This window comes from Podarcis erhardii (assembly GCF_964252035.2).
Source record: "Podarcis erhardii genome assembly, chromosome: 4".
Classification (NCBI taxonomy): domain Eukaryota; kingdom Metazoa; phylum Chordata; class Lepidosauria; order Squamata; family Lacertidae; genus Podarcis; species Podarcis erhardii.
In genome coordinates, this window is record NC_138508.1 from 2,265,871 (window position 1) to 3,218,844 (window position 952,974).

General features: G+C 46.2%; 40 protein-coding genes, 7 long non-coding RNA genes and 2 pseudogenes across 76 annotated transcripts; 34 read left to right on the plus strand and 15 right to left on the minus strand.

Annotated features, from left to right (window-relative positions):
- Positions 1-2,339: 2,339 nt before the first annotated feature.
- LOC309340644 (olfactory receptor 51G2-like) lies at positions 2,340-3,287 on the plus strand (the record flags this gene model as incomplete). The annotated part of the gene is made up of 1 exon (XM_081859526.1): positions 2,340-3,287. The coding sequence occupies one exon, from the start codon at positions 2,340-2,342 to the stop codon at positions 3,285-3,287; it is 948 nt and encodes a 315-aa protein (XP_081715652.1).
- Positions 3,288-19,134: 15,847 nt separating this feature from the next.
- LOC309341163 (olfactory receptor 52P1-like) lies at positions 19,135-20,100 on the minus strand (the record flags this gene model as incomplete). The annotated part of the gene is made up of 1 exon (XM_081860685.1): positions 19,135-20,100. The coding sequence occupies one exon, from the start codon at positions 20,098-20,100 to the stop codon at positions 19,135-19,137; it is 966 nt and encodes a 321-aa protein (XP_081716811.1).
- Positions 20,101-26,367: 6,267 nt separating this feature from the next.
- On the plus strand, positions 26,368-27,309 carry LOC309341185 (olfactory receptor 51G2-like; the record flags this gene model as incomplete). The annotated part of the gene is made up of 1 exon (XM_081860707.1): positions 26,368-27,309. The coding sequence occupies one exon, from the start codon at positions 26,368-26,370 to the stop codon at positions 27,307-27,309; it is 942 nt and encodes a 313-aa protein (XP_081716833.1).
- Positions 27,310-30,190: 2,881 nt separating this feature from the next.
- On the plus strand, positions 30,191-31,132 carry LOC309341186 (olfactory receptor 51G2-like; the record flags this gene model as incomplete). Its single annotated transcript, XM_081860708.1, has 1 exon — positions 30,191-31,132. One exon carries the CDS (start codon positions 30,191-30,193, stop codon positions 31,130-31,132), a length of 942 nt encoding a protein of 313 aa, XP_081716834.1.
- Positions 31,133-38,236: 7,104 nt separating this feature from the next.
- Positions 38,237-39,190, plus strand: LOC309340646 (olfactory receptor 52L1-like; the record flags this gene model as incomplete). Its single annotated transcript, XM_081859529.1, has 1 exon — positions 38,237-39,190. The coding sequence occupies one exon, from the start codon at positions 38,237-38,239 to the stop codon at positions 39,188-39,190; it is 954 nt and encodes a 317-aa protein (XP_081715655.1).
- Positions 39,191-80,763: 41,573 nt separating this feature from the next.
- LOC309341157 (olfactory receptor 51G2-like) lies at positions 80,764-81,763 on the minus strand (the record flags this gene model as incomplete). Its single annotated transcript, XM_081860676.1, has 1 exon — positions 80,764-81,763. The coding sequence occupies one exon, from the start codon at positions 81,761-81,763 to the stop codon at positions 80,783-80,785; it is 981 nt and encodes a 326-aa protein (XP_081716802.1). The 3' UTR covers positions 80,764-80,782.
- A 35,755-nt stretch (positions 81,764-117,518) lies between these two features.
- On the minus strand, positions 117,519-321,579 carry LOC309341299. 4 transcript variants are annotated; one of them, XR_014156177.1, is made up of 6 exons: positions 321,479-321,579; positions 121,591-121,677; positions 120,650-120,751; positions 119,860-119,970; positions 118,386-118,484; positions 117,519-117,608 (listed from the first exon to the last, which is right to left on the minus strand). It is a non-coding gene; the product is annotated as an uncharacterized lncRNA (long non-coding RNA). The 4 variants fall into 4 exon arrangements; XR_014156178.1 differs by having other exon boundaries at positions 321,461-321,484; XR_014156179.1 differs by lacking the exon at positions 321,479-321,579 and adding an exon at positions 123,820-123,868.
- Positions 123,928-146,383, plus strand: LOC309340898 (uncharacterized protein). Its single transcript, XM_081860083.1, has 7 exons — positions 123,928-124,905; positions 127,651-128,143; positions 128,339-128,420; positions 128,705-128,787; positions 129,701-129,827; positions 131,002-131,055; positions 142,463-146,383. Exons 2-7 carry the CDS (start codon positions 127,742-127,744, stop codon positions 145,975-145,977), a joined length of 4,263 nt encoding a protein of 1,420 aa, XP_081716209.1. The 5' UTR covers positions 123,928-124,905; positions 127,651-127,741; the 3' UTR covers positions 145,978-146,383.
- Positions 159,115-284,551, plus strand: LOC309340922 (uncharacterized protein). The gene is made up of 6 exons (XM_081860157.1): positions 159,115-159,665; positions 160,817-161,309; positions 161,505-161,586; positions 186,246-186,328; positions 188,452-188,578; positions 280,103-284,551. The coding sequence occupies exons 2-6, from the start codon at positions 160,908-160,910 to the stop codon at positions 282,523-282,525; spliced, it is 3,117 nt and encodes a 1,038-aa protein (XP_081716283.1). The 5' UTR covers positions 159,115-159,665; positions 160,817-160,907; the 3' UTR covers positions 282,526-284,551.
- Positions 164,158-171,762, plus strand: LOC309341022 (uncharacterized protein). The gene is made up of 2 exons (XM_081860413.1): positions 164,158-164,226; positions 169,296-171,762. Exon 2 carries the CDS (start codon positions 169,478-169,480, stop codon positions 171,716-171,718), a length of 2,241 nt encoding a protein of 746 aa, XP_081716539.1. The 5' UTR covers positions 164,158-164,226; positions 169,296-169,477; the 3' UTR covers positions 171,719-171,762.
- On the plus strand, positions 180,598-182,066 carry LOC309340590 (protein AF-10 pseudogene; annotated as a pseudogene). Its single transcript has one exon. The product of its transcript is annotated as a protein AF-10 pseudogene (transcript).
- Positions 208,234-219,370, plus strand: LOC309340591 (olfactory receptor 52P1-like; the record flags this gene model as incomplete). Its single annotated transcript, XM_081859477.1, has 3 exons — positions 208,234-208,315; positions 209,463-209,523; positions 218,719-219,370. 3 exons carry the CDS (start codon positions 208,234-208,236, stop codon positions 219,257-219,259), a joined length of 684 nt encoding a protein of 227 aa, XP_081715603.1. The 3' UTR covers positions 219,260-219,370.
- Positions 220,289-408,728, minus strand: LOC309341012 (uncharacterized protein). Its single transcript, XM_081860394.1, has 6 exons — positions 408,539-408,728; positions 232,418-232,910; positions 232,136-232,217; positions 231,755-231,837; positions 229,777-229,903; positions 220,289-222,452 (listed from the first exon to the last, which is right to left on the minus strand). The coding sequence occupies exons 2-6, from the start codon at positions 232,817-232,819 to the stop codon at positions 221,197-221,199; spliced, it is 1,950 nt and encodes a 649-aa protein (XP_081716520.1). The 5' UTR covers positions 232,820-232,910; positions 408,539-408,728; the 3' UTR covers positions 220,289-221,196.
- Positions 258,203-321,266, minus strand: LOC309341269 (uncharacterized protein). The gene is made up of 6 exons (XM_081860852.1): positions 321,169-321,266; positions 318,564-318,650; positions 316,788-316,889; positions 302,208-302,306; positions 259,511-259,597; positions 258,203-258,267 (listed from the first exon to the last, which is right to left on the minus strand). The coding sequence occupies exons 1-6, from the start codon at positions 321,248-321,250 to the stop codon at positions 258,260-258,262; spliced, it is 465 nt and encodes a 154-aa protein (XP_081716978.1). The 5' UTR covers positions 321,251-321,266; the 3' UTR covers positions 258,203-258,259.
- On the plus strand, positions 330,281-342,749 carry LOC309340592 (uncharacterized protein; the record flags this gene model as incomplete). Its single annotated transcript, XM_081859478.1, has 3 exons — positions 330,281-330,314; positions 331,482-331,535; positions 338,872-342,749. 3 exons carry the CDS (start codon positions 330,281-330,283, stop codon positions 340,200-340,202), a joined length of 1,419 nt encoding a protein of 472 aa, XP_081715604.1. The 3' UTR covers positions 340,203-342,749.
- LOC309341145 (olfactory receptor 52E4-like) lies at positions 349,823-351,272 on the plus strand. The gene has a single exon (XM_081860657.1). The coding sequence runs from the start codon at positions 350,143-350,145 to the stop codon at positions 351,172-351,174; it is 1,032 nt and encodes a 343-aa protein (XP_081716783.1). The 5' UTR covers positions 349,823-350,142; the 3' UTR covers positions 351,175-351,272.
- Positions 354,666-588,443, plus strand: LOC309340953 (uncharacterized protein). Of its 8 annotated transcripts, none has more exons than XM_081860244.1 (7): positions 354,666-354,751; positions 355,969-356,461; positions 356,654-356,747; positions 505,038-505,120; positions 548,598-548,724; positions 556,633-558,298; positions 587,139-588,443. In XM_081860244.1, exons 2-7 carry the CDS (start codon positions 356,060-356,062, stop codon positions 587,347-587,349), a joined length of 2,583 nt encoding a protein of 860 aa, XP_081716370.1. In that variant the 5' UTR covers positions 354,666-354,751; positions 355,969-356,059; the 3' UTR covers positions 587,350-588,443. The 8 variants fall into 8 exon arrangements, with proteins under 8 accessions (XP_081716370.1, XP_081716373.1, XP_081716372.1 ...); XM_081860247.1 differs by having other exon boundaries at positions 356,654-356,735; XM_081860246.1 differs by lacking the exon at positions 356,654-356,747 and adding an exon at positions 504,671-504,752.
- LOC309340593 (uncharacterized protein) lies at positions 364,041-367,270 on the plus strand (the record flags this gene model as incomplete). The annotated part of the gene is made up of 2 exons (XM_081859479.1): positions 364,041-364,104; positions 365,810-367,270. 2 exons carry the CDS (start codon positions 364,041-364,043, stop codon positions 367,066-367,068), a joined length of 1,323 nt encoding a protein of 440 aa, XP_081715605.1. The 3' UTR covers positions 367,069-367,270.
- Positions 383,100-539,690, minus strand: LOC309340965 (uncharacterized protein). Its single transcript, XM_081860300.1, has 7 exons — positions 539,655-539,690; positions 539,429-539,545; positions 407,047-407,539; positions 406,785-406,866; positions 406,418-406,500; positions 404,969-405,095; positions 383,100-387,641 (listed from the first exon to the last, which is right to left on the minus strand). The coding sequence occupies exons 3-7, from the start codon at positions 407,446-407,448 to the stop codon at positions 385,966-385,968; spliced, it is 2,370 nt and encodes a 789-aa protein (XP_081716426.1). The 5' UTR covers positions 407,449-407,539; positions 539,429-539,545; positions 539,655-539,690; the 3' UTR covers positions 383,100-385,965.
- Positions 425,473-428,130, plus strand: LOC309341105 (olfactory receptor 52P1-like). Its single transcript, XM_081860586.1, has one exon. It carries the CDS (start codon positions 426,376-426,378, stop codon positions 427,618-427,620), a length of 1,245 nt encoding a protein of 414 aa, XP_081716712.1. The 5' UTR covers positions 425,473-426,375; the 3' UTR covers positions 427,621-428,130.
- Positions 434,324-435,517, plus strand: LOC309341184 (olfactory receptor 52K2-like). The gene has a single exon (XM_081860706.1). The coding sequence runs from the start codon at positions 434,546-434,548 to the stop codon at positions 435,485-435,487; it is 942 nt and encodes a 313-aa protein (XP_081716832.1). The 5' UTR covers positions 434,324-434,545; the 3' UTR covers positions 435,488-435,517.
- LOC309341151 (olfactory receptor 51G2-like) lies at positions 437,890-442,371 on the minus strand. Its single transcript, XM_081860666.1, has 2 exons — positions 441,533-442,371; positions 437,890-439,428 (listed from the first exon to the last, which is right to left on the minus strand). The coding sequence occupies exon 2, from the start codon at positions 439,280-439,282 to the stop codon at positions 438,347-438,349; it is 936 nt and encodes a 311-aa protein (XP_081716792.1). The 5' UTR covers positions 439,283-439,428; positions 441,533-442,371; the 3' UTR covers positions 437,890-438,346.
- On the minus strand, positions 442,685-445,023 carry LOC309341150 (olfactory receptor 51G2-like). Its single transcript, XM_081860665.1, has 2 exons — positions 443,144-445,023; positions 442,685-442,723 (listed from the first exon to the last, which is right to left on the minus strand). Exon 1 carries the CDS (start codon positions 444,453-444,455, stop codon positions 443,448-443,450), a length of 1,008 nt encoding a protein of 335 aa, XP_081716791.1. The 5' UTR covers positions 444,456-445,023; the 3' UTR covers positions 442,685-442,723; positions 443,144-443,447.
- Positions 452,504-474,380, plus strand: LOC309340594 (uncharacterized protein). Its single transcript, XM_081859480.1, has 4 exons — positions 452,504-454,344; positions 456,756-456,794; positions 472,076-472,095; positions 472,889-474,380. The coding sequence occupies exons 1-4, from the start codon at positions 453,390-453,392 to the stop codon at positions 473,891-473,893; spliced, it is 2,019 nt and encodes a 672-aa protein (XP_081715606.1). The 5' UTR covers positions 452,504-453,389; the 3' UTR covers positions 473,894-474,380.
- Positions 461,967-465,164, plus strand: LOC309341169 (olfactory receptor 51A4-like). The gene is made up of 2 exons (XM_081860691.1): positions 461,967-462,306; positions 462,446-465,164. The coding sequence occupies exon 2, from the start codon at positions 462,776-462,778 to the stop codon at positions 463,733-463,735; it is 960 nt and encodes a 319-aa protein (XP_081716817.1). The 5' UTR covers positions 461,967-462,306; positions 462,446-462,775; the 3' UTR covers positions 463,736-465,164.
- Positions 479,977-488,296, plus strand: LOC309340595 (uncharacterized protein). The gene is made up of 2 exons (XM_081859481.1): positions 479,977-481,858; positions 487,342-488,296. The coding sequence occupies exons 1-2, from the start codon at positions 480,889-480,891 to the stop codon at positions 488,292-488,294; spliced, it is 1,923 nt and encodes a 640-aa protein (XP_081715607.1). The 5' UTR covers positions 479,977-480,888; the 3' UTR covers positions 488,295-488,296.
- On the plus strand, positions 490,673-492,967 carry LOC309341171 (olfactory receptor 52P1-like). Its single transcript, XM_081860693.1, has one exon. The coding sequence runs from the start codon at positions 491,686-491,688 to the stop codon at positions 492,643-492,645; it is 960 nt and encodes a 319-aa protein (XP_081716819.1). The 5' UTR covers positions 490,673-491,685; the 3' UTR covers positions 492,646-492,967.
- RPS11 (ribosomal protein S11) lies at positions 495,500-500,076 on the plus strand. Its single transcript, XM_081860851.1, has 5 exons — positions 495,500-495,631; positions 496,427-496,558; positions 497,465-497,540; positions 499,151-499,280; positions 499,900-500,076. Exons 1-5 carry the CDS (start codon positions 495,617-495,619, stop codon positions 500,021-500,023), a joined length of 477 nt encoding a protein of 158 aa, XP_081716977.1. The 5' UTR covers positions 495,500-495,616; the 3' UTR covers positions 500,024-500,076.
- Positions 588,444-588,561: 118 nt separating the features above from the next.
- On the minus strand, positions 588,562-591,987 carry LOC309341264 (olfactory receptor 52P1-like). Its single transcript, XM_081860847.1, has one exon. It carries the CDS (start codon positions 591,036-591,038, stop codon positions 590,532-590,534), a length of 507 nt encoding a protein of 168 aa, XP_081716973.1. The 5' UTR covers positions 591,039-591,987; the 3' UTR covers positions 588,562-590,531.
- A 4,578-nt stretch (positions 591,988-596,565) lies between these two features.
- On the minus strand, positions 596,566-743,820 carry LOC309340951 (uncharacterized protein). 10 transcript variants are annotated; one of them, XM_081860239.1, is made up of 6 exons: positions 743,273-743,820; positions 608,626-609,118; positions 608,354-608,435; positions 607,651-607,733; positions 604,779-604,905; positions 596,566-598,773 (listed from the first exon to the last, which is right to left on the minus strand). In XM_081860239.1, exons 2-6 carry the CDS (start codon positions 609,025-609,027, stop codon positions 596,882-596,884), a joined length of 2,586 nt encoding a protein of 861 aa, XP_081716365.1. In that variant the 5' UTR covers positions 609,028-609,118; positions 743,273-743,820; the 3' UTR covers positions 596,566-596,881. The 10 variants fall into 10 exon arrangements, with proteins under 10 accessions (XP_081716365.1, XP_081716362.1, XP_081716361.1 ...); XM_081860236.1 differs by lacking the exon at positions 608,626-609,118 and adding an exon at positions 644,802-645,309; XM_081860235.1 differs by lacking the exons at positions 608,626-609,118; positions 743,273-743,820 and adding exons at positions 644,802-645,309; positions 683,821-683,959.
- On the plus strand, positions 607,667-644,420 carry LOC309341434. Its single transcript, XR_014156336.1, has 2 exons — positions 607,667-607,767; positions 643,919-644,420. It is a non-coding gene; the product is annotated as an uncharacterized lncRNA (long non-coding RNA).
- Positions 636,638-637,949, plus strand: LOC309341377. The gene is made up of 2 exons (XR_014156280.1): positions 636,638-636,927; positions 637,722-637,949. It is a non-coding gene; the product is annotated as an uncharacterized lncRNA (long non-coding RNA).
- On the plus strand, positions 648,860-702,971 carry LOC309341271 (uncharacterized protein). Of its 7 annotated transcripts, none has more exons than XR_014156169.1 (7): positions 648,860-648,960; positions 651,589-651,675; positions 652,516-652,617; positions 653,297-653,407; positions 654,790-654,888; positions 655,979-656,065; positions 702,948-702,971. XR_014156169.1 is itself a non-coding variant. In XM_081860854.1 (7 exons), exons 3-7 carry the CDS (start codon positions 652,530-652,532, stop codon positions 657,301-657,303), a joined length of 453 nt encoding a protein of 150 aa, XP_081716980.1. In that variant the 5' UTR covers positions 649,855-649,919; positions 651,589-651,675; positions 652,516-652,529; the 3' UTR covers positions 657,304-657,342. The 7 variants fall into 7 exon arrangements, 1 of the variants encoding a protein (XP_081716980.1); XR_014156170.1 differs by lacking the exon at positions 648,860-648,960 and adding an exon at positions 649,855-649,919; XR_014156171.1 differs by lacking the exons at positions 648,860-648,960; positions 702,948-702,971 and adding exons at positions 649,855-649,919; positions 658,452-658,690.
- LOC309341418 lies at positions 650,239-651,582 on the minus strand. The gene is made up of 2 exons (XR_014156320.1): positions 651,026-651,582; positions 650,239-650,503 (listed from the first exon to the last, which is right to left on the minus strand). It is a non-coding gene; the product is annotated as an uncharacterized lncRNA (long non-coding RNA).
- On the minus strand, positions 664,563-673,113 carry LOC309340596 (uncharacterized protein; the record flags this gene model as incomplete). The annotated part of the gene is made up of 3 exons (XM_081859482.1): positions 664,563-667,220; positions 672,405-672,490; positions 673,076-673,113. 3 exons carry the CDS (start codon positions 673,111-673,113, stop codon positions 665,554-665,556), a joined length of 1,791 nt encoding a protein of 596 aa, XP_081715608.1. The 3' UTR covers positions 664,563-665,553.
- Positions 731,341-873,035, minus strand: LOC309340597 (uncharacterized protein; the record flags this gene model as incomplete). The annotated part of the gene is made up of 6 exons (XM_081859483.1): positions 872,557-873,035; positions 871,320-871,812; positions 825,635-825,716; positions 825,268-825,350; positions 736,873-736,999; positions 731,341-733,427 (listed from the first exon to the last, which is right to left on the minus strand). Exons 2-6 carry the CDS (start codon positions 871,719-871,721, stop codon positions 731,341-731,343), a joined length of 2,781 nt encoding a protein of 926 aa, XP_081715609.1. The 5' UTR covers positions 871,722-871,812; positions 872,557-873,035.
- Positions 753,845-823,040, minus strand: LOC309341111 (olfactory receptor 52E4-like). Of its 3 annotated transcripts, XM_081860591.1 has the most exons (3): positions 769,729-769,806; positions 768,691-768,817; positions 763,098-764,289 (listed from the first exon to the last, which is right to left on the minus strand). In XM_081860591.1, the coding sequence occupies exons 1-3, from the start codon at positions 769,801-769,803 to the stop codon at positions 763,295-763,297; spliced, it is 1,197 nt and encodes a 398-aa protein (XP_081716717.1). In that variant the 5' UTR covers positions 769,804-769,806; the 3' UTR covers positions 763,098-763,294. The 3 variants fall into 3 exon arrangements, with proteins under 3 accessions (XP_081716719.1, XP_081716718.1, XP_081716717.1); XM_081860593.1 differs by lacking the exons at positions 763,098-764,289; positions 768,691-768,817; positions 769,729-769,806 and adding exons at positions 753,845-754,859; positions 823,010-823,040; XM_081860592.1 differs by lacking the exons at positions 763,098-764,289; positions 769,729-769,806 and adding an exon at positions 753,845-754,859 and having other exon boundaries at positions 768,691-768,775.
- Positions 798,409-803,507, plus strand: LOC309341300. The gene is made up of 6 exons (XR_014156181.1): positions 798,409-798,492; positions 799,395-799,481; positions 800,320-800,421; positions 801,085-801,195; positions 802,577-802,675; positions 803,471-803,507. It is a non-coding gene; the product is annotated as an uncharacterized lncRNA (long non-coding RNA).
- LOC309341433 lies at positions 812,313-817,632 on the plus strand. The gene is made up of 2 exons (XR_014156335.1): positions 812,313-812,431; positions 816,705-817,632. It is a non-coding gene; the product is annotated as an uncharacterized lncRNA (long non-coding RNA).
- LOC309341328 lies at positions 831,706-832,616 on the plus strand. Its single transcript, XR_014156217.1, has 3 exons — positions 831,706-831,809; positions 831,926-832,042; positions 832,430-832,616. It is a non-coding gene; the product is annotated as an uncharacterized lncRNA (long non-coding RNA).
- LOC309341172 (olfactory receptor 51G1-like) lies at positions 837,922-839,849 on the plus strand. Its single transcript, XM_081860694.1, has one exon. The coding sequence runs from the start codon at positions 838,302-838,304 to the stop codon at positions 839,259-839,261; it is 960 nt and encodes a 319-aa protein (XP_081716820.1). The 5' UTR covers positions 837,922-838,301; the 3' UTR covers positions 839,262-839,849.
- LOC309341166 (olfactory receptor 51H1-like) lies at positions 844,890-845,852 on the plus strand (the record flags this gene model as incomplete). Its single annotated transcript, XM_081860688.1, has 1 exon — positions 844,890-845,852. The coding sequence occupies one exon, from the start codon at positions 844,890-844,892 to the stop codon at positions 845,850-845,852; it is 963 nt and encodes a 320-aa protein (XP_081716814.1).
- Positions 855,523-866,063, plus strand: LOC309341176 (olfactory receptor 51H1-like; the record flags this gene model as incomplete). The annotated part of the gene is made up of 2 exons (XM_081860698.1): positions 855,523-856,140; positions 865,704-866,063. The coding sequence occupies 2 exons, from the start codon at positions 855,523-855,525 to the stop codon at positions 866,061-866,063; spliced, it is 978 nt and encodes a 325-aa protein (XP_081716824.1).
- A 26,277-nt stretch (positions 873,036-899,312) lies between the features above and the next one.
- Positions 899,313-900,272, plus strand: LOC309341174 (olfactory receptor 51H1-like; the record flags this gene model as incomplete). The annotated part of the gene is made up of 1 exon (XM_081860696.1): positions 899,313-900,272. The coding sequence occupies one exon, from the start codon at positions 899,313-899,315 to the stop codon at positions 900,270-900,272; it is 960 nt and encodes a 319-aa protein (XP_081716822.1).
- A 6,098-nt stretch (positions 900,273-906,370) lies between these two features.
- LOC309341175 (olfactory receptor 51H1-like) lies at positions 906,371-907,330 on the plus strand (the record flags this gene model as incomplete). The annotated part of the gene is made up of 1 exon (XM_081860697.1): positions 906,371-907,330. One exon carries the CDS (start codon positions 906,371-906,373, stop codon positions 907,328-907,330), a length of 960 nt encoding a protein of 319 aa, XP_081716823.1.
- A 4,478-nt stretch (positions 907,331-911,808) lies between these two features.
- Positions 911,809-919,613, plus strand: LOC309340598 (olfactory receptor 51H1-like; the record flags this gene model as incomplete). The annotated part of the gene is made up of 2 exons (XM_081859484.1): positions 911,809-911,999; positions 918,830-919,613. The coding sequence occupies 2 exons, from the start codon at positions 911,809-911,811 to the stop codon at positions 919,611-919,613; spliced, it is 975 nt and encodes a 324-aa protein (XP_081715610.1).
- Positions 919,614-926,436: 6,823 nt separating this feature from the next.
- On the plus strand, positions 926,437-927,389 carry LOC309340599 (olfactory receptor 51H1-like; annotated as a pseudogene). Its single transcript has one exon. The product of its transcript is annotated as an olfactory receptor 51H1-like (transcript).
- A 6,117-nt stretch (positions 927,390-933,506) lies between these two features.
- Positions 933,507-934,775, plus strand: LOC309341173 (olfactory receptor 51H1-like). Its single transcript, XM_081860695.1, has one exon. It carries the CDS (start codon positions 933,519-933,521, stop codon positions 934,476-934,478), a length of 960 nt encoding a protein of 319 aa, XP_081716821.1. The 5' UTR covers positions 933,507-933,518; the 3' UTR covers positions 934,479-934,775.
- A 1,457-nt stretch (positions 934,776-936,232) lies between these two features.
- On the minus strand, positions 936,233-944,010 carry LOC309341110 (uncharacterized protein). The gene is made up of 3 exons (XM_081860590.1): positions 943,805-944,010; positions 940,864-942,402; positions 936,233-937,633 (listed from the first exon to the last, which is right to left on the minus strand). The coding sequence occupies exons 1-2, from the start codon at positions 943,836-943,838 to the stop codon at positions 941,240-941,242; spliced, it is 1,197 nt and encodes a 398-aa protein (XP_081716716.1). The 5' UTR covers positions 943,839-944,010; the 3' UTR covers positions 936,233-937,633; positions 940,864-941,239.
- Between the last annotated feature and the right edge of the window lie 8,964 nt (positions 944,011-952,974).

Genomic DNA, 952,974 nt, shown 5'->3' on the forward strand with positions numbered 1-952,974 from the left:
GATGAATGGCACCTTCTGACAACCAGTCTTCTGGATCTGAACCGTGGTCACCATTGACCTGATATTTCTGATGCTAGGGCACATGTGAGATAAAATCCCAGAGAGTTCTGCATAGATACTTCCTGGTGTCCGCATCCTGTCACCTGATGCATTTTCATGGACCATGTAGATTCTCTATCATTTGATGCATGTCAATGCATGTTTGATGCACCATACCTGTTGAAGAACGTCAATGCATGTTTGTGCTGCCTGCTTAGAGTGTAGCTTTTCCAGGGTTCACCTAGAAACAATGGTTTCTTCCATCCCCAGTCTGGAGTGGCGAGGGCAACATCCTTGGAAACAAGGTAGGTACAACAAAACATGGCTATGGAGTGTGCAGAGAGCCAGCCCCTTTAGCCGCAGAGTTTGCACCAGCCCCACACCCCAAAAAATAATGAACACAAGCTGTAGTTGAAGGAACAGTGTACAGATAGAATGGCACTTGCAATGTAAAGATCTACAGCACCAGTTATCAGTTTGTTTCCGGACAAATGCCAGGCACGAATTTTGATACAGAAAAGCTTAAATAGACTGGGGCCAGTTGAATATCTATAGGACCTGTGTGATATTCTGTTCCCTGTGGAGAAAGGAAGCAAGGTGGGCAAGGAGAACAGGACCTTTCCTATAAGGTCATGTGACCTTTAAGCAAAGTTCTTGTTATTTATGCTCTTCTCTCCTTTTATGTGCTTGTTAAGCCATTGCTTTTCATCATAGTTTTCATCATATTGTTAGCTGCTGGCTCAGGTGTGGTATAAATATCTTCCTCCTATATACATAAAAATGCAAGGCTGTTGTCATGCAAACACGATGCCAGCACATTTCAACTGATGTGCGTGTGTGTGTGTGTGGGGGGAGAGTTTCTTCCGAGTAGTTTGGCATAAGTGCCTAACCCAATACATTATGCTCTTAACAGAGGAGGGCAGGCACTTCAGAAAAACACTCTCCCAAGTGCCTCCCCCTCCTTTAAGAGGAGGTGGGGGTGGGGTGAGCTGTGAGAGGAGGGAAAGGGCCTTGGGGCAACTTGCGAGGGAAGTAGAGACAGGATAGGAGAGGGGTAAAGCAGGGTGGGAATGAGATGTAAAGGGAGGAGGGGTGGGCCAGGTGTTGGAGAAGGTGACTTGGCAAAGAGCTTAGTGGGTAGATGTGGTTGGCAAGTGAAAGGAGGAAGGTTGGCAGCCCCTCACTGAGAGCCAGTGTGGTGTAGTGGTTAAGAGCGGTGGACTCGTAATCTGGGGAACGGGGTTCTCGTCTCCACTCCTCCACATGCAGCTGCTGGGTGACCTTGGGCCAGTCACACTTCTCTGAAGTCTCTCAGCCCCACTGACCTCACAGAGTGTTTGTGGTGGGGGAGGAAGGGAAAGGAGAATGTGAGCCGCTTTGAGACTCCTTCGGGTAGTGGGATATCAAATCCAAACTCTTCTTCTTCTTCTCATTTTCAGTTAAGATACATAAACTGCAAAATCTTAAACTCTGGCAGTGGAATGTCCCCACAGTGGATTCTGATGGTGGTACTTACCTCTGTCCTCTTCGCAGAGGAAGTGGTAGCCATTGCTTTGTTATTCTTTTATTGTATTCTAATTATTTATTTTTATAATATTTATATTTTATTAAGGTGATTTCAGTAAAAAGAAATAAAGTGATACGGGGGGGGGGAGAAGGAAAAGTAAGAGGGAGAAAAACAACAACAAAGATACATATAAAAATGAAAATATACAACAAACAACAACAACAACAACAAGCAAATACGGAAAACTCAATACGGAAGCTGTGTAGCATGTTCAACTTCAGAGGCGTGTTTGAAAACCAAAGCATTTACTTCTGGGTTTACGGCATTCGAAAACCTAAATGTTTATCAATGCAGGCATTCAAAAATCGAGGTACCACTGTACGCTATTCCCATACATTGTTGCATAAACTGGTATAGTGTGGTTGTCCTAGTGCTTATGTAAATGCTAATAGCCTACTGCATTTTGTATAAACTCATTCCATATGTTATCACATTTATCCATACAGAGCCTGCGCCTCTAAGCAGTCCGTTCATCAATTGACAGTGATGTCATATCATCAGCCCATTGATTGAAGGGTTTCGTATCTTTATTTTTCCAGTTCCTTAATATCAACCTTTTGGCAGCCATTAGGGCATGGAAAATCCTTTTCCGTTGTCCCATTAATAGGAGACAAGGAACTTCTAGCAGCTTGTTAATTGCCTTTGAAGTGGAAACAGGCCGATGATAAGATTAATTGTGAGCCGCACAGGGAGTGTTCTACTCCGAAGTGGCAGCCATTCCTTGAAGTTCCTCATGGCAATGTCCACTCCTGCCAACCTCACGACCATAGAATTTGCCCTGAGGGGCTTCCCTGGGCTGGAGGCGGTTCATGGCTGGATCGGGATCCCCATCTTTTTTGCCTACCTGGCAGCCGTCCTGGGAAACTGCACCATCCTCTATGTCATACGGACGGAGCCCAGTCTGCACCAGCCCATGTACTACTTCCTGGCCATGCTGGCTACCACTGACCTGGGTCTCTGCCTCGCCACGGCACCCACAGTGCTGGGCGTCCTCTGGTTCCAGCTGAAGAAGATCAGCAAGGAAGCCTGCATAGCTCAGCTCTTCATCATCCACTCCTGCTCCTTCATGGAGTCAGCTGTGCTCTTTGCCATGGCCCTGGACCGATTCCTGGCCATCTGCTCTCCCCTGAGGTACACAGCGCTGCTGAACTCCAGTAGGGTGGCCAGAATTGGGCTGGTCCTCCTGCTAAGGAGTACCTTGTTCCTACTGCCTCCTATGCCTTTCCTCTTGACATTCCCCTACTGCCCTAATGCTGTCCTTTCCCACTCATACTGTCTGCACCAGGACACCATTCGTGTGGCATGTGCCAATACAACATTCAACAGCTTCTATGCCCTCATCCTCATCCTCCTCACCATGGGTTCTGACCTGCTCTTCATCCTCCTCTCCTACAGCCTGATCCTAAGGACTGTCCTGGGCATGGCCTCTGACAACCAGGGCCACCACAAGGCCCTGGGCACCTGCGTCTCCCACATCTGTGCCGTTCTGGTCTTCTACGTCCCGGTGCTTGGGCTCTCCATCGTACACCGGTTTGGACAGCAAGCCCCTGCCCTCCTCCACGTCATCATGGGCAATGTCTACATCCTCCTGCCACCCTTGATGAACCCCATCATCTACAGCATCAAAACAAAGCAGATCTACAGCAGGATCCTCAGAATGATCTCAATGAAGAACCTCTGAGGAAGTCAATGTAAGGAAGGCCCTACTTAATTCACTCAAAGGTTCAGTCTTCCCATATGGAAATAATGCTTTATTCAGAGTTTAATTCCATAGTGTGCCCCCAATGATCTCCTAGTTTCCTGTGTTTCATTTCCTCCAAGGAAACTGTGTTTAGTTTCTCAGAAGGAAGCTAGTAAAATGTAGGTTGAATGAAGTAACTGTTAGGTAGATTTGTAGCAGACTGACTGAACCCAAATAGTACTCCTTCATGGTTCCTCATCATCCTGGGAAAAAGTGACAAGCGGGGGGCCGCAGGGTTCTCTCCTTGGCCTGTTGTTGTTCAATATCTTTATAAACAACTTGGATGAATTGAGGGGATGCTCATCAAATTTGCAGGTGACACCAAACTGGGAGGGGTAGCTAATGCCACAGAAGGCAGAATCAGAACTCAAGACAACAGATTGGAGAACTGGTCCCAAACTACCAATATGTATTTCATTGGGGACGAATTGGGGACGAATGTAAGGTTCTGCACTTAGGCATGAAGAACCAGATGCACAAATATAAGATGGGGGACACCTGGCTTACTAGCAGTATATGTGAAGACGATCTAGGGGTCTTGGTGGACCACAAGCTCAAGAAGAGTCAACTGTGATGCAGCAAGAAAAAAAGGCAAATGTTATTCTCAGCTGCATCAGCAGAAGTCTAGTGTCCGGATCAAGGGAAGTAATATTCCTGCTCTCTTCTGCCTTGGTCAGAACACACCTGAAATATTGTGTCCAGTTTGGGGCACCACTATTTAAGAAGGATGTTGACAAGCTGGAAGGTGGGCAGAGGAGGGCACCTAGAAGGATAGGAGGTTTCAGGATCCATTTGTAAAATAAAGAGCTGTGGGTCCCCATCATTTTGACTTCCATGCACTGAGGACAGAAATGGATATCTGGCAACACATAATGGGTGTGTGTCAGAGAGAGAGAGAGAGAGAGAGAGAGAGAGAGAGAGAGAGAGAGAAAGAAGAAGAAGAAGAAGAAGAAGAAGAAGAAGAAGAAGAAGAGGAGGAGGAGGAGTTGTTGTTTGGATTTGATATCCCGCCTTTCACTCCCTTTAAGCAGTCTCAAAGTGGCTAACATTCTCCTTTCCCTTCCTCCCCCACAACAGACACCCTGTGAGGTGAGTGGGGCTGAGAGACTTCAGAGAAGTGTGACTGGTCCAAGGTCACCCAGCAGCTGCAGGTGGAGGAGCGGAGATGCGAACCCGGTTCCCCAGATTACGAGACTACCGCTCTTAACCACTACACCACACTGGCTCTCTAAAAGAAAGAAAGAAAGAAAGAAAGAAAGAAAGAAAGAAAGAAAGAAAGAAAGAAAGAAAGAAAGAATTTATGCAACCAGCTGGGACTTGGACTATGTGCCTCACCCACTGGGGATCATATTGTGCACATGTCCTGAAGCAACAGGTCCTTTCCTAGAAAGTTCTAAGCCCTTCTTGACTGAAGGAGGAGAAGATTAAAATGCTGTGGCTCACATCCAATGTTTTCCCCATTGTAGGGTGCCCTGCTGAAGGGGGCCTCTGTGAGCAGGGCTGCCAACTACAAATAGTTCAAAAAAAGGGTCAGGGAGGGTGGTATGTCCGGTCAGGATGGGGGAGATAATTCATTCAATTTGCTTTGAGAAGCACAACCATGCAATCCACACTTCCCAGAACAATATGCAACACTTAACGCAGCCTTCCTTGAAAAATCATGCTTCTCCAATCCCACTAAAGTGTAGAAAACGAGGTGGTATGCATTATATAGGTGAAAAATAACATTAAAATATTTATTATTATTATTATTATTCATTTCATTTATATACTGCTATATATTTTTAAGAAGAATCTGAAAGCAGTTTACAGGATATTAAACATCAACAAAACAATCTAGAATCAAACATTTCTGAAGAAAGTCAAATGTAAAGTATACAGTCAAAGCAACATAATTAAGAGGAAACAAAAATATTATCTTAAAGATTTCAAAATGAAACATTACAAAGGAGGTCAACCACAGAATACAAATTTAACACAAAGTTAACAAAAAAAATCTTAAGTCCTAAGTCTGCCGGACTTAAGACTCTATTATGAATCGGCAGCTTTCTGCTGGTTGAAAGACTGGCTACTTCTTGAAAACACAGACATTTTGGATCTGGAAGGGTATGACAATAGTTTTGGTTGGCATGCATATCTATGGTATAACAAGGTAAAGGTATACAAGAGTTTTAAAAACCATATTGTCAGAAAAGCATTATATAATGTTTGGATTAGATATAAGGATCTGTTGGAAAGTAAAACTCCCAGGTGGTTGTCACCAATGGAAGCTAAGGCAGTGAAAAAACTTAATATGGACTCTAAATGGCCAAAATATTGTGAAATTCTAGAACAAGATGGTGAAAAGGTTAAACTTCAGAGTTATGAGAAATTAAAGTCCAAAGTTCGAGATTGGTTGCACTACCATCAGATAAACGAGACATTTAAGCAGGACAGGAAAATTGGATTTCAGAAGGAGAGGTCAAAATTAGAAACAGAATTGTTAGAACCCAATACAAAAAAATTGTCAAGAATGTATAACTTGCTGTTGAAATGGAATACACAGGATGAAATGGTGAAATCAGCTATGATTAAATGGGCACAAGACATCGGTCATGACATTATGTTTGCTGACTGGGAACAGTTATGGACCACCGGTGTTAAATTTACGGCATGTAATGCCTTAAAAGAAAACATAATGAAAATGATCTATAGGTGGTACATGACCCCAGTCAAGCTTGCAAAAATTTACCATTTGCCCAATAACAAATGTTGGAAATGCAATGAGACTGAAGGCACTTTTTATCACCTTTGGTGGACCTGCCCGAGGGTTAAAGCCTTTTGGGAAATGATCTATAATGAAATTAAGAAAGTCCTTAAGTGGACCTTCCCTAAGAAACCTGAGGCTTTTCTCCTTGGTATGGTTGGCCAATTGGTGTCAAAAAAGGATAGGACCTTTTTTATGTATGCTACTACAGCAGCAAGAATTCTACTGGCAAAGTATTGGAAGATGCAAGAACTACCTACTCTGGAAGAATGGCAGACAAAGGTGATTGACTTTATGGGACTGGCAGTGATGACCGGCAGAATCCGCGACCAGGGGAAAGAGACAGTGGAAGAAGACTGGAAGAAATTTAAAATGTATCTTAAAAACTGTTGTAAAATTGAGGAGTGTTAAGATGTCAAGGGGTAAGAAACAGAGAATTACAGCTGTAACTAAAAAATTAAAGAAAACTTAATGAAAGGGAACTAAAGGGATTAATGGATTAAAGGGTTGCTAAAAAAATATATTGTAAAATAAGGATGCAGCGAAAGGGAGGTATGGGGAAGTCGGAGGAAAGAAGGTATATGAAAATAAGATTGTGAAATTATATGTGTTTGATTTGGTTTGTTTGTATTATGTGTTGTGTTTGGCTTTTTGTTTATGTGTTTTTTTAAAAAAATCTGAATAAAAAATATTTAAAAAAAACAAAACAAAAAAAATCTTAAAGAATTAAAAGAAAACACCACTAAGTCAAATATAAAATGTACATTTAAAACAGCATAGTTAACAAGAGGAAAAAAACATTATCATAAATATGACATGGCTGTTTGTCAGGCACAAAAAGGTGGGGCAAAGGAATCCAACAATTAGGGTTTGTTGCCAGGCATAGCAATGTTACTCCACTCTCACCAGGAGCCTCTTCAGTGGGGCTCCTAGGCCTAGGCCAGGTGGAAAAGGTTAGCTGTAAATGTATTCTAATATATTCTAAATGTATTCTAATATATTCTATAAATATGGATCATAAAGAAGGCTGGTCACCGAAGAATGGATGCTTTTGAATTCTGGTGCTGGAGGAGACTCTTGAGAGTCCCATGGACTGCAAGAAGATCCGACCTCTCCATTCTGAAGGAAATCAGCCCTGAGTGCTCACTGGAAGGACAGATCCTGAAGCTGAGGCTCCAAGAGTTTGGCCACCTCATGAGAAGAGAAGACTCCCTGGAAAAGCCCCTGATGTTGGGAAAGATGGAGGGCACAAGGAGAAGGGGACGACAGAGGACGAGATGGTGGGACGGTGTTCTCGAAGCTACCAGCATGAGCTTGACCAAACTGTGGGAGGCAGTGGAAGACAGAAGTTCCTGGCGTGCTCTGGTCCAGGGGGACATGAAGAGTTGGACACGACTAAATGACTAAACAACAAAACAACAATATTCTATAAAGCACTATTGAAAGTCTCATTTTAGCTTTCTTTTTCTTCAGAGGGTGGTGTGTGTCTGGCTGCCTGAACCCTTGAACTCCAGATGAACTGTTTTCTCTCACAGAGAAAGGGAGAAAATCTTTTTACAAACGGCTGGGGGGGGGGCGTTTGCTCATTTTCAAACAAAGACAGACTAGATAATATTCTAAAGTGGTGGTTCTCTTCAGTAAGCTTAGCATATTCTGTTGTGGGTTATTTTTTATACAGTGGTATCTCAGGTTAAGAACTTAATTCGTTCTGGAGGTCTGTTCTTACCCTGAAACTGTTCTTAACCTGAGGTACCATTTTAGTTAATGGGGCGCCCTGCTGCCGCCGTGCGATTTCTGTTCTCATCCTGAAGCAAAGTTCTTAACCTGAGATACCATTTCTGGGTTAGCGGAGTCTGTAACCTGAAGCGTCTGTAACCCGAGGTACCACTGTACAAGCTTCTTAATTAGCAAATTTTATAACAAAGGTTTTTAAAGCAATACATAGCTTACAGGTACTTTAGCCAAAAAAGGAAAGAATTTAAAAAGGGACTAGAATCATAGAATCATAGAATCATAGAGTTGGAAGAGACCACAAGGGCCATCGAGTCCAACCCCCTGCCAAGCAGGAAACACCATCAGAGCACTCCTGACATTTGGTTGTCAAGCCTCTGCTTAAAGACCTCCAAAGAAGGAGACTCCACCACACTCCTTGGCAGCAAATTCCAGTGTCAAGCAGCTCTTACTGTCAGGAAGTTCTTCCTAATGTTTAGGTGGAATCTTCTTTCTTTTGGTTTGGAACCACTGCTCCGTGTCCGCTTCTCTGGAGCAGCAGAAAACAACCTTTCTCCCCCCTCTATGTGACATCCTTTTATATATTTGAACATGGCTATCATATCACCCCTTAACCTCCTCTTCTCCAGGCTAAACATGCCCAGCTCCCTTAGCCGTTCCTCATAAGGCATCGTTTCCAGGCCTTTGACCATTTGGGTTGCCCTCCTGTGGACACGTTCCAGTTTGTCAGTGTCCTTCTTGAACTGTGGTGCCCAGAACTGGACACAGTACTCCAGGTGAGGTCTGACCAGAGCAGAATACAGTGGCACTATTACTTCCCTTGATCCAGATGCTATACTCCTATTGATGCAGCCCAGAATTGCATTGGCTTTTTTAGCTGCCGCGTCACACTGTTGGCTCATGTCAAGTTTGTGGTCAACCAAGACTCCTAGATCCTTTTCACATATACTGCTCTCAAGCCAGGTGTCACCCATCTTGTATTTGTGCCTCTCATTTTTTTTGCCCAAGTGCAATACTTTACATTTCTCCCTGTTAAAATTCATCTTGTTTGTTTTGGCCCAGTTCTCTAATCTGTCAAGGTCGTTTTGAAGTGTGATCCTGTCCTCTGGGGTGTTAGCCACCCCTCCCAGTTTGGTGTCATCTGCAAATTTGATCAGGATGCCCTTGAGTCCATCATCCAAGTCGTTGATAAAGATGTTGAATAAGACCGGGCCCAAGACAGAACCCTGTGGCACCCCACTAGTCACTCTTCTCCAGGATGAAGAGGAACCATTGATGAGCTCCCTTTGGGTTCGGTCAGTCAGCCAGTTACAAATCCACTGAGTGGTAGCATAGTCAAGACCGCATTTTACCGGGCAAAGCGGAGACCCACTAAGAAAAACCACAGGCAGAGCGAGCCTGTGGCCGTGGGACTCGGCGGGCGCCAAAAGCCCCCCCAGAAACGAAGAAGGAACCTCGTAAGGGGCTCCGGAACGTGAAAGGGGGAGCGGCACTGTGAGTTCATCACTCTTTTCGTGGATGCAAAGCCGCGCTGCTGCTGCCGATGAGCGCTGACCTTTCTTCTTGAAAACACTGAATTTGACAGCTACATACCCGTGAGTAAGGGGTACTAAATTTTGGACTAAATTTGGACTAAATTTGAGGATTTTGACTGAAAACGGGAGGCGAGTAACAGGAAGTCCGTCTTCCGATCCTGCTAATTAGATCAAAGCAAGGGCTCTGAAGAGCGCTGTAGTGTTCAAAAAGGATCGTAAAAGCAGAACAAAGGCGCATTGATAGACTCTGCCTTTTAGAAGTTAAAAGGGAAATCTTTGTTAAACCTGTGGACTCTATTTTTGGAACTTTCTTCCTATCTTTGAGTTATATGGAGTTAAAAGGGACAACCCAGTCGTCGGGCTGCCAGAGCGTAATAGAGAACTGTCAAACTGCTGATACTGTTGCTGAAGTTTAAACTGTTACATAGACTGAGACATTAACGTTTAAACATTGTTGCTGGGACCATTCTTGACACCTTGTGGCTTTTATTCAAGAAATAGAAAGCCTTGGGAACCTTCCTTTTGTACTCTGGAATTACAAAGACTTAATACGGGGAATATAGGAACTTCAATGGCGGAAAAGAGTTCTCTCCTTCCTTGAAACTTTGAAATACCCCCCCAGAGGATTGTGGAGATATAGTGGCCTGGGAACTGTATTTTATTGAGACTTCTTGTGGTTTAATTGTTTATATTTTGGACTTGTCTCTCTTATGGAATAAAAGACAATTTGACCTTGAACTGAGGCAGGTGTGGAATGAGCGGCTCAGGGAAAACAAGAGCAGCCAAAGCTAAAGAAAAAGAAAAAGAAAAGAAATCTGTGCAACTTGTTCAAACAACTTTAACTCATCAACGCAGATCATCTGTCCCAACTGTGCTAACAGCACAGGAGGTGGAAACTGAGCAGCCTCTTACAGAAGATATGGCAACTGGAGGATCTGAAACAGTCCTGAAACAAATTTTGGAACAACTGGCAATTTTAAACCAAAAGGTGGACAATCAATCATTAAAAATTGATCAAGCTACATCCTCTATTAGTAAATTATCTGACCAGGTTTCCCAGCATACTCAGGCAATAGAGAATTTGCAAGGAGCTACGGCTGAAAATTATAAATTAGCTGTGGAAGCCAATCAAAAAGCAGAACAGGCAAATAAAAAAGTTGATGAGATTAAGGGGGAAGTAAGGCCTCTGAAAAGACAGGTAGGGGAACAACAAGCCTACCTGTCACTGGTTGAATTGAAAAGTAAGGAAAATAATCTCAGGTTAAGGGCCATCCCAGAATTGGAGGTAGGTAATTTAGAGGGATTTCTGACACTTTTATTTTCCAAATTCTGGGGAATTGAGGAAGACAAAGATTTCAAAATTGTGACGGCCTTTAGACTGGGAAGATCGGTAAAGAAAGATAAGGCCAGAGACTGTTTGGTTATTTTGAGATCAAGAGAGGAAAGAGATAAGATATTAGGCCTACATTTTAAAAAATCTTTGGAGATAGAAGGTAAAAAGGCGGAAATCTACAGAGATATACCCAAACATCTATTGGATCTCAGGACCACTTACACAGACTTGACCAAATTGTTAAGACACAACGCAATTCCTTATAGGTGGGAGTTTCCACAAGGACTATCATTTACCTATAAAGGAAGGAAGGTAAGAATCAAAACACCTGAGGATCAACAGAAGTTCCTACACGACCACGAGGAGGACCTACAAAAGGGAGCTGCAGCTTCTTGGCCACCACCACCATCGGGACCACCACCAAAACCTACACCGTCTGGATCTGGACCAGCACCACCACCTCCGGGATCGGAGGAAAACCTAGACACCCCATTGTAGGACCCACCAACTAAACCAGGATGTCTCTGCAGCTTCTCAGCTGGAATATAAATGGCAGAAACTCTCCGGAAAAAAGAAAAAAAGTATTTCATATTTTGAAAAAAGAACAATTGGACATTATTTGCTTGCAAGAAACACATGTGATAAGGCTCCACAGAAAAGTGTTAATTAATAAAAGATTAGGCCAAGAATTTATTTCTTCGGACAAAGTTAAGAAAAGAGGAGTGGTGATATATGCAAAGGAGAGCCTGTCACTGAAATTCTTATTTAAAGATGAACATGGCAGAATTTTGGCGATTGAAATTCAGACACAAGGAGAAAAATTTTTGATATTAGGAATATATGCACCAAATGAAGGAAAATCGGAATTCTTTAGGAAGTTGCACGAGATTATGCTGGACTATTTAGACTATAACAACATCATTATGTTGGGTGATATGAATGGGGTCGTATCTGTAAACATGGATAAGTCGCAAAGTGCTAACATAACGAAAGATGGCAGACTACCTAAAACTTTTTTTGAAATGACTGACAACATGGACTTAATTGACATATGGAGGGTTAAGAACCCCCTAGGAAAAGAAGGAACTTTCTTTTCTGAAGCTCATCTGACATGGACACGAATCGACCAAATATGGGTAACTAGAGGACTGGCACCTAAGACTAGAAAAGTGGAAATCTGCCCAAAAACTTGCTCCGACCATAACGCTTTGAAAGTGGAACTGAGATTAAACATAACCGGATCCTATAGATGGAAAATGAATGACACCCTATTAAGGGATCAGGAGATTGTTAAGAAGGCCCAAAAAACTTTAAAGGACTACTTTGAGATAAATTTAAACACCACTGTGGAAAAAAGAACAATCTGGGACGCAAGTAAAGCAGTTATGAGAGGGTTTCTTATACAACAAAATACGATCAAGAAAAAGTTCTGGAATGAAAAGAAGGAGAAGATATTGGAGAAAATAAGAGAAGGAGAGAAAAAATTAAGATCTAAGCCCAAGTCGAAGGAAGTGCTGAGAGAAGTGAAATTTTTCCAGGCACAATATTCGAAATTGATAAATCAAGAGGTGGAATGGAAAATTAAACAAATGAAACAAAGATCCTTTGAATCAGCAAATAAGTGTGGGAAACTGCTAGCATGGCAGTTGAAAAAGAGACAAAAACTTAATACAGTTACAAATCTAGAGATAGAAGGGAGAATGATCCAGAAACCCGAGGAAATTAGAAAGTGTTTCCAGAGATATTTCAAAGAACTTTATTCACAAGGGCCACAGAAAGACTTTGAGGTGGATCAATTCCTTAAAACTAATGGATTACAAAAAATAACCCAGGAAATGAGAACTACCCTGAATAGTAATATTACTCCGCAAGAAATTGAAAGTGCCATTCAGAACCTTCAACTAGGCAAATCTCCAGGCCCTGATGGACTTACCTCCAAATACTATAAGGTTTTGAAGGACTATTTGATACAACTTCTGTTGGAGGTCTGCAATCAGATTATGGAGGGGAGGAAAGCACCGGAGACGTGGAAAGAAGCTTTCATCACATTGATACCCAAACAAGAATCTGAAAAGACCCAGCTTAAGAACTACCGCCCCATCTCCCTCCTAAATGTGGATTACAAAATTTTTGCGGATATTTTGGCAAGTAGCTTCAAAAAAGTACTTAATGAAGTGATCCATAAGGACCAGGCTGGCTTTCTCCCCGGTAGGCATTTGTTTGATAATACAAGAAACATTATTGACATTTTGGAACTTCTACAAACAAATCTTAATACTAGAGCGGTTTTAATTTTTATTGATGCGGAGAAAGCCTTTGACAACATTTCTTGGATGTTCATGAAGAAAAATTTGGAAGGGATGGGAGTGGGGCGGGGGTTTGAAAATGGAATAGAGGCAATTTATTCAGAACAAAAAGCTAACCTGATAGTAAACAATGTGGTGACAGAGGGGTTTAAAATTGAAAAAGGGACACGACAGGGGTGCCCCCTATCCCCCCTATTGTTCATTTCAGTTCTGGAGGTGCTATTGAACATAATTAGAAAGGACCGGTCTGTACAAGGAATTGAGGTCGGAGTGAAACAATACAAACTGAAAGCTTTTGCAGATGACTTGGTATTAACATTACAGGAGCCAGTCTCTAGTACTAAAAGAGTGCTAGAATTAATTTCTGACTTTGGTCGGGTGGCGGGATTTAGGCTGAATAAGCAAAAAACTAAGGTTTTAGCAAAAAATTTGACAACTACAGAAACAGATGAGTTCCTGAAAGAAACAGAATTAAATGTGGTTAAAAAAGTAAAATACCTAGGGGTGTATCTGACCTCCAAAAATTTGAATTTGTTTAAAGATAATTATGAGAAATGTTGGTCAGAAATCAAAAGAGATTTGGAAATATGGTCAAGATTGAAACTTTCCTTGTTGGGCCGAATAGCAGCTATAAAGATGAATGTATTGCCGAAAATGTTATTTCTGTTCCAGGCCCTACAGATCGTGGACAAAGTGGAATGTTTTGGAAAGTGGCAGAAGGATATTTCTAAGTTTGTTTGGCAGGGCAAAAAGCCCCGAATAAAGTTTAAAATACTAACTGATGCGAAAGAAAGAGGGGGATTTGCCCTGCCAGACTTGAGGTTATATTATGAATCTGCAGCCTTCTGCTGGTTGAAAGATTGGATTTTATTGGAAAACACTGATGTCCTAGATCTGGAAGGGTTTGATAATGCTTTTGGGTGGCATGCATATTTGTGGTATGACAAGGTTAAAGTTCACAAATTGTTTAAAAACCATATTGTCAGAAGAGCAATTTTGTTGGTCTGGACAAAATATAAGGACTTATTGGAGAGTAAGACTCCGAGGTGGCTCTCACCGGTGGAGGCCAAGGCACGTAAGAGACTTAACATGGAAGCCTATTGGCCTAAATATTGGGAAATAATTGAAAAAATTGGAGACAATTGGAGGTTGCTGAGCTTGGAAAAATTAAAAAACAAGGTGCGAGATTGGTTGCACTATGCTCAAATTCAGGAGGTTTTTAAAGTGGATAAAAAGGTTGGATTCCAGGTGGAAAAATCGAAATTAGAGACAGAACTGTTAGAGCCAAAAAACAAACTACTTTCGAGAATGTACAACTTGCTGCTTAAATGGAATACACAGGACGAGACAGTCAAATCCGCCATGATAAAATGGGCGCAGGATTTGGGGCACAACATTATGTTTGAAGACTGGGAAAGGTTATGGAACACCGGAATAAAATTTACGGCATGTAGTGCCTTGAAGGAAAATATTATGAAAATGATATACCGGTGGTACATGACCCCAGTCAAACTTGCTAAGATACATCACCTGTCTGACAACAAATGTTGGAAATGTAAAGAGGCGGAAGGGACATTCTTTCACCTCTGGTGGACTTGCCCGAAAGTGAAGGCCTTTTGGGAGATGATTCATAATGAACTAAAAAAGGTACTTAGATTTACCTTACCTAAGAAACCGGAGGCCTTTCTTCTGGGCATCGTAGACCAGAGAGTACTTAAGAAAGATAGAACTTTTTTTATGTATGCTACCACTGCAGCAAGGATCCTGATTGCTAAGCATTGGAAGACACAAGATTTACCCACGCTGGAGGAATGGCAGACGCAGTTGATGGACTACATGGAACTGGCCGAAATGACTGGCAGAATCCGAGACTCGGGGGAAGAAACAATCGAGGAAGACTGGGAAAAAATTAAAGACTATTTGAAAAAACATTATAAGTTGTATGAATGTTAAAAAATGCACTTTTGAGGAAATTCTAGCTTCAGCAATTGTAAATCAATGAAATGAAAATTAAGGTACAAGAAGTCAGAGGTGGAATAATGAAATAACTTTATTATGTTCAAGCTAAAACGTATAAGATGTCGGCTACAACATTTTGGAAATTAGATAACATGATAAAATGAAAGATACAATAAGTTTTGAAATAAGTTAACAAATTGCTGATGTTTTGTATCACAGAGAACACAGGGTTAGGAAGATGCGGGGAAGTCCATTGGATTGGCTGAAAAAAAGGATTATGGAAATTTGTAACTTCTTTACTTTATTTTCTATATCTATCTTTTATTCTTTTTTTCTGTATTTTATAAACTTAATAAAAATATTATTAAAAAAAAAAAAAAAAGACCGCATTTTACCAGCTTCTTTACAAGAATATCATGGGGCACCTTGTCAAATGCCTTGCTGAAATCAAGGTAGGCTACATCCACTGCGTTCCCTTCATCTACCAGGCTTGTAATTCTGTCAAAAAAACCGAGATCAGGTTAGTCTGACATGTCTTATTTTTCAGAAATCCATGCTGACTATTGGTGATCACAGTATTCCTTTCTAGGTGCTCACAGACTGTTTGCTTAATGATCTGCTCCAGAATCTTCCCTGGTATTGATGTCAGACTGACTGGGCGGTAATTATTTGGGTCCTCTCTTTTCCCCTTTTTGAAAATAGGGACAACATTTGCCCTCCTCCAGTCTGCCGGGACTTCGCCTGTTCTCCAGGAATTCTCGAAGATGACTGCCAGTGGTTCTGAGATCACATCTGCCAGTTCTTTTAATACTCTTGGATGCAGTTCATCTGGCCCTGGAGACTTGAATACATCTAAACTAGCCAAGTATTCTTGTACTATCTCCTTAGCTATTCTGGGCTGTGTTTCCTCTGCTGAATCATTTGCTCCAAATTCTTCAGGTCGGGCATTGTTTTCTTTATCGGAGAAGACTGAGGCAAAGAAGGCATTGAGGAGTTCAGCCCTTTCTGTGTCCCCTGTTTGCATTTCAACATCTTCTCCTCTGAGTGACCCCACTGTTTCTTTGTTCTTCCTTTTGCTACGAACATACCCATAAAAGCCTTTTTTGTTGCTTTTAACCTCTCTAGCAAGCCTGAGTTCATTCTGTGCTTTAGCTTTTCTGACTTTGTGTCTACACGTGCTGGCTATTTGTTTGAATTCCTCTTTGGTGGTTTCCCCCCTTTTCCATTTTTTGTACACATCCTTTTTAAATCTTAACTCAGTTAAAAGTTCTTTAGATAGCCACCCTGGCTTCTTTAGGCACCTTCCATGTTTCCGTCTCATTGGTATTGCCTGAAGTTGTGCTTTTACTATCTCCCTCTTAACAAACTCCCAGCCATCATGAACTCCCTTTCCTTTTAGTATTACTGTCCATGGGATCTCACTCAGCACTTCCCTAAGTTTTATGAAGTCGGCTTTCTTAAAGTCAAGAAATTGAGTCCTAGTATGCTTGGCTGCTCCTTTCCGCTGTATAGTAAACTTCAGAAGAGCATGATCACTCGCGCCTAATGATCCTTCCACTTCTACCCCACTAACCAGGTCATCAACATTGGTTAGGACCAGATCTAAAATGGCTGTTCCTCTTGTTGCTTCTCCCACTTTCTGGACAACGAAGTTGTCTGCAAGGCCAGTGAGGAATCTGTTTGACCTTATGCTCTTGGCTGAGTTTGACATCCAGCAAATATCCGGGTAATTGAAGTCCCCCATTACTACTATCTCCCTCCCTTTTGCATGCTTGGCCATCTGTTCCAGGAAGGCATCATCTATGTCCTCCGTTTGGCTTGGGGATCTATAGTAAACTCCCACAATGAGGTCCCTGTTATTCTTCTCTCCCTTAATTTTGACCCAAATGCTCTCATTTTGGCTTTGAGCTTCTAAATCTTGGATCTCTTCACAGGTATACACATCCCTGACATATAACGCCACTCCTCCTCCTTTCTTGTCTGGTCTGTTTCTCTGAAATAGATTGTATCCCTCCATTATTACATTCCAGTCGTGGGACTTATCCCACCAGGTTTCAGTGAAGTTGTTTCAGTGACTAGCTCCTATCTACTTCAAACGATTGGCTGCCTGCCAACCTGCTTTCCTGCACCGCTTGTCTGGATAGCCTGGAACTTGCTCAACCTTTCATGGTTCAGCTAAAAGGCTGCAGAAAGGAAACAAGCAGATTAACAGGAAAGGAGAGAGAGTCTCACCCTTTCTATACAATTTGGGGTTGAGAATATAGCTACTATGGGTGCATTCTATTAAATCTAGTAAGTAATATATCTTATTTCTGTTAAGCCAATGGAGAGTCAGCATTTATTCCTCACACTCTCCTCAGGAGGATGCTGACAATTCTGAGCCTCTGACTGTCAGGAAACAGCAGAAACTCCTAAAAAATGGACAGATTCACCTTTTTGCATGAATCCTCCTTTATGTGGGGTATTGCCTGTGTGACAATTTGGTGTAGCCATCTGCTCCATAATGGAGAAACAATGAAGAGCAAGAAAAATGGACTGGCCCCCTTTCCCACCCAGCTTCATACTCTGGGCCCCAGAAGCTCCCAATTATCCTTTGCCTGGATTTTGTGCAACTGAAGCTTAGAGAGCCTTTAAGCCACATATTGCCCAGTAAAGGACACTGTAATCATGTTTGTACCACCTCTCCATTATTAGTGTTCTTCATTTATCAATGTATATATTACTCACATGCTACAATGGTTTCTAAGGGGTATACATGTATAAAATCCATACATAATTAAAATTCACAAATAAACAAGTCCATTAAAAAGCACAACAATTAACACAGTAAAAGTAACAACTGAAAGAATAAGATCCAGACGTCCAAGTTCGGGGGTGAGGTGGGGGGATGCTTGTCTGAACAGGTGTGTCTTCAAGAGCCGGTGGAATGCTGATAGAAGAAGAAGAAGAAGAAGAAGAAGAAGAAGAAGAAGAAGAAGAAGAAGAGGAAGAGGAGGAGGAGGAGGAGGAGGAGTTTGGATTTGATATCCCACTTTATCACTACCCTAAGGAGTCTCAAAGCGGCTCACAATCTCCTTTCCCCTCCTCCCCCACAACAAACAATCTGTGAGGTGAGTGGGGCTGAGACACTTCAGAGAAGCCCAAGGTCACCCAGGAGCTGCATGTGGAGGAGCGGGGAAGCGAACCTAGTTCACCAGATTACGAGTCCACCACTCTTAACCATGCTGGCTCTCAGATACAGACGGAGGCCTCTGGTTCTTCAGCCGGGAGGGCATTCCACAGCACTCATGCCACTGTCTGGCATTCAGCAGGCCAGGCAGTCAATGCCAGCTGGTTCAGAGGAACAGGCACACAAATTCTCAGCTGTGAAAGCTCTTCCTTCAACTGGAGATCTCACTTATTGCAGTGAAGCCATTACAGGGTTTGGATGACACACACACCTTGCACTGAGAGAACACATGATGGGCTTGTGGGACCATTCAGGCTAATTTCTTCCTCCTCCTCACCATTTTGTGTTTGTCATCCCTCAGAAGGGGTCTGACATATCCTGATATATGCGCGCATGGGTTTGCCAGTGTGGGGTGTTTTTACTGGAGCCAGAATCCACCACTGTGTAAAGGACCTACACACTCAGACACCTGCATGCACAAAAAGCCCCCTTCTGACACATTTACTGGTTTAATTTATATTCCACACTTCCTCCCTAAGGAGCCCAGGGCAGCAAACAGTAAAGACATATTGAAAACAATTCCAATGCAGATGCAGACTGGGACTGAGCTAAGAGGACAAGGAGACCACTTTTGGGTCAGGCCAGGGCCCCTCTAGTCCGGCATCCTGCTCTCACAGGGGATGACCAGATGACCATTATGGGAAACCCACAAGCAGGACCTGGGCACAAGAGCAGCCCTCTCGCCTCCTCAGGTTTCCAGGCAACAGGGATTCAGAAGCATCACTGCCTCTAACCAAGGCAGCGCATAGCAATCATGGCTAGCAGCCATCAATAATCCTCTCTTCCTTGCATTCTGAGCTGCAGAAGAACTTATTTGGGGCACAGCACCTGATTCGAGGTACAGGAAAGGTAGATGACATCGTCCCAATCCAACCACCTACAAATGGAGTTTGCCAGGGCCCTTTGAGCCAGGTAGGGTTGGCGTTTAGGGGGGGAAGGGATTCAGTCTCAACTCAGCCTGAGTTTCACCATGGCCCTGCCTGGGAGGAAAACCCTGGTGACCCGTTCACGGATCTCCTTGGTCCTCACCCCATACACAATGGGGTTCAGCATGGGAGGGAAGAGGAGGTAGAGGTTGGCCAGCAGGATGTGGATATGGGGGGCCACGGAGTGGCCAAAGCGGTGGGTGAAGAAGGAGAAGAGGGCAGGGCTGTAGGAGATCAAGATGACGCAGAGGTGGGAGCCACAGGTGCCAAAAGCCTTGTGCCTCGCCTCACGGGAAGAGAGACGGAGCACCGCAAGGACGATGAAGAAGTAGGAGAGCCCAATGCAGAGAAGGTCTCCTCCGATGACGATCAGAGCCACACTCAGCCCATAGGTGCGGTTGATGCTGGTGTCCCCACAGGCCAGTTTGACCACTGCCATGTGCTCACAGTACGTGTGGCGAATGATGTTGGTCCGGCAGTAGGACAGCCTCCGGATCAGGAAAGGGCAAGGTGCCATCAGCAGCGTTCCCCTGACTATGCCGGCCACAGCCATCTTGGCCACCAGTGAGCTGGAGAAGAAAGAGCTGTACCTGAGCGGGAAGCAGATGGCCACATAGCGGTCCAGTGCCATCCCCAGCAGCACCGCTGACTCCATCATGCACAAGGCATGGATGAAGAACATCTGGGCCAGGCAGGCAACGGCTTGGATCTCCCCGCCCTGGAACCAGAAGATGCAGAGCATCTTGGGCAGGGCGGAGGTGGAGGCTGCCAGGTCAATAGCTGCCAGCATGCAGAGGAAGTAGCACATGGGTCTGTGGAGAGCTGGCTCTGTGGCCACCACCAGGAGGATGGTGCAGTTCCCGGCAATGATCACCACGTAGATGCAGGACACTGGCACAGAGAGCCACATGTGGTAGGCTTCCAGCCCTGGGATGCCTTGCAGGAAGAACGTGGGAGGCCAGGAGTGGGTCACGTTGGCCATGGCCATGAGGAACCAGCTTCATCAGAGGCAGATGATTCACCACGGCTGCTTAGCTTACTCACAGGCCTCCTGAAACCCAGAGGAGAAAAACAGACACACACAAAGGTGACATGAGAAGATCGTAGAATTGCAGAGTTGGAAGAGATCCCCCAGTCTTCTAGCCCAACCCCCTGCAATACAGGAATCCCAGTTAAATAACCCCAGCAGATGGCCGTTCAATATCTGTTTAAAAACCTCCAGCCTCTGAGGTCATAAAATAGCAGAAGCGTAGAGTTGAACGAGAGCCATCTGTTTCAATCTCTATCAAAGCAGGAATCCTGGCTGAAGAATTCCTGACAGGTGGCCTTCCGATCTCCCTTCTGAGGGATTCTGTTCCACTGTCACACAGCTCTTACCCTCAGAAAGTTCTTCCTAACGTTTAGTCAGAACCTCCTTTCCTGCAATTCGAATCTGTTGTTTCAGGTCCTCCCCTTTGGAGCAGAAGGAGACAAGCTTGCTCCATCTTCTGATATTTGAAGGTGACTATCCTATCAGTTCTCAGTCTCCCCTTCTCCATACCCAACTTCCTCAACTGTCCCTCAGAAGGTTTGATTTCCAGGCGCTTGATCATCAGATATGGATGGGGGGGGGGGAATCACACTCCCTGCACTAGCATCCTCTGTGACTCTGAGAGCTTTTGCTTCAGCTGTCCTGGCGCTAGGCATGGAACTCCAGCAATGAGAGAAGAAATACATACTGGGGGAACATGTGGACTGTGCAAGGTCCAGCCCCACATATGGAGGGACAAATCTGTCCATTTTGGATTGGCTGAGGTTCTCATTTTTTTCCAGTCTTCACTTCAGTTCTTCACATTTGCACGTAAAAAACATAAGAAGATCAGGCCAATGGGGTTCATCATCCTGGTCTCACAGTGACCAACCAGATGCCCATTATGAGAAATCCGCCAGCAGGATCCAAGCACTAGAGCCCCCTCCCTTCCTACGGTTTCAACAACTGAGATTCTGAATCATTGCTGCTTCCAACTTTGTTTGCATTTTTTAAAAAATAATATTAAATAATTCTTTATGAATATTCATCAGGATTTTTTGTAGGATTATGACAACAATTGTAATGTACCAAGAACTATGGTATGAACAGAATTTTAAGGAAAAATTGAAAACATTATATGACGCAGGTGGGGAAAGATTAACAATTGAATCCATGGAGGGGTGGAGAGGAGTCCAAGGATTCAGGGAATCCTACATTTCTATTATTATGGTTTATGAATGAGCGTAAATGTTAAATGTAAAACTGAATAAAAAAAATAAAAGAGAAAGAATATTCAGCAGGATTTTGGTGCATGTTTCTCCTAACATTTATACAAAATGTTGTCCAATATGCACATTTTTGGAAATCCCTTTTTCTTATTACAATGCATTTCTGTATATTATTTTCAATCATATGTGTGTTGTTGCTGTTGTTATTTCGGTTTATTGCCCACTCGTCATAGGGAAGCTTAAGTTAATTTTTAAAGTCAGTATTAAAAACAGTTTAAACAATCACTATATATTCCTTGGCCACAGAGCTGGGATGCAAAACTCAGAGAATTTCAAAGGACAGCTCTATTTCAGCTCAGTTCAAATTAAGGAAGTTCATCTCTAGACAGAAGGTGAACTGAATTCCTTCCCCTCCCTTGTCCCACAGGGATCAGGAAGAAAAGCAGTTACACAAGGCACAACCTTATGAATGAACAGAGACAGATATCCTTCATGGAGGAGAAGATAATCTATGGTTCTTAGCCAGGATGGCTCTACTCTGCAAATCCACAGCTGGAGGCAGCAATGTTTCTGAAAACCAGCTGCTGCAAATCACAGTAGGGGAGAGGTCTCTGGTGCTCAAATGCTGCTGCTTGCGGGTTTCCCATAATGGGCCACTGTGAGAACAGGATACTGGACCAGATGAGCCATGATCCAGCAGACACTTCTTATGTTGTGGTGGCTGCGCTGGTGGCCACCAAAGGAAGCTTGAAGTGCTGACTCGCTTTGTATTAGAAAAACTCACCAGGCAGGCAGCGGAGAGGCAGAGTCCTTGTGGGGTCCTGGTGATACCGATTCTACAAGGGGGCACCTGTGAAGTGCAGGCAACAGACTTTATAGGCTTCCTTTGCCAACCTCCCAGCAAAGATCCCCAGAAGCTGAGGCCCTGGTGCTTAAGGGTAGCTGGGCAACGTTGGTGGGAGCGCCTGGGCTTCCTCCTCTCACCTGCTAAATAGCCTCTCAGGTGTTTCAGGTTTGCCTTCCTGAGAGATTTGGCTGGCTGGCTGGCTGGATGTGTGGGGCTCCTGAGGCCACCATGAAGGGAGCAGATGGAGAGGCTTCTCAGGCAGGAGGTTCTGCAGGTATAATGCTGAAGAGCAGCGCCAACATCTCTGCAGCATTGCTGACCTCATGGAGCAAAGAGCACAGCACCACTCCTTCCAGTAAAAACAGCCTGTCCCCAAGAGACTGTTGGAAAACAAGAAGGTCTTCATCTGCTGGCAGAATGACAACAAGGAGAGAGCCTGATCTAACTTCTCTAGGCATGCAGTTCCAAAATCGCCTGGTCTTTCAGATAGCTTGGACCTAGATAATTTTTAATTTTCTAGTACATGATGTTTACTGTTCAAAATAAAAGATTGCTGTCCAAATGATACAGACTGTCATTGAGTTCAGACTGGTGGGTCTTCACTTTTGAGACATAATCACCTCAGTTACTAAAGATGAAAGGAATGCATAAGAAGACGATAAAAGAATATGATTCCAGCCCCTTTAACTAACCAGAAAGGACTTGAATGCACCATAAAGTGAGAGGGGTGATGTCAGGGGCTCAGGAGCAGAAGCACAGGGAAGGGAGGAAAGGGAGAGCGAAGGGGAAGAATCGGAGGGCAGCGTAGGAGAAGATGACAGTGGCCCGAGAGATTCCATGAGCCTCTCCAGCGAATCGGAAGATTCACAGAAGGGGGCGCCGGTGGCCAGGGCAAGGGGGGTCCCAAGGGGGACACTCCAGAAGCAAGGGGCCAGCGGGGACTCCCAGAGCAGCAGTTGGAGATCAGGACCAGCTTCCCCACCAGAGCGTAGTGGGGGGGAAGAGTCCCAGATATCGGGGCCAGCGTCTCCCCCAGCAGGGAGAGAAGATGAGTCAGGGCTGACCACGCCTCCATCGGAGAGTCAGGCAACGGAGGGGAGGTCAGGTCCAGCTAGCATCCCGGAAGAGGGAAGCAGTGACAGAAGCAGTGTAACGGTCAGGAGGAAGGTCACTGGGTTGGCGCGAGAGCCAAGTTCAAATGTACAGGCGCGCGTGACAGCAGAGAACGAGGATTGGGAACCAGGTCCTAAAGCCCGCCGGAGGCAGGGGGAGGAGTCAGGCGACTCAGCGTCAGAAGAGTCCAGAAAGGGGAATGCCTCAGCGGGCAGGAGGACCCAGCGGAGGAGAGAGCAGAGGAAGAGGTGGAGCAGGGCTAGGATCTTAAACTGGTGTCAAGGGGGAGGAGATTCAGACGGAACTTCGACGGTCTAGGGTTTAAGACGTAGAGCTGCGCGCTGCGGCTTTGAAATGGAAACTGAACTTTAATAAAGACTTTTGTACATAACGACGACCTGGCGTTGGTCCTCTGTGAGCTGGGACCTTGGGGCAGCTCTGACAGGTGCAATTTGGGTTTATTCTCAGATCCTTGCTTGTTCCTTTTATGGGTACAACAAGGTCATACTTTATTATTCTTAAATTGGTTTTATTGATTCCACACACACCCATTTCACATTGTATATCACCTTGAAATAAAAATAAAACAAACCAACATTTGAGGTCAGCTGCAAGCCTGATGACTCCCTTCCTGGGTATTAAAAGAGGCCACTGTGAGGCCAGGAGTCACATCTGAAGGCAGCCCTGTTTAGGGAAGCTTTTAATGTTTAATAGGTTATTGTATTTTAGTGTTTTGTTGGAAGCCGCCCAGAGTGGCTGGGGGGACCCAGCCAGATGGGCGCGGTATAAATAATAAATTATTATTATTATAATTCATAGGAGGGAAAGGGGGTGTGGGCAGCCCTCCAATAACAAGGTTCACTCTACCTCAAATGCCCCATTCACACACCCCGTTAATGCCTCCTTTCCCCCTCCCTAGCCAAAGCACACCTGTAGATATGGGTAGACCACTTGCCACACCACTAGCAACCAATCAAAACCCGTAATCTTGACAGTTACTGAAATCCCAGCCTATTGGAGAAGAGAATGCCTAGAGAGTTATGAAACAGCGCCCCCTACCAAGGGCTACACCGGCACTGCAGCTGTCAAACCAGCCTCGGCTCTAGCTTTAGAACAGGCATAGGCAACTTCGGCCCTCCAGATGTTTTGGGACTACAACTCCCATGATCCCTAGCTAGCAGGACCAGTGGTCAAGGATGATGGAAATTGTAGTCCCAAAACATCTGGAGGGGCGAGGTTGCCTATGCCTGCTTTAGAAGGTTCCTCTGTCGCGAAAACTTTTAGAAATTCATATAAAATGTTTCCTGTGATGGTTTTACACCTTTACTCAGAAGGTAAATAGCTATCATGGGAGGAGCTTGGGACATGAGATGGGCAGCTATAATCCCTGAAGCTGAGACCACATGTACTCAGCTGGCAACACTGCCTGGGTGATAATAGCTGGCATCCTGACAAACCCAGCCTCAGTGGATTGGGGTCTCAGTCGAGACAAAAGGGTGTGCTTAACTTGGCTGGGAAAACCTTTGATTCACTTAAAGGGTGGGAGGTGGAGCAAGCCTGGTGCTCAGGTTTCTGCCAGAAGACCCCTCCCAATTTGTGACATAGTTATAACAAATGTATGATGTTTTACTAAAGTTGTTATGGGTAACTTCTGGAAACTTATAAAAAGGAGAGCCATCCTTTTTTCGGGGCTTCTCACAACTTCTTATATGTGGTAGTTTGAAGTCTTGTTGCAACAATAAAGACCAGGCCTACGGGCTGCTGTTTGGCTCCTATATTTTTGCTGGAGTCTTTACTGGCAATCCAAGTGAGTCTGGGAAATTCTCCACTACACTCTCTAGATGTTTTGGACTACATCTCCCATCGTCCCCAGCCAGAAAAGCCTTGCTCGATGGGGTTGATGGAGGTTGTAGTCATAGAGGCCAGTGAAGGTGGGGTAAGGTGTGTGGTGCAGTGGATGAGTTCACTGTTAAACCTCTGTTGCAAAAATGCCTCTTTGGGTCTCTCCTGCCTTGATAATGGTCCCTTTTTTGGAGCTCCAGATCACTATGATGCGCCAAAGTGGTCTTGGGTGGTACAGATGATCTTGATCCATTTCACCCTTGGTTCTAACCCATTTTTGGTCTTAAAACAGCCTTGGGCACCTTGGTGGCTGACCTATCTCAGGTGCTGGACAGGGGAGCTACACCCCTGTTGGGAATGGGTGGAGAGCTTGTCTTCCAGATGAGTGAGGGAGACCACAAAAGGCCCTTAGCCCAGCTCCCATTCTTTGTAGGAATCAACCACTGCTGGGTGAATCCAGCAATAAGGGGAAGTTTCCTTGTAAGCGTGGAAGAGTCAGAATAATTCCTCCTGCTCCTCGAATTGAGTGTTACTCCCTGGCTACTTCCAGAGTCAAGAGACTAAAGGAGGCACCTGCTCAAAGAAGGTACTCATGAGAACATTTAATTAACGGCACAGGTAGCAAATCAGCTGCACTGTTCTAGGCACTGTGGATTTCCCCATCATTGTTATTGTCTGGGGGCTCCTAAGCTGCACTATCATCCTCATCATTCCCACATCAAGAAGTTCCTCTATAAACGCTCATAGCCTGTCCTCTTTCTTGCAACCAAATATTGCATGCAAACTCTCTTCCCCCAAAACAAAATGAAAAGGGGGAAGAACAGCATTCTTCCAGGGCAGCTTAGACAACAAAGCCTTCTCTCAGCTACTTGGAAAGGAGCAGCGGTGAAGAACTCAAGGCTCAGAAGCCTTACCCTTGGAGCTCAGAGAGCCACAAGGAGGCTCTTCCACAGCATCGTAGTAGCATCCAAGAGAAGACCCTTCCTGCCCCAGCAAAGATTCCCTCCAGGCCACTCTACTAGCCCCTGAAACACTCAAGGAGGGAGACTCGGATCAAGGAGATCAGGATTTCTCCATCCGCTTCACTGCAAGCTATCCTTTTATTCTTGAAGAAGAGTCAGGAATTCTTCCATCCTCAAAGATGACAACTGTCCTCCAATGCTCCATTTCCGTGTGAGAGATCCTGGAAGTGAAAGATAGTAGCCGAGGTTCATCATGGTGCAGGATACTTTTGCCAACCTGAGCAGTGCAGTGCTTGCCCTGAGGGGCTTCCCTGGGTTGGAGGAGGTTCATGGCTGGATTGGGATCCCCATCTTCTCTGCCTACCTGGCAGCCGTCCTAGGAAACAGCACCATCCTCTATGTCATACGGACGGAGCCCAGTCTGCACCAGCCCATGTACTACTTCCTGGCCATGCTGGCCACCACTGACTTGGGTCTCTGCCTCGCCACGGCACCCACAGTGCTGGGCATCCTCTGGTTCCAGGTTGAAAAGGTCAGCAAGGAAGCCTGTGTAGCTCAGCTCTTCATCATCCACTCCTGCTCCTTCATGGAGTCAGCTGTGCTCTTTGCCATGGCCCTGGACCGATTCCTGGCCATCTGTTCTCCTCTGAGGTATGCGGCGCTGCTGAACTCCAGTAGAGTGGTCAGAATTGGAGTGGTCCTCCTGCTAAGGAGCACCTTGTTAATACTGCCCCCTGTCTCTCTCCTCTTGACGTTCCCCTACTGTCCACATGCTATCCTTTCCCATTCCTACTGTCTGCACCAGGATATGATTCGCGTGGCATGCACAAACACAACCTTCAACAGCCTCTATGCTCTCACCTTAATCCTCCTCACAATGGGTTCTGACCTGCTCTTCATCCTCATCTCCTACGGCCTCATCCTGAGAACAGTCCTGGGCATGGCCTCTGATAACCAGGGCCACCACAAGGCCCTGGGCACCTGGGTCTCCCACATCTGTGCCGTTCTGGTCTTCTATGTCCCGGTGCTTGGGCTCTCCATCGTACACCGGTTTGGACAGCATGCACCTGCACTCCTCCATGTCATCATGGGCAATGTTTACATCCTCCTGCCACCCTTGATGAACCCCATCATCTACAGCATCAAAACAAAGCAGATCTACAGCAGGATCCTCAGAATGGTCAGGAACTCCTGAAGGATTTGTCAGTTCATGGATTATTGCTTCATTTTATTTTCCTGTGTTTGTATCCTCCTTTTCCCCCATCATGGAACCCAATGTGGCATTCATGGTGTTCCCATCCTGCCACTGACATGCTTTGCTCCAGCAAGGCGGTGGCCTCATGGTCCTTCAGGCAAAATCCTGGGACCATTCATCCAGGGGAATCCCAAGAGAGAGCCAGTCACTCAACTCACTGTGACCAATATCAATTCATCAATATTGTGCCAGGCACTGTAGAAAAACAGCGTTTCCCCTCTCTGACGCAGAGTTGTACCAGTTAGGATGCTATTTTTGTTGGGTTGTTTCCCTCTACTGTATGTCTAATGTTATCATATCTCTTCTGCCTTCTCTAAATAAATACAAGATTAAACAGCTTGGATAGTCCAGCTGGTGAGAGTGTGGTGTTGATCATGCCAAGGTTGCAAATTTAACCCCCCATGTGGGACAACTACATATTCTTGCAGGGATTTGGACCAGAAGACCCTCTGAGTCCCTTCCAACTCTACTCTTCTATGATTCTAATATTTTATCCTGGCTTCTTTCGTTGCTGTGGCTGATTTGCTACTAAAGGTACTGAATGCCACCCACCCACAGCTAAGTGAAGCCCCTGTGGACACAATGGGTAGAGGAAGAGCAGAGATGGTGATGGGCTTCATTCCACACAACTGGGTGAGGGTTGCCTGCCAGTGGTGGACCTTCTCAAGATTTGGTGAGGGTTTCCTTCAGGGCCTGGACTACTGGCCATTTAGTCACACAGCATCGCTTATGGGTCAGGTGGGTGTTGTGTGTAACTCTCAGTTCCCCCAAATGTTCACTTTCCAAGCTTCAGCAGGTGCAGGAAACTGTGCCCTGGACAGGGGAACCTCTTGGGCATGCAGATCGTAAGGTCAGCAGTTCGAATCCACGCAATGGGGTGAGCTCCCATTGCTCTATCCCATACTTCTTCTAACCAAGCAATTTTAAAAGCATACCAGCGTGAGTAGACAAATAGATACCACTGTGGTACCTATGTGTGGTATTTCCATGTGCTCTGGCAATCATCAGAGTCCTATGTACATCAGTAGCGGTTCAGTCCTGCTGGCCACATGACCCGGAAAACTGACTGCAGAGAAATGTCAGCTCCCTCGGCCTGAAAATGGAGATGAGTGCCGCACTCCACAGTCAAATTCAACTGGACTTAACTGTCCAGGGGTCCTTTACTTTTTACCTTACCTTACCTATCTGTTTATTTGGTGGCATTTTGTTGCTGCAACTACACAGTGAACCAGGCAAAGCCAGTGGGGTTATTTCAGGGGGTACTCAGGGGTACACAGTTACCGGCACCTCTTTTTCTGGTTGTCAAAAAGTGTAGCACTTACTGTAGCAACTTCATGGTGAGTACTGGTACCTATTTTTCTAGGAAAAAAAGCACTGGGCAAAGCTGCTCCATCTTGGAGTTCCTCTACATGCTTGTATAAAACAAGAGAAAATAAGTGTTGGAAATGTAAAGAAACAGAAGGTACGTATTATCATATGTGATAGCAATGTAAGGTTATTAAAAAATTCTTGGAAATGATATATACTGAACCGAGAAAAATGTTCAGAATAACCTTTGTTAAAAAAACCAGAAGCCTTTTTGATTGGGTTTTACAGGAATGCATCTACCTAAAAAACATAAGAATCTGTTTGTGTATGCGACAACAGCTGCCCGGATATTGCTAGCCCAACGTTGGAAAGAAGAAGAAGTCCCCACCAAAGAAGATTGGCAAATTAAGTTAATGGAGCATGCTGAAATCGCTAAATTAAGCAGGAAACTTAGAAATCAATATGACAAATTTTAAAAAGAATGGAATTGTTTATTGCATATTTACAAAAGCAATATACACAAGTTAATACATCACCAGGATTTTTTTTTTTCAAAAAACCACTTGCAATACTATACACAATGTACAAAATTGGAAGTAAATACAGGATTTTATTGACATGCACAAATGAAAATAATATAAAGGAACGGGGGGGGGGGGAGGGTCAGGGGATTCAAATAATCCCATTCTGTGGATTCAATATTAATTGTATATATACCGTAGTTGTTTTAAATGTTTTATGTTATGCCTTTTAAGGTAATGTTTTTGCTATTATGAAAATTAATAAAAATTAGAGAGAGAGTTCATCTACATGCTGAGCGTATACTGGGGAGAGAAAAGCTCTTAAAAGGAAAGGCTAGTTTAGAGTAATTTTTAGCTATCTCACTGCAATTGTGGGAAGTTTGAGCAGAGGGACTCTGGTGCTCAAGGTCATTGCAAAGCCTCTGTGGAGTTGAAGCACTTTATTAATAGAGCCACAAGGAGGCTCTTCCACAGCATCTTAGCAGCATCCAAGAGAAGAGACTTCATGGACCCAGCAAACATCACCCCTAGGCCTCTCTTCTATCCCCTGAAACTCTCAACCAGGGAGACTTGGGTCAAGGAGATCAGGATTTCTCCATCCCCTTCACTGCAAGGTATCCTTTTATTCTTGAAGAAGAGTCAGTATTAGAGTGTCTGCTTTGCATGCAGGAAGTCTCAGGGTCATTGTCCAGCATTTCCAGGTATAGATGTGAATGTCCCCTATCTCAAAATCCTGGAGATCTGCTGCAAGTCAGTGTAACCAACCCTGAGCTACATGGACCAGTGGTCCAACTCAGTTTATTGCAGCTTGCTATGTTCCAATACTTTCCACTCCTGAATGACAGATATCTTCTGCTTGGGGCATAGCTTAGATTTCTACAGGAATTCTTCCTTGCCTTCCATCCTCAAAGATGACAACTGATCATGTCCTCCAAATGCTCCATTTCTGTGTGAGAGATCCTGGAAGTGAAAGACAGTAGCTGGGGTTCACCATGGTGCAGGATACCTCCGCCAACCTCAGCACCACAGAATTTGCCCTGAGGGGCTTCCCTGGGCTGGAGGCGGTTCATGGCTGGATCGGGATCCCCATCTTTTTTGCCTACCTGGCAGCCGTCCTGGGAAACTGCACCATCCTCTATGTCATACGGACGGAGCCCAGTCTGCACCAGCCCATGTACTACTTCCTGGCCATGCTGGCCACCACTGACCTGGGTCTCTGCCTCGCCACGGCACCCACAGTGCTGGGCGTCCTCTGGTTCCAGCTGAAGAAGATCAGCAAGGAAGCCTGCATAGCTCAGCTCTTCATCATCCACTCCTGCTCCTTCATGGAGTCAGCTGTGCTCTTTGCCATGGCCCTGGACCGATTCCTGGCCATCTGCTCTCCCCTGAGGTACACAGCGCTGCTGAACTCCAGTAGGGTGGCCAGAATTGGGCTGGTCCTCCTGCTAAGGAGTACCTTGTTCCTACTGCCTCCTATGCCTTTCCTCTTGACATTCCCCTACTGCCCTAATGCTGTCCTTTCCCACTCATACTGTCTGCACCAGGACACCATTCGTGTGGCATGTGCCAATACAACATTCAACAGCTTCTATGCCCTCATCCTCATCCTCCTCACCATGGGTTCTGACCTGCTCTTCATCCTCCTCTCCTACAGCCTGATCCTAAGGACTGTCCTGGGCATGGCCTCTGACAACCAGGGCCACCACAAGGCCCTGGGCACCTGCGTCTCCCACATCTGTGCCGTTCTGGTCTTCTACGTCCCGGTGCTTGGGCTATCCATCGTACACCGGTTTGGACAGCAAGCCCCTGCCCTCCTCCATGTCATCATGGGCAATGTCTACATTCTCCTGCCACCCTTGATGAACCCCATCATCTACAGCATCAAAACAAAGCAGATCTACAGCAGGATCCTCAGAATGGTCAGGAACTCCTGAAGGATTTGTCAGTTCATGGATTATTGCTTCATTTTATTTTCCTGTGTTTGTATCCTCCTTTTCCCCCATCATGGAATCCAATGTGGCATTCATGGTGTTCCCATCCTGCCACTGACCAGTCACTGACATGCTTTGCTCCAGCAAGGCGGTGGCCTCATGGTCCTTCAGGCAAAATCCTGGGACCATTCATCCAGGGGAATCCCAACAGAGAGCCAGTCACTCAACTCACTGTGACCAGTATCGATTCATCAATATTGTGCCAGGCACTGTAGAAAAACAGCGTTTCCCCTCTCTGACGCAGAGTTGTACCAGTTAGGATGCTAATTTTTTTCGGTTGTTTTCCTCTATGTCTAATGTTATCATATTTCTTCTGCCTTCTCTAAATAAATACAAGATTAAACAGCCTGCATAGTCCAGCTGGTGAGAGTGTGGTGTTGATCATGCCGAGGTTGCAAATTTAACCCCCATGTGGGACAGCTGCATATTCTTGCAGGGAGTTGGACCAGAAGACCCTCTGAGTCCCTTCCAACTCCACTATTCGATGATTCTAATATTTTATCCTGGGTTCTTTCGTTGCTGTGGCTGATTTGCTACTAAAAGTACCATATTTTTTGCTCCATAATACGTACCTGACCATAAGACACACCTAGTTTTTATTTTTATTTTTAAATAATGTTTATTAAGGTTTCAAATGATTACAGAAATAAAGAAAAAGAAAAAAGATGAAACAGTAAAAAAAGATACAATTAAAAAAAAGGAAAAACAAATCAATCTTTCCATAGCTTATCTTTCATCTGCTTGTTTCCTTGACCTCCTCACACCTCCCTTTTTTGTATTCTAGTTCAAAAGTTGTTTCAGCAAGTCCTTACCCTTTTTGCTTTTATCTTAATATTTTATCATAATATATTATAGCTTTACATTTTCACATGTTAACAATCCGTTTTTACAGACCCCTTAAAAACATTATTGCTAAAACCACATAGCTTCATTCCAGCATCCCTCTAACATTCCTTAATTTTACAGTGTTTCTGTAAATAGTCTTTAAATTTCTTCCAGTCTTCCAGATTTTCCATTGCTAATTTTCCTTTAGCTTATTTCCTGGACCTCCTCATACCTCCCTTTTTTGTATTCCACTTCAAATTGTTGGTTCATTAGATTTTTACCTGTTTATAACCCTTTTTTCATATTCTCTTAAAGCATTACAGCTGGAAACCACTTAATTTCTATCCAACATCATTCTAACATTCATTAATTTTACAATATTTCTGTAGATAGACTTTAAATTTCTTCCAATCTTCTTCCACCGGCTCTTCTCCCTGGTCTCGGATTCTGCCAGTCATTTCCGCCAGTTCCATGTAGTCCATCAACTTCATCTGCCATTCTTCCCGGGTGGGTAGATCTTGTGTCTTCCAATACTTTGCGATGAGTATTCTTGCTGCTGTTGTTGCATACATAAATAAAGTTCTATCTTTCTTTGGCACCAATTGGCCGACCATGCCCAGGAGAAAGGCCTCTGGTTTCTTCAAGAAGGTATATTTAAATACCTTTTCCATTTCATTATAGATCATCTCCCAGAAAGCCTTAATCCTTGGGCACGTCCACCAAAGGAAGACACACCTAGTTTTTAGAGGAGAAAACAAGAAAAAAATATTCTGAATGAAAGAGTGGATTTTTGTGGTTCATTCTGTGGTCACAGACATGATCTTATGGTGAATTTGGGGTGACCCAATGCAAAAATCCTGAGGATCCATGTGGATCTGTGCTTTGTAACCACGTTTTTGCACCATTGCAGCCCCATGAAACAGTGGGTGCATGATTTTTTTTTGGTGCAGGCAGTAACCATGGACATGCTATTTGATATGATGGTTAATTTGGGGTGACCCAATGCAAAAATCCTGTCGATCAATGGGCTTTACCTCCACCTTCCCAGGCAGCCTCCAAAAGCGTCCCTTATCTCTCTTCTGATCCCACCAATCAGCTGCCTCCTGTCAACGCTCCCTTCCCTCTTGTTTGCCTTAGTGTCTTTTCCTCAGCTGGAGCAGTTTTTTGCTCCTCCTTTTCTTCTAATTTCTCCCCTTATTGCTTTAGTCTTCCTGTCCCCCCCCCTTTGCAAGTTTGCTGTCTTCACCTCCCCGCTCCCAGGCAGCCTCATTTATCTCCAGCATCCCTTATCTCTCTCCCTGATCGGCAAACGATCAGGCTTTGTTTCAACACTCACTTCCCTCTTTCAAAAGAAAAAGCATGATCTTTTTGCCCCTGGGCAATTCGGCTCCTGGGACCACACATTTGCTCTATAAGATGCACAGACATTTCCCCTTACTTTTTAGGAAGAAAAAAGTGCGTCTTATGGAGTGAAAAATACGGTACTTGAATGCCACCCACAGCTAAGTGAAGCTCATGTGGACACAATGGGTAGAGGAAGAGGAGAAATGGTGATGGGCTTGATTCCACACAACTGGGTGAGGGTTGCCTGCCAGTGGTGGACCTTCTCAAGGTTTGGTGAGGGTTTCCTTCAGGGCCTGGACTCCTGGGAGCTGCCCAGAGTGGCTGGGGAAACCTAGCCAGATGGGCAGGGTATAAATATGGTCATTTAGTCACACAGCATCGCTTATGGGTCAGGTGGGTGTTGTGTGAATCTCTCAGTTCCCCCAAATGTTCACTTTCCAAGCTTCAGCAGGTGCAGGAAACTGTGCCCTGGACAGGGGAACCTCTTGGGCTTGCAGATCGTAAGGTCAGCAGTTCAAATCCACGCAATGGGGTGAGCTCCTGTGGCCCTGTCCCATCTCCTGCCAACCTAGCAATTTGAAAGCATACCAGTGTGAGTAGACAAATACAGAGGTACCTCAGGTTAGATACGCTTCAGGTTACAGACGCTTCAGGTTACAAACTCCACTAACCCAGAAATAGTACCTTGGGTTAAGAACTTTGCTTCAGGATGAGAACAGAAATCGTGCTCCGGTGGCGTGGCAGCAGCAGGAGGCCCCATTAGCTAAAGTGGTGCTTCAGGTTAAGAACAGTTTCAGGTTAAGAACGGACCTCTGGAACGAATTAAGTACTTAACCTGAGGTACCACTGTAGGTACCACTGTGGTGGGAGGATAAATGGCATTTCTGTGTACTCTGGGATTCATCATGGTCCTCTGTACATCAGCAGCAGTTCAGTCCTGCTGGCCACACGACCCGGAAAACTGACTGCAGAGAAATGTCAGCTCCCTCGGCCTGAAAACGGAGATGAGTGCCGCACTCCACAGTCAAATTCAACTGGACTTAACTGTCCAGGGGTCCTTTACCTTTTACCTTACCTTGCCTATCTGTTTATTTGGTAGCATTTTGTAGCTGCGACTACACAATGAACCAATGTACCTATTTTTCTAGGGGGGAAAGCACTGGGCAAAGCTGCTCTATCCTGGAGTTCATCTACATGCTGAGGGTGTATTGGAGGGGCAGAGAAAAGCTCTTAAAAGGAAAGGCTAGTTTAGAATAATTTTTAGCTATTTCACTGCAAGTTTGGGAAGTTTGAGCAGAGGGAATCTAGTCTCAAGGTTGAAGCCTTTGTGGGGTTGGAGCACTTTATTAAAAGAACGACAAGCATGGGCTTGGGCATAGCCAAGGGGCAGCAGCTGCCCCCATCCCCAATCAAGTAAGTAAATAAAAATGCTTAACTAAAAGTAGAAATTGTAGAAAACTGTTGACAGGTTTTTCTGAGAATTTGGGGTCAAAGGAAAGCAATTTAAAACAACTGTTGCTGAGACATTTTATTCCATATCTGCTAGTCAGAACCCGATACAGGATGATGACAGGTGAGTGCCCTGTCCCCCCCCGCAACATAAATTCTGTCTGCACCCCTTGCCAGGAGTGCCAGAAGAGACTTCTCTTTCTTCTCCAGGTCCATCCATTCCCCTTGGAGAGGCACCATGGAGTGGTCAGAAAGCTCCCAGCCAATTAGTGATCCCTGAAGATCACACCGCAGCCCATACATATTTCCTGGCTTTCCTCCAGGTTCTGGCAGAATCAGGTTTGCTACAGTTGTGACACTGGGGTGCCAATGGCTTGTCTGAGAGGGGCTTCGGCTGAAGGTGGAGTCCAGAACATCCAGCCAGAAATTGCGAGAAGGAACCAGGGGGGAGGAAGGTGAGGATTAGCAACCAGGATAGTTTGGAACTATGTCTGTTACTGCAGCATTCCCTGCAAAGTGAGAGAATCCCTTTTTGATGGCCTCAGTCACAACAGCAAGATCCTATCTGGGTGTTTGTCTTGGAGAATCCAATTCTGGCTGCATATTAAAGAGAGATAGCAGATTTAAAACAAACAAACAAACAAACCCAGATAATAGAAAGTCCTTCTTCATGCAGTATGTAGTTAAACTATAGAACTCCCTTCTACAATGAGGCAATGATGGCCTCTAACTTGGGTGGCTTTAAAATAGGATTAGACAGGTTCATGGAGGAGGAGAGGGCTATACATGGATACTAGACAGGATGGCTCAGCTTTGCTTCCACAGTTGGAGGCAGCCATGATTCTGGAGCCCAGATGCTGGAAACCACAGGAATGGAGAGAGCTGTTGTGTTTGAATCCTGCTTGCAGGTTTCCCATACTCGGCATCTGGTTGGCCAGTGTGAGAGCAGGACCCTGGGCAAGATTGGCCCCCACAGGCCTGATCTGGCAAGATCTTCTTAGGTTCTCAGGCCCGTACTCTCTGCTTAGCAAAACCAGGCAATATGCAAGCAAAATGGCCTTTGCTGACTCCCAGGTCTCCTCCAGAAAACCTGGTTACTGAACGTTTCTCCTGCTCTGCTGTGGTTAGCTGATGCCTGTTCTTTGCTGAACATATTGGTGTTTTTCAACTTTGACCTGTTGCAGGAGCTTAGCCAGACCTTAGCAGAGCATACTCAGAGTTCCAGAAAGCAATCATTTGCAGGCAGGATGGACGAAGCAGGAACAAGACGCTGCTACTAGTAACTTGGTTACTTAGAGGTGTTTATTATTTACAGCAGACTCTACAAGTTACTATATACAAGAACAGAAACGGATCTTAACTAGCTCTCTCTTAACAAACTCCGAAAATTTTCAGTTGAAAATTTTGCAGTCCCATATCCAACATACAACATAGAAACGAGATTCCAGAGAATCTTCTGGACTCCCCTCTTCCTCTTTGTGGGTCCTATTGTTAATAATTTCCTCCTCCATCTTTTATAATAATCCAAATCTTTTACCTCTCCACTGTGTCCATTAAACTACAAGTGATATTCCAACCCTACTAACGATTTTAACTGTTTACAATGGTTTTTAAGATTAGTTATGAATTTCCCCCATTCCTTATTAAAATTTTGGTCTTTCTGATTTCTGGTTCTTCTGGTCGTTTTAGCCATTTTGGCATAATTCATCAACTTGAACTGCCATTCTTCTCTGGTAGGGACTTTATCTTCTTTCCATCTCTGGCCAGAGATGAGCCAGAGACACCCATCTGTTGCCCCAGGAAAGCCCCCTCATCACTGCATGCCAACTCAGAGGCCAAAGGAGCCGGCTGAAGGGCACATCCTCCCTTACCAGGCTCAGCCTCACACAGTCCTGCATTGAAGGGTTGGACTAGAAGGCCCTTGGGGTCTACAATTCTATGGTTCTATGACCTAAGGCCCTTCCCCCCAGCAGTTTTGTTCCCTCCTGTACAAAAGAAGCTGGAAGACTGGTGTAGCTTTCACGGCTCAAATTGTTGCTTTGAGTTCCACAGTTCCTGTTTCTCCAGGCAGGTTCTGATGGCAAGTGTCACAGCTCAGTGGCTGCAAAAGGTCCTGGGTTCAGTCCCTGCCACCATCTCCACGGAAAGACCAGTCTTTGAAGCCCTGGAGAGCCAAAGGCAGATCAGTGTGGTAGATAATCCTGACCTAGAAAAATAAATGATCTCACCCTAGAATTCGTGGACATCCAATGATGGAGAATACTGGAAAAGTCTGGGTGGATAAGAGAAAGTCCTTCTTCACACATGTTGTTGTTGTTGTTTAATCGTTTAGTCATGTCCGACTCTTCATGACCCCATGGACCAGAGCACACCAGGCACTGCTGTCATCCATGGCCTCCTGCAGTTTGGTCAAACTCATGTTGGTCGCTTCGAGAACACTGTCCAACCATCTCGTCCTCTGTCGTCCCCTTCTCCTTGTGCCCTCCATCTTTCCCAACATCAGGGGCTTTTCCAGGGAGTCTTCTCTTCTCATGAGGTGGCCAAAGTATTGGAGCCTCAGCTTCAGGATCTGTCCTTCCAGTGAGCACTCAGGGCTGGTTTCCTTCAGAACGGAGAGGTTTGATCTTCTTGCAGTCCATGGGACTCTCAAGAGTCTCCTCCAGCACCATAACTCAAAAGCATCAATTCTTTGGCGATCAGCCTTCTTTATGGTCCAGCTCTCACTTCCATACATAGTACATAGCACATACATACATAGCACATAGCAGAGTTAAACGATGGAGCTCATGCCTGCAAAAGACAGTAATGGCCACCAACATTGGTAAAGGTACCCCTGCCCGTGCAGGACAGTCGTGTCCGACTCTAGGGTTGTGCGTTCATCTCACTTAAGAGGCCGGGAGCCAAAGCTGTCCGCAGACACTTCCGAGTCACGTGGCCAGCGTGATGAAGCTGTTCTGGCGAGCCAGCACTAGCGGAGCACACGGAAACGCTGTTTACCTTCCCGCTATAAAGCGGTACCTATTTATCTACTTGCACTTAGGGGTGCTTTCGAACTGCTAGGTGGGCAGGAGCTGGGACCAAAAGACGGGAGTTCACCCCGCCGCAGGGATTTGAACCGCCAACCATATGATCGGCAAGTCCTAGGCACTGAGGTTTTACCCACAGTGCCACCCGCATCCCTTGCACCACCTGCATCCCACCAACATGGATGGCTTTAAATGAGAATTAGACAAGTTCATCATCTGGCTGGCCACTGTGAGAAGATGGTGGGCCATTGTCCTGATTCAGCAGGCTCCTCTTGGGATCTTTTGACTTGGTGGGAGGCAGTTTCAATGCTCCTACGATGTTCCTCACAGAAGTTCTCTCTCCTTCTTCTCCTCCAGGAAGCATGCTCAGTGATGATGACCTGATCTCTCCAACAAGAGCACCATGTGTGCTTCCAACTGCAGTTCCCAGGCCAACCCCTCCTCGTTCATCCTGCTGGGAATCCCAGGGCTGGAAAGTGCTCAGCACTGGCTCTCCATCCCCCTCTCTTCCATGTACCTCATCACCATCTTGGGCAACGGCACCATCTTAGTCGTCATCAAGACGGAGCCCAGCCTCCACAAGCCCATGTACATCTTCCTTTCCATGCTGGCTGCCATCGACCTGGTCATCTCGACCGCCACCCTGCCCAAGATGCTCTGCACCTTCCTGTTCGATGCCAGCAAGATCAGCTTTGGTGGGTGCCTGGCTCAGATGTTCTTCATCCACTCTTTCTCCGTGATGGAGGCCACCGTCCTGGTGGCCATGGCCTTTGACCACTACGTGGCCATATGCTCCCCGCTGCGCTATGAAGCCATTTTGACCAAGTCTGTCCTCCTCAAGATTGGGGTGGTGGTGGTGGCCCGGGCGGTTGCTCTCATCACCCCGCTCCCGGTCCTTGCAGGGCGGCTGCCTTTCTGCAGAAGCCACCTGGTGCCCCATACCTATTGCCAGCACATGGCTGTAGTGAAGCTGGCCTGCACTGACGTCACGGTCAACAGCCTGTACGGGCTGAGTGTGGCCCTCTATGTGGGCATCTCCGACATGCTGCTCATCGCCCTCTCTTATGGCATGATTCTTCGTGCTGTCCTCCGCCTGCCCTCCAAGGAGGCTCGCCTCAAGGCCTTCAACACCTGCGGCTCCCACATCTGTGTCATATTGATCGCCTTCGTCCCCGGACTCTTCTCCATCCTGACACACCGCTTTGGCCACAAGGTGCCTCCACATGCCTGCATCCTCCTGGCTAACCTCTACCTGCCTCTGCCGCCTACCCTCAACCCCATTGTCTACGGGGTCAAGACCAAGGAGATCCGCAACAGAGTGTTCCACAAGTTTTGGAAGAGGAAAGACTTGTACTGAAGGCACTGCAGGCATTGGAGGGGCGTCCTTGCCCATGCGGTGGGCAAAAAGGCATTGGAGCAATCAGGGAACCCCCAAATGCAACATAGCTGGAGACATTGGGGCAGAATGCTGCAACATCATTGCTGACCAGAGTGGGGCCTTCTCAGCCTAGAACACCTGTGCTCTGGAATCCACAATGGCTGCCAATTTGCTGCCGGGCCAAGTTCAAGCTTTTGATTCCTGCATTGCAGGGGGTTGGGCTAGATGACCCTGGGTACCCCTCCAACTCTGCAATTCTATGACTCTGTGGAGGGGGGACCAGTTTGCCTTATCCTCTATGTGCCCAGTCAACTGCTACATGAAAGCTGTTCCTTATTTGTAAGAACCCTGTCATTTAGTGTGGCAGCATCTGAACTTTGAAACTCCCTTTCTCTTGACATCAGGCAAACATTTGGCACCTGCTAAACACATTTATGTTTATTATTTATTATTATTTATTTTAGGTAAATATTAAATTTATTAGTTTTCATAAAACATACAAGAAGGCTTGTGGAAGCATACTACAGCTATGGATTTATTGATCATAAATCAGGACAAAGAAACATGTCATCTCTCTCTCTCATGTCATCTCAGAGAGAACAGCAAAAAGCAAAAGCTATACACAACGGACGTTCCCAGCATACTGTGCTGGAATGTAAACAGACATGTGACACGCAACAATTCCACACACCTGCTCCTTAAGGTGGAATGGAAATGTCAACAGGTACCACTGTAGTCTAGTTGTCAAAGCTGGCCAGCCAAACGGAGCTCACAGCAAAGCAGAATTTTACCAGAGTTCCTAAATCAAGCTGGTAAATCCTAAATCCATCACTCAGACACCACACCTGCCACAGTCACACCTTAGTGCTTGATGGAAGTAGAGCCAAGGGGGCTTGTGGGGCGCCCATCTGGCCCAGTCATATTCAGGGGTGCTGAAAAGCCAGCCAGCTGCTCACACCATTGTCTGAGATGGGAGGCTTTCTAACACCACTGCCTTCTTAGCAAGTGTTGCCAAAGGAGCATAAAGGAGGCAAATCAGGATGTCAGTTTGCAAGGGAAAAAAGCAGGCTCATCTTGCTCAGGAGGCAAGAAGATACTTATTTAGGGAAGCCAGAAGAGAGACAATAATGTTAGCCATAGAGGCAAGCAACCAAACGGAACTCTTGAGATAGGGATGGAAAATGCTGCTTTTCTTTTTCGTGTGTATAATTTTTATTAAGTTTTCTATTTTACAATTTAAAATATTCATTAAACATCCTTAAAATGTCAGCAACTTCTCTTCTTCTCTTTCCATGGTTCATTTTGCATACTGTAAATCCCTGCGTATTTTACATAAACTAAACCATTCAGTATTCCATTAATACATCCATCAGGACTTGTTTACACTGTTGAATTTATCTTAACGCTGCCAACGTTTTCAAGTGTACACCGTTTCCTCCCATATATTCAGCAAACATTTTCCAATCTTCTTTAAACGTGTGTTCTTCTTGTTCTCTTATTCTATATGTTAGATCAGCAAGCTGTACATATTCCATCAGTTTAAGTTGCCATTCTTCCTTAGTTGGGACCTCGCTTGTTTTCCATTTTTGAGCTAACATAACACAGGCTGCAGTAGTGGCATACATAAATAACCATTTTTTACACCTGGAAAACCCACTCTTTAGTTCTAAATCGGAACAAATAGCAATCTGCGGGAAATTGCCGCTTGCTCCAGTTGAGCACAAAAGTCTGATTTCTGCCAACAGGAAGCATCAGAACAAGAAGAAGGGTGGATTTGCCCCATGTTTTTGGCACAAAATCAAACCAAACAGGAATAAATTCATCTGTTCTACATTGACATCTGAGCATTGACCTGCTCTCTCTTGGCCTTTCCTTGGCTGAATGTTTCCAGGGACTGGTCTGAAGGATCAGGAGGCCACATCCTTGCAGAAGCTAAGCAGGTCTGGATCTGCTCAACACCTCAATGGGTGATCACAAGGGAACTTGGGTTCTGTGTCATAAGAAAGACAGGATCTAAACATACTGAAACAAAATCTAGTAACAAGCTGGAACTTGTGCAGAGGAGGGCAACCAAGAAGATCAAGGGTCTGGAAACCAAGCCTTATGAGGAACAGTTGAGAGAGCTGGGTAAGTTTAGCCTGAAGAAGGAAAGGAGAGGGAACTGGGAAAGGCAGAAAGGATACAAAAAACTTATGGAATATGCAGAAATAGCGAAACTTACCAGAAGAATGGAAATGGTTAATTGACTATTTACAGATAAATTGTAAACAGATAAAAACATTGGCAGGATTGTTGCAATAACCTGCAGTTTTAAAAGAGTATATATTTATGGTAGATAATTAAATGACCAAGTTAAAGGAATTTGGATGTGCAGAAGATATTAAAAAATAAATTTAAGGAACTGGCCGCATGCCCTGATCTGTACCAGGGCCCAAGAAAGCATTGCAAACAGAGTTGCAATTACGTGTTTCTTGAGGATAATTGAGCCCATTGAGGATAATTAAGTGCACTTACAGATTATTACTGTTATTATTACTTCACCATGTATCAATTGAGGGCCCTTGGAATGTAGGACAGGACTCTGCCCCAGGGAGCTCACATTCAGGTTTGACAGCGTGGGGAGAGAACAGCAGAGGGAGAGTTGAAAGTGGCAGGGGTAGGAAGACATGGAGGTTCAACAAGGGCAGGGATTGGGAGCCCACTGCCTGCCAATGGGAAGCAGAGTCAGACCACATTCCGGAAGACCTCAGGTTCCCCATCTCTGAGCAAGAGCTTTGCTCAGAATATGTGCTTTGAAGCAGAACAGGTGTACAGAAGGGGGCAGGAATGATGAAAGAATTGAAACAAAAAAAACTAAGTTAGTTCTTGGTATGAGCTTTCGTGTGCATGCACACTTCTTCAGATACCAAAGAATTGAAAGAATTGAAGACTTCTAAAGTGACCCAAAGTCATACAACCAGAAAAGCTGAGGCCAGAGGCATTTCTCAGGAGAAAGATGATTCTGCGCACCTTGAAAGGTCACCTGAATCAGTCTGGGCTAATACACACAACCAAGTTTTATAGGCTTGAGAAAATTTAACAAACAATTGCAGAATTCTGGGGACTTGAAGGTCTAGAATGTCTGCTGAAAGTTCTCTTGGAAATTCCTAGTGCTCCCTCACAGAACTCCATTTCCCAAGGTTCCTTAAGACTGGGAATGAGAAAAGTCAGAGCCTTCTGGGTCAGGCCAAAGGAGACCCATCGAGTCCAGGATCCTGGACCCCAAGGGGCAAGCAGGATTGGAGCCCCAGAGCCTCTCCCTTGACGCTGTTTCCTGCAAGTGGGATTCAGAAGCATCGCTGCCTCTGATGGTGGAGGGAGAGAAAAGCCAGCCAGACTAGGAGCCACTATAGCTTCTCCTCCATGAATCTGCCTAGTCCGTCTTTCAGGCCACCCAGGTTGACATCTGATGTCTTTCCACAGGGAGGGAGCCACTGCTAAGAAGGCCGTTTGCCTGGTACCCTGTAGCTGAATCACCGGAGTAGGAGGACCTCAGTGTCTGGGCCGAGCGATGGGGGTGGAGACGCTCCTTTGGGGCTGCCTTCAGATGTCTTCTAAAGCCTTTATACTTGCTTGTCTCCTTGGCACAGGGGTGGCATTACTCCATACCCTCCAGGATTTCTCAGGGAAAAACAGGGATGTCTTAAGGAAAATCACAGCATTCTTTGATCAAATCAGAATCCAGGTCGGCTTCTGTAAATCCGGGAGGAGGAGCTTTGGCTCAGGATATAAAAGGCTCCAGCCCTGGAAGAAGCTCCAGCTCAGCCCAGAAGGTTTTCTCCAGCAGCCGAGAGAAGCTCCCAGCCCACAGCCAGCCATCATCACCGAGATGCAGATCATCATCGAAGTGGATGTGACCGTCATTGGTTCCGGAGAAGCCCTTGGCAAGTAAGTCCAGGGGTGGTCGCCTCTCTAAGCAGGTTGGGCAGGAGCTCCTCTTTCCACCTGGATAATAACCATCCATGCCTCTCCCTTTTTCCTTCCTTCCTTCCTTTGTTCCTTCTCTGCAGGCTGCTGGAGGTCGACCCCTGGTGCCCGATATTCCTCCCTCTCATAAGGAACCCTCTCCAGCCTGCCCTCTCATTAGGAACCTCTCCAGCCCTCTTTGCACGAGGTCCAGGAGGCTTTTTCCGAGATGCGTGAACTGCTCTGCGACAAGCTCCACATGGACCCCCTCAACTTCAGGGTGAGGCTGCTCCCACGCCCCAAGGGGCTGCCTGGTGGGGGGGGACTGGGGGTGCCGTGTGTGTGTGTGTGCCAGTGTGTGTGCGTGTGTGTCACTCTGGGTGGCTCACAGGACATAAAACATTAGACATTAAAAATTTCCTGATACAGGGTTGCCTTCAGATTTCAGTTAGTTTTTCATTTCCTTGACATCTGGTGGGAGGGCATTCCACAGGGCGGGTGCCACAACCAAAAAGGCCCTCTGCCTGGTTCCCTGTAACCTCACCTCTCACAGTGAGGGAACCGCCAAAAGGGAGCTGGACCTCAGAGTCTGGGCTGAACAATGGGGGTGGAGACCCTCCTTTGGTTATACAGGGCTGAGGCCTTTTAGGGCTTTCAAGGTCAACAGCAAAACTTTGAATTGTGCTCAGCGATCTTAACATCCACTGCCAGTCACCAGTCTAGCTGCCGCATTCTGGATTAGTTGCAGTTTCCGCGTCACCTTCAAAGGTAGTCCCACATGGGGGGCATTGCAGTAGTCCAAGCGGGCGATAACTAGAGCATGCACCACTCTGGTGAGACAGTCTGCGGGCAGGTAGGGTCTCATCCTGTGGACCAGATGGAGCTGGGAGACAGCTGCCCTGTGTTACGGAAAGGGGGGGGCATGTCTTCTTCACCTTCTTCTTCGCTACAATATATCAATTTATTTCCAATTGTCAAAAGGGACTAAAATCTATAAAATTCATAGAAAATCAGCGTGCCAGTTTGCTCAATTACTCTAGGACTCCATCACACCTCCCCTGTCCAGCATAATCCCTCAAGCAAAGTGTCAAGACCCTAATCCTTTCAAATTGTTCTGATCAGCCTTTCCTCCAGACAATGTCAGGTGGCAGACTATGCATATTTGAGACCATTGTCTTTTCATCCCCAGGAAGTGTTTATCTGTGCATATCTCCAGCTCTGCATATTCCCCCCTCCCTCCTCCATATGTTAATCTGTGCAACCCCTACCTTACTGAACTGCTGATCTGTGCGACCCCTACCTTACTGAACTGCTGATCTGTGTAAACCCCCACCCACCTGAAGTGCTAATCTGTGTAACCCCCCCACCTTCCTGAAGTGCTGATCTGTGTAACCCCACCTTTCTGTGATGTATTCATGACGTGTTTTGCACTGTATTCTGGGACATGGAGGGAGTTTCAAAAACTCATGTCACCCCTTTCTCACTGTTCAATCTCGCCTTGAACCTGTTGCGCAATAAACTTGGATCTTCTGCAGTTTGCTCCTGTCTCCGGCTGAGCTCATTTTCCTCCGCAGGGACCCACGGACTTAGTCCGATGAGCTGGGTGGCAGAGCAGCCTCGCACCCAGATTTTTGCCGTAACACCTGGAAACAGAAATGACCTGTGCCTCCATGGACAGCTTTGAGTCCAAAATGACTACCAGGCTGCGCACCTGGTCCTTCAGGGGCACAGTTGCCCCATTCAGGACTAGGGAGTCCCCCCCCACACCCGCTTGCCCCCAGTCCACCCTAAACAGTGCTTCTGTCTTGTCTGGATTCAGCCTCAGTCTGTTGAATCTGCTGTGGGATCTGTTGTGGGGGAGGCTGTCCCACACATGGGCCCCCTGGCAGAAGGAGTCACCCTCTCTTTTCTCTTCCAGCTCCTGGGCAAGGTCCTCATCACCCTCCTGCTAGCCCCCCCTTGGACAGAAATTCAGCCCTGCTTGCCACCATGCCTTCCACAAGATGGTCGGGGTGGTGGCTCATGCGCTGGCCTGCCGGTCCCACTGAGACACCCCCCAGGGAGAAGCGGCCGCCTCCTGCTGGTCTCCCCTTCCTGCCCCCATGTGACGCTTGACCCTCTAATAAATCCTCCCTCTGCATCTGACCTGGTTTCCTGTGTCTCCTTCTCTGGGACGGAGGGAGGGGACTGGCCTGGGCGTGGGGGGTAGAAGCACCTCCTGTTAGTTGGGGGGCTGGAAAAGGGGGCGCTTCTCTGTCACTCAAGAGGAACCATTGAGCACCACTGGGGGGGGGGTTCAGGACTCTGTGGCACTTTGCCCCCCTCCCTGAAGCTGGAGTGCTTTTCGGAGCCAGGGACCCCCGCTGTTTCCCCAAATCCTTCATCCTCAAAGCTCCTGCCAGACTGACCCCCCATGCCCCAACTGCCCCCCCCCGGTCATCTCCCCGCCCAGTTCTGGCCAGTTGCCCTCTCTGTTCTTCCTACTGTGTAATGCCCCTCCCTGCCTCTTTCCAGATGGGTGTCGGGGACGGAGCTGCCTCTTAATCGGCAGAGAGAGGGGGGAATTCATTTTGTTTTATCCATTTATTTCTTCATTAAATTTGTGGGTTCACAGGATGAAATTACGATATAAAAAAACAAAACACATAATCAAATAAAAACAAAGACAACCCAATAAACACCCCCGCCTACATATTTCACACCCATAATAGCACCAGAAGAATTTACCACGTTCATTGGAACATCAAACAAAGCGATGCAAAATAAAACGCCAGGGGGGGCAGCGAACCCGGCAAGTCGCCCTTTGGGGGTCCCAGGCGGAGGTCTATGGGGGTATGGGGCAGGTCTCCCCTAATCTTCCGAGGGTATAGAATGGGCACTGTTGTGTATTGAGTCAAAGGATTTTATATCTGTATTATTATTGTCTGTATTTGCATTAGGGTAAAGTAACTGCCTTTTGGTTCCAGAGGGTACAGCTACTATTGGTTCATTTAAGCTGCTGTATTTGGATCCTCTGTCTTATTGGTTGCCTCCAAAAGGCAGGACTGTGATTGCCTGATATTGCTCCCTCCAAAATGTATCCCTTCTAGCTAGTTCCCTGTCCCTATAAATGTAGCTCTCCCCTCCTCAAGTCTCAGTCTTGTTGCTTTAATAAAGAAGTGTTACTAGAGAACTGTCTCCAGCATATTATGTCAAGAGAGCTGAAATCACAAACCCCACATCACAACAACTGGTGACGAAGGTGGGATCCGAAATGCTGAGGAGCGGTTAAACGCAGCCCTGCCTCAGAGTCCGGATTGTAGCTAAGAACAAGACTCACTGGCCATCTGAGAAGACGACCCTGCCCACAGGACAATGGAGAGTCCAAGGGTATTGGAGCCCTTCCAGCCATCAGAGCCCCACACGTGGGAAGACTACGTCGAACGCTTCGAGTTCTTCGCAGTGGCTCAAGGGATCACCGATGCCAGCAAAAGAAGGGCCACATTCCTGAGCTACTGTGGGCCTGAGACCTTCAAGCTGGCCAAGGCATTGCCTGCCCCAGCGAAGGTAAGTGAGACATCTCTCAAAGATATTCTTGCCTGCCTAACAAGCCATTTAGCGCCTACTGAGACCAAGATGGCCCGGCGGATGGAGTTTCATAAGAGGCAGCAGTGTGCTGGGGAGTCTGTATCTGCATTTCTAGCTGAACTGCGGAAGCTCACTCAGCACTGCGACTTCCAAGATCTGGAAGAGACTCTCCTGGATCGGTTTGTCGGTGGTCTGAGCAGCAAGAAAGCCAGAAGACGCATCGTGGCTAAAGAAGAGGTTACCCTTGCTTCAGCCTTGAAGGAGGCCACCGCCACGGAGAATTATGAAAGAGAGGAGCTTGATGCCAGTCGCAGGGTCCCTAAGCCACAGATAGAAGTTGCGCATGCCATGGATGAGCTAGAGGCTACTCCGAGCCAGAGCCCAGTCCGTGGGGTCGAGTCAGTGCGTCAGGCCTGCACAGTGCACAAAGATCACCGAGGCAGGTGCCCTGGTTGTGGCGGAAACCATGAGCGGAAGAGTTGTCGTTTCCGGGATGCTATGTGCCGGACGTGTGGAAAGACAGGTCACATCGCCAGGGTCTGTAGATCGGCGGCATTGGGAGCGACAGGAGCACCTAGACTGGAGCATCGCAGATCGGCCACAGCGAACCATGTTCTAAAGGACTGCCACTACATAACGGAGATCAACGGGAGGGTCGTGCAGTTTCCAGCGCAAGGCTAGGCACACGTCAAGGTGAAGATTGAGGGTCAGCTGTGCGACATGGAGGTGGACTCCGGATCTGGATTCACTATCGTGTCGGACCAGACCGCGAGGACATTCTTCCCCAGGGGTAAGTTGCCCCCTCTGGAGCCCTTCCCGGCAACTTTGCAGTCATACTCAGCGGGCCGCATCCATGTCATGGGAATGTGTGCCGTGAGAGTACAGTTCCGGGACAAACAGGCGGTACTCAAACTGGTGATTGCGAAGGGCAGTCGCCCCAGTCTCCTGGGCACTGACTGGTTTCCCGCCCTGGGACTGAGTATATCAGGGCTTAATTCAATCCAAACCTGCCCTGAGATGAGCGAGGCATTATGCAAAGAATTTGCTGGTCTTTTTAATGGAAAACTGGGTTGTTATAAAGGGCCCCCAGTTGACTTCGAATTGGACCCTGGGGTGGCCCCAATCCGACTCAAACCAAGGTGAGTGCCATTTGCACTGCAACCCAAGATCGAAGCAGAGCTGGATAAATTGGTCAAGCAGGGAGTTCTCTCACCCGTGGACTCCGCTAAGTGGGAGACTCCAATCGTCACGCCTCTTAAAGCAAATGGGGAAGTCAGGATCTGTGCTGATTACAAATGTACTATCAATAAGGCACTCAGGGGAAACTCATACCCCATTCCAGTCGTATCACACCTGTTGGCTAAACTGGCTGGGGGCAAGGTGTTCACCAAACTTGACCTGGCACAAGCTTACCAACAGCTGCCAGTAACCCCACAATCAGCGGAAGCACAGACTATTGTCACACATAAAGGGGTGTTCAGAGTTAACAGATTACAATTTGGAGTTTGTGTGGCCCCAGGGATTTTTCAAGGGCTCATGGAACGCCTGTTAAGAGGTCTGCCGGGGGTCTTGCCATTTTTTGATGACGTTTTGATTGCTGGAAAAGACCCACAGGAACTGGTTGCGCGTGTCCGTGCAGTGTTGCTCAAGTTCAAGGAGGTGGGGTTGCAACTAAAAAAGGAAAAATGCAGTTTTGGGGTGCCAACTGTGGAATTCTTGGGGTTTAAAATTGATGCATCAGGCATCCACCCCACAGATGCTAAGGTTAAGGCCATCATCGAGGCACCACGACCACAGAACAAGACGGAGTTGCAGTCATTCCTGGGACTTATTAACTTTTATCATTCGTTCTTACCCCAGAAAGCTTCGGTAGCTGAACCATTACATAGACTGTTGCAGAAAAAGAATGTGTGGCGATGGGGGCAGGAGCAGCAGAAGGCTTTTGACTCCTTGCGAGGAATGCTGAGTAGCAGGAGCGTCCTTGCTCATTATGATGAATCGAAGCCGCTGGTCCTGGCATGTGATGCCTCTCAATACGGCCTGGGGGCGGTGCTGAGTCATAGGGAACCGGATGGGTCGGAAAAGCCCATCTCTTTCTATTCCCGTACGTTGTCACCCACGGAGTGCAACTATGCTCAAATTGACAAAGAGGCGCTTGCAATTGTGGCAGGAATCAAAAAGTTCCATGATTATGTGTACGGTCGTCATTTCTCCATTGAAACGGACCACAAACCACTGTTGGGGTTGTTCAACCCGAACAAACAAACACCACAAATTCTCTCCCCCAGAATGTTGCGTTGGTCTATATTCCTGAACGGGTTCCAGTACACCTTGACCCATGTGCCGGGGAAACAGTTGTGCCACGCTGATGCACTGAGTTGATTGCCCCTTCCTGGCGGGAGCAATGAGGATCCTGCTCCAGCGGAGCACATAATGATGCTGGAAACACTTCCGGGGGCTCCTGTAATGGCTACTGATATTGCTGAGAAAACGAGGAAAGATGCTGTTCTCTCCCGTGTGCTCACTTGGGTGGGGAGGGGGTGGCCAGGTGGTCCGCAGGAAGACAAGGCAGCACGAGTTGTCCATGCATAAGGGTTGTCTCCTGTGGGGAGATAGGGTGATCATCCCAGCACCACTGAGAAACAGGGTTCTTGAGACGCTTCACATGGGACACCCGGGAATGGTCAGGATGAAGTCGCTAGCCCGATGTTATGTGTGGTGGCCTGGAATGGACCAGAACATAGAACAATGGGTATGAACATGCAAGGCATGCCAAGAGGTGCGGCCAGAAGTGGCCAGAGCACCAGTTCACTGGTGGGAGCAGTCCAGATCTCCCTGGAGCCGGCTGCACTTAGATTTTGCTGGGCCATTCCAGGGGAAGGTCTTTTTGTTTATCGTCGATGCATATTCCAAATGGTTAGAAGTGGCGATGGTCCCTAGCATGGCATCAGCTGCCGTAATCAAGGTGTTGAGGCAGCTGTTTGCAACCCACGGGTTACCTGAGACCAATGTATCAGATAATGGGGCAGCTTTTGTATCCCAAGAATTCAGGGCATTCTTGGTTGATAACTTCATAAGAGGGGTCACATCCGTGCCCTTTCACCCATCCTCCAATGGGCAGGCGGAGCGCATGGTAAGAACAGCCAAAGAATCCATTGCGCGCTTAATGGAGGGTAACTGGTCAGCTCGCATCGCGCGAATGTTATTTTTGCAGCATGCGACGCCGTGTATTGCGACGGGCAAGTCGCCAGCTGAGCTGCTCTTGGGTAGAAGATTGGTAACGGTGCTGGATTATGTCCACCTGGATAAAATGCCAAACCGTAATTCAAGAGCAAACCCCCAGGCTGAGACTGACACAACAAGGTATTTCGCCCCTGAAGATCTGGTCTGGGTGAGGAACTATTCACGAGGTTCGCGGTGGGTGGCTGGTGTGGTCACCTGGGCTAGTGGACCTGTGTCCTATTATGTGACCTTGGAAAATGGACAAGTTTGGAAGAGACATATAGATCAGCTGAGGCGCCGGGCGCTCAGCAGGGAGGAGTCTGATAATTCATCCCTGGCTAACGACGCAGAGCTGCAAGACCAGAGTGAAAATGGCCCAGAGGTGCAATCACCAGGGGCTTCAGCAAATGAACCAGGGTCTGCTGGTCCTCAGGATGACGAGGTACAGGTAGGGGACCCTGAGATGTCTGGGACTCCATCTGTTCCTGATGAAACCCCTATAGCAGCCCCCCTACCACAGGTGACACCCAGTCCAGAACCGGCAACACCTGTTGTCAGGAGATCAAATAGAAGCTGTAGGACCCCACAGTACCTGAGAGATTACGTCTGCTGTGCTCACTAGGGGGGGAGGGGTGTTGTGTATTGAGTCAAAGGATTTTATATCTGTATTATTATTGTCTGTATTTGCATTAGGGTAAAGTAACTGCCTTTTGGTTCCAGAGGGTACAGCTACTATTGGTTCATTTAAGCTGCTGTATTTGGATCCTCTGTCTTATTGGTTGCCTCCAAAAGGCAGGACTGTGATTGCCTGATATTGTTCCCTCCAAAATGTATCCTTTCTAGCTAGTTCCCTGTCCCTATAAATGTAGCTCTCCCCTCCTCAAGTCTCAGTCTTGTTGCTTTAATAAAGAAGTGTTACTAGAGAACTGTCTCCAGCATATGATGTCAAGAGAGCTGAAATCACAAACCCCACGTCACAACAGGCACGACCGGCGCTCGTCCGTTAATTTATTTGGGGGGGTTTGTGAGCCGGGTTGGACATCCCTGTCTCCCAGACGAAGAAGAGGCGAGGTTCTCCCCCAGTCCCAGGCTTGGAAGCAGCCCCTCCCCCTGTGGCTTTTGTCCTTCTGACTGCCAGCCAGGTGTCCTCGGGCGCAGAGCAAGCGCCTTCCTGGCGCCCTCAGGCCATTCGCTGGCCCAGAAAGCTGCCTGGCTCCTTCAGCAAAGGATTTCAGACTGTCCCAGAACAGCCCTGGCCAACTCCTGTGGGGAGGGCGGGGAACAGCTTTGAATGGGGACACAATTGGCAAGCGAAGAGCCACACGCCCCCGTGGAAGAGATCCTGATTTCTGCTGCAGGAGAAGAGCATCTCTTTGGAAAGAGGCTGATTTCTGCTTTGCTTGAACAGGGCAAGGAGGGGAGGGAATGTTTTAAGTTATGGGGCTTTTTCGGGATCTGCGTCATCTCCCTTCCTTCCCCTGAAGCAAGGAATGCAAAGATTTCGGGAAGAGCGGACTTTAAATTTGCCTCTTTGCGATGGATTAGTTTTAGAAGTCAGGACTTTGCCTGAAAGAAGATGGAGAGTAACAACCTTGAGGGACTTTTGAGGGATTTTGACCCCCCCTTGGGACTTCCTTATGAGAAATAAAAGCAGCAAAGAAGAAAAGAAGGGTGACAACTGGATCGACTGTCTGCTAAGCAGGAAGATTTCTGAGTTCAGGGCGGAGGAAGGAGAGGAGAGCAGGATTTTGTGTAGATTACTACATCAGCCCACCTCCTTGGAGCCTGAAGGTGGAAAAAAGAGCAGCGAAAGGGACAGGACGGACCACATTGTGCAGCATCTTGACGGCTTCTGAGACGCAAAAGAAGAGAAATGGATTGTGCATATTTCTTAATGAGCTGGTTGTATGTAAAATTAAATTTGGTGGAATGTGAAGGGTGGGTGGCGTTGGGAGATTGGCAGTGTTACAGGAGGGGATGTATATTATATATTTATACAAACAACCCCTAGTGGTTTCATGTTCACCCTCTGCAGTCCGCTCTAGTGAGGCTGAGTTGCTGGTTATGGGGGCCGGAGGTCGGACAGCCGTGTTCAAGGCCAGGTAAGGGAGGAAGGTGTGGATGTTGTCTGGGAGGAAGCAGGGCCCAAGAAAGCATTGCAAACAGAGTTTCAATTGCTTGTCTCTTGAGGATAATTGAGCCCATCGAGCATAATTAAGTGCACTTTCAGATTATTATTATTGGTTTAACAATTGAGGGGCCTTGGAGTGTAGGACAGGACTCTGCCCCAGGGAGCTTACATTCAGGTTTCACAGCATGGGGAGAGAAAAGCAGAGGGAGAGTCGGAAGCGACAGGCCCCTGCAGCAGTTTATTTTCTCTGGTAAAATTCCAAAACAAGCAAACTTCAAACCTAAGAAAACGTCAACAACTGTGGTCGGCCATCACGCATGTTCACTTCATCAACCTGAAGGTGGAAATAAGAGCAGCGAAAGGGACAGGACGGACCACATTGTGTAGCATCTTGACGGCTTCTGAGACTTTCAGACAGAAAAGAAGAGAAATGGATTGCGCATATTTCTTAATGAGCTGGTTGTATGCAAAATTGAGGATTAAATTTGGTGAAATGTGAAGGGTGGGTGGCGCTAGAAGATTGGCAGTGTTAGGGGGGAGTGTATATTATATATTTATATAAAAAAAAAAACCCTAGGTGTTTCATCTTCTGTCAGGAGCTCATTCTACACTAGAGTAGGACCCTGGTAGAGACACATGCCCGACTGGCATGTTCCCTCCTTCCTGGTCGATCGTTCGGGAGCTTCAAAAGCTTTCTTCAGCCCAAACATCACAGTGACCGATGCCAACTGACAATCGGCACACTTAGGGCTCTGCAGAGTCTTCGCAGCTTGTGTACCAGAGCTCAGCAACTCAGCATTTTGGCTAATCTACTTTATTTACACATAAACAGACAGGGAGCACTGCAACATGGCTCCCTCTCTCTCTAGCATCAGACAGCAAAGAGAAAAAGAACAATAGTCCCACTTCACGGAACACAGTATCACAAACATGCTGTTTCTGTCACTTCCCACTCTGTGGAGTCAAAACATACACCGTCATGTGATAGACAAAAATCCCATGACTGCAGTCATGGAGCAGGAATTCTAATAGTCCACACTAGTGAGGCTGAGTTGTTGGTTACTGGGGCCAGAGGTCAAACAGCCATGTTCAAGGCAAAATAAAACCTAAAGTAGGTATTCAAAGCAATGTAATTAAAAGGGAACTAAAATATTGCTACGTGCCACCCCAGTCTCCAAGCGGTGCACGACTCCAAGGGTTTCTGCTCTGCTGTGTTTTATTGACCTCCCTTAGGAATGTTTCGTTAAAGATAATTGTTTAAGATCATTGTTTTGCTAAATGTCCTCTGTATACTTGACATTCCTTTGCAATGTCTTATTCTAAAATATTGTTTTGAGTTTCGGGTGGGTGGCTTAGCCCGTGTGATGCTGGAGAGAGTCCCTTCTAATTCCCATGTTTCCTGTGGGGGTATTATTACTTTATTACAAGTTCAGCCATTATTTATCAAAGGAATCTTCTGTCCATGGTTTGTAAGCCAAACCAGGGAGGCTTGAATTTCTGCAAAAACCCCAAGTTTATGGAGGTGGAATAAAATTGGACGAAAGTGTGTAAAAAAAGAATAACGGTAATCCTTTGCTGGAGGAGCCAGGCACCTTTCTGGGCCAGCGAATGGCCTGAGGGCGCAAGGAAGGTGCTTGCTCTGTGCCCGAGGACACCTGGCTGGCAGTCAGAAGGACAAAAGCCACAGGGGGAGCGGCTGCTTCCAAGCCTGGGACTGGGGGGGGGGACCAAGACCTTGTGGGGTGCAGTGCTATGAGCCCCTCCAGCCCCAGGGAGCTCACATTTTCTGCCCCAGGGAGCTCACATTCAGGTTTGACAGCGTGGGGAGAGAAAAGCAGAGGGAGAGTTGGAAGCGGCAAAGGTAGGAAGACAGGGAGGTTAAACAAGGGCAGGGATTGGGAGCCCACTGCCTGTCTCTTTGGGGTTTGTGAGCCGGGATGGACCCCCTGTCTCCCAGACGAAGAAGAGGCGAGGTTCTCCCCCAGTCCCAGGCTTGGAAGCAGACGCTCCCCCTGTGGCTTTTGTCCTTCTGACTGCCAGCCAGGTGTCCTTCTGACTGCCAAGCTCACACAGGGAAAAATGAGATGTCCCGTTTATGCGGAAATCGATCTCTGAGCTTGATCGATGGAGCCGTGTACTCAGACAGCTTTACGATCCCAATCAGTCATTTGCAGCGTCCGGCACGCTTCCTTCTAGCTGCGCACCAAAGTCTGCTGTCTCTTTGGTCACGGCTTAGCAGAGTAGCATACAGCGGTGTAAAACAGTCTTTTTCTCCCTTGCTCCATGCAAGCATACACAGACAGATCCGTCTATTTACAGCTTTTATTCAAACATTTGTCCATCACTGCTCGCAGCCATGTTAAAACATGTCCGTCTCTCTCAAGACACACAGAGAGAACAACAACAGTACAGTCTCCTCCCAGACTCCTCCCAGCTTCTACAGCTGACGTCAGAAAGTGACGCACAGCTCAGAACACTTAACCAGTTAAGTTCTGAACTCCCACACACCCCCTTGCGTTGCTTTCTGACAAAACCTGTGTAACATCTTCAGCAACACCTTGTGAGATCAATCCCTTCCCCAATGCCTTGCGCCCTACCTTGGCGTACCTGTTGGGCATCTGTGGAATCACCTCACAACTCTCAGAATCGCACTGTGCGAAACTTACCCACGTACCTGTGGCCTGGTACCTCTCAGGTGGAATACCCTTGGTTGTGCGACTGGATCGCCTAGGCACAAACTCTGGTGTTTCCTCTGGCTCACTATCACCAGCAGGTGTGTCCTCTGCATCACGGGTTTCCCCCTCTGACTTAAAGCGTCTTCGAATCCTCTCCATTACACTTACAGGAGAACTAGGCTCACTCTTGGGCTGTCCTTTCCTAACAACTTGTGGAGACGCCCCACCCTGCTCCTGACCCTGGTCAGTGACCTGGTCGTCATCAGCAGACTCAGCCTCTTCTTCCTCCTCAACAGAACTGTCCTCTGAATCAGAGAGACATTCTGAAAGAACATCACGCTGTGCAGAAATCTTTGGCCTTTCATCCTGCTCAAAGAATTCAGCGTGTTTACTGATCAGCACCTTACTCTGGTCACCTGACGGATAAGCAAATCTCCATGCACGAGCGTCTGGCTCATACCCACAGAAGATCATTTTCTGGACTTTGGCTCCATCTGGCCCTTGCAAAGCCTTAGGCACAGGGACAACCGCAGGAGATCCAAACTTGCGCAGAAAGTGAACCTGGGGTTTGCGACCATTTAACAACGAGTACGGTGTGTCACCTACCAGTGAGTTGTAGACACGATTCCAGGTGAACGACACACAACGGATTCCCTCCAGCCAAAACTTTGGAGGTAACCTGGCGTCTTTCAGCATCACCTGTCCAGCCTTAACCAGAGCTTCACTCCTCAGCTCTGCCACCCCCCTCTTACTGGGTGAAGTAACTGTGTGACGTATCCCTCTTCTGTGAAAGAACTGCTGCAAAGCAGAACCAGTGTACCTATCATTTCTGTCACTGACGATCGCTTGAACCCTGGTGGAGAATCTCTGTTCCACCCCCTCAACCCAGCTCTTGATCAGCTGTGCTGCATCCTCCCTGGATTTGAGGCCGTGGGTCCAGGTGCTCTGCGAAAAATCATCCAAAAAAGTTAGCAGAAACCTGGCCCCTCCCAGACTTGGTTCCTTGACAGGACCGGCCAAATCTATGTGAACCAGCTCAAAAGGTTTAGTGGTTACCCGTTCCACCTTTGGGTAACTGCACCCCCTCACCTTCGCCTGCTTGCATGTGGCGCAACTAATGGTACGTCCACAATCTCTAATTTTACACCCTCTGGTAACCTCAGGAAGTACTTGCAGTTCTTCTAGAGAACTATGATTGGTCCTCTGATGCCATGCACAAGCACATTGAACATGGGTGGGAACTGTAGCACGCTGCGCCTGTGCTCTCTCAACCTTCCCCTCACCCCCAAGAGACGTTTTAAGAATGAAAAGGTCATTCTGTCCCTTCCTAACTTTGGCAAGTAACCTCCCTCCTCTGGAGATTGTGCAGACATCATTTTCAAAACAAACTTTGAACCCCTTACTTAACAAATAAGGCACAGATAACACACAATGATCCGCCTCTGGGACGATACAAAAACCCATCTGTTCCTGCAAAACAGAAAAATAGGCATTAGCAAACTTATGAGTCCTTTGTCCTTTTGGAACTGCCGTGCAATTCCACATCTCGACTGCAGGGGTCTCTGGAACCATGTTGCGGTTAGCTGTAGAGTCGATGACAAAGCTAAGCTTGGAATTTTCCACACAGCTGTGCTCAAACAAGGCCATGCAGGCAGTTGTTTGAAAAGACTCTTCCTGTTGTTTACCACGACGCCCACCTGCACGTCTTCCTGCCTGGCCAGTCTTGTTGCCATGGAAACTCGCCTGGTTCCCATGAGAAGTGTCCTTGAAAACATCCTGTCTTGGCTCTGTGCTCCGGTGGGGGCAACTGCGACGCAAATGGTCTGGTGAATTACAGATGTAGCAACGACGAACAAACAAGGCCTGGACCGTGCATTCCGCTGGCCTGGCTCCGCCCTTACTCCCAGAGCTCCCGGTGCCAGCTTTGCCCTCCTTCTGGCGTCGTAATTCTTCATCCTGCAAACGTCCTGCCACGTAATTCAGAGTCAAATTCTGGGGATCCATTGACTCCAGAGTTAGACACAGATTGTCATAACTCTTGTCCAGAGAGCTGAGCAGAATGTACACCTTCAGCTCCTCTGAAAAGTTGACTTGTAACAGTCTCAGCTGATTAAAAACAGCTATCATATCAGTTACGTGCTTTCTGATACTATCCCCAGGACGTAACTTCATCTCAAACAAGCGTCTGGTGGTGTGTATCTTTGCCCCAGCAGTGGTTCTGTGGTGCACCCTTTCCAACGCTTGATAGGCGTCACAAGCATTTTCCAGCCCCTCTACTAAAGGTAGCTGTGAGCCATCCAAGCTCAACACAATAGCTCCTAGAGCTTTGTGATTGCGTCTCTGTGAGGCGTGGGCATTCTGGATATCAGCCGCTGTGGATTGAGGCCCCGGTGTGGGTAAAGGGGGTGCCTGCACAGCCTCCCACAGCCCCCTCGCCACCAGCCATGCCTTAAGCCTCCTGGACCATTCTTCCCAGTTCTGGCCGTTCAATTTTTCGAATGGGACGGACCACGATTCATGGCTGTCTGCCATGTCTTCCCGTTCTCCTAAAGGGGGCCCAAGCGTACTTACGATCAGGTACAGCTTCTCTGCCTCACCCTTCCGTGGAGAAACGACAGCAGCTGCGTCTCAGCTTCCAGCTCCAGCCAGCTTTCTGTATCAGAAGCTCTCACTGTCTCTCGGAAGCAGGCAAAAACTCCCTCTGCTTCCCGGCATTAGGCTAGACTCAAGGAATGCAGCTTCCAACCTCCAGCTAGCTTCCGTGCCGACTTCAAAGCGTTCCTGGAGCTCACACCGACTGTTTTACGAGCGTTTACTGACCTTCCATAACCTATGCGGAAATCGATCTCTGAGCTTGATCGATGGAGCCGTGTACTCAGACAGCTTTACGATCCCAATCAGTCATTTGCAGCGTCCGGCACGCTTCCTTCTAGCTGCGCACCAAAGTCTGCTGTCTCTTTGGTCACGGCTTAGCAGAGTAGCATACAGCGGTGTAAAACAGTCTTTTTCTCCCTTGCTCCATGCAAGCATACACAGACAGATCCGTCTATTTACAGCTTTTATTCAAACATTTGTCCATCACTGCTCGCAGCCATGTTAAAACATGTCCGTCTCTCTCAAGACACACAGAGAGAACAACAACAGTACAGTCTCCTCCCAGACTCCTCCCAGCTTCTACAGCTGACGTCAGAAAGTGACGCACAGCTCAGAACACTTAACCAGTTAAGTTCTGAACTCCCACACCGTTTGTTCTGGCACAGTTGAGGGGATATGCTCTGAGCCACTGAGTGCCTGTGACTGGGGGAGGGGAGAGCGAAGCACGGGAGGGGGGCTGGGGGGCTTCCGTTGGACATCTGGTTGGCCCAGCTCTCCTCGTTTTGTTTTGTTTTAATAATATTTTATTAGGTTTTAACAAGAAAAAAGGTTACAGAACCAATAAAAAAGAAAATTAAACATCAGAAAAATACAAAAACCAAAAATTCAACACAAAAGACAAGAAAAAATAAAAATAAAAATCCCTCCTTTCAATTTCTACCATTCTTTTACTTACTTTCCTGACTTCCTCTCACCTCCCTCTTTGTATTCCAATTATAGATTTATTCAGCAAATTCATACCCTCCTATCTTACCCTTAATTATGTATCCCCATATAATATTACTTCATCTTTTCATTTATAATCAAACCATTCTTGCAAATTCTTATTTCACCTTATTACTCAAACCACTTCATTTTTACTTTAATTTCATTAATTTTATCTTTTAACCTTTCTGCTAAAGCCAATTACTTCTTTTCCAACATCTCTTAAAATTTCATTAGTGTTACACTAATTCCATAAATATAGATTCATTACAAAAAACCATTTCTCATTCTAAGTTTATCCAACGTCCTTTTTCCTGGTTCCGGGTAATGTCAGTCCTTATGTCATTATATCCTCCTCAGTCAGGTGTCCTAATATCTGAGGCTCTCAGGTCACTTCCAAGCCCCTCCTGTGGGTTTTCTTGTTTCTGTTTGTGGTTGCATACCTCCTTGTTCCCTGTTGGGTTCTTTCGCACTTTCTTCTCTTTCTCTTTGGGGGGCCAATCACCGGGGGGTTCCTTTGCCAAACGGGGGGGGGGGCGCAAACGGTGCCCGCCGAGTCCCACGGTCGCAGGCTTCTTCCGCCTGCGGTTTTCAAAGGGTCCCCGCTTTGCTGCAGCGGTAGGACTCGATTTCTGCGGAGCTGTCTCCCTCTAGCTCAGAGGGAATCCGCCATTGTCGGAGGCGCCGCCTCCGGAAGTCCTCCTCATTTGTTTATTTCCTTCATTCACATGTATTTATAAAAACATTTCATATTTATTTATAAAAATATTTGTACACCACTGTGTCATACAAAAGTATATCCAAGAGATTTACATCACTAAATAATACCTGTTTAACCTTTGAAAAAGTGAACAGACATTGATTAAGCATCTGCAAAATGATGCGTTCTTAATTGCCTGCACAGTCCGGGAGGAATAGAAATGTTTTCAGCAGGCAACTAAAGCTTTGCATGGATGGCGCCCCCTGAATCTCCAGTGGCAGAGAGTTCCACTTGCCTGAGGACACAACAGGCTCAGTTTCTCTCTGTCGTCAAACGAGTTTCGCCAACAACCAGTGTTTGCTCCTGCAGACTGAGTTATGCTCCTTTAATTCCAATGGGCGAAAGTATATTTTTGCTGTGTCAGAATCACTGCTGCTTGGGTGATCTGCAGCAGAGTCATTTCCACCTCCTCCTGAGCAACACGTCGGCCTCTTGCAGCGGAGCTATTGGGGGAGCCAGGCCTGACTCAGCAGGAGGCTGGGGAGATTTGCAAATTAGTGAAAAGAAGGCGCTGCAGGATCAGGACCCGAAGCAGGGACCGTGCACCACAGCCTTCCAGAAAGGGATGCCTGAGCAGCTCCTGTTCCAGCCCTGTGAAGAAAGCAAGGGGAGCTCTGAGTGGAGAGGCAGCTACAAGGCGCCATGATAGGACTGCATCTTCATCATCATCATCATCATCCAAATTGGTAGGCCATCCCATACCCGCAGGTCTCAGGCGGTTCACAGGATAAAATCACAATGTAAAAACACGAAATGCACATTGAAAACAGAAGCAGCCCAATATGTGCCGTGGACTTGGGGAGTGTTGAAGGAGAGGCAGCTGTCATCGGGTGCAGGATAAAGGGCCAAGGAGACTTGCGTTTGAACCCCGCCAAAAAGCTTGCCTCTGCTTTGGCCTGGCCACCTCCCAGGGTCTTTGTGGGGATTGAATGGGACAAGAAGACCCATATCCCAAACTCCTTCGCAGATTATTGGACACAACGAGGATCGATAAACGAGAGGCTACTACTAATTCTAAGCATGACAGTCAAGGCAGGCCCTCCAAGCGTCCCTATTCCCAGTTTCTGATTTGATCCCGGAATGTCCCACTTTCCCTTAGGATATCCCTGTTTTCATCGGGGAAATGTTGGAGGGTATGGAGTCAGGCAACCCCCGAGCCAAGGAAATAAGTAACTATACGACCTTTAGAAGACATCTGAAGGCAGCCCTGGAAAGGGAAGTTTGTGAATGTTTTATTGTGTTTTTGTATATGTTGGAAGCCGCCGAGAGTGGCTGCGGCAACCCAGTCAGATGGGCAGGGCTTGAATTATATTCCCTTATGGAATAGGATGTTCCTATTTCCACCAGACGGAGAGGTATGTCAGGGCACCCGGCACTTTGATGCAACAGCCACATGGCATCCATTAAGAGGGACCGCTGCCCAATCGACTGTTTCAGCCCACTCCCCAGCCTGGTGCCAATGCCATGCAGCCCACGGTTTTTGCGCAACACAAAAGTTACGACAGCCGTCCTTGGACTGAGGCCCACGTGCCGAGTTACTAGCAGAGCAGGTTGGCTTTGCAAGAGCCAAGAGATCCAGAAACTTAATCGTAGACCTGTAAGGGACTCCAGGGGTCATCTAGTCCAGCCCTCTGCAACACAGGAGTCTCAGCTGAAGCATCCCTGGCAATTGGCTATTCAACCTCTGCTTCAAAACCTCCAAGGAAGGAGAGTCCACCTCCGTTTGTGAGAGTCTGTTGCACTGCTGAACTGTTCTTACTGTCAGAGAGCTTTTCCGAATGATCAGCCGGAATCTCACTTCTTGCAGCTTGAAGCCTTTGGTTCGAGTCCTGCCCTCCAGAGCAGGAGAAAACAAGCACGCTCCCTCCTCCACGGGACAACCCTTGATATATTTGAAGATGGCTCTCATATCTCCTCTCAGTCTCCTCTTCTCCAGGCTTCACATACCCAGCTCCTTCAACCGCTCCTCATACGGCTTGCCTTCCAGACCCTTGATCACCCTGGTCTCCCTCCTCTGCACACCTTCCAGCTTGTCCACATCCTTCTTAAACTGTGGTGCCCAGAAGTGGAGGCAGTGTTCCAGGTGTGGTCTGACCAAGGCAGAAGAGAGCAGGACTAGGACTTCCCTGGATCTGGACACTAGACTTCTGTGGAAGCAGACTAGAATAGTATTAGCTTTTTTTGCTGCTGCATCACACTGTGGACTCATGTTGAGCTTGTGGTCCACCAAGACTCCTAGATCCTTTTCACATGTACTGCTAGTAAGCCAAGTCTCCCCCACATTACATTGATTTTTATTTCTCCATTCCAATTATGCATAAAATAGTCTTTTAAAGTTTATTGCGCTTTTTCATATATTTCTTGATCATCTAATAAATTCGCATTCAATCTCCAACGAAAAGTCTATTCCTATAATTTCACACAAAATTGGATTATGATCTGAAAGAGTTTTTGGTTGACTGTTAAGGTCATTTTGAATCCTGATTGTGTCTTCTGCAGCATTAGCTACCATTCCCTGTTTGGTGTCAACTGCAAATTGGATGAGCACCCCCTCAATTCCTTCATCCAAATCGTTTATAAAGACGTCAAACAACAACAGACCCAGGACAGCACACTGCGCACATCACTTATCACTTCTCCCCAGGTTGATGGGGAACCATTAAGGAGTCCTCTTTGGGTTCGGTCAGTCAACCAGCTACAAATCCACCAAATTGTTACCTTGTTCAACCTCCATTTTAACAGCTTCCTCGCTAGAATATCATGGGGGATTTTGTCAAAAGCCTTACTGAATTCAAGATACACTATGTCCACAGCATTCCCCTGATCCACCAAATTTGTACCTCCGTCCAAAAAGAGAAAAAAGAAAGAAGGAAAGAAATCAGATTGGTCTGGATGACTTATTTTGGGGAAACCTATGCTGGGTCTCAGTAATCGCAGCATCTTTTCCAAAATGCTAGTAGACAGACTGCTGACATATCTAACAGGCTGAGCAAAAGAGCAACTGCTCTGGCTTACCTTCCACTTCAGTTGGGGAACTCAAGCCCAGATCCTCAGTTATAGACGGCCCAGAGAGCCCCTCTTTGCTCTGCAGATCAGCTCATCCAGCTGACGGGACAAACGACCTTCCAGCCATCTTCAGCAGCCAGGATCACATACCCTCCACCATTTCTCTGATGATAAGAGGGCCGTCCATCAGGCTAGCAATTCCCTCTGCCAAAAGAGGAAGACAGCTGATGGATGGGCAGCTTTCAGGCCCTGATCATGCGCAAGACCTTTGGAGCTGTTTTCTCACAGGAAAGTGTTTCTGGTTTTGTTTTGTTCAGAACTTTCCCCAGCCCTGCATCTGGGAACTGGTCAGTCAAAAAACCAGGCAGGAACAGGACATAGAAACCCAATGCAAGTGCTTTTCATATCAACGTTGAGGGTCTTTTCTGCCTTGCAATGCATCGGGTACTCCACTAATGTTTTTATTTGCTTTTGCCAAGGAATTACGATTGCATCAACACCAGAAACTTAAATCACCTGCAAATCACTTCTGCTCCTTGCACTAAATAACCTCAGGTGCAGTAGGTTTCTTGAGTTTATATTTCTGTTAAGAGACCGCTGACACTTTTATACTTTTACACGCCCCAAGGTTGGTAGCAACGATGAATCTTCAGTGGGAGATCTGCTCAGTTGTCTGCTTGGTGCCGTCTGGGGGACAGCCTGTCCTTTGGGTTGTGGGGAATGAATTCAACCACGGTCGGGGGGGGGGGCATGTGTTCTTTCCCCATGAGCTCAAGCGTGTGCTGGGTGAATCCTTTAGACTCCGCAAAGGACACCCCCTTCCATCGCTGCTTTCTCTAGCAGCACTTGTCAATACAAATGGGATTTAAGGGTAACAAGTAACAGTGCAGTTCTCGGCGTGTCTAGCTAGAGGGATGTCTTCTTGAATTTGATGGGTCTTACTCACAGGTAACTCCCACCACAGGGAAATAGATACCTCTGGCAGGGCTTTAAGGCGAGTTCCTGGGAAATTTGAAACGGCCCTGTCAGATTGGACCAAGCTCCATTTAGCCCAGTGCTCTGTTACTGATGGTGGTCAGCCAGGGCATGAGGGTGATGGGTTTTGTCCCCATCCTCAGCAAGGATGGGGGAACCCAAATCTTCTAAGACTCTGTGCTCAACGTACAGTGAAAGCACATGATTTCCCCCAAAGACTGCAGGGAAGTGTAGTTTACCCCCTCAAAGAGCCACAATACTTAACAAACTGCAGCTCCCGTGATTCAACTGGAAGCTGAATCTTTGTCTTCAGTGCTGGAGATGGGACAATGTTCTCTCCTGCACCTGAAGGCAGCAAGCCAGCTTGGGGGTGGCAGGCTGTGTTTGTCCTATGATGCCTCACCCCTGTGTCCTCCAGCCCAGCATCTGCCCCTGAAGCAGCCACCTCACTCCCAATGACAGGGGTGGCCCTGGGCAATCCTGGCCACATGCCCTGATCTGTACCAGGGCCCAAGAAAGCATTGCAAACAGAGATGCAATTACGTGTTTCTTGAGGATAATTGAGCCCACTGAGGATAATTAAGTGCATTTACAGATGATGATTATTACTTCACCATGTATCAATTGAGGGCCCTTGGAATGTAGGACAGGACTCTGCCCCAGGGAGCTCACATTCAGGTTTGACAGCGTGGGGAGAGAACAGCAGAGGGAGAGTTGGAAGCGGCAGGGTTAGGAAGACAGGGAGGTTCAACAAGGGCAAGGATTGGGAGCCCACTGCCTGCCAATGGGAAGCAGAGTCAGACCACATCCGGAAGACCTCAGGTTCGCCATCTCTGAGCAAGAGCTTAGCTCAGAATATGGGCTTTGAAGCAGAACAGGTGTACAAAAGGGGGCAGGAATGACGAAAGAATTGAAGACTTCTAAAGTGACCCAAAGTCATACAACCAGAAACGTTGAGGCCACAGGCAGGCATTTCTCAGGAGAAAGATGATTCTGCGCCCCTTGAAAGGTCACCTGAATCAGTCTGGGCTAATACACACAACCAAGTTTTATTGGCTTGAGAATATTGCAGAATTCTAGGGACTTGAAGGTCTAGAATGTCTGCTGAAAGTTCTCTTGGAAATTCCTAGTGCTCCCTCACAGAACTCCATTTCCCAAGGTTCCTTAAGACTGGGAATGAGAAAAGTCAGAGCCTTCTGGGTCAGGCCAAAGGAGACCCATCGAGTCCAGGATCCTGGACCCCAAGGGGCAAGCAGGATTGGAGCCCCAGAGCCTCTCCCTTGACGCTGTTTCCTGCAAGTGGGATTCAGAAGCATCGCTGCCTCTGATGGTGGAGGGAGAGAAAAGCCAGCCAGACTAGGAGCCATTAGAGCTTCTCCTCCATGAATCTGCCTAGTCCGTCTTTCAGGCCACCCAGGTTGACATCTGATGTCTTTTCACAGGGAGGGAGCCACTGCCAAGAAGGCCCTTTGCCTGGTACCCTGTAGCTGAATCACCGGAGGAGGAGGACCTCAATGTCCGGGCCGAGCGATGGGGGTGGAGACGCTCCTTTGGGGCTGCCTTATACCTGCTTGTCTCCTTGGCACAGGGGTGGCATTACTCCATACCCTCCAGGATTTCTCAGGGGAAAATAGGGATGTCTTCAGGAAAAGCAGGACATTCTTAGATCAAATCAGAAACCAGGTCGGCTTCTGTAAATCTGGGAGGAGGAGCTTTGGCCCAGGGTATAAAAGGCTCCAGCCCTGGAAGAAGCTCCAGCTCAGCCCAGAAGGTTTTCTCCAGCAGCCGAGAGAAGCTCACAGCCCACAGCCAGCCACCATGACCGAGATGCAGATCACCATCGATATGAATGTGACCGTCATTGATGAGGTTGAAGCCATTCGCATGTAAGGCCAGGGGTGGTTGCCTCTCTAAGCAGGTTGGGCAGGTGCTCCTCTTTCCACTTGGATAATAACCCTCCATGCCTCTCCCTTTTTTCTTCCTTCCTTCATTTGTTCCTTCTCTGCAGCTTGCTGGCCGATGTAACCCTTATGCGAGAGGCTCTTCGCTTTCTTCGGGAACCTCTCCAGCCTGCCCTCTCATTAGGATCCTCTCCAGCCCTCCTTGCACGAGGTCAAGGAGGCTTTTTCCGAGCTGCGTGAATTGCTCTGCGACAAGCTCCACATGGACCCCCTCAACTTCAGGGTGAGGCTGCTCCCCCGCCCCAAGGGGCTGCCTGGTGGGGGGGGGGACTGGGGGTGCCGTGTGTGTGTGTGTGTGTGTGTGTGTCACTCTGGGTGGCTCACAGGACATAAAACATTAGACATTAAAAATTTCCTGATACAGGGTTGCCTTCAGATTTCAGTTAGTTTTTCATTTCCTTGACATCCGGTGGGAGGGCATTCCACAGGGCAGGGGCCACTACCAAGAAGGCCCTCTGCCTGGTTCCCTGTAACCTCACCTCTCACAGTGAGGGAACCGCCAAAAGGGAGCTGGACCTCAGAGTCTGGGCTGAACAATGGGGGTGGAGACCCTCCTTTGGGTATACAGGGCTGAGGCCTTTTAGGGCTTTCAAGGTCAACACCAAAACTTTGAATTGTGCTCAGCGATCTTAACAGCCACTGCCAGTCACCAGTCTAGCTGCCGCATTCTAGATTAGTTGCAGTTTCCACGTCACCTTCAAAGGTAGCCCGACATGCGGGGCATTGCAGTAGTCCAAGCGGGAGATAACTAGAGCATGCACCACTCTGGTGAGACAGTCTGCGGGCAGGTAGGGTCTCATCCTGTGGACCAGATGGAGCTGGGAGACAGCTGCCCTGGAAACAGAAATGACCTGTGCCTCCATGGACAGCTGTGAGTCCAAAATGACTCCCAGGCTGCGCACCTGGTCCTTCAGGGGCACAGTTACCCCATTCAGGACCAGGGAGTCCCCCCCACACCCACTTGCCCCCAGTCCCCCCTAAACAGTGCTTCTGTCTTGTCAGGATACAGTCTCAATCTGTTGAATCTGTTGTGGGATCTGTTGCGGGGAGAGGCTGTCCCACACATGGGCCCCCTGGCAGAAGGAGTCACCTTCCCTTTGTTACGGCAAAAATCCGGGTGCGGAATTACCCTTGCCACCCGGCTCGTCGGACGGAGTCCGCGGGTCCTAGCGGAGAAATGAGCTCAGCCGGAGACAGGAGCAATAAACGGAGATCCAAAGTTTATTGCGCAACAGGTTCAAAATGGCATTGAACCCCGATAATGGGGCGACATAAACTTTTAAAAGTTCCCTCCAAGTCCCAGAATACAGTGCAGAAGACGTCACGAATACATCACAGAAAGGTGGGGTTACACAGATCAGCACTTCAGTACAGCGGGTGGGGGTTTACACAGATCAGCAGTTCAGTAATGTAGGGGTAGCACGGATCAGCAGTTCCGTAACGTAGAAGTAGCATGGATCAGCAGTTCCGTAATGTAGGGGTAGCAGAAAGAAAGAAATATGCATAAACGTTCCCTGAGTACAGGTGATGGCAAGACAATGGCGGAGATATGCATCGCCCATCACCTGGCATTGCCCGGAGGAAGGGCTTGACGGAATGATTTGATCAGATTAGGGTCTTCCTGAGTGCGTGACCTGCCGCTCAGGGGATTATGGCAGTGAGGCGGCAACATGGAGTCCAGAGGGGAGAGAGTAGAATGATGTCAAAACGGATAAAATCGGAGCTTTGGCTGATTTTATATCATTTTCCGGAGGTTTCGGCCGCCTCGCCGGCCAAGTGTATATTGTATATTGGAAACGGAAACAAATGGATACATTGTAACCTGACTTTGACAGTTTTACGAGGTTGCTGGAGGTTGCTGGTTTCGGTTCCATTGTTCTCGCAGCGGGGAGCCGTCATCAGCTCGTCAGGAGGTTAAATGAGGCGTGCAAGAGCTCCCTGGGCTAGCTGCTGCAGGGGAATGCACGCTCTTGATTGGCTGAGGCGCAGCCATTATAGTCAATGGAGGATGTAGTTCGACACGGTCAACCCGTGAATAAAATAGGGCGAAGGAAAGGCATAGAAAAGAAGGGCTTATTTCGCCCGTATATGAAAGGAAGAATATTGTTTCATAAGGTCAAGGGGTAGAGTGTGGTGCAGGGGTATAGTGTGGTGCTTGTGCGACAGTGCGGGGTTTTCAGGAACTGGGCACCATCGAGGTCATCGCCTCGGGCCCGCTTTCCAGAGGAGGAGGAGGAGAGGAAAGGTACCCCCCCCTCCTTCCGTATCAGTCCCCCATTCGGAGATAGATTTGCATTAAAGTTCTGTAAGAACTTGCAAATCCTTTCTCCGCACCCTATACCCCTGTGATTTCGTACTCCCCTTCCCCCAGGTGTCTCATTTGCACATATTCGGGGAAGACGGGGGCGCTGTGAGAACGAGAGTAGGCTCGGAGAGTAAGAGGGGTGGATGGAGCAGGACAGCGGAGAAGAGAGCAGCAAGGAGAGACACAGTGTATAGCACAGCAGAGCACAGAGATGCAAAGGACAATAATAAGGGCAGTAAGCAATATCACCTTAAGCAGCTGCCGGAGCCATCCGAGCTTGGGTAACCATCCCCATAAGTCTATGTCGGACAGTCCTTCATGTCGTATCTCATCCAGCTTCCCTGCCAGTTCGTGAATATTGTTTAAATGTCCGGTGATATTCAGAGTCTGATCGGTCACGTATGTACAGCACTCAGTGCCTATTAGGGCACATGTCCCTCCTTGACTGGACAGGAGAAAGTCCGTCGCAATCCTGGTCTGTAAACTAAGTTGTCTCACCTCTGACAGCTCCGACATCAAAGAATCTGTGATTTGGGTTGCCTCTTGCATGAACTTTAGAAGGATGTCAGTAAGCCGGAGGATGTCCACATGATTAGAGCCGGCCCCATAGGCAGGGAAGAGTGCTCGACCGACAGTCTCCCCATTAGCAGCGACATCGGACAGATCTGACAGCCCCTTCTGTTCTCTCTTATTCCTCTGTCTTCCAGGGGGTAGGTGTGGGACTACCCTTATACCGGGGACAATGTACCCCACAAAGCAGGAACCAGACATATGTGGGCTCACCCAGGTGTATGCGCGATGGCCACATATCCAGAATAGGCCGCTGAGGTAGGATTCCATCCGTCCGGACGCAAAGGCAAGCAACAGCATGGAGTCAGCGGGCTGAGGCTGCCAGGTTGGAGGGTGTCCGATAACGGTAGTCCAAGCAAGGGTGAGATTTGGGAATGTGTGGGATCCGGTCATATCAGTAACGGTGACATGGCCGGTGGGTAAGAGTTCTATGTTGGAGGTGCAGGTGCTGGACCCAATGAAAGTCCCTTCTCCGGTGAAAATGCGACACAGGGGTCCCTTTGTAGGGCCAGTAAGGTAGAGGTATTGGTGGGTCAGGTTCAGGGCAGTCAAGTTCCAAGAAGCGACGTCTCCGGACCGGAACTGTTCAGTGGTCACAGGTACCGGAACAAGGGGAAGACTTTGCTGGAGGTGGCTGGGTGCGTGTGCACATATCCAGCACTCCGGATAAGGTGCCTCTTTAGCCACCTGCCCAAGAAGTTTGATGTAAGAGTTCTGTTCCCAAGAGGAAAGGAGATCCTCCCCCGGAAGGGCGGGATCTATGCCGAGCTGGCGAGGTGCCGTGCCGAATGGATGAAGTGGGTCGGTGGTATTGAGGAGTCGCCTGTCCTTGGCTATGCCCCCGCACCTCAGAGGACCAACGTTATCCCAAGTGGGAGAGCGTGAGGGATGCGCCGGATGATACCACCCTTCTAAATACTCTGCCCCTCTCCAGTCGTGGGTGACCCCAAGGTTCCAGAGACAGCAAAATCCTCTCAGGCAAAGTCCTTGTAGTTGGGGTTTTCGGGGTTTTGGGGTCATGAGGAGGCATTGGAATCCGAAAATCAAGTTATCAGAGGGGTTTGTCGAGTCGGTGTAGGACGAAACGGCCCCTCCGTTTTCGACTTCGGTCCAATTTGGGTTCCTCAGGAGTTCGCCGTTGCCATAAAGGAAATGAGTTCCGTTCCTACAGGTGAGGCGGTAGTAGGAATGGTCAAGGGTAACTGCTGCTGACCCAATTCGATGTACATATCTGTCCCGGATGAAAAGTTCCCAGTAATCGTTGTCAGTTAACCGGGGTACCAAGGAATGGCGTAACAATGTCCGGGACTCTGGGAGGCAAAAGTCAAAGTCCCCCATTCGTGCGGGATTTAACTTCCCACCGGTTTCGACTCTATGGTAGTCCATAAAATGGTAATCCGTATCTAATCCGGTGCAATGATCCATGGGTGTAGCTGGAGATCGGGCCAAAGTTCCATAAACGAGAGAGATGAAAGAGAGGTTCATAATCAAAGTGCGGGAATGGTGAGGCATTGTCAAAGGGGAAGAGTTATCAAAAGCGCGTCGTCAAGAGGACTGTCGGAGGCGGACTGTCAGAGGAGCAAAGGAGCTGTCAAAGGCGCGCTGTCAAAGGAGCTGTCAAAGGCGCGCTGTCAAAGGAGCTGTCAAAGGCGCGCTGTCAAAGGAGCTGTCAAAGGCGCGCTGTCAAAGGAGCTGTCAAAGGCGCGCTGTCAAAGGAGCTGTCAAAGGCGCGCTGTCAAAGGAGCTGTCAAAGGCGCGCTGTCAAAGGAGCTGTCAAAGGCGCGCTGTCAAAGGAGCTGTCAAAGGCGCGCTGTCAAAGGAGCTGTCAAAGGCGCGCTGTCAAAGGAGCTGTCAAAGGCGCGCTGTCAAAGGAGCTGTCAAAGGCGCGCTGTCAAAGGAGCTGTCAAAGGCGCGCTGTCAAAGGAGCTGTCAAAGGCGCGCTGTCAAAGGAGCTGTCAGGGGCGCGCTGTCAAAGGAGCTGTCAAAGACGCGCTGTCAAAGGAGCTGTCAAAGGCGTTTCAAGCGTAGTTTGATAGTGTTGGGATCTGGGACGATCTCGGATGTCCAATTGGGTGGAACTGTGTCTGGTCCGGTCTGTTGGGCCCGATTCTGGCCCCGATCTGGTCCGGTCTGTTGGGCCCGATTCTGGCCCCGATCTGGTCCGGTCTGTTGGGCCCGATTCTGGCCCCGATCTGGTCCGGTCTGTTGGGCCCGATTCTGGCCCCGATCTGGTCCGGTCTGTTGGGCCCGATTCTGGCCCCGATCTGGTCCGGTCTGTTGGTCGTCGTCGTCGTCGATGTATGAAGTTGGTGGAGTGGGAGGGGTCGAAAAGGTGAAGTCGTCGCCGACGTCTTCCTCCGTCTCCGTGGGGGGTGGCGATGACTTACACCTGGTGTGGTGTAACCATGAGTGTTTCTCACCTACTTTCACGGCGGTTGGCGATGTCAGGAGGATTTGGTAGGGGCCTTCCCACGCTGGTTGAAGGGGTGCCCTCTGATAGACCTTGACAAGGATCCAATCGCCTGGTTCGAAGGAGTGGGCTTGGACGTCGATGGGCAGGTTTTGTCCTTCGATGGCCGTGTAGTGGTGGAGACGTTGTAGCTGTGTCTGGAGCTGAATAACATAGTTAGTGAGCTCTGCTTCTCCTAGTTCAAGTTCTGAGAGTGGAAATAAAGTGTTGTAAATGGGAGGGGGTCTCCCAAATAAAAGTTCATATGGAGATAGTTTCAATGGTCCAGTTGGGGCACTCCGTATATTGTGGAGAACTAGTGGAAGTGCGTTTACCCATTTCAGTCCAGTGAGTTTGCATAGCTTTCCTAATTGTGTTTTAACTTCCTGGTTCATGCGCTCTACTTGGCCTGAAGACTGTGGGTGATAAGGTGTATGAAGGTCCCATTTTATTTGTAGGGCTTTGGCCACCAGTTGTACTATTTGAGCTGTGAAATGGGTTCCTCGGTCGCTGTCTAGTCGACGGGGTACCCCAAATCGAGGGATAATGTCCTGTAGGAGGGCCCTGGCCACTACAGAGGCGGTGGGTTTCTTACAGGGAAATCCCTCTACCCAGGAGGAGAGTTTATCGACTATGATCAAGGCGTGTTTGAAACCCTGACAGTGTGGTAAGTCGATAAAATCTAATTGCAGACTTTCGAAAGGGACGAATGCCCATAGCCTGGCTCCTGGCGGTGCTCTGGGTTGTCGTTTGGGGTTAAAGGAGCTGCAGGTAACACAGTTCTTTGACGCGGTCGTGGCTGCGACTGCAAGTCCGGGAGCGTACCAGGATCTTTTAACATGTTCTATCAGTCTCCCTTTTCCCCAGTGTGTACGTTGATGGAGGACCCTCACTAATTTCGGAACCCAGGCCTTCGGAAGGACAGTTCTGCCATCAGGGAGAACCCAAACGTCATTTTGTTCGATTGCGCCCACAGAGCGCCAGAGAGTCTTTTCTTCTTCGGGGGCTTCTTTGTAAATTTTTGTGGGATCTATGTTGAGTGGGATTTGTAAGGCTTGGAATTCTGATTCGTTGTTAGGGGGGCGGAGTGCGGCTGATTGGGCTGCTCTATCAGCTCGCCTGTTACCCCTCGAGATAGGGTCTTTACCACGGGTGTGAGCCTTACAATGGACCACTGCGATTGCGGTAGGTAGGTGGATAGCAGTCAGTAGTCTCTCTACCAAGGCGGAATGTGAAATTTTAGAACCCGCAGCGGTTAGGAAGCCTCTTTGTAACCATATCTGCCCAGTTGTATGGACTAGTCCGAAACAGTATTTACTGTCGGTGTAGATTGTAGTTCGCTTGCCTTCACTGATTTCACAGGCACGTATGAGTGCTATTAACTCTGCAGCTTGGGCACTGTATTGCGGGTTTATCGGATTAGATTCTACCACTTCAAAGTCCGTGACTACAGCGTATCCTGTTTTCCTTTCCCCTTCTACAACTTTTGAACTACCGTCTGTATAGAGTATTAAGTCTGGGTTCTCTAAGGGTAGGTGATCTAGGTCTTCTCTGGGTTTCTCGGCTTGGCGGACTATGGTCGCGCAGTCATGGTGTGGGGTTCCATCCTCGGGAAGAGGAAGAAGGGTGGCTGGATTGAGGGAGTTAACTCTCTTTATAGTGACGTTTGATGGTGTTAGTAGAAGAGCTTCATACTTATTTAGTCGAGAGTTTGAAAAATGATGACAGCCTCTCAGAGTTAATAGGGTGGAGACGGAGTGGGGCACATGGACGGTGATTTCATGTCCCAGGACTGTTTCCTGAGCCTTTTCAAGGAGGATCGCGGCGGCGGCTATGGCTCTTAGGCAGCTTACTGCCCCTTTTGCGGTGGTGTCTAATTGAAGACTATAGTATGCTACGGGTCTTTCTTGGTCTCGGAAAGGCTGAGTCAATACCCCTGAGGCTACCCCCATTTGCTCATGGATAAACAAGTTAAATGGGATCCTGTAGTCGGGTAAGCCTAGGGCAGGGGCGGACCTCAATTCTCGCTTTAATCGTTCAAAAGATTTGTATGCCTCTTCTTCCCAGACTAGGGTGTCTGGATGATCTTGGCGGGTCATTGCGGATAGTGGTTTTGTTATTTCGCTATAACCCGCGATCCAGGCTCTGCAGAAGCCAGCCATTCCTAAAAATCCTCGAAGTTGTTGTTTAGTTTTTGGAAGGGGAATTTTAGTGACTGCTTCGATCCTATCGGTTGCTAAGCTTCGGGTGCCTACTCCTAGGATATGCCCGAGGTACTTAACTTCTTGTTTGCAGTATTGCAACTTTTTTGGTGATACTTTATGTCCCTTTCTGGCTAATTCCGAAAGGAGATGCTTGGTGTCTTTCTTACATGCTTCCTCACTGGTGGAACAAAGGAGGAGGTCATCTACGTAAAGCAAGAGGGCGGAGCTTGCTGGGAGATGGATATCCTGTAAATCCTGGTGTAAGATGGCTGAAAATATTGCAGGTGATTCCACATATCCCTGGGGTAATCTTGTCCAAGTTAATTGACTGGGTCCCCAGGTAAAAGCGAAAAGGAATTGGCTAGCTGGGTCCAGAGGAATACTAAAGAAAGCGGAACACAGGTCTGCAGCAGTGTACCATTTGGTTTCTGCTGGAATGGCGTTCAAGAGGGAGTTTGGGTTGCCCACTACTGGATGGCGGGGTATCACGAATTGGTTCACCAGCCTCAAGTCCTGTACAAAACGGTATCGAACTGGGGCGCCCTCTGTCGATGGTTTCTTTACTGGGAGTACCGGAGTATTACATGGGGATGCACAGGGAATCAAGATACCTTTCTCTAGGAAGTCTTCTATCATAGGAGTTAGTCCCTCGATGGCTTCCTTGGGCAATGGATATTGTTTAGTACATGGGAAAGGCAAATCAGTTCTGTAGGTGATTTTTACTGGGGCTGCCGACAATAGGAGACCTACTGAGGTTGACTCAGTGCCCCATAGAGAGGAGGGCAAGTCACTTTCCAGTTCGGGAGGGAGTTCCGGAAATTGTCTGTCAGTTTTTACTTCTTCAATTATCCCTTGGAAAGCGGGAATGGATTCTTCTGGCATGTATAAGTAGATGCCCTCTTCGGAGCATTTAATGGTTGCATTTAATTTACAAAGTAGGTCCCTTCCTAAGAGGTTTACTGGGCTGCTCGTTAAAAGGAAGGTATGTTCAGCCAGTAGGGGTCCGAGGGTGACTTTGGTTGGACGTGATAATGGACAAGTACGGGGTATCCCATCTAGACCCATGACTTTCCTTGTCTCCAAACTTGGTTCCAAGTGGCTATCAGTTAAGGTGGAGTAGGTAGCTCCGGTGTCTAATAGACACTGGTATGGATGGCCGTCTATTTCAATAGTGCAAAATGGTTCTTCGGAGGACAACGTTAGAATTGGGCAGATTGTTTGGGTTTGATTGGGATCCCCTTCTAATTGTCAATAATTCTCTTGGTCATCTGGAGGGGGTTGGTTAGGGGGGTGTAGGGGAGGTGCTGTAGCGTTCGTCCACGGGTGTGTGGATGTAGTGATTGCGGGCATTTGGGTCCTTGGTCCCGGTAGGGGTCTTTGGTTTTGAGTAGGGGCATTTGAAGGCGGCGGTGGTTTGTAGGGGGCAGGAGCCGCCTGAGGGTTATAGGCGACGGGCGGTGGGTTCCCATATCTATGGGTTGCGTTAGGATGCGGTGTAGCGTAAACCGTGTTATTGAGGTAGGGGCAGAACCTTCTAATGTGTCCCTCTTCTTGACAATAAAAGCATCCGCTGGTAGTAGGTCCCCAGGGTCTATGGGGATTGGAAGACCCTCCTCCCCGTGTTCCCCTTCCTCGGGCGAAACCCCTGCCCCTGTTAGAGTTTAATTCCATGCTGAGGGCAAGGACTCGTTCAACTTCAGGTTTGGGATCTTTTTTCTTCCTCTCGTCTCGTGAGTTATATATTGATTTAGCGATGGAGAGGATTTCGCTGATGCTCTTTCCATCGTACCCTATTTGCAAGTTTAGGGCTTTCCTAATATCAGGGCAAGCTTGATCTTTAAAGAAGCCTTTCACTATTACTTCGTGCTGCGAGTTCTCTGGATCTATTCCTCCCCAGGTCTTTATGGCGGACACTAATCTCGTATAATAATCAGACGGGTGTTCATTTGCCCCTTGAAGCACGGTCTGGACTTTCGTCCAATTGACGGTGCGTTGTCCGGCGGCCTTAATGCCGTCCAAAATCGCCTTTTTAAACAAATTTAGGCACCATATCCCATTTGTAGTGTTGTAGTCCCATGTTGGTTCGGTGCGGAGGCATTGGGCCGTGAGTGCTTCTAGACCTGCCGGGCGACCTGTCTGGTAATCTGGGAGTTCAATCGCTTCGCCAGCTTTGGTTAAAATATCCGCTTTCTCGGCTTCATTGAAAAGCGCGTTCAAAAGAACATGAACGTCTGGCCAGGTCGGTTTATGGGTCGAAAATATCGCGCTGACCTGGCGGTGACATTTATCCGGGTCGTCTCTTAATGATGGCATTTGATTCGACCAGGTTACTAAATCCGCCGTGTAGAATGGTTGGTGGGTATATACCATTCGGGGGGGTCCGTCTGGCTGCAACGGCGGGATTGGCAAAGCCCTTAAGGGCATCTGGACGGCTGTAGAGTCCGGTTGCCTGGACGTTCCCGGGGCCCCTTCAGGTCTGTCTAAGGGGTTTGAGCCTTCTAGGGTAGCATTTTGTATTTCTCTGGTCAAAGAATTGATGTTTTCTGAGATGGCGTTCTGTATCTCTCTTGCTCGTGCTAAGGGGCTAGTGTTTTCTGCGGTAGCACTTTGTACCTCCCTGGTTCTTGTTAGGGAGTTAAGGTTTTCTGAGGTGGCATTTTGCATCCCTCTGGTTCGTTGTCTGGTCATTATTTGGTTCGCTCCCCCCCGCGCTCCTTGTTCCCCTGTCTCTTCGCTGCTATCGTTACCATCCTGGTCATTGCCCTGACCGTTGCTTGGGGCGGATGGAGCGGTTTGTCTGTAGTAGAAGGGAATGAGCGCTTGTTCCACAGAATCATCTATAGGGTGACCTTCGTAAGGGGGCGGCAGGGACGGCCTTCCATGATTTAAGATAGGCAGTTGGTAGGTCGTAGCTCCCTTTGTAACTTGGAGCAATCCTCTGACTGTTTCAAAGGTGGCTAGGTATTCTAGTTGACGGGGTTTTTCTTCTATCAAATAGTTTCTTAGGTATTTCAGGCGGCCTTCATTAAAAGAGCCACTTGTTGGCCAACGCAACTCGGGCTTCGCGGAGGCTGTTCCGGCCGGCCAGGTTTCCCTACATAGATCTTCTAATTTCTGCCTCGATAGCAAGTTGTGCCCGGGAATAGACTTCCAATAAGAGATGACAAACTCAAGAGGGGAGTCGGGGTCTCTCTGGGATTCAGATGGCTTCCTTGAAGCCATCCTCCCGGGGCGAGCCCGCTCTAGTTTGGAAGCTTGGGTACCCATTTTATTCACGCGTGTCTGGGTAAGAAAAGGAGAAGGGAGGTCGTTAGGGGTTGCTTAGGGGTAAGGGGATCTTCAATAAGGGGTTTTGAGAGCTCTTTCTACCTATTCCTTATTTCTTTCTCTCCTATTTTCAATTCCTGGGGTTCCCTTTCCACTCTGCCGAGTCCCGCCCAATCCTCCCTGGGCTATGCCTCCTGGCAACCTCCTACCTATCGTCAATCTCAGGAAGAGGGGCCCTACTGAACGCCCGCGTAGTGTGGTGCCAGATCGGGTGGTCCCTTGATAGAGTTTCGAACGGAAAATCCCCCTTGCTTTCGGAAGCGGGCTCACGCACGATTCACGTGTTACGTGGCTCGACCGGTGCGGCTGGGATTGATACAGACAGCAAGACCCCTTCCTGCCCCCTCCGTAAGGGCGCTCGGGAAGTTCGGAAAAGAATTCCAGCCCCTTGCTCTCAACTAGGATGTCCGTTGCGGGGAGTCGGCTATCTTTTCAAGCCGGGTCTCTCCGTCTTATTTTCGGACCCTAATTGGTGCGGCTGACTGGAGAGTTTGGGAGAAGAAGGAGATAGAGCTCAGAACCCCCCTTTTGGGTCGAGCGGTGGTCCACGTTACCTCTCGCCGAACGGACCAAGAGAAGAAGGGTGAGAGAGATCGATAGAGAAGAGGGCAGAGAATTCAGTTGCCAGGAGATTCCAACCCCCTTATCCACCAGTGCACTGGGTTTCTCTACTATACTCACGAGTCTTCAACGTTGATCCCGGGATCGATGAATATGCCGGCCGGATTCCTTTTGCTCCCCGGCTGAACCCCTGGGGCGTTTGATTACCGCCCGGAAGATGGCCGAGGGTCCTAAGGATCTTCCCAGGCAAATGGCCTGGTGCCGGCTGAAGACTTCGGGGCCCCCGGTCAGCAACACGGGAGAACCGCCTCGCCCCACGTTGGGCGCCAAATGTTACGGCAAAAATCCGGGTGCGGAATTACCCTTGCCACCCGGCTCGTCGGACGGAGTCCGCGGGTCCTAGCGGAGAAATGAGCTCAGCCGGAGACAGGAGCAATAAACGGAGATCCAAAGTTTATTGCGCAACAGGTTCAAAATGGCATTGAACCCCGATAATGGGGCGACATAAACTTTTAAAAGTTCCCTCCAAGTCCCAGAATACAGTGCAGAAGACGTCACGAATACATCACAGAAAGGTGGGGTTACACAGATCAGCACTTCAGTACAGCGGGTGGGGGTTTACACAGATCAGCAGTTCAGTAATGTAGGGGTAGCACGGATCAGCAGTTCCGTAACGTAGAAGTAGCATGGATCAGCAGTTCCGTAATGTAGGGGTAGCAGAAAGAAAGAAATATGCATAAACGTTCCCTGAGTACAGGTGATGGCAAGACAATGGCGGAGATATGCATCGCCCATCACCTGGCATTGCCCGGAGGAAGGGCTTGACGGAATGATTTGATCAGATTAGGGTCTTCCTGAGTGCGTGACCTGCCGCTCAGGGGATTATGGCAGTGAGGCGGCAACATGGAGTCCAGAGGGGAGAGAGTAGAATGATGTCAAAACGGATAAAATCGGAGCTTTGGCTGATTTTATATCATTTTCCGGAGGTTTCGGCCGCCTCGCCGGCCAAGTGTATATTGTATATTGGAAACGGAAACAAATGGATACATTGTAACCTGACTTTGACAGTTTTACGAGGTTGCTGGAGGTCGCTGGTTTCGGTTCCATTGTTCTCGCAGCGGGGAGCCGTCATCAGCTCGTCAGGAGGTTAAATGAGGCGTGCAAGAGCTCCCTGGGCTAGCTGCTGCAGGGGAATGCACGCTCTTGATTGGCTGAGGCGCAGCCATTATAGTCAATGGAGGATGTAGTTCGACACGGTCAACCCGTGAATAAAATAGGGCGAAGGAAAGGCATAGAAAAGAAGGGCTTATTTCGCCCGTATATGAAAGGAAGAATATTGTTTCATAAGGTCAAGGGGTAGAGTGTGGTGCAGGGGTATAGTGTGGTGCTTGTGCGACAGTGTGGGGTTTTCAGGAACTGGGCACCGTCGAGGTCATCGCCTCGGGCCCGCTTTCCAGAGGAGGAGGAGGAGAGGAAAGGTACCCCCCCCTCCTTCCGTATCACCTTTTCTCTTCCAGCTCCTGGGCGAGGTCCTCAGCACCCTCCTGCCCCCCCCCCTTGGACAGGAATTCACCCCTGCTTGCCACCATGCCTTCCACAAGCTGGTCGGGGTGGTGGCTCATGCGCTGGCCTGCCGGTCCCACTGAGACACTCCAGGGAGAAGCGGCAGCCTCCTGCTCGTCTCCCCTTCCAGGCCCCATGTGACGCTTGACCCTCTAATAAATCCTCCCTCTGCATCTGACCTGGTTTCCTGTGTCTCCTTCTCTGGGACGGAGGGAGGGGACTGGCCTGGGTGTGGGGGGGTAGAAACACCTCCTGTTAGTTGGGGGGCTGGGAAAGGGGGGGCTTCTCTGTCACTCAAGAGGAAACATTGAGCACCACTGGGGGGGGGTTCAGGACTCTGTAGCACTTTGCCCCCCTCCCTGAAGCTGGAGTGCTTTTCGGAGCCAGGGACCCCCACTGTTTCCCCAAATCCTTCATCCTCAAAGCTCCTGCCAGACTGACCCCCCATGCCCCAATTCCCCCCCCCCGGTCATCTCCCCACCCAGTTCTGTCCAGTTGCCCTCTCTGTGATTCCTACTCTGGAGAAATTGGGGGTGAGAGACTCAGAGCGGGATGCGGACCCTTCCCCTGCTCTGGATTCCATCCCCCAGAATAAGGGGTGGGGGTACCAACATGGCCACCCAGGGAGACCCCCAAGGGCCACTCTCCCCCCGCAATGCCCCTCCCTGCCTCTTTCCAGATGGGTGTCGGGGACAGAGCTGCCTCTTAATCGGCAGAGAGAGGGGGGAATTCATTTCGTTTTATCCATTTATTTCTTCATTAAATTTGTGGGTTCACAGGATGAAATTACGATATAAAAACACAAAGCACATAATCAAATGAAAACAAATACAAACCAATAAACACCTCCGCCAACATATTTCACACCCATAATAACATCAAAGGAGTTTACCACCTTCATTGGAATGTCAAACAAAGCGATGCAAAATAAAACGCCAGGGGGGCAGCGAACCCGGCAAGTCTCCCTTTGGGGGTCCCAGGCGGAGATCTATGGGGTTATGGGGCAGGTCTCCCCTAACCTTCCGAGGGTATAGAATGGACATGATCTGCAGCCGTCCAATAATGTCTTTTTGAGAGCCAGTGTGGTGTAGTGGTCAAGAGCGGTGGACTTGTAATCTGGTGAACGGGTTCGCTTCCCCACTCCTCCACATGCAGCTGCTGGGTGACCTTGGGCCAGTCACACTTTTCTGAAGTCTCTCAGCCCCACTCACCTCACGGAGTGTTTGTTGTGGGGGAGGAAGGGAAAGGAGAACGTTAGCCACTGTGAGACTCCTTCGGGTAGTGTTTAAGCGGGATATCAAATCCAAACTCTTCTCTTCCTCCTCTTCTTCTTCTTATACCTTGCCATTTTCCATGTCAGGGACCAAAGGAGACTTACGGGTAATAATAAGAACAACTAAAAACATACAGAAAGTAATCATGAAGAATCTTCTGCTCTAATCCCGCTTGCAGATTTCCCACTGGGGCATCTGGTCGGCCGTGGTGAGAAGAGGGTGCTAAACTAGATGTGCCCCCTTTGGCCTGATCCTGCAGCCTCTTCTTATGTTCTTATAAATATAAGAACAACACCATGTCTAAGTAATGAGCTTAGCTTCAGAATGGGCAGGACAGAAAGCACTGAACGAACCAATATGTTGAATAAAGTAAAGGCTTCTGGATGTTGTGTGTGTGTGTGTGTTTTGCACTCCTAACCCTAACCCCTCCCTGAACCTGCTGGTACCTCTTTCTTGGGCACTATTTTGGCTACGAAAGTATCCACACTTGCCTCTGAACTGCAGAAATAGAAAGAACTAGGAGGACTACCATAGAAGAAAATGTTTATTTTGTTTATCTGCTTATGAATTCTGTTCCATAAAGCATCCCAAGATAAAGTTCTGCCGTGCATCCCTGGTCTCCGCCTTCCTCGTGGTTCCCTCTTCTGCCGGAAACACCCTCTGGCCCAGATGGCACAGGTTAGCCGAGAGGGGTCAAGCCTCTCCTGGAAGGCCATAGGCTGGGAGAAGACATCTGGCTGGCCACTGGGAGGACAGGCTGCTGGACCAGATGGGCCATGGTCAGATGCTGTGAGCCAAGGAAGGAGAAAGGGTCCACTGCAGACCATCTGTAGCCTTATTGGAGTTCACCGATTGGGTCTGCGTTGCTCTGGGACAGGAGGAAAGAAGTCAAAATGACACCAAGGTTGCTTCAAAGAAAGAGTTTATTCTGCTCTCTGGATAGCAGAAGGCACCTGCGTGGTGAGTCCACAGCAAGTACAAAGAAATGACAGGTTTCATGCAGTTTATATACCCTCCAGGCACCCTCTCCCTCCTTCCCCAGCCACGTCAACTTGTATACGCAGGTTGACATCACATATGTTCCTGCTCTGGTACTCTCAACCATAAAAGGATCTTCCTTCCTGTACTTCTGACCATAAAAGGGTCTTCCTCTTCCTACTCTTATCTGGGAAGACGTCATAATCTCTGGGAACATGCTTTTGGCGTTTTTCCCGGACATTGGTCTTGCGCGTATTTTGTGGTCAGCACATAAGATAAAGTTCTGACGTGTTTTCATTGTTCCCCTGGGGAGCCAAGGCCATCCCTTGCCTGTCCTGATAAAGGAGAGAACTGTTTATGCAGTTGTGTCCTTATTATGGTCTTGCTGAACAGTTCAAGTTTTACGCATTTAAAAGTGCTCTCTTTTGAGAGAACAAAAGGGGGGGGGGTTGAGTCAGTTTTAAACTTGCTACACAGAAACCCATTCCTTCACATCCAAACTGACGCACTGCAAGGGAGTCACCTCCGTCTCCGCTCCATCCCCCTCTTCCTCAGGGTGCTTTGATGGAACACCCAGATTATCTCCTTACGCACCTGCTGGGTTTTCAGGGCATAGACGATGGGGTTCAGCATGGGAGGGACCAGGAAGTGGAGGTAGGACAGGAAGATGTGGGTGTGGTGGGGAGCCTTCCTCCAGAAGCGGTGGATCATGGAGAGGCTGATGAGGGGAGTGTAGAAGAGAAGGACCGCACAGAAGTGGGAGACGCAGGTGTTGAGGGCCTTGGCTCGCTCCTTCCAGGAGGCAATGCTCAGCACGGTTCTGAGGATCAAGGTGTAGGAGACAACGATGAGCAAGGAGTCCAGTCCCAGGGTGGAGAGGAGGACGAAGAGGCCGTAGGTGCTGTTGAGGGAGGTGTCAGCACTGGCCAGCTTCATCACGTCCGGGTGCAAGCAGTAAGAGTGAGAGAGCTGGTGGCTTTCGCAGAAGGGCAACCTCCTCAAGAGGATGGGGGCTGGGATGTGCAGCCCAACTCCCCGGATGACGATGGCCAAACCGATGCAACCGACCCATGCTCTGGTCAACATTGAGACGTACCTCAGAGGGTGCCGTATCGCGACATAGCGGTCGAAGGCCATGGCCAGCAGGACGGAGGACTCCAGGATGGAGAAGGTGTGGATGAAGAAGAGCTGGGTGAGGCAGGAGTCAGCGGCCACCTCCCTGGAGCCCAAGGCGTACACCTGGAGCATCGTTGGCAAGGTGGAGATGGACAGGCCGATGTCTGCCAGGGACAGCATGGAGAGGAACAGGTACATGGGCTCATGAAGTGTTGGATGCAGCTTGATCACGGCGAGGATCAGGCTGTTGCCGACAAGTGCAACAAGGTACATGAAGCAGAATGGGATGTAGAGCCAGGGCTGAGGTCCAGCCCCAGGGCCAGAGATGCCTGCCAGAAGGAAGGATGTAGGCTGCCTGCACTTGCTGTCATTGAGGGTGAGCATCATGGGCCAACCAGCTGCTAGGACGCCAACATCACCCTGTGGTCAAATGAATACACAGAACAACAGACAATGTGCTTTCCAGACAATGACTAAGGCTTAACATCTCCTTCCTTTGAGGTTTTTAAGTAGAGGTTGGGTGGCCACCTGAAGGAATGGCCGCCAGGTGTGGACCACACTTCCACCCGCAGACAAGCCACAGCTGTCTGACCCTGTGACCTTTGGGTGTGGAGCACACATCCACCCACAAACAAACCACAGCTGTCTGAACATCATGCCCTCTATCTAACCTTTTGCTCTCTTAGTGGTCTGCTGTGCCCTGTTTGTGACCTTTGTCTCCTTCTTCATACACTGTTCAGGGGGAAAGTGATGTGGTGGAAACAGGAGCCAAAATAACTTTGTACCACCCCACGATCTTGGGATTGGAAGATGTGTAAAGATCACAGTCCAAAATGTATCTGACTGGTTTTGCATATTGTGCTAATAAAAAGAGCCTCGGCAGAGCTAGCTGGCAGCTTGCTTGTGCACAGTTCACCTGAATTACCAACTCCTCCCTCCTGCCTTCACTTCAGCCACCCGTCAAGGATTCTTGAGCTGTGATTCCTGCAGTGCAGGGGGTTGGCCTGGATGACGCTTGGGGTACCTCTCCACTCTACCATTCTATGGCTTTATGATTCTAACCCCTTCTTCATTGTCACCAGACATATTCCAGAGTGAAAGCCAGCTTCTGAGGCTTAGACCGGGTTCTGGATTAAACCAGGCCAGACACAGGGTTTGCCTAGAGAGAAAAACCTTGCCAACCCATCTGATGGGGGCCACCTGTCCAGGTGAGCAAACTCTGAAGGGCTGGTAGCAACAATGGCTCTACCTGGCACTGGCAGAATAGCTAAAGGTGATAACCCTCAGCACCCCTTCTAGCTATAATTCTATGATTCTATGATTTGTCAGAAAGCAAAAGAGCCCCATGCAACTGCCGCTTCCAACCCCCCAATCCCACCCCACTTGATGACCTCTCAGCAGCCCTGAAGCAGGTGAGGGGGCCTGGGCCGCCCAGTGAGCTTCATGGCTAGGCAGGGATAGGAGCTTGACCAGCAGAGAGAAAGTTTGAAGCTCAGGGGCAGAGCAGAAGCTTTACATTGAAGCTCTTTGCCCAAATACTTGCAATGCAATCCTGCACATGCTTATGTTCTGAGTTGTGGGGGTCAGTCTTGATGACACCCTGAGTCCCTTCCAGCTCTTGGAATTCTGTATTGGGGTGGGAGTTAAATGTGTGAGAGCAAGCTTGCAAAACCAGCTGCTTTGTCTAGATGATGCATTTGGCTGGCTGGTTAAGCATCACAATAAGCCTAACAGAAGATGTTGCTGTGTGCTATAGAAGGAATGGGTGGGCCTTTCCCTCCCCCCCCCCCCAGCAGGAGAACAATAGCCAGATTTTAGTGTGGGTGAGTTGAGCTGAAAGGAGGCTGGAAGCTGGTGACACAGAGACCAGCTTCCTCTGTGTGGGGTCCAAAGCTACGGCTGCTGGAGAAGCAAGACCTGCTTGGGGTGTTGAGGCTGTGAGCCCCTTCATCCGATGGTCAGGTTGTGTATAAGAGTAAATGAAACCCACTTTTCTAAAGATACCCTGGTCTCTGCTGACCTTCATCCCAAGGAAAATGAACCTGGCTAAGGTCTTGGAGCCTCTGGAGTCTCTTGCCACTCCAAGATTGGGACAGCATGTAATAATAATCATAATAATAATTTGTTATTTATACCCCGCCCATCTGGCTGGGTTTCTCCAGCCACTCTGGGCGGCTTCCAACAGAACACTAAAATACAATAACCTCTTAAACATTAAAAGCTTCCCTAAACAGGGCTGCCTTCAGGTGTCTTCTAAAAGTCTGGTGGTTGTTTTTCTCTTTGACATCTGGTGGGAGGGCGTTCCACAGGGCGGGTGCTACTACCGAGAAGGCCCCTCTGCCTGGTTCCCTGTAACTTGGCTTCTCACAGTGAGGGAACTGCCAGAAGGCCCTTGGCGCTGGACTTCAGTATCTGGGCAGAATGATGGGGGTGGAGACGCTCCTTCAGGTATGTACCATTTACAGGGAAGTTGCCCTATGTTTGGTGGGGTCTGCTCCCAGATAAATAAATGCATACAAGACTGCAGTCTTCCCATGGTGAGGAGAGATAAAATCCCAGCACTTACCAGAGCACATTGGATGGCTGTGGTGGCCGTGAGGTTCTCCTGCTTTCTGCTCCCGTTCCCTCCTGTGTGGATTGGGGTGAGCAAATGCTTCAGGGCAGTTATATATCTACAACAGGAAGGATCTCTGGAGGGCCACTGAAACTCTAGGGAATGGCTCTGAGCTGCAAAATAGCACAACCTCTTAACGGGCTGATTTTCCAAGGAACCCATTTTATGTTGAAAATCAGGGCAACTGTGCACTCCAGATGAGAAGCACATGTGGAGATAAATGTGTTCATGCACAAACACACATTTCAAAATAAGAATAGAACATTTAAGAGCAGAGAAAACCAACAAGGCGCAATGTTCCTGCAGCAGAAGAACTTCATAAGAATGGCTCATCTAGTCCAGAGTCCTGTTCTCCCAGGGAACACTCCGGGGGTTTCCTAAAAAATCTAGGGTGCACATTGTGCAATATGGGAGGTAGAAATCTGAGGGTCAAAGTAGATGTCGCACAAGCCCCACCAGGTGGATTCCCCTCTTCTGCTCAGGTTGCTCAAGGGGCAGGAGTCCTGCCACTGTCTCTTGCAGAGATCTTGCCACCCTATAGCAATGTGCACACAGCCTCAGTCATCATCATCATTTTGGATTTGTATACCCCCTTTCTATCTTACAATACTCAAGGCAGTTCACAAGCTGAAGAAACAAAAAATGTACATCTTATAACAATCTAATGCAATACAAAAATGTGATAATAAAACATAACTTTAAAATAGGAAAACTCCATCCAAAAAATAACATTCAACAATCATTAGAATAGTATAAAATAATAATATCAACATATAAAGTGTCTGGAGGCGGTTGGAGGATGGATGGCGGCTAACAGATTGAGGTTGAATCCTGACAAGACAGAAGTACTGTTTTTGGGGGACAGGAGGCGGGCAGGTGTGGAGGATTCCCTGGTCCTGAATGGGGTAACTGTGCCCCTGAAGGACCAGGTGCGCAGCCTGGGAGTAATTTTGGACTCACAGCTGTCCATGGAGGCACAGGTCAAATCTGTGTCCAGGGCAGCTGTTTACCAGCTCCATCTGGTACGTAGGCTGAGACCCTATCTGCCTGCAGACTGTCTCGCCAGAGTGGTACATGCTCTGGTTATCTCCCGCTTGGACTACTGCAATGCACTCTACGTGGGGCTACCTTTGAAGGTGACCTGGAAACTACAACTAATCCAGAATGCAGCAGCTAGACTGGTGACTGGGGGTGGCCGCTGAGACCATATAACACCGGTCTTGAAAGACCTACATTGACTCCCAGTACGTTTCCGAGCACAATTCAAAGTGTTGGTGCTGACCTTTAAAGCCCTAAACGGCCTCGGTCCAGTATACCTGAAGGAGCGTCTCCACCCCCATCATTCTGCCCGGACGCTGAAGTCCAGCGCCGAGGGCCTTCTGGCGGTTCCCTCATTGCAAGAAGCAAAGCTACAGGGAACCAGGCAGAGGGCCTTCTCGGTAGTGGCGCCCGCCCTGTGGAACGCCCTTCCAGCAGATGTCAAAGCAATAAACAACTACCTGACATTCAGAAGACATCTTAAGGCAGCCCTGTTCAGGGAAGTTTTTAACGTGTGATATTTTACTGTATTTTTGCTTTCTATGGAAGCCGCCCAGAGTGGCTGGGGAGGCCCAGCCAGATGGGCGGGGTATAAATAATAAATTATTATTATTATTATTATTATTATAAAAGTTAAACTGAAATCGACTCAACACCATATCAGCAGTCATCAGGGAAGTACTAAATTGGAGGTGGGGTAGCTCTTCAGATATTTGAAGATGGCCATCATATCAGCTCTTCATCTTCTCTTCTCACAGCAACAGGGGTTTTGGTGGCACAGACAGGTGCTGCCTCGCTGCATTCACAGGCCCGTTTCTGATGCATCCACCAGATGACTCTTCTGATTCACCAGAAAATGCCAGTAACCTGTGCAGTCTCCCTCCTTACATGCACCGCACCATGAACTGTGACATGTTCCTGGATTTCATGTCATGTATATCAGCCTTCCCCAAACTGGCACCCTCCAGATGTCCTGGGCAGCTGTGTTGGTTGCATCTGCTGGGAGTTGTGATCTGAAAAATCTGGAGGGCACCAGCACCGTGAAGGTTTGCCCAGCTGCTGAACAGATCTCCATAAAACAGCATGAAAATACAGTGGTACCTCAGGTTAAGAACTTGATTCGTTCTGGAGGTCTGTTCTTAACCTGAAACTGTTCTTAACCTGAGGTACCACTTTAGCTGCCGCTGCACCACATGATTTCTGTTCTCATCCTGAAGCAAAGTTCTTAACCCGAGGTACTATTTCTGGGTTAGCAGAGTCTGTAACCTGAAGCGTCTGTAACCTGAAGCCTCTGTAACCCGAGGTACCACTGTACTGTTGCACACCACCACAATCTCCAAGCGCTTAGCTAGGATTTGGTTTCCTTGGAATGAAGGCAAATGGAGACTGTTGCATCTTTAGGATATATGGGATTTACCTATGCATATATAGAACCTGAGCATAGAATGGCGGGGCTCACAGCATAACACTGACGGACAGTCCTCAAAGCTGGATGTTGGGAAATGCAGGACGGGCACCAAGGCAGATCTAGGGGAGCTTGACTTCTTCAGTTGCACCTTCAGCTTCTGAAGTGCCCCAGCAGGAGACACGACTGTGAAGTCCAATGGAAGGTGAGAGGCCAGGAGTGCCATATTTTGCAATCACAGAGGGCACTGCTGAAATGAGAGACGCCATGGTCAAACTATGGAACTCACTCCCAAAGCCAGCCTAGATGGCTTTGAAAGAGAATCAGATGAATTCATGGAGGAGACTAACCATGGCGGCTCCGCTCTGCATCCAGTCAGAGGAAGTAATGCACCTGAATGTCCTTTACTGGAACTCCCAGGAGGGGAGAGTTCCTCTCGTGCTCGGATCCTGCTTGTGGGTTTCCCATAATGGGCATCTGGTTGGCCACTGTGAGAACAGGAGGCTGGACTTGAAGGGCTCCGCTTGGACTGATATAATAATAATAATAATAATAAATTTTATTTGTGCCCCGGCCTCCCTGGCCAGAGCCGGGCTCAGGGCAGCTAACACCAGTAAAATTACAGTAAAAACATAATGGGGGGGGGACCAATTTAAAATACAGGTTAAAATGCAATTTAAAATGCAGCCTCATTTTAAAAGTGGCCCATAGATCAAAAGCATAAGGGGAGGGGAACATAAGGGTCAGACTGAGTATAAACCAAAGGCCAGGCAGAACCCCAGGGCCCTGGTCTCTTGTGACAGAGTACTCCACCAGGTCGGGGCCAGTGATGAAAAGGCCCTGGCCCTAGTTGAGACCGAACTAACCAACTTGGGACCTCCAAAATGTTGTCATTTGTGGACCTTAAGGTCCTCCGCGGGGCATACCAGGAGGGTCCTAGGCCGCATACGTGGGTCCTAGGCCGCAAAGGGCTTTAAAGGTCAAAAGCAGCACCTTAAACCTGACCCTGTACTCCACCGGGAGCCAGTGCAGCTGGATGAATGTGATCCCGTGACAAGGACCCTGTCAGGATCCACGCCGCGGCATTCTGCACCTGCTGGAGTTTCCATGCTCTTGCAATATGATAAAGCAGGTTTGCCTGAGCAATTTGGGGGACAAGAAGGACATGAAACTAGGTTCTCCACACTTAACTTCACTCTTTCCAAGCACGCTCTGGGCACCCTATTTGCGCTCTGAAGTTTTCCCTGCAAAAGCACAGTATTTAAGCTCAACCAGAACAAATGCCAACTGACGTTTGCTCCGACTGAGTGCTACAGAGCGGGTTTTCATGGGGAAAACCAAAGCAAAACATCCTCAGACGCGAAGCATTCAAGTGCAGCCCTCTGCCTGGAAAATTCTGAGTTTTGTATTTTTACCTTTTCACTTTTGGTAAGCTGCTTTGATTTATTTTCTACAATATATTTTAGTGGCACGTAAATGTTTTTATTAAGGAAATACACGAATTCAATCCACAACAGCAGCTATTTGCAGTAGCCTTGCAAGCAAAGCTCCAGCTGAAGCAACCTCTTTGCGTGGGTCTTTTCACGGCATCCTTTACAGACTTGGCCGCAGCAGCAGCAGCTTCTATGCTGGCTGCCCATGGGCCAAGCCATCCAGGCCCCCCAAGGCTCCAAGGGTCAAACCTCCGCCTGGGAGTGCCAGCTTAGCAGGCACCCAGCTGTGGCTTCAAGAGCAGCTTCATCCTTGGGAACAAAACTGGGCATTAGTAAAGAAGTTGACAAGAACCCGGCACAGGAATCTTTTCCAACTGAACAAATTGAAGAATCTGAGAAGGAGAAATTTGTTGTGATTAAAGTGATGCAAGGGGGAGCCGTAACCCTACAGAGGCAAATGGTGGATTATAATTTGTGGCCTTACATGATGGCAACTAGGAGGAGCCAGTTTTTGGAGATGGAAGCCTGGCTTGGTTTGGAAAATGAAAGATGGAGAGATCACCCTATGTGGAGATCAAATGATTTTTGGGATACAAATCTGAGTCAGGTGGAGGCTGGAGCTTTTGGGGCCTTTGGATTTGAAAGGAGTGTGAAACAAGATTTGGAATATCCTATAGGCCCTACTTTTAACTACGGAAATCTGGCATACCTGTTAAGAAGGAATATGACTACCGATGGGTTGGAGCTTCCCCGAGATCTGTTCTTTAACACCAAAGACTACCAAAAAGACCAGCAGAGGGGACATGAAAGAGATTTAAGAGCCTCGGACTTAAGATCTCCGGGTTGATGGTTTTCCGAGATTGATGGAACTATTGCTAGGGGCCGAAACCGGGGAGGGGAGTTGGTGAAAGAAAATTGGGAATTTAAAACGTATATATTATAATTTGTGGTTTTTTTCTTTTTCTTTTAATGAGAGATGGGAAAATCGTGGAATGGAATTTTTTCTGACCCTGGGGGAAACGTTTCAAGAATAAGTTCAGATATATAAGTTTTAATGAGAAATAAGATTAAATAAAGTAAAAGTGGATGGTTAATTGGTGAAAGAAAGAATGGAAAACTACAGTATAATAATATAAGATATAAGGATAAAAATAAGGTGAAGGATTTGCTGAAATATCTATATGAATTAGAATACAAAGAGGGGAGGTGTGAGGAGGTCAAGGAGATAAGTTAAGAAAGGGAGTTATATTAAGGTTTAACTTGTTCTTTTGCTTTTTTTGTTTTTTGGGTTGTATCTTATTTTTTCCTTTTTAGCTGTTTTTGCTTTTTCTATTTTCCTATTTTTATTTTTCTCTTGGATATGTTTTGTTTTTATATATTGTGTTCTTTTTTGTAACCTTTTAAAACTTGAATAAATAATATTGTGAAGGGAAAAAAAAAAGAGCAGCTTCATCCTCCAGATATCAGCCAGTCAATATGCTCATCATCTCCATACTGGGAAAAGCTTCCCTTTATCTTTAGTGAAGATCAAACGCCCCTGAAGGCACAAGAGTAGGCTAGGTGGGTGGGTGGGGGGGTGCGTGGGCTTTTTCAGGGGGCGGGAATTACATCTGGTCATAGACTTGAAGAGTTGGAAGGGACCTTGAGGGTCATCTAGTGACTAGTCCAACCCCCTGCCATGCAGGAAATTATTTTTCTCAATGCAGGGCTAGAACCCACAACCCTGAGATTAAGAGTCTTGTGCTCTTCCGACTAAACTTTCCTCATCCCACACCAATCTCAGGGGCCCCAAACACAACTACTGGTTTCCATCCAAAGCCTCGCTCTTGTGTCCTCCTCCTCCGGATGACCCTGGGATCCCCTCCTCTCTCTCCACTCCGGAATTCCAGGAGGAGCTTCCTTGCCTCCTGCAAAGCCCTTTTCCCTGCAGGCTCTTCCTCTGGTTTCTGGCCAAGGGAGGGAGATGCTCAGAGTCCAGCCAAGAGCCTCACCCCCAAAAGGATATCTGGGCATGGGCGGAGCCGGGGGGGGCAGCTCTCCCTCTAATTCCATTAAAAATGGAACAGACATCTGGGCAGCTGCCCCCCAAAATCCAGAAGAAATAATAAGAATCTGAGAGAGGCTGAGCTGGGTGGAACTCGGCACTGCAAGGGTTAAAGGGAAGTGAGCTGGCTTCCTAGAGAGGCCAGGAAGCAAGGGGGGGCCAGGTCCTCCCGAGCCAGCCCCCCTCCCTCCCCAGTCCTTCCCTGCTTTGGGGTCTCTCCTGCAAGGGCTGCCTCTCTGTCCCCCTCCTGGGATCTGGTGAGTCTCCCCTCTCTCTCTCTGGGATCTGGTGGGGGTCCCAGGGCTGCAGCAGGGGAGGGGGCCTGGGGGGCCTGATCTGCTCCTGCAGGGGGGGGGACCCCAAGTCAGGGGGGAGGAGAGGGTCCTGCCAGGGAGGGGCCAGGGCTGCCTCGCTCTCCCCTCCTGGGATCTGGTGAGTCTCCCCTCTCTCTCTCTGGGATCTGGTGGGGGTCCCAGGGCTGCAGCAGGGGAGGGGGCCTGGGGGGCCTGATCTGCTCCTGCAGGGGGGGGGGACCCCAAGTCAGGGGGGAGGAGAGGGTCCTGCCAGGGAGGGGCCAGGGCTGCCTCGCTCTCCCCTCCTGGGATCTGGTGAGTCTCCCCTCTCTCTCTCTGGGATCTGGTGGGGGTCCCAGGGCTGCAGCAGGGGAGGGGGCCTGGGGGGCCTGATCTGCTCCTGCAGGGGGGGGGACCCCAAGTCAGGGGGGAGGAGAGGGTCCTGCCAGGGAGGGGCCAGGGCTGCCTCGCTCTCCCCTCCTGGGATCTGGTGAGTCTCCCCTCTCTCTCTCTGGGATCTGGTGGGGGTCCCAGGGCTGCAGCAGGGGAGGGGGCCTGGGGGGCCTGATCTGCTCCTGCAGGGGGGGGGACCCCAAGTCAGGGGGGAGGAGAGGGTCCTGCCAGGGAGGGGCCAGGGCTGCCTCGCTCTCCCCTCCTGGGATCTGGTGAGTCTCCCCTCTCTCTCTCTGGGATCTGGTGGGGGTCCCAGGGCTGCAGCAGGGGAGGGGGCCTGGGGGGCCTGATCTGCTCCTGCAGGGGGGGGGGACCCCAAGTCAGGGGGGAGGAGAGGGTCCTGCCAGGGAGGGGCCAGGGCTGCCTCGCTCTCCCCTCCTGGGATCTGGTGAGTCTCCCCTCTCTCTCTCTGGGATCTGGTGGGGGTCCCAGGGCTGCAGCAGGGGAGGGGGCCTGGGGGGCCTGATCTGCTCCTGCAGGGGGGGGACCCCAAGTCAGGGGGGAGGAGAGGGTCCTGCCAGGGAGGGGCCAGGGCTGCCTCGCTCTCCCCTCCTGGGATCTGGTGAGTCTCCTCTCTCTCTCTCTGGGATCTGGTGGGGGTCCCAGGGCTGCCGCAGGGGAGGGGGCCTGGGGGCCTGATCTGCTCCTGCAGGGGGGGGGACCCCAAGTCAGGGAGGAGGAGAGGGTCCTGCCAGGGAGGGGCCAGGGCTGCCACGCTCTCCTTCCTGCAGATCAGAGGATCCCAAACTCATTTGGCCCTCTCCCCCCCCCCCGCTTCAGAAAAGATCTCCCTTCTTCAAACAAAGGAGTCCCTGGGACTTTAACTCTGTGTGACGTCACTCAGCCTCATTGCACAACGGAGGAAACATGTGCAAATGGTTTTCCAAAGCTGGACAAGGAGGTGGACTAGACACCCCCCCCCCCAAAAAAAAAGTTGGGAAAGAGAGGCCAGGAATAAAGAGAGGGATCCCAGCCCAGAGTCTGGCTGCTGCATTGGGGACCAGTTTCCCAGTGTCTCCCAGGGCAGCTCCCCACGGAGGCCACTGCAGCAATCCCCTCGCACCCAGAGCAGGGCATCCCAGGACCACATCCTCTCTCTCCCAAAGGGATTGTTGCTGGAAATGGGCGCTGCTACTCACTGAGCCTCCAGGGTTAAGCTATCTAATAGAATAATCATAATAAATTGCCAGCCTAAATTTCAAGAGAGATGTCTTTGGCCCCGCCCACTTGGCCCTCAGGGGGTTGGCCAGATACATACCTGGCCCTCAGAGCAAAGAAAAAGGGACCCCACCCCAGGAGTCTGTCTGGAGAGCGGCAGAGAGACCAAGTGAAAGAAAAGGAGACAGAAGCAGGGGAGTGGGGGTGGGGGGAGCAACTCCTGAGGACCCCCAGGTGAGGACCCCCACTAGAGCCAAGCATCCATTATTCACAAGATACAAATGACTCCCTTATCAGTCAGTTCAGACTTCACGCATTGACTGGAAGGCAGGAGAAACCAGGCTGATTCATCTCCCAGAAATCCCTTCCGTTGCCTCCACAATTTGCATTGCTAGAAGGCTAGAGACATATTTCTTCTCCTCTTACTCCTCTTTCCCCCCAAAAAGATAGCCAATGGTCTGGGATGTGGTGCAGTCCAGCCCTGGTTCTCAGCAAGACTCATCCATGCTTCCAGAAGGAACGTTTTTCTTCTCCTGATATTAGACAACCTTTGTAACAGAACAATGTATTTGCTTTGTAGGATTTGCTAGAGCTTCCCATTCAGACGGACAGAACTTGGCAGAAGACCAAAGTGTTCCTTGCAATCTCTCAGAGGCTTCCTGAGAGCACAGATGGATGAGCAAGACACAGCTGGCCCTAGAGCAGGAAGAGGCCATGTCATCCAAACTGGGAGCAGTGGGGGGTTATGGGAAAACTCTGTGCAGAAGATCCTGGGTGAGGAAGATACCCACTCCTCAGAGGTGCAGAGCCAGCAGTTCGGGAGGTTCTGCTGCCAGGAGGCCAAGGGACCCCGAGAGGTTTGCAGCCGACTCTACCACTTTGACCGACAGTGGCTGAAGCCAGAAAGGCACACAAAAGCTGAGATGCTGGACCTGGTGATCTTGGAGCAGTTCCTGGCTGTCCTTCCACCAGAGATGGAGAGCTGGGTGAGGGACTGTGGAGCGGAGACCAGTTCCCAGGCGGTGGCCCTGGCCGAAGGTTTCCTCCTGAGTCAGGCAGAGGAGAGAAAGCAGGTGAGAGAGACTTTCCTCTGGATACTCCCAAAGGGCTCCAAACAGGACAGAAAACATCCCATAATGCTCTACTGTTGGCCCATTCTTTTCCTGGGAAGGCATCCATGGAATGAGATCTAACACCCTTAATGTTTTTGTATTTGTCATTCTCTTTCTAATATTTTTTGCCATTCATTCTCTGTTTTGAATCCTTGTTTCTTTCTCAGGGAAAGGATCTCTTTGCAGAAATGGGCCAGATTTCTTCTGAGGCAGAGAGGCCTCCGTTGGACACTGGAGAGAGGCCACTGGGTAAGGAGGAAGGTGGTGTTTCTCTGTTTGGTCTCATTCTGTTGGTTTTCCAACTCATCTGAGGGTTCTTTGTCACAGCTAAAAATTGGCAGCTGTTTCTTTAATGCTTAAAAAGCTGGGTCAGCATGAGTCAGCGGCCTGCAACGGGTCGTATATATAGAGTGAGAAATGTTAGTTTGGTTTGGGTTGGTTGGTTGGTGAAAGCTGGTAGTGTTGATGTGTGTACAGTTGGTCAGTCGCTTTTGCAGAAAGGCTTTTAAGAATAAAAGCAGAAATCACTCTGCAAGGATACTCTTCTCATGGACTCTTTTATGCCAACAAGGGTCCAAGGAACAGGCTGAGGCAACAAAGGGAGGTCAGAACCTTTTTTTTTTTTTTTTTTTTACAAACACTGACAGGTTATGGGCCCAGTGTTTCTGAGCTTGTGCAGAGTGCAAAACGACCGACAGCATCTCAGCAGGGAGCTGGTGAGTCCTGGTGGTGTATGGAGCCAGTGGCTGCGCGTTGGAGCAGTTGGTGGCAAGCTGTAACTGTCTGCAGTGACGCTGGGGCAGCTAGGATCTGAGGATCAGGAAAGCACTCGGCATCGGCTACTGGAACAGTTTGAACTGCTAGAGGACCACAGTAGGCGACTCACAGAGCGGCTACACCAGTTACTCTGCAAGGATACTCTTCTCGTGGACTCTTTTAGGCCAACAGAACCTTTTTTTTTTTTTTTTTTTTTTTTTTTTTTAACAAACACTGATATTCTTTTCATCTTGTTTTGCGGGGAGACAGTTGGGAACAAGGGTCCAGAGGAGGGGAGATGGGTTTTTGCACATCTAACATATGAAATGGGCACAAACATCCAAATGCTCTCAGCAAGTAAGGCTTTCTCAAAGGCCCATCTGTAGTTAGAGATGCCCTGTTTCACCTGTGAGAGACGCAGGCCCTCCTGGCTTCCTGCTTACCTTTTTTCTCTTGCAGGTGGCAGAAGGATGCCGGCAAAACCTCCTGATCCGCCTTTTCATGGGGGCAGAAGGGAAGCAGCGGCTGTGGAACCAGATCAGGTCAGGGGAAGCTGCCTTGTGGGGACAGAGGCCGAGGGATGGAGCAATGTCATGGACTGGTTGGGCACAGAGGAGTGGTGGGAGGAAACAGCCGGGGAACCAGGAAGGGAAGATGGCTCAGAGCCGAAGGAGTGGAGGTGGAGGAAGGATGAGCGGTCAGAGGGAGAAGAGGGAGAAGCCTGGGAAGAGGAGGTGTCAGAAGCTGAAGGGGTAACAGGGCTTAGTGAGCTGGGAGACTCTGTGGCAGAATGCAGTGCAGAATCAGAGGCAGAAGAGGAAGGAAGCGAGTGGGAGAGGAAGGTCGAGAGGCAGAGGTGAGTCAGGAGAAGGAGGAGCCACTGGGGGCTCCCTCTCCTTCTGCCAGAAGCCACCCTCCCTGCTTGTCACTCAGAGCCAGGAGACCCCCTGCATTACAGGAATCTCTGCTAGATCATGCAAACTGACAGACCCTCTGGGAATGAGCTGCTGTTCTCATGAAGCCCGAAACTCAGCCAAGTCTGTGAATATCGTGTTCTTGCTAAGAAAGTGTGAACTCCAGCTGTGTAGTGTGGGATTTCCTGCCCATATAACTCTGTGACTCCAGCCTTCTGAATGTTGCCAGTAGGATTCATCTGTAGTTGTAGTTTTCATGGAATCCTAGAGTTGAAAGGGACCCCAAGGGTCATCAAGTCCCACCCCCTGTGTTGCTAGATTATCCAAGACCGATGGCCATCCAAAATAGGCTTATCTTATTTCTAGACTGATCACTGAATGCAAAAATTGGTTTCTAAGAAGTGGACAAATGAGAACAAATAGTGGCATGGATTCACCTAACCAGCGCCATCCGCTGGAAAATGGAGCCTGCCCCCCATTCCTCCCCTCCCCCTCTCCATGCCCCCATGAACCCCTTGAATTTGGCTCTTGGGCATTGGGAGGGAACCTTCCCAGAAGAGCTGACAAGTGGATCCTTCCATCGGGGAAACTGGAACGCTTGCGTAGGCAGAATGACTTGGGAAACACAAGGCGGAGTAACACCTATTTGCACAAAGACGGATACCCATAACTAAAAGGCAGAATAAAATAAGCATCCATAATTAAAATGTGCTGCAAAACAATCCTATTGAAACAACACCGCAATTTACAGGAAGGAAACAACAGAGCATTGTGTAGCAGATCATATTTCTGCTGTCTCAGAGGAGGACATTTCCCTTTTTTTTTAAGGGTCCAGCGTGCTTTGAAGACGTCTCTATTCGTTTCACGGACGAGGAGTGGGCGTTGCTGGATCCTGACCAGAGAGCTTTGCATAAGGACGTCATGGAGGAGAATCGTGGGATCGTGGCCTCTCTTGGTAAGGCTCCCTGTGGGATCATCATATCAGCCTGGAAATTCAAAACATACCTCTCTTTCACAGAGCTCAACAGCGCCCCCTATAACACCTGGGAACCTAACACCCCCACAATAAACAGTAACTTACAGTTTTTTCTTTGAACAATCTTCCTCAAATTATTCCTTTTTCTACCACGACCGGGCTGGTCTGAACTGCCCAGGCCATCTTAAATTTCAGCTTCAGAATTGTTAAGAAAGATAAGTTGTGAGGTTTAGAGCTTACAGGGTTAACAGCTCAGAGTGTCCTGCATCTGGGGAGGAGCTTTCTCAACATCCAGGAAAGCTGTTTCTTCGTTCTTTCTGACTTTCGTTTTCTGCTGAGACAAGGAAGACGCAATGTCTGCATCTTCCGATGGTTTATCTTGCTGTACATACAATAAAGCTTTCTAGTCTAGAGGAACAGCAGTGTATTGGACTCTGTGCTCTGCAAGCTCACACACACAAGCAGCACTCGCTCTGCCGCTCTGATACAAGTCCAGGAATTCTGGAGCTTCAGGTTTTCTGTTTTTGTTTTTGCTCCTGTCAGTCTTGGGTTGACCAAAATAACGACTGACAATGGAGATGGAGGGGATGCCATGACTGGGCCAAACAAATTTCATCCCAGAGAAGAGCTAGACTTATTGAATCTCAGGTAGTAGTAGCAGTGATGATGATGATGATGAAGATGGTTTACAAACGTAATCTTTTCCGGAACAGGACTGCTCTTAAATCGATGTACCACTGTAGTAATAATAATATTTTTTTATTTATACCCTGCCCATTTGGCTGGGTTGCCCCAGCCACTCTGGACAGCTTCCAACACATATATAAACATGGCTTCCAACACATTTATAAACATGAAGCATAAATAATAATAATCTGATCCCATGTAAAAAGAACATTAACTTTAAAGTGAACTTCTCCTAGTGGCCAAAATTGTGGAAACCTTTTGTGAAAAGTGTATTTCTGAGGTTTGATGGCTCATAACACCACTTTTGTGTGGAGTAAGTAAAGGTAAAGGTACCGCTGCCCGTACGGGCCAGTCGTGTCTGACACTGGCGTTGTGCGCCCATCTCGCTTAAGAGGCCGGGGGCCAGCGCTGTCCGAAGACACTTCCAGGTCACGTGGCCAGCGTGATGAAGCTGCTCTGGCGAGCCTGCACCAGCGCAGCACACGGAAACGCTGTTTACCTTCCCACTATAAAGCGGTACCTATTTATCTACTTAAAGGTACTTTCGAACTGCTAGGTGGGCAGGAGCTGGGACCGAACGACGGGAGCTCACCCCGCTGCAGCTCCTCTCCACTGGAGGTGTGTTTACTCTCCTCCGTTGAAGAGGAGCTGCTTCCCATGATCCCTGGAGGCTCTCTGTGATCCATTCGGCTTTTCCTCTCTCCCTCCTGAACCGATGGCAGTTCCCTGACAATATGCTTCAGCATCTGGGAAAAGATCACCTGAGGAACGCTTCAGTTTGGGCGCAAGTATTTCATTTATGCATTTTAGGGCATTTACATTCCCATTAATGACGTAAATTTTGCCCACACCTTTTGCTGCCATACAACCCCAGATCAACACACTATCTGGGTGTTTCACGCTCGGTGTAATGCAAGTAGGATGTAAATCTTCTCTGATTCTTCTCCTCGCGTATGTCATGCCATCACTACCAAGCAAGGAGTTTTGGGTCTCATCGCACCAAATAACATTGTCCCATTGTTCCGCTGTCCAGTTAACATGGGTTTAATCTTTTCAACCTTTGCTTGAGAGATAACAATGGCTTTTTCCTTAGAATTCTAACATTTAGACCAGTCCTTGCACTCAACTTCACATTACATTGCACCATGTCATCTTGTATACACCCAGATGATTTTCTTCTGTCATGTAGGGACAGTCTCTCCACTCGTCCATCGTCACTTGCCTTTGTGCACCTTTCCCTGCCTTTACCGGTCTGATTTTGTAGTGACTGAGTCTCCTTATACCTCTTCAAAAATATATAAAGGCCAGCTCTGGTTAAGTTTTTCGTAATATTTAATCAATTTCTTCATAACTGTAGCCTTGTTCACTTAACAGTACAATTTTACATCGCTTTCTGGGTGACCAGTCAACTCTTTGTGCCATTTCTGTAATTTTATTTTATTTTTTTTAATAAAATTTTTATTGGGTTTTTACATTTTATAAAGACACACACACACAAAAAGACAAAGACAACACATATACAATTTCATACCCTTACTTTCTTTACCCTCTTTCCCTGACTTCCCCCCACCCCCTCTTCATACATCCCAATTCCGATAATTAGTTCAGCAAGTTCTTATCTATAATCTTAAACATATTATCATTATTTTTAAAACTTAGCTCTTTTTACTTGTCCACATTTAATTTATCCAATTCTCTTATAAACATTAAATCCTTTTTCTAAGGTCGACCTAACTTCCCTTCCACGAATTTCTCCCTTTATTATATTAATTATAGGTCACAATGGCCAAATACAAAAATCATAAAATTTTGAAATCCTATTCTCCCCTCCCTCCCTATCCCGGTTTCCATCCCTTCCCAAGCAAATGTCCACAAAAACAGTTCCTAGCCCGGATTCCTCACATCCGAGGCCTTCAATTCTCTGTCAGTCTCTCTCTGCCAATTTTGTTGGTAATCCTTTTTGTTGGTCCTCAGGTCTCGAAGGAGTTCTGTCACAGTCACATCAAATTTTCTTCCATCCAAAATGTTTAAAAGCAATTGCTGCAAAAGGTCAGCTGCTCTCCCATACTCAAAGAGGAAGTCCCGATCATGTTTCTTTATTCTTTTAAATTCCAGTATTCCAAGTACTCCAGGGACTTCCTTCCTCATCTTTCTCATCTTTCGCAGATTTGTAATCCAAAGATCTTCTTCTTTATTTTCTGACGATATAGGCTTCTGGTTGGTATTTTCCACCTGTACTTTCTCCACTGTACTTCTTTCCTCTCCGCCAATTCCAAAGATGTCTCTTCTGGTTCAGCTGCAGATTTTTTATCAGTCGAATCCTTTATGCATTCAGCAGAGTTGTTTGTTTTAGAATTCAAGGTCATAAGTTCTTTGTTCATAGCCGTACTCTGCTCTTGCAAGATTCCCACGAGAAAAAACATTTTTTCTATCTCTGCCAGTAATTTTCCCTCTGCAGCCATTGTAATGTCTCTAGTTCCCCCTAGGGGGATTCCAATTGCTTAATAGTCCTTTTCCAACAATCCGTTACTTTGTTGTTTATTACTACTTTGTTTCCAACCACCTCAATTCAAATGTAACACCTTTAGTTCAGAGAGTTATTAAATAGCAAAGTTCTTGACTTTAACCGCCCGTTTGACAGCTCCTTTGACAGCTGTCAAACTCCTTATTCTTTTTCCTCCGGCACACACACAGGACGCTCCCGGGTTCGGGGGGAGGGGTTACACAAAAACTTCCAAAATTCCTCCCTTTCTCTCCAGCACAAAGACTTCTTCTGTCAAATTCATGGAAATATCTTTTATCTAGCACCAAAAAGACAGTAATCTCTCCACCTTAGTTCTCCAATCCTTGCTTTAGATCGTTTGTAGGTAGGGGGGGTGCGGACTTCCCTTTAGCACATCCCCCGGTCGTGCCGAATTCAAAGGTAAAAATTTTAAAGTCCAAATTCCATTCTACTCACAGGTTGTTTGTTTTCCAGTCCAAATTTTGGGAAAAAAGTCAGCGCTCTCCGGCCATGGCTCGCGGCTTCGCTCCACTGAAGTAGCGGTCTACTCACAGCACCACGCCACTCTCCGTACCCTCTCCGTAGCCTTTAAAAAGGCTCTTCGTGGGTCGGGGAAGGCGCTTAAAGGTGCCCGCCGAGTCACCAAGTCCGCAGGCTTCCGCGCCTGCGGTTTCTAAGGGTCCCCGCGTCGCCGGCGCGGTAAGACCCGTCTTCAGCAGAGCCGATTCCCTCCGGAGCTCGGAGGGAATCCGCCATTAACCGATCGCACTAACCCGGAAGTCCCATTTCTGTAATTTTCTTATGTTTTATAAGAACACAAAAAAAACCAACCAACTTGATAGCAATCACAAAAGACACTGACAAAAGTCAACCTAAGCAAGTTGTGCTTCCTTTTTCTGGTTATTTGGCTATAGCATTAGATAGAATATGGGTAAATGAACAATTTCCATTGATACATAATTGTATGATATTACGCCAAAAGAAGCAGTGTTATGAGCCATCAAACCTCTGAAATACACTTTTCTCCAAAAGTATTTCACAATTTTGACCACTACTGTATATCAAACAAAGCAACATTCAGCACCTCAACAGAATCTCATAATAAATATGTTGGTTAATGACAAACAACAAAGGTAATAAACACACTGAACTCCCTTCAGTTCTTCTCCATTTGTTCCTGAGGTTCTAATCCCTTTTTGTCTCCATGGCAGATTGTGATGAATCAGAAATCAAGAACGAAGGTAACCACGATAAAATCCCCACAGAGGAGAAGCCACATAAAAATTTGGAGTTTGGAGAAAGCTGCAGTCAGCGCTCCCATTCCACTTCCCATCAACAAAATATCCTTGGAAAGAAACTCTATCAGTGTGTGGAATGTGGAAAGGGCTTCAGTCACAGCCGCAGTCTCACTTGCCATCAGAGAATTCATACAGGGGAGAAACCCTATCAGTGTGTGGAATGTGGAAAGAGCTTCAGGAATAGCTCCCCTCTCACTAGGCATCAGAGAATTCATACAGGGGAGAAACCCTATCAGTGTGTGGAATGTGGAAAGAGCTTCAGTACGAGCTCAGATCTCACTAAGCATCAGAGAATTCATACAAGTGAGAAACCCTATCAGTGTGTGGAATGTGGAAAGAGCTTCAGTCACAGCCACAATCTCACTTCCCATCAGAGAATTCATACAGGGGAGAAACCTTATCAGTGTGTGGAATGTGGAAAGAGCTTCAGGAATAGCTCCCCTCTCACTAGGCATCAGAGAATTCATACAGGGGAGAAACCCTATCAATGTGTGGAATGTGGAAAGAGCTTCGGTAGGAGCACCGATCTCACGTACCATCAGAGAATTCATACAGGGGAGAAACCCTATCAGTGTGTGGAATGTGGAAAGAGCTTCAGTCAGTGCTCCTCTCTCACTTCCCATCAAAGAATTCATACAGGGGAGAAACCCTATCAGTGTGTGGAATGTGGAAAGAGCTTCCATCACAGCCACAATCTCACTTCCCATAGAAGAATTCATACAGGGCAGAAACCCTATCAGTGTGTGGAATGTGGAAAGAGCTTCAGGAATAGCTCCTCTCTCACTTCCCATCAAAGAATTCATACAGGGGAGAAACCCTATCAGTGTGTGCAATGTGGAAAGAGCTTCAGTCAGAGCTCCGATCTCACTTCCCATCAAAGAATTCATACAGGGGAGAAACCCTATCAGTGTGTGGAATGTGGAAAGAGCTTCAGGAAGAGCTCCTCTCTCACTTCCCATCAAAGAATTCATACAGGGGAGAAACCCTATCAGTGTGTGGAATGTGGAAAGAGCTTCAGGAAGAGGTCTGATCTCACTTCCCATCAAAGAATTCATACAGGGGAGAAACCCTATCAGTGTGTGGAATGTGGTAAGAGCTTCAGTCACAGCCACAATCTCACTTCCCATCAAAGAATTCATACAGGGGAGAAACCCTATCAGTGTGTGGAATGTGGAAAGAGCTTCACTGAAAGCTCCTCTCTCACTTCCCATCACAGAATTCATACAGGGGAGAAACCCTATCAGTGTGTGGAATGTGGAAAGAGCTTCACTGAAAGCTCCTCTCTCACTTCCCATCACAGAATTCATACAGGGGAGAAACCATATTAATGTGCGGAATGTGGAAAGAGCTTCTGGAGGAGCTCCAATCTCACTTTCCATCAAAGAATCTATACAAAGGTCGGAAAAGCCATTAAACAACTTTAGGAACAAGACAAATCCCCACCTTTGGCTGATTAACATCGGTTTTATGTTTTTATATTGTGTTTTTATGTTGTAACATTCCTGAGACCTGTGGGTGTAGGGAATAGGACCAACTCTTAAAGCCCTAGGGGTCTTTGTCCCCCAATAAAATATTTGAGGGGGCCACCCCTAGGGGTTTTTTCCCAAACACAACCTTTTATTCTTCCACAACTTGCCATACAATTTCTCTTTTAATTTTCCCTCTACAAATAAATAAATAAATAAATAAATAAATAAATAAATAAATAAGTAATGTACAAAGGTCACAAGAAAATCAAAATACAAGAAAATACAAAAGTGGACAGGTCCCATATTTGCAGACCAAACGCAAAAGTTGCTTTGAAGCAGGGTTTCCCAAACTTGGGTTCCCAGCAGCTCCTGGACTACAGTTTCCATCATCCCTTTTCATTAGTTCTTCTAGCTAGGGATGATGGGAGTTGTAGTCCAAAAACAGCTGGAGACCCATGTTTGCTTTAAAGGGAAGGTAGGCTGGCCCTGTGACACCCTCTGCTGGCTAATTGGAATTTATAGATCTCAAAACTGAAGTTTATCGGCACTTCAACCTCTAGGGAGCTTCTAGGTGCTTTCTGCACCACCTAGAGTACACACAGAATTGTGGCTTCTACTGACAACATACATAGGAGAACAAATGAAATACAAACACAATGGACAGGCAAAAACCTGGAAAGGGTGATACCAAATGGACACAGGTAGGGGAGATGACATGCTAGAAGTGTTCTCCAGGGCAAGGGGAGGTGCTGGGCTCAAAATTTTACTTTTTTAAAAAGTCACTGCCATTATAGGCATTGCCATTCAAATGGTGTGCATGCATCATGTGATTGATTGTGCAAGGAGGGCCTTACCTGGCCTCCCACCAATATTTTATTCAAGTCAGCACCACTGCTTGAGAAGTTCAGGATGTCTTAATGCATGGGTCAGAACACCCATGGAGACAAGTTATGTGAAAGATAGTCAGCAAGTAGAATGCGCTGAGTTCAAAAATGCTGAGATTTTGCAGTCAGCTCTGGGTAGTCTGTTGTATCTGTCCCAGTGGAGCAGACCAGACATTGCTTTTGCTACCAATCTGCTCAGTAGGGAAGCTACAAACCCGAGTGTGAGTGCCTGGAATGGTATCAAGAGGCTGCTGCGTATCTGCAGGATACCAAGGATTTCTGTCTCAAGCTGTCATCTAAGGGTGACCTCAAGCTGATGTTCTGGAGAGATAGCGATTGGGCGAATCTGGCTAACAGGAAACCCGTATCTGGGATGGTGGTAAGTTTTGGGGACTCTTTGGTTGGGTGGATGTCCCGGTGTCCTGGTCCCGGGGGTTAATCAAGAGCCAAGGTCCAAGTCCAGCCCATGGTTGATGAAGCAATATGAAGGCAGTCCATAAAAGTCAAAACTGGGTGCAGGGCAGGGTTCAGGCAGCGACTGACAACCACCAACGTTGCTCCCGCAACTTGGGACTGGGGCTGGCTGGCTTTTATATGTCCTGAGGCATAGGGCGGCCCTGATCCTCAGAAGACTCACCTCTCGTGGCCTGGAGGTGAGCACTCCTCCTGCGGGAACTGTTCAGTTTCTGTTAATTGATTCTCATGAAAACTTGCAGATTCTGGCTTCACACAATTAACTCAAGGCAGTGTCAGTTTACTCTTGGCAGAAAGCCAAGGTCTGCTTGACCTAGAAACTACTTACTCTGATTGGTTAACGACCAGCACTCAACTCTGTTATCTAGGAATGCTAGCACAGTTTGGGTTAGGTGTGTTAGGAGTAGGAGTGCTGTGTATGGTTGAGAGAGAGAGAGAGAGAGAGAGAGAAAGGATTTATTTTACTTTGTTTTGTATGCAGAAACTCTGCTGGTTTCTTTTCCTTTTAATAAATCCTGTAAATAGTTATTCTGAGTCTAGCTGACTAGTCATTTCCACCTCAACTAGCTTCTTCGCTGTGCAGGAAAACTCTTCTACGTTTGGGCTAAAGACATTAGAGCTATGCCTGACACTTCAAAGTTCCAAGAGGTTATGGGTATTGTGCTGCCAGCCTGAGTTGTGGTGGTGTCAGCATCAACGGTGTTGGTTCCAGTAGTTCCGGAAGTTGTTGTTCCTGTTGGTGCAGCAGATGGACACTGGCTGGTTCCTGACTGTTGTGAGCTGGTGACGCAGTGGACACAAGGACAACAGCTGCAGTGTGTGAGTGCTGGGTGCTGTGGTTCCTGTTTTCTCTCTCGGTGGTCGTGAGTAGCTGGTTCCGGGTTCCAGGGACATCGCTCTCAAGATGGCCTCTCAACCAGTTCAGATGGCTTTTGAGCGTCTGAATGACTCCAATTACTTGCTGTAATTGGAACGCATGCAGGCAGTGCTGCAGAGGGATCATCTCTGGCAAGTGGTGAGTAAGTTTCCTGCAAAGCCTGATGATGAAGACCTCGATAAAGACCAAAGAGCAAGGGCCACAATTGTTTTGGGGCTGGAAGATTCCCAGTTGCTGTATGTGAGGGGAACCAAGACAGCTAGAGGTGTGTGGCAAGCACTTAAAGAACTTCATGTGCGTGAGACAGCGGTTTCCAAGCTGTTCATTCGCAAGGCATTGTACAAGGCAACGTTGCAGCCTGGGGTTACAATGCAGGAACACCTACACAGTTTACAGTTAAAGTTTGCTGCGCTACAGGAAAGAGACTGTGTGTTAGACCAGGAGGAGAAGGTGGCTATTATTTTTAGTTCTCTCCCGGAAAGCTGGGATAATTTAGTTTTGTCTCTAGAAGGCATACAGGAGCATAATTTATCAGTCAGTTACGTTACTGGGCGTTTGATTGAAGAATGGCAGAAGAGGCAAGAAAGGTCGTTTGCTGCAGAGGCTTCTACAGGCGGGCGGTTTGGAAGGAGTTCTCATGCCGTGCCAGAGGTGAAGCAAAAGCAGCGTACCGGTGAGGAGTCAGCGTTTGCTGTTAGGCGTTGTTTCCGATGTGGGTCTTCAGCGCATCTAAAACAACAATGTCCGGAGTTGGTCAAGTCTCAGTGGCCGGTGCAAGAGCAGAGACGAGATCAGCAGCAGGAGCATAAAAAGAAATTCTTCAAACGAAAACAGTCAGCTCAGCTGGTGACCGCCGAGGTCAAGATTGCTGATGAGAAACAAGCTGTCTGGGTGGTCGATTCGGGAGCGTCTCGGCACATCGTAAATTCAGATGAATTGTTTGTTTCCAAGAACTCAGCACAGCGCAGCCAGGTGGCCCTAGCAGACGGAAGTACTTCCGAAGTGATTTCGGGGGGTGCAGTTTTTGTTCCTTGTTTTCGTGAATGCCTGCAAAATGTACTTTGTGTGCCTTCATTAAGGAGCAATCTGATGTCTGTAGATTGTTTGCTAAAAGCTGGGTTTAAAGTGTATTTTGAAGGAGACAGTTGCATTATTAAGAAGGCTGGTGAGATTTTAGGCACTGCTAAGTCAGAGGGAGGCTTGTTTTGGCTTAAAGCAGGATCTCAAGTTGCAGCAGTAGTCAGTAAATCTCAGCCTGCAGTGAATAACAAAGCTATACATGACAACTGTGTGCACTTATTGCATAGGAAAATGGGGCATGCTGGCTGGAAAAGTATACTAAAAATGTCTGAATTGGCTGATGGGGGTAATTTAAAGAGTTGTAACAAGTACCTTGATTGTAATGTCTGTAAAAAGGTTAAAACCCACAGAGTCTCTTACCCCAGAAGTGACAGAGTTAGTGAGTCACCGCTACAGCTGGTTCACATGGACGTAATTGGTCCATTTGCTGTAAGCAGGGGTGGATCGCGTTTTTCATTAACAATTGTGGATGACACCACGCGTTACTCTTGGGTTTTCCCCATGAAGAAAGGGTGACGTGTTCACTAAGTTTAAAGGCTGGGTGGCATCTGTGGAAAGATTTCTGTCCATTAAACTCAGAAGGATTCAGACGGACAGAGGTGGCGAATTTATGTCAAATGCTTTTAGAGATTGGTTACAAAAGCGTGGCATTGGGCATAGAAAAACGAACGCTTTTTCCCCAGAGGAGAATGGCGTTGCAGAGCGAAAACACAGATCGTTACAAAATATGATGTTTGCCATGCTTGATGATGCTGATTTGCCCATGCCTTATTGGGGGGAGAGCATGCTCACCGCATGTTATCTCCAAAATAGGCTCTTTCATCAAAAAATAGGTACAACTCCGTACTTTAAATTGTTTCAGAAAAAAACCAAAATTGACCATTTGCATGTGTTTGGATCAAAAGCCTGGGTATTAATTCCAAAACAAATGAGAAAGAAGGGAGATCCTAAGACCAAACAATTAGTGTTTGTGGTCCCAGGAGCTGGGAAAAGGTTTCCGCTTTGCTGAAGGGACAAATGGCATTCTGATCTCCAGGAATGCCAATTTTTGTGAACATAGTGGCTGGGAGAGACTACATGCCAATTCTGAGGTTTGGTTTGAACCTTCCCAGGAGCTTCATGACTCTGAAGGTAAACATAAAGAATCAGAGTCTGAGGGGGAGGAAACTTCAGATAAGAGCTCTCAAGAAAGTGGAATTAGCCAGAGACCAGTTGCTAAGCAACAAAAGAGAGGTCGTAGTTCTGAGGAGGAAAGTGGGTCAGAAGAAAAATTTTCTCCCAGAAGATCTAAAAGACAAAACAAAGGAGTGCCTCCGGTGCATTTTTCTCCAGATACTGCAAATGTGTTTAGTGTAATTGCAGAGCCCAAGAGTTTTCAGGAGGTGTTAAAGTTACCAAAAGAGGAGGCAGAGCTCTGGAAACAGGCAATGGAAGAAGAGATGTCCTCTCTGAATGAGCACAAGGTCTTTACACCAGTAGCAGCGCCTGAGGGGGCAAAGATTGTAGGCTGCAGGTGGGTGTACAAACTTAAACCTCTGGTGACAGGAAAGTACAAATACAAAGCTCGTTTAGTGGATACTCTCAGAGGCCTGGAAAAGATTATGACGAGACTTTTTCCCCTACTGCTAAGGGGGACAGTGTAAGGCTGATTCTAACGCTTGGAGCAAAGAGAAAACTCCTGTTAAACCATTTTGATATCCAGACTGCATATTTACATGCATCAATATCAGAAGACCTGTATCTAGCCGAACCGCCTGGTTATGAGACAGGTTCCAATAGAGTGTTGAAATTAAACAAAGCTCTATATGGTCTCAAACAGGCGGCAAGATCTTGGAACAAATGTTTCCATGAGGCCTTAGTGTCATTTGGTTTCAAGCAGAGTACAGCTGACAATTGTGTTTATGTACGTGGTACAGGCAGTGATCAAGAGTTTTGTCTGATTTATGTAGATGATGTATTGTATGCTTGCAAAACAGATAAACAAACTAAAAGGTTTGCGAAGCAATTGTCCAGCAAGTTCAAAATGAAGGACTTAGGCCCGGTTAGGACATATCTAGGGTTGGAAGTGTGCTGGGCCCAAGATGGCAGCTGCCTAATTAGGCAGCAGAACAAAGTTAAACAACTACTGACTACATACAGGATGCAGGATTGCAAAGGGGCAGTGGTGCCTATGGATCCAGGTTTCATAAAAACACTTCATATAGATGAGAGTCCTGAATTTGAACATCCTGATATATATCATTCTGTAATTGGAAGTTTATTGTATCTAGCACAGTGGTCCAGACCTGATATTAGCTACGCAGTAGGCATATTGAGTAGATTGGTCTCAAAACCCACACTAAATGCCTGGAGAGGGGTAAAACAAGTTCTGAGATACCTCAAACAGACAATTGGCTATATGTTACAATTAAATTCTTCAGAGGATGAAATGTTGAGTTGCTACTGTGATAGTGTCTGGGGAAATTTGCAAGGAACACTTCAAAGTTCCATGAGGAACTTAGTTCCCTCTGCCTCTCTGCCCTGAGCCTCTGCAGCTCAGGAGAGGCTGGAGGGTTACTGGACCCGGAAGCAACTCCAGCTTCCTCTGACGGGGCTGAGAGTGGAGCACCTGCAGGCAATGGGTCCTCTATCACCTCAGGAGCCAGAGCAGACTCAGCTGGTGCCTGCACCTGAGGATCCAGCACAGGTGGGGACCTTTCAGGCTCATGCCCCAACCCTGGCTCAGCTGCTTCTGGAGGCGGGGAATCCTGTGCAGGCTGGGATTCCTCAGGTTCAGCATCTGAATCCGAATCCCAGGCCTTCACACCCGGAAGCAAAGTCTCATTGCGCTTTCCTTTACTGAAGCTGAATTCAGTGCGCTGTCTGAGCTTTGCAGGGAATTGGAATTCTATGTTTGTTTGGTTCAAGAAATCTGCAGGGATTGTTATTTGCCTGTCATGGTGTGGGAGAACAATCAACCCTGTCTGAAGTTGGCAGAGTCTGGGCAGTTTAAGGCCAGAACCAATCACCTAGACATCCGTTTCCAGAATGTGTTTCAGAGTATCCAGTTAGGCTTGGTGAGACTGAAGTACTGTTCAAGCCAGAAGAACCTGGCAGATGGGTTCATGAAACCTTTGAGCTTTCAGCGTCATGGGGAGTTCTGTAAAGGTCTGTGTTTGGGGTAAGTGGTGAAACTTACGAGCCCCCAGCAGTGCAGGACGAGAGGGGATGTGATGGGGAATCAGAGCTTACAGGCTTAACAGTTCAGAACCTATCGTCCTGCCTGTTCTGGGGAGGAGCTGTCTCCAACTTCTGGAGAAGCTGCTTCTTTGTTCTGTCTGACTTTTGCTTTTGCTGCTGAGCAAGGAAGCAAGATGCCTGCTGTCTCAGATGGTTTGTTTATTTTTACTGTTCTGCTGTAAATAAAGCTGTTAGTTTTGAACAACAGCGTGTGGACTCTATCTTCTGCAAGCTTACACACCAAGTGGCTAGCGCTGTGCACACTGCTACAAGTACAGAAAGCTGAATGGAACACAGGGAAGTGTGCTAGACTCCACAACACTTTGTTTTTTTAAAAATAATATTTATTCAGATTTTTTTAAAGATTACAGTGAAAACCTGGGGGGGGAGACAAAAAATACACAATACAACACAAAAAGCAGGAAAGAAAAAATACAAAATAATAAAAAAGACAAAAATACAAAGAAAAAATGCAATCATTAAAAAAAGAAAAAAGAAAAAAACAATTTAAATCCTTTACATGACAACATCCCTTTTACTTATTTTCTTGACCTCCCCACACCTCCCATTTCTGTATTCCAATTTAAATTTTTATTTCAGCAAGTCCTTTCAACCTTATTTTTTAACTTAATAATTTTTTTTAATATGTTATTATTTTACTTTCTCTCTTTCGTCCATTTCCTCAGTTCATTTTTGCTTAATCTTCTATATCTAATCATTTTCCCTATATATCCTTCCAACCTTATTTTCATTTAATTTAATTCATTTTAAAAACACTTTTACTTTATCCAATCTTAACTCTCATCCAAACTTATACATCAATACTTATTCTTAAACCATTTCTCTAAGGTCAATCAAAATTCCCGTCCACGAATTTCCCAATTTTCATACAAGTAACAAGACAAAAAGGAAAACAAAATTATAATTATATACCCTTTGAGTTCCCAATTTCTATCCCACCCATGCCCCCTTCCCGGTTTCAGTCCCCAACATGTGTCCATCAGTCTCAGTATACAATCAGCCTGGAGATCTTACGTCCGAGGCTCTTAATTCTCTCTCACTTCCTCTCTGCCGGTCTTTTTGATAGTCCTTAATATTGAAAACCAAGTCTCGGGGAAGCTCCGGCCCAACAGGATCCACTTTTCTTCCATCCAGGCCTTCATACTTAAAGATAAAGCCTATGGGGTATTCCAGATCTTGTTTCATACTCCTTTAAAATCCAAATGTCCCCAAAGCTCCAACTTCCACCTTGATCAAATTTGTAATCCTTAGGTCTTCAGATCTCCACATAAGGAGATCTCTCCATTTTTCACTCTCCAATTCAGGCCGGACTTTCCACATCAGGTTTTTATTTTCCTTTATTGCCATCATGTCAGGCCTCAAATTACAGCTCTCCTTTAACATCTGCAAGGTTACGGCTCCCCCTTCCTTTTCTTCAGGGACAACATATATCTCCTTCTCCAAATTCTCAAAGCTCTCAAATTTCTCTGTTTGTCCAGTTAAGTAGGCTTCCTGTGTCAGATCCTTATCCTTATCAAATTCAATGAAGGTATTCACTGTTAAATCCAAAGTTGTAGCACTTGTAGCCAAAACATCAATTTGACCTTGCAACTTTCCCAAGAGAACAAATGCTCTGTTCAGTTCAGCCTGTATTTTTCCTCCTCCAGCCATTCTTTGTAATGTCCCAAAGCCCCCTCTAGGGGAGTTTTAGTTCCTTGATGTTCCTTTCAGCACAAATCCAAAAGTCCGGTTAGTTTGTATCAGCCCTAACTTTTTTTTTTCAGGAGCAAATTGTAACAAATGTAACCAGCAAAAGCAACAGAAACAAAGTCCTCTTTTTGCATTTGACAGCTAGCTTGACAGCTGTCAAGATCTTCTATACCTCATCACCAGGCTCTCGCGGAACACTCCTGGGTCCGGGGGGGTGGCGCTTCAGCTCCCAGATTTATTTCTTTTTCTGCAGGCTCCCCTGCTTCCAATAAAATTCTTATAGTGCCAATCCGTGAAATTAAAGTCTTTTACAAAAAAAAGAAGAAAAATTCTCCTCGACCTTAGTTAACAGGTCCTTTGCTTTAAGTTGTTTACAGAGAGGGAAGGCGGACTTCCTGTTTAGAACTTCCCCGATCGTGCCGAATTTAAGAAATTTTCTTTAAAATTCCAATTTCCGTACTACTCACGGGTTGTTGCTTTAAAGTCCAATTGTTCACAAGAAGAAGTCAGCGCTCTCCGACAAACGGCTGTGTGGCTTCACTCCGCGGAAGAAGCAATCGACTCTCAGCACCGCGCTGCTCACCCCGTCCCGTTCCGGAGCCTTTAAAAAGGCTCCTTCGCGGCTTGGGGGGCGCAAATGATGCCCGCCGAGTCCCCACGCTCACAGGCTTCACCCGCCTGTGATTTTTTGAGGGTCCCCGCTTTGCCACAGCGGTAAGACCCGATCCCACGGAGCTGATCCCTCCGGAGCTTGGAGGGAATCCGCTATTAGTCGTTGGCACTAACCCAGAAGTCCCCAGACTCCACAACACTTTGCACCTCCAAGGAGTCTTCACCCAACTGGTGGATCGGACCCTTCTTGGTGTAAATATGGTGAACCAGTTCCATCTTCCACAAAGGTTTGCCTTAGCCTTTGTACTGGAACAGCTAGTGACCACATCTGCGCAGATCATCCTGGCGTTTGGACTCTGCCCAAACTTCTCACAGGAAAAACTTCCACTGCTTCTAACACAGCAGTGCCACCTGCTGGTTGCAGAGATGCTTGGGATGACGTGGCAGCCAACTCCCCTTGCTCCTCCTGCTTTGGAGATTTCACCCCCTGAACAGGAAACACCCCCCTTGTGCACTCTTCTTCCAAAAGCTTCCCTTTTGTGGAGCTTTTGGTTTCAGGAACGCATCTCTGCATGGTCCGGGATACTGTATCAGCTTTCCCCGGGGTGTAACTTCTGGCAGTCTGCTCAGCAGCCCCCGCCATCTTGAAGTGTCCATCATGTGATGCAGCTTTCATTCCTAGTATACCAGTCACAGAAAATTGCTGATGTGTTAACCAAGCTAAACCTGATGGATGCTAACCCTGTAGACACACCAATGACAACAGCTTATCAGGTAGATGACACGGAAGAAGCATTTTCTGACACTTCACTGTACAAAAGTGTGCTAGGCAAACTAAATTTCATTGCCAGATGTTCAAGACTTGACATTGCAGTTAGCTGTAACTTGCTAAGCAGACAAGTCAACAATCCTACTGTTAAGGATTGGAAAGCTCTGAAACGCATAGCACACTATTTGAAAGGCACTATGCATTACAGACTGACATTTAACAATCAGAAGTCTGGTGGTCTTGAGATATTTGCTGATGCGAGTTTTGGAAGTGACACTACAGACAGGAAAAGCACGTCTGGAGTTTGCTCTATGTACAACCAGGGTCTATTTGATTGGTTGTGCAAGAAGCTGCAACATGCTAGAGAATGTGTTCAGAAAGGACTTGTAACAGTGTCCTACATGCCAGGTAATGAAATTCCTGCTGATTTATTGTCTAAGGTTGTTCCGAAGGATCAACACTGTACCTATGTACAGAAATTGGGTTTGTACTGATAATGTACTGACACGCTGCCCAGTGGTGTTCACAGAAAGGGGGAGGATGTTAGTTTCTGTTTCTCACTGTGCAGCTGTGCGGAGTCCCAGGACTCTGTTTACATTCCAGAGACTTTGCAGTCTCACGGGAAAAGGGAGACAGGATGTGACGTTCGTGGTTTCCTGGTTCCTTTGTTCCTTTGTTCCTTTGCTCTCTGCTTTCATAGAGAGAGGATGTCTTTTCTGTTCTGCGTAGTTTAGAAATAAAACTCTTTACAATGTAGCCAAACCTCTCGTCTCTTCCCTGTGCTGGGAACCCTGCTGGATAGAATGTGCTTGAGGCCTCATCAAAGGCTCAGGTCATTATACACGTCGGAGGCGATTTCAAAGGCTCAGCTCGGAGGAAGATGAGGCCTTATCGGCTTGGCCGAATGGAGATTCTGACAAAGATTCACAAAATGTTTAGGGGTCTGCGTACCCCCAGGAAAAAAGCACTGGATCTAACCATCATCTTTCTTTTTTCTTTTACAAACATTTTATTGGTTTTGAATGAATCATAGAATTATAGAGTTGAAAGGGACCCCAAGGAACATCTAGTCCAACCCCCTGAATGCAAGAAACTCAGCTAAAGCATTCATGACAGAATGAACCACGCACATCACAAACACTATAACAACAGTTATGTAGAAGTGTCCATGTACTGTTCGAGTAGGAACCAAGACGGGTGACCAGTGGAATGAATAAATGTTTACTCCCAGCATCTAGTGCTTAAACCAAAGGGAAGCACTATCTCCATATTGATGCAGTGGGAAGGGGGTGGGGGTGGGGAAACTGCCTGTCTAAAGGAAGAAGAAGAAGAAGAAGAAGAAGAAGAAGAAGAAGAAGAAGAAGAAGAAGACGATGAAGAGGAGGAGTTTGGATTTGATATCTCACTTTATCACTACCCTAAGGAGTCTCAAAGCTGCTCACAATCCCGCCTTTCACTCCCCTTCAGGAGTCTCAAAGCGGCTAACATTCTCCTTTCCCTTCCTTCCCCACCACAAACACTCTGTGAGGTGAGTGAGGATGAGAGACTTCAGAGAAGTGTGACTGGCCCAAGGTCACCCAGCAGCTGCATGTGGAGGAGCAGGGAAGCGAACCCGGTTCACCAGATTACGAGTCCACCGCTCTTAACCACTACACCACGCTGGCTGATGTTGTTTTATTCTCCTTCTTTTTTTCGTTAGCGTGTATATTAATTTCCCAATAAAAAACCTCCAATTAACATATCAAATCATAATCCAATAAAAATAAAAAACTAAAATAAAAAAGATCAAATTGTCTTCCGAATTGTAATTTTGATTTTACGACTTCCCATAGCCTGAACCTCGAAGCATATCCAAATCTCAGTCCTGCCTCTCGTTTCATTCCCCTTCTAACACCTCTGTTGTGTTGTGTCAAATGTCCATACAGGTTTATATGCCATCTTTGATCAATCCAGCCTGCAGTTGATGGTCCAGCCTGAAGCTCCAAATGCCTCATGGAATCATAGAATCATAGAGTTGGAAGGAAACCACAGGGGTCACCCAGCCCAACCTCATGCATTGTTGGAATCGCTGCTGAACAATCCCTGGTGGATGGTCCTCCGGCCTCTGTTTAAAAATCTCCAACAAAGGAGAGTCCACCAGCTTCTAAAAGAGTCTGTTCCCCCATCAAACTGCTCTTACTGTCAGAAAGTTCCTCCAAATGTTTACTTGGAATCTTCTTTCATGCCATTTGAATCCAACCCTCTGGAGCAGCAGGAAATAAACTTGCTCCATCTTCCATGTGGCAGCCGTTCAGATAGTTGAAGATGGCTATCATATCCTCTTTTCCAGGTTAAACACACCAAATTGCCTCAGCCATTCCTTATAAGGCTTCATTTACAGTTCCTTGGTCATCTTGGTTGTTCTCCTGGTATATACATTCCAGAGTTAGATAAAAAAGATTCATGGTTTATAGCCCCATGCTTATTGTCACTTCTGGTAAGGCCTCGCATTCTCCAGTGTCCATTGTATATTGAATCAAGTCCCACTACAGAACACTAAAATTCTGTGTGTAAATGTATTCTAGAACTCCCCCATTTTTAACTCTCCATGAATCTATTCAATTGATATTGGTAATAATGGTGTAGTAGATGTTGTTTTACTCCCATGAGATGTTTGGGTTGTGTCAGGGAATTGCAGGCAGAGAAGGGGGAGAGAATACCGAGATAAGCCTCCGTTAATTAGCAGCTGTTCTTCCTTGGACGAGGAAGGTGACGAAGGGCTGTCAGGAGGCAATGAATCTGAGAGGGGGGAACCACTTCCGGGGCCCAGCCACTCTCGTCACAGAGGAAGGAAGGGGGTTGGGCTCAGAAAGTGAGCTCTTGTAAATAACGACAAGAAACCAATAAATCCTGTAAATATGGCTGGATTCCCAGACTCTTATCTCTGCTAGCACTCACCAATCATTCCTGACAGGTTGGATGTGCCCTTTGATCAAGTCTAAGTTCACATACAGCAGTGATTCACCAATTAGAGGTCCAAGGACCACCCACCCAGCGGCTCCATTACACCATTCACATAACAAAAACTGCCAAAGAGATATCCAAATGTTCAAAGGTAGAGGGGCCCATGGGTCTTGGCTTCTGAAAAAGAAGGGGTCTGTACTACTTAGCTAACTGGGAACCACTGGCATACAGGGTTTAAGTTCCCAGCTGGCATTATCCAACTCCAATGGCCTTTTGTGAACTTTACTCAATGCCTTTGCCAAAAAGGTTAAGTGATTAGTATTGGGTGCATCAATGGAGACGAATGCCATTGGGTTTTGTTCCAGGAGAAAGCGACCCTCTATTCATCCAGTCTTGGTAATAAATGCCAGACCAGCTCGCTGTTCTACTACCAAGCTGTGGATGAGTGAGATCTTACTCTGACCTTGTCAATCCATCAACACGGGTTGAAAATAACTGTAAGGTACTTAAAGGGAACCATGAACTGTCTTAAACAACCCAAAACTATTGGGGATCTGTCAGTGATTCCCGCTTTTTCAGGGGGTTGGACTAGATGTCCCTTGGGGTCTCATCCAACACTCAGTTTCTATGTGTCTATGATTCTATCCAAGAGAGTGACGTGAACTACGCTCTCTCACACACTTGCCTCATGTTAGTTCTGAGATTGCTAGTTATTCAGATTGTTTAGCAGATAACTGTAGAAATATTTTCCTAAAGAGAGTGTCACTCAGTTGAGGTTCCTGCAAGTCCTTTTGTAGCTGAGCTAAGCAGCACAACCCATTGAAAAGGATGCCCTCACCCTCTTCTGAATCTCCACATTCACTAGGTTAGAGAAGCAGGAAGAGCAGCCTTCCTGCCTCTCCAACCTTGTGAGAAGAAGCAGCCGCTCACCTGGACAATGATGTGGAGGAGTACATCTGCAGATCTTTGGTAGCAGAGAAAAGTGCATGGCAAAATATATTTGGAGAGTGAACAGATCAATTATGTAAACAGAACCTGCAACTTTTTGGAATGCATGCCATTAACAAATGTTTCTTCAGAAACTTACTGGACTGCAGCCTCCATTCCTGACAGCCACGACCATTTCTTTCCCTTGTCTTTAAAGACTCCAATCCAAAAAAACTTTTGATGTCTTTCTACTTGCTTGTTTATAAAATACTAGGGAAGGGGTGCAGAAAGAACAAATAAAATCTTTTAAGACAATGTCCTTTTCTCTAGGAGACTATAGCCCTTGACAGAAATTAAACATGCATAAAACAAGCACATTTTAAAAGCAGCAGGTGTCACATTTGAAGGTCCAATCCACATATATTGAGGAAGCAGTGATCAAAACTATACATAGTATTCCCATCAGCAAGAATAATTTCGTACAGTGGATGTGGTATTGTCCCCCTGATCACAATTATGATGATGATGGAATCAAGGAAGCATCCCAAAGAGGAAATATTGTAGGGAAGGGTAACTTCACCTGCCCTCACCGAGACTGTATACACATGTCTTCCAGTCATATCACAGAGTTAAAATTCCCAAATGCTGTAAATGACTGTGCTTTTTCTGTGAACCGTCCCTTGGATCTTTCCGGGCCCCAAGCTGTTATTTGTCACTGCTCAATGACCCACCCTTGCATCGTGGTGTTCCCCTTCTGTTGTTAGATGTATTGGTTTTTTATGCTTCTGTGCTTTTATGTTTGTACATATTTTATGGGCTAATAGCCATAAATAAATAAATTTGAATTTGACTGTGCCACAGAAGAGTTGGTCTTGGAACCACCTAGCAGGACAGTGACCTGTGTGGCAAATACTCCAATTTCCGCCGCCATGTTTGTTGGTTGGCTCCAAAGACACTGGAATCAGTCTGCTTGTGGGATACTTGATGGCATGATGACGGAGTCTCACCCATGTCTGTGCCCTGTAGCAGCCCAGTAGCTCCTCTACCAGGGCTAAGGTGCTGGGAGAGGGATATACCCTGCAAGCTCCTCTAGAGTAATCTCCATGATACTCTCATGCCAGAGGGTTAGGGTTTGTCTGTGCATATTTCAGTTATTTTTGTTAAGTCCATTCCTGTGGCCACATGATAACATATATTCATCTAGGAAGCTGAGAAAGATTAAAACAAGAACAACATTAATGCTCCAACCCATGCTGGTGCTGCAGTAAATACCTGGGTGGGGAGAGCTGGAAAAGGAACGCAGTCAAGAAGCTTTTATTCGAGGGAATAGACCAAAGATGTAGGTCCCCCCACAGGCCTTATCTGAACCCCTGGGGCCTCACCTATTTGTTTCCACCTGGATACTCAGGGCAGCATCAGGGCAGACTTGAAGGTTGGGGAGGGGAAGTAGCTGTGGCTTATCAAAATTCTCTTTCTCTCTCCAGGCTCTCTGCTGGGGGTGGGGGTGGGAATCTAGAGTGTGTGTTCCTGGCATTGGGCAACTGGGACAGATGAGGGAGTCTGCTGGTTTACCACCCAGTTTGCTGCCCAGCAGTCTCCCTGCTTGAGCTGACAGGATGGATCCAGTGGGCTTCCCAAATGGCTCTGGGGGATTTTGGTGCTCCTGCTGAACTTTGGCCAAGCTCTGGAACAACAACAACAACAACAACAACAACAACAACAACAACAACAACAACAACAACATAATAATAATACTTTATTTATATGTTGCCCATCAGACTGGGTTTCCCCCAGCCACTCTGGGCAACTTCCAACAAATTAAAACAGAACTGGACACCAACCATTAAAAACTACCCTGAACAAGGCTGCCTTCAAATGTCTTCTGAAAGTCAGATAGTTGTTTTTCCCCTTGACATCTGGTGGGAGGGAGTGCCGCAGGGCAGGTGCAACTACCCAGAGGGCCCTCTGCCTTGGCTTGGGCCATTGACATGATTGGCCCTGAGCGCCCATTCCTGCTTCATGCAGCCTGTTTGGCCCCCTGGTATACTGCAGAGGTTAGGGCAAAGAAAGATGCTGGGAGATGGCTTTTACGCTAGTGGAGGAAAAATCTGGTGGAATGCAATCGACTCCTGGTGAGGGCTCATCATCGAGCCCACCAAGTGGCAGTGAAGGCTGCAAAGAAGACTTGCTTTGCTTCCTCCATTCTGCCATCCAGCAGAGCTTTCCCGGGTAGCGCAGGGCCTGCTACAGTCTGGCCCGAAAGAGATGGTAGAAGTGAGAGCAGCTTTCTGTGTCTTCTTTTCAAAGCATTTTGACAGTTCAGGAGAGCTGATCTGAATATATCTAATGTTTCCCTCGGGTGGTGGATGCATAGGAGGGCAGCAATCTGCTCTGGCTCTAAGAGTTTTCAGCTAGAGGAGGGGCTTTCAGCTGGTGCAGAATCAGGGCGGGTTCCCACTGCACTACAATTTTTCAGCATCGTAGGGTAGCTTACCAATTTCTTTTTGCAGTTGATCATTTAAGTTGGCAAAATACTGCATTTCCTCCAATATGTTTTGAGCTGCAGCAAGTATTTCTAAGTCTAAAAGATTTGAAACCGTTTAAGGCAGGAGTATCTGAAATAACAATCTGCAATAACAAGCTGAGCTCCAGGATGGATTTCGTATGAATATAAGGGCAGACTTGATTCTCTGTGGCTGAGATCACCAACGAAAAACCTCTGAAGACCCCTGCAGCTGGATCAGACCAAAGACCCATGCAGTCCACTATCCTGTTCTCATATTAAAAGTGGCTCATGAAGTATCTCTGATGTTCCCCTCCTATGTCCTCCTTTTCTGCTGGAAATCACAGTGTCACAAAGCAATTCTGCCTTGAATTCCACAGGAAAGCCAAATATACAAAGAATACTTTGCAGTTTTCAATTATGCTTTGTGAGATCTAAGAAAATAGAGGCACTGAAACTCTTTTAGTGATGTGGGATATAATTTCAGTGCAAGGATTTTCCCTTGTGCAATGCAATCTTCCATCCCCTTCCCTCCAATCTGTTCCAAAGTCCGTCCCCCCCCCCCCCGGAGAGCAGCTTTGGTGATGGCATGCAGGGAGAAGTGGGGGGGGGGGACGTGAGTTACAGTGTGATGGGGGAGGACAGCATTTCTAGTGGGGAGATGTGAGAATCACAACCGTCTGCTTTTCTTTCTGCTGAGCAATGAAAAAGTGATGAACTCTGTTGGGTGCTGAGTTTCATTGAATATATGTATTGCTCAAGCAATATGAACCCCAAATTTAACTACAGGAATTGAACTCTGTTTAATTTAAACATGTTACAGCAAAAGTGTGGATGTGCATATAAAATGCTTACCATCTTTGTCTTCGTAGATTGGATCAGTCCCAACAACAACAGTTCGTATCATATCCATCGCCACTTGAAGCTCCTCTCTCTTTTTCAGTTCCTTCCGATCTAAGAAGGAGGGAGGTAGAAAAGAAATGAAGAAATTGTGTTCTGGCACACTAATCTGATAAACTGGGGAAGGGGATACTTGGTTTCAAACTGCTATTAATATATAATTTAAATTGCCAACTTATAACATGCCCTGGGTCCTTAGGGAGAAGGGCAAATAAAATATAAAATCAGCCAAAACATGAAAACGACTTCTATTAATATTTTCTGCTCTCAGCCCTTAGATTGAGGGTTCCCATGCCTTGATTGTGGCTGCCCTGGTCGTCTGAAGTCCTGGTTCCATATAGCCTGCTATTTCTTCACCAGATAGTTGGCCTTCCTTAGAGAGCTTTAGATTTTTGGTGTCTAGATACACCTGTCCTCTTTGTCCTACAGACTTGCATTTGCCAGGTTGCCTCGTGCTCTGCCATATGCTTAAATATGCAAATTCTTGGATCACTTGACTCCCTCTCCCTGAGCTTTGCTTACTTTAAAAGTGAATTCACTAGGCAAATAGGCCATGTGTTCATCTATCCAGTGCTATTTTTCTGGGAAAAGAGGCACTCAAACTCGCCATTAATGCCTCCCTTGTTCTCTTAGAATGGAAACATCACCCACCTGAGAGGGGCCGGAACTGAGACCTGATGAATTCCGGCTGAAAAAAGCCCTGCATATATCTCGATATTTAGGTAGGCTCTGGATCCAGCCACATTAGCCATGGCCTTATCCTTTGCAGCCTGTTTTCCCCAAACACTTTCCTTGAAGAGACTGGAGCCCTAGCAGAAGGCAGGGTGCCGAGGACCAGAAATGGGGGCTCTCCCACAGCAAATGAGATTTAGTTGGGAAAGGAGGAGAGAATTGCAAGCTGGGAAAGGGAGTTGTCCCGGATGTCCCAGGGACTTGTGTTAGGCTGTGCTTCTGTTCCAAGTGCTGGGACTCACTTATTCAGGCAGAACAAAGAAGAGTTTGAAGAAGAAGAGTTTGGATTTGATATCCCGCCTTTCACTCCCCTTCAGGAGTCTCAAAGCGGCTCACATTCTCCTTTCCCTTCCTCCCCCACAACAAACACTCTGTGAGGTGAGTGGGGCTGAGAGACTTCAGAGAAGTGTGACTGACCCAAGGTCACCCAGCAGCTGCATGTGGAGGAGCGGAGACGCGAACCCGGTTCACCAGATTACGAGTCCACCTCTCTTAACCACTACACCACACTGGCTCTCAACAAAACAGAGCCATTGCTCTCACTGGGTGACAGCTGTAACTCCCCCCCCCCCTAAAATCAAAGAGAGATGAAAGGAGTAAATGGAAGGTGGATCCTGCCATCTCTTTTTGGAAATGCTATTGGCATTGAAGCAAAGCCCACGACAGAAGTATCACCATATGCCAATTGTGTACTTACACAGAATGAAAACCAGCAGTGTCATGACAGTAAAGATGAAAATCTCAAGTACGATCAATCTTTCACCCGTTGGAGATTTGAAGAATGTAACCAAGTCCTGAATAGCAGATGCTTGAAGAAAGAAACTTCTGCTTTAGCCATCAGTAGGCAACATACCATTGCCACTCCAGGAAAAAGGGTTTCCATATGCTGTGGAATCCATCAGCCAGAGACACTCAACTGTTCAGGGGGTGGGCAATTGGGAGGATAAAAGCAGGTGGAGACGAGATGCCTTGCTGCTTGTGGAAACTTTTCTGACCAATGTCTGGATGAGAAGACAGGAGCCTTTGATACTACTTTCTGCCCCCCAGGCAAATGACAAGATGCTCCCTCCAAACATGTAATTCCACATACACAAGCTGGGCTGGCCTGGCCATTGGCTCTTATCTCAATGTTGCTAATAAGGCAGCAGACTAACTGAGGAGGTGGAGTGCAGCTTGTGTGGTCTACACATCTCTACCCACCCCAGACCTGCTACCTGAGGCAACTGCCTCACTCTGCCTAATTGTACAGCCATTCCTGGCTGCACACACTAAAGGAATACAGCAGCCAGCAGCAAAGAGTGGGCTCACCCCCGGGGTTTCTATGGGGCTTAGTGGCTCTCTGGCACCCAAAGAGCTGTGTGGGCTTTTCTCAGCACTCCTCCCTGGCACAATCCACGCCCTGCCCGTCTCTCCACCAAGTTCCCTTTCCCGCGCATTCCTCTACTTTATGAGAAACCTCAGCCCATATGACTGTGTTGTATACAGACCACCAGTTTCATTTGTTTTTGCTTTACGCTTTCTGGACGCTGTGTTCCTTCTGGACGCTCCACGCTTTGCAAGCACTAGCTTCCCCATCCTCTTGGTTTTGTCTCAGTAAGAATAAGACATGAACAAATGGAGAATAACACTATGAGCACATTAGGTACAGAGTGGGGTCTATCAGTATTATGCCATCCTTTCCCGTAAAGAGGTTGTTGAGTCCAATATAACTGAAATGTCTTTCTTTTTCTTTTGCTAGATCAATCTCAGTTTTGAACCAAAAGAAATGTTCTATATGGATTCCAATGCATTTTTGAAAATTGTTTTAGGTAATTTTGCACTTTCTCATTTTGCATCCTATTCCTCTCTAAACTCCTGGACGTCTCGTTTGCAGGACTCCATTAAGATGTTCACCATTTACTAGATCTTGTGGGATCTATGAGGTCTTCCTATGTTCCTGGGTGCCAACTCCCTGCATCATAGGCATCCTGGTCAATGGTTGAGGACGATGGGAGTTGTAGACCAATAACATCTGGAGGGTCACCACCCTTGATGGAAGGTAAAGGTAAAGGGACTCCTGACCATTAGGTCCAGTCGTGGCCGACTCTGGGGTTGCGATGCTCCTCTTGCTTTACTGGCCGAGGGAGCTGGCATACAGCTTCCGGGTCATGTGGCCAGCAGGACTAAGCCACTTTTGGCGAACCAGAGCAGTGCACAGAAACGCCGTTTACCTTCCCCCCGGAGTGGTACCTATTTATCTACTTGCACTTTGACGTGCTTTCGAACTGCAAGGTTGGCAGGAGCAGGGACCGAGCAACAGGAGCTCACCCCATCGCGGGGAATCGAACCGCCGACCTTCAGATTGGCAAGTCCTAGGCTCTGTGGTTTAACCCACTGCGCCACCCGCGTCCCTTTGATGGAAGGTATATACATTTAATTACAGAACTACCTCCTGATCATCAGAAAAGATGGGGTACAAGATCCAGTCTCCGTGAGATGCACAGAAATCCAATTGAATGGAGACCATGAGTTGGAACTGGAAAAGAAGCAGAGAGGCAGCTGTTACACAGGCTCTCCAAGTCTGCCAAGACCCAGCCTGACACCTGATGCTGTGGCTTAACGAAAGAAGGAAGAGGGCTGTTGTCTCATTCCATTTTGAAGCCATCTGAGCTAGCAAATGGAATTGCAAAGACTTGCATTTTCTGGATCATAATATGGATCTGGACTGACCAACTGGGCCCATGAATCAGAGCAGGGCACCAGGGAATAAAACAGAATGTGGTGCTTCTGATTTGCAATGTAGCTGTAGCTTTAATATAAGGAACGTGGCTGTTTAAGAGGAAGTGAAACGATGGGAACGTAATTTCTGCTCACACCCCCTCCAGTAGGTGGGCGGGGTTTGCGACACAGCAGGGGGCTTACCTGCCAGGTGCCACCCACCTTGCTGCAGAGTGACTGTCACCCTGCCCCCATCTCAGCAGGACAATGGGCCCCAGTTGGGGGTGGGGTGAGGGCCAGGCAAAGGGCCGGTGCTCTTCAGCCCAGGCTCACCTTCATGGCTTCCCCCCGGGGATGGGCAGGGGATTGGGGCCATGGTGGGGCCTGCTTAGGCCTTGCCGCAGCCCCCACCTTCTTCCGGGCATCGGGGCCAGGTCATAGCTGTCAACCTTTCCCTTTTTTTAAGAGAAATTCCCTTATTCCAAATAGGATTCCTCGCAATAAAAGGGAAAAGTTGACAGCTATGGGCCAGGTTGGGGCCGCCTGGGTGGTGTGGCCTGACTCAGGCCCCCGGAGCAGCCTGCTGGGCCTCCCGCGGTCAGCACCTCTTCCACGGCTTTGGGGGTGGGATGGGGGCTGCGGTACAGCCTCCCACGGCCTGCGCCTTTCCCTCCGGCAGTGTGGGGTGATTGGGGCTGTGCAGGATGGGAACCTCATTACATCAAAGGATGGGAATGTAATTACAGCATTTATTACATCTGTTGCCAGCTTGGCATGAGAGCTTCATTATGGACTATAAAAGGGCCAGCAGCTTAAGGATTGCAAATGCGCTGGATTATGGAGAAAGCTAGAGAGTTCCAGAAAGACATCTACTTCTGCTTCATTGACTATGCAAAAGCCTTTGACTGTGTCGACCACAGCAAACTATGGCAAGATCTTAAAGAAATGGGAGCGCCTGATCACCTCATCTGTCTCCTGAGAAATCTCTATGTGGGACAAGAAGCTATAGTTAGAACTGTTTAAAAAACAACAACATGGCCCAATGGTCACAGAAAATCATAAAAATTCAAAAAACAAACAAACCCACAAGCTCCCAGTTTCCTGCAAACCCTTCCCCAGCTGTTCCCTAAACCACCCAGCACACAGAAATTCAAACTCAGAATTTTTTTTTTAAAAAAAACCAACATGGCCCAATGGTCACAAAAAATCATAAAAATTCAAAAAAAAAAAAAAAACCGACAAGCTCCCAGATTCTTGCAAAAACAAAAAACAAAAAAACCCCAACACCAAGTCCTTGAATCCCAAACACCCCAACCCAAAATCCAAAACCCCCCAAAAAAGTTTTAAAAGTTTTACTTACCAAATGGATGCTGAAGAAGTTCTGGAAAAGTTTTGGAAAAGCTTCAAAAATGAGCAAAGTCTGAAAAAGGCTACCAAACCGCGTGCTAACAGTTGCTCCTCGAAGTCAAGTCGCAACTGCAGCTGTTCAAGCAAAGCACCCTTGGTTTTAACAGTTATAAGACAAAGGAAACAAAGTCGCAAGACGTTTTCGGCTTGCAAAGCAAGCCCATAGGGAAATTCGTCTTGCGAGGCAACTCGAAAACGGAAAACCCTTTCGTCTAGCGGGTTTTCCGTCTTGCGAGGCGTTCGTCTTGCGGGGCACCACTGTATTATCATTGCTGAGTTGCTTCCAGTCTCTGGGTTATTTTACACGTTCTGTCTCTGCCCACTCAGAACTGGCACCCATGACCTGTTTTTTTTGCCTAGGGAATTCCAGGAGGTGGGGGAATCATTTGTCCTATTCCAATAATCTGCTTGCATAGGTTTAATGTTATTTGGAGACAGTAACACCCATTAATTTCACGTTATCTAGGTGTTTATTCAGGTGAGGATGAATAAAACACTCTAGAAAAATCCTTCATGACTGTGTCTGCAATGTTTCCAATATGAGTTCACTTACCCATTAAAGTGTGTCATTAAATGCTGAGAAATCGTACCATACTCTGCTTACGGATCTCAACCCCAAGAAACCCCAAGTAGCTGCCTTTCCCCCAATTTCTTAGCTAGAAATAATGGATATTGAGAAGGAAGGAGAGAGAGAGGTAGGCATCCTTTCGGCGATGCTTCCCCGCTCCAGTTTGCCTCTGTCGGCCCCCGATGCCCCTTTCCTGTGGCCCCTGAATGGCTCTCTTCTCATCCACCTGTCTCGGGAGACAATGGAGGACGGCTCAAGCGGTGGGGAGATGGCAAGGCCTGCTGGGGCAGCTGGCTGCTGTGACGGACAGCAGAGCCAGAGCAGAGTCTGGGGGTGCAGTGCCTCACCATTCCACCAGGGGGCCAGAGCCTCTTTCTGATTGGCTACCCAGAGGGGGGTGGCGCCAGCACTTTTGGAGGGAAAATAAAGAGAGCCGTTTCTGAGGGGATTTGAGATGGGAGAGAGGGAAGGTTGGGAGAAGATGGGGATGAGGAGAGGGGGGAGGGAGGGAGGGAGAAGTGGCTCTGATCTGAGTGGATCCTCCGCTCTGAGGAGAATATCTATGGAGCCAGAGGAAGGAGCCTCACAGCTGAGATGGGAAGACCATGTTGAGGGTCTGGAGGGAGAATTCAGATGGGAGTGAAGCTGGAGGGAGAAGCTGTGGGAAGACTCTCCTCTTCTTCTTCTGGGGTCTCCTTCCAGTCAGGAGGAGAGAGATCTTCTAGGAAAAGGAGATTCCCGAGTCCCTGGCAAGGGCTGAGAGGATCCCCTGGGTCTGGCATACGAAGGAAAATACCTCAGGAGTGGGATTGCTAAGAGAGAGGGGAACCGAGGAAAAGTGGCCCCTCGCTGTGAAGGAAGCTGGGCTGTGTCAAAAGTACCTCACGGAAAGACCCCTCATAACTAAGTTCGGGGGTGAGAGAGAAGCAGCAGAAAGAGAGTTCAGCCTTTCACCACCTATTCTGGAAACCTGAACATCTCCCTGAAGTGTGACAACTGATTTTGAGAGGAGGGAGTTGAAGAGAAGCTGTGCCTGCAGAACTGTGTTTAATCCTGAGACATTTAGCTGAAGTAATAAGTTAACTTCTCCCTGAAAGAACACATCTCCTGTCTTCCCTTTGTTTCACCATTCTCTCTTTTTTGTAAATAAAGCTTTCCTTATCTGATAATCTCCTGCCAGAGACTCCCTGGATTGCAGTTTCCCTCACACAAGACGCCCCACAAAGTAGCCTGTGGGAAATCGTAGACATCTGTCCAATCTTCATCATCATCACTTTATTTTATTTGTAACCTTTCCATCGTTAAAACAACGCTCAAGGTGGCTTACAAGATGATAGGCAAAGGGCCTTCTCGGTGGTGGCGCCTCTTCTGCGGAACGCCCTCCCATCGGATGTCAAAGAAATAAACAACTCTCTGACGTTTAGAAGACTCCTGAAGGCAGCCCTGTTTAGGGAAGTTTTTAAGGATGGATGTTTTAATGTAGTTTTAATCATTTGTTGTAGGCTGCCCAGAGTGGCTGGAGAAACCCGGGCAGATGGGTGGGGCATAAATAATAAATTATTGTTGTTGTTGTTATGACAAGATTTACATAATTACCAACATAACCAAAGTCATAAACGATAAGCAAAACACATCCAAAGGTACACAACCAAATGGAAAAGAATTTCCACATAAATCATAAGATCAAAAATTCAGAATACAACATTAATATCAATAACAATTGAAAATGACACAGATAAAAACCCAAAACCATTTGAAGAAGGAGGCCTATCTGCCCAGCAGTAGCAGCAGTATTTATTATTATTATTATTATTATTATTATTATTATTATTATTATTAATACATACCCCGGGCATCTGGCTGGTTTTTCCCAAGCCACTTTGGGCGGCTTCCAACAAAATATTAACATACAATAGTCCATAAAATATTAAAAGCTTCTCTAAGCATAACAACCATCCATTTTTAGTCCATTGAGTTAGAAATTCAGCATTTCTGGAAGGGGAAATGGCATACTATTGAATGTTTGCATAGCAACATGCTTAAGAAAGTATTACTCATTTATGACGAGAATGGGATTTATTTCTGTTGAGCTTCTCTTGGTTCCTCCTTGGCAGCCAGTGCCATTGTTTCAGCAGGACTAGAACTCAGGACCCGCTGCCTTGAGGGACACCTAAGAGCAGCTGGGCAGGGGAAAGGTCTCCCTGGGGAGGTGGGGGACTCTCCTTCCTGGGAGGTTTCTCAGCAGAGATCGGAGGGCCATCTGCCCTGGAGGCTGGAGCTGAGATTCCTGCATTGCTGGGGGTGGGACTAGATGACCCTGGGATCCCCTCCTCTCTCTCCACTCCGGAATTCCAGGAGGAGCTTCCTTGCCTCCTGCAAAGCCCTTTTCCCTGCAGGCTCTTCCTCTGGTTTCTGGCCAAGGGAGGGAGATGCTCAGAGTCCAGCCAAGAGCCTCACCCCCAAAAGGATATCTGGGCATGGGCGGAGCCAGGGGGGGCAGCTGCCCCACCATATCCATTAAAAATAATAAAAATCTGAGGTTCTGCCAAGCGAGAGAGGGCTGAGCAGGATGGACTCTGCATTGCAAGGGTTAAAGGGAAGTGAGCTGCCTTCCTAGAGAGGACAGGAAGCAAGGGGGGCCAGGTCCTCCCAAGGCCCCCCCTCCCAAGTCCATTCCTGCTTCGCTGTCTCTCCTGGGATCTGGTGAGTCTCCTTTCTCTCCCCCCCAGAGGGTGTAGTGGGGGGACGGGGGGGCAGATCTGCTCCTGCAGGGGGGGGGACCCCAAGGGGAGAGGGTCCTGCCAGGGAGGGGCCAGGTCTGCCACGCTCTCCTTCCTGGAGATCAGAGGATCCCAAACTCATCTGGCCCTCTGCCCCCCCCCCCCGTTCAGAAAAGATCTCCCTTCTTTAAACAAAGGGGTCCCTGGGACTTTAACTCTCTGTGACGTCGCTCAGCCTCATTGCACAACGGACGAAAAATGTGCAAATGGTTTTCCAAAGCTGGAGGAGGAGGTGGACTAGCCCCCCCCCCTAAAAAAGGTGGGAGAGAAAGGCCAGGAATAAGGAGAGGGACCCCAGCCCAGAGTCTGGCTGCTGCATTGGGGACCAGTTTCCCAGTGTCTCCCAGGGCAGCTCCCCACGGAGGCCACTGCAGCAATCCCCTCGCACCCAGAGCCCGGCATCCCAGGACCACATCCTCTCTGCCCCAAAGGGATTGTTGCTGGCAAAGCAGCCGGAAATGGGCGCTGCTCCTCACTGGGCCTCCAGGGACCTTGCCCTAAATTTCAAGGGAGGTGTTTTTGGCCCTGCGAACTTGGCCCTCAGGGGGTTGGCCAGAAACATACCTGGCCCTCAGAGCAAAGAAAAAGTGACCCCACCCCAAGGGGTCTGCCTGGAGAGTGGCAGAGAGTTCAAGTGCAAAAAAGGAGACAGAAGCAGGGGAGTGGGGGTGGGGGGAGAACAACTCCTGAGGACCCCCACTAGAACCAAGCATACATTATTCAAAAGATACTGATGACTTCCTTGTCAGTCAGTTCTGACTTCATGCATTGACTGGAAGGCAGGAGAAACCAGGCTGATTCATCTCCCAGAAATCCCTTCCGTTGCCTCCACATTTTGCATTGCTAGAAGGCTAGAGACATATTTGTTCTCTTCTTACTCCTCTCCCCCCCCCCCCCCCAAGATAGCTAATGATCTGTGCTGTGGTGCAGTCCAGCCCTAGTTCCCAGCAAGACTCATCCATGCTTCCTCAAGGAACCTTTTTCTTCTCCTGATATTAGACAACTTTTGTAACAGAACAATGTATTTGCTTTGTAGGATTTGCTAGCGCCTCTCCTTAAGACAGACAGAACTTGGCAGGAGACCAAAGGGTTCCTTCCAATCTCTCAGAGGCTTCCTGAGAGCACAGATGGGTGAGCGAGACTCAGCTGGCCCTGGAGCAGGAAGAGGCCATGACATCCAAACCGGGAGCAGTGGGGGATTCTGGGAGAACTCTGTGCAGAAGATCCTGGGTGAGGAGGACACCCTCCGCTCAGAGGTGCAGAGCCAGCAGTTGAGGCAGTTCTGCTGCCAGGAGGCCAAAGGACCCCAAGAGGTTTGCAGCCGACTCTACCACCTTGACCGTCAGTGGCTGAAGCCAGAAAGGCACACGAAAGCTGAGATGCTGGACCTGGTGATCTTGGACCAGTTCCTGGCTGTCCTTCCACTGGAGATGGAGAGCTGGGTGAGGGACTGTGGAGCAGAGACCAGTTCGCAGGCAGTGGCCCTGGCCGAAGGTTTCCTCCTGAGTCAGGCAGAGGAGAGAAAGCAGGTGAGAGAGACTTTCCTCTGGATACTCCCAAGGGGCTCCAAACAGGACAGAAAACATCCCATAATGGTCTGCTGATGGCCCATGCTTTTTCTGCAAGGCATCCATGGAATGAGATCTCACACCCTTCAAGTCTTTGTCATTCTCTTTCTAGTATTTCTCCCCATTCTCTGTTTTGAATCCTTGTTTCTTTTTCAGGGAATGGATCTCTTTGCAGAAATGGACCTGGATTCCTGTGAGGCAAAGAGGCCTCCGTTGGACACCAGAGAGAGGCCACTGGGTAAGGAGGAAGGTGGTTTTTCTCTGTTTGGTCTCGTTCTGTTGGTTTTCCAACTCATCTGAGGGTTCTTTTCATCTTGTTTTGGGGGGAGACAGTCGGGAACAAGGGTCCAGAGGAGGGGAGATGTATTTCTGCACAACTAACATATGGAATGGGCACAAATGCCTAAATACTCTCAGCAGGTAAGACTTTCTCAAAGGCCCATCTGTGATTAGAGATGCCCTGTTTCACCTGTGAGAGATGCAGGCACTCCTGGCATCCTGCTAACCTTTTCTCTCTTGCAGGTGACAGAATGATACCAGCAAAACCTCCTGATCCGCCTTTTCATGGGGGCACAAGGGAAGCAGCGGCTGTGGAACCAGATCAGGTCAGTGGAAGCTGCCTTGTGGGGACAGAGGCCGAGGGATGGAGCAATGGCATGGACTGGTTGGGCACAGAGGAATGGTGGGAGGAAGCAGCCAGGGAACCAGGAAAGGAAGACATCTCAGACCCCACGGAGTGGAGGTGGAGTAAGGATGAGCAGTCAGAGGGGGAAGCCTGGGAAGAGGAGGTGTCAAAAGCTGAAGGGGAAACAGGGCTTAGTGAGCTGGGAGACTCTGGCAGAATGCAGTGCAGAATCAGAGGCAGAAGAGGAAGGAGGCGAGTGGGAGAAGAAGGTCGAGAGGCTGAGTGAGGAGAAGGAGGAGCCACTGGTGGCTCCCCCTCCTTCTGCCAGAAGCCACCCTCCCTGCTTGTCTCTCAGAGCCAGGAGACCCCCTGCAATGCAGGAATCTCTGCTAGATCATCCAAGACAGATGGCCATCAAAAACAGGCTTATTTTATTTCTAGATTGATAACTGAATGCAAAAATTGGTTTCTAAGCAGTGGACAAATGAGAACAAATAGCGGCCTGGATTCACCTAACCAGCCCCATCCGCTTGAAAATGGGGCCTGCCCCCCCATTCCTCCCCCTCTCCATGCCCCCATGAACCCCTTGAATTTGGCTCTAGGGCATTGGGAGGGAACCTTCCCAGAACAGCTGACAAGGAGAGGAGAACGTAGATCCTTCCATTGGGGAAACTGGAACGCTTGCGTAGGCAGAATGACTTGGGAAACACAAGGAGGTGTACCACCTATTTGCACAAAAACGGATACATAAAATAAGCACCCATAATTAAAATGTGGTGCAAAACAATCCTATTGAAACAACACCGCAATTTACAGGAAGGAAACAACAGAGCATTATGTAGCAGATCAAATTTCTGCTGCCTCAGAGGAGGACATTTCCTTTTTTCTTTTAGGGTCCAGTGTGCTTTGAAGATGTCGCTGTTCGTTTCACGGATGAGGAGTGGGCGTTGCTGGATCCTGACCAGAGAGCTCTGCATAAGGACGTCATGGAGGAGACTCGTGGGATCGTGGCCTCTCTTGGTAAGGCTCCCTGTGGGATCGTCATTGTTGTTGTTGTTGTTTAGTCGTTTAGTCGTGTCCGACTCTTCGTGACCCCCTGGATCAGAGCACGCCAGGCACTCCTGTCTTCCACCGCCTCCCACAGTTTGGTCAGACTCATGTTTGTGGCTTCGAGAACACCATCCAACCATCTCGTCCTCTGTCGTCCCCTTCTCCTTGTGCCCTTCATCTTTCCCAACATCAGGCTCTTTTCCAGGGAGTCTTCTCTTCTCATGAGGTGCCCAAAGTACTGGAGCCTCCGCTTCACGATCTGTCCTTCCAGTGAGCACTCAGGGTTGATTCCTTCAGTATGGAGAGGTTTGATCTTCTTGCAGTCCATGGGACTCTCAAGAGTCTCCTCCAGCACCAGAATTCAAAAGCATCAATTCTTCGGCGATCAGCCTTCTTTATGGTCCAGCTCTCACCTCCATACATCACTAATGGGAAAACCATGGCTTTAACTATACGGACCTTTGTTGGCAAGGTGATGTCTCTGCTTTTTAAGATGCTGTCTAGGTTTGCCATCGCCTTTCTCCCAAGGAGCAGGCGTCTTTTAATTTCGTGACTGCTGTCACCATCTGCAGTGATCACGGAGCCCAAGAAAGTAAAATCTCTCACTGCCTCCATTTCTTCCCTTTCTATTTGCCAGGAGGTGATGGGACCAGTGGCCATGATCTTCGTTTTTTGATGTTGAGCTTCAGACCATATTTTGTGCTCTCCTCTTTCACCCTCATTAAAAGGTTTTTTAATTCCTCCTCACTTTCTGCCATCAGGGTTGTGTCATCTGCTTATCTGAGGTTGTTGATATTTCTTCCGGCGATCTTAATTCCAGCTTGGGATTCATCCAACCCAGCCTTTCGCATGATGAATTCTGCATATAAGTTAAATAAGCAGGGAGACAATATACAGCCTTCTTGTACTCCTTTCCCAGTTTTGAACCAATCAGTTGTCCCATATCCAGTTCTAACTGTAGCTTCTTGTCCCACATAGAGATTTCTCAGGAGACAGATGAGGTGATCAGGCACTCCCATTTCTTTAAGAACTTGCCATAGTTTGCTGTGGTCGACACAGTCAAAGGCTTTTGCATAGGGATCATCATATCAGCCTGGAAATTCAAAAAATTCCTCTATGTGACCAACCTCATCTATTTTCACAGAGCTCAACCGTGGCCCCTATAACACCTGGGAACCTAACACCCCCACAATAAACAGTAACTTACAGTTTTTTCTTTGAACAGTCTTCCTCAAATTATTCCTTTTTCTACCACGACCGGGCTGGTCTGAACTGCCCAAGCCATCTTAAATGTCAGCTTCAGAATTGTTAGGAAAGATAAGTTGTGAAGTTTAGAGCTTACAGGGTTAACAGCTCAGAGTGTCCTGCATCTGGGGAGGAGCTTTCTCAACAACTGGGAAAGCTGTTTCTTTGTTCTTTCTGACTTTTGTTGTCTCCTGAGGCAAGGAACACGAAATGTCTGCATCTTCCGATGGTTTAGTAGCAGTGATGCTGATGACGCTGATGATGAAAATGGTTTACAAACTTAATCTTTTCCGGAACAGGGCTGCTCTTAAATCGATGTACCACTGTAGTAATAATAATATTTTTTATTTATACCCTGCCCATTTGGCTGGGTTGCCCCAACACATATATAAACATGGCTTCCAACACATTTATAAACATGAAGCATAAATAATAATAATAATCTGATCCCATATAAAAAGAGCATTAACTTTAAAGTGAACAACTTCTCCTAGTGGCCAAAATTGTGGAAACCTTTTGTGAATAGTGTATTTCTGAGGTTTGATGGCTCATAACACCACTTTTGAGTGGAGTAATACCATAGAATTATATATCAATGCAAAGATAATTTAATGAAGAATGTAATGAAAGAACTTTTATGAAGGTGTATTTATTAGAACAGCAGTCATAACCATTGGCAACCTTTAGCTTTAATTACGGCCTTACAATGCCTTCCCATGATATGAACCAAGTTTTTAGTTCTGCAGCTGTAATAAAGTGAAACCAAGATTAAATTATTGCCTCTGTTAATTGGACTTTATTGCTGGGTTGCTTCTGACTAACAAGTTTCTTTAGTCGGCTCCATAGATTTCTGATTGGGTTAAAGTTTGGGCTATTCCCAGCCCTTCCAGCAGTGAAATATATTTATCTTGAAAGCACCTTTTGCACACAGCAGCAACATGACATGGAGCGGAATCCTGTCGAAGTATAAAATAGAATATATATGTGTGTGTGTGTGTGTGTGTGTGTGTGTGTGTGTGGAATGTTTCCAAGGGGTTGCTCGAGAGCAAGCAGGCAAATATCTCCCTGCTTAGCTGTGAAGCCTTGCTTTTGCTGCCAAAATAAACCTTATCTGTCCGGAGCGCCACTCTCCCGTGGCTGACTCAGTCGCTGGCAGAATCTGTGAGTGGGCGGTTCCTAAACTTTCCCCAGCAAAGCAGCTTCTTGACGCCCAGTCTGCGCCTCCCCTCTCTGCACGGATGCTTTCTGCGCAAGGAGAGCATGGATAATGGAGGACCTCTCTCCTCCCCGCTTTGGCCTGGCACCGTCTTGCCTCTTCCGACTCCTGCAGCTCCGCTCAACTGGAGGCGTGTTTACTCTCCTCCGTTGAAGAGGAGCTGCTTCCCATGATCCCTGGAGGCTCTCTGTAATCCATTTGGCTTTTCCTCTCTCCTTCCTGAACCGATGGCAGTTCCCTGACAATATGCTTCAGCATCTGGGAAAAGATCACCTGAGGAACGCTTCAGTTTGGGCGCAAGTATTTCATTTATGCATTTTAGGGCATTTACATTCCCATTAATGACGTAAATTTTACCCACACCTTTTACTGCCATACAACCCCAGATCAACACACTATCTGGGTGTTTCACGGTCGGTGTAATGCAAGTAGGATGTAAATCTTCTCTGATTCTTCTCCTCGCGTATGTCATGCCATCACTACTAAGCAAGGCGTTTTGGGTCTCATCACACCAAATAAAATTGTCCCATTGATCCGCTGTCCAGTTAACATGGGTTTAATCTTTTCAACCTTTGCTTGAGAGATAACAATGGCTTTTTCCTTAGAATTCTAACATTTATTTTTTTTTTAAATATTTTTTATTAAGTTTATGAAATACAGAAAAAAAGAATAAAAGATAGATATAAGAAAGTAGAATAGAAAAATAACGAATTTCCATGTTCTTTTTTCCATCAAATCTAAAGGACTTCCCCACATCCTCCAAACCCTGCATTCTCTGTAATATAAAACATCAGCAATTTGTTAACTTATTTCAAAACTTATTGTATCTTCCATTTTATCATGTTGCTTAATTTCAAAAATACTGTAACTTGATTCTTATACGTTTTATGTTAAACACAATAAAGTTGTTTCATTATTTTACCTCTAAATTTTTGTGTCTTAATTTCCATTTCATTAACTTGCATTTGCTGAAGCTAGAGTTTCCTAAAAGGTGCATTTTTTTAACATTCATACAGCTTATAGTGTTTTTTCAAATAGTCCTTAAACTTTTTCCAGTCCTCCTCGATTGTTTCTTCTCCCAAGTCTCGGATTCTGCCAGTCATTTCGGCCAGTTCCATGTAGTCCATCAACTGCGATTGCCATTCCTCCAGCGTGGGTAGATCTTGTGTCTTCCAATGCTTTGCAATCAAGATCCTAGCTGCTGTGGTAGCATACATAAAAAAAATTCTGTCTTTCTTAAGTACTCTCTGGTCCACAATGCCCAGAAGAAAGGCCTCCGGTTTCTTAGGTAAGGTAAATCTAAGTACCTTTTTTAATTCATTATGAATCATCTCCCAAAAGGCCTTCACTTTCGGGCAAGTCCACCAGAGATGAAAGAATGTCCCTTCCGCCTCTCTGCATTTCCAACATGTCAGACAGGTGATATATCTTAGCAAGCTTGACTGGGGTCATGTACCACCGGTATACCATTTTCATAATATTTTCCTTCAAGGCAGTACATGCCGTGAATTTCAAACCGGTGTTCCATAACCTTTCCCAGTCTTCAAACATGATGTTATGCCCCACATCCTGCGCCCATTTTATCATGGCGGATTTGACTGTCTCATCCTGTGTGTTCCACTTAAGCAGCAAGTTATACATTCTCGAAAGTAATTTATTTTTTGGCTCTAACAATTCTGTCTCTAGTTTCGATTTTTCCACCTGGAATCCAACCTTTTTGTCTACTTTAAAGACCTCCTGAATTTGAGCATAGTGCAACCAATCTCGCACCTTGTTTTTTAGTTTTTCCAAGCTTAGCAACCTCCAATTGTCTCCAATTTTTTCAATTATTTCCCAATATTTAGGCCAGTGGGCCTCCATGTTAAGTCTCTTACGTGCCTTGGCCTCCACCGGTGAGAGCCACCTCGGAGTCTTACTCTCCAATAAGTCTTTATATTTTGTCCAGACCATCAAAATTGCTCTTCTGACAATATGGTTTTTAAACAATTTGTGCACTTTAACCTTGTCATACCACAAATATGCATGCCACCCAAACGCATTATCGAACCCTTCCAGATCTAGGACATCAGTGTTCTCCAATAAAATCCAATCTTTCAACCAGCAGAAGGCTGCAGATTCATAATATAACCTCAAGTCTGGCAGGGCAAATCCCCCTCTTTCTTTCGCATCAGTTAATATTTTATACTTTATTCGGGGCTTTTTGCCCTGCCAAACAAACTTAGATATATCCTTCTGCCACTTTCCAAAACATTCCACCTTGTCCACGATCTGTAGGGCCTGAAACAAGAATAGCATTTTTGGCAATACATTCATCTTTACAGCAGCTATTCGGCCTAACAAGGAAAGCTTCAATCTTGACCATGTTTCCAAATCTCTTTTGATTTCTGACCAACATTTCTCATAGTTATCTTTAAACAAATTCAAATTTTTGGAGGTCAGATGCACCCCTAAGTATTTTACTTTTTTAACCACATTTAGTTCTGTTTCTTTAAAGAACTCATCTGTTTCTGTAGCTGTCAGATTTTTTGCTAAAACTTTGGTTTTTTGCTTATTTAACTTAAACCCCGCCACCCGACCAAAGTCAGAAATTAATTCTAACACTCTTTTAGTACTAGAGACTGGTTCCTGTAATGTTAATACCAGGTCGTCTGCAAATGCTTTCAATTTATATTGTTTCACTCCGACCTCAATTCCTTGGACCAACCGGTCCTTTCTAATCATGTTTAGCAACACCTCCAGAACTGAGATGAACAATAGGGGGGATAGGGGGCACCCCTGACGTGTCCCTTTTTCAATTTTAAACTCCTCTGTCACCACATTGTTTACTATCAATTTAGCTTTTTGTTCTGAATAGATTGCTTCTATACCATTTTCAAACCCCCGCCCCACTCCCATCCCTTCCAAGTTTTTCTTCATAAACATCCAAGAAATATTATCAAAGGCTTTCTCTGCATCAATAAAGATTAAGACCGCTCTAGTGTTAAGATTTGTTTGTAGAAGTTCCAAAATATCAATAATGTTTCTTGTATTGTCAAACAAATGCCTACCGGGGAGAAAACCAGCCTGGTCCTTATGGATCACTTCATTTAGTACTTTTTTAAATCTACTTGCCAAGATATCCGCAAAAATTTTGTAATCCACATTTAGGAGTGAGATGGGGCGGTAGTTCTTAAGCTGGGTCTTTTCAGTTTCTAGTTTAGGTATCAATGTGATGAAAGCTTCTTTCCAAGTTTCCGGTGCCTTCCTCCCCTCCATGATCTGGTTGCAAACCTCCATCAAAGGTTGTATCAAATAGTCCTTTAAAACCTTGTAGTATTTGGAGGTTAGTCCATCAGGGCCTGGAGACTTGCCTAATTGGAGATTCTGAATGGCACTTTCAATTTCTTGCTGTGTGATGTTACAATTCAGGGTTGTTCCCATTTCCTGGGGTATTTTTTTGTAATCCATTAGTTTTAAAAAATTGATCCACCTCGGAAACTTTTTGCGGCCCTTGTGAATAGAGTTCTTTGAAATATCTCTGGAAACACTTTCTAATTTCCTCAGGTTTCTGAACCATTCTCCCTTTAATCTCTAGATTTGTAACTGTATTAAGTTTTTGTCTCTTTTTCAACTGCCATGCTAGCAGTTTCCCACACTTATTAGCTGATTCAAAGGATCTTTGTTTCATTTGTTTAATTTTCCATTCCACCTCTTGATTTATCAATTTCGAGTATTGCGCCTGGAAAAATTTCACTTCTCTCAGCACATCCTTCGACTTAGGCCTAGATCTTAATTTTTTCTCTCCTTCTCTTATTTTCTCCAATATCTTCTCCTTCTTTTCATTCCAGAGCCTTTTCTTAATCGTGTTTTGTTGTATTAGAAACCCTCTCATGACTGCTTTACTTGCGTCCCAGATTATTCTTTTTTCCACGGTGGTATTTAAATTTATCTCAAAGTAGTCCTTTAAAGTTTTTTGGGCCTTCTTAACAATTTCCTGATCTCTTAATATGGTGTCATTCATTTTCCATCTAAAGGATCCGGTTGTGTTTAGTCTCAGTTCCACTTTCAAAGCATTATGGTTGGAGCAGGTTTTTGGGCAGATTTCCACTTTTCTAGTCTTAGGTACCAGTCCTCTAGTTGTCCATATTTGGTCGATTCATGTCCATGTCAGATGAGCTTCAGAAAAGAAAGTTCCTTCTTTCCCTAGAGGGTTCTTGACCCTCCATATGTCAATTAAGTCCATATTGTCAGTCATTTCAAAAAAAGTTTTAGGTAGTCTGCCATCTTTCGATATGTTGACACTTTGTGACTTATCCATGTTTACAGACACAACCCCATTCATATCACCCAACATAATGATGTTATTGTAGTCCAAGTAATCCAGCATAGTCTCATGCAGCTTCCTGAAAAATTCCGATTTTCCCTCATTTGGAGCATATATTCCTAATATCAAAAATTTTTCTCCTTGTGTTTGTATTTCAATCGCCAAAATTCGGCCATGTTCATCTTTGAATAAAAATTTCGGTGACAGGCTCTCCTTAGCGTATATCACCACTCCTCTTTTCTTAACTTTGTCCGAAGAAATAAATTCTTGGCCTAGTCTTTTATTAATTAGCACTTTTCTGTGGAGCCTTGTCACATGTGTTTCTTGTAGGCAAATAACGTCCAATTGTTCTTTTTTCAAGATGTGGAAAACTTTCCTTCTTTTTTCCGGGGAATTTCCGCCATTTATGTTCCAGCTAAGAAGCTGCAGAGACATCCTAGTTCAATTAGTGGGTCCTACAATGGGGTATCTAGGTTTCCCTCCGATCCCGGAGGTGGTAGTGCTGGTCCAGATCCAGACGGTATAGCTTTTGAAGGTGGTCCCGGTGGTGGTGGTGGCCAAGAAGCTGCAGCTCCTTTTTGAAGGTCCTCCTCGTGGTCGTATAGGAACTTCTGCTGGTCCTCAGGTGATTTAATTTTTATTTTCCTTCCTTTGTAAGTAAATGATAGTCCTTGTGGAAACTCCCACCTATAAGGAATTCCGTTGTGTCTCAACAATTTGGTCAAGTCTATATAGGTAGTCCTGAGATCCAAGAGATATTTGGGTATATCTCTGTAAATTTCAGCCTTTTTACCTTCTATCTCCAAAGATTTCTTGAAATGTAGGCCTAATATCTTATCCCTCTCTTCTCTTGATCTCAGAATGACTAAACAGTCTCTGGACTTGTCTTTCTTTACAGATCTTCCCAGTCTAAAGGCCGTCACAATTTTAAAGTCCTTATCTTCCTCAATTCCCCAGAATTTGGAGAACAAAAGTGTCAGAAATCCCTCTAGGTTGTCTTTCTCCAGTTCCGGGATGGCCCTTATCCTGAGATTATTTTCTTTACTTTTCAATTCAACCAATGACAGGTAGGCTTGTTGTTCCCCTACCTGTCTTTTCAGAGGCCTTACTTCCCCTTTAATCTCCTCAACCTTTATGTTCGCCTGTTCTGCTTTTTGATTGGCTTCCACAGCTAGTTTGTAATTTTCAGCCGTAGCTCCTTGCAGTTTCTCAATTGCCTGAGTGTGCTGCGAAACCTGTTCAGTTAATTTGCCAATAGAGGATGTAGCTTGATCAATTTTTGATGTTTGATTGTCCACTTTTTGATTTAAAACTGCCAATTGTTCCAAAATTTGTTTCAAGACTGTTTCAGATCCTCCAGTTGCCATATCTTCTGCAGCAGGCTGTACACTTTCCACCTCCTGTGCTGTCAGCACAGTTGGGACTGATGATCTACGTTGATGAGTTAAAGTTGTTTGAACAAGTTGCGCCGATTTTTTGTCTTTCTCTTTTTCTTTATCCTTGGCTTTAGCTGCTCTTGTTCTCCCTGAGCCGCTCATTCCACACCTGCCTCTGTTCAAGGTCAAATTTTCTTTTGTCCCATGAGAAATGCCAGTCCAGAGTATAAACAATTAAACCACAAAAAGTCTCAATAAAATACAGTTCCCAAGCTTCAATATCTCCACAGTCCTCTAGGGGGGATACTTTCAAAAATTTCAAGAAAGGAGAAACCTCTTCTCCGCCATTGAAGTTCCTATAATCCCTGTATTAATTCTTTTTAATTCCAGAGCACAAAAGGAAGGTTCCTCAGGCTTTCTGTTTTTCCAAGTGGGACACAAGGTGACAAGAGAGGTCCCAGCAACAATGTTTAGACGCTAGTGTCTCAGTCAATGTAACAATTCAATCAGTAAAAGCTCCAGCAACTGTATCAAGTCAGCAGTTTGACAGTTCTCCTTTAAGCACTGACAGTCCGACAACTGGGTCGTCCCTTTCAGCTCGCATAGCTCAAAAGTAGGAAGAGAGTTCCAAGAATAAAGTCCACCAATTTTATAAAAAATTCCCTCTTGTCTTTCTAAATACAGAGTCTATCAATGCGCCTTTGATCTACTTTTACAGTCCCTTTTAAGCGCTTCGGCACACTTCCGAACTTTGCTTTGATCTAGTTAGCAAGATCGGGAGACGGACTTCCTGTTACTCGCCTCCCGTTTTCAGCCAAATTCCACCAAATTAGTCCAATATTTAGCACCCCTTACTCACGGGTATGTTTCAGCCAATTCCAATGTTTCAGGAAGAAAGGTCGGCGCTCATCGGCAGCAGCAGCGCGGCTTTGCTTCCACGAAAAGAGTGATGAACTCACAGCGCCACTCCCCCTTTCACGTTCCGGAGCCTCTTACGAGGTCCCTTCTTTGTTTCTGGGGGGGCTTTTGGCGCCCGAGTCCCACAGCCACAGGCTCGCTCTGCCTGCGGTTTATCTTGATGGGTCTCCGCTTTGCCGCAGCGGACGACCCTTTTTCGCGGAGCCCCTCTTCACCAGGTAAAGAGGACCGCCATTGCCGTTTTGCGCCGCCTCCGGAAGTCTAGAATTCTAACATTTAGACCAGTCCTTGCACTCAACTTCACATTACATTGCACCATGTCACCTTGTATCCACCCAGATTATTTTCTTCTGTCATGTAGGGACAGTGTCTCCACTCGTCCATTGTCACTTGCCTTTGTGCACCTTTCCCTGCCTTTACCGGTCTGATTTTGTAGTGACTGAGTCTCCTTATACCTCTTCAAAAATATATAAAGGCCAGCTCTGGTTAAGTTTTTCGTAATATTTCATGAATTTCTTCATAACTGTAGCCTTGTTCACTTAACAGTACAATTTTACATCGCTTTCTGGGTGACCAGTCAACTCTTTGTGCCATTTCTGTAATTTTATTATGTTTTACAAGAACACAAAAAAACCAACCAACTTGATAGCAATCCCAAAGACACTGACAAAAGTCAACCTAAGCAAGTTGTGCTTCCTTTTTCTGGTTATTTGGCTATAGCATTAGCTTTAGATAGAATATGGGTAAATGAACAATTTCCGTTGATACATAATTGTATGATATTACTCCAAAAGAAGCAGTGTTATGAGCCATCAAACCTCTAAAATACACTTTTCTCCAAAAGTATTCCACAATTTTGACCACTACTGTATATCAAACAAAGCAACAGTCAACAACTCAACAAAATCTCATAATAAATATGTTGGTTAATGAGAAACAAAGGTAATAAACACACTGAACTACCTTCAGTTCTTCTTCATTTGTTCCTGAGGCTCTATTTTTTTAAAAAAATACTATTTATTGAAGCTTCAACAGAATTACAAATATGAAAAAACACACAAAAGGGATAGAAAATAGAAAAAAAGAATAAAAAAAAAGAGTTAAAAACATTTCAATCTTTCCATATGCTGTCTTTCATTTACTTATTTCCGTGACCTCCTCACGCCTCCCGTTTTTGTATTCTAATTCAATTAAATATTCCAGCAAATCCTTCCAACTTCGTTTTTATCCTAATAATTTATCTTAACATATCATGATTTTACCTTCTCTCTTTCACCAATTCATTTTTACTTAATCCTTTATATCCTTTCTGCTAAAACCACATAATTTTTTTCCCCAACATCTTTCTAACATTCCTCAATTTTGCAATATTTCTGAAGATAAACTTTAAATTTCTTCCACTCTTCTTTCACCAAAGGTGAAAGAATGTACCTTCAACCTCTTTACATTTCCAACATTTATTGTCAGGCAAATGATAAATTTTTGCAAGCTTGACTGGTGTCAGGTACCACCTGTAAATCATTTTCATTATATTCTCTCTTAAGGCATTACATGCCGTATACTTCATACCTGTGGTCCATAACTGTTCCCAGTCAGCCATCATGATGTTATATCCAACATCTTGTGCCCATTTAATCATAACAGATTTAACCATTTCATCCTGTGTATTCCATTTCAACAGCAAGTTATACATTCTTGACAAATTCTTAGTTTTAGGTTCTAAGAGTTCTGTTTCCAATTTTGATTTTTCCACCTGAAAGCCAATTTTCTTATCCAAATTATAAGTCTCCCTAATTTGATAATAATGGAGCCAGTCTCGTACTTTGTTTTTTAATTTTTCAAAACTCTGCAGTTTTAATCTATCTCCTTCTTGTTCCAAGATTTCCCAATATTTCGGCCAATTTGCCTCCGTATTAAGTTTTTTCAGAGTCTTGGTTTCCATTGGTGACAGCCACCTTGGCGTTTTATTTTCGAGCAAGTCCTTATATCTTATCCAAACATTAAACAGTGCTTTCCTGACAATATGGTTCTTAAAAGCTTTGTATGCTTTGACCTTGTCATACGACAAATATGCATGCCACCCAAATACATTATTGAAACCTTCTAAATCCAAAATGTCTGTGTTTTCCAGAAGCAGGCATTCTTTCAGCCAGCAAAATGCGGCTGATTCATAATAAATTTTAAGGTCTGGCAGGGCGAATCCCCCTCTTTCTTTAGCATCAGTTAAAATCTTAAATTTAATTTGAGGCTTCTTGCCCTGCCAGACAAATGTAGAAATATCTCTCTGCCACTTCTTGAAACAGTCCACCTTGTCCAAAATTTGCAATGTTTGAAACAAATACAACATTCTTGGCAATACATTCATCTTTATGACAACAATTCGGCCTAGCAATGATAACTTCAAATTTGACCATATTTCTAGATCCTTTTTCACTTCAATCCAACATTTTTCATAATTATCTTTAAATAAATTCACATTCTTAGCAGTCATATTAACCCCCAGGTATTTCACTTTCTTAACCAATGTTAATCCTGTCTCCTTCTGAAACCTCTCTTTCTCAATCACTGTTAAGTTCTTCTCTAACACCTTAGTTTTCAACTTATTCAACTTAAATCCCGCAACCTGACCAAATTCTTGAATCAATTGCAATACTCTTTTAGTACTGGATTCCGGCTCCTGCAATGTCAAGACTAAATCATCGGCAAAAGCTTTCAGTTTATACTGTTTAGCTCCGACTTTTATATCTTTAACCAATTGGTCCTTTCTTATCATATTAAGCAAAACCTCCAGGACCGAAATAAAAAGCAATGGGGAAATTGGGCAGCCCTGTCGTGTTCCTTTCTCAATCCTAAATTCTTCTGTAATTACATTATTCACAATTAATTTAGCTTTTTGTTCTGAATAAATTGCACCTATACCGTTTTCAAAACCTTGGCCTACCCCCATTCCCTGTAAATTTTTAGTCATGAAGCTCCAAGAGATGTTTTCAAAGGCTTTCTCTGCGTCCAAAAATATCAAAACTGCTTTAGTATTAATATTTACTTGTAATTTTTCTAAAATATTGATTATATTCCTTGTATTGTCTGACAAGTGTCTCTCCGGGAGAAAGCCTCCTTGATCTTTGTGGATTTCTTCTACCAAATACCTTTTTTAATCTTTTAGCCACAATTTCAGCAAAAATTTTATAATCCACATTAAGCAAAGATATGGGGCGGTAGTTCTTAAGTTGTGTCTTCTCCCATTATGTTTTCGGTATAAGTGTAATATAGGCGTATTTCCACGACTCTGGTGCCTTTTCCCCCTCTAGTATTTCATTACAGACTTCCTTCAATGGCTGTACTAGCCAATCTTTCAAAGATCTGTAATATCTTGAAGTTAAACCATCCGGCCCTGGAGATTTGCCCAGTTTCATATTCTGAATGGCTCCTTCCACCTCTTGATCTGTTATTTTATAGTTTAGCATTAACTTGTTCTCTTGAGAGATTTTTTGTAGTCCATTTGTTCATTTGTTCCTGAGGCTCTAATCCCTTTTTGTCTCCATGGCAGATTGTGATGAATCAGAAATCAAGAACGAAGGTGACCACGATAAAATCCCCAGAGAGGAGAAGCCACGTAAAAATTTGGAGTTTGGAGAAAGCTGCAGTCAGTGCTCCCATTCCACTTCCCATCAACAAAATATCCTTGGAAAGAAACTCTATCAGTGTGGGGAATGTGGAAAGAGCTTCAGTCAGAGCTCCAAACTCACTTCCCATCAAAGAATTCATACAGGGGAGAAACCCTATCAGTGTGTGGAATGTGGAAAGAGCTTCAGTCAGAGCTCCAGTCTCACTTTCCATCAAAGAATTCATACAGGGAAGAAACCCTATCAGTGTGTGGAATGTGGAAAGAGCTTCAGTCAGAGCTCCAACCTCACTTATCATCAAAGAATTCATTCAGGGAAGAAACCCTATCAGTGTGTGGAATGTGGAAAGAGCTTCAGTCAGAGCTCCAACCTCATTACCCATCAAAGAATTCATACAGGGGAGAAACCCTATCAGTGTGTGGAATGTGGAAAGAGCTTCACTCATAGCTCCAACCTCACTTTCCATCAAAGAATTCATACAGGGGAGAAACCCTATCAGTGTGGGGAATGTGGAAAGAGCTTCAGTCAGAGCTCCGATCTCACTTCCCATCAAAGAATTCATACAGGGGAGAAACCCTATCAGTGTGTGGAATGTGGAAAGAGCTTCAGTCAGAGCTCCAAACTCACTTCCCATCAAAGAATTCATACAGGGGAGAAACCCTATCAGTGTGTGGAATGTGGAAAGAGCTTCAGTCAGAGCTCCAGTCTCACTTCCCATCAAAGAATTCATACAGGGGAGAAACCCTATCAGTGTGTGGAATGTGGAAAGAGCTTCAGTCACAGCCAGAATCTCACTTCCCATCAAAGAATTCATACAGGGGAGAAACCCTATCAGTGTGTGGAATGTGGAAAGAGCTTCAGTCAGAGCTCCCATCTTTCTTCCCATCAAAGAATTCATACAGGGGAGAAACCCTATCAGTGTGTGGAATGTGGAAGGAGCTTCACTCATAGCTCCAGCCTCACTTTCCATCAAAGAATTCATACAGGGGAGAAACCCTATCAGTGTGGGGAATGTGGAAAGAGCTTCAGTCAGAGCTCCGATCTCACTTCCCATCAAAGAATTCATACAGGGGAGAAACCCTATCAGTGTGTGGAATGTGGAAAGAGCTTCAGTCAGAGCTCCAAACTCACTTCCCATCAAAGAATTCATACAGGGGAGAAACCCTATCAGTGTGTGGAATGTGGAAAGAGCTTCAGTCAGAGCTCCAAACTCACTTCCCATCAAAGAATTCATACAGGGGAGAAACCCTATCAGTGTGTGGAATGTGGAAAGAGCTTCAGTCAGAGCTCCAGTCTCACTTCCCATCAAAGAATTCATACAGGGGAGAAACCCTATCAGTGTGGGGAATGTGGAAAGAGCTTCACTCATAGCTCCAACCTCACTTTCCATCAAAGAATTCATACAGGGGAGAAACCCTATCAGTGTGGGGAATGTGGAAAGAGCTTCAGTCAGAGCTGCGATCTCACTTCCCATCAAAGAATTCATACAGGGGAGAAACCCTATCAGTGTGTGGAATGTGGAAAGAGCTTCAGTCAGAGCGCCAATCTCACTTCCCATCAGAGAATTCATACAGGGGAGAAACCCTATCAGTGTGTGGAATGTGGAAAGAGCTTCAGTCAGAGCTCCCATCTTTCTTCCCATCAAAGAATTCATACAGGGCAGAAACCCTATCAGTGTGTGGAATGTGGAAGGAGCTTCACTCATAGCTCCAGCCTCACTTTCCATCAAAGAATTCATACAGGGGAGAAACCCTATCAGTGTGGGGAATGTGGAAAGAGCTTCAGTCAGAGCTCCGATCTCACTTCCCATCAAAGAATTCATACAGGGGAGAAACCCTATCAGTGTGTGGAATGTGGAAAGAGCTTCAGTCAGAACGCCAATCTCACTACCCATCAGAGAATTCATACAGGGGAGAAACCCTATCAGTGTGTGGAATGTGGAAAGAGCTTCAGTCAGAGCTCCAGTCTCACTTCCCATCAAAGAATTCATACAGGGGAGAAACCCTATCAGTGTGGGGAATGTGGAAAGAGTTTTAGTCAGAGCTCCGATCTCACTTCCCATCAAAGAATTCATACAGGGGAGAAACCCTATCAGTGTGTGGAATGTGGAAAGAGCTTCAGTCAGAGCTCCAAACTCACTTCCTATCAAAGAATTCATACAGGGGAGAAACCCTATCAGTGTGGGGAATGTGGAAAGAGCTTCACTCATAGCTCCAACCTCACTTTCCATCAAAGAATTCATACAGGGGAGAAACCCTATCAGTGTGGGGAATGTGGAAAGAGCTTCAGTCAGAGCTGCGATCTCACTTCCCATCAAAGAATTCATACAGGGGAGAAACCCTATCAGTGTGTGGAATGTGGAAAGAGCTTCAGTCAGAGCGCCAATCTCACTACCCATCAGAGAATTCAAACAGGGGAGAAACCCTATCAGTGTGTGGAATGTGGAAAGAGCTTCAGACAGAGCTCCAAACTCACTTCCTATCAAAGAATTCATACAGGGGAGAAACCCTATCAGTGTGTGGAATGTGGAAAGAGCTTCAGTAAGAGCTCCCATCTCTATACCCATCAAAGAATTCATACAGGGGAGAAACCCTATCAGTGTGGGGAATGTGGAAAGAGCTTCAGTCAGAGCTGCGATCTCACTTCCCATCAAAGAATTCATACAGGGGAGAAACCCTATCAGTGTGTGGAATGTGGAAAGAGCTTCAGTCAGAGCGCCAATCTCACTACCCATCAGAGAATTCATACAGGGGAGAAACCCTATCAGTGTGTGGAATGTGGAAAGAGCTTCAGTCAGAGGTCCCATCTTTCTTCCCATCAAAGAATTCATACAGGGCAGAAACCCTATCAGTGTGTGGAATGTGGAAGGAGCTTCACTGAAAGCTCCAAACTCACTTCCCATCAAAGAATTCATACAGGGGAAAAACCCTATCAGTGTGTGGAATGTGGAAAGAGCTTCAGTAGGAGCACTGAACTCACTTCCCATCAACGAATTCATACAGGGGAGAAACCCTATCAGTGTGTGGAATGTGGAAAGAGCTTCACTGAAAGCTCCTCTCTCACTTCCCATCAAAGAATTCATACGGGGGAGAAACCCTATCAGTGTGTGGAATGTGGAAAGAGCTTCAGTCAGAGCTCCTCTCTCACTTCCCACCAAAGAATTCATACAGGGGAGAAACCCTTTCAGTGTGTGGAATGTGGAAAGAGCTTCAGTCACAGCCAAAATCTCACTTCCCATAGAAGAATTCATACAGGGGAGAAACCCTATCAGTGTGTGGAATGTGCAAAGGGCTTTCGTCGCCCCCACAGTCTCACTTCCCATCAACAAATTCATACAGGGGAGAAACCCCATCAGTGTATGGAATGTGGAAAGAGCTTCAGTCACAGCGCCAGTCTCACTTCCCATCAAAGAATTCATGCAGGGGAGAAACCATATTAGTGTGCGGAATGTAGAAAGAGCTTATGGAGGAACTTCGCCTCTCCTGAGCCAGTGCAGCTCAGGAGAGGCTGGAGGGTTACCGGACCCAGAGGAAACCCCAGCTTCCTCTGACGGGGCTGAGAGTGGAGCACCTACAGGCAATGGGTCCTCTGGCGCCTCCATCGCCAGAGCAGACTCAACTGGTGTCTGTACCTGAGGATCCAGCACAGGTGAGGACACTTCAGGCTCATGCCCCAACCCTGGCTCAGCTGGTTCTGGAGGCGAGGAATCCTGTGCAGGTTGGGATTCCTTAGGTTCAGCATCTGAATCCGAATCCCAAGCCATCACACCCGGAAGCAAAGTCTCATTGCGCTTTCCTTTACTTTATCTGAATTCAGTGCGCTGTCTGAGCTTTGCAGGGAATTGGAATTCTGTTTGTTTGGTTCAACATAAGGTGCTACTGGAAGGAATTTTTTGTTTTGACTATGGCAGACCAACACGGCTACCTATCTGTAACTGTATTCAGGGGTCAGGACACCCATGGAGACAAGTTATGTGAAAATAGTCAGCAAGTAGAATGCGCTGAGTTCAAAAAAGCTGAGATTTTTCAGTCAGCTCTGGGTAGTCTGGAGCAGACCGAACATTGCTTTTGCTACCAATCTGCTCAGCAAGGAAGCTACAAACCCGAGTGTGAGTGCCTGGAATGGTATCAAGAGGGTGCTGTGTATCTGCAGGATACCAAGGATTTCTGTCTCAAGCTGTCAGCTAAGGGTGATGGCTAGCTGATGTGCAGGACAGATAGCGATTGGACAAATCTGGCTAACAGGAAGTCCGTATCTGGGATGGTGGTAAGGTTTGGGGACTGTTTGGTTGGGTGGAAGTCCCGGTGTACTGGTCCCGGGGGTTAATCAAGAGGCAAGGTCCAGCCCATGGTTGATGAAGCAATATGAAGGCAGTCCATAAAAGTCGAAGCTGGGTGCAGGGCAGGGTTCAGGCAGCGACTGACAACCACCAACGTTGCTCCCGCAGCTTGGGACTGTGGCTGGCTTTTATATGTCCCGAGGCATAGGGCGGCCCTGATCCTCAGAAGACTCGCCTCTCGTGGCCTGGAGGCGAGCACTCTTCCTGCGGGAACTTAGTTCCCTCCGCCTCTCTGCCCTGAGCCTCTGCAGCTCAGGAGAGGCTGGAGGGTTACTGGACCCAGAGGCAACCCCAGCTTCCACTGACAGGGCTTAGAGTGGAGCACCTGCAGGCAATGGGTTCTCCATCACCTCCGGAGCCAGAGCAGACTCAGCTGGTGTCTGCACCTGAGGATCCAGCACAGGTGGGGTCCTTTCAGGCTCATGCCCCAACCCTGGCTCAGCTGCTTCTGCAGCTGGGGAATCCTGTGCAGGCTGGGATTCCTCAGGTTCAGCATCAGAATCCAAATCCCAGGCCATCACACCCGGAAGACAAGTCTCATTGCGCTTTCCTTTACTGAAGCTGAATTCAGTGTGCTGTCTGAGCTTTGCAGGGAATTGGAATTCTATGTTTGTTTGGTTCAAGAAATCTGCAGGGATTGTTGTTTGCCTGTCACGGTGTGGGAGAACAATCAACCCTGTCTGAAGTTGGCAGAGTCTGGGCAGTTTAAGGCCAGAACCAAACACCTAGACATCCGTTTCCAGAATGTGTTTCAGAGTATCCAGTTAGGCTTGGTGAGATTGCAGTACTGTTCAAGCCAGAAGAACCTGGCAGATGGGTTCATGAAACCTTTGAGCTTTCAGCGTCATAGGGAGTTCTGTAAAGGTCTGTGTTTGAGGTAAATGGTGAAACTTACAAGCCCCCAGCAGTGCAGGACGAGAGGGGTGTGATGGGGAATCAGAGCTTTACAGGGTTAACAGCTCAGAACCCATTGTCCTGCCTGTTCTGGAGAGGAGCTGTCTCCAACTTCTGGAGAAGCTGCTTCTTTGTTCTGTCTGACTTTCGCTTTTGCTGCCAAACAAGGAAGCAAGATGCCTGCTGTCTCGGATGGTTTGTTTATTTTTACTGTTCTGCTGTAAATAAAGCTGTTAGTTTAGAAGAACAGCGTGTGGACTCTATCTTCTGCAAGCTTACACACCAAGCGGCTAGCGCTGTGCACACTCTGCCACAAGTACAGAAAGCTGAATGGAACACAGGGAAGTGTGCCAGACTCCACAACACTTTGCACCTCCAAGGAGTCTTCACCCAACTGGTGGATCGGACCCTTCTTGGTGTAAATATGGTGAACCAGTTCCATCTTCCACAAAGGTTTGCCTTAGCCTTTGTACTGGAACAGCTAGTGACCACATCTGCGCAGATCATCCTGGCGTTTGGACTCTGCCCAAACTTCTCACAGGAAAAACATCCACTGCTTCCAACACAGCAGTGCCACCTGCTGGTTGCAGAGATGCTTGGGATGACGTGGCAGCCAACTCCCCTTGTTCCTCCTGCTTTGGAGATTTCACCCCCTGAACAGGAAACACCCCCCTTGTGCACTCTTCTTCCAAAAGCTTCCCTTTTGTGGAGCTTTCGGTTTCAGGAACACATCCCTGCATGGTCCGGGATACTGTATCAGCTTTCCCCGGGGTGTTACCTCTGGCAGTCTGCTCAGCAGCCCCCGCCATCTTGAAGTGTCCATTATGTGATGCAGCTTTAATTCCTAGTGTACCAGTCACAGAAAATTGCTGATGTGTTAACCAAGCTAAACCTGATGGATGCTAACCCTGTAGACACACCAATGACAACAGGTTATCTGGTAGATGACACGGAAGAAGCATTTTCTGACACTTCACTGTACAGAAGTGTGCTAGGCAAACTAAATTTCATTGCCAGATGTTCAAGACCTGACATTGCAGTTAGCTGTAACTTGCTAAGCAGACAAGTCAACATTCCTACTGTTAAGGATTGGAAAGCTCTGAAACGCATAGCACACTATTTGAAAGGCACTATGCATTACAGACTGACATTTAACAATCAGAAGTCTGGTGGTCTTGAGATATTTGCTGATGCGAGTTTTGGAAGTGACACTACAGACAGGAAAAGCACATCTGGAGTTTGCTCTATGTACAACCAGGGTCTATTTGATTGGTTGTGCAAGAAGCTGCAACATGCTAGAGAATGTGTTCAGAAAGGACTTGTAACGGTAATGAAATTCCTGCTGAGTTATTGTTTAAGGTTGTTCCGAAGGATCAACACTGTACTGTAGTTTAGAAATAAAACTCTTGGGGGAAAATAGACAGCATTTGGATTTCGAAGGAACTAACTCAAAATCTAACTAAATCAGAAATTCTCCCAAGAACTATATCTGATCATAATGCGGTCTCCATTGAGTTAAAAGGTAGGGATATCCGAACGGTTAGATGGAGAATGAATGAATTTTTATTTAATGATCAGAAGATCGTAAATAAGGCAATAGAGACAATAGAAGACTATTTTAAATGGAATCTAAATGGGGAAACTGCTATAGAGACTGTGTGGGACGCAGGAAAGGCAGTTATGAGGGGCTTCTTAATACAGAAAAATAGTCAAGTAAGAAAAGAAAAAGAGACAAAGAAGGAACAGATCCTAACACGGATTATGGAAAATGAAAGAAAGTTGACTATCAACCCCAATGAGGAGATCGCAAAACAGAATATAAAGATATTACAAGCTAAATTTTCTACAATAATCGACCAAGAGGTAGAATGGAAAATTAAAATGATGAATCAGAGAACGTTTGAGTCAGCAAGCAAGATAGGAAAATACCTGGCGTGGCAAATAAGAGAAAGAAGAAAACAAAATACGATTAATAGGATAAGGGAAGGAGAAAGGATTGTGGAAGAGCCAAAAGAGATAAGAAAGATATTTCAAAAATATTACAAGGATTTATATAAAAGAGGAAAGGAAACAAAGCAAGAAATAGACCACTTTTTGCAAATGCATCACCTAAAACGAATTTCAAAAGAAGAAAATGAGATATTAGACCAGACAATTACTCAAGAAGAGATAAAAAAGGCTATTAAAAGGATGAAAAGTGGGAAAGTCCCAGGGCCAGATGGCCTTTCGGCCAAATACTATAAAACACTAAGTAACCAAATATCCCCAGTGCTAGGAGAAGTGATGAATAATATATTAAAGGAAGGAAGGATCCCGAACACCTGGAAGGAAGCATATATTACCTTGATTCCTAAAAAAGATGCAGATACCCTGGAAGTGAAAAACTATAGGCCAATTTCATTATTAAATAATGATTATAAACTATTCACAGACATAATGGCAGAAAGACTAAAAAAGGTTTTGAACAACAAAATACATAAAGATCAAACGGGTTTCCTTCCAGGGAGGCAATTAAGGGAAAATGTAAGGAATCTGATAGATATTATTGAGTATTTGGATATGAGTATAGACAGACAAGCGGCCTTGGTATTTATAGACGCTGAAAAGGCGTTTGATAACATCTCATGGGAGTTCTTGAAGAAAAGTCTGGAAACGATGGGAATGGGAGAGAAATTTAGAAGAGGGATAGAAGCAATATATAAGGAACAGAAGGCAAAATTGGTAATAAACAACACCACAACAGAATATTTTGGTATATATAAAGGAACTAGACAGGGTTGCCCCCTGTCTCCTTTACTGTTTATAACGGTACTAGAAATACTGAATGAGAGACTGAGGGGGGGGCAACAGAAATAAAAGGAGTGCAGGTAGGAAAGAGGGAATATAAAATCAAGGCCTTTGCAGATGACATCGTACTAACTTTAGAAGACCCAAAAAAGAGTGTAAAAGAAGCTTTACTAAAGATTGACGAATTTGGAGCCGTGGCAGGACTTAAGATAAATAAAAATAAAACCAAAATGTTGGTTAAAAATTTAACAAAGGAAGAAATAATAGATTTAGAGAAAAGGACGGAAATTGCAGTAGCTAAGAAAGTGAAGTATCTTGGGATATGGGTCACAGCTAAGAACATAAATTTATATAAGGATAATTATGATGCCACCTGGAGGAGTATAAAGAAAGACATGGAATTTTGGGGGAGGATGAAACTCTCCTTTTTGGGGAGGATAGCTGTTGTCAAAATGAATATTCTGCCTAGAATGCTATTTCTATTCCAGACCATCCCCATACTTAAAGACCTAAAACAATGCAAAGAGTGGCAGAGAGTCTTGGCAAAGTATATCTGGCAGGGGAAAAGGCCACGGATAAAAATGAAAATTTTGATAGATAAAAAAGAAAGAGGGGGCTTTTCTCTCCCGGATCTAAGTCTATACTATGAAGCGGCCTGCATACTTTGGTTAAAAGATTGGATAAAACTGGAGAATAGAGATCTACTGGATTTAGAAGGCTTTAATAATTGGTACGGATGGCATTCGTACCTTTGGTATGGGAAAGTGAAGGTCCACAAGAGCTTTCTAAATCATATTTTTAGAGGAGCTTTATACCAATCATGGGAAAGGAATAAAAATCTCCTTGAAAAAAAGACCCCATGGTGGATCTCACCAATTGAGGCTTTAACGGTGAAGAAAACAAACATGGAGGAAAAAAACGCCACCTATGAAGAAATGTTAAGAAAAACAGACCAAGGGCCAAGACTTAGACCTTATGAAGAGATAAAAAATCTATTCACTGGGTGGTTGCAATACCACCAGGTGAATGATTTGCTAAAAGAGGACAAGAAGAAGTTGGGTTTTGATGACAAAAAATCAAAATTCAATGTAGAAGTAATAGAAGGTAAAAACAAAACCCTATCTAGAATCTATGACATACTTTTAGAGTGGTATACAAAGGACAAGGAGGTGAAGGAGGCAATGATTAAATGGGCAATTGACTTTGGCTATAACATCGATTTTGAAAGGTGGCTGGAAGTGTGGAATTGTAACATAAAGTTTACAGCATGTATGTCTCTGAGAGAAAATGTTTGGAAGATGCTATATAGGTGGTACCACACCCCTGTGAAGTTGGCCAAAATGTATAGACTAAAAGATCAGAAATGCTGGAAATGTGGGGAGGTGGAGGGTGACCTATACCATCTATGGTGGACATGCAAAAAGGTGAAAGGCTTTTGGGAATCGGTTTACAATGAGCTTAAAAGAATATTTGAATACACCTTTCCCAAAAGACCCGAAGCCTTTTTGCTGGGAATGACGGGTAAAGATATTAAGAAAGAAGATAGAACGATATTCCTCTATGCCACTACAGCAGCGAGAATTTTATTGGCACAATATTGGAAAGTGGAAACTATCCCCAATATAAATGATTGGCAAATTAAAATGATAAAATATGCTGAGCTTGATAAATTAACAGGTAAATTAAGAGACCACGATGAACAGAAATCTCTGAAAAATTGGAGTAAATACTGGAACTATATTGGAATAAATGCTTAATGTGATTGGCGGGGTCAGAACAAATACTACCAGTGTGTGAATTTAGGTCTATAGATTAAAAATCAAATACGTAATGGAAGCAGATATTCGATACTTACCAAAAGGATGGAAGGAAGTCCAGGAGGTGGTGTGTGTGTGTGTGTGTGTGTGTGTGTGTGTGTTTTTATCGTTTACTGTTTTGCGAAATAGCCAGATTAATCTATCTTTGTATAGTTAGAGAGAGGAAAAAGTTGGCTTGTATATCTTGACTCTTTTTTTTTTTGTTGTTACATTTTTTTCTTTTGTATTTGGTTGTATGTTTGTTATGTGCATAACCTTAATAAAAATGTATTTGGAAAAAAAAAATAGAAATAAAACTCTTTACAATGTAGCCAAACCTCTCGTCTCTTCCCTGTACTGGGAACCCTGCTGGATAGAATGTGCTTGAGGCCTCATCAAAGGCTCAGGTCATTAAACAGGTCGGAGGCGATTTCAAAGGCTCAGCTCAGAGGAAGATGAGGCCTTATCGGCTTGGCCGAACGGAGATTCTGACAAAGATTCACAAAATGTTTAAGGGTCTGCGCACCCCTGCGTACCCCCAGGAAAAAAGCACTGGATCTAGCCATCATTTTTCTTTTACAAACATTTTATTGGTTTTGAATGAATCATAGAATTATAGAGTTGAAAGGGACCCCAGGGGACATCTAGTCCAGCCCCCTGAATGCAAGAAACTCTGCTAAAGCATTCATGACAGAATGAACCACGCACATCACAAACACAATAACAACATTTATGTAGAAGTGTCCATGTACTGTTCGAATAGGAACCAAGACGGGTGACCAGTGGAATGAATAAATGTTTACTCCCAGCATCTAGTGCTTAAACCAAAGGGAAGCACTATCTCCATATTGATGCAGTGGGAAGGGGGTGGGGGTGGGGAGACTGCCTGTCTAATGGAAGAAGAAGAAGAAGAAGAAGAAGAAGAAGAAGAAGAAGAAGAAGAAGAAGAAGAGGAGGAGGAGTTTGGATTTGATATCCCGCTTTATCACTACCCTAAGGAGTCTCAAAGCTGCTCACAATCTCCTTCCCCACCACAAACACTCTGTGAGGTGAGTGAGGATGAGAGACTTCAGAGAAGTGTGACTGGCCCAAGGTCTCCCAGCAGCTGCATGTGGAGGAGCAGGGAAGCAAACCCGGTTCACCAGATTATGAGTCCACCGCTCTTAACCACTACACCACACTGGCTGATGTTGTTTTATTCCCCTTCTTTTTTTCGTTAGAGTGTATATTAATTTCCCCCAAAAAAACCTCCAATTAACATATCAAATCATAATCCAATAAAAATAAAAAACTAAAATAAAAAAGATAAAATTGTCTTCCAAATTGTAATTTTGATTTTACGACTTCCCATAGCCTGAACCTCGAAGCATATCCAAATCTCAGTCCTGCCTCTCGTTTCATTCCCCTTCTAACAACTCTGTTGTGTTGTGTCAAATGTCCATACAGGTTTATATGCCATCTTTGATCAATCCAGCCTGCAGTTGATGGTCCACCCTGAAGCTCCAAATGCCTCATGGAATCATAGAATCATAGAGTTGGAAGGAAACCCCAGGGGTCACCCAGCCCAACCTCATGCATTGTTGGAATCGCTGCTGAACAATCCCTGGTGGATGGTCCTCCGACCTCTGTTTAAAAATCTCCAACAAAGGAGAGTCCACCAGCTTCTGAAGGAGTCTGTTCCCCCATCAAACTGCTCTTACTGTCAGAAAGTTCCTCCAAATGTTTACTTGGAATCTTCTTTCATGCCATTTGAATCAACCTTCTGGAGAAGTAGGAAATAAACTTGCTCCATCTTCCATGTGGCAGCCGTTCAGATAGTTGAAGATGGCTATCATATCCTCTTTTCCAGGTTAAACACACCAAATTGCCTCAGCCATTCCTTATAAGGCTTCATTTCCAGTTCCTTGGTCATCTTGGTTGTTCTCCTGGTATATATATTTCAGAGTTAGATAAGAAAGATTCATGGTTTATAGCCCCATGCTTATTGTCACTTCTGGTAAGGCCTCGCATTCTCCAGTGTCCATTGTATATTGAATCAAGTCCCACTACAGACCACTAAAATTCTGTGTAAATGTATTCTATAACTCCCCCATTTTTAACTCTCCATGAATCTATTCAATCGATATTAGTAATAGTGGTGTAGTAGGTGTTGTTTTACTCCCATGAGATGTTTGGGTTGTGTCAGGGAATTGCAGGCAGAGAAGGGGGAGAGAATACCGAGATAAGTCTCCGTTAATTAGCATAAGTCTTCCTCGGATGAGGAAGGTGACGAAGGGCTGTCAGGAGGCAATGAATCTGAGAGGGGGGAGCCACTTCCGGGGCCCAGCCACTCTCGTCACAGAGGAAGGAAGGGGGTTGGGCTCAGAAAGTGGATATGCTGGGGGAAACCGAAGGCTTCTTCAGTCGAGGCAACTGACTCACCATGATGGAGGCTGACTTTCAGAGCTCTTGTAAATAACGACAAGAAACCAATAAATCCTGTAAATATGGCTGGATTCCCAGACTCTTATCTCTGCTAGCACTCACCAATCATTCCTGACAGGTTGGATGTGCCCTTTGATCAAGTCAAAGTTCACATACAGCAGTGATTCACCAATTGGAGGTCCAAGGACCACCCACCCAGCGGCTCCATTACACCATTCACATAACAAAAACTGCCAAAGAGATATCCAAATGTTCAAAGGTAGAGGGGCCCATGGGTCTTGGCTTCTGAAAAAGAAGGGGTCTGTACTACTTAGCTAACTGGGAACCACTGGCATACAGGGTTTAAGTTCCCAGCTGGCATTATCCAACTCCAATGGCCTTTTGTGAACTTGTTACCGGAAAATCCGAGGGCTCTGTTGGACAAATGAAGACACCAACCAGAGCAATTCAGAGCAAAACAGCAGCCAGTAGGCTCGGTCTTTATTAAAGAGAAAGACTGTCGCGACAGGACTCCCACCGCCCACGAGGTGAAGCAAGATGGAAGCCCAGAACAAAGGACGACCCTAATTTTTATTAGTTCCTAATCCCCTATGCTACACCCCCAAAATTACATCATATTTACATCATGATTACATTAAAATTAGGAGGAGTCAAGGAGGGGCTACACAGGTAATTTGAGTGTCCTGGCACCTGGCCGGAGCCTCCTCTCCCCTCCCCACATGGGTCATTTCCAAGAAGAAAAGAGAAGGGTGAAGTTTCCTGCCCCCTGAGGGGAATCCGGTCAGAGTCCTTTGTGAGGGTCCACGCGGAATACACTAAAACATGCAGGTTATTGTGTTCCTGATAGCCTTCTGTCTGAGCCCATCACGATGGCTATCAAGGTTGTCACGTCAGGCCTCAGAGTACGTGACCGCTCGGTCAAAGGATTATGGCTGCCCCGCATCGGGCCACCCCCCTTTGATAGTCCTTGTAACATGTAGTAAAATAAAAGTGGTCCGATGAAAATCCGAGGTACGACTGATTTTTGGTGAATTTTATAAAGAATATTGTCCTTGAAGTTCAAAGTACTTTCGCCTTCCGGAAGTAGCTGTTGGGTGCTGAGATTCATTGAATATATGTATTGCTCAAGCAATATGAACCCCAAATTTAACTACAGGAATTGAACTCTGTTTAATTTAAACATGTTACAGCTCTTATCTCAATGTTGCTAATAAGGCAGCAGACTAACTGAGGAGGTGGAGTGCAGCTTGTGTGGTCTGCACATCTCTACCCACCCCAGACCTGCTACCTGAGGCAACTGCCTCATTCTGCCTAATTGTACAGCCATTCCTGGCTGCACACACTAAAGGAACACAGCAGCCAGCAGCAAAGAGTGGGCTCACCCCTGGGTTTTCTATGGGGCTTAGTGGCTCTCTGGCACCCAAAGAGCTGTGGGGGCTTTTCTCAGCACTCCTCCCTGGCACAATCCACTCCCTGCCCGTCTCTCCATCAACTTCCCTTTCCCGCGCATTCCTCTACTTTATGAGAAACCTCAGCCCATATGACTGTGCTGTATACAGACCACCAGTTTCATTTGTTTTTGCTTTACGCTTTCTGGACGCTGCGTTCCTTCTGGACGCTCCACGCTTTGCAAGCACTAGCTTCCCCATCCTCTTGCTTTTGTCTGAGTAAGAATAAGACAAGAACAAATGGAGAATAACACTATGAGCACATTAGGTACAGAGTGGGGTCTATCAGTATTAGACCATCCTTTCCCGTAAAGAGGTTGTTGAGTCCAATATAACTGAAATGTCTTTCTTTTTCTTTTGCTAGATCAATCTCAGTTTTGAACCAAAAGAAATGTTCTATATGGATTCCAATGCATTTTTGAAAATTGTTTTAGGTAATTTTGCACTTTCTCATTTTGCATCCTATTCCTCTCTAAACTCCTGGACGTCTCGTTTGCAGGACTCCATTAAGATGTTCACCATTTACTAGATCTTGTGGGATCTATGAGGTCTTCCTATGTTCCTGGGTGCCAACTCCCTGCATCATAGGCATCGTGGTCAATGGTTGAGGACGATGGGAGTTGTAGACCAATAACATCTGGAGGGTCACCACCCTTGATGGAAGGTAAAGGTAAAGGGACCCCTGACCATTAGGTCCAGTCGTGGCAGACTCTGGGATTGCGACACTCCTCTCGCTTTACTGGCCGAGGGAGCTGGCATACAGCTTCCGGGTCATGTGGCCAGCAGAACTATGCCACTTTTGGCGAAGCAGAGCAGTGCACAGAAACGCCGTTTACCTTCCCCCCGGAGCGGTACCTATTTATCTACTTGCACTTTGACGTGCTTTCGAACTGCAAGGTTGGCAGGAGCAGGGACCGAGCAACGGGAGCTCACCCCGTCGCGGGGAATCGTCAACAGGCTCATCACAGCTATCTGCCTATCACTCTTTTAAATACAGTACTAGAACTGTGGGTCAGCCAATGAAACTGACTGGTGGTACATTCTAGTGATAGGCATATGGTTTCAGAACAGAGTCCATATAACCCAGGGGGCCAGAGCCTCTTTCTGATTGGCTACCCGGAGGGGGGTGGCGCCAGCACTTTTGGAGGGAAAATAAAGAGAGCCGTTTCTGAGGGGATTTGAGATGGGAGAGAGGGAAGGTTGGGAGAAGATGGGGATGAGGAGAGGGTGGAGGGAGGGAGGGAGAAGTGGCTCTGATCTGAGTGGATCCTCCGCTCTGAGGAGAATATCTATGGAGCCAGAGGAAGGAGCCTCACAGCTGAGATGGGAAGACCATGTTGAGGGTCTGGAGGGAGAATTCAGATGGGAGTGAAGCTGGAGGGAGAAGCTGTGGGAAGACTCTCCTCTTCTTCTTCTGGGGTCTCCTTCCAGTCAGGAGGAGAGAGATCTTCTAGGAAAAGGAGATTCCCGAGTCCCTGGCAAGGGCTGAGAGGATCCCCTGGGTCTGGCATACGAAGGAAAATACCTCAGGAGTGGGATTGCTAAGAGAGAGGGGAACCGAGGAAAAGTGGCCCCTCGCTGTGAAGGAAGCTGGGCTGTGTCAAAAGTACCTCACGGAAAGACCCCTCATAACTAAGTTCGGGGGTGAGAGAGAAGCAGCAGAAAGAGAGTTCAGCCTTTCACCACCTATTCTGGAAACCTGAACATCTCCCTGAAGTGTGACAACTGATTTTGAGAGGAGGGAGTTGAAGAGAAGCTGTGCCTGCAGAACTGTGTTTAATCCTGAGACATTTAGCTGAAGTAATAAGTTAACTTCTCCCTGAAAGAACACATCTCCTGTCTTCCCTTTGTTTCACCATTCTCTCTTTTTTGTAAATAAAGCTTTCCTTATCTGATAATCTCCTGCCAGAGACTCCCTGGATTGCAGTTTCCCTCACACAAGACGCCCCACAAAGTAGCCTGTGGGAAATCGTAGACATCTGTCCAATCTTCATCATCATCACTTTATTTTATTTGTAACCTTTCCATCGTTAAAACAACGCTCAAGGGGGCTTACAACATGATAGGCAAAGGGCCTTCTCGGTGGTGGCGCCTCTTTTGTGGAACGCCCTCCCATCGGATGTCAAAGAAATAAACAACTCTCTGACGTTTAGAAGACTCCTGAAGGCAGCCCTGTTTAGGGAAGTTTTTAAGGATGGATGTTTTAATGTAGTTTTAATCATTTGTTGTAGGCTGCCCAGAGTGGCTGGAGAAACCCAGCCAGATGGGTGGGGCATAAATAATAAATTATTGTTGTTGTTGTTATGACAAGATTTACATAATTACCAACATAACCAAAGTCATAAACGATAAGCAAAACACATCCAAAGGTACACAACCAAATGGAAAAGAATTTCCACATAAATCATAAGATCAAAAATTCAGAATACAACATTAATATCAATAACAATTGAAAATGACACAGATAAAAACCCAAAACCATTTGAAGAAGGAGGCCTATCTGCCCAGCAGTAGCAGCAGTATTTTTCTTTATTATTATTATTATTATTATTATTATTATTATTATTTATACATACCCCGCGCATCTGGCTGGTTTTTCCCAAGCCACTCTGGGCGGCTTCCAACAAAATATTAAAATACAATAGTCCATAAAATATTAAAAGCTTCTCTAAGCATAACAACCATCCATTTTTAGTCCATTGAGTTAGAAATTCAGCATTTCTGGAAGGGGAAATGGCATACTATTGAATGTTTGCATAGCAACATGCTTAAGAAAGTATTACTCATTTAAGCTGAGAATGGGATTTATTTCTGTTGAGCTTCTCTTGGTTCCTCCTCGGCAGCCAGCGCCATTGTTTCAGCAGGACTAGAACTCAGGACCCGCTGCCTGGAGGGACACCTAAGAGCAGTTGGGCAGGGGAAAGGTCTCCCTTGGGAGGTGGGGGACTCTCCTTCCTGGGAGGTTTCTCAGCAGAGATCGGAGGGCCATCTGCCCTGGATGCTCTAGCTGAGATTCCTGCATTGCTGGGGGTTGGACTAGATGACCCTGGGATCCCCTCCTCTCTCTCCACTCCTGAATTCCAGGAGGAGCTTCCTTGCCTCCTGCAAAGCCCTTTTCCCTGCAGGCTCTTCCTCTGGTTTCTGGCCAAGGGAGGGAGATGCTCAGAGTCCAGCCAAGAGCCTCACCCCCAAAAGGATATCTGGGCATGGGCGGAGCCAGGGGGGGCAGCTGCCCCACCATATCCATTAAAAATAATAAAAATCTGAGGTTCTGCCAAGCGAGAGAGGGCTGAGCAGGATGGACTCGGCATTGCAAGGGTTAAAGGGAAGTGAGCTGCCTTCCTAGAGAGGCCAGGAAGCAAGGGGGGGCCAGGTCCTCCAGAGCCAAGGCCCCTCCCTCCCCAGTCCTTCCCTGCTTGGGTGTCTCTCCTGGGATCTGGTGAGTCTCTTCTCTCTACCCCCCCCAGAAGGTGTAGTGGGGAGAGGGGGGTCCCAGGGCTGCAGCAGGGGAGGGGGCCTGGGGGGGTTGATCTGCTCCTGCAGGGGGGGACCCCAAGTCAGGGAGGAGGAGGGGGTCCTGCCAGGGAGGGGCCAGGGCTGCCACGCTCTCCTTCCTGCAGATCAGAGGATCCAAAACTCATTTGGCCCTCTGCCCCCCCCCCCCCGCTTCAGAAAAGATCTCCCTTCTTTAAACAAGGGAGTCCCTGGGACTTTAACTCTGTGTGACGTCGCTCAGCCTCATTGCACAACGGACGAAAAATGTGCAAATGGTTTTCCAAAGCTGGACGAGGAGGTGGACTAGCCCCCCCCCCCAAAAAAAGGTGGGAGAGAAAGGCCAGGAATAAGGAGAGGGATCCCAGCCCATAGTCTGGCTGCTGCATTGGGGACCAGTTTCCCAGTGTCTCCCAGGGCAGCTCCCCACGGAGGCCACGGCAGCAATCCCCTCGCACCCAGAGCAGGGCATCCCAGGACCCCATCCTCTCTCTCCCAAAGGGATTGTTGCTGGAAAACCAGCCGGAAATGGGCGCTGCTACTCACTGAGCCTCCAGGGACCTTAGCCTAGATTTCAAGGGAGGTGTTTTTGGCCCTCAGGGGGTTGGCCAGAAACATACCTGGCCCTCAGAGCAAAGAAAAAGGGACCCCACCCCAAGGGGTCTGCCTGGAGAGTGGCAGAGAGTTCAAGTGCAAAAAAGGAGACAGAAGCAGGGGAGTGGGGGTGGGGGGAGAACAACTCCTGAGGACCCCCGGGTGAGGACCCCCACTAGAGCCAAGCATCCATTTTTCAGAAAATACAAATGACTCCCTTATCAGTCAGTTCAGACTTCACGCATTGACTGGAAGGCAGCAGAAACCAGGCTGATTCATCTCCCAGAAATCCCTTCCTTTGCCTCTACATTTTGCATTGCTAGAGGGCTAGAGACATATTTCTTCTCTTCTTACTCCCCCCCCCCCCAAGATAGCTAATGATCTGGGATGTGGTGCAGTCCAGCCCTAGTTCCCAGCAAGACTCATCCATGCTTCCTCAAGGAACCTTTTTCTTCTCCTGATATTAGACAACTTTTGTAACAGAACAATGTATTTGCTTTGTAGGATTTGCTAGCCCCTCTCCTTAAGAAAGACAGAACTTGGCAGAAGACCAAAGGGTTCCTTCCGATCTCTCAGAGGCTTCCTGAGAGCACAGATGGATCATCGAGATTCAGCTGGCCTTGAAACAGGAAGAGGCCATGACATCCAAACCGGGAGCAGTGGGGGATTCTGGGAGAACTCTGTGCAGAAGATCCTGGGTGAGGAGGACACCCTCCGCTCAGAGGTGCAGAGCCAGCAGTTGAGGCAGTTCTGCTGCCAGGAGGCCAAAGGACCCCGAGAGGTTTGCAGCCGACTCTACAACCTTGACCGTCAGTGGCTGAAGCCAGAAAGGCACACGAAAGCTGAGATGCTGGACCTGGTGATCTTGGAGCAGTTCCTGGCTGTCCTTCCCCTGGAGATGGAGAGCTGGGTGAGGGACTGTGGAGCAGAGACCAGTTCCCAGGCGGTGGCCCTGGCCGAAGGTTTCCTCCTGAGTCAGGCAGAGGAGAGAAAGCAGGTGAGAGAGACTTTCCTCTGGATACTCCCAAGGGGCTCCAAACAGGACAGGAAACATCCCATAATGGTCTGCTGATGGCCCATGCTTTTTCTGCAAGGCATCCATGGAATGAGATCTAACACCCTTCAAATCTTTGTCATTCTCTTTCTTATATTTTCCCCCATTCTCTGTTTTGAATCCTTGTTTCTTTTTCAGGGAAAGGATCTCCTTGCAGAAATGGACCTGGATTCCTGTGAGGCAGAGAGGCCTCCGTTGGACACCAGAGAGAGGCCACTGGGTAAGGAGGAAGGTGGTTTTTCTCCGTCTGGTCTCGTTCTGTTGGTTTCCCAACTCATCTGAGGGTTCTTTTCATCTTGTTTTGGGGGGAGACAGTCGGGAACAAGGGTCCATAGGGGGGGAGATGTATTTCTGCACAACTAATATATGAAATGGGCACAAACGTCCAAATACTCTCAACAGGTAAGGCTTTCTCAAAGGCCCATCTGTGGTTAGAGATGCCCTGTTTCACCTGTGAGAGAAGCAGGCACTCCTGGTGTCCTGCTAACCTTTTCTCTCTTGCAGGTGACAGAATGATACCAGCAAAACCTCCTGATCCGCCTTTTCATGGGGGCAGAAGGGAAGCAGCGGCTGTGGAACCAGATCAGGTCAGGGGAAGCTGCCTGGTGGGAACAGATGCTGAGGGATAGAGCAATGTCATGGACTGGCTGGGTACAGAGGAATGGTGGGAGGAAGCAGCCGGGGAACCAGGAAGGGAAGATGGCTCAGAGCTGAAGGAGTGGAGGTGGAGGAAGGATGAGTGGTCAGAGGGAGAAGCCTGGGAAGAGGAAGTGTCAGAATCTAAAGGGGTAACAGGGCGTAGTGAGCTGGGAGACTCTGTGGCAGAATGCAGTGCAGAATCAGAGGCAGAAGAGGAAGGAGGCGAGTGGGAGAAGAAGGTCGAGAGCCTGAGGTGAGTCAGGAGAAGGAGGAGCCACCGGTGGCTCCCTCTCCTTCTGCCAGAAGCCACCCTCCCTGCTTGTCTCTCAGAGCCAGGAGACCCCCTGCAATGCAGGAATCTCTGCTAGATCATCCAAGACAGATGGCCATCCAAAACAGGCTTATTTTATTTCTAGATTGATAACTGAATGGAAAAATTGGTTTCTAAGCAGTGGACAAATGAGAACAAATAGCGGCCTGGATTCACCTAACCAGCCCCATCCGCTGGAAAATGGGGCCTGCCCCCCATTCCTCCCCTTCTCCATGCCCCCATGAACCCCTTGAATTTGGCTCTAGGGCATTGGGAGGGAACCTTCCCAGAACATCACACGAGGAGAGGAGAAAGTGGATCCTTCCATTGGGGAAACTGGAACGCTTGCGTAGGCAGAATGACTTGGGAAACACAAGGAGGAGTACCACCTATTTGCACAAAAACGGATACATAAAATAAGCACCCATAATTAAAATGTGCTGCAAAACAATCCTATTGAAACAACACCGCAATTTACAGGAAGGAAACAACAGAGCATTATGTAGCAGATCAAATTTCTGCTGCCTCAGAGGAGGACATTTCCTTTTTTCTTTTAGGGTCCAGTGTGCTTTGAAGATGTCGCTGTTCGTTTCACGGATGAGGAGTGGGCGTTGCTGGATCCTGACCAGAGAGCTCTGCATAAGGACGTCATGGGGGAGACTCATGGGATCGTGGCCTCTCTTGGTAAGGCTCCCTGTGGGATCGTTGTTGTTGTTGTTGTTTAGTCGTTTAGTCGTGTCCGACTCTTCGTGACCCCCTGGATCAGAGCACGCCAGGCACTCCTGTCTTCCACCACCTCCCACAGGTTGGTCAGACTCATGTTTGTGGCTTCGAGAACACCATCCAACCATCTCGTCCTCTGTCGTCCCCTTCTCCTTGTGCCCTCCATCTTTCCCAGCATCAGCGTCTTCTCCAGGGAGCCTTCTCTTCTCATGAGGTGGCCAAAGTACTGGAGCCTCAGCTTCACGATCTGTCCTTCCATTGAACACTCAGGGCTGATTTCCTTAAGAATGGAGAGGTTGGATCTTCTTGCTGTCCATGGGACTCTCAAGAGTCTCCTCCAGCACCAGAATTCAAAAGCATCAATTCTTCGGCGATCAGCCTTCTTTATGGTCCAGCTCTCACCTCCATACATCACTAATGAGAAAACCATGGCTTTAACTATACGGACCTTTGTTGGCAAGGTGATGTCTCTGCTTTTTAAGATGCTGTCTAGGTTTGCCATCGCCTTTCTCCCAAGGAGCAGGCGTCTTTTAATTTCGTGACTGCTGTCACCATCTGCAGTGATCACAGAGCCCAAGAAAGTAAAATCTCTCACTGCCTCCATTTCTTCCCTTTCTATTTGCCAGGAGGTGATGGGACCAGTGGCCATGATCTTCGTTTTTTTGATGTTGAGCTTCAGACCATATTTTGCGCTCTCCTCTTTCACCCTCATTAAAAGGTTTTTTAATTCCTCCTCACTTTCTGCCATCAGGGTTGTGTCATCTGCTTATCTGAGGTTGTTGATATTTCTTCCGGCGATCTTAATTCCGGCTTGGGATTCATCCAGCCCAGCCTTTTGCATGATGAATTCTGCATATAAGTTAAATAAGCAGGGAGACAATATACAGCCTTGTCGTACACCTTCCCCAATTTTGAACCAATCAGTTGTCCCATATCCAGTTCTAACTGTAGCTTCTTGTCCCACATAGAGATTTCTCAGGAGACAGATGAGGTGATCAGGCACTCCCATTTCTTTAAGAACTTGCCATAGTTTGCTGTGGTCGACACAGTCAAAGGCTTTTGCATAGGGATCATCATATCAGCCTGGAAATTCAAAAAATACCTCTATGTGACCAACCTCATCTATTTTCACAGAGCTCAACCGTGGCCCCTATAACACCTGGGAACCTAACACCCCCACAATAAACAGTAACTTACAGTTTTTTCTTTGAACAGTCTTCCTCAAATTATTCCTTTTTCTACCACGACCGGGCTGGTCTGAACTGCCCAAGCCATCTTAAATGTCAGCTTCAGAATTGTTATAAGTTGTGAAGTTTAGAGCTTACAGGGTTAACAGCTCAGAGTGTCCTGCATCTGGGGAGGAGCTTTCTCAACATCCGGGAAAGCTGTTTCTTTGTTCTTTCTGACTTTCGTTGTCTCCTGAGGCAAGGAAGACAAAATGTCTGCATCTTCCGATGGTTTAGTAGCAGTGATGCTGATGACGCTGATGATGAAGATGCTTTACAAACTTAATCTTTTCCGGAACAGGGCTGCTCTTAAATCGATGTACCACTGTAGTAATAATAATATTTTTTATTTATACCCTGCCCATTTGGCTGGGTTGCCCCAACACATATATAAACATGGCTTCCAACACATTTATAAGCATGAAGCATAAATAATAATAATCTGATCCCATATAAAAAGAACATTAACTTTAAAGTGAACAACTTCTCCTAGTGGCCAAAATTGTGGAAACCTTTTGTGAAAAGTGTATTTCTGAGGTTTGATGACTCATAACACCCCTTTTGTGTGGAGTAATACAATAAAATTATATATCAATGCAAAGATAATTTAATGAAGAATGTAATGAACGAACTTTTATGAAGGTGTATTTATTAGAACAGCAGTCATAACCATTGGCAACCTTTAGTTTAATTACGGCCTTACAATGCCTTCCCATGATATGAACCAAGTTTTTAGTTCTGCAGCTGTAATAAAGTGAAACCAAGATTAAATTATTGCCTCTGTTATTTGGACTTTATTGCTGGGTTGCTTCTGACTAACAAGTTTCTTTAGTCGGCTCCATAGATTTCTGATTGGGTTAAAGTTTGGGCTATTCCCAGGCCATTCCAGCAGTGAAATATCTTTATCTTGAAAGCACCTTTTGCACACAGCAGCAACATGACATGGAGCGGAATCCTGTTGAAGTATAAAATAGAATACATATATATGTGTGTGTGTGTGGAATGTTTCCAAGGGGTTGCTCGAGAGCAAGCAGGCAAATATCTCCTTGCTTGGCTGTGAAGGCTTGCTTTTGCTGCCAAAATAAACCTTATCTGTCCGGAGTGCCACTCTCCAGTGGCTGACTCAGTCGCTGGCAGAATCCGTGAGTGGGCGGTTCCTAAACTTTTCCCAGCAAAGCAGCTTCTTGACGCCCAGTCTGCGCCTCCCCTCTCTGCACGGATGCTTTCTGCGCAAGGAGAGCGTGGGTAACGGAGGACCCTCTCCTCCCCGCTTTGCCCAGGCAAGTTGTCCTGGCACCGCCTTGCCTCTTCCGACTCCTGCAGCTCCGCTCCACTGGAGGCGTGTTTACGCTCCTCTGTTGAAGAGGAGCTGCTTCCCATGATCCCTGGAGGCTCTCTGTAATCCATTTGGCTTTTCCTCTCTCCCTCCTGAACCGATGGCAGTTCCCTGACAATATGCTTCAGCATCTGGGAAAAGATCACCTGAGGAACGCTTCAATTTTGGGCGCAAATATTTCATTTATGCATTTTAGGGCATTTACATTCCCATTAATGACGTAAATTTTGCCCACACCTTTTACTGCCATACAACCCCAGATCAACACACTATCTGGGTGTTTCACGGCTGGTGTAATGCAAGTAGGATGTAAATCTTCTCTGATTCTTCTCCTCGCGTATGTCATGCCATCACTACCAAGCAAGGAGTTTTGGGTCTCATCACACCAAATAAAATTGTCCCATTGATCCGCTGTCCAGTTAACATGGGTTTAATCTTTTCAACCTTTGCTTGAGAGATGACAATGGCTTCTTCCTTAGAATTCCAACATTTAGACCAGTCGTTGCACTCAACTTCACATTACATTGCGCCATGTCATCTTGTATCCACCCAGATGATTTTCTTCTGTCATGTAGGGACAGTCTCTCCACTCATCCATCGTCACTTGCCTTTGTGCACCTTTCCCTGCCTTTACCGGTCTGATTTTGTAGTGACTGAGTCTCCTTATACCTCTTCAAAAATATAGAAATGCCTGCTTTGGTTAAGTTTTTCCTAATATTTCATCAATTTCTTCATAACTGTAGCCTTGTTCACTTAACAGTACAATTTTACATCGCTTTCTGTTTTGGTTTTTTTAATATGTTTTTTATTAATTTTCCAATAAAAACAAATTTATAACATCATTAAACATCAAAAACTCATCACATATCTTTTTTTCTTTTAGACTTCCATCAACATGTCTGATAATTTTCCGTAATTATCACAAATTGCATTATATATATCTTTTCTTACCATGTTGTTTAAAGAATATTTCTACCAAATCTTCTTACAGAGCTTCTTGAAAACTTACAAACATTATATCATTATCACAAATATTTTTAATATATTCTGTAAATTTACTCCAGTCCTCAGTGAATCTTTGGTCTTGTCGGTTACGAATCCTCCCTGTCAATCTGTCCAGTGCCGCGTAATCCATTAATTTTGATCTCCATTCTTCAATCGTAGGCATTTCTTCTTGTTTCCATTTCCATTTCTGGGCCAAAAGAGTTCTGGCTGCTGTTACTGCATACAGAAATACTTTCGGATCGTTCCTTTTTATTTCACCACCTAATATTCCTAATAGAACTGCTTCTGTTTTTTTTAACAAATGTATATAATAGAACTGCTTCTGGTTTTTTAACAAATGTATATTTCAGTATTATCTTTATCTCATTATATGTCATTTCCCAGAAGCACTTCATTTTTTCACATTCCCACCACATATGATAAAATGTCCCTTCTTTCTCCTTACATTTCCAACATTTATTACTCACCTTATACATCTTACTTAATTTAACTGGTGTTATATACCATCAATATATCATTTTCATAACATTTTCTTTAATTGTGGTACATGCCGTAAATCTCATCCCTTCCTTCCACAATTTTATCCAATCATCAAATTGAATGTTATATCCAAAGTCTTTGGCCCATTGAATCATAACTGATTTAACCTCTTCATCCTTCAAATGCCATTCTAATAATAATTTATACATCATAGATATATTTTTAACTTTGTTATTCAATACTTCTCTTTGAAACCTAGATTCTTTTTCAGAATAGCCTCTTTCTGCAACCTCTTTTCTAAACATTTCATTAATCTGAAAAGAATGCAGCCAATTGTTTACATATTCTTTCACTTCTTCATATGGTTTCATTTTCCACTTACTTCCCTCTTTCTCAATTAAACTTCCATATGTTATCCACCTCCCAGTAATATTGATCTTTTTAACACTCATCGCCTCTAATGGTGATAACCAGTGTGGTATTTTTGGTTCAAGTAGGTTTTTGTACCTACCCCATACCTCAATCAGAGATCCTCTAATAATATGATTTTTGAAACCTTTATGCACTCGTTTTTTTCCATACCATAAATATGCGTGCCAACCAAATCTATTGTCATATCCTTCCAAATCTAACAAATCTGTATTTTCTAATTTCATCCATTCTTTCAACCAACATATGCATGATGCCTCATAATATAATCTCATATCTGGCAGGGCCAAGCCTCCCTCTCTTTTAAATCTGTTAAGAACTTAAATTTTATTCTCGGCTTTTTGCCCTGCCAGATATATCTTGAAATCAAAATCCATAAGATGCCACCAAACGAATAAAAGTCTGTGTTAAATCTCAAAGAGAGGGGAAGAGAAGGAGAATGGCAAAAGCCTCCCCCATCAAAGATACAAAAATGGCGCAGTTCGCTTCTTTGTATCCCATTCAAATACTCCGCAGAGAAGGAGGCGGGGGGGGTATGAACTTCAGAGGGCAAAAACACTCCTAATTCCTCTCAAACTTCTTTTAAACTTCCACCAAATTAAGGTAAAGAAACAGTATTTTCCCTCTTAGTATCTTCTGTCTGTCTTCACAGGCTAGAATTAATAAATCAGTAGTTTTAAAGTCCGTCGCTGCCAATTGCACAGATCTTTTTAAAAACAAAAGTAGAAAGCTCTCGGAGTCTTCTCCCACCGACTCACTGATAAGACTATTAATTGCCTTCCAAATGATTCTCCCCCTTTTCTCTATCTTTATAATCCTTATACTCCTTATAGTCCTTTAAAAGGCAGTCAAATAAATTATCAGTTTAATCCGTTTGCATTGACTTACGTTTTTCTACCGCTTTGAAGATTGTTCTTGTGTGTAGCTTAAATTCCAGGCAAGGCTGACCTCCTTTTTTCCACCTTATCCACTTCAAATTGGCTCTAATCCATGGATTTGTATTTTTAAAAGTCCCAATTCGATTTCTTAATGTTTGAGAGCTGATCGCTTCTGTGTGCAAGCTCAGAGCTTCATTCTTGAGGGATAGAAATGGCCTCCTGCTGTCCGCTTCTCTACCCCGCCACTCTCGTCGCCTCCAAAAAAGAGGTTACTTGGCAGCCGGAGGATAAGCTGTTGGACCGTGCCAGGACCCTGCCCCTTGAATATCCTTTCAAGGGTGTTTGGGGGGCTGCGGCGCTCTTGCAGCACTCCCTTTTCCCCTCAAAACCTGGATTCTCTCAGCACTGAGGAATCCCGCTTGCTTTCACTCCCGCGATCGCCAGAAGCCTCCTCAACTCCTCCTCAACTTGTGCCATTTCTATAATTTTATTATGTTTTACAAGAACACAAAAAAACCAACCAACTTGATAGCAATCACAAAAGACTCTGACAAAAGTCAACCTAAGCAAGTTGTCCTTCTTTTTTCTGGTTATTTGGCTATAGCTTTAGATAGAATATGGGTAATTGAACAATTTCCGTTGATACCTAATTGTATGATATTACTCCAAAAGAAGCAGTGTTATGAGCCATCAAACCTCAGAAATACACTTTCCTCCAAAAGTATTCCACAATTTTGACCACTACTGTATATCAAACAAAGCAACATTCAGCACCTCAACAGAATCTCATAATAAATATGTTGGTTAATGACAAACAACAAAGGTAATAAACACACACTGAACTGCCTTCAGTTCTTCTCCATTTGTTCCTGAGGTTCTAATCCCTTTTTGTCTCCATGGCAGATTGTGATGAATCAGAAATCAAGAACGAAGGTGACCACGATAAAATCCCCAGAGAGGAGAAGCCATGTAAAAATTTGGAGTTTGGAGAAAGCTGCAGTCAGCGCTCCCATTCCACTTCCCACCAACAAAATATCCTTGGAAATAAACTCTATCAGTGTGTGGAATGTGGAAAGAGCTTCAGAATGAGCTCCTCTCTCACTAGGCATCAGAGAATTCATACAGGGGAGAAACCCTATCAGTGTGTGGAATGTGGAAAGAACTTCAGTACGAGCTCAGATCTCACTAAGCATCAGAGAATTCATACAAGTGAGAAACCCTATAAGTGTGTAGAATGTGGAAAGGACTTCAGTCAGAGCTCCAAACTCACTTCCCATCAAAGAATTCAAACAGGGCAGAAAGCCTATCAGTGTGTGGAATGTGGAAAGAGCTTCACTGAAAGCTCCAAACTCACTTCCCATCAAAAAATTCATACAGGGGAGAAACCCTATCAGTGTGTGGAATGTGGAAAGAGCTTCAGTCAGAGCTCCTCTCTCACTTCCCATCAAAGAATTCATAGAGGGGAGAAACCCTATCAGTGTGTGGAATGTGGAAAGAGCTTCAGGAAGAGGTCCTCTCTCACTTCCCATCAAAGAATTCATACAGGGGAGAAACCCTATCAGTGTGTGCAATGTGGAAAGAGCTTCAGTCACAGCCAGAATCTCACTTCCCATCAAAGAATTCATACAGGGGAGAAACCCTATCAGTGTGTGGAATGTGGAAGGAGCTTCACTGAAAGCTCCAAACTCACTTCCCATCAAAGAATTCATACAGGGGAGAAACCCTATCAGTGTGTGGAATGTGGAAAGAGCTTCAGTCAGAGCTCCTCTCTCACTTCCCATCAAAGAATTCATACAGGGGAGAAACCCTTTCAGTGTTTGGAATGTGGAAAGAGCTTCAGGAAGAGCTCCAACTTCACTTCCCATCAAAGAATTCATACAGGGGAGAAACCCTATCAGTGTGTGGAATGTGGAAAGAGCTTCAGTCAGAGCTCCTCTCTCACTTCCCATCAAAGAATTCATACAGGGGAGAAACCCTTTCAGTGTGTGGAATGTGGAAAGAGCTTCAGGAAGAGCTCCAACTTCACTTCCCATCAAAGAATTCATACAGGGAAGAAACCCTATCAGTGTGTGGAATGTGGAAAGAGCTTCAGTAAGAGCTCCTACCTCACTTCCCATCAAAGAATTCATACAGGGGAGAAACCCTATCAGTGTGTGGAATGTGGAAAGAGGTTCAGTCACAGCCAGAATCTCACTTCCCATCAAAGAATTCATACAGGGGAGAAACCCTTTCAGTGTGTGGAATGTGGAAAGAGCTTCAGTCAGAGCTCCCATCTTTCTTCCCATCAAAGAATTCATACAGGGCAGAAACCCTATCAGTGTGTGGAATGTGGAAGGAGCTTCACTGAAAGCTCCAAACTCACTTCCCATCAAAGAATTCATACAGGGGAGAAACCCTATCAGTGTGTGGAATGTGGAAAGAGCTTCAGTAGGAGTACTGAACTCACTTCCCATCAACGAATTCATACAGGGGAGAAACCCTATCAGTGTGTGGAATGTGGAAAGAGCTTCACTGAAAGCTCCTCTCTCACTTCCCATCAAAGAATTCATACAGGGGAGAAACCCTATCAGTGTGTGGAATGTGGAAAGAGCTTCAGTCAGAGCCCCTCTCTCACTTCCCACCAAAGAATTCATACAGGGGAGAAACCCTTTCAGTGTGTGGAATGTGGAAAGAGCTTCAGTCACAGCCAGAATCTCACTTCCCATAGAAGAATTCATACAGGGCAGAAACCTTATCAGTGCTTTGAATGTGGAAAGAGCTTCAGTCACAGCCACAATCTCACTTCCCATAGAAGAATTCATTCAGGGGAGAAACCCTATCAGTGTGTGGAATGTGGAAAGAGCTTCAGTCAGAGCTCCTCTCTCACTTCCCATCGAAGAATTCATACAGGGCAGAAACCCTATCAGTGTGTAGAATGTGGAAGGAGCTTCACTGAAAGCTCCAAACTCACTTCCCATCAAAGAATTCATACAGGGCAGAAACCCTATCAGTGCTTTGAATGTGGAAAGAGCTTCCGTCAGAGCTCCGATCTCACTTACCATCACAGAATTCATACAGGGGAGAAACCCTATCAGTGTGTGGAATGTGGAAAGAGCTTCAGTAAGAGCTCCTACCTCACTTCCCATCAAAGAATTCATACAGGGGAGAAACCCTATCAGTGTGTGGAATGTGGAAAGAGCTTCAGTCAGAGCTCCAGTCTCACTTCCCATCAAAGAATTCATACAGGGGAGAAACCCTATCAGTGTGTGGAATGTGGAAAGAGCTTCAGTCAGAACGCCAATCTCACTTCCCATCAAAGAATTCATACAGGGGAGAAACCATATTAGTGTGTGGAATGTGGAAAGAGCTGGAGGAGCTCCAATCTCACTTCCCATCAAAAATCTATACAAAGGTCAGTTTGTGTTTTTATATTGTGTTTTTATGTTGTAACATTCCTGAGACCTGTGGGGGTAGGGAATAGGCACCAACTCTTAAAGCCCTAGCGGTCTTTGTCCCCCAATAAAATATTTGAGGAGGCCACCCCCCAGGTTTGTTTTTCCCCCCCAAAACACAACCTTTTATTCTTCCACAACTTGCCATACAATTTCTCTTTTAATTTTCTCTCTATAAATAAATAAATAAAAGTACAAAGGTCACAACAAAATCAAAATACAAGAAAATACAAAGGTGGACAGGTCCCATATTTGCAGGTCAAACGCAAAAGTTGCTTTGAAGCAGGGTTTCTCAAACTTGGGTCCCCAGCAGCTCCTGGACTACAGTTTCCATCATCCCTTCCCTTTAGTCCTGCTAGCTAGGGATGATGGGAGTTGTAGTCCAAAAACAGCTGGAGACCCATGTTTGCTTTAAAGGGAAGGTAGGCTGGCCCTGTGACACCCTCTGCTGGCTAAATGGAATTTATAGATCTCAAAACTGAAGTTTATTGGCACTTCAACCTCTAGGGACCTTCTAGGTGCTTTCTGCACCACCTAGAGTACCCACAGGATTGTGGCTTCTACTGGCAACACACATAGGAGAACAAATGAAAGACAAACACAATGGAGAGGAAAAAACCTGGAAAGGGTGATACCAAATGGACAAAGGTAGGGGAGATGAAATGCTAGAAGTGTTCTCCAGGGCAAGGGAAGCTGCTGGGCTCAAAATTTTACTTTTTTTAAAGTCACTGCCATTATAGGCATTGCCATTCAAATGGTGTGCATGCATCATGTGATTGATTGTGCAAGGAGGGCCTTACCTGGCCCCCCACCAATACTTTATTCAAGTCAGCATCACTGCTTGAGAAGTTCAGGATGTCTGAATTCAGGGGTCAAGACACCCATGGAGACAAGTTACGTGAAAGATAGCAAGTAGAATGCGCTGAGTTCAAAAAAGCGGAGATCTTTCAGTCAGCTCTGGGTAGGCTGTTGTATCTGTCCCAATGGAGCAGACCGGACATTGCTTTTGCTACCAATCTGCTCAGCAGGGAAGCTACAAACCGCAGTGTGAGTGCCTGGAATGGTATCAAGAGGGTGCTGCGTATCTGCAGGATACCAAGGATTTCTGTCTCAAGCTGTCATCTAAGGGTGACCTCAAGCTGATGTTCTGGAGAGATAGCGATTGGGCGAATCTGGCTAACAGGAAGTCTGTATCTGGGATGGTGGCAAGGTTTGGGGACTCTTTGGTTGGGTGAAGTCCTGGTGTACTGGCCCCAGGGGTTAATCAAGAGGCAAGGTCCAAGTCCAGCCCGTGGTCAATGAAGCAATATGAAGGCATTCCATAGAAGTTGAAGCTGAGTGCAGGGCATGGTTCAGGCAGCGACTGAACAACCACCAATGTTGTTCCTGCAACTTGGGACTGGGGCTGGCTGGCTTTCATATGTCCCAAGGCATAGGGTGACCCTGATCCTCAGATGACTTGCCTCTCCTGGCCTGGAGGCGAGCACTCCTCCTGCAGGTACTTAGTTCCCTCCGCCTCTCTGCCCTGAGCCTCTGCAGCTCAGGAGAGGCTGGAGGGTCACCGGACCCAGAGGTAACCCCAGCTTCCTCTGACAGGGCTGAGAGTGGAGCACCTGCAGGCAATGGGTCCTCCATCGCGTCAGGAGCCAGAGCAGACTCAGCTGGTGCCTGCACCTGAGGATCCAGCACAGGTGAGGACCGTTCAGGCTCATGCCCCAACCTCGGCTCAGCTGGTTCTGGAGCTGAGGAATCCTGTGCAGGTTGGGATTCCTCAGGTTCAGCATCTGAATCCAAATCCCAGGCCATCACAACCAGAAGCAAAGTATCATTGCGCTTTCCTTTACTGAATCTGAATTCAGTGCGCTGTCTGAACTTTGCAGGGAATTGGAATTCTGTGTTTGTTTGGTTCAAGAAATCTGCAGGGATTCTTGTTTGCCTGTCACGGTGTAGGAGGACAATCAACCCTGTCTGAAGTTGGCAGAGTCTGGGCAGTTTAAGGCCAGAACCAAACACCTAGACATCCGTTTCCAGAATGTGTGTCAGAGTATCCAGTTAGGCTTGGTGAGATTGCAGTACTGTTCAAGCCAGAAGAACCTGGCAGATGGGTTCATGAAACCTTTAAGCTTTCAGCGTCATGAGGAGTTCTGTAAAGGTCTGTGTTTGGGGTAAGTGGTGAAACTTACGAGCCCCCAGCAGTGCAGGACGAGAGGGGGCGTGATGGGGAATCAGAGCTTATAGGCTTAACAGCTCAGAACCCATCGTCCTGCCTGTTCTGGGGAGGAGCTGTCTCCAACTTCTGGAGAAGCTGCTTCTTTGTTCTGTCTGACTTTCGCTTTTGCTGCCAAACAAGGAAGCAAGATGCCTGCTGTCTCAGAAGGTTTGTTTCTTTTTACTGTTCTGCTGTAAATAAAGCTGTTAGTTTAGAACAACAGCGTGTGGGCTCTATCTTCTGCAAGCTTAGACACCAAGCAGCTAGCGCTGTGCACACTCTGCTACAAGTACAGAAAGCTGAATGGAAAACAGGGAAGTGTGCCGGACTCCACAACACTTTGCACCTCCAAGGAGTCTTCACTCAACTGGTAGATCGGACCCTTCTGTGATGTAAATGTGGTGAACTAGTTCCATCTTCCATAAAGGTGTGCTTTAGCCTTTGTACTGGAACAGCTAGTGACCACATCTGCTCAGATCATCCTGGCGTTTGGACTATGACCAAACTTCTCACAGGAAAAACTTTCCACTGCTTCAAACACAGCAGTGCCACCTTCTGGTTGCAGTGATGGTTGGGATGACGTGGCAGCCAACTCCCCTTGCTCCTCCTGCTTTGGAGATTTCACCCCCTGAACAGGAAACACCCCCCTCGTTCACTCTTCCTCCAAAAGCCTCCCTTTTGTGGAGCTTTCGGTTTCAGGAACACATCCCTGCATGGTCTGGGATACTGTATCAGCTTTCCCCGGGGTGTAACCTCTGGCAGTCTGCTCAGCAGCCCCTGCCATCTTGAAGTGTCCATCATGTGATGCAGCTTTAATTCCTAGCATACCAGTCACAGAAAATTGCTGATGTGTTAACCAAGCTAAACCTGATGGATGCTAACCCTGTAGACACACCAATGACAACAGGTTATCAGGTAGATGACACGGAAGAAGCATTTTCTGACACTACACTGTACAGACATGTGCTAGGCAAACTAAATTTCATTGCCAGATGTTCAAGACCTGACATTGCAGTTAGCTGTAACTTGCTAAGCAGACAAGTCAACAATCCTACTGTTAAGGATTGGAAAGCTCTGAAATGCGTAGCACGCTATTTGAAAGGCACTATGCAGTACAGACTGACATTTAACAATCAGAAGTCTGGTGGTCTTGAGATATTTGCTGATGCGAGTTTTGGAAGTGACACTACAGACAGGAAAAGCACGTCTGAAGTTTGCTATATGTACAACCAGGATCTATTTGATTGGTCGTGCAAGAAGCAAACAACAGTAAGTTCTTGTGAAGCTGAACTGAATGCATTGTCTTATTCACTTGTGGATTGTGAATGGTTGTTACAGTTGTGTAAAGACACGAGAATTCCTGTAAAATTTCTAATCCAGGTTTATCAGGACAACAAAGCATGTTTGGCTTTTCTGACTTCTGAAGGTTGTAAGCAAAGCACGAAGCACTTTGAAGCTGCAACATGCTAGAGAATGTGTTCAGAAAGGACTTGTAACGGTGTCCTACATGACAGGTAATGAAATTCCTGCTGATTTATTGTCCAAGGTTGTTCCGAAGGATCAACACTGTACCTATGTACAGAAATTGGGTTTGTACTGATAATGTGCTGACACGCTGCCCAGTGGTGTTCACAGAAAGGGGGAGGATGTTAGTTTCTGTTTCTCACTGTGCAGCTGTGCGGAGTCCCAGGACTCTGTTTACATTCCAGAGACTTTGCAGTCTCACAGGAAAAGGGAGACGGGATGTGACGTTCGTGGTTTCCTGGTTCCTTTGTTCCTTTGTTCCTTTGTTCAGTTGCTCTCTGCTTTCATAGAGAGAGGATGTCCTTTCTGTTCTCGTAGTTTAGAAATAAAACTCTTTACAATGTAGCCAAACCTCTCGTCTCTTCCCTGTGCTGGAAACCCTGCTGAATAGAATGTGCTTGAGGCCTTATCAAAGGCTCAGGTCATTATACACGTTGGAGGCGATTTCAAAGGCTCAGCTCGGAGGAAGATGAGGCCTTATCGGCTTGGCCGAGCGGAGATTCTGACAAAGATTCACAAAATGTTTAGGGGGTCTGCGTACCCCCAGGAAAAGAGCACTGGATCTAGCCATCATCTTTCTTTTTTCTTTTACAAACATTTTATTGGTTTTGAATGAATCATAGAATTATAGAGTTGAAAGGGACCCCAAGGGACATCTAATCCAGCCCCCTGAATGCAAGAAACTCAGCTAAAGCATTCGTAACAGAATGAACCACGCACATCACAAACACAATAACAACATTTATGTAGAAGTGTCCATGTACTGTTCGAGTAGGAACCAAGACAGGTGACCAGTGGAATGAATAAATGTTTATTCCCAGCATCTAGTGTTTAAACCAAAGGGAAGTACAATCTCCATATTGATGCACTGGAAAGGGGGTGGGGGTGGGGAGACTGTCTGTCCAAAGAGAAGAAGAGAAGGAGGAGTTTGGATTTGATATCCCGCTTTATCACTACCCTAAGGAGTCTCAAATCGGCTAACATTCTCCTTTCCCTTCCTTTCCCACAACAAACACTCTGTGAAGTGAGTGAGGCTGAGAGGCTTCAAAGAAGTGTGACTAGCCCAAGGTCACCCAGAAGCTGCATGTGGAGGAGCGGGGAAGCGAACCTGGTTCACCAGATTACGAGTCCACCACCCTTAACCACTACACCATGCTGGCTGATGTTGTTTCATTCCCCTTCTTTTTTTTTTTTTTAAGAGTGTATATTAATTTCCCAATAAAAAACATCCATTTGAATCCAACCCTCTGGAGCAGCAGGAAATAAACTTGCTTCATCTTCCATGTGGCAGCCATTCAGATAGTTGAAGATGGTTATCATATCCTCTTTTCCAGGTTAAACATACCAAATTGCCTCAGCTATTCCTTATAAGGCTTGATTTCCAGTTCCTTGCTCATCTTGGTTGTTCTCCTGGTATATACATTCCAGAGTTAGATAAAAAAGATTCATACACTTTCTGATAATGAAGTCCCTCCTGCTTCCATAAAATATTGCCTAAAAAATCATACCTGAGCTATCTGGAGTCAACTGGATTCATAGAGGTTATTATAAGATGGGTCAGCATCCCTCAATAAGGTCCTGAACATAGAACAACCCCCTGGATGTCCACCCCTTCTACTGGAGATATTTGTTTTGATCATGAAAATCCAGAAATGGAATTAGTGGAGATTTCTGAGGACCTACAGTATTCCTCCATCTCTTCCATGTTTCTCAGGTTGCACACAGAAATGACATATTTATATTGTTCTGTATGTAATACTGTAATAGACTGCTTTAACAAGTGATGGTCAAGTTTCTTTCCTAATTTTAATCATATCTCTGGCCTAATAAAATCTGGAACTTTTGATGCCATGTTATTCTGGGTTTCCAGTCCTGAAAAAGCAGGGATTTATTCAGTGGTGGTGACCCTTTTTCAGCCTCAGGGCCATGTTTTCTTATCAAAAGCTTTCTGGGAGCCACATCCCAGAGGTGGTTGTGGCAAAATCGGTGCGGTCAGACATGTACCCCACTTCATCCAGGCAACCCAGAACAGTTGTCATAGTTCCAAGACAGATGGCAGCTGGGTAAAATCACTTGGGGAGAGTGCAGAATGGGGCCAATGAGGGATGCGGCCTGGGCAGGGTCCTGAGAGCAAGACAGAGCTGCCAGGAGGCCTGTACAGTGGTACCTCTGGTTATGAACGCTTCTGGTTTCAAACGCTTCAGGTTACGAACTCCGCTAACCCAGAAGTCGCTGCTTCTGGTTGTGATTTTAAACGTATTTTAATTTATTAATTTTATTTTGTTATACCTGTTTTGTTGTATGATCTATTGAATATGGGCCTATGGCCGTAATAAACTATCTATCTATCTATCTATCTATCTATCTATCTGGTTGTGAACTTTGCCCCAGGATGTGAACGGAAATTGTGCACAGGAGGCGTGTGCACAGTGGGAGGCCCCATTAGCGAAAGCGTTCCTCAGAATAAGAGGCTTAAGAACGGACCTCCGGAATGAATTAAGTTCGTAACCAGAGGTACCTCTGTATTCAGTTTCCACGTATGAGGTTGGGAGGGGGATTACTCCTTGTGGTTTCAAGAAATCACACCAAATCCCCAATCAGTATAACTTCATTCAGTAATGCATTACATTTCTATTAGGACACAGACTATACAGCATAGGCAAAATATGCATAATCTTAGCTGTTCATCCTTTACCCAACCACTTTCTGCCTTGTCTGCACTTCACCATCTCTCATCAAGCCATAGTTCATGAAAAACACTTACCCAACCCATTTGATTTTAGTATATGTGTCAGAACCCTCCTTGTACCTTATCTGGAGTTGTTTTTCTCTTTAACAATCAGCCATTAATTTCCCCTTTAACTGGTTTTTACTAGTCTTGTGGTCAGTTCCCATCCCTGTGCATGTTACACTGGCCTCACTTATTAATGGGCCTAGCCAGGGTCTTTTTCCAGCCAGAACTTGCTGGAACTCAGTTCTGGCCCCTCTTGGGTGGGTGCCATTGCCACTCTAAGAAAACGAGTTGCCCTAGCTCAGTTCCCCATTCTTTTAAAAAATAAAAATCAGACCATTTATACTCATCAATGCATACAGGTATCACACTGTTTTATTCTCTGCCTGCCAACCCACCTATCTGGTATTCCTGCTCTGCCCGTTACAGGATTCTCAGCTGTGAAGCTGTTGTCTCTTTCAAGCTACCTTCTGTTCCACTCTTCCCAAGTCTGCTGGAGATGTAGAATGATAAAGAATCCTAAGCCTGGAGGTGGGATTGGGGTCCGCTCTCCACAGTCCCCCTGACTCTGTGAAGCGATGCTCCAGGTCTGGGCGGTTTGGATGCCATGGGAATTGGGATGGAGCAAAGCTCTTTCTACAGTGAAACAACCCCACTGAGATGTCCACCCTAGCGCCTCCAGAGAAACACTATAAATGCTGCTTTCTGATCAGCCAGGTGGAGTCAGATCTGAGGGATGCTCCTCCATCCACAATGCAGCTGCCAGTAGACCTTTGACTCTGTGGCTCAGCAGAGCACACCTTGCTGTGTTAATCTGTAGGTGAGCTGGCAGAAAGGCAAAAGTCAGGCTGTCAGTTCCTCACAAAGGGAGGGTCTCTCCACATCCGAAAGTGCAGAGTGGGGGGCAAGAGGGCAGGTCTGAGTTCCTGCTCTGGTTCTCTCCAATACTCACCCCTGGGGGAGGGATGTGCAACCGCAGCACATCTGCAAAGAGAAGGACATGGGGACAGGTGAGTCCGTCCCTGAGCACCTGGCAAGGCTATTCCAAGAGTTTTCTCCTGGGTTCCAAGCCCTACTGCAGGGGAGGAGGGACATCCCAAGCCATGGGGGCCAATCCTGGCCTCCTTCAACCAGAATGTGGCTCCCCAGGTCAGGGATAGGCAAACTAAGGGTTGGGGGCTGGATGCGGCCCAATCGTCTTCTCAATCCGGCCCGCGGATGATTTGGGGATCAGCGTGTTTTTACATGGGTAGAATGTGTGTTTTTATTTAAAATGCATCTCTGGGTTATTTGTGGGGTATAGGAAATGGTTCACCCCCCCAAAAAAAAATTTAGTCTGGCCCCCTACATGGTCTGAGGGATGGTGGACTGCCTCACGGCTGAAAAAGGTTGCTGAGCCCTGCCCCAGGCTAACAAGATGGTCAATATCCAGTTCCACTCCACCCTTTTAAAATTTAAATCTCAAAACAGATCCCAACTTTCAGAGCATGTAAATCACATGAGTGGAAAGACCCCTGTGCCACTCACACAAATAGGACTATACCTCCTTCTCCCACCTTTAAAGTAAACGTCTATGTAATGAAACCGAATTGATCCAAGTCTGCGTTCCTCCACCAAACTCAGCTTCGCTCTTCAAGCCAAAAGACAACACTGCCCGTCCCCGAGTGAAACCCCCTGGCCTTTCATTGGTAGAGCCGCCACCACGCCAGTGGCGTTTACCTCAGCACAACACAGGGACTGACTGAGCGGGCAGCGAGATGCTTTCAGCCTCGGACACTTGGCGGGTTCTGAAATGGCCGCGCAGGCCAGATTCACGACCCTGGAGGGCTGGATTCAGCCCGCGGGACATAGTTTGAGGACCCCGGGCCTACACTGACTGGCAGCAGCTCCCCAGAGTTTCAGGCAGGGATTTCGTCCAGCCCTTGCAGGAGGTGTCAGGGGTTGACCCTGGGACATTCTGCATGCCAAGCAGATGCTCTAGGGCTCCCCACATTTCCCTGCACTTTCAACGTTATGCTATTAGCAACCGTGGATATTCCACCTGCCTCTTTCGGAAGGAGAACACTCACATGATCAATTTAATTAATTAATTAATAATTTATTTATACCCTGCCAATCTATTGCCAATTTACTGTATTGTAAAATACAATAGTCCTTCAAACATTAAAAGCTTCCCTAAATATAATAATAACAACAACCATCCATTTTCAGTCCATTGAATTAGCAATTAAGCATTTCTGGACAAGGGAATGGCATACATTTGTATATTAGTATAAAAAGCATGCGTAGGAAAGTATTACTCATTTATGACGTGATGATCAGCCAGGGAATAGCAATGTGGAGCATTTGCCCCCGGTACCAGTTACTATGGAGCAACTTCTGGAGAGGCAATGGAGTGAAGGGCAGCAGTTCCTGCTAGAACAGGGCACCCCTAGTGACATTTTAGGTATGCTGAAGTCATTGCACCAGCTTCAAGTTGAGAACCGACGCTTAGAAGAACAGATTAAAAACCTGACTGCTAAAAAGGAACGCCTCCAGCTACTAAATGCCCAGCTTCAGTTCCTTTCCCAACAATAACCTGCAATCCGAGTCCTTCACATCAAATACATGCATTTTCAGCTCAGGCTGCTGCTAGCACTGATTCTTTGAACAGCAGCAAGAGCCCTCATCTGGGAAGCACCTTTCTACCTGACAATTCCCTTCCCGTATTAAATCAGGAGATCAACTCCAGTGGACAAAGCACCAGTAGCTCCTCTGCTCTTTCCACTCCCCCACCTGCTGGGCAAAGTCCAGCTCAGCAAGGCACCGGAGTCGCAGGAGTTCAACAGGTCAATGGCGTGACAGTGGGGGCACTTGCCGGCGGAATGCAAACTGTAACATCCACCATTCCTGCCACCGTTGGTGGAATAATTGGAGCTCTGCCAGGTAACCAGCTGGCAATCAATGGAATTGTTGGGGCTTTAAATGGGGTAATTCAGACTCCTGCCACAATATCGCAGAACCCTTCTCCTCTCGCTCACGCAACTGTGCCACCAAACACAGCACATCCTCTGCCAACTACACTGAGGAGCAGTGCTTCTGGACTTGGGTTTCTTCCGGAGCAACAGAGACAACTCCTGCTACATCAACAGCACCAGCAATTTCAGCAGTTACTGAATACTCAACAATTCACACCACACCAGGCTCTTCTGTATCAACTAGTTCAGCAGCAACACCACCAGCCTGAAGTACAACAGTTGCAGATTTCTGGAGCAACACAGATTCCCATCAGTAACTTGCTGGCAGGCAATCAGGCATCCCCACTTCATACAGCTACGAGTAACCCATTCCTTACCATTCACGGGGATGACACAGCTCAAAAAGTAACTAGACTCAATGATAAAAGTGGACCAGTTGCACCGGAAAAGAATTGACATTTGGAGAAATAAAAACATGAGAATTATGTGTCCTGCTGTGAGAGCACTTCATCAGTTTGCAAGTTGCAGACTCTCTGCAGGTATGACTCAATGCAACAAGGAGCTAACTGCACACTGGAAAAGCGAATCTACCTGAAGACATTTATTGTAAGGCTTTGACCTTGTTGCTTTTTGTTGCACTGAACCTTAACTGTTTTCTTCCAATTTCATGGAACTTTTAAAGTATTTTTGCATATTAGAGTTGTCAGTTTGGGCCATTTGTTTGACTTCTGCTGCTGAACTAGTAGCCTTTTAACATACCAGAGTGCTAATGAACAGACTGTCTGTGCCTGCCTGTTCCAGATCCATTACTTGTTTGAAGAAAGAAAGAAAGCCAAATTGAAGAAAGAAAGCAAGCCAAATTGAAGAAAGAAAGCAAGCCAAATATTGAAGAAAGAAAGCAAGCCAAATTGCAGTATCTGCCAATGGCAAGTTGTTACTGTTTAGCTAAACACCAGTGGTTTTTTTAAAAAAAGAGGTACCAGTTTTCTCCCCCAATAAAGGACCAGGTTTTAAACTTTTTACTCCCACCCCCAGTTAACTTTCATGGATGTTTTGCTAAAGCAAGAAGTCTCAAGTAATGACAAATGGTGGCTAATGCTCAATTGGATTTTTTTTTAAGGTTGCTGGAAAAAAAACAGATCAGTTCAAAGATGATAAATCTTACCAGACGAGAGGGCAACTCATGTTCTGGTAATATTTGAATTAACCCAAGTGCCTGTTGCTTACCTCTATTGGGTTGGAATTGCTTTGTATAGCTGGGCATGCACTAAACAAGTCTTTGTGAAAGCCCTCAGTGTGCTCAACCTTGCACCAGCAGCCGTACCCCATTGATCTGCCTTTATGAGAAGTGTTTGTCACTGTAGATAGCTCAGGCAAATTGTTACCTGGGTTGCTTTCCACTAATAAATTACCAAAAAAAGAAGGGGGGGGGGAGAGAAAGAATTTCACATTTCTGAGGAAATGGTGTAAACGGGTGGAATATTTTTAAAATAAAAATATTTTCACTTTGAATAGTTGATTTTCATGGTATGACTATGCAGTATAGCAGAACATAGATTGAGGTTGGGATTTAATGGCCACGAATCTGAATTTGTGTGAATTATTAGTGGAAAATACTCAAGTATACTTTAGACCTACACTGTGTACTTAATTGGATGAACCTATTGTTTCTGCAATATCGTTTGGTTAAACATTGCACAGTTCTTACCTCATTTCTGTAAATAAGGTTTTGTGACAGTTTTTTGTATTGTGGAAAATTCATAAGGTGGATATTTTGATTTGTAATATTTCTAATTGGTAGATTTAATTGAAAATGAAAGAATAATTTATTTTTATATGTTCATGGGAATTTTTTTAAAAAGTCACAAATCACTTTTGTAGATAATTTACTAAAATAAATCAGTGTGGTTTAATTTGCTTAAACCACTCGTTAATATTCTGTAACAATTTGTACAAATTGTTGCTGTTTTGCTAGATGTAAAATTGCAAGTTTATATAAAGATATGTACAAAGCTTTGGTTAATAAATTTTAATATTGTTTACATTTGTATATTAGTATAAAAAGCATGCATAGGAAAGTATTACTCATTTATGACGAGAATAGGATTTATTTCTTATGAACTTTCCCTGGGTTCCTCCTTGGCAGCCAGTGCAATGGTTTCATCAGGGCTCGAACTCAGGACCCGCTGCCTTGAGGGACACCTAAGAGCAGCTGGGCAGGGGAAAGGTCTCCCTGGGGAGGTGGGGGACTCTCCTTCCTGGGAGGTTTCTCAGCAGAGATCGGAGGGCCATCTGCCCTGGATGCTGGAGCTGAGATTCCTGCATTGCTGGGGGTTGGACTAGATGACCCTGGGATCCCCTCCTCTCTCTCCACTCCGGAATTCCAGGAGGAGCTTCCTTGCCTCCTGCAAAGCCCTTTTCCCTGCAGGCTCTTCCTCTGGTTTCTGGCCAAGGGAGGGAGATGCTCAGAGTCCAGCCAGGAGCCTCACCCCCAAAAGGATATCTGGGCATGGGCGGAGCCGGGGGGCAGCTGCCCCCCTAAATCCATAGAAAAATAAGAATCAGAGGGCTGAGCTGGGGGACTCGGCTTGGCAAGGGTTAAAGGGAACCGAGCTGCCTTCCTAGAGAGGACAGGAAGCAAGGGGGGGGCCAGGTCCTCCAGCTCCAAGGCCCCCCCTCCCCAGTCCTTTCCTGCTTTGGGGTCTCTCCTGCAAGGGCTGCATCGCTGTCTCTCCCGGGATCTGGTGAGTCTCCTCTCTCTCTGGGATCTGGTGGGGGTCCCAGGGCTGCAGCAGGGGAGGGGGCCTGGGGGGCCTGATCTGCTCCTGCAGGGGGGGGGACCCCAAGTCAGGGAGGAGGAGAGGGTCCTGCCAGGGAGGGGCCAGGGCTGCCACGCTCTCCTTCCTGCAGATCAGAGGATCCCTGACTCCCCCGAAATCTCCCTTCTTCAAACAAAGGAGTCCCTGGGACTTGAACTCTGTGTGACGTCGCTCAGCCTCATTGCACAACGGAGGAAACATCTGCAAATGGTTTTCCAAAGCTGGACGAGGAGGTGGACTAGCCCCCCCCCCCTCCAAAAAAAAAGGTGGGAGAGAAAGGCCAGGAGTAAAGAGAGGGATCCCAGCCCAGAGTCTGGCTGCTGCATTGGGGACCAGTTTCCCAGTGTCTCCCAGGGCAGCTCCCCACGGAGGCCACTGCAGCCATCCCCTCGCACCCAGAGCAGGGCATCCCAGGACCACATCCTCTCTCTCCCAAAGGGATTGTTGCTGGCAAAGCAGCCGGAAATGGGCGCTGCTCCTCCCTGAGCCTCCAGGGACCTTGGCATCAATGGCTGTGCGTGTGTTAAGCTATCTAATAGAATAATCATAATAAATTGCCAGCCTAAATTTCAAGAGAGATGTCTTTGGCCCACTTGGCCCTCAGGGGGTTGGCCAGAAACATACCTGGCCCTCAGAGCAAAGAAAAAGGGACCCCACCCCAGGAGTCTGTCTTGAGAGTGGCATAGAGACCAAGTGCAAGAAAAGCGGAGGCAGAAGCAGGGGAATGGGGGTGGGGGGAGCAACTTCTGAGGACCCCCGGATGAGGACCCCCACTAGAGCCAAGCATCCATTTTTCAGAAAATACAAATGACTTCCTTATCAGTCAATTCAGACTTCATACATTGACTGGAAAGCAGCAGAAACCAGGTTGATTAATCTCACAGAAATCCCTTCAGTTGCCTCCACAATTTGCATTGCTAGAAGGCTAGAGACATATTTCTTCTCCTCTTACTCCTCTTTCCCCCAAAAAAGATAGCCAATGGTCTGGGCTGTGGTGCAGTCCAGCCCTAGTTCCCAGCAAGACTCATCCATGCTTCCTCAAGGAACCTTTTTCTTCTCCTGATATTAGACAACTTTTGTAACAGAACAATGTATTTGCTTTGTAGGATTTGCTAGAGCTTCCCATTCAGACGGACAGAACTTGGCAGAAGACCAAAGGGTTCCTTCCGATCTCTCAGTGGCTTCCTGAGAGCACAGATGGATGAGCGAGACTCAGCTGGCCCTGGAGCAGGAAGAGGCCATGCCAGCCAAACTGGGAGCAGTGGGGGGTTATGGGAAAACTCTGTGCAGAAGATCCTGGGTGAGGAGGACACTCTCCGCTCAGAGGTGCAGAGCCAGCAGGTGAGGCAGTTCTGCTGCCAGGAGGCCAAAGGACCCCGAGAGGTTTGCAGCCGACTCTACCACCTTGACCGTCAGTGGCTGAAGCCAGAAAGGCACACGAAGGCTGAGATGCTGGACCTGGTGATTTTGGAACAGTTCCTGGCTGTCCTTCCCCCAGAGATGGAGAGCTGGGTGAGGGACTGTGGAGTGGAGACCAGTTCCCAGGCGGTGGCCCTGGCCGAAGGTTTCCTCCTGAGTCAGGCAGAAGACAGAAAGGAGGCAGAGAGAAAGCAGGTGAGAGGGAGACTTTCCTCTGGATACTCCCAAGGGGCTCCAAACAGGACAGAGAACATCCCATAATTGTCTGCTGGTGGCCCATCCTTTTTCTGGGAAAGCATCCATGGAATGAGATCTCACACCCTTCAAGTCTTTGTCATTCTCTTTCTAACATTTCTCACCATTCATTCTCTGTTTTGAATCCTTGTTGCTCTTTCAGGAAAACGATCATTTTGCAGAAATGGACCTGGATTCCTGTGAGGCAGAGAGGCCTCCGTTGGACACCAGAGTGAGGCCACTGGGTAAGGAGGAAGGTGGCTTTTCTCTGTTTGGTCTATTCTGTTGGTTTTCCAACTCATCTAGGGGTTCTTTTCATGTTGTTTTGGAGGGAAACAGTTGGGAATAAGGGTCCAGGGGACGGGAGATGCATTTCTGCACAAACAAACATATGAAATGGGCACAAACATCAAAATGCACTCAGCAAGTTAGGCTTTCTCAAAGGCCCATCTGTAGTTAGAGATGCCCTGTTTCCCCTGTGAGTGAAGCAGGCACACCTGGCACCCTGCTTACCTTTTTTCTCTTGCAGGTGGCAGAAGGATGCTGGCAAGACCTCCTGATCCACCTTTTCATGGGGGCAGAAGGGAAGCAGCGGCTGTGGAACCAGATCAGGTCAGGGGAAGCTGCCTTGTGGGGACAGAGGCCGAGGGATGGAGCAATGTCATGGACTGGTTGGGCACAGAGGAATGGTGGGAGGAAGCAGCCAGGGAACCAGGAAGGGAAGACGGCTCAGAGCCGAAGGAGTGGAGGTGGAAGACGGATGGGCGGTCAGAGGGAGAAGCCTGGGAAGAGGAGGTGTCAGAAGCTGAAGGGGTTGTAAGGATCAGGTGAGATTGCTATGAGGAATTATAACAAATATAGAGTAAGCCATCTGTGTCAGCAATGAAAGCATTGCATTGACTGGGTATAAACTATTTTGATATGATTCTTGATCAATCTACAACTCTGCATCTCTGGCCATTTCCTCTGCTGGCCATTTCTCTTGTCACGTACACAGCCCAGTTGCTTGACAGGCAGGCATCCTGGGCCATAAAGATAGTGGGCAAGTTTCTTTGATGTAGGATGTTAATCTTAGGGCCAGGAAGCAGATCTCACATGAAGGTGATAATGATTGCTGTCCTCCTGGCCATCCTTATCATAGGTATTGCTTGTTTATCACCTCCGGGGTTGCCAAATGTCTTATTTGTAGTTCTGTTCTTTGTTTGCCTCGTGCTTAATTAGTTATGGTGGTTTAACTTTCTCCCCACGTGGGTTTGTGGAAATGCTCAGAAGAAATCTGATTGGTTCTTACGAACACTCTCTAAAAAGTTCTTTTGTGAATAAAAACTACCTGGGCCAGGGACTGCACACGGACAGAAGAAGAAGAAGAAGAGTTTGGATTTGATATCCCACCTTTCACTCCCTTTAAGGAGTCTCAAAGCGGCTCACATTCTCCTTTCCCTTCCTCCCCCACAACAAACACTCTGTGAGGTGAGTGGGGCTGAGAGACTTCAAAGAAGTGTGACTGGCCCAAGGTCACCCAGCAGCTGCAGGTGGAGGAGCGGAGACGCGAACCCGGTTACCCAGATTACAAGTCCACCGCTCTTAACGACTACACCACACTGGACAGGCACAGAGAGACACGATTATACGCACCCTTCCCAGAGCAATGGATCCAAACTACAAGAAAGAAGATTCCACCTAAACATTAGGAAGAACTTCCTGACAGTAAGAGCTGTTCGACAGTGGAATTTGCTGCCAAGGAGTGTGGTGGAGTCTTCTTCTTTGGAGGTCTTTAAGCAGAGGCTTGACAACCATATGTCAGGAGTGCTCTGATGGTGTTTCCTGCTTGGCAGGGGGTTGGACTCGATGGCCCTTGTGGTCTCTTCCAACTATATGATTCTATAAGTCTTGCTGGTTCAAGTCTCTGTGTGTATTCTTATTAATCAGAGTTCGATCCTTCCTTTACTTTGTGAACGCCTCAAGTAAATATCCTTCCTTTACTTTGTGAACGCAACAAGGGGTAACAGGGCTTAGTGAGCTGGGAGACTCTGTGGCAGAATGCAGCCCAGAACCAGAGGCAGAAGAGGAAGGAGGCAAGTGGGAGGAGGGAGGTCGAGAGGCAGAGATGAGTCAGGAGAAGGAGGAGCCACCGGGGGCTCCCTCTCCATCCACCAGAATCCACCCTCCCTGCTTGTCTCTCAGAGCCAGGAGACCCCCTGCAATGCAGGAATCTCTGCTAGATCATACAAGACAGATGACCATCCAAATTAGGCTTATCTTATTTCTAGACTGATCACTGAAAGCAAAAATTGGTTTCTAAGCAGTGGACAAATGAGAACAAATAGTGGTCTGGATTCACCCTACCAGCCCCATCCGCTGCAAAATGGGGCCTGCCCCCCATTCCTCCCCTCCCCCTCTCCATGCCCCAATGAACCCCTTAAATTTGGCTCTAGGGCATTGGGAAGGAACCTTCCCAGAACAGCACAGGAGGAGAGGAGAAAGTGGATCCTTCCATCTGCCCATCTGAGTAGGCAGAATGACTTGGAAAACACAAGGTGGAGTACCAACTATTTGCACAAAGACGAATACCCATAATTAAAACGCAGAATAAAATAAGCATCCATAAATAAAATGTGCAGCAAAGCAATCCTATTGAAACAACACCGCAATTAACAGGAAGGAAACAACAGAGCATTGTGTAGCAGATCATATTTCTGCTGTCTCAGAGGAGGACATTTCCCTTTTTCTTTTAGGGTCCAGTGTGCTTTGAAGATGTCGCTGTTTGTTTCACAGACGAGGAGTGGGCGTTCCTGGATCCTGACCAGAGAGCTCTGCATAAGGACGTCATGGAGGAGAATCGTGGGATCGTGGCCTCTCTTGGTAAGCCTCCCTGTGGGATCGTCCTATCTGCCTGGAAATTCAAAAAATACCTCTGTGCGACCAACCTCATCTATTTTCACAGAGCTCAACCGTGGCCCCTATAACACCTGGGAACATAACACCCCCCACAATATACAGTAACTTACAGTTTTTTCTTTGAACAATCAAATTATTTTTCTTTGAACAATCAAATTATTCCTTTTTCTTCCATGATTGGGCTGGCCTGAACTGTTAGTTTCTGTGTGTTGCCACTGTGCAGTGCTCTTGGAGTCACAAGACTCTGTTTACATTCCAGAGACATTCCAGACTGTTGGAAGTCTCACGGAAGACAAGAGATGGATGTGATGTTACTGGTTTCCTGTTCCTTTGTTTTTCAGTTGCTCTCTGCTCTCACAGAGAGAGGATGTATTTTTTTTCTGTCTGCATAGCTTAGCAATAAAACTCTTATCATGTAGCTCATATTTCTCGTCCTTCCCTGTGCTGGATACTCTGCGTAATGGGGGGAAACGTGCCTGGAGTCTTATCAGAGGCTCAGGTCGCTAATTATCTTTGGAGGGTAATCCGAAGGCTCGACTGGAGGAGTCGCTTGATCGAACGCAACTCTGACAAGAACTGCCCAGGCCATCTTAAATGTCAGCTTCATAATTGTTAGGAAAGATAAGTTGTGAAGTTTAGAGCTTACAAGGTTAACAGCTCAGAATGTCCTGCATCTGGGGAGGAGCTTTCATAACAACCGGGAAAGCTGTTTCTTCGTTCTTTCTGACTTTCGTTTTCTGCTGAGACAAGGAAGACGCAATGTCTGCATCTTCCGATGGTTTATCTTGCTGTACATACAATAAAGCTGTTATTTTAGAGGAACAGCAGTGTATTGGATTCTGTGTTCTGCAAGCTCACACACACAAGCAGCACTCGCTGTGCCGCTCTGCTACAAGTCTGGGAATTCTGGAGCTGTGGAAACGTACCGGACACCACATACGTAGCTTCAGGTTTTCTGTTTTTGTATTTGCTCCTGTCAGTCTTGGGTTGATCAAAGAAATGACTGACAATGGAGATGAAGGGGGTGCCATGGTTGGGCCAAACAAAATTCATCCCAGAGAAGAGCTAGACTTATTGAATCTCAGGTAGTAGTAGCAGTGATGATGATGATGATGATGATGATGATGATGATTTACAAACTTAATCTTTTCCAGAACAGGATTGCCCTTAAATTGATGTAACACTGTAGTAATAACAATATTTTTTATTTATACCCTGCCCATTTGGCTGGGTTGCCCAAGCCACTCTGGGCCGCTTCCAACACATATAGAAACATGAAACATAAATATTAATCTGATCCCATATAAAAAGAACATTAACTTTAAAGTGAACAACTTCTCCTAGTGGCCAAAATTGTGGGAACCTTTTGTGAAAAGTGTATTTCTGAGGTTTGATGGCTCATAACACCACTTTTGTGTGGAGTAATACCATAAAATTATATAGCAATGGAAAGATAATTTAATGAAGAATGTAATGAAAGAACATTTATGAAGGAGTATTTATTAGAACAGCAGCCATAACCATTTATTAGAACAGCAGTCATAACCATTGGCAACCTTTAGCTTTAATTACGGCCTTACAATGCCTTCCCATGATATGAACCAAGTTTTTAGTTCTGCAACTGTAATAAAGTGAAACAAAGATTAAATTATTGCCTCTGTTAATTGGACTTTATTGCTGGGTTGCTTCTGACTAACAAGTTTCTTTAGTCGGCTCCATAGATTTCTGATTGGGTTAAAGTTTGGGCTATTCCCAGGCCATTCCAGCAGTGAAATATCTTTATCTTGAAAGCACCTTTTGCACACAGCAGCAACATGACATGGAGCGGAATCCTGTTGAAGTATAAAATAGAATATATATATGTGTGTGTGTGTGGAATGTTTCCAAGGGGTTGCTCGAGAGCAAGCAGGCAAATATCTCCCTGCTTAGCTGTGAAGCCTTGCTTTTGCTGCCAAAATAAAGCTTATCTGTCCGGAGCGCCACTCTCCCGTGGCCGACTCAGTCGCTGGCAGAATCCGTGAGTGGGCGGTTCCTAAACTTTCCCCAGCAAAGCAGCTTCTTGATGCCCAGTCTGCGCCTCCCCTCTCTGCACGGATGCTTTCTGCGCAAGGAGAGCATGGGTAACGGAGGACCCCTCTCCTCCCCGCTTTGCCCAGGCAAGTTGTCCTGGCACCGCCTTGCCTCTTCCGACTCCTGCAGCTCCGCTCCACTGGAGGCGTGTTTACTCTCCTCCGTTGAAGAGGAGCTGCTTTCCATGATCCCTGGAGGCTCTCTGTGATCCATTCGGCTTTTCCTCTCTCCCTCCTGAACCGATGGCAGTTCCCTGACAATATGCTTCAACACCTGTGAAAGGATCACCTGAGGAACGCTTCAGTTTGGGTGCAAATATTTCATTTATGCATTTTAGGGCATTTACATTCCCATTAATGACATAAATTTTGCCCACACCTTTTGCTGCCATACAACCCCAGATCAACACACTATCTGGGTGTTTCACGGTCGGTGTAATGCAAGTAGGATGTAAATCTTCTCTGATTCTTCTCCTCACGTATGTCATGCCATCACTACCAAGCAAGGAGATTTGGGTCTCATCGCACCAAATAACATTGTCCCATTGTTCCGCTGTCCAGTTAACATGGGTTTAATCTTTTCAACCTTTGCTTGAGAGATGACAATGGCTTCTTCCTTAGAATTCTAACATTTAGACCAGTCCTTGTACTCAACTTCACATTACATTGCACCATGTCATCTTGTATCCACCCAGATGATTTTCTTCTGTCATGTAGGGACAGTGTCTCCACTCGTCCATTGTCACTTGCCTTTGTGCACCTTTCCCTGCCTTTACCAGTCTGATTTTGTAGTGACTGAATCTCCTTATACCTCTTCAAAAATATATAAAGGCCAGCTCTGGTTAAGATTTTCGTAATATTTCATCAATTTCTTTATAACTGTAGCCTTGTTCACTTAACAGTACAATTTTACATCGCTTTCTGGGTGACCAGTCAACTCTTTATGCCATTTCTGTAATTTTATTATGTTTTACAAGAACACAAAAAAACCCAACCAACTTGATAGCAATCCCAAAGACACTGACAAAAGTCAACCTAAGCAAGTTGTGCTTCCTTTTTCTGGTTATTTGGCTATAGCATTAGCTTTAGATAGAATATGGGTAAATGAACAATTTCCGTTGATACATAATTGTATGATATTATTCCAAAAGAAGCAGTGTTATGAGCCATCAAACCCCTAAAATACACTTTTCCCCAAAAGTATTCCACAATTTTGACCACTACTGTATATCAAACAAAGCAACATTCAGCACCTCAACAAAATCTCATAATAAATATGTTGCTTAATGACAAACAACAAAGGTAATAAACACACTGAACTCCCTTCAGTTCTTCTCCATTTGTTCCTGAGGTTCTAATCCCTTTTTGTCTCCATGGCAGATTGTGATGTAGCAGAAATCAAGAACGAAGGTGACCACGATAAAATCCCCAGAGAGAAGAAGCCACGTGAAAATTTGGAGTGCGGAGAAAGCTGCAGTCAGCGCTCCCATTCCACTTCCCATCAACAAAATATCCTTGGAAAGAAACTCTATCAGTGTGTGGAATGTGGAAAGAGCTTCAGTCAGAGCTGTGTTCTCACTTCCCATCAGAGAATTCATACAGGGGAGAAACCCTATCAGTGTGTGGAATGTGGAAGGAGCTTCAGGAAGAGCTCCTCTCTCACTTCCCATCGAAGAATTCATACAGGGGAGAAACCCTATCAGTGTGTGGAATGTGGAAAGTGCTTCACTCATAGCTCCAGCCTCACTTCCCATCAAAGAATTCATACAGGGGAGAAACCCTATCAGTGTGTGGAATGTGGAAAGAGCTTCAGTCAGAGCTCCAACCTCACTACCCATCAAAGAATTCATACAGGGAAGAAACCCTATCAGTGTGTGGAATGTGGAAAGAGCTTCAGTCAGAGCTCCAACCTCACTTTCCATCAAAGAATTCATACAGGGAAGAAACCCTATCAGTGTGTGGAATGTGGAAAGAGCTTCAGTCAGAGCTCCCATCTCTATACCCATCAAAGAATTCATACAGGGGAGAAACCCTATCCGTGTGTGGAATGTGGAAAGAGCTTCACTCATAGCTCCTCTCTCACTTCCCATCAAAGAATTCATACAGGGGAGAAACCCTTTCAGTGTGTGGAATGTGGAAGGAACTTCAGGAAGAGCTCCTCTCTCACTTCCCATCAAAGAATTCATACAGGGGAGAAACCCTATCAGTGTGTGGAATGTGGAAAGAGCTTCACTCATAGCTCCAACCTCACTTTCCATCAAAGAATTCATACAGGGAAGAAACCCTATCATTGTGTGGAATGTGGAAAGAGCTTCAGTCAGAGCTCCAACCTCACTTTCCATCAAATAATTCATACAGGGGAGAAACCCTATCAGTGTGTGGAATGTGGAAAGAGCTTCACTCATAGCTCCAACCTCACTTTCCATCAAAGAATTCATACAGGGGAGAAACCCTATCAGTGTGTGGAATGTGGAAAGAGCTTCAGTCAGAGCTCCCATCTCTATACCCATCAAAGAATTCATACAGGGGAGAAACCCTATCAGTGTGTGGAATGTGGAAAGAGCTTCAGTCAGAGTTGCGATCTCACTTCCCATCAAAGAATTCATACAGGGGAGAAACCCTTTCAGTGTGTGGAATGTGGAAGGAACTTCAGGAAGAGCTCCTCTCTCACTTCCCATCAAAGAATTCATACAGGGGAGAAACCCTATCAGTGTGTGGAATGTGGAAAGAGCTTCACTCATAGCTCCTCTCTCACTTCCCATCAAAGAATTCATACAGGGAAGAAACCCTATCAGTGTGTGGAATGTGGAAAGAGCTTCAGTCAGAGCTCCAACCTCATTACCCATCAAAGAATTCATACAGGGGAGAAACCCTATCCGTGTGTGGAATGTGGAAAGAGCTTCACTCATAGCTCCTCTCTCACTTCCCATCAAAGAATTCATACAGGGGAGAAACCATATTAGTGTGTGGAATGTGGAAAGAGCTTCTGGAAGAGCTCCGATCTCACTTCCCATCAAAGAATCTATACAAAGGTCAGTTTGTGTTTTTATATTGTGTTTTTATGTTGTAACATTCCTGATACTTGTGGGTGTAGGGAATAGGCACCAACTCTTAAAGCCCTAGCGGTCTTTGTCCCCCAATAAAATATTTGAGGAGGACACCCCCCAGGTTTTTTTGGTTTTTTTCCCCAGACACAACCTTTTATTCTTCCACTACTTGCCATACAATTTCTCTTTTAATTTTCTCTCTATATATAAATAAATAAATAAAGTACAAAGGTCACAAGAAAATCAAAATACTAGAAAATACAAAAGTGTGGAGGTCCCATATTTGCAGGCCAAACGCAAAAGTTGCTTTGAAGCAGGGTTTCCCAAACTTGGGTCCCCAGCAGCTCCTGGACTACAGTTTCCATCATCCCTTCCCGTTAGTCCTGCTAGCTAGGGATGATGGGAGTTGTAGTCCAAAAACAGCTGGAGACCCATGTTTGCTTTAAAGGGAAGGTAGGCTGGCCCTGTGACACCCTCTGCTGGCTAATTGGAATTTATAGATCTCAAAACTGAAGTTTATCGGCACTTCAACTTCTAGGGAGCTTCTAGGTGCTTTCTGCACCACCTAGAGTACCGACAGAATTGTGGCTTCTACTGGCAACACACAGAATGCGCTGAGTTCAAAAAAGCTGAGATCTTTCAGTCAGCTCTGGGTAGGCTGTTGTATCTGTCCCAGTGGAGCAGACCAGACATTGCTTTTGCTACCAATCTGCTCAGCAGGAAAGCTACAAACCGCAGTGTGAGTGCCTGGAATGGTATCAAGAGGGTGCTGCGTATCTGCAGGATACCAAGGATTTCTGTCTCAAGCTGTCATCTAAGGGTGACCTCAAGCTGATGTTCTGGAGAGATAGCGATTGGACAAATCTGGCTAACAGGAAGTCCGTATCTGGGATGGTGGTAAGGTTTGGGGACTGTTTGGTTGGGTGGAAGTCCCGGTGTCCTGGTCCCGGGGGTTAATCAAGAGGCAAGGTCCAAGTCCAGCCCGTGGTCGATGAAGCAATATGAAGGCAGTCCATAAAAGTTGAAGCTGGGTGCAGGGCAGGGTTCAGGCAGCGACTGACAACCACCAACGTTGCTCCCGCAACTTGGGACTGTGGCTGGCTTTTATATGTCCCGAGGCATAGGGCGGCCCTGATCCTCAGAAGACTCGCCTCTCGTGGCCTGGAGGCGAGCACTCTTCCTGCGGGAACTTAGTTCCCTCCGCCTCTCTGCCCTGAGCCTCTGCAGCTCAGGAGAGGCTGGAGGGTTACCGGACCCAGAGGCAACCCCAGCTTCCTCTGACGGGGCTGAGAGTGGAGCACCTGCAGGCAATGTGTCCTCCATCACCTCAGGAGCCAGAGCAGACTCAGCTGGTGCTTGCACCTGAGGATCCAGCACAGGTGGGGTCCTTTCAGGCTCATGCCCCAACCCTGGCTCAGCTGCTTCTGGAGGTGGGGAATCCTGTGCAGGCTGGGATTCCTCAGGTTCAGCATCAGAATCCAAATCCCAAGCCATCACACCCAGAAGACAAGTCTCATTGCGCTTTCCTTTACTGAAGCTGAATTCAGTGTGCTGTCTGAGCTTTGCAGGGAATTGGAATTCTATGTTTGTTTGGTTCAAGAAATCTGCAGGGATTGTTGTTTGCCTGTCACGGTGTGGGAGAACAATCAACCCTGTCTGAAGTTGGCAGAGTCTGGGCAGTTTAAGGCCAGAACCAAACACCTAGACATCCGTTTCCAGAATGTGTTTCAGAGTATCCAGTTAGGCTTGGTGAGATTGCAGTACTGTTCAAGCCAGAAGAACCTGGCAGATGGGTTCATGAAACCTTTGAGCTTTCAGCGTCATAGGGAGTTCTGTAAAGGTCTGTGTTTGGGGTAAGTGGTGAAACTTACGAGCCCCCAGCAGTGCAGGACGAGAGGGGTGTGATGGGGAATCAGAGCTTTACAGGGTTAACAGCTCAGAACCCATCGTCCTGCCTGTTCTGGAGAGGAGCTGTCTCCAACTTCTGGAGAAGCTGCTTCTTTGTTCTGTCTGACTTTCGCTTTTGCTGCCGAACAAGGAAGCAAGATGCCTGCTGTCTCGGATGGTTTGTTTATTTTTACTGTTCTGCTGTAAATAAAGCTGTTAGTTTAGAAGAACAGCGTGTGGACTCTATCTTCTGCAAGCTTACACACCAAGCGGCTAGCGCTGTGCACACTCTGCTACAAGTACAGAAAGCTGAATGGAACACAGGGAAGTGTGCCAGACTCCACAACACTTTGCACCTCCAAGGAGTCTTCACCCAACTGGTGGATCGGACCCTTCTTGGTGTAAATATGGTGAACCAGTTCCATCTTCCACATAGGTTTGCCTTAGCCTTTGTACTGGAACAGCTAGTGACCACATCTGCGCAGATCATCCTGGCGTTTGGACTCTGCCCAAACTTCTCACAGGAAAAACATCCACTGCTTCCAACACAGCAGTGCCACCTGCTGGTTGCAGTGATGGTTGGGATGACGTGGCAGCCAACTCCCCTTGCTCCTCCTGCTTTGGAGATTTCACCCCCTGAACAGGAAACACCCCCCTTGTGCACTCTTCTTCCAAAAGCTTCCCTTTTGTGGAGCTTTTGGTTTCAGGAACACATCCCTGCATGGTCCGGGATACTGTTTCAGCTTTCCCCGGGGTGTAACTTCTGGCAGTCTGCTCAGCAGCCCCCGCCATCTTGAAGTGTCCATCATGTGGTGCAGCTTTCATTCCTAGTATACCAGTCACAGAAAATTGCTGATGTGTTAACCAAGCTAAACCTGATGGATGCTAACCCTGTAGACACACCATTGACAACAGGTTATCAGGGAGATGACACGGAAGAAGCATTTTCTGACACTACACTGTACAGAAGTGTGCTAGGCAAGCTAAACTTCATTGCCAGATGTTCAAGACCTGACATTGCAGTTAGCTGTAACTTGCTAAGCAGACAAGTCAACATTCCTACTGTTAAGGATTGGAAAGCTCTGAAACGCATAGCACACTATTTGAAAGGCACTATGCATTACAGACTGACATTTAACAATCAGAAGTCTGATGGTCTTGAGATATTTGCTGATGCGAGTTTTGGAAGTGACACTACAGACAGGAAAAGTACGTCTGGAGTTTGCTATATGTACAACCAGGGTCTATTTGATTGGTTGTGCAAGAAGCTGCAACATGCTAGAGAATGTGTTCAGAAAGGACTTGTAACGGTGTCCTACATGCCAAGTAATGAAATTCCTGCTGAGTTATTGTCTAAGGTTGTTCCGAAGGATCAACACTGTACTGTAGTTTAGAAATAAAACTCTTTACAATGTAGCCAAACCTCTCGTCTCTTCCCTGTACTGGGAACCCTGCTGGATAGAATGTGCTTGATATATAATGAGCTGAAAAAGGTATTTAAGTATACCTTCACTAAGAAACCAGAGGCCTTCCTTCTGGGTATTGTCGGCCAGAAGGTGTTAAAGAAGGACCGAACATTCTTTATGTATGCAACAACGGCAGCAAGGATACTCATCGCAAAAAACTGGAAAACTCAAGATCTACCCACACTGGAAGAGTGGCAGATGCAACTGATGGACTATATGCAACTGGCCGAGATGACTGGCAGAATCTGTGATCTGGGAGAAGAGAAGATGGAGGAAGACTGGGAGAAATTCAAGATGTTTCTACAAAAACATTGTAATTTGGTTGAAGGTTAAGAAGGATGCTAGATTATAAAAAATTGGCCACCACTAAATTAGATTTAAATTTGATGATAAGCGAGACTAAAGAAAATATAAAATTTTTTGGAAGAAGTGCTAGATTATATTTGAATGAGTGGACATGAGATTGTAAACAAGTTGATAATTTGTTTGGAAAAAACTTTTAACGATGTAAATGGGAGCGGGAGATGCGAGGGAGTCCAAAGAAGTGATGAAATTATGTCTGTGATAGAAGACTGTTTATTATTTGTGCATTTATATCTAAAGACCTTAATAAATATTTATATATATATATAAAAAAGAATGTGCTTGAGGCCTTATCAAAGGCTCAGGTCATTAAACACGTCGGAGGCGATTTCAAAGGCTCAGCTCGGAGGAAGATGAGGCCTTATCGGCTTGGCCGAACGGAGATTCTGACAAAGATTCACAAAATGTTTAGGGGACTGCGTACCCCCAGGAAAAAAGCACTGGATCTAGCCAACATCTTTCTTTTTTCTTTTACAAACATTTTATTGGTTTTGAATGAATCATAGAATTATAGAGTTGAAAGGGACCCCAGGGGACATCTAGTCCAGCCCCCTGAATGCAAGAAACTCTGCTAAAGCATTCATGACAGAATGAACCACGCACATCACAAACACAATAACAACATTTATGTAGAAGTGTCCATGTACTGTTCGAATAGGAACCAAGACGGGTGACCAGTGGAATGAATAAATGCTTACTCCCAGCATCTAGTGCTTAAACCAAAGGGAAGCACTATCTCCATATTGATGCAGTGGGAAGGGGGTGGGGGTGGGGAGACTGCCTGTCTAATGGAAGAAGAAGAAGAAGAAGAAGAAGAAGAAGAAGAAGAAGAGGACGATGAAGAGGAGGAGTTTGGATTTGATATCCCGCTTTATCACTACCCTAAGGAGTCTCAAAGCTGCTCACAATCTCCTTCCCCTTCCTTCCCCACCACAAACACTCTGTGAGGTGAGTGGGGCTGAGAGACTTCAAGAAGTGTGACTGGCCCAAGGTCTCCCAGCAGCTGCATGTGGAGGAGCGGGGAAGCGAACCCGGTTCACCAGATTATGAGTCCACTGCTCTTAACCACTACACCACGCTGGCTGATGTTGTTTTATTCCCCTTCTTTTTTTCGTTAGAGTGTATATTAATTTCCCCCCAAAAAACCTCCAATTAACATATCAAATCATAATCCAATAAAAATAAAAAACTAAAATAAAAAAGATCAAATTGTCTTCCAAATTGTAATTTTGATTTTACGACTTCCCATAGCCTGAACCTCGAAGCATATCCAAATCTCAGTCCTGCCTCTCGTTTCATTCCCCTTCTAACAACTCTGTTGTGTTGTGTCAAATGTCCATACAGGTTTATATGCCATCTTTGATCAATCCAGCCTGCAGTTGATGGTCCATCCTGAAGCTCCAAATGCCTCATGGAATCATAGAATCATAGAGTTGGAAGGAAACCCCAGGGGTCACCCAGCCCAACCTCATGCATTGTTGGAATCGCTGCTGAACAATCCCTGGTGGATGTTCCTCCGACCTCTGTTTAAAAATCGCCAACAAAGGAGAGTCCTCCAGCTTCTGAAGGAGTCTGTTCCCCCATCAAACTGCTCTTACTGTCAGAAAGTTCCTCCAAATGTTTACTTGGAATCTTCTTTCATGCCATTTGAATCAACCTTCTGGAGAAGTAGGAAATAAACTTGCTCCATCTTCCATGTGGCAGCCGTTCAGATAGTTGAAGATGGCTATCATATCCTCTTTTCCAGGTTAAACACACCAAATTGCCTCAGCCATTCCTTATAAGGCTTCATTTCCAGTTCCTTGGTCATCTTGGTTGTTCTCCTGGTATATACATTCCAGAGTTAGATAAAAAAGATTCATGGTTTATAGCCCCATGCTTATTGTCACTTCTGGTAAGGCCTTGCATTCTCCAGTGTCCATTGTATATTGAATCAAGTCCCACTACAGAACACTAAAATTCTGTGTGTAAATGTATTCTAGAACTCCCCCATTTTTAACTCTCCATGAATCTATTCAATTGATATTGGTAATAATGGTGTAGTAGGTGTTGTTTTACTCCCATGAGATGTTTGGGTTGTGTCAGGGAATTGCAGGCAGAGAAGGGGGAGAGAATACCGAGATAGGCCTCCGTTAATTAGCAGCTGTTCTTCCTCCGACTCGGAAGGTGACGAAGGGCTGTCAGGAGGCAATGAATCTGAGAGGGGGGAGCCACTTCCGGGGCCCAGCCACTCTCGTCACAGAGGAAGGAAGGGGGTTGGGCTCAGAAAGTGGATATGCTGGGGAAAACCGAAAGCTTCTTCAGTCGAGGCAACTGACTCACCATGATGGAGGCTGACTTTCAGAGCTCTTGTAAATAACGACAAGAAACCAATAAATCCTGTAAATATGGCTGGATTCCCAGACTCTTATCTCTGCTAGCACTCACCAATCATTCCTGACAGGTTGGATGTGCCCTTTGATCAAGTCTAAGTTCACATACAGCAGTGATTCACCAATTGGAGGTCCAAGGACCACCCACCCAGCGGCTCCATTACACCATTCACATAACAAAAACTGCCAAAGAGATATCCAAATGTTCAAAGGTAGAGGGGCCCATGGGTCTTGGCTTCTGAAAAAGAAGGGGTCTGTACTACTTAGCTAACTGGGAACCACTGGCATACAGGGTTTAAGTTCCCAGCTGGTATTATCCAACTCCAATGGCCTTTTGTGAACTTGTTACCAGAAAATCCGAGGGCTCTGTTGGACAAATGAAGACACCAACCAGAGCAATTCAGAGCAAAACAGCAGCCAGTAGGCTCGGTCTTTATTAAAGAGAAAGACTGTCGCGACAGGACTCCCACCGCCCACGAGGTGAAGCAAGATGGAAGCCCAGAACAAAGGACGACCCTAACTTTTATTAGTTCCTAATCCCCTATGCTACACCCCCAAAATTACCGTATTTTTCCTTCTATAACACGCAGATTTTTTCTTCTAAAAAGGAAGGGGAAATGTCTGTGCGTGTTATAGAGCGAATGTGTGGTCCCTGGAGCCGAAAAATCATGCAAAAATCAAATCGCGGCGCTGCACGCTGCACGGAGAAGCGAAACCTGAAAAGAGGAAGCGGCTGCTTTCCTGCATTCTGCCTCAGGGTCTTACTGCCCACCCTCCTCTGTTTCGTTGCTGTGTTTGCTGAAACGGAACAAAGAGCAGGGAAAGCCCCTCCCCTCCAGGCAAGCTCCGGTGCTGCTGGGGGAGAGGGAGAGAGAGGGGGGAAGGGAGAGAGAGGGGGGAGGGGGAGGGAGAGAGGGGGGGAGGGCGAGAGAGGGGGAGGGAGGGAGGGGAGAGAGAGAGAGAGAGAGAGAGAGATGGCTGGCTTGGGTGGGGGGAAACTTTTGCCTTTCTTTCCTCCCTCCCGTTAAATCCCTCTCCTGCATTCTTAGCCAGCTGCTTCTCTGCACACCCCTCTAATGTCCCTTCTTTGTTTTTCCTTCGCTCCCCACTTAAAATGTGGTTACAAAGCATGGATCCACAGGGATCCTCAGGATCTTTGCATTGGGTCACCCCAAATTCACCATCAGATCACATAGCATGTCCATGGCTACAGCCTGCACCAAAAAAATCAGGCACCCACTGTTGCTTGGGGCTGCAGTGGTGCAAAAATGTGGTTTAAAAGCATGGATCCACAGGGATTCTCAGGATCCTTGCATTGGGTCACCCCAAATTCACCATCAGATCACATAGCATGTCCATGGCTACAGCCTGCACCAAAAAAATCACGCACCCACTGTTGCCTGGGGCTGCAATGGTGCAAAAATGTGGTTACAAAGCATGGATCCACAGGGATTCTCAGGATCTTTGCATTGGGTCACCCCAAATTCACCATCAGATCACATAGCATGTCCATGGCTACAGCCTGCCCCCCCAAAATCACGCACCCACTGTTGCCTGGGGCTGCAATGGTGCAAAAATGTGGTTAAAAAGCATGGATCCCCAGGGATTCTCAGGATCCTTGCATTGGGTCACCCCAAATTCACCATCAGATCACATAGCATGTCCATGGCTACAGCCTGCCCCCCCCCCAAATCACGCACCCACTGTTGCCTGGGGCTGCAATGGTGCAAAAATGTGGTTAAAAAGCATGGATCCACAGGAATTCTCAGGATTTTGGCATTGGGTCACCCCAAATTCACCATCAGATCACATAGCATGTCCATGGCTACAGCCTGCCCCCCCCCCAAATCACATACCCACTGTTGCCTGGGGCTGCAATGGTGCAAAAACGTGGTTACAAACCATGGATCCACATGGATCCTCAGGATCTTTGCATTGGGTCAGCCCAAATTCACCATCAGAGCACATAGCATGTCCATGGCTACAGCCTGCCCCCAAAAAATCATGCACCCACTGTTGCCTGGGGCTGCAATGGTGCAAAAACGTGGTTACAAACCATGGATGCACAGGGATTCTCAGGATTTTTGCATTGGGTCAGCCCAAATTCACCATCAGATCACATGTCTGTGGCCACAGCATGAAGCACAAAAATGATACATCCACTGTTTCATTCAGAATGTTTTTTCCCTTGTTTTCCTCCTCTAAAAACGATGTGCGTGTTATGGTCAGGTGCGTGTTATAGAGCGAAAAATACGGTACATCATATTTACATCATGATTACATTAAAATTAGGAGGAGTCAAGGAGGGGCTACACAGGTAATTTGAGTGTCCTGGCACCTGGCCGGAGCCTCCTCTCCCCTCCCCACATGGGTCATTTCCAAGAACAAAAGAGAAGGGTGAAGTTTCCTGCCCCCTGAGGGGAATCCGGTCAGAGTCCTTTGTGAGGGTCCACGCGGAATACACTAAAACATGCAGGTTATTGTGTTCCTGATAGCCTTCTGTCTGAGCCCATCACGATGGCTATCAAGGTTGTCACGTCAGGCCGCAGAGTACGTGACCGCTCGGTGAAAGGATTATGGCTGCCCCACATCGGCCCACCCCCCTTTGATAGTCCTTGTAACATGTAGTAAAATAAAAGTGGTCCGATGAAAATCTGAGGTACGACTGATTTTTGGTGAATTTTATAAAGAATATTGTCCTTGAAGTTCAAAGTACTTTCGCCTTCCGGAAGTAGCTTGCTACATTTTGATTAAATCAGTCACGGTCCATTGAACTCGGAAACAATGTATTGAGAGCTGTCAAAAGGTGAGGGAACAGACGCTTGCAGCCTGAAGTACCAGCGTGGCCGCCGCAAGGGGCGCTGTTCGACAATGTTGATTGGCTGAGGCGGCTCCGTTTGACCTAGAGTTCAGTCGGCCGGCCTACTCATAATAAAGATAGGGCGATGCGGAGCGCTATGGCGAAAAGCTGTCAGACTAGCGCTTCCTTATTTACGGAAGGCTTTTAAGAGATGGCCCTCTAAAGAGACATCTCTAGGGTCAGGGAGGGGAGATGCGTGTAGGTGTGAGTGTGGTGCTTGTGCAATACACGTGTTAATGGAGGGGGGAGTGATTTCCGGCGACAGTTCCCCCCTTCGGAGATAAGATTGCGAAGGTACAAATCAATAAAAGTTTGACATGTCATACCTAGAGTCCAGATTCTGGAAGTCCTTCAAGGGTCCCATTTCGGTGGGGGTCGACTGGGTTCCTGGTGCTGGTGGTCTATAGGTGGTAGTCGATCGCGGGCGAAGGGTTGGAAGGCAAGAGCTGCAAGTTTGACAGCACATCGGGAAGCAGTGGATTGCGCAGCAGAAGACAGCAATGCAGATGGTTACAGTGATGAGGATCAGAAGTCCGTTCCCTAGGAGTTGTTTTATCCAGCCAGACCCAGGCAGCCAGCTCCACAACTGGGTATCTGACAATCCCTCATGTTGGATGTCTTTAAGCACGTCCGTTAGTTTGTGGATGTTGTTAAGGTGTCCAGTAATATTAAGGGTTTGATCGGATACGTGTGTGCAGCACTCGGTTCCGACAAGGGCACAAACGCCTCCTGTCGAGGCGAGAACGTAGTCCAACGCAAGGCGGTTCTGTATCGCAGTCTGCCTCACTTCCGTTAATTCCATCAGGATAGATTGGGTAGCCGCATTGGACTCCTCCATGAAGTTTAATAGGATGTCTGTTAATTTGAGGATATCGACGTGGTTGGAGCCGGCTCCATACGCGGGAAAGAGAGCCTGGCCATAAGTTTCACTATTGGCTGCTACGTCGGAGAGTTGTGATAAGTCCATTGCCCTCTTATTGTGTCTCCTTCCGGGGGGTAGATCTTGGATGACCCGGACTCCAGGCAAAATTAGGCCGAGATAACAAGTGCCACGGGAGTGGGGGCTGGCCCATACATAGCCGTGGTGGCCACAAGCCCAGAACAACCCTTGTAGGTACGAGTCTATGCGGCCGGTGAGGAAGGTACGGAAGAAACACTGGGAGACCGGGGAGGGGCTCCAGGAGTCAGGTAAGGTCATAACGCGTTTCCATGCAGACATTAAGCTGGGGTGGATAGAGGGGTTGCCCTGGTGCCATAGGGTAATCCTGCCGTTTAAAGCAATATCAATGGTGTACTTACAGGTGCTCTCGCCGATGACTTTGTCGTTCCCGCTGAACTTCCGGCAAAGGTCACCTGTTGTGGGTCCAGTTAGGTAGATGTACTGGTGGGTCAAATTCACGGCAGTCAGGTTCCAGGACTGCACGTCAGCGGAGAGATGTTGTTGCAGGGTGAGAGGTACTCCAAGAAATGGTATGCCACTGTGGAGGTGTGCGGGAGCATTGGCACAGATCCAGCACTCATTGGTTGTTGTCTGTTTTGCAATTTGAGAGATCAGTTTTACGTAGGTGTTTGAATGCCAAGTGGACAAAAAGTCATTATTGTTGGGGTTTTCGGATATTGACAGTTCCCCCCTTTGTCGAGGTGCGGTACCGGCGGGGTGAAGGGGGTCTTGGCGGAGTAGGTAGGTGAGGTTTGTGGTGAGACCTCCACACCTTTGGGGTCCGGTAGTGTCCCATTCTGCTGGAGGTGTAACAGAGTGATGCCAGCCCTCAAGGTACGCTTTCCCGTCCCAACCGAAGGCGAGTCCGATGTCCCAGATGCAGCAGTACCTTCGGAGGCAAATTCCCTGTAGGATGGTTTGGCGGGGAGTGGAATCCACTCGTTGGCAGTAAAACCCATGAATTAGGTGGTCTGTGGGGTGATTTTGGTCAGTATAAACTGACTCACCGCCACCATTGTCTAGAAGTGTCCAGTTTAGAGTTTGTTTGGGTGTACCATCAGAAAAGAGTACGTAAGAACCATTGAGGCAGTGGGCTCAGTTCCAAGGGCCATCTCTGGTGAGGATAAGTTTGCCCAGTGGGATGTAAGAGGGCGAGCGAATAAAAAGTTCCCAAGTTTGGTGAGTAGCGAGGGTCGGTAGTATGGAATGTCGAAGGAGAACGCGGGTTTCGGGTAAGCTGAAATCAAAGTCTCCTAGGCGGTCCGGTGTCCCTCTTTTCACCATATCAACAATTCCAAAGTCCAGATATTTGTATTCCATTTGTAATCCAGGGCATGAGCCGTGTGTGGTTATGGTGTGTTGAGAAAGGGCAGACGTAATAGAAAGGACGAGCAGGGTGGGTATGGTGGTTGTCATTGTGAATAGCGGGTGTTTTCAGGCTGCGGAGCTGTCAAATAGAGCTGTCAAACTGCAGAGCTGTCAAAATGAGGAGCTGTCAAGTGGAGCTGTCAAATGTGGAGTTTGCAAACGGAGCTGTCAAATGCAGAGCGTGTGTTTTACGGAGTTTGAGGCGAATTGGGGGTTGGTCGTCCTGGTCGGCTGCTGTGATGATTTCGGAGGTCCAATGGGCTGATGAATGTGGTTGGTCCAGTCCGGTCTGTTGGGCCCGGTTCGTGCCCCGGTCTGGTCCGGTCTGTTGGGCCCGATTCGTGCCCCAATCTGGTCCGGTCTGTTGGGCCCGATTCGTGCCCCGATCTGGTCCGGTCTGTTGGGCCCGATTCGTGCCCCGATCTGGTCCGGTCTGTTGTGCGTCCTCTGTGTCGGTGTCGTCGTCTGCCGGTCGGCCTGGGATGTAGTAGGGTGAGTCGTCAGAGGCAGGTTCGGGTGCCGAAGCGGGTTTGCAGCGGGTGTGATGCAACCAGGCCGTCTTTTCTGCTACCTTAACAGAAGTTGGAGTGGTTAAAAGTACTTGGTAAGGGCCCTCCCAAGTGGGCTGTAGGGGTACCTTATGGTAGGTTTTCGCTAGTATCCAATCCCCTGGTTGGTACGGGTGGATGTTTTCATCTAGAGGAATGTTTTGACCTGAGGCAGCGTATCTGTGGAGAAGAATGAGTTGCTTCTGGAGCTGTATTACGTATTTAGTTAATTCTGACTCGCCCACCTCTAGTTCTGATGTTGGAAACTGGGTGTTATATACCGGGGAAGGCCGTCCGAATAGTAATTCGTAGGGAGACAGTTTGAGGTTTCCGCGGGGGCATGCTCTTAGATGATGCAGGACTAGTGGAAGGGCATTGACCCATTTGATGCCAGAGTCTTTGCAAAGTTTTCCCAGCTGTGATTTAAGCTGCTGGTTCATTCTTTCGACTTGTCCGGAGGAAGGAGGATGGTATGGGGTATGTAATTTCCATTTAATTCCAAGGGCACTGGCAACTTGTTGGATCATATCTGATGTGAAATGTGAACCCCTGTCGCTGTCTATGTGCCTGGGGACTCCAAAACGGGGTATGATTTCTTGTATCAGAATCTTTGAGACAATGTGTGCAGTTGCCCTGCGAGTAGGGAAACATTCTACCCACCCAGTCAACTGATCAATGATTACCAAAGCATGCTTGTAACCTTGGCAAGGGGGTAGATCTATAAAATCTATTTGAAGGCTTTCGAATGGAACAAAAGCCCATGGTCTGGCCCCTGGTGGGCATCTGGCGGTATGTTTTGGATTAAAACTCTGACAAGTATGACAATTCTTTACGGCAGCCTTAGCGGCAAGAGCAAGACCTGAGGCATACCAGCAGCGTTGCATTGTGTCGATAAGTTTTTCTCTTCCCCAGTGGGTACGTTGGTGTAGAACTCTCAAATGTTTAGGTACCCATAGCCTGGGCATTATGAGTCTTTTATCTGGAAAATACCAAACGCCATTTTCTGAGTGGGCCCCTTGTTCTTCCCACCTTTTGATCTCCTCTGGGGTCGCAGTTTTGTACATCTCAGTGAAATTTACATCTGATAGAACTTGTGGTCCCTGGAACTCATTGTCTGCAGAAAGGGGCTGGAGGGCTGCTTCCTGAGCTGCGTGGTCGGCACGTCGATTTCCTGTTGAGACTGAGTCCCTCCCTTTCGTATGTGCCTTGCAATGTACTACTGCAATAGCTTCGGGAAGGTGTATAGAGTCCATGAGGCGCTGTACTAGGGATGCGTGTGCAATTTGAGTACCTGCCGCAGTCAAGAAACCCCTTTGTAACCAGATCTGTCCTGTGGCATGCACCAACCCGAAGCAACATTTTGAATCTGTGTAGATGGTAATTCTTTGTCCTGCCCCTAATTCACAGGCTCTGATCAGGGCGATTAGTTCAGCCGCTTGCGCACTGTATTTGGCATGGACAGGTCGTGCCTCTAAGATCTCGGTATCAGTGACTATGGCATATCCACTTTTCCGTTCCCCTCCCACAACCTTGGAGCTCCCGTCAGTATATAGGATGAGGTCAGGGTCCGTTAAAGGAAGGTGGTCAAGGTCTTCCCGTGGTTTTTCTACATGGCGGACTATTTGAGAACAATCGTGATGTGGGGTGCCGTCGTCAGGGAGGGGCAAAAGGGTTGCAGGGTTGAGAGAGTTTACTCGTTTTATGGTGACGTTTGATGGACTGAGGAGGATGGCCTCGTATCTGTTCATGCGTTGTATTGTGAAACGTTGACATCCTTGCAAGCTAAGGAGGGTAGCGACAGCATGGGGAACGTTCACAGTTAGGTCGTGTCCCAGAACAGTTTCCTGTGCTTTTTCTAGGAGCAGGGCTGCAGCTGCTACGGCTCTAAGGCATCCCACGTTTCCTAGCACAGCAGTGTCCAGCTGAAGACTGTAATAAGCGACAGGCCTATTCCTTCCTTGAAATGGTTGTGTAAGGACACCCGAAGCTACTCCCTTATTTTCGTGCATGTATAGAGAAAAGGGTAATCTATAGTCCGGGAGTCCAAGGGCAGGTGAGGTTCTCAGTTCTCTCTTAATAGATTCGAAGGCTTCAAGCGCCTCTGCAGACCATTGTAATTGATCCGGGGCATTGTCGTGTGTCATTGCTGTAAGGGGGCGGGTGAATTCTCCGTAGCACAGAATCCATGCTCGGCAGAATCCGCTCATTCCTATGAAACCTCGGAGCTGCCTTTTAGTTTTTGGTAGGGGTAATTTGGTTATTGCCTCGATTCTATCTGTAGTTAGGGCGCGGGTGCCCTCTCCCAGTATGTGGCCAAGATATTTGACTTCTTTTTTACAATACTGTATTTTTTAAGGGGATACTTTATGTCCCTTATGCGCTAGTGCGTTTAGGAGGGCTATAGTATCGCTTCTGCAAGATTCCGGATCCCGTGCACAGAGTAAAATGTCGTCAACGTAAAGCCTCAGGGCAGAACCTCCGGGTAGGGTTACATCTGATAAATCCTGATGTAGTATAGATGAGAAAATGCCCGGGGATTCTACATATCCTTGGGGTAAGCGGGTCCACGTTAGTTGCCCTGTCTGCCATGTGAAAGCAAAGAGGAATTGGCTTTCTGGGTGCACAGGGATGCTGAAGAAGGCAGAACATAGGTCTATGACAGAATAGACCACAGTTCCCTCCGGGATGGTGCTTAAAAGATGGTGTGGATTTGCGACCACAGCGTGTCTGGGGATGACGAAGGAATTCACGAGCCTGAGATCCTGTACCAAGCGCCATTTGGTGGGGTTTGTATTAGGCTTTTTGACAGGAAGAAGGGGTGTATTGCAGGGAGAGGCACATGGGACTAAAACTCCCATCCTCAAAAATTCTTCAATCATCGGGGTCAGTCCATCTATTGCGTCTGGAGGAAGTGGGTATTGCTTAGTGCAAGGGAAAGGTAGACCCTTTCTGTAGTTGATCTTTACTGGTATTGCGGACTTTAGGAGCCCGACGGAGGTAGACTCGGTTCCCCACAGGGAAGGGGAAACGCTACTTAGTAATTCGGGTGGAAGATCAATAGTTGTAGTGTGGGCTTCCTGTAGGACTCCTTGAAAGCTGAAGAGGGATTCGTTTGGCATGTGTAAATAAATCCCTTCTTGACCACATTGTATGGTGGCGTTTAATTTACAGAGCAGATCCCTCCCCAAGAGGTTGACAGGGCTAGATGTCAGTAAGAAGGTATGCTTAATAGATAGAGGTCCAACGGAAACTTTCGCGGGTTTGGAAAGAGGGCAGTTCCGGGGAATTCCATCCAGTCCCATTACGGTTCTGGTTTCTTCCCTGGGGATCAAATGGCTGTTAGTGAGGGTGGAATAGGTGGCTCCCGTATCTAAGAGGCAATCGTAGGATTGTCCATCGATTTGCATAGTACAGATTGGATCGGAGGATGATAGTTGCAAGATGGGACAAAGAAAGGGGAAAGAGGCGGGATCTGCTTCTAGTTGTCAATGCGGTTGATATTCGTCCATCACCATTTCATGAGCTGGATTAATGGTGCGGTTTGCCAGTTTGAAGGGATTTATAGGATCTTGAGTGGGGTTCCTAGGTCTTGGTTGTGGAGGGGGTGGACCCGCACGATGTGGCGGCTGGGTTGTAGGTGGAATATATCCATATGAGGGGTCCGATTCTCTGGGCCTGGGGTAGACAGGGTCCCGATAATCCGTTCTGTACGTTTTTGTGTCTCTGTACTCTGGTCTTGCAGTGTCAGTTAGGAGGGGGCAAAATCTCCTTATGTGTCCTATTTCTTCGCATTTGTAGCAGATACGGTTGTCTCGGGAGTCGGGTCCCCTTTGTTTGCTTTTGTCTTTGTAAGGGGGGACCCCTCCTGCATAAGCCAATACTCGCGGAGAGTCGGGCTTCTGATCTTTCTTTCTCCGCTCGTCCCTAGAATTAAAGACTGACTTGGCGATGGAAAGAATTTCGGTTATAGTCTTTCCGTCATACCCCAGGTGTGTGTTTAGGGCTTTCCTTATGTCTGCTGTGGCTTGGTCCTTGAATAAGCCTTTAACTATGACTTCATGTTGGGGACTTTCCGGGTCTATCCCGCCCCAAGTTTTGATAGCAGAGAATAAGCGGGAGTAATAGTCGGACGGGTGTTCTTCTGGCCCTTGAAGGACAGCTTGGACTTTGGTCCAGTTTACAGTTCGCTGACCAGCAGCTTTGATTCTATCTAAGATGGCCTTTTTGAAAATTTTTAAACCCCATATGCCATTGTCTGTGTTATAGTCCCAGTCAGGGTCATTAAGTATCGTCTGAGCGGTCAGTGGGGCCATCGAGGCGGGACGATTTGGTTGGTAGTCTTCTCGGGTTAGAGCCTCCCCCGCCTTTGCTAGTATTTCTCTCTTTTCCGCCTCATTAAAAAGGGCCCCAAGCAACATATGCACATCTGCCCATGTAGGGTTGTGAGTGGAGAAAATGGTGGCCACCTGGCGGTGGCATTTGTCAGGGTCGTCTCTTAAGGAGGGCATCTTGTCAGACCAGTTCATCAAGTCCGAAGTAAGGAAGGGCTGATGAGTAAAAACCATGCGGGGTGGGTCTCCTGCCCTGACTGGGGGTATAGGTAATGCTCGCAGAGGGAAAGCGCCTTCTATTTCTCCGTTCTGCAGATTATCTCTGTTTCTATTTCTGCTGGAGACGGGTCCCTCTCTTCCTCCGTTAAGAAATTGCCCGTTGAGTAAGGGTCCAAGATCCAAGTCTACTTGGTCTTCTCCTAAGTTGGGTGTACTTGAGGAAGGGTTGGGCGGCTGGGTATTTGGTATGTTTTGAGAAGGGGCAGCAGCGGGTTGGTTTGTTACACTTTCTCTCAGTCCCGCGCCTTGGGAAGGGGTAGCGGTGGTTGGATTTGTTACGCCTTCCCTCGGTCCCACGCCCCCCCACCAGCTCCTGTTCTGTCTCCTGCCCCGGGTCCTGGCGGTCGGGGAGCCCGTGGTTCGGGGTAGTAGAAAGGAACGAGGGTCCTATCCAATTGTTCCTCCTGGGCTCTAATCTCATCATATGGAGGGGGTCCGGTTGGTTTTAAAACAGCCATTTGACGGGCAATTTGGGCTTGCTGCCGTTGAAATAGTTCGCGGGCTTCGACGAAGACATTTAGGCAGTATAGTTGTCGGGGCTTCTCGTCAGCTAAATAGGACTTAAGTGCTTGCATTCTTACGAGGTTAAAGGAACCATGAGGCGGCCACTGGGAAAGTGGTTCCAGGTGGTGGGTAAAAGCGACCCACGAGATGTTACAGAGATCCCTCAGTTTGGATTTTGAGAGTCCCTTTCTCCCTCTCAATTCCTTCCAGTTAAGGAGGACGAATTGCAGAGGGGTATCGGAGTCCTCTCTAGAGCGGAAAGGCTTCCTAGAAGCCTTGTCGCCAGGAGGAGTCCAGTCAGAGTGTTGAGAAGCGTGGGCTCCCATTACTCTATCCTACAAAATGGGGTTTCGCTAGCGACGCTTCCTACAGACGAAAGGGTAGACAGATAAAAGAAAAACGGGGGGGAAAGGAAAAAAGGGGGGGAGAGAAGGTAGAGAAAATAGTGTTCTTTCAGTAATTAAGGTACCTCGGTTTATCTCTATAGAACTTAATCTCGTCTACTATCGAACCGTAATTAACCTAACATTCATAACTCTCAAACATCAGCCTTGAACTCACGGGCCTCTCCCTTTATCCGATACACAAACACAAATCCTAGAATTCTACTGCAGTACTGCTTACACAACTGGTCCTAGTGTGGGGCCCCAATCCGTGAGCCGCCCCTTCTACCCTTCACGACAGCCTCCTGCCTAGCCGTTGCGACTAAGTTCGGAGCCCCTACTGGACGCTTGCGTAGTGCAATGCCAGATCAAGGCCCGAGAAAATGAAGGTTTGGAAAGGAAAAGCAAACGACCTTGCGTTCTCACGTACCCGGGTCATCCCTAACAAAGGTCGCCAGGCAGGAGGGGCGGCTTCGTTTGCATAATTAGGAGAGAGAGAGAGAGAGAGCGCTTTGAAGGACGTCTCTGGACGACTCCGAGAGAGGGACGTCAGAGAAAACAGTAAAGAGCCACGCTTTCCCGGACTCAATTCCAAGACGGAAAACGGGGGAGAAAAGAGATAGAGAGATTAAGACGTTCCTGGACGACCCCGAGAGGGAACGTCGGAAAACAGTAAAAGTACCACAATTTCCCCGCTCACGTCCCGCGTAAGAAATTGGGGGGAGAGAAAGGGAAAGGATTTGACGTTCCTAGACGACTCCGAGAGGCAACGCCAGACAGTAAAGTTCCGCGACCTCCCTGGCCACTTTCCGAAAGGGGAGAATCGGGGGAGAAAAGAATAGAGCTAAAACGTTCCTGGCCGACCCCGAGAGGGAACGTCAGAAATGAAAGAAGGAAAGTCTGGCTGTCGTGAGGACGTTTCTTTCCACCCGCCTCCCAATGTGTTTTACTTCATACTCACGTTCGAAGATGTCCCCCGCAGATCCCGGGATCCTTTTCTTTTAGCCGGCTTTTACCTCGCCTTTGCTCTCTCTGGTCGGGCTTCTGGTGACGGTTGATTACCGCCCGCAAAGAGGAGGCAGGGAAAGGAAAAAGGGATCCCTGGGCTAAGGTTGCCCAGTGGCGCCCGATCCCCTCTATCTCCCCTCTCACCTCTGCAGGAGAACCAAGTGTCCCTGAGCACGGTCGCCAAAACTGTTACCGGAAAATCCGAGGGCTCTCTTGGACAAATGAAGACACCAACCAGAGCAATTCAGAGCAAAACAGCAGCCAGTAGGCTCGGTCTTTATTAAAGAGAAAGACTGTCGTGACAGGACTCCCACCGCCCACGAGGTGAAGCAAGATGGAAGCCCAGAACAAAGGACGACCCTAACTTTTATTAGTTCCTAATCCCCTACGCTACACCCCCAAAATTACATCATATTTACATCATGATTACATTAAAATTAGGAGGAGTCAAGGAGGGGCTACACAGGTAATTTGAGTGTCCTGGCACCTGGCCGGAGCCTCCTCTCCCCTCCCCACATGGGTCATTTCCAAGAACAAAAGAGAAGGGTGAAGTTTCCTGCCCCCTGAGGGGAATCCGGTCAGAGTCCTTTGTGAGGGTCCACGCGGAATACACTAAAACATGCAGGTTATTGTGTTCCTGATAGCCTTCTGTCTGAGCCCATCACGATGGCTATCAAGGTTGTCACGTCAGGCCGCAGAGTACGTGACCGCTCGGTCAAAGGATTATGGCTGCCCCATAATCGGGCCACCCCCCCCTTTGATAGTCCTTGTAACATGTAATAAAATAAAAGTGGTCCGATGAAAATCCGAGGTACGACTGATTTTTGATGAATTTTATAAAGAATATTGTCCTTGAAGTTCAAAGTACTTTCGCCTTCCGGAAGTAGCTTGCTACATTTTGATTAAATCAGTCACGGTCCATTGAACTCGGAAACAATGTATTGAGAGCTGTCAAAAGGTGAGGGAACAGACGCTTGCAGCCTGCAGTACCAGCGTGGCCGCCGCAAGGGGCGCTGTTCGACAATGTTGATTGGCTGAGGCGGCTCCGTTTGACCTAGAGTTCAGTCGGCCGGCCTACTCATAATAAAGATAGGGCGATGCGGAGCGCTATGGCGAAAAGCTGTCAGACTAGCGCTTCCTTATTTACGGAAGGCTTTTAAGAGATGGCCCTCTAAAGAGACATCTCTAGGGTCAGGGAGGGGAGATGCGTGTAGGTGTGAGTGTGGTGCTTGTGCAATACACGTGTTAATGGAGGGGGGGGTGATTTCCGGCGACAAACTTTACTCAATGCCTTTGCCAAATAGGTTAAGTGATTAGTATTGGGTGCATCAATGGAGATGAATGCCATTGGGTTTTGTTCCAGGAGAAAGCGACCCTCTATTCATCCAGTCTTGGTAATAAATGCCAGACCAGCTCGCTGTTCTACTACCAAGCTGTGGATGAGTGAGATCTTACTCTGACCTTGTCAATCCATCAACACGGGTTGAAAATAACTGTAAGGTACTTAAAGGGAACCATGAACTGTCTTAAACAACCCAAAACTATTGGGGATATGTCAGTGATTCCTGCTTTGCAGGGGGTTGGACTAGATGTCCCTTGGGGTCTCATCCAACACTCAGTTTCTATGTGTCTATGATTCTATCCAAGAGAGTGACGTGAACTACGCTCTCTCACACACTTGCCTCATTTTAGTTCTGAGATTGCTAGTTATTCAGATTGTTTAGCAGATAACTGTAGAAATATTTTCCTAAAGAGAGTGTCACTCAGTTGAGGTTCCTGCAAGTCCTTTTGTAGCTGAGCTAAGCAGCACAACCCATTGAAAAGGATGCCCTCACCCTCTTCTGAATCACCACATTCACTAGGTTAGAGAAGCAGGAAGAGCAGCCTTCCTGCCTCTCCAACCTTGTGAGAAGAAGCAGCCGCTCACCTGGACAATGATGTGGAGGACTACATCTGCAGATCTTTGGTAGCAGAGAAAAGTGCATGGCAAAATATATTTGGAGAGTGAACAGATCAATTATGTAAACAGAACCTGCAGCTTTTTGGAATGCATGCCATTAACAAATGTTTCTTCAGAAACTTACTGGACTGCAGCCTCCATTCCTGACAGCCACAACCATTTCTTTCCCTTGTCTTTAAAGACTCCAATCCAAAAAAACTTTTGATGTCTTTCTACTTGCTTGTTTATAAAATACTAGGGAAGGGGTGCAGAAAGAACAAATAAAATCTTTTAAGACAATGTCCTTTTCTCTAGGAGACTATAGCCCTTGACAGAAATTAAACATGCATAAAACAAGCACATTTTAAAAGCAGCAGGTGTCACATTTGAAGGTCCAATCCACATATATTGAGGAAGCAGTGATCAAAACTATACATCGTATTCCCATCAGCAAGAATAATTTCGTACAGTGGATGTGGTATTGTCCCCCTGATCACAATTATGATGATGATGGAATATGCACCACAGAACACCTATCAATGATAGATACTGAAGATCCGTTCAGTCTTCTCCAGAGAGCTCAGCTCCTCCACACTCTTTCCATGCCTTCCCCCTTTCTCTCCCCTCTCATCATTTATTATGACATTCCTAACCCATTTTCCTCCCAGGAGCTCCAGGTGGCCTTCATGGTTCTCCCTGCCACCAATTTTTATCTTCTCAGCAGCCCTGCCAAGTAGGCCAGGCTGGCCCAAGATCCACCAGTGAGCTTCATGACTGTGTGGGGATTCGAACCCTGCTCTCCCAGGTCCTCCGAGTCCAGCCCTCCAACCACTACACCTCTGCCTGGCTCCATCTTGCATCTCGCCAGCTGCCTAATGCCAGCTCCCCCTTCTCCCCCTTCCTGGGGGTCTCTCTGGCTCCAAGGAAGACTCCACCACCTCCCTCAGGTTCTGCTCCTCTTCTGGGACCCCTTGAGACTTGGAGGTCCCTCCTAGGGGTCTCCTTCCTCTCCAAGAAGGGCAGGGCTGTCCTAAGAAGATGAGGCAGAGCAGCCCTTGAACGGCTGGCAATGCTTCTCTTTCCTTTGGGCTGGAGCGTTGGATATAGCAAGGGATATGGCATAGCCGGAGAAGGGGCTTCCGCCCAGAGCCAAGGCCAAGCAGGTGTCTCCAGGAAGCCCACCAGCAACAGCCCACTCCTGTGGCCTGTCCTCCCGCAGGTGCCTTCCATGCTCAACTCTAGCTGGAAGCTCTGGACAGCTAGGTCTGATTATAACCAGAGATACTCTACTCCTCCTCCTCTGTGAAGAGACGTGACCCCCGTTCCAAACTGGGAAGCCTGTTGTCCTTGCCGCATCTTGTGGCTTCCAATTTCACCAACCAATTAAACATTATGAGAATAAGTTCCCATCTATGTTAATAATGACCCAAAGCTCTCCCCTCTCCCTGTTTATTTCATAGAATCATAGAATCATAGAGTTGGAAGAGACCACAAGGGCCATCGAGTCCAACCCCCTGCCAATGAAATTTATACACTGCTTGACTGCATGAATGAGGGAGCCAGGCTCTCTGTTTATATATATATATATATATATATATATAAATTTTCAAATACAAAACAAAACTATACTCTCCATACATTTTAGTTGCATCTTATTTCTCTTTTTTTGACTTCCCTCAACTTTTCTGCAAATCCTTCATAATTTAACTTTAAACACATTTCTATTTTGTTATTTACATTATTACTGTAAACTTCATCCCAATTTAACACTTATTTCCCATCACAATGCTTCATTAAAACTTACAAACGTTATCTGATTGTCACTTAATTTTTGCAAATATTCAATAAATTTCCCCCGATCTTCTGTAAATCTTTGGTCTTGTCGGTTTCAGATCCTTCCTGTCATTCTGTCCAATTCTGCATAGTCCATCATTTTTGTTCTCCACTCTTCTAACGTTGGAAGCTCCTCCTGTTTCCATTTCTGGGCCATCAATATTCTTGCTGCAGTTACCGCATATAAAAATAACTTCTTTTCTTTCTTATTTATCTCATTACCTGTAATACCTAGTAAAAATGCTTCTGGTTTCTTAACAAATGTATATTTCAACATTTTCTTCAATTCATTATAAATCATTTCCCAAAAGCTTTTTACTTCCTTACATTCCCACCACATATGATAAAATGTACCCTCTTTTTCTTTACATTTCCAACATTTGTTACTTGTCTTGTACATTTTTGCTAACTTTACCGGTGTTACATACCATCGATACATCATTTTCATCACATTTTCTTTTATGGTAGTACATGCAGTAAATCTTAAACCTTCTTTCCATAATTTTTCCCAGTCTTCCATTTGTATATTATGCCCTAAGTCTTTAGCCCAGTCAATCATAACTGATTTTACTTCTTCATCCTTAGTACACCATTCTAACAATATCTTATACATTTTTGCTAGAATTTTAAAATCATTATTCAATATTTCTATCTGAAATTTTGATTCTTTGTCAGCAAAACCCCTTTGATTATTTGAAAAAAATTCAACCAATCATTAACATATTCCTTAACTTCTTCAAATGGTCTCATTTTCCATTTACCTTCTCTTTTACTTATTAGCTTCTCATGTGTCACCCATCCTACAGTCATATTAACTTTCTTCACACTCATCGCCTCCAATGGCGATGACCAATATGGAGTTTTTTGTTCCAACAAGTTTTTATATCTTTCCCACACTTCAATCAGGGACCTTCTTATGATGTGGTTTTCAAATTCTTTATGTACACGTTTCTTATCATACCACAAATATGCATGCCACCCAAATCTATTATCAAAACCTTCTAAATCTAACAAATCAGTATCTTCTAATTTCATCCATTCCTTCAACAACAGAGGCAGGATGCTTCATAGTACAATTTCAAATCTGGCAAGGCGAAGCCTCCTCTTTCTTTCATATCTGTCAATATCTTAAACTTTATCCTCAGTTTCTTACCCTGCCAGATATACCTTGAAATTTCTCTTTGCCAATTTTTAAAAATTGCTGCCCCCTTGATTACTGGAACCATTTGAAATAAGAATAACATCTTTGGTAACACATTCGTTTTGATCGTGGCAATCCTTCCCCAAAATGACAATTTCATTCTTCCCCACACCTCTAGGTCCCTTTTAATCTTATTCCAAGTTGGAACATAGTTGTTCTGAAACAAATCAATATCCCTGGGAGTTAACCATACTCCTAAGTATATAACCACTTCATTCTGTTTGTTGCTGTAATCTATTAATTACCTCCTGGTCTATATTTTTTGTAATTGCTTTGGTGGGAGCCAGGCTCTCTGGGTTCTGGCATGGCTGTAGCTCTTGAACCCAGAGCACTTGGGGCCTCCTTTCTCTCTCTGCCAGCCCTTCGTGCTCCGGGCATGCCGCTTCTGTCGCCTAGTTTTTGTAAGGGGGTCAAACGTAAGGAAAGGAGGCGGAGATTTGGGGTGTCTAAGTTCTTATACTTGGTGGGGGGAGAGAGAGAGAGACAGGAAGAAACCACTCCTGGAATCTGCAAGTGACTGAGACAGACATGAACTTTGGGTTTCTGCACTGTACATAGTTTGCACTAAGTAAAACCTGTAAAAAGCAGGTCGGAGTCCTGGCTGTTTACTCGTGAGCAACCACCTGCAAGCCTGACAGTTTCATTCTATTTCAAATACTAAAATTTTATTTTATGGTTTATTATTGTATATGCTTTGAATATATCAATATATATGGAGGCACCAACATCTTTTAAGTGCTTTGGGACTCTAAAGGTCTTAATCCGGCTCAACCCGTTGCCAGAAACCCACCGCAGGTTCTTAACATTTTCAATTTTCAAAGCCTCACCCCCACAGTAGTGCCAAAGGTATTTACATACATGGGCCCTTAAAGAAAGAGGAGCCATTTCTGTGCCTCTCCTATTACTGGGGATCCTGTGCCCAGGGAGGGTCAGAATCTAATGGGGGACTTTTGTGAACTGTTCAGACAAGTTTCTTGGTAAGACAGTGACCTTTGCTGGCCAGTTGAGTGTCCACCTCAGCACCCCCAAAGAATGAGCTGGGTTGCAAGAACTGCAGCAAAGGGATGGGGCAACCCAGGAAATGTCATCGCCGCCACCCCCCATCTCACCTGTAGGAGGGAAAGAGCCAGAGCGAGTTGCGCGTGAGCTGAGCTGGAAGCTGGAGACACAGAGACTGACTTGCTCTGTGCCAGAGCCAATGTAAAGGTAAAGGGACCCCTAACCATTAGGCCCAGTTGTGGATGACTCTGGGGTTGCAGCGCTCATATCGCTTTACTGGCTGAGGGAGCTGGCGTACAGCTTCCAGGTCCTGTGGCCAGCATGACTAAGCCGCTTCTGGGGAGAAGCAAGACATGGTGGGGGTGTCCATGCTGTGAGCCCCTCCATCCTCCACTCAGGTTGAATATGTGAGTAAATAAAACTAGATATCATAAAGACATAAAGACAGATATCATAAACCGAAGATGGGCCTGGGGCCCAAGGAGTCTCACTGCTCAGAGACGGGGGTAGTTTGCAAATACACATACACACACACACACAAATTTGTGCCTGTATTCCTAATACATAACTAAGCATAAAGGGCATGTTATGTGCTTTAGCAACAGCCCACCTGTAAATAAGGAAATGCAACCTCCGTTGCTGATTTATGGAAAAAGCAACAAAGGAATCTTCTCGGCTGTCCCATGAGGTCTGTGGGGCCCTTCAAGAAAGAGAAGCCTGACCAATGACGTGGTTGCCAAGATGGGACTGACCATCGTGCTACGGGGGGCCATCCTCCTGAGCCCCCACCCTGTCCTCCTGAAATGGCTCCCGTATTGCAGAGACAACGTCATCTTGCACACGTACTGTGAGTTCATGGCTCTGATGAAACTGACCTGTGTGGACACGGGGGCAGAGAGGGCCTACAGTCTCCTGGTTGCTTTTCTAACTGGGGGGCTGGACTTGGTGTTGATCATCATATCTTACATCCTCATTTTCCAGGCTGTCTTCCAGCTCCCTTCCAAGGAAGCACGGGCCAAATCTCTTGGCACCTGCGGCTCTCACGCCTGTGTCATCCTGGTCTTCTACACTCCAGCGTTTTTCTCCTTCTTAACCCACCGGTTTGGTCACGTGGCTGCCCATGTCCACATTCTGGTAGCAAATATATACCTGCTCCTTCCACCCATGATGAACCCCATTATTTATGGAGTAAGGACCAAGAGAATCCAGCAGGGTCTCTTCAAGATCTTCTGTGTCAAAACCAGATAAAAGGCCAGGAACTTGGAGCATCTCTTTGAGTTCAGCTGCATCCACTTGTGGAAAACCACAGACAGAAGAGAGGGCTCTTCCTTCTCTGCTTCCTGGTTTCCCCCAGGCATCTGGCTGAGAACTGGATTGGCCATTGGCCTAATCCAGGAGTCTCTTCTTGGATTCTCATCCACCTATGCTCAACTTGTAAAGAGGTGTAAATGAAGCAGTATATCACACAACACCAGTCAGCCTCTAATGACCTCTTGCCAAAAGAACAGGAGTAGTGCAATGGCTTATCCACACTCAGTTTTTGGCCCTCTCTTTCCAGGCAGAGCTTTAACGCTCCGTGTCCGAACATGTTTTCCCTGTCCTCAAAAACCTGCTAATAATACTGGTTCCCCAGCCACTCTGGGCGTCTTCCAACAAAAGATTTAAAATACCGTATTTTTCGCTCCATAGGGCACACCTGACCATAGGGCGCACCTAGTTTTCAGAGGGGGAAATCAAGGGAAAAAATATTATTCCCCCCCCCCAGCTCTGGGAGCAGCAGACCGGCTGCCCGCAGCCTGTGTGCTTCTTCCAGACCTTCTCCCTGCTTTTGCGGGAGGTGGGGGAATTTCTGCACCCGATCCTTAGCCTCAGGCATCATCTGAACCAAGTCTGGGGCCTGATCCTGAAGAGTCGCAGTCTGCACAGGTTCCCCTGCAACAAGCACCAGCTGGGCCGAGTCGGGCCTGAGCCTGCCCTGACTCCAGATGCAGGGATTACCTCATTGCCTTCAGCTGGGCCATCGCTTACAGCTGCTCCACTACCGGTTGGGTCAGGGGAGGCTGAGGTGGCCCCTCGGTCTAGTAACCCACTGACATCTCCCAAGCTGCAGAGACTAAGGTCTGAGAGGAGAGACCTGAGTACTCGCAGGAGAAATACTCAACCTTCGGGCGAAACAGGGAGGTGAGTTGCCGGGGGATCAGGACCGGCCGCTACAGTGACCGAGAGAGTCGCAGGCAGGATGAATGAAGCAGGAACAAAATGCTGCAACCAGTAACATGGTGACTTAGATGTGTTTATTATTTACAGCAGACTCTACAAGTTACTATATACAAGAACAGATACAGATCTTAACTAGCTCTCTCTTAACAAACTCCAAACGACTCTTTTCTCTCAGAACAACACACACTCCAGTCAGTAAGGTCATAACTCATAATGCCTGTGTGAGTTCTCAACCAATGGTAAAGCTGTATCCAAGGTTTCATATCTCCAGGCAGAATTACTCCCCTCTACTCAGTCATCCTTGGCCTTCGGCCAACTCTTAATTGACTCTGTGTGAAGCTGCGCAGAATGGCACGTAGTCAAAAATACCAACAGCAGTCCCCTGATTAACAAAGTTTCTAACTCCATCCAAAAAAAGAAAAGAAAGAGATTTCTCCGGCTTTCCTTGTTTTTGAGAAAGCCATGCTTTCAACCTGTATGTTTATGTTGTGAACCACTGTGAAATCCTCAGATGATGGGCACATAGTTTTTAAAAATTATAATAAGAAGGATATTGGCAAGCTGGAACATGTGCAAATGAAGGCGACCAATATGTTCTTATTTTATTTATGCATTTAATTAATTTCTATACCACCCTATACCAGGGGTGCCACCTTGAATAAAATATAGGAGGGGCTTAGTAAGCCTCTCCTCACATAATAAATCACATGATGTGGTGCATGCATGCCATTTCAATGGCAATGCCTATCAACTTGGGGGTGCCCCCCTCAAATATTTTATTCGGGGGGGAACCAGTGGGCCTTTAACAGTTGGCGCCTATTCCCTACACCCACAGGTCTCAGGACGGTTACAACATAAAAACACAAGATACACATCTGGAGCCCCACTCCCCACCAAATTTTTAAAAGGCATTAGATGTCAATCAGCCAAAGGCCTGGTTAAAAAGGTGCCTATTTGACAGACTCCTAAAGCTGTATAATAGTTTTTCTGACCTCTGAATGAATTCTTTGATGGGAAGTGAGAAGGGAGCTCTGACTGAAGCTCTTTCCACATTCCAGGCACTGATACGGTTTCGCCACTATATGAATTCTCTGATGCCTAGTGAGATCAGAGCTCTTCCTGAAGCTCTTTCCACATTCCAGGCACTGATAGGGTTTCTCCCCTGTATGAATTCTTTGATGGGATGTGAGACTGGAGCTCTTACTGAAGCTCTTTCCACATTCTGCACACTGATAGGGTTTCTCTCCTGTATGAATTCGTTGATGGGAATTGAGAGAGGAGCTTGTACTGAGGTTCTTTCCACATTCAACACACTGATAGGGTTTCGTCCTATGAATTCTTTGATGGAAAGTGAAATTGGAGCTCTTCCTGAAGCTCATTCCACATTCCGGGCACTGATAGGGTTTCTCCCCTGTATGAATTCTTTGATGGGATGTGAGATCGGTGCTCCAACTGAAGCTCTTTCCACATTCCAGGCACTGATAGGGTTTCTCCCCTGTATGAATTCTCTGATGGGAAGTGAGATCGGAGGTCCTCCTGAAGCTTTTTGAACATTCCATGCACTGATAGGGTTTCTCCCCTGTATGAATTTTTTGATGGGAAGTGAGATTGGAGCTCTTACTGAAGCTCTTTCCACATTCTGCACACTGATAGAGTATTTGCCCTGTATGAATTCTTTGATGGGAAATGAGATCGGTTCTCCTACTGAAGCTCTTTCCACATTCCACACACTGATAGGGTTTCTCTCCTGTATGAATTCTCTGATGGGAAGTGAGATTGGAGTTCGTACTAAAGCTCTTTCCACATGCCATACACTGATAGGGTTTCTCTCCTGTATGAATTCTCTGATGGGAAGTGAGTTTGTAGCTTTCAGTGAAGCTCTTTCCACATTCCAAACACTGATAGGGTTTCTCCCCTGTATGGATTCTCTGATGCTTAGTGAGATTGGTGCTTTTACTGAAGCTCTTTCCGCATTCCACACACTGATAGGGTTTCTCTCCTGTATGAATTCTCTGATGGAAAGTGAGATTGCAACTGTGGCTGAAGTCCTTTCCACATTCCATGGACTGATAGGGTTTCTTTTCAACGATAATTCTTTGTTGGAAAGTGTAATGGGAGCTCTGACTGCAGCTCTCTCCACACTCCAAATTTTTCCGTGGCTTCTCCTCTCTGAGGATTTTGTTGTGGTCACCCTTGTTCTCAATTTCCAATTCATTACAATCTGCAATGCAAACAAAAACGGGTTAGAGCCTCAGGAACAAATGGAAAAGAACTGAAGGGAATTGGGGAGGGGGGTGTTCATTACCTTTGTTGTTTGTCATTAACCAATATATTCATTATTAGACTCTGATGGGTGGTTGAATGTTGCTTGGTTTGATATACATTAGTGGTCAAAATTGTCGAGCCTTTTGGAAAAAAGTGTTTTTCAGAAGTTTGATGGCATATAACACCACTTCTTTTGGAGTAATATCATAAAATCATATATAAATGGAAAGATAATTCAATCAAGAATGTAATGCAACTAAGTTTGTTCAATTATCTGTATTCTATCAAAACGTATAGCAAAATAACTAGAAAAAGGAAGTACAACTTGCTTAGGTTAACTTTTCTCAGCGTGTTATGTGATTGCTATTGTTGATTGATTCTTGTATTTTTTCATTTAGTGAGTTTCTATAATATATGGCACAAAGAGTTGACTGTTCACCCAAAAAGCGATGTAAAATAGCCAATGTGGTGTAGTGGTTAAGAGCGGTAGTCTCTTAATCTGGTGAACCGGGTTCGCGTCTCCGCTCCTCCACCTGCAGCTGCTGGGTGACCTTGGGCCAGTCACACTTCTGTGAAGTCTCTCAGCCCCACTCACCTCACAGAGTGTTTGTTGTGGGGAAGGAAGGGAAAGGAGAATGTTAACCGCTTTGAGACTCCTAAGGGTAGTAATAAAGTGGGATATCAAATCCAAACTCCTCCTCCTCCTCCTCCTCCTTCTTCTTCTATTAAGTGAACAAGGCTACACTTATGAAGAAATTAGAAGAAAGATATTGGGAAACATAACCAAAGCTGGCATTCCTATATTTTTGAAGAGCTATAAGGAGACTCAATCACTTCAAAATCAGACTGGTAAAGGCAGGTAAAGGTGCACAACAGCAAGTGACGATCGAAGAATGAAGAGACTGTGCCTACGTGAAAGAAGAAAATCATTTGGGTGTATACAAGATGACATGGCGCAATGTAATGTGAAGTTGAGTGCAAAGACTGATCTAAATGCTAGAATTCTAAGGGAAAAGCCATTGTTATCTCTCAAGCAAAGGTTGAAAAGATTAAACTGGGCTACAACCCATGTTAACTGGACAGTGGAACAATGGGGCAGTGTTATTTGGAGTGATGAGACCCAAATCTCCTTGCTTGGTAGTGATGGCATGAAATAAGCGAGGAGAAAAATCGGAGAAGATTTATATCCTACAGTGAAACCTTGGATTATGTACCATTCTCCTTAAGAACGCTTCGGGTAACGAGCTCCGCTAACCTGGAAGCAGGTGCTTCTGGTAGTGAACTTTGCCCCGGGATGCTAGCGAAAGCGCGTCTCAGGATAAAAATGGATTCAGGTTAAGAATGGACCTCCGGAATAGATTAAGTTCTTAACCCAAGGTACCACTGTATTTCTAAATAAACCTCAACTAGGAAAACTGCCAGCATTCCGTGTTTTGTGTGATAGAAGTGCTAAATCTGACAATATACCACTGGTCCTGGAAGACCTACACTGGCTCCCTGGACATTTCCTAGCACAATTCAAAGTGTTGGTGCTGACCTTTAAAGCCCTAAACAGCCTCGGTCCAGTATACCTGAGGAGCATCTCCACCCCCATCATTCAGCCTGAATACTGTGGTCCAGCTACGAGGGCCTTCTGGCATTTCCCTCACTGCAAAAAGCCAAGTTACAGGGAACCAGGCAGAGGGCCTTCTCGGTAGTGGAACCATTGAATGCCCTCCAATCAGATGTCAAGGAAATAAACAACTATCAGACTTTTAGAAGACATCTGAAGGCAGCCCTCTTTAGGAAAGCTTTTGATATTTGATGGAATATTGTATTTTGATATTTTTGTTGGAAGTAGCCCAGAGTGGCTGGGGAAACCCAGCCAGATGGGCTGGGTATAAATCAATCATCATCATCATCATCATCATCGTCATCTTAACCAGAGGTACCACTGTACATGTATTACACATACTGTGAAACACCCAGTTAGTGTTATGATCTGGGGTTGTATGGCAGCAAAAGGTGTGGGCAGAATTTGCGTCATCAGAGGGAATGTAAATACCCCAAAATGCATAAATGAAATACTTGAGCCCAAACTGAAGCGTTCCACATTTGATCTTTCCCCAGATACTGAAGCATTTACATATATTTATATAAATATTTACTGATTTATTTTTATTTCCACAGGATTCAGCTCCATGTCATGTTGCTGCTGTGTGCAAAAGGCGGCTTCAAGATAATCATATTCCACTCCTGGAATGGCCTGGGAATAGCCCAAACCATAACCCAATCTTTGGAGCCAACTAAAGAAACTTGTTAGTTAGAACCAACCCAGCAATTAATAGAGGCAATAATTCAATCTTGGTTTCACATTATTATAGCTGCAGAAATTAAAAAAAACCTGGTTCACTCCATGGGAGGATGTTGCAAGGTCGTAATTAAAGTTACCAAACCAAGTATTAGTGGACATGGTGAGAATTTCTGCACATCTCCTTTTTTCTATGTGTTTCCCATTTCTTCGTTATGACTGATGTTCTAATAAATACTCCTTCATAAACGTTAATCCGGGAAGATTGTTCTTTCAGGGCTCTGCCATCGCCATCGATCCCCGACATTGAATGGGTTGGCCTAGTGTGGGGCTCCGAGGAGAGCTTGGCTGTCTGGCTGGTGTACCGGCCACCTAGCGCACCAGCAGCCACCCTGTCAGGCCTGCTGGAGGCGGTGGCCGGCTGGGCCTTGGAGTTCCCTAACCTATTGGTATTGGGGGACTTCAACATCCATGCTGATGCCACTCCTTCCTCACAGGCTCTGGACCTGGTGTCTTCCATGGCGACACTAGGGCTCTCCCAGTTTGTTTCGGGCCCCACACATCAAGCAGGCCACACGCTGGATTTGATCTTAGACGCAAGTATAGATGTGATCATGTCTCCTTCAATGAAGGTGTCATGGTCTGATCACTACGCTCTGAAAGCTAGGATTGACTTTCCACTCCCACCCTTCTTAGGTGGCAAGCCGATTTGGGCTCGCCCGCAGAGGCTAATGGACCCTGATAGATTCCGTCCAGCCTTGCGGGACCTTGCTCCCTCTGGCGACTCATTGACTGAGCTAGTTGAGGGCTGGAATATCCAGCTCCTGGCAGCCATCGATGAGATCGCACCGAAGCGCCCTCTGCGACCCCGCAGAAACCGGAAAATGAAGCGGGACCTCAGATGGCTAGAGCAAGTATGGCAGGGTGACCGTGACGGAGCCTCAAGAACATCTTATAGGGTTTTTATGAAAACCTACAAAATGGCTGTGAAGGCCGCTAAGAAGTCTTACTTCTCGGCTTCCATTGCACCCGCTAGCTCTCACCCGGCGAAATTATTTAGTATAATTAGGTCCTTAATGTCCCTGGAGGGACAGCCAAATTTAAATAACAATCTGACACACAGTGGTGAGGCATTTGCAAGCTTTTTTGAGGAGAAGGTCCTGTTGCTCCGCCGTGACCTCCTTGCCGATTTGGATACAATAATGAAACTGGAGGTCCCTCAACTGTCCTCAGGTCCAGTATTGGACCACTTTGACCTGATATCCCCAGCTGATGTGGCCAGACTCCTCCTAGCTGGAAAGCCCACCACCTGTCCTCTTGACCTGTGCCCATCCTGGCTGATTAGATCGTGTCCAGAGGAGGTGCGGGCCCCCCTAGGGGATATCATCAATTTGTCCCTTGGCACCGGGACATTCCCAGAGGAACTGAAGGAGGCAGTGGTGCGCCCGCTCTTAAAGAAAACATCATTAGATCCTTTAGATCTATCTAATTACCGCCCGGTTTCAAATCTTCCGTTCCTGGGTAAGGTGATTGAGAGAGCGGTTGCTGAACAGCTTGGCAGGTTTCTAGATGAAACATCGGCTCTGGATCCATTCCAGTCCGGCTTCCGCGCTGGTCATGGGACCGAGACGGCTCTGGTTGCCCTAACAGATGATCTTCGTAGACAGCTGGATCGAGGCAGGTCAGGGCTGCTGATTCTTCTAGATCTGTCAGCAGCTTTCGACATGGTCGATCACGAACTCCTGGACCACCGCCTTGCCGACGTGGGGATCCAGGGCACAGTCCTTCAATGGCTGCACTCGTTTCTCTCTGGTCGGGGACAGAGGGTGGTGCTTGGGGGGAACTGTCATCACGCCACTCCTTAGTGTGTGGAGTGCCACAGGGTGCGATACTCTCCCCGATGCTTTTCAACATCTTTATGCGCCCCCCCTCGCCCAGCTTGTCCAGAGTTTTGGGTTGGGCTGCCATCAGTATGCTGATGACACCCAGCTCTATCTACTGATGGATGGCCATCCTGACTCGGCCCCAGGCACACTGATCTTTTTTTTTTTTAAAATAGATTTTTATTGAGATTTTAAAGGTTACAAAAAGAAAAAATAAAGAACATATCAATTTAAACAGAGAAAAAATAAAAATACAGAACAATACAAGAACAAGAGAGAAAAAAATTGCAGATAATTAAAAAGAAAAGCAAATCAATCCTTTACATAACTTTCTTTCCTTTGCTTATTTCCTTGACCTCCTCACACCTCCCTTTTTTGTATTCTAATTCAATTAGATATTTCAGCAAATCCTTTCCATCTTTGTTTTTATCCTAATGATTTATCTTAATATACTATAATTTTACATTCTCTTCTTTCACCAATTAACAATCCATTTTTACTTAATCCTTTATATCATTTCTGCTAAAAACCACATAACTTCATTCCAACATCCTTCTAACATTCCTTAATTTTACAATGTTTCTGTAGATAAACTTTAAATTTCTTCCAATCTTCTTCCACCAACTCTTCTCCTTGGTCTCGGATTCTGCCAGTCATTTCCGCCAGTTCCATAAGGTCCATCACCTTCATCTGCCATTCTTCCCGGGTGGGTAAATCTTGTGTCTTCCAGTACTTTGCAATAAATATTCTTGCTGCTGTTGTGGCATACATAAAGAAAGTTCTATCCTTCTTTGACATCAATTGGCCGACCATGCCCAGGAGAAAGGCCTCGCAGGCACACTGATCAGATGTCTGGAAGCTGTGGCTGGATGGTTACGTGGGAGCCGGTTGAAGCTAAATCCTTCGAAGACACAGGTCCTTTGGCTGGGTTGAGACAATATGGGATTGGGGGGGGGGACTCCCATCTCTTGCGGGGGCGCAATTATTGCCAGCACCGTCCGTTAAGAGTTTGGGTGTAATCTTCGACACCTCCCTTTCCATGGAGGCGCAGATTGCAGCTATAACAAAGGTGGCATTTTTTCATCTCCTTACCTTTCTCGCCCTGACCTAGCCCCTGTGATCCACGTGACAGTCACCTCCAGACTGGATTATTGTAACTCACTCTACGTGGGGCTGCCCTTGAGGCTGACCCAGAAACTCCAGCGGGTGCAGAATGCCGCGGTGAGACTCCTTATGGGGTCCTCACTGCGGGATCACATTCGCCCAGTGCTATAACAGCTGCACTGACTCCCAGTGGAGTACAGGATCAGGTTTAAGGTGCTGGTTTTGACCTTTAAAGCCCTATATGGCCTAGGACCCTCGTACCTATGGGACAGCCTCTCCTGGTATGTCCCATGGAGGACCTTACGGTCTTAAAAAAAAAAAAAACATCTTGGAGGTCCTGGGCCACAGAGAGGTTAGGCTGGCCTCAACCAGAGCCAGGGCTTTTTCGGCTGTGGCTCCAATCTGGTGGAATGCTCTGTCACAAGAGACTAGGGCCCTGCAGGACTTGACATCTTTCCACAGGGCCTGCAAGATGGAGCTGTTCCACCAGGCCTTTGGCCAGGGCACAGCCTGACCCCCTCCTTTGGCAATCCCCACAGAAATCTAGCCATTGGTTGCCATTACTCTGATTTGATTTCATTTTAGAATGAACTGATTTTAGAATGTTATATCATTTTACTGTTGTTAGCCACTCTGAGCCCAGCTTCTGCTGGGGAGGGCGGAATATAAATAACAGTGGAATTTGCTGCCAAGGAGTGTGGTGGAGTCTCCTTCTTTGGAGGTCTTTAAGCAGAGGCTTGACAACCATATGTCAGGAGTGCTCTGATGGTGTTTCCTGCTTGGCAGGGGGTTGGACTCGATGGCCCTTGTGGTCTCTTCCGATTCTATGATTCTATGATTCTATTATAATTATTATTATTGCATTACATTCTTCATTAAATAATTTTTCCATTGATATAGAATTTATAGTATTATTCCCCCAAAAAGTGGTGTTATGAGCCATCAAACCTCAGATATACACTTTTCCCAAAAGGCTTCCACAATTTTGGCCACTAGTGTAAGTTGTTCATTTTAAAGTTAATGTACTTTTTATATGGGATCAGATTGTTATTATTAATGTTTCATGTTTATATATGTGTTGGAAGCCACCCAGAGTGGCTGGGGCAACCCAGCCAGATGGGCAGGGTATAAATAAAAATTATTAATTATTATTATTATTATGACTGCTAGTATTACCTGAGAGTCAATCATCCTGGCTCTTCTCTGGGACGGATTTTGTTTGGCCCAGTCATGGCATCCCCTCCATCTCCAATGTCAGGCATCTCCTTGGTCAACCCAAGACTGACAGCAGCAAAATCAAAAAGAGAAAACCTGACAGAAGCTACTTATCTTTCCTAACAACTCTGAAGCTGACATTTAAAATGGCCTGGGCATTTCAGACCAGCCCAACCGTGGTATAGAGAGGCAGAACAGGAAGAAGATGGTTCTCAGAAAAGAACTGTAATTTACTGTTTATTGTGGGGGTGTTAGGTTCCCAGGTGTTGTAGGTGTTAGGATCTTTATCTCACCAGCTGGTCAGCAAGTAGCACTATGGTTGTTTATATCATGTGAGTGTCTGAGAGCGTGAGACAGGGAGTCTCGGTACTGTTGAGTACTGCGACAGAAGTTACTTTCACTTCTGTGTGAGATGTTGTTCTGTACTGCTGCTGAGAGAGAGAGAGAGCGGACATGCTGGTGGGTTCTCTGTATATATGGACTGTAAATAAAGTAGTTTATAGCTACTGGTTGTCTTTTGCTTCTGCAATGAGATGCCAGAAAACGAGCGTACTCCTCTCAGGAGGGAGGGGTCGCTTATCACTGGTCTCTCTGGACTGAGGAAGATTTACAGCCAGAGAGAGACCACCAGAGAGACACCCCAGTGTCTTGGGAAGGTGGTGGCCTTCCTGGGCGTTTTTCCAACAGTAGGGGGCGCTGTTGAGCTCTGTGAAAATATATGAGGTTTGTCACCTAGAGGCATTTTTTGAATTTCCAGGCAGATATGATGTTCCCACACGGAGGCTTACCAAGAGAGGCCACGATCCCACGATTCTCCTCCATGACGTCCTTATGCAGAGCTCTCTGGTCAGGATCCAGCAACGCCCACTCCTCGTCCGTGAAATGAACAGCGACATCTTCAAAGCACACTGGACCCTAAAAGAAAAAGGGAAATGTCGTCCTCTGAGACAGCAGAAATATGATCTGCTACAGAAAACTGCCTATTAATTGCTGTGTTGTTTCAATAGGATAGCTTTGCTGCACATTTTGATGACGATGATGATGATTTATTTATACCCCACCCATCTGGCTGGGTTTCCCCAGCCACTCTGGTGGCTTTCAATAAAGCAATAAAAGCAGAATAAAACATCAAATAATAAAAACTTCCCTAAACAGGGCTGCCTTCAGATGTCTTCTAAAAGTCAGATAGTTGTTTATTTCCTTGACATCTTATGGGAGGGGGTTTCACAGGGTGGGTGCCACTACCGACAAGTCCCTCTTCCTAGTTCCCAGTAACTTGGCTTTGGGCAGTGAGGGAACCGCCAGAAGGCCCTCGGAGCTGGATCTCCATGTCTGGGCAGAATGATGGGGGTGGAGACGCTCCTTCAGGTCTACTGGGCCAAGGCCATTTAGGGCTTTCAAGGTCAGCACCAAACGGACAAGGAGCCAATGCAGGTTTTTCACAACCGGTGTTATATGGTCTTGGTGGCCTCTTCTAGTCACCACTAGTCCAGCTGCCACATTCTGGATTAGTTGTAGTTTCCAGGTCACCTTCAAAGGTAGCCCCACGTAGAGTGCATTGCATAACTAGAGCATGCACCACTCTGGCGAGGAAGGGTATCATCCTATGGACCAGATGGAGCTGGCAGACAGCTGCCCTGGACACAGCATTGACCTGTGCCTCCATGGACAGCTGTGAGTCCAAAATGACTCCCAGGCTGTGCACCTGGTCTTTTTGGGGCAGTTACGCCATTCAGGACCAGGGAGTCCACCCTACACAAACATTCCAGTTTCCCCGATGGAAGGATCCACTTTCTCCTCTCCTTGTGTGCTGTTCTGGGGAGGTTCCTTCCCAATGCCCTAGAGCCAAACTCAAGGGGCTCATGGCCACTATTTGTTCTCACTTGTGCACTGCTTAGAAGCCTATTCAGTGATCAATCTAGAAATAAAAGAAGCCTAGTTTGGATGGCCATCTGTCTTGGAGGATCTAGCTGAGACTCCTGCAATGCAGGGGGTGGGACTTGATGACCCTTGGGGTCCCTTTCAACTCTAGGATTCTATGAAAACTGCAACTACAGATGAATCCTACTGGTGATATTGAGAAGGCTGGTGTAACAGAGTTATCTGGGCAGGAAATCCCACAGTTCACAGCTGGAGTTAACTCTTTATCAGCAAGAACACAATATTCACAGACTTGGCTGAGTTTCGGGTCTCAAGAGAACAGCAGCTCATTCCCTGAGCCTCTTCCTCAATGAAATCAGTTGCTGAGAGTGAAGGCCCCCGGCTCCCCACAACATTCCAAGTCCCCTCCTCTCTGGGGTTTCTGGCAAGCAATCCAACAGTGTGCCAGTGTGCAGCCTGCCTTTGCTCCTCCATTGTCAGACGTCTCCTGGCTCTGAGAGACAAGCAGGGAGGGTGGATTCTGGCAGAAGGAGAGGGAGCCCCCGGTGGCTCCTCCTCCTACTGACTCACCTCAGCCTTTCAACCTTCCTCCGCCCACTCGCCTCCTTCCTCTTCTGCCTCCGATTCTGCACTGCATTCTGCCACAGAGTCTCCCAGCTCACTAAGTCCTGTTTCTCCTTCAGCTTCTGACACCTCCTCTTCCCAGGCTTCTCCCTCTTGCCCCTCTGACCGCTCATCCTTCCTCCACCTCCACTCCTTCGGCTCTGAGCCATCTTCCCTTCCTGGTTCCCCGGCTGCTTCCTCCCACCATTCCTCTGTGCCCAACCAGTCCATGACATTGCTCCATCCCTCGGCCTCTGTCCCCACAAGGCAGCTTCTCCTGACCTGATCTGGTTCCAGAGCCGCTGCTTCCCTTCTGCCCCCATGAAAAGGCGGATCAGGAGGTCTTGCCGGCATCCTTCTGCCACCTGCAAGAGAAATAAGGTAATCAGGATGCCAGGAGTGCCTGCTTCTCTCACAGGTGAAACAGGGCATCTCTAACCACAGATGGGCCTTTGAGAAAGCCTTACCTGCTGAGTGCAGTTGAAGGTTTGTGCCCATTTCATATGTTTGTTTGTGCAGAAATACTATAAATCTCCCTTCCTTTGGACCCTTGGTCCCAACTGTGCCCCCCCCCAAATAAAAATCAAGATGAAAACAACCCACAGATTAGTTGGGAAACCAACAGAACGAGACCAAATGGAGGAAAACCACCTTCCTCCTTACCCAGTGGCCTCTCTCTGGTGTCCAACGGAGGCCTCTCTGCCTCACAGGAATCCAGGTCCATTTCTGCAAAATGATCCATTCCCTGAAAGAGCAACAAGGATTCAAAACAGAGAGTGGATGGTGATAAATGTTAGAAAGAGAATGACAAAGACTTAAAGGGTGTTAGATCTCATTCCATGGATGTCTTCCCAGAAAAAGGATGGGCCATCAATAGAGCAATATGAGATGTTCTCCATCCTGTTTGGAGCCCCTTGGGAGTATCCAGAGGAAAGTCTCTCTCACCTGCTTTCTCTCCTCTGCCTGACTCAGGAGGAAACCTTCGGCCAGGGCCACCGCCTGGGAACTGGTCTCCGCTCCACAGTCCCTCACCCAGCTCTCCATCTCTGGTGGAAGGACAGCCAGGAACTGCTCCAAGATCACCAGGTCCAGCATCTCAGCTTTCGTGTGCCTTTCTGGCTTCAGCCACTGGTGGCAAAAGTGGTAGAGTCGCCTGCAAACCTCTCGGGGTCCTTTGGCCTCCTGGCAGCAGAACTGCCTCAACTGCTGGCTCTGCCCCTCTGAGCGGAGGGTGTCCTCCTCACCCAGGATCTTCTGCACAGAGTTTTCCCAGAACCCCCCACTGCTCCCAGTTTGGTTGGCATGGCCTCTTCCTGCTTCAGGGCCAGCTGAGTCTCGCTCATCCATCTGTGCTCTCAGGAAGCCTCTGAGAGATCGGAAGGAACCCTTTGGTCTACTGCCAAGATCTGTCCGTCTTAATGAGAAGCTCTAGCAAATCCTACAAAGCAAATACATTGTTCTGTTACAGAATTTGTAGGTCAGAAGAAGAAACAGGATCCCTGAACAAGCATGGATGAGTCTTGCCAGGAATCAGGACTGGACGGCACCACAGCCCGAACCATGAGATATATTTTTTAAAAAGAGGAGAAGAAGAAAGAGGAGGAGGAGAAAGAGGAGGAAGAAGAAAGAGGAGGAGGAGGAGAAGGAAAAAGCAGCCTCTAGTTCTCCTATAAGGAATATTGCAAGGCAAAATGTGGAGGCAACAGAAGGGATTTGTGGGTGATTAATCAGCCTGGTGGCGCTGTGGGTAAAAGCTCAGCGCCTAGAACTTGCCAATCGTCAGGTCGGCGGTTCGAATCCCCGCGGCGGGGTGCACTCCCGTTGCTCAGTCCCAGCGCCTGCCAACCTAGCAGTTCAAAAGCACCCCCGGGTGCAAGTAGATAAATAGGGACCGCTTACCAGCGGGAAGGCAAACGGTGTTTCCGTGTGCTGCGCTGGCTCGCCAGATGCAGCTTGTCACGCTGACCACGTGAGCCGAAAGTGTCTGCAGACAGCGCTGGCCCCCGGCCTCTTAAGCGAGATGGGCGCACAACGCCAGAGTCGGTCACGACTGGCCCATACGGGCAGGGGTACCTTTACCTTTACCTTTACTTACTCCACACAAAAGTGGTGTTATGAGCCATCAAACCTCAGAAATACACTTTTCACAAAAGGTTTCCACAATTTTGGCCACTAGAAGAAGTTCACTTTAAAGTTAATGTTCTTTTTATATGGGATCAGATTATTATTATTATTATTATTATTTATGCTTCATGTTTATAAATGTGTTGGAAGCCATGTTTATATATGTGTTGGAGTGGCTGGGGCAACCCAGCCAAATGGGCAGGGTATAAATAAAAAAATATGAATATAAATAAAAAAATATGACAGTGGTACATCGATTTAAGAGCAGTCCTGTTCCAGAAAAGATTAAGTTTGTAAACCATCTTCATCATCATCATCATCACTGCTACTACTACCTGAGATTCAATAAGTCTAGCTCTTCTCTGGGATGAAATTTGTTTGGCCCAGTCATGGCATCCCCTCCATCTCCATTGCCAGTCATTTCTTTGGTCAACCCAAGACTGACAGGACCAAAAACCTTTACCTTTACCTTTACCTTTAATCAGGCTGGTTGCTCCTGCCTTCCAGTCAATGCATGAAGTCAGAACTGACTGACAAGGGAGTCATTTGTATCTTGTGAAAAATGGATGCTTGGCTCTGGTGGGGGTCCTCACCTGGGGGTCCCCCACCAGATCCCAGAGAGAGAGAGAGGAGACTCACCAGATCCCAGGAGGGGGACAGAGAGGCAGCCCTTGCAGGAGAGACACCCAAGCAGGAAAGGACTGGGGAGGGGGGGGGACTGGCTCTGGAGGACCTGCTCCCCCCCTTGCTTCCTGTCCTCTCTAGGAAGGCAGCTCACTTCCCTTTAACCCTTGCAATGCCGAGTCCACCCAGCTCAGCCCTCTCTCGCTTGGCAGAACCTCATGTTCTTATTATTTTTAATGGATATGGTGGGGGGGGCAGCTGCCCCCCCCCTGGCTCCGCCACTGGCCAGATATCCCTTTTGGGGGTGAGGCTCCTGGTTGGACTCTGAGCACCTCCCTCCCTTCCTCAAGAGATCTCAGAGACATTTAAAGCACAGAACACAGGAGACGCAGACCGATGAGGCATCACCCCAAATCCTTCCAAATCTCCAGGGCTGCTGCTGCCCTGAGTGCTGGAAGGAAGACCTGCTCCCTGCAAGGCCTTTTCCCTCCTGGCCTGGGGGGGGGGGCGAGGACCAGACTCCCCCTGCTCATCAGCAGAGACCCCTGGGGGGCCGGAGGGACCTTGCCCTGCTGTCAATCCTGGGGAGCCCAGACTCACTGGAAGAAGCTCACGGGCTGGGGCAAATCTTTAAAAATAGTTTTTAATCTGGGGCGCTTTCAATGCTGGGTGTTGGTTTTTTCCCTTTGTTGGGGGTGGGATAAACGTTTAGCTGGTGCTGGGAATTACCGTATTTTTCACTCCATAGGGCACACCTAGTTTTTAGAGGAGGAAAACACGGAAAAAAAATATTCTGAATCAAATGTTGTACTAAACTATTTAAGGCAGCAAAGCGGGTGGCTCCTATCCGCGTTGCTGCCTTAAAGGGAGCCTCAGAGGAGGAAAGGAAGGGGAACCATGGCTTATCTACGTCCAGTTAATAATGCTGAGCCTGACTTTATATGCATCTCAAAGCCCTTGACATATATACATTATAATGACAAGCCGAGATAGGCCTCCTGCAGAGGAGCAGGGGAGGGAGCCATCATAGCTCAATGGGGAGAGCATGGAGAAGATCCCAAGTTCAGTCCTTGAAAGCTTCTCCGGACAGGGCTGAGGGTGGGTCTCCTGAAACCCTGGTGAGCCTCTGCCCATCAGTGAAGACAAAACTGAGCTCAGTGGGCTCCGGGAGGGTCCTGACGTGGTACTGTGTTCCTGTTTAAATTAGCCCTTTCTTCAGAACCATGAGGACTACAATCTTAGTTTGTTTTTAAAGGGACCAGCTGTAACCTCAGCAGCTTTGCATGCAGAACACCACACGCTCAATCCCCGGCTTCTCCAGGCCTGATACTCTGGCAAACTGCTGCCAGTCAGTGTTGCCATTACTAAGCGAGATGGAGTGGTGGGTCCAACTCCTTATAAGGCAGCTTCCTAGGTTCCCATTTATGCTTCAGATCTGAGTGTGAGGCTTGCTGTCCCGTTTAGTGTGGCGAGGGTGGTTCTTTGCACATCTGGAAGACGACTGTGTCACCTCCCATCACCCTATTGAAGGTGCTTTTACAGCTCAGGGGAAAGGGCAGGCAGCCACAGCATCTGTAGACTGTAGCATCCTGAATTAAGGGAGGGAGGGATTCCCGTTGCAGCCAAAGGGTTGTTTGAGGCCAGCACAAAAGAGCTGATCTTCAGCTTGAAACCAGGACTTGCTCTTTAACCATGCTGCTCCTCCAGTTGCCAATGCCATCCATGTAACCTGTGTGAATATCAAGTGTGGGTTGTGTCCAGGAACCTGGGGCGATTTCTTTCATGTGTGTGCATATTTTCCTCTTTAAATAAACAGCCCATGCAAGTTTCCAGCTCTTATGGCCATCGAGATTAGCCTGGCAGTCTCAGTGGAAATCTGGGGAGGCTGAAGTGGACTTTCCAGTGGTCAAAGTGTGGTTGTGTCTTCCTGCCCGGCATCTATTTCCTGCCTTCTTTCCCCCCTGCACCCTGCTTCAAAGCAAGCCACGGAGGAGGGAAGGCTCGCAACAGATTCCCTCCACTTTGAAGCAGCAAAGTGGGAGAGGAGCTGCTTACACGAGTGTAAGCTGCTCCCCTCCCACTTTGCTGCTTCAAAGGGAGCCCGGGAGGAGAAAATCCGCTGCCGTCGCTAGCAGAGGATCCATGGTCCCCTTCCTTCCCTCCTCCATGGTTGCTTTGAACCAGGAAAGTGGGAGAGGAGCTGCTAACACGAGTGGAGGAGTTATGCTAAGACCAGACCATGTCATTACCGAGGAGGCAGGTTTATTCGTTCTTTGAGGACTATCCCTGCCTCCGGGTCTGGTCCTGACCGGAAGGATACTGGAATCAGCAAGGGAGACCCTCATGACCTGAAGGTGCTGCTGTGCAATGCCAGGTCAATGATTCATAAGACGGCTGTCATCCATGACTTGATCATGGATGGAAGACTTGACCTGGCATGTGTAACAGAGACTTGGTTGGATGAAGCAGATGGGCCTGTCCTTGCCGCAGCTTGCCCACCAGGTTTCTCTTACGCACAGCAACCCAGGTCATGTGGGCGGGGAGGGGGGGTTGCAGTGATTTTTAGGAAGTCATTAGCTGACACCAGCCGTCCTATAGGGAAGACCCAGTTTTCTGAGTGCATGTTCTGCATATTGGGCAATGGGGGCAGTACAGGATTCCTTTGGGGATACCAACCCCCCCCCCCGCTGCACCAAGGATTCCCTGCCCGAGCTGCTTCAGGTTGTGGTGGATGTTCTCATGGAGACACCAATTTTAGTTGTCCGGGGGGTTAACATCCATGCCATCACGACCTTACAAGGGGCCACTCGGGACTTCGTGGAAAGCATGGGCTCCATGGGGCTGTCCCTAAGTTTGGCCCAACTCATAGTTGCAGACATACCTTAGACCTAGTGTTCACCTCTGTGGATGTGGGTAATCTGACACTAAGAAAAAGTGTGACAAAAGAAGTGCTATAGTCAGATCATTCCTGGTACAACTGGACTTCTCCGCAACCCTTCCCCTCTGGATTGGTGATCACAGCATTCCTTTCTAGGTGCTCACAGAATGTTTGCTTAATGATCTGCTCCAGAATCTTCCCTGGTATTGATGTCAGACTGACTGGGCTGTAATTATTTGGGTCCTCTCTTTGCTTTCGGGAAAGGGAAATGATACACTTTTGTATATTAGCATAAAAAGCATGCATAAGAATTATTAGACAGAAAAAGCATGCACAAGAAAGTATTACTCATTTATGATGAGAATAGGATTTATTTCTTTTGAACTTTGCTTGGTTCCTCCTTGGCAGCCAGTGCCATTATTTCAGCAGGGCTCGAACTCAGGACCCGCTGCCTTGAGGGACACCTAAGAGCAGCTGGGCAGGGGAAAGGTCTCCCTGGGGAGGTGGGGGACTCTCCTTCCTGGGAGGTTTCTCAGCAGAGATCGGACGGCCATCTGCCCTGGATGCTTGAGCTGAGATTCCTGCATTGCTGGGGGTTGGACTAGATGACCCTGGGATCCCCTCCTCTCTCTCCACTCCGGAATTCCAGGAGGAGCTTCCTGGCCTCCTGCAAAGCCCTTTTCCCTGCAAGCTCTTCCTCTGGTTTCTGGCCAAGGAAGGGAGATGCTCAGAGTCCAGCCAAGAGCCTCACCCCCAAAAGGATATCTGGGCATGGGCGGAGCCAGGGGGGCAGGTGCCCCCCAAAATCCATAAGAAATAATAAGAATCTGAGAGAGGGCTGAGCTGGAGGGACTCGGCTTGGCAAGGGTTAAAGGGAACCGAGCTGCCTTCCTAGAGAGGACAGGAAGCGGGGGGGGGGGACAGGTCCTCCACAGCCAAGGCCCCCCCCTCCCCAGTCCTTTCCTTGCTTGGGTGTCTCTCCTGCAAGGGCTGCCTCGCTCTCCCCTCCTGGGATCTGGTGAGTCTCCTCTCTCTCTCTCTGGGATCTGGTGGGGGTCCCAGGGCTGCAGCAGGGGAGGGGGCCTGGGGGGCCTGATCTGCTCCTGCAGGGGGGGGACCCCAAGTCAGGGAGGAGGAGAGGGTCCTGCCAGGGAGGGGCTAGGTCTGCAACACTCTCCTTCCTGCAGATCAGAGGATCCCAAACTCATCTGGCCCTCTGCCCCCCCCCCCCTTCAGAAAAGATCTCCCTTCTTTAAACAAAGGGGTCCCTGGGACTTTATCTCTGTGTGACGTCGCTCAGCCTCATTGCACAACGGACGAAAAATGTGCAAATGGTTTTCCAAAGCTGGACGAGGAGGTGGACTAGCCCCCCCCCCCTAAAAAAGGTGGGAGAGAAAGGCCAGGAATAAGGAGAGGGACCCCAGCCCAGAGTCTGGCTGCTGCATTGGCGACCAGTTTCCCAGTGTCTCCCAGGGCAGCTCCCCACGGAGGCCACTGCAGCAATCCCCTCGCACCCAGAGCAGGGCATCCCAGGACCACATCCTCTCTGCCCCAAAGGGATTCTTGCTGGCAAAGCAGCGGAGCCAGAAATGGGCACTGCTACTCACTGAGGCTCCAGGGACCTTAGCCTAGATTTCAAGGGAGGTGTTTTTGGCCCTGCGAACTTGGCCCTCAGGGGGTTGGCCAGAAACATACCTGGCCCTCAGAGCAAAGAAAAAGTGACCCCACCCCAAGGGGTCTGCCTGGAGAGTGGCAGAGAGTTCAAGTGCAAAAAAGGAGACAGAGTGGGGCTGGGGGGAGAACAACTCCTGAGGACCCCCGGGTGAGGACCCCCACTAGAGCCAAGCATCCATTTTTCACAAGATACAAATGACTCCCTTATCAGTCAGTTCAGACTTCACGCATTGACTGGAAGGCAGGAGAAACCAGGCTGATTCATCTCCCAGAAATCCCTTCCGTTGCCTCCACATTTTGCATTGCTAGAAGGCTAGAGACATATTTCTTCTCCTCTTACTCCTCTTTCCCCCCAAAAAGATAGCCAATGGTCTGGGATGTGGTGCAGTCCAGCCCTGGTTCTCAGCAAGACTCATCCATGCTTCCAGAAGGAACGTTTTTCTTCTCCTGATATTAGACAACCTTTGTAACAGAACAATGTATTTGTTTTGTAGGATTTGCTAGTGCTTTTCATTTAGACAGACAGAACTTGGCAGAAGACCAAAGGGTTCCTTCCGATCTCTCAGAGGCTTCCTGAAAGCACAAATGGATGAGCGAGACTCAGCTGGCCCTGGAGCAGGAAGAGGCCATGCCATCCAAACTGGGAGCAGTGGGGGGTTCTGGGAAAACTCTGTGCAGAAGATCCTGGGTGAGGAGGACACCCTCCGCTCAGAGGTGCAGGGCCAGCAGTTGAGGCAGTTCTGCTGCCAGGAGGCCAAAGGACCCCGAGAGGTTTGCAGCCGACTCTACCACTTTGACCGTCAGTGGCTGAAGCCAGAAAGGCACACGAAAGCTGAGATGCTGGACCTGGTGATCTTGGAGCAGTTTCTGGCTGTCCTTCCACTGGAGATGGAGAGCTGGGTGAGGGACTGTGGAGCAGAGACCAGTTCCCAGGCGGTGTCCCTGGCCGAAGGTTTTCTCCTGAGTCAGGCAGAGGAGAGAAAGCAGGTGAGAGAGACTTTCCTCTGGATACTCCCAAGGGGCTCTAAACAGGACAGAAAACATCCCATAATGGTCTGCTGATGGCCCATGCTTTTTCTGCAAGGCATCCATGGAATGAGATCTAACACCCTTCAAATCTTTGTCATTCTCTTTCTTATATTTTCCCCCATTCTCTGTTTTGAATCCTTCAAAAAGGGCTAGTCTGTTTTGAATCCTTCAAAAAGGGCTAGTCACACTTCTTTGAAGTCTCTCAGCCCCACTCACCTCACAGAGTGTTTGTTGTGGGGGAGGAAGGGAAAGGAGAATGTTAGCCGCTTTGAGACTCCTTAAAGGGAGTGAAAGGCGGGATATCAAATCCAAACTCTTCTTCTTCTTCCTTGTTTCTTTTTCAGGGAAAGGATCTCTTTGCAGAAATGGACCTGGATTCCTGTGAGGCAGAGAGGCCTCTGTTGGACACCAGAGAGAGTCCACTGGGTAAGGAGGAAGGTGGTTTTTCTCTGTTTGGTCTCGTTCTGTTGGTTTCCCAACTCATCTGAGGGTTCTTTTCATCTTGTTTTGGGGGGAGACAGTTGGGAACAAGGGTCCAGAGGAGGGGAGATGAATTTCTGCACAACTAACATATGAAATGGGCACAAACGTCCAAATACTCCCAGCAGGTAAGGCTTTCTCAAATGCCCATCTGTAGTTAGAGATGCCCTGTTTCACCTGTGAGAGGTGCAGGCACTCCTGGCGTCCTGCTTACCTTTTTTCTCTTGCAGGTGGCAAAAGGATGCCGGCAAGACCTCCTGATCTATCTTTTCATGCGGGCAGAAGGGAAGAAGTGGCTGTGGAACCAGATCAGGTCAGGGGAAGCTGCCTTGTGGGGACAGAGGCTGAGGGATGGAGCAATGTCATGGACTGGTTGGGCACAGAGGAATGGTGGGAGGAAGCAGCCGGGGAACCAGGAAGGGAAGATGGCTCAGAGCCGAAGGAGTGGAGGTGGAGGAAGAATGAGCGGTCAGAGGGGGAAGCCTGGGAAGAGGAGGTGTCAGAAGCTGAAGGGGAAACAGGGCTTAGTGAGCTGGGAGACTCTGTGGCAGAATGCAGTGCAGAATCAGAGGCAGAAGAGGAAGGAGGCGAGTGGGAGAAGAAGGTCGAGAGGCTGAGTCAGGAGAAGGAGGAGCCACCAGGGGCTCCCTCTCCTTCTGCCAGAAGCCACCCTCCCTGCTTGTCTCTCAGAGCCAGGAGACCCCCTGCAATGCAGGAATCTCTGCTAGATCATCCAAGACAGATGGCCATCAAAAACAGGCTTATTTTATTTCTAGATTGATAACTGAATGCAAAAATTGGTTTCTAAGCAGTGGACAAATGAGAACAAATAGCGGCCTGGATTCACCTAACCAGCCCCATCCGCTGGAAAATGGGGCCTGCCCCCCATTCCTCCCCCTCTCCATGCCCCCATGAACCCCTTGAATTTGGCTCTAGGGCATTGGGAGGGAACCTTCCCAAAACAGCTGACAAGGAGAGGAGAAAGATCACACGAGGAGAGGAGAAAGTGGATCCTTACATTGGGGAAACTGGAACGCTTGCGTAGGCAGAATGACTTGGGAAACACAAGGAGGAGTTCCACCTATTTGCACAAAAACGGATACATAAAATAAGCATCCATAAAATGTGCTGCAAAACAATCCTGTTGAAACAACACCACAATTTACAGGAATGAAACAACAGAGCATTATGTAGCAGATCAAATTTCTGCTGTCTCAGAGGAGGACATTTCCTTTTTTCTTTTAGGGTCCAGTGTGCTTTGAAGATGTCGCTGTTCGTTTCACGGATGAGGAGTGGGCGTTGCTGGATCCTGACCAGAGAGCTCTGCATAAGGACGTCATGGAGGAGACTCATGGGATCGTGGCCTCTCTTGGTAAGCCTCCCTGTGGGATCGTCATTGTTGTTGTTGTTGTTTAGTCGTTTAGTCGTGTCTGACTCTTCGTGACCCCCTGGACCAGAGCATGCCAGGCACTCCTGTCTTCCACCACCTCCCACAGGTTGGTCAGACTCATGTTTGTGGCTTTGAGAACACCATCCAACCATCTCGTCCTCTGTCGTCCCCTTCTCCTTGTGCCCTCCATCTTTCCCAACATCAGGGTCTTTTCCAGGGAGTCTTCTCTTCTCATGAGGTGGCCAAAGTATTGGAGCCTCAGCTTCAGGATCTGTCCTTCCAGTGAGCACTCAGAGCTGATTTCCTTAAGAATGGATGCGTTTGATCTTCTGGCTGTCCATGGGACTCTCAAGAGTCTCCTCCAGCACCATAATTCAAAAGCATCAATTCTTCGGCGATCAGCCTTCTTTATGGTCCAGCTCTCACCTCCATACATCACTAACGGGAAAACCATGGCTTTAACTATACGGACCTTTGTTGGCAAGGTGATGTCTCTACTTTTTAAGATGCTGTCTAGGTTTGCCATCGCCTTTCTCCCAAGAAGCAGGCGTCTTTTAATTTCATGACTGCTGTCACCCTGTGCAGTGATCACGGAGCCCAAGAAAGTAAAGTCTCTCACTGCCTCCATTTCTTCCCTTTCTATTTGCCAGGAGGTGATGGGACCAGTGGCCATGATCTTCGTTTTTTTGATGTTGAGCTTCAGACCATATTTTGCGCTCTCCTCTTTCACCCTCATTAAAAGGTTTTTTAATTCCTCCTCACTTTCTGCCATCAGGGTTGTGTCATCTGCTTATCTGAGGTTGTTGATATTTCTTCCGGCAATCTTAATTCCGGCTTGGGATTCATCCAGCCCAGCCTTTCGCATGATGAATTCTGCATATAAGTTAAATAAGCAGGGAGACAATATACAGCCTTGTCGTACACCTTTCCCAATTTTGAACCAATCAGTTGTCCCATATCCAGTTCTAACTGTAGCTTCTTGTCCCACATAGAGATTTCTCAGGAGACAGATGAGGTGATCAGGCACTCCCATTTCTTTAAGAACTTGCCATAGTTTGCTGTGGTCGACACAGTCAAAGGCTTTTGCATAGGGATCGTCCTATCTGCCTGGAAATTCAAAAAATACCTCTATGTGACCAACCTCATCTATTTTCACAGAACTCAACTGTGGCCCCTATAACACCTGGGAACCTAACACCCCCACAATAAACAGTAACTTACAGTATTTTCTTTGAACAGTCTTCCTCAAATTATTCCTTTTTCTACCACGACCGGGCTGGTCTGAACTGCCCAAGCCATCTTAAATGTCAGCTTCAGAATTGTTAGGAAAGATAAGTTGTGAGGTTTAGAGCTTACAGGGTTAACAGCTCAGAGTGTCCTGCATCTGGGGAGGAGCTTTCTCAACATCCGGGAAAGCTGTTTCTTTGTTCTTTCTGACTTTCGTTGTCTCCTGAGGCAAGGAACACGAAATGTCTGCATCTTCCGATGGTTTAGTAGCAGTGATGCTGATGATGAAGATGCTTTACAAACTTAATCTTTTCCGGAACAGGGCTGCTCTTAAATCGATGTAACACTGTAGTAATAATAATATTTTTTATTTATACCCTGCCCATTTGGCTGGGCTGCCCCAACACACATATAAACATGGCTTCCAACACATTTATAAACATGAAGCATAAATAATAATAATCTGATCCCATATAAAAAGAACATTAACTTTAAAGTGAACAACTTCTCCTAGTGGCCATAATTGTGGAAACCTTTTGTGAAAAGTGTATTTCTGAGGTTTGATGGCTCATAACACCCCTTTTGTGTGGAGTAATACCATAAAATTATATATCAATGGAAAGATAATTTAATGAAGAATGTAATGAAAGAACATTTATGAAGGAGTATTTATTAGAACAGCAGTCATAACCATTTATTAGATCAGCAGTCATAACCATTGGAAACCTTTAGCTTTGATTATGGCCTTACAATGCCTTCCCATGATATGAACCAAGTTTTTAGTTCTGCAGCTGTAATAAAGTGAAACCAAGATTAAATGATTGCCTCTGTTAATTGGACTTTATTGCTGGGTTGCTTCTGACTAACAAGTTTCTTTAGTCAGCTCCATAGATTTCTGATTGGGTTAAAGTTTGGGCTATTCCCAGGCCATTCCAGCAGTGAAATATCTTTATCTTGAAAGCACCTTTTGCACACAGCAGCAACATGACATGGAGCGGAATCCTGTTGAAGTATAAAATAGAATATATATATGTGTGTGTGTGTGTGGAATGTTTCCAAGCGGTTGCTAGAGAGCAAGCAGGCAAATATCTCCCTGCTTAGCTGTGAAGCCTTGCTTTTGCTGCCAAAATAAACCTTATCTGTCCGGAGCGCCACTCTCCCGTGGCTGACTCAGTCGCTGGCAGAATCCGTGAGTGGGCGGTTCCTAAACTTTCCCCAGCAAAGCAGCTTCTTGATGCCCAGTCTGCGCCTCCCCTCTCTGCACGGATGCTTTCTGCGCAAGGAGAGCATGGGTAACGGAGGACCTCTCTCCTCCCCGCTTTGGCCTGGCACCGTCTTGCCTCTTCCGACTCCTGCAGCTCCGCTCCACTGGAGGCGTGTTTACTCTCCTCCGTTGAAGAGGAGCTGCTTCCCATGATCCCTGGAGGCTCTCTGTGATCCATTCGGCTTTTCCTCTCTCCCTCCTGAACCGATGGCAGTTCCCTGACAATATGCTTCAGCATCTGGGAAAAGATCACCTGAGGAACGCTTCAGTTTGGGCGCAAGTATTTCATTTATGCATTTTAGGGCATTTACATTCCCATTAATGACGTAAATTTTACCCACACCTTTTGCTGCCATACAACCCCAGATCAACACACTATCTGGGTGTTTCACGGTCGGTGTAATGCAAGTAGGATGTAAATCTTCTCTGATTCTTCTCCTCGCGTATGTCATGCCATCACTACCAAGCAAGAAGATTTGGGTCTCATCGCACCAAATAACATTGTCCCATTGTTTCGCCGTCTAGTTAACATGGGTTTAATCATTTCAACCTTTGCTTGAGAGATGACAATTGCTTCTTCCTTAGAATTCTAATATTTAGACTAGTCCTTGCACTCAACTTCGCATTACATTGCACCAGGTCATCTTGTTTATACCCAGATGATTTTCTTCTGTCATGTAGGGACAGTCTCTCCACTCGTCCATCATCACTTGCCTTTGTGCACCTTTCCCTGCCTTTACCGGTCTGATTTTGTAGTGACTGAGTCTCCTTATACCTCTTCAAAAATATAGAAATGCCTGCTTTGGTTAAGATTTCCTAATATTTCATCAATTTCTTAATAACTGTAGCCTTGTTCACTTAACAGTACAATTTTACATCGCTTTCTGGTTTTGTTTTTTTTTAATATGATTTTTATTAATTTTCCAATAAAAACAAATTTATAACATCATTAAACATCAAAAACTCATCACATATCTTTTTTTCTTTTAGACTTCCATCAACATGTAATTATCACAGATTCCGTAATTATCACAGATTGCATTATATATATATCTTTTCTTCCCATGTTGTTTAAACAATATTTCTACCAAATCTTCTTACAGAGCTTCTTGAAAACTTACAAACGTTATATCATTATCACAAATATTTTTAATATATTCTGTAAATTTACTCCAGTCCTCAATGAATCTTTGGTCTTGTCGGTTGCAAATCCTCCCTGTCAATCTGTCCAGCGCCGCGTAATCCATTAATTTCGATCTCCATTCTTCAATCGTAGGCATTTCTTCTTGTTTCCATTTCTGGGCCAAAAGAGTTCTGGCTGCTGTTACTGCATACAGAAATACTTTCTGACCGTTCCTTTTTATTTCACCACCTAATATTCCTAATAGAACTGCTTCTGGTTTTTTAACAAATGTATATTTCAGTATTTTCTTTATCTCATTATATAGCATTTCCCAGAAGCACTTCATTTTTTCACATTCCCACCACATATGATAAAATGTCCCTTCTTTCTCCTTACATTTCTAACATTTGTTACTCACCTTATACATCTTACTTAATTTGTGTTATATACCATCGATATATCATTTTCATAACATTTTCTTTAATTGTGGTATATGCCGTAAATCTCATCCCTTCCTCCCACAATTTTATCCAATCATCAAATTGAATGTTATATCCAAAGTCTTTGGCCCATTGAATCATAACTGATTTAACCTCTTCATCCTTCAAATGCCATTCTAATAATAATTTATACATCATAGATAAATTTTTAACTTTGTTATTCAATACTTCTCTTTGAAACCCAGATTCTTTTTCAGAATAGCCTCTTTCTGCAACCTCTTTTCTAAACATTTCATTAATCTGAAAATAATGCAGCCAATTGTTTACATATTCTTTCACTTCTTCATATGGCTTCATTTTCCACTTACTTCCCTCTTTCTCAATTAAACTTCCATATGTTATCCACCTCCCAGTCATATTGATTTTTTTAACACTCATCGCCTCTAATGGTGATAACCAGTGTGGTATTTTTGGTTCAAGTAGGTTTTTGTACCTACCCCATACCTCAATCAGAGATCCTCTAATAATATGATTTTTGAAACCTTTATGCACTCGTTTTTTTCCATACCATAAATATGCGTGCCAACCGAATCTATTGTCATATCCTTCCAAATCTAACAAATCTGTATTTTCTAATTTCATCCATTCTTTCAACCAACATATGCACGATGCTTCATAATATAATCTCATATCTGGCAGGGCCAAGCCTCCCCTCTCTTTTAAATCTGTTAAGAACTTTTTGCCCTGCCAGATATATCTTGAAATCAAAATCCATGATGCCACCAAACGAATAAAAGTCTGTGTTAAATCTCAAAGAGAGGGGAAGAGAAGGAGAAGGGCAAAAGCCCCCCCATCAAAGATACAAAAATGGCGCAGTTCGCTTCTTTCTATCCCATTCAAATACTACGCAGAGAAGGAGGCGGGGGGTATGAACTTCAGAGGGCAAAAACACTCCTAATTCCTCTCAAACTTATTTTAAACTTCCACCAAATTAAGGTAAAGAAACAGTATTTTCCCTCTTAGTATCTTCTGTCTCTCTTCACAGGCTAGAATTAATAAATCAGTAGTTTTAAAGTCCATTGCTGCCAATTGCGCAGATCTTTTTAAAAACAAAAGTAGAAAGCTCTCGGAGTCTTCTCCCCCGACGTTTCCCACCGACTCACTGATAAGACTATTAATTGCCTTCCAAACGACTCTCCCCCTTTTCTCTATCTTTATAATCCTGATACTCCTTATAGTCCTTTAAAAGGCAGTCAGATAAATTATCAGTTTAATCCGTTTGCATTGACTTACGTTTTTGTCCCGCTCTGAAGATTGTTCTTGTGTGTAGTTTAAATTCCAGGCAAGGCTGACCTCATTTTTTTCCACCTTACCCACTTCAAATTGGCTCTAATCCATGGATTTGTATTTTTAAAAGTCCCAATTCGATTTCTTAATGTTTGAGAGCTGATCGCTTCTGTGTGCAAGCTCGGAGCTTCACTCTTGAGGGATAGAAATGGCCTCCTGCTGTCCGCTTCTCTACCCCACCGCACTCGTCGCCCCCAAAAAAGAGGTTACTTGGCAGCCGGAGGATAAGCTCTTGGACCGTGCCAGGACCCTGCCCCTTGAATATCCTTTCAAGGGTGTTTGGGGGGCTGCGGCGCTCTTGCAGCACTCCCTTTTCCCCTCAAAAGCTGGATTCTCTCAGCACTGAGGAATCCCGCTTGCTTTCACTCCCGCGATCGCCAGAAGCCTCCTCAACTCTTTGTGCCATTTCTATAATTTTATTATATTTTATAAGAACACAAAAAAACCAACGAACTTGATAGCAATCACAAAAGACACTGACAAAAGTCAACCTAAGCAAGTTCTTCTTCTTTTTTCTGGTTATTTGGCCATAGCTTTAGATAGAATATGAGTAATTGAACAATTTCCGTTGATACATAATTTTATGATGTTACTCCAAAGGAAGCAGTGTTATGAGCCATCAAACCTCTGAAATACACTTTTCTCCAAAAGTATTCCACAATTTTGACCACTACTGTATATCAAACAAAGCAACATTCAGCACCTCAACAGAATCTCATAATAAATATGTTGGTTAATGACAAACAACAAAGGTAATAAACACACATTGAACTCCCTTCAGTTCTTCTCCATTTGTTCCTGAGGTTCTAATCCCTTTTTGTCTCCATGGCAGATTGTGATGAATCAGAAATCAAGAATGAAGGTGACCACGATAAAATACCCAGAGAGGAGAAGCCACGTAAAAATTTGGAGTTGGGGGAAAGCTCCAGTCGGCGCTCCCATTCCACTTCCCATCAACAAAATATCCTTGGAAAGAAACTCTATCAGTGTGTGGAATGTGGAAAGAGCTTCAGTATGAGCTCCTCTCTCACTTCCCATCAAAGAATTCATACAGGGGAGAAACCCTATCAGTGTGTGGAATGTGGAAAGAGCTTCGGTAGGAGCACCGATCTCACGTCCCATCAGAGAATTCATACATGGGAGAAACCCTATCAGTGTGTGGAATGTGGAAAGAGCTTCAGTAAGAGCTCCAATCTCACTTCGCATCAAAGAATTCATACTGGGGAGAAACCCTATCAGTGTGTGGAATGTGGAAAGAGCTTCAGTCACAGTCACAATCTCAATTTCCATCAAAGAATTCATACAGGGGAGAAACCCTATCAGTGTGTGGAATGTGGAAAGAGCTTCAGTCAGAGCTCCAAACTCACTTCCCATCAGAGAATTCATACAAGGGAGAAACGCTATCCGTGTGTGGAATGTGGAAAGAGCTTCACTGAAAGCTCCAAACTCACTTCCCATCAAAGAATTCATACAGGGGAGAAACCCTATCAGTGTGCGGAATGTGGAAAGAGCTTCAGTCACAGTCACAATCTCACTTCGCATCAAAGAATTCATATAGGGGAGAAACCCTATCAGTGTGCGGAATGTGGAAAGAGCTTCAGTCAGAGCCACAGTCTCACTTCCCATCAAAGAATTCATACAGGGGAGAAACCCTATCAGTGTGTGGAATGTGGAAAGAGCTTTAGTCACAGCTTCGATCTCACTTCGCATCAAAGAATACATACAGGGGAGAAACCCTATCAGTGTGTGGAATGTGGAAAGAGCTTCAGTCAGAGCGCCAATCTCACTTCCCATCAGAGAATTCATACAGGGGAGAAACCCTATCAGTGCGTGGAATGTGGAAAGAGCTACAGGAGGAACTTCGATCTCACTTCCCATCAAATAATTCATACAGGGGAGAAACCCTATCAGTGTGTGGAATGTGGAAAGAGCTTCAGTCACAGCCACAGTCTCACTTCCCATAAAAGAATTCATACAGGGGAGAAACCCTATCAGTGTGTGGAATGTGGAAAGAGCTTCAGTCACAGCCACAGTCTCACTTCCCATCAAAGAATTCATACAGGGGAGAAACCCTATCAGTGTGTGGAATGTGGAAAGAGCTTTAGTCACAGCTCCGATCTCACTTCGCATCAAAGAATTCATACAGGGGAGAAACCCTATCAGTGTGTGGAATGTGGAAAGAGCTTCAGTAAGAGCTGCAATCTCACTTCCCATCAAAGAATTCATACAGGGGAGAAACCCTATCAGTGTGTGGAATGTGGAAAGAGCTTTAGCCACAGCTCCCATCTCACTTCCCATCAAAGAATTCATACAGGGGAGAAACCATATCAGTGTGTGGAATGTGGAAAGAGCTTCACTCACAGCCACAGTCTCACTTCCCATCAAAGAATTCATACAGGGGAGAAACCCTATCAGTGTTTGGAATGTGGAAAGAGCTTTAGTCACAGCTGCAATCTCACTTCCCATCAAAGAACTCATACAGGGGAGAAACCATATTAGTGTGCGGAATGTGGAAAGAGCTTCTGGAGGAGCTCCGATCTCACTTCCCATCAAAGAATCTATACTAAGGTCGATTTGTGTTTTTATATTGTTTTTATGTTGTAACATTCCTGAGACCTGTGGGTGTAGGCAATAGGCACCAACTCTTAAAGCCCTAGCAGGCTTTGTCCCCCAATATAATATTTGAGGAGGCCACCCCCCAGGTTTTTTTTGTTTTTTTCCCAAACACAAGCTTTTATTCTTCCACAGCTTGCCAATCAATTTCTCTTTTAATTTTCCCTCTATAAATAAATAAATAATGTACAAAGGTCACAAGAAAATCAAAATACAAGAAAATACAAAAGTCGACAGGTCCCATATTTGCAGGCCAAACACACAAGTTGCTTTGAAGCAGGTTTTCCCAAACTTGGGTCCCCAGCAGCTCCTGGAGTACAGTTTCCATCATCCCTTTCCATTAGTTCTGCTAGCTAGGGAAGATGGGAGTTGTAGTCCAAAAACAGCTGGAGACCCATGTTTGCTTTAAAGGGAAGGTAGGCTGGCCCTGTGACACTCTCTGCTGGCTAATTGGAATTTATAGATCTCAAAACTGAAGTGTATCGGCACTTCAACTTCTTTTTTTAAAAAATAATTTTAATTGGTTTTCACAACAGAAAAAAACCCACAACAAACACAACATAGAAAACAAAAACATATAAAATAAAATATGACTTCCCCATACCTCCCTTTCTCTGCATCCTTATTTTACAATTCTTTAGCAACCCTTAAGTCAATTTCTCTATTTAAATTCTCTCTCGGTTTCCTTAAAATGGTAATTTTTACCGCTGTAATTCTCTTTTTCTTACCCCTTGACATCTTAACAATCCTCAATTTTACAACAATTTTTAAGATAAATTTTAAATTTCTTCCAATCCTCTTCCACCGCCTCTTTCCCCTGGTCACGGATTCTGCCGGTCATCTCTGCCAGTCCCATAAACTCAGTCACCTTCGTCTGAGTTTCCCAGTTGCATATTCTGAATGGCACCCTCCATCTCTTGTTCTGTAATTTTCTCACTCAAAATCCTTTTATTTTGTTCTGAAATCTTTGGTAGTCCATATTTTTTAATAAAATCTTCTATTTCTTGTTCCTTTACTGGCCCTTGCGCGTACAATTTCTTAAAAAAACTTTGAAAGCAATTACTTATCTCATTTGGCTTGTGGATGGTTTTCCCATCCACTTCTAGACATGTCACCGTGTTCAATTTTTGCCTCTTTCTCAATTGCCATGACAGAAGTTTCCCACATTTATCTGCCGACTCAAAAGTTTTTTGTCTCATTTGCTTTATTTTCCATTCTATTTCTTGATTCATCAGTTCCATATATTGCGTCTGGTAATACTTTATTTCTCTCAAAATCTCTTGAGACTTTGGTTTAGATCTCAGTTTCTTCTCTCCTTCTTTAATTTTTTCCAAAATTTTTTGTTTCTTCTCATTTTGTTTTTTCCTCTTTATAGAGTTCTGCTGGATCAAAAAGCCACGCATCACGGCCTTGCTAGCGTCCCAAATTGTTCTTTTCTCCACCTCTGTTCTGGTGTTTATCTCAAAATAGTATTTCAATGTTTTTTGGGCCTTCTTATAAATTTCTTCATCTCTAAATAGGGTGTCATTCATTCTCCATCTGAAGGTTCCAGCTGTTGTTAGCTTCATCTCCATCTTTACTGCATTGTGGTCGGAGCAGGTTTTTGGGCAGATTTCTGTTTTTTTAACTCTTGGCGCCAGGCTACTAGAAACCCAAATTTGGTCTATTCTGGTCCATGTCATTTTTGCTTCAGAGAAAAAAGTTCCCTCTCTTTCCAGAGGATTCCTTATTCTCCAAATATCAATAAGGTCCATAGTGTCAGTCATTTCGAAAAAAGTCTTTGGTAGTCTCCCTTCTTTAGAAATCACTTGTCTTTGTGCTTTGTCCATGTTTGTGGAGACGACTCCATTCATGTCCCCCATCATAACAATTTTATAATCCAAAAACTCCATTAAAGTCTCATGCAACTTCTTAAAGAATTCGGCCTTCCCTTCATTAGGCGCGTAAACTCCTACTATCAAAACTTTTTCTCCTTGAATTTGAATTTCAACTGCTAGGTATCTTCCTTGCTCATCTTTAAATATCATTTTTGGTGCCAATTTTTCTTTAACATAAATCACCACGCCTCTTTTCTTAACCTTGTCTGATGAAATAAATTCCAGTCCCAATCTCTTATTTGTCAAAAGTTTCCTGTGTACCCTGGCAATATGAGTTTCTTGAAAACATATTAAATCTAATTGTTCTTTCTTTAAAATGTGAAAAACTTGATTTCTTCACTTCAACTTCTAGGGAGCTTCTAGGTGCTTTCTGCACCACCTAGAGTACCGACAGAATTGTGGCTTCTACTGGCAACCCACAGTAGAATGCGCTGAGTTCAAAAAAGCGGAGATCTTTCAGTCAGCTCTGGGTAGGCTGTTGTATCTGTCCCAATGGAGCAGACCGGACATTGCTTTTGCTACCAATCTGCTCAGCAGGAAAGCTACAAACCGCAGTGTGAGTGCCTGGAATGGTATCAAGAGGGTGCTGCGTATCTGCAGGATACCAAGGATTTCTGTCTCAAGCTGTCATCTAAGGGTGACCTCAAGCTGATGTTCTGGAGAGATAGCGATTGGGCAAATCTGGCTAACAGGAAACCCGTATCTGGGATGGTGGTAAGTTTTGGGGACTCTTTGGTTGGGTGGATGTCCCGGTGTCCTGGTCCCGGGGGTTAATCAAGAGCCAAGGTCCAAGTCCAGCCCATGGTTGATGAAGCAATATGAAGGCAGTCCATAAAAGTCAAAACTGGGTGCAGGGCAGGGTTCAGGCAGCGACTGACAACCACCAACGTTGCTCCCGCAACTTGGGACTGGGGCTGGCTGGCTTTTATATGTCCCAAGGCATAGGGTGGCCCTGATCCTCAGATGACTCGCCTCTCGTGGCCTGGAGGCGAGCACTCCTCCTGGGAGAAACCGGTTCCCTTCGCCTCTCTGCCCTTCGCCTCTGCAGTTCAGGAGAGGCTGAAGGGTTACTGGGCCCAGGGGGAGACTCACCTGTAGGCACTGAGTCCTCAACCACCTCTGGAGCCAGAGTGCATTCACCTGGTGTCTGCTCCTGAGGATCCGGCACAGGTGCAGGGGCTTCAGAATCAAGGCCCTGCCCCAGTTCAGCCGGCCCTGGAGGCGGGGACTCCTGTGCAGGCTGGGATTCCTCCGGTTCAGCCTCTGAATCGGATTCCCAGGCCATCACACAGGAAAATCACATCTGGAGTTTGCTATATGTACAACCAGGGTCTATTTGCTTGGTTGTGCAAGAAGCTGCAACATGCTAGAGAATGTGTTCAGAAAGGACTTGTAACGGTGTCCTACAAGCCAGGTAATGAAATTCCTGCTGATTTATTGTCCAAGGTTGTTCCGAAGGATCAACACTGTACCTATGTACAGAAATTGGGTTTGTACTGATAATGTACTGGCACGCTGCCCAGTGGTGTTCACAGAAAGTGGGAGGATGTTAGTTTCTGTTTCTCACTGTGCAGCTGTGCGGAGTCCCAGGACCTCTCGTCTCTTCCCTGTGCTGGGAACCCTGCTGGATAGAATGTGCTTGAGGCTTTATCAAAGGCTCAGGTCATTATACACGTCGGAGGCGATTTCAAAGGCTCAGCTCGGAGGAAGATGAGGCCTTATCGGCTTGGCCGAGCGGAGGTTCTGACAAAGATTCACAAAATGTTTAAGGGTCTGCGTACCTCTGCGTACCCCCAGGAAAAAAGCACTGGATCTAGCCATCTTTCTTTTTTCTTTTACAAACATTTTATTGGTTTTGAATGAATCATAGAATTATAGAGTTGAAAGGGACCCCAAGGGACATCTAGTCCAGCCCCCTGAATGCAAGAAACTCTGCTAAAGCATTCATGACAGAATGAACCACGCACATCACAAACACAATAACAACATTTATGTAGAAGTGTCCATGTACTGTTCGAGTAGGAACCAAGATGGTTGACCAGTGGAATGAATAAATGTTTACTCCCAGCATCTAGTGCTTAAACCAAAGGGAAGCACTGTCTCCATATTAATGCACTGGAAAGGGGGTGGGGGGACTGCCTGTCTAATGGAAGAAGAAGAAGAAGAAGAAGAAGAAGAAGAAGAAGAAGAAGAAGAAGAAGAAGAAGAAGAGACTTCAGAGAAGTGTGACTGGCCCAAGGTCTCCCAGCAGCTGCATGTGGAGGAGCAGGGAAGCAAACCCGGTTCACCAGATTACGAGTCCACCGCTCTTAACCACTACACCACGCTGGCTGATGTTGTTTTATTCTCCTTCTTTTTTTCGTTAGAGTGTATATTAATTTCCCAATAAAAAACCTCCAATTAACATATCAAATCATAATCCAATAAAAATAAAAAACTAAAAAAAGATCAAATTGTTTTCCGAATTGTAATTTTGATTTTACGACTTCCCATAGCCTGAATCTCGAAGCATTTCCAAATCTCAGTCCTGCCTCTCGTTTCATTCCCCTTCTAACAACTCTGTTGTGTTGTGTCAAATGTCCATACAGGTTTATATGCCATCTTTGATCAATCCAGTCTGCAGTTGTTGGTCCACCCTGAAGCTCCAAATGCCTCATGGAATCATAGAATCATAGAGTTGGAAGGAAACCCCAGGGGTCACCCAGCCCAACCTCATGCATTGTTGGAATCGCTGCTGAACAATCCCTGGTGGATGGTCCTCCGACCTCTGTTTAAAAATCTCCAACAAAGGAGAGTCCACCAGCTTCTGAAGGAGTCTGTTCCCCCATCAAACTGCTCTTACTGTCAGAAAGTTCCTCCAAATGTTTAGTTGGAATCTTCTTTAATGCCATTTGAATCCAACCCTCTGGAGAAGGAGGAAATAAACTTGCTCCATCTTCCAGTGAAGATGGCTATCATATCCTCTTTTCCAGGTTAAACACACCAAATTGCCTCAGCCATTCCTTATAAGGCTTCATTTCCAGTTCCTTGGTCATCTTGGTTGTTCTCCTGGTATATACATTCCAGAGTTAGATAAAAAAAGATTCATGGTTTATAGCCCCATGCTTATTGTCACTTCTGGTAAGGCCTCGCATTCTCCAGTGTCCATTGTATATTGAATCAAGTCCCACTACAGAACACTAAAATTCTGTGTAAATGTATTCTAGAACTCCCCCATTTTTAACTCTCCATGAATCTATTCAATTGATATTGGTAATAATGGTGTAGTAGGTGTTGTTTTACTCCCATGAGATGTTTGGGTTGTGTCAGGGAATTGCAGGCAGAGAAGGGGGAGAGAATACCAAGATAAGCCTCAATTAGCAGCTGTTCTTCCTCGACTTGGAAGGTGACGAAGGGCTGTCAGGAGGCAATGAATCTGAGAGGGGGGAGCCACTTCCGGGGCCCAGCCACTCTCATCACAGAGGAAGGAAGGGGGTTGGGCTCAAAAAGTGAGCTCTTGTAAACGACGACAAGAAACCAATAAATCCTGTAAATATGGCTGGATTCCCAGACTCTTATCTCTGCTAGCACTCACCAATCATTCCTGACAGGTTGGATGTGCCCTTTGATCAAGTCTAAGTTCACATACAGCAGTGATTCACCAATTGGAGGTCCAAGGACCACCCACCCAGCGGCTCCATTACACCATTCACATAACAAAAACTGCCAAAGAGATATCCAAATGTTCAAAGTTAGAGGGGCCCATGGGTCTTGGCTTCTGAAAAAGAAGGGGTCTGTACTACTTGGCTAACTGGGAACCACTGGCATACAGGGTTTAAGTTCCCAGCTGGCATTATCCAACTCCAATGGCCTTTTGTGAACTTTACTCAATGCCTTTGCCAAAAAGGTTAAGTGATTAGTATTGGGTGCATCAATGGAGATGAATGCCATTGGGTTTTGTTCCAGGAGAAAGCGACCCTCTATTCATCCAGTCTTGGTAATAAATGCCAGACCAGCTCGCTGTTCTACTACCAAGCTGTGGATGAGTGAGATCTTACTCTGACCTTGTCAATCCATCAACACGGGTTGAAAATAACTGTAAGGTACTTAAAGGGAACCATGAACTGTCTTAAACAACCCAAAACTATTGGGGATATGTCAGTGATTCCTGCTTTGCAGGGGGTTGGACTAGATGTCCCTTGGGGTCTCATCCAACACTCAGTTTCTATGTGTCTATGATTCTATCCAAGAGAGTGACGTGAACTACGCTCTCTCACACACTTGCCTCATTTTAGTTCTGAGATTGCTAGTTATTCAGATTGTTTAGCAGATAACTGTAGAGATATTTTCCTAAAGAGAGTGTCACTCAGTTGAGGTTCCTGCAAGTCCTTTTGTAGCTGAGCTAAGCAGCACAACCCATTGAAAAGGATTGACTTTGGGCAATTGACTTTGGTTATAACATCGATTTTGAAAGGTGGCTGGAAGTGTGGAATTGTAACATAAAGTTTACAGCATGTATGTCTCTGAGAGAAAATGTTTGGAAGATGCTATATAGGTGGTACCACACCCCTGTGAAGTTGGCCAAAATGTATAGACTAAAAGATAAGAAATGCTGGAAATGTGGGGAGGTGGAGGGTGACCTATATCATCTATGGTGGACATGCAAAAAGGTGAAAGGCTTTTGGGAATCGGTTTACAATGAGCTTAAAAGAATATTTAAATACACTTTTCCCAAAAGACCCGAAGCCTTTTTGCTGGGAATGACGGGTAAAGATATTAAGAAAGAAGATAGAACGATATTCCTCTATGCCACCACAGCAGCGAGAATTTTATTGGCACAATATTGGAAAGTGGAAACTATCCCCAATATAAATGATTGGCAAATTAAAATGATAAAATATGCTGAGCTTGATAAATTAACAGGTAAACTAAGAGACCACGATGAACAGAAATCTCTGAAAAATTGGAGTAAATACTGGAACTATATTGGAATAAATGCTTAATGTGATTGGCGGGGTCAGAACAAATACTACCAGCGTGTGAATTTAGGTCTATAGATTAAAAATCAAATACGTAATGGAAGCAGATATTCGATACTTACCAAAAGGATGGAAGGAAGTCCAGGAGGCGGTTTCTGTGGGGGTGTGGTTTTTTTTGTTTTTTTTAATCTTTTACTGTTTTGTGAAATAGCCAGATTAATCTATCTTTGTATAGTTAGAAAGAGGAAAAAGTTGGCTTGTATATCTTGACTCTTTTTTTGTTACAATTTTTTCTTTTGTATTTGGTTGTATGTTTGTTATGTGCATAACCTTAATAAAAATGTATTTGGAAAGGGAAAAAAAAAGAAAAAAAGAAAAGGATGCCCTCACCCTCTTCTGAATCTCCACATTCACTAGGTTAGAGAAGCAGGAAGAGCAGCCTTCCTGCCTCTCCAACCTTGTGAGAAGAAGCAGCCGCTCACCTGGACAATGATGTGGAGGACTACATCTGCAGATCTTTGGTAGCAGAGAAAAGTGCATGGCAAAATATATTTGGAGAGTGAACAGATCAATTATGTAAACAGAACCTGCAGCTTTTTGGAATGCATGCCATTAACAAATGTTTCTTCAGAAACTTACTGGACTGCAGCCTCCATTCCTGACAGCCACGACCATTTCTTTCCCTTGCCTTTAAAGACTCCAATCCAAAAAAACTTTTGATGCCTTTCTACTTGCTTGTTTATAAAATACTAGGGAAGGGGTGCAGAAAGAACAAATAAAATCTTTTAAGACAATGTCCTTTTCTCTAGGAGACTATAGCCCTTGACAGAAATTAAACATGCATAAAACAAGCACATTTTAAAAGCAGCAGGTGTCACATTTGAAGGTCCAATCCACATATATTGAGGAAGCAGTGATCAAAACTATACATAGTATTCCCATCAGCAAGAATAATTTCGTACAGTGGATGTGGTATTGTTCCCCTGACCACAATTATGATGATGATGGAATCAAGGAAGCATCCCAAAGAGGAAATATTGTAGGGAAGGGTAACTTCGCCTGCCCTCACCGAGACTGGCTACACATGTCTTCCAGTCATGACACAGAGTTAAAATTTCCAAATGCTGTAAATGACTGTGCCATAGAAGAGTTGGTCTTGGAACCACCTAGCAGGACAGTGACCTGTGTGGCAAATACTCCAATTTCCGCCGCCATGTTTGTTGGTTGGCTCCAAAGACACTGGAATCAGTCTGCTTGTGGGATACTTGATGGCATGATGATGGAGTCTCACCCATGTCTGTGCCCTGTAGCAGCCCAGTAGCTCCTCTACCAGGGCTAAGGTGCTGGGAGAGGGATATACCCTGCAAGCTCCTCTAGAGTAATCTCCATGATACTCTCATGCCAGAGGCAAAACAAAAAATTCCTTCCAGTAGCACCTTAAAGACCAACTAAGTTAGTTCTAGGTATGAGCTTTCGTGTGCATGCACACTTCTTCAGATCTTAAGTGCATGCACACTTCTTCAGATCTGAAGAAGTGTGCATGCACACGAAAGCTCATACCTAGAACTAACTTACGTTGGTCTTTAAGGTGCTACTGGAAGGAATTTTTTGTTTTGACTATGGCAGACCAACACGGCTACCTATCTGTAACTCGTGCCAGAGGGTTAGGGTTTGTCTGTGCAGATTTCAGTTATTTTTGTTAAGTCCATTCCTGTGGCCACATGATAACATATATTCATCTAGGAAGCTGAGAAAGATTAAAACAAGAACAACATTAATGCTTCAACCCATGCTGGTGCTGCAGTAAATACCTGGGTGGGGAGAGCTGGAAAAGGAACGCAGTCAAGAAGCTTTTATTCGAGGGAATAGACAAAAGATGTAGGTCCCCCCACAGGCCTTATCTGAACCCCTGGGGCCTCACCTATTTGTTTCCACCTGGATACTCAGGGCAGCATCAGGGCAGACTTGAAGGTTGGGGAGGGGGAGTAGCTGTGGCTTATCAAAATTCTCTTTCTCTCTCCAGGCTCTCTGCTGGGGGTGGGGGTGGGAATCTAGAGTGTGTGTTCCTGGCACTGGGCAACTGGGACAGATGAGGGAGTCTGCTGGTTTACCACCCAGTTTGCTGCCCAGCAGTCTCCCTGCTTGAGTTGACAGGATGGATCCAGTGGGCTTCCCAAATGGCTCTGGGGGATTTTGGTGCTCCTGCCGAACTTTGGCCAAGCTCTGGAACAACAACAACAACAACAACATACTTTATTTATATGCTGCCCATCAGACTGGGTTTCCCCCAGCCACTCTGGGCAACTTCCAACAAATTAAAACAGAATTGGACACCAACCATTAAAAACTTCCCTGAAGAAGGCTGCCTTCAAATGTCTTCTGAAAGTCAGATAGTTGTTTTTCCCCTTGACATCTGGTGGGAGGGAGTGGCGCAGGGCAGGTGCAACTCCCCAGAGGGCCCTCTGCCTTGGCTTGGGCCATTGACATGATTGGCCCTGAGTGCCCATTCCTGCTTCATGCAGCCTGTTTGGCCCCCTGATATACTGCAGAGGTTAGGGCAAAGAAAGATGCTGGGAGATGGCTTTTACGCGAGTGGAGGAAAAATCTGGTTGAATGCAATCGACTCCTGGTGAGGGCTCATCATCGAGCCCACCAAGTGGCAGTGAAGGCTGCAAAGAAGACTTGCTTTGCTTCCTCCATTCTGCCATCCAGCAGAGCTTTCCCGGGTAGCGCAGGGCCTGCTACAGTCTGGCCCGAAAGAGATGATAGAAGTGAGAGCAGCTTTCTGTTCTTCTTTTCAAAGCATTTTGACAGTTCAGGAGAGCTGATCTGAATATATCTAGTGTTTCCCTAGGGTGGTGGATGCAAAGGAGGGCAGCAGTCTGCTCTGGCTCTAAGAGTTTTCAGCTAGAGGAGGGGCTTTCAGCTGGTGCAGAATCAGGGCGGGTTCCCACTGCACTACAATTTTTCAGCATCGTAGGGTAGCTTACCAATTTCTTTTTGCAGTTGATCATTTAAGTTGGCAAAATACTGCATTTCCTCCGATATGTTTTGAGCTGCAGCAAGTATTTCTAAGTCTAAAAGATTTGAAACTGTTTAAGGCAGGAGTATCCGAAATAACAATCTGCAAATATCAGGAAACCATTTCCAAACACTTAAAAACACTCAAGCCTGAAACAAGAAGCTGAGCTCCAGGATGGATTTCGTATGAATATAAGGGCAGACTTGATTCTCTATGGCTGAGATCACCAACGAAAAGCATCTGAAGACCCCTGCAGTTGGATCAGACCAAAGAGCCATGCAGTCCACTATCCTGTTCTCATATTAAAAGTGGCTCATGAAGTATCTCTGATGTTCCCCTCCTATGTCCTCCTTTTCTGCTGGGAATCACAGGGTCACAAAGCAATTCTGCCTTGAATTCCACAGGAAAGCCAAATATACAAAGAATACTTTGCAGTTTTCAATTATGCTTTGTGAGATCTAAGAAAATAGAGGCACTGAAACTCTTTTAGTGATGTGGGATATAATGTCAGTGCAAGGATTTTCCCTTGTGCAATGCAATCTTCCGTCCCCTTCCCTCCAATCTGTTCCAAAGTCGTCCCCCCCCCCCCGGAGAGCAGCTTTGGTGATGACATGCAGGGAGAAGTGGGGGGAACATGAGTTACAATGTGATGGGGGAGGACAGCATTTCTAGTGGGGAGATGTGAGAATCACAACCGTCTGCTTTTCTTTCTGCTGAGCAATGAAAAAGTGATGAACTCTGTTGGGTGCTGAGTTTCATTGAATATATGTATTGCTCAAGCAATATGAACCCCAAATTTAACTACAGGAATTGAACTCTGTTTAATGTAAACATGTTACAGCTCTTATCTCAATGTTGCTAATAAGGCAGCAGACTAACTGAGGAGGTGGAGTGCTGCTTGTGTGGTCTACCCATCTCTACCCACCCCAGACCTGCCTCACTCTGCCTAATTGTACAGCCATTCCTGGCTGCACACACTAAAGGAACACAGCAGCCAGCAGCAAAGAGCAGGCTCACCCCTGGGGTTTCTATGGGGCTTAGTGGCTCTCTGGCACCCAAAGAGCTGTGGGGGCTTTTCTCAGCACTCCTCCCTGGCACAATCCACTCCCTGCCCGTTTCTCCATCAACTTCCCTTTCCCGCGCATTCCTCTACTTTATGAGAAACCTCAGCCCATATGACTGTGCTGTATACAGACCACCAGTTTCATTTGCTTTACGCTTTCTGGACGCTGCGTTCCTTCTGGACGCTCCACGCTTTGCAAGCGCTAGCTTCCCCATCCTCTTGGTTTTGTCTGAGTAAGAATAAGACATGAACAAATGGAGAATAACACTATGAGCACATTAGGTACAGAGTGGGGTCTATCAGTATTATGCCATCCTTTCCCGTAAAGAGGTTGTTGAGTCCAATATAACTGAAATATCTTTCTTTTTCTTTTGCTAGATCAGTCTCAGTTTTGAACCAAAAGAAATGTTCTATATGGATTCCAATGCATTTTTGAAAATTGTTTTAGGTAATATAGCACTTTCTCATTTTGCATCCTATTCCTCTCTAAACTCCTGGATGTCTCGTTTGCAGGACTCCATTAAGATGTTCACCATTTACTAGATCTTGTGGGATCTATGAGGTCTTCCTATGTTCCTGGGTGCCAACTCCCTGCATCACAGACATCGTGGTCAATGGTTGAGGACGATGGGAGTTGTAGACCAATAACATCTGGAGGGTCACCACCCTTGATGGAAGGTAAAGGTAAAGGGACCCCTGACCATTAGGTCCAGTCGTGGCCGACTCTGGGGTTGCGACGCTCCTCTCGCTTTACTGGCCGAGGGAGCTGGCATACAGCTTCCGGGTCATGTGGCCAGCAGGACTAAGCCCCTTTTGGCGAACCAGAGCAGTGCACAGAAACGCCGTTTACCTTCCCCCTGGAGCGGTACCTATTTATCTACTTGCACTTTGACGTGCTTTCGAACTGCAAGGTTGGCAGGAGCAGGGACCGAGCAACGGGAGCTCACCCCGTCGCGGGGAATCGTCAACAGGCTCATCACAGCTATCTGCCTATCACTCTTTTAAATACAGTACTAGAACTGTGGGTTAGCCAATGAAACTGACTGGTGGTACATTCTAGTGATAGGCATATGGTTTCAGAACAGAGTCCATATAACTGCAGAGGTGGGGGAATCATTTGGCCTATTCCAATAATCTGCTTGCATAGGTCTGATGTTATTTGGAGACAGTAACACCCATTAATTTCACGTTATCTAGGTGAGGATGAATAAAACACTCTAGAAAAATCCTTCATGACTGTGTCTGCAATGTTTCCAATATGAGTTCACTTACCCATTAAAGTGTGTCATTAAATGCTGAGAAATCGTACCATACTCAGCTTACGGATCTCAACCCCAAGAAACCCTACACAGAGTAGCTGCCTTTCCCCCAATTTCTTAGCTAGAAATAACTGATATTGAGAAGGAAGAACAGAGAGAGGTAGGCATCCTTTCGGCGATGCTTCCCCGCTCCAGTTTGCCTCTCTCGGCCCCCGATGCCCCTTTCCTGTGGCCCCTGAATGGCTCTCTCCTCATCCACCTGTCTCGGGAGACAATGGAGGACGGCTCAAGCGGTGGGGAGATGGCAAGGCCTGCTGGGGCAGCTGGCTGCTGTGACGGACAGCAGAGCCAGAGCAGAGTCTGGAGTGCAGTGCCTCACCATTCCACCAGGGGCCAGAGCCTCTTTCTGATTGGCTACCCAGAGGGGGGTGGCGCCAGCACTTTTGGAGGGAAAATAAAGAGAGCCGTTTCTGAGGGGATTTGAGATGGGAGAGAGGGAAGGTTGGGAGAAGATGGGGATGAGGAGAGGGGGGAGGGAGGGAGGGAGAAGTGGCTCTGATCTGAGTGGATCCTCCGCTCTGAGGAGAATTTCTATGGAGCCAGAGGAAGGAGCCTCACAGCTGAGATGGGGAGACCATGTTGAGCGTCTGGAGGGAGTGAAGCTGGAGGGAGAAGCTGTGGGAAGACTCTCCTCTTCTTCTGGGGTCTCCTTCCAGTCTGGAGGAGAGAGATCTTCTAGGAAAAGGAGATTCCCAAGTCCGTGGCAAGGGCTGAGAAGATCCCCTGGGTCTGGCATACAAAGGAAAATACCTCAGGGGAACCGACGAAAAGTGGCCCCTCGCTGTGAAGGAAGCTGGGCTGTGTCAAAAGTACCTCACGGAAAGACCCCTCATAACTAAGTCTGGGGGTGAGAGAGAAGCAGCAGAAAGAGAGTTCAGCCTTTCACCACCTATTCTGGAAACCTGAACATCTCCCTGAAGTGTGACAACTGATTTTGAGAGGAGGGAGTTGAAGAGAAGCTGTGCCTGCAGAACTGTGTTTAATCCTGAGACATTTAGCTGAAGTAATAAGTTAACTTCTCCCTGAAAGAACACATCTCCTGTCTTCACTTTGTTTCACCATTCTCTCTTTTTTGTAAATAAAGCTTTCCTTATCTGATAATCTCCTGCCAGAGACTCCCTGGATTGCAGTTTCTCTCACACAAGACACAAAGTGTGGGGCACAAAGTAGCCTGTGGGAAATCGTAGACATCTGTTCAATCTTCATCATCCTTTTATTTTATTTGTAACCTTTCCATCTGAAATATACTCAGAGTCGCAAAGTGATTTCATGCTCTTTATTCAGCTCATAGTGGTGAGGAGGAATGAATGAATGTCCCCTCAAAGTATCTGCTTTATATACATTATTTACACAATGGGCTGCACATGATTGGCTAATTCTGGAATTCTACTGTAAGCCAACCAGGTTGTGGATTCACTTCTATCTGGAGCATGATGGGGTGGTTCCTGCCAACCAATCATATTGCTGCATTGTTCTAGGACCAATCAGACTGCTGCATTCTGAATCCTATTGTTCTAGGACCAATTAGACTGCTGCCTTTTGGATCCTATTGTTCTAGGACCAATCAGACTGTTGCAGTTTGGATCCTATTCAATTCAGTACATAACACCCCTCCCCTCTAAGTTCCAGTCCTGCCCGGGAGGTCGCATTCATAATCCTGAAGGTACGCCGGCGGCCTACGTGTGCGTTGCAGCCTGGGGTGTTCCCTGGTCCGGGGTTCAGGTTCTGGCTCGTGTTCCAAGGATGCTGGCTGTGATGGGGCTGTTTGGTCTGGTGCAACCTGCTCGCTCAGTCGTAGTTCTGGTCCTGGTGTCCTTTCGGCCTCATGGGTCCTCTCTGTATTTACTGATTCTGCCTCTCCTGCTTGCCCCTGCTGCTCTATGGGCCTCACTGCCCCACTGTTCCCTTGGGACTCCCTTGACCTGTCCTCCTCCTCCTGGTTTTCTCCCGGGAATCGTCGCCGTATCTGGTCGCAGTGGCGGCGCCAGCATTGCCCCCCATCTGTTAGCGCCTCGTACGACACGGGGCCAGTGACCCTGGTGACTGTGGCGGGTACCCATGCAGGGCCTGCCCCCAAATTCTTTGCGTACACTGGGTCCTGGGCCTCGAAGGTCTGGGGGTTCCTGCCTTCCCCCACCACTACCTCATCCTGAGCTCTATCGGGGTGAAGGCGGTCTAATCTGATTGCAAGGCGCCGACCCATTAGTAGTTCAGCGGGGCTCCGGCCAGTTGTTGAGCTGGGGGTGCTGTGCTGTGCTAGAAGGAATGTGGCAAGGCGGTACTCCCAATCCCCTTGCGTCATGCGGCGAAGGGTGTCCTTGGTGGTCCGCACCATGCGTTCTGCTTGGCCATTGGTGGCTGGGTGGAATGGCGCCGAACGGATGTGGCGGATGGCATTCTGCGCTGTGAAGGTTTGGAATTCTCCTGACGTAAATGCAGTCCCGTTGTCTGAGACGAGAGTGTCAGGGTGCCCGTGGGTTGCAAACAGCCTGCGTAGTACCCGGATGGCTGCGGACGTAGAAGTGGACGGTACCAGTGCGACTTCCAGCCATTTGGTGTAGGAGTCCACCACTATGAAGAATGTTTTCCCCTGAAAGGGGCCAGCGAAGTCCACATGGAGGCGTGACCATGGTGCTCGGGCGGACTCCCAGGACTGGACTGGGGCCCTTGGGGGATCTGGGCGGGATTCCTGGCAGGCCTGGCAGTGTTTGACCCTGGCCTCTATCTCTCCGTCGATCCCCGGCCACCACACATAACTCCTGGCAAGGGCTTTCATTCTTACTACCCCTGGGTGTGTCTCGTGTAGGGCTATGAGGACCCTTTTGCGGAGGGGCTGGGGAACAACAACCCTGCTTCCCCATAACAGGCACCCCTTGTGGGCTGACAGTTCATGTTTGCGGGTTGTGTAGCCGGCGAATTCTGGCCCGGGGCTGCTGCTGGGCCATCCCCTCCACACCCAGTCCAGGACCCGGGAGATGACCCTATCTTTCTTGGAATGGTGTGCAACTTCTTGTGCCTGAATGGGGCGGTCGGGAAGCAGCTCCAGGCTCATGACCTCTTGTGCAGGTGCCGGGTCGGGGCCTGTTTCCGGTAGTGGTAGCCTGCTGAGGGCGTCCGCATGGCCCATCGCCTTCCCAGGGCGGTGAATCAGTGCATACTGGTAGCTGGCAAGGAAAATTGACCACCTGAGGACGCGAGGAGACAGCACTTGGGGGTCTGCTTTTCGGGGGCAAACAAGCCCAGCAACGGCTTGTGGTCAGTCACCACAGTGAAGGGCCGCCCGTACAAGAAATCATGGAATTTTTTTACTCCCTTCACGATTGCCAGACCCTCCTTGTCGATTTGCGAGTAGTTCCGCTCGGTTTCGTTGAGTGTCTGGGAAAAGTATGCCACCGGTACCTCTCTTCCATCCGGGAGTTGGTGTCCCAGGACAGCGCCAATGCTATAGGGTGAGGCGTCGCATGCTAGCACAACTGGCAGCCTCTCGTCGAAGTGTGCCAAGACCAAGTTTGAGACAAGCAAGTCCTTGACTGCCTGGAATGCAGTCCTGGCGTTGGCCCCACACCCAAGGAGCCCGCTTGTCCAGGAGTCTGTGTGGTGTAGTGGTTAAGAGCAGTGGACTTGTAATCTGTTGAACCGGGTTCGCTTCCCTGCTCCTCCACATGCAGCTGCTGGGTGACCTTGGGCTAATCACACTTCTTTGAAGTCTCTCAGCCCCACTCACCTCACAGAGTGCTTGTTGTGGGGGAGGAAGGGAAAGGAGAATGTTAGCCGCTTTGAGACTCCTTAGGGTAGTGATAAAGCGGGATACCAAATCCAGACTCTTCTTCTTCTTCTTCTAGGAGCTCCGCTACCGCCGCCTTGTGGGGAAGGAAGGAATGGTAAAAGTTCAATAGTCCCAAGAAGGCCTGAAGTTCAGTCTTGTTCTTGGGCGCTGGGGCATCACAAATGGCCCGTACCTTGTCCCCAGTTGGGTGGACCCCTTCTGCATCCACCATAAATCCCAGAAAGTCCACCTGAGGCACTCCTAGTAGACATTTTTCCCGCTTCACCTTGAGACCCGCCGTCTGGAAATGGTGCAGAACGGTGCGGAGGCGGTCCTCAAACTCCTCGGGTGTGGGCCCGGCAATCAACACATCATCGAAGAAGGGGGTGACACCAGGAATCCCTTTAAGGAGAGAGTCCATTAGATTCTGGAATATGCCTGGTGCCACGCTGACCCCGAATTGCAGCCGCTTTACCCTGAACGCTCCTCTGTGCGTCACAATCGTCTGTGCCTCTGCTGTAGCCTCATCTACTGGCAGCTGTTGATATGCTTGGGCCAAGTCCAGCTTGCCAAAAAAATTCGACCCAGCCAGGGTGGCAAGAACATGGCTGACCACTGGCACTGGGTATGCATGGGCCGTGAGGGCCTTGTTTATGGTACATTTGTAGTCTGCGCAGATGCGGACCGAACCATTAGGCTTGACGGGTGTGACGATTGGTGTTTCCCAGGGGGCATTAGGCACCGGCTCCAGCACTCCTTGCTCCACGAGTCGGTCCAATTCCTCGTCTATACGGGGTTTCAGGGCGAACGGGACCCTGCGGGCCTTGAGCCTGACCGGTCGTACTGCAGGATCAAGCTGTAGAGCAATGGGGGGGCCCGTATACTGTCCCAATTTCCCATCGAAAACCCCCGGAAATTCCTTGCATATGGCGTCCACGTCCACTTGTAAGCTCATGTGGTTCACCCCGGTGATGGCTAGCCCCAGTGGTCCAAACCATGCCAATCCCAGTAAGCTAATGTAGGGGCCCTTGACCACAAGCAAGTCCAGTTGCCGCGTCCGCCCTCTGTATTGCACCCTGAAGGTCCCCACCCCCACTGTGGGGACCTTACGTTTCTGGAAGTCCCGGAGAGTGAATGGGGCCGGCCTGAGTTTGGGACCCCCAGTAGGGCACAGTTTCCTTAAGGTCCTTGCCGAGATTATGGATAGAGTTGAAGCCGTGTCAAGCTCCATGCGGCATGGGGCCCCCTCTATCCGTACCTCTACATAAATTTTCTCTACGTTGGGGTGGGGCAACTGGTATACCTGGAAGTCCGTGAGCTCCGTTGAGTTGCCTTGGTGCGTTGGGCCCCAGGACCTGGGGCTCTTGGATTGGTCATCTGATGCCTGGTGTCGGGTGGGCCGAGCCCAACACACCTGGGCGATGTGTCCCACTTTTCTGCACTGCCTGCACTCTGCGTTGCGGAAACGGCAGGTCCTCCTCTCGTGACTTTCTCCACAGCTTGCGCAGTTCCCTCCTTCTCGTCGAGGCAGCTGTGGTATGTGGGCTGCTTGAGTGCGCTGCTGTACTCGGTGCACCTCCTCCCTGTCGGATCCTGAGTCGTCGGTGAGGTCTTCGTGGTGGACCCTTGGTTGGGACGGCTGGCTCGGCCGTGCCTCTTTCGTTGACCTCTCGGCAGCTTCTATTGCCAGGGCCTCCTCCAGAGCGACCTGGAACGTTAGGTTCTTCTTAGTGTAGAGGCATCGTTGCAGCTTCTCATCCTTCAGGCCACCAACGAGGCGGTCCCGAAGCATGTTCTCCAGCTCTGAGAAGTTGCAGAACCGGGCGGCTTGGCGGAGAGAGGTCACAAACCCAGTTATGGTTTCCCCAGGGGCTTGCCGCTTTGCGTAGAAGGCATTTCGACGAGCCACCACTGAGGGCTGTGGCGAAAAGTGCCCCTTCAGCTGTTCCATTATTGTTTTGTATGGAACAGTAGCGACGTCTTCAGGTGCAAGGAGAGCCCGGGCGATTTCAAACGTCTCCTCTCCGCAGACGCTGAAGAGTATTGCCCTCTTCTTGGCGTCTTCTTCATCGGTGATCCCTTTGGCTTCTAGGAGGAAGGTGAAACGGGAGGCGTAGGCTTCCCAGTCTCCAGATGCTGCGTTGAACGGCGAGAAGCTGCTGTCGGTTGCCATTCTGAGTTCCTTGGGTCCCGGAGCTGAAGCCTGGATACACGGTGCGAGGCAGCGGTGCGGCAGGTGGCGGTGCTGCGGTGCTGTGTGTGGCAGTCAGCTCAGCGGGATCCCATCCTCGTCGCCAGTGAAATATACTCAGAGTCGCAAAGTGATTTCATGCTCTTTATTCAGCTCATAGTGGTGAGGAGGAATGAATGAATGTCCCCTCAAAGTATCTGCTTTATATACATTATTTACACAATGGGCTGCACATGATTGGCTAATTCTGGAATTCTACTGAAAGCCAATCAGGTTGTGGATTCACTTCTATCTGGAGCATGATGGGGTGGTTCCTGCCAACCAATCATATTGCTGCATTGTTCTAGGACCAATCAGACTGCTGCATTCTGAATCCTATTGTTCTAGGACCAATTAGACTGCTGCCTTTTGGATCCTATTGTCTGACCAATCAGACTGTTGCAGCTTGGATCCTATTCAATTCAGTACATAACACCATCGTTAAAACAACGCTCAAGGCGGCTTACAACATGATAGGCAAAGGGCCTTCTCGGTGGTGGTGCCTCTTCTGCGGAACGCCCTCCCATCGGATGTCAAAGAAATAAACAACTCTCTGACGTTTAGAAGACTCCTGAAGGCAGCCCTGTTTAGGGAAGTTTTTAATGATTGATGTTTTAATGTAGTTTTTTTTTTTTTTAATAAAATATTTATTGGGTTTTTTATAAAAGAAATACAAAGATAATAAGCAGCATTGCTTTGTTTTAACAAAATTTCATAACTTCTTTGGACTTCCTCACGTCTCCCGCTCCCACTTACATCGTTAATAATTTTTTTCAAGCAAATTATCATCTTATTTGCAAATTTATAACCGCTCAATTCAATATAGTGTAACAATTCTCCAACAAATTTTTGTTTCTCTTAATCTCATTTATCGTCAATTTCCGATCCAATTTAGTGATGTGAGGGAGGCGCTGCAGCCCAGAAACATCCGGAGGCCTGCAGATTCCTCACCCCCCAAACTAAAAGCCAGTGTGGTGTCACAGCTGGCATGTTGGGCCTGGGAGACCAGAGATCAAGTTCCTGCTCAGCTGTGAGAAACTCACTGGGTGACCGGGGGCAAGTCACAGTCTCTGAGCCTCACCTACCTCACAGGGTTTTTCCAGTTCTTAGCGATGAGTATCCTTGCTGCCGTTGTTGCAGTTTTAATGTAGTTTTAATCATTTGTTGTAGGCTGCCCAGAGTGGCTGGAGAAACCCAGGCAGATGGGTGGGGCATAAATAATAAATTATTGTTGTTATTGTTATGACAAGATTTACATCATTACCAACATAACAAAAGCCATAAACGATAAGCAAAACACATCCAAAGGTACACAACCAAATGGAAAAGAATTTCCACATAAATCATAAGATCAAAAATTCAGAATACAACATTAATATCAATAACAATTGAAAATGACACAGATAAAAACCCAAAACCATTTGAAGAAGGAGGCCTATCTGCCCAGCAGTAGCAGCAGTATTATTATTATTATTATTATTATTATTATTATTATTATTTATACATACCCCGCACATCTGGCTGGTTTTTCCCAAGCCACTCTGGGCGGCTTCCAACAAAATATTAAAATACAATAGTCCATAAAATATTAAAAGCTTCTCTAAGCATAACAACCATCCATTTTTAGTCCATTGAGTTAGAAATTCAGCATTTCTGGAAGGGGAAATGGCATACTATTGAATGTTTGCATAGCAACATGCTTAAGAAAGTATTACTCATTTAAGCTGAGAATGGGATTTATTTCTGTTGAGCTTCTCTTGGTTCCTCCTTGGCAGCCAGCGCGATGGTTTCATCAGGGCTCGAACTCAGGACCCGCTGCCTGGAGGGACACCTAAGAGCAGCTGGGCAGGGGAAAGGTCTCCCTGGGGAGGTGGGGGACTCTCCTTCCTGGGAGGTTTCTCAGCAGAGATCGGAGGGCCATCTGCCCTGGAGGCTGGAGCTGAGATTCCTGCATTGCTGGGGGTGGGACTAGATGACCCTGGGATCCCCTCCTGTCTCTCCACTCCTGAATTCCAGGAGGAGCTTCCTTGCCTCCTGCAAAGCCCTTTTCCCTGCAGGCTCTTCCTCTGGTTTCTGGCCAAGGGAGGGAGATGCTCAGAGTCCAGCCAAGAGCCTCGCGCTCCAGAAGGATATCTGGGCATGGGCGGAGCCGGGGGGGGCAGCTGCCCCCCTGAATGAATAACAAATAATAAGAATCTGAGAGAGGGCTGAGCTGGGTGGACTCGGCTTGGCAAGGGTTAAAGGGAAGTGAGCGGCCTTCCTAGAGAGGCCAGGAAGCAAGGGGGGGCAGGTCCTCCAGAGCCAAGGCCCCTCCCTCCCTCCCCAGTCCTTTCCTTGCTTTGTGTCTCTCCTGGGATCTGGTGAGTCTCCTCTCTCTCTCTCTGGGATCTGGTGGGGGTCCCAGGGCTGCAGCAGGGGAGGGGGCCTGGGGGGCCTGATCTGCTCCTGCAGGGGGGGGGACCCCAAGTCAGGGAGGAGGCGAGGGTCCTGCCAGGGAGGGGCCAGGGCTGCCACGCTCTCCTTCCTGCAGATCAGAGGATCCCTGACTCCCCCGAAATCTCCCTTCTTTACACAAAGGGGTCCCTTAACTCTGTGTGACGTCGCTCAGCCTCATTGCACAACGGACGAAAAATGTGCAAATGGTTTTCCAAAGCTGGACGAGGAGGTGGACTAGCCCCCCCCCCCCAAAAAAAAGGTGGGAGAGAAAGGCCAGGAGTAAAGAGAGGGATCCCAGCCCAGTCTGGCTGCTGCATTGGGGACCAGTTTCCCGGTGTCTCCCAGGGCAGCTCCCCACGGAGGCCACTGCAGCCATCCCCTCGCACCCAGAGCAGGGCATCCCAGGACCACATCCTCTCTCTCCCAAAGGGATTTTGGGGCTGGCAAAGCAGCCGGAAATGGGCGCTGCTACTCACTGAGCCTCCAGGGACCTTAGCCTAGATTTCAAGGGAGGTGTTTTTGGCCCTGCGAACTTGGCCCTCAGGGGGTTGGCCAGATACATACCTGGCCCTCAGAGCAAAGAAAAAGTGACCCCACCCCAAGGGGTCTGCCTGGAGAGTGGCAGAGAGTTCAAGTGCAAAAAAGGAGACAGAAGCAGGGGAGTGGGGGTGGGGGGAGAACAACTCCTGAGGACCCCCAGGTGAGGACCCCCACTAGAGCCAAGCATCCATTTTTCACAAAATACAAATGACTCCCTTATCAGTCAGTTCAGACTTCACGCATTGACTGGAAGGCAGGAGAAACCAGGCTGATTCATCTCCCAGAAATCCCTTCCGTTGCCTCCACATTTGCATTGCTAGAAGGCTAGAGACATATTTCTTCTCTTCTTACTCCTCTTCCTCCCCCTCCCCCCAAGATAGCTAATGATCTGGGCTGTGGTGCAGTCCAGCCCTAGTTCCCAGCAAGACTCATCCATGCTTCCTCAAGGAACCTTTTTCTTCTCCTGATATTAGACAACTTTTGTAACAGAACAATGTATTTGCTTTGTAGGATTTGCTAGCGCCTCTCCTTAAGAAAGACAGAACTTGGCAGAAGACCAAAGGGTTCCTTCCGATCTCTCAGAGGCTTCCTGAGAGCACAGATGCATCATCGAGATTCAGCTGGCCCTGAAACAGGAAGAGGCCATGACATCCAAACTGGGAGCAGTGGAGGATTCTGGGAAAACTCTGTGCAGAAGATCCATAGTGAGGAGGACACCCTCCGCTCAGAGGTGCAGAGCCAGCAGTTGAGGCAGTTCTGCTGCCAGGAGGCCAAAGGACCCCGAGAGGTTTGCAGCCGACTCTACAACCTTGACCGTCAGTGGCTGAAGCCAGAAAGGCACACGAAAGCTGAGATGCTGGACCTGGTGATCTTGGAGCAGTTCCTGGCTGTCCTTCCCCCGGAGATGGAGAGCTGGGTGAGGGAGTGTGGAGCAGAGACCAGTTCCCAGGCGGTGGCCCTGGCCGAAGGTTTCCTCCTGAGTCAGGCAGAGGAGAGAAAGCAGGTGAGAGAGACTTTCCTCTGGATACTCCCAAGGGGCTCCAAACAGGACGGAGAACAGCCAAAAATGGTCTGCTGATGGCCCATGCTTTTTCTGCAAGGCATCCATGGAATGAGATCTAACACCCTTCAAATCTTTGTCATTCTCTTTCTTATATTTTCCCCCATTCTCTGTTTTGAATCCTTGTTTCTTTTTCAGGGAAAGGATCTCTTTGCAGAAATGGACCTGGATTCCTGTGAGGCAGAGAGGCCTCCGTTGGACACCAGAGAGAGGCCACTGGGTAAGGAGGAAGGTGGTTTTTCTCTGTTTGGTCTCGTTCTGTTGGTTTCCCAACTCATCTGAGGGTTCTTTTCATCTTGTTTTGGGGGGAGACAGTCGGGAACAAGGGTCCAGAAAAGGGGAGATGTATTTCTGCACAACTAACATATGGAATGGGCACAAACGTCCAAATACTCTAAGCAGGTAAGGCTTTCTCAAAGGCCCATCTGTGGTTAGAGATGCCCTGTTTCACCTGTGAGAGATGCAGGCACTCCTGGCATCCTGCTAACCTTTTCTCTCTTGCAGGTGACAGAATGATACCAGCAAAACCTCCTGATCCGCCTTTTCATGCGGGCAGAAGGGAAGCAGCGGCTGTGGAACCAGATCAGGTCAGGGGAAGCTGCCTTGTGGGGACAGAGGCCGAGGGATGGAGCAATGTCATAGACTGGTTGCGCACAGAGGAATGGTGGGAGGAAGCAGCCAGGGAACCAGGAAAGGAAGACATCTCAGACCCCACGGAGTGGAGGTGGAGGAAGGATGAGCAGTCAGAGGGGGAAGCCTGGGAAGAGGAGGTGTCAAAAGCTGAAGGGGCAACAGGGCTTAGTGAACTGGGAGACTCTGTGGCAGAATGCAGTGCAGAATCAGAGGCAGAAGAGGAAGGAGGCGAGTGGGAGAAGAAGGTCGAGAGGCTGAGTCAGGAGAAGGAGGAGCCACCGGTGGCTCCCTCTCCTTCTGCCAGAAGCTACCCTCCCTGCTTGTCTCTCAGAGCCAGGAGACCCCCTGCAATGCAGGAATCTCTGCTAGATCATCCAAGACAGATGGCCATCCAAAACAGGCTTATTTTATTTCTAGATTGATAACTGAATGCAAAAATTGGTTTCTAAGCAGTGGACAAATGAGAACAAATAGCGGCCTGGATTCACCTAACCAGCCCCATGAGCTGGAAAATGGGGCCTGCCCCCCATTCCTCCCCCTCTCCATGCCCCCATGAACCCCCTGAATTTGGCTCTAGGGCATTGGGAGGGAACCTTCCCAGAACATCACACGAGGAGAGGAGAAAGTGGATCCTTCCATTGGGGAAACTGGAACGCTTGCGTAGGCAGAATGACTTGGGAAACACAAGGAGGTGTACCACCTCTTTGCACAAAAACGGATACATAAAATAAGCACCCATAATTAAAATGTGCTGCAAAACAATCCTATTGAAACAACACCGCAATTTACAGGAAGGAAACAACAGAGCATTATGTAGCAGATCAAATTTCTGCTGCCTCAGAGGAGGACATTTCCTTTTTTCTTTTAGGGTCCAGTGTGCTTTGAAGATGTCGCTGTTCGTTTCACAGATGAGGAGTGGGCGCTGCTGGATCCTGACCAGAGAGCTCTGCATAAGGACGTCATGGAGGAGACTCATGGGATCGTGGCCTCTCTTGGTAAGGCTCCCTGTGGGATCGTCATTGTTGTTGTTTAGTCGTGTCCGACTCTTCGTGACCCCCTGAATCAGAGCACGCCAGGCACTCCTGTCTTCCACCGCCTCCCACAGTTTGGTCAGACTCATGTTTGTGGCTTCGAGAACACCATCCAACCATCTCGTCCTCTGTCGTCCCCTTCTCCTTGTGCCCTCCATCTTTCCCAGCATCAGCGTCTTCTCCAGGGAGTCTTCTCTTCTCATGAGGTGGCCAAAGTACTGGAGCCTCAGCTTCACGATCTGTCCTTCCAGTGAACACTCAGGGCTGATTTCCATCTGAATGGAGAGGTTGGATCTTCTTGCTGTCCATGGGACTCTCAAGAGTCTCCTCCAGCACCATAATTCAAAAGCATCAATTCTTCGGTGATCAGCCTTCTTGATGGTCCAGCTCTCACCTCCATACATCACTAATGGGAAAACCATGGCTTTAACTATACGGACCTTTGTTGGCAAGGTGATGTCTCTGCTTTTTAAGATGCTGTCTAGGTTTGCCATCGCCTTTCTCCCAAGGAGCAGGCGTCTTTTAATTTCGTGACTGCTGTCACCATCTGCAGTGATCACGGAGCCCAAGAAAGTAAAATCTCTCACTGCCTCCATTTCTTCCCCTTCTATTTGCCAGGAGGTGACGGGACCAGTGGCCATGATCTTCGTTTTTTTGATGTTTAGCTTCAGACCACATTTTGCGCTCTCCTCTTTCACCCTCATTAAAAGGTTTTTTAATTCCTCTTCACTTTCTGCCATCAGGGTTGTGTCATCTGCTTATCTGAGGTTGTTGATATTTCTTCCGGCAATCTTAATTCCGGCTTGGGATTCATCCAGCCCAGCCTTTCACATGATGAATTCTGCATATAAGCAGGGAGACAATATACAGCCTTGTCGTACACCTTCCCCAATTTTGAACCAATCAGTTGTCCCATATCCAGTTCTAACTGTAGCTTCTTGTCCCACATAGAGATTTCTCAGGAGACAGATGAGGTGATCAGGCACTCCCATTTCTTTAAGAACTTGCCATAGTTTGCTGTGGTCGACACAGTCAAAGGCTTTTGCGTAGGGATCATCATATCAGCCTGGAAATTCATAAAATACCTCTATGTGACCAACCTCATCTATTTTCACAGAGCTCAACCGTGGCCCCTATAACACCTGGGAACCTAACACCCCCACAATAAACAGTAACTTACAGTATTTTCTTTGAACAGTCTTCCTCAAATTATTCCTTTTTCTACCACGACCGGGCTGGTCTGAACTGCCCAAGCCATCTTAAATGTCAGCTTCAGAATTGTTAGGAAAGATAAGTTGTGAAGTTTAGAGCTTACAGGGTTAACAGCTCAGAGTGTCCTGCATCTGGGGAGGAGCTTTCTCAGCATCCGGGAAAGCTGTTTCTTTGTTCTTTCTGACTTTCGTTGTCTCCTGAGGCAAGGAACACGAAATGTCTGCATCTTCCGATGGTTTAGTAGCAGTGATGCTGATGACGCTGATGATGAAAATGGTTTACAAACTTAATCTTTTCCGGAACAGGGCTGCTCTTAAATCAATGTAACACTGTAGTAATAATAATATTTTTTATTTATACCCTGCCCATTTGTCTGGGTTGCCCCAACACATATATAAACATGGCTTCCAACACATTTATAAACATGAAGCATAAATAATAATAATCTGATCCCATATAAAAAGAACATTAACTTTAAAGGGAACTTCTCCTAGTGGCCAAAATTGTGGAAACCTTTTGTGAAAAGTGTATTTCTGAGGTTTGATGGCTCATAACACCACTTTTGTTCGGAGTAATACAGTGGTGCCCCGCAAGACGAATGCCTCGCAAGACGGAAAACCCGCTAGACGAAAGGGTTTTCCGTTTTGGAGGCGATTCGCAAAACGAATTTCCCTATGGGCTTGCTTCGCAAGACGAAACGTCGCTGATAAGCCGCTTCTCAGCTGATTGCTAAAAGCCGCTAAACTGCTAATAGCGCTAATCCGCTAAGCTGTCAATGGGCTTGCTTCGCAAGACGAAAAAACCGCTAGACGAAGAGAATCGCGGAACGGATTCTTTTCGTCTTGCGAGGCACCACTGTACCATAAAATTATATATCAATGGAAAGATAATTTAATGAAGAATGTAATGAAAGAACTCTTATGAAGGAGTATTTATTAGAACAGCAGTCATAACCATTTATTAGAATAGCAGTCATAACCATTGGCAACCTTTCGCTTTAATTACGGCCTTACAATGCCTTCCCATGATATGAACCAAGTTTTTAGTTCTGCAGCTGTAATAAAGTGAAACCAAGATTAAATTATTGCCTCTGTTAATTGGACTTTATTGCTGGGTTGCTTCTGACTAACAAGTTTCTTTAGTCGGCTCCATAGATTTCTGATTGGGTTAAAGTTTGGGCTATTCCCAGGTCATTCCAGCAGTGAAATATCTTTATCTTGAAAGCACCTTTTGCACACAGTAGCAACATGACCTGGAGCGGAATCCTGTTTAAGTATAAAATAGAATGTGTGTGTGTGTGTGTGTAATGTTTCCAAGGGGTTGCTCAAGAGCAAGCAGGCAAATATCTCCCTGCTTGGCTGTGAAGCCTTGCTTTTGCTGCCAAAATAAACCTTATCTGTCCGGAGTGCCACTCTCCCGTGGCTGACTCAGTCGCTGGCAGAATCCGTGAGTGGGCGGTTCCTAAACTTTCCCCAGCAAAGCAGCTTCTTGACGCCCAGTCTGCGCCTCCCCTCTCTGCACGGATGCTTTCTGCGCAAGGAGAGCATGGGTAACGGAGGACCTCTCTCCTCCCCGCTTTGGCCTGGCACCGTCTTGCCTCTTCCAACTCCTGCAGCTCCGCTCAACTGGAGGCGTGTTTACTCTCCTCCCTTGAAGAGGAGCTGCTTCCCATGATCCCTGGAGGCTCTCTGTAATCCATTCGGCTTTTCCTCTCTCCCTCCTGAACCGATGGCAGTTCCCTGACAATATGCTTCAACACCTGTGAAAGGATCACCTGAGGAACGCTTCAGTTTGGGCGCAAGTATTTCATTTATGCATTTTAGGGCATTTACATTCCCATTAATGACGTAAATATTGCCCACACCTTTTGCTGCCATACAACCCCAGATCAACACACTATCTGGGTGTTTCACGAGGCGTTCCTAATGCAAGTAGGATGTAAATCTTCTCTGATTCTTCTCGCGTATGTCATCCCATCACTACCAAGAAAGGAGATTTGGGTCTCATCACACCAAATAACATTGTCCCATTGTTTCGCTGTCTAGTTAACATGGGTTTAATCATTTCAACCTTTGCTTGAGAGATGACAATGGCTTCTTCCTTAGAATTCTAATATTTAGACCAGTCCTTGCACTCAACTTCACATTACATTGCACCATGTCATCTTGTATACACCCAGATGATTTTCTTCTGTCATGTAGGGACAGTCTCTCCACTCGTCCATCATCACTTGCCTTTGTGCACCTTTCCCTGCCTTTACCGGTCTGATTTTGTAGTGACTGAGTCTCCTTATACCTCTTCAAAAATGTAGAAATGCCTGCTTTGGTTAAGATTTCCTAATATTTCATCAATTTCTTCATAACTGTAGCCTTGTTCACTTAACAGTACAATTTTACATCGCTTTCTGTTTTGTTTTTTTGTTTATATGATTTTTATTAATTTTCCAATAAAAACAAATTTATAACATCATTAAACATCAAAAACTCATCACATATCTTTTTTTCTTTTAGACTTCCATCAACATGTCTGATAATTTTCTGTAATTATCACAGATTGCATTATATATATCTTTTCTTCCCATGTTGTTTAAACAATATTTCTACCAAATCTTCTTACAGAGCTTCTTGAAAACTTACAAACGTTATATCATTATCACAAATATTTTTAAGATATCCTGTAAATTTACTCCAGTCCTCAATGAATCTTTGGTCTTGTCGGTTGCAAATCCTCCCTGTCAATCTGTCCAGCGCCGCGTAATCCATTAATTTCGATCTCCATTCTTCAATCGTAGGCATTTCTTCTTGTTTCCATTTCTGGGCCAAAAGAGTTCTGGCTGCTGTTGCTGCATACAGAAATACTTTCTGATCGTTCCTTTTTATTTCACTACCTAATATTCCTAATAGAAATGCTTCTGGTTTTTTAACAAATGTATATTTCAGTATTTTCTTTATCTCATTATATATCATTTCCCAGAAGCATTTCATTTTTTCACATTCCCACCACATATGATAAAATGTCCCTTCTTTCTCCTTACATTTCCAACATTTGTTACTCACCTTATACATCTTACTTAATTTAACTGGTGTTATATACCATCGATATATCATTTTCATAACATTTGGTTATGAAATGGTACATGCCGTAAATCTCATCCCTTCCTTCCACAATTTTATCCAATCATCAAATTGAATGTTATATCCAAAGTCTTTGGCCCATTGAATCATAACTGATTTAACCTCTTCATCCTTCAAATGCCATTCTAATAATAATTTATACATCATAGATATATTTTTAACTTTGTTATTCAATACTTCTCTTTGAAACCTAGATTCTTTTTCAGAATAGCCTCTTTCTGCAACCTCTTTTCTAAACATTTCATTAATCTGAAAATAATGCAGCCAATTGTTTACATATTCTTTCACTTCTTCATATGGTTTCATTTTCCACTTACTTCCCTCTTTCTCAATTAAACTTCCATATGTTATCCACCTCCCAGTAATATTGATCTTTTTAACACTCATCGCCTCTAATGGTGATAACCAGTGTGGTATTTTTGGTTCAAGTAGGTTTTTGTACCTACCCCATACCTCAATCAGAGATCCTCTAATAATATGATTTTTGAAACCTTTATGCACTCGTTTTTTTCCATACCATAAATATGCATGCCAACCGAATCTATTGTCATATCCTTCCAAATCTAACAAATCTGTATTTTCTAATTTCATCCATTCTTTCAACCAACATATGCACAATGCTTCATAATATAATCTCATATCTGGCAGGGCCAAGCCTCCCCTCTCTTTTAAATCTGTTAAGAACTTAAATTTTATTCTCGGCTTTTTGCCCTGCCAGATATATCTTGAAATCAAAATCCATAAGATGCCACCAAACGAATAAAAGTCTGTGTTAAATCTCAAAGAGAGGGGAAGAGAAGGAGAAGGGCAAAAGCCTCCCCCATCAAAGATACAAAAATGGCGCAGTTCGCTTCTTTGTATCCCATTGAAATACTCCGCAGAGAAGGAGGCGGGGGGGGTATGAACTTCAGAGGGCAAAAACACTCCTAATTCCTCTCAAACTTATTTTAAACTTCCACCAAATTAAGGTAAAGAAACAGTATTTTCCCTCTGAGTATCTTCTGTCTCTCTTCACAGGCTAGAATTAATAAATCAGTAGTTTTAAAGTCCATTGCTGCCAATTGCGCAGATCTTTTTAAAAACAAAAGTAGAAAGCTCTCGGAGTCTTCTCCCCCGACGTTTCCCACCGACTCACTGACTCACTGACTATTAATTGCCTTCCAAACGACTCTCCCCCTTTTCTCTGTCTTAATAATCCTTGTACTCCTTAGAGTCCTTTAAAAGGCAGTCAAATAAATTATCAGTTTAATCCGTTTGCATTGACGTACGTTTTTGTTCCGCTCTGAAGATTGTTCTTGTGTGTAGTTTAAATTCCAGGCAAGGCTGACCTCCTTACCCACTTCAAATTGGCTCTAATCCATGGATTTGTATTTTTAAAAGTCCCAATTCGATTTCTTAATGTTTGACAGCTGATCGCTTCTGTGTGCAAGCTCGGAGCTTCACTCTTGAGGGATAGAAATGGCCTCCTGCTGTCCGCTTCTCTACCCCGCCACTCTCGTCGCCTCCAAAAAAGAGGTTACTTGGCAGCCGGAGGATAAGCTCTTGGACCGTGCCAGGACCCTGCCCCTTGAATATCCTTTCAAGGGTGTTTGGGGGGCTGCGGCGCTCTTGCAGCACTCCCTTTTCCCCTCAAAAGCTGGATTCTCTCAGCACTGAGGGATCCCGCTTGCTTTCACTCCCGCGATCGCCAGAAACCTCCTCAACTCTTTGTGCCATTTCTATAATTTTATTGTTTTATAAGAACACAAAAAACCAACCAACTTGATAGCAATCACAAAAGACACTGACAAAAGTCAACCTAAGCAAGTTCTTCTTTTTTCTGGTTATTTGGCCATAGCTTTAGATAGAATATGAGTAATTGAACAATTTCCATTGATACATCATTTTATGATGTTACTCCAAAAGAAGCAGTGTTATGAGCCATCAAACCTCTGAAATACACTTTTCTCCAAAAGTATTCCACAATTTTGACCACTACTGTATATCAAACAAAGCAACATTCAGCACCTCAACAGAATCTCATAATAAATATGTTGGTTAATGGCAAACAACAAAGGTAATAAACACACATTGAACTCCCTTCAGTTCTTCTCCATTTGTTCCTGAGGTTCTAATCCCTTTTTGTCTCCATGGCAGATTGTGATGAATCAGAAATCAAGAATGAAGGTGACCACAATAAAATACCCAGAGAGGAGAAGCCACGTAAAAATTTGGAGTTTGGAGAAAGCTGCAGTCGGCGCTCCCATTCCACTTCCCATCAACAAAATATCCTTGGAAAGAAACTCTATCAGTGTGTGGAATGTGGAAAGAGCTTCAGTAAGAGCTCCAATCTCACTTCCCATCAAAGAATTCATACAGGGGAGAAACCCTATCAGTGTGTGGAATGTGGAAAGAGCTTCAGTCAGAGCTCCAATCTCACTTCGCATCAAAGAATTCATACAGGGGAGAAACCCTATCAGTGTGTGGAATGTGGAAAGAGGTTCAGTCAGAGCTCCAATCTCACTTCGCATCAAAGAATTCATACAGGGGAGAAACCCTATCAGTGTGTGGGATATGGAAAGAGCTTCAGTCAGAGCTCCTCTCTCACTTCCCATCAAAGAATTCATACTGGGGAGAAACACTATCAGTGTGTGGAATGTGGAAAGAGCTTCAGTCAGAGCTCCAAACTCACTTCCCATCAAAGAATTCATACAGGGGAGAAACCCTATCAGTGTGTGGAATGTGGAAAGAGCTTTAGTCAGAGCTCCGATCTCACTTCCCATCAAAGAATTCATACAGGGGAGAAACCCTATCAGTGTGTGGAATGTGGAAAGAGCTTCACTCATAGCTCCAACCTCACTTCCCATCAGAGAATTCATACAGGGGAGAAACCCTATCAGTGTGTGGCATGTGGAAAGAGCTTCAGAAAGAGCTCCAATCTCTCTTCGCATCAAAGAATTCATACAGGGGAGAAACCCTATCAGTGTGTGGAATGTGGAACGAGCTTCACTGAAAGCTCAAAACTCACTTCGCATCAAAGAATTCATACAGGGGAGAAACCCTATCAGTGTGTGGAATGTGGAAAGAGCTTCAGTCAGAGTGCCGCTCTCACTTCCCATCAGAGAATTCATGCAGGGGAGAAACCCTATCAGTGTGTGGAATGTGGAAAGAGCTTCAGTCAGAGCTCCAATCTCACTTCGCATCAAAGAATTCATACAGGGGAGAAACCCTATCAGTGTGCGGAACGTGGAAAGAGCTTCAGTCAGAGCTCCAAACTCACTTCCCATCAAAGAATTCATACAGGGGAGAAACCCTATCAGTGTGTGGAATGTGGAAAGAGCTTTAGTCAGAGCTCCGATCTCACTTCGCATCAAAGAATTCATACAGGGGAGAAACCCTATCAGTGTGCGGAATGTGGAAAGAGCTTCAGTCGGAGCTCCAAACTCACTTCCCATCAAAGAATTCATACAGGGGAGAAACCCTATCAGTGTGTGGAATGTGGAAAGAGCTTTAGTCAGAGCTCCGATCTCACTTCCCATCAAAGAATTCATACAGGGGAGAGACCCTATCGGTGTGTGGAATGTGGAAAGAGCTTCACTCATAGCTCTAGTCTCACTATGCATCAGAGAATTCATACAGGGGAGAAACCCTATCAGTGTGTAGAATGTGGAAAGAGCTTCAGGAAGAGTTCCTCTCTCACTTCCCATCAAATAATTCATACTGGGGAGAAGCCCTATCAGTGTGTGGAATGTGGAAAGAGCTTCACTGAAAGCTCCTCTCTCACTTCCCATAAAAGAATTCATACCGGGGAGAAACCCTATCAGTGTGTGGAATGTGGAAAGAGCTTCAGTCAGAGCTACTCTCTCACTTCCCATCAAAGACTTCATACAGGGGAGAAGCCCTATCAGTGTGTGGAATGTGGAAAGAGCTTCACTGAAAGCTCCAAACTCACTTCCCATCAAATAATTCATACAGGGGAGAAACCCTATCAGTGTGTGGAATGTGGAAAGAGCTTCAGTTTCAACCACCATCTCACTTCCCATCAGAGAATTCATACAGGGGAGAAACCCTATCAGTGTGCGGAATGTGGAAAGAGCTTTAGTCAGAGCTCCGATCTCACTTCGCATCAAAGAATTCATACAGGGGAGAAACCCTATCAGTGTGCGGAATGTGGAAAGAGCTTCAGTCGGAGCTCCAAACTCACTTCCCATCAAAGAATTCATACAGGGGAGAAACCCTATCAGTGTGTGGAATGTGGAAAGAGCTTTAGTCAAAGCTCCGATCTCACTTCCCATCAAAGAATTCATACAGGGGAGAAACCCTATCAGTGTGTGGAATGTGGAAAGAGCTTCACTCATAGCTCCAATCTCACTATGCATCAGAGAATTCATACAGGGGAGAAACCCTATCAGTGTGTAGAATGTGGAAAGAGCTTCAGGAAGAGCTCCTCTCTCACTTCCCATCAAATAATTCATACTGGGGAGAAGCCCTATCAGTGTGCGGAATGTGGAAAGAGCTTCAGGAAGAGCTCCTCTCTCACTTCCCATCAAAGAACTCATACAGGGGAGAAACAATATTAGTGTGCGGAATGTGGAAAGAGCTTCTCGAGGAGCTCCGATCTCACTTCCCATCAAAGAATCTATACTAAGGTCGGTTTGTGTTTTTATATTCTGTTTTTATGTAGTAACATTTCTGAGACCTGTGGGTGTAGGGAATAGGCACCAACTCTTAAAGCCCTAGCGGTCTTTATCCCCCAATAAAATATTTGAGGAGGCCACCCCCCAGGTTTTTTTGTTTTTTTTCCCAAACACAACCTTTTATTCTTCCACAACTTGCCATACAATTTCTCTTTTAATTTTCCCTCTTCAAATAAATAAATAAATAAATAATATGCAAAGGTCACAAGAAAATCAAAATACAAGAAAATACAAAAGTCGACAGGTCCCATATTTGCAGGCCAAACGCACAAGTTGCTTTGAAGCAGGTTTTCCCAAACTTGGGTCCCCAGCAGCTCCTGGAGTACAGTTTCCACCATCCCTTTCCATTAGTTCTGCTAGCTAGGGAAGATGGGAGTTGTAGTCCAAAAACAGCTGGAGACCCATGTTTGCTTTAAAGGGAAGGTAGGCTGGCCCTGTGACACTCTGCTGGCTAATTGGAATTTATAGATCTCAAAACTGAAGTTTATCGGCACTTCAACTTCTAGGGAGCTTCTAGGTGCTTTCTGCACCACCTAGAGTACCGACAGAATTGTGGCTTCTACTGGCAACCCACAGTAGAATGCGCTGAGTTCAAAAAAGCGGAGATCTTTCAGTCAGCTCTGGGTAGGCTGTTGTATCTGTCCCAATGGAGCAGACCAGACATTGCTTTTGCTACCAATCTGCTCAGCAGGAAAGCTACAAACCGCAGTGTGAGTGCCTGGAATGGTATCAAGAGGCTGCTGCGTATCTGCAGGATACCAAGGATTTCTGTCTCAAGCTGTCATCTAAGGGTGACCTCAAGCTGATGTTCTGGAGAGATAGCGATTGGGCAAATCTGGCTAACAGGAAACCCGTATCTGGGATGGTGGTAAGTTTTGGGGACTCTTTGGTTGGGTGGATGTCCCGGTGTCCTGGTCCCGGGGGTTAATCAAGAGCCAAGGTCCAAGTCCAGCCCATGGTTGATGAAGCAATATGAAGGCAGTCCATAAAAGTCAAAACTGGGTGCAGGGCAGGGTTCAGGCAGCGACTGACAACCACCAACGTTGCTCCCGCAACTTGGGACTGGGGCTGGCTGGCTTTTATATGTCCCAAGGCATAGGGTGGCCCTGATCCTCAGATGACTTGCCTCTCGTGGCCTGGAGGCGAGCACTCCTCCTGGGAGAAACCGGTTCCCTTCGCCTCTCTGCCCTTCGCCTCTGCAGTTCAGGAGAGGCTGAAGGGTTACTGGGCCCAGGGGGAGACTCACCTCTAGGCACTGAGTCCTCAACCACCTCTGGAGCCAGAGTGGATTCACCTGGTTCCTGCTCCTGAGGATCCGGCACAGGTGCAGGGGCTTCAGAATCAAGGCCCTGCCCCAGTTCAGCCGGCCCTGGAGGCGGGGACTCCTGTGCAGGCTGGGATTCCTCCGGTTCAGCCTCTGAATCGGATTCCCAGGCCATCACACAGGAAAAGCACATCTGGAGTTTGCTATATGTACAACCAGGGTCTATTTGATTGGTTATGCAAGAAGCTGCAACATGCTAGAGAATGTGTTCAGAAAGGACTTGTAACGGTGTCCTACATGCCAGGTAATGAAATTCCTGCTGATTTATTGTCCAAGGTTGTTCCGAAGGATCAACACTGTACCTATGTACAGAAATTGGGTTTGTACTGATAATGTACTGGCACGCTGCCCAGTGGTGTTCACAGAAAGGGGGAGGATGTTAGTTTCTGTTTCTAACTGTGCAGCTGTGCGGAGTCCCAGGACTCCGTTTACATTCCAGAGACTTTGCAGTCTCATGGGAAAAGGGAGACGGGATGTGACGTTCGTGGTTTCCTTAGTTCCTTTGTTCAGTTGCTTTCTGCTTTCATAGAGAGAGGATGTCTTTTCTGTTCTGCGTAGTTTAGAAATAAAACTCTTTACAATGTAGCCAAACCTCTGGTCTCTTCCCTGTGCTGGGAACCCTGCTGGATAGAATGTGCTTGAGGCTTTATCAAAGGCTCAGGTCATTATACACGTCGGAGGCGATTTTAAAGGCTCAGCTCGGAGGAAGATGAGGCCTTATTGGCTTGGCCGAGCGGAGATTCTGACAAAGATTCACAAAATGTTTAGGGGTCTGCGTACCCCCAGGAAAAAAGCACTGGATCTAGCCATCTTTCTTTTTTCTTTTACAAACATTTTATTGGTTTTGAATGAATCATAGAATTATAGAGTTGAAAGGGACCCCAAGGGACATCTAGTCCAGCCCCCTGAATGCAAGAAACTCTGCTAAAGCATTCATGACAGAATGAACCACGCACATCACAAACACAATAACAACATTTATGTAGAAGTGTCCATGTACTGTTCGAGTAGGAACCAAGATGGTTGACCAGTGGAATGAATAAATGTTTACTCCCAGCATCTAGTGCTTAAACCAAAGGGAAGCACTGTCTCCATATAGATGCACTGGAAAGGGGGTGGGGGGACTGCCTGTCTAATGGAAGAAGAAGAAGAAGAAGAAGAAGAAGAAGAAGAAGAAGAAGAAGAAGAAGAAGAGGAGACTTCAGAGAAGACGACGATGAAGAGGAGGAGTTTGGATTTGATATCCCAGTTTATCACTACCCTAAGGATTCTCAAAACTGCTCACAATCTCCTTCCCCTTCCTTCCCCACCACAAACACTCTGTGAGGTGAGTGAGGATGAGAGACTTCAGAGAAGTGTGACTGGCCCAAGGTCACCCAGCAGCTGCATGTGGAGGAGCGGAGACGCGAACCCGGTTCACCAGATTACGAGTCCACCGCTCTTAACCACTACACCACGCTGGCTGATGTTGTTTTATTCCCCTTCTTTTTTTCGTTAGAGTGTATATTAATTTCCCAATAAAAAACCTCCAATTAACATATCAAATCATAATCCAATAAAAATAAAAAAATAAAAAAGATCAAATTGTTTTCCAAATTGTAATTTTGATTTTACGACTTCCCATAGCCTGAACCTCGAAGCATATCCAAATCTCAGTCCTGCCTCTCGTTTCATTCCCCTTCTAACAACTCTGTTGTGTTGTGTCAAATGTCCATACAGGTTTATATGCCATCTTTGATCAATCCAGCCTGCAGTTGTTGGTCCACCCTGAAGCTTCAAATGCCTCATGGAATCATAGAATCATAGAGTTGGAAGGAAACCCCAGGGGTCACCCAGCCCAACCTCATGCATTGTTGGAATCGCTGCTGAACAATCCCTGGTGGATGGTCCTCCGACCTCTGTTTAAAAATCTCCAACGAAGGAGAGTCCACCAGCTTCTGAAGGAGTCTGTTCCCCCATCAAACTGCTCTTACTGTCAGAAAGTTCCTCCAAATGTTTACTTGGAATCTTCCTTCATGCCATTTGAATCCAACCTTCTGGAGAAGTACGAAATAAACTTGCTCCATCTTCCAGTTGAAGATGGCTATCATAGCCTCTTTTCCAGGTTAAACACACCAAATTGCCTCAGCCATTCCTTATAAGGCTTCATATCCAGTTCCTTGGTCATCTTGGTTCTCCTGGTATATACATTCCAGAGTTAGATAAAAAAGATTCATGGTTTATAGCCCCATGCTTATTGTCACTTCTGGTAAGGCCTCGCGTTCTCCAGTGTCCATTGTATATTGAATCAAGTCCCACTACAGAACACTAAAATTCTGTGTAAATCTATTCTATAACTCCCCCATTTTTAACTCTCCATGAATCTATTCAATTGATATTGGTAATAATGGTGTAGTAGGTGTTGTTTTACTCCCATGAGATGTTTGGGTTGTGTCAGGGAATTGCAGGCAGAGAAGGGGGAGAGAATACCAAGATAAGCCTCAATTAGCAGCTGTTCTTCCTCCGACTCGGAAGGTGACGAAGGGCTGTCAGGAGGCAATGAATCTGAGAGGGGGGAGCCACTTCCGGGGCCCAGCCACTCTCATCACAGAGGAAGGAAGGGGGTTGGGCTCAGAAAGTGGATATGCTGGGGAAAACCGAAAGCTTCTTCAATCGAGGCAACTGACTCACCATGATGGAGGCTGACTTTCAGAGCTCAACAACAACAACCACAACAAATCCGTTTATTGTGAGGACCATGCCTGTGCACAAAAATCAACACTACAGTAGTTAAAAATATTAAAATTCATTACATACAATGCCAACAAAACCTTCTTCCCACAAGATAGAAAAGGAGGGAAAACAAGCAGCGAGTCAAACAGACGGTGAAGGGGTCTTTACATTGTCGTCTATAAATCTTTCCCTGGCTTTCATGGCCTTCATCACAAAGACCGCTACCACATGGGTAATGCGTGGGTGTCAGGGAACTGCCATCGGAGGAACAGGTGGTGGAAAGGCTCCAGGAGAATAGGAGAGATTCTGCAGCAGAAGAAGGAACCAGTAGGGGGAGAGCAGGAGCTCCGGCGGAGGGGGAGTCGGAGGGGAGGCTCTGGGATACTTCCAGTGAGAATAGTGAAGAGGTAACAGGACCCCCCTTGGGAACTCCCACCCTTCGCCGGAAGCTGTCACGCAGAGAGTCACGGAGGCGCATGTCCGTCAAACAGCTTTTATGCTGGCGTAAATTCCGTAGACGCCCACTGTCAGATTCTACCAGCGACTGACGGAGTCATGCTTTGGGGGCTCCGTTAGTGACTCGGTTTGGTTGACCAGCCATATCCCAGAGGGATCAAGCTTTTACGCACAAGCAGCTCATTATCCCATCACAGCAATCTGACAGTCTTTGAAAGCAGCTTGTGCAAGCAGAGGGCATCATGAGCAAACCAGCTGGAACCGGAGGAGCAGGAGCTGGAGCTGGAGCAGGTCCAAGCCTGGAAGAAAGGTACAGGGCGTTGGAGGTCCAGCTCGCGCTGCAAACGGCGAGGCTCGAAGAGAGGAGGGCTCAAGATGCGGATAAGGGGAAAACCGCCCCACTTGCCAGAAAGGTGCCTGGATTGGTGCAGAAATTTGGGGGGGATCCCAGGAACTATCAAGCCTTTAGGACAGAGATGCAATATGCTCTCAATCTACTGTTTGATGACTTCCCCGATGAGAACTCTAGAGTGGCGTACGTGATTAGCCATCTAGAGGGAGGGGCGAAGGACTGGGTTAGACCCCTGATGGCAGCCAATAATGAAATCTTAAAGGACACAATGAAGTTTTTCCGCGCCATGGACTTGATGTTTTCCAGCGAGATTGAGCAGGGGGTGGTGCGCAGGCAGTTAATGGCGTGTAAACAGGGGAGCCGATCTGTACGTGAGTACTGGACTGAGTTCACCATGCTGATTCATAGACTGGGGTGGGACCTTGCGAGTGAACCAATTCAAATGCTGTTTGAAGAAGGGCTCTCTCCGGCAGTGAAAGATGAACTTTCCTGGGCGCCTAGGGCGGAGTCTATGGATCAGCTGACTAAATCTGCGCTGTCCATAGGGGGGTGCCAGGAGGCAAGAGCTTTGGAAAAGCGGGAAGGAAAGGGGGAACGTTGGAAGGACTTCCGCATTCCAGAGATTCCGGAGCAGCCTTTCCCGCCAGCAGAGCCGATGGAACTTGGAACAGCGCACACGCGCGCAGTTTCAAACACCAGTGAAGGGCGGAAGAAGGAGGGAAAGAGCGCCAAGAGATGTTATCTCTGCCAACAGCCAGGTCACTTTGCCAGAGTCTGTCCGCAAAGGAAGGAATGGCAAGGGATGGCGGGAACTGTTGGGGGGAAGGAGGAAGGAGAAATCAAGGAGCAAGTAAAAGCCAACGCCTGGCTGCCAACAGCAGGGCACAGCAGCCAGGCCAAGGAGTAGTGAATGTGCCCACGCCGGAACCTCCAAGACCAGCGCTGGTGATAGAGGTGTTGCTGGAACTGTCAAACGGACACCCACTAAAGATAAAAGCGCTATTGGATTCAGGCAGCTCCTGTAATTTCATGAGTAAGGAGTTTGCAGCTGAACACCAGATACAGACTATCCCATTAAGTAAGCCTTTGCAGGTTACCACGATTGATGGGAGGGAACTGTTGGGAGGAGAAGTGAGCCAACAGACTGTATCAATGATAATGAGGGTGGCAAGACACACAGAACTGATAGCGTTTAACGTAGCCACCTTGGGAGGAGCTCCTATTATTCTGGGAATGAGCTGGCTGGCACTACACGATCCGCTAGTAGGCTGGCATCAGAGAGTGGTTTCCTTTGGATCAGCACATTGCCTAGAACACTGCAAGGAGGGAGAGGCTCAGGCAGGGGCCATGGCCACTCTAGCAGGGATGGAAGTGATGGACAAGGGGGAGGTGCCACCACAATACGCTGACTTGATGGATGTCTTTAGCGAAAAAGAAGCAGATAAACTGCCCCCGCACAGACCCTTTGGCTGTCAAATTACCTTACTCCCAGGAGCACAATTGCCAGTGGGCAAGCTGTATGCAATGTCAGACAGTGAGATGCAGGAGTTAAGGGAGTTTATTGACAAGAACCTCAAGCGAGGTTTCATCAGAGAGTCACGAGCGGTGGGGGGCAGCCCAGTGTTCTTTGTGGACAAAAAAAACATGGGTAAACCCAGGCTTGTATGTGATTTCAGGGCCCTAAATGCAGTGTCAGAACCAGTGACTTTCCCTATGCCTAGAATTGATGACATTCTGACACGGGTGAGAAAAGGGAAAATTTTTACCAAGCTGGACCTTAGAGGGGCATATAACTTGATACGTGTGAGAAAGGGGGATGAGTGGAAGACCACTATGTTCACCCCCTTGGGGGCCTTTGAGTACCTCGTTATGCCCTTCGGATTACAGGGGGGCTCGGCCTGTTTTCAATCATTCATGAATCACGTCCTGGGGCCATTGCTCTACAAGAACTGCGCAGCATTCTTAGATGACGTCCTGGTGTACTCAGAGAATGAGGAGCAGCATGTGCGAGATGTAAGAGAAGTACTGAGCAAACTGCGAGAAAATCGGCTGTGGGTGAAACTGGAGAAGTGTCAGTTTCATACCAGGGAGGTGGAATTCCTGGGGTACCGGTTGTCTGACAAGGGATTGGCCATGGATCCCAGCAAGGTTCAAGCGGTACTGGAATGGAAAACACCAAAGACCAAGAAGGACGTGCAAAGATTCTTGGGCTTCGGAAACTTCTATAGGAAGTTCATCAAAAACTTTGCCCATTTAACAGTGCCCATCACGGATTGTCTTAGCAGCAAGAAAAAATTTGTTTGGACGGAAGAAGTGCAGCGGGCGTTCGAACACTTAAAGCAGGCGTTTGCGTCGGAAGAGCAACTTTTGCACGTAGATCTACAACAACCAATGAGAGTGGAGACTGACGCGTCAGACAGAGCGGTGGGGGCCGTGCTTCTCCAGCCGGGAAAAGATACGTCTGATTGGAGACCGTGTGCATTCTTCTCGCGGAAGTTGAACAAATCCGAGAGGAACTACACAGTATACGACCGAGAACTGCTCGCCATTCATGAAGCATTCCGGAGATGGCGGCACTTGCTGATTGGGGCGCAGCACAAGGTTCAAGTCCGAACTGACCACAAAAATCTGGAATACTGGAGAACAGCCCGAGTGCTGAACCAGAGACAAGTGAAATGGGCCCAGGAGTTCTCCAAATTCCACTTTGAGATTAGTTACGTGCCAGGCTCCGAGAACGTGAGGGCGGACGCTCTTTCCAGGAAACCTGAGTACTTAGAGGGGGAGGGAGCGCCTGAGGCAAGGCATGTAATCCCTGAAGACCGCTGGGTGTGTGGGGCGGCATTGGTGGGGCAGAGGGAACTGATAGAGGGTACGGAGAACGATGAATACGCCCAAGAGAAACTCAGAGAGCTCCGGAGGACAGAGGAGAACACAGGGGGGTTCGAAGAAAAGAACGGGGCGTTGTATTACAAAGGGGCACTGTACATACCCGATGGGGAACTGAGGGGCAGAGTACTCAAGCAGTTGCATGACAGCCCCACAGCGGGGCATTTTGGACAGCACAAAACCATGTGGTTGGTTACCAGGGAGTTTTGGTGGCCCAAGGTGAGGGAGGACGTACGGGAATATGTCAGGGGTTGCGACAGGTGCCAGCGAGCGAAGGGGGAGAGGGTGGCGCCAGCGGGGCTATTACAACCCTTACCCACACCAGAAAGGCCATGGGAGGCAGTATCCATAGATTTTATGACGGACCTGCCAAAATCCAAGGGCAAAACAGCTGTCATGGTGGTGGTAGATCTATTAACTAAGATGTGTCATTTTATAGCCTGTTCACATGCGGTCACAGCGGAGGAAACCGCCAAGTTGTTTGTAGAGCATATTTTCAGGTTGCATGGCGCCCCCTTGAGGGTGGTCAGCGACAGAGGGAAACAGTTTACTTCCAGGTTCTGGAGGAAGCTTATGAGCTTACTGCACGTGGAACTCAATTTTTCAACTGCCCAGCACCCAGAAACAAATGGGCAAGCGGAAAGGGCAAACGGGATTTTACAACAATACCTGAGGTGTTATGTAAAAGACAGAGAAAATGATTGGGTAGATAAGTTACCTCTGGCAGAATTTGCCTACAACAATGCGGAGAACGTGTCCACAGGGATGAGTCCCTTTCTGGCAAATTATGGGTGTCATCCCCGGGTATTTCCAGGAGAAGGAGGGGAGAGGTGGAGCGTGCCGGCGGTGGAACATTTTGTTGAAGAGATGGAAGCGATCCACCGTCAGCTTCAACTTAACTTAGAGAAAGCCAAGGAAGAATATAAGAAGCAAGCAGACAGAAATAGGAGGGAAGGTGAAACTATAAGGGTGGGAAACCGGGTGTGGCTATCCACCCAAGGACTACCGTTCAAGGGAGGGAGTAAAAAATTGAGACCCAAAAGATTGGGACCCTTTGAGGTCATACAGCAGGTCAACCCAGTAGCATTCAAACTCAGACTGCCCAGTCACATGAAATTGCACCCAGTATTTCACAGGTCATTACTGTCGCCGTACCGAGAGGGACGTGAGTGGGGGGAGCGTGAGAGAGAGGTCACCCAAACGCCCGTGATCGAAGAGAGAGAAAGCGACATGAGCATGGCAGGAATCGTTGATTCCAGGTGGAAGGGGAATCAGGTGGAATATCTGGTAGAATGGGAGGGGGAAGTAGAGTCGGAAAACACTTGGCTACCAGCAGAGGTAGTCAACGACGAGGTTTTAATAGAAACATTTCATCAGCGTTTCCCAAAAAAACCGCAACCCGTGGCACGATTTAGAAGGGAACACTTTGGGACCACCGATGAGGAAGGGGAGTTTGAAGGGTTCCCAGAGTCAGGGGTGGGTGAGAAAGCCGACTCCGACGAAGAAGAGGAAGACGGGGAGAGAGACGGTACGCCGTGGTTAGAAGTGTTTGAATCCTCGGACGAGGAGGAGAGTTCCTTCAGGGGCTTTCCGCCCTCACCGCCAGTGGGAGAGGAGGCGGGGGGGTGAAGGGGGCCCTGGGGGGGAGGTGGATGTCAGGGAACTGCCATCGGAGGAACAGGTGGTGGAAAGGCTCCAGGAGAATAGGAGAGATTCTGCAGCAGAAGAAGGAACCAGTAGGGGGAGAGCAGGAGCTCCGGTGGAGGGGGAGTCGGAGGGGAGGCTCTGGGATACTTCCAGTGAGAATAGTGAAGAGGTAACAGGACCCCCCTTGGGAACTCCCACCCTTCGCCGGAAGCTGTCACGCAGAGAGTCACGGAGGCGCATGTCCGTCAAACAGCTTTTATGCTGGCGTAAATTCCGTAGACGCCCACTGTCAGATTCTACCAGCGACTGACGGAGTCATGCTTTGGGGGCTCCGTTAGTGACTCGGTTTGGTTGACCAGCCATATCCCAGAGGGATCAAGCTTTTACGCACAAGCAGCTCATTATCCCATCACAGTGGGTTTGCATCAACTAACAAAAATTTTACTCTATCTTCAGGACTGGTTATAGAGTTGGGTATAATTTGCAGCAATGCGTCTCTAAAGCCCGAGTAAATGGGGCAATAGAGGAAGTAATGTGTAAGATCCTCTTTAATTTTCATAGAGCAAGGACATAAACGATGTTCAACTGGGGTTTTTGTGTATCTGCCGGACAGATAAGCAGTTGGCAATGTTTGAAACCGTGCCATGGTGAAAGCTCTCCGAAGGTTGGGATCAGTGATCTCCACCAAGTAGTTGGCACAGATTTTGACTGCTTTTACTCGTGGGAACCAGTAGGAAAACCCAGAGTTTTTTATCTTGGTGGAGTCCAAAAAGGCGTCTTTTTCAAAGATCCATTCCCGAACTTTATCAGAGCTCCACAATTTGAGAGTATTAAACTCTGGTAAGTTGTATCTGGATAGAATGTCTAATAGACTTTTATGCCAAGTGGTATTATGTTGTAATGATACAAAGGCTTGTTTAGCCAATAGGGTGTTCGGGGCATCTATGAGGTTGGTGAAAAAACGCAGGAATCTTAAGTGGGCCCTGGCAGACACAGAAGGTAATCCTACTTCCACTTCTAGGAGAGCTGCCGGAGTACTCTGAGGGAGGCCTAGAATTCTTCTGAGATAAAAATTTTGGAAGATTTCAAGCCGTTCTAACAGCTTCTGATTCCATCCCCAGAGTTCTACTCCGTATAGCATCTGTGGAATCACTTTTCCAACAAAAGTTTTTAGTGCCGGGGTCACCAGTTGCCCTCCCCTCGGATAGAAAAAGCTGAGCAGAGCACCAGTTGTCCTACGTGTTAGAAGGGCTACAGTCTTGAAGTGGGCAAGCCAGCTAGATGTGGCTTGGAAAGTGATACCGAGGTATTTAAAAAGGAGACATTGTTCAATTTTGTGTTCATCTAGAGACCATCTAAATGTATGTCGAGCTCTAGTAAACACCACAATTTTTGTTTTATCATAATTTATCTTTAGAGAGTTTTGGGAACAATAAGCTGCGAGCCCCTCCAGCATGCTGAGAAGGCCCCTTCGAGTGAGTGCCATGACCGCCATGTCATCAGCATATAGCAGTATATTCAGGTGTTTGCCTTCCAGGGCAGGAGCTGATGACTTATACTTTGCCGTATGTTGGACAATGTCGTTTATATAGAAATTAAAGAGGAGCGGTGCTAACAAACAGCCCTGTTTAACCCCTTTCCCCAGTGGCAGAGGGTCAGTATAGTTGCCTGACATCCCAGTTCTGATTTTAACTGTGGTGTCTGTATGTAACTCTCTAAGTATTTTGAGGAGTCGTCTATCAATATCTGTGTCATATAGTTTTTGCCATAATTTGTCCCTACAGATTGAGTCAAAGGCGGATGTGAGATCTACAAAAGCCACAAAAAGTTTGCTCTTATATGTCTTTGTATACTTATCTATCATTGTCTGTAATACCAAACAGTGGCCTATTGTGCTATGGCCCTTTCTAAACCCTGCCTGTTCCGGATTAAGCAAGTTAGAATGGTCAGCCCAGTCAACCAATTTGTTTAGCAGGTGGCGAGTATAGAGTTTATACACAATGTCCAGGAGACTTATGGGGCGATAGTTTGAGGGGTCTTGGGGGTCTCCCTTCTTATAGATGGGGGCTACTAGGCTCAGTTTCCAATTTTCTGGGATTTTGCATGTATCATTTATTGCCGTAAAGAGTTGGGCCAAAAAAACAGCCCACCACTGCAGTGGCGTAGCGTGGGTTGTCAGCACCCGGGGCAAGGCAAGTAATTTGCGCCCCCTAACCCGTGGATTTGCGCCCCCTAACCCTACTCCTAACCCTAACCCCCAGATGTTGCGCCCGGTGCGGCCGGCCCCCCCTGCACCCCCCACGCTACGCCACTGCACCACTGGGCATTTAGTTTAAGCACCTCGGGAGGAATCATATCTTCACCGGGAGCTTTGCCATTCTTGAGTGTTTTAATTAGCTGTAAACATTCTGATTCGGTAACAGGGTCCCAGCCCATTAATAGATCGTTTTTAATAGGAGGAAACTGGCTCGGTTTAGCAATGTTTGAGGTTGTATATAGCCGGGGAAAATGTTGGTACCATAAGTTAGATGAAATACTATTGGTTACAGTTTTCCCTTTGGGTGAGACTCCCTGAGCAATTATTTCCCAGAACTTTTTATCGTCCCGCAATTTGATCGCCTTGTCGAGTGCCTCCCATTGTTCCTTTCTATAGAGGGATTTCTTAAATTTTAGAGTATTTTTATAATGAGAGTGCCACCTGCGCAGGTTTTCCAGTGAGGACAGGGTCCCTTCCTGTTTTACCTTATTTTGTAATTTCCTAAGCAAAGATCTTAGATTCCTACAGTCTTTGTCGAACCAGGCCCTCGAATTATTTTGTTGTTTGGGAGGGTTGGAGTTCGTAAGTAGTGGGAGGAGCGACTCTGAGACCTGCTGAAATGTTAAAAATGGGTCAGAATTAGATGAAATACATTGGTCTCTCAAGGCCAATAAATCTGGTGAATGGAGGTGTAGTTTGATTTTAAGTTCCAGGTCGCTGTTCCATTTACGCCTACGAGGGGCCAGAGTTGGAGGTGGATCTGCACAGTGATTACGGTATTGCGGATCCTCCAAACCGCAGGGAGTTAGTGAGATTGATATAGGGAGGTGATCACTCTCAGTTCTGTTGAAAGTCCTAAAACCCTGTGACCTCTCCAAAAGTTTTGGGGAGACCAGGATATAATCAATAACGCTCGCACCTCTAGGCCCAAGGAAAGAAAAGAAACCCCCTGACCTGTCCATATGGGTACCATGCAAATTGTACAGATTATGTTTGAAGGCAGTTTCCATTAATGTAATGCCTGCCTTATTCAAGACCTTATCGTCAGAGGACCAGGGAATAAACCAATCTGCCTCTGGCAGTAACTGAGATTTAGAACAGTACGTATTAATGTCGTTTCCTCTCCTGGCGTTGAAATCACCTGCCAGCAGGATATCCATGCCAGGGAATTCTAGTTCAGCCTTCACCAAACATAGCTCTAAATCTTCCCAGATTTGTGACGACTGGGAAGGGGTGCCTATGGGAGGGATATATATATTAAAGCAGAGGAAATCTCCTCCTTCACTGCCAGAAATAAGTAGGATTTGTAGGTTGTTACTCTTCGCCCACTGCTGTTGCCGGACCTTGCACTTTAGCTTGATGGAAACAAAAGTGACTAAGCCACCACTAGGTCGGCCTCGGAAATTTGGTTTTATCGCAGGGGTAGCAAAGGCTTCGTATCCCTGAAGAGAAGGGACATGGAGATCTAGGCACCATGTCTCCTGTAGACATATAATCTGAAATTTTTTAAGGAAATTCAGAAGGTCGACGTCACCCTGCTTAGATAACCACCCCGCCACATTCCAAGATAGAATGTGGAAATAGGGTGATGGTGGAAGTAGTGGCAGTCAATCTCTTTTCCGGTGATTTGGGGCTCCTGAGTTAGGCTCCTCCTCCTTCTGCTCTGCTTGGTGGTTCCAGGTTTGAGGTCGCTGGTCCCTAGGTAGGTGTGACGGCTTTAACTGGGGGGCCAATATGTTGATTTGGCCCAGAGGATCTTCGATGACACCATTGCAAATATTGTGATGATCAGCTGATATATCATGGTGTTCAGCTGGTTTTTGCAGAGCGAGGGCTTTGCCGACCCGTATGGGCTGTACAGGTAGCAGGTCGACAGCTGAATCTTGTGTCGGTACTGCTAACGGGTCAAAATTTAACAAATGCTGTGGATCTTGGTTGCGTGTTGGGCTTGAAATAGTAGAAGCCTCCAATTCCGGCATCGAGGCATATGAGGACGAGAGCATTTCAAACTGGTCTTGCTTAGGTAGTCCAATACCAGGCTCGTTGCACATAGAGACCAGGGTACCAAGCGGGGGGTGTAGAAAATCAATTAAGTCATTTACGGGCAGGCTTGCCACTCTCTGAGGGGTAATGTGTCCCGGCTCCATCCCCCCGACTGTTTGTTCTTTGTGGCGCACAGGCCCGGCATCAGCACAGACAGCACCTATCCTGGTGCATAGCGGTGTGCGGGTCAGATTGGTGAATACCCTTGTGAAATAGATGTGCCATTTTCTTGTACGGTTTCTTAGTCCTAGAATCTTTGCAACGCAGTGGGTAGATCTAAAGTTAATAACCATACGTCTCGTATAAGGTCCAGAAGGCAGCCATAAGATGTCCACGATATCTACGGGGCGTAATGTCTCCCCCAACAGTTGGGACAGGGAGTTTGCGACCGAATGTTTATCCACCCATTTGTTGTGATTCAATGGGTGGTTTCCCACCAGTACTGCAAGTTTGCTGTTCTGGAGTTGCAGACTTGAGTTTTGTACTTGGTTGGGCAGGCATCTCACAGGTTAGCCTGCGCAGTTGAGCAGGGGTGAGCAGGGTTTACAATATTGTTAAGCTGGGGGGGTGAGGGGGGGCAACTGAACAAGCCAAAGACTTTTTCAAGCTTCTTTTCAATCCCATCCAGCCTTTTATATAGGTTGGTGATGGTATGTGTTATCAACTCAGTCTGGCAGATTAGCAGTTCCAGTGCCTCTCGGTCCTTGTTTAACTGGGCTGGTGGCTGGGATAGTTCAGGTGGAGTTTTTTGCAGGGACTCAAGAGTCTGTTCCATCTGTTCCTTCATGCACAGGCTTGAGGCTAGTTGTGGGCCGTCCGCAATGCCGGCAGGCTCCTCATGAGTAGTGCTGGGAGCAAGGGCCTCATAACTGTTTGCTGTAGGGAAGTTTCTACAGATCTCATTTAGGTCATTGTCAGACAGGAAATCCTTGATATTTGTCTGTTTTTTGGCCGTGCTCGTAGCTTCATTGGAATGCTGCCTGCAGCGTTTCTTCCCTCTCATGTCGGCATAGAAAAATAGGGAGAGGATTACTCAAAATTGCAAGGTCAGGGCAGGTTGTGCTGCTAATGAGCCCTACTCCCTTTAACAGTCTTTATCTGCCGCGTTTATCTTTATCTGCCGCGATTTCTTGCAGATTTATGGGAGAAGTAGAAATAATCTGAACCATAAACCATAAAACTTCTAAAATAAACTCCTTAAGGCGTCTTAGGGCCCTTAGAACCCGCCAAAGTAGATAATAAAAACAAAGCTTTACCGAGCATAAGGCAAGGCTGCCGTTCACGTCGCCATCTTGAAGCCAATTTTTCAGAGCTCTTGTAAATAACGACAAGAAACCAATAAATCCTGTAAATATGGCTGGATTCCCAGACTCTTATCTCTGCTAGCACTCACCAATCATTCCTGACAGGTTGGATGTCAGGAATGATTGGTCATTCCTTTTGATCAAGTCTAAGTTCACATACAGCAGTGATTCACCAATTGGAGGTCCAAGGACCACCCACCCAGCGGCTCCATTACACCATTCACATAACAAAAACTGCCAAAGAGATATCCAAATGTTCAAAGGTAGAGGGGCCCATGGGTCTTGGCTTCTGAAAAAGAAGGGGTCTGTACTACTTAGCTAAGTGGGAACCACTGGCATACAGGGTTTAAGTTCCCAGCTGGCATTATCCAACTCCAATGGCCTTTTGTGAACTTTACTCAATGCCTTTGCCAAAAAGGTTAAGTGATTAGTATTGGGTGCATCAATGGAGATGAATGCCATTGGGTTTTGTTCCAGGAGAAAGTGACCCTCTATTCATCCAGTCTTGGTAATAAATGCCAGACCAGCTCGCTGTTCTACTACCAAGCTGTGGATGAGTGAGATCTTACTCTGACCTTGTCAATCCATCAACACGGGTTGAAAATAACTGTAAGGTACTTAAAGGGAACCATGAACTGTCTTAAACAACCCAAAACTATTGGGGATATGTCAGTGATTCCTGCTTTGCAGGGGGTTGGACTAGATGACCCTTGGGGTCTCATCCAACGCTCAGTTTCTATGTGTCTATGATTCTATCCAAGAGACGTGAACTACGCTCTCTCACACACTTGCCTCATTTTAGTTCTGAGATTGCTAGTTATTCAGATTGTTTAGCAGATAACTGTAGAAATATTTTCCTAAAGAGAGTGTCACTCAGTTGAGGTTCCTGCAAGTCCTTTTGTAGCTGAGCTAAGCAGCGCAACCCATTGAAAAGGATGCCCTCACCCTCTTCTGAATCACCACATTCACTAGGTTAGAGAAGCAGGAAGAGCAGCCTTCCTGCCTCTCCAACCTTGTGAGAAGAAGCAGCCGCTCACCTGGACAATGATGTGGAGGACTACATCTGCAGATCTTTGGTAGCAGAGAAAAGTGCATGGCAAAAGATATTTGGAGAGTGAACAGATCAATTATGTAAACAGAACCTGCAACTTTTTGGAATGCATGCCATTAACAAATGTTTCTTCAGAAACTTACTGGACTGCAGCCTCCATTCCTGACAGCCACGACCATTTCTTTCCCTTGTCTTTAAAGACTCCAATCCAAAAAAACTGTTGATGTCTTTCTACTTGCTTGTTTATAAAATACTAGGGAAGGGGTGCAGAAAGAACAAATAAAATCTTTTAAGACAATGTCCTTTTCTCTAGGAGACTATAGCCCTTGACAGAAATTAAACATGCATAAAACAAGCACATTTTAAAAGCAGCAGGTGTCACATTTGAAGGTCCAATCCACATATATTGAGGAAGCAGTGATCAAAACTATACATAGTACAGTGGTGCCTCGCAAGACGAAATGAATCCGTTCCGTGAGGCTCTTCGTATAGCGGTTTTTTCGTCTTGCGAAGCAAGCCCATTGACAGTTTAGCGGATTAGCGCTATTAGCGGTTTAGCGGCTTTTAGCGATCAGCTGTTAAGCGGCTTATCAGCGGATCAGCTAATAAGCGGCTTAGCGGCTTAGGAAAAGGGGGGAAGGGGGGAAAAACACACAGGAACTTGCAAGACATTTTCGTCTTGCGAAGCAAGCCCATAGGGAAATTCGTTTTGCGAAGCGCCTCCAAAACGGAAAACCCTTTCGTCTAGCAGGTTTTCCGTTTTGCGAGCCGTTCGTCTTGCGGGGCACCACTGTATTCCCATCAGCAAGAATAATTTCGTACAGTGAATGCGGTATTGTCCCCCTGACCACAATTATGATGATGATGGAATCAAGGAAGCATCCCAAAGAGAAAATATTGTAGGGAAGGGTAACTTCACCTGCCCTCACCGAGACTGGCTACACATGTCTTCCAGTCATGACACAGAGTTTAAATTTCCAAATGCTGTAAATGACTGTGCCATAGAAGAGTTGGTCTTGGAACCAACTAGCAGGACAGTGACCTGTGTGGCAAATACTCCAATTTCCGCTGCCATGTTTGTTGGTTGGCTCCAAAGACACTGGAATCAGTCTGCTTGTGGGATACTTGATGGCATGATGATGGCGTCTCACCCAAGTCTGTGCCCTGTAGCAGCCCAGTAGCTCCTCTACCAGGGCTAAGGTGCTGGGAGAGGGATATACCCTGCAAGCTCCTCTAGAGTAATCTCCATGATACTCTCATGCCAGAGGGTTAGGGTTTGTCTGTGCAGATTTCAGTTATTTTTGTTAAGTTCATTCCTGTGGTCACATGATAACATATATTCATCTAGGAAGCTGAGAAAGATTAAAACAAGAACAACATTAATGGTTCAACCCATGCTGGTGCTGCAGTAAATACCTGGGTGGGGAGAGCTGGAAAAGGAATGCAGTCAAGAAGCTTTTATTCGAGGGAATAGACCAAAGATGTAGGTCCCCCCACAGGCCTTATCTGAACCCCTGGGGCCTCACCTATTTGTTTCCACCTGGATACTCAGGGCAGCATCAGGGCAGACTTGAAGGTTGGGGAGGGGAAGTAGCTGTGGCTTATCAAAATTCTCTTTCTCTCTCCAGGCTCTCTGCTGGGGGTGGGGGTGGGAATCTAGAGTGTGTGTTCCTGGCACTGGGCAACTGGGACAGATGAGGGAGTCTGCTGGTTTAGCACCCAGTTTGCTGCCCAGCAGTCTCCCTGCTTGAGCTGACAGGATGGATCCAGTGGGCTTCCCAAATGGCTCTGGGGGATTTTGGTGCTCCTGCCGAACTTTGGCCAAGCTCTGGAACAACAACAACAACAACAACAACAACAACAACAACAACAACATAATAACACTTTATTTATATGCTGCCCATCAGACTGGGTTTCCCCCAGCCACTCTGGGCAACTTCCAACAAATTAAAACAGAATTGGACACCAACCATTAAAAACTTCCCTGAACAAGGCTGCCTTCAAATGTCTTCTGAAAGTCAGATAGTTGTTTTTCCCCTTGACATCTGGTGGGAGGGAGTGGCGCAGGGCAGGTGCAACTACCCAGAGGGCCCTCTGCCTTGGCTTGGGCCATTGACATGATTGGCCCTGAGCGCCCATTCCTGCTTCATGCAGCCTGTTGGCCGCCTGGTATACTGCAGAGGTTAGGGCAAAGAAAGATGCTGGGAGATGGCTTTTACGCGAGTGGAGGAAAAATCTGGTTGAATGCAATCGACTCCTGGTGAGGGCTCATCATCGAGCCCACCAAATGGCAGTGAAGGCTGCAAAGAAGATTTGCTTTGCTTCCTCCATTCTGCCATCCAGCAGAGCTTTCCCGGGTAGCGCAGGGCCTGCTACAGTCTGGCCCGAAAGAGATGGTAGAAGTGAGAGCAGCTTTCTGTGTCTTCTTTTCAAAGCATTTTGACAGTTCAGGAGAGCTGATCTGAATATATCTAATGTTTCCCTCGGGTGGTGGATGCATAGGAGGGCAGCAATCTGCTCTGGCTCTAAGAGTTTTCAGCTAGAGGAGGGGCTTTCAGCTGGTGCAGAATCAGGGCGGGTTCCCACTGCACTACAATTTTTCAGCATCGTAGGGTAGCTTACCAATTTCTTTTTGCAGTTGATCATTTAAGTTGGCAAAATACTGCATTTCCGCCGATATGTTTTGAGCTGCAGCAAGTATTTCTAAGTCTAAAAGATTTGAAACTGTTTAAGGCAGGAGTATCTGAAATAACAATCTGCAAATATCAGGAAACCATTTCCAAACACTTAAAAACACTCAAGCCTGAAACAAGAAGCTGAGCTCCAGGATGGATTTCGTATGAATATAAGGGCAGACTTGATTCTCTGTGGCTGAGATCACCAACGAAAAGCCTCTGAAGACCCCTGCAGTTGGATCAGACCAAAGAGCCATGCAGTCCACTATCCTGTTCTCATATTAAAAGTGGCTCATGAAGTATCTCTGATGTTCCCCTCCTATGTCCTCCTTTTCTGCTGGGAATCACAGGGTCACAAAGCAATTCTGCCTTGAATTCCACAGGAAAGCCAAATGTACAAAGAATACTTTGCAGTTTTCAATTATGCTTTGTGAGATCTAAGAAAATAGAGGCACTGAAACTCTTTTAGTGATGTGGGATATAATGTCAGTGCAAGGATTTTCCCTTGTGCAATGCAATCTTCCGCCCCCTTCCCTCCAATCTGTTCCAAAGTCCCCCGTCCCCCCCCCCCAGAGCAGCTTTGGTGATGACATGCAGGGAGAAGTGGGGGGGGGGAAACATGAGTTACAGTGTGATGGGAGAGGACAGCATTTCTAGTGGGGAGATGTGAGAATCACAACTGTCTGCTTTTCTTTCTGCTGAGCAATGAAAAAGTGATGAACTCTGTTGGGTGCTGAGTTTCATTGAATATATGTATTGCTCAAGCAATATGAACCCCAAATTTAACTACAGGAATTGAACTCTGTTTAATTTAAATATGTTACAGCAAAAGTGTGGATGTGCATATAAAATGCTTACCATCCTTGTCTTCGTAGATTGAATCAGTCCCAACAACAACAGTTCGTATCATATCCATCGCCACTTGAAGCTCCTCTCTCTTTTTCAGTTCCTTCCGATCTAAGAAGGAGGGAGGTAGAAAAGAAATGAAGAAATTGTGTTCTGGCACACTAATCTGATAAACTGGGGAAGGGGATACTTGGTTTCAAACTGCTATTAATATAGAATTTAAACTGCCGACTTATAACGTGCCCCGGGTCCTTAGGGAGAAGGACTAATAAAATATCAAATCAACCAAAACATGAAAACGACTTCTATTAATATTTTCTGCTCTCAGCCCTTAGATTGAGGGTTCCCATGCCTTGATTGTGGCTGCCCTGGTCGTCTGAAGTCCTGTTTCCATTTAGCCTGCTATTTCTTCACCAGATAGTTGGCCTTCCTTAGAGAGCTTTAGATTTTTGGTGTCTATTTTTTTTCTTTTCAGCATTTCATTTTTTATTTTTATAATATTTTTATTGAGTTTATGAAATACAGAAAAAAAAGAATAAAAGACAGATATAAGAAATAAAATAAAAAAGTTGCAAATTTCCATATTCTTTTTTTCAGCAAATCTAATGGACTTCCCCGCATCTTCCTAACCCTGCGTTCTCTGTGATACAAAACATCAGCAATTTGTTAACTTATTTCAAAACTTATTGTATCTTTCATTTTATCATGTTACCTAGTTTCTGATACGGAAAGGGGGGGGGGCATGTCTTCTTTACCTTCTTCTTCGCTACAATATATCCATTTATTCCAATTGTCAATGTCAAAAGGGACTAAAATCTATAAAGTTCATAGAAAATCAGCGTGCCAGTTTGCTCAATTACTCTAGGACTCCATCACATCTCCCCTGTCCAGCATAATCCCTCAAGCAAGGTGTCAAGGCCCTAATCCTTTCAAATTGCTCTGATCAGCCTTTCCTCCAGACAATGTCAAGTGGCAGACTATGCATATTTGGGACTATTGTTTTCTCATCCCCAGGAAGTGTTTATCTGTGCATATCTCCAGCTCTGCATATTCCCCCCTCCCTCCTCCTTATGTTAATCCGGTGTAGCTCTGCATATTCCCCCCTCCCTCCTCCATATGTTAATCTGTGTAACCCAACCTCCCTTTAATATATTCATGATGTAATCTGTGTAACCAAACCTCTCTTTAATGTATTCATGACGTGTTTTGCACTGTATTCTGGGACATGGAGGGAGTTTCAAAAACTCATGTCACCCCTTTCTCACTGTTCAATCTCGCCTTGAACCTGTTGCGCAATAAACTTGGATCTTCTGCAGTTTGCTCCTGTCTCCGGCTGAGCTCATTTTCCTCCGCAGGGACCCACGGACTTAGTCCGATGAGCTGGGTGGCAGAGTAGCCTCGCACCCAGATTTTTGCCGTAACAGTTGGCGCCCCACGTGGGGCATGCGGTTCTCCCGCGTTGCTGACCGGGGGCCCCGAAATCTTCAGCCGGCACCAGGCCATTTTGCCTGGGAAGATCCTTTGGACCCCCGGCCATCTTCCGGGCGGTAATCAAAAGCCCCAGGAGTTCAGCCGGGGAGCAAAGAGGGATCCAGCCGGCTTATCATCATAGAAGACACGTGAGTATAAGGAAAAGGAAAAAATCCAGTGCACTGGTGGGAAAGGGGTGGAAATCTCCTGGCAACTGAATTCTCTGCCCTCCTCTCTATCGCTCCTTCTCGCCTGTCTCTTGGTCCAATTGGTGAGAGAGACCGTGGACTGCTGCTCGACCCGAAAGGGGGGTTCTGAGCTCTATCTCTTTCTCTAAAAACCCTCCAGCCAGCCGCACCAATTGGGAGTCCGAAAGTAAGACGGAGAGACCCGACTTGAAAGATAGCCGACTCTCCGCAACGGGTATCCCAGTTGAAAGCAAGGGGTTGGAGTTCTTTTTCCGAATTTCCCGAGCGTCCTTCCTAGGGGGCAGGAAGGGGTCTTGCTTTCTGTATCAATCCCAGCCGCACTGGTCGGTGCCACGTAACACGTGTATCGTGCGTGAGCCCGCTTCCAAAAGCAAGGGGGATTTTCGGTTCAAAACTCTATCCAGGGATCACCCGATCTGGCACCGCATGGCGCGGGCGTTCAGTAGGGCCCCTTTTCCTGAGATTGACGATAGGTAGGAGGTTGCCAGGAGGGATAGCCCATGAGGAATTGGGCGGGATCGGCAGAGTGGAAAAGGACCCCAGGTTATTGACTAAGGAAATAGGAAGGAATACCGGATAGCTAGAGCTCTTTAAAAACCCTCTAAGGAAGTTGCCAAGCGACTAAAGACCCCTCTTTACTATGAATCCTGTATTAAGTATATCAATCTCCTAGATATACCAATCCTTACCGCCCTTTCTCTTCCCTCTTTCTGTCTAGACACGCGTAAAACATAAAATGGGTACCCAGGCTTCCAAACGCGAGCGGGCTCACTCTGGGAAGAAGGCTTCTAGAAAGCCATCTCAGTCTCAGAAGGACCCTGACTCTCCTCTCCAATTTGTCATCACGTATTGGAAGACGATTCCTGGCCACAAATTATTATCGAGGCAAAATTAGAACCTCTGTTCTGAAATCTGGCCCGCCAGCACCGCCTCCGCCAAGCCCGAATTGCGTTGGCCGGCTGGTTAACTGGTGGTGTTTGAAGAGGCAAGGAGGCTCTTAAAACCATGTGGGACCTTCCTACTAATTTCACTTAATGAAGCTAAAGGAAGCAGCCCAACTCCTTGCAATAACCAACTAAAGGATGAGAGTATATATGTTTACATGTTGTCTGTTATGTGTGTTGTGTGTTAATACATATATGAGAATATGTGTGTTTACATGTTGTCTGTTATGTGTGTTGTCTGTTCCTTCTGTCTCTGACAGACTGCCTTTCTTAAGCGCGCATAGTTTAAACTGCAAGCTTGCTTCAAAATTTTAAATTTAAGGAAGCTATGCTGGACCTTATCAGTCCTAAATAAGACAAAATGAGAATGAAGGGTGCAAATGTTTACCCCACCTCTTGCTTTGCTGCAACTTTTCAGATCGTGAGTCTACAGTCTATTTTGGAATGTGAATGTTTCTAATGTGAATTAGATGTTTCTGCTGCAAAAGCGTAGGTGAGCACCACTGCTCTCTCAAGCTAAAATGCAGTGTATTTATTTCATGAAGCACATGCCTATGAAAGTATGGTCTTCCTTCTAAGAAAATATCTGAGTCCAGTTTTAACTTTGATTTGGTTGGACAGAAGAGTTATTGTAAGGCTCCTGATATCAGGCCTCTTTTCTTAGAAAATGCCCCCCCTTGTTTCATTCTGTCTCTTTCAGGTTTTTTTTCCTTTTTCTCTTCTTCTGTGCCAGGTAAATTTACTTCCGAGTAAGCTTCCTTTAAAGGAAACTGCAAAAAGGGGGGGGCATAGATTAGGCTTAAAATTGTCACTTTTGTATTCCCTTTAAATCAAATCTATGGCTGTTTTAACTATGCTTTATAAGAGATCCTCTCCCTATCTTAAGAAAATGTTCACTTCAATCTTTCTTTAAAGATCATTTGTCTAGGAACTTGCACTCTAAGGAACTTGCACGTCTAAGGAAGTAAACTCAAACTAATCTCAAGATCTGCTAAAGGGTTCTGTATAAAGTTAGGAATTTTTATTTTCCTCTTCCTTAGTACATGATAGGAGCACTGATTGTGCTCTCTTCCCCAGTAGTGCCTGTATACATAAGAATGTGTGTGTAGTACAAATCTTGCTGTGAAATCTTGCTGTGAACCCTATATTTTGGAGGGTTGGACTAGATGACCCCAGGGTCCCTTTCAACTCTCCCAATTTGTGGCTGTGTGGAAGGACATGTGTCCGCAAGCATCGCAGGGTAATTCTTAAATTCTGGTGTGGTGATGGAGTTGAAATTCAGCCTAGCTTTGCTCTCTAGTTTTAAAAGGTGAGAGGTGAAGCTGTGATGTTTTGAAGCACAACTGGTAATATCAAGCATTTGAGTGATTACAGTGTTTATCATTTTGTCTACTATTTAAAAATCAGACAAATACATATGGGCCTTGACCAATCCTGTAAATAAAGGGGCAGGAAAAATTTTGTCTGCAAATGGTAAGGCCGAAAAACTTAGAATGTTAAAAAATAATAATAAATAAAATAAAAATTCCTATGAATTCTGACTCTCTGGCCATTTTCCCATATATAAGGGCGCGGCATTGTTCCGCGAATGGCCAGAGGGATATTAGCCCTTTCCTGTACATAAAGGAAGCAGTCGCTTTGCTTGGGCTGAAATTGCTAGCTTTTGTTGGTGAATACTTCAATTGCTGAGTTTCTCTTTTTTGTTTTAAATCTAACCCTCTTTTAAAATCTACTCCTTACCCTTCCCTTATTTAAATTCTAATTTTGCCAAAAGATGCAACATTTCAATAGTAAAAAAGATTTGCTGAGACATGAACTCCGCACATGCACAGAGACTAGATCAGCTTTAAAAAAAAAAAAAAAAAAAGGTAGGAAAAGGAGAGAGAGAGAGAGAGGAAGGAGGGGGGGAGAGGAGGTTTATGTTAAAACTTGGAACCATTGAGAGAAATCACCCTTAATGTGTCCCAAGTTTGAAATCTTAACATGCCAAATTCTTTTCACAGGTAAATATCAAAGAATTCCACCCCTCAATGGGATTTAAGTCACAGACTTTGTTTGTGTGCATTTTAGGAACAGCATTTCCTGACAGGCTTCTCACATGAAATAATTTTCCCTTTTAACAGGATATGTGAACAAAGTGTTTGTCCCTTTTTCCTCCCACAACAACTTTCTTTCTGTTCTGTGAAATCCCTGCTGTACTAGTGACTTCCATCTCTTCGTGGCTTTGACACTTTTAAAGTTACAAATAATCTGTTTCCATTTATTTAATCCGTTTTTCCATGATGTCTATGAAATTAATCGAAGCATAACCAAACATTGTTTGTGGAATGGTATTTGTTTACCTTTTGCCTGAGCATTTCTTATTAATTCTGTCATTTTGGCTAGTTCAAGGTACTTGCACAACTTTAAATTGCCATTAAGTCATTTTCCAGTATTTTGCTATTAACATTCTAGCCGATGTTGTCACATCAAGAAACACTCTTTTATTTTCATTGTTACTTCAGATTTCTTAAAATTCTGTGTCTTAGCATTTATTTATTTTGGTTCCTCATAGGTCATTGTGTGTGTGTGTGTTTGTGTGTGTGTTTTATTATTATTTTAACTGTGTCTTTTAAGTCCACCCTGCCCTTTTTTTTTTTTTTTTTTTTTTTTTTTTTTTTTTTTTTTCAAAAAAAAAAGCTTTATTAAATTCAGTTATATATACAATGTATTCGAAGTTTATCCTTTCTTGTACAGTTTGAACTTCCTTCAGCGGTATTGACATTCATTCGCATTTGAATCTTCATATCACATTTCCTCTTTTATATTGCCATTTGTACCTCCTTTAAATATTATTTGAGCTTAAACAATACTTGTTGGTCTTTCACACAGCCTCTTTAAACCCCACTAACGTTGTGTTTACTAAACATTTATTTTCCAGGTATCTTACAAATTTTCCCCAATCTTCAATAAACGTCTGATCTTTTAAATATCTTATTTTCCCAGTTAATTTATCTAACTCGGCATATTCTGTTAGTTTTGTTCTCCAATCTGCCACCGTTGGGATTTCTTCCTGTTTCCATCTCTGAGCTATCACAATTCTAGCTGCCGTAACCGCATATTGGAAGAGTTTATGATCCTTTTTCCTAATGTCCTTTCCAATGATACAAAGTAGGAAGGCCTCTGGTTTTTTCACAAAGGTGTAGCCTAACATCTTTTTTAATTCATTATATATTTCTTCCCAGAAATTTTTAACCTTTTTACACTCCCACCATTGATGGTAGAGTGTCCCCTCCTTTTGTTTGCATTTCCAGCATTTGTTATCTACTTTAAACATCTTACCCAGTTTCACGGGAGTAATGTACCACCTGTATTGCATCTTCATCACATTTTCCTTAAGTAACATACAAGCCGTGAATTTTATATTAACTTTCCAGAGTCTTTCCCAGTCTTCCATTAGTATATTGCGCCCAAGATCTCTTGCCCATTCCACCATCACTGATTTCACCTCCTCGTCCTTCGTATGCCACTCTAGTAGTATTTTATACATTCTGGAAAGATTCTTAACTTCACTGCTTACTATCTCCTTTTGAAATGTAGATTCTTTTTCCTCATATCCCCTTTCTTTCATCTCCAACTTAAAGAGTTCGTTTATCTGAAAGTAGTGAAGCCAACCCTGAGTAAATGATTTTATCTGATCGTAAGGTTTTACTTTCCACTTTCCCCCTTCCTTTATAACCATATCTTCAAGCTTCCCCCACTTTTCTTCCATATTGACTTTTTTAACACTCATTAACTCTTGTAGGGAGAGCCAGTGTGGTGTTTTTGGCTCCAATATGTTTTTATATCTGTCCCAGACCTCTATTAGTGGACCCTTAAAAATATGACTGGTAAACCCCTTATGAACCCTCTTTTTGTCCTTCCACAGGTACGCATGCCACCCGAATTTGTTGTTATAGCCTTCCAAATCTAACAACCCTCCATTTTCCAGCCTCACCCAGTCTTTTATCCAACAAAGGCATGTCGCTTCGTAGTAAAGTCTCATGTCTGGGAGGGCGAAGCCCCCTCTTTCTTTAGCGTCCGTTAACAACTTATATTTAATTCTGGGCTTCCTCCCTTCCCAGACATATCTTGAGATAGTTCTTTGCCAATCTTTAAAAATCTTTGTTCCCTTTAAAATGGGGATTGTTTGAAATAGAAACAGCAGTTTAGGTAACAGCATCATCTTCACCATGGATATTCTACCCCAAAACGATAATTTCAGTCTGGCCCAAATCTCTAAATCTTTTTTGATTTTGTTCCAAACCGGAACGTAATTATTTTGATATAAGTCAATATTTTTGTTGGTAATCCATATCCCTAAGTATTTTATCTTTTTGACAACTTCGATTCCGGTTGATTGTTGTATTATTATAGCCTTATCCTGATCCATGTTTTTTACAATCATTTTTGTCTTATTCTTGTTCAATTTAAAGCCTGCAAGTTTACCGAATTCCTCTGTCTCGACCAGAAAAGCTTTTATACTCTCTAAAGGTTCTTCCACCGTGATAACCACATCATCCGCATACGCTTTGATTTTATATTCATTTGCACCTAATGTTACCCCCTTAATTTTTTTACTTTCTCTTATTACATTTAGTAGTACTTCCAGAACTGTTATAAAGAGTAGCGGAGAAAGTGGACAGCCCTGACGGGTTCCTTTACTAATTTTTATGTCTTCCGTAATGACTCCATTAACTATTAATTTCGCCTTCTGCTCTGTGTAGATTGCCCCTATACCATTTAAGAATTCTCGGCCCATATCCATACTTTCTAAATTTTTAAGCATAAAATCCCAGTTTACATTATCGAAGGCTTTCTCCGCGTCTATGAATATTAAACTCGCAGGTTTGTCACACCTATCAGATAAGAATTCAATAAGATTGATTATGTTTCTAGTGTTGTTTCTTATTGACCTTCCCGGGAGGAAGCCTGACTGATCTTCGTGTATCATCCTTATTAATATCTTTTTAAGTCTTTTGGCTAGAATTCCGGCGAAGATCTTATAATCTATGTTCAGTAGGGAAATGGGTCTATAATTCTTGACTGAGGTCAAATCCGTATCTTGTTTGGGAATAATTGTAATGAGGGCCTCTTTCCACGACCCGGGCATTTCTCTTTCTTTTAAGATGTTATTCATTACTTCCATCAATGGCGTAGTCAAGATATCTTTCATTTCTTTATAATAACTCGATGTAAACCCGTCCGGGCCTGGAGCTTTCCCTCTTTTCAGGTCCTTGATCACTTCTTCTATTTCTAATCTAGATATTGGGGCATTTAGGTGTTCTTTTTCCTCTGTCGATATTTTCTTTACCATCTTTTCGTTTAAATATCTTTCTATCTTTTTCCTATTATTCTTTTCCTTATGACTGTACAGATGTTCAAAGAAGTCTGAAAAGCCTTTTCTGATTTCTTTCGGATTGGTTGTTTCTTCTCCATTTACTACTATTTTGTTAATTGTGTTTTGTTCTTTTCTTTTTTTGACTTGCCACGCTAGCCATTTACCTGACTTGTTGGCAAATTCAAAGCTCTTCTGTCTTAGCCTTCTGATGTTCCATTCAATCTCCTTATTTATTATAATTGCGACTTGTGTTTGCAGGTATTTTATCTCTTGTTTTACCCTTTCATTATTCGGCTTTTGGATTAATTTCTGCTCGTTCTCTGTAATCTGTCTCATGATCTCATTTAATCTCTTTTCCTTATTCTTTTTTTTCCAGACATTTTGTTGGATAAGTAGGCCCCTCATTACCGCCTTACTGGCGTCCCAGACCATGCTTGTTTTAACCCCTTTACCCATATTGTCTATGAAGTACTCCTCTAATTTTTTCCTAATTCTTACGACAAAATTTTGATCATCCCATAGACTGTCATCTAATCTCCACCTAAAAGTACGTTCATCTAATCCTTTCATTTCCATTTCGATTCGATTATGATCTGAGATAACTTTAGCCTGGATTTCTATCGTTTTAATTCTTGGTGATAATTCATTCGATACCCAGATTTGATCTATTCTTGAGAATGATTGGTTCGGTTCTGAGTGATATGTAAATTGTTTCTCTAGAGGATGCTTCAGTCTCCAGATATCGATAAGATTGCAGTTTTTGGTCATTGTGAAAAAAGTCTTGGGTAATTTACCTTCTCTATTCTTTGATTTTCTTAATCTGTCCATATCAATTGAGACGACATCGTTTAGGTCTCCCATTAGGATAATTTTCTGGTCTATATAGTCAAATAGCTTCCCTTCCAGGGAACTAAAGAATTCTGTTTTGTTACCATTAGGGGCATATATCCCTACTAGAATCAGTATTTCTCCCTGCCAGTTTATTCGCACTGCAATTGATCTCCCCTCTTCATCTTTAAATAGTTGTTGTGCCTCAATTCCATTTTTAATGTAAAGTACCACGCCTCTTTTTTTCTTTTTATCCGAGGAAATGAATTCATTCCCTAGTCTCTTATTAATCAGCATTTTCCTGTGTTTCTTTGCAATATGTGTTTCCTGCAAACATATTACGTCTAAGTTCTTTTTCTTTAAAATGCGTTCAATTCCATTCCGTTTTTTCTTATCATTCATCCCGTTTACGTTCCAACTACAGAGTTTTAATGACATTTTTATTTAATTTAAGTTTTTTTTTTTTTTTTTTTTTTTTTAACTTAAGGGTTTCCTAGTTCTTCTTCTTCTTCGTCTTCTTCCTCTTCCTCTTCTTCCTGTTTTCTTTCCCTTCGTTTCTCTTCTTCACCCGGCAGTAAATCCGCTCTCAGATTTTCTCCTCCTTCGGCACCTTTCAGTTCCTCCTCCCCTTGTTGAAGTTCTTTGTATCTCCTTGTAAATTTTCCTATTTCCTCGGGATTTGTCAGTTTTCTTTTAATTCCTTTATAGAAGAATGAGACACCCTCCGGAAATTCCCAACGAAAATCGATTCTGTTTTTCTTTAACAACTGCACCAGTGGTTTATATGTCTCTCTCCGTTTCAAAAGTCTGATCGGTATATCTTTAAATATAATTATATAATTTCCATCTATATACAGTCTCTTCTCTCTATTCCTTTGCAAGATCAGGTTCCTCATCTCCTTATCTTTGAATGTAACTAAACAATCACCTGGTTGTTTCTTAACTCTAGTTGCTTTAGATTTCAATCTGTATACATTTTGTATTGTTCCTGCTATCTCCTCCTCTGGTAGCCCCATCCATTGTGTTAGTTCTTTTATTATTTTTTTCTCTTATATTTTCGTTTTGTAATTCTGGGATCTGTCTCATTCTTAGGTTCACTTCTCTTTGTTTTAGTTCATTCATCGCTATCGAGTCTTTTAGCTCTTCTTGTGTTTTGCGGAGCTCTACTATCTCATCTTTCATTTTTTCTTCTTCCCGTTTCATTTCCTTCAATTCATACTTTGTCTTTTTAAACCCCTCATCCACTCTTTTTGACACCTCCTTAATCTGTCCTTTTAGCTCACTTACTGTCTCTTCAATCTTTTTGTCCATTTTCCCTATTTTATTATCTACTTGCTCTAGTTTCGTTTCTAAGTTCTTCTCACTTTGCTTTATTTCTGCAAACATCCTTAGTATTTCTGTTCTGAACTCTGTTTCCTGTTTTGAAGATTTCCTTTCTATTGGAGTACTTCCCTCCGCCCTGCGCTTACAGGATATCATTTCTACAAGTGTGTTATTACAGATCCAATGAAAAGCTTCGCTACCACGAGACTTATTACCTGCAACAACAACAGACACAGTTTTCAAAGTGGCCACAGCAATTTCTTTCAAAGGGGAGGAGTTGAATTGCAAGGAGATTTTTTGACTTTTATATTCAACTGATATTTAATTAGTTTGTTGTGTATTATGTGTTATTATGTAGGAATGTTGAAATGTGTTTGACAGTGTTATTTCCACAAAGGGAGGAATTTTTGTGTGTGTGTGTGTGTGTAATTGTCTTATGTTTAATGTATACTGCCTTATTCCTTATACCCCAATGGAGGATTTTCATACACTTTATGCTTTCTAATGGATCAAGCTATTGTGTAGTTCAATGTTTAGATAACCACATTTCGCTGTCCCACCTGGCACACTGCCAACCTTCCCTACCCATTTTAAAATGTGTTAAAACTCGCTTTACCAAGGAGAAGCTTCAGGAAGGTGTATATGCCTTGATTTAGCAGGAATGATCCCTTATAGAGTTAAATTGACTTATTTGGACAAGTGCCCTTTTAAGAATGGTTTTCTTTTAACAGATTGGTTTGAAGAGTTGAGAACCATGGGGAAAGATAAATTCAAATTGGACTCAGTTTGAATTGGGCAAGTGTATCCAGGCTGCAATTAGCTTTTGGTCCTTAAAGTGCAAGTGCGCAACTTCCCATGACTGCAAGACCAATAATAAAACCCCCATAGGAAGCCAAGGCAAGGACATTTCCCTCAGGACGTGCCCGAACCTATGGCAGCTGTGGTGAGTGCCAGGCAACATGGTTAATATGAAAGCCCTAAGTGGATTCACCAGGGATTGCCACTACTGTGAGACCACAGAAAAGCTACCTTGACACCTGAGAACACAAAAATGGCGGGGGACAAAGCAAACTGCATTTTTTTTTTCAGTCAGTAGTGGACCTTCCTGCTAAATGTAAAGCATAGACCACTATTGAACAAAATACAACAGGTGTCCTTTTATGCGATATCCTATATCCAGCTATCTGCACTACTATACTTGCAAATGGCCTTAAGAGGCAGGGCTTGCAAGTCCCCTTCAGGTTTGCACAAACCCACACATCTAGTACGATAGATACAAAGTTATTATTTAGTGCATATCTATATAACATAAACGTACATTGTATTGGTCAGTGTTGCTCCCTCCTTTGCTGCCCTGCTCAACTCACCTCCTTTTCCATCGGGCCTATTCCCACTCACAGGGCACCAATACCTTCACCGAGATCTAGGGTGCGGAGAAAAGATTTGCAAGTTCTTACAGAACTTTAATGCAAATCTATCTCCGAATGGGGGACTGATACGGAAAGGGGGGGGGCATGTCTTCTTTACCTTCTTCTTCGCTACAATATATCCATTTATTCCAATTGTCAATGTCAAAAGGGACTAAAATCTATAAAGTTCATAGAAAATCAGCGTGCCAGTTTGCTCAATTACTCTAGGACTCCATCACATCTCCCCTGTCCAGCATAATCCCTCAAGCAAGGTGTCAAGGCCCTAATCCTTTCAAATTGCTCTGATCAGCCTTTCCTCCAGACAATGTCAAGTGGCAGACTATGCATATTTGGGACTATTGTTTTCTCATCCCCAGGAAGTGTTTATCTGTGCATATCTCCAGCTCTGCATATTCCCCCCTCCCTCCTCCTTATGTTAATCCGGTGTAGCTCTGCATATTCCCCCCTCCCTCCTCCATATGTTAATCTGTGTAACCCAACCTCCCTTTAATATATTCATGATGTAATCTGTGTAACCAAACCTCTCTTTAATGTATTCATGACGTGTTTTGCACTGTATTCTGGGACATGGAGGGAGTTTCAAAAACTCATGTCACCCCTTTCTCACTGTTCAATCTCGCCTTGAACCTGTTGCGCAATAAACTTGGATCTTCTGCAGTTTGCTCCTGTCTCCGGCTGAGCTCATTTTCCTCCGCAGGGACCCACGGACTTAGTCCGATGAGCTGGGTGGCAGAGTAGCCTCGCACCCAGATTTTTGCCGTAACATTTCCAAAATGTTGTAACCCAAATCTTATACGTTTTAGCTTAAACATAATAAAGTTATTTCATTATTCCACCTCTGACTTCTTGTACCTTAATTTTCATTTCATTAATTTACAATTGCTGAAGCTAGAGTTTCCTAGAAAATGCATTTTTTAACATTCATACAACTTATGATGTTTTTTCAAATAGTCTTTAAATTTTTCCCAGTCTTCCTCGATTGTTTCTTCTCCCAAGTCTCGGATTCTGCCAGTCATTTCGGCCAGTTCCATATAGTCCATCAACTGCGTCTGCCATTCCTCCAGCGTGGGTAAATCTTGTGTCTTCCAATGCTTAGCAATCAGGATCCTTGCTGCTGTGGTAGCATACATAAAAAAAATTCTATCTTTCTTAAATACTCTCTGGTCCACAATGCCCAGAAGAAAGGCTAGATTTTTGGTGTCTAGATACACCTGTCCTCTTTGTCCTACAGACTTGCATTTGCCAGGTTGCCTCGTGCTCTGCCATATGCTTAAAATATGCAAATTCTTGGATCACTTGACTCCCTCTCCCTGAGCTTTGCTTACTTTAAAAGCGAATTCACTAGGCAAATAGGCCATGTGTTCATCTATCCAGTGCTATTTTTCTGGAAAAAGAGGCACTCAAACTCGCCATTAATGCCTCCCTTGTTCTCTTAGAATGGAAACATCACCCACCTGAGAGGGGCCGGAACTGAGACCTGGTGAATTCCAGCTGAAAAAAGCCCTGCATATATCTCGATATTTAGGTAGGCTCTGGATCCAGCCACATTAGCCATGGCCTTATCCTTTGCAGCCTGTTTTCCCCAAACACTTTCCTTGAAGGGACTGGAGCCCTAGCAGAAGGCAGGGTGCTGAGGACCAGAAATGGGGCCTCTCCCACAGCAAATGAGATTTAGTTGGGAAAGGAGGAGAGAATTGCAAGCTGGGCAATTCACGGCATGTAATGCCTTAAGAGAGAATATAATGAAAATGATATACAGGTGGTACATGACACCAGTCAAGCTTGCAAAAATTTATCACTTGCCCAATAATAAATGTTGGAAATGTAAAGAGATTGAAGGTACATTCTTTCACCTTTGGTGGACGTGCCCAAAGATTAAGACCTTCTGGGAGATGATCTATAATGAAATGAAAAAGGTATTTAAATATACCTTCCAGAAGAAACCAGAGGCCTTTCTCTTGGGCATGGTCGGCCAATTGGTGAGAAAGGAGGATAGAACTTTTTTTATGTACGCCACAACAGCAGCAAGAATACTTATTGCAAAGTATTGGAAAACACAAGATCTATCCACCCGGGAAGAATGGCAGATGAAGGTGATGGATTACATGGAACTGGCTGAGATGACTGGCAGAATCCGAGACCAAGGAGAAGAGTCGATGGAAGAAGATTGGAAAAAATTTAAAGTTCATCTTCAGAAATATTGTAAAATTAAGGAATGTTAGAAAGAAGTTGGGAAGAAAAACTATGTGGCTTTAGCAGAAAAGATGTAAAGGATTGAGTAAAAATGAATTGGTGAAAGAGAGAATGTTAAATTATTTTAAGATAAATTATTAAGATAAAAACAAAGTTGGAAGGATTTGCTGAAACATCTAACTGAATTAGAATACAAAAACGGGAGGTGTGAGGAGGTCAAGGAAGTAAGCAAAGGAAAGTAAGTTATTTAAAGGTTTGATCTGTTTTCTTTTTTTTATGATGTTTGTTTTTTATATACTGTTTTGCTGTTGTGGTTGTTGTTTACGTATATTTTTTCTTTTTTCTGTAACCTTTAAAAATGTTAATAAAAATTTAATAATAATAATAAAAAGAGAATTGCAAGCTGGGAAAGGGAATTGTCCAGGATGTCCCAGGGACTTGTGTTAGGCTGTGCTTCTGTTCCAAGTGCTGGGACTCACTTATTCAGGGAGAACAGAGTAGAGTTTGAAGAAGAAGAGTTTGGATTTGATATCCCGCCTTTCACTCCCCTTCAGGAGTCTCAAAGCGGCTCACATTCTCCTTTCCCTTCCTCCCCCACAACAAACACTCTGTGAGGTGAGTGGGGCTGAGAGACTTCAGGGAAGTGTGACTGGCCCAAGGTCACCCAGCAGCTGCAGGTGGAGGAGCGGGGATGCGAACCCGGTACACCAGATTACGAATCTACTGCTCTTAACCACTACACCACACTGGCAATTGGGAGGATAAAAGCAGGTGGAGACGAGATGCCTTGCTGCTTGTGAGAAACCTCAGCCCATATGACTGTGCTGTATACAGACCACCAGTTTCATTTGCTTTTGCTTTACGCTTTCTGGACGCTGCGTTCCTTCTGGACGCTCCACGCTTTGCAAGCGCTAACTTCCCCATCCTCTTGGTTTTGTCTGAGTAAGAATAAGACATGAACAAATGGAGAATAACACTATGAACACATTAGGTACAGAGTGGGGTCTATCAGTATTAGACCATCCTTTCCCGTAAAGAGGTTGTTGAGTCCAATATAACTGAAATGTCTTTCTTTTTCTTTTGCTAGATCAATCTCAGTTTTGAACCAAAAGAAATGTTCTATATGGATTCCAATGCATTTTTGAAAATTGTTTTAGGTAATGTAGCACTTTCTCATTTTGCATCCTATTCCTCTCTAAACTCCTGGACATCTCGTTTGCAGGACTCCATTAAGATGTTCACCATTTACTAGATCTTGTGGGATCTATGAGGTTTTCCTATGTTCCTGGGTGTCAACTCCCTGCATCATAGGCATCGTGGTCAATGGTTGAGGACGATGGGAGTTGTAGACCAATAACATCTGGAGGGTCACCACCCTTGATGGAAGGTAAAGGTAAAGGGACCCCTGACCATTAGGTCCAGTCGTGGCCAACTCTGGGGTTGCGACGCTCCTCTCGCTTTACTGGCCGAGGGAGCTGGCATACAGCTTCCGGGTCATGTGGCCAGCAGGACTAAGCCACTTTTGGCGAACCAGAGCAGTGCACAGAAATGCCGTTTACCTCCCCCCCGCCCCCCGGAGCGGTACCTATTTATCTACTTGCACTTTGATGTGCTTTCGAACTACAAGGTTGGCAGGAGCAGGGACCGAGCAACGGGAGCTCACCCCATCGCGGGGAATCGAACCGCCAACCTTCAGATCGGCAAGTCCTAGGCTCTGTGGTTTAACCCACTGCGCCACCCGCGTCCCTTTGATGGAAAGTATATACATTTAATTATAGAACTACCTCCTGATCATCAGAAAAGATGGTGTCAGGGGCTCAGGAGCAGAGGCACAGGGATGATGGGAGATGGAGAGCGAGGGGGAGGAATCCGAGGGGAGCGTAGGAGGGGACAGTGATCTGAGGGATTCCATGAGCCTCTCCAGCGAATCGGAAGATTCACAGAAGGGGGCGCCAGTGGCCAGGGGTAGGGGGTTCCCAAGGGGAACGCCCCAGGAGCAAGGGGGCAGCAGGGACTCCCAGAGCAGTAGTTGGAAATCAGGACCAGCTTCCCCACCAGAGCAGAGTGGGGGGGAAGAGTCCCAAGTATCGGGGCCAGTGCATTCCCCACCAGGGAGAGAAGACGAGGCAGAGCTGACCACACCTCCATCGGAGAGTCGGACAACGGAGGGGAGGTCAGATCCGGCCAGTATCCCGGAAGAGGGAAGCAGTGACAGAAGTAGTGTAACGGTTAGGAGAAAGGTCACTGGGTTGGCGCGAGAGGCAAGTTCAAATGTACAGGAGCGCGGGACAGCAGAGAATGAGGATTGGGAACCGGGTCCCAAAGCCCGCCGGAGGCAGGGGGAGGAGCTAAGCGACTCAGCGTCGGAAGAGTCCAGAAAGGGCAATGCCCCAGCGGGCAGGAGGACCCAGAGGAGGAGAGAGCAGCGGAAAAGGTGGAGCAGGGCTAGGATCTTAAACTGGTGTCAGAGGGGAGGAGACTCAGACGGGACTTCGCCGATCTAGGGTTTAAGACGTAGGGCTGCACGCTGCGGCTTTGAAATGGAAACTGAACTTCAATAAAGACTTTTGTACATTACGACAGCCTAGCGTTGGTCCTCTGTGAGCTGGGACCTAGAGGCAGCTCTGACAGATGGGGTACAAGATCCAGTCTCCGTGAGATGCATAGAAATCCAATTGAATGGAGACCATGAGTTGGAACTGGAAAAGAAGCAGAGAGGCAGTTGTTACACAGCCTCTCCAAGTGTGCCAAGACCCAGCCTGACACCTGATGCTGTGGCTTAACGAAAGAACGAAGAGGGCTGTTGTCTAATTCCGTTTTGAAGCCATCTGAGCTAGCAAATGGAATTGCAAAGACTTGAATTTTCTGGATCATGATATGGATCTGGACTGACAAACTGGGCCCATGAATCAGAGCAGGGCACCAGGGAATAAAACAGAATGTGGTGCTTCTGATTTGCAATGTATCTGTAGCTTTAATATCAGGAACGTGGCTGTTTGAGAAGAAGTGAAAGGATGGGAAGGTAATTTCTGCTCACACCCCCTCCAGGAGGTGGGCGGGGTTTGCGACACAGCGGGGGGCTTACCTGCCAGGTGCCACCCACCTTGCTGCAGAGTGACTGTCACCCTGCCCCCATCTCAGCAGGACAATGGGCCCCAGTTGGAGGTGGGGTGGGGGCCAGGCAAAGGGCCGGTGCTCTTCAGCCCAGGCTCACCTTCATGGCTTCCCCCCGGGGATGGGCAGGGGATTGGGGCCGTGGTGGGGCCTGCTTAGGCCTTGCCGTGGCCCCCACCTCCTTCCCGGCATCAGGGCCAGGTCATAGCTCTCAACTTTTCCCTTTTTTAAAGAGAAATTCCCTTATTCCAAATAGGATTCCTCGCAAGAAAAGGGAAAAGTTGACAGCTATGGGCCAGGTTGGGGCCGCCTGGGTGGTGTGGCCTGACTTAGGCCCCCGGAGCAGCCTGCTGGGCCTCCCGCGGTCAGCACCTCTTCCACGGCTTTGGGGGTGGGATGGGGGCTGCGGTACAGCCTCCCACGGCCTGCACCTTTCCCTCCGGCAGTGTGGGGTGATTGGGGCTGTGCAGGATGGGAACCTCATTACATCAAAGGATGGGAATGTAATTACAGCAGAAGGTAATTAATGCAGAAGGAAAACTTCCCTTTACAGCATGAATTACATCTGTTGCCAGCTTGGCATGAGAGCTTCACTATGGACTATATTGTTAGAATTCTAGCCCGGTCAGAGGTATGTGCCTATCTGTCCAGGCACCGGCTGAATTCCTTTGACCTCCCTCCGGCGACTCCCGGCAGGAAAAACACACGAGGTCCGTTCCGGCGATTTTCCTCAGGCTGTGAGAAAAACACACCATCTGCTTCTCCTCCTCCCTGCATATCCCCAGGGAGGGGAATCAGACACAGACAGAAATGTAACTACATGCTTTTATTCCTGTCTTTAGCAGTCATACAGTAAAAGATGTCTGCTCTCTTCAACAAACAGAGAGAAACTCCAAACTCCACCCATGTACATCCTGTACAGGTCATATAACACATCCTGAGCTCACATCCTGTGCTCAATAAGGAGAATGGACTGCCCCTTCGTTTCCATGGCAACAGTCACAAACATCCTGTCTGGTTTTGCAGCCACAAGCAGCTGACTGAGCTGCTAGAGCCTTTGCTTGCTGCAGCATTGCTGCTTTAGAATAACATATATAAGGGCCAGCAGCTTAAGGAGACAGACAGGGAGATCTTTATATATTGTTCTATGCTCCATTCCAGAATGTGAAGAGAGCAGCCGTCTGCCATTCTGAAGTTGTTGTAAATAAAAATATGCCCTTTTCCCTTATGGGGTATCCAAGAGCCCATATAGAGTCCTTACATAGGTTCCCTATTGGTAGGAGAAAATAACAGAGGCCAACCAGAGAATATTGAGAAGCAAGGCAGCTAGTAAGCTTGATCTTTATTGATCTGTTGCAACAGGGTGCTCCCCTCACACGCAGGAGAGGAGGAGGACCCCCAAAAATGCTGTGCAAGGGCTTATAAAGACTTTTGAAATTCCCATCCTCTAGATCAAGACCACCCCCAGAAACATTATGCATACATCACAGAAGGGGTGTAACCTAAGACCACCCCTCAGATACATCCCATCTACATCACAGAAATTTGAATGTTGTTTTTCTCTTGTCCTTGTTTATCTCCTGTCTGGCAGGTTACTTGATTGGATTTCCTGGGGAGCCTGGCCATTCTTTTGTAGTGGTAAAATACTTATTTCCTGGGCCAGGTCACAGGCTCACACCTTTATTCAAACACAGATTAAGACAGGATTTGTGAAGGAAGAGACATTGGGGAGGCTTTTCCATTTTGACCATGCAGAGAAACATTTGCTCAGTTTAGGAATCAACATGGTTCCAGGTTGGCTTTCCTGTGCTGATCTATGTACGTGTGGTTATGAACATTGCCATATATCTAAGACCATAAAATTCCTATCACAAAGTGTCCCAGATAAACCTTCCAAATCTCCATCGGCTGAGGAGACATGAAGAACTGTACCTATTCTATCCGTATTATGATTATTGTTGCCTAAGATTTTTTGGCTTATTGCTTATATTGCTAGCTCTGTAGTTTATTCCAGTTGCTGTTGGCTTTGGATTAGACTCTTATTCTACGGTGCTGATCAATTTCTTTGCTAATGTTTACCAATTAATAAACGCTTGTCTCTACCTAAGAGTCTGTCAGTCCTCCATCCAGTGGAATCTAAAGAACCTCTAGATTGTCTGGTGGTTGATATTGGCCACAAAGCCATTAGGGGGCGCTGGCAAGACAGCCCTAGAATGTACCACCAGTCAGTTTCATTGGTGACCCACAGTTCTAGTACTGTATTTAAAAGAGAAAAAACATCTGCACAGTACTTTAGAAAAGCTCCTGATCATTTTCCCTCTCAGTGACCTTTTGGCCCTGGAATGAGACCCTGCAAATATCACAGCTCATATGGAAAGTGTTCCACCCTCCAGACCTTTTTCTGTTTGGATACCTTGGTGTTGCCATATAACAATCTTTTCTCTAATTTCTTCTTAAGGGTGTTTCATCCTCCCACTGGCTAAGAGCCACCTCCCTTGTGATGCCAGGCATTCCAGAACTCCTCCCATTCAGCATTCTACATTAAGCATAAACCCAGGAAAATGTTTTTTTTCCAGATCAGCTACACTACTTATTTTTCCAATCCTTGCTGCAGTTGTTGTATAAATAAAAATATATATATAATTATTTATTATCATTAAAAGAGTAAAACACTATTATCATTGCTGAGTTGCTTCCAGTCTCTGGGTTATTTTCCACGTTCTGTCTCTGCCCACTCAGGACTGGCACCCATGACCTGGTGTTTTTTTTTGCCTAGGGAATTCCAGGAGGTGGGGGAATCATTTGTCCTATTCCAATAATCTGCTTGCATAGGTTTAATGTTATTTGGAGACAGTAGCACCCATTAATTTCACGTTATCTAGGTGTTTATTCAGGTGAGGATGAATAAAACACTCTAGAAAAATCCTTCATGACTGTGTCTGCAATGTTTCCAATATGAGTTCACTTACCCATTAAAGTGTGTCATTAAATGCTGAGAAATCGTACCATACTCAGCTTACGGATCTCAACCGCAAGAAACCCCAAGACACAGAGTAGCTGCCTTTCCCCCAATTTCTTAGCTAGAAATAACTGAGCCGCTGGGCCAGAGCCGCTTTCTGATTGGCTACCCAGAGGGGGGTGGCGCCAGCACTTTTGGAGGGAAAATAAAGAGAGCCGTTTCTGAGGGGATTTGAGATGGGAGAGAGAGAAGGTTGGCAGAAGATGGGGATGAGGAGAGGGGGGAGGGAGGGAGGGAGAAGTGGCTCTGATCTGAGTGGATCCTCCGCTCTGAGGAGAATTTCTATGGAGCCAGAGGAAGGAGCCTCACAGCTGAGATGGGGAGACCATGTTGAGGGTCTGGAGGGAGTATTCAGATGGAAGAGAAGCTGGAGGGAGAAGCTGTGAGAAGACTCAAATCTTCTTCTTCTGGGGTCTCCTTCCAGTCAGGAGGGGAGAGATCTTCTAGGAAAAGGAGATTCCCGAGTCCGTGGCAAGGGCTGAGAGGATCTCCTGGGTCTGGCATACAAAGGAAAATACCTCAGGAATGGGATTGCTAAGAGAGAGGGGAACCGAGGAAAAGTGGCCCCTCGCTGTGAAGGAAGCTGGGCTGTGTCAAAAGTACCTCACGGAAAGACCCCTCATAACTAAGTCTGGGGGTGAGAGAGAAGCAGCAGAAAGAGAGTTCAGCCTTTCACCACCTATTCTGGAAACCTGAACATCTCCCTGAAGTGTGACAACTGATTTTGAGAGGAGGGAGTTGAAGAGAAGCTGTGCCTGCAGAACTGTGTTTAATCCTGAGACATTTAGCTGAAGTAATAAGTTAACTTCTCCCTGAAAGAACACATCTCCTGTCTTCACTTTGTTTCACCATTCTCTTTTTTTTGTAAATAAAGCTTTCCTTATCTGATTATCTCCTGCCAGAGACTCCCTGGATTGCAGTTTCCCTCACACAAGACGCCCCACAAAGTAGTCTGTGGGAAATCGTAGACACAAGACGCCCCACAAAGTAGTCTGTGGGAAATCGTAGACATCATCATCATTTTATTTTATTTGTAACCTTTCCATCGTTAAAACAACGCTCAAGGGGGCTTACAACATGATAGGCAAAGGGCCTTCTCGGTGGTGGTGCCTCTTCTGCGGAACGCCCTCCCATCGGATGTGAAAGAAATAAACAACTCTCTGACGTTTAGAAGACTCCTGAAGGCAGCCCTGTTTAGGGAAGTTTTTAAGGATTGATGTTTTAATGTAGTTTTTGTTATGTAGTGAAGTTTCACCCTGGGCCAGCAGGGGGATACTGTATATAGTTTTCACTCAGGTCTGTAGATAGTTTTCCCTCAGGTCCGCGTCAGTTATTTTAGGCGGGAACTCTGGGCTGTTGTTGTTACAATGTTGACTGCCGGCTGCCTATAAAAGCAGGCCGGCTGAGCTGTTTGCAGTCAGTTCTATTCCAGCTTACGAAATAAAGAGCTATTTGGAGAAATCGCTGGTCGTCGGCTATGTCAACCCACAACATAACACTGGCGACGAAGGTGGGATAGAACTGACTGCAAACAGCTCAGCCGGCCTGCTTTTATAGGCAGCCGGCTGTCAACATGGTTTTCCTGGCTGCCTACCACTACCGGCTCATCCATCGCCCGGGGAAATCGATGGGCCATGCCGACGCCCTCAGCCGTTGCCCTCTTCCAGCATTTGTGGAAGACCCGGCTCCAGCTTCATCGCTCCTTCTGATTGAGGATCTTCCGGCAGCGCCTGTATCAGCTGCCACTGTGGCCTCCGCGTCTGCCCAGGATCGCACCATCAGCCGGGTGCTCAACTGGGTGTGGAGGGGGTGGCCACAAGGGCCTTTTGCATCAGAGTTCCAGTCCTTCGCAACCAGACAACATGAACTCTCAGCTCATCGCGGCTGTCTGCTGTGGGGAGACCGCGTCCTGATTCCCCAGGGACTCCGTCAGCGCGTCCTGGAGGCTCTGCACGTTGGCCACCCGGGAATTGTCAAAATGAAGGCGTTGGCTCGGTGTTACGTCTGGTGGCCTAATATGGACGATGCCATCACTGCCTGGGTGTCCGCCTGTCAAGCGTGCCAAGAGTCGAGGCCTGCACCACCGGCAGCTAAGGGACACACCTGGGAGACGCCAAAGACACCCTGGTCGAGGGTGCACATTGATCTGGCTGGCCCCTTTCATGGCCGGACCTTTATGGTAGTGGTGGACGCCTATTCCAAATGTCTGGAGGTCGCCCTGATGCCCTCCACCACTACCGAAGCTGTCATCCGGGTGCTGCGAGGCCTGTTCGCAACGCATGGGTGTCCTGATGTCCTTGTCTCTGACAACGGACCACAGTTCACTTGGCCATAGGCGCCGACTCCATGGGGCCTGAGGGGGCCCGAGCCCCCCCTCAAAAATTCGTTTGGGGGGGCTCTGCCCCCCCAATAATTTAAGAAAATTATTAGTTATATTATGCTTTGTAAAATCACAAAATTATGTTGGTATTTTTTATTTTCCTTGTTTGACGATAGTTACCTTTTAAAATACCCCAGCAACAATCTCGCGGGGCTGGTGTCAGCCCCGCAAGAAGCGGGGATTCCCCCTAGCTCATTAATATTCACCGCCCACGGCGGCAGCCAATCGGCTGCCGCAAAGGGCGGGCCCTCACAGGTTCACTTAAGGTCGGGGCAGCAGCAGCGGTTTGGAGGTCTTGGGCCCCCCCAATATTTTTTATAAGTCAGTATGGGCCCCCGCCCCCCCAATATTTTTTATAAGTCGGCGCCCCTGGACTTGGCTACCAGTCCCCGGTGGTCTGGCAGAGTTTCCAAGCGCCCAACTTATTTAAAGGACTATGTTGTTGGACATGTATCACTGTTGGTCTAAGTATGGGAAATGTAACCGATCTGCTTTTGTGCCTAATTGAACCATTACGCGTAGTGCTGTATATAAGGAAACCATTACGATTGTAACTAACGCCTTATCTCGGTGGGGAGGGGTGTTATGTAGTGAAGTTTCACCCTGGGCCAGCAGGGGGATACTGTATATAGTTTTCACTCAGGTCTGTAGATAGTTTTCCCTCAGGTCCACATCAGTTATTTTAGGCGGGAACTCTGGGCTGTTGTTGCTACAATGTTGACAGCCGGCTGCCTATAAAAGCAGGCCGGCTGAGCTGTTTGCAGTCAGTTCTATTCCAGCTTACGAAATAAAGAGCTATTTGGAGAAATCGCTGGTCGTCGGCTATGTCAACCCACAACATAACAGTTTTAATCATTTGTTGTAGGCTGCCCAGAGTGGCTGGAGAAACCCGGGCAGATGGGTGGGGCATAAATAATAAATTATTGTTGTTGTTGTTATGACAAGATTTACATAATTACCAACATAACCAAAGTCATAAACGATAAGCAAAACACATCCAAAGGTACACAACCAAATGGAAAAGAATTTCCACATAAATCATAAGATCAAAAATTCAGAATACAACATTAATATCAATAACAATTGAAAATGACACAGATAAAAACCCAAAACCATTTGAAGAAGGAGGCCTATCTGCCCAGCAGTAGCAGCAGTATTTTTCTTTATTATTATTATTATTATTATTATTTATACATACCCCGCGCATCTGGCTGGTTTTTCCCAAGCCACTCTGGGCGGCTTCCAACAAAATATTAAAATACAATAGTCCATAAAATATTAAAAGCTTCTCTAAGCATAACAACCATCCATTTTTAGTCCATTGAGTTAGAAATTCAGCATTTCTGGAAGGGGAAATGGCATACTATTGAATGTTTGCATAGCAACATGCTTAAGAAAGCATTACTCATTTATGACGAGAATGGGATTTATTTATTTTGAACATCACTTGGTTCCTCCTTGGCAGCCAGTGCGATGGTTTCAGCAGGACTAGAACTCAGGACCCGCTGCCTTGAGGGACACCTAAGAGCAGCTGGGCAGGGGAAAGGTCTCCCTGGGGAGGTGGGGGACTCTCCTTCCTTGGAGGTTTCTCAGCAGAGATCGGAGGGCCATCTGCCCTGGATGCTGGAGCTGAGATTCCTGCATTGCTGGGGGTGGGACTAGATGACCCTGGGATCCCCTCCTCTCTCTCCACTCCGGAATTCCAGGAGGAGCTTCCTTGCCTCCTGCAAAGCCCTTTTCCCTGCAGGCTCTTCCTCTGGTTTCTGGCCAAGGGAAGGAGATGCTCAGAGTCCAGCCAGGAGCCTCACCCCCAAAAGGATATCTGGCCAGTGGCGGAGCCGAGCGGGGGGGGCAGCTGCCCCCCAAAATCCATAAGAAATAATAAGAATCTGAGGTTCTGCCAAGCGAGAGAGGGCTGAGCAGGATGGACTCGGCTTGGCAAGGGTTAAAAGCAACTGAGCTGCCTTCCTAGAGAGGACAGGAAGCAAGGGGGGGCAGGTCCTCCACAGCCAAGGCCCCTCCCTCCCCAGTCCTTTCCTGCTTGGGTGTCTCTCCTGCAAGGGCTTCCTCTCTGTCCCCCTCCTGGGATCTGGTGAGTCTCCTCTCTCTCTCTCTGGGATCTGGTGGGGGTCCCAGGGCTGCAGCAGGGGAGGGGGCCTGGGGGGCCTGATCTGCTCCTGCAGGGGGGGGACCCCAAGTCAGGGAGGAGGAGAGGGTCCAGCCAGGGAGGGGCCAGGGCTGCCACGCTCTCCTTCCTGCAGATCAGAGGATCCCAAACTCATTTGGCCCTCCGCCCCCCCTTCAGAAAAGATCTCCATTCTTCACACAAAGGAGTCCCTGGGACTTTAACTCTGTGTGACGTCGCTCAGCCTCATTGCACAACGGACGAAAAATGTGCAAATGGTTTTCCAAAGCTGGACGAGGAGGTGGACTAGCCCCCCCCCCAAAAAAAAAGGTGGGAGAGAAAGGCCAGGAATAAAGAGAGGGATCCCAGCCCATAGTCTGGCTGCTGCATTGGGGACCAGTTTCCCAGTGTCTCCCAGGGCAGCTCCCCACGGAGGCCACGGCAGCCATCCCCTCGCACCCAGAGCAGGGCATCCCAGGACCACATCCTCTCTCTCCCAAAGGGATTGTTGCTGGCAAAGCAGCCGGAAATGGGCACTGCTACTCACTGAGCCTCCAGGGACCTGGGCATCAATGGCTGTGTGTGTGTTAAGCTATCTAAGAGAATACTAATACTAAATTACACCCCTAAATTTAAAGGGAGGTGTTTTTGGCCCTGCGAACTTGGCCCTCAGGGGGTTGGCCAGAAACATACCTGGCCCTCAGAGCAAAGAAAAAGTGACCCCACCCCAAGGGGTCTGCCTGGAGAGTGGCAGAGAGTTCAAGTGCAAAAAAGGAGACAGAAGCAGGGGAGTGGGGGTGGGGGGAGAACAACTCCTGAGGACCCCCGGGTGAGGACCCCCACTAGAGCCAAGCATCCATTTTTCACAAAATACAAATGACTCCCTCGTCAGTCAGTTCAGACTTCACGCATTGACTGGAAGGCAGGAGAAACCAGGCTGATTCATCTCCCAGAAATCCCTTCCGTTGCCTCCACATTTTGCATTGCTAGAAGGCTAGAGACATATTTCTTCTCTTCTTACTCCTCTCCCCCCCCCCCCCAAGATAGCTAATGATCTGGGTTGTGGTGCAGTCCAGCCCTAGTTCCCTCCAAGACTCATCCATGCTTCCTCAAGGAACCTTTTTCTTCTCCTGAAATTAGACAACTTTTGTAACAGAACAATGTATTTGCTTTGTAGGATTTGCTAGCGCCTCTCCTCAGGGACGCAGGTGGCGCTGTGGGTTAAAGCCTCAGCGCCTAGGACTTGCTGATCGAAAGGTCGGCGGTTCGAATCCCTGCGGCGGGGTGCGCTCCCGCTGCTCGGTCCCAGCACCTGCCAACCTAGCAGTTCGAAAGCACCTCCAGGTGCAAGTAGATAAATAGGGATCGCTTACCAGCGGGAAGGTAAACGGCGTTTCCGTGTGCGGCTCTGGCTCGCCAGAGCAGCGATGTCACGCTGGCCATGTGACCCGGAAGTGTCTCGGGACAGCGCTGGCCCCTGGCCTCTTAAGTGAGATGGGCGCACAACCCCAGAATCTGTCAAGACTGGCCCGTACGGGCAGGGGTACCTTTACCTTTACCTTTACCTTTAAGAGAGACAGAACTTGGCAGAAGACCAAAGGGTTCCTTCCGATCTCTCAGAGGCTTCCTGAGAGCACAGATGGGTGAGCGAGACTCAGCTGGCCCTGGAACAGGAAGAGGCCATGCAAGCCAAACTGGGAGCAGTGGGGGATTCTGGAAAAACTCTGTGCAGAAGATCCTGGGTGAGGAGGACACCCTCTGCTCAGAGGTGCAGAGCCAGCAGTTGAGGCAGTTCTGCTGCCAGGAGGCCAAAGGACCCCGAGAGGTTTGCAGCCGACTCTACCGCCTTGACCATCAGTGGCTGAAGCCAGAAAGGCACACGAAAGCTGAGATGCTGGACCTGGTGATCTTGGAGCAGTTCCTGGCTGTCCTTCCCCCGGAGATGGAGAGCTGGGTGAGGGACTGTGGAGCCGAGACCAGTTCGCAGGCAGTGGCCCTGGCCGAAGGTTTCCTCATGAGTCAGGCAGAGGAGAGGAAGCAGGTGAGAGAGACTTTCCTCTGGATACTCCCAAGGGGCTCCAAACAGGACAGAAAACATCCCATAATGGTCTGCTGATGGCCCATGCTTTTTCTGCAAGGCATCCATGGAATGAGATCTAACACCCTTCAAGTCTTTGTCATTCTCTTATATTTTCCCCCATTCTCTGTTTTGAATCCTTGTTTCTTTTTCAGGGAAAGGATCTCTTTGCAGAAATGGAACTGGATTCCTATGAGGCAGAGAGGCCTCCGTTGAACACCAGAGAGAGGCCACTGGGTAAGGAGGAAGGTGGTTTTTCTCCGTTTGGTCTCATTCTGTTGGTTTTCAAACACATCTGAGGGATCTTTTCATCTTGTTTTGGGGGGAGACAGTTGGGAACAAGGGTCCAGAAAAGGGGAGATGTATTTTTGCAGAAACAAATATAAGAAATAGGCACAAATGCCTAAATACTCTCAGCTGGTAAGGCTTTCTCAAAGGCCCATCTGTGGTTAGAGATGCCCTGTTTCACCTGTGAGAGAAGCAGGCACTCCTGGCATCCTGCTAACCTTTTCTCTCTTGCAGGTGACAGAATGATACCAGCAAAACCTCCTGATCCGCCTTTTCATGGGGGCAGAAGGGGAACAGCGGCTGTGGAACCAGATCAGGTCAGGGGAAGCTGCCTTGTGGGGACAAAGGCCGAGGGATGGAGCAATGTCATGGACTGGTTGGGCACAGAGGAATGGTGGGAGGAAGCAGCCGGGGAACCAGGAAGGGAAGAGGGCTCAGAGCCGAAGGAGTGGAGGTGGAGGAAGGATGAGCGGTCAGAGGGGGAAGCCTGGGAAGAGGAGGTGTCAGAAGCTGAAGGGGAAACAGGGCTTAGTGAGCTGGGAGACTCTGTGGCAGAATGCAGTGCAGAATCAGAGGCAGAAGAGGAAGGAGGCGAGTGGGAGAAGAAGGTCGAGAGGCTGAGTCAGGAGAAGGAGGAGCCACCAGGGGCTCCCTCTCCTTCTGCCAGAAGCCACCCTCCCTGCTTGTCTCTCAGAGCCAGGAGACCCCCTGCAATGCAGGAATCTCTGCTAGATCATCCAAGACAGATGGCCATCCAAAACAGGCTTATTTTATTTCTAGATTGATAACTGAATGCAAAAATTGGTTTCTAAGCAGTGGACAAATGAGAACAAATAGTGGCCTGGATTCACCTAACCAGCCCCATCCGCTGGAAAATGGGGCCTGCCCCCCCCATTCCTCCCCCTCTCCATGCCCCCATGAACCCCCTGAATTTGGCTCTAGGGCATTGGGAGGGAACCTTCCCAGAACATCACACGAGGAGAGGAGAAAGTGGATCCTTCCATTGGGGAAACTGGAACGCTTGCGTAGGCAGAATGACTTGGGAAACACAAGGAGGAGTAACACCTATTTGCACAAAAACGGATACATAAAATAAGCACCCATAATTAAAATGTGCTGCAAAACAATCCTATTGAAACAACACCGCAATTTACAGGAAGGAAACAACAGAGCATTATGTAGCAGATCAAATTTTTGCTGCCTCAGAGGAGGACATTTCCTTTTTTCTTTTAGGGTCCAGTGTGCTTTGAAGATGTCGCTGTTCGTTTCACGGATGAGGAGTGGGCGTTGCTGGATCCTGACCAGAGAGCTCTGCATAAGGACGTTATGGAGGAGACTCATGGGATCGTGGCCTCTCTTGGTAAGTCTCCCTGTGGGATCGTCATTGTTGTTGTTGTTGTTTAGTCGTTTAGTCGTGTCCAACTCTTCGTGACCCCCTGGATCAGAGCACGCCAGGCACTCCTGTCTTCCACCGCCTCCCACAGTTTGGTCAGACTCATGTTTGTGGCTTCGAGAACACCATCCAACCATCTCGTCCTCTGCCGTCCCCTTCTCCTTGTGCCCTCCATCTTTCCCAGCATCAGGGTCTTCTCCAGGGAGTCTTCTCTTCTCATGAGGTGGCCAAAGTACTGGAGCCTCAGCTTCACGATCTGTCCTTCCAGTGAACACTCAGGGCTGATTTCCATCTGAATGGAGAGGTTGGATCTTCTTGCTGTCCATGGGACTCTCAAGAGTCTCCTCCAGCACCATAATTCAAAAGCATCAATTCTTCGGCAATCAGCCTTCTTTATGGTCCAGCTCTCACCTCCATACATCACTAATGGGAAAACCATGGCTTTAACTATACGGACCTTTGTTGGCAAGGTGATGTCTCTGCTTTTTAAGATGCTGTCTAGGTTTGCCATCGCCTTTCTCCCAAGGAGCAGGCGTCTTTTAATTTCGTGACTGCTGTCACCATCTGCAGTGATCACAGAGCCCAAGAAAGTAAAATCTCACACTGCCTCCATTTCTTCCCCTTCTATTTGCCAGGAGGTGATGGGACCAGTGGCCATGATCTTCGTTTTTTTGATGTTGAGCTTCAGACCATATTTTGCGCTCTCCTCTTTCACCCTCATTAAAAGGTTTTTTAATTCCTCCTCACTTTCTGCCATCAGGGTTGTGTCATCTGCTTATCTGAGGTTGTTGATATTTCTTCCGGCAATCTTAATTCCGGCTTGGGATTCATCCAGCCCAGCCTTTCACATGATGAATTCTGCATATAAGCAGGGAGACAATATACAGCCTTGTCGTACACCTTCCCCAATTTTGAACCAATCAGTTGTCCCATATCCAGTTCTAACTGTAGCTTCTTGTCCCACATAGAGATTTCTCAGGAGACAGATGAGGTGATCAGGCACTCCCATTTCTTTAAGAACTTGCCATAGTTTGCTGTGGTCGACACAGTCAAAGGCTTTTGCGTAGGGATCATCATATCAGCCTGGAAATTCATAAAATACCTCTATGTGACCAACCTCATCTATTTTCACAGAGCTCAACCGTGGCCCCTATAACACCTGGGAACCTAACACCCCCACAATAAACAGTAACTTACAGTATTTTCTTTGAACAGTCTTCCTCAAATTATTCCTTTTTCTACCACGACCGGGCTGGTCTGAACTGCCCAAGCCATCTTAAATGTCAGCTTCAGAATTGTTAGGAAAGATAAGTTGTGAAGTTTAGAGCTTACAGGGTTAACAGCTCAGAGTGTCCTGCATCTGGGGAGGAGCTTTCTCAGCATCCGGGAAAGCTGTTTCTTTGTTCTTTCTGACTTTCGTTGTCTCCTGAGGCAAGGAACACGAAATGTCTGCATCTTCCGATGGTTTAGTAGCAGTGATGCTGATGACGCTGATGATGAAAATGGTTTACAAACTTAATCTTTTCCGGAACAGGGCTGCTCTTAAATCAATGTAACACTGTAGTAATAATAATATTTTTTATTTATACCCTGCCCATTTGTCTGGGTTGCCCCAACACATATATAAACATGGCTTCCAACACATTTATAAACATGAAGCATAAATAATAATAATCTGATCCCATATAAAAAGAACATTAACTTTAAAGGGAACTTCTCCTAGTGGCCAAAATTGTGGAAACCTTTTGTGAAAAGTGTATTTCTGAGGTTTGATGGCTCATAACACCACTTTTGTGTGGAGTAATACCATAAAATTATATATCAATGGAAAGATAATTTAATGAAGGATGTAATGCAATGAATTTTATGAAGGAGTATTTATTAGAACAGCAGTCATAACCATTGGCAACCTTTAGCTTTAATTACGGCCTTACAATGCCTTCTCATGATATGAACCAAGTTTTTAGTTCTGCAGCTGTAATAAAGTGAAACCAAGATTAAATTATTGCCTCCGTTAATTGGACTTTATTGCTGGGTTGCTTCTGACTAACAAGTTTCTTTAGTCGGCTCCATAGATTTCTGATTGGGTTAAAGTTTGGGCTATTCCCAGGCCATTCCAGCAGTGAAATATCTTTATCTTGAAAGCACCTTTTGCACACAGCAGCAACATGACATGGAGCGGAATCCTGTTGAAGTATAAAATAGAATATATATATATGTGTGTGTGTGGAATGTTTCCAAGGGGTTGCTCGAGAGCAAGCAGGCAAATATCTCCCTGCTTTGCTGTGAAGCCTTGCTTTTGCTGCCAAAATAAACCTTATCTGTCCGGAGCGCCACTCTCCCGTGGCTGACTCAGTCGCTGGCAGAATCCGTGAGTGGGCGGTTCCTAAACTTTCCCCAGCAAAGCAGCTTCTTGACGCCCAGTCTGCGCCTCCCCTCTCTGCACGGATGCTTTCTGCGCAAGGAGAGCATGGGTAACGGAGGACCCCTCTCCTCCCCGCTTTGGCCAGGCACCGTCTTGCCTCTTCCGACTCCTGCAGCTCCGCTCCACTGGAGGCGTGTTTACTCTCCTCCGTTGAAGAGGAGCTGCTTCCCATGATCCCTGGAGGCTCTCTGTGATCCATTCGGCTTTTCCTCTCTCCCTCCTGAACCGATGGCAGTTCCCTGACAATATGCTTCAGCATCTGGGAAAAGATCACCTGAGGAACGCTTCAGTTTGGGCGCAAGTATTTCATTTATGCATTTTAGGGCATTTACATTCCCATTAATGACGTAAATTTTGCCCACACCTTTTGCTGCCATACAACCCCAGATCAACACACTATCTGGGTGTTTCATGGTCGGAGTAATGCAAGTAGGATGTAAATCTTCTCTGATTCTTCTCCTCGCGTATGTCATCCCATCACTACCAAGAAAGGAGATTTGGGTCTCATCGCACCAAATAACATTGTCCCATTGTTTCGCTGTCTAGTTAACATGGGTTTAATCATTTCAACCTTTGCTTGAGAGATGACAATGGCTTCTTCCTTAGAATTCTAATATTTAGACCAGTCCTTGCACTCAACTTCACATTACATTGCACCATGTCATCTTGTATACACCCAGATGATTTTCTTCTGTCATGTAGGGACAGTCTCTCCACTCGTCCATCATCACTTGCCTTTGTGCACCTTTCCCTGCCTTTACCGGTCTGATTTTGTAGTGACTGAGTCTCCTTATACCTCTTCAAAAATATAGAAATGCCTGCTTTGGTTAAGATTTCCTAATATTTCATCAATTTCTTCATAACTGTAGCCTTGTTCACTTAACAGTACAATTTTACATCGCTTTCTGTTTTGTTTTTTTTTAATATGATTTTTATTAATTTTCCAATAAAAACAAATTTATAACATCATTAAACATCAAAAACTCATCACATATCTTTTTTTCTTTTAGACTTCCATCAACATGTCTGATAATTTTCCGTAATTATCACAGATTGCACTATATATATCTTTTCTTACCATGTTGTTTAAACAATATTTCTACCAAATCTTCTTACAGAGCTTCTTGAAAACTTACAAACGTTATATCATTATCACAAATATTTTTAATATATTCTGTAAATTTACTCCAGTCCTCAGTGAATCTTTGGTCTTGTCGGTTACGAATCCTCCCTGTCAATCTGTCCAGCGCCGCGTAATCCATTAATTTTGATCTCCATTCTTCAATCGTAGGCATTTCTTCTTGTTTCCATTTCTGGGCCAAAAGAGTTCTGGCTGCTGTTACTGCATACAGAAATACTTTCTGATCATTCCTTTTTATTTCACCACCTAATATTCCTAATAGAACTGCTTCTGGTTTTTTAACAAATGTATATTTCAGTATTTTCTTTATCTCATTATATATCATTTCCCAGAAGCACTTCATTTTTTCACATTCCCACCACATATGATAAAATGTCCCTTCTTTCTCCTTACATTTCCAACATTTGTTACTCACCTTATACATTTTACTTAATTTAACTGGTGTTATATACCATCGATATATCATTTTCATAACATTTTCTTTAATTGTGGTACATGCCGTAAATCTCATCCCTTCCTTCCACAATTTTATCCAATCATCAATTATCCATTTTCATTAATCTGAAAATAATGCAGCCAATCGTTTACATATTCTTTCACTTCTTCATATGGTTTCATTTTCCACTTACTTCCCTCTTTCTCAATTAAACTTCCATATGTTATCCACCTCCTAGTCATATTGATCTTTTTAACACTCATCGCCTCTAATGGTGATAACCAGTGTGGTATTTTTGGTTCAAGTAGGTTTTTGTACCTACCCCATGCCTCAATCAGAGATCCTCTAATATGATTTTTGAAACCTTTATGCACTTGTTTTTTTCCATACCATAAATATGCGTGCCAACCGAATCTATTGTCATATCCTTCCAAATCTAACAAATCTGTATTTTCTAATTTCATCCATTCTTTCAACCAACATATGCACAATGCTTCATAATATAATCTCATATCTGGCAGGGCCAAGCCTCCCCTCTCTTTTAAATCTGTTAAGAACTTAAATTTTATTCTCGGCTTTTTGCCCTGCCAGATATATCTTGAAATCAAAATCCATAAGATGCCACCAAACGAATAAAAGTCTGTGTTAAATCTCAAAGAGAGGGGAAGAGAAGGAGAAGGGCAAAAGCCTTCCCCATCAAAGATACAAAAATGGTGCAGTTTGCTTCTTTGTATCCCATTGAAATACTCCGCAGAGAGGCAGGCAGGGTGGGGGTATGAACTTCAGAGGGTAAAAACACTCCTAATTTCTCTCAAACTTCTTTTAAACTTCCAGCAAATTAAGGTAAAGAAACAGTATTTTCCCTCTTAGTATCTTCTGTCTCTCTTCACAGGCTAGAATTAATAAATCAGTAGTTTTAAAGTCCGTCTCTGCCAATTGCGCAGATTTTTTTTTTTTTTAAAGATATTTATTAAAGTTTTTAAATATAAATACACAAATAATAAACAATCTTACTTCTGTCACCAACATAGTTTCCTCACTTCTTTGGACTCCCTCACGTCTCCCGCTCCCATTTACATCGTTAAAAGTTTTTTCCAAACAAATTATCAACTTGTTTACAAATCTCATGTTCAGTCATTCAAATATAATCTAGCAATTCTTCCAAAAATTTTTATATTTTCTTTAGTCTCACTTATCATCAAATTTAAATCTAATTTAGTGGTGGCCGATTTTTTATAATCTAGCATCCTTCTTAACATTCAGTCAAATTACAATGTTTTTGTAGATACATCTTAAATTTCTTCCAGTCTTCCTCCATCTTCTCTTCTCCCAGGTCTCGGCCAGTCATCTCGGCCAGTTGCATATAGTCCATCAGCTGCATCTGCCACTCTTCCAGTGTGGGTAGATCTTGAGTTTTCCAGTTTTTTGCGATGAGTATCCTTGCTGCCGTTGTTGCATACATAAAGAATGTTCGGTCCTTCTTTAGCACCTTCTGGCCGACAATACCCAGGAGGAAGGCCTCTGGTTTCTTAGTGAAGGTATACTTAAATACCTTTTTCAGCTCATTATATATCATTTCCCAGAAGGCCTTCACCTTAGGGCATGTCCACCAGAGGTGAAAGAATGTTCCTTCATTTTCTTTACATTTCCAACATTTATTATCAGACGAATGGTATATTTTGGCAAGTTTAACTGGGGTCATGTACCATCTATATATCATTTTAATTATATTTTCCTTCAGAGCATTACATGCGGTGAAGTTCAGCCCAGTGGTCCACAACCCTTCCCAATCCTCAAACATAATGTTATGCCCAATGTCCTGCGCCCACTTTATCATAGCCGATTTAACCATTTCGTCTTGTGTATTCCATTTTAACAGCAAGTTATACATTCTAGATAGTACCTTAGTCTTTGGTTCTAACAATTCTGTTTCTAACTTCGATTTCTCCACCTGGAACCCTAACTTTTTGTCATTTTTAAAAACTTCTTTAATCTGAGCGTAATGTAACCAGTCTCGCACCTTATCCTTCATTTTCTCCAAACTCTGCAATTTCCAATTGTCTCCATCTTTTTCCAATATTTCCCAATATTTTGGCCATTTGGCCTCCATATTGGGTCTTTTTCGGGCCTTAGCTTCCAGAGGTGAAAGCCACCTTGGAGTTTTATTCTCCAATAAGTCTTTATATTTTGTCCAGACATTGAACACTGCTTTCCTGACAATATGGTTCTTAAAGGCCTTATTGATCTTAACTTTGTCATACCATAAGTATGCATGCCAACCAAAAGCATTGTTAAAACCTTCCAGGTCTAATACATCAGTGTCTTCGAGAAGTAGCCAGTCTTTTAGCCAGCAGAAAGCTGCGGCTTCATAGTACAACTTTAAGTCTGGCAGGGCAAAGCCCCCTCTTTCTTTCGCATCTGTTAATATCTTAAACTTAATTCTGGGCTTTTTGCCCTGCCAGACAAATTTAGATATATCTTTCTGCCACTTCCGGAAGCACTCCGTCTTGTCCACAATCTGTAGTGTTTGAAACAAAAACAACATTTTTGGCAATACATTCATCTTAATAGCAGCAATTCGGCCTAACAAAGAAAGCTTCAGTTTTGTCCAACTGTACAAGTCTCTCTTAATTTCAGACCAACATTTTTCATAGTTATCCTTAAATAGACTCAGATTTTTTGCTGTTATGTTTACCCCTAGGTACTTTACCTTTTTAACCATAGTTAGTTCTGTTTCTCTCTGAAACCGTTCTGACTCTGTATCTGTCAAATTTTTTCCCAACACCTTGGTTTTCTGTTTGTTTAATTTAAATCCCGCCACCCGACCAAAGTCCTGAATCAATTGTAATACTCTTTTCGTACTAGATTCTGGCTCCTGCAGGGTCAAAACTAGGTCATCTGCAAAAGCTTTAAGTTTGTATTGTTTCGCTCCGACCTGAATCCCTTCCACCAACCGGTCCCCTCTGATCATGTTCAAGAGCACCTCCAGAACTGAGATAAATAACAGAGGGGAGATCGGGCAGCCTTGTCGTGTTCCTTTTTCAATTTTGAACTCTTCTGTAACCACAGAAGATCTTTTTAAAAACAAGGGACACGGGTGGCGCTGTGGGTAAAACCTCAGTGCCTTGGACTTGCCGATCGTATGGTTGGCGGTTCGAATCCCTGCAGCGGGGTCCGCTCCCGTCGTTCGGTCCCAGCGCCTGCCAACCTAGCAGTTCGAAAGCACCTCCGGGTGCAAGTAGATAAATAGGGACCGCTTACCAGCGGGAAGGTAAACGGCATTCCGTGTGCTGCGCTGGCTCGCCAGATGCAGCTTGTCATGCTGGCCACGTGACCCGGAAGTGTCTGCGGACAGCGCTAGCTCCCGGCCTATAGAGTGAGATGAGCGCACAACCCTAGAGTCTGGCAAGACTGGCCCATACGGGCAGGGGTACCTTTACCTTTACTTTTTAAAAACAAAAGTAGAAAGCTCTCGGAGTCTTCTCCCCCGACGTTTCCCACCAACTCACTGATAAGACTATTAATTGCCTTCCAAACGACTCTCCCCCTTTTCTCTATCTTTATAATCCTGATACTCCTTATAGTCCTTTAAAAGGCAGTCAAATAAATTATCAGTTTAATCCGTTTGCATTGACTTACGTTTTTGTCCCGCTCTGAAGATTGTTCTTGTGTGTAGTTTAAATTCCAGGCAAGGCTGACCTCCTTTTTTTCCACCTTACCCACTTCAAATTGGCTCTAATCCATGGATTTGTATTTTAAAAAGTCCCAATTCGATTTCTTAATGTTTGAGAGCTAATCGCTTCTGTGTGCAAGCTCGGAGCTTCACTCTTGAGGGATAGAAATGGCCTCCTGCTGTCCGCTTCTCTACCCCGCCACTCTCGTCGCCTCCCAAAAAGAGGTTACTTGGCAGCCGGAGGATAAGCTCTTGGACCATGCCAGGACCCTGCCCCTTGAATATCCTTTCAAGGGTGTTTGGGGGGCTGCGGCCCTCTTGCAGTACTCTCTTTTCCCCTCAAAAGCTGGATTCTCTCAGCACTGAGGAATCCCGCTTGCTTTCACTCCCGCGATCGCCGGAAGCCTCCTCAACTCTTTGTGCCATTTCTATAATTTTATTATATTTTATAAGAACACAAAAAAACCAACGAACTTGATAGCAATCACAAAAGACACTGACAAAAGTCAACCTAAGCAAGTTCTTCTTTTTTCTGGTTATTTGGCTATAGCTTTAGATAGAATATGGGTAATTGAACAATTTCCGTTGATACATAATTTTATGATGTTACTCCAAAAGAAGCAGTGTTATGAGCCATCAAACCTCTGAAATACACTTTTCTCCAAAAGTATTCCACAATTTTGACCACTACTGTATATCAAACAAAGCAACATTCAGCACCTCAACAGAATCTCATAATAAATATGTTGGTTAATGACAAACAACAAAGGTAATAAACACACACCGAACTCCCTTCAGTTCTTCTCCATTTGTTCCTGAGGTTCTAATCCCTTTTTGTCTCCATGGCAGATTGTGATGAATCAGAAATCAAGAACGAAGGTGACCACGATAAAATCCCCAGAGAGGAGAAGCCACATAAAAATTTGGAGTTTGGAGAAAGCTGCAGTCAGTGCTCCCATTCCACTTCCCATCAACAAAATATCCTTGGAAAGAAACTCTATCAGTGTGTGGAATGTGGAAAGAGCTTCAGTATGAGCTCCTCTCTCACTAGGCATCAGAGAATTCATACAGGGGCGAAACCCTATCAGTGTGTGGAATGTGGAAAGAGCTTCAGTAGGAGCACCGATCTCATGTCCCATCAGAGAATTCATACAGGGGAGAAACCCTATCAGTGTGTGGAATGTGGAAAGAGTTTCAGTCGGAGCTCCAATCTCACTTCGCATCAAAGAATTCATACAGGGGAGAAACCCTATCAGTGTGTGGAATGTGGAAAGAGTTTCAGTCAGAGCTCCAAACTCATTTCCCATCAAAGAATTCATACAGGGGAGAAACCCTATCAGTGTGTGGAATGTGGAAAGAGCTTCAGTCAGAGCTCCTCTCTCACTTCCCATCAAATAATTCATACAGGGGAGAAACCCTATCAGTGTGTGGAATGTGGAAAGAGCTTCACTCATAGCTCCAACCTCACTTCCCATCAAAGAATTCATACAGGGGAGAAACCCTATCAGTGTGTGGAATGTGGAAAGAGCTTCAGTCGGAGCTCCTCTCTCACTTCCCATCAAATAATTCATACTGGGGAGAAACCCTATCAGTGTGTGGAATGTGGAAAGAGCTTCACTGAAAGCTCCTCTCTCACTTCCCATCAAAGAATTCATACAGGGGAGAAACCCTATCAGTGTGTGGAATGTGGAAAGAGCTTCAGGAAGAGCTCCTCTCTCACTTCCCATCAAAGAATTCATACTAGGGAGAAACCCTATCAGTGTGTGGAATGTGGAAAGAGCTTCACTGGAAGCTCCAAACTCACTTCCCATCAAAGAATCCATACAGGGGAGAAACCCTATCAGTGTGTGGAATGTGGGAAGAGCTTCAGTCAGAGCTCCTCTCTCATTTCCCATCAAAGAACTCATACAGGGGAAAAACCCTATCAGTGTGTGGAATGTGGAAAGAGCTTCAGTCACAGCCACAACCTCACTTTCCATCGAAGAATTCATACAGGGCAGAAACCCTATCAGTGTGTGGAATGTGGAAAGAGCTTCAGTCAGAGCACCGATCTCATTTCACATCAGAGAATTCATACAGGGGAGAAGCCCTATTCGTGTGTGAAATGTGGAAAGAGCTTCAGGAAGAGCTCCTCTCTCACTTCCCATCAAAGAATTCATACAGGGGAGAAACCATATTAGTGTGCGGAATGTGGAAAGAGCTTCTGGAGGAGCTCCCATCTCACTTCCCATCAAAGAATCTATACAAAGGTCAGTTTGTGTTTTTATATTGTGTTTTTATGTTGTAACATTCCTGATACTTGTGGGTGTAGGGAATAGGCACCAACTCTTAAAGCCCTAGCGGTCTTTGTCCCCCAATAAAATATTTGAGGAGGACACCCCCCAGGTTTTTTTGGTTTTTTTCCCCAGACACAACCTTTTATTCTTCCACTACTTGCCATACAATTTCTCTTTTAATTTTCTCTCTCTATATAAATAAATAAATAAAGTACAAAGGTCACAAGAAAATCAAAATACTAGAAAATACAAAAGTGTGGAGGTCCCATATTTGCAGGCCAAACGCAAAAGTTGCTTTGAAGCAGGGTTTCCCAAACTTGGGTCCCCAGCAGCTCCTGGACTACAGTTTCCATCATCCCTTCCCGTTAGTCCTGCTAGCTAGGGATGATGGGAGTTGTAGTCCAAAAACAGCTGGAGACCCATGTTTGCTTTAAAGGGAAGGTAGGCTGGCCCTGTGACACCCTCTGCTGGCTAATTGGAATTTATAGATCTCAAAACTGAAGTTTATCGGCACTTCAACCTCTAGGGAGCTTCTAGGTGCTTTCTGCACCACCTAGAGTACCCACAGAATTGTGGCTTCTACTGGCAACACACATAGGAGAACAAATGAAAGACAAACACAATGGACAGGCAAAAACCTGGAAAGGGTGATACCAAATGGACACAGGTAGGGCAGATGACATGCTAGAAGTGTTCTCCAGGGCAAGGGGAGGTGCTGGGCTCAAAATTTTACTTTTTTTAAATGTCACTGCCATTATAGGCATTGCCATTCAAATGGTGTGCATGCATCATGTGGTTGATTGTGCAAGGAGGGCCTTACCTGGCCCCCACCAATATTTTATTCAAGTCAGCATCACTGCTTGAGAAGTTCAGGATGTATGAATTCAGGGGTCAGAACACCCATGGAGACAAGTTATGTGAAAGATAGTCAGCAAGTAGAATGCGCTGAGTTCAAAAATGCTGAGATTTTTCAGTCAGCTCTGGGTAGGCTGTTGTATCTGTCCCAATGGAGCAGACCGGACATTGCTTTTGCTACCAATCTGCTCAGCAAGGAAGCTACAAACCCGAGTGTGAGTGCCTGGAATGGTATCAAGAGGGTGCTGCGTATCTGCAGGATACCAAGGATTTCTGTCTCAAGCTGTCATCTAAGGGTGATGGCTAGCTGATGTGCAGGACAGATAGCGATTGGACAAATCTGGCTAACAGGAAGTCCGTATCTGGGATGGTGGTAAGGTTTGGGGACTCTTTGGTTGGGTGGATGTCCCGGTGTGCTGGTCCCGGGGGTTAATCAAGAGGCAAGGTCCAAGTCCAGCCCGTGGTCGATGAAGCAATATGAAGGCAGTCCATAAAAGTTGAAGCTGGGTGCAGGGCAGGGTTCAGGCAGGGACTGACAACCACCAATGTTGTTCCCGCAACTTGGGACTGGGGCTGGCTGGCTTTTATATGTCCCAAGGCATAGGGTGGCCCTGATCCTCAGATGACTCGCCTCTCCTGGCCTGGAGGCGAGCACTTCACCTGCAGGAACTTAGTTCCCTCTGCCTCTCTGCCCTGAGCCTCTGCAGCTCAGGAGAGGCTGGAGGGTCACTGGACCCAGAGGCAACCCCAGCTTCCTCTGACAGGGCTTAGAGTGGAGCACCTGCAGGCAATGGGTTCTCCATCACCTCCGGAGCCAGAGCAGACTCAGCTGGTGTCTGCACCTGAGGATCCAGCACAGGTGAGGACCCTTCAGGCTCATGCCCCAACCCCGGCTCAGCTGGTTCTGGAGGCGAGGAATCCTGTGCGGGTTGGGATTCCTTAGGTTCAGCATCTGAATCTGAATCCCAGGCCATCACACCCAGAAGCAAAATCTCATTGCACTTTCCTTTACTGAAGCTGAATTCAGTGTGCTGTCTGAACTTTGCAGGGAATTGGAATTCTGTGTTTGTTTGGTTCAAGAAATCTACAGGGATTGTTGTTTCCCTGTCACAGTGTGGGAGGACAATCAACCCTGTCTGAAGTTGGCAGAGTCTGGGCAGTTTAAGGCCAGAACCAAACACCTAGGCATCTGTTTCCAAAATGGGTTTCAGAGTATCCAGTTAGGCTTGGTGAGATTTCAGTACTGTTCAAGCCAGAATAACCTGGCAGATGGGTTCATGAAACCTTGAACTTTCAGCGTCATGGGGAGTTCTGTAAAGGTCTGTGTTTGGGGTAAGTGGTGAAACTTACGAGCCCCCAGCAGTGCAGGACGAGAGGGGGTGTGATGGGGAATCAGAGCTTATAGGCTTAACAGCTCAGAACCCATCGTCCTGCCTGTTCTGGGGAGGAGCTGTCTCCAACTTCTGGAGAAGCTGTTTCTTTGTTCTGTCTGACTTTCGCTTTTGCTGCCGAGCAAGGAAGCAAGATGCCTGCTGTCTCAGATGGTTTGTTTATTTTTACTGTTCTGCTGTAAATAAAGCTGTTAGTTTAGAACAACAGCGTGTGGACTCTATCTTCTGCAAGCTTACACACCAAGCGGCTAGCGCTGTGCACATTCTGGAAAAGTCCAGAAAGCTGAATGGAACACAGGGAAGTGTGCCGGACTCCACAACACTTTGCACCTCCAAGGAGTCTTCACACAACTGGTGGATTGGACCCTTCTGTGATGTAAATGTGGTGAACCAGTTCCATCTTCCACAAAGTTTTGCCTTAGCCTTTGTACTGGAACATCCTGGCGTTTGGACTCTGCCCAAACTTCTCACAGGAAAAACTTTCCACTGCTTCAAACACAGCAGTGCCACCTTCTGGTTGCAGTGATGGTTGGGATGACGTGGCAGCCAACTCCCCTTGCTCCTCCTGCTTTGGAGATTTCACCCCCTGAACAGGAAACACCCCCCTCGTTCACTCTTCCTCCAAAAGCCTCCCTTTTGTGGAGCTTTCGGTTTCAGGAACACATCCCTGCATGCTCTGGGATACTGTATCAGCTTTCCCCAGGGTGTAACTTCTGGCAGTCTGCTCAGCAGCCCCCGCCATCTTGAAGTGTCCATCATGTGATGCAGCTTTCATTCCTAGTATACCAGTCACAGAAAATTGCTGATGTGTTAACCAAGCTAAACCTGATGGATGCTAACCCTGTAGACACACCAATGACAACAGGTTATCAGGTAGATGACACGGAAGAAGCATTTTCTGACACTACACTGTACAGAAGTGTGCTAGGCAAACTAATATTCATTGCCAGATATTCAAGACCTGACATTGCACTTAGCTGTAACTTGCTAAGCAGACAAGTCAACAATCCTGTTAAGGATTGGAAAGCTCTGAAACGCGTAGCACGCTATTTGAAAGGCACTATGCATTACAGACTGACATTTAACAATCAGAAGTCTGGTGGTCTTGAGATATTTGCTGATGCGAGTTTTGGAAGTGACACTACAGACAGGAAAAGCACGTCTGGAGTTTGCTATATGTACAACCAGGGTCTATTTGATTGGTTGTGCAAGAAGCAAACAACAGTAAGTTCTTGTGAAGCTGAACTGAATGCATTGTCTTATTCACTTGTGGATTGTGAATGGTTGTTACAGTTGTGTAACGACATGAGAATTCCTGTCAAATGTCCAATCCAGGTTTATCAGGACAACAAAGCATGTTTGGCTTTTCTGACTTCTGAAGGTTGTAAGCAAAGCACGAAGCACTTTGAAGCTGCAACATGCTAGAGAATGTGTTCAGAAAGGACTCATAACGGTGTCCTACATGACAGGTAATGAAATTCCTGCTGATTTATTGTCCAAGGTTGTTCCGAAGGATCAACACTGTACCTATGTACAGAAATTGGGTTTGTACTGATAATGTACTGGCACGCTGCCCAGTGGTGTTCACAGAAAGGGGGAGGATATTAGTTTCTGTTTCTCACTGTGCAGCTGTGCGGAGTCCCAGGACTCTGTTTACATTCCAGAGACCTTGCAGTCTCACAGGAAAAGGGAGACGGGATGTGACGTTAGTGGTTTCCTGTTTCCTTTGTTCCTTAGTTCCTTTGTTCAGTTGCTCTCTGCTTTCATAGAGAGAGGATGTCTTTTCTGTTCTGCGTAGTTTAGAAATAAAACTCTTTACAATGTAGCCAAACCTCTCATCTCTCCCCTGTGCTGGGAAGCCTGCTGGATAGAATGTGCTTGAGGCCTCATCAAAGGCTCAGGTCATTAAACACGTCGGAGGCAATTTCAAAGGCTCAGCTCGGAGGAAGATGAGGCCTTATCGGCTTGGCCGAGCGGAGATTCCGACAAAGATTCACAAAATGTTTAGGGGTATGCGTACCCCTGAGTACCCCCAGAAATAAAGGGCTGGATCTAACCATCATCTTTCTTTTTCCTTTTACAAACATTTTATTGGTTTTGAATGAATCATAGAATCATAGAGTTGAAAGGGACCCCAAGGGACATCTAGTCCAGCCCCCTGAATGCAAGAAACTCAGCTAAAGCATTCATGACAGAATGAACCACGCACATCACAAACACAATAACAACAGTTATGTAGAAGTGCCCACGTACTGTTCGAGGAGGAACCAAGACGGGTGACCAGTGGAATGAATAAATGTTTGCTCCCAGCATCTAGTGCTTAAACCAAAGGGAAGTACAATCTCCATATTGATGCAGTGGGAAGGGGGTGGGGAGACTGCCTGTCTAAAGGAAGAAGAAGAAGTGGACGATGAAGAGGAGGAGTTTGGATTTGATATCCCGCTTTATCACTACCCTAAGGAGTCTCAAAGCTGCTCACAATCTCCTTTCCCTTCCTCTCCCACCACAAACACTCTGTGACTAGCCCAAGGTCACCCAGCAGCTGCATGTAGAGGAGTGGGGAAGCGAACTCGGTTCACCAGATTACGAGTCCACCGCTCTTAACCACTACACCATGCTGGCTGATGTTGTTTAATTCCTCTTTTTTTTTTTTGTTAGAGTGTACATTAATTTCCCAATAAAAAACATCCAATTAACATAACAATTAACATATCAAATCATAATCCAATTAAAATAAAAAACTAAAATAAAAAAGATCAAATTGTCTTCCGAATTGTAATTTTGATTTTACGACTTCCTATAGCCTGAACCTCGAAGCATATCCAAATCTCAGTCCTGCCTCTCGTTTCATTCCCCTTCTAACAACTCTGTTGTGTTGTGTCAAATGTCCATACAGGTTTATATGCCATCTTTGATCAATCCAGCCTGCAGTTGATGGTCCATCCTGAAGCTCCAAATGCCTCATGGAATCATAGAATCATAGAGTTGGAAGGAAACCCCAGGGGTAACCCAGCCCAACCTCATGCATTGTTGGAATCGCTGCTGACCAATCCCTGATGGATGGTCCTCCAACCTCTGTTTAACAATCTCCAACGAAGGAGAGTCCACCACCTTCTAAAAGAGTCTGTTCCCCCATCAAACTGCTCTTACTGTCAGAAAGTTCTTCCAAATGTTTAGTTGGAATCTTCCTTCATGCCATTTGAATCCAACCTTCTGGAGAAGCAGGAAATAAACTTGCTCCATCTTCCATGTGGCAGCCGTTCAGATAGTTGAAGATGGCTATCATATCCTCTTTTCCAGGTTAAACATACCAAATTGCCTCAGCCATTCCTCATACGGCTTCATTTCCAGTTCCTTGGTCTTCTTGGTTGTTCTCCTGGTATATACATTCCAGAGTTAGATAAAAAAAGATCCACACACTTTCTGATAATGAAGTCCCTCCTGCTTCCGTAAAAGATTGCCTAAAAAATCATACCCGAGCTATCTGGAGTCAACTGGATTCATAGAGGTTATTATAAGATGGGTCAGCATCCCTCAATAAGGTCCTGAACATAGAACAACCCCCTGGATGTCCACCCCTTCTACTGGAGATATTTGTTTTGATCATGAAAATCCAGAAATGGAATTAGTGGAGATTTCTGAGGACCTACAGTATTCCTCCATCTCTTCCATGTTTCTCAGGTTGCACACAGAAATGACATATTTATATTGTTCTGTATGTAATACTGTAATAGACTGCTTTAACAAATGATGGTCAAGTTTCTTTCCTAATTTTAATCATATCTCTGGCCTAATAAAATCTGGAACTTTTGATGCCATGTTATTCTGGGTTTCCAGTCCTGGAAAAGCAGGGATTTATTCAGTGGTGGTGACCCTTTTTCAGCCTCAGGGCCATGTTTTCTTATCAAAAGCTTTCTGGGAGCCACATCCCAGAGGTGGTTGTAGTTAAATGGGTGTGGTCAGACATGTACCCCACTTCATCCAGGCAACCAAGAACAGTTGTCATAGTTCCAAGACAGATGGCAGCTGGGTAAAATCACTTGGGGAGAGTGCAGAATGGGGCCAATGAGGGATGCGGCCTGGGCAGGGTCCTGAGGGCAAGACAGAGCTGCCAGGAGGCCTGTACAGTGGTACCTCTGGTTATGAACGCTTCTGGTTTCAAACGCTTCAGGTTACGAACTCCGCTAACCCAGAAGTCGCTGCTTCTGGTTGTGATTTTAAACGTATTTTAATTTATTAATTTTATTTTGTTATACCTGTTTTGTTGTATGATCTATTGAATATGGGCCTATGGCCGTAATAAACTTATCTATCTATCTATCTATCTATCTGGTTGTGAACTTTGCCCCAGGATGTGAACGGAAATTGTGCACAGGAGGCGTGTGCACAGTGGGAGACCCCATTAGCGAAAGCGTTCCTCAGAATAAGAGGCTTAAGAACGGACCTCCGGAATGAATTAAGTACGTAACCAGAGGTACCTCTGTATTCAGTTTCCAAGTATGAGGTTGGGAGGGGGATTACTCCTTGTGGTTTCAAGAAATCACACCAAATCCCCAATCAGTATAACTTCATTCAGTAATGCATTACATTTCTATTAGGACACAGACTATACAGCATAGGCAAAATATGCATAATCTTAGCTGTTCATCCTTTACCCAACCACTTTCTGCCTTGTCTGCACTTCACCATCTCTCATCAAGCCATAGTTCATGAAAAACACTTACCCAACCCATTTGATTTTAGTATATGTGTCAGAACCCTCCTTGTACCTTATCTGGAGTTGTTTTTCTCTTTAACAATCAGCCATTAATTTCCCCTTTAACTGGTTTTTACTAGTCTTGTGGTCAGTTCCCATTCCTGTGCATGTTACACTGGCCTCACTTAATAATGGGCCTAACCTGGGTCTTTTTCCAGCCAGAACTTGCTGGAACTCAGTTCTGGCCCCTCTTGGGTGGGTGCCATTGCCACTCTAAGAAAACGAGTTGCCCTACCTCAGTTCCCCATTCTTTAAAAAAATAAAAATCTGATTTGCTGCTAAAATGGAACACACAGGATGAAACGGTTAAATCAGCTATGATTAAGTGGGCACAAGATGTTGGTCATGATATTATGTTTGCTGACTGGGAGCAGTTATGGACCACAGGTATTAAATTTACGGCATGTACTGCCTTGAAAGAGAATATAATGAAAATGATCTATAGGTGGTACATGACCCCAGTCAAGCTTGCAAAGATATATCATTTGCCCAATAACAATTGCTGGAAGTGTAATGAATGCGAAGGAACTTTTTACCATCTTTGGTGGACCTGCCCGAAGATTAAGGCCTACTGGGAAATGATCTATAATGAAATTAAGAAAATCCTTAAGTGGACATTTATAAAGAAACCAGAGGCTTTTCTCTTGGGCATGGTGGGCCAAATGGTTCCAAAGAAAGATAGAACATTCTTTATGTACGCAACAACAGCAGCAAGAATTCTTTTGGCGAAGTATTGGAAGACTAAAGAAGTACCTACTCTGGAAGAATGGCAGACCAAGGTGACTGAATTCATGGGACTGGCAGAGATGACCGGCAGAATCCGTGACCAGAAGAGAGAGACAGTGGAAGAAGACTGGAAAAAATTTAAAATCTATCTTAAAAATTGTTGCAAAATTTCGGAATGTTAAGATGTCAAGGGATTGGATATAAAGAATTACAGCTGTAAAAATTGAAATTTAGAAAAAAAAAAGCTTTAAAGAGAATTAAATATAAAAAGGGATGAAGGATTGCTAAAAAAAAATTAAAATAAGGATGCAGTGAAGGGGAGGTTTGGGGAAGTCGTGTTATGTTTGTTTGTTTTTTGTTTATGTTGTAAAATTAATAAAAATTATTTTAAAAATAAAAATAAAAAAATAAAAATCTGACCATTTATATTCATCAATGCATACAGGTATCACACTGTTTTATTCTCTGCCTGCCAACCCACCTATCTGGTATTCCTGCTCTGCCCATTACAGGATTCTCAGCTGTGAAGCTGTTGTCTCTTTCAAGCTACCTTCTGTTCCACTCTTCCAAGTCTGCTGGAGATGTAGAATGATAAAGAATCCTAAGCCTGGAGGTGGGGTTGGGGTCCGCTCTCCACAGTCCCCCTGACTCTGTAAACTTGGAAGAGATGCTCCAGGTCTGGGCGGTTTGGATGCCATGGGAATTGGGATGGAACAAAGCTCTTTCTACAGTGAAACAACCCCCCGAGATGTCCACCCTAGCACCTCCACAGTGCTTTTTTCTGGGGGTACGCACACCCCTAAACATTTTGTGAATCTTTGTACTTTTGTCCATTTACTGTATTTATTTTTCCTGATTTGAACTATAAAATGGTGATTTTCTTGTGTCAAAAGGAGAGTACCCCTAAACTTTTTTTTAAAAGAAAAAAAGCACTGGTTAGATCTGCCCAAGGCCACATGCGGAATCCCTGACAGAGGGTGGACTTGAACCCAGGTCTCAGTGGGGTTTGTCTGGGAACAGAACACAGTTGTGTTTTCCCTTCTATACTTGTAATACCAGCTGTGTTTTTAGTTCTGGAAACTTAAGCAACAATATTCCCTAAGTCCTTGTACATCGGCACCAGGAGCCTTGCCCTTCCTCAAGCTGTGTTGTCTCAAAGGGATTCCTTGCAAGTTCTACAAAGGAGGCTTCTGCACACAGACCCACAACTTTACTCTCACTCCCAACCATCTGTCCACCCTAGCGCCTCCAGAGAAACACTATAAATGCTGCTTTCTGGTCAGCCAAGTGGAGTCAGATCTGAGGGATGCTCCTCCATCCACGATGCAGCTGCCAGTAGACCTTTGACTCTGTGGCTCAGCAGAGCACACCTTGCTGTGTGAATCTGTAGGTGAGCTGGCAGAACAAAAGGTCCTATCAAGGTGAGTGGAAAGGAGGGGAGTAATAGAATCATAGAACTGACAAGTTGGAAGGACCACAAGGTGCTTCTAGTCCAATTCCCCACATTGAGGGACTTTTTTGCCCAACATGGGGCTTGACCCTGAGATTAAGAGGCTGAGATGGGGAGGGAGGGACAGTTGGTGGGATCATTTTTTGAAGGGGGAGGGCAGCAAGTTACCTCTCCTTCCAAGGAACCTTTGTTGCAATTGGCATGTCCAGCTCCGGTCACTGTGGAGCTGCAAAAGGTGAATGAGAAGATCAGGGTGTGTGGTGATGGAGGAATCAGGTTCCCCACAGAGAAAGGCTGGTTTTGATGAAGGAGACATTAGTGGGAAATGTGGTGGTGGTGGCGGGGGGGGGGGGCACACATGACAGAAGAATACAGAACCATGTACAGGATGAGGAAAGTGGAGAGCCGCCACCCCCACCAGTTTTGTCAGACTAAATTGGCCCAATGAATTGATGGGTGGGAGAGGAGGAGCAGACAGGAAAGTTCCTCATACAGCAGCGTGCAGACTGCTTTTTTCATTTTCTTTGGTCGGACACAGGGACCTACACTCTGGCCAAATCCAGCTGGCAGGCTCATCCCCTCCACACAAACACACAATTGTTTTCTTAACATGAAACAGGATTGCTGGGAAAGGGTCTATGTGTCCATGAGGAGCCATGGAGGAAAATGCTGGCCTGTTTTCTTCTTCTTGGCAGGGTCTCAGTGACCTGTTCTCTGGCTGGGTCCAGGAGGAGAATGCCTCTTTCGAATGCCACCCACTTTTATTCCCCCACCTTCATCCTGCTGGGGGTCCCGGGGCTGGAGGCGCTTCACTCCTGGATCTCCATCCCCTTCTGCCTCGGCTACCTCGTTGCTCTCGTGGGCAACTGCACCATCCTCTTCATCATCAAAACGGAAGCCAGCCTCCACCAGCCCATGTTCTACTTCCTCTCCGTCCTTTCGGCCATCGACCTGGGCCTCTCCACCTCCACTCTGCCCAAGATGCTGGCCATCTTCTGGTTTGGCCTTGGGGAGATCAGCCATGGGGCCTGCCTGGCTCAGATGTTCTTCATCCACAGCTTCACGGGGATGGAGTCTGTCGTGCTGCTAGCCATGGCCTTTGACAGGTACGTGGCCATCTGTGACCCTCTGAGATACACCACCATCTTGACCAAGGCAAGGGTAGCCTGGATGTGTGCTTCCGTTGTGCTGAGGACATTCCTATTTGTGCTGCCCATTGCCCTGTTGACTCTCCGCCTGCCCTTCTGCAGCGACCACATCATCCTTGCCCACACCTACTGCGAGCACATGGGCATTGCCAAGCTGGCCTGTGCCGACATCCGGATCAATATGATTTATGGCTTGTTCACTATTACCATCCTCATGCTTGATGTGGTCCTCATTCTTTTGTCCTATGTGCTGATCTTGCAGTCTGTTTTCCGGCTCCCCTCCAAAGAGGCCCGGCTCAAATCCTTGGGCACTTGTGGCTCTCATGTTGCAGTCATTTGTGTCTTCTACACTCCTGCCTTCTTCTCCTTCCTCACCCACCGCTTCGGACGCAACATCCCCCATTATGCACATATCCTCATTGCCAATCTCTACCTCATTTTGCCCCCGGTGCTCAACCCCGTCATTTACGGCATCCGGACCCGGGAGCTCCGCAGGAGGATCCTGCAGTTCTTGTTCTCCAAAAGGGCGCCTTTGTCAAACGTCTCCTGATTATCCTGCCTTGCAGGGGGTTGGACTAGATGACCCCCAGGGTCCCTCCCCACTCTACGATTCTATTTTGCATTCCTACAATCTGTTGAGTGGGAATTCAGATATATAACATGCTCTGCATAATCCGAGTGTTCTGTAAGGCTGGGAGAGAAACCCCAGAGAGCAGTTGCTGCCAATCAGTGTAGGCTATCCTGAGGTAGATGGATCAACGGTCTAATTCAGAACTCTCTGCAGTTCTTTGATCCTGGCAAGCTGGACTCTGTGTGTGTGTGTGTGTGTATGCATATTTGCAAACTACTCCCATCTCTGGGCAGTGAGACTCCAGGGGTCCCAGGTCCATATAGTTTTATTTACTCACAAATTCAACCAGAGTGTAGGATGGAGGGGCTCACAGCATGGACACCCCCAGCAGGTCTGGCTTCTCCATCTGTCGCAGCTTTGGCTCCGGCACAGAGAAAGCCGATCTCTAGGTCTCCCACAACTGTCTCTGGGTCTCGCTTTCCTAGCTAGACATTAGCCTGGTTTGCCCATTAGCCTGGGTTGCCCCATCCCTTTGCTGGAGTTTTTGCAACCCAGCTCCTTTGTTGGGGATGCTGAGGAGGACACTCTATGGTCAGCGAAGGACCTTGTCTTGCCAAGAAACTTGTCTGTGGGAATCGTGTATCCATAATGCTATGGAAAGGGTTAATGTCTTCTAGAATTCTCTGGTGTCACCAGAAGAGGAAGCCTTTTTTTTCTGTTAGGTCTGTTATCAACTACAGAGGATGAGTAGCCTTGGGAGCCTCTTGGGGAGATGGAAGTGTTCAAAGGACTGAATCCACGAGGGAGAGCTACGTGCTCTGAGATGGGGGGACCTTCGGGCAAAGGCCACCTGAGTAGAGATGCTGTTGGCCGCTGGTTTCTGTTCCTCTCCACTTTCCCAAAGGGTGTAACATCGGAGGTCCTGTGGGTGGAAAGAGCGTCTCAGGGTCAGGGGCCAGTCTGGGCCAAAACGGCCCTCAGCTGCCCCCACCATGGAGTCCCTGGCTCTCATCTATATTATTGCACTTTATGTGTTGTTTATGTGCAAGATAAACATTTGATATTGTGATAAGAATATATAGAAGAGTATTGTTTATGTGACTGCACAGCCGGTTACGTCTTGTGTGTTTGTCCATTCCAGGAACAGCATTCCTGACCCAGATTTTCACAAGAAGTCCCTAAGATGATTCCCCTTTCAAACAGGATACATGAACCTAGGCCAGTAAGGTCCTCCTCTCCGGCAGACGGACAACCCCTTCCCCAAAGCCCCTCCCTCCCGCACTTCCCCATGGGGGTTCCCCACACCACCCATCACTCACCAGGATGGCTTTGGCCGCCTCCTGCTTGGAGCACTTCAGGGTTCAGGTTCAGAGCCCCCTGAGCTGAGCTGCCTGGCAGCTCTGGATCACCTCCGGCAGGTACAGCTGATCTTCCTCCAGCAGATGAAAGGCAAAAGTCAGGCTATCAGTTCCTCACAAAGAGAGGGCTTCTCCACATCCGAGAGTGCCGAGGGCAAGGAGGGCAGGTCTGAGTCCCTGTTCTGGTTCTCTCCAATACTCACCCCTGGGGGAGGGATGTGCAACCGCAGCACATCTGCAAAGAGAAGGACATGGGGACAGGTGAGTCCGTCCCTGAGCACCTGGCAAGGCTATTCCAAGAGTTTTCTCCTGGGTTCAAAGTCCTATGGTAGGGGAGGGACATCCCAAGCCTTGGGGCCCAATCCTGGCCTCCTTCACCAGAATGTGGCTCTTCAGGTCAGGGATAGGCAAACTAAGGGTTGGGGGCTGGATGCGGCCCAATTGTCTTCTCAATCCGGCCCGCGAATGATTTGGGGATCAGCGTGTTTTTACATGGGTAGAATCTGTGCTTTTATTTAAAATGCATCTCTGGGTTATTTGTGGGGTATAGGAAATGGTTCACCCCCCAAAAAAAAATTTAGTCTGGCCCCCGTCTGAGGGATGGTGGACCACCTCACGGCTAAAAACGGTTGCTGACCCCTGCCCCAGGCTAACAAGATGGTCAATATCCAGTTCCACTCCACCCTTTTAAAATTTAAATCTCAAAACAGATCCCAACTTTCAGAGCATGTAAATCACATGAGTGGAAAGACCCCTGTGCCACTCACACAAATAGGACTATACCTCCTTCTCCCACCTTTAAAGTAAACGTCTATGTAATGAAACCGAATTGATCCAAGTCTGCGTTCCTCCACCAAACTCAGCTTCGCTCTTCAAGCCAAAAGACAACACTGCCCGTCCCCGAGTGAAACCCCCTGGCCTTTCATTGGTAGAGCCGCCACCACGCCAGTGGCGTTTACCTCAGCACAACACAGGGACTGACTGAGCGGGCAGCGAGATGATTTCAGCCTCAGACACTTGGCGGGTTCTGAAATGGCCGCGCAGGCCAGATTCACGATCCTGGAGGGCTGGATTCAGCCCGCGGGACATAGTTTGAGGACCCCTGGCCTACACTGACTGGCAGCAGCTCCCCAGAGTTTCAGGCAGGGATTTTGTCCAGCCCTTGCAGGAGGTGTCAGGGGTTGACCCTGGGACATTCTGCATGCCAAGCAGATGCTCTAGGGCTCCCCACATTTCCCTGCACTTTCAACGCTATGCTATTAGCAACCGTGGATATTCCACCTGCCTCTTTCGGAAGGAGAACACTCACCTGATCAATTTAATTAATTAATTAATATTTTATTTAGACCCTGCCAATCTATTGCCAATTCACTGTATTGTAAAATACAATAGTCCATCAAACATTAAAAGCTTCCCTAAATATAATAATAACAACAACCATCCATTTTCAGTCCATTGAATTAGCAATTAAGCATTTCTGGACAAGGGAATGGCATACATTTGTATATTAGCCTTAAAAGGTATTACTCATTCATGATGAGACTAGGATTTATTTATTATGAACTTTCCCTGGGTTCCTCCTTGGCAGCCAGTGCAATGGTTTCATCAGGGCTCGAACTCAGGACCCGCTGCCTTGAGGGACACCTAAGAGCAGCTGGGCAGGGGAAAGGTCTCCCTGGGGAGGTGGGGGACTCTCCTTCCTGGGAGGTTTCTCAGCAGAGATCGGAGGGCCATCTGCCCTGGATGCTGGAGCTGAGATTCCTGCATTGCTGGGGGTTGGACTAGATGACCCTGGGATCCCCTCCTCTCTCTCCACTCCGGAATTCCAGGAGGAGCTTCCTTGCCTCCTGCAAAGCCCTTTTCCCTGCAGGCTCTTCCTCTGGTTTCTGGCCAAGGGAGGGAGATAGATGCTCAGAGTCCAGCCAAGAGCCTCACCCCCAAAAGGATACCTGGACATGGGCGGAGCCGGGGGGGCAGCTGCCCCCCTAAATGCATAAAAAATAATAAGAATCTGAGAGAGGGCTGAGCTGAAGGGACTCGGCTTGGCAAGGGTTAAAGGGAAGTGAGCTGCCTTCCTAGAGAGGACAGGAAAGCAAGGGGGGCAGGTCCTCCAGAGCCAAGCCCCCCCCCTCCCCAGTCCTTCCCTGCTTGGGTGTCTCTCCTGCAAGGGCTGATTCGCTGCCCCCTCCTGGGATCTGGTGAGTCTCCTCTCTCTCTCTCTGGGATCTGGTGGGGGTCCCAGGGCTGCAGCAGGGGAGGGGGCCTGGGGGGCCTGATCTGCTCCTGCGGGGGGGGGACCCCAAGTCAGGGGGGAGGAGAGGGTCCTGCCAGGGAGGGGCCAGGGCTGCCACGCTCTCCTTCCTGCAGATCAGAGGATCCCAAACTCATTTGGCCCTCCGCCCCCCCCCTTTCAGAAAAAACGACTCCCCCGAAATCTCCCTTCTTCAAACAAAGGAGTCCCATTGCACAACAGAGGAAACATGTGCAAATGGTTTTCCAAAGCTGGACGAGGAGGTGGACTAGCCCCCCCCCCCAAAAAAAAGGTGGGAGAGAAAGGCCAGGAGTAAAGAGAGGGACCCCAGCCCAGAGTCTGGCTGCTGCATTGGGGACCAGTTTCCCAGTGTCTCCCAGGGCAGCTCCCCACGGAGGCCACTGCAGCCATCCCCTCGCCCCCAGAGCAGGGCATCCCAGGACCACATCCTCTCTCTCCCAAAGGGATTGTTGCTGGAAAACCAGCCGAGCCAGAAATGGGCGCTGCTACTCACTGAGCCTCCAGGGACCTTGGCATCAATGGCTGTGTGTGTGTTCAGCCATCTAAGAGAATAATAATAATAATAATAATAATAATAATAGATTACCCGGCTAAATTGCAAGGGATATGTCTTTGGCCCCACCCACTTGGCCCTCAGGGGGTTGGCCAGATATGTACCTGGCCCTCAGAGCAAAGAAAAAGGGACCCCACCCCAGGAGTCTGTCTGGAGAGCGGCAGAGAGTCCATGTGCAAGAAAAGGAGACAGAAGCAGGGGAGTGGGGGGTGAGGGTGGAGGTGGAGCAACTCCTGAGGACCCCCGGGTGAGGACCCCCACTAGAGCCAAGCATCCATTTATCACAAGATACAAATGACTCCCTCGTCAGTCAGTTCAGACTTCACGCATTGACTGGAAAGCAGCAGAAACCAGGTTGATTAATCTCCCTGAAATCCCTTCCGTTGCCTCCACAATTTGCATTGCTAGAAGGCTAGAGACATATTTCTTCTCCTCTTACTCCTCTTTCCCCAAAAAAAGATAGCCAATGGTCTGGGATGTGGTGCAGTCCAGCCCTAGTTCCCAGCAAGACTCATCCATGCTCCCACAAGGAATCTTTTTCTTCTCCTGACCTACAAATTCTGTAACAGAACAATGTATTTGCTTTGTAGGATTTGCTAGAGCTTCTCATTTAGACGGCCAGAACTTGGTAGAAGACCAAAGGGTTCCTTCCGATCTCTCAGAGACTTCCTGAGAGCACAGATGGATGAGCAAGACCCAGCTGGCCCTGAAGAAGGAAGAGGCCATGCCATCCAAACTGGGAGCAGTGGGGGATTCTGGGAAAACTGTGTGCAGAAGATCCATGGTGAGGAGGACACCCTCCGCTCAGAGGTGCAGAGCCAACAGTTGAGGCAGTTCTGCTGCCAGGAGGCCAAAGGACCTCGAGAGGTTTGCAGCCGACTCTACCACCTTTGCCACCAGTGGCTGAAGCCAGAAAGGCACACGAAAGCTGAGATGCTGGACCTGGTGATCTTGGAGCAGTTCCTGGCTATTCTTCCACCGGAGATGGAGAGCTGGGTGAGGGACTGTGGAGCGGAGACCAGTTCCCAGGCGGTGGCCCTGGCCGAAGGTTTCCTCCTGAGTCAGGCAGAGGAGAGAAAGCAGGTGAGAGAGACTTTCCTCTGGATAGTCCCAAGGGGCTCCAAACAGGACAGAGAACATCCCATCATGCTCTAATGTTGGCCCATCCTTTTTCTGGGAATGAGATCTAACACCCTTAAAGCTTCTCTTTTTGTCATCTCTTTCTAACATTTTTTGCCATTCATTCTCTGTTTTGAATATTTGTTGCTCTTTCAGAAAAGGGATCATTTTGCAGAAATGGACCTGGATTCCTGTGAGGCAGAGAGGCCTCCGTTGGACACCAGAGAGAGGCCACTGGGTAAGGAGGAAGGTGGTTTTCCTCCATTCGGTCTCGTTCTGTTGGTTTCCCAACTCATCTGAGCATTCTTTTCATCTTGTTTTGGGGCGGGGGAGACAGTTGGGAACAAGGGTTCAGAGGAAGGGAGATGCATTTCTGCACAAACAAACATATGAAATGGGCACAAACATCAAAATGCACTCAGCAAGTAAGTCTTTCTCAAAGGCCCATCTGTAGTTCGAGATGCCCTGTTTCCCCTGTGAGAGAAGCAGGCACGCCTGGCATCCTGCTTACCTTTTCTCTCTTGCAGGTGGCAGAAGGATGCCGGCAAGACCTCCTGATCTGCCTTTTCATGGGGGCAGAAGGGAAGCAGCGGCTGTGGAACCAGATCAGGTCAGGGGAAGCTGCCTTGTGGGGACAGAGGCCGAGGGATGGAGCAATGTCATGGACTGGTTGGGCACAGAGGAATGGTGGGAGGAAGCAGCCGGGGAACCAGGAAGGGAAGATGGCTCAGAACCCAAGGAGTGGAGGTGGAGGAAGGATGAGCGGTCAGAGGGGGAAGCCTGGGAAGAGGAGGTGTCAGAAGCTGAAGGGGTTGTAAGGATCAGGTGAGATTGCTATGAGGAATTATAACAAATATAGAGTAAGCCATCTGTGTCAGCAATGAAAGCATTGCATTGACTGGGTTTAAACTATTTTGATATGATTCTTGATCAATCTACACCTCTGCATCTCTGGCCATTTCCTCTGCTGGCCATTTCTCTTGTCATGTACACAGCCCAGTTGCTTAGACAGGCAGGCATCCTGGGCCATAAAGATAGTGGGCAAGTTTCTTTGATGTAGGATGTTAATCTTAGGGCCAGGAAGCAGATCTCACATGAAGGTGATAATGATTGCTGTCCTCCTGGCCATCCTTATCATAGGTATTGCTTGTTTATCACCTCCGGGGTTGCCAAATGTCTTATTTGTAGTTCTGTTCTTTGTTTACCCCGTGCTTAATTAGTTATGGTGGTTTAACTTTCTCCCCACGTGGGTTTGTGGAAATGCTCAGAAGAAATCTGATTGGTTCTTACGAACACTCTGTAAAAAGTTCTTTTGTGAATAAAAACTGCCTGGGTCAGGGGTGCACACGGACAGGCACATTGAGACACGATTATACACACCCTTCCCAGAGCAATGGATCCAAACTACAAGAAAGAAGATTCCACCTAAACATTAGGAAGAACTTCCTGACAGTAAGAGCTGTTTGACAGTGGAATTTGCTGCCAAGGAGTGTGGTGGAGTCCCCTTCTTTGGAGGTCTTTAAGCAGAGGCTTGACAACCATATGTCATGAGTGCTCTGATGGTGTTTCCTGCTTGGCAGGGGGTTGGACTTGATGGCCCTTGTGGTCTCTTCCAACTCTATGAGTCTATGAGTCTTGCTGATTCAAGTCTCTGTGTGTATTCTTATTAATCAGAGTTCAATCCTTCCTTTACTTTGTGAACGCAACAAGGGGTAACAGGGCTTAGTGAGCTGGGAGACTCTGTGGCAGAATGCAGTCCCGAACCAGAGGCAGAAGAGGAAGGAGGCAAGTGGGAGGAGGGAGGTCGAGAGGCAGAGATGAGTCAGGAGGAGGAGCCACCAGGGGCTCCTCTCCATCCGCCAGAATCCACCCTCCCTGCTTGTCTCTCAGAGCCAGGAGACCCCCTGCAATGCAGGAATCTCTGCTAGATCATACAAGACAGATGAACATCCAAATTATTATCTTATTTCTTATTTCTTATTATCTTATTTCTAGACTGATCACTGAAAGCAAAAATTGGTTTCTAAGCAGTGGACAAATGAGAACAAATAGTGGTCTGGAGTCACCTAACCAGCCCCATCCGCTGCAAAATGGGGCCTGCCCCCATTCCTCCCCTCCCCCTCTCCATGCCCCAATGAACCCCTTGAATTTGGCTCCAGGGCATTGGGAAGGAACCTTCCCAGAACAGCACAGGAGGAGAGGAAAAAGTGGATCCTTCCATCTGCCCATCTGAGTAGGCAGAATGACTTGGAAAACACAAGGTGGAGTACCAACTATTTGCACAAAGACGAATACCCATAACTAAAAGGCAGAATAAAATAAGCACCCATAATTAAAATGTGCTGCAAAACTATCCTATTGAAACAACGCCGCAATTTACAGGAAGGAAACAACAGAGCATTGTGTAGCAGATCATATTTCTGCTGTCTCAGAGGAGGACATTTCCCTTTTTCTTTTAGGGTCCAGTCTTTTTTGAAGATGTGGCCGTTCGTTTCACAGACGAGGAGTGGGCGTTCCTGGATCCTGACCAGAGAGCTCTGCATAAGGACGTCATGGAGGAGACTCATGGGATCGTGGCCTCTCTTGGTAAGCCTCCCTGTGGGATCGTCCTATCTGCCTGGAAATTCAAATAATACCTCTCTGTGACCAACCTCATCTATTTTCACAGAGCTCAACCGTGGCCCCTATAACACCTGGGAACATAACACCCCCCACAATATACAGTAACTTACAGTTTTTTCTTTGAACAATCTTCCTCAAATTATTCCTTTTTCTTCCATGATTGGGCTGGCCTGAACTGTTAGTTTCTGTGTGTTGCCACTGTGCAGTGCTCTTGGAGTCACAAGACTCTGTTTACATTCCAGAGACATTCCAGACTGTTGTAAGTCTCACGGAAGACAAGAGATGGATGTGATGTTACTGGTTTCCTGTTCCTTTGTTTTTCAGTTGCTCTCTGCTCTCACAGAGAGAGGATGTATTTTTTTTCTGTCTGCATAGCTTAGCAATAAAACTCTTAGCATGTAGCTCATATTTCTCGTCCTTCCCTGTGCTGGATACTCTGCGTAATGGGGGGAAACGTGCCTGGAGTCTTATCAGAGGCTCAGGTCGCTAATTATCTTTGGAGGGTAATCCGAAGGCTCGACTGGAGGAGTCGCTTGATCGAACGCAACTCTGACAAGAACTGCCCAGGCCATCTTAAATGTCAGCTTCATAATTGTTAGGAAAGATAAGTTGTGAAGTTTAGAGCTTACAAGGTTAACAGCTCAGAATGTCCTGCATCTGGGGAGGAGCTTTCATAACAACCGGGAAAGCTGTTTCTTCTTTCTGACTTTCGCTTTCTGCTGAGACAAGGAAGACGCAATGTCTGCATCTTCCGATGGTTTATCTTGCTGTACATACAATAAAGCTTTCTAGTCTAGAGGGGAAAAAAAATAATTCCTTCCAGTAGCACCTTAAAGACCAACTAAGTTAGTTCTTGGTATGAGCTTTCGTGTGCATGCACACTTCTTCAGATACACTGAAACAGAAGTCACCAGACCCTTCTATATAGTGAGAAGGTGGGGAGGGGTATTACTCAGAAGGGTGGTGGGAATGGGTATCCGTGTTAAGTCTGGTAGTAGTATTATTGTGGGTTAGGAGTTGTTTAAGATTGGGTGGCTGTCTGTAGGCAATGAAAGGTCTTCCTCCCAGAGCTTGAGAAAGAGAACTGTCATTGTCCAGGAGAGTTTGTAGATCTCTGATGATGCGTTGTACTGTTTTAACTTGGGAGCTGTATGTGATGACTAGAGGTGTTCTGTTATTTTCTTTTTTGGGTCTGTCTTGCAGCAAGTTCTCTCTGGGTATCAGTCTGGCTCTGTTGATCTGTTGTCTAACTTCATCTGCTGGGTATTTTAGTTCTAAAAAGGTTTGCTGTAGATCTCTTAGGTGAGAGTCTCTGTCTGTAGACAGAGAGACAGAGACTCTCACCTACAGACAGAGACTCTCACCTAAGAGATCTACAGCAAACCTTTTTAGAACTAAAATACCCAGCAGATGAAGTTAGACAACAGATCAACAGAGCCAGACTGGGAGGAAGACCTTTCATTGCCTACAGACAGCCACCCAATCTTAAACAACTCCAAACGCACAATAATACTACTACCAGACTTAACATGGACACTGGCACCAGAGCCTGCAACAAACCCAGATGCCAACTTTGCTGCCACATACACCCGGACAACACCATTACTGGCCCCAACAACATCACACATACCATCTCGGGACTATTTAATTGCTCATCGTCTAACATTGTGTATGCCATCAAATGCCAACAGTGTCCTTCAGCTCTCTATATTGGACAAACAGGCCAAACCTTACGCCAAAGGATAAACGGACATAAATCTGACATCAGGAATCACAAGACAGAGAAACCAGTAGGAGAACACTTCAATCTCCCAGGACATTCTATACAAGATCTCAAAGTAGCTGTTCTATTACAAAGGAATTTCAGAAATAGACTGGAAAGAGAAGCTGCTGAATTGCAACTTATTACCAAACTTAAAACCATGGAGAGACCTGGTCTGAACAAAGACATTGGATTCTTATCTCATTATACATGACAAAGCCATTTTTCACCTTCTCACCCCTTGCTTTTTCCTGTAAGACCTATTGCAGTCGTTAAGAGTCGTCAACAGGCTCATCACAGCTATCTGCCAATCACCCATTCCCACCACCCTTCTGAGTAATACCCCTCCCCACCTTCTCACTATATAGAAGGGTCTGGTGACTTCTGTTTCAGTGTATCTGAAGAAGTGTGCATGCACACGAAAGCTCATACCAAGAACTAACTCAGTTGGTCTTTAAGGTGCTACTGGAAGGAATTTTTTTATTTTGTTTTGACTATGGCAGACCAACACGGCTACCTATCTGTAACTAGTCTAGAGGAAGAGCAGTGTATTGGACTCTGTGTTCTGCAAGCTCCCGCACACAAGCAGCACTCGCTGTGCCGCTCTGCTACAAGTCCGGGAATTCTGGAGCTGTGGAAACGTACCAGACACCACATAAGTAGCTTCAGGTTTTCTGTTTTTGTATTTGCTCCTGTCAGTCTTGGGTTGATCAAAGAAATGACTGACAATGGAGATGGAGGGGATGCCATGGTTGGGCCAAACAAATTTCATCTCAGAGAAGAGCTAGACTTATTGAATCTCAGGTAGTAGTAGCAGTGATGATGATGATGATGATGATGATTTACAAACTTAATCTTTTCCAGAACAGGATTGCTCTTAAATTGATGTAACACTGTAGTAATATTTTTTCTTTATACCCTGCCCATTTGGCTGGGTTGCCCAAGCCACTCTGGGCCGCTTCCAACACATATATAAACATGAAACATAAATAATAATCTGATCCCATATAAAAAGAACATTAACTTTAAAGTGAACTTCTCCTAGTGGCCAAAATTGTGGAAACCTTTTGTGAAAAGTGTATTTCTGAGGTTTGATGGCTCATAACACCCCTTTTGTGTGGAGTAATACCATAAAATTATATAGCAATGGAAAGATAATTTAATGAAGAATGTAATGCAATGAATTTTATGAAGGAGTATTTATTAGAACAGCAGTCATAAAGAAAAAACGTGAAACCTTTGGTAACCATTGGTAACCTTTAGCTTTAATTACGGCCTTACAATGCCTTCCCATGAAGTGAACCAAGTTTTTAGTTCTGCAGCTGTAATAAAGTGAAACCAAGATTAAATTATTGCCTCTGTTAATTGGGCTTTATTGCTTGGTTGTTTCTGACTAACAAGTTTCTTTAGTCAGCTCCATAGATTTTTGATTGGGTTAAAGTTTGGGCTATTCCCAGCCCATTCCAGCAGTGAAATATCTTTATCTTGAAAGCACCTTTTGTACACAGCAGCAACATGACATGGAGCGGAATCCTGTTGAAGTATAAAATAGAATGTGTGTGTGTGTGTGTGTGTGTGTGTGTGCGCGCGCGCTTCAGTATCTGGGAAAAGATCACCTGAGGAACGCTTCAGTTTGGGCGCAAGTATTTCATTTATGCATTTTAGGGCATTAATGACGTACATTTTGCCCACACCTTTTGCTGCCATACAACCCCAGATCAAAACACTATCTGGGTGTTTCACGGTCTGTGTAATGCAAGTAGGATGTAAATCTTCTCTTATTCTTCTTGCGAATTTCATGCCATCACTACCAAGCAAGGAGATTTGGGTCTCATTGCTCCAAATAACACTGTTCCACTGTTCTGCTGTCTAGTTAACATGGGTTTAATCTTTTCTTTTTTTAATTTTTTTTAATAGATATTTATTAGAGTTTCCAATTTAATACAAAAAACTGAAATACAAAAATACAAAAATACACAATCAAAAAAGAAAAAACAAAACAAAACAAAACAAATATAGTCTCCAAAACTTATTTCTATTACCTTGTTTCTCGAACCTCCTCTCACCTCCCCCTTTTGTATTCCAGTTTGAATCTTAACTCAGCAAATCCTTATTATAACTTATTTATAACTTATTTTAGCTTATTACTCCACTTTTACTTTACAGCTGGTAACCACTTAATTTCTAAGTCAGTTCTTGGTATTACCTTGGTGCTACTGGAAGGAATTTGTTTTGTTTTGACTATGGCAGACCAACACGGCTACCTATCTGTCACTTAATTTCTGTCCAACAACATTCTAACATTCATTAATTTTGCAATATTTCTGCAAATAATCTTTAAATTTCCTCCAGTCTTCTTCCGCCGACTCTTTTCCCTGGTCTCGGATTCTGCCAGTCATTTCTGCCAATCCCATATAGTCGATAATCTTCATCTGCCATTCTTCCAGAGTGGGTAAATCTTGTGTCTTCCAATATTTCGCAATCAGTATTCTTGCTGCTGTTGTTGCATACATAAAGAAGGTTCTGTCCTTCTTTGGCACCAATTGGCCGACCATGCCCAGAAGAAAGGCCTCTGGTGTCTTCAAGAAAGTGTACTTAAGTACTTTTTTCAATTCATTATATATCATTTCCCAGAAGGCCTTAATCCTTGGGCAAGTCCACCAAAGGTGAAAGAATGTGCCTTCAGTCTCTTTACACTTCCAACATTTATTATCAGGCAAATGATAAATTTTTGCAAGCTTGACTGGAGTTATGTACCACCTATAAATCATTTTCATAACATTCTCTCTTAAGGCATTACATGCCGTAAATTTCAAACCGGTGTTCCATAACTGTTCCCAGTCAGCAAACATAATGTTGTGTCCAACGTCTTGTGCCCATTTAATCATAACAGACTTCACAGTTTCATCCTGAGTGTTCCATTTCAACAGCAAGTTATACATCTTAGACAGATTCTTAGTTTTAGGTTCTAACAATTCTGTTTCTAATTTCGATTTTTCCACCTGGAATCCGATTTTTTTGTCCATTTTATAAACCTCCATTATCTGATAATAATGAAGCCAATTTCGTACTTTACTCTTTAATTTCTCAAAACCCTGCAATTTCCATTTGTCTCCCTCTTGTTCCAAGATCTCACAATATTTTGGCCAATTGGACTCCATGTTAAGTCTTTTAAAAGCTTTAGCTTCCATCGGTGACAACCACCTTGGGGTTTTATTTTCCAGTAAATCTTTGTATCTTATCCAAACATTAAATAGTGCTTTCCTGACAATATGATTTTTAAACATTTTATGAACCTTAACCTTGTCATACCATAAATATGCATGCCACCCAAAGGCATTATTAAAACCTTCCAAGTCCAAAATGTCTGTGTTCTCAAGAATCAGCCAGTCTTTCAACTGTGGATGGTTTCAGAACTCACAGGGTTAAGGAGTTCTGGGTGACGTCTCTCCATTCCTGACGCGTGACTAGAGGAAGTGGCTTTACTCCACTGCCTGTTTGTCTCTGCTTCTTTGTGGGACGGAAGCAGCCATGAGCGCTCGGAGTCCCGGGAAAAACCAAGAGAGGTCTTTTTATTGTTTTACTGCTTGAATAAACACTGAGATATAAACACACTAATGTCTCAGTGTGTTTGATCTTTTAAACACCGAGGAGCAACAGCACGCTGTGTTTTTACTCTGCAATTGTGACGAACGGAGGATCGAAGCAGCGAGAGGGAAGCGTGCCAGGCTGCAGTTTGATTAAGCTACGGCTAATTGGGGTCCAATCCAATTAGCTACGCCACGCCTTAATATCAACCAGCAAAAAGCTGCTGATTCGTAATAGAGCAAAGCCCCTCCTTTCCTTTACATCAGTTAAAATCTTAAATTTTATTCTGGGCTTTTAGAAATTTAGAAATATCTTTCTGCCACTTCTTGAAACAGTCCATTTTCTCCACAATTTGCAATGTTTGGAACAGAAATAACATTCTAGGCAATACATTCATTTTTATAACTGCAATTCGGCCCAACAAGGAAAGCTTCAAATTTGACCATATTTCTAAATCTCTTTTCACTTCTGACCAGCATTTTTCATAATTATCTTTAAATAGGTTCACCCATGGGTTTAATCTTTTCAACCTTTGCTTGAGAGATAACAATGGCTTTTCCCTTAGAATTCTAACATTTAGACCAGTCCTTGCACTCAACTTCACATTACATTGTACCATGTCATCTTGTATCCATCCAGATGATTTTCTTCTGTCATGTAGGGACAGTCTCTCCATTCTTCGATTGTCACTTGCCTTTGTGACTTTTCCTGCCTTTTCTGGTCTGATTTTGGAATGACTGAGTCTCCTTATACCTCTTCAAAAATATAGAAATGCCAGCTTTGGTTATGTTTTTTCCTAATCTTTCATCACTTTCTTCATAACCGTAGCCTTGTTCACTTAATAGTACAATTTTACATCGCTTTCTGGTTGACAAGTTAACTCTTTGTGCCGTTTCTATAATTTTATTGTTTTACAAGAACACAAAATCCAACCAACTAGATAGCAATCACACAAGACACTAACAAAAGTCAACCTAAGCAAGTTGTGCTTCCTTTTTCTGATTATTTGGCTATAACATTAGATAGAATATGGGTAAATGAACAAATTTTGTTGAATTGCATTCTTGATGAAATTATCTTTCCGTTGATATATAATTTTATGACATTAGTCCAAAAGAAGGTGTTATGAGCCATCAAACCTCTGAAATACACTCCAAAGGTCTTCCACAATTTTGACCACTACTGTATATGAAACAAAGCATCAGTCAACAACTCAGCAGAATCTCATAATAAATATGTTGGTTAATGACAAACAACAAAGGTAATGAACACCTCCCCAAATCCCTTCAGTTCTTCTCCATTTGTTCCTGAGGCTCTAATCCCTTTTGTCTCCATTGCAGACTGTGATGAATCGGAAATCAAGAACGACAGTGACCACGACAATATCCCCAGAGAGGAGAGGCCACGTAAAAATTTGGAGTGTGATGAAAGCTGCAGACAGAGCTCCCATTCCACTTCCCATCAACAAAATATATTTGGGAAGAAACCCTATCAGTGTGTGGAATGTGGAAAGAGCTTCACTCATAGCTCCAAACTCACTTCCCATCAAAGAATTCATACAGGGGAGAAACCCTATCAGTGTGTGGAATGTGGAAAGAGCTTCAGAAAGAGCTCCTATCTCATTTCCCATCAAAGAATTCATACTGGGGAAAAACCCTATCAGTGTGTGGAATGTGGAAAGAGCTTCACTGAAAACTCCAAACTCACTTCTCATCAAAGAATTCATTCAGGGGAGAAACCCTATCTTTGTGTGGAATGTGGAAAGAGCTTCAGACGGAGCCCTGATCTCACTTCCCATCAAAGAATTCATACAGGGGAGAAACCCTATCTTTGTGTGGAATGTGGAAAGAGTTTCAGTAACAGCCACAATCTCACGTCCCATCAAAGAATTCATACAGGGGAGAAACCCTATCAGTGTGTGGAATGTGGAAAGAGCTTCAGTCACAGGCAAAGTCTCACTTCCCATCAAAGAATTCATACAGGGGAGAAACCCTATCAGTGTGTGGAATGTGGAAAGAGCTTCAGTCACAGCCACAATCTCAATTTCCATCAAAAAATTCATACAGGGGAGAAACCCTATCAGTGTGTGGAATGTGGAAAGAGCTACAGGAGGAACTCCGATCTCACTTCCCATCAAAGAATTCATACAGGGGAGAAACCCTATCAGTGCATGGAATGTGGAAAGAACTTCAGTAACAGCCAAAGTCTCACTTCCCATCAAAGAATTCATACAGGGGAAAAACCCTATCAGTGTGTGGAATGTGGAAAGAGCTTCAGTCGCAGCCACAGTCTCACTTCCCATAAAAGAATTCATACAGGGGAGAAACCCTATCAGTGTGTGGAATGTGGAAAGAGCTTCAGTAGGAGCACCGATCTCACTTCCCATCAGAGAATTCATACAGGGGAGAAACCCTATCAGTGTGTGGAATGTGGAAAGAGCTTCATGAAGAGCTCCAATCTCACTTCCCATCAAAGAATTCATACAGGGGAGAAACCCTATCAGTGTGCGGAATGTGGAAAGTGCTTCTGGAGGAGCTCCGATCTCACTTCCCATCAGAGAATCCATACAAAGGTCGGAAAAAACATTATACAGCTTTAGGAGCCAGACAAATCCACACCTTTATAAGCAGGCCTTTGGCTGATTGACATCTAATGCCCTTTTAACATGTGGTGTTTTGTGTTATTATATTGTGTTTTTATGTTGTAACATTCCTGAGGCCTGTGGGTGTAGGGAATAGGCAACAACTCTTAAATGCCTAGAGGACTTTGCCCTCCCCCCAATAAAATATTTGAGGAGGCCACACCCCAGGTTTTTTTTTGTTTTTTCCCAACACAACCTTTTATTCTTCCACAACTTGCCATACAATTTTTCTTTTGATTTTCCCTCTTAAAATAAATAAATAAATAAATAAATAAATAAATAAATGTGCAAAGGTCATGAGAAAAACAAAATACAAGAAAATACAAACATGGACAGGTCCCATCTTTGCAGGCCAAACACAAAAGTTGCTTTGAAGCAGGGTTTCCCAAACTTGGGTCCCCAGAAGCTCCCGGACCACAGTTCCCCTCATCTCTCCCCATTGGTCCTGCCAGCTAGGAATGATGGGAGTTGTAGTCCAAAAACAGCTGGAGACCCAAGTTTGCTTTAAAGGGAAGGTAGACTGGCTCTGTGACACTCTCTGCTGGCTAATTGGAATTTATAGATCCCAAAACTGAAGTTTATTGGCACTTCAACCTCTAGGGAGCTTCTAGGTGCTTTCTGCACCACCTAGAGTACCCACAGAATTGTGACTTCTACTGGCAAAGACAAAAAGCCCAGGAAAAACCTGGAAAGGGCCATACCAAATGGACACAGGTAGGGGAGATGAAATGCTAGAAGTGTTCTCCAGGGCAAGGGAAGCTGCTGGGCTCAAAATTTTACTTTTTTTAAAGTCACTGCCATTATAGGCATTGCCATTCAAATGGTGTGCATGCATCATGTGATTGATTGTGCAAGGAGGGCCTTACCTGGCCCCCCACCAATACTTTATTCAAGTCAGCATCACTGCTTGAGAAGTTCAGGATGTCTGAATTCAGGGGTCAGAACACCCATGGAGACAAGTTACGTGAAAGATAGCAAGTAGAATGCGCTGAGTTCAAAAATGCTGAGATCATTCAGTCAGCTCTGGGTAGGCTGTTGTATCTGTCCCAATGGAGCAGACCGGACATTGCTTTTGCTACCAATCTGCTCAGCAGGGAAGCTACAAACCGCAGTGTGAGTGCCTGGAATGGTATCAAGAGGGTGCTGCGTATCTGCAGGATACCAAGGATTTCTGTCTCAAGCTGTCAGCTAAGGGTGACCTCAAGCTGATGTTCTGGAGAGATAGCGATTGGGCAAATCTGGCTAACAGGAAACCCGTATCTGGGATGGTGGTAAGTTTTGGGGACTCTTTGGTTGGGTGGATGTCCCGGTGTCCTGGTCCCGGGGGTTAATCAAGAGCCAAGGTCCAAGTCCAGCCCATGGTTGATGAAGCAATATGAAGGCAGTCCATAAAAGTTGAAGCTGGGTGCAGGGCAGGGTTCAGGCAGGGACTGACAACCACCAATGTTGTTCCCGCAACTTGGGACTGGGGCTGGCTGGCTTTTATATGTCCCAAGGCATAGGGTGGCCCTGATCCTCAGATGACTCGCCTCTCCTGGCCTGGAGGCGAGCACTTCACCTGCAGGAACTTAGTTCCCTCTGCCTCTCTGCCCTGAGCCTCTGCAGCTCAGGAGAGGCTGGAGGGTTACCGGACCCAGAGGCAATCCCAGCTTCCTCTGACGGGGCTGAGAGTGGAGCACCTGCAGGCAATGGGTCCTCCATCACCTCAGGAGCCAGAGCAGACTCAGCTGGTGCCTGCACCTGAGGATCCAGCACAGGTGGGGACCCTTCAGGCTCATGCCCCAGCCCTGGCTCAGCTGGTCCTGGAGGTGGGGAATCCTGTGCAGGCTGGGATTCCTCAGGTTCAGCATCTGAATCCAAATCCCAGGCCATCACACCTGGAAGCAAAGTCTCATTGCGCTTTCCTTTACTGAAGCTGAATTCAGTGTGCTGTCTGAGCTTTGCAGGGAATTGGAATTCTATATTTGTTTGGTTCAAGAAATCTGCAGATTGTTGTTTGCCCGTCGCGGTGTGGGAGGACAATCAACCCTGTCTGAAGTTGGCAGAGTCTGGGCAGTTTAAGGCCAGAACCAAACACCTAGATATCCGTTTCCAGAATATGTTTCAGAGTATCCAGTTAGGTTTGGTGAGATTGCAGTACTGTTCAAGCCAGAAGAACCTGGCAGATGGGTTCATGAAACCTTGAGCTTTCAGTGTCATGGGGAGTTCTGTAAAGGTCTGTTTTTGGGGTAAGTGGTGAAACTTATGAGCCCCCAGCAGTGCAGGACGAGACGGGGTGTGATGGGGAATCAGAGCTTACAGGGTTAACAGCTCAGAACCCATCGTCCTGCCTGTTCTGGGGAGGAGCTGTCTCCAACTTCTGGAGAAGCTGTTTCTTTGTTCTGTCTGACTTTCGCTTTTGCTGCTGAACAAGGAAGCAAGATGCCTGCTGTCTTGGATGTTTTGTTTCTTTTTACTGTTCTGCTGTAAATAAAGCTGTTAGTTTAGAAGAACAGCGTGTGGACTCTATCTTCTGCAAGCTTACACACCAAGCGGCTAGCGCTGTGCACACTCTGCTACAAGTACAGAAAGCTGAATGGAACACAGGGAAGTGTGCCAGACTCCACAACACTTTGCACCTCCAAGGAGTCTTCACCCAACTGGTGGATCGGACCCTTCTTGGTGTAAATTGGGGGAACCAGTTCCATCTTCCACAAAGGTTTGCCTTAGCCTTTGTACTGGAACAAAGTCTGTGGCCCCGATTCCTGGGCCCATAACCATCTAAGGATCATCCTACTCACATGTAGGACTCTGGCAGGGACACATGCCCGACTGGCAGTGAGCACTCAGGGCTGATTTCCTTCAGAATGGAGAGGTTTGATCTTCTTGCAGTCCATGGGACTCTCAAGGGACTCCTCCAGCACCATAATTTGAAAGCATCAATTCTTCGAAATAGTACCTCGGGATAAAAACGTTGCTTCAGGATGAGAACAGAAATTGTGCTTTGGTGGGGCGGCGGCAGCGGGAGGCCCCATTAGCTAAAGTGGTGCTTCAGGTTAAGAACAGTTTCAGGTTAAGAACGGACCTCTGGAACGAATTAAGTACTTAACCCGAGGTACCACTGTACCATTTTTACATTTATTTTAAAAAAGGTTGATTTTTAAGTCATGTCAGTGTGTGAGCAAATACTCCACATCTGCCAAACTTTCAGGAGCAGGACTAAGGGGTGAAATGAATACTCCCCCCCAGATCCCCAAAGTTTGAGGGAAAGGGTCTATCTCCCTTCTTCTTATCAGTTATTTCCACCTAAGAAATGGGAAGAAAGCAGGTGCTCATGTTAAGTGCTGGATTTGTTGGGGTTGAGATTAATGAGCTGACGATGGTATGATTTGTCAGCAATGAATATTATTTGTTTTTATCTGGAAGTGAAGTTACATTTGAAACAATACAGAAGTAGTCAAAGGGAATTACCTAGGAAGTCTTTTATTCAGTCTCACCTGCAATCATGTGTGCTAAACACACAGAAACACATAATGTGAAATAACTCCAAATAACACTCAACACATGCAAGCAGATTAATGGAATAGTACACATGATTTCCCCACTGTCTTTTTAAAAAACATTGTTTTTATTTATTTTCATGGTACAGAGATAAATTTTGAGAAAGCAATAGTTACAACAGTAAACAACAAATAACATGTCCTGATGAAATTGCAGACTTTCATCTTGACATGTTAAAGTTTCATTTGATTATTTTAAAAGATCATGCAATATTTTCTCATGAGTGATGGGTGCAACAGTCTTGACAATATATGTATTCAATAAACATTTGCCACCTGTTATAAAAGGAATATGGCATGTGTAGCCCTAGCTTCTTGATTTCCCCAGGCCAACAAAATTTAAGGTACTGAAATTGTGATGTCCAGAACTGAACACAGTATTCTGGGTGGGGCCTGACCAAGGCAGAAGAAAGTGGTACTATTCCTGCCCTTGATCTGATTCTGACTTCTGCCACATTGGCCTCCGCTCCCCGTTTGGTGTCGTCTGCAAATGTGATGAGCATTCCCTCAGTTCCTTCATCCAAGTCATTTATAAAGATGTTGAACAACATCGGGCCCAGGACAGAACCCTGCAGCACCCCTCTTGTCACTTTGCCCCAGGATGATGAGGAACCATGAAGGAGTCCTCTTTGGGTTCGGTCAGTGGAATCCACCTAACAGTTACCTCGTTCAGCCTCATGTTAACAGCTTCCTCACACAAAGATCACGGGGGACTTTGTCAAAAGCCTTACTGAAATCAAGATGCACTATTTCAACAGCTGCCCCCTGACCAACAAAGTTTGTAACTCCATCCAAAGAAAGAGGAGGAGAGATTTCCCTGGCTTTACTTGTTTTTGGGAAAGCCATGCTTTCATCCTATATGTTTATATTGTGAAATCTTCAGATGAAGGGCACATAAATTTTAAAAATGATAATAAGTAATGATATTGACAAGCTGGAACATGTGCAAAGAAAGGCGGTTTATCTATTTATTTAATTTGTATACCATCGACCCAGTGGTACCAACTGGAATAAAATATTGGGGGGGGGGGCATGTAAGGCCTGCCTTGCACAATCAATGACATGATGCATGTGCGTCATTGGAATGTCAATGTGTACCAACTGAGGGGTGACCCCCTCAAATATTTTAATGGGCCTAACAATGATAACTTCAAATTTGACCATATTTCTAAATCCTTTTTCACTTCCATCCAACATTTTTCATAGTTATCCTTAAATAAATTCACATTCTTAGCAGTCATATTAACCCCTAGGTATTTCACTTTCTTAACCAATGTTAATCCTGTCTCCTTCTGAAACCTCTCTCTCTCAGTCACTGTTAGATTTTTCTCTAAAACTCTTAGATGATCAATTTTTGTTTTTTTCCCAAATAGCATGAAGTAAGGAGTGTTGCCTACTGTGCTATTGTACACTCTGTTAAAAGTATAATTCGCATACAGTGCAGCCTCAGCCCAAAACCGCTGTGGAAGTCCAGAATCAAACAGCAAAGCAGCAATGGCTTCCTGTAATGTTCGAAATTTTCTTTCGGCAACTGCATTCTCCTGTGGTGAATAGGGATTGGTAAGTCTATGAACTATACCTTTCCTTTTTAACCACGTCTCCAGCGTGTGGTTCACATATTCCCCACCACAATCTGATTGTATTTTATGCACCCTGGTGTCAAATTTACATTCGACTTCTTCAATCCAATCCACCAGGATGGAAGCTGCTTGTGATTTTTCTTTCAGAAAGAAAACCCAACTAGCCCTTGAAAAATCATCCACCAAAATTTGCATAAATCTCGCACCTCCAAGCGATTTGACTGGCATAGGGCCACACACGTCTGTGTGCACAAGTTCAAAGGGTTTCTTGCTTACTCTATCAGATCTAGGATAGTTACATGTCTTAACCTTAGCATGTTTACAAGCACAACAATCCAGAAAATTTGGACAGGGTTTAATGTTACACTCCTCAGCTAAATCTGGCATCTTGCTTACATACTTAAAGCATATATGAGCTAACCTTCTGTGTAGTAGATGTGCACAACCTGTATGAGGAGCGTTATTTACACACTTAGCTTGCGCTTCACCTGTTGAACATCTACCTGCTGCTAACTGCTCTTCATCCAAAACAAAAAGCCCATCCTCACAGGGAATTTTAACTAGCTCCTTCCCCTGTTTCGAAATGGTGCACACATCTTTTTCAAACTCAACCTTAAAACCACTTTTTACCAGGCATGACACACTCAAAAGTCCATTCTTCATTCCTGGGAGAACGAAAACAGGAAGGTTAGTTTGCAAACAATTAACATAAATTGTGCCTTTAAGGTTCATTTCTCGTTTACTATTGTCTGCTATAGTCACAGTTTTTGCAACTGGCAATGTCTTGCAGTTCATCAAGCTGCCACTAGATGTCGCTGGAACTAAACTGTGACTTGCTCCACTGTCAATTATCCACTTCAAGGTTTGTTGGCTCCTATTAGGACTCTGTTGTGCTGCCATTGCAGATAGTCCCTTATCAGCACCTGCTCCCCCTCTGGATCGTTGATTCTTGTAGTTCTCACTTCGTCTTCCCCTGTAGCTCCGGAAACTGACCTTGGACTGTTGAAATTCCTGTTGCTTTTCTGGACACTTTGCTATCAAATGAAACCTGCTGCCACATCGAAAACATGACTTGCTGGCCATAGCAGACACTTGTGAGGCTTCCTTACAGCTCTGCCTGCTAGTTCCCCCACGCTGGGAATTATCTGAACACCCAACCCTTGGGGTATTTGAATTATCAATATGTTTTCGATGATGTTGATATTCTTGCTCACACAATCTACCAGTCACATAATTCATATTCAGCTGGTCCTCTGGCAAAACTTGTAAAGTTAGTACTAAGTTTTCAAACCCTGCATGCAGACTGCTAAGCAGAGTATAAACTTTAATATTTTCAGGAAAATTTACACCTAGAGATGACAGTCGGTTGAAATACTCAGTCATCTGTGACGTGTGTTCAACCACACTATCCCCTGGCTTCAGTTTCAACTCATACAAAGCACGTATAATGTTCACCTTCTCTCCGGGCGTGGCTCTATGGTGAATTCACCTAAGAGCTTCCCAAATTTCAAATGCAGACCTTAAATTTTCCACATGAGGTAATTGGGAATCGTCTATCGATACCATCAACATGCATCTAGCTTTAGGGTCCATTTTATCATGTCCCCTGTTCTGAGCATGTGCAGCAGCCTGTTGCTCTGCTGTGGCATCTGCTGCAACAGCCACAAACGGCTTTCGCCTCTGGACATAGTCAGCCCACACTTCTTTGGCTTCCAACCAGACTTGAGCCCTCTTAGACCACTGCACGTAATTAGCAGAGTTCAACTTTGTAAAGGGAACCTGGAAATTTTCCACTGCCATTCTTAGGGTCGGCTGCTACTCCCTCTGTGTGCCCTTGCTTCTCTTTCCCCTTGGGATTTGTCTTACTCACTTTTCAGACGCCTCCAGCCTCCTCTGAAGCCTTTTAAACTTTTCCCCCTCCGTCTCTTCACTAGCAACCTACCACCGTCCTCTGTTTTTATTAACAAAACAAAAACACAACGGGAGGTCAAGCTAGCCTTTTGCAGCTAATGAAGCTGTAAATCTTCACTTATGCAGCTCTCTCAACTTTCTGCAGCCTCTCAGTTCCTTTAAGAGCTGGATTTACGACCAAGCCGGTCTTCTCTCATCCGAAAGCTGCTTTCACTTTCTCTGCACACAATACAGCTGTAGAAACGTAGAAGGATCCATAACCTAAGAGAGTCTGTGTACTGGTCCAGTAAACGCTTCCACTGCGCAACCAGCATCAGTTCTCTTTGCAGAGCATTAATTAAGACCAGTGCAGAGATTCTTGTTGCAGTACAAGCTTCAGAGTCTCAGCAGCAAAGAAATAACGACACAGGGAAGCCTGTCTTTCCAAAGACAGGTTTATTGCAGAAAGATAACAGAAACACCTCCGGAGCTTTCAGACATTTTTGCTTCACGCCCCCAAAGGCAGAGAAAACAAACACTCTTTATATACTGAGCAACTTAACAACTTCACGAGCTTGACTACTTAAAGTCACATGACATTGCTAACTTGCCAGCGTCTTAGGTTTCACACCCTAACAAGTTCTGTTCCGAGGTGTTCAGCTTCCGAGAGTGGAATGTGCACGCCCTCAGGTTGCCATGGCTATCTTCCCGAAGCAGCACTGCTCCTACCGCCCTTTCAGAAGCATCCGACTCCAGCACCATCAGTTGATAATGATCTGCATGGTACAGATACTCCTGCTGCAAACATCTCATTGAGCTTCTTAAACACACGCTGTACCTCCTCCATCCAGGCAAATGGCTTCTTACCTCTCAAACAGTCCATGAGGGGCATGTTGAGTTGTGAGTAGTTGGGCACAAACTTCTGGTAATAGTTAGTGAAGCCCAAGCGCCTCTGCAAGGCCTTCTTTGTCTTGGGCTTCTGCCACTCTAACACCGTCTTCACCTTCACAGGGTCCATTTACACCCCATCAGGAGACACTTGATACCCCCAAAACTCCACTTCTCCAGTTTTATATATTTTTTCCAATTTTACGGGCGTTACGTACCACCTGTACATCATTTTATACATATTTTCCCTGAGTGTTGTGCATGCCGAGAATCTCATACCTTTATTCCATAATGCCTTCCATTTGTCAAACTCTATGTTGTGTCCGAAGTCCATTGCCCATCTCACCATTACCTCGTTTACTTCTTCATCCTTGGTGTCCCATTCAAGTAACAGGCTATAGATTTTCGATAGTTTTGTTTTATTTTCTAGTATTTCAATCTGGAATCTAGATTTTTTCTCACTTATTCCATTCTTTTTATCTTCAGTCCACATAGAATTAATTTGGTGAAATTGGATCCATACTGTCAATTTGTTCTTTATTTCTTCGTCTTGGGCTTCTGCCACTCTAACACCGTCTTCGCAGAGCGCCCCTCGCACGGGGCAGACATCTGCAGCTTGGGGAGCCCTGCAGGACTTCCCCGCAGGGCTCTCCAAGCTGCGGATAGCAGCCTGCTGCCCCACACGGGGGGCGCTCTGCTTCAGAGCGCCCCTCGCGCGGGGCAGACATTCGCAGCTTGGGGAGCCCTGCAGGACTTCCCCACAGGGCTCTCCAAGCTGCGGATAGGGGCCGCAGGCTGCTATCTGCAGCTTGGAGAGCCCTGCGGGGAACTCTTCTGAAGGCTGGCGGGGGAGAAGGGCTTTTCTTCCCACCTCCAGCATTCAGAACAGCCTTCTGAATGTTGGCGGTGGGGAGGAAAAACTTACTCCCACTGCAAGTCTTCAAGACAGGTCCAGGAACAGAGGAGAAGCGCTGCGCGCCTTCCCTTCTGTTCCCAGACCTGTCCTGAAGGCTTGTGGTGGGAGGAGGGCTTTCCTCCCCACCGCCAACATTCAGAAAGCTGTTCTGAATGTTGGCGGTGGGGAGGAAAAACCCTCCTCCCACCGCAAACCCCGGGAACAGAGGAGAAGCGCTGCACACCTTCTCCTCTGTTCCTGGACCTCCCACCGCAAGCCTTCAGGACAGGTCCGGGAACAGAGGAGAAGGCGCGCTGCGCTTCCCCGCTGTCCCCGGAGATTTCCCTATAGGCTTTCATCTTGCGAAGCAAGCCCATAGGGAAATTCATCTTGCGAAGCCGCTAAAAATCGGAAAACCCTTTCGTCTTGCGGGTTTTTCGTTTAGCGAGGCATTCGTCTTGCGGGGCACCACTGTAGAAATAACAGTTTTGGTAATAAACTCATTTTAATCGCCGCCATTGTGCCCGACCAAGAAAGTTTTATTCTATTCCAAGTATCTAAATCCTTCCTTATTTCTTTCCATGTGGTTATGTAATTGTCTTCCATCAAATTTATATTCTTCATCGTTAACCAAATTCCAAGGTATTTTACTTTTTTCGTTACTTTAATACCAGTTTGAGATTCCAGATGGTTTTTTACCTCCTCTTTCACATTTTTAACCATCATTTTAGTTTTTGTTCTATTTATTTATTTTTTATAATATTTTTATTGAGTTTATGAAATACAGGAAAAAAAAGAATAAAAGACAGATATAAGAAATAAAATAGAAAAGTTGCAAATTTCCATATTCTTTTTTTCAGCAAATCTAATGGACTTCCCCGCATCTTCCTAACCCTGCGTTCTCTGTGATACAAAACATCAGCAATTTGTTAACTTATTTCAAAACTTATTGTATCTTTCATTTTATCATGTTACCTAGTTTCCAAAATGTTGTAACCCAAATCTTATACGTTTTAACTTAAACATAATAAAGTTATTTCATTATTCCACCTCTGACTTCTTGTACCTTAATTTTCATAATGTTCTATTTAATTTAAAACCAGATAGTTTTCCAAATTCTTCTAACAAATCTAACACCTTGCTAACACTCCCTTTTGGATCCTCCAAAGACAACATAAGATCGTCAGCATATGCTTTCAATTTATATTCTTTCACTCCGATTTTTATTCCACGTATCTCTGAGGTTTTCCTTATCTTATTTGTAATTGTCTCTAACATCATGATAAACAATAGCGGTGACTGAGGGCACGCCTGCCTTGTACCCTTCGAAATTTCAAAGGGTTCTGTTAAGTTATTATTAATAATTAGTTTAGCACTTTGTTGTGAGTAAATTGCTTTTATTCCTTCAAGGAATGTGCCCTCTATCCCTGTCCTTTCCAAACATTTTATAAGAAAACGCCAGGATACATTGTCGAACGCCTTTTCGGTGTCAATGAACATTAAAGCTGCGGGAATTTCATTTTTGCATTCTAGGTATTCAATAATGTTTATTATATGACTTACATTGTCTTTTATTTGCCTATTAGGTAAAAAACCAGCCTGATCGGTATGGATAAGCTTAACTAAACACTTTTTAAGTCGGGTCGCCATTACGTCTGCGAAGATCTTATAATCATTATTCAATAATGAAATCAGTCTGTAGTTCTTAATAATCAGTCTATCCGAGTCAGGTTTCGGTATCAACGTAATGTATGCTTCTTTCCAGGACGCTGGTATTCTTCCTCCTTCTAAAATCTTGTTCATTACTTCACATAGCACCGGTGTTATAAGTTCTTCTAGGGTTTATAGTACTTGGCCGATAGACCATCTGGGCCTGGGGCTTTCCCCAGTTTCATCCTCTTTATCGCCTCTTTAATTTCCTCTGCTTTTATGGGTTTATTTAGTAGACTTCTTTCCTCTTCCGATATGCTATTAATTCTGTTTTCTTCTAGATATTTTTCTATTTCTATGACGTCTTCTTCTTCTCTTTTATATAGGTTTTCATAGAATTTGAGGAAGCTCTTTTTTATTTCATTAGGGTCCTCCAAGGTTTGTTCTTCTACCTTTATTTTATTAATAACATTTTGTTTTTTCCATTTTCTCAGTTGCCACGCCAGAAACTTTCCAGTTTTGTTTGCCGCTTTGAATTTTTTTTGTCTCATTAACTTAATTTCCCATTCTACCTCTTGATTTATTAATGATGAATATTGTGCTTGTAATATCTTATACAGTTGCTTGTTCCCTTCATCACTCGGTTTTTCTATCAAGTTCTTTTCACATTCTCTCAATTGAGTAATTAGTTCTTTTTTATGTTCTCTCACCTTTCTTCTTTGACTATTTTGTTGTATCAAAAAACCTCTTAGCACTGCCTTACTGGCGTCCCAAACTATGTCCATATTTGTCTCCTTATTGATGTTTAAATCAAAAGTCTTTTAAGGTGTTTTTAGCCTTTTCTATCACTTCTTCTTTTTCAAATAAGTAATCATTCATTCTCCATCTGTACATACCCTGGGTTTTCCAATTTAAGTGTAGTATTATTGGGTTATGATCAGATAGTGTTCTAGGGAGTATCTCACATTTCGACACTCTTATTGTTAATTCTCTTGATACCCATATCTGGTCCAACCTGCTCCAACTTTGCAAGGCCCAGTGCCTCCACCAGGAGTACAACAGACTGGCTCAATGCCAATGGAGAATTTGATAGTAGACTTTACAGAGATGCCTGAGGCAAAAGGTTTTCAGGCTCTTTTGATCTTTGTCGATTCCGTGACAGGCTGGCTGGAAGCATATCCCACGAAAACAGAGAAAGCACAGGAAGTCATTAATCGCCTTTTAACGGAGATCATCCCAAGATTTGGGCTACCAAGATGTACAGGCAGTGATAATGGACCAGCTTTCGTTGCTTCAATAGTGGATGGTGTATGCAAAGCCTTACAAATACAGTGGAAACTGCATGCTGCCTATTGACCTCAAAGTTCTGGCAAAACAGAAAGGATGAGCCGGACTCTTAAAACACAGCTGGCTTAATTATGCCAGGAAACTCATTGCAAGTGGGTGGACTTGTTACCTATAGCCTTGTTTAGAATCAGATGTGCACCCACCAAGAGACTAAAACTCTCCCCATTTGAACTTTTTTATGGAAGACCCCCTCCAATTGCCACAGGAATCAAAGCAGACTTAGCACAAGTTGGGGGGGGGCAGATTACAGCAGAACAAATACAGTCTCTCTCTCGTGTTTTTCTCTCTCTCAACAGGTGGTGCCTCGAGCGCACGCCAATCAGCCTGGCTGAACCCATACATCCCTACAAGCCTGGGGACAAGATGTGGGTAAAGGAGTGGAAAAGCGATCCACTGACCCCTAGGTGGCACGGACCCTTCACAATCCTATTGGCAATGCCTACTGCTGTCAAAGTAGCCTAGGTGACCCCCTGGATTCATCATTCTCGTCTGAAGCGGTCTGAGGGTCATTGAAACTATGAGCTGAACCTGTCTGACCCTCTGAAGTTGAAGTTCACCAGTAACCCTTTCTCCTAGCCCCACTGGAAGTGGGTAGGAACATGGGCATCGGGACAACAGGTCTGCTCTCACTGCACCCGAAAGCCAGTGAGTCTACGCACACCTGAAGATTGAGGAGCTGCACCAGCGGATGGGAAGATCCCTACCAGTTGAATTATCAGCCAGTCCCGAATTTGTGCCAGATTTTGCATACAAGCCCCATGTACAGATAGTAGTAAGAAACGTGAATGGGCGAGGGAATATAATTGATAAGTGGGTGGATTATTTGGCGGATTATGGTTTTCACGTCCCTTTATATTGCCGTGAATAGTATATACCTGACTGGGTACTAGCATTGCTAAGGCAATTGTGGCACATACCCTTGGAGGGATTTCGGCCTACACCAACCTATCGGAGGTAAATGACAGGGGAACCTAAGAGAACTGTAGTCAGGTTCTCTAATCCACCACCCCAAAGGGCGTTTCCTCCCACCATACTGGCCACAGTAGCCTTTTTCCTGCCACCACCCACAGGTCCCTTCCAGGTGGCAGTAGCAGAGTGTATACAGTGTGAGTTGACCTCTCCAGCTCAACCAGAACCCAGGGACCACTGATAAGGTCCACTGGGTGCAGCATTCAAGGGATGCTCTGGTCCTGGCTGCCACCTATCCTTCTTACAATAATGCTGACCCTTGCTGTTCTTCTCTTCTTTTGCGTATACAGGAATTACTTCTGTGAAAACACCAACCCAGAGGCAGTACTGATACCGTTGAACCCCTTGGACCCAGGATTGGAAAATGAGGATGAAGTTCCTATTAATCCTGAGATGCATGTGGGTCCAGAGGAGCCCAGTGGTAGAAGGAAATGCCTTTGTAAAGCATGCTGAACACATGTTCCAAATATATGGGGAGAATGCTACCCTGTATTACAAACACCCTAGGAAGGTAGCTGACATGTCTCTCATACCAGGATTGATCAAGGATCCTGACGTTGTTTTGGCAGGCCTACTGTACAATCAAAGTGGCCTCTTCGCAGCCCCACCTTCCGAAATGAATGACATCCCCTACCGATACATCTGATTCACTAGAACCACTCAAGGCTTGTGTTTTTGTTGTCACTCCACTGGAGCGTGGAACTCCAAATGGAAGTATTGGCCCCAAGTACAGTACCACATTGACAAAGGATGGCTGGGAAATTATACACAATGCACTGATAAATTTTGGCTATAGGATTCATTCAATGCCTCCTACCAAGACAATGCCACCCCTTCAGATCTGTACTCACATTTCCCTCAGTATTTGGTTAATTTCACAGGACAAGGATACATCTGTTCTGGCTGGATGATCAAGGACCCCAATCTTTAGTTTCTATATGGTGGATTGGCAACCAATTTCCATCCTGGCAATTACCAATGTGTGGGAGTGGGTGCTTTGACCTTCCCAGTTACGGTAGAGGCCGATCACCATGTGCCCCACCTCCGAAGCAGAATGAGGAGGGAGGCCCTAGGTGAGCAATACAGTGATGAGATTTTCCTATCTCGCTCAGTGGGAGGAGTGAGGGGAGCCTTCATTGGGTTCCTCTCCATGGGCATATACCCAGGAATTGTGTCTGAACAAAACCGAGAAGCATTGTTTGCCCTCACGAGCAGATTGGAGAAAACTATCCATGCCACCACCCATGTCTTACGCTCCCTGCAGGCAGAGATAGAGGATTTGAATCAAATGACGCTCTCTCATCGCTTAGTTTTAGATTACCTCCTCGCACATTCTGGCGGTTTTTGTAAAATTATCCGTAAAGGCCAATGCCAGGTCAAATTCCATGACCCTAAAAAAAAAATTCGAGGATGAATTGCAAAAGTTACAGGCCCACTCAGAGTCCCTGGGAGAAGATGTGGCCTTGGATTCCAGGAGAGGGGTAGGTGCATAGCTTTCTGACAGCTCTGGCAATAGGAGGGGTGATATTCCTGTTGCTTCTCTATGTAATCCCTTGCTGTCTGTCTTTGCTTAGAGGAATGATAGCCTGAAATATTAATCATCTCATTGATCCTCAAATTCTTGCTATATATTGCGCTCTGCCTCCTGTGCAAGGAGAGGTGGAGGACCACGAGTATGAGCAACTGCATTGTGAGACCCCCGAAAACAAATTCCTCTAAAAGGAACAGTGGTTTATTCTGGGCTTCAACATGAGAGTCAAGCTCAGGAAACAGATGAATCCTGTTTCTAAGCTTGAAAGGGGGGAATGAAGCAGGACCTGGAGGAATCCTGGAGGAATTTTACCCTTATGCTTTTCATATAATCAGTTATCCATACAATCAGTTATCAATTATCAATATACTCATATATATTCATATATAACCAGATATTTCTACAATGATTTTATAATCCATGTTTGAATCGTGAAAGCTTCTGCTTAGCTTAATAGCAAATTGCTTAGATCTGAGAAATCTGAAATGAACTTTGTCCCAGTACCTCCTTGTTCTCTCCCTATCTCACTGAACAAGAAGGGGGAAGCAATAAATTTGATGTGCTGGCACATTCCCCCCCCCCCTTGCCCAGACAGGGTCTGGGCTGTGAAACAGGAAGATGCTAAACCGCAGAATGTCCCTTGTAGCAGATGGCCGCGTAGGAGCTCAACAGCCAGTTCCTTTTTGCGTTAAGCTTCTATTTCTTGCTATAAATCTGGGGGAAAGGTTAAGACTGCATGTTCAAACTACAAAGCAGAAGTTGGGAGGAAACTCTTTACATGGCCAGGAGAGAGGCTTGAATGCGCTCGTTAGCTTATTTTTTGCTGCCGTTTGCGATGTATCTGATTATGTCATGATCTGTGATGTATGTACTCAAGGTATAAAGCCCCTGGGAGCCAGGGCTCGGGGCCCAGTCTTTTGGAAAGGATTCCACTGGGTCAATTATTGCTCAGCAATAAACATCACTTTCTTTTTCTCCACTGCTGCGCCTGTCAATTCTTAGACTCTATTTGAGTTGGTCACTGGCATCTTAAAATCCTTGCAACACTTTCTCCATTTTAATTTCCTCCGATACCACATTGTTAACAATGATTTTGGCTTTTTGTTCAGAATAGATCGCCTTAATACTATTTAGGAATTGTTGGCCAGCTTCAATACTTTCCAAAAAAATTTCCATAAAAAGCCAAGAAATATTATCAAAAGCTTTCTCCACGTCAATAAACATTAATAATGCTTTAGTATTTCTTTTAGCCTCTAATCTTTCCAAAATATCCACTATATTTCTAATATTGTCTTTCATATGTCTTCCAGGCAGGAAACCTGCCTGGTCTTTATGTATATATTCTGTTAAGACTTTTTTCAATCTATTAGCCAGAATATTTGCGAATATTTTATAATCCACATTAAGTAATGAAATTGGTCTATAATTCTTTACATCTGATCTATCTTGTTCAGATTTTGGTATCAAGGTTATATATGAGTCTCTCCAGGTTTCAGGAGCCCTCTCCCCTCTCAGTATCTTATTACATACCTCTGCCAAAGGTTGAATTAACCAATCTTTAAAAGTTTTATAATATTTGGCAGATAATCCATCCGGTCCCAGGGTTTTGCCCAATGGCATCTGATTTATTGCTATCTCTACCTCCTGTCTTGTAATCATGTCATTGAGTAGTGATCTTTTATCTCCGGGAATTTTCTGCATTTCATTTGTTCTAAGAAATTGCTCAATTTTATCTTTATCCTCTTTACCTTTTTTATACAGTTTAAAATATTTCTGAAAACATTTTCTAATATCCCTAGGGTTTTACACAGATTTTCCCTCCATTACAATATTTGTGATCGTGTTTTGTTTCTGTCTCTTTTTTAATTGCCAAGCCAGCAATTTTCCACATTTATTTGCAGATTCAAAATTTCTCTGTTTCATTAATTTTATTTTCCATTCTATTTCTTGATTTATAATTTGAGAAAATTGAGTCTGCAAAGCTTTAATGTCTTTTTGTATCTGTTGGCTTTTAGGCTTTGATCTTAAATTCTTTTCTTTTTTATTTGAGAAAGAATTTTTTCCTTTTTCCTTTTGTATCTTTTTCTTTATAGCATTCTGTTGTATGAAGAAACCTCTCATAACAGCTTTACTAGCATCCCAAATGACTCTTGCTTCTACCTCTGTATTTATATTTAATTCAAAGTAATCTTTTAGAGTCTTTAGGGCCTTTCCCACCACCAAATCGTTCCTCAACAACCCATCATTCATCCTCCATCTGAAGGAACCCTGTAGATACAATTTCATTTCCAATAACACTACATTATGATCAGAGCATGTCCTAGGACATATTTGAATTTTTGATACCCTTGGAGTTAAATCTCTGGTAATCCATAAATAATTGGTTCTTGAAAATGTTTGGGAGGAATTTGAGAAAAATGTGTAATCTTTCTCAGTCGGATTTCGTAGTCTCCATATATCTGACAGGTCATATTTATCCACCATCTCAAAAACAGTTTTGGAAGTCTGCCTGCATTTTGTACTTTTTGTTCTTGTGATTTGTCCATTAATGTGGAGACTACTCCATTCAAATCTCCCATCAATATTATTTTGTAATCCAAATATTCATTGAGCTTCAAGTCCAAGTTCCTAAAAAAGTCCACTTTTCCATCATTTGGTGCATAAATTCTCAATAAAAGATATTTGTCGCCTTGTGCTGTAATTTCAACCACAATGTATCTCCCTTCCTCGTCCTTAAACAAAAGCTTGGGGTTCCATTTTTCTTTAATATAAAACACCACTCCTCTTATTTTTACCTTGTCTGATGAAATAAAGTCCTGTCTGAGTTTTTTATTCTGTAAAAATTTTCTATGTAGTCTAGTAACATGGGTTTCTTGTAAACAAATTATATCCAAATTGTTTCTTGCCAAGGTATGGAAAACTCGGCCTCTTTTTTCCAGGGAATTTAAGCCATTAACATTCCAGGAGTAAATTCTTAAAGACATCTTAATTTTTTAGGGTCCTTCAGCCCCTACAGCCAGAGAAGGGGAACTTTCAAAACCAAACTCTTTTGCGTTTTTCTCCAGAAATCTCTCCTTCTCTCCTACAGTTCTGATTCTCTGTTTCCTCCCTTGAAATTTGAAGGAAGACCCTCTGGGAATTCCCACCTGAAGAAAATATTTTTCTTCCTTAGGGCAGTTGCCAGATCTGAATAATTACTTCTCAAAGATAAAAAATGTCGTGGGACCTCTTTGAACAAGATCACCGCTTTCCCATCTATCTTTTTTTATAGTGATTTCCCAATATCATGTCCCTTTGTTCCTTTGTTTTAAAAATCACCATGCAGTCATGTGTGATTTTAGAATCCTTTTTAGGACCAAATCTATATGCTTTATCAATCCACAAATTCAATTTTTCTTTTGAGATCTCCCAGTAAGTTGAAAATTCCTCAATGAGCCAACCCTTCAAGTTATCCTGTTCCTTCTGGACCACTCAGTCTCAGATGAGCCTCCTTCTCCTTTAATTCCAAAAACGCAATCAAATTTAACGCCTGCTGCTGGACAGTCTCTAAATCCCGAATTTTTACCGTTTCCAGTTGTGTAATTCTTTCCTCATGTGAGGTAATGTTGGACCTCACTGTCTTCAAGTCTTCTTTCAGTTCAGAAAAGTCACTCCTCAAGTCTTGAATGGTTTTTTGATTCCCTCTTACTTCTGTTTTAATTTCCTGAAGAAGTTGCATTACTGAGTCTTCAAATGTTGGTGTTCTAGATTCTCTTCTTGGTTTAATTTTTGTTCTTTCCAGTCTCTCTGACTTTTCTGTCTTGTCTCCTTTGTCACCCCCATCCATAGTTTTATTTCCCCCACCAGGTCAGCTACAGTCAAAAGAGGGAGACAATAGGATAAACAGACTGTTTCCCAGCTGCAAAAATCCCCACTCCAGAGTAAGTCTTTCCTCACCACAGTCTTTCAATCTAGTAAATATAAGTAAAAGTCTTTATTTTCTCCTTTAAACAAGTCCCCAAAAGTTTATTTCAAGTCTTTAACTTAGTTGCAGAGTTCCAGGTATTTGTTGAGCTCTGGCAGCTGTGGTTACTTTGTATTTTTCCAAAGTGGAAAATGAAAGTTGAAAGCTTCCGTTCCCTTTGTTGCGTCACAATGGAGTCTAGCCTCCCCTCACCCGGGAAATCTGTTTCCACAAAGAAGATACAACAGTTCAGGAAAAATCCCTGATTCTTCTGCAGGGAAATTTATTTTTTGTCTTTCCCCCCCTTCCCCCTGCTAGAAAGGGGGATATAGGAAAGACCTGAAAGTTTCTAAATGATGAGACTAAAGTTGCGGCTTTTGGTAACTTTAGCTGCTTTCGTTCTTACTTCAGTGAAAGGGATTGACCTCTGTTTTTAAATCCCTTTCCTTCCCAATTCAAAGTTCCAAATGAAATCGTTTCACTCACGATTTCCAAGAGGGATAGTAAAAAAAAAAAATTTCCCTTGGAGGAATTGGCCGCTCACCATCGCAGGACTCAGAGCTTCGTGCTTTGAAGGAAGCAAATTGTTTCCCTAGTGCCACCGTCTCCAACCCCGCTCTCACTCAGACCTCCTTTTTAGAGCTTACGGGGAGCAGGGAAGTCGTTCCCGGCTCGATCTGAGGGTCTTTCGGGGCGCCGCTGCGCTCTAGCAACTCTCCCGTCTTCAAAGCGCTGGTGCCCTTTCCGCGAAAGAACTCCTGTCCACCATAATCGGGCGAGCCAACCGGAAGTCTATAATGAAGGGTTTTTCTGACCTTTGAATGAATTCTTTGATGGGAATTGAGATTGGAGCTCTTCCTGAAGCTCTTTCCACAGTCCACACACAGATAGGGTTTCTCCCCAGTATGAATTATTTGATGGGAAGTGAGATTGGAGCTCTTCCTGAAGCTCTTTCCACATTCCACACACTGATAGGGTTTCTCCCCTGTATGAATTCTCTGATGGGAAGTGAGAGAGGAGCTATCAGTGAAGCTCTTTTCACATACCACACACTGATAGGGTTTCTCCCCTGTATGAATTCTCTGGTGGGAATTTAGAGAGGAGCTATGAGTGAAGCTCTTTCCACATTCCACACACTGATAGGGTTTCTCCCCTGTATGAATTCTTTGATGGGAAGTGAGAGAGGAGCTATGAGTGAAACTCTTTCCACATTCAACACACTGATAGGGTTTCTCCCCTGTATGAATTCTTTGATGGGAAGTGAGAGAGGAGCTATAAGTGAATCTCTTTCCACATTCCACACACTGATAGGGTTTCTCCCCTGTATGAATTCTTTGATGGGAAGTTAGAGAGGAGCTATCAGTGAAGCTCTTTCCACATACCACACACTGATAGGGTTTGTCCCCTGTATGAATTCTCTGATGGGAAGTGAGAGAGGAGCTATCAGTGAAGCTCTTTCCACATTCCACACACTGATAGGGTTTCTCTCCTGTATGACTTCTCTGATGGGAAGTTAGAGAGGAGCTATGAGTGAAGCTCTTTCCACATTCCACACACTGATAGGGTTTCTCCCCTGTATGAATTCTTTGATGGGAAGTGAGATTGTGGCTGTGATTGAAGCTCTTTCCACATTCCACACACTGATAGGGTTTCTCCCCTGCATGAATTCTTTGATGGGAAGTGAGATTGTGGCTGTGACTGAAGCTCTTTCCACATTCCACACAGTGATAGGGTTTCTCCCCTGTATGAATTCTTTGATGGGAAGTGAGATTGTGACTGGTACTGAATCTCTTTCCACATTCCACACACTGATAGGATTTCTCCCCTGTGTGAATTCTTTGATGGTAAGTTAGATTGCAGCTCTTACTGAAGCTCTTTCCACATTTCATACACTGATAGGGTTTCTCCCCAGTATGAATTATTTGATGGGAAGTGAGATTGGAGCTCTTCCTGAAGCTCTTTCCACATACCACACACTTATAGGGTTTCTCCCCTGTATGAATTCTTTGATGGCAAGTGAGATCGGAGCTATTAGTGAAGCTCTTTCCACATACCACACACTGATAGGGTTTCTCCCCTGTATGAATCCTTTGATGGGAGGTGAGATTGGAGCTGTTCCTGAAGCTCTTTCCACATTCAACACACTGACAGGGTTTCTTTCCAATGAGATTTCTTTGATGGGAAGTGGAATGGGAGCTCTGACTGTAGCTTTCTCCACACTCCAAATTTTTATGTGGCTTCTCCTTTCTGGGGATTTTGTTGTGGTCACCTTTGTTCTCGATTTCCAATTCACCACAATCTGCAATGGAGACAAAAAGGGATTAGAGCCTCAGGAACGAATAAAGAAGAATGGAAGGGAGTTCAGTGTGTGTTTATTACCTTTGTTGTTTGTCATTAACCAACATATTTATTATTAGATTCTAATGAGTTGTTGAATGTTGCTTTGTTTGATATACAGTAGTGGCCAAAATTGTAGAAGCCTTTTTGGAAATAGTGTATTCCAGAGCTTTAATGGCTTATAACACCACTTGTTTTGGAGTAATATCATAAAATCATATATCAGTGGAAAGATAATTTGAGCAAGAACTTAATGCAACAAAGTTCAATTAGCTGTATTCTATCAAAAATTATAGCCAAATAACCAGAAATAGGAAGCAGAAGCACAACTTGCTTAGGTTGACTTTTGTTAGTGTCTTATGTGATTGCTATCAAGTTGGCTCGTTTTTTCATGTTCTTTCATTTAGTGAGTTTGCAGAACATAATAAAATTTTTAAAATGGCACAAAGAGTTGACTGGTTACCCAGAAAGAGATGTAAACTAATACTTTTAAGTGAACAAGGCTACAGTTATGAAGAAATTAGAAGAAAGATTGGAGAAAACTTAGCCAAAGCTGGCCTTTCTATATTTTTGAAGAGGTATAAGAAACTCATTCACTGGGGGGCCGCTAGGGGGCGCATCGGAAGATGGCTGACAATACCATCTCTCCGGCTCACATGAGGTAATTAAGAGGCTGTTATGGGAGTATGCAGCCTCCCTTGTTACCCCAAGGGAATGGGGAACGCTGCCTTGCCTGCTGTGCCCATAATTCACCCCCAGATTCGAAAGGGGGTGAGGGCACTAGGCACAAAAGCCCTCGTGTGGGTCGGCTCTCCTGGACGCTGTCTCTGATCTGCGCAGCTAGTTGTGGGAGCTCAAAATAAACAATCAGAACAGAAGCAAACGCACATACTTCAAGCGATGATCGGGAACAAGGACTGCTAACTAAAGGGATCTCTGGGAAGAGGAGCGACAGGCTGGACTTAATAATAAATCAAGAAGAGGAATAAATCAAGAAGAAGATTCATCAAAGGATCGGTATGTCGGAGCAAGACTGAAAAGGAGGGGGGAGAATTTTTTTTCTTTTTTGGTCTTATGTGAGTACCCAATAATCCCCCCCCCCAAAAAAAAGAATCGTTGCAATTACTGATCACAAGCAGGAGAAATAAGAACTGTGTGGAAATTAGTTACTATGCAAGGACGTGGCTTATGGGAGCATCAGGAAATGAAAGTAAATCCTTTGTGACGCAGTTATAAAAAGAGATTTATCATGGCAGGCTTGCCTGCAGGAATCCAGGGGAAGGAGGACTATGGCTGTTACTAAGTTGGAGTGTGGGTTCAGCCTAGCAGGGCTCCCTGAGAAAATTTATGAGGGAGCGGCGGGCCTGGTGAGATCAGGACAGACTGTCCGAATGTTTTGTACGGAGGTGTTGAAATGGCGTCTGTCTACTTTTATGGCTCATAGAATCATAGAATCATAGAGTTGGAAGAGACCACAAAGGCCATTGAGTCCAACCCCCTGCCAAGCAGGAAACTGTTACTATAAAGAAGCAATGCGGAAGCAAGAAGCAGCTAAGCCAGCTGCTGCTGGCTGCAAAGCCAGACAGGATGTTTGTGACTGTTACCATGGCAAGAAAGGGGCAGTCCATTCTCCGTATTGAGCACCGGATGTTAGCTCAGTGTGTGTGTCATATGACCTGTACAGGATGTACGTGGGTGGAGTTTGTGAGTTTCTCTCTGTTGTTCAAAGAGTGCAGACATCTTTAACTGTATGGCTGCTAAAGACAGAAATAAAAGCATGTAAATACACTTCTGTCTGTCTGATTCCCCTCCCTGGGGAAGCAGGGAGCAGGGGAGAAACAGTGGTGTGTTTTTCTCACAGTCTGGGAAAAATCGCCGATACGGACCTCATCTGTTTTTCCTGCCGGGAGTCGCAGGGGGAAGGTCAAAAGGAATTCAGCCGGTGCCTGGAGACTGGCACATCCCTCTGACCGAGGCAGAATTCCAACATTGGTAGCAGAGGATGGTTTCTTCGATCCATGGAAGTCTGCAAAAAATAGTAGCAGAGCTGCTGTTTTCATCGCTCCATGGAAGCCTGAAGTGAGAGGTTCTCTGCAGCCAGAAGCTGACCAGAAGAAGCTGACAGCCAAGCCACGGAGCCCAAGGTATGAGATTTTCGGGCTTAGAAGTGTGAATGCAGATTGATTCATTCTCTGCTTCAAAGGAGCAGCGTTTGGGAAAAACAGCTCCAACCAAGTGAGAGAGGCCTGCATTCCAGAAATTCTTGTGGTTTCCTGTCCAAGGAAAGGAATGCACTGTTGCTAAGCAACGCCGGCCAGTTACCCGAGAGGGCTGGACAGTCAGGATATGCCTCAGAGAGGCAAAAACAAAGTTTGTTTTGACTAAGGCTCTCACGAACTCTTGGAAGGAACATTCCAACGCAGCCAGTGTTAGAGCTGCCAGGTGCCCAAGAGCGTAAACAAACCAGCTATTGGATTTTAGAGGCTTGTGCTTGAGAGTTAATGCAAGGACTCAAAATGGATGTCAAGAAGGGGGGAGGTTTGCCTTCTCCACCCCTCCTGACCAATGACAATTATGCATCTTGGTCTATTAAGATGAAGGCCTTGCTGCAGAATCAGAGACTGTTTGGGGTGATTGAGAACCCCATCCCTGCAGCACCAACGTGTGCTTGGGAGTCACAGAATGTGAAGGCCAGAACGGCTATAATTCTGTGTGTGTCAGACTCTCAGCTTATCCATATACAAGATTTAGAGCACGCGAAAGAAGTTTGGGACACGCTGAGAAGGACACCAGAGAGATGCAGGTTCTTCAGCGTTGCTGTATTTTGAAAAGCTGACCAACCTGAGGCTTGCGCCTGATGGAGATGTTCAAGCGCACCTGACGGAAATGAAATATCTACGTCAACAGATGGTGGAACGCAATTTCCGTCTGCAAGAGGAAGTGTTTTGCTTCATGGTGATAAACAGCCTTAATCCGACTTACAAATCCGTTGCCAGTCAGCTTGGTTTGCTACCGGCTGCTCAGTTGACTTCGGAGAGGGTCTATGCAGTTGTGCTTAATGAACATGACAGACTTGCTGCCCTGGAGGTCAAGGACAGGGGGAGACAAGAACGGAGTTCTGACACCCCCAATGCTGTTGCTACTGGAGAAAATGCTGTAGCTTTGAACGTTGTCCGATGTTTCAATTGTGGACAGACTGGGCATCTTCAGCGGAACTGCAAGAAGCCACGTCAGAACAAAGGTGCCAAGGGAAGCTCCACGAAGTCTGAGGCGTCAGGCAAAAGTCATGCCAAGTCACAGGCGAAGCCTGCAATGGTTATGATGTCGCTAAAGGCCACACCAGAAGTGGAGAACGCTTTTGTCATTGACACGGGCGCCACGGTTCACATGACCCATCACAGAGAGCTATTTTCGTCGTTTAAGAAGCAAAGCTTCGTTGTACAACAAGCCAACGGTCAAGAGCTAGAAGCGACCGGAATTAGAACTGTGTATCTTGAAAGTCTGAACTTGACTATAAACAATGTTTATTTGGTTCCAGAGTTGAAGTACAATCTGCTCAGCGTTTCGCAGATTGCCAAGAAGGGACTAAAACTGTCCTATGATGATGAGAACTGCGAGATCTACAAAGATGGAGAGTTGTATCTTTCTGCCAAAGAGAAAGATGGACTGTATTTGTTGACTTTTGATCAAAGCGATTACATGAAATGCAATTCTAACATGATTTCTTTTGCAGGTGTAGCCAAGAAGAACACCAAGCAGGTCACCTCGAGGGTCAACAGGGCATTTCAGCGGGTGTATGCTGATGTGATTGGTCCTCTAGCACCATCTAGAGGCAATGCAAAGTATTACCTAATATGTGTTGATTCTTTCACAGGTTTTGTCTGGATTTATCTTTTGGAGAGACCAAAAGACGCCTTAGAAAGGTTTAAAGAGTTTTGTGACAAGGTTAAAAATATGCATGATGCTGACATAGATTGTCTTTGCACAGATGAGAAGCCAATTTTTCTCTTACAGGATTTCCAGAGGTTCCTGAAGAAGAAAGGGATAAGACACAAAATAGCTGCTTCCGAAGAAGCATGGAAGAGATGTGTCTGTGTTAGGGTGAACAAAGAATTGCAAAAGGGAATGGAGGCGCAATTGCTAAGTTCACATCTGCCACATGAGTACTGGGCTGAGTCGCTAATGTCGTTGTGATGGCCTGGGGTTCCGATTCAGAGGATGAACCAGAGGAATCCCAGCCTGCACAGGAGTCCCCGCCTCCAGGGCCGGCTGAACTGGGGCAAGGCCTAGATGCTGAAGAGCCTGCACCTGTGGCAGAGCACCAGGAGCTGGCCCCAGGTGAAACCCTTCAGGCCCCAGAGGGGCTTGAGGACTCAGTGGCTACAGGTGAGCCTCCTCCAGGGCCCAGTAACCCTTCGGCCTCTCCTGATCTGCAGAGGCTTAGGGCAGAGAGGCGAAGGGAACTGGTTGCTCCCAGGAGGAGTGCTCGCCTTAAGGCCAGAGGAGGCGGGGCTCCTGGGGGCCGGGACCGCCCCTGGCCTTAGAAGAGGATAAAAGCCCAGTCAGCCCGGTCCCAGGTTGCGGGAGCAACGTCGTTGTTGGCTTTGGACCTTCCTGTGTTCCTGATCCCTGCTAGGCCTCCTGTTCCTGACCATCCGGTGCTCCTGTTCCCTGCTCGGCCTCCTGTTCCTGACCATCCGGTGTTCCTGTTCCCTGCTCGGCCTCCTGTTCCAGCGTTCCTGTTCCCCGCCCGGCTCTCCGCCTTGGACCTCGCCCCTCTTCGTGTGGACTCAGACTACGCTCACGGTACCTTTCCCCCGGGTCCAGCACAGTTTGCTCCCGCCACACCCGCACTCCCCCTTCGTTGGGGTGCGTTCGGGAAGAGCCAGAGGCCATGGCTGACCAGGTGGCTGCGCTGGTGGCTTTGGCCCAGAAGAACCAGGCCTTGACTCACACCGTGCAGCAGCTCAGCGACGCGGTTACGGCACTTCAGCAGCGCTTGGAAGCCCTACCGGCTCCTGGGGCCGACGCCCCGGCTCCTGGCAAGTACCCAGTGGCTTTGCCCGAGAAATTTGATGGAGCCCCGGCCAGCTTTCCCATGTTCCTCGCCCAAGCCAAGCTGTATATTCAGGGGCGAGCCCGGAACTTCCCTGACGACCGCACCAAGGTGCACTTTTTGATTAGTTTGTTAAAGGACCAGGCGGCCAAGTGGGCGTTGCCGCTACTCAGGCAAGACTCCCCCTTGCTGGCAGACTATACGGGGTTTTGCAATCTTTTGGAGGCCGCGTTCGGCAACCCCCAGAAAGGGAGTCAAGCCAACCGGGCGATTCGGCAGTTGAAACAGGGCGAGTCCACGGTGACCGCATATACCACGGAGTTTCGGCTGTTGGCACAGGACTTGACCTGGAACGACTCGGCATTGCGGGACCAGTATCTCGAAGGGCTTTCGGACGAGATACTGGACCAGCTGGCCACAATGGAACGCCCCACCACGCTAGACACTCTCATTCAACGGAGTCTACAGATAGACGACCGGCTGGAGGATCGTCGCCAGGCCCGGGGCCGACGACACCTCCAGTTCTCGGCACCAGTTTCTTCCGGCAGCCCCACGGTCACAACTGAGTTATCGGAGGAGCCTATGCAGCTCGGGGCAGTGCGGCCACGCCTTTCCCCCGCAGAGAAGGTGCGGCGTCGGGAGGGGAATCTATGTCTCTACTGTGGCGGAAGTGGACACTACGCTCGGTCCTGCCCTGAGAAACGCCAGCCGCAGGGAAACCGCCAACCCCCAGTAGCTGATGGCCCTAGCTACCGGGGGTCCCAAACAGCGCAGAATGGGCCCGCACCAATGGACTTGCAACATCTTATGGTTCCGGTACGTTTATACCCTCCAGGTGGGCCCTGGATTCTTACCCATGCTTTGGTGGATTCAGGAGCAACCCGTTCTTATATGGACGCTGCTTTTGCTGCCCATCATCAGGTGCCACTTCGGAACAAGCCAGAACCGGTCCAGGTGGAAGCAATTGACGGACGGCTTCTATGTTCAGGAGCCGTTACTCAGGAGACCCAGCCCCTGGTCCTGTGTCTCCAGCAGCACCGGGAGTTGCGAACTTTGGACATTGCCTCTATGCCCCGGTTCCCCCTCGTGCTCGGGATGGACTGGCTGGAAGCTCACAACGTTCAGATTGACTGGGTCAAACGGACTGTGCACTTCCCAGACCCATGTTCCCATGCTCAATCCGAGACGCTGGCGGCCGCGCCCACGGAGGAGGCAGCACCCACGCTCCCAGCCATGTACCAGGACTACCAGGACGTGTTCGAGGAACGGGGGGCAGACCAGCTGCCGCCGCATCGGCCTTTTGACTGCGGCATAGACCTCCAGCCCGGAGCGCCCTTACCAGTGAGTCGCTTATATTCTCTAACAGAGCCAGAGCGCGAGGCTTTGCAGGACTTCTTGCGCAAGAACCTGGAGCGTGGGTTCATTAGGCCTTCCACCTCGCCTACCGCGGCACCAGTGCTCTTTGTTAAGAAGAAATGTGGGGAACTTCGCCCTTGCCATGATTACCGAGCCCTGAACAAAATTACCATCCCAGACCGGTACCCCTTGCCCCTTATCTCGGAGTTGCTGGAGCGGGTGCAAGGGGCACAGGTGTTCACCAAGCTGGACCTCCGGGGGGCCTACAACTTGATTCGGATCCGAGCCGGGGATGAGTGGAAGACAGCATTTGGGACCCGGTACGGGCAGTTCGAATACTTGGTTATGCCTTTCGGTTTGTGCAACGCGCCTGCTGTGTTCCAACGCTACATCAACCACGTGTTCCAGGACTTGTTAGACAAGTACGTGGTGGTGTACTTGGATGACATACTGGTTTACTCCCGTGACCCAGCTCGCCATGAGGGACATGTCCGGACTGTGCTGCAGCGCTTGCGTGAGCACCGTTTGTACGCAAAGCTCAGCAAGTGCGAGTTCCATCAGCGGACTGTGGACTTCCTTGGACACCGGCTCTCTCCAGATGGGGTGCAGATGGACCCTGGGAAGGTGGCAGCGGTTCGAGAATGGGCGGCACCCCGGAACCGCAAGGACCTACAGCGTTTCCTGGGGTTCGCCAACTACTACCGGACCTTCATCGCAGATTATGCTCATCGCACCACCCCGTTGACCCGGCTACTGCGCCCAAAGACGCCGTTTTCCTGGGACAAGGAGGCAGAGGAGGCGTTTCAGGGGTTGAAGGCCTGTTTCCAGAGGGCGCCAATCTTACAACATCCTGACCCCTCTCGACCCTTTGTGGTGGAGACCGACGCCTCCAGTACGGCTCTCGGTGCCGTCTTGTCTCAACAGAATGGACCTGAAGCGCCACTCTTACCCTGTGCCTTCTATTCCCGCCAGCTCCTACCAGCGGAGCATAACTATACTGTGTGGGAGCGGGAACTACTGGCCATCAAGGTGGCCTTTGAGGTCTGGCGCCACCATCTTGAGGGGGCACGACATCCGGTGGAGGTGAGAACCGACCACCGGAACCTGGAGTACCTCCAGACCACCCGCAAGCTGAACCAAAGACAGATCCGGTGGGCGTTGTTCTTTTCCTGGTTCCAGTTCCGGATCCGCTACATCCCTAGCTCTCAGAACCAGAAGGCGGATGCCCTGTCCCGGAAACCTGAAGACAACTCAGACACGGTACAGCAAGCAGAACCCACCACGATCCTACCTCCAGCTGCATTCCTGGCCACCCAGGAGGCGGAGCCACTGCAGGCTCGGGTGCGGAAACAGCAGCGGGTCGACGCTTGGGCCCAGGAACGACTCCAGGAGCTGGCTGAAGGGTCCAGCCCACAGTATCCGGGGCTGGTCCTGCATCAGGGCCTTCTGCTGCACCACGGTCGTCTGTACATCCCGCCAGGGCCACTGCGGCTGGAGGTTCTCCGGATGGCCCATGATGCCCCAGCAGCGGGGCACTTTGGACGGTATCGGACCACCCATCTGGTCAGTCGTGAGTTTTGGTGGCCCCGCCTGAAGGCTGATGTGGCTCGATACGTTGCTGGTTGTGATGTCTGCCGGCGCGCCAAGGGCCCTACCGGGCGACCCCCCGGCCTACTTCAGCCATTGCCAGTTCCACCGCGCCCTTGGCACACGGTTTCGTTGGACTTTGTAGTGGACTTACCCCCGTCTCGTGGTTGTACCTGCCTCCTAGTTTTCTCCGACCATTTCACCAAGATGGTGCACTGCGCCCCCTGCCCATCTGTACCCACAGCCAAGGAAACCGCTCAGCTGTACCTTCAGCATGTCTTCCGCCTGCATGGCCTACCTGAGCGCGTGGTGTCCGACCGGGGCGTTCAGTTCACATCCCGGTTCTGGCGAGCATTACACCAGACCCTCGGGACAGAGGTCTGCCTCTCGTCAGCCTACCACCCACAGACCGATGGCCAGACGGAACGGGCGAACGCGGTGCTGGAGCAGTACCTCCGGTGTTACTGCAGCTACCAGCAGGATGACTGGGTCGACCACCTGGCATTGGCGGAGTTCGCCTACAACAACGCGGTGAATGCGTCCACCCAGCAGACCCCGTTCCAGGCCAGTTACGGTTATCATCCACGGCTGTTTCCAGATGTGCTGCCGGCATCCGCGGTCCCGGCGGTGACGGAGTGGCTTCAAGAGCTCCAGTCCCAGCAACAGCTTTTGGTGGAGCAACTGCACCAGGCCAAGGAAGCGTACAAAGCCCAGGCCGACCGCCACCGCCAGGTGGGGCCGGAACTTCGCGTCGGTGACCTGGTTTGGCTCTCCACTCGCCACCTCCACCCCTCTCGACCTTCGCGGAAGTTGGACGCCCGATTCACCGGCCCGTTCCCTATCGTGGACCAAGTCTCTCCTGTGGCATTCCGTCTCCGGTTACCCGCAACCCTGAAGGTTCACCCGGTCTTCCACAGGTCCCTTCTGAGTCCAGTGGCCCCACCCGACGAGTTCCACCCGAACCGTCCCCGACCGCAGCCAGTGTTGGTTCAGGGAGAGCCTGAGTACGAGGTGGAACGCATCCTGGACTCCCGATACCGCAGGGGAAAGCTGCAGTATCTCATTGACTGGAAGGGGTACGGACCGGAGGACCGTTCCTGGGAACCAGCGGCCAACGTCCACGCACCTGCCTGCCTCCGAGAGTTCCATGCGACGTACCCCGGCAAGCCGGGTCCGGACCCTTGGTTGGGGGGGGGCCTGGGAGGGGGGATGGTGTGATGGCCTGGGGTTCCGATTCAGAGGATGAACCAGAGGAATCCCAGCCTGCACAGGAGTCCCCGCCTCCAGGGCCGGCTGAACTGGGGCAAGGCCTAGATGCTGAAGAGCCTGCACCTGTGGCAGAGCACCAGGAGCTGGCCCCAGGTGAAACCCTTCAGGCCCCAGAGGGGCTTGAGGACTCAGTGGCTACAGGTGAGCCTCCTCCAGGGCCCAGTAACCCTTCGGCCTCTCCTGATCTGCAGAGGCTTAGGGCAGAGAGGCGAAGGGAACTGGTTGCTCCCAGGAGGAGTGCTCGCCTTAAGGCCAGAGGAGGCGGGGCTCCTGGGGGCCGGGACCGCCCCTGGCCTTAGAAGAGGATAAAAGCCCAGTCAGCCCGGTCCCAGGTTGCGGGAGCAACGTCGTTGTTGGCTTTGGACCTTCCTGTGTTCCTGATCCCTGCTTGGCCTCCTGTTCCTGACCATCCGGTGCTCCTGTTCCCTGCTCGGCCTCCTGTTCCTGACCATCCGGTGTTCCTGTTCCCTGCTCAGCCTCCTGTTCCAGCGTTCCTGTTCCCCGCCCGGCTCTCCGCCTTGGACCTCGCCCCTCTTCGTGTGGACTCAGACTACGCTCACGGTACCTTTCCCCCGGGTCCAGCACAGTCGTTTTGTTATACGTGGTTGAGAAAGTTTTCAAAAGAGTTGGGAAGTTCTCCTTTTGAGAAACTGTTCCATAGAAAACCGTCTGTTGCCCATTTCAAGGTTTTTGGGTCTCATGTGAGGACAGAAGCTCCGGGTGGAGTAAAGAATGCCAGAGGCATTTTTGTGGGTTATGAAAAGGGTCTCTACAGAGTAATTTTGTCTGAATCTGGTCAGGTGATTCTCACAAAATTTCTAGAGAGTGCTCCTGAACAGGAGCGAGTGATTGTTCACACATTTCCCACAGGAGATGATGATTCTGATGATGATGATGATTTTATTGAATTCAGTAGTACAGATGATGACAGCGATAGCTCAGACAGCTCAGTTGTCACAGTCATTGAGAGGAAATCTCACATAATGACTAGACCCTCAGAAGAGGAGGATGAACCACTGTTTACAATTGGTACTGGTTCACCAAAGAGTCCAAAGGCTGAACCAGAAAGCAGAGAAGAGCAGCACCTCTTACGTAGGTCTGAGAGAGCAACGAAGGGTGTACCACCCAAGAGGTATTCAAAAGAGTTTGCCAACCTAGCTATTGCATGTGTTGCTGTTGTAAATGACCAAGGTCAGATTGAAGCTGTGTCTGAGTCAGAGACAAAGGCACAACAGAGAGTTGCTAACCAAGGTAATGCAGAAGCACTCATTCCTTGGAAGCCACACAACCAGAGAGGTACATTGGTAAAACCAGTGGCGGGTAGTTCCAAGGGTGGAACTGAAACAGCAGGGGAATGTTATACATATAACAACTGTTTGTTTTCTTCTCTGGATCATGCATTGCACGCTGCACGCATTGATTCTTTAGGGGGAGTATGTTACTATAAAGAAGCAATGCGGAAGCAAGAAGCAGCTAAGCCAGCTGCTGCTGGCTGCAAAGCCAGACAGGATGTTTGTGACTGTTACCATGGCAAGAAAGGGGCAGTCCATTCTCCGTATTGAGCACCGGATGTTAGCTCAGTGTGTGTGTCATATGACCTGTACAGGATGTACGTGGGTGGAGTTTGTGAGTTTCTCTCTGTTGTTCAAAGAGTGCAGACATCTTTAACTGTATGGCTGCTAAAGACAGAAATAAAAGCATGTAAATACACTTCTGTCTGTCTGATTCCCCTCCCTGGGGAAGCAGGGAGCAGGGGAGAAACAGTGGTGTGTTTTTCTCACAGTCTGGGAAAAATCGCCGATACGGACCTCATCTGTTTTTCCTGCCGGGAGTCGCAGGGGGAAGGTCAAAAGGAATTCAGCCGGTGCCTGGAGACTGGCACATCCCTCTGACCGAGGCAGAATTCCAACAGAAACACCATCAAAGCACTCCTGACATATGGTTGTCAAGTCTCTGCTTAAAGACCTCCAAAGGAGGAGACTCCACCATACACCTTGGCTGCAAATTCCACTGTCGAACAGCTCTTACTGTCAGGAAGTTCTTCCTAATGTTTAGGTGGAATCTTCTTTCTTGTAGTTTGGAACCATTGCTCTGGAGCAGCAGAAAACAACCTTTCTCCCTCCTCTATGTGACATCCTTTTATATATTTGAACATGGCTATCATATCACCCCTTAACCTCCTCTTCTCCAGGCTAAACATGCCCAGCTCCCTTAGCCGTTCCTCATAAGGCATCGTTTCCAGGCCTTTGACCATTTTGTTTTGTTTTTTTTTAAATAATATTTATTGAAAGTTTCCAAATATAACAAAAAAATAAAAATAAAAAATAAAACATCCACTTTAAAACCTTATTTTCATTAACATCTTTCCAGGACTTCCCCACCCCACCCCCTCTTGTATTCCAATTCCTTCAAATAGATTCAGCAAGTTCTTACCCCAAATTTTAGACTTATTATCATTGACCCATTGTTAAAAATATTTTTCCATCCCCTAAAATCGACCCCTGTTCCCTTCCACGAGTTCCCCTCTTTAATATGCAGATCAGAATAGAATAAAAAAATAAAAAATGAAGTATAATTTTACACCCTTTGGATTCCAAATTTCCCTCCCCCCTTTCCCGGTTGCGTTCCCCAATGTCCATCAATGTCTGCTGTCGTCCTGGAGATCCCACATCTAGGCCGAAATCCTTCACAACTCCACTTTGCCGTCTTTTTAATAGTCTTTGCCATCTTTTTGGTCGTCTTTAATTTCGAACATCCAATCTTGGAAGGACTCTATCTCAAGAAGGTCCATTTTTTCCATCCAGATCTCTATATTTAAGAGTAAAAACTCCAATTTTATTTCTTTAGACCTTTCAAATCTGGATGTCCCAAATGTTCCCACTTCCAACTTTGTCCAATTCTTGTTGTTCTTGTTGTTCTGTCTCCTCACTTTCCTCTGGTTTCTTTTCCTGCTCCACTGCAAAAAATGTTCTAATTCCAAAAGCTTCTAGTTCCTCTACAGAGGCTTTGTTATTCAGGAACTAAACCTTACGTCAAGTCCCTTCCATTCTTCAATAGATAAATCTATTGACTCCTTTAGTGTAGAGACCTCTGTAGACAAAATAGTGTTCCATTTCTGCAGTTTTCCCAGGAGATAAAAAGTCCTATTCAAATTCCATACCAGCAATACTTGTAGTGTCCCACAGCCCCTCTAGAGGGATTATGGTAACTCAGTTTCCTTCCAGATCACACCCAACAGTCAAAGTAACTTGCTATCCCTTGTTTTCAACAATTTATATCAAATTGTAACAAATGTAACCGGCAAAGTCCTCGTAACAAAGTTCTCTTTTTATTCTTCAACTTTGACAGCTCCTTTGACAGCTGTCAAAGCTTCTATTTCTCCTCACCAGGTGCCCTCACGGATCGCTCCCAGTTCCCGGGGGGGTTGCGTTTTAGCTCACACATTCCACTTTTCTCCTCCAGCACAGTCTTATAATTTTCCATCGTGAAATTAATAACTTTATCAATATAAAACAGCTCTCGATCTTAGTTGTCAAATCGTTGCTTTAAATCCTCTACAACCGGGGGAGACGGACTTCCTTTTTGCACCTCCCCCGCTCGTTCCAAATTTAAATTTTTTTTCCTTTTGAATCCGATTTCCCGATTACTCACGGGTTGTTCTTTTTAGTCCAAATTTTCAATACAAGAAGTCAGCGCTCTCCGTCAAATGGCATGTGGCTTCGCTCGGCAGGAGAAGCGGAGGACTCATAGCACCACACCACCCCCCGTCCCCCGCTCCGTAGCCTTTAAAAAGGCTCCTTCGCGGGTCGGGGGGCGCAAACGGTGCCCGCCGAGTCACCATGTCAATGGGTTTCAGCACCCATGGTTTTTGAGGGTCCCCGCGTCGCCGATGCGGTAGGACCCAGCCCCTGCCGAGCAGGCTCCCTCCGGAGCTCGGAGGGAGTCCGCCATTCGGCGATGGCGCCAACCCGGAAGTCCAGGCCTTTGACCATTTTGGTTGCCCTCCTCTGGACACATTCCAGTTTGTCAGTGTCCTTCTTGAACTGTGGTGCCCAGAACTGCACACAGTACTCCAGGTAAGGTCTGACCAGAGCAGAATACAGTGGCACTATTACTTCCCTTGATCTAGATGCTATACTCCTATTGATGCAGCCCAGAATTGCATTGGCTTTTTTAGCTGCCACATCACACTGTTGGCTCATGTCAAGTTTGTGGTCAACCAAGACTCCTAGATCCTTTTCACATGTACTGCTCTCAAGCCAGGTGTCACCCATCTTGTATTTGTGCCTCTCATTTTTTTTGCCCAAGTGCAATACTTTAAATTTCTCCCTGTTAAAATTCATCTTGTTTGTTTTGGCCCAGTTCTCTAATCTGTCAAGGTCGTTTTGAAGTGTGATCCTGTCCTCTGGGGTGTTAGCCACCCCTCCCAGTTTGGTGTCATCTGCAAATTTGATCAGGATGCCCTTGAGTCCATCATCCAAGTCGTTGATAAAGATGTTGAATAAGACCGGGCCCAAGACAGAACCCTGTGGCACCCCACTAGTCACTCTTCTCCAGGATGAAGAGGAACCATTGATGAGCACCCTTTGGGTTCGGTCAGTCAGCCAGTTACAAATCCACTGAGTGGGAGCATAGTCAAGACCGCATTTTACCAGCTTCTTTACAAGAATATCATGGGGCACCTTGTCAAATTCCTTGCTGAAATCAAGGTAGGCTACATCCACTGTGTTCCCTTCATCTACCAGGCTTGTAATTCTGTCAAAAAATGAGATCAGGTTAGTCTGACATGACTTATTTTTCAGAAATTCATGCTGACTATTGGTGATCACAGCATTCCTTTCTAGGTGCTCACAGACTGTTTGCTTAATGATCTGCTCCAGAATCTTCCCTGGTATTGATGTCAGACTGACTGGGTGGTAATTATTTGGGTCCTCTCTTTCCCCCTTTTTGAAAATAGGGACATCATTTGCCCTCCTCCAGTCTGCCGGGACTTCGCCTGTTCTCCAGGAATTCTCAAAGATGACTGCCAGTGGCTCTGAGATCACATCTGCCAGTTCTTTTAATACTCTTGAATGCAGTTCATCTGGCCCTGGAGACTTGAATACATCTAAACTAGCCAAGTATTCTTGTACTATCTCCTTAGTTATTCTGGGCTGTGTTTCCTCTGCTGAATCATCTGCTCCAAATTCTTCAGGTCGGGCATTGTTTTCTTTATCGGAGAAGACTGAGGCAAAGAAGACATTGAGGAGTTCAGCCCTTTCTGTGTCCCCTGTTTGCATTTCACCATCTTCTCCTCTGAGTGACCCCAATGTTTCTTTGTTCTTCCTTTTGCTACGAACATACCCATAAAAGCCTTTTTTGTTGCTTTTAACCTCTCTAGCAAGCCTGAGTTCATTCTGTGCTTTAGCTTTTCTGACTTTGTGTCTACACGTGCTGGCTATTTGATTGAATTCCTCTTTGGTGGTTTCCCCCCTTTTCCATTTTTTGTACACATCCTTTTTTAATCTTAACTCAGTTAAAAGTTCTTTAGATAGCCACCCTGGCTTCTTTAGGCACCTTCCATGTTTCCGTCTCATTGGTATTGCCTGAAGTTGTGCTTTTACTATCTCCCTCTTAACAAACTCCCAGCCATCATACACTCTTGGATGAGTGTAAAATCCACACAGGAAATAACAATGTTTGTCTTCAACCCGCTTGTGGAGATTATCAGAGATCACAAAGAAAGGAGATAACAACAAGAATATGAGGAAAACAACAAAAATAAGATTGAACAGAACTGTGAATATTATTTTGACAGAACTGTGTAATTAAAGCAGCAGCAAGAGAGATGATCGGATCCCTTTCGGAGCTTGAAGCATGGGTACCCCCAACAATTTTTTTTAAAAAATTGACTATGTAATTTGGAATTATTGTTATTTGGAATTAATGTGATGTGATTGGCCTGTTAATAAAAATTATTTTAAAAAAGAAGAAACTCATTCACTCCAAAATCAGACTGGTAAAGGCAGGAAAAGGTGCACAATAGCAAGTGATGATCAAAGAATGGAGAGACTGTGCCCACGTGACAGAAGAAAATCATCTGGGTGTCTACAAGATGACATGGCGCAATGTAATGTGAAGTTGAGGGCAAGGACTGGTCTAAATGCTAGAATTCTAAGGAAAAAGCCATTGTTCTCTCTCAAGCAAAGGTTGAAAAGATTAAACCCATGTTAACTGGACAGTGAAACAATGGGACAATGTTATTTGGAGCGATGAGACCCAAATCTCCTTGCTTGGTAGTGATGGCATGACATACGCGAGGAGAAGAATAAGAGAAGATTTATATCCTACATGCATTTCACCGACCGTGAAACACCCAGCTAGTGTTATGAATTTGTTTCATTAATGGGTGTCACGGCTATAAATTGGCCGCTGTTTCTTTAATGCTAAAAGAACTAAGTCAGCATGAGTCAGCGGCCTACAATGACTCATGCAACCTTTCACCTAATTGTACCTGTATATTTAGAGTGGTCAATGTTAGTGTTGGGTGTGGGTTGGTTGGTGAAAGCTGGTAGTGTTGATGTGTGTACAGTTGGTTGTTCGTTTTGCAGATAAAGACTTTTAACAATAAAAGCAGAAAATACTCTGCAAGGGCACTCTTCTTGTGGACTCCTTTATGCCGACAAGGGTCCGAGGACCAGGCTGAGGAGACAAAGGAAGTCAGTTCCTTTGCATTTTCATACACTGACAATGGAAATGTAAACTTCCCAAAATACACAAATGAAATACTTGAGCCCAAACTGAAGCGTTCTCCATGTGATCTTTCCCCATATACTGAAGCATTTACATATGTTTGTATAAATATTTGTTTATTTAATTATTTTACATTTCAACAGAGTTCAGCTCCATGTCATGTTGCTGCTTTGTGCAAAAGGTCGTTTGAAGATAATAATATTCCACTGCTTGAATGGCCTGGGAATAGCCCAGACCTTAATCCAAGTGAAAGTCTATGGAGCCGACTAAAGAAACTTCTTAGTCAGAAGCAACCCAGCGATAAAGCCTAATTAATAGAGGCAATAATTCAGTCTTGGTGTCACATTATTACAGCTGCAGAACTAAAAAACCTGGTTCACTCCATGCGAAGGCGTTATAAGGCCGTAATTAAAACTAAAGGTTACCAATGGTTTCACGTTTTTTCTTTATGACTGCTGTTCTAATAAATACTCCTTCATAAAATTTCTTGCATTACATTCTTCATTAAATTATCTTTCCGATGCTATATAATTTTATGGTATTATTCCTCAAAAAGTGGTGTTATGAGCCATCAAACCTCAGAAATGCACTTTTCACAAAAGGTATCCACAATTTTGGCCTCTAGTGTAAGATGTTCATTTTAAAGTTAATGTACTTTTTAGATGGGATCAGATTGTTATTATTTATGTTTCATGTTTATACATGTGTTGGAAGCAGCCCAGAGTGCCTGGGATAACCCAGCCAGATGGGGAGGGTGAAAATAAAATTATTATTATTATTATTATTATTATTATTATTATTATTATTATTAATTATTATTATTATTATTATTATTATTATTATTATTATTATTATTATTATTATTATCACTGCTACTACTACCTGAGATTCAATAAGCCTGGCTCTTCTCTGGGACGGATTTTGTTTGGCCCAGTCATGGCATCCCCTCCATCTCCACTTCCAGTCATCTCTTTGGTCAATCCAAGACTGACAGGAGCAAAAATAAAAACAGAAAACCTGATAGTAGCTGCTTATCTTTCCTAACAACTCTGAAGCTGACATTTGAGATATCCTGGGCAGTTCAGACCACTGAATCGTGGTATAAAAAGGCAGAACTAGAGGGAAATGGTTCACAGAAAAAACTGCAATTTGCTGTTTCTTCTGGGGGTGTTAGGTTCCCAGGTGTTGTAGGGGGCGCTGTTGAGCTCTGTGAAAATATATGACGTTTGTCACATAGAGGTATTTCTTGAATTTCCTGGCATATAGGACAATCCCACAGGGAGCCTTACCAAGAGAGGCCACGGTCCCACGAGTCTCCTCCATGACGTCCTTATGCAGAGCTCTCTGGTCAGGATCCAGCAACTCCCACTCCTCGTCCGTGAAACGAACAGCGACATCTTCAAAGCACACTGGACCCTAAAAGAAAAAGGGAAATGTCCTCCTCTGAGACAGCAGAAATATGATCTGCTACACAATGCTCTGTGGTTTCCTTCCTGTTAATTGCTGTGTTGTTTCAATAGGATTGCTTTGCTGTACATGTTAATTATGGATGCTTATTTTAACACTTTAATTGAATTATTTTTTTCTGCTTTTAATTATGGGTATTTGTCTTTGTGCAAATAGGTGGTACTCCAAGTTATGTTTACGTTATTCTGCTTACGCAAGCATTCCCGTTTCCCCGATGGAAGGATCCACTTTCTCCTCTCCTCGTGAGTTGTTCTGGGGAGGTTCCCTCCCAATGCCCTAGAGCCAAATTCCAGGGGTTCATGGGGGCATGGAGAGGGGGAGGAGTGGGGGGCAGGCCCCCTTTTGCAGCAGATAGGGCTGGCTAGGTGAATGCTGGTCACTATTTGTAATCTGTTCACTGCTTAGAAACCAATTTTAGCATTCAATGATCAATTTAGAAATAAAAGAAGCCTAGTTTGGATGGCCATCTGTCTTGGAGGATCTAGCTGAGACTCCTGCAATGCAGGGGGTGGGACTTGATGACTCTTGGGGTCCCTTTCAACTCTAGGATTCTATGAAAACTGCAACTACAGATGAATCCTACTGGTGATATTGAGAAGGCTGGTGTCACAGAGTTATATGGGTAGGAAATCCCACAGTACACAGCTGGAGTTCACACTTTCTTAGCAAGAACATGATATTCACAGACTTGGCTGAGTTTCGGGCTTCATGAGAACAGCAGCTCATTCCCTGAGCATCTTCCTCCACAAAAGCAGTTGCAAAGAGTGAAGGCTCCCGGCTCCCCACAACTTTCTAATTCCCCTCCTCTCTAGAGCTTCTTGCAAGCAATTGAACAGTGTTCCAGTGTGCAGCCTGCCTTTGCTCCTCCATTGTCAGCCATCTGCTGGCTCTGAGAGACAAGCAGGGAGGGTGGATTCTGGCAGAAGGAGAGGGAGCCCCCGGTGGCTCCTCCTTCTCCTGACTCACCTCTGCCTCTCGACCTCCCTCTCCCACTCGCTTCCTTCCTCTTCTGCCTCTGATTCTGGGCTGCATTCTGCCACAGAGTCTCCCAGCTCACTAAGCCCTGTTTCCCCTTCAGCTTCTGACACCTCCTCTTCCCAGTCTTCCCCCTCTGACTGCTCATCCTTCCTCCACCTCCACTCCTTCGGCTCTGAGCCCTCTTCCCTTCCTGGTTCCCCGGCTGCTTCCTCCCACCATTCCTCTGTGCCCAACCAGTCCATGACATTGCTCCATCCCTCGGCCTCTGTCCCCACAAGGCAGCTTCCCCTGACCTGATCTGGTTCCACAGCCGCTGCTTCCCTTCTGCCCCCATGAAAAGGCGGATCAGGAGGTCTTGCTGCCATCATTCTGTCACCTGCAAGAGAAAAAAGGTAATCAGGATGCCAGGTGTGCCTGCTTCACTCACAGGTGAAACAGGGCATCTCTAACCACAGATGGGCCTTTGAGAAAGCCTAACTTGCTGAGTGCATTTTGATGTTTGTGCCCATTTCATATGTTAGTTGTGCAGAAATTCATCTCCCCTCCTCTGGACCCTTGTTCCCAACTGTTTCCCCCCCAAACAAGATGAAAAGAACCCCTAGATGAGTTGGAAAACCAACAGAATGAGACCAAATGGAGAAAAACCACCTTCCTCCTTACCCAGTGACCTCACTCTGGTGTCCAACGGAGGCCTCTCTGCCTCACAGGAATCCAGGTCCATTTCTGCAAAATAATCCTTTCCCTGAAAAAGAAACAAGGATTCAAAACAGAGAATGAATGGTGAGAAATGTTAGAAAGAGAATGACAAAGACTTAAGGGTGTTAGGTATCATTCCATGGATGGGCCATCAGCAGACCATTATGGGATGTTCTCTGTCCTGTTTGGAGCCCCTTGGGAGTATCCAGAGGAAAGTCTCTCTCACCTGCTTTCTCTCCTCTGCCTGACTCAGGAGGAAACCTTCGGCCAGGGCCACCGCCTGCGAACTGGTCTCCACTCCGCATTCCCTCACCCAGCTCTCCATCTCCGGGGGAAGGACAGCCAGGAACTGCTCCAAGATCACCAGGTCCAGCATCTCAGCTTTCGTGTGCCTTTCTGGCTTCAGCCACTGATGGCAAAGGTGGTAGAGTCGGCTGCAAACCTCTCGGGGTCCTTTGACCTCCTGGCAGCAGAACTGCCTCACCTGCTGGCTCTGCACCTCTGAGCGGAGGGTGTCCTCCTCACCATGGATCTTCTGCCCAGAGTTTTCCCAGAATCCCCCACTGCTCCCCGTTTGGATGACATGGCCTCTTCCTGCTCCAGGGCCAGCTGAGTCTTGCTCATCCATCTGTGCTCTCAGGAAGCCTCTAAGAGATCGGAAGGAACCCTTTGGTCTTCTGCCAAGTTCTGTCTGTCTGAATGAAAAGCTCTAGCAAATCCTACAAAGCAAATACATTGTTCTGTTACAAAAGTTGTCTAATATCAGGAGAAGAAAATGGTTCCCTGAGCAAGCATGGATAAGTCATGGAGGGAACCAGGGCTGGACTGCACCACATTCCAGACCATGAGCTATCTTATCTGCGGGGAAAGTGGAGAAGAAATATGTCTCTAGCCTTCTAGCAATGCAAAATGTGGAGGCAACAAATGTGGAGGCAACAGAATTTGTAGGTTGGTAGAAGAAAAAGGTTCCCTTAGCAAGCAAGAGGGAAGAATAAGAGGGAGGAGGAGGAGGAGGAGGAAGAAGCAGCCTCTAGCTCTCCTAGAAGGAAGATTGCAATGCAAAATCTGGAGGCAGCGGAAGGGATTTCTGGGAGATGAATCAACCTGCTTTCTCCTGCCTTCCAGTCAATGCGTGAAGTGAGAACTGCCTGATAAGGGAGTCATTTGTATCTTGTGGGAAATGGATGCTTGGCTCTAGTGGGGGTCCTCATCCGGGGGTCCTCAGGAGTTGCTCCACCCCCACCCCCACGCTTCTGTCTCCTTTTCTTGCACTTGGACTCTCTGCCACTCTCCAGGCAGACCCCTTGGGGTGGGGTTCCTTTTTCTTTGCTCTGAGGGCCAGGTATGTATCTGGCCAACCCCCTGAGGGCCAAGTGGGCCAAAGACATCTCTCTTGAAATTTAGGCTGACAATTTATTATGATTATTCTATTAGATAGCTTAACCCTGGAGGCTCAGTGAGTAGCAGCGCCCATTTCCAGCAACAATCCCTTTGGGACAGAGAGGATGTGGTCCTGGGATGCCCTGCTCTGGGTGCGAGGGGCTGGCTGCAGTGGCCTCCGTGGGGAGCTGCCCTGGGAGACGACTGGGAAACTGGTCTGCAATGCAGCAGCCAGACTATGGGCTGGGATCCCTCTCCTTATTCCTCTCCTTTCTCTCCCACCTTTCCTTCCTCCCTCCCCGTGGGGTTTTGTTTTTTTCTGGGGGGCTAGTGTTCACCTCCTCCTCCAGCTTTGGAAAACCATTTGCACATGTTTCCTCAGTTGTGCAATGAGGCTGAGCGACGTCACACAGAGTTAAAGTCCCAGGGACTCCTTTGTTTGAAGAAGGGAGATTTTTTTCTGAAGGGGGGGCGGAGGGCCAGATGAGTTTGGGATCCTCTGATCTGCAGGAAGGAGAGCGTGGCAGCCCTGGCCCCTCCCTGGCAGGACCCCCTCCTCCCCCCTGACTTGGGGTCCCCCCCCTGCAGGAGCAGATCAGGCCCCCCAGGCCCCCTCCCCTGCTGCAGCCCTGGGACCCCCGTCTCCCCACTGCACCCTCTGGGGGGAGAGAGAGGAGACTCACCAGATCCCAGGAGGGGAGAGCGAGGCAGCCCTTGCAGGAGAGACACCCAAGCAAGAAAAGGACTGGGGAGGGAGGGAGGGGCCTTGGCTCTGGAGGACCTGCTCCCCCCCTTGCTTCCTGTCCTCTCTAGGAAGGCAGCTCACTTCCCTTTAACCCTTGCAATGCCGAGTCCACCCAGCTCAGCCCTCTCTCGCTTGGCAGAACCTCATGTTCTTATTATTTTTAATGGATATGGTGGGGGGGGGCAGCTGCCCCCCCCTGGCTCCGCCACTGGCCAGATATCCCTTTTGGGGGTGAGGCTCCTGGTTGGACTCTGAGCACCTCCCTCCCTTCCTCCAGAGATCTCAGAGACATTTAAAACACAGAACACAGGAGACGCAGAGCGAGGAGGCATCACCCCAAATCCTTCCAAATCTCCAGGGCTGCTGCTGCCCTGAGTGCTGGAAGGAAGACCTGCTCCCTGCAAGGCCTTTTCCCTCCTGGCCTGGGGGGGGGGGCGAGGACCAGACTCCCCCTGCTCATCAGCAGAGACCCCTGGGGGGCCGGAGGGACCTTGCCCTGCTGTCAATCCTGGGGAGCCCAGACTCACTGGAAGAAGCTCACGGGCTGGGGCAAATCTTTAAAAATAGTTTTTAATCTGGGGCGCTTTCAATGCTGGGTGTTGGTTTTTTCCCTTTGTTGGGGGTGGGATAAACGTTTAGCTGTTGCTGGGGATTAGTTTAATTTCAGTATAAATGTAAGTTGTTGTGTATTGTTCTTGTTTTTTAAATTAGTTTCTACTGACTAAATTAGTTTCTGCTATACAATATAGTTATTGTATAGTTTGTATTTGGTTCTTAAGACGAGGGGGACAGGACTGCCGGGGGAGTGGGCCCCACCCAACACAATGGCTGGGGCAAGTTCTACAGGCGGCTACCGATCTCAGTGATCACAGAAAGGAGGAGGAGCTAAGCTTATGTCATTACCGAGGAGGCAGGTTTAGTTGTTGTCTGAGGACGGAAAAAGGTAAAAGGCGGATCTAGACGGATCCTCGTGAATTCATATGATTTTTTCATTCAAATTAAATAAAACCACCATGGTACTGTAGACTATGTCTTACTCTGTAGACAGCATCAAAAAAATCATGCATCCACTATTTCGTGGGGCCGCAGGGGCGCAAAAACATGTTTAAAAAACATGGATCCTCATGGATCCTCATGATTTTTGCACAAGACCAGCCCAAAGTCACCATCAGTTCAAACATCATGGCCAGGGGCACAGCCTACACCACAAAAATCACGGAGCCACGGCTTCCTGGCCATACCGTGGCCCAAAAACGTGGTTTTGAAGCACGGATCCTCATGGATCCTCACGCTTTTCGCATTACGCCAACCCAAACTCACCGTCAAATCACATACCATAGCCAGGGGCACAGCCTACACCACAAAAAACTCGGATCCACGCCTGCCTGGCAATGCCGTGGCCCAAAAACGTGGTTTTGAATCACGGATCCTCATGGATCCTCACGCTTTTCGCATTGGGCCAACCCAAACTCACCGTCAGATCACACGTCATAGCCAGGGGCACAGCCTGCACCACAAAAAACTCAGATCCACGGCTTCCTGGCCATACCGTGGCCCAAAAACGTGGTTTTGAAACACGGATCCTCATGGATCCTCACACTTTTTGCATTGGGCCAACCCAAACTCACTGTCAAATCACATATCATGGCCTGGGGCACAGCATCCACCACAAAAATCACGGATCCGTGGCTTCCTGGCCATACCGTGGCCCAAAAACGTGGTTTTGAAGCACGGATCCTCATGGATCCTCACGCTTTTCGCATTAGGCCAACCCAAACTCACCGTCAAATCACATACCATAGCCAGGGGCACAGCCTACACCACAAAAAACTCGGATCCACGCCTGCCTGGCCATGCCGTGGCCCAAAAACGTGGTTTTGAATCACGGATCCTCATGGATCCTCACGCTTTTCGCATTGGGCCAGCCCAAATTCACCGTCAGATCACACGTCATAGCCAGGGGCACAACCTGCACCACAAAAATCACGGATCCACGGCTTCCTGGCCATACCGTGGCCCAAAAACGTGGTTCCGAAGCATGGATCCTCATGGATCCTCACGGTTTTTGCACAAGACCAGCCCAAAGTCACCATCAGATCAAACATCATGGCCAGGGGCACAGCATCCACCACAAAAAACTCGGATCCACGCCTGCCTGGCCATGCCGTGGCCCAAAAACGTGGTTTTGAATCACGGATCCTCATGGATCCTCACGCTTTTCGCATTGGGCAACCCAAACTCACCGTCAGATCACACGTCATAGCCAGGGGCACAGCCTGCACCACAAAAAACTCGGATCCACGTCTTCCTGGCAACACCATGGCCCAAAAACGTGGTTTCGAAGTACGGATCCTCATGGATCCTTATGCTTTTCGCATTGGGCCAGCCCAAATTCACCGTCAGATCACACGTCATAGCCAGGGGCACAACCTGCACCACAAAAATCACGGATCCACGGCTTCCTGGCCATACCGTGGCCCAAAAACGTGGTTCCAAAGCATGGATCCTCATGGATCCTCATGCTTTTTGCACTAGATCAGCCCAAACTCCCTGTCAAATCACACATCATGTCCAGGGGCACAGCTTGCACCACAAAAATCACGGATCCACGGCTTCCTGGCAACACCATGGCCCAAAAACATGGTTTCGAAGCACGGATCCTCATGGATCCTTATGCTTTTCACATTGGGCCAGCCCAAATTCACCGTCAGATCACACGTCATAGCCAGGGGCACAACCTGCACCACAAAAATCACGGATCCACGGCTTCCTGGCCATACTGTGGCCCAAAAACGTGGTTCCGAAGCATGGATCCTCATGGATCCTCACACTTTTCACATTGGGCCAACCCAAACGCCCCGTTAAATCGCACATCATGTGCAGGGGCACAGCCTGCACCATGAAAATCACGGATCCACGGCTTCCTGGCTACTCCGTGGTCCAAAAACGTGGTTTTGAATCACGGATCCTCATGTATCCTCACACTTTTCGCATTGGGCCAACCCAAATTCACCGTCAGATCACACGTCATAGCCAGGGGCATAGCCTGCACCACAAAAATCACGGTTCCACGGGTTCCTGGCAATACCGTGGCCCAAAAACGTGGTTTTGAAGTACGGATCCTCATGGATCCTCACACTTTTGCACTGGGCCACCCCTAAATCACTGTCAAATCACACTTCATGCCATGGGGCACCGCTTGCACCGCAAAAAAACTCGGATCCATGGGTTCCTGGCCATACCGTGGCCCAAAAACGTGGTTTCGAAGCATGGATCCTCATGGGTCCTCACGCATTTTCCATTGGGCCAACCCAAACTCACCGTCAAATCACACATCATGTCCAGGGGCACAGCCTGGTAAAAGAAAATTAAATATGCTCAGAGTCCTGTAGTGATTTCATGCTCTTTATTGCAGCTTGTAAAACAGTGACTGAATTTCCCCCCAAACCTGAGGCTTTTATATACATTATTTACACAATGAGTCCCGTCTGACTGGCTGATTCTGCTTCCCTCCTGGAGCCTGATTGGTCTTTTCCTGCAAGCCATTCAGTTCTTGCATTCTAGGATCCTACTTGCCTATTGTTCTAGGATCCAAGCTTAGTACATAACAGGGAAGGAGCTAGACAAAGAATGATCCAAGAAGTCCTCAACGGCAGAACAGGCAGGTGATAACAAGCAGTGTGTTACAACGGCTCTGAAGGCGGATGAAGGCTGCAGCAGATAGGATCCACCAGTTCGTCGTGACTACTCATGCCATCAGAACAGAGCACTACTGCGAAGGCTGTGCGTTGGTCAGCATGCACTGATCTACACACATAAAACAAATTCACGCACAGGCATCTTCCAAAAACCCAACCCAACCCCCCCCCCAAACCGTCCCCCCATGGCGATCACTAAATGGCCACGGGGGCAGGAATGTGAAGCCCCTAGTCATGAACTGACACATGGGCGGTGGATACAAATTCAGTCATTCTGACTCAAGGAATGAGGCAGTTGAGCAGCTCAGCAGCTGTATCCATGACTGAGCAGTCCCTTTTAGGATCCACTATGCTCACCCCGAAAAGGGGAAGGGGCTGGAAACGGTGCCCTAAACATAGTATGCCTCCCTTTTCCCTTGACTGGATTACCGCACCCAGGTGGAATCTCTTTTCCCATAGTTTGAATCCATTATTCTGCATCCTAGTCTCTAGAACAGCAGAAAACAAGCTTGCTCCCTCTTCAACATGACATCCCTTCAAATATTTAAACATGGCTTTCATGTCACTCCTTAATCTTCTCTTCTCTAGATTAAACAAATCCAGCTCCCTAAGTCTCTCCTCATAGGGCTTGGATTCCAGACCCCTTTTACATTTTGGTCACCCTCCTCTGGACATGCTCCAACTTGACAATATCCTTCTTCAACTGGACACAGTATTTCAGGTGTGGTCTGACCAACCAGAATAGTGTGGTGGCATTCCTTCACTTGATCTAGACACTATACTCCTATTGATGCAGCCCAAAATTGCTTTGGTGTTCTTAGCTGCCACATCACACTGTTGACTCATATTCAGCTTGTGGTCGACCAAGACTCCCAGATCCCTTTCACTGGTACTGTTGTCAAGCCAAGTGTCCCCCACCTGTGCATTTCATTTTTTCTATCCAGGTGTAGTACCTTACATTTCTCCCTATGGAACTCCATATAGTTGGTTTTGGCCCAGCTCTCTAGGCTATTCAGGTCATTTTGAATTCTGACCCTGTCCGCTGGTGTATTAGCAACCCCTCCCAGTTTGCAGTCATTTGCAAATTTGATTAGCACGCCCTCTATTCCATCATCCAAATCATTTATAAAAATATTGAATAGCACCAGGCCCAGGACAGAACCTTGTGGAACCCCAATAGTCATTTTTTTCCAGGATGAAGGTGAGCCACTGATGAGCACTCTTTGGGTTCAGCCCGTCAACCAATTACAAATCCACCTAACAGTAGCTTTGTCTAGCCCACATATTACTAGTGTTTTTGCAATAATATCATGGGGGACCTTTTCAAAGGCCTTACTGAAGTCAAGGTAAGCTGGTACAAGGGAAAGCAGGATTGTAATTACCGTAAAAATTACTGATCATAGAATAGAATCATAGAATCATAGAGTTGGAAGAGACCACAAGGGCCATCGAGTCCAACCCCCTGCCAAGCAGGAACACCATCAGAGCACTCCTGACATATGGTTGTCAAGCCTCTGCTTAAAGATCTCCAAAGAAGGAGACTCCACCACACTCCTTGGCAGCAAATTCCACTGTCGAACAGCTCTTACTGTCAGGAAGTTCTTCCTAATGTTTAGGTGGAATCTTTTTTCTTGTAGTTTGGAACCATTGCTCCGTGTCCGCTTCTCTGGAGCAGCAGAAAACAACCTTTCTCCCTCCTCTATGTGACATCCTTTTATATATTTGAACATGGCTATCATATCACCCCTTAACCTCCTCTTCTCCAGGCTAAACATGCCCAGCTCCCTTAGCCGTTCCTCATAAGGCATCGTTTCCAGGCCTTTGACCATTTTGGTTGCCCTCCTCTGGACACGTTCCAGTTTGTCAGTGTCCTTCTTAAACTGTGGTGCCCAGAACTGGACACAGTACTCCAGGTGAGGTCTGACCAGAGCAGAATACAGTGGCACTATTACTTCCCTTGATCTAGATGCTATACTCCTATTGATGCAGCCCAGAATTGCATTGGCTTTTTTAGCTGCCGTGTCACACTGTTGGCTCATGTCAAGTTTGCGGTCAACCAAGACTCCTAGATCCTTTTCACATGTACTGCTCTCAAGCCAGGTGTCACCCATCTTGTATTTGTGCCTCTCATTATTTTTGCCCAAGTGCAATACTTTACATTCCTCCCTGTTAAAATTCATCTTGTTTGTTTTGGCCCAGTTCTCTAATCTGTCAAGGTCGTTTTGAAGTGTGATCCTGTCCTCTGGGGTGTTAGCCACCCCTCCCAGTTTGGTGTCATCTGCAAATTTGATCAGGATGCCCTTGAGTGATCAGGATGCCCTTTGATCAGGATGCCCTTTGAATGAATGGACATGAGATTGAAAACAAGTTGATAATTTGTGTGGAAAAATTTTTAACAATGCAAATGGGAGCGGGAGACGTGAGGGAGTCCAAAGAAGTGATGAAATTGTTATGACAGAAATAAGATTGTTTATTATGTGTGCATTTATATTTTAAAATCTTAATAAATATTTATAAAAAAAAAAAAGGATGCCCTTGAGTCCATCATCCAAGTCATTGATAAAGATGTTGAATAAGACCGGGCCCAAGACAGAACCCTGTGGCACCCCACTAGTCACTCTTCTCCAGGATGAAGAGGAACCATTGATGAGCACCCTTTGGGTTCGGTCAGTCAGCCAGTTACAAATCCACTGAGTGGTAGCATAGTCAAGTCCACTTTTCTGTTTTTCCATCAAGCCCCCAGACAAGAATGCTACAGCATCAGCCCCAAACACTCAGTCTCATAACAAAAAATACTCAACAGGGTTAGGGCTGAGGGTAGGGGAAGTACAATCATGATCTTTCCAGTCCTCTAGAAGCTGACCCTTTTGGTCATTTTGGTCATGGAGCCAAATATCTGTTCCCAAGTTTAAAGAATCTAAACAAGTAAAGAACAAGCTTGCCCTTTACATGCAAAAGCCCTGAAATTCAGCCCATTGGGCAACTGATCATGGGGCTGGGAGGAGGGAGGTAAGGACTAGCACCTTCTCTGCCCTCCACCTCCAACAGCTACACCTGAAAGTTTCATGATGGGGTTCGATTTGAGAAGCTGAATGTTTATAAACTTAGCCAAGTTCTGCCACAGAAATTCTGAACAGAAACACTCTGCAGGTTCAGCCCCCAAAAGAAACTGCTCTATGGTCTCTGTGTTGGGAAATGGGAACAGATCTTGCTCATCACCAACCTTCCCTCCACAAATCAGTATCACTATGAGGCTGAACTGAACAGCTTGCTCCAGAGTTTTAAGAGATACGTTTGTGTGGTGGAGTGGTTAAGAGCGGTGGACTCTAATCTGGTGAGCTGGGTTCGCTTCCCCGCTCCTCCACATGCAGGCTGCTGGGTGACCTTGGGCCAGTCACACTTCTCTCTGAAGTCTCTCAGCCCCACTCACCTCACAAGGTGTCTGTTGTGGGGGTGGAAGGGAAAGGAGATTTTTAGCCACTTTGAGACTCCTTCAAGTAGAGAAAAGCAGGATATAAAAACTAACTCCATAAATAAGAATTCCATGGAAAAGGACCATCCCTGCCATGATGATGAAAACTATATGTTTGGATTTTGCTGTATTATACCAACCTGTGGAATATGACAGTTCGCAGTTTCAAAATCTATTTGGCCACAGTGGATTGACAGTCTGGACACACGAAAACCTCTGGAAGATCTTTTGAATCAATGTCTATGCGAAAGCAGTGGTACCAGTCCTTGCAGTTTCCTTCACAGTAAACCATAGTAAGGTCACCACTGGCCTCCTGCACCCTTCCTTCAAGAAACATAGTGACCAGCAGCCTTCAAACAAGGAAGGTAAAATATCTGAGCAATAGGTTAGTGTATCCTTCCATCCCTCTGGGCATGATCGAGACACAGTAATGTAACTCTCGTTCAAGATTTGTCTCTTCTTGGGAGGAACAGCATCAATTTCCACTTGAAAATATTTGTCTTGTCCTTCAAAATAGGTTTTCCCACAGTACTGTACTGTATTATTTCTTTTGCAATCCAGGGTCTAATGGCAGCCATATCCTTTTGTATGAACTGTAATTGGGCAGCAGAAGCAATCAGATGGGCAATGGTACATGTGAAAGGACCGTAGTCACTAGAATTACCTTGCCTGGGTATATCAGTTGGTGCAAAAAATGACCAGCTGCAAAACTATAGGGATATTTTGAATCCATCTCATACAGACATGCTAAGAAGCATGTTATTGCATCAATCACAGAGTGGTTCAATCCATGTTTGGAATCTAGATAGAGCATGGTTTTCTTTTTAAAAATGATTACTATCAGTATCCAGTGGACTTTGTCATTTACTGGAATAATCAAAACATCTTTCCTTAGCACTCCAAATCTCAAACAGTTCTTCAGAACTTGCACTGGCAATCTTTGACATATCTGCATGAAGTGGCAAGTACGGTAAGTGGGAAAATGGTTCCATCGTGACCTAGCTCTTTGGCCATGATCACCCTGGAGGCAAGAAAGGCATCTATTATGCAATCATTTATCCAGTTTGATCCTTTCAGTGTGTTTATGTCATAGTCATACACACAGATGTTGCCAACTGAACCCACAAGTCCCATGGTTTGTAGACTGAGTGTGGGGAAGGTACAGTTGTGCCATGGGGGAACTGATGTACAAATCAGTGATTTGTCCAAACACTTCTCACTTTGTGTTGAGAATATGGGGCTGCTATCAAAAGAATCAATATTGGTCACTGTTAAATCCTCTTTCCCACTTTTTGGAGTGGAGGTCATCTGAGGCTGAGTGCTTTCCAGGTGTCTCATAGTCAGTTGGTGATCTTAAGGAGTCAAACCGCTCAGCAGCCTGCACTGAATCAGATGCTGGAGCTACTGTTATCTTTTCCTGCAGTCTAGGGAACTTTCTTCCCGATCTACTCTTCTGTCTTTTATTTCACTTCAACTGTGTGAGCTGCAACTGGCAAGGCTTCCCTGGTTCTGGTGGCATGCCGATAGATTTTGTGGCAGTTATAATATGGTAATATGGATGATGGGTGAGCACACAATGTCCTGTACGGACTGTGCATGCATGGCAGTCCGTATGGACGCCGCGTGTGCGGCAGCCCGTATGGTTGCCAGGAAAGCGGCTGCCCATACAGCCTGTACGGCCGCTGTGAGAGGGGCTGCCTGTACGGACGCTATGTGCGCAGCAGCCTGTACAGTCGCCGCGAGAGCAGCTGCCTGTATGGCCCATATGGTCGCTGCGAGAGGGGCTGCCTGTACAGTTGCTGCAAGAGCGGCAGCCCACACGGACGCTGCACAAGCGGCAGCTAGTACAGCGACCATACTGTCACTCTCCCCCCAGCATGGCACCCCGGGACACCATCACCCCGCTGCCCCTTCGTATGCCCCTGCAGTCAATCAAATGTACTATGAACAATCTGAAGTCATGCTGGGCACAATTCACCACTAATCCTGTTCTTTTTCTAAAAACACGTGGTGGACTCCAGGAAAGCTGTCAGCAGGCACCATGATGCCCATGGGCACCACGTTGGAAACCCCCTATTTCAAAGTTTGCACTGACAAAATCTGTTGGCAAGAAAACTTGCAGTTAAACCTCCATTTATAATTACCACCCCCGCAAAGCAACCAACTTTTGTCCCAAAACCATTTGTAGCTGAATTGACGCAAGACAGGTGATTGTTTTTCATGGTTACTTTGGTGGTCTCCATCTAGTTGGTTTGATAATTTATATTCACAGGTAAGATCATCACAATCTCTGCCTTGGATATTCTTGAGGTTTAGCAGCGTCAAAAATTTCCAGGTGCTGTTCTTCACTGTGAAGGGGCGCTGCGCAGAAAGGAAAAACTGTGCAGCGCCTCTCCAGCGAAGCAAAGCCTGGAGAGCAAGAGGGATCGGTGTACACCAACCCCTCTCGTTCTCCAGGCTTCAGGCAGCTATCCGCAAGCCTTTGGAGCACAGCAGGAACTTGCGCTGCGCTCCAAAGGCTTCAGGCGGCTATCCCTGAAGCCTGGAGAGTGAGAGTGGTTGGTGCGCACCGACCCCTCTCGCTCTCCAGGCTTCAGCGAAAGCAACGCGTAGCCTCTGGAGTGCAGATGGAGCGCTCCCTTTGCGCTTCAGAGGCTTTGTGTTGCTATCGCTGAGGCCAAGGAGCCTGCATTTGCTCCATAGGACGCACACACATTTCCCCTTAATTTTTTGAGGGTAAAAAGTGTGTCCGATAGAGCGAAAAATACGGTAGTCATATATTCTTCTATCGGCTCTAATAATAATATTGCAGTGGTGAAATTAACAGTGCATTTTTGTGATTTTTGTAGTGCAACTCATGATTTTTGTGGTGCAGGCTGTGCCCCTGGCTATGATGTGTGAATTGACAGTGAGTTTGTGGTGGCCCAATGCAAAAAGCCTGAGGATCCATGAAGATCCGTGCTTCAAAACCACGTTTTTGGGCCATGGTGTTGCCAGGAAGCCGTGGATCCGAATTTTTTGTTGTGCAGGCTGTGCCCCTGACCATGATGTTTGATCTGATGATGACTTTGGGCTGATCTTGTGCAAAAAGTGTGAGGATCCATGAGGATCCGTGCTTCACAACCACATTTTTTCGCCATGGAGTGGCCAGGAAGCCGTGGATCCGTGATTTCTGTGGTGGATGCTGTGCCCCTGGCAATGATATGTTATTTGACAGTGAGTTTGTGGTGGCCCAATGCAAAAAGCGTGAGGATCCATGAGGATCCGTGATTCAAAACCACGTTTTTGGGCCACGGTATGGCCAGGAAGCCATGGATCCGTGATTTCTGTAGTGGATGCTGTGCCCCTGGCAATGATATGTGATTTGACAGCGAGTCTGGGATGATCTAGTGCAAAAAGCGTGAGGATCCATGAGGATCCGTGCTTCAAAACCACGTTTTGGGGCCACGGTATGGCCAGGAAGCCATGGATCCGAGTTTTTTTTGGTGCAGGCTGTGCCCCTGGCAATGATATGTGATTTGACAGTGAGTTTGGGTTCGCCAAATGCGAAAAGCGTAAGATCCATGAGGATCCGTGCTTCAAAACCACGTTTTTGGGCCACGGTATGGCCAGGAAGCCGTGGATCCGAGTTTTTTTTGGTGCAGGCTGTGCCCCTGACCATGATGTTTGATCTGATGGTGACTTTGGGCTGATCTTGTGCAAAAATAATGAGGATTGATGAGGATCCGTGCTTCGGAACCACATTTTTGGGCCCTGGCGTTGCCAGATAACCGTGGATCCGAATTTTTTTGTAGTGTAGGCTGTGCCCCTGGCAATGATATGTTATTTGACAGTGAGTTTGTGGTGGCCCAATGCAAAAAGCGTGAGGATCCATGAGGATCCGTGCTTGAAAACCATGTTTTTGGGCCACGGAGTGGCCAGGAAGCTGTGGATCCATGATTTTTGTGGTGGATGTTGTGCCCTTGGACATGATGTGTGATTTGACGGTGAGTTTGGGTTGGCCCAATGCAAAAAGCATGAGGATCCATGAGGATCCGTGCTTGAAAACCACATTTTTGGGCCATGGAGTGGCCAGGAAGCCGTGGATCCGTGATTTTTGTGGTGGATGTTGTGCCCCTGGCCATGACATGTGATTTGAGGGTGAGTTTGGGGTAGCCCAATGCAAAAAGCGTTAGGATCCATGAGGATCCGTGCTTGAAAACCACATTTTTGGGCCACGGAGTGGCCAGGAAGCTGTGGATCCATGATTTTTGTGGTGGATGTTGTGCCCTTGGACATGATGTGTGATTTGACGGTGAGTTTGGGTTGGCCCAATGCAAAAAGCATGAGGATCCATGAGGATCCGTGCTTGAAAACCACATTTTTGGGCCATGGAGTGGCCAGGAAGCCGTGGATCCGTGATTTTTGTGGTGGATGTTGTGCCCCTGGCCATGACATGTGATTTGAGGGTGAGTTTGGGGTAGCCCAATGCAAAAAGCGTGAGGATCCATGAGGATCCGTGCTTGAAAACCACGTTTTTGGGCCATGGAGTGTCCAGGGAGCCATGGATCTGTGATTTTTGTGGTGGATGTTGTGCCCCTGGACATGATGTGTGATTTGAGGGTGAGTTTGGGTTGGCCCAATGCAAAAAGTGTGAGGATCCATGAGGATCCGTGCTTGAAAACCACGTTTTTGGGCCATGGAGTGGCCAGGAAGCCGTGGATCCGTGATTTTTGTGGTGGATGCTGTGCCCCTGGCCATGATATGTGATTTGACGGTGAGTTTGGGTTGGCCCAATGCAAAAAGTGTGAGGATCCATGAGGATCCGTGCTTGAAAACCATGTTTTTGAGCCATGGAGTGGCCAGGAAGCCATGGATCTCAGTTTTTTGTGGTGCAGGCTGTGCCCCTGGACATGATGTGTGATTTGACAGTGACTTTGGGTTGGCCCAACGCAAAAAGCGTGAGGATCCATGAGGATCCGTGCTTGAAAACCATGTTTTTGGGCCACGGAGTGGCCAGGAAGCCGTGGATCCGAGTTGTTTGTGGTGCAGGATGTGCCTCTGGACATCATGTGTGATTTGACGGTGAGTTTGGGTTGGCCCAATGCAAAAAGCGTGAGGATCCATGAGGATCCATGCTTCGAAACCACGTTTTTGGGCCATGGAGTGGCCAGGAAGCCGTGGATCCGTGATTTTTGTGGTGGATGCTGTGCCCCTGGACATGATGTGTGATTTGAGGGTGAGTTTGGGTTGGCCCAACGCAAAAAGTGTGAGGATCCATGAGGATCCGTGCTTGAAAACCATGTTTTTGGGCCATGGAGTGGCCAGGAAGCCGTGGATCCGTGATTTTTGTGGTGGATGTTGTGCCCCTGGACATGATGTGTGATTTGACAGTGAATTTGGGCTGATCCAGTGCAAAAATCATGAGGATTCATGAGGATCCGTGTTTTTTACCATGTTTTTGCGCCATTGCGGCACCACGAAACAGTGGATGCGTGATTTTTTTGGTTCCTCCTACAGACTAAGATGTGGTCTACAGTAGCATGGTGTTTTTATTTTGTTTCAATATAAAAATCATATGAATTCATGAGGATCCGTGCCTCGGATCCATGTTTTTGTGGTGCTGCAGCACGGCAAAGTGTTGGATCCACGTTTTTTATAGTCCAGTTTGTAGGCGTGCCTTCTAGGTGTGATTTGACATTGCATTTGTTGGAATTATTTTTTAAAAAGTGGAGGATCCATGAGGATCCGTGTAGATCCGCCTTTTACGGAGACCCTCTGAGGACTATCCCTGCCTCTGGGTCTGGTCCTGACCGGATGGATACTAGAATCAGCAAGGGATACCCACATGACCTGAAGGTGCTGCTGTGCAATGCCAGGTCAATGATTCATAAGACGGCTGCCATCCATGACTTGATCGTGGATGGAGGACTTGACCTGGCATGTGTAACAGAGACTTGTTTGGATGAAGCAGATGGGCCTGTCCTTGCCGCTGCTTGTCCACCAGGTTTCTCTTATGCACAGCAAACCAGGTCATGTGGGCGGGGGGGGGGGGTGCAGTGATTTTTAGGAAGTCATTAGCTTGTACCAGGTGTCCTATTGGGAAGACACAGTTCTCTAAGTGCATGTTCTGGAAGTTGGGCAATAGGGGCAGTACAGGATTCCTTTTGGTGTACCAACCTCCCCGCTGCACCAAGGATTCCCTGCTGCTTCGGGTTGTGGTGGATGTTCTCCTGGAAACACCTAGATTGGTTGTCCTAGGGGATTTTAATATCCATGCCGACATGTCCTTACAAGGGGTCGCTTAGGACTTCAGGGAAAGCATATGGGCTTTCAGACCTGCTGAAAGATGCAGACATTAAACCGCTTCTTAAAAAAACATCCTTAGACTCGGCCAATATGGCCAACTATCGCCCAGTCTCAAATCTTCCATTCTTGGGCAAGGTGATTGAGCGAGTGGTTGCTGAACAACTCCAAGCACGCCTGGGTGATGTGGACCATTTAGATCCCTTCCAATCGGGATTCAGGCCTCATCATGGGACTGAAACTGCCTTTGTCGCACTGGTCAATGATCTCCGGGCAGGCTAGGGACAAAGGTGAAAGTTGTTCCCTAGTTCTGCTGGATCTCTCAGCAGCTTTTGACACCATCGACCATAACATCCTTCTTGACCATCTAGAGGGGCTGGGAGCCGGGGGCACGGTTATACAGTGGTTCTGCTCCTTCCTCCTGGGCCGTGTTCAGAAAGTGGTGGTGGGGGATGAGTGTTCAGACCCCTGGGCTCTCACTTGTGGGGTGCCTCAGGGTTCTGTCCTCTCCCCATGCCTTTTAACATTTATATGAAGCCACTGGGAGGGATCATCAGGGGGTTTGGGCTGGGTGTTCTTCAGTATGCGGATGACACCCAGCTCTACCTCTCCTTTAAATCAGAACCAGTGAAGGTGGTGAAGGTCCTGTGTGAGTGTCTGGAGGTGGTTGGAGGATGGATGTATCTAAAAGCCCTTCACACATGGCTATGTACAGTGATACCTCCGGTTGTAGATGGGATCCATTCCGGAGCTCCAGTCGGATCCCGAGGTTTCCACAACCGGAGGTGCCGCTTCTGTGCACGCATGTGGCATGCTAGCGCACTTCTGCACATACGCACAGCACATAGAGTGCTCCTGTGCATGTGCAAGCAGTGAAGCCCAGAAAAACACTTCCGGATTTGCCGGGTGAGTATCCCAAAGGATACGTAACCGGAGGTGACCGTGAGTAGAGGTACCACTGTATTAGGAACACAGCCATACATTCTTGTGTGTGTATGTTTCTATTTGCAAACTACCCCAGTCTCTGAGCGGTGAGAGAGACTCCAGGGATCCCTGACCCATCTTCGGTTTCCTTGGAACGAAGGTCAGCGGAGACTGTGGTATCTTTACGTTATATAGTTTTATTTACTCTCATATTTAACCTGAGTGTCTTCTCTTTGGCGATCACTCGTAGCCGAGTAAGATTGTCTTCCATAAACACGGTTTTAACAATGAGTCCGTAAATGACTGTGGAGGCCAATTCTGGATCCACATGTCCTTCCACAGTGGGGACATTGTCTGGGCAGTGTGGATTTGCCAAGTGTGCCTTCCTCTTGGCACGTTTCTCCTTTGCGTCCTGAGTTCGAGTGTCTTCAAAGCCCATGACACCTTTGGTAAAGGCTGTTCTCCAACTGGAGCGCTCGCAGGCCAGTGTTTCCCAGTTGTCAGTGTTTATGCTACTTTTTTTTAGATTTGCCTTGAGACAGTCTTTGAACCTCTTTTGTTGACCACCAGCATTACGCTTTCCATTTTTAAGTTCGGAATAGAGTAGTTGCTTTGGAAGACGACAATCAGGCATCCGCACAACATGACCAGTCCAATGAAGCTGATGTTGAAGAATCATCGCTTCAACACAGGTGATCTTTGCTTCTTCCAGTACACTGGCCTTAGTTCGCCTGTCTTCCCAAGTGATGTGTAAAAGTTTTCAGAGACACCGTTGATGGAATCTTTCAAGGAGTTGGAGATGGCGTTTATAAGTGGTCCATTTATTTTTTGAAATGAAACAAAATTTACAGTAAGATGGGAAAGAATGTTTATTTTTGTATACTTCCACTTTATATTTTTTTTGGGGGGGGATCCTACTTTTTCTGATTGCATTATCAAAACTCATCTTCCACGTTGCATCTCCTTCTATTCTTGAGAGAGATAAGACTCTCAGCCTGCCTTTGTTGCAGAGTAGTTCTGTTGGGATTTTGCATAGACTTCAGCTGAGGAAAGGAAAGCTCAGCTGAGCAATTAGTGACCATTAATGTGAAAAATCCAGCATGGGAAATGTCTGAATTGCCCCCTTCCCTTGATGCCCTGAGCATGTGCTTATTTTGCTGAATGCTTAATCCGGTCCTGGGTAATGGCCTTGAGGGGTGGGCTAGGGCAGCCAGTGTGTTCACGCCAGCCTGAGCAGGGGGCACCATTCTCTCAACCCAGGGAACTTTGCTGATCTGAGGAAGCTAGATCTGTCTAGTTCAGTACAGATGACACCGGCATTTACCCAGGAGCAAGCCTCATTGTATTCAAAGGGATTAACTTCTTCTGAGTAGGCCTGGTTAGGACTGTGCTATGAGCTACATAGCTGGGGGTCCCCAGTTCCAGCCTCTGCCCTTGTGTAATTTGGTGTCTTTAGCTAGGCCCCTGTCTCAGCCTCAGGAGCCCCCACAGCTGCAATATGGGGAGAGTATAGCACTGGCCTACTTTACAGGGTTGTTGTAACCATATAGGGCTGCTGAGCATCCTTGCCACAGGCCATGTTCCATGTGGTGAAGTGCTGAGCAGCAAAGCACTCCTGGGAATGCCCCTTATCCTTCCCCCAGAAGAGTTGCTTCAACTCACACCCTCAACACCCACCCACTGCAGTTCAGGGAGGCTCCCCCACCACCCTGCACAACTGGTAATTAAACACACATTTAGATCCACGCTGAATCTGTGTGTGATTGTAGCAATTCTCCGCAGATGGTGCAAATCTGCTGGGACCTTGCCTCCTCCCTGAGCAAGAGGTGCATAAAAACCTCTGAGTTCCAACTTCTGCCTTCTGTCTTTCCTGGGCATCCTGCCTGTTGACCACCCCAGGAGATGCCCTCGCCTTCTACCAGCTACTGATGCTGCTGACACGGGAACAGGTAAATACAGGGAATCCTGTGGCTTCCAGCAACTGCTACTGAATTTCAGCAATGCCCTTGGATCAATATGGGGAAAGGTAGCTGGGTTCCTCTTGAGGGTATTGGGTGAGCCAACATGAAGGTGATTAAGGACTGAGGAGTGGAGTGGTTGTTCTGTGGTATTACGGCAGTGGACAAAGCTGTAATGCATTTTTTTAATTTAAAAAATAATGTGGAAGAGGTGTGTCTGTCAATTTTGGTTTCTCTCAGTTTCTCTTTTTTTGAGTCTCATGTTTCCTTTGCCCCATTTCTGCACCAGTTTGTGGTTTATTTTTAATGGGTGCACAGAAACACAGACACACTTTTGCTTACCGCCTTGTCCAGCTGACACACTTTTGCAAGCCATTTGCCACAAGGCAATGCGTTTTTGTCCCTTGTTCCCATTAACCCATGGTTGTGTGCAGTTCCCTCTTAATAAACACATTTTTGTGTTGGCAGAAAGGCTGCAAATTTTGAGAAGTGCAGATTTTCAAGGCTAGCTGCATTTTGGACTGCTTAGTGGTTCAGGAAGAGCAAATTAGGCTGGTTTATGTTGAACTGTAAACTGAATGAACTTCGCTCCCTTTTCCTAATCCAAACTTTCCTCAGATAAATAGTAGAGTCTGCTCTTGCTGGAGAAAGTGTTGCCTCTGTATTTGGAACTGATTTAAGACCCAACTTTGGAAACAAACAACAGGATCCCAAGCATGTCTAATTCTCACTGATCTTAACCTTACCAGTGAATCGTGGAGAAGGATTAGCCCACTTCATAGAAAGTGAACCATTCCTGTTTGGAATGTGTATCTTACAATTGTTTCTTATCATTGTGTGTTCTGTTGCTGGGATTCCATCCCTGGGAATGGAACAAAACAAATAAAGTTTGTTTGCAAAGTTATTCCATTTTTGCTTGAGGCACTGCTTGGATCCTTGCCAGGGTTATTTGTTGCTCTTGACACACACAGATTCACACACATATCACAAGTCCTTCTGGCTGAGCTCATTCCCTGCTCAGCATGCTGGAAAGACTCCAGGTCACGTGCTACCACCTTGACAGTGTCGAGGGACAGAGGGATTGGCGCTCAGGATGGATGGCCCTCGTTCAGGCACATCTCATATGACCAACAGCTATGCCAGTTCCTGGAAACCATGGCAGGCGAGAGCGCTGCTCTTGTGCTTGAATCCTTCTTGTGGGTTCCCCACTGGTATCTGGTTGGCCACTGTGAAAACAGGATGCCACTTGAGATGGGCTGTGACCCTGTTTTGTCAGCTTCTTCTTATATTCTCAGCACATCTAAACGCTTGCTTCCTTTCAGAAAGGCCACCATGTTTCAGAAGTGAGCAGGCCCACGTCTCCAGTTCTGGCATGTCAGCTGCTAACTGGACTCTGCTCCACCCCTCCACCTTCATCCTTCTTGGGATCCCGGGACTGCAAGCCTTCCATGCCTGGATTTCCATCCCCTTCTGCTCCATCTACATCCTCTCCCTTCTGGGGAACTGCCTTCTCTTGGCGGTCATCAAGAAGGAGCCCAGCCTCCATGAGCCCATGTACTTGTTCCTCTGCATGCTGGCAGTGGCAGATCTTGTGGTCTCGACTACCACCTTACCAAAAATCCTGGCTATATTCTGGCTTCAGGACAGAGGCATCCACACCAGTGCCTGTCTGGCTCAGGTGTTCCTGATCCATTCCTTCTCCACCATGGAGTCGGGCTTCTTCGCTGCCATGGCCTTCGACCGTTACGTGGCAATATGCAACCCGCTGAGACACTCCGCCATCTTGACCAAAACTGTTGTGATCAAGATTGGGCTGGCTGTTTTGATCCGGGGGGCTGTGCTCCTGCTGCCCCACCCTTTCCTGCTGAAGCGGCTCCCGTACTGCAGGGGGAATGTCATCTCCCACACCTACTGTGAGTTCATGGCGCTGGTGAAACTGACCTGTGCAGATACCCGTGCCCCCAGAGCATACAGCTTGACTGTTGCCTTCCTGACTGGCGGGCTGGATTTCACCTTCATCATCCTGTCCTACACCCTGATCCTGCGGACAGTCTTCCAGCTGCCTTCCAAGGAGGCGCGGGCCAAATCCCTGGGCACTTGCGGCTCCCACATCTGCGTCATCCTGATCTCATACACTCCGGCATTCTTCTCCTTCCTCACCCACCGATTCGGCCACAGGGTCAACCCCTGCGTCCACATTATTGTTGCCAACATCTATGTCTTGATTCCGCCCATGATGAATCCCATCATCTATGGGGCAAAGACAAAGAAGATCCGAGAAAGCATCCTAAGAACCCTTGGGGTCTCCTCTGCTGGAAACATGGAAATGAGAAAATAGAGCCCTGCATGACCCCAGTGGGACTGAACTGAATAAGCTTACACTTAGTTTTGTTCTGCACCTTCCCTGCTTCTGTTATGAAGCTACCACATAAGTCCCAGCAGTAGAACCATTAATGTTTTCTGCCCAGGTAACTGTGATGCTTTCTGCCAGAGAGCATATTCCTTGTTTTCCTGTTTGCTGCTGTTGCGTGTGACTATGGAAGGACTAGGTGAGCTGGTGGGTTTCTCTGCGATCAGCTGTGTGCAAAATTCACCACTCCTCTTCCCAAACCTTCTCATGAATGTTTCTTAAGGTCTGGAAGCTCTTCTGAGCACCTTCACACTGTATGACTTCTGCATGCACAGCACTCTTGCCAGTGCAATCAATTCTCGACACAGCTGCCGCCGCCACCAACATCCTGCTTCGTGTGGGCAGGCTGTTGCCTTACTGGTTCCGAAACGCAACTTGCAGGATTATCACACAAAAGTTAAAGTGTGGCTGGAGCACATTTGGACCTGCTCTTAAGCCAAAGCCCTCAAATATAGGTGGAATCTTCTTTCTTGTAGTTTGGAACCATTGCTCCGTGTCCGCTTCTCTGGAGCAGCAGAAAACAACCTTTCTCCCTCCTCTATGTGACATCGTTTTATATATTTGAACATGGCTATCATATCACCCCTTAACCTCCTCTTCTCCAGGCTAAACATGCCCAGCTCCCTTAGCCGTTCCTCATAAGGCATCGTTTCCAGGCCTTTGACCATTTTGGTTGCCCTCCTCTGGACACGTTCCAGTTTGTCAGTGTCCTTCTTGAACTGTGGTGCCCAGAACTGGACACAGTACTCCAGGTGAGGTCTGACCAGAGCAGAATACAGTGGCACTATTACTTCTCTAGACCGGTTGCCATATTCCAGGGGTCCTCAAACTTTTTCAAGAGGGGGGCAGTTCACTCTCCCTCAGACCTTGTGGGGGTCTGGACTATATTTTGGAGGAAAAAATGAATCGCCATGGGGGGGGGGAGAGGAAGAAGAAAGAGTCAGAGTCGGGAGCCCCTGCAGCCACAGTCCCTGCTGTGGGAGGAGGGCCCAAGCACTGCCGCCTCGTTGACCACGACTCCCCGGTGGCCCCCTCACTGCTCCTTCCCCCTTCCTCGGGCCTCACCAATGCCACAGGCCTCAGCCTGGGCAGGGACAGCAGACGCCGCTGCTGCCAAAGCTGCCTCCTCCCGGCCCACCCGCCGGCCCAGGCTGAAGAGGAAGGCGCCCAGGCAGAGAGAAAGAGGACTTCAGCCCAGCACCTCCAAAGCGGGCGGGCGGCAGACAGCAAAGGGAGAAGGGAGACCGCCAGGGTGGAGGGGAGGTCCACCATCCATCCAGGTGCAGAGACCCCGCCTCCTCTGCCTTCCCTTGGCCAGGAAGCAGCGTCTCTCCTGGACCCTGCCCCCCCCCCCGGGCTGGGCTCTTCAGCGCGGGGGAGAGCGACGACCAGAGCAGCAGCAGCCCCAGGAAGGAGCTGAGCAGCAGCACCGTGCGCAAGAGGAAGCCCAGATTCAGCTGCAACCTCAGCGCCAGCCCCACGAGCTCGCCAAAGCCACTGGCCCCCTCACTGCTCCCTCCCACATTGCTCTCTGCTCAGCCGCCCGCTGCTGTGGGAGCCAAGGGGGGCTGCGTGTTGGCGGCGGCTCAATGAATGAAAGGCCATGTTGGAGTTCACCAATCAGTCCCCACGCCACTGAAAAGCCACGCTGAGATGCTTGCTGCCCTGCAGACGCTTGGTGAGTTTTCAGATGGCCAAGCGGGTCAGATTTGCGATCCTTTCAGGCCACATCTTGCCCCTGGGCCGTAGTTTGCCGACCCCTGCAATATTCATTCATGATTCCCCATCCACCAGACGCCTAGCCAATCAAGAACTATTATTCAAATAGCTGTCAAACCGACAACCAATCAGAAGAGTCCATTTTGACAGCAACTACTTATCCAATAGCGCCCCCTAACAAGGGCTCCCCTGGAACTGCAGCTGTCAAAGCCTGTGTTGCAGACACAGCTCAGCTGAGGGGAAGTATGGGGGAAATTTAAAAGGAGAAGAACCCTTTTTTCGGGGGTTCTCTTTGCTTCTTGTAGCTCGAAGTCTTGTTGCAACAATAAAGATCAGGCCTCCTAACTGCTGTTTGAGGTTGAATCCTGACAAGACAGAAGTACTGTTTTGGGGGGACAGGGGACGGGTGGGTGTGGGGGATTCCCTGGTCCTGAATGGGGTAACTGTGCCCCTGAAGGACCAGGTGTGCAGCCTGGGAGTCATTTTGAACTCACAGCTGTCCATGGAGGCGCAGGTCAATTCTGTGTCCAGGGCAGCTGTTTACCAGCTCCATCTGGTACGTAGGCTGAGACCCTCCCTGCCGGCGGACTGTCTCACCAGAGTGGTGCATGCTCTGGTTATCTCCCGCTTGGACTACTGCAGTGCGCTCTACGTGGGGCTACCTTTGAAGGTGACCCGGAAACTACAACTAATCCAGAATGCAGGCAGCTGGACTGGTGATTGGGAGTGGCCGCCGAGACCATATAACACTGGTCCTGAGAGATCTGGATTGGCTCCCAGTACGTTTCCAAGCACAATTCAAAGTGTTGGTGCTGACCTTGAAAACCCTAAACGACCTCAGTCCAGTAGACCTGAAGGAGCGTCTCCACCCCCATCGTTCTGCCTGGACACTGAGGTCCAGTGCCGAGGGCCTTCTGGCAGTTCCCTCACTGTGAGAAGTGAGGTTGTAGGGAACCAGGCTGAGGGCCTTCTCGGTAGTGGCACCTGCCCTGTGGAACGCCCTCCCACCAGATGTCAAAGAGAAAAATAACTACCAGACTTTTAGAAGACACCTGAAGGCAGCCCTGTTTAGGGAAGTTTTTAATATTTAATGCTGTACTGTTTTTAACATTTGATTGGGAGCCGCCCAAAGTGGCTGGGAAGACTCAGCCAGATGGGCGGGGTATAAATGATATGTTGTTGTTGTTGTTGTTGTTGTTGTTGTTGTTGTTGTTGTTGTTGTTGTTGTTATGCTTCATTATCTTGGCCAGAGCCTTTTGTTTAATGATCCAACTTGAGCCTGGGGAACTCCCCACGACAGGTGGAATCACACTGTTTAACACTTCAAAACCTGCAGTTCCACATCTGACCTCCAGGGAAGCAGTCAGTTCCCTAAGATGCTTACAGAGTTCATATTCCGCTCTTTTCGTTAAAGGGGTGGGGTTTGAGAAAAAGAGCAGGGCCTCCCTCCAAAATGCTTCCTGAGGTTCCAGAGGCCTCTCCAACCATTCCCCTGGCATTGTGGGCCAGGACCATGGATGGCATCCCAAGCAGTACGTCTCCTGGATCCATTAACCCTTTCCTGTCCGATCACTCATCTTACAACACTGTGAAATCCTTTTAAGAGCTAAGAAGTTGCCACAACCACTGTCTATTCAGATGGGGGGTTGCTCCAACTCACACCCTCAACACCCACCCACTGCAGTTCAGGGAGGCTCCCCCTCCCAGCCTGCACAACTGCTCATGAAACACACATTTAGAACCAAGCTGAATCTCAGTGTGATTGTAGCCACTCTCAGCAGATGGTGCAAATCTGCTGGGAAAAGATTCCCAGCAGATTTGCACCATCTCCTCCCTGAGCAAGAGGTGCATAAAAACCTCCCAGGTCTAATTTCTGCCTTCTGGAGATGCCCTCCCCCTCTACCTGCTGCTGCTGCTGCTACCACAGGAACAGGTAAATACAGGGAATAAGAACATAAGCAGAGTCTGCTGGATCAGACCAATGGCCTGTCTAGTCCGGCATCCTGTTCTCACAGTGGACAACCAGATGCCTCAGCGGGAGACCTGCAAGCGGGATCCGTGCACAAGAGAAATCTCCCCTCCTGCTACTGAATTTCAGAAAAGTCCTTGGATCTTAATGGGGAAGGGGCGAATCTGTTAATCTTGGTTTCTCTCCGTTTCTCCTTGTTCAGCCTTCTCCTTACTTTGCCCCATTTCTGCACCAGTTTCTGACTGATTTATTTATTGAAGTAATTGCTTCAGTACCAAGTAAGTGTTCACAGAGAGGATCGTGCTCACTTTACAGTTTGGTTCTTTCTGCTTTTCTTGGGGAGTAAGTCTGCCTGGGTTCAACCATGGAGCTTTACTTGTAGGTAAATATGTGCATAGGATTCTGTGGGCTTACTCAAGAGTAAGTCTAACTGAGTTCACTTTCGCCATGCAGCTGAGATCTTTCTCCTCATTCAAAGCTGTTCTTCAGAGGGTTTCAAGGGAGCAGTTTATTAGGAAAATATCCAATTGACTAATAAAATTTCTTAACATAACTATAAATGTACAGCCAGATGGGTGAGGTATATATTAGTGTTATTATTATTCATATCCCACATTTAACATTCAAAGTGGCTTACATTGGTTATGATATATAAATACCAGTGCTGTACTTTAAATTTTAAAAATGATTAGGTAAAGGTAAAGGTACCCCTGCCCGTACGGGCCAGTCTTGACAGATTCTGGGGTTGGTGCGCTCATCTCACTCTAGAGGCCGGGAGCCAGCGCTGTCCGCAGACACATCCGGGTCACGTGGCCAGCGTGACAAAGCTGCATCTGGCAAGCCAGCGCAGCACACGGAAACGCCGTTTGCCTTCCCGCTGGTAAGCGGTCCCTATTTATCTACTTGCACCCGGGGGTGCTTTCAAACTGCTAGGTTGGCAGGCGCTGGGACCGAACGACGGGAGCGTACCCCGCCGTGGGGATTCGAACTGCCGACCATGCGATCGGCAAGTCCTAGGCGCTGAGGTTTTACCCACAGCGCCACCCACGTCCCCCCAAAAATGATTACCTTAACATTATTAAATTGTTGTTCTTGTTATTCATATCCCACATTTAACATTAAAAGTTCCTTACATTGATTACTACTGTATATATAAATACCAGTACTTTAAATTTTAAAAATGATTACCTTAAGCAACCTAAATGTTGCCTCTGAATAAACATTTACATTATGGTCACACAGCTTCCCTCACCCCACCTAAAAAAAAAAAAAATCCACGAAATTTAGTCACAGAAATATTTTAAACACAGGTAAAATGAGGCATCTAGCATATTCTTTGTGAAATATAAGCATCATACAAAACCTAATGGCCTTTTCTTCAAGATGTACTGAGGGATTTACATTTTGAACAAAACAATCGTGTTTTGGATGGATATGACAGCCAAGAATGATAACGGGTCCTACCTTCAGATGCTGGCCTCCGCACACTCCAGGACTGAGGTTATCTGATGGGCCTGGCATCGTGACTTTGAAGGAAAAGGGGTTTGGGAATGTTTGGCTCAGTTTTCCAGAGAAAATGAGGTAGGAGGACTCTGAGTAGCCCAAGAGAAACCAGCTTGCCAGGAGGAGTCAAAAATAGACTCTTGTGCCAAATTCAGAGGGCAAGAGACTGGAGGGGTGCCATGCAAACGTTTCAGCAAACTCTGGGCCTGGTACCCAATAGGCAGTCCTAGAAACTGCAGAAACTGTAGATAAGAGCTGAGCGAACAAAGAGTTACTGTAATTGCATCAGAATATTTGATCCCTTGGCATCAGAAGTTGAGGGAACTGAGACTTGTTATATTGGAGAGGGGGGAGTCTAGAGTGAGCCAGTAGAACTATATAATGATAGCATTGGAAGGGATCCCTGAATGCCATATAGTCCAATCATTTCTGCTCACTGCAGGAAATCCAGAGCTGGGGTATCCCTAAGAGCTGGTTGATCATTCACTGCTTGAAGAGCCTCCCAGAAAGGAAGGGAACCCACCCCACCATCGCTCTAGGTAATTTGGAGGGACTGGGAAAAGTCCTCTACAAGAAGTGAGGCTGCTTATATTTTACTTTTCTGCCTCTTACTATTTACTTTTCTTGCAGCATCTCCATCAATTTGACATCATTCACAAACAGAGGGCATCCTCCTGCTCCCCAATTAGATAATTCATCCAATTGTTTGTCTTTTGACATCATTGCATTGGTTTTCACATGGTGTTACCAGCTGCTTGGGGTTTCCTTTTGGTAAGAAAATTGAATTCAGTTGAATCAAAGAAATGGATGGAGATAGTAGGATTAGTAGGAGACCCTGGAATAAAAAGTGTCAATTATTGACCCTCATGTTTCTCCCCTGGTTTCTAGGTACTTACTCAGAGTTTAATTTTCTAGGAATGAAGGCCAGCAGAGACTGTGGTGTCTTTATGATACATGGTTGTGAACGCACACCCCATAAGCATGGAGGAGCTCACTACATTAATACCACAACAGATTTTGCTCTCCATTAGTCACAGGTTTGGATCCAGCACAGAGCAAGCTGGTCTCTGTGTCTCCAGCTTCTAGCCAACTTCCAGCAGTTCAGAGACAATGCACTCCTATTGTTCTCTCCAGCTGGCAGCTTTGAGGTGAGGCTCACCCATTAGCCTGGATTGCATCACCTTTTAGTTGTAGCTCCTGCAACCGAGCTCATTCTTTTGAGATGCTGACACTTAAATGGCCAGCTAAGACCATTATCTTACAAATAAATCTGTCTGACCTGTTCAGCAAACTTCTCTTGTCAGATTCTAACCTCACTGGGTACAGGACCCCCAAGAACTGGAAGGCACTTGTGACATCATCCAGACTGACTCCTCTTTAAACTTACAATACTATCTGGGATCTTTCTTTTTTTTCTTTCCCAAAATTTTTATTGATTTTCACAAAATTATAGACACACTAACAACTAAACAAACAAACAAAAATCAAACCTTATTAAAACTAATTTAACTTAACGTATTTAACTAAATTATCATTGAATTTCGACCATTCTTCCTGGTACTCCTCCTCCTTCTGGTCACGTATCTGGGATCTTTCTTTGCAGGCTCAAAGACATACCATGGCTGCTGCTCAGTGAAACCTTTCCCAGGAGCTCAGCATACAATGTTGGCTTCCAACTGGACCCTGCTCCACCCTTCCACCTTCATCCTGGTGGGAATTCCAGGCCTACAGGATGTTCAGATCTGGATCTCCATCCCCTTCTGCTGTCTCTACATCCTCACTCTCCTTGGGAATTGTCTCCTCTTAGTAGTTGTCAAGAGAGAGCCAAGCCTCCATGAGCCCATGTACTTATTCCTCTGCATGCTGGCAGGTGCCGACCTGGTGGTCACCACCACAATTGTGCCCAAGATCTTGAGCATTTTCTGGTTTGGCCATGGAAGCATCCATATAAATGGCTGCCTGGCCCAAATCTTCTTGCTCCACTCCTTCTCAACCATGGAATCAGGGTTCATCTTAGCCATGGCCTTTGACCGCTACATGGCCATTTGCAAGCCCTTGAGACATGCAGCGGTCCTGACCAATGACATGGTTGCCAAGATGGGACTGACCATCGTGCTACGGGGGGCCATCCTCCTGAGCCCCCACCCTTTCCTCCTGAAATGGCTCCCGTATTGCAGAGGCAACGTCATCTTGCACACGTACTGTGAGTTCATGGCTCTGATGAAACTGACCTGTGTGGACACGGGGGCAGAGAGGGCCTACAGTCTCCTGGTTGCTTTTCTAACTGGGGGGCTGGACTTGGTGTTGATCATCATATCTTACATCCTCATTTTCCAGGCTGTCTTCCAGCTCCCTTCCAAGGAAGCACGGGCCAAATCTCTTGGCACCTGCGGCTCTCACGCCTGTGTCATCCTGGTCTTCTACACTCCAGCGTTTTTCTCCTTCTTAACCCACCGGTTTGGTCACGTGGCTGCCCATGTCCACATTCTGGTAGCAAATATATACCTGCTCCTTCCACCCATGATGAACCCCATTATTTATGGAGTAAGGACCAAGAGAATCCAGCAGGGTCTCTTCAAGATCTTCTGTGTCAAAACCAGATAAAAGGCCAGGAACTTGGAGCATCTCTTTGAGTTCAGCTGCATCTGCTTGTGGAAAACCACAGACAGAAGAGAGGGCTCTTCCTTCTCTGCTTCCTGGTTTCCCCCAGGCTGGACACTGTGAGAACAGGCTGAGAACTGGATTGGCCATTGGCCTAATCCAGGAGTCTCTTCTTGGATTCTCATCCACCTATGCTCAACTTGTAAAGAGGTGTAAATGAAGCAGTACGTCACACAACACCAGTCAGCCTCCAATGTTCCAAAAGAACAGGAGTAGTGCAATGGCTTATCCACACTCAGTTTTTGGCCCTCTCTTTCCAGGCAGAGCTTTAACGCTCCGTGTCCGAACATGTTTTCTCCACCCTGCAAAAGCCTGCTCTTTAAAGCTGAATTCTAGATTTTGGAGTGCCCCCCCCCCAAAAAAAAATTAGAGGCAGTTTTGGTACCAACTCTTAGGTCATTTCAGCACCACGTAAAGGCATATTTGCTTTTCCTGGGATTTTTGTAGATTGAGAGTGGAATGGGAATAGACAGCCTTGCGATGGTAATAATGGTTTGGTTGCTCATTATTTTTAACTGACTTTGTAATTTATGCTGCTTATATGAGTGTGTGTATTTCAGTTTGTGCATATTTCAGAGTCAGAGGGAGGTAGGAACTTCCTGCTGGTGTTCAAAATGCTGCGGAAGCCAGAAGGAGAATTAGACTAGCCAACTGCCCTCCTTGCGGAGAGCTGTGCATTTGTGCATTCGGAGAGCCAGTGTGGTGTAGTGGTGAAGAGCGGTGGACTCATAATCTGGGGAACCGGGTTCGCGTCTCCGCTCCTCCACCTGCAGCTGCTGGGTGACCTTGGGCCAGTCACACTTCTCTGAAGTCTCTCAGCCCCACTCACCTCGCAGAGTGTTTGTTGTGGGGGAGGAAGGGAAAGGAGAATGTTAGCCGCTTTGAGACTCCTTAAAGGGAGTGAAAGGTGGGATATCAAATCCAAACTCTTCTTCTTCACAACATGATGCTGTAATAAAAAGACTATAAATCTATCAACTGCTTGTTAATTCTTATCTGTGAAGTTACCGAAGGGAGGGGAGGACTCTCCGCACCTAACACAAGGAGGCAAATGTCCGGTGGCAGCAGCTGAGCATAAGAACATAAGAAGAGCCTGTGCTGGGTCAGGCCAGTGGCGCATCTACTCCAGCCTCCTGTTCTCACAGTGGCCAATCAGGCGCCCCTTCTGGGTAACCTGTAAGCAGGATTCAAGCATAAGAGCAACTCTCCCCTCCTCTGGTTTCCAGCAACTGGGATTCAGAAGCATTCAACTGTGGAGGCAGAGCTTAGTCATTGGGGCTAATAGCCATTGATAGCCCTCTCTTCTAGGAATGTGTCTAATTCTCTTTTAAAGCCATCTAGGTTGGTGGCCATTCCTGCCTCCTGTGGGAGGGAGTTCCATAGTTTGACTGTGCACTGCACAGACTTTATCTGTCCTGAATCTTCCAACATTTAGCTTCATTGAAGGAGCGTCTCCACCCCCATCATTCTGCCCGGACACTGAGGTCCAGTGCTGAGGGCCTTCTGGCGGTTCCCTCATTGCGAGAAGCCAAGTTACAGGGAACCAGGCAGAGGGCCTTCTTGGTAGTGGCGCCCTCCCTGTGGAACGCCCTCCCACCAGATGTCAAAGAGAAAAACAACCACCAGACTTTTAGAAGACATCTGAAGGCAGCCCTGTTTAGGGAAGCTTTTAATGTTTAATAGGTTTTGTATTTTAATATTCTGTTGGAAGCTGCCCAGAGTGGCTGGGGAAACTCAGCCAGATGGGTGGGGTATAAATAATAAATTACTACTACTACTACTACTACTACTACTACTACTACTACTACTTCATTGGATCTCCAAGATTGCTCGGTGTTAGAAGAGAGGGAGAAAAACTTTCCTCTGTGCCATGCATAATTTTATAAACTAAGATTATGTTGTCTCTTGCTCACTTTTTCTCTAAACTCAAAAGCCTCAAATGCTGCAACCTTTCCTCAAAGGAAAGCACACCTGGGCTCAATATTGCACCCAGTGGATACGGTTGAAGAAATAGGAAGGGCCACAAAACACAAGATCACATCTGAAACAATTTTCATTGTTTACTGAGGCAAAGCATGTAACGCAAATGCAATGATAAAGTGGATGTAGCCAACAAGGAACAAGGTAAAAAGCAAATACATGGATGGTGAATAAAATGATTGGCATCCGTCTGTCCCAGGAGACAATGGAGGAGTGTGCCTTTGAAGGTGAAGTCAATCGGTTGGAAGATTGCAGCAGCTGCTGTGGCTGCAGAGACTGATTCAGGAGGGACATGTTGTGTTGCAGGTGGGGAAGATGAAGGTGTCTGGTTGTGCTGCTGCGGATGCACCAAACTTAACAAGGAATCGGGTAGAAATTTATTTTTTATTTATTAAATTTGTACTCCACCCCTCATCCAAAGATCACAGGGCGCTTCACATTAAAATACAAAATGAGAACACAAAATATAATAATCAAACCAAACCAAACCAAACCAATAGCCCCATTCCTAAGAAATAAATGGGTATTTTAGATTCTAAAGCCTTAGGACAGGGACTGCCTTATTAGACACTCTGGGAGGTCTTTTTAAATCTTAGACACCTGCATTTCAGACACCTGCTGCTCTCTCCATCTACCCAGGACATGGATCACGACCTCACCAGGAACATAAGATGAGCCTTGCTGGGCCACAGCTGTCCTCATCTGACCCAGAGTTCCCAACCATCACCACTGAAACTGTTGCAGAGTGGCTCCCCACCACCAGCCCTTTCCCAGCAAATTTCAGAAAAGCAGAGCAGGTTCTAAGAATGAGGAGCTGGTCCTTCACTTGGAGAAGATCTGGATTATCCTGGCCCGAATCTGCTTTGTTTTCACACTGTACACAACTGGGTTCATTAGGGGTGGCACCAGCAGGTAAACATACCCCATGAAAATGCGTATGAGGAGAGGGGAATCCCTCCCGAACCTGTGAATCACAGACAAGCCAATCATGGGCATGTAGAAGAGCAAGACGGCGCAGATGTGGGAGACACAAGTGTTGAGGGCCTTGAGGCGCTCCTCCCGCGAGGCGATGCTCAGGACCGTCTTGAGGATCATGATGTAAGACAGCAGGATCAGGAGCGAGTCCACGCCCACCGTGGAGACGATGACGAACATCCCGTAGATGCTGTTGACCGTGATGTCTGAGCAGGCCAGCTTCATCACCTCTTGGTGCAGGCAGAAAGAGTGGAAGAGGACATTGGCCCGGCAGTACTGATGCCTCCTGAGAAGGAAGGGCAGTGGGAAAATCAGGGCCACACCTCTGAACACGAAGGCCAGCCCCATCTTGCTTATCCTCGGCACAGTTAAGATGGAGGCATATCTCAGAGGGTTCCGGATGGCCACGAGGCGGTCAAAAGCCATGGCCAAGAGAATGGAGGATTCTATGAAGGACAGGGAGTGGATGAAGAACAGCTGAGTGAAACAGGCATCCAGGCTGACTCTTCTGGCGTTGAACCAAAAGATGCCCAGGATGGTAGGCATGGTGGAGAGGGATAAGCCTAGGTCTGTCATGGCCAGCATGGAGAGGAAAATATACATGGGCTCATGGAGGCTTTGGTCTGTTTTGATAATGAACAGAATAATGGCATTTCCCATGATGGAAATGATGTACATGGAGCAGAATGGGATGGAAATCCAGATGTGGCTGGATTCCATGCCAGGGAACCCAGTAAGCCAGACCATTGGTGGCTTGGGCTTGGTGCTGTTTTGGAGATCCATGATGTGGTCTGGTAGGTTCTTCCAGGAGCATCAGCCTCTTGGGTGCAAGCAAGGAAAATGTATCCTACTACCAACCAACATTGGTTAGGGCTCCAAGGAGTTCCTTACAACTTTTTGTCCTTTCCTGTCTTCTGGAGATGGGACCCCTGAGAGGAAAAAGGCAGAAAAATGGTAGTAAGTCGATAGCACAGCTGCCTGGAAGCTGTGGGGGCTGGTAGGGCTTAGGGAAGTAGGTGTTGCCAGAGCCAACAACAAGCAGAGCCACCTCATTCTACTTTTGTCCCCATCTTCTTCATCCCTGTTGAATTCTACAAGGGGCAACAGGGATGCTAAGGCAGAGGAAGCTGACAGCCAGAGGAATCTCATGGACTGGTTGTATGAAAGAAGGCAGGGTGAGGCTGGATGGCCATCTGTCAGAGATTCTTTAGCTGTGATTCCTGCATTGCAGGAGGTTGGGCTAGATCAGTGTTTCCCAACCTTGGGCCTCCAGCTGTTTTTGAACTACAATTCCCATCATCCCTGACCACTGGTCTTGCTAGCTAGGGATGATGGGAGTTGTAGGCCAAAAACATCTGGAGGCCCAAGGTTGGGAAACACTAGATGACCAACAAAACTGCACTCTACTATTCTGTGGTTCAAATAATGAGACTACAGTGAGAGTTTTCTTTTTGCAGGGAATATTTTGATTTTGTTGTGGATAGAAAAGAGTACTGTCTACTTCCAAATGCCAGTACAAAATCCAATTCAACTGTCTAGAAGTGAGCTGATGTAAAAGCTAGAATTGGGCTCATTGTAGAAGAAAGAGGAGTTGTGCAAGTGACTTTTGAGGGGCAGCAAAGAGGAGGTAGGAGTTCCTCAGCACCCTAAGTGAATGCCCTCTAGAGATCTTATCTTTCCCCAAAGCTCTCTCCATGCTGAGCACCCAGAAATGCCATCTCAAGCCCTCTCTCTTCTTGCTGCCTGCCTCCCTTCCCGAAGGTAGAGGCTGGATAGTTGTGCAACCAAGTCCTCAAATAATTTATTTATTTTATTTTATTCTATTTATTTCACAAATTTGTCCATTTGTAAAACAAAACGAGACAAAACCTCAAAGCGAAAACAGAACAGTAAAAGCAAGAGAGAGAAAATACAGCCCTACATTAAAACAAACAAAAGGTAAAAATCAAAACAGATTAAAAAATACCTCAACTTTCTAATCATCTGGGTAGGCATTTAAAGTTGTGAGGTGTTGTAACTGAATACGCAAGGTGGGCAGAAAGAATCCGGAAAAAGCCTTATGATGGCAAGGGTACCAAATCTACAGTTCTAGGATTGTAACACAGCCATTGTGATGGATAGCCATTGATATCCTAACTACCCTCTGTAGAATACACACACACACACACACACACACACACACACACACACACACACACACACATAATGTCTAGTAGCACCTTAGAGGCCAACTAAGTTTGTTCTTGGTATGAGCTTTCGTGTGCTTTTGTCTAATTCCCCTTTTAAATATAGATAGGTAGCCGTGTTGGTCTGCCATAGTCAAAACAAAATAAAAAATAAAAAAATAAAAAAAATCAAAATAAAAAAATTGTGCTACTGGAAGGAATTTTTTTATTTTGTTTCCCCTTTTAAAGCCATCCATGATGGGGGCCATCAATGCCTCCTGTGGCATTGATTTTGCATTGTGTGAAGAAGAATGTAGTCTGTCCCGAATCAACAGCTGCTCTTGATTTGCTCTATTGGCAGTGCCATGGCTGTAGCTCAGCAGTAGGTGAAAAGATCCCCAGCAGCAGCAGCAGCTAGACCTGGCAGAGACCTGTGTGCCTGACTCTGTGTAGGGCAGCTTCTTCTCTGCTTGGACCAGCTTCCCTCTCTCTGCAGACGGCTCCATCGCTTTCCTCTTTCAAGTACCTTTTCAAGACCCAGCTCCTCTACACACCTTTCTGGACCACCTTAGCCCTCCTCGCTCCACCTCACCTTCCTTTCTCCATCCCACTCTTTGCTTGTTCAACTCTGGCTTCTCCCCCAACTACCTGCATCTGATGCAGACCAAAGTCTTTGTGCAGGAACCAGATCACTCTCTGGACTAGTGCTGTAGATATCAGTGTCAAATCATACCAGAAGGTAAAAATCACCTGCTGGATCAGGCCAATGGGCCATCTGGCCCAGCGTCTCCTTTTCACAGTGGGCAACTAGATGCCCCAAGGGGAAACCCACAAGCAGGATTCAAGCCCAAGAGCACTGTCTCCCCACCTGTAGTTTCCAGAAGCATTACCATCTATGACTGTGCAAGCAGAGCACCCTCGGTTGTCCTCTCCTCCTCCATGAATTTGTTCAATCTTCTTTTAAAGCCATCCACATGGGTGGCCATCACTGCCTCCTGGGGGAGCGAGTTTCATGGTTTAACAATGTGCTGCAAGAAGAAAATGTTTCTTGTATCTGTCCTGAATGTGGTACCATTATGGAGAACATGGCTGGAAGGCATGGAAGAAACAATGGCTCATCGGCTGGTTTGCTGCCCAAACAGACCTCTTCCCAGATAGACGCATGCATTCACACCCTGAAAACCAGGTGGTCCAGCACACCCTAATCTATCTAGAAGACAGGTCCTGGGGGCTCCAGAACCCTATAAATCATGAGTGAGAGAGTGATTCTGTTGCAGAGCCTGTTGTCCACAGAGCAATCAAATGGCCTTTATGATTCTTCCCAGGCTGACACCTCTGAGGCCTTTTGTCCCTGCGGGAAGGAGGAAGCTCTGCCAGCTTTGATCCTCCCAGCAGGTACCTACTGGTAATTGCCTCCCTCTGCTGACTCCGCTGGGAGATGGATCTGCACTTAGTGCCAGATGCACCATTTAAAGTAATGCTTCCCAAAGTGGGTGGAACTGCACCCTGGGTGGGGGGTATTAAGAGGCAGGAGAGCACTAGAGGTGAGAACGCCTATCAGACTTTGGGGGGGGGGATCACTGGATCAAGCTCATCAATTTTGTTGAATTAATTAAACTAATTAATTCATTAAACTAACTAGTTTTAATTGGATTTTGAATAAGTGTGCAATAATGGTTACTGTTTTGAATTTTACTGTGCCGCTACCTTCCTATTCCGAATAATGCTTTTTATAGGGTAGGGTAGGGGGTGCTGGGGATGAGTATGGGACCGCACTGTGGTCAGTGGTCCAAAGTTTGGTTTAGAGGGTGGAAGGAACAGCAGAACAGAGTTTTGCGGCACCTTCAAGACTAACCGACTTATCATGGCAGAAACTTTTGTGGACTGAAGTCCACTGCATACAAGACATTTGAAGTGGACTCTGGTCAATGAAATTTTTATCCCATGTTAAATTTGTTGGACTTGCTATATGGAGCTATGCAGCATTTTGTGATTGCAGCAATTCCACAAACAAACAGTAGAAAATTGGTTAAAAACTTTATTAGCACTGAAAAAAGACCTTCCATTTCCTTTTTAAAAAAATAATATTTATTAAGTTTAAAGATTACAAAAGAAAGAAAAAGAATTAAACAAATCAATATAATACAATACAAAAACAAAAACACTACATAAAACATTGAATTAACAAAACAAAACAAGAACAGTTAAAAACACTTCCAATATTTTCAATCTTATCTTTCATTCACTTGTTTCACTGACTTCCTCACGCCTCCCTTTTTGTATTCCACTTCAATTAACTGTTTCAGCAATTCCTTTCCATCTTCCTCTATTTTCTGTCCTGTAATTAATCTTAACATATTCTAACCTTGTTTTTTCCCTTTAATACATTAACAATCTATCTGTACCTAGTTCCTTATAACATTTCTGCCAAGGCCATATAACTTCGTTCCACCATTTTTCTAAAGCTCATTAACAAGACCTTCCATTTCCTTACTGGACATGGATTGCTTCTGTGTAAAGAAGAGGCAAATTCTATGGCACAAATCTGCATTTTACATAGAGATTTCACCTGGCAGAAGATGGAACTTGCTCTCAAGGATGCTGTTTTGCTATTGTGTTTTGAAGTCATGGCCACATGGAATGTGCATTGTTTTGGGCTGGGAGCAGATACAAAAAGGGGAGTAAGTTGAGATGGGAGATTTGAGCTATTGGGAAGGGCAATGGATCCTTCATGGAGCTGGCCTCCCTTCTGATTCTGCAGCAGAGCAGGTGGACAAGGGTCTTCAGCCTTCCCAATGGACCCTTTGGGCCAAAAAGAGTTTTGCAGATACCCTTTGGCGCACCTCTTTCATTTTGACACAGTAGAGCACGGGGTTGAGCAAAGGTGGGGCCAGGAAGTGGATGTAGGACAACAGAACGTGGAGGAAGGGCGGGGTGTGGAGCTTGAGGTGGCTGATCAAGGACAATGCCAACATGGGGGTGTAGAACAGCAGGACCACAGAGATGTGGCAGGCACAGGTGTTGAGAGCTTTGTGGCGCTCATCCAGCGAGGTGATGGCCACAACGGTCTTCAAGATCCAGATGTAAGACAAGACGATGAGCAGTGGGTCCAGCCCCATAGTGGAGAAGACCACTAAGAGCCCGTAGATGCCATCCCTGCTGGACTTGTGGCAGGCCAGCTTCATCACATCCGGGTGCAGGCAGTATGAGTGAGAAAGGGCGTTAATATGGTGGCAGTAAGTCAGCCTCCTGAGAAGAAAGGGGATTGGCACATGCAAGGCCACACCCCGGAGGCCAATGGCCAAGCCAATGTGGACCAGCCTGGAGCTGGTCAAAATGGAGGTGTACCTCAAAGGGTGGCAGATGGCCACAAAGCGGTCAAAGGCCATGGCCAAGAGCACAGAGGACTCCATGATGGAGAACGTGTGGATGAAGAAGAGCTGGGAGAGGCAAGCATCCAGACTGATCTCCCTTGATCCAAGGAGGAAGACTCGGAGCATTGTGGGCAGGAGGGCTGTGGCCAAGCCCAAGTCACAGGCAGCTAGCAGGCCAAGGAAGATGTACATGGGGGAATGGAGGGCTGTTTCCGTGATTATGACAAAGAGGATGGCCCCATTCCCAAGAACGGACAGCAGGTAGACTGTGCCCACGGGGAAAGCCAGCCAATATGGGGTGGATTCCAGTCCTGGGAAACCCATCAGGAGAAAGAGAAGCCCAGGGAGGGCAGTATCATTAGGATGGTGAAGAATGGTGTGATTGCTCATCATTGATGGAGGGTCTTGCAGCTCCATTCTCTAGAAAAGGATGCAAGAAACGAGAAGTGAAGCAACTGTGCATTTGAATGATTATTCTTAAAGTCATCACACGAGTAATCACTTTTGCTCTTACATGGAGAATTTTAACCAGAAAAGTACAATGTCTGTGAACAATATATGTCTCGCAAAAGCAGTAGCACATGGCCAATGCAGCATTGCCACCACCTCACCGCTCAAATCCCATTTCTAAGGTTTCTCAGGAGTCAGTCAGCTGCGCTTTGTCTCAGATGGGCAATGCTGGTTGCAACAAACGACAATTTAATGTCAACAGGTGACTGAGTTTGAGGTGCCTCATCAAGACCACCCAATGCAAAGCTGTGCAAAAGGAATGAAACTGAGACTGCAGAGAAGAACATGAAAAGAGCCTGCAGGATCAGGCCAGTGGCCGACCAGATGTCTCAGTGGGAAACGCACAAGCAGGACTCAGGCACAAGAGCAACTCCCGCCCAGCAAGTGAGATTCAGAAGCGTCTACCACCTCCAATTGTGGATGAGGCAGATCTCTTTTTTCATTCCAAAATTCTTATTGTTATTTTTTATTTATTAGTCACTCACTACAAAAAAAAAAATCATCTAAGTGACTAGGTCAATACATTGCATGCTCAAGAAGATGAAGTGCATGACAAAATTAAGCACTTAATGATAGGTACTATAATTGTTAATATTTACATAACTAAACTCACATTTGCTGTCCTGTTTGGTTTTTTGTTTGTTTGTTTGTTTCTACCTTATATAAATCGATCATGAAGATGATGTGGACATTCATTCTCAATTATTTTGCACGGAAATAAATGTTGATCTTCACTAAACAGAGATGATATTATAGCGTTCAGGATCTGATTTCGTACTTTCTTTAATAGTTGGTAGACCATAATCAATAGTTGATTGATTTATGTCATTGGTAACTAACATACGGAATGTATAGCCAGTACTGTAATAACTGCACATTGGATTGAAGCATCAGTTGGGTTGTGACTCTCCCATGCAGTTGATGGAAGTAAGAAGGTTTGGAACATCATCCCTGTGCAGTTATTGGGGAGCAAGTCCCATTATACTCCATGGGACTGACTTTTTGGAGTGATGGTGTATTTGATGATGCCTCTCCTTTCAATACTAATCCCAAAGTTTATGCTCTCTCAATTTGTCATTTCTTTCTTTCTTCTCAAGCTCCCCTTTAATGTTTTACTTGTGATGCCACGTACTCTTGGTAGCATTATACTTTGCTGCACTAAATGAGTGTTGCTAAATTGCAAAATCTTAAAATAGTAATAATAAATCAGGCGGTTTCAATGTGTCTGCAGTCCAAAAAGCTCTACTGGAGAGCAGCATTTCTTCTCCCTAGGATCCCTGATCATCATCATTATCTGCAAGCACCTAAGAGTGAGACTAAAATGCAAACGTTTCTCAAATGCCCCTGGCTGTGGTTTCTTGTGGCCACAACTGTTGTCACTTGCCTAGCCAAAACTAACCACACCATTTTCTTAACAGATCACTATCCGACCTTCACTTAGCCAGAATAACTCCTGCTGCCTAATGCAGAACAAAGCAATAACAGAAGAGAGAGTAAACCCTGTCTAAAAAATCAATGCAAATTGTTATGCGCCTGGTTAAGCACACTTTTTATTGTTGTTGCACAAATTCAAAAAGTGCCAAGTTCAAGCTGGGTGGGTATTTAGAGATTCTTCTTTTGCAGCTGCAGATTGAATCCAGACTGGGCCAGCAAGGAAGAACCTATGCAGCCACGTCTTGGACTGTGGCAGACTTTGGCCTCTCAGGTTTCATTGGCAACCTGTGTAACACTAAAAAATTTCCCCTGCCTTTTGCACTCCATCCTACAGCATTGTTGTGGCACCCTCTGCAGCAATGACCAGTACAGCCACAATGGTCACGCGAACCTAAGACAACCTCTGCCTTGGGTTCTTTTTCAAGAAGAGAAGCATCAGGAGCATGTGATGTAGATTGGGCTCTGTATTCCATCTTTTGCTTTGCATTTGAATCACCTGACTAGCACTATACAGAAGGGAAGGGAAGCATTGATTCAAAACTCTAAATAACTTCCCTTTGTCTCACACTGCACCTGCCTTGCTCTCCACTTTGGCTGCTTCTCAGTTTGCGGTTCCTTTTCATTTCATGCCTTACAGTGGGAAGAAGGAACTTTCTGCCTTCCGTTCCCTGGAATAATTCCAGTGCCTCATTCCTGGAAAAAAGAGGGGGAGGTGGGAAAGCTTTTTAACTAACAGCTCACTCTTGCGTTTTGTGCCCTCCCCATTGCTATTTATTCAGGGAACATTCACCCAGCGCAATGCTCAGCTGCATGACTGCGCCATGCCATGCCACACTCTCTTCTTGGGCAATGGCTGTTTGCTGCCATTTGCTCCTGCTGCTGTGCTGCACTTTCCCAGAATCCTAGAATTGTAGAGTTGGAAGGGATACCAGGGGTCATCTCCCCCCCACACAACATGGGGCTCAAACCCACAACCCTGAGATTAAGAGTCTCATGCTCTACCGACTGAGCTATCCCAGGGACAGGTAGGATGGTTATCATAACACCTCTCAGTCTCTTTTCCAGGCTAAACATACCCACCTTCCTCAAATGAAGGCTCTTACATTCTTTAAGGGAGGTTGCCAGCAATCCGGCTGTGCAGGAAGAGATTTCCTGGTGCAGCTCTGCCTGCTCCCTCTCCGTAACAAGTGATGATGGCAAAAGGCTTCCCAGATGCAAAATAAATATATTTTATTGAACAAATAATACACTCCAGAGCTGTGCTGTAGCTGCACGTGCCAGGCTATGGGCTGGGTGGCAGCGAGGGAATTTGCACCTGCTTTCTCCACCCTGGAGCCCCAACGGAGCCGTAGTCCGAAACACCAAGCCGGCGGGAGTGGGCAGGTTGGGGAAGGTTGTTATGTACAAACCCAAATGGCGCCAAGGAAAAGCAGCTGGTGCCCCTTGTTCCTTCCCAGGGCAAGGCATGTAGAATCATAGAATGAATTCGTTTATTATTTAGGCACTGCATAAAATTTAAGCACTACCGAACCGGGACCAAATGAAACAATAACCTGATCAATAAAACTAACAATAACCTAAAAACAGAATAAACCACACATCAACATTCTACATTTCTGGACAAGCTTGTCTAAAGAAGAATGTTTTCGGTAGGCACCAAAAAGAGTACATTGAAGTCACCTACCTCTGACTGTCAACAATTCTGTGCTAACTTCAGCTTCCAGATATTTAGAAATAGAGGTAGAGAAGGGGAAGCTGCTTGATTGCCCTGAACCTCTCCGTTCATCCTGCTGCTATTTTGTTGGGCAAGATTAAGACCAGCAGGATCCGAAGCATCCTCACCAGGAAATAAGTTCCCCCGAACTCCTTGGGAACTTCTCCATCCTAAGGGAGCATGTTCAGAATGGGGCAAGACACCTCCTCCTCATCAGGGATCCTTTTCCCTGAGAAGTACGCCAGCCTCCTGTGTTTTCAGATCAGATTATCAGAGGGAAACACAAGGACAGTCTCACATTAGCCTATGAAACAGCTGCAGGAGCTTGCAGGAAAAGATGCACAGAAGCAGAATAACTAACCGGATTAATTCTGCGAGGTGCTGAGGGTTCCAGGGAACTTGCAGGTCACTTGCATCTGCGGTGCAGACACCAGGGCCTGGAGTTGCCCTCAGGACTTTGAAAGCCAGGGCCCCAAATCCTCCTCATTGTTTTCAGGTGACACATTTTTGAAGATTACCACTCCCTCGTGCAGGCAGGAGAAACCCAACCCTAATCTCAATGGCTCCCTTTGAGCAAAGTCCCTGTCACTCCAATTATATCAGACGCTCCTTTGTGCTAACCAGTTGGGTCCACCACCTGGCACCTTCCTTCTGGTGCTTCCAGCCCTCCTATGAATGAAGGTGACAAACACTGCCAGATCAGAACATAAGAAGCACCACCAGAGTCCTGGGAAATGTGGGGGGAGGCTTCATTCCTTTTACGGCCCCTCGAGTTTTAGAGCTTGATCACCCATTGCTAATCATGATGCAAACTGACAACAAAGGAGCGAAACCTGCTTCCCTGAATTTTGAGCAAGTAAAGAACATTCAGGGCATGGCAGTTTTGCAAAATGCATTCATCTGGGGTTCAGGGAACATGGATCTGTTCATTCCAGGTGATGCCTACAATAAAAATCCTGCAAATCTTTTGATTCTGTAATGCGAGGCTCAAGCAAAACATGTCCAGCAGAATAATGTTATGAGTTTGTGGGCGCTAGATTCCCCTAAATTCCTGGGTGCCAGGTCCTCCCCATGATTCCTGGATTTAGTAGTAGTAGTAGTAATTTTATTTATACCCCACCAATCAAGGGTTGATTTTGTTGTTGTTTAGTCGTGTCCGACTCTTCGTGACCCCATGGACCAGAGCATGCCTCCTGCAGTTTGGTCAAACTCATGCTAGTAGCTTCGAGAACACTGTCCCACCATCTCGTCCTCTGTCGTCCCCTTCTCCTTGTGCCCTCCATCTTTCCCAGCATCAGGGTCTTTTCCAGGGAGTCTTCTCTTCTCATGAGGTGGCCAAAGTATTGGAGCTTCAGCTTCACGATCTGTCCTTCCAGTGAGCACTCAGGGCTGATTTCCTTAAGAATGGATAGATTTGATCCATGGGACTCTCAAGAGTCTCCTCCAGCACCAGAATTCAAAAGCATCAATTCTTTGGCAATCAGCCTTCTTTATGGTCCAGCTCTCACTTCCATACATCACTACTGGGAAAACCAGAGCTTTAACTATACGGACCTTTGTTGGCAAGGTGATGTCTCTGCTTTTTAAGATGCTTTTTAAGATGCTGTCTATGTTTTTCATTGCTTTTCTCCCAAGAAGCAGGCGTCTTTTAATTTCATGGCTGCTGTCACCATCTGCATGGGATCATGGAGCCCAAGAAAGTAAAATCTCTCACTGCCAAGAAAGTAAAATCTCTCACTCTCACTGACAAAGGCCAGTGATGGCCCATCAAGAAAACCATTGGTGGGCAAGACTGCCTGGAAAGGGAGTGTGGCACCCCTTCTATGCTGGGTGCCAGTGGGCAGAGGCAAAGGCCAGGTTTGGGGTTTCACCTTTGGATGATGTAGCCTGGGGGAGGTCTTTGGAGTCAGTTAGTAGCAAGGTAGCTCAGTAGAGAAGGAGAAGGAGGGGCAGAACTTCAAGTGAGCTGGGAATGACAAGCTGAAACCAAAAGACACAGAGGGTGGCTTTTTGCTGTCCTTTGAATCCAATGCTGCCCTTATGGGGGAAACCAGACCCTCATAGGATGGCTCTGCAATCTCTCCATCTAGGTGCAGGTTGCATATATGTGTAAATAAAACCATGTATCATAAAGACACCATATTCTCCACTGTGCCTCATTGTCCCAAAAGGGAACACAGACCCTAGTAGGAGGGCATGCAATGTCTGGAATCTCGCTTTTGTGGAGATGGGGTGGCGTGTAACAATATTATGAATTTGAGAGTCTCCCCCTCCACTCCCAGCCAGGGCTTCCCTCTGAATCTTCTCCACCCCCTCAAACTTACCTTTTCCATTCACTGTCTGAGACAGTTTCTGACTACTACCCCAGTGCAATGTCTCCACAGAAAGGAAAGATTAAGAAGAGGGAGGCTTCATAGATGGGAAGGGCACCTGCAGCTCAGTGATAGAGCACCCAATTTGCATGCAGAAGGTTCAATCCCTAGTGGCTGGTTGGGAATGTTCCTTGCCTGAAACGTGGGAGATTGGCTGCCAGTCACTGTAGAAAACATTGAACTCGATGGTCTGAGTCAGTAGAAGGCTTCTTCCCGTGTTCCATTTCTCCTTTTGCTGTGGTTCCTTTGTAGGTGAAGCACTTCTTCTCCCAGTCTAGCCATATACATTTCACTGTTTAGAAACAATGGCAGGAGGATCAACTGCAACCTGAGATCCCAGGGCCCTGCATCTACCCAAGATGCCTTATATGCAGTGAGACATGGGAGCCTTCAGGTCTGGGCTCAACCCATCCTAGGCAGCTGCCCATCCCTTCCCTCAGCTGTGATTAAATTTACAAGGGAACCTCATAGAAGCCCTTCTCACCCATGCCTTGCTACAGACTCTTGGGGGGGCAGATGGCATGTGGTGGGAGAAGAAGCCCCTTTTATTCATCCACGACTAGGCTAAGCCAGCCTCTTTGTTTCCTGCCATCTGTCACTTCCAGTGACATCCAGTAGCCCGGCTGGGAGATGAGGAGGGCTCCAGCCTGACACCAAGAAAACATTAACCCTTTGGAGCTTGGCTGCCTTGCAATCGATAGGGGTCCAAGTTCCTTCGGTCCACAGATAACCTGACCTAGAGCATCCACCCAACAGTGGGTGGGAGAACGCTCAAATGTCGCAGATTCACTGACGGATTGGGCCACAAACAGGTTGCAGAATCACAGAGTTAGAAGGGACCCCAAAGGGCATCTAGTCCAAACCCCTGCAATTCAGGAATATCAACTAAAGGTCACATGGACTAAGGGTGGAACCAGTGATGAGAAACACCATAGACCCGTAAGGACCCTCAAGGCAGTGCTGGACTACAACTCCCATCATCTGTGACCATTGGCCATGCTGGCTATTGGGGCTGCTGCACTCAGGTCCAGCTCGCAAGCTTTGCAAGCTTTCCCTAGGCATCTGGATAGCCTCTGCAAGAAAAGGGTGTGGGGTTAGATGGGCTTTGGCCTGATCCAACAGCACATCATCTTCTTATGTTATATTCTTACACTATTGGGACTTGAGTTCAGCAACATTTGGAGATCATCCATGTCACAGACAGCAGATTTTTTAAAAAAGAGTTAAGTAGAATAAGATTCAATCAGGAACTTTAAGAGAATGCCTTTACTTTATTAGGAAAAACTAAGTTTCACTATAGTGTGTGGGAGCTTTTGATTTACACAGAGCTCTTTGTCTTACTGGCTGTTAAGAGAGAGAGAATGTGGGAAACCTAGTGGTAAGTCTTATTCTAAGACTGAGAATGGAAAAAATAATTGCAGACAAATTAAGCTGAACTCTGCCTTGCAAAGAAAATCACAAGCTGCAGAGTGGTGTCCTGAGGGACTGAGAAACAGTGGAGGTTCTCTCTTCGAAAATAGTTTTTTAAAAATATCCAGTTGGTATCAAACCTCAGTTATTGATCCGAATGCCCACCAGAATGTTCTTCAGGTGCAAATGGCTCTGCTGTCCATTCCTCAAGGCCACTCCTTGGCACGACGCCAGCCACAAGCTAGACTTGCACCCGCTCTGGGGATTCTCCTTAAGGAATTCCCCAGATCCAATAAAACCTCACAACTTCAAAAGCTGCCTAGAAGAAGGCTCGCATGACGGCAGTGACAGACCACTGCAGAACAATAGGAAGGAGATTCACACATTGCCAGAGCCCCAGAGTGATCGGAAGGATAGCTGGAATATTCCTTACAGGACTGAGAGACTCTGTTCGATACATGGCAAATTTCCCAACATGCCTGTGGGCTCCCTCGGTTTGAAGGCTGACTACTCTTCTGCTTGTAAAGGTTAGCAAAGAGCACAGTGGTGATGTCTGGAGAAACTTTTCTACTTACATCCCAAAAGGCAGTTAAGGAGGGAATGGGGTAGGGGGAATACCAGAGTTTGTTAAGCCAGACACCTGCTGGAAGATTCAGGACGGATAAAAGAAGGGACTTTTTTCATGCAGCACAGAGCCAAACTATGGAACTCGCTCGCTCAGGAGGGAGTCACCAACTTGGATGGCTTTAAAGGAGGATTAGATAAAACCATGGAGGAGGAGAGGGCTATTGATGGCTACTAGCCAGGATGGCTCTGCTCTGCCTCAAAGTCGGAGGTAGCAATGCTTCCAAATAGCAGTTGCTGGAAACCTCAAGAGGGTGGAGAGGTCTTGTGTTCAAATTCTGCTTGGGCGTTTCCCACTAGGGCATCTGGTTGGCAGCTGTGAGAACAGGATGCTGGACTAGATGGACCACTGGCCTGATCCAGCAAGCTCTCCGTATGTTCTTTGGCTCACTGCTACATGGGAAATCCACCTCTTGCAGGTTTTAAAACTGTTATTAGCAGTTGTAAAAGGCCTGATTCAGATCAGGACTGCGATGCTGGGGGAAATCTAGCACCAGATGGGTCCTGAAGAGTCAAGATTATGACAATCAATGAATTTCAAGATGTTTTTTGCTCATGCATCCCTGCTCACTATGGGGGCAAGGATGCTGGGCTGGAACCTCCTTTGGTCTGATTCAGTAGGGCTCTTCTCTTTCTAGAATCAATGAATATTTGAAACAGAGAACAGGAGAGTTGGGAGTAACCCCAAGGTCATCTAGTTCAACTCCCTGCAAGGCAGGAATGACAGCTAAAGAATCCATGGCAAGTGGCCATCCAACCTCTGCTTAAAAGCCTCCAAGGGAGGAGAGTTAATAACCTTCTGGGGGAGTCCATTCCACTGTTGAACAGCTCTTACTATGAGAAAGTTCTTCCTAATTTTTAGTTGGAATCTTCTTTCTTGTCATTTGACTCCATTGATTCAGACCCTACTTACTGAAGCAGCAGAAAACAAGCTTGCTCCATTTTCCATATGACAACCTTTGAGATATTTAAGACGGCTACAGCACAGAATCATAGAATTGTAGAGTTGTAAGGGATGACTAGGGTTATCTGGTCCAACCCCCTGCAATACAAGAATATTCAGGTGGCCCATAAGGGGATTAAACCCACAACTTTGGCATTATCAGCACCACACTCTAAACAACTGACCTAACTCAGTTCTCAGTGTCTTTAATGCCATTATGTTCTTCATGGATCGATGCTCTGCTGCTAGATTATGTACTGCAATGGATTTATAATTGCTGGTTTTTTTTCTAACATAAAATAAAATCTCCAGTCTGTAACTAGATCCCTTCCTGATCCCAGATAATGCCCACTCTGAGCAACAGCAGTGACTTCAGTCCACCAACCTTCATGCTGATGGGATTCCCGGGGCTGGAGATGTATCACCACTGGATCTCGGTCCCATTCTGCACTATCTACCTCATGGCCCTTTTCGGCAACAGCACCATCCTCTTTGTCATCAAGACCAACCCAAGCCTTCACCAGCCCATGTATGTTCTCCTTTCCATGTTGGCCATCACCGACTTGGGCTTGTCCATCTCCACCTTACCGACGGTGCTGGGGCTTTTCTGGTTCAATGTGAGGGAGATTGACTTTAACGCCTGTGCCACACAACTCTTCTTTATTCACACCTTCTCTTTCATGGAGTCCTCAGTGCTGTTGGCCATGGCCTTTGACCGCTACATTGCTATCTGCAACCCACTGAGATACAGCAGCATCTTGACAAATTCAGCGTTGGTCAAGATTGGCCTGGCCATTGCCGCAAGGAGTTCAGGCATTGTGCTGCCAACACCATGGCTACTCAGGATGTACAAGTACCCCAGGGGCACCCTGCTGCTCTCCCACTCCTTTTGCTTACACCAGGATGTGCTGAAGCTCTCTTGCTCTGACTCAAGAGTAAGCAGTGTCTATGGTTTGTGTGTTGTCCTTTGCACTTTGGTGATAGACTCTCTGCTCATCCTGTTGTCGTATATGAAGATCATTAAGACCATCACAGTCATTGCCTCCAGGGAGGAGCGGCTCAAGGCTTTCGACACATGTGTCTCCCACATCTGTGTCGTCTTGATCTTCTTTATTCCCGTGATTGGGGTGTCAATGATACACCGATTTGGGAGGCACATTTCCCCCGTTGCTCATATCCTCATGGCCAATGTCTACCTCCTCATCCCACCAGTCCTCAATCCCATTGTGTACAGCGTGAAAACTCAGCCCATTCAGAAGGGCATCCTGATGGCATTTGGTAAGAAAAGGACCATCCACTAGGAATGGCTTTGGATACTCCAGGTTTCCACTGAGAATTCTTCAACTATGTTGCTTTATGGTTCATTTACTTGTTCATTGTTTTGGTTCTGAATTTCTACCCCACTTTCTGGCTCCTGTCCCTACAGTGCTATGCAGCCCAAAATACAAACAACAGTTTAAAAATACATGCACTGGATGTTCTGGGAAGGAAATAGAAATGTTTTACTTTGCTGCTGGATTAGATATTAAAAGCTTTGTAAATTCTGAAGCATGGAAAAATCCTGCTTTGGGGGGTGCTCGTGTGGGAGGGGAATGAATTTTGGGGGGAAATTAAAGGTTACACTACGTGCTTTCTCATCAAGTTTTATTTTACTGCTTTAACAACATAAAATACATAGTTCATAATTTAGTATATAAAATTGTACTTATTTATGAAATTGACAGAGCAATCCTGCCCAACTTACTCTGTAAGTTGTAAGTGCCTTTGAGGATTTTTCTACAATCAGGCAGTGTATAAATTTTATGAAAGAAATACATTTCCATATGAAAATAATGAGGCATTCCATTGGTTTTCAAAAGTCACAATAGTAGATTAAAAGTGAAATTTGAGGGAAAGCCTCACTGATTTGCTGTTGTTGTAAAGAATTTAATGGGATTTACTTCTGAGTAGACATGGCTAGGATTGCAGTTATAGTGCACATCAACTGCCTTTGGCAATAAATTGAAACAAGAAAAGGCACCTGTATACATCAATGAATATGTAAATATCTATTGCAAAACATTTTTGAATGCATTTATAAAAAATATTTACATACTGCTATTCATAAAAAATATCAGATCAGTTTACAATAATTCTACATAAAACCATACAATAATAACCATATAAAAATATTAAGATCAGAAATCAGTATTCTTAATTGCCTTCACAAGTCTGATGGAACAGAAATGTTTTCAGCAGACTTTGAAAGTTAAAATATAATCACTATTAGCAGAGTATTGCACAATACTGGTTGATGACACCAAAAGCTCAGTTTCTCATGGTCAACTGAGCCTTACCAACTCAGGGATCAACCAACAGCTCTCCTGCAGATGATGCAGCACAGTGGAACAGCATCTGCCTTGCCTGAGGAAGGTCCCAGGTTCAAGCCCCAGATACGACTGAGAGAGGCTCCTGCCTCAAACTCTGGACAGTCACAGCCAGTCAATGTAGACAAGACAATGGTAGGTGGATCAGTGGTCTGAGTCAGCATAAGGCAGTTCCCTATGCTTTGCTATGCCTATGAATTCAGTGACTTAGCTGGGATACAAGTGTTCAGGTGATCTCTAAGGCGCACTGGACTTAAGTGGTTCAGTGCTTTGACGAGGACCTTGAACCTGGCTCAGTAGCAGACATGGGCAGCCAATGCAGTTGTTTTAACAATGGTGTCAGATATTCACAACCACGTCCCCATCCGCAGTCTGGTTGCTGCATTCCGCACCAGCTGGAGTTCCAAAACAACATACTCATCAACTGGAAAAACCTGAACATTTTGGGCGCCTTGTTCTCGCACAATTTCAGGTTGAGATCTTGCCCCCCCCAAAAAAAAGCATTTTGGGGGGCCTGCGATTTTGCATAGTCCCCCAAAATGCATGTTTTTGGACACTGTGCCCCCCCAAGCACCTTTTCCAGGTCCATGATCTCACATGGGTCACATGACTCACACGGGAAGTCAGACCCATAAGATGATGGATTTGGGCCACGTTGTGTTGGAGGATATGAAACAAACCAATAGCAGCTTCATACGCAGTATGTTGCCTTGAGTTTGCCAACTCATAGACTGTCTAGGTACAGCCTTAGTTGGCACATTAGACAAAGCTGGTAAAAGATACTCTTGGTCACAGAGGACACTTGGGCCTCTAGTGACAATGTTGTGCCCAGGAGTACACACTTGCTCCTTCAGAGGGAGTGTACCCCCACCCAAAACAGATGGGTTAAATTGCCTGTCACACGAACATGGCAACTACCCACATAAAGAGCTGCCATCTTCCCAGGATTCAAGCACAGTTTATTGGCCCTCATCCAGTCTACCGCTGCATTCAGACGACAGTTCAGAGCTTTCACAGTCGCTTCTGGTTCAGATGTAGTGGAGAAGTAGGGCTGTGCGTCATCAATGTTCTGGTGGCACTTTGCTCCAAAACTCCCAATGACGGCTTCCAACAGTTTCATATAGGTACTAAACAGCACTGAGGAGAGAACAATACCCTGTGGAACCCCATAGCACAAATGCCAGGGGGCTGAGGAACACTCACCCAGTCCTACACTCTGGACATAACCTTGGGGGCAGATAATCCTATCTGATCCTCTGGCCTTGCAGGAGAGAATTGTTGCTGCAAGTCCAAACCACACCATGAAGAGGTCTGACCATGACATTCCACTCCTCTTATTTTCAGACCACCACTACCCCAGGAAGACCAAAGACTTAAACATGGGTATGCCCTGCTCTGTGCATTGGACTGATGACCATTGGAGACAGGCCCATGGTCACCATGCATGCTATGAACTCCCAAAACAGATCTGAGGCATTCTCAGCATGGATTTTAAAGCCACCCAAAACCACAGTTCTGGGTTTCTCCAATACCACCCCCAAGATAACCTTGGCCTACTTGAGGCTTTACTTATCTTTTTCCAAGTAACTTGTGCATGTTTTTAAGGAAAAATGTTAATCCTAGAGAACTAAGGCAAAGAGCTTTCACAGAGGAGGAGGAGGAGGAGGAGGAGGAGGAGGAGGAGGAGGAGGAGGAGGAGGAGTTTGGATTTGATATCCCGCTTTATCACTACCCGAAGGAGTCTCAAAGCGGCTAACATTCTCCTTTCCCTTCCTCTGTGAGGTGAGTGGGGCTGAGAGACTTCAGAGAAGTGTGACTAGCCCAAGGTCACCCAGCAGCTGCATGTGGAGGAGCAGAGACGCGAACCCGGTTCCCCAGATTACGAGTCTATCGCTCTTAATCACTGGCTCTCCATTCATTCAATGAAGAGAGAGTTTGTGCCACAATGGAGGTCAAATGGACAGATGGAAGCACATCAACTTGATTGTCATTTTCAAGAGATTCCTCTGACATGCCCAACTGGGAGTCAGTCACCTTAAATCCAGTGGGACTTACTGCCGAGTGGCTAGCTATAGGATTGCACTGCAAAATAAATAAAACATGTTCAGACTACGTGGCACAAATATTTTAAATGTACTGGTAGCTACAATGGCAACAACTCAGCTGATCCCCAGCCACTTGTCCACAGATGGAGGTCTTGCAAAATTTACCTGGCTCCTAGGAATTTGTCCCAGGCTTCACAGTGAATGAGCTTTGCTATTTAGCAGCTCCCAGGGGCAGCTTCTGCTGAATGCAAGCACTTCCCAGGAGAGGTGCAAAGGGACATATAAAGAAGGCTCTTCTGTTGTGATAGTGTTGCAGGCATGAGCCCATGTCCCTAGGCTAGGGGATGGTTGTCTTCTTATGACAGAGCTTCAGAAAGCTGGAAGAAGGCACCCAAAGCCCACCTGAACCAACCTGCTTTGAATCCTCTAACCGAAGGTCATTTTGGTGAGTTGTGTTTCGTTTATACTGTGCCATTATAGATAAGTAAATGGAAGGCAGTTAGGCAGGGAGAGAGGGAGAGAGAGAGAGAAAAGACCTGCTCAAACCCCTAATAAGTTCAAAGAATCATACAATTGTAGTTAAAAGGGGCCCCAAGGGCCTCTGCAATGAGGTTGTAGCAGCCTTTGCCAACTTGATGCCCTTCAGATGTTTCAGACTACAACTTTAAAAAGCTGTGCTGATTGAGGTTGATAGAAGTTGTGGTCCAAAATTTTGGCAGTACAGAAATTGTCAAAAGCTGGTTTGTTAATTTTTTTTAGAAGGGAAGGCTTAGATGTTATGCAGAGATGCTTCATCCTATATGAAGGAATAAGATGCTGAGGTTTGCAGTTGGCAGCCTTCTTGATAAAGCGCAGTGAAACACAAATAGGGAGAGGCCTTGGGCAGTTGGGTGGAGAATGAAGGTGCCATTACCTCAACCTTAGGTAAAGGTAAAGGTACCCCTGCCCGTACGGGCCAGTCTTGACAGACTCTAGGGTTGTGCGCTCATCTCACTCTAGAGGCCGGGAGCCAGCGCTGTCCGCAGACACATCCGGGTCACGTGGCCAGCGTGACAAGCTGCATCTGGCGAGCCAGCGCAGCACACGGAACGCCGTTTACCTTCCCGCCAGTAAGCGGTCCCTATTTATCTACTTGCACCCGGGGGTGCTTTCGAACTGCTAGGTTGGCAGGCGCTGGGACAGAGCAGCGGGAGGGCACCCCGCTGCGGGGATTCGAACCGCCGACCATGCGACCGGCAAGTCCTAGGTGCTGAGGTTTTACCCACAGCGCCACCCGCGTCCCTCAACCTTATCCATCCTTAAATGCTACTCACAAAGAGGCAGCATGACAGAAACAGAGCTATCCTCTGAAATTCACATTTCTCTGAATTTTGTCATGCAGTTCTCTAACAAAGAAATATGTACATAAAATGTATATATTGGGAGTAATGTGCAAGAAAATGCATGCATTAGTGAAAATGACATGCACATATGCACGAAATTAGGGGAACCTGCTTGCAAAAATGTGCGTGCTTGAACTGCATACAAAAATGGGTGTACTGTATTAGGAAGAGTTTGCACTACAATGCTGATCGATTTACACAATGATATTTTTTCCCTGGCCCTGCAATCCCCTAAACCCCCCCCCCCCCCGAACTTCCTCAGTTCCAGTCTTTGGTTTCTCCAATAATGCTATTTTCTGCATGTTACAGAGTTGTATAGATCCTCCAACAGCTTAGCTAATTATTATCCGTAAGAAAATTGTGAATGTTTATTCAAAACCTGCCAAGGAGTCCAGTTCGCTTTGTTGCGCCTTCAAATACTTTGTAAAGGGTTCCCATTCATCCTTAAAGTCACAGTTATCCTTATTTCGTAGTTTATATGTCAATTTTGCCAGTTCTGCATAGTCCATCAATATTTCTTGCCATGATTCTTTAGTTGGGGTTTCTTCAGTCTTCCATCCTTGTGCTATCAGAACTCTCGCGGCCGTTGTCGCATACATGAAGATGTTTTTCAACTATTTTGGCAGGTCTTTCCCTACAATCCCCAACAAAAATGCCTTGGGTTTTTTAACAAATGTTAAATGGAACATTTTCTTCAGTTCATTGTATATCATTTCCCAAATTTTTAAAATTACTTTACAATCCCACCACATGTGATAAAATGTTCCCTCCTTTTCCTTACACTTCCAACATATGTTTGAACTAGTTTTGTTCATTTTCCCTAGCTGCACTGGTGTTGTATACCATCTGTACATCACCTTCTTGTAGTTCTCCTTCAATAGTGAACAACCTGTAAATTTTAAGTCAGTTTTCCATAATTTAACCCAATCCTCCATCCTAATGTTGTGACCTCCATCTTGTGCCCATTTAATCTTAACTGATTTTACCACTTCATCTTTCGTCTCCCATTCGAATAGTATGCTGTATGCGGCCTTCAGTAATTTCACTTTCCCTTCAATCACTTCCGTTTGAAACCTAGATCTAGTATAACTAAATCCTTTCTTACAGTCTTCTTTATATGTTTCATGTAATTGTCGATAATGCAACCAACTCTGAAAGTGCTCTTTGATCTCATCATAATCTCTTAATTTCCATTTCCCATCATGTTCCTTTAATAAATCAGCATATGTGAGCCATTTTCCTTTCTTTCCAAGTGGTTTGAGCAATGATGCTTCATATGGTGAAAGCCACCACGGAGTCTTTTGTTCCAATAAGTCTTTATATCTCTCCCATACTCTCATTAATGATTTCCTGATTATATGGTTGTAAAAGCTTCTATGAATCTTCCCTTTCCCGTACCCTAAGTATGCATGCCAACCAAATCTGTTGTCATGTCCTTCTAGTTCTAGTGCCTCTTGCTTGTCCAATCTCATCCAGTCCCTGATCCATACCAAACAAGCAGATTTGTAATACAATTTAAGGTCTGGGAGGGCAAACCCGCCTCTATCTTTTACAGCTGTAAGTATTTTATGTTTTATCCTTGGCCTTTTGCCCCCCCCCCCCGATAAATCTTAAAATCTCTTTCTGCCATTGTTTAAAGCATTCATCTTTCAGGATGACTGAAAAAGAAATAGTATTTTAGGCAACACATTCATTTTAATTGCTGATATTTTTCCTAACATTGAGAGATTCATTCTGCTCCATATTTCTAAATTTCTTTTTACCTCAAGCCATTTTTTTTCATAGTTATTTTTAAATAGGTTTATATTTCTTGATGTTAACCAAATCCCTAAATATTTAACCTTTTTATGGACTTCAATCTCAATATTTTGAAACTAAATCCTTCAAAGACAGAGGTCCTATGGCTGGGTCGGGATGGCATGGGGATGAGGGACCAACTCCTTTCTCTTGCGGGGGCCCAATTAGTGCCATTGCCTTCCGTTAAGAGTTTGGGTGTAATCCTTGACGCCTCCCTTTCCATGGAGGCGCAGGTTACAGCAACAGCCAAGGCGACATTTTTCCATCAAGCAGTTGGTCCCTTACCTTTCCCGCCCCGACCTGGCCACAGTGATCCATGCGACAGTCATCTCCAGGCTTGACTACTGTAATTCGCTCTATGCGGGGCTGCCCTTGAAGCTGTCCCAGAAACTCCAGCGGGTGCTGAATGCCACAGCGAGGCTCCTCACGGGGTCTCTGCCATGGGAGCACATTCACCCAGTGCTTTTCCAGCTGCACTGGCTCCCGGTGGAGTACAGGGTCAGATTTAAGGTGCTGCTTTTGACCTTTAAAGCCCTTCACAGCCTAGGACCCTCGTACCTACGGGACCGCCTCTCCTGGTATGCCCCACGGAGAGCCTCAAGGTCCATAAATAGCAACACCCTTGTGGTCCCGGGCCCTAAGGAAGTTAGATTGGCTTCGACCAGAGCCAGGGCCTTTTCAACTCTGGCTCCGGTCTGGTGGAACGCTCTGCCTCATGAGACCAGGGCCCTGCTGGATCTGATTTCTTTCCGCAGGGCCTGTAAGACAGAGTTGTTCCAAATGGCCTTTGGCTTGGAGCCAATTTGATTCCCTCCCTCTCTTTTTTTTTCTTTTCCTTCTCCCTCTGCGATGAGGCTACATTTTAATATTTTAATGTTTCAATATTTTAATGTTGTATTTTTTAATTTTGTTTTTAAGTTGTAATCATTTAACTTGTTTTTATTATTGCTTGTGAGCCGCTCTGAGCCCGGCCTTGGCTGGGGAGGGCGGGGTATAAATAAAAATTATTATTATTATTATTATTATTATTATTATTATTATTTCGGTTCTTTCTTCTTCCTTCATGTTTTTAACTAATAATTTAGTTTTATTCCTATTTAGCTTAAATCCTGCCACTTCCCCAAAATTTTGAATTTTTTCTATTACTTTAGGGAGTGAAGTTTTAGGTTCTTCCACTGTTATCACTAAGTCATCTGCATACGCTTTTAACTTGAATTCACTTTTCCCAGCTTTTACACCTGTAATCTCTTTATTTTCACTTAGGTTTTTGGCAAGTACTTCCAAGACCAAAATAAACAATAATGGTGATAATGGGCATCCTTGTCTTGTATTGGGGGCCATATGTCACTTCCATTTAGAATGGTGACATATTCATATGTCAGGCTTCCTTTATAAATGCCAGCAACAAAGTCTTCGTTAAGGTTCCCATTGAATTGACTGACCACCACAGATTAATCAATGTAACTGTCATCAGCCTTGAATCATAGAAAGTAGAGTTGGAAGGGACCTCAAGGTCATATACTCCAGCCCCCTCCAATGCAAGAATCTCAACTAAAGCATCCATGGCTATCCAACCTCTGCTTAAAAACCTCCAGGGAAGGAGAGTCCACCACCTTGTAAGGGAGTGTGAGGGAGTCTGTCCCACTATCCAACAGCTCTTACTGTCAGAAGGTTCCAGTTACAGATAGGTAGCTGTGTTGGTCTGCCATAGTCAAAACAAAAAATTCCTTCCAGTAGCACCTTAAAGACCAACTAAGTTACTTCTAGGTATGAGCTTTCGTGTGCATGCACACTTCTTCAGATACAGAAGGTTCTTCCTGATGTTTAGTCGGAACGTCCTTTCTTGTAACTTGAATCCAGAGGTTCAGGTCCCTTGATCATCTTGGTTGCCATCATGTGCACAGGCTTCCCTGTGATGGTCAATGTCCACGTGACAATGGAAAAGCAATTTTTGATTCACACTTAGCCTGGAAGGGGAAAGAAATGCACACCACTCAAGAAAATAACTTTTTGAAAACCGCTTTGAGGGTTTTTCTTCTTCCTACAATCAAGTGGTGTATAAACTTTATGAAAGAAATAACTGTGTTTCTTTTAATAGAGAACAGCAAAGAATACGGGAGAAAGTTCTTGGAAGGCTGTCATGTCCTCCAACCACTCAGCCTTCAGTCCTCCTGTCTTCCTCCTGACAGGCTTCCCAGGGCTAGAAAAACACCATGCCTGGATCTCCATCCCCATCTTCTCCATGTACCTAGTGGCCATTGCAGGCAACAGTACCATCCTCCTCATCATCAAGACGGACCAAGCCCTCCATGAGCCCATGTACTATTTCCTCTCCATGCTGGCCATGACAGACCTGGGCTTGTCCATTACCACTCTGCCCACCATGGTGAGCGTTCTGTGCTTCAGCCACCGTGTGATCAGCTTCAACACCTGCCTGGCACAGATGTACTTCATCCACACCTTGTCTATTGCTGAGTCAGGAATTCTGTTGGCCATGGCCTTTGATCGCTTGGTGGCCATTCGGAACCCCTTGAGGTACACAACTATCTTGACCAACAAAACTATAATCAAGATTGGGGTGGGGGTTGCCTTTCGGGCTGCCTTCCTCGTCCTCCCTGGATCCCTCCTGCTGAGAAGGCTACAGTATGGAAAAGTAAGCGTGCTTTCCTATTCATTTTGCTTGCACCAGGATGTTCTGAAAGAGGTGCATTCAGACAAGAGAACCAACAGCATCTTTGGTTTGCTGGTGATGCTCTTTTCCACTGGTGTGGATTCCCTGTTGCTCGTCCTGTCCTACTTCATGATTCTCAGAACTGTGTTGGGAGTTGCCTCCAAGGAGGAGCGTTTCAAGGCGCTGAGTACTTGTGTCTCCCACATCTGTGCTGTCCTAAGTTTCTACATCCCCATGCTTGGCCTGACTATGATCCACCGCTATGGGAAGCATGCTCCACCCATCATTTTCATCCTCATCGCTAATGTCTATCTCTTGGTGCCTCCTCTGATGAACCCTATTGTGTACAGTGTGAAAACCAAGCAGATCCGCACACGGATAATCTTGAAACTCCGGAACAAGGAAAAGGCATTAAAAGCCTCAAAGTGACAGGTTTCCCAATGCTACATATTTATTTATTTGTTTATTTTATTTATTCATTCTGATTGTTTTATGGCCAAAGAGCTAGGTAAAGAGAAAAGTTTTCACCTGGCACCTAAATACCTGTAATGATGGTGAGCCTCTCTGGCAAGGGAATTCCACAAACAAGGAGCCCTCAGGTTGTCACCCTCTGAACCTCTCAGGGAGTGGAGACACAGAGAAGGGCCTTGGAAGACAAGCACAGCATCTGAGCCAGCTTATATTGGGAGAGATGGTCCTTAAGGTATTGAGGTCCTGAGCCATGTAGGACATTTTAGGTGAGCTCTAGCACTCAGAATTGGGCCCAGAACTACTTAGTAGCCGGTGCAGCTGAGCCAGAATTGTCTTGCCCTGGTGAACAACCTGACCATCAAAATTTGCACTAGCTGAAGGTTCTGGACCATCTTCAGAGGCAGCCTCATGGATAACAAATTACAGTAATCTAACCTAGAGATTACCAGGGCATAGGCCATAGGCTATCCCTGTTCATATAGGGGCCACCAGTCGAAGATGACAAAAGGCATTCCATGCCACCAAGATCACCTGGTCTCAAGTCACAGCAATGGGTTCAGAAGAAACCCCAAGCTATCTTTCTGCTCCTTTACAGGGAGTGTAACCTCATGAAGAGCAGGCAGTATCCCACCTCCCCACAAAACCACCCACTAACAGTGCCTCTGTCTTATCACATACCCTCCAACACTCCTCAGATGAAAATCGTGACATTCTATTATTTGAGGAATGTTGGAGGGTATGTAGACTTGTTAAATTTGCACAGCAGACAGATTTAAGTGTAAGTTTCTCCCCTTTCCCACCCCTGCCTTCTGAGCTCTCCTCCCTCACTTGCCAGGCGACAGATGGAATTCAACATTGCCCCTTTCCAACTGTTCTGTCTGTGCAGCATTGCTGTTTGCCAGATGGAAAGATGCCCTTCTCCTCCTTCTATGTGCTGCTCAGGGGCTTCTACTGAGCCCCCTCCCAGGCCTTTTTCAGAGGGTGTGGGGGTGCAGGGGGAAGAGACATGGGAAAGCCACACTTCATAAGCAGAAGTCTTTGCACAAGGCTTCTGCTGACGGGGTTGGTTAGGTGAATCTTCCCCACTAACTCTTTCAAATCTGCTCATTCATGAGTCCATTCCTACCTGTTTCTGCATTTGTTGTCATCTATTTATCTCAAGAGACAATGGAGTGTGCCTCTGGGTGTGTGTGTGAAGTCAAACCACTGTATTAGCAACAACAAAGTGACCTCCTCAGGGTGCAAGCCTGGGCAGTATTTCTGGAGGTCATGGGCTACCCAGACAGCATCACCTTTTTGGACCTGCTGATGTGGTCCAAAGGAAAGCAGAGCAAGACATCTGGCACCAGCCTGGGGGCAGGAGTTGCTGGAAGGAGATGTACAAGGAGCCATCCAACCATCATAGGAACTCCACTCTGGATCTGTGTAGGGTTTACCCTTGAGCCTTTTTTTCTGAATGGCTGGGGAGACCCGGGCAGATGGGCAGGGTATAAATAAATTAATAATAATAATAATAATAATAATAATGATGATGATGATGATGATGCCAAAAATATCCTGCAGGGAAGCAGAGACTTAAGTTCAGAGTTTTCCTTCTCCTAGATGGGTTACCTTCCCAGGTGAATGAGCACCACTTGCCCATCACTTTTTATGCATTAAACTACTTAAAAAATACCAAACACATGTCAGAGATAACGATCTTTGGAGCCGTGGCCACTGATAGCTTTACGATCTCAATCAGTGATTTACAGTGTCCGGCACGCTTCCTTCCCAGCTGCGCGACAAATTCTGCTGTCTCTTTAGCCACGGCTTAGCAGAGTAGCATACAGCGGTGTAAAACAGTCTTTTTCTCCCTTGCTCCATGCAAGCATACACAGACAGATTCGTCTATTTACAGCTCTTTATTGGAACATTTCAGCCCATAAAAGACCGGGGCTCCTTTCAGCCATGTTAAAACATGTCCGTCTCTCTCAAGACACACAGAGAGAACAACAAGAAATTACAGTCTCCTCCCAGACTCCTCCCAGCTTCGACAGCTGACGTCAGAAAGTGACGCAAACCTCAGAACACTTAACCAGTTAAGTTCTGAACTCTCACACACCCCCTTGCGTTGCTTTCTGACAAGACCTGTGTAACATTTTCAGCAACACCCTGTGAGATCAATCCCTTCCCCAATGCCTTGCGCCCTACCTTGGCGTACCTGTTTGGCATCTGTGGAATCACCTCACAACTCTCAGAATCGCACTGTGCGAAACTTACCCACGCACCTGTGGACTGGTACCTCTCAGGTGGAATACCCTTGGTTGTGCGACTGGATCGCCTGGGCACAAACTCTGGTGTTTCTTCTGGCTCACTGTCACCAGCAGGTGTGTCCTCTGCATCACAGGATTCCCCCTCTGACTTAAAGCGTCTTCGAATCCTCTCCATTACACTCACAGGAGTACTAGGCTCACTCTTGGGCTGTCCTTTTCTAACAACTTGTGGAGACGCCCCACCCTGCTCCTGACCTTGGTCAGTGACCTGGTTGTCATCAGCAGACTCAGCCTCTTCTTCCTCCTCACTAGAACTGTCCTCTGGATCAGAGAGACATTCTGAAAGAACATCACGCTGTGCAGAAATCTTTGGCCTTTCATCCTGCTCAAAGAACTCAGCGTGTTTACTGATCAGCACCTTACTCTGATCACCTGACGGGTAAGCAAACCTCCAAGCACGAGCGTCTGGCTCATACCCACAGAAGATCATTTTCTGGACTTTGGCTCCATCTGGCCCTTGCAAAGCCTTAGGCACAGGGACAACCGCAGGAGATCCAAACTTGCGCAGAAAGTGAACCTGGGGTTTTCTGCCATTCAACAAAGAGTACGGTGTGTCACCTACCAGTGAGTTGTAGACACGATTCCAGGTGAAAGACACACAACGGATTGCCTCCAGCCAAAACTTTGGAGGTAACCTAGCTTCTGTCAGCATCACCTGTGCAGCCTTAACCAGAGCTTCACTCCTCAGCTCTGCCACCCCCCTCTTACTGGGTGAAGTAACTGTGTGACGTATCCCTCTTTTGTGAAAGAACTGCTGCAAAGCAGAACCAGTGTACCTAGCATTTCTGTCACTGACGATTGCTTTCACCTTGGTGGAGAACCTTAGTTCCACCCCCTCAATCCAGCTCTTGATCAGCTGTGCTGCATCCTCCCTGGATTTGAGACCGTGGGTCCAGGTGGTCTGCGAAAAATCATCCTGAAACGTTAGCAGATACCTGGCTCCCCCTAGACTCTGTTCCCTGACAGGATTGAACAGATCTATGTGTACCAGCTGAAAAGGTTTAGTGGTTACCCGTTCCACCTTTGGGTAACTGCACCCTTTCTTCTTCGCCTGCTTGCATGTGTCACAATTAATGGCACGTCCACAATCTCTAATTTTACACCCTCTGGTAACCTCAGGAAGCACTCACAGTTCTTCTACAGGACTATGATTGGTCCTCTGATGCCATGCACAAGCACATTGAACATGAGTGGGAACTGTAGCACGCTGCGCCTGTGCTCTCTCAACCTTCCCCTCACCCCCAAGAGACGTTTTAAGAATGAAAAGATCATTCTGCCCCTTCTTAACCTTGGCAAGTACCCTCTCCCCTTTCGAGATTGTGCAGACATCATCCTGAAAACAAACCTGAAACCCTTTTTTCAACAAATAAGGCACAGATAACAAACAGTGATGCACCTCTGGAACAATACAAAACTCCATCCTTTCCTGCAAAACAGAAAAATAGGCATTAGCAAATTTATAAGTCTGTCCCTGTCCTTTTGGAACTGCCGTGCAATTCCACATCTCAACTGCAGGGGTCTCTGGAACCATGTTGCGGTTAGCTGCAGAGTCGATGACAAAACTAAGTTCGGAATTTTCCACACAGCTGTTCTCAAACAAGGCCATGCAGGCAGTTGTTTGAAAAGACTCTTCCTGTTGTTTACCACGACGCCCACCTGCACGTCTTCCTGCCTGGCCAGTCTTGTTGCCATGGAAACTCGCCTGATTCCCATGAGAAGTGTCCTTGAAAACATCCTGCTGTGCCTGTGTACTCCGGTGGGGGCAACTGCCACGCAGACGTTGAACTCCAGTGGAAAAACACTGCCCGGGGCTCCTCCCAGCTGGCCTGGCCTTCCTTCTCCTGGAACGGCGCCACCCACCAGCTTGGCCCCCCTTGAAGCTGCTCTCCGCTTCAGCAACAGTGGAAAGTTTCTTAAACTTGCCTTTGGAACTCTTCGCCCCCCCGATCTGCTCACCAGCGCTCCTAGAGGCCGATACATCGGGAAATGGGCCTGCCAGTCCAGCGTCTCCAGGGCTCTGGCCTTCTGCTGAAGCTTCACACAAGCCCTTCAGCACATCCCAGGCAGCCCTTGCTGACTTTACACCCTCCAAATGGGGTCTCAGCGATGCATGAACGCATGCTCTGAGTATATCCAGCTCTTGTTGCGTTTTCTGCTGGCCATCGTCCCAGCTAAGGGGTGGTGCTTTTGGCTCCCTCTGGCTTCCTTCCCAAAGCCCATGGACCAGGAACCAGCCCCTTACTCTTCTGCTCCAGGTTGCCCAACTTTTTAAAGTGAGCTTCTCCACCGGCATATCCTGGCTCTCTGCCATTTTCTCCCGTTCTCCCAAGGTGCCCCACAAGCTGTACTTACTCAGTACCAGCTGATTCCGGCTCCTGTCCGTGGAGAAATGGCCCAGCTGCTCCGGCTCTCCCTTCAGTGGAGGAACGATTTCAGCTGCTCTCAGCGTTTAGCTCTGTCTCTCAGCAGCTCTCTTGCCTCTCAGAAGCAGGCAAAAACTCCCTCTGCTTTCTGGCATCAGGCTAGACTCACGGAATGCAGCCTCCAACCTCCGGCTAGCTTCCGTGCGGACTTCAAAGCATTCCAGTGGCTCAAAGCCGACTGTTTTACGAGCGTTGACTGACCTTCCATAACCTGTCAGAGATAACGATCTTTGGAGCCGTGGCCACTGATAGCTTTACGATCTCAATCAGTGATTTACAGCGTCCGGCACGCTTCCTTCCCAGCTGTGCGACAAATTCTGCTGTCTCTTTAGCCACGGCTTAGCAGAGTAGCATACAGCGGTGTAAAACAGTCTTTTTCTCCTTTGCTCCATGCAAGCATACACAGACAGGTTCGTCTATTTACAGCTCTTTATTGGAACATTTCAGCCCATAAAAGACCGGGGCTCCTTTCAGCCATGTTAAAACATGTCCGTCTCTCTCAAGACACACAGAGAGAACAACAAGAAATTACAGTCTCCTCCCAGACTCCTCCCAGCTTCGACAGCTGACGTCAGAAAGTGACGCAAACCTCAGAACACTTAACCAGTTAAGTTCTGAACTCTCACAACACAAAACACCCCTGCATAAAAAAATGCGTTTCAATATATTTTTGTAAATCTTTTCACAAAATACACTTCTCCAATCCTTATACTAAAACATGCATTCTAAAATACATCTTGGTACATCTTTAAACCAAACATGGCCAAAGACAATTTGGTGGATTGTGAAATCTGAAGGAAACTACGTTCCTGTCCTTATAGTGCAAGTGTGGCTTCAGTCCTTCTCCTTCAGAGTCTTGGCTCTGGGCTCTTGGGTCATCCCTTTTAAGGGAGTGAGACGGAAGGGGAAGAGTTCGTCTCTACTCTCATTTGCTCTTCTGTTTAAGATTGCAGGCTCCAAGGCTACTTTCCCAAATAAATAAATAAATAAAGGAGAGTCCTCAGGTATGTGGCATCCAATTCAGTTCCAATATTACCCTTTCTTTCTTCCATTACAATCCATGAGGCTGAATAAATATAGGTTTGTTGACCGTAGGTCTCCTAAATCAGGAAAACAATTGCCTTTAAGAAGGGGCTCCTCTAAGCATGAACATGGGACTGCAGCATGGCTTGCACATTCATTTCGTCAGAATGGTGCAACCCAAGGACAGCTGATGCAAGCACTTCCCACAGGGGAACATGGGAACACATAAAGGCTCCCTTGCACTGCTGGCATCACAGACATGTGTCCGTGAGTAGAGGCAAGGCTGGGTGCCTTTTGCTGTAGCATCAGAGACGCAGGAAAAGTCCACTAGAATTGACTTACTTCAAGTCCTCTAACAAGAGGCGGTTTGGTGAGTTGCATTTCCTTGACATCATTATGTTGTTGTTGTTTAGTCGTTTAGTCGTGTCCGACTCTTCGTGACCCCATGGACCAGAGCACGCCAGGCACTTCTGTCTTCCACTGCCTCCCGCAGTTTGGTCAAACTCATGCTGGTAGCTTTGAGAACACTATCCAACCATCTCATCCTCTGTCGTCCCCTTCTCCTTGTGCCCTCCATCTTTCCCAACAGCTGGGTCTTTTCCAGGGAGTCTTCTCTTCTCATGAGGTGGCCAAAGTCTTGGAGCCTCAGCTTCACGATCTGTCCTTCCAGTGAGCACTCAGGGCTGATTTCCTTAAGAATGGAGAGGTTTGATAGGCTTACCTTAACAAGGCTTAAGGGGTTGTTAGTGCAGTAGGTTCAACTTAGGTGAGAACGGAGCAGGGAAACCCCATCATCAATGGTCTTGAAAGACCTACATTGGCTCCCAGTACGTTTCCGAGCACAATTCAAAGTGTTGGTGCTGACCTTTAAAGCCCTAAACAGCCTCGGCCCAGTATACCTGAAGGAGTGTCTCCACCTCCATCATTCTGCCTGGACACTGAGCTCCAGCGCCGAGGGCCTTCTGGCGGTTCCCTTGCTGCAAGAAGCCAAGTTACAGGGAACCAGGCAGAGGGCCTTCTCGGTAGTGGCACCCGCCCTGTGGAACGCCCTCCCACCAGATGTCAAAGAGAAAAATAACTACCAAACTTTTTGAAGACATCTAAAGGTAGCCCTGTTTAGGGAAGCTTTTAATGTTTGATGTGTTAGTATTTTAGTGTTTTGTTGGAAGCCGCCCAGAGTGGCTGGGGGGACCCAGCCAGATGGGTGGGGTATAAATAATAAATTATTATTATTATTATTATTATTATTATTATTATTATCATCATCATCATCATCATCATCATCATCACATGACTTCGACTGTTGCAGACTTGAAGAAGAAGAAGGAAGAGAATCCTGAGCTGGCATGCAACTTCAGATCTGTCCAGTGCTATTTTTCTAGAAAAAGAGGTGGCACAACTCACCACGAACACCTCCCTTGTTCTATTATAATGCCAATGGCACCCACCAGTGTGCTGCCAGAACTGAGGGCACTGTGGACTTGGGACATCTTCAGTATTTGCTTTACTACAAATATACGAACAGAACATACCACACAGAAACCAAAAGCTTACTGTAGCAGACAGTGCACATCACATTCCCAGAAATCAATGTGTGTAGCCTCCACTGCTCAGTGCCATACATATCCTAAGTTCAGTTCACTCCAGTTAGACACTCCAATGTGTTAGACACTACCAGTGTGGTGTAGTGGTTAAGAGCAGTAGTCTCGTAATCTGGGGAACCGGGTTCGCGTCTCCGCTCCTCCACATGCAGCTGCTGGGTGACCTTGGGCCAGTCACACTTCTCTGAAGTCTCTCAGCCCCACTCACCTCACAGAGTGTTTGTTATGGGGGAGGAAGGGAAAGGAGAATGTTAGCCGCTTTGAGACTCCTTCGGGTAGTGATAAAGTGGGATATCAAATCCAAACTCTTCTTCTATTCTTCTTCCTAGCACACTCTCACTCTCTTCTCACTGGCAGTTCAAAACTCCCTCTCTCTCTAACACCCCGCCCTGCAGAGCACTCCCCTGAAAGCCCTCCTCTCCAGGATAATTCTAGTTGTCCCGCTGGAAAGCATCCTCAGGCATTAAGTATTTTAACATTGTTTCTCAGGCTCTGACCAGCCCTTCACTGAGATAAATCTGGGCAAACATGAATACAGCGTTTCCAACCTCTCTCTTAAAGGGAAGAAAAGAGAAAATATTTGTGGTGCTACCTCAAAGAACAAATGAACACAAGGGATTTTGAACAGCAAGTCTGCTAGAATTAGAGAAGTAGGGCTGGTATTTCCTCAGGAGCTGTTTCCTTGCCACTTAGCAGAATCACACACAAAACAGCAGGGTGGAAAAGTGACAATGTAATGCTGGAATTCAGGATCTTTTGTTGTTGTTGTTGTTTAGTCGTGTCCGACTCTTCGTGACCCCATGGACCAGAGCACGCCAGGCACTTCTGTCTTCCACTGCCTCCCGCAGTTTGGTCAGACTCATACTGGTAGCTTCGAAGACACTATCCAACCATCTCGTCCTCTGTTGTCCCCTTCTCCTTGTGCCCTCCATCTTTCAGGATCTTACATGAATCCAAAGGTGAGCCTAATCAAGTGTGAACCCTGAAGAAACCTGATGTTAATGAACTCGGAGAAGTACTAGGCAGGATTTCATGACTCCCTTTTGATAGAATGGGAACCTGAGCTGATTCAACAGAGACAAAGACAGAATTCTCCATTTGGGGAGTATCAATGCACACATATCAGAAGTGTGGGATGTGCAGAAAGCCATCAGCCAGGCTCCCAAGGAGCTGGTCCTTGACACAGACCAAGCTACTCAAAACTTCTACTGAGAAAACCAGAATATGTGAGGTCAGTTAATGCAGTTGAAGGCTGACATGACTGCCATGCAAGCAGCACCCCATGCTGCCCCTGCCATGCGCCGCTAGTGCAGACCCGAGTCTTGTTCCCTGCCAAGTTCTGAGGAAACCGCCAAGAGTTTGAGCTAGGTGTGAGAGTACGGGTGCCCGACTTTCCAAATGATTAGGCCAAAGTTGCATTCGCAATCAGTTTGTTTGAGGGGGAAGCCAGCCACTGGGTGGCCCCTTTCTAGTTGCCCAGCATGCTTACCAGATGAATTGTGGTACTTTTACCACAGACGAGACCGAGATCTATCAAAGGTCTACTGGGATAAATTAATTATTGAACATGATATTGCTCTTGGGTGCTTTGGAACAGATGATTTTGAACTGAAGAATGTGGGGTAGATTTTGTAGTCAAAATCAAACTGTAAAATACTATTATCTTTATTTTGTGTTCAGGCTTTGATGGCTACTGTAGGAGGGAAAGGATCAGTTGCAGCTGGTGGAAAGGAATGGGATGTCTGAATAATCAGAAGGCTTTTTTCTAATTCAGGGAGCAGCAAAGGGCACAGAAGATCAGTCTTTGACAAGATCATGTTCTCCATCAACAAGACAGTCGGTACTCCTGCTTTCCTCCTCACGGGCTTTCCTGGGCTAGAGAACCACTACACCTGGATCTCCATCCCCATCTTCTCCATGTACCTAGTGGCCATTGCAGGCAACAGTACCATCCTCTTCATCATCAAGACGGACCAAACCCTCCATGAGCCCATGTACTATTTCCTCTCCATGCTGGCCATGACAGACCTGGGACTATCCTGTGTCACTCTGCCCACCATGCTGAGAGTCCTGTGGTTCAACCACCGCACAATTGGTTTCAACACCTGCCTGGTCCAGATGTACTTCATCCATACTTTCTCTATTCTTGAGTCAGGCATTCTAATCTCCATGGCCTTTGATCGTCTGGTGGCCATCCGGAACCCTCTGAGATATACATCTATCTTGACCAACAGAAGCATCATCAAGATAGGAGTGGGGGTTGCCCTTCGGGCTGCCCTTCTTGTGTTCCCAGCCTCCTTCCTCCTGAAGAGGCTACAGTATGGAAAAGAGAATGTGCTCTCTTATTCATTCTGCTTGCACCAGGATATTCTGAAGGTGGTGTGTTCCGACAGGAAAATTAGCAGCATCTATGGCTTGATGGTGGTGATCTCCTCCATGGCTCTTGACTCTGTGTTGCTGGTTTTTTCCTATATCATGATCCTCAAAACCGTGTTGAGCATTGCCTCCAAGCAGGAGCGCCTTCGGGCCTTGAATACTTGCATCTCTCACATCTGTGCTGTCCTGACTTTCTATATCCCAATGATTGGCCTCTCTATGATCCACCGCTATGGGAAAAATGCCCCACCCATTGTCCACATCCTCATGGCCAATGTGTACCTTCTGGTGCCACCATTGATGAATCCCACTGTGTACAGTGTGAAAACCAAACAAATCCGAACAAGGATAGTTAAGCTGTTTCAGAAGGGCAAAAGTTAACTAAAATATCTTAGAAAAAACATTCGACACATTTATGTGTAGGAGGCTGTGTTGTCAAGTCTGGATTTTGAAATTGATGCCCTTAATTTGCCCCGGTGAAGTGAGAGACTTGTAATCTGATTATGACCGGAGGGTGAAATCAGTTTTAAGAATGTATATAAAATTAATCAACAAAAGAACCCATTAAATTTATTGCAGTCTATGAAATATGTGGGGACGCGAGGGACGCTGTGATCTAAACCACAGAGCCTAGGGCTTGCCAATCAGTAGGTCAGCAGTTCAAATGCCCGCGACAGGGTGAGCTCCCATTGTTTGGTCCCAGCTCCTGCCCGTCTAGCAGTTTGAAAACACATCAAAGTGCAAGTAGATAAATAGGTACCGCAATGGCGGGAAGGTAAACGGTGTTTCCTTGCGCTGCTCTGGTTTGCCAGAAGCGGCTTAGTCATGCTGGCCACATGACCCGGAAGCTGTCTGCGGACAAACGCCAGCTCCCTCAGCCATTAAAGCGAGATGAGCGCCGCAACTCCAGAGTCGTCCACGACTGGACCTAACGGTCAGGGGTACCTTTATGAAATATGTAAGCATAATCCACAAAGCGTATCAAAGGGAAATGAAAGTCACATTACGCATAAATACATCTCAGGGAAAACAAAAGGTAAGGAACACAGACGTCAGTAATGGATGCTTTGAGATTTTTTTCTTTAAAATATAAAGTGGTATAGAAATTAAATGAATAATAATAATAAATAATATTATTTATTCCTCCTTTTACTCACTTGTGTTAGTTTAACATCTAGTTAGCATCACTTTGCAGCATGAAATGCGGAAACTTCTGAGACAAGGTTGCTTAACCTTATTATTAATTATCTAGGATGCTTTTTCCTTCTAAACAAAATAATCACACAGAAGTCTGTAATGCATTAATAAAAATATTGTTTATTTACATAAAGCTTCAGTCTTGATTCTATTCATCAAAATACAACTGAAAATAAAAGAAATAAAATCTCAAGCATTCAAAAAACTGTTAAAAACATCAGAACACAATATCTAAAACAAATCTAAGAGCAGGTGTCATGTGAGGAATTCAACGTTGAGCTAGGTTGAATGTACCACCAGTGCAAGCATTTCACCTTGACTAACAGAGCAACCTGCCTCTCCTTTCCACACATGCTATTCTGGGGCTTTTCCTGGGCCCCCAGAGCCAGCTTCAGGGGTCACAAGAGGTGTGCAGGTGTGGAAGCCATGATGGCTATGCTCTGCCTCCACAGCTGGAGGCAGGAATGTTCCTGGAGATCACAAGAGGGGGGAGGGTTCTTGCAAAAAGGCACTACGTGTGGGCTTCCCCTTGAGGGACCTCGCTGGCCACCATGAGAACAGGATGCTGGACTAGATGGGCCCCATTGGCCTGACTCAGCAGGCTCTCCTTATGCTCTGATGATGATGATGATGAAGAAGAAGAAGAAGAAGAAGAAGAGGAGAAGGAGAAGGAGTTTGGATTTGATATCCTGCTTTATCACTACCCAAAGGAGTCTCTCAAAGTGGCTAACATTCTCCTTTACTCCTGAAGGTACATTCTTTCACCTTTGGTGGACATGCCCAAAGATTAAGACCTTCTGGGAGATGATCTATAACGAAATGAAAAAGGTATTTAAATATACCTTCCAGAAGAAACCAGAGGCCTTTCTCCTGGGCATGGTCGGCCAACTGGTGCGAAAGGAGGACAGAACTTTTTTATGTATGCCACAACAGCAGCAAGAATACTCATTGCAAAGTATTGGAAAACACAAGATCTACCCACCCGGGAAGAATGGCAGATGAAGGTGATAGATTACATGGAACTGGCTGAGATGACTGGCAGAATCCGGGACCAAGGAGAAGAGTTGGTGGAAGAAGATTGGAAAACATTTAAAGTATATCTTCAAAAATATTGAAGGCTTTCTCCCTGGCAGGCATTTGTTTGACAACACCAGAAACATCATTGACATCTTGGAACTTTTACAAACAAATATCAATACGAGAGCGGTGTTAATCTTTATTGATGCGGAGAAAGCCTTTGACAACATATCCTGGATGTTTATGAAGAAAAACTTGGAAGGGATGGGAGTGGGACGGGGGTTTGAAAATGGAATAGAAGCAATTTATTCAGAGCAAAAAGCTAAACTGATAGTGAACAATGTGGTGACAGAGGAGTTTAAAATTCAAAAAGGGACACGACAGGGGTGCCCCTTATCCCCACGACAGGGGTGCCCCTTTTATTCATTTCAGTCCTGGAGGTGCTTTTGAACATGATTAGGGAGGACCAGTTGGTACAAGGAATCCAGGTCGGAGTGAAACAATATAAACTGAAAGCATTTGCAGATGATTTGGTTTTAACATTACAGGAGCCAGTATCTAGTACAAAAAGAGTTTTAGAACTGATTTATGAATTTGGTCGGGTGGCGGGATTTAAGTTGAACAAGCAAAAAACTAAGGTATTGGCTAAAAATTTGACACCTACAGAAACAGAGGAGTTTCAGAAAGAGACAGAATTAAATGTGGTTAAAAAAGTGAAATACCTAGGGGTTCATTTGACCTCCAAAAATTTGAATTTGTTTAAAGATAACTATGAAAAATGTTGGTCGGAAATCAAAAGAGATTTGGAAATTTGGTCAAGATTGAAACTTTCCTTGTTGGGTCGAATTGCAGCTATAAAAATGAATGTATTGCCGAAAATGTTATTTCTGTTCCAGGCCCTACAGATCGTGGACAAAGTGGAATGTTTTGGAAAGTGGCAGAAGGATATTTCTAAGTTTGTCTGGCAGGGCAAAAAGCCCCGAATAAAGTTTAAAATATTAACTGATTCGAAAGAAAGAGGGGGGTTTGCCCTGCCGGACTTGAGGTTGTATTATGAATCTGCAGCCTTCTGCTGGTTGAAAGATTGGTTTTTGTTGGAGAACACTGATGTCCTGGATCTGGAAGGGTTTGACAATGCTTTTGGTTGGCATGCATATTTGTGGTACGACAAGGTTAAAGTTCATAGATTATTTAAAAACCATATTGTCAGAAGAGCAATATTTATGGTCTGGACAAAATACAAAGACTTATTAGAGGGTAAGACCCCGAGGTGGCTATCACCGGTGGAGGCTAAGGCCCGAAAAAGACTTAATATGGAGGCCTACTGGCCGAAATATTGGGAAATAATTGAAAAAACTGGAGACAATTGGAGGTTGCAGAGCTTGGAAAAATTAAAAAATAAGGTGCGAGATTGGCTACATTATGCTCAAATTCAAGTGGTTTTTAAAATGGACAAAAAGGTTGGGTTCCAGGTGGAAAAATCAAAACTAGAGACGGAATTGCTAGAACCAAAAACTAAGATACTTTCGAGAATGTATAACTTGCTGCTTAAATGGAATACACAGGATGAGACAGTCAAATCCGCCATGATAAAGTGGGCGCAGGATATTGGGCATAACATCATGTTTGAGGACTGGGAAAGGTTATGGAACACCGGAACGAAATTCACGGCATGTAGTGCCTTGAAGGAAAATATTATGAAAATGGTATACCGGTGGTACATGACCCCAGTCATTTCCAATGCTGGAAATGTAAGGAGGCGGAAGGGACATTCTTTCACCTCTGGTGGACTTGTCCAAAAGTGAAGGCCTTCTGGGAGGTGATTTACAATGAGTTAAAAAAAGGTATTTAGGTATACCTTTCCCAAGAAACCGGAGGCCTTTCTTCTGGGCATTGTGGACCAGAAAGTGTTAAAGAAGGATAGAAATCTCTTTATGTACGCTACTACAGCAGCAAGAATTCTTATCGCAAAGTATTGGAAGACACAAGATTTACCCACGCTGGAGGAATGGCAGACGCAGTTGATGGACTATATGGAACTGGCTGAAATGACTGGCAGAATCCGAGACTTGGGAGAAGAAATAATGGAAGAGGACTGGAAAAAATTTAAGGACTATTTGCAAAAACATTATAAGCTGTATGAATGTTAAGAAAATGCACGATTTAGGAAACTCTAGCTTCAGCAACTTGATTAGGTGAAATGAAAACTAATTAGGTGAAATGAAAACTAAGGTATAAGAAATAAGAGGTGGAATTATGAAATAACTTTATTATGTTTAATTTAAATACATAAGAATTGGGACATAACATTGTGAATCTAGAAACATGATAAACCGAAAGATACAGTAAGTTATGAAATAAGGTAACAAATTGCTGATGTTTGTATTACAAAGAATGCAGGGTTTGGAGGATGTGGGGAAGTCCAGTTGGTTTGTTAAAAAATATTAAGGAAAGTTGGACTCTTTATACTTTTTCCTTTTTTTTGTTTTCTTTCTTTTTTCTTTATTCTGTATATCTTTGACTATAAGAAAAGAAACTTAATAAAAATATTATTAAAAAAAAACAAAAATACTGTAAAATTAAGGATTGTTAGAAAGATGTTGGAAAAAGAAAATTAGGTGGTTTTGGTAGAAATGATATAAAGGATTATGTAAAAATGAATTGATGAAGGAGAGAACGTAAAATTACAATATATTAAATCAAATTATTAAGATAAAAACAAGGTTGGAAGGATTTTCCGAAATAACAATTTGAACTAGAATACAAAAACGGGAGGTGTGAGGAGGTCAAGGAAATAAGTAAAGGAAGAAAGTTATGTAAAGGTTTAATCTGTTCTTTTTCTTTTTCAAATGATTGTATTTTTCTGTCTTTTTTATTTTTCTTCTTTCTTTTTGTAATTTTCAAAAATTAAATAAATATTATTTTAAAAAAACAAAAACATTCTCCTTTCCCTTCCTCCCCCACAACAAACATTCTGTGAGGTGAATGGGGCTGAGAGACTTCAAAGAAGTGTGACTGGCCCAAGGTCAGCCAGCAGCTGCATGTGGAGGAACGGAGACGCGAACCCGGTTCACCAGATTACGAGTCTATCGCTCTTCAGCACACTGGCTCTCCACTGGGAGGATTCATTACTTTTATCCTACCCAAAGTGTCTGGATAGACCTGCTGAAAGAAAAACATTTTAAGCAGGCATCTCAGAGTACAGTGATGGCGCCTGCCTAATGTCACACAAGCTGCATTGAGCCAGTGTGTTAGTGTACCACAGGCACATCCAGCAGGCAGATCGTCTGTGGTAGATCAGTGGCTCCCCCCAATGAAGCTCAGCAACTTAGGCCTCCCTAAAAAAGCTCAACAGCTTTGACCTGAACCCCCTTGGGAGTTGGCCACCCCTAGTAGATGCACAACTAATAGGGCACCATATGGGAGATGGGCCCCTGGCTGCATTTTCTCTCTCTTTTGCACTTGAGCTTCCCACCAGTGAAGATGGCAGTAATCACCCAGAATGTGCCCATAATCAGCACCAGCTCCCAGGAGAGGGAGTAGGTCTCCCAAAAGTGATTCACAAGCACCCACTTAAACCTTCTCCGGTTATCTCAGCAAACACAATGACATTGTGCAAACAAGACGGGCATTTTCATTGTACACAGCAGAACAAACCTCTTAAGACTTTCAGAGGGGTAAGTTTTGCTAATTTTCACTCAGCTTCCTTCATGGAAAATTCATTCCCTCCTCCCAAAAATATTCTGATTCTAGCTGTTTTCAGCTGAAGGAAATCAGCCCTGAGTGCTCCCTGGAAGGACAGATCGTGAAGCTGAGGCTCCAAGACTTTGGCCACCTCATGAGAAGAGAAGACTCCCTGGAAAAGACCCTGATGTTGGGAAAGACTGAGAGCACAAGGAGAAGGGGACGACAGAGGACAAGATGGTTGGACAGTGTTCTCGAAGCTACAAACATGAGTCTGACCAAACTGCGGGAGGCAGTGGAGGACAGGAGTGCCTGGCGTTCTCTGGTCCATGGGGTCACGAAGAGTCGGACACGACTAAATGACTAAACAACAACAACAACAGCTGTTTTCAACTGAATGAGCTGTTATTTTTCCTTGCTTAGGGTACCCATTTCTTTATTCAACTTGTAGCTCAGGGAAGCTGTGATTCAAACCTCGCAGGGTGTTGGACTATACAAATCTATGATTTGGGGAATCATAGCAGAATCATAGCAGAATCATAGCACTGTAGAGTTGGAAGGGACCCTGAGGATCATCTAGTCCAACCCCCTGCAATGCAGGAATGTGCAGCTGGTCCATACAGGGATCGAACCTGCAACCTTGGTGTTATCAGCACCATGGTCTAACCAACTGAGCTATCCAGGGAAGCGAGGGTTGGGGCAGTGGTTGTTGCTTTAATGCCTGCTAATGGACTTCCCTTTGTGGCCTCTGTGGGAAAGAGGGTTCTGGGCTAAGTGGGCTTACTCTGGTCTTCTCTAGCAAAGCTCTCCTTAAAAAAAGAGTCCTGAATGACAGAGAACAAGGGTATGCAAACAGCACAGGCATCACAGATCCTGCTGGAGTGCACATTCTTGTTTCGGCTACATTTTCCTTCTATATCTCAGTCCTAACAGAGCAGAGTTCTAATAGGACTCCAGTGCAAGAAAGACAAATGGCTGCCAACAGAGGAGGAGCAGAACCTAGTAAAAAGCATAGGTGAAGTATGCTGACCATGTTCTCCAAGCCCAAATGCTTTTCTTTAGCAAAAGGTGCAACCTTGGTGCATTAATCCCTCTCCCTCTTGTTCCAAAGTTAAATGACTGGCTTGAAAAAATGGGACAGGGCTCAAACTGAGAGCTGCTGCTGATAATTTTATGGTTTTATCTTTTTTTGTAATTGGTTTTGAGTTTTTTTCTACAATGATGTGAGATAGAAATTATAGGAAATAAATAAATAAAATCTATTGATCTACCAGGGTCCATCAAGCCTCTCCCTCTTACAGTGAAAGTCACATGATATCCAATTTCAAAATATGACCAATGTTCTTTTCATTGAAAACTCACAGAGTAGCAGAAGCCTAATGAACCTGACAACTGGATCAACAAGAATACGGCGAAGTGGAACAGAGATGCTCTGATGCCAGAGACTGGAGGCAGAAACAAAGAGTCCACTGTGTGCCATGTTGCCGGTCAATGACAGTGGTGCCCAGCAGCATCCTGCCTTCTTCCTCCTGGTGGGCATACCAGGCTTGGAGTGGGCACAGGCTTGGATTGCCATCCCTTTGTGCACCATGTATGTCACTGCAGCCCTGGGAAACAGCATCATTCTCTATGTGATCAAGACTGAGCCCAGACTGCAGGAGCCCATGTACCTCTTCCTGGCCATGCTGGCCATCACCGACCTGGTTCTTTCCACCTCCACCGTACCCAAAATGCTGGCTGTTTTCTGGCTCAGTGCTGGGGCCATTGACTTCCATGCCTGCCTGGCCCAGATGTTTTTCATCCATGCCTTCTCGTCTGTCGAGTCGGGCGTGCTCATGGCCATGGCGCTAGACCGCTATGTGGCCATTTGCTACCCGCTCCAGCATTCGGTCATCCTCTCCTTGCAAGCCATAGGGACCCTGGGCAGCCTCATTCTTCTGCGTGCAGTTCTCCTCATCAGCCCCTTTGCCTTCCTGGCTAACAGGCTTCCCTACTGTGGCCACCAATTCATTTCTCACTCCTACTGTGAGCACATGGCTGTGGTGAAGCTGGCTTGTGGGAACATCCGAGCCAACGTTGTTTACGGCCTCTTTGTGGCTTTTGTGGTTGTTGGATTCGATATCTTCATCATTGCTATGTCCTATGTCATGATTCTCAAGACCGTGTTGAGACTCCCATCCCAAGAAGCTCGTTTGAAAGCCTTTGGGACCTGTGCATCCCATATCTGTGTTATTCTTTCTTTCTATATTCCAGCTCTCTTCACTTTCCTCACTCACCGATTTGGCCACAATGTCCCCCACCATATCCACATTATAGTGGCTATACTCTACCTTCTGGTGCCCCCCACTTTGAATCCTGTTATATATGGGGTGAAAACCAAGATGATCAGGGAGAGGATTATCACCATATTCCTTATTTCAGGTGGACAAAGAACAACTTTCAGGGAGGGCACATAGCTCAATGGTGGCTCACAGGGTTTGGATGGAGAACCCCTTAAGTTCATTCCCAGGCATCTCCAGTTAAAACCATCTCTTGTATAAAGGCTAGGAATTATATTTGTCTGGCACTTTGGAACATCCAATGAAGCTGAATGCTGCAAGATTCAGGAGAGATAAAAAGGGCTTCCTCATGCAGTGCAGAGTCAAACTATGGAACTTCCTCCCACAGGAGGCTGTGATGGCCACCAACTTTGATGGCCTTAAAAGTGAATTCATGGAGGAGAGGGCTGTCAAAGGCTACTAGCATAAAGGTAACCAAACACACATTGGTTAATATGGTATTAAAAATAAAGAAAGATTATAAGGAAGCCAGAAGATGGAGGTTAGATACGAGTGTCTTCCATAATAGCCAAACAGTAAATAAGATGGGGGAAGAATTATTAGACATATGGGAGATTAATGAGAAGGTGCAAAGTACTCAATCAATAATATGAGATAAAATGAAAGCAGTGATGAGGGAAATTAGTATTAGGGAATTCAGTAAATTGGGGGGGAAACAAGAGATGAGAGAATTAGAAGAAGAAATTAGGAGGCTGGAAAACCAATATATTAATAGTAAAGATAAAAGAAGTTAATAATAATAATAATAATAATAATAATAATAATAATAATAATAATAATAATTTATTACTTATACAACCACCCATTTGGCTAAAGATAAAAAGGAGAGAATTGGAAAATAAAGATATGGAAATAGTGCAGAGAGATTTGCTATGTGTTCACATGTGGTGGGTGTGTAAATATGTACAATTTTTTGGCAAAGGGTGTTTAAGGAGATAACAGAAATCACTGGGTTAAAGCTGGCTGAAAGCCTAGAGGTAGCACTATTATCAATTTATGATGGGGTGGGAGGTTTGAAGGCTATGAAGGTCTTGCTCACAAATTTATTGACAGCTACAGGAGTTATTATAGCAAGGAAGCAGAAGGGGCAAGGTGAGTATAAAATGGAAGAATGGTACAAAGAGGTGTGGGATATAGCTATCCATGATAAATTAACATGTGCTATTAAGACTGGGAATATGCAGCAGAAATGATTTTGAGGAGATATGGAAGGTGTTTGCAGAATTTGCACTGTTAAAATGGAAAAGGTCAACCCATCGCAAGAGGTGTTGAAATTTTGGGAGGCTGGATAGTTATAATGGAATGGTCTCGGGGTGAGGTGCACATTTTTATTCTTATTTATTTATTATTATTACTTTGTCATAATCAAAAATAAAAGCAAATCAAAAAGGCTACTAGCCACGTTGGCTATGCTCTGTTTCCACAGATGGAGGCAGCAATGGTACTGAATACCAGTTGCTGGAATAAGTATTACCTCCAGCTGCGGAGGAAGAGCAGAGCCATCCTGGCTCGTTGCCATCCATAGCCTTCTCTTCCTCCATGAATTTGTCTGATCCTCTTTTTAAACCATCCAGGCCGGCTGTCAGTCACTGCCTCCTGTGGGAAAGAGGCTCTTCCTGTAGCTGAAGAGCCAGTAGGCCAGTCAGTGGGGATGGCCAAGTGGAGGGAAAGTCAGAGGGCTGGACTTCAGTCCCATTAGCAATTATGCACCACCACTGGCACAGGCACAGATTCAGTCCCCTGCCCCAGGTAGGTGTTTGCTTTCAATTTCAACCTTCCCACCTGGGACAAGAGTAGCCCAAGTGAAGGCCCTGCTCCTCTCCTTTAAAGGGACAGCAAAAGGGGCGTGTCAAGTGTTGGGATGTCTTTGCTTATTCCTAACCGTGTATCCTAGGGATGTGGGTGGCGCTGTGGTTTAAACCACTGTGCCCGTCGGGCTTGCCTATCGGAAGGTCAGCGGTTTGAGGCCCCACGACGGGATGAGCTCCAGTTGTTCGGTCCCAGTTCCTGCTAACCTAGCAGTTCAAAAGCACACAGTGAAAGTAGATAAATAGGTACCGCTCCGGCGGGAAGGTAATCGGTGTTTTTGTGCGCTGCTCTGGCTTCGCCAGAAGCAGCTTAGTCATGCTGGCCACATAAAAACTGTCTGCGGAAGCAGACAAACGCTGTCTCCCTCGGCCTGTAAAGCGAGATGAGTGCTGCAAGCCCAGAGTCATTCACGACTGGACCTAAATGTCAGGTGTCCCTTTAACCATGTATCCTAGCTGCTGCTAGTGCACCCTTCCAACTGTGTAACCTGTACTTTGAGCTGATGCCGAGACCACCTGCTCATTTCATTAATAAAACTTGGGGATTTCCTGAGTTGGGAGCCTGAGTCTTTCATCGGAGGGTGGGAACTAGCAGAGCTGTGAATGCATGATGAAACCCTGAGAGGAGGCCATAAAGAGAGAAAACAGCCTAAACTACTGATCCAGAGGGAAATCTTGGTGCTTTCAGAACCACTGGGGCCATCTGCACACAGTGCGGCACTGAAGAAAGCTGCATAAATGCTCCCTCTACTCTTAGAGCACATAAAGACATAAGTAGAGTCTGCAGTGTCAGACCAAAGTCCAGCATCCTGCTTCCCACAGGGAACAGCTAAGGGGTAGGACATGCAAAGGCCGATGGTTCCTCCTCCTGCTGCTGCCCCCGTGAAGCTAGCATGTTTATTTCAAGCGCCTGTTGCTCAGCACCAGAAGTGAGTATCACCACTGGATTACTCTGGCTGACACCCAGGACCTTCACTTGCCTTTGAGCACTGCACAGAGCCACATAATTTGGTTCTGTACTGGATTTTGTTAGGCTATTGCTTAGTGCGGGGATAAAAATACACCAGACCTTGATGGTCTGGGGTCTTTCTTTCTAGAGGGTAAAAATATCATTTGGGCACTCCTTTGTTATTACCGGGAAATGGGAAGGGGAGGGTGAGGGACCACCACCACCACGAGCCTTGCCTCTCCACACCACAAGGCAAAGACAAAGAGTCTGTTGCTTGCGACCTGGACCTGAACCTAAGGGAGTCAAGGTTAGGCGATTGTGGGGTGCTCCAAGGACTCCCTATTACATTGCTAAGTGGAAAGTGGCTTACAAGCACTATCTGAGTAAGTGAAAGAAAATCTAAAGGACAAAGCAATGCCCGTGAGCCTATTAGTTTAATGCAATAACAATGCAGACCCCAACCGGGAGAATGTGAGTCGGGGTTTTTTAAAGCACTGGAGGATATTGGACACACACCCAACATTTTACTTTCTCTGTACTTTCTGTAAGCTGGTTTTTAGTAAATAGCGATTTCAGAAAATGACATATATTTTGTTTTAAAAATTACTGTATCAAAAATTGCATGCCCATTGACTAAGTGTATGTGTGTGCATGCATAAGAAAGTAAGTAAATAAAATATGCCTTTTTAAAATGCCATATACCAGCAGAATGTGCAGGAAGTTTTGGAAAGAGTAATTTTAGAATAAAGATAATGCACTTGTTGAACCCATTTACTGGTGTACTGACCATAATGGGCAGAAAATATTGCCTCCCCTCCCCTCGAAAAAGAACTCGACAAACAGCATCCGAGAGAACAATGTCATTCTGTTAGGATATTTCCAGAATTAGGTGCAGGGGAACATATACATATATACAGTTCCAGTAGGAAACGCAAGAACATCCTGTTTTCACAGTGGTCAAACAGATGCCTGTTTCCAGTAACTGGCATTCAGAAGCACTGCTGCCTCCAACTGCAGTGATAAAATGTTTTATTCTATGTCTTTGCCCCCGGGATCCCATTCACCCAGTGCTTTACCAGCTGCACTGGCTCCCAGTGGAGTACAGGTTCAGGTTTAAGGTGCTGGTTTTAACCTTTAAAGCCCTATATGGCCTAGGACCCTCGTACCTACGGGACCGCCTCTCCTGGTATGTCCCATGGAGGACCTTACAGTCTGCAAATAACAACACCCTGAAGATTCCGGGCCCCAGGGAGATTAGACTGGCCTTGACCAGAGCCAGGGCCTTTTGGGACGTGACCCCGGCCTGGCAGAATGCTCTCTCACAAGGGCCCTGCAAGATTTGACATCCTTCCACAGGGCCTGCAAGATGGAGCTGTTCTGCCAGGCCTTTGGTCAGGGTTCAGTCTGACTCATTTTCTCTTTGTATAAGAACAAGCACGAAGGAGGTTTCCCAGCCTGCTCACAGGTCCTTATAATATCAGTGGAAACAGTTGGTCCTGGCGAGTATTAACCGCTTTCAATTTTAACCTGAGGATTGTTATTTGTCCAATTTTAACTTTAACTTTAACTTATTTGAATTAATTTTGGGATGCATTTTAATCAACTGATTGCTTGTTTTTATGCATATTGTATTATTTATAAGATGTTAGCCACTCTGAGCCCAGCTCCGGCCGGGGAGGGTGGGGTACAAATACAAAATCATCATCATCATCATTATTATTATTACATGACAAAGGTTGGGGGTTGTTGGGGTGGGAAGAAAATGTCAATAATAGAGAAGTGGCTCAGCAGCATCTAACAACGTTTATCTCCCCACTTTCTTCCATGCAACTCAAGGCTGTGTCTGTAGGGATACCCACTCCACTTGATATGAGAATAGGGGAGACACTTGCCCAGAACACATAGCTGCCCTTCACTGCACCAAATGTCAATTACGATAGATGTGCTTCAGCCCCACTGGAACCAATGTGGAAAGTGTAGCACATGACTTAAGTCCTATTTGATTTCAGTGGCAGCTAAACACAATTCACCGGGTGCAACCCACACTATCAAGATTTCTCTAAGAGAGCAATTTTTTCCATGCATTGTTTTCAAGTAAGCACAACTGTTTACCATATTATGTATTTTTGTGTTTTTATATTGCAAACTGCCCTGTAATCCTCAGATGAAGGGTGGTATATAAATGCAATTTAAACAAAAACAAAAATTGAACTCAACAAGGTTTACTGCCAAATAAATGAGCAGGGGCTTGGCCTGCTAGAATGAAATATAGACTCATAGAATTGTAAGGTTGGAAGGTAACCCAAGGGTCATCTAGTCCATCCCCTTGCAAAGCAGGAATTAAAGGCCAAAATATCCCTGACAGATGGCCATCCAATCTCTCTTTAAAAACACCCAGTGCAGGAGAGTCCACCACCTTCCAAAAGAGTCCATTCCACTGCTGAACAGCTCTTTCGAAAAGCTCTTCGTAATGTCCTATCCACCAGAGAAGCAGGAAACCACCTTGGTCCATCATCCATGAGATGGCCTTTTAGATATTTGAAGATGGTCATCATATCACCTCTCAGTCTTCTCTTCTTCAGGCTAAGCATCCCCAACTCCCTCGACTATTCCTCATAAGGCTTGGTTTCCAGACCCTTGTAATGCCTAGCTTTCCCTAAGTCTACACCTAAGGGAATCCCTAATTTATGCTATTCATACGGACACCTTTAAAGTTATTTAGCATGGGAACGCCTTTGTTGTTGAGGATCCACAAAGTTCACATGCTGTCTCAATTTGTGGCTCTTCCCTCCACTGCAGCCAGCAAGACTATCCATGTGCCATGCCTGCCATGAGTGATGTCTGTATTTAACGGGAGCTATGCCAACCCCTACTCCTTTATCCTGCTGGGTATCCCTGGTCTGGAAGCGTCCTACTACTGGCTCTCCATCCCTCTTTCTTCAATGTATGTCATCACATTGCTAGGAAACTGCACCATACTGTATACAATCAAAACAGAGCACAGCCTCCACAAGCCCATGTACATCTTCCTCTGCATGCTCGCTGGCATAGACCTGGTGCTCTCCACCTCCACCCTGCCCAAGATGCTCTGCATCCTCTGGTTCCGAGCTGGGGAAATAGATTTTGGTGCCTGCATGGTCCAGATGTTCTTCATCCACTCCTTCTCCATCATGGAGTCGACAGTGCTTGTAGCAATGGCCTTTGACCGTTACATAGCTATTTGCAATCCTCTGAGATACGACTCCATCCTAACCAACCCACTGCTGGCCAAGATTGGAGCAGGGGTCATCCTGAGAGGCACAGTCTTCATCATCCCAATCATCATCTTGGCAGCCCGTCTTCCATACTGCAAGACCAACGTCATCCCCCACACTTACTGTGAGCACATGGCTGTGGTGAAGCTGGCCTGCTCAAGCATCCTGGCCAATGTTGTCTATGGGCTTCTGGTAGCTCTCCTTGTAGTGGGGGTGGATTTGCTGTTCATTACTTTGTCCTACTGCATGATCGCCAGGGCTGTCATGGCTCTGCCGTCAAAAGACGCCCGCTATAAGGCTTTCAGCACCTGCGCACCTCACGTGGTGGTGATCCTGGTCTCCTACACCCCAGCTCTTTTCACCATCTTAACACACAGGTTTGGCCATCATGTTCAGCCTCACGTTCACATCCTTCTGGCCAACTTCTACCTCCTTTTCCCACCCATGCTAAACCCCATTGTGTATGGTGTGAAGACCAAGGAGATCCGTGAACGAGTGACTCACATAGTTCTCGGGAGGAAGCGACCTACATAACAACAAGCATAACAATACATAACAACCTACATAACAATAAGGGCTTGCAGTGTTGAATGCAACATCTAGAAGGCCGCAGGCAGTAAAGAAATATTAAAAATAGTAAAGCTGTAAGCACTTTTTTTTAATCCCATGTTTTTTCATCTTAACGGGTGGTATTCAACTGACTCTTACTCAGAATAGACCCATCAAAATTAATGAATATGACTAAGTTAGGCCCATTAATTTCAGTGGATCTACTCTGAATAAAACTTAGCTGAATACCACCCAAAGTCTTTTTGTGCTTTATTGATGTTATATCTGGTGTTCAACATAACTGTGAAATTGTTCGTGCTTCTGTAAGTATATACAGCTTTATCCAATGTTGTCCTACTCAGAGCAGAATCATTGGAATTTAATGGTCGTGAGTAACTTAGGGTTAATGGGTCTATTCTGAGCGGGACTGGCAATGGCTATAGCCCATAATTTATGGAATATGCTTAATTTGTTTTATCCTCTCTGCAGCTGTATTTATGTCAAATTTAGATTCATCTTTTTAAAATGTGTTTGCAATTGTTTTACATGAATTGTAAGCCCCTTATATGGTTTTTGTTATACTACAAGTTTTGTGTAACTTTTTTGTGATACAGTAAATAAATATTTGTTGTATGTAGACAGCTCAGAAATCCCTGTACCCAGAACCCTATTGTACCTGCCATAATTCCCTGTCATGGTCACAAGGATCTCCAGAGCACAAGACTCTTAAAATGAGAGGGAGCCTGAGACAGGCGGATGCCAAAAACAACACTAATAGAGTTGAAAGGGATCCTAATAGAGTTGAAAGGGATCTAGAACTGGATGTAATATCCCAGGTGTGGCCTAACGAAGGCAGAATAGAGCAGTACTATTACTTTCCGTGATTGGAACACTATAATTCTGTTGATGACGTCTAGAACAACACTGACCTTTCTTTGCTGCTGCATCACATTGCTGATTGACATTAAGCCTATGGTCTGCTAAGACCCCTAGATCCTTTTCACATGTACTTTCACATGGCAAGCCAGATGTTCCACATATTATATTTGTGCAGCTGTTTTTTAAAAAATAAATAAATAAATCCCCAGTGCCATAAAAGGAAGAACTACCCCAGGTTAGAAGAGATTTTAAGTAGGAAAATAGATGGGAGAGCTTCCCCACTCATAAAGGTACTTAGATCATAATGTTGATCTGGAAAGTGAAGAGTGTGCCTGGAAAAAGCACTCTTGTTCCCAAGAGCACCTGTTGGCTATCTAAGGAAGAACGAAGAGGGAGGCATCCATGCCCACAGAGGTCTTTGAAAGCAACTGGCAGAGGCTGAAGGGAATTAGAAGCCTCCTCTTGGGTGCTGACCAGACTGACCTATAAATAAGACCTGGCAGAAGTTCCCTCCACCGGATCCTAGAGAGGCTTGAGGGCACTGGGCACAACATGGCCACTTCTTCAAAGGGAGATTCTGCAATCTGCTAAGGTGAGTGACTATATTTAGCCTCAGGCAGGTTATATCACCCAGGTGCTGTTCCCCTATAAGAACTGGTGATGACTCCTTCAGGTGGATGCAGAAGCAGCATGTAAGGCAGAGGTGACCATCTTCATAGCCTGTGTCTTCACCCAGCCAGTGGGATTAGGCTTTTTAGGGCTGGAATTACAGTCAATTGCATGAAAGAATACATTCTCCCTTGAAGACCTGCTGAGACTTTGGACCCAGCTTGGAAAGTAAGCTGGAGTGGCTTTTAAAGACAGGGAAGTGTACGCTGAGAGGCAAAGGCTCCTGTTAAAACATCAATTTAATCTTCTAGCTGAAAGCCCCCTTGCTAGGACTAGGGCCATAGATACAACAATGCTTCTGAATTCCAAGTGCTGGAAACCACGGGAGGTGAGAGAGGTGGTCCTCAGGTGCTTCTTGCAGCTTTCCCACAGGCATGTGACTGGCCACTGTAAGAATATGATGCTGGACTAGTTGGGACCTCGTTGCCCTGATCCAGAAGGGCTCATCTTATATGCATACTGTACTCTCTAAGGAAAAGGAAGAGCGAGCTTTCAACACATAACTGATATGTCCAACAGAGACATGTCATGTCATAATGTATTAGGCAAATGGATTCTGTAGAAGCTGGCAATACGAATTTGACATCTAGCCCACAGATTACCTGTGTAAAATCCACAAGGGATTTTCTTGTTGTTTAACGTTCTCCACATGCACACACCCCTGGATAATTCCACAGGGTAGAGCATCGCATCAGAAACAAGCCAGGAATAGACAGGCAAAGCAGATGAAGCAAAGCGGGTGAGACTTCTTTTTTTTTATGTATCTCATGTCAGAATCTCCCAAACGTCTCTTCTGTTTCTTGCTATCTGATGCTGTTAGGAACTGAGCCTGGGACTTCCTGAATAATTATTTATTTACTTACAGTATTTCTTATATTTATATACTACCTTTTATTTCAAGGAGCTCAGGGTGGTGAACCTGGTTCTCATCTCCCCATTTCACCCTCACATCAACCCTGTGAGGTAGGTGAGGCTGAGAGACAGTGACTTGTCCGAGATCGCCCAGTATGTTTCATGGCCAGGTGGGGATTTGAACTCCTGGGCCGAGTAACTGGACTATGGGTCTTCACTATTTACATATCCAGTTGGGGAAAGCTGCATCTGTGAACTTTTGCCGGGTATCCAGCTGTTAAAGGCCTCAAGAGCCTTATCGCCAGTTGCTACTGTTATACCAGCAGAGTAAGAAGGTGCAAATTTTTCAAAAATCAAATTTGCACAATAGTTGCTCAGGTCAAAGCAAATCTTTCCCCTGGAGCAGAAGAGGCAGGCTGAAGAGTATCACAGAATCATAGAGTTAGAAGGGATCCCAAGGATCATCTAGTCCAACCCCCTGCAATGCAGGAACAGCTAGTGAGGAACGACTAGGCAGGAGACAGCAGAAGCAGCTGGGGGAGGGTTGGCTGAGATAACTATACACATTTTGCTACTTGACTAAATGAAGAAAATATCACTGAATGCTCAATTAACTTTAGTGTCCTTTAATTGTAGGCAGCCAGGCACACTAGAGGATAAACGGCTCTGAGTATCTATCACACTCCTGAGTGCTGTTACCCGACACTTAAATTTTCAACTGTTGTATCGCTGCCGACCTTCACCATTAGGCCATGCTGAAAGCTTGTATTTCTTCCTGCCAGCAGGAATGGGGTTGAGCAACCAGGCTAATTTATACCTGCTGGTGTAAACAAGACCTTAAAAATGGTGGTGTGAAATTTTGCTGGATGCAGAACATGCCCTTTAACTGTTGCCTGCCTCCCACACCTCCAGATTAACAAGAAGCTTCTCCTTTGCACAGGCCATAGGAGGAGTCCCAAGGCTCCTCCAGTCTAATATGTCTGCCTTTGGCGGCGCTTACAATGGCACCCTCCACCCTTCAATCTTCCTCCTGCTGGGGATCCCAGGGCTGGAGGCGGCCCACATCTGGCTGGCCATCCCCCTCTGCTTCATCTACGTGGTGACTGTGTTGGGGAACTGCACCATCATGTTCGTCATCTGGGTGGAAGAGACCTTGCATGAGCCCATGTACTTATTCCTCTGCATGCTGGCTGTCATTGACCTGGCTGGATCTACTTCCGTTGTGCCCAAAATGCTTTGCCTCTTCTGGTTCGGCTCACGAGAGATTCGCTTTGAAGCTTGCTTGACGCAGATGTTCTCCATCCATGCGCTGTCCATCATCGAGTCAGCCATTTTGTTGGCCATGGCCTTTGACCGCTACATGGCCATCTGCCAGCCGCTGCGCTATGCGGCCATCCTCACAAATCCTGCCATCGTGAAGATTGGCTGCCTGGCGGTTGCCAGGGGGGCCATTCTGACTGCCCCATTCCCCATCCTTGCCAGCAGGCTGCCTTACTGCCGAACCAATGTGGTCCCCCACACCTACTGTGAGCACATGGGCATTGTCAGGCTGGCCTGCGCTGGCACTGTGATCAGCAACATGTACGGCTTGACCGTGGCCTTGCTGGTGGTGGGCCTGGATTTAACGTTCATCGGTGTGTCCTATGCAAAGATCATCGTGACCGTGCTGAGGCTGCCATCTCGGGAAGCCCAGGCCAAGGCCTTCAACACCTGTGGCTCCCATATCTGTGTGATTGTCTTGGCCTACACACCTGCCCTCTTCTCCTTCCTCACACACCGCTTTGGCCACAATGTGGCCCCCTACATTCATATCCTCATCGGCAACTTCTATATTCTGGTGCCTCCCTTCTGCAATCCCATCGTCTATGGTGTGAAGACCAAGCTGATCCGTGACAAGGTGGTCAGCTTACTCCTGAGGAGAAAAGATGTCTCCTAAAAAAAAATGGAGGCTAGTGACGCATCCGAACACTTACTGGTGGGGCAGTGAATGCCAAAAAGAAAAAAGAAAGGACACAAATCCAGTCACTCTTGGTCTTGGACCAGAATCATATCTCTTATGAAGTATATGAACATTTAGAAAATTCCCATAATTAAAATGTGCACTAAAACAACACAGTAATTAAAGCAGGAGAAACTGGCTGAGAGATCAAGGGAAGGCAGGTGCAGATAGGTGCCAACACACAAGGGGTCTCTTGTATTTCAACAGGGAGTGCATTCTATTACACCAGGGCCACCAGTGTCCCCTAAAAACAAACAATGATTACCGTAGGTCAAGACAAGACTTGTCAAATTTCATTTGTTGATCTTAATCCCCTTTAGCAGGTACCGGAGGGGAATACAATCTTCCAGATAGTTCAAGGTGTTGGTCCTAACACACAAGTCCTTATGCAGCTCAGGACCAGGTTACTTGAGAGTTATTTCTTATCCACACAGTAGATCACTGTAGTCTGCAAGAGAGTATCTTTTGCAAGTTTCAAAGATCTCAAAAGCCTCAACTCAGAGCAAGGCTTTTAGAACGGCTGTCCTTGGTCTGTGGAATAGGGTACTTTTCGAAGGTAACAAAAGGTACCTGCTATCTGCACATTCTGAAAATGACTGAATACATTTTTGTTCCAACAGACATTCTCAGTTGGATAAATGGATCTTTACCACAAAACTTCATTGTGTTTTTGCCTGTATTCAATTACTGTATATTGTGTTTAAATTGAGACAGTGGTTTAGAGGATAATAAATAATAATAACAACTTGTACAGAGTTGTTTAGGGCTTACACACACACAAGACCTTAATACTGGCTTGCTGACTAACAGGCAGCCAGTGTAGATCCTTTAGCATGGATATATGTGCCTGGTAAACGGCCCTACACACCACTCACGAACTCAGCGTTCTGCACCTACTCCAGGCACACATACCAGGGCATATGTCACAATGGCCTAGGGACAGAGAAGAAATTTGAATCAGTTTGCATCTAAAGGCTAACCTAAATAACTTGCAGTTCACAAAAAATAATAATAATCCGAAAAGCAGGCACCCTTCGAAATTCACACTTCTCCAGATTTTGCAATGCAGTTCTCCAACCAAGTTATGGGTATAAGAATGCATGTACTGGGGAAAGTGTGTGAGCAAATGCATACATCACTGAAAATAACATACAAAGATACGTCAGGGGAAATATGCTTAGCAAAATATGTGTGTTAGGTGAAACTGCATATGGTTCTAATTCATACAGGGGATTCCCACCATCACCACATATCAAACATTGTATGTTCAAAAGCTTTTGAGGAGGTTGCAAGACCTGGAAAAAGCTTTTGTATTTGGATTTCCAAGCAAATGAATGGCCACATGCTCCTGGGTTTGCTGGCCTACATGCTTCCAAGGAGAAAGAATGATCTCCCTCTCTAGCATAGTTTCAAGACAACCACGCTGTATTCTTTTCCACCTTCTGCTAAAAATATTTTTGTCTGGATGAGCCTGTCCAGATGTTTAGAAAGCTGGTGCAAGTTTAAATGTTTTGCTCCTAGTCTATTGTTATCTTTTCAAAAGTTTTATTTTAAAACGCTTACGCAGTAGGTAAGTTCCACAGGGAGGCATTTCAAAAAGACCATAAAATACTTAAAAGTCTCCTACAGATGTGCCGGCAGCTGGACGAAGGCGGCTGAGATTATGGGCACCTGGGAGCCAAACCCACTTCAGCCTTTTTGAATTTACATTTCTTTTTTTAAAAGTTTTAATGGTTTTTACCAATATTCTTACGGGGTGTTTTTGTAAACTGCTTTTGAGATTTGCTTGTTACAATCAAGTGGTATATAAAATTTATGAACTAAATAAAACAAACATTTAAACTCCTGCCAACATTTTGAAAAAAATTTGTTGTTTTTGCTATTTCTTTTATTAGGCTTTTTGGTTTGATTTTGTAAGCTGCTTTGAGGTGCTGGCAATTTTTTCCCCAATTGAGAAATGCATGAATGTCATGAGCTAAATAAAATAAGCACCTAGCATTGGGGTTTTTTAAGTGCTGACTTGGCAACAGCGAGAGCAATAGGCTGGCGAAGGGAGTGTTTTCTTCTGTCTTAATTTTAGGACCTGCAGTTCCCCCCTTACCCCACCATTTTAATTCTGGTTTTAACCATCACCTTCTCTGCGTTTTAGCACAGCTGCATTCCACCTGCGCTGTTTTCATTCTTTTCTTTCGCCAGGTAAAATTTGTGAAGTTTTCCAAATCAATGCCAAATTAAACCAAAATTGTGTGGCGTTTCGTTCGCTCAAAGCTGCCCTGAGTCCCCCCCCCCAAAAAATATTTATTATATAAATAACATATTTAAGTTTTCCTCAGGAGAGTCGCGGGAGGGCTCTTTTTTGGGCAGAGGAGACAGAAACGCCTCACTTTCCTCTCACGCAAAGCGGCGGAAAGGCATCGCCTAAAAATACATAATTAAAAATAAATGAAGGAGCGGCTGCTATGACACCTCTTACGAGTAGAAAGGAAATGTGGGAATTTTTTCTCTTCACCAGCATTTAAACGGTTGTGGTTTTTTTTTTTGGAGAAATATTTTTCTCCTCAGGTTCTTCTGCCCCTCCCCCACTCCGCCTTCCCGCGCCTCGCGACCGGGCTGCGCGCGCAGACGCCCCACACGGCAATGGCCGCCGCGGCTTCTTAGGGAAGAAGGGGGCGCGGGAAAACTGAGCGCTCCTCCTACCCGCCTTCGCTCAACGCGATGACGTCGGGGCGAACAGGCGCCTCTCTCCTCGCTCGCTCCGCCTACTAGTCCGCCCGCCGCTCTGTATGGTCGGGACGGAGGAGCTCGGCTGACGTCACTTCCCTCGGCTCCTTCTCCCCCCCCCACCCCCTCACGGCGATAAGTTTCCCGTCGTCCCCCGCGCATCCTCCTTTCGCCTCGCGCGGCCAAGATGGCGGACACGCAGGTCGGAGCGGCTCCCCGTGACGGGGGGAGGGGGAGAGGCAGGGGGGGGTTCCCGTCTCCGTTAAGGGGGGGTTAATTGGTGGGGGGGGGCTCCTGCTTTCTCCCGCCCTGAGGCCTCCGAGGCCGGCTTCCCTCAGCAGCAGGAGGGCCTCGCCACCGGCCCTCGCCTGCCTCCCCTTCCAACGCTCAGGCGGCCCTGCAAGGTCGAGACGCCACTCCCCAAAATCCCGGCTTAGGAAACGGTCCTTGACCCCCTTCCTGAGACCACGGCGAAGGAGGGTCCTGCTGCAGGATCAGGCCGGGGGGGGGGCAGCGCTGCAGCCCATTATGAGGAGCTGGAAATCGGGCACAACACGTGCTCTCCCCTCCTGTGCTTCCTGTAAAACGATGAGAAGGGGGTTCTGGATCAGGCCAGAAAGGGCTCACCTGGTCCAGCATCCTGTTCTCACAGTGGCTGATGAGATTATAATAATAGTAATAATAATAATAATAATAGTAAATTATTATTTATACCCAGCCAGATGGGTATAAATAACTCTGGGCAGTTTCCAACAAAGCATTAAAATACAGTGGTCTTTTAAATATTAAAAGCTTCCCTCAACAGGGCTTGCCTTCAGATGTCTTCTAAAAGTCTGGTGGTAGTTCTTCTCTTTGACATCTGGTGGGAGGGCGTTCCACAGGGCCGGTGCCACTACTGAGAAGAAGCTGCTCATCTGCTAATGACCCTTAACAGATGACAATCTAGTCTATGTTCTTCCTTTCTAAACTCAATTTATTCCATTTTTCTCACATGCAGACTGAGAGGGCGTATCAGAAGCAGCCCACAATCTTCCAGAACAAAAAACGTGTGCTCCTGGGAGAGACTGGCAAAGAGAAACTCCCCCGCTACTACAAGAACATTGGTCTGGGCTTCAAGACCCCCAAAGAGGTATTGAGCTTAGAAGGCAGTTTGGGCCAATGGGAGGGTGCTTGTTAAGCCCTGTGAAGTTTGTAAAATTATACACAAAGGTAGACTACATTTCCGCTTTTATACTTCCCCTTGTGGAAACTTTATTTTGAGCATACAAACCTGTATGCTCAAAATAAATTACTATATGTGGTGGAGTCATCAGGCCAAATGTTTAAACAGTAGGATAGTTTCCCTTTGCTGACGTATGATGTACATTCTCACGATGGTCTTCCAAGCCCCAATGGTGAAGGGGCTTTGACGAGAGTGTCCAAGAGGACCTTACTGACGTCAGCTCATGTGCATAAAAGCAAGAGGCCTGGCTAATTCTTCATACAGCAGCCTCTTGCATCTAGGATATGATTTTATCATCAAGGTGGCAAACCTTTCTGTCTCTGGGCTGCACTGCTATCGGCAGCATCCACATAATGGGATGTGCCTACAGTACTTCCAAGAGATACATTACTGTTAGGTGCAGGAAATGCACCAGAGAGAAAGGTTCTTGCTTGGCCTTTTCATCCATGATCCTTTTCTCTAAACAAGGATTTGTGGGGGCGGGTTTTGCAGGAAGTTTCTATGATGTAAGATCAGTGTAGATACACACACATACTTCCAGGCTGAAGTAGCAGCCCGGATTTCGGTTTTACCCCTTCGGTGATAATTTCATTCCCATCATCAGCTGAAGTCAAGCTGAGAACAGGACTACATTAGGAGGCAGGCTGAGAAGAAGCCCTCCTTTCAGATTGTCTCTGGCTGGGAAAGAAATGGGGAGAGGTCTTAACCGGGAGGACTATTGCTATAATTGTATGAGGAGAAAGGGGGCCCTTCATTGTGCTTGTGTTGTCTCCTTCCTTGGTTGTGCTCTGATAACTCTTTCTTTGCATCCAGGCCATTGAAGGCACATACATTGACAAAAAATGTCCTTTCACTGGCAATGTGTCGATTCGGGGCCGCATTTTATCAGGTAAGAGGAGGTCTGCTTAAAGCTAACAGAGTACAAGATGTGGACACTTATCTCTTGTTTTTCTTGAGCCCTGTGGTGGATTTGCTTCCTGGAAATTCTTTTGTTTCCTGCATCTATCTGTGGCACCATTTGTGAGCCATCGAGAAGTTTAACAGTGATCTGGACATTGAATTTTTCCAGCGCACCAATAAGCCTTTGTGTGCTTTGTAGAGGTGCATTTGTTCAATAAAAGCAGTTAAAAATAATACAGAGGGTGAGTTTTGAAGCAGCATGAAGTACACACTCATATTGCAGTGATGATAAATCAAGTGTACATTTAAAAGTCCCATATGGAAAAGGAAACCTTGGGTGCCTGTGGCCCTCCCAGTGTGGATGGACCACTCCCATCTGCCCCAGCAAGAGACATGGCGTCTGATCAGCAATGATGACAGGTGCCACTTTACTGCCACATGGTAGTGCTGTCTTCAAGACAGCAACTTCTTCCCAGACTCCCAGGGCAGAGCAGGGAGTTCATGCAGGGCAAGTGAAGATCCTTATTCCTTGGATGTAACCCCTTTCCTTTTGTTTTCAGGATTTATAAACCAGATTTCTACAAGAAAGCACCCTAAGTAGCATGCAACTTAACTCTGCATTAAGATGGATAGAGTTTAAAAGCTATACAACTGCCTAAACAAACAACAAAACAGTAAAATCAGTACAGCTCACAAATGCCTGATGGAATGAGTGTTTGCTAATTCTTGGGTTAAGGAAATGTTTTGCAGGGACAATTGGTCAAAATGGGTTGAGATTGGATAGGAAATGTGTTTGATGCGTGGTAGGGCAGCCTTCCTGTTCAGAAACAGACCCCAGCATCCTGTAATCAGAGATTTTGTTGTGGCCATTGTTCCAATGTTCTTCTGACATCTAGACCCATTTTGGTAAATGAAGCAATTGGGACTTTATTGGTGTTTACTGGTCAAGTTTGTTACTTTTGACTACCTTATTGTAACCTTAAAGCAGAGGTGAGGAGCCTTTGGCTCTCCAGATACTGTCGGGCCACAGTTCCCATGATCCCTGGCCATGGGCCGTGCTGGCTGAGGCTGATTGGTATTGGAGTCCAGCAACATCCGAAAGGTCCCCCAAGTTCCTCATCTGGTTTGATTCTGTGTAAAAATTGGTGGGCTTGTAACATCATTTGAATGATTATTTGGAGCATTCCCCCATAGAGCTGTGTGGCAGAGCCATATTTTGCTGCCAATAGCCCAGAGGTGCTGCACATCTGTTCCCAACAGTTCTTAAGCTGCAAGTGATGTTTTTCTCACGATGGTCTGCTGAGCCCCCGTGGTGAACAGGGTTCTGATGAAATTGCCAAGTGGCTGAACTGATGGTGCTTGAATGGACTGAGGAGCAGACGTGCTTTCCTTATCTTTAGGTCTGCTGCATCTGAATTGAGCCTCCTAAATGCACTTTATTGGTGTTTGTGTGGTATTTTGTGCCTCTGCCATCCCACCACACTCACACAGGCATCCCTGGGGGAACTCATGAGAGGTGAGGGGGTGGGGGAAGAGGCAGGCATGTTTCTTTGCAGAGCGGGTGTCTCATTTGTCTTCCATTCTCCCTCCATCCCTCAGGTGTGGTCACCAAGATGAAGATGCAGCGCACCATTGTGATCCGCAGGGACTACTTGCACTACATCCGCAAGTACAACCGCTTTGAGAAACGGCACAAGAACATGTCTGTGCACCTGTCCCCTTGCTTCAGGTGAGAGGGTCCGCAGGTCTCTAGCTGCCATCCCCGACCTTGCGCAGATACTGTTTTGTCTGGTTCCTTCAGGTCTTTATAGAAAATAGCATAAGGTTTGCAGATCAGTTCCTGCTTCGTGCTGTATAAGCTGACACAGATAAAATAACTACAACACACAAAGAACAGCACCAGTTATTTTTGCCCCTGTGTATTTGTAGCCCTCGTTTAGTGCAAATAACAGAACTTTTTGTAACTGGGTTTGTGGTTGGTCTAGCAAGCATGTTGGTGATGATGTACAAACTCACGATGGTCTTCCTAGCTCTCTCTGGTGAATGAGAGGCTGCTGAAAATGCCAGTCTGGCAGTCACTGAACCATGAAGCTTGCTCAGTTAGAGGGTAGTTTTTGTTTTGTTTTTGTCACCTGAGTTGGTGTTTTATTTATTTTTGTTTTAGGGATCATATAAGCTGTTCATCAACACATCTGCCACTATTTATTTATTTATTTATTTATTTGTCTTTTCATGTTCCCTCAGGCTTAGTTTGCATTCTGTCAAAAAACAACATCAAGCCCTTCTTTCCCTCAATACGCGCTCTCCTACATCCCTGTCCTAAAGTTGTTACTTTCTCATGTTTCCAGGGATGTGCAGATTGGAGATATTGTGACTGTGGGCGAGTGCCGTCCTCTCAGCAAGACGGTCCGGTTCAACGTCCTCAAGGTGACCAAGGCTGCCGGCACCAAGAAGCAGTTCCAAAAGTTCTAAAGTGGCTCCTCATGGCTCTCCTTGGGATGCTCAAATAAACCTTTTGTAAAGACCTTTGATTTTGTTACTTCTGGGGAAGGAGTTTTTTTGGGGGGGTAGGGAACACAACTCCCTTGCGGCACATCCCATCTGCTTGTATCATCAGCTGCCAGAATTTGTTCTGTGAAAAGAGAACTCAGTAATGCATGCCTAGAAACAAGGGTGCCATTAGTAAATCGAGTGCCAGTAGGGGTAGCAATTAAGTATTGTGCTTAATTGGGAAATCTCCATGGTGGAAGTTAAAGGAGGACAGCAAGTCCTTCAGTTGTTAGGCGGGCAGCATCTCCTTTCATTTCTAGTGACACTGAAAATAATCTACAGCTTTGCTCCCTTACAAGAAATCTGCGTAGATTATTGTCCTGTTGGCCGAGCTATTTTCTTTTTTAGCATAAGGTTTCAGAGTTAAAGGAACCATGCTCATCTGTTGCTTTGGTCTGGATAAATGCCCGTGTGTTTCATCTGCATTACTTGAAAGCAAGGCTGCCTGGTGGTTATGTTTTGAAGGGCAAAAGGGGGTTTGCTGGTCATATCTAACCCACCAGCAGGGGAGTTGATTGGATTTTTAAAAAATGCCACTTGTGTTTCTTATAGAACCTCTGGAGACTGTTCTTCTTGCCTGGGTAAAACGGCTTAGACTAGTGTTTCCTTAACTACAGCACTAATACTGGGGGGAAACAAGCATTGCCAACCTAATTTAATGAAGAAGTCTCAAAGCTGCTGCAGATTAAGTAATCAGTTTGGAAAGGGACTGCCATCATGCTGGGGCTTCGTAAGGATTGTAACTCAGTGAGATGCCACTCAACAAAGAAATTACATTTTCATTGACCAAATATCTGTCATTCCATGTTAGACATAAACAGCTAAAACTGGTTCAAGAGCACACAGCATTCGTTCTCACCTGGTGACTAGTCACATTGAGTTGTACCTTGGATCACAAATGCCTTGGCTGCCGAACGATTGAAACCCAGAAGTGAGTGTTGCGGTTTTTGAAGGATTTTTGGAAGCCAAACTTCTTCCATAGCTTCCAGTCGGCTGCAGGACACTCCTGCAGCCAATCGGAAGCAGTGGCAGGCAAACACAGAATCATGAAAACTTAGGAAGCAGAAGCTTGTTATTCTAAGTTCCATAGTCCACCTTTCATCTAAAAGTTATGGGGTGGGATACAGCTGCCTTAAAACCATAATGGAGTGTTTATTTCCTGCCCATCACTAGCAGGTCCCAGGGCGAGTAAAAAAAAATAAAAATGGTTGAACCTGATTGCAGTGACCGTAGTGTGGATCCTGAAAATAGGCATCTCATGAGTCGAAAGGTCAGGGTAAAGAGGTGCACCTGCCACCAAAACAATATTGAGCAGAGCAAGAACATAAGCAGTGTGCCTTGCCCTTCCACCTTGTAACAGATTTGAGCATGATGTGCATTGGTCTATCTGCAGTGAGCCCCATCACAGGGAAGGCGTGTGCCCTATGGGTAGTCCAGGAGCTAAAAAGTGGGTCAGTATTTTGGTGTACTATCATAACATGTCTCGATACAAGCTTTTAAACTGGGGCAACAAGGAGACTAATGCGCAAAGAGGGAACTTTGCTTCGTCTCTGCAATTCACTTCCACAAAGTGGGGGCAGCTTTGCCCCTTTTAGAGCTCAGCCACACTTACCTTTGGACCATGCTTCTTGGGCACAGGCTCAGCCTTTAAAGTTCCATGTCTGAGTGCCCCCCCCCAACTTCTTTGCCCCAGAACTTTGCCTGGGAAAACCTGCTCTTTTCGGAACAAATGGCAATTCGGGTTTTCTGTGGATTGCTCCAAATCCCAGAGGTTCCAAGGGGCTTGAGAGGCTGAGATCTCAACAAGGAGGGTCTTCCAGGAGGTGGCCAGAATCGTAGAATCATAGAATTTTCGAGTTGGAAGGGACCCTGAGGATCATCTAGTCCAAGACCCTGCAAAGCAAGAATCTAGAAAGAGACCCTTGGGTGGAGGTTGAGAAATACAGTGGCAATCGAAACCCAATTGCAAATCAGGTTTATTACCAAAATTTACAGACTTTCACCTGTTTGCAATGAGCAAATTTGTTTATTTTATTTACTGAATTTATGTACCACCCTATACCCTATAAAACAAAAACAATGGCTCCTCTTTCTTGAAGGGCCCCACAGACCTCATGGGACACCAGAGCAGATTCCCTTGTTGCTTTTTTGAGTTGATCAGCAATGGGGATTGCATTCCCTTATTTACAGGAGGGCTGTTGCTAAAGGACATGACATGCCCATCATGCTTAGTTATGTATTAGGAACACAGGAACATTTGTGTGCGTGTGCGTGTGTGCATTTGCAAACTACCCCAGTCTCTTGAGGTTTGAGATTCCAGGGGTCTCGGGCACTTCCCCAGATTCAGTTTCCTTGGAATGAAGGTCAGCAGAGACTGTGGCGTCATTATGATATCTAGTTTTATTTACCCAGATACACAACCGGAGTGTAGGAAGGAGGTTCTCGCAGCATCAACACCCAAACAGATCTTGCTTCTCTATTAGTCGCAGCTTTGGCTCCGGCACAGAGGAAGCCGGTCTCTGGGTCTCCCACAACTCACTCTGGGTCTTGCTTTCCTATCTAGACAGCCCCTAGACTTCCAACAAAATATTAAAATACAATAGTCCATCAAACATTAAAAGCTTCCCTAAACATAATAACAACAACCATTTTCAGTCCATTGAATTAGCAATTAAGCATTTCTGCAAAGGGAAATGGCATATATTTGTATATTAGTATAAAAAGCATGCATAGGAAAGTATTACTCATTTATGATGAGAATAGGATTTATTTCTTTTGAACTTCGCTTGGTTCCTCCTCGGCAGCCAGTGCCATTGTTTCAGCAGGACTCGAACTCAGGACCCGCTGCCTTGAGGGACACCTAAGAGCAGCTGGGCAGGGGAAAGGTCTCCCTGGGGAGGTGGGGGACTCTCCTTCCTTGGAGGTTTCTCAGCAGAGATCGGACGGCCATCTGCCCTGGATGCTGGAGCTGAGATTCCTGCATTGCTGGGGGTTGGACTGGATGACCCTGGGATCCCCTCCTCTCTCTCCACTCCGGAATTCCAGGAGGAGCTTCCTTGCCTCCTGCAAAGCCCTTTTCCCTGCAGGCTCTTCCTCTGGTTTCTGGCCAAGGGAGGGAGATGCTCAGAGTCCAGCCAAGAGCCTCACCCCCAAAAGGATATCTGGGCATGGGCGGAGCCGGGGGGGGCCCTTCAACAGTGTTGGGCGCCAACTGTTACGGCAAAAATCTGGGTGCGAGGCTACTCTGCCACCCAGCTCATCGGACTAAGTCCGTGGGTCCCTGCGGAGGAAAATGAGCTCAGCCGGAGACAGGAGCAAACTGCAGAAGATCCAAGTTTATTGCGCAACAGGTTCAAGGCGAGATTGAACAGTGAGAAAGGGGTGACATGAGTTTTTGAAACTCCCTCCATGTCCCAGAATACAGTGCAAAACACGTCATGAATACATCACAGAAAGGTGGGGTTACACAGATCAGCACTTCAGGAAGGTGGGGGGGTTACACAGATCAGCACTTCAGGAAGGTGGAGGGGTTACACAGATTAACATATGGAGGAGGGAGGGGGGAATATGCAGAGCTGGAGATATGCACAGATAAACACTTCCTGGGGATGAGAAAACAATGGTCTCAAATATGCATAGCCTGCCACCTGACATTGCCTGGAGGAAAGGCTGATCAGAGATTTGACCGGATTAGGGTCTTGACACCTTGAGGGATTATGGAGGACAGGGGAGGGGTGATGGAGTCCTAGAGAAATTGAGCAGATATATTGTAGCGAAGAAGGTGAATAAGACATGCCCCCCCCCCTCCGTAACACTTAGGGAACCATTTCCCCCCCTGTCCTTCAGATTTTGTAACAAAACATTGTATTTGCTTTGTAGGATTTGCTAGAGCTTCTCATTTAGACGGACAGAACTTGGCAGAAGACCAAAGGGTTCCTTCCGATCTCTCAGAGGCTTCCTGAGAGCACAGATGGATGAGCAAGACTCACCTGGCTCTGGAACAGGAAGAGGCCATGCCATCCAAACTGGGAGCAGTGGGGGGTTATGGGAAAACTCTGTGCAGAAGATCCTGGGTGAGGAGGACACCCTCCGCTCAGAGGTGCAGAACCAACAGTTGAGTCAGTTCTGCTGCCAGGAGGCCAAAGGACCCCGAGAGGTTTGCAGCCAACTCTACCACCTTGACCGTCAGTGGCTGAAGCCAGAAAGGCACACGAAAGCTGAGATGCTGGACCTGGTGATCTTGGAGCAGTTCCTGGCTGTCCTTCCTCCAGAGATGGAGAGCTGGGTGAGGGAATGCGGAGTGGAGACCAGTTCCCAGGCGGTGGCCCTGGCCGAAGGTTTCCTCCTGAGTCAGGCAGAGGAGAGAAAGCAGGTGAGAGAGACTTTCCTCTGGATACTCCCAAGGGGCTCCAAACAGGACGGAGAACATCCCATAATGCTCTGCTGATGGCCCATCCATTTTCTGGGAAATGCATCCATGGAATGAGATCTAACACCCTTCAAGTCTTTGTCATTCTCTTTCTAGTATTTCTCACCATTCTCTGTTTTGAATCCTTGTTTCTTTCTCAGGGAAAGGATCTCTTTGCAGAAATGGACCTGGATTCCTGTGAGGCAGAGAGGCCTCCGTTGGACACCAGAGAGAGGCCACTGGGTAAGGAGGAAGGAGTTTTTTCTCTGCTTACTCTCATTCTGTTGGTTTTCCAATTCATCTGTGGGTTCTTTTCATCTTGTTTTGGAGGGAGACAGTTGGGAACAAGGGTCCAGAGGAGGGGAGATGTATTTCTGCACAAACAAACATATGAAATGGGCAAAAGCGTCCACCTGCACTCAGCAGGTAAGGCTTTCTGAAAGGCCCATCTTTAGTTAGAGATGCCCTGTTTCACCTGTGAGAGAAGCAGGCACTCCTGGCATCCTGATTACGTTTTTTCTCTTGCAGGAGACAGAATGATGCCGGCAAGACCTCCTGATCCGCCTTTTCATGGGGGCAGAAGGGAAGCAGCAGCTCTAGAACCAGATCAGGTCAGGGGAAGCTGCCTTGTGGGGACAGAGGCTGAGGGATGGAGCAATGTCATGGACTGGTTGGGCACAGAGGAATGGTGGGAGGAAGCAGCCGGGGAACCACGAAGGGAAGACGTCTCAGAGTCCAAGGAGTGGAGGTGGAGGAAGGATGAGCAGTGAAAGGGAGAAGCCTGGGAAGAGGAGGTGTCAGAGGCTGAAGGGAAAGCAGGGCTTAGTGAGCTGGGAGACTCTGTGGCAGAATGCAGTCCAGAATCAGAGGCAGAAGAGGAAGGAGGTGAGTGGGCAGAGGGAGGGCGAGAGACAGAGTTGAGTCAGGAGAAGGCGGAGCCACCGGTGGCTCCCTCTCCTTTTGCCAGAAGCCACCCTCCCTGCTTGTCTCTCAGAGCCAGGAGACCAAAATAGGCTTATTTTAATTGTAGATTGATCACTGAATGCTAAAATTGTTTTCTAAGGAGTGGACAAATGAGAACAAATAGTGGCCTGGATTCACCTAACCAGCCCCATCGGATGAAAAATGGGGCCTGCCCCCCATTCCTCCCCCTCTCCATGCTCCCAGGAACCCCTTGAATTTGGCTTTACAGCATTGGGAGGGAACTCCCTAGAACAGCACATGAGGAGAGAAGAAGAAGAAGAAGAGTTTGGATTTGATATCCCGCCTTTCACTCCCTTTAAGGAGTCTCAAAGCGGCTCACATTCTCCTTTCCCTTCCTCCCCCACAACAAACACTCTGTGGGGTGAGTGGGGCTGAGAGACTTCAGAGAAGTGTGACTGGCCCAGGGTCACCCAGCAGCTGCAGGTGGAGGAGCGGAGACTCAAACCTGGTTCCCCAGATTACAAGACTACCGCTCTCAACCACTACACCACACTGGAGAGGAGAAAGTGGATCCTTCCATCTGGCAAACTGGAATCCCTGCATAGGCAGAATGATTTGAAAACCACATGTGGAGTACCACCTATTTGCACAGAGACGAATACCCATAATTAAAATGCAGAATAAAATAAGCACCCATAATTAAAATGTGCTGCAAACCAATCCTATTGAAACAACACCAGTCAGGCTCGCAAAAATCTATCATTTGCCCAATAATAAATGCTGGAAATATAATGCGACTGAAGGTACCTTCTATCACCTTTGGTGGACTTGCCCGAGGATTAAGGCCTTCTGGGAAATGATTTATAATGAAATTAAGAAGGTACTTAAATGTACTTTTCATAAGAAACCAGAGGCATTTCTCCTGGGCATGGTCGGCCAATTGGTGCCAAGGAAGGATAGGACATTTTTTATGTATGCCACCACAGCAGCAAGGATCCTTTTAGCAAAGTATTGGAAGACACAAGACCTACCCACGCTGGAAGAATGGCAGACGAAGGTGATTGACTACATGGGACTGGCAGAGATGACTGGCAGAATCCGTGACCAAGAAAAAGAGACGGTGGAAGAAGATTGGAAGAAATTTAAAGTATATCTTAAGAACTGCTGTAAAATTAATGAGTGCTAAAATGTCAAGCGAAAGGAAAACTCAGAATTATAGCTGTAACTGATTAAGTATAACAAGAAACTAAAATAAGAAGATGTAATTAAGTAATTGGAGTGAGGGGTTGTTGAAGAAAGTTTAAAACAGGGATGCAGAAAAGGGGAGGCAAGGGGAAGTCTGGGAAGCAAGGTTTATGAAAAAGAGGTTTTGAAATTATACATGTTTATATGTTTTTGTTTGTTTATGTGTGTGTGTTGTTTTGTTTTTAATCTGTGTTGGAAAATCAATAACAAATTATTATAAAAAAAAAAGAAACAACACCGCAATTTACAGGAAGGAAACAACAGAGCATTGTGTAGCAGATCATATTTCTGCTGTCTAAGAGGAGGACATTTCCCTTTTTCTTTTAGGGTCCAGTGTGCTTTGAAGACGTCTCTATTCGTTTCACGGACGAGGAGTGGGCGTTGCTGGATCCTGACCAGAGAGCTCTGCATAAGGATGTCATGGAGGAGAATCGTGGGATCGTGGCCTCTCTTGGTAAGGCTCCCTGTGGGATTGTCTTATATGCCAGGAAATTCCAAAAATACCTCTATGAGACGAACCTCATGTATTTTTACAGATCTCAACAGCACTCCCTATAACACCTGGAAACCCAACACCCCCACAATAAAGAGTAACTTACAGTTTTTTCTTTGAAAAATCTTCCTCAGATTATTCCTTTTTCTACCACGATTGGGCTGGTCTCAACTGTCCAGGCCATCTTAAATGTCAGCTTCAGAATTGTTAGGAAAGATAAGTAGCTTCAGGTTTTCTGTTTTTGTTTTTGCTCCTGTCAATCTTGGGTTGACCAAAGAGAAGACTGACATTGGAGATGGAGGGGATGCCATGACTGGGCCAAACAAAATTCATCCCAGAGAAGAGCTTACTGAATTTCAGGTAGAAGTAGCAGTGGTGATGATGATGATGATGATGATGATGAGGATGATGATACAGTGGTACCTCGGTTTACAAACTTAATCTTTTCCGGAACAGGACTGTTCTTAAATCAAGATACCACTGTAGTAATAATAAGAATTTTTATTTTTACCCAGCCCATCTGGCTGGGTTGCCCCAGCCACTCTGGGCGGCTTCCAACACACATATAAACATGAAACATAAATAAGAATAATCTGATCCCATATAAAAAGAATAAAATGAACATCTTACACTAGAGGCCAAAATTGTGGAAACCTTTTGTGAAAAGTGTATTTCTGAGGTTTGATGGCTCATAACACTACTTTTGTGTGGAGTAATACCGTAAAATTATATAGCAATGGAAAGATAATTTAATGAATAAAGTAATGCAATGACTTTTATGAAGGAGTATTTATTGGAACAGCAGAAATAAAGAAACAACGTGAAACCTTTGGTGACCATTGGTAACCTTTAGCTTTAATTACGGCCTTACAACGCCTTCACTTGAAGTGAACCAAGTTTTTAGTTCTGCAGCTGTAATAATGTGAAACCAAGACTGAATTATTGCCTGTTAATTGGGCTTTATTGCTGGGTTGCTTCTGGCTAACAAGTTTCTTTAGGCGGCTCTATAGATTTCCGTTTGGGTTAAAGTTCCCAGGCCATTCCAGCAGTGAAATATCATTATCTTGAAAGCATCTTTTGCACACAGCAGCAACACAACATAGAGCTGAATCCTGTTGAAATAATACATAAAAATAAATATATATAAATATATATAAATGCTTCAGTATCTGGGAAAAGATCACCTGTGGAACACTTCAGTTTGGGCTCAAGTATTTTGTTTATGCATTTTGGAGAATTTATATTCCCATTAATGATGCAAATTCTGCCCACACCTTTTGGTGCCATACAACCCCAGATCATCACACTGTCTGGGTGTTTCACGGTCAGTGTAATGCAAATAGGATGTAAATCTTATCTGAGTCTTCTCCTCGGGTATTTCATGCCATCACTACCAAGCAAGGAGATTTGGGTCTCATTGCTCCAAATAACACTCTTCCATTGTTCTGCTGTCCAGTTAACATGGGTTTAATCTTTTCAACCTTTGCTTGAGAGATAACAATGGCTTTTTCTTAGAATTCTAACATTTAGACCAGTCCTTGCACTCAACTTCACATTGCATTGTACCATGTCATCTTGTATCCACCCAGATGATATTCTTCTGTCATGTAGGCACAGTCTCTTCATTCTTCGATCGTCACTTGCCTTTGTGCACCTTTTCCTGCCTTTACCACTCTGATTTTGTAGTGACTGAGTCTCTTTATACCTCTTCAAAAATATAGAAAGGCCAGTTTTGGTGTAGTTTTTCCCAATCTTTCATCCAATTTCTTCATAACTGTAGCCTTGTTCACTTAATAGTACAATTTTACATCACTTTCTGGGTGATTAGTCAACTCTTTGTGCCATTTCTTTAATTTGATTATGTTTTTCAACCTCACTAAATGACCAACTTGATAGCAATCACATAAGACACTGACAAAAGTCAACCAAAGCAAGTTGTGCTTCCTTTTTCTGGTTATTTGGCTATAAGGTTTGATAAAATATAGGTAATTGAACAAACTTTGTTGGATTGCATTCTTGATTACATTCTTGATCAAATTATCTTTCCATTGATATATAAATTTATAATATTACTCCAAAAGAAGAACTACACTTTTTCCCAAATGTCTTCCACAATTTTAACCACTACTTTATATCAAACAAAGCAACATTCAACAACTCATCAGAATCTCATAATAAATATGTTGGTTAATGACAAACAACACAGTTAATGAACACACACCCAACTCCCTTCAGTTCTCTATTTGTTCCTAAGACTCTAATCCCTTTTTGTCTCCATTGCAGATTGTGATGAATCGGAAATTGAGAACAAAAGTGACCACGATAAAATCCCCAGGGAGGAGAAGCCATGTAGAAATTTGGAGTGTGGAGAAAGCTGCAGTCAAAACTCCCATTCCACTTCCCATCAACAAAATATCATTGGAAAGAAAGTCTATCAGTGTGTGGAATGTGGAAAGAGCTTCAGTCAGAGCTCCAAACTCACTTCGCATCAAAGAATTCATACAGAGGAGAAACCCTATCAGTGTGTGGAATGTGGAAAGAGCTTCACTCATAGCTCCTCTCTCACTTCCCATCACAGAATTCATACAGGGGAGAAACCCTATCAGTGTGTGGAATGTGGAAAAAGCTTCACTGAAAGCTCCCATCTCATTTCCCATCAAAGAATTCATACAGGGGAGAAACCCTATCAGTGCGTTGAATGTGGAAAGAGCTTCACTAATAGCTCCTCTCTCACTTCCCATCAAAGAATTCATACAGGGGAGAAACCCTATAAGTGTATGGAATGTGGAAAAAGCTTCAGGCACAGCGCCGATCTCAATTCCCATCACATAATTCATACAGGGGAGAAACCCTATCAGTGTGTGGAATGTGGAAAGAGCTTCAGTCACAGCTCCCATCTCATTTCCCATCAAAGAATTCATACAGGGGAGAAACCTTATCAGTGTATGGAATGTGGAAAGAGCTTCAGGAAGAGCGCCAGTCTCACTTCCCATCAAAGAATTCATACAGGGGAGAAACCCTATCAGTGTGCGGAATGTGGAAAAAGCTTCAGGCACAGCGCCGATCTCACTTCCCATCAGAGAATTCATACAGGGGAGAAACCCTACCAGTGTGTGGAATGTGGAAAGACCTTCAGTACAAGCTCCTCTCTCAATTCCCATCAAAGAATTCATACAGGGGAGAAACCCTACCAGTGCGTGGAATGTGGAAAGAGCTTCAGTACAAGCTCCAGTCTCACTAAACATCAAAGAATTCATACAGGGGAGAAACCCTATCAGTGCGTGGAATGTGGAAAGAGCTTCAGTAACAGCTCCAATCTCACTTCGCATCAAAGAATTCATACAGGGGAGAAACCCTATCAGTGCGGAGAATGTGGAAGGAGCTTCAGTCAGAGCGCCAATCTCACTTCCCATCAAAGAATTCATACAGGTGAGAAACCCTATCAGTGTGTGGCATGTGGAAAGAGCTTCATTCACAGCCACAGTCTCACCTACCATCAGAGAATTCATACAGGGGAGAAACCCTATCAGTGTGTGGAATGTGGAAAGAGCTTCACTCATAGCTCCCATCTCACTTCCCATCAAAGAATTCATACAGGGGAGAAACCCTATCAGTGTGTGGAATGTGGAAAGAGCTTCATGAAGAGCTCGTCTCTCACTTCCCATCAAAGAATCCATACAAAGATTGGAAAAACCATTATACAGCTTTAGGAGCCTGGCAAATCCACACTGTTTTAACCAGGCCTTTTTCTTAATGACATCTAATGCTATTTTAACATGTGATGTTTTGTGTTTTTATGTTGTGTTTTTATGTTCTAAGCCTCCTGAGACCTGTGGGTGTAGGGAATACAGCCACTCTTAAATTCCTAGGGGTCTTTGCGCCCCCCCATAAAATATTTGAGGAGGCCACCCCCCAGGTTTTCTTTGTGTGTTTTTTTCAAATGCAACTTTTTTTCTTTCGCAACTTGCCATACAATTTCGCTTTCAATTTGCCCTTTTAAGAAATTTTTAAAACCGCACAAAGGTCATGAGAAAAACAAAATACAAGAAAATACAAACGTGGACAGGTCCCATCTTTGCGGGCCAAACGCAAAAGTTGCTTTAAAGGAGGCTTTCCCAAAGTTGGGTCCCAAGCAGCACCTGGGACTACAGTTTCCAGCATCCCTCCCCATTGGTCCTGCTAGCTAGGGATGATGGGAGTTGTAGTCCAAAAACAGCTGGAGACCCAAATTTGCTTTAAAGGGAAAGTGGGCTGGCCCTGTGACATTTCCAGAGAGCCAAGACTGTGCAGGGGACCCCAGGACTCACCCCCCCCCCCAGGAGACCAAGAGAAAGGGAAAGAATCCTACTTACAGCCTGCCCAGGAAAAAAAATCCCACCTTCCTCTTTGAACTAGCTAACTATCCAAGTTAACTATCCAAGCCTAACTCTGACCCCAACCCCAGACAAAAAGCACTGCCCCAGAATCTGAACCATCCCCAGTACTGCTAATTGGAATTTATAGAGCGCAAAACTGAAATTTGATCGGCACTTCAACCTCTAGGGAGCTTCTAGGTGCTTTCTGCGCCACCTAGAGTACCCACAGAATTGTGGCTTCTACTGGCAACACACATAGGAGAACAAATGAAAGACAAACACAAGGGGCAGGACAAAACCTGGAAAGGGCCATACCAAATGGACATCCGGTGTGAAGAGGTCACTTTCCCCACTGCTGAACAATGCCACAGGTAGAGGAGATGGAATGCTAGAAGTGTTCTCTGGGGCAAGGGGAGCTGCTTGGAAATTGAAATAGGGGCTCAAAATCTTACTTAAGGCAGCCCTGTTCAGGGAAGTTTTTAATCTGTGATATTTTAATGTATTTCTGGTTTTTATGGAAGCCGCCCAGAGTGGCTGGGGAAACCCAGCCAGATGTGCGGGGTACAAATAATAAATTATTATTATTATTATTATTATTATTATTATTATTACTTTTTAAAAAAGTCACTGCCGTTATAGGCATTGCCATTCAAATGGCGTGCATGCATCATGTGATTGATTGTGCAAGGCCCCCCACCAATATTTTATTCAATTTCCCAATTAAATAAATACATAAATCGCCTCCCTTTGCACATGTTCCAGCTTGTCAATATCCTCATTTATGCTTTTTAAAATTTATTTGCCCTCCATCTGAAGATTTTATAATATAAACATACAGGATGAAAGCATGTCATTCTCAAAAAAAAAAAAAAAAAAAAAAAAAAAGACAAGCCAGAGAAATCTCTCATTTTCTACTTTTCTTTTTTTGGATGGAGTTACAAACTTTGTTGATCAGGGAGCTGCTTTGGAAGTAGTGCATCTCGATTTCTGTAAGGCTTTTGAGAAAGTCCTCTGTGATATTTATGTGAGGAAGCTGGCCATGCATGCAGGCCCTTACATAGACATTTTTAATTGCCCACCCTGGAGTCCAAGACCACCCCAGAAACATCATACATACATCACAGAAGAGGTGTGGCCCAAAACTACCCCCCAGATGCATCATACCTACGTCACAGAAAAAGCGGTCTACAACAGAAATCTGAGTGCGTTGTTTTTACCTTGTCTGCCAGGTTACCTGTAAATGTTCACTTGACTGAATTACCTGGGGAGCCTGGACATTCTTTTGTAATGATAATACTTAATTCCTGAGCCAGGTCGCAGTCTCACCCTATTCACACCTTAAATGTGCCCTTAAGGCAGCATTTGTGAGGACAGAGACAGTGGGGAGGTTTCTGCATTTCCTTCGACCTTGTAGAGAAATATTTGAGGTGAGTAAAAGAGTCAAAATGGCTTTAGGGCTTTTCCTGTGGGTTTTGGACATGTGGTTTATATATTTATATATGTATTTGCTTGGTACATTTAGGAACATTTATATAATATATCCTAAAAAAATATTTTAACAATTCCCCCCTTGAGAGCCAGGCCTCTTGAGAGCCAGCGTGGTGTGGTGGTTAAGAGTGGTGGACTCATAATCTGGTGAACCGGGTTCGCATCTCCGCTCCTCCACATGCAGCTGCTGGGTGACCTTGGGCTAGTCACACTTCTTTGAAGTCTCTCAGCCCCACTCATGTCACAGAGTGTTTGTGGTGGGGGAGGAAGGGAAAGGAGAATGTTAGCTGCTTTGAGACTCCTTTGGGTAGTGATAAAGCGGGATACCAAATCCAAACTCCTCCTCCTCCTCTTCTTCTTCTTCTTCTCTTAAGGCTATTTGCAAGTGTAGCAGTACACATAGCTGGACATAGGCTATCACATAAAAAAATAATACAGTTGAAGCGTAAGGTTCATAAATATGTAAGAAAAGACAGGTATATGTTCCTTCTTGTGTGTCTGTATATATGTGATTGAAACTTTAATCTATTTTACAAGATGTACTATATATATACACATATACATATATATATATATATATATATATATATATATATAATGTATTGCAAGGATATTAATAAAGCTGGGGGGGGGGGGGAGGAAAGCGTGAGGCAAGGGGGAGGTGGTGCCAGAATTTGGCATCGTACAGGGCAGCACCACCATTTGAGATGCCACGATCCGCCATTGCTCTGACCTCTAGGGTGTGTCCTTTTCTTACCCAGCACCCCAATCTCTGTGCAACAAGAAACTCCAGGGGTGCTTCTCCTTACCCGGGGTTTAGTTTTCTGGGAATGAAGGTTAGCAGAGACTGTGGCGTCTTCAGGATACCTCGTTTTATTTGCACATATATGCAACCTGAGCATAGGATGGAGGGGCTCTTAGCACCCCCCCTTACAGATCTTGCTTCTGCATTAGGTTTCCCATAAAGCCCCAAGCCCAGCTTTGGAGTCTGGCACAGAGCAGGAAATAATTTCAAGAGGGGCAAATCTAAGGTTCTGCACACGGAGATCAGATTCTATCCAATTCAGTTTTCTTTGTGGGGCAGGTATAGGACCATGAGCACTCACCCCAATTTCTTAAAAGTCTTCCCACCACACTTTTCAATGCATTTACCCTTCATTTTCCAAACTGCAAAAAGGCCAGATTATTATTATTTTTTAAGTGGATTTCACAGTTGGGGATGTTTAGCCTGGAGAAGGGGAGACGGAGACATGACTTGAGAGCCGTCTTCAAATACCCAAAGGGCTCCCACATGGAAGATGCAAGAAGCTTGCGCCTGCTCCTGCTCTGGAGACAAGGACCCAAATGACTTGCGAAAAAGGAGATTCCAACTAAAGAACTGTCGTGCATCCATACTGCTATGGAAAGGGTGAATGTCTTCTAGAATTCTCTGGTGTCACCAGAAGAGAAAGCCCTTTTTTCAGTTGGGTCTGCTATCAACTGCAGAGGATGATCAGCCTTGGGAGCCTCTTGGGGAGATGGAAGTGATGAAAGGACTGAATCCATGGGGGAGAGCTACTTGCTCTGAGATGGGGGAACTTCGGGCAAAGGCCAGCTAAGTAGAGATGCTGTTGGCCACTAGTTTCTGTTCCTCCCCACTTTCCCAAAGGGCGTAACATCGGAGGTCCTGCGGGAGGAAAGAGCATCTCAGAGTCAGGGGCCAGCCTGGGCCAAGGAGGCCCCCACTGCCCCCACCACAGAGTCCCTGGCATCCCTTTACCATCTCTGATGCCATCAGGACACTTATGTTAAGCAGGAGGAGGAAGTGTGGAGCGTTGGGGGTCTCTGTCAGAGCAGACGATGGAAGTGCCACTTCAGTTCCTGTGGAAGACGTCCATGTTCAAGCCAGCAGGTCCACGAAGGGGAAGGAGGGAAAGAGAGAAGAGATTTTGAGTCCTGAGTGCAGTTGCGGAAGTGTGTGAAGAGGAAGAAGAAAGAGCCATGTCAAGAGAAGTCAAGACCAACAGTTACAAACCTTCCTGTTCACCTTCGTTTCATCTCCAGGGGTGCCTGAAACATCCTGTGGACTATTGAACTGAATTTTCTCCCCTAAAAGTCTTATTCAACAGCACTGTTCTTATAGTTTGAGAGTGGCTGAGCCGTGGATGCTGCCAGCCAGAGTAGGATTCTGACGACTGCGGCTTGCCAGCTGATAAGGTGAAATATGGTGGTTTCAACTGGACTGGGTCGTCTGCTCCTCTTCCTTGTATAACGGTGCAGGAAAGGATGGTGAGGCAAATGATGAGGAAGGCAAACACTGCCAGATGCAGTTCGTGTGTAGCACCTCTAGGTGGCGCATGCGGAAAGGTTTCGATGCTTCATCCACAAAATGCTGACAAAGTGTAGGCGAGTTCCGCATGCTGTGAGACAGGACAACCCACTGATATTGCTGGGTGGGCTGCAAATTGTTATATACTGGCAATGTAAAAGCAAACCGTTCCCTGTCTGCTGGGGCCAGTGGGATGAAAGTGGTTCAATGTGGCCGAAAGTCAATTGTTCAGAAATAAGCTGTTCAGAAACGAGATGGTGCCATTGCTGCGGATTTTTCCTTTGGTGAAGGCCACTCTACCCACACTGAGGTATCAATGATCTTGGTTTGCCACGCTGGAAACGTTGTATCGGTGGCTACAGGCTGGTTTTTATTTTGCGCTGCCACCAGCAGATGAGCTGCTGTACCTACAGACTGACAAATGCGAAGCATAGCTGCTGTGTCTGTGGCAGGATTGTGTATTATCGGGTGCAACGCAACCTTACAATCCTCATTTGCATTTTCAAAGGCCAATTGTTTGATAATTATTTGTTTGGCTTCAGGATTTTCAATTTGTCTACTCACTGCTGTAATCAGTCTGTCCATAAAGGAAGAATATGATTCTCTAGGTTCTTGTCTGATTGAACCCCACTTAGACTGAATACTGGAGGGTTCAGGAATTTTTCTCATTGCTTGTTGAGCAGCAAGAGCAGTATCCCTCAATAAGATCTGCAGCAGTGTGGCTTGCACTGAAGCCTGAGCATAGGGCCCACGCCCCATCATAGCGTCCATCACATCTGCGAGGGTAAGATTAGGATTATTCCCTCTTGCTTGTTGCAGTAAAGCAGGAGCATAAGCACGACAGGCGATTTCCCATTCATGGGCAGACAATACACCTGCTGATGGGGGTAAAACTGTACGTGCCAAAAGCTTGATGTCATCTGGCACCAACAGCTGGGCTAATGTAGCTTCCAAAAGAACTTGTGTAAATGGAGCTTGCAGTCCATTTGTCCTAACTGACAATTGAAGCTCTTTCAAGATTTTAAAGTCAAAAGGTTGGTGCTGGGCTTGAGTTCCTGCTGGAGCACCAGTAGGGGGCACAATAACAGGGAATGCCATGGTATTCTGAGATAAGGAGCAGGCAAGGACTGCATGTTGAAAAGGGGTAGCTTGTTCTGCTACTGAAAGAGCAGGGTCATTTCCAGCCAGACCACTGTATTTTTGCAGGATTGGGTCCTCTGGTGAGGAACTGTAATCTGGAGGTTTGGGGTCTGGGGCTGCTGGCAAAACAAGTGCTGGAACACATGGCAGGACAGCATGCTGAATTAATGAAGCTGAAGGTTGTTTTGGCAATGTAGCCATGGAGATATTTTTTGGTGATAGAGAGCCCATAGCATAACGAATCTTGCACCAAGCATTTAAAATTTGAATTCCTATGCTGGGATGTCCATGAAAATGAGTCCCGATCGTATCCCAATGTTTTATTTCCAATTTTCCATCCAAAGGGAACCAGGGACAATTTTCATGAATGCACAGAATAAGCTGTATCAAATCACCATCAGGAACTTCCAATTGGTTGGAGGAGAGGAGAAATTGTAAGTCTTTTAAAAATTTCTGTTGCGTAGAAGACAGACAGCTGCCCATTTTTCTAAAATCAATATAAAAGGGATCGACTCACCGGGATCTTTTTTTAAAGATGTATAAGCGCTTTGCAATCCTTTCCGGACGAGATGAGCCGATGATATCCACTGCTTGGATCGAAAATCCTCTCACAGTGTCTTTTAAAATCCTCTTAGTCTGCCTCAGACTGTTTCCTTTAAGTTGCTTCTCTCGGTTCTCTTTGAAGTTTGTCTCACACTGCTTTCTTTTAAGTTTTCCTCTTCTTTTAATTGGGCCTCAGAGAGGGCACCACTTGTTGGAGCCTGCCGTTACAAGTGGCACTTCTTTAGGGTAAAATAAAGATGCAGAAAGCTAGCAACATTTCCATGATATGAGAGAGCAGCTCGTTCAGACTTCTTCTCCTCTCCGGTAACTTTTTATTGTCCTTTGTTCTGTCCAGCCGCATGGCCGTTTGCCAATCTCATGTTACCTCAGCCGGTCAAGCTTTTATTGCCCCTTTACCATATAAGGTAATCATTGCCCAGAAGAATGTCAGGGGGCACCCTGCAGTATTTACAAACCTCTGCCTCTGGCTTTATGACTCCCACACTGGTAAACAGCGGGGAGCAGTGACGCAGCTTCCCCCGTGGGGGCGGCCACTAGCACCTCGGACCGAGCATGGGGACACGGGTCTGGGAAGCGCACAGTCTGATTGACTGTCGATCTGAAGGTTGTGAGATTCCAGCCAGTCCATCCCGAGCACCAGGGGAAACTGGGGCATGGTGGCAATGTTCATGGTGCGCACCTCCTGGTGCTGCTGGTGACACAGGACCAAGGTCCGAGTCTCCTGAGTAACGGCCCCCGAGCACAGGAGCCGTCCGTCAATTGCCTCCACCTGTACCGGTTCTGGCTTGTCCTGGAGTGGCACCTGATGATGGGCGGCAAAGGCAGAGTCCATATAGAAGCGGGTTGCCCCTGAATCTACCAGAGTGTGAGTGAGAATCCAGGGCCCGCCAGAGGGGGTATAGATGCACCCGAACCATGAGGTGTTGCAATTCCACCGGTGAGGGCCCATCATGCGATGTCTGGAACCCCAGGTAGCCTGGGCCATCGGCTACTGGGGTTGGCCATTTCCCTGTGGCTGGCGTTTTCTCAGGACAAGATTGGGCATAGTGTCCACTTCCGCCGCAGTAGAGACACAGGTTCCCCTACAGACTCCGAGTCTTCTCCGAGGGAGAGTGGCGAGGCCGCGCTGTCCCAAGCTGCATTGGCTCCTCCAGTGACTTGGCTGTGGCCGTGAAACTGCTGGGAAGGACCGGAGCTGGGAGCCGGGAGTGCTGGCAGCCCTGAGCCTGGTGATGGTCCTCCAACCGATCGTCTATCTGCAGTCTGCATTGAATGAGGGAGTCCAGCGTGGCAGGGCGATCCATCGCGGCCAGCTGGTCCAGTATCTCATCCGAAAGCCCCTAGAGATTGTTGGGATACTGCCAGGGAGATAAAGTCCATCTGAGCCCCCAAGCCGGCTGCCGGACGATCCATCGACCTCCTGTAGTTACAGTATCAGCAATTAGCGACACGAAGCCTAAGAAATAGCTTGCCACATTCTTGGGCTGGTGCACACTCTGTCAGCAGAATTCACACAGCAAAAGTTGCACTCAGGAGGGTATCATTTAGAATGTTTATTCAGCGTTGGTCAGCAAAAAGAACAAACATGACCGCCTGCTAGCGTTTTCTGGTGCAGAGAGAGAGAAAACGAAAGCAATAGCAAACATAAACATCCTGAGAACAGGAAATGCGCAGACTCTGTGACTCACAAGCCTGCTCCCTTTTAAGGTGGAACGGAAATATCCTAACATCCTCCCCCTTTCCGTGTAACCTGTAGTACCTGTGGTTCAACCCAATTGCAACCTCTGTACATAAACCTTAAGTTGTTCTCTGTTAACAACCTTAGACAACAGATCAGCAGGAATTTCATTTCCTGCCATGTAGGACACCTGAATCAGTCCTTTTTGAATACACTCTCTTGCACGATGTAGCTTAATCTGCAAGTACTTGGTTCTTTGCTTGCAACTCTCTGAGTTCAGCAAAGCCAAACAGGATCTATTGTCTTGATACACTTGTATAGGACATTTCACAGAAACCCTGATGTCCTTAAACAGTTGCATCAACCATTCACAATCCATGAGTGAAAATGACAGAGCATTGAGTTCTGCTTCACAGGAACTTAGGCTCACTGTCGTCTACTTTTTGCACAACCAGTCAAACAGACAGTGGTTGTACATGTAGCATACTCCAGAAGTGCTTGTACCATCCGTGATGTCACTTCCAAAACTTGCATCTGCAAAGATTTCAAGACCTCCAGTGTTCTGACTGGTGAACCTCAGCCTGTAGTGCATAGTCCCTTTCAAATAGCGGGCTATACGCTGTTGGTTTCTGCTCTCTTTCACTGTGCAGCGAAAGTGCTTGTCACGAGACAGGTGTTTACATTCCATAGTCAATTGCTGTTGGAGTTTCTCACGGGAAAGGAGTCTGGATGTGACGTACACTGGTTTCCTGTTTTTCACTGTTCTCTCAGAGGTTCTCTCTGTGCTTCCGAGGAGAGAGGAAGCTTCTCTGCTTGCAGCAGAAGCAAGATGCATGTATGTAATCTCTCAGCTTTGAAGTGTAAATAAAGTAATATAGAGTATGTGGCACGTACTCCTCATCATTCCGCTGTGCACGGGACACTGCAAATTTCAACAATTTTTGGTTATGGGGCCCAGAAAAACACCCAGAAGTCGAATCGGAGTGCCGGCAAAAGGATCGGAATGCAGAGGGACGGATCGGACGGTATCTGCTCTGCGCGTCAAGATGATTGATGAGGTATGTGCTACTGCTCCGGGCAGCCTGCCAGCTACTAATTAATGGCTTTATGGCTGGACTTTGAACTTTTAAGGCCGTTTTGCCGGGCACAGGCAAAGGCTCAAAGGAACAAGCTCCTATGCTGGGGAAAACGAAAGTAACTTTTAAAAGTGCTGTTGGAATAAAGCAGCTGCAGAAAACAGTGACGCAGCTTGATTTAAGGCAGCAGAGAGAAAGCACTTTTGAACTTGCCTTTGGAATGAGGTTTTGAAGCAGCTGTACACAGACGCAGCTTGTATAAAGCAGCTTGATTTAAAGCAGCAGAGATGACGCAGAAGGCTAATGCCAGAGTCATGATGGCTAGCTGCAGAAGGCCGGCTGAGGCAAGTGGGGAATTTGATGCCAATCAGCCACATGCTCAGCTCAGAGTAGCCTGTGATACTGCCGTGATTCAGAATGAAGCAGACCGACTTCCGGTTTGGATCGCTAGCAGTGAGGGAGCACAGAGAAGTCTCTCCGAACTTCATGGGGTTTCTAAGGGGGCAACGCACAGGCACTGCGACCCCAAAATCTCAAGGGGGTCCCCCTTGAGAGAAGCGCAACCAGCAGCGTTGGAGTGGTCCAAAAACTCCTTCGAGTCTCTCTATCTTTGGAGAAAGCTCGGGAGCGACGGGATCGAGAAACGCGTTCCGGTAAGCTCTGCGGACTCCATGCAGTAATGCCTCTAGCTCCCACTGAAAAAAGCGACAAATCTCTGCAAATTTAAAACCAGAAGCCCTTGGTGTTGTGCGATAAATGTGGGGACTGAAATTTGAGAGACAGAAACCAAGGAGCGAAGGATGTTAAGAGATTAAGTTAAAAGAGCCCGACCTGTTTTTTTGGATTTAAGATGGCGCTGGAACTAAAATCGCAAGAGTGAAACAAAGAGACTGTTACCCGCCCGCTGTAGTAACAGAAAAGTGAAAGTCCCCGGCAGCTCAGCGGGGCAAGGAAAACAATTGAAAGAAAGTAACTAAACTAAAGAAAAATCCTTAGAGACTTTGTTGCATTTTGGGTGAACGCGAAAGAATAAGAGGAGGATACAAAGGGATTACTGAAAGACGGAGGCGTTAATCGGGACTGGAAAAAACAAGAGGGGAAAAGAGGGGAGATAGGGGAGAGCGGAACAAAAAGGGCTGAAGTAAATGGTGTTGAATTAAACCCACCTCTCCCCCCCTCACCGGCCCGGACGGCGGTTTAAAAATAGTTTGAAAATTTTTGTATTCCCTCCCCTGACTTTATAGATTTAGTCCTGTCCCTACCTTTTAACAACAACAACGGGAGGGAACATCTCCACAAGACCCACGTCCATATGACCCGCTAGCGCTCGTCTCCGCACCATAGCAACCCAGCTGGACTCTATGTATCCTGCCGGTCCATAGGGGACCTAATTAAATGTATTATATGTAGGAAAATAACCCGCGCGACGAAGGCTGCAACATTGCAACAGTGCTGTCAGGACTTAATTGACCCGTGAGCGGAACATTTTCCCAGGGGAAACAGAAGCTTCACTCACGACCACCCTCCTTTCGTTGGATAAATAAAAGACAGCTGTGATTCGAAGGTTCCAGTAGAGAAGTGCAAAGCTAAGAAGTTGGAACCCTCCTCTTTTCTTTTTTTTTCTTCCCCGTGGATTATTTCTGGACTACAAAGAGATTCTGAAACTTTTCGAACCCCCCCAACCCCTTGGTCCCCCCCCGTCCTCCTTGTCCTCCCTGCTCTGCCTCCCCCCCGTTTCCCCTCCTTCTCTCCGTTCCCCCCCTTTTTTCCTCTTTTAGCTCCAACAAGAGTGTAAATCAGAGAACTTCTTTAATAACTGTCCTCAGTACGCGAAAATGGATTAGGCCAAACAAGTGGCTGAAGCCTGACCAAAGGAAGGGGAAACAAACCGCCCTAACCTGAAAACAGAACAAACAGAACAATATAACAAAACCTGGGCATTGAATATAACTACAGCTCTTTATTCAATTATTACAACTCCGGGCTTCTGCCCCCCTCTCAGTGCCTCCCTCCTTCTACCTGATCCCGTGCTACCCATCCCCCTCTCCTCCCTATCTCTTGCCCCCTACCTCTCTTATTCGTTAATTTCCTTTTTGATTGCCCCTTCAATACCTAAGTGTAATAACTCCCAAAGGTGGCGGTAGTGTACTACCATATACTCGAATAGTTAATAAGTTTACAATTTTGTCCGACTGCCGGGAATTAGATGAGTAGTAGATGAGATATTATCTACAGAGATAGAAAAATAGGAATGCTGCCTTAAATAAGGCAGTCTTACTTTGACTCAAGAGGACAGACTAAATGCAGTGTTCTGACCTGGCTCAAAGGTAGACTAACAAATCATTTGAGATAAATAGGTTTATATAAGATTGTGCGCCCCCTAGGGGAGAGTCATAAGAAACTAAATCAAAACTTTGTTCATAACTAAAGAGGGGGGAGGCGGAAGTGGGGGTGGGAGAGATGGCGGGAAAGGACGGGAAGAAGTCAATAGGAACACCGATAGAGAGGAAAACCTCACGACAAGAGGAAATTAAAGACTTAGATGTATTATGGTTGAAAATAAAAGAAGAATTTAAACAGAACGAAATCCATATGGAAAAAAAACTAGGAGAGATGCAGGAATCGATCGATAAAAAAATAGAAGGTGTGGTAGGAGAACTGTCGAATAAGATAAAAGAACTAACGACCCGAACAAAGTCCTTAGAAGACTCAAACAAAAAAATGCAAAGAGAGATGAGAGATCAGAGAAAGGAAGCTGAGAAAATGAAGGAGAACTTTAGAGAATTGAGTAAGAGTCAGGACCAAGTTCTGGACAATTTAGCACTGATGGAAATGAAACAAAAACAGGCAAATTTAAAATTTAGAGGAGTAGGGGAAGAAACCAACGAAGATATTAAAGGAAAAATGATTAAAGAATTGGCGAAGTGGTTAACCTTAAAAGAAGAAGAAGTTGCACAAGCTATAGAAAACGCCTTCAGAATAAAAATAAGACCTAAACAAAACAAATTGAAAAAGGTTCCAGGAGACTGTCTAGTAATTTTTAAATCGATAGAGTTGAGAAACATAATCCTGAGAGAAAGCTACCAGAAGAAACTTGTAATCGATGGAAGACCAATCATCATTTTCAAAGAAATACCGATTAGACTTCTTCGAAAGAGAGAAGGATATAAACAGTTAGTCAACATCTTAAAAAGGAATGGTATACAACACAGATGGGAATTCCCAGAAGGGATTTCCTTTTTTTACAAAGAAAAAAGATTTAAGATTACTGAAAGTCAGGAAGTCAGTAAATTCCTACGCAGATACGAGAAAGACCTTGGGAGGATGGAAGAGAGATATGGAGGGAGGGGCGGGGAGGGGGAGGAGAGGGGTGATGTAGGACCGGGGGGACGGGGGGGAGGATGGGGAGAGGGGGGAGGGGGAGAGACAGGGGACGAAGAAGTAGGTGAGGAGGAAGAAGAAACAGAAAGCAAAACCACCTGAATTTAAATCGATAAAACTTAAATTGGTAATTTACTGACTTAATAGTAGATAAAAGCTATAATGAATCTCAAAATCCTAACATGGAATATAAACGGTTTGAATGATAAAACCAAAAGGAATAAAATCGTAAATGTTCTGAAAAAGAAAAAATTGGATGTAATCTGTATTCAAGAGACACATGTAGCCAAAAAGCACAAACACGTCTTGTTAAACAAGAATTTAGGAATGGAATTTATAAGCTCCATGGCAGAGAAAAAAAAGGGAGTAGTAACATACGTTAATGAAAAATGGGAACCTAAATTGATCTATAAGGATCAAGAAGGAAGGATATTGGGGGTACAAATCAACTTTCAGGGGGAAAAGATTAATGTGGTAAATATATACGCCCCAAATTCTAACAGACCAGAATTCTTTAAGAAATTAGAACAAGTCTTAATGGAATTAGAAAATAATAGGACGATATTACTGGGAGACTTCAACGCTGTGCCAACACCAGAGATTGACAGACAAACAGAAAGGGGAAAATGAAACCAAGGGAAATTACCAAAATCATTCCAAGATCTGGAAGAGAACATGGACCTATGGAGACATAAGCACCCAACAGAAAAGCAGTTCACATTCTTCTCAGAGGTACATAAAAGCTGGGCCAGAATAGACCAAATTTGGATCTCGAGGGAGTTAACCTTAAGAGCCATAAAATGCGAAATCCAACCGAGAACCCTCTCTGACCATAATTCAATAACATTGGAAATAAAAGGTACAACACAAGGGGGTTTCAGATGGAGGTTAAACGAATATTTGTTAGATAATGATGAGGTTATCGAAAAAGCCAAAGCTACTTTAAAAGAGTATTTCGATCTGAACCTCAACACAGGAACAAATCTAGAAGTAGTTTGGGATGCTAGTAAGGCGGTCCTAAGAGGTTTCTTCATCCAACAAAATAGTTACAAGAAGAAAATAAGACAGCAAAAGAAGGAAGAAATTCTTAGACAGATAAGGGAGTCCGAAAAAAAATTAACAGAGAATCTGAAAGACGAACAAAGTATACAAACAATAAAAATATTACAAACACAATATTCTATGTTAACGAACCAAGAAGTCGAATGGAAAATCAAGCTAATGAGGCAAAGATATTTTGAATCAGCAAATAAAACCGGAAAATTATTAGCTTGGCAACTGAGGAAAAGGCAAAAGCAAAATGTGATAAACAAAATAAAAGTAGAGGAAGAACTGATAGAAGACCCAAAAAGGATACAAAAAAACTTTCTTAAATTCTACGAGGAACTATACAAAAAAGGAGAAGAAGACCATACTCAAATAGATAGGTATCTTGAGAATTGTAAAGGAAAGACTATAACGGAAGAAGAAAGACTTCAATTAAACAGACCTATAAGAATAGAAGAGATCCAGAACACGATTAAAAAAATGAAATTAGGGAAAGCACCAGGACCGGATGGTTTATCGGCAAAATATTATAAAGTTTTGGGGGATGAATTGGAAACAGCGCTTTGCGAGATTATGAACAATATTCTAAGAGGAGGAAAAATACCTGAGTCCTGGAGGGAGGCTTTTATAACGTTAATTCCAAAACCGGACACAGACAAATTGAACATCAAGAATTACAGGCCAATATCTCTACTAAATAACGATTATAAAATATACGCAGACATTATGGCAAACAGATTGAAAAAGTGTCTAATAAATTTAATCCATAAGGACCAGGCGGGTTTCCTCCCAAACAGGTTCATGAAAGACAATGTGAGACACATCATAAACATAATTGAATATTTGGAGATTAACAACGACATACCCGCGGCACTGATTTTCATAGACGCCGAAAAGGCGTTCGATAATGTCTCTTGGTTGTTTCTAATAAAATCTATGGAGATGGCAGGGATAGAAGGTGAATTCCTGAAAGGAATACAGGCAATATACTCAACCCAACTTGCCAAATTGGTAATAAATAACAATCTTACAAACACATTTAAAATTGAGAAGGGTACAAGGCAGGGGTGCCCTCTCTCCCCGTTATTATTTATTATGGTATTAGAAATACTGGCGAATAAAATAAGATCGACACGAGAGATACAAGGAATTAAAATAGGACTGAAGGAATTCAAATTAAAAGCATACGCGGACGACCTAATGTTATCTTTGGAAGAGCCGCAAGGAAGTATGGGCAAAGCGCTGGAGACCTTAGAAGAATATGGTAAACTATCCGGTTTCAAACTGAACAAATTAAAAACAAAAATGTTAATAAAGAACCTGGGAAACGAGGAAAGAGAAAAACTGGAGAGAAAATATGGGATAAAGGTGGTCAAAAAAATAAAATATTTAGGAATATGGCTTACGCCAAAAAACATAAACTTAATTGAAGACAATTATACGACAACATGGAAAGAAATCAAAAAAGACTTGGATGTTTGGAACAGAGTTAATCTCTCTTGGATGGGCAGGATGGAAGCAATAAAAATGAATGTTCTCCCAAAAATGTTGTTCTTGTTTCAAAATATTCCTGTAATTAGAGGGTCAAAATTATTCAAAGACTGGCAGAAAATTCTTTCACGATTCATATGGCAGGGAAGGAGGCCAAGGATTAGATTTAAACTACTTACAGACCGAAAGGAGAGAGGGGGACTTGCAGTCCCTAACTTAAAATTATATTACGAGGCCGCCTGCCTATGTTGGGTTAAAGATTGGATAACCTTGGAAAATACTGATTTATTAGACTTGGAAGGGGCAGACAACAGGTTTGGCTGGCACGCCTACCTGTGGTCAAATAAAGAGAAGGCTCACAAAGGGTTCTCAAGCCACATCATTAGGGGTCCATTATATGAAGTTTGGGGAAAAAACAAAAAATTGCTAGAATGGAGAACACCCTGGTGGCTGTCCCCAACAAATATCCTAACAATCAAAAAAATAAATATGGAGGAGCAGAAATTGACATATGAAGACCTATTGACAAGATCGGAAGACAGCTGGAAACTGAGGCCATATGAGGAGCTGAAGGAAAAGCTGACAAGTTGGTTACAGTACCATCAAATCAATGCAATTTGGTTAGAAGATAAAAAAATTGGAATGAACGAAAAGAAATCGAAATTTCAGATTGGAATAATAGAAAGTAAATCTAAATTATTATCTAAAATGTACAATTTATTATTGGAATGGGACACAAAAGACGAAGAAATCAAGGAAGTCATGGTCAAATGGGCGATAGATCTGGGGCATAATATAGAATATGAAAAATGGTCAAAATTGTGGAATGAGGGAATAAAATTCACGGCGAGTGTTGCAATTAGAGAAAACTTAGAGAAGATGATATATAGATGGTATATTACACCAGAAAAACTAAGTAGGATGTATAAGACTGGAAATAAGGCCGGCTGGAAATGCAAAACAAAGGAAGGCAATTTTATACACATGTGGTGGACATGTGAAGAAATAAAAAAATTTTGGGATACGATATATAATGAGTTAAAAAAAAATACTTAGATACACATTCCCTAAAAAGCCAGAGGCCTTCCTATTAGGTATTATTGGAGAAGAAATTAGGAAAGAAGATAGAGTCCTATTTCAATATTCAACAGCAGCGGCCAGAATGCTAATCGCCCAAAATTGGAAAAACATAAATATACCAACGGTGAGGGAATGGCAAACGAAATTATATAACTTCGTCGAATTAGCAAAAATGACGCAGAGAATTAGAAACCAAAAGAATACAAAGTTAAACAACGACTGGATTAAATTTATGACATATATTGAAGGTAACTATAGAAACCTACCAAATATAGCAGGTCTGTTATGAAACTTCCGATGTATAAATCAATTAACCAACATCAGCGGTAAAAATGAAATTCTTAAAATCAGGAACCCGAAATCAGGAGGGAGGGAAGTCAGCCAGTATGTGTTATGTATTAGTTTATTTCTACTTTATTTCTTATCTTATACCCTTCCCCCCCACTTTTTTGGTGCCTTTTTTGTAATTTTTTTTTTATGCTATTTGATTTAATGAGTACTGGATTTAATGAGTACTTGTAATTTCTCCTTTTTCTTTTTTCTGATGCTTTAATTGTTTTTGTTTTTCTTTTGTGTATGTGTGACAAATGAAATTTAATAAAAAGAAATTAAAAAAAAAAACAGAATGAAGCAGACCGCCAGGGTGATAGCTGCATGGGCAAGGGGGAGTCTTCACAGACGTCATCCCATAGTGCAGTGGAACCACCAGATGGCGCCAAAGCTTTGAAGGCAGTGAAATGCTACTCGTGTGGACTTCTAGGCCATATGAAGAGGGAATGCAGATATCCCAGGGCCAAGACAGAGCAGCGCAGCGGAAGCTCATCGCGTGGAAAAGGCCAGAGCAAAGGTCCGGTGTCCAGGACAACGCAGCACAAGGCAATGGTCTCACGCTTCACTCCAAAGGTTGCAAAGGTCCAGAAGATGTCTAGATCTTTCTTCGTTGTTGATTCAGCGGCGACCCATCACATGTGCAACGATAAGCGACTGTTCGTGTCTTTTACACCGAAGAAGGTGCGATTCACCAGGCGGATGACCACACAATCCCCAGTAAAGGCTATGGAACTGTTGTTCTTCACAGTTTGGACTTATCCATACAGGATGTGCTTTATGTACCAGATGCCAAACATAATCTGCTCAGCGTTGGACAGCTGAATGAGCGGAAAATTGATGTTTCCTTTAAGAACAAAAAGTGCATCATCACAAAGAAAAATGATTATGTATTGCATGCTGAATATGTTGATCGTTTGTATGTTTTGTATTACGATGATGTTGTGCAGGATGACACTTGTTGCATTGCAGGTTCTAACAAAAGTTTGCATGCAGAATGTATTCATGATTTTCATCGAAAATTTGGTCATTTGAATTTTGAGGCAGTATCTAAAATGCCTGCCTTGGTTGAAGGTATGACTGTTAAACGCTGCAGGTACCACATGAAGTGCAAAGCATGCGCAGCAAACAAGGTGAAAATGGCTGCGAAAGGTAAGGTGTCTAGTAGGCAAGTTACAGAACCATACCAGGTTGTTCATGCTGATTTGGTTGGACCACTAGCGCCCTCTTTGAGTGGAAACAGGTACTTCATGGTTCTCATTGATGCATTTTCCAGGTATATTTATGTGTACAATCTCAAGCAGAAATCAGAGGCTTTTCCTAGGTTCAAGGAATTCTGTGCTTGGTTGGAAAATGTGCATGGTAAGAAGATAAAAATTCTTTTCACTGATCGTGGGGGGGGGGGAATTCACTTCTCAGCAGTTTGAAGCTTTTCTAACTGAGAAAGGAATTCAACACGATTTGTCTAGTCCTCGCTCGCCATGGCAGAATGGACTGTGCGAGAGGGCAAATCAAACATTGCTTCAAGGGTTAAAAACCTTGCTGCATGATGCCAATCTTCCAGAGAGTTATTGGGCCAAATCTCTCTCGTGTTTTGTTTACAGTTATAATCGCGGGTTATCTTCAGCGATTGGTTGTACCCCCTATGAGAAAATGTTTGGCAAGAAGCCATACATCAAACACATGAAAATTTTTGGTTCTGACATGTGGGTTCACTCACCACAAAGCTCCAAGTTAGACAAGCGTGGATTGCATGGTATCTTTCTAGGTTATCAGAAAGGGTCTTACAGAATAATGATGTCTGACTCTAAGACAATTAAGCTCACAAGAAGTGTAGAGTACAATGCCAAGTGGGGGGAGAATGTGGGAATTTTCCAATGTTATCCTGATGACAGTGATGAGACTGAGGATAGTCAAAAGCAACCGCAACAACCCACACCCACTGATGAAGGTTCTGATTCTGAGTCTGAAACTGAATCGGGTGATTCAGAGGATTTCAAGAGTGCGAAAGCCTCTATGCGACCCTCTGAAAGCTCTGATCAAGAATTGGAAGAACCATTGTTGACAATAGGTCACTTTTCTCCTAAGAAGGAAGAGGAGAGTGTTGAGGACTTAAGGCTAATTCGTAGGTCACAAAGAGCAACAAAAGGCAGACCTCCAAAGAGATTTGCTGATGAGTTTGCTAAGATAGCAGTAACAGCTGTCAAAAGCTCCAAGAAGGTTTTTGAACCTTCAAGTTTCCAAGAAATCCAGGATTTGGATTCAAAGGAAGCTGAGCCATGGTTAAATGCCATGAAGGCTGAGCTTGATTCCTTGGAAAGGAACAAAACATGGGACCTTGTTCCAGTAGTTCCAGGAATGAAACTGCTTGGAAGCAAATGGGTCTTCAAAGCGAAGACTGATCAAAATGGCAAGATAGTCAGACACAAAGCCAGATTGGTAGCCAGAGGTTTTGCACAGGTACCAGGTGAAGACTATCACGAGACCTACTCACCCACAGTGAGGTATGAGAGCATTAGGCTTATGCTCAAGCTAGCTGCAGAGGAGAATCTACACATTAGTCACCATGATGTGAATACAGCTTTTTTGTACGGATCTCTAGGTGAATCACTTTATATGCTTCCACCTGATGGCGTACAGGTAAAACAGGGATATGTTTGTGCTCTGAAGAAGTCCCTTTATGGTCTCAAACAAAGTGCACGGTGTTGGCACACAAAACTCACTGAAGTATTGTTTTCTCTAGGTTTTCAGCAAGGGAAAGCTGATCCATGTGTATTTGTCAAAGAGGAGGGGCAAAAGAAACTGTATTGCTTGTTTTATGTTGATGATCTTTTATTCTTTTGGAAGGATGTCACAATGTACAATAACGCCCTAGCTCAACTGAAAGAGCACTTTGACATGAAAGATCTTGGTGAGGTAAACAACTACCTATCTCTGGAAATAGAGAGAGGTCAAGATGGTAACATTCTAGTACACCAGTCACGGAAAATTGCTGATGTGTTAAGCAAACTAAACCTGATGGATGCTAACCCTGTAGACACACCGATGATAACAGGTTATCAGGTAGATGACACTGAAGAAGCATTTTCTGACACTACACTGTACAGAAGTGTGCTAGGCAAGCTAAACTTCATTGCCAGATGTTCAAGACCTGACATTGCTGTTAGCTGTAATTTGCTAAGCAGACAAGTCAACAATCCTACTGTTAAGGATTGGAAAGCTCTGAAACGCATAGCGCGGTATTTGAAAGGCACTATGCATTACAGACTGAGATTTAACAATCAGAAGTCTGGTGGTCTTGAGATATTTGCAGATGCAAGTTTTGGAAGTGACACTACAGACAGGAAAAGTACATCTGGAGTTTGCTATATGTACAATCAGGGTCTATTTGATTGGTCATGCAAGAAGCAAACAACAGTTAGCTTAAGTACTTGTGAAGCTGAACTGAATGCACTGTCTTATTCACTTAAAGATTGTGAATGGTTGTTACAATTGTGCAAAGACATGAAAATTCCTGTCAAATGTCCAATCCAGGTTTACCAGGACAACAAAGCATGTTTGGCTTTGCTAAATTCTGAAGGTTGTAAGCAAAGCACAAAGCACTTGCAATTGAAGTTGCAACATGCTAGGGAACGTATTCAGAAGGGATTCGTAACGGTGTCCTATATGCCAGGTAATGAAATTCCTGCTGATGTATTGTCCAAGATTGTATCAAGGGATCAACACTGTACCTATGTGCAGAAGTTGGGTTTGTACTGATATTGTACGAACACGCTGCCCAGTGATGTTCACAGAAAGGGGGAGGATGTTGGTTTCTGCTCTCTTTCACTGTGCAGCGAAAGTGCTTGTCACGAGACAGGTGTTTACATTCCATAGTCAATTGCTGTTGGAGTTTCTCACGGGAAAGGAGACTGGATGTGACGTACACTGGTTTCCTGTTTTTCACTGTTCTCTCAGAGGTTCTCTCTGTGCTTCCGAGGAGAGAGGAAGCTTCTCTGCTTGCAGCAGAAGCAAGATGCATGTATGTAATCTCTCAGCTTTGAAGTGTAAATAAAGTAATATAGAGTATGTGGCACGTACTCCTCATCATTCCGCTGTGCACGGGACACTGCAAACTTCAACATACGCTTCAGAGCTTTCCAATCCTGAACAGTAGGATTGTTAGCATGTCTGCTAAGCAGGTTAGTGCTTACAGCAATGTCAGGTCTTGAGCATCTAGCAATGAAATTCAACTTGCCTAGAATGCATCTGTACAGCGTAGTGTCAGAAAACGCTTCAGCAGTACTATCTACCTGGTAACCTGTCACCATCGGTGTGTCTGCTGGGTTTGCATCAACCAAATTCAACCTGGTTAATACATCAGCAATTTTCTGTGTTTGGTGTACCAGAAAATTACCTGCTTGGTCCCTCTCCACCTGCAGAGAAAGATAGTTGGATACCTCACCAAGATCCTTCATGTCAAAGTGCTCCTTCAGCTGAGCTACAGTACTTTGGTAAAAAGCCTGATTCTTCCAAAACATCAGAAGATCATCAACAAAACATAAACAATACAGTTTGTTTTGCCCCTCCTCCTTGACAAGCACACATGGATCAGCTTTGCCCTGGTGAAAACCTAGAGAAAGCAACGTCTCAGTGAGTTTTGTGTTCCAACACCTGGCACTCTGCTTGATTTCCGCAGTTTACAGACCATTCCCTTCTGTATCTGCATTCCATCAGGTGGAAGCATGTACAGCTGCTCGTCCAAAATCCCGTACAAAACAGCTGTATTAATGTCATGATGGGAAACATGCAGTTTCTCCTCTGCAGCTATCTTGAGCATCAGCCGAATGCTCTCATATTTGACAGTGGGTGAGTAGGTCTTGTGGTAATCCTGTCCTGGTACCTGTGAAAAACCTCTGGCAACCAATCTGGCTTTGTGTCTGACAACCTTGCCATTCTGATCTGTCTTGGCCTTGAAGACCCATTTGCTGCCAACCAGTCTCATTCCTGAGACTACCGGTACCAACTCCCAAGTTTGGTTCCTGTTCAAGGAATCAACTTCAGCCTTCATGGCATTAAGCCAAGGCTCAGCATCTTTAGAGGTTAACTCCTGAATCTCTTTGAAGCTTGAAGGTTCCCACACCTTCTCTGAGCTACTAAGAACAGCAGTTGCTGTCTTAGCAAACTCATCAGCAAATCTCTTTGGAGGTCTGCCTTTGGTCGCCCTTTCAGACCTGCATACTAGACGTAAGTCTTCTGGACTCATCTCCTCCTTCTTAGGAGAAAAGTGACCAATGGTGAACAGTGGTTCTTCCAGTTCATTGTCAGATGCATCAGATGGTCTGACTGAGGCCTTTGCACTCTTGTAGTCTGCTGTGTCATCACTGTTGCTGACACCAGCAGCGCCGCCAACTGAACTGGAATCCGAACTCTGATCATCATCATCATCATCATCCTCATCCTCAGCTTCCTCAACATCATCTGCCTTTTTCCCATCACCTTCATCCTCCTCTGGGTAACTCTGGAAAATTCCCACATTTCCCCCCCACTTAGGATTGTACTCAACACTCTTGGTGAACTTAATGGACTTAGAGTTAGTCATCCATACCCTGTATGCCCCTTTTTCGTACCCCATGAACAAACCATGTGCCCCACGCTTCCCAAGCTTGTTGCTCTGTGGGGTGTGTACCCACATGTCAGAACCAAAGATTCTCATATGCTTGACGTTCGGTTTCTTACCAAACATTTTCTCATACGGAGTACAACCAATAGGTGATGACAGTCTGCGATTTACGGTATAAACTACCATTGACAGAGCTTCCCTCCAAAACTTCTCAGGGAGGTTGGCATCATGCAACAAGGTTTTTAGGCCTTGAAGCAAAGTTTGGTTTGCTCGCTCCGCAAGCCCATTCATCCATGGCGATCTAAGCTTTGACAAGTCATGCTGGATTCCCTTCTCAGTCAGGAAAGCTTCAAACTGCTGAGAAGTGAACTCCCCGCCCCGATCGGTAAAGAGACAGCCGATACGTTTACCATGAACATTCTGCAACCAAGCACAGAATGCCTTGAACTTAGGGAATGCTTGCGATTTCTGCTCAAGCATAAACACATGAATGTACCTAGAAAAAGAATCAATTAGAACCATGAAGTACCTTGCTCCTCCCAAAGAGGGCGCAAGAGGCCCAACCAGGTCTGCGTGCACTAGCTGGTAGGGTTTGGAAGCCTGCCTGCTAGACTCCTTGCCTTTTGGAGCAACCTTCACCTTGTTCTCTGCACAAGATACACATTTCGTGTGATATTTACAAGGTTTGATGTTCAAACCTTCAACCAACTCTGGCATCTTGGCTAGCGCTTGCCAAGAGAGGTGACAAAATCTTCGATGTGCATCGTGAATGCATCCTGCATGAAGAACTTTGTTAGTTTGTGCAACACAACAAGAATCAACATTAGACACAACAGCATCGTCATCATAAGTTATACAGAATAAGCCATCCATAAACTTTGCATGCAAAATGTCCTCTTTGCCTTTCCTGATGACACAGACATTCCTCTTAAAGGAAATCTCAAAACCACGCCCAGTCAGCTGTGGTACACTGAGCAAATTGTCTGCAGCTCCTGGAACATAAAGTACATTACTGATGGTTGTATGCAAACTTGCAAGTTTAACAGTCCCTTCTCCTGCAATTTGCAACGTCCTTCCATCAGCCAGGTGGATCTCACCATCTTGAGGTGTGAAGGAGATAAACAGGTGCTTATCCTTCGATAAATGGCGGCTTGCACCTGAGTCCACAATAAACCTGGCTTTTGGAGCAGTCTTTGCAGCAAGCAAAACCTTGTTTTCCACCGGCGTGGGCTTTTGCTGCTTGCCCCCCTGCTCCTGGCCATCAGACTTGCCTTTAGCCTTTGGTGAAGCAGTGCCAGCAAACAACGCTTTGTTTTTCCCTGACGTGGGCTTTCCACCCCCCTCTGCTTCTGGCCATCTGCAGGCATCTTGCTCTGTTTACCTCTGGCCTTCCGGCCTCTGCAAAGGCGATGACCTTGGTTCCCACGAGAAACAGAGCTCTCAGCTGCCGACTCCTTGGCTCCCCCTGGAGGCTGGAATGCTGCCTGGGATGACATCACAGTCTGCTCCCCCTGCAGCTTGCAACCGGTGCCCTCAGCATCCCTGCATTCACTCGCATTCTGGGAAACAGCCAGGACCTCCGATGCATTCACACTCTGGGCATTCAGCCTCAGTATGCCAGACTGCATACTGACGCAGCAAACTCTCACACCATTTTGCCCAGGTCTGATAATTTTTCCCATTTAACTTTGGGCACTCAGCAGCTTGAGACGCTTGGAAAAAACCCCATTCCAGCCTTTTGCTTTAGCCGTGAGCCTTCAAAGACGCTCCACCCGGAGCTTCTGTTCTCACATGAGACCCAAAAACCTTGAAATGGGCAACAGAAGGTTTTCTGTGGAACAGTTTCTCAAAAGGAGAACTTCCCAACTCTTTTGAAAACTTTCTCAACCACGTATAACAAAACGACGTTAGCGACTCAGCCCAGTACTCATGTGGCAGATGTGAACTAAGCAATTGCGCTTCCATTCCCTTTTGCAATTCTTTGTTCACCCTAACACAGACACATCTCTTCCAAGCTTCTTCGGAAGCTGCAATTTTGTGTCTTATCCCTTTCTTCTTCAGGAACCTCTGGAAATCCTGTAAAAGAAAAATTGGCTTCTCATCTGTGCAAAGACAATTTATGTCAGCATCATGCATATTTTTAACCTTGTCACAAAACTCTTTAAACCTTTCTAAGGCTTCTTTCGGTCTCTCCAAAAGATAAATCCAGACAAAACCTGTGAAAGAATCAACACATATTAGGTAATACTTTGCATTGCCTCTAGATGGTGCTAAAGGACCAATCACATCAGCATACACCCGCTGAAATGCCTTGTCGACCCTCGAGGTGACCTGGTTGGCGTTCTTCTTGGCTACACCTGCAAAAGAGATCATGTTAGAATCACAAGAATTACATTCCATGTAATCACTTTGATCAAAAGTCAACAAATATAGTCCATCTTTCTCTTCGGCAGAAAGATACAACTCTCCATCTTTGTAGATCTCGCAGTGTTGATCATCATAGGACAGTTTTAGTCCCTTCTTGGCAATCTGCGATACGCTGAGCAGATTGTACTTCAACTCTGGAACCAAATAAACATTGTTTATAGTCAAGTTCAGACTTTTAAGATACACAGTCCCAATTCCGGTTGCTTCCAGCTCTTGACCATTGGCTTGTTGTACAACGAAGCTTTGCTTCTTAAACGACGAAAACAAATCCCTACGATGGGTCATGTGAAATGTGCACCCAGTGTCTATGACAAAAGCGTTCTCCACTTCTGGCTTGGTTCCTTTCGACATCAAAGCCTTTGCAGGCTTCGTCTGTGACTTGGTATGACTTCTGCCTGACGCCTCAGACTTCGTGGAGCTTCCCTTGGCTCCCTTGTTCTGACGTGGCTTCTTACAGTACTGCTGAAGATGCCCAGTCTGTCCACAATTGTAGCATCGGACAACGTTCAAAGCTACGGCATTTTCTCCAGTAGCTGTAGCAGTGGGGGTGTCAGAACTCCGTTCTTGTCTCCCCCTGTCCTTGACTTCCAGGGCGGCAAGCCTGTCATGTTCACAAAGAACCACGGCAAACACCCTGTCTGACGTTAGATCTTGCGCTGGGAGGGACCCCAGCTGACTGGCAACTGTTTTGTAAGTCCGATTCAGACTGTTGATCACCATGAAGCAAAACACTTCTTCCTGCAGACGGAAATTGCGTTCCACCATCTGTTGACGCAGAAATTTCATTTCCGTCAGGTGCGCTTGAACATCTCCATCAGGCGCCAGCCTCAGGTTGGTCAGCTTCTCAAAATACAGCAACGCTGAAGAACCTGCATCTCTCTGATGTGTCCTTCTCAGCGTGTCCCAAACATCTTTCGCGTGCTGTAAATCTTGTATATGGATAAGCTGAGAGTCTGACACGCACAGAATTATAGCAGTTCTGGCCTTCACATCCTGTGACTCCCAAGCACGCGTTGGTGCTGCAGGGATGGGGTTCTCAATCACCCCAAACAGTCTCTGATTCTGCAGCAAGGCCTTCATCTTAATAGACCAAGATGCATAATTGTCACTGGTCAGGAGGGGCGGAGAAGGCAGGGCTCCCCCCTTCTTGACATCCATTTTGAGTCCTTGCATTGACTCTCAAACACAAGCCTCTAAAATCCAATAGCTGGCTTGTTTACACTCTGTGCACCTGGCAGCTATAACACTGGCCGCTTGGAAAGTCCCTTTCAAGTGTTCTTCTGGGCCTAAGTCAAAACAAACTTGTTTTCGCCTCTCCGAGGCACTGTGTGACTGTACAGCCCTTATCTTGAAACTGGCCTGCGTTGCTAAGCAACTGCATTCTTTTCCTTGGACAGGAAAAACCACAGGAATGTTTGGAATGCAGAGCTCTCCTCTCTCGGAGCTGTTTTTCCCAAACCTTGCTCCCTCGAAGCAGAGAATGAATCAATCTGCATTCACTCTTCTAAGCCCGAAAATCTCATACCTGGGCTCCGTAGCTTAGCTTTCAGCTTCCTCTGGTCAGCTTCTGGCTGCAGAGAATCAGCTTTCTCACCTCAGGCCTCCATGGAGCATTGGAAACAGCAGCTCTGCCACTCTTTCTGCAGACTTCCATGGATCGTAGAAACCATCAGCTCTGATACCACTGTTGGAATTCAGGCTCGGTCAGAGGTATGTGCCTATCTCTCCAGGCACCGGCTGAATTCTTTTAACCTCCCTCCGGCGACTCCCGGTAGGAAAAACACACGAGGTCCGTTCCGGCGATTTTCCTCAGGCTGTGAGAAAAACACACCAACTGCTTCTCCTCCTCCCTGCTCTCCAGCATATCCCCAGGGAGGGGAATCAGACTCAGACAGAAATGTATCTACATTGCTTTTATTCCTGTCTTTAGCAGTCATACAGTAAAAGATGTCTGCTCTCTTCAACAAACAGAGAGAAACTCAAAACTCCACTCATGTACATCCTGTACAGGTCATATGACACACACTGAGCTCATATCCTGTGCTCAATAAGGATGGACTGCCCCTTTGTTTCCATGGCAGCAGTCACACACATCCTGTCTGGCTTTGCAGCCACAGGCAGCTGTCTGAGCTGCTAGAGCCTTTGCTTGCTGCAGCATTGCTGCTTTAGAATAACAGTCTTATCTCGGCAGCTCTTTAATCACGATGCCTCTGGCACGGCTCCCAGGCCAATTAAGCCCTGCCGTTACATCAAAGGCTTTTTGCCGCGGCTCAACAGAAAAGCGCCCTCTTTCGCTTTTCCACATACCTCAGCAGTCTGTCGCAGTCGCAGTCTTACTCTCCTGTAAGTGCCGTGAATCTGGGCCCGAACCTGTTGTTGGGATACTGCCAGGGAGATAAAGTCCATCTGAGCCCCCAAGCCAGCTGCCGGACGAGCCATCGACCTCCCGTAGTTACAGTATCAGCAATTAGTGACACGAAGCCTAAGAAATAGCTTGCCACATTCTTGGGCTGGTGCACACTCTGTCAGCAGAATTCACACAGCAAAAGTTGCACTCAGGAGGGTATCATTTAGAATGTTTATTCAGCGTTGGTCAGAACAAAGAACAAACATGACCGCCTGCTAGCGTGTTCTGGCGCAGAGAGAGAGAAAATGAAAGCAATAGCAAACATAAACATCCTGAGAACAGGAAATGCTCAGACTCTGTGACTCACAAGCCTGCTCCCTTTTAAGGTGGAACGGAAATATCCTAACAGAGATACTGGTCCTGAAGGGTGGAGTCATTCCAGGACAAGTCCTGTGCCAACAGCCGAAATTATGGGGCATAGGCGGCCACTGTGGACTTGTCCTGTTTCAACCGCCGAATCGCCCGATTGGCTTGACTCCCCTTCTGAGGGTTGCCGAACGTGGTTTCCAGATGGTTGCAAAACCCTGTATAGTCTGTCAGCAAGGGAGAGTCTTGCCGGAGCAGCGGCAATGCCCACTTGGCCTCCCGGTCCTTCAGCAAGCTGATCAGGAAGTGCACCTTGGTGTGGTCATCGGGGAAATTCCGGGCTCGCCCCTGAATATACAGCTTGGTCTGGGCAAGAAACATGGGAAAGCTGGCCGGGGGGGGGACCCATTGAATTTCTCTTGCAGGGCCACTGGGTACTTGCCAGAAGCTGGGGCGTCGGCATCAGGAGCTGGTAAGGTGTTCAAACGCTGCTGAAGCGCTGTAACTGCATTGCTTAGCTGCTGAACGGTGTGGGTCAAGACCTGGTTTTCCTGAGCCAATGCCACCAGCGCAGCCACCTGGTCAGCCATGGCTTCTGGTTCCTCCTGAACGCACCCCAACAAAGGGGGAGTGCGGATGTGGCGGGAGCAAACTGTGCTGGTCCCGTGGGTTACCCGAGAGGCTATGTCCAAGTCCAGTCCTTGGTCAAAGGTGCAATGTGGAGGCAGTCTGTAGTAGCTGAAGCTGGGTGCAGGGCAGGGAGTTGGGTGAAGTCAGGAACAGGCTTGCAAGCAGGGAGCCAGGGTGGGTCAGGAGCTCAGGCAGGAACTACCAACCAACAATGTTGCTTCCGCAACTTCGGACTGGGGCTGGCCGGCTTTTATCTGTCTTGAGGCATAGGGCAGCCCCGATCCTCTGGTGACTCGCCTCTCTATCCCTGAGCCTCTGCAGCCCAGGAGAGCCTGGAGGGTTACCGGACCCAGAGGCAACCTCAGCTTTCTCTGACGGGGCTGAGAGTGGAGCACCTGCAGGCAATGGGTCCTCCATCACCTCAGGAGACAGAGCAGACTCAGCTGGTGCCTGCACCTGAGGATCCAGCACAGGTGAGGACCCTTCAGGCTCATGCCCCAGCCCTGGCTCAGCTGGTTGTGGAGGAGGGGAATCGTGTGCAGGCTGGGATCCTTCAGGTTCAGCATCCAAGTCTGAATCCCAGGCCATCACACCTTGTCAACGATGTGGAACTTGTAGTAGGCTCCAATTTGGACTTAGCAGACATTTGGTCTTTATGAATGAACTGATTTATTGGGACTTCCGTCTATATTATTGCACTTTATGTGTTGTTTATGTGGAAGATAAACCTTTGATATTGTGAATGCACAGCCGGTTACGTCTTGTGTGTTTGTCCATTCCAGGAACAGCATTCCTGACCCAGATTTCCACAAGAGGTCCCTAAGATGATTCCCCTTTCAAACAGGATACGTGAACCTAGGCCAGTAGGGTACTCCTCTCCAGCAGACGGACAACCCCTTCCCCAAACCCCCACTTCCCCATGGGGGTCTCCCACACCACCCATCACTCACCAGGATGGCTTTGGCCGTCTCCTGCCTGGAGCACTTCAGGGCTCAGAGCCCCCTGAGCTGAGCTGCCTGGCAGTGATGAATCACCTCCAGCAGGTACAGCTAATCTTCCTCCAGCAGCTGAAAGGCAAAAGTCAGTTCCTCATGGGCTTCTCCACCTCCGAGAGTGCAGAGTGGGGGGCAAAGAGGGCAGGTCTGAGTCCCTGCTCTGGTTCTCTCCAATACTCACCCCTGGGGGAGGGATGTGCAACCGCAGCACATCTGCAAAGAGAAGAAGAAGAAGAGTTTGGATTTGATATCCCGCCTTTCACTCCCTTTAAGGAGTCTCAAAGCGGCTAACATTCTCCTTTCCCTTCCTCCCCCACAACAAACCCTCTGTGAGGTGAGTGGGGCTGAGAGACTTCAGAGAAGTGTGACTGGCCCAAGGTCACCCAGCAGTTGCATGTGGAGGAGTGGAGACTCGAACCCGGTTCCCCAGATTATGAGACTACCACTCTTAACCACTACACCACACTGGTGAAGGACATGGGTGAAGCCTTATTTACCTAGGGATCCATCAGCCTCGCCATCCCCGGACCTTGGAGGGAACAAAAGTACCAGGAAAGCAAAATCTTCTTTGGAGAAAAAGAGTTTATTGAAATCTGCGCAGAGACAGTCAGGAGAATCACTTCAAAAGCCTGACTGCAAAATTTATGTGTCCAGCAAGCATTCTTATACCTAAAAGCACACATTTGCCTCCCCCCAAGCAGCCCAATCAGCTGACAAGTTTGCAACTTATTCCCTTTTATGGCATACAGCTATATGGCTAGCTACGCACCCCCTCCCCTTTCCCCTATATGTGTCTTTTCTTATACCTGTCTTACTTCTCTTGCGTTACTGAAGCAGGAAGCACAAGGCAGGAAACGGCCTCTAGCCTGCCTGGTCAAATTTAGCAAGCAACTGTGGGCTCTGCTTGCTGCTTAACCACAATTGCAGAAATGAGCTTGGTGCAGAAGCTCACTATGTGCAGATAATATTAAGAGTAACCCTTCCCTCTCCCTTCATGGGGACAGGTGAGTCCGTCCCTGAGCACCTGGAAAGGCTATTCCAAGAGTTTTCTCCTGGATTCCAAGTCCTACTACAGGGGAGGAGGGACATCCCAAACCTTGGGGCCCAATCCTGGCCTCCTTCAACCAGAATATGACTCCCCAGGCCAGGGATAGGCAACTAAGGGTTGGGGGCTGGATGCGGCCCAATCGTCTTCTCAATCCGGCCCGCGGATGATTTGGGGATCAGCGTGTTTTTACATGGGTAGAATGTGTGTTTTTATTTAAAATGCATCTCTGGGTTATTTGTGGGGTATAGGAAATGGTTCACCCCCCCAAAAAAAATTTAGTCTGGCCCCCTACATGGTCTGAGGGATGGTGGACTGCCTCACGGCTGAAAAAGGTTGCTGAGCCCTGCCCCAGGCTAACAAGATGGTCAATATCCAGTTCCACTCCACCCTTTTAAAATTTAAATCTCAAAACAGATCCCAACTTTCAGAGCATGTAAATCACATGAGTGGAAAGACCCCTGTGCCACTCACACAAATAGGACTATACCTCCTTCTCCCACCTTTAAACGTCTATGTAATGAAACCGAATTGATCCAAGTCTGCGTTCCTCCACCAAACTCAGCTTTGCTCTTCAAGCCAAAAGACAACACTGCCCGTCCCCGAGTGAAACCCCCTGGCCTTTCATTGGTAGAGCCGCCACCACGCCAGTGGCGTTTACCTCAGCACAACACAGGGACTGACTGAGCGGGCAGCGAGATGCTTTCAGCCTCAGACACTGGGCGGGTTCTGAAATGGCCGCGCAGGCCAGATTCACGACCCTGGAGGGCTGGATTCAGCCCGCGGGACATAGTTTGAGGACCCCGGGCCTACACTGACTGGCAGCAGCTCCCCAGAGTTTCAGGCAGGGATTTCGTCCAGCCCTTGCAGGAGGTGTCAGGGGTTGACCCTGGGACATTCTGCATGCCAAGCAGATGCTCTAGGGCTCCCCACATTTCACTAGCCTTTCAATGTTATGTTATTAGCAATCTTGGAGATTCCACCTGCCTCTTTTAAAAGGAGAACACTCACCTGATCAATAGTTCCAGTTACAGATAGGTAGCCGTGTTGGTCTGCCATAGTCAAAACAAAACAAATTCCTTCCAGTAGCACCTTAAAGACCAACTAAGTCAGTTCTTGGTATGAGCTTTCGTGTGCATGCACACTTCTTCAGATACACTGAAACAGAAGTTTCCAGACCCTTCTATATAGTGAGAAGGGGGGAGGGGTATTACTCAGAAGGGTGGTGGGAATGGGTGATTGGCAGATAGCTGTGATGAGCCTGTTGACGACTCTTAACGACTGCAATAGGTCTTACAGGAAAAAGCAAGGGGTGAGAAGGTGAAAAATGGCTTTGTCATGTATAATGAGATAAGAATCCAAGGTCTGAACAAAGACCTTGGATTCTTATGTCTGAACAAAGACCTTGGATTCTTATGTCTGAACAAAGACCTTGGATTCTTATGTCTGAACAAAGACCTTGGATTCTTATGTCTGAACAAAGACCTTGGATTCTTATGTCTGAACAAAGACCTTGGATTCTTATCTCATTATACATGACAAAGCCATTTTTCACCTTTTCACCCCTTGCTTTTTCCTGTAAGACCTATTGCAGTCATTAAGAGTCGTCAACAGGCTCATCACAGCTATCTGCCAATCACCCATTCCCACCACCCTTCTGAGTAATACCCCTCCCCACCTTCTCACTATATAGAAGGGTCTGGTGACTTCTGTTTCAGTGTATCTGAAGAAGTGTGCATGCACACGAAAGCTCATACCAAGAACTTACTTAGTTGGTCTTTAAGGTGCTACTGGAAGGAATTTGTTTTGTTCTGATCAATAGTATTATTATTATTATTATTATTATTATTATTATTATTATTATTATCTATACCCCACCCATCTGGCTGGGTTTCCCAGCCACTCTTGGCGGCTTCCAACAAAATATTAAAATACAATAGTCCATCAAACATTAAAAGCTTCCCTAAATATAATAACAACAACCATCCATTTTCAGTCAATTGAATTAGCAATTCAGCATTTCTGGACAAGGGAATGGCATACATTTGTATATTAGTATAAAAAGCATGCGTAGGAAAGTATTACTCATTTATGATGAGAATAGGATTTATTTCTTTTGAACTTTGCTGGGTTCCTCCTCGGCAGCCAGTGCGATTGTTTCAGCAGGACTAGAACTCAGGACCCGCTGCCTTGAGGGACACCTAAGAGCAGCTGGGCAGGGGAAAGGTCTCCCTTGGGAGGTGGGGGACTCTCCTTCCTGGGAGGTTTCTCAGCAGAGATCGGAGGGCCATCTGCCCTGGATGCTGGAGCTGAGATTCCTGCATTGCTGGGGGTGGGACTAGATGACCCTGGGATCCCCTCCTCTCTCTCCACTCCGGAATTCCAGGAGGAGCTTCCTTGCCTCCTGCAAAGCCCTTTTCCCTGCAGGCTCTTCCTCCGCTTTCCGGCCAAGGGAGGGAGATGCTCAGAGTCCAGCCAAGAGCCTCACCCCCAAAAGGATATCTGGGCATGGGCGGAGCCGGGGGGGGGCAGCTGCCCCACTATATCCATTAAAAATAATAATAATCTGAGGTTCTGCCAAGCGAGAGAGGGCTGAGCAGGATGGACTCGGCATTGCAGGGGTTAAAGGGAACTGAGCTGCCTTCCTAGAGAGGCCAGGAAGCAAGGGGGGGCAGGTCCTCCAGAGCCCAGGCCCCTCCCTCCCCCCCCAGTCCTTTTCTTGCTTTGGTGTCTCTCCTGCAAGGGCTGCCTCGCTCTCCCCTCCCGGGATCTGGTGAGTCTCCTCTCTCTCTCTCTGGGATCTGGTGGGGGTCCCAGGGCTGCAGCAGGGGAGGGGGCCGGGGGGGCCAGATCTGCTCCTGCAGGGGGGGGGACCCCAAGTCAGGGAGGAGGAGGGGGTCCTGCCAGGGAGGGGCCAGGGCTGCCACGCTCTCCTTCCTGCAGATCAGAGGATCCCAAACTCATTTGGCCCTCCGCCCCCCCTTTCTGAAAAGATCTCCCTTCTTCAAACAAAGGAGTCCCTGGGACTTTAACTCTGTGTGACGTCGCTCAGCCTCATTGCACAACGGACGAAAAATGTGCAAATGGTTTTCCAAAGCTGGACGAGGAGGTGGACTAGCCCCCCCCCCAAAAAAAGGTGGGAGTGAAAGGCCAGGAATAAAGAGAGGGACCCCAGCCCATAGTCAGGCTGCTGCATTGGGGACCAGTTTCCCAGTGTCTTCCAGGGCAGCTCCCCACAGAGGCCACTGCAGCAATCCCCTCGCACCCAGAGCAGGGCACCCCAGGACCACATCCTCTCTGCCCCAAAGGGATTGTTGCTGGCAAAGCAGCCGGAAATGGGCGCTGCTCCTCACTGAGCCTCCAGGGACCTTGGCATAAATGGCTGTGCGTGTGTTCAGCCATCTAAGAGAATAATAATAATAATAATAATAATAATAAAAATAATAGATTACCCGCCTAAATTGCAAGGAATATGTCTTTGGCCCTACCCACTTGGCCCTCAGGGGGTTTTCCAGATACATTCCTGGCCCCAAGGGGTCTGTCTGGAGAGTGGCAGAGAGTCCAAGTGCAAGAAAAGGTGAGGACCCCCACTAGAGCCAAGCATCCATTTATCACAAGATACAAATGACTCCCTCGTCATTCAGTTCTGACTTCACGCATTGACTGGAAAGCAGCAGAAACCAGGTTGATTAATCTCACAGAAATCCCTTCAGTTGCCTCCACAATTTGCATTGCTAGAAGGCTAGAGACATATTTCTTCTCTTCTTACTCCTCTTTCCCCCCAAAAATATAGCCAATGGTCTGGGATGTGGTGCAGTCCAGCCCTAGTTCCCAGCAAGACTCATCCATGCCTGCTCAGGGAATATTTTCTTCTCCTGACCTACAGATTCTGTAACAGAACAATGTATTTGCTTTGTAGGATTTGCTAGAGCTTCTCATTCAGACGGACAGAACTTGGCAGAAGACCAAAGGGTTCCTTCCAATCTCTCAGAGGCTTCCTGAGAGCACAGATGGATGAGCGAGACTCAGCTGGCCCTGGAGCAGGAAGAGGCCATGCCATCCAAACTGGGAGCAGTGGGGGGTTCTGGGAAAACTCTGTGCAGAAGATCCTGGGTGAGGAGGACACCCTCCGCTCAGAGGTGCAGAGCCAGCAGTTGAGGCAGTTCTGCTGCCATGAGGCCAAAGGACCCCGAGAGCTTTGCAGCCGACTCTACCACTTTTGCCACCAGTGGTTAAAGCCAGAAAGGCACACGAAAGCTGAGATGCTGGACCTGGTGATCTTGGAGCAGTTCCTGGCTGTCCTTCCCCCGGAGATGGAGAGCTGGGTGAGGGACTGTGGAGCGGAGACCAGTTCCCAGGCGGTGGCCCTGGCCGAAGGTTTCCTCCTGAGTCAGGCAGAGGAGAGAAAGCAGGTGAGAGAGACTTTCCTCTGGATACTCCCAAGGGGCTCGAAACAGGATGGAGAACATCCCATAATGCTCTACTGTTGGCCCATCTGTTTTCTGGGAAAGCATCCATGGAATGAGATCTATCACCCTTCAAGTCTTTGTCATTCTCTTTCTAGTATTTATCCCCATTCTCTGTTTTGAATCCTTGTTTCTTTTTCAGGGAAAGGATCATTTTGCAGAAATGGACCTGGATTCCTGTGAGGCAGAGAGGCCTCCGTTGGACACCAGAGTGAGGTCACTGGGTAAGAAGGAAGGTGGTTTTTCTCCATTTGGTCTCATTCTGTTGGTTTTCCAACTCATCTGAGGGTTCTTTTCACCTTGTTTTGGGGAGAGACAGTTGGGAACAAGGGTCCAGAGGAGGGGAGATGTATTTCTGCACAACTAACATATGAAATGGGCACAAACCTCCAAATACTCTCAGCAGGTAAGTCTTTCTCAAAGGCCCATCTGTAGTTAGAGATGCCTTGTTTCACCTGTGAGAGAAGCAGGCACTCCTGGCATCCTGATTACCTTTTTTCTCTTGCAGGTGACAGAACGATGCCGGCAAAACCTCCTGGTCCACCTTTTCATGGGGGCAGAAGGGAAGCAGCGGCTGTGGAACCAGATCAGGTATGGGGAAGCTGCCTTGTGGGGACAGAGGCCGAGGGATGGAGCAATGTCATGGACTGGTTGGACACAGAGGAATGGTGGGAAGAAGCAGCCGGGGAACCAGGAAACGAAGACGGCTCAGAGCCGAAGGAGTGGAGGTGGAGGAAGGATGAGCGGTCAGAGGGGCAAGAGGGAGAAGCCTGGGAAGAGGAGGTGTCCGAGGCTGAAGGGGAAGCAGGGCTTAGTGAGCTGGGAGACTCTGTGGCAGAATGCAGTCCAGGATCAGAGGCAGAAGAGGAAGGAGGTGAGTGGGCAGAGGGAGGGCGAGAGACAGAGTTGAGTCAGGAGAAGGAGGAGCCACCGGTGGCTCCCTCTCCTTTTGCCAGAAGCCAACCTCCCTGCTTGTCTCTCAGAGCCAGGAGACCAAAATAGGCTTATTTTAATTGTAGATTGATCACTGAATGCTAAAATTGTTTTCTAAGGAGTGGACAAATGAGAACAAATAGTGGCCTGGATTCACCTAACCAGCCCCATCGGATGAAAAATGGGGCCTGCCCCCCATCCCCCCCTCCATGCTCCCAGGAACCCCTTGAATTTGGTTTTACAGCATTGGGAGGGAACTCCCTAGAACAGCACATCAGGAGAGGAGAAAGTGGATCCTTCCATCTGGCAAACTGGAATCCCTGCATAGGCAGAATGATTTGAAAACCACATGTGGAAGGACTTCCAGGTTAGCGTCATCGGCAATGGCGGAGCTCCTCTGACTGAGAGGAACCCGCTCTGTGAAATTCGGGTCTTGCCGCCGCGGCGAAGGCGGAGACCCTTCAAAAATCCCAGGCGGAGGAAGCCTGGGAACGTGGGATTCGGCTGACACCAGGAGCGCCTCCCCTACTCGCAGAGAAACCCCTTTTTGGGGGATCCAAAGCGACATGGGTCGAGTGGCGCAGTGTTTTGAATCGACCGCTATTTTTACGGAGTGAAGCTGCACAGCCGTTGCCGGAGAGCGCTGACTTTTTCTTGTGGACAATTGGATTTCAAACAACAACCCGTGAGTAGAACGGGAAATTGGGCTTTTAAAATAATTTAATTTGGCATTGAACGGGGAAGGTCTAAACAGGAAGTCCACCTCCCCTTTCTGTAAATAGACTGAAGCAAAGAACTTGTTAACTAAGGTCTTGGAAAGTCCTACGTAAAGGATTAAAACTCCACTGATTGAAACTATTCTAATACCGCCTTTGGAAGCAGGGGAAGCCTGCAGGAGAAGGTGAAAATTTAAGAATTGAAGCGCCATATCCCTAAACCTGGGAGCGGTCTGTGAGGAGCCCATCGACGGTGAATAGACAAATTTGACAGCTAGCTGTCAAGATACAAAAGAAAGACTTTGTTTCCATTGTCCATTTCTGCGTTTAAAAAGAAGGAAAGGTAATTGGAATTGTTACTAATTTACTTTTGAGACTTTGGGGACTGTGCTGGAAGGATTGATAAATGGAGACTGTTTCCCTCTAGAGGGAGTTTTGGGACATTGTTACAAGAATGCAGCTGGGAAATTGGTTTTAAAGATAAAGGCTCTGAGAAACCAGCTTTGACCTTGAACATTTCAAGGATGTCGGTAGAGAAAGAAGTAGCGTCTGTACTGAATAGGACATTTTATCTATTGGGAAAGCTGCATGAACAGATAGATGCCATGGCTACCAGTGTTGATATTTTGGGAACAAAAGTGGGCATCAGCAAAGAAGTCGACAAGAATCCGGCACAGGAATCTTTTTCAATTGAACAAATTGAAAAACCAGAGAAGGAGAAAGTTGTTGTTAAAGTGATGCAAGGGGGAGCCTTAACCCTACAGAGGCAAATGGAGGATTATAAGTTGAGGCCTTATATGATTATAATTAGGAGAAGCCAGTTTCTGGAGATGGGAGCCTGGCTTGATCTGGAAAATGAAAGGTGGAGAGATCACTTTATGTGGGGATCAAATGACTTTTGGGATATGAATCTGAGCCAGGAGGAGATCGGAGTCTTTGGGGCCTTTGGACTTGGAAGAAGTGTGAAACAAGATTTGGAATACTTTATGGGCCCTATCCTTAACTATGGAAATCTGGCAGACCTGCTAAGAAGGAATATGACCATCGTTGGGTTGGAGCCCCCCCGAGAACTGCTTTTTAATACCAAAGATTATCAAGAAGATCGGCAGATGGGACATGAAGAGGAGTTAAGAGCCTCGGATTTAAGATCTCCAGGTTGATGGACTGTTGGAGGTTGATGGAACTGTTGGTAGGGGCTGAGACCAGGGAGGGGAGATGGTGAAAGAAAATTGGGAATTTAAAGTGTATATATCGAGACTTTTTTAAAAAAAAAAAATTTAATGAGAGATGGGAAAATCGTGGAATGAAATTTTTATGACCCTAGGGGAAACGTCTTAAGAGAATAAGTTCAAATATATCAGTTTTAATGAGAAATAAGATTAAATAAGGTAAAAGTGGACGGCTAATTGGTGAAAGAGAGAATGGAAAATTACCATATATTAAGATAAATTATTAGGATAAAAACAAAGATGAAGGATTTGCTGAAATACCTATTTGAACTAGAATACAAAGAGGGGAGGTGTGAGGAGGTTAAGGAAATAAGTTAAAGAAAGAAAATTATGTAAAGGTTTGACTTGGGTTTTTTTTTCTTTGATTGTATGTATATCTAATTATTTTTCTTTTTTCTCTCCTTTTTCTCTGTTTTTGTTTTTTATTTTTTTTCTTGGATGTGACTTATTTTTATGTTTTGATTTATTTTTTCTTTGTTTCTTTTTCTAATCTTTAAAACTTGAATAAATATTATTTAAAAAAATGAAAACCACATGTGGAGTACCACTTATTTGCACAGAGACAAATACCCATAATTAAAATGCAGAATAAAATAAGCACCCATAATTAACATGTACAGCAAAGCAATCCTATTGAAACAACACCGCAATTTACAGGAAGGAAACAACAGAGCATTGTGTAGCAGATCATATTTCTGCTGTCTCAGAGGAGGACATTTCCCTTTTTTTTTTTAGGGTCCAGTGTGCTTTGAAGATTTTGCTGTTTGTTTCACAGATGAGGAGTGGGAGTTGCTGGATCCTGAACAGAGAGCTCTGCATAAGGACGTCATGGAGGAGAATCGTGGGATCGTGGCCTCTCTTGGTAAGGCTCCCTGTGAGATCGTCCTAACTGCCTGGAAATTCAAAAAATACATCTATGGACCAACCTCATATATTTCCACAGAGCTCAATAGTGGCCCCTATAACACCTGGGAACTTAACACCCCCACAATAAACAGTAACTTACAGTTTTTTCTTTGAACAATCTTCCTCAAATTATCCCCTTTTCTACCACGATTGGGCTGGTCTGAACTGCCCAAGCCATCTTAAATGTCAGCTTCAGAATTGTTAGGAAAGATAAGTAGCTTCAGGTTTTCTGTTTTTGTTTTTGCTCCTGTCAATCTTGGGTTGACCAAAGAGACGACTGACATTGGAGATGGAGGGGATGCCATGACTGGGCCAAACAAAATTCATCCCAGAGAAGAGCTTACTGAATTTCAGGTAGAAGTAGCAGTGGTGATGATGATGATGATGATGATGATGAGGATGATGATACAGTGGTACCTCGGTTTACAAACTTAATCTTTTCTGGAAGATGACTGTTCTTAAATCAAGATACCACTGTAGTAATAATAAGAATTTTTATTTTTACCCAGCCCATCTGGCTGGGTTGCCCCAGCCACTCTGGGCGGCTTCCAACACACATATAAACATGAAACATAAATAAGAATAATCTGATCCCATATAAAAAGAACATTAACTTTAAAATGAACAGCTTATACTAGTGGCCAAAATTGTGGAAACCTTTTGTGAAAAGTGTATTTCTGAGGTTTGATGGCTCATAACACCACTTTTGTGTGGAGTAATACCATAAAATTATATAGCAATGGAAAGATAATTTAATGAAGAATGTAATGCAATGAATTTTATGAAGGAGTATTTATTAGAACAGCAGAAATAAAGGAAAAACATGAAACCTTTGGTGACCATTGGTAACCTTTAGCTTTAATTACGGTCTTACAACGCCTTCCCATGAAGTGAACCAAATTTTTAGTTCTGCATCTGTAATAATGGGTAACCAAGACTGAATTATTGCCTCTGTTAATTGGGCTTTATTGCTGGGTTGCTTCTGACTAACAAGTTTCTTTAGGCGGCTCCAAAGATTTCTGATTGGGTTAAAGTTTGGGCTATTCCCAGGCCATTCCAGCAGTGAAATATCATTATCTTGAAAGCACCTTTTGCACACAGGAGCAACACGACATAGAGTTGAATCCTGTTGAAATAATACATAAAAATAAAAATATATAAATATATAAATGCTTCAGTATCTGGGAAAAGATCTGTTGGGATTCGCAGGATGATGAGTAAGTCTGCAGGCTTCAACAGGCTGATGCAATACTGTCAGGGAACTGACATCAGAGCGAGAGGCGGAGGCAGGGCTCCAGAGCGATGCCAGAGAGGGGACCAGCAGGGGGGAAGGAATTCAGCATAACACCAGTAGAGAAGAGAGGGAGATGGAGGAATTGGAGACAGGTCTCCAAGACCCTTCACCAGAGACTAGTGGAGAGAGCGCTGACACGCCCCTGCCTTCCCCTTACTTGCGCAGACAAGTTCCGCGCAGGGAAAGTAGGAGGAGACTTGGCGTCAAACAGCTCTTATGCTGGAAGAGGTTCAAGAAACACCCACTGACGGATTCTGCAAGTGACTGACCGGTCACGGAGTGTGAGCTGTCAGCCAAAGCATGGTTGGCCAGGCAATATAACTAAAACTGAAGGCAACTTACGCACAAGTAACCCCCTTACAACCATTACAAATACTCTGTGAAGTGCTGGGTCAGAGTGACTCAGTAGGTATGTGATTGGCTATCACCTGTTTTAAAAGGAAAGCCTGTTCAACAGTAAGTGTGGTGGTTGTGCTGTGGTGTGGTGATGCTGTGGTGGAGAGTATTTGTTTGCCTTAAAGAGCAGGTACTCTGTATGGACTGTTTTTTGTAAATACCTGTATATAGCTCACATTAAAAAGTGCACTGGAAAAACCTGGGACTCTGAGCGTTTCTGCTAAAAGCGCAGTGAGGAATTTGCAACAGGGTTATGGGCCCAGCACGCTTCCGCTGCGCAAGAGTACAGGTGGCAGTTATCTAGCCGTGGGTGCTGGAGGTGAGCTGCAAGGATGGAGCAGTCCAGAACTGGCGTGTTGCTGGAGAAGCTGACGGCCACGAACTACAGCATCTGGCCGGTCCGCATGCAACACTTCCTCAAGCGTGAGGGCCTGTCTTGGAGTGGACGACAGCCAGCTAGTCTACGTAGCTGATAAGGTGACGGCAAGTGAGGCGTGGAATGCACTCAAGGCTGTCCATGTGCGAGAGACAGCTGGCTCACTGATAACACTGACCAGGAGACTGTACCGGTGTCGGAAGAAACCGGGGGACTCCCTGGTGAACCACCTAAAATTCCTAACAGGCTGTTTCCAGGAGCTAGCCTTAAGAGGGAGGCCTGTGGGGGAAGAGGACAAAGTCTTTATAATCCTGAGTTCCCTTGATGACAGCTATGATATGCTGGTCAACTCCCTCGAGTCGGTAGAGACTGATAAGCTGACTCTGAAATACGTTACCGGACGGTTGTATACAGAGGAGGACAGGCGTGCAGAGCGAAAGATGACCTCAGCCCAGCTGTTGGAGCATCCCAGAGGGAACAACAGCCGGGAAGAGCAGAGGTGTCGGGAGCCAGAGAAACAGCCAGGAGGAGCTGCTGCAGACCAGCCGGTGGTCAACAGAGTAAAAAGGTGTTTTTGCTGCAAGTCCAGTGGACATCTGCGGGACTGCCCGAGAAAACAACAAAAACAGCAGAAGCACAGGAGGCAGCAGAGAGAGTCTACCACTTGGGTGTCTGCAGATGGTCAAGAAAAGGAAGAGCTGTGGGTTCTGGACAGTGGAGCTTCTCAAACCTTTTGTAAAAGAAAAGCATTGCTAACTGATGCTAGGGCTTCAAACAAAAAACATGTAAGTCTTGCTACGGGCCAGAAAGCTAATGTGGTTTGTGAGGGGGAGGTTGTGTTCCCACAGCTGGGACACATATTCAGGAATGTGTTGTGTGTGCCTAGTTTGCAAAACAATCTCCTGAGTATTCCAGACTTGGCAAAAGCAGGCTTTGAAGTAAACTTTGTGGGAGACCAGTGTCAGATAAAGCAAAATGGGGCAGTGTTGGCAAATGCTAACCTTAGAACTAATATGTATGTACTGCAGTGTGAGTCTAAGGTTGCGAATGTGCAAAATGTCCCAACCCATGATATGTGTATTCATCTCCTGCACAGGCGTCTGGCTCATGCTAGCTTTAAGGTGCTGAACAAAACATTGGAGTTGTGTGGGGGGATGAAAAACATTAAAAGTTGTGATAATTACTTAGACTGCAATATCTGCAAGGAGGTTAAAAGCAGGGCTTGCCTAGTAGCAAGAGCAAGCCAAAGACCAAAAAACTATTGGAGTTGATTCATGCTGATGTAACTGGTCCTTTTCCACCAAGTGTCTCCCATAACAAGTACTGTTTGATCCTAGTGGATGACTATTCTAGATTTGGCTGGGTCTATCCATTAAAGCAAAAGTCTGACGTTGCCCAAACTTTGAAGTTCTGGGTAAGAAGGGTAGAAAGGCAACTTGGCGAAAAGGTGTGCTTCAGACAGACAGGGGAGGAGAGTTTATGACACACTCCCTAAGAAACTGGTTGCGTTCCCAAGGGATTAAACATAGGCTTACCAATGTGGCAACGCCTCAGGAGAACGGAGTAGCAGAGCGTAGGGGAGGTGTCTTGCAGACACAAATGAAAGCATTGTTAGCAGATGCAAATCTTCCAATTAAGTACTGGGCTGAGAGTATTAAGACCGCGAATTATATTGGGAATCGCTTGTGGTCAAGGGTACTAGATGACATACCCTATAAAATTCTCTATAACAAAAGTCCCAGTTTGCAACATTTGAGAATCTTTGGGACAAAGGCGTGGGTTGACATACCTGTAAAGAACTGAAGAAAAGGTGGGAAAAGGGCACAGCAGTTGCTATTTCTTGGGTATGAAAGTGGTACAAAAGCCTACAGGTTTGAAGATGATAAAAATCTTTTGAGTTATAGTCGATCAGCCAGCTTTAATGAGCAAAGAAATTGGCCCAAGATACATGCAAACCTGCTGCCAGAAAAAGTTTTACTGCCGAGCGTACCTGATAAGGCAGTTGAAACAAAGCTAAGAATTGGCAGCTCTCCCAGAGAAACTGAAAGGGAGGAGGTGAAGGTTGAGCATTTTTCTCCAGCTGCTAGCATGGAGCAGGGGAGAGAAGAAAGTGCAACTGGGACAGGAGGAGGTAAATCTCCAGAATCAATCCACGCCAAAAGCAGTCCTGAAGGTAGCCCAGGGGGTGAGATTAATGAACCGAGGAGGTCTGCAAGAAGTAATAAAGGTCAACCTCCAGACCGTTATGGGTGTCAGCATCACCCCTGAGCCAGTGTACCAACTGGACTCATGCACTACAACCCCGACTGGGCTAGGCGAGCTGGGTAGCACTGCCAGCGACCACCTTTCTCACAGGGACAGGTCACCGTGCTGTGGACTCACAGCTTAGAGCTGAGAGCACCGGGTTCACTTGTACAATAATACAGTCGTTGCGCAGCAGAGTTTTGCAGAGTCTTGCAGAGTATAAACCACTCGGAGAGCAGCTCTGTAGAATATCTTCCTTTTATTCTATAGCTACAACTATGATACAAAACTATATACAGAGCTAGAATATCTAAGCATAAATCAATGCTACACTGAGAGTCTGCAGCTGCTCTTAGCAGCAATCTTATCTCTAGACACAATCTCTAACACTCTCTCTCTCTCTCCGATACACTGACTGACTGACACACTAATTCACTCACTGACTAATTAAGTAGAGAGCAGTACATTGCTCCTCCTCTCTGTAGAATCAGCAGGCTCCTCAGGAGATTCTTGGATATGGGAGGGGTGAAATCTCCTCAATGGGTTCCAGCCACCATAAACCAGGTTTGTGTAACTGAGCCAGAAAACTTTGAAGAAGTGCAAGAGTTACCTACTCTAGAGAAAGAGGCGTGGTTAAAGGCAATGCAGGCAGAGTATAACTCTCTGCTAAACAACAATGTGTTTGTCCCTACAGAATTGCCTGAAGGTAAAAAGCCCATAAGCTGTAAGTGGGTTTTTAAATTGAAAAAGCTGGCTGATGGTAGTTGTCAGAGGAAAGCCAGGTTGGTTGCAAGGGGCTTTTCACAAAGGAAAATGATACATTATGATGAAGTGTTTGCCCCAACAGCAAAGGCTGAAACAGTAAAATCAGTTTTAGCAATGGCAAGTCTGAGAGGGTTAAAAGTTAATCATTTTGATGTTGCCTCAGCATATTTAAATGCTCCTATTGACACCGAGGTGTATTTACAGCAAATACCAGGTTATGAGCTGGAAAAAGGCAGCATGGTGTTAAAGCTGCAAAGGGCACTACGGTTTGCACCAAAGTGCACGTCTATGGCATCAATGCATAGATACAACTTTGAAAAAGATGGGATTCAAACAAAGCCTGGCTGATTCCTGTTTATATTCAGCAATGGTGCAAGGAAGTGTTTGTTATTTACTTTTGTATGTTGATATCTTTCTAATAACAACTGCACAAAAGCAAGTGTCTTGGTTTATAAACAGCCTAGGTAACAAATACAAACTGAAGTATTTGGGAGAGATTCAGAATTACTTAGGAGTAGAGGTTCAGAGAAATGAAAAGGGCATCTACTCTCCGAGTCAGAAGGAAAAAATCGAAAAGTTACTAAAGACATATGGAATGGAGAGGGCAAATGAGGCTGACACTCCCATAACTACCCAGTACAAAAATGAACCAGAAGGGCAAAAATGTGAGAATGCAGCAGCGTTTCATTCTCTGTTGGGTTCTCTGTTATATTTAAGTTGTTGGACAAGACCCGACATAACATTGGCAGTGCACATGTTAAGCCAAAGAAGTGCAGACCCGGCTCAGAGAGATTGGGTAGCACTTAAAAGAATCCTAAGGTATCTGAAAGGCACAAAAGATTACAAACTGGTGCTGGAAACAGGATATGATCAGCAAGTGTATGCATACACTGGTGCCAGCTGGGGAGACAGAGAAAATGGAAAGTCTACCACTGGCTATGCCATATATATTGGAAATGCCCTGGTTCAGTGGAAATCCCAGAAACAAACATTTGTTGCCACAAGTACTTGTGAAGCAGAGTTACTCAGCCATAAGCGAATGTGTGTCACAAATAGAGTGGTTTGCTTGTCTAACAAAAGAACTTGGAATACCTTCTGAAATGCCAATCACTGTGCTAAGTGACAACATGGCTGCACAACAGCTTGCTAACCAACAGAACTTTAAGAGCAAGAGTAAACATATTGCTATAAGATACAGAAATGTGAAAAATGCTTTGGAAAGAAATGTGTTAAAGGTACAGCACTGTAACACAAAATATAATGTGGCGGATTTGTATACAAAATGTTTGGATGCTCCTAAATTTCGAGACTTAAGAGAATTATTAGGTCTCAAGCCTTTGACTTAAGGAGGAGTGTTGGGATTCGCAGGATGATGAGTAAGTCTGCAGGCTTCAACAGGCTGATGCAATACTCTGTGAAGTGCTGGGTCAGAGTGACTCAGCAGGAATGTGATTGGCTATCACCTGTTTTAAAAGGAAAGCCTGTTCAACAGTAAGTGTGGTGGTTGTGCTGTGGTGTGGTGATGCTGTGGTGGAGAGTATTTGTTTGCCTTAAGGAGCGGGTACTCTGTATGGACTGTTTTTGTAAATACCTGTATATAGCTCACATTAAAAAGACTGCACTGGAAAAACTTGGGACTCTGAGCGTTTCTGCTAAAAGCGCCGCGAGGAATTCGCGACAAGATCACCTGCGGAACACTTCAGTTTGGGCTCAAGTATTTTGTTTATGCATTTTGGAGCATTTATATTCCCATTAATGATGCAAATTCTGCCCACACCTTTTGGTGCCATACAACCCCAGATCATCACACTGTCTGGGTGTTTCATGGTCAGTGTAATGCAAGTAGGATGTAAATCTTATCTGAGTCTTCTCCTCGGGTATTTCATACCATCACTACCAAGCAAGGAGATTTGGGTCTCATTGCTCCAAATAACACTGTTCTATTGTTCTGCTGTCCAGTTAACATGGGTTTAATCTTTTCAACCTTTGCTTGAGAGATAACAATGGCTTTTTCTTAGAATTCTAACATTTAGACCAGTCCTTGCACTCAACTTCACATTGCATTGTACCATGTCATCTTGTATCCACCCAGATGATATTCTTCTGTCATGTAGGCACAGTCTCTTCATTCTTCGATCGTCACTTGCCTTTGTGCACCTTTTCCCGCCTTTACCACTCTGATTTTGTAGTGACTGAGTCTCTTTATACCTCTTCAAAAATATAGAAAGGCCAGCTTTGGTGTAGTTTTTCCCAATCTTTCATCTAATTTCTTCATAACTGTAGCCTTGTTCACTTAATAGTACAATTTTACATCACTTTCTGGGTGATTAGTCAACTCTTTGTGCCATTTCTTTAATTTGATTATGTTTTTCAACCTCACTAAATGACCAACTTGATAGCAATCACATAAGACACTGACAAAAGTCAAGCAAAGCAAGTTGTGCTTCCTTTTTCTGGTTATTTGGCTATAAGGTTTGATAAAATATAGGTAATTGAACAAACTTTGTTGGATTGCATTCTTGATTACATTCTTGATCAAATTATCTTTCCATTGATATATCAATTTATAATATTACTCCAAAAGAAGAACTACACTTTTTTCCAAAAGTCTTCCACAATTTTAACCAATACTTTATATCAAACAAAGCAACATTCAACAACTCATCAGAATCTCATAATAAATATGTTGGTTAATGACAAACAACACAGTTAATGAACACACACCCAACTCCCTTCAGTTCTTCTCTATTTGTTCCTAAGGCTCTAATCCCTTTTTGTCTCCATTGCAGATTGTGATGAATCGGAAATTGAGAACAAAGGTGACCACGACAAAATCCCCAGGGAAGAGAAGCCATGTAAAAATTATGAGTGTGGAGAAAGCTGCAGTCAAAACTCCCATTCCACTTCCCATCAACAAAATATCCTTGGAAAGAAACTCTATCAGTGTGTGGAATGTGGAAAGAGCTTCACTCAGAGCTCCTCTCACACTTCCCATCAAAGAATTCATACAGGGGAGAAACTCTATCAGTGTGTGGAATGTGGAAAGAGCTTCACTCAGAGCTCCTCTCTCACTTCCCATCAAATAATTCATACAGGGGAAAAACCCTATCAGTGTGTGGAATGTGGAAAAAGCTTCAGGCAGAGCTCCGATCTCACTTCCCATCAAAAAATTCATACAGGGGAGAAACCCTATCAGTGCGTGGAATGTGGAAAGAGCTTCAGTAAGAGCTCCCATCTCACTTCCCATCAAAGAATTCATACAGGGGAGAAACCCTATCAGTGCGTGGAATGTGGAAAGAGCTTCACTAATAGCTCCTCTCTCACTTCCCATCAAAGAATTCATACAGGGGAGAAACCCTATCAGTGTGTGGAATGCGGAAAAAGCTTCAGGCACAGAGCCAGTCTCACTTTCCATCAAGAAATTCATACAGGGGAGAAACCCTATCAGTGTGTGGAATGTGGAAAGAGCTTCACTCATAGCTCCTCTCTCACTTCCCATCAAATAATTCATACGGGGGAGAAACCCTATCAGTGTGTAGAATGTGGGAAAAGCTTCAGTTACAGCCACCATCTCACTTCCCATCAGAGAATTCATACAGGAGAGAAACCCTATCAGTGTGTGGAATGTGGAAAGAGCTTCAGTCAGAGCGCCAATCTCACTTCCCATCAAAGAATTCATACAGAGGAGAAACCCTATCAGTGTGTGGAATGTGGAAAAAGCTTCAGGAAGAGCACCAATCTCATTTCCCATCAAATAATTCATACAGGGGAAAAACCCTATCAGTGTGTGGAATGTGGAAAAAGCTTCAGGCAGAGCTCCGATCTCACTTCCCATCAAAAAATTCATACAGGGGAGAAACCCTATCAGTGCGTGGAATGTAGAAAGAGCTTCAGTCAGTGCTCCTCTCTCACTTCCCATCAAAGAATTCATACAGGGGAGAAACCCTATCAGTGCGTGGAATGTGGAAAGAGCTTCAGTAAGAGCTCCCATCTCACTTCCCATCAAAGAATTCATACAGGGGAGAAACCCTATCAGTGTGTGGAATGCGGAAAAAGCTTCAGGCACAGAGCCAGTCTCACTTTCCATCAAGAAATTCATACAGGGGAGAAACCCTATCAGTGTGTGGAATGTGGAAAGAGCTTCACTCATAGCTCCTCTCTCACTTCCCATCAAAGAATTCATACGGGGGAGAAACCCTATCAGTGTGTGGAATGTGGAAAAAGCTTCAGTTACAGCCACCATCTCACTTCCCATCAGAGAATTCATACAGGAGAGAAACCCTATCAGTGTGTGGAATGTGGAAAGAGCTTCAGTCAGAGCGCCAATCTCACTTCCCATCAAAGAATTCATACAGGGGAAAAACCCTATCAGTGTGTGGAATGTGGAAAGAGCTTCAGTCACAGCCACAGTTTCACTTCCCATCAAAGAATTCATACAGGGGAGAAACCCTATCAGTGTGTGGAATGTGGAAAAAGAGCTTCAGTACCAGCCCCAATCCAAAAAGTTGAAAAAAGAGCTTCAGTACCAGCTCCAATCCAAAAAGAGCTTCAGTACCAGCTCCAATCTCACTGCCCATCAAAGAATTCATACAGGGGAGAAACCCTATCAGTGTGTGGAATGTGGAAAAAGCTTCACTGTTACCTCTAACCTCACTTCCCATCCATACTCCCATCCTCACTGTTACCTCTAAACTCACTTCCCATCCATACAAAGAATCCATACAAAGATTGGAAAAAGCATTATACAGCTTTAGGAGCCTGGCAAATCCACACCGTTATGTTGTGTTTTTATGTTCTAAGCCTCCTGAGACCTGTGGGTGTAGGGAATACAGCCACTCTTAAATTCCTAGGGGTCTTTGAGCCCCCCCATAAAATATTTGAGGAGGCCACCCCCCAGGTTTTCTTTGTGTGTGTTTTTTCCAAATGCAACCTTTCTTTCTTTCGCAACTTGCCATACAATTTCGCTTTCAATTTTCCCTTTTAAGAAATTTTAAAAACCGCACAAAGGTCATGAGAAAAACAAAATACAAGAAAATACAAACATGGACAGGTCCCATCTTTGCGGGCCAAACGCAAAAGTTGCTTTAAATGAGGCTTTCCCAAAGTTGGGTCCCAAGCAGCTCCCGGGACTACAGTTTCCATCATCCATCATCCCTCCCCATTGGTCCTGCTAGCGAGGGATGAATCATAGAATAGAATCATAGAATCATAGAGTTGGAAGAGACCACAAGGGCCATCGAGTCCAACCCCCTGCCAAGCAGGAAACACCATCAGAGCATGCCTGACATATGGTTGTCAAGCCTCTGCTTAAAGACCTCCAAAGAAGGAGACTCCACCACACTCCTTGGCAGCAAATTCCACTGTCGAACAGCTCTTACTGTCAGGAAGTTCTTCCTAATGTTTAGGTGGAATCTTCTTTCTTTTGGTTTGGAACCACTGCTCCGTGTCCGCTTCTCTGGAGCAGCAGAAAACAACCTTTCTCCCTCCTCTATGTGACATCCTTTTATATATTTGAACATGGCTATCATATCACCCCTTAACCTCCTCTTCTCCAGGCTAAACATGCCCAGCTCCCTTAGCCGTTCCTCATAAGGCATCGTTTCCAGGCCTTTGACCATTTTGGTTGCCCTCCTCTGGACACGTTCCAGCTTGTCAGTGTCCTTCTTGAACTGTGGTGCCCAGAACTGGACACAGTACTCCAGGTGAGGTCTGACCAGAGCAGAATACAGTGGCACTATTACTTCCCTTGATCTAGATGCAATACTCCTATTGATGCAGCCCAGAATTACATTGGCTTTTTTAGCTGCCGCGTCACACTGTTGGCTCATGTCAAGTTTGTGGTCAACCAAGACTCCTAGATCCTTTTCACATGTACTGCTCTCAAGCCAGGTGTCACCCATCTTGTATTTGTGCCTCTCATTTTTTTTGCCCAAGTGCAATACTTTACATTTCTCCCTGTTAAAATTCATCTTGTTTGTTTTGGCCCAGTTCTCTAATCTGTCAAGGTCGTTTTGAAGTGTGATCCTGTCCTCTGGGGTGTTAGCCACCCCTCCCAGTTTGGTGTCATCTGCAAATTTGTTTTTTTTTAAATATAATTTTTTATTGGTTTTCCAACACAGATTAAAGACAAAAACAACACACACATAAACAAACAAGAAATACAAACATATATAATTTAAATTTTTTTTCTCCTAAACCTTATTTCCTCGACCTCCTCCCCCTCCCCCTTCTGTATTATAATTACTTACCTATCTATTCAGTAAGTTCTTAAATTTAATGTAACAAACACCCAATTCTAACTTAATCTTAAACCTTTTTCCTAAGGTCGGCCCAAATTTATCTTCCACGATTTTCCACATTCCATAAAAATTACAAAAAAAGAGATAAACATATAGACAAAATCTAACAGATTATATCACCTTTCGGATTCCCAAATCTCTCCCTCCCTTTCCCGGTTTTGATCCCCAAACCAGTATCCATAAATACGTCCATTTCTCAACCTGGATCCCAAACACCAGAGGCTTTTAAACCTCTCTCAGTTTCTCTCTGCCAGTCTTTTTGATAGTCCTTTATATGGTAGTCCTTTATTTTCAACATCGACTCTCAAAGAAGCTCTGTCCCAATAATGTCCAGTTTTCTTCCGAGCAGGCCTCTATCTTTAGAAATGGGGCTCAGATTTTGTATCTTAAGTCTTTCGAGTCTGTATGTCCCAAAAGCTCCCATTTCCATCTCAATCAAGTTTATACTTCCAGGCCTCTGGCTCAGTTTTAACTTCCGCAACCTTGTGGCTTCCTCCTTAATTTCCAGCATGTCCTGATATATCTCTTGGGGTTTTTCAGACTTCGTTTCCTCAGCTGCAGCCGTTTCTGTTTCAACTCCAAGGGTTATTTGTTCAAAGTCGAAAACTTCTGTCAAGTCTTTTCCTGTTCCCACAGAGTTGTTTACAGTATCATTCAGCTCTGTTACTTTTGTTGATAAGATGTTGCACTGCTCCTGGAATTTTCCCAGGAGATCAAATGTTCTGTCCAGTTCTGCTAGTAAATTTCCACTGACAGCCATTTCTTACAGTATTCCAAAACTCCCCTCTAGGGGGATTCTATTTAGTTGATGCCCTTAAAATTTCAATCCAGTAGATCAAAATATAGCTTATTTTTCTTTACTCTCAGCCGTTTAAATCCAAATCTAAAAAGAGTCCGACCAGCAGAATCACCAAAGACAACGTTTCCTTTTATTTCCCAACTTTGACAGCTAATTTGACAGCTGTCAAAGTCCGTGTCTTTCCAATAGGCTCTTTCGCAGATCGCGCCCAGATCCTGGGGGGTTACACTTTAATTTATACCAATTCTAGTCCTCCAGCAAGATCAATTATACTGTCCAATCGCAAAGATAGTAATTTTCTTCCACCAAAACAACTTTTTCTCCCGACTTTAGTTGGCTGGTCCTTGCTTTAGCTTATCTACAAAGCGGGGGGGGGGGGGACTTCCTTTTTGCGCTTCCCCCCGATCGTGTCGATTTTTTTAAAAAAATTACCTTTTAAGTCCAATCTCCGTATTACTCACGGGTTGTTGTTTTTAGTCCGAATTTCAAAGGAAAAAGTCAGCGCTCTTCGGTCATGGCTCGCGGCTTCACTCCACTGAAGTAGCGGTCTACTCACAGCACCATGCCACTCTCCATACCCTCTCCGAAGCCTTTAAAAAGGCTCTTCGTGGGTCGGGGGCGTTTAAGGTGCCCGCCGAGTCACCAAGTCCGCAGGCTTCAACGCCTGCGGTTTCTGAGGGTCCCCGCGTCTCCGCTGCGGCAAGACCCGTCTTTGGTGGAGCCGATTCCCTCCGGAGCTCGGAGGGAATCCGCCATTACCCGTTCGCACTAACCCGGAAGTCTGGTGTCATCTGCAAATTTGATCAGGATGCCCTTGAGTCCATCATCCAAGTCGTTAATAAAGATGTTGAATAAGACCGGGCCCAAGACAGAACCCTGTGGCACCCCACTAGTCACTCTTCTCCAGGATGAAGAGGAACCATTGATGAGCACCCTTTGGGTTCGGTCAGTCAGCCAGTTACAAATCCACTGAGTGGTAGCATAGTCAAGTCCACATTTTACCGGCTTCTTTACAAGAATATCATGGGGCACCTTGTCAAATGCCTTGCTGAAATCAAGGTAGGCTACATCCACTGCGTTCCCTTCATCTACCAGGCTTGTAATTCTGTCAGAAAACGAGATCAGGTTAGTCTGACATGACTTATTTTTCAGAAATCCATGCTGACTATTGGTGATCACAGTATTCCTTTCTAGGTGCTCACAGACTGTTTGCTTAATGATCTGCTCCAGAATCTTCCCTGGTATTGATGTCAGACTATTGTCAGTCTGATGTCAGACTATTGATGTAATGACTTAGTATTGACATTACAGGAGCCAGAATCTAGTACTAAAAGAGTATTGGAATTGATTCAAGAATTTGGTCAGGTTGCAGGATTTAAGTTGAATAAGTTAAAAACTAAGGTTTTAGAGAAAAATCTAACAGTGATTGAGAGAGAGAGGTTTCAGAAGGAGACAGGTTTAACATTGGTTAAGAAAGTGAAATACCTGGGGGTTAATATGACAGCTAAGAATGTGAATTTATTTAAAGATAATTATGAAAAATGCTGGACAGAAGTGAAAAAAGATTTAGAAACATGGTTGTCAGGGAACTGCCATCGGAGAGTCAGGTGGTGGAAGGGCTCAAGGAGGCTAGGAGACCCTCGGATGCTGAGGAAGGAACCAGCAGGGGGAGAGAGAGAGTTCCCGCAGAAACTCAGTCGGAGGGATGGCTCCAAGATACTTCCAGTGAGAATAGCGGAGAGGTTTCAGGACCTCCGCTGGGGACGCCTACTCCGTGCAGGAAACTGTCACGCAGAGAATCCAGAAGGAGAGTTTCCGTTAAGGAACTCTTATGTTGGCGTAAATTCTGGAAGCGCCCACTGACGGATTCTGCCAGCAATTGAGGTAGCCATGCATCCATGGCTCCGCGGACTGGGAGAGTTTAGAAACTGCATGAGTTGAGAACTCAACCATTTACGCACAAGCAGCCCCTTAACCCATTACAGCAATCCGTCAGTCTTCGACGCTGCGTGTGCGAAAGAGAGGCATCATGAGCAACCCAACTGGAGACGGAGCAGCGGGAGGAGCTGGAGCGGGACCAACTCTGGAGGAGAGAAACAGAGTGTTGGAACACCAGCTGGCGCTGCTAACGGCGCGTCTCGAGGAGAGGAGAGCTCAGGATGCACAGGGGAAGCCCACCCCCATCGCAAGGAAGGTACCGGGGTTGGTACAGAAATTTGGGGGTGACCCAAGAAGCTACCAAGCCTTTAAGACAGAAATGCAGTACGCACTGAACCTGCAGTTTGATGACTTTGCCGATGAGGAATCGAGAGTGGCTTTTGTGATTGGGCACCTCGAGGGGGGAGCTAGAGAATGGGTGAGGCCCCTGATGGCATCGAATAATGATGCCCTAAAAGACTTGAGGAAATTCTTTATCGCGATGGACTTGATGTTTTCCAGCCAGATTGAACAGGGCGTGGTACGCAGACAGTTAATGGCATGCAAACAGGGGAATCAGTCCGTCTGAGAGTATTGGACACAGTTTACCATGCTCATACATAAATTGGGGTGGGACCTGTCTTCGGACCCAATTCAAATGCTGTTTGAAGAAGGGCTAGCCCCGGCGGTGAAAGATGAACTTTCCCGCGTGCCCCGTCCGGAGTCTATGGATCAGCTGACCAAATCGGCTCTTGCGATTGGAGCACACCAAGAGGCAAGGGCTCTGGAGAAGCGGGAAGGGAGAGGAGAGTGTTGGAGTGATTTCCGCATTCCTGAGATGCCGGAGCAACCTTCCCCGCCAGTGGAACCGATGGAGATTGGGACTGCGCGCGCGCGCGGAATTTCAAATGTCAACGAAGGGCGGAAGAAGGAGGGGAAGAGCGCCAAAAAATGCTTCCTCTGTCAACAGCCAGGACATTTTGCCAGAGTGTGCCCACAAAGGAAGGGATGGCAAGGAATGGTGGGAGCTGTTGGGAGTGAGGAGGAGGGGGTTAAGGAGCAGGTAAAAGCCAATGCCTGGCTGCCAGCGACAGGGCACAGCAGCCAGGCCAAGGATCAGTGAACGTGCCCAAGCCTGAACCCCCAAGAGCAGGTCTAGTCGTAGAGGTGCTGCTAGAGCTACCCAATGGACATCCACTCACGATAAAAGCCCTGTTAGACTCAGGCAGCTCCTGCAATTTCATGAGTAAGGAGTTTGCATCAGAGCACCAGATACGGACGCTGCCCTTAAGGAATTCCTTGCAGGTGACCACGATTGATGGGAGGGAACTTCTGGGAGGGGAAGTGAGCCAACAAACGGTCCCCATGACAATGAGGGTGGCAAGGCACATGGAGGTCATTGCATTTCACGTAGCCACCCTGGCGGGGCCGCCCATCATATTAGGAATGAGCTGGCTGGCGTTACATGACCCGCTAGTGGGATGGCACCAGTGGACAGTCTCTTTTGGGTCAGCTCATTGCCTAGAACACTGCAAGGGCAGAGAAACTCAGGGGTTGGCTAGGGCAAGTCTGGCAGGGATGGTGGTGGGAGAAAAGGGAGAAATACCACCACAATACGCAGACCTGAGTGATGTTTTCAGCGAGAAGGAAGCAGATAGACTGCCCCCGCATAGACCCTTTGACTGTCAAATTAACCTACTCCCGGGAGCCCAGCTACCAGTGGGCAAACTGTACGCTATGTCGGACAGGGAGATGCAGGAGTTAAGGGAGTTCATAGACAAGAACCTGAAATGAGGGTTCATCAGGGAGTCAAGAGCGGTGGGGGGCAGCCCAGTGTTTTTTGTGGACAAAAAGGACTCGAAAAAACCCAGGCTGGTCGTGGACTTCCGGGCCGTCAATTCGGTGTCAGAACCAGTGGCCTTTCCCATGCCCAGGATTGACGTCATTCTGACCAGGGTGAGGAAGGGAAAGATTTTTACCAAGCTGGACCTGAGGGGGGCATATAACCCGATACGGATGAGGAAGGGGGATGAATGGAAGACCACCATGTTCACCCCCTTGGGGACCTTTGAGTATCTCGTTATGCTCTTCGGATTACAGGCGGGCTCAGCCTGCTTCCAATCCTTCATGCATCACGTCCTGGGACCTCTGCTCTATAAGAACTGTGTGGCCTCCTTAGACGATGTGTTAGTCTACTCAGAGGACGAGGAGCAGCATGTCCGAGATGTCCGGGAGGTCCTAAGCAGGCTGCAAGCAAACCAGCTGTGGGTAAAACTGGAGAAGTGCCAGTTCCATACCAGAGAGGTGGAGTTCCTGGGGTACCGTTTGTCAGACAAGGGATTGGCCATGGATCCCAGTAAAGTCCAAGTGGTACTGGAATGGAAGATACCCAGAACCAGGAAGGACGTGCAGAGATTCCTGGGGTTTGGAAACTTCTATCGGAAGTTCATCAAAAACTTTGCCCACTTAACGGCGCCCATCGCCGATTGTCTCAGTAGTAAGAAGAAATTCGCCTGGACGGAAGAGGCGCAGCAAGCGTTTGAACAGCTAAAGAAAGTGTTTGCGTCAGAGGAACAGCTCTTACACGTAGATCTACAGAAGCCGATGAGGGTAGAGACGGACGCATCTGATCGAGCGGTAGGGGCGGTGCTTCTCCAGCCGGGAAAAGATGCGTCGGACTGGAGACCGTGTGCCTTCTTCTCGCGGAAGTTGAATAAATCCGAAAGGAACTACACAGTGTACGACCGGGAACTGCTCGCCATTCATGAAGCGTTTCGGCGGTGGCGACACCTGCTGATTGGAGCGCAGCACAAGGTCCAGGTGTGCACGGACCACAAAAATCTGGAATATTGGAGAACGGCCCGAGTACTGAACCAGAGACAAGTGAGATGGGCACAGGAGTTCTCCAAATTCCATTTTGAGATTCGCTACGTACCGGGGCCAGAGAACGTCAGAGCGGACGCTCTCTCTCGAAAGCCAGAGTATATGGAGGGGGAGGGAGACCCCGAGGAAAGGCATATTATCCCAGAGGACCACTGGGTTTGTGGAGCAGCATTGGTGGGGCAAAGGGAACTGGTAGAAGGGACAGAGAACGATGAATACGCCCAAGATAAGCTCAGAGGGCTCAGGAGAGCCGGGGAGAACACGGGGGTTTGAAGAAAGGAACGGGGCGTTGTATTACAAAGGGGCATTGTACATACCGGAAGGGGGATTGAGGGGTAGAGTACTCAAACAACTACACAACAGCCCCACCGCAGGGCACTTTGGGCAACACAAAACCATGTGGTTAGTTACCAGGCAGTTCTGGTGGCCCAAGGTGAGGGAAGATGTACGAGAGTATGTAAGGGGGTGCGACCGCTGCCGGCGAGCAAAGGGGGAGAGGGCGGCACCGGCGGGGTTGCTGGAACCATTACCCACACCCGAATGGCCACGGGAGGCAGTTTCCATAGATTTTATGACGGATTTACCAAAATCCAAGGGAAAGACTGCGGTAATGGTAGTGGGAGACCTGTTAACCAAGATGTGCCACTTTATAGCTTGCTCACATGCGGTGACAGCGGAAGAAACCGCCAGGTTGTTTATAGAACACATTTTTAGGTTGCATGGCGCCCCCTTGAGGGTGGTCTCAGACAGAGGGAAACAATTTACGTCCAGGTTCTGGAGGAAGCTCATGAGCTTACTGCACGTAGAGGTCAATTTCTCGACCGCCAGACACCCAGAAACAAATGGGCAGGCGGAAAGGGCAAACAGTATTCTGCAACAATATCTGAGGTGTTATGTAAAAGACAGAGAGAATGATTGGGTAGAGAAATTGGCCCTGGCCGAATTTGCCTACAATAACGCGGAAAATGTGTCCACGGGCATGAGTCCATTTATGGCCAATTACGGGTGTCACCCTAGGGCCTTTCCAGGGGAAGGAGGGGAAAGATGGAGCGTACCGGCAGTGGAACATTTCGTGGAAGAAATTGGAAGCCATACATCAACAGCTCAAGATGAATTTGGATAGGGCCAAGGAAGAATACAAGAAGCAGGCAGATAGGAGCAGAAGGGAAGGAGAGACCATAAGGGTGGGGGACCGGGTGTGGTTGTCAACACAAGGGTTGCCATTCAAGGGCGGGTGCAAGAAATTGAGGCCGAAACGACTGGGACCCTTCGAAGTTATACAACAGGTCAATCCGGTGGCCTTCAGACTCAGGTTGCCAGACAACATGAAACTGCATCCAGTATTCCATAGGTCATTACTGTCACCATACCGGGAGGGGTGGGAATTTTTGGGACGTGAAGGTGAGGTTCCCGTGGCACCGGAAGTAGAAGAGAGAGAAAGCAGCAGTCATGTAGCAGAAATACTCGACTCTCGGTGTAAGGGTAAACAGGTGGAGTACTTAGTGACATGGGAAGGGGAACCGGAGTCCGAAAATACCTAGGTACCGGCAGAAACGGTTGATGATGAGGTTTTAGTAGGAACGTTTCATCTCCGGTACCCAAGGAAGCCTCAGCCCTTGGCTAGGTTCTGGGAGGAACACTTCGGCACCACTGACGAAGAAGGGGAGTTCGAGGGGTTCCCAGAATCAGGACAAGAAGAGGAAGAAGAATCAGATGGGGAAGAGTATTCGGGAAGAAGGGACAGCAGTAGGTGGAGGGCGGTTTTCGAGTCATCCGAAGATGAGGAGGATTCTTTCAGGGGGTTCCCAGCCTCACCACCCAGAGAAGAGAGGGAAACGGGGGGTGAGGGGGGTCCTGGAGGGGAGGTGGATGTCAGGGAACTGCCATCGGAGAGTCAGGTGGTGGAAGGGCTCAAGGAGGCTAGGAGACCCTCGGATGCTGAGGAAGGAACCAGCGGGGGGGAGAGAGAGTTCCCGCAGAAACTCAGTCGGAGGGATGGCTCCAAGATACTTCCAGTGAGAACAGCGGAGAGGTTTCAGGACCTCCGCTGGGGACGCCTACTCCGCGCAGGAAACTGTCACGCAGAGAATCCAGAAGGAGAGTTTCCGTTAAGGAACTCTAATGTTGGCGTAAATTCTGGAAGCGCCCACTGACGGATTCTGCCAGCGATTGAGGTAGCCATGCATCCATGGCTCCGCGGACTGGGAGAGTTTAGAAACTGATTGCATGAGTTGAGAACTCAACCATTTACGCACAAGCAGCCCCTTAACCCATTACAATGGTCAAATTTGAAGCTTTCATTGCTAGGCTGTATTGCTGTGATAAAAATGAATGTATTGCCAAGAATGTTGTTTTGTTTCAAACACTGCAAATTTTGGATAAAATGGACTGTTTCAAGAAGTGGCAGAGAGATATTTCTAGATTCGTCTGGCAGGGCAAGAAGCCTAGAATAAAATTTAAAATATTAACAGATGCAAAAGAAAGAGGTGGATTTGCCCTGCCAGACATTAAACTTTACTATGAATCAGCCGCATTTTGCTGGCTGAGAGATTGGCTGCTTCTTGAAAACACAGACATTTTGGAGTTAGAAGGTTTCAACAATGTATTTGGGTGGCATGCATATCTGTGGTATGACAAGGTCAAAGCACATAAAGCATTTAAAAACCATATTGTTAGGAAAGCATTGTTTAATGTCTGGATAAGATATAAAGACCTACTTGAAAATAAAACCCCAAGGTGGTTGTCACCGATGGAAGCGAAGGCTCAGAATAAGCTCAATATGGAGGCCAAATGGCCGAAATATTGGGAAATTTTGGAACAAGAGGGAGATAAATTGAAATTGCAGAGCTTTGAAAAACTAAAAGACAAGGTGCGAGATTGGCTTCATTATTATCAAATAATGGAGGTATACAATTTGGACAAGAAAATTGGCTTCCAGGTGGAAAAAATCAAAATTGGAAACAGAACTGTTAGATCCCAAAACTAAGATTCTGTCAAGAATGTATAACTTGCTGTTGAAATGCAATACTCAGGATGAAATGGTGAAATCTGCTATGAAATGGGCACAAGATGTGAGACACAACATTATGCTGGCTGACTGGGAACAGTTATGGACCACAGGTATGAAGTTCACGGCATGCAATGCCTTAAGAGAGAATATTATGAAAATGATATACAGGTGGTACATGGCACCAGTCAAGCTCGCAAAAATATATCATTTGCCCGATAATAAATGTTGGATATGTAAAGAGACTGAAGGTACATTCTTTCACCTTTGGTGGACATGCCCAAGAATTAAGGTTTTCTGGGAGATGATTTATAATGAAATGAAAAAAGTATTTAAATATACCTTCCTGAAGAAACCAGAGGCCTTTCTCCTGGGCATGGTCGGCCAATTGGTGTTAAAGAAGGATAGAACTTTCTTTATGTATGCTACAGCAGCAGCAAGAATACTCATCGCAAAATATTGGAAGACACAAGATCTACCCACTCGGGAAGAATGGCAGATGAAGGTGATGGAGTACATGGAATTGGCGGAAATGACTGGCAGAATCCGAGACCTGGGAGAAGAGTCGGTAGAAGAAGATTGGAAGAAGTTTAAAGACTATCTACAGAAATATTGCAATATTAAGGAATGTTAGAAGGATGTTGGAATGAAGTTATGTGGTTTTAGCAGTAATGTTACAGTAAAGTTATAATAGATTAAGATAAACTACTAAGATAAAAGTAAAAATGGGAAGGATTTGCTGTAATAACCAATTGAACTAGAATACAAAAAAGGGAGGCGTGAGGAGGTCAGGGAAACAAGTAAATGAAAGACAAGACATGGAAAGGTGGATTTGTTTTTACTTTTCTGTATTTTTTCTCTTTTTTTCTTTTTTTCCCTCTTATTCTTGTAACTTTTTTGAAACTTTAATAAATATTATTTTTTAAAAAAAACCAAAAGCATCAATTCTTTGGCGATCAGCCTTCTTTATGGTCCAGCTCTCACTTCCATACATCACTACTGGGAAAACCATAGCTTGAACTATACGGACCTTTGTCGGCAAGGTGATGTCTCTGCTTTTTAAGGTGCTGTCTAGGTTTGTCATTGCTTTTCTCTCAAGAAGCAGGCGTCTTTTAATTTCGTGACTGCTGTCACCTGTCTGCAGTGAGATATAAAAAGTACATTAACTTTAAAATGAACAACTTACACTAGTGGCCAAAATTGTAGAAACCTTTTGGGAAAAGTGTATTTCTGAGGTTTGAAGACTCATAACACCACTTTTTGGGGGAATAATACCATAAAATTATATATCAATTGAAAGATTATTTAATGAATAATGTAATGCAATAACGTTTATGAAGGAGTATTTATTAGAACATCAGTCATAAAGAAGAAATGTGAAACACATAGAAAAAAGGAGATATGCAGAAATTCTCACCATGTCAACTAATACTTGGTTTTGTAACCTTTAGCTTTAATTACGGCCTTACAACGTCTTCCCATGGAGTGAACCAAGTTTTTTTTATTTCTGCAGGTGTAATAATGTGAAACCAAGATTGAATTATTGCCTCTATTAATTGCTGGGTTGCTTCTGACTAACAAGTTTCTTTAGTCTGCTCCATAGCCTTTCGCTTGGGTTAAGGTCTGGACTATTGCCAGGCCATTCCAGCAGTGGAATATGATTATCTTGATTCCCCCCCCCAAAAAAAAATTATTTATTTATTTTATAGCACAAATGAAAAACACAAACATAAAAGACAAACAATACAAATAAATTCTTGTAATATCCTTATTTTTCTAAACATTGTTAAGTGGGCTTCCCCAAGACCCACCTGTCTGATTTTCATTTTACTTCATCTTTAGCAGTTTACATATATCATAATTTCTAACCATCTCCCCCCCGACACACACTTACTTTAACCATAAAAAACTTCACATTTTATCACTTACAAAATACACTGTCTTCTAACTCTACCACTTATATCCACTTCCAAAGCTATTCTAAGATTTAAATATTAACATATTTTTTCAAATATTCCTTAAACTTATTCCAATCTTCTTCCACCGTCTCTTCTCTCTGGTCTTGGAGTCTCCCGGTCAGTTCGGCAAGTTCCATATAGTCCATCATCTTCATCTGCCATTCTTTGATAGTTGGTAAATCTTGTTTCTTCTAATTTTTCGCTAGCAATATTCTCGCAGCTGTTGTGGTATACAGAAAAAGTAAGATACTTTTTGGGGATTTCACCCCCCACTATACCAATTAAAAAGGCTTCAGGTTTTTTAATAAATGTGTTTTTCAACACTTTTTTCAATTCATTATAAATCCTTTGCCAGAAGTCTTTTACCTTGGGGCACATCCACCACATGTGGTAAAAGGTTCCTTCTTTTTCTTTACATTTCCAGCATTTAACTTCACAGGTGTTAAATGGAATATGATTATCTTGAAGCCACCTTTTGCACACAGCAGCAACATGACATGGAGCTGAATCCTGTGGAAATAAAAAATAAAAATAAATAAGTAAATATTTATATAAATATATCTAAATGCTTCAGTATCTGGGGAAAGTTTGGGCTCAAGTATTTCATTTATGCATTTTGGGGTATTTACATTCCCCCTGATGACACAAATTCTGCCCACATCTTTTGCTGCCATACAACCCCAGATCATAACACTAACTGGGTGTTTCACAGTAGGTGTAATACATGTACAGTGGTACCTCTGGTTAAGATGATGATGATGATGATAGTTTATTTATACCCAGCCCATCTGGCTGGGTTTCCCCAGCCACTCTGGTTTGCTTCCAACAAAAATATTAAAATACAATAATCCATCAAATATCAAAAGCTTCCCTAAAGAGGGCTGCCTTCAGATGTCTTCTAAAAGTCTGGTAGTTGTTTATTTCCTTGACATCTTGTGGAAGGGCATTCAACGGGGTGGGTTGCACTACCGAGAAGGCCCTCTGCCTGGTTCCCTGTAACTTGGCTTCTTGCCGTGAGGGAACTGCCATAAGGCCTTCATAGTTGGACCACAGTATCCAGGTTGAATGGTGGGGGTGGAGATGCTCATTCAGGGATACTGGGCCCAGTATGTTTAGGGCTTTAAAGGTCAGCACCAACAATTTGAATTGTGCCCGGAAATGTACTGGGAGCCAATGTAGGTCTTTCAAACCGGTGTTATGTTGTCAGGTATAGCACTTCCCTCACACAAGACACGGAACGCTGGCAGTTTTAGTAGTTGAGGTTTATTTAGAAAGACAGTGGTACCTCGGGTTAAGAACTTAATCCGTTCCGGAGGTCCATTTTTAACCCGAATCCATTTTTATCCTGAGACACGCTTTCGCTCACATCCCGGGGTAAAGTTCGCTACCAGAAGACCTACTTCCAGGTTAGCGGAGCTCGTTACCCGAAGCGTTCGTAAGGAGGACGGTACATAACCCAAGGTTCCACTGTAGGATATAAATCTTCTCTGATTCTTCTCCCCGCGTTTTCCATGCCATCACTACCAAGCAAGGAGATTTGGGTCTCATCACTCCAAATAACACTGTCCCATTGTTCCGCTGTCCAGTTACCATGGGTTGTAGCCCAGTTTAATCTTTTCAACCTTTGCTTCAGAGATAACCATGGCTTTTTCCTTAGAACTCTAGCATTTAGACCAGTCCTTGCACTCAACTTCACATTACATTGCGTCATCTCATCTTGTATACACCCAGATGATTTTCTTCTGTCACGTAGGCACAGTCACTTCATTCTTCGATCGTCACTTGCTGTTGTGCACCTTTTCCTGCCTTTACCAGTCTGATTTTGGAGTGACTGAGTCCCCTTATACCTCTTCAAAAATATAGGAATGCCAGCTTTGGTTATGTTTCCCAAAATCTTTCTTCTAATTTCTTCATGACTGTGGCCTTATTCACTTAATAGAAGTAGTAGTAGTAGTAGTAGTAGTAGTAGTAGAAGAAGAAGAAGAAGAAGAGTTTGGATTTGATATCCCACTTTATTACTACCCTTAGGAGACTCAAAGCTTTTAACATTCTCCTTTCCCTTTCCCCCCACAACAAACACTCTGTGAGGTGAGTGGGGCTGAGAGACTTCAGAGAAGTATGACTAGCCCAAGGTCACCCAGCAGCTGCATGTGGAGGAGCGGAGACACAAACCCAGTTCACCAGATTAGGAGTCTACCGCTCTTAACCACTGACTGACCGAACCCAAAGGGTGCTCATCAATGGTTCCTCTTCATCCTGGAGAAGATTGACTAGTGGGGTGCCACAGGGTTCTGTCTTGGGCCTGGTCTTATTCAACATCTTTATCAACGACTTGGATGATGGACTCAAGGGCATGCTGATCAAATTTGCAGATGACACCAAACTGGGAGGGGTGGCTAACACCCCAGAGGACAGGATCACACTTCAAAACGACCTTGACAGATTAGAGAACTGGGCCAAAACAAACAAGATGAATTTTAACAGGGAGAAATGTAAAGTATTGCACTTGGGCAAAAATAATGAGAGGCACAAATACAAGATGGGTGACACCTGGCTTGAGAGCAGTACATGTGAAAAGGATCTAGGAGTCTTGGTTGACCGCAAACTTGACATGAGCCAACAGTGTGACGCGGCAGCTAAAAAAGCCAATGCAATTCTGGGCTGCATCAATAGGAGTATAGCATCTAGATCAAGGGAAGTAATAGTGCCACTGTATTCTGCTCTGGTCAGACCTCACCTGGAGTACTGTGTCCAGTTCTGGGCACCACAGTTCAAGAAGGACACTGACAAACTGGAACGTGTCCAGAGGAGGGCAACCAAAATGGTCAAAGGCCTGGAAACGATGCCTTATGAGGAACGGCTAAGGGAGCTGGGCATGTTTAGCCTGGAGAAGAGGAGGTTAAGGAGTGATATGATAGCCATGTTCAAATATATAAAAGGATGTCACATAGAGGGGGGGGGGGGAGAAAGGTTGTTTTCTGCTGCTAAACTTTCCTCATCCCACACCAATCTCAGGGGCCCCAAACACAACTACTGGTTTCCATCCAAAGCCTCGCTCTTGTGTCCTCCTCCTCTGGATCACCCTGGGATCCCCTCCTCTCTCTCCACTCCGGAATTCCAGGAGGAGCTTCCTTGCCTCCTGCAAAGCCCTTTTCCCTGCAGGCTCTTCCTCTGGTTTCTGGCCAAGGGAGGGAGATGCTCAGAGTCCAGCCAAGAGCCTCACCCCCAAAAGGATATCTGGGCATGGGCGGAGCCGGGGGGGGGGGCAGCTGCCCCCTTAGAGGCATTCAAAATAATAAAAATCTGAGAGAGGGCTGAGCTGGAGGGACTCGGCTTGGCAAGGGTTAAAGGGAACCGAGCTGCCTTCCTAGAGAGGCCAGGATGAGGTTTCCGGCTTCCCAGGCAGCAAGGCTCTTCTCCTTTCGTCCGCCTTTTTGTCACCCCCGGGACCCCCCCCCCCCTCTTTCCCAGCATCAGGGTCTTTGCCAGGGAGGCTTCTCTTCTCAGAGCCCAATTCTGGGAGAGAGCGAGAGAGGGCTGAGCTGGAGGGGGGGGACTAGCCTTGCAAGGGTTAAAGGGAAGTGAGCTGCCTTCCTAGAGAGGACAGGAAGCAAGGGGGGGCAGGTCCTCCACAGCCATGGCCCCCCCCCCTCCCCAGTCCTTCCCTGCTTGGGTGTCTCTGCTGCAAGGGCTGCCTCGCTCTCCCCTCCTGGGATCTGGTGAGTCTCCTCTCTCTCTGGGATCTGGTGGGGGTCCCAGGGCTGCAGCAGGGGAGGGGGCCTGGGGGGGTTGATCTGCTCCTGCAGGGGGGGACCCCAAGTCAGGGAGGAGGAGAGGGTCCTGCCAGGGAGGGGCCAGGGCTGCCACGCTCTCCTTCCTGCAGATCAGAGGATCCCAAACTCATTTGGCCCTCCGCCCCCCCCTTTCTGAAAAGATCTCCCTTCTGTAAACAAAGGAATCCCTTAACTCTGTGTGACGTCGCTCAGCCTCATTGCGCAACAGAGGAAACATCTGCAAATGGTTTTCCAAAGCTGGACGAGGAGGTGGACTAGACACCCCCCCTCCCCCCAAAAAAAAACCACTGGGAGGAAGGAAAAAAAGGTGGGAAAGAGAGGCCAGGAATAAAGAGAAGGATCACAGACCAGTTTCCCAGTGTCTCCCAGGGCAGCTCCCCACGGAGGCCACTGCAGCAATCCCCTCGCACCCAGAGCAGGGCATCCCAGGACCACATCCTCTCTCTCCCAAAGGGATTGTTGCTGGCAAAGCAGCCGAGCCGGAAATGGGCGCAGCTTCTCACTGAGCCTCCAGGGACCTGGGCATCAGTGGCTGTGTGTGTGTGTGTTAAGCTATCTAATAGAATAATCATAATAAATTGCCAGCCTAACTTTCAAGGGAAGTGTCTTTGGCCCCGCCCACTTGGCCCTCAGGGCGTTGGCCAGATACATACCTGGCCCTCGGAGCAAAGAAAAAGAGTCCCCACCCCAGGAGTCTGTCTTGAGATTGGCAGAGAGTCCATGTGCAAGAAAAGGAGACAGAAGCAGGGGAGTGGGGGTGGGGGGAGAACAACTCCTGAGGACCCCCCGGGTGAGGACCCCCACTAGAGCCAAGCATCCATTTTTCACAAGATACAAATGACTCCCTTGTCAGTCAGTTCAGACTTCATGCATTGACTGGAAGGCAGGAGAAACCAGGCTGATTCATCTCCCAGAAATCCCTTCCATTGCCTCCATATTTTGCATTGCAATCTTCCTTCTAGGAGAGCTAGAGGCTGCTTTTTCCTTCTCCTCCTCCTCCCTCTTATTCTTCCCTCTTGCTTGCTAAGGGATCCTGTTTCTTCTCCTGACCTACAAATTCTGCAACAGAACAATGTATTTGCTTTGTAGGATTTGCTAGAGCTTCTCATTAAGATGGGCAGAACTTGGCAGAAGACCAAAGGGTTCCTTCCGATCTCTCAGAGGCTTCCTGAGAGCACAGATGGATGAGCAAGACCCAGCTGGCCCTGAAGAAGGAAGAGGCCATGCCAACCAAACTGGGAGCAGTGGGGGATTCTGGGAAAACTCTGTGCTGAAGATCCTGGGTGAGGAGGACACCCTCTGCTCAGAGGTGCAGAGCCAGCAGTTGAGTCAGTTCTGCTTCCAGGAGGCCAAAGGACCCCGAGAGGTTTGCAGCCGACTCTACCACCTTTGCCACCAGTGGCTGAAGCCAGAAAAGCACACGAAAGCTGAGATGCTGGACCTGGTGATCTTGGAGCAGTTCCTGGCTGTCCTTCCACCAGAGATGAAGAGCTGGGTGAGGGACTGTGGAGCAGAGACCAGTTCCCAGGCGGTGGCCCTGGCCGAAGGTTTCCTCCTGAGTCAGGCAGAGGAGAGGAAGCAGGTGAGAGAGACTTTCCTCTGGATACTCCCAAGGGGCTCCAAACAGGACAGAGAACATCCCATAATGGTCTGCTGATGGCCCATCCTTTTTCTGGGAAGACATCCATGGAATGAGATCTATCACCCTTTAAGTCTTTGTCATTCTCTTTCTAACATTTCTCACCATCCATTCTCTGTTTTGAATCCTTGTTGCTCTTTCAGGGAATGGATCATTTTGCAGAAATGGACCTTGATTCCTGTGAGACAGAGAGGCCTCCGTTGGACACCAGAGAGAGGCCACTGGGTAAGGAGGAAGGTGGTTTTTCTCTGTTTGGTCTATTCTGTTGCTTTCCCAACTAATTTGTGGGTTGTTTTCATCTTGGGGTTTTTTTTGGGGGGGGGGCACAGTTGGGACCAAGGGTCCAAAGGAAGTGAGATGCATTTCTGCACAAACAAACATATGAAATGGGCACAAACATCAAAATGCACTCAGCAGGTAAGGCTTTCTCAAAGGCCCATCTGTGGTTAGAGATGCCCTGTTTCAACTGTGAGAGATGCAGGCACTCCTGGCATCCTGCTAACCTTTTTTCTCTTGCAGGTGACAGAAGGATGCTGGCAAGACCTCCTGATCTGCCTTTTCATGGGGGCAGAAGGGAAGCAGCGGCTGTTGAACCAGATCAGGTCAGGGGAAGCTGCCTTGTGGGGACAGAGGCCGAGGGATGGAGCAATGTCATGGACTGGTTGGGCACCGAGGAATGGTGGGAGGAAGTGTTGGTACTAAAGGGTTAAGAGGTAACAAGTCGCTCTAATCACTGAGCAGCTGGAAGTCATTAAGCATCCAGGAATGTGAGTTAGTTTGTATAAAGAGTCAGTTCACCCATGTTTCTCTCTCTTCTTCCCCCTTTGACCTGACTCGCAGACTCAGTTTGGGGCCAAGGGCGTGTTTGCTGTTATGAGTTAAGTTTAGAGTAAAGTTTTATTTATGCCGGAGATAAAAGCATGTGTGCTTTATCGCCAGGGTTTTTTTTCTTTTGTGAATAAAGTTTTTCCCTGAGTTCCAAAGTGCTTGCTCCAGGATTCTTCATTGATAGGTACTGACTCTCTTGCCTTCTTCAGCCGCTGCACGAAATTCTCTGCTGAGATAAGACTTATGGCGTTGGAAACGCACTGGACGTTTACTTAACATTAAACTAATTAAAGTTTATTTATTTTTTTATTTCTTTAATAATATTTATTAGAAATTTCCAATTACAAAAAAAATAAAAAGAACAAAACATCCCAGTTTAAAATCTTATTTTCAATAGCATCTTTCCAGGACTTCCCCTCCCCTCCCCCTCTTGTATTCCAATTCTTACAAATGAATTCAGCAAATTCTTATCCCAGATTTTGAACTTATTATCATTAGCCCAGTTTTAAAAATATTTTCCCATCCCCTAAAATCGACCTGTTCCCTTCCGCGCGTTCCCTCCTTTAATATACAATACAGATTAAAATAATCAAATATAATTAATTAAAATAAAATTGTAAAAATATAATTAAGATAATCAAATATAATTTTACACCCTTTGGATTCCAAATTTCCCTCCCCCCTTTCCCGGTTGCGTTCCCAATGTTCATCAACGTCTGATGTCTTCCTGGAGCTCCCACATCTATCTAGGCCATAGTCCTTTACCAGTCATCTTTAATTTCGAATGTCCAATCTTGGAAGGAGTTTATCTCAAAAAGGCCCATTTCTTCCATCCAGATTTTTATATTTAGGAGTAAAAACTCCAATTTTATTTCTTAGACTTTTCAAATCTGGATGTCCCAAATGTTCCCACTTCCAACTTTATCCAATTCTTGTTGTTCTTGTTGTTCTTGTTAATCCCTCTCCTCCTTTTTTTTTTTTCCCCTGCTCTCCTGCACAAATGTTCTAATTCCAAAAGCTGCTAATTCCTCTGCAGAGGCTCTGTTATTCAGGAACAAAACATTATGCCAAGTCCCTTCCATTCTTCAATAGATAAATCTATTGTCTCCTTTAGTGTGTTGACCTCTGTAGACAAAATAGTGTTCCATTCCTGCAGTTTCCCAGGAGATAAAAAGTTCTATTCAAGTTCCAAGCCAACAATACTTGTAATATCCCTCAGCTCCTCTAGGTGGATTGCAATAACTCAGTTCCCTTCCAGATCACGCCCACCAGTCAAAATAACTTGTTGTTCCTTGTTTTAAGCAATTTGTATCCAATTTATAACAAATGTAACCGGCAAAGTCCTCGTAACAAAGTTCTCATTTTTGTTCTTCCGCTTTGACAGCTCTTTGACAGCTGTCAAAACCTCTCTTTCTCTTCTCCCGGCGCTCTCACAAATCGCTCCCAGGATTCCGGGGTGGTGGTGGTTACTTTTTAATTCAATTCCACTTTTCTCCTCCAGCTCAGTCTTATAATTTTCCGTCGCGAAGTTAGTAACCTTGTCAAAATAGGGTTGCGCTCGATCTTAGTTGTCAAATCCTTTACTTTAACTCCTCTACGACAGGGGGGGGGGCTGACTTCCTTTTTGCGCCTCCCCCGCTCGCTCCGAATTTTTTGAAAAATTTATCCCCCTTTTTAGTCCAGGTTCCAATTACTCACGGGTTACTCTTTTAAGTCCAAATTTTCAATAGAAGAAGTCAGCGCTCTCCATCGAATGGCATGCGGCTTCGCTCGGCAGGGGAAGCGGAGGACTCAAAGCACCCCCCCGTCACCCGTTCCGCAGCCTTTAAAAAGGCTCCTTCGCGGGTCGGGGGGGCGCAAAAGGTGCCAGCCGAGTCACCATGTCCATGGGTTTCAGCGCCCATGGTTTTTGAGGGTCCCCGCGTCGCCGGCGCGGTAGGGCCCAGCCCCTGCCGAGCAGGCTCCCTCCGGAGCTCGGAGGGAGTCCGCCATTCGGCGATGGCGCCAACCCGGAAGTCCTAAACTAATTAAAGTTTAATGGACAGGAAGCAGCCGCGGAACCAGGAAGGGAAGACTGCTCAGAGCCGAGTTGGAGGGAGGATGGGCGGTCAGAGGGAGAAGAGGGCGAAGCCTGGGAAGAGGAGGTGTCAGAAGCTGAAGGGGCAACAGGGCTTAGTGAGCTGGGAGACTCTGTGGCAGAATGCAGTGCAGAATCAGAGGCAGAAGAGGGGGGAGGCGAGTGGGAGAGGAAGGTCAAGAGGCAGAGGTGAGTCAGGAGAAGGAGGAGCCACCGGGGGCTCCCTCTCCTTCTGCCAGAAGCCACCCTCCCTGCTTGTCTCTCAGAGCCAGGAGACGTCTGACAATGGAGGAGCAAAGGCAGGGTGCACACTGGTGCACTGTTCAATCGCTTGCCAGAAACCCGAGAGAGGAGGGGACTTGGAAAGTTGTGGGGAGTCGGGGGCCTTCACTCTCAGCAACTGATTTCATTGAGGAAGAGGCTCAGAGAATGAGCTGCTGTTCTCTTGAGGCCCGAAACTCAGCCAAGTCTGTGAATATCATGTTCTTGCTGATAAAGAGTTAACTCCAGCTGTGAACTGTGGGATATCCTGCCCAGATAACACTGTGACACCAGCCTTCTCAATATCACCAGTAGGATTCATCTGTAGTTGCAGTTTTCATAGAATCCTAGAGTTGAAAGGGACCCCAAGGGTCATCAGGTCCCACCCCCTGCATTGCAGGAATCTCAGCTAGATCACCCAAGACAGATGGCCATCCAAACTAGGCTTCTTTTATTTCTAGATTGATCACTGAATAGGCTTCTAAGCAGTGCACAAATGAGAACAAATAGTGGCCATGAGCCTCTTGAGTTTGGCTCTAGGGCATTGGGAAGGAACCTCCCCAGAACAGCACACAAGGAGAGGAGAAAGTGGATCCTTCCATCGGGGAAACTGGAATGTTTGTGTAGGGTGGACTCCCTGGTCCTGAATGGCGTAACTGCCCCTAAAAGACCAGGTGCACAGCCTGGGAGTCCTTTTGGACTCACAGCTGTCCATGGAGGCACAGGTCAATGCTGTGTCCAGGGCAGCTGTCTGCCAGCTCCATCTGGTCCATAGGATGATACCCTTCCTCGCCAGAGTGGTGCATGCTCTAGTTATGCAATGCACTCTACGTGGGGCTACCTTTGAAGGTGACCTGGAAACTACAACTAATCCAGAATGTGGCAGCTGGACTAGTGGTGACTAGAAGAGGCCACCAAGACCATATAACACCGGTTGTGAAAAACCTGCCTTGGCTCCTTGTCCGTTTGGTGCTGACCTTGAAAGCCCTAAATGGCCTTGGCCCAGTAGACCTGAAGGAGCGTCTCCACCCCCATCATTCTGCCCAGACATGGAGATCCAGCTCCGAGGGCCTTCTGGCGGTTCCCTCACTGCCCAAAGCCAAGTTACTGGGAACTAGGAAGAGGGCCTTGTCGGTAGTGGCACCCGCCCTGTGAAACCCCCTCCCATAAGATGTCAAGGAAATAAACAACTGACTTTTAGAAAACATCTGAAGGCAGTCCTGTTTAGGGAAGTTTTTATTATTTGATGTTTTATTCTGCTTTTATTGCTTTGTTGAAAGCCACCAGAGTGGCTGGGGAAACCCAGCCAGTTGGTTGGGGTATAAATAAATCATCATCATCATCATCATCATCATCATCATCATCAAAATGTGCAGCAAAGCTATCCTATTGAAACAACACAGCAATTAATAGGCAGTTTTCTGTAGCAGATCATATTTCTGCTGTCTCAGAGGACGACATTTCCCTTTTTCTTTTAGGGTCCAGTGTCCTTTGAAGATGTTGCTGTTCATTTCACGGATGAGGAGTGGGCGTTGCTGGATCCTGACCAGAGAGCTCTGCATAAGGACGTCATGGAGGAGAATCGTGGGATCGTGGCCTCTCTTGGTAAGCCTCCCTGTGGGATCGTCATATCTGCCTGGAAATTCAAAAAATGCCTCTATGTGACAAACCTCACATATTTTCACATAGCTCAACAGCGCCACCTACTGTTGGAAAAACGCCCAGGAAGGCCACCACCTTCCCAAGACACTGGGGTGTCTCTCCGGTGGTCTCTCTCTGGCTGTAAATCTTCCTCAGTCCAGAGAGACCAGTGATAAGCGACCCCTCCCTCCTGAGAGGAGTACGCTCGTTTTCTGGCATCTCATTGCAGAAGAAAAGGACAATCAGTAGCTATAAACTACTTTATTTACAGTCCATATATACAGAGAACCCACCAGCATGTCCGCTCTCTCTCTCTCTCAGCAGCAGTACAGAACAACATCTCACACAGAAGTGAAAGTGACTTCTGTCGCAGTACTCAACAGTACCGAGACTCCCTGTCTCACGCTCTCAGACACTCACATGATATAAACAACCATAGTGCTACTTGCTGACCAGCTGGTGAGATAAAGATCCTAACACCTACAACACCTGGGAACCTAACACCCCCACAATAAACAGTAAATTACAGTTCTTTTCTGAGAACCATCTTCTTCCTGTTCTGCCTCTCTATACCACGGTTGGGCTGGTCTGAACTGAACTGCCCAGGCCATTTTAAATGTCAGCTTCAGAGTTGTTAGGAAAGATAAGTAGCTTCTGTCAGGTTTTCTCTTTTTGATTTTGCTGCTGTCAGTCTTGGGTTGACCAAGGAGATGCCTGACATTGGAGATGGAGGGGATGCCATGACTGGGCCAAACAAAATCCGTCCCAGAGAAGAGCCAGGATGATTGACTCTCAGGTAATACTAGCAGTCATAATAATAATAATAATTAATAATTTTTATTTATACCCTGCCCATCTGGCTGGGTTGCCCCAGCCACTCTGGGTGGCTTCCAACACATATATAAACATGAAACATTAATAATAACAATCTGATCCCATATAAAAAGTACATTAACTTTAAAATGAACAACTTACACTAGTGGCCAAAGTGGAAGCCTTTTGGGAAAAGTGTATATCTGAGGTTTGATGGCTCATAACACCACTTTTTGGGGGAATAATGCCATAAAATTCTATATCAATGGAAAAATTATTTAATGAAGAATGTAATGCAATAATAATAATTATCATAGAATCATAGAATCATAGAGTTGGAAGAGACCACAAGGGCCATCGAGTCCAATCCCCTGCCAAGCAGGAAACACCATCAGAGCACTCCTGACATATGGTTGTAAAGCCTCTGCTTAAAGACCTCCAAAGAAGGAGACTCCACCACACTCCTTGGCAGCAAATTCCACTGTTATTTATATTCCGCCCTCCCCAGCAGAAGCTGGGCTCAGAGTGGCTAACAACAGTAAAATGATATAACATTCTAAAATCAGTTCATTCTAAAATGAAATCAAATCAGAGTAATGGCAACCATTGGCTAGAGTTCTGTGGGGATTGCCAAAGGAGGGGGTCAAGCTGTGCCCTGGCCAAAGGCCTGGTGGAACAGCTCCATCTTGCAGACCCTGTGGAAAGATGTCAAGTCCTACAGGGCCCTAGTCTCTTGTGACAGAGCATTCCACCAGATTGGAGCCACAGCCGAAAAAGCCCTGGCTCTGGTTGAGGCCAGCCTAACCTCTCTGTGGCCCAGGACCTCCAAAATGTTTTTTTTTAAAGACCGTAAGGTCCTCCGTGGGACATACCAGGAGAGGCAGTCCTGTAGGTACGAGGGTCCTAGGCCATATAGGGCTTTAAAGGTCAAAACCAGCACCTTAAACCTGATCCTGTACTCCACTGGGAGTCAGTGCAGCTGTTATAGGACTGGGTGAATGTGATCCCGCAGTGAGGACCCCGTAAGGAGTCTCGCCGCGGCATTCTGCACCTGCTGGAGTTTCTGGGTCAGCCTCAAGGGCAGCCCCATGTAGAGTGAGTTACAATAATCCAGTCTGGAGGTGACTGTCACGTGGATCACAGTGGCTAGGTCAGGGCGAGAAAGGTAAGGAGATGAAAAAATGCCGCCTTTGTTATAGCTGCAATCTGCGCCTCCATGGAAAGGGAGGTGTCGAGGATTACACCCAAACTCTTAACGGACGGTGCTGGCACTAATTGCGCCCCCGGCAAGAGATGGGAGTCCCCCTCCCCAATCCCATATTGTCTCAACCCAGCCAAAGGACCTGTGTCTTCGAAGGATTTAGCTTCAACCGGCTCCCACGTAACCATCCAGCCACAGCTTCCAGACATCTGATCAGTGTGCCTGGGGCCAAGTCAGGATGGCCATCCATCAGTAGATAGAGCTGGGTGTCATCAGCATATTGATGGCAGCCCAACCCAAAACTCTGGACAAGCTGGGCGAGGGGGGGGTGCATAAAGATGTTGAAAAGCATCGGGGAGAGTATCGCACCATGTGGCACTCCACACACTAAGGAGTGGTGCGACGACAGTTCCCCCCCAAGCACCACCCTCTGTCCCCGACCAGAGAGAAACGTGCGCAGCCATTGAAGGACTGTGCCCTGGATCCTCATGTCGGCAAGGCGGTGGTCCAGGAGTTTGTGATCGACCATGTCGAAAGCTGCTGACAGATCTAGAAGAATCAGCAGCCCTGACCTGCCTCGATCCAGCTGTCTACAAAGATCATCTGTTAGGGCAACCAGAGCCGTCTCGGTCCCATGACCAGCGCGGAAGCTGGACTGGAATGGATCCAGAGCCGATGTTTCATCCAGAAACCTGCCAAGCTCTTCAGCAACCGCTCTCTCAATCTAATCTCTCTCACGATCTAATCAGCCAGGACGGGCACGGGTCAAGAGGACAGGTGGTGGGCTTTCCAGCTCGGAGGAGTCTGTCCACATCAGCTGGGGATATCAGGTCAAAGTGGTCCAATACTGGACCCGAGGACAGTCAAGGGGCCTCCAGTTTCGTTACTGTATCCAAATCGGCAAGGAGGTCACGGTGGAGCAACAGGACCTTCTACTCAAAAAAGCTCGCAAATGCCTCACCACTGTGTGTCAAATTGTTATTTAAATTTGGCTGTCCCTCCAGGGACATTAAGGACCTAATTATACTAAATAATTTCGCCGGGTGAGAGCTAGCGGATGCAATGGAAGCCAAGAAGTAAGACTTCTTAGCGGCCTTCACTGCCATTTCTTTGGTTTTCATAAAAACCCTATAAGATGTTATTGAGGCTCCGTCACGGTCACCCTGCCATACTTGCTCTAGCCGTCTGAGGTCCTGCTTCATTTTCCGGAGCTCCTCAATAAACCAGGGAGCCCAGTTTCTGCGGGGTCGCAGAGGGTGCTTAGGTGCGATCTCATCGATGGCTGCCAGGAGCTGGATATTCTAGCCCTCAACTAGCTCACTCAATGAGTCGCCAGGGGGAGCAAGGTCCCGCAAGGCTTGACGGAATCTATCAGGGTCCATTAGCCTCTGCGGGCGAGCCCAAATCGGCTTGCCACCTAAGAAGGGTGGGGTGGAAAGTCAATCCTGGCTTTCAGAGCGTAGTGATCAGACCATGACACCTTCATTGAAGGAGACATGATCACATCTATACTTGTGTCTAAGATCAAATCCAGCGTGTGGCCTGCTTGATGTGTGGGGCCCGAAACAAACTGGGAGAGCCCTAGTGTCGCCATGGAAGACACCAGGTCCAGAGCCTGTGAGGAAGGAGTGGCATCAGCATGGATGTTGAAGTCCCCCAATACCAATAGGTTAGGGAACTCCAAGGCCCAGCCAGCCACTGCCTCCAGTAGGCCTGACAGAGTGGCTGCTGGTGCGCTAGGTGGCCGGTACACCAGCCAGACAGCCAAGCTCACCTCAGAGCCCCACACTAGGCCAACCCATTCAATGTCGGGGATCGATGGCAATGGCAGAGCCCTGAAAGAACAATCTTCCCGGATTAACGTTTATGAAGGAGTATTTATTAGAACAAAACAAATTCCTTCCAGTAGCACCTTAAAGACCAACTAAGTCAGTTCTTGGTATGAGCTTTCGTGTGCATGCACACTTCTTCAGATACGCGTTTTCCTTAGAATTCTAGCATTTAGATTAGTCTTTGCACTAAACTTCACATTACATTGCGCCATGTCATCTTGTATACACCCAAATGATTTTCTTCTGTCATGTAGGCACGGTCTCTTCATTCTTCAATCGTCACTTGCTGTTGTGCACCTTTTCCTGCCTTTACCAGTCTGATTCTGAAGTGACTGAGTCTCCTTATAGCTCTTCAAAAATATAGGAATGCCAGCTTTGGTTATGTTTCCCAAAATCTTTCTTCTAATTTCTTCATAAGTGTAGCCTTGTTCACTTAATAGAAGAAGAAGAAGAAGAAGAAGAAGAAGAGGAGGAGGAGTTTGGATTTGAGAGGAGGAGGAGGAGGAGGAGAAGTTTGGATTTGATATCCCACTTTATTACTACCCTTAGGAGTCTCAAAGCGGTTAACATTCTCCTTTCCCTTCCTTCTCCACAACAAACACTCTTGTGAGGTGAGTGGGGCTGAGAGACTTCACAGAAGTGTGACTGGCCCAAGGTCACCCAGCAGCTGCATGTGGAGGAGCGGGGAAGCGAACCCGGTTCACCAGATTAAGAAACTACCCCTCTTAACCACTACACCACATTGTCTATTTTACATCGCTTTCTGGGTGAACAGTCAACACTTTGTGCCATTTCTTTAATTTTATTATATTATAGAAACTTACTAAATGAAAAAACACAAAAAAAAATCAACAATAGCGATCACATAACACGCTGAGAAAAGTTAACCTAAGCAAGTTGTACTTCGTTTTTCTAGTTATTTGGCTATACGTTTTGATAGAATACAGATAATTGAACAAACTTAGTTGCATTACATTCTTGATTGAATTATCATTCCATTTATATATGATTTTATGATATTACTCCAAAAGAAGTGGTGTTATAAGCCATCAAACTTCTGAAAAACACTTTTTTTCCAAAAGGCTTCGACAATTTTGACCACTAATGTATATCAAACCAAGCAACATTCAGCAACCCATCAGAGTCTAATAATGAATATATTGGTTAATGACAAACAACAAAGGTAATGAACACCCCCCTCCCCAATTCCCTTCAGTTCTTTTCCATTTGTTCCTGAGGCTCTAACCCGTTTTTGTTTGCATTGCAGATTGTGATGAATTGGAAATCGAGAACAAGGGTGACCACAACAAAATCCTCAGAGAGGAGAAGCCAGGTAAAAATTTGGAGTGTGGAGAGAGCTGCAGTCAGAGCTTCCATTACACTTTCCAACAAAGAATTATCGTTGAAAAGAAACCCTATCAGTGTGTGGAATGTGGAAAGGGCTTCAGCCACAGCCGCAATCTCACTTCCCATCAGAGAATTCATACAGGAGAGAAACCCTATCACTGTGTGGAATGCGGAAAGAGCTTCAGTAAAAGCACCAATCTCACTAAGCATCAGAGAATCCATACAGGGGAGAAACCCTATCAGTGTTTGGAATGTGGAAAGAGCTTCAGTAAAAGCACCAATCTCACTTCCCATCAGAGAATTCATACAGGGGAGAAACCCTATCAGTGTGTGGAATGTGGAAAGAGCTTCACTGAAAGCTACAAACTCACTTCCCATCAGAGAATTCATACAGGAGAGAAACCCTATCAGTGTGTGGAATGTGGAAAGAGCTTCAGTACGAGCTCCAATCTCACTTCCCATCAGAGAATTCATACAGGAGAGAAACCCTATCAGTGTGTGGAATGTGGAAAGAGCTTCACTGAAAGCTACAAACTCACTTTCCATCAGAGAATTCATACAGGAGAGAAACCCTATCAGTGTGTGGAATGTGGAAAGAGCTTCAGTACAAGCTCCAATCTCACTTCCCATCAGAGAATTCATACAGGAGAGAAACCCTATCAGTGTATGGAATGTAGAAAGAGCTTCAGGAAGAGCTCCGATCTCACTAGGCATCAGAGAATTCATACAGTGGAGAAACCCTATCAGTGCATGGAATGTGCAAAAAGCTTCAGGAGGAGCTCCGATCTCACTTCCCATCAGAGAATTCATACAGGGGAGAAACCCTATCAGTGCATGGAATGTGGAAAGAGCTTCAGTTGGATCACCGATCTCACATCCCATCAAAGAATTCATACAGGGGAGAAACCCTATCAGTGTGTGGAATGTGGAAAGAGCTTCAGTATGAGCTCCAATTTCACTTCCCATCAAAGAATTCATACAGAGGAGAAACCCTATCAGTGCCTGGAATGTGGAAAGAGCTTCAGGAAGAGCTCCAATCTCACATCCCATCAAAGAATTCATACAGGGGAGAAGCCCTATCAGTGTGTGGAATGTGGAAAGAGCTTCAGGAAGAGCTCCGATCTCACTAGGCATCAGAGAATTCATTCAGAGGTCAGAAAAACTATTATACAGCTTTAGGAGTCTGTCAAATAGGCACCTTTTTAACTAGGCCTTTGGCTGATTGAAATCTAATGCCTTTTAAAAATTTGGTGGGGAGTGGGGTTACAGATGTGTATATTGTGTTTTTATGTTGTAACCGTCCTGAGACCTGTGGGTGTAGGGAATAGGCGCCAACTCTTAAAGGCCCACAGGTTTCCCCCCCCCCCGAATAAAATATTTGAGGGGGGCACCCCCAAGTTGATAGGCATTGCCATTGAAATGGCATGCATGCACCACATCATGTGATTTACTATGTGAGGAGAGGCTTACTAAGCCCCTCCTATATTTTATTCAAGTTGGCACCCCTGGTATAGGGTGGTATAGAAATTAATTAAATGCATAAATAAAATAAGAACATCTTGGTCGCCTTCATTTGCACATGTTCCAGCTTGCCAATATCCTTCTTATTATCGTTTTTAAAAATTATGTGCCCATCATCTGAGGATTTCACAGTGGTTCACAACATAAACATACAGGTTGAAAGCATGGCTTTCTCAAAAACAAGGAAAGCTGGAGAAGTCTCTTTCTTTTCTTTTTTTGGATGGAGTTAGAAACTTTGTTAATCAGGGGACTGCTGTTGGTATTTTTGACTATGTGCCATTCTGTGCAGCTTCACAGAGTCAATTAAGAGTTCCACCTGAAAGCCAATTGGCTGAAATATTGGGAAATTTTGGAACAAGAAGGAGACAGATTAAAACTGCAGAGTTTTGAAAAACTAAAAAACAAAGTGTGAGATTGGCTTCATTATTGCCAAATAATGGAGGCTTACAATTTGGATAAGAAAATTGGCTTTCAGGTGGAAAAATCAAAATTGGAAATAGAACTGTTAGACCCTAAAACTAAGAATTTGTCAAGAATGTATAACTTGCTGTTGAAATGGAATAATCAGGATGAAACGGTGAAATCTGCTATGATTAAATGGGCACAAGATGTTGGAAATAACATTATGATGACTGACTGGGAACAGTTATGGACCACAGGTATGAAGTTTACGGCATATAATGCCTTAAGAGAGAATATAATGAAAATGATCTACAGGTGGTACATGATGCCAGTCAAGCTTGCAAAAATTTATCATTTGCCTGATAATAAATGCTGGAAATGTAAAGAGACTGAAGGTACATTCTTTCACCTTTGGTGGACATGCCCAAGGATTAAGACTTTCTGGGAGATGATTTATAATGAAATGAAAAAGGTATTTAAATATACCTTTCAGAAGAAACCAGAGGCCTTTCTCCTGGGCATGGTTGGCCAATTGGTGCCAAAGAAGGATAGAACTTTCTTTATGTATGCCACAACAGCAGCAAGAATACTTATTGCAAAGTACTGGAAGACACAAGATTTACCCACCCGGGAAGAATGGCAGATGAAGGTGATGGACTACATGGAACTGGCAGAAATGACTGGCAGAATCCGAGACCAAGGAGAAGAGTCGGTGGAAGAAGATTGGAAGAAACTTAAAGTTTATTTACAGAAACATTGTAAAATTAAGGAATATTAGAAGGATGTTGGAATGAAGTTATGTGGTTTTTAACAGAAATGATATAAAGGTCTAAGTAAAAATGGATTGTTAATTAGTGAAAGAAGAGAATGTAAAATTATAGTATATTAAGATAAATCATCAGGATAAAAACAAAGATGGAAAGGATTTGCTGAAATATCTAATTGAATTAGAATACAAAAAAGGGAGGTGTGAGGAGGTCAAGGAAATAAGCAAAGGAAAGAAAGTTATGTAAAGGTTTGGTTTTCTTTCTTTTTTTGGTCTTGTATTGTTTTGTATTTTTTTTTCTTTTTTCTGTTTAAATTGATATGTGTTTTTTAAAAAAATTGTTCTCTTTGTAACCTTTAAAAACTTAATAAATATCTATTAAAAAAAAAAAAAAGAGTTGGCCGAAGGCCAAGGATGACTGAGTAGAGGGGAGTAATTCTGCCTGGAGATATGAAACCTTGGATACAGCTTTACCATTTGTTGAGAACTCACACAGGCATTATGAGTTATGACCTTCCTGACTGGAGTGTGTGTTGTTCTGAGAGAAAAGAGTCGTTTGGAGTTTGTTAAGAGAGAGCTAGTTAAGATCTGTATCTGTTCTTGTATCTAGTAACTTGTAGAGTCTGCTGTAAATAATAAACACATCTAAGTCACCATGTTACTGGTTGCAGCATTTTGTTCCTGCTTCATTCATCCTGCCTGCGACTCTCTCGGTCACTGTAGCGGCCGGTCCTGATCCCCCGGCAACTCACCTCCCTGTTTCGCCCGAAGGTTGAGTATTTCTCCTGCGAGTACTCAGGTCTCTCCTCTCAGACCTTAGTCTCTGCAGCTTGGGAGATGTCAGTGGGTTACTAGACCGAGGGGCCACCTCAGCCTCCCCTGACCCAACCGGTAGTGGAGCAGCTGTAAGCGATGGCCCAGCTGAAGGCAATGAGGTAATCCCTGCATCTGGAGTCAGGGCAGGCTCAGGCCCCTGACTCGGCCCAGCTGGTGCTTGTTGCAGGGGAACCTGTGCAGACTGCGACTCTTCAGGATCAGGCCCCAGACTTGGTTCAGATGATGCCTGAGGCTAAGGATCGGGTGCAGAAATTTCCCCACCTCCCGCAAAAGCAGGGAGAAGGTCTGGAAGAAGCACACAGGCTGCGGGCAGCCGGTCTGCTGCTCCCAGAGCTGGGGGGGGGGGGAATCATATTTTTTCCCTTGATTTCCCCCTCTGAAAACTAGGTGCGCCCTATGGTCAGGTGTGCCCTATGGAGCGAAAAATACGGTATTTTAAATATTTTGTTGGAAGACGCCCAGAGTGGCTGGGGAACCAGTATTATTAGCAGGTTTTTGAGGACAGGGAAAACATGTTCGGACACGGAGCGTTAAAGCTCTGCCTGGAAAGAGAGGGCCAAAAACTGAGTGTGGATAAGCCATTGCACTACTCCTGTTCTTTTGGAACATTGGAGGCTGACTGGTGTTGTGTGACATACTGCTTCATTTACACCTCTTTACAAGTTGAGCATAGGTGGATGAGAATCCAAGAAGAGACTCCTGGATTAGGCCAATGGCCAATCCAGTTCTCAGCCTGTTCTCACAGTGTCCAGCCAGATGCCTGGGGGAAACCAGGAAGCAGAGAAGGAAGAGCCCTCTTTTCTGTCTGTGGTTTTCCACAAGTGGATGCAGCTGAACTCAAAGAGATGCTCCAAGTTCCTGGCTTTTTATCTGGTTTTGACACAGAAGATCTTGAAGAGACCCTGCTGGATTCTCTTGGTCCTTACTCCATAAATAATGGGGTTCATCATGGGTGGAAGGAGCAGGTATATATTTGCTACCAGAATGTGGACATGGGCAGCCACGTGACCAAACCGGTGGGTTAAGAAGGAGAAAAACGCTGGAGTGTAGAAGACCAGGATGACACAGGTGTGAGAGCCGCAGGTGCCAAGAGATTTGGCCCGTGCTTCCTTGGAAGGGAGCTGGAAGACAGCCTGGAAAATGAGGATGTAAGATATGATGATCAACACCAAGTCCAGCCCCCCAGTTAGAAAAGCAACCAGGAGACTGTAGGCCCTCTCTGCCCCCGTGTCCACACAGGTCAGTTTCATCAGAGCCATGAACTCACAGTACGTGTGCAAGATGATGTTGCCTCTGCAATACGGGAGCCATTTCAGGAGGAAAGGGTGCGGGCTCAGGAGGATGGCCCCCCGTAGCACGATGGTCAGTCCCATCTTGGCAACCACGTCATTGGTCAGGCTTCTCTTTCTTGAAGGGCCCCACAGACCTCATGGGACAGCCGAGAAGATTTCTTTGTTGCTTTTTCCATAAATCAGCAACGGAGGTTGCATTTCCTTATTTACAGGTGGGCTGTTGCTAAAGCACATAACATGCCCTTCATGCTTAGTTATGTATTAGGAATACAGGCACAAATTTGTGTGTGTGTGTGTATGTGTATTTGCAAACTACCCCCGTCTCTGAGCAGTGAGACTCCTTGGGCCCCAGGCCCATCTTCGGTTTATGATATCTGTCTTTATGTCTTTATGATATCTAGTTTTATTTACTCACATATTCAACCTGAGTGGAGGATGGAGGGGCTCACAGCATGGACACCCCCACCACGCCTTGCTTCTCCCCAGAAGCGGCTTAGTCATGCTGGCCACAGGACCTGGAAGCTGTACGCCAGCTCCCTCAGCCAGTAAAGCGATATGAGCGCTGCAACCCCAGAGTCATCTGCAACTGGGCCTAACTGTCAGGGGTCCTTTCACCTTTACACAGTTTCTGTGTCTCCAGCTTCCAGCTCAGCTCATGCGCAACTCGCTCTGGCTCTTTTCCTCCTACAGGTGAGATGGGGGGTGGCGGCGATGACATTTCCTGGGTTGCCCCATCCCTTTGCTGCAGTTCTTGCAACCCAGCTCATTCTTTGGGGATTCTGAGGTGGACACTCAACTGGCCAGCAAAGGTCACTGTCTTACCAAGAAACTTGTCTGAACAGTTCGCAAAAGTCCCCCATTAGATTCTGACCCTCCCTGGGCACAGGATCCCCAGTAATAGGAGAGGCACAGAAATGGCTCCTCTTTCTTTAAGGGCCCATGTACGTAAATACCTTTGGCACTACTGTGAGGGTGAGGCTTTGAAAATTGAAAATGTTAAGAACCTGCAGTGGGTTTCTGGCAACGGGTTGAGCCGGATTAAGACCTTTAGAGTCCCAAAGCACTTAAAAGATGTTGGTATATATATTGAGATATTCAAAGCATATACAATAATAAATCATAAAAATAAAATTTTAGTATTTGAAATAGAATGAAAATGTCAGGCTTGCAGGTGGTTGCTCACGAGTAAACAGCCAGGACTCCGACCTGCTTTTTACAGGTTTTACTTAGTGCAAACTATGTACAGTGCAGAAACCCAAAGTTCATGTCTGTCTCAGTCACTTGCAGATTCCAGGAGTGGTTTCTTCCTGTCTCTCTCTCTCCCCCACAAGTATAAGAACTTAGACACCCCAAATCTCTGCCTCCTTTCCTTACGTTTGACCCCCTTACAAAAACTAGGCGACAGAAGCGGCATGCCCGGAGCACGAAGGGCTGGCAGAGAGAGAAAGGAGGCCCCAAGTGCTCTGGGTTCAAGAGCTACAGCCATGCCAGAACCCAGAGAGCCTGGCTCCCACCAACGCAATTACAAAAAATATAGACCAGGAGGTAATTAATAGATTACAACAACAAACAGAGATTGAAGTGGTTAAAAAAGTTAAATACTTAGGAGTATGGTTAACTCCCAGGGATATTGATTTGTTTCAGAACAACTATGTTCCAACTTGGAATAAGATTAAAAGGGACCTAGAGGTGTGGGGAAGAATGAAATTGTCATTTTGGAGAAGGATTGCCACGATCAAAACGAATGCTGTGAATGGGGAAGGATTGCCACGATCAAAATGAATGCTCTGTTACCGGAGATGTTATTCTTATTTCAAATGGTTCCAGTAATCAAGGGGGCAGCAATTTTTTAAAACTGGCAAAGAGAAATTTCAAGGTATATCTGGCAGGGTAAGAAACTGAGGATAAAGTTTAAGATATTGATAGATATGAAAGAAAGAGGAGGCTTCGCCTTGCCAGATTTGAAATTGTACTATGAAGCATCCTGCCTCTGTTGTTGAAGGAATGGATGAAATTAGAAGATACTGATTTGTTAGATTTAGAAGGTTTTGATAATAGATTTGGGTGGCATGCATATTTGTGGTATGATAAGAAACGTGTACATAAAGGATTTGAAAACCACATCATAAGAAGGTCCCTGATTGAAGTGTGGGAAAGATATAAAAACTTTTTGGAACAAAAAACTCCATATTGGTTATCGCCGTTGGGGGCAATGAGTGTGAAGAAAGTTAATATGACTGTAGGATGGGTGACACATGAGAAGCTAATAAGTAAAAGAGAAGGTAAATGGAAAATGAGACCATTTGAAGAAGTTAAGGAATATGTTAATGATTGGTTGAATTTTTTTCAAATAAATGAAATGTTTAAAAAAAGATTTGAATCAAAGGGGTTTTGCTGACAAAGAATCAAAATTTCAGATAGAAATATTGAATAATGATTTTAAAATTCTAGCAAAAATGTATAAGATATTGTTAGAATGGTGTACTAAGGATGAAGAAGTAAAATCAGTTATGATTGACTGGGCTAAAGACTTAGGGCATAATATACAAATGGAAGACTGGGAAAAATTATGGAAAGAAGGTTTTAAGATTTACTGCATGTACTACCATAAAAGAAAATGTGATGAAAATGATGTATCGATGGTATGTAACACTGGTAAAGTTAGCAAAAATGTACAAGACAAGTAACAAATGTTGGAAATGTAAAGAAAAAGAGGGTACATTTTATCATATGTGGTGGGAATGTAAGGAAGTAAAAAGCTTTTGGGAAATGATTTATAATGAATTGAAGAAAATGTTGAAATATACATTTGTTAAGAAACCAGAAGCATTTTTACTAGGTATTACAGGTAATGAGATAAATAAGAAAGAAAAGAAGTTATTTTTATATGCGGTAACTGCAGCAAGAATATTGATGGCCCAGAAATGGAAACAGGAGGAGCTTCCAACGTTAGAAGAGTGGAGAACAAAAATGATGGACTATGCAGAATTGGACAGAATGACAGGAAGGATCCGAAACCGACAAGACCAAAGATTTACAGAAGATCGGGGGAAATTTATTGAATATTTGCAAAAATTAAGTGACAATCAGATAACGTTTGTAAGTTTTAATGAAGCATTGTGATGGGAAATAAGTGTTAAATTGGGATGAAGTTTACAGTAATAATGTAAATAACAAAATAGAAATGTGTTTAAAGTTAAATTATGAAGGATTTGCAGACAAGTTGAGGGAAGTCAAAAAAAGAGAAATAAGATGCAACTAAGATGTATGGAGAGTATAATTTTGTTTTGTATTTGAAAATTTATATATATATAAACAGAGAGCCTGGCTCCCTCATTCATGCAGTCAAGCAGTGTATAAATTTCATGAAACAAATGAAATAAACAGGGAGAGGGGAGAGCTTTGGGACATTATTAACATGGATGGGAACTTATTCTCATAATGTTTAATTGGTTGGTGAAATTGGAAGCCACAAGATGCGGCAAGGACAACAGGCTTGCCAGTTTGGAACGGGGGTCACGTCTCTTCACAGAGGAGGAGGAGTAGAGTATCTCTGGTTATAATCAGACCTAGCTGTCCAGAGCTTCCAGCTAGAGTTGAGCATGGAAGGCACCTGCGGGAGGACAGGCCACAGGAGTGGGCTGTTGCTGGTGGGCTTCCTGGAGACACCTGCTTGGCCTTGGCTCTGGGCGGAAGCCCCTTCTCCGGCTATGCCATATCCCTTGCTATATCCAACGCTCCAGCCCAAAGGAAAGAGAAGCATTGCCAGCCGTTCAAGGGCTGCTCTGCCTCATCTTCTTAGGACAGCCCTGCCCATCCTGGAGAGGAAGGAGACCCCTAGGAGGGACCTCCAAGTCTCAAGGGGTCCCAGAAGAGGAGCAGAACCTGAGGGAGGTGGTGGAGTCTTCCTTGGAGCCAGAGAGACCCCCAGGAAGGGGGAGAAGGGGGAGCTGGCGTTGGGCAGCTAGAGAGATGCAAGATGGAGCCAGGCAGAGGTGTAGTGGTTGGAGGGCTGGACTAGGAGGACCTGGGAGAGCAGGGTTCGAATCCCCACTCAGTTATAAAGCTCCCCAGTGAACCTTGGGCCAGCCTAGCCTACTTTACAGGACTGCTGTGATTATAAAAATTGGTGGCAGGGAGAACCATGAAGGCCACCTGGAGCTCCTGGGAGGAACATGGCCTAGGAATGTCATAATAAATGATGACAGGGGAGAGAAAGGGGGAAGGCAGGGGAAGATTGTGGAGGAGCTGAGCTCTCTGGAGAAGACTGACCGGATCTTCAGTATCTATTATTGATAGGTGTTCTGTGGTGTTATGCAGCCATAACTTGTGAAATATAACATCCAGCACACCAGCTGCGCCTCAGTTCTGCTCCAGATGTGTTGCAATCCGCGGTGTGTGCTCTGTGTGGAGGAATCTCAGGCATGCAGAAAAACACTCAGCATGCAGCTTCTTCCTAATCTATGAAGCTTTATTTACAGCGGCATAATAAATCAGCAGCCCGGGAGCAGACATTGCTGTTTCTCCTTTGGCAGCAAAAAACGAAAGTAACTCATCTCACATAACAAAGCATAGAACCGCATATGTGACACCCCCCAGGGACAGGACATCACTCCATGAGCTATTAACCCTGTAAGCTCTGGTTATCCTAACATATTCATCACGAAGCCCATTCAAAATGATGAATCTGGCTTTGCTGTTCTTTTCTTTCTAAGCTCTTATCTTGGCTAAATCACCCTCACTTGTGCCTGTAGGCTAAGGGCTTCTTACTGAATGCAAACAAAAAAACTTAATTAATTAATTACATTTCTACCTGATTTGGAGTTTAGAATATGTATTTGGGAGCATTCTACTGCAGTCTCCTTATAAACATGAATATATATAAAAATTTGAAGAGGTGACAATATATGTTTCTGACATCAGGCACAAACATAAATAATAAATCCTCTCCTGCCTTCCTGAACATTGCCACACTGACTGTGCTGGAGAACATAGCCATCCTCTTCGCCATCAAGACAGAGCCCAGTCTCCACCAGCCCATGGACCTTTTCCTCTCCATGCTGGCCACAAAGGACCTGGTCATCAGCACCTCCACCTTGCCCAAGATACTGGTCATCCCCGTTTGGTGTTGTCTGCAGATGTGATGAGCATCTCAGTTCCTTCATCCAAGTCAATTTATAAAGACGTTGAACAACAACGGACCCAGGACAGAACCCTGCAGCACCCATCTTGTCACTTTCCCCCCAGGATGATGAGGAACCATGAAGGAGTCCTCTTTGGGTTTGGTCAGTCAAATCCACCTAACAGTTACCTCATTCAGCCCACATTTTACCAGCTTCCTTGCAAAAATATCACGGGGGACTTCGTCAAAAGCCTTACTGAAATCAAGATGCACTATTTCCACAGCAGTGCCCTGATCAATGAAGTTTGTAACTCCATCCAAAAAAAGGGGGGAGGAGAGATTTCTCTGGCTTGACTTGTTTTTGAGAAAGCCATGCTTTCATCCTGTATGTTTATATTGTGACATCCTCAGATGAAGGGCACATAAATGATAATAAATAAGGATATGAACAAACTGTAACACGTGCAAAGGAAGGCAATTCATGTATTTATTTAATTTGTATACCACCCCACCCAGTGGTGCCAACTTGAATAAAATATGGGTGGGGGGCCAGGTAAGGCCCGTCTTGACAATCACATGATGCATGCACACAATTGGAAGGGCAATGCCTATCAACTGGGGGGTGGCCCCCTCAAATATCTTATTGGGGGGCAAAGACCCCTCAGCCTCTAAGTGTTGGCTCCTATTCTTTACACCCACAGGTCTCAGGACGGTTACAACATAAAAACACAATATAAAAATACAAAATCCACATCTGTAACCCCCCCTCCCCACCACATTTTAAAAGGGAATTAGATGTTAATCAGCCAAAGGCCTCGTTAAACAGATATGTTTTTGCCTGGCACCTAAAGCTATATGATGGTTTTTTCCCAAACTTTGTATGAATTCTTTGATGGGAAGTGAAAGAGGAGTTGTGACTGAAACTCTTTCCACATTCCATACATTGATAAGGTTTCTCCACTGTATGAATTCTTTGATGGAATGTGAGTTTGCTGCTCTGACTGAAGCTCTTTCCACATTCCACACACTTATAGGGTTTCTCCCCTGTATGAATTCTCTGATGGGAAATGAGATTGGAGCTCGTACTGAAGCTCTTTCCACATTCCATACACTGATAAGGTTTCTCCCCTGTATGAATTCTCTGATGCCTAGTGAGATCGCAGCTCTTCCTGAAGCTCTTTCCACATTCCACACACTGATAGGGTTTCTCCCCTGTATGAATTCTTTGATGGAAAGTGAGATGGCCACTCCGACTAAAGCTCCTTCCACATTCTCCGCACTGATAGGGCTTCTCCCCTGTATGAATTCTCTGATGGGAAGTGAGAGAGGAGTTGTGACTGAAACTCTTTCCACATTCCATACACTGATAAGGTTTCTCCACTGTATGAATTCTCTGATGGGAAATGAGACTGTAGTTTTGACTGAAACTCTTTCCACATTCCACACACTGATAGGGTTTCTCCCCTGTATGAATTCTCTGATGTAATGTGAGTTTGCTGCTCTGACTGAAGCTTTTTCCACATTCCACACACTTATAGGGTGTCTCCCCTGTATGAATTCTTTGATGTAATGTGAGTTTGCTGCTCTGACTGAAGCTTTTTCCACATTCCACACACTGATAGGGTTTCTCCCCTGTATGAATTCTCTGATGGGAAATGAGATTGGAGCTCGTACTGAAGCTCTTTCCACATTCCATACACTGATAAGGTTTCTCCCCTGTATGAATTCTCTGATGCCTAGTGAGATCGCAGCTCTTCCTGAAGTTCTTTCCACATTCCACACACTGATAGGGTTTCTCCCCTGTATGAATTCTTTGATGGAAAGTGAGATGGCCACTCCGACTAAAGCTCCTTCCACATTCTCCGCACTGATAGGGCTTCTCCCCTGTATGAATTCTCTGATGGGAAGTGAGAGAGGAGTTGTGACTGAAACTCTTTCCACATTCCATACACTGATAAGGTTTCTCCACTGTATGAATTCTCTGATGGGAAATGAGACTGTAGTTTTGACTGAAACTCTTTCCACATTCCACACACTGATAGGGTTTCTCCCCTGTATGAATTCTCTGATGTAATGTGAGTTTGCTGCTCCGACTGAAGCTTTTTCCACATTCCACACACTTATAGGGTGTCTCCCCTGTATGAATTCTTTGATGTAATGTGAGTTTGCTGCTCTGACTGAAGCTTTTTCCACATTCCACACACTGATAGGGTTTCTCCCCTGTATGAATTCTCTGATGGGAAGTGAGATCAGAGCTCGTACTGAAGCTCTTTCCACATTCCATACACTGATAAGGTTTCTCCCCTGTATGAATTCTCTGATGCCTAGTGAGATCGCAGCTCTTCCTGAAGCTCTTTCCACATTCCACACACTGATAGGGTTTCTCCCCTGTATGAATTCTTTGATGGGAAGTGAGATGGCCACTCTGACTAAAGCTCCTTCCACATTCTCCGCACTGATAGGGCTTCTCCCCTGTATGAATTCTCTGATGGGAAGTGAGAGAGGAGCTCATACTGAAACTCTTTCCACATTCCCCACACTGATAGGGTTTCTTTCCAATGAGAGTTTGCTGATGGGAAGTGGAATGGGAGCTCTCACTGCAGCTTTCTCCACACTCCAAATTTTTATGTGGCTTCTCCTCCCTGGGGATTTTATCATGGTCACCTTTGTTCTTGATTTCCAATTCATTACAATCTGCAATGGAGACAAAAAGGGATTAGAGCCTCAGGAACAAATGGAGACAAACTGAAGGGAGTTGGGTGTATGATCATTATCTTTGTTGTTTGTCATTTACCAATATATTTATTATTAGATTTTGATGGATTCTTGAATGTTGCTTTGTTTGATATACAGTAGTGGCCCAAATTGTGGAAGCCTTTTTGGAAAAAAGTGTATTTCAGAGGTTTGTTGGCTCAAAAAACCACTTATTTTGGAGTTATTTCATAAAATTGTATATCAATGGAAAGATAATTTAATCAAGAATGTAATGCAACAAAATTTGTTCACTTCGCTGTATTCTATGAAAAGTTTTAGCCAAATAATAATTTTCATTGGTGTTTGCAGTTATTTTAAACATAACATTCAACTTATATATAATATAGAAAGCATTTGGCTACAACAGCCTGAAATTTTCCTCTTCCTCAACTAATGGTTTTCCCACTTATTATCCTATATTTCATTTTGGGATTATAACTTACCTTTAAATCCTAATCATAAACCAACAATTTATAATTACAGATAGGTAGTCGTGTTGGTCTGCCATAGTCAAAACAAAAAATTCCTTCCAGTAGCACCTTAAAGACCAACTAAGTTAGTTCTAGGTATGAGCTTTCGTGTGCATGCACACTTCTTCAGATACAAAAGAAGTGTGCATGCACACGAAAGCTCATACCTAGAACTAACTTAGTTGGTCTTTAAGGTGCTACTGGAAGGAATTTTTTGTTTCAACAATTTGTAAATTATACTTTGCAATAATTGATAAAATCCACCTTACAAAACTTCTTGTAACTCTACTCGTGAAGTTAGTTATTGTAATGGCTTGGGTCTCCCCCAGAGAAGTGAGACAACTCCGGCAGAAATTATTTCATATTTATTGCTCAAACTCATTAATCACTGCGGAGCTCAATCTTCGGCGTCTTCCCCCAAGTTTGATGTTGAGTCTGAGCTCCACCCCTTCCTTCAACGACAAGCCCCCACGGTCTCGTCCGCTCTTTTTCGCACCTCTCATGAACTTTCATAGCTTAATGAGATTTGGCAGAGCTCATTTCCTTTCACTCTGTGTCTGCTTAACTCTCAGTGCTCTGCAACTTTCTTCTCTCTGCGTTCTGTCCCCCTCCTCTGTGTGTACAGAGGTTGAATTCCTGGGGCTAATTGCTGCCTCCCCTTCTCAGGAATTCTCACTGTTTTTCCACTGTTCCAGTCTCTGTCTTGCCTGTCAAAGAATCCTGTTCTCTGACATCACCCCCTCCTCTAAGCCCCCTTCCTCCTCCTCTTCGGCCTTGCTGCCTGCCACAGAGGACTCTCTCGGTTCTGGTTCCCACCCTGTATCACTCTCCTCAGCTACTTAGCTAAGATCGTTTTTCTCCCTCCACCCTCTAGGCTTGGGCTTGTGGGGGTACCTGCAGTGGAACTGCCTCTGCAATTCTTGGGTGTGTAAATCCTGGCTCTGTACCCAAGAGTTTTCCTGAGGTCCATAACCTTTCCATGACACTAAATACTGCAACTTTCTTCTACACAGCCTTGACTTTATAATCTGTTGGATCACAAATTCCTCCTGGTCTTCTACCATAATAGCGGGAGGGGGTGCCTGCCTAGGTTCCTGGTAGTGGTGTGCAGGTACATACAGTGACAGGAGAGCCCTATGGAAAACAGGATATATCTTCACTGAGGCTGGGAGTATAAGTTTGAACGACACTGGGTTTATCTGTTCTGCCACTTCAAAGGGCCCCAACCACCTTGCCTCCAACTTTCTGCACCTCCCTTTCATTGGCAAGTCCTTTGTTGACAACCACACCTTATCCCCCACTTTGATCTCCTCCCCCTGTTGTCTACGCTCGTCCACATCTTTTTTGTACGAGGCCTCAGCCTTGTCCAGTTTTTCCCAGTACTTCTTGTAAGGCCTGCATCTCCCCCACAAACTGCTCTGCTGCTGGCACTGACAAGGTGCTCCATGGATCTGTAAATGCTCTGGGATGTTTTCCATAGTTGGCTAAAAACAATGTTTGTTGGGTCGACGCATGCACCGCATTGTTATATGCAAATTCTGCTATTCTGAGTTTGTCCATCCAGTCTTCTTGCTGGTAGTTCACATAGCAACGCAGGTATTGTTGCAATGTAGCATTGGTTCTCTCTGACTCCCCGTTGGTTTGAGGGTGTCTCGCTGAGGTCCAACACACTTCCACTTCCAAAAGCTGCATCAGCTTCCTCCAAAATTGTGAGGTAAACTGTGTCCCTCTGTCTGAAATCACTCGCAATGGCAACCCGTGCAGCTTGAACACGTGGTCGACAAACATCTGTGCAGTTTCCTGTGCTGACGGCAGCTTTGGACATGGCACAAAATGCGCCATTTTCATAAACAAGTCCACCACAACCCAGACCACTGTCTGTTTCCTGGAGGCCAGCAAGTCCGTGATAAAGTCCATTGTAATCGCCTCCCACGGTCCTTGTGGAGTCGAAAGTGGCTGCAGCAGCCCACCCGGCACTGCCCGTGGCGTTTTTGCTTGCTGGCAAGTGTCACATGCCTTAACATACTCCTTAGCCTCTTCTCTCATTCTGGGCCACCAAAAACTGTCTCCTTAGCTGATCTATGGTCTTGTACTATCCAAAGTGGCCCACTGTTGGGTTGTTGTGACACTGCCGCATGACTTGCGCCCGCAAGTTACCTTCTGGTATGTAGAGCGCCTCTCCCTTGAACAAGAGACCTTCCCTTTCAATGAATCCTTCAGTATTGTTCTCACCACTCCGTATCGCTGTCAGGTTCTGCTGTGCAAATTCATCTCCTTCTATTTGTTGCTTAAACTCATCTACTCCGACAACAGGCGCCACCACCAGTTGCAACTGTTTTGGCTTCAGAATGTGTTTCAACTCTTGTTTCTGTTCTCTCTCCATGTACTCAGGTTTCCCAGACAAGGCGTCTGCCCTCTGATTTTGATGCCCTGGCACATATTGTATGTGGAAGTTGAAATGAGCAAAAAACTGCGCCCATCGGATTTGTCTCTGGTTTAGTTGTGTCACGGTCTGCCAGTATTCTAAGTTCTTGTGGTCTGTGCACACCTCCACTTGGTGTTGTGCTCCTTCTAGGAAGTGCCTCCATGTCCCTAAGGCTTCCTTTAGAGCTAGCAGTTCTTTCTCCCAAATGGTGTAGTTCTGTTCCGAGGTGTTCAGCTTCCGAGAGTGGAATGTGCATGCCCTCAGGTTGCCATGGCTATCTTCCTGAAGCAGCACTGCTCCTACCGCCCTTTCAGAAGCATCCGACTCCAGCACCATCAGTTGATAATGATCTGCATGGTACAGATACTCCTTCTGCAAACATCTCATTGAGCTTCTTGAACGCACGCTGTACCTCCTCCATCCAGGCAAATGGCTTCTTACCTCTCATACAGTCCATGAGGGGCGTGGTGAGTTGCGAGTAGTTGGGCACAAACTTCTGGTAATAGTTAGTGAAGCCCAAGCGCCTCTGCAAGTCCTTCTTTGTCTTGGGCTTCTGCCACTCTAACACCGTCTTCACCTTCGCAGGGTCCATTTACACCCCATCAGGAGACACTTGATACCCCCAAAACTCCACTTCTCTCCTGTGGAACTGGCATTTCTCCAACTTGGCGTAGAGCCTGTGTGCCCTCAGCCATCACAACACCTCCTTCACGTGTTGCACATGTGCTTTAAGGCTCTCCAAGAAAATTAAGAGGTAATTGAGGTACAATAAGACCCATTTGTCTAAGAGGTCTGCCTACACGTGATTGATGAAGGCCTGGAAGGTGGCCATACCTGATTGCAAACCAAACGGCATGACTAAATACTCGAAAGTCCCATATCTGGTATTGAATGCAGTCTTCCACTCATTGCCTTATCTCACCCATATCAAATTGTAGGCCCCCTCAAGTCCCCTTAACAATATATTGTTGAAGAGGTATAAGGAAACTCAAGTCACTACAAAATCAGACTGGTAAAGGCAGGAAAAGGTGCACAACAGCAAGTGATGATCGAAGAATGGAGACACTGTGCCTATGTGACAGAAGAAAATCATCTGGGTGTCTACAAGATGTCATGGCAAAATGTAATATGAAGTTGAGTGCAAGGACTGGTCTAAATGTTAGATTTCTAAGGGAAAAGCCACTGTTATCTCTCAAGCCAAGACTGAAACGATTAAACTGGGCTAAAACCCATGTTAACTGGACAGTGGAACAATGGGACAGTGTTATTAGGAGCAATGAGACCAAAATCTCCTCGCTTGGTAGTGATGGCATGAAATATGCAAGGAGAAGAATCGGAGAAGATTTACATGCATTACATTGACTTTGAAACACCCAGATAGTGTTATGATCTGGGGTTGTATGACAGCAAAAGGAGTGGGCAGAATTTGTGTCAATAATGGGAATGTAAATGCTTTAAAAACATAAATGAAATACTTGAGCCCAAACTGAAGTGTTCCACATATGATCTTTTCCCAGATAGTTAAGCGTTTATATATATTTCTATAAATAATTATTTATTTTATACTTCAACAGGATTCAGCTCCATGTCATGTTGGTGCTGTGTGCAAAAGGTGCTTTCAAGATAAAGATATTCCACTGCTTGAATGGCCTGGGAATAGCCCACACTTCAACCCAATCAGAAATTTATGGAGCCGCCTAAAGAAACTTGTTAGTCAGAAGCAACCCAGCAATAAAGTCCAATTAACAGAGGCCATAATTCAGTCTTGGTTTCACTTTATTACAGCTGCAGAACTAAAAAACTTGGTTCACTCCATGGGAAGGCATTGTAAGGCTGTAATTAAAGCTAAAGGTTACCAAACTAAGAATTATTTGACATAGTGAGAATTTTTGTATACAGTGGTGCCTTGCAAGACGAAATTAATCCATTCCGTGAGTCTCTTCGTATAGCGGTTTTTTCGTCTTGCGAAGCAAGCCCATTGACAGCTTAGCGGATTAGTGCTATTAGCGGTTTAGCGGCTTTTAGCAGCTTTTAGCGGCTTATCAGCTTAGCGGATCAGCTGATAAGCGGCTTAGCTGCTTAGAAAAGGGGGGGGGGAGGAAAAAAAACCCCGCAGGAACTCGCAAGACATTTTCGTCTTGAGAAGCAAGCCCATGGGGAAATTCGTTTGCGAAGCGCCTCCAAAACGGAAAACCCTTTCGTCTAGTGGGTTTTCCGTCTTGCGAGGCATTCGTCTTGCGGGGCACCACTGTATCCCCTTTTTTCTATGTATTTCACTTTTCTTCTTTATGACTGCTGTTCTAATAAATAATCCTTTATAAATGTTATTGCATTACATTCTTCATTTTATTATCTTTCCATTGATGTATAACGTTATGGTATTATTCCCCAAAAAAGTGGTGTTATAAGCCATCAAACCTCAGAAATACACTTTTCCCAAAAGGTTTCTACAATTTTGGCCACTAGTGTAAGTTGTTCATTTTAAAGTTAATGTACTTTTTATATCGGATCAGATTGTTATTATTAATGTTTCATATATGTGTGTGTGTGTGTTGGAAGATAGGCAGGATATAAATTAAAAATATTACTATTATTATTATTATTATTATTATTATTATTATTAATTCTACTACTACCTGAGATTCAATCAGCCTGGCTCTTCTCTGGGGCAAATGTTGTCTGGCCCAGTCATGGCATCCCCTCCATCTCCAGTGTCAGTCGTCTCTCTGGTCAACCCAAGACTGACAGCAGCAAAATCAAAAACAGAAAACCTGACAGAAGCTACTTATCTTTCCTAACAACTCTGAAGCTGACATTTAAGATGCCTGGGCAGTTCAGACCAGTCGAATCGTGGTATAAAAAGGCAGAACTGGAGGAAGATTTTTGACAGAAAAAACTGTAATTTGCTGTTCAAGGTTTATTGTGGGGGTGTTAGGTTCCCAGGTGTTGTAGGGGGCGCTGTTGAGCTCTGTGAAAATATATGAGGTTTGTCAAATAGAGGTATTTTTTGAATTTCCAGGCAGTTAGGACGATCCCACAGGGAGCCTTACCAAGAGAGGCCACGATCCCACGATTCTCCTCCATGACGTCCTTAAGCAGAGCTCTCTGGTCAGGATCCAGCAACGCCCACTCCTCATCCGTGAAACGAACAGCGACATCTTCAAAGCACACTGGACCCTGAAAGAAAAAGAGAAAAGTCCTCCTCTGAGACAGCAGAAATATGATCTGCTACACAATGCTCTGTGGTTTCCTTCTTGTAAATTGTGGTGTTGTTTCAATAGGATTCCTTTGCTGCACATTTTAATTCTGGATGTCTATTTTGACATTTTAATAAATTATTTCATTAATTATGGGTATTCGTCTTTGTGCAAATAGTTGGTACTCCCCCTTGTGGTTTTCAAATCATTCTGCCTACGCAAGCATTCCAGTTTGCCCGATGGAAGAATCCACTTTCCCCTCTCCTCGTGAGTTGTTCTGGGGAGTTCCCTCCCAATGCCCTACAGCCAAATTCAAGGGGTTCATGGGGGCATGGAGAGGAGGAGGAATGGGGGGGCAGGCCCCATTTTGCAATGGATGGGGCTAGTTAGGTGACTCCTGGCCACTATTTGTTATTGTCTGTCCACAGCATAGAAGCTTATTTCAGCAGTCAGTGGTGAATATAGAAATACTATAAGCCTAGTTTGGATGGCCATCTGTCTTGGGTGATCTAGCTGAGACTCCAGCAATGCAGGGGGTGGGACTTGATGACCCTTGGGGTCCCTTTCAACTCTAGGATTCCATGAAAACTGCAACTAAAGATGTATCGTACTGGCAATATTCAGAAGGCTGGTGTCACAGAGTTATATGGGCAGGAAATCCCACAGTTCACAGCTGGAGTTAACTCTTTCTTAGCAAGAACATGATATTCACAGACTTGGCTGAGTTTCAGGCCTCATGAGAACAGCAGCTCATTCCCTGAGGGTCTGCCAGTTTGTATTGTCAATTAATGGACTAGTCTAGGTCGAAGTTTCTTTAGTGTGGAGGTATATGAAAAGTGAGATTATATAGTGCAAAGTTTGTTTAAGTGCTCTTGTAAAGAGGTGCTCTGTTGAGTATTTTGTTAGAGAGGTAATAATAATAATAATAATTTATTGTTTATACGCCGCCCATCTGGCTGGGTTTCCCCAGCCACTCTGTGCGGCTTCCAACAAAATATTAAAATACAATAGTGCGGCAAACATTAAAAGCGTCCCTAAACAGGGGTGCCTTCAGATGTCTTCTAAAAGTCTGGTAGTTGTTTATTTCATTGACAACTGGTGAGAGGGTGTTCCACTGCATGGCTGCCACTACGAAGAAGGCCCTCTGCCTGGTTCCCTGCAACTTGACGTCTCGCAGCGAGGGAACCACAAGAAGATCCTTGGTGCTGGACCCCAGTGTCTGGGTGGAATGATGGGGGTGGAGACGCTCCTTCAGGTATACTGGACCGAAGCCGTTTAGGTTTGCTATAAAGCAGGGGTGCCCAAACCTTTTTCAAAGAAGGCCAGATTTGATGTAGTAAACATGTGTGAGGGCTGACCAAAGTTGCTGACCTTTTTTTTCGGATTGAAATTGTTGGGCTTTAGGTCCCCAAAATGGACATTGGACCTGCCTGCTATAAAGTGTGGCTTTCAGGCCTTGGTTTATATATTTGAGTGGAGTTTATATATTATAGATAAGATGATAAGATAAGTTAAAATAAGAAAAGATGAGATGATGATAAGATAAGATAAGATAAGGTTTATAAGATAGCTGTTTTGTGTAAATGTTTTTCTATAAGTGTTTTGCATACCAGTACTTCCTTCACAAAATAAATGGGGAGGTTGTTGGTTTGCATTTCTTAGTACAGAAAGTATTGATCTGATATGTAGACCTCTTTCCTATTCTAATTAATTCAAGAGGGCTCTGGAAGAAACAAGCAGAAAGTTCCTGGTGTTTGGGTTATTCCTTCGGAGAAAGTGAGTACAGTTGGTTTAAATTGGTTCTGTTATCTCTTCTGTAAGGTCATGCTGACTATAATAAGAGGCCAGAAGGAGCCTGGGCTTCACTTTCTCTTTCTGTCTCGGTTCTTTCTGATGTTCTGTACACAGTATGCTTAGTGTTAAGGTTTAGACTTATTATAAGTTATGTTAAGAATTTATGTTAAGTCTGCTGCAACTGGATTTCTTATGGGCAGTGCCAATGTATTGGATTTGTGACCATTATGCTCATTAGTCTTCAGTAGCAGTAAAGCTCTGATGAATGAAATACAATTGCCTCTGGTCTATTTTTTGGGAATCCTATAACATGTTTAAATTTTACTCTGCTAATTATATATTGGAGTTCTGCTCTGGATCAATATTGAGTAGAATTCCATGTCAGGGTCTTCCTCCATGAAATCAGTTGCCAAGAGGCAAGGCCCCCCACTCCCCACAGCTTTCCAAGTCCCCTCCTCTCTGGGGTTTCTGGCAAGTGATTGAACAGTGCGCCAATGTGCAGCCTGCCTTTGCTCCTCCATTGTCAGACGTTTCCTGGCTCTGAGAGACAAGCAGGGAGGGGGGCTTCTAGCAGAAGAAGAGGGAGCCACCAGTGGCTCTTCCTTATCCTGACTCACCTCAGCCTCTCGACCTTCTTCTCCCACTCGCTTCCTTCCTCTTCTGCCTCTGATTCTGCACTGCATTCTGCCACAGAGTCTCCCAGCTCACTAAGCCCTGTTACTCCTTCAGCTTCTGACACCTCCTCTTCCCAGGCTTCTCCCTCTTCTCCCTCTGACCGCTCATCCTTCCTCCACCTCCACTCCTTCAGCTCTGAGCCATCTTCCCTTCCTGGTTCCCCGGCTGCTTCCTCCCACCATTCCTCTGTGCCCAACCAGTCCATGACATTGCTCCATCCCTCGGCCTCTGTCCCCACAAGGTAGCTTCCCCTGACCTGATCTGGTTCAACAGCCGCTGCTTCCCTTCTGCCCCCATGAAAAGATGGATCAGGAGGTTTTGCTGGCATCATTCTTTCACCTGCAAAAGAAAAAAGGTAATCAGGATGCCAGGAGTGCCTGCTTCTCTCACAGGTGAAACAGGGCATCTCTAACTATAGATGGGCCTTTGAGAAGCCTTACCTGCTGAGTGCATTAGGAACTTTGTGCCCATTTCATATGTTAGGTAAAGGTAAAGGGACCCCGACCATTAGGTCCAGTCGTGGCCGACTCTGGGGTTGCGGTGCTCATCTCGCTTTATTGGCCGAGGGAGCAGGACTAAGCTGCTTCTGGCGAACCAGAGCAGTGCACAGAAACGCCGTTCACCTTCCCGCCGGAGCGGTACCTATTTATCTACTTGCACTTTGATGTGTTTTCGAACTGCTAGGTTGGCAGGAGCAGGGACCGAGCAACAGGAGCTCAACCCGTCGCAGGTATTTGAACCGCCAACCTTCTGATCAGCAAGTCCTAGGCTCTGTGGTTTAACGCACAGCGCCACCTGCATCCCAAATTTCATATGTTAATTGTGCAAAAATACATCTCCCCTCCTCTGGACCCCTGTTCCCAACTGTCTCCCCCCAAAACAAGATGAAAAGAACCCTCAGATGAGTTGGAAAACCAACAGAATGAGACCAAATGGAGAAAAGCCACCTTCCGCCTTACCCAGTGGCCTCTCTCTGGTGTCCAACGGAGGCCTCTCTGCCTCACAGGAATCCAGGTCCATTTCTGCAAAGAGATCCTTTCCCTGAGAAAGAAACAAGGATTCAAAACAGAGAATGGGGAGAAATACTAGAAAGAGAATGACAAAGACTTGAAGGGTGCGAGATCTCATTCCATGGATGCTTTTTCTGGAATGGGCCATCAGTAGAGCATTATGGGATGTTCTCCGTCCTGCTTGGAGCCCCTTGGAGTATCCAGAGAAAGGTCTCTCTCACCTGCTTTCTCTCCTCTGCCTGACTCAGGAGGAAACCTTCAGCCAGGGCCACCGCCTGGGAACTGGTCTCCGCTCCACAGTCCCTCACCCAGCTCTCCATCTCTGGGGGAAGGACAGCCAGGAACTGCTCCAAGATCACCAGGTCCAGCATCTCAGCTTTCGTGTGCCTTTCTGGCTTCAGCCACTGATGGCAAAGGTGGTAGAGTCGGCTGCAAACCTCTCGGGGTCCTTTGGCCTCCTGGCAGCAGAACTGCCTCAACTGCTGGCTCTGCACCTCTGAGCGGAGGGCGTCCGCCTCACCCAGGATCTTCTGCACAGGGTTTTCCCATAACCCCCCACTGCTCCCAGTTTGGATGGCATGGCCTCTTCCTGCTTCAGGGCCAGCTGAGTCTCGCTCATCCATCTGTGCTCTCAGGAAGCCTCTGAGAGATCGAAAGGAACCCTTTGGTCTTCTGCCAGGTTCTGTCCGTCTGAATGAGAAGCTGTACCAAAACCTACAAAGCAAACACATTGTTCTGTTACAGAATCTGTAGGACGGGGGGGGGGGGATGGTTCCCTGAGCCTTCCAGTCAATGCATGAAGTCAGAACTGACTGACAAGGGAGTCACTTGTATCTTTTGAAAAATGAAAAATGGATGCTTGGCTCTAGTGGGGGTCCTCACCTGGGGGTCCTCAGGAGTTGCTCCCCCCACCCCCACTCCCCTGCTTCTGTCTCCTTTTCTTGCACTTGGACTCTCTGCTGCTCTCAAGACAGACTCCTGGGGTGGGGTCCCTTTTTCTTTGCTCTGAGGGCCAGGAATGTATCTGGAAAACCCCCTGAGGGCCAAGTGGGCGGGGCCAAAGACATCTCCCTTGAAATTTAGGCGGCCAATTTATTATGATTACTCTCTTAGATAGCTTAACATACGCACAGCCATTGATGCCCAGGTCCCTGGAGGCTCAGTGAGAAGCTGCGCCCGTTTCTGGCTCAGCTGGTTTTCTAGCAACAATCCCTTTGGGAGAGAGAGGATGTGGTCCTGGGATGCCCTGCTCTGGGTGCGAGGGGATGGCTGCAGTGGACTCCGTGGGGAGCTGCCCTGGGAGACACTGGGAAACTGGATTGCAATGCAGCAGCCAGACTATGGGCTGGGATCCCTCTCTTTACTCCTCTCCTTTCTCTCCCACCTTTTCTTCCTCCCTCCCTGGGGGTTTTCTTGGGGAGGGGCTAGTCCACCTCCTCGTCCAGCTTTGGAAAACAATTTGCACATGTTTCCTCTGTTGTGCAGTGACCCTGAGAGACAGAGAGTTAAGGTCCCAGGGACTCCTTTGTTTAAAGAAATGAGATTTCCTGGGAGAAGCATTGTTTTTCTGAAAGGGGGGGGCGGAGGGCCAAACGAGTTTGGGATCCTCTGATCTCCAGGAAGGAGAGCGTGGCAGCCCTGGCCCCTCCTTGGCAGGACCCTCTCCTCCCCCCTGACTTGGGGTCCCCCCCCCTGCAGGAGCAGATCAGGCCCCCCAGGCCCCCTCCCCTGCTGCAGCCCTGGGACCCCCACCAGATCCCAGAGAGAGAGAGAGGAGACTCACCAGATCCCAGGAGGGGGACAGAGAGGCAGCCCTTGCAGGAGAGACCCCAAAGCAGGGAAGGACTGGGGGGGGGGCTTGGCTCTGGAGGACCTGCCCCCCCTTGCTTCCTGTCCTCTCTAGGAAGGCAGCTCGGTTCCCTTTAACCCTTGCAAGGCCGAGTCCTCCCTCGCTCAGCCCTCTCTCAGATTTTTATTATTTCTTATGCATTTTGGGGGCCAGCTGCCCCCCCCCCCGGCTCCGCCCATGCCCAGATGTCCTTTTGGGGGCGAGGCTCTTGGCTGGACTCTGAGCATCTCCCTCCCTTGGCCAGAAACCAGAGGAAGAGCTTGCAGGGAAAAGGAGTGGAGAGAGAGGAGGGGATCTACAGGAAATGCTTTATTGAGAGTTTTTAGGAATGCAATACCATTTTCAATTTTTATTTTTTTTGAAGATTCATTTTTAAGTCATGGCTGTGTGTGAGCAAATACTCCACATCTGTCAAGCTTTCAGGAGCAGGACTAAGGGGTGAAATGAAGCCCCCCAGATCCCCGAAGGTTGAGGGAAAGGGTCTATCTCCCTTCTTCCTTTCTATTATCAGTTATTTCCAACTAAGAAATGGGAAGAAAGGAGCTGCTCATGCTAAGTGCAGCGTTTGTTGGGTTGGAGATTTATGAGCTGACGATAGTAGGATTTGTCAGCAATAAATATTATTTGTTCTTATCTGTAAGTGACGTCACATTTGAAACAATACAGAAGTAGTCAAAGGGAATTTCCTAGGAAGTCTTTTATTCAGTCTCACCTGCAATCATATGTGCTGAACACACAGAAACACATAGATAATGTGAAATTACAGTCTCCAAATAACAGAAAACACATATAAGCAGATTATTGGAATAGTACACATGATTTCTCTACCTCCTTTTTAAAAGAAAAAAAATATTGCTTTTATTTTTTTTCATGGTACAAAAGATAATTTTAAAGAAAGCAATGGTTACAACAGTAAATAAGAAATAACTTGTCCTGATGGAATTGTAGACTTTCATTCTGCCATGTGTTAAAGTTTCATTTGATTATTCTAAAAAAGATCACACCACCTTTTCCTATGAGTGCTGGGTGGATTCTTGCAACAGTCGTCACAATTTATGTATTCAATAAACTTTGGCCACGTGTTATAAAAGGAATATGGACTGTGTTCCCCCACCTTCTTCATTTCTCCTGGCAAACAAAATTTAAGATACTTAAATGGTGGTGCCAAAAATCGAACATAGTATTCTAGGTGGGGCCTGACCAAGGCAGAATAAAGTGGTCTGATTCGGCCTTCTGCAACATTAGCCTCCGCTCCCAGTTTGGTGTTAATACTAATAATAATAATAATAATAATATATTTTTTATTTATACCCCGCCCATCTGACTGGGTTTCCCCAGCCACTCTGGGCGGCTTCCAACAAAATATTAAAATACAATAGTCCATCAAATATTAAAAGCTTCCCTAAACAGGGTTGCATTCAGATGTCTTCTAAAAGTCAGATAGTTGTTTATTTCCTTGACATCTGATGGGAGGGCAGTCCACAGGGAAGGGCCCCACCACCAAGAAGGCCCTCTGCTTGGTTCCCTGTAGCTTCTGTTCTCAGAGTGAGGGAACCGCCAGAAGGCCCAAGGTGATGGACCTCAGTGTTCGGGCAGAACAACGGAGAAATTCCTTCAGGTCTACTGGGCCGAGGTCATTTAGGGCTTTAAAGGTCAGCACCAACACTTTGAATTGTGCCCAGAAACATACTGGGAGCCAATGTAGGTCTTTCAAGTCCGGTGTTATATGGTCTTGGCAGCCGTTCCGAGTCACCAGTCTAGCTGCCGTATTCTGGCTTAGCTATAGTTTCCAGGTCACCTTCAAAGGTAGCCCCACACAGAGTGCATTGCAGTAGTCTAAGCAAGAGATATCTAGAGCATGCACCACTTTGGTGAGACCGTCTGGGGGTAGGTAGGGTCTCAGACTGTGTACCAGACGGAGCTGGTAGACAGCTGCCTTGGACACAGAATTGACCTGAACCTCCATGGACAGCTGTGAGTCCAAAATGACTCCCAGGCTGGGCACCTGGTCTTTTAGGGGCAGTTACCCTATTCAGAACCAAGGAGTCCTCCACACCCACCCACCTACTGTCCCCCTAAAACAGTACTTCTGTCTTGTCAGGATTCAACCTCAATCTGCTAACCGCCATCCATCCTCCAACTGCCTCCAAACACTCACACAGGACTTTCACCGCCTTTACTGGTTCTGATTTAAACAAGAGGTAGAGCTGGGTATCATCTGCATACTGAGGAACACCCAGTCCAAGAGGAGGGCAACCAAAATGGTCAAAGGCCTGGAAGCGATGCCTTATGAGGAACGGCTAAGGGAGCTGGGCATGTTTAGCCTGGAGAAGAGGAGGTTAAGGGGGTGATATGATAGCCATGTTCAAATTTGGTTGCCCTCCTCTGGACACGTTCCAGTTTGTCAGTGTCCTTCTTGAACTGTGGTGCCCAGAACTGGACACAGTACTCCAGGTGAGGTCTGACCAGAGCAGAATACAGTGCCACTATTACTTCCCTTGATCTAGATGCTATACTCCTATTGATGCAGCCCAGAATTGCATTGGCTTTTTTAGCTGCCACGTCACACTGTTGGCTCATGTCAAGTTTGTGGTCAACCAAGCCTCCTAGATCCTTTTGACATGTACTGCTCTCAAGCCAGGCGTCACCCATCTTGTATTTGTGCCTCTCCCCCCTTTTTTTGCCCAACTGCAATACTTTACATTTCTCCCAGTTAAAGTTCATCTTGTTTGCTTTGGCCCAGTTCTCTAATCTGTCAAGGTCGTTTTGAAGTGTGATCCTGTCCTCTGGGGTGTTAGCCACCCCTCCCAGTTTGGGGTCATCTGCAAATTTGATCAGGATGCCCTTGAGTCCATCATCCAAGTCGTTGATAAAGGTGTTGAATAAGACCGGGCCCAAGACAGAACCCTGTGGCACCCCACTAGTCACTCTTCTCCAGGATGAAGAGGAACCATTGATGAGCACCCTTTGGGTTCGGTCAGTTACAAATCCACTGAGTGGTAGCATAGTCAAGTCCGCATTTTACCAGCTTCTTTGCTGAAATCAAGGTAGGCTACATCCACTGTGTTCCCTTCATCTACCAGACTTGTAATTCTGCCAAAAAATGAGATCAGGCTACTCTGACATGACTTATTTTTCAGAAATCCATGCTGACTATTGGTGATCACAGCATTCCTTTCTAGGTGCTCACAGACTGTTTGCTTAAAGATCTGCTCCAGAATCTTCCCTGGTATTGATGTCAGACTGACTGGGCGGTAATTATTTGGGTCCTCTTTTTTCCCCCTTTTGAAAATAGGGACATTTGCCCTCCTCCAGTCTGTCGGGACTTTGCCTGTTCTCCAGGAATTCTCAAAGATGACTGCCAGTGGTTCTGAGATCACATCTGCCAGTTCTTTTAATACTCTTGGATGCAGTTCATCTGGCCCTGGAGACTTGAATACATCTAAACTAGCCAAGTATTCTTGTACTATCTCCTTAGTTATTCTGGGCTGTGTTTCCTCTGCTGAATCATTTGCTCCAAATTCTTCAGGTCGGGCATTGTTTTCTTTATTGGAGAAGACTGAGGCAAAGAAGGCATTGAGTTCAGCCCTTTCTGTGTCCCCTGATTGCATTTCACCATCTTCTCCTCTGAGTGACCCCACTGTTTCTTTGTTCTTCCTTTTGCTACGGACATACCCATAAAAGCCTTTTTTGTTGCTTTTAACCTCTCTAGCAAGCCTGAGTTCATTCTGTGCTTTAGCTTTTCTGACTTTGTGTCTACACGTGCTGGCTATTTGTTTGAATTCCTCTTTGGTGGTTTCCCCCCTTTTCCATTTTTTGTACACATCCTTTTTTAATCTTAACTCAGTTAAAAGTTCTTTAGATAGCCACCCTGGCTTCTTTAGGCACCTTCCATGTTTCCATCTGATTGGTATTGCCTGAAGTTGTGCTTTTACTATCTCTCAGCCATCATGAACTCCCTTTCCTTTTAGTATTACTGTCCATGGGATCTCACCCAACACTTCCCTAAGTTTTATGAATTCGGCTTTCTTAAAGTCAAGAAATTGAGTCCTAGTATGCTTGGCTGCTCCTTTCCGCTGTATAGTAAACTTCAGAAGAGCATGATCACTCGCGCCTAATGATCCTTCCACTTCTACCCCACTAACCAGGTCATCAACATTGGTTAGGACCAGATCTAAAATGGCTGTTCCTCTTGTTGCTTCTCCCACTTTCTGGACAATGAAGTTGTCTGCAAGGCCAGTGAGGAATCTGTTTGGCCTTATGCTCCTGGCTGAGTTTGACATCCAACAAATATCCGGGTAATTGAAGTCCCCCATTACTAATATCTCCCTCCCTTTTGCATGCTTGGCCATCTGTTCCAGGAAGGCATCATCTATGTCCTCCGTTTCGCTTGGGGATCTATAGTAAACTCCCACAGTGAGGTCTCTGTTATTCTTCTCTCCCTTAATTTTGACCCAAATGCTCTCACTTTGGCTTTGAGGTTCTTAATCTTGGATCTCTTCACAGGTATTCACATCCCTGACATATAACGCCACTCCTCCTCCTTTCTTGTCTGGTCTGTTTCTCTGAAATAGATTGTATCCCTCCATAATTACATTCCAATCGTGGGACTTATCCCACCAGGTTTCAGTGATGCCTATTATGTCATATTTAGTTTGCTGTACCAAGAGGTCAAGCTCATCTTGTTTATTTCCCACGCTTTGCACATTAGTGTACAGACATAAAAGTCCATTAATCATTCCCCCGTGTCTCTTATTTAAGGATTTTTTCCTCCCACCACTAGGTCTGCGTGCTGTTTGCTCCATTTGGTCTATGACATTTGGATGATCATCTTCCTCAATCGATAGACTCCTACCTTCAGGAGCACGTCTCCCTCCCCCACATTAGTCAGTTTAAAGCCCTCCTGATGAGGTTTCTGAGTTTTTTGGCAAAAACATTCCTCCCAACCGCTGTGAGGTGCAGCCTATCGCTTGCCAGAAGTCCATCTTCAAGAAACTGCAGTCCGTGATCTAAGAATCCAAACCGTTCCTGTTTACACCATTTGCGAAGCCAGCTGTTCACTTCCACTATTTTTCCCTCTCTCCCTGGGCCACGTCGTTCAACTGGGAGGACAGATGAGATGACAATTTGTGCATGTAATTGCTTCAATTTTCTGCCCAGAGCCTCGTAGTCTCTTTTGATCTTCTGGAGGCTATTGCTTGCAGTGTCATTGGTTCCCACATGAACCAAGAGGAAGGGGTATTTGTCAGTGGGTTTTATGATTCCTTGCAGTCGTTCAGTTACATCTTGGATCTTAGCCCCGGGGAGACAGCACACCTCCCAAGACATCTTGTCAGGCCCACTGCTTCTGTTCCCCTCAGTAGGGAATTCCCTATCACCAATACACGCCTCCTCTTAGGTTTGGTCAGGGTTCTTCTGTGAGCTGTCCGTTCCAATGTCGCCTGCACATTCCCTGAGGACTGACTTTGCTGCTTGTCTTCATATACCTGATCGACTGTAATGAGGGAGACATCCTCAAATGGAGTCTGTTCTTCGTCTTCCATGCTAGGGGAGAGGACATCAAAGCGATTGTGTGATTCTAAACAATTAGAGTGAACCCTGGGCCTCCTACTTCTTTGAGTCACATTTCTCCATATATCTGGCACCTCTGTTGGTGAACTAGCCTCCTTCTCAGGGGAGTCCCCTGTCTCCTCCTTGGTGGAGACGGTGTGCTCTGTTGCTTCCAAGAAGAGCTCCAGCTCTCTAATTCTTTGGAACATAGCTACACGTTCCTCCAGTTGCTGGACTTTGTCTTGTAAGAGGGCAAGCAACATACAATTGCTGCAGGTAAAGCTGCCTGCAACCTTTGGCAAGATGGCAAACATTGCGCAGGAACCACCGGCGACTGCAGCTGTTCCCTCACCCTCCATCTTGAAAACGTGTTGTTGGGGGAGGCTACAGTGGTCCTCCATCTTAAAAAGCGTGAAGACAGGACAAATAACCCCCCCCAAAAAACCCTAGGTCTCCCCCAACAAACGTTTGAGACTAGCTCCCCTAAATCTAAAAGATGGATGAAACTGTGCTGCCCTGCAAGCTCTGATAAGCTCCTCCCACAGCTAATCACCTGACTCAACAGAAACCCTGCCCCCTCTGACCTTTGCACAGGGAGAGCAGCTAATCAGCCACAAAGAAACACACACACAAGAAAACTCTTTTTGCTCCTTCTTCAGCTGCTGCCCTGCAAGCTCTCTGCAACCATTTGTTTTTTGCCAACTGGTTGCAAACGGGATCAGTTCCGGAACCCCGTTCACAACCTGAAAGGAACACAATCCACATCTGTGTGTCTGCGTACACGAAGGTCACGATTTGCCGCTTCTGCGCATTCGCGTGATGTCATTTTACGTGTCTGCACATGTGTGAGCGGCAAAACCTGGAAGTAACTCTTTCTGGCACTTCCAGGTCACCGCGGGATGCAACCTGAAAACACGTAACCTGAAACAAACGTAACAAGAGGTACGACTGTATATTAGGGGGGGGCAAAGACCCATCGGCCTCTAAAAGTCGACTCCTGTTCCCACATGTCTCAGGACAGTTACAACATAAAAAGACAATATAAAAACACAAAATACACATCTGTAACCCCCCTCCCTACCACATTTTAAAAGGGCATTAGATGTCAATCAACCAAAGGTGCGCATTGCCTGGCTCCTAAAGCTATATAATGGTTTTTCCAATGTTTGTATGAATTCTCTGATGCTTAGTGAGATGGGAGCTCTGACTGAAGCTCTTTCCACATTCCACGCACTGATAGGGTTTCTCCCCTCTATGAATTCTTTTTTTAAAAAAATAATATTTATTACTTTTAAACCTTGCAAAAAAGAAGAGGAAGAAAAGGAAGAAAAAAGAAGCAAAAGAAAGAAAAAACAATACAATACAATACTGTAGGAAAGTTTTGCTTCTGTAGGAAAGTTTCTGCTTCTGCACAAACCGTTCTAGGTTGAGACATTTTCTCATCACCCCAGAATGTTCAAGTTCACACTTAGTTCATACAAACATGGTATTCTGACCTGTTCTTAATGCATAGTTGATCACATTTATGGAACGTGATTGATATGCCCTTTTAAGTTTCACATTATCCATCATAAGTAATTGTTTTAGGTCTTGTTCTATTAATCACTAATTATAATTTAATTAGGAGGTTTTCATGCCTGTCTAGTTCCGTGTTCCCTTTCCCAGCCTTTAATCTATTGGTGATTAATACCTATATGTATCCTTTGCTTTGTACTTGTATTAACCAATCAGCACCAAGCACATATGTGGCATGTATCTTTTGCTTTGTACATGTGTTAACCAATCAGCAACGAGCACATGTGTGGTAATGCTATAATATTCAATAAAAGGGACTCCCCGAGACATGCTTAGGAGGATGCCTCCCAGATGACACCACCTGTCTGTCGTTTATTCCAACCCAACATCTGGTGACCCCGACGTGATTGCCAGATCCCTTCACAGCCATCCTCACATTTCACTCAACTGGAAAAGTCTCAGCGCGCTACTTTGTGAGTATGGGAGGGGGATTGACATGTTGGGATACTGCCAGGGAGACAAAGGCCATCACTGCCTCCAGCCGACTCCGTACTCCGATCTCCCGTAGGTACAGTATCAGAAATTAGCGACATGAGCTCCAGAAAACAGCTTCCACATTCCAGAACTGATGCACGCTTTATCAGCAGATAATGCACAACGAAAGTTGCACTCAGGAGAGAATCATTTTAGAAAGTTTATTCAGCGTCGGTCAGGACAAAGAAAAACTTTACTGCCTGCTAGCGTGTTCAGCGCAGAGCGAGAGAGAGAGAGAGAGACAACAGCTCTATCAAAACAGAAACATCCTGTGAACAGGAAATACGCAGGCTGTGTGACGCACAAAAGCCTGCTCCCTTTTAAGGTGGAACGGAAATATCCTAACATGACAAAATTCCAGCAGGAGCATGCTAAAGAATTGCTCCATCTAGTCAGGCAGCGGGTGGTGGGTGCTCATATCTCTTTGAAAGAAATTGAAGAATTGTTATGTGAGATTGCTTGCCAGTGTCCCTGGTATCCGGAATCTGGCTCTCTAGGATCAGAGACTTGGCAAAAGATCGGAAAAACCCTCTTTGCAGAACCAAGGGCTCTGATTCAATGTCTACTTACTTGGCAGAAATGTGCAGATGCCGTCACTAAATTAGGACCACAGGCATCCCCGACGGCACCTGCCCTTCTGGCCGCTGCAGACGATCCCCCCCCCCTTATCCAAAGCTTTTGCCTCCATCGCAACCTTGCTAAACCCTCCCTACCCTCAACCCACAAACCCATCCACCCCCCCATCCCTCCTTTGCCTGCCTTGCCTGCCCCAGCCCCTGCATGTTCTTCCACCGGAGCTTTGTACGCCGCGCTTTCTCAAGCTAGGCGGCAAGGGCACCTCTCCTTAGAGGAAGAGGCTGGATGGGCTGGGGAGATGCCATCTGCTTTTCCTATCTCTTATACAAACCCCGGCACAGCGCAACAACAGGTGATGTACGAGACACTTCCTTATTCTGTTTTAAGAGAATTAAGGAAAGCCATCACTGATTCTGGCCTCAAATCTTCTTATGTGCTGGGGATGTTGGAGGGGATTGCAAATGGTTATATAATGCTACCTCAAGATTGGAAGGATTTGATGCGCATGCTTTTATCTCCTGCTCAGTATGTGGTTTTTGAAAGTGAATTTAAGCATAGCGCAGTAGCCCTGGCTGATCCACAGCATTCAGCCAACCAACTTTTCGGTGCTGGTCAGTATGAAAATATTACAGCCCAGGCTCAATTGACACCTTTACATTTCAGTCGCACCGCGACCTGTGTACAACGCGCCTTTCGGAAAGTCCCTGTCTCAGGGCAACCATTGAGCTCCTTTGTTAATATTAAGCAACAACATTCGGAGCCTTACCACCAATTTATAGACAGATTGAAAGAATCAGTCTCCAGGCAGATTTGACAATATTAGAGCTCAGAATGAGTTGATGAAAAAATTGGCTTTTGAAAATGCAAACACTGATTGCAAAAAGGCTTTGCAGTCAATCATACACCACCCCAAATATGATCTGGCTATTATGATTCAAGCTTGTACAGATGTCGACAGCCAGAGCCACGCAATGTCTTTGCTTGCCGGTGCCATCCAAGCTGGAAATAAGCAAACTGGTAATTGCTTCAACTGCAAGCACCCTGGTCATTTTGCCAAAGAATGCAGAGCCCCTGGCGGGGGGGCAAACAGGAATGGTGATGCCAATAAGGCTAGACCATCCAAAAAATGCCCAAAGTGCGGAAAAGGCTATCATTGGGCAAATCAATGCCGGAGTTCGGGAAACTCCATGCCGGCCCCGCTCTTGGGCCAGAACAAATAGAGAGCTCTCCGCTGTTAGTTTCCTCCATTGAAAAATTTTCTAAAGTTACACCTTCTGATTTCACCATTGATTTAATTAATCAGGAAACTAAAGACACTGTTTTACCTGGTGAAATTGTGCTCATGCCCACCCAATTGGCGGGCCCACTTCCACCTAAGGTCGCAGGCTTAATTTTGCCCAAATTTTCTGTGGCCAAAGAAGGAATCCTGGTTATTCCAGGGATCCTAGATTCCAACCCAACACAATACAATATATAAACAATACACAACGCAACATTACCACATTAGACTAAACAAAACAGAGCAAAAACAATTTAAAAACATACATCATACCATTTCAATGCCTTATCTTTCATCCCTTGTTTCATCGACCTCCTCTCACCTCCCTTTTTGTAATCCACTTCTATTAATTGTTTCAGCAATTCCTTTCCATCTTTCTCTATTTTCTGTCATATAATTATCTTAACTTATTTTAACCTTATTTTCCATTAATACTATAAAACTTATTTATGCTTAACTCCTTATAACATTTCTACTAAAGCCATATAATTTCATTCCAATATTTTTCTGACACTCATGAATTTTACAATATTTCGATAAATAGACTTTAAACTTTTCCCAATCTTCTTCCACAGTGAGCGGCGCGGTGCTTCGAATTGACTGCTTCTTTCATGGAGTGAAGCCGCACTACTGTTGCCGGAGAGCGCTGACTCTTTCCTGTGGACAATTTGATTCTAAACAACTACCCATGAGTAGAACGGAAAATTGGATTTTTAAACATCTTAATTTGGCACCGAAGTGGGGAGGTTTCAAACAGGAAGTCCACCTTCCCCTTTTGTAAATAGATTGAAGCAAAGAGCCTGCAAGCTAAAGTCCTGGAAAGTCCTCTGTAAAGGATTAAACTTCCATCAGCTAAAATCATTAAACTCCCCTTGGAAGCAGAAGAAGGGGGAAATTTTGGATTGCATAAGCCTGCAGGAGAGAGTGAAGAAAGTCAAATTACCACCGCTCTGAACCTGGAAACGGGCTGCTAGCAAGACTGACGTTTTGGGAAAGTTCATTGACTGCGAATAAAATGTTTGTTGACAGCTAGTTAAGTAAGAGAAATATATTGTTTCCATTGTCTCCTTCTGCATTTAAAAAGGAGTAAAAGTAACTGAAAATTGAAACTAATTTTATTGCTTGAACTGTGCTTAAAAGGATTGATACAAATAGAAATTGTTTCCCTCTAGAGGGAGCCTTTGAAACTGTTACAAGAGTTGAGCTGGTGGAATCTCCAGCTGTAAGATAAAAAACCATGAGAACCAGGGATTGACCTTGGATCAGCTAAGAATGTCGACAGAAGAAGCCTTAGTGATGCAATGTAAGATAAGTGATTCATTGGAACAGCTCCACAAGAAGATGGATCTGATGACCATCAAAATTGATAACTTGGGACAAAAAGTGACTAATTTGGGACAAAAAGTGAACATCTATACAGAAACTATTCAGGAATCGATACAGGAATCTACTTTGACATGGCAAACTGGGGAGAAGGCGAGGGAGAAAGTTGTTGTTTTACCTAAAGTAATACAAGTGGAGAGGGAGAGAGCCCCAGCCTTACAGATGCAATTTGATGACTATAAGTTGTTGCCTTCTATGATTGAATTCAGAGAAAGTCAGTTTTTGATGATTGGAGCCCTGCTTGGACTGGAGAAGGAAAGTTGGATAGATCACCTCATGCAGGGATTTACTGACCTTTGGGACCTGGACCTGGGTCAGAAGGAGATTGGAGCTGTGGGGACTTTCAGATTTGGAGGGATTTTGAAACACGCCATGAAATATCTTTTGGATTTTAGTTTCAACTACGGAGATTTGGCTGACCTGTCGAGAAGGAATAAAAACATTGCTAGGTCAGAGCTTCCCCGAGATCTACTCTTCAGTATCAAAGGAAGGAAATTAAGAACAAGATCAGCAGAAAGCAAAGTAAAGTGTATGTATAAATATGAAGAAGACCTGCAGAAGGGACTTGGAAAAGAGTTAAGAGCCTCGGACAGAAGATCACCAGGTTGATGGACTATATGGAACTGACGGAAATGACTGGCAGAATCTGAGACCAGGGAGAAGAGACGGTGGAAGAAGATTGGAAAAAGTCCCCTCTATGACTTCTTTGATGGGAATTGAGAGAGGAGCTTGTACTGAAGCTCTTTCCACATTCCACACACTGATAGGGTTTCTCCCGTATGAATTTTCTGATGGAAAGTGAGAGAGGAGTTCTGAGTGAAGCTCTTTCCACATTCCAAGCACTGATAGGGTTTCTCCCCTGTATGAATTCTCTGATGCTTAGTGAGATTAGAGCTTATACTGAAGCTCTTTCCACATTCAAAGCACTGATAGGGTTTCTCCCCTGTATGAATTCTCTGATGCATAGTGAGATTGGAGCTCTTACTGAAGCTCTTTCCACATTCCACACACTGATAGGGTCTCTCTCTTGTATGAATTTTCTGATGGAAAGTGAGAGAGGAGCTCTGAGTGAAGCTCTTTCCACATTCCACGCACTGATAGGGTTTCTCCCCAGTATGAATTCTCTGATGGGAAGTGAGATGGTGGCTGTAACTGAAGCTCTTTCCACATTCCACACAATGATAGGGTTTCTCCCCTGTATGAATTCTCTGATGCATAGTGAGATTGGAGCTCTTACTGAAGCTCTTTCCACATTCCACGCACTGATAGGGTTTCTCTCTTGTATGAATTTTCTGATGGAAAGTGAGAGAGGACCTCTGAGTGAAGCTCTTTCCACATTCCACGCACTGATAGGGTTTCTCTCTTGTATGAATTTTCTGATGGGAAGTGAGAGAGGAGCTCTGAATGAAGCTCTTTCCACATTCCATGCACTGATAGGGTTTCTCTCCTGTATGAATTCTTCGATGGGAACTGAGATAGGAGCTCGTATTGAAGCTCTTTCCACATTCCAGGCACTGATAGGGTTTCTCCCCTGTATGAATTAGTTGATGGGAAGTGAGATCTGAGCTCTTCCTGAAGCTCTTTCCACATTCCACACACTGATAGGGTTTCTCCCCAGTATGAATTCTCTGATGGGAAATGAGATGGGAGCCCAGACTGAAGCTCTTTTCAAATTCAAAGCACTGATAGGGTTTCTCCCCTTTATGAATTTTCTGATGGGAAGTGAGATTGAAGCTTTTCCTGAAGCTCTTTCCACATTCCATGCACTGATAGGGTTTCTTTCCAATGAGAATTCTTTGTTGGGAAGTGGAATGGGAGCTCTGACTGCTGCTCTCTCCACATTCCAAATTTTTGCATGGCTTCTCTTCTCCGGGGGTTTTGTCATGTTCTTCCTTGTTCTTGTTTTCCAATTCATCAAAATCTGCAATGGAGACAAAAACGGGATTAGAGCCTCAGGAACAAATCAAGAAGAACTGAAGGGAGTGGGGTGTTTGTTCGTTGCCTTTGTTGGTTGTCATTAACCAACATTTTTATTAATATATTGTGATGGATTGATGAATGTCAATTTGTTTGATATACAATAGTGGCCAAAATTGTGGAAGCCTTTTGGGGGGAAAGTGTATTTCAGATATTTGATGGCTCGTAATGCCACTTTGTTTTGAGTAATACCATAGAATTATGTATCAATGGAAAGATAATTTAATGAAGATTGTAATCTGTATCTGTATTCTATCAAAAGTCAAAACTGAATAACCAGAAAAAGGAAGCACAACTTGCTTAGGTTGACTTTTGACAGTGTGTTGTTTGATGGCTATCATGTTGGTTGGTTATTTGTTGTTTTTTCATTTTGTGGTTTGTAAAACATAATAAAATTAAAGAAATGGCACAAGAAGTTGACTGCACGCCCAGAAAGTGATGTAAAAACGCTACAGTTATGAAGAAATTAGAAGAAAGATGGAGCATTCTTCCCCCCCCCCCAAATTTATCCAATTTTGTTTTAAAAAGTACTGTATTTTAAAAAAAATAATATTTATTAAAGTTTTAAAGGTTACAAAAGGAAAAAAGAAAAAACACCAAATTCAACAAAAAACAAGACAATACATCATAATAAGTAAAAAGGAAATTTTTTTTACAAACAATTAAAAAAACAAATCAAACCTTCCCATAACTTATCTTTCATTTGCTTCCAGTAGCACCTTAAAGACCAACTAAGTCAGTTCTTGGTATGAGCTTTCGTGTGCATGCACACTTCTTCAGATACCTGAAGAAGTATATCTACACTTCTTCAGATACCTGAAGAAGTATATCTGGTATCTGAAGAAGTGTGCATGCACACGAAAGCTCATACCAAGAACTGACTTAGTTGGTCTTTAAGGTGCTACTGGAAGGAATTTGTTTTGTTTTGACTATGGCAGACCAACACGGCTACCTATCTGTAACTTTCATTTGTTTGTTTCCGTAATCTCCTCACACCTCCCTTTTTTGTATTCTAGTTCAGTTAGATATTTCAGCAAATCCTTTCCATCTTTGTTTTTATCCTAATATATCCTAATATCTTAATTTACTATAATTTTACATTCTCTTTTCACCAATTAACAATCCATTTTTACTTAATCCTTTATAACATTTCTGCTAAAACCCCATAACTTCATTCCAGCATCCTTCTAACATTCCTTAATTTTACAATGTTTCTGTAAATAGTCTTTAAATTTCTTCCAATCTTCTTCCACCGACTCTTCTCCCTGGTCTCGGATTCTGCCAGTCATTTCCACCAATTCCATGTAGTCCATCACCTTCATCTGCCATTCTTACCGGGTGGGTAGATCTTGTGTCTTCCAGTACTTTGCAATAAGTATTCTTGCTGCTGTTGTAGCATACATAAAGAAAGTTCTATCCTTCTTTGGCACCAATTGGCCGACCATGCCCAGGAGAAAGGCCTCTGGTTTCTTCAGAAAAGTATATTTAAATACCTTTTTCATTTCATTATAGATCATTTCCCAGAAAGTCTTAATCCTTGGGCATGTCCACCAAAGGTGAAAGAATGTACCTTCCATCTCTTTATATTTCCAACATTTGTTATCGGGCAAATGATATATTTTTGCGAGCTTGACTGGTGTCATGTACCACCTGTAGATCATTTTCATTAAATTCTCTCTTAAGGCATTACATGCCGTAAATTTCATACCTGTGGTCCATAACTGTTCCCAGTCAGCCATCATAATGTTATGTCCAACATCATGTGCCCATTTAATCATAGCAGATTTCACCGTTTCATCGTGAGTGTTCCATTTCAACAGCAAGTTATACATTCTTGACAAGTTCTTGATTTTGGGATCTAACAGTTCTGTTTCCAATTTTGATTTTTCCACCTGGAAGCCAATTTTCTTGTCCAAATTGTAAGCCTCCATTATTTGGTAATAATGAAGCCAATCTCGCACTTTGTTTTTTAGTTTTTCAAAACTCTGCAGTTTTAATCTATCTCCCTCTTGTTCCAAAATTTCCCAATATTTCGGCCATTTGGCCTCCATATTGAGCTTTTTCCGAGACTTCGCTTCCATTGGTGACAGCCACCTTAGAGTTTTGTTTTCAAGCAAGTCCTTATATCTTATCCAGACATTAAACAGTGCTTTCCTGACAATATGGTTTTTAAACGCTTTATGTGCTTTGACCTTATCATACCACAAATATGCATGCCACCCAAATACATTATTAAAACCTTCTAAATACAGAATGTCAGTGTTTTCAAGAAGCATCCATTCTCTCAGCCAACAAAATATGGCTGATTCATAATAAAGCTTAAGGTCTGGCAGGGCAAATCCACCTCTTTTTTTAGCATCAGTTAATATCTTGAATTTTATTCGAGGCTTCTTGCCCTGCCAGACAAATCTAGAAATATCTCTCTGCCACTTCTTGAAACAATCCATTTTATCCAAAATTTGCAATGTTTGAAACAAAAACAGCATCCTTGGCAATACATTCATTTTTATCACAGCAAATCGGCCTAGCAATGATAACTTCAAATTTGACCATATTTCTAAATCCTTTTCACTTCCATCCAGCATTTTTCATAATTGTCTTTAAATAAATTCACATTCTTGGCAGTCATATTAACCCCTAGGTATTTCACTTTCTTAACCAGTGTTAATCCTGTCTCCTTCTGGAACCTCTCTCAATCACTGTTAGATTTTTCTCTAAAACCTTAGTTTTCATCTTATTCAGCTTAAATCCCGCTATCTGACCAAATTCTTGAATCTATTCCAATACCCTTTTAGTACTAGATTCTGGCTCCTGTAAAGTCAATACCAAATCGTCAGCAAAAGCTTTCAGTTTGTAATGTTTAGCCCCCACTTGTATACTTTTAACCAATTGGTCCTTTCTAATCGTATTTAGCAAAACCTCCAGGATCGATATAAAAAGTAATGGAGAGATTGGGCAACCTTGTCGTGTTCCTTTCTCAATCTTAAATTCTTCTGTCACTACGTTGTTCACAATTAATTTTGCCTTTTGTTCTGAGTAAATTGCACCTATACCATTTTCAAAACCTTGACCTACCCCCATCCCCTGTAAGTTCTTCTTCATAAAACTCCAGGAAATATTATCAAAGGCTTTCTCCGCATCCACAAATATCAAAACTGCTTTAGTATTAATAGTCACTTGTAATTTTTCTAAAATATTAATTATGTTCCTTGTATTGTCAGACAAATGTCTGCCCGGGAGAAAGCCCGCTTGATCTTTATGGAATTCTTCTATCTCTTCTATCTCTTAGCCAAAATATCTGCAAAAATTTTATAATCCACATTAAGCAATGATATGGGGCGGTAGTTCTTAAGTTGTGTCTTTTCAATCTCTGTTTTCGGTATAAGTGTAATGTAAGCTTCCTTCCACGACTCTGATGCCTTTTTCCCTTCCAAAATTTCATTACAGACTTCCTTCAATGGTTGTATTAACCATTCTTTCAGGGATCTATAATATCTTGAAGTCAAACCATCCGGCCCTGGAGATTTGCCTAATTGCATGTTCTGAATGGCCCCTTCTACCTCCTGCTCCGTTATTTTGTAATTCAACATTAGCTTATTTTCTTGAGAGATTTTTTCTAATCCATTTATTTTCAAAAATTGATCTATGTCCATTTCTTTCTGCGTCTCCTGTGTATATAGTTGTTTAAAATACCTCTGAAAGCACTTCCTGATCTCCACTGGATTCTGTATATTCTTTCCCTCCACTTCCAAATTCGTAATGGTGTTAAGTTTTTGTCTTTTTTTCATTTGCCAAGCCAGCAGTTTCCCACATTTATTTGCCAATTCAAATGTCTTTTGTCTCATCTGTTTAATTTTCCATTCTATTTCCTGGTTCATCATTTTCATATATTGTACTTGATATAACTTTATCTCTTTCAGAAATTCCAGAGACTTTGGTTTCACTCTCAGTTTCTTCTCTCCTTCCTTTATTTTCTCCAAAATCTTTATCTTTTTTCTCATTTTTAAAAAGTACTGTATTTTTTACTCCATAGGGCGCAGCTAGTTTTTTTTGGGGGGGGGGAAATCAAGGGAAAAAAACTTATTTCTCCCCCCCAGCCCCAAAAAGCAAAGAAGCCAAGAAAATGAGCGGGATCCATCCCGCTGGCTGTCTTGGCTTCCTCTTTAGCTGCGCCAACATCTCCAGCCGGGAGAGGCTGCGTACGGCTTTGGCAGAAGCTAAGACAGTGAGCGGGATGGATCCCGCTCGCTGTCTTGGCTTCGTTTTTAGCCGCGGGGCTGGGGCGGGGTCCCCCGACCCCAGAACAGGTCCAGGAGCAGCAGCAAGATTGAGCGCAACCTCGCCGCCACTCCCGGAGCTTGCGGGGCTGGGGACGGGCTTCCCCCGACCCCAACCCCCACAGCAGGAACTCTTGCCGCACAAAGGAAGGCTTGCGGATAGCTGCCTGAAGCCCCCGGAGTGCAGCCTTTGATGCCTCCGCAGAGAAGCGGGTTGAAGTCACCCCGCTGCCCTGCGGAGGCTTTGCGCAGCTATCCCAAAGCTACAACAGCGAGACGGAGCGCTGCGCAGCACTCCGTCTCCCTGTTCTGGCTTTGGGCTTAGTCGCGCAGCCTGCATTCACTCTATAGGATGCACACACATTTCCTCTCAATTTTTGGAGGGAGAAAAGTGCGTCCTATTGAGCGAAAAATACGGTATATATCATTTTATTAGAGTGGGAAAGCAAAGATGAAGAGGTTAAATCAGTCATGTTTAAATGGGCTCAGTATGTGGGACGCAACATTCAGGTTGCAAGTTGGGGAAAATTGTAGAAAGTTGACATAAAATTTACAGATTGTATATTATTAAGAAAAATTTACATGAAAATGATGTATAGATGGTATATCACACCAGTGAAAATGCCAAATATGTCTAAGAAAGAAAATAAGAGATGCTGGAGATGTAAAGAAAAGGAAGGAACATTTTATCATATGTGGTGGGAATGCAAATGCATTAAAAAATATTGGGAAATGATATATAATGAACTGAAAAATTGCTTAAAATGAGCTTTGGTAAACATCCTGAAGCCTTTCTGTTAGGTATCTCAAATCAAGAGCTGCCAAAAGAAAAATGGACATTTTTTATGTATGCTACAACAGCAGCAAGAATCTTGACTGCACAAAATTGGAAGATGGAAGAAATACCATCAAAAGAACAATGATAAGAAAAACTGATGAATTATGCAGAATTGGCTAAGCTAACAGAGAAACTATGAGAGAAGGACAAAAAGGATTTTGAAAGAGTTTGGGAACCATTTACAGGTTATTTGCAGAAACAACAAAATGGATTGGACTCACTGGCAGGGTCTGAATAAACATTCACAACTTTATTATAGTAATAGAAATTTTAACAAAATGATAAGGGAATTTACTTTTATATAAAGTAGGACACAATAAATAAAACTAAATAACTCAGTAGAGGGGGAGTTTGTTGGAAAACTAGCCCCATCTGGAGAAGCTGTCCCCTCTCCCTGCTCCCGGAGCTGGTTTACCAGTGATCTGCCTCTGGCTGCGTTCCCAGACAGACCAGGGAGATCTTGATATAGGCAACATTTCCCAGCGTGGAAAATGCACACCCACTTCTCCCCCTTCGCAGGGGAAAGAAGAGTAGTCAGAAATCTATTTACATATTGTTTATTTCTGACATTACAGCTCTACAGAAAACGTGTCCAATCATTTCAGTTTCCACCCAGCAAGTGACAAAGACTTCCTTAACAAATGCAACAGGAAGGTCTCAAATTACACACTGGACACAGACTTCCAAAGCCTGTGAACTTCCGGGAATTTACTTTCCCACAGCTAGCCATATCACATGTTGTCAACAAGCTGGCTGTCTGCAGCTGCGATGTTCTCATATTGTAACAGAGTTGAGGGATGTTCTCATATTGTAACAGAGTTGAGGATGGGAGGGAGAACAATTGTATATAACATGATGATTGAGATATTTTTATTTGTTATAAAATTCAATAAATATTCATTTTTTAAAAAGAAAAAAGAAGAAAGATTGAGGAAAACTTAACCAAAGCTGGCCTTTCTATATTTGTGAAGAGGTATAAGGAGACTCAGTCAATACAAAATCAGACTGGTAAAGGAAGGAAAAGGTGCACAACAGCAAGTGACGATTGAAGGATGAAGAGACTGTGCCTACGTGACAGAAGAAAATCATCTGGGTGTTTACAAGATGACATGGGGCAATGGAAGGTGAAGTTGAGTGCAAGGACTGGTATAATGCTAGAATTCCAAGGGAAAGGCCATTATCTCTCAAGCAAAGGTGGAAAAGATTAAACTGGGCTACAACCCATGGTAACTGGACAGCGGAACAATGGGACAGTGTTATTTGGAGCGATGAGACCCCAATCTCCTTGCTTGGTAGTGAGGGCATGAAATACGCGAGGAGAATCGGAGAAGATTTACATCCTACTTGCATTATACCGACCGTGAAACACCCAGATAGTGTGATGATCTGGAGTTGTAAAAGGTGGGGGCAGAATTTGTGTCATTAATGGGAACGTCATGTTATTCTAAAGCAGCAATGCTGCAGCAAGCAAAGGCTCTAGCAGCTCAGTCAGCTGCTTGTGGCTGCAAAGCCAGACAGGATGTATGTGACTCTTGCCATGGAAACAAAGGGGCAGTCCATTCTCCTTATTGAGCACAGTATGTGAGCTCAGTGTGTGTCATATGACCTGTACAGGATGTACATGGGTGGAGTTTTGGGGTTTCTCTCTGTTTGTTGAAGAGAGCAGACATCTTTGACTGTATGGCTACGAGAGACAGAAATAAAGACATGTAGATACATTTCTGTCTGTGTCTGATTCCCCTCCCTGGGGATATGCAGGGAGGAGGAGGAGGAGAAGCAGATGGTGTGTTTTTCTCACAGCCTGAGGAAAATCGCCGGAACGGACCTCGTGTGTTTTTCCTGCCGGGAGTCACCGGAGGGAGGTCAAAGGAATTCAGCCGGTGCCTGGACAGATAGGCACATACCTCTGACCGAGGCAGAATTCCAACAGTGGCAGCAGAGGATGGTCCTGAACAACAGTGGTAGCAGAGCTGCTGGTTTCTACGATCCATGGAAGTCTGCAGAAATAGTAGCAGAGCTGCTATTTTCATCCCTCTCCATGGAAGCCTGAAATGGAGGCTGTTTCTCTGCAGCCAGAAGCTGACCAGAAGAAGCTGAAAGCCAAGCTACGGAGCCCAGGTATGAGATTTTCGGGCTTAGAAGTGTGCATTCAGATTGATTCATTCTCTGCTTCAAGGGAGCAACGTTTGGGAAAAACAGCTCCGAGAAAGAAGAGGTCTGCATTCCAGACATTCTTGTGGTTTTTTCCTGTCCAAGGAAAGGAATGCTGTTGCTTAGCAATGCAGGCCAGTTTCACGATAAGGGCTTTACAGTCAGGCTGTGCCTCAGAGAGGCAAAAACAAGCTATGTTATGACTTAGGCCCTTACGAACTGTTGGAAGGGACTTTCCAAGCAGCCAGTGTTATAGCTGCCAGGTGCACAGAGTGTAAACAAGCCAGCTATTGGATTTTAGAGGCTTGTGTTTGAGAGTCAATTCAAGGACTCAAAATGGATGCTAAGAAGGGGGGAGGCCTGCCTTCTCCACCCCTCCTGACCAGTGACAATTATGCATCTTGGTCTATAAAGATGAAGGCCCTGCTGCAGAATCAGAGACTGTTTGGGGTGATTGAGAACCCCATCCCTGCAGCACCAACGCGTGCTTGGGAGTCACAGGATGTGAAGGCCAGAACTGCTATAATTCTGTGCGTGTCAGACTCGCAGCTTATCCATATACAAGATTTACAGCACGCGAGAGATGTTTGGGACACGCTGAGAAGAACACATCAGAGAGATGCAGGTTCTTCAGCGTTGCTGTATTTTGAGAAGCTGACCAACCTGAGGCTTGCGCCTGATGGAGATGTTCAAGCGCACCTGACGGAAATGAAATTTCTGCATCAACAGATGGTCGAACGCAATTTCCGTCTGGATGAGGAAGTGTTTTGCTTCATGGTGATCAACAGTCTGAATCGGACTTACAAAACGGTTGCCAGTCAGCTGGGGTCCCTCCCAGTGCAAGATCTAACGTCGGACAGGGTCTTTGCCGTGGTTCTGAACGAACAGGACAGACTTGCTGCCCTGGAGGTGAAGGACAGGGGGAGACAAGAACGGAGTTCTGACACCACCACTGCTGTAGCTACTGGAGGAGATGCTGTAGCTTTGAACGTTGTCCGATGTTTCAATTGTGGACAAACTGGGCATCTTCAGCGGAACTGCAAGAAGCCACGTCAGAACAAAGGAGCCAAGGGAAGCTCCACAAAGTCTGAGGCGTCAGGCAAAAGTCATACCATCTCAAAGGCAAAGGCTGCAAAGGCCTTGATGTCGAAAGGAACTACGCCAGAAGTGGAGAACGCTTTTGTAATAGACACGGGCGCGACGGTTCATATGTCCCCAAACAGACAGCTATTTTCGTCGTTTAAGAAGCAAAGCTTCGCTGTACAACAAGCCAACGGTCAAGAGCTGGAAGCCACCGGAATTGGAACTGTGTATCTTAAAAGTCTGAACTTGACTATAAACAATGTTTATTTGGTTCCAGAGTTGAAGTACAATCTGCTCAGCGTTTCGCAGATTGCCAAGAAGGGACTAAAACTGTCCTATGATGATGAGAACTGCGAGATCTACAAAGATGGAGAGTTGTATCTTTCTGCCAAAGAGAAAGATGGACTTTATTTGTTGACTTTTGATCAAAGTGATTACATGAAATGTAATTCTAACATGATCTCTTTTGCAGGTGTAGCCAAGAAGAACGCCAACCAGGTCACCTCGAGGGTCGACAGGGCATTTCAGCGGGTGTATGCTGATGTGATTGGTCCTCTAGCACCTTCTAGAGGCAATGCAAAATATTACCTAATATGTGTTGATTCTTTCACAGGTTTTGTCTGGATTTATCTTTTGGAGAGACCAAAAGAAGCCTTAGAAAGGTTTAAAGAGTTTTGTGACAAGGTTAAAAATATGCATGATGCTGACATAAATTGTCTTTGCACAGATGAGAAGCCAATTTTTCTCTTACAGGTTTTCCAGAAGTTCCTGAAGAAGAAAGGTATAAGACACAAAATTGCTAGTTCCGAAGAAGCTTGGAAGAGATGTGTCTGTGTTAGGGTGAACAAAGAATTGCAAAAGGGAATGGAAGCGCAATTGCTTAGTTCACATCTGCCACATGAGTACTGGGCTGAGTCGCTAATGTCATTTACTTATACGTGGTTGAGAAAGTTTTCAAAAGAGTTGGGAAGTTCTCCTTTTGAGAAACTGTTCCACAGAAAACCTTCTGTTGCCCATTTCAAGGTTTTTGGGTCTCATGTGAGGACAGAAGCTCCAGGTGGGGTAAAGAATGCCAGAGGCATTTTTGTGGGTTATGAAAAGGGTCTCTACAGAGTAATTTTGTCTGAATCTGGTCAGGTGATTCTCACAAAATTTCTAGAGAGTGCTCCTGAACAGGAGAGAGTGATTGTTCACACATTTCCCACAGGAGATGATGATGATTCTGATGATGATGATGAGTTTGATCTTATTGAGTTCAGTAGTACTGATGATGACAGCGATAGCTCAGACAGCTCAGTTGTCACAGTCATTGAGAGGAAATCTCACATAATGACTAGACCCTCAGAAGAGGAGGATGAACCACTGATTAAGCTTAGTACTGGTTCTCCAGAGAGTTCAGAGGCTGAACCAGAAAGCAAGGGAGAGCAGCACCTCTTACGTAGGTCTGAGAGAGCAACGAAGGGTGTACCACCCAAGAGGTATTCAAAAGAGTTTGCCAACCTAGCTATTGCATGTGTTGCTGTTGTAAACGACAAAGGTCAGATTGAAGCTGTGTCTGAGTCAGAGACAAAGGCACAACAGAGAGTTGTTAACCAAGGTAATGCAGAAGCACTCATTCCTTGGAAGTTACACAACCAGAGAGGTACATTGGTGAAACCAATGGCGGGTAGTTCCAAGGGTGGAACTGAAACAACAGGGGAATGTTATACATATAACAACTGTTTGTTTTCTTCTCTGGATGACGCTTTGCTCGCAGTACGCATTGATACTTTAGGGGGAGTATGTTATTCTAAAGCAGCAATGCTGCAGCAAGCAAAGGTTCTAGCAGCTCAGTCAGCTGCTTGTGGCTGCAAAGCCAGACAGGATGTATGTGACTCTTGCCATGGAAACAAAGGGGCAGTCCATTCTCCTTATTGAGCACAGTATGTGAGCTCAGTGTGTGTCATATGACCTGTACAGGATGTACATGGGTGGAGTTTTGGGGTTTCTCTCTGTTTGTTGAAGAGAGCAGACATCTTTGACTGTATGGCTACGAGAGACAGAAATAAAGACATGTAGATACATTTCTGTCTGTGTCTGATTCCCCTCCCTGGGGATATGCAGGGAGGAGGAGGAGGAGAAGCAGATGGTGTGTTTTTCTCACAGCCTGAGGAAAATCGCCGGAACGGACCTCGTGTGTTTTTCCTGCCAGGAGTCGCCGGAGGGAGGTCAAAGGAATTCAGCCGGTGCCTGGACAGATAGGCACATACCTCTGACTGAGGCAGAATTCCAACACGTCAATGCCCCCAAATACATAAATCAAATACTTGAGCCTGAACTGAAGTGTTCTGAATGTGAAATCATATTCCACTGCTGGAATGGCCTGGGAATAGCCCAAGCGAAAATCTTGGGAGCCGACTAAAGAAACTTGTTAGTCAGAAGCAACCCAGCAATAAAGCCCAATTAATAGAGGCAATAATTCAGTCTTGGTTTCACATTATTGCAGCTGCAGAACTAAAAAACTTGCTTCACTCCATGGGAAGGCATTGTAAGGCCGGAATTAAAGCTAAAGGTTACTGAAGTCAGTATTTATTGACATGGTGAGAATTTCTGTATATCTCCTTTTTTCTAAGCGTTTCACATTTCTTTTTTATGACTACTGTTCTAATAAATACTCCTTCATAAAAGTTATTGCATTGCAATCTTCATTAAATTATCTTTGCTATGGTAAGGCAAAGGTAAAGGGACCCCTGACCATTAGATCCAGTCGTGACCGACTCTGGGGTTGCGGCGCTCATCTCGCTTTACTGGCCAAGAGAGCCAGTGTTTGTCCACAGACAGCTTCCGGGTCATGTGGCCAGCATGACTAAGCTGCTTCTGGCGAACCAGAGCAGCGCACGGAAACGCAGTTTACCGTCCCGCTGGAGCGGTACCTATTTATCTATTTGCACTTTGACGTGCTTTCGAACTGCTAGGTTGGAAGGAGCAGGGACCGAGCAACGGGAGCTCACCCCGTCATGGGGATTCGAACCGCCGAGCTTCTGATTGACAAGCCCTAGGCTCTGTGGTTTAACCCACAGTGCCACCCGCGTCCCTTTCCTATGGTATCACTTCCCAAAAAAGTGGTGTTATGAGCCATCAAACACACTTTTAAAAAAGGTTTCCATGATTTTAGCCACTAGTATAAGTTGTTCATGGATCATCCCATTCATGGATCACTGCCTTGCCGTGGCGAAGGGGCTTGAATAACTCAGAGAAGCTATGAGCTATGCCATGCAGGGACACCCAAGATGGACAGGTCATAGTGGAGAGTTTTAACCAAACGTGATCCACCTGGAGCAGGAACCGGCAAGCCACTCCAGTATCCCTGCCAAGAAAACTCCATGGACAAAGACAATAGACATATAAAAGTTATGACGCTGGAAGATGAGCCCCTCAGGTCGGAAGGCATCCAACATGCTACTGAGGAAGAGCGGAGGACAAGTACAAGTAGATTCAGAGCTGATGAAGCGGCTGGGCCAAAGCCGAAAGGACGCTCAGCTGCGGATATGCCTGGAAGCGAAAGGAAAGTCCAATGCTGTAAAGAAAAATATTGCATAGGAACCTGGAATGTAAGAACCATGAATCTTGGCAAGTTGGAAGTGGTCAAAAATGAGATGGCAAGAATAAATATTGACATCCTGGGCATCAGTGAACTAAAATGGACGGGAATGGGCGAATTCAGTTCGGATGACCATCACATCTACTACTGTGGGCAAGAAACCCGTAAAAGAAATGGAGTGGCCCTCATAGACAACAAAATAGTGGCAAAAGCTGTACAGGGATGTAATCTCAAAAATGATAGAATGCTCTTGATACGAATCCAAGGCAGACCTTTTAACATCACAGTAATCCAAGTTTATGCACCAACCACTGGTGCTGAAGAAACTGAAATCGACCAATTATATGAAGACTTACAACACCTTATAGAAATGACACCAAAGAAGGATGATCTTCTCAATATAGGGGATTGGAATGCTAAAGTAGGGAATCAAGAGATAAAAGGAATAACTGGCAAGTTTGGCCTTGGAGATCAAAACGAAGCAGGGCAAAGGCTAATAGAGTTCTGTCAAGAGAACAAGCTGGTCATCACAAACACGCTTTTCCAACAACACAAGAGACGACTCTACACGTGGACATCACCAGATGGGCAGCATTGTATTATTATTATTTTTTAAATATATTTATTAGGCTTTTATAGAAGAAAAAACACATAACAACCAAAAAAGTAAAGAAAAACAAAATATAATCAAAAATACACATAAAACAGATCAGAAAAACAAAATACAAGAGAAATAAAATTCCACCCAACAAAAGGAAAAATAAAAACTCCAGCTTTTAAATTCATACTTAATTAACTTTCTTTCTTGACTTCCTCACGCCTCCTTTTTTTGTGTTCCTCTTTACCCAATCAAATACAGCAAATCCTTACCCTCTTTACAATATTTTATCCTTACATTTTCTTACATTATCTTAATCTATTTTCATCTTGTCTTATAGAAGGCCTTAAAACTTAAAATTTAAATCTTATTTTTATCAACTTCTCAGCCATATCATTAACTTAATTCTTTAAAACATTTTTGCTAGAGCCAAATAATTCATTTCAACATTTTTCTAACATTCATCAATTATTTTTAAAACAGTCTTAATAACAAAAGAAAAAAAAAGAATGTAGAACAGTCCAATCTTCACCCAGTGTCCCTTCCTCCTGGTCCTGGATTTTGTCAGTCCTTTTTGTCCCATTAACCTAGCGCATTAACCTGGTGCCCTTATGTCCGAGGCCCTCAAACCTCTTCCATGACCCCCCTGCGATTCTTCTTCATGTTTTCCTTTCACTCATGGGAACTCCAGCTTAATAATGATTTTGTCCCTTTTCAGCAGATCAGCCCCATTTCCATAGTCCGGACAAAACTCCATGTAATGTTTAAACACCTGTTTCAGATTCCCTCCAAAATTAAGAGCCCCCACCACTCCAAACATCTGACGGGCCATCGCCAGACTCAGAGAGTCCAAATATTCCTGCGTGGTACGGTCAATCCAACCCCCCATTTCCAAACCAAACCAAACTTTATTTTTCCAAATCTGATTTTTTCCAAATTCATTTATCAAATCCAAAGGCTCACAGTCCTGCAGGGCCGTAACTCCCTCCATTACTGGCACCCAGGATTCAGCAATATCCCCTTCACTCATCTGTGCTGTCATAGCACACTCCTGTTTTAGTTCCTGGGTAGGCTCCGCGTACTTTCCTATTGCCTGTTCCAAGTTTCTAACCGCATTAGTCACCATATCCATCTTCTGTCCTAACTGGTCCAGTAGGGCATTTATTTTGCAGAGAGCGCCCAACCGCGCTTCTGGAGACATTGTCCTACAAGGTCACAAGTCCTTTCCCACGACTGTAATCTGTAACAGCTGCAAGCTCCTGAAGTTGGTTACAATTTCACAGTCTCCCTCTAGGGGGAAAACGTCTGTTTCTTCTTTCTTTTAAGAACAATAGTGTCAGGGTTTCTGGGAGAAGTGAGGAGATGGCAGAGGAGACGGAAAGCGAGTGGGAGGAGGGAGAGAGAGACGAGGAAGAAGATGACGGAATTCGAAGGGAATCTATGAGCCTAAGCAGTGAGTCAGAGGATTCCCAAAAGGGAGCTAGCATGATCAGGCGAAAAGCAGGAGAAGAGAGAAGCTGTGAAAAGTCAGGAAAGGAGGGGAGAAAGCCCAGTGAAGCACAGACGCTGTCAGAGGGGTCTCAGCCGGAACGGAGTAAAGGGGGTGGAGTTGTCAGCCTCTCGGAGGGAGGAGGAACAGGAGAAAACAGAGAGAGGGGGTTGGAGCAAGGTGTTCAGCCGGAAAGGGTAGAGAGTGGAACAGGGGGCAGTATAGAGGACGAAGGAAAGGTCAAAAGCAACGTACGCGCGCCAAGTTCAAACATAGAGGCGCGCGGAAGTGGGGAAAGCTCAGAGGAGGAGCCCGGCCCCAAAGCCAGAAGGAGGGGGCAGGAGGCGGCAGAGGATTCAGCCTCAGGCGAATCCCGGAAAGAGAGAACCCAGGGGGGCAGAAAGACCCTGCGGAAAAGAAAGGAGAGGAAGAGGTGGTCTAGAGCCAGGCTATTAAGTTGGTGTGGAGGAGGGGAGGAGTCAGAGGGGGACTTCGGCGGTCTAACGTGACAGACGTACAGCCACAATGCTGAACTGTGAAAGAAGCAATTATCTTCAATAAACTTTTCCTGTAAGTAAACTATAACGGAGTAAGGTCTCTCGTGAGCTGGGACCCACCTGGGTGGCTGTGACAAATAGCAACAAAGTTTCTTTTTTAAGATATTCAGTAAATATTTGTTCCTTTAAAATGCGAAAGGAAACAATGGATTCCCTATGTTACTTTTCTTTTAACTATCTGTCAAAAACATTTGTCTCTGGTCAATGAGCTTCAAACGTCAGTCCTGGCACTCCGCTCCAGGATCAGGACGGTGGAAAGTTACTTTACTTTAAACTCACTTCTGCAGGTTTAAACAGTCCCAAAAAGAATCCCCCTTCTTTTCCTACCACCGAAGGGGGGTTCCACAATTTTAAATGATGAAAGTCAATCCTTTAAAGGTAATTTTCTGAGCTCAAGTTTATGTTGTCTTTGCTCTGTTCTGACTACAAAGAAACGGAAGGCTGACTTCCTGTATAGACCTTCCCGTTTCAGTACCAAATTGAAATAAATTTTGAGTCCAATTCTTCTCTACTGGCCAGTCCTTATTTAAAATCCAGTTGCTCAAGTTTTAAGTACTCACGGGTGATTCTTTAAATGCCAAATTGTCCAGGAAAAAGGCAGCGCTCTCCGGCAACGACAATGCAGCTTCGCTCCACGGAAAGAGCAGTAGACTCACAGCACCGCGCCACCTCCCCCTCTTCGCTTCAGAGCCCATTAATGGGTTCCTTTGCGGGTTGGGGGGGCTAAAGGTGCCCGCTGAGTCCCATGGTCACAGGCTTCGTCCACCTGTGATTTCTTAAAAGGTCCCCGCTTCGCCGTAGCGGATACGACCCTTTTCGCGCGGAGCTGGTCCCTCCAGTTCAGAGGGAGACAGCCATTGCCGAAGGCGCCACCCCGGAAGTCCGGGCAGCATCGTAATCAGATTGATTATATTCCCTGCAGCCAAAGATGGAGAAGCTCTATATAGTCAGCAAAAACAAGAACTGGAGCTGACTGTGGCTCAGAACATCAGCTTCTTATAGCAAAATTCGAGCTTAAACTTAAGAAAGTAGGAAAAACCACTGGGTCGGTAAGTACAATCTGAATCAAATCCCATATGAATACACAGTGGAAGTGAGGAACAGGTTTGAGGATTTAGATTTGCTGGACAGAGTGCTTAAAGAACTATGGGTGGAGGCTCGCAACATTATACAGGAGGCAGCAACGAAAACCATCCCAATGAAAAGGAAATGCAAGAAAGCAAAGTGGCTGTCCAACGAGGCCTTACAAATAGCAGGGGAGAGAAGGCAAGCAAAATGCGAGGGAGATAGTGAAAGATACAGGAAATTGAATGCAGATTTCCAAAAAATAGCAAGGAGAGACAAGAAGGCCTTCTTAAACGAACAAAAAAATAGCAAGGAGAGACAAGAAGGCCTTCTTAAACAAGCAATGCAAAGAAATAGAGGAAAACAATAGAATGGGAAAAACCAGAGATCTGTTCAAGAAAATTGGAGATATGAAAGGAACATTTCATACAAAGATTACCATAATAAAAGACAAAAGTGGAAAGGACCTAACAGAAGCAGAAGACATCAAGAAGAAGTGGCAAGAATACACAGAGGAACTATATCAGAAAGAATTGGATGTCTTGTACATCCCAGGTAGTGTGGTTGCTGACCTTGAGCCAGACATCCTGGAGAGTGAAGTCAAATGGGCCTTAGAAAGCACTGCTAATAACAAGGCCAGTGGAAGTGATGATATTCCAGCTTAACTATTTAAAATTTTAAAAGATGATGCTGTTAAGGTGCTATACTCAATATGCCAGCAAATTTGGAAAACTCAGCAGTGGCCAGAGGATTGGAGAAGATCAGTCTACATCCCAATCCCAAAGAAGGGCAGTGCCAAAGAATGCTCCAACTACCGCACAATTGCACTCATTTCACACGCTAGCAAGGTTATGCTTAAAATTCTACAAGGAAGGCTCAAGCAGTATGTGGACCGAGAACTCCCAGAAGTGCAAGCTGGATTTCGAAGGGGCAGAGGAACCAGAGACCAAATTGCAAACATGCGCTGGATTATGGAGAAAGCTAGAGAGTTCCAGAAAGACGTCTACTTCTGCTTCATTGACTATGCAAAAGCCTTTGACTGTGTCGACCACAGCAAACTATGGCAAGTTCTTAAAGAAATGGGAGCGCCTGATCACCTCATCTGTCGCCTGAAAAATCTCTATGTGGGACAAGAAGCTACAGTTAGAACTGGATATGGAACAACTGATTGGTTCAAAATTGGGAAAGGAGTACGGCAAGGCTGTATATTGTCTCCCTGCTTATTAAACTTATATGCAGAATTCATCATGCGAAAGGCTGGGCTGGATGAATCCCAAGCCGGAATTAAGATCGCTGGAAGAAATATCAACAACCTCAGATATGCAGATGACACAACCTTGATGGCAGAAAGTGAGGAGGAATTAAAGAACCTTTTAATGAGGGTGAAATAGGAGAGTGCAAAATATGGTTTGAAGCTCAACATCAAAAAAACGAAGATCATGGCCACTGGTCCCATCACCTCCTGGCAAATAGAAGGGGAAGAAATGGAGGCAGTGAGAGATTTTACTTTCTTGGGCTCCATGATCACTGCAGCTGGTGACAGCAGTCACGAAATTAAAACAAAACAAATTCCTTCCAGTAGCACCTTAAAGACCAACTAAGTCAGTTCTTGGTATGAGCTTTTGTGTGCATGCACACTTCTTCAGATAGTGTGCATGCACACGAAAGCTCATACCAAGAACTGACTTAGTTGGTCTTTAAGGTGCTACTGGAAGGAATTTGTTTTGTTTTGACTATGGCAGACCAACACGGCTACCTATCTGTAAACGAAATTAAAAGACGCCTGCTCCTTGGGAGAAAGGTGATGGCAAACCTAGACAGCGTCTTAAAAAGCAGAGACATCACCTTGCCAACAAAGGTCCGTATAGTTCAAGCCATGGTTTTCCCAGTAGTGATGTATGGAAGGGAGAGCTGGACCATAAAGAAGGCTGATCGCCGAAGAATTGATGCTTTTGAATTATGGTGCTGGAGGAGACCCTTGAGAGTCCCATGGACTGCAAGAAGATCAAACCTCTCCATTCTAAAGGAAATCAGCCCTGAATGCTCACTGGAAGGACAGATCGTGAAGCTGAGGCTCCAAGACTTTGGCCACCTCATGAGAAGACTCGACTCCCTAGAAAAGACCCTGATGTTGGGAAAGATTGAGGGCACAAGAAGAAGGGGACGACAGAGGACAAGATGGTTGGACAGTGTTCTCGAAGCTACAAACATGAGTCTGACCAAACTGCGGGAGGCAGTGGAAGACAGAAGTGCCTGGCGTGCTCTGGTCCATGGGGTCATGACGAGTCGGACACGACTAAACGACTAAACAACAACAATAAGTTGTTCAATTAAAGTTAATATCCTTTTATATGGGATTGATGTTTCATGTGTATATATGTGTTGGAAGCCACCCAGAGGAGCTGGGGCAACCCAGCCAGATGGGCAGGGGATAAATAAAAATTATTACTATTACTATCAGTGATACTACTACCTGAGATTCAATAAGCCTGGCTCTTCTCGGGGACGGATTTTGTTTGGCCCAGTCACGGCATCCCCTCAATCCCCAATGTCAGGCGTCTCTGGGGTCAACCCAAGACCGACAGCAACAAAAACAAAAAAAGAAAACCTGACAGAAACTACTTATCTTTCCTAACAATGCTTATGTTGACATTTAAGATGCCTGGGCAGTTCTGACCAGCCGAATCGTAGTATAAAAAGGCAGAACTGGTGGAATATTTTTGACAGAAAAAACTGTAATTTGCTGTTCAAGGTTTATTGTGGGGGTGTTAGGTTCCCAGGTGTTGGAGGAGGCGCTGTTGAGCTCTGTGAAAATATATGAGGTTTGTCAAATAGAGGTATTTTTTGATATTCCAGGCAGATAGGACGATCCCACAGGGAGCCTTACCAAGAGAGGCCACGATCCCACGATTCTCCTCCATGACGTCCTTATGCAGAGCTCTCTGGTTAGGATCCAACAACGCCCACTCCTCATCCGTGAAACGAACAGCGACATCTTCAAAGCACACTGGACCCTAAAAGAAAAAGGGAAATGTCTTCCTCTGAAACAGGATCAATATGACCTGCTACACAATGCTCTGTTATTTCCTTCCTGTTAATGCAGCCTCTGGGAGAGATCATCAGGGGGTTTGGGCTGGGTGTTCATCAGTATGCGGATGATACGCAGCTCTACCTCTCTTTCAAATCAGAACTACTAAAGGCGGTAAAGGTCCTGTGTGAGTGCCTGGAGGTGGATGGATGGTGGTTAAGAGATTGAGGTCGAATCCCGACAAGACAGAAGTACTGTTTTGGGGGGGACGGGGGTGGGTGGGTGGGACTCCCTGGTCCTGAATGGGGTAATTGTGCCCCTGAAGGACCAGATGCACAGCCTGGGAGTCAGTTTGGACTCACAGCTGTCAATTTGGACTCACAGCTGTCCATGGAGGAGCAGGTCAATTCTGTATCCAGGGCAGCTGTCTCCCAGCTCCATCTGGTATGCAGGATGAGACCCTACCTGCCCGCAGACTGTCTCGCCAGAGTGGTGCATGCTCTGGTTATCTCCCGCTCGGACTACTGCCATGCGCTCTTCGTGGGGCTACCTTTGAAGGTGACCCGGAAACTACAACTAATCCAGAATGCGGCAGCTAGACTGGTGACTGGGAGCAGTCATTTTTTTGTAAATAGGTGGTTCTCCACCTTGTGGGTTTGAATTCATTCTGCCTACGCAACATCCCAGTTTCCCCGATGGAAGGATCCACTTTCTCCTCTCCTCGTAAGTTGTTCTGGGGAGGTTCCCTCCCAGTGCCCTGGAGCCAAATTTAAGGGGTTCATGGGGGCATGGAGAGGGGGAGGAGTGGGGGGGGGCAGGCTCCATTTTGCAGTGGATGGGGCTGGTTAGGTGACTCCTGGCCACTATTTGTTCTCGTCTGTCCGCTGCTTAGAAGCCTATTTTAGCACTCAGTGATGAATACAGAAATACAAGAAGCCTAGTTTGGATGGCCATCTGTCTTGGGTGATCTAGCTGAGACTCCTGCAATGCAGGGGGTGGGACTTGATGACCCTTGGGGTCCCTTTCAACTCTAGGATTCCATGAAAACATCAACTATAGATGAATCCTACTGGCGACATTCACAAGGCTGGTGTCACAGAGTTATCTGGGCAGGAAATCCCATAGTTCATAGGAGTTAACTCTTTATCAGCGAGAACACGATATTCACAATCTTCCTACGATTCCCGTGCAAGATGTCCTTGATCCTTACGTTTCATTTCCCCGCTTGTCTGTGCTGATTTGAAAGCCCCCTCCCTTCCGGAGTCTCAGCTTCCTCCCTGAGCCTCTAGGTGGTTGAGGGGCTCTTCAGCATCCCTGAGCCCCGGCTCTCCCTGACCGGTCTCTGCCCCCTGTTCTGCCTCTTCTGTCCATTGCTCCTCCAAATCCTCCCTGACACCTGTCACAGAGTTATCTGGGCAGGAAAACCCACAGTTCACAGCTGGAGTTAACTCTTTATCAGCAAGAACACGATATTCATAGACTTGGCTGCGTTTCAGGCCTAATGAGAACAGCAACTCATTCCCTGAGTGTATGTGAAGGCCCCTGGCTCCCCACAGCTTTCCAAGTCCCCTCCTCTCTGGGGTTTCTTACAAGTGATGCACCAGTGCGCCAGTGTGCAGCTTGCCTTTGCTCCTCCATTGTCACACGTCTCCTGGCTCTGAGAGACAAGCAGGGAGGGTGGCTTCTGGCAGAAGGAGAGGGAGCCCCCAATGGCTCCTCCTTCTCCTGATTCACCTCTGCCTCTTGACCTCACTCCTCCACTCGCCTCCTTCCTCTTCTGCCTCTGATTCTGGACTGCATTCTTCCTCAGAGTCTCCCAGATCACTAAGCCCTGTTACCCCTTCAGCTTCTGACACCTCCTCTTCCCAGGCTTCTCCCTCTTGCCCCTCTGACCGCTCGTCCTTCCTCCACCTCCACTCCGTGGGGTCTGAGATGTCTTCCTTTCCTGGTTCCCTGGCTGCTTCCTCCCACCATTCCTCTGTGCCCAACCAGTCCATGACATTGCTCCATCCCTCGGCCTCTGTCCCCACAAGGCAGCTTTCCCTGACCTGATCTGGTTCCACAGCCGCTGCTTCCCTTCTGCCCCCATGAAAAGGCGGATCAGGAGGTCTTCCCGGCATCATTCTGCCACCTGCAAGAGAAAAAAAGGTAATCAGGATGCCAGGAGGGCCTGCTTCTCTCACAGGTGAAACAGGGCATCTCTAACTACAGATGGGCCTTTTGGAAAGCCTTACCTGCTGAGTGCAGTTAGACGTTTGTGCCCATTTCATGTTAGTTGTGCAAAACTACTTCTCCCTTCCTGTCAGAAATGAGTTGTGAGCACTCAGCGGAGATAAGAGTCTGGGAACCCAGCCATATTTACAAAGGGTTTATTTCTTCTTGACATTATTTACAGCAGTTCAAAAGTGCGACTCGATCATCGTGGGTAGTTGTCCCGACTAATTTCCTTCCGTTTGGGGGGCCAGCATAGCCAACGTCGAAGCCCAACCCCCCTCCTTCCTCTATGATGAGAGGTGCTTGCCCTCAGAAGTTCATCCTCCCTCTCTGACCCCTCTTCATCTTCTCCCACTTCTGAAGACGAACAGCTGCTGATCAAAGGAGGTCTCTTACCAGGCCCTCCTCCCTTTCTGTCTCCAGTTCCCTGATACTTCCTTTGGACCCTTGGTCCCAACTGTTCCCACCCCCCACCACCCGCCCAAAAAAAAACCCAAGATGAAAACAACCCACAGATTAGTTGGGAATGCAACAGAATGAGACCAAATGGAGAAAAACCACCTTCCTCCTTACCCAGGGGCCTCTCTCTGGTGTCCAACGGAGGCCTCTCTGCCTCACAGGAATCCAGGTTCATTTCTGCAAAATGATCCTTTTCCTAAAAAAGAAACAATGATTGAAAACAGAGAATGGGGAGAAATATTAGAAAGACAATGACAAAGACTTCAAGGGTGTGAGATCTCATTCCATGGATGCTTTTCCCAGAGAAAGGATGGGCCACCAGCAGACCATTATGGGATGTTCTCTGTCCTGTTTGGAGCCCCTTGGGAGTATCCAGAGGAAAGTCTCTCTCTCACCTGCTTTCTCTCTGCCTGCTCTCTCTCCTCTGCCTGACTCAGGAGGTAACCTTCGGCCAGGGCCACCGCCTGGGAACTGGTCTCCGCTCCACAGTCCCTCACCCAGCTCTCCATCTCCGGGGGAAGGACAGCCAGGAACTGCTCTAAGATCACCAGGTCCAGCATCTCAGCTTTCGTGTGCCTTTCTGGCTTCAGCCACTGACGGTCAAGGTGGTAGAGTCGGCTGCAAACCTCTCGGGGTCCTTTGGCCTCCTGGCAGCAGAACTGCCTCAACTGCTGGCTCTGCACCTCTGAGCGGAGGGTGTCCTCCTCACCCAGGATCTTCTGCACAGAGTTTTCCCATAACCCCCCACTGCTCTCAGTTTGGATGTCATGGCCTCTTTCTATTCCAGGGCCAGCTGAGTCTCGCTCACCCATCTGTGCTCTCAGGAAGCCTCTGAGAGATCGGAAGGAACCTTTTGGTCTTCTGCCAAGTTCTGTCTGTCTGAATGAGAAGCTCTAGCAAAACCTACAAAGCAAATACATTATTCTGTTACAAAAGTTGTATAGGAGAACAAAATCAGGAGAACAAAAAGTTTCCCTGAGCAAGCATGGGTGAGTCTTGCTGATAACCAGGGTAGGACTGCACCACAGCCCAGACTCTGAGCTATCTTTCTAAAAAGGAGGAGGAGGAGGAGGGGGGGGGAGGAGGAGATGGAGGCCTCTAGAAGGGAGATTGTGGAAATGTGGAGGCAAGCGAAGAGATTAATGCGAGGCGAATCAGCCTGGTTGCTCCTTCCTTCCAGTCAACGCATGAAATCAGAACTGATTGACAAGGGAGTCATTGGTGCCTAGTGAAAAATGACTACGTGTGTTGAATCTGAATCTCCTTCCTTGTAGCTTGAAGCCATTGGTTGGAATCCTGCGCCCAGGTGACATGGCTCTCCTAAAGGCCAGCCTCACTATACACTGCCTTTGCTGATCTAAAAGCAGCCTTTGATACAGTCTCCAGAACCAGACTCTGGGACAGACTACAGGGTACCTACATAGAATTAAGAGCTTCTGCTTCTGCTCTTAATTCAGGCACTGCACGCAAACACGGCTCTTAGAGTCAGGTGTAGCCGCCTCGGGTATCTAATGGACCCTATTAAAACCTCTAAAGGAGTCAGGCAAGGGTGCCTATTGGCCCCTCTACTATTCAATTTCTATCTAAATAATTTAGTATCTGCACTCCATGACTCAGAACTCCACCCTCCGAAGCTCGCAAATCGGCATATTTCGGTCCTGCTATATGCCGATGATGCAGTAATTTTATCTAGAACCCCCACTGGACTCAAAAGAGCACTAAGAAAGCTCGCAGCATACTGTGAATTTGAATGTCTCAAAATCAACTATCAAAAGACCAAGATACTGGCTCTAGTGGGGGTCCTCACCCAGGGGTCCTCAGTTGTTCTCCCCCCACCCCCACTCCGCTGCTTCTGTCTCCTTTTTTGCACTTGAACTCTCTGCCACTCTCCAGGCAGACCCCTTGGGGTGGGGTCACTTTTTCTTTGCTCTGAGGGCCAGGTATGTATCTGGCCAACCCCCTGAGGGCCAAGTTTGCAGGGCCAAAAACACCTCCCTTGAAATTTAGGCTAAGGTCCCTGGAGCCTCAATGAGTAGCAGCACCCATTTCTGGCTCAGCTGCTTTGCCAGCAACAATCCCTTTGGGAGAGAGAGGATGTGGTCCTGGGATGCCCTGCTCTGGGGGCGAGGGGATTGCTGCAGTGGCCTCCGTGGGGAGCAGCCCTGGGAGACACTGGGAAACTAGGATGCAATGCAGCAGCCAGACTCTGGGCTGGGATCCCTCTCTTTAATTCCTGGCCTTTCTCTCCCACCTTTTTTTTTGGGGGGGGGGGCTAGTCCACCTCCTCGTCCAGCTTTGGAAAACCATTTGCACATTTTTCGTCCGTTGTGCAATGAGGCTGAGTGACGTCACACAGAGTTCAAGTCCCAGGGACTCCTTTGTTTGAAGAAGGAGATCTGAAGGGGGGGGGGCAGAGGGCCAAATGAGTTTGGGATCCTCTGATCTGCAGGAAGGAGGGTGTTGCAGACCTGGCCCCTCCCTGGCAGGACCCTCTCCTCCTCCCTGACTTGGGGTCCCCCCCCTGCAGGAGCAGATCCGGCCCCCCAGGCCCCCTCCCCTGCTGCACCCTCTGGGGGGAGAGAGAGGAGACGCACCCTTTGTCAACCTTCCTTTTTTTTGGCGGAAGGTTCCCTTATTGCAGCGCCATTTCCCACTGCTTCCTGCTGCTATCCTGGATTGGTAGATAGGCGAGGCTGCTGATCCCTGATTTTCAAATCTGAAAGTTGACAGCCATGGACTCACCAGATCCCAGGAGGGGGCAGCGATTCCGCCCTTGCAGGAGAGACACCAAAGCAACCCCCACCCCCCTTTCTTGCAGGAGAGGACTGGGGAGGGAGGGGCCTTGGCTCTGGAGGACCTGCCCCCCCTTGCTTCCTGGCCTCTCTAGGAAGGCAGCTCTGTTCCTTTTAACCCTTGCCACGCCGAGTCCCTCCAGCTCAGCCCTCTCTCAGATTCTTATTATTTGTTATTCATTCAGGGGGGCAGCTGCCCCCCCCTGGCTCCGCCCATGCCCAGATATCCTTCTGGAGCGCGAGGCTCTTGGCTGGACTCTGAGCATCTCCCTCCCTTGGCCAGAAACCAGAGGAAGAGCCTGCAGGGAAAAGGGCTTTGCAGGAGGCAAGGAAGCTCCTCCTGGAATTCCGGAGTGGAGAGAGAGGAGGGGATCCCAGGGTCATCTAGTCCAACCCCCAGCAATGCAGGAATCTCCGCTCCAGCATCCAGGGCAGATGGCCCTCCGATCTCTGCTGAGAAACCTCCAAGGAAGGAGAGTCCCCCACCTCCCAAGGGAGACCTTTCCCCTGCCCAGCTGCTCTTAGGTGTCCCTCAAGGCAGCGGGTCCTGAGTTCTAGTCCTGCTGAAACAATGGCACTGGCTGCCGAGGAGGAACCCAGCAAAGTTCAAAAGAAATAAATCCTGTTCTCAAAATAAATGAGTAATACTTTCTTGTGCATGCTTTTTATACTAATATATAAATGTCTCGGGATTAAACACAGTTCTGCAGGCACAGCTTCTCTTCAACTCCCTCCTCTCAAAATCAGTTGTCACACTTCAGGGAGAAGTTCAGGTTTCCAGAATAGGTGGTGAAAGGCTGAACTCTCTTTCTGCTGCTTCTCTCTCACCCCCGAACTTAGTTATGAGGGGTCTTTCCGTGAGGTACTTTTGACACAGCCCAGCTTCCTTCACAGCGAGGGGCCACTTTTCCTCGGTTCCCCTCTCTCTTAGCAATCCCACTCCTGAGGTATTTTCCTTCGTATGCCAGACCCAGGGGATCCTCTCAGCCCTTGCCACGGACTCGGGAATCTCCTTTTCCTAGAAGATCTCTCTCCTCCTGACTGGAAGGAGACCCCAGAAGAAGAAGAGGAGAGTCTTCCCACAGCTTCTCCCTCCAGCTTCACTCCCATCTGAATTCTCCCTCCAGACCCTCAACATGGTCTTCCCATCTCAGCTGTGAGGCTCCTTCCTCTGGCTCCATAGATATTCTCCTCAGAGCGGAGGATCCACTCAGATCAGAGCCACTTCTCCCTCCCTCCCTCCACCCTCTCCTCATCCCCATCTTCTCCCAACCTTCCCTCTCTCCCATCTCAAATCCCCTCAGAAAGGGCTCTCTTTATTTTCCCTCCAAAAGTCCTGGCGCCACCCCCCTCCGGGTAGCCAATCAGAAAGAGGCTCTGGCCCCCTGGTGGAATGGTGAGGCACTGCACTCCAGACTCTGCTCTGGCTCTGCTGTCTGTCACAGCAGCCAGCTGCCCCAGCAGGCCTTGCCATCTCCCCACCGCTTGAGCCGTCCTCCATTGTCTCCCGAGACAGGCGGGTGAGGAGAGAGCCATTCAGGGGCCACAGGAAAGGGGCATCGGGGGCCGAGAGAGGCAAACTGGAGCGGGGAAGCATCGCCGAAAGGATGCCTACCTCTCTCTGTTCTTCCTTCTCAATATCCGTTATTTCTAGCTAAGAAATTGGGGGAAAGGCAGCTACTCTGTGTAGGGTTTCTTGGGGTTGAGATCCGTAAGCTGAGTATGGTACGATTTCTCAGCATTTAATGACACACTTTAATGGGTAAGTGAACTCATATTGGAAACATTGCAGACACAGTCATGAAGGATTTTTCTAGAGTGTTTTATTCATCCTCACCTGAATAAACACCTAGATAACGTGAAATTAATGGGTGTTACTGTCTCCAAATAACATTAAACCTATGCAAGCAGATTATTGGAATAGGACAAATGATTCCCCCACCTCCTGGAATTCCCTAGGCAAAAAAATTTAAATGTTAAGCAAATCATGGGGGAGGCACATCTTTATAGCTGTTATTACATTACATCATTTATAGCTGTATCCTTTTGACTTGACAGCTCAGGTAAGGTACCTAGCTTTATAAATTCGTAGAAAATCCATACTTTAACCGCCTCTCCTCATTTCATGTTAGGAGTCATTCTGCAAAGAAACAGAAAAGATGATTGTAACTTCAAGAACCTTTTCTGTGAGTTCTGGGCTGATTAGGTACAGCTGGTCATGACTACAAAAGGAGGGAAAGTTGCAGTATGAATTTGCCTGCAGAGAGAGAACACCCACATGCTTTGTTTTAGTAATAAAACCTTTGTTTGAGTGTTTTACACCAGTCTCGTGGTCTCATAGTTCTGTTGTCTGCCACCAGAAGAAAAACCCCTCTAACAGGTCATGGGTGCCAGTCCTGAGTGGGCAGAGACAGAAGGTGGAAAATAACCCAGAGACTGCAAGCAACTCAGCAATGATAATAGTGTTTTACTCTTTTAATGATAATAAATAATTATAATTTTTTTTTATTTATACAACAACTGCAGCAAGGATTGGAAAAATAAGTAGTGTAGCTGATCTGGAAAAAAAACATTTTCCTGGGTTTATGCTTAATGTAGAATGCTGAATGGGAGGAGTTCTGGAATGCCTGGCATCACAAGGGAAGTGGCTCTTAGACAGTGGGAGGATGAAACACCCTTAAGAAGAAATTAGAGAAAAGATTGTTATATGGTAACACCAAGGTATCCAAACAGAAAAAGGTCTGGAGGGTGGAACACTTTCCATATGAGCTGTGATATTTGCAGGGTCTCATTCCAGGGCCAAAAGGTCACTGAGAGGGAAAATGATCAGGAGCTTTTCTAAAGTACTGTGCAGATGTTTTTTCTCTTTTAAATACAGTACTAGAACTGTGGGTCACCAATGAAACTGACTGGTGGTACATTCTAGGGCTGTGTACAGGTGCTGTCTTGCCAGCGCCCCCTAATGGCTTTGTGGCCAATATCAACCACCAGACAATCTAGAGGTTCTTTAGATTCCACTGGACGGAGGACTGACAGACTCTTAGGTAGAGACAAGCGTTTATTAATTGGTAAACATTAGCAAAGAAATTGACCAGCACCGTAGAATAAGAGTCTAATCCAAAGCCAACAGCAACTGGAATAAACTACAGAGCTAGCAATATAAGCAATAAGCCAAAAAATCTTAGGCAACAATAATCATAATACGGATAGAATAGGTACAGTTCTTCATGTCTCCTCAGCCGATGGAGATTTGGAAGGTTTATCTGGGACACTTCAGAATGGCAGACGGCTGCTCTCTTCACATTCTGGAATGGAGCATAGAACAATATATCAAGATCTCCCTGTCTCCTTAAGCTGCTGGCCCTTATATAGTCCATAGTGAAGCTCTCATGCCAAGCTGGCAACAGATGTAATTCATGCTGTAATTACATTCCCATCCTTTGATGTTATTAGGTTCCCATCCTGCACTGCCCCAATCACCCCACACTGCCGGAGGGAAAGGCGCATGCCGTGGGAGGCTGTACCGCAGCCCCCATCCCACCCCCAAAGCCGTGGAAGAGGTGCTGACCGCGGGAGACCCAGCAGGCTGCTCCGGGGGCCTGAGTCAGGCCACACCACCCAGGCGGCCCCAACCTGGCCCATAGCTGTCAACTTTTCCCTTTTCTTGCGAGGAATCCTATTTGGAATAAGGGAACTTCTCTTTAAAAAAGGGAAAAGTTGACAGCTATGAAGGAGGTGGGGGCCACAGCAAGGCCTAAGCAGGCCCCACCACGGTCCCAATCCCCTGCCCATCCCCGGGGGGGAAGCCATGAAGGTGAGCCACTCACCTCACCAAGAGCGAAGTCCAGCGATGCACCCAGAAGGAAGAAAACAAAGTGAGCCTGGACTGAAGAGCACCAGCCCTTTGCCTGGCCCTCACCCCACCCCCAACTGGGGCCCATTGTCCTGCTGAGATGGGGGCAGGGTGACAGTCACTCTGCAGCAAGGTGGGTGGCACCTGGCAGGTAAGCCCCCTGCTGTGTCGCAAACCCCGCCCAACTCCTGGAGGGGGTGTGAGCAGAAATTACGTTCCCATCCTTTCACTTCTTCTCAAACAGCCACGTTCCTTATATTAAAGCTACAGCTACATTGCAAATCAGAAGCACCACATTCTGTTTTATTCCCTGGTGCCCTGCTCTGATTCATGGGCCCAGTTTGTCAGTCCAGATCCATATCAGGATCCAGAAAATTCAAGTCTTTGCAATTCCATTTGCTAGCTCAGATGGCTTCAAAACGGAATTAGACAACAGCCCTCTTCCTTCTTTCGTTAAGCCACAGCATCAGGTGTCAGGCTGGGTCTTGGCAGACTTGGAGAGGCTGTGTAACAGCTTCCTCTCTGCTTCTTTTCCAGCTCCAACTCATGGTCTCCATTCCATTGGATTTCTATGCATCTCACGGAGACTGGATCTTGTACCCCATCTTTTCTGATGATCAGGAGGTAGTTCTATAATTAAATGTATATACTTTCCATCAAAGGGACGCGGGTGGCGCAGTGGGTTAAACCACAGAGCCTAGGACTTGCCGATCTGAAGGTTGGCGGTTCGATTCCCCGCGATGGGGTGAGCTCCTGTTGCTCGGTCCCTGCTCCTGCCAACCTTGCAGTTCGAAAGCACGTCAAAGTGCAAGTAGATAAATAGGTACCGCTCGGGGGGGGGGGGGAGGTAAACGGCGTTTCTGTGCACTGCTCTGGTTCGCCAAAAGTGGCTTAGTCCTGCTGGCCACATGACCCGGAAGCTGTATGCCAGCTCCCTCGGCCAGTAAAGCGAGAGGAGCATCGCAACCCCAGAGTCGGCCACGACTGGACCTAATGGTCAGGGGTCCCTTTACCTTTACCTTCCATCAAGGGTGGTGACCCTCCAGATGTTATTGGTCTACAACTCCCATCGTCCTCAACCATTCAGCACGATGCCTATGATGCAGGGAGTTGGCACCCAGGAACATAGGAAGACCTCATAGATCCCACAAGATCTAGTAAATGGTGAACATCTTAATGGAGTCCTGCAAACGAGACGTCCAGAAGTTTAGAGAGGAATAGGATGCAAAATGAGAAAGTGCTATATTACCTAAAACAATTTTCAAAAATGCATTGGAATCCATATAGAACATTTCTTTTGGTTCAAAACTGAGATTGATCTAGCAAAAGAAAAAGATATTTCAGTTATATTGGACTCAACAACCTCTTTACGGGAAAGGATGGCATAATACTGATAGACCCCACTCTGTACCTAATGTGCTCATAGTCTTATTCTCCATTTGTTCATGTCTTATTCTTACTCAGACAAAACCAAGAGGATGGGGAAGCTAGCGCTTGCAAAGCGTGGAGCGTCCAGAAGGAACGCAGCATCCAGAAAGCGCAAAGCAAAAACAAATGAAACTGGTGGTCTGTATACAACACAGTCATATGGGCTGAGGTTTCTCATAAAGTAGAGGAATGCGCGGGAAAGGGAAGTTGATGGAGAAACGGGCAGGGAGTGGATTGTGCCAGGGAGGAGTGCTGAGAAAAGCCCCCACAGCTCTTTGGGTGCCAGAGAGCCACTAAACCCCATAGAAACCCCAGGGGTGAGCCCACTCTTTGCTGCTGGCTGCTGTGTTCCTTTAGTGTGTGCAGCCAGGAATGGCTGTACAATTAGGCAGAGTGAGGCAGTTGCCTCAGGTAGCAGGTCTGGGGTGGGTAGAGATGTGTAGACCACACAAGCTGCACTCCACCTCCTCAGTTAGTCTGCTGCCTTATTAGCAACATTGAGATAAGAGCCAATGGCCAGGCCAGCCCAGCTTGTGTATGTGGAATTACATGTTTGGAGGGAGCATCTTGTCATTTGCCTGGGGGGCAGAAAGTCGTATCAAAGGCTCCTGTCTTCTCATCCAGACATTGGTCAGAAAAGTTTCCACAAGCAGCAAGGCATCTCGTCTCCACCTGCTTTTATCCTCCCAATTGCCCACCCCCTGAACAGTTGAGTGTCTCTGGCTGATGGATTCCACAGCATATGGAAACCCTTTTTCCTGGAGTGGCAATGGTATGTTGGCTATTGAGGGCTAAAGCTGAATTTTCTTTCTTCAAGCATCTGCTATTCAGGACTTGGTTACATTCTTCAAATCTCCAACGGGTGAAAGATTGATCGTACTTGAGATTTTCATCTTTACTGTCATGACACTGCTGGTTTTCATTCTGTGTAAGTACACAATTGGCATATGGTGATACTTCTGTCGTGGGCTTTGCTTCAATGCCAATAGCATTTCCAAAAAGAGATGGCAGGATCCACCTTCCATTTACTCCTTTCATCTCTCTTTGATTTTAGGGGGGGGGGGAGTTACAGCTGTCACCCAGTGAGAGCAATGGCTCTGTTTTGTTGAGAGCCAGTGTGGTGTAGTGGTTAAGAGAGGTGGACTCGTAATCTGGTGAACCGGGTTCGCGTCTCCGCTCCTCCACATGCAGCTGCTGGGTGACCTTGGGTCAGTCACACTTCTCTGAAGTCTCTCAGCCCCACTCACCTCACAGAGTGTTTGTTGTGGGGGAGGAAGGGAAAGGAGAATGTGAGCCGCTTTGAGACTCCTGAAGGGGAGTGAAAGGCGGGATATCAAATCCAAACTCTTCTTCTTCTTCTTCAAACTCTTCTTTGTTCTCCCTGAATAAGTGAGTCCCAGCACTTGGAACAGAAGCACAGCCTAACACAAGTCCCTGGGACATCCTGGACAATTCCCTTTCCCAGCTTGCAATTCTCTCCTCCTTTCCCAACTAAATCTCATTTGCTGTGGGAGAGCCCCCATTTCTAGTCCTCGGCACCCTGCCTTCTGCTAGGGCTCCAGTCCCTTCAAGGAAAGTGTTTGGGGAAAACAGGCTGCAAAGGATAAGGCCATGGCTAATGTGGCTGGATCCATAGCCTACCTAAATATCGAGATATATGCAGGGCTTTTTTCAGCCGGAATTCATCAGGTCTCAGTTCCGGCCCCTCTCAGGTGGGTGATGTTTCCATTCTAAGAGAACAAGGGAGGCATTAATGGCGAGTTTGAGTGCCTCTTTTCCCAGAAAAATAGCACTGGATAGATGAACACATGGCCTATTTGCCTAGTGAATTCGCTTTTAAAGTAAGCAAAGCTCAGGGAGAGGGAGTCAAGTGATCTAAGAATTTGCATATTTTAAGCATATGGCAGAGCACGAGGCTACCTGGCAAATGCAAGTCTGTAGGACAAAGAGGACAGGTGTATCTAGACACCAAAAATCTAAAGCTCTCTAAGGAAGGCCAACTATCTGGTGAAGAAATAGCAGGCTAAATGGAACCAGGACTTCAGACGACCAGGGCAGCCACAATCAAGGCATGGGAACCCTCAATCTAAGGGCTGAGAGCAGAAAATATTAATAGAAGTCGTTTTCATGTTTTGGTTGATTTGATATTTTATTAGTCGTTCTCCCTAAGGACCCGGGGCACGTTATAAGTCGGCAGTTTAAATTCTATATTAATAGCAGTTTGAAACCAAGTATCCCCTTCCCCAGTTTATCAGATTAGTGTGCCAGAACACAATTTCTTCATTTCTTTTCTACCTCCCTCCTTCTTAGATCGGAAGGAACTGAAAAAGAGAGAGGAGCTTCAAGTGGCGATGGATATGATACGAACTGTTGTTGTTGGGACTGATCCAATCTACGAAGACAAGGATGGTAAGCATTTTATATGCACATCCACACTTTTGCTGTAACATGTTTAAATTAAACAAAGTTCAATTCCTGTAGTTAAATTTGGGGTTCATATTGCTTGAGCAATACATATATTCAATGAAACTCAGCACCCAACAGAGTTCATCACTTTTTCATTGCTCAGCAGAAAGAAAAGCAGACGGTTGTGATTCTCACATCTCCCCACTAGAAATGCTGTCCTCTCCCATCACACTGTAACTCACGTCCCCCCCCCCCCACTTCTCCCTGCATGCCATCACCAAAGAAGAAGAAGAAGAAGAGTTTGGATTTGATATCCCGCCTTTCACTCCCTTTAAGGAGTCTCAAAGCGGCTAACATTCTCCTTTCCCTTCCTCCCCCACAACAAACACTCTGTGAGGTGAGTGGGGCTGAGAGACTTCAGAGAAGTGTGACTGGCCCAAGGTCACCCAGCAGCTGCATGTGGAGGAGCGGAGACGCGAACCCGGTTCCCCAGATTACAAGACTACCGCTCTTAACCACTACACCACACTGGCTCTCCAAAGCTGCTCTCCCGGGGGACGGGGGGGGGGGACGGACTTTGGAACAGATTGGAGGGAAGGAGGCGGAAGATTGCATTGCACAAGGGAAAATCCTTGCACTGACATTATATCCCACATCACTAAAAGAGTTTCAGTGCCTCTATTTTCTTAGATCTCACAAAGCATAATTGAAAACTGCAAAGTATTCTTTGTACATTTGGCTTTCCTGTGGAATTCAAGGCAGAATTGCTTTGTGACCCTGTGATTCCCAGCAGAAAAGGAGGACATAGGAGGGGAACATCAGAGATACTTCATGAGCCACTTTTAATATGAGAACAGGATAGTGGACTGCATGGGTCTTTGGTCTGATCCAGCTGCAGGGGTCTTCAGAGGCTTTTCGTTGGTGATCTCAGCCACAGAGAATCAAGTCTGCCCTTATATTCATAAGAAATCCATCCTGGAGCTCAGCTTCTTGTTTCAGGCTTGAGTGTTTTTAAGTGCTTGGAAATGGTTTCCTGATACCTGCAGATTGTTATTTCAGATACTCCTGCCTTAAACGGTTTCAAATCTTTTAGACTTAGAAATACTTGCTGCAGCTCAAAACATATCGGAGGAAATGCAGTATTTTGCCAACTTAAATGATCAACTGCAAAAAGAAATTGGTAAGCTACCCTACGATGCTGAAAAATTGTAGTGCAGTGGGAACCCGCCCTGATTCTGCACCAGCTGAAAGCCCCTCCTCTCGCTGAAAACTCTTAGAGCCAGAGCAGACTGCTGCCCTCCTATGCATCCAGCCACCCTAGGGAAACACTAGATATATTCAGATCAGCTCTCCTGAACTGTCAAAATGCTTTGAAAAGAAGTCACAGAAAGCTGCTCTCACTTCTACCATCTCTTTCGGGCCAGACTGTAGCAGGTCCTGCACTACCCGGGAAAGCTCTGCTGGATGGCAGAATGGAGGAAGCAAAGCAAGTCTTCTTTGCAGCCTTCACTGCCACTTGGTGGGCTCGATGATGAGCCCTCACCAGAAGTCGATTGCATTCAACCAGATTATTCCTCCACTCGCGTAAAAGCCACCTCCCAGCATCTTTCTTTGCCCTAACCTCTGCAGTATATCAGGGGGCCAAACAGGCTGCATGAAGCAGGAATGGGCGCTCAGGGCCAATCATGTCAATGGCCCAAGCCAAGGCAGAGGGCCCTCTGGGTAGTTGCACCTGCCCTGTGGCACTCCCTCCCACCAGATGTCAAGGGGAAAAACAACTCTCTGACTTTCAGAAGACATTTGAAGGCAGCCTTCTTCAGGGAAGTTTTTAATGGTTGGTGTCCAATTCTGTTTTAATTTGTTGGAAGCTGCCCAGAGTGGCTGGGGGAAACCCAGTCTGATGGGCAGCATATAAATAAAGTATTATGTTGTTGTTGTTGTTGTTGTTGTTGTTCCAGAGCTTGGCCAAAGTTCGGCAGGAGCACCAAAATCCCCCAGAGCCATTTGGGAAGCCCACTGGATCCATCCTGTCAGCTCAAGCAGGGAGACTGCAGGGCAGCAAACTGGGTGGTAAACCAGCAGACTCCCTCATCTGTCCCAGTTGCCCAGTGCCAGGAACACACACTCTAGATTCCCACCCCCACCCCCAGCAGAGAGCCTGGAGAGAGAAAGAGAATTTTGATAAGCCACAGCTACTCCCCCCCCCCAACCTTCAAGTCTGCCCTGCCCTGAGTATCCAGGTGGAAACAAATAGGTGAGGCCCCAGGGGTTCAGATAAGGCCTGTGGGGGGACCTACATCTTTGGTCTATTCCCTCGAATAAAAGCTTCTTGACTGCGTTCCTTTTCCAGCTCTCCCCACCCAGGTATTTACTGCAGCACCAGCATGGGTTGGAGCATTAATGTTGTTCTTGTTTTAATCTTTCTGAGCTTCCTAGATGAATATATGTTATCATGTGGCCACAGGAATGGACTTAACAAAAATAACTGAAATCTTCACAGACAAACCCTAACCCTCTGGCATTAATTACAGATAGGTAGCCGTGTTGGTCTGCCATAGTCAGAACAAAAAATTCCTTCCAGTAGCACCTTAAAGACCAACTAAGTTAGTTCTAGGTATGAGCTTTCAGATCTGAAGAAGTGTGCATGCACACGAAAGCTCATACCTAGAACTAACTTAGTTGGTCTTTAAGGTGCTACTGGAAGGAATTTTTTGTTTTGCATGAGAGTATCATGGAGATTACTCTAGAGGAGCTTGCAGGGTATATTCCTCTCCCAGCACCTTAGCCCTGGTAGAGGAGCTACTGGGCTGCTACAGGGCACGAACATGGGTGAGACTCCATCATCATGCCATCAAGTATCCCACAAGCAGACTGATTCCAGTGTCTTTGGAGCCAACCAACAAACATGGCGGTGGAAATTGGAGTATTTGCCACACAAGTCACTGTCCTGCTAGGTGGTTCCAAGACCAACTGTTCTATGGCACAGTCAAATTCAAATTTATTTATTTATGGCTATTAGCCCATAAAATATGTACAAACATAAAAGCACAGAAGCATAAAAAACCAATACATCTAACAACAGAAGGGGAACACCACGATGCAAGGGTGGGTCATTGAGCAGTGACAAATAACAGCTTGGGGCCCGGAAAGATCCAAGGGACGGTTCACAGAAAAAGCACAGTCATTTACAGCATTTGGAAATTTTAACTCTGTGTCATGACTGGAAGACATGTGTAGCCAGTCTCGGTGAGGGCAGGTGAAGTTACCCTTCCCTACAATATTTCCTCTTTGGGATGCTTCCTTGATTCCATCATCATCATAATTGTGATCAGGGGGACAATACCACATCCACTGTACAAAATTATTCTTGGTGATGGGAATACTATGTATAGTTTTGATCACTGCTTCCTCAATATATATGGATTGGACCTTCAAATGTGACACCTGCTGCTTTTAAAATGTGCTTGTTTTATGCATGTTTAATTTCTGTCAAGGGGTATAGTCTCCTAGAGAAAAGGACATTGTCTTAAAAGATTTTATTTGTTCTTTCTGCACCCCTTCCCTAGTATTTTATAAACAAGCAAGTAGAAAGACATCAAAAGTTTTTTTGGATTGGAGTCTTTAAAGACAAGGGAAAGAAATGGTCGTGGCTGTCAGGAATGGAGGCTGCAGTCCAGTAAGTTTCTGAAGAAACATTTGTTAATGGCATGCATTCCAAAAAGTTGCAGGTTCTGTTTACATAATTGATCTGTTCACTCTCCAAATATATTTTGCCATGCACTTTTCTCTGCTACCAAAGATCTGCAGATGTACTCCTCCACATCATTGTCCAGGTGAGCGGCTGCTTCTTCTCACAAGGTTGGAGAGGCAGGAAGGCTGCTCTTCCTGCTTCTCCAACCTAGTGAATGTGGTGATTCAGAAGAGGGTGAGGGCATCCTTTTCAATGGGTTGCGCTGCTTAGCTCAGCTACAAAAGGACTTGCAGGAACCTCAACTGAGTGACACTCTCTTTAGGAAAATATTTCTACAGTTGTCTGCTAAACAATCTGAATAACTAGCAATCTCAGAACTAAAATAATAGGAGCAGATGAGGCAAGTCTGTGAGAGAGCGTAGTTCACGTCACTCTCTTGGATAGAATCATAGACACATAGAAACTGAGCTTTGGATAAGACCCCAAGGGTCATCTAGTCCAACCCCCTGCAAAGCGGGAATCACTGACATATCCCCAATAGTTTTGGGTTGTTTAAGACAGTTCATGGTTCCCTTTAAGTACCTTACAGTTATTTTCAACCCGTGTTGATGGATTGACAAGGTCAGAGTAAGATCTCACTCATCCACAGCTTGGTAGTAGAACAGCGAGCTGGTCTGGCATTTATTACCAAGACTGGATGAATAGAGGGTCGCTTTCTCCTGGAACAAAACCCAATGGCATTCATCTCCATTGATGCAGCCAATACTAATCACTTAACCTTTTTGGCAAAGGCATTGAGTAAAGTTTACAAAAGGCCATTGGAGTTGGATAATGCCAGCTGGGAACTTAAACCCTGTATGCCAGTGGTTCCCAGTTAGCTAGGTAGTACAGACCCCTTCTTTTTCAGAAGCCAAGACCCATGGGCCCCTCTACCTTTGAACATTTGGATATCTCTGTGGCAGTTTTTGTTATGTGAATGGTGTAATGGAGCCGCTGGGTGGGTGGTCCTTGGACCTCCAATTGGTGAATCACTGCTGTATGTGAACTTTGACTTGATCAAAGGGCACATCCAACCTGTCAGGAATGATTGGTGAGTGCTAGCAGAGATAAGAGTCTGGGAATCCAGCCATATTTACAGGATTTATTGGTTTCTTGTCGTTATTTACAAGAGCTCTGAAAGTCAGCCTCCATCATGGTGAGTCAGTTGCCTCGACTGAAGAAGCTTTCGGTTTCCCCCAGCATATCCACTTTCTGAGCCCAACCCCCTTCCTTCCTCTGTGACGAGAGTGGCTGGGCCTCGGAAGTGGCTCCCCCCTCTCAGATTCATTGCCTCCTGACAGCCCTTCGTCACCTTCCTCCTCCGAGGAAGAACAGCTGCTAATTAACGGAGGCTTATCTCGGTATTCTCTCCCCCTTCTCTGCCTGCAATTCCCTGACACAACCCAAACATCTCATGGGAGTAAAACAACACCTACTACACCACTATTACTAATATCGATTGAATAGATTCATGGAGAGTTAAAAATGGGGGAGTTATAGAATAGATTTACACAGAATTTTAGTGGTCTGTAGTGGGACTTGATTCAATATACAATGGACACTGGAGAACGTGAGGCCTTACCAGAAGTGACAATAAGCATGGGGCTATAAACCATGAATCTTTTTTATCTAACTCTGGAATGTATATACCAGGAGAACAACCAAGATGACCAAGGAACTGGAAATGAAGCCTTATAAGGAATGGCTGAGGCAATTTGGTGTGTTTAACCTGGAAAAGAGGATAGCCATCTTCAACTGGAAGATGGAGCAAGTTTATTTCGTGCTTCTCCAGAAGGTTGTATTCAAATGGCATGAAGGAAGATTCCAACTAAACATTTGGAGGAACTTTCTGACAGTAAGAGCAGTTTGATGGGGGAACAGACTCCTTCAGAAGCTGGTGGACTCTCCTTCGTTGGAGATTTTTAAACAGAGGTCGGAGGACCATCCACCAGGGATTGTTCAGCAGCGATTCCAACAATGCATGAGGTTGGGCTGGGTGACCCCTGGGGTTTCCTTCCAACTCTATGATTCTATGATTCTATGATTCCATGAGGCATTTGGCGCTTCAGGGTGGACCAACAACTGCAGGCTGGATTGATCAAAGATGGCATATAAACCTGTATGGACATTTGACACAACACAACAGAGTTGTTAGAAGGGGACTGAGGCAGGACTGAAACAAGAGGCAGGACTGAGATTTGGATATGCTTCGAGGTTCAGGCTATGGGAAGTCGTAAAATCAAAATTACAATTTGGAAGACAATTTGATCTTTTTTATTTTAGTTTTTTATTTTTATTGGATTATGATTTGATATGTTAATTGGAGGTTTTTTATTGGGAAATTAATATACACTCTAATGAAAAAAAGGAGAATAAAACAACATCAGCCAGCGTGGTGTAGTGGTTAAGAGCGGTGGACTCGTAATCTGGTGAACCGGGTTTGCTTCCCTGCTCCTCCACATGCAGCTGCTGGGTGACCTTGGGCCAGTCACACTTCTCTGAAGTCTCTTATCCTCACCTCACAGAGTGTTAGTGGTGGGGAAGGAAGGGAAAGGAGATTGTGAGCAGTTTTGAGACTCCTTAGGGTAGTGATAAAGCGGGATATCAAATCCAAACTCCTCCTTCTCTTCTTCTCTTTGGACAGGCAGTTTCCCCACCCCCCCCTTCCCACTGCATCAATATGGAGATAGTGCTTCCCTTTGGTTTAAGCACTAGATGCTGGGAGCAAACATTTATTCATTCCACTGGTCACCCATCTTGGTTCCTATTCGAACAGTACATGGACACTTCTACATAAATGTTGTTATTGTGTTTGTGATGTGCATGGTTCATTCTGTCATGAATGCTTTAGCAGAGTTTCTTGCATTCAGGGGGCTGGAGTAGATGTCCCTTGGGGTCCCTTTCAACTCTATAATTCTATGATTCATTCAAAACCAATAAAATGTTTGTAAAAGAAAAAAGAAAGATGGCTAGATCCAGTGCTTTTTTCCTGGGGGTACGCAGGGGTACGCAGACCCTTAAACATTTTGTGAATCTTTGTCAGAATCTCCGCTCGGCCAAGCCGATAAGGCCTCATCTTCCTCCAAGCTGAGCCTTTGAAATCGCCTCCGACCTGTATAATGACCTGAGCCTTTGATAAGGCCTCAAGCACATTCTATCCAGCAGGGTTCCCAGCACAGGGAAGAGACAAGAGGTTTGGCTACATTGTAAAGAGTTTTAAACTACGAGAACAGAAAAGACATCCTCTCTCTATGAAAGCAGAGAGCAACTGAACAAAGGAACAAAGGAAACTACTAACGTCACATCCTGTCTCCCTTTTCCCGTGAGACTGCAAAGTCTCTGGAATGTAAACAGAGTCCTGGGACTCCGCACAGCTGCACAGTGAGAAACAGAAACTAAGATCCTCCCCCTTTCTGTGAACACCACTGGGCAGCGTGCCAGTACATTATCAGTACAAACCCAATTTCTGTACATAGGTACAGTGTTGATCCTTCGGAACAACCTTGGACAATAAATCAGCAGGAATTTCATTACCTGGCATGTAGGACACTGTTACAAGTCCTTTCTGAACACATTCTCTAGCATGTTGCAGCTTCTTGCACAACCAATCAAATAGACCCTGGTTGTACATATAGCAAACTCCAGATGTGCTTTTCCTGTGTGATGGCCTGGGAATCCGATTCAGAGGCTGAACCGGAGGAATCCCAGCCTGCACAGGAGTCCCCGCCTCCAGGGCCGGCTGAACTGGGGCAGGGCCTTGATTCTGAAGCCCCTGCACCTGTGCCGGATCCTCAGGAGCAGACACCAGGTGAATGCACTCTGGCTCCAGAGGTGGTTGAGGACTCAGTGCCTACAGGTGAGTCTCCCCCTGGGCCCAGTAACCCTTCAGCCTCTCCTGAACTGCAGAGGCGAAGGGCAGAGAGGCGAAGGGAACCGGTTTCTCCCAGGAGGAGTGCTCGCCTCCAGGCCACGAGAGGCGAGTCATCTGAGGATCAGGGCCACCCTATGCCTTGGGACATATTAAAGCCAGCCAGCCCCAGTCCCAAGTCGCGGGAACAACATTGGTGGTGTCAGTCCCTGCCTGAACCCTGCCCTGCACCCAGCTTCAACTTTTATGGACTGCCTTCATGTTGCTTCATCGACCACGGGCTGGACTTGGACCTTGCCTCTTGATTAACCCCCGGGACCAGTACACCGGGACTTCCACCCAACCAAACAGTCCCCAAACCTTACCACCATCCCAGATACGGACTTCCTGTTAGCCAGATTTGTCCAATCGCTATCTCTCCAGAACATCAGCTTGAGGTCACCCTTAGATGACAGCTTGAGACAGAAATCCTTGGTATCCTGCAGATACGCAGCACCCTCTTGATACCATTCCAGGCACTCACACTGCGGTTTGTAGCTTTCCTGCTGAGCAGATTGGTAGCAAAAGCAATGTCTGGTCTGCTCCACTGGGACAGATACAACAGCCTACCCAGAGCTGACTGAAAGATCTCCGCTTTTTTGAACTCAGCGCATTCTACTGTGGGTTGCCAGTAGAAGCCACAATTCTGTCGGTACTCTAGGTGGTGCAGAAAGCACCTAGAAGCTCCCTAGAAGTTGAAGTGAAGAAATCAAGTTTTTCACATTTTAAAGAAAGAACAATTAGATTTAATATGTTTTCAAGAAACTCATATTGCCAGGGTACACAGGAAACTTTTGACAAATAAGAGATTGGGACTGGAATTTATTTCATCAGACAAGGTTAAGAAAAGAGGCGTGGTGATTTATGTTAAAGAAAAATTGGCACCAAAAATGATATTTAAAGATGAGCAAGGAAGATACCTAGCAGTTGAAATTCAAATTCAAGGAGAAAAAGTTTTGATAGTAGGAGTTTACGCGCCTAATGAAGGGAAGGCCGAATTCTTTAAGAAGTTGCATGAGACTTTAATGGAGTTTTTGGATTATAAAATTGTTATGATGGGGGACATGAATGGAGTCGTCTCCACAAACATGGACAAAGCACAAAGACAAGTGATTTCTAAAGAAGGGAGACTACCAAAGACTTTTTTCGAAATGACTGACACTATGGACCTTATTGATATTTGGAGAATAAGGAATCCTCTGGAAAGAGAGGGAACTTTTTTCTCTGAAGCAAAAATGACATGGACCAGAATAGACCAAATTTGGGTTTCTAGTAGCCTGGCGCCAAGAGTTAAAAAAACAGAAATCTGCCCAAAAACCTGCTCCGACCACAATGCAGTAAAGATGGAGATGAAGCTAACAACAGCTGGAACCTTCAGATGGAGAATGAATGACACCCTATTTAGAGATGAAGAAATTTATAAGAAGGCCCAAAAAACATTGAAATACTATTTTGAGATAAACACCAGAACAGAGGTGGAGAAAAGAACAATTTGGGACGCTAGCAAGGCCGTGATGCGTGGCTTTTTGATCCAGCAGAACTCTATAAAGAGGAAAAAACAAAATGAGAAGAAACAAAAAATTTTGGAAAAAATTAAAGAAGGAGAGAAGAAACTGAGATCTAAACCAAAGTCTCAAGAGATTTTGAGAGAAATAAAGTATTACCAGACGCAATATATGGAACTGATGAATCAAGAAATAGAATGGAAAATAAAGCAAATGAGACAAAAAACTTTTGAGTCGGCAGATAAATGTGGGAAACTTCTGTCATGGCAATTGAGAAAGAGGCAAAAATTGAACACGGTGACATGTCTAGAAGTGGATGGGAAAACCATCCACAAGCCAAATGAGATAAGTAATTGCTTTCAAAGTTTTTTTAAGAAATTGTACGCGCAAGGGCCAGTAAAGGAACAAGAAATAGAAGATTTTATTAAAAAATATGGACTACCAAAGATTTCAGAACAAAATAAAAGGATTTTGAGTGAGAAAATTACAGAACAAGAGATGGAGGGTGCCATTCAGAATATGCAACTGGGAAACTCAGACGAAGGTGACTGAGTTTATGGGACTGGCAGAGATGACCGGCAGAATCCGTGACCAGGGGAAAGAGGCGGTGGAAGAGGATTGGAAGAAATTTAAAATTTATCTTAAAAATTGTTGTAAAATTGAGGATTGTTAAGATGTCAAGGGGTAAGAAAAAGAGAATTACAGCGGTAAAAATTACCATTTTAAGGAAACCGAGAGAGAATTTAAATAGAGAAATTGACTTAAGGGTTGCTAAAGAATTGTAAAATAAGGATGCAGAGAAAGGGAGGTATGGGGAAGTCATATTTTATTTTATATGTTTTTGTTTTCTATGTTGTGTTTGTTGTGGGTTTTTTTCTGTTGTGAAAACCAATTAAAATTATTTTTTAAAAAAAGAAGTTGAAGTGCCGATACACTTCAGTTTTGAGATCTATAAATTCCAATTAGCCAGCAGAGAGTGTCACAGGGCCAGCCTACCTTCCCTTTAAAGCAAACATGGGTCTCCAGCTGTTTTTGGACTACAACTCCCATCTTCCCTAGCTAGCAGAACTAATGGAAAGGGATGATGGAAACTGTACTCCAGGAGCTGCTGGGGACCCAAGTTTGGGAAAACCTGCTTCAAAGCAACTTGTGTGTTTGGCCTGCAAATATGGGACCTGTCGACTTTTGTATTTTCTTGTATTTTGATTTTCTTGTGACCTTTGTACATTATTTATTTATTTATAGAGGGAAAATTAAAAGAGAAATTGATTGGCAAGCTGTGGAAGAATAAAAGCTTGTGTTTGGGAAAAAAACAAAAAAAACCTGGGGGGTGGCCTCCTCAAATATTATATTGGGGGACAAAGCCTGCTAGGGCTTTAAGAGTTGGTGCCTATTGCCTACACCCACAGGTCTCAGGAATGTTACAACATAAAAACAATATAAAAACACAAATCGACCTTAGTATAGATTCTTTGATGGGAAGTGAGATCGGAGCTCCTCCAGAAGCTCTTTCCACATTCCGCACACTAATATGGTTTCTCCCCTGTATGAGTTCTTTGATGGGAAGTGAGATTGCAGCTGTGACTAAAGCTCTTTCCACATTCCAAACACTGATAGGGTTTCTCCCCTGTATGAATTCTTTGATGGGAAGTGAGACTGTGGCTGTGAGTGAAGCTCTTTCCACATTCCACACACTGATATGGTTTCTCCCCTGTATGAATTCTTTGATGGGAAGTGAGATGGGAGCTGTGGCTAAAGCTCTTTCCACATTCCACACACTGATAGGGTTTCTCCCCTGTATGAATTCTTTGATGGGAAGTGAGATTGCAGCTCTTACTGAAGCTCTTTCCACATTCCACACACTGATAGGGTTTCTCCCCTGTATGAATTCTTTGATGCGAAGTGAGATCGGAGCTGTGACTAAAGCTCTTTCCACATTCCACACACTGATAGGGTTTCTCCCCTGTATGAATTCTTTGATGGGAAGTGAGACTGTGGCTGTGACTGAAGCTCTTTCCACATTCCACACACTGATAGGGTTTCTCCCCTGTATGAATTCTTTTATGGGAAGTGAGACTGTGGCTGTGACTGAAGCTCTTTCCACATTCCACACACTGATAGGGTTTCTCCCCTGTATGAATTATTTGATGGGAAGTGAGATCGAAGTTCCTCCTGTAGCTCTTTCCACATTCCACGCACTGATAGGGTTTCTCCCCTGTATGAATTCTCTGATGGGAAGTGAGATTGGCGCTCTGACTGAAGCTCTTTCCACATTCCACACACTGATAGGGTTTCTCCCCTGTATGTATTCTTTGATGCGAAGTGAGATCGAAGCTGTGACTAAAGCTCTTTCCACATTCCACACACTGATAGGGTTTCTCCCCTGTATGAATTCTTTGATGGGAAGTGAGACTGTGGCTCTGACTGAAGCTCTTTCCACATTCCGCACACTGATAGGGTTTCTCCCCTATATGAATTCTTTGATGCGAAGTGAGATTGTGACTGTGACTGAAGCTCTTTCCACATTCCGCACACTGATAGGGTTTCTCCCCTGTATGAATTCTTTGATGGGAAGTGAGTTTGGAGCTTTCAGTGAAGCTCTTTCCACATTCCACACACGGATAGCGTTTCTCCCTTGTATGAATTCTCTGATGGGAAGTGAGTTTGGAGCTCTGACTGAAGCTCTTTCCACATTCCACACACTGATAGGGTTTCTCCCCTGTATGAATTCTTTGATGGAAATTGAGATTGTGACTGTGACTGAAGCTCTTTCCACATTCCACACACTGATAGGGTTTCTCCCCAGTATGAATTCTTTGATGCGAAGTGAGATTGGAGCTCTTACTGAAGCTCTTTCCACATTCCACACACTGATAGGGTTTCTCCCATGTATGAATTCTCTGATGGGACGTGAGATCGGTGCTCCTACCGAAGCTCTTTCCACATTCCACACACTGATAGGGTTTCTCCCCTGTATGAATTCTTTGATGGGAAGTGAGAGAGGAGCACTGACTGAAGATCTTTCCACATTCCACAAACTGATAGAGTTTCTTTCCAAGGATATTTTGTTGATGGGAAGTGGAATGGGAGCGCCGATTGGAGCTTTCTCCAAACTCCAAATTTTTACGTGGCTTCTCCTCTCTGGGTATTTTATCGTGGTCACCTTCGCTCTTGATTTCTGATTCATCACAATCTGCCATGGAGACAAAAAGGGATTAGAACCTCAGGAACAAATGGAGAAGAACTGAAGGGAGTTCAGTGTGTGTTTATTACCTTTGTTGTTTGTCATTAACCAACATATTTATTATGAGATTCTGTTGAGGTGCTGAATGTTGCTTTGTTTGATATACAGTAGTGGTCAAAATTGTGGAATACTTTTGGAGAAAACTGTATTTCAGAGGTTTGATGGCTCATAACACTGCTCCTTTTGGAGTAACATCATAAAATTATGTATCAACGGAAATTGTTCAATTACCCATATTCTATCTAAAGCTAAAAAGAAGGACAACTTGCTTAGATTGACTTTTGTCAGTGTCTTTTGTGATTGCTATCAAGTTGGTTGGTTTTTTTGTGTTCTTATAAAACAATAAAATTATAGAAATGGCACAAAGAGTTGAGGAGGCTTCTGGCGACCGCGGGAGTGAAAGCAAGCGGGATTCCTCAGTGCTGAGAGAATCCAGCTTTTGAGGGGAAAAGGGAGTGCTGCAAGAGCGCCGCAGCCCCCCAAACACCCTTGAAAGGATATTCAAGGGGCAGGGTCCTGGCACTGTCCAACAGCTTATCCTCCGGCTGCCAAGTAACCTCTTTTTGGGGGGCGACGAGAGCGGTGGGGTAGAGAAGCGGACAGCAGGAGGCCATTTCTATCCCTCAAGAGTGAAGCTCCGAGCTTGCACACAGAAGCGATCAGCTCTCAAACATTAAGAAATTGAATTGGGACTTTTAAAAATATAAATCCATGGATTAGAGCCAATTCGAAGTGGGTAAGGTGGAAAAAAATGAGGTCAGCCTTGCCTGGAATTTAAACTACACACAAGAACAATCTTCAGAGTGGGACAAAAACGTACGTCAATGCAAACGGATTAAACTGATAATTTATTTGACTGCCTTTTAAAGGACTCTAAGGAGTATAAGGATTATAAAGAGAAAAGGGGGAGAGTCGTTTGGAAGGCAATTAATAGTCTTATCAGTGAGTCGGTGGGAAACGTCGGGGGCAATTGGCAGCGATGGACTTTAAAACTACTGATTTATTACCGTATTTTTCACACCATAGGACGCACCGGACATTAGGACGCACCTTGTTTTAGAGGGGGGAGAACAAGGGGAAAAATTATTCTGCTCTCTGCCCAGCGCCCCTTCAGCGAAGCGGCAGGAGGCGCTGCGCAGAGAGTGGGAGAATTTTCCCCCTTTTGTTTTCCGCTCTAAAACAAGGTGCCGTTTAAGGTGCGTTCAGGCGGCTACCTTGGAAGCCTGGAGAGCGAGAGGGGTCGGTACGCACCGACCCCTCTCGCTCTCCAGGCTTCAGGTTCCTTTCGACCTGCTCTTTGGGACTGGCGGGGGAAGCCCACCACCAGCCCCAAAGAGCAGGTCAGGGAGCAGCGGCCATAGGCGCGCGTCACCTCTCCAGCCGGGAGAGGGTCACGGGGGCTGCTTTAGCCCCGTGCGTGCTCTGCTGGCTGGAGAGGTGAAGCGCGCCTATGGAGGCTCCTGCCATAGGCGCGCGTCACCTCTCCAGCCGGGAGACCTAGAGGCAGTCCTGACAACACCAAACTGGGAGGGGTGGCTAACACCCCAGAGGACAGGATCACACTTCAAAACGACCTTGACAGATTAGAGAACTGGGCCAAAACAAACAGGGTGAATTTTAATAGGGAGAAATGTAAAGTATTGCACTTGGGCAAAAAAAATGAGAGGCACAAATACAAGATGGGTGACACCTGGCTTGAGAGCAGTACATGTGAAAAGGATCTAGGAGTCTTGGTTGACCACAAACTTGACATGAGCCAACAGTGTGACGCGGCAGCTAAAAAAGCCAATGCAATTCTGGGCTGCATCAATAGGAGTATTGCATCTAGATGAAGGGAAGTAATAGTGCCACTGTATTCTGCTCTGGTCAGACCTCACCTGGAGTACTGTGTCCAGTTCTGGGCACCACAGTTCAAGAAGGACACAGACAAACTGGAACGTGTCCAAAGGAGGGCAACCAAAATGGTCAAAGGCCTGGAAACGATGCCTTATGAAGAACGGCTAAGGGAGCTGGGCATGTTTAGCCTGGAGAAGAGGAGGTTAAGGGGTGATATGATAGCCATGTTCAAATATATAAAAGGATGTCACATAGAGGAGAGAGAAAGGTTGTTTTCTGCTGCTCCAGAGAAGCGGACATGGAGCAATGGTTCCAAACTACAAGAAAAAAGATTCCACCTAAACATTAGGAGGAACTTCCTGACAGTAAGAGCTGTTCGACAGTGGAATTTGCAGCCAAGGTGTATGGTGGAGTCTCCTTCTTTGGAGGTCTTTAAGCAGAGGCTTGACAACCATATGTCAGGAGTGCTCTGATGGTGTTTCCTGCTTGGCAGGGGGTTGGACTCGATGGCCCTTGTGGTCTCTTCCAACTCTACGATTCTATGATTCTATGATTCTAAGATACTAAGAGGGAAAATACTGTTTCTTTACCTTCATTTGGTGGAAGTTTAAAATATGTTTGAGAGGAATTAGGAGTGTTTTTGCCTTCTGAAGTTCATACCCCCCCGCCTCCTTCTCTGCGTAGTATTTGAATGGGATAGAAAGAAGCGAACTGCGCCATTTTTGTATCTTTGATGGGGGGGCTTTTGCCCTTCTCCTTCTCTTCCCCTCTCTTTGAGATTTAACACAGACTTTTATTCGTTTGGTGGCATCATGGATTTTGATTTCAAGATATATCTGGCAGGGCAAAAAGCCGAGAATAAAATTTAAGTTCTTAACAGATTTAAAAGAGAGGGGAGGTTTGGCCCTACCAGATATGATATGAGATTATATTATGAAGCATCGTGCATATGTTGGTTGAAAGAATGGATGAAATTAGAAAATACAGATTTGTTAGATTTGGAAGGATATGACAATAGATTCGGTTGGCATGCATATTTATGGTATGGAAAAAAACGAGTGCATAAAGGTTTCAAAAATCATATTATTAGAGGATCTCTGATTGAGGTATGGGGTAGGTACAAAAACCTACTTGAACCAAAAATACCACACTGGTTATCACCATTAGAGGCAATGAGTGTTAAAAAGATCAATATGACTGGGAGGTGGATAACATATGGAAGTTTAATTGAGAAAGAGGGAAGTGAGTGGAAAATGAAACCATATGAAGACGTGAAAGAATATGTAAACAATTGGCTGCATTATTTTCAGATTAATGAAATGTTTAGAAAAGAGGTTGCAGAAAGAGGCTATTCTGAAAAAGAATCTAGGTTTCAAAGAGAAGTATTGAATAACGAAGTTAAAAATTTATCTATGATGTATAAATTATTATTAGAATGGCATTTGAAGGATGAAGAGGTGAAAATCAGTTATGATTCAATGGGCCAAAGACTTTGGATATAACATTCAATTTGATGATTGGATAAAATTGTGGAAGGAAGGGATGAGATTTACGCCATGTACCATTTCATAACCAAATGTTATGAAAATGATATATCGATGGTATATAACACCAGTTAAATTAAGTAGATGTATAAGGTGAGTAATAAATATTATAAATGTAAGGAGAAAGAAGGGACATTTTATCATATGTGGTGGGAATGTGAAAAAATGAAGTGCTTCTGGGAAATGATATATAATGAGATAAAGAAAATACTGAAATATACATTTGTTAAAAAACCAGAAGCAGTTCTATTAGGAATATTAGGTGGTGAAATAAAAAGGAACGATCAGAAAGTATTTCTGTATGCAGTAACAGCAGCCAGAACTCTTTTGGCCCAGAAATGGAAACAAGAAGAAATGCCTACGATTGAAGAATGGAGATCCAAATTAATGGATTACGCGGCACTGGACAGATTGACAGGGAGGATTCGTAACCGACAAGACCAAAGATTCACTGAGGACTGGAGTAAATTTACAGAATATATTAAAAATATTTGTGATAATGATATAACGTTTGTAAGTTTTCAAGAAGCTCTGTAAGAAGATTTGGTAGAAATATTGTTTAAACAACATGGGAAGAAAAGATATATATAATGCAATCTGTGATAATTACGGAAAATTATCAGACATGTTGATGGAAGTCTAAAAGAAAAAAAAGATATGTGATGAGTTTTTGATGTTTAATGATGTTATAAATTTGTTTTTATTGGAAAATTAATAAAAATCATATTTAAAAAAACAAAACAGAAAGCGATGTAAAATTGTACTGTTAAGTGAACAAGGCTACAGTTATGAAGAAATTGATGAAATATTAGGAAATCTTAACCAAAGCAGGCATTTCTATATTTTTGAAGAGGTATAAGGAGACTCAGTCACTACAAAATCAGACTGGTAATGGCAGGGAAAGGTGCACAAAGGCAAGTGACAATGGACGAGTGGAGAGACTGTCCGTACACGACAGAAGAAAATCATCTGGGTGGATACAAGATGACATGGTGCAATGTAATGTGAAGTTGAGTGCAAGGACTGGTCTAAATATTAGAATTCTAAGGAAGAAGCCACTGTCATCTCTCAAGCAAAGGTTGAAATGATTAAACCCATGTTAACTAGACAGCGAAACAATGGGACAATGTTATTTGGTATGATGAGACCCAAATCTCCTTGCTTGGTAGTGATGGCATGACATACGCGAGGAGAAGAATCAGAGAAGATTTACATCCTACTTGCATTACTCCGACCGTGAAACACCCAGATAGTGTGTTGATCTGGGGTTGTATGGCAGCAAAAGGTGTGGGCAAAATTTACGTCATTAATGGGAATGTAAATGCCCTAAAATGCATAAATGAAATATTTGCGCCCAAAATTGAAGCGTTCCTCAGGTGATCTTTTCCCAGATGCTGAAGCATATTGTCAGGGAACTGCCATCGGTTCAGGAGGGAGAGAGGAAAAGCCAAATGGATCACAGAGAGCCTCCAGGGATCATGGGAAGCAGCTCCTCTTCAACAGAGGAGAGTAAACACGCCTCCACTGGAGCGGAGCTGCAAGAGTCGGAAGAGGCAAGGCGGTGCCAGGACAACTTGCCTGGGCAAAGCGGGGAGGAGAGGGGTCCTCCGTTACCCACGCTCTCCTTGCGCAGAAAGCATCCGTGCAGAGAGGGGAGGCGCAGACTGGGCGTCAAGAAGCTGCTTTGCTGGGGAAAGTTTAGGAACCGCCCACTCACGGTGTGCTGGTCCCAGGGGGGATGAGGTACTATTACCGTAGGCCAAGATCAACAGGGAGCCGGGCGGGGTAGCAGGAACAATGGTAGGGCAGAAGCAGGAAGCCAGACGAGGAACCGGAACACTGGTAGGGTAGAAGCAGGAGTCCAGGCGGGGAACAGGAACACTGGTAAGGCAAAGCAGGAGTCCAGGCGGGGAACAGGAACACTGGTAAGGCAGAAGCAGGAAGCCGGGCGAGGAACAGGCACACTGGGAGTGCCGAACAAGGACTGGGTAAAGCAGATACTTCACAACGACGTTGCTCCCGCAACCTGGGACCGGGCTGCCTGACCTTTATCTTCTTCTAAGGCCGGGGGCGGTCCCGGCCCCCAGAAGCCCCGCCTCTCTTGGCCTTAAGGCGAGCACTCCTCCTGGGAGACACCAGTTCCCTTCGCCTCTCTGCCCTAAGCCTCTGCAGATCAGGAGAGGCCGAAGGGTTACTGGGCCCCGGGGGAGGCTCACCTGTAGCCACTGAGTCTTCCAGCACCTCTGGGGCCTGAATGATTTCACCTGGTGCCTGCTCTTGAGTTTCCTCAGCAACTAGGCCTTGCCCCAGTTCAGCCGGCCCTGGAGGCGGGGACTCCTGCGCCGGCTGGGATTCCTCCGGATCACTCTCAGACTCGGAATCCCAGGCCATCACACCATCCCCCCTCCCAGGCCCCCCCCTCACTTGAGGGCCTGGACCCGGCTTGTTGGGATACGCTGCATGAAACTCCCGGATGCAGGCAGGTGCGTGGACGTTGACCGCTGGTTCCCAGGAACGGTCCTCTGGCCCATACCCCTTCCAGTCAATGAGATACTGCAGCCTTCCCCTGCGGTATCGGGAGTCCAGAATGCGTTCCACCTCGTACTCAGGCTCTCCCTGCACCAAGACTGGCTGCGGTCGGGGACGGTCCGGGTGGAACTCGTCGGGTGGGGCCACCGGACTCAGAAGGGACCTGTGGAATACCGGGTGAACCTTCAGGTTTGCTGGCAACCGGAGACGGAATGCCACAGGCGAGACCTGGTCCACGATAGGGAACGGGCCGGTGAACCGGGCGTCCAGCTTCCGCGAAGGTCGAGAAGGGTGGAGGTGGCGAGTGGAAAGCCATACCAAGTCACCGACGTGAAGTTCCGGCCCCACCTGGCGGTGGCGGTCGGCCTGGACCTTGTACGCCTCCTTGGCCTGGTGCAGCTGCTCCATCAACAGCTGTTGCTGGGACTGGAGCTCCTGAAGCCACTCTGTCACCGCAGGGACCGTAGATGCCGGCAGCACATCCGGAAACAACCGTGGATGAAGGCCATAACTGGCTTGGAACGGGGTCTGCTGGGTGGACGCATTCACCGCGTTGTTATAAGCGAACTCCGCCAATGCTAGGTGGTCGACCCAGTCGTCCTGCTGGTAGCTGCAGTAACATCGGAGGTACTGTTCCAGTACCGCGTTCGCCCGTTCCGTCTGGCCATCAGTCTGTGGGTGGTAAGCAGATGAGAGACAGACCTCTGTTCCGAGGGCCTGGTGCAAAGCACGCCAAAACCGGGACGTGAACTGAACGCCGCGGTCGGATACTACACGCTCAGGTAGGCCATGCAGGCGGAAGACATGCTGAAGGTACAGCTGCGCGGTTTCCTTAGCTGAGGGTATGGATGGGCAGGGGGCACAGTGCACCATCTTCGTGAAGTGGTCGGAGAAAACTAGAAGGCAGGTGCAGCCACGAGACGGGGGTAACTCCACTACAAAGTCTAGAGAAACTGTGTGCCAAGGACGTGGTGGAACCGGCAACGGCTGAAGGAGGCCGGGGGGTCGCCCGGTAGGCCCCTTGGCCCGCCTGCAGACGTCACAACCAGCGACGTAGCGAGCCACGTCAGCCTTTAAACGGGGCCACCAAAACTCACGGCTTACCAGATGGGTGGTCCGATACCGCCCAAAGTGTCCCGCCGCTGGAGCGTCATGGGTCATCCGGAGAACCTCAGCCCGCAGCGGCCCTGGTGGGATGTACAGGCGCCCGTAGTGCAGCAGAAGACCCTGATGCGAGACCAGCCCTGGATACTGAGGGCATGATCCTTCGGCCAGTTCCCGGAGTCGTTCCTGGGCCCAAGCGTCGACCCGCTGCTGTTCCCGCACCCGAGCCTGCAGTGGCTCGACCTCCTGGGTGGCCAGGAACGCAGCTGGTGGTAGGATCGTGGTGGGTGCTGCTTGCTGAACCGTGTCTGCGTTGTCTTCAGGTTTCCGGGACAGGGCATCCGCCTTCTGGTTTTGGGAGCTAGGGATGTAGCGGATCCGGAACTGGAACCGGGAAAAGAACAACGCCCACCGGATCTGCCTTTGGTTCAGCTTGCGGGTGGTCTGGAGGTATTCCAGGTTCCGGTGGTCGGTTCTCACCTCCACCGGGTGTCTTGCTCCTTCAAGATGGTGGCGCCAAACCTCAAAGGCCACCTTGATGGCCAGCAGTTCCCGCTCCCACACGGTATAGTTACGCTCCGCTGGAAGGAGCTGGCGGGAATAGAAGGCGCAGGGTAAGAGTGGCGCTTCCGGTCCGTGCTGCTGAGACAAGACGGCACCGAGAGCCGTACTGGAGGCGTCAGTCTCTACCACAAAGGGTCGAGAAGGATCCGGATGTTGCAAGATTGGCGCTCTCTGGAAACAGGCCTTCAACCCTTGAAATGCCTCCTCCGCCTCCTTGTCCCAGGAAAACGGCGTCTTGGGGCGCAGAAGCCGGGTCAACGGGGTGGTGCGGTGAGCATAATCCGCAATGAAGGTCCGGTAATAGTTGGCGAACCCCAGGAAACGCTGTAGGTCCTTGCGGTTCCGAGGTGCCGCCCATTCTCGAACCGCTGCCACCTTCCCAGGATCCATTTGCACCCCACCTGGTGAGAGTCGATGACCCAGGAAGTCCACTGACTGCTGATGGAACTCGCACTTGCTGAGCTTTGCATACAGACGATGCTCGCGCAAGCGCTGCAGCACGGTCCGGACATGGCCCTCGTGGCACGCCGGGTCACGGGAGTAAATCAGAATGTCATCCAAGTACACCACCACGTACTTGTCTAGCAAGTCCTGGAACACGTGGTTGATGTACCGTTGGAACACAGCAGGCGCGTTGCACAAACCAAAGGGCATAACCAGGTATTCAAACTGTCCGTACCGGGTCCCGAATGCTGTCTTCCACTCATCCCCGGCGCGGATCCGAATCAAATTGTAGGCTCCCCGGAGGTCTAGCTTGGTGAACACCTGCGCCCCTTGCACCCGCTCCAGTAACTCCGAAATAAGGGGCAAGGGGTACCGGTCCGGGATGGTAATTTTGTTCAGGGCCCGGTAATCATGGCAAAGGCGGAGCTCCCCACATTTCTTTTTAACAAAGAGCACTGGTGCAGCAGTGGGCGAGGTAGAGGGTCTAATGAACCCACGCTCCAGGTTCTTGCGCAAGAAGTCCTGCAAAGCCTCGCGCTCTGGCTCGGTTAACGAGTATAAGCGACTCACCGGTAGAGGCGCTCCGGGCTGGAGGTCTATGCCGCAGTCAAAGGACCGATGCGGCGGCAGCTGGTCTGCCCCCCGTTCCTCGAACACGTCGTGATAGTCCCGGTACTCAGCGGGGAGCGTCGCAGCCGCCTCCTCAGTGGGCGCAGCTGCTAGCATCTCAGTCTCAGCAGGAGAATTGGGGTCTGGGAAGTGTACAGTCCGTTTGACCCAGTCAATCTGCACATTGTGAGCCTCTAGCCAGTCCATCCCAAGCACCAGGGGGAACCGGGGCATGGAAGCAATATCCAGAGTTCGCATCTCACGGTGCTGCTGGAGGCACAGGACCAGGGGCTGGGTCTCTTGAGTTACGGCGCCCGAACGCAGTGGCCGTCCGTCGATTGCCTCCACCTGTACCGGTTCTGGCTTGTTCCGAAGTGGCACCCGATGCTGGGCAGCAAAAGCAGCGTCCATATAAGAGCGGGTTGCCCCTGAATCCACCAGAGCATGGGTAAGAATCCATGGCCCTCCTGGAGGGTATAGATGTACCGGAACCATAAGGTGTTGTAATTCAATTGGTGCGGCCCCATTCTGTGCTGTTTGGGACCCCCGGTAGCTAGGGCCATCAGCTACTGGGGTTGGCGGTTTCCCTGCGACTGGCGTTTTCTCTGGACAAGACCGAGCGAAGTGTCCACTTCCGCCACAGTAAAGACAGAGATTTCCCTCCCGACGCCGCGCCTTCTCTGCAGGGGAAAGGCGTGGCCGCACTGCCCCGAGCTGCATAGGCTCCTCCGTTAAATCAGTTGTGACCGTGGGGCTGCTGGAAAAAGCTGGTGCCGTGAACTGGAAGTGTCGGCGACCCCGGGCCTGACGACGATCCTCCAACCGATCGTCTATTTGTAGACACCGTTGAATGAGAGTGTCTAGCGTGGTGGGGCGTTCCATGGTGGCCAACTGGTCCAGTACCTCGTCTGAAAGCCCCTCGAGATACTGGTCCCGCAGTGCCGAATCATTCCAGGTCAAGTCCTGTGCCAGCAGCCGAAACTCCGTGGTATATGCGGCCACCGTGGACTTGCCCTGTTTCAAACGCCGAATCGCCCGGTTGGCTTGACTCCCTTTTTGGGGATTGCCGAACGCGGCCTCCAAATGATTGCAAAACCCCGTATAGTCTGCCAGCAAGGGGGAGTCTTGCCTGAGTAGCGGCAACGCCCACTTGGCCGCCTGGTCCTTTAACAAACTAATCAAAAAGTGCACCTTGGTGCGGTCGTCAGGAAAGTTCCGGGCTCGCCCCTGAATATACAGCTTGGCCTGGGCCAAGAACATGGGAAAGCTGGCCGGGGCTCCATCAAATTTCTCAGGCAAAGCCACTGGGTACTTGCCAGGAGCCGGGGCGTCGGCCCCAGGAGCCGGTAGGGCTTCCAAGCGTTGCTGAAGTGCCACAACCGCGTCACTGAGCTGCTGCACGGTGTGAGTCAAGGTCTGGTTCCTCTGGGCCAAATCCACCAGTGCAGCCGCCTGGTCAGCCATGGCCTCTGGCTCTTCCCGAACGCACCCCTACGAAGGGGGAGTGCGGGTATGGCGGGAGCAAACTGTGCTGGTCCCAGGGGGGATGAGGTACTATTACCGTAGGCCAAGATCAACAGGGAGCCGGGCGGGGTAGCAGGAACAATGGTAGGGCAGAAGCAGGAAGCCAGACGAGGAACCGGAACACTGGTAGGGTAGAAGCAGGAGTCCAGGCGGGGAACAGGAACACTGGTAAGGCAAAGCAGGAGTCCAGGCGGGGAACAGGAACACTGGTAAGGCAGAAGCAGGAAGCCGGGCGAGGAACAGGCACACTGGGAGTGCCGAACAAGGACTGGGTAAAGCAGATACTTCACAACGACGTTGCTCCCGCAACCTGGGACCGGGCTGCCTGACCTTTATCTTCTTCTAAGGCCGGGGGCGGTCCCGGCCCCCAGAAGCCCCGCCTCTCTTGGCCTTAAGGCGAGCACTCCTCCTGGGAGACACCAGTTCCCTTCGCCTCTCTGCCCTAAGCCTCTGCAGATCAGGAGAGGCCGAAGGGTTACTGGGCCCCGGGGGAGGCTCACCTGTAGCCACTGAGTCTTCCAGCACCTCTGGGGCCTGAATGATTTCACCTGGTGCCTGCTCTTGAGTTTCCTCAGCAACTAGGCCTTGCCCCAGTTCAGCCGGCCCTGGAGGCGGGGACTCCTGCGCCGGCTGGGATTCCTCCGGATCACTCTCAGACTCGGAATCCCAGGCCATCACACACGGATTCTGCCAGCGACTGAGTCAGCCACGGGAGAGTGGCGCTCCGGACAGATAAGGTTTATTTTGGCAGCAAAAGCAAGGCTTCACAGCTAAGCAGGGAGATATTTGCCTGCTTGCTCTCGAGCAACCCCTTGGAAACATTACACACACACACACACACACACACACACAAATATTCTATTTTATACTTCAACAGGATTCCGCTCCATGTCATGTTGCTGCTGTGTGCAAAAGGTGCTTTCAAGATAAAGATATGTCACTGCTAGAATGGCCTGGGAATAGCCCAAACTTTAACCCAATCAGAAATCTATGGAGCCGACTAAAGAAACATGTTAGTCAGAAGCAACCCAGCAATAAAGTCCAATTAACAGAGGCAATATTTTAATCTTGGTTTCACTTTATTACAGCTGCAGAACTAAAAACTTGGTTCATATCATGGGAAGGCATTGTAAGGCCGTAATTAAAGCTAAAGGTTGCCAATGGTTATGACTGCTGTTCTAATAAATGGTTATGGCTGCTGTTCTAATAAATACTCCTTCATAAATGTTCTTTCATTACATTCTTCATTAAATTATCTTTCCATTGATATATAATTTTATGGTATTACTCCACACAAAAGGGGTGTTATGAGCCATCAAACCTCAGAAATACACTATTCACAAAAGGTTTCCACAATCATGGCTACTAGGAGAAGTTGTTCACTTTAAAGTTAATGTTCTTTTTATATGGGATCAGATTATTATTATTATTTATGCTTCATGTTTATAAATGTGTTGGAAGCCATGTTTATATATGTGTTGGGGCAACCCAGCCAAATGGGCAGGGTATAAATAAAAAATATTATTATTACTACAGTGGTACATCGATTTAAGAGCAGCCCTGTTCCGGAAAAGATTAAGTTTGTAAAGCATCTTCATCATCAGCGTCATCAGCATCACTGCTACTAAACCATCGGAAGATGCAGACATTTCGTGTTCCTTGCCTCAGGAGACAACGAAAGTCAGAAAGAACAAAGAAACAGCTTTCCCGGATGTTGAGAAAGCTCCTCCCCAGATGCAGGACACTCTGAGCTGTTAACCCTGTAAGCTCTAAACTTCACAACTTATCTTTCCTAACAATTCTGAAGCTGACATTTAAGATGGCTTGGGCAGTTCAGACCAGCCCGGTCGTGGTAGAAAAAGGAATAATTTGAGGAAGACTGTTCAAAGAAAAAACTGTAAGTTACTGTTTATTGTGGGGGTGTTAGGTTCCCAGGTGTTATAGGGGCCACGGTTGAGTTCTGTGAAAATAGATGAGGTTGGTCACATAGAGGAATTTTTTGAATTTCCAGGCTGATATGATGATCCCTATGCAAAAGCCTTTGACTGTGTCGACCACAGCAAACTATGGCAAGTTCTTAAAGAAATGGGAGTGCCTGATCACCTCATCTGTCTCCTGAGAAATCTCTATGTGGGACAAGAAGCTACAGTTAGAACTGGATATGGGACAACTGATTGGTTCAAAATTGGGAAAGGAATACAAGAAGGCTGTATACTGTCTCCCTGCTTATTTAACTTATATGCAGAATTCATCATGCGAAAGGCTGGGCTGGATGAATTCCGGTTAAGATCGCCGGAAGAAATATCAAATAAGCAGATGACACAACCCTGATGGCAGAAAGTGAGGAGGAATTAAAAAACCCTTTAATGAGGGTGAAAGAGGAGAGCGCAAAATATGGTCTGAAGCTCAACATCAAAAAAACGAAGATCATGGCCACTGGTCCCATCACCTCCTGGCAAATAGAAGGGGAAGAAATGGAGGCAGTGAGAGACTTTACTTTCTTGGGCTCCATGATCACTGCAGATGGTGACAGCAGTCACGAAATTAAAAGACGCCTGCTCCTTGGGAGAAAGGCGATGGCAAACCTAGACAGCATTTTAAAAGGCAGAGACATCACCTTGCCAACAAAGGTCCATATAGTTAAAGCCATGGTTTTCCCATTAGTGATGTATGGAGGTGAGAGCTGGACCATAAAGAAGGCTGATCGCCAAAGAATTGATGCTTTTGAATTCTGGTGCTGGAGGAGACTCTTGAGAGTCCCATGGACAGCAAGAAGATCCAACCTCTCCATTCAGATGGAAATCAGCCCTGAGTGTTCACTGGAAGGACAGATCGTGAAGCTGAGGCTCCAGTACTTTGGCCACCTCATGAGAAGAGAAGACTCCCTGGAGAAGACCCTGATGCTGGGAAAGATGGAGGGCACAAGGAGAAGGGGACGACAGAGGACGAGATGGTTGGATGGTGTTCTCGAAGCCACAAACATGAGTCTGACCAAACTGTGGGAGGCAGTGGAAGACAAGAGTGCCTGGCGTGCTCTGATCCAGGAGGTCACGAAGAGTCGGACACGACTAAACAACAACAACAACAATGACGATCCCACAGGGAGCCTTACCAAGAGAGGCCACGATCCCACGAGTCTCCTCCATGATGTCCTTATGCAGAGCTCTCTGGTCAGGATCCAGCAACGCCCACTCCTCATCTGTGAAACGAACAGCGACATCTTCAAAGCACACTGGACCCTAAAAGAAAAAAGGAAATGTCCTCCTCTGAGGCAGCAGAAATATGTTCTGCTACATGATGCTCTGTTGTTTCCTTCCTGTAAATTGCGGTGTTGTTTCAATAGGATTGCTTTGCAGCACATTTTAATTATGGGTGCTTATTTTGTGCAATAGGTGGTACACCTCCTTGTGTTTCCCAAGTCATTCTGCCTACGCAAGTGTTCCAGTTTCCCCAATGGAAGGATCTACTTTCTCCTCTCCTTGTCAGCTGTTCTGGGAAGGTTCCCTCCCAATGCCCTAGAGCCAAATTCAAGGGGTTCATGGGGGCATGGAGAGGGGGAGGAATGGGGGGCAGGCCCCATTTTCCAGCGGATGGGGCTTGTTAGGTGAATCCAGGCCGCTATTTGTTCTCATTTGTACACTGCTTAGAAACCAATTTTTGCATTCAGTTATCAATCTAGAAATAAAATAAGCCTGTTTTTGATGGCCATCTGTCTTGTATGATCTAGCAGAGATTCCTGCATTGCAGGGGGTCTCCTGGCTCTGAGAGACAAGCAGGGAGGGTGGCTTCTGCCACTCGCCTGCTTCCTCTTCTGCCTCTGATTCTGCACTGCATTTTTGCCACAGAGTCTCCCAGCTCACTAAGCCCTGTTTCCCCTTCAGCTTCTGACCCCTCCTCTTCCCAGGCTTCTCCCTCTGACCTCTCATCCTTCCTCCACCTCCACTCCTTCGGCTCTGAGCCATCTTCCCTTCCTGGTTGCCCGGCTGCTTCCTCCCACTATTCCTCTGTGCCCAACCAGTCCATGACATTGCTCCATCCCTCAGCCTCTGTCCCCACAAGGCAGCTTCCCCTGACCTGATCTGGTTCCACAGCCACTGCTTCTCTTCTGCCCGCATGAAAAGATAGATCAGGAGGTCTTGCCGGCATCCTTCTGCCATCTGCAAGAGAAAAAAAGGTAAGCAGGACGCCAGGAGTGCCTGCACCTCTCACAGGTGAAACAGGGCATCTCTAACTACAGATGGGCATTTGAGAAAGCCTTACCTGCTGAGAGTATTTGGACGTTTGTGCCCATTCCATATTTTAGTTGTGAAAAAATATATCTCCCCTCCTCTGGACCCTTGTTCCCAACTGTCTCCCCCCAAAACAAGATGAAAAGAACCCTCAGATGAGTTGGGAAACCAACAGAACGAGACCAAACAGAGAAAAACCACCTTCCTCCTTACCCAGTGGCCTCTCTCTGGTGTCCAACGGAGCCCTCTCTGCCTCACAGGAATCCAGGTCCATTTCTGCAAAGAGATCCTTCCCTGAAAAAGAAACAAGGATTCAAAACAGAGAATGGGGGAAAATATAAGAAAGAGAATGACAAAGAAGGGTGTTAGATCTCATTCCATGGATGCCTTGCAGAAAAAGCATGGGCCATCAGCAGACCATTATGGGATGTTTTCTGTCCTGTTTGGAGCCCCTTGGGAGTATCCAGAGGGAAGTCTCTTCTCACCTGCTTTCTCTCCTCTGCCTGACTCAGGAGGAAACCTTCGGCCAGGGCCACCGCCTGCGAACTGGTCTCCGCTCCACAGTCCCTCACCCAGCTCTCCATCTCTAATGGAAGGACAGCCAGGAACTGCTCCAAGATCACCAGGTCCAGCATCTCAGCTTTCGTGTGCCTTTCTGGCTTCAGCCACTGACGGTCAAGGTGGTAGAGTCGGCTGCAAACCTCTCGGGGTCCTTTGGCCTCCTGGCAGCAGAACTGCCTCAACTGCTGGCTCTGCACCTCTGAGCGGAGGGTGTCCTCCTCACCCAGGATCTTCTGCACAGAGTTTTCCCAGAATCCCCCACTGCTCCCAGTTTGGATGTCATGGCCTCTTTCTGTTCCAGGGCCAGCTGAGTCTCGCTCACCCATCTGTGCTCTCAGGAAGCCTCTGAGAGATTGGAAGGAACCCTTTGGTTTCCTGCCAAGTTCTGTCTGTCTTAAGGAGAGGCGCTAGCAAATCCTACAAAGCAAATACATTGTTCTGTTACAAATGTTGTCTAATATCAGGAGAAGAAAAAGGTTCCTTGAGGAAGCATGGATGAGTCTTGCTGGGAACTAGAGGGCTGGACTGCACCACAGCCCAGATCATTAGCTATCTTGGGGGGGGGGGGGAGAGGAGTAAGAAGAGAAGAAATATGTCTCTAGCCTTCTAGCAATGCAAAATGTGGAGGCAACGGAAGGGATTTCTGGGAGATGAATCAGCCTTGTTGCTCCTGCCTTCCAGTCAATGCATGAAGTGAAAACTGACTGACGAGGGAGTCATTTGTATCTTGTGGGAAATGGATGCTTGGCTCTAGTGGGGGTCCTCACCCGGGGGTCCTCAGGAGTTGTTCTCCCCCCACCCCCACTCCCCTGCTTCTGTCTCCTTTTTTGCACTTGAACTCTCTGGCACTCTCCAGGCAGACCCCTTGGGGTGGGGTCCCTTTTTATTTGCTCTGAGGGCCAGGTATGTTTCTGGCCAACCCCCTGAGGGCCAAGCTCGCAGGGCCAAAAACACCTCCCTTGAAATTTAGGAGGGTAATTTAGTATTGTTATTCAGTTAGAAAGCTTAACACAGAGAGAGACATTGATCCCCACGTCCCTGGAGGCTCAGTGAGGAGCAGTGCCCATTTCCGGCTGGCTTTCCAGCAACAATCCTTTTGGGAGAGAGAGGATGTGGTCCTGGGATGCCCTGCTCTGGGTGCGAGGGGATTGCTGCAGTGGCCTCCGTGGGGAGCTGCCCTGGGAGACGCTGGGAAACTGGTCCCCAATGCAGCAGCCAGACTCTGGGCTGGGATCCCTCTCTTTATTCCTCCCCTTTCTTTCCCACCTTTTTTTTGGGGGGGGGGGGGGCTAGTGTTCACCTCCTCCTCCAGCTTTGGAAAACGATTTGCACATGTTTCCTCGGCTGTGCAATGCCGCTGAGCGAGGTCACAGAGAGTTAAAGTCTAGGGACCCCTTTGTTTACAGAAGGGAGATTTTTTTCTGAAGGGGGGGGAGCGGAGGGCCGAATGAGTTTGGGATCCTCTGATCTGCAGGAAGGAGAGCGTGGCAGACCTGGCCCCTCCCTGGCAGGACCCCCTCCTCCTCCCTGACTTAGGGTCCCCCCCTGCAGGAGCAGATCAGGCCCCCCAGGCCCCCTCCCCTGCTGCAGCCCTGGGACCCCCACCAGATCCCAGAGAGAGAGGAGACTCACCAGATCCCAGGAGGGGGACAGAGAGGAAGCCCTTGTAGGAGAGACACAAAGCAACACCCCCCCTCCCTTGCAGGGAAGGACTGGGGAGGGAGGGGCCTTGGCTCTGGAGGACCTGGCCCCCCCTTGCTTCCTGGCCTCTCTAGGAAGGCAGCTCACTTCCCTTTAACCCTTGCAATGCAGAGTCCCTCCAGCTCAGCCCGCTCCCGCTTGGCAGAGCCTCATATTCTTATTATTTTCTATGCATTTAGGGGGGCAGCTGCCCCCCCCCCGGCTCCGCCACTGGCCAGATATCCTTTTGGGGGTGAGGCTCCTGGCTGGACTCTGAGCATCTCCCTCCCTTGGCCAGAAACCAGAGGAAGAGCCTGCAGGGAAAAGGGCTTTGCAGGAGGCAAGGAAGCTCCTCCTGGAATTCCGGAGTGGAGAGAGAGGAGGGGATCCCAGGGTCATCTAGTCCAACCCCCAGCAATGCAGGAATCTCCGCTCAAGCATCCAGGGCAGATGGCCCTCCAATCTCTGCTGAGAAACCTCCAAGGAAGGAGAGTCCCCCACCTCCCCAGGGAGACCTTTCCCCTGCCCAACTGCTCTTAGGTGTCCCTCAATCTAGTGATCATCTTCCCCTTGTAGCCAAGCTCTCCCTGAACTGGCAGTCGGAGGCTCATAGACATGCGACCCAGATGGTAACCAACGAATCTCTCCAAGTAAGAGGAATCAAATGGTCGGAGACCCAGGCTCAAAGGTATCAGGAATTCTTTCAAAAAGTAATCCTCGGGCCCCATCCCAACATAGGCTCTGCCTCAGACGAGCATAGCATAGTGTTGAAATGTGTTATGTACTGAATTGAATAGGATCCAAACTGCAGCAGTCTGATTGGTCCTAGAACAATAGGATCCAAATTGCAGCAGTCTGATTGGTCCTAGAACAATAGGATTCAGAATGCAGCAGTCTGATTGGTCCTAGAACAATAGGATCCAAATTGCAGCAGTCTGATTGGTCCTAGAACAATAGGATTCAGAATGCAGCAGTCTGATTGGTCCTAGAACAATGCAGCAATATGATTGGTTGGCAGGAACCACCCAATCATGCTCCAGATATAAGTGAATCCACAACCTGATTGGCTTACAGTAGAATTCCAGAATTAGCCAATCATGTGCAGCCCATTGTGTAAATAATGTATATAAAGCAGATACTTTGAGGGGACTTTCATTCATTCCTCCTCACCACTATGAGCTGAATAAAGAGCATGAAATCACTTTGCAACTCTGAGTATATTTCACTGGCGACGAAGGTGGGATCCCGCTGAGCTGACTGCCACACACAACACCGCAGCACCGCCACCTGCCGCACCGCTGCCTCGCACCGTGTATCCAGGCTTCAGCTCTGGGACACAAGGAACTCAGAATGGCAACCGACAGCAGCTTCTCGCCGTTCAACCCAGCAACGGGAGACTGGGAAGCGTACGCCTCCCGTTTTACCTTCCTCCTAGAAGCCAAAGGGGTCACCGATGAAGAAGATGCCAAGAAGAGGGCGATATTCTTCAGCGGCTGCGGAGAGGAGACATTTGAAATCGCCCGGGCTCTCCTTGCGCCTGAAGACATCGCTACTGTTCCATACAAAACAATAATGGAACAGCTGAAGGGGCACTTTTCGCCACAGCCCTCAGTGGTGGCTCGTTGAAATGCCTTCTACGCAAAGCGACAAGCCCCTGGGGAAACCATAACTGGGTTTGTGACCTCTCTCCGCCAAGCCGCCCGGTTCTGCAACTTCTCAGAGCTGGAGAACATGCTTCGGGACCGCCTCGCCGGTGGCCTGAAGGATGAGAAGCTGCAACGACGCCTCTACGCTAAGAAGGACCTAACGTTCCAGGTCGCTCTGGAGGAGGCCCTGGCAACGGAAGCTGCCAAGAGGTCGACACAAGAGGCACGGCCGAGCCTGCCATCCCAACCGAGGGTTCACCACAAAGACCTCACCGACGACTCAGGATCTGACAGGGAGGAAGTGCACCGACAGGGAGGAAGTCCAGCAGCATACTCAAGCAGCCCACATACCACAGCTGCCTCGACGAGAAGGAGGGAACTGCGCAAGCTGCGGGGAAAGTCACGAGAGGAGGACCTGCCGTTTCCGCAACGTAGAGTGCAGGCAGTGCAGAAAATTGGGACACATCGCCCGGGTGTGTCGGGCTCGGCCCACCCGACGCCAGGCATCAGATGACCAATCCAAGAGCCCCAGGTCCCGGGGCCCAACGCACCAAGGCAACTCGACGGAGCTCACGGACGTCCAGGTATACCAGTTGCCCTACCCCAACATAGAGAAAATTTATGTAGAGGTACGGATAGAGGGGGCCCCATGCCGCATGGAGCTTGACACGGGTTCAAATCTATCCATAATCTCGGCAAGGACCTTAAGGAAACTGTGTCCTACTGGGCGTCCCAAACTCAGGCCGGCCCCATTCACCCTCCGGGACTTCCAGAAACGTAAGGTCCCCACAATGGGGGTGGGGACGTTCAGGGTGCAATACCGAGGGCAGACGCGGCAACTGGACTTGCTTGTGGTCAAGGGCCCCTACATTAGCTTACTGGGATTGGCATGGTTTGGACCACTAGCCGTCAAGCCTAATGGTGAACCACACTACCTTACAAGTGGACGTGGATGCCGTATGCAAGGAATTGCCAGAGGTTTTCGATGGGAAATTGGGACAGTATACGGGCCCCCCCATTGCTCTACAGCTTGACCCCGCAGTACGACCGGTCAGGCTAAAGGCCCGCCGGGTCCCGTTCGCCCTGAAACCCCGTATAGACGAGGAATTGGACCGGCTTGTGGAGCAAGGAGTGCTGGAGCCGGTGCCTAATGCCCCCTGGGAAACCCCAATCGTCACACCCGTCAAGCCTAATGGTTCAGTCCGCATCTGCGCAGACTACAAATGTACCATAAACAAGGCCCTCACGGCCCTTGCATACCCAGTGCCAGTGGTCAGCCATGTCCTTGCCACCCTGGCTGGGTCGAAATTTTTTGGCAAGCTGGACTTGGCCCAAGCATATCAACAGCTTCCAGTAGATGAGGCCACAGCAGAGGCACAGACAATTGTGACGCACAGAGGAGCGTTCAGGGTAAAGCGGCTGCAATTCGGTGTCAGTGTGGCACCAGGCATATTCCAGAATCTAATGGACTTGCTCCTTAAAGGGATTCCTGGCGTCACCCCCTTCTTCGATGATGTGTTGATTGCCGGGCCCACACCAGAGGAGTTTGAGGACCGCCTCCGCACCGTTCTGCACCGTTTCCAGATGGTGGGTCTCAAGGTGAAGCGGGAAGAATGTCTACTAACAGTGCCTCGGGTGGACTTTCTGGGATTTATGGTGGACGCAGAAGGGGTCCACCCAACTGGGGACAAGGTACGGGCCATTTGTGATGCCCCAGCACCCAAGAGCAAGACTGAACTTCAGGCCTTCTTGGGACTATTGAACTTTTACCATTCCTTCCTTCCCCACAAAGCGGCGGTAGCGGAGCCCCTACAAGGACTCCTGGACAAGCGGGCCCCTTGGGTGTGGGGCCAGCGCCAGGAGGCTGCATTCCAGGCAGTCAAGGACCTGCTTGTCTCAAACTCGGTCTTGGCACACTTCGACGAGAGGCTGCCGGTGGTGCTAGCATGCGACGCCTCGCCCTATGGCATTGGCGCTGTCCTGGGACACCAACTCCCGGATGGGAGAGAGGTACCGGTAGCATACTTTTCCCAGACACTCAACGCAACCGAGTGGAACTACTCGCAAATAGACAAGGAGGGGCTCGCAATCGTGAAGGGAGTAAAAAAATTCCATGACTGACCACAAGCCGTTGCTTTGGCTTGTTTGCTCCCGAAAAGCAGACCCCCCAAGTGCTGTCTCCTCGTGTCCTCAGGTGGTCAATTTTCCTTGCCAGCTACCAGTATGCACTGATTCACCGCCCGGGGAAGGCGATGGGCCATGTGGACGCCCTCAGCAGGCTACCACTACCAGAAACAGGCCCCGACCCAGCACCTGCACAAGAGGTTATGAGCCTGGAGCTGCTTCCTGACCGCCCCATTCAGGCACAAGAAGTTGCACACCATTCCAAGAAAGATAGGGTCATCTCCCGGGTCCTGGACTGGGTGTGGAGGGGATGGCCCAGCAGCAGCCCCGGGCCAGAATTCGCCGGCTACACAACCCGCAAACATGAACTGTCAGCCCACAAGGGGTGCCTGTTATGGGGAAGCAGGGTTGTTGTTCCCCAGCCCCTCCGCAAAAGGGTCCTCACAGCCCTACATGAGACACACCCAGGGGTAGTAAGAATGAAGGCCCTGGCCAGGAGTTATGTGTGGTGGCCAGGGATCGACGGAGAGATAGAGGCCTGGGTCAAACACTGCCAGGCCTGCCAAGAATCCCACCCTGATCCCCCAAGGGCCCCAGTCCAGTCCTGGGAGTCTGCCTGAGCACCATGGTCACCATGGTTTTATTCATCCTCACCTGAATAAACACCCAGATAACGTGGAATTAATGGGTGTTACTGTCTCCAAATAGGGACATGGGTGGCGCTGTGGGTAAAACCTCAGCGCCTAGGACTTGCCGATCGCATGGTCGGCGGTTCGAATCCCCGCGGTGGGGTGAGCTCCCGTCTTTCGGTCCCAGCGCCTGCCAACCTAGCAGTTCGAAAGCACCCCCGGGTGAAAGTAGATAAATAGGGACTGCTTACCAGTGGGAAGGTAAACGGCGTTTCTGTGTGCTGCTCTGGCTCGCCAGATGCAGCTCGTAACACGTGACCCGGAAGTGTCTCCGGACAGCGCTGGCTCCCGGCCTCTAGAGTGAGATGAGCGCACAACCCTAGAGTCTGGCAAGACTGGCCCGTACGGGCAGGGGTACCTTTACCTTTACCTTTACTGCCTCCAAATAACATTAAACCTATCCAAGCAGATTATTGGAATAGGACAAATGATTCCCCCACCTCCTGGAATTCCCTAGGCAAAAAAAAACAAAAAACAGGTCATGGGTGCCAGTCCTGAGTGGACAGAGACAGAACGTGGAAAATAACCCAGGGACTGGAAGCAACTCAGCAATGATAATAGTGTTTTACACTTTTAATGATAATAAATAATTATATATATTTTTTTAATTTATACAACAACTGCACCGTAGAATAAGAGTCTAATCCAAAGCCAACAGCAACTGGAATAAACTACAGAGCTAGCAATATAAGCAATAAGCCAAAAAACCTTAGGCAACAATAATCATAATACGGATAGAATAGGTACAGTTCTTCATGTCTCCTCAGCCGATGGAGATTTGGAAGGTTTATCTGGGACACTTCAGAATGGCAGACGGCTGCTCTCTTCACATTCTGGAATGGAGCAGAGAACAATATATCCAGATCTCCCTGTCTCCTTGAGCTGCTGGCCCTTATATAGGCCATAGTGAAGCTCTCATGCCAGGCCGGCAACAGATGTAATTCATGCTGTAATTACATTCCCATCCTTTGATGTAATGAGGTTCCCATCCTGCACAGCCCCAATCACCCCACACTGCCGGAGGGAAAGGTGCAGGCCGTGGGAGGCTGTACCGCAGCCCCCATCCCACCCCCAAAGCCGTGGAAGAGGTGCTGACCGCGGGAGGCCCAGCAGGCTGCTCCGGGGGCCTGAGTCAGGCCACACCACCCAGGCGGCCCCAACCTGGCCCATAGCTGTCAACTTTTGCCTTTTCTTGCGAGGAATCCTATTTGGAATAAGGGAATTTCTCTAAAAAAAGGGGGAAAGTTGACAGCTATGACCTGGCCCCAATGCCGGGAAGGAGGTGGGGGCCGCGGCAAGGCCTAAGCAGGCCCCACCATGGCCCCAATCCCCTGCCCATCCCTGAGGGGGAAGCCATGAAGGTGAGCCTGGGCTGAAGAGCACCGGCCCTTTGCCTGGCCCCCACCCCACCCCCAACTGGGGCCCATTGTCCTGCTGAGATGGGGGCAGGGTGACAGTCACTCTGCAGCAAGGTGGGTGGCACCTGGCAGGTAAGCCCCCCGCTGTGTCGCAAACCCCGCCCACCTCCTGGAGGGGGTGTGAGCAGAAATTACCTTCCCATCCTTTCACTTCCTCTTAAACAGCCACGTTCCTTATATTAAAGCTACAGCTACATTGCAAATCAGAAGCACCACATTTTGTTTTATTCCCTGGTGCCCTGCTCTGATTCATGGGCCCAGTTGGTCAGTCCAGATCCATATCAGGATCCAAAAAATGCAAGTCTTTGCAATTCCATTTGCTAGCTCAGATGGCTTCAAAACGGAATTAGACAACAGCCCTCTTCGTTCTTTCGTTAAGCCACAGCATCAGGTGTTAGGCTGGGTCTTGGCAGACTTGGAGAGCCTGTGTAAGAGCTTCCTCTCTGCTTCTTTTCCAGCTCCAACTCATGGTCTCCATTCAACTGGATTTCTATGCATCTCACGGAGACTGTGTCTTGTACCCCATCTTTTCTGATGATCAGGAGGTAGTTCTATAATTAAATGTATATACCTTCCATCAAAGGGACGCGGGTGGCGCAGTGGGTTAAACCACAGAGCCTAGGACTTGCCGATCTGAAGGTTGGCGGTTCGATTCCCCGCGATGGGGTGAGCTCCTGTTGCTCGCTCCCTGCTCCTGCCAACCTTGCAGTTCGAAAGCACGTCAAAGTGCAAGTAGATAAATAGGTACTGCTCTGGGGGAAGGTAAACGGCGTTTCTGTGCACTGCTCTGGTTCGCCAAAAGTGGCTTAGTTCTGCTGGCCACATGACCCGGAAGCTGTATGCCAGCTCCCTCGGCCAGTAAAGCGAGAGGAGTGTCGCAATCCCAGAGTCTGCCACGACTGGACCTAATGGTCAGGAGTCCCTTTACCTTTACCTTCCATCAAGGGTGGTGACCCTCCAGATGTTATTGGTCCATAGGCGCCGACTCCATGGGGCTTGAGGGGACCCGAGCCCCCTCAAAAATTCGTTTGGGGGGGCTCCGCCCCCCCAATAATCTCCGGCGCCCCTCCAGCAGAGCGCCATCGCCGCCCCTCCCCCAGCCCAAAATGCACAGGGAGGGGCGGGCTGCATGCCTCCTGCCCTCCCTCCCGAGCAAAAGCTCCACCCAATTTCCTTTGGAGCTGATTAATAGGCGCAGCACGCTCTCCCCTATTCGCTCACGAGGAGGCGGTGCCACTTTATTTGCATATTCATGAGCTTATTTATTATTCATGAGCTTTCCCGGGCCCCCCCAATATTTTTTATAAGTCCGCGTCCCTGTATTGGTCTACAACTCCCATCGTCCTCAACCATTGACCAGGATGCCTATGATGGGACTTCCGGTCGGCGCCAGCGTTTGATGGCGGTCCTAGCCTCGAGCTCCGAGGCAGGACTGCTCCGTAAGTTCGGGTCTTACCCGCTACGGCAAGCGGGGGACCCCTAAAATCACAGGCGCTGAAGCCTGTGAGCAAGGAGATTCGGTGGGCACCTTTGCGCCCCCCCGGCATCGTGAAAGAGCCTTTTTAAAGGCTCCGGAGCGGCATCGGGGTGAGCGCGGTGCTGAGGATCGCTACCCAGCTTACGGAGTGAAGCCGCGTCGCCATTAACGGAGAGCGCCGATTCCTTTCTGAAATCAACGATTGGCAACAACAATACCCGTGAGTAAGATCGCAAAAGTAAAACGGGACTTAAAAATTTAGAAGATTTGGCTGAAAACGGGAAGGCAAAATTAAGGAAGTCAGCCTCCCGGAACTGCATGACTAACGGAGCAATGAAAGGACTAAGCTGTGTTTAAATGGACTTTCCTTTTAACTCTTATTAACCAGACATCGAAAGGATCTCCCCCCTGTTGTGCAGGAGAAGGGGGGGAGGAAACAGAATTAAAGTTAACCTGCAAAAGAAAGGGATAAGGAATAAAAAAAACCTCTGCTGCCGATACTTCTGGCCAGGCTGCCGGAGCAGCGATTGTCTGAAAAAAGGAACTGTCAAGTGAGCTGTCAAAGGACAGCGGCTACAAAATAAGACTTATTTTGAAACATACTCGGGACTTTGGTGGATTACAATTTTAACAGTAAAGTGCTACAAACTAAAGACTTTTAATGGGACTTTTGCCTTTGGACTTTCTGTTTCTTTGTTCTGGGTGCCTTTGGATGGTTACAATTTCCCCCTCTAGAGGGCTTTAGTTACACTACAGTGTATCCAGTGGGATTTTCCACTTGCAACTTTCCTGTGTGAATGACCTTGAGTTATGAGCAACCCGTCAGAAGAGATTTCAACAAGAAGTAAAACAAAGCAGGCTCAAAAACAAGCTCAAAAAAGAGGCTCCTTATCAGGAGCAGCAGCTGCACAAGAAAAAATAACAGCAGCATCAATGGAGTCAATGACACAGGCCCTGCTTAAAATAAATCAGTCACTAGAAGTGCTCACTAAGCAATCTGCAGAACTTACCAAACAGTCTACAGAGAACTCTAAGAAACTGACGGAATTGACAACAAGACTAGACCTGAATACAACAACAATTTCATCTAATACAGATTCTATAAACCGTTTGGTTCAAGAATCTACGGAAACAAGGAGAATAGCTGAGAGTGCCAGGTCCACTGCTGAAGAAACCAAAGGAAAGTTTGCGCCTATTGTAAAAAAAGTACATGAACACGATTCAGCATTAGCCCTACTAGAACTGGAAAGGAAAAGTAAGAATCTGAAATTAAGACTGGTTCCAGAAGAGGAAGAGGACAAGCTTGGGGAATTTCTCACAGATAAATTTCAAGACTTCTGGAATGATGAGCTAGATGGAGAGGAAGATGAATTTATGATAACTTCAGCCTTTCGGATTGGCAGGAAGCAAGGGAAGAAACCAAGAGACTGTTTAATTACCTTAGGATCAAAGGAACAAAGAGACAAAATATTGAACCTACACTTCCAGAAGGCCTTGGTCATTAAAAATTCTCAGATTCAAATCTTCAAGGATATTCCTAAATATTTTTTGGAGGTTAGATCTCAATTTAAAGAACTAGTTGATCTACTTAAGAAGAACAATATCCCATTCAGGTGGGAATTTCCACAAGGGCTGTCCTTTAGCTACAAAGGGAAGAAAATTAAAATAAAAACAAACCAGGATAAAGAGATCTTTTTGGAAAGAAATCAAGAGGATCTTCAGAAAGGAACTGTCAGTGAGGAGGAAGTACCGGACATCTCAAATCTATCTTTTGGACTGAACCGAGCACCGACCGAGGAGGAACAACAACTGGGTGCAGTCGGTGGAAGATCTACCCAGTAACCAAAATGTCTCTGCAACTCTTCAGTTGGAACTGCAATGGTTTGAACCACCCTCGAAAAAGGGGCCAAGTATTTCATTTATTAAAGAAGGAACATCTAGATGTAATCTGTCTACAAGAAACCCACATCGCCAGGATACATAGAAAACTTTTAACAAATAAGAGATTAGGACAAGAATTTATATCATCAGATAGAGTCAAGAAAAGAGGAGTTGTGATTTATGTCAAGGAAAAATTTGAACCAAAATTGATCTTTAAGGATGATCAAGGAAGATACCTGGCAGTGGAAATCCAAATTCATGGAGAAAAAATACTGATTGTTGGAGTTTATGCACCAAATGAGGGGAAGGCTGAATTCTTTAAGAAGTTGCATGAGACTTTAATGGACTTTTTGGACTTTAAAATTATAATGATGGGTGACATGAATGGAGTCGTCTCTACAAATATGGATAAGGCCCAAAGACAAACAATATCTAATGATGGAAGACTACCAAAGACTTTTTTTGACCTGACTGACACTATGGATCTGATTGATATTTGGAGAACTAGGAACCCTCTGGAAAGGGAGGGGACCTTCTTCTCTGAAGCAAAAATGACATGGACTAGAATTGATCAAATATGGATTTCTAGTAATCTGGCATCAAAGGTTAAAAAAACAGAAATCTGCCCAAAGACCTGCTCTGACCACAATGCTGTCAAGATGGAAATGAAACTGACAACAGCTGGAACCTTTAGATGGAGAATGAATGACACTCTCTTTGGAGATGAGGAAATTTGCAAAAAGGCCCAAAAAACACTTAAAGACTACTTCGAGATCAATTTGAGACCAGACACAGAAAAAAGAATCATTTGGGACGCAAGTAAAGCCGTGATGCGTGGCTTCCTAATACAACAGAATTCAATAAAGAGGAAAAAACAGAATGAGAAGAAAGAGAAAATTTGGAATCTAATAAAAGAAGGGGAGAAGAAACTGAGATCTAAGCCTAAATCCCAGGAGATATTAAGAGAAATAAAATTTTATCAAACACAATATATGGAATTGATGAACCAGGAAATAGAATGGAAAATTAAACAAATGAGACAAAAGACTTTTGAGTCTGCAGATAAATGTGGGAAGCTACTGTCTTGGCAACTGAAAAAGAGACAAAAACTGAATACAGTGACATCACTCGAAGTAGATGGGAAGTCTATTAATAAACCAAATGAGATAAGTAATTGTTTTCAAAGTTTCTTTAAGAAATTATATAAACAAGGGCCAAAAAATGAACAGGAGATAGAAGAATTTATTGGAAAATACGGACTATCAAAAATCTCTGAAAACAACAGAAGGAGTTTAAATGAGAAAATTACAGATCAAGAAATAGAGAGTGCCATCCAGGATATGAAGCTGGGAAAATCACCAGGACCAGATGGACTAACCGCGAGATATTATAAAGTATTGAAGGATTGGTTAAAACAACCACTGAAAGAAGTCTGCAATCAAATTTTGGAGGGGAAAAAGGCTCCCGAATCGTGGAAGGAAGCATTCATCTCACTTATACCAAAGACAGAAACTGAGAAACATCAAGTTAAGAATTACCGCCCTATATCACTTTTGAATGTGGATTATAAAATTTTTGCAGACATTCTAGCAAAAAGATTCAAAAAAGTTTTGTTAGAGGAGATTCACAGGGACCAAACAGGCTTTCTACCAGGCAGGCAATTGTCAGACAATGTGAGGAATATTATAGATATTCTAGAACTTTTGGAAACTGATATAAATAGAAAAGCTGTTTTGATTTTTGTGGATGCAGAGAAAGCCTTTGACAATATTTGTTGGAGCTTTATGAAGAGGAATCTCCAAGGAATGGGGGTAGGCAAGAACTTTGAAAATGGTATAAGTGCAATTTATTCTGAGCAAAAGGCTAAACTTATTGTAAATGGTATGGTTATGGATGAAATTCCAATAGAGAAAGGGACACGACAGGGATGCCCAATTTCCCCTCTATTGTTTATATCGGTACTGGAGGTTTTCCTTAATATGATTAGAAGAGACCAGCTGGTTAAAGGTATACAGGTCGGAACTAAACATTATAAGCTAAGAGCATTTGCAGATGACTTAGTTTTGACATTACAACAGCCAGAAACTAGCACAAAAAGAGTTCTGGAACTTATTGATATATTTGGTCAGGTAGCAGGTTTTAAATTGAATAAACACAAGACAAAGGTGTTGGAAAAAAACCTTACGGTGGAGGAAAAAGATAGTTTTCAAAGAGAAACTGGTTTGGAAATTACTAAAAAGGTAAAATATCTGGGGGTGAATTTAACATCTAAGAATGTGAACCTATTTAAAGATAATTACGAGAAATGCTGGGCTGAAGTGAAGAAAGATTTTGATATATGGTCAAGATTGAAACTTTCCTTGTTAGGCCGAATTGCTGTAATTAAGATGAATGTATTGCCGAGATTGTTGTTTTTGTTCCAGACATTGCAAATTTTAGATAAGATGGATTGTTTCAAGAAGTGGCAGAAAGATATATCTAAATTTGTCTGGCAGGGCAAAAAACCCAGAATTAAATTTAAGATTTTGACTGACGCAAAGGATAGAGGGGGCTTTGCCCTGCCGGACTTAAAACTTTATTACGAAGCAGCAGCTTTTTGCTGGCTGAAACCATGGCTACTTCTTGAGAATACAGACATTCTGGACTTGGAAGGTTATGATAATAGTTTTGGTTGGCATGCATATTTATGGTATGACAAGGTAAAGGTACATAGAAATTTTAAAAATCATATTATTAGGAAAGCATTGTATAATGTATGGAATCGATATAAAGATTTGTTTGAAAGTAAAACCCCCAGGTGGTTGTCACCAATGGAAGCTAAGGCGGTAAAAAGATTGAACATGGATACAGACTGGCCAAAATATTGTGAAATTATAGAATATGATGGTGAAAAGTTGAAACTACAGAGTTTTGAGAAATTGAAACCTAAAGTCCGAGATTGGTTACATTATTATCAGATTAATGAAACCTTTAAGCAGGACAGAAAACTAGGATTTCAGAAGGAGAGGTCAAAGTTAGAAACAGAATTGCTAGAACCCAATACTAAGAATTTGTCTAGAATGTATAATCTGCTGCTAAAATGGAACACACAAGATGAAACGGTTAAATCAGCCATGATTAAGTGGGCACAAGATATCGGCCATGATATTATGTTTGCTGACTGGGAGCAGTTATGGACCACAGGTATTAAATTTACGGCATGTAGTGCCCTGAAAGAGAACTTAATGAAAATGATCTATAGGTGGTACATGACCCCAGTCAAGCTAGCAAAGATATATCATTTGCCCAATAACAATTGCTGGAAGTGTAATGAATGTGAAGGAACCTTTTATCACCTTTGGTGGACCTGCCCAAAGATTAAGGCCTACTGGGAAATGATCTATAATGAAATTAAGAAAATCCTTAAGTGGACATTTGTAAAGAAACCGGAGGCTTTTCTCCTGGGCATGGTCGGCCAATTGGTACCAAAGAAAGATAAGACCTTTTTTATGTACGCAACAACAGCAGCAAGAATCCTTTTGGCGAAGTATTGGAAGACTAAAGAACTACCTACTCTGGAAGAATGGCAGACCAAGGTGACTGAATTTATGGGACTGGCAGAGATGACCGGCAGAATCCGTGACCAGAGGAAAGAGACAGTGGAGGAGGACTGGAAAAAATTTAAAATCTATCTTAAAAATTGTTGTAAAATTTCGGAATGTTAAGATGTCAGGGGATTGGACACAAAGAATTACAGCTATAAATTGAAATTTATAAAGCAGAAACTCTTTTTAAAGAGAACTAAATATAAAAATGGGATGAAGAATTGCTAAAAATTTTGAAATTTGGATGCAGTGAAGGGGAGGTTTGGGGAAGTCGCATTATGTTTGTTTGTTTTTTGTTTATGTTGTAAAATCAATAAAAATTATTATAAAAAAAAAAAAAACAGGATGCCTATGATGCAGGGAGTTGGCACCCAGGAACATAGGAAGACCTCATAGATCCCACAAGATCTAGTAAATGGTGAACATCTTAATGGAGTCCTGCAAACGAGACGTCCAGGAGTTTAGAGAGGAATAGGATGCAAAATGAGAAAGTGCAAAATTACCTAAAACAATTTTAAAAAATGCATTGGAATCCATATAGAACATTTCTTTTGGTTCAAAACTGAGATTGATCTAGCAAAAGAAAAAGAAAGACATTTCAGTTATATTGGACTCAACAACCTCTTTACGGGAAAGGATGGTCTAATACTGATAGACCCCACTCTGTACCTAATGTGCTCATAGTGTTGTTCTCCATTTGTTCATGTCTTATTCTTACTCAGACAAAAGCAAGAGGATGGGGAAGCTAGCGCTTGCAAAGCGTGGAGCGTCCAGAAGGAACGCAGGGTCCAGAAAGCGTAAAGCAAAAACAAATGAAACTGGTGGTCTGTATACAACACAGTCATATGGGCTGAGGTTTCTCATAAAGTAGAGGAATGCGCGGGAAAGGGAAGTTGATGGAGAGACGGGCAGGGAGTGGATTGTGCCAGGGAGGAGTGCTGAGAAAAGCCCACACAGCTCTTTGGGTGCCAGAGAGCCACTAAGCCCCATAGAAACCCCAAGGGTGAGCCCACTCTTTGTTGCTGGCTGCTGTGTTCCTTTAGTGTGTGCAGTCAGGAATGGCTGTACAATTAGGCAGAATGAGGCAGTTGCCTCAGGTAGCAGGTCTGGGGTGGGTAGAGATGTGCAGACCACACAAGCTGCACTCCACCTCCTCAGTTAGTCTGCTGCCTTATTAGCAACATTGAGATAAGAGCCAATGGCCAGGCCAGCCCAGCTTGTGTATGTGGAATTACATGTTTGGAGGGAGCATCTTGTCATTTGCCTGGGGGGCAGAAAGTAGTATCAAAGGCTCCTGTCTTCTGATCCAGACATTGGTCAGAAAAGTTTCCACAAGCAGCAAGGCATCTCGTCTCCACCTGCTTTTATCCTCCCAATTGCCCACCCCCTGAACAGTTGAGTGTCTCTGGCTGATGGATTCCACAGCATATGGAAACCCTTTTTCCTGGAGTGGCAATGGTATGTTGGCTACTGATGGCTAAAGCAGAAGTTTCTTTCTTCAAGCATCTGCTATTCAGGACTTGGTTACATTCTTCAAATCTCCAACGGGTGAAAGATTGATCGTACTTGAGATTTTCATCTTTACTGTCATGACACTGCTGGTTTTCATTCTGTGTAAGTACACAATTGGCATATGGTGATACTTCTGTCGTGGGCTTTGCTTCAATGCCAATAGCATTTCCAAAAAGAGATGGCAGGCTCCACCTTCCATTTACTCCTTTCATCTCTCTTTGATTTTAGGGGGGGGGGAGTTACAGCTGTCACCCAGTGAGAGCAATGGCTCTGTTTTGTTGAGAGCCAGTGTGGTGTAGTGGTTAAGAGCGGTGGACTCGTAATCGGGTGAACCGGGTTCGCTTCCCCGCTCCTCCACATGCAGCTGCTGGGTGACCTTGGGTCAGTCACACTTCTCCGAAGTCTCTCAGCCCCACTCACCTCACAGAGTGTTTGTTGTGGGGGAGGAAGGGAAAGGAGAATGTTAGCCGCTTTGAGACTCCTGAAGGGGAGTGAAAGGCGGGATATCAAATCCAAACTCTTCTTCTTCTTCTTCAAACTCTTCTTTGTTCTCCCTGAATAAGTGAGTCCCAGCACTTGGAACAGAAGCACAGCCTAACACAAGTCCCTGGGACACCCTGGACAATTCCCTTTCCCAGCTTGCAATTCTCTCCTCCTTTCCCAACTAAATCTCATTTGCTGTGGGAGAGCCCCCATTTCTGGTCCTCGGCACCCTGCCTTCTGCTAGGGCTCCAGTCCCTTCAAGGAAAGTGTTTGGGGAAAACAGGCTGCAAAGGATAAGGCCATGGCTAATGTGGCTGGATCCAAAGCCTACCTAAATATCGAGATATATGCAGGGCTTTTTTCAGCCGGAATTCACCAGGTCTCAGTTCCATCCCCTCTCAGGTGGGTGATGTTTCCATTCTAAGAGAACAAGGGAGGCATTAATGGCGAGTTTGAGTGCCTCTTTTCCCAGAAAAATAGCACTGGATAGATGAACACATGGCCTATTTGCCTAGTGAATTCGCTTTTAAAGTAAGCAAAGCTCAGGGAGAGGGAGTCAAGTGACCCAAGAATTTGCATATTTTAAGCATATGGCAGAGCACGAGGCAACCTGGCAAATGCAAGTCTGTAGGACAAAGAGGACAGGTGTATCTAGACTCCAAAAATCTAAAGCTCTCTAAGGAAGGCCAACTATCTGGTGAAGAAATAGCAGGCTAAACGGAACCAGGACTTCAGACGACCAGGGCAGCCACAATCAAGGCATGGGAACCCTCAATCTAAGGGCTGAGAGCAGAAAATATTAATAGAAGTCGTTTTCATGTTTTGGTTGATTTGATATTTTATTTGCCCTTCTCCCTAAGGACCCGGGGCACGTTATAAGTCGGCAATTTAAATTCTGTATTAATAGCAGTTTGAAACCAAGTATCCCCTTTCCCAGCTTATCAGATTAGTGTGCCGGAACACAATTTCTTCATTTCTTTTCTACCTCCCTCCTTCTTAGATCGGAAGGAACTGAAAAAGAGAGAGGAGCTTCAAGTGGCGATGGATATGATACGAACTGTTGTTGTTGGGACTGATCCAATCTACGAAGACAAGGATGGTAAGCATTTTATATGCACATCCACACTTTTGCTGTAACATGTTTAAATTAAACAGAGTTCAATTCCTGTAGTTAAATTTGGGGTTCATATTGCTTGAGCAATACATATATTCAATGAAACTCAGCACCCAACAGAGTTCATCACCTTTTCATTGCTCAGCAGAAAGAAAAGCAGACAGTTGTGATTCTCACATCTCCCACTAGAAATGCTGTCCTCTCCCATCACACTGTAACTCACGTCCCCCCCACTTCTCCCTGCATGCCATCACCAAAGCTGCTCTCCGGGGGGGACGGACTTTGGAACAGATTGGAGGGAAGGAGGCGGAAGATTGCACTGCACAAGGGAAAATCCTTGCACTGAAATTATATCCCACATCACGAAAAGAGTTACAGTGCCTCTATTTTCTTAGATCTCACAAAGCATAATTGAAAACTGCAAAGTATTCTTTGTACATTTGGCTTTCCTGTGGAATTCAAGGCAGAATTGCTTTGTGACCCTGTGATTCCCAGCAGAAAAGGAGGACATAGGAGGGGAACATCAGAGATACTTCATGAGCCACTTTTAATATGAGAACAGGATAGTGGACTGCATGGGTCTTTGGTCTTCAGAGGCTTTTCGTTGGTGATCTCAGCCACAGAGAATCAAGTCTGCCCTTATATTCATACGAAATCCATCCTGGAGCTCAGCTTCTTGTTTCAGGCTTGAGTGTTTTTAAGTGTTTGGAAATGGTTTCCTGATATTTGCAGATTGTTATTTCAGATACTCCTGCCTTAAACGGTTTCAAATCTTTTAGACTTAGAAATACTTGCTGCAGCTCAAAACATATGGAAATGCAGTATTTTGCCAACTTAAATGATCAACTGCAAAAAGAAATTGGTAAGCTACCCTACGATGCTGAAAAATTGTAGTGCAGTGGGAACCAGCCCTGATTCTGCACCAGCTGAAAGCCCCTCCTCTAGCTGAAAACTCTTAGAGCCAGAGCAGACTGCTGCCCTCCTATGCACCCACCACCCTAGGGAAACATTAGATATATTCATTTTTTATATATATATAGATATTTATTAAGGTTTTTTGATACAAATGCACAAATAATAAACAACATTACTTATATCAAAACGTGGTTTCATCTCTTCTTTGGACTCCCTCACGTCTCCCGCTCCCACTTACATCGTTAAAAAGTTTTTCCAAGCAAATTATCAACTTGTTTACAATCTTATATCCACTCATTTAAATACAATCTAGCAATTCTCCCTAAAGTTTATATTTTGTTTAATCTCACTTATCATCAAATTCAATTCTAATTTAGTGGTGGCCAATTATTTATAATCTAGCATCCTTCTTAGCATTCAGCCAAATTACAATGTTTTTGTAAATACGTCTTAAATTTCTTCCAGTCTTCCTCGGTCCTCTCTTCTCCCAGGTCTCGGATTCTGCCAGTCATCTCGGCCAGTTGCATATAGTCCATCAGCTGCATCTGCCACTCTTCCAGTGTGGGTAGATCTTGCGTTTTCCAGTTCTTAGCGATGAGTATCCTTGCTGCCGTTGTTGCATACATAAAAAATGTTCGGTCCTTCTTTAACACCTTCTGGCCGACAATACCCAGAAGGAAGGCCTCTGGTTTCTTAGTGAAGGTATACTTAAATACCTTTTTCAACTCATTATATATCATTTCCCAGAAGGCCTTCACTTTAGGGCAAGTCCACCAGAGATGAAAGAATGTTCCTTCATTTTCTTTACATTTCCAACATTTATTATCAGACGAGTGGTATATTTTGGCAAGTTTAACTGGGGTCATGTACCACCTATATATCATTTTCATTACATTTTCCTTCAGAGCATTACATGCAGTGAAGTTCAGCCCATTGGTCCACAACCTTTCCCAGTCCTCAAACATAATGTTATGCCCAATGTCCTGTGCCCACTTTATCATAGCCGATTTAACCATCTCGTCTTGTGTATTCCATTTTAACAGCAAGTTATACATTCTAGATAGTACCTTAGTCTTTGGTTCTAACAATTCTGTTTCCAACTTCGATTTCTCCACCTGGAACCCTAACTTTCTGTCATTTTTAAAAACTTCTTTAATCTGAGCGTAATGTAACCAGTCTCGCACTTTATCCTTCATTTTCTCCAAACTCTGCAATTTCCAATTGTCTCCATCTTTTTCTAATATTTCCCAATATTTTGGCCATTTGGCCTCCATATTGGGTCTTTTTTGGGCCTTAGCTTCCAGAGGCGAAAGCCACCTCGGAGTCTTGTTTTCCAATAAGTCTTTGTATTTTGTCCAGACATTAAATACTGCTTTCCTGACAATATGGTTCTTAAAGGCCTTATTGATCTTAACCTTGTCATACCATAAGTATGCATGCCAACCAAAAGCATTGTTAAAACCTTCCAAATCCAGTACATCAGTGTCTTCGAGAAGTAGCCAGTCTTTTAGCCAGCAGAAAGCTGCGGCTTCATAATACAACTTTAAGTCTGGCAGGGCAAAGCCCCCTCTTTCTTTCGCACATTAGATATATTCAGATCAGCTCTCCTGAACTGTCAAAATGCTTTGAAAAGAAGACACAGAAAGCTGCTCTCACTTCTACCATCTCTTTCGGGCCAGACTGTAGCAGGCCCCGCGCTACCTGGAAAAGCTCTGCTGGATGGCAGAATGGAGGAAGCAAAGCAAGTCTTCTTTGTAGCCTTCACTGCCACTTGGAGGGCTCGATGATGAGCCCTCACCAGGAGTCGATTGCATTCAACCAGATTATTCCTCCACTCGCGTAAAAGCCATCTCCCAGCATCTTTCTTTGCCCTAACCTCTGCAGTATACCAGGGGGCCAAACAGGCTGCATGAAGCAGGAATGGGCACTCAGGGCCAATCATGTCAATGGCCCAAGCCAAGGCAGAGGGCCCTCTGGGGAGTTGCACCTGCCCTGCGGCACTCCCTCCCACCAGATGTCAAGGGGAAAAACAACTCTCTGACTTTCAGAAGAGATTTGAAGGCAGCCTTGTTCAGGGAAGTTTTTAATGGTTGGTGTCCAATTCTGTTTTAATTTGTTGGAAGTTGCCCAGAGTGGCTGGGGGAAACCCAGTCGGATGGGCAGCATATAAATAAAGTATTATTATTATTATTATTATTATTATTATTAGGTTGTTCCAGAGCTTGGCCAAAGTTCGGCAGGAGCACCAAAATCCCCCAGAGCCATTTGGGAAGCCCACTGGATCCATCCTGTCAGCTCAAGCAGGGAGACTGCAGGGCAGCAAACTGGGTGCTAAACCAGCAGACTCCCTCATCTGTCCCAGTTTCCCAGTGCCAGGAACACACACTCTAGATTCCCACCCCCACCCCCAGCAGAGAGCCTGGAGAGAGAAAGAGAATTTTGATAAGCCACAGCTACTCCCCCCCCCACAACCTTCAAGTCTGCCCTGCCCTGAGTATCCAGGTGGAAACAAATAGGTGAGGCCCCAGGGGTTCAGATAAGGCCTGTGGGGGGACCTACATCTTTGGTCTATTCCCTCGAATAAAAGCTTCTTGACTGCGTTCCTTTTCCAGCTCTCCCCACCCAGGTATTTACTGCAGCACCAGCATGGGTTGGAGCATTAATGTTGTTCTTGTTTTAATCTTTCTGAGCTTCCTAGATGAATATATGTTATCATGTGGCCACAGGAATGGACTTAACAAAAATAACAGAAATCTGCACAGACAAACCCTAACCCTCTGGCATGAGTTACAGATAGGTAGCCGTGTTGGTCTGCCATAGTCAGAACAAAAAATTCCTTCCAGTAGCACCTTAAAGACCAACTAAGTTAGTTCTAGGTATGAGCTTTCAGATCTGAAGAAGTGTGCATGCACACGAAAGCTCATACCTAGAACTAACTTAGTTGGTCTTTAAGGTGCTACTGGAAGGAATTTTTTGTTTTGCCTCTGGCATGAGAGTATCATGGAGATTACTCTAGAGGAGCTTGCAGGGTATATCCCTCTCCCAGCACCTTAGCCCTGGTAGAGGAGCTACTGGGCTGCTACAGGGCACAGACATGGGTGAGACTCCATCATCATGCCATCAAGTATCCCACAAGCAGACTGATTCCAGTGTCTTTGGAGCCAACCAACAAACATGGCGGTGGAAATTGGAGTATTTGCCACACAGGTCACTGTCCTGCTAGGTGGTTCCAAGACCAACTGTTCTATGGCACAGTCATTTACAGCATTTGGAAATTTTAACTCTGTGTCATGACTGGAAGACATGTGTAGCTAGTCTCGGTGAGGGCAGGTGAAGTTACCCTTCCCTACAATATTTCCTCTTTGGGATGCTTCCTTGATTCCATCATCATCATAATTGTGATCAGGGGGACAATACCACATCCACTGTACGGAATTATTCTTGCTGATGGGAATACTATGTATAGTTTACTGCTTCCTCAATATATGTGGATTGGACCTTCAAATGTGACACCTGCTGCTTTTAAAATGTGCTTGTTTTATGCATGTTTAATTTCTGTCAAGGGCTATAGTCTCCTAGAGAAAAGGACATTGTCTTAAAAGATTTTATTTGTTCTTTCTGCACCCCTTCCCTAGTATTTTATAAACAAGCAAGTAGAAAGGCATCAAAAGTTTTTTTGGATTGGAGTCTTTAAAGACAAGGGAAAGAAATGGTCGTGCCTGTCAGGAATGGAGGCTGCAGTCCAGTAGGTTTCTGAAGAAACATTTGTTAATGGCATGCATTCCAAAAAGTTGCAGGTTCTGTTTTCATAATTGATATGTTCACTCTCCAAATATATTTTGCCATGCACTTTTCTCTGCTACCAAAGATCTGCAGATGTACTCCTCCACATCATGGTCCAGGTGAGCGGCTGCTTCTTCTCATAAGGTTGGAGAGGCAGGAAGGCTGCTCTTCCTGCTTCTCTAACCTAGTGAATGTGGTGATTCAGAAGAGGGTGAGGGCATCCTTTTCAATGGGTTGTGCTGCTTAGCTCAGCTACAAAAGGACTTGCAGGAACCTCAACTGAGTGACACTCTCTTTAGGAAAATATTTCTACAGTTATCTGCTAAACAATCTGAATAACTAGCAATCTCAGAACTAAAATAATAGGAGCAGATGAGGTAAGTGTGTGAGAGAGCGTAGTTCACGTCACTCTCTTGGATAGAATCATAGACACATAGAAACTGAGCGTTGGATGAGACCCCAAGGGTCATCTAGTCCAACCCCTGCAAAGCAGGAATCACTGACAGATCCCCAATAGTTTTGGGTTGTTTAAGACAGTTCATGGTTCCCTTTAAGTACCTTACAGTTATTTTCAACCCGTGTTGATGGATTGACAAGGTCAGAGTAAGATCTCACTCATCCACAGCTTGGTAGTAGAACAGGGAGCTGGTCTGGTATTTAGTACCAAGACTGGATGAATAGAGGGTCGCTTTCTCCTGGAACAAAACCCAATGGCATTCATCTCCATTGATGCAGCCAATACTAATCACTTAACCTTTTTGGCAAAGGCATTGAGTAAAGTTTGTCGCCGGAAATCACCTCCCCTCCATTAACACGTGTATTGCACAAGCACCACACTCACACCTACACGCATCTCCCCTCCCTGACCCTAGAGATTGTTGATAAGCAGTAGTCCCTTGCACAGCGGAAGGATGAGGAGTACGTGCTACATACTGTATATTGCTTTATTTACACTTCAAAGCTGGTATGTTACAGAAAAAACATCTTGCCTCTGCCGGAGCAGAGAAAAGCATCCTCTCTCCTCTAAAGCACACACTGAACTGCAAAGAACAGTGAAAAACAGGAAACCAGTGTACGTCACATCCAGTCTCCCTTTCCCATGGGAAAAACCAACAGTAACTCTGACTGTGGAATGTAAACATTGTCTTGTGACAAGCACTTCGCTGCACAGTGAAGAGAGCAGAAACCAACATCCTCCCCCTTTCTGTGAACATCACTGGGCAGCGTGTTCGTACAATATCAGTACAAACCCAACTTCTGCACATAGGTACAGTGTTGATCCCTTGATATAATCTTGGACAATACATCAGCAGGAATTTCATTACCTGGCATATAGGACACCGTTACGAGTCCCTTCTGAATACGTTTCCTAGCATGTTGCAACTTCAATTGCAAGTGCTTCGTGCTTTGCTTACAACCTTCAGAATTCAGCAAAGCCAAACATGCTTTGTTGTCCTGGTAAACCTGGATTGGACATTTGACAGGAATTTTCATGTCCTTGCACAATTGTAACAACCATTCACAATCTTTAAGTGAATAAGACAGTGCATTCAGTTCAGCTTCACAAGTACTTAAGCTAACTGTTGTTTGCTTCTTGCATGACCAATCAAATAGACCCTGATTGTACATATAGCAAACTCCAGACGTACTTTTCCTGTCTGTAGTGTCACTTCCAAAACTTGCATCTGCAAATATTTCAAGACCACCAGACTTCTGATTGTTAAATCTCAGTCTGTAATGCATAGTGCCTTTCAAATACCGCGCTATGCGTTTCAGAGCTTTCCAATCCTTAACAGTAGGATTGTTGACTTGTCTGCTTAGCAAATTACAGCTAACAGCAATGTCTGGTCTTGAACATCTGGCAATGAAGTTTAGCTTGCCTAGCACACTTCTGTACAGTGTAGTGTCAGAAAATGCTTCTTCAGTGTCATCTACCTGATAACCTGTTATCATCGGTGTGTCTACAGGGTTAGCATCCATCAGGTTCAGTTTGCTTAACACATCAGCAATTTTCCGTGACTGGTGTACTAGAATGTTACCATCTTGATCTCTCTCTATTTCAAGAGATAGGTAGTTGTTTACCTCACCAAGATCTTTCATGTCAAAGTGCTCTTTCAGTTGAGCTAGGGCATTATTGTACATTGTGACATCTTTCCAAAAGAATAAAAGATCATCAACATAAAACAAACAATACAGTTTCTTTTGCCCCTCCTCTTTGACAAAAACACATGGATCAGCTTTCCCTTGTTTAAAACCTAGAGAAAACAATACTTCAGTGAGTTTTGTGTGCCAACACCTTGCACTTTGTTTGAGACCATAAAGGGACTTCTTCAGAGCACAAACAAATCCCTGTTTTACTTGTACGCCATCAGGTGGAAGCATATAAAGAGATTCATCTAGAGATCTGTACAGAAAAGCTGTATTCACATCATGGTGACTAATGTGTAGATTCTCCTCTGCAGCTAGCTTGAGCATAAGCCTAATGCTCTCATACCTCACTGTGGGTGAGTAGGTCTCGTGATAGTCTTCACCTGGTACCTGTGCAAAACCTCTGGCTACCAATCTGGCTTTGTGTCTGACTATCTTGCCATTTTGATCAGTCTTCGCTTTGAAGACCCATTTGCTTCCAAGCAATTTCATTCCTGGAACTACTGGAACTAGGTCCCATGTTTTGTTCCTTTCCAAGGAATCAAGCTCAGCCTTCATGGCATTTAACCATGGCTCAGCTTCCTTTGAATCCAAATCCTGGATTTCTTGGAAACTTGAAGGTTCAAATACCTTCTTGGAGCTTTTAACAGCTGTTACTGCTATCTTAGCAAATTCATCAGCAAATCTCTTTGGAGGTCTGCCTTTTGTGGCTCTTTGTGACCTGCGAATTAGCCTTAGGTCTTCAACACTCTCCTCTTCCTTCTTGGGAGAAAAGTGACCTATTGTGAACAATGGTTCCTCCAATTCTTGATCAGAGCTTTCAGAGGGTCGCATAGAGGCTTTCGCACTCTTGAAATCCTCTGAATCACCCGATTCAGTTTCAGACTCAGAATCAGAACCTTCATCAGTGGGTGTGGGTTGTTGTGGCTGCTTTTGACTATCCTCAGTCTCATCACTGTCATCAGGATAACATTGGAAAATTCCCACATTCTCCCCCCACTTGGCATTGTACTCAACACTTCTTGTGAGCTTAATTGCCTTTGAGTCAGTCATCATTATTCTGTAAGACCCTTTCTGATAACCTAGAAAGATACCATGCAATCCACGCTTGTCTAACTTGGAGTTTTGTGGTGAGTGAACCCACATGTCAGAACCAAAAATTTTCATGTGTTTGATGTATGGCTTCTTGCCAAACATCTTCTCATACGGGGTACAACCAATCGCTGAAGATAACCTGCGATTATAACTGTAAGTGAAACATGAGAGAGCTTCGGCCCAATAACTCTCTGGAAGATTAGCATCATGCAGCAAGGTTTTTAACCCTTGAAGCAATGTCTGATTTGCTCGTTCCGCAAGTCCATTCTGCCATGGCGAGCGAGGACTAGACAAATCGTGTTGAATTCCTTTCTCAGTCAGAAAAACTTCAAACTGCTGAGAAGTGAATTCTCCCCCGCGATCACTGAAAAGAGTCTTTACCTTCTTACCATGCACATTTTCCAACCAAGCACAGAATTCCTTGAACCTAGGAAAAGCCTCTGATTTCTGCTTGAGATTGTACACATAAATATACCTGGAAAATGCATCAATGAGAACCATGAAGTACCTGTTTCCTCCCAAAGAGGGCGCTAGTGGCCCAACCAAATCAGCATGAACAATTTGGTATGGTTCTATAGCTTGCCTACTAGACACCTTACCTTTTGCAGCCATTTTCACCTTGTTTGCTGCGCATGCCTTGCACTTCATGTGGTACCTGCAGGGTTTAATAGTCATACCTTCAACCAAGGCAGGCATCTTAGATACTGCCTCAAAATGCAAATGACCAAATTTTCGATGAAAATCGTGAATACATTCTGCATGCAAACTTTTGTTAGAACCTGCAATGCAACAAGTGTCATCCTGCACAACATCATCATAATACAAAACATACAAACGATCAACATATTCAGCATACAATACATAATCATTTTTCTTTGTGATGATGCACCTTTTGTTCTTAAAGGAAACGTCAATATTCCGCTCATTCAGCTGTCCAACGCTGAGCAGATTATGTTTGGCATCCGGCACATAAAGCACATTCTGTATCGATAAGTCCAAACTGTGAAGAACAACAGTTCCGTAGCCTTTACTGGGGATTGTGTGGTCATCCGCCTGGTGAATCGCACCTTCCTGCGGTGTAAAAGACACGAACAGTCGCTTATCGTTGCACATGTGGTGGGTCGCTGCTGAATCAACCACGAAGAAAGATCTAGACGTCTTCTGGACCTCTGCATCTTTTGGAGTGAAGCGTGAGACCATTGCCTTGTGCTGCGTTGTCCTGGACACCGGACCTTTGCCTTTGCTCTGGCCTCTTCCACGCGATGAGCTTCCGCTGCGCTGCTCTGTCTTGGCCCTGGGATATTTGCATTCCCTCTTCATATGGCCTAGACGTCCACACGAGTAGCATTTCACTGCCTTCAAAGCTTTGGCGCCATCTGGTGGTTCCACTGCACTATGGGATGACGTCTGCGAAGTCTCCCGCTTGCCCATGCAGCTAGCACCACGGCGATCTGCTTCATTGAGAATTACGGCAGTAACATAGTCCACTGTCAGCTGAGCAGTAGGCTGTACAGCAATCTGAGTCGCAACAGACTCCCAACCTGAACCCAAAGATTGTAGTATCATGAAGGAATACACAGCCTCTGGAAAGTTGAGTCCTCTCTGTTGCAGCTCATGTCTCAGATTTTGCATCTCCATCAGATGTTTACGCACATCTCCACCTTCAGCAAGAGCCATATTATGCAGCTTGTTAAAGTAAAACATAGTGGATCCAGCTTCTGTCCTCAAGTGAGCCTCTCTCAAAGCGTCCCAAATTTGTCTGGCTGAGGTCTTATCACGCAATAGACAGAGCTCTTCTGGGGATACTATCAATGTAAGAGTTCCCCTTGCTTTGGAATCTTTAGCTTCCCATGCATCTGTAACTGGAGCTGGGGGGGTGTCTGTAATAACTTCAAACAGACCCTCTTTCCGCAGAATAGCCTCTGCATAGAGAACCCAGTCCGCATAGTTATTCTTATTGAGCTTAGGAATTCCACAAGCATCCTGAAGGGCCATCATGACTCTGGCATTAGCCTTCTGCGTCATGTCTGCTGCTTTAAATCATGCTGCTTTATACAAGCTGCGTCTGTGCTGCTTCATTCCAAAAGCAAGTTCAAAACAGCCTCTGTGAGCCTGTGCCATTCTGCTTAACTGCAGCTGCTTCAAACCTCATTCCAAAGGCAAGTTCAAAAGGAAAGTTCTAAAGTGCTTTCTCTATGCTGCCTTATATCCATGCTGCGTCACTTCTGCAGCTGCTTTACTCCAAGAGCACTTTTAAAAGTTACTTTCGATTTCCCCGGCCCGGCAAAACTGCCTTAAAAGTTCAAAGTCCAGCCATAAAGCCATTAATTAGAAGCTGGCAGGCTGCCCGGAGCAGTAGCACATACCTCATCAATCATCTTGACGCGCAGAGCAGATTCCGTTCCGATCTGTCCCCCTGCATTCCGATCCTTTGCCGGCACTCCGATTCGACTTCTGGAGCCCATTCTTAAGATGACTGCGTTTTTCTGGGCCCGGAACCAAATATTGTTGATAAGCAGCAGTCCCGTGCACAGCGGAAGGATGAGGAGTACGTGCTACATACTGTATATTGCTTTATTTACACTTCAAAGCTGGTATGTTACAGAAAAAACATCTTGCCTCTGCCGGAGCAGAGAAAAGCATCCTCTCTCCTCTAAAGCACACACTGAACTGCAAAGAACAGTGAAAAACAGGAAAACAGTGTACGTCACATCCAGTCTCCCTTTCCCATGGGAAAAACCAACAGTAACTCTGACTGTGGAATGTAAACATTGTCTTGTGACAAGCACTTCGCTGCACAGTGAAGAGAGCAGAAACCAACAGAGATGTCCCTTTAGAGGTCCATCTCTTAAAAGCCTTCCGTAAATAAGGAAGCGCTAGCCTGACAACTTTCCGCTATAGCGCTCCGCATCGCCCTATCTTTATTATGAGTAGACCGGCCGACTGAACTCTAGGTCAAACGGAGCCGCCTCAGCCAATCAACATTGTCAAACAGCGCCCCTTGCGGCGGCCACGCTGGTACTGCAGGCTGCAAGCGTCTGTTCCCTCACCTTTTGACAGCTCTCAATACATTGTTTCCGAGTTCAATGGACCGTGACTGATTTAATCAAAATGTAGCAAGCTACTTCCGGAAGGCGAAAGTACTTTGAACTTCAAGGACAATATTCTTTATAAAATTCACCAAAAATCAGTCGTACCTCGGATTTTCATCGGACCACTTTTATTTTATTACATGTTACAAGGACTATCAAAGGGGGGGGGTGGCCCGATTATGGGGCAGCCATAATCCTTTGACCGAGCGGTCACGTACTCTGCGGCCTGACGTGACAACCTTGATAGCCATCGTGATGGGCTCAGACAGAAGGCTATCAGGAACACAATAACCTGCATGTTTTAGTGTATTCCGCGTGGACCCTCACAAAGGACTCTGACCGGATTCCCCTCAGGGGGGCAGGAAACTTCACCCTTCTCTTTTCTTCTTGGAAATGACCCATGTGGGGAGGGGAGAGGAGGCTCCGGCCAGGTGCCAGGACACTCAAATTACCTGTGTAGCCCCTCCTCGACTCCTCCTAATTTTAATGTAAACATGATGTAAATATGATGTAATTTTCGGGGTGTAGCATAGGGGATTAGGAACTAATAAAAGTTAGGGTCGTCCTTTGTTCTGGGCTTCCATCTTGCTTCACCTCGTGGGCGGTGGGAGTCCTGTCGCGACAGTCTTTCTCTTTAATAAAGACCGAGCCTACTGGCTGCTGTTTTGCTCTGAATTGCTCTGGTTGGTGTCTTCATTTGTCCAAGAGAGCCCTCGGATTTTCCGGTAACAGTTTTGGCGACCGTGCTCAGGGACACTTGGTTCTCCTGCAGAGGTGAGAGGGAAGATAGAGGGGATCGGGCGCCACTGGGCAACCTTAGCCCAGGGATCCCTTTTTCCTCTCCCTGCCTCCTCTTTGCGGGCGGTAATCAACCGTCACCAGAAGCCCGACCAGAGAGAGCAAAGGCGAGGTAAAAGCCGGCTAAAAGAAAAGGATCCCGGGATCTGCGGGGGACATCTTCGAACGTGAGTATGGTTTGAAGTAAGACACATTGGGAGGCGGGTGGAAAGAAACGTCCTCACGACAGCCAGACTTTCCTTCTTTCATTTCTGACGTTCCCTCTCGGGGTCAGCCAGGAACGTTTTAGCTCTATTCTTTTCTCCCCCGATTCTCCCCTTTCGGAAAGTGGCCAGGGAGGTCGCGGAACTTTACTGTCTGGCATTGCCTCTCGGAGTCGTCTAGGAATGTCAAATCCTTTCCCTTTCTCTCCCCCCAATTTCTTACGCGGGACGTGACCGGGGAAATTGTGGTACTTTTACTGTTTTCCGACATTCCCTCTCGGGGTCGTCCAGGAACGTCTTAATCTCTCTATCTCTTTTCTCCCCCGTTTTCCGTCTTGGAATTGAGTCCGGGAAAGCGTGGCTCTTTACTGTTTTCTCTGACGTCCCTCTCTCGGAGTCGTCCAGAGGGGTCCTTCAAAGCGCTCTCTCTCTCTCTCTCTCTCTCTCTCTCTCTCTCTTCTAATTATGCAAACGAAGCCGTCCCTCCTGCCTGGCAACCTTTGTTAGGGATGACCCGGGTACGTGAGAACGCAAGGTCGTTTGCTTTTCCTTTCCAAACCTTCATTTTCTTGGGCCTTGATCTGGCATTGCACTACGCAAGCATCCAGTAGGGGCTCCGAACTTAGTCACAACGGCTAGGCAGGAGGTTGTCGTGAAGGGTAGAAGGGGCGGCTCACGGATTGGGGCCCCACACTAGGACCAGTTGTGTAAGCAGTTCTGCAGTAGAATTCTAGGATTTGTGTTTGTGTATCGGGTAAAGGGAGAGGCCCGTGAGTTCAAGGCTGATGTTTGAGAGTTATGAATGTTAGGTTAATTACGGTTCGATAGTAGACAAGATTAAGTTCTATAGAGATAAACCAAGGTACCTTAATTACTGAAAGAACACTATTTTCTCTACCTTCTCTCCCCCCTCTTTTTTCCTATCCCCCCCGTTTTTCTTTTATCTGTCTACCCTTTCGTCTGTAGGACGCGTCGCTAGCGAAACCCCATTTTGTAGGATAGAGTAATGGGAGCCCACGCTTCTCAACACTCTGACTGGACTCCTCCTGGCGACAAGGCTTCTAGGAAGCCTTTCCGCTCTAGAGAGGACTCCGATACCCCTCTGCAATTCGTCCTCCTTAACTGGAAGGAATTGAGAGGGAGAAAGGGACTCTCAAAATCCAAACTGAGGGATCTCTGTAACATCTCGTGGGTCGCTTTTACTCACCACCTGGAACCACTTTCCCAATGGCCGCCTCATGGTTCCTTTAACCTCGTAAGAATGCAAGCACTTAAGTCCTATTTAGCTGATGAGAAGCCCCGACAACTATACTACCTAAATGTCTTCGTCGAAGCCCGCGAACTATTTCAACAGAAGCAAGCCCAAATTGCCCGTCAAATGGCTGTTTTAAAACCAACCGGACCCCCTCCATATGATGAGATTAGAGCCCAGGAGGAACAATTGGATAGGACCCTCGTTCCTTTCTACTACCCTGAACCACGGGCTCCCCGACCGCCAGGACCCGGGGCAGGAGACAGAACAGGAGCTGGTGGGGGGGCGCGGGACCGAGGGAAGGCGTAACAAATCCAACCGCCGCTACCCCTTCCCAAGGTGCGGGACTGAGAGAAAGCGTAACAAACCAACCCGCTGCTGCCCCTTCTCAAAACATACCGAATACCCAGCCGCCCAACCCTTCCTCAAGTACACCCAACTTAGGAGAAGACCAAGTAGACTTGGATCTTGGACTCTTACTCAACGGGCAATTTCTTAATGGAGGAAGAGAGGGACCCGTCTCCAGCAGAAATAGAAACAGGGATAATCTGCAGAACGGAGAAATAGAAGGCGCTTTCCCTCTGCGAGCATTACCTATACCCCCAGTCAGGGCAGTAGACCCACCCCGCATGGTTTTTACTCATCAGCCCTTCCTTACTTCGGACTTGATGAACTGGTCTGACAAGATGCCCTCCTTAAGAGACGACCCTGACAAATGCCACCGCCAGGTGGCCACCATTTTCTCCACTCACAACCCTACATGGGCAGATGTGCATATGTTGCTTGGGGCCCTTTTTAATGAGGCGGAAAAGAGAGAAATACTAGCAAAGGCGGGGGAGGCTCTAACCCGAGAAGACTACCAACCAAATCGTCCCGCCTCGATGGCCCCACTGACCGCTCAGACGATACTTAATGACCCTGACTGGGACTATAACACAGACAATGGCATATGGGGTTTAAAATTTTTCAAAAAGGCCATCTTAGATGGAATCAAAGCTGCTGGTCAGCGAAATGTAAACTGGACCAAAGTCCAAGCTGTCCTTCAAGGGCCAGAAGAACACCTGTCCGACTATTACTCCCGCTTATTCTCTGCTATCAAAACTTGGGGCGGGATAGACCCGGAGAGTCCCCAACATGAAGTCATAGTTAAAGGCTTCTTCAAGGACCAAGCCACGGCAGACATAAGGAAAGCCCTAAACACACACCTGGGGTATGACGGAAAGACTATAACTGAAATTCTTTCCATCGCCAAGTCAGTCTTTAATTCTAGGGACGAGCGGAGAAAGAAAGATCAGAAGCCCGACTCTCCACGAGTATTGGCTTATGCAGGAGGGGTCCCCCCTTACAAAGACAAAAGCAAACAAAGGGGACCCGACTCCCGAGACAACCGTATCTGCTACAAATGCGAAGAAATAGGACACATAAGGAGATTTTGCCCCCTCCTAACTGACACTGCAAGACCAGAGTACAGAGACACAAAAACGTACAGAACGGATTATCGGGACCCTGTCTACCCCAGGCCCAGAGAATCGGACCCTTCATATGGATATATTCCACCTACAACCCAGCCTCCACATCGTGCGGGTCCACCCCCTCCACAACCAAGACCTAGGAACCCCACTCAAGATCCTATAAATCCCTTCAAACTGGCAAACCGCACCATTAATCCAGCTCATGAAATGGTGATGGACGAATATCAACCGCATTGACAACTAGAAGCAGATCCCGCCTCTTTCCCCTTTCTTTGTCCCGTCTTGCAACTATCATCCTCCGATCCAATCTGTACTATGCAAATCGATGGACAATCCTACGATTGCCTCTTAGATACGGGAGCCACCTATTCCACCCTCACTAACAGCCATTTGATCCCCGGGGAAGAAACCAGAACCGTAATGGGACTGGATGGAATTCCCCGGAACTGCCCTCTTTCCAAACCCGCGAAAGTTTCCGTTGGACCTCTATCTATTAAGCATACCTTCTTACTGACATCTAGCCCTGTCAACCTCTTGGGGAGGGATCTGCTCTGTAAATTAAACGCCACCATACAATGTGGTCAAGAAGGGATTTATTTACACATGCCAAACGAATCCCTCTTCAGCTTTCAAGGAGTCCTACAGGAAGCCCACACTACAACTATTGATCTTCCACCCGAATTACTAAGTAGCGTTTCCCCTTCCCTGTGGGGAACCGAGTCTACCTCCGTCGGGCTCCTAAAGTCCGCAATACCAGTAAAGATCAACTACAGAAAGGGTCTACCTTTCCCTTGCACTAAGCAATACCCACTTCCTCCAGACGCAATAGATGGACTGACCCCGATGATTGAAGAATTTTTGAGGATGGGAGTTTTAGTCCCATGTGCCTCTCCCTGCAATACACCCCTTCTTCCTGTCAAAAAGCCTAATACAAACCCCACCAAATGGCGCTTGGTACAGGATCTCAGGCTCGTGAATTCCTTTGTCATCCCCAGACACGCTGTGGTCACAAATCCACACCATCTTTTAAGCACCATCCCGGAGGAAACTGTGGTCTATTCTGTCATAGACCTATGTTCTGCCTTCTTCAGCATCCCCGTGCACCCAGAAAGCCAATTCCTCTTTGCTTTCACATGGCAGACAGGGCAACTAACGTGGACCCGCTTACCCCAAGGATATGTAGAATCCCCGGCCATTTTCTCATCTATACTACATCAGGATTTATCAGATGTAACCCTACCCGGAGGTTCTGCCCTGAGGCTTTACGTTGACGACATTTTACTCTGTGCACGGGATCCGGAACCTTGCAGAAGCGATACTATAGCCCTCCTAAACGCACTAGCGCATAAGGGACATAAAGTATCCCCTAAAAAAATACAGTATTGTAAAAAAAGAAGTCAAATATCTTGGCCACATACTGGGAGAGGGCACCCGCGCCCTAACTACAGATAGAATCGAGGCAATAACCAAATTACCCCTACCAAAAACTAAAAGGGAGCTCCGAGGTTTCATAGGAATGAGCGGATTCTGCCGAGCATGGATTCCGTGCTACGGAGAATTCACCCGCCCCCTTACAGCAATGACACACGACAATGCCCCGGATCAATTACAATGGTCTGCAGAGGCGCTTGAAGCCTTCGAATCTATTAAGAGAGAACTGAGAACCTCACCTGCCCTTGGACTCCCGGACTATAGATAACCCTTTTCTCTATACGTGCACGAAAATAAGGGAGTAGCTTCGGGTGTCCTTACACAACCATTTCAAGGAAGGAATAGGCCTGTCGCTTATTACAGTCTTCAGCTGGACACTACTGTGCTAGGAAACGTGGGATGCCTTAGAGCCGTAGCAGCTGCAGCCCTGCTCCTAGAAAAAGCACAGGAAACTGTTCTGGGACATGACCTAACTGTGAACGTTCCCCATGCTGTCGCTACCCTCCTTAGCTTGCAAGGATGTCAACGTTTCACAATACAACGCTTGAACAGATACGAGGCCATCCTCCTCAGTCCATCAAACGTCACCATAAAACGAGTAAACTCTCTCAACCCTGCAACCCTTTTGCCCCTCCCTGATGACGGCACCCCACATCACGATTGTTCTCAAATAGTCCGCCATGTAGAAAAACCACGGGAAGACCTTGACCACCTTCCTTTAACAGACCCTGACCTCATCCTATATACTGACGGGAGCTCCAAGGTTGTGGGAGGGGAATAGAAAAGTGGATATGCCATAGTCACCGATACCGAGATCTTAGAGGCACGACCTGTCCATGCCAAATACAGTGCGCAAGCGGCTGAACTAATCACCCTGATCAGAGCCTGTGAATTAGGGGCAGGACAAAGAATTACCATCTACTCAGATTAAAAATATTGCTTCGGGTTGGTGCATGCCACAGGACAGATCTGGTTACAAAGGGGCTTCTTGACTGCGGCAGGTACTCAAATTGCACACGCATCCCTAGTACAGCGCCTCATGGACTCTATACACCTTCCCGAAGCTATTGCAGTAGTACATTGCAAGGCACATACGAAAGGGAGGGACCCAGTCTCAGCAGGAAATCGACGTGCCGACCACGCAGCTCAGGAAGCAGCCCTCCAGCCCCTCTCTGCAGACAATGAGTTCCAGGGACCACAAGTTCTATCAGATGTAAATTTCACTGAGATGTACAAAACTGCGACCCCAGAGGAGATTAAAGGATGGGAAGAACAGGGGACCCACTTAGAAAATGGTGTTTGGTATTTTTCGGATAAAAGACTCATAATGCCAGGGCTATGGGTACCTAAACATTTGAGAGTTCTACACCAACGTACCCACTGGGGAAGAGAAAAACTTATCGACACAATGCAACGCTGCTGGTATGCCTCAGGTCTTGCTCTTGCCGCTAAGGCTGCCGTAAAGAATTGTCATACTTGTCAGAGTTTTAATCCAAAACATACCGCCAGATGCCCACCAGGGGCCAGACCATGGGCTTTTGTTCCATTCGAAAGCCTTCAAATAGATTTTATAGATCTACCCCCTTGCCAAGGTTACAAGCATGCTTTGGTAATCATTGATCAGTTGACTGGGTGGGTAGAATGTTTCCCTACTCGCAGGGCAACTGCACACATTGTCTCAAAGATTCTGATACAAGAAATCATACCCTGTTTTGGAGTCCCCAGGCACATAGACAGCAACAGGGGTTCACATTTCACATCAGATATGATCCAACAAGTTGCCAGTGCCCTTGGAATTAAATGGAAATTACATACCCCATACCATCCTCCTTCCTCCGGACAAGTCGAAAGAATGAACCAGCAGCTTAAATCACAGCTGGGAAAACTTTGCAAAGACTCTGGCATCAAATGGGTCAATGCCCTTCCACTAGTCCTGCATCATCTAAGAGCATGCCCCCGCGGAAACCTCAAACTGTCTCCCTACGAATTACTATTCGGACGGCCTTCCCCGGTATATAACACCCAGTTTCCAACATCAGAACTAGAGGTGGGCGAGTCAGAATTAACTAAATACGTAATACAGCTCCAGAAGCAACTCATTCTTCTCCACAGATACGCTGCCTCAGGTCAAAACATTCCTCTAGATGAAAACATCCACCCGTACCAACCAGGGGATTGGATACTAGCGAAAACCTACCATAAGGTACCCCTACAGCCCACTTGGGAGGGCCCTTACCAAGTACTTTTAACCACTCCAACTTCTGTTAAGGTAGCAGAAAAAACAGCCTGGTTGCATCACACCCGCTGCAAACACGCTTCGGCACCCGAACCTGCCTCTGACGACTCACCCTACTACATCCCAGGCCGACCGGCAGACGACGACACCGACACAGAGGACGCACAACAGACCGGACCAGATCAGGGCACGAATCGGGCCCAACAGACCGGACCAGATCGGGGCACGAATCGGGCCCAACAGACCGGACCAGACCGGGGCACGAATCGGGCCCAACAGACCGGACCAGACCGGGGCACGAACCGGGCCCAACAGACCGGACCGGACCAACCACATTCATCAGCCCATTGGACCTCCGAAATCATCACAGCAGCCGACCAGGACGACCAACCCCCAATTCGCCTCAAACTCCGTAAAACACATGCTCCGCATTTGACAGCTCCGTTTGACAACTCCACATTTGACAGCTCCACTTGACAGCTCCTCATTTTGACAGCTCTGCAGTTTGACAGCTCTATTTGACAGCTCCGCAGCCTGAAAACACCCGCTATTCACAATGACAACCACCATACCCACCCTGCTCGTCCTTTCTATTACGTCTGCCCTTTCTCAACACACCATAACCACACACGGCTCATGCCCTGGATTACAAATGGAATACAAATATCTGGACTTTGGAATTGTTGATATGGTGAAAAGAGGGACACCGGACCGCCTAGGAGACTTTGATTTCTGCTTACCCGAAACCCGCGTTCTCCTTCGACATTCCATACTACCGACCCTCGCTACTCACCAAACTTGGGAACTTTTTATTCGCTCGCCCTCTTACATCCCACTGGGCAAACTTATCCTCACCAGAGATGACTCTTGGAACCGAGCCCACTGCCTCAATGGTTCTTACGTACTCTTTTCTGATGGTACACCCAAACAAACTCTAAACTGGACACTTCTAGACAATGGTGGCGGTGAGTCAGTTTATACTGACCAAAATCACCCCACAGACCACCTAATTCATGGGTTTTACTGCCAACGAGTGGATTCCACTCCCCGCCAAACCATCCTACAGGGAGTTTGCCTCCGAAGGTACTGCTGCATCTGGGACATCGGACTCGCCTCTGGTTGGGACGGGAAAGCGTACCTTGAGGGCTGGCATCACTCTGTTACACCTCCAGCAGAATGGGACACTACCGGACCCCAAAGGTGTGGAGGTCTCACCACAAACCTCACCTACCTACTCCGCCAAGACCCCCTTCACCCCACCGGTACCGCACCTCGACAAAGGGGGGAACTGTCAATATCCGAAAACCCCAACAATAATGACTTTTTGTCCACTTGGCATTCAAACACCTACGTAAAACTGATCTCTCAAATTGCAAAATAGACAACAACCAATGAGTGCTGGATCTGTGCCAATGCTCCCGCACACCTCCACAGTGGCATACCATTTCTTGGAGTACCTCTCACCCTGCAACTGTGAAGAGTGGGTCTCATTAGGCTTAATCATTAGGCTTAATTGATTTACGATCCCAATTAAGCGCAACTCCTTTAATGGCTGTCCGGCACCTTCCGTTGCGACCTCTGCTTAGGTCTTCCTCCGACAGCCGCTAGTTTGCAGAGCAGAGCACACAGCGGTGTAAAGCAGTCGTATCTCTCGGCAGGCACACTGAGACAGAAACGTCTATATACAGCTTTTATTACAGCATTTCAGCTACAAAGTCCGTCACTGCAGGCAGCCATAGCTTTTCCTCTCAGACACAGAGAGAGAACATCTTTCTCCCTCGGGATCACAGGGAGAACAACAAGTACAGTCTCCTCCCAGTCTCCTCCCTGCTTCCTGAATCACGTGACAGGAATTGAGGGACATCACACTGAACTCTTTAACCCTGTGAGTTCTGAAAACACTAACACCCCCTCTTCCCTCCATTCCTGAGGTGACTTGGGTGTTTACCTCTCCAGACTTCTGTGAGATCAATCCCTTCCCCAACGCCCTGCGCCCTCCCTTGGCGTACCTGTTGGGCATCTGTGGAACATCCTCACAACTCTCAGAATCGCACTGTGCGAAACTTACCCACGCACCTGTGGCCTGGTACCTCTCAGGTGGAATACCCTTGGTTGTGCGACTGCTTCGCCTGGGCACAAACACTGGTGATTCCCCTGGCTCACCGTCACCAGCGGGTGTGTCCTCTGCATCCCAGGACTCCCCCTCTGACTTAAAGCGTCTTCGAATCCTCTCCATTACACTTACAGGAGAACTAGGCTCACTCTTGGGCAATCCCCTAACAGCTTGTGGAGATTCCCTATCCAGCTCCTGACCCTGGTCAGTGACCTGATCGTCATCAGCAGACTCAGCCTCTCCTTCCTCTGCCTCATCAGAACTGTCTTCTGGATCAGAGAGACATTCTGAGAGAACATCACGCTTGGCAGCAGTCTTTGGCCTTACATCCTGCTCAAAGAACTCAGCGTGTTTACTGATCAGCACTTTGCTCTGATCACCTGACGGGTATGCAAATCTCCAAGCACGTGCGTCTGGCTCATACCCACAGAAGATCATTTTCTGGAACTTGGCTCCATCCGGCCCTTGCAAAGCCTTAGGCACCGGCACTTTTGCAGGAGATCCAAATCTGCGCAAAAAATGAACCTGGGGTTTGCGGCCATTTAACAAAGAATACGGTGTGTCACCTACCAGTGAGTTGTAGACACGATTCCAGGTGAATGACACAGCCCTAGTAACCTCCACCCAAAACTCAGGAGGTAACCTGGCTTCTTTCAGCATCACCTGTCCAGCTTTCACCAGAGCTCCACTCTTCAGCTCTGCCGCCCCCCTCTCAGTGGGTGCTGTCACTGTGTGACGTATTCCTCTCCTGTGAAAAAACTCCTGCAAAGCAGAACCTGTGAACTTGGCATTTCTGTCACTGACGATTGCCTCTACCCTGGTGGAAAACCTTTGCTCCACCCCTGCAATCCAGCTCTTGATCAGCTGTGCTGCATCCTCCCTGGACCTGAGACCCTGAGTCCAGGAGTTCTGCGAGAAATCATCCAAAAATGTCAGCAGAAACCTGGCCCCCCCTAGACTCTGTTCCCTCATGGGACCGGCCAAATCTATGTGAACCAGCTCAAAGGGTTTAGTGGCGACCCTTTTCACCTCTGGGTAACTGCACCCTTTCACCTTTACCTGTCTGCAAGTGGCACAGTTAACGGCACTTCCACAATTTCTAATCTTACAACCTGTGGAAACCTCGGGTAAAATCTGCAAGTCTTCTACAGAACTGTGAATCGTTCTCTGATGCCATACGCATGCACATGACACATGAGCGGGAATTGTAGCACACTTATTGGGAACTGTAGCACGCAACGCTTGTGCTTTCTCAACCTTCCCCTCACCCACAAGAGACGTTTTAAGAATGAAAAGGTCATTCTGTCCCTTCCTAACCTCGGCAATTAACCTCCCCCCTCTGGAGATTGTGCAGACATCATTTTCAAAACAAACTTTGAACCCCTTACTTAACAAATAAGGCACAGATAACAAACAGTGATGAACGTCCGGAACAACACAAAAATCCATCTGTTCCTGCAAAACACAAAGAAATACATTAGTACTCTTGGAAATTTTAGTTTTCTGTCCATTTGCGAATGTAACAGTTTGTCCCTTCGGAACTGCCGTGCAATTCCACATTCCGCCTGCAGGGGTCTCTGGAACCATGTTGCGGTTAGCTGCAGAGTCAAGAACAAAGGCCATTTCAAAACTTTCCATTCTGCCGTCTTCGAACAATGCCATACTCGCAGAGACTTGATAAGCCTCTTCCTGCTGTCTCCCACGGCCACCTGCACGCCTGCCTGCCTGGCTTCCTGCCTGGCCAGGCCTGTTGCCATGGAAACCCGCCTGGTTCCCATGAGAAGTGTCCTTGCAAACATCCTGCATCGGCTCTGTGCTCCGGTGGGGGCAACTGCCACGCAGACGTTGTACTCCAGTGGAAAAATACTGCCTGGGGCTCCTCCCAGCTGGCCTGGCCTTCCTTCTCCTGGAACGGCGCCTCCCACCAGCCTGGCCCCCTCTGAAGGCACTCTCAGTGGAAAACTTTCCAAACTCGCCTTTGGAATTCTTCGCCCCCCCGATCTGCCCAGCAGTGCTCCTTGAGACTGAAGTACCGGGAACTGGGGCCGCAGCCATCTTAGGGCTCTCCATTTCTTCTCCAGGGCCCTGGCCTCCTGCTGCAGTTTCACACAAACTTCTCAGGACATTCCAGGCAGCCCCTGGTGTCTGTACACCCTCCAAATGAGGCCTCAGTGATTCATCAACGCATGCTCTGAGCATATTCAGCTCTTGTTGCAGCCTCTGGCTTCCTTCAGCCAACACAGCCCCACAGCTTGCTTCAGCTGCTGGCCAGCCAAGGGGTGGTTCTTTTGGCTCCCACTGGTTTGCGTCCCAAAACCCAGAGACTAGAAACCAACCCCTGACTCTTTGCTTCCATTCTTGCCAACCTTTTAAAGTTAGCTTTGCAAACGGAACGTCCACCAGAGCCTTGCTCTCTGCCATGGTCTCCCGTTCTCCCAAGATGCCCCACAAGCTGTACTTACTCAGAACTCAGTACCAGCTCCTTTTGGGCTCTCTCTTCTCCGTGGAGAAACGATTTTCCAGTTGCTCATAGCTCTCTGGCTCTGCCTCTTGGCAGCAGGCAAAAACAGCGTCTCAGCTTCCAGCTCCAGCCAGCTCTCTGTATCAGAAGCTCTCACCGTCTCTCGGAAGCAGGCAATTAATCATCCTTGCTCTCCGGCATCCACGCTGACTTCAAAGCGTTCCTGGAGCTCACACCGACTGCTTTACGAGCGTTTTATGACGTCACCCATAACCTGTGAAGAGTGGGTCTCATTAGGCTTAATCATTAGGCTTAATTGATTTACGATCCCAATTAAGCGCAACTCCTTTAATGGCTGTCCGGCACCTTCCGTTGCGACCTCTGCTTAGGTCTTCCTCCGACAGCCGCTAGTTTGCAGAGCAGAGCACACAGCGGTGTAAAGCAGTCTTATCTCTCCGGCAGGCACACTGAGACAGAAACGTCTATATACAGCCTTTATTACAGCATTTCAGCTACAAAGTCCGTCACTGCAGGCAGCCATAGCTTTTCCTCTCAGACACAGAGAGAGAACATCTTTCTCCCTCGGGATCACAGGGAGAACAACAAGTACAGTCTCCTCCCAGTCTCCTCCCTGCTTCCTGAATCACGTGACAGGAATTGAGGGACATCACACTGAACTCTTTAACCCTGTGAGTTCTGAAAACACTAACATCTCTCCGCTGACGTGCAGTCCTGGAACCTGACTGCCGTGAATTTGACCCACCAGTACATCTACCTAACTGGACCCACAACAGGTGACCTTTGCCGGAAGTTCAGCGGGAACGACAAAGTCATCGGCGAGAGCACCGGTAAGTACACCATTGATATTGCTTTAAACGGCAGGATTACCCTATGGCACCAGGGCAACCCCTCTAACCCCCCAGCTTAATGTCTGCATGGAAACGCGTTATGACCTTACCTGACTGCTGGAGCCCCTCCCCGGTCTCCCAGTGTTTCTTCCGTACCTTCCTCACTGGCCGCATAGACTCGTACCTACAAGGGTTGTTCTGGGTTTGTGGCCACCGCGGCTATGTATGGGCCAGCCCCCACTCCCGTGGCACTTGTTATCTCAGCCTAATTTTGCCTGGAGTCTGGGTCATCCAAGATCTACCCCCCGGAAGGAGACGCAATAAGAGGGCAAAGGACTTAGCACAACTCTCCGACGTAGCAGCCAATAGTGAAACTTATGGCCAGGCTCTCTTTCCCACGTATGGAGCCGGCTCCAACCACGTTGATATCCTCAAATTAACGGACATCCTATTAAACTTCATGGAGGAGTCCAATGCGGCTACCCAATCTATCCTGACGGAATTAACGGAAGTCAGGCAGACTGCAATACAGAACCGCCTTGCTTTGGACTACGTTCTCGCCTCGATAGGAGGCGTTTGTGCCCTTGTCGGAACCGAGTGCTGCACACACGTATCCGATCAAACCCTTAATATTACTGGACACCTTAACAACATCCATAAACTAACGGACGGGCTTAAAGACATCCAACATGAGGGATTGTCAGATACCCAGTTGTGGAGCTGGCTGCCTGAGTCTGGCTGGATAAAACAACTCCTAGGGAATGGACTTCTGATCCTCATCACTCTGACCATCTGCATTGCTGTCTTCTGCTGCGCAATCCACTGCTTCCAGATGTGCTGTCAAACTTGCGGCTCTTGCCTTCCAACCCTTCGCCCGCGATCGACTACCACCTATAGACCACCGGCACCAGGAACCCAGTCGACCCCCACCGAAATGGGACCCTTGAAGGACTTCCAGAATCTGGACTCTAGGTATGACATGTCAAACTTTTATTGATTTGTGCGGAGAGAAGGATTGCGCGGTTTCCCTACCTTCGCAATCTTATCTCCGAAGGGGGGAACTATCGCCAGAAATCACCCCCCCTCCATTAACACGTGTATTGCACAAGCACCACACTCACACCTACACGCATCTCCCCTCCCTGACCCTAGAGATGTCCCTTTAGAGGGCCATCTCTTAAAAGCCTTCCGTAAATAAGGAAGCGCTAGCCTGACAACTTTCCGCTATAGCGCTCCGCATCGCCCTATCTTTATTATGAGTAGACCGGCCGACTGAACTCTAGGTCAAACGGAGCCGCCTCAGCCAATCAACATTGTCGAACAGCGCCCCTTGCGGCGGCCACGCTGGTACTTCAGGCTGCAAGCGTCTGTTCCCTCACCTTTTGACAGCTCTCAATACATTGTTTCCGAGTTCAATGGACCGTGACCGATTTAATCAAAATGTAGCAAGCTACTTCCGGAAGGCGAAAGTACTTTGAACTTCAAGGACAATATTCTTTATAAAATTCACCAAAAATCAGTCGTACCTCGGATTTTCATCGGACCACTTTTATTTTATTACATGTTACAAGGACTATCAAAGGGGGGTGGCCCAATGTGGGGCAGCCATAATCCTTTGACCGAGCGGTCACGTACTCTGTGGCCTTGATAGCCATTGTGATGGGCTCAGACAGAAGGCTATCAGGAACACAATAACCTGCATGTTTTAGTGTATTCCGCGTGGACCCTCACAAAGGACTCTGACCGGATTCCCCTCAGGGGGCAGGAAACTTCACCCTTCTCTTTTCTTCTTGGAAATGACCCATGTGGGGAGGGGAGAGGAGGCTCCGGCCAGGTGCCAGGACACTCAAATTACCCGTGTAGCCCCTCCTCGACTCCTTCTAATTTTAATGTAAACATGATGTAAATATGATGTAATTTTGGGGGTGTAGCATAGGGGATTAGGAACTAATAAAAGTTAGGGCCGTCCTTTGTTCTGGGCTTCCATCTTGCTTCACCTCGTGGGCGGTGGGAGTCCTGTCGCGACAGTCTTTCTCTTTAATAAAGACCGAGCCTACTGGCTGCTGTTTTGCTCTGAATTGCTCTGGTTGGTGTCTTCATTTGTCCAACAGAGCCCTCAGATTTTCCGGTAACAAGTTCACAAAAGGCCATTGGAGTTGGATAATGCCAGCTGGGAACTTAAACCCTGTATGCCAGTGGTTCCCAGTTAGCTAAGTAGTACAGACCCCTTCTTTTTCAGAAGCCAAGACCCATGGGCCCCTCTACATTTGAACATTTGGATATCTCTTTGGCAGTTTTTGTTATGTGAATGGTGTAATGGAGCCGCTGGGTGGGTGGTCCTTGGACCTCCAATTGGTGAATCACTGCTGTATGTGAACTTTGACTTGATCAAAGAGCACATCCAACCTGTCAGGAATGATTGGTGAGTGCTAGCAGAGATAAGAGTCTGGGAATCCAGCCATATTTACAGGATTTATTGGTTTCTTGTCGTTATTTACAAGAGCTCTGAAAGTCAGCCTCCATCATGGTGAGTCAGTTGCCTCGACTGAAGAAGCCTTCGGTTTCCCCCAGCATATCCACTTTCTGAGCCCAACCCCCTTCCTTCCTCTGTGACGAGAGTGGCTGGGCCCCGGAAGTGGCTCCCCCCTCTCAGATTCATTGCCTCCTGACAGCCCTTCATCACCTTCCGCATTGGAGGAAGAACAGCTGCTAATTAACGGAGACTTATCTCGGTATTCTCTCCCCCTTCTCTGCCTGCAATTCCCTGACACAACCCAAACATCTCATGGGAGTAAAACAACACCTACTACACCACTATTACTAATATCGATTGAATAGATTCATGGAGAGTTAAAAATGGGGGAGTTATAGAATACATTTACACAGAATTTTAGTGGTCTGTAGTGGGACTTGATTCAATATACAATGGACACTGGAGAACGCGAGGCCTTACCAGAAGTGACAATAAGCATGGGGCTATAAACCATGAATCTTTTTTATCTAACTCTGGAATGTATATACCAGGAGAACAACCAAGATGACCAAGGAACTGGAAATGAAGCCTTATAAGGAATGGCTGAGGCAATTTGGTATGTTTAACCTGGAAAAGAGATGGCCATCTTCAACTATCTGAACGGCTGCCACATGGAAGATGGAGCAAGTTTATTTCCTGCTTCTCCAGAAGGTTGATTCAAATGGCATGAAAGAAGATTCCAACTAAACATTTGGAGGAACTTTCTGACAGTAAGAGCAGTTTGATGGGGGAACAGACTCCTTCAGAAGCTGGTGGACTCTCCTTCATTGGAGATTTTTAAACAGAGGTTGGAGGACCATCCATCAGGGATTGTTCAGCAGCGATTCCAACAATGCATGAGGTTGGGCTGGGTGACCCCTGGGGTTTCCTTCCAACTCTATGATTCTATGATTCCATGAGGCATTTGGCGCTTCAGGGTGGACCAACAACCGCAGGCTGGATTGATCAAAGATGGCATATAAACCTGTATGGACATTTGACACAACACAACAGAGTTGTTAGAAGGGGAATGAAACGAGAGGCAGGACTGAGATTTGGATATGCTTCGAGGTTCAGGCTATGGGAAGTCGTAAAATCAAAATTACAATTCGGAAGACAATTTGATCTTTTTTATTTTAGTTTTTTTTATTTTTATTGGATTATGATTTGATATGTTAATTGGAGGTTTTTTATTGGGAAATTAATATACACTCTAACGAAAAAAAGAAGGGGAATAAAACAACATCAGCCAGTGTGGTGTAGTGGTTAAGAGCGGTGGACTCGTAATCTGGTGAACCGGGTTCGCTTCCCTGCTCCTCCACATGCAGCTGCTGGGTGACCTTGGGCCAGTCACACTTCTCTGAAGTCTCTCATCCTCACTCACCTCACAGAGTGTTTGTGGTGGGGAAGGAAGGGGAAGGAGATTGTGAGCAGCTTTGAGACTCCTTAGGGTAGTGATAAAGCGGGATATGAAATCGAAACTCCTCCTCTTCATCGTCCTCTTCTTCTTCTTCTTCTTCTTCTTCTTCTTCTTCTTCTTCTGCATCAATATGGAGATAGTGCTTCCCTTTGGTTTAAGCACTAGATGCTGGGAGCAAACATTTATTCATTCCACTGGTCAACCATCTTGGTTCCTATTCGAACAGTACATGGACACTTCTACATAAATGTTGTTATTGTGTTTGTGATGTGCGTGGTTCATTCTGTCATGAATGCTTTAGCAGAGTTTCTTGCATTCAGGGGGCTGGACTAGATGTCCCTTGGGGTCCCTTTCAACTCTATAATTCTATGGTTCATTCAAAACCAATAAAATGTTTGTAAAAGAAAAAAGAAAGATGATGGCTAGATCCAGTGCTTTTTTCCTGGGGGTACGCAGGGGTACGCAGACCCTTAAACATTTTGTGAATCTTTGTCAGAATCTCCGTTCGGCCAAGCCGATAAGGCCTCATCTTCCTCCGAGCTGAGCCTTTGAAATCGCCTCTGACGTGTTTAATGACCTGAGCCTTTGATAAGGCCTCAAGCACATTCTTTCCAGCAGGGTTCCCAGTACAGGGAAGAGACGAGAGGTTTGGCTACATTGTAAAGAGTTTTATTTCTAAACTACAGTACAGTGTTGATCCTTCGGAACAACCTTAGACAATAACTCAGCAGGAATTTCATTACCTGGCATGTAGGACACTGTTACAAGTCCTTTCTGAACACATTCTCTAGCATGTTGCAGCTTCTTGCACAACCAATCAAATAGACCCTGGTTGTACATAGAGCAAACTCCAGATGTGCTTTTCCTGTCTGTAGTGTCACTTCCAAAACTCGCATCAGCAAATATCTCAAGACCACCAGACTTCTGATTGTTAAATGTCAGTCTGTAATGCATAGTGCCTTTCAAATAGTGTGCTATGCGTTTCAGAGCTTTCCAATCCTTAACAGTAGGAATGTTGACTTGTCTGCTTAGCAAGTTACAGCTAACTGCAATGTCAGGTCTTGAACATCTGGCAATGAAATTTAGTTTGCCTAGCACACTTCTGTACAGTGAAGTGTCAGAAAATGCTTCTTCCGTGTCATCTACCTGATAACCTGTGGTCACTGGTGTGTCTACAGGGTTAGCATCCATCAGGTTTAGCTTGGTTAACACATCAGCAATTTTCTGTGACTGGTATACTAGGAATTAAAGCTGCATCACATGATGGACACTTCAAGATGGCAGGGGCTGCTGAGCAGACTGCCAGAGGTTACACCCCGGGGAAAGCTGAAACACTATCCCAGAGCATGCAGGGATGTGTTCCTGAAACCGAAAGCTCCACAAAAGGGAAGCTTTTGGAAGAAGAGTGCACGAGGGGGGTGTTTCCTGTTCAGGGGGTGAAATCTCCAAAGCAGGAGGAACAAGGGGAGTTGGCTGCCACGTCATCCCAACCATCACTGCAACCAGCAGGTGGCACTGCTGTGTTGGAAGCAGTGGATGTTTTTCCTGTGAGAAGTTTGGTCAAAGTCCAAACGCCAGGATGATCTGCGCAGATGTGGTCACTAGCTGTTCCAGTACAAAGGCTAAGGCAAACCTTTGTGGAAGATGGAACTGGTTCACCATATTTACACCAAGAAGGGTCCGATCCACCAGTTGGGTGAAGACTCCTTGGAGGTGCAAAGTGTTGTGGAGTCTGGCACACTTCCCTGTGTTCCATTCAGCTTCCTGTACTTGTAGCAGAGTGTGCACAGCGCTAGCCGCTTGGTGTGTAAGCTTGCAGAAGATAGAGTCCACACGCTGTTCTTCTAAACTAACAGCTTTATTTACAGCAGAACAGTAAAAAGAAACAAACCATCTGAGACAGCAGGCATCTTGCTTCCTTGCTCGGCAGCAAAAGCGAAAGTCAGACAGAACAAAGAAGCAGCTTCTCCAGAAGTTGGAGACAGCTCCTCCCCAGAACAGGCAGGACGATGGGTTCTGAGCTGTTAAGCCTATAAGCTCTGATTCCCCATCACATCCCCTCTCGTCCTGCACTGCTGGGGGCTCGTAAGTTTCACCACTTACCCCAAACACAGACCTTTACAGAACTCCCCATGACGCTGAAAGCTCAAGGTTTCATGAACCCATCTGCCAGGTTCTTCTGGCTTGAACAGTACTTCAGTCTCACCAAGCCTAACTGGATACTCTGAAACACATTCTGGAAACGGATGTCTAGGTGCTTGGTTCTGGCCTTAAACTGCCCAGACTCTGCCAACTTCAGACAGGGTTGATTGTTCTCCCACACCATGACAGGCAAACAACAGTCCCTGCAGATTTCTTGAACCAAACAAACATAGAATTCCAATTCCCTGCAAAGCTCAGACAGCGCACTGAATTCAGCTTCAGTAAAGGAAAGCGCAATGAGACTTTTCTTCCGGGTGTGATGGCCTGGGATTTGGATTCTGATGCTGAACCTGAGGAATCCCAGCCTGCACAGGATTCCCCACCTCCAGAAGCAGCTGAGCCAGGGTTGGGGCATGAGCCTGAAAGGACCCCACCTGTGCTGGATCCTCAGGTGAAAGCACCAGCTGAGTCTGGTCTGGCTCCTGAGGTGATGGAGGACACATTGCCTGCAGGTGCTCCACTCTCAGCCCCGTCAGAGGAAGCTGGGGTTGCCTCTGGATCCGGTAACCCTCCAGCCTCTCCTGAGCTGCAGAGGCTCAGGGCAGAGAGGCGGAGGGAACTAAGTTCCCACAGGAAGAGTGCTCGCCTCCAGGCCACGAGAGGCGAGTCATCTGAGGATCAGGGCCACCCTATGCCTTGGGACATATTAAAGCCAGCCAGCCCCAGTCCCAAGTTGTGGGAACAACATTGGTGGTTGTCAGTCCCGGCCTGAACCCTGCCCTGCACCCAGCTTCAACTTTTATGGAATGCCTTCATATTGCTTCATCGACCACAGGCTGCACTTGGACCTTGCCTCTTGATTAACCCCCGGGACCAGCACACCGGGACATCCACCCAACCAAAGAGTCCCCAAACCTTACCACCATCCCAGATATGGACTTCCTGTTAAGCCAGATTTGCCCAATCGCTATCTGTCCTGCACATCAGCTAGCCATCACCCTTAGCTGACAGCTTGAGACAGAAATCCTTGGTATCCTGCAGATACGCAGCACCCTCTTGATACCATTCCAGGCACTCACACTCGGGTTTGTAGCTTCCTTGCTGAGCAGATTGGTAGCAAAAGCAATGTTCGGTCTGCTCCAGACTACCCAGAGTTGACTGAAAAATCTCAGCTTTTTTGAACTCAGCGCATTCTACTTGCTGACTATTTTCACATAACTTGTCTCCATGGGTGTCCTGACCCCTGAATACAGTTACAGATAGGTAACCGTGTTGGTCTGCCATAGTCAAAACAAAAAATTCCTTCCAGTAGCACCTTATGTTTGAACCAAACAAATATAGAATTCCAATTTCCTGCAAAGCTCAGACAGCGCACTGAATTCAGATAAAGTAAAGGAAAGCGCAATGAGACTTTGCTTCCGGGTGTGATGGCCTGGGATTCGGATTCAGATGCTGAACCTAAGGAATCTCAACCTGCACAGGATTCCTCGCCTCCAGAACCAGCTGAGCCAGGGTTGGGGCATGAGCTGCACAGGCTCAGGACAGAGAGGTGGAGGGAACTAAGTTCCTCCATAAGCTCTTTCTACATTCCGCACACTAATATGGTTTCTCCCCTGCATGAATTCTTTGATGGGAAGAGAGAATGGAGCTTGTACTGAAGCTCTTTCCACAGTCCTCACACTGATGGGGTTTCTCCCCTGTATGAATTCTTTGATGGGTATAGAGATGGGAGCTCTGACTGAAGCTCTTTCCACATTCCACACACTGATAGGGTTTCTCCCCTGTATGAATTCTTTGATGGGATGTGAGACTGGAGCTCTGACTGAAGCTCTTTCCACATTCCACACACTGATAGGGTTTCTCCCCTGTATGAATTCTGTGATGGGAAGTGAGTTTGGAGCTCTGACTGAAGCTCTTTCCACATTCCACACACTGATAGGGTTTCTCCCCTGTATGAATTTTTTGATGGGAAGTGAGACCGCAGCGCTGACTGAAGCTCTTTTCACATTCCACACACTGATAGGGTTTCTCCCCTGTATGAATTCTTTGATGGGTATAGAGATGGGAGCTCTGACTGAAGCTCTTTCCACATTCCACACACTGATAGGGTTTCTCCCCTGTATGAAATCTTTGATGGGAAGTGAGACCGCAGCGCTGACTGAAGCTCTTTCCACATTCCACACATTGATTGGGTTTCTCCCCCGTATGAATTCTTTGATGGGAAGTGAGGTTGGAGCTATGAGTGAAGCTCTTTCCACATTCCACACACTGATAGGGTTTCTTCCCTGTATGAATTATTTGATGGAAAGTGAGGTTGGAGCTATGATTGAAGCTCTTTCCACATTCCACACACTGATAGGGTTTCTCCCCTGTATGAATTCTTTGATGGGAAGTGAGGTAGGAGCTCTGACTGAAGCTCTTTCCACATTCCACACACTGATAGGGTTTCTCCCCTGTATGAATTCTTTGATGGGTATAGAGATGGGAGCTCTGACTGAAGCTCTTTCCACATTCCACACACTGATAGGGTTTCTCCCCTGTATGAATTCTTTGATGGGAAGTGAGATCGCAGCTCTGACTGAAGCTCTTTCCACATTCCACACACTGATAGGGTTTCTCCCCTGTATGAATTCTTTGATGGATATAGAGATGGGAGCACTGACTGAAGCTCTTTTCACATTCCACACACTGATAGGGTTTCTCCCCTTCATGAACTTTCTGATGGGAAATGAGATTGGAGTTCTGACTGAAGCTCTTTCCACATTCCACACACTGATAGGGTTTCTCCCCTGTATGAATTCTTTGATGGGAAGTGAGACTGCAGCGCTGACTGAAGCTCTTTCCACATTCCACACACTGATAGGGTTTCTCCCCTGTATGAATTCTTTGATGGGTATAGAGATGGGAACTATGACTGAATCTCTTTCCACATTCCACACACTGATAGGGTTTCTCCCCCGTATGAATTCTTTGATGGGAAGTGAGGTTGGAGCTATGAGTGAAGCTCTTTCTACATTCCACACACTGATAGGGTTTCTCCCCTGTATGAATTCTTTGATGGGAAGTGAGATCGCAGCTCTGACTGAAGCTCTTTCCACATTCCACACACTGATAGGGTTTCTCCCCTGTATGAATTCTCTGATGGGAAGTAAGATCGCAGCTCTGACTGAAGCTCTTTCCACATTCCACACACTGATAGGGTTTCTTCCCTGTATGAATTTTTTGATGGGTAGTGAGGTTGGAGCTCTGACTGAAGCTCTTTCCACATTCCACACACTGATAGGGTTTTTCCCCTGTATGAATTCTTTGATGGGAAGTGAGAGAGGAGCTCTTCCTGAAGCTCCTTCCACATTCCACACACTGATAGGGTTTCTCCCCTGTATGAATTCTTTGATGGGTATCGAGATGAGAGCTCTGACTGAAGCTCTTTCCACATTCCACACACTGATAGGGTTTCTTCCCTGTATGAATTCTCTGATGGGAAGTGAGACTGTGGCTGTGACTGAAGCTCTTTCCACATTCCACACACTGATAGAGTTTCTTTCCAAGGATATTTTGTTGATGGGAAGTGGAATGGGAGCGCTGACTGCAGCTTTCTCCAAACTCCAAATTTTCACGTGGCTTCTCCTCTCTGGGGATTTTATCGTGGTCACCTTCGTTCTTGATTTCTGATACATCACAATCTGCCATGGAGACAAAAAGGGATTAGAACCTCAGGAACAAATGGAGAAGAACTGAAGGGAGTTCAGTGTGTTTATTACCTTTGTTGTTTGTCATTAAGCAACATATTTATTATGAGATTTTGTTGAGTTGTTGACTGTTGCTTTGTTTGATATACAGTAGTGGTCAAAATTGTGGAATACATTTGGAGAAAAGTGTATTTTAGGTTTGATGGCTCATAACACTGCTTCTTTTGGAATAATATCATACAATTATGTATCAACGGAAATTGTTCATTTACCCATATTATTATAGCCAAATAACCAGAAAAAGGAAGCACAACTTGCTTAGGCTGACTTTTGTCAGTGTCTTTGGGATTGCTATCAAGTTGTTTGGTTTTTTTGTGTTCTTGTAAAACATAATAAAATTACAGAAATGGCACAAAGAGTTGACTGGTCACCCAGAAAGCGATTTAAAATTGTACTGTTAAGTGAACAAGGCTACAGTTATGAAGAAATTGATGAAATATTACGAAAAACTTAACCAGAGCTGGCCTTTATATATTTTTGAAGAGGTATAAGGAGACTCAGTCACTACAAAATCAGACTGGTAAAGGCAGGGAAAGGTGCACAAAGGCAAGTGACAATGGACGAGTGGAGACACTGTCCCTACATGACAGAAGAAAATCATCTGGGTGGATACAAGATGACATGGTGCAATGTAATGTGAAGTTGAGTGCAAGGACTGGTCTAAATGTTAGAATTCTAAGGAAAAAGCCATTGTTATCTCTCAAGCAAAGGTTGAAAAGATTAAACTCATGTTAACTGGACAGCGAAACAATGGGACAATGTTATTTGGTGCGATGAGACCCAAATCTCCTTGCTTGGTAGTGATGGCATGACATACGCGAGGAGAAGAATCAGAGAAGATTTACAACCTACTTGCATTAGACCGACCGTGAAACACCCAGATAGTGTGTTGATCTGGGGTTGTATGGCAACAAAAGGTGTGGGCAAAATTTATGTCATTAATGGGAATGTAAATGCCCTAAAATGCATAAATGAAATATTTGCGCCCAAACTGAAGCGTTTCTCAGGTGATCCTTTCACAGATGTTGAAGCATATTGTCAGGGAACTGCCATCGGTTCAGGAGGGAGAGAGGAAAAGCCGAATGGATCACAGAGAGCCTCCAGGGATCATGGGAAGCAGCTCCTCTTCAACGGAGGAGAGTAAACATGCCTCCACTGGAGCGGAGCTGCAGGAGTCGGAAGAGGCAAGACGGTGCCAGGACAACATGCCAGGCTAAAGCGGGGAGGAGAGGGGTCCTCCGTTACCCACGCTCTCCTTCCACAGAAAGCATCCGTGCAGAGAGGGGAGGCGCAGACTGGGCGTCAAGAAGCTGCTTTGCTGGGGAAAGTTTAGGAACCGCCCACTCACGGATTCTGCCAGCGACTGAGTCGGCCACGGGAGAGTGGCGCTCCGGACAGATAAGGTTTATTTTGGCAGCAAAAACAAGGCTTCACAGCTAAGCAGGGAGATATTTGCCTGCTTGCTCTCGAGCAACCCCTTGGAAACATTCCACACACACACATATATATTCTATTTTATACTTTGACAGGATTCCGCTCCATGTCATGTTGCTGCTGTGTGCAAAAGGTGCTTTCAAGATAAAGATATTTCACTGCTGGAATGGCCTGGGAATAGCCCTAACTTTAACCCAATCAGAAATCTATGGAGCCGACTAAAGAAACTTGTTAGTCAGAAGCAACCCAGCAATAAAGTCCAATTAACAGAGGCAATAATTTAATCTTGGTTTCACTTTATTACAGTTGCAGAACTAAAAACTTGGTTCTTATCATGGGAAGGCATTGTAAGGCCGTAATTAAAGCTAAAGGTTGCCAATGGTTATGACTGCTGTTCTAATAAATGGTTATGACTGCTGTTCTAATAAATACTCCTTCATAAAAGTTCTTTCATTACATTCTTCATTAAATTATCTTTCCATTGATATATAATTTTATGGTATTACTCCACACAAAAGTGGTGTTATGAGCCATCAAACCTCAGAAATACACTTTTCACAAAAGGTTTCCACAATTTTGGCCACTAGGAGTTGTTCACTTTAAAGTTAATGTTCTTTTTATATGGGATCAGATTATTATTTATGTTTCATGTTTATATATGTGTTGGAAGCGGCCCAGAGTGGCTTGGGCAACCTAGCCAAATGGGCAGGGTATAAATAAAAAATATTGTTATTACTACAGTGTTACATCAATTTAAGAGCAATCCTGTTCTGGAAAAGATTAAGTTTGTAAATCATCATCATCATCATCATCATCATCATCATCATCATCATCACTGCTACTACTACCTGAGATTCAATAAGTCTAGCTCTTCTCTGGGATGAATTTTGTTTGGCCCAGTCATGGCATCCCCTCCATCTCCATTGTCAGTCATTTCTTTGATCAACCCAAGACTGACAGGAGCAAATACAAAAACATAAAACCTGAAGCTACCTATGTGGTGTCCGGTACGTTTCCACAGCTCCAGAATTCCCGGACTTGTAGCAGAGCGGCACAGCGAGTTCTGCTTGTGTGTGGGAGCTTGCAGAACACAGAGTCCAATACACTGCTGTTCCTCTAAAATAACAGCTTTATTGTATGTACAGCAAGATAAACCATCGGAAGATGCAGACATTGCGTCTTCCTTGTCTCAGCAGAAAACGAAAGTCAGAAAGAACGAAGAAACAGCTTTCCCGGTTGTTATGAAAGCTCCTCCCCAGATGCAGGACATTCTGAGCTGTTAACCTTGTAAGCTCTAAACTTCACAACTTATCTTTCCTAACAATTATGAAGCTGACATTTAAGATGGCCTGGGCAGTTCTTGTCAGAGTTGCGTTCGATCAAGCGACTCCTCCAGTCGAGCCTTCGGATTACCCTCCAAAGATAATTAGCGACCTGAGCCTCTGATAAGACTCCAGGCACGTTTCCCCCCATTACGCAGAGTATCCAGCACAGGGAAGGACGAGAAATATGAGCCACATGCTAAGAGTTTTATTGCTAAGCTATGCAGACAGAAAAAAAATACTCTGCTCTGTGAGAGCAGAGAGCAACTGGAAAAGGAACAGGAAAGCAGTAACATCACATCCATCTCCTGTCTTCCGTGAGACTTCCAACAGTCTGGAATGTCTCTGGAATGTAAACAGAGTCTTGTGATTCCAAGAGCACTGCACAGTGGCAACACACAGAAACTAACAGTTCAGGCCAGCCCAATCATGGAAGAAAAAGGAATAATTTGAGGAAGATTGTTCAAAGAAAAAACTGTAAGTTACTGTATATTGTGGGGGGTGTTATGTTCCCAGGTGCTATAGGGGCCACGGTTGAGCTCTGTGAAAAGAGATGAGGTTGGTCGCATAGAGGTATTTTTTGAATTTCCAGGCAGATAGGACGATCCCACAGGGAGGCTTACCAAGAGAGGCCACGATCCCATGAGTCTCCTCCATGACGACCTTATGCAGAGCTCTCTGGTCAGGATCCAGGAACGCCCACTCCTCGTCTGTGAAACGAACAGCGACATCTTCAAAGCAGACTGGACCCTAAAAGAAAAAGGGAGATGTCCTCCTCTGAGACAGCAGAAATATGATCTGCTACACAACGTTCTGTTGTTTCCTTCCTGTTAATTGCGGTGTTGTTTCAATAGGATTGCTTTGCTGCACATTTTATTTATGGATGCTTATTTTATTCTGCGTTTTAATTATGGGTATTCGTCTTTGTGCAAATAGTTGGTACTCCACCTTGTGTTTTCCAAGTCATTCTGCCTACTCAGATGGGCAGATGGAAGGATCCACTTTCTCCACTCCTCGTGTGCTGTTCTGGGAAGGTTCCTTCCCAATGCCCTAGAGCCAAATTCAAGGGGTTCATTGGGGCATGGAGAGGGGGAGGGGAGAAATGGGGGGCAGGCCCCATTTTGCAGCGGATGGGGCTGGTCAGGTAAATCCAGACCACTATTTGTTCTCATTTGTCCACTGCTTAGAAACCAATTTTTGCTTTCAGTGATCAGTCTAGAAATAAGCCTAATTTGGATGGTCATCTGTCTTGTATGATCTAGCAGAGATTCCTGCATTGCAGGGGATCTCCTGGCTCTGAGAGACAAGCAGGGAGGGTGGATTCTGGCGGATGGAGAGGGAGCCCCTGGTGGCTCCTCCTTCTCCTGACTCATCTCTGCCTCTCAACCTCCCTCCTCCCACTTGCCTCCTTCCTCTTCTGCCTCTGGTTCTGGACTGCATTCTGCCACAGAGTCTCCCAGCTCACTAAGCCCTGTTACCCCTTGTTGCGTTCACAAAGTAAAGGAAAGATATTTACTTGAGGCGTTCACAAAGTAAAGGAAGGATTGAACTCTGATTAATAAGAATACACACAGAGACTTGAATCAGCAAGACTCATAGACTCATAGAATCATAGAGTTGGAAGAGACCACAAGGGCCATCGAGTCCAACCCCCTGCCAAGCAGGAAACACCATCAGAGCACTCCTGACATATGGTTGTCAAGCCTCTGCTTAAAGACCTCCAAAGAAGGAGACGCCACCACACTCCTTGGCAGCAAATTCCACTGTTGAACAGCTCTTACTGTCAGGAAATTCTTCCTAATGTTTAGGTAGAATCTTCTTTCTTGTAGTTTGGATCCATTGCTCTGGGAAGGGTGCGTATAATCGTGTCTCTCTGTGCCTGTCCGTGTGCAGCCCCTGGCCCAGGCAGTTTTTATTCACAAAAGAACTTTTTACAGAGTGTTCGTAAGAACCAATCAGATTTCTTCTGAGCATTTCCACAAACCCAAGTGGGGAGAAAGTTAAACCACCATAACTAATTAAGCACGGGGTAAACAAAGAACAGAACTACAAATAAGAGCATTTGGCAACCTGGAGGTGATAAACAAGCAATACATATGATAAGGATAGCCAGGAGGACAACAATCATTATCACCTTCATGTGAGATCTGCTTCCTGGCCCTAAGATTAACATACTACATCATAGAAACTTGCCCACTATCTTTATTGTGGAGTTTGGAGTTTACAGGGTTAAAACTCCTTGGTGTCCTACATCTGGGAGGGGCCTGAAGCAGGGCCCTAAGTCACAGGCTTTGTCTGTGAGAGTTGCTTTCACTTTTGATTGAGAGACGCTGAGCAGAAGCTGTGTGTACTTTTGGCACAGGAGAGATCCCGGAAAGCTCCGATGGAATGAGACTGATTTATGGCTTGTAAATAAACGCTTTTAGAGATAGCAATGAACTGTCTCTGGACTTGATTTATCCCTCTATCTCACACGGACGGCAGGACCGCTGCTGCAACTCTGTTTTCCTGCCCAGGTCAGCCTCAAGCAGAGCCAGCAAGGAAGAGCTGACTGGACGGCAGGATTTAATGGCCAAATTTATGGCCCAGGATGCCTGCCTGTCTAAGCAACTGGGCTGTGTACGTGACAAGAGAAATGGCCAGCAGAGGAAATGGCCAGAGATGCAGAGGTGTAGATTGATCAAGAATCATATCAAAATAGTTTAAACCCAGTCAATGCAATGCTTTCATTGCTGACACAGATGGCTTACTCTATATTTGTTATAATTCCTCATAGCAATCTCACCTGATCCCTACAACCCCTTCGGCTTCTGACACCTCCTCTTCCCAGGCTTCTCCCTCTGACAGCTCATCCTTCCTCCACCTCCACTCCTTCGGCTCTGAGCCGTCTTCCCTTCCTGGTTCCCCGGCTGCTTCCTCCCACCATTCCTCTGTGCCCAACCAGTCCATGACATTGCTCCATCCCTCGGCCTCTGGCCCCACAAGGCAGCTTCCCCTGACCTGATCTGGTTCCACAGCTGCTGCTTCCCTTCTGCCCCCATGAAAAGGCAGATCAGGATGTCTTGCCAACATCATTCTGTCTCCTGCAAGAGAAAAAAGGTTAAGCAGGACGCCAGGAGTGCCTGCTTCTCTCACAGGTGAAACAGGGCATCTCTAACCACAGATGGGCCTTTGAGAAAGCCTCACCCGCTGAGAGCATTTAGACGTTTGTGCCCATTTCATATGTTAGTTATGCAGAAATACATCTCCCCTCCTCTGGACCCTTGTTCCCAACTTTCTCCCCCAAAAACAAGATGAAAAAACCCTTAGATGAGTTGGAAAACCAACAGAATGAGACCAAACGGAGAAAACCCACCTTCCTCCTTACCCAGTGGCCTCTCTCTGGTGTCCAACGGAGGCCTCTCTGCCTCACAGGAATCCAGGTCCATTTCTGCAAGGAGATCCTTTCCCTGAAAAAGAAACAAGGATTCAAAAGAGAGAATGGGGGGAAATATAAGAAAGAGAATGACAAAGATTTGAAGGGTGTTAGATCTCATTCCATGGATGCCTTGCAGAAAAAGCATGGGCCATCAGCAGACCATTATGGGATGTTTCCTGTCCTGTTTGGAGCCCCTTGGGAGTATCCAGAGGAAAGTCTCTCTCACCTGCTTTCTCTCCTCTGCCTGACTCAGGAGGAAACCTTCGGCCAGGGCCACCGCCTGGGAACTGGTCTCTGCTCCACAGTCCCTCACCCAGCTCTCCATCTCCGGGGGAAGGACAGCCAGGAACTGCTCCAAGATCACCAGGTCCAGCATCTCAGCTTTCGTGTGCCTTTCTGGCTTCAGCCACTGATGGCAAAGGTGGTAGAGTCGGCTGCAAACCTCTCGGGGTCCTTTGGCCTCCTGGCAGCAGAACTGCCTCACCTGCTGGCTCTGCACCTCTGAGCGGAGGGTGTCCTCCTCACCCAGGATCTTCTGCACACAGTTTTCCCAGAATCCCCCACTGCTCCCAGTTTGGATGGCATGGCCTCTTCCTGCTCCAGGGCCAGCTGAGTCTCGCTCATCCATCCGTGCTCTCAGGAAGCCTCTGAGAGATCGGAAGGAACCCTTTGGTCTTCTGCCAAGTTCTGTCCGTCTGAATGAGAAGCTCTAGCAAATCCTACAAAGCAAATACATTGTTCTGTTACAGAATTTGTAGGTCAGTAGAAGAAAAAGATTCCCTGAGCAAGCATGGATGAGTCTTGCTGGGAACTAGGGCTGGACTGCACCACATCCCAGACCATTGGCTATCTTTTTGGGGGGAAAGAGGAGTAAGAGGAGAAGAAATATGTCTCTAGCCTTCTAGCAATACAAATTGTGGAGGCAACTGAAGAGATTTCTGTGAGATTAATCAACCTGGTTTCTGCTGCTTTCCAGTCAATGCATGAAGTCAGAACCGAATGACAAGGGAGTCATTTGTATCTTGTGATAAATGGATGCTTGGCTCTAGTGGGGGTCCTCACCTTTTCTAGCACCTGGACTCTCTGTCACTCTCCAGATAGTCTCCTGGGGTGGGGTCCCTTTTTCTTTGCTCTGAGGGCCAGGTATGTATCAGGCCAACCCCCTGAGGGCCAAGTGGGTGGGGCCAAAGACATATCCCTTGCAATTTAGCCGGGAAATCTATTATTGTTGTTGTTGTTGTTGTTGTTGTTGTTGTTGTTGTTGTTGTTGTTGTTAACAGCCATTGACGCCAAGGTCCCTGGAGCCTCAGTGAGTAGTAGCGCTCATTTCTGGCTCGGCTGGTTTTGCAGCAACAATCCCTTTGGGAGAAAGAGGCTGTGGTCCTGGGATGCCCTGCTCTGGGTGCGAGGGGATTGCTGCAGTGGCCTCCGTGGGGAGCTGCCCTGGAAGACACTGGGAAACTGGTCCCCAATACAGCAGCCTTCGACATGGTCGATCACCAACTCCTGGACCACCGCCTTGCCGACGTGGGGATCCAGGGCACAGTCCTTCAATGGCTGCGCTCGTTTCTCTCTGGTCGGGGACAGAGGGTGGCGCTCGGGGGGGAATTGTCATCGCGCCACTCCTTGGTGTGTGGAGTGCCTCAGGGTGCGATTCTCTCCCCGATGCTTTTTAACATCTTTATGCGCCCCCTCGCCCAGCTTGTCCGGAGTTTTGGGCTGGGTTGCCATCAGTATGCCGATGACACCCAACTCTATCTGTTGATGGATGGCCATCCTGACTCGGCCCCCGATACACTGGCGAGATGTTTGGAAGCTGTGGCTGGATGGTTACGTGGGAGCCGGTTGAAGTTAAATCCTTCGAAGACAGAGGTCCTCTGGCTGGGGCGGGACGATATGGGATTGAGGGGGCAACTCCCATCTCTTGCGGGGGTGCAATTAGTGCCAGCACCGTCCGTTAAGAGTTTGGGTGTAATCTTCGATACCTCCCTCTCTATGGAGGCGCAGATTACAGCTATAACAAAGGCGGCATTTTTTCATCTCCGCCAAGCTAAGCAGTTGGCCCCTTATCTCTCTCGCCCTGACCTAGCCACTGTGATCCATGCGACGGTCACCTCCAGACTGGATTATTGTAACTCGCTCTACGTGGGGCTGCCCTTAAGACTGACCCAGAAACTCCAGCGGGTGCAGAATGCCGCGGCGAGACTCCTTATGGGGTCCTCGCTGCGAGATCACATTCATCCGGTACTATACCAGCTGCACTGGCTCCCGGTGGAGTACAGGATCAGGTTTAAGGTGCTGGTTTTAACCTTTAAAGCCCTATACGGCCTAGGACCCTCGTACCTACGGGACCGCCTCTCCTGGTATGCCCCACAGAGAAACCTACGGTCTGCAAATAATAACATCCTCAAGGTCCCAGGCCTCAGAGAGGTTAGGCTGGCCTCAACTAGAGCCAGGGCCTTCTCGGCTGCGGCTCCAATCTGGTGGAACGCTCTGTCACAAGAGACTAGGGCCCTGCGGGACCTGACATCTTTCCGCAGGGCCTGCAAGACAGAGTTGTTCCACCAGGCCTTTGGTCAGAGCACAGCCTGACTCCCTCCTCTGGCAACCTGCTGAGAATCTTGCTTAATTAGTTGCCATTAATTTGATTTTAATTGATTTTTATAATGAAATATTTTTAGAATGTGTGAATATCTGATTGCTGATTGTTGATTGTTGTTAGCCGCCCTGAGCCCGGCTTCGGCTGGGGAGGGCGGGATATAAATAAAGTTTATTATTATTATTATTATTACAGCAGCCAGACTATGGGCTGGGATCCCTCTCTTTATTCCTGGCCTTTCTCTCCCACTTTTTTTTTTGGGGGGGGGGCTAGTCCACCTCCTCGTCCAGCTTTGGAAAACCATTTGCACATGTTTCCTCTGTTGTGCAATGAGGCTGAGCGACGTCACACAGAGTTAAAGTCCCAGGGACCCCTTTGCTTAAAGAAGGGAGATTTTTTTTAAAAAGGGGGGCGGAGGGCTAAAGGAGGTTGGGATCCTCTGATCTGCAGGAAGGAGAGCGTGGCAGACCTGGCCCCTCCCTGGCAGGACCCTCTCCTCCTCCCTGACTTGGGCTCAGTGAGTAGCAGCGCCCATTTCCAGCAACAATCCCTTTGGGAGAGAGAGGATGTGGTCCTGGGATGCCCTGCTCTGGGTGCGAGGGGATTGCTGCAGTGGCCTCCGTGGGGAGCTGCCCTGGGAGACACTGGGAAACTGGTCCCCAATGCAGCAGCCAGACTATGGGCTGGGATCCCTCTCCTTATTCCTGGCCTTTCTCTCCCACCTTTTTTTTGGGGGGGGGCTAGTCCACCTCCTCCTCCAGCTTTGGAAAACCATTTGCATATTTTTCGTCCTTTGTGCAATGAGGCTGAGTGAAGTCACACAGAGTCAAAGTCATTGTTTTTCTGAAGGGGGGGGCGGAAGGCCAAATGAATTTGGGATCCTCTGATCAGCAGGAAGGAGAGAGTGGCAGACCTGGCCCCTCCCTGATCAGGCCCCCCAGGCCCCCTCCCCTCCTGCAGCCCTGGGACCCCCACCAGATCCCAGAGAGAGAGAGGGGAGACTCACCAGATCCCGGGAGGGGGCAGCGAGGCAGCCCTTGCAGGAGAGACACAAAGTAACACCCACCCCCTCCTTGCAGGAAAGGACTGGGGAGGGAGGGGCCCTGGCTCTGGAGGACCTGCCCCCCCTTGCTTCCTGTCCTCTCTAGGAAGGCAGCTCAGTTCCCTTTAACCCTTGCCATGCCGAGTCCACCCTCGCTCAGCCCTCTCTCAGATTCTTATTATTTCTTATGCATTTTGGGGGGCAGCTGCCTCCCCGGCTACGCCAATGCCCAGATATCCTTTTGGGGGTGAGGCTCTTGGCTGGACTTGGCTGGAGCATTAGGTTCTGAACCCGCGGTACTACTGTACACGATATTCCTGGTGGCCAGGGTGAGAACTTCAATACATAACACTCTGAGCATCTCCCTCCCTTGGCCAGAAACCAGAGGAAGAGCTTGCAGGGAAAAGGGCTTTGCAGGAGGCAAGGAAGCTCCTCCTGGAATTCCGGAGTGGAGAGAGAGGAGGGGATCCCAGGGTCATCTAGTCCAACCCCCAGCAATGCAGGAATCTCAGCTCCAGCATCCAGGGCAGATGCCCCTCCGATCTCTGCTGAGAAACCTCCCAGGAAGGAGAGTCCCCCACCTCCCCAGGGAGACCTTTCCCCTGCCCAGCTGCTCTTAGGTGTCCCTCAAGGCAGCGGGTCCTGAGTTCGAGCCCTGCTGAAACAATGGCACTGGCTGCCAAGGAGGAACCAAGCAAAGTTCATAATAAATAAATCCCATTCTCGTCATAAATGAGTAATACTTTCTTAAGCATGTTGCTATGCAAACATTCAATAGTATGCCATTTCCCTTTCCAGAAATGCTTAATTGCTAATTAAAAGGACTGAAAATGGATGGTTGTTGTTATTATGTTTAGGGAAGCTTTTAATATTTGATGGACAATTGTATTTTAATATTTTGTTGGAAGCTGCCCAGAGTGGCTGGGAAACCCAGCCAGATGGGTGGGGTATAGATAATAATAATAATAATAATAATAATAATAATACTATTGATCAGAACAAAAAAAATTCCTTCCAGTAGCACCTTAAAGACCAACTAAGTCAGTTGGTCTGCCATAGTCAAAACAAAAAAATTTCCTTCCAGTAGCACCTTAAGTTGGTCTTTAAGGTGCTACTGGAAGGATTTTTTTTTGTTTTGACTATGGCAGACCAACACGGCTACCTATCTGTAACTGGAACTATTGATCAGGTGAGTGTTCTCCTTTTAAAAGAGGCAGGTGGAATCTCCACGATTGCTAATAACATAACATTGAAAGGCTAGTGAAATATGGGGAGCCCTAGAGCATCTGCTTGGCATGTCCCGGGGTCAACTCCTGACACCTCCTGCCAGGGCTGGACAAAATCCCTGCCTGAAACTCTGGGGAGCTGCTGCCAGTCAGTGTAGGCCAGGGGTCCTCAATCTATGTCCCGCGGGCTGAATCCAGCCCTCCAGGGTCGTGAATCTGGCCTGCGCGGCCATTTCAGAACCTGTGAAATGTCCAAGGCTGAAAGCATCTCGCTGCCCGCTCAGTCAGTCCCTGTGTTGTGTTGAGGTAAACGCCACTAGCATGGTGGCGGCTCTACCAATGAAAGGCCAGCGGGTTTCACTCGGGGACAGGGAAGTGTTGTCTTTTGGCTTGAAGAGCAAAGTTGAGGTTGGCGGAGGAAGGCAGACCTGGATCAATTCGGTTTCCTTACATAGACGTTTACTTTAAAGGTGGGAGAAGGAGGTATAGTCCTATTTGTGTGAGTGGCACAGGGGTCTTTCCACTCATGTGATTTACATGCTGAAATATACTCAGAGTCGCAAAGTGATTTCATGCTCTTTATTCAGCTCATAGTGGTGAGGAGGAATGAATGAATGTTCCCTCAAAGTATCTGCTTTATATACATTATTTACACAATGGGCTGCACATGATTGGCTAATTCTGGAATTCTACTGTAAGCCAATCAGGTTGTGGATTCACTTATATCTGGAGCATGATTGGGTGGTTCCTGCCAACCAATCATATTGCTGCATTGTTCTAGGACCAATCAGACTGCTGCATTCTGAATCCTATTGTTCTAGGACCAATCAGACTGCTGCAATTTGGATCCTATTGTTCTAGGACCAATCAGACTGCTGCAGTTTGGATCCTATTCAACTCAGTACATAACACATGCTCTGAAAGTTGGGATCTGTTTTGAGATTTAAATTTTAAAAGGGTGGAGTGGAACTGGATATTGACCATCTTGTTAGCCTGGGGCAGGGCTCAGCAACCTTTTTCAGCCGTGAGGCGGTCCACTGTCCCTCAGACCATGTGGGGGGCCAGACTATTTTTTTGGGGGGGGGAATGAACAAATTCCTATACCCCACAAATAACCCAGAGATGCACACTAATTCCCGAATCGTCTGCGGGCCGGATTGAGAAGATGATTGGGCCGCATCCGGCCCCAACCCTTAGTTTGCCTACCCCTGGCCTCGGGAGTCACATTCTGGTTGAAGGAGGCCAAGATTGGTCCCCAAGGCTTGGGATGTCCCTCCCCTACCATAGGACTTTGAACCCAGGAGAAAACTCTTGGAATAGCCTTGCCAGGTTCTCAGGGAGGACTCACCTGTCCCCATGTCCTTCTCTTTGCAGATGTGCTGCGGTTGCACATCCCTCCCCCAGGGGTGAGTATTGGGGAGAACCAGAGCAGGGACTCAGACCTGCCCTCCTTGCCCCCCCACTCTGCACTCTGGGATGTGGAGAAGCCCTCCCTTCCTGAGGAACTGACAGACTGGCTTTTCCCTTTCACCTGCTGGAAGAAGATCAGCTGTACCTGCCAGAGGTGATTCAGAACTGCCAGGCAGCTCAGCTCAGGGGGCTCTGAACCCCGAAGTGCTCCAAGCAGGAGGCGGCCAAAGCCATCCTGGTGAGTGATGGGTGGTGTGGGGGACCCCCATGGGGAAGTGGGGGAGGGAGGGACTTTGGGGAAGAGGTTGTCTGTCTGCGGGAGAGGAGGATCCTACACTGTTTGAAAGGGGAATCATCTTAGGGACTTCCTGTGAACATCTGGGTCAGGAATGCTGTTCCTAGAATGGACAAACACACAAGACGTAACCGGCTGTGCATTCACATAAACAATACTCTTCTATATATTCTTATCACAATATCAAATGTTTATCTTGCACATAAACAACACATAAAGTGCAATAATATGTGAGATTTTGACCAGCTTCGGCCCATCTGAAGCTGAAGCTAGTACCGGCTCAGTCACACACACAGCGGAAGGATAAGCAGTATGTGCCACATTCTTAACTTTATTTACACTTCTGTGCTGTGAGAATACAAACATGCATCGACCAAGGAGAAGAGTCGGCGGAAGAAGAGTGGAAGAAATTTAAAGTTTATCTTCAGAAATATTGTAAAATTACGGAATGTTAGAAAGATGTTGGGGGGGGGAATTAGGTGGTTTTAGCAGAAAAGATATAAAGGATTAAGTAAAAATGAATTGGTGAAAGAGAGAATGTAAAATTATAGTATATTAAGATAAACTATTAGGATAAAAACAAAGTTGGAAGGATTTGCTGAAATATCTAACTGAATTAGAATACAAAAATGGGAGGCGTGAGGAGGTCAAGGAAGTAAGTGAATGTAATTAAGTGATGTAAAGGTTTGACTTGTTTCTCATTTCTTTTTTCTTTTTTCTGATTTTTGATGATGTTTTTCTATATGTATTGTTTTTTCTTTTTCTTCTTTGATTGTTATGTATATATATATATATATATATTTCCTTTTTTTCCTGTAACCTTTAAAATCTTAACAAAAAATTATTTTTTTAAAAAAGAGAATACAAACATGCATCTTGCCTCTGCGAGAGCAGAGAAGCAACTCCTCTCGGAAACAAAGAACACCGAGAGAAACAGTGAAAAACAGGAAACCAGTGAACGTCACATCCAGTCTCCCATTCCTGTGGGAATCCAACAGTAACTCTGACTGTGGAAGGCAAAACAATGTCCCGTGACTGCACTTGCTGCAACAGTGAGGGAAATAGAAACCAACATAATATAGACAAGAGCCAGGGACTCTGTGGTGGGGGCAGCTGAGGGCCGTTTTGGCCCAGACTGGCCCCTGACCCTGAGACGCTCTTTCCACCCACAGGACCTCAGATGTTACGCCCTTTGGGAAAGTGGGGAGGAACAGAAACTAGTGGCCAACAGCTTCCCTTCTCTGCTGGCCTTTGCCCGAAGGTCCCCCCATCTCAGAGCAAGTAGCTCTCCCTCATGGATTCAGTCCTTTCATCACTTCCATCTCCCCAAGAGGATCCCAAGGCTGATCATCCTCTGCAGTTGATAACAGACCTGACTGAAAAAAACAGCTTTGTCTTCTGGTGACACCAGAGAATTCTAGAAGACATTAACCCTTTATGGATGCACGATTCCCACATACAGGTTTCTTGGCAAGACAAGGCCCTTCTCTGGCTGTAGAGTGTCCTCCTCAGCATCCCCAAAGAAGGAGCTGGGTTGCAAGAGCTGCAGCAAGGGGGGGCAACCCAGGCTAATTGGGGGGGGGGCTGTCTAGCTAGGAAAGCAAGACCCAGAGTGAGCCCCTGTGAGTAAATAAAACTATATGGACCTGGGACCCCTGGAGTCTCACTGCCCAGAGATGGGGGTAGTTTGTAAATATGCACACACACACAAATAATTTGTGCCTGTGTTCCTAATACATGACTAAGCGTGAAGGCCATGTTATGTGCTTTAGCAACAGCCCTCCTGTAAATAAGGAAATGCAACCTCTGTTGCTGATTTATGAAAAAGGCAGCAAGGGAATCTTCTCGGGTGTCTCATGAGGTCTGTGCGGCCCTTCAAGAAAGAGGAGCCATTTCTGTGCCCTGAGCCCCTGTCAGAGAGAAAGGCAGGACAACAAGAGCAACAACAATTCTGGTGCACATTGTTGAAAAGTTCTTGCCCCTCCTGATCCGCTGCCCCAAATTGCACTGCAGTGAACTGGGCCAGAGTCCAGCTTGCCAGGATCAAAGAACTGCAGAGAGTTCTGAATCAGACCGTTGATCCATGTACCTCAGGATGGCTGAAATATACTCAGAGTCGCAAAGTGATTTCATGCTCTTTATTCAGCTCATAGTGGTGAGGAGGAATGAATGAATGTCCCCTCAAAGTATCTGCTTTATATACATTATTTACACAATGGGCTGCACATGATTGGCTAATTCCAGGATTCTACTGTAGGCCAATCAGGTTGTGGATTCACTTCTATCTGGAGCATGATTGGGTGGTTCCTGCTAACCAATCATACTGCTGCATTGTTCTAGGACCAATCAGACTGCTGCATTCTGAATCCTATTGTTCTAGGACCAATCAGACTGCTGCCTTTTGGAGCCTATTGTTCTAGGACCAATCAGACTGCTGCAGTTTGGATCCTATTCAACTCAGTACATAACACCCCTCCCCTCTAAGTTCCAGTCCTGCCCGGAAGGTCGCATTCATAGTCCTCAAGGTACGCTGGTGGCCTACGTGTGCGTTGCGGCCTGGGGTGTTCCCTGGTCCGGGGTTCAGGTTCTGGCTCGTGTTCCAAGGATGGGGCTGTTTGGTCTGGCGCAACCGGCTCGCTCAGTCGTGGTTCTGGTTCCGGTGTCCTTTCGGCCTCGCGGGTCCTCTCTGTATTTACTGATTCTGCCTCTCCTGCTTGCCCCTGCTGCTCTATGGGCCTCACTGCCCCACTGTTCCCTTGGGACTCCTCTGACCTGTCCTCCTCCTCCTGGTTTTCTCCCGGGAATCGTCGCCGTATCTGGTCGCAGTGGCGGCGCCAGCATTGCCCCCCATCTGTTAGCACCTCGTACGACACGGGGCCCGTGACCCTGGTGACTGTGGCAGGTACCCATGCAGGGCCTGCCCCAAAATTCTTTGCGTACACTGGGTCCTGGGCCTCGAAGGTCCGGGGGTTCCTGCCTTCCCCCACCACTACCTCATCCTGAGCTCTATCGGGGTGAAGGCGGTCCAATCTGATTGCAAGGCGCCGACCCATTAGTAGTTCAGCGGGGCTCCGGCCAGTCGTTGAGCTGGGGGTGCTGTGCTGTGCTAGAAGGAATGTGGCAAGGCGGTACTCCCAATCCCCTTGCGTCATGCGGCGAAGGGTGTCCTTGGTGGTCCGCACCATGCGTTCTGCTTGGCCATTGGTGGCAGGGTGGAATGGCGCCGAACGGATGTGGCGGATGGCGTTCTGCACTGTGAAGGTTTGAAATTCTCCTGATGTAAATGCAGTCCCGTTGTCTGAGACGAGAGTGTCAGGGAGCCCGTGGGTTGCAAACAGCCTGCGTAGTACCCGGATGGCTGCGGACGTAGAAGTGGACGGTACCAGTGCGACTTCCAGCCATTTGGTGTAGGAGTCCACCACTATGAAGAATGTTTTCCCCTGAAAGGGGCCAGCGAAGTCCACATGCAGGCGTGACCATGGTGCTCGGGCGGACTCCCAGGACTGGACTGGGGCCCTTGGGGGATCTGGGCGGGATTCCTGGCAGGCCTGGCAGTGTTTGACCCAGGCCTCTATCTCTCCGTCGATCCCCGGCCACCACACATAACTCCTGGCAAGGGCCTTCATTCTTACTACCCCTGGGTGTGTCTCGTGTAGGGCTGTGAGGACCCTTTTGCGGAGGGGCTGGGGAACAACGACCCTGCTTCCCCATAACAGGCACCCCTTGTGGGCTGACAGTTCATGTTTGCGGGTTGTGTAGCCGGCGAATTCTGGCCCGGGGCTGCGGCTGGGCCATCCCCTCCACACCCAGTCCAGGACCCGGGAGATGACCCTATCTTTCTTGGAATGGTGTGCAACTTCTTGTGCCTGAATGGGGCGGTCAGGAAGCAGCTCCAGGCTCATAACCTCTTGTGCAGGTGCTGGGTCGGGGCCTGTTTCCGGTAGTGGTAGCCTGCTGAGGGCGTCTGCATGGCCCATCGCCTTTCCAGGGCGGTGAATCAGTGCATACTGGTAGCTGGCAAGGAAAATTGACCACCTGAGGACGCGAGGAGACAGCACTTGGGGGGTCTGCTTTTCGGGGGCAAACAAGCCAAGCAACGGCTTGTGGTCAGTCACCACGGTGAAGGGCCGCCCGTACAAGAAATCATGGAATTTTTTTACTCCCTTCACGATTGCCAGACCCTCCTTGTCGATTTGCGAGTAGTTCCGCTCGGTTTCGTTGAGTGTCTGGGAAAAGTATGCTACCGGTACCTCTCTTCCATCCGGGAGTTGGTGTCCCAGGACAGCGCCGATGCCATAGGGCGAGGCGTCGCATGCTAGCACCACCGGCAGCCTCTCGTCGAAGTGTGCCAAGACCGAGTTTGAGACAAGCAAGTCCTTGACTGCCTGGAATGCGGCCTCCTGGCGCTGGCCCCACACCCAAGGGGCCCGCTTGTCCAGGAGTCTGTGTAGGGGCTCCGCTACCGCCGCCTTGTGGGGAAGGAAGGAATGGTAAAAGTTCAATAATCCCAAGAAGGCCTGAAGTTCAGTCTTGTTCTTGGGCGCTGGGGCATCACAAATGGCCCGTACCTTGTCCCAAGTCGGGTGAACCCCTTCTGCATCCACCATAAATCCCAGAAAGTCCACTTGAGGCACTCCTAGTAGACATTTTTCCCGCTTCACCTTGAGACCCGCCATCTGGAAACGGTGCAGAACAGTGCGGAGGCGGTCCTCAAACTCCTCTGGTGTGGGCCCGGCAATCAACACATCATCAAAGAAGGGGGTGACACCAGGAATCCCTTTAAGGAGAGAGTCCATTAGATTCTGGAATATGCCTGGTGCCACGCTGACCCCGAATTGCAGCCGCTTTACCCTGAACGCTCCTCTGTGCGTCACAATCGTCTGTGCCTCTGCTGTGGCCTCATCTACTGGCAGCTGTTGATATGCTTGGGCCAAGTCCAGCTTGCCAAAAATTTTCGACCCAGCCAGGGTGGCAAGGACATGGCTGACCACTGGCACTGGGTATGCATGGGCCATGAGGGCCTTGTTTATGGTACATTTGTAGTCTGCGCAGATGCGGACCGAACCATTAGGCTTGACGGGTGTGACGATTGGGGTTTCCCAGGGGGCATTAGGCACCGGCTCCAGCACTCCTTGCTCCACGAGTCGGTCCAATTCCTCGTCTATACGGGGTTTCAGGGCGAATGGGACCCGGCGGGCCTTGAGCCTGACTGGTCGTACTGCGGGGTCAAGCTGTAGAGCAATGGGGGGGCCCGTATACTGTCCCAATTTCCCATCGAAAACCCCCGGAAACTCCTTGCATATGGCGTCCACGTCCACTTGTAAGCTCATGTGGTTCACCCCGGTGATGGCTAGTCCCAGTGGTCCAAACCATGCCAACCCCAGTAAGCTAATGTAGGGGCCCTTGACCACAAGCAAGTCCAGTTGCCGCGTCCGCCCTCGGTATTGCACCCTGAAGGTCCCCACCCCCATTGTGGGGACCTTACGTTTCTGGAAGTCCCGGAGGGTGAATGGGGCCGGCCTGAGTTTGGGACCCCCAGTAGGACACAGTTTCCTTAAGGTCCTTGCCGAGATTATGGATAGAGTTGAACCCGTGTCAAGCTCCATGCGGCATGGGGCCCCCTCTATCTGTACCTCTACATAAATTTTCTCTACGTTGGGGTGGGGCAACTGGTATACCTGGAAGTCTGTGAGCTCCGTCGAGTTGCCTTGGTGCGTTGGGCCCCGGGACCTGGGGCTCTTGGATTGGTCATCTGATGCCTGGCTTCGGGTGGGCCGAGCCCGACACACCCGGGCGATGTGTCCCAATTTTCTGCACTGCCTGCACTCTGCGTTGCGGAAACGGCAGGTCCTCCTCTCGTGACTTTCTCCACAGCTTGCGCAGTTCCCTCCTTCTCGTCGAGGCAGCTGTGGTATGTGGGCTGCTTGAGTGCGCTGCTGTACTCGGTGCACCTCCTCCCTGTCGGATCCCGAGTCGTTGGTGAGGTCTTCGTGGTGGACCCTCGGTTGGGACGGCTGGCTCAGCCGTGCCTCTTGCGTCGACCTCTCAGCAGCTTCCGTTGCCAGGGCCTCCTCCAGAGCGACCTGGAACGTTAGGTTCTTCTTAGCGTAGAGGCGTCGTTGCAGCTTCTCATCCTTCAGGCCACCGACGAGGCGGTCACGAAGCATGTTCTCCAGCTCTGAGAAGTTGCAGAACCGGGCAGCTTGGCGGAGAGAGGTCACAAACCCAGTTATGGTTTCCCCAGGGGCTTGCCGCTTTGCGTAGAAGGCATTTCGACGAGCCACCACTGAGGGCTGTGGCGAAAAGTGCCCCTTCAGCTGTTCCATTATTGTTTTGTATGGAACAGTAGCGACGTCTTCAGGCGCAAGGAGAGCCCGGGCGATTTCAAATGTCTCCTCTCCGCAGACGCTGAAGAATATTGCCCTCTTCTTGGCGTCTTCTTCATCGGTGACCCCTTTGGCTTCTAGGAGGAAGGTGAAAGGGGAGGCGTACGCTTCCCAGTCTCCAGATGCTGGGTTGAATGGCGAGAAGCTGCTGTCAGTTGCCATTCTGAGTTCCTTGTGTCCCGGAGCTGAAGCCTGGATACACGGTGCGAGGCAGCGGTGCGGCAGGTGGCGGTGCTGCGGTGCTGTGTGTGGCAGTCAGCTCAGCGGGATCCCACCTTCGTCGCCAGTGAAATATACTCAGAGTCGCAAAGTGATTTCATGCTCTTTATTCAGCTCATAGTGGTGAGGAGGAATGAATGAATGTCCCCTCAAAGTATCTGCTTTATATACATTATTTACACAATGGGCTGCACATGATTGGCTAATTCCAGGATTCTACTGTAGGCCAATCAGGTTGTGGATTCACTTCTATCTGGAGCATGATTGGGTGGTTCCTGCTAACCAATCATACTGCTGCATTGTTCTAGGACCAATCAGACTGCTGCATTCTGAATCCTATTGTTCTAGGACCAATCAGACTGCTGCCTTTTGGAGCCTATTGTTCTAGGACCAATCAGACTGCTGCAGTTTGGATCCTATTCAACTCAGTACATAACAATGGCCTACAGTGATTGGCAGCAACCACTCTCTGGGGTTTCTCTCCCAGCCTTACAAAACACTCGGATTACGTAGAGCATGTTATATATCTGAATTCCCACTCAACAGATTGTAGGAATGCAAAATAGAATCGTAGCGCGATGGGAAGTTTTGCTTCTGCACATGACTCTGGAAAAACCATTTTAAGCTGAGACATTCCTTCATCACCCTCAAATGTTCAGTTCACATTGAGTTCATGAGACATTGCATTCTGACCTGTTCTTAGTGCTTGGTTGACCACATCTACGGATGAATGCTATATATTAATCACTAGTTATAATTTAATAAGGAGGTTTTCATGCCTATCCAATTCTGTGTTCCCTTTCCCAACCTTTAATCTATTGGTGATTAATGCTTATATGCAACCTTTGCTTTGTACTTGTGTTAACCAATCAGCAACAAGCACATATGTGGCAATGCTGTAATATTCAATGAAAGGGACTCCCCGAGACATGCTCAGTAGATGCCTCCCATATGACACTGGTCAGAGGGACACTGGGGGTCATCTAGTCCAACCCCCTGCAAGGCAGGATAATCAGGAGACGTTGGACAAAGGCGCCCTTTTGGAGAACAAGAACTGCAGGATCCTCCTGCGCAGCTCCCGGGTCCGGATGCCGTAAATGACGGGGTTGAGCACCGGGGGCAAAATGAGGTAGAGATTGGCAATGAGGATATGTGCATAATGGGGGATGTTGCGTCCGAAGCGGTGGGTGAGGAAGGAGAAGAAGGCAGGAGTGTAGAAGACACAAATGACTGCAACATGAGAGCCACAAGTGCCCAAGGATTTGAGCCGGGCCTCTTTGGAGGGGAGCCGGAAAACAGACTGCAAGATCAGCACATAGGACAAAAGAATGAGGACCACATCAAGCATGAGGATGGTAATAGTGAACAAGCCATAAATCATATTGATCCGGATGTCGGCACAGGCCAGCTTGGCAATGCCCATGTGCTCACAGTAGGTGTGGGCAAGGATGATGTGGTCGCTGCAAAAGGGCAGGCGGAGAGTCAAGAGGGCAATGGGCAGCACAAATAGGAATGTCCTCAGCACAACGGAAGCACACATCCAGGCTACCCTTGCCTTGGTCAAGATGGTGGTGTATCTCAGAGGGTCACAGATGGCCACGTACCTGTCAAAGGCCATGGCTAGCAGCACGACAGACTCCATCCCTGTGAAGCTGTGGATGAAGAACATCTGAGCCAGGCAGGCCCCATGGCTGATCTCCCCAAGGCCAAACCAGAAGATGGCCAGCATCTTGGGCAGAGTGGAGGTGGAGAGGCCCAGGTCGATGGCCGAAAGGACAGAGAGGAAGTAGAACATGGGCTGGTGGAGGCTGGCTTCCGTTTTGATGATGAAGAGGATGGTGCAGTTGCCCACGAGAGCAACAAGGTAGCCAAGGCAGAAGGGGATGGAGATCCAGGAGTGAAGCGCCTCCAGCCCCGGGACCCCCAGCAGGATGAAGGTGGGGGAATAAAAGTGGGTGGCATTCGAAAGAGGCATTCTCCTCCTGGACCCAGCCAGAGAACAGGTCACTGAGACCCTGCCAAGAAGAAGAAAACAGGCCAGCATTTTCCTCCATGGTTCCTCATGGACACATAGACCCTTTCCCAGCAATCCTGTTTCATGTTAAGAAAACAATTGTGTGTTTGTGTGGAGGGGATGAGCCCGCCAGCTGGATTTGGCCAGAGTGTAGGTCCCTGTGTCAAAACAAAGAAAATGAAAAAAGCACTCTGCACGCTGCTGTATGAGGAACTTTCCTGTCTGCTCCTCCTCTCCCACCCATCAATTCATTGGGCCAATTTAGTCTGACAAAACTGGTGGGGGTGGTGGCTCTCCACTTTCCTCATCCTGTACATGGTTCTGTATTCTTCTGTCGTGTGTCCCCCCCCCCTCCGCCACCACCGCCACCACATTTCCCACTAATGTCTCCTTCATCAAAACCAGCCTTTCTCTGCGGGGCACCTGATTCCTCCACCACCACATACCCTAATCTTCTCATTCACCTTTTGCAGCTCTACAGTGACCAGAGCTGGACATGCCAATTGCAACAAAGGTTCCTTGGAAGGAGAGGTAACTTGCTGCCCTCCCCCTTCAAAAAATGGTCCTACCAACTGCCCCTCCCTCCCCATCTCAGCCTCTTAATCTCAGGGTCAAGCCCCATGTTGGGCAAAAAAGTCCCTCAGTGTGGGGAATTGGACTAGAAGCACCTTGTGCTCCTTCCAACTTGTGAGTTCTATGATTCTATTACTCCCCTCCTTTCCACTCACCTTGATAGGACCTTTTGTTCTGCCAGCTCACCTACAGATTAACACAGCAAGGTGTGCTCTGCTGAGCCACAGAGTCAAAGGTCTACTGGCAGCTGCATCGTGGATGGAGGAGCATCCCTCAGATCTGACTCCACTTGGCTGATCAGAAAGCAGCATTTATAGTTTTTCTGTGGAGGTGCTAGGGTGGACATCTCGGGGGGCTGTTTCACTGTAGAAAGAGCCGTGTTCCATCCCAATTCCCATGGCATCCAAACTGCCCAGACCTGGAGCATCGCTTCACAGAGTCAGGGGGACTGTGGAGAGCGGACCCCAACCCCACCTCCAGGCTTCGGATTCTTTATCATTCTACATCTCCAGCAGACTTGGGAAGAGTGGAACAGAAGGTAGCTTGAAAGAGACAACAGCTTCACAGCTGAGAATCCTGTAACGGGCAGAGCAGGAATACCAGATAGGTGGGTTGGCAGGCAGAGAATAAAACAGTGTGATACCTGTATGCATTGATGAATATAAATGGTCAGATTTTTATTTTTTTTAAGAATGGGGAACTGAGGTAGGGCAACTCGTTTTCTTAGAGTGGCAATGGCACCCACCCAAGAGGGGCCAGAACTGAGTTCCAGCAAGTTCTGGCTGGAAAAAGACCCTGGCTAGGCCCATTATTAAGTGAGGCCAGTGTAACATGCACAGGGATGGGAACTGACCACAAGACTAGTAAAAACCAGTTAAAGGGGAAATTAATGGCTCATTGTTAAAGAGAAAAACAACTCCAGATAATGTACGAGGAGGGTTCTGACACATATACTAAAATCAAATGGGTTGGGTAAGTGTTTTTCATGAACTATGGCTTGATGAGAGATGGTGAAGTGCAGACAAGGCAGAAAGTGGTTGGGTAAAGGATGAACAGCTAAGATTATGCATATTTTGCCTATGCTGTATAGTCTGTGTCCTAATAGAAATGTAATGCATTACTGAATGAAGTTCTACTGATTGGGGATTTGGTGTGATTTCTTGAAACCACAAGGAGTAATCCCCCTCCCAACCTCATACTTGGAAACTGAATACAGAGGTACCTCTGGTTACGAACTTAATTCATTCCAGAGGTCCATTCTTAAGCCTATTATTCTGAGGAACGCTTTCGCTAATGGGGCCTCCCTCTGTGCACACGCCTCCTGTGCACAATTTCCGTTCACATCCTGGGGCAAAGTTCACAACCAGAAGCAGCGACTTCAGGGTTAGTGGAGTTCGTAACCTGAAGCGTTCATAAGCAGAAGCGTTCATAACCAGAGGTACCACTGTACAGGCCTCCTGGCAGCTCTGTCTTGCCCTCAGGACCCTGCCCAGGCCGCATCCCTCATTGGCCCCATTCTGCACTCTCCCCAAGTGATTTTACCCAGCTGCCATCTGTCTTGGAACTATGACAACTGTTCTGGGTTGCCTGGATGAAGTGGGGTACATGTCTGACCGCACCGATTTTGCCACAACCACCTCTGGGATGTGGCTCCCAGAAAGCTTTTGATAAGAAAACATGGCCCTGAGGCTGAAAAAGGGTCACCGCCACTAAATAAATCCCTGCTTTTTCAGGACTGGAAACCCAGAATAACATGGCACCAAAAGTTCCAGATTTTATTAGGCCAGAGATATGATTAATATTAGGAAAGAAACTTGACCATCATTTGTTAAAGCAGTCTATTACAGTATTACATACAGAACAATATAAATATGTCATTTCTGTGTGCAACCTGAGAAACATGGAAGAGATGGAGGAATACTGTAGGTCCTCAGAAATCTCCACTAATTCCATTTCTGGATTTTCATGATCAAAACAAATATCTCCAGTAGAAGGGGTGGACATCCAGGGGGTTGTTCTATGTTCAGGACCTTATTGAGGGATGCTGACCCATCTTATAATAACCTCTATGAATCCAGTTGACTCCAGATAGCTCAGGTATGATTTTTTAGGCAATCTTTTATGGAAGCAGGAGGGACTTCATTATCAGAAAGTGTGTGAATCTTTTTTTATCTAACTCTGGAATGTATATACCAGGAGAACAACCAAGAAGACCAAGGAACTGGAAATCAAGCCTTATAAGGAATGGCTGAGGCAATTTGGTGTGTTTAACCTGGAAAGGAGGATATGATAGCCATCTTCAACTATCTGAACGGCTGCCACATGGAAGATGGAGCAAGTTTATTTCCTGCTTCTCCAGAAGGTTGGATTCAAATGGCATGAAGGAAGATTCCAACTAAACATTTGGAAGAACTTTCTGACAGTAAGAGCAGTTTGATGGGGGAACAGACTCCTTCAGAAGCTGGTGGACTCTCCTTTGTTGGAGATTTTTAAACAGAGGTCGGAGGACCATCCACCAGGGATTGTTCAGCAGCGATTCCAACAATGCATGAGGTTGGGCTGGGTGACCCCTGGGGTTTCCTTCCAACTCTATGATTCTATGATTCCATGAGGCATTTGGCGCTTCAGGGTGGACCAACAACTGCAGGCTGGATTGATCAAAGATGGCATATAAACCTGTATGGACATTTGACACAACACAACAGAGTTGTTAGAAGGGGAATGAAACGAGAGGCAGGACTGAGATTTGGATATGCTTTGACGTTCAGGCTATGGGAAGTCGTAAAATCAAAATTACAATTCGGAAAACAATTTGATCTTTTTTATTTTAGTTTTTTATTTTTATTGGATTATGATTTGATATGTTAATTGGATGTTTTTTATTGGGAAATTAATGTACACTCTAACACACACAAAAAGAGGAATTAAACAACATCAGCCAGCATGGTGTAGTGGTTAAGAGCAGTGGACTCGTAATCTGGTGAACTGAGTTCGCTTCCCCACTCCTCTACATGCAGCTGCTGGGTGACCTTGGGCTAGTCACAGAGTGTTTGTGGTGGGAGAGGAAGGGAAAGGAGATTGTGAGCAGCTTTGAGACTCCTTAGGGTAGTGATAAAGCGGGATATCAAATCCAAACTCCTCCTCTTCATCGTCCACTTCTTCTTCTTCCTTTAGACAGGCAGTCTCCCCACCCCCACCCCAGTGCATCAATATGGAGATTGTACTTCCCTTTGGTTTAAGCACTAGATGCTGGGAGCAAACATTTATTCATTCCACTGGTCACCCGTCTTGGTTCCTCCTCGAACAGTACGTGGGCACTTCTACATAACTGTTGTTATTGTGTTTGTGATGTGCGTGGTTCATTCTGTCATGAATGCTTTAGCTGAGTTTCTTGCATTCAGGGGGCTGGACTAGATGTCCCTTGGGGTCCCTTTCAACTCTATGATTCATTCAAAACCAATAAAATGTTTGTAAAAGGAAAAAGAAAGATGATGGTTAGATCCAGCGCTTTATTTCTGGGGGTACTCAGGGGTACGCATACCCCTAAACATTTTGTGAATCTTTGTCGGAATCTCCGCTCTGAGCTGAGCCTTTGAAATCGCCTCTGACGTGTTTAATGACCTGAGCCTTTGATGAGGCCTCAAGCACATTCTATCCAGCAGGGTTCCCAGCACAGGGGAGAGACGAGAGGTTTGGCTACATTGTAAAGAGTTTTATTTCTAAACTACGAGAACAGAAAAGACATCCTCTCTCTATGAAAGCAGAGAGCAACTGAACAAAGGAACAAAGGAACAAAGGAAACAGGAAACCACGAACGTCACATCCCGTCTCCCTTTCCCGTGAGACTGCAAAGTCTCTGGAATGTAAACAGAGTCCTGGGACTCCATGCAGCTGCACAGTGAGAAACAGAAACTAACATCCTCCGCCTTTCTGTGAACACCACTGGGCAGCGTGTCAGCACATTATCAGTACAAACCCAATTTCTGTACATAGGTACAGTGTTGATCCTTCGGAACAACCTTGGACAATAAATCAGCAGGAATTTCATTACCTGGCATGTAGGACACCGTTACAAGTCCTTTCTGAACACATTCTCTAGCATGTTGCAGCTTCAATTGCAAGTGCTTCGTGCTTTGCTTAGAACCTTCAGAAGTCAGCAAAGCCAAACATGCTTTGTTGTCCTGATAAACCTGGATTAGAAATTTGACAGGAATTCTCATGTCTTTACACAACTGTAACAACCATTCACAATCCACAAGTGAATAAGACAATGCATTCAGTTCAGCTTCACAAGAACTTACTGTTGTTTGCTTCTTGCACGACCAATCAAATAGATCCTGGTTGTACATATAGCAAACTCCAGACGTGCTTTTCCTGTCTGTAGTGTCACTTCCAAAACTCGCATTAGCAAATATCTCAAGACCATCAGACTTCTGATTGTTAAATGTCAGTCTGTAATGCATAGTGCCTTTCAAATAGCGTGCTACACGTTTCAGAGCTTTCCAATCCTTAACAGGATTGTTGACTTGTCTGCTTAGCAAGTTACAGCTAAGTGCAATGTCAGGTCTTGAATATCTGGTAATGAATATTAGTTTGCCTAGCACACTTCTGTACAGTGTAGTGTCAGAAAATGCTTCTTCCGTGTCATCTACCTGATAACCTGTTGTCATTGGTGTGACTACAGGGTTAGCATCCATCAGGTTTAGCTTGGTTAACACATCAGCAATTTTCTGTGACTGGTATACTAGGAATGAAAGCTGCATCACATGATGGACACTTCAAGATGGCGGGGGCTGCTGAGCAGACTGCCAGAGGTTACACCCCGGGGAAAGCTGAAACAGTATCCCAGACCATGCAGGGATGTGTTCCTGAAACCGAAAGCTCCACAAAAGTGAAGCTTGTGGAAGAAGAGTGCACGAGGGGGGTGTTTCCTGTTCAGGGGGTGAAATCTCCAAAGCAGGAGGAGCAAGGGGAGTTGGCTGCCACGTCATCCCAACCATCACTGCAACCAGCAGGTGGCACTGCTGTGTTGGAAGCAGTGGATGTTTTTCCTGTGAGAAGTTTGGTCAAAGTCCAAACGCCAGGATGATCTGCGCAGATGTGGTCACTAGCTGTTCCAGTACAAAGGCTAAGGCAAACCTTTGTGGAAGATGGAACTGGTTCACCATATTTACACCAAGAAGGGTCCGATCCACCAGTTGGGTGAAGACTCCTTGGAGGTGCAAAGTGTTGTGGAGTCTGGCACACTTCCCTGTGTTCCATTCAGCTTCCTGTACTTGTAGCAGTGTGCACAGCGCTAGCCGCTTGGTGTGTAAGCTTGCAGAAGATAGAGCCCACACGCTGTTCTTCTAAACTAACAGCTTTATTTACAGCAGAACAGTAAAAATAAACAAACCATCCGAGACAGCAGGCATCTTGCTTCCTTGCTCGTCAGCAAAAGCGAAAGTCAGACAGAACAAAGAAGCAGCTTCTACAGAAGTTGGAGACAGCTCCTCCCCAGAACAGGCAGGACGATGGGTTCTGAGCTGTTAAGCCTATAAGCTCTGATTCCCCATCACACCCCCTCTCGTCCTGCACTGCTGGGGGCTTGTAAGTTTCACCACTTACCCCAAACACAGACCTTTACAGAACTCCCCATGACGCTGAAAGCTCAAGGTTTCATGAACCCATCTGCCAGGTTCTTCTGGCTTGAACAGTACTGAAATCTCACCAAGCCTAACTGGATACTCTGAAACCCATTTTGGAAACAGATGCCTAGGTGTTTGGTTCTGGCCTTAAACTGCCCAGACTCTGCCAACTTCAGACAGGGTTGATTGTCCTCCCACACCGTGACAGGGAAACAACAATCCCTGCAGATTTCTTGAACCAAACAAACACAGAATTCCAATTCCCTGCAAAGTTCAGACAGCACACTGAATTCAGCTTCAGTAAAGGAAAGCGCAATGAGATTTTGCTTCTGGGTGTGATGGCCTGGGATTCAGATTCAGATGCTGAACCTAAGGAATCCCAACCTGCACAGGATTCCTCACCTCCAGAACCAGCTGAGACGGGGTTGGGGCATGAGCCCGAAGGGTCCTCACCTGTGCTGGATCCTCAGGTGCAGACACCAGCTGAGTCTGGTCTGGCTCCGGAGGTGATGGAGGACACATTGCCTGCAGGTGCTCCACTCTAATCCCTGTCAGAGGAAGCTGGGGTTGCCTCTGGGTCCAGTAACCCTCCAGCCTCTCCTGAGCTGCAGAGGCTCAGGGCAGAGAGTCAGAGGGAACTAAGTTCCCGCAGGAGTGCTCGCCTCCAGGCCACGAGAGGAGAGTCATCTGAGGATCAGGGCCACCCTATGCCTTGGGACATATGAAAGCCAGCCAGCCCCAGTCCCAAGTTGTGGGAGCAACGTTGGTGGTTGTCAGTCGCTGCCTGAACCCTGCCCTGCACCCAGCTTCAACTTTTATGGACTGCCTTCATATTGCTTCATCGACCACGGGCTGCACTTGGACCTTGCCTCTAGATTAACCCCCGGGACCAGCACACCGGGACTTCCACCCAACCAGAGTCCCCAAACCTTACCACCATCCCAGATACGGGTTTCCTGTTAGCCAGATTTGCCCAATCGCTATCTGTCCTGCACATCAGCTTGAGGTCACCCTTAGCTGACAGCTTGAGACAGAAATCCTTGGTATCCTGCAGATACGCAGCACCCTCTTGATACCATTCCAGGCACTCACACTCGGGTTTGTAGCTTCCCTGCTGAGCAGATTGGTAGCAAAAGCAATGTCCGGTCTGCTCCAGACTACCCAGAGTTGACTGAAAAATCTCAGCTTTTTTGAACTCAGCGCATTCTACTTGCTATCTTTCACGTAACTTGTCTCCATGGGTGTTCTGACCCCTGAATTCAGACATCCTGAACTTCTCAAGCAGTGATGCTGACTTGAATAAAGTATTGGTGGGGGGCCAGGTAAGGCCCTCCTTGCACAATCAACCACATGATGCATGTACACCATTTGAATGGCAATGCCTATAATGGCAGTGACATTTAAAAAAAGTAAAATTTTGAGCCCAGCACCTCCCCTTGCCCTGGAGAACACTTCTAGCATGTCATCTCCCCTACCTGTGTCCATTTGGTATCACCCTTTCCAGGTTTTTTCCTCTCCATTGTGTTTGTCTTTCATTTGTTCTCCTATGTGTGTTGCCAGTAGAAGCCACAATTCTGTGGGTACTCTAGGTGGTGCAGAAAGCACCTAGAAGCTCCCTAGAGGTTGAAGTGCCGATAAACTTCAGTTTTGAGATCTATAAATTCCAATTAGCCAGCAGAGGGTGTCACAGGGCCAGCCTACCTCCCCTTTAAAGCAAACATGGGTCTCCAGCTGTTTTTGGACTACAACTCCCATCATCCCTAGCTAGCAGGACTAACGGGAAGGGATGATGGAAACTGTAGTCCAGGAGCTGCTGGGGACCCAAGTTTGGGAAACCCTGCTTCAAAGCAACTTTTGCGTTTGGCCTGCAAATATGGGACCTCCACACTTTTGTATTTTCTAGTATTTTGATTTTCTTGTGACCTTTGTACTTTATTTATTTATTTATAGAGAGAAAATTAAAAGAGAAATTGTATGGCAAGTAGTGGAAGAATAAAAGGTTGTGTCTGGGGAAAAAAACCCAAAAAACCTGGGGGGGGTGTCCTCCTCAAATATTTTATTGGGGGACAAAGACCGCTAGGGCTTTAAGAGTTGGTGCCTATTCCCTACACCCACAAGTCTCAGGAATGTTACAACATAAAAACACAATATAAAAACACAAACTGACCTTTGTATAGATTCTTTGATGGGAAGTGAGATGGGAGCTCCTCCAGAAGCTCTTTCCACATTCCGCACACTAATATGGTTTCTCCCCTGTATGAATTCTTTGATGGGAAGTGAGAGAGGAGCTCTTCCTGAAGCTCTTTCCACATTTCACACACGGATAGGGCTTCTCCCCTGTATGAATTCTCTGATGTGAAATGAGATCGGTGCTCTGACTGAAGCTCTTTCCACATTCCACACACTGATAGGGTTTCTGCCCTGTATGAATTCTTCGATGGGAAGTGAGATTGTGGCTGTGACTGAAGTTCTTTCCACATTCCACACACTGATAGGGTTTTTCCCCTGTATGAGTTCTTTGATGGGAAATGAGAGAGGAGCTCTGACTGAAGCTCTTCCCACATTCCACACACTGATAGGGTTTCTCCCCTGTATGAATTCTTTGATGCGAAGTGAGAGAGGAGCTTTCAGTGAAGCTCTTTCCACATTCCACACACTGATAGGGTTTCTCCCCTGTATGAATTATTTGATGGGAAGTGAGAGAGGAGCTCTGACTGAAGCTCTTTCCACATTCCACATACTGATAGGGTTTCTCCCCTGTATGAATTCTTTGATGGGAAGTGAGTTTGGAGCTCTGACTGAAGCTCTTTCCACATTCCACACACTGATAGGGTTTCTCCCCTGTATGAATTCTTTGATGCGAAGTGAGATTGGAGCTCCGACTGAAGCTCTTTCCACATTCCACACACTGATAGGGTTTCTCCCCTGTATGAATTCTCTGATGGGACATGAGATCGGTGCTCCTACTGAAGCTCTTTCCACATTCCACACACTGATAGGGTTTCGCCCCTGTATGAATTCTCTGATGCCTAGTGAGAGAGGAGCTCATACTGAAGCTCTTTCCACATTCCACACACTGATAGAGTTTCTTTCCAAGGATATTTTGTTGATGGGAAGTGGAATGGGAGCACTGACTGCAGCTTTCTCCAAACTCCAAATTTTTATGTGGCTTCTCCTCTCTGTGGATTTTATCGTGGTCACCTTCGTTCTTGATTTCTGATTCATCACAATCTGCCATGGAGACAAAAAGGGATTAGAACCTCCGGAACAAATGGAGAAGAACTGAAGGGAGTTCAGTGTGTGCTTATTACCTTTGTTGTTTGTCATTAACCAACATATTTATTATGAGATTCTGTTGAGGTCCTGAATGTTGCTTTGTTTGATATACAGTAGTGGTCAAAATTGTGGAATACCTTTGGAGAAAATTGTATTTCAAAGGTTTGATGGCTCATAACACTGCTTCTTTTGGAGTAACATCATAAAATTATGTATCAACGGAAATTGTTCAATTACCCATATTCTATCTAAAGCTATAGCCAAATAACCAGAAAAAAGAAGAACTTGCTTAGGTTGACTTTTGTCAGTGTCTTTTGTGATTGCTATCAAGTTCGTTGGTTTTTTTGTGTTCTTATAAAATATAATAAAATTATAGAAATGGCACAAAGAGTTGAGGAGGCTTCCGGCGATCGCGGGAGGGAAAGCAAGCGGGATTCCTCAGTGCTGAGAGAATCCAGCTTTTGAGGGGAAAAGGGAGTGCTGCAAGAGGGCCGCAGCCCCCCAAACACCCTTGAAAGGATATTCAAGGGGCAGGGTCCTGGCACGGTCCAAGAGCTTATCCTCCGGGTGCCAAGTAACCTCTTTTTGGGGGGCGACGAGAGCGCCGGGGTAGAGAAGCAGACAGCAGGAGGCCATTTCTATCCCTCAAGAGTGAAGCTCCGAGCTTGCACACAGAAGTGATTAGCTCTCAAACATTAAGAAATCGAATTGGGACTTTTTAAAATACAAATCCATGGATTAGAGCCAATTTGAAGTGGGTAAGGAGGTCAGCCTTGCCTGGAATTTAAACTACACACAAGAACAATCTTCAGAGCGGGACAAAAACGTAAGTCAATGCAAACGGATTAAACTGATAATTTATTTGACTGCCTTTTAAAGGACTATAAGGAGTATCAGGATTATAAAGATAGAGAAAAGGGGGAGAGTCGTTTGGAAGGCAATTAATAGTCTTATCAGTGAGTCGGTGGGAAACGTCGGGGGAGAAGACTCCGAGAGCTTTCTACTTTTGTTTTTAAAAAGTAAAGGTAAAGGTACCCCTGCCCGTATGGGCCAGTCTTGCCAGACTCTAGGGTTGTGCGCTCATCTCACTCTATAGGCCGGGGGCCAGCGCTGTCCGCAGACACTTCCGGGTCACGTGGCCAGCATGACAAGCTGCATCTGGCGAGCCAGCGCAGCACACGGAACGCCGTTTACCTTCCCGCTGGTAAGCGGTCCCTATTTATCTACTTGCACCCGGAGGTGCTTTCGAACTGCTAGGTTGGCAGGCGCTGGGACCGAACGACGGGAGCGCACCCCGCTGCGGGGATTCGAACCGCCAACCATACGATCGGCAAGTCCAAGGCACTGAGGTTTTACCCACAGCGCCACCCGTGTCCCTTGTTTTTAAAAAGATCTGCGCAATTGGCAGAGACGGACTTTAAAACTACTGATTTATTAATTCTAGCCTGTGAAGAGAGACAGAAGATACTAAGAGGGAAAATACTGTTTCTTTACCTTAATTTGCTGGAAGTTTAAAAGAAGTTTGAGAGGAATTAGGAGTGTTTTTACCCTCTGAAGTTCATACCCCCCCCCCCCGCCTGCTTCTCTGCGGAGTATTTGAATGGGATACAAAGAAGCGAACTGCGCCATTTTTGTATCTTTGATGGGGGAGGCTTTTGCCCTTCTCCTTCTCTTCCCCTCTCTTTGAGATTTAACACAGACTTTTATTCGTTTGGTGGCATCTTATGGATTTTGATTTCAAGATATATCTGGCAGGGCAAAAAGCCGAGAATAAAATTTAAGTTCTTAACAGATTTAAAAGAGAGGGGAGGCTTGGCCCTGCCAGATATGAGATTATATTATGAAGCATTGTGCATATGTTGGTTGAAAGAATGGATGAAATTAGAAAATACAGATTTGTTAGATTTGGAAGGATATGACAATAGATTCGGTTGCAACGCATATTTATGGTATGGAAAAAAACAAGTGCATAAAGGTTTCAAAAATCATATTAGAGGATCTCTGATTGAGGCATGGGGTAGGTACAAAAACCTACTTGAACCAAAAATACCACACTGGTTATCACCATTAGAGGCGATGAGTGTTAAAAAGATCAATATGACTAGAAGGTGGATAACATATGGAAGTTTAATTGAGAAAGAGGGAAGTAAGTGGGAAATGAAACCATATGAAGAAGTGAAAGAATATGTAAACGATTGGCTGCATTATTTTCAGATTAATGAAAATGGATAATTGATGATTGGATAAAATTGTGGAAGGAAGGGATGAGATTTACGGCATGTACCACAATTAAAGAAAATGTTATGAAAATGATATATTGATGGTATAGAACACCAGTTAAATTAAGTAAGATGTATAAGGTGAGTAATAAATGTTGGAAATGTAAGGAGAAAGAAGGGACATTTTATCATATGTGGTGGGAATGTGAAAAAATGAAGTGCTTCTGGGAAATGATATATAATGAGATAAAGAAAATACTGAAATATACATTTGTTAAAAAACCAGAAGCATTTCTATTAGGAATATTAGGTGGTGAAATAAAAAGGAACAATCAGAAAGTATTTCTGTATGCAGCAACAGCAGCCAGAACTCTTTTGGCCCAGAAATGGAAACAAGAAGAAATGCCTACGACTGAAGAATGGAGATCGAAATTAATGGATTACGCGGCACTGGACAGATTGACAGGGAGGATTCGTAACCGACAAGACCAAAGATTCACTGAGGACTGGAGTAAATTTACAGAATATATTAAAAATATTTGTGATAATGATATAACGTTTGTAAGTTTTCAAGAAGCTCTGTAAGAAGATTTGGTAGAAATATTGTTTAAACAACATGGTAAGAAAAGATATATATAATGCAATCTGTGATAATTACGGAATCTGTGATAATTACATGTTGATGGAAGTCTAAAAGAAAAAAAAGATATGTGATGAGTTTTTGATGTTTAATGATGTTATAAATTTGTTTTTATTGGAAAATTAATAAAAATCATATATACAAAAAAACAAAACAGAAAGCGATGTAAAATTGTACTGTTAAGTGAACAAGGCTACAGTTATAAAGAAATTGATGCTGGGGAAAGTTTAGGAACCGCCCACTCACGGATTCTGCCAGCGACTGAGTCAGCCACGAGAGAGTGGCGCTCCGGACAAATAAGGTTTATTTTGGCAGCAAAAGCAAGGCTTCACAGCAAAGCAGGGAGATATTTGCCTGCTTGCTCTCGAGCAACCCCTTGGAAACATTCCACACACACATATATATAAATATTCTATTTTATACTTCAACAGGATTCCGCTCCATGTCATGTTGCTGCTGTGTGCAAAAGGTGCTTTCAAGATAAAGATATTTCACGGCTGGAATGGCCTGGGAATAGCCCAAACCTTAACCCAATCAGAAATCTATGGAGCCAAGAAACTTGTTAGTCAGAAGCAACGCAGCAATAAAGTCCAATTAACGGAGGCAATAATTTAATCTTGGTTTCACTTTATTACAGCTGCAGAACTAAAAACTTGGTTCATATCATGAGAAGGCATTGTAAGGCCGTAATTAAAGCTAAAGGTTGCCAATGGTTATGACTGCAGTTCTAATAAATACTCCTTCATAAAATTCATTGCATTACATCCTTCATTAAATTATCTTTCCATTGATATATAATTTTATGGTATTACTCCACACAAAAGTGGTGTTATGAGCCATCAAACCTCAGAAATACACTTTTCACAAAAGGTTTCCACAATTTTGGCCACTAGGAGAAGTTCACTTTAAAGTTAATGTTCTTTTTATATGGGATCAGATTATTATTATTTATGCTTCATGTTTATAAATGTGTTGGAAGCCATGTTTATATATGTGTTGGGGCAACCCAGCCAAATGGTTTTATAGTTAAAGCCATGGTTTTCCCATTAGTGATGTATGGAGGTGAGAGCTGGACCATAAAGAAGGCTGATCGCCGAAGAATTGATGCTTTTGAATTATGGTGCTGGAGGAGACTCTTGAGAGTCCCATGGACAGCAAGAAGATCAAACCTCTCCATACTGAAGGAATCAACCCTGAGTGCTCACTGGAAGGACAGATCGTGAAGCGGAGGCTCCAGTACTTTGGCCACCTCATGAGAAGAGAAGACTCCCTGGAAAAGAGCCTGATGTTGGGAAAGATGGAGGGCACAAGGAGAAGGGGACGACAGAGGACGAGATGGTTGGATGGTGTTCTCGAAGCCACAAACATGAGTCTGACCAAACTGTGGGAGGCAGTGGAAGACAAGAGTGCCTGGTGTGCTCTGATCCAGGAGGTCACGAAGAGTCGGACACGACTAAACAACAACAACAACAATGACGATCCCACAGGGAGCCTTACCAAGAGAGGCCACGATCCCACGAGTCTCCTCCATGACGTCCTTATGCAGAGCTCTCTGGTCAGGATCCAGCAACGCCCACTCCTCATCTGTGAAACGAACAGCGACATCTTCAAAGCACACTGGACCCTAAAAGAAAAAAGGAAATGTCCTCCTCTGAGGCAGCAGAAATTTGATCTGCTACATAATGCTCTGTTGTTTCCTTCCTGTAAATTGCGGTGTTGTTTCAATAGAATTGCTTTGCACCACATTTTAATTATGGGTGCTTATTTTATGTATCCGTTTTTGTGCAAATAGGTGGTACTCCTCCTTGTGTTTCCCAAGTCATTCTGCCTATGCATTCCAGTTTCCCCAATGGAAGGATCCACTTTCTCCTCTCCTTGTCAGCTGTTATGGGAAGGTTACCTTCCAATGACCTAGAGCCAAATTCAAGGGGTTCATGGGGGCATGGAGAGGGGGAGGAATGGGGGAGCAGGCCCCATTTTCAAGCGGATGGGGCTGGTTAGGTGAATCCAGGTCGCTATTTGTTCTCATTTGTCCACTGCTTAGAAACCAATTTTTGCATTCAGTTATCAATCTAGAAATAAAATAAGCCTGTTTTTGATGGCCATCTGTCTTGGATGATCTAGCAGAGATTCCTGCATTGCAGGGGGTCTCCAGGCTCTGAGAGACAAGCAGGGAGGGTGGCTTCTGGCAGAAGGAGGGGGAGCCACCGGTGGCTCCTCCTTCTCCTGACTCAGCCTCTCGACCTTCTTCTCCCACTCGCCTCCTTCCTCTTCTGCCTCTGATTCTGCACTGCATTCTGCCACAGAGTCTCCCAGCTCACTAAGCCCTGTTTCCCCTTCAGCTTCTGACACCTCCTCTTCCCAGGCTTCCCCCTCTGACTGCTCATCCTTACTCCACCTCCACTCCGTGGGGTCTGAGATGTCTTCCTTTCCTGGTTCCCTGGCTGCTTCCTCCCACCATTCCTCTGTGCCCAACCAGTCCATGCCATTGCTCCATCCCTCGGCCTCTGTCCCCACAAGGCAGCTTCCCCTGACCTGATCTGGTTCCACAGCCACTGCTTCCCTTCTGCCCCCATGAAAAGGCGGATCAGGAGTTTTTGCTGGTATCATTCTGTCACCTGCAAGAGAGAAAAGGTTAGCAGGATGCCAGGAGTGCCTGCCTCTCACAGGTGAAACAGGGCATCTCTAACCACAGATGGGCCTTTGAGAAAGCCTTACCTGCTGAGAGTATTTGGACATATGTGCCCATTTCATATGTTAGTTGTGCAGAATTACATCTCCCCTCCTCTGGACCCTTGTTCCCGACTGTCTCCCCCCAAAACAAGATGAAAAGAACCCTCAGATGAGTTGGGAAACCAACAGAACGAGACCAAACAGAGAAAAACCACCTTCCTCCTTACCCAGTGGCCTCTCTCTGGTCCATTTCTCACAGGAATCCAGGTCCATTTCTGCAAAGAGATCCTTTCCCTGAAAAAGAAACAAGGATTCAAAACAGAGAATGGGGGAAAATATAAGAAAGAGAATGACAAAGATTTGAAGGGTGTTAGATCTCATTCCATGGATGCCTTGCAGAAAAAGCATGGGCCATCAGCAGACCATTATGGGATGTTTTCTGTCCTGTTTGGAGCCCCTTTGGAGTATCCAGAGGAAAGTCTCTCTCACCTGCTTTCTCTCCTCTGCCTGACTCAGGAGGAAACCTTCAGCCAGGGCCACCGCCTGGGAACTGGTCTCCGCTCAGCATTCCCTCACCCAGCTCTCCATCTCCGGGGGAAGGACAGCCAGGAACTGCTCCAAGATCACAAGATCCAGCATCTCAACTATCGTGTGCCTTTCTGGCTTCAGCCACTGATGGCAAAGGTGGTAGAGTCGGCTGCAAACCTCTCGGGGTCCTTTGGCCTCCTGGCAGCAGAACTGCCTCAACTGCTGGCTCTGCCCCTCTGAGCGGAAGGTGTCCTCCTCACCCAGGATCTTCTGCACAGAGTTTTCCCAGAATCCCCCACTGCTCCCAGTTTGGATGTCATGGCCTCTTCCTGCTCCAGGGCCAGCTGAGTCTCGCTCACCCATCTGTGCTCTCAGGAAGCCTCTGAGAGATCGGAAGGAACCCTTTGGTCTTCTGCCAAGTTCTGTCTGTCTTAAGGAGAGGCACTAACAAATCCTACAAAGCAAATACATTGTTCTGTTACAAAGGTTGTCTATTATCAGGAGAAGAAAAAGGTTCCTTGAGGAAGCATGGATGAGTCTTGCTGGGAACTAGGGCTGGACTGCACCACATCCCAGACCATTGGCTATCTTGGGGGGGGGGGGAGGAGTAAGAAGAGAAGAAATATGTCTCTAGCCTTCTAGCAATGCAAAATGTGGAGGCAACGGAAGGGATTTCTGGGAGATGAATCAGCCTGGTTTCTCCTGCCTTCCAGTCAATGCGTGAAGTCTGAACTGACTGATAAGGGAGTCATTTGTATTTTGTGAAAAATGGATGCTTGGCTCTAGTGGGGGTCCTCACCCGGGGGTCCTCAGGAGTTGTTCTCCCCCCACCCCCACTCCCCTGCTTCTGTCTCCTTTTTTGCACTTGAACTCTCTGCCACTCTCCAGGCAGACCCCTTGGGGTGGGGTCCCTTTTTCTTTGCTCTGAGGGCCAGGTATGTTTCTGGCCAACCCCCTGAGGGCCAAAAACACCTCCCTTGAAATCTAGGCTAAGGTCCCTGGGGGCTCAGTGAGTAGCAGCGCCCATTTCTGGCTCGGCTGGTTTTCCAGCAACAATCCCTTTGGGACAGAGAGGATGTGGTCCTGGGACGCCCTGCTCTGGGTGCGAGGGGATTGCTGCAGTGGCCTCCGTGGGGGGCTGCCCTGGGAGACACTGGGAAACTGGTCCCCAATGCAGCAGCCAGACTATGGGCTGGGGTCCCTCTCCTTATTCCTCCCCTTTCTTTCCCACCTTTTTTTTTGGGGGGGGGGCTAGTGTTCACCTCCTCCTCCAGCTTTGGAAAACGATTTGCACATTTTTCCTCTGTTGTGCAATGAGGCTGAGCGACGTCACACAGAGTTAAAGTCCCAGGGACTCCTTTGTTTAAAGAAGGGAGATCTTTTCTGAAGAGGGGGCAGAGGGTCAAATGAGTTTGGGATCCTCTGATCTGCAGGAAGGAGAGCGTGGCAGACCTGGCCCCTCCCTGGCAGGACCCTCTTTTCCTCCCTGAATTGGGGTCCCCCCCTGCAGGAGCAGATCAGGCCCCCCAGGCCCCCTCCCCTGCTGCAGCCCTGGGACCCCCACCAGATCCCAGAGAGAGAGAGAGGAGACTCACCAGATCCCAGGAGGGGAGAGCGAGGCAGCCCTTGCAGGGGAGACACCAAAGCAGGAAAGGACTGGGGGGGGGGGGCTTGGAGCTGGAGGACCTGCCCCCCCTTGCTTCCTGTCCTCTCTAGGAAGGCAGCTCACTTCCCGTTAACCCTTGCAATGCAGAGTCCACCCTGCTCAGCCCTCTCTCGCTTGGCAGAGCCTCATATTCTTATTATTTGTTATTCATTCGGGGGGGGCAGCTGCCCCCCCCCGGCTCCGCCCATGCCCAGATATCCTTTTGGGGGTGAGGCTCTTGGCTGGACTCTGAGCATCTCCCTCCCTTGGCCAGAAACCAGAGGAAGAGCCTGCAGGGAAAAGGGCTTTGCAGGAGGCAAGGAAGCTCCTCCTGGAATTCCGGAGTGGAGAGAGAGGAGGGGATCCCAGGGTCATCTAGTCCAACCCCCAGCAATGCAGGAATCTCCGCTCAAGCCTCCATGGCAGATGGCCGTCCGATCTCTGCTGAGAAACCTCCAAGGAAGGAGAGTCCCCCACCTCCCAAGGGAGACCTTTCCCCTGCCCAACTGAGTTCTAGCCCTGCTGAAACCATTGCACTGGCTGCCAAGGAGGAACCAAGCGAAGTTCATAATAAATAAATCCTATTCTCATCATAAATGAGTAATACTTTCCTATGCATGCTTTTAATACTAATATACAAATATATGCCATTCCCTTTTCCAGAAACGCTTAATTGCTAATTCAATGGACTGAAAATGGATGGTTGTTGTTATTATTATATTTAGGGAAGCTTTTAATGTTTGATGGACTATTGTATTTTAATATTTTGTTGGAATCCGCCCAGAGTGGCTGGGGAAACCCAACCAGATGGGCAGAGTATAAATGTATTATTATTATTATTATTATTATTATTATTTATTAAATTGATCAGGTGAATGTTCTCCTTTCGAAAGAGGCAGGTGGAATATCCACGCTTGCTAATAGCATAACATTGAAAGGCTAGTGAAATATGGGGAGCCCTAGAGCACCTGCTTGGCATGCCGAACGTCCCAGGGTCAACCCCTGACATCTCCTGCAAGGGCTGGACGAAATCCCTGCCAGTCAGTGTAGGCCAGGGGTCCTCATCCAGCCCGCCAGGGTCGTGAATCTGGCCTTCACAGCCATTTCAGAACCCGCCAAGTGTCCGAGGCTGAAAGCATCTCGCTGCCCGGTCAGTCAGTCCCTGCGCAGCACTGAGGTGAACGCCACTGGCGTGGTGGCGGCTCTACCAATGAAAGGCGAGGGGGTTTCGCCCGGGGACGGGGAAGTGAGGTGTTCCCAAAGTAAAGGAAAGATTGAACTCTGATTAATAAGAATACACACAGCAAGACTCTGGGAAGGGTGCGTATAATAATCTCTGTCTGTGTCTCTGTGTACTCTCTGTCTGGCCAGGAGGACAGCGATCATTATCACCTTTATGTGAAACCTGTTTCCTGGCCCTAAGATTAACATCCTAAGATTAACATATCAGAAAAGCTACAGCAAAGAAACTGCCCACTGTCTTTGATGACCCAGGACGCCTGTCTGTCTAAGTGGGTACGTGACTTGTGAAGAAAGAGAAATGGAACAGGGATGCGGAGAGGTGGATTGATCAAGAATCATATCAAAATAGTTTAAACCCAGTCAACGCAATGCTTTCATTGCTGACAAAAATGGCTTACTCTATATTTGTTATAATTCCTCATAGCAATCCCACCTGATCACTACAGCAAGTGTTGTCTTTTGGCTTGAAGAGCGAAGCTGAGGTTGGAGGAGGAAGGCAGACTTGGGTCAATTCTATTTCATTACATAGACGTTTACTTCAAAGGTGGGAGAAGGAAGTATAGTCCTATTTCTGTGAGTGGAGCAGCAGTCTTTCCACTCATGTGGTTTACATGCTCTGAAAGTTGGGATCTGTTTTGAGATTTAAATTTTAAAAGGGTGGAGTGGAACCGGATATTGACCATCTTGTTAGTCTGGGGAGCCACATTCTGGTTGAAGGAGGCCAGGATTGGCCCCCAAGGCTTGGGATGTCCCTCCCCCCCTGCAGTAGGACTTGGAATCCAGGAGAAAACTCTTGGAATAGCCTTGCCAGGTGCTCAGGGACGGACTCACCTGTCCCCATGTCCTTCTCTTTGCAGATGTGCTGCGGTTTCACATCCCTCCACCCGGGGTGAGTATTGGGGAGAACCAGAGCAGGGATCAGACCTGTCCTCCTTGCCCCCCACTCTGCACTCTGGGATATGGAGAAGCCCTCCCTTCGTGAGGAAATGACAGCCTGACTTTTGCCTTTCTGCCAGCTCACCTACAGATTAACACAGCAAGGTGTGCTCTGCTGAGCCACAGAGTCAAAGGTCTACTGGCAGCTGCATCGTGGATGGAGGAGCATCCCTCAGATCTGACTCCACTTGGCTGACCAGAAAGCAGCATTTATAGTGTTTCTGTGGAGTTGTTTTTCTCTTTAACAATCAGCCATTAATTTCCCCTTTAACTGGTTTTTACTAGTCTTGTGGTCAGTTCCCATTCCTGTGCATGTTACACTGGCCTCACTTAATAATGGGCCTAGCCAGGGTCTTTTTCCAGCCAGAACTTGCTGGAACTCAGTTCTGGCCCCTCTTGGGTGGGTGCCATTGCCACTCTAAGAAAACGAGTTGCCCTACCTCAGTTCCCCATTCTTTTAAAAAATAAAAATCTGACCATTTATATTCATCAATGCATACAGGTATCACACTGTTTTATTCTCTGCCTGCCAACCCACCTATCTGGTATTCCTGCTCTGCCCATTACAGGATTCTCAGCTGTGAAGCTGTTGTCTCTTTCAAGCTACCTTCTGTTCCACTCTTCCCAAGACTGCTGGAGATGTAGAATGATAAAGAATCCGAAGCCTGGACGTGGGGTTGGGGTCCGCTCTCCACAGTCCCCCTGACTCTGTAAACTTGGAAGAGATCCTCCAGGTCTGGGCGGTTTGGATGCCATGGGAATTGGGATGGAACAAAGCATGAAAACCTCCTTATTAAACTATTACTAGTGATTGATATAGCAAGACTTAAAAGAACATAACTATCGCATTCCGTAGATGTGGTTAATCATGTATTAAGAACAGGTCAGGATACAATGTTTCATGAACTCAATGTGAACTAAACATTCTAGGGTGGGTGAGGAAGGAACGGTTCAGCTTAAAGCGGTTTGCCAAAGTTATGTGCAGAAGCAAAACTTCCCATCAGAAGGGAAAGGAGAATGTTAGCCGCTTTGAGACTCCTTAGGGTAGTGATAAAGCGGGATATCAAATCCAAACTCCTCCTTCTCTTCTTCTCTTTGGACAGGCAGTTTCCCCACCCCCCCTTCCCACTGCATCAATATGGAGATAGTGCTTCCCTTTGGTTTAAGCACTAGATGCTGGGAGCAAACATTTATTCATTCCACTGGTCACCCATCTTGGTTCCTATTCAAACAGTACATGGACACTTCTACATAAATGTTGTTATTGTGTTTGTGATGTGCGTGGTTCATTCTGTCATGAATGCTTTAGCAGAGTTTCTTGCATTCAGGGGGCTGGACTAGATGTCCCTTGGGGTCCCTTTCAACTCTATAATTCTATGATTCATTCAAAACCAATAAAATGATTGTACAAGAAAAAAGAAAGATGATGGTTAGATCCAGTGCTTTTTTCCTGGGGTTACGCAGACCCCTAAACATTTTGTGAATCTTTGTCAGAATCTCCGCTTGGCCAAGCCGATAAGGCCTCATCTTCCTCTGAGCTGAGCCTTTGAAATCGCCTCCGACGTGTTTAATGACCTGAGCCTTTGATAAGGCCTCAAGCACATTCTATCCAGCAGGGTTCCCAGCACAGGGAAGAGACGAGAGGTTTGGCTACATTGTAAAGAGTTTTATTTCTAAACTACGAGAACAGAAAAGACATCTTCTCTCTGTGAAAGCAGAGAGCAACTGAACAAAGGAACAAAGGAACCAGGAAACCACTAAAGTCACATCCCGTCTCCCTTTCCCGTGAGACTGCAAGGTCTCTGGAATGTAAACAGAGTCCTGGGACTCCGCACAGCTGCTCAGTGAGAAACAGAAACTAACATCCTCCCCCTTTCTGTGAACACCACTGGGCAGCGTGTCAGTACATTATCAGTACAAACCCAATTTCTGTACATGTACATAGGTACAGTGTTGATCCTTCGGAACAACCTTGGACAATAAATCAGCAGGAATTTCATTACCTGTCATGTAGGACACCGTTATGAGTCCTTTCTGAACACATTCTCTAGCATGTTGCAGCTTCAAAGTGCTTCGTGCTTTGCTTACAACCTTCAGAAGTCAGCAAAGCCAAACATGCTTTGTTGTCCTGATAAACCTGGATTAGACACTTGACAGGAATTCTCGTGTCTTTACACAAGTGTAACAACCATTCACAATCCACGAGTGAATAAGACAATGCATTCAGTTCAGCTTCACAAGAACTTAAACTTACTGTTGTTTGCTTCTTGCACGACCAATCAAATAGATCCTGGTTGTACATATAGCAAACTCCAGACGTGCTTTTCCTGTCTGTAGTGTCACTTCCAAAACTCGCATCAGCAAATATCTCAAGACCACCAGACTTCTGATTATTAAATGTCAGTCTGTAATGCATAGTGCCTTTCAAATAGTGTGCTATGCGTTTCAGAGCTTTCCAATCCTTAACAGTAGGATTGTTGACTTGTCTGCTTAGCAAGTTACAGCTAACTGCAATGTCAGGTCTTGAACATCTGGCAATGAAATTTAGTTTGCCTAGCACACTTCTGTACAGTGAAGTGTCAGAAAATGCTTCTTCCGTGTCATCTACCTGATAACCTGTGGTCATTGGTGTGTCTACAGGGTTAGCATCCATCAGGTTTAGCTTGGTTAACACATCAGCAATTTTCTGTGACTGGTATACTAGGAATGAAAGCTGCATCACATGATGGACACTTCAAGATGGAGGGGGCTGCTGAGCAGACTGCCAGAGGTTACACCCCGGGGAAAGCTGATACAGTATCCCCGGACCATGCAGGGATGTGTTCCCGAAACTGAAAGCTCCACAAAAGGGAAGCTTGTGGAAGAAGAGTGCACGAGGGGGGTGTTTCCTGTTCAGGGGGTGAAATCTCCAAAGCAGGAGGAGCAAGGGGAGTTGGCTGCCACGTCATCCCAACCATCACTGCAACCAGAAGGTGGCACTGCTGTGTTGGAAGCAGTGGAAGTTTTTCCTGTGAGAAGTTTGAGCAGAGTCCAAACGCCAGGATGATCTGCGCAGATGTGGTCACTAGCTGTTCCAGTACAAAGGCTAAGGCAAACCTTTGTGGAAGATGGAACTGGTTCACCATATTTACACCAAGAAGGGTCCGATCCACCAGTTGGGTGAAGACTCCTTGGAGGTGCAAAGTGTTGTGGAGTCTGGCACACTTCCCTGTGTTCCATTCAGCTTCCTGTACTTGTAGCAGTGTGCACAGCGCTAGCCGCTTGGTGTGTAAGCTTGCAGAAGATAGAGTCCACACGCTGTTCTTCTAAACTAACAGCTTTATTTACAGCAGAACAGTAAAAAGAAACAAACCATCTGAGACAGCAGGCATCTTGCTTCCTTGCTCGGCAGCAAAAGCGAAAGTCAGACAGAACAAAGAAGCAGCTTCTCCAGAAGTTGGAGACAGCTCCTCCCCAGAACAGGCAGGATGATGGGTTCTGAGCCGTTAAGCCTATAAGCTCTGATTCCCCATCACATCCCCTCTCGTCCTGCACTGCTGGGGGCTCGTAAGTTTCAACACTTACCCCAAACACAGACCTTTACAGAACTCCCCATGACGCTGAAAGCTCAAGGTTTCATTAAGATCCAGAGAAGAGAGAGACAAAATTTTAGATCTACATTTTAAGAAAGCTTTGGAGATAAAGAACTCTCAAGTACAGATCTTCAAGGATATCCCTCGGTATATTCTACAGGTGAGAACCTATTTTAAAGAACTTGTTGATCTGCTGAAGAAAAATAACATTCCATTTAGGTGGGATTTCCCACAAGGACTGTCCTTCAGTTTTAAAGGAAAGAAGATAAAGATCAAGACAATACAGGACAAGGACCAGTTTCTGGATAGGTTCTTAGAAGACTTACAGAAAGGAACTGTGAGCATAAAAGAACCAACTGACATTGCTAATCTATCTTTTGGACTTGACTCATTAACGGTTGAAGAACAACTTAGTGGTGCGGTTGGAGGAACAGATACCCATCAATAAAGATGTCTCTGCAGCTTCTAAGCTGGAACTGTAATGGCCTGAACCTTCCCCGGAAAAGGAAACAAGTTTTTCATATTTTAAAGAAAGAACAATTGGACTTAATATGCCTTCAAGAAACACACATTGCAAGAGTACACAGGAGGCTTCTTACAAATAGAAGATTAGGCCTTGAATTTATATCATCGGACAAAGTTAAAAAAAGAGGTGTTGTGATGTACATTAAAGAAAGATTGGCTCCTAAAATGATATTTAAAGATGACCAAGGAAGATATTTGGCTGTGGAAATCCAATTACAAGGGGAAAAATTTTTAATAGTAGGAGTGTATGCTCCTAATGAAGGGAAGGCGGAATTCTTCAAGAAGCTGCATGAGACTTTAATAGACTTTATGGACTATAAAATCGTGTTGATGGGCGATATGAATGGAGTAGTCTCCACGAACATGGATAAAGCACAAAGACTTGTGATATCTAAGGATGGGAGACTACCTAAGACCTTTTTTGAAATGACTGACACCATGGACCTTATAGATATTTGGAGAACAAGGAACCCTCTAGAAAGAGAGGGAACCTTCTTCTCTGAAGCAAAACTGACATGGACTAGAATTGACCAAATCTGGATTTCTAGTAATCTGGCATCAAGAGTAAAAAAAACAGAAATCTGCCCTAAAACATGCTCCGACCATAATGCTGTGAAGATGGAGATGAGACTAACAACAGCGGGAACATTCAGATGGAGAATGAATGACACCCTCTTAAGAGATGAAGAAATCTATCAAAAGGCCCAAAAAACATTAAAAGACTATTTTGAAATAAATTTAAGAACAGAAGTGGAGAAGAGAATAATTTGGGATGCAAGTAAAGCCGTAATGCGCGGTTTCCTCATTCAACAGAATTCTTTGAAGAAGAAAAGGCAAAAGGAGAAGGAAGAAAAAATATTAGATAAGATGAAAGAAGCAGAAAAAAAATTGAGATCCAATCCAAAGTCACAACAAATATTGAGAGAAATAAAATACTATCAGACGCAATACATGGAATTGATGAATCAGGAAATAGAATGGAAAATAAGACAGATGAAACAAAAGACTTTTGAATCAGCAGATAAATGTGGGAAACTGCTCGCATGGCAATTGAAAAAAAGACAAAAATTGAACACTGTGACATCCCTTGAAGAAGAGGGGAAAATTATTACCAAACCAAATGAAATAAGTAATTGTTTTCAAAGTTTCTTCAAGAAACTGTATACCCAAGGGCCAATAGATCAACAAAAGATAGAGGAATTTATTGGAAAATATGGATTAACAAGAATTTCAGAACAAGGTAGAAGGACCTTAAATGGAAGAATAACAGAACAAGAAATAGAGGGAGCCATCCAGAATATGAAAGTGGGAAAATCACCAGGACCAGACGGCTTAACGGCAAGATACTACAAAATGCTAAAAGACTGGTTAATTCAACCGCTAAAAGAGGTTTGCAATCAAATCTTAGAAGGGAAAAGGGCTCCTGAATCGTGGAAAGAGGCATTCATCTCACTCATACCGAAGACAGAGTCTGGGAAAAACCAGGTTAAAAATTACCGGCCTATATCCTTATTAAATGTGGATTACAAAATCTTTGCAGACATTTTGGCAAAAAGATTTAAAGGAGTACTAGCAGGGGAGATTCATAAGGACCAAGCAGGCTTTCTCCCAGGAAGATTTATCTCGAGTAATGTGAGGAACATTTTAGACATTTTGGAATTGTTGGAAAGAGAGATTAGCAGAAAAGCAGTTTTGATTTTTGTGGACGCGGAGAAAGCCTTTGACAACATTTGCTGGAGTTTTATGAAGAAGAATCTCCATGGGATGGGGGTAGGCCAGGGATTTGAAAACGGTATTAGTGCGATATATTCTGAACAAAAAGCTAAACTAATAGTGAATGGTATGGTTATGGACGAGATCTCTATAGAAAAAGGGACACGACAGGGATGCCCGATATCCCCTCTTCTTTTTATATCGGTCCTGGAGGTTTTATTAAATATGATCCGAGTGGACCCGCTGGTTAAAGGGATTAAGGTCGGAGTGAAATCCTATAAATTAAGGGCATATGCAGATGATCTGGTGTTAACATTGCAACAGCCAGATGAAAGCACTAAAAGAGTTTTAGAACTAATTGAAGTTTTTGGTCAAGTGGCAGGGTTTAAATTGAATAAGCAAAAAACGAAAGTGTTGGGGAAAAATCTGACATTGGAAGAGAAAGAAAGATTTCAGAGTGTAACTGGTTTAGAAATAGTAAAGAAAGTGAAATATCTGGGGGTGGATATGACATCAAAAAATATTAATTTATTTAAGGACAACTACGAAAAATGTTGGACAGAAGTTAAAAAAGATCTAGACACATGGTCGAGGCTGAAACTTTCCTTGTTAGGCCGTATTGCTGTTATTAAAATGAATGTATTGCCAAGAGTGCTGTTTTTGTTTCAAACATTACAAATTCTGGACAAGGTGGAGTGCCTCAGAAGATGGCAAAAAGATATCTCTAAATTTGTCTGGCAGGGCAAAAAGCCCAGAATTAAATTTAAGATTTTAACAGATGTGAAAGATAGAGGGGGTTTTGCCCTGCCGGACTTAAGGCTTTACTACGAGGCAGCAGCTTTCTGCTGGCTGAAATCATGGCTACTTCTGGAGGACACTGATATCCTGGATCTAGAAGGATATGATAATAACTTTGGTTGGCATGCATATTTATGGTATGACAAGGTAAAAATACACAAGAGTTTCAAAAACCATATTGTCAGAAAGGCGTTGTATAATGTCTGGACTAGATATAAGGACTTACTAGAAAGTAAAACCCCCAGATGGTTATCACCAATGGAAGCAAAGGCTGTTAAAAGACTTAACATGGACTCCGATTGGTTAAAATATTCTGAAATTTTGGAATATGATGGTGACAAATACAAACTTAAGAGTTACGAGAGGCTAAAGTCAAAAATTCGAGATTGGTTACATTATCATCAGATAAATGAGTTATTCAAGCAAGACAGGAAGATAGGCTTTCAGAGTGAGAGGTCTAAGTTAGAAACAGAGTTATTGGATCCCAATACTAAGAATCTTTCTAGAATGTATAATTTGCTGCTGAAATGGAATGTACAGGATGAAACAGTAAAATCAGCAATGATTAAGTGGGCACAAGACGTAGGTCATGATATTATGTTTGCTGACTGGGAACAGTTATGGACCACCGGTATGAAATTTACGGCATGTTCTGCCTTGAAAGAAAATATAATGAAAATGATCTACAGGTGGTACATGACCCCAGTTAAGCTAGCTAAGATTTATCATTTGCCTGATAATAAATGTTGGAAATGTAAAGAGACTGAAGGAACCTTCTATCACCTTTGGTGGACCTGCCCAAAGATTAAGGCCTATTGGGAAATGATCTATAATGAAATTAAGAAAGTCCTTAAGTGGACATTTGTCAAGAAACCAGAGGCCTTTCTCTTGGGTATGGTGGGCCAATTGGTGCCAAAGAAGGATAGGACATTCTTTATGTACGCCACTACAGCGGCAAGAATACTACTAGCGAAGTATTGGAAGATGCAAGAACTACCCACTTTGGAAGAATGGCAAACAAAGGTGATTGAATATATGGGACTGGCGGAGATGACCGGCAGAATCCGTGACCAGAGGAGGGAGGCGGTGGAGGAGGACTGGAAGAAATTTAAAGTGTATCTTGAGAACTGTTGTCAAATTAAGGACTGAAAAGATGTCGAGGGGTAAGAAAATAAAGATTTACAGCTGTAAACTATAAACTATAGGGAAGAACTCTTAAGGAGCTGATATGTAAAAATTGACTGAAGGGTTGCTAGAGAGAATTGTGAAATAAGGGTGCAGAATAGGAGAGGTATGGGGAAGTCTTTTAGTTTGTATGATTTTTTCTATGATCTGTGTTTTTTCTTTTTCTATGTTGTATTGTTATATTTTCTTGTTATGTTTATGTTATGTTTACGTTGTGAAAACTTAATAAAAATTATTATAAAAAAAAAAAAATGAAAGCTCAAGGTTTCATGAACCCATCTGCCAGGTTCTTCTGGCTTGAACAGTACTTCAGTCTCACCAAGCCTAACTGGATACTCTGAAACACATTCTGGAAACGGATGTCTAGGTGCTTGGTTCTGGCCTTAAACTGCCCAGACTCTGCCAACTTCAGACAGGGTTGATTGTTCTCCCACACCATGACAGGCAAACAACAATCCCTGCAGATTTCTTGAACCAAACAAACATAGAATTCCAATTCCCTGCAAAGCTCAGACAGCACACTGAATTCAGCTTCAGTAAAGGAAAGCTCAATGAGACTTTTCTTCCGGGTGTGATGGCCTGGGATTTGGATTCTGATGCTGAACCTGAGGAATCCCAGCCTGCACAGGATTCCCCACCTCCAGAAGCAGCTGAGCCAGGGTTGGGGCATGAGCCTGAAAGGACCCCACCTGTGCTGGATCCTCAGGTGCAAGCACCAGCTGAGTCTGGTCTGGCTCCTGAGATGATGGAGGACACATTGCCTGCAGGTGCTCCACTCTCAGCCCCGTCAGAGGAAGCTGGGGTTGCCTCTGGGTCCGGTAACCCTCCAGCCTCTCCTGAGCTGCAGAGGCTCAGGGCAGAGAGGCGGAGGGAACTAAGTTCCCGCAGGAAGAGTGCTCGCCTCCAGGCCACGAGAGGCGAGTCATCTGAGGATCAGGGCCGCCCTATGCCTTGGGACATATTAAAGCCAGCCAGCCCCAGTCCCAAGTTGTGGGAACAACATTGGTGGTTGTCAGTCCCGGCCTGAACCCTGCCCTGCACCCAGCTTCAACTTTTATGGACTGCCTTCATATTGCTTCATCGACCACGGGCTGGACTTGGACCTTGCCTCTTGATTAACCCACGGGACCAGTACACCGGGACTTCCACCCAACCAAAGAGTCCCCAAACCTTACCACCATCCCAGATACGGACTTCCTGTTAGCCAGATTTGCCCAATCGCTATCTGTCCTGCACATCAGCTAGCCATCACCCTTAGCTGACAGCTTGAGACAGAAATCCTTGGTATCCTGCAGATACGCAGCACCCTCTTGATACCATTCCAGGCACTCACACTCGGGTTTGTAGCTTCCTTGCTGAGCAGATTGGTAGCAAAAGCAATGTTCGGTCTGCTCCAGACTACCCAGAGTTGACTGAAAAATCTCAGCTTTTTTGAACTCAGCGCATTCTACTTGCTGACTATTTTCACATAACTTGTCTCCATGGGTGTCCTGACCCCTGAATACAGTTACAGATAGGTAACCGTGTTGGTCTGCCATAGTCAAAACAAAAAATTCCTTCCAGTAGCACCTTATGTTTGAACCAAACAAATATAGAATTCCAATTTCCTGCAAAGCTCAGACAGCGCACTGAATTCAGATTCAGTAAAGGAAAGCGCAATGAGACTTTGCTTCCGGGTGTGATGGCCTGGGATTCGGATTCAGATGCTGAACCTAAGGAATCTCAACCTGCACAGGATTCCTCGCCTCCAGAACCAGCTGAGCCAGGGTTGGGGCATGAGCTGCACAGGCTCAGGACAGAGAGGTGGAGGGAACTAAGTTCCTCCATAAGCTCTTTCTACATTCCGCACACTAATATGGTTTCTCCCCTGCATGAATTCTTTGATGGGAAGAGAGAATGGAGCTTGTACTGAAGCTCTTTCCACAGTCCTCACACTGATGGGGTTTCTCCCCTGTATGAATTCTTTGATGGGTATAGAGATGGGAGCTCTGACTGAAGCTCTTTCCACATTCCACACACTGATAGGGTTTCTCCCCTGTATGAATTCTTTGATGGGATGTGAGACTGGAGCTCTGACTGAAGCTCTTTCCACATTCCACACACTGATAGGGTTTCTCCCCTGTATGAATTCTCTGATGGGACGTGAGATCGATACTCCTACCGAAGCTCTTTCCACATTCCACACACTGATAGGGTTTCTCCCCTGTATGAATTCTTTGATGGGAAGTGAGTTTGGAGCCATGAGTGAAGCTCTTTCCACATTCCACACACTGATAGGGTTTCTCCCCTGTATGAATTCTTTGATGGGAAGTGAGACCGCAGCGCTGACTGAAGCTCTTTCCACATTCCACACACTGATAGGGTTTCTCCCCCGTATGAATTCTTTGATGGGAAGTGAGGTTGGAGCTATGAGTGAAGCTCTTTCCGCATTCCACACACTGATAGGGTTTCTCCCCTGTATGAATTCTTTGATGGGAAGTGAGGTAGGAGCTCTGACTGAAGCTCTTTCCACATTCCACACACTGATAGGGTTTCTCCCCTGTATGAATTCTTTGATGGGAATAGAGATGGGAGCTCTGACTGAAGCTCTTTCCACATTCCACACACTGATAGGGTTTCTCCCCTGTATGAATTCTTTGATGGGAAGTGAGATCGCAGCTCTGACTGAAGCTCTTTCCACATTCCACACACTGATAGGGTTTCTCCCCTGTATGAATTCTTTGATGGATATAGAGATGGGAGCTCTTCCTGAAGCTCTTTTCACATTCCACACACTGATAGGGTTTCTTCTCTGTATGAATTCTCTGATGGGAAGTGAGATCGCAGCTCTTACTGAAGCTCTTTCCACATTCCACACACTGATAGGGTTTCTCCCCTGTATGAATTCTTTGATGGGAAGTGAGACTGCAGCGCTGACTGAAGCTCTTTCCACATTCCATACACTGATAGGGTTTCTCCCCTGTATGAATTCTTTGATGGGTATAGAGATGGGAACTATGACTGAATCTCTTTCCACATTCCACACACTGATAGGGTTTCTCCCCTGTATGAATTCTTTGATGGGAAGTGAGGTTGGAGCCATGAGTGAAGCTCTTTCCACATTCCACACACTGATAGGGTTTCTCCCCTGTATGAATTCTTTGATGGGAAGTGAGATCGCAGCTCTTCCTGAAGCTCTTTCCACATTCCACACACTGATAGGGTTTCTCCCCTGTATGAATTCTCTGATGGGAAGTGAGATCGCAGCTCTGACTGAAGCTCTTTCCACATTCCACACACTGATAGGGTTTCTTCCCTGTATGAATTCTTTGATGGGTAGTGAGGTTGGAGCTCTGACTGAAGCTCTTTCCACATTCCACACACTGATAGGGTTTTCCCCCTGTATGAATTCTTTGATGGGAAGTGAGAGAGGAGCTCTTCCTGAAGCTCCTTCCACATTCCACACACTGATAGGGTTTCTCCCCTGTATGAATTCTTTGATGGGTATCGAGATGAGAGCTCTGACTGAAGCTCTTTCCACATTCCACACACTGATAGGGTTTCTTCCCTGTATGAATTCTTTGATGGGTATCGAGATGAGAGCTCTGACTGAAGCTCTTTCCACATTCCACACACTGATAGGGTTTCTTCCCTGTATGAATTCTCTGATGGGAAGTGAGACTGTGGCTGTCACTGAAGCTCTTTCCACATTCCACACACTGATAGAGTTTCTTTCCAAGGATATTTTGTTGATGGGAAGTGGAATGGGAGCGCTGACTGCAGCTTTCTCCAAACTCCAAATTTTCACGTGGCTTCTTCTCTCTGGGGATTTTATTGTGGTCACCTTCGTTCTTGATTTGTGATACATCACAATCTGCCATGGAGACAAAAAGGGATTAGAATCTCAGGAACAAATGGAGAAGAACTGAAGGGAGTTCAGTGTGTTTATTACCTTTGTTGTTTGTCATTAAGCAACATATTTATTATGAGATTTTGTTGAGTTGTTGACTGTTGCTTTGTTTGATATACAGTAGTGGTCAAAATTGTGGAATACTTTTGGAGAAAAGTGTATTTTAGGTTTGATGGCTCATAACACTGCTTCTTTTGGAATAATATCATACAATTATGTATCAACGGAAATTGTTCATTTACCCATATTCTATCTAAAGCTAATGCTATAGCCAAATAACCAGAAAAAGGAAGCACAACTTGTTTAGGCTGACTTTTGTCAGTGTCTTTGGGATTGCTATCAAGTTGGTTGGTTTTTTTGTGTTCTTGTAAAACATAATAAAATTACAGAAATGGCACAAAGAGTTGACTGGTCACCCAGAAAGCGATTTAAAATTGTACTGTTAAGTGAACAAGGCTACAGTTATGAAGAAATTGATGAAATATTACGAAATACTTAACCAGAGCTGGCCTTTATATATTTTTGAAGAGGTATAAGGAGACTCAGTCACTACAAAATCAGACTGGTAAAGGCAGGGAAAGGTGCACAAAGGCAAGTGACAATGGACGAGTGGAGACATTGTCCCTACATGACAGAAGAAAATCATCTGGGTGGATACAAGATGACATGGTGCAATGTAATGTGAAGTTGAGTGCAAGGACTGGTCTAAATGTTAGAATTCTAAGGAAAAAGCCATTGTTATCTCTCAAGCAAAGGTTGAAAAGATTAAACCCATGTTAACTGGACAGCGGAACAATGGGACAATGTTATTTGGTGCGATGAGACCCAAATCTCCTTGCTTGGTAGTGATGGCATGACATACGCGAGGAGAAGAATCAGAGAAGATTTACAACCTACTTGCATTACACCGACCGTGAAACACCCAAATAGTGTGTTGATCTGGGGTTGTATGGCAGCAAAAGGTGTGGGCAAAATTTATGTCATTAATGGGAATGTAAATGCCCTAAAATGCATAAATGAAATATTTGCGCCCAAACTGAAGCGTTCCTCAGGTGATCTTTTCCCAGATGCTGAAGCATATTGTCAGGGAACTGCCATCGGTTCAGGAGGGAGAGAGGAAAAGCCGAATGGATCACAGAGAGCCTCCAGGGATCATGGGAAGCAGCTCCTCTTCAACGGAGGAGAGTAAACACGCCTCCAGTGGAGCGGAGCTGCAGGAGTCGGAAGAGGCAAGACGGTGCCAGGACAACTTGCCTGGGCAAAGCGGGGAGGAGAGTGGTCCTCCATTATCCATGCTCTCCTTGCGCAGAAAGCATCCGTGCAGAGAGGGGAGGCGCAGACTGGGCATCAAGAAGCTGCTTTGCTGGGGAAAGTTTAGGAACCGCCCACTCACGGATTCTGCCAGCGACTGAGTCAGCCACGGGAGAGTGGCACTCCGGACAGATAAGGTTTGTTTTGGCAGCAAAAGCAAGGCTTCACAGCTAAGCAGGGAGATATTTGCCTGCTTGCTCTCGAGCAACCCCTTGGAAACATTCCACACACACACACATATATATTCTATTTTATACTTTGACAGGATTCCGCTCCATGTCATGTTGCTGCTGTGTGCAAAAGGTGCTTTCAAGATAAAGATATTTCACTGCTGGAATGGCCTGGGAATAGCCCAAACTTTAACCCAATCAGAAATCTATGGAGCCGACTAAAGAAACATGTTAGTCAGAAGCAACCCAGCAATAAAGTCCAATTAACAGAGGCAATATTTTAATCTTGGTTTCACTTTATTACAGCTGCAGAACTAAAAACTTGGTTCATATCATGGGAAGGCATTGTAAGGCCGTAATTAAAGCTAAAGGTTGCCAATGGTTATGACTGCTGTTCTAATAAATGGTTATGGCTGCTGTTCTAATAAATACTCCTTCATAAATGTTCTTTCATTACATTCTTCATTAAATTATCTTTCCATTGATATATAATTTTATGGTATTACTCCACACAAAAGGGGTGTTATGAGCCATCAAACCTCAGAAATACACTATTCACAAAAGGTTTCCACAATCATGGCTACTAGGAGAAGTTGTTCACTTTAAAGTTAATGTTCTTTTTATATGGGATCAGATTATTATTATTATTTATGCTTCATGTTTATAAATGTGTTGGAAGCCATGTTTATATATGTGTTGGGGCAACCCAGCCAAATGGGCAGGGTATAAATAAAAAATATTATTATTACTACAGTGGTACATCGATTTAAGAGCAGCCCTGTTCCGGAAAAGATTAAGTTTGTAAAGCATCTTCATCATCAGCGTCATCAGCATCACTGCTACTAAACCATCGGAAGATGCAGACATTTCGTGTTCCTTGCCTCAGGAGACAACGAAAGTCAGAAAGAACAAAGAAACAGCTTTCCCGGATGTTGAGAAAGCTCCTCCCCAGATGCAGGACACTCTGAGCTGTTAACCCTGTAAGCTCTAAACTTCACAACTTATCTTTCCTAAGAATTCTGAAGCTGACATTTAAGATGGCTTGGGCAGTTCAGACCAGCCCGGTCGTGGTAGAAAAAGGAATAATTTGAGGAAGACTGTTCAAAGAAAAAACTGTAAGTTACTGTTTATTGTGGGGGTGTTAATTTCCCAGGTGTTATAGGGGCCACGGTTGAGTTCTGTGAAAATAGATGAGGTTGGTCACATAGAGGAATTTTTTGAATTTCCAGGCTGATATGATGATCCCTATGCAAAAGCCTTTGACTGTGTCGACCACAGCAAACTATGGCAAGTTCTTAAAGAAATGGGAGTGCCTGATCACCTCATCTGTCTCCTGAGAAATCTCTATGTGGGACAAGAAGCTACAGTTAGAACTGGATATGGGACAACTGATTGGTTCAAAATTGGGAAAGGAATACAAGAAGGCTGTATACTGTCTCCCTGCTTATTTAACTTATATGCAGAATTCATCATGCGAAAGGCTGGGCTGGATGAATTCCGGTTAAGATCGCCGGAAGAAATATCAGATAAGCAGATGACACAACCCTGATGGCAGAAAGTGAGGAGGAATTAAAAAACCCTTTAATGAGGGTGAAAGAGGAGAGCGCAAAATATGGTCTGAAGCTCAACATCAAAAAAACGAAGATCATGGCCACTGGTCCCATCACCTCCTGGCAAATAGAAGGGGAAGAAATGGAGGCAGTGAGAGACTTTACTTTCTTGGGCTCCATGATCACTGCAGATGGTGACAGCAGTCACGAAATTAAAAGATGCCTGCTCCTTGGGAGAAAGGCGATGGCAAACCTAGACAGCATTTTAAAAGGCAGAGACATCACCTTGCCAACAAAGGTCCATATAGTTAAAGCCATGGTTTTCCCATTAGTGATGTATGGAGGTGAGAGCTGGACCATAAAGAAGGCTGATCGCCAAAGAATTGATGCTTTTGAATTCTGGTGCTGGAGGAGACTCTTGAGAGTCCCATGGACAGCAAGAAGATCCAACCTCTCCATTCAGATGGAAATCAGCCCTGAGTGTTCACTGGAAGGACAGATCGTGAAGCTGAGGCTCCAGTACTTTGGCCACCTCATGAGAAGAGAAGACTCCCTGGAGAAGACCCTGATGCTGGGAAAGATGGAGGGCACAAGGAGAAGGGGACGACAGAGGACGAGATGGTTGGATGGTGTTCTCGAAGCCACAAACATGAGTCTGACCAAACTGTGGGAGGCAGTGGAAGACAAGAGTGCCTGGCGTGCTCTGATCCAGGAGGTCACGAAGAGTCGGACACGACTAAACAACAACAACAACAATGACGATCCCACAGGGAGCCTTACCAAGAGAGGCCACGATCCCACGAGTCTCCTCCATGATGTCCTTATGCAGAGCTCTCTGGTCAGGATCCAGCAACGCCCACTCCTCATCTGTGAAACGAACAGCGACATCTTCAAAGCACACTGGACCCTAAAAGAAAAAAGTTAATGTCCTCCTCTGAGGCAGCAGAAATATGTTCTGCTACATGATGCTCTGTTATTTCCTTCCTGTAAATTGCGGTGTTGTTTCAATAGGATTGCTTTGCAGCACATTTTAATTATGGGTGCTTATTTTGTGCAATAGGTGGTACACCTCCTTGTGTTTCCCAAGTCATTCTGCCTACGCAAGTGTTCCAGTTTCCCCAATGGAAGGATCTACTTTCTCCTCTCCTTGTCAGCTGTTCTGGGAAGGTTCCCTCCCAATGCCCTAGAGCCAAATTCAAGGGGTTCATGGGGGCATGGAGAGGGGGAGGAATGGGGGCAGGCCCCATTTTCCAGCGGATGGGGCTGGTTAGGTGAATCCAGGCCGCTATTTGTTCTCATTTGTACACTGCTTAGAAACCAATTTTTGCATTCAGTTATCAATCTAGAAATAAAATAAGCCTGTTTTTGATGGCCATCTGTCTTGTATGATCTAGCAGAGATTCCTGCATTGCAGGGGGTCTCCTGGCTCTGAGAGACAAGCAGGGAGGGTGGCTTCTGCCACTCGCCTGCTTCCTCTTCTGCCTCTGATTCTGCACTGCATTTTGCCACAGAGTCTCCCAGCTCACTAAGCCCTGTTTCCCCTTCAGCTTCTGACCCCTCCTCTTCCCAGGCTTCTCCCTCTGACCTCTCATCCTTCCTCCACCTCCACTCCTTCGGCTCTGAGCCATCTTCCCTTCCTGGTTGCCCGGCTGCTTCCTCCCACTATTCCTCTGTGCCCAACCAGTCCATGACATTGCTCCATCCCTCAGCCTCTGTCCCCACAAGGCAGCTTCCCCTGACCTGATCTGGTTCCACAGCCACTGCTTCTCTTCTGCCCGCATGAAAAGATAGATCAGGAGGTCTTGCCGGCATCCTTCTGCCATCTGCAAGAGAAAAAAGGTAAGCAGGACGCCAGGAGTGCCTGCACCTCTCACAGGTGAAACAGGGCATCTCTAACTACAGATGGGCATTTGAGAAAGCCTTACCTGCTGAGAGTATTTGGACGTTTGTGCCCATTCCATATTTTAGTTGTGAAAAAATATATCTCCCCTCCTCTGGACCCTTGTTCCCAACTGTCTCCCCCCAAAACAAGATGAAAAGAACCCTCAGATGAGTTGGGAAACCAACAGAACGAGACCAAACAGAGAAAAACCACCTTCCTCCTTACCCAGTGGCCTCTCTCTGGTGTCCAACGGAGCCCTCTCTGCCTCACAGGAATCCAGGTCCATTTCTGCAAAGAGATCCTTTCCCTGAAAAAGAAACAAGGATTCAAAACAGAGAATGGGGGAAAATATAAGAAAGAGAATGACAAAGAAGGGTGTTAGATCTCATTCCATGGATGCCTTGCAGAAAAAGCATGGGCCATCAGCAGACCATTATGGGATGTTTTCTGTCCTGTTTGGAGCCCCTTGGGAGTATCCAGAGGGAAGTCTCTTCTCACCTGCTTTCTCTCCTCTGCCTGACTCAGGAGGAAACCTTCGGCCAGGGCCACCGCCTGCGAACTGGTCTCCGCTCCACAGTCCCTCACCCAGCTCTCCATCTCTAATGGAAGGACAGCCAGGAACTGGTCCAAGATCACCAGGTCCAGCATCTCAGCTTTCGTGTGCCTTTCTGGCTTCAGCCACTGACGGTCAAGGTGGTAGAGTCGGCTGCAAACCTCTCGGGGTCCTTTGGCCTCCTGGCAGCAGAACTGCCTCAACTGTTGGCTCTGCACCTCTGAGCAGAGGGTGTCCTCCTCACCCAGGATCTTCTGCACAGAGTTTTCCCAGAATCCCCCACTGCTCCCAGTTTGGATGTCATGGCCTCTTTCTGTTCCAGGGCCAGCTGAGTCTCGCTCACCCATCTGTGCTCTCAGGAAGCCTCTGAGAGATTGGAAGGAACCCTTTGGTTTCCTGCCAAGTTCTGTCTGTCTTAAGGAGAGGCGCTAGCAAATCCTACAAAGCAAATACATTGTTCTGTTACAAATGTTGTCTAATATCAGGAGAAGAAAAAGGTTCCTTGAGGAAGCATGGATGAGTCTTGCTGGGAACTAGAGGGCTGGACTGCACCACAGCCCAGATCATTAGCTATCTTGGGGGGGGGGGGAGAGGAGTAAGAAGAGAAGAAATATGTCTCTAGCCTTCTAGCAATGCAAAATGTGGAGGCAACGGAAGGGATTTCTGGGAGATGAATCAGCCTTGTTGCTCCTGCCTTCCAGTCAATGCATGAAGTGAAAACTGACTGACGAGGGAGTCATTTGTATCTTGTGGGAAATGGATGCTTGGCTCTAGTGGGGGTCCTCACCCGGGGGTCCTCAGGAGTTGTTCTCCCCCCACCCCCACTCCCCTGCTTCTGTCTCCTTTTTTGCACTTGAACTCTCTGGCACTTTCCAGGCAGACCCCTTGGGGTGGGGTCACTTTTTATTTGCTCTGAGGGCCAGGTATGTTTCTGGCCAACCCCCTGAGGGCCAAGCTCGCAGGGCCAAAAACACCTCCCTTGAAATTTAGGAGGGTAATTTAGTATTGTTATTCAGTTAGAAAGCTTAACACAGAGAGAGACATTGATCCCCACGTCCCTGGAGGCTCAGTGAGGAGCAGTGCCCATTTCCGGCTGGTTTTCCAGCAACAATCCTTTTGGGAGAGAGAGGATGTGGTCCTGGGGTGCCCTGCTCTGGGTGCGAGGGGATTGCTGCAGTGGCCTCCGTGGGGAGCTGCCCTGGGAGACGCTGGGAAACTGGTCCCCAATGCAGCAGCCAGACTCTGGGCTGGGATCCCTCTCTTTATTCCTCCCCTTTCTTTCCCACCTTTTTTTTGGGGGGGGGGGGGGCTAGTGTTCACCTCCTCCTCCAGCTTTGGAAAACGATTTGCACATGTTTCCTCGGCTGTGCAATGACGCTGAGCGAGGTCACAGAGAGTTAAAGTCTAGGGACCCCTTTGTTTACAGAAGGGAGATTTTTTTCTGAAGGGGGGGGGAGCGGAGGGCCGAATGAGTTTGGGATCCTCTGATCTGCAGGAAGGAGAGCGTGGCAGCCCTGGCCCCTCCCTGGCAGGACCCCCTCCTCCTCCCTGACTTGGGGTCCCCCCCCCGCAGGAGCAGATCAGGCCCCCCAGGCCCCCTCCCCTGCTGCAGCCCTGGGACCCCCACCAGATCCCAGAGAGAGAGGAGACTCACCAGATCCCGGGAGGGGGACAGAGAGGAAGCCCTTGCAGGAGAGACACAAAGCAACACCCCCCCTCCCTTGCAGGGAAGGACTGGGGAGGGAGGGGCCTTGGCTCTGGAGGACCTGCCCCCCCTTGCTTCCTGTCCTCTCTAGGAAGGCAGCTCACTTCCCTTTAACCCTTGCAATGCAGAGTCCCTCCAGCTCAGCCCGCTCCCGCTTGGCAGAGCCTCATATTCTTATTATTTTCTATGCATTTAGGGGGGCAGCTGCCCCCCCCCGGCTCCGCCACTGGCCAGATATCCTTTTGGGGGTGAGGCTCCTGGCTGGACTCTGAGCATCTCCTTCCCTTGGCCAGAAACCAGAGGAAGAGCCTGCAGGGAAAAGGGCTTTGCAGGAGGCAAGGAAGCTCCTCCTGGAATTCAGGAGTGGAGAGAGAGGAGGGGATCCCAGGGTCATCTAGTCCCACCCCCAGCAATGCAGGAATCTCAGCTCAAGCATCCAGGGCAGATGGCCGTCCGGTCTCTGCTGAGAAACCTCCCAGGAAGGAGAGTCCCCCACCTCCCCAGGGAGACCTTTCCCCTGCCCAGCTGCTCTTAGGTGTCCCTCAATCTAGTGATCATCTTCCCCTTGTAGCCAAGCTCTCCCTGAACTGGCAGTCGGAGGCTCATAGACATGCGACCCAGATGGTAACCAACGAATCTCTCCAAGTAAGAGGAATCAAATGGTCGGAGACCCAGGCTCAAAGGTATCAGGAATTCTTTCAAAAAGTAATCCTCGGGCCCCATCCCAACATAGGCTCTGCCTCAGACGAGCATAGCATAGTGTTGAAATGTGTTATGTACTGAATTGAATAGGATCCAAACTGCAGCAGTCTGATTGGTCCTAGAACAATAGGATCCAAATTGCAGCAGTCTGATTGGTCCTAGAACAATAGGATTCAGAATGCAGCAGTCTGATTGGTCCTAGAACAATAGGATCCAAATTGCAGCAGTCTGATTGGTCCTAGAACAATAGGATTCAGAATGCAGCAGTCTGATTGGTCCTAGAACAATGCAGCAATATGATTGGTTGGCAGGAACCACCCAATCATGCTCCAGATATAAGTGAATCCACAACCTGATTGGCTTACAGTAGAATTCCAGAATTAGCCAATCATGTGCAGCCCATTGTGTAAATAATGTATATAAAGCAGATACTTTGAGGGGACTTTCATTCATTCCTCCTCACCACTATGAGCTGAATAAAGAGCATGAAATCACTTTGCAACTCTGAGTATATTTCACTGGCGACGAAGGTGGGATCCCGCTGAGCTGACTGCCACACACAACACCGCAGCACCGCCACCTGCCGCACCGCTGCCTCGCACCGTGTATCCAGGCTTCAGCTCTGGGACACAAGGAACTCAGAATGGCAACCGACAGCAGCTTCTCGCCGTTCAACCCAGCAACGGGAGACTGGGAAGCGTACGCCTCCCGTTTTACCTTCCTCCTAGAAGCCAAAGGGGTCACCGATGAAGAAGATGCCAAGAAGAGGGCGATATTCTTCAGCGTCTGCGGAGAGGAGACATTTGAAATCGCCCGGGCTCTCCTTGCGCCTGAAGACATCGCTACTGTTCCATACAAAACAATAATGGAACAGCTGAAGGGGCACTTTTCGCCACAGCCCTCAGTGGTGGCTCGTCGAAATGCCTTCTACGCAAAGCGACAAGCCCCTGGGGAAACCATAACTGGGTTTGTGACCTCTCTCCGCCAAGCCGCCCGGTTCTGCAACTTCTCAGAGCTGGAGAACATGCTTCGGGACCGCCTCGCCGGTGGCCTGAAGGATGAGAAGCTGCAACGACGCCTCTACGCTAAGAAGGACCTAACGTTCCAGGTCGCTCTGGAGGAGGCCCTGGCAACGGAAGCTGCCAAGAGGTCGACACAAGAGGCACGGCCGAGCCTGCCATCCCAACCGAGGGTTCACCACGAAGACCTCACCGACGACTCAGGATCTGACAGGGAGGAAGTGCACCGACAGGGAGGAAGTCCAGCAGCATACTCAAGCAGCCCACATACCACAGCTGCCTCGACGAGAAGGAGGGAACTGCGCAAGCTGCGGGGAAAGTCACGAGAGGAGGACCTGCCGTTTCCGCAACGTAGAGTGCAGGCAGTGCAGAAAATTGGGACACATCGCCCGGGTGTGTCGGGCTCGGCCCACCCGACGCCAGGCATCAGATGACCAATCCAAGAGCCCCAGGTCCCGGGGCCCAACGCACCAAGGCAACTCGACGGAGCTCACGGACGTCCAGGTATACCAGTTGCCCTACCCCAACATAGAGAAAATTTATGTAGAGGTACGGATAGAGGGGGCCCCATGCCGCATGGAGCTTGACACGGGTTCAAATCTATCCATAATCTCGGCAAGGACCTTAAGGAAACTGTGTCCTACTGGGCGTCCCAAACTCAGGCCGGCCCCATTCACCCTCCGGGACTTCCAGAAACGTAAGGTCCCCACAATGGGGGTGGGGACCTTCAGGGTGCAATACCGAGGGCAGACGCGGCAACTGGACTTGCTTGTGGTCAAGGGCCCCTACATTAGCTTACTGGGATTGGCATGGTTTGGACCACTAGCCGTCAAGCCTAATGGTGAACCACACTACCTTATAAGTGGACGTGGATGCCGTATGCAAGGAATTGCCAGAGGTTTTTGATGGGAAATTGGGACAGTATACGGGCCCCCCCATTGCTCTACAGCTTGACCCCGCAGTACGACCGGTCAGGCTAAAGGCCCGCCGGGTCCCGTTCGCCCTGAAACCCCGTATAGACGAGGAATTGGACCGGCTTGTGGAGCAAGGAGTGCTGGAGCCGGTGCCTAATGCCCCCTGGGAAACCCCAATCGTCACACCCGTCAAGCCTAATGGTTCAGTCCGCATCTGCGCAGACTACAAATGTACCATAAACAAGGCCCTCACGGCCCTTGCATACCCAGTGCCAGTGGTCAGCCATGTCCTTGCCACCCTGGCTGGGTCGAAATTTTTTGGCAAGCTGGACTTGGCTCAAGCATATCAACAGCTTCCAGTAGATGAGGCCACAGCAGAGGCACAGACAATTGTGACGCACAGAGGAGCGTTCAGGGTAAAGCGGCTGCAATTCGGTGTCAGTGTGGCACCAGGCATATTCCAGAATCTAATGGACTTGCTCCTTAAAGGGATTCCTGGCGTCACCCCCTTCTTCGATGATGTGTTGATTGCCGGGCCCACACCAGAGGAGTTTGAGGACCGCCTCCGCACCGTTCTGCACCGTTTCCAGATGGTGGGTCTCAAGGTGAAGCGGGAAGAATGTCTACTAACAGTGCCTCGGGTGGACTTTCTGGGATTTATGGTGGACGCAGAAGGGGTCCACCCAACTGGGGACAAGGTACGGGCCATTTGTGATGCCCCAGCACCCAAGAGCAAGACTGAACTTCAGGCCTTCTTGGGACGAACTTTTACCATTCCTTCCTTCCCCACAAAGCGGCGGTAGCGGAGCCCCTACAAGGACTCCTGGACAAGCGGGCCCCTTGGGTGTGGGGCCAGCGCCAGGAGGCTGCATTCCAGGCAGTCAAGGACCTGCTTGTCTCAAACTCGGTCTTGGCACACTTCGACGAGAGGCTGCTGGTGGTGCTAGCATGCGACGCCTCGCCCTATGGCATTGGCGCTGTCCTGGGACACCAACTCCCGGATGGGAGAGAGGTACCGGTAGCATACTTTTCCCAGACACTCAACGCAACCGAGTGGAACTACTCGCAAATAGACAAGGAGGGGCTCGCAATCGTGAAGGGAGTAAAAAAATTCCATGACTGACCACAAGCCGTTGCTTTGGCTTGTTTGCTCCCGAAAAGCAGACCCCCCAAGTGCTGTCTCCTCGTGTCCTCAGGTGGTCAATTTTCCTTGCCAGCTACCAGTATGCACTGATTCACCGCCCGGGGAAGGCGATGGGCCATGTGGACGCCCTCAGCAGGCTACCACTACCAGAAACAGGCCCCGACCCAGCACCTGCACAAGAGGTTATGAGCCTGGAGCTGCTTCCTGACCGCCCCATTCAGGCACAAGAAGTTGCACACCATTCCAAGAAAGATAGGGTCATCTCCCGGGTCCTGGACTGGGTGTGGAGGGGATGGCCCAGCAGCAGCCCCGGGCCAGAATTCGCCGGCTACACAACCCGCAAACATGAACTGTCAGCCCACAAGGGGTGCCTGTTATGGGGAAGCAGGGTTGTTGTTTCCCAGCCCCTCCGCAAAAGGGTCCTCACAGCCCTACATGAGACACACCCAGGGGTAGTAAGAATGAAGGCCCTGGCCAGGAGTTATGTGTGGTGGCCAGGGATCGACGGAGAGATAGAGGCCTGGGTCAAACACTGCCAGGCCTGCCAAGAATCCCACCCTGATCCCCCAAGGGCCCCAGTCCAGTCCTGGGAGTCTGCCTGAGCACCATGGTCACCATGGTTTTATTCATCCTCACCTGAATAAACACCCAGATAACGTGGAATTAATGGGTGTTACTGTCTCCAAATAGGGACATGGGTGGCGCTGTGGGTAAAAGCCTCAGCGCCTAGGACTTGCCGATCGAAAGGTCGGCGGTTCGAATCCCCGTGGCGGGGTGAGCTCCCGTCTTTCGGTCCCAGCGCCTGCCAACCTAGCAGTTCGAAAGCACCCCCGGGTGAAAGTAGATAAATAGGGACTGCTTACCAGTGGGAAGGTAAACGGCGTTTCTGTGTGCTGCTCTGGCTCGCCAGATGCAGCTCGTAACACGTGACCCGGAAGTGTCTCCGGACAGCGCTGGCTCCCGGCCTCTAGAGTGAGATGAGCGCACAACCCTAGAGTCTGGCAAGACTGGCCCGTACGGGCAGGGGTACCTTTACCTTTACTGCCTCCAAATAACATTAAACCTATCCAAGCAGATTATTGGAATAGGACAAATGATTCCCCCACCTCCTGGAATTCCCTAGGCAAAAAAAACCAAAAAACAGGTCATGGGTGCCAGTCCTGAGTGGACAGAGACAGAACGTGGAAAATAACCCAGGGACTGGAAGCAACTCAGCAATGATAATAGTGTTTTACTCTTTTAATGATAATAAATAATTATATATATTTTTTTAATTTATACAACAACTGCACCGTAGAATAAGAGTCTAATCCAAAGCCAACAGCAACTGGAATAAACTACAGAGCTAGCAATATAAGCAATAAGGCAAAAAATCTTAGGCAACAATAATCATAATACGGATAGAATAGGTACAGTTCTTCATGTCTCCTCAGCCGATGGAGATTTGGAAGGTTTATCTGGGACACTTCAGAATGGCAGACGGCTGCTCTCTTCCCATTCTGGAATGGAGCAGAGAACAATATATCCAGATCTCCCTGTCTGTCTCCTTGAGCTGCTGGCCCTTATATAGGCCATAGTGAAGCTCTCATGCCAGGCCGGCAACAGATGTAATTCATGCTGTAATTACATTCCCATCCTTTGATGTAATGAGGTTCCCATCCTGCACAGCCCCAATCACCCCACACTGCCGGAGGGAAAGGCGCAGGCCGTGGGAGGCTGTACCGCAGCCCCCATCCCACCCCCAAAGCCGTGGAAGAGGTGCTGACCGCGGGAGGCCCAGCAGGCTGCTCCGGGGGCCTGAGTCAGGCCACACCACCCAGGCGGCCCCAACCTGGCCCATAGCTGTCAACTTTTCCCTTTTATTGCGAGGAATCCTATTTGGAATAAGGGAATTTCTCTTAAAAAAAGGGAAAGGTTGACAGCTATGACCTGGCCCCGATGCCCGGAAGAAGGTGGGGGCTGCGGCAAGGCCTAAGCAGGCCCCACCATGGCCCCAATCCCCTGCCCATCCCCGGGGGGAAGCCATGAAGGTGAGCCTGGGCTGAAGAGCACCGGCCCTTTGCCTGGCCCTCACCCCACCCCCAACTGGGGCCCATTGTCCTGCTGAGATGGGGGCAGGGTGACAGTCACTCTGCAGCAAGGTGGGTGGCACCTGGCAGGTAAGCCCCCCGCTGTGTCGCAAACCCCGCCCACCTCCTGGAGGGGGTGTGAGCAGAAATTACGTTCCCATCGTTTCACTTCCTCTTAAACAGCCACGTTCCTTATATTAAAGCTACAGCTACATTGCAAATCAGAAGCACCACATTCTGTTTTATTCCCTGGTGCCCTGCTCTGATTCATGGGCCCAGTTGGTCAGTCCAGATCCATATTATGATCCAGAAAATGCAAGTCTTTGCAATTCCATTTGCTAGCTCAGATGGCTTCAAAATGGAATGAGACAACAGCCCTCTTCCTTCTTTCGTTAAGCCACAGCATCAGGTGTCAGGCTGGGTCTTGGCAGACTTGGAGAGCCTGTGTAACAGCTGCCTCTCTGCTTCTTTTCCAGTTCCAACTCATGGTCTCCATTCAATTGGATTTCTGTGCATCTCACGGAGACTGGATCTTGTACCCCATCTTTTCTGATGATCAGGAGGTAGTTCTGTAATTAAATGTATATACCTTCCAACAAAGGGACGCGGGTGGCGCAGTGGGTTAAACCACAGAGCCTAGGACTTGCCGATCTGAAGGTTGGCGGTTCGATTCCCCGCGATGGGGTGAGCTCCTGTTGCTCGCTCCCTGCTCCTGCCAACCTTGCAGTTCGAAAGCACGTCAAAGTGCAAGTAGATAAATAGGTACTGCTCTGGGGGAAGGTAAACGGCGTTTCTGTGCACTGCTCTGGTTCGCCAAAAGTGGCTTAGTTCTGCTGGCCACATGACCCGGAAGCTGTATGCCAGCTCCCTCGGCCAGTAAAGCGAGAGGAGTGTCGCAATCCCAGAGTCTGCCACGACTGGACCTAATGGTCAGGAGTCCCTTTACCTTTACCTTCCATCAAGGGTGGTGACCCTCCAGATGTTATTGGTCTACAACTCCCATCGTCCTCAACCATTGACCAGGATGCCTATGATGCAGGGAGTTGGCACCCAGGAACATAGGAAGACCTCATAGATCCCACAAGATCTAGTAAATGGTGAACATCTTAATGGACTCCTGCAAACGAGACGTCCAGGAGTTTAGAGAGGAATAGGATGCAAAATGAGAAAGTGCAAAATTACCTAAAACAATTTTAAAAAATGCATTGGAATCCATATAGAACATTTCTTTTGGTTCAAAACTGAGATTGATCTAGCAAAAGAAAAAGAAAGACATTTCAGTTATATTGGACTCAACAACCTCTTTACGGGAAAGGATGGTCTAATACTGATAGACCCCACTCTGTACCTAATGTGCTCATAGTGTTGTTCTCCATTTGTTCATGTCTTATTCTTACTCAGACAAAAGCAAGAGGATGGGGAAGCTAGCGCTTGCAAAGCGTGGAGCGTCCAGAAGGAACGCAGGGTCCAGAAAGCGTAAAGCAAAAACAAATGAAACTGGTGGTCTGTATACAACACAGTCATATGGGCTAAGGTTTCTCATAAAGTAGAGGAATGCGCGGGAAAGGGAAGTTGATGGAGAGACGGGCAGGGAGTGGATTGTGCCAGGGAGGAGTGCTGAGAAAAGCCCACACAGCTCTTTGGGTGCCAGAGAGCCACTAAGCCCCATAGAAACCCCAAGGGTGAGCCCACTCTTTGCTGCTGGCTGCTGTGTTCCAGGAATGGCTGTACAATTAGGCAGAATGAGGCAGTTGCCTCAGGTAGCAGGTCTGGGGTGGGTAGAGATGTGCAGACCACACAAGCTGCACTCCACCTCCTCAGTTAGTCTGCTGCCTTATTAGCAACATTGAGATAAGAGCCAATGGCCAGGCCAGCCCAGCTTGTGTATGTGGAATTACATGTTTGGAGGGAGCATCTTGTCATTTGCCTGGGGGGCAGAAAGTAGTATCAAAGGCTCCTGTCTTCTGATCCAGACATTGGTCAGAAAAGTTTCCACAAGCAGCAAGGCATCTCGTCTCCACCTGCTTTTATCCTCCCAATTGCCCACCCCCTGAACAGTTGAGTGTCTCTGGCTGATGGATTCCACAGCATATGGAAACCCTTTTTCCTGGAGTGGCAATGGTATGTTGGCTACTGATGGCTAAAGCAGAAGTTTCTTTCTTCAAGCATCTGCTATTCAGGACTTGGTTACATTCTTCAAATCTCCAACGGGTGAAAGATTGATCGTACTTGAGATTTTCATCTTTACTGTCATGACACTGCTGGTTTTCATTCTGTGTAAGTACACAATTGGCATATGGTGATACTTCTGTCGTGGGCTTTGCTTCAATGCCAATAGCATTTCCAAAAAGAGATGGCAGGCTCCACCTTCCATTAACTCCTTTCATCTCTCTTTGATTTTAGGGGGGGGGGAGTTACAGCTGTCACCCAGTGAGAGCAATGGCTCTGTTTTGTTGAGAGCCAGTGTGGTGTAGTGGTTAAGAGAGGTGGACTCGTAATCTGGTGAACCGGGTTCGCTTCCCCGCTCCTCCACATGCAGCTGCTGGGAGACCTTGGGTCAGTCACACTTCTCTGAAGTCTCTCAGCCCCACTCACCTCACAGAGTGTTTGTTGTGGGGGAGGAAGGGAAAGGAGAATGTTAGCCGCTTTGAGACTCCTGAAGGGGAGTGAAAGGCGGGATATCAAATCCAAACTCTTCTTCTTCTTCTTCAAACTCTTCTTTGTTCTCCCTGAATAAGTGAGTCCCAGCACTTGGAACAGAAGCACAGCCTAACACAAGTCCCTGGGACACCCTGGACAATTCCCTTTCCCAGCTTGCAATTCTCTCCTCCTTTCCCAACTAAATCTCATTTGCTGTGGGAGAGCCCCCATTTCTGGTCCTCGGCACCCTGCCTTCTGCTAGGGCTCCAGTCTCTTCAAGGAAAGTGTTTGGGGAAAACAGGCTGCAAAGGATAAGGCCATGGCTAATGTGGCTGGATCCAAAGCCTACCTAAATATCGAGATATATGCAGGGCTTTTTTCAGCCGGAATTCACCAGGTCTCAGTTCCGTCCCCTCTCAGGTGGGTGATGTTTCCATTCTAAGAGAACAAGGGAGGCATTAATGGCGAGTTTGAGTGCCTCTTTTCCCAGAAAAATAGCACTGGATAGATGAACACATGGCCTATTTGCCTAGTGAATTCGCTTTTAAAGTAAGCAAAGCTCAGGGAGAGGGAGTCAAGTGACCCAAGAATTTGCATATTTTAAGCATATGGCAGAGCACGAGGCAACCTGGCAAATGCAAGTCTGTAGGACAAAGAGGACAGGTGTATCTAGACTCCAAAAATCTAAAGCTCTCTAAGGAAGGCCAACTATCTGGTGAAGAAATAGCAGGCTAAACGGAACCAGGACTTCAGACGACCAGGGCAGCCACAATCAAGGCATGGGAACCCTCAATCTAAGGGCTGAGAGCAGAAAATATTAATAGAAGTCGTTTTCATGTTTTGGTTGATTTGATATTTTATTTGCCCTTCTCCCTAAGGACCCGGGGCACGTTATAAGTCGGCAATTTAAATTCTGTATTAATAGCAGTTTGAAACCAAGTATCCCCTTTCCCAGCTTATCAGATTAGTGTGCCGGAACACAATTTCTTCATTTCTTTTCTACCTCCCTCCTTCTTAGATCGGAAGGAACTGAAAAAGAGAGAGGAGCTTCAAGTGGCGATGGATATGATACGAACTGTTGTTGTTGGGACTGATCCAATCTACGAAGACAAGGATGGTAAGCATTTTATATGCACATCCACACTTTTGCTGTAACATGTTTAAATTAAACAGAGTTCAATTCCTGTAGTTAAATTTGGGGTTCATATTGCTTGAGCAATACATATATTCAATGAAACTCAGCACCCAACAGAGTTCATCACCTTTTCATTGCTCAGCAGAAAGAAAAGCAGACAGTTGTGATTCTCACATCTCCCCACTAGAAATGCTGTCCTCTCCCATCACACTGTAACTCACGTCCCCCCCACTTCTCCCTGCATGCCATCACCAAAGCTGCTCTCCGGGGGGGACGGACTTTGGAACAGATTGGAGGGAAGGAGGCGGAAGATTGCATTGCACAAGGGAAAATCCTTGCACTGAAATTATATCCCACATCACGAAAAGAGTTACAGTGCCTCTATTTTCTTAGATCTCACAAAGCATAATTGAAAACTGCAAAGTATTCTTTGTACATTTGGCTTTCCTGTGGAATTCAAGGCAGAATTGCTTTGTGACCCTGTGATTCCCAGCAGAAAAGGAGGACATAGGAGGGGAACATCAGAGATACTTCATGAGCCACTTTTAATATGAGAACAGGATAGTGGACTGCATGGGTCTTTGGTCTTCAGAGGCTTTTCGTTGGTGATCTCAGCCACAGAGAATCAAGTCTGCCCTTATATTCATACGAAATCCATCCTGGAGCTCAGCTTCTTGTTTCAGGCTTGAGTGTTTTTAAGTGTTTGGAAATGGTTTCCTGATATTTGCAGATTGTTATTTCAGATACTCCTGCCTTAAACGGTTTCAAATCTTTTAGACTTAGAAATACTTGCTGCAGCTCAAAACATATGGAAATGCAGTATTTTGCCAACTTAAATGATCAACTGCAAAAAGAAATTGGTAAGCTACCCTACGATGCTGAAAAATTGTAGTGCAGTGGGAACCCGCCCTGATTCTGCACCAGCTGAAAGCCCCTCCTCTCGCTGAAAACTCTTAGAGCCAGAGCAGACTGCTGCCCTCCTATGCATCCAGCCACCCTAGGGAAACATTAGATATATTCAGATCAGCTCTCCTGAACTGTCAAAATGCTTTGAAAAGAAGTCACAGAAAGCTGCTCTCACTTCTATCATCTCTTTCGGGCCAGACTGTAGCAGGTCCTGCACTACCCGGGAAAGCTCTGCTGGATGGCAGAATGGAGGAAGCAAAGCAAGTCTTCTTTGCAGCCTTCACTGCCACTTGGTGGGCTCGATGATGAGCCCTCACCAGGAGTCAATTGCATTCAACCAGATTATTCCTCCACTCGCGTAAAAGCCATCTCCCAGCATCTTTCTTTGCCCTAACCTCTGCAGTATACCAGGGGGCCAAACAGGCTGCATGAAGCAGGAATGGGCACTCAGGGCCAATCATGTCAGTGGCCCAAGCCAAGGCAGAGGGCCCTCTGGGGAGTTGCACCTGCCCTGCGGCACTCCCTCCCACCAGATGTCAAGGGGGAAAACAACTACAGTGGTGCCCCGCAAGACGAACGCCTCGCAAGACGAAAAACCCGCTAGACGAAAGGGTTTTCCGTTTTGGAGGCGCTTCGCTAAACGAATTTCCCTATGGGGTTGCTTCGCAAGACGAAAAAATCTTGCGAGTTCCCGCGGGGGTTTTTTGCTTTTTTTCGCCCTTTCCCTAAGCGCTAAGCCGCTTATCAGCTGTTCCGCTGATAAGCCGCTTCACAGCTGATCGCTAAAAGCCGCTAGACTGCTAATAGCGCTAATCCGCTAAGCTGTCAATGGGCTTGCTTCGCAAGACGAAAAAACCGCTAGACGAAGAGAATCGCGGAACGGATTCTTTTCGTCTTGCGAGGCACCACTGTATCTGACTTTCAGAAGACATTTGAAGGCAGCCTTCTTCAGGGAAGTTTTTAATGGTTGGTGTCCAATTCTGTTTTAATTTGTTGGAAGTTGCCCAGAGTGGCTGGGGGAAACCCAGTCTGATGGGCAGCATATAAATAATATATTATGTTGTTGTTGTTGTTGTTGTTGTTGTTGTTCCAGAGCTTGGCCAAAGTTCGGCAGGAGCACCAAAATCCCCCAGAGCCATTTGGGAAGCCCACTGGATCCATCCTGTCAACTCAAGCAGGGAGACTGCTGGGCAGCAAACAGGGTGGTAAACCAGCAGACTCCCTCATCTGTCCCAGTTGCCCAGTGCCAGGAACACACACTCTAGATTCCCACCCCCACCCCCAGCAGAGAGCCTGGAGAGAGAAAGAGAATTTTGATAAGCCACAGCTACTCCCCCCCCCCCACAACCTTCAAGTCTGCCCTGCCCTGAGTATCCAGGTGGAAACAAATAGGTGAGGCCCCAGGGGTTCAGATAAGGCCTGTGGGGGGACCTACATCTTTTGTCTATTCCCTCGAATAAAAGCTTCTTGACTGCGTTCCTTTTCCAGCTCTCCCCACCCAGGTATTTACTGCAGCACCAGCATGGGTTGAAGCATTAATGTTGTTCTTGTTTTAATCTTTCTCAGCTTCCTAGATGAATATATGTTATCATGTGGCTACAGGAATGAACTTAACAAAAATAACAGAAATCTGCACAGACAAACCCTAACCCTCTGGCATGAGAGTATCATGGAGATTACTCTAGAGGAGCTTGCAGGGTATATCCCTCTCCCAGCACCTTAGCCGTGGTAGTGGAGCTACTGGGCTGCTACAGGGCACAGACATGGGTGAGACGCCATCATCATGCCATCAAGTATCCCACAAGGAGACTGATTCCAGTGTCTTTGGAGCCAACCAACAAACATGGCGGCGGAAATTGGAGTATTTGCCACACAGGTCACTGACACAACGCAAACATCTCTTGGGAGTAAAACAACACTTACTACACCATTATTACTAATATCAATTGAATAGATTCATGGAGAGTTAAAAATGGGGGAGTTATAGAATACATTTACACACAGAATTTTAGTGTTCTGTTTTTTTTTTTTTAAATATTTTTATTAATTTTACAAAATAAAAAAGAACAAAGAATAAAATACAAAAGTTTCATAAATCATATTTCTTTTACAGAATCTTTTGGACTTCCCCACATCTTCCCGAATCTGCATTATTTATAATACCAATTTCAGCATTTTGTTATCTTATTTCATCACTTATTGTATCTTTCATTTTGTCATGTTACCCATTTCAATATATTTATAACCCAATGTTCATAATACAAAGTCTTCAGCTATTTATTATCTTATTTCATTACTTATTGTATCTTTCAGTTCGTTATTGTATCTTTCAATTTCATGTTACCAAAGTCAAAGTTATTGTGACCATGATCTTATATATTGTGATTAAAACGTAATGCAATAAAGATTTTTCTTAATTTCACCTCTCTTTTCTTGTGCCTTAATTTTGATTTCACCTAATTACCATTGCTGGGGCTAATATTTCCTAAAAAGTGCATTTTCTTAACATTCATACAGCTTATAATATTTTTGTAAATAGTCCTTAAATTTTTTCCAGTCCTCTTCCATTTTTTCTTCTCCCAAGTCTCGGATTCTGCCAGTCATTTCCGCCAGTTCCATATAGTCCATCAACTGCGTCTGCCATTCCTCCAGTGTGGGTAAATCTTGTGTCTTCCAACACTTTGCGATGAGAATTCTTGCTGCTGTTGTAGCATACATAAAAAAGGTTCTATCCTTCTTTAACACATTCTGGTCTACAATGCCCAGAAGGAAGGCCTCCGGTTTCTTAGGCAAGGTATATCTAAATACCTTTTTTAACTCATTATAGATCATTTCCCAAAAGGCCTTCACTTTCGGACATGTCCACCAGAGATGAAAGAACGTCCCTTCCGCCTCTTTACACTTCCAGCATTTATTATCAGACAGGTGATATATCTTAGCAAGCTTGACTGGGGTCATGTACCACCGGTATATCATTTTCATAATATTTTCTTTCAGGGCACTACATGCCGTGAATTTCAATCCGGTGGTCCATAACCTTTCCCAGTCCTCTGAGAATTTTAGTGTTCTGTAGTGGGACTTGATTCAATATACAATGGACACTGGAGAATGCGAGGCCTTACCAGAAGTGACAATAAGCATGGGGCTATAAACCATGAATCTTTTTTATCTAACTCTGGAATGTATATACCAGGAGAACAACCAAGATGACCAAGGAACTGGAAATGAAGCCTTATAAGGAATGGCTGAGGCAATTTGGTATGTTTAACCTGGAAAAGAGGATATGATAGCCATCTTCACTGGAAGATGGAGCAAGTTTATTTCCTGCTTCTCCAGAGGGTTGGATTCAAATGGCATGAAAGAAGATTCCAACTAAACATTTGGAGGAACTTTCTGACAGTAAGAGCAGTTTGATGGGGGAACAGACTCCTTCAGAAGGTGGTGGACTCTCCTTCCATGGAGATTTTTAAACAGAGGTCGGAGGACCATCCACCAGGGATTGTTCAGCAGCGATTCCAACAATGCATGAGGTTGGGCTGGGTGACCCCTGGGGTTTCCTTCCAACTCTATGATTCTATGATTGCATGAGGCATTTGGAGCTTCAGGGTGGACCAACAACTGCAGGCTGGATTGATCAAAGATGGCAATATAAACCTGTATGGACATTTGACACAACACAACAGAGTTGTTATAAGGGGAATGAAACGAGAGGCAGGGCTGAGATTTGGATATGCTTCGAGGATCAGGCTATGGGAAGTCATAAAATCAAAATTACAATTCGGAAGACAATTTGATCTTTTTTATTTTAGTTTTTTATTTTTATTGGATTATGATTTGATATGTTAATTGGAGGTTTTTTATTGGGAAATTAATATACACTCTAACGAAAAAAAGAAGGGGAATAAAATAACATCAGCCAGTGTGGTGTAGTGGTTAAAGCGGTGGACTCAATCTGGTGAACCAGGTTCGCTTCCCTGCTCCTCCACATGCAGCTGCTGGGAGACCTTGGGCCAGTCACACTTCTCTGAACTCTCTCATCCTCACTCACCTCACAGAGTGTTTGTGGTGGGGAAGGAAGGGGAAGGAGATTGTGAGCAGCTTTGAGACTCCTTAGGGTAGTGATAAAGCGGGATATCAAATCCAAACTCCTCCTCCTCCTCTTCTTCTTCTTCTTCTTCTTCTTCTTCTTCTTCTTCTTCTTCTTCTTCTTCTTCCATTAGACAGGCAGTCTCCCCACCCCCACCCCCTTCCCACTGCATCAATATGGAGATAGTGCTTCCCTTTGGTTTAAGCACTAGATGCTGGGAGCAAACATTTATTCATTCCACTGGTCACCCGTCTTGGTTCCTATTCGAACAGTACATGGACACTTCTACATAACTGTTGTTATCGTGTTTGTGATGTGCGTGGTTCATTCTGTCATGAATGCTTTAGCAGAGTTTCTTGCATTCAGGGGGCTGGACTAGATGTCCCTTGGGGTCCCTTTCAACTCTATAATTCTATGATTCATTCAAAACCAATAAAATGTAAAAGAAAAAAGAAAGATGGCTAGATCCAGTGCTCTTTTCCTGGGGGTACGCAGACCCCCTAAACATTTTGTGAATCTTTGTCAGAATCTCCGCTCGGCCAAGCCGATAAGGCCTCATCTTCCTCCGAGCTGAGCCTTTGAAATCGCCTCCGACCTGTTTAATGACCTGAGCCTTTGATAAGGCCTCAAGCACATTCTATCCAGCAGGGTTCCCAGCACAGGGAAGAGACGAGAGGTTTGGCTACATTGTAAAGAGTTTTATTTCTAAACTACACAGAACAGAAAAGACATCCTCTCTCTATGAAAGCAGAGAGCAACTGAACAAAGGAACTAAGGAACAAAGGAAACAGGAAACCACGAACGTCACATCCCGTCTCCCTTTTCCCGTGAGACTGCAAAGTCTCTGGAATGTAAACGGAGTCCTGGGACTCCGCACAGCTGCACAGTGAGAAACAGAAACTAACATCCTCCGCCTTTCTGTGAACACCACTGGGCAGCGTGCCAGTACATTATCAGTACAAACCCAATTTCTGTACATAGGTACAGTGTTGATCCTTCGGAACAACCTTGGACAATAAATCAGCAGGAATTTCATTACCTGGCATGTAGGACACCGATACAAGTCCTTTCTGAACACATTCTCTAGCATGTTGCAGCTTCTTGCACAACCAATCAAATAGACCCTGGTTGTACATATAGCAAACTCCAGATGTGCTTTTCCTGTGTGATGGCCTGGGAATCCGATTCAGAGGCTGAACCGGAGGAATCCCAGCCTGCACAGGAGTCCCCGCCTCCAGGGCCGGCTGAACTGGGGCAGGGCCTTGATTCTGAAGCCCCTGCACCTGTGCCGGATCCTCAGGAGCAGGAACCAGGTGAATCCACTCTGGCTCCAGAGGTGGTTGAGGACTCGGTGCCTACAGGTAGTCTCCCCCTGGGTCCAGTAACCCTTCAGCCTCTTCTGAACTGCAGAGGTGAAGGGCAGAGAGGTGAAGGGAACTGGTTTCTCCCAGGAGGAGTGCTTGCCTTAAGACCAGGAGAGGCGGGTCTCCTGGGGGCCAGGACCGCCCCTGGCCTCAGAGAAGATAAAGCCAGTCAGCCCGGTCCCAGGTTGAGGGAGCAACGTCGTTGTAGAGCTGTTTCAGCCAGCATCCAGTCCTGTTCCCCCAGAGTTCCTGTCCTTGCCCGGCTTCTCGCTGTAGACCCCGCTTCACCCGAGGAGGACTGTCTGCCGACCCTCAACTCAGGTCCTGGACCTCACCCCACGGTAATCTCCCCCCTGGACCAGCACAGTTTGCTCCCGCCACACCCGCACTCCCCCTTCATTGGAGTGCGTTCGGGAAAAGCCAGAAGCCATGGCCGACCAGGCAGCTGCGCTGGTGGCATTGGCCCAGGAGAACGAGGCCTTGACTCACACCGTGCAGCAGCTCAGCGATGCGGTTACGGCACTTCAGCAGCGGTTGGACGCCCTACCGGCTCCTGTGGCCAACGCCCCAGCTCCAGGCAAGTACCCAGTGGCCTTGCCAGAGAAATTTGATGGGGCCCCGGCCAGCTTTCCCATGTTCCTAGCCCAGGCCAAGTTGTATATTCAGGGGCGAGCCCAGAACTTCCCTGATGACCGCACCAAGGTGCACTTTTTGATCAGTTTGTTAAAGGACCAGGCGGCCAAGTGGGCATTGCCGCTGCTCAGGCAAGACTCCCCCTTACTGACAGACTATATGGGGTTTTGCAACCATTTGGAGGCCGCATTCAGCAACCCCCAGAAGGAGAGTCAAGCCAACCGGGCAATTAGGCGTTTGAAACAGGGCAAGTCCACTGCGGCTGCCTACACCATGGAATTTCGGCTGTTGGTGCAAGACTTGTCTTGGAATGACTCTGCACTTCGGGACCAGTATCTTGAGGGACTGTCGGACGAGATACTGGACCAGTTGGCCATGATGGATCATCCCACCACGCTGGACGTCCTTATTCAGCGGAGCCTGCAGATAGACGATCGTTTGGAGGTCCGTCGCCAGGCCCGGGACCGCCAGCACCCCCGGCTCCTGGCTCCAGTCCTTCCCAGCAGGTCCACGCCCACAGCCGAGTTGCTGGATGAGCCAACGCAGCTCAGGGCTGCGCGACCTCGCCTCTCCCCCTTGGAGAAGACGCTGCGTCGGGAGGGGAACCTGTGTCTTTACTGCGGTGGGAGTGGACATTACGCCCGATCCTGTCCCGAGAAGATGCCAGTCGCAGGAAAACTGCCAACCTCGGTAGCCGAAGGCCCTACCAACCTGGGGTCCCAAACCATGCAAGAGGGGCCCTCACCAGTGGAATTGCGACATCTCATGGTTCCGGTGCGTCTCTACCCTCCAGGTGGATCCTGGATTCTTACCCACGCTCTGGTAGATTCAGGGGCAACCCGCTCCTATATGGACGCTGCCTTTGCCGCTCATCATCAGGTGCCACTTCAGAACAAGCCAGAACCGGTACAGGTGGAGGCAATTGACGGACGGTTCCTGCATTTGGGTGCCGTTACTCAGGAGACCCAGCCCTTGGTCCTGTGTCTCCAGCAGCACCGGGAGATGCGAACTTTGGACATTGCCTCCATGCCCCGGTTCCCCCTGGTGCTCGGGATGGACTGGCTGGAGGCTCACAATGTTCAGATTGACTGGGTCAATCGGACTGTGCACTTCCCAGACCCATGTCCCCATGCTCGGTCCGAGATGCTAGCAGCCGCACCCACTGAGGAGACTGCATCTTTGCTCCCCACCGAGTACCGGGACTATCAAGACATGTTTGAGGAATGGGGGGCAGACCAGCTGCCGACGCATCGGTCTTTTGACTGCGGCATAGACCTCCAGCCCGGAGCGCCCCTGCCGGTGAGTCGCTTATACTCTCTAAGAGCCAGAGCGCGAAGCTTTGCAGGACTTCCTGCGCAAGAACCTGGAGCATGGTTTCATTAGGCCTTCTACCTCGCCAACCGCTGCGCCAGTGCTCTTCGTTAAGAAGAAGTGTGGGGAGCTTCGCCTTTGCCATGATTACCGGGCCCTGAACAAAATTACCATCCCAGACCGGTACCCCTTGCCCCTTATTTCGGAGTTGCTGGAGCGGGTGCAAGGGGCGCAGGTGTTCACCAAGCTAGACCTCCGGGGGGCCTACAATTTAATTCAGATCCGGGGATGAGTGGAAGACAGCATTCGGGACCCGGTACGGGCAGTTCGAATACCTGGTTATGCCCTTCGGTTTGTGCAACGCACCCGCTGTGTTTCAACAGTACATCAATCACGTGTTCCAGGACTTGCTAGACAAGTACGTGGTGGTGTACTTGGATGACATTCTGGTTTTCTCCCGGGACCCGGCTCGCCACGAAGGTCATGTCCCGACTGTGCTGCAGCGCTTGCGGGAGCACCGCCTGTATGCGAAGCTCAGCAAGTGTGAGTTCCATCAGCGGTCAGTGGACTTCCTTGGTCACCGACTCTCTCCAGATGGGGTGCAGATTGATCCTGGGAAGGTGGCAGCGGTTCGGGAATGGGCGGCACCTCGGAACCGCAAGGACCTACAGCGATTCCTGGGGTTCGCCAACTATTACCGGACCTTCATTGCAGATTAGGCTCATCGCACCACCCCGTTGACCCGGCTACTGTGCCCCAAGACGCCATTTTCCTGGGACAAGGAGGCAGAGGAGGCGTTTCAGGGGTTGAAGGCCTGTTTCCAGAGAGCACCGATCTTGCAACATCCTGATCCCTCTCAACCCTTTGTGATAGAGACCGACGACTCCAGTATGGCTCTCGGTGCCGTCTTGTCTCAGCAGTACGGACCTGATGCGCCACTCTTACCCTGCACCTTCTATTCCCGCCAGCTCCTTCCAGCGGAGCATAACTATACCGTGTGGGAGCGGGAACTACTGGCCATCAAGGTGGCCTTTGAGGTCTGGTGCCAACATCTTGAGGGGGCACGACACCCGGTGGAGGTGAGAACCGACCACCGGAACCTGGAGTACCTCCAGACCAGGGCCTTGATTCTGAAGCGCCTGCACCTGTGCCGGATCCTCAGGAGCAGGCACCAGGTGAATCCACTCTGGCTCCAAAGGTGGTTGAGGACTCAATGCCTACAGGTGAGTCTCCCTCTGGGCCCAATAACTCTTCAGCCGCTCCTGAACTGCAGAGGCTCAGGGCAGAGAGGTGAAGGGAACTGGTTTCTCCCAGGAGGAGTGCTCGCCTCCAGGCCACGAGAGGCCAGTCATCTGAGGGTCAGGGCCACCCTATGCCTTGGGACATATTAAAGCCAGCCAGCCCCAGTCCCAAGTTGCGGGAACAACATTGGTGGTTGTCAGTGTTATTCTAAAGCACCAATGCTGCAGCAAGCAAAGGCTATTGCAGCCAGGTCTGCTGCTTGTGGCTGCAAACAGGAAGTATGTGACTGTTGCCATGAAAACAAAGGGGCAGTCCATTCTGTACTGAGCACCGGATGTTAGCTCAGTGGGTTTGTCATATGACCTGTACAGGATGTACATGGGTGGAGTTTTTTCGAGTTGAAGAGAGCAGACATCTTTACTGTATGACTGCTAAAAAGACACAAATAAAGACATGTAGATACGTTTCTGTCTGTGTCTGATTCCCCTCCCTGGGGATATGCAGGGAACAGGGAGGAGGAGAAGCAGTTGGTGTGTTTTTCTCACAGCCTGAGGAAAATCGCCGGAACGGACCTCGCGTATATGTTTTTTCTGCCGGGAGTCGCCGGAGGGAGGTCTAAGGAATTCAGCTGGTGCCTGGACAGATAGGCACATACCTTTGGACTGGGCTAGAATTCTAACAATGGTAGCAGACGCCGGTTGCTGTTTTCATCGACCTCTGCATCAAGAAGTGGCCTCCATGGAAGCCTGAGATGAGAAGGCTGATTCTCTGCAGCCAGAAGCTGACCAGAAGAATCTGAAAGCCAAGCTACGGAGCCCAGGTATGCGATTTTCGGGCTTAGAAGTGTGAATGCAGATTGATTCATTCTCTGCTTCGAGGGAGCAACGTTTGAAAAAAAAACAGCTCCGAGACAATAGCTCTGCATTCCAAACATTCCTGTGGTTAATCCTGTCCAAGGAAAAGGAATGCTGTTGCTTAGCAACGCAGGCCAGTTTCAAGATAAGGGCTGGAAGTCAGGCTTTGCCTCAGAGAAGCAAAAACAGCCTGTGTTATGACTTAGGCCCAATCAAACGAACTGTTGGAAAGGGACTTTCCAAAGCGGCCAGCATTGAGAGCTGCCAGGTGCACAGAGTGTAAACAAGCCAGCTATTGGATTTTAGAGGCTTGTGTTTGAGAGTCAATGCAAGGACTCAAAATGGATGCAAAGAAGGGAAATTTGCCTTCTCCGCCCCTTTTGACCAGTGACAATTATGCATCTTGGTCTATCAAGATGAAGGCCCTGCTGCAGAATCAGAGACTGTTTGGGGTGATTGAAAACCCCATCCCAGCAGCACCAACGCGTGCTTGGGAGTCACAGGATGTGAAGGCCAGAACGGCTATAATTCTGTGCGTGTCAGACTCTGAGCTTATTCACATACAAGATTTACTGCACGCGAAAGACGTTTGGGACACGCTGCGAAGGACACATCAGAGAGATGCAGGTTCTTCAGCGTTGCTGTATTTTGAGAAGCTGACCAACCTGAGGCTTGCGCCTGATGGAGATGTTCAAGCGCACCTGACGGAAATGAAATTTCTGCGTCAACAGATGGTGGAACGCAATTTCCGTCTGCAGGAGGAAGTCTTTTGCTTCATGGTGATCAACAGCCTGAATCGGACTTACAAAACGGTTGCCAGTCAGCTGGGGTCTCTCCCAGCAGCGGATCTAACGTCGGACAGGGTCTTTGCCGTCGTGCTGAATGAACATGACAGACTTGCCGCCCTGGAAGTCAAGGACAGGGGGAGCCAAGAACGGAGTTCTGACACCCCCACTGCTGAAGCTACTGGAGGAGATGCTGTAGCTTTGAACCTTGTCCGATGCTACAATTGTGACCAGATTGGGCATCTTCAGCGGTACTGCAAGAAGCCACATAAGAACAGAGGAGCCAAGGCGAAACCCACAAAGTCTGAGGCGTCAGACAAAGGTCACACCAAGCCAAAGGCAAAGACTGCAAAGGCTTTGATGTCGCTAAAAGCCACACCAGAAGCAGGAAATTTCTTCGTCCTAGACACCGGGTGTACTCAGCATATGTGTCAACACAGAGGACTATTTTCTACGTTTAAGAAGCAAAGCTTCGCTGTACAACAGGCCAACGGTCAAGAGCTGGAAGCCACCGGAATTGGGACTGTGTATCTTAAAAGTCTGAACTTGGCTATAAGCAATGTTTATTTGGTTCCAGAGTTGAAGTACAATCTGCTCAGCGTTTCGCAGATTGCCAAGAAGGGACTAAAACTGTCCTATGATGATGAGAACTGCGAGATCTACAAAGATGGAGAGCTGTATCTTTCTGCCAAAGAGAAAGATGGACTGTATTTGTTGACTTTTGATCAAAGTGATTACATGAAATGTAATTCTTGTGATTCTAATGTGATCTCTTTTGCAGGTGTAGCTGAGAAAGACGTCAACCAGGTCACCTCAAGAGTCAACAGGGCATTTCAGCGGGTGTATGCTGATGTGATTGGTCCTTTAGCACCATCTAGAGGCAATGCAAAGTATTACCTAATATGTGTTGATTCTTTCACAGGTTTTGTCTGGATTTATCTTTTGGAGAGACCGAAAGAAGCCTTAGAAAGGTTTAAAGAGTTTTGTGACAAGGTTAAAAATGTGCATGATGCTGACATAGATTGTCTTTGCACAGATGAGAAGCCAATTTTTCTTTTACAGGAGTTCCAGAGGTTCCTGAAGAAGAAAGGGATAAGACACAAAACTGCTAGTTCCGAAAAAGCTTGGAACAGATGTGTTTGTGTTAGGGTGAACAAAGAATTGCAAAAGGGAATGGAAGCGCAATTGCTTAGTTCACATCTGCCACATGAGTACTGGGCTGAGTCGCTAATGTCATTTTGTTACACGTGGTTGAGAAAATTTTCACAAGAGTTGGGAAGTTCTCCTTTTGAGAAACTGTTCCACAGAAAACCTTCTGTTGCCCATTTCAAGGTTTTTGGGTCTCATGTGAGAACAGAAGCTCCGGGTGGAGTAAAGAATGCCAGAGGCATTTTTGTGGGTTATGAAAAGGGTCTCTACAGAGTAATTTTGTCTGAATCTGGTCAGGTGACTCTCACAAAATTTCTAGAGAGTGCTCCTGAACAGGAGAGAGTGATTGTTCAAACATTTCCCACAGGAGATGATGATTCTGATGATGATGATGATGAGTTTGATCTTATTGAGTTCAGTACTACTGATGATGACAGCGATAGCTCAGACAGCTCAGTTGTCATTGAGAGGAAATCTCACATAATGACTAGACCCTCAGAAGAGAAGGATGAACCACTGATTAAGCTTAGTACTGGATCTCCAGAGAGTCCAAAGGCTGAACTAGAAAGCAAAGAAGAGCAGCACCTCTTACGTAGGTCTGAGAGAGCAACGAAGGGTGTACCACCCAACAGGTATTCACAAGAGTTTGCTAACTTAGCTGTTGCTGTTGTAAACGACCAAGGTCAAATTGAAGCTGTGTCTGAGTCAGAGACAAAGGCACAACAGAGAGTTGCTAACCAAGGTAATGCAGATGCACTCATTCCTTGGAAGTCACACAACCAGAGAGGTACATTGGTAAAACCAGTGGCGGGTAGTTCCAAGGGTGGAACTGAAACAACAGGGGAATGTTATAAGTATAACAACTGTTTGTTTTCTTCTCTGGATGACGCTTTGCTTGCAGCACGCATTGATACTTTGGGGGGAGTTTGAAGAAGAAGAAGAAGAAGAGTTTGGATTTGATATCCCGCCTTTCACTCCCCTTCAGGAGTCTCAAAGCGGCTAACAATCTCCTTTCCCTTCCTCCCCCACAACAAACACTCTGTGAGGTGAGTGGGGCTGAGAGACTTCAGAGAAGTGTGACTGGCCCAAGGTCACCCAGCAGCTGCATGTGGAGGAGCGGAGACTTGAACCCGGTTCCCCAGATTACAAGACTACCGCTCTTAACCACTACACCACACTGGCTTTGTTATTCTAAAGCACCAATGCTGCAGCAAGCAAAGGCTATTGCAGCCAGGTCTGCTGCTTGTGGCTGCAAACAGGAAGTATGTGACTGTTGCCATGAAAACAAAGGGGCAGTCCATTCTGTACTGAGCACCGGATGTTAGCTCAGTGGGTTTGTCATATGACCTGTACAGGATGTACATGGGTGGAGTTTTTTCGAGTTTCTCTCTGTTTGTTGAAGAGAGCAGACATCTTTACTGTATGACTGCTAAAAAGACACAAATAAAGACATGTAGATACGTTTCTGTCTGTGTCTGATTCCCCTCCCTGGGGATATGCAGGGAACAGGGAGGAGGAGAAGCAGTTGGTGTGTTTTTCTCACAGCCTGAGGAAAATCGCCGGAACGGACCTCGCGTATATGTTTTTTCTGCCGGGAGTCGCCGGAGGGAGGTCTAAGGAATTCAGCCGGTGCCTGGACAGATAGGCACATACCTTTGGACTGGGCTAGAATTCTAACAGTCAGTCCCTGCCTGAACCCTGCCCTGCACCCAGCTTCAACTTTTATGGACTGCCTTCATATTGCTTCATCGACCACAGGCTGCACTTGGACCTTGCCTCTTGATTAACCCCCGGGACCAGCACACCAGGACTTCCACCCAACCAAAGAGTCCCCAAACCTTACCACCATCCCAGATACGGACTTCCTGTTAGCCAGATTTGCCCAATCGCTATCTGTCCTGCACATCAGCTTGAGGTCACCCTTAGCTGACAGCTTGAGACAGAAATCCTTGGTATCCTGCAGATACGCAGCACCCTCTTGATACCATTCCAGGCACTCACACTCGGGTTTGTAGCTTCCCTGCTGAGCAGATTGGTAGCAAAAGCAATGTCCGGTCTGCTCCATTGGGACAGATACAACAGCCTACCCAGAGCTGACTGAAAGATCTCCGCTTTTTTGAACTCAGCGCATTCTGTGTGTTGCCAGTAGAAGCCACAATTCTGTCGGTACTCTAGGTGGTGCAGAAAGCACCTAGAAGCTCCCTAGAAGTTGAAGTGCCGATAAACTTCAGTTTTGAGATCTATAAATTCCAATTAGCCAGCAGAGGGTGTCACAGGGCCAGCCTACCTTCCCTTTAAAGCAAACATGGGTCTCCAGCTGTTTTTGGACTACAACTCCCATCATCCCTAGCTAGCAGGACTAAAGGGAAAGGATGATGGAAACTGTAGTCCAGGAGCTGCTGGGGACCCAAGTTTGGGAAACCCTGCTTCAAAGCAACTTTTGCGTTTGGCCTGCAAATATGGGACCTCCACACTTTTGTATTTTCTAGTATTTTGATTTTATTGTGACCTTTGTACTTTATTTATTTATTTATTTATTTATTGAGAGAGAGAAAATTAAAAGAGAAATGGTATGGCAAGTTGTGGAAGAATAAAAGGTTGTGTTTGGGGGAAAAAAACAAAAAAACCTGGGGTGTGTCCTCCTCAAATATTTTATTGGGGGACAAAGACCGCTGGGGCTTTAAGAGTTGGTGCCTATTCCCTACACCCACAGGTCTCAGGAATGTTACAACATAAGAACACAATATAAAAACACAAACTGACCTTTGTATAGATTCTTTGATGGGAAGTGAGATCGGAGCTCCTCCAGAAGCTCTTTCTACATTCCACACACTAATATGGTTTCTCCCCTGTATGAATTCTTTGATGGGAAGTGAGAGAGGAGCTATGAGTGAAGCTCTTTCCACATTTCAAACACGGATAGGGCTGCTCCCCTGTATGAATTCTCTGATGTGAAATGAAATCGGTGCTCCTACTAAAGCTCTTTCCACATTCCACACACTGATAGGGTTTCTCCCCTGTATGAATTCTTTGATGGGAAGTGAGATTGTGGCTGTGAGTGAAGCTCTTTCCACATTCCCCACACTGAAAGGGTTTCTCCCCAGTATGAATACTTTGATGGGAAGTGAGAGATGAGCTCTTCCTGAAGCTCTTTCCACATTCCCCACACTGAAAGGGTTTCTCCCCTGTATGAATTCTCTGATGGGAAGTGAGAGAGGAGTTCTGCCTGAAGCTCCTTCCACATTCCACACACTGATAGGGTTTCTCCCCTGTATGAATTCTTTGATGAGAAGTGAGACAAGAGCTATGAGTGAAGCTCTTTCCGCATTCCACACACTGATAGGGTTTCTCCCCTGTATGAATTCTTTGATGGGAAGTGAGATCGGAGCTCTGACTAAAGCTCTTTCCACATTCCACACACTGATAGGGTTTCTCCCCTGTATGGATTCTTTGATGGGAAGTGAGTTTGGAGCTCTGACTGAAGCTCTTTCCACATTCCACACACTGATAGGGTTTCTCCCCTGTATGAATTCTTTGATGGGAAGTGAGTTTGGAGCTCTGACTGAAGCTCTTTCCACATTCCACACACTGATAGGGTTTCTCCCCTGTATGAATTCTTTGATGCGAAGTGAGATTGCAGCTCTGACTGAAGCTCTTTCCACATTCCACACACTGATAGGGTTTCTCCCCTGTATGAATTCTCTGATGGGACGTGAGAGTGGCACTCTGACTGAAGCTCTTTCCACATTCCACACACTGATAGGGTTTCTCCCCTGTATGAATTCTTTGATGGGAAGTGAGTTTGGAGCTCTGACTGAAGCTCTTTCCACATTCCACACACTGATAGGGTTTCTCCCCTGTATGAATTCTCTGATGCCTAGTGAGAGAGGAGCTCATACTGAAGCTCTTTCCACATTCCACACACTGATAGGGTTTCTCCCCTGTATGAATTCTTTGATGCGAAGTGAGATTGCAGCTCTGACTGAAGCTCTTTCCACATTCCACACACTGATAGGGTTTCTCCCCTGTATGAATTCTCTGATGGGACGTGAGAGTGGCACTCTGACTGAAGCTCTTTCCACATTCCACACACTGATAGGGTTTCTCCCCTGTATGAATTCTTTGATGGGAAGTGAGTTTGGAGCTTTGACTGAAGCTCTTTCCACATTCCACACACTGATAGAGTTTCTTTCCAAGGATATTTTGTTGATGGGAAGTGGAATGGGAGCACTGACTGCAGCTTTCTCCAAACTCCAAATTTTTACGTGGCTTCTCCTCTCTGGGGATTTTATCGTGGTCACCTTCGTTCTTGATTTCTGATTCATCACAATCTGCCATGGAGACAAAAAGGGATTAGAACCTCCGGAACAAATGGAGAAGAACTGAAGGGAGTTCAATATGTGTTTATTACCTTTGTTGTTTGTCATTAACCAACATATTTATTATGAGATTCTTTTGAGGTGCTGAATGTTGCTTTGTTTGATATACAGTAGTGGTCAAAATTGTGGAATACTTTTGGAGAAAAGTGAATTTCAGAGGTTTGATGGCTCGTAACACTGCTTCTTTTGGACTAACATCATAAAATTATGTATCAACGGAAATTGTTCAATTACCCAAATTCTATCTAAAGCTATAGCCAAATAACCAGAAAAAAGAAGGACAACTTGCTTAGGTTGACTTTTGTCAGTGTCTTTTGTGATTGCTATCAAGTTGGTTGGTTTTATTGTGTTCTTATAAAACATAATAAAATTATAGAAATGGCACAAGTTGAGGAGGAGTTGAGGAGGCTTCTGGCGATCGCGGGAGTGAAAGCAAGCGGGATTCCTCAGTGCTGAGAGAATCCAGGTTTTGAGGGGAAAAGGGAGTGCTGCAAGAGCGCCGCAGCCCCCCAAACACCCTTGAAAGGATATTCAAGGGGCAGGGTCCTGGCACGGTCCAACAGCTTATCCTCCGGCTGCCAAGTAACCTCTTTTTTGGAGGCGACGAGAGTGGCGGGGTAGAGAAGCGGACAGCAGGAGGCCATTTCTATCCCTCAAGAGTGAAGCTCCGAGCTTGCACACAGAAGCGATCAGCTCTCAAACATTAAGAAATGTAATTGGGACTTTTAAAAATACAAATCCATGGATTAGAGCCAATTCGAAGTGGGTAAGGTGGAAAAAAAGGAGGTCAGCCTTGCCTGGAATTTAAACTACACACAAGAACAATCTTCAGAGCGGGACAAAAACGTAAGTCAATGCAAACGGATTAAACTGATAATTTATTTGACTGCCTTTTAAAGGACTATAAGGAGTATAAGGATTATAAAGATAGAGAAAGGGGGAGAGTCGTTTGGAAGGCAATTAATTGTCTTATCAGTGAGTTGGTGGGAAACATCGGGGGAGAAGACTCCGAGAGCTTTCTACTTTTGTTTTTAAAAAGATCTGCGCAATTGGCAGCGACGGACTTTAAAACTACTGATTTATTAATTCTAGCCTATGAAGAGAGTCAGAAGATACTAAGAGGAAAAATACTGTTTCTTTATCTCAATTTGCTGGAAGTTTAAAAGAAGTTTGAGAGGAATTAGGAGTGTTTTTGCCCTCTGAAGTTCATACCCCCAACTGCCTCCTTCTCTGCGGAGTATTTGAATGGGATACAAAGAAGCAAACTGCGCCATTTTTGTATCTTTGATGGGGGGGGGGCTTTTGCCCTTCTCCTTCTCTTCCCCTCTCTTTGAGATTTAACACAGACTTTTATTCGTTTGGTGGCATCATGGATTTTGATTTCAAGATATATCTGGCAGGGCAAAAAGTTCTTAACAGATTTAAAAGAGAGGGGAGGCTTGGCCCTGCCAGATATGAGATTATATTATGAAGCATTGTGCATATGTTGGTTGAAAGAATGGATGAAATTAGAAAATACAGATTTGTTAGATTTGGAAAGATATGACAATAGATTCGGTTGGCACGCACATTAATGGTATGGAAAAAAACGAGTGCATAAAGGTTTCAAAAATCATATTATTAGAGGATCTCTGATTGAGGTATGGGGTAGGTACAAAAACCTACTTGAACCAAAAATACCACACTGGTTATCACCATTAGAGGCGATGAGTGTTAAAAAGATCAATATGACTGGGAGGTGGATAACATATGGAAGTTTAATTAAGAAAGAGGGAAGTAAGTGTAAAATGAAACCATATGAAGAAGTGAAAGAATATGTAAACGATTGGCTGCATTATTTTCAGATTAATGAAATGTTTAGAAAAGAGGTTGCAGAAAGAAGCTATTCTGAAAAAGAATTTAGGTTTCAAAGAGAAGTATTGAATAACAAAGTTAAAAATTTATCTATGATGTATAAATTATTGCTAGAATGGCATTTGAAGGATGAAGAGGTTAAATCAGTTATGATTCAATGGGCCAAAGACTTTGGATATAACATTCAATTTGATGATTGGATAAAATTGTGGAAGGAAGGGATGAGATTTACGGCATGTACCATTTCATAACCAAATGTTATGAAAATGATATATCGATGGTATATAACACCAGTTAAATTAAGTAGATGTATAAGGTGAGTAATAAATATTGTAAATGTAAGGAGAAAGAAGGGACATTTTATCATATGTGGTGGGAATGTGAAAAAATGAAGTGCTTCTGGGAAATGATATATAATGAGATAAAGAAAATACTGAAATATACATTTGTTAAAAAACCAGAAGCAGTTCTATTAGGAATATTAGGTGGTGAAATAAAAAGGAACGATCAGAAAGTATTTCTGTATGCAGTAACAGCAGCCAGAAGTCTTTTGGCCGAGAAATGGAAACAAGAAGAAATGCCTACGATTGAAGAATGGAGATCGAAATCAATGGATTACGCGGCACTGGACAGATTGACAGGGAGGATTCGCAACCGACAAGACCAAAGATTCACTGAGGACTGGAGTAAATTTACAGAATATATTAAAAATATTTGTGATAATGATATAACGTTTGTAAGTTTTCAAGAAGCTCTGTAAGAAGATTTGGTAGAAATATTGTTTAAACAACATGGGAAGAAAAGACATATATAATGCAATCTGTGATAATTACGGAAAATTATCAGACATGTTGATGGAAGTCTAAAAGGAAAAAAAAAGATATGTGATGAGTTTTTGATGTTTAATGATGTTATAAATTTGTTTTTATTGGAAAATTAATAAAAATCATATTATATGAGACCCAAAACTCCTTGCTTGGTAGTGATGGCATGACATACGCAAGGAGAAGAATCAGAGAAGATTTACATCCTACTTGCATTACACCGACCGCGAAACACCCAGATAGTGTGTTGATCTGGGGTTGTATGGCAGCAAAAGGTGTGGGCAAAATTTACGTCATTAATTTTATGGTATTACTCCACACAAAAGGGGTGTTATGAGCCATCAAACCTCAGAAATACACTTTTCACAAAAGGTTTCCACAATTTTGGCCACTAGGAGAAGTTCACTTTAAAGTTAATGTTCTTTTTATATGGGATCAGATTATTATTATTATTTATGCTTCATGTTTATAAATGTGTTGGAAGCCATGTTTATATATGTGTTGGGGCAACCCAGCCAAATGGGCGGGGTATAAATAAAAAATATTATTATTACTACAGTGGTACATCAATTTAAGAGGAGCCCTGTTCCGGAAAAGATTAAGTTTGTAAAGCATCTTCATCATCAGCGTCATCAGCATCACTGCTACTAAACCATCGGAAGATGCAGACATTTCGTCTTCCTTGCCTCAGGAGACAACGAAAGTCAGAAAGATCAAAGAAACAGCTTTCCCAGATGTTGAGAAAGCTCCTCCCAGATGCAGGACACTCTGAGCTGTTAACCCTGTAAGCTCTAAACTTCACAACTTATCTTTCCTAACAATTCTGAAGCTGACATTTAAGATGGCTTGGGCAGTTCAGACCAGCCCGGTCGTGGTAGAAAAAATAATAATTTGAGGAAGATTGTTCAAAGAAAAAACTGTAAGTTACTGTTTATTGTGGGGGTGTTAGGTTCCCAGGTGTTATAGGGGCCACGGTTGAGCTCTGTGAAAGAGAGGTATGTTTTGAATTTCCAGGCTGATATGATGATCCCTATGCAAAAGCCTTTGACTGTGTTGACCACCTCAAACTATGGCAAGTTCTTAAAGAAATGGGAGTGCCTGATCACCTCATCTGTCTCCTGAGAAATCTCTATGTGGGACAAGAAGCTACAGTTAGAACTGGATATGGGACAACTGATTGGCTCAAAATTGGGAAAGGTGTACGACAAGGCTGTATATTGTCTCCCTGCTTATTTAACTTATATGCAGAATTCATCATGCGAAAGGCTGGGCTGGATGAATCCCAAGCTGGAATTAAGATTGCCAGAAGAAATATCAACAACCTCAGATAAGCAGATGACACAACCCTGATGGCAGAAAGTGAGGAGGAATTAAAAAACCTTTTAATGAGGGTGAAAGAGGAGAGCGCAAAATATGGTCTGAAGCTCAACATCAAAAAAATGAAGATCATGGCCACTGGTCCCATCACCTCCTGGCAAAAAGAAAGGGAAGAAATGGAGGCAGTGAGAGACTTTACTTTCTTGGGCTCCATGATCACTGCAGATGGTGACAGCAGTCACGAAATTAAAAGATGCCTGCTCGTTGGGAGAAAGGCGATGGCAAACCTAGACAGCATTTTAAAAAGCAGAGACATCACCTTGCCAACAAAGGTCCGTATAGTTAAAGCCATGGTTTTCCCATTAGTGAAGTATGGAGGTGAGAGCTGGACCATAAAGAAGGCTGATCGCCGAAGAATTGATGCTTTTGAATTCTGGTGCTGGAGGAGACTTTTGAGAGTCCCATGGACTGCAAGAAGATCAAACCTCTCCATACTGAAGGAAATCAACCCTGAGTACTCACTGGAAGGACAGATCGTGAAGCGGAGGCTCCAGTACTTTGGCCACCTCATGGGAAGAGAAGACTCCCTGGAGAAGACCCTGATGCTGGGAAAGATGGAGGGCACAAGGAGAAGGGGACGACAGAGGACGAGATGGTTGGATGGTGTTCTCGAAGCCACAAACATGAGTCTGACCAAACTGTGGGAGGCGGTGGAAGACAGGAGTGCCTGGCGTGCTCTGATCCAGGGGGTCACGAAGAGTCGGACACGACTAAACGACTAAACAACAACAACAACAATGACGATCCCACAGGGAGCCTTACCAAGAGAGGCCACGATCCCACGAGTCTCCTCCATGACGTCCTTATGCAGAGCTCTCTGGTCAGGATACAGCAACGCCCACTCCTCATCCGTGAAACGAACAGCGACATCTTCAAAGCACACTGGACCCTAAAAGAAAAAAGGAAATGTCCTCCTCTGAGGCAGCAGAAATTTGATCTGCTACATAATGCTCTGTTGTTTCCTTCCTGTAAATTGCGGTGTTGTTTCAATAGGATTGTTTTGCAGCACATTTTATGGATGCTTATTTTATGTATCCGTTTTTGTGCAAATAGGTGGTACTCCTCCTTGTGTTTCCCAAGTCATTCTGCCTACGCAAGCGTTCCAGTTTCCCCAATGGAAGGATCTACTTTCTCCTCTCCTCGTGTGATGTTCTGGGAAGGTTCCCTCCCAATGCCCTAGAGCCAAATTCAAGGGGTTCATGGGGGCATGGAGAGGGGGAGGAATGGGGGGCAGGCCCCATTTTCCACCTCATGGGGCTGGTTAGGTGAATCCAGGCCGCTATTTGTTCTCTTTTTTCCACTGCTTACAAACCAATTTTTCCATTCAGTTATCAATCTAGAAATAAAATAAGCCTGTTTTGGATGGCCATCTGTCTTGGATGATCTAGCAGAGATTCCTAAATTGCAGGGGGTCTCCTGGCTCTGACAACCAGGGAGGGTGGCTTCTGGCAAAAGGAGAGGGAGCCACCGGTGGCTCCTCCTTCTCCTGACTCACCTCAGCCTCTCGACCTTCTTCTCCCACTTGCCCTCTTCCTCTTCTGCCTCTGATTGTGCACTGCATTCTGCCACAGAGTCTCCCAGCTCACTAAGTCCTGTTACCCCTTTAGCTTCTGACATCTGCTCTTCCCAGGCTTCTCCCTCTTCTCCCTCTACCCGCTCATCCTTCCTCCACCTCCATTCCTTCAGCTCTGAGCCGTCTTCCTTTCCTGGTTCCCCAGCTGCTTCCTCCCACCATTCCTCTGTACCCAGCCAGTCCATGACATTGCTCTATCCCTCGGCCTCTGTCCCCACAAGGCAGCTTCCCCTGACCTGATCTGGTTCCACAGCCACTGCTTCCCTTCTGCCCCCATGAAAAGGCGGATCAGGAGGTTTTGCTGGTATCATTCTGTCACCTGCAAGAGAGAAAAGGTTAGCAGGATGCCAGGAGTGCCTGCATCTCTCACAGGTGAAACAGGGCATCTCTAACCACAGATGGGCCTTTGAGAAAGCCTTACCTGCTGAGAGTATTTGGACGTTTGTGCCCATTTCATATGTTAGTTGTGCAGAAATGCATCTCCCCTCCTCTGGACCCTTGTTCCCAACTGTCTCCCCCCAAAACAAGATGAAAAGATCCCTCAGATGTGTTTGAAAACCAACAGAATGAGACCAAATGGAGGAAAACCACCTTCCTCCTTACCCAGTGGCCTCTCTCTGGTGTCCAACGGAGGCCTCTCTGCCTCACAGGAATCCAGGTCCATTTCTGCAAAGAGATCCTTTCCCTGGAAAAGAAACAAGGATTCAAAACAGAGAATGGGGGAAAATATAAGAAAGAGAATGACAAAGATTTGAAGGGTGTTAGATCTCATTCCATGGATGCCTTGCAGAAAAAGCATGGGCCATCAGCAGACCATTATGGGATGTTTTCTGTCCTGTTTGGAGCCCCTTGGGAGTATCCAGAGGAAAGTCTCTCTCACCTGCTTTCTCTCCTCTGCCTGACTCAGGAGGAAACCTTCGGCCAGGGCCACCGCCTGGGAACTGGTCTCTGCTCCACAGTCCCTCACCCAGCTCTCCATCTCCGGGGGAAGGACAGCCAGGAACTGCTCCAAGATCACCAGGTCCAGCATCTCAGCTTTCGTGTGCCTTTCTGGCTTCAGCCACTGATGGCAAAGGTGGTAGAGTCGGCTGCAAACCTCTCGGGGTCCTTTGGCCTCCTGGCAGCAGAACTGCCTCACCTGCTGGCTCTGCACCTCTGAGCGGAGGGTGTCCTCCTCACCCAGGATCTTCTGCACAGAGTTCTCCCAGAATCCCCCACTGCTCCCAGTTTGGATGGCATGGCCTCTTTCTGTTCCAGGGCCAGCTGAATCTCGCTCACCCATCTGTGCTCTCAGGAAGCCTCTGAGAGATTGGAAGGAACCCTTTGGTCTTCTGCCAAGTTCTGTCTGTCTGAATGAAAAGCTCTAGCAAATCCTACAAAGCAAATACATTGTTCTGTTACAGAATTTGTAGGTCAGTAGAAGAAAAAGATTCCCTGAGCAAGCATGGATGAGTCTTGCTGGGAACTAGGGCTGGACTGCACCACATCCCAGACCATTGGCTATCTTTTTGGGGGGAAAGAGGAGTAAGAGGAGAAGAAATATGTCTCTAGCCTTCTAGCAATGCAAAATGTGGAGGGAAGTGAAGGGATTTCTGGGAGATTAATCAACCTGGTTTCTGCTGCCTTCCAGTCAATGCATGAAGTCAGAACTGACTGACAAGGGAGTCATTTGTATCTTGTGGGAAATGGATGCTTGGCTCTAGTGGGGGTCCTCACTCGGGGGTCCTCAGGAGTTGCTACCCACTCCCCTGCTTCTGTCTCCTTTTCTTGCACTTGGACTCTCTGCCACTCTCAAGACAGACTCCTGGGGTGGGGTCCCTTTTTCTCTTCTCTGAGGGCCAGGTATGTATCTGGAAAACCCCAGAGAGCCAAGTGGACGGGGCCAAAGACATTTCCCTTGAAATTTAGGCAGCCAATTTATTATGATTATTCTCTTAGATAGCTTAACACACACACAGCCATTGATGCCCAGGTCCCTGGAGGCTCAGTGAGGAGCAGTGCCCATTTCCGGCTGGTTTTCCAGCACCAATCCCTTTGGGACAGAGAGGATGTGGTCCTGGGATGCCCTGCTCTGGGTGCGAGGGGATTGCTGCAGTGGCCTCCGTGGGGGGCTGCCCTGGGAGACACTGGGAAACTGGTCCCCAATGCAGCAGCCAGACTATGGGCTGGGATCCCTCTCTTTATCCCTGGCCTTTCTCTCCCACCTTTTTTTGGGGGGGAGGGGCTAGTGTCCACCTCCTGCTCCAGCTTTGGAAAACCATTTGCATATTTTTCGTCCTTTGTGCAATGAGGCTGAGTGAAGTCACACAGAGTCAAAGTCATTGTTTTTCTGAAGGGGGGGGGCGGAAGGCCAAATGAATTTCGGATCCTCTGATCAGCAGGAAGGAGAGAGTGGCAGACCTGGCCCCTCCCTGGCAGGACCCTCTCCTCCTCCCTGACTTGGGGTCCCTCCCCCCTGCAGGAGCAAATCAGGCCCCCCCGGCCCCCTCCCCTGCTGCAGCCCTGGGACCCCCACCAGATCCCAGAGAGAGAGGAGACTCACCAGATCCCAGAAGGGGAGAGTGAGGCAGCCCTTGCAGCAGAGACACAAAGTAACACCCCCCCTTCCTTGCAGGAAAGGACTGGGGAGGGAGGGGCCTTGGCTCTGGAGGACCTGCCCCCCCTTGCTTCCTGTCCTCTGTAGGAAGGCAGCTCAGTTCCCTTTAACCCTTGCCAAGCCGAGTCCCCCTAGCTCAGCCCTCTCTCGCTTGGCAGAACCTCAGATTTTTATTATTTTTTATGGATGGGGGGGCAGCTGCCCCTCTGGCTCCGCCCATGCCCAGATATCCTTTTGGGGGTGAGGCTCTTGGCTGGACTCTGAGCATCTCCCTCCCTTGGCCAGAAACCAGAGGAAGAGCCTGCAGGGAAAAGGGCTTTGCAGGAGGCAAGGAAGCTCCTCCTGGAATTCCGGAGTGGAGAGAGAGGAGGGGATCCCAGGGTCATCTAGTCCAACCCCCAGCAATGCAGGAATCTCAGCTAGAGCATCCATGGCAGATGGCCGTCCGATCTCTGCTGAGAAACCTCCCAGGAAGGAGAGTCCCCCACCTCCCAAGGGAGACCTTTCCGCTGCCCAGCTGCTCTTAGGTGTCCCTCCAGGCAGCGGGTCCTGAGTTTGAGCCCTGCTGAAACAATGGCACTGGCTGCCAAGGAGGAACCCAGCAAAGTTCATAATAAATAAATCCTATTCTAGTCATAAATGAGTAATACTTTCTTAAGCATGCTTTTTATACTAATATACAAAAGTATGCCATTTCCCTTTCCAGAAATGCTCAATTGCTAATTCAATGGACTGAAAATGGTTGTTGTTATTATGTTTAGGGAAGCTTTTAATGTTTGATGGATTATTTTATTTTAATATTTTGTTGGAAGCCGCCAAGAGTGGCTGGGGAAACCCACCCAGATTGGCGGGGTATAAATAAATTATTAATTAATTAATTAATTAATTAAATTGATCAGGTGAGTGTTCCCCTTCCGAAAGAGGGAGGTGGAATCTCCATGGTTGCTAATAGCATAACGTTGAAAGTGCAGGGAAATATGGGGAGCCCTAGAGCATCTGCTTGGCATGCAGAATGTCCCAGGGTCAACCCCTGACATCTCCTGCAAGGGCTGGACGAAATCCCTGCCTGAAACTCTGGGGAGCTGCTGCCAGTCAGTGTAGACCAGGGGTCCTCAAACTATGTTACGTGGGCTGAATCCAGCCCTCCAGGGTCATGAATCTGGCCTGCCCTGCCATTTCAGAACCCGCCCAGTGTCTGAGGCTGAAAGCATCTCACTGACCACTCAGTTAGTCCCTGTGAGGTAAACGCCACTGGTGTTGTGGCGGCTCTACCAATGAAAGGCCAGGGGGTTTCACCTGGGGACGGGAAGTGTTGTCTTTTGGCTTGAAGAGCGAAGTTGAGGTTGGCGGAGGAAGGCAGACTTGGATCAATTCAGTTTCATTACATAGACGTTTACTTTAAAGGTAGGAGAAGGAATTTAACAACGTGGTGACAGAAGAATTTCAGATGGAGAAAGGGACACGGCAAGGCTGCCCAATTTCCCCACTGCTTTTTATTTCGGTCCTGGAGGTTTTGCTAAATATGATTAGAAGGGACCATCTGATCAAAGGTATTCAGGTCGGAGCCAAACAGTACAAACTTAAAGCTTTTGCAGATGATTTAGTATTGACATTACAGGAGCCAAAATCTAGTACTAAAAGAGTATTGGAATTGATTCAGGAATTTGGTCAAGTGGCAGGATTTAAGTTGAACAAGTTAAAAACTAAGTTTCTTGAGAAAAAATTAACACCGATTGAGAAAGAGAGGTTTCAGAAGATGGGTTTAACACTGGTTAAGAAAGTAAAATACCTGGGGGTTAACATGGCCACTAAGAACTTAAATTTATTTAAAGATAACTATGAGAAATGTTGGTCAGAAGTGAAAAAGGATCTTGAAATATGGTCAAATTTGAAGCTTTCCTTGTTTGGTCGAATTGCTGTTATAAAGATGAATGTATTGCCAAGAATGTTATTTTTATTTCAATCATTGCAAATTTTGGACAAAATGGACTGTTTCAAGAAGTGGCAGAGAGATATTTCTAGATTTGTCTGGCAGGGCAAGAAGCCCAGAATAAAATTTAAGATATTAACAGATGCAAAAGAAAGAGGTGGATTTGCCCTGCCAGACCTTAAACTCTATTATGAATCAGCCGCATTTTGCTGGTTGAAAGAATGGCTGCTTCTTGAGAACACAGACATTTTGGATCTAGAAGGTTTCAACAATGTATTTGGGTGGCATGCATATCTGTGGTATGACAAGGTTAAAGCACATAAAGCATTCAAAAATCATATTGTCAGAAGAGCATTGTTTAATGTCTGGACAAGATATAAAGACTTACTTGAAAATAAAACCCCAAGGTGGCTATCACCTATGGAAGCGAAGGCTCAGAAAAAGCTCAATATGGAGGCCAAATGGTCAAAATATTGGGAGATTTTGGAACAGGAGGGTGACAAACTGAAATTGCAGAGTTTTGAGAAATTAAAAGATAAAGTGCGAGATTGGCTTCATTATTATCAAATAAGGGAGGCCTACAATTTGGACAAAAAAATTGGCTTCCAGGTGGAAAAATCAAAATTGGAAATAGAACTGTTAGATCCCAAAACTAAGATATTATCAAGAATGTATAACTTGCTGTTGAAGTGGAATACTCAGGATAAAACGGTTAAATCTGTTATGATTAAATGGGCACAAGATGTTGGACATAATATAATGTTTGCTGACTGGGAACAGTTGGACCACAGGTATGAAATTTACGGCATGTAATGCCTTACGAGAGAATATTATGAAAATGATATACATGACACCAGTCAAGCTTGCAAAAATCTATCATTTGCCCGATAATAAGTGTTGGAAATGTAAAGAAAATGAAGGTACATTCTTTCACCTTTGGTGGACGTGCCCAAGGATTAAGACTTTCTGGGAGATGATCTATAATGAATTGAAAAAGGTATTTAAATATACCTTCTTGAAGAAACCAGAGGCCTTTCTCCTGGGCATGGTCGGCCAATTGGTGCCAAAGAAGGATAGAACTTTCTTCATGTACGCCACAACAGCAGCAAGAATACTTATCGCAAAGTATTGGAAGACACAAGATTTACCCACCTTGGAAGAATGGCAGATGAAAGTGTTAGACGATATGGAACTGGCGGAAATGACTGGCAGAATCCGAGACCAGGGAGAAAAGTTGGTGGAAGAAGATTGGAAGAAATTTAAAGATTATTTGCAGAAACATTGTAAAATTAATGAATGTTAAAATGATGTTTGGATTGAAATGAAACTGCTTTAGCAACAAAGTTAAAAAGAATATGTAAAAATGGACTATTAACTAGATGAAAATATGAAGCTATAACATGTTAAGATATAGAATTAAGATAAAAACAAAGAGGGAAAGGATTTGCTGAATTAACCATGTGAACTGGAATACAAAAAAGGGAGGTGTGAGGAGGTCAGGGAAACAAGTAAACGAAATATAAGACATGAAAAGATTGATCTGTTTTTAATTGTTCTTTATTTTTTATGTATTCTGTATTTTTTCATTTGTATTTTTGTACCTTTTTATTTTTTATTTTTTTATTTTTTTTACTCTGTAACTTTTTTTCGTCTATAAATCTTTAATAAATATCTTTTTAAAAAAATTGAAGGTGGGATAAGGAATTTAATCCTATTTCTGTGAGTGGCGCAGGGGTCTTTCCACTCATGTGATTTACATGCTCTGAAAGTTGGGATCTGTTTTGAGATTTAAATTTTAAAAGGGTGGAGTGGAACTGGATATTGACCATCTTGTTAGCCTGGGGCAGGGCTCAGCAACCTTTTTTAGCCGTGAGGTGGTCCACCGTCCCTCAGACCATGTGGGGGGGGGGTCAGACTATATTTGGGGGGGGATGAATAAATTCCTATACCCCACAAATAACCCAGAGATGCACACTAATTCCCGAATCGTCCGCAGGCTGGATTGAGAAGACGATTGGGCTGCATCTGCCCCCCAACCCTTAGTTTGCCTACCCCTGGCCTCGGGAGCCACATTCTGGTTGAAGGAGGCCAAGATTGGTCCCCAAGGCTTGGGATGTCCCTCCCCTACCATAGGACTTTGAACCCAGGAGAAAACTCTTGGAATAGCCTTGCCAGGTTCTCAGAGAGGACTCACCTGTCCCCATGTCCTTCTCTTTGCAGATGTGCTGCGGTTGCACATCCCTCCCCCAGAGGTGAGCATTGGAGAGAACCAGAGCAGGGACTCAGACCTGCCCTCCTTGCCCCCCACTCTGCACTCTCGGAGGTGGAGAAGCCCTCCCTTCGTGAGGAACTGACTTTTGCCTTTCAGCTGCTGGAGGAAGATCGGCTGTACCTGCCGGAGGTGATCCAGAACTGCCAGGCAGCTCAGCTCAGGGGGCTCTGAACCCCAAAGTGCTCCAAGCAGGAGACGTCCAAAGCCATCCTGGTGAGTGGGTGGTGGTGTGGGGGACCCCCATGGGGAAGTGGGGGTTTGGGGAAGGGGTTGTCCGTCTGCCGGAGAGGAGGACTCTACTGGCCTAGGTTCACGTATCCTGTTTGAAAGGGGAATCATCTTAGGGACTTCTTGTGAAAATCTGGGTCAGGAATGCTGTTCCTGGAATGGACAAACACACAAGACGTAACCGGCTGTGCATTCACATAAACAATACTCTTCTAAATATTCTTATCACAATATCAAATGTTTATCTTGCACATAAACAACACATAAAGTGCAATAATATAGACAAGAGCCAGGGACTCTGTGGTGAGGGCAGCTGAGGGCCGTTTCGGGCCAGACTGGCCCCTGACCCTGAGACGCTCTTTCCACCCACAGGACCTCAGATGTTACGCCCTTTGGGAAAGTGGGGAGGAACAGAAACTAGTGGCCTACAGCTTCCCTTCTCTGCTGGCCTTTGCCCGAAGTTCCCCAATCTCAGAGCAAGTAGATTCAGTCCTTTGAACACTTCCATCTCCCCAAGAGGCTCCCAAGGTTGATCATTGTCTGCAGTTGATAACAGACCTGACTGGGGAAAAAACAGCTTTGTCTTCTGGCGACACCAGAGAATTCTAGAAGACATGAACCCTTTCCATAGCATTATGGATGCACTATTCCCACAGACAAGTTTCTTGGCAAGACAAGGTCCTTCGCTGGCCATAGAGTGTCCTCCTCAGCACCTCCAAAGAAGGAGCTGGGTTGCAAGAGCTGCAGCTAATGGGGGGGGGCTGTCCTCCCCACTCCCATCTCACCTGGCTGCTTCGTAGGAAAGTAAGACCCAGAGAGAGTTGTGGGAGACCCAGAGACCGGCTTCCTCTGTGCCGGAGCCAAAGCTGCGACAGATGGAGAAGCCAGACCTGCTGGGGGTGTCCATGCTGTGAGCCCCTCCATCCTACACTCTGGTTGAATTTGTGAGTGGGTTTCACTGTAGAAAGAGCTTTTAAAAAATAAAAATAAACAATTTTTATTGACAAACCAATCAAATCACATTAGTTCCAAATAACAAAGCCATTTTTAAAAAATTTTGTTGGGGGTACCCATGTTTGCAGCTCAGAAAGGGTTAGGGTTAGGGGGTTGTTTCACTGTAGAAAGAGTTGTGTTCCATCCCAATTCCCATGGCATCCAAACCGCCCAGACCTGGAGCATCTCTTCCAAGTTTACAGAGTCAGGGGGACTGTGGAGAGCGGACCCCAACCCCACCTCCAGGCTTCGGATTCTTTATCATTCTACATCTCCAGCAGACTTGGGAAGAGTGGAACAGAAGGTAGCTTGAAAGAGACAACAGCTTCACAGCTGAGAATCCTGTAACGGGCAGAGCACGAATACCAGACAGGTGGGTTGGCAGGCAGAGAATAAAACAGTGTGATACCTGTATGCATTGATGAGTATAAATGGTCTGATTTTTATTTTTTTTAAAGAATGGGGAACTGAGGTAGGGCAACTATTAGGTCCAGTGCTATTTTTCTAGAAAAAGAAGTTTCAGAACACCTCCCTCATTTTCTTAGGATGGCAATGGCACCCACCCAAGAGGGGTCAGAGTTTGTAACCTGAAGCGTTCATAAGCAGAAGCGTTCATAACCAGAGGTACCACTGTACAGGCCTCCTGGCAGCTCTGTCTTGCCCTCAGGACCCTGCCCAGGCCACATCCCTCATTGGCCCCATTCTGCACTCTCCCCAAGTGATTTTACCCAGCTGCCATCTGTCTTGGAATTATGACAACTGTTCTTGGTTGCCTGGATGAAGTGGGGTACATGTCTGACCACATCCATTTTGCCACAACCACCTCTGGGATGTGGCTCCCAGAAAGCATTTGATAAGAAAACATGGCCCTGAGGCTGAAAAAGGGTCACCACCACTGAATAAATCCCTGCTTTTTCAGGACTGGAAACCCAGAGTAACATGGCATCAAAAGTTCCAGATTTTATTAGGCCAGAGATATGATTAAAATTAGGAAAGAAACTTGACCATCATTTGTTAAAGCAGTCTATTACAGTATTACATACAGAACAATATAAATATGTCATTTCTGTGTGCAACCTGAGAAACATGGAAGAGATGGAGGAATACTGTAGGTCCTCAGAAATCTCCACTAATTCCATTTCTGGATTTTCAAGATCAAAACAAATATCTCCAGTAGAAGGGGTGGACATCCAGGGGGTTGTTCTATGTTCAGGACCTTATTGAGGGATGCTGATCCATCTTATAATAACCTCTATGAATCCAGTTGACTCCAGATAGCTCAGGTATGATTTTTTAGGCAATCTTTTATGGAAGCAGGAGGGACTTCATTATCAGAAAGTGTGTGAATCTTTTTTTATCTAACTCTGGAATGTATATACCAGGAGAACAACCAAGAAGACCAAGGAACTGGAAATCAAGCCTTATAAGGAATGGCTGAGGCAATTTGGTGTGTTTAACCTGGGAAAGAGGATATGATAGCCATCTTCAACTATCTGAACGGCTGCCACATGGAAGATGGAGCAAGTTTATTTCCTGCTGCTCCAGAGGGTTGGATTCAAATGGCATGAAAGAAGATTCCAACTAAACATTTGGAGGAACTTTCTGACAGTAAGAGCAGTTTGATGGGGGAACAGACTCCTTCAGAAGGTGGTGGACTCTCCTTTGTTGGAGATTTTTAAACACAGGCCGAAGGACCATCCACCAGGGATTGTTCAGCAGCGATTCCAACAATGCATGAGGTTGGGCTGGGTGACCCCTGGGGTTTCCTTCCAACTCTATGATTCTATGATTCCATGAGGCATTTGGAGCTTCAGGGTGGACCATCAACTGCAGGCTGGATTGATCAAGGATGGCATATAAACCTGTATGGACATTTGACACAACACAACAGAGTTGTTAGAAGGGGAATGAAACAACATCAGGGAGTGTGGTGTAGTGGTTAAGATTGGTAGACTCATAATCTGGTGAACCGGGTTCGCTTCCCCGCTCCTCCACATGCAGCTGCTGGGTGAACTTGGGCCAGTCACACTTCTCTGAAGTCTCTCAGCCCCACTCACCTCACAGAGTGTTTGTTGTGGGGGAGGAAGGGAAACGAGATTGTGAGCCGTCTTTGAGTCTCCTTAGGGTAGTGATAAAGTGGGATATCAAATCCAAACTCCTCTTCATCGTCCACTTTTTCTTCTTCTTCTTCCATTAGACAGGCAGTCTCCCCACCCCCACCCCCTTCCCAGTCCATCAATATGGAGATAGTGCTTCCCTTTGGTTTAAGCACTAGATGTTGGGAGTAAACATTTATTCATTCCTCTGGTCGCCCGTCTTGGTTCCTACTCAAACAGTACGTGGGCACTTCTCCATAACTGTTGTTATTGTATTTCTGATGTGTGTGTTGACAGCTATGGGTTGGACTAGATGTCCCTTGGGGTCCCTTTCAACTCTATGATTCTATGATTCATTCAAAACCAATAAAACACTTGTAAAAGAAAAAAGGAATACAATGGTTAAATCCAGTGCTTTTTTCTGGGGGTCGCACACCCCTAAACATTTTGTGAATCTTTGTACTTTTGTCCATTTACTGTATTTATTTTTCCTGATTTGAACTATAAAATGGTGACTTTCTTGTGTCAAAATGAGAGTACCCCCTAAACTTTTTTTTTAAAAGAAAAACGGCACTGGTTGGATCTGCCCAAGGCCACATGCTGAATCCTTGACAGAGGGTGGACTTGAACCCAGGTCTCAGTGAGGTTTGTTTGGGAACAGAATGCAGTTGTGTTTTCCCTTTGATACTTGCAATACCAGCTGTGTTTTTAGTTTTGGAAACTTAAGCAACAATATTCCCTAAGTCCTTGTACATCGGCACCAGGAGCCTTGCCCTTCCTCAAGCTGTGTTGTCTCAAAGGGATTCCTTGCAAGTTCTACAAAGGAGGCCTCTGCACACAGCCCCACAACCTCACTCTCACTCCCAACCATCTGTCCAGGAGAGAATCTGTGCCAGCTGCTCCCTTTATCACCAGACCTTGGTAAGCTGCCTCTGCCCCTGTGTCCGTTTGGTTTCCATTAGGGAACCCCAACTAGGTCAAACTCTTTTTAAATTTCTCCAACATTTAGGCTATATGGCCCTGGAGATCCCTTCTAGTTCTAGGATACAATGATTTCAAGGCATGTAGGCATTGCCCGCTAAAGAGCTCTCAATTCAACAGGGCTTGTGCAGGAAAATTGGCCCCCACAGTCACTTATGGACTCATTGTTAAAACTGTGTTTATGAAAGACAATCTTACTCGGCTACCAGTGATCTCCAAAGAAGGAGTCTCTGTGCTTCACAGTGACAGCACCTCGTCATTCCACTTCCATCCCTGATTAGTAGAAGTTTGAAGCTGAAGCTGCTTTTCGTGGTTGAACTGCTGGCCTGCCCATCCAATTCAGTATCTGTGTTTTGATCAGCAGCAGCAGCTTTGAGGGATCTCAAACAGATTTTTTCTCAGATCTGCCTCCTGGCCCCCTAATTTGTATTTTTTTCCAAAGCATTTTTATCCTGCTCTTTGCAGGGGGAGGGGGAGGATTCCGGGATGACCTAAAGATATTTGAGACACGAAAGGAAGAGAGAAAGCAAACAGGCATTTTCTTCGTTGCATAATTCTTCCAACGACCAGCTGGAATGGGAAGATTTCAAGGAGGAATCAAAAGCTGGTACTGCTTCAGCAGGGCTGAATCATCTCCACTTAAAGGAAGGTGGAATGCTTTGCTGTCTTCTGTGATTTGTTGCTGATTCTAGTTATTATTCTTTGGGTGGTTGAAATATAAATAAATAAATAAACAGTTCAGTAGCACCTTGGAAACCAACTAAGTTTGTTCTTGGTATAAGCTTTCGTATGCATGCGCACTTCTGCATGCGCACGAAAGCTTATACCAAGAACAAACTTAGTTTGTCTCTAAGGTGCTACTGGACTATTTTTTATTTTTTTATATTTCGACGGCGTCAGACCAACACGGCTACCTACCTGAATACTTGGAGTGGTGTTCAACTAAGTTTTACTCAGTGTACGCCCATTAAAATGAATATGTCTACCTTAGTCATGTTCATTGATTTCATAGGGACACGGGTGGTGCTGTGGGTTAAACCACAGAGCCTAGGACTTGCCGATCAGAAGGTCGGCGGTTCAAATCCCTGCGACGGGGTGAGCTCCCGTTGCTCGGTCCCTGCTCCTGCCAACCTAGCAGTTCGAAAGCACGTCAAAGTGCATGTAGATAAATAGGTACCGCTCCGCATTTCCATGCGCTGCTGGCCACATGACCCGGAAGCTGTACGCCGGCTCCCTCAGCCAATAAAGCGAGATGAGCGCCGCAACCCCAGAGTCGGTCATGACTGGACCTAATGGTCAGGGGTCCCTTTACCTTTACTATGAATACCACCCATTACATTTTACCTCTGTTTTGTGGCAAGCCACCCAGGGAAAAGTTATAGATGGGTGGCTCTGAAATTGAAATGAATAGATAAATATACAATTCCACTGAGAAAAATAGTTGGTGCCACCGTGGGCTGTGTTAACAGCAAGATAAGTTCCAGATTATCAGAAGAAGACAACCCCCCTCCAGGCTCCCTGGCTCTCTTCTTCCATATGCCACCATCTCCAATCTCACAGGCCTGCACATGGTGGGAGCTGAACCTCTCCTCTGCTCATTTAGGTTCCCTGAAATGATCAAGCACCCCAGAAGTAAAGATGAGGGAGAAACTTGACTCAGTGTTGCATTTAAAGGCAAACCTTCTGAATCCACACTTTCTGACATTATATGTGTTGTTGTTTGTTGTTGTTGTTGTTGTTGTTGTTAAAGATTTTCCTTGCTTACAAAGCACATGTATCAACTCTTTCTTCAGGTTGCGTTTTCTACAGATCAGTTACATTTGTTGTGATAAAAAGTGATAAAAGAAGAAGAAGAAAGAAGTAAAGTACAATTATATGTGAACTGAAACATAGGTATCTTTCAGTACAATTTTCTGCCAAGTAATATGTATGAAAATAAATATGCTGGGGTAAAGTGGCCACAAAAACGCAATAAGTTCATGTAAAGAAGCATGAAGCAATCTAAAAACATAAAACATCTCCAAGTAAATTTGTATGCCGGTGATTTATTTGTTTTGCAAATATCTACCACCTCTAGCAAGATCTTTCCACCTCTAGTATTCTACAATAAAAACTGTTTTGCTTTCTAGGCACTGACTTTAAAGCACTGAAGTGAAGTAGGACTCTCTTGTGAAATGAACATCTCCCATTTGGAGAACCAAACCTTCAACCCCTCCACATTCCTCTTGACGGGCTTCCTTGGGCTGGAGTACGTCCATCGCTGGATCTCTCTCCCCTTCTGCTTCATCTACATGACGGTGATCTTGGGGAACTGCACAATCCTCCATGTGATCCGAACAGACTCAAGCTTGCACGAGCCAATGTATTATTTCCTGGCCATGCTGGCCTTGACCGACCTGGGCTTGTGCCTCACTACGTTACCCACAGTGCTGGGCATATTTTGGTTCGATGCTCGCGAGATCCCTTTCAGCGCCTGCTTCACACAGCTGTTCTTCATTCACTCCCTCTCCCTCGTTGAATCTTCCGTGCTCTTGTCCATGGCCTTTGACCGCTTCGTGGCCATCTGCAACCCGCTGAGATATGGCTCCATCTTGACCACCCAGAGGATCGTGACAATGGCACTGGCCTTTGCATTCCGCAGCTTTTCCCTGATTGTGCCTCTGCCGCTGCTTCTCCGACGCTTCCATTACTGCAGGACTAATGTCCTCTCTCACTCCTACTGCTTGCATCTGGAAATCATGAAGCTGGCCTGCTCAGACATCATCGTCAACCACATCTATGGGCTGGCCGTTGTGGCCTTCACGGTGGGAATCGACTCCCTCCTGATCTTCCTCTCTTACGTCTTCATCCTGAAAACAGTCCTGAGTATTGCCTCCAGAGAAGAGCGCCTCAAGGCCTTCAACACTTGCGTCTCCCACATCTGTGCTGTCCTGCTCTTCTACGTGCCCATGATAGGCCTGTCGTTGATCCACCGCTTTGGGGAACGTGCCCCTCACATCGTCCACATACTCATGTCCTACGTCTATTTGCTGGCACCTCCTCTGATGAACCCAGTTGTGTATAGTATCAAGACGAAGCAGATCCGCCAACGTATCCTCAAGAAACTCTGTGCTGTGAAGCTCATCCAGACATAAGGACAATAAAAAGTTTAAGTGCTACACTTACATTACAATATATTATATCAATGAATAATGTTGCACGAGTCAGGTGGGTGCATACCATCTATTTTGCTTCTCAGGTCTATTCAGGACCTCAAAGTGCAGACACCAACTAAAGATTGTATGCTCAACTGCTTCCATTCCACTGCTGTTCGTCTTACACCAACCAAACCACGTTATTTCTCCCAGTGTTCACTGTGGTGGAATTATGTGTTTGTGTAGTTTACATAATATATAAAAATTCTGTTGTCATTGTGTTATTCAGCCCCCATCCATTCCTATACAAAGGAAACACAAAGCGGATGGAGGGAAGTAATCAATTGCATAATCAGGGGTTTCCCCCAGCTGGAACGCAATGGAACTCAGTTTCAGCACCCCTCAGGTGGGCATTGTTGCCATTATAAGAGTTCTAGAAAAACAGCCTGGCACATCATGTTTGCAAACTGAAAGCAACATATGATTACTAACTGTACTTGCTGGATTGTGTTCCATTCCAAAGAAAAAATAAATAAGCACCCAGCAATTTCTGCTCTCGTATTTTTTCTTGCAAGAATTCTCTGATGTCCCTTGCACTAGAGTTACTGAATGCTCCTTCTCTCAGAAGACTTTATGATTCCCAGGACTGTGTTGGGATGGGATGATGCTGAGCAACTAAGCTAGTGAAACATTGAAACTGAAAAGTTTTTTTTGGGGGGGGGGACATAAATAAGCTTGAAGGAATTTTACGTTTACTGGAAAGCTTTTTAAATGCTCTTACTGACAGAAATGGATGGAGCCTCTGTGTACACAGGAAGGCAGGCAGGCAGAAATATATTGTTATGCTCTCCCCACTTCCCCAAATGGTGTACATTTTCAAGGGTCTAGAACTTGCCCAGCTTTCTTTTGCTTTGGAATGCGGGGTGGGAAGCCTCAGGCTCAAGACCCTGGAAAATGCATGTGAAAATTGGACGGTTTCAAAAGAGGATCAGGCAAATTCATGGAAGAGAAGCCTACCAATGGCTCCTGGCCTTGAATGTCGATGCTCTGCTTCCATGGTCAGGGACAGTGTGCTTCTGCATAAAAGTTGCTGGAAACTTCAGGAGGGGAGAACAGTGGCATAGCATGGATTGCCAGTTCCCGGGGCTGCATGGCGGTGGGGTCGGTTGGAGGGAAATGGACAGAGTACACATGCACATTCAATTGCCTAACAGTTGAATCATTCTGTTGCCTGGAGGGGTCACTTCCTCCTTGGCATGGAGAAACTGCTCTCAACAGAGCCCAGCGACAGTAGCACACAGCTGTATTGAGGCAGCACTGGATGTTGAAATTTTGCACCCCTAGCAATTTTCTCCCGGGGGCAACCACCCCGTGCACCTCCCATGCTTTGTTGTTGTTTAGTCGTTTAGTTGTGTCTGACTCTTCGTGACCCCATGGACCAGAGAACGCCAGGCACCTCTGTCCTCCACTGCCTCCCGCAGTTTGGTCAAACTCATGCTGGTAACCTCGAAAACACTATCCAACCATCTCGTCCTCTGTCGTCCCCTTCTCCTTGTGCCCTCCATCTTTCCCAACATCAGGGTCTTCTCCAGGGAGTCTTCTCTTCTCATGAGGTGGCCAAAGTACTGGAGCCTCAGCTTCACAATCTGTCCTTCCAGTGAGCACTCGGGGCTGATTTCCTTCAGAATGGAGAGGTTTGATCTTCTTGCAGTCCATGGGACTCTCAAGAGTCTCCTCCAGCACCATAATTCAAAAGCATCAATTCTTCGGCGATCAGCCTTCTTTATGGTCCAGCTCTCACTTCCATACATCACTACTGGGAAAACCATAGCTTTAACTATACGAACCTTTGTTGGCAAGGTGATGTCTCTACTTCTCAAGATGCTGTCTAGGCCTGTCATTGCCCTTCTCCCAAGAAGCAGGCGTCTTTTAATTTCGTGGCTGCTGTCACCATCTGCAGTGATCATGGAGCCCAAGAAAGTAAAATCTCTCACTGCCTCCATTTCTTCCCCTTCTATTTGCCAGGAGGTGATGGGACCAGTGGCCATGATCTTCGTTTTTTTGATGTCCCATGCTATGGCACTATAATTCAGAAAGTTCTTCCTGATGTTTAGTTGGAATCCCCTTTCTTGTAACTTGAAGCCATTAGTTGGGTCCTACCTTCCAGAACAGCAGAAAACAAGCTATACCCTATAGTCATTGAAAGCTGATAGATGATTCTATTGGCTGACACTTAAGTGCCTCCCTCAGCATAACAAAAGAGGTTGCTCAGTGCCATAAGGCAAGTGGGTGGGCCTCCCCACCCTCACTTAACTGCTGGGTGGATGGAACAATAGGACAGGGTGTGGTGAGAGAGCTGAGCAAAGAGCAGGTGGAGAAGCTAGACATGGAACAATAGAAGCAAGATCCATTGGGTGTTAATGCAGTAAGCCCCTCCATTCTATTCTCAGGTTGCAAATGTGTGTTGATATATGCTAAAGATGCTGTAGACTCTTCTGTCGCTCATTCCAAGGAAACTGAGGTCAGGGTCCCCTGAAGGCTCTCACCGCTCAGAGATAGGGGTGGCATTTAACAATACAATAGTACCAAATTACTTTTAAAAAATGCTCACATCTTACTCATCTGTCGTCATGTAAGAGCACACACAAGATCTCCAGAGCATCTCTCTGAGAGTCTTTGCGGAGGGATCCTTAGAGATTTTCTAGCAATTGCTACTGCAATTTCACATATTACATTCCCCTGGGATTCAGCAGTTTTCCAGCAGTTTTGGGACAGCCTCCCTCCCAGAGGGAAAGCACAGGAGGTTTTAACCAGGCCTTTTGTTCAGCTGCAACACAGTGGGCGCCACTGTCATTATAAGAGAACAAGATATGTGAGTTCCACCACCTCTTTTTCTAGATAAGTAGCTCTAGTTTTAACCCTAACTGGAACACAATAAAAAGAGGCATGAATCCCTTAGTGGAGGGGTCAGCAACCTTTTCCAGCAAGGGGCTGGTCCACTGTCCCTCAGACCTTGTGGGGGGCCGGACTATTTTTTTTTTGGGGGGGGGGGTTCCTATGCCCCACAAATAACCCAGAGGTGCATTTTAAATAAAATGACACATTCTACTCATGTAAAAACACGCTGATTCCTGGACCATCTGTGGGCCGGATTGAGAAGGCGATTGGGCCACATCCGGCCCCCGGGCCTTAGGTTGCCTACCCCTGCCTTAGTGCTTACTGTCAGGAAAATCATGTTGCACCCAGAGCTCATGGCTTAGAGTCCATTAAGTGCAGAGACCCCTTTTGAATATAAACATTTTAATTGACTTCAAATAGGTCTTTATCAGTCATAAAATGACAAAGCTTGTGCATTTTAAGCATGGATAATATAAGAACCCAAGAACAGCTCTGCAGGATCAAACTCTAGGTCCACTCAGTGTTAATCTATACCATCCCATAAAATGTCTACATTTCTCTTATTTAGATTGTCCCCTTGTAGTCCAGGCTGGTGGCTTTTGCACTTTCTCCATACTTGAAGCAAGCCTATCTCCAAGCTTCCTGGCAATTTTTCAGTAGATTCCCTCCCTAAGGAAAAACATTTTTGATACAATTCCGACACCATAAAAAGCACATGCTGAATAATTACTGGAACGGCAGAGTCAGGTTCAGCATTGACCATGGGAAAAACCATACCAGTTTCACTGTTTGTGCCATAAAGTCAGGTAAGTTCAAAGGATTCCTTGAGAAACAAGGCAGATGAGTTTTTCTTTGATCAACGACAGGTGGGCCTACAGTCATGATGTTATGCAATGACAGAGCTAATATCTTTTACATAGGAATAACATGGATAACAAAACAATCTTGTTCTGGTTCCTGCACCTTAAAGGAAGATTGTAGACCAAAAGGTTGAAGGGCTGGAGGGAAGGATATGAGAATTGGGAGATTTTAGCTTAGGAAAAAATGAGACCAGAGGAAGGAGACACAATGGTGCTGTACAAAATTTTGCACAGTGCAATAAGTTCTTCTTCCTCTGCCACAATACTAGAACCTGATGGGAAAGTGAATGTCGGAAGGTTTCTGACAAAATACAGTACAATACCACGAACAGAACACCTGCAAATATTGAAGTGTAATATATTTTTGAGGCGGGCAGTGAATTTTGATTAAGTGAACAGCTCACTGTATCATTTTGCTACTCCACAAAGCAGAGGAGCTTATGAGTTCGGACAAGGTTTTCAGAGCTGAAGAGGACAGATTTATGCTAGACGGTCATAGATTGGAGACAGACTATTTCTGTAAACATGCTGTTTTTCTTCAATGATTCCTGGGGATCCAACCAGATAAGATCTTGCACTGAAGTGTCTCACATATGCTGATTGCCACGCTTAACACGTCGTAAGAATTCCGAAAATAACAGCATGATACAAGGTCTGTGTCATGACTCTTTGGGGGTCTATAGCTGAGGAAGGTCTTCTGGCAGAGAGGTGCAGGGTTTACATGTGTGTGGGGGGGTGTGTTACGCTGCCTTTTTATTTCACTGTTGTGAAATGAATTTAATATGTTACTATATTTGTTTTATTTGGGACGCGGGTGGTGCTGTGGGTTAAACCACAGAGCCTAGGACTTGCTGATCAGAAGGTCGGAGGTTCGAATCCCCGCAGCGGGGTGAGCTCCCATTGCTCGGTCCCTGCTCCTGCCAACCTAGCAGTTTGAAAGCACGTCAAAGTGCAAGTAGATAAATAGGTACCGCTCCGGCGGGAAGGTAAACAGCGTTTCCGTGCACTGCTCTGGTTCGCCAGAAGCAGCTTAGTCATGCTGGCCACATGACCTGGAAGCTGTACGCCGGCTCCCTCGGCCAATAAAGCGACATGAGCACCGCAACCCCAGAGTTGGTCACGACTGGACCTAATGGTCAGGGGTCCCTTTACCTTTATATTTGTTTAATTGGAATGATTTTTTTCTGAGATTGCCACATAATGCTCTGAAAGGAATAAGTATATGCAACATTTTAGTTTAGGAAAGAGGAGAGCAAGGGAAGGGGACACGATGAAGGTGTTTAAAATTATGCATGGTGTAAGGAAAGTTTTCCTGTGTCACAACACTAGATCCTGATGGAAAACGGAATGCTGGAATGCTTCTGACAAAATGCAGGACAATGCCATGAACAGACATTGCTCCAAGTGACCTTTATGAAAGACCTGCCATGTAGACTGGTATCATGCTTCAACTGCAGGAGAAGGGCAAAGCCTTTGTGGCTGAAAAAAGCTTTCCAGCAAAGGACTTATGAGGTCCCTGTTCAGAATTGTAGTTGCTACAAATGATGCCAATGCTCTGTTGTCAAACCAACTGGTGGAAGGAAGAAGTTCATCAGATCCCCTTTCAACTGCAAGATTTTGCTTCTGGGACTCATAACTTACACAAGTGATGCTTAAACTGACATTGGTTAGACTTAAAAAGAAAGCTGAGGATTAATATTCATGCAAAGGTTGGAGTGTAATTTGCCTCAGGTAGACAGAACATTGAGTGAATGCGTTTTGGGGTACTAATGCAACTTTTTCCGCTGAACTTAAACTCAGACATTTATCTCTCTTCAGAATGAAAATATAACCACTTCCTTAATATCTTCCCACCAAATGCACATGGGAAATGATGTCCTCCATCACCAGATTCAACGAGAGCCTTGTGAGCCACCAAACCTTTGTCCTGATTGGCATCCCTGGGATGCAGGAGAAGAACTCTTGGGTGGCCTTCCCACTGTTTGTGCTCTACGCCCTCACTCTGTTTGGGAACATCACAATCCTCTATGTCATCAAGATTGACCAAAGCCTCCATGAGCCCATGTACTTCTTCCTTTCCATGCTCGCCTGCTCGGATCTGGGCCTCTCCATTTCCACCATGCCAACAATGCTGCAAATCTATTGGTTTGACTCAGGAGAAATCCCATTCAACGCCTGCATCACTCAGATGTTTTTTCTCCATTCGTTCCAATGGGCAGAATCTGGCATTCTTGTGGCAATGGCTTTTGACCGTTTGATTGCCATCTCTGAGCCATTGAGATATAGATTACTTCTCCCAAACACAGTAATTGCAAAAATAGGTATAGCTGTGTTTTCCCGAGCTTTCTGTGTCATCTTCCCAATCCCTTTTATTATTAAACGGCTCCCTTTCTGTAGATCTAATGTCCTTTCCCACTCCTACTGTCTGCACCCAGATGCTATGAAATTAGCTTGTGCAGACACAAGAGTCAACGTCTTATATGGCTTGATTCTTGTCATGTGCACTTTGGGGTTGGACGTGGTCATCATTCTTGTATCGTATGTCCTGATTCTGAAGACTGTTTTGAGCATTGCCTCCCGGGAAGAGTGTCTGAAGGCTCTCAACACCTGTGTGGCCCACATTTCTGCCATCTTGATCTTCTACGTCCCAATGATTGGTGTCAGTGTGGCACATCGATACGGGAAGCATCTTTCCCCCATTGTCCACATGCTGATGGCCAACATCTATGTTGCGGTCCCACCTCTTCTCAATCCCGTTGTGTACAGTGTGAAGACCCAGCAGATTCGGCAAAGGATATGCAACATTTTGAAGTTAAGGAAAACTAGGGCTTGATCTTTCTGACAAAGGAGAATTCCGTAATAAAGTGGTGTGAAAGTGTATTGTAATTAGGAATACACAGATAAACCCCATATTGCTACCGTATATATTCATTATCTGGTCTGACTTGTCATAAGAACAAGAAGAGCCTCCTAGGTGAGGCCAATGGCCTATGTAGTCCAGCATTCTCTTCTCACAGCGGCTCTCCAGATGCACATTATGGGAAATCCGCAAGAGGACCTGAATCCAGGTCTCTCACTTTCTGCAGCTTCCAGAGGGATAATGTCATTCAGCCTCTGATATTGGTAGAATATCACCATTGTGGTTAGTGACCATTGATAGCCTTTCTGAACAATGTTATTTATTTCTACATCATCATCATCATCAAGTTAGTCTGAGAGCTGACTTCTGCCTTTTCGAAAGAAACAAATAAATTTAAAGAGACTCAGTACAGCCAGTAATATCACTGTTATGCGAGTACAAAGCCTTTTAATATGTTCAAAAGAAGGGGCCATATTTTTTAATGTGCCTTTCCAGGAAATGAACACACAAAATCACGCACACACAAAATCACACACGTACACACACACGTACACACACACAAGCTGGCACCATGTAGGGAACGTTACAGAGCAAGTTACAGGCCAAGTCACTCAGCTGCACTTGGATTTTGCTGCCATGCTTGAAGTAAGATCCAGGGAGGTTTTTAGGACACCACTTGGTCAAACAGTGAGTGATCAGAATCAGCTGTCGCTGCCTGAGGACAAGACACGTCAAGGGGTTCGGCCAATCACATCAGCTCCTGACCCTTCCCAATCAGGGATAATAAGATCTAACCAAAGGAGGTTGGTTGGCTGGCTACCCAGCCAGATGGGCAGGGTATAAATAAATTCATCATCATCATCATCATCATTGCAAAGAAGGATTGTCACTTGCCTTGAACATGATTATTTCTGTGGTTTTTAAAAAATAATATTTATTAACAGTTTAAAGTTTACAAAAAAAGAAAAAGAATTAAACAAAACAATACGATACAATACAAAAACAAAAACACTACATAACACTAACCCTAAAACATTGAATTAACAAAACAAAGACAATTAAAAACACATCCAATAATTTCAATATCTCATCTTTCATTCACTTGTTTCAGCGACCTCCTCGCACCTCCCTTTTTGTATTCCACTTCAATTAACTGTTTCAGCAATTCCTTTCCATCTTCCTCTGTTTTCTGTCCTGTAATTTATCTTAACATATTCTAACATTATTTTTCCCTTTAATACATTAACAATATATTTGTACTTAGTTCCTTATAACATTTCTGCTAAAGCCATATAACTTCATTCCAACATTTTTCTAACATTCATTAATTTTACAGTATTTCTGTAAATAATCTTTACATTTTTTCCAGTCTTCTTCTACCGACTCTTTTCCCTGGTCTCGGATTCTGCCAGTCATTTCCGCCAGTTCCATATAGTCCATCAACTTCATCTGCCATTCTTCCCGGGTGGGTAAATCTTGTGTCTTCCAATATTTTGCAATGAGTATTCTTGCTGCTGTTGTTGCATACATAAAAAAAGTTCTGTCCTTCTTTTGCACCAATTGGCCGACCATGCCCAAGAGGAAGGCCTCTGGTTTCTTCAGGAAGGTATATTTGAATACCTTTTTCATTTCATTATAAATCATCTCCCAGCATGTCTTAATCCTTGGGCAGAACATGATTATTTCTGAAGCTACTACAGCACTGCTTTGACTGATATGTATTCAATGCGCTTTATTAAATTATTGTAAATCAATTGCTTCATGGTTCGATTATTTGTGTATGCCAGTTCAGATCCTTCAGGATGACAGATGGTTTATAAATGCAAATAAATAAATAAATAAATAAATAACCACTGCTGCCAATTCTGAGTCCCTGAACAAATGCTACATTTAATCCTTGAACATCTTTTGGACCTTGGCAATAATAACTTCATTCTTTTACTCATGCCCATATTTTTTGTTGTTTACCCCAATCCTCCAAGATGGGGATGGGACCTTTCGGTAAAGAGATTTTACTTTGTATCAATTATGCTTCCTGTATCAAAGAGAGAATCACACAGAAGACCTGTTTCAGGTTCATAGCTGTTAGTGTAAGTGCAAAGAACTGCTTGAGATACAAAGCAGACGAGTTTCCCCATGATCTACTTCAGGGTTCACCAACCTTTTTCAGCCATCGGCTGGTCCACCGTCCATCCCTCAGACCATGTGGTGGGCCAGACTCTGTTTTGGAAAGAAAATGAACGAATTCCTACGCCCCAGAAGTAACCCATAGATGCATTTTAAATAAAAGGACACATTCTACTCATGTAAAAACATGCTGACTCCCGGACTGTCCGTGGGCCAGATTGAGAAGGCGATTGGGCCGCATCTGGCCCACGGACCTTAGGTTGCCTACCCCTGATCTACTTCATCCCTTCTAATCTGGCTTCAGGCCTGATTTTGACACTTGAATGTCCTTGATCATCTTGGCTGATGATTCTGATCAAGTAAGATAGTGGGGTTTGACACTATATTCTCCTTGCTCTCTCTGTAGACCATCATGTCCTCCAGGTGTGGTTCTGTGCATTCTGTGGATGTAGGATATGGTTATCAGATTTTTTTAATGAATCTGGGGACACTTTTTTTAAAAAAAGCTGAGTAGCAACGGGGGGTCAGTAGTGGGGATGGTGAGGCAAAAGAAGAAGAAGAAGAAGAGTTTGGATTTGATATCCCGCTTTATCACTACCGGAAGGAGTCTCAAAGCGGCTAACATTCTCCTTTCCCTTCCTCCCCCACAACAAACACTCTGTGAGGTGAGTGGGGCTGAGAGACTTCAGAGAAGTGTGACTGGCCCAAGGTCACCCAGCAGCTGCAGGTGGAGGAGCGGAGACTCGAACCCGGTTCCCCAGATTACAAGACTACCGCTCTTAACCACTACACCACACTGGCTCTCAAAGACCCTGGGCCCAAGCACACCTGCATATTGTATAAAGATGCAAAGCCCTTCTTTAGCACCCTATGAAACATAAATGTGCAGAGTTTTTAAAAAACTGGGCAACAGCCCCCCACCCGCAACTCCCAAGCCTCCCCCGATCAGTCAAAACAAAAGGGGAAGGGGGCAGGAGATCTGTACCACGAGACGTCCCCTGTTCCCCTTCGACAGTGGCGGCAGCAGCGGCTGTCAGCAGCCCGGAGCCAGCCTGGTAGTTGGCTCTGGCTGGCTTCAGGAGCTGCTTGCTGCCCACTGCTGTGGCGCCCGCCATTTTTCCTCACTGGAAGTTCCAGCTGGCAAGGAAAAATGACGGGCGCCACGGCAGCGGGCATTGAGCAGCTCCTGAACCCAACCAGAGGTGAGGCTGCCGCTGCCACATTTCCTGGGGACAGATTCTCTCTCTCTCTCTCTCTCTCTCGCTCTCGCTCTCGCTCTCGCTCTCTTGCTCTCTTTCTCAATTTCCATTGTGTATTACTAGACTGCTTTCTAATACCCATTGGCCACAATCCAGAGACTGACAATGTGATAATCATCTACTTTGCAAATGCTAAGAGACCACAGGATCAAAGGCTGTATCTTACACATACAGCAGAATGTTTTGGTAGAGTGAACTGTACCTGAAGGTGCTGCTGTGCAATGCCAGGTCAATGATTCATAAGACCACTGCCATCCATGACTTGATCATGGATGGAGGACTTGACCTGGCATGTGTAACAGAGACTTGGTTGGATGAAGCAGATGGGCCTGTTCTTGCCACTGTTTGTCCACCAGGTTTCTCTTACGCACAGCAACCCAGATCATGTGGGCGGGGAGGGGGCGTTGCAGTGATTTTTAGGAAGTCATTAGTTTGCACCAGACATCCTATTGGGAAGACCCAGTTTTCCGAGTGCATGTTCTGGAAGTTGGGCAATAGGGGCAGTACAGGATTCCTTTTGGTGTACCGACCTCCCCGCTGCACCAAGGATTCCCTGCCCGAGCTGCTTCAGGTCATGGCGGATGTTCTCCTGGAGACACCTAGCTTGGTCGTCCTAGGGGATTTTAACATCCATGCAGACACGACCTTACAAGGGGCCGCTCGGGACTTCGTGGAAAGCATGGCCTCCATGGGGCTGTCCCTGAATAAGTCTGGCCCAACCCATAGCCACGGACATGCCTTGGACCTGGTGTTTACCTCTATGGATGTTGGTGATCTGACACTAAGTAAAGTGCCATGGTCAGATCACTTCCTGGTGCAACTGGACTTCTCTGCGACCCATCCCCTCTGCAGGGAGGTGGGACCAATTCGGATGGGTCGCCCCCGCCACTTAATGGATCCAAATGGTTTCCAGAGAGTGGTAGGGGATGCTTTATCCCATGTTGATGGCCTTTCAGCTGATTCCCTGGTGGCCCGCTGGAATGTGGAGTTAACCAGGGCTATTGACTGTTTGGCTCCGAAGCGCCCTCTCCGATTGCATGGAGCCCGGACAGCCCCGTGGTTTTCCATGGATCTGAGGGCAATGAAACAATCATTGAGACGGCTAGAGCGCCGGTGGCAGATAACTCATTCCGAATCTGACCGGACACAGGTTAGAGCTCAACGTCGAGCCTACCAAGTGGCGATAGCGACGGTGAAGAAGAATTTCTTCACCGCCTCTATTGAATCTGCAGAAAACAGCAGCAGGAGACTTTTTCAGGTGGTTCACAATTTAGCGGAACCACCTGCAACATCGGGGCCCAGTACGGGCCACATGTTCTCCTGCAATGATTTTGCAAAGTTTTTTGCAGATAAAATCGCTCAGATTCGGGAAGAAGTAGACTCCACCGTGGGAGCAGGGCCGGGGCGGGAGAGTGCTAGAGTTCTGTCTAGTCAAGTTGAGTGGGATCAATTCCAATCTGTTACCTCCGAGGATGTGGACAGGCTGCTTGGATGAGTGAAACCAACCACCTGTCTCCTGGATCCTTGCCCATCCTGGCTTAGAAAAGCTAGCCGGGAAGGACTGGGCGATGGGCTTCGTGGGGTGGTGAATGCTTCCCTCCATGAGGGAGCCTTCCCAGACCTGCTGAAAGAGGCGGTTATTAAACAGCTTCTTAAAAAACCATCTTTAGATGCGGCCACGATGGCCAACTATCGCCCAGTCTCAAATCTTCCATTCTTGGGCAAGGTGATTGAGCGAGCGATTGCCGAACAACTCCAGGCATGCCTGGAAGAAGCAAACCATTTGGATCCCTTCCAGTCGGGATTCAGGCCTCATCATGGGAATGAAACTGCCTTGGTCGCACTGGTTGATGATCTCCGGTGGGCTAGGGACAAAGGTGAGAGCTGTTTCCTAGTTCTGCTGGATCTCTCTCATTCGATACCATCGACCATAACATCCTTCTGGACCATCTGGAGGGGCTGGGAGCTGGGGCACTGTCATACAGTGGTTCCGCTCCTTCCTCCTGGGCCGTGTTCAGAAAGTGGTGGTGGGGGATGAGTGTTCAGACCCCTGGGCTCTCACTTGTGGGGTGCCTCAGGGTTCTGTCCTCTCCCCCATGCTTTTCAACATTTACATGCAGCCGCTGGGAGAGATCATCAGGAGGTTTGGGCTGGGTGTTCATCAGTATGCGGATGATACCCGGCTCTACCTCTCTTTTAAATCAGAACCAGTGAGGGCAGTGAAGGTCCTGTGTGAGTGTCTGGAGGCGGTTGGAGGATGGATGGTGGCTAACAGATTGAGGTTGAATCCTGACAAGACAGAAGTACTGTTTTTGGGGGACAGGAGGCGGGCAGGTGTGGAGGATTCCCTGGTCCTGAATGGGGTAACTGTGCCCCTGAAGGACCAGGTGCGCAGCCTGGGAGTCATTTTGGACTCACAGCTGTCCATGGAGGCACAGGTCAAATCTGTGTCCAGGGCAGCTGTTTACCAGCTCCATCTGGTACGTAGGCTGAGACCCTATCTGCCTGCGGACTGTCTCGCCAGAGTGGTGCATTCTCTGGTTATCTCCCGCTTGGACTACTGCAATGCGCTCTACGTGGGGCTACCTTTGAAGGTGACTCGGAAACTACAACTAATCCAGAATGCGGCAGTTAGACTGGTGACTGGGGGCGGCCGCCGAGACCATATAACACCGGTCTTGAAAGACCTACATTGGCTCCCAGTACGTTTCCGACCACAATTCAAAGTGTTGGTGCTGACCTTTAAAGCCCTAAACGGCCTCGGTCCAGTATACCTGAAGGAGCGTCTCCACCCCCATCATTCTGCCCGGACGCTGAGGTCCAGCGCCGAGGGCCTTCTGGCAGTTCCCTCATTGCGAGAAGCAAAGCTACAGGGAACCAGGCAGAGGGCCTTCTCGGTAGTGGCGCCCGCCCTGTGGAACGCCCTTCCAGCAGATGTCAAAGCGATAAACAACTACCTGACATTCAGAAGACATCTTAAGGCAGCCCTGTTCAGGGAAGTTTTTAACGTGTGATATTTTACTGTATTTTTGGTTTCTATGGAAGCCGCCCAGAGTGTCTGGGGAGGCCCAGCCAGATGGGCGGGGTATAAATAATAAATTATTATTATTATTACTGATTCCAGTTTGTAGATCAATCACATTCTGAATGTTCCCTTCTGTTAAACACTCCCTACTAATAGAAGGTAAGCATGACAGGGAGTAGATTGTAGCCAAACGATTTGCCTGATATGACTTTCTATTTTCATTGACTTTGGGAATTAAAAAAACATACGGTGAGAGCATGGTGGTACCACCCATATGAATCAGAACAATTTAACACAGCGTATCTATATCAGAACAATCTATATCAGCGTATCTATCAGAACAATTTAACACAGCGTATCTCAGGGGAAGCGGGTGGCTCTGTGGGTAAAACCTCAGCGCCTAGGACTTGCCGATCGCATAGTCGGCGGTTCGAATCCCCGCAGCGGGGTGCCCTCCTGCTGCTCTGTCCCAGCGCCTGCCCACCTAGCAGTTCGAAAGCACCCCCGGGTGCAAGTAGATAAATAGGGACCGCTTACCAGCAGGAAGGTAAATGGCGTTTCCGTGTGCTGCGCTGGCTCGCCAGATGCAGCTTTGTCACGCTGGCCACGTGACCCGGATGTGTCTGCGGACAGCGCTGGCTCCCGGCCTCTAGAGTGAGATGAGCGCACAACCCTAGAGTCTGGCAAGACTGGCCCGTACGGGCAGGGGTACCTTTACCTTTACCTATCGATATAATGCTGTGGGGAGTCATCATATGGGGACTTGGAACACAGCATCATGGATAGCCTATGCAGAGCTCCGTTGGTTAGAGTGTGGTGCTGATAACACCAAGGTTACAGGTTCGATCTCGGTGTTTAGTTCAAAATTAGTTTTCCGTTCTGCTGATACACATTCAACGCATGGAATGCCCCCACAAGAGTGAAGGAGGAAAGAGGCACCAAGGAGAGGGATTACCGTATTTTTTGCTCTATAACACGCACGTAGTTTTTAGAGGAGGAAAATCCATAGGCATGCCACCCGTAGGCATTCCCTCCATAACACACACAGACATTTCCCCTTACTTTCTAGGAGGAAAAAAGTGAGTGTTATGGTGCAAAAAATACGGTAATTACGTTTAAAAGTTGAAAAGTTACATAAGCTGGGACATGATCTGAAACTGCACTCACTGCACACACCAAGAACCCGATGGGACCTAAAAAGCAATACAAAGATGCTGCAAGTGTGGATAGCATGGTAATAAGGGCAGAACATGTAATTTTTCCGGCACAGAAAGAAATTGGGGTCACCGAGTCTCTGAGAAGACAACTGCAGGTCCATGGGGATTCCCTTGTAATTGCCGTTGGGATTTCAAGTTTCAAGTGTCTCTTCCCAGTTTTCTGGCGTCTTGGGGCAGCTGGCCTCTCTGAGGGAAAACAGATTTACTGCAACCTTCCATGCCATAAAAGGCACAGGCAGATTCCCTCTTGGAGCAGCAGAGGCAGCTTGGAAGAAGTCATGTCAGGTCCATGAGCTGCACCGTAAACTCAGGTAAGTGCAGATGATTGCGTGAGATACAAAGCAGATGGGTTTTCCCTTGACTGACTTCAGAGATGTCTTTCACAGTCATGAGGCCATGAAAAGATGGAGATGGTTATGAGCCTTGTCTATAGGAGCCTACGGGCTGCAAAACGAAGCACCTCAGCTTCAAGACGTCTTTTCACAAGAGGAGAAGATGGGGTGAGACCTCCATGCTGCTAACCCAATACTTAGAGGCGGATTTAGGGGAGCACAGGCAGTGCAGTCGCCTCAGGGGTTCTGCAGAAGACACCACAGCTGTTATTTAGAATGGAGTGTGAAAGGCAGAGAGGTGCCAGATTTTGGCATTGCACAGTCTGCCACCAAAATTTGAGATCCAAAGGTCTGCCACTGCAATACATTTAGTCATTTAGATATCTCATTTCCAATCCACAATGAAACTGTGATTGTTATTTCTGATTTTCAGGTGAGAAATTGAAAGAATATGCATGTGCCAAACGACATGCTCCAATCCTCAACAAGAACAACACCTGGGAGTCTCTTTGACACCCCTCAACAAAGAATAATGCTAATAACTAATACATTTAAAAATGATATTCACACTGGTTGGAAAGGGGAGACTGTTGGGAACTGAAATTCATGAGAGGGTTAGGGTTGTATTTGGCCAAGGTAGAAGGATCATTCCAGACTTTCTATGAAAAATTTCCCCTTTAGACTAAACTAAACAATTTAGTCCTGTTCAGAATGAGAGAGAGAGATAAAACTTTATTCACATTAGCCAATGGCCATAGCAACAGTAAAACATTACAGAATATGCAGAACAGGAAATTCGATATAAAACACAATTTAAAGTCCTGAATCAGCAGTCAGTTAGTGGCCCTTATTCTGATTGCCCCTGCTATGAACCTAGCAACCTTTGCTGTTATCTGCTCATTTTGATCTGATAGAAGAAAGGACATTGTGGCAGTGGCTGAGCGCCCTGGGATGGTTAGTACGAGTGGGGTGAGGATCTCGTTCCTCAGGTCTTTGTAGAGAGTACAGGACAGGAGGACGTGTGCTGCTGTTTTGGTGGTACCATCTCCACAGGGGCAAAGACGTTTCTCAGGCGGGATCTTTTGGAATTGACCCTCAAGTACTGCAGATGGCAAAACATCCAGTCTTGCAAGTGTAAAAGCATGTCTGTATCTTGGAATAATATGTGCAGATATGGGGCCGGGGCCAGAGAATCAAAATGGAGAGGTGGAAACTGAACATACCACAGGCAGAATTTCCTTATAGTGGCCAGGTTGTTCTGATGCTCAATATCTTTTAGACGTTGACCAATTAGACTGTTTGCTTTAGTGGGGCCCATAGTGGGTAGGTGTTGTGAGGATAGGCCACAAGAGTGAAGTTTTTGATAGACGGTTTTAAGCCAGGCATTTTATGGCAGTCTTGAAGTACTAGGGATAATAAACCGGGGGGATTTGAGTTTAGGCGGAGCCAGAAATTAAAAGTTCTTTGCCAAGTCCGTACTTAAGGGAGACTTGCCTCCAGTCTCAACAATGCATTTGGGACACCTGACAGTACAAAACAAATCTACCTTAGAAACTTTGATTGCCTGTTCAGAATGTCAATATAAGCTTTACAGAATCTGTAAAATCATTTCAGAACCTCTAATATTCATATCAACTTTCTGGCTCCTTAGAATCTTTCTAAGAAGAAAAACATCGGGGAACGATGTCCTCCATCACCAGTTTCAACGAGAGCCTTGTGAGCCACCAAAGCTTCGTCCTGATTGGCATCCCTGGGATGCAGGAGAAGAACTCTTGGGTGGCCTTCCCACTGTTTGTGCTCTACGCCCTGACTCTGCTTGGGAACATCACGATCCTCTATGTCATCAAGATTGACCCAAGCCTCCATGAGCCCATGTACTTCTTCCTTTCCATGCTCGCCTGCTCGGATCTGGGCCTCTCCATGTCAACCATGCCAACAATGCTGAGCGTGTATTGGTTTGACTTCAGAGAAATCCCATTCAATGCCTGCATCAGCCAGATGTTCTTCATCCATACCTTTCAATGGATAGAGTCTGGCATTCTTGTGGCAATGGCATTTGATCGCTTGATTGCCATTCGTCATCCACTGAGATATAGATCACTTCTGCCAAATTCAGTAATTGTGAAAATAGGCATTGTCGTCTTGTCCAGAGGCCTTTGCGTTATTTTCCCAATCCCTTTTCTTATTAAACGGCTCCCTTTCTGCCGATCCAATGTCCTTTCTCACTCCTACTGTCTCCACCAAGATGCCATGAAGTTAGCCTGTGCAGACACAAGAGTCAACCTCTTGTATGGTTTGACAGTAGTTACTGCTCACCTTCGAATCTAAAAAGTTTCCAACTTATATGATGTCTCTATGAAGCTCCCTGACTAATTTTGGAATTTTTATTACAAGAGTTTTTATCAACACTAAGATTTGCCCTCTTATACCCTACTTTCCAGCTAAAAGGAAAGCAATTAAAAATGAGGGCACCCCACCTACTACGAGCTCTACCTCTCCACCCTCAGACTTAATTAGTTGGACAGAGACCCCCATGCCCCTCCTATCAAAGGCTACTCATCTAGAGAATTCGATGGAGCAGGAATTACTTGTTTCCTTCTCCCATCTCCCAAAAGCCGAACAAACAGAGATAACGGACAGACTAGATGAGTTATTACTCTATCTTCGCAACTCTGAAGACCTAGCGCCCACAAAAGAGGCAAATACTCCACCTAACTTGGAGCGAAAAATGGAATATGAATCTCCTCAGGTCACGTCAGAGCACACCCCCCTACTCTGCCCAACTGAAATCCACGCCGAAATCTCTGTGGCGCCCCTAATCACATTACCGGAGACTTCACCACCCAATGGTTGCATCTTCCACGACTCCGGGAAAGTCCTAGATGCTATTGAAGAGACAAAATGACTCTCACCTCTATTACTATCCTGGAACGTTGCTGGGTGGCAATCGAAAACAATGGACAAAGACGTTCTAACCTACGTATCACAGTTCAAGATCATCCTGCTCCAAGAAACCTGGATGCAAAATCCTTTTGATCTACACAATTATTTTGCTTTCCATTCCTGTGCCTCAATCGGCCCAAAAGGCGGAAGACCGGCGGGAGGTCTGAGCACCTTCGTATCGACAGATCTAGGAACCTCCCCTACCCAATTGAAAATCGATAAAAAATGGATTTTGGCTGTGAAAATATTCTCTACCCACTTTAAGATCATATGCATCAATGTTTATATTCACCCACTCATGAAACAAACTGATCTTAAAAACATCTGGAACGAACTGGAAGACTGCATTCTCCTTGTCTCAAATAAGTTTCCCTCTGCCTCCCTAATTATTGGTGGGGACTTTAATGCAAGGTTAGGCCATTCAGACAAACAGCTAATCAACGAAAGTGGAATGGGTCCCCTAAATGCTAATGATGAACACTGGCCCCTATTCAGGCGTCACTCACTTGACCCAGTTACCAATTTCGCTGGTACATGTCTCTTTCTAATGGCACTTAGATTAAACCTTGTTATTTTAAACGGCCTCTCCTCGGGAGACTGTCCTGGCCAATTTACTTATTGGTCAGGCTTAAGGCATTCTGTTATTGACTACATCCTTGTCTCCCAAGAACTCTTTGATGAATATATTGAATTTACTGTAGATATAAGAACCGAAAGTGACCATCTCCCCCTAAATCTTAAAAGGACTGAATTTTGGGAACCCTCTAGATGTGGGCTCGCCCCACAGACCTCTGATCCCAATGTTCTACAACAAATAGGCAGATCCAGAATTAAATGGTCCCCTTATGTTAATAACAATTTTAGCATTTGGACACAATCAATGGAAGGTCAACTCCTCTGGGCTGATCTGACCTCCAACGATACTGAAGAGACCTCCCCAATTGACCATTATAACACATTAATCCAAAAACTCCAACCGTTATTGTCAAGACTCGGGAGATCTAGCCACAATGAGTCCCCTACCAACAAAAAATGGTTTGACTGCAAATGCATCCAGGCAAAACTTATACTCAGGGAATGCTTTAAGGTCTTCCAGCAAAATCCTAACCCTATCACTAAATTAGAGTTACAACTTAAAAAAAAGAACTACAAAGAGTTACTAAAAACCAAAAAAAGAACCGCAGACTCTCTCATCTGGCAGGCCCTCATAAAAGCGTCAATAGAAAAAGACAATACCAACTTCTGGAAAATTATCTCCAGCCAAACCAAAGCTCCTAACGAGGGCACAATAATCCCTGCAAACTCATGGGAAGAGCACTATAAAGTGCTGTTTAGGGAACACCGCCCTTCTGCGCCGCTTAACATCCCCTTAGACAATGATACATCATGGCCCCCAACATCTGAAACTGAAATCACTTCATTAATTCTACAAATGAAATCTGGCAAAGCCCCAGGAAGTGATTTCATTGTCACTGAACTTCTGAAAGCGCAAATAAACTGGTGGGCCGCGGTTCTTGCAAATCTATTTTCATATATAGATAAGACAACTGAAATCCCTAAAGATTGGGGACTGGCTATAATTGTTCCTATATTTAAAAAGGGTAACCCCTCTGACCCATCTAATTATAGACCAATTAGTCTTCTGAATGTGATCTGCAAACTTTACACAAAACATCTATGCCTAAAATTATGTGGATGGTTAGATCATAATGATTTACTAGAAATTGAACAAGCAGGGTTTACATCTGGACATTCCACCATTGATCACTGCTTAGTGTTAGATTATTTTGTCTATAAGTATGTGAAACATTGGAAAAAGTCACTGTATGCGGCCTTTGTGGACCTAAAGGCAGCATTTGATTCCGTATCCAGGGGTAGGCTCTGGGCCAAATTGGACAATATGGGTATTAACAGAAGGTTATTACTTCTGATGATTAAGCTTCATGAGAACAATACCCTCCAGATAAGACTTGCACAGGACGGCAGACTCTCTAGAGAAATCCCAGTCCAAAGAGGAGTTAGACAAGGATGCCTATTAGCCCCATTTTTATTTAACATCTATGTTAACTCCCTGGTCACATGCTGCCGTGAAATCGAAACCCCCCCCCGTGTTCTCTAACGGCAGAAAAGTACCAGTTTTAATGTATGCAGATGACGCTGTTCTTCTCTCTCAAACCAAAGTGGGTCTGAAACGTGCCTTAGGAAAGTTTAGTGACCAATGTAACACTGAACTGTTAACAATTAACTTTGCCAAAACCAAAATTGTACATTTTAACCGCTCCTTCAGGAAAGATAATTGGAGCGTAAAGGGAAACGCCATTGAACAGACTAAGACCTTCCAATACTTAGGCATTACTTTCTCTTATAATGCCAAATTGTCAACACACCTGACCACATCAGCTATATCAGCAGGAAGAAGTGCAAATGCCATCCTTAGATTATTCAGAAGGAAAGGAGCTGGCTTCCTCCCGATGGCCCTAAAAGTTTTCCAGGCAAAATCTTTAGTCCAACTCCTGTATGGCACTCAAATTAGCCCCTCTGCCAACTTTAAGACCCTTGAAACAGTACAATCAAAATTCTTAAGATCACTATTTGCTGTTAGTGTTTTCAGAACTCACAGGGTTAAAGAGTTCAGTGTGATGTCCCTCAATTCCTGTCACGTGACTCAGGAAGCAGGGAGGAGACTGTGAGGAGAATGTAACAGTCTGTCCCTTCGGAACTGCCGTGCAATTCCACATCCCGCCTGCAGGGGTCTCTGGAACCATGTTGCGGTTAGCTGCAGAGTCTAAAACAAAGGCCATTTCAAAACTTTCCATTCTGCCGTCTTCGAACACTGCCATACTCGCAGAGACTTGATAAGCCTCTTCCTGCTGTTTCCCACGGCCACCTGCACGCCTGCCTGCCTGGCTTCCTGCCTGGCCAGGCCTGTTGCCATGGAAACCCGGCTGATTCCCATGAGAAGTGTCCTTGGAAACATCCTGTCTCTGCTCTCTGCTCCGGTGGGGGCAGTTGCGACGCAGATGGTCTGGTGAATTGCAGATGTAGCAACGACGAACAGACAAGGCCTGAACCGTGCATTCCGCTGGCCTGGCTCCGCCCTTACTCCCGGAGCCCCCGGTGCCAACTTTGCACTCTTTCTGTCGTCGTAATTCCTCATCCTGCAAACGTCCTGCTACGTAATTCAGAGTCAAATTCTGGGGATCCATCGATTCCAGAGTTAGACACAGATTGTCATAACTCTTGTCCAGAGAGCTGAGCAGAATGTACACTTTCAGCTCCTCTGAAAAGTTGACTTGCAACAGTCTCAGCTGATTAAAAACAGCTATCATATCAGTTACGTGCTTTCTGATGCTATCCCCAGGACGTAACTTCATCTCAAACAAGCGTCTGGTGGTGTGTATCTTTGCCCCAGCAGTGGTTCTGTGGTGCACCCTTTCCAACGCTTGATAGGCTTCACAAGCATTTTCCAGCCCCTCTACTAAAGGCAGCTGTGAGCCATCCAAGCTCAGCACAATAGCTCCTAGAGCTTTGTGGTTACGTCTCTGTGAGGCATGGGCGTTTGCTATATCTGCCGCTGAAGCTCCTGCCGCTGGTGTGGGAAGGGGGGGCCCCTGGACAGCCTCCCACAGCCCCTTCGCCACCAGCCAAGCCTTCAGCCTCCTGCTCCATTCTTCCCAGTTCTTCCCATCCAATTTTTCAAAGGGAACCGACCACGATTCGTGGCTGTCTGCCATGTCCTCCCGTTCTCCCAAGATGCCCCACAAGCTGTACTTACTCAGAACTCAGTACCAGCTCCTCTGGGCTCTCCCTTCTCCGTGGAGAAACGATTTTTCAGCTGCCTTTTTAGCGTTTAGCTCTGTCTCTGAGCAGCTCTGCCTTCTAGCATCAGGCAAGACTCACTGAACGCAGCCTCCGCCTCCGGCCAGCTCCCTTTGCCTCAGAACGCCAACTTCAAAGGCTTCCAGCAACAGTTTTACAAGCGGCAATTAGGCTCCATAACCTATTAGCATGATTAGGCTTATCAAGTCTCTGCGAGTATGGCAGTGTTCGAAGACGGCAGAATGGAAAGTTTTGAAATGGCCTTTGTTTTAGACTCTGCAGCTAACCGCAACATGGTTCCAGAGAAAACTGGAAATGGACAGAAAACTAAAATTTCCAAGAGTACTAATGTATTTCTTTGTGTTTTGCAGGAACAGATGGATTTTTGTGTTGTTCCAGAGATGCATCACTGTTTGTTATCTGTGCCTTATTTGTTAAGTAAGGGGTTCAAAGTTTGTTTTGAAAATGATGTCTGCACAATCTCCAGAGGAGGGAGGTTACTGGCCAAAGTTAGGAAGGGACAGAATGACCTTTTCATTCTTAAAACGTCTCTTGGGGGTGAGGGGAAGGTTGAGAAAGCACAGGGATTGCGTGCTACAGTTCCCAACCAGTGTGCTACAGTTCCCGCTCATGTGTCATGTGCATGCGTATGGCATCAGAGAACGATTCACAGTTCTGTTGAAGACTTGCAGGTTTTACCCGAGGTTTCCACAGGATGTAGGATTCGAGATTGCAGAAGTGCCATTAACTGTGACACTTGCAAGCAAGCAAAGGTGAGAGGGTGCAGTTACCCAAAGGTGGAACGGGTTGCCACAAAACCTTTTGAGCTGGTTCACATAGATTTGGCCGGACCTGTCAAGAAACCAAGTCTGGGAGGGGCCAGGTTTCTGCTAACGTTTTTGGATAATTTCTCACAGAATTCCTGGACTCAGGGTCTCAGGTCCAGGGAGGATGCAGCACAGCTGATCAAGAGCTGGATTGCAGGGGTGGAACAGAGATTCTCCACCAGGGTTCAAGCGATCATTAGTGACAGAAATGCAAAGTACACAGGTTCTGCTTTGCAGGAGTTCTTTCACAGAAGACAAATACGTCACACAGTGACAGCACCCACTCAGAGGGGGGCGGCAGAGCTGAAGAGTGAAGCTCTGGTTAAAGCTGGACAGGTGATGCTGAAAGAAGCCAGGTTACCTCCTGAGTTTTGGCTGGAGGCTACTAGGGCTGTGTCAGTCACCTGGAATCGCATCTATAATTCACAGATAGGTGACACACCTTATGGTTTGCTGTATGGCAGGAAGCCCCAGATTCATTTTTTTGCGAAAATTTGGATCTCCTGCAAAAGTGCCGGTGCCTAAGGCTTTGCAAGGGCCGGACGGAGCCAAGTTCCAGAAAATGATCTTCTGTGGGTATGAGCCAGACGCACGTGCATGGAGGTTTGCATACCCGTCAGGTGATCAGAGTAAGGTGCTGATCAGTAAACACGCTGAGTTCTTTGAGCAGGATGTAAGGCCAAAGACCTCTGCACAGCGTGATGTTCTTTCAGAATGTCTCTCTGATCCAGAGGACAGTTCTGATGAGCAGAAAGGTTCTGATGAGGAGGAAGGAGAGGCTGAGTCTGCTGATGACGATCAGCTTACTGACCAGGGTCAGGAGCAGGATAGGGAATCTCCACAAGCTGTTAGAGGATTGCCCAAGAGTGAGCCTAGTTCTCCTGTGAGTGTAATGGAGAGGATTCGAAGACGCTTTAAGTCAGAGGGGGAATCCTGGGATACTGAGGACACACCCGCTGGTGACGGTGAGTCAGGGGAATTACCTGAATTTGTGCCCAGGCGGTCAAGTCGCACAACCAAGGGTATTCCACCTGAGAGGTACCAGGCCACAGGTGCGTGGGTAAGTTTCGCACAGTGCGATTCTGAGAGTTGTGAGGTGGTTCCACAGATGCCCAACAGGTACGCCAAGGGAGGGCGCAAGGCGTTGGGGAAGGGATTGATCTCACAGAAGTCTGGAGAGGTAAACACCCAAGTCACCTCAGGAATGGAGGGAAGAGGGGGTGTTAGTGTTTTCAGAACTCACAGGGTTAAAGAGTTCAGTGTGATGTCCCTCAATTCCTGTCACGTGACTCAGGAAGCAGGGAGGAGACTGGGAGGAGACTGTACTTGTTGTTCTCCCTGTGATTCCGAGGGAGAAAGATGTTCTCTCTCTGTGTCTGAGAGAAAAAGCTATGGCTGCCTGCAGTGACGGACTTTGTAGCTAAAATGCTGTAATAAAGGCTGTATATAGACGTTTCTGTCTCAGTGTGCCTGCCGGAGAGATAAGACTGCTTTACACCGCTGTGTGCTCTGCTCTGCAAACTTGCGGCTGTCGGAGGAAGACCTGAGCAGAGGTCGCAACGGAAGGTGCCGGACAGCCATTAAAGGAGTTGCGCTTAATTGGGATCGTAAATCAATTAAGCCTAATGATTAAGCCTAATGAGACCCAGTCTTCACATTTGCTACCCCAAAGTGTACACCTAATGCAGTCTTAAGGCAAGAGGCAGGACTACCCAGAGTGGAATTAAAAGTCTGGGAGCAAGCAATATCCCTCTGGCTGAAAATCCATTACAATCCTAAGGGACTGCTACCTTACTTCCTGGCCGCAGTTCCCTATCCTCCTTGGCTTATGCAAATAACTAACAAGATCAAACAAATTGGCCTAAACCTTGAAAATCTTTTTCTTGGAACTCAGAACAAGGCAAAGGCAATTATCACTCAGAGACTTCACGATGTCGAATTACAACAAGAAGACGCCCTACTCCCGGAGACATATAGATGTTTAAAAGCTTGGCCTAACTTTGCAGCTGCCCCTTACTTAACTAACATCACTAACGAAGCTTATAGATGGGCTTTCTCTAGAGCCCGCTTTGAGACAATGCCCTCAGCAGTGCTGTACGGCAAATTCACGCGGGTACCAATGCATGCACGTCTCTGCCCCTGTATGCCTAATAAGGTAGAATCTGTTACACACATCCTTCTATTCTGCGAATTTTATAGTGAAGAACGAGCTCAACTTATTTTGCCGCTTTTATCAAAATTTATACCCCTACAACATTATTTGGAATCCTCCCCCGAAATTCTACGAAAATACCTTCTGGAAGATTCCTCAAGCTCAATATCATATGAGGTGGCCAAATTTTGCACTTTAGCAATCAGGAAGCGTAAATTTCTTCTGTTGAATGGCACACTGCGAAGTTCCCTTGTGTAATCTTTTCTTCTTCTTCTTCTTCTTGATGTTGTTGTTGATTTCTTTTTGTTTGGTCTTGTGGTGTTTGGTGTCGCTGGCTTTTGTCGCGATAAAACTTGGTCTGGTTCACAGGAAGAGAGCCCAGAAGTCACATATTCAGTCACCAGATATTGCGCTGCTATGATAGATATCTGACGAATAATGATCTATGCCAGTGTTTCCCAACCTTTTTTGGGCAAAGGCACACTTGTTTCATGAAAAAAATCTTGAGGCACACCACCATGCCAGATGGGGAAAGGTCACTTTTTACTTATGTAAAAAAAAATAATAAAAAAAAATAGTAACAGCATAGAAGGTAGAGAAGGTAGGACTCGAACCAGTGGATTCACCTTACAATAAAGATTTTGACTAAACATGGGAAAGAACTTTCTGCTGGTAAGGGCTGTTCAACAGGGGAATGGTCTCCCTCGGGAGGTTTTTCCCTTCTTGGAGGTTTTTAAGCAGAGGTGGGATGTCTGTCTGCCATGGATGCTATGGCTGAGATTCCTGCACTGCAGGGGTTGTACAGTACTGGATAGCCCTGGGGATCCCTTCCAACTCTACGATTCTATTAGGATCCCTTTTATAAAAGAGAGAACTTTAATGGCACGGCCATTATTTATTTCGGCTTCTCCCAACGGGGCCACGAAGGATCAGAAAAGCTGAAGAAGAGACCCTTCCTCAGAGGAGGCGGGAGACCACCGGACCCGCCGAGGAGGGGAATCCGGCCGCCTTTCCCTCCAGAGCTTCGCCTTTTGCCCCGGCCAAGTTGCGCCGAGGGCGCCTTGCGGGCTCTGCGTGGCTTCAGGCGGAGCCTAGGAGCCACTTCCCAGCCTGGAGGGCAGGCTGTGCGCGGACCCCGCCACTCTCGGGGCGCGACCCAGACCCGGCTGCCTTCCACGGCCAGCAGAGGTAGGCCGCCGGCTTCAAGCCCAGCGGAACTGGGGCGTCCCGGGCGCAGCGCCGCGCTCCCCGCTCCTCCCGCCCCGCCCCCTTCTCCCGGGTGCCCCCTCCCTCCTTTGTTCTCCGGAGCCCCGCCTCCCCCTCTGCCCCAGCTCGCCTATTGGCTCACGCAGCCGCCACTCAGGTGGGGCCCGCTTTGGCCCCGCTCCCCGGCCGCCGAGAGAGAGTGGGAGCGTGCGGGGCGGGGCTGGGCGGCCGGGCGTCTCCTTCCCTGCGCTGCTTCGGCCGCGTCTGCAGCCGCCGCGGGACCAGGCGGGAGGCCAGTCATGCCCAGACACTGCCAGCCGCTCGGAAGGAGCCGTCGCTCCGCCGGGCAGCGCCTGCCTGCGCGCCCCTCGCTCCCTGCACCGAGGATGGCGGGGGCGCCGGGCGCAAGGCAGCGCCGGGGCTGCTGGGCAAGCGGCAGATGCTGATGCAGTTTGGGGAATTCCTGTCACAGGGAGCAAGGCAGAAGCGGATGACGGGGCACGTTCCCCGGGGGAGCGGGGCCGGAGGATTAGCCCGACTCGCCCGCCTCCCTCCCACGGCACACTAGGCAACGTCCGGCGGCACACTAGTGTGCCGCGGAACACCGGTTGGGAAACACTGATCTATGCTACAATTCAATCCTAAACTGAAGGCCCATATTATTAGATCCGCACTTCTGAAGCCCACCCCATATAGCTGTGTTAACTGATCTTTTAATCTTTTAATCTTTCTTATAAATTTTTAGACCCATTATCTATCCTTAATTAAGTACTCTACGTATATGTTTAAATCTACGTTTGGTTCTAGCTCCTATTTATTTAATAATTATTCGCCTGGATTCATACTGTTATACTATCTATGTATATGTTTTGTTTATGCTGGTCTATGACCGTAATAAAGTACTTGACTTGACTTGAGTAGTTATTTCCTCTTTAGGGTTGGATGTTGTGAGCATTCTTGTGTCATACGCCCTGATTCTGAGGACTGTTTTGACCATTGCCTCCCATCAAGAGTGCCTGAAGGCCCTGAACACCTGTGTGGCCCACATTTCTGCCATCTTGATTTTCTATGTGCCAATGATTGGCACCAGTATGGCGCATCGATTTGGGAGACACCTTTCCCCCATTGTCCACATGCTGATGGCCAACATTTTTGTTGCTATCCCCCCACTTCTCAATCCTGTTGTGTACAGCGTGAAGACCCAGCAGATCCGGAAAAGAATATGCAACGTTTTGCAATTAAAGAAAATATGTTTCTTTCAAAGAAGGACTCTGTGATAAAGTGAAGAGAAAGGTATTTTATTTTTATGGACTGATGCATCCATCCCATGCTGCTTCCATATCTGTTTAATAGCTGGTCTTTGTCCTTTTTTAATAATGAAACTTCCTAAACATTTCTGCACACTTCAGACCTTGATTTTAGGGCAGAGAAGAAAGTGGGGGGGGGTCCTGTTTTCAATGCCCAAGGAGGTTCAAGTGGCTCCACTCCCAGATGCAGGGTTCAGCCACAGAAGGAGTCCGGTCACAGCACTCCAGCCACCTCTCAATTGGCTTCTTGCAATTGAGAAATAGACTGGAAAGAGAAGCTGCTGAATTACAACTTATCACCAAACTCAAAACCATGGAGAAACCTGGTCTGAACAAAGACCTTGGATTCTTATCTCATTATACATGACAAAGCCATTTTTCACCTTTTCACCCCTTGCTTTTTCCTGTAAGACCTATTGCAGTCATTAAGAGTCGTCAACAGGCTCATCACAGCTATCTGCCAATCACCCATTCCCACCACCCTTCTGAGTAATACCCCTCCCCACCTTCTCACTATATAGAAGGGTCTGGAAACTTCTGTTTCAGTGTATCTGAAGAAGTGTGCATGCACACGAAAGCTCATACCAAGAACTGACTTAGTTGGTCTTTAAGGTGCTACTGGAAGGAATTTGTTTTGTTTTGACTATGGCAGACCAACACGGCTACCTATCTGTAATAAATTGTTGTTGTTGTTGTTGTTTAAATTGACCAGGTGAGTGTTCTCCTTTCAAAAGAGCCAGGTGGAATCTTCACAGTTGCTAATGGCATAGCGTTGAAAGGCTAGTGAAATATGGGGAGCCCTAGAGCACCTGCTTGGCATGCAGAATGTCCCAGGGTCAACCCCTGACACCTCCTGCAAGGGCTGGACGAAATCCCTGCCTGAAACTCTGGGGAGCTGCTGCCAGTCAGTGTAGGCCAGGGGCCCTCAAACTATGTCCCACGGGCCAAATCCAGCCCGGCAGGGTCGTGAATCTGGCCTTCACGGCCATTTCAGTACCCGCCAAGTGTCCGAGGCTGAAAGCATCTCGCCGCCCGCTCATTCAGTCCCTGTGTTGTGCTGCGGTAAATGCCACTAGCTTGGTGGCGGCTCTACCAATGAAAGGCCAGGGGGTTTCGCTCAGGGACAGGGAAGTGTTGTTTTTTGACTTGAAGAGAGGAGTTGAGGTTGGCGGTGGAAGGCAGAATTGGGTCGATTTGGTTTTGTTACTTAAGAGGTTTACTTTAAAGGTGGGGCAGGGAAGGATAGTCCTATTTCTGAGAGTGGAGCAGCGGTCTTTCCACTCATGTGATTTACATGCTCTGAAAGTTGGGATCTGTTTGGATATTTAAATTTTTAAAGGGTGGGGTGGTACCGGATAGTGATCATCTCGTTAGCCTGGGGATCCACATTCTGGTTGAAGGAGGCCAGGATTGGCCCCCAAGGCTTGGGATGTCCCTCCTCCCCTGCAGTAGGACCTGGAACCCAGGAGAAAACTCTTGAAATAGCCTTGCCAGGTGCTCAGGGACGGACTCACCTGTCCCCATGTCCTTCTTGGTGTCCAATTTTATGTGTCATTCTTGCTAATTCTGCGTATTCAAATAATTTTACTTGCCAATCCATAACCATAGGGATCTCTGCTGATTTCCATTTTTGGGCTATCAATACCCTGGCAGCCACCGTCGCATATTGAAACAATCTCTGATCTTCAGGGGCGTACAATTCCCCTCTAATGCCTTTTAAATATGAAAGAAGCCTATTGTCTATTATACCACAAGATGTCTCTCTTCAACTTCTTTCCCCAACACAATATTCATATACTTTTTTCTCAATTTCCTTAAATATCTCCACCAATTAACCAATTCTTGTGATTAAGCAAATTGATACAGATCAATACAGATTAATACACTTGCATTAACACATTTTTGGTAACCAGCAAATCAGTTAATCTAATAAATCAAATAAATCAAATAAATCAATTTCAGTACTCTCACTCCAATTAATCCAATTAATAATTTTCAACAATAGGGGTTTAAAAGGTCTACTTAAGTTAATTCGCTTATAACTGATTTAGCTGAAATCCTCTTTTAGCCCCGTTTTCTTATCTTTTGAAGTTTTAATTCAGTTAAACAATAATTTTAAGCCACATGGGAAGCAGAGAGACAGACATCCCATTACACAACAAAAGACAAGCTAGTTAAAGCATCAATGACACACTGGTCAATAGATATAGGACACAATACAAGCCTAAGCCTCTGCAAGAAACTCTGGAAAAGAGATTTGAAATTTACCGTGTGTTATTCTCTGAAAGAGAACTATTTGAAAATGATTCATAGATGGCATTTAACTCTGAGCAGGTTGGCCAAGATGTGTAAAGTTGAATCAGATATGTGTTGGAAATGTAAAGAAATAGGAGGAACTTTTTTCATATGTGGTGGGCATGTAGAAAGGTAAAATAGTACTGGGAAATGATTTATGATGAGTTGAAAAAAAATGTTTTTCTTCTCATGAGTTGAAAAAAATGTTTTTCTCATGACCTTTGTGCGTTATTTATTTTTATTTTTTAAGAGGGCAAATTGAAAAAGAAATTGTATGGCAAGTTGCAGAGGAATAAAAACTTGCATTTGGGGGAAAAAAGAAAAGAAAACCGGGGGTGGCCTCCTCCCATATAATATGGGGGAGGCAAAGACCCATAGGCGTTTAAGAGTTAGTGCCTATTCCTACACCCACAGGCCTCAGGAATGTTACAACATAAAAACACAAAACACCACGTTAAAAGGGCATTAGATGTCAATCAGCCAAAGGCCTAGTTAAAAAGGTGCGGATTTGACTGGCTCCTAAAGTTGTATAATGGTTTTTCCGACCTTTGTATGCATTCTTTTATGGGAAGTGAGTTTGAAGCTATCAGTGAAGCTCTTTCCACATTCCACACACTGATAGGGTTTCTCCCCTGTATGAATTCTCTGATGCTTAGTGAGATGGGAGCTCTTCCTGAAGCTCTTTCCACATTCCCCACACTGATAGGGTTTCTCCCCTGTATGAATTCTTTGATGGGAAGTGAGATGGGAGCTCTTCCTGAAGCTCTTTCCACATTCCCCACACTGATAGGGTTTCTCCCCTGTATGAATTCTTTGATGGGAAGTGAGATTGTGGCTGTGACTGAAGCTCTTTCCACATTCCGCACACTGATAGGGTTTCTCCCCTGTATGAATTCTCTGATGGGAAGTGAGATTGTGGCTGTGACTGAAACTCTTTCCACATTCCCCACACTGATAGGGTTTCTCCCCTGTATGAATTCTTTGATGGGAAGTGAGAGAGGAGCTATGAGTGAAGCCTTTTCCACATTCCACACACTGATAGGGATTTTCCCTTGTATGAATTGTTTGATGGGAAGTTAGATTGCTGCTGCGACTAAAGCTCTTTCCACATTCCACACACTGATAGGGTTTCTCCCCTGTATGAATTCTTTGATGGGTAGTGAGAGAGGAGCTATGAGTGAAGCTCTTTCCACATTCCACACACTGATATGGTTTCTCCCCTGTATGAATTCTTTGATGGGAAGTGAGACTGGCACTCTGACTGAAGCTTTTTCCACATTCCACACACTGATAGGGTTTCTCCCCTGTATGAATTCTTTGATGGGAAGAGAGATTGGCTCTCTGACTGAAACACTTTCCACATTCCACACACTGATATGCTTTCTTCCCAATGGGATTTCTTTGATGGGAAGTGGAATAGGAACTTTTCCCACATTCAAGATATTTATTCAGCTTCTCCATTGTGGGGATTTTGTCATGGTCACCCTTGTTCTTGATTTCCAGTCCATCTACAATGAAGAGAAATGGATTAGAGACTCAGGGAGAAATTAAGGAAGAATGCTTGTTAACTCTCGTAATAGAGGAATAACACAAGTGGGTTAGATGGATGGTTTTCTGAAGGGTTGGGTGCATTAATTAACGGGGATCAACCGACATCCTTAGGGGAACCTGTGATTCGATAAGCCTGGCTCTTCTCTCGAATGGATTTTCTTTGGCTCCATCATGGCATCCCCCCGTTTCCAATGTCAGTCTTCTCTTTGGACAACCAAAGACTAATGGGAGGAGAAACAAAAAGTGAAAACCTGACAGAAGCTACTTCAACTTCCCTAACAACTCTGAAGTTGAGTTAAAATGGCCTGGGGAGTTCAGACCAGACTGATCCTTGTTTAGAAGCTGCAATATTGTAATCCCAGGTGTCTTAAGGGGGCATTGTTGAGTTCTGTGAAAATATATGAGATTCATCACAGAGAGCTGTTTTGAATTTAAAAACAGATATTCTGATTGCAAAGAGATCCTTACCAAGAGTGGCCACGATCCCATGATTCTCCTCCATGACATCTTTATGCAGAACTCTCTGGTCAGGATCCAGCAACTCCCACTCCTCATCTGTGAAACGAACAGCCACATCTTCAAAGCACACTGGACCCTAAAGGAAAAAGGGAAATGTCCTCCTCTGAGACAACACTGTTGTTCACCACCACTCCTTGAGCTAGGACGTTGTTCCACCCCTTGGCCTCTGTCCCCACAAGGCAGCTTCCCCTGACCTGATCCGGATCCACAGCTGCTGCTTCCATTCTGTCCCCTTGAAAAGATGGATGAAGAGTTCTTGCGGGCATCATTCTGTCATCTGCAAGAGGAAAAAGTTAAGGGGGAGGCCCAGAGTGCCTGCATCTCTCACAGGTAAATCAGTGCATCTGAAACTGCACAGGGGCCTTTGAGAAAGTCTGGCCTGCTGAGTGCATTTGGATGTTTGGGTGCATTGGAGATGTTAGTTGTGAAAATATATATCTCCCCTCCTCTGGGCTCTTAGCCCCAACTATCTCCCCCAATAAAATATGAAAAGAACCCACAGGTGATTTGGGAAAACCAACATAATGAGACTAAATGGAGAAAAAACTCCTTCCTCCTTACCCAGTGGCCACTCTCTGGTGTCCAATGGAGGCCTCTCTGCCTCACAAGAATCCAGGTCCATTTCTGCAAAGAGAACCTTTCCCTGAGAAAGAAACAAGGATTCAAAACAGAGAATGACGAGAAGGATTATTAAATGAATGTCAGGGCCAAAAACTTGAAGGGTGTTAGATCTCATTTCATGGATGCCTTGCAGAAAAAGAATGGGCCATCAGCAGAACATTATGGGATGTTTTCTGTCCTGTTTGGAGCCCTTTGGGAGTATCCAGAGGAAAGTCTCTTCTCACCTGCTTTCTCTCTCACCTGCTTTCTCTCCTCTGCCTGACTCAGGAGGAAACCTTCGGCCAGGGCCACCGCCTGGGAACTGGTCTCCGCTCCGCATTCCCTCACCCAGCTCTCCATCTCCGGGGGAAGGACAGCCAGGAACTGCTCCAAGATCACCAGGTCCAGCATCTCAGCTTTCGTGTGCCTTTCTGGCTTCAGCCACTGACGGTCAAGGTGGTAGAGTCGGCTGCAAACCTCTCGGGGTCCCTTGGCCTCCTGGCAGCAGAACTGCCTCAACTGCTGGCTCTGCACCTCTGAGCGGAGGGTGTCCACCTCACCATGGATCTTCTGCACAGAGTTTTCCCAGAATCCCCCACTGCTCCCGGTTTGGATGGCATGGCCTCTTCCTGTTCGAGGGCCAGCTGAGTCTCGCTGATCCATCTGTGCTCTCAGGAAGCCTCTGAGAGATCGGAAGGAACCCTTTGGTCTTCTGCCAAGTTCTGTCTGTCGTAGTGAAAAGCTTTAGGAAATCCTACAAAGCAAATACATTGTTCTGCTATAAAGTTTATACACCCTCCTCTCTCTCTTTCCCCCCTTATCACCCAAGAATCCTGCAAAATCCCTTTGTCAATAAATACAGTACGGGGGGGGGGGATTTCAGATTTTTTTGGCAGCAATGCCAAAATTGTTAGGAAACCAGACAAAGAGGCAGAAGAGTCTACCAGCACCAACAAGAGTAACGTAAAACCTCATAGGAAAAATGTTAATCCACCAACTTTCTTAAACTTGCAGTGAGAACATCCATGGCTGGAGATGTTCTCTGATGTTATGGTATGCCCTGAATGCCAAGTATTTGCCTGGGCCGAGGACACAGGTTTTGTGAAAGGCAGAGCAGCATAAAAGAATGAAACAGGGTGTATATATTTATATTTTGAAATTTTGTACATGTGTTGAATGTGCCATTTTTGTGATCTGGAAGGAAGTGGGTGAAATCTAAGAGGAGTCAGTCAGTGAATAAAATTCTCAGGCTCCTTTAAGGCCAGATGCACTCAGTCCATGTTCTCTGCTTATGGTCATGTTTTATTCTCTGGGCTTGGTCTGACTTACATGTGAAACCCATTTCCGGATTGTTTTATTTAATGCTTTGACGTGCTGCAAACTGCTATGAATTTTTTTCTTTAAAACATAAAGCAGTATAGGAATGAAATAATGACGATAATGAATTGCATTTTTCTTACCTTTTAGGATAATTAAACAGGCTGTGTCTACTACTCACCAAGACGTTGGTCATGCTCAATCTGCCAGGTCAAATCCTAGATCAATCCCAATGGCACAGGCAATAAAAACAATGGAGAGTGATTTGCACATTGCACTTTTCGTTGCAGGACTTCCCATTGTAGCCTTATTGGAGTTCACCGATTGGGTCTGCGTTGCTCCGGGACAGGAGGAAGGAAGTCAAAACGGCACCGAGTTGGTTCAAAGAAAGAGTTTATTCTGCTCTCCGGATAGCAGAAGGCACCTGCGTGGTGAGTCCACAGCAAGTCCAAAGAAATGACAAGTTTCATGCAGTTTATATATCCTCCAGGCACCCTCTCACTCCTCCCCTAGGAGCCCAACCACGTCGGCCTACGTATACAGGTTGAGATCACATATGTTCCTGCTCTGGTACTCTCAACCATAAAAGGATCTTCCTTCCTGTACTTCTGACCATAAAAGGATCTTCCTCTTCCTACTCTTATCTGGGAAGCGGTCATAATCTCCGGGAACACGCTCTGGCGTTTCCCCCGGACATTGGTCTTGTGCGTATTTTGTGGCCAGCACATAAGATAAAGTTCTGACGTGTTTTCTTTGTTCCCCTGAAGAGTCAAGGCCATCCCTTGCTGTGATTGATAAAGGAGAGAACTGTTTATGCAGTTGTGTCCTTATTATGGTTTTGCTGAACAGTTCACGTTTTACGCATTTAAAAGTGCTCTCTTTTGAAAGAACAAAAGGGGGGGGGGTTGAGACAGTTTTAAAACTTACTACACAGAAACCCATTCCTTCATTCCCCCCTCTTCTTTTGGACAGCCTTACGACTCGTCCCAAGGCACTGGCTGGTATTCTCATGTCAGTGCTATAATCTGAGGCCGAATCATTAATGACATCATTTTACGCATCATATTTTGCAAGCATTGCATTAAGCAGTGTATACAGGAGCAGAAAAGAAGCAAGATTAGCCCGGGGCCTATTAACATCATTAAAATCCTCTAAGCCATCCAAGGTTCAGAAGCCACTCAGTCAACCAAGACATGTCCCATCCGTTCCAGGTCGGGACAGGAACATGGGCTACTTTCTCTACTTCTGCTGCCAGGTGTCAAAAAGCTTCACCATAGTCAGAGATGTTAAAGCAACAGGCTCCTTCTGTCAATTTTAACGTGGCACAAAATCCAGCGGAACCCAAAATCGGGGCCGTAACTGAGGACTCATTCCAAGGCACCATGTCCCTCCACAGCCCTACCTGCATCATTTGGGCACAGGGATATATCTATTTCCTAATAATACCTTCCTTCTTCTAATACCTGGGTTACCTCCCACAAAGCAATATACAAAGCTACATATTCAAAGGGAAAGAAAAGAAAATGTCCTCTTTTAGTCCACGCTGGATTCTCCTTTTTCCGTGCGTAGAGATGCCAGCTTCCAGCAGGGTGGTTGTCTGGTGGGTGGGGCCGAGCCGATGCAGTGAGGAGAAGCGTGTGGCGGCGTCTGTAGGGCACCAGGAGATGGTGAGTCAAAGGGGTTGGTGTAGATCAATTGTAGCAGTCCAATCTGATACTGCCTGTGGTTTGCTTCATCCTTCAAATCAGGCCTGCTGGAATATATGCAGTCAGGTGTCGGAGGCTCATCCTCTCCCATAGGTGGTAGTGTGACCAGGTTAAGAGTCTCAGTAATTCGCAGCTGCAACCGCGGGTGCATGGGCAGTATAAGTCAGCTGCTAGGCGCTTCATCTCTGCTTGGGATAGAAAAATAAGTTCCTTTCATGTCCAACAATGCTGGCACAGCATGAGCAGTGACGCACGTGGTTTCTTGTCCAAAGGTGAACCTGTCAGTTCTCTTTCAGTCAGAGTGGCAGTCGCCACTACTGTTCGCATGCAGGGAGGCAAACCTTGTTCCGTAGTGGTAAAATTTTCAGACAAATAGGCTGTGGGTTGGAATTCAAGCCTCTATCGGGAGACGCTGGCAACTCTCCCAGGCCCCCGGCTTGAGTTCCGATGATCTACTCTGGCTGCCCACGTCCCGGCAGTCCAGGCAGACCTTGATAGGCGACCCTCCCCAGCGTGGGAAGAGCACACCCATTCTTTCCTGCTCCCCCGGCAGGGGAAAGAGATGGTCAGAAACGTTTTTACATGGCTTTATTTCTGACTCTTCAGCATTACAAAAATCATGTCTGCTCTCTTCAAGCATCGACAAACAAGTGACAAAGACTTCCTGTACAAGAGCAAGAGGAAGGTCTCAAATTACACTCTGAGCAAATTCCGGTGCATTGCCCTGTGAACTGACTGTCCCACTGTTTCCCACAGACAGTCCCAACATTCCCATCATGTGATGTTTTCAAGCTAGCAGTTTGCAGCTGCATTGCATCCATATCATAACATACTCCCCCATATGAATCAATGTGACCTGCGAACAAAGCTTGATCCAGAGAAGAAAACAAACAGTTGTTATACATACAACAATCCCCTGTTGTTTCAGTTCCACCCTTGGAACTACCCGCCACTGGTTTCCCCAGTGTACCTCTCTGGTTGTCTGCTTTCCAAGGAATGAGTGCTTCTGCATTACCTTGGCTAGGGAATGTAGTGTTACGCTTAGCAACTCCCTGTTGTGTCTTTGTCTCTGACTTAGACACACCTGTAACCTGTCTTGAGTTGTCAACAATAGTAACACATGCAACAGCTGAGTTAGCAAACTCTTTGGAATACCTCTTGGGTGGTACGCCCTTTGTAACCCTCTCAGACCTGCGTATGAGGTGCTGATCCTCTTTGCTGACTGGTTCATTCTCAGGACTCTTTGGAGAACCAGTTCCAATGGTAAACAGTGGTTCATCTTTAACCTGTGAAGGTCTATCCATTATGTGAGATTTCCTCTCAATGACTGTGTCAACAGAGCTCTTTGAGCTATCTGTGTCACTCTCAGTACCACTGTAATCAGAAAAATCGCCATCATCATCTGAATTGTCCTCAGTGGGATATGTGTGAACAATTACTCTCTCCTGTTCAGGAGCACTTTCTAGAAATTTTGTGAGAATCACCTGACCAGATTCAGACAAAATTACTCTGTAGAGACCCTTTTCATAACCCACAAAAATGCCTCTGGCATTCTTTTCTCCACCTGGAGCTTCAGTCTTGACATGAGAGCCAAAAACCTTAAAATGTCCTACAGAAGGTTTTCTGTGGAATAACCTTTCAAAAGGAGAACATTCTGTGATGGACTGAGTCCTGGAGAGGCTGGACTCTTTAACAGGGTTAAAGAGTTCAGTGTGATGTCCCTCAATTCCTGTCACGTGACTCAGGAAGCAGGGAGGAGACTTCACTTGATCTCCTCCCAGTCTCCTCCCTGCTTCCTGAGTCACGTGACAGGAATTGAGGGACATCACACTGAACTCTTTAACCCTGTGAGTTCTGAAAACACTAACACATTCCATATCTTTTGAAACCTTTCTCAACCAATTACAGATAGGTAGCCGTGTTGGTCTGCCATAGTCAAAACAAAAAAATTCCTTCCAGTAGCACCTTAAAGACCAACTAAGTCAGTTCTTGGTATGAGCTTTCGTTTTCTGAAGAAGTGTGCATGCACACGAAAGCTCATACCAAGAACTGACTTAGTTGGTCTTTAAGGTGCTACTGGAAGGAATTTTTTTGTTTTCTCAACCAAGAGTAACAATAACACAATAAAGATTCAGCCCAAAACTCATGTGGCAAATGTGAACTCAGCAATTGTGCCTTCATGCCATTTTGCAATTCTCTGTTCACTTTTACACAAACACTTTTGTTCCATGCACCTGCAGAAACAGCAACCTTATGTTGTATCCCTTGCTTTTACAGGAAATCCTGAAAATCCTGTAAAAGAAAAACTGGCTTTTCATCTGTGAAAAGATAATCAATGTTAGCATCATGAACACTCTTAATTTTATCACAAAACTCTTGAAACCTTTCTAAGGCTTCCTTGAGATTCTGCAAAATGAATATCCATACATAATGCGAGAAATGATCCACACACACAAGATATCTTGCATTGCCTCTAGATGGTTCTAGAGGACCAATCACATCAGCATACACTCGCTGAAAATCATTAGTTATCCTCGTCGCCTTCTGGACGTTTTTCGACACACCTGCAAGAGAAATGTTAGAATCACATACAATAGACATATTGTAATCAGATTCCTCAAATGATAACATATTGTAATCAGATTCCTCAAATGATCTTTCTCTGGCAGAAAGATACAGCTCTCCATCTTTGAAGATTTTGCAGCTTTCCTTATCATAGGACAAGACCAGTCCTTTCTTTGTGATCTGCGAAACACTCAGCAGATTGAACTTCAAATCAGGAACCAAGTACACATTGTTAATTGTCAAGTTCAGACTCTCCAGATAAACAGTTCCAAACCCGGTTGCCTGGATCTCTTGACCGTTGGCCTGTTTCACAGTGAAGCTTTGCTTCTCAAACGTAGAAAACAGTTCTCGGCGCGATGTCATGTGTTGCGTAGCTCCAGTGTCAAGAACATAAGTGTTTTTCCGTTGAAAATGCGGCTTTTGTTGACAGCAATGCCTTTTCAGGTTTTACCTGGGACTTGGTACGACTTTTGCCTGATGCTTCAGGCTTTGTAGAGTTCCCCTTAGCTCCTTTCTGCTGACGTGGCTTCTTACAGTTGCGCTGAAGATGCCCAGTCTGTCCACAATTGTAACAATGAACAATGTTCAAAGCTACAGCCTGTTCTTCACTAGCAATAGCAGTGGGGACACTAGATCTCCGAGCTTCGCTCCCCCTGTCAGCGACATCTATTGCAGCAAGGCGGTCTCTCTCATTGAGAACCACGGAACAAATTCTCTCCACCGTAAGATCCGAGGCAGGTAGAGAACCCAGTTGACTTGCAATGATTTTGTAAGTCCGACTTGGGCTGTTAATAATCATAAAGCAGAATATCTCTTCCTGTAGAGGGAAATTGCGTTGCGCCATCTGCTGGCGTAAGAATTTCATCTCTGTCAAATGCGCTTGCATATCTGCATCAGGCGCTAGCCTCATATTTGTGAGCTTTTCAAAATGCAGCAACACTGTACCACCAGCATCTCTTCGGTGGATTCTCTGCAATATAAACCAAATTTCGCGGGCATGTTCCTGATCAGCGATATGAACAAGTTGCTCATCTGAGACACACAGAATAATAGCTGTCCTGGCTCTCACATTCTGTGAATTCCATGCTGGCGTTGGCGCAGCAGGGATGGGATTATCAATCACTCCAAAAATCCTCTGATTCTGGAGCAGGGCCTTCATCTTTACTGACCATGGGGAATAATTTTCATTAGTCAGTGGAGGTGGGTAAGGTAAGCCTCCCCGTCTCTTGGTATCCATTTTGAATCCAAGCCTCAGCTCTCAGTCACGAGCTGAAAAACTCCAAAAGTCTCTTGGGCTGTTTACTGCTTTGCACCTGGCAGCAAAAGCCCTGGCTGCTTTGGAAAGTCCCTCCAAGACTCTGTGAGATAACACACAAACGCTGGAATTTCCAACAGTTCTTTCCAGCCTAGCAGCTTGGAAAGCCCCTTTTTCAGTCCAAGCCTCGATCTCGCGATGGCTTGTTTTCCCCTCTTTACTTTTCTTTCTATGCTTTTGAGGCTAACTATCTCAGAAAAGTAGGTCAAAGTACTCACATCTCATTGCTTAGCAACTGGACTTGGCAGGCTTGAGCAGCAGAACTTATCAGTCCCCAGGAATGTGAAATATGCGGGCTGTTTCTCCGTGCTGTTTTTATCCAAAAGCAGCTTCTGTGTGAACCAAAGAATGCTTCAATTTGCGTTCACTCTCTCAGCCACAAAATCACCATACCTTGAGGGGTTTCATTGCTCGTAGCTTATCAGCAAAGGCGTCTGCTCCAGTGCTCAGTCTTTGTAGCTTCCATCCGCTCGCTACCATATCTTCTTTTATCTCCTTGCAGAGGATGAATCCGATCCAACGACCTCTTAGCTACTTTCCTGTAGCAGAACCATCGGCTCTCCTGCTACCAGATGTTGGAATTCAAGCCTCTATCAGGAGAAGCTGGCAACTCTCCCAGGCCCCCGGCTTGAGTTCCGATGATCTACTCTGGCTGCCCACGTCCCGGCAGTCCAGGCAGACCTTGATAGGTGACCCTCCCCAGCGTGGGAAGAGCACACCCATTCTTTCCTGCTCCCCCGGCAGGGGAAAGAGATGGTCAGAAACGTTTTTACATGGCTTTATTTCTGACTCTTCAGCATTACAAAAATCATGTCTGCTCTCTTCAAGCATCGACAAACAAGTGAACCACTGTCCCAAGTCAATTAAGTACATGAATATGTATATCAAGATTACATTATTTGCAGATAAATAATAGATAATAATAGGGGGAAACCGGGAAGGACTGTCCTACAGTTTATTCAAAAGGTCAATCAACTTTCAAATGCAGCCCAACAGAACCCCCTTTTGCAGTGAATATTCAGAATTTAAAACAGAAGCATATCTTAAGAGGCAAAGGTAGAATAATCATGGTAATATGCTACCTTCCGAGAGGATCTCATTCTTTTGTGATTTAATCTCTGCTTTCAATTTGTGTGTATATTCCACAATCACATTTAACCCTAGAGAAGAGCCAGCATCTGGTACATGGTTTTTTTATGTGTTTTTAAGCTTTCTGTTTGTGTAAATGATTTCAGATGCCAGATCATCACCTGTGTTACCTTGTTAATGTACTTCATCTTTGTGTCAGTGTCACACACAAACAAAGAGAGAGAGAGAGAGAGGATGAGAAGGGGAAAAGTAATGATGATGTTGGGATTGAATAATTTAGAAAGAACATAAGAAAAGGAGGTGAAGTGGACAAAAGGACAGTACAAAAGGGTGCTTCAGGATATAAGATCATACAGCGATAAAGTGGGTGTAGCGCCTTTGGTCCTGAGGGCAGCAGAGTACAAGGATGGGGGAATTGGCTGAAGGAACAGAAGGCATTAATGGGGTAATGGGGCCCTTTGGATGTCCAGCAGTTCTTTGTTGAGCTCAAATTGTCATTTTTTGTGTGTGTTGAATATATGCTATATGGTGATTTGTGGACCTAGTAGGTATCTAAAGCCATTTGCACATGGCGAAATATGTTTTTATCAAGGTAATTTTATCAAGGTAATTTTTAGACCCTGATGATGACTAACCCATAGCCTATTTGTCTGAAAAATTAACCACTACGGAACAAGGTTTGCCTCCCTGCATGTGAGCAGTAGTGGCGGCTGCCACTCTGAGTAAAAGAGAACTGACAGGTTCACCTTTGGACAAGAAACTACGTGCATCACTTCTCATGCTATGCCAGCATTGGTGGACATGAAAGGAACTTGTTTTTCTATCCCAAGCAGAGATGATAAAGCGCCTAGCAGCTGACTTATACTGCCCATGCACCCGCGGTTGCAGCTGCGAATTTCTGAGACTCTTAACCTGGTTACGCTACCACCTATGGGAGAGAATGGGGTGCCCTCAACACGCAGAAATGGAAGCCTATTCTGCAAAACCGAACCAACTGCACGGTCTGCACCCAAAACCTCTCGCACTCTGTGACCTACAGTTGCTTTGGGAGGAGTACCCCTCCTAACTGTGCCTTGGAATGAGCCCTCAGTTACAGCCCCGATTTTGGGTTCCGCCAGATTTTGGGCTGCGTTAAATTTGACAGAAGGAGCCTGTTGCTTTAACATCTCTGACCATGGTGAAGCTATTCGACACCTGGCAGCAGAAATAGAGAAAGTAGCCCATGTACCTGTCCCAACCTGGAATGGATGGGACATGTCTTGGTTGACTGGGTAGCTTCTGTGGCCCCACCCACCAGACAACCACCCTGCTGGAAGCTGGCATCTCTACGCACGGAAAAAGGAAAATCCAGCGTGGACTAAAAGAGGACATTTTCTTTTCTTTCCCTTTGAATATGTAGCTTTGTATATTGCTTTGTATATTGCTTTGTATATTGCCAGGTATTAGAAGAAGGAAGGTATTATTCGGAAATAGATATATCCCTGTGCCCAAATGATGCAGGTAGGGCTGTGGAGGGACATGGTGCCTTGGAATGAGTCCTCAGTTACGGCCCCGATTTTGGGTTCCGCTGGATTTTGTGCCACGTTAAAATTGACAGAAGGAGCCTGTTGCTTTAACATCTCTGACTATGGTGAAGCTTTTTGACACCTGGCAGCAGAAGTAGAGAAAGTAGCCCATGTACCTGTCCCAACCTGGAACGGATGGGACATGTCTTGGTTGACTGAGTGGCTTCCGAACCTTGGATGGCTTAGAGGACTTTTAATGATGTTAATAGGCCCCGGGCTAATCTTGCTTCTTTTCTGCTCCTGTATACACTGCTTAATGCAATGCTTGCAAAGTATGATGCGTAAAATGATGTCATTAATGATTCGGCCCCAGATTATAGCACTGAAACGAGAATACCAGCCAGTGCCTTGGGACGAGTCGTAAGGCTGTCCAAAAGAAGAGGAGGGAATGAAGGAATGGGTTTCTGTGTAGTAAGTTTTAAAACTGTCTCAACCCCCCCCCCTTTTGTTCTTTCAAAAGAGAGCACTTTTAAATGCGTAAAACGTGAACTGTTCAGCAAAACCATAATAAGGACACAACTGCATAAACAGTTCTCTCCTTTATCAATCACAGCAAGGGATGGCCTTGACTCTTCAGGGGAACAAAGAAAACACGTCAGAACTTTATCTTATGTGCTGGCCACAAAATACGCACAAGACCAATGTCCGGGGGAAACGCCAGAGCGTGTTCCCGGAGATTATGACCGCTTCCCAGATAAGAGTAGGAAGAGGAAGATCCTTTTATGGTCAGAAGTACAGGAAGGAAGATCCTTTTATGGTTGAGAGTACCAGAGCAGGAACATATGTGATCTCAACCTGTATACGTAGGCCGACGTGGTTGGGCTCCTAGGGGAGGAGTGAGAGGGTGCCTGGAGGATATATAAACTGCATGAAACTTGTCATTTCTTTGGACTTGCTGTGGACTAATCACACAAGTGCCTTCTGCTATCCGGAGAGCAGAATAAACTCTTTCTTTGAACCAACTCGGTGTCATTTTGACTTCCTTCCTCCTGTCCCGGAGCAACGCAGACCCAATCGGTGAACTCCAATAAGGCTACAGGGGAAAAGGCCCATGTGAAAAGCGCTCAGTGATTTGGCCTGAGGAAATATTCCCATTTCAGGAAATAAAACCATTGTGCTTCACAGATCTGGACTTAGGGGGCTGCCCTGACCTTGATGTCGTCTTCCTCAAAGGGTTAACTTCCTGCCCATGAGGAGATGGCCAAGAAATTATCCCAAATCACCAAACCCTCCAACATTTATCCAGTCAAAACAGGGACGTCCTACTCCAAAATAATAAGAAGAAGAAGAAGAAGAAGAAGAAGAAGAAGAAGTGTTAAGTTGTGGGTGAACATATCAGATGACACAGCAATTCTTCAAACAGCTCTTGTTTATTCACAGGGCAGAACAGAACTGATCTGAAGGGTTCAGCCAGCCTGCTTATATAGAGCTCCAGTACAACGCAACTGTAACCACTTTCTGTAACTATCCAATCACTGAACGTCACTTTCAATCCCTTATTTGCATATGTGGACCTGAGTGAAAACTATCTACAGTATCCCCTGCTGGCCCAGGGTGAGAACTTCAGTACATAATAATAATAATATGGTCTGACTGGGCTGCCCAAGCCACTCTGGGCGGCTTCCAACATTTATAAAACATATTGAACATCAAAATTTACTTTCCTATAGAGGGCTGCCTTCAGACGTCTCAAGGGTTGGATACATCCATACCCTCCAACTTTTATCCAAGGGGAAAAGGGGCATCCTAAGCAAAAGAGGGACATTCGGGCATCAAATCAGGAACTGGGACGCCTTCTCTAAATCCAGGACTGTCCCTGTGAAATAGGGACACTTGGGGGGTCTGCATCACGGACCCCATTCCTTCCCCACAGGAGAAAGGGAATGTAGTCTACAAGTAACTACAGAGAAGAAGAACTGAGCGAAATAACAGAAGCATTGCCTAGCAATGCGAAAGTTGACAAGAAAGCCATCATGGAGGAATTTCGGAGTTTTAAAGACAAGCTGGGCAAGGTCTCCAAGCAGAGCCTGCAGCTTCTGGCTCATATCTTAATCTATGCAGAGTTCTGAACTTCTTGCAGCTTCTCCCACTTAGTACTGCAGAATGCAAGATGGGGGGGGGGAGGAGCCAGCTAAATCTGGTGAAAACAGCCGGAATCACTTGCTTGTCACTACCAGTGATGAATGTGATACAGCAGCAAAAGAAAAAGGAAAAAGCTAGCGCTATTCTAGGCTGCATCCACAGAAGTCTCGAGTCCAGATCATGGGAAGTCATATTCTTGCTCTATCCTGCCTTGGTCAGACCTCATCTGGAGTCCTGTGTCCAATTCTGGGCACCACAATTTAAGGAGGATGTTGACAAGTTGGAAGGTGGGAAGAGGAGGGTGACCAAGATGATCCAGGGTCTGGAGACCAAGCCTTATGAGGAGAAGTTGAAGGAGCTGGTTAAGTTTAGCCTGGAAAAGGGACTGAGACTGAGAGGAGGTAGGATAGCTATCTCCAAGTATATTCAGGAAGAGGGAGCATGCTTGTTTTCTCCTGCTCTGGTGTAGGTGCCCCTGCCTTGTGCTGGGCCTTTCCTCCAGCAAGTTACTCACTCGGCCCAGCCTGGCCTGTCCAGCATGCATGCGTCCAGCAGCCCACATCCAGTGGAGCTGAGGGCATGCTAATACAATAACAGAGTATCAACAAAAAGTGAGGCCGTGGAGGCATTTGGCATCACGAAAGCTTCTTTATTTACAAAGCAAAACAACAAACATGGCTAGTGTGAGAAGCAGCTTCACACACGTCTTCTCTGTCCAAAAGCAGAGAACAAAGAGCATAAAACCAGAAGCACATAATACAGAAGTACAGTGTCTGAGTTCCATTCCCACACTCCTATCACAAAGTAATAGGATCACGAGATCCAAAGTAATAGGATCACGAGATCTGGTGGCAGGACTCGAACCAATGGCTTCAAGGTGCAAGAAAGGTGTTTCCAACTAAACATTGGGAATAACTATCTGACAGAAAGAAATGTTTGACAGTGGAACACTCCTTCCTTGGAGGCCTTGAAGCCGAGGTTGGATGGCCATCTGTCATGGTCATTTTGCTGAGATTCCCTTCCAACTCTACAGTTCTATGATTCTCTCAATAAGCAATAACGCTTATTGTCAGTCCACCTCCTCGTTCAGCTTTGGAAAATAATTTGCACGTTTCCTCTGTTGTGTGTCAGACATCTCCAGAGCATACACACCAGAAGAGAAAGTGTGCAGCTGGCCCCAAGAGCACCAGGAGGGGGAAGAACTGATGCAACCGAGTGCTGCCAGGGGAGGGCGCTTTCCTGGAGCCTCGCCAGCAGAGAGGGGGAAACGCCGAAAAGAGTGGTTGGGGTTTGTCTGTGGCTCAGCAGTACATATAGTGTGGCAGTGTGCAGCCAGAAAGAACCAAGGAGCCTTATCAGGGATGAGCATAGAACCAAGGCAAGGGTGCATGGAGCCACTGCCAGGAAACAAACTGTCCCAGCCCATTCAGGAGGCCACGGGTTGGGAGAAAATGCAATAGACAGGCCTCCGCCAGGACCTGTGATTCCTAGAATTACAGTGGGGCAGCGAGCAAGTGTGTATGCTCATAGACTCTGGAGCATCAACTCACTTTATAGATGTGAACTTAGTGAAGAGGTTGGGGTTGGTGATAATGAAATTATTATTCATTAAATAATCCCAAACAGTTTGCTGAAAAAGAGAGAGATTTATAAGCCACTAGCCAAAGCCTTGAAGACAAAAGCGATAAACTACAAGTGGGAATTCCCAGAAGGCATCTTGTTCTTCTTTCAAGGAAGGAGAAGAAGTGTCTGTCTGCTTTGGATGTTGATAAGTTCTGTAGAAAATACTGGAGAGAGCTAGAGGGGAAGAGACAGCTGCAGGGAGAGGTGGATGAGCAGGATACAACAAGTGTAACTGGTGAAAACTAATACATAGACACCTAGTTTCCTTTTTATTATGGTAAACTAAACTCAGAATAAAGTGTGGAATTTAAAATCATATCATGGAATGTGAATGGACTCAATGAGAAATCCAAAAGAAATAAGGTGGCATACATATTGGAAAAACAAAAACAAGATATAATATGTCTCCAAGACACTCATGTAGCTAAGAAGCATAATAGAGTATTAATAAACAAGAAATAAGGGTTGGAATTTATTTCATCAAACAAACAAACAAAAAAGAGGTGTGGTCATTTAAGTGAAACCAAAATTTGATCCTAAACTACTCTATAAGGATGAAGAGGGAAGAACAGTAATTGTGGAGGTACAATATAAAGCTGAAAAAAATAGTGGTTATTGGGATATATGCTCCAAATGAAAAAAAGGTGCAGTTTTACCAACTGTTGCAGGAAAAAAACAACGGACTATCTTGGCCAGAAAATATACTGATGGGTGACCTTAATAGGGTTGCAGAACTGGAACTGGACAAAACAGCTAAAAACCCCCAGAAAGTAAGCAGAGTAAATGACCAAATACTTTTTTCCAGTTAACTGACCTCTTAGGCTTATCTGCTCTGGTTATCTCCCGCTTGGACTACTGCAATGCGCTCTACGTGGGGCTACCTTTGAAGGTGACTCAGAAACTACAACTAATCCAGAATGCGGCAGCTAGACTGGTGACTGGGGGCGGCCGCCGAGACCATATAACACCGGTCTTGAAAGACCTACATTGGCTCCCAGTACGTTTCCGAGCACAAATCAAAGTGTTGGTGCTGACCTTGAAAGCCCTAAACGGCCTCGGTCCAGTATACCTGAAGGAGCGTCTCCACCCCCATCATTCTGCCCGGACGCTGAGGTCCAGTGCCGAGGGCCTTCTGGCGGTTCCCTCATTGCGAGAAGCAAAGCTACAGGGAACCAGGCAGAGGGCCTTCTCGGTAGTGGCGCCCGCCCTGTGGAACGCCCTTCCAGCAGATGTCAAAGCGATAAACAACTACCTGACATTCAGAAGAATGTTCAGGGAAGTTTTTAATGTGTGATATCTTACTGTATTTTTGGTTTCTATGAAAGCCGCCCAGAGTGGCTGGGGAAGCCCAGCCAGATGGGCGGGGTATAAATAATAAATTATTATTATTATTATTATTATTAGGCTTGAACAATACCTGGAGGTTTAAGCACCCTACGGATAAGGAATTTATTCATTTTCTGATGCCAAAACATCTGCTGGAAGAATGGATGGGATTTGGACGACTAAGGATTTGTTCACTGAGGTTAAAAAAGCTAAAGTCCAACCCAGAACTATCTTGAACCATAACCAACTTATCTTAAAAGGGAAAGAGAAGAGTTTAAGGAAATGGCACAAGAACGAAAAATTGCTAAAAGATGAAAAAAATTCTACAAGCGGCTAAGCAAACGTTAAAGGACTACTTTGAATTAAATTTAAACCAAGGAACAGACATTAAAATAGTCTGGGAGGCGAGTAAAGCTGTACTGTACTTAGGGGTTTCTTCATTCAACAAAATGCTCATCAAAGGAAAATGAAAGAAAGGAAAAAAACCTGAAATGTGGGAGGAAATAAGAACGAAAAAGAATTATTCAATAACCTAGATAATGACAACATCAAACAAAACATCAATGTCCTTCAAACACAATTCTCGATGGTCATTAATGAGGAATTAGAATGCAAAATAAAATGCCTAAAACACAGATTTTTTGAATTTGGAAATAAGCCAGGCAAGCTCCTAGCCTGGCAGTTAAAGAAGAAAGGGGATTAGAGAATTATCAATAAGATCAAGGTAGACAATAAGTGGATTGATGATCCAAAGGAAATCAATAGAAACTTTGCCAATTATTATAGAGAGCTATATTTTAAAAGTCCGGAATAAACATAAAAAATTGTAGAATTTTTGGAGAACAATAATCTACCTGTAATTCCAAAAGCTAAACTCGCCTTATTAAATTCACCCATTATGGCCCTTGAAGTCCAAGAAGCGATACAAAGATCACAAACAGGAAAGACCGCTGGCCCGGATGGACTCCCAGCAATATATTATAAAAAGCTGGAAGAAATATTATTTCTACCCCTTAAGGACACGATGAACGATATATTAGGCAACAGGATTTTACCTAATTCCTAGAAAGATCAGAGCCAGCAAATATTGCTAATTAGAGACCGATCACACTCCTAAATACCGTATTTTTCCTTCTATAACACACAGATTTTTTCTCCTAAAAAGGAAGGGGAAATATCTTTGCGTGTTATTGAGCGAATGTGTGGAGCCAAATGGTGCGAGGGGAGGCAAAAAAAATCAGGCAAAAATCAAATCGCGCGTCTCCTAGAAGGGAAACCTGAAAAGAGGAAGCGGCTGCTTTCCGGCATTCTGCCTCAGGGTCTTACTGCCCACCCACCTCTGTTTCCTTGCTGTGTTTGCTCAAACGGAACAAAGAGCAGGGAAAGCCCCTCCCCTCCAGGCAAGCAGAGGGGAAAGCAGAGTGTCGTCTCTGTGCTCCGTGCTGCTGAAAACATGTCGGAGAGAGAGAGAGAGAGCGAGAGAGAGAGAGAGAGCACGAGCTGGCTGGCTTGGGTGGGTAGGTGAGGGAAAACTTTTGCCTTCCTTTCCTCCCTCCCGTTATACCAGCTGCTTCTCTGCACACCCCTCTCCTGCTCCTTGTCCCTTCTGTGTTTTTCCTTCCCTCCCCACTTAAAATGTGGTTAAAAAGCATGGATCCACATGGATCCTCAGGATCTTTGCATTGGGTCAGCCCAAATTCACCATCAGATCACATAGCATGTCCATGGCTACAGCCTGCCCCCCAAAAATCACGCACCCACTGTTGCCTGGGGCTGCAATGGTGCAAAAATGTGGTTAAAAAGCATGGATCCACATGGATCCTCAGGATCTTTGCATTGGGTCAGCCCAAATTCACCATCAGATCACATAGCATGTCCATGGCTACAGCCTGCCCCCCAAAAATCACGCACCCACTGTTGCCTGGGGCTGCAATGGTGCAAAAACGTGGTTAAAAAGCATGGATCTACATGGATCCTCAGGATCTTTGCATTGGGTCAGCCCAAATTCACCATCAGATCACATAGCATGTCCATGGCTACAGCCTGCCCCCCCAAAACCACGCACCCACTGTTGCCTGGGGCTGCAATGGTGCAAAAACGTGGTTAAAAAGCATGGGTCTACATGGATCCTCAGGATCTTTGCATTCAGTCACCCCAAATTCACCATCAGATCACATAGCATGTCCATGGTTACAGCCTGCCCCCCAAAAATCACGCACCCACTGTTGCCTGGGGCTGCAATGGTGCAAAAACGTGGTTGCAAAACATGGATCCACATGGATCCTCAGGATCTTTGCATTGGGTCAGCCCAAATTCACCATCAGAGCACATAGCATGTCCATGGCTACAGCCTGCCCCCCAAAAATCACGCACCCACTGTTGCCTGGGGCTGCAATGGTGCAAAAACGTGGTTACAAAGCATGGATCCACAGGGATTCTCAGGATTTTTGCATTGGGTCACCCCAAATTCACCATCAGATCACATGTCTGTGGCCACAGCATGAAGCACAAAAATGATACATCCACTGTTTCATTCAGAATGTTTTTTCCCTTGTTTTCCTCCTCTAAAAACGATGTGCGTGTTATGGTCAGGTGCGTGTTATAGAGCGAAAAATACGGTAATGATTTAAATTTTTTCTCGGATATTTTGGAATCTAGGCTTAAAATAACCCTTCAAGAAGTCATTCACAAAGACCAGACCAGGTCACTTCCAGGACGACACATGCAAGACAACCTCAGATATGTTATCAATGTCTTAAGAGTATCTCGATTTTAAAATAGATAAGCCGGCCATGATAATGTTGATTGACGCAGAAAAGGCATTTGACACCATTTCATAGAAGTTTATGAAAGAGCTGTTGGGGAAAAATGGACTTCGGAGATACTTTCTGTAAAGGGATTAATGCCATCTATGCAGAACAGAGAGCAACAATGATTATAAATAGTGATATTACGGAAGAATACCCAATAAATAAGGGAACACGTCAAGGCTGCCCTTGTCTCCCCTAATATTCATTCTGATTTTGGAAGTTCTAAATAAGTTGATACAAGAAGATAGTAAGATCAAAGAAATAACATTAGGAGAAAGGGTGTACAAAGTAAAGGCATAATAACTCACAACCCAAAAGAGAGCCTTCATAGATCAATTGAGATACTGTAATAAAAAATTTCAGCAAGGTTGCAGGCTTCAAACTGAACGTGTCAAAAACCAAATTACTAGCTAAAAATATATCAAACCAAGAAAGAGAAGATTTGGAAAGAACATTTGGATTAAACATCTGCGAAAAGGCTAAATATCGGGGCATCTGGATAACCTCAAAGAACATCAACTTGTACCAGGATAATTATGTGCCAGCTTGGGCCGAAAATAAAAGAAATTTGGATATCTGGAGCAAACTGAAGTTATCCTTTTCAGGAAGGGTCTCTATGATAAAAATGAGTGTGCCTCCCAAACTCGTTTCTTTTTCAAGCGATCCCGTCTCAGGGAATAGAAATAACATATTTCAAAATTTATCTGGCAGGGAAAAAGACCCAGAATAAAACATCTACAGTGGTACCTTGGGTTACAGATGCTTCAAGTTACAGACACTTCAGGTTACAGATGCTTCAGGTTACAGACTCTGCTAACCCAGAAATAGTACCTCAGGTTAAGAACTTTGCTTCAGGATGAGAACAGAAATTGTGTGGCGGCCGTGGGAGGCCCCATTAGCTAAAGCGGTACCTCAGGTTAGGAACAGTTTCAGGTTAAGAATGGACCTCCAGAACGAATTAAGTTCTTAACCTGAGGTACCACTGTAATTCTAATTGACATTAAGGATAGAGGAGGCTTTTCCCTTCCAGATGTAAGATTGTACTATGAGGCGGCCTGTCTCACTTGGTTAAGGGATTGGTGCACACTTAGGAACCCAGGCTTACTAGACCTAGAAGGATATAACATCAGGTATGGTTGGCATGCGTACCTGACCTATGGGAAAGCTAAAGTACACAGAGATTTTACGAATCATACCATCAGAAAATCCCTATTCAATGTCTGGGAGAAATATAGAGACCTTCTAGAACCATGGTGGATCTCACCAAGTGAGGCACTAGCTGTAAAGAGGAAGACTACAAGTGGAAATTGGCCCACCTATCAAACATTACTAAAAGAGGAAGGAAAGGAATTAAAACTAAAACTTTTGAAGAAGTAAGAGATCAGGTGACTGGTTTCAATACTATCAATTGCTTGAAAGATTTGAGGTTGATAAAAAGAAGGGATTCGTGGTAGAAAACACAAGATTTGAAACATATACTATTAACTCCAAAATTAAAACTCTTTCTAAAACTTACCGACTCCTCCTTGAGTGGGAAGTCAAGGAGGAGGAGGTTAAATTGGCTATGATCAAATGGGCCCAAAACCCAGGCCGTACCATAGAGATGTCCCAATGGGAGAACCTATGGAAGATAAATTGGAAGTTTACCGCTTGCTACTCTATTAGGGAAAACCTGCAAAAAGTGTTGTATCACTGGTATTTGACGCCGCATAAACTCTCCCAAGATGTCCAAAAGTATACCGGATATTTGTTGGAGATGTGGTGAAACAGGCGGTACCATGTTTCACCTATGGTGGACCTGCAGGAAGGTGAAAGGGTTTTGGAATGATATATATTCAGAACTAAAAAAAAAAATGCTGAATGTAAATTTCCTCAAAAACCCAGAATCATTCTTCCTGGGCATTACAGGCACTGACATTCCTAAGGATATAAGACATTCCTAAGGGTATTTGTATGCAAGAGCAGCTGTGAGGGTTCTTATTGCGATGTATTGAAAAAATGACAAACTCCCTACCAGGGCTGAATGGTTATTGAAATGGACAGAATATGCAGAATTAGATTCTGAAAGAATCAGAGACATGCCTAGACAGGAGTTCATTCTAGAATGGGACAATTTCAAGAAATATCTGAAAAGTAGCTGTAGTAGCCTAAACACGGTAGTAGCCTTTGAATTATTTCTGTAATTCATACATATTAAGGAAAATGATATTGATACAGAAAAGATGGTTTTACAAAATAACAAAGACAGAATTATGCAATGTTTATTAAAAGGAAAAAAAAATATGGAGAGGATGGGAAGTCGTAGGTTTGTGAAGAAAACACCTAATCGAAATTGTATGTATCTTTTGTGACCATTGATACCTTCATTGGATTAATAGAAATGATTATGAGTGAATGTTGTACATATATACGAAACGAATAATAAACCATTAAAAAGGAAAGGACTGGGGAGGGAGGGGCCTTGGCTCTGGAGGACCTGCCCCCTCTTGCTTCCTGTCCTCTCTAGGAAGGAAGCTCAGTTCCCTTTAACCCTTGCCAAGCCAAGCGCGCCCAGCTCTCTCCTTCCAGAGATGCTGGGGGGGGGGGTGACGCCTCCTACTTTTCTTTGCTTCTAAAGTTACCCCATAGGGCAACTTTGGGTCAATAGGAGATAATTTTTTTGTGACATACAAACTACATGAGAAGATTCGGTCTATTACTCTTTATCATTTATTATTCCTAGGCTTCTTGTTTACAAAACCCCAGTGGAAAGTTATTCCAGAAAGAGAATAGAAAGGCAACAAACACACCCGGGACCCAACCGGCGCTGCATCTTCATAGCAGGATCAGGCCACGACCAAGAGTCCTGGCTTCCTCCAAAAAGCCTGGAACTGTACAGTGGTACCTCAGGTTAAGTACTTAATTCGTTCCGGAGGTCCGTACTTAACCTGAAACTGTTCTTAACCTGAAGCACCACTTTAGCTAATGGGGCCTCCTGCTGCCACCGCGCCACTGGAGCATGATTTCTGTTCTCATCCTGAAGGAAAGTTCTTAACCTAAAGCACTATTTCTGGGTCTGTAACCTGAAGTGTATGTAACCTGAAGCGTATGTAACCCAAGGTACCACTGTACTTGGCTAAGGATGCTGAGAGTTGCTAGGAGACCCCCCCCCATCCCTAGGAATGGTAGCTCAGTGGGGGGGGGATAGAGAAGGTCTCCAACCACTCTCAGCAGTGGGCGGGGGGGGGCTGCCTCTTTCACCCCCAGCCCAGGTTTGCTCCTTCCCAGCAGGTCCTCTCCTGCCTTAGATGGTGAGACCTTCCCTGATTCTCAGCAGGGCTTTCTGTTCAGTCTCCAAACATCCTCTGGGGGCTTGCATGTCTGAATGGGCGCAAGTGTGCCAGCCAGGATCAGGCCAGAGGGTCCCTCTTGCGTCCAGCCTCCTCTGACCACAGGGCAGCCTGGTGCCTCTCCTGCCTTGCTCCCCTGCAGGACTGGAGCACAAGAGCCAAGCTCTCCTCCTGGGGGATTCAGGAGCCCCCACCGCCCTCTCCTCCTCCTCCTCCTCCATGAACTGGCCCCATCCTCTTTCAAGCCACCCGGGTTGGTGGCCCCCCCTGGCTCCTGCAGGAAGGAGTTCCACAGTTCAACTCGGCACCTCCATCTTCCAAAAGGATTTACTGATTTATTGCGTAAGTCTGGGTTGTTGTTGTTTTCCATTTCTTGCATTTATCTATTAGCCAAACGTTTCTGTCTGGCTGCAGCCTATGCTAACAGACGTGGCTGATTCCTAAATCTGAAGGGAGTTTATTTGCGTGACGACGGGACGCAGGTGGCGCTGTGGGTAAATCCTCAGCGCCTAGGGCTTGCCGATCGCATGGTCGGCGGTTCGAATCCCCGCAGCGGGGTGAGCTCCCATCTGCGGTCCCAGCTCCTGCCCACCTAGCAGTTCGAAAGCACCCCTAAAAGTGCAAGTAGATAAATAGGTACTGCTTTCTAGCAGGAAGGTAAATGGCGTTTCCGTGTGCTGCGCTGGTGCTGGCTCGCCAGAGCAGCTTCGTCACGCTGGCCACGTGACCCGGAAGTGTCTCCGGACAGCGCTGGCTCCCGGCCTCTTAAGTGAGATGGGCGCACAACCCTAGAGTCGGACACGACTGGCCCGTACGGGCAGGGGTACATTTACCTTTACCTTTCCCCTGACACACAGACGCCTTCCCAAAGCGGCAAGCAGCACATTTATACTGCTGCAGGAATTTATGTATAGGTGGTGGTGGTAGAGTTTTGCCCCTCCAGCAGATATCATACACATGCAGCCCACTACCAAAATCAGCACAGTCCCTTCTGTGACTTGTCCCCACAAAACACTTCATCACAGTTTCTTCCTATCTGGTCAAAGGGCCTCTGCTGCACAATACCAAATGTAAGAATTCGCTGATCAATGTATCTATGTACTGGCTCACTGGGAAAACTTCAGAAATTCCTATAGACCTGTGAGCTCAGCTCCTCAGCAGCCCCTCTGCCTGAGTGATAATCCCTGGCATCCTGATACCTGAGTGCCAGACAGGTGGCCATTCCAGAAATAACAAACCCAGATGAAGACAAAAGGGTGGGATTAACTTGGCTGGGAAACAGGGAAATGAAAATATCTCTTTTGTTACACTGGATGGGTGTTTGGTGGAGGGCAAGGGGAACCATGGGGCAGGGTCCAGGATGCTCAGATTACGGCCACCAGACCTCCCCTTTCATGATGTAACCGGGATGTATGAGTGATGTAGTTTGGGGGGTGTAACATGGGGATGAGCAGCTAATAAAACTTTGGGTTCTCTTTTGTTTGGGGCTTCTATCTTGTTCCACCTGGTGGCAGGTGGGAGTCCTGTCGCGACAGTCTTCAATAAAGACCAAGCCCACTGGCTGCTGTTTTGCTCTGGTATTCCTGGCTGGTTTTTTGTCCAAGGGAGCCTCAGATTTCTCCATTAACAATACAAATGCAGAATATAGAGTACTGTAGTTGCGGACCTCGTGCGATTTCGCCCCTCCCTGGAATGACCCCCTGCTCCCTGGGGCTTCCCCCCACACACATGAGCCACCCTCCCCTGCTGCATCCCTGGGACCCCCCCTTCTCCCCATTCCACCCTCCTGGGGGGGGGGAGAGAGGAGACTCACCAGATCCCAGGAGAGGATTGCCCTTCCCAAAGGAGTAAGCAGCGTCTTTATACAAATGCAGAATATAGAGTACTGTAGTTGCAAACCTCGCCCCTCCCTGGCAGGACCCCCTGCTCCCTGGGGCTCCCCCCCCCCCATGAGCCACCCTCCCCTGCTGCAGCCCTGGGACCCCCCCTTCTCCCCACTGCACCCTCCTGGGGGGGGGAGAGAGAGGAGACTCACCAGATCCCAGGAGAGGATTGCCCTTCCCAAAGGAGTAAGCAGCGTCTTTATACAAATGCAGAATATAGAGTACTGTAGTTGCAAACCTCGCCCCTCCCTGGCAGGACCCCCTGCTCCCTGGGGCTCCCCCCCCCCACATGAGCCACCCTCCCCTGCTGCAGCCCTGGGACCCCCACTCTCCCCCCACTGCACCCTCCGGGGGGGGGGGGAGAGGAGACTCACCAGATCCCAGGAGAGGATTGCCCTTCCCAAAGGAGTAAGCAGCGTCTTTATACAAATGCAGAATATAGAGTACTGTAGTTGCAAACCTCGCCCCTCCCTGGCAGGACCCCCTGCTCCCTGGGGCTCCCCCCCCCACATGAGCCACCCTCCCCTGCTGCAGCCCTGGGACCCCCCTTCTCCCCACTGCACCCTCCTGGGGGGGGGGAGGAGGAAGAGACTCACCAGATCCCAGGAGAGGATTGCCCTTCCCAAAGGAGTAAGCAGCGTCTTTATACAAATGCAGAATATAGAGTACTGTAGTTGCAAACCTCGCCCCTCCCTGGCAGGACCCCTGCTCCCTGGGGCTCCCCCCCCCATGAGCCACCCTCCCCTGCTGCAGCCCTGGGACCCCCCCCCCTTCTCCCCACAGCACCCTCTGGGGGGGGGGAGGAGGAAGAGACTCACCAGATCCCCGAGCAAGAGAAGAATGCAGCATTTGCAGCAGAGGAAAGCAACCCCCCCCCTTGCAGGAAGTGGAGGGAGGGGCTTTTCCTCTGGAGGACCTGGCCCCCCTTTACTTTCCTGTCCTCTCTAGGAATGCAGCTCAGTTCCCTTTAACCCTTGCAGAGCCGAGTCCACCCTCTTCAGTCCTCTCTGCCTTTTCTCTCCTGCATTGCACAATCCCAGAGATGCTCATTTTATTTTTGCTCTTGGCTGGTCTGTGATCCGCTCCCTCCCTTGGCCAGAAACTGGAGGAAGAGGTTGCAGGGAAAAGGGGTTTGCAGGAAGCAAGGAAGCTCCTCCTGGAATGGGAGGGAGCCCCCTGGGTCATCTATTCCAGCCCCCCTGCAAGGCAGGAATCCAACCTCTGCTTCACAACCCCCAAGGAAGGAGAGTCCGCCATCTCCCAAGGGATTCTGCTGCTCTTCCCCTCAGAAGGTTCTTCCTGCTCTTTAGGCAGCAGAAGCTGCTTTCTGGTCCTCTGGGTCCCTTATTCTGGGCAGGAGAAAACAAGCTGGCTCCCTCTTCCATGGGTCAGCCCCCCAGATATTGAGAGGTGGCTCTCATGTCTTCCATCCATTCTGTTACGGAGATTGGGGGGGGGGCAGTTAAAGTTGTTAACTGTTACAAATATTATGCATAAAGGTATTCCTTCGACTTGACAGCTCAGGGAAGTTACCTAGCTTTAACAATCATATAAAATCAACTCCTTCGCCAGTTTCCTCCATTTCAACACTATTTTGCCCTTGGAAAAACGACTCTTTTCACTGCCACCTCCCCAAGCATGGAGACATGTATTCGCACCTCCTACTCCAGGAAATGCCCAGAGGTGACAATTGCTGAGCTGATTGTTGGCCAAGGAAAGCCTATTCCCATCACCACACCTACCAAGGGGTCCAGACATGCAAAGCAGAGCCAGTGTGGTGTAGTGGTTAAGAGCGGTGGACTCGTAATCCTGGGGAACCAGGTTCGCGTCTCCGCTCCTCCACCTGCAGCTGCTGGGAGACCTTGGGCCAGTCACACTTCTTTGAAGTCTCTCAGCCCCACTCACCTCGCAGAGTGTTTGTTGTGGGGGAGGAAGGGAAAGGAGAATGTGAGCCGCTTTGAGACTCCTTAAAGGGAGTGAAAAGCGGGATATCAAGTCCAAACTCTTCTTATTATTATTATTGTGCTTTGGGTGGTGGGAATTCAGAGGTGTTTGCCTATGCTAATCTTATACCAATTTCTGCTTATGCTAATTTTAAATCTTTTAAATCTTATGCCATTTCTGCTTATGCTAATCTTGTACTGGACATCTTTGCCAAGGTTAAACTAGTGTAACCCCTGTCTACCCCTCCCCTTTGTTGACATATCAGTGATGTAGCAATGAAGCTGTACGAACTGTATTCTGGGATATGGTGGTAAAGTTTTAAAAGTTCTTGTCACCCCATCCTCGGGGTTCAAAATTCCTCTTCGAACCTGTTGCACAATAAACTTTGGTCTACAGCTATTTGCACCGGTTGGTGGCTGGACTCCTTCCTTTATTCCACAGGGACCCGACGAGCTGGGGGACTGAGCAGCCTCACACCTAGATTTTTTCTGTAACAAGCCAGATCTCAGCTGATGGAGCAATAAGAAGACATGCTGTTCCTGCCTCTCCTGGGAATGGAGGCCCCACATCCACCCCAATAAATATTCCTGCAGGTTTTTAGCTGCCTTTCAGTTCCTTACACCTCCTAGTCCAGGACAACTTGGCCACAATAAGGAAAGTTACAGATAGGTAGGCGTGTTGGTCTGCCATAGTCAAAACAAAATAAAAGAAAAAAAATTCCTTCCAGTAGCACCTTAAAGACCAACTAAGTTAGTTCTAGGTATGAGCTTTCATGTGCATGCACACTTCTTCAGATAAGGAAATTTTGCCTACGGTACGACTATTTTCCACTCACCCATTTCCACTTATGGTGACTGTTATGTACTGAGTTGAATAGGATCCAAAATGCAGCAGTCTGATTGGTCCTAGAACAATAGGATTCAGAATGCAGCAGTCTGATTGGTCCACAGGAGCCACCCAATCCAGCTCCAGGTGGGAGTGAATCCACAACCTGATTGGCCTACAGGAGAATCCCGGAATTAGCCAATCACGTGGGGTCCATTGTGTAAATAATGTACATAAAGCAGACATTCTGGGGGAACTTCCATTCCTCCTCACCACTATGAGCTGAATAAAGAGCATGAAATCCACTCTCGACTCCGAGTATATTTCAGTGACCAAGTGTCCAGCTTGGCAGAGGACAGTCCTCTGTTTGAAGGGCTATCCCAGGCATGGCCAATCTAATGATAAAGAACCACCGGGAGGGAGAACATCAGGGACGTTGAAGATTCCCATCCACAGCTGCACTGGGAAAGTAGACCGAGCAGAGAAGCACACCGGTCACCTAGTCTCTCCCACTATGGGGAGAAAATGTACAGTATTTCTACTTAAGTTACCATTCTCATTTCCAAATTTGCACCTTGCTCTTTACCTTTTACCTTTTGCATCCTAAGTGCTGCAAGCATCTAGAAACCATTTTTGTTAGAAAGCAAGGGGAGAAAGAACCAGGGGTCTCCTTGGACCACATCCTAAAAAATTAGCAAATATGAGTTGGAGGAATCTCTGCTTGTACAGATTCTAGGCATGCAGTCTAATTTGCCTGTACCAAGCACAGCCCTTCATATGTCAAATGAGGAGGTTCACTCCAAATGGTGGAACTACTCGAAGTCCACCCCCATCCCTACTTTGCTGTGATGTGTGTGACTCCAAAACTTTTAGAGATAGACCCCCCCCCAGGGTTGAACGGTTCAATCTTCCCTCAATTTCTCATGGCATAGATGGCTTCCATTCAAGCCAGCTCCCTTGCCAGCCCACCTTCACTCCACCCTCTTTTGTTCTTCCTCCCACCCCGCACAAAACTAGCCAAACATTTGTAATAAGGTCTAAAACTTGAGGCTCCCCAAGATGCTCAAGGAGGTGTGATATCTCAGCATGAAGGGTTTCTGGTAAGGAAGGGCATAGGTGTTGTTCCAGAAAGTATGGATTGGATAGGTTCACTTTTGAATGCAAACAGAATCAAATTTATCCCCCTTTTGGGCACATCTCCTTTGTCTATCCTTATGAAAGAGAGGAGCACACACAAGATCTCCAGAACGTCTGGCCCAGAGCTGACCTCCAGGACCTTGCCCAGGAGCTTTAGAGATTTCCGAGTAATTGCCCCCGGGTTTCAGAGATCTCCTCCCCCTGAGACAAAGCAGTTTTCTGGCAGTTTTGAGACAGCCTCTTTCCCAGAGGGGAAACGTTTCTTCCATAATTGTCAACGGCATAAAAAGCACAGGGATAATCTCTCCTGGAACAGCAAAGGAAGGCTTAGTGTTTGCTGCTACGGAAAACGTGTCACATTGACCATGCCATAAAGTCAGGTATGTGCAAAGCGCTGTTTGAGATATAAACTTTTTGATCGGTTCCAGATAGATCTCTCACAGTATTGTGAAACGACAGAGCTTGTATCTCTTAAGTATGGATAGCATAAGAACCTCAGAACAGCCCTGCAGAAACAGACCAAGAGTCCAGCTGGTCCCTGACCATTTCATTTTTAAGTGTTTGCTTTAGAGCTCCGTGGATCTTTGGCATTTGGCATTAAGGTAGGCTTCCAAAAACCTTTTGCGAAATGGCAGAAAATCTGAATTTAATAGATATTTGGAGAAATAAACATTTATTAGATAGGGAATTCACGTTTTATTCACATGTGCATGGAAGTAGTGCCAGAAATGATGCCATCTGGATATACAAAGAATTGGAATTAATAGTAAGAAAAATAGAAATAATAGAAATAATACCAAGAACATTATCGAACCATAACCCATTATGAATGGAGTCACTGGGTACTTTTAAATAGTAATATAAGAATAGTGTAACAACCTGTTCCCAGCAGGAGGAAGTATAATGTCAAAGAGGTCACCAAGTCCGCTCACAGCTAAATAGATGCACCTGGGATGCCAGGTGGGTCCAAAAGGAAAGATGTTTGTGGAAACTTCAGCTGTGGAGCCTAGATGCTTCAAAGGGAAGGTGTGTTTAGGGAACAATATTGTGGGTGGTCCCTCAAGAACAATTGGTTTGGGGATGTTTAGATTTATCAGCTCCCAGTTCAGACTTACAGCCACTACACAAATCAGTGGTGGAGGGAGTGTCCCAGTTTCCCTTATGGTGCAATCAAACTGGCTTTAAGATCCATGAGCTACACAAATGATGCTAAACTCCCATCAGGCTGCAGAATAGAGCAGAAGAAAAGCAGGGTTGTCCCACTGATTTGCTGAAAGACCAGCTCCCATCAGTTCTCCACAAGAAAGGCTGAGTAGACATTCTAACAGGCTGCCGCAGGTAGTCTCTGCAAGAACTGTAGCTTTAAGTGTGGAATAGCTTCTTCTGCTTCCCTCCACATGCATTTCTCTGTCACATCATTTTATATGTAAACCTGAGAGAAGAAACCCTCTTACAACTGAACTTCAGAAGCTGACTGGGAGCACCTTTGGCAAAGGTGTGGATTAAAATTCTGTAAATAAAAAACGAATAAATCATAAAACTGACAGTGGTTGGGCTTAGAAGAGGGAATAATATGTCTGAGTTGGAATATTTCTTTCTTTGAATGTGTTTTGAGGCTCTTATACAATGTCTGATGTTGGACTAAACTAGGACAGAACCTGTAAAACCATACCAGATTTCCAATATCCATTTGACTTTTATTCCTAAATATCTTTCCATCAAAAGCACTAGGTGAACGATGTCCTCCATCACCAGTTTCAACGAGAGCCTTGTGAGCCACCAAAGCTTTGTCCTGATTGGCATCCCTGGGATGCAGGAGAAGAACTCTTGGGTGGCCTTCCCACTGTTTGTGCTCTACACCCTGACTCTGTTAGGAAACTTCACTATCCTCTATGTCATCAAGATTGACCCAAGCCTCCATGAGCCCATGTACTTCTTTCTTTCCATGCTCGCCTGCTCGGATCTGGGCCTCTGCATGTCAACCATGCCAACAATGCTGGGGGTCTATTGGTTTGACTCTGGGGAAATCCCATTAAATGCTTGCATCAGCCAGATGTTCTTTATCCATTCATTCCAATGGGCAGAGTCTGGCATTCTTGTGGCAATGGCTTTTGACCGGTTCATTGCCATCCGTGATCCACTGAGATACAGATCACGTCTTCCAAATACGTTAATTGCAAAAATCGGCATAGCTGTCTTTTCCAGAAGTTTCTGTATCTGTTTCCCACCCCCTTTTCTTCTTTCAAAGCTCCCTTTCTGCCGATCCAATGTCCTTTCTCATTCCTACTGTCTCCACCAAGATGCCATGAAGTTAGCCTGTGCAGACACAAGAGTCAACGTTTTGTATGGTTTGATAGCAATTATTTCCACTTTAGGCTTAGATGTATTCATCATTCTTGTATCATATGTCCTGATTCTGAAGACTGTTTTGAGCATTGCATCCCGAAAAGAGTGCCTGAAGGCTTTGAACACCTGTGTGGCCCACATTGCTGCCATTTTGATTTTCTATGTGCCAATGATTGGCATCAGTATGGCACATCGATTTGGGAGACACCTTTCCCCCATCGTCCACATGCTGATGGCCAACATTTTTGTTACGGTCCCTCCACTTCTCAATCCTGTTGTGTATAGCGTGAAGACCCAGCAGATTCGACAGAGGTTATGCAACATTTTCCAGTTTAGAAAAAGTAGGGGTTGATATTTATTTTGAAATGCCTTTTATCACAGAAGGATAATTATTTGATAAAGTGGTTTGAAATTAGGGATGGGTTGAACCATATCTCCTCCAGAAGTCTCTGTGTCTGCTTCCCATTTCCATTTCTAATTAAATGGCTCCATTTCTGCCAATCTAATGTGCTTACTCATTCATACTGTCTTCAACCTGACACAATGAAGTTAGCCTGTTTTGGCACAAAAGTCAAGATTTGTATGGTTTGCAGAGACACAGCTAACTTCATATAGATCCCATTAGACAACTGGATTTTCTGTAACCCTTTCCCCACAAATATTGTGCATTTAGTGTGCTTGTAGTAGTAACTCCACTTTTAAATGTGAACAGAATCAAATTTCTCCCCTATCTGGGCACATCTCCTTTGTCTACCCTTATGAAAGAGAGGAGCACACACAAGATCTCCAGAACATCTGAAGCAGAACTCCAGGACCTTGCTCAGGAGCTTTAGAGATTTCCCAGTAATCTACAAGAGTATCTGGTACAACCGCTTAAAGATGTAATGAATGAGATTTTAAATATTGGGAAAGTACGAGAGTCTTGGACAGAGGCCTATATCACATTGATCCCAAAGCAGGCCAATTTCTCTATTAAATAATGATTATGAATTATTTGCAAATCATATGAAAGGGATGTTAAAGGATTTAATTCATCATGAACAGGCTGGTTTCTTACCAAGCCACCAGGTGAAGGACAATATAAGGAATATAATTGATATTATAGGATATCTCGGGGCCAGGAATGAAAAACAAGCTGCATTGATGTTTATAGATGCAGAGAAGGCATTTGACAATGTCTCATGGTCATTTATGAAAAAAAGATAGAAATGATGAACTTTGGAGAGGCATTTGGTAGAGGTATTGAGGCAATTTATTCAGACCAACAGGCTATGTTGATTGTCAATAATGTGATGACTGAAAAATGTAAAATAACAAAGGGGACAATACAAGGGTCTCCCCTGTCACCGTTATTGTTTATTTTAGTGTTAGAAACATTGCCAAGGAATATCAGATCAGATGAGACAATAAGAGGAATAATGGTAAAGCATATAAACTGAAAGCTTTTGCAGATGACCTTCTGATTACTGTGGAAGACCTGAAGAGTAGCATAGCAAGAGTCTTGGAGAGGATCCCGGAATTTGGTCAGGTGGCAGGTTTCAAATTAAATAAAAATAAGGTTTTGGTGAAAAACATGACAGAGCAATATAAAAAGGACCTACAGCAAACCATTGATTTATGCAGAGAGAGAAAGTTAAATATTTAGGTGTATGGTTAACAGTTAAGAATATAAATATTTTAAAAGATAATTACACAGCTACTTGGAAAGAAATAAAGAAAAACGTAGAGATTTCAAAGAATGGCAAAAAAATAATAATTCTAGATTTATCTGGCAGGAGGGTAAACCTAGACTAAAATATAAATTATTAACAGATGCTAAAGAAAGAGGGGGCTCCACCCTGCCCGATTTAAAATTCTATTAAAGAGGCATCCTGTCTCTGTTGGCTCAGGGAATGGATAATATTGAAAAACATAAATATTCTAGATTTGGAAGGACATAATAACAGATTTGGATTGCATGCATATCTCTGCTATGAAAAAGCAAAAGTACAAAAAGGGTTCCAGAATCATTTAGTTATAAAATCAGTTTTTACTGTTTGGGGAAAATATGAAAACTTACTAGAACAGAAAACACCGTGATGGCTTTTCCTGCTAGAAGCGACATCTCTGGAAAAAACTAAACATGAGAAGTTTTTGGGAAATACAGGGAGCTGCTAAGTGGAGTAGAACATCAGCTGAAACTGAAAGATTTTGAAGAATTAAGGAATTTATTAACTAATTAATTACAGTTTCACCAATTAAATAATATTTTTAGGATAGACAAAAAGAAATGTTTCAGCTATGAGACCTCAAGATTTGAAAAAAGATTTGTTAGAAAATAATATAAAATTACTGTCGAAAATGTACAGATTGCTCCTGGAATGGCATACAAAAGATGAACAGGTTAAATCTAATGATACACTGGGAGAGGGATTTGGGGCATAATATTAAACTTTCAGATTGGGAAAGTTACAGATAGGTAGCCGTGTTGGTCTGCCATAGTCAAAACAAAATAAAAAAATTCCTTCCAGTAGCACCTTAGAGACCAACTAAGTTAGTTCTAGGTATGAGCTTTACGAGTGTATCTGAAGAAGTGTGCATGCACACGAAAGCTCATACCTAGAACTAACTTAGTTGGTCTTTAAGGTGCTACTGGAAGGAATTTTTTTATTTTGTTTTGAGATTGGGAAAGGTTATGGAAAACTGATTTGAAATTCTCAGCATGTTGTACACTGAAATAAAACTTTATGAAAATGATGCACTGGTGGTATTTGACTCTTAGTAAATTAGCAAAAATGTATAAGACAAGTACAAATACCAGCTGGAAATGTAAAGAAAAAGCAGGTGTGGTGGTCTTGTAAAGTAATAAAAGCATTCTGGAAAATGATATATAATGGGGAAAATGTTTAAAATAACCTTTATTAAAAAAACCCAGAAGCTTTTTTATTAGAAATTAAAGATGCCAAGATCCCAAAGGAGCAGAAAAGACTTTTTATGTACGCGACAACAGCCGCACGGATGCTACTAGCCCAGAGATGGAAAGAAGATAAAGTCCCTACCAGAGAAGAATGGCAGACTAAGCTGATGGACTACGCCGAAATGGCAAAGTTGACCACTAAGCTCAGGAACCAAGAAGACAAAAAGTTAAATAAAGAAAGGGGAGAAATTATAATTTATCTAGGAGACCACTGTAAGCAGATGGAAACATTGGCAGGATTCTAATAAGACTTGTAATGTAGCAAATATCATGGACAATATGGAGAGATATAAAAAACGGATTATGAAATAAGATGCAGTTGAAAAGGTTGACAATAGGACCCATAGATGGGAGGGTGGTGATTAAGAAATCTCTAAATATGGATATGTATTTTGTACTGTTATAATTGTAAAATAAAATAAAAATTATTTCAAAAAGAAGAGAGATTTCCAAGTAATTGCCCCCGGGTTTCAGAGATCTCCTCCCCCTGAGACAAAGCAGTTTTCTGGCAGTTTTCAGACAGCCTCTTTCCCAGAGGGGAAACGTTTCTTCCATAATTGTCAACGGCATAAAAAGCACAGGGATAATCTCTCCTGGAACAGCAAAGGAAGGCTTACTGCTGCAGAAAACGTGTCACATTGACCATGCCATAAAGTCAGGTATGTGCAAAGCCCTGTTTGAGATATAAACTTTTTGATCGGTTCCAGACAGATCTCTCACAGTATTGTGAAATGACAGAGCTTGTATCTCTTAAGTATGGATAGCATAAGAACCTCAGAACAACCCTGCAGAAACAGACCAAGAGTCCAGCTGGTCCCTGACTGTTTCATTTTTAAGTCTTTGCTTTAGAGCTCCGTGGATCTTTGGCATTTCTGCCAAAGAAGGTAGGCTTCCAAAAACCTTTTGAGAAATGACAGAAAATCTGGATTTAATAGATATTTGGACAAATAAACATTTATTAGATAGGGAATTCACGTTTTATTCACATGTACATGAAAGCGGTGCCAGAAATGATGCCATCTGGATATCTAAAGAATTGGAATTAATAGTAAGAAAAATAGAAATAATACCAATAACATTATCGGACCATAACCCACTAAATAGTAATATAAGAATAGTCTCACAACCTGTTCCCAGCAGGAGGAAGAGAAGTGTCAAAGAGGTCACCAAGTCCGCTAACAGCTAAATATATGCACCTGGGATGCCAGGTGGGTCCAACAGCAAAGATGTTTGTGGAAACTTCAGCTGTGGAGGCTAGATGCTTCAAAGGCAAGGTGTGTTTAGGGAATGCCCTGTGTGTGGCCAGTGTGGTGTAGTGGTTAAGAGTGGTGGACTCTAATCTGGTGAACCGGGTTCGCGTCTCCGCTCCTCCACCTGCAGCTGCTGGGTGACCTTGGGCCAGTCACACTTCTCTGAAGTCTCTCAGCCCCACTCACCTCACAGAGTGTTTGTTGTGGGGGAGGAAGGGAAAGGAGATTGTTAGCCGCTTTGAGACTCCTTCGGGTAGTGCTAAAGGGGGATATCAAATCCAAACTCTTCTTCTTCTCTTCAAGAACGATTGGTTTGGGGATGTTTAGCCAGGAGAAGAGAAGACTAAGAGGTGATCTGATAGCCATCTTCAAAAAGCTGGAGGGCTGTCCATGGATGGAGCAAGCTTGTTTTCTCCTGTTCTGGAGGGGAGGAGCTAAACCAGTGGAATGAAGTTACAAGAAAAAAGATTCTGACTAAGCAGTAGGAAAAAAACTTTATGTTGGTCAGAGTGATAAAAACATTGTGGCATCAGCCCTTTCCTTAAAAACAGTCAGCTCCAAAAGTTCTGCAGGGATAAATCTGTCTTCACCTGCTGGTGAAGGGATATGAAGGAGGAAGTCAATAGAACATCTCAAGGAAGGGAGTTCCAAAGTCTGGGAGCAGCCACCAAGAACTCCCTCTCCCGTGTCCCCACCAAATGTGTCTAGGAGGTTGATGGGACTGAGCCTCCGCCAAAGATCTCAGAGCCCTGGCAGATTCATATGAGAGAATATGACCTTTCAGATAGGCTGGACCTAAGACGTGTATAGTAGCGGCTTGAATTAATTCTAAGCAAAAACAACAGAACAAACAGAAAACGTGCATGAAAAGGCTGATTTGAAAGTTCAACTTATGTGAAAGGTAGTGTATTCAGCATCATATGCTAATGAGCATTTTTTGCTTTAGCTTATACATGCACTCCTTGAATTAATTCTAAGCTTATTTTCTGTATCCCCCCCACCCCCGTAATCACTGTGTCCAAACATGTTTTCAAATGCATACATGGTTCCTTATATTTTCCTTCCCCAAGCTGGATTTATGTATACTGTAATGTGCCTTTGATTTTCCTTTGATAAGTTTTAGGAATATGGTAACATCTTGAACACACCAAAATACAGTCACTAGCTTTTTGATTATGCACTTAATGGGCCTCCTGCTGCTGCCGTGTCGCCACCACTGCACGATTTCCGTTCTCATCCTGAGGTAAAGTTATTAACCCGAGGTACTACTTCTGGGTTAGCAGAGTCTGTAACCCGAAGTGTTTGTAACCTGAGGTGTTTGTAGTCCAAGGTACCACTGTATAGCATTTCTAATTCAACAATAATACTGTTATGCAGATGAGAAACTAAGAGACTCTGAATTTGCAAAAGTCACACACGGCCACCTCCAACACTGAGCCCTTAGACACAATATTCAAGTCATCAGAACACTTCAGGCATTTTTTCCCTCAGAAATCTTCACAAAATCCCTGCAGTGTAAACCAGTATTTTCATGCTGGGATAGCGGATTCCTACTGAGGCTATCCAGTGACTTTGTGGCTGATGGAAGATTTTCAACAAAATGATTTATCAGCTCCCAGTTCAGACTGACAGCCACTTCACAAGTCCATGGTGGAGGGAGTGTCCCAGTTTCCCTTATGGTGCAATCAAACTGGCTTTAGGATCCTTGAGCTACAGAAATGATGTTAAACTCCCATCAGGCTGCAGAAAAGAGCAAAAGAAAAGCAGGGTTGTCCCGCTGATTTGCTGAAAGACCAGCTCCCATCAGTTCTCCACAAGAGAGGCTGAGTAGATATTCCAACAGGCTGCCACAGGTAGTCACTGCAAGAACTGTAGCTTTAAGTGTGGAATAGCTTCTTCTGCTTCCCTCCCCATGCATTTCTCTGTCACATCATTTTATACGTAAACCTGAGAGCAGAAACCCTCTTACAACTGAACTTCAGAAGCTGATTGAGACCCCTTTGGGCTAAGGTGTGGAGTAAAAACTCTGTAAGTGACAAATGGATAAATCATAAAACTGACATTGGTTGGGCTTAGAAGAGGGAATCATATGTCAGAGTTGGAAGGCTCTAATGTTTGGAAGCTCTAATACAATGTCTCAAGTTGGACTAAACTAGGACAGAACCTATAAAATCATACCAGATTTCTAATATTCGTTTGACTTTTATTCCTTAGCATTTTACCAACAAACACACTTTGGGAACAATGTCCTCCATCACCAGATTCAACGAGAGCCTTGTGAGCCACCAAACCTTTGTCCTGATTGGCATCCCTGGGATGCAAGAGAAGAACTCTTGGGTGGCCTTCCCACTGTTTGTGCTCTACGCCCTGACTCTGCTTGGGAACATCACAATCCTCTATGTCATCAAGATTGACCCAAGCCTCCATGAGCCCATGTACTTCTTCCTTTGCATGCTCGCCTGCTCGGATCTGGGCCTCTCCATTTCCACCATGCCAACAATGCTGGGGGTCTATTGGTTTGACTCAGGGGAAATCACACTGGATACCTGCATCAGCCAGATGTTCTTTATCCATTTGTTTCAATGGGCAGAGTCTGGCATTCTTGTGGCAATGGCTTTTGACCGGTTCATTGCCATCCGTGATCCGTTAAGATACACCTCACTTCTCCCAAATTCTGCAATTGCAAAATTAGGAATAGCTATATTGTCCAGAGCTTTCTGTGTCTGCTTCCCACTCCCCTTTCTTATTAAACGGCTAACTTTCTGCCGATCTAATGTGCTTTCTCATTCATACTGCCTCCACCCAGACACAATGAATTTAGCCTGTTCTGGCACAAAAGTCAACATTCTGTATGGTTTGGTAATGGTCATGTCTACTTTGGGGTTGGATGTTCTGATCATTCTCATATCCTATATCCTGATCCTGAAGACTGTTTTGAGCATTGCCTCCCGGGAAGAGCGCCTCAAGGCTCTCAACACCTGCGTCTCTCACATTTCTGCCATCTTGATCTTCTATGTCCCAATGATTGGCGTCAGTGTGGTTCATCGATTTGGGAAGCACCTTTCCCCCATTGTCCACATGCTGATGGCCAACATATACATTGCTGTCCCACCACTTCTTAACCCTGTTGTGTACAGTGTGAAGACCCAGCAAATTCGACAGAGGATTTGCAAAATGTTCTTGTTAAAGAAAACCAGGGGTTGACATCTTTTCCAAATGACAATTCTGTGCTAAACGGAAGAGAAAGTGTTTTGTAAGGAAACTCAAAGCCTGAAGAAACAACAGGGTACAAACGGGAAATATTTTTAGCTGGTTCAATCCTTAAAAGGATTAAAAATATATAGGAATTTTAGTTTCACTGTTAAAAAATGTTGTTCTTCAGTCTTTAGATTTCAAAGGTGTGTTGTTTTTTTTAAAGAAATAGTTCCAGTGACAGAGATGGATGAAATAAGGGTGCAGGGAGAAACTCAGATGGGCTAAAGTTCGGAATGAGCTCAGACTTGCAAGAAAGATTAGAAAATAACAATAGGGGTTTTTTCCGCTATGTTTGATGCAAGAGGAAGAACAAGGATGTAGTACGTCCTTTGTGTGAAGAAGAAAGAGAACTGTTACAAGCTAGGTGGATCAGGGGAATGCTGTGGATGCAATGTATCTTGATTTTAGCAAGGCTTTTGTAAAAGTCCCCCATGCTGTTGCTGAGAAGAAGCTGATATAATCTGAGCTAGATAGTGTCACTGTGAGGTGGATTTGTAGCTGGTTGACTGTCTGAACCCAAAGTGTCATCATTAATGGTTCCTCATCATCTATCAGGATGCTGTCAGTGACTCTCAGCTGCTGCCCAGGAAAGTATAAAGAAAAGGGATGATTTCTAACCATCCTTTTCTTATTCAGTATTTACAGAGAGAGGTTATACAACCCAGCCTCTTGGATAATGGCGTTGTCCTGGGTGAATCTCCACACACACACACACACACACACACCGTTTGTCCCACTTGCCCATTAGTCACTTCTATAGGTGCTGCTATGTACCTTCTGTCTCCGAGCTCTTTGCTCTCCTACTTTCAAGGCTCGCTGGGTTCTAGGAGATGGAGGGTCTGGAATGCTTTCTAATGATGTGTCAGCCAGGTGTTGCTCTGGCTCTCCCAGGATTTCCCAACTTTCCTTCTCATCTGCCTCTGAGCTGCAACCTCCCTCAAACCCCAATTGTAAATCAATACTGGCTTTCTCCTACTTCTTAGAGGAAGGTTCAGAAAGGGGGGGGCAGCGGCGGTCACCACCCAGTCCCTGACATCATCCTGGAAAAAAGTGACATGTGGGGTGCCACAGGTTTCTATTCAGGGCTCGTTGTTGGTCAAGATCTTGATAAATGACTCAGATGAAGGAATTGAGGGGATACTCAATAAAATTGCATATGACACCAAAACTGGGATTGGTAGCTAATGCCACAGAAGCAGGATTTGAGATGAACTTAACATATTGGAGAACTGGGCGCAAACTGACAAAATGAATTTCAGTTTGGACAGATGTAAAGTTCTACATGCAGGCAGGAATAACCAGGTGCAAAAAATATATATGATGGGAGACACCATAGCGACCAGCTGGAAGGTGTGAAGAGGGGAGCGACCAAGATTATCAAGGGTCTGGAAACCAAGCCTTATTTGTGAGGAATGGTTGAGGGAGTTGGGTATGTTTAGCCTGGAACAGAGGAGACTGAGAGGAGATAATAATGTCAGCATCACCCTTGAGCCAGTGTCACCAACTGGACTCATGCACTTCAACCCCGACTGGACTAGGCGAGCTGGGTAGCACTTCCAGAGACCACCAGGTCAAAGTGCTATGGACTCACAGCTTAGAGTTGTGAGCACCGGATTCACTTCCACAATACAGTCGTCACACAGCAGAGTATAGCAGAGTCTGGCAGTGTATACACGACTCGGAGAGCAGCTCTGTAGAATATCTTCTTTTATTCTATAACTACAACTATAATACAAAACTATATACAGAGCTAAATAGGTCTAAGCATAAATGAATGCTGCACTGAGTGTCTGCAGCTGCTCTTAGCAGCAACCTTATCTCTACACATGATCTCTAACACTCAGTCTCTCTCTCTCCGACACACTGACTGACTGACTGACTTGGTGCTGGAGCTGAATAAGTAGAAAGCAGAACATTGCTCCTCCTCTCTGGAGAATCAGCAGAGTCGTCAGGAGATTCTTGGATATGGGAGGGGTGAAATCTCCTCAAATAATAGCCACCTTCATATATCTAAAGGGCTGTCACATGGAATATGGAGCAAGCTTGTTTTCTTCTGCTTCAGGGGGTCAAAAAATAAGGCTGTTTGGATCCCTTCCAACTCCACGAATCTATGGTTCTATAAAACTCGAATCAATCAGCAGATATCCAATTTGAAAACAAAGCAAAAACATTCTGAAACTCTTAAAACATTCTAAAGACAAATGCAATGAAAAGGATCTGAAAGCAGTTATAATTACATGCATCGTAGGTGGTGCACCACAAAGGGCTTATCCTTCCCCATGCACACTGACCTGTTTACTAACTGATCCTCTTTTGAACCTTCATGTCAAGAGCTGGATTCTTTTACTCAGACCCACATTTTAGGGGTCTTCGTTCTTCAGGGATCAGGAGTGCCCATTTGAATAATATATGGGGGGGCAGGTAAGCCCTGCCCTGCATAATTGATCACATGACACAGTGCACACACACCATTTGAATGGCAATGCCCATCAACTTAAGGGGACAGCCCCATCAAATATTTTATTGGAGTGCCAAAGACCTTTTGGCCCCTAGGATTTGGTTCCTCTGCCAGGGAGGATGAGACCTCTCTGTTAAGATATTCTGTACATGTCCTATTTCTCTGGTTATACAAAGGAGAGGAGCACAGAGTGATTGCTGGAACGCCTCTGAGGCAAGAACTCTGGGTCCTTGTGCAGGATCCACTGAGATTACCTAATACTTGCCACTGGGATTTGCGAGATCTCCTCTCACAGGGTTCAGCAATCGTCTCCCAGTTTGAGGGCAGCTTGTCTCCCTGAGGGAAAAGAGTTTTTCAGTAACTCTTTATACACCATAAATATCACAGACAGAATCCCTCTTGCAGCAGAACGGGAACGACCTGCGTTGACCCGGGGAGAAAGCATGCTAGCTTCTTTTTTTTGTAATAATTTTTTATTAATTTTTCAATCATACAATTATTTTTCCAAATCTTGACAAATTTTAACAAATTACTCTTTTTAGGCTTCCTTCAGCTTCTCTGGTAATCACCCGTAATTACTCTTCAGTACACATTCCTTTAATTGCATGCTAGCTTCACAGGCTGTGCCATGAAGTCAGGTAAGTGCAAAGGACTGCATGAGCTATCAAACAGATGTGTTTTCCTCTGATTACTTCAGAGATGTTTTCCTGAGTAATGTAAAGATGCTGCCATTCCTACTGGGAGCCAGAAAGAGATGGGGTTTAATCTGGAACTTAATATGGGAGGGAGGGTTTGGGCTGATCAAGAAAACATCTAGTTTCCTGCATCAGGAGTCAATAATCCGGAGGTTGCACTGCTCTGCTCTATCTTGTGGGCAGAGAGAGGAGGAGGAGGAGGAGAAGGACTACACAGCAAAAGGACTATAGGACCACTCAGTGAGGAAGAATGGAAAATTGTGGTGGCCTGCAGTTTTTGCTGCATCATCTGTCTGGAGTAGGGGGAAAATGTCCCCCATGGCCCTTTCCACTCTACAGATTCTATGATCACAATCCTCTCATCAGCTGGATAGGGCTGCAAAATGAAGGACCTCCATATCAAGGTGTCTTCTCAGAAGAGGAGGACATGGGGTGAGATTAGTCCTGTCCTTCCCCAATAATACTATACGTCTAGTGATTTATATCTACCTTTTCTAATTTAAGTATTGCACTGTGATTGTTATTTCAGTTTTACAGATGAGAAGTTGGGAGACTGAATATTTGAAATCCACACTCTTATGACCTCCACTCCACTGGTAAGACTTGTGAGACTTTTGGGGATTGATTTTGATGTTGGGGTTGGGGTGTTCTATGGCCAGGGCAGAAGGTGAGATGAAGCAGTAGTCAAGACTGCTGTTCCTTCTTTGATTAGAGGCTCTAAGACAACTTTTCCTCTTGGACTAAACTGGGAGATTTCTCAATACGTTACAAAATACATCATGTCACAATAAGAATTTTATGACTCTTTAGAACCCATCCACAGAAAGCTCTTGGGGAGGCATGTTCTCCTTCCCCAGGTTCAACATTTTTAACTTTTATTATTCCTTAATATCTTTCCACCAAAAGCACCAGGGGAACGATGTCCTCCACCAGCAGATTCAATGACACATCTCTGTCACATCATTTTATATAGAAAACTAAGAGCAGAAACCCTCTTGCTAATGAACTTCAGAAGCTGATTGGGAGCCCCTTTGGCTAAGGTGTGGAGTAAAAACTCTGTAAATGACAAATGAATAAATCATAAAACTGACATTGGTTGGGCTTAGAAGAGGGAATCATATGTCAGAGTTGGAAGGCTCTAATGTTTGGAAGCTCTAATACAATGTCTCAAGTTGGACTAAACTAGGACAGAACCTGTAAAATCATACCAGATTTCTAATATTCGTTTGACTTTTATTCCTTAGCATTTTCCCAACAAACACACTTGGGGAACAATGTCCTCCATCACCAGATTCAACGAGAGCCTTGTGAGCCACCAAACCTTTGTCCTGATTGGCATCCCTGGGATGCAGGAGAAGAACTCTTGGATGGCCTTCCCACTGTTTGTGCTCTATGCCCTGACTCTGCTTGGGAACATCACAATCCTCTATGTCATCAAGACCAACCAAAGTCTCCATGAGCCCATGTACTTCTTCCTTTGCATGCTCGCCTGCTCGGATCTGGGCCTCTGCATCTCCACCATGCCAACAATTCTGAGTGTGTATTGGTTTGACTCTGGGGAAATCCCACTCAATGGCTGCATCAGCCAGATGTTCTTTATCCATGCCTTGCAAGGGATTGAGTCCGGCATTCTTGTGGCAATGGCTTTTGACCGCTTGATTGCCATCCGTGATCCACTGAGGTACAGTTCACTTATTCCAAATACAGTCATTGTAAAAATAGGAATAGCTATCTTATCCAGAGGTTTCTGTTTTTGTTTCCCATTCCCCTTTCTCATTAAACGGCTCCCTTTCTGCAGATCCAATGTCCTTTCTCACTCCTACTGTCTCCACCAAGATGTCATGAAGTTAGCCTGTGCAGACATAAAGGTCAACATCTTCTATGGTTTGATAATAGCGGTTTGCACTTTAGGGACGGACATTGTTATCATTCTTGCATCATATGTCATGATCCTGAAAACTGTTTTGAGCATTGCCTCTCACGAAGAATGCTTCAAGGCTCTGAACACCTGTGTGGCCCACATTGCTGCCATCCTGATTTTCTATGTCCCAATGATTGGCATTGCTGTGGTACATCGATACGGGAAGCATCTTTCCCCCATTGTCCACATGCTGATGGCCAACACATTTGTTATGGTTCCACCACTTCTCAATCCTGTTGTGTACTGTGTAAAGACCCAGCAAATTCGGCAAAGGGTATGGAATATACTGCACTTTAAGAAAAAGTTGGGTTTGATATTTCGACCGAAATAAAATTCAGTGATGAAAGGAAGACATAGTAGTTTATATTTAGGGATAGAGGGATCCATCCCAGGTCATCTCTGTTTTTGTTTTTTGTTTTTGTTTTTTTAAATATGATTTTCAGTTTATTTAAAAATATTTTAAAAATATGATTTCAATTGTTTTACGATCATTTTAACATTTTGATATTCGACTTCTTTCCTCCTCTTTCTGCGGTTCCTTAAATATATTTTTTATATTTCCTGCATATTCCAAATTAACTTAACTTGTTCATTTATTCATCCACTTTAAATATTTACTCTTATAAAACTGCAGGTCATTACGATAATCCTGCTAATGTTCTTATCTTTTTACACTTCGTTTTTAAATATTCCATAAAGCATTTCCATCCTTTTATAAAAAGTTTGTTATCTTGATTTCTTATTCTTCCAGTAAATTTCACCATTTCTGCATATTCCATGTTTTTGTATCAATTCTTCCTTTGCTGGGACTTCTGTTTCTTTCCATTTTTGGGCAAGTAACATTTTTGCCGCTGTAGAAGCATACATAAATAAGTTTCTATACAGTTTGTGTAGTTCTGCACCTATAATTCCAAAAAAGGAAAGCTTCTGGGGTTTTTTACAAATGTAAAATGTAGAAATGCATCCCAGGTTATTTCTGAATCTGTTTAATATTGAGTCTGTTTTGTCCTTTTTATTCTGATATGTTTAATGGCAGACACTGAGCAATTCTGCACAGATTCCATACACGAAGAAGAAGAAAGATTAATACTTAGGAATAGGGCTGTTGGTGGAGAATAATAATTTTTTTCTTTAAAATTGTATCTTCCTGAAAACTCCATTTTCTTTTGAGCCTGTGGCCTAGCTAAACTGCATGAGCAATATTTACCTCTTACAATGCAGAATGGATTGCTTTTTAGGTAGCAGATGTTTGCTCCAGAACATTGAAAAGAATAAACTGATAATGCCCATGGCAACTGCTGTATGCAGGAAAGGAGGGTTGGCTAGGCTAGATGATTATGCTTAAACCTGAATTGATAGCAGAATGGAGATATTCATCACAGAGAGATGAGAGAGGAGGCTGATGGATCCAATGGGTTTCCAGATGGCTCTGTGAGATTTCCTGGCTGATAGCACTGGAGCTCCTGGCAAAGACCTGGCCAACTTCTGGAACATCCAGATGGCTCAGGCCATTGATATGATCACCCCAGAGTGCCCTTTCCCACCTCATGGAGCCCCTTGGCTCCCTGGTATACTCCAGTGTATAGGATGAGGAAACATACTGGAAGATGTCTTGAACATGAGTGGAGGAGAGATTTGGTCAAATGCAATGGGGAGGGCTCATTATCAAGCCTACCTAGAGGCAGTGTAGACAGCAAAGAAGGCATACTCCATTGAATCCTCACTATGCCATCCAGCAGAGCTTTCCTGTCTAGTATTGTTTGCAAAGCATTTTGAGGATAAAATCACTTTCATCCACCAAGATCTTGACTCCACAGTTTTAGCAGCTGAAACTCAAGGGGTATCCAGAGCACAGTCTAGTCCTGTTATGCTGCATGAGTTTCAGTTGGTGAGGCTCAAGGATGTGGACAAGGTGCTTGGATCGGTCAGGGTGACGCTCTAGACCAGGCATGGCCAAACTTGGCCACCCAGCTGTTTTGGGACTACAACTCCCATCATCCCTAGCTAACAGGACCAGTGGTCAGGGATGATGGGAATTGCAGTACCAAAAGAGCTGGAGGGCCAAGTTTGGCCATGTCTGCTCTAGACCTTTGCCTCTCTTGGCTGGTAAAAGCCAGCGGGGTGTGGGTGTTAGTTTCTGTGTGCTGCCACTGTGCAGTGCTCTTGGAGTCACAAGACTCTGTTTACATTCCAGAGACATTCCAGACTGTTGGAAGTCTCACGGAAGACAGGAGATGGATGTGATGTTTACTGGTTTCCTGTTCCTTTGTTTTCCAGTTGCTCTCTGCTCTCACAGAGAGAGGATGTATATTTATTTTCTGTCTGCATAGCTTAGAAAATAAATCATAGCGATGTAGCCATAAATCTCATCACTTCCACGTTCTGCTTTGATTCTCTGCTGAATGGGGGATGTGCCTGGAGCCTTGTCAGAGGCTCAGGTCGTCAATCACGTCGGAGGCGATTCCGGAGGACTTGGCCGGAGGAGGAATCTCCGCTCGACCGAGCTGATAAAGCTCATCCTCCTCCGCTTGGTGAATCGTACCTTCCTGCGGAGTAAAGGACACGAACAGGTGTTTGTCTTTGCAGACGTGCCGGGTCACTCCTGAGTCAACGATGAAGAAAGATCTAGACGTCTTCCGGACCTTTGGAGTGTAGCATGAGACCATAACCTTGTGTTGCATTGTCTTGGACTTCTGACCTTTGCCTTTGCCTTTTCCTTTTCCACGTGAGCTGGCTGGGTCAAGAAGGTGATCAATGCCTCTTTAGGAGAGGGGGTGGTCCCTGCCTGTTTGAAGGGGCACATCTTTAAAGAGACACAGCTTCAGGCGCCAAACAAAAACATTCCTCTTCAACCAGGCCTTTGACTGATTAACACCCAATGACTTTTAAAAGTGTTGAGGGGGGTGGAGCAATATTGGGTTGTTTTCTTCTTATTATTATTATTATGTATCCTGTGGTTTCTATCCTGTATTTTTATGTTGTGAACTGCCCTGAGATCTAAGGATGAAGAACGGTATACAAATGTAATAAATAACTCTATTTGACTGATTAATTGCCACCTGTGATCCACTGATATGCAGATCACTTCTCCCAAATTCTTTAGCTGCAACATTTGGCGCAGCTATCTTGTTCAGAGGTCTTGGTTTGTGCTTCCGATGTCCTTTTCTCATTAAATGGCTCCCTTTCTGTAGATCCAATATCCTTTCTCACTCTGACTGGTGAAAACAACTTCTTTAACCAAAAGTGGATTGATTAAGTCAGGCCAAATCAAACATGCTCATAAACACAATATCTAGACAGGACTCCCCTGCAGATCCCAGGGCCTGACCTGGCAGAAATGGGGAGAGGCATCAGGTACTTGGTTCTCAGGTTGTGTGGGGCTTTGTACATTAAAGCAAACACTTTGGCCCCGGTTGCAAACAGGCAAACACACAGTTCACACACGGCTGGTGTTACACGATCCCTTTCTGCTGCACCACTTGCAATGCATGCAGCAAACTTTGGAATCCGCTGCAACTCCTGGACTTATCCTGAAGGATAGCTCCTCTTAGAGTGAACTGTAGCAATCCAGTTGCGAAAGCCATAAGAGTATAGGTCCATGTGCCGCATAATTGTCCTTCTCTGGTCAAGCCCTGCATCTAGGAGCGGAACCCCTTCTTGAGGTGTCTTGTCTGTGGCATCAGGTATCAGTAACGAAAAACCTCTAGGTCTCACCTCAGCCATAGAATCAAGGATCAAATGAAGTTGAGTTTCTTTGCCCTTTATGTGCTCTGCAAATTTCCCCTGTATGGGGCAAAGTCATTGTGATTTAAATAGGATTTTTCAGCTCTGCGTGGATAGTTTTTCCCGTTTTTATGCTCTTAGCCTCATTCATCTTCATTTTTTGTCATATTTGGTTAAGTTCTACTAAGCAGAACTCATGGGCACCCATCAAAGCTGAATGTTGGAAGATCTGGTGCAGTTAAAACAAATAACTCATTTGAGTTAAACTGTGGAACTCTCTCCCACTGGAGGCAATGATGCCCACCAACTTGGATGGCTTTAAAGGAGGATTAGACAAGCACATGGAGAAGAGACCCTCCTGCAGCATTGCTTTTTCTGGTTTGATGAAGATATGGTGAGTTTTGAAAAGCAACTTATTAATGATTTTATTATGTGTGTATACCACCATCCTACAGGTTGAGCGATGGAATATGAATGAAATGTACTAACTAACTAACTAACTAACTAACTAACTAACTAACTAACTAACTATCACTGTTCTCACAGCTGACAATTGTTTGTTTACTACTTGAAACTCTTTTAGAGTTTACAGCAATGCCATTCTTTTACCCAGACCCAGATTTTAGGGGTCTTCAGATCTGCATGGAGAATGAGACCTCCCTGTTAGGATAGTCTGTCTGCAACCCACTTCTCTGGTTATACAAAAGAAGGGAGCGCCGAGTGATCTCTGGAATGCCTCTGAGAGCGGAACTGCAAGTCCTTGCGCAGGATGCCTGGGTGTGTCCTTCTACTTGCAGCAGGGATTTCAGAGATCCAGTGGCGTAGTGTGGGTTGTCAGCACCCGGGGCAAGGCAAGTAATTTGCGCCCCCTAACCCATGGATTTGCACCCCCTAACCCGTGGATTTGCGCCCCCTAACCCTAACCCCCAGATGTTGCACCCGGTGCGGCCGGCCCCCCCTGCACCCCCCCCCACGCTACGCCACTGCAGAGATCTTCTCCCAATGGGGTTCAGCAATTTTCTTGTGGTTCGGGAGTAGCTGGCCTCTCTGAGGGAAAACATTCTTGCTATAACCCTTTGTGCATTAAAAAGCGCAGGTGGGATCCCTCTTGGAACAGCAAAGACAGGCTCAGCGTCCCTCTGGGAAGAAATCATGTCAGGTACACACAGCCTGTGCCATAAAGTCGGGTAAGTGCCGCAGACACCATGAGACACAAAGGAGAGAGAGAGAGTTTTCCATTGATCAGCTTCAGAGAGGTCTTCCTCAATCAAGAGGCCACGAGATGATGGAAACTGTTCTGATTTTATTCTCATGCTTTATGTTATATCATATTTGGGGGGTTGTAAATATTGTGCATATCAGAGTTCTTGCTAATTGTTAGTTTCAGGTAATAAGAAAATAACTGTGACAAGCTTATGGGAAGCTATCACATACCTGAAGTACTGTGGCATCACTGCTGAATTTTGATGAGAATAATTATTATCTTTTCCAATACGGTTATTATGGTCCTTAACATGCAACTTAAAATGCTGCAATTCATACTGTGTCAGCCAGAGAGAGACTGGGATTCAATGTGGAATTTCATATTGCGGGGATGGTTTGGGCCAGTCAGGAAAAACAGCTGGCTCCTGGAACAGGAGACTACAATTTGGAGTTTGCACTGCTTTTCTGTTGCTTATTGTGAACAGGAGCATTGCCCAGGGACATAGAGGACAAGGTCTACAGAACAATGGAATGGTAGAAGCTTTCGTTTGAGAACTGTAGCTTATATGAAGCCTGACTGTTTCAGACAGGAAAAAAACATTAACAACCTCTTAAGGAAAAACAGATTTATGTAAAATTTCCTGCACTCTTTAATATTTATTTATCTTCCTCTGCAAATAGCTTGGTGGTTCTTATCTTCTGCAAGCAAAATCTAATTTCAGCACTTTTTATTCAGTGTTGTTTGTATTTTTGTTTTTCTGTTAGAAATTACCCTATCGATATTCTCTTTCTTTATATTTCAGCTTCTGATCATCTCTGGTCATGTTCCTCTTGCCCACTGGATGGGGCTGTAAAAAGAACCTCCGTTTCAAGGTGTCTTCAAAGAAGAGCAAGAGGAGGGGTGACTGCTACCCAATCCATCCCTTGTACAGCTATACATGCAGTCATTTGGACAGATAATTTCTAATTCAGCAATGTCACTGTATTTTTTATTTCTGTTTTGCAGATGAGAAACTGGCAATTTTTATGACAGGGTTGGAGTGTTATTTGGCCAGGATAGGAGGTGAACTGAAGCAGCATTCAGGACTGTTTTTCCTTCCTTGAATAGAGGATCTAACACAAATTTTGCAGTTGAATTAAAACAGGATATGTATCCCCTTTCATAAAGGCAATATGACATTGATAGAATCTGTAAGGTTGTAGAAAAACTCTAATATACAGATCACTTTTAGGACTCCTTCAACTCCTTTCACCAAAAGCACTTGGGGGATGATTTCACTTCTGACCAACTCCAGTGACAGCATTATGAGCCACCAAACCTTTGTCCTGATTGGCATCCCTGGGATGCAGGAGAAGAACTCTTGGGTGGCCTTCCCACTGTTTGTGCTCTACGCCCTGACTCTGCTTGGGAACATCACGATCCTCTATGCTATCAAGATTGACCCAAGCCTCCATGAGCCCATGTACTTCTTCCTTTGCCTGCTCGCCTGCTCGGATCTGGGCCTCTGCATCTCCACCATGCCAACTATGCTGGGGGTCTATTGGTTTGACTCTGGAGAAATCCCATTCAATGCCTGCATCAGCCAGATGTTCTTTATCCATATATTACAAGCAATAGAGTCTGGCATTCTTGTGGCAATGGCTTTTGACCGCTTGATTGCCATCCGTGGTCCCCTGAGATACAGGTCACTGCTCTCAAATTCAGTCATTGCAAAAATAGGTATAGCTATCTTGTCCAGAGGTCTCTGTGTCTGCTTCCCGTTCCCCTTTCTCATTAAACGGCTCCCTTTCTGCAGATCCAATGTCCTTTCTCACTCCTACTGTCTCCACCAAGATGCCATGAAGTTAGCCTGCGCAGACACAAGAGTCAACGTTTTATATGGTTTGATCGCAGTCATGTGCACAGTACTGTTGGACGCTCTCGTCATTCTTGTATCTTATATTCTGATCCTGAAGACAGTTTTGAGCATTGCCTCCCGCAAAGAATGTCTGAAGGCTCTCAACACCTGTGTGGCCCACATTTCTGCCATCTTGATCTTCTACGTCCCAATGATTGGCATCACAGTGGTACATCGATACGGGAAGCACCTTTCCCCCATTGTCCACATGCTGATGGCCAACATATTTGTTGCTGTCCCACCACTTCTCAATCCCGTTGTGTACAGTGTGAAGACCCCACAGATTCGGCAAAGGATATGCAGCATATTGCATCTGAAAAGAACTAGGGGTTGATATTTCTCCCAAAGGAGAATTCTGCCATAAGAGGAAGATAAAGTGTTTGTATTTTATAATTAGGGATAAATGGATCCATCCCATGTCTCCTCTGTATCTGTGCACCTTTTGTGCCTTTGTGCAATAAGGATGGGAAGCTTCTCCCAGTTGCTGTGACAGTGGCAGTGCATTGCCACTCAGCAATACCTCATACCCTCCCAAGTCTCCAATGCTCTACCATCGTACTGCCTTGCCACAGATGATGGGAGACTTCTGGGGTGATTTTTGCACCGCTTCTGGGCCTGCGGTGGGGACAGGTTTTGCCAACACCTAGGTATGCCTCTGCCTCTCTAATAACTAGTCTGCTTTGTCCTTTCCTCAATTCTATTTCCTTACAAAGGATCCTAAACGATGCCACAGTTTCCATACAAAATATAATCTATGCTTACTTACGAGTAGGGCCCTAAGGTGCTGTCAATTTCCCTTTTGATGTGTATTCTTTAATCCAAGGGGTTTCTCCCATCATGTTGCTGTTCATATTTGGCATTAAAAGAAATGGAATTCATTTTGTTGGTTATTGTTCTTCCTCAACCTGCTGTCTCGCTTCAACCTTCTGCCCAACGGGAAACAGAAGTCCCACTGTCTCTCCATCCCTATGTTGCTCTGCAGGCTTAGCAGAGACACTCTCTTAGCTTAGAGAAAAAGTGGGTAAGAGGAGACATGAAAGAAGTCTATAAAACAATGCCCAGCAAGGAGAAAGTTTTTATCCCTCTCTCATAACGCTAGAACTCATGGACACCCATTTATTTATTATTATTTATACCCCACCCATCTGGCTGGGCCTCCCCAGCCATTCTGGACGGCTCCCAGCAAAATATCAAAACACAGTAATGCATCAAACATTAAAAGCTTCCCTAAACAGGGCTGCCTTCATATGTCTTCTAAAAGTCTGGTAGTTGTTGTTCTCTTTGACATCTGATGGGAGGGTGCTCCACTGGGCGGGTGCCACTACCGAGAAGGCCCTCTGCCTGGTTCCCTGTAACTTGGCTTCTTGCAGTGAGGGAACCGCCAGAAGGCCCTCAGATCTGGACCTCAGTGTCTGGGCAGAACGATGGGGTGGAGACGCTCCTTTAGGTCTACTGGGCCGAGGCCGTTTCGGACTTTAAAGGTCAGCACCAACACTTTGAATTGTGCTCAGAAACGTACTGGGAGCCAGTGTAGGTCTTTCAAGACCAGTGTTATATGGCCTCGGTGGCCGCTCCCAGTCACCAATCTAGCTGCCGCATTCTGGATTAGTTGTAGTTTCCAGGTCACCTTCAAAGGTAGCCCCACGTAGAGTGCATTGCAGTAGTCCAAGTGGGATTGAAGTGGAATGCTGGAAGATTTAGGACAGATCAAAGGAAGTCCTTCTTCACACAGCACAGAGTTAAACTGTGGAACTGGCTCCCAGCCCCATAGGAGGCAGTGATGGCCTCCAAGTCAGGTGGCTTTAAAGTGGGGCTGCCTTATTTTAAAATGTGAAAATCCAGACACAAAAGCTGTTGAGATTTTCCCCCCAACAGATGAATCCCAGATATGTCCGAGAAAACTCAGACATATGACAGCCGTATTTAAAAGACGATTCATGGAGGAGGAGAGGACTATTGATGGCTACTAGCCATGATAGCTGTTGTCTGCCTCCATAGTTGGAGGCAGTTCGGCTTCTGAATACCAGTTGTTGGGAATGACTGGAGCAGAGGGCTCTGGGGTGTTGTTTCCAGTTTATGGGTTTCAATGTGGGAGCAGGAGGCTGGGCAAGATTAGCCATTGGCTTAACCCAGCAGCCTCTTCTTATGTTCTTCTTGACTGATCCCAGCCACCTCACAGGAGCCACAGACAGACACACACCCATCACCTCGGTCTAGGAAGAGTCAAAAGAGAAGGAAGCAGTGGGCTCAGCCCACCAGGAAGAGCGAGCAGCTGCATAAACCCTTAGAGCCTTAACAGCCCAGGGGCGTAGTGTGTGGCATGCCAGAGGGGCAGTGCCCCCGGGCTCAGGTTTTTGAGGGGGTGCAAAACATGTGCCCCCAAAGCAGGCCAGCGCTCCTCTCCCAGCATTGGAGGAACCAGCGCTCACAGAGAGGAGCTCCAGGCTGTGCTGCGCTGGGGGCGCCAATGGACGGGTGCCTGCTTCATGCCCCGCAAGTGCCACGTTGTCTGGCTGGGCTCTCTCCTGTAAATGCACCCTTCAAGGGACATGTGGCTGTTCTGCCCTTTTCACACCTCTCTCCCTGGATCCACTCGGAGAGGTAGGTTGAGATCTCCTGGTTAAGATATTCTGTCTGTGTTATGTACAGCGGTACCTCTTGTTGCAAACAGGATCCGTTCCAGAGGCCTGTTCGCAACATGAGCAGAATGCAACCCTCATCTGTGTGTCTGTGCGTGCGCGTGTCGCAATTCGCCGCATCCGCGCATGCACGTGATGTCGTTTTGTGCGTCTGCGCATGCGTGAGTGGCGAAACCCGGAAGTAACCCTTTCTGGTACTTCTGGGCTGCCGCGGGATGCAACCTGAAGCAAACGTAACATGAGGTGTGACTGTACTGAGCTTGGATCCCAGAACAATAGGCAGGTAGGATCCTAGAATGCAGCAACCTGATTGGCCTGCAGGAGTAGCCCAATCAGGCTCCAAGAGGGGAGTTGAATCAGCCGATCACACAGGACCCATTGTGTAAATAATGTATATATAGCCAGAGGTTTCGGGGGGAAATTTGCACTGTTGTACTATGAGCTGAAATAAAGAACATGAAATCAATACTCCACTCTGAGCATATTTCCGTCTTCATCCCACTTCTCTGGTGTTAGGGAACAAGGGAGCACTGAGTGGTCTCCAGAACACCTCTGAGAACAGAATTGCAGGTCCCTTCACAGGATCCTTGGGGATTCTCTAATAACTGCTCCCAGTGGGTTCAGCAGTTCTGGGCACCTAGGCCCCGTGGTATCATTGCCCAGAGGGAAAACAGTTTTTCTACAATGCTTATTGCCATGAACATCACAGGCCGGAGCTGGCAGGTTCCAGGTTCACCAGGTCAGGTTCACAGCCTGTGCCATAAAGTCAGGTAAGGGCAAAGGACTCGTTGAGATACAAAGCATGTGAGTTTTCCCTTGACTGAGCTCAGAGAGGTTTTCCTCAGTCATGAGGCTATAAGATGATCGAGAGAGTTTACACTTGCTTTTTTTTCCAGTGTTCCATGTTAAATATTGTGTGTACCAGAGGCATTTTTCTTAATTGTTAGCAGCAAATAACAATAAAATAATAGTCTAATATCCACATCCACATGGAAAAGCAACATATGCCTCTGTACTACTGCTGAACTTTGATAATAATCATGCTTCTCATTATCAATATGATTATTATGAACATTATCACCATTATCTTTTCTATCATTTGAGTGAAAATGCTGCGATTGCTACTGGGCAGGCCAGAGAGAAAGTGGGATTTAATGTGTAATTCCATATTGGAGGAGTCCATCTGCTGCCCAGGACTACGGAGGACAATGGAAGCTGTAAACAAGTGTAAAAAGAACCTTTTAGCTTTGATTGCTTTATCGGTTTGATTTCTTCCCCATCCTTTACCACATAGTCCCAGGGAATGTTGCCACCAGAAAGTATACAAAGAAAGATGAAATATGCAAGAAAGTTGGGGGGGGGGAACCACAGTTGAAAACTGTTCCATATGTTTTAAAATTCCAAATGATTCCAATATAAAAACCATACGGAGATTTAGGAACAAATTCATTTATACAAACACTCTAAAAGTGCAGGTGCCAACTGGGACTGAAGAGGAGGGTCTTCAGTAGGCGCCCAAATTGCAACAGAGGCAGCGCTGTCTCATATTGAAGAAGAGGCCATTCCAAAGGGACACTGGGTCCCATTCAGGAGGCAATTCCAGAGGTCCGCTTCCTTTACTGTGCAGGTCCCACATCTTGCTAAGATGGTATCTGCAGGAGGTCCCAGTATATATAAAGGGTGAGTTGATCATTCTGGTTATCTTATTCCCAACCTATATCAAACAGAACACGCCAGTACATGCACTTCACACAGGGCCTGGAAGAAATTCTGCCTGCTTTTCAATATAATTTTATACTGGATTAGATCTTTCTGCTCCATCTTTCCCACAGACATTAACTGTTCCTCTGATTTATTGTTGGGCATCTCCAGACCACCGATATTTCAGCTGAGTGCTTCAACCACACACCAGAAATTTCAGTTTACACATTTAAAGTGGGAATGCTCTATCACCCCAGAACAACAAATCTACTTCTTATATATATTTATTTAAAAAACAGACTGTTTGCAATTTGGAAAGTGACAGGGAAATGTCTTGAAAAGTGCAGGATGAACAAATGAGTGACTGATAGATGAGCAAGGGCTCTGAATGCAAATCAGGATGAAGGCAGGATAAATATGCATTCTCTTATAACCACCTCACAAACCAAGCAGAATGAAAATGCAGTCACTAACCTCTCTGTCAGATTTGCACAAGCAGCTCAAGATGAATCCTCAATAAACTGGTCATCTAGAGGGGCCGTTTGTTATTCCTTTGAGAAGAACTTGCTTCTCTCTTATCGCAACAGGCCCATCTTAGGACTGAGGTATGAACAGAGGCAGCTTTTTCTAGGCTTCAGACTATGGGCGGCTTTGAATAAGTTTAGTTGTAAAAGGCTACTTTTTCCTTCTCCTTCCATACTTCATTTTATTCTGTTTTATTTTTACGCTTGCATGCTGTAAGTCTTGCAGGTTTTAGTCACTTTTCCTCATGCAGATTCACATCTTATTTTCCCAGATCGTCATCATAATTACTGTTTTTATCTATTGTATTTGTTCTACTGCTCTTCACCCAACATCAGAGGGAGCTTCCCAACATAACATTACAAAATAAGGCAAAATGCATAACCAAAAGACAAAACAGCAAACAAAAGACTCCGCTCCCACAATTGTTTAAAAGACCAGAGATTGTTCAACCAGCCAGAAGCCTGGTGTTAGAGACACATTTTCACCTGGTGCCTAAAGGTATGTTATCCTGGTATCCTAGTTTTTCTTCCTTCATCCATTCTTAATATTCATTTCTACTCATTTGTACATTTTTCTTTTTATGTACACAATTATAAAATCAGTCAATATCTGCCCCCCCCCCCCAATTCCAGCCTCTGGCCATATCTGGTCACATCCCTTTTGCTCACTGGGCTTTTCAGTTTTAAGGTTGCCTTCTCAGAAGAGGAATCATAGACTTGTAGAGTTGGGAGGAACCTCAAGGGTGAAGGAATGGCAGCCAAAGCATCCATGACAGATGGCTGCCCAACCTGTTCTTTAAAGGCGGAGCAGGAGAAGGTGGGATGAGACTTGTCCCACCCCCTATTCCTTATGCTGCTATACATTTAGTCATTTAGATATATCATTTATATGTCAGCAGTTACACTGTGATTGTTAGTCCAAATCTGCAGATGAGAAATTGAGAAACAATGAATTTGCCAAGGCCACAAAAAACAGCACCACCTTGACAAAAGCAAGCAAACAGGTATAGAAGCTTTAAATAATAAAAGAGATGAACTGGTTGGTGTTGGGAGACTGTTGAGGACTAAGATTGATGATGATGATGATGATGATGATGATGATGATGATGATACTGTACTTTTATTATTTATATCCTGTCCATCTGGCTGGGTTTCCCCAGCCACTCTGGGCAGTCCCCTAACAGAGGGGTTCTTACAAAAAAAATTCCTTCCAGTAGCACCTTAAAGACCAACTAAGTCAGTTCTTGGTATGAGCTTTCGTGTGCATGCACACTTCTTCAGATACACTGAAACAGAAGTCACCAGACCCTTCTAAATAGTGGGAAGGTGTGGAGGGGTATTACTCAGAAGGGTGGTGGGAATGGGTGATTGGCAGATAGCTGTGATGAGCCTGTTGACGACTCTTAACGACTGCAATAAGTGTTACAGGAAAAAGCAAGGGATGAAAAGGTGAAAAATGGCTTTGTCATGTATAATGAGATAAGGGTTGTGTATGCCATCAAATGCCAACAGTGTCCTTCAGCTTTCTATATTGGACAAACAGGCCAGACCTTACGCCAAAGAATAAATGGACATAAATCGGACATCAGGAATCACAAGACAGAGAAACCAGTAGGAGAACACTTCAATCTCCCAGGACATTCTATACAAGATCTCAAAGTAGCTGTTTTACTACAAAGGAATTTCAGAAATAGACTGGAAAGAGAAGCTGCTGAATTGCAACTTATTACCAAACTTAAAACCATGGAGAGACCTGGTCTGAACAAAGACCTTGGATTCTTATCTCATTATACATGACAAAGCCATTTTTCACCTTTTCACCCCTTGCTTTTTCCTGTAAGACCTATTGCAGTCGTTAAGAGTCGTCAACAGGCTCATCACAGCTATCTGCCAATCACCCATTCCCACGACCCTTCTGAGTAATACCCCTCCCCACCTTCTCACTATATAGAAGGGTCTGGAAACTTCTGTTTCAGTGTATCTGAAGAAGTGTGCATGCACACGAAAGCTCATACCAAGAACTGACTTAGTTGGTCTTTAAGGTGCTACTGGAAGGAATTTTTTTTGTTTTGACTATGGCAGACCAACACGGCTACCTATCTGTAAGAGGGGTTCTTAGTTGACCATCATAAAAGGAGAATTTAGCACTGATTTTAGGACTGTTTCTCCTTCTTTGAATGGAGGCCCTAATAACAACATTTCATGTTGGACTGAACCAGGATATCAGAATCTCTAACGTTCAGATCAATTTTGTTACTCCTTAGAATCTTTCTACCACAACACTTAGGGAACGATGTCCTCCAGCTCCAGCTCCAATGACAGCCTTGTGAGCCACAAAACCTTTGTCCTGATTGGCATCCCTGGGATGCAGGAGAAGAACTCTTGGATGGCCTTCCCACTGTTTGTGCTCTACGCCCTGACTCTGCTTGGGAACATCATGATCCTCTATGTGATCAAGATTGACCAAAGCCTCCATGAGCCCATGTACTTCTTCCTTTGCCTGCTTGCCTGCTCGGATCTGGGCCTCTGCATGTCCACCATGCCAACAATGCTGGGAGTCTATTGGTTTGACTCAAGAGAAGTCCCTCTCAACAGCTGCATCACCCAGATGTTCTTTATCCATATACTTCAAGAGATAGAGTCTGGCATTCTTGTGGCAATGGCATTTGATCGCTTGATTGCCATCCGTGATCCACTGAGATACAAATCACTTCTATCAAATTCAGTCATTGCAAAAATAGGAATAGCTATCTTATCCAGAGGTTTCTGTTTTTGTTTCCCATTCCCCTTTCTCATTAAACGGCTCCCTTTCTGCAGATCCAATGTCCTTTCTCACTCCTACTGTCTCCACCAAGATGCCATGAAGTTAGCCTGCGCAGGCATAAAAGTCAACATCATATACGGCTTGGTTGTAGTCATGTGCAGTATAATGCTGGATGTTCTGATCATTCTTGTATCATACATCCTGATCCTGAAGACTGTTTTGAGCATTGCCTCCCGGGAAGAGTGTCTGAAGGCTCTCAACACCTGTGTGGCCCACATTTCTGCCATCTTGATCTTCTACGTCCCAATGATTGGCATCAGTGTGGTACATCGATACGGGAAGCACCTTTCCCCCATTGTCCACATGCTGATGGCCAACATATTTGTTGCTGTCCCACCACTTCTCAATCCCATTGTGTACAGTGTGAAGACCCAGCAGATTCGGCAAAGGATAGCAACATTTTACAATTTAAAAATAAGTAGGTGTTGATATTGCTTCTGAAGAAGAAGTTAAAGTGGTTTATAATTAGGGATAGATGGGTTAATTTTGTGTGTTTTTCATATCTCTTTAATAAGTATTCTGTTTTTTCCTTTTAATGTGTTGATTTTTTAAATGGAAGATCCTAAACCATTTTGCACAGTTTATTTCCCCAATAAATACTTCCAAGTAGGGCATTAAGCTGTTTATTTCCATCACAATGTTTATTCATTAAAGAAATTGCTCCCCCCCCCCCACGATGTATACTCAATCATTTCTTTGGATGAGATTTATTTCCATATTATGAAAGATGGCATTCCACAAAATATTCAACTTCGATAAAGGATTTGATAGATCATAAGTTCAAAACCACAGAGCCTAGGACTTGCCGATCAGAAGGTCGGCGGTTCAAATCCCCACGACCGGGTGAACTCCCATTGTTCAGTCCCTGCTCCTGCCAACCTAGCAGTTTGAAAGCATGTCAACCTGCAAGTAGAAAAATAGGTACTGCTCCGGCGGGAAGGTAAACTTCATTTCCGTGTGCTGATCTGGTTCGCCAGAAGTGGCTTAGTCATGCTGGCCACAATGACCCGGAAAAACTGTCTGCAGACAAACGTCGGCTCCCTCGGCCTGTAAAGCAAGATGAGCACCGCAATTCTAGAGTCGTCCACGACGGTACCTAATGGTCAGTGGTCCCTTTACCTTTACCTTTAAGTTCAAAACACATGCACTGTAAACATTTGTAATTCTTAAAAAAAAAACATATCTGAATGGGAGTTACATACATACTTCCGAAACATAAATGATATGTTGGTGTTCGCATCTGAGCATACTAAAAGTATCAGTGCTAAAAGTAGGATTCTTGGTGGACACTACTTGTTTAACTAATCTATAAAGGTGGTTTGTTTGTTTGTTTGTTTGTTTGTTCATAACAAGAGACATAAGGGTATTGGTTCAAAATAGATGCAGGGAGCCAGAAGACATTGGCCTTGGTGGACTGTTTGGGCCCTTAGCTTTTGTCCTGGGAGGCCCTGCCTGATTCCCTCATGTCCCCCTGAAGCTTAATATCTACACAAAGCAATGGGTAGACATCCTCAGGCCTTCTCACTTGAGAACCGCTGTCATTTAGTGACTTTGTTGTTGTTGTTTAGTTGTTTAGTCGTGTCCGACTCTTCGTGACCCCAGGGACCAGAGCACGCCAGACACTTCTGCCTTCCACTGCCTCCCGTAATTTTGTCAAACTCATGCTGGTAGCTTTGAGAACACTGTCCAACCATCTCGTCCTCTGTGGTCCCCTTCTCCTTGTGCCCTCCATATTTCCCAACATCGGGGTCTTTTCCAGGGAGTCTTCTCTTCTCATGAGGTGGCCAAAATATTAGAGCCTCAGCTTCAGGATCTGTCCTTCCAGTGAGTACTCAGGGCCGATTTCCTTCAGAATGGAGATGTTTGATCTCCTTGCAGTCCATGGGACTCTCAAGAGTCTCCTCCAGCACCATAATTCAAAAGCATCAATTCTTCGGCGATCAGCCTTCTTGATGGTCCAGCTCTCACTTCCATACATCACTACTGGGAAAACCAGAGCTTCTACTATATGGACCTTGTTTAGTGACTAAGGGTGCCTATTTCCAGCTACAATGGTTCACCGCCTATGAGCGGAGTGTAAATAATAAAAATATAAAATTATTATTATTATTCCTGAGAAGTACAATCGGGCCACAAGGACCCACAGTGTGGTGGACTTCGCAACTGAATTAGGGCAATGCACTGTATGAGGGGCTATTCATTGGTTTATTCCAGAAGCTGCAGCTGGTTCCAAATTCTGCTGCATGTGTTTAAGAGGTGCGGCAAGAATGGATCACACGGCACCAACCAGGCGTGAACTGTATGTTTGCCTCTTTGCTACTGGCCCAATTCAAGGTAGTGACTCCAATGTGCAAAGCCCTGAACAACTTGGGTGTCAGGGACTGGACTGAGGAGGAATGGTGGAGATCGCCTCCCCTCACCCCCAAATCTTCCAGAGAAGAGGGAAGCAGTATAGATTTAAAACAGTGGTTGGCAGAAGGGCATGGCTCAGAGATAGAAGAGGGACATAGCTGGGAAATTCTGGGAGAAGGAGAGGAGGAGGGGGAAGCAGAGCCGGAGCAGCCAGCTGACATGTTATCACTAGAAAGCATTCCAGACCCCCCTTCTCCCAGAACCCGGAGAGCAGTGAAGCTGAGAGAGCAGAGAGCTAGAAGGCAGTTGGCCTTAAGCAGCCATCATAAGGGGGACGAATGAGAAGGGAAGGGGGTGAAGTTTACTCGGAGCAACGCCATTACTCCAAGAGGCAGCATTCCTAAGCCTCTCTCTGTAGATATTGAATAAAGAGCTTTCTTGTCTACTTTCCTCAGCAGCCTGCCGTGAGGGGGGGGGGGAGAATCAGATTTCCCTGGAGCCTGACATTGGGATCCAACTGTGAGGAATGAGAATGTTGCTTTTCCCCTTAAACCACAAATGCAACCAGTTAGACATTAGCAGTTCAGATCGATTCACACCCGAAAACTGGAGAGGTTTAGAGCATGTGGCCAGAATGCATTTATGACTGGTTAGACAGACTCCTGCAGTCTAAGTCAACCCACTTCTTATGACTGTAGATGTTTAGAACTTGCGGTGAGGGCGTGGTATTTTTGCTTGACTTAGCAACTAACTGCATAGGAACATAGACCAAATAAGAGAATTAATAAATACTGGTAAAGGGGCGCTGAAATCCAAGTAATGTTTTGTGTAATTAATTAACCACCATTCTTTTCACTTGTGTTAATAATAATAATAATAATAATAATAATAATAATAATAATACCTTTATTGTCAATGTACAACCTGTGTACAATGAAATTTACCAAGCCTCCCTCCCTTCCCCACAAACACTCAGTCTCATTGCACTCTGTGTGCTTGTCGCACAACACACCAACCCCGAAAGTCAGTTGCACTATATTATTTTCCGTTCAGCAGCCTAACAGCCCACAGATAGAAACTGTATTTTAGCCTGTTGGTACGACTGATTATACTTCTATATCTCCTGTCCGAGAATAGAAGATTAAAGAGGTGCGGGTCAGGGTATGAATCATCCCTGAGAATTTTTCTCACTCTCCTAAGGCAACAATCCCTTGCAATGTCATCTAGAGGGCTCACAGAATCATAGAGTTGGAAGAGACCACAAGGGCCATCGAGTCCAACCCCCTGGGGACAGCCCATGATATCATGTGCTGTGTTCACCACCCTCTGTAAAGACTTCCTGTCTGTGGCTGTCAAGCCAACGTACCACACTGTGATACAATATGAGAGGAATCTTTCTATTGTGGACTGGTAGAAGGAGGTCATCAATTGTTGTTTAACATTGTTCTTTCGCAAGAACTTGAGGAAATGGAGTCTCTGTTGGGCCTTCCTAACCACCTGAGTTATATTGTTTTTCCAGGTGAGGTCTTTCCTTGGTTTGAAATGACACATTTACTATTTCAACCTCATTTAAATCTAGAGGACGATAATGTCATCCTTTTGCTTAAACACACACGTTTCAGTGGTCCTCAGATCTGTGGGGTGGAGGGTCCTCTCTCTTTTTATATTCCATCTACATCCAAGTTCTCTGGTTTCATGGAAGGTGGGAGCCCAGGTGGTCTCTGGAATGCCTCTGGGGGCAGAACTGCAGGCCCTTGGCAGGATGTGTGGAGATTCCCTAATAATTGCCAATGGGATTTCAAAAATCTCTGCCCAGATACCTAACAGTCTGGGAACAGCTTGTCTCCCTAAGGGCAAACATTATCACTATAACCCTTCCTGCCATAAAAAGCATAGGCAGAATCCCTCATGGAACAGCAAAGACAGACTCAGCATTCATCATGGGAGAAATCGTGTCAGGTTTGTGTCCTCTGTCCTAAATTCAGGCAAATTCATGAGATATAAAACAGATGAGTTTTCTTTTGATTAACTTCAGAGAGATCATCATCAATCAGGAGGCCATGAGATTATGGAGATGGCTTGCATTTGTTTCCGATTTTATTCCCGTGTTGTATGCTATATTTTATTGGAGGTGGTCAGCTAAATATTGTGGATATTATTCAGAGTTCTTTTTTGGTAATTGCAGATGATGATGATATGTTGAAGTATCATATGCATTAAGTACTAGTGTACTGTACTTTGATGAGAATATACTGTAATTATCAATATGATGGCTATTAAGCTCATTGTCATCAAAGGGGGAAATGCTGCAATTCACGCTGGGCTAGCCAGAGTGAGACTGGGATTCATTTCAGAATTTCACATTGGGGAGAAGGTTTGGGCCAGTCAGGAAAGCAAGTGGATTTCTGGAACAGGAACCAATAACCTGGAGTTTTTACTGCTGTGACCTTGGTTTCCCACACGGGGGAGAGGGATGTCAGACTTCACCATTTTATTTTGAACATTTTGAACATTTTTACTTGGAATGAATTTCTATTTGGGGCTTTCTGGCTCCTATATTCCAAATACCTGACTTCTCTGTGTTAACCACCACTTAAGAACATTGATGTCTGGGAGTCGCTTTTAAAATGATAGCTAAGTTCCTCTTGGCTCTCTTTATCATCTTCTAATCTAGTTCTTAGAACCTTTTATTGAACATTGTTTGGATTTTTGTATTCATATATAGTGGTACCTCTAGTTACGAACTTAATTCGTTCCAGAGATCCATTCTTAACCTGAAACTGTTCTTAACTAGAAGCATGCTTTCAGTAATAGGGCTTCTTGTTGCTGCTGCGCTGCTGGCACATGATTTCCGTTCTCATCCTGGGTTAAAGTTCTCAACTCTAGGTAAATATTCCAGGTTATCAGAGTTTGTAACCTGAAGCATTTGTAACCTGAGGCGTTTGTACCTCAAGGTCTCTCTCTCTCTCTGTATTATTGAATGTTTGGTTGTTGGTTTTTTTGTAAATTAATTTTTTAAAACTCAAACTGATTTCAATTTCTGGTCACAACCCTTTCACCCACTGGAGGTGAAAAATTCAGGACCTCCGTTTCAATGTCTTCTCAGAAGAGGAGGAGCTAGGGTGAGACATGTCCAATCCTCCCCATTTAACTATCCATTCCGTCATTTAGATATATCCTTTCTAATTTAACTATTACACTGTGGTGTTTATTTCTATTTTGCAGAGGAGAAATGGAGAGGCTGTGAATTTGCCAGAGCCACACAATGAGATCTCCATCGCCAATACTCAACAACAACACCTCACACTTTGATAGAGCATGTAAGAATTAAATTACTCTGCGCATTTTCTCTCCTTGATCCTCCCAGAAGCCCTGCACTGTAAACCAGTATCATTCTTGGATAACAGAGTCGGGGAGAGACCATCCAGTGACTTTGTGGCTGAAAAAAGATTTTGAACACAGGACTTCTCATTCCTGCTTTGCAGGGGTCCTGTCCAACTCTACAATTCTATTATTCATCTACCCGTTTAGATTTCTAGGCCCTCAACATGACACCTACTCTCTATTAGCGAGTCCATGTTGGAGAACATCTATCAGATCCCCTGTCATCTGTATTCTGCTGGCTTTTGAGATTCATCGGCTACACAAGTGATGGTAAAATTCCACCAGGCTGCTGTGTCATTGCATCTGCTGAGAGACCAGAAGCCTTTGAGTTGCTGGACTGTTGCCACCTCAAGTGTTCATTGTAATAATTTAATTTGAGAAAGCATTCCCAATCACCCTCCGTCCCACTCCATCCCTCTTTCTTTTCATGTCATGTCTTTCATATAGTAATTTCTAGGGTGAGGACTCTTATGCAATTTCTTACTCAACTTTGTAAGATGCTTTAAGTGTCTCTTTGACAAAAGAGCCAGGTATAATGGCATAGACCTTTTTTTTTAAAAAAATCACACTGCTTGGAGGAGGGCGAGTGCCGGAGATTGACTTAATATTCGAGTTGGGGAGCTTATCTGCACAGGACAGGATGAGCACTGAGGGCTAACTTTCCTTCCCTGAATAAGTTTGGGGCTCCACTCTCAGGCACAGAGAAAGCACCTGAACACTTGCCTACAACTTGAGCATTTCACAAAGTCCTTTATAGCAAATATTCACAGCTTATTACAACTTAGCATTTTCCCACCAAATACACTTGGGGAACAATGTCCTCCATCACCAGATTCAACAGCAGCCTTGTGAGCCACCAAACCTTTGTCCTGATTGGCATCCCTGATATGCAGGAGAAGAACTCTTGGGTGGCCTTCCCACTGTTTGTGCTCTACGCCCTGACTCTGCTTGGGAATTTCACGATCCTCTATGTCATTAAAAGTGACGAAAGCCTCCATGAACCTATGTATTTCTTCCTTTCCATGCTTGCCTGCTCGGATCTGGGCCTCTCCATGTCCACCATGCCAACAATGCTGGGAGTCTATTGGTTTGACTCAAGGGAAATCCCATTCAACGCCTGCATCAGCCAGATGTTCTTTATCTATATATTTCAATGGGCAGAGTCTGGCATTCTTGTGGCAATGGCTTTTGACCGATTCATTGCCATCCGTGATCCACTGAGATACAGATCACTGCTCTCAAATTCTGTAATTGTGAAAATTGGTATAATTCTCTTTTCAAGAGGCCTGTCTGTCTGCTTCCCCATCCCCTTTCTTATTAAGCGTCTCCCTTTTTGCAGATCCAATGTCCTTTCTCATTCCTACTGTCTCCACCAAGATGCCATGAAGTTAGCCTGTGCGGACACCAGAGTCAACGTCCTATATGGTTTGATCGTAGTCATGTGCACTGTAGTGTTGGACGCTCTCATCATTCTTGTATCTTATATTCTGATCCTGAGGACTGCTTTGAGCATTGCCTCCCGCAAAGAATGTCTGAAGGCTCTCAACACCTGCGTCTCCCACATTGCTGCCATCTTGATTTTCTACGTCCCAATGATTGGCGTAAGTATGGCACATCGATATGGGAAGCACCTTTCCCCCATTGTCCACATGCTTATGGCCAACATCTATGTTGCAGTCCCACCACTTCTTAATCCCATTGTGTACAGTGTGAAGACCCAGCAGATTCGGCAAAGGATATGCAACATTTTGCAGTTAGGGAAGAATAGGGAGTGATGTGTCTTCTGCCGTGTCTTCTGTCTCATCATGGGAGTGAAACTGCCTTGGTTGCACTGGTCAATGATCTCCGGCAGGCTAGGGACAAAGGTGAAAGCTGATTCCTGGTTCTGCTGGAACTCTCAGTGGCCTTTGATACCATCCTTCTGGAACAGCTAGAGATGTTGGGAGATGGGGGCACAGTTATACAGTGGTTCTGCTCCTTCCTCCTGGGTCATGTCCAGAAAGTGTTGTTGGGCTCTCACTTGTGGGGTGCCTCAGGGCTCTGTCCTCTCCACAATGCTTTTCAACATCTATATGAAGCCACTGGGAGAGATAATCAGTATGTGGATGATACCCAGCTCCACCTCTCCTTTAAGTCAGAACCAGTGGAGACAGTGAATGTCCTGTGTGAGTGTCTGGAGGCCATTGGATGGATGGATGGTGGCTAACAGATTGAAGGTGAATCCTGACAAGACAGAAGTACTGTTTTGGGGGGAAGGGGGTGGGTGGGTGTGAGTGACTCCCTGGTCCTGAAAGGGGTAACTGTGCTCCTGAAGGACCAAGTGCACAGCCTGGGAATAATCTTGGACTCACAGCTGTCCATGGAGGTGCAGGTACATTCTGAGTACAGGGCAGGTTGGTGTTGACCTTTAAAGCCCTAAAGAGCCTCAGCCCAGTATACCTGAAGGAGCATCTTCACCCCATTGTTCAGCCCAGATGCTGAGGTCCTCCTCCAAGGATCTTCTGCTGGTTCCCTCGCTGTGAGAGTTACAGGAAACCAGGCAGAGGGCCTTCTCCCTGTGGAACGCCCTCCCGTCAGATGTCAAAGAGATGGGGTCCAGAAGACTAATTTGACACTGGGCACAAAATAAAGCTGAAGCAAGAAAACTTGCTTCTTTATGAATAGGCCTTCCTACGGAGTGTAAAGCATAGACAATCATGTTCAAAGCAAGGGAGACTACTTCTCCAAAGGTTTTTAAATGTCCATAAATGAATTAAAAGGAATTTCCTATTGGAATCCATGAGGTTGGTCTCCTCACAGAATCTTAAGAGGGACCCAATACAGGAATCTTAGCTAGATCATCCAGGACAGATGGCCATCCAAACTATGCTTATTTTATTTCTATCTTTCCTAACATATGTTTAAGGGTGTTTTAGGACTCTCTGTTTGCTGTGTTTGAACTACTTTATCGGCTTTTGCCCTGATGTACCTTCTTAACTAGCACACTGAGTGACCTCTGTCCTATTGCAACAGATAAATAAAAACACAGATGGATGCTGGCTTTCAAAGAAGTGAATGATTGCCATAATATCTTACAAGGAGAGTGGGAAACATGCTTTGGAAAATTGTACTGAATTGAATTAAGTTGGCAATGACTTGTAATAATCTGCAAAATCAATAAAAACAATTGAAAAGAAATTCCGCCCAGTCGCCAAGGTTGGAGAACTTTCTATCATTATTCTGTAGCTGTGCCTTGTGAAAATCCAGTCTCACCTGCTGAATTGAAGCTCGGTTAAGCAAAGTCTCCCTTGGGATTTCCCACTTTAACCTCGTCCAAAAGTTTGAGGGAAAAGCTGTACCTCGTTTCTTCCTTTCCAATATCAGTTATTTCCACCTAAGAAATTGCAGGAAAGAAGTTACTCATGTTAAGTGCAAGGTTTGTTGGAGTAGAGATTAAGGAGCCAACGATGACATGACTTTTCAGCAATAAATATGATCTTATGTGTAAATGAAGTCACATTTGAAACAATACAGAAGCAGTCAAAGGGAATTTCCTGGGAAGTGTTTTATTCAGTCTCACCTGCAATCATGTGTGCTGAACACACAGAAACACATAGATAATGTGAAATTACTGAAATTATAGTCTCCAAATAACACTCAACACATGCAAGCAGATTAATTATTTCCCCATCTCTCTTTTTTAAAATTACTTTGATTTATCTTCATGGTATAGAAGATGAATTTTCAGAAAGCAATGGTTACAACAGTAAAAAACAAATAACTTGTCCTGATGAATTTGCAGACTTTCTTCCTGCCATGTGTTACAAGTTTCATTTGATTACTCAAAAAGATCACGCCACATTTTCCCTTGAGTGCTGGGTGGATTCCTGCAACAGTCTTAACAATATATGTATTCAATAAACATTGGCCACGTGTTATAAAAAGAATATGGATAGTGTTCCCCCCCACCCCCTTGATTTCCCCAGGCAAACAAAATTTAAAATACTTAAATTGTGGTGCCCAGAACTGAACACAGTATTCTAGGCAAAATAAAGTGGTACTATTCCTGCTCTTGATCTGATTCTGCCTTCTGCAACATTGGCCTCCGCTCCCTGTTTGATGTAATCCTGAATTTGATGAGCATCCCCTCAGTTCCTTCATCCATGTCATTTATCAAGACGTTGAACAACAACAGGCCCAGGACAGAACCCTGCAGCACCCCTCTTGTCACTTTTCCCCAGGATGATGAAGAATCATGAAGGAGTACTGTTCGGGTTTGGTCAGTCAAATCCAGCTAACAGTTACCTCATTCAGCCAACATTTTACCAGCTTCCTCGCAAAAAAATATCATGGGGGACTTCATCAAAAGCCATACTGAAATAAAGATGCACTGTTTCCACAACAGACCCCTGATCAATGAAAAAAGAAAAAGAAAAAGAAAAAGAGAGGTTTTTCTGGCATGACTTGTTTTTGAGAAAGTCATGCCTTCATCCTTATGTTTATGTTGTGAAATCTTCAAACGAAGGGCACATAAATTTAAAAGTGATAATAAATAAGGATATTGACAAGCTGGAACATGTGCAAAGGAAAGCGATTTATGTATTTATTTAAATTGAATACCACCCGACCCAGTGGTGATGACATGAATAAAATATTGGTGGGGGGCAAGGTAAGGCCCACCTTGCACAATCAACCACAGGATCCTGTATACCTGAAGGAGTGTCTCCACCCATTGGTCAGCCTGGACACTGAGATCCAGCTCCAAGGGCCTTCTGGCGGTTCCCTGATTGCGAGAAGTGAGGTTACAGGGAACCAGACAGAAGGCCTTCTCGGTAGTGGCACCCACCCTGTGGAACGCCCTCCCTTCAGATGTGAAGGAAATAAGCAGCTATCCTATCTTTAAAAAACATCTGAAGGCAGCCCTGTTTAGGGAAGTTTTTAATATTTAATGCTGTATTGTTCTTAACCCCCTTCATGGATCACTGCCTTGCCGTGGCGAAGGGGCTTGAAGAACTCAGAGAAGCTATGAACTATGCCGAGCAGGGCACCCAAGATGAACAGAGAGTTTTGACCAAACGTGATCCACCTGGAGGAGGAACCGGCAAGCCACTCCAGTATCCCTGCCAAGAAAACTCCATGGACAAAGACAACAGGCATATAAAAGATATGACGCTGGAAGATGAGCCCCTCAGGTCGGAAGGCGTCCAACATGCTACTGGGGAAGAGCGGAGGGCAAGTACAAGTAGATCCAGAGCTGATGAAGCGGCTGGGCCAAAGCCGAAAGGACGCTCAGTTGCGGATATGCCTGGAAGCGAAAGGAAAGTCCAATGCTGTAAAGAAAAATATTGCATAGGAACCTGGAATGTAAGAACCATGAACCCGGGTAAGTTGGAGGTGGTCAAAAATGAGATGGCAAGAATAAATATTGACATCCTGGGCATCAGTGAACTAAAATGGACGGGAATGGGTGAATTCAGTTCGGATGACCATCATATCTACTACTGTGGGCAAGAAACCCGTAAAAGAAATGGAGTGGCCCTCATAGTCAACAAAAGAGTGGCGAAAGCTGTACTGGGATGCAATCTCAAAAATGATAGAATGATCTCGATACGAATCCAAGGCAGACCTTTTAACATCACAGTAATCCAAGTTTATGCACCAACTACTGGTGCTGAAGAAACTGAAATTGACCAATTCTATGAAGACTTACAAGACCTTATAGAAGTGACACCAAAGAAGGATGTTCTTCTCATTATAGGGGATTGGAATGCTAAAGTAGGGAGTCAAGAGATAAAAGGAACAACTGGCAAGTTTGGCCTTGGAGATCAAAACGAAGCAGGGCAAAGGCTAATAGAGTTCTGTCAAGAGAACAAGCTGGTCATCACAAACACGCTTTTCCAACAACACAAGAGACGACTCTACACATGGACATCACCAGATGGGCAGCATCGAAATCAGATTGATTATATTCTCTGCAGCCAAAGATGGAGAAGCTCTATACAGTCAGCAAAAACAAGACCTGGAGCTGACTGTGGCTCAAATCATCAGCTTCTTATACCAAAATTTAAGCTTAAACTGAAGAAAGTAGGAAAAACCACTGGGCCGGTAAGATACAATCTAAGTCAAATCCCTTATGAATACACAGTGGAAGTGAGGAACAGGTTTAAGGATTTAGATTTGGTGGACAGAATGCCTGAAGAACTATGGATGGAGGCTCGTAACATTATACAGGAGGCAGCAACGAAAACCATCCCAATGAAAAGGAAATGCAAGAAAGCAAAGTGGCTGTCCAATGAGGCCTTACAAATAGCGGGGGAGAGAAGGCAAGCAAAATGCGAGGGAGATGGTGAAAGATACAGGAAATTGAATGCAGATTTCCAAAGAATAGCAAGGAGAGACAAGAAGACCTTCTTAAACGAGCAATGCAAAGAAATAGAGGAAAGCAATAGAATGGGAAGAACCAGAGATCTGTTCAAGAAAATTGGAGATATGAAAGGAACATTTCGTACAAAGATTTCCATAATAAAGGACAAAAGTGGAAAGGACCTAACAGAAGCAGAAGACATCAAGAAGAGGTGGCAAGAATACACAGAGGAATTATACCAGAAAGAAATGGATGTCTCGTATACCCCAGGTAGTGTGGTTGCTGACCTTGAGCCAGACATCCTGGAGTGAAGTCAAATGGGCCTTAGAAAGCACTGCAAATAACAAGGCCAGTGGAAGTGATGGTATTCCAGCTGAACTATTTAAAATTTTAAAAGATGATGCTGTTAAGGTGCTACACTCAATATGCCAGCAGGTTTGGACAACTCAGCAGTGGCCAGAAGATTGGAGAAGATCAGTCTACATCCCAATCCCAAAGAAGGGCAGTGCCAAAGAATGCTCCAACTACCACACAATTGCACTCATTTCACACGCTAGCAAGGTTATGCTTAAAATTCTACAAGGAAGGCTCAAGCAGTATGTGGACCGAGAACTCCCAGAAGTGCAAGCTGGATTTAGAAGGGGCAGAGGAACCAGAGACCAAATTGCAAACATGCGCTGGATTATGGAGAAAGCTAGAGAGTTCCAGAAAGACATCTACTTCTGCTTCATTGACTATGCAAAAGCCTTTGACTGTGTTGACGATGGCAAACTACGGCAAGTTCTTAAAGAAATGGGAGTGCCAGATCACCTCATCTGTCTCCTGAGAAATCTCTATGTGGGACAAGAAGCTACAGTTAGAACTGGATATGGAACAACTGATTGGTTCAAAATTGGAAAAGGAGTACGACAAGGCTGTATTTTGTCTCCCTGCTTATTTAACTTATATACAGAATTCATCATGCGAAAGGCTGGGCTGGATGAATCCCTAGCCGGAATTAAGATTGCCGGAAGAAATATCAACAACCTCAGATATGCAGATGACACAACCTTGATGGCAGAAAGTGAGGAGGAATTAAAGAACCTTTTAATGAGGGTGAAAGAGGAGAGCGCAAAATATGGTCTGAAGCTCAACATCAAAAAAACGAAGATCATGGCCACTGGTCCCATCACCTCCTGGCAAATAGAAGGGGAAGAAATGGAGGTAGTGAGAGATTTTACTTTCTTGGGCTCAATGATCACTGCAGATGGTGACAGCAGCCACGAAATTAAAAGACGCCTGCTTCTTGGGAGAAGGGCAATGACAGGCCTAGACAGCATCTTGAGAAGTAGAGACATCACCTTGCCAACAAAGGTTCGTATAGTTAAAGCTATGGTTTTCCCAGTAGTGATGTATGGAAGTGAGAGCTGGACCATAAAGAAGGCTGATCGCCGAAGAATGGATGCTTTTGAATTATGGTGCTGGAGGAGACTCTTGAGAGTCCCATGGACTGCAAGAAGATCAAACCTCTCCATACTGAAGGAAATCAACCCTGAGTGCTCACTGGAAGGACAGATTGTGAAGCTGAGGCTCCAGTACTTTGGCCACCTCATGAGAAGAGAAGACTCCCTGGAGAAGACCCTGATGTTGGGAAAGATGGAGGGCACAAGGAGAAGGGGATGGCAGAAGACGAGATGGTTGGATAGTGTTTTCGAGGTTACCAGCATGAGTTTGACCAAACTGCGGGAGGCAGTGGAGGACAGGGGTGCCTGGCGTTCTCTGGTCCATGGGGTCACGAGGAGTCGGACACGACTAAACGACTAAACAACAACAACAACAACAATTGTTCTTAACACTCGATTGGGTGGCTGGAGAAACTCAGCAAGATGGGCGGGGTATAAATAATAAATTATTACTATTATTACTATTATTATTTTATTATTATTATTATTATGCACACCATTTGAATGGCAATGCCTATCAACTGGATGGTGACCCCCTCAAATATCTTATGGGGGGAGCAAAGACCCGTTGGCCTCTAAGAGTTGGCTCCTATTCCCTACACCCACAGGTCTCAGAACGGTTACAACATAAAAATACAATATAAAACCGCAAAATACACATCTATAACCCCCATCCCCACCATATTTTAAAAGGACATTCGATGTCAATAAGCCAAAGGCCTGGTTAAAAAGGTGTGGATTTGCCTGGCTCCTAAAGCTGTATAATGAATGGTTTCTCCTTTGTATGAATTCTTTCATGGAAAGTGAGATAGGAGCTTGTACTGAAGCTCTTTCCACATTTCATGCACTGATAATGTTTCTCCCTGGTATGAATTATTTGATGTGCAGTGAGATGGGAGCTCTTCCTGAAGCTCTTTCCACACTGCATGCACTGATAAGGTTTCTCCCCTGTGTGAATTCTTTGATGGGAAGTGAGATAGGAGCTCAAACTGAAGCTCTTTCCACATTCCAAACATTGATAGGGTTTCTCCCCTGTATGAATTTTTTGGTGGGAAGTGAAATCGGAGCTCCAACTGAAGCTCTTTCCACATTCCCCACACTGATAGGGTTTCTCCCCTGTGTGAATTCTTTGATGGGAAGTGAGAGAGGAGCCCTGACTGAAGCTCTTTCCACATTCCATGCACTGATAGGGTTTCTCACCTGTATGAATTCTTTGATGGGAAGTGAGATAAGAGTTCAAACTGAAGCTCTTTCCACATTCCACACACTGATAGGGTTTCTCACCTGTATGAATTCTTTGATGGGAAGTGAGATGGCCACTCTGACTAAAGCTCTTTCCACATTCCCCACACTGATAAGGTTTTTCCCCTGTATGAATTCTTTGATGAGATGTGAGAGAGAAGCTGTTACTGAAGCTCTTTCCACATTCAATGCACTGATAGGGTTTCTCCCCTGTATGAATTCTTTGATGGGAACTGAGAAGGGAGCTCGTACTGAAGCTCTTTCCACATTCCACACACAGATAGGGTTTCTCCCCTGTATGAATTCTTTGATGAGAAGTGAGATGGCCACTCTGACTAAAGCTCCTTCCACATTCCCCACACTGATAGGGCTTTTCCCCTGTATGAATTCTCTGATGGGAAGTGAGAGAGGAGCTGTTACTGAAGCTCTTTTCACATTCCAAACAATTATATGGTTTCTCTCTTGTATGAATTCTTTGATGGGAAGTGAGATGGGTGCTCTGACTGAAGCTCTTTCCACATTCCAAGCACTTATAAGGTTTCCTCCCAATGGGATTTCTTTGATGGGAAGAGGAATGGGAACTTTTTCCACATTCAATATATTTATACTGCTTCTCCACTGTGGATATTTTGTCATGGTCACCCTTGTTCTTGATTTCCAGTTCATCACTCCCTGCAATAAAGAAAGAAATTGATTACAGCCTCAGGGAGAAATTAATGAAGAATACCTTTTAACACTGGTCACTGGGTTGGGTTAGATGGATGGTTTTCTGAAGGGTTGGGTGTATTAATTAATGGGGATCAACTGACATCTTTGGGAGAACCTGTGATTTGATAAGCCTGGCTCTTCTCTCAAATGGATTTTGTTTGGCTCCATCATGGCATCCCTTCCATTTCTAATATCAGTCTTCTCTTTTGTCAGCCAAGGACTGACAGGAGCCAGAACAAAAACAGAAAACCTGACAAAAGCTACTTAAACTTCCCTAACAACTCTGAGGTTTACAGATAAAATGGTCTAGGTAGTTCAGACCAGGCTGATAATTGTTTAAAAAGCTGTAACTGGAGGAAGGAGACTCTTGAGAGTCCCATGGACTTCAAGAAGATCAAACGTATCCATTCTTAAGGAAATCAGCCCTGAGTGCTCCCTGGAAGGACAGATCGTGAAGCTGAGGCTCCAATAATTTGGCCACCTCATGAGAAGAGAAGACTCCCTGGAAAAGACCCTGATGTTGGGAAAGATGGAGGGCACAAGGAGAAGGGGACGACAGAGGACGAGATGGTTGGACAGTGTTCTCGAAGCTACAAACATGAATCTGACCAAACTGCGGGAGGCAGTGGAAGACAGGAGTGCCTGGCATGCTCTGGTCCAGGGGGTCATGAAGAGTCAGACACAACTAAATGACTAAACAACAACAACAACTGGAGGAAGGACACACAGAAAAAAAAGTAATTTCCTGTTCAAGGTTAATTGTGGGAATATTGTAATCCCGGTTGTTATTGAGTTCAGTGAAAATATAGAGGGCTGCTTTGAATTTAAAAACAGATATTTAAAATATAGAGAGCTGCTTTAAATTTAAAAACAGATATTTTGATCCCAAAGGGTGCTGTCAGGGACGCTTTCCGTCTGACAGAAAGCGAGAAATCTAGAGAGGAGGAAGTGCAAACTGGGGGGGGGGCAGGAACTGGAGTCCTTCGCATAGTCAGGAAGAGACAAGCTCTAGAATGCAGCCTGTGGAATGTCAAAACAACACAGAGGAAGCCACAGGAGGAGGGGAACCGTTAGAATCCACTCTATACAAAGGGGGGCTGACATAACCAGACTCCCTGAAAACTAGAAGAAAGAATAAGGTATTAGCTTTGCGCAGGACCAGAAACAGGGGGACCCGGAGGTGGAATTTAGGTTGCCTGGGAAAACGACGGATGTTTAGGGCAGCAACTGACTCTGGTAGTGATTGATGTGTTACAGAAGCTGGGCTACCGAGCTCAGTAATTGCTTAATAAATCAGAAGGTAAAACAACTTCCAGCCTGTCAGTCTTGTGTGGGAGAGCCTTGCCAGACCTGACAGGAGCCTTACCAAGAGAGGCCACGATCTCATGATTCTCCTCCATGACGTCCTTATGCAGAGCTCTCTGGTTAGGATCCAGCAAACCCCATTCCTCGTCCGTGAAATAAACAGCAACATTTTCAAAGCACACTGGACCCTGAAAGAAAAAAGGAAATGTCCTCCTCTGAGATAATACTGTTGTTTACTACCACTCCTTGAGCTAGGACATTGTTCCACCCCTTGGCCTCTGTCCCCACAAGGCAGCTTCCCCTGACCTGATCTGGTTCCACAGCCGCTGCTTCCATTCTGTCCCCATTCAGAGATGGATGAAGAGGTCTAGCCAGTATCACTGTGTCACCTGCAAGAGGGAAAAAGGTAAGGGGGAGGCCCAGAGTGCCTTCTGTCTCACAGGTGAATCAGTGCATCTCAAACTACACAGGGGCCTTTGAGAAAGTCTTGCCTGCTGATGACTGAGAGTATGTCAGATGTTAGTTGTGAAGAAAAATATTTCCTGATCTAACAGATCTCTATTCTTTAACAAAATCCAATCCCTTAACAAACAACAGCAAGTTAGATCTGGAAGGATATGATAACAGATTTGGATGGCATGCTATTTACTGTATGAGAAGGTAAAAATGCATAAAGAATTCCTGAACCACATTATAAGAAAGACAATTTATGAGGTGTGGAATAGATATAAAGTCTATTAGAATGTAAAACTCCATGGTGGCTCTCACCATTGGAAGTGATTGCAGTTTAAAAAAATAAATATGGAAGAAAAATGAGCCACCTACAGATATTTAGTGGTGGAGGAAGGAAACCAGTTAAAATTAAAAACGTTTGAGTAAACAAAAGAATTATTGAGGGATTAGTTGCATTATCATCAGATAAATGAAGTGTTTGAAGAAAAATTGCTTTGAAACGAAAAGATCTAGATTTGAGATAGATTTATTGAATGATAAGACAAAAATATTGTCAAAAATGTATAAATTATTATTGGAATGGCATACTAAAGATGAGGAGGTAAAATCATTAATGATACAATGGGCTAAAGATATTGGGCATAGTATACAGTTAGAAGATTGGGAGAGGTTATGGAATGAAAGTATTAACTTCACAGCATGCAGTACGCTTAAAGAAAATGTTATGAAAATGATGTACAGGTGGTATTTAACACCAGTTAAACTGGCCAAAATGTATAGAACAAAAAATGAACGTTGGAAATGTAAGGAAAAGGAAGGTACTTTTTACCATATGTAGTGGACATGTAAAGACGTAAAAGCTTTCTGGGAAATTATATATAATGAGTTAAAGAAAATGTTTAAAGACACCCTTGTTAAAAAACCAAAAGCTTTTTTATTAAGTATAGTGGGTAGAGAGATACCGAGACAAGATAAAAAATTGTTCTTATATGCAACAACTGTGGCAATAATTTTGTTAGCCCAAAGATGGAAACACCAGGAGTTACCAACAAAAGAAGGGTGGCAGATGAAAATGATGGACTTTGCAGAACTGGTGAAACTAGGGGAAAGAATCCGGAACCAGTGAGACCAAGTATTCCAAAAGGACTGGAACAAATTTGTATTATATCTGAACGACAACTGTAAGCAATTAACATCATTAGCAGGCTTATCTGAAGATCTGTAAGGTGAAATTGCTACCTATTCAGGTAGAGGTAATGATATAACAAGGATAGGAAACAAAGCAAAATGTAAAGCTATAAAGTTTAATTTTGTAAACCAACAGACGGGAGGGAGGGAAGTCGTAAGGCTCAGTCGAGCCAAAGAGATAAAACAAGAGGATACGATGTTATGCAATGTGATTATATGCAAAACAAATAAAAATCATTTATATTTCCCCTTCTCTGGGCTCTTGGCCCCAACTATCTCCCCCAACAAAAGATGAAAAGGATTCACACAGGAGTCGGAAAACTAACAGGGGGGCCACCAGGTGGCACATTGGAAGATGGCCGACAATAACATCTCTCCGACCCACACAAGGTAATTAAGAGGCTGCTATGGGAAGTATGCAGTTCCCCCCCCCAAGGATATGGGGGGGACTGCCTTGCCAGCGGTGGCCACAATGCACCCCCAGATTCGAGAGAAGGGGGTGCGCCGGTCACTTGGCTCAGCCCTAGGTGTGGTTGGCTCTTCCCGGACGCCGTCTCCAATCTGCACATGCTGGTTTGCTTTAACATGAAAATATAATTGGAAATATATAATTGGAAGATGTTAAAGCACGTACGTCAAGCAAAGGTCGGGAGATAAGACTGCTGATTAATGGATTTCTGGGATTGGAGCGGTGGGCGAAGACAAATAAATCAGGAGATGAAGCGCCATGAAGAGATGGGTATGTCTGGAGCTAAGAAGGTGGGGTGGAGGAAAAAACTTTTCTTCTTTGTCTTATATGAGTCTAAATAACTCTCCACCCCAAAGAAAAAAGAACCGCCGTATTTTACTACACAAGCAGGAATTTAAAAACTGTGTGGGATGAATAAATGATGAATGAAGAGAGGATTGGTAAAGATCGGAGAATGGAAAAATTTTATGACGCAGTTTTAAAATGGCGTCTTGCAAGACAGGCTTGTTTAAGAAAGACGGGGGGAGGAGAACCAGGACTATTTGAAAGTGAACGATGTTTGGAATTTGATCTTTAACCTGGCAGAGCCCTCTAGGAGATATTTTACAAGCCTGGGAAAGCTAAAGGGCATACCGAAGATAAATTTTCGAAGGAGGAGTGAAATGGCGGCTGTCCCAATGAGATATGACTTGTGGAGTGCGTAAAACCCACGCAGACGATGTTTGTTCTTAACCTGCCTGTGAAGATTATCAGAGACCGTAAAGAAAGGAATATATGACAACAACAAGAAGATGAGAAGAAAGTAAAAAAGAGACTATCTGGATAGAACTGGATAGAACTGTTTAATTAAAGCAGTAATAGAAGTGATGTTTGAATTCTCGTCCAGAGCTTGATGTATGGGTACCACCAACAAAATTGAAAAATTTGGCTGTTTAATCTGGAATTAATGTGATTTGAAATAATGTGATATGATTGGCCTGTTAATAAAAATTATGTTGTTGTTTTTAAAAAAGGAAAACTAACAGAATGAGACCAAACGGAGAAAAACCACCTTCCTCCTTACCCAGTGGCCTCTCTCTGGTGTCCAACGGAGGCCTCTCTGCCTCACAGGAATCCAGGTCCATTTCTGCAAAGAGATCCTTTCCCTGAAAAAGAAACATGGATTCAAAACAAAGAATTATTAGAAAGAGAATTACAAAGACTTTAAGGGTGTGAGATTTCATTCCATGGATGTCTTCTCAGAAAAAGGATGGGCCAGCAGTAGAGCATTATGGGATGTTATCCGTCCTGTTTGGAACCCCTTGGGAGTATCCAGAGGAAAGTCTCTCTTACCTGCTTTCTCTCCTCTGCCTGACTCAGGAGGAAACCTTCGGCCAGGGCCACCGCCTGGGAACTGGTCTCTGCTCCACAGTCCCTCACCCAGCTCTCCATCTCCAGGGGAAGGACAGCCAGGAACTGCTCCAAAATCATCAGGTCCAGCATCTCAGCTTTCGTGTGCTTTTCTGGCTTTAGCCACTGACGGCAAAGGTGGTAGAGTCGGCTGCAAACCTCTCGGGGTCCCTTGGCCTCCTGGCAGCAGAACTGCCTCAACTGCTGGCTCTGCACCTCTGAGTGGAGGGCGTCCGCCTTACCCAGGATCTTCTGCAAAGATTTTTCCCAGAATCCCCCACTGCTCCCAGTTTGGATGGCATGGCCTCTTCCTGTTCCAGGGCCAGCTGAGTCTCGCTCACCCATCTGTGCTCTCAGGAAGCCTCTGAGAGATTGGAAGGAACCCTTTGGTCTTCTGCCAAGTTCTGTCTGTCTTAAGAAGAGGCGCTAGCAAACCCTACAAAGCAAATACATTGTTCTGTTACAAAAGTTGTCTAATTTCAGGAGAAGAAAATGGTTCCCTAAGCAAGCATGGATGAGTCTTGGAGGGAGCCAGGGCTGGACTGCACTACAGCCCAAACTGTGAGCTTTCTTCTGAAGAAGAAAAAGAGGGAGGAGGAGGAGGAGGAGGAGGAGGAGGAGGAGGGACTGTGGAGCAGAGACCAGTTCCCAGGCGGTGGCCCTGGCCGAAGGTTTCCTCCTGAGTCAGGCAGAGGAGAGAAAGCAGGTAAGAGAGACTTTCCTCTGGATACTCCCAAGGGGCTCCAAAAAGACTCATCCATGCTTTCCTAGAAGGAAGATTGCAATGCAGAATGTGGAGGCAAGTGAAGGGATCTCTGGGAGATGAATCAGCCTGGTTTCTCCTGCCTTTCAGTCAATGCATGAAGTGAAAACTGACTGACAAGGGAGTCATTTATGTCAAAAATGTATAAAATGTTGTTGGAATGGTATACGATGGATGAGGAAGTTAAGTCGGTAATGATTCATTGGGCCAGGGATTTTGGGTACAATATACAATTTGAAGATTGGGTTAAAGTATGGAATGATAATTTGAAGTTTACACCATGTACCACGTTAAAGGAAAATGGTATGAAAATGGTATATAGATGGCATATCACACCGGTTAAGTTAGCAAAAATGTTTAAAACTTGTAATAAGTGTTGGAAATGTAAAGAAAAAGAAGGAACCCTTTTTCATATGTGGTGGGAATGTAAAAAAGTGAAGGGGTTCTGGGAGATGATATATAATGAGTTGAAGAAGATGTTGAAATATACTTTTGTAAAGAAACCAGAAGCCTTTCTCTTAGGAATAACAAGTAATGAAATAAATAGAAAGGATTGTAAGCTTTTTCAATATGCAATAACAGCAGCGAGAATATTAATGGCCCAAAAATGGAAGCAGGAAGAACTACCGACTCTGGAAGAATGGAGAATGAAATGAATGGACTATGCAGAACTTGACAAACTAACTGGAAAAATAAGGTATCAACGAGATCACAAGTTCATCAAGGACTGGGGAAAATTTACAGAATATTTGAAAAGTATATGTGATGAACAAACAATGCTAGTGGGATTTAAAGAAGCTCTGTGAAAATATAAGGAATATTGCAAGAAAGTAAATATGATTGAAAAGGTATTTTAAAAGGCGATACTAAATTTAGGGAATGCGTAGTAAAAAATTTAAATACGGATGATTGTCAGAGAAGCTGAGGGAAGTCCAAAAGATGAAAAGATGTAATTTGTGAAATTGTCTGATTGGCGGTATTTGTGTAAAACTTAATAAAAATTTATTTTTTAAAAAAAGACAAGGGAGTCATTTGTATCTTGTGGAAAATGAATGCTTGGCTCTAGTGGGGGTCCTCATTCGGGGGGTCCTCAGGAGTTGCTCCCCCCACCCCCACTCCCCTGCTTCTGTCTCCTTTTCTTGCACTTGGACTCTCTGCCGCTCTCAAGACAGACTCCTGGGGTGGGGTCCAAAATTTCTTTGCTCTGAGGGCCAGGTATGTATCTGGCCAACCCCCTGAGGGCCAAGTGGGCGGGGCCAAAGACACCTCCCTTGAACCTTAGGCGGGTAATTTATTATGATTATTCTATTAGATAGCTTAACACACACAGCCACTGATGCCAAGGTCCCTGGAGGCTCAGTGAGGAGCAGCGCCCATTTCCGGCTGGTTTTCCAGCAACAATCCCTTTGGGAGAGAGAGGATGTGGTCCTGGGATGCCCTGCTCTGGGTGCGAGGGGATGGCTGCAGTGGCCTCCATGGGGAGCTGCCAGGGCCAGATTTATTTATAAGCTAAAAAAAATATATAGCTTAGGGTCCCACTCTCTTGGGGGGTCCCCCAAAAAATTAAAGGGGAAAAAACCTGGATAAAATAAAACCTACATACAGCAACAGTGTTTTGTGTTGTGTAGGCTGCTATGATGTAAGTCATGGCCCCCGCCTGCTATCCTGCTTCCTAAAATATCACTGGTTTGCTCATTTCTATATATAGGGTGTCGGCATTCTGCAAGTACTGGTAGCCTGGCAACACTTACAAATAACTATTAGGTCCATAGTCAAAACAAAAAAATTCCTTCCAGTAGCACCTTAAAGACCAACTAAGTCAGTTCTTGGTATGAGCTTTCGTGTGCATGCACACTTCTTCAGATACACACTGAAGGGTCCATAAATAACCATATAGCATATATTCATAAATAAATAACCATATAGCATATATTCAACAACAACAACAACAAAACCCAGCGACTATTTGTTGTTGACAAAGGACAGCTGGACATATAAAGGGCCCCATTACCTTCAGGAGCTTAGGGCCTCATCAAACCTAAATCCAGCCCTGGGAGTTACTGGGAAACTGGTCCCCAATGCAGCAGCCAGACTCTGGGCTGGGATCCCTCTCTTTATCCCTGGCCTTTCTCTCCACCTTTTTTTGGGGGGGGGCTAGTCCACCTCCTCCTCCAGCTTTGGAAAACCATTTGCACGTTTCCTCTGTTGTGCAATGAGGCTGAGTTAAAGAAGGGAGATTTCGGGGGAGTCAGGTTTTTTTTCTGAAAGGGGGGAGGCAGAAGGCCAAATGAGTTTGGGATCCTCTGATCTGCAGGAAGGAGAGTGTTGCAGCCCTGGCCTCTCCCTGGCAGGACCCTCTCCTCCTCCCTGACTTGGGGTCCCCCCCCCTGCAGGCCCCCCAGGCCTCCTCCCCTGCTGCAGCCCTGGGACCCCCACCAGATCCCAGAGAGAGAGAGAGGAGACTCACCAGATCCCAGGAGGGGAGAGCGAGGCAGCCCTTGCAGGAGAGACACCAAAGCAAACCCCCCCCCCTTCCTTGCATGAAAGGACGGGGGAGGGAGGGGCCTTGGCTCTGGAGGACCTGCCCCCCCCCTTGCTTCCTCTCTAGGAATGCAGCTCGGTTCCCTTTAACCCTTGCCAAGCCCAGCATGCCCACATCTCCCCTCTGCGTTTTTCTCTCTAGCGCACATTGCCCACTTCCAGAGATGCTTTTTGGGGGACGCCTCCCGCTTTCCTTTCCCGAGAGTTTTCACAGAGGCCAACATTGGGCCAATACCAGATACATTGTATCCGCTTAGAATTGACACTTTCCCTGTTCTCTTGGGGGGGGGTGTCCCACGCTTCTCCTGCAAACGGAGATGAGCTCCTTTTCTGGCAGTTGCAATTCCCCCCTTCACCTGTTCATAGCACTCCCTCAACGGGGGGGGGGGGGGCTGTTTTGCAATGTCCCGGTGCGGAAAATTTCTTGTCACCACCCCCCTTAAATTATTAAAAGAAGGAAAAATAAGATGCTTACAGTTGCAAGTGTTATTTTCTGGTTTATTTACATAACATTGAGAGCAAAAGCACTCAAAACATCCCCCCCTCACTTTGTTCTCTGCAAACTTTGAAATCATGCCATCAAAATCACTTCTTTTCGCTACTTTTGTTTTCAGCTGACAAGATGGCTAAGCCAGAGAGCTGAGCTTGACTCATAGTGGACCTAAGATAACTCTTGATTTTAGTTTTGAAAAACTTATCTCACATGATGTCTAGCAATGTAAACTGAATTTTAGAATAAGTATTCAGAGATTTGAATTAAGGCTCAAAGCAAACTGGAAATTCCCCTAAAATGGCAATATATACATATATTTGTAATAATAATGATGATGATGATGATGATGATGTTTAGTCGTTTAGTCGTGTCCGCCTCTTCATGACCCCCTGGACCAGAGCACGCCAGGCACTCCTGTCTTCCACTGCCTCCCGCAGTTTGGTCAAACTCATGCTTGTAGCTTCGAGAATACTGTCCCACCATCTCATCCTCTGTCGTCCCCTTCTTCTTGTGCCCTCCATCTTCCCCAACATCAGGGTCTTCTCCAGGGAGTCTTCTCTGCTCATGAAGTGGCCAAAGTCTTGGAGCCTCAGCTTCAGGATCTGTCCTTCCAGTGAGCACTCAGGGCTGATTTCCTTTAGAATGGAGAGGTTTGATCTTCTTGCAGTCCATGGGACTCTCAAGAGTCTCCTCCAGCACCATAATTCAAAAGCATCAATTCTTCGGCGATCAGCCTTCTTGATGGTCCAGCTCTCACTTCCATACATCACTACTGGGAAAACCAGAGCTTTAACATAACAACAACAACAACAACAACAACAACAATTTATTAACAACAACAACAACAACAATTTATTATTTATACCCCACCCATCTGGCTGGGTTTCCCCAGCCACTCTGGGCAGCTTCCAACAAAATATTAAAATACTATAGTCCTTCAGATATTAAGAGCTTCCCTAAACAAACAGTATTTACCTTTTAGGCTGTGTGCCTGTTTCAGCAATTCACATAAGCCTCTAGTAAAAATATCATTTATGGAAATAGCAGGAGTTATACAAATGGGTGTTACTCAAATGTGTCAGAAAGCTACTTTGCAACTACTCACTTCTAACCTAGGACTGCATCCTCTGCAAAGAGAGAGAGCAGCTTCAAGCCTATCTGCCTACTGACAGAACCACCTTGTGCTAGTTAATGTCATCCTGTACAGCAGCTGCACCTTGTGTTCATTGACCTGACGCTGAAGTCCACAAAGTACCATATTTTTCCGTATATAAGACGCCCCCATGTATAAGACAACCCCTACTTTGGGGGACCCCAAATTTAGAAACTGGGCATATGCACTATCCATGTAAAAGACACCTCCAGATTTTTAACCTTATTTTAAAGTAAAAAAAAACTAGTCTTATACACGGAAAAGTACAGTACTTAGTACTTCAGTACTTAGCAAGTGAATATAAAGTAAAGCACCAGGACTTCATGCCTCTGTAGACTAATTGTCACACCAAAGAAAAATATATTCTATATTTACTTGAAAAATGCATGCCTAATGGTACCTGTAGCATAACTGATTCCGGTGATGCCCCCTAAGTTACTCCAATTGAGGGTCTAAATACAGTGGTACCTCAGGTTACAGACGCTTCAGGTTACAGATTCCTCTAACCCAGAAATAGTACCTTGGGTTAAGAATTCCATCCAAAAATGGGGAGGAGAGATTTCTCTAGCTTTACTTGTTTTTGAGAAAGCTCTTAACCCAGGGGTTGGCAACCTACGGTCCATGGGCAGCAAGCAGCCCACGGGGGTAGTTTAAATGGCCCACGAGATCGAGCTGCCCGCTCAGCAAGTCCCCATGCACTGTGCTAAACCGGCACAGCGTGGAGTGGGGACTCGCTTCCGCGGCACTGGAAATCGTCTGTGCAGACGCAATCCAGCCCACGG

Coding starts and splice junctions, on each gene's coding strand:
- LOC309341022 (XM_081860413.1), top strand. CDS start 169,478: ATGAGCTCCTCTCTCACTAGGCATCAGAGAATTCATACAGGGGAGAAA.
- LOC309341264 (XM_081860847.1), bottom strand. CDS start 591,038: ATGGGACTGACCATCGTGCTACGGGGGGCCATCCTCCTGAGCCCGCAC.
- LOC309341012 (XM_081860394.1), bottom strand. CDS start 232,819: ATGGATGAGCGAGACTCAGCTGGCCCTGAAGCAGGAAGAGGCCATGCC. Junction 231,838..232,135: donor CACCAGAGAGAGGCCACTGG/GTAAGGAGGAAG, acceptor TTTCTCTTGCAG/GTGGCAGAAGGATGCCGGCA. Junction 229,904..231,754: donor CGGCTCTGGAACCAGATCAG/GTCAGGAGAAGC, acceptor TTTTTCTTTTAG/GGTCCAGTGTGCTTTGAAGA.
- LOC309341172 (XM_081860694.1), top strand. CDS start 838,302: ATGAACATCTCCCATTTGGAGAACCAAACCTTCAACCCCTCCACATTC.
- LOC309341110 (XM_081860590.1), bottom strand. CDS start 943,838: ATGGAGGAGAATCATGAGATCGTGGCCTCTCTTG. Junction 942,403..943,804: donor TGAGATCGTGGCCTCTCTTG/GTAAGGCTCCTG, acceptor TCTTTATTGCAG/GGAGTGATGAACTGGAAATC.
- LOC309340965 (XM_081860300.1), bottom strand. CDS start 407,448: ATGGATGAGCAAGACTCAGCTGGCCCTGGAGCAGGAAGAGGCCATGTC. Junction 405,096..406,417: donor CGGCTGTGGAACCAGATCAG/GTCAGGGGAAGC, acceptor TTTTTCTTTTAG/GGTCCAGTGTGCTTTGAAGA. Junction 387,642..404,968: donor TGGGACCGTGGCCTCTCTTG/GTAAGGCTCCCT, acceptor TCTCCATTGCAG/ATTGTGGTGAATTGGAAATC.
- LOC309341271 (XM_081860854.1), top strand. CDS start 652,530: ATGGGGAAGCTAGCGCTTGCAAAGCGTGGAGCGTCCAGAAGGAACGCA. Junction 652,618..653,296: donor AAAAACAAATGAAACTGGTG/GTCTGTATACAA, acceptor TCTTTCTTCAAG/CATCTGCTATTCAGGACTTG. Junction 654,889..655,978: donor AATCTACGAAGACAAGGATG/GTAAGCATTTTA, acceptor CAAATCTTTTAG/ACTTAGAAATACTTGCTGCA.
- LOC309341169 (XM_081860691.1), top strand. CDS start 462,776: ATGTCCTCCAACCACTCAGCCTTCAGTCCTCCTGTCTTCCTCCTGACA.
- RPS11 (XM_081860851.1), top strand. Junction 496,559..497,464: donor GCTTCAAGACCCCCAAAGAG/GTATTGAGCTTA, acceptor CTTTGCATCCAG/GCCATTGAAGGCACATACAT. Junction 499,281..499,899: donor CACCTGTCCCCTTGCTTCAG/GTGAGAGGGTCC, acceptor TCATGTTTCCAG/GGATGTGCAGATTGGAGATA.
- LOC309340595 (XM_081859481.1), top strand. CDS start 480,889: ATGTTGCCGGTCAATGACAGTGGTGCCCAGCAGCATCCTGCCTTCTTC. Junction 481,859..487,341: donor AAGAACAACTTTCAGGGAGG/GCACATAGCTCA, acceptor GCCTGCCATGAG/TGATGTCTGTATTTAACGGG.
- LOC309341111 (XM_081860591.1), bottom strand. CDS start 769,803: ATGATACCAGCAAAAACTCCTGATCCGCCTTTTCATGGGGGCAGAAGG. Junction 768,818..769,728: donor TGGCTGTGGAACCAGATCAG/GTCAGGGGAAGC, acceptor TTTTTCTTTTAG/GGTCCAGTGTGCTTTGAAGA. Junction 764,290..768,690: donor TGGGATCGTGGCCTCTCTTG/GTAAGGCTCCCT, acceptor TCTCCATGGCAG/ATTGTGATGAATCAGAAATC.
- LOC309340898 (XM_081860083.1), top strand. CDS start 127,742: ATGGGTGAGCGAGACTCAGCTGGCCCTGGAGCAGGAAGAGGCCATGAC. Junction 128,788..129,700: donor CGGCTGTGGAACCAGATCAG/GTCAGTGGAAGC, acceptor TTTTTCTTTTAG/GGTCCAGTGTGCTTTGAAGA. Junction 129,828..131,001: donor TGGGATCGTGGCCTCTCTTG/GTAAGGCTCCCT, acceptor CTATTTTCACAG/AGCTCAACCGTGGCCCCTAT.
- LOC309341173 (XM_081860695.1), top strand. CDS start 933,519: ATGTCCTCCATCACCAGATTCAACAGCAGCCTTGTGAGCCACCAAACC.
- LOC309341171 (XM_081860693.1), top strand. CDS start 491,686: ATGTCTGCCTTTGGCGGCGCTTACAATGGCACCCTCCACCCTTCAATC.
- LOC309341105 (XM_081860586.1), top strand. CDS start 426,376: ATGGATGGCCCTCGTTCAGGCACATCTCATATGACCAACAGCTATGCC.
- LOC309340953 (XM_081860244.1), top strand. CDS start 356,060: ATGGATGAGCAAGACCCAGCTGGCCCTGAAGAAGGAAGAGGCCATGCC. Junction 356,462..356,653: donor AGGCAGAGGAGAGAAAGCAG/GTGAGAGAGACT, acceptor TTGCTCTTTCAG/AAAAGGGATCATTTTGCAGA. Junction 548,725..556,632: donor TGGGATCGTGGCCTCTCTTG/GTAAGGCTCCCT, acceptor TCTCCATTGCAG/ATTGTGATGAATCGGAAATT.
- LOC309340951 (XM_081860236.1), bottom strand. CDS start 645,218: ATGGGTGAGCGAGACTCAGCTGGCCCTGGAATAGAAAGAGGCCATGAC. Junction 608,436..644,801: donor AGCAGGCAGAGAGAAAGCAG/GTGAGAGAGAGA, acceptor TTTCTTTCTCAG/GGAAAGGATCTCTTTGCAGA. Junction 604,906..607,650: donor CGGCTGTTGAACCAGATCAG/GTCAGGGGAAGC, acceptor TTTTTCTTTCAG/GGTCCAGTGTGCTTTGAAGA.
- LOC309340594 (XM_081859480.1), top strand. CDS start 453,390: ATGCCCACTCTGAGCAACAGCAGTGACTTCAGTCCACCAACCTTCATG. Junction 454,345..456,755: donor TAAGAAAAGGACCATCCACT/AGGAATGGCTTT, acceptor TCTTATTTTCAG/ACCACCACTACCCCAGGAAG. Junction 456,795..472,075: donor GACCAAAGACTTAAACATGG/GTATGCCCTGCT, acceptor TCCATCTTTCAG/GATCTTACATGAATCCAAAG.
- LOC309340922 (XM_081860157.1), top strand. CDS start 160,908: ATGGATCATCGAGATTCAGCTGGCCTTGAAACAGGAAGAGGCCATGAC. Junction 161,587..186,245: donor CACCAGAGAGAGGCCACTGG/GTAAGGAGGAAG, acceptor TTTCTCTTGCAG/GTGGCAGAAGGATGCTGGCA. Junction 186,329..188,451: donor CGGCTGTGGAACCAGATCAG/GTCAGGGGAAGC, acceptor TTTTTCTTTTAG/GGTCCAGTGTGCTTTGAAGA.
- LOC309341269 (XM_081860852.1), bottom strand. CDS start 321,250: ATGGCTTTGTGGCCAATATCAACCACCAGACAATCTAGAGGTTCTTTA. Junction 318,651..321,168: donor GAGGACTGACAGACTCTTAG/GTAGAGACAAGC, acceptor CTTCTTTTCCAG/TTCCAACTCATGGTCTCCAT. Junction 302,307..316,787: donor AAAAGCAAATGAAACTGGTG/GTCTGTATACAG, acceptor CCTCCTTCTTAG/ATCGGAAGGAACTGAAAAAG.
- LOC309341150 (XM_081860665.1), bottom strand. CDS start 444,455: ATGGAGCTGCAAGACCCTCCATCAATGATGAGCAATCACACCATTCTT.
- LOC309341151 (XM_081860666.1), bottom strand. CDS start 439,282: ATGGATCTCCAAAACAGCACCAAGCCCAAGCCACCAATGGTCTGGCTT.
- LOC309341184 (XM_081860706.1), top strand. CDS start 434,546: ATGTTGGCTTCCAACTGGACCCTGCTCCACCCTTCCACCTTCATCCTG.
- LOC309341145 (XM_081860657.1), top strand. CDS start 350,143: ATGCTGGCCTGTTTTCTTCTTCTTGGCAGGGTCTCAGTGACCTGTTCT.